At 46.6% G+C, this 1,153,433-nt stretch overlaps 2 protein-coding genes and 1 pseudogene across 4 annotated transcripts; 1 reads left to right on the top strand and 2 right to left on the bottom strand.

Moving 5' to 3' along the window:
• Positions 1 to 60,258: 60,258 nt before the first annotated feature.
• FBH1 (F-box DNA helicase 1) lies at positions 60,259 to 779,434 on the bottom strand. 2 transcript variants are annotated; one of them, XM_085653565.1, is made up of 22 exons: positions 779,349 to 779,434; positions 727,684 to 727,842; positions 725,898 to 726,733; positions 680,472 to 680,602; positions 608,512 to 608,647; positions 568,246 to 568,436; positions 559,461 to 559,568; positions 532,004 to 532,098; positions 523,160 to 523,328; positions 443,185 to 443,407; positions 419,810 to 419,897; positions 366,237 to 366,323; positions 326,533 to 326,669; positions 305,234 to 305,333; positions 305,022 to 305,143; positions 295,893 to 295,968; positions 252,253 to 252,453; positions 143,120 to 143,242; positions 121,036 to 121,142; positions 87,473 to 87,604; positions 69,982 to 70,178; positions 60,259 to 62,298 (listed from the first exon to the last, which is right to left on the bottom strand). In XM_085653565.1, the coding sequence occupies exons 1-21, from the start codon at positions 779,377 to 779,379 to the stop codon at positions 70,014 to 70,016; spliced, it is 3,417 nt and encodes a 1,138-aa protein (XP_085509691.1). In that variant the 5' UTR covers positions 779,380 to 779,434; the 3' UTR covers positions 60,259 to 62,298; positions 69,982 to 70,013. The 2 variants fall into 2 exon arrangements, with proteins under 2 accessions (XP_085509691.1, XP_085509692.1); XM_085653566.1 differs by lacking the exon at positions 69,982 to 70,178.
• Positions 779,435 to 886,257: 106,823 nt separating this feature from the next.
• LOC146855670 (endogenous retrovirus group PABLB member 1 Env polyprotein-like) lies at positions 886,258 to 888,489 on the bottom strand (annotated as a pseudogene).
• Positions 888,490 to 911,577: 23,088 nt separating this feature from the next.
• On the top strand, positions 911,578 to 1,125,304 carry ANKRD16 (ankyrin repeat domain 16). Of its 2 annotated transcripts, XM_085653567.1 has the most exons (9): positions 911,578 to 911,834; positions 933,064 to 933,466; positions 1,013,552 to 1,013,772; positions 1,015,547 to 1,015,589; positions 1,026,631 to 1,026,739; positions 1,055,952 to 1,056,113; positions 1,073,683 to 1,073,761; positions 1,112,529 to 1,112,691; positions 1,124,185 to 1,125,304. In XM_085653567.1, the coding sequence occupies exons 2-8, from the start codon at positions 933,129 to 933,131 to the stop codon at positions 1,112,669 to 1,112,671; spliced, it is 1,095 nt and encodes a 364-aa protein (XP_085509693.1). In that variant the 5' UTR covers positions 911,578 to 911,834; positions 933,064 to 933,128; the 3' UTR covers positions 1,112,672 to 1,112,691; positions 1,124,185 to 1,125,304. The 2 variants fall into 2 exon arrangements, with proteins under 2 accessions (XP_085509693.1, XP_085509694.1); XM_085653568.1 differs by lacking the exon at positions 1,055,952 to 1,056,113 and having other exon boundaries at positions 911,697 to 911,834.
• The last annotated feature ends 28,129 nt before the right edge of the window (positions 1,125,305 to 1,153,433 follow it).

Consider the following 1,153,433-nt stretch of genomic DNA (forward strand, 5'->3'; position numbering starts at 1 on the left):
TAGGTGTAATTTTTTTAGATGCTGAAAAAGCATTCGATCGTGTATCGTGGTCGTTTTTGTGGGCTACAATGCGAAAGATGGGGTTTGGTCCCCAATTTTTGTTAGCATTGCAGACTATGTATAAACGGCCGCGGGCAAGAATTTGTACGATGGGAAAAGAGTCATCTTTTGTATATATATCTAGGGGCACCCGGCAGGGATGCCCCTGTTCGCCTCTACTTTTTGCTATTTACATTAACCCATTGTTGCAAATACTGGAGACCACCAATGGTATACAGTCGATGGTAGTGGAGCAATATCAGACGCGTGTCCTCGCTTACGCTGATGAGATAGTGGTAGTAACATCTGACCCAGAACAAGCACTAAGGGAGATCGAGACTCAGACTCAGCAGTACGGGGAAGTTGCTGGATAAAAGTTAAATGTTTCTAAAACCCAGGTTGTTTGTACTGAGGGACTTTGTCCTGGTGATGTCCGTGTCACACCTGAAGCAAGATATTTGGGCATAAAGATCAGGATGTCACTTCAAGAGATAGTTGAAGTGAACTGGGCACATATACTTGCTGCTGCAAAAAGTCAATTGGAAAGGGTAGAGTGTCTCCATTTATCAATGGTAGGACGTCGCAATGTTTTAAAAATGTGTATACTCCCCCGGGTAATGTACTATTTTAGGACGGTATTACTAGAGCTATATGTACTAATTTAGGACGGTATTGCTAGAGCTGACACGAGTACAATTAATGCAGCTCCAGTCTATTGCAGATAGATTTATATGGGGGTGGAAGAAAAATCGTCGTGCTTCAAAATATATGACGCTTCCACTGACACGTGGTGGATGGGGGGTGCCGAATTTTGTTTTTTATTATCTAGTTTGCTTTCTGCAGAATATGCAGTATCTGGTGATTGGGGTTGAAGCAAGGCCATTCGAAGCTCCTAACATATATCAGATGCTGTTGGGGACTCAGGCAAGTGAGGCCCTGCTTAAGTTCTATGAACCAAGCTATTTTAAAAGAACTCGATTTAAAACCGTATCTGCTGCATATAGAGCCTGGAAGATGATACGCAAAATTGTATCTATAAATCGGATAGGTTTCTATACACCGTTCAATTCTATGGAAATATTTCCTTCGGTGTTCTGGGATACAAAGATGACTATTTGGAAGGGTAAGGGGATACGACGCAGAGGGGATATTTACAGGGATGGGATAATTATTCCTTTTTCTGATTTAGTGGAACGACATAAAATATCTAAGCATGACTTCTTCAAATATTTGCAAATTCGTGACTTTATTAACAAACATTGCAGATACACGTCTATAACAACCAATGATTTATTAGAGGCATTGTCTAATAAAGCCAAAATTGGGGCACTGTATGACATATTATTGGCGCCTCAGCGGGATGATATTGAGATGCATGATGTGAAGTGGAGGGATAGATTTGGTAATACTGGCTCATATGTGCAATCATCAATTGATATGGCAAGTAAAGTTATATTGACGGCAAATCTACGCACCCAACACTATAAAACTTTGTTTAATTTATATTATAGACCTGTTAAGATGATGAAGTGGGGTGGGATGTACGATGGGAAATGCTTCAGGTGCCAGTCGGAGAAAGCTGATACTGTACATATATTCTTTGATTGTATAGTTTTAAAACAATTCTTAGCTGACATCTCAGAATTTCTATTGCAAACTACCGGGGTTGATGTCCATATCTCTAGAGAGATTATGTTATTAGGTGTGGGCGAGGATATTGAACCTACGCATATTTGCTATCCTTTTCGATATTTGATATTTATAGCTATGGCTGTTGCCCGATTATGTGTCGCTTCTATGTGGTTGCAATCAGAGGCGCCATCATATGAAATGTGGCGTGCTAAGTTTTATAACGTGTTTAATCTTGAATTCAGCCTCTATCGCATAAGATCTTTGAGGAAGAAACAACTAGGGATTAAAATTTGGCAGCCAATGCTACAATATATGGAGATGTTGACTTAAAATGCAGCTGCTTTTCTATTATTATTGTTTTCTCTCTTATGTTTGTTTTAATGTGATTTATGCTTGGCGCTACTACATGGAAATGTGTAATATTTCTATGATTTAATTAATTGATTCATATATGTTATTTGCTATGAACTGAATAGTAAAGAAATTATAAAAAAAGAAATTTGGAAACTTTCGCAGATAGAAGCTGCTCTTCTTCTGCCCGCCATATTGATCAAGCCAATTTAGAAAAGGTCCTTGCTGTAGTACATAATAGCATAAACACACTTTCCTCATGCATTTATACATTGGATAATATTGTTTAATCTGTTATTGATATCGTTCAAAGTGATGTATCTGTGTTAGATCATGGTCAAAATCAGTGAAGATCTGTTATGCAATTTGCATTGACATTGCAGACTCTTAAAACGGGAAAAGTGCCCTGGGATTACTTAAATGCCACTGCATTGTTTTTGCCATTTAATCTAACTGATAAACAGAGATTTATGTCCATGAAAGATGCTGCATATACACCTTTGCATATTGAACAATTAGAGCCCTTGCCGTTCTCGGTAGCGGAAACGGACTCTGCTGTTTGGTTAATTCATTGGGTTATCTCTCTCCCTTTTTCACTATTTCAATTTAAATCATGCATGCAACATTTTCCGATTGGCCATTTCGAACCACTGGGTAGTTAGTGCCTTTCTACATGAATTGTGGTCCCTGACCTTCACTTACAGATGTCAGAGGGAGGGTAAGGAAATTTTTCTAAAAGGGGAGGACTGATTCCACGGTAGGACATTCCATTGTTTGCAAACACGTTAAGTTGCACTGGCTTGTTTTTTAAAAGGGACCCTAGTACCGTCAATAATTCCCGCTTTTACATTGATTACAAAAGGCAGTTATGTTTTTTTTAAACCATTTTTATTGCAGGTCTCAATATACTGTCTAACACTCAGGATAAATGACATTAACGCAGATTTCTCGCCCCCCTTAGTCATACATCCGTGCGGTACACACAGCCGTACTGCCCACATCCCGGTGGCCGGGCGGCGCCACTTAGCCATATGTTACATCTTTACATTTCTTACAAGTACGGTCGTCTAGTGGGGAAATCCGCTGCCTGCTTTTAAAGTTAACCCCCCTCACCCCCAAGATTCTCATGGATCTCGCATTCTTCTTCCATTAAGTTTGGACTTGCAATCCCTCCCTCGGTCCTCCCCCCCCCCAGTGTCACCCCCATAGCGCCTAGCCAGGAAGAGTCTGTATGTGTGGTGGTTGGCAGGAGAGTTCCATTAATTACTAAGCGTGTGTTACTGGCAGGGTAGCCGGTGCCACGACTGCATCGACTACGTCATCAGATTCCTAGTCTTCCTCCCCCATAGTTAGGCTGTCACGCAAGGCCTGCACTAAAATTTCCCATTCCATCGCCGCTTCCTGAGCTCGCTCATCTGGTTTGCGGTGAGCTAGTTGATATCTGAGTGTGCTCTCACTAGCCGCCTATTTTAGGAATTCGTTCAGCCATCTCCGGTGTGTTGGACCTACCTTCGACTTCCACCCCTTAGTCACCTCCCAAATGGCAGTTATGTTATTTTGAACAACCAAGACTGCTGTGGGGGCGTGGCTTAACAACATGGCCGGTTAGACGTGCTTTCACGCTGCTCCTGCCCCAACGGACGAAATCCTAGGACTATCCTGGCGGGATGGTGACCCCCGCTAGCCTGAAATGAAATCGCAACCCCCCCTGAGGTTGTAGATCCCGGCGGGGGCGAAAATAGCAGCCTGTGACGACGTGACGGGCGGCTGGAGACTTGCTGCATTCCAGGCTCCCAGCGCGCAGCGGCCGCCAGGTTGTGATCTCGACGGAGGACGGCGGCGGACGGCCCCCGAACCTGCTAGCGGGCGCTGGAGATGCCCGTGACCCCAGACGAGGCCCATAAACTGTGAGTTGTCGGAGGGGCGGCCTCGCAAGTAGGAGCCGGTGCTGAGGGACGGGCGCTGCACCGAAAGCGGGCTGCCGTGGCCAGACAGGGGGCGAGATGCGAGCGGTGAGGCCTGCTTGCCTCTGCCCGCAAGGTGCCGGTATTTCTGAAATACTGGTGCGGCGGCCCCAGGCGACAGAGGAGTACCGCCGTGAACTGCCTCGGGCGTCCTGATGAGCTGGGAGGAGGCCCGTGATCCTGAGGGCGCCCTGCTGCCTGGTGTGAGGTGACTGCTGCCTCCGTGACAGAAGTGCCTGAAGCAAACCGAAAGGGGCCTGGGGCCTGCAAAACGGGTCTGGGCATAGAGCTGCTGGCCTGTGACGGAGGCCCCCAGCACTGAAGGTGCAGTACCCCCCTACCTCCCCCCTCCCGGGGTAAGGCCTGAAACGCACGCTCCTCTGGCCCACGTTGAGGACTTGAGCAGGGGTGGTGAGGAGACACCCACCCCCATAGCGCAAGAGATCTATTAGTGCCTGAAGGACCACAAGGCGCACAGACAGGGCCTGGGTTATCCGCCCCGGCCGGACTGGGACAGAAGCTCCTCGAAGACGTCATAAGCAGGCTCCCCCAGTGCCGGAGGGGCTGGGGAGCACAAGAAAAGGCCCTACGCACTTGCCTCGCGCATTGGCGGACCCTGGAATTGCACGGAGTGGCGGTCCACGTGGAGAGGCCCAGTGGGGGCATACAACAATCCTAGCTGGAGCAGGGCGCGACCGGGGACATAGCGTCACCCCTGGAGACCAGGGCTCTGGTTTGATGGCGGTGACCTGCGCCTGAGGGGGGATCCCGTGGAAATCCACACGAAGTAACTGACCTAACGGGACCCCAGGAAACGGAATACCGAGGTCGCGCCGGCTATGGGCAAGGACAGGCCCCTTCGAGGCGCCCAAACAAATAAAATAATGCAATACACGGTTCCGGGCCCGGCGGTGGCGGATCGTCACAGAACACTCCCAGACCACAAAACTCTGCAGGATGCAGCGGCCCAAGACAAGGCCGACATACTGGAAGCAATTCGTGACTCCAGAACGGCGCTGGAATCCAAAATGGACGGAATGACCATGGACATTAACCACCTGCGCCTAGATCTCAGGAAGGTGGCGGACAGGGTTACCACAACCGAGGGTGACCTGAATGCTTTGCAAATGGAGGTCCGTCAGCTACGGGAAACGGTGACGGCCCTTCGGGACCACACGGCTCGGCTGGAAGATAGGGCAGACGATGCAGAAGGCCTGTCGCGGAGAAATAACCTCCGTTTTTTGGGATTTCCGGAAAAAGTGGAAGGGCCGGCGGCGGACCTATTCCTTGAAGACTGGATCTGCACAACATTTCCAAACCTCCGCCTCTCTAAAATGTTTGCTGTCGAGAGGGCCCATAGGTCGCTTGGGCTGCCGCCGCAACCTGGAGCCCCACCCAGAGCCATGATTGCTCGATTGTTCAACTTTCGAGACAGGGACGCGATCCTGCAACATATCCGCACTACTGGGCCCCCCAGATTTGAAAACCAGATATCCATATCTTCCCGGACTACACGAAAAAGGTGCAGGACATGCGTAATGGCTTCCTGGGTGTCAAACATCGGATGCGAAACATGAAATATAGCTTACTGTTCCCGGCTCGGCTTCGAGTTCAGTATGACGGCAAGGTGCATTTCTTTGACAACCCCGCGGAGGTAACGGACTGGATGGACTCACTGGGCTTGGCCGGCCAAGACCAAAACCACGGTTGGCAGGAACGAAGGAGGCGAAGTGGGCGACAGCGGAACTGACACCGACGCGAGGTGGAACAACGGTCGGGAACCCAGGAGCGGACGGATGGAGGACGTATCATGGTGGGACCAGATGGCACACTCCTCACGGAACGGGGAGGCGATTCCCACGCAGAACCAGTTCTCTCCGCTATGCCTGGTACAAGAAACACAATCGGACCTGGGGGTCGCCACTGGCCAGGTGGGGGAGGACTCTGACGCTGGCTGATTGGCGGACTGGGAGCTGTGATCGAAGGGGTCTGGGTCATGGGCACTGTGAGTACATGCTCTGCACCAAAGGACACTGGACTTAATTGAGGTACTTGAGTGGGGGGGCCAAGGGCCCGGGGACTCGATGGGGGGGAACGGGAGAAAAGTTTTTGAGGGGGGTCACTCTATCCCGCTACTGTACTTGTTTGGAAGGGCCGGCTGTAGTGTGCTGCGGTGACCCGGCTAGACCATTGGTCGGGCGGGGTCACGCGGTGCCAGGCAGCCGGTTACATGTTGGTGGTTGGGAACGGGGTTTCTTCTCTCGTGAAAGAAGGTGCTTTGAGAATAGTTACTTCAAGTTGGGTGAGGTGAATTAGGGGGTGGGTGGTGTTTTTGGGGCGGGGTTCTGAGTCCTCAGACCAGGAGTGGGTTATGAGAATGAAGTGCTACTGCCTGTGGGTGGGAGGGGCTGGGGGTCTACATTTTGGTACTGTTGGAGATGTTGTTGGGGATGTTGCCGGGTCTGGGCATTGTTGTACAGGTAGAGGTCCGAGACAATCATACTATGGGCGGTTATGCTACAAAGCGATAGGGGGTCCCCTACAATATTATGGGGCGCGATGCCACGCAAATCTGCGGACCCATGCCAAGTGACATACAGGGATATAAACAACTGACGTGGAATGTTCGGGGCTCAATAACAGGGTCAAGCGGATCCGGGTGGCCACCTATCTGAGGCGCTATGAGATATGTATAGCGCTGCTTCAGGAGACGCACTTATGGGGAGACTGTCTTAAATACGTTCAACGTAGATGGCGGGGGCAGTTTTTCTCTACCTCCTACTCGGGGTTTGCCAGGGGCGCGCTTATATGGCTGGCACCGGGGGTTCCCTTTAAGGCCTTGCATACCAAACAGGACCCTGAGGGGAGGTTTGTGATAGTGGAAGGGACGCTGGATGGGCGCAGAGTAAGTGTAGTGAATATCTATGCCCCGAATAGTGATGATGGTTTTTTTTTAAGTCGAGTCTTGGGGCAGTTGGATCTGGATCCAGACACCGAATTGATTATGGCAGGAGATTTTAATTGTGCCCTTGATGGGGAATTAGACAGGCACCCTCCAAACTTAGGTGCCAAACCCAAAACCAGAGAAGCGATGGGCCAGATGCTTCATAACTATGGCTTATTGGATATATGGCGACACGGCAATCCCAATAGTCGGGTGTACTCGTGCCACACACCTGCTGCCAACACCTATAGTAGACTAGATTACTTCTTTGTCCAGAGGACGGCAGCGCACCGGATAGCAGAAACGCACTATCTGACCCGCTACTTGTCTGACCACTCCCCACTACTAATAACGTATTCGCTAGGCCGACCGCGGTCCAAGATACCGCTGTGGAGGCTCAACACTGAAGCTTTCGGGGACGCGACCCGACCTATAAGGACGCTATATCGACCGGGTTGGAAACCTATTTTGAGACTAACTGGGGCTCAGCAGGTACCAGGGCGATCGAATGGGATGCAATGAAGGTGGTGGTACGGGGAGTATGCCTGTCTACTGAGGTGGTGGTTAAGAAAGTGCTTGAACAAGACCTACGCCGGCATGAGGAGCACTTGGTGGTTCTGGAGAAGGAGCTTCCCACGAATAAGGAGAGGTCGGCTCAATGGGACGATACGAGACGGAAAATTGGGGACATTTGGGACTCACTGGGAAAATACAATAAAAACCTGAGCAGGCGTCGTTGGTATACAGAGGGGATAAGTCGGATCGGTTGCTGGCGCACCTGATTCGGGCGGAGACGCAACCCCTCCCGATTTTGGCACTAAAAAATGACCGTGGCCGAGTGGTCAATACGCAGCACGAAATTTACAATGCATTCTGGACCCACTTATGTAGAATATACTCTGAGCCTGACGGCCCTGTGGCCCCCGGGTTGGTGGAGACTTTTCTGGCAGGTGTGGAACTGCCATGTGTGGACCCGGAGAGTCAAAAGGCTCTAGGAGCCCCCTTTAGGGGGGAGGAGATACGGGCGGTGATCGCCCATCTGAAAACTGCTAAGTACCCGGGGATGGATGGTATGGCGGCGGAACTGTATAAGGAATACGGGGGGATCCTGATTCCTAAATTATTGGAAATCACGGAAGAGGCCGGTGAGTGCGGACAGCTCCCAAATTCCATGAGGGAGGCATTGGTAGTAATGATCCCCAAACCAGGGAAGGATCCCCTGCTCCCCAGTTCCTATAGGCCAATTTCAATGTTGAATGTAGACCTTAAAATTATAAGCCAGGTATTGGCCAATAGGCTCCTTCCATATCTGCGGCGACTGGTTCATGAGGACCAGTCCGGTTTCATACCGGGCAGGAACATGCTACGGAACATTCGTCGCCTTGCCCAGGTTATGCAAACATTGGAGGGACGGGCCCATCAGAGCACCTTAGTGTTCCTAGATATCGAACAAGCGTTCGACTCGATCAGATGGGACTATCTCTGGCAGGTACTTCTAAAAATGAGCCTGGGCGAGGGTTTCGTCAGCTGGGTAAAATTGCTTTATACTCATCCGGTGGCGAGGATTCGCACCGGACGGTATGTGTCGGACATAATACCCATAGCAAGGGGGACACGGCAAGGGTGTCCGCTCTCCCCCTTGCTGTTCGCCCTGGCCATGGAGCCATTGGCCTGCCACCTCAGCGGGGTACTTGAGGGACAGGGCATACGGATTGGGGGTTCGGAGCACGTCGTGTCCCTGTACGCCAATGATGCGCTCATCTACCTGACTCGGCCGACCCAGTCCTTACTGACCATGATCGCTGCACTAGCGCGGTTTGCTGCCGCCTCTGGGCTTTCCGTCTACAAGATGAAGTCGCGACTCTATGCGATTGGATCGGAGAGTGACTGGGAGGTGACCCAGCGTCCGGTGATGGAACTCCCTTGGGCGACGGACACGCTCTGATATTTGGGGATATGGATCGGCAGGACTGAGGCAGTATTTTATCAACACAATATGGGAAGGATTATTAATGGGCTGCGGGGTAGTATTGCCTTTTGGAACACGCTTAACCTCTCCTTAATGGGGAAGATCGCCTTGATCAAGATGGTGGTCCTGCCTCGCTGTCTCTATACGATGCAGGGGTCCTTTTATGAGCTCCCACACAGAGTATTCAAGGAATTGGATGCACTCCTGGTCCTCTTATTGTGGAATGGGAGGAGATGCCGGGTCAGCCTTGAGATCATGAAGCGCAGGTGGGGAAAAGGGGGTCTAGAGGTCCCGGATTTAGAGCTTTACCACTTCGCAGCACAATTACAACATGCTATAGCCTGGCTAGACACGGATCACTCCTGGGAGCGGTTGCTACTAGAGGGTACTTATGGGAATCGACAGCTAGGAGCGCTCCTCTGGCGACCGGGGGGACAGCGGGATCAGAGTCCTCCATTGGTGAGACTTGTAGCAGCACTGTGGCATCGAGTGACACGACGCCTGATTCACGGTCGGCCGTTTGCCCCGGAGGCGGACTTCTGGCTCGTGCCACCCTTTGCTCACATAGATCAGGTGATGTCCACAAATAAATAGAAAGACGGGGGTTGCCTGATGTTGTCTGACCTTTACCCGTATAATAAATTCATTACTTATCAGGAGGCGGTGAGTAACTTTGAGCTGGGTTCTGGGCAGTTTCTGCAGTATGCTAAGATAGCAGCAACGGCGCGGCACCTGTGGCCCTCATTCCCGGAAGCCCCAGAGCACATTCACACCCTGGTCACTATGCTCGCCATGGCTGGGGGGCGAAAATTTGTCACTCACCTCTATAGGGCATTACGAGAGGATAAGAAAAATAGGCCACTAAAAATAGAGGATTCTTGGCAGCGGGTGTGTCCGCAAGAGATTATGACTCGAGACTGGGAAAAGATACACAAAGGGGTCCGGAAGGTGTCAGTATGCAATCGCTTTAAACAAATTCAATATAATATAATACATATGACTTATCTCTCACCCAAACGGCTCCAGGCCATTGATAATTCCAGAGACCCACATTGCCCCAGGTGTCGTGGTGCTCCGGCGGATTTCCCGCACATGGTGTGGTCATGCCCAACGATCCAGACATATTGGCGAATGGTCCTAGAGGACCTGACCAGGATAACGGGTTGGGTACTTGATCTGGACCCGCGCGCTTGCCTATTGGGCCTGATTCCACGAGATCCTAAGCGCAAGACGAGTAGGTGGCTCCTGGTTCTGGGCCTCGTGATCGCCAAAAGGCGTATCGTGATCCATTGGCTAACCCAGCAGGGGCCACTAGTGGCGAAGTGGAGGACTGATTTAAGGGAGTGGGCACTAGCAGAAGAAGTGCATATGCGTAACACCAGGAGAGATAACAAACTACCAGAAGTGCTGCTGGCGTGGGGAGTTATGATTCACGAGATCGCCACACACTCTGCACAATCCACACAGGCAGGTTCAGAGCCGCCGCACTCTGCGGGGGGGACGGCCCTAGATTCTAGGGAACAGACGCAAGGGGACCCAGTATAGGCAATACGACACATGGACCTCGAGTTACTCAGACCCAGCAGGTTGGGGGGGGGGGGGTGGGGGGGATCGAGGGGAGGGAAGGTAAGCGACGGGAAGGGGTTCAGGGAGGGTTAGTTGGGGAGGGGGGAGATAAGTTGCAGTTAAGTTTTGATAATGTTTACAACACTGAATAAGAACAATGACGAAAAGTGACCGGGAGGACTCCTCCACTGATAAGACTGGTGGTCTAATTCCTGATTTGTATTATCACAAAAATGGCAGAGGCGGAAACGATTGCTGTTGATTGATGTACACTGTTTGCTGTGCTGGAGGAACACCTAATAAAGTAATTAATAAAAAAAACAAAAAAAAACAGAATGATGCATTCTGGGACTTGTAGTTTCACTTTTAATATTGCATTTATAGACTCAAAATATCCAGCGAGCAAATAATGTAGACTTAAAATTCAGGACCGACATACGATGCCACATGTGCTATAGGGCGATGTAACATCTATATTTCTTCACTGGGGAAGTGTAGTGTGGTTTACTAGCAACTGTGTATTTATCACACAGTACCGTGTGCTATGCGCAGGGTGTTTGATGTAAATATTGTAATTATAAAAACAGAGCTGTGTATTTAAACATCTTTAACAGTGTTGTAAAAAAATGTGTTTCTTTTTCTATGTTGATGTACTCTAAATTTTATTCTGTACATATATTTTATCTGTGAACACTGGTGCACTGTGCACAGCCAAATACTTGCTTACTTCTTTGAGTGATTTTAAAACAGAACAAATTTAATACCTTCAGTGCTATGCACTTGTGTAGTGTCTAATGATTTTCATTGGTCAATTAGAATAAACGCTTTTGAGACTCTTTGGGAAAAAAACCAAAAAAAAAGACAAGACTGCTGTGGTTTACAGGCAGGCGGCCCGTATTTAGTAACGGTTTCCCAGCGCTTAACTTGTTGTAGCAATGTACTTTTTCCAACCCCGTATGGAAATCTAGATAGTTCAACTTGGCCTTCCATTCCGTCTTTGAAAACAGATTTCAACAAATTGAGCGTCTCAAAGCGCTATTATTCCAACAAGAGGTGCCTCTCACTTCGGCCCGCGAGACCTTCGAATTACAGGTGGCTAGGACTTCTAGTGAGATACAGTCCTTTCTGATCACAAACCTCCCACAGCATTTTGGGGAGCTTATACACCAAATATTTAACGCGGCTGACACCGAAGGCCTCGCGCATTTTTTCAAACGTGTGGGATCTGGCCTTGTGTCTTCTTTTCAGATGGAGTAATACCAGGTTTTATTTGTTCTATTTTTTCAAGCGTCTTCAGAGGGTTCCCCTTAATTTTGGCGTTAGGAGCTGGAATCCTGCTTCTCCTGTTCCTGCTGCGCAATGACTGCTTATCTTCTGGTAATGCACAGGCCAGTTGCAGCTGTTTCATGATCAAATGCAACAAGTTTTTGGATGCTTGCCATTAGCCACGCTTGGCGTCAGTAATTCATTGACTTTGCGCTTTGCCTACTTTACTTGCGTGCAAACAGTGTGTTACTGTTGGTGATGCCCCTTCTATTGCGCAATGGATATATGCCTCTCCAATACGTTCTGTCCAGTCCCAGATTTTAACCATTTGATGGGTCCCTTAGAGGCTCATGACCAGGCTTGTTCTGGGGATGGCCGTATGGCGCGTGCGGCAGCACTTGGAGTATTGGCTGAATGGGATGTCTGTGCGGCTGCGCGAAACATCCTGCATTGGAGTTTCATTGAATATCACTCAAGTTGCCCACTTATGCTTTTAGAGGCGTCTGACTACGAGGAGCACGTTTGTTCCTTCGATTGATTTAATTGGATGGCATCCCTCTTTTTTATCAACGATAGGGATGATCTGTTGGAGGGAATTGCATTCTTCAGTTCACACACATTGATGGATTGAACACCTCCGTCTTTGTAATATCTGCATAATAACTTTGTTATCCCGGAGGCAGCTCTCATTCAATAAGCCCTATTGACAATATATATATATATTTTTTTTTTAACGCTTTGAACTCTGCTTGACTTTGAACTCTGTTTGGTCCTTTGTCTATGTCCTATGACCTTACCAGGGGAGGGTGTTATATGGCCCTTAGGGTCATTGTCGACATTGCTAAGTTAGCATGAGCTTGGCTGCCATGATGCTGTTTTTGCGTACGTTACTACATGACTTTGTTTTTGCAAGACCCTGTGCCTTTCACATGAGAACGGCTGCTTTTCGCGTTCTCTACCTCTCTTGGGGGCATATTATCAAGACAGGTGATAAAATTATTGCCGCTTTAGCGGAAGAAAACTGCCGCTAAAGCGGCGATAATGGGCTTGATAATATGCTCTATGGAATTCCAATTGAAGCCCATGTTAGATGTGAAGGACATCTAACTTGGGTTTCAATTGGAATTCCATAGAGCATATTATCAAGCCCATTATCGCTGCTTTAGCTGCAGTATTCTGCCGCTAAAGCGGCGATAATTTTATCACCTGTCTTGATAATATGCCCCTTGGAGTTTAGTATGAACACAATGTGCAAGGTCGATAAACAATGCCCCTTATTATTCTGTTCTGGTCAGTCCCTAGCACCTAGACATAACATGCTACACACAGCTGCAGTACTGAAGACTCGTGCTTTGATATTAGCTTGTTGCAGGTTGTTTTAACTCACTTGGAGAAAGCCGTTCCATGGAGAAGAGCTCCGCTGTTCCTATGATGTAAACCTTACATCCAGGCTTTAAGGTATGGGGTAAGCTGTCAAAACCCAGAGATCTACCTTTATATAAAAGAAACTTCTTCTAGTCAAGGGGAGGGTGGTTAAGACTAATAGCCCTTTTCCAGTCTTTATACAATGACTTCTCCATTTGTATTCTATGGAATTGTAACAATGCTAACTGTGCTGAGTTTATGCATTGTGCTGCTGGTAGTGGCTCGTTTACTGTATTCTAGATCACGATAGTTAAAATAAACATTTTTAACTATTTTCAGTGACTTTGCTAATTCATATTGTGGACAAGTACGAGTGAGTGAGCGAAGGAGTATGGCTTGGTCCTGTGATTCCTTAGAGAGTCGGGAGTGTTGTGTTCTGGGTTTTATAATCATTTGTGGCTCTGTGATATTTGGAGGAGAACGAATGAGACACTATAGCTAGTCGGTATTGGGATTTTGGGCACTAATGTGGTAGGTTGGTACACCCCTATACACTGAGGTCCCGTTTTCCTGCGCATAGTTCTGTGTATGTGCAGAATCCATGCAACAGTACCATAATTGCCTTGGCCACTGAGGAGCAATGAGAATAATATTTGTTCCTGGTTCCATTGCTTTTTCTAGCACTCTTTGCATCAGGGGTATTGGTGCAAAGGCGTGAACAAATGTCTGTGACCAATTGAGTGAAAAAGCATTTCCTTTTGACAGGTGGTGTGGAAACCTCGAGGCAAAGCATTGGCATTTCTTGTCCTGCATTGTTGCAAACAGGTCCAACACTGGTGTGCCCCAGATGTTGAATAGATACTGTACTGTTATGTTAGTCTTCGACGGTGTTGTGCCCTTTTTGCGGGTTCGTTGTCGACCCTTGGCGTCGGTGCCTATGGCGATTTTCTGTTTTCGGCAACCTTTGGGTTCCGTGGGGTTCTTTTAATCGCGGCTGACCCTCGATTGCCTTTTTGCTCGACGTCGGGGCTGCCTTGGGCGCCTTATGTTCATGGCCCTTCGGTTCCGATGGATCTTTATGGTGTCTTACCTTCGCCGTCTTCTTTTTCGACTATCTCGCCTTCTTTTCGACCTGGATCTTATCGGAGTCCCGTTCTGGGATGTCCACGTCCGATCCTTCGTGTGTCGACTCCGCTGGCGCTCCATGTTCTTCCTCGTCGCTAGAGAAACCCAGCTTCCTCTGGGAAGGTTTCTTCGTTGACTGCGAAATTGTGGCGTAGTGGGCATTGCTTTGGTTGCGGCGTGTCCTGAGCGTCTTTGGCAGGAACACTGCGCAGGCCTCACAGTCTTCGTCCTGATGATCTTCGGGCAGGCAGAGGTTGCACACGTCGTCGTCGTCGTGCGTATTTGTGGTGGCACTTGGGGCAGAATTTGAAAGGGGTATTCTCCATGACCCCTACGTCCCCATTTGTGGACTGGAGTGGTCCTCTGGTGTTCAAACAGATGCTCTGCTCCTGTCTTCGGCTAGGACGTCGGTTGATCGATTATCCTTCGATGAAAGTCTTCTTTTGAAGTTTTTTCAGGAATAACTAAAACTTTCTTCGGAGCTTCCTGTCTTGCTACCAGACCCAATGACGACAGTGACCAAAACAAGAAAAAAAAAACAGACAATTACGGACCCAACCACTAGATGGCGGAATGATGCACAGCATGTGAATCCAGAAAAGGATTCAAGCTGCAAAACTACTTTCATTGTCCGTGTACACAGGTGATTGGAAAAAAATTCTAACAGTAGAATACATTTAGTGCTAGAAAAGGAAACCCATGAAGAGTAGTGATTTGTATCTGGTTACACATGCTTCACCTGTGGAAATATGCCTAGCCGAGGAGAAATAGACTCAATTTAAAATTTGATAAGTTGGAGAGTGGCAGGGACATTTACAATTCAAAAGCTATTAAAGGATGAAAATATTGTCATGTGCTAAACCAGTGGTTCTTAACCTGTGGTCCGAACACCCCTGGGAGTCTGCAATGCAAACACAGGGGGTATGTGACTGCTCAGAAAATTAAATATATTAACAGATTAATAAAGAATATATAAAAAAGCAAAAGTTAAAATTGTGATTTTTTTAAGCAGTTTGTAAATGTGAAAGATCTTTAACATTTTTATGCAGAATTTGAGGCTAAAAAGGAAATTGGTATTCATAGCTTGATTTGTGGGAATAATGAAAGTACAGCAAACAGAATATAGTAGCTATTTTGAGGCCTCAATTGAAACACTAGTATGCATTGCCATAAAGAGAGCATACATTAGGAGCAAACTGGATAAGTGATGTTAGAGCTTAGCATATCATTTGGGGCCATATGTAGATAATTTCTATTTACCGATTCATAAATACCGAATTTTACCGATTCGGTATTTATGAATCGGTAAATAGAATGTAGGTAAACATTCGGTAATTATTACCGAATCGGTAATATTCGGTATTACTGATTCGGTATTTACCGAATTGGTAATAATGCATCCCTTCCAAATCATTCCTATGGGCCTGGAGGCCCATAGGAATGAATGGGAAGCCATTCACTATTACCGATTCGGTAAATACCGAATCGGTAATAGGGGGAGCATATTCATGGGTGGCAGGGTGTCACATTGACACCCTGTTGCACCCCTGAATCGTGCATGTGTGCACATGTGGCGCACATACATGCCCTAAGGGCATGTATGTCTGCCACATGGCACTTTTCAAAAAGCACAAAATTGCTTTTTAAAAGGTATTCGTTATTTACCATCAACTTGTAGTTGGTGGTAAATAACGAATCCTTAAACCAAAAATGCACTCACTTGAGTGCCCCCTACATAGGATTTCAGGATTCGGTAATTTACCGAATCGGTATTTTACCGATTTCTTAAAATTCCGATTTGGTAAATTACCGAATCCTGAAATCCAGCCACCTACATCTCAATTGCCTAAATACCGGTCGGTAACGGGATATTTACCGATTTTCGGCCGTTACCGACCGGTATTTAGGTACCTACATATGGCCCTTGGTCTTTTAGATATAAAACCAAAAAGCTCCAACCTTCCTACTAAAATAAAATTTTTGACTTTTGTCAATTTCTTTGTTCCTGAATAAAATAAAATATTTAATAACGTGTATTTGTTTGATTTCTATTTGTTTCTGTATTTGTGTATTTTTATATGGTTGAAATCATAAAAATTGGCGTTCAGTACTCATTAAAATAATGTCCATAGAAGTCAAACAGTTAGGAACCACTGATCTAAACTATTAAAAAAAATAATTAAGTGACTGACTTGGAATTCAGAAGATATCATTTACTGTAGAGGGGTTTGTAAGACAGATGTCACACGAGACTCGTAGAAAGAACCACGGTCCATTGTTGACTAAATCGTTATGCGCATTTAGGAGTTTAATCGACTCTAGACCCCCTTTATAGTTCAGGTATACAAAGACATGGTACTGTTCTCAAACTAGAGATGGTGCTGCAAACAATTATTTGGTGTTCATACTGGTCTCCTGTAAAAGGTAGGAAACTAAACCTACTGGACTAGTATAATTGTTGGAGATGTAGTGGGGGGGGAGGATACATGCAATTTAATCCATTACCTTTACCTCCTGCCTCACTATTAGACCATTTTGGGAGAATGGATTTCAGAAAATAAATGTGTTTTTAAGATGGATTTAAGCAGCAAAAAGATAATCTTGACTGAAGTTCTTTACACCAAGGTCAGAAACAGACATGAGTGTATGTATTCTGAAAGCTTAGATTACTGGAAATGATTTGTTTCACTGTAACTGGAAAAGGAAACCTGTATAGAATAAATTAAGGTGGCTTCATTAAATAGCCTAGTTAGCCTGGATACAATTCTTCAAAACTAGAAGCCTTTTGCATAAATGTCATAATGAACAAGTTACTTACCTTCGGTAACGCTTTTTCTGGTGGATTCAATATCGGCCTGTGGATTCCTCACCTTTCGAAAAACCCCTGCGCCAGCATTCCGCTGGAAAGTTCTTTCCTAGCTCTCCCACATCGACGAGGACGTCACAATGGACCGGCTCCGCTCGCGGCACCGTATGACGTCATCGGAACCACAAAAGGACCTCTTCGGCGTGCTGACATCAGTTCCACCCATTTTTTCCGTGCCACCGAGGCAAACAGGGGAACCAACACATTTTCAAATGCAAACATAGCATACCAAATATATACATGTATATAAATTCACAAGAGCATAATCAATAAAAGTATAGAGAAATAGCAACAGAATGAGCATTTCTCTTTTTTTTTTTTTTTTTTTCTTTTGAAAACCTTTATTGACAGTTCAATCAAGAACAAGTATGGGCCTACAACCCCCCGGGGCCGGCCGCTAAGCAATCAGAGCAAAAACAGGCAAGTGTAAACACAGGCAGCACTTCGGGGAGCAGAATCGTAATGCTAATACTGTGAACAGCGTAGGTAGGGCACCAGGAGAAAAAGGTTTTCATTTTATAATGAAACAAGGCAGAAGGATCAGGTGCCAGACAATTTTCAAACAGCAATTACAGGTATGCAGAGTAATAAACGTAAGCGATTTACAGCAATCCCTTAGGTCAATGGCGCAAACACAAGAACATCAGGATGGGGAAGAATATCATAAGCAGTTGCGCCTGCAGTCCCACGCCAGAGCTCCCGGAGAACACCCCGGAAATTGTGGTACACATGGAGCGGCAACGAGTCATAGCAAAGAAGGTGTGTCACACTGATCCCAGAAAAAGAAAAACGAAAAGAATCAGAGAAGAAAAAGGAGGCCATGGAAAAAGAGATAAAAGACTAAAGAATCCCCTCCCCCAACCCCCCACCTCTGCAGATGAGTACGCCCCCCCCCCCAGCAGTGTGCCTGTCGCCCTGGAACCAGACCCGAAATATAGGAGAATAGGGAAAAAGAAGTAGGAAAAGAACCCCACCAGACGGGGGGGGGGGTAGAGAAAGTATTAATAAACTGGAGGAGGGCCCTCAAAACATACCCCCGGCTCCTCCCTCCCGCACGGTAAGTTTCCCCCAAAGTGAACAATAAACGGCACAAAATCTATCTTCTCAAAGAAAGATGGGGAGCATTATGCACCTATTATGTTGTTAGCTATGCCAGGAGAGCACGCAACCCCTGAGCCCGCCCGTCCACTAGATGACCACCCCTGAAGGATCAGCCTCATCCCTGACCACTCTTTGGGAGTCTGCCCATGCCTACCCCTCGACCCAGCACCATATCCGATGTTCCAAGGTAGAGGATTGTCCAAAAACGTCCGAGAAGCGACGCACACAGGTGGGGTGGAAGTCTCTGAGCATCAACACAGTCCGCAGCGTGGAGAAACAGGCGTCCCAGTGCTGCCCAAGGATATGCACTGCACTCCAGGTCCAGGAGGGCAGAAGCAGCCAAAGCAGACGATAGTTGCTGGAGTTGTCTCTGGGTCGCAGGAGGGCACGCACGGGACGAGGCTACCACATCCCACTCAGGTCTAATGCCTCCGGGGTAGATCAGGTCCTCAGCTGGACGACCACACTGTAGCATACTGGCCGGAGTGACCAGCTGTGCACTAATCTCAGGGGTGGCCGCCAAAGTGTCCTCCTGTGCGCAGTGCGGGTAGTCCCGGTGTACGTGCGGACAGGCGGGCCGCCACTGCCCCAACGCCGACGCCACACCGTCGAGCTTACTCCCCAAGACCCCGACACCATGAATCAAGGAGGAGTGGAGAGCACCAAGGGCCTCGAGGAGGTCGCCGTACCCCAGCACAGCCCTCTGCGATCGCGCCGCCACACTCCCGAAAGTCGCACTCTCACAATCCCGCTGCGACCCAGCGGACAGGATGGTAGGCTTCATAGCAACAAGATGGCCGCCAAATATGCCCGACCCTCACCGGGGCCGGGACCCTGGGACAAGCGGCTCGATGTCCAAGTCGCTGGTGACCGGGTTCCGGGGGCAGGCGAAAAGTTATCCGTTGCGTGGTCACGGGCAACAGTAGTCCCCACTACGGACCAGCTCCTGTGAAAATTCGGGGGCGGCCCGCAATGATCAGGGCAGGATACGGGCGGCGGCCGGGCAGCTCACCATCAAAGGCAGGGGCATCCACCGGAGGATCTGAGAATTGCACCCCCGGGCATGCACTCGGTCCGCTACGCTTGACAGTAGAGACGACCACGACGAAATGTAGGCCGAGTTTGGCACAAGCTCCGGTGGACCGACTCCACCCAGTCACAACAAGCCGCTGTTGTTGAACTACCACCCGGCCACGGCGTCCACTCGAGGCCCCGGCTCCAGGGCCGCACAGGCCGCAAAGTTCAAATGCACATTTCTCCGGCGATACCGCAGCCAGAAACCTCGGAGTCACACAGTCGGGTGCCACTCTCCTTCAGAAACACGACCGCGTAGCACAGGTTAAGGATCTCGTGCAGGATATCCGTGCGGGATGCGGAGGTTCACGGAGCCGGGAGTCTACGCTGCCGTCCCGGTCGCCATCTTGGCTCCTCCCCCCGCATTTCTCATTATTAAAGTATAAACATGATTAAGGCATATCAAAATAAAATATTTTTGGGTAGAAACAGGTGGACAACGGGGTGGCGGGTGGGAGCGTGAGGAATCCACAGGCAGATATTGTATCCACCAGAAAAAGCGTTACCGAAGGTAAGTAACTTGTTCTTCTGATGGATACTTCTGCCTGTGGATTCCTCACCTTTCGAATAGATTCCCAAAGCCGTACCCCACCCGGAGGAGGGTGTCCACCTGACTAGACCAAAAAATCCTGCAAAACAGAGCGAGCAAAATGGCCATCCTTCCTAACCTCAGAGTCCAAGCAGTAATGCTTTGCAAAGGTGTGGAGGGAGGCCCAAGTTGCTGCCTTACAGATCTAAAGAACAGGAACATCTCTAGCCAAAGCAGAAGTAGACTTAGCTCTGGTGGAATGAGCTCTGATACCTTCAGGTGGATCCTTCTTGGCCAGGGCGTAACAAATCTTGATGCACAAGATAATCCACCTGGAAAGCGTCCTCTTGTGCACTGCCTTGCCTTTCATTTTCCCAACATAGCCCACGAAGAGCTGATCGTCCAGCCTCAGATCTCTAGTCCAATCCAAATAAAAGCTGACAGCCCTTTTAGGGTCCAACCGATGCAGTCTCTCTTCCTCCTTGGAAGGGTGAGGGGGAGGATAAAAGGTGGGTAAAGGGATGGATCGTCCCATATGAAAAGGAGTAACCACCTTGGGAAAGAAAGCAGCCCTGGTCCTTAGAACCAACTTATCTGCATGAATGGTCAGGAAAGGAGGTTTCGAACTAAGAGCTTGAAGCTCACTTACCCTCCTAGCCGAGGTAATAGCAATCAAGAAAACAGTTTTAACCCTTTCGATGCTCATGACGGAATTGTTCCGTCATGAGTATCGATGCCTCTGTGCTCATGACGGAACCATTCCGTCATGAGGCCAGGGGCACGAAATCCCTCTGCTGCAGACAGCAGGAGGATTTCTATTATTCCCCAGTGACCTTGGGAGCTGGGGAAGAGCTTCCCCAGCTCCCAAGGCATCCTCCCTGGTTTCTGTGCAAGGACGATCAGCGCGCACGTCGCGCTGTCGTCATTGCACAGAAACTGAAATGGGCCTTTAGGCTTATTTCAGTTTCACTTTCTATGTGCTCAGGGGGCTATCTCAGCCCCCCGGGCACATAGAAAGGCGGGAGGGGTATCATTGGAAAGGGGAGCATCTCCCCTTTCCAATGGTACCCCTCCCCAGAGGATCCTTGCTTGGGGATCGCCCAAGCAGGGATCCACCCACTAGACACCAGGGAGGGAGGAGCGGCCCCTTGGGCAAGGGCTTTTGCCCCCCCCCCAAAATGTTTTGGGTGTGATTAAGTTTTTTTGCCCCCCGGGGGGGCAGAAAGCCCACTAGACACCAGGGATTTCTTTTTTTTAATTATAATTTGTGGTGGGGGCTGTCCAATATGGGCATGCCCACACCCACCCCCGCAAATATGACCTTTCTGCTCCCCCTGGGGGGCAGATGGGGGCATTAGCCCCAAATATGCCCCCCGGGGGGGCAAAAAGCCCAGTAGACGCCAGGGATTTTTTAGGCAAATTTTAATAGGGTGGGGGCATTGGCATGCCTGTTTTGGGCAGCATTAGCCCCCAATCTGCCCCGTGGGGGGGGGGCAAAAGCCCACAAGATACCAGGGATTTTTTGGGGGCAAATTTGAATTAGGGTGGGGGCTCCCAAAACGGGCACGCCCATGCCCCCACCACCCCGCCCGCAAAAAATAACAGCCTTCCTGCCCCTCCTGGGGGGCAGATGGGGCAGTAGCCCCCAATCTACCCCCCCGGGGGGGCAATAAGCCCCCTAGATGCAGGGATTTGTTTTGCAAATTTTAATTAGGATGGGGGCATTGGCATGTGCGTTTTTGGGCAGCCCCCACCCTAATTAAAATTTGCCCAAAAACTGCTTGGCATCTAGTGGTCTTTCTGCCCCCCCTGGGGTGCAGATGGGGGCATTAGCCCCCAATCTGCCCCGCCGGGGGGGCAAATAGCCCACTAGACGCCAGGGATTTTTTTGGCAAATTTTCATTAGGGTGGGGGCATTGGCACGCCCGTTTTGGGCAGCCCCCACCCTAATTAAAATTTGCCCAAAATACTTCCTGGCATCTAGTGGACTTTCTTGTCCCCAGGGGGGCAGATGGGGGCATTAGCCGCCAATCTGCCCCGCCCGGGAGGGGCAAAAAGCCCACTAGACGCCAGGGATGTTTTTTGGCAAATTTTAATTAGGGTGAGGGCTCCCAAGACGGGCATGCCCATGCCCCCACCCCCTCACCGCAAAAATTACAGCCTTCCTGCCCCCCCTGGGGTACAGATGGGGCAGTAGCCCCCAATCTGCTTCCCTCGGGGGGCAAAAAGCCCACAAGACGCCAGGGATTTTTTTGGGCCTCAAAACGTTTTGTGTCCTTGCCTGTCGCGGGTACTTGGGCCTCCCACACAAGTGAGGCACCATTTTTATCGGGGGACCTGGGGGAAAGCTGGGTGGTGGGAAATGTGTGTGAGCCCGGTGATGCCACACTTTCCCACAAAACAATGTGTGAAAAAAGTGATTTTTTCAGCTACAATTGAGGTTTCAGGGAATTCTGGGTAAGGAAACCTTGGGGGATCCACGCAAGCCATACCTCTCTTGAAGCCCCCAGGTGTCTAGTTTTCAGAAATGTGTAGGCTTGCTCGGTTTCCCTAGGTGCCGGCAGAGCTAGGGTTAAAAAACTACAGCCAGACACTTTGCCAAAAAAGGGTAATTTTTCACTGCGAAATTGAGGTGTGACCACGTTGCGTTTTGCGCCGTTTGCTGTCGCGGGCACTAGGCCGACCCACACAAGTGAGGTACCATTTTTAGGTCGAGGACTACCGGTCTGCCGAAAGGCAGAACCGAAAGTCGGAGATTTAATGACTTGGAGAAGAGGGGCTTGAACCCGCCCCTCTTCTCCCCTGTTCTCCATTGGCTGGCCTCGTAAATGCTGGCCAGCCACTGGAGAAGAGGTCAGTCACTCCGATTAGGCCCCGTCCTTTTCGGGGGGTGAGTGCTTGCAATGTTCAACACTCCGTCCATCATTTCCTTTGGTTTTTGCTTTGTTCGCCATAAGTTGGCAGGGTATGCTCAGACGTGAGTCCCTTGCTCACTTTGCCACTGGATTCAAGCAAGCCTGGCGGAAGACGGCTGAAATGCCAGAAACCGGTCCTAGAAGCTTGTTTCCGGTCCAGAGAAGACATGGCTTGGCAGTTCGGGCTGGACTGTTCCCATGAGGCACAGGGTCAGACTGATTTGCATATGGCCATGTCTGAACTGGGGTGGCAGAGTGGGCTAAAGAACGGTGATGGATTAAACCCAGATCAGTTGACTGGGGGTGAGTGCTTGCAATGTTCAACACTCCGTCCATCATTTCCTTTGGTTTTTGCTTTATTCGCCATAAGTTGGCAGGGTATGCTCAGACGTGAGTCCCTTGCTCACTTTGCCACTGGATTCAAGCAAGCCTGGCTGAAGACGGCTGAAATGCCAGAAACCGGTCCTAGAAGCTTGTTTCCGGTCCAGACAAGACATGGCTTGGCAGTTCGGGCTGGACTGTTCCCATGAGGCACAGGGTCAGACTGATTTGCATATGGCCATGTCTGAACTGGGGTGGCAGAGTGGGCTAAAGAACGGTGATGGATTAAACCCAGATCAGTTGACTGGGGGTGAGTGCTTGCAATGTTCAACACTCCGTCCATCATTTCCTTTGGTTTTTGCTTTGTTCGCCATAAGTTGGCAGGGTATGCTCAGACGTGAGTCCCTTGCTCACTTTGCCACTGGATTCAAGCAAGCCTGGCTGAAGACGGCTGAAATGCCAGAAACCGGTCCTAGAAGCTTGTTTCCGGTCCAGAGAAGACATGGCTTGGCAGTTCGGGCTGGACTGTTCCCATGAGGCACAGGGTCAGACTGATTTGCATATGGCCATGTCTGAACTGGGGTGGCAGAGTGGGCTAAAGAACGGTGATGGATTAAACCCAGATCAGTTGACTGGGGGTGAGTGCTTGCAATGTTCAACACTCCTTCCATCATTTCCTTTGGTTTTTGCTTTGTTCGCCATAAGTTGGCAGGGTATGCTCAGACGTGAGTCCCTTGCTCACTTTGCCACTGGATTCAAGCAAGCCTGGCTGAAGACGGCTGAAATGCCAGAAACCGGTCCTAGAAGCTTGTTTCCGGTCCAGAGAAGACATGGCTTGGCAGTTCGGGCTGGACTGTTCCCATGAGGCACAGGGTCAGACTGATTTGCATATGGCCATGTCTGAACTGGGGTGGCAGAGTGGGCTAAAGAACGGTGATGGATTAAACCCAGATCAGTTGACTGGGGGTGAGTGCTTGCAATGTTCAACACTCCGTCCATCATTTCCTTTGGTTTTTGCTTTGTTCGCCATAAGTTGGCAGGGTATGCTCAGACGTGAGTCCCTTGCTCACTTTGCCACTGGATTCAAGCAAGCCTGGCTGAAGACGGCTGAAATGCCAGAAACCGGTCCTAGAAGCTTGTTTCCGGTCCAGAGAAGACATGGCTTGGCAGTTCGGGCTGGACTGTTCCCATGAGGCACAGGGTCAGACTGATTTGCATATGGCCATGTCTGAACTGGGGTGGCAGAGTGGGCTAAAGAACGGTGATGGATTAAACCCAGATCAGTTGACTGGGGGTGAGTGCTTGCAATGTTCAACACTCCGTCCATCATTTCCTTTGGTTTTTGCTTTTCGGATCGGGGGCGTGTTTTTTGCGAGAAGTCTCAAGGAGGAGACAACAGCAAAACACGCCCCCCGATCCGAAAAGGACGCTGCCTTTCTCCGAGGCATTGCAAAGCTGCGATTGCCACAGCGCTGGCCGGCTGCCACCTGGGACAAGAAGACACAAGCAGTGGGGCAAAAATCACCCTTCCTCGCAGCGGTCACGTTCAATTCTGCCTCCCTTGACCTAACTCCACCGCTATAATGTTTCGCACTGCTCCAACTAAAAGTGTGCACCAAACAAAATACATGTAAGTATTTAAAGACTCAAATCCGCGAGTACTCCCCAAAACGTACGTCCTACTCATATGCATATTGCTCTACTTACACAGGCAGTCCATACATTCATCCGAGTACCCGTTGTTGTTCCTTTAACGGCTCTTTGGCCGTATTCACAGCACTTCCGGGTCTCAGAATAACCAATTCAATGGGAAGGACTGTTAACATGTTAAGTGACCTAGGATTGGCTTATTAGCAGCACCTCGGCCAATCGTAGTGGGTCGCACAGACTTCCGAAGCGCTGATTTGCCAGAGATTCTCCATTGAAGCTTATTTCTCATTACAACGGTATGAATGGCGTCCTTAACAACATGTGGCTGCCTGAAATTGTTTACATGTACTGATGTGCCCTGCTGTTGAGCTTGTATTGCTGCGTGTCCGCTTAGGGACACCGTAGCTTTTGTACTGTCTAGGGGCATTGGCTGTCCATTCTGGAATATTAAGTATGCCTCCCTGCGACCTGGCCGCTGGCCTTCCTATTCGGTATTGGAAATTTTATAAAGACTCTCCACGAGGTAGAAAGGTGGAACAGGTCTTTATTAAATTTCCCGCAGAAAAGGAATGCCAGATCGCAGGGAGGCATGCACAGTCCGCACGGCTCAGTCATCAGCTGTCGTCTCAACATTCCAGAATGGACAGCTGATGGGCCTTTATAAAATAGGAGACGTTTTCCAACACGTCGCTACGAACCTTTTTTTACGTTACATTGCAATGGTCGAAGTCAATCTCGTCACATGCTATAAGCCACGTGTGTTCACTTTGGGAGCTCTGTTTCCCATTGGAAGGCCGGGTCAGTGAAGTGTTTCATGTATGCCAGTAGGCAACGCGCGTTTGCTAAGGTGAAGTTCGTTGTGACAGTTTAACTGTCTGTCCGCGCACTGCTCACCTGCTGACATATCCAGAGTAATCCTGCTTTGCCTTCTGTGCGGCTTCTGCCTTTGCGAAGTCTTTGAAGACACTACCTTTTGCAGAATCCTGGTGCTGCGCTGCTCCTTTCTCGTGACCACGTTCCTAGCAGCTTTACAGTTGAGTAAAATCTATCAGTTAAAATTCAGTACTGTGGAAGAAATTTGCTCCTTAAGTACTTGATATTTTAAATAACAAAAGTTTGTCTCGCTCATATTATCTTCCCCTCCCCCCGCCCCACAGGAACCCTTATCCTGCCTCAGAAACCTTTCAGATAATCTGTCAATTGTTATTAGTCCTTTATTTTTAAATGCTTAATTTTTAGTGATAAATGCAAAGATCTAGAAACAACGGTGCCACTTCTGCTTTGGCTTCCAAGATCAATGTGTATGTGTCTAGATCTATGTGTGTGCGTGTGGCTGTGTGTGTATGTGGCTCTGTGTATGTATGTGTGGCTCTGTGTGTGTGTGACTTTGTGTGTGGGGCTCTGTGTAAGTGTGGGGGGCTGTGTGTGTGTGTGGGAGGCTCTATGTGTGTGCCTCTGTCTGTGTTGCTCTGTGTGGGTCGCTTTTTTTGTAGGTGGCTCTATGCGTGGGTGGCTCTGTGTGTGGGTGGCTCTATTTTTGTGTGGGTTGCTCTATGTGAATAGCTCTGTGTAGGTGGCTCTGTGTGTGTGTGGGGGTGGCTTTGTGTGTGGGTGGCTTTGTGTGTGTGGCTCTGTGTGTAGGTGCAAATGCAACAGGTCTCGCATTTGAGAGAGATTAAGCTATTGACATTGTAAATAACAGTGGTGTTTCTTTAAATGTTTTAAAAATAAAACCATAAACAAAAATAATGTCATGAGCAGTGCCAATAGCTCTAACTTTAACAATGCCGAGACCATTGCATTGTAAATGCTTGTTCTCATAAGACTTTGGGGGACGCGGGGTGGGTGAAAATTTGTTGATCCACGCAGATTCCAGAACTTTCCACCACAGAAATGTAGGGAAAGGAATATGCTACTTACCAGTATGCATCTGTTCTTGGCATGTAGAGCTGCAGATCTACACACTGTGCATAGATCGCCATCTGGTGTTGGGCCCGGATGTTTGCACTTGTTTTTGTCTTGGAAAGTCTTTGGAAGTCACGAGGTATGTGACTCCTCCTTTGGATCATATTGCGCAAGGGCATCGGCTCCATCCTCAGATTGTTTTTCGCCAGCAGGGAAATGATTGAGCTTAGTAAGAAACAGGAAAGATGCCCATGTGTGGTGTATCTAAGTAAGATAATACTGGAACAGATAAAGGTAGCCGGTGAGGTAGGTGGGCGTGTGTAGATCTGCAGATCTACATGCCAAGAACAGATGCATACTGGTAAGTATCATATTCAGTTCAAGGCATATGAGCTGCAGATTACACACTGTGCATAGATTGTAAAGCAGTATCCACCTCTAGCGGCGACCACCAGCATCTGTTGCAGTAGTTTGAAATAGTGTTTTGAGTACAGCCTGGCCCACACTAGCCTGTTGTTTAGTTAGCACATCGACACAATAGTGTTTTGTGAATGTGTGCGGTGTAGACCATGTAGCTGCTCTGCAGATATCATCTAAAGGAATGTTTCCTAAAAATGCCATTGAAGCCCCTATCTTTCGTGTAGAGTGGGCTTTAGGGGGAACAGATTATGTACGTTTTGCTTTCTGGTAACAAATTTGTATGCATTTGACAATCCACCTAGCTATCCCAAATTTTGATATGGGGTTGCCTTTGTGTGGTGGTGAGAAAGACACAAATAGTTGTTTGGTCTTTTACGAAAGGGTTTTGTTCTCTCTATGTAGTATAGTAGTGCTCTTTTGATATCTAAGGTGTGAAGAGCTCTTTCTGCGACTGTTTGTGGCTGCGAGAAGAATACAGGCAGCTCTACAGATTGATTGAGGTGGAAGGGAGGAATTACTTTAGGGAGGAATTTACGATTAGTTCGGAGAATAACTTTATTAAGATGCATCTGGAGAAAAGGTTCTTGAATGGTTAGTGCTTGTAGTTCACTAACTCTTCGTAGAGAAGTAATGGCAACTAGGAAAGCAGTTTTCCATGTTAAGAATTGTAGCTCACATTTATGTAGAGGTTCAAATGGAGGCCCCATTAGTCTTGTGAGAACGATGTTTAAATTCCACACAGGGGAAGGTGGTACTCTGGGGGGAATTATTCTCTTGAGTCCTTTCATAAAGTCCTTTAAGGCAGGTACCCTGAAAAGTGAGAGATGCTGTCTATTTTGTAGATATACTGCTATGGCAGCAAGATGCGATCTGATAGAGGTATAGGCTAGGTTGCATCTTTGGAGGTATAGTAAGTAGCCTATGATGTGTTGGATAGACACATCTAGGGGATTAGTGTGGTTGTTATGGCAGTATACTATGAATATTCTCCACTTGGCTGCATAGCATGCTCTAGTGGTAGGCCGTCTAGCTTCCTTGATGACGTTCATACAGTCAGGAGGAAGGTTAAGGTAAACACATTCTAGGACTTCAGGAGCCAGATCGCTAGGTTGAGCTGAGCTGAGTCTGGGTGTTGGATCTCTCCATGGTTCTAGGTTAAGAGGCGTGGAGAGAGGTGTAGTTTTTGGTGCGGAACTACTGAGAGTTCCAGCAGCATGGTGTACCATGGTTGTCTGGCCCAAGTTGGAGCAACTAGGATGAGCGTTAATGAGTTTTGTTGTAGTTTGCGCACCACTAGCGGAATGAGTGGGAGAGGCAGAAAAGCGTATGCAAATCTGCCAGACCAGTTCATCCATATCGCATTGCCTTTGGACAGTGGGTTAGGATACCTGGCGGCAAAGTTTGGGCATTTGGCGTTTTCTTGGGTGGCGAAGAGGTCTATCTGTGTTTGCCCCCAGATCTGAAAAAACGGTTGAAGAACTTGTGGATGAAGTTCCCACTCATGGATTTATTCTGTTTGACGGCTCAAGAGATCGGCTATTGTGTTTTGGACTCCTGGGACATGTTGGGCGAGGAAAAAAATGTTCTGAGGTACAGCCCACCTCCATATGCTCTGTGCAAGCTGAGAGAGCTGCAGAGAGTGTGTCCCGCCTTGTTTTTGGATATAATACATGGCTGATATGTTGTCGGTGCGGACTAAGACAGTCTTGCCTGATATTTGTTTTTGAATTGCTTTTAAGGCTAGGAATATGGCTAGTAACTCCAAGTGGTTGATGTGGAGTAACTTTTGTTGAGGTGTCCACCTGCCCTGCATGTTGTGATGTAGTAGGTGAGCTCCCCAGCCGGAGAGCGATGCGTACGCTGTAATAACTATTTGAGGAACTGGCTCGAGGAACGGTCGCCCTTTGGAAAGGTTCTTAGTGTTCCACCACTGCAGAGAGCGATGGGTACGACCGTCTACCAACACCAGATCTGTTAGCTGACCTTGAGCCTGGTTCCATTGGTGTGCTAAGCACTCTTGGAGAGGACGCATCTGGAGTCTTGCATGAGGCACTATGAATAGGCAAGAGGCCATCATCCCTAGGAGTTGCATGAACACTCGAGCTGGAAGAGAGTGTTGCGGTTGGAATCTGGTGAGAAGAGCTTGGAAGCTCGCTATACAGGCAGGACTGGGGTAGGCGAGCGCTCTTGAGGTGTTTATTGTGGCACCGTGGTATTGTTGCGTGTGGGACGGTTGCAGCTCGGACTTGGCGTGATTTTTTGTGAACTCCAAGTAGTGAAGTTGTTGAATAGTGACGTGAGTGTGTTGTACACACTGATTGTACGATTTGGCTTTTATAAGCCAGTCATCTAGATTTGGGAAGACATGTATGTGTTGTCTTCTTAGGTGTGCTGCCACCACTGCTAGGCACTTGGTAAACACTCTTGGTGCTGTGGTGACTCCAAATGGGAGTACTTTGAATTGATAGTGCCGACCGTCCACTACGAATCGGAGATATTTTCTGTGAGTGCTGTGAATGGGAATGTGGAAATAGGCGTCCTTGAGGTCTAGAGTAGCAAGGAAGGCGCCCTGGGAAAGCAGAGGGAGGACCTGATGAAGTGTGACCATGTGGAAGTGGTCTGAATGTATGTATAGGTTTAGGGGTCTGAGGTCTAAAATAGGCCTTAGAGATCTGTCCTTTTTTGGTATGAGAAAATAGAGTAGACTCCCTGGTTTTGTTGGTGCAGGGGAACTGGTTCTATTGCACTTTTTTGCAGGCGGGAGATTACCTCCTGCTTTAATAGTAACAAATGTTCTTGTGACATTGGACGGTGTTTGGGTGGTATGTTTGGGGGGGTAGATGTTAGTTCGAGACAGGAGCCTGATTGAATGATTTTGTGGACCCACCTGTCTGAAGTGATGTTTATCCGGGCAGGGAGAAATTGGTGGAGTCTTCCCCCGACTGGAGTGGAATAGTCAGGGGGAAGTGGAGGGAAGTCATGGGGTAGGTGTGGAGGCAGAGCGGGACAAGAAAGCCCCGTGGTTCAACGACGACCTCAAGAACTCCAAGAAGAACTGCCGCACCCTTGAGAAAACCTGGCGAAAGAACCCGACCACAGACAAACGGATCCCTCGACCACTCACAGTCCGGCTTCCGAGCCAATCACAGCACCGAGACCGCCCTCATCGCAGCCACTGACGACATCCGAACCCTGCTCGACAACGGGGAAACAGTGGCCCTCATCCTCCTGGACCTCTCCGCAGCGTTCAATACTGTCTGCCACCGCACCCTAGATCAACGCCTCAGCAACGTCGGAATCCAAGAGAAGGCTCTGGAGTGGATCATCTCGTTCCTCGCCGGAAGAACCCAGAGAATCCGCCTCCCCCGTTCAGATCTGAGGCCACCGAAGTCATCTGAGGCGTACCACAACGTTCATCACTCAGCCCCACCCTTTTCAACGTGTACATGAGCCCCCTCGCAGACATCGCACGCCGACACAGCCTCAACATCATCTCCTACGCCGACGACACCCAGCTGATCCTCTCCCTCACCAACGACCCCGCCACCGCCAGAACTAACCTACACGAAGGGATGAAAGAAGTAGCCGAGTGGATGAAGAACAGCCGCCTGAAACTGAACTCAGACAAGACGGAAGTCCTCATCCTTGGGTCAACACCATCTGCCTGGGACGACTCCTGGTGGCCCCCGGCCCTAGGCTGCGCACCCAAACCAACGGACCACGCACGCAACTTGGGCTTCATCCTGGACTCCTCCCTGTCGATGACCAGACAAGTCAACGCCGTCTCATCTTCATGCTTCAACATCCTACGCATGCTCCGAAAGATCTTCAGATGGATCCCCACCGAAACTAGGAAGACGGTCACCCAGGCACTTGTCACCAGCCGACTAGACTACGGAAACACCCTCTACACCGGAACCACAGCCAAACTGCAGAAAAGACTCCAACACATCCAGAACGCCTCCGCACGACTCATCCTGGACATCCCCCGCCACAGCCACATCTCCAGACACCTGAGAGACCTGCATTGGTTCCCCGTCAGCAAAAGAATCACGTTCCGCCTCCTCAACCACGCACACAAAGCACTCCACGACCTGGGCCCCAGGTACCTCAACAAGCGCATGACCTTCTACACTCCCACCCGCCAACTACGATCGACCAACCACGCCCTCGCCGCCGTCCCACGCATCCGAAGAACCACCATGGGAGGAAGATCCTTCTCCTACCTGGCAGCCAAGAACTGGAATTCCCTCCCCATCCACCTCCGCCTCACCCAAGACCACCTCTCCTTCAGGAGGCAACTGAAGACCTGGTTGTTCGAGCAGTAGAGGACCCCCCCAAAGAAGCTTTGTAAGAGGTGGAGGGGCTATCAGAGGAGTAGCCTCAATGGGTGCTTCTAAAGGATGATTGACGAAAGGACCGTCTGGGAGCTTGCGATTGCAAGGCTCCCATAGATTTGGCGGTGTCTGTATCCTTCTTCATTTTTTCGAGGGATACGTCTACATTGGGGCCAAATAGGTGTTGCTCATCAAAAGGCTGATTGAGTATAGAACTCTGTACTTCAGGTTTAAAACCTGATATACGTAACCAGGCATGCCTGCGCAAAAGGACACTGGTGTTGATTGCCCTTGAGGCGGTATCTGCTGCATCTAGGGCACAGCGGATGGAGGTGTTTGTGATGGTCTTACCCTCTTGGATTAGTTCACTGGCCCTGTTTTTATATTTGTCAGGGAGGTGCTGCATTATGGAGTCAAGCTCATCATAATGTGTCCTGTCATACCTGGCTAGGAACACTTGGGTGTTAGCAATGTGCCAAATATTTGCTGCCTGCGATGCTGTGTGTTTGCCAAAGGCGTCTAGGAGTTTTGATCCCTTGTCTGGTGGTGGTGCGTCACCTGACGTTTGTGAATAAGCTCTCTTCCTGGCATTAGAGACTACTAGGGAGTCTAGTGGTGCGGGGCCCTTAATGTATACTGGGTCAGTAGGGGCAGCTTTATATTTCTTTTCTATTCTTGGGTTGATGACCTGAGCCATGAAGGGGTCTTTAAAGATCTCTGGTGCCTGCTTAATGACCCCTTTAAGCATGGGCAGTGTTGAGGTGGACCTTTGTGTGCTATCAAAGGTATCCATAAGAAAATCCTCCTCTACTGGGTCTGTATGCAGGGCCACCCAGTGGTATTGGGCAGCTCTTTGAAGGAGCTGGTTGAATCCGATATTGTCCTCTGGGGGGGGGGTGGGGGGGGGGGGAAGGCCTGGAGGGATAAATATCTTGTGGGGTGTAAGGGACGTCTGGGACACTGTAATCATCCCAGGGGTCAGGGGAGCGAGTAGGGTCCCCAAGAGGTTGATCGTCCGCTCCTCCCCCTGCATCATCTGAGGTGTTGTCATCATCATCATCATCAATTGGGGTAGGTGATGGTGTGGGAGAGGAGGAGACAGAGGAGAAGGAATCCGCAATGGAGGTGTAGCAAAGTCTCTCTTCTTTGGTGGCGGTGCGGGCGCAGGCATTTCTAGTGGCCTTTTCTTGATGCTGAGCATTAAATGACCAGTCTTAGGATCCTTTATTAAAGTCTTTTAGGTAGGATCTGGACAAAACAGTTCATCTGTGAGAGACAGATCCTTCTGAGCCGAGGGCTTTGGTGCAGTAAGCTTTTTGGGCGTCGACTCGGTAGCGGTTCTAGGCTTGGAACCGTGTAGTTTTGAAGTGTCTTTATCAGTTGGACCCGGTTGCTGTTTTTTCGGTTCCGAGGTCTTTGGCTTGGAAGTATCGGGGCCTTTCGGCAGGCGTTTTTTAGTCGGCTCCGAGGGTGTTGTCGGTGCCGAGGAACTGGTGCTAGCCTTCGATGCCGAGTGCTTCGATGTGGGAGCAGCGGTCAGCGTGGATGAGGTCGATGACGCCTTTTTCATCGGTACCGGATGTTGCTTTTCGGTACCGAGGGTAGGCTGACTCGAGCCCGAGTCGCCTAAAGGCTTACTAGGCTTCTTTACTGGGCCCGAAGGCGGGGCATGGGAAGCAGTGTCTCGGCGTGCACCTGGGCCCGAAGGTGGAAGTGGTACCGAAGCCTATTTTGATGGTGTCGAGGGGGGGGGGGTGGTTCGGGGTCAACGTCTGTACTCACGGCCCTTTGAGCTGGAGTGATGTCTTCGGCGTCGGAATCATCTGCTTCGGAGGCGCTGATGATGGCTTCCTCCACTCGACCTTGCTCCGGAACATCGACGCCCTCTTGAAAGATGCCGTCGGGAATCGAAGATGACGAGAGCGTGCCATTGGTCTTCGAGCTCGTCGGTCCAGGATGGTCTTTTTGGAGCGGAAGGAGGCACAAGCTGGACAGTCTCTGGCCTCGTGCTCTGGTGAGAGGCAGAGATTGCACACCTCATGTAGGTCGATGTGGGGAAACTTCGACCCACATCGAGGACAGTTTTTAAATGGCGTCCTTTCCATGAGCCGGAGATGAGGCCTGGGTAGACCCGAAGGCCTTTGTCAACGACCGGAATCGAAGACTTCGAAGTTGAAGGGTCGTGTGTGGCTGGAAACGCGATCAAAAACAATACCGTCGAGATGGGAAGAATTACGCGTCGAAAGAGAAAACCGTTAACGGTTCCGAACAGGAACGCGAGAACACATTCGACCCCGATGGCGGAAAAAAACAATCTGAGGATGGAGCCGATGCCCATGCGCACTATGATCCAAAGGAGGAGTCACATACCTAGTCACTTCCAAAGACTTTCCAAGACAAAAACAAGTGCAAACATCCGGGCCCAACACCAGATGGCGATCTATGCACAGTGTGTAATCTGCAGCTCATATGCCTCGAACATATGTTTTGTTGGACAATCTTTTAGGTTTGCAAGGGATTCTGGGTAACAGAACCTGGTGGGAGGCAGCTAAGTCACCCCATCCTGGATTCCCCTGGGTGTCTAGTTTTCAAACATGTATAGGTTTGCTAGGTTTCCCTAGGTGCCGGCAGACCTATGGTTCAAAAACGACAGCTAGGCACTTTGCCAAAAAAGGGTCATTTTTCACTGCGAAATTGAGGTGTGACCACGTTGCGTTTTGCGCCGTTTCCTGTCGCGGGCACTAGGCCGACCCACACAAGTAAGGTAAAAATTTTCTTGTAAGACTTTGGGGAATGCGGGGTGGGCGTGCGCAGGGACATCTTAAGGATTTTGGGGGCCCTGGGCCAAAAATATTTTGGGGGCCCCTGTTCAGAACAGCTTTGAATTTATGGTCCAATTTGAGCCCCTGTTTTCCACGCCGTTTCCGCTTCCTCAGCTGCGTTAGCGATCCAGTTCACATCATAGGCATTAGCCTATATATTCCCGATGTAAACGGACGCGCGCAGCTGACTGCGGTAGAATTTAGTGTTTCCTGCCCCGCTACTACGTTTTTAATACTTTTTAAATAGTATACGTGTGGCTGAATTACTCTGTGCTTTTTAACAATTTCTCCTAACATTTTTTTAACACAAATTTTATTAGGCATTTCAGATAAAACATTACATGGATAATTGCATATTTAAACTGGTGGTAATTACTAATTAGATAGGAAGTGATGTCCGAGGTACAGCTGTGACAGTGCATAATCTGATGTTGATGATTGTGTATGTTCAAACTTTACATAGTATCCATATTCAAACCCCAAAAGGAGTCAAGTTTATTTCCATTGGGTAATGAACTTATGTGGTGTATGCCTGAAGGGTATTATGTCTGATACTCATTTTAAACCGAACTCAAAACAACAAAACAGTTGCCGTTGTGATGAAACCTTATTATATCTTGGTAAAGTGTGACAGGTGACATTCACATCCGATATTGCTAGGGAGGACAAGGGAGAGGGGGCAAGAGGGAGATCAGGGGCAGGGGAGAACAGAGGGGGGAAAGAGCAGTCGTCACACAAAAGAAGCACTTGCAAGAGTCCACCCACTTTGGGGGAAAGGGTCAAGTAGCTACCGCACCAACAGTTCGTGGAGTCTGAGAATTAACAATTTTTCCTACCTATGCGCACTTGCACTAAAGTTTATTCTGTTTGCCTACACCTCCTTCGCTGCTTTGATTCACATCTCACTTTTCCTCCAGTCCTAGTCCGCCGCGGCTGATACACCGATTGTGTGGAGGGCTGGGGCTACTATCAGGCTCCTCACTTCCGCCACGCAGTTTCCGCTTCCTCAGCTGCGTTAGCAATCCAGTTTGCATCATAGGCATTAGCCTATATATTCCCGACGAAAACGGACGCGAGCAGCGGCTGCGCTTCTGGCGCGCCAAAGGCAAGCCTGTCTGCTCCCGTCAGTGTCCCGTCAGCGTCCGGCACCAGCCATGCTGCCCAGCTCCCCTCCGGAGAGCTTCTTCCACTATATTACAATAGGGAAATACTGCTTAGCGGCTACCATTATGTCAGTGTACAGCTGCTGATCCGATGCAATAAGTGAAACTGGTCTCTCCTCCAGCACAGGAAACTCGCACCCAAGAACCTCCCACGCAACACTAAGTGTAAAAACAATAAGAAAACAGAGGACTTAAAGGCCACCCTTTTAAATTGTCACTCTATGCAAAAGCATGAACCACACATTTATGACCTACTTTTAGACGAACAGCCTGATGTTTCATTTCTCACTGAGACATGGCTGTCTGAAGCCTCCAACCCTACTATCACCTCGGCAATCACTATGAATTATAAAATCCTTAGGAGGGACCGACCGAGTGGGAAGGGGGGGCGGTGTCATAATAATTTACAATCAATTACTAGACTGCTCTCCCATCCTGATGGAAAACTTCGAGGGCGCAGAGTCCTTAGGCTTCCGCTGTACCTTATTCCCCCATCATAGCATAGCTAGTTTTCTGATTTACAGACCTCCCGGTGCAAATGGAAATTTTATTACCACGCTTCACACAGCCACCACCTCCCTGGACTTAAAGTACAATAACTGCCTTATTCTGGGAGATTTCAATATACATATGGACAATGGAAAATACTCTCAAACAATTTCCTTGCAGGAGACGCTGCAGACCTGCAACATGTTTTCATTTATTTTTCGGCCACCCATGAGAAGGACCATACCCTAGACCAAATCTTTCACAACTTTGACATATCAGTAAGCCTACCTCTTCCCATTGCCTGGTCTGACCACCTCCTATTAAAATTCATCATTCCCAAATCTGACACAGCCCCTCGGGCTAACGCAGGGCAGAGGGTCCCCAATTACAGAACGTTCCATAAAATATCCATCCCGATGTTAGCAGATGCCCTTGGTCGTTCCTCACCGGAGCGGTCTTGCTGCCCCGACTTGGACGCCCTCTCAATAGATTCATGACTCTGAACCAACATTGGTGCTGCTGTACCGGTTGTTTCCCGCTCCTCAAAGAGGTTGGCCCCACCAGCTCCATGCTTTAACGATTCTCTCAGATCTAGCAAAAGAAATTGTAGAAAAATGGAACGGAAATGGCGTAAATCCTATCTACCTGAGGACAGGAAGCTGTATAAAGACACCTTAAAAGCTCATTACATTCTCGTGAAGGCAGCCAAGAAAAACATCTTTCAAACCAAGATAGAAAAGGCCTAAATAAGAGTAAGGAAATCTTTAGCATAGTTAAATCCTTTACCGCCCCGAAAGCCAGCACAAAGGAAGGGCCATGCACGGAAGAATGGTCTAAGCAAATAGCTCAATTCTTCCACAAAAAGATATCTGTGATCCAACAAGCCATCACTAACATTGCAGAAGAAGAACTGACCTTCTACCTTAGTTCTAAAAGTAAATTTCACCTCTTGGATCCTCCATCTTTACTAGCTTTCCCTGAGTTTCAGCTTGAAGAGTCACTGACCCTTCTCCAAAGCATTAAGTCTAGCTCTCCTACCGACCCATGTCCAGCGAATATCCTGAACCTATTAGCTCCCACCATAAACCCACAGTAAACCAGCTCTTTAATGCTTCCCTCTCTTCAGGCAGCAAGCCGAAATTATGGAAGAATGCTAAGATTCTTCCACTGATAAAAAAGGCTAAAGCCAAACCGGCAAAGCCTGCCAACTACAGGCCATCTCCCGTCTTACGGCCCTCTCCAAAGTATTAGAGAAGCATGTAAACAAGGCCCTCCAAAAACACATTGAAGATGGGCAGCTCCTTCATGAGTCCCAATCCAGTTTTAGGGCTAACTACAGTACAGAGTCCGCTCGACTGGAAGAGACTGAATTTCTCAAGGGTAAGCAGGACCAGGGAGGCAAGGCTGTTCTGATACTGCTTGATCTGTCAGTGGCCTTCGATACGTTCCCACATGAGAGGCTCCTGGAGAGACTCGCTAACATCAGCCTGGGGGGGGGACCGCTTTAACATGGATGTCATCCTTCTTGGCAAATAGATCTCAAGAAATCTGGCTCCCCCCTTTCTCATCCCCGGTTCCGGCCATGAATGTAGGTGTCCCTCAGGGCTCCATTCTCAGTCCTACTCTTTTTAATATATATCTATCCCCTTGCATTTCTGATAGCGGAAGAGGGCGCCAAAATAATTTCCTATGCTGATGACACTCAGCTGATTTTTTCATGTGAAAAAGAAACCAACTTTGACGGGGCAATGATTAGGTCTTGCCTCACAAAGGTTTTTAACTGGCTTAAGATCAATCAGCTGAAGTTAAATCCTGACAAAACTGAAGTTGTTTTCTTTGGTAACCCAGAAACGCGTGACTGGAGCTCTTGGTGGCCAAAAGATCTGCCGCCCCCGCCCGGGAAAAAGGAGAAAGTCAAAACCTTAGGAATTGTCATAGACAAGACACTCTCCATGCGCTTTCAAATCCAAAATCTAACTGGCACTTGCTTTGGCATACTCTGGATGCAAAACAAATTCCTGCCACTGTTACTGCTTGAGAGCAGAAAGATCGTGATGCAGGCTCTGGTGACATCAAAGCTTGACTATGTCAACAGCTTGTACCTCGGTCTTCCCAAATCCCTTATCCAGCGCCTACAAGTGGTACAAAACGTGGCGGCCAGAGCCATCCTGAGACCTAAACCCAGATCTAGTATAACCCCTATTCTTAAGTCTCTACACTGGCTCCGCATAAAAGAACAGATCGACTTCAAAGCAATGACCATCTTCTTCGAAGCTTTCCACGGCTTAGGAGCCGGCTACCTAAATAAGCGTTTTAATCGCTACACAACATATAGAAACCCTAGGATCTTCCAATGCCAACCTGGCCATCGTGCCTAAAATATGCTGTGACAGCACTGGAGCTTTCTGGGTGCACAATTGTGGAATAGACTCCCTGAGTCTCTGAGACTAACCACAGACCTACTCATTTTCAGGAAGAACTTAAAAATCTGCCTTTTTAATAACTGATGGGTCTTTTACGAACGTTTTCCACCCGCGGTCACGCGCCAGGACACTCTAGTCTGAGTAGCTGCGCGCTTTATGAAATACACTATTTCATTTCATTTCATTAGGTCCCTGACAGTGCATAGGAACACTCGTCCAAATTCTAAGGGCCTTATTTATGAGGCCTTGCTTCACTTTTATGCCGACAGTGTGTCACTTTTTGTGAAGCACCGGCAGCGTAAACAAGCATTGGCATAGCCAATAGGTCTCGCTTTTGGGATATTTAGTAATGCAGCACAATATCCTTGGTGCAACAACATCAACTGTTGCATGGCTAAGCACTTATAAGGTCCCAAAGGCGAGACCTATTGGCTATGCCAATGCTTGTTGTTTTTTCTTTTGTTCATGAAAGAAATATTTATTTTCCTCTTTGTATACCATTTGTATGCCACCATTCAGTGACGTCTTCAGAAACAACATAGAGCACCCACAAAAAATATATTTACAACATTGGTAAATCCATGAAAATGTGTATCTCAGACTGTGTGGATACTGAAAGTGGGGTGGTATGTCTGCCTTTGTACTTCCTGTCTGGAGCGCCAAACACAGCAAATGTACAGGGCAGTAAAACATACAGCAATGTTCCCTATGCGCTGTATTTTATCTCTTAGCACCAGTGACAATGATTTTTCATTTTCCAAAGACAATCCTCCGCTTTGAGAGTTTGACAATGGAAAATTTAAAAAACAGTGCCGGGTTCATCTTGCTGCAATGGTATAGTGGGCCAGCCGGCACTCGGTTATTGCCCAAACTGCTCCTGTCATGTCAGCGAAAACAGTTTTGAAGATAAAAGTTTGCCTGGTCCACTGCCATTACTAAAGTTTGTGAGTGGCTGGAGCTGAGCCAATGGAGATGTTACCTCCTCCTCCACAGCCGCTTGGGGAACCGCTTGAAAACTGTAAACAGTGAGAAGAGTAAAAGGAAGGTGCCAGCAATCAGAATGAACTTAACTATTAAGAAACGATCACAAGGACAAAGTTAAATCAGAGTCTATGTATTCTCTGCACAAGGCGTCAAAGCTAACAAGCATTGGCCGCGCGGCTGTAAAAGTAATGCTGCGCAGCCGCGAAAGTCATCGCGGTCACGGTGAAAGCGAAAGTGATCGCGATGACGCGCTCTGTGCTCGCAAAAATGAAACAAAAAAAACCGCGAGTGGTGACGCGTGTGGTGTGCACGCGCGCGCACGACGTGGAAAAGTGCTGTGCACGTCGCGCGTGCTTGTGCACGTAATAGCAAGCTGGTGGCCGGCAAGGTAGCACTTTTGAAGCAGCTACTAAATGTCTCGCCAGAGCAGCGCTTGTGCTGGCTCAGGCAAGACCTAAAAATGTGCCATGTTGCGCCCTATTTACAAAGTGACGCATCTAGGTAGATGCCTCACTTTGTAAACCCCAGCACCACATTATACCTGCGCCAGGTATAATGTATGCAGGTTGGGTGTTCCCCCGCAAAAAGCCTCGTAGAAGTGGCGCATTGAAATCTAGGAGAACTCAGTGCGCCACTTCTAGGACCCCATTGCATCAATATCTTACACCTGCCTCACAGCAGGCGTAAGACTAATGCAGGCCCTTTCACATGGGGCTTGCCCCATGTGAAAGGACACATTGCTGGAGTTGCGTCTATTTTCAGACACATCCCAGCAATGCATCTCTTTTGCGCCTACAAATACATCAGAAATACTGACGTATCTGTAACTCCTTGCGACATGATGCGTCATACAGTAAATATTACGCATACATCATGTCGCAAGGAGGGCGCACTAAGAAGTGATGCATCCCTGTTTTCACACAGCGATGCATCACTTCTCATAAATAAGGCCCTAAATGCGTTTACATCTAATATTCAGGGATGGTTATGTGTATTTTCAACATTGTAACACAGCATTAGCTCACCAATATTACTGCAAATATTCTCTGTGACGCCCTCCCATTTCTTATATGTTAGGCCTTTTTTTGAAGTAAAAGAAACTTTTTTTATGTATATTGCATGAAACATAAAAACAACATTTCTCTGCAAAATGCCTGTACTAGACTTACACATCAGGTACATAAAAATAGATTAAAGGAAAACAGTATTTAAAACAATCTGTTTAAGAAATATTCAAGGTCATTAGGGCAAAACTCTGGAGAAGGGAGCTGACTCTGTCAGGGGGACCCCTGAAAGGCTGGGGCCCTGGGCCAGAGCCCACTTTGCCCATGCATTAAAACGTCTCTGGGCGTGCGTGGATCCATGCAGATTCCAGAACTTTCCACCACAAAAATGTGGGGAAATTTTTTTTTCGTTTGACAATTTTTTAGGTTTGCAAGGGATTCTGGGTAACAGAACCTGGTGGGAGGCAGTCACGTCACCCCATTCTGGATTCCCCCGGGTGTCTAGTTTTCATAAATGTATAGGTTTGCTAGGTTTCCCTAGGTGCCGGCAGTGCTAGGGTTCAAAAACTACAGCTAAGCACTTTGTCAAAAAAGGGTCATTTTTCACTGCGAAATTGAGGTGTGTCCACGTTGCGTTTTGTGCAGTTTCCTGTCGCGGACACTATGCCGACCCACACAAGTGAGGTACCATTTTTCTCGGAAGACTTTGGGGAACGCGGGGTGGTTGGAAATTTGTGGATCCACTCAGATTCCAGAACTTTCCACCACAGAACTGTGGGGAAAATGTGTTTTTTTGGACAATTTTTTAGGTATGCAAGGGATTCTGGGTAACAACCTGGTGGGAGGCAGTCAAGTCACCCCATCCTGGATTCCTCTGGGTGTCTAGTTTTTAAAAATGTATAGGTTTGCTAGGTTTCCCTAGGTGCCGGCAGAGCTAGTGTTCAAAAACTACAGCTAGACACTTCGCAAAAACAGGGTAAATTTTCATTGTGAAAATGTGGTGTGTTCACGTTGGGTTTTGAGCCATTTCCTGTCGTAGGCACTATGCCTACCCACACAAGTGAGGTACCATTTTTATCGGGAGACTTAGGGTAATTCAGATTTGTAAATTAACTGTTATCACCTATTTTTTTTTATGCATTTCTGCCTTCTAAACGAAAGACATTGTGTAAAAAAGAAGTCATTTGGAAAAATGACTGATAATTTTCATGCTAGTATGAGTATTCCTAATTTCGAAAATGTGCAAATATGTACTGTTTCTAAACTCTATAATTTGTTCCCATTTCAGAAATACATAGGTGTCTTTCATACCGATTTTTCCATGTATACACTTTCCCACAATAATTGCTTATAAACCCGGAACATAATAAAAAATTATTGCAAATTGCTGCTCAGTTTTTGACTCTGGGCTCGTCGGGTTCTAGGTGAACCTTCAAGTCCTATATATCCCCACAACCAGGAAGGTCCAGCGGATGTAACAGTATATTGCTTTCAAAGAGCTGTCATAATTAGAAGAAGTTACAGGTGAAAACGTTGCCACAAAAGGCTGTTTTTTTCAACTAATTTTCAATTTTTCCTAAATTTAACTGTTAGTTTCTATAAAAAAAAACTTGATGGATCTACACAAATGACCCCTTGCTGAATTCAGAATTTTGTCTACTTTTCTAAAATGTATAGCTTGCCAGTATCCATTATTACTTTCACACCCATTTCTACCATTAACTGGAAGGAGGTTGAAAGCACAAAAAATAGCAAAAATAGGCTATGTCCCAGAAAAATGCCAAAACTGTGTAAAAAATGTTGGTTTTCTGACAAAAGTCTGTCATTCCATAAACACTGGGAAAATGGTGATTTCAGCCCCACAAACCCTTTTTTGATAACATTTGCAGGGAAAAACAAAGACGCTTTCATTGGCAGCCCGTTTTCACCATTTTTCCCCCAAAAAACAAAATTTAGCTGTATTTTGGCTAATTTCTGGGTCCCCTCCAGGGGAATCCACAAACCCTGGGTAGCTTTAGAATTCCCATGATGTTGGAAGAAAAGGACGCAAATTTGGCATGGATACCTTATGTGGTCAAAAAGTTACAGGGGCCTAAGAGCGCATTACACCAAATAGCAAAAAAAAGGCTTAGCACAGGGGGGGAAAAGGCCTAGCAGCGAAGGGGTTAAAAGAAAGAAGCCTCAACGGGCAAGTATGAAGAGGCTCAAACGGAGAAATCATTAACAAAATGAGTACTAGATTCAAATCCCACTGAGGCATAATGAAAGGTGTGGGGGGGGGGTGGACTTATTTGTAAGGCCCTTAATGAACCTCATGAAAATGGGGGACTTAAATAAAGACGGCTGGTCTGGCAAACATAAAAAGGCCGACAAAGCCGATAAATAACCCTTAACAGTGGCTACAGCACAACCTTGCTGTGCTTAAGAAAGAGAAAACTCCAAAATATTGGACAAACGGGCCTTCAAAGGGTCAATGTCTCTCTCTCCGCACCACTTAACAAACCTGGACCACCTGGAAGAGTAAACAGAGTTAGTGCAGTGTCGCCTGAATGATAAAATAACATCCACTATATCCGGCGGGAGAGAGAAAGAACTCAGGTTGCCCCGTTCAATCTCCAGGCATGAAGGTGCAGGCTCTGGAGGTGGGGGTGTAGAACGTACCCCTGCGACTTTGAGAGGAGGTCTGCCCTGAGATGGAGACGGAGCGGAGGGTGCGACGAGAGGTGAAGTAGGTCTGTGTACCACACCCTTCTTGGCCAATCCGGGGCGATCAATATAACTTGGGCTCGGTCTTGGCGAATCTTCCTCAGAACCCGAGGAATTAAGGGGTATGGGAGGAAACGCGTAAAGGAGTTGTGAGCTCCAATCTATCTGAAACACATCCCCCAAAGCTCCCTGCATCGGATACTGGAGACTGAAGAATAACGGCCAGTGCGCGTTCTCATGAGTGGCAAACAGGTCCAACCGAGGAGATCCCCACATCTGAAAGATGCGAAGGACCACCTCCGGATGAAGCCGCCACTCGTGATCGGCCGAGTAACGCCGACTGAGACTGTCCGCACGAACATTCAGGACACCGGCCAGACGATTTGCAAACACACAAATCCGTTGGCTCTGAGCCCAGGACCAGAGCCGCAGAGCCTCTCGATAGAGGCAATATGACCCTACACCTCTCTGTTTGTTGATGTACCACATTGCAGTAGTGTTGTCCGTCAGGACCTGAACCGACTGACCGCGAAGGGAAGGGAGAAAAGCCTTCAGTGCCAAACGAATCACCCGCAATTCCAGAAGGTTGATGTGAAGCAACCTTTCCTCTGGAGACCAAAGGCCTTTGACCTCCAGATCCCCCAGATGAGCACCCCACCCTAGAGTGGAGACATCTGTGATCACTGTGGCAACCGGCAGAGGAGGCTGAAAGGGCTTCCCTTGAGACAGGTTGCCCTGCACACTTCACCAAGTTAGCTCCGCTGCAGCTTCTCTGGAGATTCTGATGCTCTCCCCAAGAATTCTTTTGTGCTGATACCACTGCCTGCGGAGGCACCACTGGAGTGCCCTCATGTGTCAGCGTGCATGGTTGACCAACAGAATGCAGGAAGCGAACAGACCGATCAGGCGAAGAACCTTCAGGACTGGAACAACCGCTCCATCGTGAAACAAAGGAATCATTTCCTGTATGTTGAGAATCCTCTGCGGAGGTGGGAATGCTCGGCACACAGAAGTGTACAGTATTGCCCCTATGAACAGGCTGCGCTGAGAAGGCACCAGGTGAGATTTGGGTACATTTATTGAAAAACCCAATTTGAACAACAGATGAGTTGTCACTTGCAAGTAGCGCGAAACCAACTCTGGAGACTCTGCTTTCAACAGCCAGTCGTCCAGGTAGGGGAAAACAGGAATCCCTGACCATCTGAGATGAGCCGCTACCACCGCCATCATCTTTGTAAAGACTCGAGGCCCGGAAGTAAGACCGAACAGAAGAACCTCAAACTGGTAATGTTGCGATCCCACCGTGAACCGGAGATACTTCCGATGCGACTTCAGGATGGGAAGATGAAAATACGCATCCTGCAGATCGATGGACACCATCCAGTCTTCCTGTTGCAGCGCAAAGAGAACCTGAGCCAAGGTCAACATTTTGAACTTTTCCTGTCTGAGGTAAAGGTTCAAAATCCTGAGGTCCAAGGTCTCAAGCGACCATCTTTTTCGGGGATCAGGAAATATCGGGAGTAACAACCCTGACCCCTTTCCTGCTCCAGAACCACCTCTATCGCACCTTTTTGGAGTAAAGTGAGAACCTCCTGCTGCAAAAGCAACAAGTGGTCTTCTGAACAACCACCCTGGCGAGGAGGGTAAGGAGGAGGAAACTCCAAAAATGGGAGGGCGTACCCATTCTCTACAAGATTCAAGACCCAACAATCTGATGTGATCAGTCTACAATCTTGTAGAAAGTGGGACACCCAACCTCCAATTGGACCAACATGTTCTAAGATGGGGAATCTAGAACTGCTTTCCTGATGAACCAACAGTGGCAGGAGGGGGGGTAGAGGAAGAGGCTTGTTGATGATTTGCACCCCTGAGGCCTCTCTTATTCTTCCCTCTGTATGATTTGTACATGGGATTTTGCTGTTGATGGCTCTGCTGAAATTGTTGGCGGCCACGAAAGGAAGCAGATCTTCCAAAGCCCCGATATCTCTGGTATCCATAACCTCTAGACTGTACCTGGAGGCCTAAAGATCTTGCGGTGGCTCTACTATCTTTGAAACGTTCCAAGGCTGAGTCCGCCTTAGAACCAAAGAGCCTTGACCCATCAAAGGGCAAATCCAACAAGGTCGCCTGTACATCAGCCGAAAACCCTGAAGACTTGAGCCATGCCGGTCTCCTTGTAGCCACAGAAGACCCCATAACACGAGCCACAGAGTCAGCAGTGTCCATGCCTGACTGAATCACTTGACGTGCTGCGGCCTGTGAATCCGAAAGGACTTCCAAGAAGTTAGCACGATCCTCCTCAGGCAACTTAGGAGCAAGTTGAACAACAGAGTCCATCAATGCATGTATATATCGTCCAAGAAGGCAAGTCGCATTAGTTGACTTTAGAGCCATACTCGCAGATGAAAACACTTTCTTCGCAGCTTGCTCTGTCTTTTTTGAGTCCCTATCACCCAAAATGGTAGGACAAGCACTAGAAGACTGTTTTGAGCAAGAAGCTTGGACAAGTAGACTCTCCGGTGTCGGATATGATGACAAAAAAAACGGATCACCAGGGGCAGGCTTGTATCTTCTCGAAATAGAACGAGATACAGCCGGAGCAGACAAAGGCTTCTGCCACACCTCCAGAAATGGATCTGTTAAAGCCTCTGTGACTGGAAGTAGGGGCTCAGAGGTAGATGAAGAAGTATTCAAAACTTCCGTCAGTATGTTAGACTTAACCTCAGCAGAGGCCCAATAAATCAGCTGCCTTCTTTATGACAACATGATAAGGTGCAACGTCCTGCCCAACACAACCACTTGCAGATGATAAGTCATACTCAGGAGAAGTATCTAGGCCATTAGCTTCCTGAAGGCCCTTAAACTCATCCCCAGAGTCCACAATTTCTCCTTCCACCTGTTCTTGCAAATACTCCTCCTCCTCAAGCAATCTCTGAGCTTCCCTCCTGGAGCGTTGCTTAGGCAACGGCGTCGGCGGAGCCATGCACGGCGCCGGAGAAGACACCAGTGGCGTCGATGGAGGAGCCTCGACATCGAACCTCGACGTCGATCGAATCCAAGGTGGAGCAGACTCAGCAGTTGAATGAGTCTGGGGAGCCGGAGTAGACGATTTCGGCACCGGGAACTGCCAAGCCGGAGTCGACGGCATAAATGGCATGAAAGGTGCCTGGGGACAGAACTGAGGCACACCCAGGTTGAAAGCCAGAGGATCCACGGGGCCTGAAGGCGCACCGGATGGAATAGAGGCTCTTGCAAAAAAAACAATCATCGCATTGAGAAAATGCAAAGAGTCAGCCCCAGGAAAAGGAGGATATGAATCCGTACCTTCCTGTAGAGGAGTCACCTGAGGTCGCACTGGAGCCAGCGGAGCCGGGGACGGCGCCCGCACAGGTGAAGCCACACGGCCTGGAGAGGATCCTCCCAGTGCCGGTGACGTCGCTGGTGCCGGTGATTCTTCATGAAGCGAAGAAGCCTCTGAAATCTGCGACGCCGCAGCCGGAGATGGTACTGGCGTCGCCCGAGTAGAAGGAGTAGGAGAGATAAAGTCCCTTCTCCGAAGTCGCTCAGCTGGAGTCGGCGACCTCGATCTCGACCTCGAGACTCTGGCCTTTGAAGAACGACTCCTCTTGGATTTCTTGTGCTTCTTTGACCTCGAAGTGTGAGAAGACGAAGATTTTGCCCTCTTCCTACCTCTCTTTTCCTTCTTGGCTTTCGCCATAAGCAATTTGGCTTCACGTTCTTTGATAGCCTTAGGATTCATTTTCCTGCAGTTCCTGCATTCTTCGACGTCGTGGTCCGAGGATAAACACCACAGGCAGTCATCATGCGGATCCGTGATAGACATGTGTCCGCCACACTCTCTTGCAGGGTTTGAACCCAGTTTTCCTAGAAGTAGCCATTCTGACAAACTACGAGATACAAAGTTTCCACAATGAAAATTGGGAGCCCTGAAAACAAAACGTTGAGCGTCGACGGCGTGGAAAAAACGGGAACGGACGTCAGCACGCCGACGAGGTCCTTTTGTGGCTCCGATGACGTCATATGGTGCTGCGAGCGGAGCCGGTCCATTGTGATGTCCTCATCGACGTGGGAGAGCTAGGAAAGAATTTTCCCGTGTAATGCTGGCGCAGGGGGTATTCGAAAGGTGAGGAATCCACAGGCAGAAGTATCCATCAGGAATAATGGGTTACTGGCTATCACTGTATAGTCTAATGGATGCCTTGCGTTGTTCATTGGTAGTTTTTGTTCAGCTGGGGATTTGTTTTCCCAATACTTTTGTCTTGTATTTCCCTATGTGTTATTATGTTTGCTTGGTATTCACCACTGCTCCTTTCATTAATGAGCACCCTGTTGTATTTTACGATAGTTAGTCAATGCACCTTGTTATATTATTAACTATTTAAAATATCTGATGTAAAATATGTAAACCAATAAAAAGACTTCAAAAGCACCACAAGGAAAATACAACAGAGGGTAAATGTGAGATGATAATCTAGAAACAGATGGCAGACCTGTATACTCCAAGATACGTAGTATACACCTGGCTAAAGCTAAAATAGTCCACTGAGACAAAATATTTTTGTTTGCTCAGATATACAGTGCAGAAGCTTTGTTAGAGCAGGCAAAGGAATAACATGTGAAACACTTACGTCCCTGCAAGATGACCATGTTATCTGCCTTTCTTGAAAGAGTTAATCTCATAGTGAGCAACATAGTCCTATTGTTGAATAACAAGCAATTAGAAGCATGGATCTATTGCTACTGATTTTTGAATTACCACCCATTATTGTGCTGGCTGACCAGATGTTCTTGCTATTTTAAGATCTATTGCACTGGAATGCACTCTTCTCTCTGCTTTAATCGTGGATGCAGCTTTGACATTACAATCCCCTGACGACACCTGGTGGTCCCTGAATTGGAGTTGAAAGTAACCAACCAATGACACCAAAATGAAGCCAAGCTAACAAAATAAACTAAAAGAAATAAAAACGGACTGGTATGTGTTCATGCCTACGGAGAATAGAAACCATGACGTCACCAATCTTGTCTTAGAACTATTATAACTGCTTCTGTCGCCAACTTTCAAGCTACATTTTGTATCTTTTTTTATTTAGATTGGCTTTTACATTAATCCGCTTGCACCAAGAAGATCACATCAGATTGGTAACCCTTTCAGAGAAGTCTCATGACCTGCCTAAATAAAGAAAGGAACAATGTGAACATAAGGCCTTTCACTAATGAGAACCCAAGCCTGCTCAGATACCAGCAATTGTTTGTGCTGCTGACCGACATGTTCCATAGCCTGCTTCATTGGAGCTGTGCCTAAAACATGGTGTAACTTTACAAAGTGTTAATTGCAATTTACACTTCTTTGACACAGATATCCAGAAAAGCACTCGTCACTCAAATATATGGTTTCTGGGAGACGTTTGATAAACCCCATAACTGGATTCGGAGAACAACATAAGCACACATACTCCAAACACACCCAAAACAAACATGCTAAGAACAATCCCATGGGACATTAGTTTCCTGAAAATCTCTGAGCAAGGGTATAAGTTTGTAACACAAACCCAGATTCTTTTCAAGTGATTTTCTTTTTAATTTGAGTTCAACTCAAATTAGTATAATGAGCATCTCTTGTTGTTATACTTAACTAGAGGAGTACTTCTGAAGCTTTAATTATTTTCTGGAGTTACATGCTGTGCATTATTCTGAAACCTAGTTCTGTTCTGTAATAGCTTCCTTTAGTCTTTTTTTTGTGTGGACGTTGTCAACTCATTGATCACTTGGCTCCTTGTCACTCCATGAATGATGTCAGATGCTCGCCACAGACACCCATCGAAGTGATCTCCATTCTCAGATATTTTTTTTCCTTTTGGGCAACTCCTTGTATGGTTTCCTTTTCTTGTACTTTACTTAGTTTATCCACTTTGCTAATTCACCCCTTCTTGGGAGGTTCTCCAAGCTGCACAACTACTCCTACCCATTCTGCAGTGTGTCGTCGCATTTAACTTTCGGCCGCAGGATAGTTTGACCGCTATTGTATCTATGTTATCTGTTCAGGGTTAGTCTCTGAAAGTACTCTAAAATTATGCCATACTTGGCATTGCATAAGGCTCCATCTTATCATTTGTATCAGATGCTCCAGTGGAGGGATTCTGGGATTTGTTTTATGTTCTGTTATATTATCAGTTTTCCCACTTGACTTTGAACTATTTTGCATTTTTAGATATGTCTTTGTTTAGACACATGTAGCTGAAGCTATAATAATCCAGCTGTGTTGTGAGATTAATTAGTTTTGGCAGAAAAAAAACACTTCTAGATATCTTCAATTGAAAGATCATTCACTTGGCACTAGATCTGTGGTGAAAAGAAGAGTCAGCTGCATGGTATGTGCAGGTTTTCACTTTTTGTATGCAGTTCTGGGTATCTTTCCTGAATCAATAATATTTTAAGGATTCCTGTTCCTTTTTTTGTTGCCTAAATTCAGATCTGAAGCAGATGACCAACCACAAGTCATACAACTTACAGATAGACATATGCCTCAAGTAAATATTCACCGTTAAAGAAGAACCACAACCTGAGCGATAAACTGGTTGAATCCTAATCCATCAAAACAATCAACCCTCCTAAACCATAAGGAATCTATCGAACACCATATGGAATATTCGCTAATTTCAAGGCCATATCAGATGTGGTATTGTGCAGTATGTAAAAAAGCAAGATATTCCAGTATTGAACACAAGGATGTCTCTAACTGCAAAACATTTAAGCAACACTCAGTCCCTACCACTAGATCTATATTGGGTAAACCAACCAAGTGCTGGAAAAAAAGAAAAATACAACACAAGTCTAAGATAAAATATAACATAACTCCACCATTGGTGATTTATATTTTGAAAAAAAGAAAATAATGAGTATCTAAAATGAACAAGTTACTTACCTTCGGTAACGCTTTTTCTGGTGGATACAATATCGGACTGTGGATTCCTCATCTTTTGAATACCCCCTGAGCCAGCATTCCGCGGTAAAATTATTTCCTACCTCTCCCAAGTCGACGAGGACGTCACAATGGACCGGCTCCGCTCGCGGCACTGTATGACACCGTCGGAGCCACAAAAGGACTTCGTCGGTGTGCTGACGTCAGTTCCACCCATTTTTTCTGTGCCACCGAGGCAAACGGACGGACAGACACATTTTCAAATGTAAACAAAGCATACCAAATATATACATGTATATAAATTCACAAATGCATGATCAATAAAGGTATAGGTAAACACAACAGAATAAGCATTTCTCATTATTAAAATATAAACATGATTAAGACACATTGGAATAAAATATCATTTGGTAGAAACAGGTGGACACCGGGGAGGCGGGTGGGAGCGTGAGGAATCCACAAGCAGATATTGTATCCACCAGAAAAAGCGTTACCGAAGTTAAGTAACTTGTTCTTCTGATGGATACTTCTGCCTGTGGATTCCTCACCTTTTGAATAGATTCCCAAATCTGTATCTCTCCCGGAGGAGGGAGTCCATCTGACTAGACCAAAAAGTCCTGCAAAACAGAGCGAGCAAAATGGAGATCCCTCCTAACCTCAGAGTCCAAGCAGTAATGCTTTGCAAAGGTGTGGAGGGAGGCCCAAGTTGCTGCCTTACAGATAAAGAACAGGAACACCTCTAGCCAAAGCAGAAGAAGAAGACTTAGCTCTGGTGGAATGAGCTCTGATACCTTCAGGCGGTTCCTTCTTGTACCTTCAGGCGGTTCCTTCTTGGCCAGGGCATAGCAAATCTTGATGCACAAGATAATCCACCTGGAAAGCTTCCTCTTGTGCACTGCCTTGCCTTTCATTTTCCCAACATAGCCCACGAAGAGCTGATCGTCCAGCCTCAGATCTGTAGTCCGATCCAAATAAAAACTGACAGTCCTCTTAGCCCTCTCTTGCTCCTTGGAAGGGTGAGGGGGAGGATAAAAGATGGGTAAAGTGATGGATTATCCCATATGAAAAGGGGTAACCACCTTGGGAAGGAAAGCAGCCCTGGTCCTTAGAACCAACGTATCCGCATGAATGGTCAGGAAAGGAGGTTTTGAACTAAGAGCCTGAAGCTCACTTCCCCTCCTAGCCGAGGTAATGGCAGTCAAGAAAACCGTTTTAAAAGAAAGAAGCCTCAACGGGCAACAGTGCAGAGGCTCAAATGGAGAACCCATTAAAAAAGTGAGTACTAGATTCAAATCCCACTGAGGCATAATGAACGGTGTGGGAGGAAACTTATTTGTAAGGCCCTTAATGAACCTCATGACAATGGGGGACACCGCTGGTCAGGCAAACATAAAAAGGCCGACAAAGCCGATAAATAGCCCTTAACAGTGGCTACAGCACAACCTTGCTGTGTTAAAGACAGGGGCGGCTGGTGCACAGGGGCAAGATGGGCGTCGCCCTCCCACCCTGGGGGATTCATAATATGTGAGTTGGAACATTGAACAGCAAGCTATAAAGTTTGCTGGCTGCTCGGTGAATAAACATGTGCAAATACATTTTTTTTTTTAGGGGGTGGGGGAGGATGGCCCTTGGCTCTGCTGCGCATGCTTTTTTGGCTGGGCGAAGGTTTCTTCGACCTGGAGCCAGAAAGCAAGGCAGTGACGACACACAGATGGGCAGGATCTGTGTCTCACTGCTAGGATAGCATTTGATTTTGGGCGTTCTTCGTAAAGCCCAGGGAGGAGTCAGAAGCTCCCCATTCATTCCAATGGCAGGGGGCAGGGCAGTCCGGTTTGAGAATGTAGAAGTGGGGTGTGGCAGTGCCTCTGCCTCTACCACAACGAGACCGAGCAACAGTTGCTTAATGTAAAGTGATTGGTGTGCTGGGGTCTGGGGGAGGAGTCTAAATCCAGAATTTTCCAGTCCTGCAGTCACGAGGAGCCCGGCTCGAGATAATCGTTCAGCGTCCAGCGTAGGTGACAATGTTAGGTAAGCGTGCTGGGGCACTTTTGTATTGTATTTATCCAAGTTAAATAAATATGTTCAAGAAGCCTCCCTGGGGAGCCCCTCAGGGAGCAAGATCTTTATTTAGGAAGGAAGTCTGTTCCTGTTAAGTTAACAGGAACAGACTTCCGTTAAGGAGTCGACAATTCTGACTTTCGAAACTCGAGCTAAGCTGTAACATGAGCAATGAGCATGACCGTCAAGGGCTCTGAAAAGAAAGACTGGGCCCCATAGATTAGTGATTTGAATGCTATTTTTCAGTATGTAATTTCCAAAATGGTTCAAGGCTAAATTGGTTAAATTACTCTCAGTGGAATGGAAAGTTAATGCCATCGTACAGATCATAGTATTTTTGTTCTGCTGTTCCAGACATTTCCCTCGTGCACTGCTCGAGTATTAGAGCTCTACTTCAAATTATATCATAACCTCTCCAAACACCAAACCACTCAGGCTAATAATGTTATCCTATTAAACAGACAGAAGAGAGCCCCCACCCCTATCCCCCCAAAAGCCTCAATTACCATCCTCCCTGATTATCGGCCCCACCATCCAACAATCCACTGTTAAATACAGTATTTGTCATGTCTACTCGATTAGATACAAAGCGTGTATAAACGGCTGGGCCCACATTATGTGACAGATCTTCAGACACCCGGGTCTTCTGTGCACTTATTGTTTGCTTTTGACGTTATTGTGGAGCTCTGCCGACAGCGTCCTCTGACGGCAGCGCTAGGGCCTCGGCCTCGTGCTCGGCGGTAGGACTGTCATCTGCTGAAGCCAGGACGCAGCGGGACCGCAGTCGTTTGCCATGTTGAGCCAGGGGAGCTGAAGGGCAGTACTATGACCGTCTCTCGGTGGCCCAGTGCTAGTAGTATTCTTTGTTTTCCGTCTGGTGTCTCAGTTGCAGTGCCGTCGCCATAGCTCACTTGTAGTTTTTTTGGGAGGCTCAGTGGTTTAATGGTGTGTCAGTGGTTCAGTTGTAGAGTTATGTCTACTGGTCACGCAGTTCATGAGTTGTGCAGGACATCCTAGTTCTACAGCTCGGTGATTATGTAGTTTACTGTAACAATTGTACAGTGTTTTCTACCACTAGTGCAGCCTCAAAGAGCTATCCGGTACTGGTGGTGAGATTCTAACAAGCATGGTATGTATGTTTTGCGGAGTCTATGTTTATAGCATGACCTATGTGGGAAGCATTGGGTGTCGTGAGGGCTGGGGTGGGCACCAGTCATGTCACTGCGAGCTTGGCGCTGCACTCAAGTATTGAATTCACAGGGCGTGTCTTGTCCTCTGTGTCTGTTCGGTAGAGTGTGTGCTTATACCCAGACTGATGGAAGATTTCTTGAGTGTCATGTGTGAGGGATCGAGGGGAGCTCCGTTGTGCTTGTCATGAACATCACGCACTGGCCTCCAGGATGAACGAGCTCAGTTTCAGTTTCTGGATGGAATCTTGTTGTGGGTCATTGAAGAGCTGTAATGCTGAGTTTGAGGCACAGATCCTTTCTCAAGTGAAAGAACTCCAATGGCTCCGTCCAAGTGCCGCTCCGTCCATCCGTTCCCCTTCTAAATGAGCAGGTAGTCGTCTAGATTTCTTCACTGTTTCGTACAGACTCCCTGCTTCTAGCCTGTATTTCAAGCTGTACTATCTCATCAACGCTTGTATAGCGCCTTCTACCTTTTGTATGGCAACAAAGCACTTTCTTACTCTGGCTGCCTTTTTATCCGATTTTGGGGTTCCATCATGTATGTAGGGGCGCTTGGGTTGTTTTTGGATGTAAAGGTATAGTAAAGTTTTACTAAGACTCTCCTTGTTGGGAATATTGTTTTTCTACTAACCAGGCAAAATTGCTGAAGAAAATAAGACAATTTATGGGGGTGCATGGTGGACACTGACGATCACATAAACTGCTTTCCCCAAGGACTAGACTGGCCATTCATGTTTTATTAACTACAATCATCTGGTACAGCGATTTCTGTGACATGATATGTAAAAGTGAAAAAATGAGGTGAAACCATGAGTGCGATGATTTAGCATGCAGGCAGCAGTGCCTTACGCCTGGCAAAAAAAAAAAATCACTACCAAGTTTGAAGCTTATAGAGGGCATAAAGCCAAACCTTGTTAAACATGTATTTGAAGGTTTAAACCTGCAGACCATGTCAGAGCGCTTTTTTTAATGTCAACATATGACCATTGTATAATTGCACACAATTAGCATAAAGATGACACAAGCTAAAGCAATATTTGAAAGCAGCGGCAGCGGGATTTACCCTCCTCTCTTATACACACAACTTATACAGGGTATAACTTATACCCTTATGTGACTGCAGGAGAGACCAGGTTAAGTGGGAGCCTGCAGTCAGGCACTTCCGTTCACACGGACAAAGTTTAGTTGAAAATACTTTTTTAGGCATATTATACTCCAAAGCAAACTATTTTCTCTCCCCCCCACCCTTCCATTACATTTTGTAAATTAATGTATCTGTCAGTGTTCTCTCACATATGCCATAAATTGGTGCAGGGAGAGAATGAATGAAAAGGGTATTTACTAGTGGTTCTGAGAAACCGGCGAGCATTGGTTTGCCAGCTGTCATTCCAACATGCAGATAAAATGTGTGTCCGTGGAAGAATGAGCAGTCTCGATAAACAGCCATTTGGTTTTGCATCTTCGAGTCGAAGATTTTCCACCTCTGTTTGTGCTTAAGGCGTGCTCAGAGCCTTTTTTTGAAAGGAGGTGGGAGGTGCTGTACATTAAGACCCTGCTGCCTTCTTTTACTGGGTGTATATATGAATGGTCACATGACAAGAATGCTTAAATATTGCTTACTGTATTATCGAGTGACATTTTCTTTCTTCTGGCTGGCTCTGTAAAGGGGTAAACACCATGTACCTCAAGATCTGGTGCCATTCAACTTTTTCTGCGCATGGGTATGGCAGTTCTGAATTTTGGCATGCATCGTTTTTCAAAGGAGACACTGAGCGGAGTTGCAGCTGTATACTGTTCACATGACAGACAGTCTTCTGACTCAGACGGCTGCTTGCTTGCTTCTCCAGAGAGAGGCGGCAGGCCATTAGGGGAATGCTAGGCAACGGGTACTGGAAATGCATCAAACTTTAAATGAATGCACTTGATCTGATGTTTCTTCTCGCACCAGCGAGAAAGCAAAGTAAGAAAATTGCTTTCTGTGCTCAAATGCAGTGTCACAAGTTAAGCAAGCGCAGTCGGTGATGCTAACAAGCGTAGGTGGTCCTGTCATTCTAAGTTACAGTAGTAGAAATTCCTTACTAAGTCTTGGGGGTTCCTCTGAAGTTCATACCGAGCAGCCTGCCCACCTGTGGCTCTGTCCTGGACATGTTTTTGGGAGGGATCTTTATTATTGTAATAACTGCACTTTCACCATTGCTTTATTAACCTTCCTGCTTTCTCAAATTTGCTTGAAAATGCACCATTTGTCCACTCCTTTTTCAAAATGTTCTCCCCCCCGAACACCGCTCGCTGGGGTGCAGTATGAAAATAATTTTACGCCCTACCACTTTCAAATGTCACCAGCCGCCACTGGTTAAAGAAAGAGAAAATTCCAAAATATTAGACAAGCAGGCCTTCAAAGGGTCACTGTCTCTCTCTATGCACCACTTAAGAAACCTGGGCCATCTGGAAGAGTAAACAGGCTTAGTGGAGTGTCGCCTGGATGATAAAATAACATCCATTATATCCGGAGGGAGAGAGAAGGAACTCAGGTTGCCCCGTTCAATCTCCAGGCATGAAGGTGCAGGCTCTGGAGGTGGGGGTGTAGAACCTGCCCCTGCGACTGCGAGAGGAGGTCTGCCCTGAGAGGGAGACGGAGCGAAGGGTGCGACGAGAGGTGAAGTAGGTATGTGTACCACATCCTTCTTGGCCAATCCGGGGCGATCAATATAACTTGGGCCCGGTCTTGGCGAATCTTCCTCAGAACTCGAGGAATCAAGGGTATGGGAGGAAACGCGTAAAGGAGTTGTAAGCTCCAACCTATCTGAAACGCATCCCCCATAGCTCCCTGCATTGGATACTGGAGACTGCAGAATAACGGGCAGTGCGCGTTCTTGTGAGTGGCAAACAGGTCCAAACGAGGAGACCCCCACATCTGAAAGATGCGATGAACCACCTCCAGATGAAGCCGCCACTCGTGATCGGCCGAGTAACCACGACTGAGACTGTCTGCACGAACATTCAGCACACCGGCCAGATGATTTGCAAACACACAAATCCCTTGGCCCTGAGGCCAGGACCAGAGTTGCAGAGCCTCTCGACAGATGATACGACCCCACACCTCCCTGTTTGTTGATGTACCACATCGCAGTAGTGTTGTCCGTCAGGACCTGAACCGACTGACCGCAAAGGGAAGGGAGAAAAGCCTTCAGTGGCAAACGAATCGCCCGCAATTCCAGAAGGTTGATGTGAAGCAACCTTTCCTCTGGAGACCAAAGGCCTTTGACCTCCAGATCCCTCAGATGAGCACCCCACCCTAGATTGGAGGCATCCGTGATCACTGTGGCCACCGGCGGAGGAGGCTGAAAGGGCTTTCCTTGAGACAGGTTGCCCTTCACACTTCACAAAGACAGCTCCGCTACAGCTTCTCTGGAGATTCTGATATTCTCCCCGAGATCTCGGTTGTGCTGATACCACTGCCTGCGGAGGCACCACTGGAGTGCCCTCATGTGCCAGCGTGCATGGTTGACCAACAGAATGCAGGAAGAAAACAGACCGAGCAGGCGAAGAACCTTCAGGACTGGAATAACCGCTCCATTGTGAAATAAAGGAATCATTTCCTGTATGTCGAGAATCCTCTGCGGAGGCTGGAATGCTCGACAAACAGAAGTGTCCAGAATTGCCCCTATGAACAGGCTGCGCTGAGTAGGCACCAGGTGAGATTTGGTTACATTTATCGAAAAACCCAATTTGAACAACAGATGAGTTGTCACTTGCAAGTGGTGCGAAACCAACTCTGGAGACTCCGCTTTCAACAGCCAGTCGTCAAGGTAGGGGAAAACAGAAACCCCTGACCTTCTGAGATGAGCCGCTACCACCGCCATCACCTTTGTAAAGACTCAAGGCCCGGAAGTGAGACCGAATGGAAGAACCGCAAACTGGTAATGTTGCGATCCCACCGTGAACCGGAGATACTTCCGATGCGACTTCAGGATGGGAAGATAAAGATACGCATCCTGCAGATCGATGGACACCATCCAGTCTTCCTGTTGCAGCGCAAGGAGAACCTGAGCCAAGGTCAACATTTTGAACATTTCCTGCCTGAGGTACAGGTTCAAAATCCTGAGGTCCAAGATTGGTCTCAAGCGACGATCCTTTTTGGGGATCAGGAAATATCAGGAGTAGCAACCCTGACTCCTTTCCTGCTCCAGAACCACCTCTATCGCACCTTTTTGGAGTAATGTAAGAAACTCCTGCTGCAAAAGCAGCAAGTGGTCTTCTGAACAACCACCCTGGCGGGGAGGGTAAGGAGGAGGAAATTCCAAAAATGGGAGGGAGTACCCATTCTCTACAAGATTCAAGACCCAACAATCTGATGTGATCAGTCTACAATCTTGTAGAAAGTGGGACACCCGACCTCCAACTGGACCAACATGTTCTAAGATGGGACTGCTTTCCAGATGTACCAACGGTGGCGGGAAGGGAGGTAGAGGAAGAGGTCTGTTGTCGATTTGCATCCCTGAGGCCTCTCTTATTCTTCCCTCTGTATGATTTGTACAAGGGATTCTGCTGTTGTTGGCTCTGCTAAAATTGTTGGCGGCCACAAACGGAAGCAGATCTCCCAAAGCCACGATATCTTTTGTAACCATAACCTCTAGACTGCACCTGGAGGCCTAACGATCTTGCGGTAGCTCTACTGTCTTTGAAACGTTCCAAAGCTGAATCCGGCTTTGATCCAAAGAGCCTTGACTCATCAAAGGGCAAATCCAGCAAAGTCACCTGAACATCAGCCAAAAAACCAGAAGACCTGAGCCATGCCCGTCTCCTTCACCCCATCACACGAGCCACAGAGTCAGCAGTGTCCATCCCTGACTGAATCACTTGACGTGCTGCGGCCTGTGAATCTGAAAGGACTTCCAAGAAGTTGGCACGATCCTCCTCAGGCAACTTAGGAGCCAATTGTACAACAGAGTCCATCAATGCATGAATGTATCGTCCAAGAAGGCAAGTTGCATTAGTTGACTTTAGAGCCATACTTGCAGAAGAAAACACCTTCTTCGCAGCTTGCTCCATCTTCTTCGAGTCTCTATCACCCAAAATGGTAGGAAAAGCACTAGAAGACTGCTTCGAGCAAGAAGCTTGGACAACTAAACTCTCTGGTGTCGGATGCGATGACAAAAAAGCCAGATCACCAGGGGCAGGCCTGTACCTTCTCGAGATAGAACGAGATACAGCCGGAGCAGACAAAGGCTTCTGCCACACCTCCAGAATTGGATCTGTTAAGACTTCCGTAAAGGAAGTAAGGGCTCAGAAGTTGACGAAGAAGTATTTAAAACTTCAGTTAGTAAGTTGGACTTTATCTCCGCTGAGGGAAGTTTAAGGCCCAATAAATCAGCCGCCTTTCTTATAACTACATGGTAAGATGCAACGTCTTGTACAACACATCCACTTGCAGATGGTAAGTCATACTCAGGGGAAGTATCTAGGCCACTAGCTTCCTGAAGGCCTTCAAACTCATTCACAGAGTCCACAATTTCCCCTTCCTCCTGATCTTGTAAATACTCCTCCTCCTCAAGCAATCTCTGAGCCTCTCTCCTGGAGCGTTGCTTAGGCAACGGCGTCAGTGGAGCCACACGCGGCGCCGGAGAAGACACCAATGGCGTCGATGGAGGAGCCTCGACTTCAAACCTCGACCGAATTGGAGGTGGAGTCGACTCAGCAGCTGAAGGAGTCCGGGGAGCCGGAGTGGACGAACGCGGCGCCGGGAAATGCCAAGCCGGAGTCGCGCCAGATGGAGTCGAGGCTCTGGTAAATAAACCAAACATCGCATTGAGAAAATGCGTAGAGTCAGCCCCAGGAGCAGGAAAAGGAGAATATGGATCCATACCTACCTGTAAGGGAGTCACCTGAGGTTGCACTGGAGCCCGCGGAGCCGGGGACGGCGCCCGCTCAGGTGAAGCCACACGGCCTGGAGAGGACCCACCCGGTGACATCGCTGGAGCCGGTGAACCTTCATGTAGCGAAGAAGCCTCTGAAACCGGTGACGCCGCAGCCGGAGATGGTACTGGTATCGCTTGAGGAGAAGAAGTTGGAGAGATAAAGTCCATTCTCTGAGGTCGCTCAGCTAGAGTAGGCGACCTCGATCTCGACCTCGAGACCCTGGCCTTCGAAGAAAGATGAGGAGAGGTATTTCTTCTCTTGGATTTCTTGTGTTTCTTCGACCTCGAAGTGTGAGAAGACGAAGACTTTGCCCTCTTCCTACCTCTCTTCTCGGCTTTCGCCATAAACAACTTTGCTTCACGTTCTTTGATCGCCTTCGGATTCATTTTCCTGCAGCTCCTGCATTCCTCGACGTCGTGGTCCGAGGATAAACACCACATGCAGTCATCATGCGGGTCCGCGATCGACATGTGCCCGCCACACTCTCTGCAGGGTTTGAATCTGGTCTTACTGAAAGTAGCCATTCTGAAACAAACTAAGAGATAGAAAGTTTTCCATGATGAAAATGGAGAGCCCTGAAAAAACCGTTAAGCGTTGACGGCGCGGAAAAAAGGGAACTGACGTCAGCACGCCGACGAGGTCCTTTTGTGGCTCCGATGACGTCATACGGTGCCGTGAGCGGAGCAGGTCCATTGTGACGTCCTCATGGACGTGGGAGACCTAGGAAAGAATTTTCCCGCGGAATGCTGGCGCAGGGTGCATTCAAAAGGTGAGGAATTCACAGGCAGAAGTATCCATCAGAACATTACATACTTAAACAAAAACGTACAGGAGGTAGAGTTTATTTGAATCTTTTAAATATAAGAGGTATTACTTATCTTTGAAAGGAAAACCGTGAACTAAGGTCTGATGGAACTTCAAAATTTCTAGAACCCCTAGTCCAATTTCAGTCTCCTATACAGGGAAAAGATAAAGCAAGCATATATTGCAGTGAATACTGCAAAGTAACACTGCATGATCTGGGGTGCATGGAGACCAGAAATTATTGTCACATTTATTGACCCTTTTACACAACATTCATTGTAGTTTAAAAATGTATTAGGAAATATTCTTGTTTACTGATGTTTTTACTTTGAACTGCTGTGATTTAAATACACACGGGGGGACATGTGTGGCCTAACGATGCACAAAGTCACAAACTACACAAGAAACTCATTACTATTAGAGAAGATACCATTTATTTTCAATAAGTTCTGAATATTTTGTATTTAGGAATAAAGGTTATTCCTCAACTTGGATCCTATTTAATCCAGCTTCGTTTTCAAGAAAATGTATAAACCAGCATATATAAATATATAGTAATTTGCATTTTGGTACTGATCATATATTTTGTAATTCCTAGGTACAAACAATAAAATATAAACACAAAAATAGGTTATTTACTCCCAGGCTAGTTCTAAGCAAAACATATCTTAACATCATTCAAATGAAAACCTGAAACATCAGCCTTACAAGAGCTGCAATATTCTCTACTTTGGTCTTCAGCAGGAGCAGCAACGTTAGAATGTCTGGAAACGTCTTTTGGCACAACAGCAGTAAATCCTATAATACAGCTTTTTTTCTACATTTTTTTATAGATTTTGACTGGTATGCAACTTGAAGAATAATTTGAAAGAGATTAGATCTAGAAACAAACTTGTTAAAACTATTTTTTTTAAACGCAATTTAGGCCATCACAATATTTACAAATGGCAATAAATAGAAACATTAAAAATACTGTGCTTGTCAAATAAAACATTGTTTTCTTTTTTTTAAAAGAAGTCAGATCAGAGAACATGACTTTCAATAAGTATACTATTTCTTGTTAAAACATCGTTTCCCTGTAGAGGACAGGAAGGTTCTCTAGTCTTCTACTGAATTAGTGATTAATGCACTGGAAATGTATGCCTTGCTTAAATCGTTCTGAAGATCTGGCTTGGTGTCTGTCATGTTGATTGGTTTATCCGTTGATGTCTGTAGCCACTATTGCACTTGAATGCAGAGTTAGTACTACGGGTTTGGTGCCCTTGACAAAGAGGCATTTTGCCATCACACTCCACAGCAGTGGAAAAAATATAAAGGTTTTAGGGGCAATGTCAAGAACAGTCACTGGTGGTACCTCATGTTGAAGTCTAGAATTACTTTCCTGACGCTGCATGCTCCCACTTTATCCTCAGTCTTTTCTCATGCAGGAGATCTTTTAATAGAATTTCCAAATATGCTTGAGAGCTTCCCTAATTCTTCAATTGAATTATATAGACATGAAAATGTAGAGAAACAGGCAGAAATTAAATAACTGCAGTACGCTACATTATGATAAGATAATGTAAATAAACTCTCGACAGTATATAGTCAAAACCAGCTTGTTAACCAACTCTTTCCTGCCGGTGTTGTTCATGGTAGCTACTGCAGCACTCACTCAGTGTCCAAGTTATCATAATGTCTCAGGCACTGACCAATACCATATGAATTGTGTTAAAGATAATAGGTTGAAAGAGGTTTTAGAGGGCAGTACAAAATTGCATCCAGATTACAGTGAATCACCCCAAACAAATGTAAAAGTGGATGGCACCAAACAAATCACTAATGAAAGAAACACATTGGCGCTTCTTGACGTGCAAAGGAACAATGGTTGCTGCTTTTAAGTGCAGATCTACCATGTCTGCCTAGGTGCACTACCACATTTCAGTGGATTACTCAGATTCTGTTTACCGCAACAAAATAGCAGCTTATGTGCATCTTTTTGATGGTGTTCAAGATTTTAGTAACCTACTTTACCTTCACATATTCACCACTTTGCCTCTTACTGGTAGAAAACAGGGCGCCAACTGTAGTATATATGCATGGATAGATTCTTCCCATTGTAAATTTCTATTGTCATTGGGAACAATGGTAGCAGTGCTAAATAGGCTGCAATACCAAGACTTTTGTAACATCTTATTAGTGATGTGTCACTTTATTTCACTTTAAAGTATTATAAAAGATTGCTCACAATAGCATTTAGGTAAAGAAGTATTTTTCCATGCAATAATGCCTCAGTTTTTACATTTGTGCATTATAATTCTTCATTTACTATCATTCCATTGATGCAGAATTTCACTGGCAATAAGATACCATAATTTGGGAAGTTAAAAAAATCGGTTGCACAATTTTATCCAAGCATACTGGATCTCCTTCTTCTCCGCCATACTGCAAAGTATCTGATGTACATCGTTAAACCTAATAAAAAAAATATTATAGAAAAGCTAAATATAGTGCATATTTCTGTATTCTACATGCATATACTAGGAAACAATAAGCATATAAGTGCCAGGTGGCACAAGCAAGACGATGGATGTTTTTGGTAGTTTTATCTGTGAGAATAGTATGGAAATGCTAATCTAACAAGCAGGGATGAGTACATCCATAGTATGGATTATTATAGAATTAAAGAGGGGAAGTATGGCAAGATATGAAAGATTAAAATGACAAATTTTATTACAACAGCAGAACACATCATGGGATCATTCACTAACAAAATGCAGTGACCACATTACAAAGTGATTAAGCTATAGCCTGGACCCTGTAAACATTTTCAAAAATTGCAAACCTTCATTTGAATTTGCAGTCTTTTTTGCAAAACTATAAAACCCTCAAGGACTGGTACCCCAAGTACTTCATACTATGTTATGCTGTTTACGAATGAGACATTTTTTGTTGAAAGCCATATCTTTTTGAAGTCACATATTAACTTTCCCACTGCTGGAGAAATTTGTAAAAAGCCCAGCATGCTAAAACAAACACACACACACTAAAAAACACACAAAGGTTAACGTGATGTTATAGTTGGGTGTACTAAAGATAAAAACAAAGTGAAAGTGACATTATAGTTGGGTGTTCAAAAGGTAAAAACAAAGTTTAGAAAACTAAAACCCATGAAATTGATTATATATACTTACAGAGCTAACTATAAATTGCGCACCCCTATTAACTGTTTATGAACTCAAATATTAAATCACTTATGAAATGTTAAATTACTCATTGATGACCTCACTGATGACATCTCAAATGCCACCTGACCAACATTGAGTTTAAAAAAAAAAATTTATTACCTACCGCACAGGCGTCACCCTCATTGTGTAATTCAGTTGACGGATCCCCATGAAACCTTCCAGAAAGAACCTTTTTTATGGAAAGTTTCATGAAAATTTGTCAAATGGCATCAAAGTTGTTAGAAAGGCAAAAAGATGTCCTACTATGGAAACTTCGACCTAACTATAACTACACTGTGGTGACCACCGCTGTGTAATAAATAAAAAATAAGCAAAATGTTACTTACCCTATAACCATCATATTGTGGTGTGTAACACTGTAGATTCACGTTTAGCATACTCCTGTCACCTAGTCTTCTGCTTGGACATTTGCAAGTTGTTTTTCTTCAAAGAAGTCTCTCAAAACACAAGAAGTGGTGTGACTCCTTCTCTTGACGTGCATGTCACTAACATGTTTTATTGTTTTTGCACACCGGATGGGAGTTATGTATGACACCCAGAAAACAGAACTGGGCAGCTATTGAGAAAGAGTACTTAGCTATAATATGTGTCTTGTGTAATTTATGCCCTTACTTGTTTGCCAGGAGGTTGGTAGGGCAACTGGATCATAAGCCAATGAAGTGGTTGATGGCTATGAAGGGAGAGAATCCCAAGTTGCTGAGATGCTCTATTTCTCTGCACAGGTTAGATTTTGTAGTGGAGCACAGAACTGGATTGAGCCACGGGAATGCTGCTGGACAGATACTGGGAGGGGCACCTTTTGTGTTGGAAAAGTCCCTTGCATGGTGATGGATTTGCACCCCTGCCTGAGTGCCCCAGTTGCACCAATATCTGGATGGGTGAACACTGATCATTTGTGTGTACATTGACCTAGACCTGTCTCATGGATTGTGGCCTTATTAAGACTGAGAGGGGCACCCAACATGCTACTTTTGCTGTGGTAAAGGGCCTTACCAGGTGTTAAATAGTAAGAGCATGGTGGTGGCAGCATACTATGTGTTCTTAATAATGACCAGTAGTTTGCACAGGCCTTTTTACCTATGTTACTGGAGCGGGCATAATGGCCCACTCATGTAAAGTTGTGCTGCCGTCTGCTTAACTCACCCTTGGCCAACATCATGTCAGCATGTAGATATGAGCAGCCAAAGTGTGTTTGCATGAGTGTCTTGTGATATGTGTGCCTCGGAATGGTACAATACATGGAAGCCTTTGGGTTCAATATCGGATACCAGGGCCTTGGGAAGGCATGGGGTAGTGGAGGAGATCCCTGGACAGATTTGTGGATTGCCACATTCCTGAGAGCTGGGTAGGACACAGACTGGAGGAAAGGAGAGCCAGGCACCCCTGTGCACTTCAAACGGGATATTTGATTCTGAAATGGTCAGGGGGCATGGGCACATCATAGGAAGGCGATGGGGCTGATAAGGGAATCCTAAAGAGTAGGGTGGGGGCCCTTAAAGCCTTTTGTTAGGCATATATCAGTGAGGCTTACATTTAGGTGTGATCCATTAGTAACTCCCATGGCCTGTATTGTGGGGCTATCAAGGTTGAATTCGCTGCTGCTGTGACAGACTACTCCCTGGGCACACATAGGACAGATAAGTAGGCACTGCAAAAAAACCTCCTGCAATACAAACTTCAAAGCATGAGAATCTAACTCACGTGCGTCTGGAAATGGATTATGAAAAGAGGGACTTGAGTCTCCCAAATTTCCAGCTATCAAGCAGTCTGCTGTGTCTGTTCCTGAATGCGGAAAAGATCAGCCTCCCAGCGGGTATGGTGACATTACCAGGGAAATCAAGACCATCTTCCCTAGTGCCTGGAGAATCAGCATCTGCCTGCCTGCCTGCCTGCTGAGACTAGAGTACCATGTGTGGAGAAGGAGAGTGCCTGGAGGGATTGAGATCCAGTGATGGATCCTGGCGAAGGGTTCCCTGAAGCAAGGTGTGAGATAATTGCTGCATCAATAGGCTTGTCCACCCATGTGCTGACCCAAGTCAAGAGGGGCTGCCATGACGATATAATGGCTACAACACCAATCTGGTATTTTGACCGTTTGCTTGCCAAAGTTAGTGACCCCATATGCCAGAGGGGTCTGCCATGAAGATATAACTGCTAGTGCAACGTTCGGGTCGACTGCCCTTGTGTTGGCCAAAATTGGTGACCTGGTGTACCAAGAGAGAAGACTATTGCCGTGTACAGCATGTGATGACAAGGAACAGCAAATGCTGATCAGTGCATTCAGAGTCCTGACTGAAGCATCGGAAGCATGGTCACCCCAGATCTGCCAGTGGGGTCAGAGGAACTTACTGCATCATCCAAGGAGCGCTGCAGATCACCAGACGCCTTTGGCCGCAACAAAAAGAGTACCGTTCATCACCAGCTTCCACTCCAGTGTACTGTGACACCAGAGAGCTGAACACTCCCTGGGTCTTCTGTATAGCAACCCCAGTGGGAGCAGGTAAGTCAGATCGCTGGGCCAGAGAGACCAGGAGGAAATTGCTCTACCATATAGTGCTACAGCGTTGGACCACTTTGACTTCTAGAAAGCCATAGTGGGACTTTTAAGACTCTGATTTATCACTGGGTCTCACCTGAATGTTACCACTCATACATAAAGATTAACTACTGCCTGTAGCCAGGGAAGTGGGACCCAGGATACTGCCCGGACAGCGCTAGTGTTGGCAATTCTGAGGGCTGTGGATATTGTTTGTGTATGTCGTATTTCACTATGTGTTTGTATATAAATACTACTTTTGTTTTCAGAAAAGCAAATATCTCAATGGGCACCAACATCGCCCACTCCCCTGAGAAGCCTCGGACTGCTCAACCTGCCTGAACACTGATAGCCAAGTGCTGAAGGCGTAGGTGGACCACTTGCTCAGGACCCATAGAAGCTCGGATCCCGGCGCAGCAGGAGTAAAAGCCTCAGCCACCACAGTTGGGCTCAGTTTCTCCTGCTTGCCTCAATACCCTATGGAAAGGGGTTCTAACAATTAGATTTAACCTTCATGCTTGGCAGTTTAAAGACTTGTGCTTTAGCTGCCCTTCACATAATGACAGCAAAAGAAGCTCTTTTTTCTATAGCAGGACTTGGGGGGATACAAGGCGAAGTGTAAGCCCACTGGCATCCGGTAACTCCACGTACCAATTGTTACCGTCATACTGAGGAATATAATTGCCGCCTTCCTCCTAGTTATCAGAATCCATGCTAAATAGGTTATGTAAAGTCTGAGCCCTACCGTAAGGTACACAAAAGTATCTATGTCAGAAGGATCAGCTAGAGGTTGCATGCAATTTGGTACAGGGCACGACTTCTGAGGTTGTGGTGGATTCAGTTCAAAGTCAGATAAGACTGTGGGCTGTACATACTCCTCCGGCAAAGATGATGTCTGCATCGGCGTTGATGGTAACAGGACTAGAAAAGTTGGTGGCGCCCCGCCGAAGCAGTCACCGAAGTTAGTGTTGGACCTGATATGGATCCAAGAGGCCCAGACGACGTGGAAGGCTCTCCTGCTGGCGGTAGGTGGACTGGAGGCCCCTACGAATGCTTGGGGCCCGAAGGCATACCAGCAGAAGTGTTGAGTATCGGCAGCATAGCCTCCCTATATATCCACAGGCACAGACCTGCTGCAATGTCGCCAAAGGACCTTGAGGGTCAGGGTGCACCAGACCAGGGACAGAATCGGCTCTAATGGAGTTCAAGAGTGACAGAAAGGTGCAGTTTCCCTCGTACATTTAAAATGTTTCTTCTACCACTTACCCAACGACTTCGACAAGAACCTGCCGTGTGAATGGCCTTCCTTTTGACTTCGACCGGTCACGGCATGGAGGCTTCTTGTGTTTAGATATGTAGAGTTTGGCTTTGCATTCCTGAATTGCTTTTGCGTTCATCTAACCTCAGTCGCCACAGGCCCTGGAGTCGTGGTCCGACCTCGGTCACCACAATTAGACTTTATGCGGCTACGTCACAGACCTTTGCTTGTGACATTCATGCATGGTTGGAAACCTGTTATTTTAGGGGTGATATTTCCCTGGCACACTGAATAATTGGTGAGGAAAACTCTTGTCAAAAGACCAGGGAGAAGCTCCAGATCCACGTCTGCAGGCACGGAATGGCAGGAACTGATGTCAGCATGTATGGGTGGCGCTTATATGCAGCTCTGTGGATTAGCCACAGTTTGCAGATTTCACAACAAATATTGTTTCAAGCTCAAATGAATGAACATAATACTGCCAGTAAATGCCCCCCCATAATTTTCGCTTTTTGCTGCATAATTTAGATAAAGGTGTTGCATAATCCTAGTAGCCCTGACAATGGTAAAAACTCTGCAGTGGGGTTTAAGAGCTATTGTTGTGATGAAACTCTTGTTTCATAAGAAACATAGATAGATAAACAGATAGAGAGATAGATAGTTAAAAAGATATACAAGTCATTATGTTTACGTGTTTTTATTGCACAAAATACAGTGGTATAAAAACTTCATATAGATCCGTGAAATAGCGAAAATATTTCAAAGGTTCCTGTGAAATATGGGTTTCTTCATCATAATGACAGTCCCCAAATCACTTTGCTATTTTCAAAGCAACAAAAGACCGAGTTAAGGGGCTAAGTTATCTAAACTGTGTGGGGTAAAAAAAGACATTATGCAGCGTTATGCAGCATATTCTCTGACGTTATTGTTTTGATCCAGTTGAGCTAGAAACACATTTTTTTGCTGAAATCTGCAGGTCAAGTGGTATACTATGTGACAAGTACTGCAAATCTATATGGCAATTCTGTAGGCACAGACCAGCCTAATTCCTCTGTTTTATCAACAATCTAGTCATGAGAGTTAATGAAAGTCAAAAGATTCTAATTTCAGTCACTGTCGCTGCATTCCGAAAAGACCTTCAACAAAATGCATTTCTTAACATTGCAATGGGTATTTTTGTACATCGTGGGTGAGCAATGCCAGGGCTTCCAATCTGCGTTTCTTGAAGGATCGAAAACTAATAAGTGAGGAAGATATGAAGGGTGTCATCTGACGTTTCTTCATTGAGAACTATTTGAGAGGCACATACTCCTCGATTTGATACCCTGTTAAGTCCTGTCGTAAACAATGCATGTCTACGACAGCTTTCCATTCTCCTCATTCGTAGCCTTCATGGAACCAATGTTCGTAAAACGTGCTCTATGAGAATGGAATAACTTGGTTTTGAATGCAATTATAGCAAAAAGCATATCATATTTTAGGTGAGTTAGAAACTGCAGATGTGCGTGTTTTCAGTCTATGGTCGTTGTGTGTGGGGATGAGGTGTGCCACGTGCCTTTTTATTGGCAATAAAAAAAATTGATGTGGGTGAACGTGTGAAATATGTATGCCATCGCAGTTTGGCCCCAGAAATATACAAATCTGTTTTTACCCTGCTGCAATAGGAACAGTTTAGCTCGAACTGCCAAGCCAGGTCCTGAGTTGTAACACAAGAAACCCACGACCGGTTGTACCCTGATTGTGTCATATATGTATACATTTGAGGACAAAATAATCTTCTTTTGAGGTTAAGCCATAGCAGTGCCTTAGTATTAATCTATAAATCTGTATTGTTCGGATGATAACTTAAAATTGCATTGATATAATGGTTATTTACCTATTCATAGGTATGATTTATGTATGTGGATTGTGGGAAACAATTCTAGACTAAGGTTGGCAGCCAGGAATACTATTCTGTAGATTGAAGGAGTGGGTGCTGAGGTCTTTAGCATACAATGATGCATTCCTTAGATGTGGCACTTATTACTGCAGCTTCCTGATCCTGGCCCTTGACTATGGCCACTTGGTGTTTCCTAGTGCCCGCGATACGTTTTTAACTTAGAAAACTCTACTTGACCCCCGGCAAGCCAGGAGAACAAGGCTGAGGCTGGAGCTGGGCTTTAGGAGCTGGCCCCTGACCGAGGTGCCGGACGCATCTTACAACCCAGGGAAGGCACAGACCTATTTTCAACATGCACTCTCAACCCAGGCTTGCAGGAAAATTCTCTGTATGAGGCTTATCACTTTGCCAAATTCAGATTTCAATCCTGCCTAGGCCTATCAAGAGGAGGCAATTTCATGCAGGCTCTGCGATTAACGCAACGATACCACCTGCTCCTTCCTTTGTTTTGGTCAAAAGGTGCCAAGCGCTGCAGGGAGGCCCCAGATCTGTGCTTCACTGAAAACACGCCAAGCACCCTAGCTAGACTGGGGAAATTTACGAGCCCTATTCGTCTCTCACTCATCGAAGTGATGACAACAGCTCTTGGCCACACAACACAGGCCCAGCACTTAGCAGTCAGCTCCTAGCACTGACAACCTCAAGGGATATGTGCAACGCTCTATGCGGTCTTGCGGCTTGTGCTCTGGAGACCGCCAACCCTGAATCACATCTTCTGGTGATCTTCACCTAGTGAGGGAAGGAAACCCGTACCAGCCAAGACCAAAACATGCTGATGTATCTAGTTGTCAGTGGCCTGAGCACCTACAAGTTTGCACTCGGCACATCGCTCTCCTTTACGCTCACAACCTTGGACACTGCCTCTTAAAGTCTTAAGGTGTTAAAGCTATTTGAACTGTCTTTTTGGCATGGTTTAACCTTTTATATTTATGAAACAACACAGTTTCATCCTTTTAAAATTATTTGCAATACTACCCTGGTTGTAGGAGCCACTGTTTTTCATGTGTAACTGCAATGTACAGTTTTAAACATGGAATGATTTTAATGAATCGAACATGAACAAAATACATACAAATACTGCAGCTTCAAGTATTTGTTATTTAATTGAAATTCAAATTAATAAAGCAATACAAAATCCTTGGAAAGAGTTGTGAAAAGTATAAAAAAAAATATATACCAAGTTTAGAAGCTGAATTTTTCCCACAGTTATCATATAACCTGCAACAGCAAAAGACGTTGGCTTGACATTTCCACATCTTCGATGGTGTACGTCATGGATTTTACTAGCGAGGATTCTGCTGTTAGGTAGGTATATGGACCAAGACGTTGCTCAATACAGGAAGGGCACAGATAGGCGTCATTCTGGATGCCAATCTGAAAAACACCAACACATACGAAGATAAGACGCTTGAGTAAGCTGTGTAAAGAGTCACGCAACATAAACCAGTTTTAGTAAGTTTTCCATGGAATGCTTTTCACTGCTCTTAATGATGTCTTCTGCTGTTAATTCTCCGATCTCGAGATTTGTTGGGTATCTGGGCTGAGAGGTCAGAGGACACGAGTGCCTTATGCCCAGGTTAAAAGCAGCTTACATTTTAATGCAAGTCGCAAGCATGGCCCCACCTGTGCAAAGACAGTCCTCTTCACCTCACCTGGTCATCAGCACCACACTCAGTCCACTTTCTCTCTGCTTAGGTGAGAACCGATCTGGGCAGCAAAGCTGGTCTGTAAATTGTTTGGAAGAAGGAATATCCAGGACTACTAATACATTAGTTGACATGGTGGTACATCCACTCCAGGTTAGTTCCACATTGGTCGAAACAAAATTCATAGCAATCAAATAGGTTATTAGAAGATAACAAGTAGCAGGATAACTTTATAGAAAATTCCAACAAAAGAAGATCAGGGAAAGCTTAACCAATGTACACACAAATCTAGAGCCAATCAAGGGGAAAATGTTAGAAAAAATACATTAGTGTCGTCTTCGCGGATGCTCTTAAGAAACACATTGGGATGGACGGTCAATTAGGTCGCTTTGGACTTTATTGCACAAGCATGCACTGCAGAATAGAGGCAGCAACCTTAACAAGCTATCTGGTCTTAAAGGACTGGCTGCAGGTAGATAGGATAACATTTCTTCAAGCCTGTTGTATGCTATAAACAGAATTACTGTGCCATCATCGAGTATAAAACATAAAGAACTCTGTTATTAACTAAAAAGGGTTTGGAAAAAAGGAGGCAATCTTCAAAACAATGTTGTCTTGATGACAAATACTATAAAGCTATCCATCTATCAAGGAGAGCTCTGGGCCAAAGAAGCAGGGGAGTACCAGTGTTGCATTCTCAACCGCCTCCCTCCTTCCAACCACTACTCTTTTAGTGGCCAACGCTCCCCCCTATTTGCAGGTTTCTTTGGTGTGCTGAATGAGCATTTGATAGTACAATGCCCAGATAAGCAAGAGTATGTGAGGAGGCTGTGAACAGGAGAACAGTGCTGTCTTAGTCTGCAACTTCTCTCTATCCATCATTTTGTTTAAAAAAGCTGGATTGCCTTAGAAAGGAGAACTACTTCCCCTCGCAATTCGAATCATGGTTTCCACATCTCTTAGGCTTATCAAATGTCTCAGATTCGAAACACTTGGCTTTTGTTGGTTGGCTATTGGCTTCTGGTCATCATTAGAAGAGATTTCAGGGGTCCTCAGTTCCATCTGAAAAAGACTAAGATGACCTCAAGCTTACCACAGTCACAATCATTGCAGCTATCAGTGGGTAGTCCAAAGCCCATTATGTTCTAACTGTAGGGCTAGCGGAATGTGCTGCAGCCCCTTCACCCTCAATTGGGGGTTTTCAAAGCTTGCACTCCCCAACTCCTGACACCAAATGTTAGATGAACAATGTTTAAGGTCTGTATTTTTTTCAAACTATTGTATTAAAGAAAATATGGTGATCAACAGACCCAGAATTTTAAGAAGCACTACTACAGTTGAGCTTTGGCTCCTCTTAAATGGTGATTCCGTTAACTAAAGCATTTGATTGGGCACACTTTGTATGTTTCCAGTGAAAAACAGTGCTTGTATTAGACATTTTGCCTTGATGGAAAGCTTATACTCAAAGCAGTAGACTTGAATTAAATATGACGATATGCTGGTGATGCCATTTGTCAGCTCTTTCACCTCTTGTTCTGAACAAATTAGTTCCGCTAGTTTGGAAATTCCCTTTTTAGGTCTCGCCTAGGCAGCGCGCATGCGCTGCTATAGGGGATGACCTTTAGAAATTGGTCAGCTCTTTTCAAGCCCTCATGCTTGTCCACTCGAATTGAAAACAGATGGCCCACGCACCGCTGCTCGCTCCCGCAAGGTGGATGCCAGCACAAATTCCTTTTGCTCGCTCTTGAATGTCTGCTTTTATTTTTCCAATGTTACATCTCTACGAGACTCCTGCGTTCACTGTTTAGGACCTGAAGTCATGTACATCCTTCCTCCCACTTACACTCATGCAAGTTTGTATTTCTAATGTGCTCCTGTTGTGATTGTTTGGTAACGTCTCTGGTAAAGCGCTTTGTAAAATCACAAAAATAAATAAAATCGAAATGCCGCAGCTGTTGCGGGTTGACACGTGCTTACATCCTCCCTGTATGCAGCGTATGGCACATTTAAAACATGTAGCACTGTTCTTGGGGCACCTGATGCATGTGAGTAATGACGTTCGTGTGGCTGTGAACAAGGCGAATGCCATTGCTGGTTTTATTTGCTTTGTGTTGTAGGGTTTCTCACTTAACTAGTAATTGATTTATCTGTGCAGTTGACTGGTTTGCTGTCCTGGTGCTCAGTCTCTCCTTCTGCGCTCTGCTGTTCTAGCCTGATGCGGCCTGAAGTGAAATGCGGCACTGGCTTCTGCCTTAGTTTTTTTCAGATGGCGCCTGAGACCAATAGCAGGAGCAGAGACTTGCCTGCAAGTGATCTAATCTCAATGAGGTGTCAATCTAGCTACCTGGGGTGAAAAGCTAGCTCTTTTGTGCCCACCTCTGTCTTGGAAACACAAGAGGAGGAAAACACTTAATCAGAGGTACACAAGGGGGACTGTGCTGCAGACGCTCCCAGATCTGCATTTGTTTTTCTTTTTGGGAATGACACTGCTCCCAATGCCGCAAGCTTTCGCACGTTCCTCACATCTGCAAGCATCCCTTGGCTTCCCCTTCACCACTGCAAGCTACCCGACACTGCCCCACGAGCTACTACACATTCCAATTTCGGCTTAATATAATTGAACCACTCAGGATAATGTGCTGAATGGCTAAACACTTATAAGGTCCCAAAGGCGAGACCTAGTGGCTATGCCAATGCTTGTTTGTTTTATAGTCAGTGGTTTGCATTCTAGCTCCATGAAATAAACATATCTAATGATGTTGAGTACCGATTTGTCGAAGGTGATTTCTCTCCACCCCTGGGGGAAGCCTCCTACCCGGCCTCCTTCCTTGTGTGTCAGTGGCCTTTTATTTGCAATTCATTTTGTTGATGGTCTGACCCTTAGTGTCATGCCCTTTTGCTGCCTGTGCTTCGAAAGGGCCGTTTTGGCTTCATGGAGTATTGTACTGCGTGGCTGTGCTCTGTGCGCTGGTCTATGGTGTGAATGTGGCTTGAGGAATATTTGCCTGAACCCTCCACCCTCACCACCAATCTCTCCTGATAAGGGTGGCCCCTCTTTAAAGGACTTTAAACCACACACACCCTACCCCCATGGCATTAGCTGTCTCCTTTTCTATTTGGTGCTGGTATTCCCCCCGTAAAGAGCATACTGATAATGGATGACTGTACCGCTTGTTTGAACCCTGATACTGTTAACCGGGCATGTCTCCTAAGGATGGTACTCGTGCACAGCCCGCTGCATCTAGCGCAGATTTTGTGAGGAGTACCTCTATTTTGCCTACCCTGGGTGTGACAGCAGTAGAGGAGGCTTTAAAGGCTTTCTTCCCCGGGTCTAGCATGATTACGTTTGTTCCTCTTCTCGGTGAACTCTGTATGTATCTGCTGCCCTCTTAGTGACAGCATTGCATACAGCAATGTGTTCTGGAGGTGTAACCTTAAGGGTACAAATCCAGGCCTTCTTCTGGTGAGTGTGTGTCTACATCTTGTCATCCCCTTCTGTTGGCACTGAGTCCTTGAAGATGCCCTGTCCATACTTTTCCTCATCATAGAAATACTGCTCTTCTACTTGAGGTTCAGGTATTGTAGGAGGTTCAACTTCTGTCTGTTCGTCCTCCAATCTCTTACTCTTCTCGGTCCTTGCTGAAGCCCTTGAGGGAATTGTTAAATTCCTCTTTTTTTGTAGCAATGACTTCATCTCTGCTTTGGGCGACATTTCTTATTCTCGACTTCTGACACAAATTGTTCAGCATCGCTGGAGACTTTCTTTTCAGGGTTTCCTTTCACTCCAATGGGACCGATCCCCTTTCGGAGTCGAGCCAGAGTCTGAGGATTGTACACAGTAGTGTATTTATGTTTTGACCTCGGACTAACAAGGGTTGTGGCATCACACACACCTTTAGTGCTCTAGGCTTTCAATGGCTTTTTCGGCATCTCATTTCTTTCAAAGCCGACCACGCTCTCTTCGATGTCTGCCCGACCCCCTTAGCCACTTAGGCTTCTTTGAAGTTTTCCTCATTTTTCGACAGTTCCAGGTCCCTGAAAGATAGAACAGGACGATTCTGGACCCAATCACCAGATTCGAAATAATGCACAGTATGTGAATCCAAAAAAGATTCAAGCTGCAAAACTGTTTTTAGGAAAAGTTATAACAAAGGAAGGCCTGACTTATTTATTATGAAAAGCATATGTTAAAGGTAATAGGCCTGTAAGGGTGGATTGTTAGTACATTGTGGTAAAGCCTGTACACAGATGTTTTGTTAAATGCAATCTCACAGATTTCAACATAAATCAAGGGTTTTGGTATTGGTTAACACCTTTGAAAAAGGCTGTGGATTGACAATGTGCACTGTGATAATCCTGGTTAGGTCCTTTTAGGCGGGCTTGTATAGCGTTTTTCTTCCTGTAATTTTGTACGGCAGTATTTTTAGAATTCTTACCTTGTGGGAAAACGTACGGTCAATATCGTAACCCTGAATTGGTTCAGTCAATGACAAAGGTGATAGACATGAATGGTTCACAGGGAAAAAGTTAAGTTTGATCCAATAAATCGGATATATTTATTATGGCAAAGGCATTAGGCACGACTTACTTTTGTGAAAGGTCAGTGCTAAAGCGAATAGGCTTTTAAGGACATATTCATAATACAATGCTAAAGTCATTAAACAGCTACATTATTACACAGAATCTAGACTATACTACTAAGCAAGATATTTTTTAGTGTATTCCCGGTGTGACAGACCCGGGGGTAAAACATTTTCATATGACAATTCTCATAAGGCCCTTTTAAGAGAGGTTGTATACTTTTCTTTGCCAACTGTCATTTTCCACATAGTTATACTTTTGTGAGAGAATCACTGAAGGTTGTTTTTGTGTGGGAGTTTAGTCTCAATACAGTGTGACTGAGATTTTGTCATGATGATATACAAATAATAAAGACTATAAGTCTGATGTGTTGATTGCAGGAGGTTTTGTAAGAAGGCTTAGTTATTGTGAAAGCCAATGGCCCTTTACAAGTGGATTGGTATTGCACTGTTGTAATGCCTGTAGGCAGTTATTTTGTTGCACAGACTCTGACAGAATACCATTGCAGGCAAGGTATTTGATATTGATTAGTCTCTCTGACAAGAATAGGCCCCCTTAAGAGGGGCCGTAGATATTGTTGCTCTTTTTGAGTTTTTGGGGTTCTTAAGAAACCACTACTTAATCGGTCTAAACAGGAAAATTACTGGCCTATATCATTGGTACTTTTATTTTAAACAAGCATTTGCAATGTAATAGGTCTGGCATGTATGCTAGTTTTAGCTATTGCCATTGTAAATGACAATGCCTTTTATTTATATATTTTGGTTTTCAAAACATAAATAAAAGGCATTGTCATTTACAATGAAAATAGCTAAAACTCGCGTAAATGTGAAATACATTGCATTCAAAATGCTTGTTTGAATGTATTACTGGTATTTTAATGTCGAGGCCAGTACGAAAATGAAGAAAATCACCAACAGCTGGTATTTTCTACTCTGATCAAAATGTAATTTTAACAATGAATGCAAGGTGAAATCAGTTATAAAATCCATGCATTTCCGAGTGCGGTGCTTCCTTATAGGGAGTATTTGAAGCGTCTGTGATTCACAGGACGACCGTAGCCTCGCTGCACTACATCACCCTTCCCTCACCCTTTGACTCGTCTGACCCCCAGGCAGCTAAGACCTGCACTGGCCTGAAGCCCCTCACCATGTTTGCGGCTCCACGGATTGCAGCGGCGCACGCGCTTTGAAGTAGCAAACCTTTCGTCATTGTCCGAGCCACAGAAGACAAATGATGTCCGCAGAGCCCCGCCAACATCGGCAGGTAGGGACCAATCACAGCCAAGAGGTGGGGAGACTGGCAGACAGTTTCTCCAACACTTCTAATCAACAAGCATTTTCACTAGTAAAAAAATAATAATAAACAGAGAGCGGTGTCCCTAAAGAGGGCGCCACACTCAGCATGTAAATACAACAAAAAAGCAGCCGCCATTGTCCCTTTCAGTGTCAATAACAAAGATTGTGCTCACTCACTAGATAAAGCAGTCTGTGTAACGAGGCAAGTAAAAGGTTCAGTCCTTATGGGCGGTCACAAATGGAGACAAGGCAGTAGCAAGGAGGGACTAACAAGCCTCATAATGAATCAGAAGCCAGCGTTTACGAAGGACAATGACACAAACCAATGAAAAATATGGGTGGAGAGTAGGCGGGGCTTCCACTGCATACTCTATTACAGCATGACTAGCAGAGCGAGTAGTGCATGCGTGCTGCCACTAGGCTCGACCTAAAAATGACGCTGGGAGCGATGCTGCCGGGTCTTTGCTTTGGGTGAAATAACAGAGGGCAGCAGCGGACATTAGCAGAGCCAGAATGGGTTGGAAAAGGAGCCGCAAGGCAGGGACGGCGCCCAGGCGCAAAGGCAGCGACAGAGCAGTGGCAGCCAGGCCAGCTTAGGGGTTTTATTACTTCGCCTGACTTCGGTCTTGCATTTGCGAGAGTTTAAGCTATTAGCATTGTAAATGACAATATTTGTATTTATGTTTTAAAAATCAAAACATAAATAATAGGCATTGTCATTTACAATGCCAATAGCTGAAACTCGAGTAAATGCAAGACCCATTGCATTGCAAATGCTTCTTTTTAGATGTAACATTTGTAAAGCGCTCTGATACCCTCCCATGGTCTAGTTCGAGCTATATAAAGCTTTATAAATATATCAAAATAAATAAATGTGTGGAGTAATCTCTTCCCACTGAGCTGAAATGGGTGAGTGCTGGGCAAAGCGAGTGACATACCCGTGTTTTATATAAAGTGAATACAATGCCACACTCAGGCCCACTCTAAAAAGAAGCAGCAGCTCAGATCCAGGCTCTTACACCAGGAAACAACATCAAAGAAGAGCAGACTTGTTTGTTATAGCCATAAAATGTACATGACTTCACTAAAAACAAACACTGGCAAAACTTTTAGGTCTCAGCAATGCGAGATCTATTGGCATTGTCAATGTCAATGTCTTTCAGCCATGTTGTATAGCAGTATATCTGCTGCTCCGCAAGGTTAAAAGTAAATGAAAAAAGTGCTATTATGTGGCCAGCACTGGCCACGTCATATCGCTTATTTGTTGGGCAGGACAAGGAACACAATACAGGTGGCCAGCTGCCTGAAATTACTAATGCCATATAAAGTCGTTAGGGGGCTTTCCAATCGAAATGGAAAATATGCTGCATCATTGATTGCCCAGAGTCAGAGGTGACCTAAATGTGCGTTTGAGTTTGAAAGTGCTGCAGTTTTGGTGAGCGAAAGGGTGTTGTGGAAAGAGGGAGGGAGGTGACGTGCATCTGAAAGCAGCCCAGTTAATTTCACATATTCTAAATACATAAACAGCCACAACTGCCTCGAATGCCCCCATCCAAGCACTCCGTTTCATATAAAATATTAAAGTCAATAAGAAAATTCTACTATTAAAGTATGAAGGCATATAGCTTCTTATGGTAGCGTTGGAAAAGGGAAGTAATAATTTAAAAAGCACAATGTGTGGTTCACTATTGTGAGAATGTGCCCTCTTTCTTGCATGGTATGCCCCCACCTTTTGCTGAATTGCTGATGTACTTTGACTGAGTGTGCCCTGGGCTCCTGCCAATCAGGTACCCAGGGCCTGAGTTCCTTCCCTAAAATTACATTAAAGCCTAAACCCAATTGGCATCTCTGGCCACATGTCAGCCCCTGGTAAATGGTACCATAGGTACCCAGGGCACTGTGACCAGAGAAGGCCCCTAAGGGCTGCAGCACTTATTGTGCCACCCTTAGAGGCCCTGTACCCTGGCACACACACACTGCCTTTGCAGGCAAAGTGTCTGGGTGCAGAACCAAACAAAGAGACGACATGGCACACATCCCTGTGTGCCATGCCCACAAACCACTGCCCTGGCATACATCAGTCACCCCTCTAGCGGGGTTCCCTATGCCAGTGGTGAGGGTACAGGTGCATGAGCCCTGTACCCCTACAGTGCCCAGGTCCATTCCTGGGCCCTGTAAGTGCTGTGCTGCCATTAAGAGTATATGGTGCTGGGAGGTTGTCATTACGAACTCCACAGCACCATAATGGCTGCACTGAAGACTCAGAAGTTTGGTATCAAACTTCTCAGCCCATTAAACCCACACTGATGCCATTGTGGGATTTAATGTAAAATGCATGACAGAAGGGCATCTTAGAGATGCCCCACAAAACTCGACCAACTCCCAGTGACCTGACTGAGTGGCTGCACAGGCTACCACCACCAGACCTGTTTTTGGACCCTAGGGTCGAGATCTTGCTGCTCTCAGGGGCCTGAAACAATGCACATCCTGGGACGAAGTGCCAAGCCTCCTCCCCCAGGATGGGCAGGGTTCACGAAGGGGAAGCTTCAAAGGCATGCCGCCTTTGTGACTTTCCCCAGACCAATTGCTGCTTTCAGCAACTGGTCCCCAATGGAAAAAAAAGAGAGAAAATACTAGGATTCCGGACCCAACCACAAGATGGCGGAATAATGCACAGCATAGTGAATCCAGAAAGTCTTCAAGCTGCAAACTACACCGACAGGTAAGAAACTATACGTTCCTCCCATAGGATAACATTGGTGATTCTATGTGAAAAAGTTTCTAAGTGTCAACTTTTGAAATACAATATTATTCCTTATAAATCATACCTTTAACCAAAACGCATTTACTCACCTGTTTTCAGGAAATGTCCCAGGGTTGAATCTAGGATCCAGTCCTGTGGTTAGAAAAGTAATCCGAAAAGTAATTAACTGCATTTTACTTAAAAAGCCCATTCAATTGAATGTACTATACCTGCAATGTGTTGCAAACTGCTTTCTTAAACCTGTAATCAAAACCAGTACCAGTTATACTGCAATTCTGAACTGTGTTCAAACAAGTCAATTACTACTGCAAAGTATTTATATGTTTACCTGTACCAGGCTTGCTTGGTTCTAGAAATAAAACAGTATATTTTTTATACAAAACAATTGGCCTAGAGTTCAGTTCTTGAGTGTGGGAGACCATTTGCTGACTGAGTGCGTACATCAAGTGCTTTACACTGTCCTCTGATACTGTCTTACTGCTCAACCAAGCTACCACTTTAGAGAGTAAGGTTCTATCTAACTTTAACCTCTGCCAAACCTCTGGAGACTCTTGGACTCTATACACACTGTACTTCACTTTGGGGCAGTATATATAGAGCCAGTTTCTTACAAAGGTGTTTTAGCAGTTCTCCCACTTCAGCAGGGAAGACACCACCCTCATGATGAACACCATCCACTCCGGCTCCCCAGCCGACCCCTGCCCACACCACATATTCAACAAAGCAGACTCCATCATCGCACCCCATCTCCGGGACATCATTAACAACTCCTTCACATCCGCCACATTCCAGGAGAGCTGGAAGCATGCAGAGATCAGCGCCCTCCTGAAGAAACCCACCGCGGACCCCACAGACCTCAAGAACTTCCGTCCCATCTTGCTCCTCCCCTTCCCAGCTAAAGTCATCGAGAAAACCGTCAACAAACAGCTGACCACCTTCCTCGAGACGAACGGCCCCCTCGACCCATCGCAGTCCGGATTCCGAGCGAACCACAGCACCGAGACCGCCCTCATCGCAGCCACCGACGAAATCAGGACCCTGCTTGACAACGGTGAAACTGACGCCCTCATCCTCCTCGACTTGTCGGCCGCATTCAACACTGTCTGCCATCGCACCCTGACCACCCGCCTCCACCACGCTGGGATCCAAGGGAAGGCCCTGGAATGGATCACCTCCTTCCTCTCCGCCAGAACTCAGAGAGTCCGTCTCCCGCCCTTCCACGCAGCGGCCACCAAGATCATCTGCGGCGTACCCCAAGGATCCTCGCTCAGCCCCACCCTCTTCAATGTCTACATGAGCCCCCTCGCAGCCATCGCACGCAAACACAACCTCAACATCATCTCCTACGCCGATGACACCCAACTGATCCTCTCCCTCACCAACGACCCCGCCAGAGCCAGCTTCCAGGAAGGAATGAAAGACGTCGCGGAATGGATGAAGCTCAGCCGTCTGAAACTGAACTCAGACAAAACGGAAGCCCTGATCCTCGGATCATCCCCCTCCGCCTGGGACGACTCCTGGAGGCCCCCTGCTCTGGGCACCGCCCCCAAGCCCACGGACAACGCACGCAACCTGGGTTTCATCCTTGACTCCTCCCTCACGATGACCAAGCAAGTCAACGCCGTTACATCTTCCTGCTTCAACACCCTCTGCATGCTCCGAAAGATCTTCCGGTGGATCCCCACTGGAACCAGGAAGACAGTCACCCAGGCCCTCGTCACCAGCTGACTGGACTACGGGAACGCCCTCTACGCTGGGACCACCGCCAAACTACAGCAAAGACTCCAGCGCATTCAGAACGCAGCTGCACGACTCATCCTGGACATTCCCCGACACAGCCACATCTCTGCTGACCTGAGAGACCTGCACTGGCTCACCGTCAGCAAGAGGATCACCTTCAGACTCCTCACCCACGCACACAAGGCTCTCCACGACGCGGGCCCCGAATACCTCAATACCCGCCTCACGTTCTACACACCTACCCGCCAGCTCCGCTCCGCCAGCCTCGCCCTCGCCACGTCCCATGGATTCGCAGAACCACCACCGGAGGAAGATCTTTCTCCTACCTGGCGGCCAAGACGTGGAACTCCCTCCCCACCCCCCTTCGACTGACCCAGGACCATCTCTCCTTCAGGAAGCACCTCAAGACCTGGCTTTTCGAGCAGTAGCGGCACCCCCCTCCCAGCGCCTTGAGACCCTTGCGGGTGAGTAGCGCGCTCTACAAATGTCCTGATTGATTGATTGACTTCTTTCCAGTGCTGGTGGATGTACCTACTGAGCAAAGCACTGGAGTTGGCGATACACCATTTATTCACAGCACCTCTTTAAAAAGTTCTCCCCACCATGTTGATCTTTTTGCTCTCCTTTTCAGGAGGTGGCCCTGATGATGCTGGTACATTGGCTCTTTTCCTTGCAGTGGCCACGATGATCAAGTCTGTTGGAATGTTGCCTCATAAGTAGCTGGGTCCTTAAAGAGTATTTGTATTTCTTTTGCACTCTTCGTGTTACAGGTTTGCAGGTCATCAGTTCCTTGAACATGTCCCTTCCCTTGTCTAAAATACTGGGTAGCAGTGGCGGGTATTGGTAATTGCCTTGACAAGGAAGAAGATTTTCAAGCAGGAAACGCGTTTGTGTCATTTCCTCCGCTAGCTGTGTCCCATATTTGTCTACTGCTCTTTTCACCATATGTTATACATGGCAATACCTTCCTAAGGTGAAGGCCTCGACGAATATGCGTTGACTCCTTCTTCCGCAGAGTTGCCGTAGAAGATCCTGCCACTGATCTTCCATGTCCTCAGTATCATGGAACAGTCCCTGAGACTCAGGGTCCTCTTACTCATAGAACATTTTGTGTTATTCTTCCTCCTGGGGCTCAGGGTGTTACTGGTGGCTCAAGGTCAACCGTCCCCATGTCCTTCTGGTACTTTTCCATCAACAATTTCTACATAATTCCCAAAGGGAGGTGCTGAAATCTTTCTTCTTCTAGAGTATCATTCCCATCTTAGTTTCGAGTCACCTCTTTTTCTGCTCGACCTTGAGCACTCACTCTTCGGCGTCAAACCCACGAGACTGACTTTTCTTCATGTTTTAGCTGCTGGCTGCCTCATCCTCTCCTGCTCTCCGTTGTCTGCCCATGCCGATGTTTTTTTAGAGGAGCGCCCGCCTGCGGTGTCCTTGGTGTGGGAGTCGTGGGGGTTCTTTCTTTTTCTACTTACCTATGGTTGAAAAGAGGTTTGACACTGAGGCAATTTTCAAGGGTTTCAGGTCTCAAGGCCTCAGCTCGGTTAACCCGTTTTTTATGCGTTACCTGTCCTCACTTTTCTTTGTGTTTTGTCTGCACCTGTTCCGGGTCGACATAGATGGTCTATGCCTTGGAATCGAAGCCTGTTCTTTCGGCTCCTTCTGTGATGTAATCCTTTTTCACACCGCACCTCCCTCAGTGAAGAAATGCTCTTCTGGGCCTGCCTCTGCTTCTCTCGGACTCGAAGCATCTTCGGATTGAATTCAGTGTATGCTTCACAGCCCTCTGTGCTGTGGTCCCTCTGCAAACAGAGGCTGCAGACTTGGTGGTTTTCTCGATGAGCAAACTTGTGGTGACACTCTGGGCAAAAACAAAAGAGCGTATCCTCCATACCCCCCAGCGAAGAAGTTCCATTGGTTGTACATTCTCTGACCTCTGTCAAGTTCAAGTTAATTTATTTTGTTTGATTAGTTAAAATCTTACAAAAATTATAAAAAATGTCATGAAATTTAAAAGTTATACAACAGTTAATCATATATGGTTTTTATCAAAGAATAGAATATATAAAATATATTTTTAACACAATACATTAGCAATTCAAATGATATTCCTCCAATTTTTTTCCAACGGGGCACAAAGATCTTACAAATGCAGAATTCATTAATAAATCTTCAAAATTTAGACATGTTAGCAGAGCTTGCCTACATGTCCTCACTCCGCGATTATTAAATAGTCTCTTAAAAGTGGTTTTCCTTTCGTTTTCTAATTCTGGACAAAGACACAGTACATGTATAATGTTCCCTTGTCCGGATTTACATAGCCTGCATAGAGTATTCTCTCCTGTTTTCTTCCATGGTGGTAGGTGACATAATCCCGGCAGACAACCAAATCGGGCTTTGATAAAGATATGTTTGTTTTTCTGCGACCATGATGTTTCAAGATATTCTTGGACCTTATTTTTCATGAATCCATTTATAATTGGCCATGCATGCTTTCTTTTTACAAGTATATCTTTATCTTTAATCAGGGAAAGATGATTAGTAAGTTTATTGATTGTTTTTTTTAAGCTTTCCTGGGTGATTGTACTATCCCAAATGGGTGTCACGCCAAATTCTTTTATCGCTGTATTTAGATAGGACCAAACATGTAGTTTCCTATTATCTTTTACTTCTTGCCGTAACAGCTGAGACATTTGGTTTTCTTGATCATTTTTTATTCTATTCCACACTTTGAGCGCTTGCCCCTTCCTTGCATATAGCTGGTTGTTTAACCCAAATTCCAGCCTCACTTGCGCTTGTGAGGCGTTATTCAGCGGGGAGAATAAGATTTTCTACGTTTTTGCAACCGCATTATTAATGATCTCCGCATCTTTCCCATTTATTGCCTCGCTACTGTATGTCAAAGTAGGTAATAGTTTTGCCGCAATTACCTTTAGAAAGGGACAATAAGACAAGTTACTTATAGCTTTCTGTATGGTCCTGAATGCCGCAACCAAGGTGTTTGCTTTTTTTGCGGAAGGAAATTTCCATTGTCATTAAATATAACACCAAGATATTTGTAGGCTACAACTTGTTCTAATTCAGTATCAGCCATCAACCATTTATATTTATATTTAAGTCGTGTGTTTTTTGTAATAACCATTATTTTGGTCTTTGCTTCATTTATTACCATATCATTTTCATTTGCATACATTGAGATACGATTTTTTAGCCGTTGCAACCCAACTTTAGTTTGACTTAAAAGTATGACATCATCTGCATACAACAAGTTGGATATTTGTTTGTCTGCTAACCTTGGTGGATGTGCATTAACTTCATTCAGAGCCGTAGAGAGATCTGCTAAGCATAAATTAAAAAGCAGAGGGGCCAGGACGCACCCTTGTTTTAATCCACTAGTCGTAGGTATTTCTTTTGTTAGCGTCCGACCGTCACCAATCCTCACCCTGATCCAAGTATCAGTGTACAAAAGTTTAATCATTTTCAGTAATGAGTCTGGAATTCCTTACTTTTTAAGTTTTTTTTCCACAATCATTGTATATTCACACAATCGAAAGCAGATTTAAAATCAACGAAACAAAACTACAAGGGCTGTTTTGCTAAAATTGCCTTATCCATTAATACTGACAGTATTAACATGTTTGTGGAGGTTCCAAGTCCTTTGATAAAGCCTGTTTGATTCAGGGGTAGTACCTGCTTTTCCATTACCCAATCTGTTAGACTTGTTAATTAAATCCCGGCAAACAGTTTTGCGTCAGTATCTTTTTTTTTTTTTTCTTTTTTTTTTTAAAACCTTTATTGACAGTTCAATAAGAACAAGTATGGGCCTACAACCCCCCAGGGCCGGCCGCTAAGCAATCAGAGCAATAACGACAAGTACAAAAACAGGCAGCACTTCGGGGAGCAAAATCGTACTGCTAACACTGTGAACAGCGTAAGTAGGGCACCAGGAGAAAGAGGTTTTCATTTTATGATGAAACAAGACAGAAGGATCAGGTGACAAGCACTTTTAAAACAACGATCACGGATCTGCAGAGTAATGAACGTTAGCGATTTACAGTAATCTATTAGGTCAATGGCGCAAACACAAGAACTTCAGGATGGGAAAGAACATAATATACAGCTGCGCCCGCAGTCCCCCGCCAGAACTCCCCAAGAACACCCCGGAAGTTGTGAACACATAGAACGGCAACGAGGCATAGCAAAAGGAGGTGTATCACGCTGATCCCAGAAAAAGAAAAGCAGAAAGAATCAGAAAAGAAAAAAGGAGGCCATGGAAAAAGAGATGAAAGAATACAGAATCCCCTCCCCCAACCCCCCACCCTGCACCTCTGCAAATGAGTACGGCCCCCCCCCCCCCAGCAGTGTGCCTGTCGCCCTGGAACCAGACCCGAAATATAGGAGAATAGGGAAAAAAGAAGTAGGAAAGGACCCCCACCAGACGGGGGGGGGGTAGAGGAAGTATTTATAAACTGGAGGAGGGCCTTCATACCAGACCCCCGGCTTCACCCTCCCGCACGGTAAGATTCCCCTAAGGTGAACAAGGAACAGCACAAGAACAATCGTCTCAAACCACGATGGGGAGCATTATGCACCTATCGTGCCAGTAGCCATGTCAGGAGAGCACACCACCCCCAAACCCGCCCGTCCACTAGGCGACCACCCCCGAGGGGCAGCCTCATCCCTGACCACACTTCGGAATTCTGCCCATGCCAACCCCTCGACCCAGCACCATACACAATGTTCCTAGGCAGAGGAATGTCCAACAACGACAAAGAAGCGACGCACACAGGTGGAGTGGAAGTCTCTGAGCGTGAACACAGTCCGCCGCGTGGAGAAACCGGCTTCCCAGTGCTGCCCAAGGATCTGGACTGCATGCAAGGTTCAGGAAGGCAGAAGCAGTCAAAGCAGACATTAGTTGCTGGAGTTGTCCCTGGGGCGCAGGAGGGCATGTACGGGATGAGGCCACCACGTCCCACTCAGGTCCAACTCCTCCGGGACAGATCAGGCCCTCAGAAGGTCGAACGCACTGTAGCATACTGGCCGGGGCGTCCAGTTGTGTACTAACCTCAGGGGCGGCCGCCACAGTGTCCTCCTGCGCGCAGTGTGGGTAGTCTCTGTGTTCGGGCGGACAAGCGGGCCGCCACTGCCCCAACTCCGACGCCACACCATCGAGCTTACTCCCCAAGGTCACGAAGCCATGAACCAAGGAGGAGTGAAGGGTACCAAGAGCCTCGAGGAGGTCGCCGCACCCCAGCTCAGCTCTCTGCGATCTCGCCGCCACACTCCCACAGGTGGTACGCTCACAGGCCCACTGCGGCCCAGCGGACAGGATGGTAGGCTTCATCGCCCAAAGATGGCCGCCAAGTATGCCCGACCCTCACCGGGGCCGGGACAAGCGTCGCAAAGTCCACGTCGTGGGTGACCGGGTTCCGGGGGCAGGCAAAGAACTATCCGTGATTACGGGCAATGGTCGTCCCCACCACGGACCAGCTCCCGTAGAAATCCGGGGGTGGCCCGCAATGATCGGGGCAGGATACGGACGGCGGCCGGGCAGCTCACCAGCAAGGCGGGGGCAGTCACCGGAGGATCTAGGGCTTGCACCCCCGGTCATGCACTCGGTCCGCTACGCTGGGCAGTAGAAGTGACCATGCCGAAATGTAGGCCGAGTTTGGCACCGCTCCGGTGGGCCGACTCCACTCGGTCACCACTGGCCGCTGTTGTCGCATTGCCACCCGGCCACGGCGTCCACTCGATGTCCCGGCTCCAGGGCCGCACAGGCCGCAAAGTTCAGATGCAGTTTCCTCCGGCGATACCGCAGCTAGAAACCTCGGAGTCACACAGTCGGGAGCCCCTCTCCTTTAGAAACACGACCACGTAGCACAGGTTGAGGATCTCAGGCAGGATATCCGTGCGGGATGCGGAGGGTCGCGGAGCCGGGAGTCTACGCTGCCGTCCCGGTCGCCATCTTGGCTCCTCCCCCGCGTCAGTATCTTGAAGGGTAATTAAACGGTAGTTCTCCGGCAGTTGCCAGTTTCCTTTCTTAAAAATAGGAGATATTAGTGACCCTCTCCAAGATTTTGGAATCAACCCACTCCGCACAACTTCATTAAAGACCTCTGTCAATTGCCCAAGTACCCCAGCCACTTCTTCGGTATTTTCTTGGTGGAAACCTGGGTTGTTTATCCTCTTCCTCCATGCTCTATAATGTTGATTTTCGATTGAAAGTTTGGAAATTTTCGATGATCCATCGCTTTTTCCTGTCTTTTCTGTCACCATTCAGAGAGCCTTCAGCCGAAGCTTCCAGAGACAAAGCATCAAACTTCTCTTCTACAGGACACTCAAAATATTCTCTCTTATATCCTTCTAAAATACATTGCAATACAAAATAAAAAAAACTTCTACCCACTTTAAATGAACACAATATATTGCTCCTGACAAAATGCACAAGAGCAGTTAATATCCCCAGAAAAAAGGTAATACATATCAGGGCAAACCATGGCCAAGGCGGAAAAAAGCATGGAAAGGTCAAATGAAAAGTCAGAAGGTGCTCAGAAATTATTTATTTCAGGGTTCACATGAATCTATATTGGATTTTACTTTCAGCTGATCAGATTAACATATAAATTAAGAAAAACTTACACAGGTCATAGGCCATTTCCTAAGTGTTAACACTGTGTTGTCTTGTAGAGTGTTTGTACATTTTGACACCGAACACTCTGGTGTTCTTTCTTTCAAAACATCTGTGGTCAGCTCTGCTCGTAGGAAGTATTCCTGAAAACAAAAACAAGGTATAAAATTACTGGAAGGACAGAAGAGCGTGCAACATCAACCAGTATTTTTGCCAACATATACTGCTACATTTGTGCCCAAGGAAAGTGGCCATAAATAAACATTTTGTAAGTGTCCGAGTCAGAAATTGCTTTCATCTTTTGTGATTTGATAACATACGTGATGCACTAAATTATGCATATATAAGAAAGGTTTTGCAGCGTGAACCTTTCTGGATTCACTATGCTGTGCATTATTCCGCGATTTGGTGGTTGGGTCCGGATTCGTAGTCTTTCTTTTGTTGTTTTTTTTTTTGTAGCCCAGGTGGGCGTCGACGTCCCACCATTTGGTGCACCTCTCGTGACGTCGTCGTGCTTCCTGCGGAAGTCCCACCTTTGGGGCGCCATCTTCAGATTCTTTTTTCCGCCGTTGGGTCTGGATCGTCATCGAGAAGCTCCAGAGTTTCAATCGAAGGAAGAAGGAGAAAACGCGAGTTTCATCGAAGAAAAATTGGAGAAGACTACAGAGAGGAAGAACTTATAGCTGGGACGCGAAGAAGGAGGAGATTAACAAAATTCTTCGACGCCCACAGGAAAATGCACACTCAGAGGCTCTGAGCTAACTGCCACCACAAGTACGCGCAGAAGGACCAGCATCCGGTCTGCAACCTTTGCCTACCGATCGACCACCAGAGCAAGGACTGCAACACCTGTTCAGCATTCACGCCGAAGACACTCCGGGTGAGAGAACGACAGAGAACAGCCAACTTCAACATGGAAGGCAAGGATAAGGCCCCGTCGCTGTACGATCTGGGCCTCTCCACCGACGATGAAGACAACATCGCCGAGGGACCTGATGTCTTCACGGTCGTAGAGACCGACAAGAAAACGTCCGACGAGGTAAGAGACACGTCTAGTTCAAAACCCCCGAAAGGGCCCCGAAAACCTGAAAGTGACTCTCGAAAATCTCAGCGTGGATCCACGGGGTCCTGGATCGGGAGAATACCAGGTGCCAGAAGCGGGCGTTTGGTCTTGGTGTATATGCAACTACAGATCAACACCCCCCTGGTAGGATACATGGGGTAGGAACCCAATGCATCCCATAATTTAAATATATTCTCTTTCAGACAACGCTGAGAGATTAACCATAAGTTTGCGGTAAGAACTACCACAGGGAAGGGTGCACCTTAGCGTGTACATATCACCGTGGCAGCATTGGTCCTGAAGATAGCCTCGCAAATTAGCATGTTGAGGCTGAAGCATGTAGACCAGCCACTATAACTTCTATCACTTGTGGATGCCATTGGTTAATCTAACCAGAGAAGACATCAGTTTTCATTTTAATCTTGCCTTACTATTCCAGTATTACATTTTTAGGATTAGTAAAGGCAATTTTATAATTTACTGGTTCACTCACCTTGCACTTCGAAATGAACACGATCCGCTGTAATCAGGCGTTGTAGCACACCCAAGAGGCATTCGGCCGCTCGGGTGGGAACCCCATGAGGAAGCATGTCACCATGGGGTTCTTTTAAAAAACAAGTGTTATTCCTTTTGCCTTGTTCAATATAGTAACTCGGGATTACTCTTTTGTTGATTTAATATATACCGTAAAGGGGCCAAGAGTGGTTCCGTTATACCCTTTCTCGCTTTGTGTTTAAGTTTAGTTAGAATCTCTACCAGATAAGCATTACCGAAAGTAACTTGTTCATCTGATAGAGACTTCTAGCTATGGATTCCTTACCTTAGAATAGATACCCAGGCAATACCACCCCATAGGTGGGACCGTGGACCAATTTCACATGAGGAAGTCCTGCAGGACTGAAAGAGCAAAATGCCCATCTCTATGGATGTAACTGTTGAGGCAGCAGTGTTTGGTTAACGTGTGAAAGAAAGCCCATGTTGCTGCCTCGCAGATGTCCAGGACTGGAACTCGGCGTGCTAACGCAGAGGTTGCAGCTTTAGCTCTGGTGGAATGAGCACGCAACCCCTCAGAAGGCAGCTTCCTAGCCAATGCGTAGCAAATTTTGATACAGAGCAAGGCCCATCATGGGAGGGTCCTTTTCTGTACGATATGTCCTTTCTTCGCTCTGATATATCCCAAGAGTTTGTCGTTAGCCTGGAACTCCAGTGTGCAGTCAAGGTAGTACAACAACTCTCTTTTTGGGTCCACCAGAGGGCAGTTGCTTCTCTTCCTTAGAGGGATGTGGCGGAATGTAAAAAGTAGGCAGAGTGATGGACTGGCCTACATGAAAGGGAGTGACGACTTTTGGCAGAAATGAAGCTCTAGTGCGTAGAACCAGCTTGTCTAGGTAGAAGTTCAGGTATGGAGACTTGGGTGACAAAGGATGAAGCTCCCTGATTCTCCAGGCAGATGTTATTGCCACCTAGAAGGCCTTCTTGGTGGGAAGGAGCCTGAAATGAGAGTTGTGCAAGGGCTCAAAGGGAGCAGCCATCAGGAACATCTGGACGAGGCAAGATTACGGTCCTACTGAGGAATGTTAAAGGGAATAGATAGAAACATATGTAGTAAACTTTTCAGGAACCTTCGTACAATAGGGGATTTGAAGGGGGATGGTTGGTCAGGCAACCACAGAGAGAGGCTGAAATAGCAGACAGATAACCCTTTAAGGTGCCTGGAGAAGGGCCCGGCTGGGTGAGGGAAAGAATAAAAAAAAGAACTTGAGAAAGAGGAGCCGAAAGGGGGTCAACCTGCTTTTCTGCACACCATGCCACAAACTTGCCCTAACGGCAGGCTTATACTGTTATGGTGGAAGGATGCCTGCCTGCCACAATAACAACGCAGACTTTGGGCAGAAGGCCGAAGCCCGTCAACTGTTGTCGCTCAATCTCCACGCAATAAGGTGGAGTGTTGACCGGTGTGGGTGGATGGCCCTGCCGAGCTGCTGTGACAGAAGATCCTCCCAAAGGGGCAGTTTGATCGGAGGACCGTTGGCCATTCTCAACAGATCGGAACGAATAGTTTCTTACCTGTCGGTGTAGTTTTGCAGCTTGAAGATCTTTCTGGATTCACTATGCTGTGCATTATTCCACGATCTGGTGGTTGGGTCCGGATTCGTAGTCTTTCTTTTGTTTTTTTTTGTTTTTGTTTTTTTGTAGCCCAGGTGGGCGTTGACGTCCCACCATTTGGTGTACCTCTCGTGACGTCGGCGTGCTTCCTGTGGAAGTCACACCTTTGGGGCGCCATCTTCGGGTTCTTTTTTCCTTTCCTCTTTTTTTTTTTTTAACCCTAGGCGTTAAGTAATTTCCTTATACATATCCTTTCAGTTTTATCTTGTTATTTCAGTCTTTGTCCTTCCACCCTTTTTTCTCCTGCCTCATCTTCCTGGCGGAGGTGGGTGGGTTCGCTAGTGAATCCAGAAAGATCTTCAAGCTGCAAAACTACACCGACAGGTAAGAAACTATTTGTTTTGCAGCGTGAATCTTTCTGGATTCACTATGCTGTGCATAGATTTTGGAGCGGTTTGTTATCTCTGTGGCGGCTGGGTGGAAGATGAGCGTTGGTCATTGAATATATGTTGGAGCACCTTCTGTCCTACTTGTGCTTCCTTGTTCATCTGTATATCCACGCAGTAGTGCTTGGTGAACGTGTGCACCGAAGCCCATGTTGCCGCCAGGCATATGTCTTGAATGGGTGTATTTGCCAGAAAGTACCCAGGAAGCTCGTTGCGAAGGACACAAAAAACTGCTTGGTTTTCCTGTGTTCTTTTGTCCTCTCGATGTAGTGCATCACCGCCCTTCTAGCGTCTAGAGTGTGCAGTGCCATCTCTGCGCTTGTTGCTGGGTTCTGAAAGAAACTTGGTATTTGAATTGTTTGATTTATATGGAATGCTGACACCACCTTTGGCATGAAGTGTGGGTCCGTTCTCATTACGACTCTGTCCTTGTGTATCTGGATGTAGGGCTCTTGCAGCGTTAGCGCTTGCAGCTCGCTTACTCTGCGCAGTGAGGTTATTGCCACCAGAAAGGCTGTCTTCATTGTTAGCATTTGAAGGGAGGCCTTGTGAATGGGCTCAAAGGGCACCTTCATAAGTTCCGTCAGAACTATGTTGAGGTTCCATGCCGGAGGCGGCATCCTCTTTGGTGGCGCTATTCTTTTTGCCCCTTCCAGGAATCTCTTTACTACCTGTGACGTAAAGAAGCTTCCTCCTGTCTCACCTCGTGTGTAAGCTACGATCGCCGCTAGGTGGACCCTCAGCGACGATGAGCATAGTTTCGCCTTTAGAAGGTGTGTGAGGTATCTAAGCACCGTTGATTCCTTTGTCAATTTATTCTGCAGTTTATTTTTGCTGTGGTGAACCTTTTCCACTTTTCCCCATAACATTTTCGTGTTGTTGGTCTCCTTGCCTCCCGCAGCACTCGCATAGTGCTTGGAGGTAGTTTAAGGTGTGCGAACTCTATGTCTTCAGGAGCCAAGCTGCCAGTCCGAGGCTCTCTGGCTCTGGGTGTAGAACCTCTCCGTTCTGCATGGAGAGTAAGTCCTTTCTTTTTGCGAATTTGTGTGGAGGTCCCTGTGCCATCTCCACTATTTGTGAGTACCATGTCTGTCTTGCCCACTGTGGTGCCACCAGGATCATTGTCATGTTGCTGGTCTTGCACTTGTTGAGTACCCTGTGTATCAGTGGTATTGGTGGAAAAGCGTATGCAAATGTCCTTGACCAACTTATCCATAGGGCATTCCCCTGGGATTGTTTTTCTGGTTGTCTGGATGCGAAGTTTCGGCATTTTGCATTCAGGTGTGTTGCAAACAGGTCTATTGTCGGTGTACCCCACCTTTTGAATAGCCTTTGCGTTTCCTGTCCATTGAGCTCCCACTCGTGGGATGCCGAGGTCTGCCTGCTGAGCCAATCGGCTTCCACATTGTCCTTCCCTGGTAGGTGTATCGCCAGCAGGTCTATTTTGAGTGGGATGGCCCATCTCCAAATCTCTTGTGCCAGAGTTGAAAGGGGGAACGATTGTGTTCCTCCCTGCTTGTTGATGTAGAACATTGTGGTAGTATTGTCCGTCTGTATCAACACTTTTTGGTTGTATAGCTGCCTCTGGAAGGCCTTCAGGAATAGCAGTACGGTCTTCAATTCCAGGTAGTTGATGTGTCTGACCGCATCTGCTGGAGTCCACAGACCCCTCACTCTGAGCTTGTTCATGTGCGCTCCCCATCCTATCTGGGATGCGTCTGTGGTAATGGTCACAGTTGGGCTTGGTGGTGTCAAGGGCTTTCCTATAGTTATGTTCTCCCTGTTCCACCATGCTATCTCCTCTTGCACTGCGTGCGTAACAACCACTAGATCCTCCCAACTTCCGTTCGCTTGTGACCATTGTTGTTGCAGCCTTTCCTGGAACGGTCTCATGTGAAGCCGTACATTGGGGACTAGGTGAATGCATGACGCCATCATACCCATGATCTTGCTCGCTGTTCTTACTGTCAGAGCTCGCCCCTTCTGGTAGAGACGCGTCTCCTTCAGCAGGGCTATTGTTCTCCTGTCGCTGGGCTTGACCGTTTTGTCTAAGGTGTTGATCTGCGCTCCCAGGAAGATCTTCACCTGTTCTGGTTCCATTGATGACTTCCCCCAGTGTATCGAGAACCCCAGGTTTGTTAGTGTTCTTGTCACCCGCTCTACGTGCTCCTCGCACTTGTCGCGAGTACTTGCTTTGATTAGCCAGTCGTCTAGGTAAGGATACACATGAATCCCTTCCCTCCGTAGGTACGCTGCTACTGTTGCAAGGCTTTTTGTGAAAACCCTTGGTGCGGACTTTAGACCGAATGCCAGGGTTGTGAATTGGTAATGATCCTGGTTTATGTTGAACCTTAACAGGTTTTTGTGGCGCCTGTTCATCGTGATGTGCAGGTATGCATCTTCGAGATCCACGGTGGACATGAAGTCTCCGCCTCGTATTTGAGGTAGCACTTCTTGTAGCGATGTCATTTTGAATTTTTGCGTCTTTATGAATTTGTTTAGGAATCGTTGATCCAGGATGGGTCTTAGTGTTTCGTCCACGTTTGGGACCAGAAAGTAGTTTGAGTACACTCCCTTGTTCCTTTCTCTGCATGGCACTGGTTCTATGGCCTCCTTTTGGAGTAGTTGTAGCGCCTCTTCTCTGAGTTGGGCAAGCTCTTGACCAGAGTGTTGTCTTCTCTTTGGTTTCCTGTTTGGAGGTCTTTTCTCCAACTCTATGCAGTATCCGTACTGTATGACGTTGAGTATCCATTTGTCTGAGGTTATTTTTTGCCATTGTTGAAGGTAAAGTTCCAGTCTTCCGCCTACTGGTGTTGCATGCTCGTAGGCATTTGGTTTGTGTACCCCCCTTACTGTGCTTACTTTGTGCTTCACCCCTCGGGGTATACTGGGGGTGAGCATTTTCTTCCGTGCGAAGTCACTTTGATGAAGGTTGGTCTCACCCTATTCTTCTCTGGCCACGTCCGTTTCCCCTACCGCGAAAGGACTGGCCTCGAGGCTGGTACTGCCAGTTTTGCTTCTGCTGTCCCTGCTGGCCGTGACTTTCACCCTGCTGTCCTTGCTGGAATGTCTGGTGTGACGTTCCCGGCTGGTTTCCTCCCCTTCCGTAGGGTCTCCGAGCTGGGGTGCCTCTTCTCATCCCTCTGAATTGCAGGGCCCCCATGGACCTTGCCGTCTCATTTTCCTTCTTCAGTTGGGTGAGTTTTTCGTCCACCGGAGCACTGAACAGCGTCTCACTGTTAAAAGGGGTGTTCAGTATGTTGTTCTGGACCTCTTGCTTGAATCCTGAAATTCTGAGCCAGGCCTGCCTCCTTTCAGTGATTCCTATAGCCATCAGCCTGCTCGATGTCTCTGCCCCGTCCAATGCTGTCTTAATGCATGAGTTTGCAATATTCTTCCCTTCCTCCACCAGATGGGAAGCTCTCTGCTGGTATTGCTCGGGGAGATGTTTGATTAGGTCTCCCATCTCGTCCCAGTGCTGGTACTGGTGCCTGTTCAATAGGGCATTGGAGTTCGCCATGCGCCAGTGCATTGCCGCATTTCTCTCAACCTTTCTCCCGGCGAGGTCCATCCTTCTGCTCTCCTTGTCGGGAGGCGGCCCTGAGGTTGCCGGTACATTGGCCCTTTTCCTGGCCGTGGACGCAATGATGGAGTCAGCTATGACTGATCCTTTGATATATGGCGGGTCCTGTGAGGAGTGCTTGTATTTCTTCTCTGTTCTGGGAGTGATGGATCTGCAAGTTCCTGGGTCCTTGAACGCCTCCTTCCCTTGGTTCATTATGCTTTGGAGCATGGGGAGGAACTGGCTCCTAGTCTGGATGGGGAGCAGTGTTTCGAGTAGAAAATCTGCTTTCGGCTTCTCCTCGTCCAATTTCACGCCAAAAGCTGCTGCAGCGCTCTTGACGACCATGTTGTATGCCCCAATGTCATCTGGCGGCGAAGGCCTCGAGGGATAGGTCTCCACGGGCTCTTCGGGATTTTCGGCGTTGATGTCCTGCCATTCCAGCTCATGTGTCGTCGACGGCGCCGAGCCGTAGATCGACTGCTGCTCCTCTTCCTCATCTTCTCCCTCATAGTAGGGGTCTTCTTCCTCTTCTTCAGGATCTCTCGACTGCTCTTCGGCGTCGAACTCTTCATGTTCTTCGATCGACGACATCCGTCGACGGTTTCGTTGGGATTTTGAATTTTTTCATTTTTTCATCGAACTCCTTCTTCCTCTGAAGGATGCTCTCCATCTCCGCCTCGAGCCTTCTCTTTTTCTTCTCCATTTCGGAAGCATGTTCGGCGTCGAGCGCTGGTCTTTTCGACGGAGCTTGCGTCGACGCGGCCTTGTCCTTTGTCGCCGAACGCCCCACCTCGTGGGCCTGCTTCGACGAACTCTGTTTCTCGGCGGCCTTCGGCACCTGGGATTCCTTCTCGAAGGATCCGCTGGGCCTTTCGTCCTTGGATCCACAAGCGGTCGTCGAAATTTTCGGCGCCAGTGTTCCTTTCGAGGACTTTGACTCTGTTTATCGAGAGTCACTCTCAGATTTTCGGGGCCCTTTCGGGGGTTTCGTACTCGACGTGTCTCCTACCTTGACAGGCGTTTTCTTATCGGTCTCTGCGACCGTGAAGACATCAGGTCCCTCGGCGATGTTGTCTTCATCGTCGGTGGAGAGGCCCAGTTCGTACAGCGACGGGCCTTACCCTTGCCTTCCATGTTGAAGTTGGCTCTCCTCTGCCTTTCTCTCACCCGGAGTGTCTTCGGCGTGAAGACGGAACAGGCGTTGCAGTCCTTGCTCTCATGGTCGATCGGCAGGCAAAGGATGTTGGTCCTTCTGCGCATATTTGTGGTGGCAGTTACGTCAGAATTTAAAGGGTGTCTTGTCCATTGCGCTCAGAGTCTCTGAGTGCGCATTTTCCGATGGGCGTCGAAGATTTCGAGGATCTCCTCCTTCGTCGTCCCGGCTGTATGCTCTTCCTCTCTGTAGTCTTCTATAAATTCTCCTTCGATGAAACTCGTGTATTCTTCTTCTTCCCTCGTTAAAACTCTGGAGCTTCTCGATGACAATCCAGACCCAACGGCGGAAAAAAGAATCTGTAGATGGCGCCCCAAAGGTGGGACGTCACGAGAGGTACACCAAATGGTGGGACGTCAACGGCCACCTGGGCTACAAAAAAAAAAAAGAAAGACTATGAATCCGGACCCAACCACCAGATCGCGGAATAATGCACAGCATAGTGAATCCAGAAAGAGTCATGCTGCAAAATACCAAATTATCCGAGCCCAGTCCGGAGCCACAAGGATGCCTTGGGCCCGGTAATTTCTGAACTCTGGGCAGGAGTTGTACGAGAGGAAAGGCATACATGAGGACTGAGTTCCACTCGAGACTGAACGCGTCTCCAAGCAAGAACCGCCTTGAAAACTGCAATGTGCATACTTGTTGACATTGCGTGTTGTCAGCGGTGGCAAACAGATCTAACCAAGACTCTCCCCACTGCTGAAAGAGACCTTGCACCACCTCCAGATGTAGACACCTTTCGTGATGCACTAGACATCTTCGGCTGAGTTAATTTCTGACAACCTGTCAGGTGTTGGAACCACCACAGAAATGCCTTGTTGTTCCAGCCACCAGCCATGTCAGGAGACACAGGACATCTTGACAAAGGGTCCACTACCCTACTTCACCCGGTTTGATGCTGTACCACATGGCGGTGGTGTTGTGCGTGAACACCTGCACTAGCCTCCCCTTCATGGAAGACAGAAAAGTTTTTAATGCCAGCCGGATCACCCCGAGCTCTAGAAGATTGATGTGGAGTCCAGACTCCATCCTCTCCCAGATGGCTGCCAGTGACGCATCGGTCGCTACTGTCAGATCTGGTTGAGGAACGGAGAGGGATCTGCCGTTCATTAACCACCACTGCAGATCCTGTGCAGCTCCCACAGAGATCTGGACCATGTCGGAAAGATTTCCCTGATGCTGTTCCACTGAACTTCAGGTTCCACTGCAGAGCCCTCATGTGCCAGCAGGCATGTTTCACAAGCAGGATGCAGGAGGCCATGAGGCCTAGCCGCCTCAGAGTCAGTCTAACCAAAATCCAGGATAGAAGTTGAAACATTGATATCATAGCACAAATATCGTGGACTCACCATTAGGGAGGATAGGCGCAAAACTGCACCGTGTCCAGCTTCGATGAAAGGGTGCATCTGAGAGTTAGGTGAGACTTTGGCATCTTAATAGTGAGCCCCAGTGAATGCAGGAGGTCCACCGTAGTCTAAAGATGAGAGACAACAGCCTGAGGAAAGCCTGCCCTCAACAGCCAGTTGTCGAGATAGGTGAAGAGTGCCTGTTGTGAAGAGCGGGCGTACTGAGGAGGCGAGTCAGGAGAGGGGACCACGGTGCAAGGCCGGTCTCGTGATGACACCAAGGGATCCGAAGCACGCCTGAGTGCGGTGGTAGGAAGGTGGAGTCCCCGTGCTGACTGCAGCTGCACCCTGCGATGTGCGCTCTACGTCTGCACCACACGCTCTGCAGTCGGCTCTTGATGGTGGAGGCCTGTTCCGCTGAAAGCACGCCAATGTTTGGTGCCCTGTCCTGGGTTTGCCGTTTGCTCTGTCCCAGAGGTGAGGGGGGAGTGTAACATCTGGTGGATTCCACTGGGTTGGACAGCAGCGGGCCCCCGGGGAGCTCCTATGGGGCCCGCGTGGGCATGCACGGGTCAGCAGGGTGGTGGTGTCCCAGAACTCCGGTTTGACTTCTCAGGACCGCCTGTGGTACCGGGGGGATGACCCTCGCTTCCATGACTGGCGGTACCTTGGGACCTCCCTGCCCCACATAGGCCTCGGCGGCTGTCTGCTGGGGTGCAGTGTCCGTAAGTGGTGAAGTGCGAGGACAGGGTGTAAAAAAGTGGCTCTGTATATACTGTTCCCAAATCGGTACAGTGTGCACAGAATCCACAGTCCCCAGAGGTTTGGCAGAGGCTAAAGTTAGATATAACCTTACTCTCTAAAGTGGTAGCTTTGTGGAGCAGTAAGGCAGCATCAGAGGACAGTGTAAAGCATTTGTTGTACACACTCAGTCAGCAAATGGTCTCACACACTCAAGAACTGAACTCTAGGCCAATGGTTTTGTATCAAAATATATAGTTGTTTTATTTTAGAACCAACAATAGGTATCAAAATATACTCTCTCAGAATTAGATACTTTGGGTAAATACTTTTCAATAGGCAATAGACTTTTGAATGCAATAGTTACAGTTGTTGCAATGGGCAACATAATTTCAAACACAATTATACATTGAGCTCAATGGGAATTTCTAAGTAAATGCAATTAATTACTTTTAGGATTACTTTCCTAACCTCAGGACTAGAAACTGTCCTAGATTCAGTCCTGGGACAGTTCCTGGAAACAGGTAAGTAAATACGTTTTGGTCACAGGAATGATTTTTAAGGAATATTATTGTATTTTAAAAGTTGACACTCAGAAACTTTTTCACATAGAATCACCAATGATATCCTATGGGAGGAAATTCACACAGCAGGTAAGTAGGGTTATCGTTACTTTTTCTAACTCAGTGTTGGATCCTGGATCCAGCACTGGTGCATCTCCTGTAAACAGTTAGAAGAAAGCATTTTTGTTATATAGGCAATTTTTAAGGAATATTTGTAAGTTGCAAAAATCGACCCTTAGAAGAATTTCTGGTGAAAACCAGGCAATGTTATCCTATGGAGGAAAATCAAGTTAGCGGTAAGTACGGTTGTAATTACTTTGCAGGGTCAGTGCTGGGCACCAAGATCCAGCACTGGGATCTCTCCTGATAGCAGGTGAGTAAATTCGTTTTTGTTATTCGGCTGATTTTAGATGAATATTTTAAAGTTTCAAAACTCGACACTTAGAAACCAGTCAATGTTACCCTATGGAAGAAAAGTGAGTTATCGGCTTTTGGGTAAGTACTCGATGGCAGAGATAAGGTTCTGGGCATAGACTCAGGGGTCTCCCAGGGTCAGGTAGGTACAGTTGTTACACCCTCAGCGGCACAGGGGCAGCTAGGTGCAGAGTGAGTTAGGCCCAATGTTACCCTATGGGAGGCAGGGGGCCTTTGGTTGGTGGCTGCTGGCTAGCAGGCCACGTGGCTGTGGGAGCTGGGCTCCTGGTCACTTACTCAGGGCAAGTGGGGAAGTAGCTTAGGGTAGAGGTTGCACTGCCTGAGGCACTCGGCGGCGGTATGCAGGGTGCTCAATGGATTTCAATGGAGAAGCTCAGTGACTAACAAAGGCTGCAAACTCGGAGATAAAGATTCTTCAGGTGCGACCACCACTTCGAGAGATAAGTTGGGAAGTTGTGGGATAGGTAGGCACCCAGGAGCAGGGCACAGGGGGCTGCAGGGCGCCGGGTGCAGGGGTGTCTTTTCGCGTCTGGAAATCTTACCCTCAGCTGGTCATGGTTGGAGGGGTCCCTGGTTCTGAGGCTGCAGGCGTCGTCGGGAGCGTCAAGGTGGGTCCTTGGGTGCTGGATTCGGGGTCACAGTCGCCGGAGGGACGTCCTCGTGGTCTTTCTTTATTCCGGCACAGGCCAGGCTTGGCGGGTGCAGAGTGTGCAGGAATCGCGGTTCCTGGATGATGCCAGAGACTGGTTACTTGCTTTGAACAGTACCACTGCTCATGGGAGTCCCAGTTAATTAGAGTCACAAGACAGTCAGATCTTCCGGGGTTTTTGAGGTGGCTGGAGACGCCGGGGTTTAGCAGGAGCAGGTTTGAGGGTCGAAAGGCCTGTAGAGCTGGGGCCAAATCAGTTGGTGTCTTCCTCTTGTTAGCAGCTGCATGGCAGGTGTTCTTGTTTCTTGATCTTCTTGCTTGTTTCGCAATCTGGATCTGAGGAAGGAAGGTTCAGGGAGCCCCTAAATACTAAATTTAGGGGCGATACAGGTAGGTAAAGGGCAGGGACCAATGGGTCCCTTCCCTGGGGTGGGTACACCCCCTATCCTGACACTCTCCTGTGGGAGGGGGCAGTAGCCTAGTCCTGATTGGGCAGAGCTCCCCATCTTCAAGATGGCGAGAGCCCAGAGATGTGCTTCACCTCACTTCCCCCACCTGAGGGGTGGGGTTGGCAGAGGCTGGCACACCCCCTTTCCTCCCTTGGGGTTTCCCGCCAGTCTTCCCGCCAGAGTGGGGGTCAGAACCGGTGGGGGCCAGTTGCTGAGTACAGCAAGTGGCCTGGGGAAGCTCACAAAGGCGGCATGCCTTTGAAGCTTCCCCTACCCATCCTCGGGGAGGAGACCTAGCACGTCGCCCAGGATGTGTATTGTTGCAGGCCCAGGAGAGCGGATAGCTCTCTACCCAGGGGTCCAGCAACATGTCTGCTGTGTGGCAGCCTAGGCAGCCCCTCAGACAGGACGTGGATTGTAGGTTAGGTTCAAGGGGCAACTCTAAGTTGCCCTCTGTCATGCATCTTACATTAAATCGCACACTGGCATCAGTGTGGGTTTAATGTGCTGAGAAGTTTGATACCAAACTTCTCAGTTTTCAGTGTAGCCATCATGGTGCTGTGGAGTTCGTGTTGACGACCTCCCTGCACCATATACTCTTAAGGGCAGCACTTCACTTACAGTGCCCAGGAATGGACCTGGGTACTGAAGGGGCACTGGGCTCATGCACCTGTACCCACACCACTGGCATAGGGCACCCCGCTAGAGGGGTGACTGAGGTATGCCAGGGCAGTGTGCGTTGTGGGCATGGCACACAGGGATGTGTGCCATGTCGACTCTCTGTTTTGTTCTGCACCAAGACACTCAGCCTGCAAAGGCAGTGTGTTTGTGTCGGGGTACAGGGCCTCTAAGGGTGGCACAATACGTGCTGCAGCCTTTAGAGGCCTTCTCTGGTCACAGGGCCCTGGGTACCTAGGGTACCATTTACCAGGGGCTGACATGTGGCCAGAGATGCCAATTGGGTTTTGGCTGTTAGGCAGTTTTAGGGAAGGAACACAGGCCTTGGGCACCTGATTGGCAGGAGCCCAGGGCACAGAGCATCAGTAGTCTGGTAACCAAAAAAAGGGGGGGGGGGCAACAGAAACCCACTTTCTCACACAGGGGGATCCAAGTTGAACTGCACCCCCTCGGCATCATCTACGCTGCCCCAGACCCTGCTGGGGTTGGGAGTGCTCTCAAGTGGATTGAGGTGGCCCCTCATTCTGTGGCAGGACTGGAGCCTACGCAGGGCCTGAATGTGGACTGCAAGTGAGATATCGTGGACTCTGAGGTGATGGCGGTCCGGCACTGTCAAGGGGCTCAATTGTGAGGCAGCAGAGATTTGGCTACATATACTGGATTGTGTGCGTAGGCCCCAGGACTGGAGATAGGCGACTGCCCCTGCCTGTGATTTCATTCTCTGTCGGCCTGTCTTTCTTGGCTGGGGTGCTGGCTGTCCTGTTCTCATGGGGAAAGGGAAGCTGCATGAGCTACGTCTATGTCGGTGGTATACAGTCCACATCTGATTGTGAACTTGGATGCGTCACTCCAGTCGACAACCATTTTGTATACAATAGCCCTGGCCTCATCCAGGACTGTTGGCAGCACCTGCGCAACCGTATACCACTGAGCATGGTAATAGCTGCCCAAAAGGCATGTGATGTTCATGGACCATAGTGCCAGGTTGGTAGAAGAAAACATCTTTTTGCCTGAATTCCCGATCCGGGGCATGGTTGGGAATGCGTCAAGATTTACATGAGAAGTGGAGGCTTTGACCACCAAGATCTCTAGGGTAGGATGATGCGTAAGGAAGCTGGGATCCCTGGGGCGAGGCGATGGCAGCAGGAAACAGTCCTGTTCACAAGAGCCCCTGTGTTGAGCTTGGACCAAGCCCCAAGCAGGACGTCAGTAAGAGCTTCATTAAACGGGAGAAGCGGTTCAGGAGGGGTACACCTGGTTGAAGCACTTCTGTCAAGACGTTCGTCTTGACTGCCACTAAGGGCAAGCCCCCTCCTCACCACAATTGCAAATGACGCTCCCTCCTCCATAGCTACGGTAGGGGGAGAAAGCATGCTAGTATCTGGAGAGGTATCCAGCCCACTGGCTTCTGCCCAATCCTCACACCAGTCCATGTGGGATCATAAATAAGGCTCCCTGGTTTCCATTTTTACTGATTTTCATAGATAACTACAGATGGAAAACAAATGACTTTCCTGTCTGTATTTAAAGGTGGATAAAAAAGGAACTAGGGTTGCTTTTTGAGTGAATCTAAACGCTTTCAGTCATGACTGCAAAGCCAATAGCTGTGCGGATTCACACGTATGGGGGCAAAAAAAATGAATTTTAGTAAACAGGCTGATACAGCAGTAAATATATCAAAGACAGATACTACAATTTGCCTGTTTTTATTGAAGGCATTGATTTATCATCTGTGGATTTTCATATCATTGAAACAAGGCATCCAAGCATGTGTGGGCATTTATCAGTGAAACAAATGTTGAAAAATACTAGTTTCATCTTTATTTGTTCACAAACCGCAAAATAAATATGGATAAATACAGACAGAAATGCTAAAAAAAAGAAAAATTCCATAAAACCTGGAGCCCTAGTCATAATGGTGGTATTCTTCAGGGTCCAGCAACCCCTCCCATCCTCCGCAAGTCCTAGCCCATTAGAATAGGGCTTAGGGTTCAACCTGGAAGGCATGGATCCAGTCGGCGCCAGAGCTGGTGTCCGATGACACCCTTGCGACTCCGTTTCATATTTGGGGATCAGAATGCAGCGCCAGGAGCGTCGGCACCGGGATCGGCGTTAGGGGATGGTCGACATGGCATGACCGATGCCTCACTGGACCCAATGCCGAAGACGTGCCAGGGAAAAAGGCCGTCCAAATAGGACGTGGTTACCTCATAAAATTCTCTTAATTGGGTGTAGGTCGCTCCGGCTCCCAGGAACTCGAGGAGATGCGGAGATGGCCTAAGTGCTGGCTAAACGGCACAGCAAGGCCTTTAATGTCAACGCTCCCTTGTCTCGTTGGCTGTTGGACGAGTAGAAGTCGAAGACCTCTTCGGTGACTTCTACTTGTGGGACTTAACCTAACGTCCTGACGACTTCAGATACTTAAATAGATTGTGTAACCTGGTAATAGCAGTAAAAATAGCACAGTGATACAGCGGTATCATTGTTTAATGTTACATTATGTGCAACACTTCACATCACTAGGAGAAACATATATCAGGTAGGTAAAATAATCGTACAAACATTTAACTAAGGATTAGTCTCAAATTGCTTTGTCTGGGAAGGTTGTACAGCATAGAATAGTAAAAGTATAAATGGTTGGCAGGGATACATAACCAATAGGTAAAACTGAAAAGCAGGAAAGATTTAACCTGTGAAAAAGCATCTGTGGCGTCTAGTTCTGTGATACTAAAATAAAAGGGATTGACTCTGTGAGGAGTACCTTAACGTGCATACATGAGTAAGGGTTACAGAGAAGTGCAACTCCCTTGTAGTAGCAAATTGAGAGCTTCAAGGGAAGACAAAGTATTTCAGATTCACTGGGTGAGGAGGATCAGTGGGGTTTGTTCAAGGTGGTTGGACATCATCTGAAATGGCCCGGTGAAGGTACAATTAAGTTCATCATAGAGTATACACGGCTGATATTCATGAAAATTATTTTCTGTATGAGCAGGATTTTTTCTACAGTTAGGTCACAAACCATGCTCGTACGTCCTATGTGCCCAATACAGCTAATCGTTATATACATAGCTTTGAAACAGAAATAATTTCAGAAAGAAAAACCTTTTTGTTGCACATTGAAATATGGTGGTGCTAAACTGATAATGTTCTAGTAATATGGCAGGGTACCGAAACAGGAGCTAAGGATTAAATGAAAGACTTGCATCACCATGTTTACAATGACCATGAGTAAAGTGAAACTAACGTTTCCAGACTTAGAGTTAATACCAAAGGATGGTAAGATCCCTACACAAGTATACATATAAGAGCAGACTTTCAAATATGAAAGTCATTACCTAAGGTTCTGTTACCCAGAATCCCTTGCAAACCTCAAACTTTGTCCCAAAAAACACATTTTCCTCACATTTATGTGGTGGAAAGTTCTGGAATCTGCGTGGATCCACAGAATTCCACCCACCCCACATGGGTTTTTTTTTTTTTTTACAAACTTTGAGGTTTGCAAGGGATCTGGGGAATAGATTCTGGTGAGAGCCAGAAGAGTCACCCCAGCCTGGATTCCCCTGGGTGTCTAGTTTTCAAAAATTTATAGGTTTCCTAGGTTTTGCTAGGTGCTGGCAGAGCTAAGGTTCAAAATCTACAGCTAGGCACTTTGCAAAAAATAGGGTCAGGTTTCATTGTGGAAATGTTGTGTGTCCACGTTGCGTTTTGGGCAGTTTCCTGTCGTGGGCACTAGGCCTACCCACACAAGTGAGGTGCCATTTTTCTCTGAAGGCTTTGGGAAATGCTGGGTGGGTGGAATTTTGTGGATCCACGCAGATTCCAGAACTTTCCACCAGAGAAATATGAGGAAAATGTGTTTGTTAGACAAATTTTGAGGTCTGCAAGAGATTCTGGGTAACAAAAACTGGTGAGAGCCAGACAAATCACCCCATCCTGGAGTCCCCTGAGTTTCTAGTTCTCAGAAATGTATAGGTTTGCAAGGTTTCCCTAGGTGCCTGCAGAGCTAGGGTTCAAAATCTACAGCTAGGCACTTTGCAAAAAAGGGTCAGTTTTCTCTGTGATAATGTAGTGTGTCCATGTTGCTTTTTGGGCCGTTTTCTGTCACGGGCACTAGGCCTACCCACACATGTGAGGTACCATTTTTCTCGGAAGACTTTGGGGAATGCGTGGTGGGTAGAATTATGTGGTTCCATGCAGATCCCACAACATTCCATCACAGACATGTGAGGAAAATTTGTTTTTTTTACAGGGGATTCTGGGTAACAGAACCTAGCGAGAGCCAGACAAGTCACCCCATCCTGGATTCCCCTTGGTGTCAAACATATACAGGTTTGCTATGTTTACCTAGGTGCCGGGTGCGCTAGGACCCAAAATCCACAGGTAGGCATATTCCGAAAAAAAGTCAGTGCCTAGTGTGCTTTCTGCCACCCTGGGGAGGTGGGAAATCTGGGGCTATTGCCCCGATCTGCCCCCAAGGGGGGGCAGAACGACTCTGGCTATTCATTTGGGGAGGGGGGTATTGGGATGCCCATTCTGGGCAGCCCCCACCCCTACATATAAAAAAGCCACTCCTAATTTGCATTTGAAAATCCCTGGTTTCTAGTGGGCTTTCTGTCCCCCCGGGGGGGAGGCGGGGGGGGGAGGGGGCAGAAAGACTGTACTTTTGCGGCAGAGTGGGGGTATTGGCATGCCCATATTGGGCAGACCCACCCCTATTTCAATTTGTTAAAAAATCCCTGGTATCTAGTGGGCTTTCTGCCTCCCCTGTGCGGCAGATTGGGGGCTACTGCCCCCATCTGCCTCCCAGGGGGGCAGAAAGACTGTCATTTTTGCGGCAGGGGTGTGGGGGCATTGGCGTGCCCATTTCAGGCAACCTCCACTCCTAATTTAAATGCCCATAAAAAATCCCTGGTTTCTAGTGGGCTTTCAGGCCCCCCCGCGGGGGCAGACAGACTGAATGTACCCAATTCGTTATGGGGGGAGCAAAGGCCCAAAATGTAGAACACATAAAAAATGCTACAGCACTATCAACTTGATTTTTAAATATATTTATTGTTATTTATACGATTGATCTGAAGTGAGAGATTGCTGGTTCTGTACTGATTTTCTGAAAACTGAAGGTTTGCACCCTCAATATATAAATACATGTTTAAATGTTTAAAAAAAAAACCTTGATTTTGAAATAAATCTTTAGTTAGTATAAATATATATTTAATTAAAATAATTGTTCTGAAGTTTAAATTAAAAAACACGAATTCACACTTAGTTACATTTTAATAAAAAATATTGCTACATGAAGGTTTAATTTATATAAATGTCTACCATGTTTTATAAATCAATCAATCAGAATTTTTAAAGCGTGGCTAATAATCCAATAGGGTATCCAGGCACTAGCAGGACCTGGAGGCTTATTCAAACAACCAGGTCTTGAGGGCCATTAGGAACTCCGGAAGTGAGGTGATGGTCCAGAGGTGCTTGGAAAGGCTTTTCCAGGTCTTTGCAGTGATGTGGGAAAAGGAGCATCCTCCACTCCTGCTTCGGTAGATGCTGAGATTATGGGCAAGTGAAAGGGAGACACAGCGTAGTCTTCTCAATGGTTGGTGGAAGTTCAGGCAGTGGTTAATTTAGGCAGTTACTTGGTTGTGTAGAGCCATGTGTGTATGGGCCAGCAGCTTGAATTGGAATCTCTTCTGTACGGGGAGCCAATGGAGTTCTCGGAGGTGGTATATGATGTGGGTTTCTCTGGGAAGGTCAAGGATGAGCCTGGCTGTGGCGTCCTGTGTGGCCTGAAGTCGCTGTAGAAGGTGTGCAGCGATACCTATGTAAGAGGGCATTGCCGTAGTCCAGTCGGCTGGTGAGGAGGGCTTATATCATGGAGCGTCTCGTGTGTAGGAGTTGCCACTTGAAGAGCTTACATAGCATGCACAGAGTGAGGAAGTAGGCGGAGGGGATGGCATTGATCTGTGATTTCAAAGTGAGCTTGTTGTCAATGATGATTCCAAAGTTTCTGCCATGGTTGGGGGGAGTGGGCGCGGGTCCTAGTCTGATGGCCACCAGGAATCATTCAGCTGCAGGCAGTTGTTCTTCATCTAGTCGACGATGCTTGTCATGCATCTGTGGAAGTTGGTTCCGGTGGTGGTAGAGTCGTCAGTGAGTGAGAGGATAAGATAGGTGTCTACGTAGGAAATTATGTTGTGACTGTGGGACCTGACAATGTTGCCCAGCAGGGTCTTATATGAAGAGTGTGAGGCTTAAGGATGAGCCCTTGGGGACATCACAGGTTATCTCCTTGGGTTCACAGGTGAAAGGTGGGGGGTGGATCCTCTGGGTTCTTCCGATGAGGAAGGAGATGATCCATCTGAGCGCGTGCCGTTGGAAGCCGATGTGGTGGAGTCTTACTGTCAGTGTGTAGTGGGATAAGGTGTTGAAGGCTGCCGAGATATTGAGGAGGATCAAAGCTGCTGTTTTTCCTTGGTCATGGAGGGTTCAGATGTCGTCAGTGGCTGCGATTAAAGCAGTTATGGTGTTGTGATTGCTGCAGAAGCCAGAATAGGAGGCATTGAGTAGCTGGTCCTGCTCCACGTGTGTTATGAGTTGATTGTTGATCTTTTCCAGTACCTTTGCTGGAAAGGGGAGCCGGGAGATTGGGTGGTAGGTGTTTTTTGAGTTTGTTGGGGTCAGTGGAGGTTTTTTTTGAGTAAGGGTCTGACTTTGGCGTGTTTCCAGGTATGGGGAAATGTTGAGGTGGTGCTAGAGGTGTTCAGTAGAGTTGTAAGTTCCTGGCTGATCTTTTGGTTTTTGGATCTAATGGGGGAGTAGGTGTCCTGGATGGAGAGGATGTTCCGGGAGATCAGTATGTGGTTCATGTCGGTTACGGTGTTGGTGTATCTGTCAAGGAAGTCTGTAGAAGTGGGTTGGAGTTTGAAACTTCTGTGTATGGTTGCGATCTTGTCGTGGAAGAAGTGGTTGTTTTTGCTGGTAGCCGGAGTTGGATAATTTTTTTAAGATGTTAATAAGTTCCTTGTGTTTGTTTCGTGTGTGTGGCAGGGGCTGTCTTCATTGTTGCCCTCAGCAGACGGTGGTAGGAGTTGAGGGAAGTCTTGTAGGCTGCCCTGTCAGAGGTGTCCTCACTGATGACCCATCTCCTCTCCAACTGTTTGTTGTCTCATTTCGTTGTTCCGAGTTCTTGGGTGTACCAGCTGGCCTTTTTGGAGGATTTTCTCTGGATGTTGCTTTTGTTAGGGACGAAGTTGTCTGCGCAATTGATGATCCAGGCATTGAAGTTCTTTACTCCCTATTCGAGGCTGGTGACAATAGCAGGGTTGGAGTTGTTGAAGGCGCTCGCCCAGCTGGTCTCTGAAGTTTTGTTCCACCTACGGTGGAAGGTGTTGGTCATCTTGGGGGTGGTGGTGCGGGCGCTGTAGATGCTGAAGTTGACTATGGAGTGATCGGTCCATGAGAGTTTTAGTGACATAGCTGTTTTTGAAGCGTTTGTTGGAGGTGAAAATTGGGTTCAGCATGTGTCCTGCTGTATGTGTGGGGTCGTGACGATCTGGGTCAATCCAAGGCTGCATATACTGTCGAAGAGGTGTGCAGTGTTTTTGTCTTTGGGGTCGTCGATGTGGAGATTTAGGTTGCCAAGGAAGATGTAGTCCTGGGAGTCTAAGGCTAGGGGCACAATGAAGTCTGCCATGGTGCTGCAGAAGCAGGAGTTCGGCCACAGGGGTCAGTGTTCAGTGGTGCCTCTGATGGTTGTCTTGTCCTCCATGTGGAGCTTGAAGGAGGGATGTTCTATGGGGGTGGTGGTCGAATACTGTATGGTCTCTGTGGATGATGGCTGTTCCTCCTCCCGGCTTATTGGTACGGTCCCGGTGAGTGATTTTATATCTTCTGGGGATCGCTGTGGGAATGTCTGGGGCTTAGCCAGGTCTCAGTGTGGAGGCGGATGTCGGGTGTGAAGGTGGCGATGAGGTCCAATAATTCAGTAGAGGCTTGTATATTGATCGTGTGTTGAGATGGGCACATGTGAGTTGGTATTTTTAGTCAGGTGGTGTTTGTGGTTTGTGCAGGGTGGCACTGGACTTAACAATTTTAATTTTTATTTGTAATAGTAGTACCGTAAACCTGGACTTTGTGCCTAATAAAATAGTAGTAAACTCACTCAAAAGTGTAAATTACCCAAAACGAATAGTTTCTTACCTGTCGGTGTAGTTTTGCAGCTTGAAGATCTTTCTGGATTCACTCTGTGCATTATTCCGCGATCTTGTGGTTGGGTCCGGATTCGTAGTCTTTTCTTTTTTTTTTGTAGCCCAGGTGGGCGTCGACGTCCACCATTTGGTGCTCCTCCCGTGACGTCGTCGTGCTTCCTGCGGAAGTCCCACCTTTGGGGCGCCATCTTCGGGTTCTTTTTTCCCTTTCTCTCTTTTTTTTTTTTTTTTTAACCCTAGGCGATTGGTTAATCTTTCCTGTTCATTTTTCTGTACGTTTTCATTCTTTCTGATTTTTTCCATTTTACCCCCTCTTCCTCCAGCCTCATCTTCCTGGCGGAGGTGGGTGGGTTCGCTAGTGAATCCAGAAAGATCTTCAAGCTGCAAAACTACACCGACAGGTAAGAAACTATTCGTTTTGCAGCGTGAATCTTTCTGGATTCACTATGCTGTGCATAGACTTTGTAGCGGTTTCCCTAATTCTGTGGCGGCTGGGTGGTAGATGAGCGTTGGTCGTTGAAAATGTGCTGAAGCACCTTCTGTCCAACCTGTGCTTCCTTGTTCATCTGAATGTCCACGCAGTAGTGTTTCGTGAACGTGTGCACCGATGCCCAAGTTGCCGCGAGGCATATGTCCTGGATGGGCGTGTTCGCCAGGAAGGCCACGGTGGCCCCTTTCTTCCTTGTGGAGTGGGCCTGAGGCCCCACCGCTAGCTCCTGTCCCGCCTGTTTGTGGCAGAATTGAATAGTGAGGGCAATCCACCTTGCGATGGTGCCCTTGGTCACTGGCCTACCCATGAAGCTAGTTGCAAAGGACACAAACAGCTGTTTCGACTTCCTGAGTCCCTTTGTTCTCTCAATGTAGTGCATCACCGCTCTTCTTGCGTCGAGGGTGTGCAGGGCCTTTTCTGCGTTTGAAGTCGGGTTCTGGAAGAAACTTGGTATCTGAATGCTCTGATTCATGTGGAATGCCGACACCACCTTGGGCATGAAGTGTGGGTCCGTTCTCAGGACTATTCTGTCCTTGTGAATCTGAATGTAGGGCTCCTGCAGTGTTAGCGCTTGAAGCTCGCTCACCCTGAGTAATGAGGTTATGGCCACCAGAAAGGCCGTTTTCATCGTCAACATCTGCAGTGTGGCCTTGTGAATGGGTTCAAACGGTGCCTTCATGAGCTCCGTCAGAACCACGTTTAGATTCCATGCCGGCGGAGGCAACCTTTTCGGGGGGGCCATCCTTTTGGCTCCTTCCATGAATCTCCTCACCACCTGCGAGGTGAAGAAACTTCCACCCTTTCACCCCTGGTGTAGGCCACGATTGCCGCTAGGTGTACCCTTAGTGAGCTCGAGCAGAGGTTACTCTTTAGAAGGTGGGTGAGGTACCTCAGTACTGTCGAGTCTATTGACATTCTGTTTTGCAGGCCCTTTTTCCGGCACCACACAGTGAATCTCTTCCATTTTGCGCTGTAGCATTTTCGTGTAGTTGGCTTCCTTGCCTCCCGTAGCACTCGCATAGTGCTCTGAGGCAATCTTAGGTGTGCGAACTCTAGGTCTTCAGGAGCCATGCAGCCAGGTTGAGGGTCTCTGGCTCTGGATGCAGGACCTCTCCGTTTTGCATTGAGAGCAGGTCTTTCCTCCTCTCGAACCTGTATGGATTGCCTTGTGCCATTTCTTGAATTTGTGAGAACCATGTCTGCCTTGCCCTCTGCGGAGCCACTAGGATCAGAGTCATGTTGCTGGTTCTGCACTTGTCGAGCACTCTGTGCAACAGGGGTATCGGTGGAAAGGCGTAGGCAAATGTCCTCGACCAGCTTATCCATAGGGCATTTCCCTGGGATTGCTGATCTGGTTGCCTGGACGCGAAGCTTTGGCATTTTGCATTTTGGTGTGTTGCAAATAGGTCTATTGTGGGAGTTCCCCATCTCCGGAAAAGCTTCTCCGCTTCCTGGCCATTGAGCTCCCACTCGTGCGATGCCGAGGTCTACCTGCTTAGCCAGTCTGCCTCCACATTGTCCTTCCCCGGTAGGTGAATTGCCAGTAGATCTATCCTGAGAGGTATGGCCCATCTCCAAATCTCCTGCGCCAGAGAGGAGAGAGGGAACGACTGCGTCCCCCCCTGCTTGTTGATGTAGAACATCGCCGTGGTGTTGTCTGTCTGAACCAACACCCTCTGGTTGTACAGGTGCCTCTGGAAGGCCTTCAGGGCTAGCAGGATTGTTTTCAACTCTAGGTAATTGATATGGCGAACCGCATCTGCTGGAGCCCACAGACCCCTCACTCTGAGGTTGTCCATGTGCGCTCCCAATCCCTTCTGCGATGCGTCCGTGGTAATGGTCACTGTTGGGATTGGTGGTGTCAGGCTTCTCCCTGTTGTTATGTTGTCTCTGTTCCACCAAGTTATCTCCTCCTGCACTGCGTGCGTAACAACCACTAGATCCTCCCAACTTCCGTTTACTTGTGACCATTGCTGTTGTAGCCATTCCTGGAATGGTCTCATGTGCAGGCGTACATTCGGCACCAGCTGGATACACGACGCCATCATCCCCATCATCTTGCTCACAGCCCTCACTGTCAGAGCTCGCCCCTTCTGGTAGAGCTGCGTCTCCTTCAGTAGAGCATCTGTCCTCCTGTCGCTGGGCACTACTGTACTGTTGCGGGAGTTGATCTTTGCCCCCAGGAAAATCTTCACCTGTTCCGGTTCCAGCGATGATTTTCCCCAGTGGATCGAGAATCCCAGATTCGTGAGGGTGTCTGTTACGCGTTTTGCGTGCCTCTCGCACTTCTTGCGGGAGTTTGCCTTGACCAGCCAGTCGTCCAAGTAGGGGTAGACATGTATTCCCTGCCTTCGTAGGTGTGCCGCTACCGCCGACAGGCATTTTGTAAAGACCCTTGGTGCTGATTTTAATCCGAAGGCCAGGGTTGTGAACTGGTAGTGTTCCTGTTCGATGTTGAATCTTAGAAGGCCCTTGTGCCTTCTGTTTATTGGGATGTGAAGGTAGGCATCCTTGAGGTCCACGGTGACCATGAAGTCCCCTTCTCTTATCTGGGGCAGTACCTCCTGCAGCGAAGTCATTTTGAACCTTTGCGTTCTGATGAACTTGTTTAGGTAACGGAGGTCCAGTATGGGTCTGTGGTCTCCGTCTACCTTCGGAACCACGAAGTAGTTTGAGTAGACCCCTTTGTTGCGTTCTCTGAACGGCACTGTCTCTATGGCTCTCTTTTGTAGGAGTTTCCGCGTTTCTTCTCTGAGTATTGCCAGTTCTTGGGCCGATCTCCGTCTTCCCTTCGGTTTCCTGTTTGGAGGTCTTTTCTCCAAATCTACGCAGTATCCGTACTGCACGATGTTCCGTATCCACTTGTCTGTGGTTATACGCCGCCACTCCTGAAGGTAGAACCTCAGTCTTCCGCCTACTGGTGTCGTATGCTCGTAGGCTCTTGAATCTTCTCTTCCCCCTGATGATACTTTTTTGCGCCTCACCCTTGGGGTCCTGACGAGGGTAGGCGTCCTCTTGCGTGCTGAGTCACTTCGACGAGGGCTGTTCGCCCCCTCTCCTCCTTTGGCCACGTCCGTTCCCTCTCCCGCGAAAGGACTGGCCCCGAGGCTGATATTGCCAGTTTTGCTTCTGCTGACCTTGTCCGTGACCTTCACCCTGCTGACCTTGTTGGAACGTCTGGTGCGACGTCCCCTGCTGGCTTCCTCCCCTACCGTAGGGTCTCCTCGAGGGATTTCCTCGCCTCATTCCCCTCAGCTGTAGGGCCCCCATGGACCTCGCCGTTTCGTTTTCTTTTTTCAGCTGGGTGAGCTTCTCGTCCACTGTTGCTCCGAACAGTGTCTCTCCGTTGAAGGGGGTGCCAAGGATGTTGTTCTGCACTTCCGGTTTGAATCCCGAGATTCTTAGCCATGCATGCCTCCTCTCTGTGACCCCTATGGCCATGAGTCTTGCTGAAGTCTCTGCCCCATCCAACGCCGTCTTTATACAGGAGTTGGCGATGTTCTTGCCTTCGTCTATCAGGTGAGAGGCTCTCTGGCGGTATTCTTCGGGGAGGTGCTTTACTAGCTCCCCCATCTCATCCCAGTGCTGGTATTGGTGTCTATTGAGGAGTGCATTCGAATTCGCCATGCGCCAGTGCATTGCGGCGTTCCTCTCGACCTTTCTTCCTGTGAGGTCTATCCTCCTGCTCTCCTTATCCGGAGGTGGGCCCGAAGTTGCTGGTACGTTGGCCCTTCTCCTGGCCGTGGAGGCTATGATGGAGTCTGCGGTCACGCTACCCTTGATGTAAGGGGGGTCCAGGGAGGAGTGCTTATATTTCTTCTCTGTCCTGGGCGTGATCGACCGGCAGGTCGCTGGTTCCTTGAAGGCTTCTCTCCCCTGATTCATCACGCTTTGTAGCATGGGGAGGAACTGGCTCCTTGTCTGGATGGGGAGCAGTGTCTCGACGAGAAAATCGGCTTTCGGTTTCTCCTCGTCGAGTTTGACGCCGAAGGCCATTGCTGCGCTCCTGACCACCATATTGTACACCCCGATGTCGTCGGGTGGCGAAGGCCTCGAAGGGTACGTGTCCACGGGCTCCTCCGGGTTTTCGGTGTCAAGATCGTGCCATTCGACGTCGTTGCTGGTAGATGCCGCCGAGTCGTAGAACGACTGTTGGTCTTCTTCCTCGGCTTCTCCCTCATAATAGGGCTCTTCTTCCTCTTCGAGATCCCTTGTCAGCCCTTCGGCGTCGAATTCGTCTTCGACCTCGACGACGTCCGCCGATGAAACCGTTGGAATCTTGAATTCCTTCATCCTGGCATCGAACTCCTTCTTCCTTTGAAGGATGTTCTCCATTTCGGACTCGAGCCGCCTCTTCTTTTTCTCCATCTCGGAGATGCTTTCGGCGTCGACCGCGGGTCTTTTCGATGAAACTTGCGTCGACGTCGAACGTTCTTTCTGCGTCGATCGGCCCTTTTCCTGGGATGTTTTCGACGACCCTTGCCTTTCGGCGTCTTTCGGCACCAGGGAGTCCTTTTCTAAGGATCCGCTCGGCCTCTTGTCCATGGTTCCCCCTTTGGTCGTCGAAGTTCTCGGCGCCGGGGCTCCCTTCGTGGACTTTGACTCTGTTTTTCTCGAGTCACCCTCGTGTTTTCGAGGTACTTTCTGTTTTGCGCTCGACGATTCTCTTACCTCGTCTTCTTTCTTCTTGTCGGTCTCTACGACCGTGAAGTTTTCGGCTGTCTCGGCGACGTTGTCCTCGTCGTCCGTGGAGAGGCCCAGATCGTAGAGCGTCGGGGCCTTACCCTTGCCATCCATGCTGGCGTTGGCTCTTCTCTGCCGCTCTCTCACCCTGAGTGTCTTCGGCGCGAAGACTGAGCAGGCGTTGCAGTCGATACTCTGGTGATCGACCGGTAGGCAGAGGTTGCAGACCGGATGCTGGTCCTTCTGCGCGCACTTGTGGTGGCAGTTTGGGCAGAACTTGAATGGCGTCTTGTCCATTGCGCTCAGGGTCTCTGAGCGTGCATTCTCCAAGGTCGTCGAAGAAAAAGGGCGCTGGTCCTCCTTTCTTCGCGCTCCTGATGAAATCTCTTCCTTTCCTGATATCTTCTAGTGATTATATCGACGAAACTCGTTTTTCTTCCTTCTTCCTTCGAGTGTAATTCTGGAGCTTCCCGATGACGATCCAGACCCAACGGCGGAAAAAAGAATCTGAAGATGGCGCCCCAAAGGTGGGACTTCCGCAGGAAGCACGACGACGTCGCGGGAGGAGCACCAAATGGTGGACGTCGACGCCCACCTGGGCTACAAAAAAAAAAAAAAAAACAAAGAAAAGACTACGAATCCGGACCCAACCACAAGATCGCGGAATAATGCACAGCATAGTGAATCCAGAAAGATTCACGCTGCAAAATTATATTTAAGCTAGGAACCTTCAAGGGCTAGGTGAAAGTTCACCACAGAATAGACATATTGCTGTGGAGGTGACGGAACTTGGGTCCTGATTGAACTCCTTCCTGGGCTGTAGAAGGGTTTCCCCAGCTTGAGTTAGCAAGGATGATGCAAATTCAATCGATGAGGTGTTCTTAACCATTTTGTATATATTTTCTACTCTTTGCTACTTGTATATACTGCATATTATTCTAGTTGTACATTCTAATCACTTGACATCTGGGAATCTGCATTTACTGATATATTTGGCTTACCGTCATTAATAAAATTGTGTGTTTATTATTTTAAATGCACCTGAATTTGTTTTCTTGCCTCGCCTAAAGGGAGTGCTGCGTCCTTTCCTCGTCTTCAGGGAGTGCTGCTCAAAGTGTGTGTGTTACTATAAATGCACCTGAATTTGTTTTCTTGCCTCGCCTAAAGGGAGGGCTGCGTCCTTTCCTCGTCTTCAGGGAGTGCTGCTCAAAGTGTGTGTGTTACTATAAATGCACCTGAATTTGTTTCTTGCCTCGTCTAAAGGGAGGGCTGCGTCCTTTTCTCGTCCTTAAGGAGTGCTGCTCAAAGTGTAGTATTTAAAGGTGCAGTGGTATATTTGCCTCCATGGTGGGAGTGCAGGATTTGGGTGTGTCCTTTTAGCGAAAAGCACATTCATTACAAAGACACACTACTTTGTGGAACACAGCAACCATAAATGGTCACTTCACCCATGTAGGGTTTGAAAAAAAGACCACCACAGAGATAGAATTAGGCCTTAAAACCTCATGGCAGCAAAGGGTACACACCGATTGTAATAACCACAAAGTAATATAGGATTAAATGCCTATGCTATATTAGAATGATTATCCCCTTCGACGCGTGTGACGGAGCGGTTCCGTCATGCGCGTCGGTCGCGCTGTGCGCATGACGGAACCGCTCCGTCACGGCCCCGCCCGCGCACGGAACCTTCAGCACGGCGCGGTAATCCGCACCGCGCTGAAGGGTTTTAAGAGAATTTCAGAACAACAATGTTTGAGCATAAAATTATCATCTGATTACATAGAGCTGCTAAGACAGAGGTAGAAAATTGTTCACCAACTAATCAGCTTAGGGCAGCATAACCCAAGGCTATATACATTGTTTTTACCCTTGTGATATTGAGGAAATCAAATATACGAGAGCAGTGTCCCTCATCTAAACAAATGTAAAAGTATTAAACGCCCATTATCATGCACAGAAAAACTGAGACACTAATACATCAATTTAAAAAGAGCTCCTAGAGAGCCTGAATAGCAACAACAGTTAGCGATGAGGAGCACCCCTTAATAAAGCATGACTCCAAGGGTGGGTGAGTGCTGTGTCTTTTTAAAAGAAAAGCCTGATAAGCAAGTTACTTACCTTCAGTAACAACTTATCTCGTAGAGACTCCACCTAGTCACAGATTCCTTACTTATCGTCAGGCGTCAGACTGGATCTGGGAATTTGTTTGTACCCCTGTGCATCGGTAGGTGGCATCGTGGGCTCCGCATCACATTGTTGGCGTCATCCACTCCTAAAGTGATGTTTGTGATGCCTATATAGGCACCACCCAGACACGCTGACGTCAGTTACTTTTCTTGACTTTCCACGTCAGAAGCGCTGAGCCACAAAGTACACTGACCACTGGTGCAGAAAACTAGGGCCCTCAAAGGGGAAAACCCTGTAGCTAGAATCGGTTCACAGAGCAGGGGGGGAAGAGTGGGTCAGTAAGCAATCGACGGCTAGATAGTCTCTACCAGATCAGGCATTACCGAAGGTAAGTAACTTGTTCATCTGATAGAGACTTCTAGCCGCAGATCCATACCTTTGAATAGATTCCCAAGCAATAACTCCCTGAAGGTGAGTCTACGGATGAATTTAACACAAGGACATCCTTTAGGACGCAACGGGCAAAGTGCCCGTCCCCAAGGACCTGAATGTCCAGGCATTAGACTTTGGTAAACATTTGCAAGGAAGCCCACAGTACTGCCTAGCAGATGTCCTGGAATGGAAATCAGCATGCTAACGCAGTGGTCCCAGCTTTAGTTCTGGTGGAATGAGCACGCACATCCTCAGGGGGTTGCTTCTTAGCGAATGCATAGCAGATTTAAATTCAGAGCAAACTCCTTGTGGAGATGGTCGACTTCTGCCCAGCCTTACCCTTCTTCACTCTGACATACCTCAAGAAGGGTTGGTCGTTCACCCGAAACTCATGTGCAGCCACAGTGGAGCGAAAACGGTGGAATCACAGAGCGTAAAAAGTAGGCAGAGTGATGGGTTGGTCTACGTGAAAAGGAGTGAATACTTTCGGAAGAAAGGAAGCTCTTGTATGAAGAACCAGTTTGATTATGTAGATGTTAAGATAAGGAGGCTTGGATGACAAGGCCTGAAGCTCACTGACCCTCCGGGCAAAGGTTATTACCACAAGAAAGGCCATCTTGATGGTAAGGAGCCTCAAGTGACCATTTTTGCAGAGGCTCAAGGGGAGCGCATCTAAGGCAAGTGAGGACTGGATTGAGGTCCCACTGGGACATATCGAAAGTAGTGGGAGGAAACATATGTTGCAAACCTTTCAAAAACCTATGTACAATAGGGGATTGGACAAGGAAAGGTTGGTCAGCCAACTGAAGAAAAGCAGAGATTGCAGAAAGGAATCGCTTAACAATGCCCACAGCAGTGCCCTGCTGGGCAAGGGAAAGAATGAACAGGAGAACCTGAAAAGGGGGTTAGGGTGAAGAAAGGGGATCAATGCTTCTTTCTGCACACCATGCTTCAAAATTTGGCGAACACCAGGTGCAAACCGTCTTGGTAGAGGGATGCTTGGCTGCAAGAATAACATTACAGACTTCGGACGGAAGGTCGAAAGCTGTCAACTGTTGCCACTCAATCTCCACGCAAGAAGGCGGAGCAGTGACAGGTTCAAGTGAAGAACCCTCCCCTGCAACTTAAGATGCTACCGAAGGGGGAGCATCATTTGAGTACTGATGGCCACGCCCAACATGTTGTGATACCAGACTCTCCATGCCCAGTAAAGAGCCACAAGAATTACTTGGGCCCCGTTATTCCTGATCTTCTTGAGAACTCTGGGCAGGAGTGTTATGGGTGATAAAGCGTACAAGAGGCCTGAGCTGTAGTCGAGATTAAAAGCGTCTCCGAGCGAGAGTGGACTTGGAAACTCCAGCACGCAGACATTCTGGCATTAAGCATTCATTCCGGTGGCAAACAGATCTAACCAAGGCTCTCCCCAATGCTGAAAGAGACCTTACACCACCTCTGGATGAAGATGTAATTTGTATTCTGCGAGGCATCTTTGACTGAGTTTCGCCACTCTGGCATTCAGAGAACCCACCATATGTCGAACCACAAGGGATATACCGTGCTGTTCCAGCCATGTCCAGAGATGCATGGCCTCTTGACAAAAAGTCCACGTGTCCCCGCCCTGTTTGTCATAGTACCACATGGTGGTGGTGTTGTCCATGAACACTTGCGCTAGCCTTCTCTGGATGGAGGCCAGAATGTCTTTCAATCCAATCGGATTGCTCAGAGCGGGTTGATGTGGAGTTTGGATTCTGCTCGAGACCAGAGTCCTCTGATCTCCACCTCTCCCAGATGGCCACAACGAGTGACGTCACTACTGTGAGATCTGGTTGGGGAAGGAAGAGGGGTCCAATCGCTGTTTGTAAGCAACCACTGCAGGTTATTCGCAGTTCCCTCTGAGATCAGGACCATGTTGAAGAAATTTCCCTGATGCTGCGCCACCTGGGACTTCAGGTCCCACTGCAGAGACCCGCATATGCCAACGGGCATGTGTCACAAGTCAGTCTCACCGAAATCCAGGATAAAGGCAGAAACATCTGTTCTAATGGCTGAGTAACAGAGCTTATTAAAGAAATAGGTCCGGAACTGAAGTATAGAGGAGTGAGGTGTTATTGAACAGGGTAAACACAATAAGATAATGGACGGAGTGAAAGATCTGGGTTGAATCCATCCTCATTCTTATGCTCAATAAGCCACCCTAGTTTGGACCCTTCCATATGCAAATCAGTCTTGACCATGTTCCTCATGGGAACATTCCAGCTCGAACTGCCAGGTCAGGTCCTCCCTGTACCAGAAATAGGCATCTTGGGACTTGTTTTGTGGCATCACCCTTCATAAGCCAGGCTAGCTTGAATCCAGTGGCAAATTGAGCAAGGGACTTATACCTTGGCATACGCTGGCCACTTAAGGTGACACAATAAGATAACAGAAGAGGTGCTAAAACTTTTGAGACACTCACCCTCAGTCACAGATCTGGGTTGAATCCATCATCATTCGTCCGCTCACTAAGTCACCCCTGTTTGGACCCAGCTATATGCAAATTAGTCTTAACCCAGTTCCTCATGAGAACAGTCCAATCTAAGTCTTCAGGGAGTCTTCATGGAAATTGATTGATTTTTTATGTATCCCGTTTGATGTCATGAGATTACTGCTGCATCTGCATTTTTCTAATTTCTCTGCTGCACTTTAATTTTAATAAATGTTCATGGTTTCCTATACGTTTTGATATTGAATTCTCTTTGAGTCAACCTTTTCTTATTTGACTGTAATTTGAAATGCTGTTTTGAATATTGTCTCTAGGGACACACTGCCTCATAGACTTTGAGGTTAACACCGTACACTACACCTGCACCCTGGGTGCAAAACTGACATGCAGATCATCTAAACAACAGCACACCCACAAATGTCAGTTCTTTTAAAGCACCTCTAGGCTGTTTCTCACTTAACAGGATCTAACATATCTTATAAGTAATCAGTTTGCAACATGGTAATGGGACCACTGGAAACTGCACACCTTGGTATCTTAAAAGAGTTCAACTTTAGTAGGTTGTCCTCCTTTGAGTTTAGAAAACCAAAGTCAAATGTTTTTGTTTTTATATCATTGCTAAGGTTGTTCCGGTAGCCGATTTGCCCAGAAGGTAAAGCTACAGGTTTGCAGATGACCATGACAATCCCATATTGGTTTATTTTTCGAGTATCTATCACTCTTTTCCAAATCTGAAGTAATGGTACATGCTACAACTGGTATAGAAGTCTAATAGTTGGGGGCAAGTGCTGTTATTTTGTGCAGATACTGTGTTCAATAAATCTCAGAACGTTTTGTAGCTCCAGTCTGTATCTTTTCTTTCCTAGGTCCACAGTAAATGTTGCAGTCTTTTGCACACTGGCAGAAACTGTTGACTGGAAGACACAGGCAAAAGTGTGGCAAGTGTTTAAGGGTTGGAGCTGGAGGGAACCTGCTTGAACCCCTATGTATACACTGAAGTACCCAGACTGGAAAAACACTTATTTTAAAATTGCAGTAGGAATGTTGCAGTTATCTTCTCTTGCAAAACATTTTGGAGAAACATAGGACCTGACAGACATCCTGTCTGCCATATTCAAAGTGCCATAGGATATAATGCTACAAGCTCATACCTTTTATCATCCTCCACTAAGACCACACAGAGGGACTAGAAATCATCCACTAAAGTTTGAGAGGCTTAGATTGACAAATACCTGCACTACTGCATGTGCTAAGGCAGCAACTACCTTTCTTGTCAACAGAACAACCTCCTAAGTCACAGGAAGACAGGCTCAGGCACAGTTTTCCTTTTGCCATTTGTTATCCAGTCACATCCCCATCTTCCCTAGAAGCATTCACTGTCCCATTAAATACTATCTCAGCTAGTAGGGGAATCCTCGCTGAGATGGCTGGACCGTTATAGTGGAAAATACAAAATTAAAAGTAAAAAAACACCAGTCACCACAAGGCCATCTGTGGGTTTGACTGGAAACTGACAAAAAATATGAATAGTTGAATGGTAAATCTTACTGAGCTACATTTGAAGGGGAGTTTTCATTTAAAGCCTATCAGACAGCTTGTCTGAAGACATGAGACATCCCAGGAGTAGGTGCTAGGATGAAGACACAGGAGAGGTGATAATGCATATGTGAAAATGTCTTAAAGATAAGTCTGATCAGCTAATTAAAACACGTGTACATTAAAGGTATCCACTGAAAATATATGTAGCATTCAGCACCACAACAAAATGAAAAGTTCTACTATAGGATTTTAAAAGTTTTAAATTATCAGTAGCAAGTCCATGTCAATTTGGCGATGTCTACAAAAATTCGAAAAACATAATGCAATAAAAGTGCAAACATTTGTTTTTTATCTTACCCCTGCAAAGGTCAGAAGGTTTTCTAAGGACTTAGTCATAATTAGGTGCTTTTTTGCTCGAGTCACTGCTACATAGAGCAAATTCCATTCATCTTCTGGTACAGATTCTAAACAAATACATTAGAAACAAAAGAAAGTGAAAAGTCAATATATAGGTAGTGGTCTGATCCCCCCAAAAAACTTTGGAATATTTACAGAGAGGACTCCCCCCACCAAATGTGCATTGTCTAAAAAAGCCCAGATGCATCAAGTCCTCCCCCCCCCACCCCCGATAGGACATCCACAATTATTGTATGTACTACTAATTTGTTCCTTTCAGATGAAAAAGATTAATTGAAACACACCGATAATGGGAACTCATAAGTTGATGCAACTGAACAGCCAATAGGGGTGTACAAGCATGACAACATATACACTCACTATAATCTGTTACAGCCATTGGTCTCCAAACACTTCAAGAAGAGCAAGTTACTTACCTTCAGTAACACTCTTTCTGGTGGAGACTATCTAACCACAGACTTCTCACCTTTAGGATATCCCCAGCTGCCAGATTGGATCCAGGTGGTATTGTGCGGCTCCTCGATGCATTTGTTCCACCCCAGAAGTGAAGAACAGAGCCACATATAAGCACCAACTTGCGCACAGTCATATTTTTTCGTCATTCTGTCTGTGCCCTTAGGCATTGGGTTTAAAAAAACAAATCAGAGTACCAGAGTGCATATCTCGAGTTTGTGACTTTTTTTTTAGATGGGTATGGGTACCATTCCACAGAATGGGGAGGCGGGAGGGTAGTGGGGAATTTGCAGTTAGATAAGGTATCCACCAGAAAGAGTTATCAAAGGTAAGAAACTTGCTCTTCTGATGGATATTTCTACCGCAGATTCTATGACAGGACCGGAGGTGAGGATTACGCAGTACTTTCTTCACTTTATTAACAGCAGCCATTTAGAGAAACAACCAAAAGACTTAATTTCTCACAACCCTTGGGGAATAAGTCAAAGTTCAACTTTGACAATGTCCAATCAGCTGAAACCAGGATGTCTCCATAGTCCCTCGTTGCTGTTGCCGCCTCCTCTTTCTTCTCTGCTCCAGCAGCCAAGTTAAGTGCCTCCGGCATTTTGGCTAATTTTTCTTGGTTATCGTCTTTATGTTCAGTATTTGACAGTATTTTGTATGTATTTATATGGTGTAGCTTGTTACATTAGTGCACGGCCGCGGAAACACTTGTCGCTCTTCAGCAGCCGCTGTTATACACATTAGAGCGCTGCGGCACCTAGGACCATTGAGACATGGACTGCTGACCACCAGAGGGAGCTGTGCCTTGCTTGTGCGCCGCGCTACCCTGTGCCGGTGCGCAGTGTCAGTTTCAAGGAATATAGCGCTGCAGGCCTGGTGCCCAGCTTCTGTGTTCTCTTCGTCCAATACGCCTGAAGCATTACGCCCCTAATAACAATCTGGATTTCCTCAGCGCTAAGCGCATCAAGATACCAATTGTAAAAGGACACCAGCCAGGCACATCCAATTACCCCATAGATTGCAAGGAGTGTGCGGTGTTCTGCAAGGCCCACTACTCTGTAATTAGTCCTCTGGGCTTCATTCTTGAGCTGGGAGTTTCCCCACCTTTTATAAAACCTCTAATACGAGCTAGGAGTTCCAGCAGTCACACTCGTGCCTGCTTTTACCTAGTGTTTTTGCCTGCCACAGTGGGAACCCTCTGAGTCATAATGAGTGATGTTGAGGAGACGTACGTGGAGGAAGATAACATGACCTATCTCCCCATAGACCATTTTTGCAAGGTCATGTAAGCCTCTATTTCAAAATCGATTTTGTAGGTGGTGGCCCCCGTGGAGAGAAGCAATTGCAGTACGTAGAGCTCTGCTTTAAACCCCTCCCTGGGAGGGAAGACTATCGGGGGCTAGGACCCCTGTTACCACCTGGCAGGCCTGAACCACTTGCACCGCTCCACAAGCTAGAGTATTTAACCTGGAGGGGGTCACTTTCCACATTTCACGATGCACAAAATATAATTCTCGTTTGGTTAATTATCATTCCTTCCCAGATTCCCCAAATATGTGTGTTGTGAGGTATATAAAGAATTATGAAGCTATGGAGTTTGAAGTTTGCAGGGCCCCAAACACTGTGCACCTCTTGCATGTATCCAAGCTAAAATGTGATTACTTAAGCAGTAAGGAATGGCGTCATACAAGAGTAATATGCAATTAATGTGCAACAGAGAAGGTGGGGAGGGCTGAGTATAGTGGTGATATACAAAAGTTGGCATGAATCGCTGTCTCACTAAGCCAAAACACTGACTTTTACACCTGTGTTTTGTTGCATAATGTTAACGCTCTGTTTATTTAGGCACTTCAAATACTCTATACACAAATCATTATTCTGCAATGTTTAGATGATATCATATGTGATTTAACGCATCAGTGTCAACATGCATAAATATGCCTATGTTACCTGTTTCAATACCTGAAAAATTCCCAAAAATGTAAACAAATGTAAAACAAAAAATGAAGGTATGACAGCGGACATCCACCCACATGGGGAAAGACAATTGCTGATAGCTCTAAGGAAACTATTCAGGTCAGTCTCTTCGCCTACCATCACCTGATCTACTTTTATCCACCTCTGTTCCTTTACCCTAGAATCTGATGGGTCAAAACAGGATTATGGATGCCACTATCCATTTGCAGTTGCAGGAGCAAAGACGAGGCGGCGACAGCAATGAGGGATTATGGAGATTTCATGGTTTCAGCTGAGTGGACTTTGTTAAAGTTGAACTGTGACTTTCCCCCCCCCCAAGTGTTGTGGGAAATTAAGTTGTTTGGTTGTTTCTCTAAATGGCTGCTGTTAATAAAGTGAAGAAAGTATAGCATAATCCTTGCCTCCGTGTCCTTAATAGAACTGAAATGTTCAGCTATGACAGTTAGCAAATTTTTAATTCCTCACCTTTAGAAAAGATACCATAGCAGTACCTTCTATGTAGGAGGGTCTGTGGAGTGTCTGACCAAAAAGTCCTATAGGACAGAGCAGGCAAAATAACCTTCAGTCACACCGAGGTATCAAGGAAGTTGTGCTTTGTGAACATGTACACTGACGCCCATGTCACAGCCTGATAGATGTCCATAACCATCACTCAGCTTCCTAGCGTAGTGGTAGAAGAGTTGGCCCTGGGGGAATGAGATCTTAGTCCTCCTGGAGGGTCCTTGTTGGCCAGTGCATAGCAGATCTTAATGCAGAGTACTATCCACCTTGACAAAGTCCATTTCTAGACCACCAAAGCTTTGTTTGGCGCAGAGAAGCCAGCAAAAATATAATTGTACATCTGATAGACCTTGGTACAATCGATGTAAAAGACCAAGGCTCTTATGGGGTCCAGCCGATAGAGTCTCTCCACTTCCTTCCAGGTGTGAGGCGGAGCAAAGAATGTTGGGAGTTTGATGGATTGCGTAAAGTGAATAAGAGTCGCAACTTTTGGCAAAAAGGGGCCATCTTAGTCCTTAACACTAGTTTGTCTGGAAAAAAGTTGGGGTTGGACAGTTGCACCGAGAGGACCCGAAACTCACCCATGACCAGCTGAAGTAAACACAAGGTGAAAAACAGTCTTTTGAGTCAGAAGATGCAACAAGTAATTGTGTATTGACTTGAATGGATTACACATGAAAAAATTCAGGAGCAAGTTGAGATCCTACTCAGGCATCACAAAGGGTTTAGAAGGAAACATGTGTGAACCGTTATAGAAATCACATAAAAACTGGTGATTTAAACAAGGATGGCTGGTCAGGTAAACGCAAAAAGGCCAAAAGGGTTGGCAAATAACCTTTAATGGTACCCACTGTAAGTCTTTTCTGGGCCAGAGAAAACACGAAAAGAAGACACCCGACAGTTTGGTGTCTCACAGGTCCATGTTGCCGACGTACCAGGATATAATTTTGTCCCAGTGCCTGATATAGATGTATTTTGTAGAGGGATGCCAACCACAACTAGATCAAACACTGACAACTGCTACTGCTCAATCTTCAAGCATGAAGGTGGAGGCTAGGGTGTAGAACCCTTCCAAGCTGCTGTGACAGACGATTACTCCAGAAGCGGCAACTGATCCGAGGGCAGATGCTCACACCCAGAAGTTCTGTGTAGCACACTCTCCAAGCCCAATCCCACCCTCTAGGATGACTTTGGTCCATAAGCTCCTGATCTCTTTTAAAACTTGAGGGAGGACAGGCAGGGATGGGAAGACATACAGGACTCCTGTGCTCCACTTTAACCTAAATGCGTTGCCTGGTGAGGATGTGTAAAGGTGTTAAAACTGCACATTACTGAGGGTGGCAAAAACATCCAGCCAGGTTTCTCCTCATTGTTGGAATATGCCCAATGACACCTCGGGATGTAATCGCCATTTGTGATCCACCAGGCGCTATTGGCTAAGCTATGTCTGCTGTAAGATTAAAAAATCCTGCCAGGTGGTTCAGGATCAGGGAAATGCACTGATGCCCCAGCCAACTCTAGAGGCAAAAAGCCTCCTGACACAAGACCCACAACCCCACACCAACTTCGTTTTTACAGTACCACATGACATAATGTTGTCAATGAGGACCTGTACCTGCCTCCCATTGCTAGACAGCAGGAAGGCCTTCAACGCTAAACACAAAGACCTGTAACTTCAACAGTTTGATGTGGTGTTGGTTTTCACCAAAGATTAGAGCCCTCTGTTCTCCATCTCTCCCAGATGACCGGCCCAACCCAGTATAAAAACATCAATCACCACTGTCAGCTCAGTGTGGGGTAGAGAGAGTGGTCTGCCACTAGTCCACCTGCAGTTGAACAGCTATCACTGCAGGTCTTGTGAAGACTCCTTTGAAACCCCTATAAAATCTGACAGACTCCCTTGGTGCTGGGCCCACTGACTCTTTAGATCCCCATGCAGAGGCCACATATGCCATCTGGCAGATTAGCTGATCGGGTTGCAGGAGGCCAATAGGCCAAGAAGCCTTAGATCCACTCTCATTGACAGACAGGGCTGAGGCTTAAACAGGGCTGAGGCCTGAATTTCCTGGACTCATTGTGCCAGAGGGAAGGCCCTCAATTGCACCGTATCCAAGATGGCTCCAATGAAACGTAGCCTGTGCAAAGAAATCAGGTGCGACTTTGGCACATTGCCCATGAACCTCAGCAATGTCATCAAGGTGGGGGGGGGGAGGGGGGGAGAGACTGATAATCATAACCTCTGAAGGCACTCTGGTACTCTGCAACCATCCTGTGAGAAAGTACCTTTTTGCATGGCTAGCCCCCCCTTTTTTATGTGGGTTTGAATGCAGTGCATAGGGTCCCTGCCAACCACGTCTCCTGTGCCAGAGCTCCTTCCCTAAACCAAACTCCCAATTGGTACTTCTGCTCCCTGTAAGTCCCTAGTAAATGATACCCTGGATACCTATGGTCTGAGAGCTGAAGAGAGTCCCTTAGGGTCCCCCTCACTGCGACCATGCCACTGCCCTTGCAGCCTGCATGCCCTTGTGAGGGAGAAAACTACAAAGTCGCATTGGCACCCTGCCTTGGTGCCATGCAAGCTAGCAGTGCCTGACAGCATAGGTAAGACACCTCTCAAGAAGGCCTCACATCCCTAAGACAGGGTGCACTATACTACAGATGAGGGCATATCTGCATGAGCAGATATGCTCCAACAATATTGGGCACCATTTCCTAATATTTTAGGTGCCGGTGAAGCCATAGAGAGTACATGGGCTGGGAACTTGACAACTCGAGTTCCACAGCACCATGATGGCAGCACTGAATTTGAATATAGGAATGTTTGGTACTAAACTATTCCTTTCAATAAATCCACACTGATGCCAGTGTGGGATTTATTGTACCATGTACCCAAAGGGCACCTCGGAGGTGCCCCTGAATACCTGCCAACACTGGTGTGGTCTCCGATCAGATGTAGGCAGCCAGCTACCACCAGACATGTTTCTGGACCCCTGGGTAGAGAGCCGCTGCTCTCTGGGACCAGAGACAATGCACATCCTGGGCAGAGGGGTCATGCCTCCTCCCACAGGATGGGCCTGTGCTCGAAGGGAGAAGCTTTAAAGGCCATCCCCAGCTAGCTGCAGATGGCAGCCCTGGGTTTACACCCCCACTTAGGCCAGGAAAAACAGTGGTAAAATTAAAAAAGATAGGAGGTGTGCCCACCTCTGTCAACTCCATCCCTAAGGTGGAGGAAGCGAGGTGAAGCACCACTTTCAGTCCTCACTATCTTGAAGATGGGGGGACCCCTCCAATCAGGGCTAGGTCTATATCCCCACCCAAAGGATGGTGTAATCACCCTAGGTAAGGTGCCCATTGGTAATAGGTAATAGAGGGTGTAGTCACTCCGGTAAGGTGCCCATCGGCCCTACCTGCTACTCCCCTAAAACGCCTCCTAAATGTAATATTTAGGTGGCTCTCCCAGACCTGCCACTCAGATCTGCGATGACCTAAGAAGAAAGAAGACACCCTGCAGCAGAAGCTAGAAGACGACAACTGCCTTGTGCCCCAGCCCTACCGGCCTGTCTCCAGCTTTGACAACCCTGCGACCTGTCTTGCAAAAGTGACCTCCAAAACCCCTGAGAGCTGTTGCCTTCAACAAAGACTCCAATCTCGCGAGGACAGCAGACCTGTGCAGAAGAAACTGACTCCAAAGACACTGGATCCAGCAAGATCCGCGTCCCCTGCCCACTTTTAACCCGACATCCACGGCATGAGTGACTCATCTATGCAGTGAAGTCTCCCCGGCTATCCTGACCTCCTGTGCAGCATTAGCTGACTTCCCCTGCACTCCACGACAGTGCAACCGGCTCTGGTAAGAAGACTCCAACGTCGAAAGGCACACCTGCACTCAAAGCCCCTGGGCCTTGGTGAGCTGAACTGACAGTGCCCCTACAAATCCCTACATCCCAACATACCTCTGCTGTTGTTGGTCTTCCTCCTGTAACCTCTGGTGCCAGGCATGCAGCCCCTTTACCGTCAAGAAGATCCTCATTGAAAAGTATTGGCCACCCGATGTCAAATTTGCACGCTGCACCCGGCCACCCCGTGTGCTGCTGGTGGTGGTGGTGGTGCATTTTTAGTGCTGCTTTGTGGACCCCCCTGTGCTAACCCCCAAAGCTTGGCCCTTGCAACTGATTTACTTACCTTCAAGCCGTGTGGCTTCAGGCACCCCCTGTCTCCACTGGAAAGCATTGGGTGGAACTTCAATTTTGACCTCTGCACCCGGTCGCTGCAGTGCCACTGGTGGTAATGTTTTGGTACCTACCTCTGGCCTTTACTGACTTTTGTCTCCGAAGACTGAGATTGTAAGTTAAATACCTACCTGTTTAACCCCGATATAGTTTTCCCCAATATGATAACATTAGACTGTGTGAAAACGTTTTTGTGTCAATTTTGCAATTTTGCAGCAAAATGGACTTCTGAAAGCTGCTTTCATGTGGGTGGAAGATGCAATAGGACAAAAAGGATTGGCTGGGCGTAGCCTCGTTGGACTATCTGCATGAACTACGTGTATGGCGTGCCACCCTTGGAGAGAGAAAATGATGGACCCTGCCTCCCCACGAGGTGGTAATGTTCCGCTATGGCAAACTACAGTGTCTGTGCACATTTCCTGCTGAATCCTCTATCCTGACCCCAAATGGACTGGGGTGCCTGATCTTGGGGTGGTGGGTCTTGACACTGTCTGAAGGTGAAATCCCTAGTGATACCCTGAAAGGGGCAAAGTTGTTGGGGATTCTGCTTTGCGCACATGAAAAGTCCAAGGGAGAGCACAGTAGCTCTATACTCTTTAAAGCGCTCAAGGGCAGAGCCAGCCTTCTTGCCAACGAGGTCAAATCCGAGAAAAGGCATATCCAGAGTGACACCTGAATGCCACCCGAAAAGTCCATGGATCTCATCCATACATGACACCAAAGCACTGCACTAGTGCCAATTGCACTACCTAAACAGCTAGTTGTGTCCAGGCTCGACTGGGTGATGTACTTGGCAGCACCATGGTCTTCTTGGATGGTAAGTGCCAAACTACCATACAATTCTTCTGGGACTGCTGGTGAGCTCTCAGCCACCGTACATTTCCAGCAAACAGCTGCCGTTGACTAGACTGAAGGAAAAGCGAGTGGAAGGAAAAATCCTCTGCCCAAATGGTTCAAATCTCTACTACTCTCTATCCAGGGTAGATGGTTGCAAAGACATTAAGGTGAACCCTGCCAGTAGAGGCATGTTATACCGGTTCCCAGCAATAGTGTGCTCCATCAGGAAGGCATAGTCAGGGTCTGTGGTGATGTGCCACCTCTGGTTACAGGTTTTAAGCTGGCTAACTTTGAGCACTGGATGTCATCTCCATGGTAGAGGCAGTCTCTTGTCTGAATCAGAGCATACAGTGACCTAGGTCGAGATGAGTTCGGCTCGGAGTCGAAAACCCAAATCCGAAACGAGTCCACCACCAGCACTGGTGGCGTTTATACCAGTGTCGATGTTAAAGAAACTAGTTTGAATTTTGGCGCTGGGCAGGGCATCGGCGCCAAAGCTGGCACAGAACCAGACAAGGGTTTAGGGGGTACAGACAGGGCCAAGAACAGAACTGCAGTAGATAATCCAAATGGAGGCCTCTGCAGATCCTTGGGGCCTCAAGGGACGCCCAGAGGGAGCGGGAAGAGTGCCAAAGATTCACAACATAGCCTCTTTAAAGGCATTAATCTGGGACATAGCTGATAACCGGGAGAATTCGAAGTGCATTAAGATCAATTGCTGAACTGGCTCAGCGGAACAAGTTAAGGAGTGAGATTGAGTGGCACCTTGATGCCTTCACAACTTTTCTTATGAAGGGGAGCGAGATGCAGACAAGTCCCACTTGGCCTTCTTGTGTTTCCCTATCGACTTGGACCTACCTGAAGGCTTTTTCCATGAAAAGGAACTGTTACAAGAATGGCCTCAATAGCGGGAACATGTCTGTGCCCTCAACTTCGAGCGGAAGCGGGACTTGCCCAGATTTATTTTCTAATATTTGGCTAAATAAATCTTTGCTTCATGATCCTGGATCGCCTTTAAGTTCATGAGGGCGCTATCCTCTATTGACTTAAGACTCGTGTTGGGAAACCAAAATCACACCTCATGCAGGTCTGCAACAGACATTTTTTTGCGACAGTTTCTACAAGGTTTAAACCCTGTTGTCTTTGTGTGGGACATAGTTTCCTTACACACTGGTTAGTTTTAGTTGTAAAATTATCTTGAAAAAATACTCACCAACAGATGAGAAGATGGGAGTGTGTGAGAAAGTGCCATCTTTCTTGCATGGTATGCCCCCACTTTTCGTTGAATTGCTGAATGTACTTTGACTGAGTGTGCCCAAGACTCCTGGCAATCAGGTGCCCAGGGCCTATGTTCCTTCCCTAAAAACCTCAAACCCAAATTGGCAAACTCTGGCCACATGTCAGCCCCTGGTAAATGGTACCCTAGGTACCCAGGGCCTTGTGACCAGGGAAGGCCTCTAAGGGCTGCAGCACTCATTGTGCCACCCTTAGAGGCCCTGTACCCTAACACACACACACTGCCCTTGCAGGCTGAGTGTCTGGGTACAAGACAAAACAAAGAGCCGGCATGGCACACATCCCTGTGTGCCATGCCCACCACCTACACTGCCCTGGCATACATCAGCCACCCCTCTAGCTGGGTGCCCTTTGCCAGTGGTGTGGGCACAGGAGCATGAGCCCTGTGCCCCTACAGTACCCAGGTCCATTCCTGGGCACTGTAAGTGCAGTGCTGCCATTTAAGAGTACATGGCGCTGAGAGCTCGTCAAACGAACTCCACAGCACCATAATGGCAACACTAAAGACTGAGAAGTGTGGTATCAAACTTCTCAGCACATTAAACCCGCACTGATGCCAGTGTGGGATTTAATGTACAAAGCACCACAGAGGGCATCTGAGAGATGCCCCCTGAAACCTAACCTACAATCCACGTCTGGTCTGGGAGGCTGCCTAGGCTGCCACACAGCAGACCTGTTGCTGGACCCCTGGGTAGGACAACAATGCACATCCTGGGCGAGGTGCTAGGTCTCCTCCCCCAGGATGGACAGGGGGAATCTTCAAAGGCATGCCGCCTCTGTGAGCTTCCCCAGGCCACTTGCTGTACCCAGCAAACTGGCCCCCACCGGTTCTCCCCCGCACGCTGGCGGGAAGACTGGCCGGAAACCCCAAATAAGGACAGGTGATGTGCCAACCCCACCCCTCAGGTGGGGGAGGCGAGGTGAAGCACATCTCCGGGCACTCGCCATCTTGAAGATGGGAGGCCCTGCCCAATCAGGACTAGGCAACTGCCCCCCTCCCACAGGAGAGTGGCAGGATAGGGTGTGTACCCATTGGTCCCTGCCCTTTACCTACCTGTTACGCCCCTAAATCTAGTATTTAGGAGCACCCTGAACCTTCCTTCCTTAGATTCCAGATTCCGAAAAACAAAGAAGAACAAGAAGAAAGAAGACCTGCCATGCAGCTGCTAAGAAGAGGAAGACACCAACTGCTTTGGCCCCAGCCCAACCGGCCTGTCGACCCTCGAACCTGCTCCTGCTACAACCCGGCACCTCTTGTGGCCAGCAACCTCAAAAACCCCGGAGGACCTGGCTACCTTTTGACTCTGAGCACCTGGGAGTCCCATGAGCAGTGGCTCTGCTCAAAACCAGCTTCTAACCCCTGGCATCAGCCCGGAACCGTGAACCCTGCACACTCTGCACCCGCCAAGCCTGGCCTGTGCCAGAGTGAACAAAGATCCCGAGGACGTCCCCCAGGCGATTGTGACCCCGAATCCGGCACCCAAGGACTCACCTCGACGATCCTGACGACGCCTGCAGCCTCAGAACCAGGAAGCCCCCAACCGCGATCAACAGAGGGTAAGATTTCCCAACACCAAAAGGCACCCCTGCACCCGGCGCCCTGCGGCCCCCTGTGCCCGACTCTGGGGTACCTACCTATCCTCCAACTACCCAACTTACCTCTCGAAGCGGTGGTGGCACCTGAAGAATCTTCGTCCCCGAGCTTGCAGCCTTTGTCCGTCCTGGAGCTTTCCCATTGAAATCCATTGAGCGCCCGAAGGCTCAAAAGCACCCTGCACCCAGCCGCCCGAGTGGCCCTGGCAGTGCAACTTCTACTCCTACCTACTTCCCCATTTGCCCTGAGCAAGTGACCAGGAGCCCAGCTCTCACAGCCGCGTGGCCTGCTAGTCAGCAGCCACCAACCAAGGCCCCCCTGCCTCCCATAGGATAACACTGGGACTAACTCACTCTGCACCCGGCCGCCTCAGTGTCGCTGAGGGTGTAACAACTGTACCTACCTGACCCTGGGAGACCCCTGAGTCTGTGCCCAGAACGCTAACTCTGCCAGTCGAGTACTTACCCAAAAGCCGATAACTCAATTTCTTCCATAGGGTAACATTGACTGGTTTCTTCCGAAATTTCTTCTATGTGTGGAGTTTCTAAAACTTAAAATATTCACCTAAAATCAACCGAGTAACGAAAACGAAAATATGCACCTGCTATTAGGAGAGATCCCAGTGCTGGATCTTGGTGCCCAGCAGTGACCCTGAAAAATATTCACAACCGTACTTACCATTAACCCAATTTTCTTCTATAGGAAATCATTGACTGTTTTTCTGTGAAATTTCTTCTAAGTGTCGATTTTTGCAAACCTCAAATATTCTTTAAAAATCGTATAAATTGTGAAAATGTAATTACTTACCTGTTTTAGATAGAGCTCCCAGTACTGAGTCTAGGAGCCCTGTACTGGATTACAAAAGTAACGAGAACATACTACACCTGCAACTCGAATTTTCACCCGTGGGGAATCATTGACTGTTTTTCTATGAAATTTCTTCTGTCAACTTTTAAAATAGCAAAATATTGCCTAAAAATCACAACAGTAACTAAGTCGACTTTTATCACTTGTTTCTAAGAACTGTGCCAGGACTGAATCTAGGATCCAGTCCTGGAGTTAGAAAAGTAATCCTGAAAGTAATCTTTTGCAAATAACTTAAAACTTCCATTGAGCTCAATGCATTATTGTGTTTGAAATTGTGTTGCCTATTGCAACAACCTGTAACCAGTATTTACAAAAATTAATTGCATGTTGCAAAAGTATTTAAACAAAGCATCTCATTCTGAGAAAGTATATTTTAATACCAATTGTTGGTTCTAAAATAAAACAACCATATATTTTTTATATAAACCTTTGGCCTACAGTTCACAGTTATTGAGTGTGTGAGACCATTTGCTGACTGAGTGTGTAAAGCAAATGCTTTACACTGTCCTCTGATACTGCCTTACTGTTCGACCAAGCTACCACTTTAGAGAGTAAGGTTATATCCAACTTTAGCCTCTGCCTAACCTCTGGGGACTGTGGACTCTGTACACACTGTACCTATTTGGGAAACAGTATATACAGAGCCACTTTCTCACAGAGTGCAGCTCCGGATCCGCATTCAAGGGTGCAGAAAGAAAGGAACAGACGTCAACATGCTGGTGTGGCGCTTGTATGCGGTTCTTTTTGTCCAGGGCATAACGAAGTAAACGCAGAACCACAAGCCACCACCTACAGGTGCACAGGAGCGGTTTAAAGCTTCTTCATCCAGTCTTTCACCTGGGGATGTTCTAAAGGCGAGGACTCGGTGGTAAGAAGTATCCATCGGAAACCCAAGGTTATAGAATGAACAGTTTTTAATCGGGGTAATTTGCACTAAGTGCTGGTATTGGGACAAGGCATGTCTACGACTACTTAAGAGGCCTGCTTTTCACAAATGTGGTACAACTGCCAATTAAGGAGTTGGCGAAATGCTGTTCACCCTAGGGAGGTAAAACTCTGTTTGCCACTGCTTGCTTCAACAGCACTGTTTAAAGTTGGAGAGGAGCAACGGCATAAATTATATTTGAGCAATTAGGGGTACACAGAGCGAGAACAAACTTTCACAAATGCACATCCTGGGCGAGGTGCTAGGTCTCCTCCCCCAGGATGGACAGGGGGAATCTTCAAAGGCATGCCGCCTCTGTGAGCTTCCCCAGGCCACTTGCTGTACCCAGCAAACTGGCCCCCACCGGTTCTCCCCCGCACGCTGGCGGGAAGACTGGCCGGAAACCCCAAATAAGGACAGGTGATGTGCCAACCCCACCCCTCAGGTGGGGGAGGCGAGGTGAAGCACATCTCCGGGCACTCGCCATCTTGAAGATGGGAGGCCCTGCCCAATCAGGACTAGGCAACTGCCCCCCTCCCACAGGAGAGTGGCAGGATAGGGTGTGTACCCATTGGTCCCTGCCATTTACCTACCTGTAACGCCCCTAAATCTAGTATTTAGGAGCACCCTGAACCTTCCTTCCTTAGATTCCAGATTCCGAAAAACAAAGAAGAACAAGAAGAAAGAAGACCTGCCATGCAGCTGCTAAGAAGAGGAAGACACCAACTGCTTTGGCCCCAGCCCAACCGGCCTGTCGACCCTCGAACCTGCTCCTGCTACAACCCGGCACCTCTTGTGGCCAGCAACCTCAAAAACCCCGGAGGACCTGGCTACCTTTTGACTCTGAGCACCTGGGAGTCCCATGAGCAGTGGCTCTGCTCAAAACCAGCTTCTAACCCCTGGCATCAGCCCGGAACCGTGAACCCTGCACACTCTGCACCCGCCAAGCCTGGCCTGTGCCAGAGTGAACAAAGATCCCGAGGACGTCCCCCAGGCGATTGTGACCCCGAATCCGGCACCCAAGGACTCACCTCGACGATCCTGACGACGCCTGCAGCCTCAGAACCAGGAAGCCCCCAACCGCGATCAACAGAGGGTAAGATTTCCCAACACCAAAAGGCACCCCTGCACCCGGCGCCCTGCGGCCCCCTGTGCCCGACTCTGGGGTACCTACCTATCCTCCAACTACCCAACTTACCTCTCGAAGCGGTGGTGGCACCTGAAGAATCTTCGTCCCCGAGCTTGCAGCCTTCGTCCGTCCTGGAGCTTTCCCATTGAAATCCATTGAGCGCCCGAAGGCTCAAAAGCACCCTGCACCCAGCCGCCCGAGTGGCCCTGGCAGTGCAACTTCTACTCCTACCTACTTCCCCATTTGCCCTGAGCAAGTGACCAGGAGCCCAGCTCTCACAGCCGCGTGGCCTGCTAGTCAGCAGCCACCAACCAAGGCCCCCCTGCCTCCCATAGGATAACACTGGGACTAACTCACTCTGCACCCGGCCGCCTCAGTGTCGCTGAGGGTGTAACAACTGTACCTACCTGACCCTGGGAGACCCCTGAGTCTGTGCCCAGAACGCTAACTCTGCCAGTCGAGTACTTACCCAAAAGCCGATAACTCCATTTCTTCCATAGGGTAACATTGACTGGTTTCTTCTGAAATTTCTTCTATGTGTGGAGTTTCTAAAACTTAAAATATTCACCTAAAATCAACCGAGTAACGAAAACGAAAATATGCACCTGCTATTAGGAGAGATCCCAGTGCTGGATCTTGGTGCCCAGCAGTGACCCTGAAAAATATTCACAACCGTACTTACCATTAACCCAATTTTCTTCTATAGGAAATCATTGACTGTTTTTCTGTGAAATTTCTTCTAAGTGTCGATTTTTGCAAACCTCAAATATTCTTTAAAAATCGTATAAATTGTGAAAATGTAATTACTTACCTGTTTTAGATAGAGCTCCCAGTACTGAGTCTAGGAGCCCTGTACTGGATTACAAAAGTAACGAGAACATACTACACCTGCAACTCGAATTTTCACCCGTGGGGAATCATTGACTGTTTTTCTATGAAATTTCTTCTGTCAACTTTTTTTTTTTTTTTTTTTTGAAAAAGTTTTTATTGAGCAACAATTCGGTCACAAGTATGGGCCTACAACCACCCGGGCCGGCCGCTAGGTACATAAGGAAATATACACATATCAAAGTTGCAGTCCGTTCCCAGGGCACTGCCCCGCAGTGGCTCAAGATAGTTCTCGAAGAACAGCAAGCGTCAGTCCAACAGTAACAGAAACAAAAGAAAAACAATAAAAACAAAAGGCGAGTTACGAGGGATACCAGTGCGGTTCAGGCTCCCCCCGGGAAACTCCAGTCAGAACATTTGAGCAATCCGCTAAAGAGAGGAGTACCGGGAGGCCGGGGACGGAGGGGGGGGGGGAGGGGGTCAAGGAAGATGAACGTCCCTATGTAGTTGTTACAAAAAGCGCCAGGAGCCGTCGAGGGTCAGGGGGACATGGCGATATCAGTGTCTACCAGGGGGGGCGTACAGATGCCTCCGCGATACGCATTCCATTGGCCCCAAATTCTACCCCATGCCCCCGGCTTGCCACGGGCCACATACACTGTCTTCTCCCGAAACATACACCAGTCCATATTCTCCTTCCATACTGACACGGTGGGCGGCCGTTGAGCGCCCCAAAGTTGCGCTATATCCCTCTTGGCAATCATGTTCCCCAGGGCCGCCCACCGAGTCTGAGCCGCGTTGTAGTCATTGGGCTCCCACACATTCAGGACACAGCGACGCACCTCCGGCAGCAGTACAACCCCGGTGACCTGTCCCATAACCGTGTGGACCCGGCGCCAATAGTCCGCCACCTCGCGACACTCCCAAAGGATATGAAGAAAGGTGGCGCTGAGCCCGCAGCCTCGTTTACAGAGCCCGTCGTCGGAAAATCCCATCGCGACCAAGCGCGGACCCGTAACATACACCCGGTGGAGAATCTTGAGCTGTACCAACCGGAGACGAGCCGGAATGGCAACCTCCTTGGGGGACGACAGTGCAGACTGCCAGTCTTCGTCATCCAATTCGACCCCATCCCCAGTCCAAGCCTCCCGAAGGCGCACCAGGAGATCCGCCCGGTGATTAATCAATTTTTTATAAATTAAAGAAATAGTACTATCAGGGACATGTCCGTCAAGTACGCGGTCCTCGAGGGGCGAGGAAACAGGGATCTTGGTCCCCTCCCCGAAGACCGAGAGCAGGGCGTGCCGAACCTGGGCGTAGCGGAAGAACTCCCTGTCGGTCAGCTCGTATTCGGCCTGGAGCACCGCGAAAGTCTTGACCGTGCCCTTGTGCCACAGGTCTCCCACTTTGCTGATACCAATCGTGTCCCACTGGTCAAACCCCTTGGTGGTCCACAAGCTGCCCAGGCGGTCGGAGGCAAACAAGGGAGTAGCACATGTCATTCGCTCACTCCAGCCCATGGCCGCAGTGGCAGCCCTCCAGGTCCGCACAGCAATCTTAGTAGGACCCGTAAGGGTCCGGTCAGCCAGGCGGGAATAAAGTGCCCTGTTGTAGTTCCCGCCGGGAAGCAGGAACTTGTCCATCTCATACGCCGGATTCAAGCCGGGCGCATACATGGCGTGGTTAATGGCAGATAGCTGCGAGGCCCAGTAGTACCTGCGAATGTCAGGAAGCGCGATGCCCCCGTCATACCAGGGGAGAGTGAGCTTAGCAAGAGCTATACGCGCCCGGCCGTTCCACACCAGTCTCCTCTGCAGGCTCTCCACCTCCCGAAAGTAGGCCACTGGGATAACGTCGAAGGAGTTCTGGAGTGCATAGAGGAACCTGGGAAGGGACATCATTTTAAACAGCGCGGACCGACCCAGCGGGGACAGGGGCAGCCTGCACCACCGGGCCGTGTCCTCACGCAGTCGCCGAAGTGGAAGCAGAAGATTCTGCTCGTAGCGAGCCACCGGGTCCAGCGAAACGTATATCCCCAGGTACTTAAAGCCGCTCAGAGATATTTGAATCGGGAGCCGAGGCGGCAAGAGAGGAGGACCACCAGCGATGGGATAAACGCAGGATTTAGACCAATTGATCGTGAGACCCGAATTGTTCCCAAAGGAGGTCAGAACGTCAAAGAGGACGTTGAGTGACTGCCGCGGTGAGGTGAGATACAGGAGAATGTCGTCCGCATACAGCGAGACCCGATCTTCAAAGCCCGGGCCCCACCGGATCCCTCTAAGCGAGGGCTCCCAACGGAGCCAGGCAGCGAGTGGCTCCAGGGCGAGAGCAAAAAGCAACGGGGACAACGGGCACCCCTGCCTCGTGCCCCTGCCGAGGGCAAAGGGCCGAGAGACCCGCCCATTCACCACCACTTGAGCCATGGGTCCCGTGTAAAGGAGCCTCACCCAGCCAATAAATCCCTCCCCAAAGCCGAATTTATCCAAGACGGCCCAGAGGAATGGCCACTCAATAGTGTCAAATGCCATCGTGGCATCCAAAGAGACCAGCACGGCCGGCTCGGTGAGGAGCTCCGCCCTGGCGAGGACCCCGTGCAGACGCCGCAAGTTAAGAGCGGTGTTGCGGTGCGGGATGAAGCCGCATTGGTCCGGATGAATAAGGTCGCACACGACACTCAACAATCGATTGGCCAGGACTTTCGCCAGGATTTTAGGCTCCGCATTGAGCAGTGAAATAGGCCGGTAAGAGGTACAGCGGTCACGCGGCTTGCCCTCCTTGGGGAGAACGACTATAGTGGCCAAGCGCTGGTCGGCCGGAAGGGAACCCGCCGCAAGAGAGTCGCGGAACATGCGGCCGAGGAAGGGCGCAAGCTTATCAGGACGCAATTTGTATAGTTCAATTGGCAGACCGTTAGGACCCATAGCCTTGCCCGAGCGAAGGGAACGAATCGCGGTCGCTATTTCATCCGACGATAAGGGGGCGTCCAGCCGCTCCCGGTCCTCAACGGACAGGCCGGGCAGAGCAATATCTCTCAGTAGGAGGCGAGAGTCATCTTCGTCCCTGTCAGTCACCGGGGAGTACACCGCCCGGAGGTGGTCAGCGAAGCATTCCACAATCTCATCCGGTTCAGTCACACACCCACCATCCGCAGCACGCAACTCGGGGACCACACGATTCACTCTCTCCTTTTTGTCCAGCCACGCAATCAACTTTCCCGCCTTGTCCCCCGCGTCATACAATCGGCCCTGCTGCTCCCTATACATAGTTTTGGCCGCGTCAGTGACCAGGGACCTATATTCGAACTGTTTCAGGCTAAGGGCATGTAGCCCGTCCGGAGTAATATTCGCCTCCAAGGCCGACTCCAGCCCCGAGACGTCAGTCTCCAGCTTCACCACCGCCTCGCTCCTAACCTTCTTGGCCACCACTATCTGGGCGAGGGCGTGTCCGCGTATAACAGTTTTAAAGGCTTCCCAAAGGGACAACGCAGACGACACCGACCCCTCGTTTTCACTGAAGTATTGGTCCATGGCCTTAACCAGGCTGTCACGAGTCACAGGGTCCCGCAGGTACCAGGGGTTAATGGGAGCTATCCGCCCTGCGGACCGCGACCCGGTGTCAAAGAGAAGCCACAGCGGAGAATGGTCGGAGATACCACGCGCCAGGTGTCTGACCTCTCGAATCCGACCAGTCTGCGCCGCTGGCATAAGGAAGTAGTCTAACCTGGAGAGACTCCCATGCGCCCCCGAATGAAAGGTGAACTGGCACTGGGTCGGATGCATTAGTCTCCAACTATCCACCAAGCCGAAGGTCTCCAACATCCCACCCAGCCATGACTGGGCAGCGGGGAGGGTCCTCGGTGGGTGACGATCCAGTTCACCCGAAACCACAGAATTAAAGTCCCCGCCCATGAGCAGGAGGCCGTCCGGGAGGTCAAGCAGCATTCGACCCAAATCAGCAAAGGTGGAGTTCTGGAGGCCCGGGGGGACGTAGACTGAAACCAGGGTAAGGGGCTGCCCCTCCCACCTCCCAATCAGACACACATAGCGCCCTCTGTCATCCGAGACTATCCTCGTGATCTCCACCGGAAGGGAGGTTCGCAGGAGAATGCCCACCCCCCTGGAGCCAGTTGTGAAACCAGAATGGGCTACGAGGCGGTATCCCCCCCTGTTCATCGCATGGCAGACATTGCCGACCAAATGCGTCTCCTGGAGAAACACCACATCAGGAGTCAAACGGCGCAAATATTGCAGTACAACACCCCGCTTAATACGGTCCCCCAACCCATTGACGTTCCACGACATAAGCCTCAACCCGTCTCCCCCCATCCCCTCCAATAGAGCAAGAGGCCCCCAGCCCGCAGCACCGCTCCCAAATATGGATAAAAATCAATTCCTCGCCCTGTAAACAAAAAACACACAACTAAACAACCCCTCTTCCCCCCCAACCCCACCCCAAGTCCACCGCCCCCCACCCTGCACCCCTGCGGGCCTAAGACCCCCCCCAACTTGCAGTGTGCCTGTCGCCCCGCTAACCCCATTCTACAAAAAGACCCCGGAGGAGGAAAGGGACCCGAACCCGCCCGCACCCCTCACGGGTCCTGGTAAAACACAGTATGCAAAAGAAGTAAGACCCAACTGTACAGTGCAAAAACGCAAAAGCAAGGACCAAAGGTCAGTCTAAGGGGACCCGTCACCTGCGGTGCCCCCAGAGGGCCCGGGCCGGCCACCCCCGTCCGGCAGCGAGTCCAGCCAGTCACTTGCGGCCACAGGAGTGTCAAAAAAGACTGTCCGCTCTCCATGCTCCACTCGAAGTTTCGCCGGGTAGAGCATCGAATACTTCAGGCCTAGCTCGCGGAGACGGCGCTTCACCCCCTGGAATCCCATCCGCTGTTTCTGGACCAGTTGCGTGAAGGCCGGGTAAAAGTTGACGGTCGAGTTCTCGTAGCGGACCGGGCCACGGGTCCGTGAAGCCTGCAGAATAGCATCGCGGTCCCTGTAGTGGAACAGTTTAGCCACGATAGGCCTCGGGGGGGCCCCCGGCCTCGGCCGGCCGCCAGGAACCCGATGGGCCCGCTCCACAGCGAAGAATTTACTTAGGCCAACCGGGGACAGCTGCTGCAGGATAAGTTCCTCGACCACGAGGTCCACCGGGCGGCTGTCGGAGGACTCCGGTACCCCAATGATACGGATATTGTTGCGTCGGGCCCGTCCCTCGAAGTCCTCAAGCCGCCGGGCCATGTGGTCGTTGACCACTCTAATGTCCCCAAGCGCGGCCCGCAGATCCGACACCTCCGCACCCAGGGTGGAGGTCCGTGTATCAAGGGCCTGGACCTTCTCGTTGGTTTTAGAGAGGTCGGCCCGAATCAGGGTGACGTCGATCGCGACAGTGTCGATCTTACGGGCCAGGGCCTCATATTGCGTCGCGATAGTTTCCCTGATGCCCTCGATGGCGCCCATAATGTCCTGTAGGGAAGGTTCCGCAGCGACGGTCGTGCCTCCCCCCGCAGCATCCGGGGAGAGGCCAGCAGCGCCAGGGGACCCCCTGCCCTGGGTATAGCGGTCCATGTTGTTGCTCTGGACCGCTCCCCCGCGTAGTGAAGCCTTGGTCTTGCGCCCCTCCGGTCCCCCTTTGCCCGCCATGTGAGCGCCGTCACTCAATGGGACCTCCGATCAAGGGGTGCACGGGTGCCAGCGAAAGGACCACAAACTGTCGGTGTAGGGGTCGGAGGCGTCAGACCCGCCAGTAGCAGATGGAAGCAAACCTCGGGCAGAGGCCCAAGAGGCACCCCGCCACCTTGAGCACGCACGCCAGCTGATCTCCTGAAGGCCAAAATCGAAACCGAAAGTGCTGAATCGGTAACTGGCACCGCGCTGAGGCCGCTGTTGTTCAATTGCAGCCCGGCCCCACGGGTCACCTTCACCCCGGCCTCCTCCGTCGGGTGGGTCCCAAAAGTTCCGGCGACGATAACTCAGGATTCCCAGGTCCGATTAGAATTTTGAAAAGAGATATATAGTCAGCTGGTCTTCTTCTCTCAGATTCCATACACCAACTCAGGATAGTCTCAGGATTTATTCCGAGGAGCAGAAAGGGTCCGGGGAGCCCTGTGCTCACGCGACCATCTTGGATGCGCGCTAGGCTCCTCCTCCCTGTCAACTTTTAAAATAGCAAAATATTGCCTAAAAATCACAACAGTAACTAAGTCGACTTTTATCACTTGTTTCTAAGAACTGTGCCAGGACTGAATCTAGGATCCAGTCCTGGAGTTAGAAAAGTAATCCTGAAAGTAATCTTTTGCAAATAACTTAAAACTTCCATTGAGCTCAATGCATTATTGTGTTTGAAATTGTGTTGCCTATTGCAACAACCTGTAACCAGTATTTACAAAAATTAATTGCATGTTGCAAAAGTATTTAAACAAAGCATCTCATTCTGAGAAAGTATATTTTAATACCAATTGTTGGTTCTAAAATAAAACAACCATATATTTTTTATATAAACCTTTGGCCTACAGTTCACAGTTATTGAGTGTGTGAGACCATTTGCTGACTGAGTGTGTACAACAAATGCTTCACACTGTCCTCTGATACTGCCTTACTGTTCGACCAAGCTACCACTTTAGAGAGTAAGGTTATATCCAACTTTAGCCTCTGCCTAACCTCTGGGGACTGTGGACTCTGTACACACTGTACCTATTTGGGAAACAGTATATACAGAGCCACTTTCTCACAGAGTGCAGCTCCGGATCCGCATTCAAGGGTGCAGAAAGAAAGGAACAGACGTCAACATGCTGGTGTGGCGCTTGTATGCGGTTCTTTTTGTCCAGGGCATAACGAAGTAAACGCAGAACCACAAGCCACCACCTACAGGTGCACAGGAGCGGTTTAAAGCTTCTTCATCCAGTCTTTCACCTGGGGATGTTCTAAAGGCGAGGACTCGGTGGTAAGAAGTATCCATCGGAAACCCAAGGTTATAGAATGAACAGTTTTTAATCGGGGTAATTTGCACTAAGTGCTGGTATTGGGACAAGGCATGTCTACGACTACTTAAGAGGCCTGCTTTTCACAAATGTGGTACAACTGCCAATTAAGGAGTTGGCGAAATGCTGTTCACCCTAGGGAGGTAAAACTCTGTTTGCCACTGCTTGCTTCAACAGCACTGTTTAAAGTTGGAGAGGAGCAACGGCATAAATTATATTTGAGCAATTAGGGGTACACAGAGCGAGAACAAACTTTCACAAATCATAAATAAAAACTGAGATTGCTAGAACCATACGGTCTTAAAAATACAGAACAGAATAATGATATGTGAAAGGCAAAGGTTAGCATAGATTAAATAAGAGATGGGTTAGATTAAATAATGAAAATGACATTTCTCTTCCTTACCGATTTGAAAAGGAATTCTGTCCATGATGTGCTTTGCATTGTATATTTTCACAAAGTCATCAGTAATACACACAGTGTCAAATTCCATTCCTTTGGCCTTGTGCACTGTACCAAGAATATAGTCTATAAAAATAAGCAAAAGGTAGGTAATAATAAAATCCATGATCATTTGCATCAACTTAAAATCATCTGAGGACAAGCTCTAAGCCTTTAAGTCTATTTTGTTCATGGCTAGTAAGATTGCTCAGTGAGTGGTTAGCTAGTTAGGAGAACAGTGCTGACATATGGAGTCAGTTAATTACTATACTGCTGTGGAGTTCCGAAGTTCCCATGCATCCAAGTGCCACTTGTCCCTATGCTGCACCAAAGACGTACCAATTTTCATTATCAATGGAACAGATCATGGCTATATCATTTATTTCTAAACACACCTTAACCATCACACCTGGTATGCAAAAGCAGTCAAGTTGAGAATATGACTAGTGTGCTCCTGAGTAATATGAATAATACCGGTCTTCATGGTTCCTAATTCTCCAGATGCCCACCAGACGAAAATGATCCTCAAATTCTCTCAATATTTGTTTATGCTTTGAACTCCTGACACAGATGATAGGGTTCCCCAATCTTCGTACAATACCAGATACATTTTCCACTAAGAATAACTATCCCTATGCCTCAACACTGCCAAGAAATACTTGTTGGACTATGAGTGGCAGATACATTGGTATGGTTCGCAACATGATAGCCCAGCATATCTTCCCATGCCGTCTCAATTACAAAAGAACTCTGCATGTGAAACCAACTTTCATTTTCTCTGAGTTATGAATCCAAGTTCAACAGTAAATGTGTCTCTTGTAGCACAGTTAAACTGGCCTACATTTACTAATTTGACCCACACTTCTCTCTTCATTCCTGTGCACAAACCATTGACTTTCCATGTTAGAGTTTTTTATTTCCATAAATCTTCATTAAGTTTTATAAAACCAACAATTGAAGTACATCATGGTAATTTCAGGTAATACTACATGACAGAAGATACATTATACATCAGGAGGTTTGGAAAGGCGCACATATACTAGAATTTTAGGTTTACCCCTTTAACCATTTCGTATTTTGCAAGGCAATTGACACTCTCTGGAATATGTAAATGTAACTTTGCATTCTGGGAACCAAATATATTTGAATCAACCAGTTCAGGCTGTGGGCTATTAAGAGTCTAGTTTTCTATATCTGAGTTCAGTAGTAATATCTTTTTCTGTATCTTAAATCTTATCTTTACTTTGGAGCACCAGTTCATTGCCCAGATTTAAATCCACAGTGGTCCTCCATTCCACCCTCTTTTTACTTCAATTGCCTTTCTTTGGAATTTTATCCACAGCTGGAATGGTTTGTCAGGTTTGTAATCAGAAACTGATTTAGATCAAATAATTCTAACATGGTGTTGTGCTCTCTTTGTTTCCCCATAACAAAATAAAGGGAGTAGCATTATTATCTCCTTTTAATGGGAAGGACCTAATGAACAAGTTACTTACCTTCGGTAATACCTTAACTGGTAGAGACTTTATCTAGCTGCAGGTTCTTTACATTAGAATTATCCCCAGGCATCAGACTAGATCCAGAATTGTTTTGGAGAGCAGTACCCCACCGCGCCGGTAGGTGCTCTGTTCAACTCAGTGTGGCATCATCTGCGCCGGAAGTGACGTGTGCGGTGTCTTTAGAAGCGCTACCCCAGCGCAATGACGTCAGCTTATTTTCACAACTTTTCATGCCAGAAGCGCAGAGCCAAATAAGAGTACTGACTACTGGTATGTAAAAACTAGGGCCCTGAAAGTGTAAAAAAATTCTAGGCCTAAAATTCTGTTTACAGAGCAGGGAGGATGGGTGGGTCGGTAAGGAATCTGTGACTAGATAGAGTCTGTACCAGATAAGGGGCTAACAAAGATAAGTAACTTGTCCATCTAATAGAAACTTCTAGCCAGAGATTCCTTACCTTAGAATAGATACCCAAGCAATACCTCCCCGGAGGAGGGTCTGCGGAACAATTTCACACTAGAATGTCCTGCAGGACCGAGCGGGAAAAGGGCCAGTCCCTATGGAGCTGATTATCCAGGCAGTAGTGCTTGGTAAAAGTGTGCAGAGATGCCCCCGTTGCTGCCTGGCGGATACCCAGGACTTGAACTCCACGTGCTAACACAGTGGTTGCAGCCTTGGCTCTGGTGAAATGAGCATGCAAACCCTCACGGGGTTGCTGCTTGGCCACTGCATAGCAGATTTTGATGCAGAGCATGATCCATCGAGAGCTGATCCATTTCTGTACTGCCTTCCCTTTCTGGGATACGACATACCACACGAAGAGTTGTTCATCCACCCCGTATTCTTTTGTGGGGTCAAGGTGGAATGACAGCGCCCTTTTTTGGTTCAGCAGGTGGAGTCGTTTCTCTTCCTTAGAGGGATGAGGAGGAGCATAAAAGGTAGGCAGTGTGATGGCCTGGCCTACATGAAGGGAAGTGATCACTTTTGGTAGGTAGGAAACTCTAGTGTATAGGACTACCTTGTCCAAGAAAGCTGTTTAGGTACGGAGTCTTAGATGACAAAGCCCGGAGTGGCAGATATTATTGTCACCAGAAAAGCCATCTTGATAGTAAGGAGCCTGACACTTATATTCGCAGCTCAAAGGGAGCGCACATCAGGAAAGTCAGAACCAAATTTAGGTACCACTGAGACATAATGAAGTGTGAAATTGGGAATAAGTGCTGGAGACCTTTTTTAAACCTATTTACAATACGATACTTGAAAAGGGATGCCTGATCTGGCAACTGCAGAAATGCAGAGATGACAGAAAGATAGGCTTTTAAGGTGCCCAAGGTAGAGCTGATCTGGGCAAGAGAAAAATAAATAAAAGGACCCGGGAAAAGGCAGCAGAAAGAGGTTCAACCTGCTTTTCTGTACACCATGCCACAAACTTTGCATTCTAACAGTGGTCGCAGCCTTAGTTATGGTGCAATGAGTACTACGCCACTGGAGTCAAGCTATCCTGGCTGAAACCGGTCCTAGGATGCTTGATTCCGGTCCAGGGAAGACATGGCTTGGCAGTTCGGGCTGGACTGTTCCCATGAGGCACAGGGTCAAGACTGATTTGCATATGGCCATGTCTGAACTGGGGTGGCGTGGTGCGCAAAATAACGATGGATTAAACCCAGATCTGTGACTGGGGGTGAATGTTTTGCCAATGTGCAACATTCCGTCCATTATCTTGTGTGTTTTGCTGTTCGCCCTATGTGCGAAGGGTATGCCCAGACGTGGGTCACGTGCTCACTACGCCACTGGAGTCAAGCTATCCTGGCTGAAGAGGGGTGAAACCCCGAAACCGGTCCTAGGATGCTTGATTCCGGTCCAGGAAAGACATGGCTTGGCAGTTCGGGCTGGACTGTTCCCATGAGGCACAGGGTCAAGACTGATTTGTATATGGCCATGTCTGAACTGGGGTGGCGTGGTGAGCAAAATAACGAAGGATTAAACCCAGATCTGTGACTTGGGGTGAATGTTTTGCCATTGTGCAACATTCCGTCCATCATCTTGTGTGTTTTGCAATGAGTACGCAAACCTTCAGGGGGTTGCTTCTTGCTCAATGTGAAGGAGATCTTAATGCAAAGCATGATCGTGATAGTCCACTTCTACAAGGCCTTTTCCTTCTTTGCTCCGTCATACCACACGAAGAGGTGGAACTCTCCTGGGCGGTCAAGGTAGAACAACCATGCCACAAACATCCCTCAAAGGCAGGCATAAACCATCTTGGTGGAGGGACGTCTGGCAGCCAAGATAACAAAACATTCTGTTTTGTAGAAGATTGAAAGTTGTCAACTGTCGGTTCTCACTCACCACACACCAAAGCGGAGCATTCACATGTTTGAGTGGATGACCCTCTCTTGCTGATGCAACAGAAGTTCTTCCTGAAGGGGCAGCCTGACCGGAGGATCGATGGCCATGCTCAACAACTTGGGATACCATATTCTCTGTGCCCAGTCCAGAGACAAAAGGATGACTTGGGCCCACTCGTTCCTGATCTTCTTGAGAACTGTGGACAAGAGCGGTGTAGGCGGAAAGGAGTACAGGAGGCCTGAGGTCCACTCGAAATGAAAAGCATCTCTGAGTGGGAGCCGCCTTGGAAACACAAGTGTTTCAGAACTGTTGACATTGCAAATTCTCGGGAGTGGTGAACGGATCTAACCATGGTTTTCCCCACTGCTGAAAGAGACCTTGCACCACCTACAGATGGAGATGCCATTTGTGATCTGCTACGCCTCTTCATCTAAGTTTGTCTGCTCTGGCGTTCAGAGATCCCGCCAGGAGTTGAACCGCCAGGAAAATGCCTTGACATACATTTACGCCATGTCCAGAGATGCAGGACTTCTTGACAAAGGGTCCATGACCCTATCCTGCCCTGTTTGTTGCAATATCATGTGGCAGTGGTGTTGTTCGTGAACATCTGCACTAGGCTTCCCATGCTGGAGGGTAGAAAGGTTGATGTGGAGTCTGGAGGTTTCTGATCTCAACCTCTACCATATGGCTACCCCAGCCAGATCTGGTTGGGGTGGGGAGAGGGGTCTTCCGTAGACCCAATCACAGTTCATTAACCACCACTGCAGATCTTTTGCAGTGCCCTCCGAGAACTGGACCATGTCGAAGAGATTCCCCTGATGCTGCACCCACTGGAATTACAGGACCCACAGCAGAGCCCGCCTATGCAGGAAGAAGGAGGCCTTGAGGCCTAGCAGCCTCATAGTCAGTCTCATTGAAACCCAGGATAGAGGCTGAAACACCGTCATCATTGCCTGAATATCCTGGACTCGCAGTTCTGGAGGATAATCCCCAAACTGCATTGTGTTCACAACTGCTCAGATAAAATGGAGCATCTGAGAAGGTGTCAGGTGTGACTTTGGCATGTTGATGGTGAACTCCAGCAAGTGCAGGAGGTCCGCCATAGTCTGGAGGTGAGAGATGATTCCCTAGAACAAGCCCGTCTGCAACAGCCAGTCGTCGAGATAGGCCGACGACTGTCAACCCAATCTCCGCAGATGAGATGCAACTACTGCCATCATCTTGGTGAACCCCCAAGTGGCACTGATAAGGCCAAAGGGGAGCACGGAGTACTGAACGTCCTTGTGCCCGACTGTGAACTGCGGGTAACGTCTGTGGACAGGCAAGATGGGGATGTAGAAGTAAGCATCATGCAAGTCAAACGCTACCATCCAGTCTATCCGGGTCCAGGGCAGACACGACATAAGCAAACTGGAGCATTTGAATTCCAACTTTTTCAGGAAAGAATTGAGAGATGGCAGGTCCAGGATAGGGCAAAATCCTCCGTCCATCTTAGGCAGCAGAAAGCAGTGGGAATAGCAACCACAACCTACTTCTGATGTCGGCATCCTCTCTATGGCTCCCTTGGCCAAGAAAATCACCACTTCCTGGCAGAGTAAACAGATATAGTCCTCCATCAACCTGAAGTAAATTTGTGGATACTCCAGATTGTCCTTCAGACAATCTGGAGAACCCAGTGGTCTGATGTTATCGACTTCCAGTGGTGCAGGTAATGGCGTAGTCTGCCTCTCACTGGGTGCCCATGATGGTAGGAGGGCAAACAAAAGAGGTTTGGAGGCTGCAGCTGCTGGGGGAGTGGTGGGCTGGCTCGACCTCTAGCTATGTAACCTATAGGGTCTGTGGGTACCTGGTCCTCGGTCATGCAGGGGCTGGGAAGTTTGCACACTGTGGTGGCTGGGCAAGTACAGATGCGGTTGGAAGCCCTAAGTTCCAGAGCGAGTCGAAGTATTGGCCCAAAAGGCATGCAGTGTTCACCGACCGCAGTGCCTGGCTGACAGAAGAAAACTTCTTCTTGCCTAAGGTTTCCAGCCTCTTGGATTCCCTATCCAGTGGAGTGGTAGGGAATGCACCAGGATTTAGTTGGAAGTGGAGGCTTAGACCACAAAGCTCTCTAGGGTGGCGTTTTAGCGGAGTGTAGGAAGATGGCTCTGTATATGGTATACCATTTGGTGGTTATACCGCGCAGAGAGTCCAGAGATTCCCTCAGAAGTGTACATGGCTCAATGTAACCCCAAAGTGCTTTATTAGTGGTAATGTGGGCGAGCAGCCATAGGCCTTACACAGAGGAGTGTAAGACATTTATTGCACACAACTTGACCAATAACTGACACAGGACTCAAAAAGAAGATCCACACAAATTTGATAAAAATAAGCTTTGTTCGAGTTTTATTTAAGACCAAGATGTTTGCAAAAAGGTAAGTACGTCTTTCAGAAAAAATACTTTAGTCTTTCAAAAGTCAGCTATTTTCAAACAGTTCAATGTTAACCTATGGAGGAAAACGAATATGCTACTTACCAGTATGCATCTGTTCTTGGCATGTAGGGCTGCTGACATTCATATCTGTGCATAGATCGCCGCCTAGTGTTGGGTCCGGATGATTGCACATTGTTGTCCTGGAAGAGTCTTCGAAGTATCACGAGATAGGTGGCTCCTCCCCTGGACTACAGTGCGCATGGGCATCCTCTCCATCCTCAGATTGTTTTTCGCCATTGTGGCAGTGATGGAGTAGATACAGTAAGTGATGACCATGCTATACAGTAATTCTGAGTGCTGCAGCTGCTACAGGCGCCGGGGAGGAGGGTGGGCGATATGAATGTCAGCAGCCCTACATGCCAAGAACAGATGCATACTGGTAAGTAGCATATTCGGTTCGAGGCATGTGGGCTGCTGAATTCATATCTATGCATAGAATATATAGCAGTCCCTCGATTAGCGGCGGCTGCCCGTGCCAGCTGGAGCAGTCTGAAAAAGAGTCTTGAAAACAGCCTGTCCTACAGCTGTCTGCTGTTTTGAGTGTACATCTACACAGTAGTGTTTAGTAAATGTATGTATAGTGGACCATGTGCCTGCTCTACATATTGCTTCTAATGGAATGTTTCCCAGGAAAGCCATGGACGCCCCTAACTTTCGTGTTGAGTGGGCTCTCGGAGGAATAGTTAACGTGCGTTTAGCTTTTTCATAACAAATTTGAATACATTTAACTATCCATCTGGCTATCCCTGCTTTGGAAATGGCGTTGCCCTTATGTTGTGGAGAAAAGGCAACGAAAAGTTGTTTTGTTTTCCTAAAATCCTTGGTCCTGTCTATATAGTACATGAGGGCTCTCTTTACGTCTAGTGTATGGAGCATTCTCTCTGCGACAGTTTCCGGATTTTGAAAGAAAACAGGCAGTTCAATAGTTTGATTCATGTGGAACTGTGATATTATTTTAGGCATGAAGGTGGGGTTGGTACGTAGTACAACTCTGTTCGCATGAACCTGTATGAATGGCTCTTGAATGGTTAGTGCCTGGAGTTCACTAACTCGTCTCAGCGAAGTGATTGCCACCAGGAAGGCGACTTTCCAGGTGAGGAATTGAATCTCACATGAACGTAGAGGTTCAAAAGGTGGACCCATCAATCTGGTGAGGACCACATTTAGGTTCCACACCGGCGCCGGTGGGTGTCGTGGAGGAATTACTCGTTTAAGTCCCTCCAAGAATGCTTTGATGGCAGGCACTCTGAATAATGAGAGGTGTTGCCTGTTTTGAAGATAGGCTGCTATTGCGGTGAGATGTATGCGTATGGAACTATATGGTAGACTGCATTGGTATAAGTGTAGCAGGTAACAGATGATATTCTGAGTAGATGCATCTAGCGGGTTGATGTCATTGTGTTGACAGTAGATGACAAACCTTTTCCATTTCGCCGCATAGCAAGCTCTGGTGGTGGGTCTCCTGGCCTCTTTGATGATGTCCATACATTCTGGAGGCAGGTTTAAGTATCCAAACTCTAAGACTTCAGGAGCCAGATCGCCAGGTGCAGCTGTTGCGGATCTGGGTGCTGAATTGCGCCATGGTTCTGCGTTAAAAGTTTGGGCATTAGTCGCAGCGTTTGATGTGGCACCACGGAAAGTTCTAGAAACGTGGTGTACCATGGTTGGCGTGCCCACGTTGGAGCAACCAGGATGAGCGTCATTGAGTGTTGCTTCAGTTTGCGTGCCACTAGCGGTATTAATGGCGCTGGGGGGAAAGCGTACGCAAAACTGCCTGACCAGTTCATCCATATCGCATTGCCCTGCGACTGTGGATGTGGGAACCTGGCGGCAAAGCTTTGGCATTTTGCGTTTTCCTTTGTGGCGAATAGGTCTATTTCTGGATGACCCCACTTTCGGAAGAACGATTGGAGTACTGATGGATGTAGCTCCCACTCGTGCATTTGGTGGCTGTGTCTGCTGAGCAGATCTGCCATCTGGTTGTCCTTGCCCGGGAGGTGTTCCGCCATGAGGAACATGTTCCTCTGAATGGCCCACTTCCACATGCTCTGAGCCAGATGAGACAACTGCGGAGAGTGTGTTCCTCCCTGCTTCTGAATGTAGTACATGGCAGTCATGTTGTCCGTCCGGATCAACACGACTTTGTTGCACAAGTGTACTTTGAACGCCTTCATGGCGAGGAAGATTGCCATCAGTTCCAGAATGTTGATGTGCATCTTTTTCTGCTGTGTCGTCCATAGTCCCTGCACTGTATAATTGAGTACATGAGCTCCCCATCCCTGGAGAGACGCGTCCGCCGTCAGTATTATTTGTGGAACAGGCTCTTGGAACGGTCGGCCCTTGCAAAGGTTTTGTGGATTCCACCAATGCAGAGAGTTGTATGCCCGACCGCTCACCAACACTAGGTCTTTTAACTGTCCTTGAGCCTGATTCCATTGACGTGCTAAGCACTCTTGAAGCGGGCGCATATGTAGTCTCGCGTGTGGGACTATGAAGATGCAGGAGGCCATCATGCCTATCAACTGCATGAACACTCGCGCTGGAAGGGAGTGGTGAGGTCTGAACTTTTTGATTAGCAACTGTATGCTGTTGATTCTCACTAAGGTTTGCTGAGCTGTGGCTGCCAGAGTGTCTATGGTCGCGCCTAGGTACTGTTGTACGTGGGCTGGTTGAAGGTGTGATTTGGGATAATTTAGTGAGAATCCCAGACTGTGAAGAAGGTGAATGGTGTGGGACATGTGGCTGGCGCATTGCTGGGCTGACTTTGCCTGAACAAGCCAGTCGTCCAGGTAAGGGAAGACGTGAATATGTTGTCTTCGCAAGTGAGCAGCCACCGTCGCTAGGCACTTGGTAAAGACCCTGGGAGCTGTTGTTACTCCGAAAGGGAGTACCTTGAACTGATAATGTTGATTTTGAATAGTGAACCTGAGATATTTTCTGTGGGATGGGTGTATGGGGACGTGGAAAAACGCATCCTTTAAATTTAGTGTTGCTAGGAAGTCTCCCTGACTGAGTAACGGCAGAACCTGCTGGAGGGTGATCATATGAAAATGTTCCGACAGAATGTACATGTTGACAGGTCTTAGGTCCAGTATAGGCCTGAGAGAGCCGTCTTTTTTGGGGATTAAGAAGTACAGAGAGTACACCCCTAAACCGTGCTGTTGGATAGGCACGGGCTCTATGGCTCCTTATTGCAGCATACTCAGTACTTCCTGCTGCAATAATGTCAAGTGCTCTGCGGACATAGGACGTTGTCTTGGTGGTATGTTGGATGGAATGGATGTTAATTCTAGACAATAACCGTACTGGACAATGTCTAAGACCCACCTGTCTGTGGTGATGGAACTCCAGACTGGCAGGAACTGTTGTAATCTCCCCCCGACCGGTGTTATGTGGACGGGGGGCAGTGACAAGATGTCACTGTTTGTTATTGGCAGAGGATCTGGTATTGTTGTTTCCTTTGCCTCTGCCCTTGGTGCTGGAGCCACGGTATCCACCCCTATTGTTTTTATTATAAGAACTTTGGGACCCTCCTTTATTGTACTTCTGCTGGGAGCCCTGACCTCTAGCTGCTCCTGAACTTCTGGGGCGACGAAAGGAGCCACTACGAAACTGCTGGGATTGTAGAGCCCCCATAGATTTAGCAGTCTCAGTGTCTTTTTTAATCTTTTCGAGTGTGGTGTCAACTTCAGGGCCAAATAAGAAGTCTGGGTTGACTGGCTGATGCAAGATATTTGTTTGGATGTCTGGTTTAAAGCCCGATATTCTTAACCATGCATGTCTTCGTAACATCACACTAGTGTTGATGGCCCTGGCTGCTGTGTCTGCTGCATCCAGTGCGCATTTGATGGACGCATTGGAAACGAGTTGCCCCTCTCTAATGAGGAGCTCCGCCCCCTCCTTGTACTCATCTGGTAGGTGTTGTATTAGGGGTTCCAGGGTATCGTAGTGGGACCTGTTGTACCTGGCTAGAAGTGCCTGGGTGTTGGCAATGCGCCAGATGTTTGATGCTTGAGCTGCCACCCGTTTACCAGAGTTTTCGAACACCTTGGACTCTTTGTCCAGAGGAGGAGCATCACCAGTACTTTGAGAGTTCGCTCTTTTGCGGGCGTTAGAAACAACCAGGGAGTCCAATGGCAATTGACCCTTAATGTACGTAGGGTCTCCTGGGGCTGGTCTATACTTTTTCTCAATCCTGGGGTTTAACACTCGTGTTCTTGTTGGCTCCTTAAAGATGTCCTTAGCATGTTTAAGAACGCCTTTTAGCATCGGTAGTGTCTTAACCGTTTTTTCTGATGAGGAGAACGTGTCCACTAAGAAATCCTCTTCAACAGAGTCTGAATGAAGTTCAACCCCGTGATTGGCAGCCGCCCGTTCAATGAGGGCGTTAAAAGCAGCAGTGTCCTCAGCAGGGGATGGTTTTATATTGTAGATAGGGGTGTCAGGAGCATTGTGGATGTCACCTGGGTCATGTGGGTCTCCCCATGATTGATCCTGGTCCTGTGGTTCATCCTGGTCATGATGTAGAGGATAAGTGGTATCCTCATAATAGGTGTCACCTGCATCCGTCTACGAAGGTGTTGGAGAAAAATCAAGTGTGTGGTGAGTATAAGTTTGATAAGGTTCCACAGGCAGTGGAGTGGAGCCGGAATCCATTTTCTTCTTGAGCGGAATTTTATAGGACTCCAAAGTGTTCACCGGGACAATTTTTCTCTTCCGAAACACCAGTTTACCGGTTTCGAGGTCGATGACCCGCTCCTGTGAGTCGTTGACAGGTGGATCTGCAGGTGCAGGTTTTGCGGGTGCGAAGCTCTTCCAGACTGCGAACATTTTAGGTGTCCCCGACGGCGGCAATCCAAAAGTGATCGGCGCCGGCGTCGATGTAGCCTTTGCGACCTTCTTCGGCTCGTGGCCCTGTTTCGGGTCGGGTGTGTCCCGTTCCCTGATGCGCGTCAGGGACTCAGACACCTGCTTCACCAGGGATGGCGATGGTGCACTGGAACCGACGTGCTCTTCGGGGACCGGCTTGGAGGCCGTCCCAGGTCCCTTTCCCGACTTAGGCTTTTTGATTTGAGTTTTCGGGTCGACGCCCTGTGGAGTGGGGATCCTTGCACCGTCGGCACCCTTTGCAGTCGATGCCCGATCGGTCATCTGGGCTGTAGGCGTTCGCGCCCCAACTTTGGTTGTGAAAGGCATCTGCGGCTTCGGGGGACCGAGGGCCTTCTTGTGTTTCTCGGCGCCAAAAACCCTGTGTGTGTCCTCGGCACCGACAGTGCCTTTAGGCTGTTCGGTTCCAATGTCCTTCTTTTGTGTTTGCGGATGTGAAGGGTTGGAAGCCTTCGATCCGACGAGGACGAGTTGCACTTTTTGTTTCGGTTTCACCTGTGCAGCTTTCAGTTTCGATTTTGAGGGATCGACTCGAGAGGTTTTACAAAGTTCCGGCTCGTTGGAAATGTTGGAAGACGAGCCCGGAGGCGGGCTGTAGAACGCAGTGACTGGTCTTGGGTGAGGCCCGCAGGCGACCCCGCGACCCGAGCCATATGGACATTCTGTCCCTGGGCCTCCGTATCGACGGATTGGCCTAGCTCCTCGCCTGAGCTATCTTTTTCGGCCCCAAGGGCCCGATTGTCGTCTCCTACCTCGTCGACGACTTCTTCGTCCTGGAATATCCCCTCGTCTTCGGCTTCATAGTTGGAGTCAGGTTCCGAAGCAGAATCAGATTCCACTTCCTCGACGCTCTCGACATCTTCATCCTCGGTCCCGAATATGTTTACCGGGGTAGGCGCCGATTTGTTGGCCTCTAAGCGAGCTGCACGTCGATTCCGAAGCGTCTTCTTTGACCGGAATCGGGCGCAGGCCATACACTTGGATTCATCGTGATCCGGTGACAAACATTTGTTACACACCGGGTGCACGTCGATGTGGGGATATTTGGCGTGACACAGAGGACATCTCTTGAAGGGAGTCCTCGATTCCATGTTCGATCGTCGATTGAAGTTCGGTCCGAACTCGATCCGATGAGGTGAAAGAAGAAAGTTATCGATACCGAACGCGAACGATACCGACGAAGTCTAAATATAGTTTTTCTAACTTGAGCTAAGATAAGCACATCCGAACCCAATGGCGGAAAAAAACAATCTGAGGATGGAGAGGATGCCCATGCGCACTGTAGTCCAGGGGAGGAGCCACCTATCTCGTGATACTTCGAAGACTCTTCCAGGACAACAATGTGCAATCATCCGGACCCAACACTAGGCAGCGATCTATGCACAGATATGAATTCAGCAGCCCACATGCCTCGAACCAACAACGCAGTTTCACAGGCAAGTACCCAACATCCAGTTGCAGTCTTCGGGGTTTAAGGACAGCAGGGGCCAAGGATCAAGAAAACAAAGTCTGCACCACCAGTTGCACATGAGCAGCCAGGTGCAGAGGTCAAATTCAGAGATAGGCCCAATGGTCTCAATGGAGACTGGGGGTGCTTCAAGCCACCCTGCTTACAGGTAAGTAAATCTATTGCAGGGGCCAAGCTTCAGGGGTTAGAGCGAGCACAGGGGGGCCACAAGACAGCACCAAACATACAACGCCAGCAGCACTGGGGCGGCCGGGTGCAGGGTGCAAATACAGCGTTGGGTGCCCAATGCTTTTCAAAGGAGGAACTTGGCAGGCTGCAGGCGACGAACTGGAGGCTACACCCAGGAGACCAGTGACAGCAGAGGCAAGGAGGCAAGGAGAGATGCTGTAGGTTGTAGGGACAGTCAAGCTCCCCAAGGCCCAGGGGCTTCCGGGTGGAGGTGTGTCCTATGACATTGGGTTTTCTTCCCTGAGCCTGTCACGGTCAGGGGGAGCCTTTGTATTCACACTGCAGGTGATGCCATGGGGTCCAGGAGGGGTCGGCCAACGCTGCACTTGGTCTAAGGATTGCTGGGGAACCTTTTCTGGATCGGTGGGACACTGGTCGGAGGCTTTAGGTGCAGAGTGGTCAAGGATCGCAGATCCACAGGGCAGCAGACTCCTTGGTGTTGTTTTGTTTCTGGATAAAGCCACTGACCCTGGGAGTTCTAGTCTTCAGAGGCAGGCAGTCCTCCCAGGGTTCGTGGGGGTCGTTGACTGCTGGATAGATATTGTTTCTTTACAGGATTTTCAAGTGCTACTGACAGGCCGGTAGGGCTGGGGACAGTCTTCTTGTACACAGTGTCGTCTTCATGTTTTTTCTTCTAAAGTCTGCAGGAACTAGTTTCAGGGTCTGAGGAAGCTCCGTAAATACTGGATTTAGGGGTGTTACAGGGGAGTAGCTGGTAGGGGCCAATGGGTCCCTTACTTGGGGGGACTACGCCCACTATTAAGCCACTCTCCTGTGGGAGGAGACATGGTCCTAGCCCTGATTGGAGGAGTCCCCCCATTATCAAGATGGGGAAGACAAAGGTGTACTTCACCTTAGGTTTTCCTGCTGGGTTTCCCGCCCAAAGTGGAGGTGTAAACCAGGGACTGTCATCTGCTGCTAGCAGCAGAGGTTGGGAGGTCAAATTACAAAGGCAGTAGGCCTTTGAAGCTTCCCTCACGAGCACTATCCCCATCCTGGGGGAGGAGGTGTGACACTTCCGCCCAGAATGTGCTTTGTTTCTGGTCCCAGAGAGCAAAGCCTCTCAACCTACAGGTCCAGAAAATATCTGGTGGTGGAAGGCTTACTAAAGCCAGTCAGTGGCACCACCAGGGTTGGTAGGTTTTCAGGGGGTACCTCTGAGGCGCCCTCTGAGTACATGTTTCAAGACATCCCACACTGGCATCAGTGTGGGTTTATTGAGCGGAGTAGTTTAGTATTAAACACTCCTGGGTTCAGAGAATCCTGTTGCTGTGGAACTCAAGTTGTTGGGTTCCCAGCCCCTGCTCTCTGCAGCCAGAAACAAAGCACATCCTGGGCAGATGTGTCACACCTCCACTCCAGGATGAGGAAAGTGCTCAAGAGGGAAGCTTCAAAGGCCTTGCTGCCTTTGTAGTGCGAGCCCAGCCTCTGCTGCTAGCAGCAGATGGCAGCCTTCAGTTCAAACCTCCACTTTTGGCGGTGGAACCGTCGGGAAAACTTAGTATGAATAGGAGTCCCTTTGCCAACTCCACCCCTCAGGTGCAGGAGGTGAAGTGAAGCACATTTTTCAGTGCCCACCATCTTGAGGATGGTCGGACGTATCTAATCAGGGCAAGGGCTATGTCCCCCTCCCACAGGAGGGTAGCACAATAGTGGGTGTAGACACCCCGAGTAAGAGATCCATCGGTCCCTACCTGTCACTCTCCTGTAGCATCCCTAAATCTAGTATTTAAGTGGCACCCTCAGACTCTGAAATCAGATTCCTGATGACCTACTAAGAGCCAGACACTACAGTGTCGCACCAGCAGAGAAGAACAAGTTCCTGACCTTCGGGAACAATATATCTGTAAGAGACATATATTAGTTATGGATTCCTTACCTTAGAATTACCCCCCAGGCGTCAGACTAGATCTGGAGAATTTTTCTTCAGCAGTACCCCTGCACGTTGGTAGGTGGCGTCGGCCGACTCAGTGCTCATCACTGGCGTCGTGATCGCTGGAATGACGTTGCGGTATCTACTTAGACGCCGCCCCTGTGCAGGGACATCATTTCTTTACATGACATTCCACGCCAGAAGCGCAGAGCCATGCCAAACACTGACCACTGGTGCATAAAACTAGGGCCCTGAAAGGGAGTCCCTTACTCTAGAAGTCAGTTTGCAGAACGGGGAAGGTAAGGAATCAATAACTACAGATATATTGTTACCGAAGGTAAGTAACTTGTTCATCTGAAAGAGACTATTAGTTATGGATTCCTTATCTTAGAATAGATACCACAGCAATACCAACCCCGGAGGTGGGTCTCCGAACCAAGTTCACACCAGGAAGTCCTGAAGAACGGAGTGGCCAAAGAAGTTGTCTCTCCGGACTTGGCGGTCCAGGCAGTAATGTTTAGTGAATGTTTGCAAGAAAGCCCACGTGGATGCCTGTTAGATGTTATGAAGGGGGACTCCACATCCCAAAGCAGTAGTGGCTGCCTTCGCCCTGGTGGAATGGGTGCGCAACCCTACTGATGGTTCCTTTTTCGCCAAGAAATAAAAAAAATTAAATTAAAAGAATGACCCATCGAGAGATGGTTGGTTTTTGCACGCCCGACCTTTCTTGGCACCCACATAGCCAACAAAGAGCTGATCATCCACCGGGAATTGTTTTGTGCGATCCAGATAAAATGAAAGCCCATGTTTTGGATCCAGACAGTGGAGCCTCTTCTCCTCTTTAGAAGGATGTGGGGTGGGAAGAAGGAGGGCAAAGTAATGGTCTGTCCTATGTGGAAAGAGGTAACCACTTTGGGAAGAAAAGAAGGTTGAGTTCGAAGGACAACCTTGTCTGGATGACCAGCAAGGAAAGGAGGCTTGGAAGAAAGAGCCTGAAGCTCACTCACCCTGCAAGCAGAGGTGATGGCAACCAGAAAAGCAGTCTTCAAGGTCAAGAGTCTAAGAGGACAATTATGTAGCAGCTCAAAGGGAGCGCACATAAGATCAGTCAGAACAAGGTTCAAGTCCCATTGGGGCATTACGAAAGGAACAGGAGGAAAAAGGTGAGTAATGCCCTTAAGAAAATGATTTACAATAAGGGATTTGAAAAGAGACGGCTGATCAGGAAGGCCGAAATGGCCGAAGGGTAGCCTTTAAGAATGCCCAGAGCAGAGCCCTGCTGGGCCAAAGAAAGAATGAAGAGGAGAACCTCTGAAAGAGGGGCAAAAAGGGGATCTACAGCAAATTTGTTCCATCTACAGGCGTGTACTGTTTTGATGGAGGGACGCCTGGCTGCCAAGATAACGTTACAGACTTCTGGAGGAAGGTCGAAAGCTCTCAACTGTCACCGCTCATTCTCCACGCAAGGAGGTGGAGGCTGGACAGGTCCGGGTGGAGAACGTCCCCTGCTGCTGCGACAGAAGATCCTCCCGAAGGGGTAGTCTGATCGGAGGATCGATGGCCATGTTCAGGAGCTCGGGATACCAGACTCTTCGTGCCCAATCCGGAGCCCCAAGAATGACTTGGGCCCGGTCACGCTTGATCTTCTTCAGTACTCTGGGCAGAAGTGGTATAGGCGGAAAGGTGTATAAGAGAACGCAACTAAACTCGCTACAAACAGCATCGCCTAGCGAATGCCGCCCTGGAAATTCCAACGCACAGAACTGCTGACATTGCGCGTTCTCTTCGGTGGCGAATAGATCTAACCAAGGCTCTCCCCACTGCTGAAAGAGACGTTGCACCACCTCTGAGTGAAGATGCCATACGGATCCATCAAGCACCGGCGCCTGAGTTCGTCCTCCCTGGCGTTCAGGGAACCTGCCGGGTGTTGAACCACCAGGGACATGCCCTGATGTTCCAGCCACGTACAGAGACAAATAACTTCCTGACAGAGGGTCCACAACCCCACTCCGCCCCGTTTGTTGCAATACCATATGGCAGAAGTGTTGTCTGTGAACACCTGCACTACTCTCCCTGTGACAGAAGGAAGGAATGCCTTCAGTGCTAAACGAATCGCCTGAAGCTCCAGAGGTTGATGTGGAGCCCGAACTCCGCCGGAGACCAAAGGCCTCTGATCTCCACCTCTCCCATGTGGTCACCCCATCCCATGAGTGACTCATCTGTCACCACTGTGAAAAATGGTTGGGGAAGAGAGAGGGATCTGCCGTTGACCTAATCCTGGTTCGTGAGCCACCACTGCAACTGGTGTGCAGTCCCCACCGAGATCTGGATGACATCGGACAGATTCCCCTGCTGCTGCGCCCACTGGAACTTCAGGTCCCACTGCAGAGCCCGCATATGCCACCCGGCATGGTCATTCTCACGAAATCCGGGATAGAGGCTGGAACATCGGTATCATAGCCCGAATATCCCAGACTCGCTGTTCAAGAGGATAGGCCCGAAAGTGGGCTGTGTCCAGAACCGCTCTGGTGAAAAGGAGCTTCTGAGAAGGGTTCAGGTGCGGCTTTTGGACGTTGACTGTAAACCCCTAGCGAATGCAGGAGGTCAGTCGTTGTCTGGAGGTGGGCGACGACAGCCTGGGGCGAGCTCGCCTTAAACAACGAGTCGTCAAGATAGGGGAAGACTGGAACCCCTGATCTGCGCAGATGAGCTGCGACCACCACCATCACTTTCGTGAACACCCAAGGGGCAAGGCCAATTTGGAGCAGGGTAAACTGAAAATGCTCTTGGCCTACTGTGAACCATAGCTAACGCCTGTGGGCCAGTAGGACGGGGATGTGAAAATAAGCGTTCTTCAAGTCCAACGCAACCATCCAGTCTCCAGGGTAGAAGGCAGACAGGACCTGAGTCGATTGGACATTGCCCGGGAAGCCAGTGGACCTCAGCCAGGTAAACTACTCTGGGCTACCGACGCAGACATCTTCCTGCCTAGCGAGACGGCAGTGTCCAGCCTACAGTGAATGGCAAACTTTGCTGCACTGTGGTAGCACCTGCCCAACCGTGCCCCACACAGAGTGGGTGTAACAGCCCAAGAGACATGCGGTGTTCACTGACCGCAGTCTTAAACAGGCGGAAGAAAACATCTTCTTCCCAAAATGATCCAGCTTCTTGGATTCCCTATCTGGGGAAGCAGTAGGGAACGCGCCTTTCGATGTTGAGGCTTAGACCACCAAGCTTTCAAGGGTAGGGTGTTGGGAGAGGAAACAAATATTTTCTTACCTGTCGGTGTAGTCTTGCAGCTTGAAGATCTTTCTGGATTCACTATGCTGTGCATTATTCCGCGATCTGGTGGTTGGGTCCGGATTCGTAGTCTTTTCTTTGTTTTATTTTTTATTTTTTGTAGCCCAGGTGGGCGTCGACGTCCCACCATTTGGTGCACTTCTCGTGACGTTGGCGTGCTTCCTGCGGAAGTCCCACCTTTGGGGCGCCATCTTCGGGTTCTTTTTTCCCTTCCTCTCTCCTTTTTTTTTTTTTGAACCCTAGGCGTTAAGTAACTTCCTTATATATATCCTTTCAGTTTTATCTTGTTATTTCAGTCTTTGTCTTTCCACCCTTTTTTCTCCTGCCTCATCTTCCTGGCGGAGGTGGGTGGGTTCGCTAGTGAATCCAGAAAGATCTTCAAGCTGCAAAACTACACCGAGAGGTAAGAAACTATTCGTTTTGCAGCGTGAATCTTTCTGGATTTACTATGCTGTGCATAGATTTTGTAGCGGTTTGTTATCTCTGTGGGGGCTGGGTGGAAGATAAGCATTGGTCATTGAATATATGTTGAAGCACCTTCTGTCCTACTTGTGCTTCCATGTTCATCTGTATATCCACGCAGTAGTGCTTGGTGAACGTGTGCACCGAAGCCCATGTTGCCGCCAGCCATATGTGTTGAATGGGTGTATTTGCCAGAAAGGCAATTGTTGCTCCCTTCTTCCTTGTGGAGTGGGCCCGTGGCCCCTCGGATAGTTCTTGCCCCACCTGATTGTGGCAGAATTGTATTGTTAGTGCAATCCATCGTGCGATGGTGCTTTTTGTCACTGGTCTACACAGGAAGCTCGTTGCGAAGGACACAAAAAACTGCTTGGTTTTCCTGTGTTCCTTTGTCCTCTCGATGTAGTGCATCACCGCCCTTCTAGCGTCTAGAGTGTGCAGTGCCCTCTCTGCGCTTACTCTGCGCAGTGAGGTTATTGCCACCAGAAAAGCGGTCTTCATTGTTAGCATTTGGAGGGAGGCCTTGTGAATGGGCTCAAAGGGCGTCTTCATAAGTTCCGTCAGGACTATGTTGAGGTTCCATGCCGAAGGCGGCATCCTCTTTGGTGGCGCTATTCTTTTTGCCCCTTCCAGGAATCTCTTTACTACCCGTGACGTAAAGAAGCTTCCTCCTGTCCCACCTTGAGTGTAAGCTACGATCGCCGCTAGGTGGACTCTTAGCGACGATGAGCAAAGTTTCGCCTTTAGAAGGCGTGTTAGGTATCTAAGCACCGTTGATTCCTTTGTCAATTTATCTTGCAGTTTATTTTTGCTGCACCACATTGTGAACCTTTTCCACTTTTCCCCATAACATTTCCGTGTTGTTGGTCTCCTTGCCTCCCGCAGCACTCGCATAGTGCTTGGAGGTAATTTAAGGTGTGCGAACTCTATGTCTTCAGGAGCCAAGCTGCCAGTCCGAGGCTCTGTGGCTCTGGGTGTAGAACCTCTCCGTTCTGCATGGAGAGCAACTCCTTTCTTTTTGCGAATGTGTGTGGAGGTCCCTGTGCCATCTCCACTATTTGTGAGTACCATGTCTGTCTTGCCCACTGTGGTGCCACCAGGATCATTGTCATGTTGCTGGTCTTGCACTTGTTGAGTACCCTGTGTATCAGTGGTATTGGTGGAAAAGCGTATGCAAATGTCCTTGACCAACTTATCCATAGGGTATTCCCCTGGGATTGTTTTTCTGGTTGCGAAGTTTCAGCATTTTGCATTCAGGTGTGTTGCAAACGGGTCTATTGTCGGTGTACCCCACCTTTTGAATAGCCTTTGCGTTTCCTGTCCATTGAGCTCCCACTCGTGGGATGCCGAGGTCTGCCTGCTGAGCCAATCGGCTTCCACATTGTCTTTCCCTGGTAGGTGTATCGCCAGCAGGTCTATTTTGAGTGGGTTGGCCCATCTCCAAATCTCTTGTCCTAGAGTTGAAAGGGGGAACGATTGTGTTCCTCCCTGCTTGTTGATGTAGAACATTGTGGTAGTATTGTCCGTCTGTATCAACACTTTTTGGTTGTATAGCTGCCTCTGGAAGGCCTTCAGGGCTAGCAGTACAGTCTTCAATTCCAGGTAGTTGATGTGTCTGACCGCATCTGCTGGAGTCCACAGACCCCTCACTCTGAGCTTGTTCATGTGCGCTCCCCATCCTATCTGGGATGCGTCTGTGGTAATGGTCACCGTTGGGCTTGGTGGTGTCAAGGGCTTTCCTATAGTTATGTTCTCCCTGTTCCACCATGCTATCTCCTCTTGCACTGGGTGCGTAACAACCACTAGATCCTCCCAACTTCCGTTCGCTTGTGACCATTTTTGTTGCAGCCATTCCTGGAACGGTCTCATGTGAAGCCGTACATTGGCGACTAGGTGAATGCATGACGCCATCATGCCCATGATCTTGCTCGCTGTTCTCACTGTCAGAGCTCGCCCCTTCTGGTAGAGACGAGTCTCCTTCAGCAGGGCTATTGTTCTCCTGTCGCTGGGCATGACCGTTTTGTCTAAGGTGTTGATCTGCGCTCCCAGGAAGATCTTCACCTGTTCTGGTTCCATTGATGACTTCCCCCAGTGTATCGCGAACCCCAGGTTTGTTAGTGTTCTTGTCACCCGCTCTGTGTGCTCCTCGCACTTGTCGCGAGTACTTGCTTTGATTAGCCAGTCGTCTAGGTAAGGATACACATGAATCCCTTCCCTCCTTAGGTACGCTGCTACTGCTGCAAGGCATTTTGTGAAAACCCTTGGTGCGGACTTTAGACCGAATGCCAGGGTTGTGAATTGGTAATGATCCTGGTTGATGTTGAACCTTAACAGGTTTTTGTGGCGCCTGTTCATCGGGATGTGCAGGTAGGCATCTTTGAGATCCACGGTGGACATGAAGTCTCCGCCTTGTATTTGAGGTAGCACTTCTTGTAGCGATGTCATTTTGAATATTTGCGTCTTTATGAATTTGTTTAGGAATCGTAGATCCAGGATGGGTCTTAGTGTTTCGTCCACCTTTGGGACCAGGAAGTAGTTTGAGTACACTCCCTTGCTCCTTTCTCTGCATGGCACTGGTTCTATGGCCTCCTTTTGGAGTAGTTGTAGCGCCTCTTCCCTGAGTTGAGCAAGCTCTTGACCAGAGCGTTGTCTTCTCTTTGGTTTCCTGTTTGGAGGTCTTTTCTCCAACTCTATGCAGTATCCGTACTGTATGACGTTGAGTATCCATTTGTCTGAGGTTAATTTTTGCCATTGTTGAAGGTAAAGTCCCAGTCTTCCGCCTACTGGTGTTGCATGCTCGTAGGCATTTGGTTTGTGTACCCCCCTTACTGTGCTTACTTTGTGCTTCACCCCTCAGGGTATACTGGGGGTGAGCATCTTCTTCCGTGCGAAGTCACTTTGATGAGGGTTGGCCTCCCCCTCTTCTTCTCGGGCCACGTCCGTTTCCCCTCCCGCGAAAGGACTGGCCTCGAGGCTGGTACTGCCAGTTTTGTTTCTGCTGTCCCTGCTGGCCGTGACTTTCACCTTGCTGTCCTTGCTGGAATGTCTGGTGTGACGTTCCCGGCTGGTTTCCTCCCCTTCCGTAGGGTCTCCGAGCTGGGGTGCCTCTTCTCATCCCTCTGAACTGCAGGGCCCCCATGGACCTTGCCGTCTCATTTTCTTTCTTCAGTTGGGTGAGTTTTTCGTCCACCGGAGCACCGAACAGCGTCTCACCGTTAAAAGGGGTGTTCAGTATGTGGTTCTGGACCTCTTGCTTGAATCCTGAAATTCTGAGCCAGGCCTGCCTCCTTTCAGTGATTCCTATAGCCATCAGTCTGCTCGATGTCTCTGCCCCGTCCAATGCTGTTTTAATGCATGAGTTTGCAATATTCTTCCCTTCCTCCACCAGATGGGAAGCTCTCTGCTGGTATTGCTCGGAGAGATGTTTGATTAGTTCTCCCATCTCGTCCCAGTGCTGGTACTGGTGCCTGTTCAATAGGGCATTGGAGTTCGCCATGCGTCAGTGCATTGCCGCATTTCTCTCAACCTTTCTCCCGGTGAGGTCCATCCTTCTGCTCTCCTTGTCGGGAGCCGGCCCTGAGGTTGCCGGTACATTGGCCCTTTTCCGGCCGTGGATGCAATGATGGAGTCAGCTGTGACTGATGCTTTGATATATGGCTGGTCCTGTGAGGAGTGCTTGTATTTCTTCTCTGTTCTGGGAGTGATGGATCTGCAAGTTCCTGGGTCCTTGAACGCCTCCTTCCCTTGGTTCATTATGCTTTGGAGCATGGGGAGGAACTGGCTCCTAGTCTGGATGGGGAGCAGTGTTTCGAGTAGAAAATCTTCTTTCGGCTTCTCCTCGTCCAATTTCACGCCAAAAGCTGCTGCAGCGCTCTTGACGACCAAGTTGTACGCCCCAATGTCGTCTGGCGGTGAAGCCCTCGAAGGATAGGTCTCCACGGGCTCTTCGGGATTTTCGGCGTCGATGTCCTGCCATTCCAGCTCATGTGTCGTCGACGGCACCGACCCGTAGATCGACTGCTGCTCCTCTTCCTCATCTTCTCCCTCATAGTAGGGGTCTTCTTCTTCTTCAGGATCTCTTGACTGCTCTTCGGCGTCGAACTCTTCCTGTTCCTCGATCTCGACGACATCCGTCGACGGTTTCGTTGGGATTTTGAATTTTTTCATCGAACTCCTTCTTCCTCTGAAGGATGCTCTCCATCTCCGCCTCGAGCCTTCTCTTTTTCTTCTCCATTTCGGAGGCATGTTCGGCGTCGAGCGCTGGTCTTTTCGACGAAGCTTGCGTCGACGCGGCCTTGTCCTTTGTCGCCGAACGCCCCACCTTGTGGGCTTGCTTCGACGAACTCTGTTTCTCGGCGGCCTTCGGCACCTGGGAGTCCTTCTCGAAGGATCCGCTGGGCCTTTCGTCCTTGGATCCACTCGCGGTCGTTGAAATTTTCGGCGCCGGTGTTCCTTTCAAGGACTTTGACTCTGTTTTACGAGAGTCACTCTCAGATTTTCGAGGCCCTTTCGGGGGGTTCGTACTCGACGTGTCTCCTACCTTGACAGGCGTTTTCTTATCGGTCTCTGCGACCGTGAAGACATCAGGTCCCTCGGCGATGTTGTCTTCATCGTCGGTGGAGAGGCCCAGTTCGTACAGCGACGGGGCCTTACCCTTGCCTTCCATGTTGAAGTTGGCTCTCCTCTGCCTTTCTCTCACCCGGAGTGTCTTCGGCGTGAAGACGGAACAGGCGTTGCAGTCCTTGCTCTCGTGGTCGATCGGCAGGCAAAGGTTGCAGACCGGATGTTAGTCCTTCTGCGCGTATTTGTGGTGGCAGTTACGGCAGAATTTAAAGGGTGTCTTGTCCATTGCGCTCAGAGTCTCTGAGTGCGCATTTTCCGATGGGCGTTGAAGATTTCGAGGATCTTCTCCTTCATCGTCGTCCCGGCTGTATGCTCTTCCTCTCTGTAGTCTTCTATAAATTCTCCTTCGATGAAACTCGTGTATTTTTCTTCTTCCTTCGTTAAAAACTCTGGAGCTTCTCGATGACGATCCAGACCCAACGGCGGAAAAAAGAATCTGAAGATGGCGCCCAAAGGTGGGACTTCCGCAGTAAGCACGCCGACGTCACGAGGGGTACACCAAATGGTGGGACGTCGACGCCCACCTGGGCTACAAAAAAAAACAAAAGAAAGACTACGAATCCGGACCCAACCACCAGATTGCGGAATAATGCACAGCATAGTGAATCCAGAAAGATTCACGCTGCAAAAGTGGGGTCGCCCGGGGCCGGGCAGTGGCATCGGGCAATCATCCTATCCACAGGGGCCCCTGTGCTGGGCTTGGACCAGGTGCCCAGAAGAATGTCCTTGAGGGCCTCATTGAACATCAGTAGGGGCTCCGAAGAGGCTACTGCTGGTTGACGTACCTTAGTCAGAAGGTTAGACCTGACTGCCATTGTAGGTAGCTCAAGGCCTCAGCTGCCCTACTCAACACCACAGCGTAGGAGGCTCCCTCCTCCGTAGCCACTGTAGCAGGAGAAAGCATACTAAGGTCTGAAGATGTATCCAGACTACTGGCCTCACCCAGTTCCTCTCTCCAGTCCAGTCGAAGAGGAGTGATGGTGGTGACTCCGCGACCGGTCCTGCGATCTCACTCTAGACAGGGACCTCGGGCAGCGTGGAGCTGACTGCCAGGCCTCGAGAGGCTTTCGGGACCGCTCCTGTAAAGACTTTGGGTTCATGGCCCGGCAGTCGGAGCACGACTTCCGGTCGTGATTCGCGGTCCATGACCGACATCAACTTGTGACAGGAGTCACAGGTTTGAAGCCAGTCCACCGATGTGACATCCCTTGCACCAGGAGTCAAACGAAAAAAGAAGTCGACAAAAAGTCGAAAAAACTCTAGTCAAAAAAGACTAAGGGTACCGTTCTCTCCAGATCTGCGCTGGCTGGTGGGAAAAATTAAAGAACTGAAGTCAGCATGCAGGGGCAGCGTCTAAGTAGATAACGCCACGTCATTTTGGAGATCACGACGACAAACACGGACAGATGGCACCTACCGACACGCAGGGGTACTGCTGTAAATGAAAAAAAATTCTCCGGATCCAGTCTGATGCCTGGGGGTAATTTTAAGGTAAGGAATCCATAACTAAAAGTCTCTTTCAGATGATTACAGACACCAACTGACTTGGCCTCAGCACTACTGGCTTGTCTACAGCCCTCGACGATCCTGCGCCAAAAGACGACCCGACCTGCAGCCCAGTGACCCCCAAAGCCTTGGGAGAACTGCCTGCCTTCGACAAAGACCAAGATCTTCACTGGTCAATGAACCTGTCAAGAAGAATCCAACTGTAAAGAACAAAGACCTCTGCCCAGAGGAACCGCAAAACCAGAGCCGGGCCCACCTCTGCACCAGACGTCCACATCCCGAGTCCAAGTGGCCCACCGGTCCTGTGAAGGCTCCCCAGGACTTCTGAGCTGGAGTCCACCATGGGCTGACCTCTACCAGACTCCACCTCGATGCCTACAGCCTCAACACGAAGTCTCCCCCTGACCGCGACTTGCCCAGTAAGACTTTTCTGATGCCTAAGGACACAACAGCACACAAAGCTTTCGGGCCTTGAGAATCGCGACCAATGGTGTCCCTACGTCCCCTCGCATTTCTACTTACCTGGGCAGCTGTGGATTTTCTTTGTCCGACCTCCTGGCTGGAGCCTGCAGCCTTTCTTTAAGACCGATCTTCCCTATTGGTTTGCATTGGGCGTCTTACGCTGTGTTGGCACTATGCACCCGGCCGCCCCTGTGCCGCTGAGGGTGTAAGTTTGGTGCTGCCTTGTGACACACCCATGCTTACCTTTACCCCCGGAGACCGGGTTACCAAACTGCTTTACTCACCTGTCAGCAGCATCTCTTTGATTACCCCTTTCTCCATTGGATAACATTAGCACCAGATTCCGAATTCGACCCCTGCACCCACCTGCCCCAGTGCTGCTGAAGGTGCAGATTTGCTACTTGCCGGAACCTTGCCTGGTGCCTATTTTTCATGCTGAAAACCAAGACTGCAAGTTGTATACTTACCTGCAAAACCCAATTCTAGTTGTCCTCCCATAGAATAACATTGCTGAACTGAAAATTGCACTGTGTCCACTTTTTAAAGTGGAAACTATTTCTTATGAAAAAAGTACTTATCTTTTTACATATTTCTTGGTCTTAAAATAAGTCCTAAAAGAAACTTATTTTTATAAAGTTGGTGTGGACCTCCTTTTTGAGTTGTGTGTCTTTTATTGGTCACTGTGTAAATAACAAATGTCTTACACTCCAGTGTGTTAGGCTTAAGGCTGCTCAACCACACAACCACAAATAGAGCACTTTGGATTTACATTGAGACCTGTACACTTCTGGGGGAATTTCTGGACTCTTTGCACGATATAATCACTTTGTGGTTTATCATACAAAGAGCCAGTTTCCTACAGTTATTCATTTAAAGAAGATATCAACATTGAAGAAACTGCTTCCTTAACACCACCTCTCCCACTTGTGCCATAACCAAAGCACATCGGTCTGATAAACAGTACTTAGTGAAAGTATGCACTGTATTGTAATGTAAATGTAACATTTATAGAATTTGCTACCCATATGTGGAACACAGAAGCACTTGCCTGCACAGGTGCCACACTAGAGTCTAGAGTTGGAAGGATGTGATCTTTTTCTTTTTTTTTAAACCTATGTGGGAAGTGTTTCAATGTTATGACTGATGACCAAGGAGGGGCTGTTTTGCAAAGCACTGCATAGTGGTGTGATATATGAGGATGTGTGAGAGACAGATGCTCAATTTAGCTTTGATAAGTGTAAGAAAGTGCTATCTTTCTTGCATGGTATGCCCCCACTTTTTGCTAAATTGCTGAATGTACTTTAAATGAGTGTACCCTGGACTCCTGCCAATCAGGTGCCCAGGGCCTATGTTCCTTCCTTAAAACACACAAACTCCAAATTGGCAAACCCTGGCCACATGTCAGCTCCTGGTAAATGGTACCCTAGGTACCCAGGGCCTTGTGACCAGGGAAGGCCCCCAAGGGCAGCACTCATTGTGCCACCCTTAGAGGCCCTGTACCCTTACACACACACACTGCCTTTGCAGGCTGAGTGTCTGGGTGCAGGACAAAAATGAAGAGTCGATATGGCACACATCTCTGTGTGCCATGCCCATTACCTACACTGCCAAGGCATATGTCAGCCACCCCTCTGGCTGGGTGCCTTATGCCCATGGTGTGGGCACAGGAGCAGGAGCCCTGTGCCCCTATAGTACCCAGGTCCATTCCCGGGCACTGTAAGTGCAGTGCTGCCATTTAAGAATACATGGTGCTGAGAGCTCGTCAAACACGAGCTCCATAGCACCATAATGGCAACACTGAAGACTGGGAAGTTTTTTTATCAAACTTCTCAGCACATTAAACCCACACTGATGCCAGTGTGAGATTTAATGTACCAAGCACCCCAGAGGGCATCTTAGAGATGCCCCCTTACAACTAACCTACAATCCACGTCTGCTCTGAGGCTGCCCAGGCTGCCACACAGCAGACACGTTGCTGGACCCATGGGTGGGAGAGCCCCTTCCTGCACATAAACAATCTTGAAATGTCGTTTTGTCACTTCTATGTGTGTTGCTTAATGCAGCACACATGAAAGTTAACATTTTTTTTATTTAAATATTGTTGATGCGCAGGAAGGGTCACTTTCCTGAACATAAACAATCCAAGGCGTTTTGCAAAACTAGGAGAAATAAAGCATTTCTCCTTGTATCGCCAAGTTACGACCAGGTTTTCCCTGATCTTAATTTTGGCGCTGCCTCCCATTTACGCTGCCCTTGTAAATAGGGGGCAGTGTCAAAATCAATGTGTGTTGCAGGGAAACGCCCACCGCAACACCCACTGCCCACCCATTCCACGCTAAGCATTGGGTGAAAGGGGGTCTTATTTAGAAGGCACCGTTAAGCCTCGTTAAGTGGCTTAACGATGTCTTGTAAATAAGGCGAAGCCCCTATCGTCACGGGAACGTCGCAAAAAGTGATGTAACCATGGTGACAGGGTCTTGTAAATATGCCCCTAAAATCCTTAGTATTTCGAGTATTTGTTTTGTGTGTACACGTGTTTATTGTTTCGAATTACTGTTTTAATGTTTGAAATTTAAATCCTACAAATTGCTTGGGGGTCCTCGGCTTCCAGTGGTGACACAATTGGGGTCCTCAGGAGTCAAAAGTTTGGGAACCAGTGTACTAGAACGATAAAGACCTAATGGAGAGTTCCTGACATATAGATTTTACAAGCAATAATAAGTTAAAGCAATTTTACTCAACCGCTAACAAACCTAGTTAACGTATTGGACACTAAAACTTTTTCAAGGAAAATGTAGGTAAGTGTCAACGCAGTCGGTAAGCAGCACTTGCGACGGCCATCTGTTGCAGGGAGCTAGTCAGGGGGACCAGCAAGGTCCTCAAGAACAGTTATCTTCCCAGAAGAAGCAGTCCCTCAGCAGTTTCAGGCACTTTATTCATGTTACATAGGATTCCAATGGAGTGGTCCTGATGCACGAGTTGAAGGATGCTGAAGATGCTCGAAGGATGCTGTTGATGCAATGGGGGTCTTCTTGCAAGGATTCCTCAAGCCACAAACATGGTTAGGGGGTCCTGGTTGCAGGATCGACTTCTGACAAAGTCCTCTGCAGTTAAGCTGAAGCCCAGCTGCCACTGGATTACCATTCACCTGTTGTCGCAGTCACAGACCAATACTTCCTAGGTCGATAACTCTCATTCTGAGGGTCTCACAACTCTCCAACAGCACTCCCTGGCTCTGCGAACTTGGATGCAACTATATGCATTGGATCTTGGTCCTCTGTGCTGCACATGCGCAATGGAAGTGGCCTGAAGACTTTGGGCTATCAATTTGCCCCAGGAGGCTTCTTCAGCTGGCCCTTGGAGTTCTCTTGGCTTGACTGGGCTCTGGAGACAGCTTCTCCTTGAGCAGGACACAGCATACACAGTCCCTTCTCTTCGCTAGCCACCACGGGCAGCAGGTGCACCCCTTTTCAGTGCAGCCTCTTTTTGCTGGTCCATTGGTGCAGCAGGGCAAACCATCTTTGGTCTTTCTTCCAAGTCTATCGAGATCTGGGTTCCAGGGGTGGCCCCTTTATGGTTCGATAGTGTCCTCAGGGCAGGATGCAGTTGGTAGCCAATAGGCTTCCAGGTTCCCTCCGACCTGATGACCAGTTCCAGGGCAGTGTGGCATTTGGCTATCCCAGGATGCACCATTTTGCCCACTCTCAAAATAGCAAGACCCATCTCTTGGTACTCAGGCTTCTCCTGCCAACCCCCAGGGTGTACTTAGCTCAGAGCAACTCTGTCTTCCTCCACAATGGGGCAGCCCTTCCCGCTGGTGTTACATATCTGCCCTTCAAAGGCGGCTTCACCTTTGAAGCCTGCCTTTGGGGATTAACACTTAAGTGGCTTCCTGCAGGAGGAAGGGAGGTAAAACCTCCCTGGCCTGGAATCCCTCATTGTTCTCTTTCATGAAAGTCCAGGATGGCAGAAAGCTGTCTTGTGGAGCAGGCTGTGTGTGTGCCTGGGAAGGCACAGGAGTTTTAAAGGCAACCAAAGTGGCAGCTTTGCTAAAGCTGCACACTGCAACAAGTTACATTAATTACGACTTGAGATACAAGTCTAGCTTAATGTCACAAGTTGTTTGATACCTTTGAGTACCCAAATTGGTCGCACCGTTCAGGAGTTAGCACAACTGAGAGGTCAGCATGTAACCCTGTACTCGTCAATTGCACAACACAGTTTTTCCACAGTAAAAACAGCAGTTTCGCTTGTTTTGCTGTCAGGAAATGCAAAGTATATGTCCTGCCTGTGTCAAAGGTTGCACACTGCCTTTAGGGCCCAGTAGGCCTGCCAGTGGAAGTGGAGGCTTTGCTATTGCTTTCAATGGCAAAGTCAGGCTAGCAGTGCATGACTGCTCTACCAATCTGCAGTGGCAGACTGAGGGAGTTGTTTTACCTGGGGGACCTCTAGGGTGGCACAATAATTGCTGCAAGCCTTGGGGAAAGCTCTCTAACTTACATGCCATGGATACCAGGGTACCATTTACTAGAAACTTACAGGTAACGAGGCATTTCCAATTGGGTAAAGCCAATTCGACATACACGAAGATCAGGGCACTGGCACTGCCATCTGGTTAGCAGGCCTCAGTGCACTCTGAGTCAAAAAATCAGCAACATCAAACGAAAAACTAGGGGGTGACCATACAAAAAGGCATTTCAGTACACACCTAAACTGATGACATTTTGTGGTGGTCCTTCAGAAGTCCCCCGTACTCCTCCCTCTGGCCTTGTTCACTACAGCGCCCTTTGTGTTGCCTTCTCCAGCCTGAGGTGCCTGGAGGTCCAGCACTACCCACATATACCTGGATTTTTCCTCTGTGCTGCAACACATTCCCACCCACAGCACTGGTTCTGAAAGTTCTTTGAGTATTCTGACACTGGGAGTCGAGACCGAGGGGGCACTGTTGCCACATATGTCGTCTAGGAGGCTCCCAGCACGCAAGCTCTGAGGTGGTGAGTCGCTTGAAATCACCCTCAAAGCCTCTTCCCAGCAATCACCTGACCAAAACATGACAGCACTACTCGAAGAAATATTGACCTTTAAAGCCACCCTTGGGCATCCCACTCTAATATGCCCTGCCTGATAAAATCACGCACAATCAGCACATAAGATCCATACAGTTGGCGGCGAAACGGGCTATGGAGCCACTACTCCTGGATGGACACCACATCTCCTTCTTTTCGGACTATTCCACAGCTACCAACGCCAAGTGCAAGAGGTTCCTTCCCCTTTCTCTGGCTGAAACATAGAGACAGCCTAATAGAGCTGGTGTAAATGCTGGTGGCACTACATGGGAAGATGCAGAACTTCAATAACCACAGAAACCAGTTACTCGACACAATTAGTAACGTCAATATGGACATGATGCCCCATGATGCTGCCGCTATCCCCTCGTCGTTGGAGGAGTCCCTTCCCCAATGGAGACCTAGTCATACACACAACTGAATACCAAGCAAGAGGCATCAGATGGACCTTATTCTGCCTCTGGACCTTATTCTCTACACCTGAAGACCTTGACTATGCGGGTGACAGCCTTGATCTTTGACACACACCAACATATGCAGGAAAAGACGTCTCGCCACAACATGCACAAGTGGGCATGAAGATAAACACAAAGAAATCAGAAGTCATGGTACTCAACATCCCAAACCCTTCACCAATCTAGGTGGATGGTGAAGACATAGTCATGACTGAAAAGTTCACCTGTCTACGCAGTACTGTCAGACATGATGGAATGGCAGGAAGTGACATCAAAAGCAGACTGAACAAGGCAGGGAATGCCTTCAGGATGCTGAATAATGTGGGGAGCTTATCTCAGTATAGCACCAACACCAAACTGAGGCTTTACCAGACCTGCGTTCAGTCCACATTCTTGTCTGAATCGAAACGCTGGAGGATGATGAAAAGAAACATCACCCAGCTGGCAGACATCGGTAACCAAGAAGAATCTTGCACATGTTCTGGTCACAAACCATCTCCAACCAGGAACCGCTCACCAGATGCGAGCAGGTGAGCATGGACAACATCATTATGGGAAAAAGATGGAGATGGATAGGACACACCATCAGAAGAGAACAAGACTTGATCACAAAAAGAGCTCACAACTGGACCCCAGAAGGCAAACAGAAGACAGTCAGTCCAAAGATCATCTGGAGGCAAACTGTGGAAACACAAATGAAGACCTTGAATAATAGATGTGGCTTCGGACAGAAACTTGGCCAAGACAGACAGAAGTGGAGGTCCATCATTGCTGCCCTACATGCCAGGCAGCATAATGGGAGGTAAGTAAGTAAGGTATCAACCCAGATACCAAAGATTAGGGGGAGCGTCCAAACGAGAATTGAATCCAGCTGGCCTGCATCACACTGTGGAAACCCTACACAAGGACAGATATAGGAATAAGTCAAAGTTCCCCCTGAAGCAGGGAACAGGAGAGCAGGGAGGAGAAATAGAGGTCTAGCAGAATCCACTGCCCTGTGCTCCTCAGTTTGCTTGTTGAGCATTCTATATAGCTTAAAAACTTGGCTCCCACGTGCCTCAGTTCTCGCTGCATTTTCTCGTGACATCATGAAATGACATATGAATCCTTCGTATTCATGTTCAACGCTGGCACCTAACCTATCCACCAGTTGCTGAATTCTTGATGGGCTGTCTGCAAAGGGTGGTCAGTGAAACACCCACTAGAGGCACACATTAGTCTTGGCCTTAGACTACAAGAGGCCTGCTGAAATATACATTTTGTGGCACACTCTCACTGTTATGCTTAAGACTTGTACATTGTGCCCCTGCTTAGTACCCTATAGAGGTACACTGCAGGCCCTGTCCCTTATTACATATAAGACCTGCTCACTACTTATCGAACAGTAGGTCAGAGGCACAGGATGGTGCTGTCTGGCACAGGGAATAGCTCAGGTTTAGTCTTCTTTTCCCAGCTCCAAACTCCCTCACCAACCTCAACTCCAATGGGAGACTTCCCTCCACCTCATTCGCCCTCTGGCCCCTGCGATACTCACACATCCCTGCGCCCTGATCCTTCTCTGCACTTGACAGGCCTGCACAGTTGTTCCAACCCAAGCAACATTATCTCAGGCCCCAGGCACTCAGGAGTGGATATCACAAACACCACTCCATAACTTCCACCCAGATCGATAGGACACATCAGCATCCATACTACCTCCCCCCATCACTACTGGCACCCCAATAAGAGCGCTCATTTACTATTTGTTGGGAGCCTACGCATATTCCTTGTATCTGCAAAAGCCTGACCACCTTGGATTCTGTATGAGGGATGACTTTGGATGTCTACAACATTGACACTGATTACACTGAATGTAAATAGCTTATCTCACTAGCAGTAAGTGGAAAAAAAACCTACATTATCTCCACAAGAAGCATGCTGACATAGCACTACTAGAGGACACCCACTTGTCCCCAGGAGGAATCACTGAAGCTCAAACGTGAATGGTTACGCATGGCTATTAGTAGCAGTAGAAGAGTTAATTTCCCCGTCAAGAGGCTGGACAAGAGATGTGGTGCGGCCATCCTGATCCGGAAGACTCCCTTGTAAGGACGCAGAACCAGGTTACCTGCATCCCGGCTTTGGGTGGATAGCGCAGCCGTTAGAAGGCAGCTCCCCCATCAAATTATACAGTATAGCCTTCCACTTATCGCAACTATCTTCCTACTTATCTAAGCAAAACATTGGAGACCCCCAAACAGGGTATTCATTGAATGCTGCCTCTTGGGTTACCCAGCTCTGTCCCTCTCAATGTATCTGACTGCCTCAAATCGGGCAGTAGCCTACAATCCATTTCACCATGCGTCTGCCACGGCCTAGTGTGAGGCTCACAAACTAACAGCATTTTACAGTTACTGAACAACAGGTCTATTGGGCATCTAGGCATGGGAAGAGCCTGAAAAGCCTAGATCTAATATACATTGGTAGGACCCTCAAATTGTTTACAAGCCTGTACATGGAATTTGGGCTCCAAACTCCAGATCAATGACGGTATCATCAAGTGGCCCATTGTATGCGAGCTGCATTAGGGATTATGCCAGTTGATCCTCCCATCCCCCCTCCCTTCCCCCTCCTCTATCCTTTAAAATCTTCCAGCTTTGGGTCAAATCTGGGGAGGGGTCTCAGGCCTTTATGGGGTACTCATCAAAGCTAATGACCTCGCTTGCAGTGGCAAGAAACGAATAGTTTCTTACCTGTCGGTGTAGTTTTGCAGCTTGAAGATCTTTCTGGATTCACTATGCTGTGCATTATTCCGCGATCTTGTGGTTGGGTCCGGATTCGTAGTCTTTTCTTTTTTTTTTTTTTATTGTAGCCCAGGTGGGCGGCGACGACCCACCATTTGGTGCACCTCCCGTGACGTCGTCGTGCTTCCTGCGGAAGTCCCACCTTTGGGGCGCCATCTTCGGGTTCTTTTTTCCTCTCGTTTTTTTTTTTTTTTAACCCTAGGCGATTGATTAATCCTTTATGTCCATTTTCCTGTACTATTTCATTCCTTCTGATCCTCTTTATTTTACCCCCTCTTCCTCAAGCCTCATCTTCCTGGCGGAGGTGGGTGGGTTCACTAGTGAATCCAGAAAGATCTTCAAGCTGCAAAACTACACCGACAGGTAAGAAACTATTGCAGCGTGAATCTTTCTGGATTCACTATGCTGTGCATAGACTTTGTAGCGGTTTTCCTAATTTTGTGGCGGCTGGGTGGTAGATGAGCGTTGGTCGTTGAAAATGTGTTGAAGCACCTTCTGTCCAACTTGTGCTTCCTTGTTCATCTGAATGTCCACGCAGTAGTGTTTTGTGAACGTGTGCACAGATGCCCAAGTTGCCGCTAGACATATGTCCTGAATGGGCGTGTTCGCCCCCTTCTTCCTAGTGGAGTGAGCCTGAGGTCCCTCCGCTAGCTCCTGTCCAGCCTGTTTGTGGCAGAATTGAATAGTGAGGGCAATCCATCTAGCGATGGTGCCCTTAGTCACTGGTCTACCCATGATGCTAGTAGCAAAGGACACAAACAACTGCTTTGATTTTCTGAGTTCCTTGGTCCTCTCAATGTAGTGCATCATCGCTCTTCTAGCGTCAAGAGTGTGTAGAGCCTTTTCTGCGTTTGAAGTCGGGTTTTGGAAGAAACTCGGTATCTGAATACTCTGGTTCATGTGGAACGCCGACACCACCTTGGGCATGAAGTGTGGGTCTGTTCTCAGGACAACCCTGTCCTTGTGAATCTGAATGTAGGGTTCCTGTAGCGTTAGCGCTTGAAGCTCGCTCACCCTGCGTAGCGAGGTTATGGCTACCAGAAAGGCCGTTTTCATAGTCAACATTTGCAGTGAGGCCTTGTGCATGGGTTCAAACGGTGCCTTCATGAGCTCCGTCAGTACCACGTTGAGATTCCATGCTGGCGGCGGCAACCTTTTAGGAGGAGCAATTCTTTTGGCTCCTTCCATGAATCTCTTTACAACCTGCGATGTGAAGAAACTTCCACCCTTCTCTCCTCTGGTGTAGGCCACGATCGCCGCTAGGTGTACCCTTAGGGAGGTCGAGAAGAGGTTACTCTTTAGAAGGTGAGTGAGGTACCTCAGTACCGTTAAGTCTCTTGTCATTGTATTTTGCAGCCCATTCTTCCTGCACCACATAGTAAATCTCTGCCATTTCGCGCTGTAGCATTTGCGTGTAGTTGGTTTTCTTGCCTCCCGCAGCACCCGCATAGTGCTTGGAGGCAATCTAAGGTGAGCGAACTCTAGGTCTTTAGGAGCCATGCTGCCAGGCTGAGGCTCTCTGGCTCCGGATGTAGGACCTCTCCGTTTTGCATGGAGAGCAGGTCCCTTCTTCTTGTGAACCTGTGGGGATTGCCTTGCGCCATTTCCTGAATTCGGGAGAACCATGTCTGCCTTGCCCACTGCGGAGCCACTAGGATCAGTGTCATGTTGCTGGTTCTGCACTTGTCGAGCACTCTGTGTAACAGGGGTATCGGTGGAAAGGCGTAGGCAAATGTCCTTGACCAGCTTATCCATAGGGCATTCCCCAGGGACTGCTGTTCTGGTTGCCTGGACGCGAAGCTTTGGCATTTTGCATTTTGGCGTGTTGCAAACAGGTCTATTGTGGAAGTTCCCCATCTCTGGAAAAGCTTCTGCGTTTCCTGGCCATTGAGCTCCCACTCGTGCGATGCCGAGGTCTGCCTGCTTAGCCAGTCTGCCTCCACATTGTCCTTCTCTGGAAGGTGAATTGCCAGTAGATCTATCCTGAGAGGTATGGCCCATCTCCAAATCTCCTGTGCCAGAGAGGAGAGGGGAAACGACTGAGCCCCCCCCTGCTTGTTGATATAGAACATTGCCGTGGTGTTGTCTGTTTGAACCAACACCCTCTGGTTGTACAGGTGTCTCTGGAATGCCTTCAGGGCTAGCAGGATGGTTTTCAATTCGAGGTAATTGATATGGCGTACCGCATCTGCTGGAGCCCACAGACCCCTCACTCTGAGATTGTCCATGTGCGCTCCCCATCCCTTTTGAGATGCGTCCGTGGTAATGGTCATTGTTGGGTTTGGTGGTGTCAGGCTCTTCCCTGTTGTCATGTTGTCTCTGTTCCACCAAGTCATCTCCTCCTGCACTGCATGCGCAACAACCACTAGATCCTCCCAACTCCCGCTTGCTTGTGACCATTGCTGTTGTAGCCATTCTTGGAATGGTCTCATGTGCAGGCGTACATTCGGCACCAGCTGGATACACGACGCCATCATCCCCATGATCTTGCTCACTGACCTCACTGTCAGAGCTCGCCCCTTCTGGTAGAGACGCGTCTCCTTCAGTAGGGCATCTCCTGTCGCTGGGCACCACTGTGCTGTTTAGGGTGTTGATTTTTGCTCCCAGGAAAATCTTCACCTGCTCTGGTTCCAGCGATGACTTCCCCCAGTGTATCGAGAACCCTAGGTTCGTCAGAGTGTCTGTCACGCGTGCTGCATGTCTCTTGCACTTCTCGCGTGTGTCTGCCTTGACCAGCCAGTCGTCTAGGTAGGGGTAGACATGGATCCCCTCCCTTCGTAGGTGGGCTGCGACTGCCGACAGGCATTTCGTAAAAACCCTTGGCGCTGATTTTAGCCCAAAGGCCAGGGTTGTGAACTGGTAATGCTCCTGGTCGATGTTGAACCTTAGAAGGCCCTTGTGCCTTCTGTTTATTGGAATGTGCAGGTAGGCATCCTTGAGGTCCACGGTGACCATGAAGTCCCCGTCCCTTATTTGGGGCAGCACCTCCTGCAGCGAAGTCATTTTGAACTTCTGCGTTCTGATGAATTTGTTTAGGTATCGCAGGTCCAGGATGGGTCTGAGGTTTCCGTCTACTTTCGGTACCACGAAGTAGTTAGAGTAGACTCCCTTGTTCCGTTCTCTGAACGGCACTGCCTCTATGGCTCTTTTTTCTAGTAGTTTCAGCGATTCTTCTTGGAGTAGGGCAAGCTCTTGACCCGATCTCTGCCTTCTTTTTGGTTTTCTGTTTGGAGGTCTTTTCTCCAAATCCACGCAGTATCCGTATTGCATGACGTTCAGTATCCACTTGTCTGTGGTTATACGTCGCCACTCCTGAAGGTAGAGACTCAGTCTTCCGCCTACTGGCGTTGGATGCTCGTAGGCTTTTGGTTCTCCTCTCCCCCCTGATGTTACTGCATTGCGCCTCACCCCTGGGGGTATGTCGTGGGTAGGCGTCCTCCTGCGTGCCGAGTCACTTGGATGAGGGTTGGTCTCCCCCTCTTCTCCTCTGGCCACGTCCGTTCCCTCTCCCGCGAAAGGACTGGCCCCGAGGTTGGTACTGCCAGTTTTGCTTCTGTTGACCTTGTTGTCCGTGACTATCACCCTGCTGACCCTGCTGGAACGTCTGGTGCGACGCTCCCTGCTGGCTTCCTCCCCGACCGTAGGGTCTCCTAGAGGGGTTGCCTCTCCTCATCCCCCTGAGCTGTAGGGCCCCCATGGACCTCGCCGTCTCGTTTTCTTTTTTCAGCTGGGTGAGTTTCTCGTCTACTGTTGCTCCGAACAGTGTTTCCCCGTTGAAGGGGGTGCTAAGAATGTTGTTCTGCACCACCTGTTTGAATCCAGAGATTCTTAGCCATGCATGTCTTCGCTCGGTGACCCCTATGGCCATTAGTCTGGCCGAAGTCTCGGCCCCGTCCAACGCAGTCTTAATGCAAGAGTTGGCGATGTTTTTACCTTCTTCCACCAGGTGGGAGGCTCTTTGGCGGTATTCTTCGGGGAGGTGTCTTACTAGTTCCCCCATCTCGTCCCAGTGCTGGTACTGGTGTCTATTGAGAAGTGCATTGGAATTCGCCATGCGCCAGTGCATTGCGGCGTTCCTCTCGACCTTTCTTCCTGTGAGGTCCATCCTCCTGCTTTCTTTATCGGGTGGTGGCCCCGAAGTCGCTGGCACGTTGGCCCTTCTCCTGGCCGTGGAAGCTATGATGGAGTCGGCCGTGATACTACCCTTGATGTAAGGGGGGTCCAGAGAAGAGTGCTTATACTTCTTCTCCGTCCTGGGCGTGATCGAACATCAAGTCGCTGGTTCCTTAAAGGCCTCTCTTCCCTGATTCATCACACTTTGTAGCATGGGAAGGAATTGGCTCCTCGTCTGGATGGGGAGCAGGGTCTGGAGGAGGAAATCGGCTTTCGGCCTCTCCTCGTCCAGTTTCACGCCGAAGGCTGCTGCTGCGCTCCTGACCACCATATTGTACACCCCGATGTCGTCGGGCGGCGAAGGCCTCGAAGGGTACGTGTCCACGGGCTACTCGGGGTTTTCGGTGTCGAGATCCTGCCATTCTATTTCGTGGCTGGTTGATGGCGCCGAGCTGTAGAACGACTGCTGGTCGTCTTCCTCGGCTTCGCCCTCATAATAGGTCTCATCTTCCTCTTCGAGATCTCTCGGCAGCCCCTCGGTGTCGAAATCGTCCTACTCCTCGATTTCGACGACGTCCGTCGGTGGAGCCGTTGGAATTTTGAATTCCTTCATCTTGGCGTCAAACTCCTTCTTCCTCTGAAGGATGTTCTCCATTTCGGCCTCGAGCCGCCTCTTCTTTTTCTCCATCTCGGAGATGCTTTCGGCGTCGACGAACCGAGCCTTTCGACGTCTTTCGGCACCAGGGAGTCCTTTTCGAAGGATCCGCTCGGCCTCTTGTCCATGGTTCCACCCTTGGTCGTCGAAGTTTTCGGCGCCGGGGCTCCCTTTGTGGACTGTGACTCAGATTTTCTCGAGTCACCCTCGGGTTTTCGAGGCATTGTCGGGTGTTTTGAACTCGACGACTCTCTTACCTCGTCTTGAGTTTTCTTTTCGGTCTCTACGACCGTGGAGATTTCGGGTCCCTCGGCGATGTTGTCCTCATCGTCTGTGGAGAGGCCTAGATCGTAGAGCGACGGGGCCTTACCCTTGCCTTCCATGCTGGCGTTGGCTCTTCTCTGACGTTCTCTCACCCGGAGCGTCTTCGGCGCGAAGGCTGAGCAGGCGTTGCAGTCCTTGCTCAGGTGGTCGACCGGTAGGCAGAGATTGCAGACCGGATGCTGGTCCTTCTGCGCAAACTTGTGGTGGCAGTTAGGGCAGAACTTGAATGGCGTCTTGTCCATTGCGCTCAGGGCCTCTGAGTCACGGGAGGTGCACCAAATGGTGGGTCGTCGCCGCCCACCTGGGCTACAAAAAAGAAAAACAAAAAACAAAGAAAAGACTACGAATCCGGACCCAACCACAAGATCGCGGAATAATGCACAGCATAGTGAATCCATAGTGAATCCAGAAAGATTCACGCTGCAAAAAAATGCATTCTTGGTCACTGCTGAAAGCCCTCTAACCCAACTTGTACTGTGTGGTTTTTCGAGTTCCATAGAGTGGCTAGTTATGAACAAATCACTTGCAAACTCAATGACAAGATGGATTGGAGTCTGGGGACTTTTCCTGGTGAAGGAAGGCTCAATTCCCCTATGACGCCTCTGATTTCCATCCATTGGTCTCCTCAGGGTGGGATGCCCCTCCAACCCTACAATGCTCACCCCTAATGACCATTGTTGGTTTCTACTTCACTCCTGGTCCTTGATCGTCCTCTCCCCCAGTTAGAGATCCGTGCAGAGATTGGTGCTACACTTTACACCCCTAATTTCACCGACATCCTTCCCATACCCCCTTCTCTAACTCTGTACTCATACCCCATGAACTACAGATCTGTTATGGCATGCTTATCAGTATTGATCCTGTGTATATGGTACCCTATATACAGGAATTTGTTATGTTTTGTTGTACTCTCTGCAATGTGGTGTTTACAACTTTCATGGCATGCAACAGTTTTGACCTAACTCCCATAGCCCTTCCTTAAGAAATCTCAATAAATACATGGTTGAAAAAAAATAAAGAAAGAATATTCCCCAGGTGCCACACTAGATCTGGAATACGTCTTGCAGCAGTGCTCCTGTGTGCTGCTAGGTGGCACCACGTTGCGCTGTGCAAACTTCGTTTCACCCTGAAGAGAAGGATAAGGGCTGCGTATACGTGTCACTCCTGCACACAAACATTACTTTCTTGCTTGACTCTTTCCATATCCTAAGATCCAGAATGTGAGAAAGTGCCATCTTTCTTGCATGGTATGCCCCCACTTTTTGCTGAATTGCTGAATGTACTTTGACCGAGTGTACCCTGGACTCCTGCCAATCAGGTGCCCAGGGCCTATGTTCCTTCCCTAAAAACCCAAATTGGCAAACTCTGGCCACATGTCAGCCCCTGGTAAATGGTACCCTAGGTACCCAGGGCCTTGTGACCAGGGAAGGCCTCTAAGGGCTGCAGCACTCATTGTGCCACCCTTAGAGGCCATGTACCCTTACACACACACACACACTGCCCTTGCAGGCTGGGTGTCTGGGTGCAAGACAAAACAAAGAGTCGACATGGCACACATCCCTGTGTGCCATGCCCATCACCTACACTGCCATGGCATACATCAGCCACCCCTCTAGCTGGGTGCCCTATGCCAATGGTGTGGGCACAGGCGCAGGAGCTCTGTGCCCCTACAGTACCCAGGTCCATTCCCGGGCACTGTAAGTGCAGTGCTGCCATTTAAGAGTACATGGTGCTGAGAGCTCGTCAAACACAAACTCCACAGCACCATAAAGGCAGCACTGAAGACTGAGAAGTTTGGTATCCCATACTGATGCCAGTATGGGATTTAATGTACCAAGCACCCCAGAGGGCATCTTAGAGATGCCCCCTAAAACCTAACCTACAATCCACGTCTGTTCTGAGGCTGCCTAGGCTGCCACACAGCAGACATGTTGCTGGACCCCTGGGTAGGAGAGCCCCTGCTCTCCTGGGCCTGCAACAATGCACATCCTGGGCGAGGTGCTAAATCTCCTCTCCCAGGATGGGCAGGGGGAAGCTTCAAAGGCATGCCGCCTCTGTGAGCTTCCCCAGGCCACTGCAACCCCCCGCTCTGGCGGGAAGCTTGGCCGGAAACCCCAAATAAGGACAGGGGATGTACCAGCCTGCCAACCCCACCCCTCAGGTGGGGGAGGCGAGGTGAAGCACATCCCCGGGCTCTCGCCATCTTGAAGATGGGAAGCCCTACCCAATCAGGATTAGGCTACTGCCCCCTCCCACAGGAGAGAGGCAGGATAGGGGGTGTACCCACCCCAGGACAGGGACCCATTGGTCCCTGCCCTTCACCTACCTGTAACGCCCCTAAATCTAGTATTTAGGGGCACCGTGAACCTCCCTTCCCCAGATTCCAGATTCCGAAATACAAAGAAGAGCAAGAAGTAAGAAGACCTGCCCTGCAGCTGCTAAGAAGAGGAAGACACCAACTGCTTTAGCCCCAGCCCTACCGGCCTGTCGACCCTCGAACCTGCTCCTGCTCCAACCCGGCATTTCTTGTGGCCAGCAACCTCACAAACCCCGGAGGACCTGGCTACCTTTTGACTCTAAACCCCTGGACTCCCATGAGTAGAGGCTCTACTCAAAACCTACTTCTAATCCCTGGCATCAGCCCGGAACCGCGAACCCAGCACACTCTGCACCAGCCAAGCTGGCCTGTGCCGGAGTGAACAAAGACCACGAGGACAACCCCACGGCGACTGTGACCCCGAGTCCAGCACCCATGGACCTCCCTCGACACTCCTGAAGAAGCCTGCAGCCTCAGAACAAGGTGCCCCCCCTACCGCGATCAACAGAGGGTAAGATTTCCCGACACCAAAAAGCACCCCTGCACCCGGCGCCCCACGGCCCCCTGTGCCCAATCCCGGGGTACCTACCTATCCTCCAACTACCCAACTTACCTCTCGAAGTGGTGGTGGCACCTGAAGAATCTTCGTCCCCGAGCTTGCAGTCTTTTTCTAAACCGGAGATTTCCCATTGAAATCAACTGAGCGCCCGAAGGCTCAAAAGCACCCTGCACCGTACCGCCCGAGTGGCCCTGGCAGTGCAACCTCTACACCTACCTACTTCCCCACTTGCCGTGAGTAAGTGACCAGGAGCCCAGCTCCCACAGCCGCGTGGCTTGCTAGTCAGCAGCCACCAACCAAGGCCCCCATGCCTCATAGGATAACATTGGGCCTAACTCTCGCTGCACCCGGCCGCACTAGTGTCGCTGAGGGTGAACCAACTGTACCTACCTGACCCTGGGGGACCCCTGAGTCTATGCCCAGAACCTCAACTCTGCCAGTCGAGTACTTACCTTTAAACCGATAACGAATAGTTTCTTACCTGTCAGTGTAGTTTTGCAGTTTGAAGATCTTTCTGGATTCACTATGCTGTGCATTATTCCGCGATCTAGTGGTTGGGTCCGGATTCGTAGTCTTTCTTTTTTTTTTTTTGTTTGTTTTCTAGCCCAGGGGGGCGTCGACGTCCCACCATTTGGTGTACCTCTCGTGACGTTGGCGTGCTTCCTGCGGAAGTCCCTCCTTTGGGGCGCCATCTTCGGGTTCTTTATTCCCTTCCTTTCTCTTTTTTTAAATTTTTTTTTTACCCTAGGCGTTAAGTAACTTCCTTATATATCCTTTCAGTTTTATCTTGTTATTTCAGTCTTTGTCCTTCCACCCTTTTTTCTCCTGCCTCATCTTCCTTGCGGAGGTGGGTGAGTTCGCTAGTGAATCCAGAAAGATCGTCAAGCAGCAAAACTACACCGACAGGTAAGAAACTATTCGTTTTGCAGCGTTAATCTTTCTAGATTCACTATGCTGTGCATAGATTTTGTAGCGGTTTGTTATCTCTGTGGCGGCTGGGTGGAAGATGAGCGTTGTTCGTTGAATATATGTTGAAGCACCTTCTGTCCTACTTGTGCTTCCTTGTTCATCTGTATATCCACACAGTAGTGCTTGGTGAACGTGTGCACCGAAGCCCATGATGCCGCCAGGCATATGTCTTGAATGGGTGTATTCGCCAGAAAAGCAATTGTTATGTTATGTTACATAAATTTATAAAGCGCACGAATACCCGGAGGTGTCTTGGCGCTAGACCCAACAGTGACCCGCTACAACCTTGCCCCTAGTGCTAAAAGAGCCAAGTCTTTAGTTGTTTCCTAAAAATAGTCAAGGAGCTGGCATCCCTGAGAAAAAAGGGAAGGGAGTTCCACAGTTTAGATGCTCCGTAATAAAAACTGCGTCCACCCCAGTGGGCTTTAAATATTCTTGGAACAGCAAGTAATCGTGCTCCCGTGGACCGCAGCTGTCTGGTGGGACAATACCAAGAAAAATGATCCTGCAGAAACGAAGGACCAATGCCATGCAAGGCTTTAAAAACAATGCACAAGGCTTTAAAATCAATACGCTGGGATACAGGAAGCCAGTGAAGATTGCGGATTTTGTTGGATACTGAGTGGTGTTTAGGGATGTCCAGTATGAGACGAGCTGCTGAGTTCTGAATCATCTGGAGTTTACGCAGGTGCTGTTTCTGGGCGTTAAGGAATAAACCATTGCAGTAGTCCAGCCTAGATGAAATGAGGCAAGAGACTACTGTTCTCTTGGTGTGATCAGGGATGTAAGGAAAAATTTTCCTGATTTTTTTAATGAGGAAATGCGATGCCGACACTACCGCATTTGTATGGTGATGGAAAGTAAGTTTATCATCCATAAACACACCCAAGTTCTTTGCCTTAACCACCGGATTGGGCGGGGAGCCCAACTCAACAGGCCACCACAGATCATTCCAGGGAGGCTGCACACTGCCGAAGATCAGGACTTCCGTTTTGCTGGAGTTGAGCCTCAGGCAATGTGCTGTCATCCATTGATTGATTGCACTCATGCAACTTCTGAACTGCGAGGCCGGAGATTGTTGGGATTTAGAAGCTGCCACCACAATCTGGGTGTCATCGGCGTAGGTGGTCAGGCTGAAACCAAATTCCGAATAAGGGGCGCTAGTTCAGAGACATATATATTGAATAGTGTGGGGCTCAAAGAGCTACCCTGCGGAACACCACATGGAAGAGTGTAGGGATTTGAATTAAAACCATCCATGGATATGGTGGACCTTCGATCAGTGAGAAAGGAGGCTATAAGTGCTCGTGCTGTAGCTTCTTATCCTAGCCCCTCCAAACATCTCTGCAGAAGGCGATGATCCACCGTATCAAAAGCCGCAGAGAGATCGAGGAGCACCAGAGCTGCTGCGCCTCCACCGTCCATAACTGCCCTGATCTCCTCAGAGGCTTTGATCAATGCCAACTCCGTGCTATGATCCTTGCGAAAGCCAAATTGAGTGTGATCCAATAAACCATTAGCATTAATAAATAGAGACAATTGGTTGTTCATTATTTTGTCCACTATCTTTGCTGGCAGAGGCAGTCTAGCAATGGGCCGATAGTTAGTAGGGTTGGTCGCGTCGAGAGTTGTTTTTTTTTTTTTTTTTAAAAGAGGTAAAATGGATGTCTCCTTCCAGCTAATCGGGAAAACACCCGAGGATAACATCAAGTTAAAAATATCGGTGAGTTGAGGACTCACCAAGTTTGCCAGTTCTTGAAGAATTCTCGGGGGGCAGGGGTCTGAAGGTGAGCCCGATTTAGCTTGAAGGATATAATTTCTCACTGTGTCTGTCGAGATCGGAGAGAACACAAATGGTGGGTGCTTGTTGAAGCTTGGACTGCTTGAGCATAATAGAGGGCTAGAATCAGAAACCTCTCTAAAAGCTTTAAAGATGTCTAGGACCTTAGATTTAAAAACATCGGCCACCTCGTTACAGAATTCCTGGTTAACCCTCCTGCCTGAGTTGTTGGGTATCGAGAGCTTATTAATGACTGCAAACAGTTCTTTGGAGGAATTAGCAGCTGACTCAATCTGAGAAGTAAAATATCTTTTTTTTTAAGAAATAAGAAGTTTTTTTGTGTTTTAATAATGCTTTTTTGTACGCTGATTTCTCTGGCTCGTCATAGTTTAACCGCCACCGTCGTTCTAAACGACGACATTGCTGTTTTTCTAAACTGAGACAGTCGGAGAACCAGGGGGCGGAAGGTGTAGACCTGTTAGCTGAGAAAGTTCTTAATGGGACTGAGGCATTAACTGCCTCCAATATCCAATAAGTGTAGCTAGTCACAGCCAGGTCTACCTGATCCTGTGGGAGGGGGCAAGAGGTTTGTAACAAAGCATTAAAGGACAATAGGTCTACTTTGTTCCAGGCTAACCCGACAGAGGCAGAACATTTACTGGTGACATCCTTGCCTTCCCTAGGAAGAGGGAGCGTACATTTAATTAAGGAATGATCTGACCAGATTAAAGGATGCGTTTCCTTGATCATAAGGCCCTGAACTGAGGAAAACACGCCATCCAGTGTATGCCCAGCTGTATGAGTGGGGGATTGCACCAATTGAGTGAGTCCAAAGGAACTAAGGGTGTTCAGTAGCCCTGCAGTGTCTTTGTTACCTGCATCCTCTAAATTAAAATTAAAATCCCCGGGGGCGTGGCTTTGGAGCCGTTGGAGATGGCCGCTGATTTCGGGAGCTCCGCGGCGACGTAGACAGTGGAGAGCTTCCAGGCTTCTTTTCCTCTGTACTGGGTCGCAGAAATCGGCATGTCCTTCGTCGGAATACTTCAGCTATCGGTGTGAGGAATAGCGGAGAGTTTCCATGCCGTTAAGGTGGTTTTATTTCGGAAAATGCAGTCAGTCAGAACAACGGCCGCCATTTTGTTTTTTTTGTGACGATAGTTTCCTGATGCATTCGTCACCTTGTTATCAGTACCATTCACTACGGGATTGATATTATATCATATGCACAAAGGTTTTTTCTTCATTTACGGTGTAATTTCCTGGTCTTCTTTGTGACAATTATTGGAGTACCTCCTGCAGAATCTTTTTTCTTCAGTTTTTCGTTCTCCTTTCATCAACGCTCTGTTGCGGACTTCTTCCAACTTTGACAGATATTGTTGTCTGAACCATCTCTCCTTGTGACCGTCTCTTTCGTCACCAAAAGAGACTTTGTCTTCCGTTTCTTCATGGCAATGCCGCGCGGTGCTCGCAGTGGCGCTCGCGCTGGGGCTCACCAAGTTATCTCCCCGCCACTGGCTGATAACAACCCTTTTAATGTCCTACGAGATGCTATGGATGAAGCTTCTCCGGAGTCCTCTGATCCTAAATCCTCCTCTTCGGCGGATACTCGCCCCAAACAACTCTCCAAATTACCTGCAGCTTCGCCCTCTGGCAAACGGGCAAAAATTAACCCCCCTTCTCCTACTAATCCACCCTCTTCAGTCTCTATGGAGCTTCTCCTTGAGGAAATTCGTGCTCTGAAGCCGTATATGGAAGAAACTAATTCGCGCCTACAAAGCCTTGAAGACAACTGGTCTCACACCATCCAGAGAGTTGTGGTCCTTGAACAAAGAGTTGACGCGTCCGAAGATACCTTACATCAAGTACCCATCTTACATACAGAAGTTGATCGGCTTAAACAACAAGTCGAACAATTGGAAAACCGCAACAGGCGCAACAACCTGCGTATTTATGGTCTAGCTGAAGGCCTTGAAGGTTCCAATCCAATTTCATTTTTCCAGTCATTTTTACCGTCTCTTCTTGGTCTTCCTGAATCTTCTCCTTTGAACATTCAACGCGCTCATCGTTTGGGCCGGTTGTCTGCTTCTTCCTCCTCCTCAGCGAGACCTAGAGGTACTATTTTATATTTTCTGGAATATACGGACCTCCTCAAAGTACTCCAAGCTGCCAAACAAAAAGGAAAGATCTCTTGGCATGGCTCCAATCTATTTTTTACTCAGGACTATGCCAAAGTGACTGCAGATCGTCGGAAGAAGTTCCTGGAAATGAGACCTGCTCTTCGGAGTCTTAATGCGAGATATGGCCTTTTTCATCCATGCCTTTTTAAAGTGACATATAATAACAAGACTGTTTCTTATGAGGATCCGGCTGTTCTCCAACAATTTTTGAATAATTGTCGTCATGAGTCTATGGATGTCTCCAGATTATAATTATTTTCTCTCCCTCATGTAGAATGTTTGCTGTTTTACTGTATATGGTTTTATTGTCCCACATTATTAACATTTGTATTTGGTCTTTTTTCCCCTTAGTTTTGGATACTTGGGCCCCTGTTTGTTATCCTCTTCAATTTTCCTGGATGCCGCCCTCCCTGCCGTTGTTGCCCTGTGGTTTCCCGTTCGGCGTTTCATTTCCCTGATGTGGTTCCAACACCCTCATCCTTTCTTGTTCTCCTGTGGTATGTCTTTTGCCATTGTGTTCTTATGTTTATGGAATTGGTTGTTTTTGCTTTGTCGCTCTCTTCTCCTTATTCTATTCTCTTCTCTTACTCCTTCTTTCTTTTCTCAGTATCATTGTTTCATTCTTTCTCCTTTTGCTCTTACCTATTGCTCTTTTCTTTCTTTTTCTCTCTTTCTCTGGATCCAGTTCCTTCAATCTATTTTTTACCTTTTTTCCTTATTTGTTTACTCCTATTTCTTTCTCATTTTATCTCTGTACTCTTTGATTTTCTTCCCTTTTCAATATAATGTGTTTTATGGTGGTTCCTTGGTCGTATTTATTAAATTATGTATCTGCTTTTCTTTCTTGTATTTGATACTATCTCTTCTCCCTGCAATGCTTTGTCTTTCCTTCCTTTACTAATGTAAGGATTACTATCCAGTTTTTCCCTATTTATGCTTCTCTGTTTTCCTTTTATTTACATTTTCCTCCTTATTTGTGAATGACTTTGAATATTTTATCCTGGAATGTTAAAGGTCTTGGGTCACCTATTAAACGCCAAAGAGTTTTATCTCATGTAGCAAATTTAAAAGGGGATATTGTTTTACTACAAGAAATTCATGTTAAAGATACTGAAATTCCTAAATTGCGTCGTAATTGGGTTGGTCATGTGTTTGCCTCTCCTGGGTCTGGGAAGCGCAATGGTGTTGCCATTCTGTGCCATAAGAAGTTAGATGTTCAGCTTGTCAATCAAGATAATGATACAGATGGTAGGTGGGTAGCAGTTTCTTTGTTGATTAATAAAATTCCTCTGACTATTATTAATATTTATGCTCCCACTGTTCCAGATAGAGTCTTTTGGCCCCATATTCTCTCCTTACTTATGCAAGTTACTGATGATTATCTAATTCTGGGTGGAGACTGTAATATGGTTGTAGACCCCTTTTTGGACAGAAGATCTGATTCTAGGTTCTCCCCTTCCCACATGCATTCTTTGTTTACCTCTACTATTTCCCAAAGAGCCCTTGTTGATTCGTGGAGGCTCTGCCACCCTACTCTTAGAGAATACACCTTTTACTCACCTCCTCACTCTTCCCAGTCAGATTATATTTTCATTTCCAAAGCCCTCACTCAGCTTATTACTCACTCAGACATAGGTTCTATCTTAATTTCTGATCATGCTCCAGTCTCCTTAAGCCTGGAATTACTCCCCCCCGTGAAAGGCACTAGGCGATGGAGGTTTAATAACTCTCTTTTACTGGACCCGCAATTTACACCAGCTTTTATGGATTTTGCCTCTTCATTTTTTGTAGAAAATGACTCACCTCAATTAACTCCTTCCCTTATTTGGGATACATTTAAAGCCGCCTCTAGAGACTTCATTATTACATTTGTTGCCCGTAAACGTCGTAAAGCCTCTCAATCGGCTCAGTTGCTTAATACACAAATTAAACAATTAGAACACTCCTTTTACCTTTCTAAGAAGCAATCCGACTTAGATAATCTTATTAAGGCTAAGCTCTCCTTTAATAAAATTTCCACTGATTCTGCCAATCTATTTTTACTTAAGTCTAGTGCTAAGTATTATACTGCCCAAAATAAAGCCGGTAATCTTTTAGCTAGATACCTCAAAGTCAGGAAGGAACGCACTAAAATTGAATCCATTGTTACCTCCTCTAATGTTGTGGTCCATAAAGATGAAGATATTTTGGCCGAATTTACGGATTTTTACCAGCGTTTATATACTCCGGAATCCTCCCCAGTCGTATCCGAAATTACTCGTTATTTATCGTCCATTGCCCCACCTTCCTCCTCAGAGGTTGATTTTTCCCCTTTAGAGGCTGACATTACTCGCAATGACATTCTGGAGGCTATTCAAACTCTGAAGAGGGGTAAAGCCCCTGGCCCTGATGGGTTTACTATAGAATTTTATTCCCATTTCTCCTCCTTACTTCTTCCTAGGATTCACCAACTATTCTCATCCTTTATAACATCCCAAAGATCAGAAGGTACCTTTCAGGAGGCCCTTATTTGTCTTCTTCCCAAGGATGGTAAAGATCACACCTTTTGTAAGAATTATAGGCCCATTTCCTTAATTAATTTAGATTACAAAATTTTTGCCAAGATCCTTGCACTTCGTTTAGAAAAAATTCTCCCAAAATTAATTGCCAAAGAACAATGTGGGTTTATCAAAGGACGTCACTTATCTGACAATACCCGTCTTTTCTTTAATGTTTTAAGTAAATCGCACTCTCATAAGTCGTCATTGGCAGCTATTGCATTGGACGCTGAGAAAGCTTTTGATAGAGTCAACTGGCAATTTATTTTCTCCTCCCTTTCTTGGTTTGGTTTCGGCCCTAAATTTCTTTCTTATGTCTCAATGCTTTATTCTTCTCCTAGATCCTTTATTCTAGCTAATGGCCTTGTTTCATCTTCCTTTCCGCTTCTCCGTGGGGTTCGACAGGGTTGTCCGCTGTCCCCACTCCTATTTATATTAGCATTAGAACCCTTTTTAACTAAAATTCGTATGAACGCTGATATTTCTGGTTTCCCTTATGGTTCTACACAGTTAAAGATCTCTGCATACGCAGATGATATTTTATTATTTCTCTCGAATCCCCATACATCTCTTCCGACATTTTTATCAGAAGTCTCGAACTATGCATCAGTGTCTGGCTATAAGCTTAATGTAGACAAGTGCGAAATTCTTCCTCTTAATAAATTTTGTTTTCATGCCGATTTCTTAACTTCTTCCTTTAATTGGAGCCCGAACAAAATCAAATATCTTGGTCTTTGGTTTACACCTTCTATTAAGGACACAGTGGCTTTGAACTTTAAAAATTTACTAACAGCTCTTACTACCTCTACGAATCAATGGCATCCTTTGTTCTTATCTTGGTGGGGTAGACTAGATTCTATCAAGATGATGTTGGTTCCTTTAGTCTTATTTCTCTTGTCGAATCTTCCGGTTCATATTCCTAAGTTCTATTACAAGAATATCTATTCCATTTTATCTAAATTTTTATGGCAAAACAAAACGGCCAGAATGTCTTTCTCTAGACTTAAATCTCCTAAACACTTAGGTGGTGTTAATTTTCCTGAGTTTTCGTCGTATCATACTTCCTTTTTTCTTGCTCATTCTGCCTTTTTCATTTCTGATCATACTCCTGACCCCTCTTTTTGTCCTCTATGGGTAGAGGTTGAGACTTCCTTTTTTCAGCCCTTTACGTTTGAAGAATTTGTTTCATTGTCACAAGCTCCAAAGAAATTTTCTCTTCCTATTCTTCAACATGTTTGCAAGACTTTTCAACCTATTATTTTACATAACCTGGATGACCGTGCTCGTTTTTTACAATCCCCTATTTGGTATAACTCTCTCATCAAGATTAAAAATAGATCTATCTTTTGGAATGATTGGCTATCTCTAGGTCTTAAATGGACTCATCAACTCTTTCATGATGGTTCTTTTATTCCCTTTTCTGTTCTTCAGGATCGTTTCTCTCTCCCTCTTTCTTCTTACCCTAAATATATTCTATTAAAATCGGCGGCTCAAGCTACTTTTGATGCTCTTACGGATACTTCCATTCAATACAATTCCTCTCTCATTTCCTTACCATCTTTGCATTCCTCTCCATCTACTTCTCAAATTTATAAAAAATTGCGAGATTCGTCTGCTAATCGAATGAAATCTCCTGTGGAGTGTGCCTGGGAGTCAGATTTAGAGGATTGTTTTCCTCTTACTACTTGGGATAACATTTGGAACAAAATAAGGAAATCGTCTAGAGCGGCAAATACAACCCAAACGCTATTTTTTATATACAATCGACTTTTAATTACCCCATCCAAACTACATCACATTGACCCCTCTATCCCGTCCAGCTGTTGGTCCTGTTCGGCTTTAATGGCTGATCTTAAACACATGTTGTTTACTTGCCCTGCTGTTCATCTTTTTTGGGGCAAAGTTTGGCAACAAATTAATTCCATTTTTTCTACCAATTTCCCCTTTTCTTTTTCTCATATTTTTCTTGGGAGTCTCTCACAATTGTGGTCCTCCTCCAACACTGATACCTCCATTGTTGACCTCCTTCTTGCTGTGGCGTTTCAACAAATCACGAAAGCTTGGAAAGATACTTCCCTTATTTCCTATCAAGCATGGTGGTATGGGGTTTGTTATAACCATAGGCTAGATAGAGCATATGTCCATCCTATCTCCCTTGCGATTAAAAGGGACTTATTATGGCTACCCATTACCTCCTTTCTAAATTTGTCTGCCCAATCCATTCCCTTACACAACCCCTGCAGGGAGGAAGTATCTAAACCTCCTTGATGTTCTTGTTTTTATTAATAATTCTGATAGTATTAATATAGGTAATTTTGCCAATTTGCTCTATCTCTTGTTACATACTAATTCACGTATTATGAAATCATATTTGTTCCTTATACTGCCACTTATTTAATATATTGTTGTAATATGACTTTGATGATATCCCTTTTTCTTTCCTTCTTTTCTTCTTTCTCTTTCTCTCTCTACTTCTTCCATTGCTCTGAACTGATTTATAGTGTATTTTTTATCATAAATGTATATTATTATTGTATTGCAACTTTTTTCATTCTTCAATAAAATCCTCTTTAAACTGAAAAAAAAAAAAAAAAATCCCCGAGAATGGTAATCCCCTTCTTCCTTGTGGAGTGGGCCCGTGGCCCCTCGGATAGTTCTTGCCCCACCTGTTTGTGGCAGAATTGTATTGTTAGCGCAATCCATCGTGCGATGGTGCTTTTTGTCACTGGTCTACCCATGAAGCTCGTTGCGAAGGACACAAAAAACTGTTTGGTTTTCCTGTGTTCTTTTGTCCTCTCGATGTAGTACATCACCGCCCTTCTAGCATCTAGACTGTGCAGTGCCCTTTCTGCGCTTGTTGCTGGGTTCTGAAAGAAACCTGGTATTTGAATTGTTTGATTTAAATGGAATGCTGACACCATCTTTGGCATGAAGTGTGGGTCCGTTCTCATTACGACCCTGTCCTTGTGTATCTGGATGTAGGGCTCTTGTAGCGTTAGCGCTTGCAACTCGCTTACTCTACGCAGTGAGGTTATTGCCACCAGAAAGGCTGTCTTCATTGTTAGCATTTGGAGGGAGGCCTTGTGAAAGGGCTCAAAGAGCGCTTTCATAAATTCCGTCAGGACTATGTTGAGGTTCCATGCCGGAGGCGGCATCCTCTTTGGTGGCGCTATTCTTTTTGCCCCTTCCAGGAATCTCTTTACTACCTGTGACGTAAAGAAGCTTCCTCCTGTCTCACCTTGTGTGTAAGCTACAATCGCCGCTAGGTGTACCCTCAGTGACGATGAGCAAAGTTTCGCCTTTAGAAGGTGTGTGAGGTATCTAAGCACCGTTGATTCCTTTGTCATTTTTCCTTTCAGTTTATTTTTGCTGCACCACATTGTGAACCTTTTCCACTTTTCCCCATAACATTTCCGTGTTGTTGGTCTCCTTGCCTCCCGCAGCACTCGCATAGTGCTTGGAGGTAGTTTAAGGTGTGCGAACTCTATGTCTTCAGGAGCCAAGCTGCCAGTCTGAGGCTCTCTGGCTCTGGGTGTAGAACCTCTCCGTTCTGCATGGAGAGCAAGTCCTTTCTTTTTGCGAATTTGTGTGGAGGTGCCTGTGCCATCTCCACTATTTGTGAGTACCATGTCTGTCTTGCCCACTGTGGTGCCACCAGGATCATTGTCATGTTGCTGGTCTTGCACTTGTTGAGTACCCTGTGTATCAGTGGTATTGGTGGAAAAGCGTATGCAAATGTCCTTGACCAACTTATCCATAGGGCATTCCCCTGGGATTGTTTTTCTGGTTGTCTGGATCTGAAATTTCGGCATTTTGCATTCAGGCGTGTTGCAAACCGGTCTATTGTCGGTGTACCCCACCTTTTGAATAGCCTTTGCGTTTCCTGTCCATTGAGCTCCCACTCGTGGGATGCCGAGGTCTGCCTGCTGAGCCAATCGGCTTCCACATTGTCCTTCCCTGGTAGGTGTATCGCCAGCAGGTCTATTTTGAGTGGGATAGCCCATCTCCAAATCTCTTGTGCCAGAGTTGAAAGGGGGAACGATTGTGTTCCTCCCTGCTTGTTGATATAGAACATTGTGGTAGTATTGTCCGTCTGTATCAACACCTTTTGGTTGTATAGCTGCCTCTGGAAGGCCTTCAGGGCTAGCAGTACGGTCTTCAATTCCAGGTAGTTGATGTGTCTGACCGCATCTGCTGGAGTCCACAGACCCCTCACTCTGAGCTTGTTCATGTGCGCTCCCCATCCTATCTGGGATGCGTCTGTGGTAATGGTCACAGTTGGGCTTGGTGGTGTCAAGGGCTTTCCTATAGTTATGTTCTCCCTGTTCCACCATGCTATCTCCTCTTGCACTGCGTGCATAACAACCACTAGATCCTCCCAACTTCCGTTCGTTTGTGACCATTGTTGTTGCAGCCATTCCTGGAACGGTCTCATGTGAAGCCGTACATTGGGGACTAGGTGAATGCATGACGCCATCATGCCCATGATCTTGCTCGCTGTTCTCACTGTCAGAGCTCGCCCCTTCTGGTAGAGACGCGTCTCCTTCAGCAGGGCTACCGTTCTCCTGTCGCTGGGCATGACTGTTTTGTCTAAGGTGTTGATCTGCGCTCCCAGGAAGATCTTCACCTGTTCTGGTTCCATTGATGACTTTCCCCAGTGTATCGAGAACCCCAGGCTTGTTAGTGTTCTTGTCACCCGCTCTGCGTGCTCCTCGCACTTGTCGCGAGTACTTGCTTTGATCAGCCAGTCGTCTAGGTAAGGATACACATGAATCCCTTCCCTCCTTAAGTACGCTACTACTGCTGCAAGGCATTTTGTGAAAACCCTTGGTGCAGACTTTAGACCAAATGCCAGGGTTGTGAATTGGTAATGGTCCTGGTTGATGTTGAACCTTAACAGGTTCTTGTGGCGCCTGTTCATCGGGATGTGCAGGTAGGCATCTTTGAGATCCACAGTGGACATGTAGTCTCCGCCTTGTATTTGAGGTAGCACTTCTTGTAGCGATGTCATTTTGAATTTTTGCGTCTTTATGAATTTGTTTAGGAATCGTAGATCCAGGATGGGTCTTAGTGTGTCGTCCACCTTTGGGACCAGGAAGTAGTTTGAGTACACTCCCTTGCTCCTTTCTCTGCATGGCACTGGTTCTATGGCCTCCTTTTGGAGTAGTTGTAGCGCCTCTTCCCTGAGTTGAGCAAGCTCTTGACCAGAGCGTTGTCTTCTCTTTGGTTTCCTGTTTGGAGGTCTTTTCTCCAACTCTATGCAGTATCCGTACTGTATGACGTTGAGTATCCATTTGTCTGAGGTTAATTTTTGCCATTGTTGAACGTAAAGTCCCAGTCTTCCGCCTACTGGTGTTGCATGCTCGTAGGCATTTGGTTTGTGTACCCCCCTTACTGTGCTTACTTTGTGCTTCACCCCTCAGGGTATACTGGGGGTGAGCATCTTCTTCCGTGCGAAGTCACTTTGATGAGGGTTGGCCTCCCCCTCTTCTTCTCGGGCCACGTCCGTTTCCCCTCCCGCGAAAGGACTGGCGGTGTTGTATGCTCGTAGGCGCTTGTTTCGTGTACCCCCCTCACTGTGTTCATTTTGCGTTTCACCCCTCGGGGTATACTGGGAGTGAGCGTCTCCTTGCGTGCAAAGTCACTTAGAAGGGGGTTGGTCTCCCCCTATTCTTCTTTGGCCACGTTAGTTTCCCCTCCCGCGAACGGACTGGCTTCGAGGTTGGTACTGCCAGTTCTGCATCTGCTGTCCTTGTTGGCTGTGACTGTCACCCTGCTGTCCTTGCTGGAATGCTTGGTGTGACGTTCCCTGCTGGTTACCTCCCCTTCCGTAGGGTCTCCGAGCTGGGGTGCCTCTTCTCATCCCTCTGAATTGCAGGCCCCCATGGACCTTGCCGTCTCATTTTCCTTCTTCAGTTGGGAGAGCTTCTCGCCCACCGGTGCCCCGAACAGCGTTTCACCGTTGAAAGGGGTGTTCAGTATGTTGTTCTGGACCTGTGGAAATGTGGATTTTCCTGATCAGTTATGTCCCCTATCTTGGACCCCAACGGTTCTATATGCATGTTACAAGCACATGTATGTTCCCTCCAGTTCCAGTTTCGAAGACGCAAACACATGTGCGCCCACAGTCAACATGTCCTCTGTCAGATCCGCCATTAATGGGCTGGATATTCGATTCCTAAGTATGAAAGGCTACCGACTTTATATGGCTAAGTTACTCCATTTTTACAGTTCAGGCAAAGTAGGCCCGATTCTGCCATTGAATCTTTCCCTGCTCTCTGCCTCTGACAAGCTTCAGCTTGAGCTCGCATCTGTATCCATGAACTTTGTCCTATTTCCTGTGCAGCTAACGGTGCCTGCCTCGGCCAGTTTCGCCTGCCTGCCAAGAAGCTGTATTTCACCTTTGAATTATCTACTTTGCTCCTCAACCGATGCATTCCTGTCTAGTAGTTTAGGTAAACATTTCTTCAAGCTACCGAGCAAGGGGCCCGGCCTCTCTGTCCTCATGCAAGTAATTCATAGCCCAGTTGCCATGGAAAGTTTTCTGCCTCTTGCATCTCATATAGACACTTAGACGCTTGTGCACGCACACACAGTCAGTATAGAATAGATTCTGTTCGAGAGTCCTTCCTTGTGGATAACATAGTTCTTTAAACATAGGATGTTAGATATGATTTGGGATTAGGTTGACTTGACCCCCCAGACTTTTCGTCTCCACATGTAGAGCTAAATGTCAAGTCCCCTTCACCCCCTAGTTGCACGTCAATTACACGTCATGCTGCTGCGCGCGCATCCCTGCCAAGTATTATCTTATAGATCCACCTATGCATGACATCATAACCAATCATGTTTCTTTTTACTCCTTATTACGCCTACTTTCGGTTACGTATTCACAGTATCGTTTCTCTTATCAATTGTTACGCCTTCTACATTTGTTTCATTGTAATGTATGTTCTATAAAAGCAATTTCCTGTCAATAAAATATCGTACTTCACTTCCTGAACCCTCGTGGTGACGGAACCTGAAGGCCGCCACTCGAGTCGGCCATTTTGGAATAAAGCCCATTCAGAAACCTCTTATACCACGGATTCTGCCTCTTATTATTCTGAGCTATTTTATTTAAGATGTCGTATGAAATTCAGTCGAGGTAATATTTTATTTACCACATAATTGGCGCCCGAACAGGGACACTTTCTCATCTCACGCGCCGGCGGTGCGTTGCAGGCCCGGTCTCCTGCCACAGCTGGACGGACCATAACGCGTACCAGCAGGATTTCCTGTAGCTCCCTCCGGTCAAGCGGGGGGCGACTGAGGCTGCGATCAACCCAGACGAGGCGGTGAGAAGTGCGAAGTATCCCGACCAGAGCCTAGCTGAGAGAGCAAGATCCGAGGTATACAGAGGCCCACCAGGTTTTCGAAGTCCCGATGTCCAGAGGGTCCGATGTCCACAGTCGAGTCCAGTCCATTCTCCGAGGCCTTTCGTTTTGAGCTACCCGGTGAGTACCATCACGGGGGAGGCGTGCTGACGCGCACATAGGTTGTGCCGGTCAAGACGGATTTGGGTACACAAATCCGGTCTGCACTGTTTAGCAGTGTATATGTACTGTTTAGCAGTATATCAAGTATTCCGAAGTATCTAGTTATTGTCAAGAATTCTGCTTGGTGATTAGTTATGCAGACTACCATCATTGTTGGTCATTTCTAAAATGTTTAATGTTTAATGTTTAATGTGTTAAAACGTCCTGCATATTGTGGTATGAATGATTGTTCATTGTTCATTGTTCATTATTGTGTTTTTTTCGTATTAAGTGTGTTCAAGATTAAGCACCAGATCAGTTGTCAATATGCCGCTCTTTTCGAAGTTAAGACAGATCACTACTAGAAAAGGGGTGCTTGAAGAGGCAGTCCCTATTCCTCCTAGGGACACTCCAGGGCACTTTATGTATCACAAGCATGGCCTAGACGCCATATTATTCCTTGATCTATGGGTGGACTACACCAAAGAGTTACCAGAAAGTCAGAGATGGCCCGTCGCTGGGACCTGGGATGCAGAATGCATCATGAAAGTAGAAGAAGAGTTGTGGAAGAGGAAAGCTAGACAGTCACAGAAAGACGCTGTTGAGTTATGGCGTAAAGAATCGCATAGGCGCACCGAAAAAGCGCTAAGACAGGAAGAGAGAAGTAAAGAAAGTGCAAATAAGGTTCGAGAGAATCTGTTGATTGAAGAAGGTACACGAGTACAAGCAGAACAAACAGAGAGACAAAGAAATGCCCTTATAAAAGGAATGTATCCCCTTCTGGCCGAAGGATTGCCTAAAGCTACTACGGCCATACCAAAAGACTTGCCACCTCCATTGTTTCCGATAAAAGTACATCCTAAAGGACATCCCAGAACAGCAGAAGATATTTTTCTTTCCTCATATCTAGATGACGCAGTTCCCGAGTATGCTAACCCCGCACCACATAGACCGTCTGCTGGGGGGGTTCAACGTCAAGATCAGGTATCTGTCTCTGTACCACAGCAAGCTCCGACACAAGTCCCGACACAAGCCCTGGCAAGTACATCTGCTTCCGCGTCTGTCCCCGCAACCGATTCTACAGCCGTGTCCACACCTGTAGTGGCTGTAGCACGTTCAACGAATCCTTTCACGTCCGGTACCCTAGAGGGGGCTACTGGGGGTGCTACTAGCATTCATTCCACGCCACCCCGAGTGAGTAAATTTTCTTTCCAAGAATCAGTACATGCACGTACGCCCAAACTTATAAATACCCGTATGCTTAAGGATCTTATGATAGATTGTAGATATGATCCGGTGCCCGGTAAAGAGGACGAAATGGTCCTAGCATCGTTACGTGTTAGACGAGCTGCATCGTTTTTAGGAAAGTTACCAGGAATGGCTATGCATTTAGATAGCATATATCATTTTGTTCAAACAGGGAAAGATCCTGAATGCATTAACAGAGCTATGGAATATCAGAAAGTAGAGATACAGGGAGAATTGTTACGTTTTCTTGTAAATTGTGTGATCAGAAATCAAGACCGACCGGGGGTAGACCCGGAAATAATGCAAACTCTTACTAAGTGGAGTCAGAATATATCAGACGGAAAACATGATAAACAAGGAAGTATAGTAGCCATGTGCCGAAAAATTAGGAAAGAAGTAGAACGTATACATGAAGAAAGATTGGAAACAGACGAGTTCGAGCAAGATGAAGCGTCCGAATCAGGGGATTCTGTAAGACAGCCAGACACCATAGCCTATGTAGGTAGAGGAAGAACCTGTAATAATACTAGATGTTTTTCTGATCCGATACATTCAGTATGTCCAAACAATAGCAGAACTTATCCGACGCCTATAATAAATATGAAGTCTCCCGAACGTTTGTTTCAAGCCGCAGATAAAATACTCCGAGAACGAAGGGGTTACCACCTCCTCGATTCTATGGACGAGCAAGAATTAGCTAGGTCAGCTGTTCATTGGATTGACAGTCCTGGAAAATATGGTGATGTGACAGTCGCACACACGTTTTTAAACCTCAGCCCAGATGAACAACGTTTAGCTGGAATCTATATGATTCAGCAACTTCTTATATTATATAAGAGCCAACATGCTGATCCTGGTCCCTTACCTGATATATTAACTGAACTACTCGCGAATAGATGGAGAGGTTCTAGTAACAAATTAATTAAAGAAATACTAATGTCACGTAAACAGTACGTTCTTTTTGTAAGCCCAGATCCTTTCTCGATCCCCAACAAAGAAGGAACACCGTACTACATGGATAGACAGAATCCCTTACGAGAAGTGCACCCAATAAAGGGCGAAGACAATCAGTTTCACCGTGTATTTGTATACACACCCATAACAAAAATCGAATTGTTAGAAATGAAGAAAGTAGTACCCAGTCATGACAAAGACCCAGCGGGTTTTCACCGAGAAATTAAAGACATGTTACTGATGGGAGAGTACACCTATCCTGATATTATGACGATATTAAAGGTGCTAATGCCTGCTGGCATTTATGAAAAACTGAAAGAAAAAGAGTGGGAAGTGGGTGACCAAAAGATAGACTGGACAGCATTAGAAGCAGAAGAAAAGGCCCGAACTGCAGGTTCAGGACTCGGGGATAAAGTTAAAGCATTACCAGGTTTACTAGTACAGGTACTGCCACGTTTATTAACTACGAAAAAGGAAGATTGGGGTGCAATCTCAGCCTGTAAACAAAAGCATGATGAAGACACAAGTGATTATTATGCCCGATTTGAAAAATGCTTTGGTATAAATAGTGGCATAAAAGCAAGTAGTGAATCATATCCACATTTATTTGTGACAAAATTAGTGGAAAATGCATTGCCTCCAGTGAAGAATAGAATATTGAAATTCGAGAGTACCTGGCAGAGTAACACTCCGTCACAAATGCTACAAATGTTACAGTATCATCACAATAGAATCAGGGATGAACAAGAACACGAACAAAGACGTATGAAGGATACTAAAATGAAAATGCTAGTTTCCCAGACAGTACCGGCGGATGGTCACAAAAAGGGTGTGACACATTCCGGAGATTCAGCAGTTCCTGTAAAGGGAACATGCAATTACTGTAAACAATTAGGCCATTATGTACACAATTGTCAAGTCCTGAAGCGTAATATAGCCATAGGTATTGCAAAAGAAAGACCACGACTAGTCAGACAGGATCAGAATGAACAAGGAGCTACGCAGCATGGACAGTCCATGCCAGCTCAGCAACAGTCTATGCCAGCCTCACAACAGCCCATACAGTTTGTGCCAGCCGCACCACCGTTGCCTGCTGCTGCCACACAAACAACAACACGACAATTGTACCAGACCGCACAGTATGAATATCCTGAGTATCAACGTTACACATGAACCAGCCTAGAGAGGGAAGTTGACTTACCCCTTATTGAGATCCCAGTAGATCAAGAAGGACCTTATGTACATAGTGAATTATTAGGTCAAGACAGAAAATTTTTACTTGATACAGGGGCAAGTCGAACAACCATAAAACGTAGTGAAGTTCCAGGGGCACCCCTCTCAGGCTCTCAAAATGTTTCCCTTGGTTTTTCAGGAAAGCCTATTGTTAATGAAGTATCACAGCCACTTCCGCTTACGATTGGTCCCTTGACACGAACTACTGATTTATTGCTTACTAAATCATGTCCAGAAAACTTGTTAGGTATAAAGACATTGAAAGCCCTAGGGGCTATTATCTGTTGTTCTCCGGAAGGAGTAAGATTGTTTTTACGTGATTTTAAAGGTCATTATGTATCCAGAGACATGGATCCCCGACTACAGACTTTACCCGCACATCTATGGGCACAAGGCCCTACTGATGTTGGTTGCATGAACATTACACCATATCGAGTCACATTAAAGGCAGGAGTGGTATTACCACGAATGCGACAATACAAGTTACCGCAAGATGCTGTAGCGGCTTTACTGAAAATAATTGACGAGCTTGTTGCCCAAGGAGTGGTTGTGGAAACCGACTCCAATGTATGTAATTCACCGATCATTCCGATTCTTAAACGAACTGATCCTACGGCCCCGCCAGTATATCGATTAGTTATTGATTTGCGCGAATTAAATAAGTGCATTGTGCCACAATTTCCTGTGGTCCCCGATATCTCGTCATTACTGACAGCTATCGATTCTCAAGCCACATTCTTTACAGTAATTGATCTCAAGAATGCCTTTTTCAGCGTCCCCATAGATCCGGAAAGCCAATATCTGTTCGGATTTAGTTTGAATGGACGAAGCTTTAAATTCACACGCGCTCCTCAAGGATTTACAGAAAGTCCCAGCATCTATAGCCAAGCACTGAAACGAGAACTTGACAGTATACACATGCCAGTTAACACTGCACTGCTTCAATACGTCGATGATCTGCTGATCACCGCCCGCAGCGAACCCGAATGTGAAAAAGCATCTCTGATAGTTTTACATTTCCTGGCCGACAAGGGGCATAAGGTGTCCCCTTCTAAGCTGCAATTCTGTGTCCAGCGAGTTATTTATCTTGGTCACTCGCTGTCCAAGGAGGGAAGGCAGCTCACACCTGATCGCATTCAGTTAATTGCTAACATGCCAATGCCCAAGACACAAAAGGAGGTGCGGGCTTTTATAGGCCTCACTTCATACTGTAGGCAGTGGATCCCTCAATATGCATTTCTAGCAAAACCACTCATTCAGTTGACAACACAGGAGGCAGCCACATCGACTGTCCTCCCTTGGACGCAGGAACACACACAAGCTTTTGAAAGCTTAAAGAAAGCTCTATGTCAAGCACCTGTTTTAGCGACACCATGTTACAGCAAGCATTTTACACTCTTTGTTACAGAACGTGAAGGTACTGCTTTGTCAGTGCTCACTCAGGAACAAGCAGGCTCACGCAAGCCATGTGCTTATTTTTCCAGTACATTAGATCCCGTAGCTCAGGCTTTGCCTGCGTGCCTGAAATCAGTGGCAGCAACAGCTTTAGCAATCAGACAAAGCGATGCCATAGTGTTAGGACATCCGTTGACAGTACAAGTACCACACGCAGTAGAGGTTCTTGTGAACCGAACGCAAACACAACACTTGACCGTAGCTAGACTTACAGGGTATGAGTTGACATTGTTTCAGCCACACATAGAAATCAGACGTTGTAATACATTGAATCCTGCTACACTCTTACCCGTAATGGGAATAGACCCACTAGCTCATGATTGTGTTGAAGTTATTGAAATAAAGACGAAACCCAGACAAGACTTAACAGACGTTCCATTGTTAGATCCAGACCTGACGTTGTATGTAGATGGTTCATGCATGAGAACAAGTACAGGAGATTTAGTGGCCGCGTATGCAGTCACAACAGACACTGAAGTTATTAAAACAAACTGTATAGATACTTTGTCAGCCCAAGCAGCAGAGCTTATTGCTCTAACACAAGCCTGTATTCAAGCCACAAATAAGAAAGTTAACATATACACTGATTCACGTTATGCATTCGGAGTCGTACATGACTTCGGGGTGCTTTGGCGAGAGAGGGGTTATTTAACTTCTCATGGAACCCATATTCAGCACGGGTCCCTCATTCATGCTTTGTTAGACGCAATTCATTTGCCCACTGCTATATCAATTATGAAATGTAAAGCACACACGAAGGTTACTGATATCATTTCTCAAGGCAATGATTTAGCTGACAGAACAGCTAAGCAGACTGCTCAGACTCGCACATCCGACATGACAAAGCCAATAGTTCCAACACCAACACAGTGTATGACGATTAAGGATCCCGCACTTGACGTAATTGACATACAGACACATGCCACAGCAGAAGAAATAAAGAAATGGACTGAACTAGGAGGGATCCAGACAGATCAAGGATGGATGACGAAGGAGAAATCTGTATGGTTCCTTCCTGATTCAATGGTCCAAGCGGTCATAACTATGATTCATAGTCCAGCGCATCTAGGAGAGAAAGCTATGCTAGACAGCATTCAGCACATTTGGTTCAATAAACATTTACGAGCAGCAGCTAAACAAAAAGTCCGTACCTGTATGATATGTTGTCAGTTTAACCCAGGAAAAAGTGTTCCCGTAGAGCAGGGTGGATTTCAGCCTCCTGATCATCCTTTCGAAGTCCTCCAGATGGATTACATCCAGATGGAACGATGTCGAGGATTCAAATATGTTCTCGTAGTTGTCTGTGCTCTTTCCCGGTGGACTGAAGCATACCCAGTATCAGATTACACTGCTCCGACTACTGCCAAGCAGCTAGTTCGAGAATTCTTCCCACGGTATGGTTTACCACGTGTTGTATATTCAGATAACGGCCAGCCTTTCTCATCCGAATTGATGAAACATGTTTCACTTCTGCTAGGATATCAGTGGAAATTTCATTGTGTCCGACACCCCGAGGCAGCAGGTCTCGTGGAACGACATAATCAAATTTTGAAAATCAGATTGTCTAAAATATGTCAGGAAAAAGGTGTTGACTGGATAGTAGCCTTACCAGTTGCACTATTTTACATGAGAATGGTAGCACACTCTCGAACAGGGCTATCCCCTTATGAGGTGATCTTTGGCAGACCACCGAATATGTGGGGGACGCCTATACCCCGTAAAATAACTGATGTTGACTGTAATATGCTGACAGATTACCTGGCTTCCTTGATGTCTGCACTACAATCTTGTCGTTCACAGGTAGCCGCAGCCTTTCCTGACAACACTGAGGTGAAACCCCATGACGTAATCCCAGGCGATTACGTGCTTGTGAGGAATTTCGACCGAAAGACTCAGCTGGAGCCCAGGTGGAAGACACCCAAGCTAGTCCTGCTGACGACAAGGACAGCCGTGAAGATCGAAGGCAGGAAGGGTTGGGTCCATTCAAGCCACATCAAGAAATTTCATGGACTTCCTTCTGATATAAACAGTCCTCCCCGTGTGTCTTCCCCCATTGACTCAAAGCTACCTTTGGCTGAGGCCAGTAGCACAGACCTTTACAAACTGAAACTCAGATCCAGACCCAAGCCGTCGGACGATTTGATTGTTTAAGTCCTCTCCAAGGTGAAGCGGTTGAATCTGTCCCCGACATGTATCCCTTAGGTCTGAATCATGAACAATCGAGAACAATGTTGAAACGACATGCTTACTGTAAATTACTGCGTAGCCACTGTATTGTGACTTTATTAATTTTGTTTTTCTTGAGTTTTATAATAATTACTGCAAGTATGTTGTTGCATATATATTATCCTGTTTCTAAACGTGTTTTCAATATAACTGATGAACATTCTTTTAGTGACCTACCCCCACATGAGTTGTCCTATAGACTTGCGCTGCGTAATAACACTTTCATTAGTATGTTACATCATTCCCATCAGACTAGTAATGCCACTAATTGTTGGGTGTGTGGCCGACTCCCTCCCTATCAGAATAACAAGGGAGTTCTGCCTTTCTTTCCACATCCATTCACACATAATGGCTCCTGTGGAGCATGGTTTAGTTTAATTAATTCTATAGACTCAAATACAGCAGTTTATCAACACCATTGGATATGGGGAAATCTGAACATAGTTCTATTCAAAGTCTGTTACCCTGATAAGGAGGGTCACCCCAGTAGAACAGGAACTGATCTAGAAAATGAAGTATATAGATTAGGTAATTTTACACCTAATCTCATGATTCTGAATGTCGAATCCGAAGTTGAGCTAATTTTGCCCACCATGTCAGTATTTCCAGTTAAGGGTGAATTATGTATAAGAAAAGTTGGTTCCATACATATGGGCCATAGCAAATGCACTACTACAGTAGAATTTAGTGATGAAGGCAAATCTTCATTTAGAGCTTCACGCCACTCCTACTTCATATGTGGTCAGACTGCATATATGGGTCTACCACCAGATTGGGATGGTACCTGTTACATAGCATTCCTTTTGCCACCTGTTTTCTTAGCTCCTCCTGATTATTATCGAAATGTTCATTTAGTACACCATAGAGAGCGGAGAGATCTCCCAGTTGTCGATTATACTGAGACGGCATGGGACAAGTATGTAGATTTCAATAAAGGTATTTTTCCCTATATAGGTACAATTTCCAATAGTAAGCTGATACGTAGACTAACCAAGACTCTTGAAGCTGTAGTGAATGAAACTATAGCCGCCCTAGGCAATCTGACAGAGGAGCAATCTGTGATGAGAATTGTTGTTCTTCAAAATCGTCTTGTCCTTGACGTCATCCTGGCCGATAGGGGCGGAGCTTGTAGGGTCATCGGATCCAGCTGCTGCGTATTCATACCAGAAAATTCGCCATCTGTATATAAAGCTATAACACGCCTTCATAAGATTGTGAGCCAGATACACGAGAATCCAGGCACTTGGACGTGGTCCGGGTGGTTTTGGAGTGTGATATCAGCCTGGGGATGGAGAGTTCTATCCTTCCTAGGTATTGGCCTTCTTATACTATTCAGTTGCTGCTTATGCCTGCAATGTGGACCAGCGATTTGTGGTTTGTGTGCCACATCGTGTATTCCACATCAAGGTTTTCGTTCAAAATCCCGGAAGAAGAAAGAAGAAGAAATGATGCTCCATGAACAAATCGATGGATTAATGAAGATTGATGTTTCTTGACGGGCAAGTAGGGGACAAGGAGGGAATGTGGATTTTCCTGATCAGTTATGTCCCCTATCTTGGACCCCAACGGTTCTATATGCATGTTACAAGCACATGTATGTTCCCTCCAGTTCCAGTTTCGAAGACGCAAACACATGTGCGCCCACAGTCAACATGTCCTCTGTCAGATCCGCCATTAATGGGCTGGATATTCGATTCCTAAGTATGAAAGGCTACCGACTTTATATGGCTAAGTTACTCCATTTTTACAGTTCAGGCAAAGTAGGCCCGATTCTGCCATTGAATCTTTCCCTGCTCTCTGCCTCTGACAAGCTTCAGCTTGAGCTCGCATCTGTATCCATGAACTTTGTCCTATTTCCTGTGCAGCTAACGGTGCCTGCCTCGGCCAGTTTCGCCTGCCTGCCAAGAAGCTGTATTTCACCTTCGAATTATCTACTTTGCTCCTCAGCCGATGCATTCCTGTCTAGTAGTTTAGGTAAACATTTCTTCAAGCTACCGAGCAAGGGGCCCGGCCTCTCTGTCCTCATGCAAGTAATTCATAGCCCAGTTGCCATGGAAAGTTTTCTGCCTCTTGCATCTCATATAGACACTTAGACGCTTGTGCACGCACACACAGTCAGTATAGAATAGATTCTGTTCGAGAGTCCTTCCTTGTGGATAACATAGTTCTTTAAACATAGGATGTTAGATATGATTTGGGATTAGGTTGACTTGACCCCCCAGACTTTTCGTCTCCACATGTAGAGCTAAATGTCAAGTCCCCTTCACCCCCTAGTTGCACGTCAATTACACGTCATGCTGCTGCGCGCGCATCCCTGCCAAGTATTATCTTATAGATCCACCTATGCATGACATCATAACCAATCATGTTTCTTTTTACTCCTTATTACGCCTACTTTCGGTTACGTATTCACAGTATCGTTTCTCTTATCAATTGTTACGCCTTCTACATTTGTTTCATTGTAATGTATGTTCTATAAAAGCAATTTCCTGTCAATAAAATATCGTACTTCACTTCCTGAACCCTCGTGGTGACGGAACCTGAAGGCCGCCACTCGAGTCGGCCATTTTGGAATAAAGCCCATTCAGAAACCTCTTATACCACGGATTCTGCCTCTTATTATTCTGAGCTATTTTATTTAAGATGTCGTATGAAATTCAGTCGAGGTAATATTTTATTTACCACAGACCTCTTGTTTGAATCCAGAAATTCTCAGCCAGGCCTGCCTCCTTTCAGTGATCCCAATGGCCATTAGTCTGCTCGAAGTCTCAGCCCTGTCCAATGCAGTCTTAATGCATAAGTTGGCGATATTCTTCCCCTCCTCCACTAGATGGGAAGCCCTTTGTCGGTACTCTTCTGGGTGATGCTTGATTAGTTCCCCCATCTCATCCCAATGCTGGTACTGGTGCTTGTTCAGTAGCGCATTAGAGTTTGCCATGCGCCAGTGCATTGCGGCGTTTCTTTCAACCTTCCTTCCAGTGAGGTCCATCCTTCTGCTCTCCTTATCAGGAGGTGGTCCCGAGGTCGCCGGCACAGGCTTCTCCTCGTCTAATTTCACTCCAAAAGCCGCTGCAGCGCTCTTGACGACCATGTTGTATGCTCCGATGTCGTCTGGCGGCGAAGGCCTCGAAGGATAAGTCTCCACGGGCTCTTCGGGATTTTCGGTGTCGATGTCCTGCCATTCCAGCTCCTGAGTCGTCGACGGCGCCGAGCCGTAGAACGACTGCTGATCCTCTTCTTCATCTTCTCCCTCATAGTAGGGGCTTTCTTCCTCCTCTTCCGGATCCTTCGACAGCTCTTCGGCGTCGAATTCTTCCTGTTCCTCGATCTCGACGACCTTCGTCGGTGGGATCGTTGGGATCTTGAATTTCTTCATTTTTTCGTCAAACTCCTTCCTCTGAAGGATGCTCTCCATCTCTGCCTCGAGCCTTCTCTTTTTCTTCTCCATTTCGGAGACGTGTTCAGCGTCCACCGCAGGTCTCTTTGACGGAGCTTGCGTCGACGCGGCCTTGTCTTTCGTCGCCGAGCACCCACCTCGTGGGCCTGCATCGACGAACTCTTGTCTTTCGGCGGCCTTCGGCACCTGGGAGTCCTTCTCGAAGGATCCGCTGGGCCTTCTGTCCTTGGATCCACTCGCGGTTATCGAGCTTTTCGGCGCCGATATTCCTTTTGAGGACTTTGATTCTGTTTTTCGAGAGTCACTTTCAGATTTTCGGGGCCCTTTCGGGGGTTTCGCACTCGACGTGTCTCTTACCTCGTCAGGCGTTTTCTTATCGGTCTCTGCGACCCAAAAGACATCAGGTCCTTCGGCGATGTTGTCCTCATCGTCGGTGGAGAGGCCCAGATCGTACAGCGACGGGGCCTTACCCTTGCCTTCCATGTTGAAGTTGGCTCTCCCTCTGTCTGTCTCTCACCCGGAGTGTCTTCGGCGTGAATGCAGAACAGGTGTTGTAGTCCTTGCTCTCGTGGTCGATCGGCAGGCAAAGGTTGCACACCGGATGTTGGTCCTTCTGCGCGTACTTGTGGTGGCAGTTAGGGCAGAATTTAAATGGTGTCTTGTCCATTGCGCTCAGAGTCCCTGAATGCGCATTTTCCTATGGGCGCCGAAGAATTTCGAGGATCTCCTCCTTCTTCGCCGTCCCGGCTGTAATTCCTTCCTCTCTGTAGTCTTCTGTAAATTCTCCTTCAATGAAACTCGCGTATTTTCCTTCTTCCTTCGTTTAAAACTCTGGAGCTTCTCGATGACGATCCAGACCCAACGGCGGAAAAAAGAATCTGAAGATGGCGCCCCAAAGGTGGGACTTCCGCAGGAAGCACGCCGACTTCACGAGAGGTACACCAAATGGTGGGACGTCGACGTCCACCTGGGCTACAAAAAAAAAAAGAAAGACTACGAATCCGGACCCAACCACCAGATCGCTGAATAATGCACAGCATAGTGAATCCAGAAAGATTCACGCTGCAAAACTCTATTTTCTTCAGAGGGTAACACTGACTGGCTTTTTCCTGAAATTTCTTCTAAGTGTGGACTTTTCAAATCTTAAAATATTCACCAAAAATCAGCCGAGTAACGAAAACGAAAACACTCACCTGCTCTTAGGTGAGCTCCCAGTGCTGGATCTTGGTGCCCAGCACTGACTCTGAAAAATACTTACAAATGTACTTACCAGTAACCCAATTTTCTCCCATAGGAAATCATTGACTTTTTCTGTGAAATTTCTTCTGTCAATTTCTGCAATCTTTAAATATTTTTTAAAAATCGTATAATATCTGAAAACGTAATTACTTACCTGTTTTGGATAAAGGTCCCAGTACTGAGTCTAGGCACACAGTACTGGATTACAAAAGTAACGAGAACATACTATACCTGCAACTTGAATTTTCTTCCATAGGGAATCATTGACTGTTTTCTATGAAATATATTCCAAGTGTCAACTTTTAAAATAGCAAAATATTGTCTAAAAATCATCACAGTAATTAAGTCGACTTTTATCACTTGATTCTAAGTACTGACCCAGGACTGAATCTAGGATCCAGCCCTGGAATTCCAAAAGTAATCCTAAAAGTGGAGAAGTGTGGCTCAGGGGTTAGAGGCGGCAGACCCGGAAGCTGAAATTGGTCCTGGACCAGGGTTCAATTCCCCGCCTCGGCGGGTCTTGGGCTAAAAACTCCACGGACTCGATAATTCTCGCCCCGGTGCCTCCTCGACTCACGGGTTCACACTCTGCGACTCTGGGCAATAGCTTGCTTAATCTCCACAACGGCCCCTCGCGGCGGGATGCCTGACTTTCTCCTTGTGGATACCCTGCTATCTCACAGGGGAATACCAGGACGGGTTCCCTAAGCAAGCGCCGGGAAACCCTCTGTGGTAGCTGTGCGCTATATAAGCTCAACTACATTTACATTTACATTTACATTTACAAAAGTAATCTGTTGCAAATAACTTGAAACTTCCATTGAGCTTAATACATTATTGTGTTTAAAATAGTGTTGCCGGGGGGCGGGAGTTCCACGTCCATCACGGTGTAGGTTTGAGTGGGTCGTCAGCGCCCGGGGAGGGAGGAAATTATATCCTTGGTATAGTCTTTGCGCACGGGCAGCATCGTTCATGGGGCAGATTCTGATAACACCCGCTGCAACACATGGCGCCATCTACACTTAAAGTACTGACACTTAATGTGAAGGATCTCAATAACCCGGTTAAGCGCAGAGTCGTGCTGTCCTGTCTAGAGAACTCAGAGGCCGATATTTGCCTCCTTCAGGAGACCCATTTGATAGCTCAAGACTGTCATAGGCTCCGGACTCGTAAGTTCCCGGTTCAGCTCTTCTCCTCTAGCCCTACCAAGACAGTGGGGGTTGCGATCCTGGTAGCTCAGCGTTTTAGAGGGGAGGTCCTGCAGAGGGAAGCCGAAATCAGAGGACGGCTATTGATCTACAGATTCGCCGTGGGCGCACTGACCTTTACCATTGGCTCAACCTACACCCCCAATGAGGGTCAGGAGCGATTTTTGCAGTCCGCCCTCACGGAGGTTACGGCGACGAGCGATCGGCTTATTATTTTGGGGGGCGATCTAAACCTCGTTTTTGATAACAAGCGCGATCGATCTTGTCAGCATTCGCAGCAAGCGGGGGCGATTTCTGCGGCAGGCCTAGACAGGATACGAGAATTGGGGTTGGAAGACTTGTGGCGCAGCTTTCATCCACAGAATAGAGAATTCTCCTATTACTCGCATGCACATAAAACCTACGCGCGACTAGACCACCTCCTGGTTTCATCCTGGGGGCGATCTCGCTTTCGGATCATGCTCCGGTGTTTACTACATTGACTCTGCCGCCGGCGGCACGGACAGATAGGGTATGGCGTCTTAGAGACACCTTGTTGCACCGGGAAGATGTGTTGACACAAATTCGCGGGTCGGTCGCGGATTTTCTTACACACAACGCTAACACCGACACGTCCTTGGCGGCCCAATGGGCGGCACTCAAGGCAGTACTTAGGGGCGAGTTTATCGCGGTCGCTGCGGCTGATAAGTCAGAGCGGCGACGCAAGAGAGAAGAACTCAAGCAAAAAACTAAGGAGCTGGAGCAAATGCACCAGAGGACGGGCGCTCCTAGAGTATGGCGGCAGTTGAAAGCGATCAGGCAGCAGCTGACGGCTCTTGATCAGGATAGAGCTGAATACGCTGCTCTTCGCCTAAAGCATGCTTACTACACGGGAGGAGATAGGTGTGGACGTTTACTTGCCCACAAGCTCCGAGAGGCTCAGAGACGTCAGGGGGTCAGCGAGATCTGTCGGGAAGACGGTGCGCGGGTCACTGACGATAGAGATATCGCTGAAGAGTTCCGAGCCTACTATGCTGCCTTGTATGATGGTGCGGGGTGGTCCGCTGACAGTGGGGCGGCTTTTCTGGACTCGGTTGAGCTCTCTGCCCTGTCCAAAGTCCAGGGGGATCAACTAGATAGGGACATACGTCCGGAAGAAGTGATTGCGGCTATTTCTAGGTTGCGGCCGGGAAAGGCCCCGGGGCCGGATGGCTTTACCGCTATTTTCTACAAGACGTTTGGCACAGTGCTGGTCCCTATCCTTACTCGACTCTTCAATTCCTTCTCGACCGGGGGGGCCATTCCCCCGGACCTTTTGGGGGCACACATAGCAGTCATTCCTAAGCCGGGGAAGGACCGAACGCGTTGCGGAGCGTTCCGCCCCATCTCCCTTCTAAACGTAGATCTTAAGCTATATTCGGGAATTCTGGCCAGTCGGCTGGCGCCCTACATGCGGAATCTAATTAACCCGGACCAGGCGGGATTCATTCCTGACCGGCAAGCCCCTGACAATACGAAACGCATCAAGCAACTGATCGAGAAAGCTTCCCGCATACCCGGGGAATACATGCTACTTGCGATTGACGCAGAGAAGGCATTTGACCGGGTTCACTGGCCCTATTTGAAACAGGTGTTGATGCGGATGGGGCTAGGGGAGAAATTCCGCACCCATATCTTTAACTGCTATAAATTCCCTTCAGCTATGGTCCGAGTAAATGGACATACGTCCGCCAGCTTCCCTATAACACGAGGCACGGGGCAGGGATGTCCGCTATCGCCACTACTTTTTGCTGCGTATATGGAGCCCCTGGCCCAGCGACTCCGGCGAAATCCAGGAGTTTCCGGGATCAAGTTCGGGGGGGATGTACACACGGTCAGCTTATATGCGGACGATGTGCTGCTCTCTCTGTCCAATCCGAGAGAGGCGCTGTTGGCGTGTGTGGCGGACTTGGAGGCCTTCGCGCGGGTGGCGGGGTTCAAGGTTAATGCGGACAAATCGTTGCTGTCCACTCTCGCGCCGGAGGCTGGGGGGCTGGGAATCCCTGATCTCCATCTTTATTTCCAAGCCGCACAATTACGCTACCTGGTGGAGTGGAGCCGTTGGGAGTCCGAAAAACACTGGCTGTTTCAAGCCCAAGCGGTGGCAGCTAGACCGTTGCAGGAAGTTCCCTACCTGAGGAAACAGCACAGGCCTCCCAACCTCTATGCCTCCCAGATTACCCGTGTTCCCCTAGAAGTCTGGGATCGCACTAGCGTCACTCACGAGCTTACCACCTTCCCCTCCCCGCTTACCCCCTTGTTTGATAATCTGGATTTTTCGCCCGGTATGGATCAGGTGGCCTTCCGTAGGTGGAAACCGGCGGGCTGCCGTTTTCTTTACCACATAAATTGGGCGGAGGGAGTACACTCGTTCCAGCAGTTTAGACAGGAGTATGGGTTGCCGGAGGCAGAACGCATTCGATATCTCCAGGTCCGACATTGGGCGCTGGATGGACGGGTTCGGTCGTCGGTGGATAGGCAGCTCACGCAGTACGAGCGGTGGTTACTGACGCGCTCATCTGATAAACAACTGATTTCAGACCTCTACAAAACGTTCCAGAGGCGATTCACACACACATACAATGCAGGGAAAATGCGCTGGGAGAGGGAGCTGGGAAGAACACTGACTCAGGAGGAGTGGGGGGGAATATCTTACAGGGCTCGACACTCAGCGTACCACATGGGACTCACAGACACACTCACAAAGGTAGCAACCTACTGGTATTATACTCCAGAGCGTCTGCATGCGATGGACAGACAGAGGGATGCGTACTGTTGGAGGGGCTGTGGGCAGCGAGGTACGTTGCTGCATCTGCTTTGGGACTGCGAGGGCATACGGGCGTACTGGACTCGGGTGCTTGATGAAGTGGACAAGCACTTTGACACTGAGATACCTCGCTCTCCGGCGTACGTATTGTTGGGTCTCCCGAATCCTCTGACATATCCGCTCAAATCACGCAGGGGCAGACATATGGCCATAGCGTTAGGCACAGCGATACAAAACATACTCATCCATTGGCGCTCCAACACCTCGCCGACTTTTACTGGTTGGCTACATAGACTGTGGCATGTTTTGGGCATGGAAAAACGCACGCTAATGCTGTCTGGAGAGAGCTCCAAATATAGAGAACTGTGGGGCTCCTTTTTGTCGTTGTTGGCCACTGAGTTCAGGGAAGTCACCTGCCCCCGCTATCTACGCCTGCTGAGACTATCCGAGGGACAGAAAGAGGAGTAGGGACGGGATGCAATTGAGAGTAAGGAGGGATGAGATGGATGGACGTGGACTGTAGGGAGGGAGGGGAGTGGGTTGAAGGGAGGGGGGGACTCGTAGGTTTGTTCTTTGCCCCGCGGCACCTTATTAGCGATGGCTGAGAATATCCCAAGCTGGGGGTGCCGGGCTTGATGCATAGCAAAATGAGAGACGCACTCACTACTGAGGGATTGGGTGCGGTGCTGCTATTTGGCTTTGGTTGGGATTTGGTTGTGTTTATTCAACTGTCAATAAAAATATTTAAACCTAAAATAGTTTTGCCTATTGCAACCACTTGTAACTGTTTACAAAAGTCAATTGTATATTGCAAAAGTATTTATATCAAGCATCTCATTCTGAGAAAGTATATTTTAATACCAATTGTTGGTTCTAAAATAAAACAAGCATATATTTTTTATATATAAGCCATTGGCCTAGAGTTCAGTTATTGAGTGTGTGAGACCATTTGCTGACTGAGTGTGTACAACAACTGCTTTACACTGTCCTCTGATACTGCCTTACTGCTCGACCAAGCTACCACTTTAGAGAGTAAGGTTATATCTAACTTTAGCCTCTGCCAAACCTCTGGGGACTGTGGACTCTGTACACCCTGTACCTATTTGGGAACAGTATATACAGAGCCACTTTTTCACACTTGCATCCAGTGATAAATTGATAGATTTTTAAAAATTTGTGTTAGCCAAGACTTTTTGATTTTTTTTATAATTATGTGTATAACATAGTTTCTTATAGGGGTTTGAAGCCAGATGTAATCCATTAGTCTGTCGTTGGTGTCATTCACATTTTTCTGCCACCCACTCCAACATGCTTTAAGTGGTAATGCATAAGCCCACATTAGCCACCGACTGACTTAACTACAAGTTACTGCATGCCGCCCTTTCACAAGAAACACTTCCACAAACAAAGTAGGCCACTTTAGTGCCAAAGCGAACTATGGTAATGTGTGGTTTTTCTGAGACCAAAAGAACCTTTTTGCCTGTAGCAAACTATATTTTTAGACTGAAGATGTCCCGGAAAATTCCCAAACAAAGTTTTGAAAAAAACAGATCAAAATGAGAATTGCCAGAAGGCTGACAACCAACGCCAGACTTATTGGCTTTGCCAATGCTTGCTTTACATAGGGTTCAGCTTTGTCTCTGGTAAAGGCGTCTAACGCCTAAATAATTCATACACCAATGCTTTTGGACAGGGATTGTCCTCCAAACGAAGTAACATAAGTCACAAGTAACATGTCATCCTGAACCATTTGATTACGGCTAAATACTTTTGCTGCTGTAGTAGACAGGCTCAGAATAAAAATATAAAGACAACGATTGGCAAATAAAGTCTTAGTAACCACCTTGGGAATGAGCTTTTGTTCTTAGTATGACCTTTGTCCTGAACATTTGCACGAATGGCTCACAGATAAGACTCCATTTTGCTGACCCTTTTGCTAAAACAGATTTTTTTCTCCCTCGTTGGCACAGCACAACTTACAGGAGTATACTTTTGAGACAGACCTTTCAGGAAAAAAAAATATATGGTCGACCCCTAATTTTCATTCAGTTCCCAGAAACAGCGGACAGATGAGCTTTAATACAAGGTAAGTGAATTACATTTTTAGGCAGATGAAGTAAAACAGAAACAATTGGCGAGTTAAAACTTGCAGGGGATTCAAAGGTTACCAGAGCACCATGAGAAAAATCTCTTCGATCTTATTTTACAGGCTTGCCTTGTAGAGCACACTGTTTATCACCTTCCTACAGTCATGACTGAAGTCTAGATGCTCATACATTAAGGTCTCATGGGTTAGGCTGACAAGCTGCGAGAAACTAGATGCTGATGAAGCATGTTGCCATGACCACTAGTAAGTAACAATGGGTGTACCTTCAGCTTGAAAGATTGTTGAAAATGGCATGATGAAGTTCCGGGTTGGGTTAAACATTTGGCTGATTAATTAGATCGATACTAAAATCAATGAAGAACTAAGGATCTTGAGTCTTATATTGGACAAGGGAGTCTCCATAAACTGTCTTGACTCCTATTATTTATCTGTGAAGCTTTAGCCGTACTAGTTCTAGCACTTGAAGGAAGAACTGGAGTATTTGTAGTTGCAGTATGAAGATAAAAAATGCAGCATACTGTTCGATCTCTGTCTGCAACATTGAAGGTATTATAAGGTCTTTTTGGATGAGAAATCATATTGTTTGGCTGTGTCTTTGTAGGTTATTCTTTATTGAAATGTTACACTTACCATTTATCTTAAAAAATTGCTGCCATTAAATGTCATATCATGCTTGTATTTTAAGGTGAATATTGATAGCACAGCCGAATTTGCCAACTGTAGGAACCTCGAATATGAAATGTCAGAAGAGATTTTTACCAGTTCATGTTCCACCAGATGACTCTCAGCATTAATGTTCTTGTCCTCTCCATATGCCACTCAGTAATTATTTAACATCTCTCCTTTCTATAGCTGTTTAAATGTTTAAAGCTGAGAGGATGTGGCCCAAAGGGCTAGGGTGGTCGATCTCAAATCTGGAAAACCGGGCTCGAGTCTCATCAATGACGCTCAACATCCTGTAAAAACAAATGTGTCCTTGTGTAACGTAACTGGTGCTCATGTAAAGCGCTCGGATGCCTGATACCTATGGGTCAAATTTGCGCTATATAAAAAAAACTCTGGAAAAATTGTTAAAATGGGCTGTATGAATAGTGGCAGATGCTATTATTGAGAACTTGTATGCCAATTGTTTTTTCCCAGTCTATATGTAGGAAATCTCCAGGAGGGTGGATCTTTATCTGACTGCCCTACTACTACTGAATCAGGTGTTGATTATATTTCAAGAAAAATTAGGTGGTATTGGGTACATTTGACTTCTCCTCCTGTTTAGCTACCAAGGCTCATAAAGAGCAAGAGGTTTCCTAGAAGTCTGCCCCTACATCTCAATTTGGTATTATAGCTTCAGATTTTATTGAGGGCGAATGCATGGGTCTCTAATCTCCTCATATCCCATTCTCCCCTGTATCATCTACCTGAAAATTTGGGGTGGAGTCCTCATTAAGTTACTGCTCTTCCTCCTCTCAGAATAACATTTAAGCAATTTGATGGTTGCTTAGGCAGTATCCTTGGTAGGGATTGGTATACAATTCTTGAACCTGGTGGTACAGAAGATGACATGGACTAGAGTGAGCTACTTCTGGGCTTCTAAGAATCTTGATGAGCGGGGAATGAGGGAGGTGAAATGGTAAAAGATGTCTTTGTAGGTCCCGAAGGAGTCAAATGATATGTAGATATGTATGTGAGATAGGCTTTGGCTTAGGGGAAAGTGACCAATGTTTTTTTAACGAGAATTGGCTAAATGAATTTATTGGTATAGCAGCAGTTGCTAAGGCCATTTATAGTGCAGCACCAGGAAAGGCTCCAGGCCCAATGGAATCACCATAGACATGTTTAACAGTAACCTAGAACTCTGGATAAGTTTAGTCACAAATGGACTTGTTGTCAGGGAGTGCCTAATTGATTCATGGAGGGAATCTATTATAGTACCAATATATAAAAAGGGGGACAGGAACCTTCCTGAATACTATCGCCCAATCTCATGGCTAGATGCCACAGCAAAAATCTTAGGGAATGTTATACTGGAAAAGCCTGAAAAATGGGCTGAAGCAAATTCCTTTTCTCAAAAGTGAAATATGGCTTTCGCCCAGCTCTAGAGATTACAGAGCAAGCACTCAATGTATCCCTCAGTATGAGAAAGCAGGTCAAAGTCAGGAGAGGTGCCCTTCATATGGCATTTATGGACCTCTCCTGTGCTTTTGACTTAGTCGATAGGGGGAAGCTGTGGTACTTGATGGAGCATGCTCCATAAAGGAGGAAAGAGGGGTAAGGCAGGGCTGTATATTGGCTCCATTTTTGTTTTTATTTTATATATTAACTAATTGGATACAGCCCCGGGTTTGTGTAGCAATGATATTCCTAGAATTAGTTCCAGTCCAGTCCCGTCCCAGTTCTTTACGCGGGTGACAGTTTTTATAGCACAAACAGTGACTGGCCTGCAAAATCTTTTAAATGGTTCGAATGTTTTCATGACTAATTTAAACCTAAAAGTGAAGCAACAAAAATAGTTTATTATAACCGGTGGCCTAAGAACACAAAACCAAAAGTTTTTTTTTTTGTTTGTTTTTTTAAAATCAGGAGCGGTCCCAAATGCCACGATTTCCCAGTTTAACTATTTAGGTACTTTTTTCGAGGCTGACCTGACATTGTGTAGGCTAATAAACCAGAGAATACAGGAAAGAGGGGAAGTGAAGTGTGCGATTCGGTATTTAGATTCACAAAAAACCTAGGCCAAACCCAATAAAGGAGATGATCCAACTCTACAAGTATAAAAGCCTTGCAGTAGGAACATATGGAGCAGGAGTGTATGGGGTTACAAAGCTCTGGATAGGTTGCAAGTGACCGAAAATACGTTTCTCTGTAGGCTTTTGTCTATTCCCAAATCTACCTCAAATCTCGTTTCACATTTTGAACTGGGTATGGGCTTTTTAGAGGATCTTGTAAAAAATGGCTCCTCTTTTACTTTGGGTCAAAATATGGAGTACCCTGAGGCTAGTTTTTCCAGGTGCGGCATTAGGGATTGTCTAAATTTCATGGTTGCCATTCGTTAGGAATACTTTTATTGATCTGGAACTAAGAACACTCTTTGATTCCCCAGACAGTATTGCACCACAAACTAACAGGCATTTGCAATGCAATAGGTCTCACATTTATAAGAGTTTGAGCTATTGGCATTGTAAAATTACAATGCCTTTTATTTATGTTTTGGTTTTAAAACAAATAAAAGGCATTGTCATTTACAATGTCAGTAGCATAAACTCGCATAAAAGTGTGCGGGGTGCAGCAGTGTGCGGCGTGCAGCAGTGTGCGGCGTGCAGCAGTGTGCGGCGTGCAGCAGTGTGAGGCGTGCAGCAGTGTGAGGCGTGCAGCAGTGTGGGGCGTGCAGCAGTGTGCGGCGTGCAGCAGTGTGGGACGTGCAGCAGTGTGCGGCGTGCAGCAGTGTGCGGCGTGCAGCAGTGTGCGGCGTGCAGCAGTGTGCGGCGTGCAGCAGTGTTTCGTGTAGCACTGTGAGGCATGCAGCACTGTGTGGCGTGCAGCGGCGTGCAGCAGTGTGCGGCGTGATGCAGTTTGCTGCATGCAGCAGTGTCGTGCAGCATGCATCAGTGAGTAATGCAGCAGTGTGCAGCAGTGTGTGGCGTGCAGCCGATGTGTGGCGTGCAGTAGTGTGTGGCGTGCAGCAGTGTTTCGTGTAGCATTATGCGGCATGCAGCAGTGTGTGGCGTGCAGCAGTGTGTGGCGTGCAGCAGTGTGTGGCGTGGAGTGGCATGCAGCAGTGTGTGGCGTGCAGCAGTGTGCGGCGTGCAGCAGTGTGTGGCGTGCAGCAGTGTGAGGCGTGCAGCAGTGTGAGGCGTGCAGCTGTGTTTCGTGCAGCAGTGTGCGGCGTGCAGCAGTGTGTAATGCAGCAGTGTGTAATGCAGCAGTGTGTAATGCAGCAGTGTGTAATGCAGCAGTGTGTAATGCAGCAGTGTGAGGCGTGCAGCAGTGTGTGGCGTGCAGCAGTGTGTGGTGTGCAGCAGTGTGAGGCGTGCAGCAGTGTTTCGTGCAGCAGTGTGAGGCATGCAGCAGTGTGAGGCATGCAGCAGTGTGAGGTCTGCAGCAGTGTGTGGCATGCAGCAGTGTGAGGTCTGCAGCAGTGTGTGGCGTGCAGCAGTGTGTGGCGTGCAGCAGTGTGTGGCGTGGAGCGGCATGCAGCAGTGTGTGGCGTGCAGCAGCGTGTGGCGTGCAGCAGCGTGTGGCGTGCAGCAGCGTGTGGCGTGCAGCAGCGTGTGGCGTGTATCAGTGTGCGGCGTGTATCAGTGTGCGGCGTGTATCAGTGTGCGGCGTGCTGCAGTGTGAGGCGTGCAGCAGTGTGCGGCGTGCAGCAGTGTGTAATGCAGCAGTGTGTAATGCAGCAGTGTGTAATGCAGCAGTGTGAGCAGCAGTGTGTGGCGTGCGGCAGTGTGCGGCAGTGTGCGGTGTGCAGCAGTGTGCGGCGTGCAGCAGTGTGAGGCGTGCAGCAGTGTGAGGCGTGCAGCAGAGTGAGGCGTGCAGCAGTGTGTGGCGTGCAGCAGTGTGTGGCGTGCAGCAGTGTGTGGCGTGCAGCAGTGTGTGGCATGCAGCAGTGTGTGGCGTGCAGCAGTGTGCGGCGTGCAGCAGTGTGAGGCGTGTAGCAGTGTGCGGCGTGCAGCAGTGTGCGGTGTGCAGCAGTGTGCGGCGTGCAGCAGTGTGTAATGCAGCAGTGTGTAATGCAGCAGTGTGTAATGCAGCAGTGTGTAATGCAGCAGTGTGCGCAGCAGTGTGTGGCGTGCGGCAGTGTGCGGCGTGCAGCAGTGTGTGGCGTGCAGCAGTGTGTGGCGTGGTTTGTAAACAACAAGAAAAGCGGACATCAAAGGAAGGGTGGGAGGGAACGAGCATATGGGGTGTGAGTTATAACGAAAGTTAATTGTTGTAAGAGGGGATGCAGGAAGTGAGGCCGAGCGCGCGCTGGCGAAAGCAGTCTGCTGCTTTCAAGTCCGATGCCAGATGCCAGCTTCGCGCTTGAATGCCTCACATGCACTGGCCATAAACCGCATTCCTAAGGTCTTGTGCCCCTTACTAAATCTCTCTGAATGCGTGAGGCGGCGCACGCGCAGGAAGTAGCTGGTGGCAAATGGAATGAGCGTGGTTGTGCGCGTAACCGCCACCCGATCCGCCCTGGAAAGCCTTTGGGAGCATTTTCGGAAGCCCCTACATAAGTCTAGCTGAGCGATCGCTTACGCGATAGCCAGGCGAGACCTAAAAAGGTCTTAGTATGGCAAAAAGTTATTTCACACAGAGAGGAGGCTAAAATAGAAAGAGCATTAGATATGGTCTCAGTGCTTAACTTTAAATCATTCTCTACTAGCCCTGGGATGGAGCCTCACTTAACATGGGTCGAAAAACAAAAAATAGATTCTATCTAACTAGGCTAAGACTAAATACAATCCATTTCCGAGTTGCCTTTCCCCTTTTAGGATCCTGGTTTGCACCCCTACCATGCTGCCCATGTGACGATTTTTCTACCCAATACACGGTGCACATTATGCTATTTTGCTCTTTGTATCGCACTTAGAGAGCACGTTTTTTTGTCAAATAAAGTGAGCGCACTTTAGAAGGGATTATCTTTTTAAAATGTCTATCTTTCCTTAGAACCTGTTTTGCTGCTCCTAATTATATTTCTGCTGTTATTAAATGAAGAATGAGATATGCTTTATAAAATTGGAAAAGTATTTGCTTGCACATAAGAAAAATATACATTAATATTTTAGGTACTTTTTAAGCTTGTTGATGGTCTGTAGATATATTTTATTCTGTGCTTTTATGGTCAATACCTGACCGAATAAATGGTACTGAAATGAAATAGCCAAGGTTTTGGAAATGTAAGGGTTTTGTAGGTAGGAGACACAAAGCGTGAGATGGGAATGGCCTCTCACAAAGCTGAAACCATTTTCAGTTTGATAGGTCCTTCTTATCTTTCTTTGTTGTTATCTCATTGAGGCTGGGAGTCACTGTGTTTATTAGAGATGAACACAATCTTTACAAGCGATCTCTACCTCATTTTCTAGGAGAAGATCAGTCAGCGTGTATGCTGATTTCAGTGGTGAAAAGTTCATTCTAATTAGCGAAGATAGGGTTCTGATTTATCGGACTGTCTGTGCTAATAGCCTCAACATTGGGGGGAAAAATAATTTTTATCTCTAGTTTCCAGTTTGTAAGTGAAGCCCTTTAAATTTCAGAGAGAGGTCAATGAGTGGACTTTCTTATTCGACATGCAGTGGCAGAACTTAGGGCCAGATGTACGACCCGCCAAGAGGCGAGCCGCAAATTGCGTCGCATTTGGAACTCGCAATTTGCGACTCGCTAATTGGGATGCACAACAGTGTCTGAGACACTGTTTGCAATTCCCAATGGGGTCGCAAATTGCATGCCTCATGCGTATTAATGAGGCTGTCACAATTTGCGACCCCATTTGGAATGGCTGGCACTCTCAGGAATGGTGACCTGCTGGGGCAGCAGACCACCATGTCTGGGACTGCTATTAAATAAAGCAGTTTTTTTTTTTAAATGCAGCCCGTTTTCCTTAAAGAAAAAAGGGATGCATTTGGAAAAAAAAAAATGAAAAGTTTTCAGTTTCAATTTTTAAAGGCACGCTGTGGTCCCTGGGACCACTGCATGCCCTTAAAAAATATTTGCGTATGCATTCACAAATGGGAAGCGGTCCCCTGTAAACTGCAAGTGTTTTGCGACCGCATTTGCGGTCACAAAACATTCTTACATAGCTAAAGGAGTCGCTATTAGGAAGGGACGCCCTTGGAACGCCCTTTCCTAATAGTGAGATATTAATCCTATTGTTCGAGTCGCAAATAGATTTAGGATTCACAAAATATGATTAGTACATGGGCCACAGGTTTTTTGTGGGCGCAAACGTACCTAAAGCCCATTTGCGCACGCAGAACACCTTTGTACATCTGGTCCTCAGATTTGGACCATTCACTCATTCCTTAACCAGGAGCGGCCGGTGCAGGTAAGCGCGGTGGGGAGGTGGGAGTGGGGCGAGGGGGGATGTCGACAGGCGACTGAATATGGCAAATTAAATAAATAAATAACTCCTATTCCATTGTCTGTCGACATATCACCCCTCCCCCCCGCAGCACCCAGCCCAGCCCAGCCCCACCGTGCTTACCTGCACCAACCGCTTCTGTTCTTAACACACAAAAAGAGCCCAGACGAAGTACATGGGCTATAGTTTTAAGTACTCATTTACTACTGTCTTTACACATGCAATCTTACTGATGTACTGAGCATTTCCAGCCGGACAAAAGTTAATATACAAAGAATTGTTGCATAAACTACAACTTTGGTGTAGTTCTACAAGTTTTCCTTTCCCACCCACAGGCGACACAGGTAAATGCAGTTCAATGCACCAACCTGAATTTGAAAGACCGGTTATTGTCGCCCCGCAGAACCCCACCCAATAGATTGACGAGCAAGTTACTTACCTTCGATAATGCTTTATCTGGTAGAGACTATATCTAGCCGCACATTTCTTACCTTTAAATTTACCCAGGCATCAGACTGGATCCAGAAAGTTTTGGGGGAACAGTACCCCTTCTCACCAACATACCCCACGAAGAGTTGGTTGTCAAACCCTGAACTCTCGTGTGTGGTCAAGGAAGAATGACAATGCTCTTTTTGGGTCCAGATGGTGGAGTTGCTCCTCTTCTTCAGAGGGATGTGGAGGAGCATAGAAGGTAGGTAGGCAGGCTGATGGACTGTCTCACAGTGACTGGCATCGCCACTTTCAGCAGAAAGGAGGCCCTTGGGCAAAGCACCACTGTGGATAGAGAGATATGGCAGATTGGAGGACAATGCCTGAAGCTCACTCACTCCAAGGATGAATATAATGGCCACCATAAAAGCTATTTTGAGCATGAGGAGCCTGAGGGAAAAGTTGTGTTGAGGCTCAAACAGAGCACACAACAAAAGTGTCAGAACAAAATTATGGTCCCAATGATGCATAATGAATGGTGAAGGGGGGAAAAAGGTGGACAAGACCTTTTCGAAAACCCATCTACAATAAGGGATTTTTACAAGGAGGGTGGGTCGAGCAGCTGCAAGAAGACAGACAGAGCGGAAAGATATCCCTTAATGGTGCCCAGTGCAGAGCCCTGCTAGGTAAGGGAGCAAAACATCAGAAAGAGGGGCAGACAGGTGATCAATTGAATTTCCTGTACGCCATGCCACCATTTGTTTCCAACGGCAGGGGTACACTTGGTGGAGAAACGCCTGGCTGTCAGAATCACATTACAGACTTCAGGAGGGATGTTGAAAGCGGTCAACTGCTGCCACTCAATCTCCATGCAAGAAGGCAGAGAGTAGACAGGTTCTGGTGGAGAGCCCTCCACTGCTGCTTTGACAGAAGATCCTCCCAAAGGAGCAGCCTGATCAGAGGATCGATGGCCATGCTCAGTAGCTCAGGATACCAGACTCTCCGTATCCAGTCTAGAGCCACAAGGATGACTTGGGTACGGTCATTCCTGATCTTCTATAGAACTCTGGGCAGGATTGGTATGGGCGGAAAGGCATATAGGAGGCCTGAGCTCTACTCGAGGCTAAAAGCATCTCAGAGCGAGAGCTACCTTGAAGATACCAGCACAAAACTGCTAACATTGCGCGTTCTCTAAGGAGGTGAACTTATCTAATCAAGGCTCTCTCCACTGTTGAAAGAGACCTTGCAACACCTCTGGACGAAGACACCACTTGTGATCTGCTAGGCATCGATGGCTGAGTTAGTCTGCCCTGGCATTCAGCGAACTTGCCAGCTGTTGAACCACAAGGGAAATGCACTGCTGTTCCAGCCATGTCCAGAGCCACAGGGCCTCTTGACAAAGGGTCCATGACCCCACCCCACCCCGTTTATTGCAGTACCACACAGCAGTGGTATTGCCCATGAACACCTGCACTAATCTTCCCTTGATGGAGGGCAGAAAGGATTTAAATTCCAGCCTAATCGTCCAGAGCTCCGGCATGTTGATGTGGAGTCTGTATTCCGCCGGAGTCCAAAGTCCTCTGATCTCCAACTCTACAAGATGGCCAACCCATCCCGCGATGCATCTGTCACTACTATCAGCTCTGGTTTGGGAAGGGAAAGGGGTCTTATTCTGACCCAATCGGGGTTGGCTAGCCACCACTATAGATCATTTGCAATTCCCTTCGAGATCTGGACCAAGTCAGAAAGATTCCCCTGATGCTGTGCCCACAGGAACTTCAGGTCCACTGCAGAGCCCGCACATGCCATCTGGCATGTGTTACCAGGAGGATGCAAGAAGCTATGAGGCCCAGCAGCCCCAGAGTCAGCCTTACCAAAACCCAGGATAGAGACTGAAACATCAGTGTCATAGCCTAAATATCCTGGACTCGCTGCTTGAGAGGATAAGCCAGAAACTGCTCTGTGTACAGAACAGCTCAGATGAAAGAGAGCATCTGAGAGGGAGTCAGGTGTGACTTCACCACGTTGATAGTGAGAGTCAGTGATGGTAAAAAGTCTGTTGTAGTCTGGAGGCACGCCTGGGGTGAACCTGTCTGCAACAGCCAGTCGTCGAGGTAGGGGAAGACTGGCATCCCTGATCTCTGCGGACGAGCAACAACCACCGCCATCACCTTGGTGAACACCCGAGAGGCACTGGTAAGCCCAAAGGGGAGCGCAGTGAACTGAAAATGCTCGTGGCCTACAGTGAACTGCAGATATCGCTAGTGGGCAAGCATGACAGGAACACATAAATATAGGTCCTGCAAGTCAAACGCTACCATCCAGGCTCCGGGGTCCAGGGCAGACAAGACCTGAGCTAGCGTGAGCATCTTCAATTTCTCCTTTTTGAGGAAGAAGTTGAGGGCTTGGAGGTCTAGGGTAGGAATAAGGCCCTTGTCCTTTTTGGGGACCAGAAAGTGGTGGGAATTGCAACCACAGCCTACCTCTGGCCCCCGGAACCTTTTTTATGGCTATTAGCGAAGAGAGCCATGACTTCCTTGTGGAGCAAGGACAAATGACCCCCGGTCAGCTGGCCTTGAGATGGTGGCGAGGTGGGGTAATCTCGAAGGGGAGGGAGTAGCCCCTTCAGACAATCTGAAAGACCTACATGTCCAATGTTAAGGACAGCCACTGGGCAGTTGGTGTTGACTCCTGCCACCAACTGGACCTCCATGGTGGCAAAGGAAACACAAAAAGATGATGCATGGAGTGCTGAAACTTTTTAACGAGTCGCCCACAGTCAGAGATCTGGGTTTAACCCATCGTTCTTTTGCTCACTATGCCACGCCAGTTTGGACACAGCCATATGCAAATCAGTCAAAGAAGTGGGTCCCATGCTTACTGCACCACTGGATTCAAGCTAGCATGGCTGATGAGGGGCGATACCCCAAATCTGGTCCCAGGATGCTTGCTTACGGTCCAGGGAGAACCTGGCTTGTCAGTTCGGCCTGGACTGTTTCCATGTGGAACAGGGTCAAGACTGATTTGCAAATAGCTGGGACCAAACTGGGATGGTGTGGTGAGCAAAAGAATGATGGATTAAACCCAGATCTTTGTGACTGGGGGTGAATGTTTGCACTGTTCAGCATTCCGTTACTTTAGCTTTCATGGTGGTAAATGGGCAGACTAGGAAGGCTTGGTGAATGCAGCTGCCTGGGGGGTGGTGAACACACCAGAACACTGGCTACCTGACTCACCAGGTCGGTGAATACCACACCCTCATCCACGCACAGTCTGGGAAGCATGCACAGCTCGGTCGCTTGCAGGTTATTGGCGCAGCTGGAAGTCTCTTCTGTAGCCATGAAAGGAGCGAAAGGCTGACTGGGGTGATGTGGGGCAGCAGAGAGGCCCAAGGACTTGGCTGAAGCTTGCGAGTCCTTAAATTGCTCTAGTGCAGAGTCTTGCTTATATCCGGAGAGACAGGTGCTATCGAAGGGCATGTCCCTAAGGGAAGCTGGGTTATCACCCGAAAGGCTAGTCCTCCTCAACAAAGCGCAGGACCTCAGGAACATTGTTGAAGTAACCGCTCTGCCCAGTCAGCCAGTCGTGTCCAATCGCCAGCGAATTGTGAACTTTTCTGAATCCCTCCAATCACCAACAGCCTGAGAAAGTACGTCCCAGGCCTCCTCCTGGACCTGTGGCAGCACTTGCACAACCATGTCCCACAGAGTGTGGGATTAACAGCCCAAAAGACATGCGGTGTTAACAGAACGCAGTCCTGGGCTGGCAGAAGAAAAAATGTTCCTTCCTGAAAAGTCCAGCCTTTTGGATTCCCTGTCTCGCGGTAAGGAATGCTCCTTGGGAAGTCAACCTATAAAAACGGAAGGGGTAACCCAGTTTCCCTCAGAACCTGGGCATAAATATTTTAACAAACAGTGGTTCTGTCGAGTATAGCTATTTGTCATTGAAAACAATCAAATAAACAATAAATCAAATGATGGCGCAAAATAACAGACAAAATTCAACATTCATTTATAGTGACAAGAAATGGATGATTTAGCTAGATTTAGAGTTTATCAAAAAGACATTTTTAATTTGATACAATAATTTCCATGAGGAAAGGCTGTCTAATAAGTCAATAAATGCAACGGCGCAAGTGACCAATATTTACAGTGACAAGTTGAATAAAGTGCAGATGTGACATAATCAGTGTATTTAACATGTACATTATACTGTAAGCTAATAAAGAGATATTTACAAGTTGAAAATGTGAAAACAGTGTCCAATTTCAAAGTATAATCCAAGTGTCTCAAGCTCAGGAATGGATCTACATTCATTTTTAAAGCAATGGGAGCTATTGGGGATTAGACTTATAACAACCGTCGACGTTTCGACCCTGCCAGTAGAAATGATGTAAGATTGTCAATGCGGGTCTTCATCAGGACAAGCAGGGGATCAGACAGCCGATTAAGCAAGCTGAATCGATGCCATAGAAGAATTATTGGTGGGAAAACTGTATTAAGTCAGTCAGCCTTGAAATAGGATTAGTCCCACTGTACAACTGGTGCAATTTGTGACCCAAAGTCTCAGGAGCGCGACAGCCACTTTCGTTTTTAAGGCAATTCACACGTTTGTGTCCGGCAGTTACTTTAAAATTGTAGAATGTTCTCTCTTCTGCCGCAGCGTGTGTTTTACTGCTTGTGTTATATGCTCTTCCTGTTTGCTAGCGGCCGGCCTGAAGGTTGTAGGCCCATCTTTGTACATCTTTTGGATTCTGTAATAAACGGTTTAAAAAAAAAATTTTCAAAAAATTGTAGAATGTTGAAAGTTGCCTCTGGTTCAGTAGGCAAACTCGGGTATCACTCACCAATCGTGACCCACAAAACAGAGCTCATCCTCGATGAATGGGAGGCTGAATCCGGTATTCTGTGTCCGAGGCCTCAGAAAAGGCTTATTTAAATGTGAGGCAAGGTGTCATGGTCACGGTCGTCAGAGAAACCAGGCGTGTTGAATTTTGTCTGTTATTTTGCGCCTTGGGAAGTCGCGGCTTAGACCACCAAGCTCTCGGGGGTAAGGTGTTGGGTGAGGAAGCTTGGGTCCCCTGGCACGGGGCGATGGTGGCAGGCAATAGTTCTATTTACAGGGGCCCTTGCGTTAGGTCTTGACTAGGTCCCCAACAGTACCTCAGTGAGGGCATCATTGAACAGGAGTAGGGGTTCCGATGAAAAGACTCCCGGCTGCGGCACCTCAGTCAAGATGTTGGTCTGGACTGCCCCCGAGGCCAATTAACAGTCAAGGACCTCAGCCGCCCTCTGCAACACAATGGCATACAAGGCTCCCTCTTCCGTAGCCACGGTATGGGGGACAAAGTGGGAACAAAGCATACCAGGAGAAGTATCCAGTCCACTGGCTTCACCCAGTTCCTCAGTCCTGTCCATATTAGGGTCTTCTGTGTATGGCTGGTATTCTTTAGTGTCCAGAGACCCCTCCCATTCCTTCCATCCTAGCCCATGGGAATAGGGTTCAGGCGCCGATCTAGAAAGCGCAGTTTCTGCCAGCTTTGGGCGATGCCCATCCAGCCCCGTGTCAGGATCGGGGATCACAATGGGGATGGCATTGCTGGTGGGCACTGATGGAGCGGATAGCATGCGCCTCAGGACCAGCGTCAGGGAAGGTAGAGATGGCAAGACCGGCATCGGTTTGGATAGAGGAATGGGTAACTGGGGGCCCATCGGAGCCAGGGCTGCCGGCGTGGAAGTACATGGGGCACTCTCTGACCCTTTTGAGGCCCGAAAGCGTCCAAAAATAAGATGCCTGGCACTCATAAAACTCTGAGTAGGGACGGGGTCACTCCGGCTCCCAGAAAGTTAGGGAGGCGTGCAGTCGCCCCACGTACAGAACCTTGCCTCGCACACCAATGCTCACTCGTCTCATCAGCAGACAGACGAGGAGAAGTCAAAGAGCACTTTGTCTTCTTGTTCTTTTTCTTGTGCCTCCTACCAGAGTGTCCCGAGGACTTTGAATGAGACAAAGAGGACTTCAGGCTCTGTGAATGGTCCTAGGACTTACCCTTCAACCGGGACCTCGATTTCCGTGGCGTGCTGGGCCGCTAGCAGCTACAGGGACAGCTCACTCAAAGCCTTCGGGACCATGGCCCGGCAACCGGAACACAACTTCGTGCTCCAGGCACCACAGACAAATGAGGTGGCGGCCCGTCACCAACATTGTCCATTTAAAGGTGCCAAGAGGCTTAAAACCTGTCTAACGAGATGACATCTCAGTGCACCAGAAGGTAATACCTTAAAAACAGTTGACAAAACGTTGATTTTTTTGTCAAAAAACGACAGAGGAGTAGCTTTTCTCCAAATCAGCGCTGGCACAGAAAGAAAAGAACTGACGTCAGCGCGCCTAGGTGGCACCTAAAGGTGGGCGGACATCACTTCCAGTACCACATGGAGCCAATCCACCCCACCTATCAGCGAACAGGGGTACTGGTCCCAAAACATCTTACGGCTCTGGTCTGACACCAGGAGAAATTCAAAGGTAAGGAATCTTTGGATAGAAGTCTCTATCAGATAAAGCAGACTTGTTGCTTTTGGGTTACTAACAATTGCTGCAATGGGATCATGGGCACTGTGGTAACAGAAACAAATCTATTTTGTTATCCACAATATTACACATTGCAGTAAGAAGAATAGACACTTAACTAAAAGCATTCATTGTAACAGGACAAATCTGTTTCTCAGTACATCTAAAATTACTACAAAGGATAGCATGAAAAGTAGAGCAACTTACGGTGTAGAGTTTCATAGAGAGAAGAGACACACTGCATACTTTGCTAACAGAAAGAGCTGTTGTTATCAGAGACATGAAGGAAGTGATCCCTACAAAGAGCAAACATGCACTGCAGTAGCCACCTTCCTCTGGGACTCGGTTTTATCAGCAGCAGCCGAGATGTAGCATCTTTGAAAAACATTAGCAGTAGGTGAGACTGTCTCTGGCAGAATCTAGTACAATAATCTGGGTGAAGGAGCTCTCCTAGCAAGTGGTCAAGTAGCAGCATATACATACTAAATGTTATCAGAGATTGAAATTACTGACATAAGTTTAGGAATGTCTGACATCCAGGAAGAGGCACAGAATCTGCCCTCCTTGCCATCTGTGATGACCTGAAGAACACAGTTGACTGCAACAGGGTTGCTGTGCTACTTCTCTTGGACCTCTCGGCTGACTTTGACACGGTTGACCATCACACTCTGATACAAAGACTCTACGAAACTGGTATAGAGAGGGATGCTCTAAACTGGATTGCCTCCTACCTTTGCGACAGAACTAATGTCATACATACCCCCCCTTTCTCGTCCAAACCGTGCTTCACAGATGAAGGGGTCCCTCAAGGCTCTCGTTCATGCTTTTCAACATCTACATGAAGTCTTTGCCGGCACTGATCAATCTATTTCACCTCACGTGCTATACCAATGCAGATGACACGCGAATACTCTTTCAACTGCAATACCCCAAAGACATTGGAAACTCGGCGATTTTCAGTTGTCTGAGAGCCATGGATCCATGCATGACGTGGCGCCATCTCAAATTGAACGCTTTCAAAACGGAAATACTCAAGTGTGGCAACTGGAAACATTATGACCCGCTCCCCGCATGGCCTGTTGACCTGGGAACACTGCCTAATATATCAAAGGAAGTAAAAAACCTATGAATGACCATGGACGCCAAGCTATCAATGAATGCCCAAGTAGACAAACTAGCAAGATCAAGCTTTGTTACTATAAAAAACTCTGCGACAAATCTCCCCCCATCTGGGATTTCCACACAACGTCCATGCTACCATCTCCCTTGTTTTGTCCTAACTTGATTACGCCAATAGCCTCTACCATGGATCACCGTTAACAACCATGAAAAGACTACAACAATCCAAAAACTCAGCTGCCAGACTACTTTTACATATAGAACCGCAAGACCACATCTCCTTTGCCTTGAATTCCCTGCATTGATTACCGGTTGCCAGAAGATCCACGTTCATTGCTGCTTTATATCACCTAGAAAGCGATACATGGAACGAGACCGCTTTTCATTGGCAATAGAATCACCAAACACGTTGAACAAAGGAAACTCTGCTCTAGAGTGGCACCTCGCCTAAATATCCCAAGATACAAGAAAAAAACAATGGATGGCACATCATTCTCTGTTCAAACAGCCAAATTATGGGCCTCTTTACCCCCCAACATAAGATCCACGGATAACCACCTTATCTTCCAAAATAATTGGCTCTTCCCCATGTAAACACCATACGCAAACAGCTAGAAATATACAGCATATCTTTTGGTATATAAGCGTTTATTTGAATTATAGATATGTACCTATATATGTGTATTGCTTGGTATAAACGTGTAGAATAATTATGTTTTAAAAAAAACATTATATATATATATTCACTGAAAAAACCATAGGTTTCAGGGGCGTTATAGTTAGCTGGATTTTTCACTCGTACAAAACCATTGAAATTCCCCCGTTATAGTTAGTTCAGCTAACTATAACTCGCGCGCCCGCAATGCACAGTTGATGACGTCACATATTACATCACTCATGACATCACTCATGACATCACTGATGACATCTCAAATGACATCACTGATGACATCATCCAATGAATGTGTGTTTTTCTGAAAATTACATATGTTTTATATATGTATATCTCAAGGTCGATGGAAGAATAAATGGGTATATAAGTGTCTAAATGGATGATTTGTTTTGGAAAAATTGATTGTATAACTGACTGATTAAGTGTATCTTAGTGAATACATGGCTTAGTAAGTAATGTTTAAATATGTAAATATCTGTATCAGTCTCTCACTTTGTGTATAAGTGGCTGCATGGGATGGTGAGTAGCTACATGAGTGTCTATATAGGTTATTAGTTGGTTTTTTGAGTATCAGTATGAGTGTCTGAGTGTCTGTATGGTTCGGTGGGGGTATTACGTAGTGCATAGGTGCATGAATGAGTGACTCACTGTTTGTATGTGTTGAAGATAGCATGTGTGCAGGACTGTATGGGAGGATGAGTGTGTGCATGGGTGTGTTAGTGAGTGAATGTCTCAATAGTGTCTTTATGAGTAACTACATATGTTTTAAACTAGTATATGTGACTATTGGTGTATATAAGTGAGTATATGTGAGAGTGAGAGATGAACAAGTTACTTACCTTCGGTAACGCTTTTTCTGGTGGGTACAGTATCTGCCTGTGGATTCCTCACCTTGGGCCTCATGTAGGTAAATAAATTTTACCGGTTCTTAAATACCGAGCCGTACCGAATCGGTAAATTAGAATCGGTAAGTTATATGTAGGTAAAAATTCGGTAACAGTTACCGATTCGGTAACATTCGGTAATCACGAATCGGAATTCACCGAATCGGTAAATACCGAGGTGGTATTTACCGAATCGGAAAATACCGAGGTGGAAGTTACCGAATCGGAAAATACCGAGGTGGTAGTTACCGATTCGGAAAATACCGATTCGGTATGTACGGAGTCGGTAAAGAAAATCACATGACTTGACGAAACAGCGAATCCAGTGCAACGACAGCCCACCCAACCAGGAACTGCCCACACCCAGGCAGGTGTACTCAATTAGCCGAAGTGGCCACACCCAGGCAGGTGTACATAATTAGCCGACCCTGGAGAGGCTTGGAGTGCAGAGGAGAGGCAGGGAGCAGTTGCATGTGCGAGCGGGTAAACGAACAGCATGTCCAGCCAGAGAACACAGAAAGACGGAGGGGAAAGGAGGAGGAAGCTGAAATTTAGCCCCAAGGAACTCCAGGTGCTGGTGGAGGAGGTCGTGAAGCAGCACCAGAAGCTGTTCGGCAGGCAATCCCTGCAAGTGCCTGAGGTGGAAAAGCGCAACATATGGCTGGCCATCCAGGCGCAGGTCAATGCTGTGGGAGTGACCCACAGGGACATTGAGGTCCTCAAAAAGCGCTGGTATGACCTGAGGATTGTAACCAAGAGGAAGATGGGCGACATCCAGAAGGAGGCCAGCCAGACCGGAGGTGGAACCAACAGGGCACCTGCCCTCACCGAACTGGAGGAGCTGGTGGCGGCCACAATCGAGCAAGAGAGCGTCGTGGGACTTGGGGACGCCGACAGCTCTGCCAGAGCCGCGACACACCAAGGTAAGACGAAAGCACAGCAATGTATCCCCCCCTACCCCATCCCACATCCCCCAAATGTGAAACGAGAATCACACTGCAGTCCACACGTGTCAGTGCAGACAGGCAATGCATTTCGGGAGATGTAGTCAGGGCAACACTAACCATGACGTAAATGTTACAGGGCAACAAGGCATGTCACGCACTCGAGGCACAAGGAGACAGGGGACATATTGGAACGTGAAATGATTTATTGTGCCGCTTGCAATGCAGCCCTTCGGGGACACTGAGCCAATGTTGTATTTCTGTCCACAGATGTGACATCATGCAGGACAGGGCATGCTGCAGGAGAGACGGCACACCGGCCACATAAATCACCTCCAGCCAGCACAAGTACAGACCGGGGAGCAGGCCCACTGGCAGCCGCACCACCAACACAGCCAGCCTCGCCGCACACAGAGCCAGCATCACCTCACCGAGAGCCAGCATCACCTCACCGAGAGCCAGCATCACCACCACCAGAGCCAGCCTCGCCACTCATGTTCGATTCACCGGCCACATCTCCGCTTGCAGGCGTGAGACAGAGGAGGCGTCCAGCAGCCAGGCTACGAGCCTTAGACACCTCGTCAGACGACAGCATGGGCCCAGAAGACCGCACCGGGCACCAGGAAGGGAGCCATGCCACTGTGCCCCACACCTCACAGGCAGCACAGACGGAAGCAAGAGGGCGCCGCAGGTCGCGTGTCCAGAGTCCACCAGCACCCACTGACGGCCATGGTGTCTTCTTGGGGCTCGAGGGCCAAATGTTAAAGCAACAGCGCCTGCAATCAAAGGCAGTCATGTCAGTCCAGAGGCACATGCGGGTGATGAAGACAAGCTTAGTCAACATGGACACAAACATTGGCGGCATGGCTGCGGGCATTCGGGACATGTCCCAGTCTATCCAGCAGTTGTGCAGCAAATTGGATGCTGACATCGAAGCACGGCGCCGGGAACGCCAGAGAAGGGACACTACCAGCAGGGCACTCAACCGTCTGGCAACTGCCACTTCCCTACTGTGCCGGCGCTCTGTGACGATGCAGGAGGGCCTAACACAGTGCTGCAGCGACCTGTCTCGGGGGATGGTGCAGGTGACAAGTGCACTAGGGGTGCTATTGACGAGTCAGGCGTCGACAACTGCTGCAGGGGATGCTGCGGAGAGCATCGACACCACCAGCAGCATCACACCCCCCGTCCCAGAAACACGCAGGAGCAGCAGGCGGCTTGGGGTTGGCTCTAGTGAGGATGCACAGGCCGTGCAATCCACCACTGCAGCGCGTATGCGCAAACATTGATGTCGCCCTGCCTAGCCACTTCCCATTGGGTGACGTAACCCTGGACATACTACTTGTATAGATGGTATATTGCCAGATTGGCCTGTTCATGTGTTCATGGCGTGGTGCCACATTAAAACTACGTCATGACTTCTCACAACTCGCTGTGTCCCCTTACTTACTCAGAAATAGTTGGATGTGATCTCTGCCCGTCTCTCTCTCCCATCGATTGCAGTTGGCACTCTAGCTGCGTTGCCCTCTGGCTGGCCTGACTCATCCTCGGTGTCCTCAAAATATGTTAGTTCCACATCTGTCCCTTTTTTCGTGGCAAGGTTGTGCAGCATTGCACAAGTGGCAATAATCTTGCAGCAGGTGATGGGTTTGTACTGGCGTGCGCCTCCGCTCTTGTGCAGGCAGCGGAACCTGCTCTTCAGTAGTCCAAACGTGCGCTCCACCACATTGCGTGTTGTTTTGTGTGCCACGTTGTATCGTCTCTCACTCTGGGTTGCTGGGTGTAGGTAGGGAGTGAGGATGAATGACCGGCATGCATATGCACTGTCGCCTGGATGGGTGAAAGGGAACCATCAGTAACATGCCTCTATACACTATGATTTGCATGTTTCAAGGGGCGTCACTGTTACTTACCTAGCAGGTATCCCTCTCCGAATTCTCCGGCACTCAGTCGTGTGTATATCCCACTATTCTGGAAGATGTAAGAGTCGTGGGTGCTCCCAGGAAACTTCGCTACAATATCTGTGATGATGTTCCCTGCATCACAGATCACCTGCACGTTGATGGAGTGGGTGGACTTCCTGTTCCTGTAGATGTGCTCTGTATCAGCTGGTGGACAGATTGGGATGTGGGTACCATCAATACAGCCGAGGACATGGGGGAACTGTGCCATGTGATAAAAGTCAGTTTTTGTTTTCTGCAGTGCAGCCTGTGTGTTCGGGAAGCTTATGTAGTGGTGCATTCTCTGCATCATGGCATCCAGGAACTTCCTGAAGAAACGGGACAGGCAACTCTGGGATACCCCACCCACCGCAGCTATCACCACCTGATAACTGCCGGATGCCAACAGATGTAGGCTGCAGAGCACCTGCACATGTGGGGGTATGGCGTGCGCCCTTCTAACTGGCTGGTCCAGGAGTGGGTGTAGGTCCCTGATTAAGTCCATGATGGTTTCGGGGTCTAGCCTGTACCTCTCATGTATCTCTGCATCAGTCAGCTGGAATAGTGTGATGCGCTGTCTGTAGATTTGTTCCTCCCGTCGCCACACCCTCAGTCCTGCTGCCTGTAGACGTAGGCGCCTTGCAATGACGTACATAGCGGCCATGTTGTCCACGCTGTTGCATTTTGGGTTTGCTTTTATCCATTGTTGATGGTTACCACCTGCTTTTAATCCGTGTTAATTACCGACTCTTAATTACCGATTTTAATGGATTTCTTAATTACCGACTGCTCCTACATGTCATTTTAAAATTTTACCACTTCATATTTACCACTTCATGTTTACCGAATCGTTAATTCTGTATTCGGTAAATATGAATCGGTATTTTAGAATTCGGTAACTATGAATCGGTATTTACCGCCTCATATTTACCGAAAAGTGGTTTTTGGACTCCTACATCTCACTTGTCTGTATACCGGTCGGTAACGGCATATTTACCGAAATTCGGCCGTTACCGACCGGTATTTCGCTACCTACATGAGGCCCCTTGTGAATATCCCCTGCGCCAGCAACATTCGGAAACTTTTGTAGCAGTCCACGCCGATGAGGTCGAAGACTACGTCACAGACACGGCTCCGCACGCAACTCCGCTGACATCACCGGCTCCATAAGAAGACCTCGTCGGCGTGATGACGTCAGTTCCGCCCCTTTTTTCCGTGCCTTCGAGGCACACGGACGGACTGACAGCAATATATATACACAGTATACACAGTACACAATATGCAGATCAACACACACACAGTGTGGAGAATAAGCAGAAAGGCAAAAGAAATAACACAATGCCCTAGAGAGATATAAATACATTTTGAAACACCAACAACAGAACTATAGGTATAGAAGGATGGACAACGGGGAGGCGGGTGGGTCAGTGAGGAATCCACAGGCAGATACTGTATCCACCAGAAAAAGCGTTACCGAAGGTAAGTAACTTGTTCTTCTGATGGATACATCTGCCAGTGGATTCCTCACCTTGTGAATAGATTCCCACAGCAGTCCCGCTCCCGGAGGAGGGTGTCCACCCTTCTACACCAGAAAGTCCTGAAGGACGGAACGAGCAAAGTGTCCGTCCCTCATCAATTCGGTGTCTAAGCAATAATGTTTTGCGAAAGTGTGGAGGGAGGCCCAAGTTGCCGCCCTACAAATGTCCTCCACAGGAACCCCCCTAGACAAAGCAGATGTGGAAGACTTTGCCCTAGTGGAATGAGCTCTCAAACCCTCTGGAGGTTCCTTACCAGCCAGGGAGTAGCAGATCTTAATGCACAAGACAATCCACCTGGAAAGGGTGCGCTTGTGCACCACTCGACCTTTCCTGCAGCCACCAAATCCCACGAAGAGCTGGTCATCAACTCTGAAGTCCTTTGTCCTGTCCAGGTAGAAGCTCACCGCCCTCTTAGGGTCCAAACGGTGAAGTCTCTCCTCCTCCTTGGAAGGGTGAGGGGGAGGATAGAAGGAAGGAAGGGTAATGGATTGCCCCAGATGGAAGGGAGTTACCACCTTAGGCAAAAATGCACCCTGGTCTTGAGTACCATTCTTTCAGCATGAATGGTCAAGAATGGGGGCTTTGAACTTAGAGCTTGAAGCTCACTTACCCTCCTTCCTGAGGTGATTGCAATGAGGAAAACCGTCTTAAAGGACAACAGTCTCAAGGGATACTTGTGTAAGGGCTCGAAGGGAGAACCCATAAGATAAGTTAATACAAGGTTTAAGTCCCATTGAGGCACAATAAAGGGAGTAGGAGGAAACCTGTTTGTGAGACCCTTGAGAAAACGAAGAACAATAGGTGATTTAAATAACGACGGCTGATCCGGCAAACAAAGGAAAGCCGACAAAGCCGATAAATAACCCCTAACAGTAGCCACAGCAAAGCCTTGCTGAGCAAGAGAAAGGGCAAACTGAAGGATGTTAGATAGACGAGCCTTCAAAGGGTCAATGGACTTCTCTCCGCACCAAAGTACAAATTTAGACCACCTATAGGAATATATGGATTTGGTGGAATGACGTCTGGAAGAAAAAATTACATCTACCACATCCGGTGGGAGAGAAAAAGAACTCAGGTTGCCCCGTTCAATCTCCAGGCATGAAGGTGTAAGCTCTGGAGGTGGGGGTGAAGAACCTGCCCCTCCGACTGCGAGAGGAGGTCTGCCCTCAGAGGGAGACGGAGCGGAGGGCACGAGGATAGCTATTGACGGGCACATTTAATACACACGCACACCAAACCATTCAAAGGGGATTCGACAAAAATTCGACCACACTATGCAAGAAACCCCCCTCACGGTTAATAAAACACACATCCACCGCTGGATGTGTATTACTTTTTATTTTACTCTCTGGAAAGGAGACGAACCTCACTTGAGAGTCACAGCAAGCTCCTGGCTGAGCCCAATGCTGTGTTACACCCACCAGTGCCCGCCGAGTGCCACACACCTCTGTGTTGTATTCCACCAGCTAGTGCGTATGCTATGACACTCTCTAGCCCATGTGCACTGTAGCACCACCCCATGAATATGTCATGCCACACTTGCCTTCGCACGGGTTATATTGCCCCATCTAACGTGCCTTCCTCGATGCCTATGTTATAACGCACAGCGCTATGCCATACATATTACAATCTGGGATCCATCTATTTGTCACAGTGCATATGCAACGTTACACTCCCCAGCACATATTTTATAGTACAACTTTAGAGACTAGTTAGGTTACACAACACTGCCCTGTGCATATTACACTCCAAGGCGCATATCGCATAGCACGCGCTAGTGCTTGTGCTATCTCGCGCTCTCCAATGAATCTGTCATTGCGCACAATGTATTGCATATTATATTTCACGCCCGGTTCATCTTACATCACACTTTTTGGTGCATTGTTTATACCATATACTATATCTAGTTTTCATTTTCAATCGTGCTCTCAGGACTATGTTCTATATAACACTGTGTCCACCTACCCTTTTCACGGGCATTACATTTTGCGATTGGGGGTGGAGGGTCTGGGGGTGTTTCTGCCAAGTGAGCCCGGAGTCACTGTCACAAACGTCCTCTTCATCCTGAATAAAAGTGAGATTATGCTGCATACTTGTTCATATTTTAAGTAGTTCGCACAGACACGCATTTTAAAAACAATAAAGTTCCTAATACCCACCTTCTCTGAACAGTTAGCTTCCTGCCCCATCCACCTCCTCCCTATCCTCTGTTGTCTGAATCCATGGACTAGCCTTCTCCCTCCTGCCATGCATGGTCTGATGTGCTGCCACTGCCCTCCATTTAGCATGATGTACCAGTCCACTCCATTGCCCAATTCTATGGCCCATCATTGACCTCCTGCTTAGCCTCTGTGCTTAGCTTGCTGCCCCTATTCTCCTTCCCCCTGCCCTCCGATGTCTTTGTGCATGCCCCTGCTCCATCCTTTTTGCCCACCATGTTCCATGGACCTGCCACTCCTATCTACTCGGAGTGTTCTGTTGAGCTGCCACTCCACTCACACCTGCCTAGCATTGTCAGATGAATGTAACCTGTCCCTGCCAACTCCACCCTGCCTGTCCACATGCCATGCCCCTAGCCCCTTCATCCTGTCCTCCATGGTCCATTTTACTTCCACACCCTTCTGCCCTCCCTGGTCTATTGTGCTGCAACTGCTCCTCCTTCCTGCACCGCACGGTCTGTTGTGAGGCCCCTTCCCTTGAACTCTCTTGTCTGTGCCCAGGTCCTTACCCTCCCTTCTATCCTCCATGGTCCTTTGTGCATGCCCCTCCACCCTCCTGCTTGTGCATCATGGCCATTGTGCTGCCACTAACCCTCCCGCTTGCCATGCATGGTCTTCTGTGCTGCCATGGCCCCTCCCACCTTCTCTGTGTGGTCAGCTAGCTGCCCCTGACCCCCTCCCACCTTCCCTCCATGGTCTGTGTGTATGCCATCATAGTCTCATTGTTGCTCTCCATGGTGTCTTGTTTCTAGTGCCCATCCTGCCTGACCTCCATGGTCATCTTGCTGCTCCTGCCCTGCCCCCTTGCCCCCAGCCCTCTGTTTCCATGTGCAGACCCCTATTTCCTCCCTCCTGGCTTGTCTGTTCCATTGTAATGCCCCTGATCCGTCCCTCCTGCCCTTTATGGTCTGTTATGCTGCAACTTTCTCTCCTGTCTGTCCATTATGGTCAGCTAGCTAACATTGCCTCTTTCCCCTCTGCTCTCTTGTCCATGTGCATGGTCCTGTCCCCTCCCTATTGCTTTCTATGGATTGTTGTGCTGCACTCCCGTCCCGTATGCCCTGTGTGGTGTATTGTGCTGCTGCAAACCCTGATGCCTGCCCCGTACGGTCAGTTTGGTGCACCTCTACATGTCCCTCCTGTCCTCTGTTATCCGAGTCCATGTCCCTACCCCAATTACTCCTGCCTACCATGATCCAATGTACCATACTTGCGAACATTTTGAACTTGGTAAGAAGGAGATTTTGAAAAAAAACTGGGGTATTGATTTTCCCCTTTGAGTTACATTGAAAAAGAGGAGATTGTAGACAGGAGACAGATCAAATAAAGCCCATTTGAGCTTAAAAACATAGGACGTTTCCTGGCTGAAACGGGTCTGTTGGCCTGTATGGTTGTACTACCACTGCCTCTTCCTTCTGCCCACAATGGTCTATTATATTGCCACAGCCTCTCTTGCCAGTCCTGTATTGTTGGTTTGTTGCCCCTGCCCCCTTTCCACTGCCCTCCATAGTCTGTTGTGCTGCCACTGCCACGGCCCTTCCTGCCTGCTCAGTGTGGTTAAATTGTTGCCTTTGCACCCTCCTACCTGCCTTCAATTTTCAGAGTCCGTGCCCCTGGCCTCTGCCTCTCAACAGTATCCCAATGAACAACTAGATTGCTGACATTCTATATTTATTGGAAAAGTGTGGAACGCCTGACGTCATCTTGATGTAATCAAAACTGTAATACCTGGAGCATTTCCTTTAGAAATTGCATATATGAGAGGATCTTATTTGCATCCAAATTATGGTTAGTGCTCTAAAAAAACTAAAATGAGGACATATTTTCTGAGTTTTCAAATAGCGACAAAGAACTTTTAAATTATTTGTAATCTTTATGTTTTTTTATCCAGTTGACCACTTGATGAAATGTTGCACCTAGGGGAGAGGATGTGGTGTTACTTCCAGAGCTGAAGACTTTGCAACTGGGGAACCAGGTTGGAGTTTCTGCTTCAGCTCAACAGTCTGTGATTATGGTCAAATCACTTAATCTCCCCATGTCTACAACCAAAATGAATTTGATCTTGTGTGATGTAACCAATGCTCATGTAAAGCACTCCAATACCTGACAAGTCTGCACTATATAAAACTGCAAATACACAAAATATAAGTGTTTTGCACACTTCTGTCACTGGGCGACATGTGGGCTACATCTAGGTGATATTTGTGCTGCATTTGGGTTCTTTTGTCTCTGGTGGCCATCTTGGGAGATTTATTTGTTATGAAGTTTCCTAATTTCCTCATTTACTGCAGTCTCCCCAGTAGGAAATGTTTTCAGTTTTCTACTTTGATTCCATCAAGAAGGTATTCAGATATGTCACACATTTGCCATACATTTTGAATGTTAGCACTCTAGTTGCTCATTAGATCACTGTAGTAAAGCTACTGCTCACCACCGAAGTCTGCTGCTGATATTAAAAGTGCATGTTTCAGTCTGCATATCAGAATTTTTTAATGAAATAGAAGAGGATTTGAGAAGTCACTCAAAATGTGCCCTAATTTTTCTTTCTTCAGCACTAATGATAATTTCTATGGCAAAATGAACCCCCTCATTGTGTTCCTTTTTAAATTAAATGTTTTAAGTGTTACCAGTTTATTCCAATCAAGATGGCTTCAGGTGTGCCATACTTTTGTCATAAGTAAGACAGTAAGCACTCAAGATGTTCTTAAGAACACTCTGGGCCATTCTGTCATTGGGCTACATCTGGGTGATATTTGGGATACATTTGGGCTCTTTTGTCTCTGGTGGCCATCTTGGGAGATTTATTTGTTATGAAGTTTCCTAATTTCCTCATTTACTGCAGTCTCCTCAGTAGGAAATACGTTCAGTTTTTTACTTTGGTTCCATCAAGAAGGCATTCATATGTGTCACACATTTGCCATAAATTCTGAATATTAGCACTGTAGTTGCTCATTAGATGACTGTAGCAAAGCTACTGCTCACCAGGGAAGTCTGCTGCCGGTATTCAAAGTGCATGTTTCAGTCTGCATGTCAGAATTTTTTTATGAAATAGAAGAGGATTTGAGATGTCAAAATGTGCCCTAATTTTTCTTTCTGCAGCACTAATCATACTTTCTATGGCAAAATGAACCCCCTCATTTTGTTCCTTTTTAAGTTAAATGTTTTAAGAGTTACCACTTTATTCTAATCAAGATGGCTTCAGGTGTGCAACACGTTTGTCATAAGTAGGACTGTTAGCGCTCTAGTTGTTCTTTAGAACACTCTGGGAAGCTGCCGTAGAACACAAAGGAATCAACTGACAGTCTCTGCCCTTGTTGGATGTACATGTTTTACTGAGAATGTCAGACTTCATTCTCACATGACTGAGAAAGATAATGTGAATTTACAGAAAATATGCTCTCAGTTTAGCTTATAGATCACCTTCCAAACCTCTGTGGGAAAAGCATGAGAAAATAGTTTTCTCTCAAACATGATTCATGATATCACAGCAGAAGGCTTTTTCACATGGTAAAATCACCTTAGAACACACCACAATTCCTAAAATGAGTATGGTACCATCAACAAATGATTTATAATGTAACTAAAGTCTTAAAACCTTCTATTAACTGCAATGCTTTTTAATGAGGTGCTATCATCTATATTGGTCCCAAGATGTCTGCCAACACTTCTTGGATGAAGTACTGACAGCCAATCAGATCTCACGATGAGATGTGTGGTTAGGCTCCGCCCAGATATATCTATCTTTTTAACTCTAATTTTCTCAGGAACTACTGAACAGATTTACACCATTTAAGCAAAAGGCACGAGACTGAACTGAGAACTACCTCTTTGCCAAATTTGGAGTAATTCCGTTCAGCAGTTCGGGCTGTAGCTGCGTCAACAGGTCCTATGGGAAAATGCATGAGGAAAATGCGTTTTGGGACCCCCCTTTTTTCTCGGTCCCCGCTTGACGAATCACTGTGAAATTTTCAAGATAGGGGCGGATGGGAGCTGGCCAAAAGTTTCGAAAATTTCGTGAAGATTCGTCAATCGGCGTTAACGTTATTCCAAATAGAATGTTGCGGATTTCCTATGGAAAATAGGTCCTAACTATAACTACCTACTGGCGACTGCCAGTAGGTAATATATATATATATATATATTCATAAGTTCTGCTTAACAAATGTACATATTACTGATGGTTACATTATTCTATGTTTTTAACATGTATATAGGTGACTGCACAAATAAGTAAATCTTTTTATCATATATATATATATAAAACGAATTAAAAGTACAACACTTGAAAGCCCGAGTTTATTTAATGCATTTTTAATCTACATATACTACCTTCCTTTATGCATTTATATACCTTCCATGTACTTATGGATCTATATCTTTTTTACTTTTGGTTCTATATATTTATTACTTTTACTTATTTATTCCTTTTCTTCTAATTCAGCATATCCAATGCACTACCTTATTTTTCACCCAATACCGCTCCAAATATATCCTCTACCTCAACTCTGACTCATCTCAAGCCTCTTTCTACTACTCTTTTCAATGCACTACCCTATTTATCACCCTATACCTCTATCAATATACCCATTACCTCCACTCTCTCATTCATCCCAAACACCATTCCACTACAATGATCCACAAAATAACCCTTTCGAGACTCTTCCCTACTCCACCCCTCCTTGCATCATCTCATACCTCTTTTTACTATTCCGATCCCCCAAAACAAGGTTTTCTAAACCCTCCCTCCGGCTCTTCCCTCTCCACCTCCCTGTTACTCATACCAAGCCTCCTCCAACTGCTATGAGCTCCAAAACAAAAAAACGAAATCCTTCCTTTCTATCCCTCCACTATCCTTTCCAAACAAACACCAGACCTACATAGCCACCACTCAAATTAATTTCATATTTCGCTATTCTAATTTTATGTAAGCACTATATAAATGCAAGCCTTTTTACATTACCTCGTCTACCCCTTCACTATCCTTCCCAATTCAAGTAACTGACTAACTTATCCACCACTCAAATTACTTTCATATTTTCACTATACTAATTCACCACTAATCATTATGGGTTCCGAAATAGCTTACTACTTGCCAAAAAAGCTCTTCAACACCCCACCAAGAGTAGCAAGCGCTATAGAAATGCAAACCGTTTTCTTTATTCTATTACTCCACTATCCTTTTCAGTCAGTTCAGTTCATAAACTTTATTCGACAGTTTAAAAAACGTCATAAAAGTACACAGATAAAATCATACATGTGACATTACACAGGGAAAGTACATATCATCATGGGTTGTTTTCAGGGCATACAGAAGTCAGCAGTACAAAAAAAAAAAAAAAAAAAAAAAATAGCTAAAAAACCATACTTTTTCTTGCAGCAACAGATTTCAGGATAAAAGTTGCTATAAAAAAACACAAATCCGGGCTAGCAAGTGAAAATAACAATTTCATGGCATTTGAAGTAGAAGACACGAAATATTTTTTAAATAACGGTTTCAAGTAAACAATACGTAGGGCTTTATAAAGGGGGCAGATTAACATAAAATGAAGGGTACTTTGCTTGGTTAGTTCATCACATGGACAGGCAGATGTTGTATAATTTTTCATTTTTGGAAAGGCCACAAGGTTGTGGACAATACCAAGTCTAAGTCTGGATAGGACGAATTGGTGAGATTGCCTGTAGATTATTTTGAGATAGATAGGCAAACCAGGACCCTCGTTTGCATTGGAGGAATAGAAAGCATGGGTTGAGTAGTTACTTGTGTCTGCTTTCCGTTTAACGAATTTTACCCTCATAAATTCCTCTTTCACCTCCTTTTTGGATAAAGTGGTTACAATCTCGGGATCTTTGCGTACATCCAAATCAAAGAGTTCTCTAAAAGTAGTGGTCACATACTTTATCCATGGTATATTCTTGAAATTATCCAAAGACAGACAATCTTTGATAATGCTCTTTGTGAAACTTGTTTCGTCCTTCAACCAAATAGACCTCCATACCAGGAGGGGTCTCAATTCGATTAAATCGGCTATATGGTCCAACCTTAGTTCCTCGTGGACCAGGTAGTTAGATGCCGATGAGGGTAAACAAAGTAGCCGTTTCAAAAACAAATTTTCCAGAATTTGTAAGTCTTTGTTACACCCATACCCCCATACCCCTGAACCATAAAGTGCTATTGATGAACATCTGTGTCTATAAATATTTAGCATTGCTGGAATCCGTCGGCGCCCAGTTTGTTGGCAAATCGGAAGACACCTAGTGTAGCCTTCCCCAACCTGGCTTTTATGTTAATGTGTTCAGGTGTCCATGAGCCCCGACTGTTAAAAGTAATGCCCAGATAACAGAAGTTATCTACACCCTCAATTCTGTTATCTTTAAAATAGAAAGACTTGGGGTGATTCACCTTTTTGCCACAGACCATAATGAATGTTTTAGAATTATTAATTTTGAGTTTCTTGCCCTGGATAAAATCATAAAAACAGTTCATTAGCCGCTGTAGGCCGATTGGGGTTCTAGATAATAAAACGGTGTCGTCCGCATATAACAACACTGGAATTGGTTGGCCACCTGCTTGTGGTGCATCTGCTTGGACCTGTTTTAATTCTTGTTCCATAGAATTAATAAAAAGGGAGAAAAGCAAGGGGGCCAATACGCACCCCTGCCTAATGCCTGATTTTACCATAATCTTTCTCGTACACTCTCCTGCTGGTCCATATCGTATCTGAGTGGTAAGGTTGGAATATAACCTAGCTAAGAAGTGGATAATAGCTGAGGGAGCTCCCATATCGAGAAGGGTTGTCCACAACAGGGAATGGTTCACCAGGTCGAAGGCACTAGAGAGGTCCGCAAAGCAAAGAAATAAGGAGCCCGATTTGACCTTGGTATATTTACCTATTAAAAGGTTGAGGTTAATGCACTGGTCAATGGTCCCCAAACCCTTTCTAAAGCCATATTGGGATTGTGCCAGGATATTGTTATTGGTCGCCCACTCCTCCAGGCGTAGTAGTAGTACCCGGCTCATGATTTTAAGGGAGGAGTCTAAAAGGGAGATGGGACGGTAGTTTTTGGCCTCCCCTCTATCTCCCTTCTTATAAATCGGGATAATAACGGATTCACTCCAGGTTGCCGGGGTGGAGAGATCAGTGGCAGCATTAAAGACCTGGGTCAATAGGGGGCTCCAAAGGGCCAGATCATGTTTGTAAAGATCTATCGGGACCCCGTCAGGTCCCGGGGCTTTACCTCCTTTACTAGAATTAATTGCCGTGACTACTTCTCGGATGGTGATTCCCAAAGTCTGCGGGGTCAGCTGGGGATTCATACAGATTTTATCATAAGACTCCTCAGGGGGGTCAAATATTCCTGAAAAATATCGGACCCAGCTATCTTCGCTTACTAATGCGGTAAGTACTGGGAAATCTTCTTTCTGGAGGAATGGGGCATTAATCGTACTCCAAAACAATTTACAATCCCGAAGAGCTGCGGCACAATCCAGATTGTCCCAGGCTTGTTCCCGGAGTTCGTTTTTCCTGCGTTTAAGTTCAATGTTATAATTGGACCGCAAGGTTTTAATCACTTCCCTGTCTCTTGGAAGATTGGATAGTGCTTGCTTAAGGGTTTTTAGCGCTGTTGTACAGGCTTGGTCGAACCAGCCAACCTTATCCCGTCTAGAATTCATCTTATTGTTAGTAAAAATTCTATTAATAATAGTGCCTAGATCCTCAAAATCCGCTATAATACCCTTAGGGAGGGCATTGACTTCCAGACAGCGAAATATCTGCCTGGAACCACCTACCACAACTGCACTATGTAGTTTTTCTGATTTTTCTGTGCACCACTTTATCCGGGTTCCATTAGGCCTACTTGGGACAATATTGTCAACAACCCTGCCTGTAGGCGTAATTCTGGGACCCCAGATAAGAATAGACATAGTTAGGGCATTATGATCGCTCAGACAATAGTCCTTAATTATTGGCACTGTGCAGAATGGCATCAAAAGGGTTGAAATCAACAAATGGTCAATAACCGACTCAGTATCCCTCCCTTTGAACGTTGGAACAATGTTGCCCTTTTTATCAAGAGCTGGTTGGTGAATAACTAAATCAAATTTTAACAGAAGACCATTAAGGGAAGTCCCATATGGGGTGTGTTGAAAATGTGCTAAATACTCCCCCGAATCCCCATCAAACCCACAAACTGGGGTTTGAGAGTGCGGGCACGTTCTGATATTGAAGTCCCCTCCCCATATGATGTCATAAGATGTGTGGGATTTATTACAGATTTTATTTAGGAAGGCTTCCAGTTCGTCCACAACCAGAGTGCTGGTCGGATCAAATGTGTTATTGTAATGATTGATCAGTAAAGTGTTCCTACCCTTTTTGGATTGTAATTCCAGGATTTGTGAATGTGTGCCAACAGTAGAATACGAACCTACAGTTATCGGGAGATCAACTGATATAAGAACAAGCAGACCCCCTTTAGCCCTCCCCATAGCAGATTCCTGGGCAACACAGTTATAAGAAACAAAACCATCAAAATGAATGTCTAAAGTGGACCATGTTTCCTGTAAACATAGAATATCAAACCCAAGGATAAGTTCCCTCCACCCTAGAGCCGAAGCTCTCTGACGCCAGCCAGCTATATTCCAGCTCACCATGGAGTACCCTTGATCACTTGGGGTAGATATCTCTTCCAAGGGAGAAATCATTGTACATCCCCTATCAGCAATAGCCTCATCGAGTGGTGAAAGGTGGACTTCAGTTGGTTTATCGAGAGTTAAGGGGGTCAGATCGAGTAGATCAGAAGTTATTTTGCCAACCGTTACTGGTAAGGTATAATACTCCACAGTAGCCCCGCTATCGACAGGATTAGTCTCGATGGGTAGAGGGGGAACAGTGGTGGAAGCGCTGGGTAGTCAGTCGACTCCCTCTAGCCCATCGAGACAACTATATCGATTATAATCCCAGAAGGTGTTCTGCGGGGGCTGAAATGGGGGCAATCTGGGGTATCTTGGGCGAAAAGGCCTTCCCCTACGTTCAACCCTAGTCCATTCATTGCTTTCATCATAATACATGGGGTTAATGGGTGGGGGGAAGAAAAAGGAGACAGGGAGAGTCTGGATAGTGGAATCTAATGACCTATTAACACCCGCACATATGTAAGACACAGTACGTGGGTCTCTAAAACTGACAGTGATACAGTCTCCCTTAATGGATTTAGGGGTTTTACCAATCCATGGTACCCTCCTCACCATGATGACTTCATTGTGCAGGTGTGCCGGTAAGGGTCGGTTCCAATTAAGCCATTTTATGACTTGGTTTTTAAGGGAGTTAAAGGTTTCGGTTTCACCCCTATCTAATGGAGGTGCTCCTGCCAGAATTACCATGAACCGGTTGGCCTCCGGTGGTAGGTCAGGCCGTCTAATTCTTGGAGTTTTGAGGTCTTCAGGTGGGGGCCCTTGGGTATCGATAGACAAAAGTGCGGGTGGGATATGCGAACCTGGGGGGGGGCTTGGATATTCTGAGAGGCAACTAGGCTAACAGAGCTAGGAACTTGGGGATCATGTTGGATGCTTGTGGACGTTGAAACAGGAATTTGGGGCACAGTAGTAGGAGGGATAATTTGGGGGGCAGGCATGCTAGGAGGGAGACCAGAACTATTAGGCTTGGAGGAGTTAGCTAAAAGTATAGCGGTTGATTTCTCTATATTAGACATTCTAAAATCAAGCCTATCTAGTTTGGCCTCTAAAGGAAAAATAATCGATTTTAGTAGGGTTGCTATTTTATCCATGGAGATATCGTTACTAGGTAAACTCCCTCCACCTTCGGAATTCAACAATGCAGATACTCCATCTATTCTAGCTGTTTTAGATGCCCTCCCGTTATTTTTACCTTTATTGTAATACTGTCTCTTCCGTTTCTTAATAGCCCCTTCTTTTCCCCCCTGAGTTGTAAGAAGGGTAGAATTTCCATCATTTACAGAGGTAAGGGAAACATTTGCACAATCGGAGACATGGCTAGAATCAGCAATGACGATGGAGGGATTAGATATAACAACAGAGTCTACACTTAGCTGGGGGGCAGAATCGGGAAGTAAAAGTTGGACATCCACCACAGGCAAGCAGTCAGTAGGTCTTTCAGGAGTTTTGGCATTAGCAAAAAGGCCCATACTGGAACGTTTGAGAGACATTAGTTCCTTGGACAATCGTTTCTCCAGTGTGACAATTTCTTTGTCAATAATATTGTTAGCCCTAGTAAGAAACTTCTCCATACCTCCTGCGGCAGATTGTGATCCTCCAGCCAACAGGGATTTGCTCCTGGTTTCGCGTCCGACCATGATCCACAGGAAATCAGGCAGCAGGGGGATTCAGGGGGGTAGCCCGGTCCGGTCACTACCGGTCACGAACTGGCACAAACGGGCCCGGTCTTGGCCCGCTTCTTCGTCCGCGCGCGTCCCGCGTACGCGTTCCAGGCGTGGTTGAAATAGAGGAGGAGAGAAGGGGGCGGGAAGAGGAACCAGGTGCGCGCGGTGGACGGCGCTAGCACTTCTGGACCTCGCAGTCCCGCTCCCACGGCAGATTGTAGTCCAGGCTCTCCCCCTGCCGAGGTGACCGAGCCGATGTGCTCCCAGGTCTCAAGATATGCTAATGAAGATGCTCCGCAGCAGTACTAGCCCCCAATGCGTCCACGAGTGAGCAGAGCAGCAATTCACACACAGCGCGAGCAGTCCAAATAACTAACATGTCCACCATTCAAATTAATTTCATATTTTCACTATACTGATTAACCAATAATCCTTTATGGGTTCCGGAGTAGCGTGCTACTCGCCGAAAAAGCGATTCAATGCCTCGTCAGGGGTAGTAAGTGCTATATAAATGCAATTACAAAACAATACATTGATGGGCATCAAGGTGTGAGTCCCAAGCATTTCCTTATGAACATATAAGGTGAAAGGACATCAATTCAGACTACACCATTGACAAGGCGCGACGTAGACACTTGTCCCAGACTAATGTCACATCAGGGTGTCATTTGCAGAATGACTTGACACTTTCACAGTTCAGAAGACCTTTGTTTCATTACAGTGATACTGCATAAATTGAAGAAAATGCTGCCTTCCATTACCTAAAATTGAGAAGATAGCTACTTCAATTACCTAAGATGGAGCAGGGGACTACTCAAAAATAGAGTTGGAACTTAAGACTTTAAGTAAGTATGTGAATTTATGAAAGATGCAATGCTGGAGAAGAAGAAGAAATCGGTCAAGGTTTCTAAGATTGTAAATTGGCCCTCAAGAATAAGTAGTAGGGCCCCTCTATGTTGTATCCTGCAACCTTTAATGAAGGTGGAAACTTAAAATGTCGTCTAAAAGGCAGGCATGGTACTCTGAACCGTCTTTGATAATACTGGAAATTTGACACACAAATAGTATATTATTCTCTCATCCACTCAGAAACTATTATAACATTTTTAAAATATTCTTTACACCATCAGGGACAGCATGCTTCTCACCTGCAAATGTTGGGTCATCACTGTGATATTGGTATAGGCGGGTCACCAGCTCTGGAATTCGGACATTGAATTTTTCAACAATGGCAATTTTGCTCTCTAACTCCTTATCTTCTGAAGCGGATGCGTATTGTCTTAAAGCAGCAAAGCCATTCTCCTTTCTGGACCACATTCTGATAAAGTTGTCTTTGATGAACAGACATTCTGTGTAGTAAAAAATGATAACATCAGTTATAAGAAGCAATCAGGAAAGTGCTTGGTGTGTATACATTACTGCTAACTTGCTTCAAGGCAAGACAGGGAAAGTAAGCAGAAAAGCATGAGCAGCCCCACGTGTGCGGCACTTGACGAAGTATCTCATTCCGCCTCTCAGCTAGCAGGAAAAGAAGAAAACCTATGTATATGTTAAATTCATAACCACTGAATAGTCTCACCCATTTGCAGGATCCATGAATACTTTTAAAAACTCTAAAAAATAAATAAAAAAAGCAAAAATAGATGCCTATAAGCAAACACTTACCTTATATTTTTTAACTTTTCAAATAAAATAAATAGCGAAATTATAAGGGATTCAAAGAAAAAAACAGCTATGTTGCACACTAACATTCCTTCCTTTGCCCATTTTAAAAGTGGGGAACATTAAAGGGAATTGTTGGTTAAGCATACAGACTAGCATAGGGTAAAAAATGGCCTGCTATTTTAAGGTGGCTATTGGACCACCACAATGCGAGCATGCAGGACAATTATAGTTAGTCCTGGACGGCCTGATTAAAAAACACAGGAAGCTAAGGATCTTATGGCTTAAAGCTTGTTCCAATTCTCGTGACTCCACCGGGGAAAAGGGTGAACTTTCTATGTATTTACTCAAGATATTGTTGGCAGAGGACTGGTGGTGCAGGTACCTGCTTTTGTCTTCTCTGTCACTGACATTCATAAAGACTAAAAAGAATGGCAAACTGATCCCTGCCTATAAGTGGTTCGACCGGAAGTAATGGGAGTGAAAGAGATACATTCTTACGGCAGCGAAACACAAAGCAAGTATACATTCAGAAAGTTAAAGTCGGATCCAGAGACAATTACGTAGCTATAATGAAGAGAGGTTAATATTACAGTTTGTTCTAGAATCCCTAGTCATTTTATATAACCATTAATTTCGGCAAGGAAGAAGATTAAAAAAATAAAGTTCACAAATTACAATTGTTGGATAACCGTGTGAAAACCGCAATAAAAAAGAGAACTTTTCTCCTCAACACAAAGTATGTGTAAAAAAGGTTGATTTAGGAAAGATAATGATCTATTTAACTTGATAACGCACAGTATAATACCAGTAACTTACTTCTAAATATGATTTTGTAGAGTGACACTCCTCTAGGATTCCCATGCAGTGCATAATTGCACCACCTAAACACTGAGTTTGGAGTGTTTTCGTAGTATCTTTTTCTCCAGGGCATTAACAAGGGAGAGCCTATGACTCCCTATGTTATTGACCAAAAAACCACAATTATTCCTTTTTTATTAATAATCTTTCCCCTTCTTCATCGGGGACGTGGGGAGTTGTCATAGTGAATCTAGAGCACTTTCAAGCACATTTAGATGCAAGTAACTCAAATCTTTTGCAGCCTGAAATCTCTCCTAGATTCACGTGCATGCTCAGATTAAGTAGTGGTACTTTTACCTTGTGGAGAAGGGTTTGAAGAGGTAATAGTGCTAAATAACGGATTTAAAATAATTTGACCTACTATCATTTCTTTTAGCGCTTGAATGCTAGACATTAGTATTTGGTGAATGTTTATTTGCTAGACCATGTTACAACCACACACATATTTTCTAATTATACTTTGCGGAGAAAGACCAATGTCACCCATTTTATTTCCTTGTAGCATGTGACTAGTTTAATATGTAGCTTCTTGTCTGCTAACTTTTAGTATAACTGAATTGTCTGTACAATTCCTTTGCAATGGTACTTTTGGTTAAAGGTGTTCCTAATACTCGATAAACAGGTCACAAAAATATTTTCCCTTTCTAATGGCATGAGTGTCCTGAATGCAGTACATGATAGCTCTTCAACCATCTAATGTATGTAAAACCCTGTGAGGAGGAGGAGCGGATCCACAGGGGTAAACAGCTGGATGCTAACCAGGTTCCTTACCGTCCGTATACTGGTAGCCACGAAGCCGACATAACGCTGAGTCTTTTCCCCGCCCCACTGTACGCCACACCTGGCCCAGAAGTCACAACCCCTGGAAGTGACGAAACACAAGGGCTTGACAAATCCGGTAGCGGCCCCGGAGGTCACAGGAGGCAGAAAAAGCCGGAAGCAGATGAAATCGGCGCGCCCATTGTAAGGAAGCTGGAGGTTGCGGAGGCAGACGCCGAAAGGATCGAGGACGCCACTCCCCTTCGAGAGGACGCCGAAGAGAGCAAGGACGCCGCTACCCTGCAAGAGGATACCCAGGAGACTAATCCAGAAGAACCGGAGGGTCCCGACGTCTGGATCGAAGAGTGGTGGAGCCCGGGGGACGCGCACGAGCCGCCACAACTCAGGAGAGTTGTGGCAGACCATGGTATGTAACGGGTGCCACCGGGACAGTAAGGGAGTTGGGTGGGAAGGGGGAATTCTTGGGAGACTGTTTCCCCTACCGATGGCCCACAAGTAATGAGAGGGGGTTGCAAGAAAGCCCGCAAAATCCCTAACGCATCAAAACGCCACCCCGTTGTACCATATAGAAGCAAAAACCCCCCCCTTCCTCACATCGTTTTTTTTGCCAAGCTCGCACGTGGTGTGGTGGCGGTGCACCCAAAAACGCAGGACACAGCAGTGACCGCTGTTTCTTTTGTTTGTTTTTTTTCCTTTGCTGTGAGCGTGTTGGTTACCCCGAAGCGAACCATACCAGAGAGGGCACCAGGAACTACAGGACGGCCTGTCTAACCTTACTGCAGAGGAGCCCCGGGGAGACCACATTGAGGGACAAGTCTACGATACGTTTAAGGACTGGATTGTTTCCTACTATTTTTTGTCTGCCTGCAAATCATATCCTGCTTACTTTTATTGACTGTCATCAATAAAACCCTACACTATTCAACCTCTACGGCCTCCTCGCTTCTGTTTCCAACCATCCCTCCGACAAACCCTTTGTGAAGGGTTAGTTGATTGAAGAAAAATGGAGGTAGTTATATTGATTGATGGACATAAAGGAGGGCCCCACCTGTGGTAATTTGGCCTAGTAATTAATTGCAAATGATTTCTCAACTAATGCGGAATGTAGATCACTGACCCCTCATAAAGATGTAACTGCTACTAATTCATTCATTTTTACAGTAAGGTATTTCAAAGTTGTTTTGGGCATTGGTTTAAAAGTTGTTCAGTAAGTCAACTAAGAAAACACTCAAACTCCAGTGGGGGGAGGTTGTATTGCATGTGGGGGACACATCCTTATAGCATCTTCGGGAAGCTTTCAATGACAAGTACTGCAAAAATCGAAATGGTGACTTACTGGTGGGAGTAGTTTTGCAGGTTTAAGAATCCTCTTGATTCGGATGCCATGTTTTCTTCCACCATCTAGTGGTAGGGTCAGGAACTATCCCTGTAGAACAGTAGTTTAAAAAAAAAAAAAAAATTTTTTTAACTGGGCTGTGTTTACCATTTTATGTCCTGTCTCCCTTTCTTTAAGGTCAGATTCCAACCCCTTTGTGTTGTTGCCATCTTCAGATTCCTTTATCCCCTTGACAAATCTTGTTGTTGTGGCTTCTCAGTTTTTCTAGATTTTTATTAGCCCTTCGTGTTCCTCAGCCTCCTCATTTCTGGGTAGGTGGAAGAGATGGATTTGAATTGAATTTTAAAAAGTCTTCAAGCTGCAAAACATCTCCTACAGACAAGTAACAAAGTTGTTTTACAGTGTGCATCTTTTCTGGATTCACATGCTGTGCATTGATTGTGTAACACCATTTTCCCCTCGTGGGAGGCTGTGATGATTTGAGCTTGTGGATGCAAACAGGAGCTTTAGTATTCTCTGTCCCCTCTGTGCTGCTTTGTCTGGATACTCACACAACCTTTTGTGTAGGTGTGTATGAAAGACGCTGAGTCTGACATACAGAGGTCGTTTCTGGAGATATTCACTATAAATGCTAGTGTGGCCCCCTTTATACTTGCTGAGTGCGCTCTTGCTCTCTGTTTTAGCAGTACGTCACCCGTTTTGTAGTATGTCTGGAATGTCCGTAATATCCATCTTGCAATGGTCCTCTTGCCGACCGGTAGCCCTTTGTTTGCTGGGGCGAAAGAAATGAAAAACTGATTCACTCTGCTGATGTGTCTTATTTCTTGTAAATAGTACATGACTGCTCTTCTGATGTCCAGTGTGAGTATGGCTCTTTTTGCCTGAGTTTTTGGGTCTTGGAAAAAAGCTGGTAGCTGTATCACTAAAGTGACTGATGACATGGAAGTGCAAGATGACCCTTGGCATACTTTTTGGGTTTGTCCTCATTATCACTCTATCCTTGTGTAACTGTGAGTAGGGTTCTTGCGTTGCGAGTGCCTGTAACTCACTAACTCTCCACAAGGACATGATGGCAATCAAGAAGGCAGTTTTGAGTGTTAGGCATGCGAGCCATGCTTTAGGCTTTGGATTTCGTGAGAGGTTCACATTCCATAGTGGTGCAAGCGCAGAAGTTTGGTGGTGCCTTCCTCTTTGCCTTTTCCCAGAAATCTATTAATCACCGGAGTACTGAAGAACCTTCTTTTTATGCCCCCCCCCTAGTGTCAGCTACTGTGGGGTAGAGAGGTGAGACTTAAGTGAAGCGTTTGAGAAGTCCTCGTCCACTAGCAGCGGCAGACGTTTCTCTCTTAATGCCGGAAAGCTTTGGAACACACTGCCACTCCACCTCCGTAAAGAGCCCAGCCATCTTGCTTTCCGAAAACAACTAAAAACCCTTCTGTTCCCCTAAATCTCTCCGCCCGATCACTGGTCATGCCTAGCACTGGGAGGCCTCCGGGTAGCCATGCACTTTACAATTGCCCTTTCAATTCAATTCAATTCCAGGTGGGTGAAATACATGACAATCGTGGTGTTTTGTGTCCAACTATCTGTGTTTTCATTTATCATACCAGTTTATGAACCTGCTTCACTTTGCCATGTAGTATCTTGTGGCTTCTTTAAGGACCTCCAAAATTCTCTGTGGGAGACCCAGCAGGCCAAATTCCAAGTCCTCAGGAGCAAAGCTGCCAGGCTTAGGGTTTTTAGCCACGGGTGGTATACCGAGCCCTTTGCATTGCTAACAATTACTATAAGGTAGCAGTCTCATCACCCTGCCTTGAGAATCTCCAACACATCTAGGAACTATTGTGTCTGGTGCACTGAGATACAATGAGTATTAAGGTCATGGCCCCTTGTGTGCATTTGTTTAACACTAGTGGTTTCACTGGATTTGGTAGGAAACCCACATACAAACCCCCTTGACTAGTCATTTGATAGGGAATTCGCCTATGGCCGTTAGTGCTGGCATCTGGACTTGAAGTCTTAGCAGTCTGCATTTTTCTTGCGCTAAAAAAAGTTCAATCTGTGGTTTCCCCATTTGTGAAAGATGTGTTCTACTATTTGCAGTTTTAGCTCCCATTCGTGTGAAGAGTTTGTTTGCCTGCTTAGCTTGTCTGCTGCTATTCTTTGGACTCCTGGTAGGTGGATAGCTACTGTTATCCTTCTCTGGATGGCCCATCTCCATATGCTCTGCACTAACTGGGACACCTCGCCTGAGGTTGCTGTGCGCTTTATAAATGCCCTTTATTATTTATTTATTTTTTTTAATTTAATTTTTTTGTCCTCATCTCACCTATAAACTGCTAGCAGGACATATCTGGTCTGCGTTGATAGCGGGGCGCCCTCCGACCGCCTGCGCTTGTTTAGGTTATCCAACCAATCCCCTTTTATCATCCGGGATTTAGGTGTTAATCATAGGACCATGATATTTATTGACCCATAAAATCGACAGAATAGAATCAACAAAGTCTCAATTCCTGACCTAGACGTATAAAAGATGCCCAGAGTATGGGGGGGCTGGGGCTGGATCTTATGATTTCTAGCCGAGCCATTGCCAGTGCAGACTTTAGCCAGTCTTCAACTTTCGGGGGGAGGGGGTCTTTCCATTTAAGACAAATTTCCCTTCGGGCCAGCAAAATCAGACATAACAACAGACCTCTGTGGGATTGTTCCATATGAACAGTAGACACCTGGTCATTGGCAAAAAAAAAATCAGAGACCCATTCAAAACAATATCAATTCCGAAGGTCTTACATAGATATCTACACACCTCTTCCCGATAGGTTTCCAATTTGGGACATTCAAAAAAGGTATGTATATCATTGGCTTTGGGGAGCAAGCACCTAGGACATCTCGGTTCGGGGTTTGGGGCAAATTTCGAAATCTTCTCCTTAGTATAGTAGATTTGATTAGTAACAAAAAAAAGATTTTTCTTCAAACTGGCTGAGTTTGTGTATTTATAGAGCAGGATCTGGGAAGGTTCCAAAAAGTTTCCGATATCAGCTTCAAAAGGAGTCATTCCAAGCTGACACCTGTTGTGGAATACCTACATCGTCTGCGTTAATCAGGAACCTATACCAAATTGCGATTTCCTTCTTCAGCTGATGAGTGTTTTTAAGCACAGCTTCCACCGCTCCATTGCCCCTTAAATTCTAAACCAGGATTTTAATTGGATGAACTTAAATCTTGAAAACCCCGAGCCTATTCTTGCTTTTAATACCTCCCAAGGGTGTATACCATTTTCGTCCCCAAGCCGGACCATATGGCAACTCCGGCGCTTTTAATGGGGAGAGCCATACTGTCCTGAAGACAGAGGGGGGTCCCAGGGGAGTCCCAGATCGGAGCCTTATCAGAGTAGTAACCTATCCCACATCTAGACCGAATGCTATACCAGACTTCCAAGGCATTTTTAATCACCTTCAACCTTACTCGTTTAAAGAATTTTGGTGAACCAAACTTATAAAGGAACCCTACCTTACCCCCCCCCCACCTTCAGTGGTGACCGACTCCCCCAACAGTTTACCCCAGGCACTTGCAGTTGGTTCACCTAGGAGCATCCTGATAGCCTTGAATTGAAAGGCGACCAAATAGCAGTGGATATCGGGGAGGGCCAAACCCCCTTTAGCTAAGCGGCGCCTCAGTTTTTTCCAAGATAGCCAAACACCCTTCTCCCCCCAGATGAAACTCCTGATTTTACTTTGCGCCTTTTAGATGGAGTGTTTAGGAAAACCTTGAGGAACCGCGTTAAACAAATAAGTTAATTTCGGGAGGATGATCATTTTTACTAGATTCACTCTCCCGAAAATAGTCAGGGGGAGATTCCTCCACCTTGCGAACAGCTGATCTATTTCTTTTATTATTTTTTCAACATTTATTAATGGAATTTTTTCGAGATCTTTCACAATTATAATGCCAAGATATTTAAATTTATTGCTGGTGGCCCCGCTCCAGTGATCGATATTCCAACACATAACCTCCGTCTTTGTGGAGTTAGCCAGATAACCGGAAATTAAACCAAAATCTTCCAACAGGGCCCCAACCTTTGGCAGTGTTGTCTCGGGATTATCTGTGTAAATAATTATGTCGTCCGCATATAATGCGATTTTAGACCGATATTGCTGGGTCTTAAACGGGGAAATAGTCTTGTCTAGCCTTATAGCCTGGGCGAGAGGCTCGATGTATAGATCAAATAATAAGGGAGAAATAGGGCAACCTTGCCTAGTCCCTCTCTGAATTTCAAAGCTAGGAGTGAGTAGACCATTGATGAGGATTTTAGCTGAGCCATCCTGATAACACCCTCTCAGAGTGTGAATAAAAATTGGACCAAAACCCATCTCCTCTAGCACCTCCCAAAGGTAGGCCCAGCACACCCTATCGAAAGCCTTGGCGGCGTCTAACGCGACCACCGCCAAGGGTTCCGCTCTAGTGATCACCAGATCGATATTACCGATAAGGAGCTGGGTTTGTTCCTGGATATGTCTCCCAGAAAGGAACCCTTTCTGGTCTGTATTAACCAGTCCAGGGACTAATTTACCCAATCTCCCTGCCAAGATACCCATAAAGATCTTATAATGTGCATTCAGCAGGGAAATTGGGCGATAAGAGTCCGCTTTTACTGGATCCTTCCCCGGCTTAAGGATTAAGACAATGATTGCCTCCTTCCATGAGCTAGGGATATGACCTGTTGGACTGTAGATTGAATGAAACAGGGAACCCAGGACTGGGGTTACTTCCTCGGAGAGGGACTTGTAAACTTCATTTGGCAGGGCATCCGTACCGGAGGCTTTACTGTTTTTTGAGATCTTTATTTGGGTTCTTATCTCCTGCAACGTAATTGGGGAGTCGAGGAAATCTTTGTTGGCCTGAGTTAACGTGGAAAGGGATTTTGAGCTCAACCACCCACGGATTCGTTGTTTAGAGGGGAATAAATTCTCCCTATATAAATCTGCGAATAGGGTAAGCAATTAATTTTGTATATCGCCTGTGTCTGTTGATCTATCCCCTTGGTTGTTTATCACCAGCTCGGCGATATCGTTTTTCGAGCGATCGAATCTCGCCTTCCACGCCAAAAGAGCCCCAGCCTTCTCCCCGTATTCATAGTTCTCCATTTTACTCCTTTCCCATTGGATCTTGCACTTCTTTTCTAGGATACCTCTATAGTTTTGTCTGGCCTGCTCAAGTTCAACCAGCACCTTTCTTTGTCCTTCCGGAGAATTTGATAGCTTAAGAAGCTTAGATTCTAGCAATCCGATCTGTTCTTCGCCCAATTTTAATTCACGCCCTTCAGCACGATTTTTAAAGCATATGAGACTGTGTAATCGGCCTCTTAGGGTAGCCTTGTATGCATCCCATACGACCTCTATGGCTACTGAACCTATATTAAGATCGAAAAACTCCAAGGATGATGTTTTAACTACCTGAATTAATTCTGGATCATCTAGCCTTCCCCTACTGAGTGTCCATCTCGATTGAACTTTTTTATTAATTTTTTGATGGTACAGAAAACAGGGGAATGATCCGATAGATGGCTAGGAAGAATGGATATATCCGAACCCTTTTCGAGTAAGCACTTACTGGCTAACAAGTAGTCAATCCTTGAGGAGTGATGAAATCTCTTGCTGTAAAATGTGTACCCAGCCCTATCTCCTTTCGTAAACCTCCATATATCAGCCAAGCCAAGGTCGTGAATCAGATTCTTCATTGCCCGTCTAACGAGAGGAGTCGCAATGGAGCGCCCCTGATTCGACCTGTCCATGTAGGGGTCTAACAAGGCATTAAAATCTCCTCAGACAATTATCGGGGGAGCCACCAACATGAGCTTAGACTGCAGCTTAACGATATAAGAGGGGTCGTCGACATTCGGGCCATAGAATGAAGCGCACGTTAAAACAGGACCCCCAAAGTCCAGCTGCGGGATCACCCACCTCCCTGATTGGTCGGTCTGGATGGATTTAATCGAACAGGTTAACCCCCGTTTGACCAAGACTGCCACCCCACGACTATTCATGTTTTGGTCCGAAACACCATAGGCTTTAATCCAGGGTACTCCTGAGAATAGTTTATCCGACTCCTCGGCAGTCAGCTGGGTTTCCTGTAAGAGGCAGACCCCGGCTTATGCGAGTTCCAGATATTTCACTATCAACCCTTGCCTCCGAATACATCTTAAGCCATTTACGTTCCAGGAGAGAAGGCCCAAACCAGCCTGATCTATAATTACACCTGCCATTCGTTTACCAAGCCCTTTCCCCTTAATGTCCATTCGATGGTCAAATCCATAAAGTAAGATGAGGTAATTTTTTTTCTATTTTTAATCCCTGCCCACCCCTGGTGAACCCCCCCGTGCTCCCCCCAGACCCCCCTTCCCTCCCGTGTCCCCATAAGTGTCCCTAACCCCTTGAGGAACCCTCCCTTAAAGATGGGTAAACCCATTTGGTCGCCCTCACCTCGGGCTCAACTAAATAAACATACTAAGGAAAAAAAAGGGGGAAGGGAATAGGGGCAGAATAAAATATCGAAAAATATGTTTATCCTACAAGGAGACCCATCGCTGATTTACTTAGCTTTTGCTCACTTTGCCTGCTCTGCTTTCCTTAATCCGTCCATGAAGAGATCCACCTCTTCGACTGTGTGGAATAAGTGCATCTGATTACTATGCATAGCACGCAGCTGAGCCGGAAATTTTAATTGCGCCTTAACTCCCAGAGACCTCATGTACTCCAGTCTGCTTCCCATCTCCCACTGCCTTGTAGCCGTTATATGGGAAATGTCAGACCTAATCTGAAAGGTAAATGCATCCGAGCCATTAGGGGAAAAAGTCAATGACCCCTCCTTAAGACCCAGTGATAAGACTAGATCCTTTACTGAGTAAGAAAGAAAATTGACCAGAATCTTCTGGGGTTTCTGTTTTTTCGTGTTTTTCCTAAAGGGGTCACGATGAATTCTTTGAATTTCTGATATCAAGTCGATATCAGGCTGCCCTTTCAAAACTGACCCTTTTAAAATGGAAATAACGAACCCCATTAAAGCTGATCCCTCTAAGTTCTCGGGGATTTTAGGAGTCTTAACTTGTTCTTTCTTTTTTTTTTTGAAAACCTTTATTCGGATATTTCAGATACACAGCTATTCAGCCGACAACCCGGAGGTTCGGCAGCTCGTCAATCAACATGTGCAGTCTTCTATAGCCTTCATGCAGGAGAAGAACAAAGGTTTCAATTTTAAAGTAAACATAACAAGCAAGGCAGTATACATCATGTGTTCGCGTCAGTTCCCACCGAGGGGGCGGCCCCATATCCAATGTCAGATCAACCATCGAGTGAGAAGAGGAGGGAGAAGCAGAGGCACTAACTTCTATCTGATTTCATCAGCAAAACTCAAGTCGGAAGTGCGGCTAGGGGGAAAGGTGCTCCTCTGGCGGGTCAGTGGCAGGAGGCAAGCATATGTACCCCCTATACTGGTTCCAACCTCCCCACACCTTATGCCATTTCTTGGGCCTCCCCCGTGCACAATACACCGTTTTCTCCCGAAACATGCACCAATCCATGTTGTCCTTCCACGCATCCAGGGTGGGCGGATTAGGGGATCCCCACAATCTTGCAATATCCCGCTTAGCCACCATATTACCAAGGGTCACCCATTGAGTCTGCGCAGCATCGTAGTCTGTAGGGCCCCACACGTTCAAAAGACAGCGCCGCGCTTCTGAATGCAACACAATACCCGTGACCTCCTGCATCACAACGTGAATCCGCTTCCACAGTTCCGCAATCAAACCACACTCCCATATAATGTGCAAAAAGGTGCCCACCATCCCGCAGCCCCTCTTACACAGCCCGTCCTCGGAGAAACCCATGTGGACCAACCGGGGGCCAGTGACATAGACTCTGTGGAGTATCTTAAGCTGGACCAGCCGCAGCCTGGCGGGGATGGCAACCTCTTTCGGGGAGGAGACAGCGTACTGCCAGTCCTCATCGTCCAGCTCAAGACCGTCTTTAGTCCACTGGTCCCGCACCCCCAGGAGGAGATCGGTACGAACGTTCACCAGCTTCTTGTAAATGAGAGAGATTGTGCTCTCCGGCACATGGCCGTCCAAGATCCGGTCCTCCAGCGGAGAGGATTCAGGCACCTTCTCCCCCTCAACGAGGACCGACTGCAGCGCATGGCGTACCTGCGCGTACCGGAAGTATTCCGTGCCCTCAAGCACATATTCCGTCTGCAGCTCTTTAAATGACTTAATCCGCCCCTTGGCCAGCATGTCCCCCACCCTGGAGATACCAATCAGGTCCCATTTGTCGAAACCCTTAGAATGCCAGAGTTTCCCCAGCAGGTCCGAGTCAAACAACGGAGTGGCCAGTGTGAGCCTATCCTTCCACCCCAGGGAGTTCGTGACTGTCTTCCACACGTGCACCGCCACCCTGGTCGGCCCCGTGAGGGACCCAGCCGGGGGCCTCGAATAAAGTGCTCTATAGTAGCCACCACCCCGCAGCAACCACCGGTCCATAGCAAAGCCGGGGCTAAGCGCAGGACCGTAGACTCCATGATTGATCGCGCTCAGTTGGGAGGCCCAATAGTATCTCCGGATGTCGGGAAGCGCGATACCCCCGTCGTACCAAGGGAGAGTTAATTTTGCTATCGCTATACGCGGGCGGCCGTCCCACAGCAGCGAACGCTGCAGACTCTCAACCTCCCGAAAATAGCTGGCCGGAACCAGCTCCTGGGTGTTCTGCAGGGCATAGAGAAAACGGGGAAGAGACATCATTTTGAATAGCGCCGCACGGCCGAGGAGGGAGAGCGGCAGCCGCCGCCAGCCTGCCACGTCCCGCCGCAGGCGCGCCAACGGAGGGAGCAGGTTTCGCTCATACCGTACCGTGGGGTCGGCCGAAATATAAATCCCAAGATACAGAAAACCCTCCCGGGCGATCTGGATCGGGCAATTCCGCGGGGGAACCGGAACGTCTCCACACAGGGCGTACAGATATGACTTACCCCAGTTGATGGTGAGCCCCGAGTTCCTCCCGAAGGAAGTCAATATGTCGCAGACAACTATAAGGGACTTCCGGGGTGAGGTAAGATAGAGCAGAATGTCGTCGGCATAGAGGGAAATGCGGTCCTCGTGGTCGGGGGACCAGCGAATCCCCCTCACGTCTGGGTGCCACCGTATCCATGCCGCTAGCGGCTCAAGGGCGAGAGCGAACAACAGCGGCGAGAGGGGACAACCCTGCCTGGTACCCCTTCCCAAGTCGAAGGGACTGGAGGCCCTCCCGTTAACTGCAACTTTGGCGAGAGGTCCTTCGTATAAGAGCCTCACCCAGCCCACAAATCCGGGCCCGAAGCCGAATTTCGCGAGCGCGGCCCACAAATATGCCCACTCAACCGTGTCGAATGCCATCGTTGCGTCGAGCGCAGCCACCATGGCCGGTTCCCGCATCGTTCCGACCCTTGCGATCACACCATGAATGCGCCTAAGATTCAACGCAGTATTACGATGTGGGATGAATCCAGATTGATCGGGGTGGATCAGGTCACCGACCACCCTGACTAGCCGGTTTGCGAGGATTTTGGCAAGGATCTTCGGCTCAGCATTAAGGAGCGAGATCGGCCTGTATGAGCTGCACCTGTTTCTAGGCTTGCCGTCTTTATGGATGACCACGATCGTTGCCAGGCGCTGGTCGAGCGGGAGGCAACCCGTCTCCCGCGCCTCCACAAACATGGCTCGTAAATGCGGAGCGATCTTGTCCGGCCGGAGTTTGTAGAGCTCAATGGGCAGACCATTCGGACCCGAGGCCTTGCCCGGACGCAAAGAACGGATCGCCCCCGCAATCTCATCGACCGTGATGTCGCCATCAAGATCGTCCCTGTCCACGTCGGAGAGGCAAGGCAGGGCGAGATCGCGCAGGAGTGCACATGAATCCTCCACTGGCCTGTCCGACACGGATGTATAGACCGTGTGGAAGTAATCCGCAAAGCACTGGACTATGCCATCCGGCTCCGTGACCATGACGCCATCCTCCGTCACTAGGTCCGGCACAACTCGATTGACCCTCTCCTTCTTATCCAGCCACGCGATCAACTTCCCGGCCTTGTCCCCGACGTCGTACAGACGGCCCCGCTGTTCCCTACTCAGAGCCTTGGCCGCGTCAGTCACGAGGGCCCTGTACTCCGATTGTTTAAGGCTCAATTTGTGCAGCGCCTCCGCCGTGACCTCCCCCTCCAGGGCCAACTCTAGGTCTGCGATCTCCGCCTCAAGCTGGGCGACCTCCGCGTCTCTCCGACGCTTGGCCGCTGTTATCAAGGAGAGGGCCTCACCCCTAATCACTGATTTGAATGCTTCCCACAAGGACACCGCCGACGTGACCGAGCCGAGGTTTTCTTGAAAATAACGGTCGATCGCCTTAAGTACCTCACTACGGGTCACAGGGTCTCTAAGATACCACGGGTTAATTGGGGCCACCCTACCACCCACTCCTCTGCCAACATCCATACAGATCCACACCGGAGAATGGTCAGAAATACCTCGTGCCATGTGCCTGGCCTCAGAGACAAGGGAGGCGTGCGCAGCCAGAGTAAGGACATAATCAATTCTGGAGAGACTGCCATGCGCTCCTGAGTGGAAAGTGTACTGTCGTTGTGTGGGATGCAACAGTCTCCAACAATCAACCAGCCCTAGGGTATCTATGAAATCAGGAAGCCACTTCTGAGCCCCCCCCGAAATCCTCTGCGGGTGCCTGTCAAGCAGGCCTGAGCCGACCGCATTAAAGTCACCACCCACCACCAACATTCCCTCTGGGAGATCCAGTAATGTCCTCTCTAAGTCTGCTAGTGTAGAGGGCTGCAGTGCAGGGGGGACATAAACCGACACCAGGACCAGCGTCCTGCCCTCCCACCGTCCCGCTACTGCCGCGAAGCGCCCCCTATCGTCTACAGTAGTGGAGTCAACCTCAAATGGCAGAGAGGACCTGACTAGTATTCCCGCCCCTCTGGAACCCGAGGAGAACCCGGAATGTGCAACAAATTTATAACCTTTACGATTGAGTGCATAGCACGTGTTACCAATCAAGTGCGTCTCTTGCAAGAGGACAATATCAGGGGTACATCTCTTCAGAAATTGCAGGACAATCCCACGCTTAATACGATCCCCCAAGCCATTTACATTCCAACTGAGTATTTTGAGGCCCCTACCCCCCATCCCAACATGTAAGGAGACCACCACCACCCGCGTGGAACCCGACCCGAGTCACAGGAGCTTGCATCTTGACGCCTTGCAGAACCAAAAACAACAACAACCCCAACAACAAATCCCACCCACCCCCCACCCTGCACCCCTGCGTAAGCTCTACAGTGCCCCCCAACTTGCAGTGTGCCTGTCGCCCCTTATAGAAACTAATCTACGGAAAGAACCCCAGAGGAGGAAGAAGCTCCCCTACTGCCCCCGCCACCCCCCGGACTATCAACCTCCCGGAGGAACCGGAGTCCTGGTACTTAAGTCCTGGTTCAATGTTCGTCACCACCACCATCTGCGCCACCAGAGCGTTCCACGCCAGGCCGTCCTTGGGGCAGTGTGTCCAGCCAGTCTCCGACCATGTCGGGTGACTCAAAAAAGAAAGTCCGCTCTTCGAACACCACCCGCAACCTTGCCGGAAAAAGCATGGCATATTTTAGTCCCATCTCACGTAGTCTTCTCTTGACCGCCAGGAAGCCTTGCCGCTGCTTCTGCACCATCTGGGTGAAGTCCGGATAGAAGCTTACAGTAGTGTTCTGGAATGGCAGCGGGCCGGCCATCCGCGATGCTTGTAGAATGGCATCTCGATCCCTGAAGTTAAAGATCCTGGCGACAATCGGTCTTGGAGGGGCCCCCACCTTGGGCCTCCCGCCAGGAACTCTATGGGCCCGTTCGACGGTAAATAACTTGCTAAGGCCTTTGGGTGCCAGATGGTTCACCACCAGGTCCTCCACGAACAGGTCCACCGACTGCTCCTCCGAATTTTCCGGGACCCCAATGATGCGCACGTTATTGCGCCTTGCACGGCCTTCGAAGTCTTCCAACCGTCGGGCGAAGTGATCATTTGCCGCCCGGAGAGTACGGACTTCCTGCTGAAGGCCGGAGACATCGCCCAGGAGGCCGGCAGTCTTGAGGTCCAAGGACTGAACCCGCTCATTAGTTTTCCCAAGGTCAGCCCGAACCAGATTGACATCAATCGATATGGCATCCACTTTTCGTGCCAGGGTCTCAAATTGTTGCCCAATCGAGGACTTCATCCCTTCGATGGCCCCCATGATGTCCTGCAGGGTTAATTCTGTGGAGGGGGATGTCGCGTCCTTCGAGGCTTCCGACGTCGGGCCCGATCCGCCCGGGGACCCCTTCTGATGGGCATAGCGGTCCATGTTATTAGTCTGGGTGTAGATGCCCCGCCTGGTGTTCTTGGGCTTCTGCTTTTCGGCGTCCGATTTGGTCGACATCGCAATCTGCCGTGTAGACAATCTCCTGGCCCGTACAGGGTAAACAGGCATGCAACCAGTGGCTGGCGCTACGCACGCCCCGTCCCGGGCGCTCTGGAGACTGGAAGGCGAAAGTGAAAGTGAAAGTGAAATCACCTCCCCTCCGCCGACTCTTCCCCAACCAGGCCGCTGTTGTTCAATTAGGGCACGGACACTGTGCCAACGCAAGTCCCGGGCACCGTGCGGGGAGTAGGCCCCAAACTTCCAGGCGGTATAACTTCGGTCTCCGGTGGGCGACTTCGACCCGGACAGCAGCCCCCGCCTCAGCAGCAGCTCCCCTCCAATAGTCCGGGCATCAAGTACAGGATAATAGACAGGATAGATGCCGGAGGGAGCGAGAGTCTCGGGAGCTCTAGGCTCACGCGGCCATCTTGATCACGCGCTAAGCTCCTCCAACTTGTTCTTTCTTGAGTGGTTCTCCAGCCTTTCAATGTCGTCCTTCAGAATCTTGTGTTGAAGAGTCAACTTCCCCATATCCCTTGTGGCCTCACTTATAGCTTCTTTGATGCCAGGTATTTCTGCTTCGAGGAGGCCCGTCCTTACCACCACCTCATCGAGCCTCTGAGACAAAACTTCACAGGATGCCTTGATCGCCGCCTGGTTGGCTTCGGAGACAGAAAACCTACCAGCAAGCTCTGCTTGGTTTAGTTCTGATACCTTGAATCCACTTAACATCTCCTTTTTCATGGCGATCAATAAATCGGACAAAGATCGCGCTTCGGAACCGACTACTGCTTCCATGCTCCCAGAAGGAACCCCTGTTAATATGTCTCTAGAGGAATCTCTAATTGATACAGGCAACTCCTCATCCTGTGACCCCAAGACATTAAACCTGTTTGAAAGAGTCACACCTTGCTGCAAAGCCTTAGGTGCCGGAGAGTCAGTGAGAGGCCCAATGGGATGCTTAGTAATTTGCTTAGCCCCCCTTTGTTTACATTGAGAGAAGGGGGTCATAGGGGAGGAAGTACTCCGATCGCTAACGGCAGATTTCTGTTTGATCTTTGGTTTTACTTTGGTGAAGATTCCCTCCAGTTCATTAACGTTCACCACCATTGTTTCATTAGGCTCCACAGTGGTGGCCATGACTCTATAATAAGTCTTTAGCGAGGGGGTAATTTTTTAGATAAATACGGGTTTCTTTTTTGCTCTTAATTTGGTTTTAGAAACCCCTCTTTGTTTCAATTCCTCCTCCTCTTCTTCGTCCTCCCCAAATCTGGCTCCCGACCTCCTTAGCTTCGCCTTAGTTAAATTAACAACAGACGTTTTCTTTGGGATCACTGTGGCCTGGGTAATTTCTGAATTCTGTACCGAGTAAGCAGCTCTAGCGCTTAAGGTATACCGGCCCACTATGGGGGGCGAAACTATTCCCTTTGGGTATACACCTTCTTCCGCCTCCATACAGTTACTGATGAAATCAATATTTCCTCCCCACAGGTCCCACCCAAACAAACTGGAACATTTACTCCACCTTACCAGCGCTTGGGCCCCCCCCGAAATTCGATCGGGACCCCCACCTTCACCTTCGTCGCAGAGGTGGCATGCAGCCGGTTCTTTTGATGTCGAAGCTGCCTGATCCTGCTTCTGACGAAAGTCACCCAGCGACTCCGGGAGAACTTGCTCGGCCGCCGCCGCAGGTGCGGTCTCTGCCCCCGCAACCCGGAACCAGAAACAGGCGGCATCCCGGCGTCTTCGATGCCTCGCCGCCTCCTCCCACTTCCAGCCGCGGAGCTCACCGCCGGGACCCATCGACGCTCGGCACTAAGCAGGAGAAGTGGGGGAGATACGGGGGAACGAAGGAAAGAGAACCCACCGGGGGGAGGCCGGAGAGAGGCCACAGGAGATTGACCAGAGGATCAAAAAACGGATCAAAATCAGCTCATAACAGCACGGAATGCCCCCCTTACCCCCCCTTCACATTCCCTTCATACTCCAAGAAGGGAAAAGAACCCGAGGTGAGTGCGGCCGCGACCGTTATCTGGCGGCCGCCATGTTCCTCACTGCCCTTTATTATTATAATAACTGTGGCAGTGCATGTGACCTTGTTCCGCTCTGCTGAGATACAACATCGTGGTTGAGTTGTCCTTTTGTCCCTAGATTGTTCTTCCCTTGACTTGGCTCTGGAAGGCCTTCATTGCCAAGAATATTCTCTTTGGTTCTAGTGTATTTATATGTTTCACCACCTCTTCCTGGCTCCACTGGCCACTGATGTTAAGCCTCCCATGTGATTCCCCACCATGTGTGAGACGTGTCTGTTGAGGTGGTCACAGAGGGGGTTGGGTGTTAGCAACTTCTGCCCACCGTGATCTTCATTGTGCTCTGACACAGAATATCCCTCTGTACTATAACAACCACAAGATGCTTCCAACTCCCAGTTGTCTGTGACCATTGAACTAGTAGCCATTCCTGTGATGGTACCATGAGTAAGCTTACATGCAGTATTATGGGCATGCACAATGTCATCATGGTCATTGTTTCCCCATTGTTCTCACTGTCCGAGATCGTTCCGTATGCTAAAGGCAAGTTTGCTCAGTCAGTGCTAGGATCCTTTTGGAATTGGAAAGGACTCCGCATCTGCATATTTAGTCATGCCCCAAAGAATGTCTTTTATATCTCTGGCACTGATGATGCTTTCTTCATGATTTCAAAGAACCTAAATCTGTGATGTATCTGTATGACCATATGTATGCTCTCCTGGCACTGTGTGCACGATCTTACCATCCCTAGCGTATAGGTCTCCGTAATGGCAGACATGCATCTTTACATGCATCTTTACAAATGTGTTCAAGGCTCACAGGTTAGAATAGGTCTGAGGCTGTTGTCAGGCTTTGTTACTAGGAAATATACCATGTAGACTGCTTGGTTTGCGTACTTGTTTAGAAGGATGGGGACCTCTTGCTGCAGCTGCAGCCACAGCCTCTCCTCTTTGTTGCAAATCCTTGCTAAGGTATTGTCAATGAGATTGCCTTGTGAATTCATGCGCATAAGTGAGATTGGTTTGCCCTCTGGGATGAGCATCTTTGCAGTGCTTTGTATTGCTATGAGAGGTGTGGCATCAGCTCCTCCATCTCTTCTCAATGCTGGTGACCATACCTGTTAAGGAGGGTGTTGGAGCAGGTGATGCGCCATCAGGTAGTCTCCGACCTCTCAATTTTCACGTCACCATCTGAATCTTCTTGCTCTCCTTCTCTGATAGGGAGCCCATGGTAGTGGGAGCATCAGACCTTTTGCCTAAAGTGGCTGCAGGTGGCTCACTGAATGTTTCTGTCCCTTGACCAAGGTCACCTGGTAGCACTGAGAGGAAATGATTTTTCTTCTGTACTGCTACAAAGATCTCCAGGAGAAAATACAATTCAGTATGTCCTCCTCTAGTTGCACCCTGTATGCGTCTGCTGCCCTTTTGACCAAGGCATTGTATATTGCAGTGACATTGGGTGGGAAGGGTCTGGGAAGGTAAGCATCTACCACTTCTTCAAAGGAGTCTGCTTCTCTGTCCCGTCATCATTTTTCCTCTGGGTCATGCAGGAAACCCTAATCAAATTGACCTTCGCGGGTTCTGTCTTCATAGAATCGTTCTTCCTTCCCCTTATGGGTCGCAATGTCAGCGAAGGTTCGAGATCCACCTGCTTTACTGCTTGCTCCTTCTCTGTGGCACAGTGGCATGTGGTATCCTCTGAGGGAATCAAACTCCCTCTTCAAGATGAGCTCCATTTCGGCTTCGAGTATTTGTTTCTTTCCTTCGACGTAGAGAGCTCCCTCTTAGACATCAAGTTCTTCAACTTTGGAGCGGAGGCATTCTTCTCTTGGAGCTTTTTGTCCAGCTTTGTCCTTCCTCCAATGCTCTCAATCACCTTTTGGAGTCAAGGCCAGTACCGGGCATTTTATTTTATTTTTAAATATCTTTATTAAGCAGCTTGTAAGAGCAACAAACAGACATCGCCCACAAAGTAAGGGTTGAGCAAATTTTCTGTGCCAGTATTTCTTATACAAGCCATTTTACATTTCAAAAGAAAACCACCGAATGGGAACTAACCCTCCCCCCCAACACCCCGGCACTAGTACGTACATCTGTGACATCTGGCAGTAATACAATGTGGCACCTTTTAACATTGCAGAACAGTCCTACTCCTCCCGGCCCATAGTCAGCGGTCAACTGTTCAGGAGATTATGTCAGATCTGGATTTGCCTGGAGGTACCCAGAAAGGGGAGCCCAAAAGTTCTTAGGTCAGGAAGCTTCAGGCAGCCCCTCCGCGTAAATTTCCAATTGGTCCCTACAATAAAGGAAGTCACAGATCCACCTCTTAACCATTGGCACAGTCTTTGAACCCCAGCATTGTGCTACCGTCCTCTTAGCAAACAAGGTAGATATGGCTACTAACTGCCTATTACCGGGCTTGAGCTTCTGCACCCAGCCCAACAGACATACCTCAGGCACACACCCAACAGTTTCCATAGTAATATCAGTTAACACTTGCGCGACACGTAACCAAAATTTGGAAATACCAGCACAAGACCAAGCTAAGTGCATTAAATCCACGTCAGCCTGTCCACAACGCACACAGCACGCAGTTTCACGCAAGCCAAACCTACGTAATTGAATCGGCATGTAGTAAAGCTGGTGTAAATATTTAAAGTGGATGATGCGGGGGTTGCAATTTGCCATCAGGCACCCAGTGTGAGAAAGTGCCATCTTTCTTGCATGGTATGCCCCCACTTTCTGCTGAATTTGGCTCCTGCCAATCAGGTACCCAGAGCCTATGTTCCTTCCCTAAAACTGCATGAAGCCTAAATCCAATGGGCATCTCTGGCCACAGGTCAGCCCCTGGTAAATGGTACCATAGGTACCCAGGGCACTGTGACCAGAGAAGGCCCCCAAGGGCTGCAGCACTTATCGTGCCAACCTTAGAGGCCCTGTACCCTGACACACACACACACTGCCCTTGCAGGCTAAGTGTCTTGGTGCAGAACTAAACAGAGAGTCGATATGGCACAGATCCCTGTGTGACATGCCCACAACACACACTGCCCTGGCATACCTCAGTCACTCCTCTAGCTGGGTGCCCTATGCCAGTGGTGTGGGTACAAGTGCATGAGCATTGTGCCCCTACAGTACCCAGGTCCATTCCTTGGCACTGTAAGTGCAGTGCTGCCATTAAGAGTATATGGTGCTGGGAGGTTGTCAACACGAACTCCACAGCACCATGATGGCTACACTGAAGACTGAGAAGTTTGGTATCAAACTTCTCAGCACATTAAACCCGCACCGATGCCAGTGTGGGATTTAATGTAAGATGCACGACAGAGGGCATCTTAGAGATGCCGCTGAAACCTAACCTACAATCCACGTCTGTTCTGAGGCTGCCTAGGCTGCCACACAGCAGACATGTTGCAGGACCCCTGGGTAGGAGAGCCCCTGCTCTCCTGGGTCTACAACAATGCACATCCTGGGCGAGGTGCTAAATCTCCTCCCACAGGATGGGCAGGGGGAAGCTTCAAAGGCATGCCGCCTCTGTGAGCTTCCCCAGGGCACTGCAACCCCCCACTCTGGTGGGAAGCTTGGCCGGAAATCCCAAATAAGGACAGGGGATGTGCCAGCCTGCCAACCCCACCCCCGAGGTGAAGCACATCTCCGGGCTCTAGCCATCTTGAAGATGGGAAGCCCTGCCCAATCAGGATTAGGCTACTGCCCCCCTCCCACAGGAGAGAGATGCAGGATAGGGGGTGTACCCACCCCAGGACAGGGACCCATTGGTCCCTGCCCTTCACCTACCTGTAACACCCCTAAATCTAGTATTTAGGGGCACCCTGAACCTTCCTTCACCAGATTCCAGATTCCGAAATCCGAAGAAGAGCTAGAAGAAAGAAGACCTGCCCTGCAGCTGCTAAGAAGAGGAAGACACCAACTGCTTTGGCCCCAGCCCTACCGGCCTGTCGACCCTCGAACCTGCTCCTGCTCCAACCCAGCATCTCTTGTGGCCAGCAACCTCACAAACCCCAGAGGACCTGGCTACCTTTTGACTCTAAGCCCCCTGGGACTCCCATGAGTAGAGGCTCTACTCAAAATCTACCTCTAATCCCTGGCAGCAGCCCGGAACCGCAAACCCAGCACACTCTGCACCCGCCAAGCCTGGCCTGTGCCGGAGTGAACAAAGACCACGAGGATGACCCCACGGCGACTGTGACCCCAGCTCCCACAGCCGCGTGGCCTGCTAGTCAGCAACCACCAACCAAGCCCCCCCTACCTCTCATAGGATAACATTGGGCCTAACTCTCTCTGCACCCGGCTGCCCCTGTGCCGCTGAGGGTGAACCAACTGTACCTACCTGACCCTGGGAGACCCCTGAGTCTATGCCCAGAACCTTAACTCTGCCAGTCGAGTACTTACCTTTAAACCGATAACTCAATTTTCTCCATAGGGTAACATTGACTGGTTTTTCCTGAAATTTCTTCTAAAGTGTGGACTTTTCAAATCTTAAAATATTCACCAAAAATCAGCGGAGTAACGAAAACGAAAATACTCACCTGCTATTAGGTGAGCTCCCAGTGCTGGATCTTGGTGCCCAGTCGAGTACTTACCTTTAAACCAATAACTCAATTTTCTCCCATAGGAAAACATTGACTGTTTTTCTGTGAAATTTCTTCTGTGTCAATTTCTGCAAACTTTAAATATTCTTTAAAAATCGTATAACTTCTGAAAACGTAATTACTTACCTGTTTTGGGTAAAGGTCCCAGTACTGAGTCTAGGTACCAAGTACTGGATTACAAAAGTAACGAGAACATACTATACCTGCAACTTGAATTTTCTTCCATAGGGAATCATTGACTGTTTTCTATGAAATATTTTCTAAGTGTCAACTTTTAAAATAGCAAAATATTGTCTTAAAATCATAACAGTAATTAAGTCGACTTTTATCACTTGATCCCAAGTACTGACCCAGTACTGAACCTAGGATCCAGTCCTGGAATTCCAAAAGTAATCCTAAAAGTAATCTGTTGCAAATAACTTGAAACTTCCTTTGAACTCAATGCCTTATTGTGTTTAAAATTGTGTTGCCTATTGCAACCACTTGTAACTGTTTACAAAAGTTAATTGCATATTGCAAAAGTATTTACCTAAAGCATCTCATTCTGAGAATGTATATTTTAATACCTATTGTTGGTTCTAAAATAAAACAAACATATATTTTTTATATAAACCATTGGCCTAGAGTTCAGTTCTTGAGTGTGTGAGACCATTTGCTGACTCAGTGTGTGCAACAAATGCTTTACACTGTCCTCTGATACTGCCTTACTGCTCGACCAAGCTACCACTTTGGAGAGTAAGGTTATATCTAACTTTAGCCTTTGCCAAACCTCTGGGGACTGTGGACTCTGTACACCCTGTACCTATTTGGGAACAGTATATACAGAGCCACTTTCTCACACTCTGCTTCTATTTATTTTGTTTTTCAAAGTTATTGTCTTTTGCACCACCTTTGGTCCACAGCACTTGGGGAACACATCGCATACACCGCTACGCTACTCTATCCGCGGGCACTGGGAACTTCCGCACATCTCTTATCCCAGATAAGCTGCCTCCCGACCCGGCTACCCCCATGGCGGCCTCCTCCTTAGCGAGTCTAGCGCGCTCTCATCGCTCTGTCTAATGGCCTGGAATGTTAACGGCCTGCTGAACAAAAAGCAAACGCGCATCCGTCCTGCGATACGCCCAGCACCAGCCAATAGATATACTCATGCTCCAGGAAACCCATCTATTAGGCCTTTCCTTGCCCGCTATGGCGCGGTCTGGCATTCTGGGTTTTGTAGGGGATCCAGAGCGGTGGCAATTCTGGTGCGTCATGCTCTCCCCCTTGTGACGCGTAAGGTGACACATGACCCTCAGGGCTGCTTTATTCTTTTAGAAGGGACCCTTGGGGATCGGCCACTAAACTTGCTGTCTGTCTATTACCCTCCTGCTCTGTTGGCCCCTACACTCCGCGGACTTACCCCGCTGATCGCGGCTTTACCTCTTGGTCTGACCGTGGTGGAGGGTGACTTTAACGCCATTATGGACCCTGTTCTCGACGTTGCGTCCCCTCCCTCTACTTCCAAGACTGTCCAGTCCGGTCTTCTCTCTTCATGGGCGGCCAGCCTGGGGCTCAGAGACGCCTGGAGACTGTGGCACCCGACGGCTAGGCAATACATCCACACTTCTGCCTCTCACCACACCCATGCGCACCTAGACTATGCTTTCCTACCGGTTCAGGACTGCCGATCGCTCCAGGCCATATCTATCCTCCCGAGTGGCCTATCGGACCATTCCCCAGTGCTACTTCACGTAGGGGCCCTTCCCCCAGCCTCCCAACCGCTCTGGCGACTCAACGCCTGGTTCCTCCAGGACGAGGAGTTCAGGGACAGCATTGGTGCTGAACTTGCCAGCTATTTTACCATTAATCAGGACTCGGTGTCCTCCTCTCGCACTCTTTGGGAGGCTGGTAAGGCCACTATTAGGGGGTTTGCCAAGGGCCAGTTGAAACTCACTCGCGCGGCACGTGACTCCCAGCTCACACGCCTGGAGGCACAGGCCGCCCTGATTGAGGCGCTGAACCCCGACGAGAGATCTGATGCCCAGGAGCGGAGACTGGCATTCCAACGAGATGAGATGCGTCAGACCTCTCTGGAGGCTGCCAAGCTCCTTTGGCATTCGTCCGTGGCCTGAGTGTACGGTTGGGGAGACAACAACGGGAAGCTCCTCCACCGCCTCGCCACCTACCCTATGGCCAACCGTACCATACTTGAGATGACTGACACAGATGGAACACTCCACCGTGCCCCGGTAGCCGTTGCCCAATGCTTTGCCTCCTACTACGCTACCCTCTATTCGGTGCATCCACCTGATCTTTCTCTCCTTGACATCCTCCGACGGGAGGGGTTCTCTCTCCCACGTCTTAGCGACTCGGACGCGGCCGCGTTGGACCTTCCGCTCACACCTACGGAGGTGGCAAATGCCATTTCGAAGCTGGTAGGACTCCTGGGCCGGACGGACTCCCGGGCCGGACGGACTCCCTAAGGAGTTTTATTCGTCCTATCGCGATACCCTGCTTCCACCTCTCGTGGCGATGTACAGGGAAGCGGCGGAGTGTGGCTCTCGCTATCATCGTAGTGATCCCTAAATCCCAGCCCCCCTCGCAGTGTTGCTCGGACTATCGTCCCATTTCACTCATCAATACGGAACTTAAGATCTTCGCTTCCATATTGGCCGATCGCATACAGCCGTATTTAACCCAGCTTGTCCACCCTGACCAATGCGACTTTATGCCTCGCCGAGGGACTAGACACTGTCTCCGACGCCTTCACCTTGCCCTCGAGAACAGACACCAGCTTCCTCCATACTTGTGCCTTCTCCTTATTGATTTTGAGAAGGCTTTTGACTCTGTTGACTGGAGCTACTTGGATGCGGTGTTGCAACAGATGGACTTTGGTACTCGCTTCCGTAACCTGGTGAGACTACTCTACCACCGTCCCCGGGCACAGGTTCTCGTCAACAGCGCTCTATCCCGCCCCTTCCCCATTGGACGGGGTACGAGGCAGGGATGCTCCCTCTCCCCGATCCTCTTTGCTCTGGCAATGGAGCCGTTCGCTTGTCTTGTCCTCAGTGACCATAACTTGACTGGTTGGAGGTGGCCCGGTCTAGCGGAGGATAAAATCGCGCTATACGCGGATGACGTGTTGCTGTTCCTGGCGGACCCAACCCGGTCTGGACCTTGTTGCCTTCGGGCACTGGCTATTTTTGAACAAGCTTCCGGCCTGCGGCTCAACCCGGCCAAGTCCGTCCTTGTCCCCTTACACTTATCACGCAAGTGTTTTGACTGGCAGTCGTTGATCCCTTTTTGGCGATTGACTTTCAAGTACTTCGGGATTTGGGTTTCCCTACTCCCTCACTTTGCATGGGAGCTCAATGTCACCCCGCTGGTTAAGTGGGTCCGCGCCGACCTCCTTAAATGGCGCATGCTGCCTCTAAACCCTCTGGGCAGGATTGCCCTGTACAAAATGATGATCTTGCCCCGTTTTCTGTACATGCTCCAGAACACCCACCTCCCCTTCGCCAGATCTTGGATCCGGGATATGAATGGCATGGCCACCAAATTCCTCTGGGGAGGACGGAGGTCCAGGCAGGCTCTGGCCCAATGCCGAATTCCACCATTTGACGGGGGCCTCGGAATGACGAACCTCTACTACCTAGCGACTCGTCTCCTCACGATTCACGACTGGTTTAATGGTGGCTGGTCCGACCCGGCGTATTGCTTGGAACTTCATCTCTTGGGCTTCTCCTCTATCCAAGGGATGCTTTATAGGACCGCAATACCCCGAGCTCTTCTGAGGTCACGCGCGGCGTATTCCCGGCTTGGCATGCCTCACTTCGTCATACTCAATGGGCAGGCAGGCTGACCCCGCTACCCTCCCTTGTGGTGTGGCACGAGACTTCATGAAGTCGCTTTCTTGCTGGGGTTCCGGCAGAGGGATCTTATCGGGGTAACCTTGCTGGGTGACGTCTGGAGCGGTACCCACATCCGATCCTTTCAGGACTTACAGGCCAGGCACTCCCTCCATCCCTCTCAATTCTTTCGGTACTTGCAGCTGCGCCATGCCCTTCACTCCCACATTCCAGACGGCACGTCCCTGCCTGAATATAGCCCGCCCGAGGCAGAGGTACTGACCGGGGACTCTGGGAAGGATGGAGTCTCTCGGATCTACCGCTCACTCACCAACAACACCCCTAATTCCCTTTCCCTACTTCGCGAGAAGTGGGAGGGCTGGCTTGGGGTTCTAGAGGATGAGGACTGGAGGGTCGCCCTGATGGCCCCTAGGACGATTGCAGTATCGGCACGTCTTCGCCTGGTCCAAGTCTATTTTCTACATGCCGCCTACTTTACACCCCAGCGTCTCCACCACGCTGGACTTCGGCCTGACGCCCACTGCCCCCGCTGTGCCCACCCCCACGCCGATTTCTACCATATGGTTTGGTCGTGCTCTGCGATTCAGATATATTGGGAATTTTTAACACAAGATCTGACAGGGGTCCTGGGGTGGGAGGTGCCTCTCGATCCCATACATGTTCTGCTGGGAGTCACTGATGGATTGGACGTCTCCAGGGCTGAGAAGCTCTTCCTTAACACAGCACTGGTGGTCGCCAAGAGGGACTTTGCTGCGTATTGGCTGGACACTGCTCCTCCCACTCTGGGGCGCTGGGGGGTGGATTGGTGCGCTGCACAGGAGAGGCCTCTATATGTAGCCAGGGGGTGTCCTGAGAAATTTTGCTGTATGTGGGGCAAATGGGTCGGGGTACTCAATGACTGAGATGGTGTGGTCCTCTCTTCGGGTACACGTGGATACGCTTTTAGTGATTTCCTTCTGTAGCCTTGATGTCACTGCGATGTGTTTTTCTCCCTATTCTGATAATGCATATTTAGCTCTGAATGGCTGTTACATCCAAAACTCAATAAAATTGGTTGTCAAAAAAAGGCTTGCTTTGGAGGCAGACCTCCGAACCGCAGAACAGGCACTCACCCAACCTCAATCCTGCAGAGAAAAGTCACGGTACTCAGAGGCAAATTTAATGACATTTACAATAACAGGGCTGAACTCACTCTCTTACGACTTAAACGTACAACATATGAGCCGGTGAACAATGTGGGTTCACATCTAGCCAGGCAATTGCGGGTCAAAAAAGAGAAGAATACATAGGGGACATTCAACAAGATTTTGGTAGGAAGGGCAGTCTCAGACTGGAGAAGGCTCAAGCCTTCGGACATTTTTATAAGAACCAATATACCACTGAGAACTATGTTGAGAAGACACAGCTTGACTACTTAGATGGAGTAGAACTATAGTTTCTTATCTGTCAGTATAGTTTTGCAGCTTGAAGACTTTCTGGATTCACTATGTTGTGCATTATTCCGCCATCTAGTGGTTGGGTCCGGAATTGTAGTATTTCTTCTCTTTTTTTATTCTTCTTTTTTTTGTGGCCCAAGTGGGCGTCGACATACCACCATTTGGTGTCCTTCGTGACGTCGACGCGCTTCCTCCGGAAGCTCCCACCTTTGGTCGCCATCTTTGGATTCTTTTTTCTCTTTCTTGTGCTACTTTTCCTCATCAAACCTTGTAAAGTCTTTTTTTATTTTTTACCTTCTGCTCCCCTTTATTCTCCTGTCTCATCATTCTGGCGGAGGAGGGTGGGTTCGCTAGTGAATCCAGAAAGTCTTCAAGCTGCAAAACTACACCGACAGATAAGAAGCCATAGGAAGCAAGTCACGATACTAGGGAAACACTGCTCAGAGGAGAAAGTATTAAAAACAGGGGTACCACAGGGCTCTAATCTTAGCCCAGTACTATTTAACCTATACATGACCCCTCTGATAGAGCTGATTACTTCCTTTAACATCAGCACCATATCTTATGCTGATGATACTCAGCTCATCCTTGTATTAGACAGTAATACAACAAAGGCAGAGGAAAATCTGAGAGATTGCCTTACCGCCACATTTAACTGGATGAGAAAACATCATCTCAAATGTAATTTGGGTAAGACTGAAATCTTACCTTTCGGACAACAAAATCATTTCTCCCCCAAATTATGGTGGCCACAAGATGCAGAAGTCCCCCCTAACACCATTACTTCGGCCCGCAACCTTGGGATTAGGTTTGATGAGGCCCTGTCATTCAGGCAACAAGCAGGTGCTGTGGCAGGGTCCTGCTTTAGTATAATCAAAAGCCTCAGAAGATTCTTCGACTTTCTCCCACTGACAGCCAGAAAGACGGTGGCGGTGGCCCTTATTACATCTCGCCTGGACTACTGCAATAGCTTATATGCAGGCTCTAGTAAAGCAGTACTGCATAGACTGCAGATGGTCCAGAATGCCACCGCCCGCCTTGTACTGAGATGGCCCAGGAAGTCTTCTGCGTCAGCAGCACTTAAGCTCTTGCACTGGCTGCCCATCCACAAAAGGGTACTATTTAAAATCTTAGTAATCACCTTTAGGTCCTACCATCAGCTGGGTCCTATCTACCTGTCAAAAAGGGTTGGAAAATATGTGCCTTCACGTTCACTCAGATCTTCCAACCTGAACCTGTTGGTGACTCCTAAATTCAGACTAGCTACGAAAGGAGGAAAATCCCTTGGGGTACTGGGTGCTAGGGCCTGGAATAAATTACCACTCCAACTACGTCAGACTCCGTCAGTGAACCTTTTTCGAAAGGCTCTAAAGACATGGATTTTTAAACTCACAGACGCAGCCTGTTTAGCCCTAATCTAACTCTACCCTTAGAGACACCAGACACTGTCTTACTGTTGCCTCACCAGCTCCTTGGCCAAACACCTCCTAGACATAAGTGGTCAGCGCCATGATGCTCCTTGGAGTGTAAGTCGCGCTTTACAAAAATAAAATTACATTACATTACATTTACATTACTATATGTTTTGGAGCGCAAATCTTTCTGGATTCACTATGCTGTGCATAGACTTTGTAGCAGTTTGTCCTTATAGTGGTGGTTGGGTGGAAGATGAGCACTGGTTACGGAAAATGTGTTGCAAGACCTTCTGTCCCACTTGCGCTTCTTTGTTCATTTGGATATCCACACAGTAGTGCTTCGTGAACGTGTGCACTAAAGACCATGTAGCCGCTTGGCAAATGTCTTGAATTGGTGTGTTGGCTAGAAACGCATTTGTTGCTCCTTTCTTCCTTGTTGAGTGAGCATGAGCTGCTCCTTGTAATGGCTGCACTGCCTGTTTGCGGCAGAGCAGTATGGTTTGTGCAATCCATCGTGCAATGGTATTTTTGTTAACTGGTCGTCCCAAAAAACTGCTGGCAAAGGATACAAAGAATTGTTTTGTTTTCCTGCACTCTTTTGTCCTTTCCATATAGTGCATCACTGCCCTCCTGGGGTCCAGTGTGTGTAAGGCCCTCTCTGTGCTTGTGGAAAGTTTTTGGAAAAAACTCGGTATTTGAATTGTCTGATTGATGTGGAACTTAGACACCACCTTTGGCATGAAATGCGGGTCTGTTCTCATGACAATCCTATCACTGTGTATTTGCAGGTAGGGTTCTTGGAGCGTTAGCGCTTGTAATTCACTTACTCTTTGCAGTGATGTGATAGCTACTAGGAAGGCTGTCTTTAGCGTGAGCATATTCAGTGTAGCTTTGTGAATAGGCTCAAATAGTGCCTTCATCAGTTGTGTTAGCACTACATTGAGGTTCCATGCTGGTGCTGGCATTCTTTTTGGAGGTGCGATCCTTTTTGCTCCTTCTAGGAATATTTTTACCACCTGTGAGGTGAAGAACCTTTTCCCTGTTTCTCCTCTTGGGTAAGCCACAATTGCCGCTAAGTGGACCCTTAGAAATGTGTAGCTTAGTTTATTCTGCAGTAGATGCGTTAAGTATCTATGTACTGTTGATTCCTTAGTAATCCTTGTTTGCAGTTTCTCCATACTGCACCATTCGGTGAATCTTTTCCACTTTGCTACGTAACACGTTCTTGTGGTCGGTCTCCTTGCCTCTCAGAGTACTGCCATCGTGCTTGCCGGTAGTTTGAGGTGTGCGAACTCTAGGTCCTCAGGAGCCATGCAGCTAGGCTGAGGCTTTCTGGCTCTGGGTGTAGTACTCTTCCGTTTTGCATCGTTAGCAGGTCCTTCCTGGCGGAGAACCTGTGTGCGTGCGTTTGTGACATCTCCATGATTTGTGAGAACGAATAGTTTCTTACCTGTCGGTGTAGTTTTGCAGCTTGAAGATCTTTCTGGATTCACTATGCTGTGCATTATTCCGCGATCTTGTGGTTGGGTCCGGATTCGTAGTCTTTTCTTTTTTTTTTTTGTAGTCCAGGTGGGCGGCGATGACCCACCATTTGGTGCACCTCCCGTGACGTCGTCGTGCTTCCTGCGGAAGTCCCACCTTTGGGGCGCCATCTTCGGGTTCTTTTTTCCTTTCTTTTTTTTTTTTAACCCTAGGCGATTGATTAATCCTTCATGTCCATTTTTCTGTACGTTTTCATTCCTTCTGATCTTTTCCATTTTACCCCCTCTTCCTCCAGCCTCATCTTCCTGGCGGAGGTGGGTGGGTTCGCTAGTGAATCCAGAAAGATCTTCAAGCTGCAAAACTACACCGACAGGTAAGAAACTATTCGTTTTGCAGCGTGAATCTTTCTGGATTCACTATGCTGTGCATAGACTTTGTAGCGGTTTTCCTAATTTTGTGGCGGCTGGGTGGTAGATGAGCGTTGGTCGTTGAAAATGTGTTGAAGCACCTTCTGTCCAACCTGTGCTTCCTTGTTCATCTGAATGTCCACGCAGTAGTGTTTCGTGAACGTGTGCACAGATGCCCAAGTTGCCGCTAGACATATGTCCTGAATGGGCGTGTTCGCCAGGAAGGCAACGGTGGCCCCCTTCTTCCTTGTGGAGTGAGCCTGAGGTCCCTCTGCTAGCTCCTGTCCAGCCTGTTTGTGGCAGAATTGAATAGTGAGGGCAATCCATCTAGCGATGGTGCCCTTAGTCACTGGTCTACCCATGAAGCTAGTAGCAAAGGACACAAACAACTGCTTTGATTTCCTGAGTTCCTTCGTTCTCTCAATGTAGTGCATCACCGCTCTTCTAGCGTTGAGGGTGTGCAGAGCCCTTTCTGCGTTTGAAGTCGGGTTTTGGAAGAAACTCGGTATCTGGATACTCTGGTTCATGTGGAACGCCGACACCACCTTGGGCATGAAGTGTGGGTCCGTTCTCAGGACTATCCTGTCCTTGTGAATCTGAATGTAGGGTTCCTGTAGCGTTAGCGCTTGAAGCTCGCTCACCCTGCGTAGTGAGGTTATGGCCACCAGAAAGGCCGTTTTCATCGTCAACATTTGCAGTGTGGCCTTGTGAATGGGTTCAAACGGTGCCTTCATGAGCTCCGTCAGTACCACGTTGAGATTCCATGCTGGCGCCGGCAACCGTTTAGGAGGGGCAATTCTTTTGGCTCCTTCCATGAATCTCCTCACAACCTGCGAAGTGAAGAAACTTCCACCCTTCTCACCTCTGGTGTAGGCTACGATCGCCGCTAGGTGTACCCTTAGGGAGCTCGAGCAGAGGTTACTCTTTAGAAGGTGTGTGAGGTACCTCAGTACTGTTGAGTCTCTAGTCATTCTGTTTTGCAGGCCCTTCTTCCTGCACCACACAGTAAATCTCTGCCATTTGGCGCTGTAGCATTTTCGTGTAGTTGGTTTCCTTGCCTCCCGCAGCACCCGCATAGTGCTAGGAGGCAATTTAAGGTGAGCGAACTCTAGGTCTTCAGGAGCCATACCGCCAGGTTGAGGCTCTCTGGCTCCGGATGCAGGACCTCTCCTTTTTGCATGGAGAGCAGGTCCCTTCTTCTCTCGAACCTGTGGGGATTGCCCTGTGCCATTTCTTGAATTTGTGAGAACCATGTCTGCCTTGCCCACTGCGGAGCCACTAGGATCAGAGTCATGTTGCTGGTTCTGCACTTGTCGAGCACTCTGTGCAACAGGGGTATCGGTGGAAAGGCATAGGCAAATGTCCTCGACCAGCTTATCCATAGGGCATTTCCTTGGGATTGCTGATCTGGTTGCCTGGACGCGAAGCTTTGGCATTTTGCATTTTGGCGTGTTGCAAACAGGTCTATTGTGGGAGTTCCCCATCTCTGGAAAAGCTTCTCCGTTTCCTGGCCATTGAGCTCCCACTCGTGTGATGCCGAGGTCTGCCTGCTTAGCCAGTCTGCCTCCACATTGTCCTTCCCTGGAAGGTGAATTGCCAGTAGATCTATCCTGAGAGGTATGGTCCATCTACAAATCTCCTGTGCCAGAGAGGAGAGAGGGAACGACTGTGTCCCCCCCTGCTTGTTGATGTCGAACATTGCCGTGGTGTTGTCTGTTTGAACCAACACCCTCTGGTTGTACAGGTGCCTCTGGAATGCCTTCAGGGCTAGCAGGATGGTTTTCAATTTGAGGTAATTGATATGGCGTACCGCATCTGCTGGAGCCCACAGACCCCTTACTCTGAGGTTGTCCATGTGCGCTCCCCATCCCTTTTGCGATGCGTCCGTGGTAATGGTCATTGTTGGGTTTGGTGGTGTCAGGCTTCTCCCTGCTGTCATGTTGTCTCTGTTCCACCAAGTCATCTCCTCCTGCACTGCGTGCGTAACAACCACTAGATCTTCCCAACTGCCGCTTGCTTGTGACCATTGCTGTTTTAGCCATTCTTGGAATGGTCTCATGTGCAGGCGTACATTCGGCACCAGCTGGATACATGACGCCATCATCCCCATCATCTTGCTCACTGACCTCACTGTCAGAGCTCGCCCCTTCTGATAGAGACGCGTCTCCTTCAGTAGGGCCTCTGTTCTCCTGTCGCTGGGCACCACTGTGCTGTTCAGGGTGTTGATTTTTGCTCCCAGGAAAATCTTCACCTGCTCCGGTTCCATCGATGACTTCCCCCAGTGTATCGAGAACCCCAGGTTCGTCAGAGTGTCTGTCACGTGTGTTGCGTGTCTCTCGCACTTCTCGCGTGTGTTTGCCTTGACCAGCCAGTCGTCTAGGTAGGGGTAGAGATGGATCCCCTGCCTTCTTAGGTGGACCGCGACCGCCGACAGGCATTTTGTAAAAACCCTTGGCGCCGATTTTAGCCCGAAGGCCAGGGTTGTGAACTGGTAGTGTTCCTGGTCGATGTTGAACCTTAGAAGGCCCTTGTGCCTTCTGTTTATTGGAATGTGTAGGTAGGCATCCTTGAGGTCCACGGTGACCATGAAGTCCCCGTCTCTTATTTGGGGAAGCACCTCCTGCAGCGAAGTCATTTTGAACTTCTGCGTTCTGATGAGCTTGTTTAGGTATCTCAGGTCCAGGATGGGTCTGACGTTTCCATCTACTTTCGGGACCACAAAATAGTTCGAGTAGACCCCCTTGTTGCGTTCTCTGAACGGCACTGCCTCTATGGCTCTTTTTTCTAGTAGTTTCAGGGTTTCTTCTCTGAGTAGGGCCAGTTCTTGAGCCGATCTCTGTCTTCCCCTTGGTCTTCTGTTTGGAGGTCTTCTCTCCAAATCCACGCAGTATCCGTATTGCATGACATTCAGTATCCACTTGTCTGTGGTTATACGCCGCCACTCCTGAAGGTAGAACCTCAGCCTTCCGCCTACTGGTGTTGGATGCTCGTAGGCTTTTGATTCTTCTCTCCCCCTTGATGTTACTGTATTGCGCCTCACCCTTGGGGGCATGTCGAGGGTAGGCGTCCTCCTGCGTGCTGAGTCACTTTGATGAGGGTTGGTCACTCCCTCTCCTCCTCTGGCCACGTCCGTTCCCTCTCCCGCGAAAGGACTGGCCCCGAGGCTGGTACTGCCAGTTTTGCTTCTGTTGACCTTGTTGTCCGTGACTATCACCCTGCTGACCCTGCTGGAACGCCTGGTGCGACGCTCCCTGCTGGCTTCCTCCCCGACCGTAGGGTCTCCTAGAGGGATTGCCTCTCCTCATCCCTCTTAGCTGTAGGGCCTCCATGGACCTCGCTGTTTCGTTTTCTTTTTTCAGCTGGGTGAGCTTCTCGTCTACTGTTGCTCCGAACAGTGTCTCTCCGTTGAAGGGGGTGCTAAGGATGTTGTTCTGCACCTCCGGTTTGAATCCCGAGATTCTTAGCCATGCATGTCTTCTCTCGGTGACCCCTATGGCCATTAGTCTTGCCGAAGTCTCTGCCCCGTCCAACGCTGTCTTTATACAAGAGTTGGCGATGTTTTTACCTTCTTCCACCAGGTGGGAGGCTCTTTGGCGGTATTCTTCGGGGAGGTGTTTTACTAGCTCTCCCATCTCGTCCCAGTGCTGGTACTGGTGCCTATTGAGAAGTGCATTGGAATTCGCCATGCGCCAGTGCATTGCGGCGTTCCTCTCGACCTTTCTTCCCGTGAGGTCTATTCTCCTGCTTTCTTTATCTGGTGGTGGCCCCGAAGTTGCTGGCACGTTGGCCCTTCTCCTGGCCGTGGAAGCTATGATGGAGTCGGCCGTGATACTACCCTTGATGTAAGGGGGGTCCAGAGAAGAGTGTTTATACTTCTTGTCCGTCCTGGGCGTGATTGAACGGCAGGTCGCTGGTTCTTTAAAGGCCTCTCTCCCCTGATTCATCACGCTTTGAAGCATGGGGAGGAACTGGCTCCTTGCCTGGATGGGGAGCAGGGTCTCGAGGAGGAAATCTGCTTTCAGCCTCTCCTCGTCCAGCTTCACGCCGAAGGCCGTCGCTGCGCTCCTGACCACCATATTGTACACCCCGATGTCGTCGGGTGGAGAAGGCCTCGAAGGGTACGTGTCCACGGGCTCCTCGGGGTTCTCGGTGTCGAGATCCTGCCATTCGACGTCGTGGCTGGTTGATGGCGCCGAGCTGTAGAACGACTGCTGGTCTTCTTCCTCGGGTTCGCCTTCATAGTAGGTCTCGTCTTCCTCTTCGAGATCTCTCGCCAGCCCCTCGGTGTCGAATTCGTCCTCGATTTCGACGACGCTCGTCAGTGGAGCCGTTGGAATTTTGTATTCCTTCATCTTGGCGTCGAACTCCTTCTTCCTCTGAAGGATGTTCTCCATTTCGGCCTCGAGCCGCCTCTTCTTCTTCTCCATCTCGGAGATGCTTTCGGCGTCGACCGCGGGCCTCTTCGACGGAACTTGCGTCGACGTCGACCTGTTCTTCTGCGTCGAGCGCCCCGTTTCATGGGTTGTCTTCGACGAACCTTGCCTTTCGGCGTCTTTCGGCACCAGGGAGTCCTTCTCGAAGGATCCGCTCGGCCTCTTGTCCATGGTCCCACCCTTGGTCGTCGAAGTTTTCGGCGCCGGGGCTCCCTTCGTGGACTTTGACTCAGATTTTCTCAAGTCACCCTCGGGTTTTCGAGGCACTTTCGTGTGTTTTGAGCTCGACGATTCTCTTACCTCGTCTTCATTTTTCTTGTCGGTCTCTACGACCGTGAAGTTTTCGGGTCCCTCGGCGACGTTGTCCTCATCGTCTGTGGAGAGGCCCAGATCGTAGAGCGACGGGGCCTTACCCTTGCCATCCATGCTGGCGTTGGCTCTTTGCTGACGTTCTCTCACCCGGAGCGTCTTCGGCGCGAAGGCTGAGCAGGCGTTGCAGTCCTTGCTCTGGTGGTCGACCGGTAGGCAGAGGTTGCAGACCGGATGCTGGTCCTTCTGCGCGAACTTGTGGTGGCAGTTAGGGCAGAACTTGAATGGCGTCTTGTCCATTGCGCTCAGGGCCTCTAGTGCGCATTCTCCAAGGGCGTCGAAGAAAAAGGGTGGAACACTTCCTTCTTCGCGCTCCTGATGTGAAATATTCCTTTCCTGTGATATCTTCGTAGTTATTTATCGACGAAACTCGCTTTTCCTTCTTCTTCCTTCGATTGTATCTCTGGAGTTTCCCGATGACGATCCAGACCCAACGGCGGAAAAAAGAATCTGAAGATGGCGCCCCAAAGGTGGGACTTCCGCAGGAAGCACGACGACGTCACGGGAGGTGCACCAAATGGTGGGTCGTCGCCGCCCACCTGGGCTACAAAAAAAAAAGAAAAAAAAAAAGACTACGAATCCGGACCCAACCACAAGATCGCGGAATAATGCACAGCATAGTGAATCCAGAAAGATTCACGCTGCAAAACCATGTTTGTCTGGCCGACTGGGGTGCTATCAGGATGAGCGTCATGTTGCTAACCTGCACTTGTTCAGTACCCTGTGTAGTAGCGGTAGTGGTGGAAAAGCGTAGGCAAATGTCCCTGACCAGCTTATCCATAGCGCATTCCCCAGGGACTGTTTGCACGGTACTCTGGATGCAAAGTTTTGGCATTTTGCATTTGGAGTGTTGCAAATAGGTCTATTTGCGGAGTTCCCCCATTTGTGGAATGTATTTCTTGTTGGTTGATCTCCCATTTGTGGGATGCTGACGTTTGTCTGCTGAGCCAGTCTGCTTCTACATTGTCCTTCCCTGGTAGATGTATTGCTAACAGGTCTATTTTCCTGGAAATTGCCCATCTCCATATTTCCTGCGCTAGCAGGGAAAGTGTCGCAGTTTGTGTCCCTCCTTAATTGTTGATGTAGAACATGGTAGTTGTATTGTCTGTTTGTATCAGTACTCTGTGTCCGTACAGCAGTTTCTGAAAGGCTTTTAAGGCTAGGAACACTGTCTTGAGTTCTAGGTGGTTGATGTGCCTTATTACATCCTGATGTCCCCACAACACCCCCTTACTTTGAGGTTGTTTGTGTGCGCTCCCCACCCCTTCTGGGAGGCGTCTGTTGTAATGGTTACTGTTGGAGTTGGTTGTGTGAATGATCTCCCCTTTGCTAAGTTCTTCTGGTTCCACCCCGCTTTTTCTTGCTCTACTGCCTGTGTGACAACCACTAGATCCTCCCAACTCCCTTTCGCTTGTGACCATTGCTGCTGGATCCATTCTTGGAATGGTCTCATGTGTAGGCGAATATTTGGCACCAAATATATGCATGACGCCATCATCCCCATCAGTTTGCTCACTGTCCTCACTGTCAGAGCTTGCCCCTTGCGGTAAAGACACGTCTCGTAGCATATTGCCAGAGTCCTCTTTGCACATGGAATCACCGTGCTCTGTATGGTGTTGATCTTTGCTCCTAAGAATATCTTCACTTGTTCTGGTTCTATAGACGTTTTCTCCCAATGGATTGAAAACCCCAGTTGGGCAAGCGTCTGTATCACTATCTCTATGTGCCCTTTGCACTTGTGGTATGAGCTTGCTTTTACCAGCCAGTCGTCGAGGTATGGGTATACATGTATCTCCTTCTTCAAGTGTGCTGCTACTGCTGCCAGACATTTTGTGAAGACCCTTGGTGCAGATTTTAGTCCGAAAGCCAGTACTGTGAACTGGTAGTGAGTTTTGTTGATCATAAACCTAAGGAGGTGTTTGTGTTTGCTGTTGATCGGGATGTACAAGTAGGCGTCCTTCAAGTCGATAGTTGCCTGTAATCTCCCTTTTGTATTTGAGGTATGACCTCTTGGAGCAAGGTCATCTTGAACCTTTGAGTCTTTATGAACCTGTTTAAGAATCTTAGGTCTAGAATTGGACGCAATGTTCAGTCTACCTTTGGTATGAGGAAGAAGGTTGAGTATACCCCCTTGTTCCATTGTTTTTCTGGTACCATTTCTATGGCTCTTTTCTTTAGCAGTTCTCTTGCTTCCAGCATCAAGTGTGTCCGCTCTTTGTTGAGCGCACTCTGACCATTGGCCTTCTGTTTGGCGGTGGCTTTTCCAGGTCTATACAGTACCCGTATTGTATGAGGTTTAATATCCATTTGTCTGATGTTATTTCCCTCCACTCCTGGAGGAAGTGTCTTAATCTGCCTCCTACTGGTGTTGCGTGTTGGAGGAAGTTTTGAAGGTTTTGACTTTCTCTTGGTCATTGCCTTCACTCTTTCTGCACCCCCTGAGGTCTTGTCCGGGCGTGCGTTGGGTTTGCTGGTGAGTGACTTTGTTGCGGGAGGCTGACTCCCCCTTTGGCCGTTACCCCTTCCTCGGCCGCGCCCTCAAAAGGATTGTCCTCGGGTTGGTACAGCCAGTTCTGCTGTTGCTGCCCCTGCTGCTGTCCCTGGTTACCTCCCTGATAACCTTGCTGGGAGGTTTGGTGTTGTGCCACAGGTTGATGATTTCCTCTGCCTGTTGGCCTCCTGAAAGGTGTTCCCCTTCTCATACCTCGGAACTGCAGTGCCCCCATGGACCTTGCTGTTTCGTTATCTTTTTTCAGATGATTCAATTTGTCATCAACTGGTGCTCCGAACAGTTGTTCCCCATTGAAGGGTGTGTTGAGGACTTCATTTTTGAAACCTGAAATTCTTAGCAAGGCATACCTCCTTTCTGTGATCCCCAGCATCATCTGCCTGCTAGATGTCTCTGCTGCGTCTAGGGCCGACTTTGAACATGTATTTGCCATGTTCTTCCCCTCTTCTACCAGGTGGCTTGCCCTTCTCTGGTATTGCTCTGGTACGTGCTTGAGGAGTTCTCCCACTTCTTCCCAGTGCTGGTATGCATGTCTGTTGATGAGTGCATTGGAAGTGGCGATGCGCCATTGTATAGCTGCGTTCCTCTCCATCTTCCTACCTATCAGGTCCATCCTCTTGCTTTCTTTGTCTGGTGGTTGGCCTGAGTCTGTGGGTATACTTGCTCTTTTCCGAGCCGTGGATGTGATGATCGAGTCGGCTGGCACTGACCTTCTAATGTACATGGGGTCTTTTGATGAATGTTTATATTGTTTCTCTGCTCGTGGAGTCACTGCTCTACACATGGCAGGCTCCTTGAATGCCTCCTTCCCCTGGTCCAGAACACTTGGGTGCATGGGCAGGAACTGGCTCCTAGTCTGGGATGGCAACAAGGTCTCCAAGAGGAAGCAAGACTGGGGTTTTTCTTCTTCCAGCTGCACTCCATATGTGTCTACAGCCTTTTTGATGACTTGGTTGTAGATCCCCATGTCGTCCGGCGGCGAAGGCCTCAACGGAAATGATTCTACACCCTCTTCCGGGGATTCGGCCTTGAGATCTTGCCACGGCAAGTCCTGAGCCTCCGAAGACGTCGAGTCTTGGTAAGTGTGCTGATCTTCCTCCCCTTCGGCGCCCCCGTAGTACAGGTCTTCTTCCTGTTCCTCTCCAGGTTCAGGTGTGGTCGGCGAGTGGAAATCCTCGACGCACCCTTCTGTTTCAGCCGTGGCTTTCGAAGGTATGCTGTAGAATTTCATTTTTTTAGTCGAAGTCTTTCTTGCATTGCAAGATGTTCGCCATTTCAGCCTCGAGCCTTTTCCTTTTCTTTTCCATCTCGGCCGCGTGATCGGCTTCGAGGGATTCGACTTTCCTTTACGCAGTTGTCGACGCCTAAGTCGAAACCGTTTTTGGGCCTTCGCCTTTCAATGTCGAGGCCTCTATTTCGTGGCTGCTCTTCGGCGCCTTTCCCTTGTCTTGGGATTTCGCCGTCTGGTGGTCCTTCTCAAGAGGATCCGACGGTCTGCTTGTCCCTGGATGCAGTAGTCGACGTCGAGTGCTTCAATGGCCCTGCTCCCTTCGAGGACTTTGGCTCGCTTTTGCGAGTATCAGTGGAGTGTTTAGGGTTCGACGACTCTTACCTCCTTCGACGTTTTCTTTTCGACCTCGACGACCAAGACGTCCTCTGGTCCCTCTGCTATGTTGTCTTCCTCTCCGCTGGAGAGTCCCAAATCTCGGAGCGATGGGAGTGTCCCCTGTCCCTGCATGTTGTAGTTTGCTCTCCTCTACCTCTCCCTTACTCTGAGGGTCTTCGGGGTGAACGCTGCACAGGCGTTGCAGTCCTCACTTCGATGGTCGAGCGGCAGGCAGAGATTGCAGACCGGGTGTTGGTCCTTTTGTGCATACTTGTGGTGGCAGTTCGCGCAGAGTTTTGTCCATCACCGCGCCCAGGGAGCCCCATGTATGCGCATTCTCCTTTGAAACGTCGAATTCTTCGAAGTGCTCTCTTCTGTCGTCGACCTTCTTCCTTACTTGATCTCCGGTGTCTTCCCCGGTGATATATTCTAAAGTTTTCTTCTATTTTTGTCGATTCTTCTCTCCAAAGTTCTTGGAGCTCCTTCACTGTTGATCCAGACCCAACGGCGGAAAAAATAATCTGAAGATGGCGAACAAAGGTGGGAGCTTCCGGTGGTATGTCGACGCCCACCTGGGCCACGAAAAAAAAAAAGAGAAGAAATGCTACAATTCCAGACCCAACCACTAGATGACGGAATAATTCACAGCATAGTGAATCCAGAAAGATTCACGCTGCAAAACTCCTGAAAGTCACCACGGTGCAAAATGAGCTTCTGGGAGAACCCATAAATGAGGAGGAGGAACGTAAGGCAACAACGAGCATTAAACTCCACAAATCCCCAGGTCTAGATGGACTAATTCGACAGGGTCTTTGGCTTGGAACGCATACCCCACCTAGTGCCTCTTTTTAATTCCTTGGCAAAAGAACATGGGGTCGCCTCATCCATGAGTGAAGCCCTCATCTCAGTCATCCCCCAAACTGGGGAAGAACCCTAAAAAATGTGGCTTATGTCAACCAATAGCACTTCCCAACCTTGATGCCAAGTTATACATGAAGATCGTAGTTTCTATACTTGATGCTCTTAATACATCTGGACCAATCTGGCTTTATCAAGGGTAGAAAACACATGATAACTTGGGGAGGGTGATCCAACTGGTCAAAAAAGCCACTAAAAAAAAAAAAGATTCTGGCGGCCTAATTGGCATTATATGCCGAGAAAGCCTTTGACCGGGTGGATTGGCCCTTCCTCTTCCACACTTTGACGAAGTGCAGCTTTTGTGACCAATTCATATCTATGATTAAAGCCAACTACGCCCTACCTAGTGCTTCTGTACTGGTTAATGGAATGAGCCATGATCTTTTCCACCTGGGGAGGGGAACACGACAGGGGTGTACTCTCACTGTTATTTGCCCTTAGTATCGAGCCCCTTGCAGCAAGATACTTCTGACACCCTTCATCCGAGGTATCATCTTTGGCACAGAGGAACACAAGATTTCCCTCTTTGCCGTGGTGTGCTAATAACCATCACCAATACAGGGCCTACCCTGGAGGCCTTATAGACCGACCTATGACATTTTGAACAGGTATCAATCAGGCTTTCATTGACTTTACTGTGTAGCGCTCAGCACCTCAACACACGGACTCACCGGGGCAGGTAAAACCAAACTGCTGGTGGTTTCTTGGACCTTGGCCCCTAACCACCTTAAGTCCCAAAATGCACCCTCAAGAAACGCCTGCAAGTATATGTATGCAGTGTCTGTTTCTCTCATAGGATAACATTACAGTGTTCAAAGCTCATACCTCAAAACCGTTATTCAACTGTATTTTCTATTTACACAAAAATCTATAGAAAGTACTTACCTAATTCAGATGATCTTGGTGTCTACATTTATAGAAAATCAGAGTTATTTTTAGGTTTCACCTTCATAGCGCTTGTGGTGTGCCTGTGAAATCTATTGCATTTAATATATATCTTACAAGGAGCTCTCATCAGTTCCTGTCACCGAAGTACTGTGTTCACCTGCTTTTGTGTGGAACTTTTTTTTATGCAAGCCTGCTTATCAACTATGTTTTTCCCTCTCCTTCACTCCCGCCCTCCTCTTGCTGTTACTCCTACTGTGAGCTTTGATGTAGCTTTAACAGGGGTTGGAGATTTCTAGTTTAAAGATATACTGCTTCTGATGGAAACTTGTTAAACTAGCAGCATTTAGCACTCTCAACAGAAGCTGTGTTATATACATTAGTCTCTTTTTCGCAATGCCAGGCCATGCCAGCTCCATTGACGATTCAAAAATACTAAACCACATGTTACAGCCATTTAAATCAGAAATATTTACCTTGTAAGCACGTAAACTCCTAAATGGCCTACTAATACATCCTCTATGCATCACCTGGTCTGTTTTCAGAGTAAAGCAGAGACAGTCTATCTAGACAGCTGAACCCCTAATCCACGGGGAAAAACTAGACCCAGCTGTTTGCATCACTTGAACTGAACCTTCGAAGACACAAAGAGAAACCCCAGGCTCAAAGTAGTCACACAGCGTGCCCATAGTAGAGTATACACCTTTTGCTTATTCAAGATAAACACACATCTTGCCTTCTGCTCGTTCTGACAGAGATGTACTGTGGTGTTTTCATTAGAAGGCGATCGGATCTGATTGTGTCTCCATTATGGGCCCGTTCTTCAAAGTATCGCCTTACTAATCAAGAACACAAATTTTCTTTCAAGTTTCACGTATCTTCATGCACTAGCAAAAACGCTGGAACCAAGCAATGCCTGGCTGAACAGCCCATACTAGGGAGAAACCGGTCCTAGGTTGCTTGTGTTCTAGTTCAGGAAGGATCTTTCCAGGCAGTTCGGGATGAACAGTTACCATGAGGAGCAGGTTCAAGATTGACTTGTATGTGGCTGGGTTCAAACAGAGTTTTAGCCCTTACAAATAGAACAATAAAGCTAAAGATCCAGAATGTTGTACATGCTAGACCACTGTCCTTTTGTCATTACCAAACAACAAAATCTATACAAAGAAAGGCACAGCTATCAATCCTTTTATCTTCTGTTTTGGTCTGAAAATAGACCAATTGCTGAATTTACTTTGCCGAAAGAAGGTTATGAGCAAAGATACTCGTACAATCCTACAACAAATTACAATGAAGAAGTGGTCTTGGTAAACAGTTTACATAATTTCCTAAAAACAGGTTAGGTGTACACTGAGGCTAGTGTTGACCTCAGTTCTTCACCTTCAATTGCTCTACTGAAACCTTTCCCTCGATCACCATTTGCAACCTCTTCATACATAGCCATCACTAAGACACCAATAGGACACGAACAAACAAATGGGAACTCCCCAGTGAATTTCAATTAGATCCAGTTCATGAATATGGAAACACAAAACAAGTGGTCAGATATCAGACAAGTACCCATGGAGGCAGGATTTACACAGCACCACTTAAGTTTATCCTATGTTTTCCAATGTATTAACATCCTCTTAACAATCTTATTCAAATAGTTTTTTAATGATTACATCAATGGAAAATATGCAACTGGCCAGCTTAGCTCCGAATTGTACATCAATGAGGACATTCACTCACTTTTCATGCGTTCTGCTTCAGGTTGAAGAAGAATCCAAATGTCACGGATTCTATCGAGTCCAAAGCATGCCGGTCCCTAGAAAATATACATTTTCAATAGATTAAGTCAAAATTGGATTACTTGATTACCATATATATATATATATATATATATATATATATATATATATATATATATAAAATCTGGTTTCAACTCAAAATATATATATTTAAATAAAATATATATATTTTGAGTTGAACCCAGATTAGCTATTTTGGGTGAAATATGTTATTTGCATACAGCTGCATTGCTTGATTTTGCCACTCGGCATACATTTCTCAGTCTCAGACTGTTAATGCACATAAAGGTCACTGTGAATTTTACAGATTATATCTGAACTCATTAGGACACAGTTTTATTATGTTTTAACATATAACAGGTTAATTTCATTTACACATTTTAATATTAGCCCACTTGGGCTCAATTCCCTGCTAATGCTAAATGTTGATACTGTAAACATGTACTGAAATAATGCCCACTAGGGCTGTATCACTCTAGTACTGTAAGGTGCTCACTAGGGCAGATCAACTTAGCTTTCAAATCCATGTTATTGTGCAATGCTTTCGCTGCTGGATTTATGCAGTTTTGATTTAACAGGTGTTTAGGATGTATGCACTATTTGTATTCACCTTATAGGCTGTAATTACGGTTTCAGTACATTGCAACCTTTACGCATAATTTTATCAAATGCCAGATATCATATTGCCCGTGTTAAAATGCTCTGATTAACGCTAATTATGAAATTTATTGTGCTATTGAATAACTGCTTGTCTTTATTAACAAAGTAGGAACGTACATTCAAAGTACCTTTTTTATGTTTACGAATCCGTTTACACACCATGTCTCTTTAAATAGACTAAAAGCAAGCATATGCCTAACCCGTGAGCAAGGAGTGGTTTTAACTCTGAAACGAGTTTGTTTTTTTTCTTTGTTGTACGTGTGAGAATTAAACCTACGCTCTGCTGGGAAATCGAGTGGCGGTTCTGATTTATTTACCAGGGTGATTAATACTGGGAAAATGTTGCAGTTCGTGTTGGATTTATGAGGCTCGCTACCTCGCTGACCACTCCTCACTGGAAGAGGCTGGAGATATATATATATATATATATATATATATATATATTCCTAATAATATTTGAGAAATGTGTGCTTTTGATGGGGATAATATGGTAAATATTAAAAAATTATAAAAGCAAAATACACTAATTAGATTTAAAACATGCATTCTAAAATGTTATTCTCTTTCGTAGCAAACTGACATAATAGAGTAGGTTTAACTTGATACATAGCACACCGAGAAGCTCACCCTTGCAGGCCCATCCATGAGGCAAGCATCTACCAACGAATCCTCCTCAGTGTGTCAAAATAACAATTTTAAATGCAGAACCCAGTCATCCAATGTTACACTGCCCCATATTGCATTTTATTTTCTTTCTTTACATATGCCTTGTTAAACCTACTCCATTCTGCTTTTAGGGCCATTCAAATAGGGCATGTTTTCTAGCTGTAACTATATATATAGGCACTAAAAATAAACAGAGTGAAGGGTTCTGATCCTACCAATCCCTGAACCTAATGTGCCTCAGCATTTTTCAATCATACGGAGGAGATGCTCATTCTCTGACCATTATTGCATGAGGATATATGACTTTGTCTTCTTGCATGTTGCACATCCTGACATTTCCCTAGTCATCTCACTCCATCTTTTCTTTTGCCAGTGGTTGGAACTATATTATGGAAAAGAGGGTCAAGAGACTGAAGGCAGAGACACGTAACTGATCAAAATAGTAAAGATTAAAAGCTGACGAGAACAACCTCTCAACTCTTACACATAATAAAATTCCACACAATTAGTGTAGCCTGGGAGGAGACTTAACATAAAGCATCAGTACTGAGCTCCAGGCAAAGGCCGGCACTGATACCAATTTGCCTGCACCGAATGCAGGACACTTGTCACAGTCAATGTCCCTAAAAAACAGAAGCAATGCTACATCTGACTAAACCTTTACTAGGAACGTTCAGATCCTTTAGTCACTAATTTCATCTCCAGTCGGATGGTCTCCCCACTTAACTTCACGTCCATAATAAATCTTACCCTCTGTTGATCGCGGTTGGGGGGGGGGCACCTTGTTCTGAGGCTGCAGGCTTCTTCAGGAGTGTCGAGGGAGGTCCTTGGGTGCCGGACTCGGGGTCACAGTCGCCGTGGGGTCGTCCTCGTGGTCTTTGTTCACTCCTGCACTGGCCAGGCTTGGCTGGTGCAGAGTGTGCTGGGTTCGCGTTCCGGGCTGCTGCCAGGGATTAGAAGTAGATTTTGAGTAGAGCCTCTGCTCATGGGAGTCCCAGGGGCTTAGAGTCAAAAGGTAGCCAGGTCCTCCGGGGTTTGTGAGGTTGCTGGCCACAAGAGATGCCGGGTTGGAGTAGGAGCAGGTTCGGGGGTCGACAGGCCGGTAGGGCTGGGGCCATAGCAGTTTGTGTCTTCCTCTTCTTAGCAGCTGCAGGGCAGGTCTTCTTTCTTCTAGCTCTTATTCGGATTTTGGAATCTGGAATCTGGGGAAGGAAGGTTCAGGGTGCCCCTAAATACTAGATTTAGGGGCGTTACAGGTAGGTGAAGGGCAGGGACCAATGGGTCCCTGTCCTGGGGTGGGTACACCCCCTATCCTGCCTCTCTCCTGTGGGAGGGGGGCAGTAGCCTAGTCCTGATAGGGTAGGGCTCCCCATCTTCAAGATGGCGAGAGCCCGGAGATGTGCTTCACCTTGCCTCCCCCACCTGAGGGGTGGGGTTGGCAGGCTGGCACATCCCCTGTCCTTATTTGGGGTTTCCGGCCAAAGCTTCCCGCCAGAGTTTGGGGTTGCAGTGGCCTGGGGAAGCTCACAGAGGCGGCATGCCTTTGAAGCTTCCCCCTGCCCATCCTGGGGGAGGAGATTTAGCACCTCGCCCAGGATGTGCATTGTTGCAGGCCCAGGAGAGCAGGGGCTCTCCTACCCAGGGGTCCAGCAACATGTCTGCTGTGTGGCAGCCTAGGCAGCCTCAGAGCAGACGTGGATTGTAGGTTAGGTTTAAGGGGGCATCTCTAAGATGCCCTCTGGGGTGCTTGGTACATTAAATCCCACACTGGCATCAGTGTGGGTTTAATGTGCTGAGAAGTTTGATACCAAACGTCTCGGTCTTCAGTGTTGCCATTATGGTGCTGTGGAGTTCGTGTTTGACGAGCTCTCAGCACCATGTACTCTTAAATGGCAGCACTGCACTTACAGTGCTCAGGAATGGACCTGGGTACTGTAGGGGCACAGGGCTCCTGCTCCTGTGCCCACACCATTGGCATAAGGCACCCAGCTAGAGGGGTGGCTGATGGGCATGGCACACAGGGATGTGTGTTATGTCGACTTTGTTTTTGTCTTGCACCCAAACACTCAGCCTGCAAAGGCAGTTTGTGTGTCTAAGGGTACAAGGCCTCTAAGGTTGGCACAATGAGTGCTGCAGCCCTTAGAGGCCTTGCCTGGTCACAAGGCCCTGGGTACCTAGGGTACCATTTACCAGGGGCTGACATGTGGCCAGGGTTTGCCAATTTGGGTTTTGTTTGTTTTAGAGAAGGAACATAGGCCCTGGGCACCTGATTGGCAGGAGTCCAGGGCACACTCAGTCAGCAATTCAGCAAAAAGTGGGGGCATACCATGCAAAAAAGATGGCACTTTCTCACACAGTATATACAGAGCCACTTTCTTACAACATGTTATCGGTTTCGAGGTAAGTATTCGGTCTTTGAAGTTAGGGTTCTGGGGCAAGACTCCTCAGGGGTCTCCCAGGGTCAGTGATGCACTGTTGTTGCACCCCCAGTGGCACTAAGGCGGCCGGGTGCAGAGAGTTGAGGCCCAATGTTATCCTATGGAGAATAGGGGGACTCCGGCCGGTGGCTGCTGGCAAGCAGGCTACAGGGTTGTGGGAGCAAAGCTCCTAGGGTTAAGTTCAGGGCAAGTTGGGGACCAGGTTAGCACCAAAGGGGCACCCTCAGCGGCACTAGGGCGGCCGGGTGCTGTTTTGAGGTCGGGTGCTCTGTTGATTTCAATGGAGATTCTCCGGGACAAAGAAACACTACAGGCTCGGGGATGAGGATCTTCCAGGAGTGACCACCACTTCGAGGGGTAAGTTGGGATGTTGAAGGTTGGTTAGGCACTGCTGGGTTGGGCACACAAGGCCATGGGGCGTCGGGTGCAGGGGTGCCTTGGGACGTCGGATTTTCTTACCCGCTCTGGTCGCGGTAGGGGGGGTCCTCTGGATTGAGGCTGCAGGCGCCGTCAGGAGGCTTGAGGCAGGTCAGGGGTCGCCGGATCTCGGGTCAGGATCACCGGGGGGACCTCCTCTTGGTATTTTTCCACTCGAGCTCGGGCCGGGTTCGAAGGATGCAGAGTGGGCTGGATTCGCGGGTCCTGGCTTGCACCAGAAGCTGCAGTTCAAGCACGTCCGGTGTTCACGGGAGAAACCGCTTGGAAAGTGAAGGCAGGCAGGTCCTCCGGGGTTTTTGAGGTTGCTGTCCGCTGGACACGCCGGGGTTTTGCAGGAGCAGGTTCGAGGTGGAGACAGGCCTGTAGGGCTGGGGCCAAATCAATGAGTGTCGTCCTCTTGTTAGCTCTGAACGGCTTCTCGTCCTTCTTCTCTTCTTTTCCTTGTGGTTACTGGATCTGAGGAAGGAAGGTTCAGGGTGCCCCTAAATACTAAATTTAGGGGCGTTACAGGTAGGTAAAGGGCAGGGACCAATGAGTCCTTTCCCTGGGGTGGGTACACCCCCTATTCTGCCACTCTCCAGTGGGAGGGGGGCAGGAGCCTGCCCCTGGTTGGCTGGGCCCCCCCATTCTCAAGATGGCAGGGACACGAGGTTGTGCTTCACCTCGCCTCCCCCACCTTAGGGTTGGAGTTGGCAGAGGTGGGACACCTCTCTTCCTCACTTGTTTTTCCCGCCGGGTTCTCCCGCCCAAAGTGGGGGGTAGAACCAGAGAGGACCAATTGCTGAAAGCAGCAAATGGTCTGGAGAAGCTCACAAAGGCGGCATGCCTTTGAGGCTTCTCCTTTGTGAATCCTGAAGTCCAGAAACATGTCTGGTGGTGGCAGCCTGAGAAGCCACTCAGTCAGGTTACTGGAAGTTGGTCAAGTTTCAGGAGGCATCTCCAAGATGCCCTCTGTTGTGCATTTTACATTAAATCCCACACTGGCAGTGTGGGTTTAATGTGCTAAGAAGTTTGATACCAAACTTCCCAGTCTTCAGTTTAGCCATTATGGTGCTGTGGAGTTCGTAATGACAAACTCCCAGCACCATACGCTCTTAATGGCAGCACTGCACTTACAGTGCCCAGGAATGGACTTTGGCACTGTAGGGGTACAGGGCTCATGCTCTTGTACCCTCACCACTGGCATAGGGCACCCAGCTAGAGGGGTGACTGATGTATGTTAGGGCAGTGGTTTGTGGGCATGGCACACAGGGATGTGTGCCATGTCGACTCTTCACTTTGATCTGCACCAGGGCACTCAGTCTGCAAACGCAGTGTGTGAGTGTCAGGGGACAGGGCCTCTAAGGGTGGCACAATAAGTGCTGCAGTCCTTAGGGGCCCTCTCTGGTCACAGTGCCCTGGGTACCTGTGGTACCATTTACCAGGGGCTGACCTGTGACCAGAGATACCAATTGGGTTTAGGCTTCAATGCAGTTTTAGGGAAGGAACACAAGTACATCAGCAATTCAGCAAAAAGTGGGGGCATACCATGCAAGAAAGAGGGCACTTTCTCACAACAGGATCCTAGAACGAGATGTTGCATTTTTTTCTCTTCTCTTGGCATACAAGCTTCCTCCCCCTTGCCTAGGATGCTAGAGAGGATGGGTAGGAATTCAATTTTCTTTGGTGATGGAAATAGGACATTATTAAGAAGTAAACCTCAACTTTTCTCCTTCTACAGCCATTTTGGTCTTCAGGTGACACATTTTCCTCTTGACGTCAAGAGAATGTTGTTTAACATCGATTAACGACTCACCCTACCTTTTTCACATACATAATTCTTACTTTCTTGAATCATAATCACCTTGTGGAGCGGAAACCGAGGGTGAAGGTTTGTACCCACTGTGGTCTCTGGTTTTTGACCCAGGGGCTGTTTGGGTTTCAGCACCAGCTCAGCTCTTGAAATCTTTGACATTCTTGCATGTTTGTTAATGTTTGAGTCTGATTTTCCCAGCTGAGATACATTACAACAATGCAGCATTGTCGATGTACACTTTAATGGCATTGGTAAAACTTTTTCCACCATGGCATCTCTAAATTCCCAGACACTGAATCCTTTGCATCAGATCTATTTTGTTCTCCAAGGCCTCTTCTTTTTCAGCATCTTAGAATCCTCGACAAATTCAGGTTTTTCAGGGATACATGTTTAACTTGTGCCATCGTTTAATGAACACTCTTTTCTTTGGCCTTCAAAGCTCTTGGCAGAAAGGCCTCACATGCCTCGGACCTATGGTCTTTTGGTAGACATAGGTTGCAACCCTATGGATGTCAATTTGTGGTGATAAGTTGAGCAAAATCTAAAAGAGTATTGCTCTCCACTCGACTGAAAACTCAGAAGAAACCGAGGGCTGGGTGTCACACCCAAGAATGCATTTTCCTACTCATCCAGCAGTCAAAGCTGTGTCGTAATATAATTTAACACTGGCATTATCAGTTATTTTGCTATTTAAAGTTCATAAGGGGTTCTGGTCTGTCTGTGGTGAGTCAGTGCATATCTCCATTAGCCCTTTAAGGGTTTGAACTACAAGAATCTTAATAACTGAGAAACAGTAAAGTACGTTCTTAGAAAACTATTTAATTTCAGACTGGCCCGCATGCACCAACGTTCTTAAAAACTATCTAGATTAATGAAGCCGATAAAAGGTGCCACGCAGGAGCCATCTTTGCAGTTGGATCCAATCAAAACTGAAAATAATGAGCAGCGACAGGCGGGAGATGGTAGTGGGAGGATGATGCGGCATGGGGACATTAAGTGAACTGCAAGCAGCGACAGGAGCCGAAGCTGAACACGCACCAAAGACACAAGCAGGAACCAAATAATAAAATTAAAAAATCCCAAAATTAACTCAAACAGAAAAGTATAACGAGACTAGTAATTGGGCAGTGTTCGGTGGGAGTAAACAAAAGACAAAAAGAAGGGACAAAAAACGAGGATTAACCATTAGCAAACAATTATTTTTAAAGGACAATTGGATTAACTAATAAAAAGGCAATGGGCGGGCTGTAAGCCCACAGAGAAGATACAGCATGTCTCAAAGAGACAACACATGCGCTGTCTAGGCTCGACATAAAAAGAAATATGAAGAGGGCTACTGCATATTGACGCACTGTGAGCTTATTTTCGACGTTCCAAGCTGTCTGCCTGACTCCTTATCTGTCCAAAGCCCAAAAGAATAAGCATTTGCAATGCAATAGGTCTCCCATTACTGATAGTTTGAGGTATTGGCGTTGCAAATAATGATGCAACGCCAATAGCCCAAACTAAATGCGAGACCTAGTGCATTGCAAATGATTGCATAGTGAGCCAGGATCAGCATAGTATGTCTCAGTGCAGTACCGCAAGCTGCTCCTAGAGCTTTCTAGTGAGCAAGGCACCAGCACTGCATGTCTAGGTACAGCACTGCAAGCTGTTCCTAGAGGTTCCTAGTGAGCAAGGCGCCAGCACTGCTTGCCTAGGTGAAGCACCGCAAGCTGCTCCTAGAGGTCCCTCATAAACTTTTAAGATTTGGCAAATCCACCCTACAATAATAGCTTTGAAATGTGACAAAGAAATTATTATATTAATTCCAATTAGGTTGTACTCTATGTGGAGCTGATGAAGGGAAAATTATAGAAGGTCTAATATAAATGTGAGATGTGGTAAATCCACCCTACCCATAATGCATTGCATGCAAGACAGTACCACAGTACATTCAATATATACAATTAGTAGCTTTGAAATGGGGCAAAAGAATGATTACATTAATTCTGGATTAGGTTGTGCTCTATGTGGAGCTGATGAACAGAAATTTGTAGAAGGTCTAAAATAAATGTGAGATGTGCTAGCGAGTAAAGTAACCACTGCCAACCTTGTTTAGGACCAAGTGAGTGTCCTGTCTGAAGGCCTTTAAGAAAATAGTGCAGTGAGGCTGTAATTAAAACCTAAGGTGTAACACATGTAATGGGGGTGTCCTCATGGGAGGTTACAAAAAGAGACAGGGAGGTACTAAGGAGGGACTACAAAGCCTAATGACCAATGAAAAGCTACCATTTGCAAGGGACAGGGACAGGAGCCAATTAAAAAGATGGCGGGAAGTAGACAGAGCTTTATGCACATATGCTGAATACAGCATGTCTCGAAAAGACAGCGCTAGCACTGCCTAGGCGAGACCTAAAAATGAAAATGGGGAAATTTCCAGGCCCAACTACTAGATTGTGGAATGCACAGCATGTGAATCCAGAAGAGATTCACATTGAAAAATCTCTTTTGCTGCACCCACAATAAGGACTGTATTCCCTTCCCCTCAGAAGCACATTTCAACAAGTTCTACTTTCATTTAGTTGCTTACTAAGATATACCTATGCAAGCAATTTTACCCCTCTCCTCTGAACTGAACTGTCTCTCCAGTAAGCCCTTTACAGCTACACAGCAACTAGGATGATGGGGAATAATGAAAAGGGAGTATCTATTGGCTTTCCATTTTCATGCACCGCTCCTTTCGTGGCTTAACTGTAGTTTTGTGTCCTTCTTTACATATAAGATCCAAAACCTTTAGGTTGAATGGTGCTATATAAAAACTTGCAAAAAAGATACAGGGTTTGATTTACAGTTTTGAAGACGGCTATCCATCACAAATGTGACAGATATTCTGTCCTCTTTATCACAAGTGCCACAACATATAATGCATTTGTAATAAGGAGGACAAGATAGCCATCATGTTTGTGACAGAGTAACCCCTTTGCCAAACTCTGAATCAGATCCTTAAATACCAGATCACTAAAAATAAATGTTTTTGCTTTGTGCATTTTTTCAAGCGCTTTCACAATATGAGAGAAATAGATGCTCTTACTCCAATTAAGTGTATCCTGGCAGGCCTCTCTCCTTCAGTAACTCTCACAGCTTCTGAAAATACACAGCTGTTGCTTCGGGACAAAATGGCTCTCTGACCTTCTGTGAACCCGTTGATTGTTCCTAGAACAAACAGCCCACGACAAAAATTAAAATCAAGGTATGTTTACCTTTCAAACTCGCAAAATATTTAAAATTCACTTTCAGGTCTACCTTTTTGACGGCCTCCGACCAAAATTTTATTCCGGAGGTTCTTGGTGACATCCAGAATTGTAGCACCAACATAGGCAATTTCAGCACCAAATCTGAAACTCTTTAAATCAACACAAAGATAGTTATGGACATTGATCGAAAATTTCAACATTCCAATAGCGTAAGAGGAGAAACACAGAGGTAAGACAACGCTGACAGCTTAGTTAAAATTTTCAAGATTGCAACATTCAACAACAGGTAGAAATCTTGGGGTGCACCTGTGACATGAATCACAAACGAAAGGACACACCCTTCAGTGTTGAAATGCACATTCACAAGTGTTGAGTTTCGTTCCTTAACAGTTAATCCAATTAATTCCTGCTTCACCTAAAACTCTTACATGGTGGTATTATGTCAAGCCAAAACATGCTTTATTCCTTTCAATCAATGCACCTTGTCAAGACTGAAATTAATACAAATACTGATATTTGCAAACAGAACAAGCATTAGCAAAGCCAATGCGTCTGACCTTCACATAACTACTGTTACCTCCTACTAGAAGTCCTTTTCGAGTCAGAAAAAACTAGTGAGATGTCTTTAACAAGACTGCAGCCTTTCTGAACTGTACTAGAGGTCCCTCTCAAGTCAGAAGCAACTGCTTAACAAGACTGTCACATAGCCCAAGTACCTCATGTTGTTACTAAATGTCCCTCTTAATTATATGCAACTGCTTAAAATGACCTTCACAAAGTTGAGGGGTTGTAAGGAAGGAATATGCTACTTACCAGTATGCATCTGTTCTTGGCATGTAGAGCTGCAGAGTTGTACACTTAGCATAGATCGCCATCTGGTGTTGGGCCCGGATGTTTGCAGTTTGTTTTTCTTCTTGGACAGTCTTTGGAAGTCACGAGTTTGGTGACTCCTCCTTCGGTCCGTACTGCGCATGGGCTTCGGCTCCATCCTCAGATTGTTTTTCGCCAACAGGGAAATGATGGAGCGTAGTAATAACAGTGAGAAACCCATGTGTTGTATCTAAATAAGATGTACTGGAACGGATACAGGTAGCCGAGGAGGCGGGTGGGCGTGTACAACTCTGCAGCTCTACATGCCAAGAACAGATGCATACTGGTAAGTAGCATATTCCGTTCGAGGCATATGAGCTGCAGATTGTACACTTAGCATAGATTATATAGCAGTACCCAACCTTAGCGGCGACCACCGGTATCCGTTGCAGCTGTTTGAAAAAGTGTCTTTAGTACAGCCTGGCCCACCCTAGCTTGCTGCTTGGAATGCACATCTACACAGTAGTGTTTTGTGAAGGTGTGCGGTGTAGACCATGTGGCTGCCTTGCAGATGTCATCTAAGGGTATATTCCCTAGAAAAGCCATAGAAGCCCCTAACTTTCTTGTAGAGTGGGCTTTAGGGGGAACAGATAATGTTCTCTTTGCCTTTTGATAGCAAATTTGTATGCATTTTACAATCCACCTAGCTATCCCTGATTTTGAAATGGGGTTGCCTTTATGTGGTGGAGAGAAGGAAACTAACAATTGTTTAGTCTTCCTGAAGGGTTGCGTTCTTTGTATGTAGTATAGCAACGCCCTTTTTACATCAAGTGTGTGTAAGGCCCTTTCTGCAACAGATTGGGGTTGCGAAAAGAAGACAGGTAATTCCACTGATTGATTGAGGTGGAAGGGGGAAATGACTTTGGGCAGAAACTTCGGATTTGTGCGAAGTATGACCTTGCTGTGATGCATTTGTATGTAGGGTTCCTGTATGGTGAACGCTTGTATTTCACCAACCCTTCTAAGGGAAGTGATAGCTACAAGGAAAGCTGTTTTCCAGGTGAGAAACTGTAGCTCATATTTGTGCATTGGTTCGAAGGGCGGACCCATTAGTCGTGTAAGAACTAAATTTAGATTCCATACAGGGGAAGGTGGTGCCCTGGGAGGAATAACTCGTTTAAGGCCTTCCATGAAGGCTTTAATAGCGGGCACTCTGAAGAGTGATAAATGCTGCCTGTTTTGTAGATAAGCAGCGATCGCTGCTAGGTGTAGGCGTATGGATGAATATGCCAGGTTACACCTGTGAAGATGGAGCAGATAGCATATGATGTGCTGTATGGATGCATCTAGGGGGTTGATTGTATTGTTACGGCAGTAAATTACAAATCTTTTCCACTTTGCGGCATAGCATGCTCTAGTGATTGGACGTCTGGCTTCCATGATGATGTTCATGCAATCAGGGGGAAGGTTAAGGTATCCGAATTCTAAGATTTCAGGAGCCAGATCGCCAGGTTGAGCTGAGCTGGGTCCGGGTGCCTGATTTCTCCATGGTTCTGGGTTAGGAGGCATGGGGAAAGGTGCAGTTTTTGATGTGGTACCACTGATAGTTGTAGTAGCGTGGTGTAACACGGCTGCCGGGCCCACGTCGGAGCTACCAGAATGAGTGTGAGGGAGTGCTGTTGTAGCTTCCTGACCACTAATGGAATTAGTGGGAGAGGTGGAAAGGCGTATGCAAATCTGCCTGACCAGTTCATCCATATCGCATTGCCCTTGGACAATGGGTGTGGGTATCTGGCGGCGAAGCTTGGGCATTTTTTGTTTTCGTGGGTGGCGAAGAGGTCTATCTGAGGATGCCCCCACTGTTGGAAGAATGGGTGAAGAACTTGTGGATGCAGTTCCCATTCGTGTAGTTGTTGCGTTTGTCTGCTGAGCAGATCTGCCATGGTGTTTTGTACTCCTGGAACGTGCTGTGCCAGGAGAAAGATGTTTTGGGGAATTGCCCATCTCCATATGCTCTGGGCTAAGCGGGAGAGCTGGGGAGAGTGTGTCCCCCCCTGTTTTTGTATATAATACATCGCAGTCATGTTGTCTGTGCGAATGAGGACTGCTTTGCCCGAAATCTGTTTTTGGAAAGATTTTAGGGCTAGAAAGATCGCCAAGAGCTCCAGATGGTTGATGTGGAGCGATTTTTGCTGTGGCGTCCATAGACCTTGCATGGTGAGGTGTAGGAGGTGCGCTCCCCAGCCGGAGAGCGATGCGTCCGCTGTTAGGATCACCTGAGGAACCGGGTCCAGGAACGGCCGCCCTTTGGAAAGGTTTGTGGTGTTCCACCACTGCAGAGAGTGATGTGTGCGGCCGTCCACCAACACCAGATCCGTCAGCTGACCCTGGGCTTGGTTCCACTGTTGTGCTAGGCACTCCTGAAGTGGACGCATGTGGAGTCTTGCATGGGGCACTATGAAGATGCAAGACGCCATCATTCCTATGAGCTTCATAAACACTCTTGCTGGAAGAGAGTGTTGAGGAAGGAATGTTTTGCGTAAGGCTTGAATGCTTGTGATTCTGGCTGAGTTTGGATAGGCAATACCTTTGGAGGTGTCTATAGTGGCCCCGAGATATTGCTTTGTGTGAGATGGTATGAGGTGGGACTTTTGGTAGTTCACCGTGAAGCCTAGCTGATGAAGCAGTTGGATGGTGCTGTTTGTATGTTGCACGCATCGGTGGTAGGACGCGGCTTTTATCAGCCAGTCGTCTAAGTAAGGGAAGACGTGAATATGTTGACGTCTGAGGTGTGCTGCTACTACTGCTAGGCATTTGGTAAACACCCGTGGTGCAGTGGTGACCCCGAAGGGGAGAACCGTGAATTGGTAATGTTGCCCGTCCACCACGAACCTGAAGTATTTCCTGTGAGAGGGGTGTATTGGAATGTGAAAGTATGCGTCTTTCAGATCCAAGGTTGTGAGAAAGTCTCCCTGGCAGAGGAGTGGGAGGACTTGTTGTAGGGTGACCATGTGAAAATGGTCTGAATGTATGTAGGCATTTAGAGGCCGGAGGTCCAGAATGGGTCTGAGGGTCTCGTCTTTCTTTGGTATTAAGAAATATAGGGAGTAGACCCCTAGATTTCGTTGATTGACGGGGACCTGCTCTATAGCGTGTTTTTGGAGGAGTGAGAGTACCTCTTGTTTGAGCAGTGTGGAATGTTCTTGAGACATTGGACGGTGCCTTGGTGGGATATTGGGTGGGGTAGAAGTTAGCTCTAGACAGTACCCTGACCGAATGATTTGGGTCACCCATTTGTCCGATGTTATGGACTCCCATACGTGGATAAAGTTTTGTAGTCTGCCCCCGACCGGAGTGGAATGGTCTGGGGGGAGCGGAGGGGAGTCATTGTGCGGGTGGGGTGGCAGAACGGGTGTTGTTGGTTTTGCCCCTGCCCTTATTGTTGTTGCCTCTGTAACCACCTCTTTGATTGCCCTTTGAAAAGGTATTTTGAGGAGGGGACTTGTAGGAGGTAGAGGCGTTATCGGTGGAGGAGCCTCTGCCTGTGCCACGAAAGGACGAGCGTCGAAAGGAACGTTTAGAGGCTTGTGTTTGGAGTGCCCCCATAGACTTTGCTGTGTCTGTGTCTTTCTTCATTTTTTCCAGCGCTTCGTCTACCTTTGGCCCAAAGAGTGTTTGCTGGTCAAAGGGGTGATTGAGTATGGATGCCTGGACTTCAGGCTTGAACCCTGAGATCCTGAGCCAGGCGTGGCGACGAAGCAGGACACTGGTATTTATGGCTCTAGAAGCAGTGTCGGCTGCATCGAGGGCACACTTAATGGAGGTGTTTGTAATTAGTTTACCCTCCTGTATCAGGTCATGAGCCTTGCGCTTGTATTTTTCTGGAAGGTGCTGCATAAGAGCCTCTAGTTCGTCATAGTGTGCTCTATCATATCGCGCAAGCAGTGCTTGTGTGTTTGCAATGCGCCACATGTTTGCAGCTTGGGAGGCGGTGCGTTTACCAGACGCGTCCAGAAGTTTAGATTCCTTGTCTGGCGGTGGGGCATCTCCTGAGGATTGGGAGTTAGCCCGCTTTCTAGCTGTGGAGACAACTAGGGAATCTAGGGGAGCAGGGCCCTTGATGTATGCAGGGTCTGTGGGTGCCGCCTTGTACTTCTTCTCTATTCTAGGGTTCAGTACTCTGGCCCTGACAGGGTCTTTGAACACCTCTGTAGCGTGCTTGGTGACACCCTTAAGCATGGGTAAAATAGAAGTGGATTTGTCTTGTATGTCAAATGTATCCAGTAGGAAGTCTTCTTCCACTGGTTCACTGTGCATGTCCACCCCATGGTAGTGTGCTGCTCTCTGCACTAAATGATGAAACCCTAAGGAGTCCTCTGGAGGAGACGGCCTTGATGGGTATAGGTCGTCCTGAGGTACATTGGGTATATCAGGGTTATTGTAATCCTCCCATGGATCTGGGGTCCCTGGTGGAGTGGGATCCATTGGGTCGTCCGCCGGGTAACTGTCCGGGTCCCCGTCATCCAGATCTGGGGATGGGGCCGGATCGTAGTGAGGTACAGGTGGCGGAGACCTGGGAGGGGGAGGGGGTGGAGGAGGTGGTGGTGGGGAGGGCACTCTGAGGGGAGAAGTAGCAGAGTCCTTCCTTTTGGGTGGAGGAGGAGGAGCCGGAGTATCAAGGCGTCTTTTCTTGGTAATTAAAGTCAAAAGCCCAGTCTTTGGATCTTTGGACAAAGTCTTTTGTAAAGGGTCTGGTGTAAACAGAGCCAATGGTGCCGAATCGTCTGTCGGCACCGGTGATTTCGGAACCGGGGGTTTCGATGGTTTGTGTGCGCCATGTTTTCTTGAGGTCTCCGGGTGTTTCGGCGTCGAATGAGGTTTCGGCGCCGGAGCGTCGGTGCCGACGGATTTGTGTTTGTGTTTGGTCGGCACCGAGTGTCCAGGCTTCGGCACCGGTGGCTTCGGAGTCGAGCTGGATTTTGCAGTCTTCGGTGCCGGATGCTGTTTTTCGGCACCGGGCGTCGGCTGGCTCGATCCCGAGCTGCCGTGAGACTTTGGGGGCTTCGACACCGGGCCCGAAGGTGGGGTGATAGAAGCTTTTGTTTTGGTTTTGCCCAGGCCGGCAGGCGAGGGAGTAACCTGAGTCTCTTTGGTTTTCGGCGCGGGGGTGGGAGGGGGCATAGTACTCACGGCCTGCTGCGCTGGTGTAACGTCCTCCACGTCGGAGTCGTCGGCCTCGGAAGCGCTGATGACGTCTTCCTCCTGCTCGGTGTGTGTTTGCCCCGAAGCTTCGGCGCCGTCTCCGAAGATGTCCGGTGGAGCTGCAGAGGATGAGTGCGCCATGGTGCGTCGAGCTCTTCGATCTCGGATGGTCTTCTTCGATCGAAAAGACTTGCAGGCGGGGCAGTCTCTAGCCTCGTGTTCTGGAGAGAGGCAAAGGTTACACACCTGATGGAGGTCGGTGTGGGGAAATTTAGACCCACATTTTGGGCACTTTTTGAACGGAGTCCTTTCCATCGGCCGGGACCGGAGTCGCGGAGGGCCCGAAGGCCGGTGTCGATGTACGGGATGGAGAAAGTGCCGCTTCGAGAGATGAAGATGATGAAGAAACTCGAAGAATCGAGGATTTTCCGTCGAGGCTGGAACCGTAGAAGTTCGAAGCCGGAGCACGAAGTATCACATCCGAGCCCGATGGCGGAAAAAAACAATCTGAGGATGGAGCCGAAGCCCATGCGCAGTACGGACCGAAGGAGGAGTCACCAAACTCGTGACTTCCAAAGACTGTCCAAGAAGAAAAACAAACTGCAAACATCCGGGCCCAACACCAGATGGCGATCTATGCTAAGTGTACAATCTGCAGCTCATATGCCTCGAACACAGACTTTCTGCAGGTTTACCCCAACATTCCCCCCCATTTTGTCAACAAGGTACGGGTATAATGGCTCTGAAATGCTGCTAACCAGGACTCTGTGCATGTGCTCTGACCCTTAAAATGGTGCATGGTTCTAAGGCTTGTGTCCAATTGGCATAGCCTAACTTCCTTGTAAGTTGCTAGTATATGGTACCAGTGCTACACAGGGCCTGTAAGTTTGAGGTCCCCTACCCCAGGGACTGCAGCACTTGCCGTGCCACCCTGAGTGGAACAAGGTGAAACATGGCACCCAGTCTGCCACTGCAGACTGAAAGGGCAGTTTTAAACTGCCAACTCGACTTTGCCATTTAAAGTAATGGCACAGACCAAACCTCCCTTTCTAGTGTACGTAAGTCACCCCTACGGCAGGCCTAACAAGCTCTAAGCCAGGGTGCTGTACATTAAAAAGTGGAACATGTACTTTTACATGTTCCTGCAATACAAACCCAAATTGTCATTTTTACTGTTGGACAGGTAGTAGCCCCATTGGAAAGTACAGAATAGTGGTATTGTATTGTAGTGGTATGGTCTGTTTGGGTAATCAGATCTTTGGCAGTGAAAGACGGAAGAAAAGCTTTGAGAGCTCGATGTACAGCTTTGAGCTCAAACTAATTTGTGTGATAAGACTTCTCCTTTTGAGAGCAACACCCTTGAATCGTTAGGTATTCCAGTGTGGCGTCTGATGATAGTCTGGGAGGGCATTTTCTTCTGAAATGGTACTCCTGCTAGCAGATTGTGAGATTTGGTCCACCAGGTGAGAGATTGACGAGCATTCTCAGTTAGAGATATTTGCTCTGCCCAATGACCAGTCCTCTTTGATCACTGATCCTCTAGGCAACTCTGTAGAGGTCTCATGAACAGATGTACATTTGGTACTATGAATATGCAAGTTACAATTAATCCCAGAATGGATGCTGACAGACAGTTCATTTGACTTGCTGCATTAACTGTGCACATTTCATCTGGATTGATGATACTCTCTCCTCCAAAGAAAACACTTTCCTTTTTAGTATCTATTGTTGCCCCTAGAAACGTGAAGCACTGAACTGAAGTGGAGATCAATTTCTCGGCATTGATTTGTAAACCCATCTTCAATAACAGGGTTGTCATGGTTGTGAAGTCTTTCTTTGCGTGACTGAGATACTCTGCTTTTATTAACCAGTCATCCAGGTATGACTACAGGAAAATGCCTTTCTTCTTAAATATGCTGCTACCACTGCCATGCATTTGGTGACAGTTCTGGGGGGCTGACTAGAGTCATAAATAAAGCACAGCGTATTGATAATGATCTGTTACCACTAGGAATCTTAGAAACGGTCTGTGACGATGAGCTATTGGAATATGAAAATATGCATCTTGTAGGTCTACTGCACAGAGCCTATCTTCTTTTCTTATGTGAGGGAATATCTGATATAAAGATACATTAGGCTATCTTGTAATCATGATCGCCCAAGTTCCCATCTCTTCTTAAAATGCACGAAGGAACGACAGCGTTCTTGTCAGTTTATAGATATCGAGTTGAACAAAACGGTTTCTTGGAAAACAAAAATTGGTGCTGAAAAGAGGAATGAAACAGTTACCAGCCACCATTCAAATTCTGGCAAGGCATGAAAGGACTTAGAAAGACACTTATAAATATGTTCTGCTTGACTTAACAAGAACATTGGACATCCATTATTATGAGGGGGATTATTCCCAAGCATTATCAGGATTCCATTATTAAACACTAGTCATCAGTTTAATAGCATTAGCCCGGAAGAAGCGGCAACTACTGCCGCGATACACAGGTTGGCTGAAAATATTGCTATATTTCAATCATCTGTAGAAACACCTCTGTCAAGATGCTGTGAACTATGTTGTCATGAATATTGTGTCTTTGGGTAATAATCTGAAAGTAATTCAATGAACAATGTTTTTGAAAAAACTTGTAATCATCTCAAGATCTAAGATTTATGAATATATTCAAACAGTAACTAAATCAGTAGGTGTACATATGTGATTCTTGCTTAGCACTGTGATCATTAGCTCCCCACAAAATTTGAAGTATATTTTAAATGCCTTTGTTGAGCTTATGTGATGGAACGTTTTCTATTGCTCTTTTCTGCAGTAGAATAGATGTCTCTTGAAGGAGGTAGTCTAGATGAGCCATTGTGACAAGTAGGGGACAAACCGTTGGCGGAGTGTTCTTGAAAAGGAGTGCATACCCGTTTTGTAAGATATTTGTATAAAGCTGGCTTTCTATATAGTGTACCAAATCGGGATACGCTGTGCAGTAAGTCCAGACGACCCTTAATGGCTTATAGGGGCTCGCTTTAACAATCTCAAAGTGATCTATTTGTGGTAGTGTGGTCGAGCAACTTTAGGTTTATTACAGGGCAGAGCATTTGTTGAACACACAAATTCAATAAATGAGGCACACACTCAATAAGAAATCAGGGAACAATTTTTAAAAAAAACATAATATTTTATATATATTTAGACACCAGATCTTCTGGATGAGGTAATACTTCAGTTAGTTTAAATGTTTACACTTTAAAACAGTAAAATAACAGAGCCGTCAGAGTTGAGGCATGAGCCTTGATTTTGGTAATGTTATCCTTTGGAAAGAAAAGACGAGTACTGCATACAAGTATTAGCAAATGGTTGTAGAGGGTACCCTTTAGGACTGTAGGTGCTAGGGGGTCAAGGTCCAAGTAACCACCAGAAATTCGGGTTTACCTACCCTGGTGTGTCAAGATGCAGAGGTGCTGGTCTGTTGGCAACCTTGAGCGCTACAGCTGTCAAAAGTTAAATGGAACTGTCAAAATAACAGTGTCTGCAGAGGGGGACTTGGAGACAAGTCCGGTGGAACCCAAAAGTGGGGCTCAGTGTTTGGGGCCTCCTAGGTCAAAGGGACACAGGCAGAAGACATGTATTTGGACTGTGAAGTTCAGGTGCAGCGGTGGGCCACTTAGAGTTGGAGGTTCTCACAGTTCTCAGGATACATGCAGAGGAGGCAAAAGAAACACAGCAGGGACACTCTTGGTGTGGAGTTCGTCTCTCCTGAAGTCACTCGATGTGCAGGTAAGCCTTTGCGGCGTTGGTGTTCAGACTGAACAAAAACAAGCCTTGGTGGGCGCAAATGCCCCACTAGTTGGGGTAATTGAGCAGGGGGGCTCCTGGGGAGGGTCTGGCATCTCGAAACTCAACACAGACACGGGGCTGACCTCCTAGAGCCTCTGTGACCTCCTCCTTTCGTGCTGCTTGTTTGTTGGGCCCGATGACCAACTGCACGTGTTACCAGACATATGCTTCAGTGCCTGCAGATGCAGCGGGATGGCCCCTCCACCCCAAGGGAAATGCTGCTTGGTTGTTAAAGTTGCCGGTCAGTCCTCCACAGCCCTGGGAGGATGCACAGCTTTTGGACTAGTCGGCCAATGCAATTGTTGAGGTTCCAGCAGCAAGCCAGGGTTTGGCGCCAAGTAGTGGTGAAGTCTTCAGTTCTCGTGGTGACTTTTCTTTTTTGTCCTTCCTTCAGTTCTCAGTAGACAAATCTGAGGTCCTTGTGTCAGGGGGACCCCTGTATACTGAATTTAGGGGTGTTTAGGGGAGTGTAGGGTAGTAGCCAATGGGCTACTTACCCCTGGGGTGACTACACCCCTTATATGACCACTTCCTGTGACGAGTGGCCACAATCCTGATAGAGTTCTTGTTTTCACCAAAATCAAAATAGTGTAACCCTTCATTCGTTTTTCACTTCATGTAGCCGACCATAGGAGTGTGACCTGCCTGTAAGTAAACACACCTTCTGTCTTTTCCTGCCTGCTCTGGTAACAGTGGCTCTGTATATACTGTTCCCAAATAGGTACAGTGTGTACAGAGTCCACAGTCCACAAGAGGTTTGGCAGAGGCTAAAGTTAGATGTAACCTTACTCTCTGAAGTGGGAGCTTGGTCGAGCAGTAAGGCAGTATCAGAGGACAGTGTAAAACATTTGTTGTACACATTCAGTCAGCAAATGGTCTCTCACACTCAAACTGAACTCTAGGCCAATGGTTTCTATATAAGAATATATGGTTGTTTTATTTTAGAACCAACAATATGTATCAAAATATACTTTCTCAGGATGAGATGCTTTAGTTAAATACTTTGCAATAGGCAATTGTCTTTTGAATGTAATAGTTACAGTTTGTTGCAATAGGCTACACAATTTCAAACACAATAATACATTGAGCTCAATGGGAATTTTAAGTTATATGCAATTGATTACTTTCAGGATTACTTTTCTAACTCCAGGACTGGATCCTAGATTCAGTCCTGGGACACTTCTTGGAAACAAGTGAGTAAATACGTTTTAGTTACTGTTGTGATTTTTAAGCAATATTTTACTATTTTAAAAGTTGACACTTAGAAACTTTTCCTAATCAAATTACCAATGTTATCCCATGGGAGGAAATTCACTTAGCAGGTAAGTATGGTTATGGATACTTTTTCTAGGTCAGTGTTGGATCCGGGATCCAGTACGAGTGTACCACCTGTAAGCAGTTGAGAAACTGCGTTTAAGTTATACAGGCGATTTCTAACGAATATTTATAAGTTTGCAATATCGACACTTAGAAGAAGTTTCACAGAAAAACCGTCAATGTTTTCCTATAGAAGAAAATTCACTTACAGGTAAAGTATGTTCTCGTTACTTTTGTAATCCAGTGCTGGGCTCAGTACTGGGACATCTATCTAAAACAGGTAAGTAATTACGTTTTCATAGTTGGTACGATTTTTAAAGAATATTTGTAGTTGGCAAAAATCGACAGAAGAAATTTCACAGAAACACAGTCAATGGTTTCCTATGGGAGAAAATTTAGTTAGCGGTAAGTATGCTTGTAATTACTACTTTTGGGGGCCCCACACCGCAATGTCCTCGTTGTGGGGAGGAGGGGGCTGACTTTAAGCACATGTTCTGGTCCTGTGACACATTAAGCTGCTATTGGGAGGAGGTCGTCGACTGCGTGGCCCAAGTGACAGGGCGGGAATTGTGGGTGGAAATGGGAGTTTGTCTGCTGCTATGGTTTCCCCACACGCCGCGCACAAAAATCACGAGCAAGTTTTGCGACCTGGGGCTGGTGGTGGCCAAAAGAGAAATCACCCTACACTGGAAGTCGAGGACGGGTCCCAGCTTCGCGAGGTGGAGGGCGACCTTTACCAAGTGGGCGGGTGGCGAGGGCACGCTCCGGCTGCAACTTGCGCTTCGGGGCAACGATGACAGGGCGCTGGACATGGCTCGGGCATGGGAGGCGCTGGTGGTTGACCTCCAGGGGTGGGGAATGGAGGGGGAGGGGGCCCTGCAGCCCTGGAGCACCCGGCGGGAATCTAGGGGTGGAGTGACACTAGCTGGCTCGCTCATGAGGGCGGGGGGGCTTCCCTTTTCCTTTCTGCTTGAGCCTGATTATGGGGGTGGGGAGTAGCCCGCGGCTCCTAACACAGCTCCTTACGAGAGAGGCTTATCCTGGTATCTGTCGGAGGGGAGGGTTGGGGGACAGTGCATTGGTAGTTGGAAGTGGCTCGGATTGTACTTGGACATGGGTTATATAAGCAGGTGGCGGCCACTGTCCTGATTGTAGATGACAACTGTGATTGAGTAATGCAATAAAAATTGTTTTTGCAAAAAAAAAAAAAAAAGTATGCTTGTAATTACTTTCAGGCTCAGTGCTGGGCACCAAGATTCAGCACTGGGATCTCTCCTAATGGCAGGTGAGTATTTCCATTTTCGTTACACAGTTGATTTTAGGTGAATATTTAAAAGTTTAGAAACTCCATACTTCGAAGAAATTTCAAGAGAAGCCAGTCAATGTTATCCTATGGAAGAAAAGTGAGTTATCGGCTTTTGGATAAGCACTCAACTGGCAGAGTTAAGGTTCTGGGCATAGACTCAGGGGTCTCCCAGGGTCAGGTAAGTACAGTTGTTACACCCTCAGCAGCACAGGGGCAGCCGGGTGCAGAGTGAGTTAGGCCCAATGTTATCCTGTGGGAGGCAGGGGGCCTTGGTTGGTGGCTGCTGACTAGCAGACCACGCGGCTGTGGGAGCTGGGATCCTGGTCACTTGCTCAGAGAAAGTGGGGAAGTAGATTAGAATGGAGGTTGCACTGTCAGGGGCACTTGGGGGCTGGGTGCAGGGTACTTTTGTGGGCAGAGGATCAGGAGCCCTGTGCCCCTACAGTACCCAGGTCCATTCCTGGGCACTGTAAGTGCAGTGCTGCCATTTAAGAGTACATGGTGCTGAGAGCTCGTCAAACAAGAACTCCACAGCACTATAATGGCAACACTGAAGACTGAGAAGTTTGGTATCAAACTTCTCAGCACATTAAACCCACACTGATGCCAGTGTGGGAATTTAATGTACCAAGAACCCCAGAGGGCATCTTAGAGATGCCCCCAAACACCTAACCTACAATCCACGTCTATTCTAAGGCTGCCTAGGCTGCCACACAGCAGACATGTTGCTGGACCCCTGGGTAGGAGAGCCCCTGCTCTCCTGGGCCTGCAAAAATGCACATCCTGGGCGAGGTGCTAAATCTCCTCCCCCAGGATGGGCAGGGGGAAGCTTCAAAGGCATGCCGCCTCTGTGAGCTTCCCCAGGCCACTGCAACCCCCCACTCTGGCGGGAAGCTTGGCCGGAAACCCCAAATCAATCAATCAATCAATCATAGAATTTATATCGCGCACTACTCACCCGGAAGGGTCTCAAGGCGCTTGGGGGAGGGGGTCTGCTACTGCTCAAACAGCCAGGTCTTGAGCTGTTTTCTGAAGGCGAGGTGGTCCTGGGTCAGCCGCAGGTGGACGGGCAGGGAGTTCCATGTCTTAGCCACCAGGTAGGAGAAGGATCTTCCTCCGGCGGTGGCTCTCTGGATGCGAGGGACGACGGCGAGGGCGAGGTTCGCGGATCGTAGCTGTCGGGTGGGCGTGTAGAAGGTCAGGCGGTCGTTGAGGTACCTTGGGCCCAGGTCGTGGAGGGATTTGTGTGCGTGGGAGAGGAGTCTGAACGTGATCCTCTTGTTGACAGGGAGCCAGTGCAGGTCTCTCAGGTGGCTCGAGATGTGGCTGCGTCGGGGGGCGTCCAGGATGAGACGGGCGGAGGCGTTCTGGATACGCTGAAGTCTTTTCTGAAGCTTGGCTGTTGTACCGGCGTAGAGGGTGTTTCCGTAGTCTAGTCTGCTGGTGACGAGGGCCTGGGTGACAGTCTTCCTGGTCTCGGTCGGGATCCATCGGAAGATCTTGCGGAGCATGCGGAGGTTGTGGAAGCAAGATGAGGAGACGGCGTTGACTTGTCTGGTCATCGATAGGGAGGAGTCCAGGATGACGCCCAAGTTGCGTGTGTGGTCCGTTGGCTTGGGTGCGGTGCCCAGGGCCGGGGGCCACCAGGAGTCGTCCCATGCGGAGGGCGACGGTCCCAGGATGAGGACTTCTGTCTTGTCCGTGTTCAACTTCAGGCGGCTGATGTTCATCCATTCGGCGACATCTTTCATCCCTTCGTGTAGGTCGGCTTTGGCGGTGTCGGGGTCTCTGGTGAGGGAGAGAATCAGCTGGGTGTCATCGGCGTAGGAAATGATGTTGAGGTTGTGTTGGCGTGCGATGGCAGCGAGGGGTTTCATGTAGATGTTGAAGAGAGTAGGGCTGAGCGACGATCCTTGCGGGACGCCGCAGATAACTTCGGTGGCCTCAGAGCAGAACGGAGGGAGGCGTACTCTCTGTGTTCTGCCGGAGAGGTATGAGATGATCCATTCCAGAGCATTCCCCTGGATGCCGGTGTCGTTGAGGCGTTGGACTAGGGTGCGGTGGCAGACAGTGTCAAATGCTGCGGAGAGGTCGAGGAGGATGAGTGCCGCTGTTTCACCTTTGTTGAGCAGGGCTCGGATGTCGTCGGTGGCTGCGATGAGGGCGGTCTCGGTGCTGTGGTTGGCTCTGAATCCGGATTGCGATGGGTCGAGGGATCCGTTCGTCTCGAGGAAGGCGGCCAGCTGCTTGTTGACGACCTTCTCGATGACTTTGGCAGGGAAGGGAAGGAGCAAATAAGGACAGGGGATGTGCCAGCCGGCCAACTCCACCCCTCAGGTGGGGGAGGTGAGGTGAAGCACATCTCCGGGCTCTCGCCATCTTGAAGATGGGAAGCCCTACCCTATCAGGACTAGGCTACTGCCCCCCTCCCACAGGAGAGAGACAGGATAGGGGGTGTACCCACCCGAGGACAGGGACCCATTGGTCCCTGCCCTTCCCCTACCTGTAACGCCCCTAAATCTAGTATTTAGGGGCACCCTGAACCTTCCTTCCCCAGATTCCAGATTCCAAAATGCGAAGAAGAGCTAGAAGAAAGAAGACCTGCCCTGCAGCTGCTAAGAAGAGGAAGACACCAACTGCTTTGGCCCCAGCCCTACCGGCCGGTCGACCCTCGAACCTGCTCCTGCTCCAACCCGGCATCTCTTGTGGCCAGCAACCTCACAAACCCCGTAGGACCTTGCTACCTTTTCACTCTAAACCCCTGGGACTCCCATGAGTAGAGGGTCTACTCAAAATCTACTTCTAATCCCTGGTAGCAGCCTGGAACCGCGAACCCAGCACACTCTGCACCAGCGAAGCCTTGCCTGTGCCGAAGTGAACAAAGACCACGAGGATGACCCCACAGCGACTGTGACCCCGAGTCCGGCACCCAAGGACCTCCCTCGACACTCCGGAAGAAGCCTGCAGTCTCAGAACAAGGTGCCCCCCCAACCGCGATCAACAGAGGGTAAGATGTCCGGACACCAAAAGGCACCCCTGCACCCGGTGCCCCGCAGCCCCCTGTGCCCAATACCGGGGTACCTACGTATCCTCCAACTACCCAACTTACCTCTCGAAGTGGTGGTGGCACCTGAAGAGTCTTCGTCCCCGAGCTTGCAGTCTTTTTCTAAACTGGAGATTTCCCATTGAAATCAATTGAGCGCCCGAAGGCTCAAAAGCACCCTGCACCCAGCCACCCGAGTGGCCCTGGCAGTGCAACCTCTACACCTATCTACTTCCCCACGTGCCCTGAGTAGGTGACCAGGAGCCCAGCTCCCACAGCCGCGTGGCCTGCTGGTCAGCAGCCACCAACCAAGGCCCCCCCACCTCTCATAGGATAACATTGGGCCTAACTCTCTCTGCACCCGGCCGCCCTTGTGCCGCTGAGGGTGAACCAACTGTACCTACCTGACCCTGGGGGACCCCTGAGTCTATGCCCAGAACCTCAACTCTGCCAGTCGAGTACTTACCTTTAAACCGATAACTCAATTTTCTTCATAGGGTAACATTGACTGGCTTTTTCCTGAAATTTCTTCTAAGTGTGGACTTTTCAAATCTTAAAATATTCACCAAAAATCAGCCGAGTAACGAAAACGAAAATACTCACCTGCTATTAGGTGAGCTCCCAGTGCTGGATCTTGGTGCCCCGCACGGACTCTGAAAAATACTTACAACTGTACTTACCAGTAACCCAATTTTCTTCCATAGGAAATCATTGACTGTTTTTCTGTGAAATTTCTTCTGTGAATTTCTGCAATCTTTAAATATTCTTTAAAAATCGTATAATATCTGAAAACGTAATTACTTACCTGTTTTGGATAAAGGTCCCAGTACTGAGTCTAGGCACTCAGTACTGGATTACAAAAGTAACGAGAACATACTATACCTGCAACTTGAATTTTCTGCCATAGGGAATCATTGACTGTTTTCTATGAAATATTTTCTGTGTCAACTTTTAAAATAGCAAAATATAGTCTAAAACTCATCACAGTAATTAAGTCGACTTTTATCACTTGATTCCAAGTACTGACCCAGGACTGAATCTAGGATCCAGTCCAGGAATTCCAAAAGTAATCCTAAAAGTAATCTGTGGCAAATAACTTGAAACTTCCATTGAACTCAATGCATTATTGTGTTTAGAATTGTGTTGTCTATTGCAACCACTTTCTACAAAAGTCAATTGCATATTGCAAAAGTATTTATATAAAGCATCTCATTCTGAGAAAGTATATTTTAATACCTATTGTTGGTTCTAAAATAAAACAAGCATATATTTTTTATATATAAACCATTGGCCTAGAGTTCAGTTATTGAGTGTGTGAGACCATTTGCTGACTGAGTGTGTGCAACAAATGCTTTACACTGTCCTCTGATACTGCCTTACTGCTCAACCAAGCTATCACGTTAGAGAGTAAGGTTATATCTAAATTTAGCCTCTGCCAAACCTTTGGGGACTGTGGACTTTGTACACCCTGTACCTATTTGGGAACATTATATACAGAGCCACTTTCTCACAGCACCTGATTGGCAGAAGCCCAGGGCACATTCAGTCAAAGTACATCAGCAATTCAGCAAAAAGTGGGGGCATACCATGCAAGAAAGATGGCACTTTCTCACAATGATGCAACGTTCCGCTCTTTTCACTAATGATGGCCTGGGACAAGAAGATGAAGCTGCTGTGACACGTTGATGCTAGCCCCTTACGCAGCCAACTTTGCACCAGCCTGTCCTTAGTAAGTACAATCTTTATATGCCAGGTAGTCAATGGCTCAGAAAAAAAGCATTGGCATAGCCAATAGGTCTCGCTTTTGGGACCTTATAAGTGTTTAGTTATCCAGCACAATATACTTGGTGCAACAACATCAAGTGTTGCATGGCTAAACACTTATAAAGTCCCAAAGGCGAGACCTATTGGCTATGCCATTGCTTGTTTGTAGGATTTTCAATTTAGATGCTATACTGTCTAAGGTTTTATCACATATTATATTTGAGAAATAAGAAAAAATGCACTATTATATTTTCTGCAGCCCTGAAGAAGCGACAATACAACCGTGAAACACGTGTTGGCATTTTCATCATCTGTTAAATATTGTATATATTTTGAAATTATCTTGTTTGATTTATATCCATCATATGATATTTTCATAATAGAAGTTGTACAAACTTACGTAATATTATATATATATATGACATACAGTTCTAAATTTTGAATGTACTCTCTATAATGTTACAAATTAACAACAGAACAATTTTTTTGTATTTGTGGTGTTTGTTTGGATTGTGTTTTTTTATTCTTACTCCCCACTACCCTTTAGTGTTACAAATTCCAATCTCACAAGGAAACATCACTAGAAAACCAGAGTTGCCATGCTCCCCAAAAAATATCTATTGCAATTTTATATCACTGTACTGATTTAACCCATTTTGTTTTGGTTATGGTTGAACAACTTTGTTTATAACTACTTGTGAGGGAAAGGTTTTTTTTCAGGTTTACCTTCTAGACAAGGCTACTTTTACTACGCTTAGCGCTTGGCATTGTGCGCTTTAATCTTTGCATAATCAATCGTGCCTCATTTGTACCTCCTGTGCATTTTAAAATCGCCTGTTATGTCAAAATTGTGTTTTATTTTGTGTTAACTTCTTCCCTGTTTTAGCTCACTACCACATACCTGCACTTAAAACGTTATTTCACGCACCGCGGCTTCAGCGGTCTCCCCTTAGGGCGGAGTACCGGCGATCCAGTGATATTCTGGGGCTTGAAGGGACGCTTTGCGGGTGCCATTTTGTTTAGCGCTCTAGTCGTCCGGCTGACGCGCTAGTGCTCTACTTTACCTCACCATGCACACGCGCAGCGTTTACGCGCAGCGGATGCGCCATAATCGCGCCGGAGTCACGCCAGAGTCCAGCCCGTCTGCGCCCGTCCGCGCTAAGGACGGGCTAGGGATCGGGCGAGACATGAACCCCTTAGGAGAGGGTGGCGGCAGAAAGGGTAGGTTTATGTATTCATATCGTGAGCTGATGGCTTACAGACCGCCTTGGGTACCATGTCATTTCACGTGCCCTCCGGAGGCCCTTCATGACGCCCCTGCCTGCTGCTGTTCGCCCAAGTATTCATTCCCGACGACAGAGTCTGTTGTTAATATCAGCCCTCCCAAAGATTTGGTCCCCTCTCCCATATCTCCGAGTGAGACTGGCTTTCTTATTAATGCCAGATCACTGGTAAAGAATAATATAGCCTTTAGTGAATTTGTGGCTGTGAGAAAGCTGTCGTGGGTTTTCATCACTGAAACCTGGGCTACTGACTCCTCTGGGCCCGACCTGGTGGATGCTATCCCTGAGGGCTATGCGCTAGTCAGGTTGGACCGGGTTGGTCGTAGGGGAGGAGGGGAGGAGGGCTGGGGATTCTATACAAGAGTTCCCACACCTGTCGTATCTCTACTCTATCCGCCCCCGCAGATCCCTTTCAGGCTTTACACTTCGTGATAACCTCTCCCTCCGTTGCTCCTTTTGCTGGTATACTGATTTACAGACCGCCAGGTTCGTGAGCGGATTTTGGGAACATTCTGCTTAATCTCCTAGAACCCTATTTTGGCGGTGCCCAGTTTACGGTTCTGGGAGACATAAATTTCCATCTCGATAATGTAGATTCCAGGGAGACTTCCTCCCTTTTGGAATTTTTTTCCGCATTTGGTCTTCAGCAATTGGTTACAAACCCTACCCACCAGGCAGGTCATATTCTGGATGGGGTGTTTTCCAACGACATGAGGCTGCATGGAGGCAGTTTCTCAGAGGATGATTTACAATTCACTAAAACTGAACGGGGAAAAAAACCGAGGTTCTTATCTTTGGCGGAAAAAGGGACATCTGGTCTTCGGAGTGGTGGCCTCCCTCTTTGGGAGTTTGTCCTATACCTACGGTCCTGGCCCGTAACCTAGGTGTGATGTTTGATCCTGCTCTCTCTATGTCTCAGCAGGTTAACAGGACTGTTTCCACCTGCTGGGGTATTATCAGGACTCTTAGGAAGATCAGACACTATTTGGCTCTGCATGCCCGCAAGTAGATTGTGGTTGCATTGGTCGCCTCACGGCTTGACTACTGCAATGCTCTTTATGCTGGCATTAAGGGCCTTGTGCAGCTTCTACAAATAGCCCAAAATGCGGCAGCCAAATTTGTGCTTGATGCTCCTAGGATTTCGTCAGCCACCGCTGCTAGAAAGAGTCTGCATTGGTTACCTATCCAAGATAGGATTGTTTTTAAGATCCTTTGTATGACCTTTAGGGCCCTGGCTGGCAGTGGGGCAGAAGGAGTGAAGGACTTGCTGGCTTGCTTGCTGGCTCCCTATGTCCCGAGCAGAAATCTGCGTTCCCGGGGAAGGAATCTGCTCTCAGTTCCCCGTTTTCAAAGAGTTAAATGGGGAGGGAGAGCCTTCTCGTCACTAGCCCCAAAATTGTGGAATTCTTGCCCTATTGAAATCAAATCTCAGCATAATCTCCCTATGTTTCGAAAGGCATTAAAGACGTGGCTCTTTGCCAAGGCCTACCCGTAGGAGTAGTTCTGGTCTGTTTGATCCTTTTGTTAGGCGCCTTGATGCCTTTGGGCTTAGTTGCGCTATATAAATCTTCCTTCATTCATTCATTCACTTTTGCCCCCATTCGTATAACTGGGTACTAGTGCTAACATGAGCTAAAGAGACTTGACCCTCCTTTCACAGTTCCTGCTGTCTATTTTTTGACAGTCGCTGCAGTGGCTATGTATGTGGCAATAACTGTCAAACATGGAGAGCAGGAACTGTGAAAGTGTAGCGAATCTAGATAGAGCTGTTGGAGATCTAAAACCCTATTTGTTTCTCAAGAGACTTTTTACCCACTCTCATGGGGCGAAATGTTCTAATAGTCCTACAAACTGCCACAGATATCCATTTCATCAATAAAGTCTTGCTGCCACGTTATGGGCCCTCAGCTTTGGCTCAGGCCAATACCCAAGGGGCAAGCTATTTTATGTTGTTATATGCATGAAAATTGTTACTACAAAACTATACAGCTAGTCATTTATTAGGTTTATTTATATGCAGCCAATGGAAATATTTTACAAATATTGCATTTGCTTTACTATTTCAAATATTTCTTGAACATAGGCATTAAATATATTAATGTATCCTTTTTAGCTTTGAAGAAACACAGTCTCTAAGCGTGACATAAATTACAGTAAGCTGCAAAAAAATATACAATAAAGCATGTACAAATGTGAATAACGGATTAGAAACTCAACTCAAGTGTGAACATTATTGATGAATGTGCCTCTGCCTTTAGATAACTAATAGTAACTTTATATCGTTTTTTTTCTTTTATAAGTGTTTAAAATTATAAACGTAAATGAGAAACAAACTTAATATTTATGGAAAATTGTGAATAGTCCTCTCGTATTTTTGCAAAAAGACGCTTTTGAACTTTTCTGAAAACAGTCAGAAAGCTGCTACAAAGAGCATGCTTGTGATAGTAATGTTGCTATAGTGTTAAAGTGGCACCGCAGAGCTAAGACATAACCATGGAGTTCCAATAAAACAGACCAGAAACCTGCCCAATAAAGCTTGAAAACATACAGTTTAAACTTCGCTTTCCCTTGAGTGTTAAAGATTTTAAACATGTAGCACAGATGATATGGGTTTCTGACAAACATAACCAATGGAATGTTCCAGTTTGGGGATTTGTAAGTACTAAAATGCCACTAAAGTGGCTAAGAAGTACTGTTATCTAACAATCAACGACTGACAAATGGTGTGATCACCCTATATATACTGCAATCTAATATTATTAATCAGAGAAATATTTGCATTAGCTCTTACCTGTGTAAGATAAAATATGTGTGTGTGCTGCACTTCAAACAGTGCATTGACTGCACCACGAAAGGTATAGATCTGCTGATGAGGGTCTCCTACAAAGATGGTTCCACATGCTTGCGACAAAACAATATCCATGATAGCTAAAAGGAGAAAACATTTTTCATGAACAAAAATGGGGCTAATTTACAAATGTTAAGTTTAGGTTTTCATGACAGACAAAGAACATGAAATACTCCAACATTTACTATATATTCTTCCAAATCAGCTCTCACACACCTCATATTTCGTTTAATCATATTCCCTTGGACCCATACAACATTTTGACTAAGTACAAAACCCAATATCGTTTGCCAAAGTTTATGCAAGCCCATCATCTTAGCATATTCAGCCTACTCCTTGTTTGCCATGTTGTGCACATTGTCATCAACTCCTAGAAGTATATTATATAATCAGCAATGCTTGTGTGCCACACAAAACCTGCCTTTCGTGACTTCGACATTATAGGGGAGACTGCATCTTGTATGAAGATAAGAGTATGACATGCACTTATGCAGCACTGATACAGTCAATCACATTCCTCATCACTAAAGGCTGGACCTATTAAAGAAACAGTGGCCTCTCTTCCAATTCAGAAAATGGAGGTCCTGTACGGTTGGGAATACCGGGGAGAGGGGGCAGGTAAGGAAATGTAAAGTGCTGGTGCTTGTCATGTCTGTGCAATTTCATTTTCTTTTTCTGCAGCTTTTGTGAATGTTCCCACATATTCTGTTTAGATTTTCGAATGGGATTTCTTCTGGTCGGTTTTCCCTTAGAAGTTCGTTAACGAAAACTCTTACCTGTAAACTATACAAGCTGGTTTTTTTACAAGCAGGTTGTTTTCCAAGCACCTTTGACCTTCACGCAATTCCAAATGCAAATATTTTCAGCAATATAATGGGTTTTTAATATACCCTTTGCACAATTGTTGCAGCAGCTTAGCGGCACGACAGTTAGCTGTATGATGGCAATGTCCATTTAAAGAATCTCAGATCTCAAGGAAAGAGATCGTGAGCTCAGTTACATTGCTACAATGCCATGCACAATAATGCGGTTGGTGTCACGCATACAGAACAGAATGCATCAAGTACAAGTTACATACCATACAACACCATATTAGTGACTTATAGATTCATGTTATGTTATGTTATGTTATAACGTTTTATTGAGCGCGAACAGCTGCCCCAGCAACGAGGCATCCCGGCGCTGAACTATAACGAAAACCTGAGAGGGGAGACGGAAAGGACGGGCTATAGGAGATTAGGATGGGGAGAATAGAAATGTTTTGATCGCTTTGCGGAAGGTCAACAGGTTAGTCATCGAGCTAATGTGATGTGGCAGGGAGTTCCAGAGTCTTTCCCCCAAGACTCTGAAAGAGCGACCGCCCATTCTGCTTAGCCTTATACGTGGAATAACCACCAAGTTTTGACCAGAGGAGCGTAGGGCCCGTTGAGGGGTATAGGGCTCTAGGAGTGGACGCAGGAGGCCAGGACAGTCAGTTTTGAGAATTTTAAAAACAGTAATGAGGGCTTTAAACTGAACTCGGGCTTCCATGCGCAGCCAGTGTAGTTTCTGGATGGTGTTTCTTGCAGAGCACCTACGAGGGAGGCCTACAACTGCCCTGGCAGCAGCGTTTTGTATACGTTGTAGCCGCGCCATCTCAGCTTTATTAAGGCCAAGAAAAAGGATGTTGGCGTAGTCCAGTCGAGCCAGGATGGTAGATTAGACTATCATTTGGCGCGTATGGTGGTCAAAAAAGCCAAGGATCGGATGAAGGCTCCTCAACAGACCCACACAGGTGGCAGCCAGTTTCTTGGTGTGGGTCAGGAAATTGAGAGATGCGTCCACCCAGACACCAAGGTTTTTTACCACAGTTTTGGGGGGGGGGATAGGGCCCAGTGCGGACGGCCACCATTGATCAGTCCAGTAGTCAGGATTTTTACCCAGAAGCAACACCTCTGTTTTGCCAGCATTCAACTGGAGGCAGTTGTGTGACATCCAGCGTGCAACTGCCTCTAACCCGTTCTTGAATCTCGCCGCTGAGATCGAGGGGCCTTCAGTCAGAGAAATGACGAGCTGGGTGTCGTCGGCGTACGACACTAGCGTCAGGTCCCATTCTTTTGCTATATCAGCGAGAGGCTGGACATAAAGATTGAATAGGGACGGGCTGAGCGCCGATCCCTGAGGAACGCCTTGCTCTATGGGGTAAGGCTGGGATATGAACGGGGGGGCAGAGACCCGGAAAGATCTGTTTGTCAGGAATGATCGAAACCACTCTAGAGCAAGGTCTTTGATACCTATGGCTTCGAGACGTTTCAATAAAATAGAGTGGGAGACCGTATCAAAGGCTGCGCTAAGGTAGAGTAAAACCAGCGCAGCACTTTGACCGGCGTCCAGGATGTTCCGTAGGTGTTTGATGGTGGTCAGCAGGGCGGATTCGGTACTGAATCCTGGCCTGAAACCGTTCTGTGATGGGTCTAAAATTTGGTGTTGTGTCATGTAGTTGGCTAGCACCTTGTTCACATGGGCTTCTGCCAATTTTGAGGCCCATGGAAGCAGTGAAATTGGTCTGAAGTTTTCTGGTTTTGATGGGTCTAGGGTGGGTTTTTTTATGATTGGAGAGACCCAGGCCTGCTTCCAGCATGTGGGAACCACCGCTGAGGAGAATGATAAGTTAAGTAAGGTAGTAAGAGGAGGAAGGAAGAACTCGAGAGATTCTAAGAATTTGGCAGGTCTCATGGCATCTGTGGGCGATCCAGATTTGATTTTAGTGCACAGTTTAGCAAGTTCGTCATGTGTTAAGCTGGGGATGAGAGACAAACTGGGATTGTCTGGCAGAGGCTGACGTGGTATGAAAGTGTCCGAAATATTCTGAGGAAAGGAAGTGTAGATTTTCTTTACCTTTTCCGTAAAGAAGGTGGCAAGTTCCTCGCATTGTTGTGCAGAGGTAATACCAGGGACAGGATTACAACTATCTTTAAGTTTATGTACAATTTCAAAAATAGTTTTTGAGGGATTCCTGCTGGAGCTAATTGCTTCCACGTAGTAGGAAGCACGGGTGGTGCGAACCGCTTTATGGTACGATTTCAATTTTCGCAGGTAAGCAGCTTTGTCAGTGTCCTTGTATTCTTTTCTCCACTGGCGTTCAGCTCTTTTGCAGTCTTTCCGCATGGTTAGAAGAATTTCATTGTACCACGGGTTAGATGGAGTGTTACGGGTTTTAGTCCGTTTTGCTGGTATTAGGGAGTCTAGTCCTAAGTTGATCCAATTTTGAAAGGCCGCGTAGGCGGAGTTAATATCTCCGTCTGTGAGGTTGAGGTGGAAGTTACCTAGTTTACTAGTAAGGTCACTAGGAGCCAGTTTGTGCCATAGCCTCTTGTATCGGAAATTGTTTGTGTTTTTCACAATCGAGTCTCTGATTTTCAGAGAAAATTGGATAAGAGAGTGGTCAGTCCACCCCATGGGTTTGGGGGGGGCAGCCGAGGCATCCGAGAGGTTGGAGAAAACTGGGTCCAATAAATGCCCGGCAGAGTGAGTGGGAGTTTGGATGAGCGGGTTTAGCTGAAGGGCTGTGAGGTCTGCCTGAAGGTTCTTAATAGTAGAATCGGTCAAGGAGTCAAAATGTAAGTTAAGGTCTCCCAGGATGGTAAAATTAGGAGAGGATATCACTAGAGTGTGAGCGACATCTAGGAATTCCTCAATGAACCTGGCAGCGGGGCCAGGGGGCCGGTAGATGTAGAGTCCGGAAAGGGTGAAATGGGGACTAGTGGAGATTTTGAATCTTGCACTTTCACAGCCCCAAATGGCTTCCTTCTCAAAAGTACAACTGTATGATGATTTGTAAATAACAGCTATCCCCCCACCCCTGGAGTCTCTATTGATGGTTTTGATGGAGAAACCCTCGGGCAGCGAGAGATTTAAAATGCTGTTTTGGTCATCGTGGAGCCAGGTTTCGCATATAAACATAATGTCTGGATGTTCCTCTGTTATAAGGGTGTACACATCAGCGTGATGTTTCACAAGGGATCTAACATTAAGTTGGAAGATGGTAAGGGTGTAATGCTTATAAGCAGTGGTATTGTGGCTGGCTAGCCTGGGTGAAGATGTCAAAAAACAGCACGGCTTGCAGTACAGACCTGTTTGCCCAAGGCAGCCTTCAAGTTTATCGCATCTTGAGTCTGGTTTAAGAGCGAGGAGGGACTTTCTATCGTACTGCAGTAAATGTGGTACGAGTTGAGCAGGGGGACTGGCGAGAGGCGATGGTCTGGCGATGACGGGCGCAGACGGGCTTGCCTTAGGCGCGCCTTCGGCGCGCAGACGGCGCTCCCGCTGCGCTCGTCCGCTGCGCTTGCGTGGGAAGCACATTTAGGGAGAGGAGAGGTGGGCGTGGCCTGTGAGGTGGGCGTGTCCTCGCGACTGGCGATGGCAGCCGATCACAGCAAACTCCACGAAGCAGCGCTAGACTCCGCTGAATGTGGAATACAATAAGGCAAGTAGCCCAGCAGAGCTCAAGACAGGAATCAGAGTTTTTTAAAATGTGTTACAAACAAAATAACAATTTAAAATAATGGCGCGTAATTCCTCCGGCTTCCGCCTCAGAGATGTGTTACAGAGAGCGCACTCGTAATTCAGCGCGTTCTTATAGGCGGGAGGGTGGGCGTGGCCTGTGAGGTGGGCGTGTCCTCGCGACTGGCGATGGCAGCCGATCACAGCAAACTCCACGAAGCAGCGCTAGACTCCGCTGAATGTGGAATACAATGAGGCAAGTAGCCCAGCAGAGCTCAAGACAGGAATCAGAGTTTTTTTAAATGTGTTACAAACAAAATAACAATTTAAAATAATGGCGTGTAATTCCTCCGGCTTCCGCCTCAGAGGTGTGTTACAGAGAGCGCACTCGTAATTCAGCGCGTTCTTATAGGCGGGAGGGGTGGGCGTGGCCTGTGAGGTGGGCGTGTCCTCGCGACTGGCGATGGCAGCCGATCACAGCAAACTCCACGAAGCAGCGCTAGACTCCGCTGAATGTGGAATACAATAAGGCAAGTAGCCCAGCAGAGCTCAAGACAGGAATCAGAGTTTTTTAAAATGTGTTACAAACAAAATAACAATTTAAAATAATGGCGCGTAATTCCTCCGGCTTCCGCCTCAGAGGTGTGTTCATGGTAATCTGAAATCATCAGCAAAGATGTAAAATCATGCAATGGTGTCAAGGAGCAGAGTGGACACCGATATAATTTAGTCGCTACAGAAGTTATGAAAATGCAGATACATTGTGGAACACACCAGTTGATCGAGTGTGATTTGGACTCATTTGGAAGAAAAATCACTGTCTGACCTTAAATTGAAATAGGAGGACAGCTGCTGAGATCATCAGGGTCTAATGTAGATTATTTTTACCAGTGGTATACCAAACTGTGCCCACCCACAATTGAGGCCAATACCAGTTAACCACAATCATCCGTTACATCATCTTTGCCAGGCAAAGATTACTGAGCTAACCGGTAGCCTGACTTGTGGCAACTAGAGATGGAAACATCTTCAGATACACAAGATGATGGAAAGAAGAAGCCGAGTAGGATATTTATGAGACTAGCCATGCCATGAGATGAGATTTATAATGTTCTCTTGCTCAAAACGAGACTAATCCTGGCTACTTTGTCAACAAAATAGCCAATTAAATAACTAGAATCTTCCAACAAGGCAGTCAAACATTTTAGTGTAACCTGTAGGGTTTTATGTGTTATAAATTAAGAGATAACTTCATCTATTACACTTGAGAGCACAGGAATCTAGAATCATGGATGTCCAAATGAAGAGGACACCTTGCAGCAAAGAGAGTTGGGATTAGGGTCAAGAAACAGCTGGGCATTAAAAGATATAATCAGTATACTCCATTGTGGCAATCTCCAATGTTTCCAGCAACATTCCATGATGGGGTTTGTAAGCAATGGGAGGAATCTGGGCTGAGTACACTAGGAGACCTCTTCTCGCAAGGGCAGCTGTGCTCGTTAGGCGATCTACAGCAGTAAGGGGCAAGTACATTTCTTAAATATCTGCATATTAGGGAATTTATGAATAAGTAAAAAATATAAACCCTCTTGAACGATAGAATTTCCCTTTTAGACACAGTCCAGACGTCGGGGAGCAAATTTGGCCAGATTTATACAATATGATGCCAGATGATTTAGAATCACAAGAGACAAGATGGGAAGAAATGCTAGGGGCGCGGGTTATATAGGTTATAAATAAGCAGGCCTAAGTTGAGATGGGAATGAAAGTATTTCACACCTCGTTAGAGAGCTCAGCACTACAAAACTATGTTTAACTTGTATTACACATCCGCCAAGCTGTTTAGTTGGGGTAAGAATAAGGATAAGTGCCTTTACTGTGGAGAGTGCCCGGCTGACATGGCCCATATGTATTTTTGGTTGTGGGAGATTGCAGACATTTTAAAGAAAGGATTGAGGCGTTTTGGAAGAAGCTGTTTGTAACAGAGATTCATATCAGCCCAGTTATGATGCTATTTGGCATCGATCTGGGTCTTCCAGGAGACTGGGGCAGTTGTATTTATTTTTTATCGTTATGGTGGTAGCATACCTCCTAATAGCAATAGCATGGAAAAGCACTGAACTACCCACTGTACAACAAAGGTTTGCGCGTGTAGTAAGTATTTATGATTTAGAGAAAACGCTTTACAATTGTAAGGGAACGGGGGTAGGAGGCGAGGATCAGGTCGCCAATGCTAGACTGAATAGCTGAACAACTGGGCTTCGATGATTGGTTAGCTGTTGGTCTGGCGGGTATAGGGGACTACAGGGTGTACATATCGGCCTCCATTATCAGGTCTTATGATTTTGGGTCATAGGAAAGCATATATGGAATCAACCAGGCCTGACTGTGAAATTATGAGTTTGGCAGGTGTCTAGAGAACTAGCTTGTGTTCATTTAAGAATTAAGATATATTGGCATCTTCTTCATGACGGATACATTTTATGGATGTATTAATCACTGATGCAGCTAGTCACAGAAAAGACCAGATAACGTTATTGTCTGATAATGAACTGCTTTGAATAGGTTATTTTAATGATGAGATAGATTTTATGTAATTTTTGCAATTGCTCCTTTTTTTTAATAAAACACCTTGCTATTGAATAATGTAGGTGAAGAGATGTTTGCAGCCTGCCTTCCTTGGTGTTGCCACCATACAATACAACATGACTAACTTTTTCAGAGAGCCTTCAGTCAGTCCTTTCAGAAGGAACTCAAACAAAACATAATGCAAAAGGAAGGTTAAGCCCAAGAAGCACCTCGTCCTTATAAATGAATGTTTAAGGCTTTAAGACATATTTGAAGAAATAGACACTTTAATGTTCTCTACAAATCCACAGAGCCACAATAAAGCAGGCTTCCTAAATGCCAGCCTGACATCTATCAACTATTTTTTTAAAACCAAAAAGTGGTGAAAAACCTATAGAGAAAGAGGAACAAGGAATATGAAACTTATTTAAGTAAGCTTTAACTTCCACTTCAACATCACTATCAATTCTTACACAGAAATACATATTATCAAAATGGAGTATGAGGATACTGATGGTGCAAAAAAGCCTGCAGTCAAGGGGCAAATCAACATTGTATGGTGATGAAATTTTAAAAACGTACAAAGTTTCTGACGGATACATCTACCTGCAGATTCCAAACATTTTGAATATCCTCATGTGACAGTTTAAATTAGAAACTTCTCAATAGCTCTCCTATGCCAGTAGGGGAGGCTAGCTCAAACACAACTCCGCACACATCACCATGACACGCTACTGAAGCCAAAGCACCCTTGACAGCGTAATGACGCCAGTTCCCTTTTTCCACTCCTTCGGCACAACACAGAGCACTTCAACTCTCCTCAGCTATTTTTGAAAAATTTGGATTTTTTGTGCAGTTTTCGCAAGCCATGTCACCACTAAGATAGTCAGGATTCAAGCCATGTCAAGATTGTGAGGGTCCAATGTACATCACTGACCGTCACAAAATGTGTCTCCTTGGTGCCTAGGATTGGACCATCGTATCCACGCCTATTGAAACTGCCAATAGATGAATCCAAAAGGCCTTGAAGGAAACAGAAGCCAAACTATTTGTGGTTAGAGCACAGAATGAAAAAAAAAGATCAATGAAAGCCCTTTCCAAGACGTAAATCACCATTGCCTCATTCCTCCAGATTCTCGAAGAAGAAACAAGAATAAGTAACGCCATGAATCCAGTCATCATTCCTACAAAGAGAAGTCTTTGAAATCGGTGATCCCTCGCCACTCTCTGATGAAGATCAAAAAGAGGACACCCAGGGGCTGATTTTGATGGATCTACCTCGATCAACGCACTTGGTGTCAACGTCTCCAGAACCAGCGATGCCACATCCAGTACCATCTCTAACGGATCCAATAAATCCTGTGGCGCTGTTTCCTCTGCACCATAAAGATTCTTTGTAACCTTCCTTTCCAACTCTGGGTACAGATACAAGCTGATTTAATACTTTGTTTTCGATCTTCAACAGAGCCACTATGGCATCAGGTGTGCCGTTGGGAACCATGGGTCCACTGACCTATATCTTCGGCAGCGTTCTTGCACCATTCCAGCAAGCATCTTTCTTGCCCTTTATGTTGCTAGCCCAGTATCTATGGCCTACTTCGGCGTCCAAAACTTTGACACCGCCTCTATTGGTTCTTGCTTCGTCATCGAAGGGAAACTCTTCGCTAGCACCTGTTCTGCTCGATTTTCCCGGCCTTCTTGTGTTGAGAGGTGATTGAATGTGACTTCAGTCTCTTACCATTCAAGTCTAAGGGTTAGAGTAGTGAATGGAGCCTATTTACTAGGCACTTCGATATGATCCTGTGCTCTTCCCCATAGATAAGGGCTTGCACACATAGCCTAGGGGATAGATTCGTTAGTATTAGGGATAACCTGTCCTGCAGTGAGGGTATTTCATGGAGCCGTGCTGAATTCAGGCCTGGTAGGCCTCAAACGGGAGAGACTCCATCTTTCTTTCTGCTCCGGCAGCTTGGGATGCTTCTAGGTCAAATGTAATGTTTTAGTTATGAGGTGTTATTCGCTTGGAGAGAACCGGTTCAGGCCGGCCCTTATCGAAGGATTGTATTTTTCTTCATGCCGAAGACACTACATCAGGCCGGCCGGCTGGGAAAGTGTCCTTGGTACGGGGAGGTACAAGAATTTGGTGGGCGGCAGGTTACGGGCCGGAATTTTCCATGAGGAAACGCACCTCTATATTAGTGAAAGTCTGAGGCAGTTACATGTTCAGTCCGTAGGCGGCATCTAGCCGTTAGCAGTAAAGCTACTACTTATTCCAGGGAAGACAGACGCCATCTTGAAGGCGGAGAAAAACCGAGAGACAGATACTCTCCTAGCAGAATAGCCAGAGAGGAGAGAGTAGCCGATAAGGAAGAGGTCCCAGTGACTCGGAGAAGGGTGAAGGGAACAGATCCGTGACTGCGGAGGTGTGACTTCCAGGCGAGCCGAGGCACAGACGAGAAGGGAACCTAGATGACCACTGAGTGCAGGCTACACACTACTAAGGTGATGTCGACCCTTTCTTATTAGAGTGTACAACTTAATCTTTCACTTTTCTTTGCAGGTTATGTGTTATATTGTAATGTTATGTGATTGCGTATGTAATGAGTAATAAAGTACCCAGTTTTGTAGTGAACCAACATGTGCTGCGTGTTCTTGTATGAGAGGGTAGCCTATTTTTCTAGTCAGCTGCGGCTACATGAACAGATGTTAACCCTGATCAGGTAAGTGGTAACTGAATAAGGGAGAGAAGAGCCCCTCGAACCGGAGAACAGGCTATGCTCGAACTGGCAGTCCTTGTGTGATCTGATGAATAGTGAGACTGATTCCCTTGTTGTATGTTATGGTGATCATAGGATGAACTTGTGCTGAGACTGCCGTCTGGGTAGAGAGGTCTGGATTCGTATGGGATCGCGAGGCCGCCGATTGTGCTGATACTGTCGTATGGGCAGAGAGGTCTGGATCCGTATGGGATCGCGAGGCCGCCGATTGTGCTGAGACTGCCGTCTGGGTAGAGAGGTCTGGATTCGTATGGGATCGCGAGGCCGCCGATTGTGCTGAGACTGCCGTCTGGGTAGAGAGGTCTGGATTCGTATGGGATCGCGAGGCCGCCACTTGTGCTGAGACTGCCGTCTGGGTAGAGAGGTCTGGATTCGTATGGGATCGCGAGGCCGCCGATTGTGCTGAGACTGCCGTCTGGGTAGAGAGGTCTGGATTCGTATGGGATCGCGAGGCCGCCACTTGTGCTGAGACTGCCGTCTGGGTAGAGAGGTCTGGATCCGTATGGGATCGCGAGGCCGCCGATTGTGCTGATACTGTCGTATGGGCAGAGAGGTCTGGATCCGTATGGGATCGCGAGGCCGCCGATTGTGCTGATACTGTCGTATGGGCAGAGAGGTCTGGATCCGTATGGGATCGCGAGGCCGCCGATTGTGCTGATACTGTCGTATGGGCAGAGAGGTCTGGATCCGTATGGGATCGCGAGGCCGCCGATTATAAGAGGTCTTGGTATGTATGAGTAGGAATTCCCTGTCCTTAGGTGGTAGATATATGTGGTTACCTATTGTAAATAGGCCCTAAGGAAAGGGAGGGGGTAACGTTCTGGCTGGGTTAGTGAGGCTCTGATGAGCGAGTTCTATCTGATCCGAAAACCCAAGCAGAACATTTGGCGTCACGAACCGTTTACGAAACCTGTGTGCATTGTGGTTGTATCGTGTTTGCTTTCGGCGCGTGCGTGGTTTTGTTTGTATATTATTTGTGGTATAATTGTGTGTATAGTTTTTCTTCTTCTTTCTTTTCTTTTTCTTCTTTTTCTTCTTTCTTTTCCGAGATGTTTTCTAGAAAGTCGAAATCTACTTTTAAGTTGCCCGTTGATATTCCCGGATGGGATTCAACGCCGTATGAAGCCTTAGCCCGTGAGTGGGCTGATTCTACTGGTTTGAGTGAGAATTGGAATTCTTTTTTGGAGCTGGCGGAGCCGGCTAATGTGATTACTTGTTTAAAGAAGGCGCCGGTATCTAAGGGTGATGAGCTTCCCGTTTTGGGGCGCAGAGGTTGGATTGTTCTGTCTGCGTACAGGATTCTGCATGAGAGGTTGTTGAAGTTACAGGAATCACATAAGGATGTGGAAGCGAACTTTGTTGAGATTCAGAATGCTCATACTTTATTGCGGTGTCAAAATAAGTTGCTTGCTGACAAACTTGAGACTTACCAAACTATTGCCGAGAGGGCGGCTGTGCGAATTGCTCGTTATAAATACAAGAATCGGCGTGGTCGGGTTTCAACGCGAAAGGTGCATCTGGTCGTGGCGAAAGCCGGACTAGATTGGAATCCTGACCAATGGGATGGTAATATCTGGAACTCGAGTGATTCTTGTTCCTCGGGTGAGGAGTCTGCCAAGCGCGAGTCCTCTCGCTCCGGCCGTGGTTGTAAGTCTGCTTCTTGCGCCTCTGATGGTGCACCCCGTGATTGCGCTCGTCCTTCGAGTGGGGTCGATGCTTCTTGCACTGATTGTTCCTCTACGTGTACTGATCGAGCTCCTTGTGATGCTCGTCCCGCGGTCTCGGTGCATCCAGTTTTTCGACGGAAGTTGCAGCAGGCTCCCAATGCTCCGAATGGTATTTCTTTAGACTCTTTGGAGGATTTTACTCAACAAGAAATTAGTGATATTTTGCAGCGATTTCGGCAGCGAGCTGGTGAGACCTTGCTCACATGGATGGTGCGCCTTTATGAACTGGGCGCTGCTGGCATTATGTTGGATACTGGCGATTGTTTGAAGTTTTGTTCCTTGAGTTCGGATTCTACTGTACAAGATCATTTTCGTAACTTTACTGGTGGTGGTCAAATTTCTTTGCTTCAATTGGCGACTGAGGGTTGTAATCAAAAATATCCTACTGAGTCTGATTGGCCAGTGAATGACAAACCGTGGTATACTTTGCGCGACGCTGCACAACGTCTCAAAGAGGAGGTGATGAAAACGGCAATTTTTCTGGGTACTGCTGACAGGTTGCTTGATGGTTTGTTGACATCTTCTGTGCGGAATCGTATTATTCGTTCTTCCCCTGTTGCTTATAAGCAGGTCATGATGACTTTATTGATTAATCAGACTGGTAACACGTTATCTATGGTGCTGGAATCGGTACGCCAACTCGGTGAGTTGAGTGAGTGGTTTAAACCTGAACGGCAGTCCCGGCCTGACACTCGTACTCCTGGTGACAATAAACTTACTAGACGTGATATCTTTTTTGGTCTTGTGGCCGATGGTGTGCGGAAGGAGGACATTGACGGTGAGACTACTGCTCGTTTGTGGGAAATGTTTCGCAAACGTGGCTTGGATCGAAAGGAGGGTGCCCGGCGTGTTCGGACGACTGAGTGTGATCGTGGTTTTTCTGACGGTAGCGGTGATGACGACCGCCGTGGGCGCTCTGATCGTCGTGATGATCGACGTTATGTACGTGATTTGTCCCCCCGTCGTGAGAGAGACAGGGAGAGAGAGGGGGAAAGAGAAAGGGGGAGAGATGATTATGTTAACAGCAGACGTAGAGATGATAGGGATCAATCCCCTGAGTTGAGAAGGAGAGAGGATCGACACAGATTGGCCGATCGAAACCCGCAGTACAATGCAGAGGACAGGAATCCATTTCGTAATGGAGATGGATATGAACAGGAGGTATCGATACCTAAGAAACGTGAGAGTCTTTATCCTGATTTATCCTGGTACACAGAATGCAGTAAAAATGACTAGGAAATAGGTCAAGCTCCAGTACACAGATGGGCTCACAGAGATAATAGACCCTATGTAGATATTGATATTTATTGGAGACATCGTAATATCCAAAGGGCCCGAGCATTGGTAGATACAGGAGCGGAGGCCACTCTTATTCATGGAAAATCAAAGAAGTTTAAAGGTCAGCCTTTTACAATTACCGGATTAGGTGGAAAGGAAACTCCCGCAGTTCAAACTTTACTTGAAATGAGAATAGGTAGAATTCCTAGAAAAGAATACTCTGTATTAGTGGTGCCACTCTTAGAATTCATAATTGGAATTGATATTTTGAAAGGAATGACTTTGCACTTAGAGGATGGATGTTACCAATTTGGAACTAAACATTATATATCGTCCAGGCCTGTACGGGTTGGTCGTTTAAGAATGCCCCCCATAAAAGTTCCCCAGGCGACAAAAGTGGTTTGTCAGAAGCAGTATCGTATTCCAGGTGGTCATGAAGAGATTAGTACCACTATTCAGGAGTTGGTGGATGCAGGAGTTATAACCCCAGTTACTTCTGCTTGGAATAATCCTGTTTGGCCTGTACGTAAGAGTGATAATTCTTGGCGCATGACTGTTGATTATCGAGAATTGAATAGACACACACCCTCTTTGACTGTTGCAGTACCGGATGTTATTACCCTAATCGAACGAATCCAAAAACATCCAGGTACATGGTATGCGTCCATTGATATTGCTAATGCTTTCTTTTCAATTCCGATTGCCCAGAGTGTCGGGAACAATTCAGTTTTACGTGGAACGGGCGTCAGATGACGTTTAGAAGTCTTCCTCAGGGCTATGTGCATAGTCCTACGATATGTCACCGGCTGGTGGCAGAGCATTTGGCTGAGGTACCGGTTCATCCGCAAATTCAGATATGTCACTATATTGATGATATTTTGATCCAAGGCGAAACACAAGAGGAAGTTCAGACCCAATTGGACAGAGTCATTGAGTGCCTGCGTGAGAAAGGTTGGGAAATCAACCCGGATAAATTACAAGGTCCGTCCCAGGCTGTGAAATTTTTGGGTATTAATTGGCATGAGGGGCACCGAGAAGTGATCCCTCAGGTTAAACAGAAAATTCTTGATTTTGCAGTTCCGAGGAATAGGAAAGAAGCCCAAAGCTTCATTGGTTTGTTTGGTTTTTGGCGCCAGCATATTCCTCATTTGAGTCAAATATTGGCCCCTTTGTACCGTGTCACGCGTAAAAAGAATGCATTTGAATGGGATAAACCACAGCAAGATGCGTTCAGTCTGGCAAAAGAAGCAATTCAGCATGCTCTGGATTTATGGCCTGTACGTGATGGTGATGTGGATTTGAATGTGTCTGTACAAGGTCTTTATGCGAATTGGAGTTTGTGGCAGAAACAAGGCAAGAGTAGAGTACCGTTAGGTTTCTGGACCAAAAAGTTACCTGATGCTGGTGAGCGTTATACACCTTTTGAGAAACAGTTACTTGCATGTTATTGGGCTCTGGTGGATACCGAGCAATTGACTTTGGGACATGATATAGTTTTGCGACCTGAAATTCCTATCATGCAGTGGGTTATGAGTTCGCCGAAAACTCACCGAATTGGACACGCTCAAGAGGCGAGTGTGATTAAATGGAAATGGTATATACAAGACAGGGCACGTGTGGGACAAAAAGGAGTTGCATCTTTGCATGAGCAGGTGGTGCGGGCGCCATCGACTGAGACTGAGAGTGAATGTTCCGTACCTTTAGTACAGGAGTCTCCTGTTAAGTGGGGTAGACCTTTTGATGATTTGTCCGCTGAGGACAGAAACCATGTCTGGTTTACGGATGGTTCAGCAAGGTTCATAGGGACGAAACGGCATTGGAAGGCGGTGTCCTATAATCCGATCACACAAAAATTGCTGAGTACAACTGGTGAGGGTAAGAGCAGTCAATTTGCTGAACTCTATGCTGTTTATCAAGTTCTGAAACAAGAGTTACCTGGCACATGTCATATTTTCACCGATTCTTGGTCTACTGCCAATGGACTGGCAGTTTGGTTACCGACTTGGCATTCCCATAGTTGGAAATTGCATTCAAAAGAACTGTGGGGAAAAGAATTATGGCAGGAGATTTGGGAAATGCTCCCACAGAGTACTGTTACAATCTTCCATGTGGATGCTCATACCCCGATAGACTCTCTTGACAAATTCTTTCATAACATTGCAGATGAGAAATCTAAAATTGCTGAGGCAGTGGTGAACAGGCAAGATTCTGATATTGCGGGATTGGCGAAATGGGCCCACCAGAAAGCAGGACACTTTGGAGAGAAAGCCACTAGCAGGTGGGCTGCTGATCGAGGAATTTATATTCCCCTAGATTTAATCAAAAATGTTATTCTACATTGTCCCATTTGTCAGCATTTCAGGCAGCGCAAAGTGCCCCAAATTGTTAAAGGTCATTTACATCGCGGGAAATTGCCCGCTCAAATTTGGCAGATTGATTACATCGGTCCACTTCCTATGAGTAGGAATTGTCAATATGTTTGCACTATTGTTGATACATACAGTGGCCTGCTGGTGGCCCTTCCCTGTAAGCAAGCTACCCAATTGAATACTATTAAAACATTGGAATTGATTATGATGTATTATGGTGTGCCATTTCAAATTCAATCTGATAATGCATCCCATTTTCGTGGAAGATTGGTACAGGAATTCTGTGTGGAAAACAATATTGAATGGGTGTTTCATATACCATATTATCCACAGGCCTCGGGTCTTGTGGAGAGGTTGAATGGCCTGTTGAAAGATCAGTTACGTAAATTAACAGATGACAAGTATAAGAATTGGCGAGACTTTTTGCCTCAAGCGCTATTGATTTTGAATAACCGTCCTTTTCTAAATGCTGAATCCCCACTTATGCGTTTGTTTCCTCCGAATGTTGATGCTAAGCCCAATGAAATCAGAGAGACTGTGATGTACTGGGAAATTACTCCCGGAGCTTTGGCTCCATGTAGAGAGACCCCAGGGTCGGCAGGTTTAGACTTGCATGCCATGGATGACACCGTTATAAAAAGTAAGGATCGAGTCATCATTGAAACTGGTGTTGGTGTTCATATACCAACTGGGAATTTCGGATTAATCGCCCCTAGATCGGGGCTGGCTGTAAAAGGCGTTCAGGTGCTTGGAGGAATCATTGACAGTGATTATCAGGGAGAGATTAAGGTGCTCCTGCTGAATAGCAGTGAGGTTGACTTACTGATACATCAAACTGACCGAGTGGCTCAATTACTAATAATGCCTGTTTTCAGTGGTGAGATCACAAAAGGCACTGCCCCAACGTTGCTAACTGTACGAGGCCAGAAAGGTTTTGGCTCCACAGATAATCCTGGGGCCAGAGTTTGGGTGCAGTCGCCTAAGAATCCCCCTGAACAAGCAGAGGTCATTGCAACCGGTCAAGACAACACCATTTTAGTTATGAGACCAGGGAAAGATAGCTGGGAAGCAGTCCCGGCTGACAAATGTCACTTACGAGAATGAATAATGCCTGTATTTGATTCTTTTTCAGATCATTCTTTGGACTGTTGCTGCAGGATGTGTCGGCGTTGGACTCCTTTTGGGCTGGTACGACGAGAGAGGAGGGATCCCATCAACCCGGGTTGAGTTGAGAACCCGAGTGTCGCGTTCCTTCGCTGCGTGGGATTCGTCATCGTCGACTATGTTAGCAAAACAGGTGACTAAAGCCCCTCATTTTTGCTTGACACCAATGAGATCGGTGACTGACATTCTGGCGACTTGTTTAGTTGCTGTCCCTGCTTCATTGGAGACTTTGACTCATATTTTCAATATATCGAATGCTCGCCCCAATGTTCTTCTGGGCGATTTTGCTACCCATGAGTATTGCCCCTTGTGTACTGTACTGTCAGACCCGATACCCCCCATCCAGTCCCAAATAGTTACCTATAATATCACACAGGGTGATTTGTGTTTTTTCCTTACTTGTGATCCTAGTGCGATTTCTGAATGTATGCGTTTAAGATTGAAAGGTGCCACTTCATTCACCGCTCATGAACGAACTTTGTGCTTTCAAAGGACACCGAAAGCATGTGCTTCTGTTCAGAATAACATGACTTGCAAGAGTTTGGTAGTTACCCCCAGTCATTATCGCACGATGTTACTACCTGCCGGATGGCTTTTCTCATGTGGTAATACTTCCTGGCCATATATCCCCGCCAATATTTCTGGAGGCCCTTGTGCCATTACTAGACTGAGCTTGTTAATGTTTTCATCACATCCGAATACCAACTCTCGTGTGATTCGAGATACAGTGAGGTTACAGGAGGATTGTGACTCATCTTTGCATTTATATTCCAAGTCTGAATACCTTAGCCTGGCTATTTCAATTATTGGTGTTCCTGCTTTGGCAGTTTATAATGCCAAATCTATTGGGAAAATGGCCTGCTGGATGGTAAAATCCATTAATCATACTTCTACAGTCCTGTCTGACATGCTATTAGACGCCCAGGGTGAACGTAGAGCTATCTTGCAAAATCGAGCGGCCATTGATTATCTTTTGCTTAAACATGGACACGATTGTTCTGATTTTGAGGGTCTTTGTTGTTTTAACTTGTCTGATCATACAAAATCCATTCAAGCTCACATTGATAAACTACATGACTTGACAGAAGAAGTTAGAAAACACATTGACCAGGGCTGGTTTGACTGGCTCTTTAATTGGTTACCTGATTTGCATATGTTACGTCAGATAGTAGGAGGTATTCTGGTTACTATCGGCATTTTGATTTCTATCTGTTGCTTTATGCAGTGTATTCCTTCACTACTTCAATTCTGCACACCTGGTACTAGACATAGATCAGTTAGTTTGGTTTCATATTATTCTTCCACAGATGTTAGTTCTGTTTAATGAATGTATAATAGACTGAAGTCAAGGGTGAAATGTTCTGCTCGATTTTCCCGGCCTTCTTGTGTTGAGAGGTGATTGAATGTGACTTCAGTCTCTTACCATTCAAGTCTAAGGGTTAGAGTAGTGAATGGAGCCTATTTACTAGGCACTTCGATATGATCCTGTGCTTTTCCCCATAGATCAGGGCTTGCACACATAGCCTAGGGGATAGATTTGTTAGTATTAGGGATAACCTGTCCTGCAGTGAGGGTATTTCATGGAGCCGTGCTGAATTCAGGCCTGGTAGGCCTCAAACGGGAGAGACTCCATCTTTCTTTCTGCTCCGGCAGCTTGGGATGCTTCTAGGTCAAATGTAATGTTTTAGTTATGAGGTGTTATTCGCTTGGAGAGAACCGGTTCAGGCCGGCCCTTATCGAAGGATTGTATTTTTCTTCATGCCGAAGACACTACATCAGGCCGGCCGGCTGGGAAAGTGTCCTTGGTACGGGGAGGTACAAGAATTTGGTGGGCGGCAGGTTACGGGCCGGAATTTTCCATGAGGAAACGCACCTCTATATTAGTGAAAGTCTGAGGCAGTTACATGTTCAGTCCGTAGGCGGCATCTAGCCGTTAGCAGTAAAGCTACTACTTATTCCAGGGAAGACAGACGCCATCTTGAAGGCGGAGAAAAACCGAGAGACAGATACTCTCCTAGCAGAATAGCCAGAGAGGAGAGAGTAGCCGATAAGGAAGAGGTCCCAGTGACTCGGAGAAGGGTGAAGGGAACAGATCCGTGACTGCGGAGGTGTGACTTCCAGGCGAGCCGAGGCACAGACGAGAAGGGAACCTAGATGACCACTGAGTGCAGGCTACACACTACTAAGGTGATGTCGACCCTTTCTTATTAGAGTGTACAACTTAATCTTTCACTTTTCTTTGCAGGTTATGTGTTATATTGTAATGTTATGTGATTGCGTATGTAATGAGTAATAAAGTACCCAGTTTTGTAGTGAACCAACATGTGCTGCGTGTTCTTGTATGAGAGGGTAGCCTATTTTTCTAGTCAGCTGCGGCTACATGAACAGATGTTAACCCTGATCAGGTAAGTGGTAACTGAATAAGGGAGAGAGGAGCCCCTCGAACCGGAGAACAGGCTATGCTCGAACTGGCAGTCCTTGTGTGATCTGATGAATAGTGAGACTGATTCCCTTGTTGTATGTTATGGTGATCATAGGATGAACTTGTGCTGAGACTGCCGTCTGGGTAGAGAGGTCTGGATTCGTATGGGATCGCGAGGCCGCCGATTGTGCTGATACTGTCGTATGGGCAGAGAGGTCTGGATCCGTATGGGATCGCGAGGCCGCCGATTGTGCTGAGACTGCCGTCTGGGTAGAGAGGTCTGGATTCGTATGGGATCGCGAGGGCGCCGATTGTGCTGAGACTGCAGTCTGGGTAGAGAGGTCTGGATTCGTATGGGATCGCGAGGCCGCCACTTGTGCTGAGACTGCCGTCTGGGTAGAGAGGTCTGGATTCGTATGGGATCGCGAGGCCGCCGATTGTGCTGAGACTGCCGTCTGGGTAGAGAGGTCTGGATTCGTATGGGATCGCGAGGCCGCCACTTGTGCTGAGACTGCCGTCTGGGTAGAGAGGTCTGGATCCGTATGGGATCGCGAGGCCGCCGATTGTGCTGATACTGTCGTATGGGCAGAGAGGTCTGGATCCGTATGGGATCGCGAGGCCGCCGATTGTGCTGATACTGTCGTATGGGCAGAGAGGTCTGGATCCGTATGGGATCGCGAGGCCGCCGATTGTGCTGATACTGTCGTATGGGCAGAGAGGTCTGGATCCGTATGGGATCGCGAGGCCGCCGATTATAAGAGGTCTTGGTATGTATGAGTAGGAATTCCCTGTCCTTAGGTGGTAGATATATGTGGTTACCTATTGTAAATAGGCCCTAGGGAAAGGGAGGGGGTAACGTTCTGGCTGGGTTAGTGAGGCTCTGATGAGCGAGTTCTATCTGATCCGAAAACCCAAGCAGAACAGCACCGCAGTTGGCACCACTGATGTTACAACCTTCTCTACCGACACCAACATTGACAAGGGGCGTTACCGCTCCATCGATCTAGGAGAGAAGCGCATAGGCTTTTGGAGGAGGAACGTGTCCTCTTTGAAGATGATATTTCTTTCTCAAGAAGATGTGGGTGAAGATGATAACCAATTTTCTATTGACTCTGAATTCGAAGGTTTAAAAGAAGCGGGCACATCACCAGAAAGACTGTTGTTTCCAACAGGTCTTCCACCTCCAGAGGTGGCATCTTATCATTCAGTGGTGCAAACGGTAGCCAAGATTTTAAACTTGCCTCTCCCAACCACAAAATTAAAGTCTAATATTTTGACAAAGGTTTTACATTCAACAATCGCATACCGCACAACGTTTGCTGCCCTTTAATGAGACTTTGATCAAACCCACCTTAGCGATATGGAACAAACCTACAACTTCCACACTGGTCTCCAGATCGATAGCACGATGCGACAAACCAGCTCCTGGAAACCCAGTATTCATATTGTCACATCTATCTCCAGAGAATTTGGCAGTTCAACCCTATTGCTCATCAAAGCTTACTCCTGGTTCCTTTCCGTCTGCTGCCTCTGACACAGAAGCCAAGTGTGAGAAAGTTGCCTTTTTTTTATATGGATTGCCTCCCACTTTTTCCCTCGAAAATTCTGTGGTTCCAATTGGAGTGCACAGGGTCCCTACCAACGAGGTTCCATTTGCCAGTGCCCCTACAATATTTAAATCTATTCCTTAATATTGTAAGTGCCAGGAAAGCCAGAGAGTACATGTGCTGGGAACTTGGCAACTCAAGTTCCCCAGCACCATGATGGCTTCACTGAACCCAGGAGTGTTCCGTACCAAACAACTCCTCTTAATGAACCCATACCGATGCCAGTGTTGAGTTTATTAATACATGTACTCAGAGGGCACCTCAGATGTGCCCCCTGAAAACCTACAAACCCTGGTGTGGTCTCTGACTGGTTTTAGGCAGCCTGCCACCACCAGACATGCTTCTGGACCCCTGCGTCGGGAACTACTGCTCTCTGAAGCCAGAAACAAAGCACATCCTGGGCAGAGGTGCCACACCTCCTCCCCCAGGATGGGTAGAGTGCTCGAGAGGGACGCTTCAAAGGCCTGTCCCTCTGTAATGTGACCCCAGCCTCTGCAGCTAGCAGTAGATAGCGGCCCCCAGTTCAAACCCCCACTTTTGGCGGATGAACCAGCTGGAAAACTTAGTAAGAATAGGAGGTGTGCTCCCCTTTGCCAACTTCACAGCTCCACCCCTCAGGTGCTGGAGGTGAAGTAAAGCCCAGTTTTCAGTGCCCACCATCTTGAAGATAGTAGACTTATCCGATCAGGGCTAGAACTATGCCCCCCTACCACAGGAGGGTGCCGTAACAGTGGGAGTAGACACCCTAGATAAGGAACCTATTGGTCTCTACCTGTTACTCCCCTGTAACACCCCTATTGCTAGTATTTAGGTGGCTCCCCCAGACCCTTAAATTAGATCTACGATGACTTAAGAATACCCGGACACCGAAGAGCTGCACCACCATGAAAGAAGGACCAGTGACTGACACTGCACCAGCCCTGCCGGCCTGTCTGCTGCCTTTTGCCTGTGCTACAAAAAGGTGACCCATCCTGCAGGCCCAGTGACCTCCAAAGGGCTGTCACTCTAAATCTCCCGTGGAAAGCGGACCTATCCAGAAGAAACCATCTACAAAGAAAAAGAACTCTGCCCTGAGGAACAGCAAACTCACCTCCGGATCTACCTCTGCACCAGACGCCCACGGCCCAAGTCCTGTGAAGGTTACCCAGCGCTTCTGAGCACGACTCCACCATGGGCCGACCCCTGCCAGACTCCGCCTCGACACCTGGAGCTTCAACTCAAAGACTCCCCTGACCTGCCAGGTAAGCTGTTTCCCGACACCTAAGGACACCGCTGCACCCAAAGCCTCTGGGCCTTGGCGATCCTGACAGACGGTGTCCCTACAACCCCTAGCAGCTCTACCTACCTGGGCAGCTGTGGGTTTTCTTCATACGGCCTCCTGGCCTGAACCTGCAGCCTTTCTTCAACCTTGATCCACCCTATTCAATTGCATTGGGCACCCGATGCTGTGTTGGCACTCTGCATCCGGCCGCCCCTGTGCTGCTGAGGGTGTAAGTTTGGAGCTGCCTTGTGGCCCCTCTTGTACTTACTTAACTCCATGAGACAGATCCCGGACACCGCTTCACTCACCTGTGAGCAGCTCATCTTCAAGAACCCCTAGTCTCCATTGGTTAACATTGGGCACCGACCCAAATTCTGACCTTGGCACCCGGGCGCCCCGTGCCGCTGGTGGTGCAGTGTTGGTGCCAATCTGAACCTTGACTGATACCCCAAAGACAGGAACTGTAAGTTGTGTACTTACCTGAAATACTGCATTCTTGTTTTCCTCCATAGGTGAACATTGCAAAGCTTGAAAATTACACTAAGTGTCCACTTAATAAAGTATAAAGTATTTTTCCTGAAAAACTTACTTACTTTTTTGCGACCATCTTGGTCTTAAAATAAATCTTGAAATTAGGTTATTTTTCTAAAACTGGAGTCGATGTCCTTTTTGAGTTGTGTGTCTTTTATTAGTCACTGTGTGCATAACTAATGTCTTACACTCCTCTGAGTTGGCCGCAGGCTGCTCACCCACACTACCACAAATAGTGCACTTTGGGTTTACATTGAACCTTGTACAGTTCTGTGGGAATCTCGGGACATGATATAAACACCTAATGTCATACTATACACAGAGGCAGCTTCCTATACCAAGGAAATGGAACAATCTGCCCAAAAGATGTTCTCGTCAGTTACCATAAAACACAACCTACCTCTTCGCACATATATACATGAATTCCTAGACTCAGCACAGAACATTATACCACAATTCTCTTCAGAAGACCACGCTTTTTTTTCAAAACTAATTACTGATGGCTAAGCAGCGGCTAGACAGGTCATACAATCAGGGCTCAACACTACTTACTTGGTCACAAGAGCTATGGGCATTTCAATATCAGTTCTGTGCCATGCCTGGCTGAGAAACTCAGGTTTTTCACAGGATGTGCAAAGTAGTCTCATAAATTTGCCATTTAATGACTCCAAACTGTTTGGAACAAAAGCAGATTCTGCTTTAAAATGATTTAAAAAGTAGAGCCACTGCTCCATCAGTTGGCCTTCAATCTCAGACCAAAGACTACAAACAATTTAAAAGATTTTGAGGATTCAGCAGAGGGTTCATTATTTTGGGGGTGTTACAATAATAGATGCAACAACAACTACAACAAAAGATACCAAATCTCCTTTACAAAAGCTACAGAGGACGTACTAGAGGAAGGCAGAGATCCCTCCCGCTTCCTCCTCCTTCTTCCTCCTTCTCCTTAGCAAACGCAGGAAAGCAGCACTAGTTTCCCCTTCTTGAACCACACTCTACTGTGTGAGAAAAGATATCTCAATTTCCGATGGAGGTGCCAAACATCAAACATCTAGGTATTACAAATTATGGATAAGGGGTGTACCGTACCATTCTCACAAATTCTACCATATCCCAAATTACACCCACTGCCTCAGGAACACCTACAAATCCTCCAACAGGAAGCCCAATACCTACTCTTGAAAGGTGCAGTCAAGTTAGTTCCAGAGAAGGAAAGGGGTCAGTATTTCCTGATCCCCATAAAGGACAGTAGTATGTGTCCAAATTTAGACCTCAGGATTCAGAATTGAAGTCTTTACGAACGTGATGGAGGCAGTAGCAGCACATCTCAGAAGGTCAAGAAACATGATTTTCCCTTACCTGGCAGATTGACTGATAAAGGCCAATTCCACTGAGAGTTTCTCACCACCTGCAAGTAACAACTCAGTTGTTGGTAGATCTGGGATTTTCAATCAACAATACCGAATCACACAGAGCACCCTCTCAGCGCATCATGTTCTTAGGGACAGTACTGGACACCACATCAAACCAAGCCTTTACTCCTCCTGAGAGGGTTCAAGAGATTCAGACTACGATTCGGATGTTTCCGAATGGAGTGGTCATTCCAGTCCTGAAGGTTCTATGTCTGCTCAGTCTGCTAGCCAACTGCATTCTGTTAGTCACACATGCACCCTGGCTTATGAGAGCCCTCCAGAGGCAATGGTTTCAGCACAATGGAGATCTAAAAGCATCGATCAAGACCTCTAAGGACACTGCAACGGATTTACATTCGTGGATGGAAAACAACTACCTTTTTTCAAGGAAAGCTACTTCAACTGTTTTCTCCAGTGTCATCAGAGATTACCAATGCTTCCACCTTAGGGTGGGGAGCTTATCTGGGATAACTGGAGATCATAGGCCTTTAGTCTCCAGAAGAACATATTTTACACATCAATCTGTTGAAATTGCGGGCAATCCGTCTGGCTCCCAATGCTTTTCTTCCTACTTATTACAGTCAGTCGGTCCAGGTCTCGATGGACTACAATGTGGTACATCAACAAACCAGGGGGAGTGGGGTTGTGCCCTCTCTGCAAAGAAGCTATGTAACTCTAGTACTGGTCTCAGGACTACCAGATTTGGGTATCAGCAAATCATCTAGCCGGAGTGTTAAACATAAAAGCGGATAGCCTCAGTCGGCATCATCTTGCCAATCACGAGTGGCGTTTCGATCCGGAAGTGGTATTAAATATCTTCTGTCTATGGGGTATTCCTCAGATAGACCTCTTTGCCACGTGAAGACACACATTGGAATTGGAATTCTTTTCCAAACCTTTTTTACTGACATGTGGAGTTCCGCAGGGGTCGTCTCTGAGCCCCACACCTTTTAATGTGTATGTTTTGTATTTGGCCCCACTGATCAGCTCCTTTGGCTTTTGCCTTACCTCATATGCAGATGACATACAAATTGTTGTGTCTCTGCTGTCAGGACAGGAATTGGGAATAGGCAAACGGTTCCATGATTGGATGGAAGCGGTCGGGAGGTGGATGTCGCAAAATTGCCTGAAGCTCAATTCGGGCAAAATGGAGGTCATCCTATTTTGAAACAATGCCAAATTTTGGACCCCAAATTGGTGGCCCAATACTATGGGCACACTTCCTACCCCCACCAGGAAAATAAAAAGTCTAGGAGTTATACTGGATGATAGGCTTAACTTTGGTGACCAAGTTAATGCAGTGGCATCTGCCACCTCATACACTCTCAAAACGATTAAGAAAATACTGCCTTTTTTGCTGGCTGACAGTCGGCGAACAGTGGTTACAGCACTTATCGTGTCAAGGCTGGACTTCTGTAACAGTCTTTACCTGAATATTCAAGATTGTTTTCTGAACAAACTTCAACTGTTGCAAAATGCGGCCACTAGACTGCTTACCGGCACTTCCAAATTTCCATCAATTTCTGGGGAAATCAAAAGACTACACTGGTTACCTGTTAGGAGTCGGGTGGGTTTTAAACCCCTCTGCACCGTTTACAAGGCCCTACAAGGAACACGCCCTGACTATCTGAAGCAACAGTTTCAGTGGTATGTGCCCAAAAGAATGTTACAAAAGATCCATGCGGCTCACCAAGGTTCAGCACTTCAATTCCAAAATGAAGAAATTCCTTTATCTGTGCATGCCCGTCCGGAGCTTGCCGCACTTCTGCTCCACTGAGAATCAGACAAAATCATGAGGGTGAGGACGGTGCACCAGAAACGAAGGCAAGGGAAAACCTCAAGTTCATTAAAAAAAGTCCTTTATTCTATAAATTAGTTTTTAAAATTTCCACCACAGCCAATGCGTTTCGTTCCATAGGAACTTCGTCAGGGCTCAAAAAAGTGTCTCACGAGGACTCAATTCAATCCTATGCCCATATACACAAGATCTTAAACACCTTCATCCAATATTGAAGGTTTGTTCAAATCACCCCAGCCTATATTTGTAAGTGACTGGATCAATATAACAGCCTCTTGTCCTCCATTAGTCTACAGAGGTTTAATACCAAAAAGAGTAGTCACCCCAAGTTAGTGTTGGGAGAAGAGTGGGCCAGTTTAATGGCCTGCCATCCTTTTCAGTAGGGACGCGCTCTTCGGAATCATATTCAAGCTCAAAAGAACTCTTCGCTCGCTTGAAGCCAAATTGGTGACAGTACCACCCACCAAAAAAGCAATATGGGGTGGATGAAGCGTTGTTGCCTGTGCTGCAAAGGCCTGGAACGACATTCCTTTCCATCTGAGGAATGCCACCGATCTCCTGGCTTTCAGGAAGGGGCTAAAAACCTGGTTCTTTGATATGTTAATTTGTCCACGCTGTTCATTGCTCAAAGGACAGTAGCTAGCGCCAGGACACACTCGGGTAACCGCTGCGCTTTAGAAATATCTATAACATAACATAACTCACTGCAAGCTTTTGCACACTCCATTATCCAATGCAGGAGGAACTTGGGGGCACGTTTTAATAGAGCTGGAACTCTCAGCTTCTTTATGTGTTCCCTCCATACTTTCCTCTAGTATTGAGGAAGTATCACTTCGACTAGGCCCAAGTAATATGGATTGCACCGGACTGGCTGTGAAGGGTGTGGTATGCAGACCTCATACACCTCTCCATGTGCCCTCTGTGAGAAAGTGGCTCTGTATATACTGTCCTCAAATAGGTACAGTGTGTACAGAGTCCACAGTACCCAGGGGTTTGGCAGAGGTTAGAGTTAGATATAACCTTACTCTCTATAGTGGTAGCTTGGTCGAGCAGTAAGGCAGTATCAGAGGACAGTGTAAAGCATTTGTTGTACACACTCAGTCAGCAAAATGATTTCACACACTCAATAACTGAACTCTAGTCCAATGGTTTATAAAAAAAATATATGTCTGTTTTATTTTAGAACCAACAATAGGAATTAAAATCTACTTTCTCAGAATGAGATGCTTTAGGTAAATACTTTTGCAATATGCAATTGACTTTTGCAAATACTGGTTACAGGTTGTTGCAATAGGCAACACAATTTCAAACACAATCATGCATTGAGCTCAATGGACGTTTTAAGTTATTTGCAATAGATTACTTTCAGGATTACTTTTGTAACTCCAGGACTGGATCCTAGATTCAGTCCTGGGACAGTTCTTAGAAACAAGTCGACTTAGTTACTGTTGTTATTTTTAGGCAATATTTTGCAATTTTAAAAGTTGACACTTAAAAAGAAATTTCATAGGAAAACAGTCAATTATTCCCTATGGGAGAAAATTCGAGTTGCGGGTAAAGTATGTTCTCGTTACTTTTGTAAACCAGTACTGGGCTCTTAGACTCAGACCTCTATCTAAAACAGGTAAGTAATTACGTTTTCACAGTTGGTACGATTTTTAAAGAATATTTGTAGTTTGCAAAAATCGACACAGAAGAAATTTCACAGAAAAACAGTCAATGATTTCCTATGAAAGAAAATCGGGTTAATGGTAAGTACGGTTGTGAATATTTTTCAGGGTCAGTGCTGGGCACCAAGATCCAGCACTGGGATCTCTCCTAATAGCAGGTGAATATTTTCGTTTTCGTTACTCGGTTGATTTTAGGTGAATATTTTAAGATTTAGAAACTCCACACTTAAAAGAAATTTCAGAAGAAACCAGTCAATGTTACCCTATGGAGGAAAATTGGGTTATCGGCTTTTGGGTAAGTACTCGACTGGCAGAGTTAAGGTTCTGGGCACAGACTCAGGGGTCTCCCAGGGTCAGGTAAGTACAGTTGTTACACCCTAAGAGGCACAGGGGCAGCCGGGTGCAGAGTGAGTTAGGCCCAATGTTATCCTATGGGAGGCAGGGGGGCCTTGGTTGGTGGCTGCTGACTAGCAGGCCACGCGGCTGTGGGAGCTGGGCTCCTGGTCACTTGCTCAGGGCAAATGGGGAAGTAGGTAGGTGTTGAGGTTACACTGCAAGGGCCACTTGGGCGGCTGGGTGCAGGGTGCTTTTGAGCCTTCGGGCGCTCAATGGATTTCAATGGGAAAGCTCCTGGTTGAACAAAGGCTGCAAGCTCGGGGACAAAGATTCTTCAGGTGCCACCACCACTTACAGAGGTAAGTTGGGTAGTTGGAGGATAGGTAGGTACCCAGGAGTTGGGCACAGGGGGCCGCAGGGCGCCGGGTGCAGGGGTGCCATTTTAGCAGGAGCAGGTTCGAGGGTCGACAGGCCGGTAGGGCTGGGGCCAAAGCAGTTGGTGTCTTCCTCTTCTTAGCAGCTGCACAGCAGGTCTTCTTTCTTCTTGCTCTTCTTAGTTTTTCGGAATCTGGAATCTGGGGAAGGAAGGTTCAGGGTGCCCCTAAATACTAGATTTAGGGGCGTTACAGGTAGGTAAAGGGCAGGGACCAATGGGTCCCTGCCCTGGGGTGGGTACACATCCTATCCTGCCACTCTCCTGTGGGAGGAGGGCAGTAGCCTAGTCCTGATTGGGAAGGGCCTCCCATCTTCAAGATGGCAAGTGCCCGGAGATTTGCTTCACCTTGTCTCCCCCACCTGAGGGGTGGGGTTGGCAGGCTGCCACATCCGCTGTCCTTATTTGGGGTTTCCGGCCAGTCTTCCAGCCAGAGTGGGGGTGAAAACCGGTGGGGGACAGTTTGCTGGGTACAGCAAGTGGCCTGGGGAAGCTCACAGAGGCGGCATGTCTTTGAAGCTTCCCCCTGTCCATCCTGGGGGCGGAGACCTAGCACCTCGCCCAGGATGTGCATTGTTGTAGGCCCAGGAGAGCGGGGGCTCTCATACCCAGGGGTCCAGCAACATGTCTGCTGTGTGGCAGCCTAGGCAGCCTCCCAGACCAGACATGGATTGTAGGTTAGGTTTCAGGGTCCCTCTGTAGTGTTTTGTACATTAAATCCCACACTGGCATCAGTGCAGGTTTAATGTGCTGAGAAGTTTGATATCAAACTTCTCAGTCTTCAGTGTTGCCATTATGGTGCTGTGGAGTTCGTGTTTGACGAGCTCTCAGCACCATCTACTCTTAAATGGCAGCACTGCACTTACAGTGCCCAGGAATGGACCTGGGTACTGTAAGGGCATTGGGGTCATGCTCCTGTGCCCACACCACTGGCGTAGGGCACCCAGCTAGAGGGGTGTCTGATGTATGCCAGGGCAGTGTAGGTGGTGGGCATGGCACACAGGGATGTGCCATGTCGACTCTTTGTTTTGTCTTGTACCCAGACACTCAGCCTGCAAGGGCAGTGTGTGTGTGTTGGGGTACAGGGCCTCTAAGGGTGGCACAATGTGTGCTGCAGCCCTTAGAGGCCTTCCCTGGTCACAAGGCCCTGGGTACCTAGGGTACCATTACCAGGGGCTGACATGTGGCCAGGGATTGCCAATTTGTGTTTGAGGTTTTTAGGGAAGGAACACAGGCCCTGGGCACCTGATTGGCAGAAGTCCAGGGCACACTCAGTCAAAGTACATTCAGCAAAAAGTGGGGGCATACCATGCAGGAAAGATGGCACTTTCTCACACCCTCCGCTTCGTCTACCTCATAGGATAGACCCCCTCTTGTAGTCGCAGTGACCCCACCTACAGTCTACACTTACATGCCTATAGATTGAACGGGGCAACCAGAGTTTTGCAGCGTGAATCTTTCTGGATTCACTATGATGTGCATTATTCCGCGGTCTGGTGATTGGGTCCGGAATCGTAGTCTTTCTTTTGTCTTTTTCTTTTTTTTTGTAGCCCAGGTGGGCGTCGACGTCCCACCATTTGGTGTACTTCTCGTGAAGTCGGCATGCTTCCTGCGGAAGTCCCACCTTGGGGCGCCATCTTCAGATTTTTTTTTTCGCCGTTGGGTCTGGATCGTCACCGAGAAGCTCCAGAGCGTTAACGAAGAAAGAAGAAGAGCACGAGTTTCATCGGAGGAAAATTAAAGGAGACTACAGACAGAAAGAACATCGAGCCGGGACGACGACGAAGGAGGAGAACCTAGAGATCTTCGACGTCCAACGGAGAATGTGCACGCAGGGACACTGAGCGCAGGAATGGACCAAACCCCTTTTAAATTCTGCCGTAACTGCCACCACAAGTACGCGCAGAAGGACCAACATCCGGTCTGCAACCTTTGCCTGCCAGTCGACCACGAGAGCAAAGACTGCAACGCCTGCTCCGCCTTCACACCGAAGACACTCAGGGTGAGAGAGAGGCAGAGGAGAGCCAACTACAACATGGAAGGCAAGGGTAAGGCCCCCATCTCTGTACGACCTGGGCCTCTTCACCGACGATAAAGACAACGTCGCCAAGGGACCTGATGACTCCACGGTCGCAGAGACCGATAAGAAGACGTCTGACAAGGTAGGAGAGACGTCGAGCACAAAAACCCCGAAAGGGCCCCGAAAACCAGAGACTGACTCTCGAAAAACAGAGTCTAAGTCCTCGAAAGGAACACCGGCGCCGAAAATTTCAACGACCGCGAGTGGATCCAAGGACGAAAGGCCCAGCGGATCCTTCGAGAAGGACTCTCAGGTACCGAAGGCCGCTGAAAAACAAAGTTCGTCGAAAAAGGCCCACGAGGTTGGTCGTTCGACGACGATGGACAAGGTCGCGTCGACGCAAGCTCCGTCGAAAAGTCCAGCGCTCGACGCCGAGCATCCCTCCGAAATGGAGAAGAAAAAGAGAAGGCTCGAGGCGGAGATGGAGAGCATCCTTCAAAGGAAGAAGGAGTTAGACGAAATAATGAAGAAATTTACAATCCCAACAAAACCAACAATGGTTACCGAGGTCGAAGACCAGGACGAGTTCGACGCCGAAGAGCAGTCGAAAACTCCCGAAGAAGAGGAAGATGACCTCTACTATGAGGGAGAAGAAGAAGAGGAGGAACGGCAATCTAACTACGGGTCGGTGCCGTCGACGCCTAGTTCTCAATGTACGCCTACACATGAAACCATTCCAGGAATGGCTGCAACAGCAATGGTCACAAGCAAACGGAAGTTGGGAGGATCTAGTGGTTGTAACGCATGCAGTGCAAGAAGAGATAGCATGGTGGAACAGGGAGAACATAACAATAGGGAAGCCCTTAACACCACCAAGCCCAACAGTGACCATCACCACAGACGCATCTCAGATAGGATGGGGAGCACATATGAACAAGCTCAGAGTGAGGGGTCTGTGGACTCCAGCAGATGCGGTCAGACACATCAACTATCTGGAATTAAAGACCGTACTGCTAGCACTGAAGGCCTTCCAGAAAAAACTGTACAACCAAAGGGTGTTGATACAAACGGACAATACTACAACTATGTTCTACATAAACAAGCAGGGAGGGACACAATCGTTCCCCCTGTCCAACAATGTAGAAGCAGACTGGCTCAGCAGGCAGACTTCAGCATCCCACGAGTGGGAACTCAATGGGCAGGAAACGCAAAAACTATTCAAGAGGTGGGGCACACCGACAATAGACCGGTTTGCAACACACCTGAATGCAAAATGCCAAAACTTCGCATCCAGACAACCAGGAAAACCATCCAAGGGGAATGCCCTATGGATAAGTTGGTCAAGAACATTTGCCTACGCTTTTCCTCCAATACCACTGATACACAGGGTACTCAACAAGTGCAGGACCAGCAACATGACGCTGATCCTAGTGGCACCACTGTGGGCAAGACAGACATGGTACTCGCAAATAGTGGAAATGGCACAGGGGCCACCACACAAGTTCACAAGAAGAAAAGACTTACTCTCCATGCAGAACGGAAAAGTTCTACACCCAGAGCCAGAGAGTCTCTGCCTAGCGGCATGGCTCCTGAAGACAGAGTTTGCACACCTTAAGCTACCCCAAAGCACTATGCGAGTGCTCCGGGAGGCAAGGAGACCGACAACACGGAAATGCTATGGGGAAAAATGGAAGAGGTTCACACTGTGGTGCAGAAAAAATAAACTACAAAATAAGTTGACAAGGGAATCAACGGTGCTTAGATACCTCACGCATCTACTAAAAGCGAAGCTAAGCTCGTCTTCGCTAAGAGTCCACCTAGCGGCGATTGTGGCCTACACACGAGGTGAGACGGGAGAAAGTTTCTTTACGTCACGAGTGGTAAAGAGATTCCTGGAAGGGGCAAAAAGGATAGCGCCACCAAAGAGGATTCCGCCGCCGGCATGGAACCTCAACATAGCCCTGACGGAACTTATGAAGGCGCCCTTTGAGCCCATCCACAAGGCCTCACTACAAATGCTGACAATGAAAACAGCCTTTCTGGTAGCAATAACCTCGCTGCGCAGAGTGAGCGAACTGCAAGCGTTAACGCTGCAAGATCCCTACATCCAAATACACAAGGACAGAGTCGTAATGAGGACTGACCCACACTTCATGCCTAAGGTCGTGTCAGCATTCCATATGAACCAAACTATTCAAATACCTAGTTTCTTTCAAAGCCCAGTCACAAGCGCAGAGAGGGCACTACACACTCTAGACGCTAGAAGAGCGGTGATGAACTACATCGAGAGAACAAAGGAGCACAGGAAAACCAAGCAGTTTTTTGTGTCCTTTGCAACCAGCTTCCTGGGTAGACCAGTAAAAAGCACCATCACGCGATGGATCGCACTAACGATACAATTCTGCCACAAACAGGCAGGGCAAGAGATAACGGAGGGGGCACGGGCCCACTCCACAAGAAAGAAGGGAGCAACAATTGCCTTTCTGGCAAACACACGCATTCGGGACATATGCCTGGCGGCAACATGGCCTTCAGTGCATTCATTCACTAAGCACTACTGTGTGGATATACAAATGAACAAGGAAGCACAAGTAGGGCAAAGGGTGCTTCAACATATATTCAACAACCAACGCTCATCTTCCACCCAGCCGCCACAAACATGACAAACCGCTACAAAGTCTATGCACAGCATAGTGAATCCAGAAAGATTCACGCTGCAAAACGAATAGTTTCTTACCTGTCGGTGTAGTTTTGCAGCTTGAAGATCTTTCTGGATTCACTAGCGAACCCACCCACCTCCGCCAGAACGATGAGGCAGGAGAGGAAGGTGGAAGGACAGAGAGTAAAAGAACACAAGAATACTGAAAGTGGATACATTGAAAAAGGAAAATACTAAAGAACGCCTAGGGTTCAAAAACAAAAACAAAACGGGAAAAAAGAACCCGAAGATGGCACCCCAAGGTGGGACTTCCGCAGGAAGCATGCCGACGTCACGAGAAGTACACCAAATGGTGGGACGTCGACGCCCACCTGGGCTACAAAAAAAAAAAAAGACAAAAGAAAGACTACGATTCCGGACCCAATCACCAGACCGCGGAATAATGCACAGCATAGTCAATTCAGAAAGATCTTCAAGCTGCAAAACTACACCGACAGGTAAGAAACTATTCGTTCTTTTCTCTTAATTTTGAAGATGTAGACGTTATTTTATGCTCCAGAAAACAACTCAACTAATCTATTTATGCTAACAGATGGGCTACATTTTTCAAATGGTGTGAGGACAATTTCATAGATCCTCTTAACACTCACCTTACTGATATCCTTCGTTTTGCTCTTTCCTTAGCTTGACAGGGCTGTCCAGTTGCTATACTTAAAGGATATTTGTCAGTCCTTTGGGCTTTTATATTCTAGATAGCCTCGTCACCATTATAGACAATGGAGGTCACCATCGTTCTCCATTTATGCAGAATCTGTGTCATGACTGCCATTTACACAGATGTTGTCTGACCTTATCTTTCAAAGAACCGTGAAAGTGTCAGGTTGTCCGATTGATGACATACAGACAACATCTGGTGTGACATAAGTCCGGGTCAAGTGTCTACTTATCACCATTGTAGGAAGCTGGCTCTTTATGTGATTTATCAACAAGTTGATATACTGTGTAAAGACTCCAGGGGTTACCTCGCGAATGGACAGGGGCTTGCTCTGCAATCCCAAAGTGCTCTATTAGGGGTAGTGTTCTCGAGTAGCCTTAGGCTTAACACGGAGAAGTGCAAGACATCTTTATAAATATTTAGGCATCAGAGAAAAATCATTCAGGTAAGTAGGTCTTGAAATAGGAATTCTTTTCACTTTAAGTAGGACCTCCGACCCTCGGTCTAGGTCCACTCTCTCCCTGCAGCTCCACTGTACCATCTCTTGCCTCCAGACCCGACCTCCTCCTTGGGAGGTTCGAGGCTGCTGCCCGCTCCTGCGCCTGTTGCCCGCTCCAGCTGGGACCAGACTGCCTGCAACCACCGTAACCTTTCTCAGTCGTTTTTTTTCTTAATTTTTTCCCTGTTGTGCCACTGTTATTGTGCCCATCTGTGTCTTGCTCTAATTCCACCACTGTTTAGGTCTCGCCTGACCCAGCGCATGCACTGGTCTAGCGAGACTTATTGAGAGGGCTCCAAAAAGTGCTACCAGGCCAGCCTAGAGCTACAGTGCATGTGCGCAGGTATGCGCGCCGCGCTTTACCGCGATTACTTTCACTTTCGCGCCCGCGCAGCCGCTCTGATGTGTGATCACTTTCACTTTCGCGGCCGCTTTGCATAGCCAATAGATCTCGCTTGTGGGACCTTATAAGTATTTAGTTATGCAACGGTTGCATGGCTAAACACTTATAAGGTCCCAAAGGCGAGACCTATTGGCTATGCCAATGCATGTTTTATTTTCTCGTGCCTGCCTGTTTCTTTCGCCGCTGCTGCCCTTGTGGCCCCTCCCCCCCCCCTTGGAATTCCCCCTGGAATTCCCCCGCTCCCGCCTCCGAGCCTCTCCTCCCTCCCACCTCCCCTACTTAATGGCGGGTGCTGAGCGGTCACGCAGGGGATGCGCGCAGCGGGCGCGCCAAAGACAAGCCCATCTGCGCCCGTCCGCGGCCAGCGCCTGGAACCCTGGACCTCCCACTACCCATCGCTACGACACTACCACCCTCCCTGCACTCACCTCTGGAAGACTTAGAGAATGCCAACAGGCCTCGCCAAACACGACCCAAAGCCAGTTCTCCTGTCTCCACTGCCACCAGACCCTCACCACCACCCCGGCCTACAACACCGCCGATGCCAGCACTGGCAACACCATAAAATGCATCCTCCTCAACGTACACTCTATACACAAACACGCCAAGGAAATCTGGAACCTACTCGCCTGACATCGCCTTCTTCACAGAGACCTGGACCAATGCATCCTCTGCCCCCGACATCAGCACCACCATCCCAGACGGATACAAGATCCAGAGGAAAGACTGCCCCTACCACCCAGAAGGGGGCCTCTCCATTGCCCACAAGAGCACCCTCCTCCTCACCACCTCCAGCGAAACCTTCCCCTCCGCCAAACACCTGCACTTCCAGATCCAGACCACCCCCAAAGCCACACTCCGAGGAACCCTCGTCTACAGACCCCCGGCCCCTGAACACCCTTCGCCACCACCCTCACCGACTTCATCGCACCCCAAGCCATCGCCTCAACAAACTACATACTCATTGGAGACCTGAACTTCCACCTCGACAACCCCAGCAACCCCAACTCCACTACCCTTCGTGACAACCTCGCCAGGATCGGACTTAAACAACTCATCAACACACCGACCCACAGAGCAGGACACACCCTCGACCCCATCTTCGTGGCAGGAAACAGCATCCAATTCAGCCACACAATGCAGCCGCCATGGACCGACCACCTCTGTGTACACTTCGCCATCAACAAACCCAAGGCACCTAATCGAGCCCCACGCCTACCACGAATGAACTGGAGCAAGGTTACCGACTTGCAACTTAACTCCACCCTCACCCGAGACAACCACACCTGGACACCCGACGCAAATGACGCAGCCAGAAAACTCCACACCTGGATCTCCAACTGCGCAGATGAGATCGCCCTGCTACGCAACCCCGACAGACAACGCCCAAAGAAAGCTGCCTGGTTCACCACCGCTCTCCAAGAAGCCAGACGCACCTGCAGATGCCTGGAGAAGAACTGGAGAAACACCAAGACAACCGAAAACCATACCACCTACAAGGACGCCATGATGGACTGCCACAACCAGATCAGAGCCACCAAGAGGAACTTCACCCACAACAAAATCCTGGCCAACTCCAAGGAACTTTTCAGTGTCATTCAAGGATTTACCAACCCACGCTGCGAAGCCACAGACATCACCCCATCCCAAGACCTCTGTGACAAGCTTGGAACCTATTTCCACCTCGAGATCAAAAAACCTCTACCACAACTTCATCGACCATCCACCAAGCGCCACAGACGCCCCCGAGAAACACCAGCCAGTCCACCATCTCCAACTGGACACCGATCATGGCCGAAGACACTGCCTCGACCATGAAAAGCATCCACTCAGGGGCCCCCACCGATCCCCGACTCCCTCACATCTACCACAGAGCCACAGCTGCCATCGCACCCGAACTACAATGCACCATCAACACCACCTTCAAAACAGGCACCTTCCCAGACGACTGGAAGTGCGCAGAAGTCAGACCCCTGCTCAAGAAGCCCACAGCCGACCCCACCGACCTCAAGAACTATCGGCCCATCTCGCTCCTCCCCTTCGTAGTCAAAGTTGCAGAGAAAACAGTCAACAGGAAACTGACATGATTCATTGAAGAGAATGCCGTCCTCAACCTGCCCCAATCCGTATTCCGAAGCAACCACAGCACAGAGACCGCCCTACTCGCCGCCACATACGACATCCGCACCCTCCTGGACCAAGGCCACTCCACAGCCCCCATCCTACTCGACCTATCAGCGGCCTTCAACACCGTTTCCAACTGCGCGCTAGTCGTCAGACTACATGACGCAGGGATACAAGGAACAGCCCTGGACTGGATCCGATCATTCCTCACTGAAAGAAACCAAAGGATCAGACTCCCACCCTTCCTCTCCGACCCCACAAAAATCACCTGCGGAGCCCCACAGGGTTCATCACTGATCCTCACCATCTTCAACATCTACATGGCCCCCCTCGCAGCCATCGTCCGACAACACGGCCTCACCATCGTATCCTACGCCGACGACACCCAGCTCATCCTCTCCTTCACCAAAGACCCCACCACTGCCAAACTCAACTTCCAGAAAGGAATGCAAGACGTCGCAATCTGGATGACCAAAAGCTGCCTGAAGCTCAACGCCGAGAAGACAGAAGTCCTCGTCCTCAGTACCACTCTTTCTGCACGGGACAGCACCTGGTGGCCGACGCCCTCGGAAGCCCACCTACCCCCTCAGACCACGCCAATAGCCCCGGCATCGTACTTGACTCATCACTCACCATGAACCGACAGGTCAATGCCGTCACCTCCAGCTGCTTCAACACCCTCTGCATCCTCCACAAGACCTTCAAGTGGATCCCCCCTGAGTCAAGGAAGACAGTCACCCACGCATTCATCACCAGCAGACTGGACTATGGAAACGCACTCTACGCTAGCAACAACAAGTTCCTACTCCACAAACTCCAGACAATACAGAACACCGCCGCCAGACTCATCCTCGGCATCCACCCGACACAAACACATCAGCCAACACCTACAAAGGCTCCACTGGCTCCCCGTGGAGAAAAGAGTCACTTTCAAAATCCGCACTCACGCCTACAAATGCCTACACAACAACGGACTCAAATACCTCCATGACAGAATCAACTTCCACGTACCCAAAAGAAACCTCAGATCTTCCAACCTCTCCCTGGGAGAAACCCCACGCATCCACAGAGCCAGAGCAGGCGGAAGATCCTTCTCTCACACTGCAGCCAAGGCCTGGAATGAGCTACCGGCAGACATCAGACGCGCCCCCTACCTGAACACCTTCAGGAAGGCTCTCAAGACCTGGCTCTTTGGCTAAACAGATCTGCGAACCCCCTACCCCCTCCCCCGCACCTTGAGACCCTCACAGGTGAGTAGCGCACTTACAATTCCCCGATTGATTGGTTTTAAAAAGTGGACACAGTGCAATTTCTGAGTTCTGCATTGTTATCCTATGGAAGGAAGAACCAGTTCTGCAAACAGGTACAGTACATCAACTTATATGACCAATCTCCAGGAGTTAAGATGAGTGGTGGGACAAGGTCCAAGGCAGCACCAACAGTACACCATCAGCAGCCGGAGGGTGCCTGGCTGTAGGGAGCAAATCAGCGTCGGGAGCCCAAAGCGTTTCAATGGAGATCAGTTACTGTAAAAAGAGGCTGCAGGCTTGGGCTAGGAAGGCAGTCGGACTAAACCAGCAAGTGGGCTCAGGCCTTTCAATGCACGGGGACAGGAGGACACCTTCGGTTCTCTTCCCCAAGGGCATGGGCGGCGGATGCAGAAGTGTCCATAGGTATTGGGTTTTTCCTCACTGGAGCAGTCACAATTTCCTACCACACCTTTTATTATGCCTCAGTGGGATCTTAACTGAGTTCTTACATGTCTTATGTGTTCACCATTTGAGCCCATTCATAGCTGTCCTTTATGGCTGCCCACTTTCAAGACAATTTTCTCAGTAGCAATCACCTCGGCCAGATGAGTAGTGAACTACAAGCCTTAAGTGTAAAACCTTCATTCACCTCCTTTTTCCCCTGACAAGTTGGTGTTGAGAACCAGGGAAGCTTTCCTACCAAAACGGTTATTCCATTCCACTTAGGACAATCTATCACGCTGTCCATGTTTTACCCTCCTCCACAACCTACTAAAGAGGAGGAAAGTGTTCATCGTCTTGACTCAAAGAAAGCTGCAAGTTTCTATGTGGATAGAACTTGCAATTCCAGATTGGAGGATCAACCTTTTTATTGGATATGTTGGAAAAATGAAAGGAGAGGCAATTCACAAGCAAACTACTTCAAGATGGATTATTCTTTGCATCAAATATGCTATCCCATGGCCCACAAGGAACCTCCAGAAGCTATTTGTGTACATTTTACTAGAGCAAAGTCATCTACCTACGCTCTTGCAAGAGGTGGAACTGTAACTGACATCTGTAAAGCAGCAACCTAGTCTTCCCTCCATACTTTTGCGAACCAATATTGCCTGGATTCCGAAGTGAGGAGGGATGGACATTTCGTACATTCTGTTCTACATGATGTTTTGATATAATCAGATGTGTAGGATTGCTTAGGGACTCTATTCAAAAGGTGAGGAATTAGCAGGTAGATGTATCCATCAGAAGAACAAGTTACTTACCTTTGATAAAGATTTTTCTAGCGGATACAGTTTCAACCTGCAGACTCCCCACCGACCCACCTCCCTTTTGTATGTCTGAAAAAACCAAAATAATCCTATTCCTCTCTTCATATATGTATGTTGAGTACAATGAAAACTGCCCCTACACTTTTGATATTCATTTAATCGGTTCGCCTCAAAGGTATGTGAAAAAGCGGATAAAAACTGACGTCATTACACTGGCGGGGGCAGTTTATGGTTCCAATGAAGGCATGCAGTGCCGTATGCAGAGCCAGTGGTCCCTACCAGCATGGAAGAGCTATTGAAAAGTTTCCAGCACAGGTTGGCACATGGGGATATTCAAAATGTGAGAAATCTTCAGGTAGATTCTGTATCCACCAGAAAAAGTGTTATGGTACTTACCTTTTACACTTAACAAGAAAGCAGAGCAAGCAACCTCAGGCTCTCATGTGCAATTTGTTACAAGTATGCACTGCAGGAAAAGTAGTCCATGGGAGTTGTGTTGGAGCACAACATTTTCTACTATGGATCCTACAGTCATTGTTAGCGTACCTTCAGCACAGCAAGTCCAATTTATTTGTATGTAATACTATTTATAACAAGACATCAACCAAACTAAAAAAATAAAACTCCAGAATTTCCACTTTCGTGTTGCTGATTAGATGTTTAGCATGTGCATACTACTGTAAAATATCATCAATACCTTTGATAAACATTAAAATGCCAATGCCAATTTAAAGCAACTGTTGGACTGGACTGCTGTTAGGAACTGAAAAACTATTTCTTTCACACTTATAACGTAACAGGCTTAGCTGTATCTTTATAATAACATTAATACTTTTCATTTTAGTACAACATGAATATTTTAGGAGATTATCACCTGGTGTACAGTCCTGAGCCTCATCAACAAATATAGCATCGAATGATCCCAGTTGAGGCTTACTGAGCTGCCATTCCTTCAAGTATCCTAAAACAGAAGATCAATGTTTATTCTCACTGTAAATGGTATACTGCCAAAATCAACAGCACCTCCAAGAAAGACAAAATAAAAACTGCTGAATGACAATTATAATAGCATTAATTTGAAGTACTTTTTGTAGCTTACTTTTCAAGATATATCCTTCTGAAAACAGGGAATGCAGACAGATATTCACTGAAAAACTAGTACTAAATTTGAATTAACATAATAAATGGACATGGAGTTAAAAACTAAAAACAGTAAAGTCTCAAATGTTGGTATGGACTAAGAAACTTTTATAAAAAACTAAATGGCCATGTGTCCAATAAAACATTTACTTCTCATTAATATGGAATGGGATGACTTAGATGTTGGCAGAGGACTGCCTGCCCAATTCAGAGAACCCAATATGCTTAATTGGATCTCTAAAACTACAGAGCGACCATTGCTGCAGCGGTTGCACTGGAGGCAAAAGACTTTGTTGAGTTTGCTGCGTTGCTCCCAAACCTGGAATGTTTATGAAGGAAAAAAATGTAATGGCCTTCATTCACAGGGAGTTGTCTCCCTGTACACTGGTGTCATTGTTTGATTTCCATGCCCGTGACCACCATGTCTTGCATCGCAGTTCTAAGCAGAGGCTTCTAGCGAGGACCACCCCTAAATAGGGAGGAGGCTGCAACTATGACATGATGGCCCATGTGTGTGGCTGGGCTCTCAGGTCAGAGGTTTTCAACATCAGAAACCCTGTAGCTCACCCATTACCAAATGGGGCATACAACTTAACAGTATGGGGCCCTTCATCTGCCAAACCGTAAATAATCCCCATACTGTTTAATGAAGTGTTGCCCACTGAAGTAGAGCAAAGACTGCCTTTAAAATATGTAAAGCACACGCTGACATGACAATGTGGATTCAGTTTTGCTTAGCTTGGTCTGCAGATGGTGGCAGTCACATACTTACAAAAATGGAGGTGTAAAAAGGAAAATGCTAAACGTGACTAACAGTGCCCTTCTGGTCTACGTGAGACTTCAGGAACTCTGCTAGGAGATGTAAAGAGGCCAGGCTGCTTTTGGAACAGATAAGGAGATAAATGTTAATTTGTCAACCAACCCTAAACAAAACATCTCTTTATCCAGCCCCTCTGCAATGAGTTTTGTCCTGCCAATGCACCATTAGTTAATCATAGCCTGCCCTCCCCCCAAGGACCTATGAAGAAAGTCTATGTCGAAATCAGCCGGACTATTTCACAGTTAGCTTGGTACTATCTCAAGCTACATGTAATTCCTGGGAGAACATCTGAAGGTTATTTGTAAACACCTCTGTTCGCAATGTCTCTGAGGATAACAGCCCTGTGAAGCAGAAAAGTTATGGGAATTATAAATGCAGTTGCAAAATAGCTCAGAAGATTAAGTTGCCATTGAGAATTTTTGTTATCAGAACACTGTCCATAATATGTGGGTACTACACAACACAGCTGCAAGCATAAGTACAGGGAGCATGTATTTTTATTTAAAACATCTGTTAATTAAGTTTTACATAGTGATTACAGTTTATAGCCATCTTTGCCTATCAAAATTGTAAACATTTTCAGTTGGTAATTTCGTATATGCAGAAGTCAGGAAAAGAAAAAGAAAAAGTAGCATAAAAGAACATACATTGTTCATATCTTTCTACGCTTTGCAGATCTTCTAGTTACAACAACATATCTTACAGGGGTGGGGGTTAAGTCGGACTGGCATTACCCGTGTGTTACATTCTAATAGTTTAATCATGTATATAAAACATTTATTTTATGAAACTTATTAACAACAAGAGCATCTATCGGTAAGAGACAGGCTATGCGTACATTAGGCAGGTCGATCTGGGGTAGGCAGGCACTATATACATTCTATATTTATCATTGCCATTATAACGGCTAACTAGAGGTCACCTAGGTGGGTTGGTGGTTTCCATCCCTAGGCGAAGCTTGGCTATGAATCGTATTTATATATTGCAAAGAAGGCGTTTGGGATGCCGCAGGAGAGCCATCGTGTCCAACTACGTCCTTTGCTTCCCACTCCCGCACTACATTCGACTAAAGTCCGCTATGGGGCGGCGTCTTACTCCTCTGCTACCCTCCAATATTAATGCTCTTTCTTCCGCCCAGGCTCAGGCCGCAACATCTTTTTCCCATTGCAGGATGCTAGGGCCAGCAGAGGATTTCCATCTGAGAGCTATTCTCCTCCTAGCCAACACCAGGGCTAAATCTATGAATCGCTTTCCTATTTTTTTAGGTTTAGGCCTATGGAAAAAGCCCAGCACGCATGCCTACGTTCTAGGACTGTGTGTAGTGACCTAAGGATATGATGCCAATACGTAGATAGCGATAGACAGTTCCAGACCATATATTTAAAGTCAACGTCTGGCTGTGCACAGCGTGGGCATTGTTTGTCAGTGCTGCCCCATATTACATCAAGTCTGTGTGGAGTGAGATGGGTCATGTGTATGGTGTTGAATTGGGTATATGTAAAGCTAGCGTTTCTGGAGTTCGTCTTGGGTGATCTCACCACTAGTTTCCATTCTACCTAGGTGATGGTGGGTCTATAGTTAGTCCCATGTCTGTCGTAGTATGGGTAGCTGATTCTCAACCATTCCTCTCAGGGCCCGATCGAGCCATTTAATAAGGTGTCTTGCCATTCCCAATGTGATCATGTCATGCAGGAGTCCGTGCGTTTTTGGTTCGGGTGTTCCCGCTCCCCATAGAGACTGGAAAGTTTTCCGCAGCCCTTGGTAAGTCAATAATTGCCCACTGGGCAGATCGAACTGGGCAATCAAGTCCTCCAATGGGATCAGTGCTCCCTCCAGATAAAGGTCCCCTGCTCTTGATAGGCCCACGTTTTCCCACTCCCTTAGTTGGTTCACAGTATAGGAGAAGGTTTTGGCATCTCCTCTCGGCAGCCATGCCAGTGGGAGGCCAGGTGAGTACAGTGTGATTCCTGGTGTTTGCATAAGGTTTCTTCGCCAGCATTGCAGACCCACTGTGACCAGTGCACCCCGAGGTCGGACTCTCTTCCTAGGGAGTATTAGCGGAGCCAGCAGTGTCTCTTTTAGGTCAGTGCTGGGCGGGTAGTCAAGTGTCTTCAGCCCCATCCCCTCAAGCCATTGAGCCAACCACTGCAGTTGGGCAACCAAGTAGTATGCCTCAAAATCCGGGGCTCCCAAACCTCTGTTTTCTGGCGATCTCAGGGCAATAGCTAAGGACACTCTTTTGTGGCCCAGTCCCAAATCAAATCTCTCAGTAGCATTTCTAATTCTTCAAACCAGGTCTTCAGGATGACTACCGGTAAGTTTGTGAAGAAAGAAAGCAGGTGTGTTACCATAACCATTTTAGAGAGCGCTATTCTTGACATGGTGGGAAGTTTAAGGGAGCACCAGAATGCCACTGCTGATCTGAGTGAGTGAAGTGCTGGGTTTAGGTTACAATCCAAGAGGTCGTGTTGGTCATGGAATTGAATATGCTACTTACCAGTATGCATCTGTTCTTGGCATGTAGGGCTGCTGACAGTCATATCTGTGCATAGATCGCCGCCTAGTGTTGGGTCCGGATGTTTGCACGTTGTTGTCCTGGAAGAGTCTTCGAAGTATCACGAGATAGGTGACTCCTCCCCTGGACCACAGTGCGCATGGGCATCCTCTCCATCCTTAGATTGTTTTTCGCCATTGTGGCCGTGATGGAGTAGATACAGTAAGTGATGACCATGCTATACAGTAATTCTGAGAGCTGCAGCTGCTACAGGCGCCGGGGAGGAGGGTGGGCGATATGAATGTCAGCAGCCCTACATGCCAAGAACAGATGCATACTGGTAAGTAGCATATTCAGTTCGAGGCATGTGGGCTGCTGAATTCATATCTGTGCATAGAATACATAGCAGTACCTCCTATTAGCGGCGGCTACCCGTGCCAGCTGCAGCAGTCTGAAAAAGAGTTTTGAGAACAGCCTGTCCTACAGCTGCCTGCTGTTTTGAGTGTACATCTACACAGTAGTGTTTGGTAAATGTATGTATAGTGGACCATGTGGCTGCTCTACATATTTCCTGTAAAGGAATGTTTCCCAGGAAAGCCATGGACGCCCCTAACTTTCGTGTTGAGTGGGCTCGTGGGGAAATCGTTAATGTGCGTTTAGCTTTTTGATAGCAAATTTGAATACATTTAACGATCCATCTGGCTATACCTGCTTTCGAAATGGCGTTGCCCTTGTGTTGTGGAGAAAAGGCAACGAAAAGTTGTTTTGTCTTCCTAAAGACCTTAGTTCTGTCTATATAGTACATGAGGGCTCTCTTTACATCTAGTGTATGGAGCATTCTCTCTGCGACATTCTGTGGATTTTGAAAGAAAACAGGCAGTTCAATTGTTTGATTCATGTCGAACTGCGATATCACCTTGGGCATGAATTTGGGGTTGGTACGTAGTACAACCCTGTTTGCGTGAACCTGTATGAATGGCTCTTGAATGGTTAGTGCCTGGAGTTCACTAACTCTTCTTAACGAAGTGATTGCCACTAGGAAAGCTACTTTCCAGGTGAGGAATTGAATCTCACATGAATGGAGAGGTTCGAAGGGTGGACCCATCAGTCTGGTGAGGACCAAATTGAGGTTCCACACCGGTGCTGGTGGGTGTCTTGGGGGAATTACTCGTTTGAGTCCCTCCAAGAAGGCTTTGATGGCAGGCACTCTGAATACAGAGAGGTGTTGCCTGTTTTGGAGATAGGCTGCTATTGCGGTTAAATGGATACGTATTGAGGTGTATGCCAGATTGCATCGGTATAGGTGCTGTAAGAGGTAACAGATGATGTTTTGAATGGATGCGTCCAGCGGGTTAACGTCATTGTTGTTACAATAAATGACAAACCTTTTCCATTTAGCCGCATAGCAAGCTCTGGTAGTGGGTCTCCTGGCCTCCTTGATGATATCCATACAGTCAGGTGGCAGGTTTAGGTAGCCAAATTCTAAGACTTCAGGAGCCAGATTGCCAGGTTCAGCTGTTGCGGATCTGGGTGCTGAATTTCGCCATGGTTCTGCGTTAAAAGTGCGGGTTTGATCCGCAGCCTCTGATGCGGCACCACGGAAAGTTCTAGAAAGGTGGTGTACCATGGTTGGCGCGCCCATGTGGGAGCAACTAGGATGAGTGTCAGAGAGTGTTGTCGCAGTTTGCGTGCCACTAGCGGTATTAATGGCGCTGGGGGAAAAGCGTACGCAAATCTGCCGGACCAGTTCATCCATATCGCATTGCCCTGTGACTGAGGATGTGGGAACCTGGCGGCAAAGCTTTGGCATTTTGCGTTTTCGTTTGTGGCGAATAGGTCTATCTCTGGATGACCCCACTGTTGGAAGTACGGTTGGAGTACTGATGGGTGTAGCTCCCACTCGTGCATCTGGTGGCTGTGTCTGCTGAGCAGATCCACCATCTGGTTGTCCTTGCCGGGGAGGTGTTCCGCCATGAGGAATATGTTCCTCTGAATGGCCCATTTCCACAGGCTCTGAGCCAGATGAGACAACTGTGGAGAGTGTGTTCCTCACTGCTTTTGTATGTAGTACATGGCAGTCATGTTGTCCGTTCGGATCAACACGACCTTGTTGCACAAGTGTACTTTGAATGCCTTCATGGCTAGGAAGATTGCCATCAGTTCCAGAACGTTGATGTGCATCTTCTTTTGTTGGGTTGACCATAGTCCCTGCACTGTGAAAGAGAGTACATGAGCTCCCCAACCCTGGAGAGAGGCGTCCGCTGTCAGTATTATTTGTGGAACAGACTCTTGGAACGGTCGGCCCTTGCAAAGGTTTTGTGGATTCCACCAATGCAGAGAGTTGTATGCCCGACCGCTCACCAACACTAGGTCTTTTAATTGCCCGTGAGCCTGATTCCATTGACGTGCCAAGCACTCCTGAAGCGGGCGCATATGTAGTCTCGCGTGCGGGACTATGAAAATGCAGGACGCCATCATGCCTATCAACTGCATGAACACTTGCGCAGGAAGGGAGTGTTGAGGTTTGAACTTTGAGATCAGCAGTTGCATGCTGTTGATCCTCACTAAATTTGGCTGAGCTGTGGCTGCCAGAGTGTTTATGGTTGCGCCCAGGTACTGTCGTACGTGTGCGGGTTGGAGATGTGATTTTGGGTAATTTTGTGAGAATCCCAGACTGTGAAGAAGGTGAATGGTGAGGGACATGTGGCTGGCACATTGCTGGGCTGACTTTGCTTGAACAAGCCAGTCGTCCAGGTAAGGGTAGACGTGAATGTGTTGTCTCCGTAGATGTGCAGCCACCGTAGCTAGGCACTTGGTGAAAACCCTGGGTGCTGTTGTCACTCCGAAGGGGAGAACTTTGAATTGATAGTGATGTTCCTGAATAGTGAACCTGAGATATTTCCTGTGTGATGGGTGTATGGGTATGTGGAAATACACATCTTTGAGGTCTAGTGTGGCTAGGAAGTCTCCCTGGCTGAGCAGCGGGAGAACCTGCTGTAGGGTGAGCATATGGAAATGCTCTGAGAGAATGTATTGATTGAGGGGTCTCAGGTCTAGTAAAGGTCTGAGCGACCCGTCCTTTTTTGGGATTAAGAAGTACAGAAAGTACACCCCTGTCCCCTGCTGGTCGGTGGGCACGACCTCTATTGCACCTTTTTGCAGCATACTTAGCACTTCCTGCTGCAATAATGCCAAGTGCTCTACGGACATAGGACGGTGCTTTGGCGGTATATTGGGTGGAGTGGAGGTTAATTCGAGGCAGTAACCGTGCTGAATAATGTCCCTGACCCACCTGTCTGTGGTGATGGTTTTCCACGTGGACAGGAACCGCTGGAGTCTCCCCCCGACAGGTGTTATGTGGTCGGGGGGAAGGGAGAGGGCGTCACTGTTTGTTTTTGGGTGAGGACCTGGTGTTGCCGTAACCACGTCCTCTGCCCTTGGTGCTGGAGCCACGATATCCACCTCTGTTGGTTTTATCGTAGGTACTCTGTGTGCCCCCTTTAGTGTATTGCTGCTGTGACCTCTGGCCTCTAGCTGCTCCTCTATTCTGGGGGCGACGAAAGGAGCCACTACGAAACTGCTGCGTCTGCAGAGCCCCCATTGATTTCGCAGTGTCAGTGTCTTTCTTAATTTTCTCAAGGGTAGTGTCAACTTCAGGGCCGAATAAGTAGTCGGGGTTGACTGGTTGATTTAAGATGTTCTGAATCTCCGGCTTGAAGCCTGAGATTCTCAACCATGCGTGTCGTCTCAACATGACGCTTGTGTTGATTGCCCTTGCCGCTGTGTCGGCAGCATCCAGGGCGCACTTGATGGATGCATTGGTAAGGAGTTGTCCCTCTCCGCTGCCTCTTTGTATTCATCTGGCAAATGTTGGAGTAGTGATTCTAGTGTGTCGTAGTGGGAACGATCATAATGGGCTAGGAGTGCCTGTGTGTTGGCAATGCGCCAGATGTTTGATGCTTGCGCTGCAATCCTTTTGCCTGATGTCTCCAGCACTTTGGACTCCTTGTCTGGGGGAGGAGCATCACCTGTTGTCTGCGAATGGGCTCGTTTGCGAGCGTTAGCAACTACCATGGAGTCCAAAGGTAACTGACCCCTAATGTACATAGGGTCTCCGGGTGCAGGCTTGTATTTTTTTTCAATCCTGGGGTTTAGCACCCATGCCCTGGTTGTTTCCTTAAAAATGTCTTTTGCCGGTTTGAGAACTCCCTTCAACATGGGCAGAGTTTTGACAGTTCTTTCGGAAGAGGCGAAAGTGTCCACCAAGAAGTCTTCCTCGACAGTGTCAGAATGGAGTTCTACTCCATGATTGGCAGCAGCCCGTTCTATGAGGGCATTGAAGGCAGCAGTGTCCTCTGTGGGAGATGTCTTTGTGCTGTAAAGCTGCGTGTCATGGGTATCTGGCGCGGTACCCTGGTCTGTAGGGTCATCCCATGCCTGATCTGGGTCTTGCAGATGCTCATCAGGATCGACATCCCCAGGGTAGGTGGTATCATCTCCCATATAGTCCTCTACTGCGTCTGTCTCTGAAGGCGTAGGAGAAAAGGACTGGGGATGCTGATGGGAGGGTTGTAAGCGTTCATGAAGAACTGGTTCCGACCCCGCTGGCAATTTGTGCTTGAGAGGGATTCTGTAGGAGTCCAATCCCCTCTCTGGCGTGATTTTCCGCTTGCGGAGCAGCAGTTTACCAGTGTTGGCGTCGATGAATTGTGGCTGTGAAGGCTCAGAAACTGTGTGTCCAGTAGACGGGGACTGTGTCTGGCGGACACATGTTCGGATCTCGAACATCTTCGGCGCCGTGGACGGCGGCAAGCCAAAAGTGATGTTGGTCGGCGCCGAGGGTGCTTTCGGAGTCTTGTGCGTGTCGGGGCCCGATGTGGATCGGAGGGCTGCCCGTTCCCTGATGCGTTGCAACGATGCCGCGACTTGTTGCACGGAGAACGCAGAAGGCTCTTTGGAACCGGTCGGCACCTTGGAGGTAGGCGTCGACTGCTTTTGAGCCATGGGGTCATCGATCCGGAGAGAGGTATCGACTATCGTTGGAGTCGACGACTTGGCGTGAGCCGCTGTTTTCGACGTCGACGCAGATGGGGCGGCCACTATGACTTTAGTGGTCGGGGCCGAAGGCTTTGGTGCCACAGGCCGAGGCGCTTTGTGGGGACCGAGGGCCTTTTTCTTCGGCTCGGCACCGATATCCGCTGCAGTGAGTTCGGCGCCGAAATCCCTTTTACTGCGTTCGGGGCCGACGTCCTTTGCTGGCGTCGAAGGAGTGGAGGGCTTCGAGGCCTTCAAGCCGATTACAGCCAGTTTCACTTTCGGTTTCAGTGGAACTGGTGCGACGATTGGTTTCGGTTTCGCTGAAGGGAATCCAGTCGTTAATAATGGCTCGTGCGGAATGTTCGAGGCTGTGCCTGAAGGCGGGGCCGAAGAACTTGGAGATTGATCTCGGGTAAGGCCCGGAGGCGATCCCTCGACCTGAGCCTTATGATGACGCACTTTGTTGGCCTCCGTATCGACGGGTGGGCCTGGCTCCTCGCTAGAGCTATCTTCTTCGGCCCCAAAGTCCTCATCGTAGTCTCCTACCTCGTCGATGACTTCTTCCCTTTGAAAAAGCACCTCATCGTCGTCTTCCGATCGGGAATCATGTTCGGAAGCGGGGCTGGAGTCTACTTCTTCCACGCTCTCGGCGTCCTCGTCTTCGGTGCTGAAGATGGGCGCCGATTGCTGCGCTTCTAATCTCGCCGCCCGTCGATTTCGGAGAGTCTTCTTCGATCGGAATCGGGCACAGGCCATACATTTCGACTCATCGTGATCCGGTGAGAGACACTTGTTGCATACCGGGTGGACGTCGATGTGTGGGTATTTTGTGTGGCATCAAGGACACCGTTTGAATGGAGTCCTCGATTCCATCGTCGATGGAAGTTCGATGTTCGGACCAAACGGATCCGAAAAGCTGGAAGAAGGTTCTAAAGTAGTAAAGAAACTAGTCGATACCGAACGAGAACAGTACCGACGAAAACTAAAGGCCTTTTGGCCTTAAACTGAATTTTCCCAAATTGAGCTAAGATAAGCACATCCGAACCCAATGGCGGAAAAAAACAATCTAAGGATGGAGAGGATGCCCATGCGCACTGTGGTCCAGGGGAGGAGTCACCTATCTCGTGATACTTCGAAGACTCTTCCAGGACAACAACGTGCAAACATCCGGACCCAACACTAGGCGGCGATCTATGCACAGATATGAATTCAGCAGCCCACATGCCTCGAACATTTGGATACCTAGGTATCTGAAAAACCGGGGGGGATCACCTGGTGCCAGCCAGGAGTATCAGGGGGCAGAGGGCTGCAGGGTGCAGGGGGATGACGTGTCTTATGTTGGTTCACTTTCAAACCCGTTAAAATGGTGTAGGCGTTTAAGATATCCATTGCAGCCATTATCCCCCCCTCGCCATTCTGCAGATACAGGAGGATGTAGTCGGCGTAAAGGGATATCATATATTCCCTCCTGTCCAGTGTCAGGCTGAGACAGCCGCACTCTGCTCTGAACTGCACAGCTAGTGGTTGCATAGCCAGCGCGAATAAGAGGGGCGATAGGGGACATCCCTGCCTGGTTCCTCTATGTATATCATTTGAGGTTGAAATTATGCCGCCCGTCTTAACTCTAGCTGATGGGAGAGTGTAGAGTAGCTCAATCCATCTAATCCATCCTTCCCCCAGCCCTATAGCATGTATTACTTTCAGCAGAAAGTCCCAGACAGGGAATCGAAAGCTTTTTCGAGATCCACTGCCATAACCACTGCGTTCGGGTAGTTTGAGACGTTTCGGTGGAATAGTGTGTAGTATAGCTGTCAAAGGCGGCCCGATGTGGATCTAGTGTGGACTAGCGCACGCATGTGCAGGAGTAACCTACCGGCTAATATTTAACTTAGTATTTTAAAGTCCAGGTTCTGCATGGACAGCGGCCTGAATTCTGTGACCTTAGGGGTGTATATTTTAATCTTAGGGATGGGCACTACCAGGGCTTCTCTAGTTGATGTAGGCAAGTGACCACGGTCCAGCGAGTCAACATATAGCTTCACGAGGTGGGGTGCAAGCTGGTCGCAGTATGTTGCATGAAATTCGTCTGGAAGGCCGTCTGGGCCTGGGGTCTTCCCCGTAGCTAATTCCTTAATTGCTGCTCTGATTTAATGTATACTTATTGCGCCCCCAGGTCTTCCTGGGCCGCAATGTCAATGGTAAGTAGTGGGGTCCCGTCTAGGTAATCCAGGATTTGATTGTCTGGTATAACAGGTGGGCGCTCATATAGAGTCTTATAATAATGAAGAAGCATGTATTTATTGATTTAGGGGAGTAGGCTGTGGTGCCATCACTGGTCTGCAATTTAATTATGGGGGACCACCTAGTATCCGGTTGGATAAGCCATGCCAGTAGCCTACCTGATTTCCAGCCCTCAATGTGTTGTTTCTTCTGATATTGCTTACAATCTAGAAGCCGCAGTCTGTCTAGTGTCTTCTTGTAGGTGCTCTTGGCTCAGGATAATCGTGTGTGGGTGTCCGCCGAACGCCCAAGCTCAAGCTCAAGTGCATGGATCTCAGTGTCCTGTTGTCAGAGTTTATTCATGATCTCCTGCCTAGCCCCCACTGTCGGCGCCATACAGTGTCCCCTGATGACCACCTTGAAAGAACCCCACTCCACCAGAGACAAGCTGGCCGTTCCCTGAATTGCATGCTAATATGGGATGAGCAGAGGAACATATCCAGCCTAGTGTGCAAACGATATAGGGGGGGGGGGGGGGGGGGGAGTAGAACGAGTAGTACTTAACCTGGTCATGGTGTAATCTCCGTATGTCTACTAAATCCCAGTGTTTTATCCATGTTCTAAGGGCTTTCACGTTGGAGTTAGCCAGTGCACCATTCAACGGTGGTGTAGATCTTTTTATGGTGGTGTCTACTACACAGTTACAACACTACATCTTGTGCAGCCATCTCTGCTAGCGGGCTGGAGAGTGTACGAAGAAACTGCTATTGCTCTTGGTTAGGGGCATAGATGCTGCCCACCATTATCTCCTTGCCAAATAATTTCCCCTTTATCAACACATATCTGCCTTCGAAATCGATTCGGGTTTGTACCGCCTCAAAGGGGATCCCGGGGCATACCCATACCAGGGCCCCCTGGAAAAGGCAGAATATGATGTGGCATATAATTGGCCCCTCCATCTACACCTGAGTCGCTGCCCTGCCTCGCGTGTCAGGTGGGTCTCCTGTACCATGACCACTTGTGCCCCTCTACCCCTGATGTAGCTGAGTATATTGTGGCGTTTTGCTGGTGAGCCAATGGCCCTGACGTTCCAGGTAAGTAACTTTATCCTTCTAGGGCCTACTAATGTCTTCCATGTGAGCCTAGTATTATGAACTGCCTGCCGTAAGCTATTACAATTGTGCCTTGTTACCTGAGCGCTCATACAAACTTTTAAACACCCAACACCAAAACCCGAGGGCAGCAGCGCAACCACTAACCGCCCAAACTTATGAACTAAACAGTACATGAAATCAGAACGCTACCTCCAAACCGCTAGGTGCAGCCTTTTGGTGGGGTTGAGTGCAGAATTCGGGTGAGGCAGGGGGCCTCGTCCCAGTTCCATCACGTGCTTGTGCCCTCAGGTGGCGGTACATAGTCTCTAGTTCATATCGATAGTTTGTGGTGCCCAAACTACCAGGTCCAGTGAAGCTCCTGCTTCTGCTGCATGTATTTCCCGGGGGTGTAGGATATATGCCAGTTCGGAGAATGTCCCAGAGATCCGCCTCCGCTAGGCGATGTCTTCTGCTGATCGTGGAGTGAGCTTCGGCAGGGGAGGGTCAGTCTCGAGGGAGTCCCCAGAGTCAGCTGATGCATCCGCGGATACAAACGATGTCCCAGATGTTCTACCGTGGTGCACGGGCCAAATGATTTGTGCCACTGATTGCAGCGCAGCCTGTCTGTCTTGGTAGGTTTGCGAGGCTGTGGGCTTTTGTGTTTGCGTTGCTTTACGGACTCGCTTTGGTCTCCTTCTACGTGGCGGTAGCCCTGTCTCTGTACGTAGCGATCTCTTCGGTAGAGGCGCACCTTTCTTATAAGCCTCCAACCAAGTCCAGGCCTCTTCCAGGGAGTCACAGAAGTGCGAAGTACCATCGAGCACAATTTTCAGCTTGGCCGGGAATATTAGGGAGTATTGTATTCATTCTTCACTAAGGGCTTTTTTTGCCTTGAGAAAGGATGCCCGCTGGGCCTGCACCCTAGTTGTAAAGTCCGGGAATATGGATACCTTATTGTTTTCGATTACGTACGGACCATGAGTGCATGAGTGCCAGAGGAGCGTGTCCTGGTCTCTAAAATGAAGAAGCCTGGTAATTACCGGTCGGGCGGGAGCCTACCCGGGCAGGAGTTTGGCCCGGCACCCTATGCGCTCTATCCAGTGAGAAGAATTGGGACAGGAGTTCTGGGGCCACCACGGAGCACAACCATAACAACAGTAATTCCACCATATTAGTTCCTTCCGCCTGCTCCAGAATCCCTATGAGCCTGATATTGTTTCTGCGGCCTTCTGCAGCATCCACCCGCCGTTCAAGGATTGCCACTTTGGTGGAGAGATCATCTATCTTGGCAGGGTGTGTTCTTTGTTCTGGCTGGATCTCAGTTAATTGTGGATTCAGGTTCCGGGACTCTGTCTGCCAACTTACAATGTTCGGCTTGTAAGAGTTATCAAAAAAAGGGGGAAAGTAGAGGTTTAGAAGTTAGGTTCACCCCCCAACTTGTACATGGATATTAAACAACCTGAGCGTTCAGGTAAAAAGAACCTAACCTGGGGGTGTCGGAAAAACAATTGGATTCCGATAAACACCCAAAACGGGAAAGAAAGTGGCAGAACTTGTCCTTTCTTGAGTCCCCTCACTCACCAGGGTTTCCCCACGGTGACATGCTTCATCATTGGGGTCCTCTCAGTCCTCTACGGGCTGAGGCGTGCTGCAACTTGCGAATTACGTAGGAGCACTCAAAACAAATTATGTGTGGTGCAAGTGTAGTGGTATGGAGTGGGAAAAGGTGAATTAAAATAATCAACTAGTGGGCCAAATATATTTTATTCTTGCTCCTAGCTAATTGGTTAAAAACGGGGCAATACGCTAAAACAACCTACTTGTAATGGGTAAGTGTACTTAGCATATGGTCAACTAGTTTCGAGCTTCCCCAGCTCTTCTTCAGGACTACACTGGGACCAGCCCAGTGCAAATGCCACTCCTAGTAAACCTAATTACGGTGAAAAGACAAGTGAAAACGCTGCGACTAATAAGCATGCGTTAGAGATGATACATACGTAAGTATACGCTTGGCAATGTCTGTAGGGTATAAAAGTACACATATTAGAGGGAAAAAGATAATATGCAATGTAAATCAAAATAGTGATCGCACTATACACCAGTGTTGGAACACTCTGTTTATCGTTTTCTATTGTGCCACAATGTGGTTATCCGAAAACATACATTTTTCGTGCAGGTGCTGTGCTATAAAGTGAGTAAAAAAGTCTATGAATGCACACAGTGCACAAACAGCCAAAACATGCGTCTGACACAACATAAAACACACATAAGACTAACATATATACAACTATACATACATCCTAAGAAGCAATACTATGCCTCATGGTCAACGGAGGGGGTGTGGAAATCTCGTACACCTAAAGAAATAGTACAAGTAGTAGTTAATGGAGTGGAGCACCGTTATCATTGCAGACCTTAAGCGGGAAAGAAAAATGGGAAAAATTGCGATCTCCGTGATTCGGGGGAGAAGTCCCAGTCTTCCCCCGGGGGGGGGGGTTTCCCACTTACTTGTACGTCGAAATGCACACTCTGGCACACCTACTAGAGCCCAAGCCTCGCGGACCGCATACTATGTGGTTCCGGGCGAGGTGCTAGTTATCTGAGAGTGTTACTGATGGAAAGCGAGAAAGGACTTCCCGGCGGAGGTCCTTTTCGTGGTGGCCATGTTGGCGCAGGGAGAGATAGTCAGATTGTAACAAAACTGGATGTATGTCAGTAGCCATGCGTTCTGAATGTTAAATCGTACCCTCGAAAAAATGCGGCCATGATGGAACAGGGTAAATGGGAATGCTGTTCCTGTTTACAATGGGAGTATACAAAAGCTAAGCATGCCTATTCATGTGAGAGAATGTCTGTGCCCAGGAGAAACTTCTATGGGCCAGTATGAAAAAATGTGATAGACTGGTATGAAAGATATATATATATATATATATATATATATATATATATATATATATTCTTTATATTCAGGGAGATGGACAAAGGGCCATAGGAAATCCACTTATCAATAAAGTTACATGATTCAGTGGAAGAAAAAAAGGTGGTTGCAAAAATGATATGCATTAGAGAAAAATTTTAAACATCTTTTTTTAAAAAATTCCCTATGTGTGTATCAGTCTTAGTTAGAAGTGAAATGTCCCCATGGTATATCATCGTTGAGACCATTGTTGTCCGATCGTAGCTTGAAAACCCAACATTGCTCTTTTTCATGCAGTTTTCTATCAATGCTGGGGTGGTTGTCAACATGTTCCAGAATGACCCAACTGAAGTGATTGGGTGTGTGTTGTTGTTTCAGGAAGTGCGTGGTCATTTTAGTGTTGCTATGTTTACATCTAAAATTGCTTCGGTGTTCTATCATTCTGGTGTTCGCTTTTCTTGTGGTCATCCCCACATAATGGAGATTGCACACGCAGGTGATTAGGTATATAACCCCTGTCGTGTTGCAATTGGTGAACGATCGAAGGTTCCATGCTGTACCATTGTTGTAGGTGACAGTTTTTGTTGCACTGGTGAGATGACACACGCTACAATTACCGCAAGGGTAGTGACCCCCAGGTAGTGGGTGGAGCAAGCGTACAGGTCCAACAGTCTTCGTAGGGTTTGGCCTAGTGTGTACCAGGTAGTTTCTCAAGTTTTTTGCTTTTCTGTGACTGAACATAGGTTTTTGGAAATCCAATCCTCCACTATTGAGGATACGCCAATGTTTTTTTATTATTTTTGTTACTTGATCTGATGCAATGTTAAAGGTAGTGATGCAGATTTGTCTTTTCTGATTCTTTGCTGTATCCTCAGGTTTGCGTTCTAGGAGTGCTTCTCGGTTATTATTGGAAGCTCTTTTTTGTGCTTTGGACACCAGATGTTGAGGATAATGTCGTCGCACCAGTTTCTCTGATAGATCTTTTGCTTGGATGTTGTAGTCATGTCGTGTGGTGCAATTGCGTCTTAGGTGCAAAAATTGTCCGAAAGGGAGATTGTCTTTCAGGCTTCTTGGATGGAAACTATCATACACTAAGAGGCAGTTTCTTGCCGTGGGTTTGAAGTGTGTAGTGGTAATCAGGCGACCTTCATGTGCTAATATGTTAAGGTCGAGAAAAACCAAATTAGACCTACTCATGGTGAAGGTAAATTTCAAAAGTGGGTCTTGTTGGTTGAGCCAGAGTAGGAAAAACTCGAAACCTACTTTGTCACCCTCCCAAATTAAAAACACATCGTCAATGTATCTTTTCCATACTTTGATCTTGTGGATGTGCGGGTTGTTCTTGTGGAGGATCTTATGTTGTTCTAGGTGATGTACAGAGAGTCCGCGAGGCTTGGGCTCTAGTAGGTGTGCCAGAGTGTGCATTTCGACGTACAAGTAAGTGGGAAACCCCCCCGGGGGAAGACTGGGACTTCTCCCCCGAATCACGGAGATCGCAATTTTTCCCGTTTTTCTTTCCCGCTTAAGGTCTGCAATGATAACGGTGCTCCACTCCATTAACTACTACTTGTACTATTTCTTTAGGTGTACGAGATTTCCACACCCCCTCCGTTGACCATGAGGCATAGTATTGCTTCTTAGGATGTATGTATAGTTGTATATATGTTAGTCTTATGTGTGTTTTATGTTGTGTCAGACGCATGTTTTGGCTGTTTGTGCACTGTGTGCATTCATAGACTTTTTTACTCACTTTATAGCACAGCGCCTGCACGAAAAATTTATGTTTTCAGATAACCACATTGTGGCACAATAGAAAACGATAAACAGAGTGTTCCAACACTGGTGTATAGTGCGATCACTATTTTGATTTACATTGCATATTATCTTTTTCCCTCTAATATGTGTACTTTTATACCCTACAGACATTGCCAGGCGTATACTTACATATGTATAATCTCTAACGCATGCTTATTAGTCGCAGCGTTTTCACTTGTCTTTTCACCGTAATTAGGTTTACTAGGAGTGGCATTTGCACTGGGCTGGTCCCAGTGTAGTCCTGAAGAAGAGCTGGGGAAGCTCGAAACTAGTTGACCATATGCTAAGTACACTTACCCATTACAAGTAGGTTGTTTTAGCGTATTGCCCCGTTTTTAACCAATTAGCTACGAGCAAGAATAAAATATATTTGGCCCACTAGTTGATTATTTTAATTCACCTTGTCCCACTCCATACCACTACACTTGCACCACACATTATTTGTTTTGAGTGCTCCTACGTAATTCGCAAGTTGCAGCACGCCTCAGCCCGTAGAGGACTGAGAGGACCCCAATGATGAAGCATGTCACCGTGGGGAAACCCTGGTGAGTGAGGGGACTCAAGAAAGGACAAGTTCTGCCCCTTTCTTTCCCATTTTGGGTGTTTATCGGAATCCAATTGTTTTTCCGACACCCCCAGGTTAGGTTCTTTTTACCTGAACGCTCAGGTTGTTTAATATCTCGGCTTGTAAGAGTCCCAGAGACCACCCCAATGTATTGTTGTAGTGTGTTCTTGGTATCGGCGATGGCTGCCAGAACCCTAGCTTGGTGTCAGTGGAGGGAATCATGCTCGCCAGTGGTCTCATTGTCAACTCTCTCCTGCACTACAGGCGAAGGTTCCCTGGTAGTAGGTTGGATCCCCCCCCCCGACTGCTTCGGCATCATGTCCTCTGGTAGGTCCCTTTGTAACGGCTCTCATGCTCCGCAGTTGGGCTTCTTCTGGGTGGGCTTTTCCCCTTTTCCCCATGCTGTGCTCTTAGACGCGCAACCCTCAGTGTCATCTAAGGCCTGACTGAGTGTGGGGGGAGAGCGCTACTACTCCCCATTTCCAGGCTACTCCGTGGGTTCGGGTGAGGGCTATTGTGGCACTCTCAGGGGCCGAGTCGGTCGCCTCAGCCACGGCGCCATCTCCAATTCTGTCCAGGCCTCCATCAGTTACTTGATGCTGATCTCAGCAGGCACTCCCGCTAAAGTTAGAGGCAGGTTGTCTTGATTCTTGATCTGTTCCCAGGCGTGCCCCAAAGGGGCTGGGACTCCCTGGGTCGAGCGAAAACTCCTGGTTCAGGCCTTTCCCCACAACCAGCTCCCAGGTCCAGGCACCCCAAAAAACAGACCGTTGCGCCTCTGGCCCCCTCCGCTGAGGAAGACCTCTGCTGTTGCCTCCAGAAAAGTCAGAGACATGCCTAGCAGCAATCACGCTTGCACCACCACTGGTTCCGACTCCCTCTCAGCTGTATGCCGGCGCATCTGGGTGTCCAATTCTGGGCCTTTGACATTCCGTCCCCATCCAGCCACTCCTTGCCCGTCACACAGAACAGCCATCACGATCAGGGTTGTAGCAGCCCCTGCTGCTGTGCTCTCGCAGGGTACCTCTCACTGCCTCTAGTAACGCCCCGCCATATGATGTCAGGCCCTGCCCAGCACACAGCCCGCAGGCTCTTCCAGGGTCTCCACCCCCCGGGTACGCAGGCAGGGACCAGCCGGTGGCGCAGAGCAGCCGGCAAGGCTCCACCCCCGAACCGCAAACCAATCCCTTGTGGCCGTCGATCCCCTGGCCCAGCTACAGACAGAATCCAGAAATAGTCGCACAGCGCAGGAGGCGAGGCACTGTCTCCGAGCCTCACTCTTCGCGGTCTCCCCTTCTCCCGTAGGCCTCCGGCTCAGGTGAGTGCTCCCACTGCGCTAGTGCCTCCAGCTCAATCCGGGGTCCCTGTGCTCCTGGTCTCACCTGCTACAGATCCGTGCCACGGTTACTTCCTCCTCTGCTCTGCTGCCACTCTGGGTGTGCCCGCTGCACGTGTGAGAGTCTCCGGGGCTGCTGCTGGTTGGGGCGGCATCCCCGTCTGCACGCCGAGCGTGTTCGCGGGCTAGGCTTTGCCCTCTTTGATTCCTAGTCTCGCTCACCGGAGTTGCTCCGTGGCAGTCATCAAGGAGCATGCATCATACCAAATGAGCATGGCTGCATGCCGTATTCAGGAGGATATTGTAATGAGGAGTTCATGGCATGGCCAAAACTGATCCCTTTCTCAGAGGTATGGTAAAAAGGATATTGATAATGACCACAACCTATCATCAGATGGGCACTATGCTCAGTGCCTCTGAGACATTAGGCGTGGCCAGCAAGTAGAAGTGTCTGGGAAACTGGGCACAGTGTGCCTAAAGGCTATACCATTTGATCTTGGAAGACATGCTCAGTGGGCACAAGTAGCAAAAGGACTAGGTACAGGGTGTAGCCAAAGATCACATTCTGTGTCCAGTACTGCTGGGTGTGGCCACAGCCTTTGCCAAGCGGGCATCAGGGGCAAAGGGTATGAACCTGGGCTGTATCTAGAGGATACAGTAGTACGACCAAGGAAACAGTTGTGAGTAATGGCCATACCCTGCAACCAAGAGTAGAGATCCAAGGGTATAATTTTAAAATGATTGCCCTTACCTATTTCACTTCACTAAATGTTTTTGAGTTTCTTTGAGGGGAAGGAAGAGGGTGAGGTTATGTGTATGTAAGGTAGGCCAAGTGTGTGTGTTTGCTTCCCTGTTTTATTACATGGGGTGAAAGCACCAATGTAGTTATGGGAGAGTCAAAGTTTTCATAGGAAAGGCATTGAACTGGTTTCTTAATTACTTTAACGCTATTCACCAATTCTGCATAAAACTTTCTAAAAACGTTTATCTACCTTGGGTCCTTCATAGTGAGTTGCATGCAGATCCCTCAAGCAGAGGCCAAGAACAGCAGCAGTCCTAAAAGGAAAATGCTACTTACCAGTATGCATTTGTTCTTGGCATGAAGAGCTGCAGAGTTGTACACTTTTGCATAGATCGTCATTTGGTGTTGGACTAGGATGTTTGCATGTTGTTTTTGTCTTCGAAGAAATCTTTGTAGTCACGAGGTTGGTAACTCCTCCTTCGGTTGACAGTGCGGTTGGGCATCAGTTCCATACTTAGATTGCTTTTGCCACCTAGGGTTAGATGGAGTAGTGAGAAATAGAAAGATGTTAATGTGTAATGTAATGTAAGATAATACTGGAACAGATAGAGGTATCCGTGGAGGTGGGTGGGCGTGTACAACTCTGCAGCTCTACATGCCAAGAACAGATGCATGGTGGTAAGTAGCATTTTCCGTTCGAGGCATATGAGCTGCAGTTTGAACACTTTTGCATAGACTATACAGCAGTTACCTCGTCAGCGGTGGCTACCTGTATCTGTTACAGTAGTTTGAAATAGTGTTCTTAATACAGCCTGGCCCACACTAGCTTGTTGTTTTGCCAGCACATCTACACAATAGTGTTTTGTGAAGGTGTTTGGTGTAGCCCAAGTTGCTGCTTTGCATTTGTCATCTAGGAGAATGTTCTCTAAGAATGCCATAGAAGCCCCTAGTTTGCGTGTAGAGTGAGCTCTAGGGGGAATGGTTAATGTGTGTTTGGCTTTGATGTAGCATATTTGTATGCATTTCACAATCCACCTTGCAATTCCTGTTTTGGGTATAGGATTACCGTTATGAGGTGGGGAGAAAGCCACAAAAAGTTGTTTGGTTTTCCTAAAGGATTTTGTTCTTTCAATGTAGTAAAGTATTGCTCTTTTAACATCTAAGGTGTGTAGAGCTCGTTCTGCCACTAAGTCTGGTTGAGGAAAAAACACTGGGAATTCAACAGACTGGTTGAGATGGAAGGCAGCTACTACTTTAGGTAAAAATTTGGGTTAGTCCTAAGAACCACTTTGTTATGATGGATTTGTAAAAATGGTTCTTGTATAGTTAATGTCTGGAGTTCACTAACTCTTCTGAGAGATGTGATAGCGATTAAAAAGGCTACTTTCCATGAGAGGAACTATAGTTCGCATTTGTGGAGAGGTTCAAAGGGAGGACTATATTAAGGTTCCACACCGGACAGGGTGGAGCTCTTAGTGGAATTATTCTTTTAAGTCCTTCCATAAAAGCTTTGATAGCGGGAACTCGAAACAAAGACAAGTGTTGTCTGTTTCGTAGGTATGCTGCTATGGCGGCTAGATGTAACCTAATAGATGTATACACTAGGTTACATTGTTGTAGATGCAAGAGGTAACAGATGATGTTCTGAATGGAAGCATCTAGTGGGTTGATCTTGTTGTGCGTGCAATAAATGACAAATTGTTTCCATTTTGCAGCATAGCATGCCCTTCTTGTAGGGCATCTAACTTCTTTAATAACGGTCATACATTCTGGTGGGAGATTGAGGTAGCCGAACTCTAAGATTTCAGGTGCCAGGGCGCAAGGTTGAGTTGATTGGGATCTGGATGTCATATCTCTCCATGGTTTTGAGTAAGAAGTTTGGGTGAGAGATGTAGCTATTGATGTGGTACTACTGATAGTTCCAATAGAGTTGTGAACCATGGTTGCCGTGCCCATGTTGGGGCAACTAGGATCATTCTGAGGGAATGTTGTTTGAGTTTCTGAACCACTAACGGGACGAGTGGGAGAGGCAGAAAAGCATAGGCAAATTTGCCTCACCAATTCATCCATATCGAATTGCCTTCGGTGTGGATACCTGGATGCGAAGTTTGGGCATTTTGCGTTTTGATGTGTGGCGAACAGATCTATTTCTGGGTGTCCCCACATACGAAAGAATGGAAGAAGAACTTGAGGATGAAGTTCCCATTCGTGGATGTGCTGTGCTTGACGGCTGAGCAGGTCTGCAATCTGATTGTGTATCCCTGGAAGATGTTCTGCAAGGAGATATATCTTTTGCGGAATGGCCCATCTCCATATGCTTTGAGCTAGGTGTGAGAGCTGCAGGGAGTGTGTCCCCCCCTTGCTTCTGTATGTAATACGATGCTGTCATGTTGTCTGCACGGATCAGGACAGTTTTGCCTTGAAGGTGTAGTTGAAAAGATTTCAACGATAGGAAGATTGCTAACAATTCCAGGTAGTTGATGTGAAATTGTTTTTGTTGGGGGGTCCAGATACCCTGAATAGTATGGGTTTGAAGATGAGCTCCCCAGCCGGTGAGCGATGCATCTGTTGTTAGCACTATCTGTGGAACTGGCTTGAGGAACGACCGCCCTTTGGAAAGGTTCTGTGTGTTCCACCATTGTAGAGAGCGATGGGTGCGGTCGTCCACCAATACCAGATCTGTTAGCTGACCTTGAGCCTGGTTCCACTGACCTGCCAAAAACTCTTGTAATGGAAGCATTCGTAGTCTTGCATGAGGAACAAGAAAAATGCAAGAGGCCATCATCCCTATTAATTGCATGAATGCTGGTAGTGAGTGTTGTGGCTGAAATTTTTGGAATAGCGCTTGTATAGCACTTATCCTGACTGGGTTAGGATATGCTAGGGCAGTGGAAGTGTTTATTGTAGCTCCTAGGTATTGTTGTATTCTGGACGGTTGGAGGTGGAATTTGCTCAGATTTACTGTGAATCCCAGACTGTGACGCAATTGTATTGTGCTGAGTGTGTGTTGAACACAGCTGTTGTGGGATTTTGCTTTTAAGAGCCAGTCGTCCAGATAAGGAAAGACATGAATGTGCTGTATTCTTAAATGGGCTGCAACCACTGCGAGGCACTTGGTGAAAACTCTGGGTGCAGTGGTGACCCCGAATGGTAGAACTTTGAATTGGTAGTGTTGACCATCTACCACAAACATGAGATATTTCCTGTGAGCGGGATGAATGGGAATGTGGAAGTAAGCGTCCTTTAGATCTAGGGTGGAGAGAAAGTCGCCTTGCTGAATTAGTGGAAGCACTTGTTGTAAAGTGACCATGTGGAAGTGGTCTGATTGGATGTAGAAGTTGAGTGGTCTGAGGTCCAGTATTGGCCTGAGAGAGCAGTCCTTTTTGGCATTAGAAAATAGACGGAATATATCCCTGTGCCTTGATGAGGCAAGGGAACTGGCTCTATTGCATCTTTTTGTAATAGTGCAAGAACCTCTTGTTTGAGAAGAGTAAGGTGTTCTGATGACATTGGATGCTGTTTGGGAGGGAAGTGAGTTCCAGGCAATAACCATACTGGATAATTTGTCTTACCCACTTGTTTGTTGTGATGGAATACCAGACAGGCAGGAACTGTGAGACACGTCCCCCGACAGGAGTGGGATGATCGGGGGGAAGCGCAGGGAAGTCACTGTTTGGTGTTAGGGGTGCTGCGGGTGATATTACCCCTGCCTCTGCCCTTGCCGTTGTTACCCCTGTAACCTCCTCTAGAGTATCCTCTGGAAAAAGAGCCCTGGTTTGGACTTTTGTAGGATGAGGATGGGTGTTCTGGTGTATTTGTTTTTGAGCCTGCTCTATAGAAGGAGCGTCGAAAGGAGCCTCTAGTGGAGGTTGACTGCAGGGCTCCCATAGACTTGGCAGTCTCTGTGTCCTTTTTTATCTTTTTTAAAGATGTGTCCACTGCAGGGCCATGGTCAAAAGGCTGATTAAGGATACTGTTTTGCACTTCTTGTTTAAAGCCAGATATCCTGAGCCAGGCATGTCTGCGTAGTAAGACACTAATATTTACTGCACGGGTGCGGTGTCTGCTGCGTCGAGCGCTTATTTGATGGATGTGTTGGTGATCAGTTTGACTTCCTGTATAAGGTCATTGGCTTTGTCTTTATATTGTTGAGGTAGGTGTTGAATGAGCTTTTCCAGCTCATCATAGTGAGCCCTGTCATACCTTGCCAAGAGGGCTTGAGTGTTGGCTATTTTCCAATAGTTAGAAGCTTGAGACGCCATACGTTTGCCTGATGCGTCTAATAATTTAGATTCTTTGTCAGGAGGTGGGGTGTCACCTGACCCCTGAGAATTTGCTCTTTTGCGTGCATTGGCTTTTGACCAGGGAATCTAAAGGAAGTTGACCCTTAATGTATATGGGTCAGTGGGAGCTGCCTTGTATTTTTTATCTATTCTGGGGTTAAGCACCCTAGCTCTAACTGGGTCTTTGAACACTTCAGGAGCGTGTCTAAGAAGACCTTTTAGCATTGGCAAGACATGAATGACAAATGAATGACAAATGAATGACAAAAATCCTTTTCTACAGGGTCTGAGTGTAGTTTGACTCCATGGTATGTTGCTGCCCCATTTATTAGTTGGGCAAAGCCCACATTGTCATCTGGTGGAGATGGTTTTGAGGGGTAGAAATCCGGATCATTATGTAAGTCAGGATCGGTATTATAGTCATGCCATGGGTCTGGATCCTGTGGTGGCTCATCGGCATCCTCAGTGTCTAATGGGATTATATCATCATCTACTTGCCCATCCCCATGTGCATCGTCACTATCCTCTGGTTGTGGGAAAATATGTTCTGGAGAAATCAGTAGATTAGGGTTAATTGGTGGAGGGGGGTGAAGGAGGTGGTGAAGTATTAGTGGCCATGTGTATTTTCTTTAGAGGAATCGGTGCATGTGGCAAATGTTCTGGTCTCCTCTTTGTAGGTAGCGTAGTAGCTATATGACTAGTCTTTGGATGAATAAAGATGGTGGTTTGCTTCAGATCCGGGAGAAAAAGTTATTTGGAATCGATAGTTTTCTTTGGCGTGGAAGATTTCTCTTTGGAAACTGGTTTTGACTGTTCCCTGGCTCGGAGACCTTCGGTGCGGGATGTTTCGCCTCCGGAGGTTTCTGTTTGGGAGGCTTAGTTATGGAAGGCTTTTCTTTAGATGCTTTCGGCTCCGATGTCTTCAGTGCCGAAGTCTTCTCCGTCTGCTTTGGTGCCGAAGGGTCTTTTGGCGGCTTCGGCGCCAATTGTTTTTCTGGTGCCAACGGAAGGGAGCGCAGCATCTCGGGAGACTTAGTTTTTGGTGCCAAAGGTGTTTTTTCGGGACTGGTGGCTGGCTCGAGTCGGAGGCGGAAGGCTTGGCTTTGTCTTTCGGAGCCTGACGGAAGGCGGGGCGCTCAAATATTTTGTTTGGTGTGGACCTGGGCCCGGAGGCGAAGTGTCACCAGAGCCTTTGGTATGGGGTTGGTTGGGGCAGGGGTCTCGGTATTCACGTTCCGTTGAGCTGTGGTGACAATATCTTCAGCATTGAACCGAGACCTCTTCCTGTTCTGGTTCCGGAAGGCTGTCGGGCCTGGATGGATGATTTCCGGAATGGAACCGGTGCCTCGGGACATCTCGTGGCGTCGAGACCGACGATCCTGGATGGTTTTCCTGGACTTGAAGGATAGTCAAGCCTCACAGTTGTCCTCTCGATGTTCCGGAGAGAGGCACAGTTTACATACGGAATGGAGGTCCGAGTGTGGGAATTTAGCACTACACCGGGGAAACTTCTTAAAGGGAGTCCGTTCCATCGACGTCCGTCGTTACCGGCTCGAAGTTCGCACGTTTTTCGAAGTAGTCGTCGAGGGTGCGCTTCGAGGGATACGCGATCGAGACAATATCGTCGTTTAGCAATGGTTGCACGTCGAAAGGGGGTTCGATAACGACACCGACCCGGAGTGCAACAAGTCACATCCGAAAGGAAGGAAGAGTCACCAACCTCGTGACTACAAAGACTTCTTCAAAGACAAAAACAACTTGCAAACATCCGAGCCCAACACCAGATGGCGATCTATGCAGAAGTGTACAATCTGCAGCTCATATGCCTCGAACCTATAATTTCTCATTTTAATTCCAATAGGAGGTTTTAGTCTTTGATGCTCAAAAAACAGCTCAACCCCAGCACTTGGTTACTTTTTGCTCAATCTCCCAGAGGGAGAACTACTGATTGGGGGTGACTTTAATGATACCATTGATGGGGCCCTGGACCGATATCCCGCCAAGCTACGCACAGGTGGCGTTTCTCATATCGGGAGCTTTGTAGATGCACTGGGACTCACTGACACATGGAGGTACCGTAACCCCGATACACGACAATTCACTTTCCATTCCGGGGTCCACAAAAGCCTCTCCAGGATAGATTATTTCTTTGCATCAGCTGAGTGTTTGAGTAACGTAGCAACTGTTTAAATTCGACCAAGAGGAATTTCTGACCACTCCCCAGTGCTCTTAGCATACACTAGCCACCACAAGACACGGCAGCGTATTTACCCTATATACCCTGGATATTTACATGTCCCTAAGATCAAGAAAGCTTTCCCCACTACCACACAACATTACTTTCAAGAAAACGCTTCCTCGGTCAACTCTCCGACCATTCTGTGGGAAGCCTACAAAACCGTGCTCAGAGGACAGGCCATTGCCGCTATTACAGGTCATAAGCGCGACAAACAACGGGAGCTAAATGACTTGGAACTAGAGCTACGTGAGGCAGAAGCCCAATGCACCCGTGACCCCGACCCAGCGCCTGCGCCTCAAGCAACAAGAACACAGGGAATATCTCAGAGAAGTGGTTAGGTCACGCATGTCAGCCACGCAGCATAAGATTTACAAAACCGGCAATAAAGCCGGGAAACTCCTGGCATGGCTCGATAAACGGGAACTGGGGAAGAAATGTATAGCTAGACTCCGTACGTTTGATGGTCGGTTGGTAACAGACCCGCACACAATAGTGCACACGTTACCGCGACATTTCCAGCAGGTGTACACATCGCCATCCACTATGACCATGGAGGAGGCGCAGTCTTATATTAAAGATATTGCTATGCCCAAACTCACACCAGAGGAGACCTCTGCGCTCGAAGACGATCTTACGATTGAGGAGCTGCAAGGGGCGATCGGTTCATTGCAATCGGGGAAGGCGGAGGGACCTAATGGTATACCAGTTGAAGTATATAAAAAGGTAGCTGGAACAATTGCCCCACACCTATTACATATGTACTGCGATAGTCGAAAGGTTGGTGAACTCCCATTAGATCAACGACTGATCACTATAGTAGCGATCCCAAAACCTGGAAAGCCCCCCGAAGACTGTACCTCGTATCGCCCCATATCTTTAATTAATGCTGAGGCAAAAATTCTGGCGAAACTTCTTGCATTACGATTGACACCGCACTTGGGGACCCTGATACACCCAGACCAGTCCGGCGTCATGCCGGGCAGAAGTACGGCATTAAACTTACGACGCTTACATGGCGTGATGGCCCGTGTGTCGTATTTGAAAGAGCCAGCAGTTATCCTCTCCTTGGATGCTCGGATGGCATTCGATATGGTGGAGTGGCCCTTCCTTTTTGCTGTGCTTAATCACTTGGGCTTTGATCCTAAATTTTTCACGTGGGTACGTTTACTGTACACTAATCCAGTGGCACACATGACGGCCAATGGTCATATCTCGAAAGATTTCCCACTCTCACGCAGCACGCGCCAAAAGGCTGCCCGCTGTCGCCACTGCTATTTGCTCTCGTGTTGGCGCCGCTGGCGGCGTGTATCAGATGGGAACCGATGATTCGGGGACTCAGATGGTCGGAAGACTGGGAGGACCGCATCTCCCTATACGCGGATGATGTGCTACTATACATGGCCTCCCCCAGTCGTTCTATTGAGGTACTCCTCAATATATGTGACCTTTTTGGTCGGGCATCGGAATACACTATAAATTGGTCCAAATCGGTCTTATTTATATTATGTGGCCCGCCCCCTCGGCTCACTGCAGGTTGTGGATGACACATTCAAATATTTGGGTATCTATATAACCGCAAACCCAGATGACTTCTACACGCGGAATCTCGTGCCTCCTTTGGAGCGTCTCAGACAGGATGCGTCACACTGGGGCACATTACCGCTGACTCTCCTAGGAAAGGCGGCGCTCTTTAAAATGATGGCGCTCCCTCGGTTCTTGTATGCATTGGAGAATACACCATTCCTGGCACCCCCAAGCTATTTCAAAGCGATAGAGGCACGAGTTTCCAGTCTGCTATGGGGAAACAAACCGGCACGTATTGCGCAATGAAAATTGGTTAGAGGGTGGTATGACGGGGGAATAGCACTTCCAAACATACAGTTATACTATTGGGCAGCACAATTGAAGATTATTAATCAGTGGATACAGGTCTCGCAAACAGACCCCGCTTTTAAGGCAGATAGACACGGACTAGGGGCAGAAGGTATAATGTCAGCGCTGTATAATGAGAAACGACCCCCCACATTGCTTGGGCCCACAAAACACACAATCAGTTTGTGGCATAAGGCGCATGCAAAATTGGGGTGGCGGGGAATCATAGCCCAATTTACTCCACGGTGGGATACGAAATGGCTGGGACGGCTCAGGAATAGTAAGGGGTTTGCCCAGTGGAATGCAATCGGCATATCCACGGTGGGAGACATATAGCGTAAGGTGGAGATGATCACGTTTGAACGTCTTAGGGAACAATATGAGTTGGCGCCCTCGGAAAAGTTTCGATATCTGCAGGTAAAACATGCGTTGCGAGCGGCCTTGCCAGCGGGTACCGAAGTTCCGGAGGCCACCCCCTTGGAGGATAGATTACTCATAGATTATATGCAAAGGTGCGCCACTTCCCTCACCTAAAAAAATTGGTCAACAACTTGCCGGACCATACGAGGGTACTCAGGGGAAAATGGTCTCGAGATGTTGGGGAACTCGATGACACCGAGTGGCAGGAAGCAATGGCATCTCCACGGGAGGTGGGTATACCCTCAAGGCTTACGCTGGTGCAGCTCAAAATACTGCACCGTACTTACTATACCAGGCTCATCCTCTTCAGGATAGGGAAAGCTTTACACCCATACTGCTTGAGGCTCTATGGGGAGGAGGGGACATTATACCATACACTGTGGCAGTGTCCGAAAATCACTGAATATTGGGTTAAGGTAATGAGGACAATGTCACAAGTAGAGGAAGTGTCACTGCCACCGGAGCCCAAGAGATGTTTGTTGAACGTGTGGGAGCCAAACGATCTTACACACCCAGCACAGGAATGGACTACTTTAGGAATAGTGGTTGCAAAGCGTAACATCGCACAAAAGTGGGGCTCGGAGGAGATACCGACACTCAAGGCTTGGTGTAAAGACATGGACACAGCCATGGTGACAGAAAAAGCAGTATACATTAAGCAAGGTTGTCCACGAAAATGGAATAAAGTGTGGGGAGCTTGGAATAAATTCCGGGGATACATATGTGAACCTCCTAGGGTACAGTTAGATGGGGCATCAGAGGAAGAGAATGGTGGGGAAATGTAAGATTCATAGGTGCGGTATTGTCAATGGTTATGGTCTAAATACTGGCAGTAGACCAATTGTTGTAATAATGTCAATCGCTGGAATGCACTTATCATACGACTTGTTGAAAGTGAATGTGCCTGACAAATTGTATTAAAAAAAAAAAAACAGCTCAACAGAATGATACCAAACTTGGCACAAAGTTAGAACTTTACTCAAGGCTGTGTCTTATTTGGTTTGGTATATATCCATTCAGTAGTTCGCAAGAAATCAGCAATTAAAGAGTGACTCGTTTTGGGCATGAAGGGGTTAAATCTTAGAAAAAAATAGAGTACACTTTAACAGTTAAAGATCCATGGATATCCTTGGATCCAAAAATTCAAAGAAAAGTCAGACCCAAATGATTGAGGCAGCTTTTTCTCTGCCAGCCATTTTGGATACACAGATCCAGTGAATAGTCCGCAGATCAAAATTGGCTGAATGAAAATATTATGCCAACCTTTACAGGACTGGCAGGCTTGGTACCCGAGTCATTAAAAAGAAAAGTGAAAGTGTACATAAGGGGGCAGGGTGAGCACCCTAACCTTAGGACCATGTGAGGGACCCAAACAGGGGAACAAGAACAATCCTGTGTTTTTAAGTTAGAATTCATTGTGGGAACCACAGTTGTTCTAAGCATCCTCCAGGATAGATTCTCCAGGATAGATTTGAGGTTCTTCCCCAGAGGTGAAGATGCGTGGAGGATCCTCGAAAGTGGTACCAGCAAAGGAAGCTTAAACGGATCCGTACCGGCAGGAAAGCTTGCCATGGATCTGCATGCTTCCAAAACACAAATTTAAAAGACTGGGAAGAGGTTCTGGTCATAGACCAGACTCTCCGGCCAGCTGCCATTGCACAGGGCATGCACAGCTGGGTTTGGCTGCTGATTGCGCATGGGGCCCAGGGAATTCTTGCACACGGCATATGATCAAACAAAAGTCAATAAAAACATTTTTTAAAGTGAAGTTATGGTTGGAATTGTTATTACACCTTAACAAATGCTTAAAAAACCCCGAAATGCATCATAAAACATAGCAATGTCAAATTTTGGTTAGGAATTAAAACCCCAAAAAGCAATAAAATTCACAAGCCATGCAAACCATAACTCGGACAACAAATGCAATACTTATGACCGCACAATATTTATATCAATAAATAAGCCCTAAAAGCAAAATGTAATTAAAGTTCATAAGATCAAATCATTGTGTAATTAAAGTACATCACATTACATGTAATTAGAGTACATCATAGGTAAAACAATTAACATTTGCCATTACATCTATTCCACTAAGGGTTAGGTCATGAGGATTGCATCTGGTATGAGTCGTAGTTAAAGGCTTTATGCGAATATATATAAATTTGGATTTGTTTTCCTATCCCCCCTCACTTAATGGATTTGTACATAAGGCTCCCATATTGTTAGTGCATGAATTTCACTAATTTGATAAAATGGTGTGACAGCAATTAGAATCCTGTATTTAGCTCCCCGTATTTTTAAGGTGACTTAAGAATGGTTTCAAATGGAGGCTTCATGAGATTGCACATTATGAAATACAAGAAACATTTGGTACTGAAAGCAGAGGATACATTTTTTTTTGCTCCCGACTGAAATATTTTAATAACATATGATAAACATTTTCTGTTCACGGATACCCACTGAGTAAGCTTCAATTGTATATAAATGTACTCTGTTGATGCATTCATAAATTCATTTTAAGGTAAACACATAAGTTATTGAATGTTATTAGTTTCAATTGTCAATGTGATCCATTAAGAGCTAAGCGGATTCACTACATAACATGTTGCAAGTTGTCTTCCTTCTTTTAGGAACAAGATACAGCGATAGATTGATTTGTTTGGATTCCAGGACATTGGGAGAGGACCCATGGTGCGCTTAGGTTCTCAGTTATATGTCCTTTCCTGCCCCGTTGTCAATAGGTGTGGGAAAACAACTACAGCTGCTGCATGCTTTGGTGTGACATTGTCATTGGGTGTGAATACCAAATTTGAGACTCTTCAACTGATGATTACTTGAGGAATCATTAGTATCCCCATAAACAGATAGCCTATACCAATTTAGTTACTAAGTATTCTCGAGAGATTGGTTGCTTGCTTATGCAAAACACTGTTATGGTACGGACTATAAAGTATTTGTAATACTTTCACTTGTATATGATTTCTTATAGCTTTTACTGCTAAAAGCACTGTCTTTATTTCGAAGACATTTAAATGCCTCATCCCATCATCAGCTGCCCAATGAGCTCTGACTTGTATTTAGGCTCGATGCACATCCCAATATGTGTGTTGTGCATCTGTTGTTACTGTCACTAAGGGTATGGTCTGTGTTAATATTTTAACCTTTGTCATATTTGCTTCTGTCCACTACTTTCTCACTGCAGCTTGCTTGTGTCAAACCCGGCTTGTTTACCATTCTTGTATTGGTTATATATGCAGTAGTGAATGTGGAATCAGATGTATGCACAATTCCATAATTCCAACATTTACATACCCTTCTCTCACTCTCACAAACTGAATCATCTGGTAGAAGTGAAACTGTTCCTGAAAGACTATTATTCTCTTTTGCGTCCATATAGCAACAGTTATATTAGTGCCCAACTCCGCTCGTAAGAATATCTTTTTCTGGAACAAAATGAGGCATGATGATGAATCCCAAAAGATAAAGTGTTTTAGCATTTCTAGGTTTATGTGGGTTTTCATTAATTTCCAATATTTTAGCTGGAATACCAAATGGCCTATTGTCTGACATTTGGCAAATAGCCTTAGTGTAGACTCTATCCAGAAACTGAACACCTTGAATTTAGTGTGAACGCCCAATTACAAACCCAGTCATAATTGTAATGTTTTTTTCAAAATATGAAAGTATGCAACCTTGAGATCTATTGCCATCAAGAGATCTCCAATATCCAATAACGTAAGGAAGTTGATGTGATATGTAGGTTAAGTCCCAGCTCACAATATTCTATTTGAAATATATTTTATTGACGTAAGGGGACATAATACGGGCAGCAGCTGCTTTGAGCATTACCGCATGAAGTCTGTCCTTATCTCAAAAGGATTTTCTTTAATGACTCGATTGCAACCATAAGTATGTTGTCTGAAATCTCTCACTGCCTTGCTTTGGTTGATACTGTGTCTGTGAATGAGGACGTCTATCTTGCTATCTTCACTGGCTTGTGATTCTCTTTTAAAATTACCTTAAGTCTGCAGTACTCATATAGGCTTTGCAGTTTCACTTGCGATTTTCTAGTGAATTTTGATTCACGACAAAATATTTTTACCTGAGAATGATGTATAAATAGCCATGGAGTCTCCCCGCTTTTGTTACACTTTGATGTTTTTCCGAGGGGTGAGGGGAGGGTGGCCCCGATCAATTCCTGGTATCTGCGCGACCCCACCATTCGCGCTGAACTGATTAAATCCCTCCAGCGCTATTTTGACGAAAATGTGGGGTCCGTGCCTTCGGCTATCTCATTGTGGGAGGCATTCAAGACAGTACTCCGGGGAGAGGCCCTGTCCCTGATTTCCCACACCCGGAGGCGCGAGAGGGAGGAGGTGACCCGGGTGGAAGCTGAGATAGCCGAGTTGGAGGGTAATTTAGGAGACGGGGTGACGGAGGCCGCATTGCATGTTCTCCAACTCAAGCAAGCGGCCTATAGGGCCCTCGTTACGGAGGCAGCCAGGGGCCTCAGTAGAGAGCAACAGGGGAGACTGTATGATGTGGGTGATAAGGCTGGTAAATTGATTGCGTGGCTGGACAAAAAAAGAGAGAGCGAGTCGTGTAGTTCCGCTGATTGAGAGAACGGACGGTGCGTGTGTTACTGAGCCGGAAGAAATTGTCTCCTGCTTCGCGGACTATTTCCGTGGGGTGTATTCCCCAGTGTCTTCCCGCACTGAAGAAGATTCCCGTGCCCTGCTCAGGGATATCGCGCTGCCTTCCCTTTCGGAGGAGGACAGAGTGTCGTTGGACGCCGCTCTCACCTTCGACGAGATTGCCCTCGCTATACGCTCGGTCGCTTCCGGCAAGGCCATGGGTCCTAATGGTCTCCCCATCGAGTTATACAAGTTGCGACCGGATACGCTGGCGCCACATCTCCGAGCTATGTTCCTGGCGGCCCACTCGGTGGGCACCCTCCCGCTGGACCAGCGTCTGGCTACAATCGTGGTTATCCATAAGGAGGGGAGACCTCGGGACCGGGTTACATCCTATCGGCCCATTTCGCTACTGAACGCGGAGCCCAAAATTCTCACCAAGGTGCTGGCCAACCGGCTGGTCGGCGTAGTGGGCGACTTGGTTCACCAGGACCAGTCCGGCTTTATTCCCCATCGCAACACGGCCCTTAACTTGCGGCGTTTGCATGGGGTACTCGCACGTGTCCCGTTTATACGGGAACCGGCCATTTTGGCGTCCTTGGACGCCACCATGGCGTTTGATACGCTTGAGTGGCCATACATCTGGGCGATGCTGGCGAAGTTTGGCTTTGGCGCAGGATTCATCAGCTGGGTCAAATTGCTGTATTCGGGCCCATTGGCGCAGGTGGTGGTGAACGGTAGAGTATCGGCTCCGTTCGAGTTGGGCCGGGGCACGCGGCAGGGCTGCCCCTTATCGCCGCTCCTTTTTGCGGTGGCCTTGGAGCCCCTGGCGGAGTGGCTGCGGTGGCATCCTTCCATTCGTGGTCTCCGTTGGACCCCCGAGTATGAGGACCGCGTATCCCTATACGCTGATGACATCCTTTTGTACCTAGCTTCCCCACGTAAATCACTCATAGTACTGATTGATGTTTTGCATTCCTTCGGTCGTAACTCCGGTCTTGTCATCAACTGGGCTAAATCGTGTGTGTATGTGCTCTCTGGGGAGGCTCCCATCCTCCCGCGGGGCTGTCCGATCCAGATCGCCCCGCAGGGATTTAGGTATTTGGGTGTCTTCATTACTCTGGACCCGGAGGCCCGGTATGATCGGAACTTGCTTCCCCCCCTCCAGCGCCTGAAAGAGGATGTCGCGCGCTGGCGGCGCTTGCCGCTTTCGCCGCTCGGCCGGGCGGCATTGTTTAAAATGATGTCGCTGCCGCGTTTCCTGTACGCGTTGCAGAACACTATGGACCTCGTTCCAGCGCGCTACTTCCGTGAGGTGGAGAGTTTGCAGCGCCGCCTGTTCTGGGACGGGCGGCCACGCATCGCCCTGGCGAAGCTGACGCTCCCATGGTATGACGGGGGGATTGCCCTCCCGGATATCAAACGGTACTATTGGGCCTCCCAGCTGGCTGCGGTTAATCACGGCCTATACGGGCCCGCCTTAAACCCGGCATTCGAAATGGATAAGATGCTGCTCCCGGGTGGGGACTATAATCGAGCGCTCTACTCCAGCGCGCCCGACGCTAGGTTAACGGGCCCCACGCGTGTTATGGTGCGAGTGTGGCACGCGGCTAATGTGGCGATGGGGTGGAAGGATCGTTTGACCCGGGCGTCACCACTATATGCGTCTGAACAGTTGGGCTCCCTGTGGACCTCGAAGGGCTTCGAGAAGTGGGACATGATAGGTATCAGCAAAGTGGGGGATCTCTGGACGAGGGGAGGTTTTAAAACGTTCGATATGCTGCAGACGGAATTCCAGCTGCAGGACAGGGAGTACTTTCGGTACTTGCAGATCCGTCATGCACTATGCTCTGTCTTCCCGGACGTTGCCTCCATCCCGGAGTATTTTCCCCTGGAAGATAGAGTGCTGGATGGACATGTTCCGGACAGCACGATCTCACTGATCTACAAAAAGCTGATCAATGATCGCGTAGGATTGCTGACTGCCCTCCGCGAGGCTTGGGTGGCCGATGGATTAGAGCTGGACGACGAGGACTGGACCTCTGTGGTGGCCTCCCCGAAAGAGGTGGCCATACCGGCCCGCCTTCGCTTCGTCCAGCTCAAGATACTCCACAGGGTCTACATGACGGGGCCAAGGCTCCTGCGTATGGGCTATGCTGTGGACGGGCTGTGTAAGCGTGGGTGTGGTGCTTTGGGGACCTTTCTGCATATCTTGTGGGAATGCCCGGAGGTGGAGCGATTCTGGCGTGGTGTGCATGAGGTCCTGCGAGTGGTTACGCATGTGGCGCTGCTGCCTGAAGCGAGGAGATGCCTGTTGAATGTGTGGGAACCTACCGACTACTCGGCGCCACACACGCGGTGGGTGACTCTGGGGTATATGGTGGCCAAGCGTGATATTGCTCAACTGTGGGGATCCCAGAGGCCCCCGACTGTCTCGGCCTGGAAGGAGCATATGGACTGGTGCATGTTTCGGGAAAAGGTGGTGTATGTGGCGAGAGGTAAGCCTGGGATGTGGGTGAAAGTGTGGGGCCCCTGGAACGCCTACCGCGGGGGAATCTGTGATCCGCCGTTATTGCCTGATCCGTCGCCTGCCCCGTCCCCTTAGCCGACTTATCTCCCCGGTACCGGGCATCGAGTCTACCCAGCCCTAGTCCTGTTCTCTTCCCCTTCCTTATACTCCTATGCACTGGTAGGGTCCCCCTTCCGGGGGAGCACATGCTGCTATTCCAGATTGTTGATTGCCTTGTGGGTTTGTTTTTCTGGTTGTTCGTTAAGCTTAAAATGAAACCGTACAATGGGGTCCGGGTGGTGTGGCTACCAACGTTGCTAACTCCTGTGCATTTTCCTCGCCGCAACATGCGCTTTATAATGTGTATCATATGCTCCTTTTGTCTACTAGCGGCCGGCCGGAAGGTTGTAGGCCCATCTTTGTAATATTTTTGAGTCTTGTAATAAACGGTTTCAAAAAAAAAAAAAAAAAAAAAAAAAAATAGCCATGGAGTGTACAGCTGTATTAAAGATAGATGTTGACAGCCACATTTGTCTGTATAACAAACTGGCCATGCATGAACTGTCCGTTTGCTGTGTCAGTGAGTAAATGAAAATGTAAGACGGGGACAATACTTTTTGCTCTCCTTTTGAATTCTTCGTGGGGGTCGAGGGTGTTGCAAAATCTCCTTCCACTGCGAATGCATGCACTACATAAGCAAGCATTCTACTTTGCTATGCACCAGTATGTAGCTGTAGCTCTTCCAGCTTTTTTCCCCACTGCAACCAGCGCCATACTGTCTTTATCTGGAGGGTGCCCTGAGGATGCAGAGTTGTTAGATCTCTTCCTTACAGAGTGCCTTCATATTTCTCACTCAGCACCAGCACTTACTTTTCACACGGTGGTGCAGGATTACTCAGAACACCAAAGAGGGGTGTCTCTGCTGCTGTCTTGGAGGGAACAGGACCCCCCACGCCCCCTCTTCACTGCCAGCAAGTAACAGGAGGCCTACCCGTTACATGATGGACTGTTGCTCCAGCAATGAATGTTCAAATCATCAGGCCTGTACTTGTTGCACATATATATTTGCAATTGCGTGGAGGTCCTTTGCCCTTATATGAAACAATACCGAGGTGCTGTGCTGCTGTCATGGGACGATATTCAGTTCAGGTCTCCAATATATTGTCCAACTACCAGGCAGCATAGTTCAACACTTTGCTACTGAGATCCAACCTCTTTGCCAGTTATGTAGGTTAGTTCCTTACTGTGGCTTTCTAGCTCATTGTAGTTTGTCTCCTTCCTAGCATTACAGCTGGGCCTATAAATCTACTGGTCTATGGATCTACTGGTAACATTCTTCGCCTCACGTAGCTCCAGGATGTAGATCTGGCGTGTCATTATTGTATTCTGCCTGTTTGTACATAACTTGCTAGTTTCAAACCATGTGGAGCAAATCTGCATCCTCCACTCCATATGTGGAGCACACTGCCTAAGCACCTGGATAACATCTGTTTATTATTTTGAGTGTGAGATATGTCCAATGAATATGGTAAAAATGCATGAGTCTGAATCGGATATTTCTAGAGATTTTGGAGGATTTACTCAGTATTCTGCTCTATTCCTCTTCGCTGTTGCTCTTCTGTTAATAGATCACCCACCTAGTTTGACTTGTGAGTGATCTGTACATTAATCTTACTGCTTTGCATCCCCCTTCAGTCTCTCTCAAGTTTGATAGCCTGTACAACCATAAGCGGTAGATCAGAGTTATATGGTTTTTCAGTACATGTCCTTTGTAAGCGACTCATATAAGAATGCTAAACCATGTGAGTTCATAAACATCATTATATATTCCAGAAACATTAATTAGCATTTCAAACGGTACGTGCACGGATAAACACTGGTTTGGGGTGGGTTCCCTTTTCAAGTGCCTCTCTTGGCTGCTCTGCATAAGAAGCCTTTGTGGAGAGTGACATTCCTCACCGCAGGGTGGTCTCCAACCTGGAGTATCCACAACAGAGGCACAAACCTGTATTAACTTTCTGCACCTGGTTATCAACAGCCATAGAGACAATGATCAGGAAAACAGACAAAGGATTGGCTTCACCTAAAGTATCCTTCTGACTCCAAACAATAGAGACTGCAGCCCCACACCCCTCCCATATACCATGTGGTTGTGTAACAGGAAGATTTAGCAGCAGCGCCATTGAGCAAAAGGACCTAATCGAATTTGCATAGGAGCCTGGTCTACTCTATACCCACTTCGGTGCCTAGGTCCCTCTGAACTGTTTAAAAAATGCCAGAAATACACTTCCACTGTCTTGGAAAAGATCATGACCCCCCTCTTGTGAACATGGATAAGCCACGGGCTTCCAAAGTTAAGCCCAAAAGTCTCCATTACTCTTCTTCACTTTTACATATATTGCATGCACCACATTGGCCACATATATAAAGATGCACAACATACACGCAGGGTGTTTGCAATAGGTACGTTTCATATCTGCAATTGCTCTGATGTACTGCAGGAACAATCTAGAATGGGATTAGGTAAGAAAACAAGGTATAAATCTGAATGTGCATTGCTGCGATGCCCTCAGCAGGTGCCAAACAACTACATTTTAGTGACTGAGTGATGCATAGCATTTAATACAGAATACTGAGGAAAAAACATTAAATAGGACTTTTCCTAAAGAAGGTGTCTGCTCCACTTTTCCTTTCACAGTGTACAGACCTTGCACAACACTTGTGATACTACATACTATGTTTAAAAGGACTGCACTAGGCCAGGCACACAGTTTAAATGATCTGTACATTCTGACTCGCATGTTTAAGGTGTCAGCCCCGGACATAAAGCACTATATAGAATGTTGTTTACATTCTCAGATGTTTGCTATCTCTGAAAAACCTTCTCCCACTTTACTCCTTAACCCATTACCATCTCCTAACCTTCCATCATTCCCATGCCTTCTATTTCGGAGTATAGCCTCTTCTCAGTCTTAAACCTGTCTGCATGTAACTCTCTTATTGTAATGGCTTATTGAAATGGCTCACAGCTAATTTCATGGATCACAAATTCTGTTTCTTTAAAATCCTATCACTGCAACAAAACAATACCTAACCTCCGCCGGTCAATCTATATATCTCACTATTTGCTGGAAACCCCATAGCCCGCCCCCTCCCTCCCTCCACCAATACTGGTGGCATCTAATTGGTATTCATTTCAATCTACTACAAGGAAACTGCAGTAAAAAAAGAAAAAGAAAAACTTAGCACATGATTAATGCCAGGAACCAAAAATACCACTACACTAACTTGGGTTCTAGTGTAGCACGCCACTCACAGTAAAGCACTTCAATGCTGCAACAGGGGTAGTAAGTGTAATACTTAAGCCTCAGCAATAACTGTAAAAGCAGGATGCTCTTGTACTGGGGGGGTGATAATCTTTCCTCCAACCACATCGTGACCCCATGCAACTGTGCTGCTGGGTAATAAGGCATAAAGTCCAGGAAGGTCAATCTATCCTCATCAACTGGGAGTCTCAGCTTAGACAACGCCATTCTTTGTCTACCTGAAGCAGGTCCTATAAGTCTCAATTCAATGGTCCCGGGTTGCATTTATTCAATAGTCCCACAAGTCTTGCAAAGCAACCAATGTTTTAGATGCTCTGGCAATTTGACATGTGCTTCAATATCAATGCATTAAATTTGGCTTTTTGAATTCACCAATAATTTTACACTGTATTTGTAGCACAGTGCTAATCTACCACGTGAGCACAGTATCACTGTTCATTACTTTTTCAGTATGTGTTTAGTTACTTCGCCCAGAAACTTCGATTAAGGATGTGTGATGTGGTAAACCACTGCTACCAAGAAGATTTGTAATTCAGATGTCAGATCAAATATAAATTATACAAAAAAGGTGCCAAGACACAGCCTTGTATCACTCCTCCCACTACCCAACCAATTTAGTACACTCCCTATTTGGGTCAAACGGTACCCTATCAAAAACATCCATATACCGCTCTCTCAAAAAAAGCACTAAAGAATGATCCACCCCTTGATCTGACATGATTACCGTAGCGTTGAAAGGTTCACACAGTCGCAAGTCCTTCTAAGGTCCATGAAAGCAGGGTGCAATTACCCTTATTTACCTACTAACAGGTACAAATTTAAATGCTGTTCTTTTGTACCCAAACTTTACCTGAAGCCATACTGGATGGCCGTCAGAACTGCGTTTTCATCTGCCCAACTTTCCAGAGTTGTCATTTAGATTTAACCCACAACTTTGAATTATAAATCTAGAAGCAAAATAGAGCAATAACATTTCCGGTTTTCTCTGTTTACTTTCTTCAAAAACAATCGATGCAGACCACGAACTGCGGGGCCACATTTATCCACTGCTCTTAAAACATTTATCAGGCGAGGCCCTCACAAATCGATGTTAGACTTGAACATATCCATCAGGACAAATGAGCATTGCCACTTCGACTCAATTACTCAGCAAAGGCAAACATTCACAGATTTCTCACTGATGCATCTACAAGTGCAGTAGTGTCTGTGGAAAACATATTTGATGGAGGCATCGCATAAGTATTCCCTCAAAATGGTCAACCCATTTACTAGGCGAGATGGTAACGTCCAAGGACGGGAGTAACACCTTCCACAAAAATGATGAGCTTATAACCTTCCAAAAGGCATTAGTGTGATTACTGCCCTTGGCTGCTAGTAGGGAAGTCCAACTATCATCTCCAATATGGGTCCTCCTGCTCTGCAGAGCATTTTTATAGTTATGTCTACACCTATAGCCCTCATCTTTATCTCTAGACCACTTCCAAGTGCCGAAGGAAGGTTTCTATGCTCACCACCCTGACACCCTGGATGATTATCGCGCAGGCAGCAATGGCAGCCATCCAAGAACCTCTTGGTGAAACGACAGACTACTTTGTACACATGCTTGATATCCTTACTCAATAGCACGTTTCATTTTTTTGTGTGCTTGTGAGAAAGTGCCATCCTTCTTGCATGGTATGCCCCCACTTTTTGCTGAATTGCTGAAAGTACTTTGACTGAGTGTGCCCTAGGCTCCTGCCAATCAGGTGCCCAGGGCCTATGTTCCTTCCCTAAACCAAAACCTCTAACCCAAATTGGCAAACCCATGGCCACATGTCAGCCCCTGGTAAATGGTACCCTAGGTACCCAGGGCCTTGTGACCAGGGAAGGCCTCTAAGGGCTGCAGCACTCATTGTGCCACCCTTAGAGACCCTGTGCCCTAACACACACACACACTGCCCTTGCAGGCTGAGTGTTTGGGTACAGGACAAAACAGAGTCGACATGGCACACATCCCTGTGTGCCATGCTCACAACCTACACTGCCCTGGCATACATCAGCCACCCCTCTAGCTGGGTGCCCTATGCCAGTGGTGTGGGCACAGAGGCAGGAGCCCTGTGCCCCTACAGTACCCAGGTCCATTCCTGGGCCCTGTAAGTGCAGTGCTGCCATTTAAGAGTGCATGGTACTGGGAGCTTGTCAAAAACGAACTCCACAGCACCATAATGGCAACACTGAAGAATGAAGACATTAAACCCGCACTGATGCCAGTGTGGGATTTAATGTACCAAGCACTGTGAGAAAGTGGCTCTGTATATACTGTTCCCAAATAGGTACAGGGTGTACAGAGTCCACAGTCCCCAGAGATTTGGCAGAGGCTAAAGTTAGATATAACCTTACTCTCTAAAGTGGTAGCTTGGTCGTGCAGTAAGGCAGTATCAGAGGACAGTGTAAAGCATTTGTTGTACACACTGAGTCACACACTAAACAACTGAACTCTAGGCCAATGGTTTATATATAAAAAAATATATGCTTGTTTTATTTTAGAACCAAAATTTGGAATTAAAATATACTTTCTCAGAATGAGATGCTTTATATAAATATTTTTGCAATATGCAATTGACTTTTGTAAACAGTTACAAGTGGTTGCAATAGGCAACACTATTTTAAACACATTAATGCATTGAGTTCAATGGAAGTTTCATGTTATTCGCCACAGATTACTTTTAGGATTACTTTTCGAATTCCAGGACTGGATCCTAGATTCAGTCCTGGGTCAGTACTTGGAATCAAATGATAAAAGTCGACTTAATTACTGTGATGATTTTTAGACAATATTTTGCTATTTTAAAAGTTGACACAAAATATTTCATAGAAAACAGTCAATGATTCCCTATGGCAGAAAATTCAAGTTGCAGGTATAGTATGTTCTCATTACTTTTGTAATCCAGTACTGGGACCTTTATCCAAAACAGGTAAGTAATTACGTTTTCAGATATTATACGATTTTTAAAGAATATTTAAAGATTGCAGAAATCGACACTTAGAAGAAATTTCACTGAAAAACAGTCAATGATTTCCTATGGAAGAAAATTGGGTTACTGGTAAGTAGTTTTCAGAGTCAGTGCTGGGCACCAAGATCCAGCACTGGGAGCTCACCTAAGAGCAGGTGAGAATTTTCGTTTTCGTTACTCGGCTGATTTTTAGTGAATATTTTAAGTTTTGAAAAGTCTACACAGAAGAAATTTCAGAAAAAGCCAGTCAATGTTACCCTCTGGAGAAAATTGAGTTATCGGTTTAAAGGTAAGTACTCGACTGGCAGAGATAAGGTTCTGGGCATAGACTCAGGGGTCTCCCAGGGTCAGGTAGGTACAGTTTGTTCACCCCCAGCGGCACAAGGGCGACCGGGTGCAGAGAGAGTTAGGCCCAATGTTATCATATGAGAGGTAGGGGGGCCTTGGTTGGTGGCTGCTGACTAGCAGGCCACGCGGCTGTGGGAGCTGGGCTCCTGGTCACTTACTCAGGGCAAGTGGGGAAGTAGATAGGTGTAGAGGTTGCACTGCCAGGGCCACTCGGGCGGCTGGGTGCAGGGTGCTTTTGAGCCTTCGGGCGCTCAATTGATTTCAATGGGAAATCTCCGGTTTAGAAAACGACTGCAAGCTCGGGGACGAGGATTCTTCAGGTGCCACCACCACTTCGAGAGGTAAGTTGGGTAGTTGGAGGATAGGTAGGTACCCCGGGATTGGGCACAGGGGGCCGCGGGGCGCCGGGTGCAGGGGTGCCTTTTGGTGTCGGGAAATCTTACCCTCTGTTGATCGCGGTTGGGGGGGGGGGCACCTTGTTCTGAGCCTGCAGGCTTCTTCAGGAGTGTATTGAGGGAGGTCCTTGTGTGCCGGATTTGGGGTCACAGTCGCCGTGGGGTCGTCCTCGTGGTCTTCGTTCACTACGACACAGGCCAGGCTTGGCTGGTGCAGAGTGTGCTGGGTTCGCGTTCCGGGCTGCTGCCAGGGATTAGAAGTAGATTTTGAGTAGAGCCTCTACTCATGGGAGTCCCAGGGGCTTAGAGTCAAAAGGTAGCCAGGTCCTCCGGGGTTTGTGAGGTTGCTGGCCACAAGAGATGCCGGGTTGGAGCAGGAGCAGGTTCGAGGGTCGACAGGCCGGTATGGCTGGGGCCAAAGCAGTTTGTGTCTTCCTCTTCTTAGCAGCTGCAGGGCACGTCTTCTTTCTTCTAGCTTTTCTTCGGATTTTGGAATCTGGGGAAGGCAGGTTTAGGGTGCCCCTAAATACTAGATTTAGGGGTGTTACAGGTAGGTGAGGGGCAGGGACCAATGGGTCCCTGTCCAGGGGTGGGTACACCCCCTATCCTGCCTCTTTCCTGTGGGAGGGGGGCAGTAGCCCAGTCCTGATTGGGTAGGGCTTCTCATCTTCAAGATGGCGAGAGCCCGGGGATGTGCTTCACCTCGCCTCCCCCACCTGAGGGGTGGGGTTGGCAGGCTGGCACATCCCCTGTCCTTATTTGGGGTTTCCGGCCAAGCTTCCCGCCAGAGTGGGGGGTTGCAGTGGCCTGGGGAAGCTCACAGAAGCGGCATGCCTTTGAAGCTTCCCCCTGCCCATCCTGGGGGAGGAGATTTAGCACCTCGCCCAGGATGTGCATTGTTGCAGGCCCAGGAGAGCAGGGGCTTTCCTACCCATGGGTCCAGCAACATGTCTGCTGTGTGGCAGCCTAGGCAGCCTCAGAACAGACGTGGATTGTAGGTTAGGTTTCAGGGGGCCTCTCTAAGATGTCCTCTGTGGTGCTTGGTACATTAAATCCCACACTGGCATCAGTGTGGATTTAATGTGCTGAGCAGTTTGATACCAAACTTCTCAGGCTTCAGTGCTGCCATTATGGTGCTGTGGAGTTTGTGTTTGACAAACTCCCAGCACCATGTACTCTTAAATGGCAGCACTGCACTTACAGGGCCCAGGAATGGACCTGGGTACTGTAGGGGCACAGGGCTCCTGCCTCTGTGCCCACACCACTGGCATTGGGCACCCAGCTAGAGGGGTGGCTGATGTATGCCAGGGCAGTGTAGTTTGTGGGCATGGCACACAGGGATGTGGGCCATGTCGATTCTCTGTTTTGTCTTGTACCCAGACACTCAGCCTGCCAGGGCAGTGTGTGGGTGTTAGGGTACAGGGCCTCTAAGGGTGGCACAATGAGTGCTGCAGCCCTTAGAGGCTTTCTCTGATCACAAGGCCCTGGATACCTAGGGTACCATTTACCAGGGGCTGACATGTGGCCAGGGTTTGCCAATTTGGTTTGGAGGTTTTTGTTTAGGGAAGGAACATAGGCCCTGGGCACCTGATTGGCAGGAGTCCAGGGCACATTCAGTCAAAGTACATTCAGCATTTCAGCAAAAAGTGGGGGCATACCATGCAAGAAAGATGGCACTTTCTCACAAGCACCACAGAGGGCATCTTAGAGAGGCCCCCTGAAACCTAACCTACAATCCACGTCTGGTCTGAGAGGCTGCCTAGGCTGCCACACAGCAGACATGTTGCTGGACCCCTGGGTAGGAGAGCCCCTGCTCTCCTGGGCCTGCAACAATGCACATCCTGGGCGAGGTGCTAAATCTCCTCCCCAGGATGGGCAGGGGGAAGCTTCAAAGGCATGCCGCCTCTGTGAGCTACTCCAGGCCACTTGCAACCCCCACTCTGGCGGGTAGCTGGGCCGGAAACCCCAAATAAGGACAGAGGATGTGCCAGCCTGCCAACCCCACCCCTCAAGTGGGGTAGGCGAGGTGAAGCACATCTCCGGGCTCTCGCCATCTTGAAGATGGGAAGCCCTGCCCAATCAGGACTAGGCTACTGCCCCCCTCCCACAGGAGAGTGGCAGATTAGGGGGTGTACCCACCCCAGGGCAGGGCCTTTACCTACCTGTAACGCCCCTAAACCTTCCTTCCCCAGATTCCAGATTCCGAAATCTGAAGAAGAGCGAGAAGAAAGAAGACCTGCCCTGCAGCTGCTAAGAAGAGGAAGACACCAACTGCTTTGGCCCCAGCCCTACCGGCCTGTCGACCCTCGAACCTGCTCCTGCTCCAACCCGGCATCTCTTGTGGCCAGCAACCTCACAAACCCCGGAGGACCTGGCTACCTTTTGACTCTCAACCCCTGGGACTCCAATGAGTAGAGGCTCTACTCAAAATCTATTTCTAATCACTGGTATGAGCCCGGAACTGCGAACCCTACACACTCTGCACCCGCCAAGCCTGGCCTGTGCCGGAGTTAACAAAGACCACAAGGACGACCCCACGGCGACTGTGACCCCGAGTCCGGCACCCAAGGACTTCCCTCGACGCTCCTGACGACGCCTGCGCCTCAGAACCAGGTACCCCCCCAACCGCGATCAACAGAGGGAAAGATTTCCCGACACCAAAAGGCACCCCTGCACCCGGCGCCCTGCGGCCCCCTGTGCCCAACTCCTGGATGCCTACCTATCCTCCATCTACGCAACTTACCTCTCGAAGTGGTGGTGGCACCTGAAGAATCTTCGTCCCCGAGCTTGCAGTCTTTTTCTAAACCGGAGCTTTACCATCGAAATCAATTGAGCGCCCGAAGGCTCAAAAGCACCCTGCACCCAGCCGCCCGAGTGGCCCTGGCAGTGTAACCTCTACACCTATCTACTTCCCCATTTGCCCTGAGCATGTGACCAGGAGCCCAGCTCCCACAGCCGCGTGGCCTGCTAGTCAGCAGCCACCAACCAAGGCCCACCCTGCCTCTCATAGGATAACATTGGGCCTAACTCTCTCTGCACCCGGCTGTCCCTGTGCCACTGAATGTGAAACAACTGTACCTACCTGACTCTCGGAGACCCCTGAGTCTATGCCCAGAACCTTAACTCTGCCAGTCGCGTACTTACCTTTAAACCGATAACTCAATTTTCTCCATAGGGTAACATTGACTGGTTTCTTCTGAAATTTCTTCTACGTGTGGAGTTTTCAAAACTTAAAATAATCACCAAAAATCAGCAGAGTAACGAAAACGAAAATACTCACCTGCTATTAGGTGAGCTCCCAGTGCTGGATCTTGGTGCCCAGCACTGACTCTGAAAAATATTCACAACCGTACTTACCAGTAACCCAATTTTCTCCCATAGGAAATCATTGACAGTTTTTCTGTGAAATTTCTTCTGTCGATTTCTGCAAACTTTAAATATTCTTTAAAAATCGTATAAATGGGGGCGTGGCCAAGATGGCGGGGTGAGCGGACGCTTCCTCCCGTAGCTCCTACGGCCCGGCCAAGCTTGAGCCCTTTTCTTATGCTTTTCTCCCCCCGCTGAGGCTCGGCGTGGGAGAGGAGCGTGGCGGAGCACCAGGGGCGCACGCTGTTGCCGTTTTGGTTCGGATCGCCTCGGGGGAAGCCCCCCAAAAGTCCGATCGAGTTCAAGGAGCGACGGAGGGCCTAACAGGCGGAGCGCATTGGAGTGCTGTCCGGGCGCCTCGGCTGGGCCTGGTGCTGAAAGTTGCGATCTGGAGGGAATCTGACCCGCCGCTCGACGGAGGTTGAAGGAGCCTTACGGGAGGGGACCCGACGGTGCGGAAGGCTTAGGACGGGTGCCTTGGCACTCGGACTTGTGTCGGCGACACTTCGCACTGCGGGGCCCCTAACCCTTAGCCGAGGTACGGCGGACTCTCTGATGGGGTCGGACCACCTGGGCCCCTGTGTGTGACGGACTGAAGCCGGCGGTGGAACCTATTTGACTGTTGTGCGTTTTGGGGGCCCCGGTGGTGTCGCCGGGCCTGGTCGTTCTGCCCTGCTCCGCCCTGCCGCCATCTTGTCCCAGAGGGAGCAGTGGTGGTGGCCTTCGCCGGAGCCCTTGCTGCTGGATGTATGTGACCCCCGCTGCTGCTGGGCTGACTTTCTGGGGGATGTGCTGATGAGACCCCCCCCCACTGTGGCTCCCTTGGCTGTCTCGAATGGGCTCCCGCGGCTGACGGTGACCGGACTGGGCCGCCATTTTGTAACCTGTGACGCAGCGACTCTGCTTGTGGGGGGACACCCACGTCGAGCGCTTGCCAGCGGCTGGGCATCCCTGGGGCGGCCGGACCTGTGACCGACCGCGGTGCTGGCGATGTCTGGAAGAGGCGGCCCGAAGAAGGGGGACCGCACCCTGCCGGACATGCTTGGCAGGGCCCAGCAACTGCGGGACAGAACACAGCCCTCGCCGGGGTCCTCCCGGGCCCCGGCGGATGTGACTGGGGGGGAGCCACCCGTCACGAGGACCTTTATGGAGGAACTGTTTAGCTCCCTCAGGGAGGACTTCCAGACACTGAAGCGGGAGGTGGCCAGCGAGGTCCGGGAAGTGCGTAGGGAGGTGGAGGGCCTTGGCGAGCGAGTTGAAACGGTGGAGACGGAGGCCCACCACCGAGCGGAGGAGATAGTCCATCTTCAACAGGACGTTCTCCGCCTCCGGGAGCAGTGTGTGGAGCTCCAGGCCCATTCTGAGGACCTTGAGAACAGATCTCGGAGGAACAACATTCGAGTGCGTGGTGTGCCGACTGCGGATGAGGGGTCCGATCTGGGGGGCTACCTGCGGGCCCTGTTCCGAGAGATCCTGGGGGAAGCCGCGGACTTCCCCATCAGCATTGATAGGGCGCATAGGGTCGGCCGGCAGCGCCAGTCATCGGCACCTCCACCGGACATTCTGGCCTTCCTGCCCGACTTCCCACTGAAGGAACGCATCATGGCTGAGGCCCGCAGGAAACAGCCCCTGACTTTCCGGGATCGGCCGGTGGCGCTTTACCAGGACCTCTCCGCCATCACGCTGCAGAAACGCAGGTCCTTTAGGATTGCCACTGACTTTTTGCGCGCACACGAGACGCCGTACTCTTGGGGTCACCCCTTCCGCCTGATTTTTCAGTGGAACGGGGTGCTACACCAGCTACGCTCCTTGCAAGACATTTGTGGTGTCCTGGGGCTCACGGCGGCGGAGGAGGAAGGAGCTACGCCGTCGTGGAGGTCTTCGGAGAGACGGAACCGGCGGAGGTCGACGAGGCGGCGCTCAGCGGCCAGCGCAGGGCGTCCTGACTCCCCTACCATCAGGGCGGACATGGCCGACGCTCTGAGGGCGGCGGCCGGGGACTCGGCCGGCTCCTCCGGCGTGGCCTTGACGGCCTAACACTCACTCCGGGGGGAGATGCCTTTAGCTTCTTTACATGCTTGGTATGGGGCGGGGGGGTCGGGGGGGAGCGGATGGAGGTGAGTGGCTGGACGTCCACTTCGTTTTTTTCTACGGACTTGCCCGTCTTGGGGCTTGACTGGGACAATGGGGTGTTTGAGTTTGAGTGTGGCTAGTTGCCAGGGTTGTGTTTTGGGTGGGTGTGGGGGTTGTTTTGGGGTTGGGGAGGTCCCGTCCGATGTTGTCCATGCCCACCTTGTTTTGGCTTGTCCTGCGCGGCTGCCCCGCGCGCCCCACCCGCTGATCCCCTGCCCATTGCATGGCGCTCCCGATCCCCGAGAGGAATGTCGGGCCTAAAGGTAGTGACCCTTAATGTTCAGGGTCTGAATAACCCCGTGAAGCGCAGGGCGATCTTATCTTTGCTGGAGGGGACGCAGGCGGACATTTGCCTTTTGCAGGAGACCCACTTATTGCCCCGGGATTGCCATAGGCTGCGCTCTGCTAAGTTCCCTACCCAGTTCTTTTCCTCGGCAGCGAACAAGACGGCGGGGGTAGCCATTCTTCTAGCGAGCTCCTTTCGGGGGGAGGTTTTGTATAAGTGTGCTGAACAGAAGGGGAGGCTTCTTGCGTATCGCATGCGCTTAGGAGGCATAGCGTTTACGGTCGGCTCCGTTTATAGCCCAAACGACCACCAAGAGCGCTTCCTAGATTCCGTGTTGGTGGATGTCACTGCTTCTCCCGACCGCCACGTTATTTTGGGGGAAGACCTTAATATTGTCTTCGATTCTGTGATGGACAGATCGGCGCAGCGCTTCCCCCAGACGGGGGAACTGTCCCAGGCTGTAAAGGCCCGGATTGCGGAAATGGACTTGCACGACCTTTGGCGCTCCATGCACCCCACGGATAGGGACTACTCTTACTTTTCGCACGCACACCGAACCTACTCACGGCTGGACTACCTTCTGGTGAGTGGACCGCTGCGTGCCGCTGCCACGGCGGCGGACATCGGGGTCCTGACCCTGTCGGACCATTCCCCAGTCACCGGCGTTTTCCGGTGGCCGGCGGCCTCCCCCTCTCGGGGGGTGTGGCGCCTCCGGGATACCCTTTTACACAAAAAGTCGGTGGTGCAGCGCATTGGGGAGGTCATACAGGACTACCTCACTCACAATAGCAACACCGACACTTCGCAGGCGACACAGTGGGCGGCACTGAAGGCAGTCCTCCGGGGGGAATTTATCTCTATCTCCGCAGCCGAAAATAGGGAGCGGCAACGGAAGAGGGACGAGCTGACAGCTCAGGTCCGGGAGCTTGAGCAGGTCCACCGCCGTACGGGGGCGCCAAGGGTGTGGAGGCAGTTGAAGGCAGCGAGGAAGCTCCTGTCGGCACTGGATCTTGACAGGGCGGAGTATGCCGCCTTGCGCTTGAAACATGCCTACTACACTGGGGGGGACAAATGTGGCAAGCTCCTAGCACACCGGCTCCGGGTCACGCAACAGCGTAGCGTTGTGAGAGAACTGGTGGGCACGGACGGGGGGGTCGTCTCTGGGGACGCAGAGGTAGCGGAATCTTTCCGCGGCTTCTACGAGGCGCTGTATGCTGAAGAGCCCTCCTCGCCACGGGATGCCGAAGGCTATTTGGAGTCGGTGACCCTTCCGGTGCTGGATCCGGTTCAGGCGGACCGCCTGGAGCGGGATATCCATGTTGAGGAAGTGATTTCCGCTATCGCGCGGCTGAAGCATGGTAAGGCCCCGGGCCCGGACGGGTACACGTCTCTGTTTTACAGGACTTTCTGCACGGCTGTGGCCCCTGTCCTTACTCGGCTATTTAATTCCTTTTCCGAGCCGGGAGCCATCCCACCGGATCTCCTGAGGGCGACGGTCGCGGTAATCCCGAAACCTGGGAAGGACCGGGCCCTCTGCGGTTCGTATCGACCCATCTCGCTTTTAAATGTCGACCTCAAGTTGTATACAGGGATTCTTGCGTCCAGGCTGGGTCCACACCTCCCCGGATTGGTGGAGGCGGACCAGGCTGGCTTTGTACCCGGCAGACAGACGGTTGACAACACCAAGCAGGTGACGCATGTTCTGGAGAAGGCCTCGCGGATCCCGGGGGAGTGGATGTTGCTGTCCGTTGATGCGGAGAAGGCCTTCGACAGAGTTCACTGGCCGTATCTCGAGCTGGTCCTCAAGAAATTGGGAATCGGTGATAAGTTCCGCACCATGGTATTCAACTGTTATAAGCATCCTTCAGCGTCGGTGCGGGTCAACGGGTGCAGCTCCGGTGGATTTGCTATCGAACGCGGCAGGGCTGCCCCCTCTCGCCGCTCTTGTTTGCCCTCTACATGGAGCCGTTTGCTCAGAGGATTCGCAATAATCCGGATGCTATTGGGGTCCGGATGGGCCAGTATGTCCACACTGTCAGTCTCTACGCGGACGATGTCCTGTTGACCTTGGACGACCCTAGGAGGTCGCTGCCTGCTTGCCTCCGGGAACTGGACGCCTTTGCATGTGTGGCCGGCTTCAAAATGAATATGAGCAAGTCGATGGCGTTAGACGTGTCCCTGGCTGCGGATACCAGGAGGGACCTTCAGCGGCTCTTCCCCATGCAGTGGTCCTCGTCCACGGTGCCATACCTGGGGATTCTGCTGGCGCCCACATTACCGGAGATGGTTACGGCCAATTATGCCTCCCTCAGCAGGAAGATCAAGGAGGAGCTTGGTCGCTGGAGCAAGGGCCTACTGTCCTGGCTGGGGCGAATCGCGGCGGTTAAGATGACGGTGTTGCCCCAGATACTGTATCTTTTCCGGGCCCTACCTCTCCAGCCCCCGGTGGGCTGGATACGTCAAATGCAGGCTGACGTCTCCCGCTTTGTCTGGCAGGGCCGCAAGCCCCGAATGAAGAGGGTCCTCTCCACGCTGGCTCCGGAGGCGGGGGGTCTCGGTATTCCGGACCTCCGTAAGTACTTTCAGGCGGCACAGCTGCTATATCTGGTGGAGTGGAGCAGGTGGGAGTCCGACAAACACTGGCTCTTTCAAGACCAGGCAGTGGCGGGCCGCACCTTACAAGAGGTTCCATTCTTGCGCCGCGCGCATAGCCCCCCTAATCTTTACGCTTCCTTTGTCACGCGGGTCCCCCTGCGGGTGTGGGACGCAGTCTGTGAGGCTCGGGGCCTCACCACCTTCCCTTTGCCGCTCACGCCCATAGTGGGCAACCCGGACTTCTCCCCAGGGATGGAGCCGGGGGTTTTTTCCCACTGGGTGCAGGCAGGCTGCAGGGCACTCTTCCAGATCTATGGCCCGGAGGGAGTGGTTCCTTTTCAGCAACTCCGCCAGGAGTTCGGCCTGACGGAGCTGGACAGATTGCGCTACATGCAGGTTCGGCATTGGGCCCTCCAGCCCCAGGTGCGTGCCACCGCCGCCCGTCAAATTACACCGTATGAGAGGTGGCTGGCTACTCGGACCTCCGACGCTAAGCTAATTACCGATCTGTACAAGTACCTACAACCCCCGCCGTTTCACTATTACAACCCGGGGAGGGAGCGCTGGCACAGGGAATTGGGTAGGACACTCAGCCACAAGGAATGGGAGAAAATTGCGTATCGGGCGCGGCACTCTGCATACCACACGGGCCTTACGGAGACCTTTACTAAGGTGTCCACATATTGGTACTACACCCCGGAGAGACTGTATGAAATGCATAAACACACTGACAAGGGGTGCTGGCGGGGCTGCGGGCAGGAAGGTACCCTCTCACACATTCTTTGGGATTGCCCCGTGCTGACCGCCTACTGGAAGGAAGTTTTGGACGAGGTGGATAAGCACTTTGGGATAGAGCTGCCGCGCTTCCCGGCGTATGTCCTGCTGGGCCTCCCCAATGACCTAATGTACCCACTGAAGTCCCGCAGGGGTAGGCAGATCGCGATTGCGCTGGGGTCTGCGGTCCAGAACATTCTTATCCACTGGCGCACCACCACTGTCCCCTCCATCACGGGCTGGTTGCATAGGCTTTGGCATGTGCTGGGAATGGAGAAGCTGTCGCTTACGGTTGCGGGGGAGATAGACCAATTTGAAGAGCTGTGGCAACCCTTTCTAGCGCTGCTGTCCACTGAATTCCGGGAGCTCACCTGTCCGAGGTATCTTAGGCTTCTCAGGTTGACGCCGCCGGTGACCCCGGCAGACTAGTTCACATGTGAGACGGGGGCCTCCCGGGGGGGGGTGGGGGGGGGGGGGTGCGGGGCTTCTTGGTGACGATTAATCTGGCGCGGGACCATAGGACGGGGGTGGGGTGTTGTTTTTGCGTTACTGGGGGGATGGGGGATGGGGGGGGGTTGTGCTTTGTTGAGTTGTTGCTGGCTTTCATTGCTTAGATTTGGGGTGTCGGATATGCATGCGGGGATTAAACAGACTGCATTTCTAGCCTTTCATTTACTGTGTTTTTCCCCTGGCCCACTGAGCTATCCATCGCCAACCCTCTTGGGTTGCACCCTTTTTCTTTGATTGTATTCTATGTATCCTAACCTCCTATCCCCCTCCCCCATGGTTTGTTTAGTTTCAATAAAAACGTTTTAAACATGAAAATCGTATAAATTATGCAAACGTAATTACTTACCTGTTTTGGATAAAGGTCCCAGTACTGAGTCTAGGCACCCAGTACTTGATTACAAAAGTAACGAGAACACACTATACCTGCAACTTGAATTTTCTTCCATAGGGAATCATTGACTGTTTTCTATGAAATTTCTTCTGTCAACTTTTAAAAATAGCAAAATATTACTTAAAAATCCTAGTAGTAACTAAGTCGACTTTTATCACTTGTTTCTAAATACTGTCCCAGGACTGAATCTAGGATCCAGTCCTGGAATCCCAAAAGTAATCCTGAAAGTAATCTATTGCAAATAACTTGAAACTTCCATTGAACTCAATGCATTATTGTGTTTAAAACTGTGTTGCCTATTGCGACCACTTGTAACTTTCTACAAAAGCCAATTGCATATTGCAAAAGTATTTATATAAATCATCTCATTCTGAGAAAGTATATTTTAATTCCTATTGTTGGTTCTAAAATAAAACAGACATATATTTTTTATATAAACCATTGGCCTAGAGTTCAGTTATTGAGTGTGTGAAATCATTTTGCTGACTGAGTGTGTGCAACAAATGCTTTACACTGTCCTCCGATACTGCCTTACTGCTCGACCAAGCTACCACTTTAGAGAGTAAGGTTATATCTAACTTTAGCCTCTGCCAAACCTCTGGAGACTGTGGACTCTGTACACCCTGTACCTATTTGGGAACAGTATAAACAGAGCCACTTTCTCACAGTGCTTGCTTAAGTTCACTTTTTTCAAAGTGACAGAATAAAAAACCTGACTGAAATCCTTTATTGGTCCAAAACCTTGGCTGCTTATTCATTGCATAGGTGGCCATCTTAGCGACAAAGCAATCCTCCAAGTCTGAAAATTCAAACTAAATATGAAGTTGGTTTGATTAGTGTAGACCAAAATGTCTTTTGAGAAAATGGACAGCTACAGTAAAGGCACCATTGGGATACAAAGACAATGATTTTCAATTCCATTTAGACGGAACCACATCAAAGGTCTGGAAGAATAATGAAGTACTGTGGGATTTCCCTCCTGGTGAGTCAGTAGAAAATACTAGCCAGTAGTAATGAAACTTTAATTCACAGAGCTCTGCTCTACGGTAACTAGATAAAGCACCCTTTGTACTCTGTAACCGCGTCTCCTAAACCCAAACTCCACATCCGTCTACAGAAAAACCATACAAGCCTTACTTTGGATTTTGTAATCAGTTTCAACAGCAGTAAGAAAAAAAGAAATACATAACTACCATCATGTGTCATTTTGTAAGCCTGCACGCTTGTCTGAAATGGAAGTGTCATCTGATTCCAGATCTTTGTTGCTTCGCGTACGGCAAACTGAAAAACAACAGCATACAGTTATGGCTGTACTCGTTTCAAAAGTGCCTGCATACAGAAACAAAGCAAAAACACATTAGTGCTCCTCCTGGCCTGCATGATTATTTGCATGTTTTTTCTAAGAATGTTTAATAAGTGATCGTCACCAGATTATTAGCAGTCTCTTCTTTCCTCTACAATCTAGTTTTAGGTCAAGGAATAACCCTGCTCGATATTATACTGCTAATGGCGGGGTCCATATGAAATGGGAACACATTGACCCCCAGACATGTCTTGCTTCCAGAAACGTACTTTCTTTCTTTGGGACTAGGGATAATTTTTCTAGGCTTCGGGAGAAATGCTGTGAAGCATTTTTATTGCTTTATCTATGCTTTATCTATGCTTCTCTGGCATTGTGTGAGCTACATCATATTTACCAGCCAATCGTCAAGGTTGGGGTAGACCTGTATCCCCTGCCTCCTCAAGAGTTCTGCCACTTATGTAAGACACTTTGTGAACACCACGAGAACCGATTTTATCCCAAAAGGCGGTATACTGAACTCATAATGTTCCCTGTCTACAACGAGCCCAAGGAACCACATGCAGGTAAGCATCTTTGAGGTCTATGGTTGCCAAGTAATCCACCCTTCACAGGAATGGAATGATTTCTTGTAGTATAGTCATCTTGAACCTTTCTGTTTTGATGAACCTGTTCATTAATAGAGGATCTAGAATGGGCCTCACGGTTTTGTCCACCTTTGGCACCAGAAAGTAAATGGAGTAGCCTCCCTGGGTTACCTCCTTTTTTTTGGTGCTTTCCCTATTGTCTTCTTGTTTAGAACGTCTTTGCCATCTTTGAATGTGGGCTGATTCTTCCTTGTTGCAGGCTCCTACTCTAGCCTTAACTACTGGAGATCTTTGCACAAGTTACATATAATATAGAAATGGTTACTTACCTGTAGGAGTAGTCTTGCAGCTTGAAAATGTTTCTGGATTCATATGCTGTGCATAATTCCATCTTGTGGTTGGGTACGAAATTGTCGCTTATATTTTCTCTATTTTTTCTTTCCCTCGTGAGTGACCCTGATCTTTAATACAGGACTGCCCTTCTGACATCCAGAGATAAAGGACTCTTTCTGCTTGTGATCTTGGTAGCTGTATAACTTGGTTGGCAAGTAAATGTGAAATGACCTCTGGCAGAAACCGTGGACAGTCCTTGCTACCACTCTGTCCTTATCTATATTTAAGTAAGGTTCTTGTGTTGATTACTTGCAGTTCACTATCTCATCACTAAGATGAGATGTGATGGCAATCAGGTAGGCTTTTTTTTAAAAAAGTTAAACACTTGAACCCTGCCTTAAGTGTAAGCTTAAAAGGCAACTTAATCAGCTGAGTCAGCACTAAGTTTAAGTGGTGTGGACACTGACCTTAATGCAACCACATTTTTTCTCCTTCTAGAAATCTCTTGGTAATCCGCGTGTTGAAGAAATTTCTTTCAATAACACCCCCTGTGTAGCCCACTATGGCTGGGGTGTACTTCAAGTGAGGTACTTAACAATAGTAGTGTCATTGTCCAATTGTCACCAAGTTCCACACTGTAACGCCAGTGTATGAACATGTTCCATTTTCACATGGTAGACCTTCTGGCATCTTATAGGACTTCTATGGATCTCTGTGGAAGTCCCAGGTGTCCAAACCCTAGGTCCTCAGAAGCCATGCCTCTAGGCTAATGGGGACTGGTTCTGAGTGATACACCGTGCCTCTTTCCATTGTTAACAAACCCGGATATAGTAGTGTCAACACTCTGCCCTGTGCCATTTCCACCTGATCGGGAACGCTTGTCTGTCTGGCCAATTATGATGAGAGAGAATTAGATCGATGGTAACTGTTTGCCCTTATCTAACACTAGTGATATCAGTAGGATTAGGGGAAAAGCGTATGCAAATTTCCCTGACATCTTAATCAACATGGCACTCTGCAGCCACTGATGGTGTGGGTACCTGTAACATAATGCCCTCTTTTTGCATGGTTGCCTCCACTTTCTGCAAAACTGTTGATGTACTTTGACTGAGTGGGCCCTGGGTTCCTGCCAGCCAGGTACCCAGGGCCTATGTTCTTTAATTAAACTGCATTGATACAAAACCCAATTGGCACTCTTTGGCCACATGTCAGTCCCTTGTAAATGGTACCATAGGTACCGGGGGCACCGTGGCCAGGGAAGGACTCTAAGGGCTACAGTACTTATGGTGCCACACTTAGAGGCCCTGTACCTTTATATATATATATATATATATATATATATATATATATATATATCGCCACAACTTGCCCACAATCCGTATGCTGGAAAGACGAGGCGAACCCAGATTCTGTGAGTGAAGATTTTATTCCATGCCCAGCACCGCCGCCATTACGCGTTTCAGCTCTACACGAGCCTTGATCACATGATACACCACATGATTGTCATTACACCTTTTAAGGAGACAGTACACTGAAAGGGACGGCGGATTCTCCCGCGTCATAGTAATAGACATAGAAAACATCTTTTACTAATGTATCGCAATTCCCTTAATAACTGTATAAATACAAGTTTGTTATTGTCGAAAATACAGTTTTTTGTGTAATGTAAACATAGTACTACTTGTGCAAAATACTGCTAAGTGCAAAATTGTGCAAGTGTTCTGGTCTGAATACCAAAACGAAGTACATGGTCAAATGAGATATGAATAAATAAATAAATATATAAATATATTCATTAAAAATTCACATATGGTTAAAAAACAGGATTTTTTAAAAAAAGATACCAGGGTTTAAATAAACGCTCATAGTATTATATACAAAAATCCTACTACATAAAATAGTGGTTTTTGAGGAAACCATCTATATGTAACCTTGTTGACACATGAAGACAAACTGCATTATTATATTGTTAGTACCCATAATGGATAATTACACATAGCATAACACAAGTAGCACATTAAAATTGGAATCTACCTGATGTCATCTTTAAAAGGTGTAGGGTAACCAAAAAGTGCAATATTGTGCAATAAATAATCATAAAATTATATGTGTTAAATAAAGAAAGTCTTAAATTGATCATAGGTTAAAAAGGAACACAGAGAAGGGGGAGCGCTAGTGATTCAGTGGTCAATAGACAGCAGGATTGAATGTCGATAAGAGTTGATTTTTACAAGTGAGTATAAAAATCCTCACTGAAGTTCAATCCATTTGGGATCTTACTGTCTAATTGGATTATGTATCGTGTTTCAAGTTTCCTTAATAAAGAATCACGATTACCACCTCTCCTTAAAGGAGGGACTGAGTCAATCAAAAAATATTTAAGTTCACTAGATCTCCTAGAATGCATTTCATCAAAATGACGGGCTACTGGATAACTGGAGTCACCATGGTTGATGGCTCGAATATGCTGCAGAATTCTTTTATGTGCTTGTAGTTTTGTACTGCCCAGTGCCCACGTAGCGTAAACCACATGGGCATTCAAGTACATAGACAACAAATTCTGTTTTGCAGGTAAGTTTTTTATCAATTCTAGTCATCCTCTCACTCCATGGTGTGGTGTATTCAGATTTGTTAATCCCGTGTTTGCAAGCCTTGCAACTAGCACACTTAATGAAACCTTTGCTAGATGATAACCACGATGTGTTTTCTACCAATTCAGGGCTGCTACTAACCAATTCGTCCCTCATGGAGCGTGCCTTTCTAACCGTCAAATTGGGTGATCGACACAATGTGTCTCCCAAAATGGGGTCACTTTTGACCAACGCCCAATTTCTGGTTACAATTCTTCTTATAGTCTGCTGTTGTTGACTATATGTCAGAATTAGTCTCGGGGATTCTGAGGTATTAGGGTCAATAATCTGATCCCTGGATGGTTTTCTGGTTAGAGCCTTAGACCTGCCCTGATTATTGGCTTTAGATATAGCTGTTTCTATCATTTTTGTGGTATATCCGCGATTCAGGAACCGTTCTCGGCATTCTGATTGTGCCTTGAAACAATCCAAATCAGTGGTACATATTCTTCTGATGCGCAGCATCTCCCCAAAGGGGATACTGTGAATCAGGTGTGCAGGGTGATGGCTAGTTGCATGTAGGAGGGAGTTTCCAGCCGTCATTTTCCTATGGAGTCTAGAATGTAGGTGGTTATCTAAGACAAATAGCTCAACATCAAGAAAACAAATGCTATTGCAACTAATTTGACCTGAAAATTCAAGATTCAAATCATTGTTGTTGATGTCATCAATAAATTGAAGAGCCCCAATCTCCGGGCCCTTCCAAATGATCAGAAGATCGTCAATATACCTGTACCAACGGATTATGTGGTTGTGAACGACCTCTTGAAACGATGCCATGAGGACCCGCTCCTCCCAAAGTCCCATATGCAAACAAGCATAGCTCGGGGAGAAACAGGCCCCCATCGCAACGCCTCTGATCTGTTGGTAGACAATTTTTTGAAATAAAAAATAGTTGTTTTCTAGGCACATAGAGATAATTGACATCAGCATTTTGTTATGTTCAGCATATATATATATATATATATATATATATATATATATATATATATATATATATATATATATATATATATACACACATATACACATAAACACACACACATCTCTGAGCAAATTGGTGACAATACACATCGCGGCGGCTCCGGCTGTGGAGTGATCGCGCTACCTGAAAATGACGAACAGGACCATAGAGAGGTAACGTTCCTCTTTGAATGGCGCCAACAGGGTCACTATTAACATTGCAAAATCTTTTCAGGAAGCTCAATGGAGGGCTTTAAACTTGTCCCGGAATGACATGCAGGAAGTGAACCCACTAGAGGGTAGTGAAATGAGCGACGTGAATACAATTCCCAACATGCACTGTGGAAAATGAACTCTACTTAAAGAGATTACACCTGAGACTATTGGGAGTCTCTATAAAGCATGCTGGGAAGATATAGCGTTAATGAACTTGGTTTCCTGCGTGTGGCCTCTGATGAGAAGCGCGAATGCTTCGAAACGCGTAAGGCCAAAGGGACGAATTACCGTGAAGGGAAGCTGCAATGGTTGGAATAAAGGTTTTGAGAACCCCCTGTTGGCGAGTTGCGGCCTCATCTCTGAGCAAATTGGTGACAACATTACCTACTGGCGGTAGCCAGTAGGTAGTTATAGTTAGGACCACGTTTCCATAGGAAAACCTCAACATTCTATTTTGAATAACTTTGGCGCCGGTCGACGAATCCTCGCAAATTTTTCAAAATAGGTGGGGCGCTACGCTCCGCTCCTACCCTGAAAGTCTCGGGGGGATCCGTCAAGCGGGGGCTGAGATAAAAGGGGGGTCCCAAAACGCGTTTTTCCCATGCATTTTTCCATAGGACCTTTAGAACGAGCTACAGCCCGAACGGCTGAACAGAATTACTCAAAATTTGGCAGAGAGGTAGTCCCTAGGTCAAGGAAGTGCCTTTTGTAGGTTTGGTGTAAATCTGTTCAGTAGATTCTGAGAAAATAGCCTTTAAATCAATATATATATCTGAGCCAGCTTACGGTACGCGTACCGTACGCTTACGGTAAGCGTACGGTGGCGTGCGCGAGCGCGATTCTGATTGGCTCTTAGATCTTAGTAAACATTCGAATCGGCCGAAACCAGGAAGCGGCGGCCGCCATTTTGTCTCTCGCACTGAGTGTTGTTTATCAAACATGATGGCCAAAAACATGTTACGGGGCTGTTTTGACAACTCCCTCCCACATAGTCATGTTGAGGGAGTCCCCAAACATCCCCCAAGTGCAAAAACGGTTTTATTTTTTTTTCGGCAATTTCGCGGGGTACGCTTACCGTACGCTTACCGTAAGCGTACGGTAAAAAAATAAAAATAAAAAAAACACTATCCACACTCACCCCACCCCCTGTGCTTTTGCCAAATGTACAGGGCTTATGTTAAGGGCAAAAAACACTATCCACACTTACCCCACCCCCTGTGCTTTTGGTGGCCGAAGGCCACCAAATGTGCTGGGCTTATTACAATGGAAAAAAACACTATCCACACTTACCCCACCCCCTGTGCTTTTGGTGGCCGTAGGCCACCAAATGTACAGGGCTTATTATAAGGGAAAAAAACTTAGCATTTAAAAAACCGTACTAATTCACTGAAAAAACCATAGGTTTCACACACGTTATAGTTAGGAATTAGCATTTAAAAAACCTTGCAAATTCACTGAAAAAACCATAGGTTTCACACATGTTATAGTTAGCGGAAATTTTACTGATAAAAAACCAGTGAAATTCCCCCGTTATAGTTAGCGCAGGCAACTATAACTCACGCGACCGCAATCTTCTGCTGATGACATATGTGTCTTTATGAAAAAAAAATATTTGTAATATATGTATAGCTAAAAATGTATGGAAGAAGACATGGGCAAATAAGTGTCTAAATACAGTATTAGCATCAGCAGAGGATTGCGGTCGCGTGAGTTATAGTTGCCTGCGCTAACTATAACGGGGGAATTTCACTGGTTTTTTATCAGTAAAATTTCCGCTAACTATAACATGTGTGAAACCTATGGTTTTTTCAGTGAATATATATATATATATATACACACACACACATATATATATATATATATATATACACACACATATATATATATATATATATTTTTTTTTTCTTTGGGGTTTTTTCTCTCTCTCTCCCTCTCTCCCTCTCTCCCTCTCTCCCTCTCTTCCTCTCACCCTCTCTCCCTCCCTCCCTCCTGCGTGAAAAGTCGACATGGCACACATCCCTGTGTGCCATGCCTACAGCCCACTGCCCTGGCATAGGTCAGCAACTCCTCTACCTGGGTGCACTATGCCAGTGGTGAGGGTACAGCTGCATGAGCCCTGTACCCCTACAGTGTCTAAACCAATTCTTAGACATTGTAAGTGCAGTAATGCCACTAAGTGTATATGGTGCTGGGAGTTTGTCATTACGAACTCCACAGCACCATAATGGCTTTACTAAAAACTGGGAAGTTGGTATCAAACTTCTCAGCACATTAACCCACACTGATGCCAGTGTGGGATTTAATGAAAAATGCACTCAAAGGGCATCTTAGAAATGCCCCCTGAAAAACGATCTAACTCTAGTGTCCTGGCTGAGAAGCTGCTCGCCAGCTGCCACAACCAGACATGTTTGTTAACCCCTGGGTCGACAGCCTGCTGCTCTCGAGGGTCTGAAAACTTGCACATCCTGGGACAAGGTGCCAATCCTCCTCCCGCAGGATGTGCATGGTCCACGAAGGTGAAGCTTCAAAAGCTTGCCGCCTTTGTGAGCTACCCCAGCCATTACCCGGTTCTGACCCCCACTGTGGGCGGGAAAACCAAGTGAGGAAGGGAGGTTTGCCCACCTTTACCAACCCCACCCCTCAGATGGGGGAGGCGGGGTGAAGCACAACTCACAGTCCCCGTCATCTTGCAGATGGGGGGACCCAGTCATTCAGAGAGAGGCATATTCCCCCTCCCACTGGAGGGTGGCATAATAGGGGGCCCCAAAGGAAGGGACCCATTGGTCCCGACCTGTACCTACCCTTTAAGGCCCCTATATTTGGTATTTAGGGGCAACGCTGAACCTTGCCTCCTCAGACAAGAACCAACCAGAAGAAGAGAAGAAGGACAAAAGAAGTTGTGCTTAACTAAGAAGAGGAGGACACCAACTGACTTGGCCCCCAGTCCTATTGGCCTGTCCCCACCTCAAACTCTCTCCAGCTAAATCCCGGTGTGTCCTGCAGCCAGCAGCCCCCAAGAAGCCGGAGGGCCTGTCCTGACTCCTCAAACCAAGACTTTCTCTCCAGTGCGCACCGAATTTGCTCACCAACTGTAAGAAAGTGGGTTTCTGTTGCAGTAACCCCCCCCCCTTTTTGCCTAATAGCTGATGCACTTTTCCTTGTTGTGCCCTGGGCTCCTGCCAATCAGGTGCCCAGGGCCTGTGTTCCTTCCCTAAAAACTGCCTAACAGCCAAAACCCAAATTGGCAAACCCTGGCCACATGTCAGCCCCTGGTAAATGGTACCCTAGGTACCCAGGGCCTTGTGACCAGAGAAGGCCTCTAAGGGCTGCAGCACTCATTGTGCCACCCTTAGAGGCCCCGTACCCTAACACACACACACTGCTCTTGCAGGCTGAGTGTCTGGATACAAGACAAAACAGAGAGTCGACATGGCACACATCCCTGTGTGCCATGCCCACAACCTACACTGCCCTGGCATACATCAGCCACCCCTCTAGCTGGGTGCCCTATGCCAGTGGTGTGGACACAGAGGCAGGAGCCCTGGGCCCCTACAGTACCCAGGTCCATTCCTGGGTCCTGTAAGTGCAGTGCTGCCAGCTAAGAGTATATGGTGCTGGGAGCTTGTCAAACACGAACTCCACAGCACCATAATGGCAGCACTGAAGACTGAGAAGTTTGGTATCAAACTGCTCAGCACAATAAATCCACACTGATGCCAGTGTGTGATTTAATGTACAAAGCACCACAGAGGGCATCTTAGAGTGACCCCCTGAAACCTAAACCTACAATCCACGTCTGTTCTGAGGCTGCCACACAGCAGACATGTTGCTGGACCCCTGGGTAGGAGAGCCCCTGCTCTCCTGGGTCTGCAACAATGCACATCCTGGGCGAGGTGCTAAATCTCCTCCCCCAGGATGGGCAGGGGGAAGCTTCAAAGGCATTCCGCATCTGTGAGCTTCCCCAGGCAACTACAACCCCCCACTCTGGCAGGAAGCTTGGCCGGAAACCCCAAATAAGGACAGGGGATGTGCCGGCCTGCCAACCCCACCCCTCAGGTGGGGGAGGCGAGGTGAAGCACATCTCCGGACTCTCGCCATCTTGAAGATGGGAAGCCCTGCCCAATCAGGACTAGGCTCCTGCCCCCCTCCCACAGGAGAGAGGCAGGATAGGGGTGTACCCACCCCAGGACAGGGACCCATTGGCCCCTGCCCTTCACCTACCTGTAACACCCCCAAATCTAGTATTTAGGGGCGCCCTGAACCTTCCTTCCCCAGATTCCAGATTCCAAACTACAAAGAAGAGCAAGAAGAAAGAAGACCTGCCCTGCAGCTGCTAAAAAGAGGAAGACACCAACTGCTTTGGCCTCAGCCCTACCGGCCTGTCGACCCTCGAACATGCTCCTGCTCCAACCCGGCATCTCTTGTGGCCAGCAACCTCACAAACCCCGGAGGACCTGGCTACCTCTTGGCTCTAAGCCCCTGGGACTCCCATGAGTAGAGGCTCTACTCAAAACCTATCTCTAATCCCTGGCAGCAGCCCGGAACCGCGAACCCAGCACACTCTGCATCAGCCAAGCCTGGCCAGTGCCGGAGTGAACAAAGACCCTGAGGACGACCCCACGGCGACTGTGACCCCGAGTCCGGCACCCAAAGACCTCCCTCGACACTCCTGAAGAAGCCTGCAGCCTCAGAACAAGGTGCCCCCACAACCGCGATCAACAGAGGGTAAGATTTCCCGACACCAAAAGGCACCCCTGCACGCGGCGCCCCACGGCCCCCTGTGCCCAATCCCGGGGTACCTACCTATCCTCCAACTACCCAACTTACCTCTCGAAGTGGTGGTGGCACCTGAAGAGTCCTCGTCCCCGAGCTTGCAGTCTTTTTCTAAACCGGAGATTTCCCATTGAAATCAATTGAGCGCCCGAAGGCTCAAAAGCACTCTGCACCCAGCCGCCCGAGTGGCCCTGGCAGTGAAAACTCTACACCTACCTACTTCCCCACTTGCCCTGACTCAGTGGCCAGGAGCCCAGCTCCCACAGCCGCGTGGCTTGCCAGTCAGCAGCCACCAACCAAGGCCCACCTATCCCTCATAGGATAACATTAGGCCTAACTCTCTCTGCACCCGGCCGCCCTAGAGCCGCTGAGGGTGAACCAACTGTACCTACCGGACCCGTGAGTCTATGCCCAGAACCTCGACTCTGCCAGTCGAGTACTTACCCTTAAACCGCAAACTCTATTTTCCTCATAGGGTAACATTGACTGTCTTTTTCCTGAAATTTCTTCTAAGTGTGGACTTTTCAAATCTTAAAAAATTCACCAAAAATCAGCCGAGTAACGAAAACGAAATTACTCACCTGCTCTTAGGTGAGCTCCCAGTGCTGGATCTTGGTGCCCAGCACTGACTCTGAAAAATACTTACAACTGTACTTACCCTTAACTCAATTTTCTTCCATAGGAAACCATTGACTGTTTTTCTGTGAAATTTCTTTTAAGTGTCGATTTCTGCAATCTTTAAATATTCTTCAAAAATCGTATAATATCTGAAAACGTAATTACTTACCTGTTTTGGATAAAGGTCCCAGTACTGAGTCTAGGCACCCAGTACTGGATTACAAAAGTAACGAGAACATACTGTACCTGTAACCTGAATTTTCTTCCATAGGGAATCATTGACTGTTTTCTTTGAAATATTTTCTAAGTGTCAACTTTTAAAATAGCTAAATATTGTTTAAAAATCATTACAGTAATTAAGTCGACTTTCATCACTTGATTCTGAGTACTGACCCAGGACTGAATCTAGGATCTAGTCCTGGAATTCCAAAAGTAATCCTAAAAGTAATCTGTGGCAAATAACATGAAACTTCCATTGAACTCAATACATTATTGTGTTTAAAATAGTGTTGCCTATTGCAACCACTTGTAACTGTTTACAAAAGTCAATTACATCTTGCAAAAGTATTTATATAAAGCATCTAATTCTGAGAAAGTATATTTTAATTCCAATTGTTGGTTCTAAAATAAAACAAGCATATATTTTTTATATATAAACCATTGGCCTAGAGTTCAGTTATTAAGTGTGTGAGACCATTTGCTGACTGAGTGTGTAAAGCAAATGCTTTACACTGTCCTCTGATACTGCCTTACTGCTCGACCAAGCTACCACTTTAGAGAGTAAGGTTATATCTAACTTTAGCCTCTGTCAAACCCTTGGGGATTGTGGACTCTGTACACCCTGTACCTATTTGGTAACAGTATATACAGAGCCACTTTCTCACACCAACAGACTCTTTCTCCGGCCAAATCCGTGAGTCTGCACCACTCTGCACCAGACGCCCATGGCCCAGTTCGAGTGGCCCAACACTAAGAGGAGGTCTCCCCGGCGATCCTGAACTGAGATCTGGTAATCTCCGACTTGCCTTGAAACTCCAAATCGAAATCTGCAGCCCCTTTCTGGAGGATCCCCCTGACCGCGACAGGAGCTGTTAAGAAAACCAGATGCCTAAAGACGCCCCTGCACCCGACGTTCCACGGCCTTGGGTAGCCCAACTGATGGTGTCCCAGCATCCCCAGGCATCCCAAATAACCTCTCTAACCAGTGGTAACCTCCAGAAGATCTTCGTCCCGAGCCTTCAGCGTTGGTTGCAACCGGAGAATCCCCATTGAAACCAACAGGGCACCAGACACCAAAATAGCACCCTGCACCCAGCCGCCCCGTGCCGCTGCGATGCACCCTGGGTGCTAAATCGGATCCCCCTTTGCCCTGAGCCTAAGAGCAGGAACTTTGCACCCACAACCTTGTGGCCTGCTCGGGAGCAGCCTCCAACTGGAGGCCTCCTATCCCCCATTGGATAACATTGGGCATCAGCACCCGGCCGCCCTAGTACAGCTGAGGGTGTTTGCAGAGTGCATTCTTGAACCTGGGGGCACCCTGGTGCTAACCCCAGAATATCAACTCACACAACAAAGTACTTACCAGTAAACCGATAACTTTGTTTCCTTCCATTTGATTTCACCGACTGCTTTTCTTCCAAAAATCTGTGGAGTTGGTTTGTATTAAAACTTGAAAAACGAATAGTTTCTTACCTGTCGGTGTAGTTTTGCAGCTTAAAGATCTTTCTGGATTCACTATGCTGTGCATTATTCCGCGGTCTGGTGGTTGGGTCCGGAATCGTAGTCTTTCTTCCTTTTTTTTATTTTTTGTAGCCCAGGTGGGCGTCGACGTCCCACCATTTGGTGTACCTCTCGTGACGTCGGCATGCTTCCTGCGGAAGCTCCCACCTTGGGACGCCATCTTAGGATTCTTTTTTTCTCTCTTTTTTTTGTTGTTGTTGTTAATCCTAGGCAATTTTACTATTTTGTCCTTAAGTATATCCTTTTACACACTTCTCTTAAGTCTCTGCTTGTTCTCTATTTTCTGTCTTTCCACTTTCTTCTCCAGCCTCATCTTTCTGGCGGAGGTGGGTGTGTTCGCTAGTGAATCCAGAAAGATCTTCAAGCTGCAAAACTACACCGACAGGTAAGAAACTATTCGTTTTGCAGCGTGAATCTTTCTGGATTCACTATGCTGTGCATAGACTTTGTAGCGGTTTGTCATCTTTGTGGCAGCTGGGTGGAAGATGAGCGTTGGTCGTTGAATATATGTTGAAGCACCTTCTGTCCTACTTGTGCTTCCTTGTTCATTTGTATATGCACGCAGTAGTGCTTAGTGAACGAGTGCACTGAAGCCCATGTTGCCGCCAGGCATATGTCTTGAATGGGTGTGTTAGCCAGAAAAGCAATTGTTGCTCCTTTCTTCCTTGTGGAGTGGGCTCGTGCCCCTTCCGATAGTTCTTGCCCTGCCTGTTTGTGGCAGAATTGTATCGTGAGTGCGATCCATCGAGCGATGGTGCTTTTTGTTACTGGTCTACCCAGGAAGCTGGTTGCGAAGGACACAAAAAACTGCTTCGTTTTCCTGTGCTCCTTGGTTCTCTCGATGTAGTGCATCACCGCCCTTCTTGAGTCTAGAGTTTGCAGTGCCCTTTCTGCACTTGTGGCTGGGTTCTGAAAGAAGCTCGGTATTTGTATTGTCTGGTTCATATGGAATGCCGGCATCACCTTCGGCATGAAGTGTGGGTCCGTTCTCATTACGACCCTGTCCTTGTGTATTTGGATGTAAGGTTCTTGCAGTGTTAGTGCTTGCAGCTCTCTTTCTCTGCGCAGCGAGGTTATTGCCACCAGAAAGGCTGTCTTCATTGTCAGCATTTGTAGTGAGGCCTTGTGGATGGGCTCAAAAGGCGCCTTCATAAGTTCCGTCAGGACTATGTTGAGGTTCCATACCTGCGGCGGCATCCTCTTTGGTGGCGCTATCCTTTTCGCCCCTTCCAGGAATCTCTTTACTACTCGTGATGTAAAGAAACTTTCCCCCCGTCTCATCTTGTGTGTAAGCTACAATAGCTGCTAGGTGTACCCTTAGCAAGGATGAACATAGTTTAGCCTTTAGTAGGTGTGTGAGGTATCTCAGCACGGTTGATTCATTTGTCAACTTGTTCTACAGTTTCTTTTTGCTGCATCATTGTGTGAACCTCTTCCATTTTTCCCCATAGCATTTTCTTGTCGTTGGTCTCCTTGCCTCCCGGAGCACTCGCATGGTGCTTTGTGGTAGCTTAAGGTGTGCAAACTCTATGTCTTCAGGAGCCATGCTGCTAGGCTGAGGCTCTCTGGCTCTGGGTGTAGAACTTCTCCGTTTTGCATGGAGAGTAAGTCTTTCCTTTTGGTGAACTTGTGGGGTGGCCCCTGTGCCATTTCCATTATTTGTGAGTACCAGGTCTGTCTCGCCCACTGTGGTGCTACTAGGATCAGTGTCATGTTGCTGGTCCTGCACTTGTTGAGTACCCTGGGTATCAGTGGTATTGGGGGAAAAGCGTAGGCAAATGTTTTTGACTAGCTTATCCATAGGGCATTCCCCTGGGATTGTTTCCCTGGTTGCCTGGATGCGAAGTTTTGGCATTTTGCATTCAGGTGTGTTGCAAACAGGTCTATCGTCTGTGTACCCCACCTTCTGAATAGCCTTTGCGTTTTCTGCCCATTGAGCTCCCACTCGTGGGATGCTGAAGTCTGCCTGCTGAGCCAGTCTGCTTCCACATTGTCCTTCCCCGGTAGGTGTATGGCCAGCAGGTCTATTTTGAGTGGGATGGCCCATCTCCAAATCTCCTGTGCCAGGTTGGATAGAGGGAATGATTCTGTTCCTCCCTGCTTGTTGATGTAGAACATTGTTGTCGTGTTGTCTGTTTGTATCAACACCTTCTGGTTGTACAGTTTTTTCTGGAAGGCCTTCAGGGCTAGGAAAACTGTCTTCAATTCCAGGTAGTTGATGTGTCCGACCGCATCTGCTGGAGTCCACAGACCCCTCACTCTGAGCTTGTTCATATGTGCTCCCCATCCTATCTGGGATGCGTCTGTGGTCACCGTTGGGCTTGGTGGTGTCAAGGGCTTCCCTATTGTTATGTTCTCCTTGTTCCACCACACTATTTCTTTTTGCACTGCGTGCGTTACAACCACTAGATCCTTCCAACTTCAGGTAGCCTGTGACCATTGCTGTTGCAGCCATTCCTGGAATGGTCTCATGTGTAGGCGTACATTGGGGACTAGGTGAATGCATGACGTCATCACCCCCATGATCTTGCTTGCTGTCCTCACTGTCAGAGCTCGCCCCTTCTAGTAGAGGCGCGTCTCCCTCAGCAGGGCCAGTGTTCTCTTCTCGCTGGGGATCACCGTTCTCTGTATGGTGTTTATCTGTGCCCCCAGGAAGATCTTCACCTGTTCCGGTTCCATTGAGGATTTCCCCCAGTGTATGGAGAATCCCAGCTTCGTTAGCGTCCTTGTGACCCGCTATGCGTGTTCCTCGCATCTTTCGCGTTAACATGCTTTTATTAGCCAGTCGTCGAGATAAGGGTATACATGAATCCCTTCCCTCCGCAGGTACGCTGCCACTGCCGCAAGGCATTTTGTGAAAACCCTTGGTGTGGATTTTAGTCCGAATGCCATGGTTGGGAACTGGTAGTGTTCTTTGTTGATGGAAAATCTTAACAGATGTTTGTGCTGCCTGTTCATTGGGATGTGCAAGTAGGCATCTTTGAGGTCCACGGTGGACATGAAATCTCCGTCCCTCATCTGAGGGAGTACCTCTTGTAGAGACTTCATTTTGAATTTCTGTGTCCTTATGTACTTGTTTAAGAACCGTAGATCCAGGATGGGTCTTAGTGTTGCGTCCACCTTTGGTACCAGGAAGTAGTTTGAGTACACTCCCTTGTTCCTTTCTTTGAATGGTACTGGTTCTATGGCCTCCTTTTGGAGTAGCTCTTGTGCTTCCTCTACGAGTTGCACTAGCTCCTGTCCTGACTGTTCCCTTCTCTTTGGTTTCTTGTTTGGTGGTTTCCTTTCCAACTCTATGCAGTATCCAAACTGTATGATGTTGAGTATCTATTTGTCTGTTGTCATCTTTTTCCACTCTTGAAGGAAACGTCTCAGCCTGCCGCCTACTGGTGTTGTATGTTCGTTGGTGTTTGGTCTGATTAACCCTCTCTTGTTGAATTTTTTGTGCTCTACCCTCGGAGGGATCTTGTGGGTAAGCACGCTTCGCCGGGCGGAGTCACTTTGAGGCGGGTTGTTCTCCCCCTCTTCGTCTTTGGCCTCGTCCGTTCCCCCTACTGCGAAAGGACTGGCCCGAGGCTGGTACTGCCAAGTTTGTTTCTGCTGCCCCTGCTGGCCGTGATTGTCGCCCTGGTGGCCCTGCTGGAAAGTTTGGTGTGACGTTCCCGGCTGGTTTCCGCCCCTTCCGTATGGTCTCCGTGTCGGAGTAGCTCTTCTCATCCCTCTGAATTGCAGGGCCCCCATGGACCTTGCCGTTTCGTTATCTCTCTTGAGTTGGGTGAGTTTTTCATCCACCGGGGCTCCGAACAGCGTTTCCCCGTTGAAAGGGGTGTTCAGGATGTTGTTCTGGACTTCCGTCTTGAAGCCTGAGATCCTGAGCCAGGCCTGCCTTCTTTCCGTTATCCCTATTGCCATCAACCTGCTTGATGTTTCGGCTCCATCGAAGGCCATTTTAAGGCAAGAATTCGCAATATTCTTCCCTTCCTCCACCAGGTGCGAGGCTCTTTGCTGGTATTGTTCGGGGAGGTGCTTGATTAGCTGCCCCATTTCGTCCCAATGTTGGTATTGGTGTCTGTTCAGCAGGGCATTGGAGTTCGCCATGCTCCAGTGCATTGCCGCGTTTCTTTCAATCTTCCTCCCAGTCAGGTCCATCCTCCTGCTTTCCTTGTCTGGTGGTGGGCCTGAGGTTGCCGGGACATTAGCCCTTTTCCTGGCAGTTGACGCAATGATGGAGTCCGCTGTGACGGATCCCTTGATGTAGGAAGGGTCCTGGGAGGAGTGTTTATACTTCTCCGTCCTAGGTGTGATGGACCTGCATGTTGCTGGGTCCCTGAACGTCTCCTTCCCCTGGTCCATGACACTTTGGAGCATGGGGAGGAACTGGCTCCTCGTTTGAATGGGGAGCAGTGTTTCCAGTAAAAAGTGTGCTTTAGGCTTTTCTTCCTCCAGCTTGACCCCAAAAGCTGCTGCTGCGCTTTTGATGACCATATTGTAGGCCCCAATGTCATCGGGCGGTGAAGGCCTCGAAGAGTAAGTCTCCACAGGTTCTTCCGGGTTTTCGGCGTCGAGGTCCTGCCACTCCAGGTCCTGTGTCGTCGACAGCGCCGAGCCGTAGTTTGTTTGTTGGTCATCATCTTCCTCTCCCTCATAGTATAGGTCCTCTTCTTCTTCTTCTCCGGGAGTTTTCGACAGTTCTTCGGCGTCAAGCTCCTCCTGTTCCTCGACGTCTACGATGACCGACGGTGGTTTCGTTGGAATCGTGAATTTTTTCATTTTTTTGTCGAACTCCTTCTTTCTTTGTAGGATGCTCTCCATTTCTGCCTCGAGCCTCCTCTTCTTTTTTTCCAGCTCTGAGGCCTGTTCGGCATCGAGCGCGGGTCTTTTCCCCGGAGCCGGCGTACACGCGACCTTCTCTTTTGAAGTCGAGCGCCCCAGTTCTTGGCCTTGCTTCGACGACCTTGGCTTTTTGCCGGTCTTCGCCACCTGGGAGTCCTTTTCGAAAGATCCGCCGGGCCGTTCGTCCTTGGATGCAGCTGCGGTCGTCGAAATTTTCGGCGCCGGTGCTCCTTTCGAGGACTTTGACTCTGTTTTTCGAGTGTCTGACTCAGGCTTTCGGGGACCTGTCGAGGGTTTAGTGTTCGACGTCTCTCCTACCTTATCAGATGTTTTCTTATCGGTCTCTGCGACCGTGAAGTCATCTGGTCCCTCGGCGACGTTGTCTTCCTCGTCGGTGGAGAGGCCCAGTTCGTACAGCGACGGGGCCTGTCCCTTGCCCTGCATGTTGTAATTGGCTCTCCTCTGTCTCTCTCTAACCCGGAGTGTCTTCGGTGTGAAGGCGGAACAGGCGTTGCAGTCTTTGCTCTCATGATCGACTGGCAGGCAAAGATTGAAGACCGGGTGTTGGTCCTTCTGCGCGTATTTATGGTGGCAGTTATGGCAGAATTTAAAGGGTGTCTTGTCCATTCCTGCGCTCAGGGTCCCTGCGTGCGCATTCTCCGTTGGACGTCGAAGATCTCGAGGTTCTCCTCCTTCTTCGTCGTCCCAGCTTGTCGATCTTGTTCTCTGTAGTCTTCCTCAACTTCTTCTCGATGAAACTGATGCTTTTTCTTCTTTTCTTCCCAAAAACTCTGGAGCTTCACGGTGACGATCCAGACCCAACGGCGGAAAAAAGAATCTGAAGATGGCGCCCCAAGGTGGGAGCTTCCGCAGGAAGCGTGCCGACACCACGAGAGGTACACAAAATGGTGGGACGTCGACGCCCACCTGGGCTACAAAAAAAAAAAAAAAAAGGAACAAAGATTACGATTCCGGACCAAACCACCAGACCGCGGAATAATGCACAGCGTAGTGAATCCAGAAAAATTCACGCTGCAAAACTGCAAATATCCAAAAACTGTATGTTTTTGGATACAGTGTGATATCTAGGCATACCGCACTGGTAAGCAAAAGTAACTTATAAAGTAATCGACTAAGTAACGTGCACAGTAATCTGTAAAGTAACTAAAAAGTAATTTTGAACTGTTGACTTACATCAATCAACTGAATTTGAACCAGCATTCAACTGTAATTCACTGCATAAAACCTGCAAAGTATTATTACCCTCATCTGCACCAGGCTTGGCTTGGCTCTAGAAATAAAATAAATTATATTGTTTATACAAACAAATAGGTCTGAGTTCAGTCTTTGAGTGTGTGACATCATTTCTTGCCCGAGTGTGTTCAACAAATGCTTACCCTCTGATAAAGCCTTACTGCTCGCCCACACTACCATAAATTTATAGTAAGGTGACATCTACTTTTTCCTCTGCCTACCTTTGGAGTTCCACTCGACTCTGTGCACACTATACTTCATTTTGGTACAGTATATATAGAGTCAGCTTCCTACAGTACCTGGATGCAAAATTCTAGAATTTTGGTTTCTCCTGCGTTACAGAGAGATCTATCAATGGTCTGCCCGGTTTATGAAAGATTTACTCCACTATTTGTTGTTTAGTTACTTTAGTTTATCACACGTGTGAGCTGCCTGCTTGTCTGCTTAGCCTGTCTGCTACTGTGTTTTGAATCACTGGAAGTTTTGTGGCCACTAGTACTATTCTAATCCATACAGCCCATTTCCATATGAGCTGGCTAGGACCATGTGTGACTTAGTTCCTCCATGCTTGTGGAGTAAAACACAATGGGTGCATTGTCTGTCTGTATCAGAACTATTTTTCTCCTGATTTGTGTCTGGGAGGCCTTAGGGCCAAGAAGACTATCTTCAGTTACAACATGTTTATATGTTTTACCGCTTCTTCAAGGCCTAATATACCCCTTATATTCAGCTTTCCCATGAACATTCTCTAACCTGTGTGTGAGAAAGTGGCTCTGTATATACTGTTCCCAAATAGGTACAGGGTGTACAGAGTCCACAGTCCCCAGAAATTAGGCAGAGGCTAAAGTTAGATATAACCTTACTCTCTAAAGTGGTAGCTTGGTCGAGCAGTAAGGCAGTATCAGAGGACAGTGTAAAGCATTTGTTGTACACACTGAGTCACACACTCAACAACTGAACTCTAGGCCAATGGTTTATATATAAAAAAATATATGCTTGCTTTATTTTAGAACCAACAATAGCTATTAAAATATACTTTCTCAGAATGAGATGCTTTATATAAATACTTTCGCAATATGCAATTGACTTCTGTAAACAGTTACAAGTGGTTGCAATAGGCAACACAATTTTAAACACAATAATGCATTGAGTTCAATGGAAATGTCGAGTTATTTGCAACAGATTACTTTTAGGATTACTTTTGGAATTCCAGGTCTGGATCCTAGATTCAGTCCTGGGTCAGTACTTAGAATCAAGTGATAAAAGTCGACTTAATTACTGTGATGATTTTTAGACAATATTTTGCTTTTTTAAAAGTTGACACCGAAAATAGTTCATAGAAAACAGTCAATGATTCCCTATGGAAGAAAATTCAAGTTGCAGGTATAGTATGTTCTCGTTACTTTTGTAATCCAGTACTGGGTACTTAGACTCAGTACTGGAACCTTTACCCAATACAGGTAAGCAATTACGTTTTCAGAAGTTATACGATTTTTAAAGAATATTTAAAGTTTGCAGGAATTGACAGCAGAAATTTCACAGAAAAACAGTCAATGATTTCCTATGGGAGAAAATTGGGTTACAGGTAAGCACAGTTGTAAGTATTTTTCGGAGTCAGTGCTGGACACCAAGATCCAGCACTGGGAGCTCACCTAAGAGCAGGTGAGTATTTTCGTTTGTTACTCGGCTGATTTTTGGTGAATATTTTAAGATTTGAAAAGTCCACACTTAAAAGAAATTTCAGGAAAAAGCCAGTCAATGTTACCCTATGAAGAAAATTGAGTTATCGGTTTAAAGGTAAGTACTCGACTGGCAGAGTTGAGGTTCTGGGCATAGACTCAGGGGTTCCCCGGGGTCAGGTAGGTACAGTTGGTTCACCCTCGTCGGCACTAGGGCGGCCGGGTGCAGAGAGAGTTAGGCCCAATGTTATCCTATGAGGGATAGGGGGCATTGGTTGGTGGCTGCTGAGTAGCAGGCCACGCGGCTGTGGGAGCTGGGCTCCTGGTCACTTACTCAGGGCAAGTGGGGAAGTAGATAGGTGTAGAGGTTGCACTGCCAGGGCCACTCAGGCGGCTGGGTGCAGGGTGCTTGTGAGCCTTCGGGCGCTCAATTGATTTCAATGGGAAACTCCAGTTTAGAAAAAGACTGCAAGCTCGGGACGAGGATTCTTCACGTGCCACCACCACTTCGAGAGGTAAGTTGGGTAGTTGGAGGATAGGTAGGAACCCCGGGATTGGGCACAGGGGGCCGCGGGGCGCCGGGTGCAGGGGTGCCTTTTGGTGTGTGGAAATCTTACCCTCTGTTGATCGCGGTTGGGGGGGGCACCTTGTTCTGAGGCTGCAGGCTTCTTCATTAGTGTCGAGGGAGGTCCTTGGGTGCCAAACTCGGGGTCACAGTCGCATTGGGGTCGTCCTCGTGGTCTTTGTTCACTCCGGCACAGGCCAGGCTTGGCTGGTGCAGAGTGTGCTGGGTTCGCGGTTCCGGGATGTTGCCAGGGATTAGAAGTAGATTTTGAGTAGAGCCTCTACTCATGGGAGTCCCAGGATGCTTAGAGTCAAAAGGTAGTCAGGTCCTCCGGGGTTTGTGAGGTTGCTGGCCACAAGAGATGCCGGGTTGGAGCAGGAGCATGTTCGAGGTTCGGCAGGCCGGTAGGGCTGAGGCCAAAGCAGTTTGCGTCTTCTTCTTCTTAGCAGCTGCAGGGCAGGTCTTCTTTCTTCTAGCTCTTCTTCGGATTTTGGAATCTGGGGAAGGAAGGTTCAGGGTGCCCCTAAATACTAGATTTAGGGGCGTTACAGGTAAGTGAAGGGCAGGGACCAATGGGTCCCTGTCCTGGGGTGGGTACACCCTCTATCCTGCCTCTCTCCTGTGGGAGGGGGGCAGTAGCCCAGTCCTGATTGGGTAGGGCTTCCCATCTTCAAGATGGCGAGAGCCCGGGGATGTGCTTCACCTCGCCTCCCCCACCTGAGGGGTGGGGTTGGCAGGCTGGCACATCCCTGTCCTTATTTGGGGTTTCCGGGCCAGCTTCCCGCCGGAGTGGGGGGTTGCAGTGGCCTGGGGAAGCTCACAGAGGCGGCATGCCTTTGAAGCTTCCCCCTGCCCATCCTGGGGGAGGAGATTTAGCACCTCGCCCAGGATGTGCATTGTTGCAGGCCCAGGAGAGCAGGGGCTCTCCTACCCAGGGGTCCAGAAACATGTCTGCTGTGTGGCAGCCTAGGCAGCCTCAGAACAGACGTGGATTGTAGGTTAGGTTTCAGGGGGCCTCTCTAAGATGCCCTCTGTGGTGCTTGGTACATTAAATCCCACACTGGTGTCAGTGTGGATTTAATGTGCTTAGCAGTTTGATACCAAACTTCTCAGTCTACAGTGCTGCCATTATGGTGCTGTGGAGTTCGTGTTTGACAAGCTCCCAGCACCATGTACTCTTAAATGGAAGCACTGCACTTACAGGGCCCAGGAATGGAGCTGGGTACTGTAGGGGCACAGGGCTCCTGCTCCTGTGCTCACACCACTGGCATAGGGCACCCAGCTAGAGGGGTGGCTGATGTATGCCATGGCAGTGTAGGTGGTGGGCATGGCACACAGGGATGTGTGCCATGTCGACTCTTTGTTTTGTCTTGTACCCAGACACCCAGCCTGCAAGGGCAGTGTCTGTGTGTTAGGGTACAGGGCCTCTAAGGGTGGCACAATGAGTGCTGCAGCCCTTAGAGGCCTTCCCTGGTCACAAGGCCCTGGGCACCTAGGGTACCATTTACCAGGGGCTGACATGTGGCCAGGGTTTGCCAATTTGTGTTTTGTGTTTTTAGGGCACCTGATTGGCAGGAGCCCAGGGCACACTCAGGCAAAGTACATTCAGCAATTCAGCAAAAAGTGGGGGCATACCATGCAAGAAAGATGGCACTTTCTCACACCGATGAATTGCAATATGATGTTAATGATCTTGTAGTCCTATTTTAATGTTTGTGACAAGTGCACTGCCATTTACCTATGGTGACGGCAAACGTAATTGGCCCGTGAACAAGGAGTGGCTCCTCCAAAATGCGCGGGCGTTTTCGCTGCATTAAATAAATACTTCAAGCTTAAGGAATTGCGCTGCATGTTTTCTTTGAGGAAGAAACAATTGAGGAGTATATGAGAGGCTCGCTATCTTGCCGTGAGCCGGCCGCCAGTTGAGGCCGATATATATATATATATATATGTATTTACAATGCCCCCCTCGCAAGGGAGCCCATCATTGCGACAGAATAACCAAAACAAGTGACTTTACAAGCTGAACAGTGCTATTATCACGCAGATTATACATTCGCAACATATGCTCATGGTATTAAATCAGCAGCTGCATTCAACATGCTTTCAAAGGAGACATTGAGAACCAGTCAAGATGATGAGGAAAGAACAGCTGAAGTGATGGTTTCTAGAGTTTTTCAGATACTTTGTGCCTCTGCCTCTAAAACCTTTGTATTGAAAGGACAGAGTCTAGAATCTTGAATATTTTCTTTGCTTAACTGAGAGCCATGGCTGAGGTAAATCGCACATATTTTTTAGATTTTGCTGTCTCGCTCTCCAATGCCTGAAACTTCTGGATTTAATTCTAACGAAAGCCATGCATAAACAATCTGGTAATGGTCTAACAGTCAAGTGAAAGTATTGTGATTAAATGAGATGGGCTAACAGGTACATGCATACATATTATCCAAGTTGTAAATCAGAAAAAACAGCAACTTCATTTAAACATTGAACAACAAGTCATCAGGATGAATCATGGGAGAACCATGCTGGACATAGGGCCAGGAATTAGTTTGCATCTCCTCTTCATGAACTATTGAAAACCAACGACCTTCTGCATAAGGATGATTGGTCATCCTAACATTAGTAAAAGAAGTACTTTCAAGTAATGTTCAATTAAATTATGAGAGTTTCTACCCGGCAGCATCATAATGATGTTGAATACTCAGATTCATTCCCTCACTACACTTCCATGCTTTGCTTGTATAAAGGTGTGTTTACTTAAGCGAGATTCTTGCCCGTGGGAGTGTGCACAGTGACATCTGTCAGACACAGAAATAATGACATAACAATTTGAAAGCCTTCAATCTTTTCACCCAAGGGTGTTTTGTCTGTATCATCGTAAACTCTTATGTTCATGGTGGATGATGATTAATCACAGTTCACCCTGCTTGTCAGGTAAATGCTGGGTTCTTTATGGAACTTATTATGTTTGCGTAAGAGTACTAATACCAGCTCATCAACACTAAAAGAGTGTTTTAATCTCCAATCAGTTGTTATATTGAGAATATAGTCACGTCTTTAATGATAGCACTTACCAGTTTTTCCTCACGGTCTACCATGACCTTTTTCCCATGTGTATCTTTGCGCCAAACAGGCACATGCTCTGTAGTGATGGATGCATCAGCAGAGGCAAAGAAGGCTTCAATTGTCTGAGCAACCATTTTTGCCCGAATGAAACCACCCATGCCTTCTGGTAGAACAAGGTTGACCGTGAAGGGTGTCAACTTGGAAACGTTTAACTTCTTCTTTTGTTGGTAGCTGCAAACAGATATCGAACACAAAATGAAAACGGACTTTTCAAAAATAATTAATAGGCAAATATATCTTTCCATTTAAAGTTTAGAAAAATACATACCCCTCTTCAGAAAAGGAGAACAATATTACTGAATACTTCACTTTCAGAGGTAGTGAACATGTAATAGAAATATGGTAGCAATACAACAAAGACAGATTTCGTTTTCTACAGTTAAACTATTTGTCCAATACAAGTAGAAGTAGTCAACCTCCCACAATCTGGAGGTCTTAGCCAGCTTTCAGTCAATGGCTCAACTCCCAAGTCTGGGCACTACGGTTAGAGCATTATGTTGCTCTACAACGATCTGCTAGGCCCACCCCAAAATGGGCTTCAAATGATGAGTAGACATGTTACAGGTTTTGGGTAAAGACTTTCTCCTGGTGCAGATGTACTTCCTGCTACATTCAATAAAGTTGAAAAGAAGTTTCTTCTTAACATGTCAGAGGCTAGAATGGGGAATGGAATTCCAATAGTTCTCACATTGTATTTATCTTCAGCACCCTAACTGTTGTGGTGAATGTTCCCCATTGATCTATCATGTACCCACCCCTTCTGTTCAATCTGTAAAGGGCGTTATTTGAAGTACTCTTCAGCTCATTTTCAAGGGTATTGGGGTAAACCTGTACATTGAAGACACTGAATTGTATCATCAAATATCTTTGAGATCTGCAGGTTGGGAGTCGGTCGTGGTGCCTTTAGGCACTGGATGGAGGAACTGTAACGCCCTGAACGTCTCAGGATCGTTTAACAGACACGATAATGAGGACGCAACCACTTGTGAAGGGTTAGTTATTTTAATGAAGGCAAAAACAATACAAAGAATAAACAAAGTTATAGTCACTGGAATCCTCCAGGCTAAGGACGTTACCAGCCCACCGCACGGATGGTCCTAACCGTCCTCTGCATATACGCCGATCCCGGCGTATGCCAACAGAGGGCAGAAATGAAATGGCCGACAATGCCAATCGGTAGGCTGTGAGGGGCACGAAGAGTGTTGGGGAGAATCGAGGAGTCAGGGAAACACCCAGCCGGGGTCTCTACCTGAAGGGAGCAGCCGCTCAACCTCTTCCTCAGACTGCACCGGGACGCGGAGTCACCTCCTGGTGATGCGTCACCGATACCCCAATCAAAAGCAAGAAGACTGAACCGAGCGCAGCCGCTCGATCGATCCTGTGGACTTCCGAGTCTGTAACGCGGCAAACACCTCCTGGTGTGCGTTACAGCTGGCAGTCCCTGTATCTCTGGTCGGGCTGGGAGTTACAACTCCAACCAGCAAAAGCGCCACTGCGCTTTGACTCAGCAGAGTCAAAAAGCGAAGCTCAATGGTTGACCGGTAGAGCTTCCGGGTCCTTCACAGGTGACGATGGGGCAAGACACGGCCCAGGGAGTAACGACTCGACCTACCTCCGTTCTTGCCTTACTGGAGCACCACTCTGGAACACTGCTCTTCACGAAGCAGGTACGTCGGTGTAAACACAATATCCGACAGCGTTGTACCTCCCGGTTCCTCCCTTTATAGGGCGTGTTTTCCTTGAGTTATGTAACAGCTCTCCTGTTTACATAATGGCGTGTTTTCCTTGAGTTATGTAACAGCTCTCCTGTTTACATAAGGGCGTGTTTTCCTTGAGTTATGTAACAGCTCTCCTGTTTACATAAGGGCGTGTTTTCCTTGAGTTATGTAACAGCTCTCCTGTTTACATAACCTCTCAACCGCTAAGCATCCTGGGAGATGTAGTCCGTTTTCGCTGGTTACCGTTTTCTTCCCCTCGTATGACAGGAATTCTTGACAGGAACATTGCTTCAAGTTTAACCTAAGCAAGATGCATTATTTTATCTTTTACACCTCAGGTTTGCAGCCTTGGCTGACGATTGTTACAGTGGGTGGCATTACTGTATGGTTTGTGCGACAACCTAAATCACCTGGCTTTGTTCTGGATTGCGTGCTTAATATGTAATCCCGCAATAAATAAATCTGCTACTATGCAGAACCACAACTGCATCTCAACAGAAGAGGATAAAATAATTTATCAAAGTCACTCATTTCACACCATGGTTCAAGCCATTTTTCTTTCCAGGACTTGCAAACAGGAAATTAGATGGAGGAAGGTGACTACAAAATACAAAAACAGATCCCAGTCACCAATACTGCATTTATCAAATCAGCACTTGAGAAACAAACAAATCTGACAGATCTACATAATGTGACAGCTAGAAACACTGTTGTAAAGTCTAATACACAGATAACAAATCCCCTCTCAGATTTCCCATCTTAAAGAGAGGTGAGAAACTAAACATTTTTTCCATTTTTGACTATCTATACGGATATAGGCTAGGAAAGAAAAACAAACCAACAGATTTAGCAATATGGAGATTTGTGAAAAATTTAAAGTTGCCCACTGTAAGTACAACTTACTCATCTAAGCAGCCTATTATGCTTACTTCAGACTCATGCAAAGGTAATTATCGCAGGTAAGAGAAACCCGCATGCACTTTTTCTCTGCATAGTTTAAAAAATGGAAATCTAGATGCACATGTAGTCTTAGACGTTTGCAGGATCTATCCATCAGCCTCCCCAATTCAGCCCATGTTTTCGCTCTCTAAAATGAAAGATAAAGCTGGGAGAGCAAAATTGTTGGTTGTTTGGAGGAAGGGAAAGTAAAGAAAATGAGTACACGAAGCATACAGTGAGAAAAGTGTGATTCTGCATAGATATGGTCTCCCTTTTACCAGATATACTGCCTGAATATATGGAAAAAAGAAAAGCTCCTCTAATTAAGGACGACATGATTAGGACTCTACCTGCTACTATTTAGTGTCCTCTTTGCAAAGCAGTGAAGATCTATTGAACAGTTGCTCAAAGCAAGGTAACACACCATTCACATGCATCGATTACTATTATATTTAGCCTATTTGCTTTTTATCAGCTCCATGAACACCGTCTTTTAATCACATTGATGGAAATGTCCCAAAATGGTCTATGTGAAGTCTATAGATTGTAAGCAAGGAAGGGAAATGCAGGACTTTAGTTTAATTACTGCACATAATGGGGTATGACAAGCAAGTAATTACAATTACGCCATGCAGAGAGCAGCAAAAAATATATCCCGACAGACATTTTAGGGCTTGGTAAGGTTCCAGTCAGTGTAATATTAACTGTGATAGTAAACAGTATTTGTTAAGCAAAGGACCAGAATTTGCTGTTGAAAGTACTTCATATGTTCATAAAGCCCGAATAACAAAGCACCCACCTATCTAACTTTATCACCGTCCACAAGACTGCGAGATTACATCATTCATTTCCAATCAACTTGTTGGATACATCCAACTGACTCTCCCTCACCTGTCTTTCTCGCGCCTTTTGGGGGTCAAAGATTTTTATTTCAAAATGCCTCTTTCAGGAACGCTTGATTTGGGGGGCGTGGTCAGGCGCCGATGGAGTAGGGAGTCTCGATTTGCGCTCCTGCTGCAGTGTTGCCAGATTGTGCTATTTCCCGCACAATTGGGCGACATTTTTCCCATTTGTGCGGGGAAAACCCCATACCTGGCGGGGGGCTACTTTTTGGGCGGGTATAAGCCCATTGTGTGCAAAAATACTGCTGGGGCAGCGCCGACCACGAGGAGTCTGTTGGCATGCGCTTGCTGGTGAATGAGCGTGCAGCAAGCTGGATTGGTGAGGTATGATTGGAGGAGGGAGGAGAGGTATGATTGGAGGAGGGAGCAGTCATTGGTGAGGGATGATTGGAGGAGAAGTATGATTGGAGGAGGGAGGAGGTCAGGACTGAGACGACCAGCCCAGCCTGTGCGGATGACGTGACTAACTCTTGGCCCTCCAATGATGTCCGTGTATGCTGCCTGCAGCCCTGCCCCTTGCCTTAGCGTATGTATGGCACACAGCACGCCCACCCCAACCCCCACTGCCCCCACATGTGTATTTTGTAAGTGCAATCGCACCTGGTCTTGCACATGAGCAGCGCTACGCGCCCTAGCCTAGTAGTAGACTCAGCTACAGGTATGTGGGTCCCAGGCCGTCAATCTCGTAGCGTGCGAAAGCGCTACCAATGACGGCACTGGGCATCATTCTTGTCCATCACCCGCGCTGTACTTTTTAATGCCCACGAGCTTGGAGTTGCCACACGTTTTTTCAGATTTGGTTGCGCGCGGGGTCAGTTGCATTGCGGACGGTGGTGGTGGACCGGACTCACTGGAGGACGCGCGGGACTGTGTCGTCGCAGCCTGCTTTGGTTGATTGCCGTGAGCCTGCGACACACACAGTCCTCCTCCTGGCTGCCGTGTCCTGCTTTACTCTGTCCTGCTGAGGGCCCCGAGTCCAGCCAGGGTGAATCTCACTCACTGTGTGTGGACTCGGAGACTAGTGACTAGTCACGCTCACCGACCTGACCCTCACCCCACCCATACCACATGCAGAGTCGCGGGCTCAGAGAAAGCGTGCACGGGCCTGGCCACCGACACCTGGCCTGGCCTGTGTGCTGCTGTGGCCCTGCGGGCACGTCCCGGGCCTGGCTCCATCCTTCCCTGGCCTGTATCACGTGCTGCTGTGGCCCCGCGGTCGCGTCCCGGCTCCATCCTTCCCTGCTACCCTTGAGAAGTGGGTGGCACTGGCAGTTGACATGGAAGTCTGACCGAGAGACCGGAGCCCTGCAGTGAAGAAGTGAGTCCACAACAAGTGCAGAGGACGTAGACGAGGTAGGAATGATCATCAAATTATATAAAGCGCAGCACAGCACGTCGCCGCCATTAGCATGGCACAAGGTGACAGCTTGCTCAGGGTGGAGGCAATGGCACAGATAAGGATAGCACACATTCCCAAACCTGCCTCACACAACAAATCGCACAAGATTAGAGTCCCTGCTTTTTTCCTCCATTCGTAGGCATCTTCAGCCTGCCACAGTCCATATATAAGCGATTTCCACTGCCTCGCTCCCTCCCCAGCACATTAGATCATTCTCTCTCCCCTCCCTCTGTAGCAGCACCCCCCCCCCCCCTTGCTGGCAGCAATGCACCCTCACATCCTGCAGAGGCTATATTAGGTACCAATGCAATATAAGGGGGAGGGGGCACAGGAGATGGGGACTCTGCCTGGCAATCAGGAAGGGGTGACCAAGCACAAACTCACTGCTGTGTTCGTACCGATTGGGACAGCTAAAAGTTGTGTGTTCCCCACACCTTCAGGCCTAGTGCACCACAAGCCAGAGAAGTCGTGTCGGAACGAATTGTTGTGTATAAATGAGTGAGTCCCTTAGTGTGCGTGATGGGGCAAGGTCAGGTGACCCTGCGAGGCCACTTGTTCAGAACAAGTTTAAAGCAAAATTTGTTAAATCTCATAACGCACATGGTCATACATCTGTTATGCTTAATTGGTTGCAAACATTTTATGGTGTTAAGGCATCTGCAGAGGTGCCCAGTAAATATCAGGGAATAATAATTGGTGAGAACTCTGGAGGTTAAAGAATTTGTTGGAGGGATCTCGGTTTTGTGTAGTCCCAGATCTGAATCAGAGTAGTTTTGAAGGTTAATGTGTCTCCTGCTAAGCAAGTCATGTAATATGCAGATGACAGATGTATTTTTTAATGTAGCTAGGTTAGTGGGCTACTGCTTTGAACACAGATCCTTTTGTTACTTTTAGTTCATAATTTGTAAGCCTTTTAATATTGCACAGTGAGCTATGTAGGATATGTGACTGCTACATCTTTTAACCCTCACTGTGTCATGCAACACATCTTGTACGATGATTTACACACGTGCATGATTTTTTGTCAATGTGTATGGTATGTAAAGCACTCGGACACCCCGAATTACGTTGAGTAGCGCTATAAAAGAAATAAAATTGAGTTATTTAAATTTTGTGTAAATATTATATTTGAATTTTGTGTAAATACTTGGACAGACCAACACATCTGACATTCTTACATTTCTCCCACTATCTGTATATTGAATAGAATGTATTTTTGTCCTTAAAATTGTTTCTGGTGACTATTTCTGCATAATTTGAGACTTGTTACTTTGGGCTGGTTTTTGGGCTGAAACTGGTTGCGTTGGGCTTAATTTGGGCTTATTCTTGAGTGGTTTTGGGCTTGGGATGGGTCTCAAAATCTGGCAAAACTGTCCTGCTGGCGATCCCCCATCCGGTGCCATCCTGATTAACAGGGGGCCCCAAGACGAACAAAACAGCCTCCCCAACACCCGAGACGCATGGAAAACAAGCATCCTGTTAATTAAGAATAATAAAATACAGACGTGAGCCGCAAAACTGCTGACAGTAAGACCGCAAGGGAAAGCAAAATGGTGACCACGACGCAGAGCTAAATCCGGCAGCAGAACCCAGGGGCAGTGGCGACCCACAGAACACAGGCGGTAAGCTCTACCGGCATAGAGAGGATGGCGAGCTGAATTAGGGCCACATGGTGACAGCAAGCAGCGAGGGAAGCCCGATCGGCAGAGCTGCGGGGATGACCAAGATGACGCTGGAGGTGGAGCAGTGAGCCAGACGCACGTTAACTGAGTCCCTGAAGCGCGGCCAGAGGAGAGCTGGCGGCGAAGCCCACCAGGGAAACTTAAGCCATCAAAATAGCATGGGCAGTGGGGGGCAGATAGGGCTCCAAAAGTGCCAAGGGACAGCGGCAGCAGGCGCATGTAAGCGGGGATGCCAGAGATCGCTCTGGGCGGAGACCTAGGTTGAGGTGCTCTTTTCCTCCCCCTCCCTGGTGCATGCAGGGGCAAAGAGACAAAGCCGCCCTTGGGATATAGGAGCGATGGACGAGATAGTGGAGGCCCTTGAGGAAGCACAAGCGGGACTGAACAAACAGGAGAGGGGGTTGGTCGCTGGAGAAGACACTTTGCGAGGGCACAGCATGCCTGCAGATTATCGGTACCAAAGGGGATTATCGGTGGCCTGATCCCAGAAGCAGGAGACTGGCAGGAAGGTAAGCGAGAGGCCATGGGGCTGGGATCGGCTGGGAGCTGGTCCCGGGCGGAGCACGGACCAGCAGGCCAATAACACAGGGTGCACCTAACTAAAACTGCCTGTATTTTCCTTACTTGGAGCGCGAGGGGAGCCCAACAGGCGGAAAGTAGCCTCTAGGTCCACTGAGCGGCCAAGAGACTCCCCCTCGGACAACAAGAACGGGGGCAGCCAGGACACGAGCGACACCAGAGACTGGACCTCAGAGCGAAAGACGCAGATTTGCGGAAAGCAAGAGCCCTGCCAGGCAGACTCAGCCACAAGGCAGTAGGAGCCATGGGAAAGATCTCTAAAAGACAGGAGCAGCAAGAACAACCTGGGGACGAACCGGGTGGCACAAATATGAAGACAATGAGCCAAAACGAAAAGTTTCTTACCTGTCGGTGTAGTTTTGCAGCTTGAAGATCTTTCTGGATTCACTATGCTGTGCATTATTCCGCGATCTTGTGGTTGGGTCCGGATTCGTAGTCTTTTCTTTGTTTTTTTTTTTTTTTTTGTTTTTGTAGCCCAGGTGGGCGTCGACGTCCACCATTTGGTGCACCTCCCGTGACGTCGTCGTGCTTCCTGCGGAAGTCCCACCTTTGGGGCGCCATCTTCGGGTTCTTTTTTCCCTGTTTTTTCTTTTTTTTTTTTTTTTTTAACCCTAGGCGATTGATTAATCCTTTTGTCCATATTTCTGTACGTTTCCACTTCTTTGATCCTATCCATTTCACCCCCTCTTCCTCCAGCCTCATCTTCCTGGCGGAGGTGGGTGGGTTCGCTAGTGAATCCAGAAAGATCTTCAAGCTGCAAAACTACACCGACAGGTAAGAAACTTTTCGTTTTGCAGCGTGAATCTCTCTGGATTCACTATGCTGTGCATAGACTTTGTAGCGGTTTTCCTATTTTTGTGGTGGCTGGGTGGAAGATGATCGCTGGTCGTTGAAAATGTGTTGTAGCACCTTCTGTCCGACCTGTGCTTCCTTATTCATTTGAATGTCCACGCAGTAGTGCTTTGTGAACGTGTGCACAGATGCCCAAGTTGCTGCGAGACAAATGTCTTGGATGGGCGTGTTTGCCAGGAAGGCAACTGTGGCCCCCTTCTTCCTTGTGGAGTGAGCTTGGGGCCCCTCCGTTAGCTCCTGTCCAGCCTGTTTGTGACAGAATTGAATAGTGAGGGCAATCCACCTAGCGATGGTGCCCTTGGTCACTGGTCTACCCATGAAGCTAGTAGCAAAGGACACAAACATCTGCTTCGACTTCCTGAGTTCCTTGGTTCTTTCAATGTAGTGCATCACCGCTCTTCTGGCATCGAGGGTGTGCAGGGCCTTTTCTGCGTTTGTAGTCGGGTTTTGGAAGAAACTCGGTATCTGGATAGTCTGGTTCATGTGGAACGCCGACACTACCTTGGGCATGAAGTGTGGGTCCGTCCTCAGGACTACCCTGTCTTTGTGAATTTGAATGTAGGGCTCCTGTAGCGTTAGTGCTTGAAGCTCGCTCACCCTGCGTAGTGAGGTTATGGCCACTAGAAAGGCAGTTTTCATCGTCAACATTTGTAGAGTGGCCTTGTGAATGGGTTCAAACGGCGCCTTCATGAGCTCCGTCAGAACCACGTTTAAATTCCATGCCGGCGGCGGCAACCTTTTCGGGGGTGCCATTCTTTTGGCTCCCTCCATGAATCTCTTCACCACCTGCGAGGTGAAGAAACTTCCACCCTTCTCACCTCTGGTGTAGGCAACGATCGCTGCTAGGTGTACCCTTAGGGAGCTCGAGCAGAGGTTACTCTTTAGAAGGTGTGTGAGGTACCTCAGCACAATTGAGTCTCTTGTCATTCTGTTTTGCAGGCCCTTTTTCCTGCACCACACCGTGAATCTCTTCCACTTTGCGCTGTAGCACTTTCTTGTAGTAGGTTTCCTTGCCTCCCGTAGCACTCGCATAGTGCTCTGAGGCAACCTTAGGTGTGCGAACTCTAGGTCTTCAGGAGCCATGCTGCTAGGTTGAGGGTCTCTGGCTCTGGGTGCAGGACCTCCCCGTTTTGCATTGAGAGCAGGTCTTTTCTCCTCTCGAACCTGTACGGATTGCCTTGCGCCATTTCTTGAATCTGTGAGAACCATGTCTGCCTCGCCCACTGTGGAGCCACCAGGATCAGAGTCATGTTGCTGGTTCTGCACTTGTCGAGCACTCTGTGCAACAGGGGTATCGGTGGAAAGGCGTAGGCAAATGTCCTCCACCAGCTTATCCATAGGGCATTTCCCCTGGATTGCTGATCTGGTTGCCTGGACGCGAAGCTTTGGCATTTCGCATTGTGGCGTGTGGCAAATAGGTCTATTGTGGGAGTCCCCCATCTCCTGAAGATTTTCTCCGTTTCCTGGCCATTGAGCTCCCACTCGTGCGATGCTGAGGTCTGCCTGCTCAGCCAGTCTGCCTCCACATTGTCCTTCCCTGGTAGGTGAATTGCCAGTAGATCTATCTTGAGAGGTATGGCCCATCTCCAAATCTCCTGAGCTAGGGATGAGAGGGGAAACGACTGTGTCCCCCCTTGTTTGTTGATGTAGAACATCGCCGTGGTGTTGTCTGTCTGTACCAACACCCTCTGGCCGAACAGGTGTCTCTGGAATGCCTTCAGGGCTAGCAGTATCGTTTTCAACTCGAGGTAGTTGATGTGGCGGACCGCGTCTGCTGGAGCCCATAGACCCCTCACTCTGAGGTTGTCCATGTGCGCTCCCCATCCCTTCTGCGATGCATCCGTGGTAATGGTCACTGTTGGGCTTGGTGGTGTCAGGCTTCTCCCCGTTGTTATGTTGTCTCTGTTCCACCAAGTTATCTCCTCCTGCACTGCGTGCGTAACAACCACTAGATCCTCCCAACTTCCGTTTGCTTGTGACCATTGCTGTTGCAGCCATTCCTGGAATGGTCTCATGTGCAGGCGTACATTTGGCACCAGCTGGATACAGGACGCCATCATCCCCATCATCTTGCTCACCGCCCTCACTGTCAGAGCTCGCCCCTTCTGGTAGAGCTGCGTCTCCTTCAGTAGAGCATCTGTCCTCCTGTCGCTGGGCACTACTGTACTGTTGAGGGAGTTGATCTTTGCCCCCAGGAAAATCTTTACCTGTTCCGGTTCCAGCGATGATTTTCCCCAGTGGATGGAAAATCCCAGATTTGTGAGGGTGTCTGTTACGCGTTTTGCGTGCCTCTCGCACTTCTCGCGTGAGTTTGCCTTGACCAGCCAGTCGTCCAAGTAGGGGTATACGTGTATTCCCTGCTTTCGTAGGTGTGCCGCTACCGCCGACAGGCATTTTGTAAAGACCCTTGGCGCTGATTTTAATCCGAAGGCCAGGGTTGTGAACTGGTAGTGTTCCTGTTCGATGTTGAATCTTAGAAGGCCCTTGTGCCTTCTGTTTATTGGGATCTGAAGGTAGGCATCCTTGAGGTCCACGGTGACCATGAAGTCCCCTTCTCTTATCTGTGGCAGTACCTCCTGCAGTGAAGTCATTTTGAACCTTTGCGTTCTGATGAACTTGTTTAGGTAACGGAGGTCCAGTATGGGTCTGAGGTCTCCGTCTACCTTCGGAATCACGAAGTAGTTTGAGTAGACCCCTTTGTTGCGTTCCCTGAACGGCACTGTCTCTATGGCTCCCTTTTGCAGGAGTTTCCGTGTTTCTTCTCTGAGTATTGCCAGTTCTTGGGCCGATCTCTGTCTCCCCTTCGGCTTCCTGTTTGGAGGTCTTTTCTCCAAGTCTACGCAGTATCCGTACTGCACGATGTTCCGTATCCACTTGTCTGTGGTTATACGCCGCCACTCCTGAAGGTAGAACCTCAGCCTTCCGCCTACTGGTGACGTATGCTCGTAGGCTCTTGACTCTTCTCTTCCCCCTGATGACACTTTTTTGCGCCTCACCCTTGGGGGCCTGACGAGGGTAGGCGTCTTCTTGCGTGCTGAGTCACTTCGAGGAGGGCTGATCGCCCCCTCTCCTCCTTTGGCCACGTCCGTTCCCTCTCCCGCGAAAGGACTGGCCCCGAGGTTGATATTGCCAGCTTTGCTTCTGCTGACTTTGTCCGTGACCTTCGCCCTGCTGACCTTGTTGGAACGCCTGGTGCGACGTCCCCTGTTGGCTTCCACCCCTACCGTAGGGTCTCCTCGAGGGATTTCCTCGTCTCATTCCCCTCAGCTGTAGGGCCCCCATGGACCTCGCTGTCTCGTTTTCCTTCTTGAGCTGGGTGAGCTTTTCGTCCACCGTTGCTCCGAACAGTGTCTCTCCGTTGAAGGGGGTGCCAAGGATGTTGTTCTGCACTTCCGGTTTGAATCCCGAGATTCTTAGCCATGCATGCCTCCTCTCTGTGACCCCTATGGCCATGAGTCTTGCTGAAGTCTCTGCCCCATCCAACGCCGTCTTTATACAGGAGTTGGCGATGTTCTTGCCTTCATCTACCAGGTGAGAGGCTCTCTGGCGGTATTCTTCGGGGAGGTGCTTTACTAGCTCCCCCATCTCATCCCAGTGTTGGTATTGGTGTCTATTGAGGAGTGCATTCGAATTCGCCATGCGCCAGTGCATTGCGGCGTTCCTCTCGACCTTTCTGCCTGTGAGGTCGATCCTCCTGCTCTCTTTATCCGGAGGTGGGCCCGAAGTTGCTGGAACGTTGGCCCTTCTCCTGGCCGTGGAGGCTATGATGGAGTCTGCGGTGACGCTACCCTTGATGTAAGGTGGGTCCAGGGAGGAGTGCTTATATTTCTTCTCTGTCCTGGGCGTGATCGACCGACAGGTGGCAGGCTCCTTGAAGGCTTCTCTCCCCTGGTTCATCACGCTTTGTAGCATGGGGAGGAACTGACTCCTAGTCTGGATGGGGAGCAGTGTTTCGACGAGAAAATCGGCTTTCGGCCTCTCCTCGTCGAGTTTGACGCCGAAGGCCATTGCTGCGCTCTTCACCACCATATTGTACACCCCGATGTCGTCGGGTGGCGAAGGCCTCGAGGGGTACGTGTCCACGGGCTCCTCCGGGTTTTCGGTGTCGAGATCGTGCCATTCGACGTCGTTGCTGGTAGATGCCGCCGATTCGAAGAACGACTGTTGGTCTTCTTCCTCGGCTTCTTCCTCATAATAGGGCTCCTCTTCTTCTTCGAGGTCCCTTGTCAGCCCTTCGGCGTCGAACTCGTCTTCGACCTCGACGACGTCCGCCGATGAAACCGTTGGAATCTTGAATTCCTTCATCCTGGCGTCGAACTCCTTCTTCCTTTGAAGGATGTACTCCATTTCGGCCTCGAGCCGCCTCTTCTTTTTCTCCATTTCGGAGATGCTTTCGGCGTCGACCGCGGGTCTTTTCGATGAAACTTGCGTCGACGTCGAACGTTCTTTCTGCGTCGATCGGCCCGTTTCATGGGATGATTTCGACGACCCTTGCCTTTCGGCGTCTTTCTGCGCCAGGGAGTCCTTTTGTAAGGATCCGCTGGGCCTTTTGTCCGAAGTTCCCCCTTTGGATGTCGAAGTTTTCGGCGCCAGGGCTCCCTTCGTGGACCTTGACTCAGTTTTTCTCGAGTCACCCTCGTGTTTTCGAGGTGTTTTTTGATTTGTGCTCGACGATTCTCTTACCTCGTCTTCTTTTTTCTTGTCGGTCTCTACGACCGTGAAGTTTTCGGCTGTCTCGGCGACGTTGTCCTCGTCGTCCGTGTCGAGGCCCAGCTCGTAGAGTGTCGGGGGTTTTCCTTTGCCCTCCATGTTGGCGTTGGCTCTTCTCTGCCTCTCTCTCACCCTGAGTGTCTTCGGCGCGAAGGCTGAGCAGGCGTTGCAGTCGATACTCTGGTGATCCACCGGTAGGCAGAGGTTGCAGACCGGATGCTGGTCTTTCTGCGCGAACTTGTGGTGGCAGTTTGGGCAGAACTTGAATGGCGTCTTGTCCATTTCGCTCAGGGTCTCTGAGCGTGCATTCTCCAAGGCTGTCGAAGAAAAAAGCTCGCTGGTCCTCTTTCTTCGCGCTCCTGACGAAATCTGTTCTATTCCTGATGTCTTCTCTTGATTCTATCGATGAAACTCGCTTTTCTTCCTTCTTCCTCCGAGTGAATTTCTGGAGCTTCCCGATGACGATCCAGACCCAACGGCGGAAAAAAGAATCTGAAGATGGCGCCCCAAAGGTGGGACTTCCGCAGGAAGCACGACGACGTCACGGGAGGTGCACCAAATGGTGGACGTCGACGCCCACCTGGGCTACAAAAAAAAAAAACAAAGAAAAGACTACGAATCCGGAACCAACCACAAGATCGAGGAATAATGCACAGCATAGTGAATCCAGAAAGATTCACGCTGCAAAATGTTGGGAAAGACGCCACTGAAGACCCCTCCCTCTCGGACATTCTCAGAGCCATAGAGACGTCAAGGACGGCGGTGGAAACCAAAATTGACTCCCTCAGAGAAGATCTGGGATTGCGGAGAGCGGACCATAGGAAACTGGCGGAGCGAGTCACAGCAACCGAGGGCGAAGTCCGCGACCTGAAACCCCAAGTGACCGAGCTTCTCCATTGCAATCTATTAAGTGCCCGACGGCTCAAAAGCACCCTGCACCCAGCCGCCCGAGTGCCCCTGGCAGTGCAACCTCTACTCCCATCTACTTCCCCATTTGCGCTGAGCAAGTGACCAGGAGCCCAGCTCCCAAAGCCACGTGTCCTGCTAGTCAGCAGCCACCAACCAAGGGCCCCCTGCCCTCCATGGGATAACATTGGGCCTAACTAACTCTGCACCCAGCTGCCCCTGTGCCGCTGAGGGTGTAACAACTGTACTTACCTGACCCTGGGAGACCCCTGAGTCTATGCCCAGAACCTCAACTCTGCCAGTCGAGTACTTACCCTAAAACCTATAACTCACTTTTCTTCCATAGGGTAACATTGGCTGGTTTCACTTGAAAATTCTTTTAAGTGTGGAGTTTCTAAACTTTAAAATATTCACCTAAAATCAACCGAGTAACGAAAACGGAAATACTCACCTGTTATTAGGAGAGATCCCAGTGCTGGATCTTAGTGCCCAGCACTGACCCTGACAAGTAATTACAACCTTACTTACCTCTAACTCAATTTTCTTCCAAAGGAAACTATTGACTGTTTTTCTGTAAAATTTCTTCTAAGTGTCGATTTTTGCAAACTACAAATAGTCTTTAAAAATTGTACCAACTGTGAAAACGTAATCACTTACCTGTTTTAGATAGATGTCCCAGTACTGAGCCTAGGAGCCCAGCACTGAATTACAAAAGTAACAAGAACATACTTTACCTATAGCTTGAACTTTCTTCCATAGGAAATCATTGACTGTGTTTCTGTGAAATTTCTTCTAAGTGTCGATTTTGCAAACTTATAAATATTCGTTAAAAATCGCCTGTATAACCTAAACGCATTTTCTCAACTGCTTACAGGTGGTACCCTAGTGCTGGATCCAGGATCCAACACTGAACTAGAAAAAGTAATCCTAAAAGTAATCAATTGCATTTAACTTGAAATTCCCATTGAGCTCAATGTATTATTGTGTTTGTAATTGTGTTGCCTATTGCAACAAACGAATAGTTTATTACCTGTCGGTGTAGTTTTGCAGCTTGAAGACTTTATGGATTCACTATGCTGCGCATTATTCCGCGGTCTGGTGGTTGGGTCCGGAATCGTAGTGATTTTTCTCCTTTTTTTTTTCGTGGCCCAGGTGGGTGTCGACGTCCCAACATTTGGTGTCCTCCCGTGACATTGGCGTGCTTCCTCCGGAAGCTCCCACACATTTGGGCGCCATCTTCGTGTTCTTTTTTTCTCGTCTTGTGCTATTTGGTTCATCCTTTTCTGTATCAAAGTCTCTTTTTTTTTAATCATTTTTTTTTTTTCTTGATCCCCTTCCTCCTGTCTCATCTTTCTGGCGGAGGTGGGTGGGTTCGCTAGTGAATCCAGAAAGTCTTCAAGCTGCAAGAGTACACCGACAGGTAAGAAACTATTTGTTTTGCAGCGTGAATCTTTCTGGATTCACTATGCTGTGCATAGACTTTGTAGCGGTTTGCTAAGTTTGTGGCGGCTGGGAGGAAGATGCGCGTTGGTTGTTGAATATACGTTGAAGCACTTTTTGTCCTACTTGTTCTTCCTTTTACATCTGTATATCCACGCAGTAGTGTTTAGTGAACGTGTGCATAGAGGCCCATGTTGCCGCCAGGCAAATGTCTTGGATGGGTGTGTTTGCCAGGAAGGCTATTGTTGCTCCCTTTTTCCTGGTAGAGTGGGCTTGTGCCGCTCCTTACAGTTCTTGTCCTGCCTGCTTGTGGCAGAATTGTATTGTCTCTGTGATCCATCGTGCGATGGTGCCTTTTGTTAACGGTCTTCCCAAGAAACTTTTTGCGAAAAACACAAAGAACTGCTTTGTTTTCCTACAATCTTTAGTTCTCTCAATGTAATGCATAACTGCCCTTCTAGCGTCCAGAGTGTGCAGTGCCCTTTCTGCGCTTGTGGATGGTTTCTGAAAGAAACTTGGTATCTGTATTGTCTGGCTTAAGTGGAACGTTGACACCACCTTTGGCATAAAGTGTGGGTCTGTTCTCATTACCACCCTGTCATTGTAAATTTGAAAGTAGGGTTCTTGTAGTGTTAGCGCTTACAGTTCGCTTACCCTGCGTAGCGACGTGATTGCTCCAAGAAAAGCTGTCTTTATGGTGAGCATATGTAGAGAGGCCTTGTAAATGGGTTCGAAGGGCGCCTTCATAAGTTGCGTGAGAACTACATTGAGGTTCCAAGCCGGTGGTGGTACCCTTTTTGGGGGGGCGATTCGTTTGGCCCCTTCCAGGAATCTTTTTACCACCTGGGAGGTAAAGAAACTTTTCCCCGTTTCTCCTCTTGTGTAGGCTACTATTGCTGCTAGGTGAACCCTTAGCGAGGTGTAGCTTAGGTTGCTCTTCATCAAGGGGCATATGTATCAACAACACCATTTGCGATTCTCATTGCAAAACGGGATGTATTTAAAAAATTGCAAACTTTTTGCGATTTCTTAAAATTCCTTAATTGCGATTAGCAAATTGCGAAATCGCAAATAAGGAATACCTGCCCATTCATTTCTATGGGCCAGGAGACCCATAGGAATGAATGGGAAGTAATTCTCAAATAGCGAATCGCAATTTGCTAATCGCAATTTGGGAATAATTTCAAAGGTGCAAGGGTGTCATGATGACACCCTGATGCACCCCTGAAATGAGCATGTGTGTGCATATGGCGCACATACATGCCCTAAGGGCATGTATGAGCGCCACGTGGCACTTTGTAAAATTAATAAAAGTGCATTTTGAAAGGAAATCGCAAATTACCATCAACTGGAAGTTGGTGGTAATTTGCGATTTCTTAAGGATAATTCGCACAACTTGGGTGCTTTTTACATCTCATTTAAGAAATCGCAATTTGCGATTTCTTAAATGCTTCCGCAAAATTAAGAAATCGCTAAATTAGCAATTCCTTAATTTTGCGATGGGATTTGTCTCATACATCCCGATTACCGATTTTTTAATCGCAAACGCTGTTATTTTGCGAATCGCAGCGTTTGCGACTAAAAAATCGTTTGATACATATGCCCCTATGTGTGTTAAATATCTTAGCACTGATGATTCCCTGGTGATTCTCTTCTGTAGCTTTTCCTTGAAGAACCATTGGGTGAACCTTTTCCATTTTGCTACATAACACTTCCGTGTGGTTGGTCTTCTTGCTTCCCGCAGCCCCGCCAGCATGCTCTCTCAGAGTTTTAGGTATGCAAATTCTAAGTCTTCAGGAGCCAAGCTGCTAGGCTGAGGCTCTCCGGTTCTGGGTGGAGTACTTCCCTGTTTTGCATTGAGAGCAGGTCTCTTCTTTTTGGGAACTTGTGTGGTGGCCCCTGCGCCATCACCATTATCTGTGGTGCTACCAGTATCAGTGTCATGTTGCTTGTTCTGCATTTGCTGAGCACCCTGTGTATCAGCGGTATCGGGGGAAAAGCGTAGGCAAATGTCTTAGACCAGCTTATCCATAGGGCATTTCCTTGGGATTGCTGCCCTGGCTGTCTGGATGCGAAGTTTTGGCATTTTGCATTCAGGTGTGTTGCAAACAGGTCTATTTGTGGGGTCCCCCACTTCTTGAATAGCTTTTGCGTTCCCTGTGTATTGAGCTCCCACTCGTGGGATGCCGATGTCTGTCTGCTGAGTCTGTCTGCTTCCACATTATCCTTCCCTGGTAGATGTATCGCCAGGAGGTCTATTTGTAGTGGGATGGCCCAACTCCAAATCTCAGGCGCTAGGCTTGATAGCGCCACAGATTGCGTGCCTCCCTGCTTGTTGATGTAGAACATTGTTGTGGTGTTGTCGGTTTGTATCAACACTCTCTGGCTGTACAGTTCTCTCTGGAAGGCTTTTAGGGCAAGGAACACGGTCTTTAGTTCCAGGTAGTTGATTTGTCTGATCACAACCGTTTGTGTCCACAAACCCCTCACTTTGAGCTGGTTCATGTGCGCTCCCCATCCCATTTGGGATGCGTCTGTTGTGATGGTCACTGTTGGAGTTGGTGGTGTAAATGGTTTCCCTCTTTGTTCCACCATGTGATGATCTCTTGCACTGCGTGTGTTACAACCACTAGATCCTCCCAACTCCCTGTTGCCTGTGATCATTGCTGCTGTAGCCATTCCTGGAATTGTCTCTTGTGGAGTCGGATATTGGGGACTAGGTGAATGCAGGACGCCATCATCCCCATGCGTTTGCTCACTGTCCTCGCAGTCAGAGGTTGAACCTTCCGATATTGACGTGTCTCCTTCAGTAGTGCGAAGGTTCTCTTCTCGCTGGGGAACACCCTGCCCTGAATGGTGTTGATCTGCGCGCCCAGGAAGATCTTCACCTGTTCTGGTTCTATCGAGGACTTCCCCCAGTGTATCGAAAATCCCTTTCAGTCAGCATGTGCGTGACCCGCTGAGCATGCAGTTTGCATTGGTTGGAGGAATTCGCCTTTACCAACCAATCGTCTAGGTAGGGATATACATGAATTCCCTGTCTTCATAAGTGCGCCGCAACCACAGCTAGGCATTTTGTGAAGACCCTTGGCGCGGATTTTAGTCCAAAGGCTAGGGCTGTGAACTTTGTTGATGGCAAATCTCAGTAGATGTTTGTGTTTTCGGTTCATGGGAATGTGTAGGTAGGCATCCTTGAGGTCTATAGTGGATATAAAATCCCCGTCCCTTATTTGTGGTATAACTTCTTGTAGGGACGTCATGATGAATTTTTATGTATTGGTTTAGGAACCGTAGGTCCAGGATGGGTCTTAACTTTTCGTCCACTTTTGGCACGAGGAAATAGTTGGAGTACACTCCCTTGTTTCTTTCTTTGAACGGCACTGTTTCTATTGCCTCCTTGTGGAGGAGTTATTTTGCTTCCCGCAGAAGGAGCGCAAGCTCTTTTGCTGTGCGCGTTTTGTTGGTTGGCCTCCTGTTTGGTGGCTGTTTTTCCAGTTCTATACAGTAGCAACTGTATGATGTTTAGTATCCATTTGTCTGTTGTTATCTTCTTCCACTCCTGGAAGAAGTGTCTCAGACTGCCTCCTAACGGTGTTTTTTTTTTTTTTTAATTTCTTTATTAGGTGTTCCTCCAGCACAGCAAACAATGTACATCAAGCAACAGCAATCGTTTCCGCCTCTGCTACTTTTGTGATAATACAAATCAGGAATTAGACCACCAGTCATATCAGTGGAGGAGTCCTCCCGGTCACTTTTCGATATTGTTCTTATTCAGTGTTATAAACATCATCAAAACTTAAACCTCCTACCGGTGTTACATGTTCGCTGTTTTCTCCTTTGTGTGTTTGTGACTGTTTTCGGAGCCTTTTGTTGTGCCACTCCCGTGGAGATGTTGTGTGGGTGGGCACGTTCGGTACAGCAGAGTCACTTTGAGGTGGATTGCTGCTGTGCCCCTCTTCTCGTTTGTCCACGTCCGTTCGGTCGCCCCCGAAAGGACTGGCCCCTAGGTTTGTACTGCCGGTTTTGCTGTTGCTGACCTTGCTGTGCCTGGTTGTTACCCTGATAACTTTGCTGGAAGGTCTGGTGCAACGTTCCCGGCTGGTTTCATCCTCTGCCGTTCGGTCTCCTTGATGGGGTGCCCCTTCTCATCCCTCTGAACTGCAGTGCTCCCATGGCCCTCGCAGTTTCTTTCTCCTTTTTGAGCTATGTCAGCTTCTCTTCCACTGGTGTGCCGAACAGTTGTTCCCCATTGAAGGCTGTGTTCAGAATATTGTTCTGGACCTCCGGTTTGAAACCTGAAATCCTTAGCCAGGCATGCCTCCTTTCTGTCACTCCAATCATCATGAGCCCGCTGGATGTGTCTGCTGCATCCAGGGCTGATTTTAGGCAGGTGTTGGCCATGTTCTTGCCTTCCTCCACCAGGTGTGTTGCCCTCTGCTGGTATTGTTCTGGGAGATGTTTGAGTAGCTGTCCGACCTCTTCCCAGTGTTGGTACGCATGTCTGTTTATTAGGGCATTGGAGTTCGCAATGCGCCAGTGAATTGCTGCATCCCTCTCTATTTTCCTTCCTGTGAGGTCTATCCTCCTACTCTCCTTGTCTGGAGGTGGCCCTGAGTTTGTGGGAATGTTGGCCCTCTTTCTGGCTGTCGCCGTTATAATGGAGTCGGCCGGTACGGATCCCTGGATATATGCAGGATCCTTCGAGGAATGTTTATATTTTTTCTCTGTTCTAGGGGTTGAAAGCTTCCCTGCCCTGGTCCATTACACTTGGGATCATGGGAAGGAATTTGCTCCTAGTTTGAGTGGGGAGCAGGGTTTCCAAGAGGAAGCAGGCTTTTGGTATTTCTTCCTCTAATTTGACCCCATACGTTGCTGCAGCATTCTTGATGACCATGTTGTAGATGCCAATGTCGTCTGGCGGCGAAGGCCTCGATGAATAGGACTCTACGGCTTCTTCTGGGCTTTCGGCGTTGAGGTCCTGCCAATCCAGGTCCTGCGCCGTCGAGAGAGTTGATTCAAAGTTTGTTTGTTGATCTTCCTCGCCTTCTCCCTCGTAATAATACAGGCCCTCTTCGTCCTGCTGCTTCTGGAGTTTTCGGCGGGTAGGCAGCGTCGAACTCCTCTTCTACTTCTACCTCGACAACCATCGAGGGCTTCGAAGGGATGGTGTATCTGCTCATCCGTTCTTCGAAAAACCTTCTTCCTCTGGAGGATACTCTCCATTTCGGCCTCGAGCCTTCTTTTCTTCCTCTCCATTTCAACCGCCTGTTCGGCGTCGAGAGTTTCGGCACTTCTCTTCGATGTCATCGATGTTGACGTCGAAGTTGTCTTTGGCTCTTTTTCCTTCGGCGTCGAGCGCGCCTTTTCGGGGGCGTGCTTCGACGACCTAGGTTTCTCTTGAGCTTTCGCCGGATGGGAGTACTTTTCGAAGGATCCGCTGGGCTGTTTGTCCATTGACGCAGCTGTGGATGTCGATTGCTTCGACGCCAGTGCTCCTTTCAAGGACTCTGGCTCTGGTTTTCGAGAGTCTGTCGGGGTTTTAGGGGACGACGTGTCTCTTACCTCCTTTGTCGACTTCTTATCGGTCTATACGAACGTGTAGTCCTCTGGTCCCTCGACGAGGTTGTCCTCTTCCCCGCTGGAGAGGCCCAAGTCCCGGAGCTACGGAGGTTCTCCTTGGCCTTGCATGGCATACTTCGCTCTCCTCTGTCTTTCCCTTACTCTGAGGGTCTTGGGGGTGAATGGCGAACAGGCATTGCAGTCCTTGTTCTCCTGGTCGATTGGCAGGCAGAGGTTGCAGACCGGGTGCTGGTCCTTTTGCGCGTATTTGTGGTGGCAGTTACAGCAAAATTTGAATGGGGTTTTGTCCATTCCTGCGCTCAGGGAGCCCCCTGTGTGCGCATTCTCCGTTGAACGTCGATGTTCTTTATCTTCCTCTCCTTCTTCGTCGTCCCGGCTCTGTGTTCCTGGTTGTGAGATGAAAACTCCAACTTCTCTGTGGTTTTCTGCTTGATTTCTTCTCCTTTTTACCAAAAACTCTGGAACTCCTTGGAGACGATCCAGACCCAACGGCGGAAAAAAGAATCTGAAGATGGCGCCCAAAGGTGCGAGCTTCCGGAGGAAGCACGCCGACGTCACGGGAGGACACCAAATGGTGGGACGTCGACGCCCACCTGGGCCACGGAAAAAAAAAGGGAAAAAACACTACGATTCCGTACCCAACCACTAGACCATGGAATAATGCACAGCATAGTGAATCCAGAAAGATTCACGCTGCAAAACTGTAACTATTAAATTCAAAAGTCAATTGCCTATTGAAAGTATTTAACTAAAGCATCTCATTCTGAGAAAGTATATTTTGATACCTATTGTTGGTTCTAAAATAAAACAACCATATATTTTTATATACAAACCATTACCTAGGGTTCAGTTCTTGAGTGTGTGAGACCATTTGCTGACTGAGTGTGTACAACAAATGCTTTACACTGTCCTCTGATACTGCCTTACTGCTCGACCAAGCTACCACTTTAGAGAGTAAGGTTATATCTAACTTTAGCCTCTGCCAAACCTCTGGGGACTGTGGACTCTGTGCACACTGTACCTATTTGGGAACAGTATATACAGAGCCACTTTCCTACACTATCCCAGTACTTTGCTCTGGAGCGAGCGCACAGGGTCCCTGTAAGAGCACCCCCAACAGGACGACTCCCAAGACGAGTGGTGGCACGCTTGCTATGCCTTCATTTTGGAAGAGAGACGATGTGCACTCGTTTTTAAATCATTTTAAGTTTTTATCTTTTTTTGTTGATACTTTTCATCAAACCGCGTGCTCCCCGGAAAACGTGGTCAGCCCTTTTCTACGCTGATATGAATATTACAAGAGAATTGGGAGTGAAACATCACCCCCATCCGGGTGCACAGCCTTAATTTCCATCGCATAATATAAATGGCACGAACTTCACCATATTTTCCAATTATTTATTTTTGCAATTGTAATCCAATGCTGATCGTTTCTTCAAGTTTTTCCATGTCACAAAAGAGACGCTTACATCTTCACTAAATTCTTAATAATGCAGAAATGCCAATCCAGGCCTTCTCCTGCACCACAACAGTGTACGTAAGTTCATCCACGAACGTAGTTCTCATACACCCAATGCATTTCGAGCCTAAATTCTGGCTCTTCGTCAGGGGTTAATTTCTATAAATGCAAAACACATCTGTTAGACTCTATGTGTGACCCAGTGGCATTCATTAATTGTTACACATACACTTCTCGGCGTTTACCGCTTGCTATGCCATCAGGATAGAGATCATGTGCTGGGGCAGGCTCGACAGAAAGGACAACTCAAGGTGGACAACAGTATTGTCAGAATCTCCCCAAACTTTTCCCGGGAGGTTCAAAAACAGAGGGCGTCATATGTCACTGTCAAACGGAAGCTATGACAGCTGAACATACAATATTCAATGGTGTTGTCTGCCAAGTTGAGACTGGTGATCAAAGGTGAGACCAAACTCTTCAACACGCCACAGGAAGTGTGGGAATGGATTGACTAGCATTCCCTCCATGAACGAGGGGACACGAAGCATGAGAGACAAGACCGAGGCATGGCCCGACACGGAGGAAAACCTGCTAGCCTACCCACAGCAGAGGAAATGCAACGGGAAAAGGACAGAGCAGTGGCGGCGATAGCATCCGTCAGTGTGCACGGAAGACCAGACACCGCGTCACTGTCCGGAGAAGACCCAAGAGACTCGGACTCCGAGCACAGTTCTAGGACTGTGGGGGTGTCCAGCCAAGATCTCCCAGCAGTGACTCCCAGATCGTCAGACAATATTATTTGATCACTGCTTGACACGCAAGTATGAACAGGGACTGTTAAAAATTGGGGAGATCCAGATAACTGAACAAGTGCTCAAACGAGCCGAGAGGGCCCGAGATCATGGTCTGATATCCAAATTCTACAAGCACCGGGTGGGAGGGGAGCGGGGGCGGGAGGGCGTGGCTCTTCTAGAAAGTAAACGTCTGTCCTTTCACTACCTGAACTTTGGACAATTTCTATGGTTGCACAAGTGCGCCCACTTTGGATGGAGGAGAGAACCTCACTTGTCCTGGGGAGTGGGAGTTGGGGTGTTTATCAAGTTTTAAGTTGGGGACACTGCAAGCAGCCAGAGGTGGAACTGAGGGTAGCTAGTAATGATCGCATCCGCCTGCCTCATTTCCCGGGGGCCCTACTCCTGAGGTCAGTAGGAAAAAAAAGGGAGAATAAGCAACAATGAATGACAGAATGACATATAACCTAATCTCCTGGAACATCCGGGTCATGCACTCCCATGCACAAGCGACCTAAAATATTTTCATACCTTAAAAGACGCGGGGCTCACATCGCCATGTTACAGGAGACCCACACCCTGGCCTCGGACGGTGCTGCACTACACAGGAGGTGGAGGGGCCAGGCTCATTACACCTCGTTCTCAGCATTCACGAGGGGGTGCGGATCTGGGTACGGTCCCTTTCCAATACACGGGACACAAGGTAGACCCGGAGGGTAGATACTTGATAGTTACGGGTAGGCTGGATGGCCAGGACGTGACACTAATCAATCTATATGGGCTGAACACTGACCAAGTGCCATTTCTGGAGAGGATGTCTGGTATTTTAGCACCCTATGTGATTGACTATTATTATGGGGGAAGATTTTAAGTGCATAACAGACCCGGACCTAGACTGCTCCCACCCTCCGCTCTGGGACTCCCCAGTGCATAGAACAGCCAGGGCCTTTAGAGACTGGCAGAACTGGTGGGGACTGGTGGATACTTGAAGGTACACACATCCACTAGACAAAGATTACTCGCACCTCTCACATGCCCATGAACTGCACGTATGGCTGGATGCTTTTCTCTGCTCTCCTGACATGCATGCCATGATGCGAGGTGTGGAGTACCTGACACGTACAATATTGGACCATAACCCAATCCGGACAAGACTGCAGTGTGGAGCACAACACCAACCCATCCCTACTTGGTGCCTCAGACTGGAAGCACTCGAGGACCAGGTATTCCACCACGAGATCAGGGGACATATTGTTTCCTACTTCACTGACAATGCCCACTCCACGAACTCTAGACTGACGGTGTGGGAGGCTTTTAAGGTTGTGATCAGGGGGAGGTGTATGGCAACATCTATTGGGGTTTGGCGCAGATTACTTACGGACGTTGAAACGGTAGACCGAGCATTGAGAGAGCTTGGGATAAGACGCCCCAAAGAACCGGAGCTCCGGCAGGAACTCTTGGACGCAAAGAAAGAAGTGGCAGCTCAGGAGGAACAGCTGAGATGCTTCGACTATAAAAAATTCATGGACCGGACTCATGCCGGGGGACATAAGGCGGGGGAACATAAGGTAGGCAGGTTGCTGGCGTGGCAGGCCAACCCGTCCCACAGAGGGAATAATATCATAGAAATAGCTGACCAAGCTGGACACCCCTTGTATGAGCAGACAGACATAAATAATAGGTTTTTAGGCTATTACAAATGACTATATAAGACCTCCGGGCCCCAGGGGGGAAGAGGAGATAAGGGAGTATCTAGCTGAGCTCCTCCTATCTGTGGTACCAAAGGAGGAGGCACACCAACTGGGGGCTGACATCTCAGAACGAGAGATTAGAGTAGCCATTAATGAGTTGGCGAGAGGCAAAACCCCAGGAACGGATGGACTCCCTACAGAGTTTTACGCCACCTATGTGAAGGAGCTGGCTCCCAGATTAGTGGAGTTGTATGCAGCGGCCAGGGAGGAGGGAGTCCTACCACAGACTACCCTGGAAGCAATGGTGATTCCACTACTCAAACGACAAGTCCCCTCTTGATTGCACGCCTTATAGGCCTTTGTCGATGCTTAATCTTGACTTTAAGTAAACTAGTGGCGACAAGACTGCTCCCACACATGACCTCTTTGGTCCATCTGAACCAGACGGGGTTCAAACCAGGTAGAAATACAACTCTGAACATACGCGACTCCTCTCGATCTTAGAACTGGGCAGCAGTACCGAGTGATCTTCACAATAGACATAGAGAAGGCCTTTGACAGCCTGGAGTGGGAGTTCTGCTATACTGTACTAGCAAAGATGGGAGTAGGCCAGGGATTTATATGCTGGGTGAGACTGCTGTTCTCTAGCCCGCTGGCTAGAGTGCGTACGGGCCGCACGATCTCGGGACAGTACCAGGTGGAGAGGGGCACGCGCCAGGGGTGTCCCCTCTCCCCCTTGCTGTTTGCCCTGGCCGTGGAGTCGTTGGCCTGTATGGCACGGACGAGCGACAGATACAGGGGGCTGCGACTTGGAGACAAGTATACCATATAGCGTTATACGCTGATTACCTCCTGCTGTTCCTGAAAGATTCAGGGGAAGAACTTAGAGGCGCTAGGAGCATGATGGAGGAGTTTGGGGCTCTCTCTGGCCTACGAGTGAACTGGCATAAGTCTCAAATGTTTCCAATTGTAGTGGACCGTCAGCCGCCTGAGGGTTTGGGGGACTTGAAGCGGGAGCCTCAATGGTTTCGCTATTTGGCAGTGAAGATTTTCCACTCACCCCAGGATGTACAGGAAGGAAACCTAGGGGGGGGCCTGAGGACATTAAAAGACAGCATGGGGTTCTGGGGGGAAACTCCCTATGTCGGTAGCGGGAAGATTTCCCTGTTAAACATGGAGGCCCACTCCCGACTGCTGTATTTCTTCACCACACTGCCTGTGGATTCCCGGAGCATGGTTCCGGGAACTGGACTTGTGCCTCTCGGCCCTCATATGGGGGACAGGACGACGAACGGTGGCCCTGGCCACGCTAAAGCAGCCATCGGCAGAGGAAGGACTGGCAGCCCCGGAGTTTCAGCCATATTACTCTGCCAGTCGAGTACTTACCCAAAAGCCGATAACTCACTTTTCTTCCATAGGGTAACATTGACTGGTTTCACTTGGAAACTCTTCTAAGTGTCGAGTTTTGAAACTTTAAAATATTCACCTAAAATCAGCCGAATTACGAAAACGAATTTACTCATCTGTTATCAGGAGAGATCCCAGTGCTGGATCTTAGTGCCCAGCACTGACCCGGCAAAGTAATTACAACCGTACTTACCGCTAACTTGATTTTCCTCCATAGGATAACATTGCCTGGTTTTTGCCAGAAATTCTTCCAAGTGTCGATTTTGCAAACTTACAAATATTCGTTAAAAATCGCCTGTATAACAAAAACGCATTCTTTCAACTGTTTACAGGAGATGCACAAGTGCTTGATCCAGGATCCAACACGGAGTAAGAAAAAGTAACGATAACCCTACTTACCTGCTAAGTGAATTTCATCCCATAGGATAACATTGGTGATTCTATGTGAAAAGGTTTTTCAGTGTCAACTTTTAAAATACAATAATATTCCTTAAAAATCATACCTGGAGGGAGGAGCCTAGCGCGCAACCAAGATGGCCGCGTAGGTGCGAGGCTCCCGAGGACCTCCGCGACCTCCTGAATTAATCCTGGCGACATCCTGTCCTTGTTGAGGGGACTGTGTCGGGGAACCCGAGCTGAGGCGCCACCCGTTTTTCGGGCTCGAATCGGACCACGGACACCGGTGGGAGCACCGATCGAAGGTTGCGGCCTTCTCCGCGCCGGCCCCCCGGATTGGAGTAGTGGGGCGATCCGGGGACAAAGTGAACAACAGCGGCGGGCAAGGCTGGGCGACTCGCGTACCCCGCGCTTTCACTTTCGCTTTTGCGCCCTCCTTGCCCTCAAGCGAGGTAGGGTTGCGGAACGGGGTGCGGTGGTGTGGTCTTGTCCAGGTGCCCGGCTGACCCGCCGGCTGTGGGTTGTCTTGCGGTTCGGTGGTCGCCCTCCCCCCCCCGGAACCCGTGAACTGGTATAGCGGCCCGTTCGAAGAGATTGGCACGACGGTGGGAGAGCAAGCATGTCCACCAAACAAGATGGCGACCGGGCGAAGGTGAAGACGACCCGCCGTGGCCCGGCGCACCAATCTAACAGTATGGACCGCTACACTCTCCAGAAGGGTTCTCCGGAGACATCGCGCACATCCCCGGCGGGCCCGACGGAGACATCTGCTCAGACGGGCGATCTGACCCTCCGGGACGTCATGGGCGCCATCGCAGAGATGAAGGCCTCGGTGGACCAGCGCTTCGACACCCTAGCGCAAAAAATAGACTCGGTCCTTGTGGATGTGAGCCTAGTGAGGGCTGACTTGTCCAAAACGAACGACCGGGTCGATTCCCTGGCCCACACCGCAACGAGCCTCACGACGGACGTGGTGGCCCTCCAAAAGGAGGTGCGCCGGCTTGGCCAGGCGAGCGCCCTGATGGACCGGCGACTGGAGGATTCCGAGGGTCGGGCCCGGAGGAATAATGTTCGTATTGTGGGGGTGCCGGAGGGACGAGAGGCGGAGGCGGCAGATCTTTTCGTGGAAGAATTGATCCTTACCCATCTCCAGCCCCGGGGGCTGAGTAAGCTTTTTGCGGTGGAGCGTGCTCACCGGGTCCCTGGGGGCAGACCTAAGACCGGTGCCCCGCCGCGGCCTCTCATTGCCCGGATTTTTAACTTTCGGGACAGAGACGCTATCCTCCAGACCTCCAGGCAACAGGGACCGGTCAAGCTTGATAACATGGATGTGCATTTCTACCCAGACTTTACTCCGGCGGTTCAGAAGCAGAGACAGAGTTTTCTTGGTGTTAAACGTCGCCTACGGGACCTGAACCTTAAGTACTCAATGCTTTTTCCAGCTAAGCTGAGGGTGGAGGTGGATGGTCGCACGCACTTCTTTGACCGGCCCGAGGCGGCTGGGGACTGGTTGGACACTCTGCCTGGAGATCAGGCCGGGGGGGCGGGGGGGGTGCGGTTGGCGGGGAGGGCCCGCCGGATCAGAATTGAGGGGTGAATAAATAGGCCTTGCTCTGGACAATGTTCCTTCACCATTGATTGACTGCATATGTTCCCCTCCTATGGAGGTCGTGCGGGGTCTGTTGGGGGCTTCCCTCCTCCTCTGGGGGACTAGTTAGTTTCAGCTATGGGGCGACAGGCACACTGCACTTTGGGGGGGCTGTCTGGGCTCATGCAGGGGTGCAGGGAGGGGGGAGTTCTGTTGGGATGGGGGGGTGGGGGGGGGGGTGTGTCGTTTGTTTGCACCGCAAGGCAAACCCGCTACTGTATTGTTGCTTTTAAGATGCTCTGTGGGGGACGACCGATTGTTTCTACGTATGATGGGGGGTAGGGATTTGACTGTGTTGTCATGGAATGTTAACGGCCTGGGGGATAGGATTAAGCGTGGTGTGGTCCTGCAGTACTTAAAACGTATTTCACCAGATGTTGTCTTCCTGCAGGAGACACACCTTATAGGTAACTCCTTTCATGCAATGAATCGGCGGGGCTATCGTTTGGTGGCCCATTCTGGCTTCACTTCGGGCTCGCGGGGGGTGGGTATTATGATCAAGAACTCGCTCCCGTTGGAGATTGATGAGGTGCGCCATGATGAGAGGGGACGCTACACTGTCCTGGTGGGTAGAATGGAGGGTAGAGTGTTTATTTTTATATCAGTGTACGTCCCGCCTGGGTTACAAGCCACCAAATTTGCGGACCTGGGGCACCTCCTTCTGGACCTTCCGGGTGGCCTGCTGGTGGTTGGAGGGGACTTTAATGCGGTAGCTTCTGGGTCTATGGATCGCTATCCCCCTAGGGACCTCCCCCGGGCACAGGCGTGGCTGTCCGGCCTTTTAGACACGCTGGGCCTGGTGGATTGCTGGCGACTAAAACATCCCGCACAGCGGCAATACACCTTCCACTCGGGTGCCCATGGTAGCCTCTCGCGGCTTGATTACATCCTTGTCCCGGCGGCCCATGCAGGGAGGGTGGGGGAGGTGTGCCATCTGGCGCGGGGTATTTCAGACCACTCCCCATTGCTGTTGCATTTCGATGTCTTCCCGAGGGGGGATGGCAGGGTGGCCCCAATCAATGCATGGTATTTGCGCGACCCCACCATTCGTGCCGATTTGATCAAATCCTTACAGCGATATTTCGACGAGAATGTGGGGTCGGTCCCTTCGGCCATCTCCCTGTGGGAGGCTTTTAAGGTAGTTCTCAGAGGGGAGGCCCTCTCCTTTATCTCCCATGCCCGGCGGCGCGAGCGAGAAGAGGTGACCCGGGTAGAGGCCGAGATTGCGGAACTGGAGGGTGATCTGGGGAGCGGGGTAACGGATGCCAAGCTGCATGTTCTACACCTAAAGCAGTCGGCCTATCGGGCCCTCGTCACGGAGGCGGCCAGGGGCCTCAGTAGAGAGCAGCAGGGGCGATTGTATGATGTGGGTGATAAGGCTGGCAAATTGATTGCGTGGTTGGATAAGAGGGAGAGAGCGAGTCGAGTGGTTCCTTTGATTGAGAGTATGGATGGTGCGTGTGTCACCGAGCCGGAAGCCATTGTCTCGTGCTTCGCGGATTACTTCCGCGAGGTCTACTCCCCGGTTTCCCCCTGCTCGGAGGAAGATTCCCATGCCCTGCTTCGGGACATCGCACTGCCCTCCCTTACGGTGGAGGACAGGGATTCGCTGGACGCTCCTCCCACCTCGGACGAAATTGCCCTGGCTATTCGCTCGGTTGCATCCGGCAAGGCCATGGGCCCCAATGGTATCCCCATCGAGCTATACAAGCTACGCCCGGATGTACTGGCGCCCCACCTGCGCGCGATGTTCCTGGCGGCCCACTCGCAGGGTTCCCTCCCGCCGGACCAGCGTCTGGCCACAATCGTGGTGATCCACAAGGAGGGGAGACCCCGGGAGCGGGTCACATCCTATAGGCCGATCTCGCTCTTGAACGCGGTGCCCAAAATCCTCGCCAAGGTGTTGGCCAACCGGTTGGTTGGCGTGGTGGGCGATTTGGTCCACCAAGACCAATCTGGCTTTATACCACACCGCAACACGGCGCTCAATCTGCGGCGCTTGCACGGGGTGCTCGCGCGTGTCCCATTTGTGCGGGAGCCGGCCATCTTGGCGTCCTTGGACGCCACCATGGCGTTTGATACGCTTGAATGGCCATACATCTGGGCGATGCTGGCGAAATTTGGGTTTGGACCGGGTTTCATCAGCTGGGTCAAATTGCTCTATTCGGGCCCATTGGCGCAGGTGGTGGTGAATGGGCGAGTCTCGGCCCCATTCGCGCTGGGGCGGGGCACGCGACAGGGTTGCCCCCTGTCGCCTCTCCTGTTTGCCCTGGCCCTGGAGCCCCTGGCGGAGTGGCTGCGGTGGCACCCTTCTATCCGTGGTCTCCGCTGGACCCCCGAGCATGAGGACCGCGTGTCCCTCTATGCTGACGATATCCTTCTGTATCTCGCCTCCCCGCGTAAATCACTGATCGTCCTGGTTGATGTTTTGCGCTCATTCGGTCGCAACTCAGGCCTTGTCATCAACTGGGCGAAATCCTGTGTATATGTGCTTTCCGGGGAGGCTCCGGTCCTACCACGGGACTGTCCGATCCAGATTGCCTCCCAGGGTTTTCGGTACTTGGGTATATATATCACTCTTGACCCGGAGGCCCGCTATGAGCGGAATTTGCTACCCCCCCTCCAGCGCTTGAAGGAGGACGTGGTGCGCTGGCGGCGTCTGCCGCTTTCGCCGCTCGGCCGAGCGGCCTTGTTTAAAATGATGTCCTTGCCGCGCTTCCTGTACGCCCTCCAGAATACTATGGACTTGGTTCCGGCACGCTACTTCCGTGAGGTGGAGGGCCTCCAGCGGCGCCTGTTCTGGGACGGGAGGCCGCGCATCGCTCTGGCTAAATTGACGCTCCCGTGGTACGATGGGGGGGTCGCCCTCCCGGACATTAAACGGTATTACTGGGCCTCCCAACTAGCTGCAATTAATCATGGCCTTTACGGGCCCGCCTTGAACCCGGCATTTGAGATGGACAAGATGCTCCTGCCCGGTGGCGATTACAATCGAGCGCTCTACTCTGGCGCGCCCGACTCCCGTTTGACGGGACCGACGCGTGTCATGGTGCGTGTCTGGCACGCGGCTAATGCAGCTATGGGGTGTAAGGACCGTTTGACCCGGGCGTCACCGCTGTATGCGTCTGAGAGGTTGGGCTCCCTGTGGACGTCGAAGGGCTTCGAGAAGTGGGACACGATCGGAATCAGCACGGTGGGAGATCTCTGGACGAGGGGGGGATTCAAAACTTTTGAGACGCTGCAGACGGAGTTTCAGCTGCAGGGCAGTGAGTACTTTCGGTACCTACAAGTCCGCCATGCGCTGGGCTCCGTCTTCCCGGATGTCGCGTCCATTCCGGAGTCTTCCCCCCTGGAGGACAGAGTGCTAGATGGCCATGTCCCGGACAGCACGATCTCCCTCATATATAAAAAACTGATCAACGATAGATCGTGCCTGCTGACTAGTCTCCGCGAGGCCTGGGTTGCCGACGGGCTGGAGCTGGACGACGAGGATTGGATTTCCGCGGTGGCCTCTCCGAAAGAGGTGGCCATCCCGGCTCGCCTTCGTTTCGTCCAGCTTAAGATCCTTCATCGGGTTTACGTGACGGGGCCAAGGCTTCTACGTATGGGCTTTGCTGGTGACGGATTGTGTAAGCGTGGTTGTGGTGCTTTGGCAACCTTCATGCATATACTGTGGGAATGCCCTAAGGTGGAGCGATTCTGGCGTGGTGTGCATGAGGTCCTGCGTGTGGTTACGCGTGTCGCGCTGTTGCCGGAAGCGAGGAGATGCTTGCTGAATGTGTGGGAGCCAAATGACTATTCGGTCCCGCAGACGCGGTGGGTGACTCTGGGATACATGATAGCCAAGCGGGACATTGCTCAACTGTGGGGATCCCAGAGGCCCCCGGCGGTGTTGGCCTGGAAAGAACATATGGATTGGTGTATGTTCCGTGAAAAGGTGGTGTATGTGGCGAGGGGTAAGCCTGGGGCGTGGGTGAAAATCTGGGGCCCCTGGAACGCCTACCGCGGGGGTATTTGTGAGCCGCCACTGCTACCGGCTGCCTCGCCAGCTCCGTCTCCCTAGATGGCCCCCCTCCCTCAGCCGTGGGCACGCGGTTCCCCAGTCCCTGATCTACTCCCATTCCCCTCTTCAGAGTTTTGCTGCTGGTTGGGATCCCCCACTTATGGAGCACGTGCTGTCACTTTGGATCGCGGGTTGCCTTGCGGGTGTGGTTCTGTGTGTTGTTTTGTTTTGATAAAAGGGAACCGTATTGTGGGCATGGAGCTATGCGGCCTGCAACATTGATTTCTCCTGCTTTGTTAATCTGCACCGCCAAGAGGCTCTTACTGTATGTACGTCATATGCTTTTGTCACTCTAGCGGCCGGCCGGGTGGTTGTAGGCCCATACCTGTAACCTTTTCAAACTGCAATAAACGGTTTCAAAAAAAAAACAAAAAAAAAAAAAAAAAATCATACCTGTAACCAAAACGTATTTACTTGCCTGTTTCGAGGAACTGTCCCAGGACTGAATCTAGGATCCAGTCCTGAGCTTAGAAAAGTAATCCTAAAAGTAATTTATTGCATTTACTTAGAAATTCCCATTGAGCTCAATGTATAATTGTGTTTGAATTGTGTTGTCCATAGCAACAACTGTAACTATTTCATTTAAAAGTCTATTGCCTATTGAAAAGTACTTAACTAAAGTATCTCATTCTGAGAAAGTATATTTTGAAACCTATTGTTGGCTCTAAAATAAAACAACTATATCTTTTGATACAAAACCATTGGCCTAGAGTTCAGTTCTTGAGTGTGTGAGACCATTTGCTGACTGAGTGTGTACAACAAATGCTTTACACTGTCCTCTGATACTGCCTTACTGCTAGTCCAAGCTACCACTTTAGAGAGTAAGGTTATATCCAACTTTATCCTCTGCCAAACCTCTGGGGACAGTGGACTCAGTGCACACTGAACCTATTTGAGAACGGTATATATAGAGCCACTTTCTTACAGATGTTTTGTTTGAATATGTCAGAGATAGTCCTGTCACTCTATTTTAACCTTTTCCCATTATCTGTGGACAGTCCCACCCGTATGAATTTGGCTAGTTCAAACTGGGGAAGTTGCAGCCAGCTGGATCACCTAGGGACAGTTGTCGCTCTCTGATCAGGGTTCTATTTTGTGGAGTGATATATGTTTGAACAGTGCCAGTCTCCCCAAGGTGCAGTCTAGCTAGGATGCGAAATTGTGTGAAATTAGAGACCATGAAGGTAGATTATCGTCCAAAAATCGTCTGTTTAGTATCTTTACTGGGGTGCCAAAATTTCACCTAGCTTAGCCCACCTCATGGTTGTGGGCATGGACTGAACTGGTAAATCTTATTTGTGATTATACTGTTCATCTTGAGTTGGTTCTTGAAAAAGGTCAGTCTTGACCCAGTTCCTCACGGGAACAGTCCAGCCCGAACTGCCAAACTAGGTCCTCCCTGGACTGGAAACAAGCATCCTGGGACCAGTTTTGGGGTAACACCCCTTATCAACCAGGCTAGCTTTTTGTTTATGTCACCAATTGCCAATTATTCCCCCCTTTAGGTTCTATTTCACTTGGGACACTGAGCACATTGCTGATTTGATTTTATGATGCAAACGTAAAGGTTTAGTAAAAGTACTTTTGAGAATCTACTGTGTGTATGAGTCTACTCTCTCTTCGACATTCTTCTCCCACTAGTAATTGCCATTGGGCCTCCTTATTATACATTGTGTACATAGCCCACGAGAACCGCTGTTCCTTGTTACAATATAGATACCCTGGTTCAGTGTGAGTAGGGTTACCCTTGTTTTCTGTTACACATAGCTTGAATCCAGTGGCACAGCCAGCAAGGGACCCATGTCTGGGCAAGCTGAAACCATTCCTAGGATGCTTATTTCTGGCCCAGGGAGGACCTGGCTTGACAGTTCGAGCTGGACTGTTCCCATGAGGAACAGGGTCAAGACTGATTTGCATATGGCTGGGTCCAAACTGGGGTGGCATAGTGAGCAAAGGAACAATGGATTTAACCCAGCTCTCTTGGCTGGGGATGAATGTTTTATTCATTTTGCATTCCGTCCATCATTTGTTGCTGCCCAGTCATCTATACCACGGCAGATTGTGGTTCTGCAAGTAATGTTGTTTCTTCTTCAGACAGGCTGCGGAGCTATATGCCAGCCTCCAATGTCCAGGAGATGTTGCGATTCCAGTTCTGGGACCGCGACCTCTTGTAGTACTAATAATTAAGCCTTGTAGTTCTTACCTCTGGTCTGGGTAACACGTAGTAATATTCAGATAGCCATTCTCTTGCATGGAGGCCATCTTCTTGCTTTTCTTCTTCCCATGATTCCACAGTCTTGCTCCCAAAAGGGGTTGGGAAGGGTTTTGTTGCACCATTCTAAGATGGCGACCTTTCCTATCTTTTTCACCACTTTTCCTCTACCCAAGATGGTGACTGCTTACTTCCTGTTACATCACTTCCTGTATAGGGGTATATAAGGGGCCAAATCGTTTATTTACTTGTTTTGCTACACTTCCTGCTCCTGCTGGTGTGTCCTCACTCATATTGATGCACTCTGCTCCTGTCTGGTGTTTCCTGTTGGCGCTTCCTATTTGGAATCCTTTGCAGCCTTCTGCTCTTCTGGAGTTTCCTGTCTTCTGGTCTGATTCCTCTTTGCTGGTATCTTCTGGCCTGATTCCTCTTTTCTGGTATCTTCTGGCCTCTTCCCAGCCTTTCTCCTTTCGCCTCCTTTCCTTACATGGAGTCTCCACCTACAGTAAGAGGTTTTTTGCCTTGAGGTTTTTTTCCTTTTCGGGACTCCTTCTGGAAGGCACAGTCTGCTCCAGCATTACACTGTCAGCAGCACTGTGGCTACCTGGAAAGGGTCACCCTTCGTTTAGAAAAGCCACAACCTTTAAGAACCGAAGTCAGGAACCATCCCAGCATATTCTTGAAGAGCCCACAATGCAACGTTAGCAGCATGCTGGGATCAAGCACAGCGAGAACTGGTGTGGAATCCCAACTATCGCCCGGGACACCCGAGGCACAATCGTAAGCAAACAATACATGCAATGGCCCGCGGGGTTGCTGTGTGTCCTCAGTAAAGAACGTCACAAACATGCTTAACCCCTTGTGTGCCCCGCCCTTTCCCCGCCCTGTGCCGGGCGTTGAATTAGCGGGCGGTGTTCTTGACGAGATAGTCTCGTCATGGGCACAGCGCAACCGCGGCCCATGACGAGACCATCTCGTCATGGGCACTCAAGGGGTTAAAGAACAATTACTACAATAACCTTCACCGGCACTTCCCTTAATGGGAAAGTTTAGGCACTCCCTCCCTCCTCTGTGGACGAAGGTGGTTCTCCTCTAGCTTTCTTTTGTTCTTTCTTTTTTGCCCATCTGCCTTCCCATTTATCTAGCTCACTCCACTTTCAGATGTTACCGATTAATTCCTTAATCTGCAATTTTATTCATTATGTTCTCATGCTTAAGTCATTCACATCAAAGCATACACAGTCATTTTTCTGCAAAGACTTGGTCTTATTCAAATCGATCTCATACTCCTGGGCTCATTCAGACAGTCATGAGACTGTCCTGCCCGTTCGGTAACATCTTTACACATGAATAGAAGTTCACTCTCTTGGTAGCCATCTAATTAGGACAGATCAAGGTTTCCTTGTATGATATCATGGAGTTCTTACTTTAATTTAACCATGTCCACCGCATTATCTCTTACTGGGGACTGAACTATTTCTCTACTCGAAAATGAACTTTCACCTCCTCCAGGGGTCCCAGTGAAAACCTAATCCAATCATCAAACTATTTTGCAATAAGACTATTCTGCGCTACAGGGGTATTACGTACTATCCCTTCTCTGGGAGTACTGTGATTAACACTCAGAGTTGGATTCCAAATAGACATGTCATAATTTTGTGATCTTTGCACAAACACTCCTGTAGCAGTAAATCCTGCTTCCAGCAGGGACTGCCAAAGTATGTATCATGTTTCCTGTTGATTCAGGTTTATACAAAGGAACCACATGACCAATAGTGACAGAAATAGTGAGTTCATCTGGGGCATTACAACAGAAGGGTTAATAGGGGAATTAATCCCTGTACTCTCTCCCATAAGGTTAGAATTTACATTCACTGCTGCAGTAGCTACTCCAGAGTTTCCACAAGCTCTTGTACCACTCATACCCTCCAATGGGGCATCAATGTATGGAGGTGGACGAACTGATAACAACACATCCTAAAAACCAGCACTAGAATCACTCTTGCTGGCTTCACCTTAACTTTCAGAGTTTTCTGTCTTTTTCCCCTTTCTCTCCTTCTTTGTCTCTTCCTTTACTATCTCTGTTTCTCCACTCTCAATGCAGGATACAGTCTAGCGCCCTCTATCACGCCCTCCTGTAGGCAGGCTACTTAACCATGGCAGCTGCACATATGCACCGCTGGGGCACCCAAGGCAAGCCTGTCTGCACCTGGACGGCGCCAGGGCCCAGGACCACTGCCTGTTCAGAGCCAGTTATAAAGCAGGGTATACTGCCAAGGAGATTCTACAACTTTCATCCACTATGGAGGTAGACTGTCTGCACTCCATGGATGTTTCTAAGGGTGAAACAGTCTGTGGTAAGTGTGGGTTCGCTTTCTTGAGCTCTATCATTGAAGCACCTGGGGGAAGTAAAGACGGACCTACCCCATCAGTGCTTTTCTCTGAACTGCCGCTCCCTACATAGGCACAGGGCTGAGATATTTGATTTTCTAATAGATTACCAGCCAGACGCGTTTTTTCTCTCTGAAAAGTGGCTAACGGTGCACTCGGCTCCTGATATTTTGTACGCAATTCCACAGGATTATGCAAACTCAATAGGGAGGATGGATTGAGTTCATTTTTTAACACATTTTTCCCTGTACCTTCTCACAAATAAAGATTGCAGGCAGGGAGGCAGCCTGTTTTACTTTCACATTAACCAGTAACAGCTCTTTAGCTGGTTTTTGGATTTACAGTCCACCTGGTTGGGCCTCGCAGTTTTAATTGCTTTAGCAGTTATTTTACACACCTTTGCGCTACATTACCCCAATTTTTTAATCTTAGGCAACATCAACCTGCATTTAGAGTAAGCCTTATGTCGCTTGGCAGCTTCCCTTATTGAAGAGTTAGAAGCACTCCAGTTTACTCAATTGGCACATGCTCCCACGCATAGGCAAGGTCACACATCGGCTCCCATATTTGTTAACTTTTCCTGTGTGAGCGTGGCTCCTTCCATACCTGTGGTATGGTTGCAGCACATTGTCCTCCCTTTCCAGGTCTCAATGTCCTCTCCAAGTCCGACGTCATCAGGAGGTCGGCAATAAAAAATGCGGAAATGGACTAAGGTTACCTTTATAGTGGCTCTGACTACCAACCGTCCTATTCTCTCAGATCCCATTGATACAGCAAACTCGCAATTAGAAAACTGGATTTGTGATATACTGGATTGTATCGCACCTATGACTACTCCTACAGTTACCGGCTCTAAACATTCAGTGAATGATATAACGAGGAATTACTGTTACTAAAGAAGACCTGTAAACTCCTACAGCGTCTTTGGTGCAGGAACTATAGTGTAGTAGAGAAAAGCAACTACCACAAGACACTGAAGAAGTATCACAAATAGATTAGGCTCACACAGAGTTTTTATTCTGCTCATAAGATTGAGCACGTGCAGAACACTTCACGGGAGCTTTTCGCCATAGTGAAATCCCCATCTTCCTTGGAGCATGTCTCAGCCCAAACAATCCCTTCAGTGGATAATTTAAATCTGATCGCCCAGTTCTTCTCTTATAAAGTTGCTAAGATCTACGCAACTTTCCCTAAGGAAGCTAACGAGGCCTCCTGTCCTGATATTTGGTTTACACCATCTGAGTCTAGGGATGGTTTCCTTAGCATTACAATACTATCTACTACAGAGCTGTGTGCTATGCTATCCAAAGTGAAATCTGATTCACCAACTGACCCAGCCTTCCCCATGATTTTGGAGCGTGGAATAGAGACCATTTTACCCGGGATATGCGATCTGCTCAATCTATCTTTTACAATAGGCCAGATTCCCAAGAAGTGGAAACACGCTACTGTCGTACCACTTCTGAAGAAACCTACTTTGGACCCAGCCATGCCAGAAAATGTAAGGCCCATCTCCAAGCTCCGATTCATTTCCAAAGTGGCAGAAAAACATGTAAATCATCAGTTAATGAGGCACATTGAGTCTAAAATTCTATTGCACAAGACCCAATTAGGTTTCGCCCTCAGTACTGCACCGAATCTGCGCTGCTGCTAGCCTGAGTCTCTCAGACGTATTGCCGATGAAGGTAAGACAGAGGCACTGACAATGCTTGACCTGAGTGCAGTCTTGAACACAGACTCCCAAGGCCTTCTGCTTGAACGGCTGTGGTCGTACGGTCTAGGTGACTTAGCTTTTAGATGGCTGACTTGTTTTCTTCAGAACTGTACCTTCCAAGTTCTCCAACAGCCATGCTCAGCGGAGGTCTTTCCACTGCAGCAGGGGGTGCCACAGGGCTCAGCATTTAGTCCGACGTTGTTTAATCTTTACATGTGCCCCCTTGCTAATGTGATTGAGCATTATGGCATTAAAATCGTGTCATATGCAGAGGGCACACAGATTATTATTACCTTGACTCAGGATAAAGGAACTTCTGCGATCTGTTTTAAATCTTGCCTGGTCGGATTAGCAGAATGGATGACTCTCAGCTGCCTCAAGACAAGGTTCTGGGTAAACAACCATCTGTCTCGTCCTCTGCTTGGTGGGCAGAAGATCTAGGTTCAGCTCCAATTCCAAAGCAGACAGTTAAGAACCTAGGTATCTGGTTGAACAATAACTTTACATTCAATAACAAGATAACCAGTCTTGACGGGGTTTGTTTTGGAATCTTAAAGATGCTATGAAAGATCATGAGTCTTCTCCCTGAAGACGCTAGGAAAACAGTAGTCCAGGCTGTGGTGATCTATAGACTAGACTACTGCAATGTGTTGTATCCTAGTGCCACTCAAGGCAGGTCACAGAGGCTCCAAAGGGTACAGAACTCTGAAGCACGTTTGCAGCTGAACATTCCTAAATAGTCCTTGATCGGCCCAGCTCTTGTTAAACTTCACTGGATAGCGATCGGAGAGAGCGTGTCTTTCAAAGCTTTATGCTTCTGTTACAAAATATTGAATGATGGCTCTGGTGATCTCCAGACTGGACTACTGTAATGTGCTATATCTTGGTGCCAAGACCTCTCACCCCCTGGTCAGGGAACTCTGCTCTCCCCTCATGCAGCTCCGATGTTGCGCTGCTGCCTTCCAGCACCCTCTGCCCTCTGGTAGGTGTTCGAGGCCCTGCTCCACCCGCAGGCTCCTGCCTGCGACTCATCCCTGGTAGTCCAGTGGGAGAGCCTTGCTATTCTGCTGGTCCGCGGGCCAGCCGTCTCTGTCTTCTGTTTCTGTTTTGTCTTTTTCTGTCTGTCTCTCTTTATTGTGCCCGGTGTGTCTTTTTCTGTCTGTCACTCTTTATTGTGCCCGTTGTGTCTTTAATTATTTTCCTCTTTATTGTGCCTTGTTGTGTTTTTCTTTTTTATTCTTCTTCCTCTGGTGCCGTTTTTAGGTCGAGGACTACCGGTCTGCCGAAAGGCAGAACCGGAAGTCGGAGATTTAATGACTTGGAGAAGAGGGGCTTGAACCAGCACCTCTTCTCCCCTGTTCTCCATTGGCTGGCCTCGTAAATGCTGGCCAGCCACTGGAGAAGAGGTCAGTCACTCTGATTAGGCCCCGTCCTTTTCGGATCGGGGGGCGTGTTTTTTGCGAGAAGTCTCAAGGAGGAGACAACAGCAAAACACGCCCCCGAATCCGAAAAGGACGCTGCGTTTCTTTGTTTCAAAATGGACTTACATCTTAGAGTCTCGTGACACCGCTTCCCTGAGCCACCTGGAGGCACTTCTGTCCTGCCAGAAACTGAACATTACAAGCAGCAAACAGCACAGAGGAGCAGCTCCGTTGTAGGGACCCGCTGGAGTCACAGCACTCGGCCGGTGGCCTTCTGTCCCGATTAAAGCTGCGAAAACGCGCATAGATTCCTGATTTATTGCCTTGTTTGGGAGACAGGCTGAGTCAGCACGTCTGCTGTCGGTCCCCAGTCCAGTGTGGGGGGACTGCATCCTCCTCGGACGGAGCAGAGGCCACGCTGACCTGCCTCGACTCCTGCCTGAGATGTGAGCTTTTAGACACATCTCTACTTCTGACCGGCCGACCCACAGCTAACACAAACTGCCCCCCTCCCCATTTACCCGCCTGCTCCGCACTCCCTGAGGGGTTCAACACAACCCTTGCGTCCTTTGTATCACATCAACATCTGTTCAACACAACTCTTGTAGCTGCTGAATTCACCACGACAAGCTGCACAACACACAGATTTTCAAACCCAGTTCAAACCTAAACACACAGCCCCATCTCTTTCTGCACAACACACAGCCCCTGCAACATCATCACAATCTACATAACACGCAGTCCTACCTTAATCTGCAAAACACAAAGCCCCTGTAGCCCCATCTCAATGTGCACAACACACAGCCATAGCAACACCATCGCAATCCACACGACACACAGCCCATTTAGCCACCCCATATCTGCCAAACTCACAGCCCCTGCAACACCATCACAATCTACACAACACACAACCCCTGCACCCCCTCACAATCTGCACAGCATACAGCCTCTGCAGCCTTCGCATTTCACATAAGGTGTTGAGTAATCATTTGATATAGTACACAGACTATAAAAACACGCCGTCCACCGTAGATAACGAAGGGCTGGCTGTCCATAGTGGCATTTGTGTGCCAATTTCTCCTGCTACAACTGCTGGCTAAACTTGCTACAACTCTATGTGCACGCACGGTTCAACTTCGAAACGTGCTCATTCACACAGAACTTACTTTGAATTAGGCGACGAGAATGACAAGACGTGCTACATAAATTAACATAAATAAAATATTATGTTCTTGGTAACTATTACTGGGGAGAAATGTAAATGTTGTTTCTCTTCCATGATTACCATCGCAGCTTCTAGGAAGAAAAGTATTTATGCGTTGATATCACCGTGGAACCAGGAAATCGAGGAACGAATCCCAGCTTCTCCACTCGGTCTCTTGTAAACGTGTGACCATAGGCAAAGGGAGAGGATGTGGTCCGTCGGCTGCGCTGCCGCTTCTGCTGCAGGAAACCAGAGTTCGAGCCTCGAGGTCGCGTCCACATCCCGTGATTCTGGGCAAATCACTTAAACTCCCCGTGCCTGAATGTGTAATGTAAATACGGTGCTATGTAAAGGCGCTCCAATACCTTCGGGCCGAGTTCGCGCTATATAAATATAACACAAACAAGCATTTACAATGCAATGGTCTCGGCATTGGTAAAGTTAGAGCTATTGGCATTGCTCATGACATTATTTTTGTTTATGTGTTTGTTTTTAAAACATTTAAACAAACGGCATTGTCATGAGCAATGCCAATAGCTCTAACTTTAACAATGCCGAGACCGTTGCATTGTAAAAGCTTGTTCCTGCTGCTGCTGCACCCGCAGCCCCTGCCAGTTCCTGCCAGTTCCCGATCCCGCCTCCCACTGTGCTCCCTCCCCCATCCCCTACCTAATGGCGTCCGGTGCACCTGTCCGTGACCTGACAACGACCAGTGCCAGGGACCCTCGTTCTTCTACTCCCCACAGCCACCCTCCACCCACTCAACCCCGGAAGAAACAACAAATGCCAGCTGTCAACGTTGGACACCACCCACAGCCAGTTTTCCTGCCGACACTGGCACCGAACCTTCTCCAACCTCTGCACCCCCACGGACACCGCCCACCCTCCGGACTCCAGCGCACCCGAACCCCTGAGGTACATCCTCCTCAACATGCGCTCCCTGCACAGACAAGCAGTAGAGATCTGGGACCTCCTCGACACCCTTTCTCCAGACGTCGCCTTCCTCACGGAAACCTGGACCAACTCCACTATCGTCCCGACATCGCCACTGCCATCCTAGACGGATACAAGATCCATAGGAAGGACCACCCCAACCACCGAGGAGGAGGACTCGCCATCCCGCACAAGAACTCCCTCCAACTCACCCCTTCCAGCACGAACGACTCCTCGTCCCCCACAGAACACCTCCATTTCCTGAACCAGACCAGCTTCAGAACAACCCTACGTGGCACCCTCACCTACAGACCTCCCGGACCACAAACCACATTCACCACAACCATCATGGACCTCATCGCACCCCATACCATCGCCTCCTTGGACTACATACTGCTTGGAGACCTGAACTCTCCACCTCGAAAACCTCAGTGACCCCAACTCCACAGCCCTCCTGGACAACCTCGCCAGCTTCGGACTGAAACAACTCGTCAACCACACCCAAAAGGCAGGACACACCCTCGACCCCATCTTCACAGGAGTAAACAGCATTTGCTTCAGCCACAGCACACAGCCCCTCTGGATGGAGCACCACTCTGTACACTTCTCCTTTGAAAAAAACACCGCTCACAAACCTACACCATTCCCTCCATGAAGGAATTGGTGCAAGGTAACCAAGGAGCACCTCAACTCAACTCCACTCTAAAATAAGATCCTCCTTCCCACCACGACCAACGTCAACTTTGCAGCCAATGAAATCCACAGATGGATCACCAACTGCACAGACAAAGCTCGCCCCCCCCCCGTAACTCCAACAGACAGAGCCCCATGAAAGCCACCTGGTTCACCTCCAACCTCCGAGATTCCAAACACACCTGCAGATGTCTCGAGAAAGTATGGAGAAACCCCAAAACCCCAGAAGCTCAGACCACCTACAAGAATGCCATGACAGAATACCACCAACACATCAGATCCACCAAAAAGACCTTCATCCAGGACAAAATCCTCGCCAACTCGAGCAACTCGAATGAACGCTACAGCAACATTCAGCAATTCACCAAACCCCCAAGCAAAGCCTTGGACATCACACCTTCCCAGGACATCTGTAACAAACTCGGATCCTAATTCCATCTCAAGATCAAGTCTCTTTACGACAACTTCAACAGACAGACACCTGATGCCAAAACCATGCTCACCCAGCAACGCCAGCCAGCCTACCCTCTCCACCTGGACCCCGGTCACCACCAAAGACACCTTATTGACCATGAAGAGCGTTCACTCAGGAGCCCCCACGGACCCATGCCCGCCGCACATCTTCCACAGAGCTGCCGACGCCATAGCTCCCGAGCTACGACGCACCATCAACGCCACGTTTGAATCAGGCACATTCCCCGACGACTGGAAACATATGGAAGGCAAGCCCCTCCTCAAGAACTCCTCCGCAGACCCAAAGGATCTCAAAAACGACAGACCCATCTCTCTCCTCCCCTTCACAGCTAAAGTCACCGGGAAGATCGTCAACAGCCAACTCACTAACTTCATGTAAGCCAACTCCATCCTCGACTCTTCCCAATACGGATTACGCAGCAACCACAGCACCGAGACCGCCCTCCTCGCCGCCACAAACTACATCTGCACTCTCCTCAACCAGGGCCACACAGCAGCCCTCATCTTACTTGACCTCTTTGCAGCCTTCGATACGGTCTCACCACCGCACTATCACCGCCAGACTCCAAGACACTGGCATACAGGGAACTGACCTTGACTGGATCCGCTCTTTCCTCAGCGCATGAACCCAAAGAATCAGACTACCGCCTATCCTCTCCGAACCAACAGAGATCAACTGCGGAGTACCCCAAGGATCGTCGCTCAGCCCCACGCTCTTCAACATCTACATGGCCCCGCTCGCTGCAATCGTCAGACAACATGGGCTCAGCATAGTATCCTATGCCGACGACACCCAGGTCATCCTCTCCCTCACGAGGCAACCCGACATCACTAGAATCAGCTTTCAGGAAGGAATGAAAGACGTTGCATCCTGGATGAGTAGCAGCTGTCTGAAGCTCAACTCGGAGAAGACAGAAGTCCTCATCCTCAGACCCACATGCTCAGCATGGGACAACACCTGGTGGCCCTTCGCCCTTGGCAGCACCCCTATCCCACAGACCACGCCCGCAACCTCGGCATCATACTCAACTCCTCCCTCACCATGATCCGACAGATCAACGCCGTCTCCTCCTCCTGCTACAACACCCCCTGCATCCTTCACAAGCCCTTCAAGTGGATCCCTGCCGAATCCAGAATGACCATCACCCACGCACTCATAACTAGCAGACTGGACTATGGAAACGCCCTCTACGCCAAAATCAACAAATCCCTGCTCCAGAAACTCCAGACCATCCAGAACACCGCTGCCAGGCTCGTCCTCTGCATCCCACAACATGAACACATCACCCAGCACCTACGACACCCCCACTGACTCCCCGTCGAGAAGAGAGTAACCTTCAAGCTACTCACTCACGCCTACAAATCCCTCCACAACACCGGACCACAATACCTCAACAAAAGAGTCTCCTTCCACGCACCCAAGAGAAACCTCCACTCCACCGCCCTCACCAAAGCCCCGCGCATACACAGAGCCAGAACAGGTGGAAGAGCCTACTCCTACATTGCAGCAAAGGCCTGGAACAAACTCCCGCTCAACATCAGGCGTTCCCCCATTCTGCACACCTTCAGGAAGAACCTCAAGACCTGGCTCTTCGGCTGAATCGGAGCTGCAAGACCTCCCCCAGCACCATGAGACCCTCACTGGTGAGTAGCATGCTTCACAAATCCCTGATTGATTGATTGACTCGAGGCAGGTTAAAGATGCTCCAAAGGGTACAGAATGCTGCAGCACAGTTGTTGCTGAACATTCCTAGACACTCCTCGTAATGCCCACCTCTTGTTAAACTACAGAGTTTCTTTCAAAGATTTATGCTTCTGTTACAAAATCTTGAATGATAAAGGCCCCGCTATCTTCATTCTCTGGTCAAGCCCTATCGACCTAGCAGATGTCTTGGATCTGCAGAAGCGATGCTGACCGTGGTTCAGAGGGTGGAAAAAGCACGCATGAGAGGTCGGTCCTTTAGCTTCTTGGCCTACAAGCAATGGAACACCCTTCCTCTTGATTTGAGACAGGAACACTCAGAACTAAATTTCCAAAAGAAACTTAAGATGTGGTTCTTCAGACTAGCTTAAGTTAGGTCTTCTTTTCCTGGGCATTGGGCCCTTGTGGTACTGGATTCCTAGCTCAGTGACACTTAGTTCGGAGTAACCAAGCGCTTTACACATTTTGTCTTTATCATAACAGTTCTCTACTCTTTTTGTTGTGCATCCCCCCTAGCATAAGTGCATGCTTCTATTCTGGCTCTTTTCTGCAACCTTTCCTTATGCCTAACATTAGCTGCATGCTCCCAAGCATTAAGCGCTTCTTACTGTGCGGGTCTATGAGGCGGTTTCATTTCGTACAGTACTCTCGTCAAGTTTTCAGTTATCCTCAAATTAAATGTGCCATAGCGTGGAAACAACAATGCACCATCTTTCTCAGTGATCATATGCCATTGATTTACCCAAATACATGTATGAAGGTCCACATTTATGGGCATATAATGACCTGGTGTATCTTCAGGTGGTGCCTCTTCTCCATCTCGAACAGATGTTTTCACAACTCCCCTAATTAGATGTCATATAGCCTTAAAGACTCAGTTTTCAACAATAATATCGGTAATTACAATTAAAATGTTCTGTTTAAAATAGGGAATTCATTCTTCACCCACAATTCTCGTCCGGAGGCAAAAACCAATAGCAGTGCCGCACTCTATAACGTAATCAACCAATAAGAGGGCGACTCAACACCAACCGACCAATCTCAGCGCGACACACGGTGACGTAGTTCTTACTCCTCACAGCAGTTTACTCTCCTTTACAATTTTCACAAAGCACTCCCCTCTCAACACAAAGTACACAAAACAAACGCCAAGCGATTTCAACAAATAGCTTTGTGTGCTCCACTAAAGAATCAATAGTATTCAATCACACAAGAAATGATTCGGAGTTACACTTTCCAACCTACTCAGATACACATTCGAGTAAAACCTCGACCAGCGGGAATCACCTGGATCAATGCAGCTTTTCCTTTGAGCAACAGGATGGATCCACTACACCAACCACACCTTACTCTCACAAAAAGATAATATCCCTATCTCAATTGTACCGTCTACGGTACCTCACGACGATCACCACAAAACTTAGCAGAAAATTACAACAGAGTTTTCTACACTGATAACTTATTCATCATCTTCCCAGGATCTTAGGCTACGTCCAGCCTATTAACAACTTCAACTTCTCTGCATTAAGCAAGACACTCACACAAAAGCTTAAAACATTACCACATCACACTACACAATCTACGCAAAACGCCGCAATCTAAACATAAGCAATTGCAACACACAACACCATTGATACTCACTACTCCGCTGTTACAAGAGTCTCCTGAACTGCTGGAACTCCGGCGATTGTATGACGTGAGACTTTGCTACCATCTCTCACCGATGAATCTTTTTGGTTGACTGAGAGGCATAACGGAGTCAAAATTTTATATAACAGTTTAAATTTTGTGTAACCCATGTGGCTACGCAAGAAGGACTCCATAACTAAAGTTGGGTGAGTTAATTACAAGCTAATAATCATTACAACAAATGCAAAAATCAGGAACACTTTCTAAATGTAAAGAATTATAACAAGCAAATTAGCACACTGAGAAATATTCCGACTGGATAGCATAAAGCATACTATAACTGCAGTCAAAATAATACAGACACCAAGAAATAAGAATAGGTGATTCTTTAAGAAACTCCACTTCTTCTTGAACATGAATGGAGTCTAAATTGCCGAGAGAATTGGCTGTAGACCCTTAACATTTAAGCGGCGATTATGGGTGACACCTGAATTGTCGGAGTATAGGACGGAGTTAAAGGAGGTCTTGGGGCTAACTGGCATAAGGAAACTGGCATGGTTCGCATGTATTCAGGCAGGTCTTCACAATTTAGGTAGGGAGAGTTTGTGGTAAACCTGGAGGTAGCCTGCCCTGGATTATCGTGCAAACAATTAGTTAGCAGATATAGAGCGGGTAAACTTGCACAACTTTATGAAAACTGAGCCACTGGTCCTCTAACAGACAACTTCCTCAAAACTAAGGATAACTATGATTTGGAGCCATGTCTAGATGAGATAAAACTGGCATTAGCCAGGAAACCCTTTTTACAGTTCAGGCATGGCTCACTTCCACTTCGCGCATATACTAATAAATGGGCTAGCAGCTCTACCCTGCGGTGCCCTGCATGTAGTAGCCTAGAGGAGACTGAACTACATGTATTTTTCTTTTGTCCTGGGTATAATAAAATAAGGCAAAGATGGTTGATTCAATTGAGCAAGAACCTAGGTACAAGGCGCTGTGAAGAAGCATTTAGACTTCTGAAATATAACAGCCAGATGCCAATCGTATATGCTGTATCATGTTTTTTAATCTCTATGTGGTAGGTGCCTAAGGTTTTTCTAGGAATTGAAAAATGAACTGAATGTGGATTGATTACACATGTATAGTATCCATTTTTTCTAGTTTTATTGGGTTTTTAGCATTTTAAATCTGTTTTAATATACTGTGGTTTTTAGGTCTCGCCTGGCGTAGGCTGTGCAGACATGCGCAGTCTCGCTGGCATGATTTAAGGTAGCTTTCACTAGCGGGGTTTAAGACCCGCCCCTCTTTTCCATTGGCTGGCGTCACCGTTTATGGTAAACGGTTGTCAGCCATTGGAAAAGAGCTTCCAGTGACGTACACTTTTCTCCAAGTCCAAGTGGGACGGCCAAAAAAGAGAAAAGTGTACATGGCGAGCGCTTTTTTCCCCTTAAATTTGGGTATAATCACGGCACCCGCGCTTTATTTTTAACATTAAAAGTAAAGCGCGGGTGCCGCGATTATACCAAAAGTAAAGAAATAGAAAAAACATATTTTTCTTTACTTTTGGTATAATCGCGGCACTCGCGCTTTACTTTTAATGTTATAAGTAAAACGCAGGTGCCGCGATTATACCAAAAGTAAAGAAATAGATGTTTTTTCAATTTCTTTACTTTTGACATAAACGCGGCACCCGCGCTTTACTTTTAACATTAAGGGGCCGATTCCGATCCGGGTCGGAAGGGCACCGAACGCGAACCGGCCGGAAAAACTATGAGCCGTACGCGTATTTTCCGGCCGACTCGTACAGCTGTACGTGCGAGCAAGTACGATGCAAGCTACGTGAGATTCACCGACCGAGTCGTTTCCGGGTCTGAACCGCTTCGTACGTCTCGGTCGGAAGCTAACCGTGGAGTGCAATGGATGCGATTTCCAACTGAGCCAGTACGATACACGCGTCGGACAGCCTGTGCGAGCAGGAGTGTCCGGCTCGCAAAAGCTCCTGGAGTCGGACTTCGGGGGTCCGCGTCAGACCCCCTGTCACCCGCAGCCCTACGACTCAGACACAGGGGGAGACCTGTGGGTCTCCCCAACACAGGCATGTACGGTGCGGATGGCACCGACGCGCACCCACTGTAGGGTGCGCACTTGTTCGAGACGTACCCATTCAGTCAATGGGAGCGCATGTACGCGTCGTACAACTGGCTCCCATCGATTTCTATGGGAGTCCGACCGAATCGAGTCCGACAGCATACGTGCGCATCATACTCACTCGGTCGGACTGTAGGGCTCCGGCTCGGTCAGAAAACACTCCGGATCCGACTCGGTCGGAGTGTTTTCCGACCCGGATCGGAATCGCCACCTAAAAGTAAAGCGCGGGTGCCGCGATTATACCAAAAGTAAAGAAATAGAAAAAACATCTATTTCTTTACTTTTGGTATAATCGCAGCACCCGCGCTTTATTTTGAAAAGTAAAGCGCGGGTGCCGCGGCTGCCTGGCGAGCGCTTGTCTTGTTTCCTGCAATCCGTTGAGGTTTGTTCCGTAAGTGTTTGTAGCCTAATCTAGTTTGTTTTTTTCGGTCCAGAACAGAGCTTGTATTAACAGCTCTTCTTCCTGTCTATAATTGCCTCACTGCTGGGTTTGCTTACCCTCACTAAGATGGCGCTTTTATCACAGCAGACCTGTAGAATGCCCCTCAAAACATGTCTGCCAAGAAAAACGCGGCTCTTGGGAGACTCGTGATGTTAAACACCCTAAAGTTTACTGGTGAGGTTCCTGGCACATGTTTAATTACAAATTAATCACTGCTCAGCACCCATCCCAGTACTCCCTCTCTTCCCAGATCGCTGCTGTCCCTCACCAATGTTGCATCAAATTACTTTTTAGGTCACAGATCATCTCTCAGCTATCTTCTCTCACAGTTTGACAGTAGCCCTCCTCTGTGCCCGCAACTTATCCTCACACTCACTTCTTGCGTGTCTGCACTTCCCTTCGGCACTTCACATTTCTCCTCATCCCTGACCTCTTCAATCGAATTCTCTCACTCCCTCGCTGTACTTTCTCATCCTCTCATCTCTCCTCACCGAGCACACGGGTCGGACCCGTATGCTCCTCTTGGCCTGTGCCACTCTGCTTATTGTTCCCTAATTCAGGAAGGCACGAATTGTCTATCTTGCTGTTTTGGTGCAGGCCACACAGTTATGGAACGTGCACCCTCCTTTGCTTCGCTCCACCAAGACTCTATTATCCTTTAGGAAGATATAAAAACCTGGCTCTATGCTCTGTAGGTCACCCCTTTTAGCTGGCTCTCCTTCCCCTTCTGTATGTTTCTCATTTGCCTTCAGGCAGCAGATGGCTATTAGCCCCAGGACACCTTTTGGTAATAGCAGCACACTACAAATGTAAATAATAATAGTAGTAGGCAGAAGCATGGGAGCGACTAGACCCAAACTTCGCGAGGGGGCCTACACTCCCAGGCAGGGCTGGCCATAGCACTGGCCCCACATGGCGCAACAGTCTTTTTTGGTGCCCCATCCCCATTTCCTCCTTCTCCATAAATTCCCTCACTACCACTCACCAACAAAGCACCTCATCTCTCTGTAGCACCTTTCTGACAAACATTTTTTTTTATAGTGCTACTCAGTTTACTCACAGTTCTGTGATATGCATAGTACATGTTCTTTGTAGCAGGCACATTAACCCTCTGCCCTCTGTGGATGAGAAGTGTGCCCATGTGAGTGCACGGTGAGTGATGCAACAGTGTGAGAGTAGCGAAAGAGGAGTGACTGCAGGGTGAGTGAGGTTACCATGAATTCGGGTGCGGATGTAAGTGCAGAGTGGGACGAATGAATGCATGGTTAATGATGGGCTTGTTTGAGCAAGTTGCAAATTGAGCAGTGAGGGGACAGGTGAATGAGGTGTCACATGAGTGCAGATGAGTGGTGTGACTGCAGGCTGAGGTACAGGGTGAACAACGCAAGTGCATTGTGATTGCAGAGTGATCACTGAGTGCAGTGTGAGAGGGTGAATGATGTGAGTGCATGGTGATCAGTGTGAGTGCATTGCGATCGCTGTGAGTGCAGGGTGAGCGTGAAAGTGAAGTGTGAGAATGAAAAGTGAGTTCTCTGAATGCAGGGTGCATTCCCAAACACTTGAAGTAACTCAGCATATTATTGACGGCAGCGTAGGGTTTAAGATATAAGTTAAACTATTGCTAATCTGACATTAATCAGGGATCGAGGGTGGAGAAAATAAATAATATGCTGATCCTGCAACACACTTCCAGTCCTATGGTTAGGGTTGCCTGCTCATTATTTTGATGTCCCAGACAGTACAAAATAAGCAGTCACCTAAAGCTGTATATTTCAGCACTCATCTGTGCGTACTTTGAACAGCAAATATAAATAAAAGCACTTTTAATTGTGTTCTAGGCCTGCCTCAATGATCCATGACTGATAATTAAAGGGAACAAAGACAGAAAAGTCACATTACGAATGAATGCATATGATTTTATGTACAATCCCATTTAGTGTCAAGAGGATGCCTTTGCAGGCTCTTTAAACATCAAATGGCTGGTATTTCTCTTCTTGCAAACCTACTTTATATTTATTTTCATGAAATGAATTCTCACACTACTGCAGTAACTGTAAAATACAAATGTAAGGAAAAGGCAGAGTTGGGGCCCAGGGGGTACTGGAACTAGAAAAAATCAGTAAGCACTTTACAAAAGGTATGTAAATCTGCAAATGGTCCTTAACGACCTGTGAAAAACTCAGGAGATAAGACTGCAGACAGCCCAGCGGAGCCCACAGCAGCTCGAGCTGAGACACACTACGGGGGAGGAGGGGGGCTGAATCAATTGTTGTGCCTCACAGAAGTGTGACCGGGAATGCGCGACCCCCTTTCCATCACTTCACGGCCCCCCTGGGGGTCGCGCCCCACACTTTGAAGACCCCTGCCCTAAACCCTCTGCAGTCAAAGTGAACGGTTGCTATATTGAATAGCTATAACCAAACAAGCAGCCTTTTCTGCTGTATGGTTTTCAATGTAAATCAGCTTGCCCGCTCTAGCACGTGTAACATAGGGATAACTTTTAGGGTTAGTTCAAGTAATCATAGAACGGAGTGAGCGATGTACATTTGAATTGTGCCTAGCAGATGCTGTATGCTAATATTGCTGGAAATTTTCTGGTTCGTTGACTTTGTTACTCCTGGAACATACGCTACAAGACTGACTTAGTTTAATCATCTCCACGTAGGGTTGCCACCTTTTCCGAAGGATAATATGGACCATTTGTTCATCTATTTAGAAACGCACCTATATAGAAATGTATGTAAACCCCTCTGTATTTTTAATGTCTTTTCTCTATATTTAATTATTGGGCAGGGTTCTTTTACGCAGCTCTGGAACACGTTAAAGTTTTTTCTAATTGGAATTGTGCCTTTAAATGGGCACTGATAAGGGGAACGTTTTGGTGATTTCTTTCATTGTTTTTTGCCATCCTGAGCATGAAATACTGGTAATTTCAGTAACAAGCATTGGCATAGCCAATAGGTCTCGCCTTTGGGACCTTATAAGTGTTTAGCGATGCAACAGTTGATGTTGTTGCACCAAGGATATTGTGCTGCATAACTAAATACTTATAAGGTCCCAAAAGCCAGACCTATCGGCTATTCCAATGCTTGTTTATTGTTCTTTTACGGTCTATGGAACGAAATAAAGATTTATATGATGATGATGAAATTGTGACAGGGTTAGAGGGAAAAGTCTCAGAAAAGTGAGAGCATCTGCGTAGTGTAGATTTCAGTGGAAATCCATTACAGGGAACAAGTGTTTAGCATAAAGCCATAAACTTTCAAGAATAAGGAAAAGCAGAGAGGTCTGTACATTTCAAACTCCAAAGGGATCAGCTCTAAACTCTAACAGTGTATACATTAATTAAAACACACAAATACTTCATAATCATCCCTATCTCACACCACCTCTCCAGGGACCAATGGTGCTAAACTTCATATTGTGATGGCAATATCACTAGACTTTCCCAGCCCACAGATTTTAGACAGCCACGACAACCTGGAGATCTCTCCGTCCCTGATAAGCAATAAATAGGAGGTTTCTTAGGCTCGTTAGCTCTTCATGCTCCTGCCAATATTTCCTTCTCAGACTGTCCTATCACTAATACAACAATACTCCTTTTCACTGGCTATGAAATCATGAGAACGTACCCGCAAAGGGAAAAAAATATGCAAAGCAAGCAAAATGCATTTCAAATTAAGACCTAGTCAGGTTAACTTTAGTTAAGCATCTCAATGTGCACTCAAAATACATGATTATGTGTGCACGTAGAATTCCAAAATAAATACAAACGTGCATAAATGAATTCATGGTTACATATGCAATATGTCAACAAAAGAAAGGGGGACCAGGAGCTAGTTATGGTCCAATGTCCGTGCTACAACATTAATAGTTACATCCATATTGGAGGTGAAATAGGATTAGTGAACACCTACTCAACGGGGAAAGAAGAGGGAAAGGTAGAGAGAGAGAGAGAAAGTGTAGAGGGGAGGAAGAGGTGAGGGAGAAAGGAGAAGGTGAAAAGAGGCAAGGAGAACTATCCCCAGTATCAAGGATCCAATCCCGAAGGGGAGGACTCAGTGTAGCTTCTAGTTTGCCCTCACAAACCCCAAAGGATGTCTTGCTTCATCATCGGGCTTTTTATTGCTCCTCGTCAGGCCGGCGCTGCAATGCCCGACGGGCCCCCGAAGGGTCTCTTTAGCGGAGGTCTTTTAAAGAGATAAGCCGATAGGTGAGTGCGAGTGTGTGAGATAAAACGGGGGTAGGGAGAAAAGGATCCAAGGAACAAATGGTTACGTGCGTGCAAAGTGTGTGGATAAAATTACCTAGGGGTGTCCAAAAATGCTATTTTAATGTTATGGAGCCCCTGGTAAAGTAAAAAGACCAGAAGGTCAGGGAGTCACTAGTGGGCGTAAAGTGCTTATGTGACTCAGAAAAAGGTCGACATGTTTCACGCCTGCTTTGCCTGTAAAGGTCAGTGGCGTTTCTTCAGGACCTAGCTATGTGAAAGGATGTGCACGGTATGGACGGTGGTTCCAGGGATTGGAAGGGTAACCCGCATGAGTGAAAGGTAGTGTTTGGTACAATACTGCGAGGTGCAATGACCTAGTAAGCAGTGAGTCTAAAAATTATCTCTTCAGAGCGTACCAAAACTTGTGTTACCTAAAAGGGGATAAAAACGGGGTGGGAAAGGTGTTGGAGGGGGTGGGGGGGGGGAGGTGGGTTAAGAGAGTAAGGGAAGGGACAACAAACACAAACGGAGGTTTACGGTGATACTGATATGAATAATAATAACAGTATTTCAGGTGTAGCGCGGCAAAAACTGTCCGTGCCCTTGATTGTCATCCCAATAGTGTTTTCGCAGTCAGACATCTGGTAGCTCAAAGGAAAGGGGAAACATATCAGAGTGCCTCAACAGCCACATGACATCCATAACAGGCGCAACAACAAAGAAGTAGAAACAGCCTCAGGGATCGAGGAAAGAATTCAAGTGGTCACAAGGCAACCTCGAGTCACACGATCACATGATACGTTTAGTCAGACATGGGCAATAATACTGACATAGAGACACTCGCATGGTGGTAGTCGACTGTAAGCAGAAGCGATGTGCAAGCCCGGATATGTTGGCAAAATTTAACAGTGACTCAAGATACTGCTCCAGTTAAGCGTGTAAGCTAAGTCACCCCCGGAGGGGTGAACCAAACATGGGTGACAGACATATCAAAGGGGACACACTTTACACACAGACACACATACCATGTTGCTTACCCTCGTATGTATGAATGAGGGCTTCCTAGGCTTGGCCGTTGGCTGCCCGCGCCCTATTTGCTAAAAATAGAAAAACATACATGTCTGCAATGTTACCGCTGGTGCTCTTAAGCGTGGAACCGCTGTGCCAGAATATCGTTTAACGTAATTATTAGCGTCCCATCGTTGTAGAGTACTCACGGTTGTGTCGGGGGCCGGCTCATTCAGCACCTACCCTCTGCCAGCGGCTGCCTGTTGGGAATGTGGGCTGTGTTTGGTATCCCACTTAAATAATGTTGGAAAAGGCGTCTTCTACTTTCTGCTTGGTACATGAGTATTGCTGACTAACGGCCGCTGAGTGTTGCGCATGCGTAGTCGGTAGTATCTCAGGAGACCCATACTCAAAAGGGGTTTACTGGTCATAAGCGCATGTGCACAGTGGTGTACGCGGCCCTCGTCTTAACAGGGGAGTGCGCCTGCGCACATCGTCAGACACATGAAATCGGGTACGGGGAATGAAGATTCATGCACAAAAAATTATGTTTAATATTGGAGCAGGATATGTATAGTAGTCATTACCAAAAGGCTGTGACCTTGGACCTTGATCTGGGGCATATAGTATGTAACTACCAAAAATCCATGTCCCACATCAAAGGTAATGTATATCTGGGATACAAAGCCCTCAAGTGGCTGCATAATCATAGGTGTAAAGAAAATAGTTCTGTGTCGGGTGTATACAGGTAGCCTGATCAAAGTTCCACCCAAGGTATTTCATCGTTGAGCCCTTTGGTGTCAGTATGAAGGCGGAACACCCAGCGTTGTTCCTGGCGCAGGAGGGCTTGGGGGTCCCAGAATGGTCTGGATTCTAGTACTGTCCATGAAATTTGATCGCAGTTATGTTCAACCTCAAGGAAATGGTTGGTCAACTTGGTAGCCGTCCGTCCCCGTCGGATGGTACTCTTATGCTCACTTATACGTGTTTTGATGGATCGTGAGGTCATACCAACATATCTGAGACCGTATGGGCACGTAATGAGATAAAGGCAGTTCTTCGTATTGCAGTTGGAGTGTCCTCGTTGTTCCCAGACGAAGTCCTCCAAGATTAGTCGTTTACTGTGGGTTGTAGTGGAGCAGGCATGGCAGTTACCACATGGGTAGTGGCCTGTCACGGGGGGAAGATTCCACAGCGTGGTACTTCGTGAGCTAGTCCCTTTTTAGGTCTCGGCTGCGAAGGCTGCGCTTGCGCAGTCTCGCTCCGAGATTTAATGACTTGGAGAAGAGGGGCTTGAACCCGCCCCTCTTCTCCCCTGTTCTCCATTGGCTGGCCTCGTAAATGCTGGCCAGCCACTGGAGAAGAGGTCAGTCACTCCCATTAGGCACCGTCCTTTTCGGATCGGGGGGCGTGTTTTTTGCGAGAAGTCTGAGCGAGGAGACAACAGCAAAACACGCCCCCGAATCCGAAAAGGACGCTGCCTTTCTGCCTCGGAGAAAGGCGGTGGTGTGCTTTAGGCGGTGGTGTGCTTTTAACATTATTAACCTTTGACGATGGCCAAATAGCTCATCCAGCGGAATTAATAAACATGCAAATTTCCGTCTGCTTTTGTTAACGGACTGGCAGGCTCTCAACAATAAATATTTCATGCCCTTCCCGCACGCCCCTGGGTGCCCAGTCTCGCCGCATCCTCTGGGCCATTAGTTTCGAAGCTGTCTCTCAGGGGCCACTTTAACCCCCCTCATATGGTCTCCCACAGGCCGCGTACACTAATTGAGCCCGTACCGCCTTAAAAACAGACATATTTAATACGATTTTGGGACTTCTCCTATATGCACTACCGGAGGAAGGCAGTCTGGACGCGATGGTGACTACCTGCAATACTTACACAGACCGGCAGTAAATCCACACACGTGTCCACCGCCCGTAGCTGATTCTCTCACGAAAGTAGTTCAGTCGAAGTTTAGCACTTCCGATTAATAATAACCAATCCCACGGCAGAACATATTCAGGGAGTTTTCTGGCAGTGGGCGTTCCGCTGATGTTTAAAATGACCTAGGATTGGCGTATTAGGACACCCCAGCCAATCCCAGTGCGTCATGCTGTATTTAGAGGTATTGATTCGCTGTGGAGTCCGCGCGGCAGAAGCTGCCTAGCTTCGACAGTGACGAATTTAGCGAGAAAATAGATCCACCGGAAGTGATTTAGCAGCGTTTGGGGGAATTGGGACATGGCGGGATGCACAAAATGTCGCCTGCCCTCCTGGATAGGAGAGAACAGGAGGAAGGGGATCGCTAGGCAGAGCTTACGGTGATGCGACTGAGAGATGGTTGGACTTTGTCATCGTCTGCTCACGAATAATAGCCGGGCAGAGCGTTTTGAAAATCATTTTTATCTAGGGTTGAGGCTGGGCTCGAACGGGATCGGAGAGGATGTTTATTTATGCGTTTTTTATAGCGCGTACCTTACCCAAAGGTGTCAGAGTGCTTCCCAGTAGAGCGAAGAACGTAACATAAGAAATTCAGAGTATCATACTCTGAATTTCTTATGTTGTGTTCTTCGCTCTACTGGGAAGCACTCTGACACCTTTGGGTAAGGTACGCGCTATAAAAAACGCAAAAATAAACATCCGGTGCGGGCTTTGTGTGTTTTATGTGGTTCTTGGATGTAAGGTAGGGGAAGTCTCGCAGGGTGCAAGAAGCGGGATTAGATTCGGGTGTTGGACAGAGGAAAGTGCTTTCCTGTGCGAGTAGTGCATGTGGCGCTGCTATAGATGGTGCACGTAGCTTAGCAATTGTTGAAACTTGGGCCTGCTGTGTTGTGCGCCCCTTTGTTTCGAGATGCGAGAATGTATTTACCTAAATATGCCAGCGCACGTCACGTAGTTAACATTACATTTGAGACGGTTAATGGTCCCAATTAATACCGTAGTGCTGTTGGTGCAAGATGGTACCTGCAAGGACACTTATGCAACAGTAAAGGAGCCAATTATATTGCAGGATTCACTAAATTATGGAGCACAGGGCGGCACATTATGCTGCATAATTCGGTGCATTTTGTGATGGTATTGCTTCATTAGTTTGTCATTTTTACATGTTAATACTGCATGGACAAAGCTTTTACACCACTAGTACCAGTTTAAAACGTGAGTACAGCCATAAGCAACAAAGAGACCAGTCAACGTTTGAAAAGGGCCATCCAATGTGCAGCAACAGTTGCCACGGCTTTTTTTTCTAGTAACTTTTGACCTGTTTCAGCTAGAACCTACATTTCTGCAGATTGCGCAACAGATGATGCGTTATGTGGCATAGGAGGTAAACATATAATTGTGCAGGAAAATGCACTGCCGCAGAATCGTATTATTAGTGGCCCTGGGTACCAGCCCTTTACACCAATATTTGCATTGACATTGTGGAGCAAACATATATGGGATACATCGTTTGATATTTGTCCCATGTATAACTTACATGTATAACTAGGGATTCCATTTTTATGGTATTATCTGTTTTTGCTAATGGTATATATATTTATCCATATTTGGGTTTTGTGAAGAAATGTTGAAACTAGTATATTTACACATTTATGTAACCAATAAATGTGCCTTCATGCTTGAACTCCTGGTGAGGTTTCATATGTCCACCCACAGATGATACATCAATGCACATATGTTACATGGCTCCCTCAGAGTCCTTTAATATAGCCTGAGAGATTGCATAGCATTTTAGACAAGAAACCTCTATTTAAGAAACTCTGCCTTGCAGCTTGGATTACTTGTAAATGCCTGGCCCATACATGACATTATTTTTGTTTATGTTTTTGTTTTTAAAACATGTAGAGAAACGGCATTGTTATTTACAATGTCAATAGCTGAATCAGTGTGTGTGTAGGTGGCTCTGTGTGTGGGTGCAAATGCAATAGGTCTCGCATTTGAGAGTGATTAAGCTATTGACATTGTAAATAACAATGCCGTTTCTTTAAATGTTTTACAAAAAAAAATAATGTCATGAGCAATGCCAATAGCTCTAACTTTACCAATGCCGAGACCATTGCATTGTAAATGCTTGTTGTAATGGTCGTGTGTTGACTAGTGTGTCTCGTAGGTTTGGTGTTCTTTTGAACGCAAACCGTGGTGATTCCAGTGCCAGTGTGTCGGTATTCAGGATCCTCCAGTTGCGTTTGATGATTTGCTTGATCCTATTGGACAGAGGTGTGAACGTGGTCACACATGTGATTGACTTGCTGGGTGCCTTAGTTCTTGTTTCCAGGAGGGATTCCCTATGGTGGTTACGGGCTCTTTTTCTCGCATGGGCGACGACCCTCTTAGGGTAGCGTCTTTCTAAGAGGTTTTTTTCGAGGTGGTTGGCCTCGGTCTCGTAGTCTTGATTGGTAGTACAATTGCGTCGTATCCGTAAAAATTGCCTGTAGGGTAAATCCTCCCGTAAGGCCTTAGGATGGTGGCTGTTAAAGTCAAGAAGACTGTTGCAGTCTGTGGGTTTCTTATGTAGTGTGGTCCTGAGTACACCGTTCTCCAGAATGATCTTAAGGTCCAATAACGGGATGGTTGTTTCACTCATGGTTCCTGTAAACCGGAGATGTGGATTCAGTTGGTTGACCCATGCGAAGAAGGTCTCACAAGTAGATCTAGTTCCCTTCCAGAAGATCAGGATATCGCCTATATACCGCTTCCATATAATGAGATTCTCTTTATATGGGTTTTCGTCTGAGAAGATGTGTCTGTTCTCAAAGGATGCCATATACAGACCAGCCAGGCTCGGCGCAAAGGTACTCCCCATGCTGGTACCTTGTATCTGATGGAAGATAGAGGTCTTGTACATAAAGAAATTTTGTTTCAGGGCTATAGTGATCAACTCCAAGATGAACGCCACTGGTGTGTTAGTTTCAAGGTCTGCCCTCTGTAGTAGATCGTCAACAACCTCGATGGTAGCGTCTTGAGGGATGTTGGTGTACAACGCTTCTACATCCAAAGTCAGAAGCAGGTTGATAGGTTCGGTGTTTTCCTGGTTGATCGCCTCTATCAAATTGAGCACATTCCGTGTGTCCTTGAGATAAGCAGTGGTGGTCTGGACCAGGGGTCGAAAAAAGTGGTCGCTAAATTGGTTCAGTGGTTCCAGGAGGGAGTTGATACCTGAGACAATTGGTCGTCGTGGCGGGGGGGTGATACCCTTGTGTATTTTGGGGAGGATGTAGAAGTAAGGTGTCTTAGGATCATCGTTGATCAAGAAAGCCGCCTCTTGGGGGGAGATCCAGCCCTCCGTGTTCGCCTCATTCACCAATATATTAATCCTCTTGGACAGTCCCTCAGTAGTGTCTGTATTCAATTTACGATAATATCTGGTGTTGCTAAGTTGTTTCTCACATTCAGCCTCGTAATCAGCAATGTCTAGGAGGACAGTGGCACCCCCTTTGTCCGTGGGCTTAATGATGATGGTTTCATCACCTCTGAGTGATTCCAAAGCCCGGCGTGCTTTGTTAGGGAGGTTATTGTACGGTGACCCATGTGTCAGTCGATTCATTTCATTGAGTACGGCCTTCTCAAAGGTCAAAACCTCAGGTGGGACCATAGCGGTGGTGGGTGTAAACTTGGATGGGGGTCTGAGCCCAGAGTCGTTTGTATCCTGGATGGGTTTCCCCTGGAAGAACGCTTGCAGTCGTATTTTTCTAAACAGTTGGTGTAGTTCCTGGTTCATCCTGAAGTCATCCTCCTTCGGGGTGGGGACAAAGCCAAGACCTAGTTCTAGGGTTGAGGTCTATTCTTCACTCAACTGTTTCTGGGACAGGTTGACGATTAGGGTCTTTGATTTGTCATGCTCCTGGTTTGTCTTTGTTGTTGTTGTTGTTGATGTTGACCGTCGTCTTGCCATTGTACTTGCTTCTGACCTCTTCTTCTCCCTCTGCCTCGTCCCCTGCCTCTGTACTGAAAAGGAGGTGGCGGGTTTGGGAAGAAGGGTTGTGGATAGCCAGGCTGTACGTATCCTGATTGTGGTCCGTTGAATGCGGGGTACCACATGGGGCCTGGAGGTGGATAAGGAGGGTAATGGAAGCCATAGGGGTGGGGTGGCATGTGTTGGGGTGGGGGCAGGAGCCCCGATTGTTTAGTTGCTCTCCCCCAGCTCCTGTCACTCGAGTTGCTATAAGACGACTGTCCTGAGTGGTTGGATGATGTTGAGCCATCTTCTGAGAGGGCATCGTTATCTGTGGTTTGATAGTCATCCTTGATATAAGGGTAGACCTTTTCTCTGTCAAATTTCTTGACATCTTTCTGAAGTTTAGTAATTTTCTGTTGTAGCAGGTAATCACGGTGTTCGTTCATCTCATTATTGATCTCTGCTAGGCGTGTTTTAAAAGATGAGATATTGATGCCTGTTTTTAGGCCATCTTCAGAAATGTTCATCTTAATAATCAGGGCTTCCAATAGACGTTTGGCTGTACTGATGATGAGAATCAGCCAGTCACAAGTGCACCTCCAAGCGATCTGGCTCCATTCTCTTTTGAATATAGGATCGTCTAGGAAGATGCGGGGAGCAGTCCGTACAATAAGGCCATTGGGGGCTGCATTAGCCCTAAGATATTCGGTCATTATCTGGCCATGAAGTGTCACCTTGACCAGTGTTTTCTTCAGGGCAGTCAATGAGTTCCAGTCTCCTTGGGAGCTGGAACATGCCATGTTCCCGTCCGTGTCAAGTATTGACGGTGTTTTCAGAATTTCAGAGACCATGTCTTCGCTGTATGCGAGACCCAGGTTATCCCCCATGTTAGATGTCATCATGTTCACAAGATGTAGTGTGTAGGGCAGGAGAGGTATAGATAGAGAGATAGAGGGGTCCCTCGGCTGAGCCGCCGTGCTAGTACTATGTCAACAAAAGAAAGGGGGACCAGGAGCAAGTTATGGTCCAATATCCGTGCTCCAACATTAATAGTTACATCAGTGAGGACATTGTTCCTTGTTGGAGGTGAAACAGGATTAGTGAACACCTACTCAACGGGGAAAGAAGAGGGAAAGGTAGAGAGAGAGAGAGAAAGTGTAGAGGGGAGGAAAAGGTGAGGGGGAAAGGTGAAGGTGGAAAGAGGCAAAGAGAACTATCCCCAGTATCAAGGATCCAATCCCGAAGGGGAGGACTCAGTGTAGCATCTAGTTTGCCCTCACACACCCCGAAGGATGTCTTGCTTCATCATCGGGCTTTTTATTGCTCCTCGTCAGGCCGGCGCTGCAATGCCCGACGGGCCCCCGAAGGGTCTCTTTAGCGGAGGTCTTTTAAAGAGAAAAGCCGATAGGTGAGTGCGAGTGTGTGAGATAAAACGGGGGTAGGGAGAAAAGGATCCAAGGAACAAATGGTTACGTGCGTGCAAAGTGTGTGGATAAAATTACCTAGGGGTGTCCAAAAATGCTATTTTAATGTTACGGAGCCCCTGGTAAAGTAAAAAGACCAGAAGGTCAGGGAGTCACTAGTGGGCGTAAAGTGCTTATGTGACTCAGAAAAAGGTCGACATGTTTCACGCCTGCTTTGCCTGTAAAGGTCAGTGGCGTTTCTTCAGGACCTAGCTATGTAAAAGGATGTGCACGGTATGGACGGGGGTTCCAAGGATTGGAAGGATAACCCGCGTGAGTGAAAGGTAGTGTTTGGTACAATACTGCGAGGTGCAATGACCTAGTAAGCAGTGAGTCTAAAAATTATCTCTTCAGAGCGTACCAAAACTTGTGTTACCTAAAAGGGGATAAAAACGGGGTGGGAAAGGTGTTGGAGGGGGTGGGGGGGGGGGTAAAGAGAGTAAGGGAAGGGACAACAAACACAACGAATAGTTTCTTACCTGTCGGTGTAGTTTTGCAGCTTGAAGATCTTTCTGGATTCACTATGCTGTGCATTATTCCGCGATCTTGTGGTTGGGTCCGGATTCGTAGTCTTTTCTTTGTTTTATTTTTTATTTTTTGTAGCCCAGGTGGGCGTCGACGTCCCACCATTTGGTGCACTTCTCGTGACGTCGTCGTGCTTCCTGTGGAAGTCCCACCTTTGGGGCGCCATCTTCGGGTTCTTTTTTCCTCTCGTTTTTTTTGTTTTTTTTAACCCTAGGCGAATGATTAATTTCTTAAGTCCATTTGTCTGTAGTATTTCATTCCTTCTGTTCTTCTTTATTTTACCCCCTCTTCCTCCAGCCTCATCTTCCTGGCGGAGGTGGGTGGGTTCGCTAGTGAATCCAGAAAGATCTTCAAGCTGCAAAACTACACCGACAGGTAAGAAACTATTTGTTTTGCAGCGTGAATCTTTCTGGATTCACTATGCTGTGCATAGACTTTGTAGCGGTTTGTTAACCTTGTGGCGGCTGGGTGGTAGATGAGCGTTGGTCGTTGAAAATGTGTTGAAGCACCTTCTGTCCTACTTGTGCTTCCTTGTTCATCTGTATGTCCACGCAGTAGTGTTTTGTGAACGTGTGCACAGATGCCCATGTTGCCGCCAGACATATGTCCTGAATGGGCGTGTTCGCCAGAAAGGCAACGGTTGCCCCCTTTTTCCTTGTGGAGTGAGCCAGAGGCCCCTCTGCTAGCTCCAGTCCAGCCTGTTTGTGGCAGAATTGAATAGTGAGAGCAATCCATCTAGCGATGGTGCCCTTAGTCACTGGTCTACCCATGAAGCTTGTTGCAAAGGACACAAAGAACTGCTTAGTTTTTCTGAGTTCCTTGGTCCTCTCAATGTAGTGCCTCACCGCTCTTCTAGCATCAAGAGTGTGTAGAGCCTTTTCTGCGTTCGAAGTCGGGTTTTGAAAGAAACTCGGTATCTGGATACTCTGGTTCATGTGGAACGCCGATACCACCTTGGGCATGAAGTGTGGGTCCGTTCTCAGGACAACCCTGTCCTTGTGAATTTGAATGTAGGGTTCCTGTAGCGTTAGTGCTTGAAGCTCGCTCACCCTGCGTAGCGAGGTTATGGCTACCAGAAAGGCCGTTTTCATAGTCAACATTTGCAGTGAGGCCTTGTGTATGGGTTCAAACGTTGCCTTCATGAGCTCCGTCAGGACCACATTGAGATTCCATGCCGGCGGCGGCAACCTTTTAGGGGGAGCGATTCTCTTGGCTCCTTCCATGAATCTCTTTACAACCTGCGATGTGAAGAAACTTCCACCCTTCTCTCCTCTAGTGTAGGCTACGATCGCCGCTAGGTGTACCCTTAGGGAGGTCGAGCAGAGGTTACTTTTTAGAAGGTGTGTGAGGTACCTCAGCACTGTTGAGTCCCTTGTCATTGTATTTTGCAGCCCATTCTTCCTGCACCACATAGTAAATCTCTGCCATTTCGCGCTGTAGCATTTGCGTGTAGTTGGTTTTCTTGCCTCCCGCAGCACCCGCATAGTGCTTGGAGGCAATCTAAGGTGAGCGAACTCTAGGTCTTAAGGAACCATGCCGCCAGGCTGAGGCTCTCTGGCTCTGGATGTAGGACCTCTCCGTTTTGCATGGAGAGCAGGTCTCTTCTTCTCGTGAACCTGTGGGGATCGCCTTGCGCCATTTCCTGAATTTGGGAGAACCATGTCTGCCTTGCCCACTGCGGAGCCACTAGGATCAGTGTCATGTTGCTGGTTCTGCACTTGTCGAGCACCCTGTGTAGCAGTGGTATCGGCCGAAAGGCGTAGGCAAATGTCCTTGACCAGCTTATCCATAGGGCATTCCCCTGGGACTGCTGTTCTGGCTGCCTGGACGCGAAGCTTTGGCATTTTGCATTTTGGCGTGTTGCAAACAGGTCTATTGTGGGAGTTCCCCATTTCTGGAAAAGCTTCTGCGTTTCGTGGCCATTGAGCTCCCACTCGTGCGATGCCGAGGTCTGCCTGCTTAGCCAGTCTGCCTCCACATTGTCCTTCCCTGGAAGGTGAATTGCCAGCAGATCTATCCTGAGAGGTATGGCCCATCTCCAAATCTCCTGTGCCAGAGAGGAAAGGGGGAACGACTGAGTCCCACCCTGCTTGTTGATATAAAACATTGTTGTGGTGTTGTCTGTTTGAATCAACACTCTCTGGTTGTACAGGTGCCTCTGGAATGACTTTAGGGCTAGCAGGACGGTTTTCAATTCGAGGTAATTGATATGGCGTACCGCATCTGCTGGAGCCCACAGACCCCTCACTCTGAGATTGTCCATGTGCGCTCCCCATCCCTTTTGAGATGCGTCCGTGGTAATGGTCATTGTTGGGTTTGGTGGTGTCAGGCTCTTCCCTGCTGTCATGTTGTCTCTGTTCCACCAAGTTATCTCCTCCTGCACTGCGTGCGTAACAACCACTAGATCCTCCCAACTTCCGCTTGCTTGTGACCATTGCGGTTGTAGCCATTCTTGGAATGGTCTCATGTGAAGTCGTACATTCGGGACCAGCTGGATACACGACGCCATCATCCCCATGATCTTGCTCACTGACCTCACTGTCAGAGCTCGCCCCTTCTGGTAGAGACGCGTCTCCTTCAGTAGTGCCTCTGTCCTCCTGTCGCTGGGCACCACTGTGCTGTTTACGGTGTTGATTTTTGCTCCCAGGAAAATCTTCACCTGCTCTGGTTCCAGCGATGACTTCCCCCAGTGTATCGAGAACCCCAGGTTCGTCAGAGTCTCTGTCACCAGTGCTGCATGTCTCTCGCACTTCTCGCGTGAGTCTGCTTTGACCAGCCAGTCGTCTAGGTAGGGGTAGACATATATCCCCTCCCTTCGTAGATGGGCTGCGACTGCCGACAGGCATTTCGTAAAAACCCTTGGCGCTGATTTTAGGCCGAAGGCCAGGGTTGTGAATTGGTAATGATCCTGGTTGATGTTGAACCTTAGGAGACCTTTGTGTCTTCTGTTTAATGGAATCTGCAGGTAGGCATCTTTGAGGTCCACGGTGGCCATGAAGTCCCCGTTCCTTATTTGGGGCAGCAACTCCTGCAGCGAAGTCATTTTGAACTTCTGCGTTCTGATGAATTTGTTTAGGTATCGCAGGTCCAGGATGGGTCTGAGGTTTCCGTCTACTTTCCGTACCACGAAGTAGTTTGAGTAGACCCCTTTGTTCCGTTCTCTGTACGGCACTGTCTCTATGGCTCTCTTTTCTAGTAGTTTCAGCGTTTCTGCTCTGAGTAGGGCAAGCTCTTGACCAGTGCGCTGCCTTCTTTTTGGTTTTCTGTTTGGAGGCATTTTCTCCAAATCCACGCAGTATCCGTATTGCATGACGTTTAGTATCCTCTTGTCTGTGGTTATACGTTGTCACTCCTGAAGGTAGAGACTCAGTCTTCCTCCTACTGGTGTTGGATGCTCGTAGGCTCTTGAGTCTCTTCTCCCCCCGATGTTACTGCATTGCGCCTCACCCCTGGGGGCATGTTGTGGGTGGGCGTCCCCCTGCGTGCCGAGTCACTTGGATGAGGGTTGTTCTCCCCCTCTTCTCCTCTGTCCACGTCCGTTCCCTCTCCCGCGAAAGGACTGGCCCCGAGGTTGGTACTGCCAGTTTTGCTTCTGCTGACCTTGTTGTACGTGACTGTCACCCTGCTGACCTTGCTGGAACGTCTGGTGCGACGCTCCCTGCTGGCTTCCTCCCCTACCGTAGGGTCTCCTAGAGGGAGTGCCTCTCCTCATCCCCCTGAGCTGTAGGGCCCCCATGGACCTTGCTGTCTCGTTTTCTTTCTTCAGCTGGGTGAGTTTCTCGTCTACTGTTGCTCCAAACAGTGTTTCCCCATTGAAAGGGGTGTTAAGAATGTTGTTCTGCACCTCCTGTTTGAATCCCGAGATTCTTAGCCATGCGTGTCTTGGCTCGGTGATGCCTATGGCCATTAGTCTGCCCGAAGTCTCGGCCCCATCCAACGCTGTCTTAATGCAAGAGTTGGCTATGTTTTTACCTTCTTCCACAAGGTGGGAGGCTCTTTGGCGGTACTCTTCGGGGAGTTGTTTTACTAGTTCCCCCATCTCGCCCCAGTGCTGGTACTGGTGTCGATTGAGAAGCGCATTGGAGTTCGCCATGCGCCAGTGCATTGCGGCGTTCCTCTCGACCTTTCTTCCTGTGAGGTCCATCCTCCTACTTTCTTTATCAGGTGGTGGCCCCGAAGTCGCTGGCACGTTGGCCCTTCTCCTGGCCGTGGAAGCTATGATGGAGTCGGCCGTGATAGTACCCTTGATGTAAGGGGGGTCCAGAGAAGAGTGCTTATACTTCTTCTCCGTCCTGGGCGTGATGGACCGGCAAGTCGCTGGTTCCTTAAAGGCCTCTCTTCCCTGATTCATCACACTTTGTAGCATGGGAAGGAATTGGCTCCTCGTTTGGACAGGGAGCAGGGTCTCGAGGAGGAAATCGGCTTTCGGCCTCTCCTCGTCCAGTTTCACGCTGAAGGCTGTTGCTGCGCTCCTGACCACCATATTGTACACCCCGATGTCGTCGGGCGGCGAAGGACTCGAAGGGCTCTTCGGGGTTTTCGGTGTCGATATCCTGCCATTCCGTCTCGTGGCTGGTTGATGGCGCCGAGCCGTAGAACGACTGCTGGTCGTCTTCCTCGACCTCGTCCTCATAATAGGCCTCTTCTTCCCCTTCGGGATCTCTCGGCAGCCCCTCGGTGTCGAAATCGTCCTGCTCCCCGATTTCGACGACGTCCGTCGGCGGAGCCGTTGGAATTTTGAACTGCTTCATTTTGGCGTCGAACTCCTTCTTCCTCTGAAGGATGCTCTCCATTTCGGCCTCGAGCCGTCTCTTCTTCTTCTCCATCTCGGAGATGCTTTCGGCGTCGACCGCAGGCCTTTTCGACGGAGCATGCGTCGACGCTGGCTTGTCTTTCTGCGTCGAGTGCCCCGTTTCATGGGCTATCTTCGACGAACTGAGCCTTTCGGCGTCTTTCGGCACCAGGGAGTCCTTTTCGAAGGATCCGCTCTGCCTTTTGTCCATGGATCCACCCTTGATCGTCGAAATCTTCGGCGCCGGTGCTCCCTTCGTGGACTTTGACTCAGATTTTCTCGAGTCACCCTCGGGTTTGAGAGACATTTTCGTGTGGCAGAGATTGCAGACCGGATGCTGGTCCTTCTGCGCGAACTTGTGGTGGCAGTTGGGGCAGAATTTGAATGGCGTCCTGTCCATTGCGCTCAGGGCCCCTGAGTGCGCATTCTCCAAGGACGTCGAAGAAAAACGTGGAACTCTTCCTTCTTTGCGTCCCGGATGTAAGATATTCCTCTCTTGTGATGTTATTCGTAGTTCTTTATCGACGAAACTCGCTTTTCCTTCCTCTTCCTTCGATTGCAATCCTGGAGCTTCCCGATGACGATCCAGACCCAACGGCGGAAAAAAGAATCTGAAGATGGCGCCCCAAAGGTGGGACTTCCGCAGGAAGCACGACGACGTCACGAGAAGTGCACCAAATGGTGGGACGTCGACGCCCACCTGGGCTACAAAAAAAAAAAAAAAAAAGACAAAGAAAAGACTACGAATCCGGACCCAACCACAAGATCGCGGAATAATGCACAGCATAGTGAATCCAGAAAGATTCACGCTGCAAAAACGGAGGTTTACGGTGATACTGATACGAATAATAATAACAGTATTTCAGGTGTAGCGCGGCAAAAACTGCCCGTGCCCCTGATTGTCATCCCAATAGTGTTTTCGCAGTCAGACATCTGGTAGCTCAAAGGAAAGTGGAAACATATTAGAGTGCCTCAACAGCCACATGACATCCATAACAGGCGCAACAACAAAGAAGTAGAAACAGCCTCAGGGATCGAGGAAAGAATTCAAGTGGTCACAAGGCAACCTTGAGTCACATGATCACATGATACGTTTAGTCAGACACGATCCATCAAAACACGTATAAGTGAGCATAAGAGTACCATCCAACGGGGACGGAGGGCTACCAAGTTGACCAACCATTTCCTTGAGGTTGGACATAACCGCGATCAAATTTCATGGACAGTACTAGAATCCAGACCATTCTGGGACCCCCAAGACCTCCTGCGCCAGGAACAACGCTGGGTGTTCCGCCTTCATACTGACACCAAAGGGCTCAACGATGAAATACCTTGGGTGGAACTTTGATCAGGCTACCTGTATACACCTGACACATAACTATTTTCTTTACACCTATGATTATGCAGCCACTTGAGGGCTTTGTAATCCGGATATACATTACCTTTGAAGTGGGATATGGATTTTTGGTAGTTACATACTATATGCCCCAGATCAAGGTCACGGCCTTTTGGTAATGACTACTATACATATCCTGCTCCAATATTAAACATAATTTTTTGTGCATGAATCTTCATTCCCCGTACCCGATTTCACGTGTCTGACGATGTGCGCAGGCGCACTCCCCTGTTAAGACGAGGGCCGCGTACACCACTGTGCACATGCACTTATGACCAGTAAACCCCTTTTGAGTATGGGCCTCCTGAGATACTACCGACTACGCATGCGCAACACTCAGCGGCCGTTAGTCAGCAATACTCACGTACCAAGCAGAAAGTAGAAGACGCCTTTTCCAACATTATTTAAGTGGGATACCAAACACAGCCCACATTCCCAACAGGCAGCCGCTGGCAGAGGGTAGGTGCTGAATGAGCCGGCCCCCGACACAACCGTGAGTACTCTACAACGATGGGACGCTAATAATTACGTTAAACGATATTCTGGCACAGCGGTTCCACGCTTAAGAGCACCAGCGGTAACATTGCAGACATGTATGTTTTTCTATTTTTAGCAAATAGGGCGCGGGCAGCCAACGGCCAAGCCTAGGAAGCCCTCATTCATACATACGAGGGTAAGCAACATGGTATGTGTGTCTGTGTGTAATGTGTGTCCCCTTTGATATGTCTGTCACCCATGTTTGGTTCACCCCTCCGGGGGTGACTTAGCTTACACGCGTGACTGGAGCAGTATCTTGAGTCACTGTTAAATTTTGCCAACATATCCGGGCCTGCACATCGCTTCTGCTTACAGTCGACTACCACCATGCGAGTGTCTCTATGTCAGTATTATTGCCCATGTCTGACTAAACGTATCATGTGATCGTGTGACTCGAGGTTGCCTTGTGACCACTTGAATTCTTTCCTCGATCCCTGAGACTGTTTCTACTTCTTTGTTGTTGCGCCTGTTATGGATGTCATGTGGCTGTTGAGGAACTCTGATATGTTTCCCCTTTCCTTTGAGCTACCAGATGTCTGACTGCGAAAACACTATTGGGATGACAATCAGGGGCACGGACAGTTTTTGCCGCGCTACACCTGAAATACTGTTATTATTCTTCATATCAGTATCACCTTAAACCTCCGTTTGTGTTTGTTGTCCCTTCCCTTACTCTCTCCCCCCCCCCCCCTTTCAAACCCCGTTTTTATCCCCTTTTAGGTAACACAAGTTTTGGTACGCTCTGAAGACATCATTTTTAGACTCACTGCTTACTAGGTCATTGCACCTCGCAGTATTGTACCAAACACTACCTTTCACTCACGCGGGTTACCCTTCCAATCCTTGGAACCCCCGTCCATACCGTGCACATCCTTTCACATCGCTAGGTCCTGAAGAAACGCCACTGACCTTTACAGGCAAAGCAGGCGTGAAACATGTCGACCTTTTTCTGAGTCACATAAGCACTTTACGCCCACTAGTGACTCCCTGACCTGGTCTTTTTACTTTACCAGGGGCTCCGTAACATTAAAATAGCATTTTTGGACACCCCTAGGTAATTTTATCCACACACTTTGCACGCACGTAACCATTTGTTCCTTGGATCCTTTTCTCCCTACCCCCGTTTCATCTCACACACTCGCACTCACCTATCGGCTTTTCTCTTTAAAAGACCTCCGCTAAAGAGACCCTTCGGGGGCCAGTCGGGCATTGCAGCGCCGGCCTGACGAGGAGCAATAAAAAGCCCGATGATGAAGCAAGACATCCTTCGGGGTGTGTGAGGGCAAACTAGAGGCTACACTGAGTCCTCCCCTTCGGGATTGGATCCTTGATACTGGGGATAATTCTCTTTGCCTCTTTTCACCTTCACCTTTCCCCCTCACCTCTTCCTCCCCTCTACACTTTCTCTCTCTCTCTCTACCTTTCCCTCTTCTTTCCCCGTTGAGTAGGTGTTCACTAATCTCCAACAAGGAACAATGTCCTCATTGATGTAACTACATATGCAATATAACTGGAAACATAAGTGTAATTGTGTATGAGAATTACATTTCTATGAATTATTCCCAGAAGAAACTTTCTGTTTCGCATGCGCCCTTTTACAATTGCGTATGCAGCAGAATATTAATGTTTCGATCCTACGTTGAGCAGATCAATCAGCAGAAATTATACATTCCTATCGATCTAGGGGAATTATTTTATTCGGCAGAGGATATTATTGTTTGTACTGCAGGAATGCTTGTTTTTGCAGTGTAGTGTCAAGTCTGTAGTCTACATCTGTTGCAGTGAGAGTGTTAGCCCATTGAATCCATCTTGGATGTAGAGCTTTAGCATTTAGAATGCTTGCTTTAGTAACCGCCACTAGAGTTGGTACTGGGGTAACGACAATCATGCGTTTTCCCTAAACCAGGGCTCTCTCTCATTACAGCAGTCTGTACCGCTGTAAGATTGTTTGCAGTGGATGCAAAACACATTTCAGTAATTGTGTACAGATGTGATTTGTATGCTATAGGTACCGCATCACCTTCATTGAAAGTGATACAAGTATACTCAGTAGGTCCAGCGACTACGGCCGATCACTAGGTTAGTTGTGTTGACACATGTGTGTAAATGCCTTGAAGCTCGCATGCCCGCTTGTAAGGAACGTAAAATATCAGTATGTAGATGTGTCCTGTGATGCACTGAAAAGTTAGGCATAATTAAGCCATAGAATGGTTTCACCCTTTCTGCTTAATAAAAAATGTAACTTCTGCCAAAATTAAAAAATCCTAAAATGGATTGTAGTCTCTTCAGAGTTGTTGGCGGTTGGAGTAAAGCACATGTCTCTAAAAAAAAAGTGTTGCCAAGCTTTTGCCTTAACTTGATAACTCGTATCCCAAAAACGGATCACTGACAAAATAACGATGTCAAGAATATCGACATCCTATCTACAACATGTTAAGTACAAAAATATCGAAAATAAAATATAGATGTCAAAAATATGGTTATAAAAAAATATCATTTTTTCTTTAGTTAAAAAAATTATGTAAAATAAACCAAATAATACTTATAAATAAAATAAACATAATTAAATATATGTTATAATGTTTCAAATGAATAATTAATATATATAATTTAATAAAACATTAATTAAACATACAATATATCATATATATACTTACTTAATAATTTGTTTTAATAATTATTTTAAGAACTTATAAATTATAAAAAAATAATATAAATTACCAATACATCTATACACGTAAAACAATAACGAATAAAAATTACATAATTACGTATAACAAATTAAAAAAAATACATTTAATTTGAATATTTTTAATTATATATTACATTAGCTAAAATAATACAAAAAATATTAAATAGCAGAGAGAATAAAACTACTACTCCAACTCCAACAAAAACAACAGTAAGGAAAATGTTGGATAGCGTAGGGCTAAAAATTACTATTTCCACTCCAGGGAGTGTAACAGTAGGGAAAGTGTTGGATAGCGTAGCGGCAAAAATGACTATTTCAACTCCAAAGAGTGCAACAGTAGGGAAAGTGTTGGATAGCGTAGGGGTAAAAATGACTATTCCAACTCCAGAGAGTGCAACAGTAGGGAAAGTGTTGGATAGCGTAGGGGTAAAAATGACTATTCCAACTCCAAAGAGTGCAACAGTAGGGAAAGTGTTGGATAGCGTAGGGGTAAAAATTACTATTCCAACTCCAGAGAGTGCAACAGTAGGGAAAAGTGTTGGATAGCGTAGAAGTTAAAAATAACATACTTATAAATAAAATATTTAAAATAATTATTGATTCAATTATTAAATAACTCGAAATTATTTACAAATACCAATAAATAATTATTACAAACACAACTACCAATGAATAATTAATTAGCAATAAATTAATAATAAATACCAATAAATAATAAGCAATAAACATTAATTACAACATAATAAATATTGAACAATAAAATATTTTTCTTAAAAAACATTAGTTATTAAAAAGTAATTACCAATTAAAATATATTGAATAATTAAATATTTGTTTTACCCAAAAATAATAATTATTAAACATTAATTACTAATTACAAAATATTGAACAAATAAATATTTTTATACCAAAAATATTAATTATTAAACATTAATTACCAATTAATAATTACTTATTAATATATTAATTAGAAATTTCAATAAATAATATTTAATCTTATTTAATTACCAATTAATGATTAATAAGCAATACATTATTTTTCATAACCAACATATTATAATTTAAAATATTTACCAATTAATTATCAATGTCCAATAAATTAATTATCAATACCCAACAACAAATGTAATAATTACTTAATTAGATTTCAATTACTTCCAAGACTATTCCCCTATAAACGCACGACACTCCAATAATAAAAGAATACACTTAACATAATTATCAGTTAATCAATTAATAACAACCAATTATCAACTAATACAAATTAATTACCAAGTAATACTTAATTAACAATAATATAATGATCAATACCAATAAATGAAAATACATTATTACTTAATTACAGTTAAATTACTTCCCACCCTATTCCCCTATAAACCCACAACCCGCTACAGAACTTAAACGAAAAAAATAATTAAAATTAATTAATAATTCCTAAAAATGTATAATTAATTTCATATAATTAAATTACTTCCCACCCTATTCCCTTATAAACCCACAACCCGCTACGGTACTAAAACACAAAACTGACTTAAAAAAACCTTTTTAAAATATAAAAATTGTATACATTTATTTTAAAACCAGTAGAACACTTAACAAAAAACATATAACACATACATATTAAATACATATTAAAATACATAACAATAATATAAATATCGATATTAGTAACATCAATATATTTGATATCGATATTACTAACTTCGATATTATGAACATCGATATAAAAAAAAAAATCGATATTACTTACCTTAGGGTCGATATTCTGTCCATAGATATTCTTTTTTTTTTTTTTTTTTTTTTTTGAAAATTTTATTGAACAATAAATCGGTTACAAGCATGGGCCTACAACCACCAGGGCCGGCCGCTAGATTCAGAAAGGATCATACATTTGTTAAGGCAGTAGTCGACTCCTGGGGCCCAGCCCCGTAAATGGCTCCGGATAGTCCTAGGGAAGCAGGAGACGTAGGTTTAACATAAATAATAACTAAAAACAAAAGGCGAGGCATAAGGGCAAAAAGTATGGGTCAGGCTACCTCCGGGGGACTCTACTTCAGACCTTCAAATAGCTATCAAGAGGAAGGAGTACTGATAGGTCGGGGGGGGGTCACGGGAGAGGAACGTCTATATTCGGTTATTCCAAAAGTCGCAAGGAACCCTCCATAGATATTCTGAACATCGATATTCTGTCCCAGCCTAGTCTTATACCCTTGTGGCAAATGACAAAATCGACGCTGAGACCCTAGCGCTGAAAATGCAGTTAAATATCTACTTCCAGGCGCTATATTATGGCAGAAAAAACATTTGAGATGCCTAGTGTTGTTTTATATTTCTTCCAGATTATGTTATTCATCAGTGCGGCACTGTGTGCATCCTGTACTGCAAATGTGCATGTGGATGCATTTAAATGTCTATAATCTAAGACTAAACGATATGAATTGTCGAGTTTCATTACGGGAAACAAAGGAATATGTATTGATTAAGTGCAAGTCTCTGTTACACTCTGGTACTCAAGTTGATTTAATATTTCTCTGACTTCTTTCTTTGCTTCATGTTTGTCTCTGCAGTTGAGGGATAGTTTTTTTTTTTTATGAGATCTCGTGATGAGGAGACTCATCATCCCACCCAACATGATTGCAGTATAGAGCAGGCGCTAAAGCAGACGCCCACTCATGCGTGTATACATTTTTAACTGATTCTGCTACGAGGTCGGAGGAAATAGGTAACAATATTCCCACATTGGGAAATCTATTGCAAACTCAGGTGGCCAATCTTTTTCAGCCAAAAGAATGTCGTAACCAAAAGAGACCCTTCACTTCTCTTTGTGTGTCCCCTTCTATTTGAAGCGTTATTCTGTGCAAACGATGTGGGACACTTACTCTCATATCAGGTGCTTCCACGTGATATACTCACTCAGCGTTACAACTTCCAGAAAATCCATTATGTTCTGGCGAGCTATTGTGACTTCTACTGCGCTGTCCAGCATAGTCACTGCCCATTCCCCGTTCGAAAGCAGAGTCCTCAGTAGCCTGGGCATCTCTGATCTTAAACCCTGCTACTTTTTTATTGTTAAATTGAGGTTTCGGCTGGCAGTAATTTAAGCAGTTTTATGCAATAATGCCTCTGCTGCTACAGTCCGTAGTGGGCAGATTCTTTTGGTGATTGAGCCAGGTAGAAGGTTGATGGAGCGGGGAAGACAACTAGAAGGTCGATGCAGCCCCCAAAAAGCAGTTCGAGCTCCACCTCTGCTCTCCAGCCCTATACCACAGACACCAACACCTCACCACCTCCTTTTGTTTAAGCATTCCGTCAAGCAGGAACTCTGTGCTCCGTGCTCTCCTCCACAACTCCCCGACTGTGCTTTTGTGTTTGTGTACATGCTGTGTTCCCTCAGAGAGACTCAAGCATCCAGATGCACTCATGGGTCCCTGGTGCAGCTCCAATCTGCTTCAGGTGCTGCTGGATGTTTACCTGGTCCTGAATACGACCTGCAGCATGAGGGTGGAGAATAGGTAGTGCAGGGCAGGGCTCTGGGTCGGAATCAGGGCTTTGAGATCACGAGGAAGGCCCAGGGTGCACTGTGGCCAGGTGCAAGGCAAATGTAGGTCAAGCCCCCTGCTCCACTCGCTCCACAAGGCACACTGCCTCCTGAAGGCTCCCCACGCACCTGACATTACATGCTTCGGACACCCTTTAGGCTCCTTCTTGCTTATTTTTATTTATTTTTCTTATGCACTCCTTTCGCGCTCCCACAGAAGCGGCTTAATGTACTCCCTCAGCCGAGCCATCAGGATGCAGGTTAAACCCCCCCAGCCTAAAAATGATCACTCAGAGGGAATGGGGGAGCTGCAGTGGAGGCTAGAACAGTGAACACGCTCAGCGTTAGCAGGCCCAGGTGAGCCACGGATTACCCTATGTGGTTTGGAGCTGATGCTTGCAAGGAGGGGCACTGTTCAAAACGTGGGCAAAACAAGGACCTGAAATATGGTTATTTGAAGAATTGGAATGAACTAGTGTGTGAGTATAGAAAAATAACTTTTCGAGTAGAATGGCTGCCCTGCAAAATGGGAGAAAATCTAGGCTCCGTGCAGGGACACTATCATGTCAAGATTGTGAGAAAGTGGCTCTGTATATACTGTTCCTTAATAGGTACAGGGTGTACAGAGTCCACAGTCCCCCAGGGTTTGACAGAGGTTAAAGTTAGATATAACCTTACTCTCTAAAGTGGTAGCTTGGTCGAGCAGTAAGGCAGTATCAGAGGACAGTGTAAAGCATTTGTTGTACACACTCAGTCAGCAAATGGTCTCACACACTCAATAACTGAACTCTAGGCCAATGGTTCATATATAAAAAATATATGCTTGCTTTATTTTAGAACCAACACTTGGATTTAAAATATACTTTCTCAGAATGAGATGTTTCATATAAATACTTTTGCAATATGCAATTGACCTTTGTAAACAGTTACAAGTGGTTGCAGTAGGAAACTCTATTTTAAACACCACAATACATTGAGCTCAAAGGTAAATTCAAGTTATTTGCAACAGATTACTTTTTAGATTACTTTTGGAATTCCAGGACTGGATCCTAGATTCAGTCCTGGGTCAGTACTCAGAATCAAGTGATGAAAGTCGACTTAATTACTGTAATGATTTTTAAACGATATTTAGCTATTTTAAAAGTTGACACTTAAAAAATATTTCAAAGAAAACAGTCAATGATTCCCTATGGAAGAAAATTCAAGTTGCAGGTACAGTATGTTCTTGTTACTTTTGTAATCCAGTACTGGGTGCCTAGACTCAGTACTGGGACCTTTATCCAAAACAGGTAAGTAATTACGTTTTCAGATATTATACGATTTTTGAAGAATATTTAAAGATTGCAGAAATCGACACTTAGAAGAAATTTCACAGAAAAACAGTCAATGGTTTCCTATGGAAGAAAATTGGGTTAAGGGTAAGTACAGTTATAAGTATTTTTCAGAGTCAGTGCTGGGCACCAAGATTCAGCACTGGGAGCTCACCTAAGAGCAGGTGAGTAATTTCGTTTTCGTTACTCGGCTGATTTTTGGTGAATATTTTAAGATTTGAAAAGTCCACACTTAGAAGAAATTTCAGGAAAAAGCCAGTCAATGTTACCCTATGAGGAAAATAGAGTTAGCGGTTTAAGGGTAAGTACTCGACTGGCAGAGTTGAGGTTCTGGGCATAGACTCAGGGGTCCCCCAGGATCAGGTAGGTACAGTTGGTTCACCCTCAGCGACTCTAGGGCGGCCGTGTGCAGAGAGAGTTAGGCCCAATGTTATCCTATGAGGGATAGGGGGGCCTTGGTTGGTGGCTGCTGACTGGCAAGCCACGCGGCTGTGGGAGCTGGGCTCCTGGTCACTTACTCAGGGCAAGTGGGGAAGTAGGTAGGTGTAGAGTTTTCACTGCCAGGGCCACTCGGACGGCTGGGTGCAGAGTGCTTTTGAGCCTTCGAGCGCTCAATTGATTTCAATGGGAAATCTCCGGTTTAGAAAAAGACTGCAAGCTCGGGGACGAGGACTCTTCAGGTGCCACCACCACTTCGAGAGGTAAGTTGGGTAGATGGAGGATAGGTAGGTACCCCGGGATTGGGCACAGGGGGCCGCAGGGCGCCGCGTGCAGGGGTGCCTTTTGGTGTCGGGAAATCTTACCCTCTGTTGATCGCGGTAGGGGGGGCACCTTGTTCTGAGGCTGCAGGCTTCTTCAGGAGTGTCGAGGGAGGTCCTTGGGTGCTGGACTCGGGGTCAAAGTCATCGTGGGGTCGTCCTCGGGGTCTTTGTTCACTCCGGCACTGGCCAGGCTTGGCTGGTGCAGAGTGTGCTGGGTTCGCGGTTCCGGGCTGCTGCCAGGGATTAGAGGTAGGTTTTGAGTAGAGCCTCTACTCATGGGAGTCCCAGGGGCTTAGAGCCAAAGGGTAGCCAGGTCCTCCGGGGTTGGTGAGGTTGCTGGCCACAAGAGATGCCAGGTTGGAGCAGGTTCGAGGGTCGACAGGGCGGTAGGGCTGGGGCCAAAGCAGTTGGTGTCTTCCTCTTCTTAGCAGCTGCAGGGCAGGTCTTCTTTCTTCTTGCTCTTTGTAGTTTTGAATCTGGAATCTGGGGAAGGAAGGTTCAGGAGGCCCCTATATACTAGATTTAGGGGCGTTACAGGTAGGTGAAGGGCAGGGACCAATGGGTCCCTGTCCTGGGGTGGCTACACCCCCTATCCTGCCTCTCTCCTGTGGGAGGGGGGCAGTAGCCTAGTCCTGATAGGGTAGGGCTCCCCATCTTCAAGATGGCGAGAGCCCGGAGATGTGCTTCACCTCGCCTCCCCCACCTGAGGGGTGGGGTTGGCAGGCTGGCACATCCCCTGTCCTTATTTGGGGTTTCCGGCCAAAGCTTCCCGCCAGAGTGGGGGGTTGCAGGGGCCTGGGGAAGCTCACAGAGGCGGCATGCCTTTGAAGCTTCCCCCTGACCATCCTGGGGGAGGAGATTTAGCACCTCGCCCAGGATGTGCATTGTTGCAGGCCCAGGAGAGCAGGTGCTCTCCTACCCAGGGGTCCAGCAACATGTCTGCTGGGTGGCAGCCTAGGCAGCCTTAGAGCAGACGTGGATTGTAGGTTAGGTTTAAGGGGGCACCTCTAAGATGCCCTCTGGGGTGCTGTGTACATTAAATCCCACACTGGCATCAGTGTTGGTTTAATGTGCTGAGAAGTTTGATACCAAACTTCTCAGTCTTTAGTGTTGCCATTATGGTGCTGTGGAGCTCGTGTTTGACGAGCTCTCAGCACCATGTACTCTTAAATGGCAGCACTGCACTTACAGTGCTCAGGAATGGACCTGGGCACTGTAGGGGCACAGGGCTCTTGCTCCTGTGCCCACACCATTGGCATAAGGCACCCAGCTAGAGGGGCGACTGATGTATGCCATGGCAGTGTAGGTGATGGGCATGGCACACAGGGATGTGTGTCATGTCGACTTTGTTTTTGTCTTGCACCCAAACACTCAGTCTGCAAAGGCAGTGTGTGTGTGTGTGTAAGGGTACAGGGCCTCTAAGGGTGACACAAGGAGTGCTGCAGCCCTTAGAGGCCTTCCCTGGTCACAAGGCCCTGGGTACCTAGGGTACCATTTACCAGGGGCTGACATGTGGCCAGGGTTTGTTTTAGGGAAGGAACATAGGCCCTGGGCACATGATTGGCAGGAGTCCAGGGCACACTCAGTCAAAATACATTCAGCAATTCAGCAAAAAGTGGGGGCATACCATGCAAGAAAGATGGCACTTTCTCACAAAGAGGGTGTACAGGAAGCGGTGATACTGATCTGTGGTCTAGTGGTGGGACTGATGGAGTGTTGCACAAAACAGGGATGGCTGAGTCATCTAATACAGTTAAGTTTAAAATAACCTGGACGCTTGGTACTGACAAAAATGTGCTGCTTATTGAGTACTACAAGTAGGCAATATGTAATGTTAATCCAAAGACTTGGATGCGCTAGGTTTATTAAAAGAATTATGGAAACAATATTAACAAAAATGAGGTTAACATTATTAGGCAAACAATACTGTCTTATTAAATCAAAATATTATTTTCATGGCTTTACATTTGTGGAACCTCTATACAGATTACAAATATCATACATTACAACCACGTCAATGTCTATTCTTGTTCTGTAACTCTCAGAAACCATTAGTTATGAAAATTCTCAAAGAAAACATGTGTGCTTGTAGTTTATCACTGTTCTACTCCATTGCACAGTTACAGGAACATGTTCAAAAGTTAATTTCTTGGTTCCACATAAATTATACTATAGAACTTTCCTATTTGTCTCCTTCTATAAAAGTGGTAAAGCTTTTTCTCAAATCCCTATTTCAGAGAAACCGACATGGAGGGGAGTGCATGTTCCTGATTGACATTTGACTTTAAGTAGCTAGGTGTAGAGTGTACACAAGAATATGTCAACAAATCTAGAAACAAGCATTTCTGCATCCTCTCAAACATGACTGACATGTTGATACATAGTGCGAAGCTCAGGCCAGGGGTGTCAATCGTCAGTCCACGAGGGCAGACCAAGACCGGATTTTCAATACATGCACATATAATACATTTACTTACAGTGTATTTAAATGGAAATGATTTACAGGGTCTGGGGTTATCGAGAAAATCAGGTGTGGACCCAGCCCTCCTGCACATATGTTAGACAACCCTACTGTAGACAGACAGGAAATATATCTTTTCAAACTACGAACCAGACAATATATGAAAATTAAATATGTCTGAGATTCTGTCACTTACAGTTTTCCAACATGAGTGTAGGCCATGGAATGGAAGGTTCTGCATTGAACATTGCTGGGGAATATCCGTGAAGCTTGAACTGAGATGGACTTGTTAAAGGTTACATAAAGAAACTTAAAATGCGGTCTCCTCTCTGCATACTTTATCAGAGTCGATGTTTTGCCAGTGCCTACGAAAAATATAAAAAAAGACTAATCTTCACAATCTCTAACATTTTTAAGCTCATTTAATGACGACTTAACATCAACTGGTAAAGCAAACTCCCGTAGGAACTATTAAAATCTCAGTACACAAGTGTAATGCTCATGTCTGTAAACCTTTATAGAGTTGAAAGAGGTATGCAACGTACATGACGCATAAATATTAAAGGCAAGTAAAGCTCAACTACATTGATCTTGGACTATAAAGAAGATTATGAAAAATATTTTCAGGGATGCACAATAACAGTGCATTAGGACGATAGTTCAGTACTGAGAAACCTTAGGGCTCATTACAATCACGGTGAATCTCCACCACGGCAGCTTGCCGGTGGCGGATTCACCGCCACATTGCAGCCATTCTCCGTCTGCCAAATTATGATGGCAGGCAGTTTTCTGGCCATCACGGGTCTGCCACTGGCAATCGTTGAGATTGCCTGGTGGATCTGCAAAGCATACCTAGAATAGTGGCGGTGCTTAACAGGCACCATCCGCCATATTAGAATGCTTCATTTCCACAATCCTAGAATAGCGGTTCACCCGCCATTCAAAGGCTGGTGGAGATTGACTTTGGGGCCCCGTTGCAGGCCCCCCTTTAGCAGGGGCACTTCCCTACTGCACTTCGGGGACATCTATGGTGCCCCCCTACATTTCCCTGCACTATATGGCAGGCACTGCATGGTGTCTAAAAGCAGATGTTTGAGATCTGCACACCAAAACGTAAACACTGTTGAAACCTAGAAAGGAATATTAACAAATGTCCCTACTGATGTGTGCTACACAGTATTTGAGGGCTGCCAGTCCCTCATTTGAACATTAATATGTGATAATAATCAAGCGAGATGGCCTGAAGAAACTGTGTGCACAACAACTGAACATTATTCTATCTTCGCATATTTTTAACGAACACTTCTGACAGTTTTATGAATAAATAAACACAACAATCTTAAAGGAGAATATCTCAATCAATTTTCATTTAGATATTCGAACATTCAAATAGCCAACCAATCAATAGAGCAGTGCAAATGTTATAGTATCATATTTCTGATACACAGGTCATAATATGATAATCTTGATTGACTAAGTGCTTGATATCACCATGCCCAATTCATTTCGGAACCTTAAGTCTCTTCTTCAGGGGCCACTGTAATGTAAACAAAAATACTTTTGTTGTAGTTTGTATGGTTGTTGGATTCATTTAACATGGTCCAGAAGAAGCCATCTTATCAAGCGACACCCATACAAGTGTAAAGGATGAACCTGGAGAACACATAGTGGTTGCCAGCTGAATGGAGTACTGATATAATGCATGTATTACCATCAGAAATGATCATACCGTCCCGAAACTTAAATAGGTGTAAACGAACTGTGGAGCCCACATATGTGCCGGGGAAACTGAAATAACTACTGCCATTAGGTGATACAACCAGTGCCCCAAATTGTGACCTGTGTATCAGAAATTATGATACTATAATATTTGCACTGCTCTATTGATTGGTTGACTATTTGAATGTTCGAATATCTAAATGAAAATTGATTGAAATATTCTACTTGAAGATTGTTGTGTTTATTTATTCATAAAACTGTCAGAAGTGTTCGTTAAAAATATGCGAAGATAGAATAATGTTCAGTTTGTGTGCACACAGTTTCTTCAGGCCATCTCGCTTGATTATTATCACACACCGCATGGTGTCTGCCACGTAGTGCAGGGAAATGCAAACCCTGCATTTTTACCATTGTAGCGGGTGCTGCAGCCTGCAGCACCCACCGCAATGGTAAAAATGCCCAATGCGACCGCCACCGTGGTGGTCGCATTGTGATTTCATGGTCGGGACTGCCGCCAAATAGGCAGACGGTCCCAATTCCTGTAACGATGGCGGGTGGATTCAGGTCCGTCCACCAACGTAATGAGCCCCTATGTTTGGAAGACTTGAATATATTGCTTTGGAATGGAAATCGCGATGTCCTGGGACAGTGACAAACTCTACTGGCTCTTTCTCAATTACCCAATGTTAATTTTTAAATGTTTCACACAAGTTTTTAAAAGCACTGTAAAAGTGGTTAAGTATAGTTGTGCATTCCACCATAACAAAGTGCTCAGCAGCAATCATGAGATAAATCGGCACAATAAAATTATAATTCTACCACCAAAACACTTTCAGTGAAGTTTCAACCTCTCTGCTGATACCAACAAGAACCCTGCAGAGGTTTTGCAATAGGATATTCTTTTTTTGTGCAAACCACTATAGTAGAATACATGCCAGATGTTCAGGATATCTACATAAAATAATTTTACATAAAATGAAGCTTATTTACATAGTGAGTAGTTATCTTGAAAATGTAGCTTGGAGCGTTGTTGGAAATGGAGGGTGTAAAGAAAAATAACACCAGCCAGTCACGGTCACTCAAAGTCACTGTGATATGCTACACATATTTCCTACACAAATATGGGACACATTCTGCTTTATATTTGTACAACAATTTCTTAGGAATAGCTCTCTTGAGGAAATAATCATTCACAAATATTTGAGCATCGAAATAAGGGTAAACTTTTAAGGACATTTGGGAATATTTGATCTCATTGTCTAATCAAAAGCAGTTGGACAAACGGCATTCAGACGAAATATCAAGTATGAAATATCTCCATAGCAAAATATTGAGTCTAAATAAAAAGGTATGGAAATATAGTCAGCAAGAATATCGATGTAAAGAATATCGATTCAAGGTAAGTAACATCGCTTTTTGTAAATATCGAAGTTATTAATATGATTTGCAAAAATATAGTTTAGACAGAAAGATTAGAGGCAATACATATAATGCTGTGATATTTTAGTGTTCAACAACAGTTCTTTCACAGGTTTTTTTGTTGTGCGTAGAGGATTCTTTATTTCTTAGATTCTTTTGACAAATAGGTACAGCCAACGCGTTTCGCCCTAGAGAGGGCTTCTTCAGAGTAAAGTATTACAGTGAGCACTGTTCAAGAATTCTTGGAAGAAAATGGCAGCATCAAATTAAGTTACTACCATCCCTTGGTCAATCATGTTATTCCTTTAATGCATCAAGTGTTGTACTCTGGTAGCGATATAGGGGTCGATTATAATGGCAGGCGGATTACCACCGCCCGCATAGCGGTGGCGATCCACCCGCCATAATCCACCGCCCGCCTCCCATCCGCCCCCCGCCACATTACGATGGCGGGGGGGACCCTAGCGGTCGGAAATACAGTCTGCCGGGTTTCCTCCAATCGACTCGTCGACCGGGCGGAATACGGGCATGACATGGATAGGATAGGATAAGATATAGTTTTATATAGCGCGCGAATGCAGAAGCGTCTTGGCGCTGGTAAGTACAGAGGGATACATGGTCCTCGGGTGCGATCCTGTTGGAAGAGCCGTGTCTTTAACAATTTCCTAAAGGATTGATGATTATCTACTAGTTTTAGAGAACACGGGAGATTGTTCCAGAGTCCAGCAGCACGGACTGAGAAAGCTCTGCCGCCCCATCTGACTTTCCTAATCCTATTGATCTTGATAAGACTTCGGGTGCTAGACCTTAGCACACGGCCAGAGGTATAAAGGAAAAAATAATTTCTGGATGTCCTTAGCTCCACCACCAAAAACAGCCTTATGCACTAAGCATATGGCCTTGAAATCTATACATTGTTGGACTGGGAGCCAATGTAATGTTTTAATTCCCCCCGAGACAGATTGATATCTGGGGACGTCCAGAAGTAACCTCGCTGCAGCGTTCTGCAGAGTCTGCAGCCCTTTTATCTGCGTCTTATTCATCCCTAGCAGTAGAGCGTTGCAGTAGTCCAATCTGGATAACACAAGTGCTACTACAACGGTCTTGCGCAGCTCTAGTTTAATAAAAGGGAAAATCTTACGCAGAGTCCTTATTAAAAAGGAGCAAGACGACGCGAGGCTGTTAACATGGGCTGAGAAATTTAGCTGACTGTCAAACAGCACGCCCAGGTTTCTCACCTTGGGCACGGGGCAGGGGCACTCCCTGGCCCCTAACGGCCACCATGAGCTGTTCCACAGGGGATTCCCCTGGCCAAACTCAATGATCTCAGTATTCTCGGTGTTGATCTTCAGGAAGCTCTCCTGCATCCAGGTCATAATTTCAGACAGGCAGTTGTGGAATTTGAAAGCCATGTCGTTAGATTGTTTGACCACAGAAATTATGAGCTGGGAATGGTCAGCATACGAGACTACAGTAAAGACATGCTTCCTGATGAGTTTGGCCAGTGGGGACACATAAATATTGAACAGCGTAGGTGACAGCGCTGAAGCCTGCGGAACCCCACACGGCAGATGAAAGCTGTCCGACTGTAGACCGTCACAGAACAGACTTTGCTCCCTTCCTTCCAAGAAAGAAGAGAGAAGAGACAGCGCGGAACCCTCGATGCCAATCTCCTGAAGCCTTTGAATCAGCACCGCATGGTTAACGGTGTTGAAGGCAGCCGACAGATCTAACATCACAAGAATCGCCTTGCCTCCCTTATCCACTATACTGCGAGTTTCCCCTGCTGCCTCAAGTAGTGCTGACTCCGTTGAATGTTGTGCACGGAAACCGTGCTGAGTGGAGTCCAGCAGATTGTAGGAGTTTAGGTATTCTGTCAATGATCTATTTACCTCTCTCTCCAGAATTTTGGCTGCAATAGGCAGTGCAGCAATAGGGCGGTAATTCTTTGGTATATGAGGGTCCAGTGCAGGTTTTTTTAGAAGCGGTATGATTGTAGCTATCTTCCAACTTAAAGGGTAGCTACCAGACTCAAGTACTTGATTGATTAAAGGGGATAGTTCTCCAGCAATCACATCTGCCGCAAGGTGCATGATTGAAGGGGGGCAGGGATCTTTAGGTGACCCTGATTTGGTTAAGGTGATCAGTCTGCAGGTCTCTTCTCTTGTGATAGGAGAGAAATTCCTAAGACCGGGATGGCTCTTGGTTCTAGTTATCGACAGCTACCCACAACTCTCAGAGTTCGGGTACCAATTTATAAAATCTTTATAGATTAGCTGAACCTTATCCTGAAAGAACAAAGCGAGCTTTTCACACATTTCTTGATCCGGCCGGTAAGTATTGTCCTGGGGTGGCTTAGAGAGAGCGGTTATTGTCTTAAAGAGCTCCTTGGCCGAGTTCCCTGTATCCCTGATGCTAATCGCGTAAAATGAGCTTTTTGCTGTGATTATTGCATCTCTATATGCTGATAGAGCACAATTATACCTAACTTTGTTATCGGCACTATAGTTCACTCTCCAAAGGTGTTCGGCCCTCCTGCACGTGCTCTTCAGGACTTTAAGTTCCCTACTATACCAGGGAGCAGATGGTTTAGTTCTCCTCGTCGGTAGCAGCTTCTCAGGCGCTACTTCATCAACCGCTGCCGCCAACCATTTATTAAAAAGCAGTGCAGCCTCGGAGTTATCCCCACTGCGAGTAGGGTGTGAGTGGCCCAACGCAACGATTAGACTATCCGCATCCACTTTGGACCATTGTCTAATTTTCGTTTTCGCCGGCTTTGGGCAGGACGGGGGTACTGGTATTCCTGCCGTGATGTAAAAATGGACTGCGTTGTGATCAGACCAAGGAAGAGCAGTGATATTAACCACCTCCAGATCCATATTGTTCACAAAAATGCAGTCTAAAGTATGGCCCATTTTATGGGTGGGGTCCTTAACTACTTGGTTGAAACCCAACGCTGCCAGATTCTCAAGCAGCAAGGCTACCTCTGGTTGGTTGGTACGTTCCAGATGGTAATTAAAATCACCTAAAAGAATAAAAGGATGGGGATCCATCCGGGATTCCAGATGATTCATAAGCCTTAGTGGAAAAGTGGACTTAGGCCCAGGTGGTCGATAGACTAATAGGCCTTGAAACTTGAAGGAATTCCCTAGGTAGATAGTGAAATAAAATACTTCCGTAGGTAGGTCTAGATACGTTTCCACTCGTAGTTTTAAATGCGCTAGATGAACAATCGCTATCCCTCCACCCCTCTTGCCTATTCTGTCTGCAAGACACCGCCGTCCATATCATGATGCAGGCGGTCTTCAGCCTTTCCATGGCGGCATTGCCGCCATGGAAAGGCTAGCGGTCCTTGCTGTTGGGAGCTCGTAGCGGACCCCCAGGTGGTTGGGGGTGCACATGGGGGGGTACCTATGGTACCCCCCTCCATTTGCATGTACAACGTGGCAGGCACAGCGTGGTGCCTGTAACGTTGTGCATTCAAATGCATGACTTGCATTTTTAACCTTGCGGTGGGTGCTGCTGGCAGCACCGCCCACCGCAAGGTTAAAAATATGGGATGCGTCCGCCAGTGTGGCGGGCTCATCCTAATTTCATCGATCGGACCGCTGCACCTATGGCGGGCGGTCCCTTCAGCCGTCCGCCCGCCATCGCAATCGACCCCTAAGTAATAGTTTTCTCCCGTCCGTTGACGTTTTACCGGACATGGTAGAAGACTGTTACTTAATCGCTTTTTATTTTTTTCAGATGTGGGTTGTCAGTTTTGTAGGGGGTATGAGGTGGGAAGTAAATTAATTTTCAAGTAATTAATAATTTTGGGGTAAATTAATATTAATTATTAATTGGATACTTCATTATGTTAATTTTTTAAATAGGGTTTGTTAAATTATGTGTGTTGTGTGTTTTGTAAGAGAATATTGTGTAAAGTACATTATTACAATTGATTTATAATTAATATTTAATTAATAATTGGTTTGTTGATAAATATTAATATATTATTTTTTTATGGGGTTTTACATAGCACAAACTTGACCCGAAGGTATCGGGTATCAGAGCGCATTACAAGAGCACCACTTGCGTTGCATGAGGACACATTCATTTTTGTTAAGCAAGGGGAGTTTAAGTGATTTGCCTAGAATCACACGATGTTGCGCATCGTTGTTGAGACTCAAACCTGGTTCCCCAGATTTGAGGTCGACCGCCCTGACAGTTAAGCCAACTCCTCTCCCCAATATTAATAGTGTAAATATTTTTTTTAAGTTAAGTGTAAGGTGCAGGTTGTGAAATTTGTGGGGTTATAGGGTGGAAAGTTAGTAAATTAAAAGTATGTAATAAATATTGTATTGTTAAGAAATAATTTCCAAATATAAAAAGTTTATTTGTATGAAAAATAACATTGTATTTTATGTATAATAATATTTATAGATATTTGTGATATGTATTTAACAATGTAATATGTTTTTATTTTTTTAAATTTTATTATTAAATATTTTGGTATTTTTCTTTATTTACTTTGTTCTTTTAGATATTTTAATTTTGTTCAAGATATTTTGCTTGTTTTTGTTTTTAATGTTGAACTGACTGGAGTGGGAATAGTAAATGTTACCCCTCCGCAATCCAACACTTTCCCTACTGCTGTAATGACTGGTGTTGGAATAGTAAATTTTACTCCTTCGCAATCTAACACTTTCCCTACTGTTTCACTCATTAGAGTGGGAATAGTATATGTTACCCTTCCTCCAGCCAACAGTTTCCCTACTGTTGTATTGACTGGAGTAGGAATTGTACATTTTACCACTCCAGAATCTTACAATTTCTCTAATGTTATGCTGACTGGAGTGGGAAAAGTATATTTTACTCCTCTGCAATCCAACACTTTGCCCACTGTTGTATTGATTGCAGTGGGAATTGTAAATGTTACCCTTCCTCCATCACAAAGTTTCCCTTCTGTTGCACTGGCTGGAATGGTTATAGTAAATATTACCTATCTGCAATCGAACACTTTCATTTCTGTTGCATTTACTGGAGGGAGATTTTTAAATTTTACTCAGTTTTATTATTTTTGTGTTGTGTGAAATGGGAGTAGTACGTTTTCATATATTTACTATACTAGTTTGCATAGTTTTATATATATTGTTGTGGGAATAGTAGATGTATGAAATCTTATAATTTATTTTATATTGTTATAATTTCTATTATGTTTTTGTTTATTTAAAATTATAATATTTTTAATTATTAATGTTTTGAATGTGTAAAGTAATTTTCACTACATTTTAAGAATTTTAAGATGTTTCCTTTTTTAATTTAATTAGAATGGTTTGTTTTGTAAATATTTTATGTTATTGGTATATATATATGTGTGTGTATATATATTGTTATATTTTATATTATTAAAAAAATGGAAATTATATAATAAATTACAATTATTAGTTTAATAATAGTTTAAGTAAATATATATGAATTATTATATATGTGTTAAACTTTAATAAATTTCGTTTATTTGCTATATTTGTAAAACTATACATTAAATCCATTTTTTTTTTAATATTACTATTTAATATACTTAATATTTATTATTTTATTGTATATAGATTTAAAAAATGATATTTAATACAAGGATATAAATGACCAATATTTTTTTCTCAATATTTTTGTATTTACTATTATAAGTCTAGGATGACGATATTTTTTACTTCGATATTTTGGTCACGGTATTGTTGACCTCGATATTTTGAGGGTTGATATTCTGTCAGTGAACCGGGCACACTTACCTAGAAACCATCATGGGCAACTGCTTAATTGCCTGATCTTATGCTACAGAAAATTAAGCATAGCTTAATGAAACATCATCGGCCTTTCCAATATTAAAAGAGAAAATGGTAACCAGAAAGATCTTTTTTACCTGCAAATGCCATAATTTTCACAACGTGACCAGGAGCGATATCATGATTCAAGATCTGTCTCTGCTCGTGTGTCAGTTTAACAGCGGATCTGTTCCTAAAATGCAAATATTGTGTAAAAATCCATAGCAGAGTAACAGTCTCCCCTTTGTTTCAGTATTACATACATACATTTTATGCAATCATTTGTTGTAACCACATTGTTTAGATATGCTTAGCAGCCAATGAAGTGGATATTCTTAATCTCTGCTGTTCAAGAGTATTGTCACATTTATCGTAAACATTGCACAGCAATCTTTTGTAGGGTTTGAAACTTTTAACCAATGCATTGTCACCCCACTTTTGTTAGTATGTTGACGCAATGCAACAAATTGTCTAATATTTTTAAGCACTTGAGCAAAAAATCCAAGCAGCGCCACCTTTGGAGGAAGCGAAACCCCCAGTCAACAATTCAGGAACTTTTCGCAAGTGACTTCCCGCAGTTTTTGGTTATGGGGACAGCCCCAACCCACGTGCAAGAACCCTGAATCAGAGCAGCGGCATATGCTACAATCATTTAAAACATTATCCATTTTATGTAGTAGGGAAGGTGTGTAATATAGTTAATGTAAAAACAGTAACCTGTGTCTGTAGTTCATAGTCAAGTGATAGTCTAGTAATAATCCCAAATATCATCTGACCATTCCTCTCCAAAGTCCAGCTCCCATTGCTACTCGGCTGAAATGTGTATCCCCATTCTAGCATCACAGGCCAGTCTATATACGTGAACTACTCAGCCCCTGGCATATTCCACCTTCATGACCTTGGTTAACATCATCAATTCTGAGGTTCAGCGAAATAAAGCAATGGGCTTTCACAGCATGTCAGAGTCTGAAATACATAAAAATGTCAAGTGTATTTGTATCTCCTCCTATTTGAAATAGATCTAAAACTTTACATTAAGCTTCTTCGTACAGGTAGCACCCTTTCACTATTTTATGTTTATCAAAGGACAGTTTGAGTGTCTACTCCTCAGTAATGGAGTAATGGATATGGTAGGATTGTCCAGCAATGGCATGTCCTGCGAGTACGGCTCTGAGATACCAGATGGCATCCCCCAGAATGTGCGATGCTCAGTTAATTTTCGCAAAAGTATAAATTTGGTCTCTCAGGTACTTTATTGCTTATCTGATCGGCAGAAAGTACTGAAAAGTTGTGTAAATAGTCAACAGACGCAAGATGATGCTATAATGTTTCCATAGAAAAGCCTTTGCTTTGTGTCTTAAATTCCCTGGAACAACAAAGGAATTAAGTAATTCTGTTCCAGATCTGTCAGTCATACCTCTCCAATATGGAGCTACTGGCAGGTCAATAGATTTGCTACAGTATTTTCTAGAAAGTATGGCGCTTTCTTTTATCCTCAGGGGCAGTCTCGGTGGACACGGCAAAGCATAGTTTCCACTTGTGGAGCCCAACTGTCAATATAGTTATAATAAGCATCCTTCTATTCTTCATTTGAAACTGAATGAACATGTAAACCTTATGAGGGTCAAACTCAAACACAGACAGTTATTCCATCTGTTACTCTTCTTCCAGTATCTGCTCTTCAAACACTGGAGTACCTTAATGGTAGTAACATGTTGCATAAGAGGTACCCTAACAGCCATGGAGTAGTGGCCAGATTCAGAAGATACTAACAGAGTCCAGGAGGTAGTAATCTTGAGTAACATCTTGGTTGCTGACAAAATAGCAATTGATGTAATCAACATAGATGTTGTTCATGAGGAGGTCAAGAACTGCTGGGGCAAAATCACTGAAGAACAACTACAGACAAACCTCGCACTCAACCCACCGACCAACCCCACCAACCCCGACGATGGTACACGCACCCTCAGACGCTGGATGGACGACTGTGCCAACACCCTAGCCCCGCTGAAAAAGCCAACCAACAGAAACACCAGCAAGAGAGCTAGCCGGTTCACCCCGGAACTCCTAGCATCAAAGCGCACCTGGCGGAAATTGGAGAACAAATGGCACAGCGACAAGACGCCGGACAGCCGGGCTGCCCACAAAGATGCCATCCGCAACCACCACCACCTCATCAGGACCGCCAAAAGGACCTCCTTCAAAGACCGCCTTGACAACAACGCTCACAACAGCAAGGAGCTCTTCAACATCGTGAAGGAACTCTCCAACCCCAGCTCCAGCGCCAACGACATCCCGCCATCGCAAGCCCTGTGCGACTCCCTCGCCACCTTCTTTCACCTCAAGATCCCCGACAGCTTCAACCCCCGGACGACCCCTACAGGCCTCGACACGCCGGACCCACCGCACCCCATTGACCACGACTCCCTGACCACCTGGGCCAACGTGAGCATCGAGGACACAATCAAGACCATGAGCACAATCCACTCCGGGTCCCCGTCTGACCCTCTCCCACACCACATCTTCAACAAAGCCGGCAGCTCCATCGCACCCCACCTGCGCAGCATCATCAACCTCTCCTTCGAGACCGCTACCTTCCCTGAGAGCTGGAAGCACGCCGAGATCAACGCCCTACTGAAGAAACCCAAGGCGGACCCGAGCGACCTCAAGAACTTCTGGCTCATCTCCCTGCTTCCGTTCCCAGCAAAGGTCATCGAGAAGATAGTTAACACCCAGCTCACCCGTCACCTCGAAGACAACAGCATCCTGGACCCATCCCAATCAGGATTCCGCAGCAACCACAGCACCGAGACCGCCCTCATCGCCGCCACAGACGACATCAGGATCCTGCTAGACAACGGCCCTCGTCCTCCTGGACCTCTCCACCGCCTTCGACACAGTCTGCCACCGCACACTACGCACGTGCCTCCACGACGCAGGGATCCGAGGCAAGGCCTTGGACTGGACCACCTCCTTCCTCTCCGACAGAACTCAGAGAGTCTGCCTCCCCCCATTCCGATCTGAAGCCTCCGAGATCATCTGCGGTGTCCCACAGGGATCCTCCCTCAGCCCGACACTGCTCAACGTCTACATGGCACCAATCGCACGCATCGCCCGACAGCATGGCCTCAACATAATCTCCTACGCCAGTGGTTCCCAAACTGTGGGCCGCGGCACCCTGGAGCACCGTTATCAGTAGCCAGGGGTGCCGCGCACGATGTGGGAAAGATAGCGTCTGGCCGTGTGCAGGCAGTAATATACTATGCGTCTTTTTGAGGCCCTACCAGGGCCTGAATGCAGGATGAACGTATTGCAGCTTAGCGCAAGATATGCAAAGTACGGGGGAGTTACAAATGCCACCTGCTTAATGCGGGGACAATGGTTTGGCCCAAGAGCGTACGTACATGCGTACGCGTTTTCGCAGACGTAGCCTCCGCGCCATTACTGGCAGGCGTAGCCTCCGTGCTATTACTGGCATACGCAGCTCGCCCACCCTGCCCTGCCGTGGCTTGTGGGACCCTCTTCAGAAGTTACAAATAGGTATGTGCGGTCAAAACAGAGGAAAAAAAAAGTTTAATAATATGTGTGTTAATTTCTCTTCTATGCTAGCCTTCCTCTGTCTGACCAAAGAGACCAGGTTTTAACGTCCGGGCACCTCCGCCATTGTACACTGCTAACATGCTGCGCGTGCGGCCTCCCCCCCTTCACGACCTCCTACGTGTCTCTTCTCTGAGAGCCCTTGCCAAGTGCTTTTGACTTTTAGACTTTAGGCCCCCTGTGCAGCGGTGTCAGAAGTGCAGAGTGCCAGAACACCAGAGTAATAGTGCGCTATAAAAACAAACACAAGATCACACGCACACTCATGCATGAATAAACACACAAACGCCGCGCACAGGCTTCATTTCTAACAAGCCAAGCCCCATTTTCTTTCTTTTCCTACATGGGGAGACCGGAATCAATCAGGTGTCACAAACATTATGAATCGCCTCGCTGCTATTATTGAAGTCGACACATCTCCTCATCTGAGCAGAAGAAGAATTATATAATTCTGTTTTATTCGAAGGGCCTTCAATGTAGACCAGTAAAAGTCATATTGTCAGGCGTGCAAATGAAAAAATTGTACTGCGCGTTTTTGGGATACGTCCCAAAATAAAGAGATATATGCAAGAAAGATTCTAGACTAGAGAAAACGAATAGTTTCTTACCTGTCGGTGTAGTTTTGCAGCTTGAAGATCTTTCTGGATTCACTATGCTGTGCATTATTCCGCGATCTTGTGGTTGGGTCCGGATTCGTAGTCTTTTCTTTGTTTTTTTGTAGCCCAGGTGGGCGTCGACGTCCACCATTTGGTGCACCTCCCGTGACGTCGTCGTGCTTCCTGCGGAAGTCCCACCTTTGGGGCGCCATCTTCGGGTTCTTTTTTCCCTTCCTTTTTTTTTTTTTTTTTTTTTTTTAACCCTAGGCGATTGATTAATCCTTCTTGTCCATTTTTCTGTATGTTTTCATTTCTTTTGATCTTTTCCATTTTACCCCCTCTTCCTCCAGCCTCATCTTCCTGGCGGAGGTGGGTGGGTTCGCTAGTGAATCCAGAAAGATCTTCAAGCTGCAAAACTACACCGACAGGTAAGAAACTATTCGTTTTGCAGCGTGAATCTTTCTGGATTCACTATGCTGTGCATAGACTTTGTAGCGGTTTTCCTAATTCTGTGGCGGCTGGGTGGTAGATGAGCGTTGGTCATTGAAAATGTGCTGAAGCACCTTCTGTCCCACCTGTGCTTCCTTGTTCATCTGAATGTCCACGCAGTAGTGTTTCGTGAACGTGTGCACAGATGCCCAAGTTGCCGCGAGGCATATGTCCTGGATGGGCGTGTTCGCCAGGAAGGCCACGGTGGCCCCTTTCTTCCTTGTGGAGTGAGCCTGCGGCCCCTCCGCTAGCTCCTGTCCAGCCTGTTTGTGGCAGAATTGAATAGTGAGGGCAATCCACCTAGCGATGGTGCCCTTAGTCACTGGCCTACCCATGAAGCTAGTAGCAAAGGACACAAACAGCTGTTTCGACTTCCTGAGTTCCTTGGTTCTCTCAATGTAGTGCATCACCGCTCTTCTTGCGTCGAGGGTGTGCAGGGCCTTTTCTGCGTTTGAAGTCGGGTTTTGGAAGAAACTTGGTATCTGAATACTCTGATTCATGTGGAACGCCGACACCACCTTGGGCATGAAGTGTGGGTCCGTTCTCAGGACTATTCTATCCTTGTGAATCTGAATGTAGGGTTCCTGCAGCGTTAGTGCTTGAAGCTCGCTCACCCTGCGTAGTGAGGTTATGGCCACCAGAAAGGCCGTTTTCATAGTCAACATTTGCAGTGTGGCCTTGTGAATGGGTTCAAACGGTGCCTTCATGAGCTCCGTCAGGACCACATTCAGATTCAATGCCGGCGGCGGCAACCTTTTCGGGGGGGCCATCCTTTTGGCTCCTTCCATGAATCTCCTCACCACCTGCGAGCTGAAGAAACTTCCACCCTTTTCACCTCTGGTGTAGGCCACGATTGCCGCTAGGTGTACCCTTAGTGAGCTCGAGCAGAGGTTACTCTTTAGAAGGTGTGTGAGGTACCTCAGTACTGTTGAGTCTCTTGTCATTCTGTTTTGCAGGCCCTTCTTCCTGCACCACACAGTAAATCTCTGCCATTTTGCGCTGTAGCATTTTCGTGTAGTTGGTTTCCTTGCCTCCCGCAGCACCCGCATAGTGCTAGGAGGCAATTTAAGGTGAGCGAACTCTAGGTCTTCAGGAGCCATGACGCCAGGTTGAGGGTCTCTGGCTCTGGGTGCAGGACCTCTCCGTTTTGCATTGAGAGCAGGTCCTTCCTCCTCTCGAACCTGTATGGGTTGCCTTGTGCCATTTCTTGAATTTGTGAGAACCATGTCTGCCTCGCCCACTGCGGAGCCACCAGGATCAGAGTCATGTTGCTGGTTCTGCACTTGTCGAGCACTCTGTGCAACAGGGGTATCGGTGGAAAGGCGTAGGCAAATGTCCTTGACCAGCTTATCCATAGGGCATTTCCCTTGGATTGCTGATCTGGTTGCCTGGACGCGAAGCTTTGGCATTTTGCATTGTGGCGTGTTGCAAATAGGTCTATTGTGGGAGTCCCCCATCTCCGGAAGAGTTTCTCCGTTTCCTGGCCATTGAGCTCCCACTCGTGCGATGCTGAGGTCTGCCTGCTTAGCCAGTCTGCCTCCACATTGTCCTTCCCCGGTAGGTGAATTGCCAGTAGATCTATCCTGAGAGGTATGGCCCATCTCCAAATCTCCTGAGCTAGGGATGAGAGGGGGAACGACTGTGTCCCCCCTTGTTTGTTGATGTAGAACATCGCCGTGGTGTTGTCTGTTTGGACCAACACCCTCTGGTTGAACAGGTGTCTCTGGAATGCCTTCAGGGCTAGCAGGATTGTTTTCAACTCAAGGTAGTTGATATGGCGGACCGCATCTGCTGGAGCCCATAGACCCCTCACTCTGAGGTTGTCCATGTGCGCTCCCCATCCCTTCTGCGATGCGTCCGTGGTAATGGTCACTGTTGGGATTGGTGGTGTCAGGCTTCTCCCTGTTGTTATGTTGTCTCTGTTCCACCAAGTTATCTCCTCCTGCACTGCGTGCGTAACAACCACTAGATCCTCCCAACTTCCGTTTGCTTGTGACCATTGCTGTTGTAGCCATTCCTGGAATGGTCTCATGTGCAGGCGTACATTCGGCACCAGCTGGATACAGGACGCCATCATCCCCATCATCTTGCTCACAGCCCTCACTGTCAGAGCTCGCCCCTTCTGGTAGAGCTGCGTCTCCTTCAGTAGAGCATCTGTCCTCCTGTCGCTGGGCACTACTGTACTGTTGCGGGAGTTGATCTTTGCCCCCAGGAAAATCTTCACCTGTTCCGGTTCCAGCGATGATATTCCCCAGTGGATCGAGAATCCCAGATTCGTGAGGGTGTCTGTTACGCGTTTTGCGTGCCTCTCGCACTTCTCGCGTGAGTTTGCCTTGACCAGCCAGTCGTCCAAGTAGGGGTAGACATGTATTCCCTGCCTTCGTAGGTGTGCCGCTACCGCCGACAGGCATTTTGTAAAGACCCTTGGTGCTGATTTTAATCCGAAGGCCAGGGTTGTGAACTGGTAGTGTTCCTGTTCGATGTTGAATCTTAGAAGGCCCTTGTGCCTTCTGTTTATTGGGATGTGAAGGTAGGCATCCTTGAGGTCCACGGTGACCATGAAGTCCCCTTCTCTTATCTGTGGCAGTACCTCCTGCAGTGAAGTCATTTTGAACCTTTGCGTTCTGATGAACTTGTTTAGGTAACGGAGGTCCAGTATGGGTCTGAGGTCTCCGTCTACCTTCGGAACCACGAAGTAGTTTGAGTAGACCCCTTTGTTGCGTTCTCTGAACGGCACTGTCTCTATGGCTCCCTTTTGTAGGAGTTTCCGTGTTTCTTCTCTGAGTATTGCCAGTTCTTGGGCCGATCTCGGTCTTCCCTTCGGTTTCCTGTTTGGAGGTCTTTTCTCCAAATCTACGCAGTATCCGTACTGCACGATGTTCCGTATCCACTTGTCTGTGGTTATACGCCGCCACTCCTGAAGGTAGAACCTCAGTCTTCCGCCTACTGGTGTCGTATGCTCGTAGGCTCTTGAATCTTCTCTTCCCCCTGATGACACTTTTTTGCGCCTCACCCTTGGGGTCCTGACGAGGGTAGGCGTCCTCTTGCGTGCTGAGTCACTTCGACGAGGGCTGTTCACCCCCTCTCCTCCTTTGGCCACGTCCGTTCCCTCTCCCGCGAAAGGACTGGCCCCGAGGTTGATATTGCCAGTTTTGCTTCTGCTGACCTTGTCCGTGACCTTCACCCTGCTGACCTTGTTGGAACGCCTGGTGCGACGTCCCCTGCTGGCTTCCTCCCCTACCGTAGGGTCTCCTCGAGGGATTTCCTCGCCTCATTCCCCTCAGCTGTAGGGCCCCCATGGACCTCGCCGTCTCGTTTTCTTTTTTCAGCTGGGTGAGCTTCTCGTCCACTGTTGCTCCGAACAGTGTCTCTCCGTTGAAGGGGGTGCCAAGGATGTTGTTCTGCACTTCCGGTTTGAATCCCGAGATTCTTAGCCATGCATGCCTCCTCTCTGTGACCCCTATGGCCATGAGTCTTGCTGAAGTCTCTGCCCCATCCAACGCCGTCTTTATACAGGAGTTGGCGATGTTCTTGCCTTCGTCTATCAGGTGAGAGGCTCTCTGGCGGTATTCTTCGGGGAGGTGCTTTACTAGCTCCCCCATCTCATCCCAGTGCTGGTATTGGTGTCTATTGAGGAGTGCATTCGAATTCGCCATGCGCCAGTGCATTGCGGCGTTCCTCTCGACCTTTCTTCCTGTGAGGTCAATCCTCCTGCTCTCCTTATCCGGAGGTGGGCCCGAAGTTGCTGGTACGTTGGCCCTTCTCCTGGCCGTGGAGGCTATGATGGAGTCTGCGGTCACGCTACCCTTGATGTAAGGGGGGTCCAGGGAGGAGTGCTTATATTTCTTCTCTGTCCTGGGCGTGATCGACCGGCAGGTCGCAGGTTCCTTGAAGGCTTCTCTCCCCTGATTCATCACGCTTTGTAGCATGGGGAGGAACTGGCTCCTTGTCTGGATGGGGAGCAGTATCTCGACGAGAAAATCGGCTTTCGGTTTCTCCTCGTCGAGTTTGACTCCGAAGGCCATTGCTGCGCTCCTGACCACCATATTGTACACCCCGATGTCGTCGGGTGGCGAAGGCCTCGAAGGGTACGTGTCCACGGGCTCCTCCGGGTTTTTGGTGTCGAGATCGTGCCATTCGACGTCGTTGCTGGTAGATGCCGCCGATTCGTAGAACGACTGTTGGTCTTCTTCCTCGGCTTCTCCCTCATAATAGGGCTCTTCTTCCTCTTCGAGATCCCTTGTCAGCCCTTCGGCGTCGAACTCGTCTTCGACCTCGCCGACGTCCGCCGATGAAACCGTTGGAATCTTGAATTCATTCATCCTGGCGTCGAACTCCTTCTTCCTTTGAAGGATGTTCTCCATTTCGGCCTCGAGCCGCCTCTTCTTTTTCTCCATCTCGGAGATGCTTTCGGCGTCGACCGCGGGTCTTTTCGATGAAACTTGCGTCGACGTCGAACGTTCTTTCTGCGTCGATCGGCCCGCTTCATGGGATGTTTTCGACGACCCTTGCCTTTCGGCGTCTTTCGGCACCAGGGAGTCCTTTTCTAAGGATCCGCTCGGCCTCTTGTCCGTGGTTCCCCCTTTGGACGTCGAAGTTTTCGGCGCCGGGGCTCCCTTCGTGGACTTTGACTCAGTTTTTCTCGAGTCACCCTCGTGTTTTCGAGGTACTTTCTGTTTTGCGCTCGACGATTCTCTTACCTCGTCTTCTTTTTTCTTGTCGGTCTCTACGACCGTGAAGTTTTCGGCTGTCTCGGCGACGTTGTCCTCGTCGTCCGTGGAGAGGCCCAGATCGTAGAGCGTCGGGGGTTTCCCCTTGCCATCCATGTTGGCGTTGGCTCTTCTCTGCCGCTCTCTCACCCTGAGTGTCTTCGGCGCGAAGGCTGAGCAGGCGTTGCAGTCGATACTCTGGTGATCGACCGGTAGGCAGAGGTTGCAGACCGGATGCTTGTCTTTCTGCGCGAACTTGTGGTGGCAGTTTGGGCAGAACTTGAATGGCGTCTTGTCCATTGCGCTCAGGGTCTCTGAGCGTGCATTTTCCAAGGCCGTCGAAGAAAAAGGGCGCTGGTCCTCTTTTCTTCGCGCTTCTGATGAAATCTCTTCCTTTCCTGATATCTTCTATTGATTCTATCGACGAAACTCGCTTTTCTTCCTTCTTCCTCCGAGTGTAATTCTGGAGCTTCCCGATGACGATCCAGACCCAACGGCGGAAAAAAGAATCTGAAGATGGCGCCCCAAAGGTGGGACTTCCGCAGGAAGCACGACGACGTCACGGGAGGTGCACCAAATGGTGGACGTCGACGCCCACCTGGGCTGCAAAAAAAAAAAAAAAAACAAAGAAAAGACTACGAATCCGGACCCAACCACAAGATCGCGGAATAATGCACAGCATAGTGAATCCAGAAAGATTCACGCTGCAAAACGAAATATAGCAGAGATGAGGGTAAAAAAACGGAGGAAAGACAGAAGGAGAGTGAAGGGTGGAGCTTGAAATGAGGGGAAACGACAGAAAATGGAGGAAAGACCCAGAATGAGAGTGAAGGGGGGAGATAGAAGTGAGGGAAGAAACAAGTGAAAAAGGAGAGAAAAAGCGGAGCAAGAGAATAGAGACGGAGGTCCACTGGACCACCAGGGATGAGGCGCAGGTGAAACCTGCGGGTGGAGGAGGGCCTCGAGAGTGCCTCGAGAGTGCAGAGGCTTGGGTGGGGGAAGGACTCACTTAATGGTGGAGCTGCGAGGGAGAGCAATTTCACTGACAATGAGTCAGTGGTCATACCCCCACATCTGTAGCATCCACCGATGCCCCTCGGCTATTGCGTTTATTTGTTACAACTAGCAGCCAGACTCACATTTCATGTGTGAAAGTTTGAAAATGATTAGACTAGTGGGCTCTGCCAATATTTATCAGTCTTTTGCATGGTCCAGCAGGTAAAATTCAAATCCTGAATAAAACAAAAAAATTTTTTTTGCTGCATTGAGGATAGAAAAACAAAAAGGATTGCTTTGACCACAAAATGCTTGGGGGAGGGAGGGGGGAGTTAAGGGAGGGGAAACTAAGTGTTTTCAAATATGCACTTGTTACATATTGTGATTTTGTTTTTATTCTATATTTTAAAATTATTTTTTTCCTTTTTTTTGCATACACAACTGTCATTTGCTTGCATGTATATGTATGATCGATATGGCAGACGTCTCTGGAGTACAGAGCCCTGCGTTGTGATAGTCAAATTGACAAAATAAAATATGTTTAAAAAAAAAAAAATGGTGTGGAGCCACGGCCACCTGCCAATTAGGTCAAGAGAGCCACGGGTTAAAAACGTTTGGGAACCACTGTCATACGCCGACGACACGCAGCTGATCCTCTCCCTCACCAAGGACCCCCCCACCGCCAAACCCCAACTTCCACCAGGGAATGGAGGATGTCGCCGACTAGATGAAAGAAAGCCGGAATTAAGCTGGACTCAGACAAGACGGAGATCCTCATCCTCGGGCCCAACTGCTCAGCATGGGACGACTCCTGGTGGCCCGTATCACTGGGGACACCCCCGGCTTCTACCAACCACGCACGCAACCTGGGAGTCCTCCTCGACTCGAAACTCACCATGACTAAACAAGTCAACGCAGTCTCCTCTACCTGCTTCAACACCCTCCGTATGCTCCGCAAGATCTACAGATGGATCCCGACAGATACAAGAAAAACAGCCACCCAGGCCCTAGTCAGCAGCAGACTCGACTGCGGAAACACCCTCTACGCCGGAGCCCCGTCCAAGCTCATCAACAGACTGCAAAGAATCCAGAACGCCTCTGCACGCCTGATCCTGGACGTCCCGCGCCGCGACCACATCACCCCCCTCCTGAAGATCCTACACTGGCTCCCCATCGACAGAAGAATCTCCTTCAAACTCCTGATCCACGCACACAAGGCACTCCACAATACCGGCCCAGCCTATCTCAACAGTCGACTCTCCTTCTACGTACCTAACAGGAAACTCCGCTCCGCTGGCCACGGTCCCGCGCATCCGTTGAACCACTTCCGGAGGCAGGTCCTTCTCCCACTGCGCCGCAAAGACCTGGAACACCCTCCCCCTCAACCTACGACAAACCGAAGACCTGCTGACTTTCAGGAGACGACTCAAGACCTGGCTTTTTGACCAGTAGCAGCAGCACTCCCCTCCCCTCCTCCCCCCCCCTCCTCCAGCACCTTGAAACCCTTACGGGTAAGTAGTGCGCTTTACAAATTAACTGATTGATTGATTAAATGCCCAAAGAGAAAAAATCTTGCTCATAAGATTGAGGTTGAGCCTATAGGGGATTAATAGCAATCTTTAATAGTAGGTCAATAGGCCAAATGTTGCATGTGTGCTTGACTGCCCATCTACTGCATCCTTATAAGGTCAGAGGGATCTTATTTCTCCTTTCAAATTTAAGTAGTGCAACAGTTGTAGTATTGCCCTTCAAAATGTGGACTGTGGTGTGGAAAGTAGTCGGGAACAAGCATAAAGCTCCAGTATATTGATGTGCAGCCACTGCTAGTATTTCACAACCTAATCTGTGAAAAGCTATGGACTGAAGAACAGCAAATAGGGGGAACAGCCATCATCATAATGTTGCTGTGTACACCAAATACAGAGCAAAATCTCCTATAAACTGTTTACAATGTTGCTTGATTAACTGGAGGTGCTACAAGGGTAATAGAGAAGGTTTCTCTAAATTTAGATAATGGACACAATTGTGCAACTGGGTACATATGCTGTTATCAAGGTGATAAAAAACCCCTGTGCAGATACTCGGCTAAACAGGAGTTCTGACTACTGAAAGTGCTCTATCCTAATGGCAAATATGAGGAAGTTCTATACATATTTTCCAAACTGAGGGTGCGCTTAATCTAGATTAAAATTATCTCAAAGTGAATTTCTTGTTCTTGATCAACTGGGTGAGAAATCCGAAGTCTAACCTTGGACCTTTTAAAGGAACAGACAATGTTGGGACACATTCTCCTTTTCCATCATGATATCTATGACCTATCTCGAAATCTTTACAAGGACGATGGGATACAGTTGATCTATAAAATGGAAGTGAATACTCTCCTTGAATAATGCGAAGGACCCACTTGTCCGAGGTCATCTTCCTTCAGCTCTCTAGGAAGTTCACAAACTAGCCGGCCAGAGGCTCCCTCCTACTTGAGGACCTGAAACCCTCAACATCTTTTGTTGCAACCATTGTTACCAACAGGCTGGTAGTCTGTTGATTACCCAATAATTCTGTCTGTCCTTGAACTAAAAAGACATTACCTCTACTGCTGAAGCAAGAATGTTTGCCTTTCATACATTTCGAATCTACAACTTCTAAATTTGACATACAGATAAGCAAAAGCCTCAGCAGACAGAAAAATGCTACAGATTTATGTTTAAGATTGGGCCAATTTATAAAAGCCTTTCCACATCTTAGGGCATGCTTATTGATAGTGCAGCTTTAAGAATATATCAATTCAAGTTGTTGTATCAATAGGACATCCAGATACATGGTTTGGATGTGTTTGGAGGGTTCCACGGCAGGCCACCTTATCTAGTAAAAACATTGCAGCGCACTTGTGTTGCACAAGTCAAGGTGAACCTTTCTAATGAACAAGAGCCATTAAACTCACTGAAGACCAAGATAACCAACACAAAGAATTTTAGAAAGTAAAATGTTCAGCCTTTTGCATTGTTAGGAGGAAGAGAGGGGGAAGGCATTACATTTTGCATTAGCCAGAGGCCTTTATTCCAACATATTCTTGTGTGTGCTATACTTTGAGGTGATTTGTGTCCTCTGTGAAATGAGAAATTGTTTACCAACAGATTCGTTGTTCACAGACAAAACAAATGGTGTTTTCTCACAAATAAACATTATAAGCTGTGAGTGCCATAATAAAGGGAGCAACATCTCTGTCTGATAAGGGCTCAAATATCAAATTATTCTTTTGACCTCTGGTAAAGGACGTTCAATATTTAGCCCCTTTACCATGGACTAACAAATTTAAGTCAATGGAGGACACCAAATATAGACAGAAAGGGAAATCTCGGGGCAATGTACTGGCTGACAGAAGTCTGGAGGTTGAGAAATAGCCTATCATCAGTGCCTATATGGGAGAACAAATAGCTACCCATGTGTGGAAATGTGGATTTTCCTGATCAGTTATGTCCCCTATCTTGGACCCCAACGGTTCTATATGCATGTTACAAGCACATGTATGTTCCCTCCAGTTCCAGTTTCGAAGACGCAAACACATGTGCGTCCACCATCAACATGTCCTCTGTCAGATCCGCCATTAATGGGCTGGATATTTGATTCCTAAGTATGAAAGGCCACCGACTTTGTATGGCTAAGTTACTCCATTTCTACAGTTCAGGCGAAGTAGGCCCGATTCTGTCCTCAAAGCTTTTCCCTGCTCTCTGCCTCTGACAAGCGTCAGCTTGAGCTCGCATCTGTATCCATGAACTTTGTCCTATTTCCTGTGCAGCTAACGGTGCCTGCCTCGGCCAGTTTCGCCTGCCTGCCAAGAAGCTGTATTTCACCTTCGAATTATCTACTTTGCTCTTCAGCCGATGCATTCCTGTCTAGTAGTTTAGGTAAACATTTCTTCAAGCTACCGAGCAAGGGGCCCGGCCTCTCTGTCTTCATGCAAGTAATTCATAGCCCAGTTGCCATGGAAAGTTTTCTGCCTCTTGCATCTCATATAGACACTTAGACGCTTGTGCACGCACACACAGTCAGTATAGAATAGATTCTGTCCGAGAGTCCTTCCTTGTGGATAACATAGTTCTTTAAACATAGGATGTTAGATATGATTTGGGATTAGGTTGACTTGACCCCCCCAGACTTCTCGTCTCCACATGTAGAGCTAAATGTCAAGTCCCCTTCACCCCCTAGTTGCACGTCAATTACACGTCATGCTGCTGCGCGCGCATTTCTGCCAAGTATTATCTTATAGATCCACCTATACATGACATCATAACCAATCATGTTTCTTTTTACTCCTTGTTACGCCTAGTTTCGGTTACGTATTCATAGTATCGTTTCTCTTATCAATTGTTACGCCTTCTACATTTGTTTCATTGTAATGTATGTTCTATAAAAGCAATTTCCTGTCAATAAAATATCGTACTTCACTTCCTGAACCCTCGTGGTGACGGAACCTGAAGGCTGCCACTCGAGTCGGCCATTTTGGAATAAAGCCCATTCAGAAACCTCTTATACCACGGATTCTGCCTCTTATTATTCTGAGCTATTTTATTTAAGATGTCGTATGAAATTCAGTCCCGGTAATATTTTATTTACCACATAATTGGCGCCCGAATAGGGACACTTTCTCATCTCACGCGCCGGCGGTGCGTTGCAGGCCCGGTCTCCTGCCACAGCTGGACGGACCATAACGCGTACCGGCAGGATTTCCTGTAGCTCCCTCCGGTCAAGCGGGGGCGACTGAGGCTGCGATCAACCCAGACGAGGCGGTGAGAAGTGCGAAGTATCCCGACCAGAGCCTAGCTGAGAGAGCAAGATCCGAGGTATACAAAGGCCCACCAGGTTTTCGAAGTCCCGATGTCCAGAGGGTCCGATGTCCACAGTCGAGTCCAGTCCATTCTCCGAGGCCTTTCGTTTTGAGCTACCCGGTGAGTACCATCACGGGGGAGGCGTGCTGACGCGCACATAGGTTGTGCCGGTCAAGACGGATTTGGGTACACAAATCCGGTCTGCACTGTTTAGCAGTGTATATGTACTGTTTAGCAGTATATCAAGTATTCCGAAGTATCTAGTTATTGTCAAGAATTCTGCTTGGTGATTCGTTATGCAGACTATCACCATTGCTGGTCATTTTTAAAATGTTTAATGTTTAATGTTTAATGTGTTAAAACGTCCTGCATATTGTGGTATGAATGATTGTTCATTGTTCACTGTTCATTATTGTGTTTTTTTTGTATTAAGTGTGTTCAAGATTAAGTATCAGATCAGTTGTCAATATGCCGCTCTTTTCGAAGTTAAGACAGATCACTACTAGAAAAGGGGTGCTTGAAGAGGCAGTTCCTATTCCTCCTAGGGACACTCCAGGGCACTTTATGTATCACAAGCATGGCTTAGACGCCATATTATTTCTTGATCTATGGGTGGACTACACCAAAGAATTACCAGAAAGTCAGAGATGGCCCGTTGCTGGGACCTGGGATGCAGAATGTATCATGAAAGTAGAAGAAGAGTTGTGGAAGAGGAAAGCTAGACAGTCACAGAAAGACGCTGTTGAATTATGGCGTAAAGAATCGCATAGGCGCACCGAAAAAGCGCTAAGACAGGAAGAGAGAAGTAAAGAAAGTGCAAATAAGGTTCGAGAGAATCTGTTGATTGAAGAAGGTACACGAGTACAAGCAGAACAAACAGAGAGACAAAGAAATGCCCTTATAAAAGGCATGTATCCCCTTCTGGCCGAAGGATTGCCTAAAGCTACTACGGCCATACCAAAAGACTTGCCACCTCCATTGTTTCCGATAAAGGTACATCCTAAAAGACATCCCCGAACCGCAGAAGATATTTTTCTTTCCTCCTATCTAGATGACGCAGTTCCCGAATATGCTAACCCCGCACCACATAGACCGTCTGCTGGGGGGGTTCAGCGTCAAGATCAGGTATCTGTCTCTGTGCCACAGCAAGCTCCGACACAAGTCACGACACAAGCTACGGCAAGCACATCTGTTTCCGCATCTGTTCCCGCAACCGATTCTACAGCTGTGTCCACACCTGTAGTGGCTGTAGCCCGTTCAACGAATCCTTTCACGTCCGGTACCCTAGAGGGGGCTACGGGGGGTGCTACTAGCATTCATTCCACGCCACCCCGGGTGAGTAAATTTTCTTTCCAAGAATCAGTACATGCACGTACGCCCAAACTTATAAATACCCGTATGCTTAAGGATCTTATGATAGATTGTAGATATGATCCGGTGCCCGGTAAAGAGGACGAAATGGTCCTAGCATCGTTACGTGTTAGACGAGCTGCATCGTTTTTAGGAAAGCTGCCAGGAATGGCTATGCATCTAGATGGCATATATCATTTTGTTCAAACAGGGAAAGATCCTGAATGCATTAACAGAGCTATGGAATACCAGAAAGTAGAGATACAGGGAGAATTGTTACGTTTTCTTGTAAATTGTGTGATCAGAAATCAAGACCGACCGGGGGTAGACCCGGAAATAATGCAAACTCTTACTAAGTGGAGTCAGAATATATCAGACGGAAAACATGATAAACAGGGAAGTATAGTAGCCATGTGCCGAAAAATTAGGAAAGAAGTAGAACGTATACATGAAGAAAGATTGGAAACAGACGAGTTTGAGCAAGATGAAGCGTCCGAATCAGGGGATTCCGTAAGACAGCCAGACACCATAGCCTATGTAGGTAGAGGAAGAACCTGTAATAATACTAGATGTTTTTCTGATCCAATACATTCTGTATGTCCAAACAATAGCAGAACTTATCCGACGCCTATAATAAATATGAAGTCTCCCGAACGTTTGTTTCAAGCCGCAGATAAAATACTCAGAGAACGAAGGGGTTACCACCTCCTCGATTCTATGGACGAGCAAGAATTAGCTAGGTCAGCTGTTCATTGGATGGACAGTCCTGGAAAATATGGTGATGTGACAGTCGCACACACGTTTTTAAACCTCAGCCCAGATGAACAACGTTTAGCTGGAATCTATATGATTCAGCAACTTCTTATATTATATAAGAGCCAACATGCTGATCCTGGTCCTTTACCTGATATATTAACCGAACTACTTGCGAATAGATGTAGAGGTTCTAGTAACAAGTTAATTAAAGAAATATTAATGTCACGTAAACAGTATGTTCTTTTTGTAAGCCCAGATCCTTTCTCGATCCCCAACAAAGAAGGAACACCGTACTACATGGATAGACAGAATCCCTTACGAGAAGTGCACCCAATAAAGGGCGAGGACAGTCAGTTTCACCGTGTATTTGTATACACACCCATAACAAAAATCGAATTGTTAGAAATGAAGAAAGTAGTACCCAGTCATGACAAAGACCCAGCGGGTTTTCACCGAGAAATTAAAGACATGTTACTGATGGGAGAGTACACCTATCCTGATATTATGACGATATTAAAGGTACTAATGCCTGCTGGCATTTATGAAAAACTGAAAGAAAAAGAGTGGGAAGTGGGAGACCAAAAGATAGATTGGACAGCATTAGAAGCAGAAGAAAAGGCCCGAACTGCAGGTTCAGGACTCGGGGATAAAGTTAAAGCATTACCAGGTTTACTAGTACAGGTACTGCCACGTTTATTAACTACGAAAAAGGAAGATTGGGGTGCAATCACAGCCTGTAAACAAAAGCATGATGAAGACACAAGTGATTATTATGCCCGATTTGAAAAATGTTTTGGTATAAATAGTGGTATAAAAGCAAGTAGTGACTCATATCCACATTTATTTGTGACAAAATTAGTGGAAAATGCATTGCCTCCAGTAAAGAATAGAATATTGAAATTCGAGAGTACCTGGCAAAGTAACACTCCGTCACAAATGCTACAAATGTTACAGTATCATCACAACAGAATTAGGGATGAACAAGAACACGAACAAAGACGTATGAAGGATACTAAGATGAAAATGCTAGTTTCCCAGACAGTACCGGCGGATGGTCACAAAAAGGGTGTGACGCATTCCGGAGATTCTGCAGTTCCTGTAAAAGGAACCTGCAATTACTGTAAACAACTAGGCCATTATGTACACGATTGTCAAGTCCTGAAGCGTAATATAGCCATAGGTATTGCAAAAGAAAGACCACGACTAGTCAGACAGGATCAGAATGAACAAGGAGCTACGCAGCATGGACAGGCCATGCCAGCTCAGCAACAGTCTATGCCAGCCTCACAACAGCCCATACAGTTTGTGCCAGCTGCACCACCGTTGCCTGCTGCTGCCACACAAACAACAACACGACAATTGTACCAGACCGCACAGTATGAATATCCTGAGTATCAACGTTACACATGAACCAGCCTAGAGGGGGAAGTTGACTTACCCCTTATTGAGATCCCAGTAGATCAAGAAGGACCTTATGTACATAGTGAATTATTAGGTCAAGACAGAAAATTTTTACTTGATACAGGGGCAAGTCGAACAACCATAAAACGTAGTGAAGTTCCAGGGGCACCCCTCTCAGGCTCTCAAAATGTTTCCCTTGGTTTTTCAGGAAAGCCTATTGTTAATGAAGTATCACAGCCACTTCCACTTACGATTGGTCCCTTGACACGAACTACTGAATCATTCCGATTCTTAAACGAACTGATCCTACGGCCCCGCCAGTATATCGATTGGTTATTGATTTGCGCGAATTAAATAAGTGCATTGTGCCACAATTTCCTGTGGTCCCCGACATCTCGTCATTACTGACAGCTATTGATTCTCAAGCCACATTCTTTACAGTAATTGATCTCAAGAATGCCTTTTTCAGCGTCCCAATAGATCCAGAAAGCCAATATCTGTTCGGATTTAGTTTGAATGGACGAAGCTTTAAATTCACACGCGCTCCTCAAGGATTTACAGAAAGTCCCAGCATCTATAGCCAAGCACTGAAACGAGAACTTGACAGTATACACATGCCAGTTAACACTGCACTGCTTCAATACGTCGATGATCTGCTGATCACCGCCCGAAGCGAACCCGAATGTGAAAAAGCATCTTTGACAGTTTTACATTTTCTAGCCGACAAGGGGCACAAGGTGTCTCCTTCTAAGCTGCAATTCTGTGTCCAGCGAGTTATTTATCTTGGTCACTCGCTGTCCAAGGAGGGAAGGCAGCTTACACCTGATCGCATTCAGTTAATTGCTAACATGCCAATGCCCAAGACACAAAAGGAGGTGCGGGCTTTCATAGGCCTCACTTCGTACTGTAGGCAGTGGATCCCTCAATATGCATTCCTAGCAAAACCACTCATTCAGTTGACAACACAGGAGGCAGCCACATCGACTGTCCTCCCTTGGACGCAGGAACACACACAAGCTTTTGAAAGCTTAAAGAAAGCTCTATGTCAAGCACCTGTTTTAGCAACACCATGTTACAGCAAGCATTTTACACTCTTTGTTACAGAACGTGAAGGTACTGCTTTGTCAGTACTCACTCAGGAACAAGCAGGATCACGCAAGCCATGTGCTTATTTTTCCAGTACATTAGATCCCGTAGCTCAGGCTTTGCCTGCGTGCCTGAAATCAGTGGCAGCAACAGCTTTAGCGATCAGACAAAGCGATGCCATAGTGTTAGGGCATCCATTGACAGTACAAGTACCACACGCAGTAGAGGTTCTTGTGAACCGAACGCAAACACAACACTTGACCGTAGCTAGACTTACAGGGTATGAGTTGACATTGTTTCAGCCACACATAGAAATCAGACGTTGTAATACATTGAATCCTGCTACACTCTTACCCGTAATGGGTACAGACCCACTAGCTCATGATTGTGTTGAAGTTATTGAGATAAAGACGAAACCCAGACAAGACTTAACAGACGTTCCATTGTTAGATCCAGACCTGACGTTGTATTTAGATGGTTCGTGCATGAGAACAAGTACAGGAGATTTAGTGGCCGCGTATGCAGTCACAACAGACACTGAAGTTATTGAAACAAACTGTATAGATACTTTGTCAGCCCAAGCAGCAGAACTTATTGCTCTAACACAAGCCTGTATTCAAGCCACAAATAAGAAAGTTAACATATACACTGATTCACGTTATGCTTTCGGAGTCGTACATGACTTCGGGGTGCTTTGGCGAGAGAGGGGTTATTTAACTTCTCATGGAACCCATATTCAGCACGGGTCCCTCATTCATGCTTTGTTAGACGCAATTCATTTACCGACTGCTATATCAATTATGAAATGTAAAGCACACACGAAGGTTACTGATATCATTTCTCAAGGCAATGATTTAGCTGACAGAACAGCTAAACAGACTGCTCAGACTCGCACATCCGACATGACAAAGCCAATAATTCCGACACCAACACAGTGTATGACGATTAAGGATCCCGCACTTGACATAATTGACATACAGACACATGCCACAGCAGAAGAAATAAAGAAATGGACTGAACTAGGAGGGATCCAAACAGATCAGGGATGGATGACGAAGGAGAAATCTGTATGGTTCCTTCCTGATTCAATGGTCCAAGCCATTATAGCTACAATTCACAGTCCGGCGCATCTAGGAGAGAAAGCTATGCTAGACAGCATTCAGCACATTTGGTTCAACAAACATTTACGAGCAGCAGCTAAACAAAAAGTCCGTACCTGTATGATATGTTGCCAGTTTAACCCAGGAAAGAGTGTTCCCGTAGAACAGGGTGGATTTCAGCCTCCTGATCATCCCTTCGAAGTCCTCCAGATGGATTACATCCAGATGGAACGATGTCGAGGATTCAAATATGTTCTCGTAGTTGTCTGTGCTCTTTCCCGGTGGACTGAAGCATACCCAGTATCAGATTACACTGCCCCGACTACTGCCAAGCAGCTAGTTCGAGAATTCTTCCCACGGTATGGTTTACCACGTGTTGTATATTCAGATAACGGCCAGCCTTTCTCATCCGAATTGATGAAACATGTTTCGCTCCTGCTAGGATATCAGTGGAAATTTCATTGTGTCCGACACCCCGAGGCAGCAGGTCTCGTGGAACGACATAATCAAATTTTGAAAATCAGATTGTCTAAAATATGTCAGGAAAAAGGGGTTGACTGGATAGTAGCCTTACCAGTTGCACTATTTTACATGAGAATGGTAGCACACTCTCGAACAGGGCTATCCCCTTATGAGGTGATCTTTGGCAGACCACCGAATATGTGGGGGACGCCTATACCCCGTAAAATAACTGATGTTGACTGTAATATGCTGACAGATTACCTGGCTTCCTTGATGTCTGCACTACAATCTTGTCGTTCACAGGTAGCCGCAGCCTTTCCTGACAACACTGAGGTGAAACCCCATGACATAATCCCTGGCGATTATGTCCTTGTGAGAAACTTCGACCGAAAGACTCAGCTGGAGCCCAGGTGGAAGACACCCAAGCTAGTCCTGCTGACGACAAGGACAGCTGTGAAGATCGAGGGCAGGAAGGGTTGGATCCATTCAAGCCATATAAAGAAATTTCATGGACTTCCTTCAGATATAAACAGTCCTCCCCGTGTGTCTTCCCCCATTGACTCAAAGCTACCTTTGGCTGAGGCCAGTAGCACAGAACTTTACAAACTGAAACTCAGATCCAGACCCAAGCTGTCGGACGATTTGATTGTTTAAGTCCTCTCCAAGGTGAAGCGGTTGAATCTGTCCCCGACATGTATCCCTTAGGTCTGAATCATGACCCATCGAGAACAATGTTGAAACGACATGCTTACTGTAAATTATTGCGTAGCCACTGTATTGTGACTTTATTAATTTTGTTTTTCTTGAGTTTTATAATAATTACTGCAAGTATATTGTTGCATATATATTATCCTGTTTCTAAACATGTTTTCAATATAACTGATGAACATTCTTTTAGTGACCTACCCCCACATGAGTTGTCCTATAGACTTGCGCTGCGTAATAACACTTTCATTAGTATGTTACATCATTCCCATCAGACTAGTAATGCCACTAATTGTTGGGTGTGTGGCCGACTCCCTCCCTATCAGAATAACAAAGGAGTTTTGCCTTTCTTTCCACATCCGTTCACACATAATGGCTCCTGTGGAGCATGGTTCAGTTTAATCAATTCTATAGACTCAGATACAGCAGTTTATCAACACCATTGGATATGGGGAAATCTGAACATAGTTCTATTCAAAGTCTGTTACCCTGATAAGGAGGGTCACCCCAGTAGAACAGGAACTGATCTAGAAAATGAAGTATATAGATTAGGTAATTTTACACCTAATCTCATGATTCTGAATGTCGAATCCGAAGTTGAGCTAATTTTGCCCACCATGTCAGTATTTCCAGTTAAGGGTGAATTATGTATAAGAAAAATTGGTTCCATACATATGGGCCATAGCAAATGCACTACTACCGTAGAATTTAGTGATGAAGGGAAATCTTCATTTAGAGCTTCACGCCACTCCTACTTCATATGTGGTCAGACTGCATACATGGGTCTACCACCAGACTGGGATGGTACCTGTTACATAGCATTCCTTTTGCCACCTGTTTTCCTAGCTCCTCCTGATTATTATCGAAATGTTCATTTAGTACACAATAGAGAGCGAAGAGATCTCCCAGTTGTCGATTATACTGAGACGGCATGGGACAAGTATGTAGATTTCAATAAAGGTATTTTTCCATATATAGGTACAATTTCAAATAGTAAGCTGATACGTAGACTAACCAAGACTCTTGAAGCTGTAGTGAATGAAACTATAGCCGCCCTAGGCAATCTGACAGAGGAACAATCTGTGATGAGAATTGTTGTTCTTCAAAATCGTCTTGTCCTTGACGTCATCCTGGCCGATAGGGGCGGAGCTTGTAGGGTCATCGGATCCAGCTGCTGCGTATTCATACCAGAAAATTTGCCATCTGTATATAAAGCCATAACACGCCTTCATAAGATTGTGAGCCAGATACACGAGAATCCAGGCACTTGGACGTGGTCCGGGTGGTTTTGGAGTGTGATATCAGCCTGGGGATGGAGAGTTCTATCCTTCCTAGGTATTGGCCTTCTTATACTCTTCAGTTGCTGCTTATGTCTGCAATGTGGACCAGCGATTTGTGGTCTGTGTGCCACATCGTGTATTCCACATCAAGGTTTTCGTTCAAAATCCCGGAAGAAGAAAGAAGAAGAAATGATGCTCCATGAGCAAATCGATGGATTAATGAAGATTGATGTTTTTTGACGGGCAAGTAGGGGACAAGGAGGGAATGTGGAAATGTGGATTTTCCTGATCAGTTATGTCCCCTATCTTGGACCCCAACGGTTCTATATGCATGTTACAAGCACATGTATGTTCCCTCCAGTTCCAGTTTCGAAGACGCAAACACATGTGCGTCCACCATCAACATGTCCTCTGTCAGATCCGCCATTAATGGGCTGGATATTTGATTCCTAAGTATGAAAGGCCACCGACTTTGTATGGCTAAGTTACTCCATTTCTACAGTTCAGGCGAAGTAGGCCCGATTCTGTCCTCAAAGCTTTTCCCTGCTCTCTGCCTCTGACAAGCGTCAGCTTGAGCTCGCATCTGTATCCATGAACTTTGTCCTATTTCCTGTGCAGCTAACGGTGCCTGCCTCGGCCAGTTTCGCCTGCCTGCCAAGAAGCTGTATTTCACCTTCGAATTATCTACTTTGCTCTTCAGCCGATGCATTCCTGTCTAGTAGTTTAGGTAAACATTTCTTCAAGCTACCGAGCAAGGGGCCCGGCCTCTCTGTCTTCATGCAAGTAATTCATAGCCCAGTTGCCATGGAAAGTTTTCTGCCTCTTGCATCTCATATAGACACTTAGACGCTTGTGCACGCACACACAGTCAGTATAGAATAGATTCTGTCCGAGAGTCCTTCCTTGTGGATAACATAGTTCTTTAAACATAGGATGTTAGATATGATTTGGGATTAGGTTGACTTGACCCCCCCAGACTTCTCGTCTCCACATGTAGAGCTAAATGTCAAGTCCCCTTCACCCCCTAGTTGCACGTCAATTACACGTCATGCTGCTGCGCGCGCATTTCTGCCAAGTATTATCTTATAGATCCACCTATACATGACATCATAACCAATCATGTTTCTTTTTACTCCTTGTTACGCCTAGTTTCGGTTACGTATTCATAGTATCGTTTCTCTTATCAATTGTTACGCCTTCTACATTTGTTTCATTGTAATGTATGTTCTATAAAAGCAATTTCCTGTCAATAAATTATCGTACTTCACTTCCTGAACCCTCGTGGTGACGGAACCTGAAGGCTGCCACTCGAGTCGGCCATTTTGGAATAAAGCCCATTCAGAAACCTCTTATACCACGGATTCTGCCTCTTATTATTCTGAGCTATTTTATTTAAGATGTCGTATGAAATTCAGTCCCGGTAATATTTTATTTACCACACATGAGTGATGTTAAAATTATTTATAGAGTGCACATACACCATACGGTTTCTTGATGCTGGATACAGGGAAAAGCATGTAGCTCACTAATTCAATCATATGCTTGGAAGAACAACCATGTTTTCAAGAGTTGTCTGAATCGAAGCTAGCACAGTGACGATCTGATAAGAATTCCGGAAACAAAGGGCCAGAACAGAGAATGTAGCTCCTCCTAGCCTCTTCTTTTTAAAAGGGGGGGATGACCAGGAAGTTGAGGTATGAAGACCTCAGGTTCGGAATGGGGATATACCTATGGATGCATGTAGAAATAAATTCAGGGCAGGTGCCGTGCAACGATTTGAATATGAAACACCTGATCTTAAATGCAGTTCATTGTTTTACCGGTAGGCAGTGCAGTTTCCTCATCAGGGGAGTGACGTGACCCCTTCTAAGCTGTTGGTGGATCAGTCTGGCTACCTGGTTTTGTACAAGTTGCAATCTTTTCATTACGTATTTCAAGATGGCGAAATAAAGGGAGTCCTAATTATTTCATTTAAACTGGTAACAAATGAGACACCCCTCTCACTTTAAATCATAACTTGATTGAAACCTGTGGCTGGCCTCTTTATGTAGTATCTTAATTACGGAGTTCCTCAGCAAATAAAGCCCTCTTTTTGCATTGGATTGGATTTCTAAGGGGCATCAGAAAGATAAAAGATACAAAGCAAGAGGTGTTGCAAGAGGTGATTGCAGTGCTGGTACCTGACAAAACAGTGTATCTGGGACTCGGCCGAAAGCAGCTGCCAACAACCTATTATGATGTCCACCAGCATTGTACCAGTGGTGCCATCCAATAGGTGAGTGCATCAAAGGATAACCATAATATTCTTCTCCACCTTCCTCCATGGTGGTTCTTCTGATACTGACTTTTATTCTAGGGCAACTGTCAGCATAGGGGTCAGACGTAGAAGGTTCTTTCTTCCAGATAAAACTTTTCCTGAGCCTTCATTTTCATCTATCTTATTATTTTCCTTCACATTTATCAAATGAAGGAAAACAACATGAGCACACAAAAACACAACCACCAAAACAAAAACAAGAACACACAAACACAAAAAGAATTACCAAATGGAAATACGGTTAGAGGGAAGCAAACTGGGATACATGAACACTAGGACTGGGAGACACAGAGATGGGGGTGACTGGTGCAATAGATCACCAACAGGAGACCAGAACACTCAGCCAATGGGGCACAAAAATAAGACTGGATGACTGGACAATGCAAGTGAAAGAAAAACATTAGGATACAAATAATATCATGCTGAAGTATAAACATTGAGACAGGACAATGCATACATCGGAGACTAAAGCGAAGACAATGGGTTAGGGGGACAGGGATACAGTGAGACCCAGGTACAAAAGAACACCGAGTTGCAGACAGATTCTGGGCAGTGAAATGCAGAAAGATACAACCTCTAAGCCGGGAAGGTAGAAACAACTGCAAAGGAAAGAAATGCATTAGAAAAGGAAAACACCAATACTGTGCCCAGGAAGAACACTTTGTTCAGATAAAAGGACGCAGGCCAAAGATCATGGATACATCCAAAATGGGAAACTAAAGCGAAGAGCTCACATATGCACAGGGACAAGGGGCAACACAGCCAGTTATAGGAGGGCCAAGATACGCATTGATGACACAGACGTACAATGGGATAAGGAATGTCAGTCTAGACCAGCACAAGGAGGTACATTGTCCTAACTGGACAGCTGTGGCAGACTTTACATTTTACAAAAACATCTCATATAATATAGTCATAGGGTCTTGTATAAAAAATACACAAAGATAAAGTTAACTGCTTAAACCACGATGCACTACTATGTACTCGAATTAATATTGAATTAGGTAAATGTGAAGGAAAATAAGTCAGTACATAAAAATAGAAGGTGCACGTAGAACGGTGGCCAGTAAATTAAACAAATACCACATCTAAGCACACCCAGATAATGCACATGAATACAATTAATTGTCCTCTTCCTGGTTAACATTCCTGTAGTAATAAAAGTGACACCGATACAACAATTCCAATCAGTGTGGCAACTCTTTCCAGATCATATAACTACAGCTTTACAAACATCACTCAAAAGACGTTTTCTAACTGTTTTTGAGCCACAAAATAAATTCCAGGTTGAAAATATAGCTCAAAAGCTACCACCATCTCACCAATCTTCATATCAACAGGGAAGTGCCATTCTCTAGATTATGTTGCATTTAAGAATAACCCACAAATAGGAAATTCTTTATGCAGTTTAAAATCTAAGTTTCCATAAATATAAGCTTTCAGATTTCACACACCATAATCTCTAAAAACTACACAGGTAATGCCAGTCGCAAGCTTAAAGATGGATTGAAAAAGCTATAGAGGGATGAAGAGGTGGGTGGTATGCACAGGTGAAGGTCTAGGTTGCTTATACGTGGATGTTACAGAATTTATTTCGGAAGAAGATTTGTCCAGAAAATAATGGTTTGAGTACGGAAATTGAAATTTGGCATCAGGCGAACATAGCTGTGATATTGGTCAAATCCATAAGGAGCACAAGAAATAAACAATAAACACAGAGAAGCATTATTAAGGAAAGCATTAGTTATCAAGTACATATGGTTATTCAAGTAAAAGGACTAAAAAGTAACCATTTTCTTTCTGGGGTGTTCACATCTTCTGAAGTAGTGAACATCAACATTAGTGCTGTAATCGATCAAAGTTTAACAATTAAAGTGACCAATCTTACCTGAGGCAAGCATCTCCTTCGTAGTTAAGGATTTTATTCTCCTTGTACTCATCAACAGGGTTCAAGTTCTCCATTTGGTTTAAGCAGTAGAAAATATTATAGTGTAGCCTAACAGAAAACAGACACAAGCAATATCCCAACTTAAGAAAATCTTTAATACTTTACATTAATGTTTTGCGTTCTTTAATTTACAACTAAAACAGTTTTGCACAGGAATAACTTGTTACATACATGTATACATTCACAGATTAAAACTGTTTAGGAGATATCAACAATATGTTACATTTAAATTTAAAAACGAATACCATTCAAAACATAGAATCTTCAAGAGAAGCAGAATAGTGACTGTCTGTATACACCAAACAGCAGATACACAAGTAGACCAAATACACATCATACTCCATGTTTGGAAACATGGTCACTCAAAGTGTAATTAAACCCTTTGAAGATTATACCACACCTCAAACTAAGAAGTCCCTGCATGAAATCCACAAACTGACACCACGCTCACAAGCCATGGAATCTGAATTACCAAAATATATGAACTTGAAATTATGGGTGAACAGTGATTGTTAGAACCCATTACAGCATTTCGACACATTAGCTGGCCACAAGCTGGCCCTAGTGTCATTACACATGTGAGGAGAAGAGGAAATCTACTCCTTTAACGAGTTGTATAGGTTATGCTCACGTTGCCAAAACTGAGAATCTTAGTGTTCTACTAATTGCTGCAGTTGATAGTATCTAAAACATAAGATCCAAGAAGTAAACTGAGCCCGGCAGAGGTTGGGAGACTTAGATGTTGGGGCCGAAGCTTACCTGGGGCTGCGGTCAATGAGGAAGACATATGTGGCGACCAACAGGGAAGGGTCTTGCCAGGAGCCCTCAGGATTGTCCAACTTTCAAGGAGATGGTGCTCTATGGGGCGAGCGGGGCATGGATCCCAACTAGATCCCCATTCTTAAAGGAAAGGTTGAGTTCTTCCGAGTAAAGGTTGCAATGCAGTAGCGGTTTGTTGACCACTTTAATGAACGCTAATAGCTGTAACCGAGCCGCTCCTGGGTGAAATGCTGGAAAGACCAGAGCTGCAAAGAGGACTTTTTTCAGTCAGGGATTACACTGGGGAAAAGTAGAGGAGTACAAGATACAGGGACCCTGGTGAAGCGGCTCTTACAGCTGAGAAACAGGTTCTGCTTAGATCCATCAAACAATTCAGATGCGACTTGACGAAGAGCATCAATGAGAAGACGGTGAAAGCTGTCAAAAACCAATAGGAGGGGTTGAAGAATAAAAATTATTGGTATTATTATTATTGGTATTGAAAAGGAGAAGGAGTAATCTGCAACAAGTCTCCAGCCATTGAAACAACAGTTTAAGAACTCCGTTTCCGAGATACAGAATCTGGTGTCCTTTAAAGAAAAGATGGTGAATGGCTTCAATGACCAAGCTGCAACGGCTAGAAAATGTGAGTTGAGGGTCTTGACAGAGTGATTAGGGTCCCTGCGCAAATCCCATCAGAGTATCTGCTGTAGGAAATGCAAGAAACACTGGGAAACCTGTTGATTCTGAATGCTGAGGAGGTGCGCCGATTAAGTAAGTAAATCTTTATTCGGTTATATTCATAGCCATTATATTTATAAGGTTATATTGATAACTATAAAAGAACATAGTATCAATATACATACATATCAAGCATAAGAACGTGTACACACAATATAAATACATGCTATAAGAATGATAAACTCAACAAACAGAAACTCCTTAAAGATAACAGCCCCAATATGACTTATATAGAATGTTCTCCAATAGCAGCAACAACGTTAATCAGGCCTGGACTGCCTCGATTTTAACCCAGCTCTTAACCCTTTCGCTGCTAGGCCTTCCGTGCCTGCCACAGGAAACGGTTGAAAACGCAACGTGGACACACCACATTTTTACAGTGAAAACTGTCCTTTTTTTCAAAGCGCATAGCTGTGGATTTTGAACCCTAGCTCTGTCTGCACTTAGGTAAACCTAGCAAACCAATACAATTTTGAAAACTAGACACCCAGGGGAAACCTTGTAAACTTCAAACTTTGTCACAAAAACACATTTTCCTCACATTTCTGTGATGGAGAGTTCTGGAATCTGCATGGATCCACAAATTTCATCCACCCCGCATTCCCCAGAGTATCCCGATAAAAATGGTACCTCACACTTGTGTGGGTAGGCCTAGTGCCCTTGACAGGGAAGGGCCCAAAACGTATTGTGGAAACATCAAAATTACCTATCACAAAATGACTTGGTTTTGCAAAGGGGCTCACCTGGGTTTTTGGCCCCGCGCTCGGAGGCAATTTGGGAACCCTACCAAACCCAGAAATCTGTGAAAACTAGACACCTGGCGGAGTCCAGGGAGGTATGGCTTGGATGAATCTCCCAACGTTTTCCTACCCAGAATCCCCTGCAAACCTCAAATTTAGCAGAAAAAAAATCAAATTTTTCTCAAATTTCTGTGTGGGAAAGTTGTGGGATCACCAGGCTGACACAAATTTCCTACCACCCAGTGTTCCCCCAGGTCTCCCAATAAAAAGGGTACCTCACTCATGTGGGTGGGCCAAGTACCCCAGACAGGCAAGAGCCCAAACCTATTGTGGAGACATCAGAATTACCTATCACAAAACAACCTGGTTTTGCAAGGGGTGGCACTTGGGTTTTTGGCCCCGGGCTCGACAGCCATCTAGGAAAACCTACCAAACCCACACATTTCTAAAAACTATGCACCGTGGGGAAATTAGAGGGGTATGGCTTGCATGGATCCCCCCACGTTTTCCTACCCAGAATCCCCTGCAGACCTCATATTTAGCTGAGAAAATCAAATTTTTCTCAAATTTCTGTGTGCAAATGTTGTGGGATCACCGGGCTGACACAAATTTCCTACCACACAGCTCTCCCCAGGTCTCCCTATAAAAATGGTACCTCACTTGTGTGGGTGGGCCAAGTACCCGCGACAGACAAGGGCCCAAAACGTATTATGGAGACATGAAAATTACCTCGCACAAAACAACCTGGTTTTGCAAGGGGAGGTGTGGCACCTGGGATTTTGGCCCCTGGCTCGGCGGCCATCTAGGGAAACCTATCAAACCCACACATTTCTGAAAACTACAAACCCTGGGGAGTCCTTGGCGGTATGGCTTGCATGGGTCCCCCAACATTTTCCTACCCAGAAGCCCCTGCAAACGGCAAATTTAGCTGAAAAAAAAACACTTTTGTGTGGGATTATCACAAATGTCCTACCACCCAGCGTTCCCCTTGTTCTCTCGAGTAAAATGATACCTCACTTGTGTGGGTGGGCCAAAAACATAGGGATTAAGGGTATAGCACAGCGAATTCTAAGAGCTACATTTATAAAAATATGTTTTTAGCCGATTCTGCATTGGACAGCCAGGGTGTCTAGTTTTCAGAATTGTGTGGGTTCGGTAGGTTTCCCTAGATAGCTTGTCTGTGCAGCTGGTGTGCACATTTCTCCACCAACGTAACTACTCCCCACAACCCTTCAACCTCTTCTACATGGTGTACACTGGTAACAGAGGTTTCTCCAGGGCTTCAAAGGTGCAAATGGAAGTCAACATGAAATGGGTTGACAAATCACCTGACTAGAATGGCAGTCAATTCATAAGCGATCATCATGGAAAGTTTGTATGGTGTTCCTATAATGCTCAGGAATGCCCGTAACATGTTTGTGATCTAGGCTTGTGGGCTTTGACTATGTACATTGTCACTGCCTATATACAGAAATTCTATCATCTAATATTGCTGCAGTTCACCAAACACTAAATCAGGCAGTATGACATTTGGTATGGAGAAATAAGTTTAAAAATTGCAATACCCATAAACACATTAACCCCCTGGAAGTTTATTTTACCATAAGTGGTAAAACTATAAAAATGATTGTGTTTCTTATACGTTCCACAAGCCTCAGAATCCTCTTGGAGTTGACCTTGGGGTTACTGGTGATTATGACATGAAAGGAGGCTTCTTTGAGGGTGACTGTTGCCAGTTAGTGTCCCTCTTTAATCTTCTCCTGATAAAAATGGCGATCTGACATATTGGTTCTGTGTAACAAGTTCAATATGGAGCAGAGAGTAATATCATTCTTGAGAATAATCAAACTAAATAGACTACTTGCCCTCATTTTGTCACAAGTTACTACTCTAATGCTCCACTTTAAAGTACGGATTCATGCTCACATCCCCTTAAAGATCTTTATTCCTCCTAACTCTTTGCCTTGGTAACACACTCTTTAGGAGTGTTTCAAAGACCATATAATACGCCTGTGTTATGGTATCTAATATCACGGCATAGGAGTGAACTTACCCTCTTCCTTAAAATAAAAAAACACGCAGAAAGAAATAGTGTGAGAAAGTGGCTCTGTATATACTGTTCCTTAATAGGTACAGGGTGTACAGAGTCCACAGTCCCCAAGGGTTTGACAGAGGCTAAAGTTAGATATAACCTTACTCACTAAAGTGGTAGCTTGGTCGAGCAGTAAGGCAGTATCAGAGGACAGTGTAAAGCATTTGTTGTACACACTCAGTCAGCAAATGGTCTCACACACTCAATAACTGAACTCTAGGCCAATGGTTTATATATAAAAAATATATGCTTGTTTTATTTTAGAACCAACAATTGGAATTAAAATATACTTTCTCAGAATGAGATGCTTTATATAAATACTTTTGCAATATGCAATTGACTTTTGTAAACAGTTACAAGTGGTTGCAATAGGCAACACTATTTTAAACACAATAATGCATCGAGTTCAATGGAAGGTTCATGTTATTTGCCACAGATTACTTTTAGGATTACTTTTGGAATTCCAGGACTGGATCCTAGATTCAGTCCTGGGTCAGTACTCAGAATCAAGTGATGAAAGTCGACTTAATTACTGTGATGATTTTTAAACAATATTTAGCTATTTTAAAAGTTGACACTTAGAAAATATTTCATAGAAAACAGTCAATGATTCCCTATGGCAGAAAATGCAAGTTACAGGTATAGTATGTTCTCGTTGCTTTTGTAATCCAGTACTGGGTACCTAGACTCAGTACTGGGACCTTTATCCAAAACAGGTAAGTAATTACGTTTTCAGATATTAAGCGATTTTTAAAGAATATTTAAAGATTGCAGAAATTGACACTTAGAAGAAATTTCACATGGGAGAAAATTGGGTTACTGGTAAGTAAAGTTGTAAGTATTTTTCAGAGTTAGTGCTGGGCACCAAGTTCCAGCACTGGGAGCTCACCTAAGAGCAGGTGAGTAATTTCGTTTTCGTTACTCGGCTGATTTTTAGTGAATATTTTAAGATTTGAAAAGTCCACACTTAAAAGAAATTTCAGGAAAAAGCCAGTCAATGTTACCCCATGAAGAAAATAGAGTTATCGGTTTAAAGGTAAGTACTCGACTGGCAGAGTTGAGGTTCTGGGCATAGACTCAGGGGTCCCCCAGGGTCAGATAGGTACAGTTGGTTCACCCTCAGCGACTCTAGGGCGGCCGGGTGCAGAGTGAGTTAGGCCCAATGTTATCCTATGAGGGATAGGGGGGCCTTGGTTGGTGGCTGCTGACTGGCAAGCCACGCGGCTGTGGGAGCTGGGCTCCTGGTCACTTACTCAGGGCAAGTAGGGAAGTAGGTAGGTGTAGAGGTTTCACTGCCAAGGCCACTCGGGCGGCTGGGTGCAGGGTGCTGTTGAGCCTTCGGGCGTTAAATTAATTTCAATGGGAAATCTTCGGTTAGTAAAAAGACTGCAAGCTCGGGGACGAGGATTCTTCAGGTGCCACCACCACTTCGAGAGGTAAGTTGGGTAGTTGGAGGATAGGTAGGTACCCCGGGATTGGGCACAGGGGGCCGTGGACACCGCGTGCAGGGGTGCCTTTTGGTGTCGGGAAATCTTACCCTCTGTTGATCGCGGTTGGGGGGGGGGGGGGGCACCTTGTTCTGAGGCTGCAGGCTCCTTCAAGAGTGTCGAGGGAGGTCCTTGGGTACCGGACTCGGGGTCACAGTCGCCGAGGGTCGTCCTCGTGGTCTTTGTCCACTCCGGCACTGGCCAGGCTTGGCTGGTGCAGAGTGTGCTGGGTTCGCGGTTCCGGGCTGCTGCCAGGGATTAGAGGTAGGTTTTGAGTAGAGCCTCTACTGATGGGAGTCCCAGGGGCTTAGAGCCAAAAGGTAGCCAGGTCCTCCGGGGTTTGTGAGGTTGCTGGCCACAAGAGATGCCGGGTTGGAGCAGAAGCAGGTTCGAGGGTCGACAGGCCGGTAGGGCTGGGGCCAAAGCAGTTGGTGTCTTCCTCTTTTTAGCAGCTGCAGGGCAGGTCTTCTTTCTTCTTGCTCTTCTTTGTAGTTTTGAATCTGGAATCTGGGGAAGAAAGGTTCAGGGTGCCCCTAAATACTAGATTTAGGGGCGTTACAGGTGGGTGAAGGGCAGGGGTCAATGGGTCCCTGTCCTGGGGTGGGTACACCCCCTATCCTGCCTCTCTCCTGTGGGAGGGGGGCAGGAGCCTAGTCCTGATTGGGCAGGGCTTCCCATCTTCAAGATGGCGAGAGCCCGGGGATGTGCTTCACCTCGCCTCCCCCACCTGAGGGGTGGGGTTGGCAGGCTGGCACATCCCCTGTCCTTATTTGGGGTTTCAGGCCAAGCTTCCCAACAGAGTGGGGGGTTGCAGTGGCCTGTGGAAGCTCACAGAGGCGGCATGCCTTTGAAGCTTCCCCCTGCCCATCCTGGGGGAGGAGATTTAGCACCTCGCCCAGGATGTGCATTGTTGCAGACCCAGGAGAGCAGGGGCTCTCCTACCCAGGGGTCCAGCAACATGTCGGCTGTGTGGCAGCCTAGGCAGCCTCAGAACAGACGTGGATTGTAGGTTTAGGTTTCAGGGGGCCTCTCTAAGATGCCCTCTGTGGTGCTTGGTACATTAAATCACACACTGGCATCAGTGTGGATTTAATGTGCTGAGCAGTTTGATATCAAACTTGTCAGTCTTCAGTGCTGCCATTATGGTGCTGTGGAGTTCATGTTTGACAAGCTCCCAGCACCATATACTCTTAGCTGGCAGCACTGCACTTACAGGACCCAGGAATGGACCTGGGTACTGTAGGGGCACAGGGCTCCTGCCTCCGTGCCCACACCACTGGCATAGGGCACCCAGCTAGAGGAGTGGCTGATGTATGCCAGGGCAGTGTAGGTTGTGGGCATGGCACACAGGGATGTGTGTCATGTCGACTTTCTGTTTTGTCTTGTATCCAGACACTCAGCCTGCAAGGGCAGGGTGTGTGTGTTAGGGTACGGGGCCTCTAAGGGTGGCACAATGAGTGCTGCAGCCCTTAGAGGCCTTCCCTGGTCACAAGGCCCTGGATACCTAGGGTACCATTTACCAGGGGCTGATATGTGGCCAGGGTTTGCCAATTTGGGTTTTGGCTGTTAGGCAGTTTTTAGAGGAGGAACACAGGCCCTGGGCACCTGATTGGCAGGAGCCCAGGGCACAACAAGGAAAAGTGCATCAGCTATTAGGCAAAAAAAGGGGGGGTGTCTGCAACAGAAACCCAATTTCTTACAAATATGTTTCAGTTGGTGAAGAAAGCAGAAGTACATTTTTGGCTGGTAAAATATTTGGCTGGTAAAAAATCAATAAATTACTAGACCCACAAATCTTTGCAAGGATCACAATAGCTATTATGATAATGATCTTCGCTCTCATATCTATTATCCTGTGCATCTTTCACAGGCGTGGGATATGCTACCAGAATTGAAATGACCAGCTATTGAAGTATAGATATCTTGTCTACAAAGGTTCTTTGGATGCGGAAACAAATCATCCTCCTGAATCTTTTTGTAATGTTGTAATCCTGTTGCTTTTCAAAGCAACCACCATAGGCATGGAAGAACCCTACATTACATTGGAAATCAGCACCAAACACAAGTCAGATGTATTCTTCGAGCCAACTTCATCAAATTTCCATTATGCCTTGAGGCCGCAGGCAAAGATTAGCTACTTTCTGCATTTTCTCGAATTGAATTATTATTATCATGGACTCTTTAAAGGCACAGATAAACTGGATATCTATGAATAAACACACTGAAATACAGAGGCAAAATATGGACAGCATGTACTCCATCATCTTTGTACAAATGATAATTACCGGGTGTAAAGTAACTTTAAAAAAAATGTAATTCAAAGGACTCATTATGAAAACACTGCATCAAACGTTCCAGATCTGTGTATCATGCTCTCTTTCTCTGTAAACTCTGTAGGCGTAGGTGGTTCACTTTTAGAAATGGAATCAAGTTCTCTGTGTAGAACGATGTGCAGTCAACCTCACAGTTAAAATAAATTACTGTGAAGATGGGTTTGATGCTTTGTGAATTGTTGATGGACATCCAAACAGAGTCAAATCTGCACAGGTTTATGGTTAAGGCATGCAGGATTGAGAATACAAGTTACAGCTCCTGAGCTTGCCTAAGCACAAGACAGAAAAACATGCACAGCAATGAATCAACAGCAGATTCTCACTGCAATAAAAACAGATCAGTAGCATCTTGAAAGTAAATGAAAACAAATGTTTGGAGTGTCCATAGAACTGAAAACTGTTGAGAAAATCCTAAACATCAATATATTCTTTGCAATTTTTTTTCCCAGCAAATTCTAAGCTGCACCCAGAGTACATGTACAAGAATATTGTATTTAGTGTGTAAAACATACAGAGAGATACAAAGAAATTTTAAAGAGAAACAAATAAAATAAAAATGTGCTCCCTTCTTACCTGTTTGAAATGTTAATACCGTGTTCTCTCATTGCAAACAGTAAAGCAGCCATTTGATATAAAGCTTCAGTTACATCCCCAACAGTGAGGGTGGAGATGGGTCTAGTCAGATACGATATCAACATCCGTATATCATCAACACCATCAGAAAGGAGAACAATAACTGCCATTACAGCCCACATGTTCATTGCCTGTGAAAAGAAGGTGAAAGCAGAATCTGGTCAATTAAATGGTGTAGCAAAATAGAAAAGAATTCTCATTTATTCTCACACTTGTTTCCATCTTTGTGTGATCATTACACAGAATCCTATCATCTGAACTTTCCTCAGTTAGCTAAGATGCTTGAAATTAAATCAATATCGATATCACTGAACGTGTATGGAAACGGTACCCCAACAAAACGTAACAAGGCCAACTCAGCACTCGATCAAATCAGCAACACTGAGATGGATCATACGGACACCTGTTATCTGCAGTATTACGAAACTGCATCCAAGGTGGCACTCTCTACATGGAGAAAAACGGTTGTTACTGCATTTCATCCAAAAGGAATGGCTTGGTTTTCAAAATGTTTTAAATTTTGGAATACCTATATAAATAGGTTCCACGATAGTACCCGACCATACCAGAATAAGCTAACGTCAACATGCATGGTGATTTCTTTATCAATTCCACCAATTTGTAACCACTGACCTACTAAACCGTGTAGTCCACTGTCAGCTCATGAAACATCATTAACGCTATATTTTGGGAATGCTTTATTTGCATACGTTCTTGGATCAATCCTGAATAAAAGAAATATACTTGAAAAGAAGATTAAAAAGTATGGAAAACTATACAAGATGTGGTCACTTAGCTACTTCCTTCTTCAACAGACAGAAATATAAATACATACAATCTTAGCAAAATACCTGGTACAAGCTTTCTTTTTTATGTACTTTGTAAGAAAGCGCAAACTCTACCTAAATAGGCTTCACAGAGTTGTTCAGAGGTTCTGAGCACACAGATGAGAATAGACATTCTAAAATACAGATAACATTGCTAGTAGTAAAACAATAATAAAATGGAAATAAATACAATTTTACAGATAGTTCGAAGTGTTGAACAAAGATTATGAGCATCAAATCAGTAAAACGGTAATGTGTTTTTAATATTAACAAAGAAACTTTGCCTAAGTAGTTGCTGAGAAGCAGGAGTTAAGGGACATTACATTTCTCATAAAAGCACATCAAGATGAACATACATGTGAAAATGGAATAGTATCAATAGCCTAATAGCTTGGTCAAATAACATATTGGGTTGAGATGAGGCGGTCAATAAAGTAAATGGCATTGTAGGATGTTGAGATGGAATAGTTCACTGTCTGGTGGCAAACGTACCCCCCCTATGCCCCAAGTGCACCAGATGCATGGATATCTGTACCACTATAATGACTTCTGGGCATGGGCGAACGCGGACCATGTGTGTGCGCCATGACCTAGGTCTGTCTCATAGAAAAATGGTCTTGTTGTCCAGGAAGGGTGCACCAAGTTTCAACCTTGGCGTCGTAGAGGGATACTGCCCTTATCCTGAGTTAAGTGACAGGAGTGTGGTGGTGGTAGCATACTCGTTTTGTGTTTCATAGTCCTCATTAGTGTGAACACGCCTTTTTACCTTTATCACAGGAGTTGTGCCAGGACCGGCTTTAGGATGGTGTGTCCAGTGCCCACCGCACTAGGCACAGATCTGGAAGATCGCTGCATTTTGAAATATTTTACAGGATTAAAAGCACTTGCTTACGAATTCCTTATGTGCTCAGCAATTTTTAGGCAGTAATACAAATGTAAATATAAATCTGCTGATAAATGTAACTGCAGAGAGATATGAGCTTTGTCTAGTGGACGTTTTGACATGAAGATCACAGAATTCGATTTTATGTAAATAGCGCAGTTGGTTACTGCTTTTGTCACAGAGATGCTTTTGATACCTGTAGTTATAGAACAGTGAGCTATGAACTGTTTTTCAAAGAGCTGCATGAAAACCGAATAGCAAAGGTTTAGAACCTTTTGTTTTTCCCCATTCACTGCTAAAAAAGGGTTTGTGTAGGAATCAATTTTTATTAGAAAAGCCAATCTTAACCACTGTGTTATATTTTAAATCCTGTGTTTGTGCTTCTCCAGTCCAAGCACTTTAAAAATATACTGCCTACCAACATGGATGACACGCGACTTCGACACCTTGTTGTCCGCATTGTCTAATGTACCATTTCCTATACACTGATTTACATACTTGTATGATTCATTGTCTCTGTATAATGTGTGTGAAATATAAAGTGCTATCACACCCTACATTGGTATAAGTAACACTATAAAAGAAATTAAATCATGTGAGAGAAGGATTATGGAGAGATGAGGGGCACTCTTGGAAGGTTGCATTGAGGGAATCCATGGAGAAGTAGATCACTCGGGTGCCAACAAAGATTGCCGCACGTGGCGCAACCAGAGCTAAAGCAATCCCCGAGAGGTACCTACTGGCCCACCCATCTAAAGGTTTGCGGCTCTGTACTTATTTCACCCTTGGCCTGCACAAACTGTGAATAGCACAGGACAGAACGTGATACTTGATTGTGCGTGCTGGGATGCGTTCATGCCTGTATATTGTACACAACATGAAAGTTTGATCTCTCTTAACCTCTCCCTGATGGGTACGATAAAGATGGTAGTCCTGCCCCGGTGTCTCTATACCATGCAAGGCTCCTTCTTTGAAATTCCACATCGGATATTCCGGGAACTCGATTCATTGCTGGTCCAGCTACTATGGAACGGGAAGAGCTGCAGGGTTAGTTTAGAGGTCCTGAAACGTAGTTGGGGTAAGGGGCGTTTGGAGATCCCAGACTTGGAACTTTACTACTATGCATCGCAATTGCAACATGCCATAGCTTGTTTGGACGCGGATCCCACTTGGGAGAGGTCCCTGCTGGCAGGTACGTACGGTGACCGACAGCTCGGGGCATTATTGTGGCAGGCCAGGGGGGCGTGCGGCGCCTGGTCCGCCTTTGGTGCGGCTTGGGGCTGCCATTTGGAAGCAAGTGGTTCGAAAAATCATTCAGGGCAGACCTTTTGCCCCGGAGGCGGATCTCTGGCAGATGCCGCCCTTTGCTCAGATAGACCGGGTGATGTCGACGGCAGCATGGCAGACGGGGGGGCTACCGGACGGTAAATTTATCCCTTATCAGAGGCAGTGACGGCCTTTGAGTTGGGGGCGGGACAGTTTCTGCAATATGCAAAAATAGCGGCAACGGCGCGACAATTATGGCCTACGTTCCCGGAGGCCCCGGGGCACACCCGGACTCTGGTCACTATGATTGCCATGGCGGGAGGGCGAAAATGTGTTCTATAGGGCGATAAGGGACGATAAAAAGAACGGACCCCTAAAAATAGAAGAAAAATGGCAGCAGGTGTGTCCCCAGGAGGTTACGGCGTGAGACTGGGAAAAGATACATGAGAGTGTGTGGAAGGTGTCAGTGAGCAATCGCTTTAAGCAAATTCAGTACAACATAATACATATGACGTACCTTTCCCCTAGAAGGTTGCACGCCATTGATGGCTCCAGAGGTCCCCAATGCCCCAGATGTCGCTATGATCCAGCAGATTTTTTGCATATGGTTTGGACGTGTCCATCGATCCAGGTATACTGGGGGGCGGTTCTTGGTGATCTGACCCGGATAACCGGATGGACTATTGCATTGGATCCCAGGGCATGTCTCCTAGGCATGATTCCGCGGGACCCGAAACGCAAGATAAGCAGGCGGTTCCTGGTCCTGGGGCTAGTTATAGCTAGGAGGCGTATAGCAATCCATTGGTTAACACAGCAAGGACCGCCACTGGCTAAGTTTAGGTCGGATTTACAGGAGTGGGCCCTAGCAGAGGAGGGGCACATACGGAGTACCAGGAGGAATACCAAACTGCCTGAGGTGTTACTGGCATGGGGAGCGATGATGCAGGAGATAGCGGGACAGGCTTCCCAGATCACCATATCCAGTGTAGCTGAGATGTCCTTCGAAGAGGGGGGGACCCCAGGACAGGGGAGGGAGACAGAAGGTGGCGCAACATGAGTACTTCGATGCATGGACCTTGGGTTACATTGACCCGGCGGGGGGGGGGGGCATGAGGGGGGGAAGTTGGGGTGGGGGGAGGGGATGGGAGGCGGGAGGGGCATTTCTTCTTACAGTTGGATTTGATAATGCATATAAAACGAGACACCGGAAGGTATTGTTGAGGATACTGAGCTTCCCACGGTGGTGAACTCGGACATTGTTGTTCTGGATTAGGCCACTGAGAACTTTCAGCGACTGTCTCAATGTTTATTATATTTCTCTCTTTTTTTTTTTTGTGGTACTTGGCTGAATCTGTCGGTATTGAAATGTTATGATGTATAGTAATGACGAAGGAAGCTGTAATATCCAGAAAACCAATAAACTATGTTTTAAAAAAAAAAAACATGAAAGTTTGATTTTGGAAGCACGGGGCCTGGAAAGGCTAGGAGAGGTGAGGACTGCAACCGCCTGAAAGGAAATGTGTATTGCTGACATTTCCTGAGCACCAGAGTGGGGGCACACTCAGAGAATCCTCTCTGCATAACAAAGGTCTCTTTGATTCCAGGAAGAGTTGCTAGTCAGGGTGGTGTGGGCTCCTTATTAGGGAGATGGTGGGAAAGATGAGATTGGCACTGTGGACAGGAATCTTGAAAGAGAGAAAGACTCAGGCCTTTAAAACGCTATGAAAGATATTTTGGTGGAGGACAGTAGCCAGGTGTAATACTGAGTTATTCCCTTGGCATCTATTGTGAGTTTTCAGAATAGGAGCAACTCCTGCTGTGTCTTTTTAGGTCTCGCCTGAGACAGCGCTTTAGCGCTGTTCTGGCGAGACTTATAGTAAGCACTTTTGGAAGTGCAAACGAGTGCTTTCAGGCCGCCAACTACTGTGCATGTGTGCCGGGCGCGCGCACCATTTGGCAGCCTGAAAGCACTCGTCTTTCACTTTCGCCTGTCACACAGCCGCGCTTTGAAGTGTGATCGCGATTGCGATCACTTACATTTCGCGGGCGCTTTGATGTTTTCAGTGAGCCGCGCGGCCACTGAGGACATCAAAGCGACCGTGAACACCATTTGCCACCCCCACCTCTTCAGCCAACTTACTCGCCATGTCTGCTCTGGATTCTTGTGCCTCTTTTTGAAACTCAGGAGCAGTAACATTGTCGTGGTGTCACTAGGGCTTCAAGTGGATGCTTTTTCAATATTATATACAAGCCACAGTTACTGCTAATTTATCTTATGCAACTAACAACGATTGACAAAGCCAATAGTCCTAACTTGTTTAAAATGTAAATACTTCAGAGGAATGACTACTTGTTATTGCATAAAAAAACGCCCCTTTTCTCAAGTTACACTTTATGCAAAATGAGTGCGTGTTGTCTGTGTGTTTTTTCTGGAAGCACCAAGGTTCCAGTCTGCAGTTCTCATGTGTGTCTGTGGGGGCCTAGGAACGGTGGGATCTATCTCCAAGACATCGCTGTTTTCATCAACGACATGAAGAGTCGTTTGAAGCATTTCAGATGAAAGGGTGAAGTCTGAACTGAAAAAATATGAATGCAAGCGTATGTAAAAATTGAGGCTTCCTGAGTGTTAGGCTACCTTCAAGATCAAGATGTATAACCTGTAGTTTCTTGCTGTCCCCTGCCTCCCACCCTCCCATCTTCTGTTCCTTCAAAGCGCTGCAGACACGTTGTGTGGTCTTAGGCGGACATTCCAGTATTTCTTTTCGCTTTCTTTATAATGTGAGCAGCTTGAGAAACTTCACTTTCAATCCAATGTTGTTTTGGTCACGTTTGTGTTGCTCCTTCAGTTTCTGTAAAGGCAACTGTAAATAGACAAACTTTTTTGCTTCACTTCTATATGTTTGTGCCCCCGACATCATGTGTAATAGTGCGCTCCCATTGAAGCAACTGTGAATGTTTAGAAAAGCTGCATTTTCAGTCTCAGATCCCGGTGTCGGAAGACACCCAATGCTTTTATGTCCCCCTCAGAGCTCCCCCAAACTGTAACTGGCTGGACGCTTTAGTAGTTATTTTCCAATATTTGCATTTTGCAGCACTCTGTAAAAGTATATGAAGTTGCTTGCCGCCCCATTTTAGCGGATTACTGCTCCCCTGCATCCTCCAATAGTTTGCTTGAAAGCGCTGCAGACACCGTGCGGTCTTGTGCGCATATTGCTGTATTTCCTTTTCCTTCCGTAAACTACAAATGTGAGCAGCCTGAAAAGCTTTTCTTTCACTCCAAAGGGCTGCAGGCACCCAGGTTCACCCCTGGTTTCCGGGTCAAATTACTGCCTCCTTGAGCTTCTGTAAAGGCAGCTAACTGTAAATAGATGGAAGCAATTCAGCTCAGCTCCTATATTCTTGTGCCCCGGACACCATGTGTAATTGTATCTCTTCCTCTGGTGCCGATATCAGACACTCAAACTGCAGCTTTTATACACATTCACAGTTGCTTTTACAGGAGCAACAGAGGCATACAAGGATGAAAGGGCTGACTTGAATGTTATAACTGAGAATGGACTGGACCATTGCCAAACACAGCATATAAGCCCACTGGACAGCGTCAAAAAAACGCTGTTGCAATTGTGAGTTAGTCAGGTATCTCATGCCTTTGCATAATAAGCATTTCCAATGCAGGAGGTCTCGCATTTGCAACAGTTTGAGCTATTGACATTGTATATGACCATGCATTTTATTTGTGTTCAGAAAACCTACATAGTGCATGTTTATGCACCGCTTGCAAGTTTTCAAACACATAAATAAAAAGCATTGCCAATAGCTCAAACTCTCGCAACTGCGAGACCTATTGTATTTTTGTTCTTATGCCGTAGGCAAAAAGTAGTGGTTTTAATAGTGTTTTCTGTGGTTTGAAGAGTGCAAGGTAACCGCATAATAAAGGATTAAAAGATTCACACATGGAATCACAAAGTCTGCAGTTTGACGTTTTAGTGAGTGACTGCCACCTGGGGTTTACCTTTTTAGATTGCAGTCCCATAAGGCTTGCAAACATTATTGATTTATGGCATGCTTTCAGAAGTGCACAGCTAAGATAAGGTTGGGGTCTGAGTCAGTCTGGCTGAGCATTGGCATACGATTGCCCCACCACTGATAGTAACATTGATTTACTAGGTTTCCCCATATCTCTTGCCATTGACAATATTTGTTTGTTTTTTCAGCTTTGCTTTAACATTGGCTCAAGAACGATGTAAACTGTTTAATACCGTCTGATTGATTTGAAGGGTGGCAATTGTTATTTGAAGCTGTAATGACCATGGGTTCTTGGGTGAAGGTGTTCTGGAGAACAGTTTCATGGTGTTAGGTGGGGCTTTTTTTTTTACCCTGTAGTAGTTGTTTACAAAGGACGCCATGCTTGCCCATGTTTGGCTCTCCAGACCACATTCAAGCCTTATGAAGGAGCTCCGTAGATATGATGGTAGTCTGAAAACCATTTTGTATGCCTTGAGCTGATTCTTATCCATGATGTTTACTAGTTGGCCCCGGTTTGTGGCTGTACTTGATCGTTGGTAGGAGGGTAGCTGCTAGGACTCATCTTTTTGGGGCGGTAGAAGGGCTTTCCAGGGGATTGTTTCATTTGCACATGAATATTATTGATTCCGCCTTTGACACAGTGTGCATCAGGTGCTTTTTGGTACCGCCTTTGGTTGATGCACAGACACACAGGTGGTTATAGGCATCGGCTGTTCTGATTGTTAATGGACCCAAGGTCCATGTGCAATTAGTTTTTTTGGTTGAATTACAGAAGGCTAGTACTTTGGTCTTGGAGCCATTTGCCACCATTTTATTATACAGGTTGTACTTGTGCAAGGCATTGAGGGCCTTCGGTAAGCCTACTTTAGTGTGATGCAAAAGAATTACGTGATTGGCGTATTGGAGCACTGAGACCTTAATGTTTCCAATTTTGGGCAGGATAAGGCTCACTTGTTTCAGTGCTGCGCCCATGTCTGCAAAAAAGAGATTAACAGGGGGCGCAAGCACAAAACCTTGCTTAAGGTCATTATCTGTCTGGATTTTCCTTGTGACCGCTGTCGGTGTTTACTTGACCTGCACCCATGTAGAAGTGTATAGGGATATAATGGCCTGGAGAAGTTTGTTTGGTATGCCCAAATCTCTAAGCTTCCTTCATAGGCTGTTTTTCTCAATGAGGTCAAAGGTGGCTGAGTAATCCACAAAACAGACCGAGTGGGAGTTTTTTGTTGTTCGTTGCCCGGTGTATTAAATAGGAAAGGGACACAATGTTATCCAGTGTGAAAGAGTCTGCCCTGAAGCCCATTTGACTGAGTGGAATTATGTCATTCACTTTTGCCCACTGTTCCAGGTCTTTCAATAGAACAGAGGCGTAAGCCTGGGCTTAAATGTCCTGGAGGACAATGAGGCGGTGAGTGGATGGATCCCTTTTGTCGCCCTTCGTGTATATGGGAATTAAGATCGAACCCCTCCAGCTCTCTGGGAATTGCGTGGACGTTAGGCAGGTTTGATAGAGCAGAGTTAGTATTGCATAACACAGGTCTGAATCTTCTTTAAAGACCTGGTGTGGTGCTTGCCGCTTTGCGTTTGGCATCATGCATGGCAGCGAGGTAAAACAAGCATTTGCAATGCAGTAGTTCTCGCATTTACGCGATTTTGAGCTGTTGGTATTGTAAATGACAATGCCTTTTATTTATGTTGTAAAAACCAAACCTAAATAAAAGGCATTGTCATTTACAATGCCAATAGCTCAAACTCGTGTAAATGCGAGACCTATTGCATTGCAAATGCTTGTTGTGAAAGGGCAGTGCAAATGAGAGAGCACTTCAAAGGAGATGACACCCATTACCCAAATTTCAAAGGATTAGACACAAAATCACATTTGTGTCTAGAGTTGGACAACAAACGTGGGAGTAGGAGAACCACACATTCTTCTACAGCATAGTCACAGAGGAGAGAGAATCACCACGACTTCCAGCTACTGGAATCAGGACTAAGGATAAAACTCTGCTAGTCTTGATGCTGGGTGAGCGGCCATCAGTCAGGAAGTCAAAACCACTTGTCCTAAGCCAAAACAACAGCCTTCTACCTACCTTCCAAGACCAGTGGTCCGACTGAGAAGATGGAGAATGCCTGTAAAGAGCGAGACCCAGCAGGAATCCTCCCAAGTGGATCCCTGTGAATAAGTGTGAGATGCCCAGTGCAGTTAGGACTGCTGCAAGGATGAAATCGGTGACCCCTAAATGTCAAGTGGAGGACACTGTGAAGTAACTGCAGAACTAGTCAGCATCCCCATACGGCATGTGAGGGCCACCGTGGGGTTAGGGCTGTTGCCTGCGCAGGACCAGTCAGCGAAAACTATATGCCAGATGGGAGCCACCATGAAGTAAGGACCATCTTTAGGAAGCTGGCTCTTTATATGATATATCAAAATGAGATATATCATGTAAAGAGTCCAGGGGTTACCTTATGAGTGGACAGGGGCTTGCTCTAGCAATCCCAATGTGGTCTTCTAGGGTGTAATATGTTCGAGCAGCCTTAGGCTCATCACAGAGGATTGTTAGACATCTACAAATACACACTATAGTCAATAAATGATGCACACGACTCAATAAGGAGATCCACAACAATTTATAAAAATAACATGCCTCTTTATATATGTTTAGGCACCAGAATCAATACGATCAGGTAAGTACGTTTTTGAAATACTTTTGAGTTTAATAAGTCAACACTTTTCAGAAGCGGCAATGTTATCCTACGGGAGGAAAAATAAGTATGGAATTCAGGTACAGTACAGCGACTTATGAGACCAATCTCTGGGACTTAAGGTGAGTATGGGGCAAGGTCCAAGGCAGCACCAGCAGGTCACCTCCAGCAGCATTAGGGTGGCTGAGTGCTGGGGTTCAAAATAGCATTGAGTGACCAATGGAAGTCAATTGTGTTCAAGAAAAGAGGCTGCAGGTTTACTGGGAGGCTATTCGGGCTGAACCAACAGGGGGGCTCAGGCCTTGTGATGCCCGGGGACGTAGGGACACCTTAGGTCCTCTTCGCCAGGCTCCACAGATGCAGAGATGTCTCTAGGTGCCAGGTCTTTGTCAGCGGGAGCGGTTGCAGTAGAGGGGGGGCCTGCAACAGAGGCTGCAGGTGGCGTTGAGAAGTCCACAGCGTGGAAACCCAAGGTGGGCTTCGAGTCTGGAGGCTCTAGGGACCACGTTGACACAGTTGGCCCTCTTCTCCTCAGGCTAGGCAGCTTGGGTGCAGTGATGCTTTCCAGCGGCTGGTTTCTGCGGCCTTGGATCCTCACAGCTCAGTCTTTGGTACCGGCAAGATGCAGGGAAGCAGCTCTGCTTCTACACGGGCATTCTTGGTTCCTGGATGAATTGCTGGCAGGTCTCCCAGGTGTTTGAGATGCAGCAACTGGAGGACAAGTCTTGGATAGGCTACTGACAGATTTATTATGGGGACCCAAGTGCATAAGGGTCAGTCTGGCCACTCTGCAGAGAGCCTGGCAGAACGGGGGCTAGAAGTTTTGTGTCTGGAATTTTATTATGCGGCCTCACAACTACAACATGCGGTACACTGGTTGTATCGGGATGACAACTGGGAGATGGCCCTGCTGGCAGGGACCTTCGGAGACAGAGCGTTGCCTGAGCTGCTAATGATGGGAGCACAGCTACCCTTGACAAGCCCATATATCGTTCAACATGTGGCGGGGATATGGGAACTGGTAGTCCGCAGAGTGTTGAAAAGGGCTCCCTACGCCCGGGCATGCCCTTGTGTGTCATTTGACCCTTTCACTAGATTTCCGCATCTATGTCGGTGAATAGGTGGCAGGAAGGGAGATGCCCGACCATGGGGGACCTATACGATAACAAACAGTATGTTACGCATGAGCAGGCGATGTAAACTTTTGCGCTAGGCCCAGGACAGTTCCTACAGTATGGGAAAATAGCCCAAGTGGCTAGGGAGCTGTGGCCTATGTTCCCTGACACACCCCCCGTTTCAAATGTGTTACAGACCCTGATTATGATGGCCAAAGGGCGCAGATTGAACTCGCGTGTATACCGTACAATCCGGGACGACGGGGCGGTCAGGGCATGTAAGAATGTGGCTCTGTATATACTGTACCAAAGTAAGGTTCAGTGTGTACAGAGTCCCCAGAGGTTTGGCAGAGGCTAAAGTTAGATATAACCTTACTCTCTAAAGTGGTAGCTTGGTCGAGCAGTAAGGCAGTATCAGAGGACAGTGTAAAGCATTTGTTGTACACACTCAGTCAGCAAATGGTCTCACACACTCAAGAACTGAACTCTAGGCCAACTGTTTTGTATATAAAATATATAGTTGTTTTATTTTTAGAAACAACAATAGGTATCAAAAAATACTTTCTCAGAATAAGATGCTCTAGTTGAATACTTTCAATTAGCAATAGACTTTTAAATGCAATAGTTACAGTTGTTGCACTAGGCAACACAATTCAGACACAATTATAACATTGAGCTCAATGGGAGTTTTTAAGTAAATGCAATTTGAGTTACTTTGCGTATGATTTTCTTACTCAGGATTGGATCCTGTATTCAGCCTTAGTGCATTTCCTGTAAACAGTTGAAAGAAATCGTTTTTGTTACACAGGCGATTTTTAAAGAATATTTGTATGTTTCAAAAATCGACACTTCTGGCATAAAACAGGCAATGTTATCCTATGGAGGAAAATCAAGTTATCGGTAAGTACAGTTGTGATAACTTTTCAGGGTCAGTGCTGGGCACCAAGATCCAGCACTGGGATCTCTCCTGATAACAGGAAAGTAATTTCGTTTTCGTTATTCGGCTGATTTTTAGTGAATATTTTAAAGTTTCAATACTCGTCACTTACAAGAATTTCCAAGGGAAACCAGTCAATGTTACCCTATGGAGAAAATGTAGGTTATCGGCTTTCAGGTAAGTACTCGACTGGCAGAGTTAAGGTTCTGGGCATAGACTCAAGGGTTTCCCAGGGTAAGGTAGGTACAGTTGGTACACCCTCAGCGGCACAGGGGCAGCCAGGTGCAGAGAGAGTCAGGCCCAATGCGGCTGTGGGAGATGGGCTCCTGGTCACTCACACAGAACAAGTGGGGAAGTAGGTTAGGATAGATGTTGCTCTTCCAGGGACACTCTGGCGGCTGGGTGCAGGGTGCTTTTGAGCCGGTGGGCGCTCAATGTATTTCAATGGAGAAGCTGCAAGATGAACAAAGGCTGCAAGCTCAGGGACGAAGATTCTTCAGGTGCGACCACCACTTCGAGAGGTAAGTTGGGAAGCTGTAGGTTAGGTAGGCACTCCGGAGTTGGGCACAGGGGTGTCTTTTGGCGTCGGGAAATCTTACCCTCTGCTGGTCGCGGTTGGGGGGGCCGCTGTAGTTGAGGCTGCAGGCCTCGTCGGGAGCATTGTGGAGGGTCCTTGGGTGCTGGATTCTTTTTTTTCTTTTTCTTTTTTCTTTTATAATTCTTTTTTATTGAAAACAAGCATCCGTTCATATAAACAATACAGAGGACACCAAAATGAAATATACAATGATGATTTGGGGGAGACAAAAAGTACATTACAACATAAGGAAAGAATTTCACGGGGTGGAAGGGACATGTGATTCAGGGCATTGAGGCGGCGTACAGATGTCACCCCGAAACTATTCCAAGGGCTCCAGATACGTATCCACTTTTTGGGGCAATCCTTAGCGACATATACCGTCTTCTCCCGAAACATACACCAATCGAGATCTCTCTCCCATGCCTCTAGTGTAGGTGGTTTTGCCGCTCCCCACAATTGAGTTATATTCCTCTTTGCAATCATAAAACCTAGGGTAGCCCATTGTGTCTGGTGCGTATTGAGGTCTGTTGGTTCCCAAATGTTAAGGAGGCAGCGCCTCGCCTCCGGTAAAAGACGCACATGTAGCACTGTGAATATTACCTCGTGTACCCTGCGCCAAAAAAGGCTGACAAACTTACAATCCCAAATGATGTGCAAAAAGGTTCCCAGGTGACTGCACCCTCTCCTACAAATGGATAGGACAACTACTAGGGGGATTAGGGGGGTCCCCCATAGGGCGAAAACCAAAGATTTACCCCCAATTATTCGCAAATCCGGAGAACCTACCAAATATCGCCAGGATATCCAAAACCACTATCGGGGATTTCGACAGGGAGGACAGATAAAGTAAAATGTCATCCGCATAGAGCGAAATACTGTCTTCCCATCCGGGGGACCATATCAACCCTCTTATCATCGGATCCTGTCGGATCCAGGCCGCCAGGGGCTCCAGTGCGAGGGCAAATAGAGGGGAGAAAGCAGGCAGCCCTGGCGTGTTCCACGGATAAGTGGGAATGCGTCTGATTTTCCATTGTTAACCACCACCTGCGCCAGGGGTTCCCGATATAGAAGACGTACTCATTTAATGTATTTTGGCCCGAATCCCAGTTTTGTCAGTACAGACCAGAGATCGAATAGTTTCTTACCTGTCGGTGTTATTTTGCAGCTTGAAGATCTTTCTGGATTCACTATGCTGTGCATTATTCCGCGATCTTGTGGTTGGGTCCGGATTCGTAGTCTTTTCTTTTCTTTTCACCATTTGGTGCACCTCCCGTGACGTCGTCGTGCTTCCTGCGGAAGTCCCACCTTTGGGGCGCCATCTTCGGGTTCTTTTTTCCTTTCTTCTTTTTTTTTTTTTTTTAACCCTAGGCGATTGATTAATTCTTATTGTTCATTTTTCGGTACGTTTTCAGTCCTTCTGATTTCTCAATTTTACCCCCTCTTCCTCCAGCCTCATCTTCCTGGCGGAAGTGGGTGGGTTCGCTAGTGAATCCAGAAAGATCTTCAAGCTGCAAAACTACACCGACAGGTAAGAAACTATTCGTTTTGCAGCGTGAATCTTTCTGGATTCACTATGCTGTGCATAGACTTTGTAGCGGTTTTCCTAATTTTGTGGTGGCTGGGTGGTAGATGAGCGTTGGTCGTTGAAAATGTGTTGAAGCACCTTCTGTCCGACCTGTGCTTCCTTGTTCATCTGAATGTCCACGCAGTAGTGTTTTGTGAACGTGTGCACAGATGCCCAAGTTGCCGCTAGACATATGTCCTGAATGGGCGTGTTCGCCAGGAAGGCAACGGTGGCCCCCTTCTTCCTTGTGGAGTGAGCCTGAGCTCCCTCTGCTAGCTCCTGTCCAGCCTGTTTGTGGCAGAATTGAATAGTGAGTGCAATCCATCTAGCGATGGTGCCCTTAGTCACTGGCCTACCCATGAAGCTAGTAGCAAAGGACACAAACAACTGCTTTGATTTCCTGAGTTCCTTCGTTCTCTCAATGTAGTGCATCGCCGCTCTTCTCGCGTCGAGGGCGTGCAGGGCCCTTTCTGCGTTTGAAGTTGGGTTTTGGAAGAAACTCGGTATCTGGATACTCTGGTTCATGTGGAACGCCGACACCACCTTGGGCATGAAGTGTGGGTCTGTTCTCAGGACAACCCTGTCCTTGTGAATCTGAATGTAGGGTTCCTGTAGCGTTAGCGCTTGAAGCTCGCTAACCCTGCGTAGTGAGGTTATGGCCACCAGAAAGGCCGTTTTCATCGTCAACATTTGCAGTGTGGCCTTGTGAATGGGTTCAAACGGTGCCTTCATGAGCTCCGTCAGTACCACGTTGAGGTTCCATGCCGGTGGCGGCAACCGTTTAGGAGGGGCAATTCTTTTGGCTCCTTCCATGAATCTCCTCACAACCTGCGAAGTGAAGAAACTTCCACCCTTCTCCCCTCTGGTGTAGGCTACGATCGCCGCTAGGTGTACCCTTAGGGAGCTCGAGCAGAGGTTACTCTTTAGAAGGTGTGTGAGGTACCTCAGTACGGTTGAGTCACTAGTCATTCTGTTTTGCAGGCCCCTCTTCCTGCATCACACAGTAAATCTCTTCCATTTGGCGCTGTTGCATTTTCGTGTAGTTGGTTTTCTTGCCTCCCGCAGCACCCGCATAGTGCTAGGAGGCAACTTAAGGTGAGCGAACTCTAGGTCCTCAGGAGCCATGCCGCCAGGTTGAGTGCCTCTGGTTCCGGATGTAGGACCTCTCCGTTTTGCATGGAGAGCAGGTCCCTTCTTTTCTCGAACCTGTGGGGATTGCCCTGTGCCATTTCTTGAATTTGTGAGAATCATGTCTGCCTTGCCCACTGCGGAGCCACTAGGATCAGAGTCATGTTGCTGGTTCTGCACTTCTCGAGCACTCTGTGCAACAGGGGTATCGGTGGAAAAGCGTAGGCAAATGTCCTCGACCAGATTATCCATAGGGCATTTCCTTGGGATTGCTGATCTGGTTGCCTGGACGCGAAGCTTTGGCATTTTGCATTTTGGCGTGTTGCAAATAGGTCTATTGTGGGAGTTCCCCATCTCTGGAAAATCTTCTCCGTTTCCTGGCCATTGAGCTCCCACTCGTGTGATGCCGAGGTCTGCCTGCTTAGCCAGTCTGCCTCCACATTGTCCTTCCCTGGAAGATGAATTGCCAGTAGATATATCCTGAGAGGTATGGCCCATCTCCAAATCTCCTGTGCCAGCGAGGAGAGAGGGAACGACTGTGTCCCCCCCTGCTTGTTGATGTAGAACATTGCTGTGGTGTTGTCTGTTTGAACCAACACCCTTTGGTTGTACAGGTGCCTCTGGAATGCCTTCAGGGCTAGCAGGATGGTTTTCAATTCGAGGTAATTGATATGGCGTTCCGCATCTGCTGGAGCCCACAGACCCCTCACTCTGAGGTTGTCCATGTGCGCTCCCCATCCCTTTTGCGATGCATCCGTGGTAATGGTCATTGTTGGGTTTGGTGGTGTCAGGCTTCTCCCTGCTGTCATGTTGTCTCTGTTCCACCAAGTCATCTCCTCCTGCACTGCGTGCGTAACAACCACTAGATCCTCCCAACTTCCGTTTGCTTGTGACCATTGCTGTTGTAACCATTCCTGGAATGGTCTCATGTGCAGGCGTACATTCGGCACCAGCTGGACACACGACGCCATCATCCCCATCATCTTGCTCACTGACCTCACTGTCAGAGCTCGCCCCTTCCGGTAGAGCCGCGTCTCCTTCAGTAGGGCATCTGTCCTCCTGTCGCTGGGCACCACTGTGCTGCTCAGGGAGTTGATCTTTGCCCCCAGGAAAATCTTCACCTGCTCCGGTTCCAGTGATGACTTCCCCCAGTGAATCGAGAACCCCAGGTTCGTCAGAGTGTCTGTTACGCGTTTTGCGTGTCTCTCGCACTTCTCGCGTGAGTTTGCCTTGACCAGCCAGTCGTCTAAGTAGTGTTTCTGGTCGATGTTGAACCTTAGAAGGCCCTTGTGTCGTCTGTTTATTGGGATGTGCAGGTAGGCATCCTTGAGGTCCACGGTGACCATGAAGTCCCCGTCTCTTATTTGGGGCAGTACCTCCTGCAGCGAAGTCATTTTGAACTTCTGCGTTCTGATGAACTTGTTTAGGTAACGCAGGTCCAGGATGGGTCTGAGGTTTCCGTCTACTTTCGGTACCACGAAGTAGTTTGAGTAGATCCCCTTGTTGCGTTCTCTGAACGGCACTGCCTCTATGGCTCTCTTTTCTAGAAGTTTCCGTGTTTCTTCTCTGAGTAGGGCCAGTTCTTGAGCCGATCTCTGCTTTCCCTTTGGTCTTCTGTTTGGAGGTCTTTTCTCCAAATCCACGCAGTATCCGTACTGCATGACGTTCAGTATCCACTTGTCTGTGGTTATACTTCGCCACTCCTGAAGGTAGAACCTCAGTCTTCCGCCTACTGGTGTTGTATGCTCGTAGGCTTTCGGATCTTCTCTCTCCCCTGATGTTACTGTACTGCGCCTCACCCTTGGGGGCATGTCGAGGGTAGGCGTCCTCTTGCGTGCTGAGTCACTTTTACGAGGGCTAGTCACCCCCTCTCCTCCTCTGGCCACGTCCGTTCCCTCTCCCGCGAAAGGACTGGCCCCGAGGTTGGTACTGCCAGTTTTGCTTCTGTTGGCCTTGTTGTCCGTGACCATCACCCTGCTGACCCTGCTGGAACGTCTGGTGCGACGCCCCCTGCTGGCTTCCTCCCCTACCGTAGGGTCTCCTTGAGGGATTGCCTCGCCTCATTCCCCTCAGCTGTAGGGCCCCCATGGACATCGCCGTTTCGTTTTCTTTTTTCAGCTGGGTGAGTTTCTCGCCTACTGCTGCTCCGAACAGTGTCTCTCCGTTGAAGGGGGTGCTAAGGATGTTGTTCTGCACCTCCGGTTTGAATCCCGAGATTCTTAGCCATGCATGCCTTCTCTCGGTGACCCCTATGGCCATTAGTCTTGCTGAAGTCTCTGCCCCGTCCAACGCTGTCTTTATACAAGCGTTGGCGATGTTTTTACCTTCGTCTACCAGGTGCGAGGCTCTCTGGCGGTATTCCTCGGGGAGGTGCTTTACTAGCTCCCCCATCTCGTCCCAGTGCTGGTACTGGTGCCTATTGAGAAGTGCATTGGAATTCGCCATGCGCCAGTGCATTGCGGCGTTCCTCTCGACCTTTCTTCCTGTGAGGTCTATCCTCCTGCTTTCTTTATCAGGTGGTGGCCCCGAAGTTGCTTGTACGTTGGCCCTTCTCCTGGCCGTGGAAGCTATGATGGAGTCGGTGGTGATGCTACCCTTGATGTAAGGGGGGTCCAGAGAAGAGTGCTTATACTTCTTCTCCGTCCTGGGCGTGATCGAACGGCAAGTCGCTGGTTCCTTGAAGGCTTCCCTCCCCTGATTCATCACACTTTGCAGCATGGGGAGGAATTGGCTCCTCGTCTGGATGGGGAGCAGTGTCTCGAGGAGGAAGTCGGCTTTCGGCCTCTCTTCGTCGAGTTTGACGCCGAAGGCTGTCGCTGCGCTCCTGACCACCATGTTGTACACCCCGATGTCGTCGGGTGGCAAAGGCCTCGAAGGGTACGTGTCTACGGGCTCCTCCGGGTTTTCGGTGCCGAGCTGTAGAACGACTGCTGGTCTTCTTCCTCGGCATCGCCTTCATAATATGTCTCGTCTTCCTCTTCGAGATCTCTTGTCAGCCCCTCGGTGTCGAATTCGTCCTCGATTTCGACGACGTTCGTCAGTGGAGCCGTTGGAATCTTGAATTCCTTCATCTTGGCATCGAACTCCTTCTTCCTTTGAAGGACGTTATTCATTTCGGCCTCGAGCCGTCTCTTCTTTTTCTCCATCTCGGAGATGCTTTCGGCGTCGACCGCGGGTCTTTTCGACGGAACTTGCGTCGACGTCGACCGCTCTTTCTGCGTCGAGCATCCCGTCTCATGGGTCGACTTCGACGATCCTTGCCTTTCGGTGTCTTTCGGCACCAGGGAGTCCTTTTCGAAGGATCCGCTCGGCCTCTTGTCCATGGTTCCCCCCTTGGTCGTCGAACTTTTCGGCGCCGGGGCTCCCTTCGTGGATTTTGACTCTGATTTCCTCGAGTCACCCTCGGGTTTTCGAGGTATTTTCTGTTTTGAGCTCGACGATTCTCTTACCTCGTCTTCATTTTTCTTGTCGGTCTCTACGACCGTGAAGCCGTCGGGTCCCTCGGCGACGTTGTCCTCATCGTCCGTGGATAGGCCCAGATCGTAGAGCGACGGGGCCTTACCCTTGCCATCCATGCTGGCGTTGGCTCTTCTCTGCCGATCTCTCACTCGGAGCATCTTCGGTGCGAAGGCTGAGCAGGCGTTGCAGTCCTTACTCTGATGGTCGACCGGTAGGCAGAGGTTGCAGACCGGATGCTGGTCCTTCTGCGCGAATTTGTGGTGGCAGTTAGGGCAGAACTTGAATGGCGTCTTGTCCATTGCGCTCAGGGCCTCTGAGTGCGCATTCTCCAAGGGCGTCGAAGAAAAAGGCGCAAGACTTCCTTTCTTCGCGCTCCTGATGTAATCTATTCCTTTTCCTGTGATATCTTCGTAGTAGTTATCGACGAAACTCGCTTTTCTTTCTTCTTCCTTCGATTGTAATTCTGGAGCTTCCCGATGACGATCCAGACCCAACGGCGGAAAAAAGAATCTGAAGATGGCGCCCCAAAGGTGGGACTACCGCAGGAAGCACGACGACGTCACGGGAGGTGCACCAAATGGTGAGTCGCCGCCGCCTACCTGGGCTACAAAAAAAACAAAGAAAAGACTACGAATCCGGACCCAACCACAAGATCTCAGAATAATGCACAGCATAGTGAATCCAGAAAGATTCACGCTGCAAAAATGACCATTCCACCGTGTCGAATGCCATAGTCGCATCAAGTGACACGATCACAGCCAACTCCTGTAAGTAGGAGCTCTGTCCAACACGCTGTGAATCCTGCGTAAGTTGAGAGCTGTATTCCTGTGTGGCATAAAGCCAGATTGGTCCGGGTGAATATCACCTTCAACAGGCGGGAAGCCAGGAGCTTGGCCAGGATTTTGGGTTCGGCGTTGAGGAGGGAGATCGGTCTGTATGAGGCACAGTCACAACGGGTTTTCCCCTCCTTGTGTATAGTAACTATAGTGGCAATTCGCTGGTCTCTCGGTAAGGCCCCATGGTCTAGTGACTCTTTAAACATCAACTTCAAATGGGGAGCGAGTTTATCAGGCTGCAATTTATATAGCTCGATGGGAATACCATTTGGTCCAAGAGCTTTGCCCGCCTTGAGTGCACATATTGCTTGTGCAATCTCATCCATGGTCAGATTCCTGTCCATAAAATCACGGTCTGCCGTGGGGAGGTGAGGGTGCCTAATGTCACGCAAAAGGTCTCGTGAGTCGTCCTCGGTGTAGGGAGTCACGGTCGAATATACCCGTTTGAAATGGGCGGCAAATTTATCAACGATGTCTTGGGGTTCAGTCAGGAAGGAGCCCTCCTCGTCCTTTAACTCGTTGACTAGTCTGCTTGCCCATTCTTTTTTGTCTAACCAGGCTAGTAATTTCCCTGCTTTGTCGCCCAGGTCATATAGCCTACCCTGACGCTCTCTACTCAGGCATTTGGCTCTGTCCGTGACCAGGGATTTATAGTCATGTTGTTTTAGGCTCAAAAGGTGTAATTTCTCCGTTGTCACACCGGTCCCAAGGTCGCCTCCAAGTCGAGAGACGTCGGCCTCTATGTCCAGGATTTCTTTTTGTTTTTCTCTTTTTGCCCCACAGATCAAGGACAGAGCCTGACCTCGGATCACGGTCTTGAAAGCCTCCCACAGAGACTGGGACGAGGATACCGACCCTACATTTTCGGTAAAGTAATGGTCTATGGCTTTGACAAGGGCTGAACGAAGTTTCGGGTTTTTGAGATACCAGGGATTGATAGGGACCAACCTACCCATGGCGACCTGACCAAGTACTATGTGCGTCCATACCGGAGAGTGATCCGAAAAGCCCCTGGCTAAGTGTCTGATTTCGTGTACGTTAGCAATTTGGGCCGCCGGAACCAGGCGGGAACAAGGCGGGATAAACTGTTGTGAGCACCCGAGTGAAAGGTGTGCTGTATCTGGTCAGGGTGGAAGACCCGCCAAGCGTCCACCAACCCCATTGTGTCAAGAAATGCAGGTAGCCAGCTGGCGGATGGACCAATCTCCCTCGGAGGATAGCGGTCCAGTTCGCCGGAGACTACTGCGTTAAAATCACCACCCAGGATTAGGAGGCCATCAGGGACAGTGAGAAGAAGGGAACCCAGGTCGGTGAAGGTGGAGCCCTGCAGACCCGGGAGCACATATACTGATAAGAGAGTGATCGTCTTGCCCTCCCATGTGCCCGTAATCCCTGTGATTCTGCCTCTATCGTCTGCCCAGACAGAGCCCACCTCAAGCGAGAGGGAGTTTTTGATCATAATACCAACACCCCTGGAGCCAGTCGTAAAACCTGCGTGCACTACCATTTTATATCCTCCCCTATGCATAGCCTTACAGAGGTTACCCACCAGATGTGTCTCTTGCAGGAGCACGACATCTGGGGCCTGTCGTTTGATGTATTGCAAGACTACACTGCGTTTGATTTTATCCCCAGGCCGTTTACGTTCCAGCTTAAAATCCAAAATTTTTTGTCCCCCATGTCGTTCAGGTTTCCATTGTCTGGCGCCTCTGCCATTACAACAAAACAAAGTGTCAGTGTGTGAACCTTAATGATGCTAAGATATTACTCCCCAACCCAACTACCCACCCACCGCGAAACCCAACTACCCCCCACCCTGCTGCCCTGCACTCTGGGCTCAAAACTGCCCATTGAAAACTTGCAGAGTGCCTGTCGCCCAAAAAAAACTATTTGTAGAAAAAGTAAGGACGTGGCCCCCCGTAGTCCCACCCCCCTCCCGAGCATAACCAAAAAGGAAGAGAAGCCCCTGTGTAGACCATACACCAGAGGACCAGCAGTCAGTCATGGTATTGGGAGATAACTCCTCAGATCTAAAACCCTCCACAACCAGATACCTGTACGGTCCAAAACAAGAGATAGCTGGTTAAAATAATGTCACGTGCGCAAGCCATCCTGGTCAGTCGTGGGCCTGTGTGGAGGCCTCACCCCCGGCATCTCGATTCTGCGGGGCCCTCTCCGTTCGGTACTCAAGCCAATCGGCCGCCTCCTCCGGCTGTTCAAAGAACCAGGTTTTCCCACCAGGATCCACTCGGAGACGCGCTGGGAACAGCATAGAATACTTCAAGCCCTTCTCTCGGAGTTTCTGCTTTACCGCCCTGAAGGAACGCCTTTGACGTTGGACCCGTTGCGTGAAGTCTGGGAAAAAGGAGATGTCCGAGTTTTCAAAGCGAAGTGGGGCTCCCAGTCTGGCATTTTGGAGGATCACATCTCTGTCGTGAAAATTGAGCACCCTCGCCAGCATTGGTCGTGGGGGGGCCCCCGGTTTGGAACAGCCGCCAGGTTTTAGGTGTTGTAGCACAAGTTCTTCCACAAAGAGGTCCGGGGCTTGTCCTTCAACGTTCTCCGGCACTCCCAAAATGCGTAAGTTATTGTGACGTAGGCGCCCTTCGTAGTCATCGAGCTTGAGTTCCGTGGTCTTGCGGGAGTTGTGGAGGTCTTGCATTTGGCCCTGGAGCTGGGCAACGTCGTCCACGAGGCTACGGTGGTGATTTCCACCTGCTTAACTTTCCCGGACAGCTTGGTGAGGTCGGCCCGGATCTAGTTGACTTCTATGGCAATAGAGTCCATGTTATGTTCGAGTGCGGTTTGCCCAGTAGTGATTGCTTTCATCACATTTTTCAAGGATAGCTCCTGTTCTTCCCCTCTTAGTTCGCCGGCCGTGCCACCTCCAGATTGACGATAGTGAAGCAAGTCTTTGGGTATGGTGTAGCAATCAAGCCTGTTAGATTGTATCGCCCTTTGGCCCTTAGCACCAGTAGCTTTGGTCTTTTCTGTCGCCATTTGGGTGATATGTGGTAGTCACCTTATAATGGACGCCCTTGCGCTTAAAAGCCTATATGGATGCCCAAATTTTGGCAGCAGAAGCAGAACCCAGTCTGCCCACCTCCAGATGGGTCTGAGTAGTGACCCAGTATGTACAAGCGGCTCTTTTACGGGTCCCACTAGATATTCAAACCGGCAAGGAGGCAGCACCCAAAGGAGTATGGTCGGGCTGCTTAAGAGTCTCTGGAGACACCCCACCTTCCTCCAGATTCAGTATGCCTTCCCAGAAAGCAGTACATGTGAAAAAGGCCTGGAGTGGTGTTTGTTTTAGTCAATATGCCCACAGAACCAAGGAGCCGTCAGCAATTAGTTCCCTTGCCACCATCTGCTGGGGCCCCATGCAGATGTGGGTCAGGCTCTCTATTCAAAGCCCTGTCGGGCCTCTACGGGGTTCAGGGTTTCCCAGTGAGTCACACAACCAGGGGGGGGGCCGCCAGGGCCGAAATCCGCTACCGCCGCCAGAGCGGGCAGCCCCCTCCCCCAGCGTCCGACTCACCGCACTTTACTTGCACCCAAATTGGAGTCCCCACAGGCCGATATTATCGGTGCGCTCCGACATGGAGCACAGCCTCCGCGACATGAAGAAATCAGCTGAGCTGGCGACGCTTCAGGGGCTTCAACGGTGTTGCGCTGTCCGGCTCGTTATCACTGGAGTCGGAGCGGCAGCGCTAGCTCGGATCTCAGGCCGCACCTCCCTCTGCTGCACTGAAGAGAGGCACGGAAATAGAGGCCGCGGCTTAACTGCTGGCGCAGGCCCACCGCCACCGGGGCAGATTACTCTGGGTGCAGGCGGCCCTTCGCAGTGGAAAATTAGCCGATGAGGCTCCGCTAGCACTCCGGTGCACTCACCCACCGCGGGGCTTCAGGATAGATTTACAGGATAGCCGGGGGAGGAAAAGGGCTCACGGAGCAGCTGGCTCAAGCGGCCATTTCACTCCGGGTCTTGGCCACACCCCGGATGTTGGATTCTTGGTCACAGTCGCCGGGGGGACGTCCTCGGGGTCTTTGTTCACTCAGGCACAGGCCGGGCTCGGCGGGTGCAGAGTGTGCTGGATTCACGGTTCCTGGTTGGCACCAGGGGTTGTTATTGTTTGAGCAGAACCATTGCTCGTGGGAGTCCCAGTCTTTGGAGGTCCTCCTGGGCTTTCGAGGTTGCTGTCCACAGGAGATGCCGGGATTTAGCAGGTTCAAGGGTCGACAGGCTTGTAGGGCTGGGGCTAAGTCAGTTGGTGTCGTCCTCTTGTTAGCAGCTGCACGGCAGGTCATCTTTCTTCTTGTTCTTCTTCTTGTTTCGGAATCGGGATCTGAGGAAGGAAGGTTCAGGGTGCCCCTAAATACTACATTTAGCGGTGTTACGGGAAGGTAAAGGTCAGGGACCAATGGGTCCCTTCCCTGGGGTGGGTACACCCCCTATCCTGCCACTCTCCAGTGGGAGGGGGACAGAAGCCTAGTCCTGATTGGGTAGGGCTCCCCATCCTCAAGATGGCGAGAGCCCGGAGTTGTGCTTCACCTCGCCTCCCCCACCTGAGGGGTGGGGTTGACAGAGGCTGGCACACCCCCTTTTCTCACTTCGGTTTTTCCCGCCGATCTTCCTGCCAGAGTGGGGGTCAGAACTGGTGGGGGCCAGTTGCTGAGTACAGCAAGTGGCCTGGAGAAGCTCACAAAGGTGGCATTCCTTTGAAGCTTCACCTGCCCATACTGGGAGAGGAGGCCAAGCACCTCGCCCAGGATGTGCATTGTTGCAGGCCCACGAGAGCGGATGGCTCTCTACCCAGGGGTCCAGCAACATGTCTGCTGGGTGGCAGCCTAGGCAGCCTCTCAGTCGGGAAGCTGGTTGTTGGTTAGTTTCAGAGGGAATCTCTAAGATGCCCTCTGTCGTGCATTTTACATTAAATCCCACACCGGCATCAGTGTGGGTTTAATGTGCTGAGAAGTTTGATACCAAACTTCTCAGTCTTCAGTGTAGCCATTATGGTGCTATGGAGTTCGTAATGTCGACCTACCAGCACCATATACTCTTAATGGCAACACTGCACTTACAGGGCCCAGGAATGGACCTGGGCAATGTAGGGGTACAGGGCTCATGCACCTGCACCCTCACCACTGGCATAGGGGTGACTGATGTATGCCATGGCAGTGGTTTGTGGGCATTGCACACAGGGATGTATGCCATGTCGTCTTTGTGTTTTGTTCTGCACCCAGACACTCAGCCTGCCAGGGCTGTGTGTTTGTGTCAGGGTACAGGGACTCTAAGGGTGGCACAATAAGTGCTGCAGCGCATAGGGGCCTTCTCTGGTCACAGTGCCCTGGGTACCTAGGCATCCCTTGTGGCCAGCAACCTCACAAACCCCGGAGGACCTGGCTAAGCCCCTGGGGATCCCATGAGTAGAGACTCTACTCAAAATCTACTTCTAATCCCTGGCATCAGCCCGGAACCGCGAACCTTTCACACTCTGCACCCGCCAAGCCTGGCCTGTGCCGGAGTGAACAAAGACCACGAGGACGACCCCACGGCGACTGTGACCCAGAGTCCGGCACCCAAGGACTTCCCTCGACACTCCTGAAGACGCCTGCAGCCTCAGAACCAGGTGACCCCCCATCCACGATCAACAGAGGGTAAGATTTCCCGACACCAAAAGACACCTCTGCACGCGGCGCCCCACGGCCCCCTGTGCCCAACCCCGGGGTACCTACCTATCTTCCAACTACCCAACTTACCTCTCGAAGTGGTGGTGGCACCTGAAGAGTCCTCGTCCCCGAGCTTGCAGTCTTTTTCTAAACCGGAGATTTCCCATTTAAAACAATTGAGCGCCCGAAGGCTCAAAAGCCCTCTGCGCCCAGCCGCCCGAGTGGCCCTGGCAGTGAAAACTCTACTCCTACCTACTTCCCCACTTGCCCTGAGAAAGTGACCACGAGTCCAGCTCCCACAGCCGCGTGGCTTGCCAGTCAGCAGCCACCAACCAAGGCCCCCTATCCCTCCTATGATAACATTGGGCCTAACTCTCTCTGCACCCGGCCGCCCTAGAGCCGCTGAGGGTGAACCAACTGTACCTACCTGACCCTGGGAGACCCCTGAGTCTGTGCCCAGAACCTCAACTCTGCCAGTCGAGTACTTACCCTTAAACCGCAAACTCTATTTTCCTCATAGGGTAACATTGACTGGCTTTTTCCTGAAATTTCTTCTAAGTGTGGACTTTTCAAATCTTAAAATATTCACCAAAAATCAGCCGAGTGACAAAAACGAAATTACTCACCTGCTCTTAGGTGAGCTCCCAGTGCTGGATCTTGGTGCCCAGCACTGACTCTGAAAAATACTTACAACTGTACTTACCCTTAACTCAATTTTCTTCCATAGGAAACCATTGACTGTTTTTCTGTGAAATTTCTTCAAAGTGTTGATTTCTGCAATCTTTAAATATTCTTCAAAAATCGTATAATATCTGAAAACGTAATTACTTACCTGTTTTGGATAAAGGTCCCAGTACTGAGTCTAGGCACCCAGTACTGGATTACAAAAGTAACGAGAACCTACTGTACCTGTAACCTGAATTTTCTTCCATAGGGAATCATTGACTGTTTTCTCTGAAATATTTTCTAAGTGTCAACTTTTAAAATAGCTAAATATTGTTTAAAAATCATTACAGTAATTAAGTCGACTTTCATCACTTGATTCTGAGAACTGACCCAGGACTGAATCTAGGATCCAGTCCTGGAATTCCAAAAGTAATCTAAAAAGTAATCTGTTGCAAATACCTTGAATTTACCGTTGAGCTCAATGTATTGTTGTGTTTAAAAATAGAGTTGCCTACTGCAACCACTTGTAACTGTTTACAAAAGTCTATTGCATATTGCAAAAGTATTTATATGAAACATCTCCTGCTGAGAAAGTATATTTTAAATCCAAGTGTTGGTTCTAAAATAAAACAAGCATATATTTTTTTTATATATAACCCATTGGCCTAGAGTTCAGGTATTGAGTGTGTGAGACCATTTGCTGACTGAGTGTGTACAACAAATGCTTTACACTGTCCTCTGATACTGCCTTACTGCTCGACCAAGCAACCACTTTAGAGAGTAAGGTTATATCTAACTTTAACCTCTGTCAAACCCTTGGGGACTGTGGACTCTGTAAATCCTGTACCCATTAAGGAACAGTATATACAGAGCCACTTTCTCACAGTGGTGGCACCTGAAGAATCTTCATCCCCAAGCTTGCAGTCTTTTTTTAAACCGGAGCTTTCCCACTGAAATCAATGGAGCGCACGAAGGCTCAAAAGCACCCTGCACCCAGCCGCCCGAATGGCCCTAGCAGTGCAACCTCTACACCTATCTACTTGCCCATTTGCCCTGAGCAAGTGACCAGGAGCCCAGCTCCCACAGCCGTGTGGCCTGCTAGTCAGCAGCCACCAACCAAGGCCCTCCTACCTCTCATAGGATAACATTGGGCCTAACTCTCTCTGCACCCGGCTGCCTCTGTGCCGCTGAGGGTGAAACAACTATACCTATCTAACACTGGGAGACCCCTGAGTCTATGCCCAGAACCTTAACTCTGCAAGTCGAGTACTTACCTTTAAACCGATAACTCAATTTTCTCCATAGGGTAACATTGACTGGTTTCTTCTGAAAGTGTGGAGTTTTCAAAACTTAAAATATTCACCAAAAATCAGCCGAGTAACGAAAACGAAAATACTCACCTGCTATTAGGTGAGCTCCCAGTTCCGGATCTTGGTGCCCAGCACTGACTCTGAAAAATACTTACAACTGTACTTACTAGTAACCCAATTTTCTCTCATAGCAAATCATTGACTGCTTTTCTGTGAAATTTCTTCTAAGTGTCAATTTCTGCAAACTTTAAGTATTCTTTATAAATCGTATAACTTCTGAAAACGTAATTACTTACCTGTTTTGGATAAAGGTCCCAGTACTGAGTCTAGGCACCCAGTACTGGATTACAAAAGTAGCGAGAACATACTATACCTGCAACTTGAATTTTATACCATACGGAATCATTGACTGTTTTCTATGAAATATTTTCAAAGTGTCAACTTTTAAAATAGCAAAATATTACTTAAAAATCCTAGTAGTTCCGGGGTGCACAACAGTCTAACCCGCATTGATCATTTTCTGGGCTCCCCCGGATGCCTTCACAACGTTGAACGTATTGAAATTAGACCCAGGGGCATCTCTGACCATTCCCCGATCCTTCTGCACTACCACAGTTCCCACCTGATGCGCCGCCGCGTTTACCCGATACGCCCCAGCTATCTGCGTCTCCCGAAGATTAGTAAATCCATCACACAGGGGTCGAAACTCTACTTCCACGAGAACGCCGCTTCGGTCGACTCTCCCACAATCCTTTGGGAGGCGTACAAAACGGTGCTGCGGGGCCAGGCGATGGCTGCCATCACAGGATATAAACGCATGCAAACGTCTGAGTTGCAGACGCTGGAGCTTGAGCTCCGGGCTGCGGAGGCTCGTCAAGCCGAAACCCCCTCCCGTGACACCTCCCATGACCTGCGAGTGGCTCAGGTAAAACACAGGGAACACCTGGCAGACCGTGTCAAACAGCGACTTGAGGCCTCACGGCATACGGTCTACGATGTCGGCGATAAAACCGGCAGGCTACTGGCGTGGTTGGACAGGCGTGACAGCGGAGCCCGATGGATCGCGCGGCTGGCCACGGCCGAGGGGTCGACAACGTCGGACCCACGAGAAATAGTGCGCACCCTGGCGGGGCATTTTCGTGGGGTGTATTCCTCCAACTCCTCCATGTCGGTGGAGGTGGCGCTGACATACATTAGTGACCTACAGATGCCTAAGCTCTCCCCTGAAGCTAGGGAGTCTTTAGAGGCCGATCTTACGGTCGAGGAGCTACAGGTGGCTATTGCGGCATTACAACCTGGCAAGGCACTGGGTCCTAATGGCATCCCGATTGAGCTGTATCAACGACTGCCCGAGATGCTGACCCCACACTTGCTGAATATGTACAAACACGGCCTGGAGATGGGGGAGCTTCCCGCAGACCAGCGAACAGCCACCATCGTGGTACTGCCAAAGCCGGGTAAGCCGGCGGACCAATGCGCCTCCTATCGCCCCATCTCACTGATTAATGCAGAGGCCAAGATCCTTGCGAAACTGCTGGCCCTCCGACTCACGCCACACTTAACTGACATAGTGCACCCGGACCAGTCGGGCTTTATGCCCGGGAGGAGTACCTCCCACAATCTGAGGCGCTTACATAGCGTGTTGGCCCGAATGGACCGAATTCAGGAACCCGCTGTTATTCTCTCCCTTGATGCCCGTATGGCATTCGATATGGTGGAGTGGCCCTTTCTCTTCGCAGTATTATCTCATCTGGGGTTTGGGCCGAAATTTTGTGCCTGGATCCGACTCCTATACACCAAGCCGCTGGCCCATGTCGCGGCCAACGGGCACATGTCGGAGGATTTCCCCCTGGGGTGAGGTACGCGACAGGGCTGCCCGCTCTCGCCGCTGCTTTTCGCCCTAGTACTCGAGCCCCTCGCGACATGGATACGGTGGGAGCCTATGATGAGAGGCCTCGATGGTCGGAGAATTGGGAGGACCGCGTCTCCCTGTACGCGGATGACATACTGCTTTACTTGTCATCTCCGAGGCGGTCCATCCTTACATTACTTAATATTTGCGAGGTGTTTGGCCGGGCATCCGGCTATACGATCAACTGGTCGAAGTCGGTCCTCATGGTGCTGAGGGGCCCCCCCCCTCGACTGCCGGAGGGCTGCCAGATACAGGTGGCGAAGGGGTCATTCAAATACCTGGGGATACACGTTGCCTCGGATCAGATGGAATTTCACAGGCACAACTTAAGCCCTCAACTAGACCGCCTCAAGCAGGATGTGCGGCACTGGGGAACGTTGCCCCTAACCCTGGTGGGGAGGGCGGCGCTCTTTAAAATGATGGCCCTGCCGAGGTTTCTCTATGTGTTGGAAAATACTCCTTATCCGGTGCCGCCGGCCTATTTCCGAGCGGTTGCAGCGCAAGTCTCTAACTTACTCTGGGGCAACAAACCAGCACGCATTGCACAGGCGAAACTGGTCTGTGGGTGGTACGATGGGGGAATTGCTCTCCCAGATATCCAACTGTATTATTGGGCGGCGCAGCTTAAGGTGATTAACCAGTGGCTCCATGCGCCGCAGTCGGATCCAGCGTTTAAGGCAGATAGGGATATACTGGGCGAAAGGGGTATGCTAACCCCGTTGTATGATGCCCGGCTGGCCCCGCAGCTGATTGGCCCTCTACGTCAGACTGTGTCTATCTGGCATGCGGCACAGGCCAGGCTGGGGTGGCGCGGAGTCCTGACGCAGCTCACGCCTCTTTGGGACACGAAGCGACTGGGACGACTCAGGGACAGCAGGGGCTTTGCCGCTTGGGACGCTATCGGGATCTCGGTGATAGGCGACGTGTGGCACAAAGGGGAGGTTGTGCAGTTCGCTCGCTTGCAACAACAGTATGAGCTGGCTCCCTCAGAATGGTTCCGATATTTGCAGATGAAACACGCCTTGACGGCACAGTTAACCCCAGGTGTGCAGGTTCCAGAGGCATCTCCGCTGGAAGACAGGCTGCTGACCGAATACATGCCTAAGCGGGCCACATCTTTCACATACCGCAAACTGATCAACAATTTGCCGGACCCTATGGGGGTCTTGCGGGAGAAATGGGCCGACGAGGTCGGTGATTTTGATGACCCAGATTGGCGGGAGGCGCTGGCGTCACCGCGCGAGGCGGGTATACCCTCACGGCTGCGTCTTGTGCAACTTCGTATTTTACATCGCTCATATTTCACCAGGAGCCTGTTGCACAGACTGGGCAGAGCACCACATCCCTTCTGCCTGCGGGGTTGCGGGGAGGAGGGAACCTTCTATCACCTGCTCTGGGACTATCCGGTTCTTCAACTCTTCTGGAGGCGAGTACTGCGAACGATGTCGCAGGTGTGCGGGGTGTCGCTGCTGCCAGACCCCAGACGATGTCTGCTGAATGTGTGGGAGCCCACGGATCTTAATCGCCAGGCGCAGGGCTGGGTGACGTTAGGGAACATGATGGCTAAACGGATCATAGCTCAAAAGTGGGGAGCGGTGGAAACACCACTGCTGTCGATGTGGAAAAAGGAAATGGATGGGGCTATGTTTGCTGAGCGTTACGTGTTTATCAGGCGGGGTTGTCCTCGAAAGTGGGTCAGAGTGTGGGGAGCATGGAACAAATATAGGGGCAACATATGTGATCCGCCACCTCTTTCTGATGAGGAGTCCTCTGACTCAGATGACTAGAGAAGCTGAAGGAGAGAAGGGGAGGGTGGCTGATACGGATGGCCTCAGGAGGCCCGATCTATGTCTACTTGGAGAAATGATGATTGTGTATGGTGTTTTGCCCACTACAATGTGTGTACGATCTGATTCCGTGTCCTTTTGTTGTAATTGGTGTGAAAACAATAAAACTTCTTTAAAAAAAAAAAAAAATCCTAGTAGTAACTAAGTCGACTTTTATCACTAGTTCCTAAGTACTGTCCCAGGACTGAATCTAGGATCCAGTCCTGGAATCCCATAAGTAATCCTGAAAGTAATCTATTGCTAATAACTTGAAACTTCTATTGAACTCAATGCATTATTGTGTTTAAAACTGTCTTGCCTATTGCAACAACTTGTAAATTTCTACAAAACCCAATTGCATATTGCAAAAGTATTTATATAAAGCATCTCATTTTGAGAAAGTAGATTTTAATTCCTATTGTTGGTTCTAAAATAAAACAGACATATATTTTTTTTATAAACCATTGGACTAGAGTTCAGTTATTGAGTGTGTGAAATCATTTTGCTGACTGAGTGTGTACAACAAATGCTTTACACTGTCCTCTGATACTGCCTTACTTCTCGACCAAGCTACCACTTTAGAGAGTAAGGTTATTTCTAACTTTAGCCTCTGCCAAACCTCTGGGGACTGTGGACTCTGTACACCCTGTACCTATTTGGGAACAGTATATACAGAGCCACTTTCTCACATTAGTGGATCAGCGGTGGGAAACAAACTCACATTTGTTGGACTACTTAGTTACCATCTTATCACATGACAGAACTCTTAAAATACTAAAAGTCTTGTCAGGGCCTTGCTTAAGTACCATTAGAATTTTAGAAAAATAAAAGTCACTATAGTCAGGGTAGAGGATTAGAACTGTCAGGTTAGAATGTCTCACACAAACCCAGCCATTAGTGAAAGTAATAACATGGACCTGGTGGAGGAGCTCGACCTCACACCTTACTTACACTTGTCTTTCAAGGAATTGAGGTCCCTATGCAAACTTAAAAATATACCCATGGACCTGCATCCAACCAAAGTAGGGATCCAGGAGCTCTTGGCTGAGTATGCTAAGGACCACCCATCTGAACATGGTGATGGCCAGTCAGATGAGGAAAGGGAACAAGAGGGGGAGGAGAGTGACCCTCCCCACACTATTCCATAGGAAGTGAGAGCCCCCATACCCTCACATTTAAGAATTAGCACCTGGGGACACAGAGATCACACAGGTGACACTGGTACCAGAGAGATCACTGGGGGAACTGTTCTCTGGTAACTGCAGAGACAGGCTTCTGACCCTCTCTGGGCCAGAGGCAGGATCCTATGACCTCATGAGGAAGACTCTGATTGAGGGATTTGGATTCACCACTGAGGAGTATAGAATTAGATTCAGGGGGGCTCACAAAACCCTGACCCAGTCCTGGATTGACTTTGTAGACTTCTCAATGAAGACACTGGATGGTTGGTTAGCTGGACATGGTGTGTAGGATTTTACTGGATTGTACAATTTATTCATGAAGGAACATATATTGAGTAACTGCACAAATGAAAAGTTGCATCAGCATTTGGTAGACCTAGGTCTAATGTCTCCCCAAGAATTGGGAAAGAAAGCAGACCACTGGGTCAAGACTAGGGTGACAAGGACACCCACTGGGGGTGACCTGAAGAAGGTGGTCACAAAACCTCATACACAGTAAATGACCTGTTCACACGGTGATGTCACAACTCGTACTCCTAACATGGTTGTCATATATTTAGACAATCTATTAAGTCAGTGGTTATACCATCTGTACTTCTACAGGAGCGGATCACCAACAAAGCAAAAGAAAGATCATTAAAAATTAGAAACTATCTTTGTAACCAGTAATCTGTGTCTCTAAAAACCTAAATCTGGTGATTTAGGTGGTGGTACCCTATACTAGAGAGAAAGAGTGAGGTCACCTATTTAGTTGACCTGGGCACTAGCAGGACACCCAAAAGGGTTATCCATGTGAAATGCCTTAAGCTCTACAATGACAGGGCTGACATCACCATGCTGATGGTGACTGATGAGAAACAGGAAGCAGAGAGTGAACCTCTCCCTGATCTCCTCTCTGACTGCCCACATAATGGGTCAGTGGATGGTGTAGTCTTTTCAGACACCCTCTCTGCCCAACAGCAGACTGACTGCAAGCAAGTCTTGCAACAGTATGCTAGCCTATTTTCTCTGACCCCTGGCCTGACAAACAGGTATACCCATGATGTTGACACTGGTGACAGTGCACCTGTCAAGAACAAGATCTATCGCCAGTCAGACCAAGTCAAGGAAAGCATCAAAACTGAAGTCAGCAAGATGCTGGAGTTAGGGGTCATTGAACCCTCTGAGAGCCCCTGGGCTAGCCCAGTGGTTCTAGTCCCCAAACCTCATCAACAGGGTGGAAAGAGAGAGATGAGGTTCTGTGTGGACTATAGATGGCTCAAATCTGTCACCAAGACAGATGCTCACCCTATTCCAAGAGCAGATGAACTGATAGATAAATTGGGGGCAGCCCAATTCCTCAGTACTTTTGACTTAACTGCAGGGTACTGGCAGATTGGCATGGCCCCAGGAGCAAAAGAGAAAACAGCATTCTCCGCACCTGATGGGCATTACCAGTTTACTGTGATGCATTTTGTGTTAAAGAATGCCCCTGCCACCTTCCAGAGGTTGGTGAACGATGTCCTGGCTGGGCTGAAGTCCTTTAGTGCAACTTATCTTGATGATATTGCTGTCTTTAGCTCCACCTGGCAGGATCACCTGATCCACCTTGGGAAGGATTTAGAGGCTCTGCAAAATGCAGGCCTCACTATCAATGCATCCAAATGCCAGATAGGGCAGGGCACTGTGGTATACTTGGACCACCTTGTAGGTGGAGGCCAGGTATAACCCTTACAACCCAAGATCCAGGCCATCCTGGACTGGGTAGCTCCAAGAACCCAGACCCAAGTCAGGGCATTCCTTGGCTTGACTAGGTACTACAGGAGGTTTGTGAAGGGATATGGGTCCATTGTGACTCCCCTCACAGAACTCACCTCCAAGAAGATGCCCAAGAAGGTTAACTGGGCAGTTAGTTGCCAAAAGGCTTTTGGCACCCTGAAAGAAGCAATGTGCTAAGCACCAATTCTAAAAGCTACAGATTATGCCAAGCAGTTCATAGTGCAGACTGATGCCTCTGAGCTAGGGATAGGAGCGGTCCCATCCCAGACCAATGATGAAGGCCACGACCAACCTGTTGCTTTTATAAGCAGGAGGCTACTCCCCAGAGAGCAGCATTGGAGTGCCCTTGATAGGGAGGCCTTTGCTGTGGTTTGGTCCCTGAAGAAGTTGAGGCCATACTTGTTTGGTACTCACTTCTGATTCAAACTGACCACAGACCTCTCAGATGGCTAATGCAGATGAAAGGGAGAAATCCCAAACTACTAAGGTGGTCCGTCTCCCTACAGGGAATGGACTTTGAAGTGGAACACAGACCAGGGACTGCCCATGCCAACGCAGATGGACTTTCCAGGTTCTTCCACTTCGACAATGCAGACTCCATAGGGCAAGGTTAGACTCATCACCTTTCGTTTGGGGAGGGGGGTGGGGGGGGGGAAGAGGTTGAGTGAGAAAGTGAAATCTTTCTTGCATGGTATGCCCCCACTTTTTGCTGAATTGCTGAATGTACTTTGACCGAGTGTGCCCTGGACTCCTGCCAATCAGGTGACCAGGGCCTATGTTCCTTCCCTCAAACCTAAATTGGCAAACCCTGGCCACATGTCAGCCCTGGTAACTGGTACCCTAGGTATCCAGGGCCTTGTGACCAGGGAAGGCCTCTAAGGGCTGCAGCACTTATTGTGCCACCCTTAGAGGCCCTGTACCCTAACACAATCACACTGCCCTGGCAGGCTGAGTGTCTGGGTACCAGACAAAACAAAGAGTCGACATGGCACACATCCCTGTGTGCCATGCCCACAACCTACACTGCCATGGCATACATCAGCCACCCCTCTGGCTGGGTGCCCTATGCCAGTGGTGTGGGCACAGGAGCATGAGCCCTGTACCCCTAACAGTACCCAGGTCCATTCCTGGGCATTGTAAGTGCAGTGCTGCCATTTAAGAGTATATGGTGCTGAGAGCTCGTCAAACACGAACTCCACAGCACCATAATGGCAACACTGAAGACTGAGAAGTTTGGTATCAAACTTCTCAGCACATTAAACCCGCACTGATACCAGTGTGGGATTTAATGTACAAAGCACTACAGAGGGCATCTTAGAGATGCCCCCTGAAACCTAACCTACAATCCACTTCTGGTGCGAGAGGCTGCCTAGGCTGCCACACAGCAGACATGTTGCTGGACCGCTGGGTGGAGAGCCCCCGTTCTCCTGGGCCTGCAACAATGCACATTCTGGGCGAGGTGCTAGGTCTCCTCCCCCAGCGTGGGCAGGGGGAAGCTTCAAAGGCATGCCGCCTTTGTGAGCTTCTCCAGGGCACTTGCTGTACTCAGCAACTGCCCCCCACCGGTTCTGACCCCCACTCTGGTGGGAAGACTGGCCGGAAACCCCAAGTAAGGACAGGGGATGTGCCAGCCTTTGCCAACCCCACCCCTCAGGTGGGGGAGGCGAGGTGAAGCACATCTCCGGGCTCTCGCCATCTTGAAGATGGGAAGCCCTGCCCAATCAGGACTAGGCTACTGCCCCCCTCCCACAGGAGAGTAGCAGGATAGGGGGTGTAGGCACCCTAGGTCAGGGACCCATTGGTCCCTGCCCTTTTCCCTAACTTTAACACCCCTAAATCTAGTATTTAGGGGCACCCTGAACCTTCCTTCCTTAGATTCCAGATTCCGAAAAAGCAAAGAAGAAAGAAGATCTGCCGTGCAGCTGCTAAGAAAAGGAAGACACCAACTGCTTTGGGCCCAGCCCTACTGGCCTGTCGACCCTCGAACCTGGCACCTCTTGTGGCCAGCAACCTCACAAACCCCGGAGGACCTGGCTACCTTGTGACTTTGAGCATCTGGGTCTCCCATGAGCAGTGGCTCTGCTCAAAGCAAGTTTCTAACCCCTGGCATAAGCCGGAACCACAAACACTGCACACTCTGCACCCGCCAAGCCTGGCCTGTGCCGGAGTGAACAAAGACCCCTAGGACGTCCCCCCAGCGACTGTGACCCTGAGTCCTGCACCCAAGGACTCACCTCAATGCTCCTGACGACGCCTGCAGCCTCAGAACCAGGTACCACCTCAACCGCGATCAACAGAGGGTAAGATTTCCAGACATCAAAAGGCACCCCTGCACCCGGTGCCCTGCGGCCCCCTGTGTCCAACTCCTGGGTACCTACCTATCGTCCAACTACCCAACTTACCTCTCGAAGTGGTGGTAGCACCTGAAGAATCTTCGTCTCCGAGCTTGCAGCCTTTGTTCATCCTGGAGCTTTCCCATTGAAACCCATTGAACTCCCTAAGGCTCAAAAGCACCCTGCATCCAGCCGCCAGAGTGGCCCTGGCAGTGTAACTTCTACTCCTACCTACTTCCCCATTTGCCCTGAGCAAGTGACCAGGAGCCCATCTCCCACAGCCGTGTGGCCTGCTAGTCAGCAGCCACCAACTAAGGCCCCCCTGCCTCCCATAAGATAACATTGGGCCTAACTCACTCTGCACCCGGCTGCCCCTGTGTCGCTGATGGTGTAACAACTGTACTTACCTGACCATGGGAGACCCCAGAGTCTGTGCCCAGAACCTTAACTCTGCCAGTCGAGTACTTACCCAAAAGCCGATAACCCAATTTTCTTCCATAGGGTAACGTTGACTGGTTTCTTCTGAAATTTCTTTTAAGTGTAGAGTTTCTAAACTTTAAAATATTCACCTAAAATCAACCGAGTAACGAAAACGGAAATACTCACCTGCTATTAGGAGAAATCCCAGTGCTGGATCTTGGTGCCCAGCACTGACCCTGAAAAGTACTCACAACCGTACTTACCATTAACCCAATTTTCTTCCATAGAAAATCATTGACTGTTTTTCTGTGAAATTTCTTCCTAGTGCCGATTTTTGCAAACTACAAATATTCTTTAAAATCGGACCAACTGTGAAAACGTAATTACTTACCTGTTTTAGATAGATGTCCCAGTGCTGAGCCTAGGAGCCCAGCACTGGATTACAAAAGTAACGAGAACATATTTTACCCGTAACTTGAATTTTCTCCCATTGGAAACCATTGTCTGCTTTTCTATGAAATTTCTTCTAAGTGTCAACTTTTAAAATAGCAAAATATCACACCAGTAACTTAACTGAATTTACTCACTTGTTTCCGAGAACTGCCTCAGGACTGAATCTAGGAACCAGTCCTGGAGTTAGAAAAGTAATCCTGAAAGTAATCTATTGCAAATAACTTAAAACTCCCATTGAGCTCAATGTATTATTGTGTTTGAAACTGTGTTGCCTATTGCAACAACCTGTAACCATTACCTACAAAAGTCAATTGCATATTACAAAAGTATTTAACTAAAGCATCTCATTCTGAGAAAGTATATTTTAATACCTATTGTTGGTTCTAAAATAAAACGACCATATATTTTTTTATATACACCATTGGCCTAGAGTTCAGTTCTTGAGTGTGTGAGACCATTTGCTGACTGTGTACAACAAATGCTTTACACTGTCCTCTTATACTGCCTTACTGCTCGACCAAGCTACCACTTTAGAGAGTAAGGTTATATCTAACTGTAATCTTTGCTAAACCACTGGGGACTCTGTACACACTGTACCTATTTGGGAACAGTATATACAGAGCCACTTTCTCACATGTGCTAATAAAGCAGCATCCAAGAAAGTGCACACTAGTTAGTCCAGGTGCGGTTTTAAAACTCAAAGTGCTGGCAATCAGACCTGGAGGATATAGAAGACGATGAATGGCCGGAAGCTCTGGCCTCTTCTAAGGGGATGGCTATATCGGTGAGATTGAGGCAACTGCAACTCAGAATACTAAATAGATCTCACTTCTACTGCAGTACCCTGGCTTAGATGGGCAGAGGCACAGACTCTAACTGCCGCAGGGAGTGCGGGAGGGAGGGATCTTCTTACCATATATTATAGGAATGCCCAGCAGTGAGAGATTACTGGGGAGCCATAAGGAATTGCATGCACGAATGTTAGGGGCGGAACTGTTAACCTCACCCAAGTGGTGTCTATTGAATGTATGGGAGGCTACTGATCTAAACTGCAATAAGCAGTAATGTGTAACCCTGGAGATGACTATTAAAAAACGCAATATTGCCAGATTGTGGGGAGCACCCACAGCACCATCCCTTCGTGAAAAAGATATGGACTGGTGCATGGTGACCGAGAAAGTAGTCTATGAGAGTAGAGGCTGTCCCAGGAAGTGGGAACAAATCTGGGGAAAATGGACCATCAGTTGGGGCACACAAGGCCGTGGGGCGTCGGGTGCAGGGGTGCATTTTGGGGTCGTATCTTCTTACCAGCACCTGGTCGCGGTTAGGGAGGCCTTCTGGATTTAGGCTGCAGGTGTCGGCTGGAGGCTTGAGGCTGGTCAGGGTTCGCCGGATCTTGGGTCAGGATCGCCCGGGTGACCTCCTAGTGGTGTTTTTCCACTCGAGCTCGGGCCGGGATCCGTGGGTGCAGAGTGGGCTGGATTCGCGGTCTCTGGCTGGCACATGAAGCTGTAGTTTAAACACGTCCGGTGTTCAAGGGAGAAACAGTCTGGGAAGTGAAGGCAGGCAGGTCCTCTGGGGTTTGTGAGGTTGCTGGCTGCTGCACACGCCGGGATTTCACAGGAGCAGGTTCGAGGGGAGACAGGCTTGTAGGGCTGGGGCCAAGTCACTGGGCGTCGTACTTTTGTTAGCTCTGCACGGCTCTTCGTCCTGCTTCTTCTTTTCTTCGTGTAGGTAGGCTGGATCTGAGGAAGGAAGGTTCAGGGTGCCCCCTAAATACTACATTTAGGGGCATTAAAGGTAGGTAGGGGCAGGGACCAATGGGTCCATTACCTGGGGTGGGTACACCCCCTATTCTGCCACTCTCCAGTGGGAGAGGGGCAGGAGCCTGTCTCTACTTGGCTGGGTCCCCCCATCCTCAAGATGGCAGGGACTCGAGGTTGTGCTTCACCTCACCTCCCCCAACTGAGGGGTGGAGTTGGCAGAGGTGGGCACACCTCTCTTCCTCACTTGTTTTTCCCGCCGGTTCTCCCACCCAAAGTGGGGGGTAGAACCAGTGGGGACCTGTTGCTGAAAGCAGCAAATGGTCTGGAGAGGCTCACAAAGACGGCATGCCTTTGAAGCTTCTGCTTTGTGAACCCTGCCCGTCCTGGGGGAGGAGGCTTGGCACCTCCTCCCAGGATGTGCATTGTTTCAGGCCCCCGAGAGCAGCAAGCTCTAGACCCAGGGGCCCAGGAACATGTCTGGTGGTGGCAGCCTAAGCAGCCACTAAGTCAGGTCACTAGTAGTTGGTCGAGTTTCAGGGGGCATCTCTAATATGCCCTCTGTTGTGCATTTTACATTTAATCCCCCACTGGCATCAGTGTGGGTTTAATGTGCTGAGAACTTTGATACAAACTTCCCAGTGTTCTGTGTAGGCATTTTGGTGCTGTGGAGTTCGTAATAACAAACTCCCACCACTGTATACTCTTAATGGCAGCACTGCAATTACAGTGCCCAGGAATTGACTTGGGCACTGTAGGGGTACAGGGCTCATGCACCTGTACCCTCACCACTGGCAAAGGGCACCCAGCTAGAGGGGTGACTGATGTATGCCAGGGCAGGGCTTTGTGGGCATGGCACACGGGGATGTGTGCCATGTCGACTCTTTGTTTTGTTCTGCACCTAGACACTCAGCCTGCAAAAGCAGTGTGTGTGTGTCAGGTTAGAGGGCCTCTAAGGGTGGTACAGTAAGTGCTGCAGCCCTTGGGGTCCTTCTCTGGTCACAGTGCCCTGGGTACCCGTGGTACCATTTACCAGGGGCTGACATGTGGCCAGAGATGCCAATTGGGTTTAGGCTTCAATGCAGTTTTAGGGGAACCTGATTTGCAGGAGCCCAGGGCACACTCAGTCAAAGCACATGAGCAATTCAGCAAAAAGTGGGGGCAGACCATGCAAGAAAGAGGGCACTTTCTCACACACATACACATATTTTTGTGGAATACATATATGAAGTTAGCATGGGATACACACATCTGCAAGCGCAATGTCTGGGTAGCAATGAAATAAGCAATTACGCTATTTAAATCTTGGACTCTGTCCCTGAAACAAAAGTGAATTGCAAATTAATTTTCTGTATATGACTATAATGGGAGTCCTTGACCATGGCACTGCACAGATATTCCTCTGGAAAATATTTGTATCTGTGTAGACTACAGCCAATCACACAATGTAATAGAAAAGTAACATTATTTTATTTGATTTACCAGTAAAATCAATAACTAGATTAACTTTGACAGCAGTTTTCCAGAAAGTCAATTGAGATGCAATAAAGATACTTTCAGATTATAAATGTGTGCTATTATTGCACATACCCCTAACGGAGTGATCATGTCGGGAAGCATCTTGGACATGCAGGCTTCCGCCTTGGCATACAGATGATGATTCTTCAAACAGGTCAGAACTGCTTCATGATTCATTCTTCTGAGGCACTTAATGGTTGAAACACATCTATAGAAGACACATAGAAACATTCATTATAACTTCTTTCAATTTTTTTAGGTTTGATTTTTAACAGCAGAGCTGTTAAACAAACATATTGCTTTAAATAACTTCGGCTCTGATTACAAGTAAGTCAATGTTTTCTGACCCCTCGCTAAACCCCTGCTGGTGCAGGGGTCTGAATTACAAGTTGGGCGACATCCAATAATTACTACATGAGTTAAATATCTCACCCTCCCTTAAACTACAGCAGGTCAAACCTGCCAGATTTCATGGGGAGAAAGGGGTACAATGCTTAAATCATAACTGTTACTATTTATCGCACCTGATAAATAACGCACCCGAGAGCATCATTCATCCATAAAATCGTTATTCGGTTGACAAAAACAACCATAAAAGAACGCAATAAATATGATGTAAAATCTTCTCAACAATACTCTTGAACATACAATACATCTCAGACAAAAACCCATGGCAATAAAATACAAAAAAAAAGGAAATCAGCCCGTCTGGATCTCCTGGGCGTCAGTGCTGCACAGCTCAGTACCCAGAGTACCATTATTCATCTTCTGCAATTAAAACACCTGGATCCCTGCAAACTCTAAATCTGGGCCTTAGCGTGTGAATTGGATCCACTGCTGTCAACCGTTGGCGATTATGGAGAAGCCTCTCTTAGCCAATGGCTTGAAACTGGGTCAATAACTTTATTCAGTTAAAAGGAGTATTTATTTCTCTCTACCCCAATGCTATTGACTGTTAGAATGTACCTTGCCACCTCCAAACGAATGTTTGCACTGAACCGCATCGGCTATTTTACAAGTACAGGTTTCTCCGTCCCTTCTTCTATTCACTCCTGCTGGCTACCTGCAACCCTATCTCACGCTTCCATTTTACCAGCATGCCAACTCTTCTCCTTCCTTTTCTGCTTCTCCCTGTATGCTATTCGTATCTCCCACCTGCAACCCCACCTCTTCCTTTCTTCCTGACTTCCCTCTTTCCCAGTGTATTGCTCATTCCCCTCGCATGAGCCTCAACCTCTTTGTCCGGGGTGTTTTTCTCGGTCCCCGTCCCGCCGCCCCTTCACCACCTTTCACTACTCTTACCCTAGTTGTCGCCTTGGAAATTATGCTGTCTTGCCATTAATATAGCCCGCTTTTTAATGTCAAATGTAGGTAGGGGGCAAGGAAACCCTTATTATAATACTGTAATTCTTTCTATGTGAAATAAACTAAATAAGGACTGAAATGAAGGCTCCTTTGGAATGCTACCTTTATTTGACTTACAAACAAAAACAGGACAGGATGGTTGTATGCAAGGATAGACAGATGAATGGAAATGGAAGAGAATGAGTGTGAGGAAGGTGTGACTGATGGGCGGGGAAAGGCGGATGGACGTAACTGCAAAATAAATAATGGGGTTGTGGCTGGATGACTGAATGAATGGACAGATGGATGGATAGCATAAGGACTGGGTGGATGGATGGAGTGTGAGTGGTGTGATTAACGTAAAAATGTGGGAGACAATGAAGGTGAGAAAGATGGATGAAAATTGGGTGGATGGATGGCTCTCATTCTGTATATTTATTCAAATGTCAAATTTATCATGACGGAAAAAATAAACACAAAGATAGTTAGAAGCAGAAGTCAAAGTTGTTAATAAATATAGTAAGCAATGAGCCTTTAATAAATGAAATAGCCGCAGCTGCAGCACATATGACAATAGTCAAATTAACAATACAAGGCCTTATACAAAAAGACCACACAGCAAATAGCCCTCTCTTGTGAATGAATGAAAAGAGTTAGAATGATAATCATGTGAGCAATGCCGCTCTAAAATAGAACAGGACTTTCAAAATGTGGAGAGTGCCTCATTTATAGGGCGGAGTTGCCACAGTCTTTTTTTCTCTGGAGGTACCTCCTGTACTATTCATCCAGGTGATGTCTTGGGGGTGGGGGAGATAAATGCCCACTGCAGTATCTGTCAGTAATACATTTTCCGTTGCAGCTGCCACCGGAAGGGCCTCTGCCACACCGGAGGTTCGGTGGTTAGGTCACCAAAATAAAGTAGGCCGTAATTCACAAAGTAATACAACCATTCGAAAATGCAAAGCGAGCGAGTTCTTGGAGATTACTGATTATATCTCAAACTTCGAATGTACAATACATGCCTTGAAACATGCGTGGGCTTGAGCCACACACCTCCCTAATAACATACATGCAGGACCTTCTAGCGTCATGTTTGATGAGTTTCTCTCTATACAATGTTGTATTTGCATGGGAAACAAATTAAACCCGGCATAAGCGTGTTTAAGGGTTCGCTAAAGGTTCAATAAAGGGAATTTATTTCCAAATGAAACGCGCCCTGGCTTTGGAAAACGAGGGTGAGACAGGCAGGGGAGCGAGAGTAGAGCAATATAAACAAGCCCGCGCGGCTACGTTAGTTACAAACAGAAGGCCCCTGCGCGCCGCTGCTCGCTCCCGCAAGGTGGATGCCACCACAAGCACGAGTGCTTGAAAAGAGCTGACCGATTTCTAAAGGTCACTCCTAGAGCAGCGCTGCGAACTGCCTAGGCGAGACCTAAAAGGCCGGCACAAATTTAGAGTCCTGACTGAGCCAATCCAGGGGATGCAGGCTCTAGCACTTGACAGTCAAGATAGAAGCGTACTTAGTCGGTGGATCGAAGGAGAAACTCAGGACTCTGAAAAGTAATAACACTCAATATTGCTATCAATGCAGTCAGTGCTTTTATCTGGAAATAGAAAAAGTACTATAAATCACATACAAGATTACTAATCTAACACCTCCTAAACCAAAGTTATATGTGAAATGATAACACAATAAAAAACTTTTTTTAAATGCATTTGTTGCAGGGTTTACATGTATCAGCCCTTGTCTACTGTATTTGACACTGGACTTACACAACGAGAAAACACTTTTCTACTGCAATTGTGGCAGGATTTACCCAGTGCAACAGTTCCTGTGTAATATAAACGTTGGTTTTGACTTAGTTTCAGTGGTGCGAATGAGCACCAATAAGTTCTCCCAAACTCGCTCTGTGGTCTCTGCTTCAGTGCACTGTGCACAGAGTCCAAGAGCACCATAGATTGCATAGCTGCAAGAAGTTGTCGCAGCCGAAGGCACAAAGGCTCCCTAACGGTGTTGCGCTGTGTAGGGTAAAGTTGCATACCACACCAATACCTCCTTGGACCCGGCCAAGCTCTGTGCTGCTTCTAGAATGTGTTTCTTGGTTCCTGCTAAAATGAGTGGAAGCCACACAATCCCAAGAACCTACATCTCTAAAGGGAACAAGCCCACCCACATTCTGGTGCGGACCCTTTATCACACAGAAAAGGAATATGCTACTTACCAGTATGCATCTGTTCTTGGCATGTAGAGCTGCAGAGTTGTACACTTAGCATAGGTCGCCATCTGGTGTTGGGCCCGGATGTTTGCAGTTTGTTTTTCTTCTTGGACCGTCTTTGGAAGTCACGAGTTTGGTGACTCCTCCTTCGGTCCGTACTGCGCATGGGCTTCGGCTCCATCCTCAGATTGTTTTTCGCCAACAGGGAAATGATGGAGCGTAGTAATAACAGTGAGAAACCCATGTGTGTTGTATCTAAATAAGATGGACTGGAACGGATACAGGTAGCCGGGGAGGCGGGTGGGCGTGTACAACTCTGCAGCTCTACATGCCAAGAACAGATGCATACTGGTAAGTAGCATATTCCGTTCGAGGCATATGAGCTGCAGATTGTACACTTAGCATAGATTATATAGCAGTACCCAACCTTAGCGGCGACCACCGGTATCCGTTGCAGCTGTTTGAAAGAGTGTTTTTAGTACAGCCTGGCCCACCCTAGCTTGCTGCTGGGAATGCACATCTACACAGTAGTGTTTTGTGAATGTGTGCGGTGTAGACCATGTGGCTGCCTTGCATATGTCATCTAAGGGTATATTCCCTAGAAAAGCCATAGAAGCCCCTAACTTTCTTGTAGAGTGGGCTTTAGGGGGAACAGATAATGTTCTCTTTGCCTTCTGATAGCAAATTTGTATGCATTTTACAATCCACCTAGCTATCCCTGATTTTGAGATGGGGTTGCCTTTATGTGGTGGAGAAAAGGAAACGAACAACTGTTTGGTCTTCCTGAAGGGTTGCGTTCTTTGTATGTAATATAGCAACGCTCTTTTCACATCTAGTGTGTGTAAGGCCCTTTCCGCAACAGATTGGGGTTGCGAAAAGAAGACAGGTAATTCCACTGATTGATTGAGGTGGAAGGGGGTAATGACTTTGGGCAGGAACTTCGGATTAGTTCGAAGTATGACCTTGCTGTGATGCATTTGTATGTAAGGTTCCTGTATGGTGAACGCTTGTATTTCACCAACCCTTCTAAGGGAAGTGATAGCTACAAGGAAAGCTGTTTTCCAGGTGAGAAATTGTAGCTCACATTTGTGCATTGGTTCGAAGGGCGGACCCATTAGTCGTGTAAGGACCAAATTTAGATTCCATACAGGGGAGGGTGGTGCCCTGGGAGGAATTACTCGTTTAAGGCCTTCCATGAAGGCTTTAATAGCGGGCACTCTGAAGAGTGACAAATGCTGTCTGTTTTGTAGATAGGCAGCGATCGCTGCTAGGTGTAGGCGTATGGATGAATACGCCAGGTTACACCTGTGAAGATGGAGCAGATAGCATATGATGTGTTGTATGGATGCATCTAGAGGGTTGATTGTATTGTTACGGCAGTACATTACAAATCTTTTCCACTTTGCGGCATAGCATGCTCTAGTGGTAGGACGTCTGGCTTCCATGATGATGTTCATGCAATCAGGGGGAAGGTTAAGGTACCCGAATTCTAAGATTTCAGGAGCCAGATCGCCAGGTTGAGCTGAGCTGGGTCCGGGTGCCTGATTTCTCCATGGTTCTGGGTTAGGAGGCATGGGGAAAGGTGCAGTTTTTGATGTGGTACCACTGATAGTTGTAGTAGCGTGGTGTACCACGGCTGTCTGGCCCACGTCGGAGCTACCAGAATGAGTGTGAGGGAGTGCTGTTGTAGTTTCCTGACCACTAATGGAATTAGTGGGAGAGGTGGAAAGGCGTATGCAAATCTGCCTGACCAGTTCATCCATATCGCATTGCCCTTGGACAATGGGTGTGGGTATCTGGCGGCGAAGCTTGGGCATTTTTTGTTTTCGTGGGTGGCGAAGAGGTCTATTTGAGGATGCCCCCACTGTTGGAAGAATGGGTGAAGAACTTGTGGATGCAGTTCCCATTCGTGTAGTTGTTGAGTCTGTCTGCTGAGCAGATCTGCTATGGTGTTTTGTACGCCTGGAACATGTTGTGCCAGGAGAAAAATGTTTTGGGGAATTGCCCATCTCCATATGCTCTGGGCTAAGCGGGAGAGCTGGGGAGAGTGTGTCCCCCCCTGTTTCTGTATATAATACATCGCAGTCATGTTGTCTGTGCGAATGAGGACTGCTTTGCCTGAAATCTGCTTTTGGAAAGATTTTAGGGCTAGAAAGATCGCCAAAAGCTCCAGATGGTTGATGTGGAGCGTTTTTTGCTGTGGCGTCCATAGACCTTGCATTGTGAGGTGTAAGAGGTGCGCTCCCCAGCCGGAGAGCGATGCGTCCGCTGTTAGAGTCACTTGGGGAACCGGGTCCAGGAACGGCCGTCCCTTGGAAAGGTTTGTGGTGTTCCACCACTGCAGAGAGTGATGTGTGCGGCCGTCCACCAACACCAGATCCGTCAGCTGACCCTGGGCCTGGTTCCACTGTTGTGCTAGGCACTCCTGAAGTGGACGCATGTGGAGTCTTGCATGGGGCACTATGAAGATGCAAGACGCCATCATCCCTATGAGCTTCTTAAACACCCTTGCTGGTAGAGAGTGTTGAGGAAGGAATATTTTGCGTAAGGCTAGAATGCTTGTGATTCTGGCTGAGTTTGGATAGGCAATACCTTTTGAGGTGTCTATGGTGGCCCCGAGATATTGCTTTGTGTGAGATGGTATGAGGTGGGACTTTTGGTAGTTCACCGTGAAGCCTAGCTGATGAAGCAGTTGGATGGTGCTGTTTGTATGTTGCACGCATTGGTGGTAGGACGCGGCTTTTATGAGCCAGTCGTCTAAGTAAGGGAAGACGTGAACATGTTGACGTCTGAGGTGTGCTGCTACTACTGCTAGGCATTTGGTAAACACCCGTGGTGCAGTGGTGACCCCGAAGGGGAGAACCTTGAATTGGTAATGTTGCCCGTCCACCACGAACCTGAGGTATTTTCTGTGAGAGGGGTGTATTGGAATGTGAAAGTACGCGTCTTTCAGATCCAGTGTTGTGAGAAAGTCTCCCTGGCAGAGGAGTGGGAGGACTTGTTGTAAGGTGACCATGTGAAAGTGGTCTGAATGTATGTAGGCATTTAGAGGCCGGAGATCCAGAATGGGTCTGAGGGTCTCGTCTTTCTTTGGGATTAAGAAATATAGGGAGTAGACCCCTAGATTTCGTTGATTGCCGGGTACCTGCTCTATGGCGTGTTTCTGGAGGAGCGAGAGTACCTCTTGTTTGAGCAGTGTGGAATGCTCTTGGGACATTGGACGGTGCCTTGGTGGGATATTGGGTGGGGTAGATGTTAGCTCGAGGCAGTACCCTGACCGAATGATTTGGGTCACCCATTTGTCCGATGTTATGGACTCCCATACGTGGATAAAATCTTGTAGTCTGCCCCCGACCGGAGTGGAATGGTCTGGGGGGAGCGAAGGGGAGTCATTGTGCGGGTGGGGTGGCAGAACGGGTATTGTTGGTTTTGCCCCTGCCCTTATTGTTGTTGCCTCTGTAACCACCTCTTTGGTTGCCCTTTGAAAAGGTATTTTGAGGAGGGGATTTGTAGGAGGTAGAGGCATTATCGGTGGAGGAGCCTCTACCTGTGCCACGAAAGGACGAGCGTCGAAAGGAACGCTTAGAGGCTTGGGTCTGGAGCGCTCCCATAGACTTCGCTGTGTCTGTATCTTTCTTCATTTTTTCGAGCGCTTCGTCTACCTTTGGGCCAAAGAGTGTTTGCTGGTCAAAGGTGTGATTAAGTATTGATGTCTGGACCTCAGGCTTGAACCCTGATATCCTGAGCCAGGCATGGCGGCGAAGCAGGACACTGGTGTTTATGGCTCTAGAAGCAGTGTCTGCTGCATCGAGGGCACACTTAATGGAGGTGTTTGTGATTAGTTTGCCCTCCTGTATCAGGTCATGAGCTTGGCGTTTGTATTTCTCTGGAAGGTGCTGCATAAGAGCCTCTAATTCATCATAGTGTGCTCCATCATATCGCGCAAGCAGTGCTTGTGTATTTGCAATGCGCCACATGTTTGCAGCCTGGTAGGCGGTGCGTTTACCAGACGCGTCCAGAAGTTTAGATTCCTTGTCTGGTGGTGGGGCATCTCCTGAGGATTGGGAGTTAGCCCGCTTTCTAGCTGTGGAGACAACTAGGGAATCTAGAGGAGCAGGGCCCTTGATGTATGCAGGGTCTGTGGGTGCCGCCTTGTACTTCTTCTCTATTCTAGGGTTTAGTACTCTGGCTCTGACAGGGTCTTTGAATACCTCTGTAGCGTGCTTGGTGACACCCTTAAGCATGGGTAAAATAGCAGTGGAACGATCTTGTAAATCAAATGTATCCAGTAGGAAGTCTTCTTCCACTGGTTCCGTGTGCATGTCCACCCCATGGTAGTGTGCTGCTCTCTGCACTAAATGGTGAAACCCTAAAGAGTCCTCTGGAGGAGACGGCCTTGATGGGTATAGGTCGTCTTGAGGTACATTGGGTACATCAGGGTTATTATAATCCTCCCATGGATCTGGGGTCCTTGGTGGAGTGGGATCCATTGGGGCGTCCCCTGGGTCATTGTCCGGGTCCCCGTCATCCGGATCTGGGGATGGGGCCGGATCGTAGTGAGGTAAAGGTGGAGGGGGTGGTGGTGGGAGGGGGGGTGGCAGTGGGGAGGGTACTCTAAGGGGAGAAGTAGCTGAGTCCCTCTTTTTGGGTGGAGGAGGAGGAGCCGGAGCCTCAAGGCGACGCTTCTTAGTAATCACAGTCAAAAGGCCAGTCTTTGGATCTCTGGACAAGGTCTTTTGTAAAGGGTCTGGTGTAAACAGAGCCAATGGCGCCGAGTCGTCTGTCGGCACCGGCGATTTCGGAACCGGAGGTTTCGATGTTCTGTGTACGCCCTGCTTTTTGGAGGTCTCCGTGTGTTTCGGCGTCGAATGCTGTTTCGGCGCCGGAGCGTCGGTGCCGACCGATTTCTGTTTGTGTTTGGTCGGCGCCGAGTGTCCAGGCTTCGGCACCGGTGGTTTCGGAGTCGAGCTGGATTTTGCAGGCTTCGGTGCCGAGTGGTGTTTATCGGCACCGGGCGTCGGCTGGCTCGATCCCGAGCTGCCGTGAGACTTTGAGTGCTTCGACACCGGGCCCGAAGGTGGGGTGATCGAGGCTTTGGTTTTGGTTTTGCCCAGGCCGGCAGGCGAGGGAGTAACCGGAGTCTCTTTGGTTTTCGGTGCGGGGCTGGGAGGGGGCATTGTACTCACGGCCCGCTGTCCTGGTGTTACGTCCTCCAGGTCGGAGTCGTCGGCCTCGGAAGCGCTGACGATGTCTTCTCCCAGTTCGGTGTGTGTCTGCCCCGAAGCTTCGGCGTCGTCTCCGAAGATGTCCGGTGGAGCTGTCGAGGATGAGTGCGCCATGGTGCGTCGAGCCCTTCGATCTCGGATCGTTTTCTTCGATCGAAAAGACTTGCAGGCGGGGCAGTCTCGAGCCTCGTGTTCCGGGGAGAGGCAAAGGTTACACACCTGATGGAGGTCGGTGTGGGGAAATTTAGACCCACATTTTGGGCACTTTTTAAACGGAGTCCTTTCCACCGGCCGGGACCGGAGTCGCGGAGGGCCCGAAGGCCGGTGTCGATGTACGGGATGGAAAAAGTGCCGCTTCGAGAGATGAAGATGATGAAGGAACTCGAAGAATCGAGGATTTTCCGTCGAGGCTGGAACCGTAGAAGTTCGAAGCCGGAGCACGAAGTATCACATCCGAGCCCGATGGCGGAAAAAAACAATCTGAGGATGGAGCCGAAGCCCATGCGCAGTACGGACCGAAGGAGGAGTCACCAAACTCGTGACTTCCAAAGACGGTCCAAGAAGAAAAACAAACTGCAAACATCCGGGCCCAACACCAGATGGCGACCTATGCTAAGTGTACAATCTGCAGCTCATATGCCTCGAACATAGAGTTATGGTTCATGACCCAAAGCACAGCCACTGGAGTCCATACGGAATGACAGATGATCCCAAATGCCCACTCTCTGAGATCCCGGACTCGCTGGCAGTGATGCTTTGCAGGGTAATATCTTGTAAAATGCTCAACATGATTAGGATTTTTGCTGTAAAAAAATCAATGGGCACTTATCAAACAAGCCTATATTCAAGGTCAAAGTTTTCCTGTGCCAGCAGGTCAGACACATGAGCAGTGGAGAACAAAGCATCACAAGAGGAGAAACTTTAGACGCCGATAAATGTGCAACAGCTGCACGGAATAGGAGATGCAGATTGCTGGGTACAGCTCAACTTTGTCTCGATAAGATGCCTGGATTTCAGGTCTGACGGATCCTAGACAATATCAAGGTCCAGTTGTGGGCAACCCAAGGCACAATGGGGGGACAGGAACAAAGGGGGTGCACAGGTCTATTGTAGGCAATGATCATTCCCTTGGGCCACATTCAATGTAGATGGTGAGAGTTTCTAGTCCTTCTTACAAAGCTCCTTCACTCACAGAACTAAGCAGTTGAGCTCCTCTTCTAAACAGCTTCATCTGTAGGGATCACTCCAGAACTCCCTTCCACAGAAAGCAAATTGTGTACCCCACGGAACACCAGACAGCAAGTCTAGTAAGATGCAGGACTACAGCTTCAGTTTCCAACCTCATAGGGGAACTAGCTATCAAAGATATCAGTCCTGGAGGCACAGTTATGTTCTAAGCCACCACCGATGCGGAGACACCTTCAGTGCTCAAAGAAAAATCATGGAGACTGTAAGCTGAAAAATCAGTCCCTGGGCACTGCACGCCCACTTACTGCATGTGGAGCTCTGAAAGGAGGAGTTTCCTGGACTGATCAGATCAGTTCAGGAGCGGAAGTGGATTCTTGCCAGACGAATAAGATTAGGAATGGGTTTCCTAGTCCTAATGAATGCTCGGATCAGTTAGTGCCTGTAGAGTAAGTGGTAGTAGAAACATGTTGACTACAGACTAAGAGTCTGCATTGCACAGACTCTGGACCACACGATTTTTAATCCCGCAACAGGATGGTATCAATGAAGTAGTAGAACCATTAATCATCCCTCATGCACTTTCAACTTGTGAATACCAAATCACTTCACTGACAGAAGGATATACGCATCTCCCCAAAAGCGCTCCAGGGTGAGTGCATCGTGCAAACCTTTGGGAGCCACAGTGAGGAGGTGCCTGGTGATGAAGTATGACACTTTGGTGGGCAAGAACCTATGTTCATTTTAAGGAACGCCCAACAGGGGTTTGATGATTCCATGGGTACCTTCTCTCAGTGTTATAGGAACCCAGTATAGTCTTTAGATTGATGTCCTTGTATGTTGTGTGTTACATTGTGATAGGGAGGACGTACCACCGGCATTTCAAATTTGACTACAACATCTCCTTCCCCCACACTGGGGATTTAAAACACAAAGGAAGGCACTACCAGAAGAGTAGCAAAAGAGGAGTTTGTGATTTGGAAGAGCAGCAGAGGAACCAGGAACAAAGGTGCAGTATTATCAGAGGGGTGCCAATATGCCAGTTCGGTGAAGTGACTGGACAATAGGGGTGCTACAATAATGGAAGGAACAAACTTTCTGCCAGATTTATACATAGACAGATGGCCCGCCGGTCCGCCATGGGGATGGAGTAAATTATTCCGACCTATGAAGGAGGGACCGCCCATCAAATTTATAAATGACCACCAAGCAGGCAGTCATTCATAAAGCCTTCGAAGGAACTTTTTCAAGGTGGTTACTGTCAATGCATCTCACTGCTTGGTGCAGGATTGCATCAGCATGAAGTAACCCTCCACCAAACAGTTTTATTTTCTTTTAATTTCAAAAAGAAAATCCTGTTTTGGGCATGATTTGGTTCTTACTGTCCCAACCATAGCAGTGACGGACAGTAACAAATGGCTACACGTCCGCCCTTCTTGACTGGATGGGTAGACATATAGCCATTTCTCCGACGTTCCTTACTCCGTCGGAGAGGTTTGGCTATGGCGATGACGGAGCAGTCACCGCCATAGCCAGGGCTTTAAGTCGCCCGGGTTCTACAGGTGCTGACCAGCAGTTCTAAAAAGCAGGTGCTGAGGCGGGCCTCTATCGAGCTCTACATATTTGCACTCTCCCTCTGGGTGATAAAAAAATCTTAACTCAGCAACAGTACCATTTCTCAAAGCCTTTGATGCAACTTCAAAGCGATTCGCTTTAGTCTCATCATTTCAGAACTGAAGCATTTTCAATATTATATTCAACAAAGCCATAATAGGAGCTTATGCAACTAAAAACCACTGACAAAGCCAATAGTCCTCGTGTGTTGTAGGTATAATGTTACTTGTTGTATTATACATCTGGATGCAATGGCAGAAACCGCACAATAACAGTCGGGTGGCATACTATGCTAAGCACAGATTTTTAGCATAAGTATTTTGAAGCCACGCCCTAAAATACATCGGCCATGCCCCTTTGAAAGACCACCTCCACCCTCACCACCCCCACCAGTTTTTACATTCCACTTAAAGCCCTGGCCGTAGCCAGAGGTTCCATTTAAATAGTTTAGGTTGACCTTCAAGTTGGCGATATGTATATTCCGTCGCCGTTGGGACGTAGTATACGAGTATACATACCAACAACATTTAAATTGGACCCCTTGTCAGAGAGGCTTCACGGTCAGAAGAAAAGCAGGACAAATGAGCGTCTACTCTGCAGAAGTTTAGTTGTTTTCCTATTCCAGCTGATCTTTTGAAAGCCGCATGCTTCTAATTGGGAAGTCAGAATTTGTTCACTCTTATTCTTTCTGTGACACAGCTATATTTTTTAACTAGCACCACACTGTTTCAAATGTTTTTCCTCCAAAACAGCTTTTCACTTGCTCTAAACTCGCCCCTTATTTCAACTTATTAATGTAAAAACAATGTAAACCGTTATTGTACCACTTCCAATTGAAGGTTCAGAAAGTTTCCTCCTGCATAATCAATTGTCTCCAGCCGCTTGCAAGGCTACAAAGCTTACTCCCTTCAGTCCCCAAATCACGTACATGATACCAATTTGCTATGACCTGATTCACAAGCCGCGGTAATGTTTTTTATGATTTTATCAGTAGTGCCCATGTCTGAAAGTGAATACTTTGCCCCTGTATCTCCAGCACACATCAAAGATGGTCTCTGTCACCATCTCCAAGCCCAACCACGGTGCTGCTTAAAAGGATGGGGTTCTCAACTTCCCAGAAGCCCCGTCCCCCAGAAGGACGATCTTCAGCTGGTGGTCCTGGCTCTCCTCCTCAGAAATGGACATGACTGAGGCTCCTGGTAGCGGTCGCTTTCACAAGCGGTAGAGGTGACGACCTCCGTACACACGGATAGGATCTACAGGGCCAGCGCTAAGCAACCGGACGCCATCTTCTAGCTTCTGTCACACAGACAGGGCAATACCATTGCTGGTTATAGCAGGGAAGAGGCGCTAGGACGAAGGTTTCCTTCCGTCCCATTACAGAGCTACACTGTGATCTCTGTAATAGAAATATAGAAAAGCAAAACTGTATCTACTCTATGTTGTAATTTCGTCTCGGGCCATGAAAGATACCCAGAACTTGCCAAATAATTTCAAGCAACCCCCTTCTTTCAAATGGTTCGGCCTAATCGTGACGCCCTTTGGTAAGTACGAATGAGGTGAGAGGTCACCTGAAATAGAAGTGGTGAGAGCAGGAAGCAGTTACAGTTCTCGATAGGAGAGGTGCAGAAATTGCTCGGGAAGGCAATAAGGGGAAAAACGCCAGAGTAGCCAGGAGAGCGGGTGAAAACACTGCAGGAGCTGGGGATACCCTAGACGGCTATCTGAGAGAGGGAGGGGAGGTAGGGTAGGGGAGGGTGAGAGACGAGGATAGGAAGCCGGGTGAATTCAGGGTGAGAGAGGGAAAGCTAGAAGATTTAAGTTGGCGACAGGACACTCATGGTTGTAACCAGCATTTGTAGAGCGCCGGATAAAGAATTTTGTAGAGTCCGATAACCCAATATTACTACCATAAAAGTATTTGCTTTTTCCAGGATGCCTTTTTCTGCAGTTTGTCTTGCATCGTGTTAATCTTGTATTGTACTTCACTGCAAACTGGGTCGTATCGGTGTCTGGGAGCACAGGTTGTGGGTGGTTGTTAGGCCTCGCCTGAAACAGTGCATGCGCTGTTGCTTATGAGTAGGGTGATTATCTTCCTCACTAATCGAAGTCAGTTAGTATCACTTGGGGAATTCTCTTCGGAACCCTTCTCTCTACCTTGTGGGGTCCCACAGGGGTCCTCTCTAAGCCCCACTCTGTTTAATATTTATGTCTCCTTCCTGGCACCACTCATTCAGTCTTTCGGGCTTAGCCTGACTTCATATGCCGATGAGACACAAATTGTGGTTTCTCTACAAACACATGAATGGCAAAACACGGCATCGTGTTTTAGGAACTGTATGAGCGCGGTTGGGAAAGGGATGGATAGAAACTGTTTGAAACTGAACTCTAACAAAACGGAGGTGGTTTGCTTTGGTAATGCCCCTTCGTTTTGGACCCCGGAATGGTGGCCTGACTCTATGGGCCCACTTCCCAACAACAGAAAAAAGGTAAAAAAATCTAGGAGTTTGGGTGGATCACAAGCTTAATTTTAGTGATCAAGTGAATGCAGTGTCCTCTGCCACTTCTTTTGCCTTAAGATCTTGTAAGAAAGTTCTTCCGCTCCTTCCCATAGAGTGCCATCAAACAGTAGTTACGACACTCACTATATCCAGGTTGGATTACTGTAATAGTCTATATTTTAATATGCAGAAAGGAATAATGAATAGACTGCAATTATTGCAGAATGCCGCTGCTAGGCTTATATCAGGCATCCCAAGTATGCCTCAGTCTCAAATGAGATACGGAGGATTCATTGGCTTCCTATAAGAAAACGCACCCAATTTAAGGCTTTATGTTTGGTGTTTAAAGCGGTTCACGGAACAGGTTCAGCATACTTAAAAGAGCGATTAGTATGGTATATACCTGCCCGAACGCTTAGGTCAGGTGCCACAAAACTAGTCTGTGTTCCTCGTGCTAAAAAAGCCTCCTGGGGGGGGGGCAGAAGCTTTGTAGTGAACGCAGCTAAAGTGTGGAATAAGCTCCCTCTACACGTAAGAGAGCTTACTAATCTCTTGGCTTTTCGTAAAGCCTAAAAACATGGCTATTTGCGGAATAATCTCTCCTGTCTGATGCTGAGTTTCCTTGTTGTATTTTTACACAGCGCCAGGACACCCTTGGGTAACAGCAGCGCTTTATAAGTGTTATAAATAAAAATAAAAAAATTGTGCTGTTACATCTCTTTCAGTTGCATTTTAGATGCATTGCTTACTTCTCATGTACTGTCCTGAGTTGGGAGACATAATCTGACTCATAGTTTCTGTTTCTGCAAAACAACCAACAACACAACTCCTTTCCCCTAGGCATGCCTTAGCGTGATGTGTCTCAGTAGACCATGTTCTATTCAGGTTAGTTTAGTGAATATGTTATATAAATGTCCAACGCTTCACATGCTGGGGTAATATACAAGTGATCACATTTCGTCTCCTTCTCTTCTATCCCCTACTTCCCCTTCCTGATCAGCGTCATTACGTGGGTTCTTCAGTAGTGTCACCAACGCTTTCCATGCTCTGACAGTCTGTAAGGATCCCTGCCTCTTCTGGCCTCACACAGTCTTACTGCCCCCTTGTACGTCACCCATCTCGTAAATTCTTTCTTCCATCGTTCCACACCGGGTCTCCCCTGAGCTTTCCAGTTTCTAGTGATCTCTCTTTTGGCTGTCAAGAATGCAAAATCTTGGAACTTACTTGTTTTGGTTTTTGATATGTGAGGGAACCAGTGTAAGAGACAGTATCCTGGCGTTACTTGTACTTCTTTCTCTATTATATCCACTAGCAGTGTTGTTACTGTTCTTCAGAAATTCTCTAACTTAGGGCAGTCCCAGAACATATGCAAAAAAGCAGCTTTGGCCTCCCAACAGCGGGGGCCTAGAGCTGCCCGTCTCCCAAAGTGCTTGTTGATGCGTGCTGGTGTGAGGTAGGCTCTATGTAACATGTACAAATGTATTACTTGGAACCTGGTGTTTCTAGTAACCCTTGTTGCCCTCTTCACTAATATGTCCCATGTTTTCTCCTCTATATCAGTCCCCAAATCCTCTTCCCATCTTTCCCGAACTGGGTGCGTGCGGGCAGTGTCTCATTCCTGAGGCGTCGGTACAAACAAGTAATGCTTTGAAAGTTCCGGAGTCTGACACCACATCGTGGCAGCCTCCCGATGTTGGTGGTTTTGAATGACCTCCTCCCCCATGTTTTCGTATTGCCTTGGTGAGGGTGTTATAAAGTAAAAAATTACCTTAGGGTATGTCATACCGCTCACTGAACTTGTTGAATAGTAATAGGGATCCATCCTCATACTACAGGCCCACGGTGTAGTGAGCAAGGTTCTCACGGATCCAGAGGGATAAGTCCTGCTTCATGGGAGGATACTGGGCAGGGAACTTACACTTGGGAGTATTTACGCACTGAACAACGATCAGATCCAGTTCCTACACTGCTTATCAAAGCACCTGTCTGAGCTGGACACTTCTCGTATATTGCTGGGTGGAGGATTTTAACTGCGTGGCTGACATAGGGATGGATAGGTCAACCCCTAACTGAATAATACCCCGGTAGCCAAGATGAATAGGGTCTTTCGGGAGTGGCTAGAGGATTGGGACATGGGAGCTATTTGAAGACTGCAACATGGAAATGTGAGGGGTTACTCGTATTATTACCCCTTGTATAAGTTACATACTAGGCTTGATATGTATGTTTGCTCTAGTGGTTTAGGACAGTCCATCACCCATAGAGAATACTTGGGGCGCATTATATCCAACCACTACCCCTAATTGCTGAGTTTCCGCCCATTGTCAAAGCCCACACTGACTCCCACCTGATGACTAGACCCTAGTCTATTGGAAGATGGTCCGTTCCATACATCACTACAAACGTCCATAAAACAACATTTTCAGGGTAATCAAAATACGACCACCACCAGAGAAATTGAATGGGTAATAAGTGGTAATACATGGACAATCCATGGGCCACAAAGTAGGCATAGGGATGGAAATATTAGAGGAGATTACTAACCTGGAAGCCCAACTACAGGAGAAAGAAACCTGATTACCTAGAGATGAGGGCGCCTGTGATGGCTACGAGACGCGAGGCAAAAACACGATGAAGCGCTAGAGCAACTGAAAAGCTTCGATACATGTGAATACAGTGGACAAATACATATGGAGAGAGGTTGGGCGGGCAGGCTACTTGCAAGGTTGATCCTGCCTGAACATGGGAGGACCCCTATATCCCCAGATACAATTATCGGACGGAGGGATTACACATAACCCAAGAGAAATTAATAACACATTCCGAATTTACTATGCCCAGTAGTATTGTGGGTCCAGACTGCAGCAGAGGGAGACCATAACAAATTACTTAGCACCCCTTCCCCTCACGGTGATACCGCCTGACCAAAGAGCACCCTGGGGGGGGCAGATTAGTGAGATGGAGATTAGGGCAGCACTAAAAGAGATGGCTCGGGGAACTCCCGGCCCTGATTGACTGCCGGTACAGTTTTACTCTATATATATGCCCAGACCCTAGTACTAAAACTAGTGGGGCTATACACCGAAACGAGGGATGTGGGGGAACTACCCTTATCGACCAGGGATGCTCTGATACGGCTTCTCCCCAAAACTAAAGCAATGCAATAGGTCCCGCATTATTAAAGTTTGATCTATTGGCATTAATAAATAATGCAACACCAATAGCTGAAACTTTAATAATGCGAGACCTATTGCATTGCAAATTCTTGTTAATATCGTTGCCAGGTGGCGGCGTCTCCCGCTCTCGCCGCTCGGTCGAGCGGCCTTGTTTAAAATGATGTCCTTGCCGCGCTTCCTCTATGCCCTCCAGAACACTATGGACATGGTCCCGGCACGCTACTTTCGTGAGGTGGAGGGCCTTCAGCGGCGCCTGTTCTGGGACGGGAGGCCGCGTATTGCTCTGGCTAAACTGACGCTCCCGTGGTACGATGGAGGGGTCGCCCTCCCGGACATTAAACGGTATTACTGGGCCTCCCAGCTAGCTGCAATTAATCATGGCCTTTACGGGCCCGCCCTGAACCCGGCATTCGAGATGGACAAGATGCTCCTGCCCGGTGGCGATTACAATCGAGCGCTGTACTCTGGCGCGCCCGACTCCCGTCTGACGGGACCGACGCGTGTCATGGTGCGGGTTTGGCACGCGGCTAATGCAGCTATGGGGTGGAAGGACCGTTTGACCCGGGCGTCTCCACTGTATGCCTCTGAGAGGCTGGGCTCCCTGTGGACATCGAAGGGCTTCGAGAAGTGGGACACGATCGGAATCAGCACAGTGGGGGATCTCTGGACGAGGGGGGGATTCAAAACTTTTGAGACGCTGCAGGCGGAGTTCCAGCTGCAGGGCAGTGAGTACTTTCGGTACCTACAGGTCCGCCATGCGCTGGGCTCCGTCTTCCCGGATGTTGCATCCATTCCGGAGTCTTCCCCCCTGGAGGACAGAGTGCTAGATGGCCATGTTCCGGACAGCACGATCTCCCTCATATATAAGAAGCTGATTAATGATAGATCGTGCCTGTTAACTAGTCTACGCGAGGCTTGGGTGGCCGACGGGCTGGAACTGGACGACGAGGATTGGATGTCCGCGGTGGCCTCTCCGAAAGAGGTGGCCATCCCGGCTCGCCTTCGTTTCGTCCAGCTCAAGATCCTTCACCGGGTCTACGTGACGGGGCCAAGGCTTCTACGTATGGGTCTTGCTGTGGACGGACTGTGTAAGCGTGGCTGTGGTGCGCTGGCGACTTTTATGCATATACTGTGGGAGTGCCCGAAGGTGGAGCGATTCTGGCGTGGTGTGCATGAGGTCCTGCGTGTGGTCACGCGTGTAGCGCTGCTGCCTGAAGCGAGGAGGTGCTTGTTGAATGTATGGGAACCGAATGACTACTCGGTTCCGCAGACGCGGTGGGTGACTCTGGGATACATGATAGCGAAACGTGATATTGCTCAATTGTGGGGATCCCAGAGGCCCCCTGCGGTGTCGGCCTGGAAAGAGCACATGGATTGGTGTATGTTCCGTGAAAAGGTGGTGTATGTGGCGAGGGGTAAGCCTGGGGCGTGGGTGAAAGTCTGGGGCCCCTGGAACGCCTACCGTGGGGGCATTTGTGAGCCGCCACAGCTGCCGGCTGCCTCGCCTGCTCCGTCTCCCTAGCTGGACCCTCTTGCTCGGCCGCGGGCACGCGGCCCCCCAGTCCTTGATCTCCTCCCATCCCCCTCTTCAGATCTTTCCTGCCAGTCTGGATCCCCCACTATGGAGCAAGTGTTGTCACCTTGAATCTCGGGTTGCCTTGCGGTTGTAGTTTTTGTTGATGTTGTTAGTCCTTAAAATGAAACCGTACTCTGTGGCAGGACGCCGTGAGGCCTGCACCGTTGATTACTCCTGTATTTCTATTGTGCACCGCTGAGAGACTTTTACTGTCTGTATGTACTATATTTGTGATGCTCTAGCGGCCGGCCGTGCGGTTGTAGGCCCATACCTGTAACCTTTTTATGGATGCAATAAACGGTTTCAAAAAAAAAAAAGAAAAAAAAAAAAAAAAAAATATCGTTGCCAGGCACGCTGACTGTCTCTTGAAAAAGGTAAACAGATGAAAATGAATTCGGGGTAACACTAACTCTGATTAGTAATGATGCCCTCCAGGCTTGTATATTTGTCCCTATAAGTGATGCGCGCAGAATGCATCTTTTAAAGTTTTACAGAAGTTGCCAGCTCAGCACTACTTTCATTTTCTGATATTTCTTTCAACAACCTTGTATTGCATCGGAGGAAGCAGGCAGCTATTACGGCTGTACAATGCCACGTAGTGACGTGTGCTCGTACAGCGAATAATATGTCACAATTTTTGGGGCTGTCTGCTGGAGACCTTTATATGCGGCCAAAAAAATACATTTAGTGCTCAACATGCTAGTCAGCTGATTTCACAATTATTTCACGCATCGCGAAATCCGGGAGGGTCTGAGCAGTGGTCTCACAAACCAATGCATTGACTTATGCCAAGGTTATCCATGTTAAAAGTTTAACCAATCATGAGGTGTGACACGGTCGCAAAAGCGTTGATGTTATGATGTTTGGCCTTCTGCTCAATGGTCATCAATTCAAGCCTAATGTTCTAGGATTTCACGGATTTCATGAAAGTGTGTCACAATCCTCACTATCCAATCTCCTTGTTATCATTCTGTGTGTTTAAGGGCAGGTGCTGGTTATGGCCTCAGGTAAGGGCAGGTGCGGACTATAGCCTCAGGTAAGGGCAGGTGCAGTTATGGCCTCAGGTAAGGAAAGGTGCCTGTTATAGCCTCGAGTAAGGACAGGTGCTGGTTTCAGCCTCTGGTGTGGACAGGTGCCTGGTATAGCCGCAGGTAAGGAAAGGTGCCTGTTATAGCCTCAGGTAAGGAAAGGTGCCTGGTATAGCCTCAGGTAAGGACAGGTGCCTATTATAACCTCAGGTAAGGCTAGGTGGCGGTTACAGCCTCAGGTGAGGACAGGTGCCGACTATAGCCTCAGGCGAGGGCAGGTGCCGGCCTTGCTTCAGGTGAGGGCAGGTACTGATTACAGTCTGTCCCTCCTCCCCCCTCCGCGCTCCATGCCTAAAGACCTCACTGGTTGGAAACTCGACTTGTTAGCGACAGAAAACAATCTTTCCTTTCTTCTCCCGTCTGTAAACGGAAGCAGATGAATTGTTACAAGTCCGAGGCAGTTCTGCATTCCGAGTAAGGAAAAATTACCGCCTGAAAGCACGTCAATTGTGTGGAGGAGTCGAGTGCATTTTAATGAAGTGAAACTGTGTTCGCCCTCAGCGAGAACGAATAAGACTGAGCGCCGGGCTATTGAGACATGGGAAGGAGGGGGGGGTCTGGGGGGCAAGGCGGGTGTGGGGATACTGAGACAGCAGGGGGTGATGGGGGAACCCAGGCTACTGAGACACACGGGGGGCAGGGAAGGCTACCTGGGCTACTGAGACACACGGGAGGGCGGAGGGGGGTACCCAGGCTACTGAGACACACGGGGTGATATGGGGGGGGACCCGGGCTACTGAGACACATGGAGTGATATGGGGGGCACCCGGGCTACTGAGACACACGGGGTGATGTGGGGGGGGGCACTTGGGCTACTGAGACACGCGGGAGGGGGGTGGGGGAGCCGGGATACTGAGACACACAGGGGCTACCTCGGCTACTGAGACAGCATGGCGGGGGAGGAGGGTCTCGTGAGACAAAGCAGGGCGAGGGGTGGGTACCTACTGTACTTGGGCTACTGAGACACAGCAGCAGAAGGGGAGAGCAGGGGCTATTGAGATACAGAAGTCAGGGAGGGGGGGGTGCCCGGGCTACTGAGACAGCAGTTGGGGGGCGGGAGGGGGTGTCCGGGCTACTGAGATACAGCAAGGGGTGGGGGGGGGGGGGGGGTGAGGTTGCCACGCACGTCCAGCCTCTGAAAGCTCAGCGGGCTTGGGTGAAGTCAGTCACATGTTTGGTATGAAAGGTGTTTGCAAACAGGTTGGATAAATGCAAGAGGTTCTGGGGTTGGGGTGGGGGCAGGGTGTGGCTTATTTCCTGCCAACAAATATTCGAAAGAGGGTACAATGCGACTTGCAATAGTAATGTATCGCAAACTGCGCTTTAAACTAGACCCTAGTCGTGCCTAAACCTGGAAATAATTATTACTAATGCTTAATTTAATTCACAACAATCTTTTGACCTCGAAAGGACAGAAGGCTAAGTTTGCCTTTGCAACTTCAAAGCAGATGCTGGCTTGAATATTTAATTGACAGCGCCTACAGTTTGTGGCAAAGACGCATTTTTTCCAGTGCTGACCGGATTTGTCTTTTACAATTAATTAAGTTATGGACTAGTGTGTTTAATTAAACAAATCCAGGACTACAAGTCCCAGAAAGCACTGGTGCGAGCGGCCAATGAAAGCCTAGGAAAAGAATCAAGCCGTCTTCCAGACGTGAATCATACAGTAAATCTATATAAAAAGTTACCTGCCTGCAGTGTTTAGAGACTCGCTCTTCTTGGAAGAATATGTTGTCAGATTAACACAGCCTTATCTAAATAAAATAAAAAATAATGTGTTCATGGAACGCCACCTTGGTGCCCCTCCCCCTCCAAGGAGAAGACGAAGCAGTTTCCCTTCACACTTTATATTCTGCCGACATGTTTCTGTTCGGATGACACATGGGCAACTAGGCGCGAGGGTGGATTCTGGAGGTGGTTAATTTACTTGGAGGGAGACTAGGGGTGAGGAGTGGGGTTCCGAGGGTGGTCACAGACTTGCCTGTTACACTGAACGAATGGACTGGTGGGGTACCACCCAGGAGTGGCCTCGCGCTCACATATGTAGGGTGCGCTCACGTTACGGCAGGTATACGTTGATGGCTTAGACAGAAAGGAGTGTGTCCGTTTTTGGAAGTTCCATTTGACCAAATCACTAACAGCGACAAAAAGAAGCCCGTTCTTTTTAGCGTTAGTGCATATATGCTCAGAGGCAATGTCAATTACGCGTGCCTACAGAATAAACCCATAAAACAAACAAACAACACGTAGTGGTACACACGCACACAGCACACTTGGGCACACTGACAATAATGAAAACCAGTAGGGGCGTTACAAGCCTCGTACATGTACAGATGGCTTTCTCTGAAAAGCGGGACTGAAAGCGATCGCGAAACGGATCGCTATTGAAACAAGCCCACAGTGGTGCGCGCGTCATGCCTGTGTCTGGGCACGATCATTGCTCCTCCCATGGCCTATTGATGTCTATTACACGCTTGATGGGTGTAATAGACACCAATAGGCCATGAGAGGAGCTATGTGCGCGCCTCGGGCCAATTGCGTGCAGTCTTTTATAATAAGACACACGCAAAGGCCAATGGGGGAGCTCAAAAGGAAACGCACACGCATGAGCGTGTGCGATTCCTAAGTCACCTCACATTCCCCGTTTTTCACATACAAAATGTCTCGCGCTGCGCGTGCACTGCTACGCAGTGCACCGCTAGGCGCGAGACTTAAAAACACACCCACAGGTGTCAGATTTCCACCCACCCTCGATACTTAACGCTGATTTTAAAATTATGAGTAAGATCCTGGCCACAAGTCTAATGCCATATAGGACTATCTTAATACACACGGACCAGAATGGATTTGTCCAGATCAAATACCGTTGATCTGGACAAATACGTATAAAAGAAAGTGTTATCCAATATTATCTTGGAGCCATCACAAAAATCCGCAATTATACTTGGAGTGTTGTTATAATCTATTGTGTTTTGAGAATTGACTTTTATTAGTTTGATGTATTCTCCCTGTTTTGTGCAATGAAATATTTTTAATGTATATATATGTGTGTTTTTTATTGAAACATGAAAGTTTTTTTGATTAAGTCTATAAAGATTTAAGAATAAAATATTTATTGAATTTATATTATGATTTTGGTCTCTATTTGGTGCTAACTAATGAGTGGTTGAAGTGTTTTGAGAGTTACGTTGGTATGTTATAAACAAAAGAGTCCAAAGGGATTACTTTTTTGACAGAAGTGTCATTATGACTTACCACATGTCCAGTTCCTGACCTATCATTCACTGATACAAACATTTCGTGACCTATGGCGGGGTGGCTTAACTGAGCCCTCTACTCACAGAGTGCTTCAAATGCTACTAACTTTGGGGGCCACTCGACACCTAGTGAAATGGTTATACAAAGCACTACTGGAATCAGTTACAAAACAGCTAGACCGCACTAGAGGTAGATAGGAAGAGATCATTGGGAAACCCCTGACAGATTAGGAGTGGACACAAGTTCTGAGAGGGTCAAGAAAGGTATCCAGAAACTCAAATTTCAAGACGATTCAGTTTAACTATAATATCCACATTTGTAAAGCGCGAACAATCACCCGTAAGGGTCTCTAGGCGCTGGGGGCCGTCGGGAAGATTAAGCAAGCTATTGCCCAGAGTCACATGGTGCTGGGCTAATCTGCCGCCGGCGCCGGGGACAGAACCGTGATCCACAGAATCCGGAGTCAGTCGCCCTGACCGCGGTGCCACACCTCTTACCTGAACTATATACACATGGTATATCTGACCCCACACAGATTAAATGTAATGGGAGGGGGGGAAATAAATCCTGTGCCAGATGCGGATTGATGGATGCAGGCTTTGCACATATGACGTGGGAATGCAAAGGGAATCCGTTTTTGACAAAAAGGTACATTTGAAGGACTTCGGGAAAAGGTCTTGACCAAGATAGGGAAGACGCTATCCCGTATTGTGAGTAAGTGCCATCTTTCTTGCATGGTATGCCCCCACTTTTTGCTGAAATGCTGAATGTACTTTGACTGAGTGTGCCCTGGACTCCTGCCAATAAGGTACCCAGGGCCTATGTTCCTTCCCTAAACAAAAACCTCAAAACCAAATTGGCAAACCCTGGCCACATGTCAGCCCCTGGTAAATGGTACCCTAGGTACCCAGGGCCTTGTGACCAGGGAAGGCCTCTAAGGGCTGCAGCACTCATTGTGCCACCCTTAGAGGCCCTGTACCCTAACACCCACACACTGCCCTGGCAGGCTGCGTGTCTGGGTACAAGACAAAACAGAGAGTCGACAGGGCACACATCCCTGTGTGCCATGCCCACAACCTACACTGCCCTGGCATACATCACCACCCCTCTTGCTGGGTGCCCTATGCCAGTGGTGTGGGCACAGAGGCAGGAGCCCTGTGCCCCTACAGTACCCAGGTCCATTACTGGGCCCTGTAAATGCAGTGCTGCCATTTAAAAGTACATGGTGCTGGGAGCTTGTCAAACACGAACTCCACAGCACCATAATGGCAGCACTGAAGCCTGAGAAGTTTGGTATCAAACTGCTCAGCACATTAAATCCACACTGATGCCAGTGAGGGATTTGATGTACCAAGCACCACAGAGGGCATCTTAGAGAGGCCCCCTGAAACCTAACCCACAATCCACGTCTGTTCTGAGGCTGCCTAGGCTGCCACACAGCAGACATGTTGCTGGACCGCTGGGTAGGAGAGCCCCTGCTCTCCTGGGCCTGCAACATTGCACATCATGGGCGAGGTGCTAAATCTCCTCCCCCAGGATGGGCAGTGGGAAGCTCCAAAGGCATGCCGCCTCTGTGAGCTTTCCCAGGCCACTGCAACCCCCCACTCTGGCGGGAAGCTTAGCCAGAAACCCCAAATAAGGACAGGGGATGTGCCAGCCTGCCAACCCCACCCCTCAGGTGGGGGAGGCGAGGTGAAGCACATCCCCGGGCTCTCGCCATCTTGAAGATGGGAAGCCCTACCCAATCAGGACTAGGCTACTGCCCCCCTCCCACAGGAGAGAGGCAGGATAGGGGGTGTACCCACCCCAGGACAGGGACCCATTGGTCCCTGCCCTTCACCTACCTGTAACGTCCCTAAAACTAGTATTTAGGGGCACCCTGAACCTTCCTTCCCCAGATTCCAGATTCTGAAATCCGAAGAAGAGCTAGAAGAAAGAAGACCTGCCCTGCAGCTGCTAAGAAGAGGAAGACACCAACTGCTTTGGCCCCAGCCCTACCGGCCTGTCGACACTCGAACCTGCTCCTGCTCCAAACCCGGCATCTCTTGAGGCCAGCAACCTCACAAACCTCGGAGGACCTGGCTACCTTTTGACTCTAAACCCCTGGGACTCCCATGAGTAGAGGCTCTACTCAAAACCTACTTCTAATCCCTGGCAGCAGCCCGGAACCGCGAACCCAGCACACTCTGCACCAGCCAAGCCTGGCCTGTGCTGGAGTGACCAAAGACCACGGGGACGACCCCACGGCGACTGTGACCCTGAGTCCGGCACCCAAGGACCTCCCTCAACACTCCTGAAGAAGCCTGCAGCCTCAGAACAAGGTGCCCCCCTACCGCGATCAACAGAGGGTAAGATTTCCCGACACCAAAAGGCACCCCGGTGCCCCACGGCCCCCTGTGCCCAATTCCGGGGTACCTACCTATCCTCCAACTACCCAACTTACCTCTCGAAGTGGTGGTGGCACCTGAAGAACCTTCGTCCCCAAGCTTGCAGTCTTTTTCTGAACCGGAGATTTCCCATTGAAATCAATTGAGCGCCCGAAGGCTCAAAAGCACCCTACACCCAGCCGCCCGAGTGGCCCTGGCAGTGCAACCTCTACACCTATCCACTTCCCCACTTGCCCTGAGTAAGTGACCACGAGCCCAGCTCCCACAGCCGCGTGGCCTGCTAGTCTGCAGCCACCATCCAAGGCCCCCCCCTATCCCTCATAGGATACCATTGGGCCTTACTCTCTCTGCACCCGGCCGCCCTAGTGCCGCTGAGGGTGAACCAACTGTACCTACCTGACCCTGGGGGACCCCCGAGTCTCTGCCCAGAACCTCAACTCTGCCAGTCAAGTACTTACCTTTAAACCGATAACTCAATTTTCTTCATAGGGTAACATTGACTGGCTTTTTCCTGAAATTTCTTCCAAGTGTGAACTTTTCAAATCTTAAAATATTCACCAAAAATCAGCTGAGTAACGAAAACGAAAATACTCACCTGCTCTTAGGTGAGCTCCCAGTGCTGGATCTTGGTGCCCAGCACTGACTCTGAAAAATACTTACAACTGTACTTACCAGTAACCACAATTTTCTCCCATAGGAAATCATTGACTGTTTTTCTGTAAAATTTCTTCTAAGTGCCAATTTCTGCAAACTTTAAATATTCTTTAAAAATCGTATAACTTCTGAAAACGTAAGTGCTTACCTGTTTTGGATAAAGGTCCCAGTACTGAGTCTAGGTACCCAGTACTGGATTACAAAAGTAACTAGAACATACTATACCTGAAACTTGAATTTTCTTCCATAGGGAATCATTGACTGTTTTCTATGAAATATTTTCGAAGTGTCAACTTTTAAAATAGCAAAATATGGTCTAAAAATCATCACAGTAATTAAGTCGACTTTTATCACTTGATTCTAAGTACTGACCCAGGACTGAATCTAGGATCCAGTCCTGGAATTCCAAAAGTAATTCTAAAAGTAATCTGTTGCAAATAACTTGAAACTTCCCATGAATTCAATGCATTATTGTGTTTAAAATAGTGCTGCCTATTGCAACCACTTGTAACTGTTTACAAAATTCAATTTCATATTGCAAAAGTATTTATACAACGCATCTCATTCTGAGAAAGTATCTTTTAATACCTATTGTTGGTTCTAAAATAAAACAAGCATATATTTTTTATATATAAACCATTGGCCTAGAGTTCAGTTATTGAGTGTGTGAGACCATTTGCTGAATGAGTGTGTACAACAAATGCTTTACACTGTCCCCTGATACTGCCTTACTGCTCGACCAAGCTACCACTTTAGAGAGCAAGGTTATATCTAACTTTAGCCTCTGCCAAACCACTGGGGACTGTGGACTCTGTACACCCTAATTGGGAACAGTATATACAGAGCCACTTTCTCACACGTATGCTTCCGAACACACACGCGATTTGCTTGTTGGGCCTCTCCCACAGACCCAAAGCCCAAAAAATAGGAAATAGGTTTAACGATTAAGAGTTGGTCCTGGCTAGAAGGCAGACTGCGCAGCAATGGTTAGCAACCACCACCCCTTCGATCGCTAGTTGGGAGAAAAATGTAGACACCTGGTCTAGGGCAGAACTGAAGGCCCTCCAGAAAAAGGACTCACGAGGCATCCGTAAACGCCCCATTGCGGATTTGTGGGCGGAGGTGATGAGGGATTGGGAGTTCCGGAATAGCAAGGAAACTGATGAAAGAGATGAAGTGGCAGAGGACTTGAGGGAAGACACACCTGATAGGGGATCCCCAGACCCAACTGGTACCCCACTGTAGCAACAAATGGCTACATACACATGGAGGCACTACCCAGATTTAAGAGCCCCATGAAAGATTAAGAGGCATACCTGAACACATATGATGTAACAAATGCATTACGAGGCACTACACTACAAAGTTTGGAAATTACATGACATGGTATGGATTGTAAGAGTATCACAAATATTGCAAGCTGCTGTTAGGAATGTATATTGAAAATATTTTCTATTACTTGTGTAAAATTGTAATCCGCATGTGCAGATTTGAGGCTCCAGAAATGTGATAATGTGTACCAGTAAAATTCATTCATACAATTGTGAAATGTCAATAAAAATATGTTTAAAAAAATAAAATTAAAACAGGCCCACGTGGTCACTCCTGCCTCCGCTCAGGTTTCTAAACCTCGCCAATCCCCTCTGTGTGGAAGTGCCATGCAGATGGTTAGTGGAATCTCCGGAGTGTATGGCTTTTTAGATTTATCTTTGTTGGCTCCTAGCCCAGCATTTACGTATCAATTTGATTTCATTGGTTTCATCCCCCCTCTGTGCGGGTAATAGGAGGACTATGCTAGACAATACTCTTAGACTTGAGATTGTGTCATCTGGCTGGTTAACAACTCGCAGCCACCCATTTCGTGAACCACTGCAACTGTGCTGCAAGATAGTAACATTCAAAATCGAAATCCCGCCCTCTTTGCTAACCAGGTCCCCAGTGCAAGATCTCTTTCCCAAACTGTGCAATTGTGCCCCAATTGCCAATACCTTTGGCACTCCCTGTAAATCTCTAGTAAGTGGTACCCCTGGTACCTAGCGCAACAAGGCTCAAGAGGGCCCTTAAGGGCTGCAGCACCAATTGTGCCACCCTAAAAGACCCCTCACAAAACACATACAGACTGCCACTGCAGGCTGTGTGTTTCGGTGGAGACAAAAGTGAAAACACGACCTAGCACACATCTCTGTGTGCCATGCCCACAAACACTGCATGGAGTATAGGCTAGTCCTGCCTACTGAAGCCCTTGCAGCTCGACGGCAGGGTGTACTGCACTACATGTCAGAGCATTACTGCATGAGCACGTATGTCCCTGTGCTGATCAGCCCTATTGCTGCCAGTACAAATGAACATGGAAGCCATTTTGTGTACATGTGCTGGACACTAGTGAAAACGAGTTCCTCAGCTACATGATGGCTTGGTATCGATCATCCCGTATTAATGAACCCAAACTAATGCTAGGTAAACAGAGGGCACCTTAGAGGTGGCCCCTAAAAACCTACCAGCTACTAGTGTGCTGACTGACTGGTTGGCACCAGCCTGCCACTCTGCTCTCAGGAGGTCAGAAAAAAAGCCTGCTCTGGAAGAGGGTGTTCACAGCCCTCAAACACAGGATGGCCTGCTGATTAGCATTCCAAGGCAGGGAAGCTTCATAGAAGTCACTACCTTTGATCTGCACATCTGGCTCCCCTTGAAGGAGAGAAAGCAGACCTCCTTTGTCCAAAGCCCTTTTGCACCTGGACAGACGGAAAAATTGTACCCTGACACTCACACACTGCCTTTGCAGACTGAGTGCCTCGGTACAGAACAAAGTGAAGAGTCGTCATGGCACACATCAGTCACCCCTCTAGCTGGGTGCCCTATGCCAGTGGTGAGGGTAAAGGTGCATGAGCCCTGTACTCCTACAGTGCCCAAGTCTATTTGCCTATTTGTTGTAACGCAAGTCTATTCCTGGGCACAGTAAGTGCAGTGCTGCCATTAAGAGTATATGGTGCTGGGAGTTGGTCATTTTCGAACTCCACAGCACCATAATGGCTACACTGAAGACTGGGAAGTTTGGTATCAAACTTCTCAGCACATTAAACCCACATTGAAGCCAGTGTGTGCCACCACCAGACATGTTTCTGGACCCCTGGGTCAAGAACTCGCTGCTCTCGGGGTTCTGAAACAATGCACATCCTGGGACGAGGTGCCAAGCCTCCTCCCCCAGGATGGGCAGGGTTCACAAAGGAGACTTCAAAGGCCTGCCGCCTTTGTGAGACTCTCCAGACCATTTGCTGCTTTCAGCAACTGGTCCCCACTGGTCCTAGCCCCCACTTTGGGTGGGAGAACTTGCGGGAAAAAAAAGTGAGGAAAAGAGGTGTGCCCACCTCTGCCAACTCCACCCCTCAGGTGTGGGAGGCGAGGTGAAGCACAACCTTGAGTCCCCGCCATCTTGAGGATTGAGGGACAACCAACCAGGAACAGGCTCATGCCCCCCTCCCACTGGAGAGTGGCATGAGTGGTGTACCCACCCCAGGGAAGGGACAGATTGGTCCCTGCCCTTTACCTACCTGTAACGCCCCTAAATTTAGTATTTAGGGGCACCCTGAACCTTACTTCCTCAGATCCAGCCTACCTACAAGAAGAAAAGAAGAAGGACGAAGAGCCATGCTGAGCTAACAAGAGGACAACGCCCACTGACTTGGCCCCAGCCCTACAGGCCTGTCTCCTCTTCAACCTGCTCCTGCGAAATCCTGGCGTGTCCAGCAGTCAGCAACCTCACAAACCCCAGAGGACCTGCTTGCCTTCACTTCCCAGACTGTTTCTTCCGTGAACACCGGATGTGTTTAAACTGCAGCTTCTGGTGCCATAAAGAGACAGCGAATCCAGCCCACTCTGCATCCGCCAAACCCGGCCCGAGCCTGAGTGGAAAAACACCATGAGGAAGTCCCTCCGGCAATCCTGACCAGAGATCCGGCGACCCCTGACCTGCCTCAAGCCTCCAGACAACACCTGCAGCCTCAATCCAGGGGACCCCACCCCCCCCACCGCGACCAGAGCGGGTAAGAAAATCCGACGTCAAAAGGCACCCCTGTACCCACGCCCCTTGGCCTTGTGTGCCCAAACCAACAGTGCCTAACCAACCCACGACATCCCAACTTACCCCTCGAAGTGGTGGTCGCACCCAGAAGACCCTCATCCCTGAGCCTACAGTGTTTCTTTGTCCTGGAGGTTCTCCATTGAAAACAACAGGGCACCCGACCTCAAAACAGCACCTTGCACCCGGCTGCCCTAGTGCAGCTGAGGGTGCACCTTTGGTCCCCAACTTGCCGTGAGCTTAACCCTAGGAGCTTTGCTCCCACAACCCAGTGGCCTGCTTGCCTACAGCCACCAACCGGAGGCCCCCTATACCCCATTGGATAACATTGGGCCTCAACACTCTGCACCCTGCCGACCTAGTGCCGCTGAGGGTGCAACATCAGTGCATCACTGACCCTGGGAGACCCCCAACCCCCCCCCCCCCCCCGAGTCTAAACCCAGAACCTTAACTCCCACAGCCGATTACTTACCTGAGAACCGTTAACCTGTTTTCCCTCCATGGGATAACATTGACACTTTTTCTCTGAAAAGTTTTTAAGTGTGGAGTTTTGAAATCTGAAAATATTCTTTAAAAATCATGCGCATAAGCAAAACGTAATTACTTACCTGCTTTCAGGAAATGTCCCAGTGCTGAATCTAGGTATCCAGCACTGAGTAGGAAAAGTAACGTAAAAGTAACTTACCTGTGAATTGAAGTTCCTCCCATAGGATAACATTGGTGGTTCTCTGTGAAAACGTTTCTAAATGTCAACTTTTGAAATACAAGAATATTCTTTAAAAATCGTACATCTAACTAAAACGCGTTTTCTCAACTGTTTTCAGGAAATGTCCCAGTGCTGAATCTAGGATCCAGCACTGTGTTAGAAAAAGTAATCCGAAAAGTAGTTTACCTGCAATTTATTGAAAAAGCCTATTCATTCCAATGTACTGTATTTGCTAAGTGTTGCATACTACTGCTCCCCTGTAAATCCAACAAAGTACCATTCCTATTGCCTTTTCAAACAGTTCTATATCCAGTAATTTATTACTGAAAAGTATTTAATGCTTACCTGTTCCAGGCTTGCTTGGTTCTAAAAACAACAGTATATGTTTTATACAAAAACAATTGTTCAGTTCTTGAGTGTGTGAATTCATTTGCTGACTGAGTGTGTACATCAAATGTTTTAACACTGTCCTCTGATACTGCCTTACTGCTCGACCAAGCTACCACTTTAGAGAGTAAGGTTCTATCTAACTTTAACCTCTGCCAAACCTCTGGAGACCCTTGGACTCTATACACACTTTACCTCGTTTTGGTGCAGTATATATAGAGCCAGTTTCTTATAAGGGGGCATAGTGATCCCAGGGGTAGGAAGCCCATTGGCTACTGCCCTACACTACCCTCATGTCCCTAAATTCAGTATTTAGGGGAGCCCCTGGCAGCAGGAAAGCAGAGCCTGCTGACATGAAAGAAGAAGACAGAGGTGTAGAGTCTCAAAGAGCAAGAACAGAAGATCCAGCTACTGACATGGTGCCAACTCTGCCGGCCTGCCTGCTGATTTCGACAATTGCACCAAAAGAGGACTTGTCCTGCAGCTGCTGTGACTCCAAAGTCTGGGAGACCCTCCAGTACTTCAACCAAGAGCTCCAGTGGGAAGCAGAACTGTTCCCCTGCTTTCTGTAGGTATCAAACGACGCCGGATAGCAACACTGCACCAGAGCACCCAGTCCAAGCTGAAGAGAGCCAACTGTGCCAAAGTGGTCCCCAGACCCTCCAGACTCAAAGACTACCTTGGGTTTCTTCACTGAGGATTTCCCGACAATGCCTGCAGCCTCTGTTCGCAGGCCCCCACTGCTGAGACTGCTCCCGGTGATGAAAACGCGAAGCCAAGGGACACCTCTGCACCCGTCGCCCCTGGCCGGTGCAGAAGAGGAGCAAAGGTGTCCTCACATTCCAAGCATCATGAGGCCTAAGCCCCCGAGTTGGTTCGCCCAATTGGCCTTACAGTCAAAACCTGCAGCCTCTCTTCAAGAAGATAAATCCCCATTGACTTCTACTGGGCACCTGCCACAGAGTTGCACCCCTACACCGGGCCGGCACAGTGCCGCTGTTGGTGAATTGCTGATGCTGCCTTGGTCCTTGTCCTTCACTCACTTAAGACCAGGAGATTGGTCTTGTAAGTCACTGCACTGTACCAGAATGCAGTACTTGATTTTCCTCCCATAGGATAACATTGCAGCTTCCACAAATTGCACTGTGTCCACTTTTTAAATGCAAAAGTATTTCTCTTCAAATATTTATTTACCTGATTGTATTGATGCTGGTGCCTAAATATATATAAAGATACTTTTAGATTTTTTTTTATAAATTGGTATGGATCTACTTATTGAGTTGTGTGAATCATTTATTGACTAGTGTGTGCATCTGCAGATGTCTTACACTTCTCTCTGTTAACCCAAGGCTGCTCAACCACATTACCCCCAGAAGAGAACCTTGGATTGCTAGAGCAAGCCCCTGTCCACTCATAAGCTAACCCCTGGACTCTTTGCATGGTATATCTCACTTTGACATATCATATAAAGAGCCAGCTTCCTACACCTAGGGAAACAGGAAAAAACAACAAGTCCATCCAATGGCATTGCTGGGAACTCTTTATAGTCCTTCCTCTCCTTTCATGTTCCTCTTTTGTCGCTGCTCAGCCTGCCAGTCAAGTACACCCTCTCAGGGTCTCCCTGTTAGCGACTAAATTTCGCTTGGCTGGAGTCAGACTGTTGCCAACTCTTTGAATAATGTGTATGTTATGCTGTTACAGGTTTGGTCCGCGGTAGCAGTTTCAATTAGGAGACACGCTCCTACGCAGTGCAATCTGGCTGTATCGTCCCACAGGGCTGCTGACATGGTGTGGTCTGCTGGCCCCTAGGGTGTGCTGCTGACCACTGGTGAAGGGCAACTGGCATGCTTCATGATCGCCGTGCAGTGGGAGTTCCGATTATAGGAAAGCGGCGCACCGATTGCAGAGTCCGGCCGACAATGGCCCACTGGTCGGAGTCTGTCGTCCCCAAGAGGGTTCCATATTGCTGATTTAGCCCAGATTTCTAGCCTTTTCAGCACCGGCTGGGGTTCTCCTACTGCAGCGCTACCCCAACACTTGACAAGCACGTAAGGACATGACCCAGGAAAGCTTGCCCATAATAACATATGGGCGCTCTGTGTTCCACTAGCTTTTGATGGGGCTCTACAAGTCCCACAATATACTGGTCTCCCAGTTACTAAGATGCAATGCAATACTTGCAGGTTAATTTGGAGGAAGCTCAAACTTCCCCTTTGATGAGTTTTATGAAGCAGTTGATGCCTCTATTTCAAAACTAGTCTCATACGTCATTGCACCCTGCGAGAAGAACCTACAACAACTCTTTGAGAGCTGTAATGTACCCCTCGTCCAGAGAGATCTTTCAGGACCGGAGGTCCAACTATCCCTAGGGCAGTCAGGAGTAAAACCCTCCAAGATGACCATGAAGCATAAACACACGCAAGAGGTGGATACTGATGCCTTTGTCGGGCTTAAGAGGGCATTCCTGTCCCACAAGACAACCCCCACAGAATCCATCCAAATACCTGCACACCCGGGGGCAGGGGTGGACGAGGACCTACAGGCATATGATCCTTATAACCCCACGGCTCCCTCCCTGGATCCAGACAGTGCAGACTACTTCCAAGGGGATTCGGAGAGGGATCCAGGTCACTCCGGACCTTGGAGACCATTCTATGGGAACATTACCCTATCCCCCCACCTCGAACCATGAAGCAGCTTTGCCTCGACTAGTGATATGCTGGATCCGGAGGATTTACTCTACTCTAGACAGACTTGAGTGGCTCACCCAGGAGAACGCGCCAGCCTATGTCACTGGAAGACTCCAGAAACCTCTGGGTAAGGAGGTGCGTAACCGCCTTACAGCGGAGTACGCGCCTTTTATTAGAGGAAAATGGAGGTTCTCACGCCTGAGACAGACCCCAAGATGGCCACATTTTTAGCCAAATATATTTGAGACCCCAAAAATGCGTAGACATATCTTGGTGCTTTTGCCAGGATAAACTCCTGGATTTCACAAGCCCCTTAACCAAAATCTTAGATATGGCGGCGGAGCCCAAGGTCTAGTATCACCAGACATCCTCTCGGGCTGGGCTCAGCGAGCCATTATACTATTGGGAAACGTTAACTGCACCTTAGCAACAGAGCATCGTTGGTCCCTCCTTATCAAGCCAAACTGGGGGATCTAGCCACATCTGAGGCGGGGGCAATGGCGCAAGGCTATCTTTTTGGTGACCCATTTTTTTTAAGGGGCTGGGCAGGTTTGTCACTACCTTCTTCTCTGTGGATAAGGCTCAGGCATCCATGAAGCAGACTTTCACCCCAAGCATTTTCGTTAGGGCTGGTCGTGGCAGGGGCCACTCGACCCGACGCTTCACCTTCCAGAGAACAAGGCCCAAGACGAGGGCAATGGCAGTACTCTGCGAAGTTCAGGACCTTCTTTCCATCCAGAGGGGTTCCCCTTCAATGAGGATCCAGGGAACACTTTAAAGGGACCAATGGCCAAGGATCTGCCCTAGGTAGGAACAACCCCTTCTTCCCTCTTGGGAGTGGGTGGCAGACTAGTTGTCTTTTCAAATGGCGCACACTCACTATCAATCCATGGGGGTTACAAACAGTGCAGAGGTTTCAAATAGAGTTTTAATATTCCCCTCGTCAGATCAGAATTTCCAATCCATTTTTCCGAGCGCAACTCGGAGTTAGTCAACAGAGAAGTCAGGGCACACCTGGACAAGGAAGCAATTTCTCCGACATCACTTAACCCAGTGGGTTTCCTCAGCAACGTGTTTCTGGTGTAGAAAAGGGATGGCGGCCATCGTCCTGTCGTGTACCTCCCATTAATCCATAGGATATGCGCGCTTGTTGGACTACAAACTTTGGGTGAGGTGCCCAGACTGATTCCAAGTACCCCGCAGGATATGTTGGCACAGAGACCAGTTAGCTCACAGTGCCATCATAAGCCCCCTAACCCTACCAGGGAGCAAATAGTTTCTGGCAACCAGAGAACATGACAACCCTCAGGGATCGTGGTAACAGATCAGGACCTTTCGCTCAGTCACTCGTGCTCTTTTGTTCACAGAGAAATATACGGAGAATACGCACTGGGAAGTTTTTAATATATTTATTGAACCAATGTTATTCTTGTATAAAATACATGTACTACGATAATCAGTAGCCAAAAGCAGATGAAAGTGATTACAAGCACCAAAAGTGTAAATAGTAGATATAGTTCCACCATAGTGCTAAACAGTGTATATATGCAGGGATACAAAACAATATAGTAATCAGACGTACTCCTATTATGCGAACCCTACTCTGTGTGTACCTAGAATGTGTGAAACCAAGAATCCCCCAAGGGACGATCCAACACCATTACTTGGTGGGAGAGAATGCAGGACCCCGTCTTAGTCATGAACTGGACACCCCTCATGGAGAGGTCAGACCGCTGCGTGGTGAAGTCTCAGCATTCAGGGAACCTCTGTGTCAGTGGAAGTGCCTCCTCTGCTAATTGATGATTATTTATAATAACAAGCATTGGCATAGCCAATAGGTCTCACCTTTGGGACCTTATAAGTATTTAGTTAAGCAATACAATATCCTTGGTGCAACAATATTAACTGTTGCATGGATAAACACTTATAAGGTCCTAAATGAGAGACCTATTGGCTATGCCAATGCTTGTATAATTAGGCTTTGCCCCAAAAAATGATTTTTGTAACGGTTTGCCTCCAGATGGCAGTTTGCATAAAACAGACACAAAAATCAGCAGAGGTGAGATTTGCTCGTTTTGTAACAGGTGCAGTGGTAAAAAAAAGTGCAAAAACTGCTTGTGCCCAATTCCACCAGAGTTGAGGAGGGTCTTGATGCCTTCTTGATGTAATATCCACCATGAACTGAAGAGTCTCCTCTTACAGGGGTTTTCTTCAGTTCTCTTTTGCATATTCGGAGTATACAGCCTTCTTTTGGCAGCTGGCTTATCACACTTCAGGCCTCATTCTGATCACCCCGTAATTGTGGATTCTGAAGTTCACAGTGGTTTGCTTACCTGCGCTGTTTCTGCCAAGTAAAATGATGCAAATATTGGGCCTAATAAACCAGGCACTGCCCGAATCTTTACCTCCGGGAACTGGGGAGAACAAACAATCTTACTGCGTCATCTCGTGTCCTGCCTCGCTCTGGGAACGGTGCTGTATTAATGGTAATAGCCTGGCCTGTGAATACAGCACCAAGCAGAATCAGGATTTATCGGGTGCGCGGTTACCACCCATGAACGTGCGGGGCTCAGAATGAGCTAAGTGACTCACATTCAGTAAGTGGAAAGCCAACAAACACTGCAGTGAATCTCTCCAACTCTCAGCTCCATCTGCACTAGAAGTGCGCCTGAGGAGCTGGGAGCGCGTGGTGCCTAGTTTGTATTTTACCTCACTGACTGCCTGTAAATAAAACAAGCATTGGCCGCGCGTGTGAGAACAAGCATCGTGGCACCGGCGCTTTACTTTGAACATTAAAAGTAAAGCGCCGGTGCCTTGATTATAGCAAAAGTAAAGAAGGAATATGCTACTTACCAGTATGCATCTGTTCTTGGCATGTAGAGCTGCAGAGTTGTACACTTAGCATAGATCGCCATCTGGTGTTGGGCCCGGATGTTTGCAGTTTGTTTTTGTTCTTTGGACAGTCTTTGGAAGTCACGAGTTTGGTGACTCCTCCTTCGGTCCATACTGCGCATGGGCTTCGGCTCCATCCTCAGATTGTTTTTCGCCAACTGGGAAATGATGGAGCGTAGTAATAACAGTGAGAAACCCATGTGTGTTGTATCTAAATAAGATGTACTGGAACGGATACAGGTAGCCGGGGAGGCGGGTGGGCGTGTCCAACTCTGCAGCTCTACATGCCAAGAACAGATGCATACTGGTAAGTAGCATATTCCGTTCGAGGCATATGAGCTGCAGATTGTACACTTAGCATAGATTATATAGCAGTACCCAACCTTAGCGGCGACCACCGGTATCCGTTGCAGTGGTTTGAAAAAGTGTCTTTAGTACAGCCTGGCCCACCCTAGCTTGCTGCTTGGAATGCACATCTACACAGTAATGTTTTGTGAAGGTGTGCGGTGTAGACCATGTGGCTGCTTTGCAGATGTCATCTAAGGGTATATTCCCTAGAAAAGCCATAGAAGCCCCTAACTTTCTTGTAGAGTGGGCTTTAGGCGGAACAGATAATGTTCTTTTTGCCTTTTGATAGCAAATTTGTATGCACTTTACAATCCACCTAGCTATCCCTGATTTAGAAATGGGGTTGCCTTTATGTGGTGGAGAGAAGGAAACGAACAATTGTTTAGTCTTCCTGAAGGGTTGCGTTCTTTGTATGTAGTATAGCAAAGCCCTTTTCACATCGAGTGTGTGTAAGGCCCTTTCTGCAACAGATTGAGGTTGCGAGAAGAAGACAGGTAATTCCACCGATTGATTGAGATGGAAGGGGGAAATGACCTTGGGCAGAAACTTCGGATTTGTGCGAAGTATGACCTTGCTGTGATGTATTTGTATGAAGGGTTCCTGTATAGTGAACGCTTGTATTTCACCAACCCTTCTAAGGGAAGTGATAGCTACGAGAAAAGCTGTTTTCCAGGTGAGAAACTGTAGCTCACATTTATGCATTGGTTCGAAGGGCGGACCCATTAGTCGTGTAGGAACTAAATTTAGATTCCATACAGGGGAAGGTGGTGCCCTGGGAGGAATTACTCGTTTAAGGCCTTCCATAAAGGCTTTAATAGCGGGCACTCTGAAGAGTGATAAATGCTGTCTGTTTTGTAGATAAGCAGTGATCGCTGCTAGGTGTAGGCGTATGGATGAATATGCCAGTTTACACCTGTGAAGATGGAGCAGATAGCATATAATGTGCTGTATGGATGCATCTAAAGGGTTGATTGTATTGTTACGGCAGTAAATTACAAATCTTTTCCACTTTGCGGCATAGCATGCTCTAGTGGTAGGACGTCTGGCTTCCATGATGATGTTCATGCAATCAGGGGGAAGGTTAAGGTATCCAAATTCTAAGATTTCAGGAGCCAGATCGCCAGGTTGAGCTGAGCTGGGTCCGGGTGCCTGATTTCTCCATGGTTCTCTGTTAGGAGGCATGGGGATAGGTGCAGTTTTTGATGTGGTACCACTGATAGTTGTAGTAGTGTGGTGTACCACGGCTGCCTGACCCACGTCGGAGCTACTAGAATGAGTGTGAGGGAGTGTTGTTGTAGCTTCCTTACCACTAATGGAATTAGTGGGAGAGGTGGAAAGGCGTATGCAAATCTGCCTGACCAGTTCATCCATATCGCATTGCCCTTGGACAATGGGTGTGGGTATCTGGCGGCGAAGCTTGGGCATTTTTTGTTTTCGTGGGTGGCGAAGAGGTCTATCTGAGGATGCCCCCACTGTTGGAAGAATGGGTGAAGAACTTGTGGATGCAGTTCCCATTCGTGTAGTTGTTGCGTTTGTCTGCTGAGCAGATCTGCCATGGTGTTTTGTACGCCTGGAACGTGCTGTGCCAGGAGAAAGATGTTTTGGGGAATTGCCCATCTCCATATGCTCTGGGCTAAGCGGGAGAGCTGGGGAGAGTGTGTCCCCCCCTGTTTTTGGATATAATACATTGCAGTCATGTTGTCTGTGCGAATGAGGACTGCTTTGCCCGAAATCTGTTTTTGGAAAGATTTTAGGGCTAGAAAGATCGCCAAGAGCTCCAGATGGTTGATGTGGAGCGATTTTTGCTGTGGCGTCCATAGACCTTGCATTGTGAGGTGTAGGAGGTGCGCTCCCCAGCCGGAGAGCGATGCGTCCGCTGTTAGAATCACCTGAGGAACCGGGTCCAGGAACGGCCGCCCTTTGGAAAGGTTTGTGGTGTTCCACCACTGCAGAGAGTGATGTGTGCGGCCGTCCACCAACACCAGATCCGTCAGCTGACCCTGGGCCTGGTTCCACTGTTGTGCTAGGCACTCTTGAAGTGGACGCATGTGGAGTCTTGCATGGGGCACTATGAAGATGCAAGACGCCATCATTCCTATGAGCTTCATAAACACTCTTGCTGGAAGAGAGTGTTGGGGAAGGAATGTTTTGCGTAAGGCTTGAATGCTTGTGATTCTGGCTGAGTTTGGATAGGCAATACCTTTGGAGGTGTCTATAGTGGCCCCGAGATATTGCTTTGTGTGAGATGGTATGAGGTGGGACTTTTGGTAGTTAACCGTGAAGCCTAGCTGGTGGAGCAGTTGGATGGTGCTGTTTGTATGTTGCACACATTGGTGGTAGGACGCGGCTTTTATCAGCCAGTCGTCTAAGTAAGGGAAGACGTGAATATGTTGACGTCTGAGGTGTGCTGCTACTACCGCTAGGCATTTGGTAAACACCCGTGGTGCGGTGGTGACCCCGAAGGGGAGAACCGTGAATTGGTAATGCTGCCCGTCCACCACGAACCTGAGGTATTTCCTGTGAGAGGGGTGTATTGGAATGTGAAAGTATGCGTCTTTCAGATCCAAGGTCGTGAGAAAGTCTCCCTGACAGAGGAGCGGGAGGACTTGTTGTAGGGTGACCATGTGGAAATGGTCTGAATGTATGTAGGCATTTAGAGGCCGGAGGTCCAGAATGGGCCTGAGGGTCCCGTCTTTCTTTGGTATTAAGAAATATAGGGAGTAGACCCCTAGATTTTGCTGATTGACGGGGACCTGCTCTATAGCGTGTTTTTGGAGGAGGGAGAGCACCTCCTGTTTGAGCAGTGTGGAATGTTCTTGAGACATTGGACGGTGCCTTGGTGGGATATTGGGTGGGGTAGATGTTAGCTCGAGACAGTACCCTGACCGAATGATTTGGGTCACCCATTTGTCCGATGTTATGGACTCCCATGCGTGGATAAAGTTTTGTAGTCTGCCCCCGACCGGAGTGGGATGGTCTGGGGGGGAGCGGAGGGAAGTCATTGTGTGGGCGGGGTGGCAGAACGGGTGGTGTTAGTTTTGCCCCTGCCCTTATTGTTGTTGCCTCTGTAACCACCCCTTTGGTTGCCCTTTGAAAAGGTATTTTGAGGAGGGGACTTGTAGGAGGTAGAGGCGCTATCGGTGGAGAAGCCTCTGCCTGTGCCACGAAAGGACGAGCGTCGAAAGGAACGTTTAGAGGCTTGTGTTTGGAGTGCCCCCATAGATTTTGCTGTGTCTGTGTCCTTTTTCATCTTTTCCAACGCTTCGTCTACCTTTGGCCCAAAGAGATTTTGTTGGTCAAAGGGGTGATTGAGTATGGACGCCTGGACTTCAGGCTTGAACCCTGAGATCCTGAGCCAGGCATGGCGACGAAGCAGGACACTGGTATTTATGGCTCTAGAAGCAGTGTCGGCTGCATCGAGGGCACACTTAATGGAGGTGTTTGTAATTAGTTTACCCTCCTGTATTAGTTCATGAGCCCTATGCTTGTGTTTCTCGGGAAGGTGTTGCATAAGAGCCTCAAGTTCGTCGTAGTGTGCTCTGTCATAGCGCGCAAGTAGCGCTTGTGTGTTTGCAATGCGCCACATGTTTGCAGCTTGAGAGGCGGTGCGTTTGCCAGACGCGTCTAGGAGTTTGGATTCCTTGTCTGGCGGTGGGGCTTCTCCTGAGGACTGGGAGTTAGCACGCTTTCTAGCTGTAGACACAACTAGGGAATCTAAGGGAGCAGGGCCCTTAATGTATGCAGGGTCTGTGGGCGCCGCCTTGTACTTTTTCTCTATTCTAGGGTTTAGTACCCTGGCCCTGACAGGGTCTTTGAACACCTCTGCGGCATGCTTGGTGACACCCTTAAGCATGGGTAAAATAGATGTGGATTTGTCCTGTATGTCAAATGTGTCCAGTAAGAAGTCGTCTTCCACTGGTTCACTGTGCATGTCCACCCCATGGTAGTGTGCTGCTCTCTGCACTAAATGATGAAACCCTAAGGAGTCCTCTGGAGGAGACGGCCTGGATGGGTATAGGTCGTCCTGAGGCATATCGGGTATATCAGGGTTGTTGTAATCCTCCCATGGGTCTGGGGTCCCCGGTGGAGTGGGATCCATTGGGGCGTCCGCCGGGTAATTGTCCGGGTCCCCGTCGTCCGGATCTGGGGACGGGGTCGGAGAGTAATGAGGTAAAGGTGGCGGAGACCTGGGAGGGGGAGGGGGTGGAGGAGGTGGAGGAGGCAGGGGAGGAGGTAGTGGGGAGGGCACTCTGAGGGGAAAAGTACCAGAGTCCTTCCGTTTGGGCGGTGGAGGAGGAGCCGGAGTATCAAGGCGTCTTTTCTTGATAATTAAAGTCAATAGCCCAGTCTTTGGATCTTTGGACAGAGTCTTTTGTAAAGGGTCTGGTGTAAACAGAGCCAATGGCGCCGAATCGTCCGTCGGCACCGATGATTTCGGAACCGAGGGCTTCGATGGTTTCTGTGCGCCATGCTTTTTTGGGGCCTCCGGTTTTTTCGGCGTCGAGGGAGTTTTCGGCGCCGGAGCGTCGGTGCCGACTGATTTGTGTTTGTGTTTGGTCGGCACCGAGAGTCCAGGCTTCGGCACCGGTGGCTTCGGAGTCGAGCTGGGTATTACTTTCTTCGGTGCCGGATGCTGTTTTTCGGCACCGGGCGTCGGCTGGCTCGATCCCGAGCTGCCGTGAGACTTTGGAGGCTTCGACACCGGGCCCGAAGGTGGGGTGATTGAAGCTTTGGTCTTGGTTTTGCCCAGGCCAGCAGGCGAGGGTGTAACCGGAGTCTCTTTGGTTTTGGGTGCGGGGGTGGGAGGGGGCACAGTACTCACGACCCGCTGCGCCGGTGTGATGTCCTCCACGTCGGAGTCGTCGGCCTCGGAAGCGCTGACGACGTCTTCCTCCTGCTCGGTGTGTAGTTGCCCCGAAGCTTCGGCGCCGTCTCCGAAGATGTACGGTGGAGCTGCGGACGATGAGTGCGCCATGGTGCGTCGAGCTCTTCGATCTCGGATGGTCTTCTTCGATCGAAAATACTTACAGGCGGGCCAGTCTCTGGCCTCGTGTTCTGGAGAGAGGCAAAGGTTACACACCTGATGGAGGTCGGTGTGGGGAAATTTAGACCCACATTTTGGGCACTTTTTGAACGGAGTCCTTTCCATCGGCCGGGACCGGAGTCGAGGAGGGCCCGAAGGCCGGTGCCGATGTACGGGATGGAGAAAGTGCCGCTTCGAGAGATGAAGATGAGGATGAAGAAACTCAAAGAAACGAGGATTTTCCGTCGAGGCTGGAACCGTAGAAGTTCGAAGCCGGAGCACGAAGTATCACATCCGAGCCCGATGGCGGAAAAAAACAATCTGAGGATGGAGCCGAAGCCCATGCGCAGTACGGACCGAAGGAGGAGTCACCAAACTCGTGACTTCCAAAGACTGTCCAAAGAACAAAAACAAACTGCAAACATCCGGGCCCAACACCAGATGGCGATCTATGCTAAGTGTACAATCTGCAGCTCATATGCCTCGAACATAGATGTTTTTTTCTATTTCTTTACTTTTGCCAAAGTGAAAGTCATCACGGTTCTAATGACCCGTGAAAGACTGCTGGTGGCCGGCTGCGCGCGTGCACGCTCACGTGAACGCAAGCGCTAGGCCAGCCAGCAGCACTTTGAAAACTCATCTACTAAAGGTCTCTCCGAGCAGCGCATGCGCGCTGACTCCGCGAGACCTAAAAAGCATCCTTGTGATGTACGTATAGATTAACAATGTTATGGATATGTAGACAGCCCTGTCGCTCTGTGGATGAAGATAAGATGACATTTGTACATTCGTGCATAGAGGTCTTGTACTTGGAGTTTGAGGCATTGAGATAATGTTGTGCAAAGAGAGATGTGTAAAGAGAAGTAGTTTCAGAGAAACTAATCCAACATGGTCACGCACGCAAATATGTGCAAAAGGTAACAGCCAACATTTTATTGTGAAAAAGAGGACGGTGTAAGAAATGAGCAGCTAAGCTACATGGGCCTAACCTGGGCACATACCAGTCTGATCATCAACTTGAAGACTTTCAACGAGTACTGGTATTCTGCCACTTCAAAACGAGAGGCATCCACCTTCTCCGTGATTTGCTGTATCAAGGGGACTGGTTGGTCAAACTGGATCCCAAAGACGCTTATTTGGCTATCCCCATTTACTCTCCTTACTGCCAGTTCCAGCAATTCAGGCTGAAAGCCCAGGTCTTCGAGTTCACAACCCTACCATTCGGCCTGTCTTCAGTACTCTGGTTTTTCACTAAGGTGATCAGGCCAACAATAGAGTACTTGCGGGCCAAAGGGTGTTCGCCTTATCATCTAGCTAGGTGACATTCTTCTAATGGACACATGCCCACAAAAGCTAACAGAACTTCTCTAGCTGGCAATCTCACTCCTTGAGTAGCTGGGCTTCGTGATCAACGAATACAAGTAGCGTTTGATACCATCTCAACCGTTTACCTTCTTAGGTTTTGTAATGGATTCAGAGGAAACTATCCTCAGTCCTCCTTCCCTCAAAAAGGAGAGGAACTCCCTTTGGGAGCTGGTGAGAATCGTATGTCTCCTCTTGTCTATTCAGGTCATATTCCTAGGCCCCTTGCATTACCGAACTCTACAATTCCTGAAAGCATCCCACCTTTAGAAGGTCTTAACATGCTTTGCACTTTCAATGGAGGCCAAAGAGGAGATGCGCTGGTGGTTGACGCATATGGAATCCTGGAATGGGTTCCAAGTTTGATGCCATCCGGTCCGGTTGGGGAGTTCACTGGGGGGAATTATCCACAGGTAACGTTTGGTTCTCTCAAGAGAAAAAGACTACACAAACTGTCTAGAGTAGTTGGCGGGTTCCTTCACCATTCGCATTTGGACAAAAAAAAAAAAAAAAGGTCCAATGCTCTGTCCTTTTAAAGACGGACAACATCTCGGTAGTTCGCCATGTTAATTAACTGGGCGGTACGAAGTCACAACTCCTCTCAGACCTCAACAGGAATCTCTGGGTGTACTGCCTTGACAACACAATATCTTTCAGGATCCCAGAACAAGACTGTCACTCCAGACACTTCACCGATGCCAGCAAGTGGAACCTGAACTCAAGTCTATTTCAAACCCTGTGCAGGTCATGGAGACCTTTTTCAGGGGACCCGTTTGTCTCCAGACTGGATCACCAGATGGACAGATTCTTCAGCTGGAAGCAGCAGCTACAGATGCGTTCCTGCAGGATTGGAGTGGACAGAGTGTCTAGGCATTTCCCCTGTTCTTGATAAGGAGAACCTCCGCACAGCTGGGAAGGCAATAGGCAAACGTAGAGATTTTGTCTCCCCCCTCTCATATGTCTCAAGTCTGGAATTGGGATTCGCCAATCCATCTACCCCTGTTTTGGGATCTCCTTCAAGATCCATGGGGAAATCCTGACAGATTGATTTTGAAAGGATCCATGAGTCTGATTGCGTGGAGGGTTACCGGCAAAGATGGTCAGTCCCAGGCCTTTCTGAACAGGCTCAGTCTTTCCTTTACAAACCATGGGCGGACTCCACCTCAAAGAGATACCGATCAGCTTGTTTGCGTTGGTTTGGTTGGTGTATGCAAAGAGTTGGGGATCCTATGGGGTCTGCCATGGTCTAGATAATGAATGTCATTTCTGAACTGGCGTCACAGGGTTTGGCTTACAGGTCGGTAAATGCTTTCAGATCTGCCATTTCAGCAGAGCACAACCCCGTAGAGGGTGTTCCGGTGGGGGATCAGTAAATAAGGAAGCTACTGGAAAGAGTCCTTTTAAACAGACCTTCAGAACACAGATACTCTTGTCTTCTGGGATGTTTTTACAGTCCTGAACCTGTTCCTTTCCTGGCAAGACAGTAATTATCTCTTGAGGAAAGAGTGATCAGGTAAGCTAGCCATGCTACTCTGTCTTGAATTTGTAAGCGGGTTTTGGATGTCGGGGCTCTTGATATTACAGGTAGGATATTCACTCCGGAAGGAGTTACATTTCATATTCATAGCAGAACGAAGACAAAATCCATGGTGGTGTCTTACCCATCTTTTGAGAATAATCGCAAGTTTTGTGTGGTACGATGCATCAAAGCGTGTGAGGAGATGACGATGGAATCCCGTCCTCTGGGAGAGCGTCAGTTACTTATATTCCTGAAAACACCTTTCAAGGAGGTTTCTGTTCTCCGACCATCGCTGGATGGGTATGCTGGATGATGCAAGAAGCATGTGATGATATTCATTTTTTTGGACCACACTTGGCCAGAGGCGCAATGGTGTCTAAGTCAGCAGCTATGGGGGGACAGGCTAGAGAATATTATATCTGCAGCAGATTGGTTGTTCAATTCAGTATTCAAACAATTCTATTTCAAACCAGTGATGAATATGGCCTCCTTGGTGGTCAGTAAGATTTGAACGAGCATAATCCTCGCCTCTGGTCCTGACATAGAATATAAAATTTCCTTGCTACCGTCATGGAAAGTTTGAATGCTATTAAGGACACGAAGGCGAGGAATACACCTCCCTTGGATCAAAAGATAAATACAATACGCTCCCGTCAGACTATAAATAATTCACGTTGTATTATGGCAAACTCTTGATTTACATGGAAATAAATTCATGATGTTGTAATGCACATCTATTTAAGCTCACGATGTTGCAATCCGCACTAGACTGATGGAGAAGTATTTGGAAGAATGAGGTAAAATGCTGATTGAGAAGTAATTTCCTTTCAGTTATTGGTGTTGTGTTTTTTCAAAGGGAATTAACTATTGAAACAGGATTAGACTTTATGGTTGACATGCTGAAGTCGCTGAACAAACAGGAACATCAAAGGAGAGTAAGAACTATAAAAAGTTCCCAGCAATGTCCTTGGATGGACTGGTTTGTTTTTTCTGTTTCCCTAGGGTTCACAGGCAATGCAGTTTTTTAACATGTTGTGTGTTAAATGATGGCTGCTGTGTTTAAAATAAAAGTGAAGAAACAAAGCATAATCGTCGTCCCCGACTCCATATTAGAATTATAACTTTCTGTTACGGTAGCTAGAAATGTTTATATTGTCTGTTATAAAAGTTGTCCTCATTGCCTCCGCGAACAATATCAGTTATCATTTTACACTTTGACTCTTGAAAAAAATTGAATTCCAAAACACCATTTCTGAGCGTCAGGTCTACAGACCAACAAAGATCCTATGCAAATCAAATTTTCTAAGTTATGATCATTTTCTGATATTCGACTAAAGAGCTTTCGTCAGGATTTGCTTCACACTGCAAAACTAAGCATATCATACATAGTTACAATATAGCAGGATGTATAAATGAATCTTTAAAATCTGTGTTGACATCATAAAAAATGTATAGGTTATTAACATCAAGTACGCAAAGTATGACACTTCCTAATTAACCATGCATAATATATAAAGAGAGAAAGTCACAAAAATAATCAGGTCATTAGTCTCACTTCTAAAAATACGGAAGAGTATACTGGAGGCATCTCACTCCCAGTGAGCAAAAGACAGGCGCAATCCACTTCCTTCTTATGTGGGCAAAGCCCACACAGAAGAACAAAAAATGCTCTTCTGTTTCATCTTATGACAGACACACCGGTAATAAATTAAAGTGTTACAGAAGTCCATCTACAACTAAGAGCAAAGGAGTCTATATTTAATATAAAAATTCTTGGCGCTTCAGGGCGTGATTTTATCCAGGTTATCCTTTAAGAACGGGGCCTATTCATGATTGAGAAACCGATCAATTAAACTATTGGGCCTGGACTGTGTAATACAACTGGTTCTCCCATACATCCAAAATGTACTTCTAAGTAATTTTGGTGAACTCTTAGTAATGGTTTCAGGAGAAACATAGCTAAGGTGTAGCACAGGCTTTGTTCAATACCAAAATTTCCATTAGTGACTTAAGTTCATCTGTTATCCATCCACTACATTATTGGTCTTAACATAACAATATTTGTTACCCTGTTCATGCCTAAACCTAAACAAAGTGAAAACATAGGAGCATTAGAGGGAAGGCTAAAACATGATCTAAATAACTTGTTTTCGACAATAGCTGGCAACAAGATATTGACACATTCCCAAATGTCAGCACAGTGAAGTGCCGTCCTAGACACTGAGCAGGACAAATTTGTAACATAGGTAAAACAGATCTAGATGTGGTGGACTTGAACACCATGAGTAAACCCGAGGCTCTATGCGTCACAGAAATATTACTTTTGCTAGTCTGCGGGACCCAGCTGAGGGATCTGATATCCTCACCCCTAGATAATCAAAGATTTTTACTTTATCTAAAACAAATCCATTTAATAAGAACTCAACTCTAAAAGATCTATAGGGGTTAAAAGTCATATACTTAGTGTTACCATTATTTATTTGAAGAGCACACTCTACAAAAAATAGCAAATTCATTAAATATAGTTTTTAGGCCCATTGTAGGTCTGGAATTTAGCAGGGTGTCATCAGGAAACATTACACAGGAATTTGACAACTTGCAATTTAGCGGCGTTATTTTGACATTTAAAAATTAAAACACATTAATATAAAGGATAAACAATGTTGATTCTAGCACACACCCCTGCCTGATGCCTCTCTCAACACTAATGCGGACATTCAGGTCCCTGTTCCTTTCCCCTTACATGTGCAAAATTATCTTAGTGAAGAAAAATAAGTACACTTAACAGCTGTTCATGAAGACATAGTGAATGCATCACTTCCCATATTTTGCTATGAGACAAGGTTGAAAGCAGTCTCAAGATTAATAAAGATGAGAAAGATGTTCCAGCCTGGAAGACACAAACTTCCAGTGTATCTTGGTGAATCGAAACAGCTTATCTATTGTGCTCTGAATCGTGCTTGAAGGACTGAAATCAGTTGTTGTTCTGTAACCTAATCCTGACTCTTTTCTAGCACCCATTTGAAAAATACTTTTCGCAAATTATCCAGCAAGCCGATTGGCCGGAAATTGCCCGGGCTGTCTTTCTTACCCTTCTTGTATATAACTATAATTTCTGCACCTCACCTAGACTCGGAAATGTCAGCTACTAACAATACAGCATGAGAAAGTAAATGAATGGAAGGAGCCCATATCACTGGCTCAGATCTATATAAAACACCCAGAATGTTATCAAGCCCTGCAGCGTTTCTGGGCTTACAGCTCAGGATTGATGAAAAAGTATCCTCCATAGAGAATACAATTGGAGGAGAATGGGTATTTCAGAGCCTCTGAACAGATGGTTTAATCATAAGTAAGAGGGACACGAGTCAGGCCCTGGGAAGGAATAGAGTTCCCTAAAGTGGCTCTCCCAATTATCAGGGAGAGGATTGTAAATTCCAACTCATTAGGGGGTTGAAAGTTTCGGTTGTCTTTCCTAGCTTCAGCCTCCATCATATCCATCTAATTAGTCTCCTTCCAGGCCCGCGGGCATGTAGGTTAAATCAATTTATAGGCTTTAGGAGCTGTTATAATCACTGCCCTATTATGGCAACTTGACAACCAACAAGTTTTGATTTTGCCTTACTGCATTTCCGTGTAAACCATAAAGGATGCTTCTTTGGGGATTGAAATGAGCGGGAATACCTTACAAAATATTCTCTCAGTGCAGGGAATAACTTGGAGTGGATATCTAAAATTAGTATAATGTTCCAAAAACGAAAACAGCATCATAGATATTATCGAAAGTTTAAAAAAGAACTTTTTTAATAAAAGGCCATTTAACACCTCTTTAATTATTTGAGATACATGGAGAACAGTTTCAATCTGATCACCTCCTTCACCTTCAGAAAATATCCCCTGCATAGAGAGGGACAGTGGGAAGTAGTCAATATCGCATCGGTGTACAGCTGACATATCCTTTAGGAAATGCCACAATCCTACATCTAACATAATGTCATCAATAATTCTCTTACAATTACCTCTTCTGAACACACAAGCCCTTGTAGTGTCAGATATGCTCGGCTCTTACAAACTCTCCCTCTCCCTGACAATAGATCCACAAGCAATACCTCCCCGAGGTGGCTCTGTGGACCAATTTCACACGAGGAAGTCCTGCAGGACTGAATGGGCAATGTGCCAATCACTACGGACCCGACTGTCCAGACACTGTGCAGGAAAGCCCACGTTGATGCCTGGCAGATGTCCAGGACTGCAACTCTGTAAGCTAACACAGTGGTTGAAGCTGTACCTCAGCTGGAATGATCACGCAACCCTCAGGTGGTTGCTTCTCAGCCGACTCATAGCAGATTTTGAGTTAGGGTGTAATCCATCGGGAGATGGTCCTCTTCTGCACCGCCCGTCCTTTCTTTTCTCCGACATTCCCCACGAACAATTGGTAGTCCACCCAAACCTAATTCATGTGGTCAAGCTAAAATGTCCATGCTCCTTTTGGGCCCAGTCTGTGAAGGCGCTCGTCTTCCTCAGAGGGATGAGGCGGAGTGTAAAAAGTAGGCAGAGTGATGGCTTGGCCTATTTGAAATGGATTGACCACTTTCGAGAGAAAGAAAGCTCTTGTACCAAGCACCAGTTTGTCTGGGTACATGTTAAGATAAGGAGGCTTAGATGACAAGTCCTGAGGCTCACTGACCCCCAGGCAGATGTTATTGCCACAAGAAAGGTTGTCTTGACGGTAAGGAGCCCGAGTGGACAATTGTGCAGAAGCTCAAAGGGAATACACAATGTGAGGACAAGATTGAGGACTCACTGGGGCATAATGAAATTAGTGGGAAGAAACATATGTTGCAAGGGAGGGCGAGCTGACAGCCGATGGAATGAGCAGCATTGTTCGGAGCTCCGCTCGGCTATTCCCTATCCAGTGCCATTCTGTCATCCTACGCCAGACCTAGGGACTCTAATTAACTCCATGGGGATGAGCCACCATTAATGAGACTGACTGAGCTGCCACCAGCCGTTCCTGAGGCTACAAGCAATGCAGGAACTGAAATACGTGGACCGGAGCTGGAAGACAAAATGACAGCGGCCTGAGACCAAGAAGGACTGCTGTGAGACTCCGGACCAGCTACTGCAACAGATTAATTAGAGGTGAAGTGGAGCAGAGTGGTGCGACAGGCACGCTGGGCGAGCGGCGCGAAGGCAATGGACAGTGGAGGCGGTGCCCTGCTCCTAAATTAAAGGCGTGTGGGTGGCCCGACGCCTGCTACCCGAAGGAGAGAGGAGAGTGAGGCCCCTGGCCCTGAGACTTGGATGGCCGTTCCTACCAGGGCTGCGAAGACAAGGCAGTGAGGCCGGGTGGCCTGGGACTGCGCGCAAGCCTAGCGGAGGAGTGAGAGAGCTGCCATCCTGACAACACTACTACTAGACAGTGAGTGGCTGCGCGGCTGGGCCCGATCGGCCTGTGTGTCGACAGGCGCCGTGGAGGGCGGCAAGCCAGGCAACGAGAGGCAGGCACCGCAACTGCAGTGAGGAGACCGGGCACGAGCAGTCTGCATGGCCTGCGATACGGGGCCACAGAGGGCCCAGCCAGTCAGGGCCACAGAACACGGGGCTCCTACCACAGTGACCAGAGAAGCAGTTACAAGAGGGCCACTGAGCAGCGACTGGCCCAGAGTATCCTCCAGAGGGCCGCAATAGGTTTGGAACCACAAATGAAGCACAAATGGGCCGCCAAAGAGTGGTGGAGGTAGTTGCGCAAATCAGCTGTGAAGACACTGGCCCATCGATACAGGAGGAAGAGAATCCAGTATGGGACTCAGACTCGGACCGTGGCTCGATTAGCTCTGCAGTCTCTGGCCTTGCACTCCCCAAGGTGACCCAGAGATCATCAAAATACCTCATATGATCAACTTATAACAGTATACGAACACAAAAAGGCACAATAAGAGGGTAGAAAGGCTTTTAATGCCAATTGGATCCCTCACAGCGCCAACAGATTGATGTGTTTCTACCGTCAGATCTGGTTAAAGAGAGGGCTCTGCTAATGGCCCATTTGCGGTTCGTACGATCAGTTTTTTATTTTTAGCAGAGTTTTATATAGCGCAAACTTGACCCGAATCCAATCAGGTATCAGAGCGCTTTACATAGCACCAGTTACGTTACATGAGGACACACCATTTGTTTGTTAGGCATGGGGAGATTAAGTGATTTGCCCAGAATCACAGGAGGTTTAGCTTTGTTACCGAGACTCGAACCCAGTTCCCCCAGATCCGAGGTCGAGCGCCCTAACCGTTAGGCCAACTCCTCTCCCCTTTGAAGTTGCTCCAAGATGTGGATCATGTCGGAGAGAATCCCCTGATGCTGCGCCCACTGGAAATTTGGGTCCCACTGCAGAGTTCACATATGCCAACGGGCATGCATCACAAGCAGGATGCAGGAGGCCTTGAGGCCCGGCAGCCTCAGCGTCAGTCTCACCAAAATCCAGGAAACAGGCTGAAACATCGGCAGCATAGCCTGAATATCCAGGACTCTATGTTCGGGAGGATAGGCCCAAACTATACAGTGCCCAGAACAGCTCCGATAAAAGGGAACATCTGAGAGGCAGTCAGGTATGATTTCAGCACATTGATATTGAACCCCAGAGAATGCAGGAGGTCCGCCGTATTCTGGAGGTTGGAAACGACAGCCTGCAGAGAGCCCGCCATCAAAAGCCAGTGATTGAGATAGGGGAGGACTTGCACCCCTGTTCTCCATTGATGAGCGGCAACCACCGCCATCTCCTTGGTAAACACCCAAGGGGGCGCTGGAGAGGCCAAAAGTGAGCACAGCTAACTGAAAATGCTCATGGCCCACCATGAACCGCAGTGGCTGGAAAGCTTGTGCACTGCTGTGGCTGGTCGAATAAAGATGCGGTTGTACACCCCTTCCGTCACCGCGAAAAATGGATTTAGAGTGACATGGGGCCATAGAAAGGCCCAACGACCTGGTCGTAGCCATGCTGTTGTTAAAGAGCTCTAGCAGCGAATCTGCTTTGTTCCTAAAGAGAAGGGAGCCATCAAAGGGCATGTCCATGAGTGAGGACTGGACATCCCCAGAAAAGCCAGTCGTCCTCAAGCAGGCGATGAAACCACTCTGCCTAATGAGTTGGTGGTGTCTAGTCCACATCAGATGGTGAACTTAGCAGAATCCCTCCCATAGGCCACAACCTGGAAGAGCATGGTCCGGTCCTCCTTCGGGACCGTTGACAGCACCTGAGCAACCCTATCTCGCAGGGCGTGGGAACAGCAGCCCAAAAGACATGCAGTGTTCACAGACCACAGTGTCAGGCTGACAGAAGAAAACATCTTCCCAAGATTCGCCAGCCTCTTAGATTCCCTGTCCGAGGGTGCAGTAGGGAATGCGCAAGGGCTTACATGGGATGTTGAGGCTTGGACCATCAAGCTCTCTGGGGTAGGGTTTTGGAAGAGGAAATCTAGGTCCCCTGGAGTGTGGCAGTAGCGGTGGGCAATCGTTTTCTTCACAGGAGCCCGGTGTTGTTCTTGGACCAAGTCCCAAATAGGATGTCAGTAAGTGGCAAATTGAAAGGGAGAAGCAATTCTGATGGGGACACTGCCGGCTGAAGCAATTCTGTCAATACATTAGTCTTGACTGCCACCGAGGGCAAGGAGCTCAGCTGCCCTCAGCACCACCATTGCGAAGGAAGTTTCCTCCTTTGCAGCCCCGGTAGAGAAAGAAAGAATGCCAGTATCAGGAGAAGTAACCAGTCTACTGGGTTCACCCAGATCCTCACAACAGTCTATTTGTTCTTCATAAGCCAGGTATTCCTCAGGTTCTAGTGACCCCTCACATTCCTCCTGAGTCTTTGCCCATAAGAATAGGGCTCAGGTTCCAGCCTAGAAGGCATGGCTCCAGTCTGCGCCTGAGCTGGCGTCGAATAACACCCCTCCAGCTCTGCGTCAAGAGTCAGGATGGAGATGGAGTCACCACACCAGGAGGGAAACTTCAAAAAAGGCTTCAACAAAATGTTGAAAAAAAACTTGTCAAAATGTGACAAAGGGGTAGCTCTTCCTAGCTCTGCTCTAGCTGGCACGGAAAGAAGAGAACTGATGTCAGTAAATCCGAGTGGCCCCTTTATAAGCATTGTGAACGTCAATTCCGGCACGCACAACACCAACAATGCCATGCGGAGCCAAACAAAGCCACCTACCGGTACACAGTGGTCCTGCTTGTGAAAAATTTCCAGATCTAGTCAGACGCCTGGGGATAATTTTGAGCTAAGAAATCTGTGGCTAGAACTCTCCATCCGATGTCGCCCACAAGCAGTTTTATTAAAAAATGTATCTTGATCCAAATAGATGTCAAGAAGGTTCGAAATGGGGGGGGGGGGGTCTCTTTATTTTAGATCACACTATGGTCTAAGGCCGGAATTATTAGTGTGCGTAGCAGTACTTAAAGGTGGCAAGGGAGGGGGATGTCAGGTGAGTTACCACCTGATGAAGCTAGTTTCAGACTCTCATCTCCGAAGGATTAGAATTGCAAGCTACAGAAGACTGCCCAGTCCCATTAACCATGTACTCAGAAACATTGACACCCCCCCACACAGTTTGAAGCACCCCTTCCTTGACGGACATCATATTTGTGGGTTCCCCAAATCCCAAAGAACGATTAATCTTAGTCAGTGATGGGCACGCATTTGTAGAAATTCCTAGATTATCATTAAAAATTGCTGTGATCAGAACAATCAGCTCAACTCCCAGCCCTCCAATAATTCTCACTTATGTCTCCTCCTTGCACTAAGACTCGTCACTGCAGGTTTGAGAGGCAACATCGAGCCAAGTGTCCACCTTTTAGGGAGTTTGCTAGCCTCATCCTAGGAACAAGCCAGAGATAAAAATCTGTCATTAGGAATCCCATGTGCTTTGTTAGAAGGACAATCAGCAACCACTAGATTGGCAAGTTGACATTTAGCGGCATGTGCATTATCATAAGTAAAGAATGCAACACGTCTCACCTATGGCAAGGTCTCCTTATCTCTCTTAAATTGCTGCTTTCGTTTCTTACAGTGAACAATGGAGCTAGTTCTTTCTCAATTGGGATTGAGGAGATACTCTACCTCCTCAATTAAGCCATCTGTCTCGTTCAGCATGTAGTTCTAAATTACATGTCTGTCGACTTTCCTAGCACCAATATTACCGGGTAGGCTCTCTGTAGACTTTCTTTTACCCATAACCAACTTGGGCTCACAATAACAATAAGTTAAATAAGAATAAACAAATCCACAAAAACGATTAGCATAAAATAGAACGTGGGTTCAAGTTCAATTTTAGCAACACAAACATCTGAACCCACATCGGAGTTAAAATATGTATGCTATAAATAATGGTTCAGTAAAAAATAACAATACCAAATCAATACCAAGTCAATCTCAGAACAAATACCAAGAAGGGTGGCCCAGCCCATCCTCTTACTGGTGATGACATGCAAAGTTGGGCCCACCCTTGGCCCGGTTGCGTCCCCTGTTGCTGGAACACGTTGGCGCTTGAGGATTCCTCCCCTCACTCCAGGCATGCTCAGATTTGGAGTTAGCACACAAGTGTTCCAGAGTGTTGTGCTGCAGAAGTTCGTTGGTGCTTTTAAGCACTTGAAAAATCAGGAGAGGAGCCCGTCACCTCCGCACCTCACTCCAGTCAAGCTGGGACTTGTAGAGTATTTGTTTACGGTCTCCAACAGAGCTCTTCATCGATTAGATAAAGCTGAGGTATCTGACAAATTTTGTTATTCTTTAAAGAGTAAAATAAAGATGATGAATTAAATAGTACTAGTTTCTATGGGATTTGAGATCATTAATAGGAATATCTTTGTCTTATGCTAATCCTGCTCAGTAAGATCAACTACAAACCGAGCAACAAACCTCTCCATTATTTAATTGCTACTCTGGGTTTCCCATTCATTCAGTTTAAGACAGACACATGTAAAATAATCTTTGACGCACAACAATGAAAAGCCTCATAATATAACGCACGTTTTTATTGCAGTCCAACTTCAGAAAAATAATTTGTTAGCTCAAGATTTTTTAAAAAGGCACCCCTTGATGTTCTATTTAAATTTCTTTCTATAAATAACCAAATTAAATAAATGCATTACTTTAAGATAATTGGCTCAGGTTCTTGCTCCCATTCTTAAGTAGTTTTGGAAATCTCAAGTGGGAGTGCCTGGTTCCTCCACAATACGGGAACATCCTTGCTGGATTTTAATCTTGTTAAGTTTTATTTAGCCATAAGCATATACATTGGTGAATGTTTGTTATTTATAACCTAATCCTCCAAAAATATGTGTAGATGCCAACCTTTGCTGCAGGATCCACCTTTGCTGAGTAATACTCTACTTATATAAATTACAAGTCTGTCTCCCTACAAAATACCGTCTAGGCACAAAAAGTTCATATTATTTCAGAAAAGGGTTAGTAGTAGATTTCAGGACATGTATGATAGAAGATCTTCCTCACCAATGTCTGAATTTACCTCCTATAGTAAGGTGAGAGAAGAGATGAAATTGTGATTTGAGCTGGAACCTATTAAGAGTTGACTAATCGCCAACCCCTGGAGTCGCCATAAGCAGATGCCATAGGGTGATACTGAGAAGCTCCACTGCCGTCCGTATTATGATTTGGCTTTCTGAGGAGCCGACCGCCGCGGTCCAACGGTCAACTTCAAGTCAGCGGTAACTAAGGATTTGGGGTGCATACTCACCCCTTTCTTGTTCTTTCCGTCAGGGTTCGATATGGATACATTTCTTCAGATATCCCTTTACAGCACCATCTTCAGCCCAAGGAGTATGACCCTGTTAGCGGTGATCTACAGGTTACTCGTTTTTGTGCCATATACCCATTGCCTGGACTGCCCACATATGGGCCAGACTCCAGCAATGGGTAAGTGGTATTTCTCCACATGTAACATGCATATGTATGCATTCAGCACATTCAGTCACAATGTTCACGCAGGCTCTGTACAAAAAAATAATCACAACCACTGCAAGATATCCACAGCATCTCAACCGGCACAGCGGTCAACTCGTAATACGGCGGTCTAAAGACCACCAGCACAGTGGGCTACTGGCACCCGCTGTCTTCAGGCTGTCGGACCGCTAAACTCGTAATAAGGTCTAGAGTGTTTGTTACCCTCTCAGCAAACTCTCTTTAAAAAGAATGAAAGAGGTTCAGCAAATTGCATTCACAAACAAGTAACATTATCAGAGGAATCGGTCTCAGATGAACAACAACATAGTCACACAAATGGATTTGCAAATCTCCAGTATATTTTGAAGCCAGTTAAAAAAAATCCAATAAATTAAAGAATAAATTGTGAACAAAGGTAAAGAAAAATCAAGGCTAAAGTTGGAAAAATAGACCTAAATTATAAGATTTTTCATAGAACAAAACTCATTGAGGAGAAATGTAATGGAATAATACATACAAAAAATTCTGCAATTCATAAAAAATAACTGCAATGGAAACCTTAGGGCATTGAGAATTATTCAAGAAGGAACAATCTCTGCAGTGTTGGAATTCCAGAGGTTGCAGAAGGAGCTCAGAGCATGGAAACATTTTAGAGTACATTTATTAAGGAATCCCTGTACCCTGATCCTCCAGGTAAATTATGGGTTCATAGAACTCTAATTCATAAAACTAAGAATACATCATCAGAATGAAGAGTCATTGCTTTTGTCAGGATTTTCTCACTGTGTAGTTAATATTATAAAAATCTTGTGGGTGGCTTGGCAGGCTAGCATGGCGGACGCGCCTTAGCTCGGCTCCGTCCAGCCCGCCGATAACTATCCTCCTATTGATCCTTTTGCCCGACCCAGGGCTCTCCCCTGTAGCGGTAGGGGTGCGTAGGGGTGCGTGGCCCCTGGTGGCAGCATCCGGTGGCACCCCAGCGTCTCCCGGAGTCTGTGGGACGGCGCCGGGAGAGAGAGCGGGGCCTGGTCCTGCCGTGCCTCGGAAGCCTCGGCCTCAATTTGGGCAGCGGAGGAGGTCGTCCCGTCGGACGGAGTGGCGGATGCGGAGAGCTGGGAGCTGCGGTCATCCACTGGACAGGGGCGGCGAGCGCTGGCCTAGGTGGATCCTCGTGGAGTTGCACTGGGAGCCCGGAGGTCGGGGCTCCTGGGATTGGATCCGGACGACAGCGGGAGTGGAGCTGCCCAGCAGATACCGCGGCGGGGGTGCGGAGAGCAGTGCCACGGGAGTAGCGGTGAGTGGCCATCGACGGCGGACGGTTTCCCTCCCACCCCCCACAATGCGCACCTATTTCCTGGTGCCTGCAGCTGTTGGTGGGCCGGGGGCTCGGAGGCCATTTCGGGCCGCGTGGTGGTGGTGGTGGTGGAGGGGGTACATGGCGGCGGATCTGAGCGTCAAGGCTGGTGGGGCTGGGCCCCGGATGGCGTAGCTGTACGGGGCCCGCAACGGAGGCTCTAGACTGGTGTTCCCCCCCCCCCTTCCGCTTGCCGCCCTCCTAGAAGTGCTTTGAGTGAGAGCCCGGGTGCTCGGCGGCCATTTCGGGTCGCGGCGGTCGAGGAGGGTCTTGTTGGTGGTGCGTGGTGGCAAAGGGGCCGGCAGTGCGCTGAGGGAGGTGAGCCACACTCCGGGGACTGCAGTTTGTTTTGGCCTTCATTCGCCCCGCCGGGGGCCTCCTTTCTCGGCTGTGTTTCGGGGACCTGGCGGACGCTTCTCAGTGCGCCTGGAGTGGGGGCAGCAAACTCTTGATCTTGGTCCGGACTCTGTGGCCGGGGCCCCAGGGTGTGTGCCCAGGCGCAGGGGGTGAGAGACGATCGCAGCATGACCAAGGATAGAGCTGGTGGGGCGCCGGCCAAACAGGGGCCTATCGACAAGTTTACGGGCCCAGGCCCGGCCGGGGGTGCGGCCTCCGCAGCTCCGGACAACGCGGCCCTGCTGGCGGCCATTACCCAGTCCAGGGACATGTTGGATGCGAAGATTGGTGCGGTGGGCTCCGACGTAACATTGCTGCGACAGGACTTGCGGAACGCCGTGGCCCGCATCACGGAGGCCGAGACTAGGGTCTCGGGTGTGGAGGACGACGTGGCGACGCTTAAAAATCAGATGGCGGCCCTGGAATCTTCCCATAAGAACTTAGTGGGCCGAGTCGAGGATGCGGAAGGGAGGGCTTGCCGCAACAACCTGCGCTTTGTAGGATTTCCGGAAGGATGCGAAGGTACCAACATGGAGCGTTTCCTGACGGAGTGGTTGGTGTCCTGTCTCCCCCCTGACGCTCTTTCCGGCTGCTTCGTGGTGGAGTGGGCGCATAGAGCGCTGGTCCAAAAACCGCCCGTGGGAGCCCGACCACGACCGGTGATCGCCAGGGTCCTTAATTACCATGACCGAGACGTCATCCTCCGGCAAGCCAGGGCAAAGGAACCACTCCAATTTGGAAATTCCTGCATTCTTATCTTCCCGGACTATACGAGGTTGGTCCAACAGCAGCGTCAATCCTTCCTGGCGGCTAAGGCCCGGCTGCGGGAACTCCAGCTCTCCTACGCCTTGCTGTTCCCGGCTCGGTTGCGGGTGATATACAAATCCCGGACCTTGTTCTTTGACACGCCCGAGGAGGTGTTTAAATGGACGGATGAAACTGTGCAACTTCGCTGTCACACTCCCCCCGGCAGAGACTCTACTTCCTCGCATGATGAGGCGTCTAAGACTGGCTGTCGGCAGAAGACGAGACGGGTCCGGCGGTCCAGGTCTCGCCGCCGCTCCAAATCTGGTGGAGTGCGGCCTGGAGCTGGGGGAGCTGCTGGGCGTCCACCTTCCACTCCCTGATTGCAGTGGCCGTATTGGCGGGGGACTCTATCACATTGTAGACTCTGTGTTGTAATTGATGATGTGTGTGGAGAGGAGGGGGTCCTGGGTTGGGAGAGTACGCAAAGGGCAGGTGCCGCTGTAGCATCGTGCGAGCGGGGTAGTCACCTGCGACTTGTTGGTGGGGTTGTGTTTGGGGATCCATTGGTGGAGGGTTGGAGATCCAAGGTTGGGGTCTGGCGATGCTATCCACCGCGACAAGTACTTCAGTGGTTTTGAGGTATGGGGTGGGGTGGAATTGTTGTTGGGGTTATGGGGTTTGTTGGACCGCACACACCTGTGGGAGATGCCAGAGATGAATGGAATTGGGATGCTTCTGGATGGGGCTCAGTGGACTACATTGACTGATAATGGCAGATATAGCTACTAGGGTCGATGGGAGACCTGCGGAACTCCGAGTCTTGAGTTGGAACGTTAGAGGCCGGCTTGACAAGATTAAACGGGGGCCAGTCCTGCAGTATGCCAAGCGGGCGTCGGCGGATGTACTACTTTTGCAAGAAACACATCTCCTGGGTACTAACGCTCCCTGTCTTCAGAGATACGGGTACCTGCAGGTCTCTCATTCTGGGTTCACCAGGGGTTCCCGTGGTGTGGCCATACTCATTCACAAGCTGGTCCGATATACACACACGCGCTTATGGGCGGATACGCAAGGGCGGTATATCTTTGTTCAAGGAAAGATTGGGGCGGAAGTAGTGATTTTCGGGAGTGTCTATGCCCCACCCCCATTCTCATGGACCCTGGCTGAAAAGATCATGACTGTATGGGCAGAGATGCCGTTAGCAGCTGGTATAGCGGGCGGTGACTGGAATGATGTTATGGTGGTGTCACGGGATCGCTGTTCGGGAAGTGGTGCGCGAGGCGACGATCGACCAAACAAACTACAGGCGTTGGCTGACGGTCTTAATTGGGTGGATGCGTGGCGGCGGCTTCATGGGAACACACAAGCGTATACCTACCTCTCTGCCGTTCATGGGTCATTTTCTCGGCTAGATTACATTTTCCTTTCAGGGGCCGCGGTGGCACGGGGGGTGGAGGCGGATATCCTCCCACGTGGTTTATCGGATCATTCCCCGGTCTCGCTTCGTATGCGGCTCGGGGGGGGGTCAGTGGGCAATTTCGCTGGCGCCTTTCGGGTTGGCATCTTCAGCAGGAAGACTACTGTGCCCGCATGACGGAGGCTCTGTATCTTTACTGGGCTCGGAATGTGGGCTCAGTGTCGGGAGTTGATATCTTATGGGAAGCTTGGAAACCTACGCTGCGTGGGGTTGACATCTCATATAGTGCGGCGGCCCGCCGAGCGCGTGATGCGGGATTGGTCCGGGCGGAGGGCGAGATTAGGGAACTTGAGAGTCGAAGCCGAGGGGAGTCAGGTGGTACCGCACGGCGTCAGTTGCAATATGCCCAGCAAACATATGCCTCGCTTTTGATGGATGAGGCGCAGCAGGCATGGTTAGCTGCGAGGAGCCGGGTTTATCAGTGGGGTGACAAATCGGGGACAATGCTTTATAGGCTGTGTCAGGGGCAGCATCAATCACAGACCCTCCCGGGGATCACAGATGGAGAGGGGCGCGTGCTAACAGACCCTGGCGCCTTGGCGGAAAGCTTTGCAGCCTATTATGCGGAGTTGTACGGATCACGGGAGACCATACCCGGGGGGCTTGTAGATCGGTTCCTCGATGATCTTCCCCCTAGAGCCCTTTCGGATGAGGCGCGTGCAGACTTGGACCGACCGCTGACGGTGGATGAGTTGGGGACGGCATTGGGGAGCTTGCCCCATGGGAAGGCACCGGGCCCGAACGGGTTCCCGAGTGAGTTCTTCAGAAAGTACTTTATGCAACTGGGGCCCTATTATCATGTGGTGGTGGAGGATGCCTGTGAGCGGGGGGTTTTGCCGGCCGACTGGCGGCATGCAGAGATTGTCGTATTCCATAAGCCAGGCCGCCCTCCTGAACAACATGCCTCCAATCGGCCGATTTCCCTTCTTAATGTGGAGGCGAAGATTCTTGCCATATATTCATACCCTGGTCCACCCAGACCAAGCCGGGTTTATGCCACATAGGGCAACGCGTCACAACATCCGGCGTGCACATGTGGCGATTGCTGCGGTCCAGCGGCGAGAGGCTCGGGCAGATCTCCTTTTGGTCGACATAGATAGAGCTTTTGACTCTCTTAGTTGGGGCTATCTCTTTGCCTTGCTGCAACGTCTAAACCTGGGGCCACGCTTCTTATCCTATTTAACGCTTCTGTATGCGGATCTTACGGCCTCGGTTCGGGTGGCTGGGGCGACCTCAGCAAGATTCCCGGTACACCGGGGGACACAACAGGGCTGTCCCTTGTCGCCTTACCTATTTGCCTTAGCCATGGAACCGCTGGCCTCCTGGGTTCGTATGGATGCGCAATACACAGGGTTTGAGTGAGAACATGGCCTCTCAGATCGCATTGCCCTATATGCCGATGACGTGTTGTTCTTCCTTTCGGATCTAGATAAAACGGGACCGCGGCTGCTCCGCATAATGCAGGTCTTTGGGGAGACGTCGGGATTATACATGAACCCGAGGAAATCCACCCTTTGGGTACTGGGCGGTCGGGACGTACAGGGTGAGTGGACGGCGTCATTACGTTTTGCGGCCGGGGGGCTGCAATATCTGGGGGTCTTCCTGACCGATGTGCCGACGATCGCCTGGGAGCGTAACGTGGTGCCGGTATGGGAGAAAGTATGTCGAGATGTTAAGCTCTGGGCGCGTATGCCTCTCACTATCTGTGACCGCTCTGCCATCTTTAAGATGGTGGCACTGCCTCGACTTCTTTATCAGCTCCAAAACCACCCCTATGAGATTCCTCCCTGTTGGTTTCGGAAGGATAATGCGGCGCGGAGCCGAATTCTGTGGGAGGGGGGCCTGGCCAGGGTATCGCTGCGGGTTTGCTTTCTGCCGGTATATGATGGGGGACTGGCTACCTCTGTTCTCTTATCCTATTATTACGCCTCCCATTTATTGGTCCTAAACGAATTGTGGTATGGCGATAGGGGGAACTCGGCGTATGCGCTGGAGAGGCGTCTCATGGACCCACATATGGTACATACCCTACTTTACGCGACTGCATTGCGAGAGGCACTGCCACCGGTCACTCAGGTGGTGTTTCGGGTTTGGCGTCGGGCTTTATGTCATATTGGCTGGTGGGGTAGGCTTACCCGAGAGACCCCGTTGTGGCAGAACGGGCTGCTCCCTCAGTTGGCGACCCTCTCTGGATTTAGGGGCTGGGACAGGATTGGTATCTCCACGTTGGGATCGGTGGTTAAGGGCTGTGTGATTAAATCCTTTGGGGACCTACAGCATGAGTATCAAATGCCACAGACGCAGTTCTTTAAATACCTCCAGCTGCGCCACGCCCTTGCCCCTAGACTGGAGGGTATGCAATCCATCCCTGAATTCAGTCCCCTTGAGGCTAAGGTGTTTATGGGGGATCTCCAAGAAAAGAAAGTCTCTAAAATCTATCAGTCTATGGTGATTCATAGTGCTCCGTCCCTGCAGGGTCTGCGTGAGCGGTGGGAGACGAATGTGGGGCCGTTGGACGAGACGGATTGGAGGGAGGCCCTGGCCTCCCCCTGTGAGGCTAGTATAGCGATCCGACTGCGTCTCGTCCAATTTCGGTATCTACACAGGACATATTACACACGGCAGCGGCTGTGGCGGGCGGGTCTTATAGCCTCCCCGGACTGCCTTAGGTGTGGGCGAGAGCTGGGGTCTTTGGTGCACACGGTCTGGCACTGGCCTGCGGTGCGCTGGTTTTGGGGAGGGGGGGGAGGGGGCATTGGGAGTGTTAGGGTACCTATCGAAGGTGTTGGGCTGGGATCTTCCAGTAGACCCCAAATTGGTGTTGCTCCATATTATGGCCGATATTGGGGGTAATATTTATAAGCGTCACTTGCTGCTTCTGGGCCTAACGACAGCTAAGCGGGATCTCGCCCAGGCATTTTAATGTTTGGAAACGAGGTTTAGATTTCCATATGGGCCTGGAGTTGCCGATCTTTAAGGCGCGTGGGTGTCCTCGGAAACACTTCAAGATCTGGAAGCGGTGGGCTGATTATAGGGGCATTTTCCTTGAACCGGTCCCTATAGATGGAGACTTGGGGCCTATTTGAGGGTCAGGTGTGGCGCTGAGTACTAATTGTATAGAGATAGTGCTGGTGGACTCTGGCGGTGGTGCGGTCGGGGGGTGGGAGTTGGGAAGGGAGGGGGTTTTCTTGACAGATGATGTATGAATAGCTCTCCAATGTTCCTTGTTATGTAAAAATATCAAGAGCTGTTGCTATTTACTATGTGGCACATCCCCTGGTTCTACAGGGGCCTGCAGTCCTTGCCTTCTTGATTATTAAAAGTGTTGTTAACAAAAAAAAAAAAAAAAAAACGTGTGCATCTGTATACAAATACTATGGCTGCTGCTAAATAATCTTTTCAATAATTTTTTTATCTGTCTTTTAAAATACCAACAGAAGTTAAGTAGTGAGGCAGCTAAATCTGGAATCAAAAGTTGCTGGGGCACTAGTTTTGAACTGCGCAATTGTTGAACTTAAGACTCTCTGGAAACGACAAGCATAGGATGTTACTTAAAGTTTGAGATGCCTAGCCCTACTGTGAGCCAATTTATCATTACTGGTGAGAAGAAGCGTACAATAAAGCAAAATGTTATAAGTACTGTAAACTGACATGCCTTCCCTGAAATCCACATCTCCAAAAGATGTCGCTTCTCTGTAAACAGAGGAATACACAGAAAAAGAAAAGAAGAACAAAGTGATAAGTTTGGTTAAAAGCAGGTCAATTAAAGAAATGAGGCGGAGGTAGAAAAATGATCGTTTATAGACCAAAGTCAAGATAACTAACATCCAGGATATATCAGTGACTGTGAATAGAATATAGAATAGAAGAAGAGAAATATGATGAGTCCAAAGCAGATATTAACTTTGCTGTTAGAAATGTTTCTTACTAGGAAAAGAAAAGAAAAAAATCAGAAAGGTGGTATCCCAACTAATCTGGATAGGTCAAAAAACTGTTCTGAGCGAATCTCTGCTCAACCCCCAGTAGCAATGGCACAAGCTGGAGGCAATTCCTAGAGAAGTGTATTAAGTTCAAGCAGTACCAACAATTTTAAAAAGTGAAGAACCTACCACAATAGAATTACCAGAAAAATTGAGAAACTAACTGGTTCCATGGGGAAAATGGAAAGGTTCAGTCCTCAGCCACGGTGGTCGTGTGCTGAGGAAGGAACTGTTCCGTTCTCCGCAGCTGCTTACAGCAGAGGGATTTCCTTTTTTTATTTTTCAGCCTTAGGAGCTGGGATGCTTGTTAACGGTCCAGGGAAGACCTGGCTTGGCAGTTCGGGGTGGACTTTTCCCATGAGGAACAGGGTCAAGACTGATTTGCATATGGCTGAGTCTGAACTGAGGTGGTGAAGAGAGCTAAAGAATGATGATGGATTCAACCCAGATCTGCGACTGGGGGTGAGTGTCTGAAAGGTTTCAGCACTACGTCCATCATCTCCTTGTGTTTGCTTAAGGTACTTAGCAGGAGGCTAACTATGAAAGATTTGGCAATCTTTTTGACGCTGAAGGCTGAATGTATTTCCCCCCCCAGCATCGTCCTTTGGTCTTCCATAAACAGCCCACTGGCAATACATATCCATTCAACATTGGGTGTCCCAGCCTTTGATTCGTCCTCATGCTAGTAGATCCCTCACCCTGTTTGAGAAATGGCTCATTACCCACTCCTCTGATAAGCACCTACTTTCAGATATATATGCCTTAATAGTCACGCTGCAAAGACTACGTAAAACATCAACTTAGGTGGGAGGCAGAGTGCATATGCACTTTTACGAATAGGGAGTGGCGTGATATTCTCCATCGCGCACGGGCTTCCACGCAATACGTTTACTAAGAAAATGTTTCTCCAGATAGCCCATTATTGGTATTATACCCCCGCTAGAATTGCACACTGGCATACAGGCAGGGATGCTACCTATTGGTGGCGATGTGGACAACTGGGCACTCTTACTCATATCCTATGGCACTGACCTAGACAGAGCATTTTGTGGCAGGTGGAAATTTATGGCACAGTGATCCCCCGACTCCTCGGCTATGTTTTATTGGCGCTACTGAACCCACTGACATATCCCTTAAAATCACCCAGGCGACACGCCAAGACTTCGGCTTTGGGGGCTGCAAAGCAACTCCTAATTTCACGATGGGGCTCGGAATCGATCCCGATCTTTACAGAATAACTCCATAAACTTTGGGATTTACTGGGGTTGGAGAGGTTGACGCCAGTGGCAACACAAACAATGTTCTAATTCAACAAGACATGGGAACCTTACATCTGCTATCTCTCAGATGAATTTTGAGAATGGACGTGCCCAACGAACCTACAAGTTCTTCAACTCGCTCAAAATGATCGAGATTAGACTTAGGTAGGTGGAGGGAGACTGTATAAAGCTGGGCTTAATCCCCCCTTACACTTTCTACCTTGCACCGGATGTCACACTTGTTACATTCGTCAACACACACATAGTCCTTTTGTCTACATCCTTTCTAACCTTTTCCTCTGCTCTCATTTTAACTTCTCTATAAGTTCTGGTTACTTAATAAGCCCACACCAGCCACTGGAAGTATGTGGGATGAATGTTTAATCTGTAGAATATACATCTACTAATAATGAGAGATCTTAACTCTAAAATGTACTAGATGTGGTGTGTCTTTAAAACGCAAACCATAGTTTGTAATTTATCACTGGTTGTCATATGTAGTCAAACTATGCTTAGACACACAGTGCTGTTATTCAAGGCAGCAAAGGTTAATGCTAGTCTAGTGGATGCATATAGATTAAATTCACAAAGACATGAGTGAACAAGGAGTATCGAATAGTTTCTTACCTGTCGGTGTAGTTTTGCACCTTGAAGATCTTTCTGGATTCACTATGCTGTGCATTATTCCGCGATCTGGTGGCTGGGTCCGGATTCGTAGTCTTTCTTTTCTTTTTTTTTGTAGCCCAGGTGGGCGTCGACGTCCCACCATTTGGTGTACCTCTCGTGACATCGGCGTGCTTCCTGCAGAAGTCCCACCTTTGGGGCGGCATCTTCGGGTTCTTTTTTCCCTTTCGTTTCTCTTTTTTTTCTTTTTTTTTTTTTTAACCCTAGGCGTTAAGTATCTTCCTTATATCTCCTCTCAGTTTTATCCTGTTATTTCAGTCTTTGTCTTTCCACCCTTTTTTCTCCTGCCTCATCTTCCTGGCGGAGGTGGGTGGGTTCACTAGTGAATCCAGAAAGATCTTCAAGCTGCAAAACTACACCGACAGGTAAGAAACTATTCGTTTTGCAGCGTGAATCTTTCTGGATTCACTATGCTGTGCATAGATTTTGTAGCGGTTTGTTATCTCTGTGGCGGCTGGGTGGAAGATGAGCGTTGTTCGTTGAATATATGTTGAAGCACCTTCTGTCCTACTTGTGCTTCCTTGTTCATCTGTATATCCACGCAGTAGTGCTTGGTGAACGTGTGCACCGAGGCCCATGTTGCCGCCAGGCATATGTCTTGAATGGGTGTATTTGCCAGAAAGGCAATTGTTGCTCCCTTCTTCCTTGTGGAGTGGGCCCGTGGCTCCTCGGATAGTTCTTGCCCCACCTGTTTGTGGCAGAATTGTATTGTTAGCGCAATCCATCCTGCGATGGTGCTTTTTGTCACTGGTCTACCCAGGAAGCTCGTTGCGAAGGACACAAAAAACTGTTTGGTTTTCCTGTGTTCTTTTGTCCTCTTGATGTAGTGCATCACCGCCCTTCTAGCGTCTAGAGTGTGCAGTGCCCTTTCTGCGCTTGTTGCTGGGTCCTGAAAGAAACCTTGTATTTGAATTGTTTGATTTAAATGAAACGCTGACACCACCTTTGGCATGAAGTGTGGGTCCGTTCTCAATACGACCCTGTCCTTGTGTATCTGTATGTAGGGCTCTTGCAGCGTTAGCGCTTGCAACTCGCTTACTCTGCGCTGTGAGGTTATTGCCACCAGAAAGGCTGTCTTCATTGTCAGCATTTGGAGGAAGGCCTTGTGCATGGGCTCAAAGGGCGCTTTCATAAGTTCCGTCAGGACTATGTTGAGGTTCCATGCCGGAGGAGGCATCCTCTTTGGTGGCGCTATTCTTTTTCGCCCCTTCTAGGAATATCTTTACTACCCGTGACGTAAAGAAGCTTCCTCCTGTCTCACCTCGTGTATAAGCTACGATCGCCGCTAGGTGTACCCTCAGTGACGATGAGCAAAGTTTCGCCTTTAAAAGGTGTGTGAGGTATCTAAGCACCGTTGATTCCTTTGTCATTTTCCCTTGCAGTTTATTTTTGCTGCACCACATTGTGAACTTTTTCCACTTTTCCCCATAACATTTCCATGTTGTTGGTCTCCTTGCCTCCCGCAGCACCCGCATAGTGTTTGGAGGTAGTTTAAGGTGTGCGAACTCTATGTCTTCAGGAGCCAAGCTGCCAGTCCGAGGCTCTCTGGCTCTGGGTGTAGAATCTCTCCGTTCTGCATGGAGAGCAAGTCCTTTCTTTTTGCGAATTGGTGTGGAGGTCCCTGTGCCATTTCCACTATTTGTGAGTACCATGTCTGTCTCGCCCACTGTGGTGCCACCAGGATCATTGTCATGTTGCTGGTCTTGCACTTGTTGAGTACCCTGTGCATCAGTGGTATTGGTGGAAAAGCGTATGCAAATGTCCTTGACCAACTTATCCATAGGGAATTCCCCTGGGATTGTTTTTCTGGTTGTGTGGATGCGAAGTTTCGGCATTTTGCATTCAGGCGTGTTGCAAACAGGTCTATTGTCGGTGTACCCCACCTTTTGAATAGCCTTTGCATTTCCTGTCCATTGAGCTCCCACTCGTGGGATGCCAAGGTCTGCCTGCTGAGCCAATCGGCTTCCACATTGTCTTTCCCTGGTAGGTGTATCGCCAGCAGGTCTATTTTGAGTGGGATGGCCCATCTCCAAATCTCTTGTGCCAGAGTTGAAAGGGGGAATGATTGTGTTCCTCCCTGCTTGTTGATATAGAACATTGTGGTAGTATTGTCCGTCTGTATCAACACCTTTTGGTTGTATAGCTGCCTCTGGAAGGCCTTCAGAGCTAGCAGTACGGTCTTCAATTCCAGGTAGTTGATGTGTCTGACCGCATCTGCTGGAGTCCACAGACCCCTCACTCTGAGCTTGTTCATGTGTGCCCCCCATCCTATCTGGGATGCTTCTGTGGTACTGGTCACAGTTGGGCTTGGTGGTGTCAAGGGCTTTCCTACAGTTATGTTCTCCCTGTTCCACCATGCTATCTCCTCTTGCACTGCGTGCTTAACAGCCACTAGATCCTCCCAACTTCCATTCGCTTGTGACCATTGTTGTTGCAGCCATTCCTGGAACGGTCTCATGTGAAGCCGTACATTGGGGACTAGGTGATTGCATGACGCCATCATGCCCATGATCTTGCTCGCTGTTCTCACTGTCAGAGCTCGCCCCTTCTGGTAGAGATGCGTCTCCTTCAGCAGGGCTATCGTTCTCCTGTCGCTGGGCATGACTGTTTTGTCTAAGGTGTTGATCTGCGCTCCCAGGAAGATCTTCACCTGTTCTGGTTCCATTGATGACTTTCCCCAGTGTATCGAGAACCCCAGGCTTGTTAGTGTTCTTGTCACCCGCTCTGTGTTTTCCTCGCACCTTTTCGCGAGTACTTGCTTTGATCAGCCAGTCGTCTAGGTAAGGATACACATGAATCCCTTCTCTCCTTAGGTACGCTGCTACTGCTGCAAGGCATTTCGTCAAAACCCTTGGTACGGACTTTAGACCGAATGCCAGGGTTGTGAATTGGTAATGGTCCTGGTTGATGTTGAACCTTAACAGGTTTTTGTGGCACCTGTTCATCGGGAGGTGCAGTTAGGCATCTTTGAGATCCGCGGTGGACATGTAGTCTCCGCTTTGTATTTGAGGTAGCACTTCTTGTAGCGATGTCATTTTGAATTTTTGTGTCTTTATGAATTTGTTTAGGAATCGTAGATCCAGGATGGGTCTTAGTGTTTCGTCCACCTTTGGGACCAGGAAGTAGTTTGAGTACACTCCCTTGTTCCTTTCTCTGCATGGAACTGGTTCTATGGCCTCCGTTTGGAGTAGTTGTTGTGCCTCTTCCCTGAGTTGAGCCAGCTCTTAACCAGAGCATTGTCTTCTCTTTGGTTTCCTGTTTGGAGGCCTTTTCTCCAACTCTATGCAGTATCCGTGCTGTATGACATTGAGTATCCATTTGTCTGTGGTTATTTTTTGCCATTGTTGAAGGTAAAGTCCCAGTCTTCCGCCTACCGGTGTCGTATGCTCGTAGGCGCTTGTTTCGTGTACCTCCCTCACTGTGTTCATTTTGTGCTTCACCCCTCGGGGTATACTGGGAGTGAGCGTCTCCTTGCGTGCAAAGTCACTTAGAAGAGGGTTGGTCTCCCCCTCTTCTTCTTTGGCCACGTCCGTTTCCCCTCCCGCGTAAGGACTGGCCTCGAGTTTAGTACTGCCAGTTCTGCGTCTGCTGTCCTTGTTGGCTGTGACTGTCACCCTGCTGTCCTTGCTGGAATGCTTGGTGTGACGTTCCCTGTCGGTTACCTCCCCTTCCGTAGGGTCTCCGAGCTGGGGTGCCTCTTCTCATCCCTCTGAACTGCAGGGCCCCCATGGACCTTGCCGTCTCATTTTCCTTCTTAGTTGGGAGAGCTTCTCGTCCACCGGTGCCCCGAACAGCGTTTCACCGTTGAACGGGGTGTTCAGTATGTTGTTCTGGACCTCTTGTTTGAATCCAGAAATTCTCAGCCGGGCCTGCCTCCTTTCAGTGATCCCAATGGCCATTAGTCTGCTCGAAGTCTCAGCCCCGTCCAATGCAGTCTTAATGCATGAGTTGGCGATATTCTTCCCCTCCTCCACTAGATGGGAAGCCCTTTGTCGGTACTCTTCTGGGAGATGCTTGACTAGTTCCCCCATCTCATCCCAATGCTGGTACTGGTGCCTGTTCAGTAACGCATTCGAGTTTGCCATGCACCAGTGCATTGCGGCGTTTTTCAACCTTCCTTCCAGTGAGGTTCATCCTTCTGCTCTCCTTGTCAGGAGGTGGTCCCGAGGTCGCCGGCCCATTGGCTCTTCTCCTGGCCGTGGAAGCAATGGAGTCGGCAGTGACTGATCCCTTGATGTAAGGAGGATCCTGCGAGGAGTGCTTGTACTTCTTTTCCGTTCTGGGCGTGATGGACCGGCATGTTGCTGGGTCCTTAAACGCTTCCTTCCCTTGGTTCATCACGCTTTGGAGCATGGGGAGGAACTGGCTCCTCGTCTGGATGGGGAGCAGAGTCTCGAGTAGGAAATCAGCTTTCGGCTTTTCCTCGTCTAATTTCACTCCAAAAGCCGCTGCAGCGCTCTTGACGACCATGTTGCATGCTCCGATGTCGTCTGGTGGCGAAGGCCTCGACGGATAAGTCTCCACGGGCTCTTCAGGATTTTCGGTGTCGATGTCCTGCCATTCCAGCTCCTGAGTCGTCGACGGCGCTGAGCCGTAGAACGACTGCTGATCCTCTTCTTCATCTTCTCCATCATAGTAGGGGCCTTCTTCCTCCTCTTCCGGATCCTTCGACAGCTCTTCGGCGTCAAATTCTTACTGTTCCTCGATCTCGACGACCTCCGTCGGTGGGATCGTTGGGATATTGAATTTCTTCATTTTTTCATCAAACTCCTTCTTCCTCTGAAGGATGCTCTCCATCTCCGCCTCGAGCCTTCTCTTTTTCTTCTCCATTTCAGAGACTTGCTCGGCGTCGACCGCAGGTCTCTTCGACGGAGCTTGCGTCGACGCGGCCTTGTCTTTCGTCGCCGAGCGCCCCACCTCGTGGGCCTGCTTCGACGAACTCTGTCTTTCGGCACCTGGGAGTCCTTCTCGAAGGATCCGCTGGTCCTTCTGTCCTTGGATCCACTCGCGGTCGTCGAGCTTTTCGGCACCGGTGTTCCTTTTGAGGACTTTGACTCTGTTTTTCGAGAGTCACTTTCAGATTTTCGCTGCTCTTTCGGGGGTTTCGCACTCGACGTGTCTCTTACCTCGTCAGGCGTTTTCTTATCGGTCTCTGCGACTGTGAAGACATCAGGTCCCTCGGCGATGTTGTCCTCATCGTCGGTGGAGAGCCCAGATCGTACAGCGACGGGGCCTTACCCTTGCCTTCCATGTTGAAATTGGCTCTCCTCTGTCTATCTATCACACAGAGAGTCTTCGGCGTGAATGCGGAACAGGCGTTGCAGTCCTTGCTCTCGTGGTCGAGCGGCAGGCAAGGGTTGGACACCGGTTGTTGGTCCTTCTGCGCGTACTTGTGGTGGCAGTTAGGGCAGAATTTAAATGGTGTCTTGTCCATTGCGCTCAGAGTCCCTGAATGCGCATTTTCCTATGGGCGTCGAAGAATTTCGAGGATCTCCTCCTTCTTCGCCGTCCTGGCTGTAATTCCTTCCTCTCTGTACTCGCGTATTTACCTTCTTCCTTCGTTTAAAACTCTGGAGCTTCTCGATGACGATCCAGACCCAACGGCGGAAAAAAGAATCTGAAGATGGCGCCCCAAAGGTGGGACTTCCGCAGGAAGCACGCCAACGTCACGAGAGGTACACCAAATGTTGGGACGTTGACACCCACCTGGGCTACAACAAAAAAAAAAAGGAAAAGAAAGACTACGAATCCGGACCCAACCACCAGATCGCGGAATAATGCACAGCATAGTGAATCCAGAAAGATTCACGCTGCAAAACCAAACATTCAACTTGATGGATTCCTGTGTTGTTGAAAGGAAAACACCTGCATTTTTTTCAGGTCGGAGGCAGAAAGAAAATGCAAAATGACCTTTACTTGAGTAGTCAATATCCCAAATAAAAAACAAATTGTTATTCTTACCTTATGAAGTTCAGCACACACATTTCTTCCTGTTTGCATATTTTGAAATTTAAGAGCATGCCATCCACCTTCTCTACAGCCTTTTCCTCTTGTTTGAGGTACTTGTGATACAGCTTTTTCCAAGGAATGAACTAGAATGAGTAAGCATATTCACTGCATCAAATTTTGAGCTAGAACAAAGGTTATCTTTGCACGAACTATGTTTTGCATAGGTTCTAGTGTGATATCAAGTAAGACTAGATAGTCTTAAAGAGGAAGAATATTCATTCAATATTACAAGGTGTAAATGTCTACTGTATAAACCATATCATTAAGTATGTTTTCTAATTTAAAAGTGGACAAAATTTGAAAATGATTTTCTCTGACTTAGAAACTATCTCAGAGTGCCTAATTGCCTCATTAAGTGGCAGACAGCTTAGGGAGCACTATGTTACATGTTATCATTGATATATCTATAAAGACTAAAATGTGTTTGGTATTTTAAGTATTTTCTTTTAAGAGGCTATTGACTCAGGTGCTCCCTTGAAATCACAGTCAGGCCAAAGGACGAGAGGAAATCACCTCCTTACCTTAATTCTTCTGCACGCTTGATCACAGTTCCAAGGCAATAGCAAAATACTTTTCCCAAGACTGGACTGATTGAAAGTTCTATGTTTAATTTCAAAAAGATACTACACACCTGAGTTGTTTTTGGAGCAGACTGAAGCTATGCACGAATTATGAGAAACCATTACAATGATTATGTACAAGAGCACATTCTAATAAACCTGCCTTTTTTATATTCATCCAGGGGAAAACAAACTTGACATCTACAAAGAAGCAACGAATGCTGCTTAGAACAAGCATTAGCAAAGACAAAAGGTCTGCCACATAGCATAGCATGAGGGGGGCAGGTCCTGGAGCCAGTTCCCCCCCCCTACTCCCCCACCCCCCAGTGCACGATCAGGAGGCCTTTCCTGACTCTCCATTTGTGCTCTCTCTGCATCCAATGTTTTGCAGCTATCTCATCTATATTTCACTGTTGTAAATAGCCTCGACTGTATCACTGTTTGTAAGAAAGTGGCTCTGTATATACTGTTCCCTAATAGGTACAGGGTGTACAGAGTCCACAGTCCCCCAGGGTTTGACAGAGGTTAAAGTTAGGTATAACCTTACACTCTAAAGTGGTAGCTTGGTCGAGCAGTAAGGCAGTATCAGAGGACAGTGTGAAGCATTTGTTGTACACACTCAGTCAGCAAATGGTTTCACACACTCAATAACTGAACTCTAGGCCAATGGTTTATATATAAAAAATATATCCTTGTTTTATTTTAGAACCAACACTTGGAGTTAAAATATACATTCTCAATAGTAGATGCTTCATATAAATACATTTGCAATATGCAATAGATTTTAGTAAACAGTTACAAGTGGTTGCAGTAGGCAACTCTATTTTTAAACACAACAATACATTGAGCTTAATGGTAAATTCAAGTTATTTGCAACAGATTACTTTTTAGATTACTTTTGGAATTCCAGGACTGGATCCTAGATGCAGTCCTGGGTCAGTTCTCAGAATCAAGTGATGAAAGTCGACTTAAGTACTGTAAAGATTTTGAACTAATATTTAGCTATTTTAAAAGTTGACACTTAGAAAATATTTCAGAGAAAACAGTCAATGATTCCCTAAAATGCAGGTTACAGGTACAGTATGTTCTCGTTACTTTTGTAATCCAGTACTGGGTGCCTAGACTCAGTACTGGGACCTTTATCCAAAACAGATAAGCAATTACGTTTTCAGATATTATACGATTTTTGAAGAATATTTAAAGATTGCAGAAATCGACACTTAGAAGAAATTTCACAGAAAAACAGTCAATGGTTTCCTATGGAAGAAAATTGAGTTAAGGGTAAGTACAGTTGTAGAGTCAGTGCTGGGCACCAAGATCCAGCACTGGGAGCTCACCTTAGAACAGGTGAGTAAATTAGTTTTTGTCACTCGGCTGATTTTTGGTGAATATTTGAAGATTTGAAAAGTCCACACTTAGAAGAAATTTCAGGAAAAAGCCAGTCAATGTTACCCTATGAGGAAAATAGAGTTTGCGGTTTAAGGGTAAGTACTCGACTGGCAGAGTTGAGGTTCTGGGCACAGACTCAGGGGTCTCCCAGGGTCAGGTAGGTACAGTTGGTTCACCCTCAGCGGCTCTAAGGCGGCCGGGTGCAGAGAGAGTTAGGCCCAATGTTATCCTATGAAGGATAGGGGGGCCTTGTTGGGTGGCTGCTGACTGGCAAGCCACGCCGCTGTGGGAGCTGAGCTCCTGGTCAATTACTCAGGGCAAGTGGGGAAGTAGGAAGGAGTAGAGTTTTCACTGCCAGGGCCACTCGGGCGGCTGGGTGCAGAGTGCTTTTGAGCCTTCGGGCGCTCAATGGATTTCAATGGGAAATCTCCGGTTAGGAAAAAGACTGCAAGCTCGGGACGAGGACTCTTCAGGTGCCACCACCACTTCGAGAGGTAAGTTGGGTAGTTGGAGGATAGGTGGGTACCCCGGGATTGGGCACAGGAGGCCGTGGGGCGCCGCGTGCAGGGGTGCCTTTAGGTGTCGGGAAATCTTACCCTCTGTTGATCGCGGTTGGGGGGGCACCTGGTTCTGAGGCTGCAGGCTTCTTCAGGAATGTCGAGGGAGGTCCTTGGGTGCCGGACTCGGGGTCACAGTCGCCGTGGGGTCGTCCTCAGGGTCTTTGTTCACTCCGGCACTGGCCAGGCTCGGCTGGTGCAGAGTGTGCTGGGTTCGCGGTTCCGGGCTGCTGCCAGGGGTTAGATATAGGTTTCGAGTAGAGCCTCTACTCATGGGTGTCCCAGGGGCTTAGAGCCAAAAGGTAGCCAGGTCCTCCGGGGTTGGTGAGGTTGCTAGCCACATAAGGGAGATACCGGGCTGGAGCAGGAGCAGGTTCAAGGGTCGACAGGCCGGTAGGGCTGGGGCCAAACCAGTTTGTGTCTTCCTCTTCTTAGCAGCTGCAGGGCAGGTCTTCTTTCTTCTAGCTCTTCTTCGGATTTTGGAATCTGGGAAAGGAAGGTTCAGGGTGCCCCTAAATACTAGATTTAGGGGTGTTACAGGTAGGTGAAGGGCAGGGACCAATGGGTCCCTGTCCTGGGGTGTACCCTATCCTGCCTCTCTCCTGTGGGAGGGGGGCAGTAGCCTAGTCCTGATTGGGTAGGGCTTCCCATCTTCAAGATGGTGAGAGCCCGGGGATGTGCTTCACCTCGCCTCCCCCACCTGAGGGGTGGGGTTGGCAGGCTGGCACATCCCCTGTCCTTATTTGGGGTTTCCGGCCAAGATTCCCGCCAGAGTTTGGGGTTGCAGTGGCCTGGGGAAGCTCACAGAGGCGGCATGCCTTTGAAGCTTCCCCCTGACCATCCTGGGGGAGGAGATTTAGCACCTCGCCCAGGATGTGCATTGTTGCAGGCCCAGGAGAGCAGGGGCTCTCCTACCCAGGGGTCCAGCAACATGTCTGCTGTGTGGCATCCCAGGCAGCCTCAGAATAGACGTGGATTGTGGGTTAGGTTTCAGGGGGCCTCTCTAAGATGCCCTCTGTGGTGCTTGGTACATTAAATCCCACACTGGCATCAGTGTGGATTTAATGTGCTGAGCAATTTGATACCAAACTTCTCAGGCTTCAGTGCTGCCATTATGGTGTTGTGGAGTTCGTGTTTGACAAGCTCACAGCACCATGTACTCTTAAATGGCAGCACTGTACTTACAGGGCCCAGGAATGGACCTGGGTACTGTAGGGGCACAGGGCTCTTGCCTCTGTGCCCACACCACTGGCATAGGGCACCCAGCTAGAGGGGTGGCTGATGTATGCCAGGGCAGTGTAGGTTGTGGGCATGGCACACAGGGATGTGTGTCATGTCGACTCTCTGTTTTGTCTTGTACCCAGACACTCTACCTGCCAGGGCAGTGTGTGGGTGTTAGGGTACAGGGCCTCTAAGGGTGGCACAATGAGTGCTACAGCCCTTAGAGGCCTTCCCTGGTCACAAGGCCCTGGGTACCTAGAGTACCATTTACCAGGGGCTGACATGTGGCCAGGGTTTGCCAATTTGGTTTTGAGGTTTTTGTTTAGGGAAGGAATATATGACCTGGGCGCCTGATTGGCAGGAGACCAGGGCACACTCAGTCAAAGTACATTCAGCATTTCAGCAAAATGTGGGGGCATACCATGCAAGAAAGAGGGGACTTTCTCACACTAAGTTTGCCATCATCAAGACGGCCAACTCTGAAAAGTCTTGTCCAGTTCAGGTAGCCCACCTTAGGGGTGGTACTAGCCTGAAGTGTGCACGCCTCCCGGACTAGCTAATTTTCCCACCTTTCCAGCCGGGGTCGGTGTCCTCCCCTGTGACAGAAGCCAGACTTGCATATCAAAGTCAGTGGCTTCTCTAAAGCTCCCCTGCCTTGGAATGCCGATCAGCAGGTTATCCTGTGGGAGGGAGTACAAACAGCCTCCACTCAAGCAGGCTTTGTTTCTGACCTCCTGAGAGTGGAGGCCCCCACCCTTGAGGGTCAGATACTTGTCTCTGGTGGCAGGCTGGCGTGAACCAGTCAGTTAGCACACTAGTAGGGGTAGGTTTTCAGGGGGCACCTCTAAGGTGCCCTCTGTGTGCATATATTACTAAATCTGAAACTGGCATCAGTGTGAGTCAATTAATACAAGATGTTAAACACCAAACATCCCTATTTTTAGTGAAGCCATCATGTAGCTGGGGAACTCGTTTTCACCAGTTAAGTTATGTTATGGTGTGTTTTAAAGCGCCATCTGTTACCCAAAGGTGTCCTGGCGCTATCTACAATCCTCAAACTGAAGCGTACTTAAGAAAACAGAAACTATATGCCAAAAAAACTGTTTTTTTAAGCTTTCCTAAATGCCAGTAAATCCGTACTATTTCTAAGATGGAATGGGAGGCCATTCCATGACTTGGCTGCACCAGCCAAAAAACACCAGTGACCAGGACATGCTTTTAAAATTGCTTCCCCGTTCACTGGTAATTTCTAGTTATAGAACAAGATATCACAGGGGTATATCTGACATGCAGCTATTTCCACACATAAAATATGATGCAACCTGCCTTAGGGCTCTAAGGCCTGCTGTAGCGGTCACATACATACATTAGGTAAATGACTTTGGCATGACACTGTCTCATGTCGTGTTTTCACTCATGATTTGCCCCAGGTCACACAGCCTGCAATGGCAGTCTGTGTAAAATTGGCATGTGGGTCCCTGAGGGTGGCACACGATATGCTGCAACCCTTAGGAACCCTCTTTAGTACCCATGCCCTGGGTACCTGGAGTACCATCTACTAGGGACTTACAGGGGTGCTAAAGTCCTTTGTCAACTGTAACATAATTAGACAACTCATTACTTCAGGGAAGGAGCACTGGCACTAAGCCACTCTGCCATTTCACTTTTAAATGTTGTCTTTTACATGAAGGCGGCCAGATCACTTTGTAACATTTACATAATTCCTCTAAGCAAACCAATTTGTCGCAGCATAACATTATTGTTGAGCTACTTTTCAAAACTGCACTCAGCAATACAAGTTCTACCATTAGTTTTAAAGCACGCCTCAAATTTCACAAATGGAATTTGCTTAAACTGCATGAATTCAACAAACTGGTGCTCATGAAAATTTGTGTTTCATCTAAACATTGATCTTGAACTAACTGAACAAAAAAAACTGTGGAACTGCTTTCAACCAGCAACAACTGTTAAAAAAAAAAAAAGACAAGAAAAACCCAATGGGATTGTGGTTTGACTGTACTCGGCAAGTAAACGAAGAGCACAGTAAACGAGGGTTATCGCAGTTAAAATTGAACACACACTTCACACTCTCCCCCATCATTCATAATGTAGAAAATATACATGTCAATGGCATTGCCCCAACAGGATTACATTAATAGTATTCATCTTGGATGACATACATGCTTAATACGTTGCTAGGAGAAAGAGATAATTATGACTGCACATCTCTTGTTACTCCTGAGACACTAAAATCACACATCTCCAACCCTGATTTTTCCACTGGGGGGTTTGTATCAGATATTAACATTTCAACTGTATATTCCTGAACTTAACAGAAAATCTTTATCTGTGACTTCCCTGAAAGATGACTAGAAGTAACTACCTTCTCAATGCTCAGTGCCACAATCACAAACATGCCCTTGAATGAAATCAGATCAGCACTAGTTTTGAGTTCAAATGTCACAAAAGACCAGAGAATTCCCATAACAGGCCTACTTTAGTCTGACGTTCAGTTTTCTTTGCTCTCAGCAGCAAGATGATACTACTGAGGGGCAAGCTGATTTCTCTTCCATGACAAATCCCACTACGTGACCAGCAACCAAATAGGTATTGTGGCTGAGCTCAGTCTCATATATGTCTGACTAGTTGGCACAACTGGATGGAATGGTCACTTGCTCACAAACCTCCACTAGCAGTAGATGAAATAATGAAGGATAGGGAATATAGCCTTGGATGTCCTGGTTGACGAGGAGTAGCAGCCATGTCTGGTCAGATCATGTTCTGTACCACATTCAAATGACAAGTCTAACACAAACCGGTAAGTTTAGGTACAGAAACAACCCCCCCCCCACCCCCAGATTCGTTACACTCTGTGCTATTGATATGTCCCAATTCAGCAATTCTGGGCGCTGGTCTTAATGTATAATAATACTTAAACCTGCAGGCCTTTCCCAGGTCTTCACAACTACAGCATTCTAAGACCAGCAAGTTGCTGTTACAAGACAGAACTGCAAATGGCAACTGGTGTCATGAACAGCTTTCTTGATTGATTGATTGATTGATTGATTGAGAGTATAAGCAAATAGAGGAAAGTAATACAAAAAAAGAGAGAAATTTAGAGAGTAAAGCAGTTAGGAGCACTGAGTTAGGTAGAGAGGAGGAGAGGGACCATTTCTAATGATAATGAGATCACATCTACCTGAATGAATGTGTGTTTCTATGCTTGATCCTTCTTAAGGGTACTCTACATTGAATATTAACTTCATCTTCCAGACTCCTAGACATCTGTGTTAATGTGCCACCAAAATAGTCATCAAATATAACATTACTTATGTTAGAAGCTATCCTATTAGGTCTTCACAATACCCTCCCCTCACCCACATTCCACTCTATATCATTCATTGCCATCTTTGACTTCAGAAAAGACTCTGTGGGGAGGCACTTAACGTTACATAAAACTAAGTATTTCTAACCAAATGCAAGCTGTGATAAAAGTAGCTTTTTTCACATAAGACAACTTAGAAGGTGCCTTCCTGACATCAGCCCAAACTTTAAAGTCTCTGATCAATATGAGGCTAAGTCGCTCATCTCCAAATCAATGGAAGCCATTGCATCAGCTTCAACATACTGGAAAGTTGTGGTGATCAGAGTGCCACTTTTTGATCTCTGACCAAACTGCAGCCAGTATTCCTGGTCAGCATCCCAGTAATGCAGAAGATCTTTAGAAGGAGTAGTTTGTAACCTGAACTTTGGGTTAGATAGAGATTTTTACAGGCAGATCTCAGTGTTATCAGTTGAAGGTAGGGAACAAAACGATCAGAGAGGAATTTGGAACCAATTTGATAATAGGCCCAGTACACAATATTTAAAACTTTGAAAAGAATCCATTTACCAACTGGTAACCATTGGAGTTCTCACAAACCCTCTGTGATGGAGTTGTCACGAGACAGTTGAAGTAAAAGTCTAGCTGCAGTATTTTGTGCCACCTACAACTTCTGGATCAGATAGTTAGGTAAACGCAATAGAAGACGATTGCAATAGTGCAGCCTTGAGGTGATCAGGGCAACCAACTTCCTTGCTGAAAAGGGTAGAAAGTCAACAAACTTTTTTAGAGACCTAATCAAAGAATAACATAACACTCACACATCAAGAGAGTCAACAAAGTCACAGCAGATCTGCCCCTGTGGAAGTCGGTGTGGGTTCTGTAGGTCTCATCTGGATCTACATCCCCCAGTAAAGGGTGAAGGATGGAAGGCTGAGCTTCTTCCTCACACTTCACTAGGAGCTCATGGTTGCAGGCACATATCGGGGTAGCGTTCACAAAATTGATCATACAAACCTTTCTTAACATGTTTACTAGGAGAAGTGAGTATTTTGATATGATTTTAATTTAAAAAGCACAACAAATGCTCATAGGCGTCAAGGCGCTATAGTCACATTAGACCACCCTTGGTAGCTGCTGTGCTTTGGAGCCGCTGTGTGTCGCTGTGGAGCAGTGTTACAGGGAGCGAGTGTCCGCGCAGAGGGCCGCCACCGCCGCTGCAAGCAGGCTGAGAACCGCTGAGAACCGCGAGCTGAGCCCCCGCTGCGTTCCCGCTGTATTTTCACCATTTTCTGCCGCTGGGGGCCTCCCCGGGAGAGGACGTGCCGCTGGTGTGGGCCTGCGGCGGACACGGTCGCAGTCACAGGTCACTGGAGCTGAGCGGCTTGGCCTCGCGGGCGGGGAGGGCACGGAGAGCCAGCGCGGTCCGTGGTCTGTTGCTGGTTTGCTGCAGGAGCCCCCGCCTACATTGTACCGCAGGCCACTGGGCGCCGCCGCCACCGCTATCCGGAAGCTGTAGGAAGCTGGGGGAGTTGGGGGAGTTGGAACGGTGTTGGATTGAAGGAACCGGAGGAATTAGCGGTGGCGCACGGAGCTGGGAGCCGGGAGCCTCCCTCCACCTGCCTTTGCACCTGCCTTTGCCTTGCTCCCCTCCCCTCGCTCCTCACACATTGGCACCAACAACGGCAGTGACAGCGACGGAATTGACCCCACTTTCGCCTGAGAGGGTAAGACAGAGAGACGGGGGACCATTCTAGAAAAACGGACTCAAATTTAAGTACGCCTTTAGACCCGACAGGTGAGGAGTGAGTGTGTTTTGCACGAGTCGAGCCCTAGGGGATTCTCTGAGATTGAATCTGACAGAATCTGAATCTGTATCTGAGATATCTATGAGTTACTGGTTCTTGCACTAGTTAAACAGATCCCAGGGGGGGAGACACAAGATCGCAAGGAGCAACCAGGCACCATAGAGCCCTCAATAGGCTTTTGAATACGAACATAGATTAAAAGATTACAGATTGAATATTAAATTATTAAATTATAATCATGCGATCAGGGAGGATAAGGAAAACGATAGTAAAGGCGAAGTCAAAAGCTCAACTCAAAGCAGAGAAAAGGAAAGCGGAGAATGTAAATAACAGTCCTTTACGCGGACTTTTTAAAGATAAAACACGAAAAACTGGATATAACGGAGACAAGGTCATTAGGAACTTTGAAATCCTGTGTGGGCATGTGGCTGAGCATCTTAAAAAACCAATTGGGAAAAATAAATCCAAGGGTTTCAGATGGTTTGATTCTGTGTGTTCTGCATCCCACAAAACTTTAAAAGTGGCTTTGCAACAAAAACCAAGGAATAAGGAGTTGGTAAAAACTGCCAGAAATGCCTATAAGGAGGCCATTAGAAAAAGGAAGCAGGATCTAAAAAACCTTGCTTGGGAAGATCTAGAGAAGGCCTCAGAGTTAAAAGACAGTAGGCTTTTTTGGGAAGTAGTGAACCGCCCCCTGTTTACGAATGATGGCAGAGATAACATAGTGATGCAGATTACTGGTGAAATATGGGAAGCCCATTTCGGGAACATTTTTAACCCAAAAGCAAAAATACTCTCGGGTCTGCTGGGTGACACTATGAATCTGAAGGCTTCACTTACAGCCTCGTCTCTTAGTTCCTCGATTACGTTGCAAGAGGTGGAAGAGGCCTTGAGGAAAGGTATACCACTAAAGGCTCCTGGTCCTGATGCTGTGCCATTGGACTTTTTTCGGCATAACATCAATGTATGGGCACCTTTGCTTTTGAATGTATTTAAGGCGGTTATTATTGGCCGTATCTCTGCATCATGGAAGGAGGCAGTGGTGGTGCCGATTTTTAAGAAGGGTGATAGGGGTGATCCTCGTTGCTATCGCCCTATATCATTAATCGATGCATCATGTAAACTGCTGGGTAGAATAATCCTTGCCAGGTTGGAAACATGGGCAGACTCTGTGGGTCTTATTATAAATTCCCAATATGGTTTTAGAAGAGGAAAGGGAACGATCGAACAGTGTCTGAACTTGCCATTAATTATAGGCAAGTACATGAGGGCAAGGAATTCTTCCATCCACCTTGCCTTCATGGATTTGTCAAGTGCTTTTGACACTGTTTGTAGAGACAAGTTGTGGCAAATGATGGATGACATGGGTTTCGAGGAACCCTTGGTTACGTTGTTGCGCAGATTGCACGCAGCAACAACCGTGGCTATAAGATTTAGACCAGGGGGGGAAAAAACAAAATCTATTCCCTCAACTGAGGGTGTGCGACAAGGTTGCATTTTAGCGCCTTTTTTGTTCTTAGTATATACAAATGGCCTGGAGAAGTATTTGCTGGATCACTGCTGTGATTTCCCAAAGGTAAATGGTAGAAGTATCCCCATGCTTTCTTATGCCGACGACACGGTATTAATGACCCTTACAGGAAATAGCATGCAGACTTGTCTTGATGCTTTTAATACCTTCATGCTAGACCTGGACCTGAAGGTAAATTTTGCAAAATCCTTTGCGATGGTCTGTGGCCCAAAAGGGTCAAAAACTAGGAAGCTTATGGTAAAAAACTTCACCATTGAAAAGGTGGATAATTTTAATTACCTGGGAAATCTTTTTAATAATAAACTGAGCTGGGCCCCTTTGATGAAGGCCCGAGTGCAGAGTGCTAGTCGATCCATAGAGGGCCTGTTCCGTTTTTGCAGTAAGCTGGGTCAAAAACCGGTCGCACACCTAAAAACTTTGTACAGATCTAAATGCTTATCTGTGGCCACTTATGGGGCGGGGGTATGGGGGATTGAAAATCCGGCCGTGATACAGGTCATGGAAAATACATTTTTAAAACGCTTATTATCAATCCCTTCGGGTTCGTCAAACAGTTTTTGCCATGTTGAGATGGGAATGGATTACGTGACTGATGCCATTCGCATCTCCCCTTTACTAATTTGGGGCAAAATATGGTTATCTGAAGATCTTAAGTTTTCCAAAGAAATTCTTCAAGATTGTAAAAGTCTTGATTACGCAATGCAGATCCCTTGGTTGTCATATGTCAGTGATACGTTATATAAAATAGGTTTAGGTCATCTTTATGATAATCCTGAATATATCCGGGGAGATATTAAAACTTTAATTAAAACAAGTTACCGGAAATACTCAAATACATTGTGTCCGGTTAGGTCAACAAGCTGTATGGATAAACTGCAGCATCAGTTTTATTTAACTTTTACAGCTCATGTACAATGGCGGTTTTATCTTACTAGGTTTAGACTAAACATTCTTCATTTTCTTTTTGCCTTTCCAAAACAAGGGGGTTGGTGTGAGAGGCTGCCCCCTTGCCATTGTAATAATAAAGTTAGTCAGAGTACCATTCATGTTGTCCTCTTTTGCTCTTTATACCAGGAGCCTAGGATTAGGTTTATTAAGCCTATCCTTAAAGGGCGGCAACCTTGTAATTATAAAGAAGGTCATGACTACTTATTATCACTATCATCTCCTGGAGTATGTTGTGCCATGATAAATTTCATACGACTTTCACTCCAGATTAGGAAACGGTATAGGGGTCTCTGTTAATTTTGTTGGTTCATTATTTATTTGAAGAGCCGACCTAGCTGGTTCGGTGCTCCTGGTGTCTGTTTTAACGGTAATTCCTTGCTGAACTGGTTTAGATGGTTGCATTCCTGGGTTACTTTGAGGTGTCAAATTAAAACAGTTTGATTCATTAGGCAAAAGAGGGGTTTGTAAGCCTTTTAACACACTGGTTTTTGAGCAAATTGCAGTTGTTGGGTCTTTCAAGAAAGAAAATTTCGTGTACATCTTAGGTTGATAAATACAAGGGTTGTTTCCCTAGTTTCCAAAAGTTGGCAGTAAACATGACTCAACTTCAGAGCTATGAACGCTTAAAATCTCTGCCTCTAAACCGGCAGCATCTATTTTGCTCCACTTCAAGATAACACCTTGATTCCTGGTAAACTTTATGGGTTGCTCCCAAATTGGGTGTTTTGTACTAGCAGGAGGACACAAAGTTAACATTAAGGGGTTATGATCACTTGCCGCATTTGCGACTATCTCAAGCTTATCTACATAATGGGAGTAGCTACTAGACACAATGGCAAAATCAATGACACTCATCGAGCCTCTAGTTCCCTGAAAAGTTGGTATTGGTGAAAAATTTGGGGCAACCCAAGGCTCCACTATGCATAAATCATTTAAAACAATGATATTATTTAATGCGTCCCCCTTGAGTGTGTGTTTAAAGTGTATCAATGGTTGTTCGTTTACATCCTCCAGACCACACACATTTGAACCACCAAATTTACACAGTGAACAATTAAAATCACCAACCCAAATAATAAATAATAGAGGCCGGTTACTACGTGCCTTACAAATTGCTTCCTGCAAACTCATAATTACAGATGTCTCATTATCAGAAAAAACATTATGGTACCAATTAATCAATAAAAGTGGCACAGGAAACAAATATTCCAGCAAAAGCAGTTGATACCATGAGGTATCCACTATCTTGGAGGTTACTAAATTCTTCAATTTAAGGTAGATTGCAGTCATTATCCCACCCTTTGCCCTTCCCGCTGATGATGGCACAGCTGGAACATTAAACGGCTGAAAGCCATCAATCTCATTATCAGTTCGACTCCATGTCTCCTGAAAGCACAGGATATCTTGGCCACCCACAAAATCCAACCATATCTCGTCTTCTAATCTGGTGGAAAGTCCTGCAATGTTCCATGAGATTAGGCGGAGCTTTGATTCCCCTAAATTATCACCTACAGGGTCCAATCGAATTGGCAAGTCTAATCGGGAGGCAGACAAATTCAATTCACAGCCTGTGTTAACATGAGGCTCTAGATTTAAAAGATTAACCATATGTACATCACTAGCTGTAACATCCTCCACAGAGGTAACGAAAAGTTTCTTACCTGTCGGTGTAGTTTTGCAGCTTGAAGATCTTTCTGGATTCACTATGCTGTGCATTATTCCGCGATCTTGTGGTTGGGTCCGGATTCGTAGTCTTGTCTTTGTTTTTTTTTTTTTTTTTGTAGCCCAGGTGGGCGTCGACGTCCACCATTTGGTGCACCTCCCGTGACGTCGTCGTGCTTCCTGCGGAAGTCCCACCCTTGGGGCGCCATCTTCGGGTTCTTTTTTCCCTGTTTTTTTTTTTTTTTTTAACCCTAGGCGATTGATTAATCCTTTTGTCCATATTTCTGTACGTATCCACTTCTTTGATCCTATCCATTTCACCCCCTCTTCCTCCAGCCTCATCTTCCTGGCGGAGGTGGGTGGGTTCGCTAGTGAATCCAGAAAGATCTTCAAGCTGCAAAACTACACCGACAGGTAAGAAACTTTTCGTTTTGCAGCGTGAATCTTTCTGGATTCACTATGCTGTGCATAGACTTTGTAGCGGTTTTCCTATTTTTGTGGTGGCTGGGTGGAAGATGATCGCTGGTCGTTGAAAATGTGTTGTAGCACCTTCTGTCCGACCTGTGCTTCCTTATTCATTTGAATGTCCACGCAGTAGTGCTTTGTGAACGTGTGCACAGATGCCCAAGTTGCTGCGAGACAAATGTCTTGGATGGGCGTGTTTGCCAGGAAGGCAACTGTGGCCCCCTTCTTCCTTGTGGAGTGAGCTTGGGGCCCCTCCGTTAGCTCCTGTCCAGCCTGTTTGTGACAGAATTGAATAGTGAGAGCAATCCACCTAGCGATGGTGCCCTTGGTCACTGGTCTACCCATGAAGCTAGTAGCAAAGGACACAAACAGCTGCTTCGACTTCCTGAGTTCCTTGGTTCTTTCAATGTAGTGCATCACCGCTCTTCTGGCATCGAGGGTGTGCAGGGCCTTTTCTGCGTTTGTAGTCGGGTTTTGGAAGAAACTCGGTATCTGGATACTCTGATTCATGTGGAACGCCGACACTACCTTGGGCATGAAGTGTGGGTCCGTCCTCAGGACTACCCTGTCTTTGTGAATTTGAATGTAGGGCTCCTGTAGCGTTAGTGCTTGAAGCTCGCTCACCCTGCGTAGTGAGGTTATGGCCACTAGAAAGGCAGTTTTCATCGTCAACATTTGTAGAGTGGCCTTGTGAATGGGTTCAAACGGCGCCTTCATGAGCTCCGTCAGAACCACGTTTAAATTCCATGCCGGCGGCGGCAACCTTTTCGGGGGTGCCATTCTTTTGGCTCCCTCCATGAATCTCTTCACCACCTGCGAGGTGAAGAAACTTCCACCCTTCTCACCTCTGGTGTAGGCAACGATCGCTGCTAGGTGTACCCTTAGGGAGCTCGAGCAGAGTTTACTCTTTAGAAGGTGTGTGAGGTACCTCAGCACAGTTGAGTCTCTTGTCATTCTGTTTTGCAGGCCCTTTTTCCTGCACCACACCGTGAATCTCTTCCACTTTGCGCTGTAGCACTTTCTTGTAGTAGGTTTCCTTGCCTCCCGTAGCACTCGCATAGTGCTCTGAGGTAACCTTAGGTGTGCGAACTCTAGGTCTTCAGGAGCCATGCTGCTAGGTTGAGGGTCTCTGGCTCTGGGTGCAGGACCTCCCCGTTTTGCATTGAGAGCAGGTCTTTTCTCCTCTCGAACCTGTACGGATTGCCTTGCGCCATTTCTTGAATCTGTGAGAACCATGTCTGCCTCGCCCACTGTGGAGCCACCAGGATCAGAGTCATGTTGCTGGTTCTGCACTTGTCGAGCACTCTGTGCAACAGGGGTATCGGTGGAAAGGCGTAGGCAAATGTCCTCCACCAGCTTATCCAGAGGGCATTTCCCTTGGATTGCTGATCTGGTTGCCTGGACGCGAAGCTTTGGCATTTTGCATTGTGGCGTGTTGCAAATAGGTCTATTGTGGGAGTCCCCCATCTCCGGAAGATTTTCTCCGTTTCCTGGCCATTGAGCTCCCACTCGTGCGATGCTGAGGTCTGCCTGCTCAGCCAGTCTGCCTCCACATTGTCCTTCCCTGGTAGGTGAATTGCCAGCAGATCTATCTTGAGAGGTATGGCCCATCTCCAAATCTCCTGAGCTAGGGATGAGAGGGGAAACGACTGTGTCCCCCCTTGTTTGTTGATGTAGAACATCGCCGTGGTGTTGTCTGTCTGTACCAACACCCTCTGGCCGAACAGGTGCCTCTGGAATGCCTTCAGGGCTAGCAGTATCGTTTTCAACTCGAGGTAGTTGATGTGGCGGACCGCGTCTGCTGGAGCCCATAGACCCCTCACTCTGAGGTTGTCCATGTGCGCTCCCCATCCCTTCTGCGATGCGTCCGTGGTAATGGTCACTGTTGGGCTTGGTGGTGTCAGGCTTCTCCCCGTTGTTATGTTGTCTCTGTTCCACCAAGTTATCTCCTCCTGCACTGCGTGCGTAACAACCACTAGATCCTCCCAACTTCCGTTTGCTTGTGACCATTGCTGTTGCAGCCATTCCTGGAATGGTCTCATGTGCAGGCGTACATTCGGCACCAGCTGGATACAGGACGCCATCATCCCCATCATCTTGCTCACCGCCCTCACTGTCAGAGCTCGCCCCTTCTGGTAGAGCTGCGTCTCCTTCAGTAGGGCATCTGTCCTCCTGTCGCTGGGCACTACTGTACTGTTGAGGGAGTTGATCTTTGCCCCCAGGAAAATCTTTACCTGTTCCGGTTCCAGCGATGATTTTCCCCAGTGGATGGAAAATCCCAGATTTGTGAGGGTGTCTGTTACGCGTTTTGCGTGCCTCTCGCACTTCTCGCGTGAGTTTGCCTTGACCAGCCAGTCGTCCAAGTAGGGGTATACGTGTATTCCCTGCTTTCGTAGGTGTGCCGCTACCGCCGACAGGCATTTTGTAAAGACCCTTGGCGCTGATTTTAATCCGAAGGCCAGGGTTGTGAACTGGTAGTGTTCCTGTTCGATGTTGAATCTTAGAAGGCCCTTGTGCCTTCTGTTTATTGGGATGTGAAGGTAGGCATCCTTGATGTCCACGGTGACCATGAAGTCCCCTTCTCTTATCTGTGGCAGTACCTCCTGCAGTGAAGTCATTTTGAACCTTTGCGTTCTTATGAACTTGTTTAGGTAACGGAGGTCCAGTATGGGTCTGAGGTCTCCGTCTACCTTCGGAACCACGAAGTAGTTTGAGTAGACCCCTTTGTTGCGTTCCCCGAACGGCACTGTCTCTATGGCTCCCTTTTGTAGGAGTTTCCGCGTTTCTTCTCTGAGTATTGCCAGTTCTTGGGCCGATCTCTGTCTTCCCTTCGGCTTCCTGTTTGGAGGTCTTTTCTCCAAGTCTACGCAGTATCCGTACTGCACGATGTTCCGTATCCACTTGTCTGTGGTTATACGCCGCCACTCCTGAAGGTAGAACCTCAGCCTTCCGCCTACTGGTGACGTATGCTCGTAGCCTCTTGAATCCTCTCTTCCCCCTGATGACACCTTTTTTGCGCCTCACCCTTGGGGACCTGACGAGGGTAGGCGTCTTCTTGCGTGCTGAGTCACTTCGAGGAGGGCTGATCGCCCCCTCTCCTCCTTTGGCCACGTCCGTTCCCTCTCCCGCGAAAGGACTGGCCCCGAGGTTGATATTGCCAGCTTTGCTTCTGCTGACTTTGTCCGTGACCTTCGCCCTGCTGATCTTGTTGGAACGCCTGGTGCGACGTCCCCTGTTGGCTTCCACCCCTACCGTAGGGTCTCCTCGAGGGATTTCCTCGTCTCATTCCCCTCAGCTGTAGGGCCCCCATGGACCTCGCTGTCTCGTTTTCCTTCTTGAGCTGGGTGAGCTTTTCGTCCACCGTTGCTCCGAACAGTGTCTCTCCGTTGAAGGGGGTGCCAAGGATGTTGTTCTGCACTTCCGGTTTGAATCCCGAGATTCTTAGCCATGCATGCCTCCTCTCTGTGACCCCTATGGCCATGAGTCTTGCTGAAGTCTCTGCCCCATCCAACGCCGTCTTTATACAGGAGTTGGCGATGTTCTTGCCTTCATCTACCAGGTGAGAGGCTCTCTGGCGGTATTCTTCGGGGAGGTGCTTTACTAGCTCCCCCATCTCATCCCAGTGTTGGTATTGGTGTCTATTGAGGAGTGCATTCGAATTCGCCATGCTCCAGTGCATTGCGGCGTTCCTCTCGACCTTTCTGCCTGTGAGGTCGATCCTCCTGCTCTCTTTATCCGGAGGTGGGCCCGAAGTTGCTGGAACGTTGGCCCTTCTCCTGGCCGTGGAGGCTATGATGGAGTCTGCGGTGACGCTACCCTTGATGTAAGGTGGGTCCAGGGAGGAGTGCTTATATTTCTTCTCTGTCCTGGGCGTGATCGACCGGCAGGTGGCAGGCTCCTTGAAGGCTTCTCTCCCCTGGTTCATCACGCTTTGTAGCATGGGGAGGAACTGACTCCTAGTCTGGATGGGGAGCAGTGTTTCGACGAGAAAATCGGCTTTCGGCCTCTGCTCGTCGAGTTTGACGCCGAAGGCCAGTGCTGCGCTCTTCACCACCATATTGTACACCCCGATGTCGTCGGGCGGCGAAGGCCTCGAGGGGTACGTGTCCACGGGCTCCTCCGGGTTTTCGGTGTCGAGATCGTGCCATTCGACGTCGTTGCTGGTAGATGCCGCCGATTCGTAGAACGACTGTTGGTCTTCTTCCTCGGCTTCTTCCTCATAATAGTGCTCCTCTTCTTCTTCGAGATCCCTTGTCAGCCCTTCGGCGTCGAACTCGTCTTCGACCTCGACGACGTCCGCCGATGAAACCGTTGGAATCTTGAATTCCTTCATCCTGGCGTCGCACTCCTTCTTCCTTTGAAGGATGTTCTCCATTTCGGCCTCGAGCCGCCTCTTCTTTTTCTCCATTTCGGAGATGCTTTCGGCGTCGACCGCGGGTCTTTTCGATGAAACTTGCGTCGACGTCGAACGTTCTTTCTGCGTCGATCGGCCCGTTTCATGGGATGATTTCGACGACCCTTGCCTTTCGGCGTCTTTCTGCACCAGGGAGTCCTTTTGGAAGGATCCGCTGGGCCTTTTGTCCGAAGTTCCCTCTTTGGACGTCGAAGTTTTCGGCGCCGGGGCTCCCTTCGTGGACCTTGACTCAGTTTTTCTCGAGTCACCCTCGTGTTTTCGAGGTGTTTTTTGATTTGCGCTCGACGATTCTCTTACCTCGTCTTCTTTTTTCTTGTCGGTCTCTACGACCGTGAAGTTTTCGGCTGTCTCGGCGACGTTGTCCTCGTCGTCCGTGTCGAGGCCCAGCTCGTAGAGTGTCGGGGGTTTCCCTTTGCCCTCCATGTTGGCGTTGGCTCTTCTCTGCCTCTCTCTCACCCTGAGTGTCTTCGGCGCGAAGGCTGAGCAGGCGTTGCAGTCGATACTCTGGTGATCCACCGGTAGGCAGAGGTTGCAGACCGGATGCTGGTCCTTCTGCGCGAACTTGTGGTGGCAGTTTGGGCAGAACTTGAATGGCGTCTTGTCCATTTCGCTCAGGGTCTCTGAGCGTGCATTCTCCAAGGCTGTCGAAGAAAAAAGCTCGCTGGTCCTCTTTCTTCGCGCTCCTGATGAAATCTGTTCTATTCCTGATGTCTTCTCTTGATTCTATCGATGAAACTCGCTTTTCTTCCTTCTTCCTCCGAGTGAATTTCTGGAGCTTCCCGATGACGATCCAGACCCAACGGCGGAAAAAAGAATCCGAAGATGGCGCCCCAAGGGTGGGACTTCCGCAGGAAGCACGACGACGTCACGGGAGGTGCACCAAATGGTGGACGTCGACGCCCACCTGGGCTACAAAAAAAAAAACAAAAACAAAGAAAAGACTACGAATCCGGACCCAACCACAAGATCGCGGAATAATGCACAGCATAGTGAATCCAGAAAGATTCACGCTGCAAAACCTTTAATCTTTTACCCTTATTCTCACACAAATTTAACTGTACTGTAGAAGGTACATTTTCCAATCCGCTAGTTGATGGTCAATCTAACCCCTCCATTCCCACTAATGGATCAAAGCGGTTTCTTAGGGGAATGTTATGGTTATTATTCGGTATCCACCCTAAATATTCCTCTCCTTGAAATCTCATTCTTGGGTAATTATAGGGTGGTTGCATAGGATTGTTACTCAAAGGCCCCCTAAAGAAACCATCACCCCGGTGGTTCATACCAGGGTTATTATAGGGTGGTCGTACAGCAGCATTACTCATTGTCCACCTAGGATGTGTTTCACTCTGTAATCTTACCCTGGAATAATTATGGCATAGATTAGGGGAAGCATATTTCAAGTTTGGGTAAAAGTTTTCTAGACCTATGCATTGAATATCCCCCGATCTGCCAAACCTTGGTTCGTGGCAGATCAAATCTTTAACCCAACTATCCAAAATCCAAAAAATTTATAAGAATACAGTCCCCCTCTAGATCTTTCACACTTTGCCCCACCCAGGGGACCCTACGCACACTTAATATTTTTGTTTTAGCAGCTGGGGGGAGTGGCCTGTTTTTATTAAGCCAAAAGATTACTTTATTTTCAAGATCCTGATTTGATTCCAAACGATTTTGCGCTAGTACTGGGACACCTGTCAAGATTGCCATGTATGGGGCAGAATCAGGGGGTAGGTTTATACGAACCTGTGTATTTAGAGGAACTTTTTCTCTAGGAGTAGATGACTTAGATGATGATGCTATAGCTGCTACAGTCTTTAACTGAGAACCCACAGTAACCACCAATGTAGGCTCAGTTAGAGTTGTTTGTGAGGGGGCTTCCTAGGGGTCCGCAACTACAGGTGTTTGTGGCGCTTTAGTTTTATTTTTCTGACCCACCTTCTTAGTTGTAATACAGTTATCCAAGATCTCAGGGGGTTTACTATTCTTTACCAATGTTTCAAGAGAGTGAGTATTAGCTGATATGAGATATTCTAGTTGATCCAATTTTAAATTGACGACTTGCATTCTCTCTAGGAGGGGCATAAAAAGACTTTTTACCCGCTTTTCGATGGTTGCCAAAAGTTCGTCATTATTATGTGAACAACAAGGAGTTGCATCACTAACATCCCCAGAAGGGATACCCCTTTGTTTAACTGGATTTACTGCAAATTTTACGGCATTTGTCATTGCTGATTTAACTCTACTTCCCTTTTTTTGGCCTCCTCCTCTTTTCCGTTTGCTAGTAATTACTACTACTGGATCAGGATCCAGGACCTGGAGTTGCATTGGAGTGGGCCCCGTGTTAATCGGGTTACAAAGTAGGATACTATCCCCGGTAGTATTTGACGGTATGCGGCCTTCAGTTGGGCAGACCACCATATCATTCATCGAAATTGGTTGGGGATCAGAAATTACTACAAGAATTGGGCTAGCTTCCAAGTTATTGGCCAAACTTTTATCAGGAGTAATTACAGAACCAATCCGTCCCAGAGAAGAGCGTTTCCCAGTTACTAAATCTAATGACAAGCGCTTTTCTGTAAGGGCAATTTCCTTTTCCAATATCCCTGTTGCCCGTATAATAAAATCATCTAAAGGTCCAGTTGCTTTAGCACTGCTCGATTTTACTGTTACCTGCCTACCCTTCCCAGAACGTAGAGCCATCATACAAACAATTAAATAAAGTTAAAAATAAAATAATAATAAGACCAAGACCTAAACCAAACTACCTATAAAAGAAAACCTAATAGCAATACTTAATATAATTTAAAACGTACTTTGAGTCCTTAAGGCAAGATAATGAGCCCGGCCCGTCCTTGTGTGTCCTTGGACAGCCTTAGACGGCCCGCCCTTTGCCCGGGCTTCGCCCCGCACGCTCCCGCGCAGCGGAGGCAAGTGCCACACGTATATAGTCAGTGTGACGCACAGGGGGGCGGGGCTAGCAGGGAGAGCGGGCCAGGTGATACAAGTTGGCCAGGCAGGGACTCCTGGGCAATGGAGTCCCTGCGATTACGCTCGCAGCCCTGCAGGTAAGCCCCAGGCTCCCCAGTCGATACAGGCACCAACCAGCAGTCCTCCACAAGCTAATACCACGAAGCGGGACCCGCGAAGCGGGTCCGGCGAGCACGGAGCAGGCAGGGAGCAGCAGTCAGGAACAGCCCACACAGGAGATCACAAAAGAGGGGGCCGTAGGTCTGAGCAACAAGAGTTTGGTCACTCACTCCAGCGCTTCGATGACAGCCACCCCACACGGTCCACACAAACCTAGGTCGCAGCGTCAAACAGCGTCAAACAGCCCGCACATCGATCGCCCTCGACCGGTTGGCCCTCCACTCACTCTTCACGCTACTCGGCGCCGGCGCAGTGCTCAGCGCAGTGCGGAGAGCGTTCAATACTGTTCAGCGCTGGTTTTGGGAACAGGTTGGGGAGCAGTCAATTAAGAGTTCTACCTATGCAGAGAGCCACTGGCTCCAGCAGCCCGCTCCGCTTGGTGCAAGCCTTCCGCAAGCCTTCCGCGCCTCCCCTGCAAGCCCCCAGTAGTTGGTTGGGGGACCTACCCGGGTTAGTGTCGCAGGGCCTCTCTCACTGCAGCCACTCCACACTGGTGCACCACCAACACTCCACTCGGCTCCTCTGCTCGAGCCTGCACAATTTTCTACTGCAGCAAAAACGGCCGGTTTAGGGAAGAGGGCGGGGGCTCCACTGGCTGTGTCACCAGCTCCGAAATTCGCTCACCCGCTCGCTCCTCCGTTTTCCTCCCCACCTCGGGGACCGGTACTCAGCTCTGCTCCACTCCGCTGGTCTCAGGCAGCCGCGTGCAGCACAGGCACGGTAGCACTCATCGCAGGTTCTTCCTTGCAGCCCGCACCGCACCACGCCGCAGGCAATCACTTCCTGTGCACCTGGTTAGCTTAATCACTCCACTGACCGTAGCTCTTCCTTGCTTCCAATCTTGACCGCAACGCTCCACCGACTGTAGAAACAAGTGCACAACCATGTGCGTCATCAGAAGATGAATCAAGGTGTCCCTGAATGCCTCAGTCAATATGGTCGGCCCAGCCTCGGTCGGCCGCAGACAGGCCCAGGCTTCGCAAAAGGAAAAAATAATGATAAAGACAACGACAAATATAAATATAAAGATAAAGATATAAACTCAACAAACACAAATTTAGAAAAAATAAGTCTCAACTCATCATTCCAACTATAGCCCCTACATGGAATCAATGGGAAATGAATAATCCTCCGCCAATTAATCCAATTGTTACAATCTGCACACCAAAAAACACAACTAATGGAAACAAGGGAAACAACCCTTGTATTTACCAACCTAAGATATACACGAAATTTTCTTTCTTGAAAGACCCAACAACTGCAATTTTCTCAAAAACCAGTGTGTTAAAAGGCTTACAAACCCCTCTTTTGCCTCTTGAATCAAACTGTTTTAATTTGACACCTCAAAGTAACCCAGGAATGCAACAATCTAAACCAGTTCAGCAAGGAATTACCGTTAAAACAGACACCAGGAGCACCGAACCAGCTAGGTCGGCTCTTCAAATAAATAATGAACCAACAAAATTAACAGAGACCCCTTGTGCGAAAGGACCTCAAACAAATAATGTTATTACACAATTCAACATCCAATTCGAAACGGCAAGTAACATAAATATGGAACATAAAAATCAACTGTTAACACCGTCTACACAGGATACTTCGGCACTTTATGACGATTTAAGTGAACTAGCCCATCAATTGCAAAATGAAAAACATGATAACATCGATAAAAATACACAGAGCCCACAAATTATACAGGGACTGGTAGTTGATATTTCACCTATGGCAAATATAAAACCATTTGTTAACATGAAGTCACAGGAAGACAAAATAACAGGGGAGACCATGGTAAAACACCTACATGAGAATATAGTAAAAAGATAAAAATTCAAAGGAAGAAAAAATAAAAGACATGGAAACAAAGGGATCCCCACTTAAATTAGAACAGAATAGGGGTCCAGGTATAGATCCAAACCAATTAGTACCAAACCAGGCGGAAACAACATCATCTAAAAATATCCTTTCAGACAGCACCCACCAGATCTCACTTGTGGACAAATCAAATAAAAGCGATATGTCCTTCCTAGCCACGCAAGAATGGGAAGAAATGGTCGCTTCTTATAATCAAGATACAATACCAGATACAAATTCTCCGGAAGATAAAACATATTTAAATAATAATATAATTTGGGAGGCAATGCTAAGCACAATGCAATATTCAACAGCGGCATTGCAGTACCAATCACACAAAATGGACCTTCAGCTGACAATTTTACAGGCCCTTGCAGATTCGACAGCGGGGATAGATAAGAAATTAGCTGGCCTGAACGATTTAATAAAGAGGTGCCAGGAAGGTACTTATGCTATACAACAAGTCAGACAAGAATGCACATGTGCACCAATAATTGAAAAGCTATCTATACTACCAACTATATTAGGAGACTTATTACTCGACATAAAAAAAGTTCTCATCGATCAAACATTAATAAAAATCGCAAACACGACGGTTAAAGAAGTACTTTTATCAACAGATAAAACGGAAATTCTTGCAGATAAAAACTCTCCGCAAAAACAAAATGAATCTCAAGAGGAAAGCGGGCGAGTAGAGACCTTGGGAAATGCCACTCTTGGAGTAAAAAATGTCCGTAAAAACAAAAGGAAAGGAAGAAAAAATAAACAGTTAAGTATAGGACATCATTCTTTTACTGATATCACAAGTGATCAACGGCTAATATCTCAAAATACTCCTCCACAAGTTTTGAAGTCAATCAAGAATAAACAACAACAGGGGAGGAGCCAAGATGGCGACCGGGACGGCAGCGTAGGCTCCCGGCTCCGTGAACCTCCGCATCCCGCACAGATATCCTGCATGAGATCCTTAGCCTGCGCTATATGCCCGTGTTGGTGAATGAGAGCGGCAACCGATAGTGTGACCCCGAAGTTTCTGGCAGCGGTACCGCCGGAGAAATGTCCGTTTGAAGTTTGCGGCCTGTGCAACCCTGGAACCGGGACCTCGAGTGGACAACATGGCCGGGCGGCAGTTCAACAACAGCGGCCTTTGGTGACTGGGTGGAGTCGGACTACCGGAGCGGTGCGAATATCGGCCTACATTTCGCCGTGGTCGTTCCTACCACTAAGCGTAGCGGCACGAGTGCACGCCCGAGGTGGCAACTCCAAGATTCTCCGGTGATTGCCTCAGCCTTCGCCGGTGAGTTGCCCGGACGCCGCCCGTAACTCGCCCCGATTCTTGCGGGCTGCTCCCGGATTTTCGCGGGCGCTGGTCCGTGGTGGGGATGACTGTGGCCCGTGGCCACACACCGGATACATTTTTTGCCTGCCCCCGGAACCCTGTTTCCAGTGACATGGAACCCGAGGCGCTTGTGCCTGAGTCCCGGTCCCAATCTGGGTTGGACCTACCCGGCGGCCATTTTGGTAGGACGAAGTCTACCATCCTGTACACTGGGTCGCAGCAAGATTGGGAGGGTGCGACTATGAGGAGCGTAGCGGAGCGAGCGCCGGGAGCTGTACTGGGGTACGGTGACCTTCGAGGCTCTCGGTGCCCTTCATTCCACCTTGGTTCACGGCGCCTGGGTGTTGGGGAGTAAGCTTGATGGAGTGGCATCAGCGTCGGAACAGTTGCGGCCTGCCTGTCCCTAGGTACGCAGGGACTTCCTACACTGCACACGGGAGGACAGTGTCGTGGCCGCCCCTGTGAATAGTGCACAACTGGAAACTCCGGACAGTATACTAACGTGCGATCGGCTGGCTGTGGGTCTGGTCGGTTCCGGAGGTTTTGGCCCTGAGTGGGGGGTGGTGGCCTTGTCCCGTGCGCAGCCTCCGGCGACTCAGGCAATATTCAAGCAACGGTCGCCTGCTCTGGCTGATTCCGCCTTCCTGGACCTTGTGTGCAGTGTAAATCCTGGGGCAGCACTGGGAAAGACGACCCTCCATAAGGCTGACTGTGTCGGTATACAGAGACTTCCACCCTACCTGTGTGTGTCGCTTCCTGATCTTTATTGGACGCTCCTCTTCCTTGCAACATTGGACATGGCACTGGGTCGATGGGTATGCATGGGTAGATTTGCAAAGAGTGGCCAAGGATAAGGCTGATCCTTCAGAGGTGGTCATCTAATAGGCGGGCGGGCTCGGGGGTTGCGTGCTCTCACGGCATATCTGTTAGTGTAATAGGTGCGTAAAGTTCCTTACTTTTCTTTGATAGGGTTGATTTTGTGTTGTTTATTGTTTGCTTTGCGGGAAAACATATGGTGCGGGAGGGAGAAGCCGGGGGCATGTTTTGCAGGCCCTCCTCCAGTTTATTAATACTCTCTCTACCCCCCCGTCCGGTGGGGGTTCTTTTCCTACTCCTTTTTCTCTGTTTCTTCTATATTTCGGGTCTGGTTCCGGGGCGACAGGCACACTGCTGGGGGGGGGGGCCGTACTCATCTGCAGAGGTGCAGGGTGGGGGGTTGGGGGAGGGGATTCTTTAGTCTTTAACCCCTTTTTTTCCATGGCCTCCTTTTTCTTCTCTCATTCTTCTTTGTCCTTTTTCTGGGATCAGCATGGTAGAACTCCTTCGTTGTTAATCACTGCTTTTCTCTGTGTGCCATAATTTCCGTGGTGTTTCCTGGGTCTTAGGGCAGGGGGTTGCAGGCGCAAATGGCCGTGATATTCCTCCACATCTTGAACTTCCTGTTTCAGCGCCATTGCTTAGATAGACTGCTGTTTATTGTTTGCGTTCATCATTCTGCCTGCCATTTTTCGCTGCTGGGAAACTGTTTGGCACCTGATCCTTCCATCCTCCCTTATTATAAAATGTAAACCTTTATTATCCTGGTCTCCTACTTGGGCTGTTTAGTGACTGAGAGTATACTACCGTGGAGATTCTGCTCCCCGAGGTGCTGACTGTGATAAAATTGCTTTCTGTTATTCTGACTGCTTAGCGGCCGGCCCCGGGGGTTGTAGGCCCATACGTGTAATTGATTGAAATGTCAATAAAGGTTTTTCAAAAAAAAAAAAGAAGAACAAACAACAACAAATAGTAACACGGAAAGATAGCCGCTCGGGAAAACTCATAGCGGTAATAGAGTGGCAAGAATCCTCATCAACCATTCAAAACCAAAGGGAAAGGTCCGAAGAAATTAAACGTAATCAAGGTACAAGCCCCCAAGGAAGACCGACCCCTCAAAAGGAGGATACAAATCAGATCTCAAATATTCAACTTAACTCTCACGAATATAACGCTGTGGTCTATAGAAATAAAATCGATACGAACTCTCGGGCAATCGAACAACTAGTAGGGTCTAATGACCTAGAAAAGATAATGCCGGTACAGAACACACGGGTAAACACAAGTCACATGATCGATAGTCGATCCTATGATAATCATCAACAGGAAAATAAAGTAGAATCGAATATCATTATATTTCATCCGCTATATGAATCGAGAGGGCCTATGGACATACTAAATAGACAGAACATCTTACAACTCTTACACTCTAATAAAAAATTAGAAAACATCATGTCCTCTGACTTACGATCGATTGAATTTTTACGAAAAAATATCCAAAACTCAGAATCCACTAGAGCGACATGGCAACATTCTGAGATTACAAGAAGAATTTACCAGGAAAAGGATTGCTTCAAAAACTGGGGAATAGATTTGGAGCTAGTTATAATACCATCATATCCAACTCCTTTCCTAACAAACAGAACAAGTAACTCAGATAAAACAATTAATTCAGTATTAAGAGGCGCTAGAAGTAGAGGCCCCGGAGTCAATAGGGATGAGAACTTTCTAACTACAATAGCGAATGGCGTTCCTCATTTACTCAACCACAACTTTCAATAAATAAAAATTGGCAAGGAATTCAGCGTGCCATTACAATAGAGGCCAATAAATGACCTGACCGGACAATTACTCACTTACCACAAACTAAACAAAGTGGGATAAAAATATGCACCTGGAACATCAATGGTCTAGCGGCTAAAATGTCAGAGCAAGAATTTTTGAGCTATATAGAAAAATTCGACATAATACTCCTGGAAGAGACCTGGAAAGATAATTAATTTAGTTTGAAAGGATTTGCATCACTTTCGACTCTAGCAACTAAGACCTCAAATCTAGGTCGTAGCTCAGGAGGTTTATCGATATTGACCTCTGCAACAACTATTGGAGAAACTATACCAATAACCATTAAAATACCACCTCCAAATAGTGTGCAGGCCATAAAAATAGAGTTGAATATAGATAAACAAATACAGACAGTAATAATAAAAAATATCTATTTACACCCAAACGGGAAGAAAAAAGCTATTATAGAATTACCTGCTGAATTAGACAGGTTGATGGAAGAGGAAAAAAAACGGACCATATTATTCTTGCAGGAGATTTTAATATGCATCTTATAGAAACGGCCCAAACCCCAGACTTTATACAAGAGATATCAGACGCCTGGGAAGTACCAATCCAGGCCACTGGACCTAAAATTAAAATGACTAGTGGAGCAAAAAAACTTCTTCAGGAATTAGAACATCGTAATTTGACGGCTCTGAATGGCCGCTTTAGCGAGGACCAACCACCGGCGGCAACTTTCCACACGACTAAAATTTCAACACACTTGGACTATACCTTCGCGAGCCTAGGTTTTTTTAATAATATAACAGCTTTTGAAATTGGTAATATTGACCTTAGTGACCATTTTCCCCAAGAATTAAACTTGAGATCAAATCCAGCAGAGGTATTTCTAGCAACCATAGAAATAGTCCAAACTAATACCATCAATCTCAAGCGAATAAGATGCAACTCGGAAAATATAGAGACAATAGCTGCAACCGCAAAACAATTCTATGCACAAACGGACAAAAAGAGTTGCAACCCTTTAGAACGCTGGAATAATTTCACCAAAACTCTCAGCGAGACATTTCCGAGCAAATCAAAGAAGAAGGAAAAATCAGCCTCATATAATTCCAACAAAATAGCAAAATGCCCAGAGATTAAGAGATTGACCCGAATTATAAACCAAACATTGAAATTATTACGTAAACATCCATTTAACTGGCAACTGCAAAATACCTTGCGACAAACAAGGAAAATATTAAAACAAACAAGATGGAGAGCTAAGCAAGAGAAAGATCATAAAGCTTGGGCATTACTGTACTACGAGGCAAAGCAAAAAAACAGTGCTGAATTTTGGAAAAAGGTTTCAATGCTGTTGAGACCAGGACATCACGGGATAAGCTCTAACGTCACCGAATCAAGATGGAATAACTACTTATACAAACACTTTAAGGATTCAGAACCAACTGTGGATACTCCGATAACAGGTGCAATAATAAGAAATAAATTCTGCCCTTGAACCAGCCCCAGAGATTAGTAAAACAGCGACAAGCGAGGCAAGACACAAAATACTCTACTTGCCAGAACAGAACAAAGAGCAGTTGATTAAAACAAACTTAATGAGCACATCAGAAGAGAACCCAGACAGAGAATTACAACTTATGAGGAAACAAATAGCAAAAGGTAGGAGATCAGGAGCAGCTGGGCCTAATGGAATTCCTCTAATGCTATTTAAGCAAGATCCCGATTTCTGGAGTAAAGTTCTGGAGCCAGTTTATAGATATGCCTTAACATATATGAAACTACAAGATTCATGGAGAGGTTCAATTGTAAGCCCGATATATAAACAAGGAGGACGCGACAATCCAAACAACTATCGGTTAATTGCCCTAATAGATGTAGAGGCCACATATTATGCTGTGATCCTTCTGGAAGAACTCACAAGATGGACAGCTGAAAACAACATCATTCCCATAACGCAGACCGGTTTCCAAAAAGGCCAAGGAACAACAACGAACATCTTGGCCCTGTCCATACTTATGGATGCTGCAAGAGAGAAAAAACATGCATTGTACCTCTGTTTTATAGACTATGCAGCAGCATTCGATCATGTGGACCGTAATATACTCTGGTATAAACTGACAAAATGGGGGATACCTTCGCCACTTCTGAACCAACTCAGACACCTATATACAGAAACGTGGATTAGGATAAAACTGGGAGAAGGTTCGCGATTATCGAGAAAAATTCCAACAAACAAGGGCCTCAAACAAGGATGCGTCCTTTCACCAGTATTATTTAACCTCTTCATGGCTGATTTGCCAGAAGAATTGGACAAATGTTCATCTCATGGTCCATCACTAGGAGGAAAAACCTTGACAAACCTGCTCTACGCCGATGACCTAGTTTTACTCAGTCGCACTCCTATTGGCCTACAACGCCTTTTGGATACAACCAACAGATTTTCAAAAAGAAACATCTTAAACATAAACTATTCAAAAACCAAAATTATGGTAGTGAATTACCATAAAAAATCCACGCCAAAATGGTACCTGGATGGGCAAAGAATACAACAAGCCACTACTTATAAGTATCTGGGGATCCTCCTGGATCATAACAACTCGTGCAAACCACAGCTGGAGACCTTAAAGAAAAAAGGTATGACATCCTGTCTGGCACTCAAACCATTGAAGAATCAGCTACCAGACCTCTCCCTGGAACCTTTCTTAAAAATATTGAGAGCCAAATTTCAGCCTACAATCTTATATGGGAGTGAACAAATGAGGGAGAGACGCTTTAACGCTATATTATAACAACTGCATATCGTGTGATATTCCAACTTCCAAGATATGTCTCTCCAGCCCAACTTCGACTGGAATTTGGTGTACAAAATCAAACAGTGGAGAGAATGGGAGCCTATGCAAAAAGCTGGCACAAAATCAGACTAGCTTCAAAAGGCACTTTAAACGACCTTTTATGGACAGAATTAACACGAACCAGCAAATCCCCATCTAATAAATATCTCAAAGATTCAATCGAGAAACTGGGCTTAGAGAACCTATGGAATACTCCAGTATCCCACAATGTTTTTAAAAAACTGGCGACAAAGGCAACAAAAAGCATCTCCCTCGCACTAGATAAGGAAACATTATCAAGACGAACTCATGGATGGACAGTTATAAACAACTATAAAAATGGCAACCCTCAAACCTATCTAAACCTAGGAATAAAGATCCATACAAAACAAAAATTCTTGAAGTTAAGATTGGGGGTTGGACCCATAAAAGCACTATTGCCGCCATGGAAAAGAACAGGACAAGACAGTGAATGTAGATTATGCGGACTGGGTGAAGAGAACATTACCCACATCATCTGTATATGTGAAAAACTGAAAGACATAAGGGTATCCTTATTAAAACCTTTTTTTATACAGCATGGTGTGAGGACTTGCAGACAAGCAACACTTCTATGTTTTAATCCGACTGTTACTCAATTAAACTGTCGCCTTACACCATTTCTGGATATCACAGAGAAAAGATTAAATATCCAATTAGATTCGCTAATGGTTTAACGAAACAGCGACTATTTCTCGGATGATCGGCAGATTCCGCCTATTTGCACGGTTTAAGAATATTCACCTTTTCTCTTTTTATATTGTATAATATTTTCCGATTTTTAGAAAAGTGTTCCTTTTATTATAAATGTATAGATGTTATATTAACAAGAAATTGTGCTTTCTTTGTATGATCACCATATGCAATGATTTTAATTAATTATGCATAATAAATTTACTTACTTACCACCCAATCCAGCTGTGAAACACACAGGTCAAGGATCATAGAAAAAAGAACAGCCTAATATGTTTACAGCCAGGCCTTCAGTGCCATTCTAAAAGGCAGATGCCCCTTGAAGCAAGTTCCAGAGTCTAGCAGGAGCAACTGAAAAAGCTCTGCCTCTTCCACACCCCATATTTAGTCTTGCGGAATCTGGGTATGGTGACCAGATTGGGGTGGTGTAGGAAGCTGGCTCTGTATATACTATAGCAAAGTAAGGTATAGTGTGCACAGAGTCCAGTGGAACCCCAAAGGTAGGCAGAGGCTAAAGTAGATAACACCTTACTCTCTATTTGTGGTTGTATGGGCAAGCAGTAAGGCTTTATCAGAGGGTAGTGTTAAGCATTTATTGTACACACTCAGGCAAAAAATGATGCCACACACTCAAGACTGAACTCAGACCAATTTTGTTTGAATAAACAATATTGTTTTGTTATTTTATTTCTAGAACCTAGCCAGGCCTGGTGCAGGTTAGTGAAATAATACTTTGCTAGATGTATGCAGTAAATTACAGTTGAATGCAGGTTCAAAGGTAGTTGGTTGATTTACGGGTAAGCCACTAATCGGAATTACTTTTCAGTTACTTTGTAGGTTAAAATACGCATTACTTCTTGGATTACTTTTCAAGTTACTTTTGCTAATCAGTGTGATATGCCTAGATACCACACTGAGACATCTCCTAGACAAAAGGTAGTTAATTAACTTTTTTCACATATGCAGTTTTTCCAGTTTTCATACAAGCCAATTCCACATTTGAAATAATTTTCAAAGAAAAGCAGTCAATGCAATCCTATGGGAGGTAAGGGATATGCTACTTACCAGTATGCATCTGTTCTAGGCATGTAGAGCTGCAGATTTATACACTGTGCATAGATCGCCATCTGGTGTTGGGCCCGGATGTTTGCAGTTTGTTTTTCCTTTTGGAAAGTCTTTGGAAGTCACGAGTTTGGTGACTCCTCCTTTGGTTCGTATTGCGCATGGGCTTCGGCTCCATCCTTAGATTGTTTTTCGCCAGCAGGGAAAGATGGAGCGTAGTAATAACAGTAAAGAAACCCATGTGTGTTGTATCTAAATAAGATAGACTGGAACGGATACAGGTAGCCGGGGTGGCAGGTGGGCGTGTATAGATCTGCAGCTCTACATGCCAAGAACAGATGCATACTGGTAAGTAGCATATTCCGTTCGAGGCATATGAGCTGCAGATTATACACTGTGCATAGACTATATAGCAGTACCCAACCCTAGGGGCGACCACCGACATCCGTTGCAGTTGTTTGGAACAGTGTTGTTAGTACAGCCTGGCCCACACTAGCTTTTTGCTTGGTTTGCACATCTACACAGTAATGTTTTGTGAAAGTGTGCGGTGTTGACCATGTCGCTGCTTTGCAGATGTCATCTAGTGGTATGTTTCCTAGAAAAGCCATAGAAGCCCCTATCTTCCTTGTAGAGTGGGCTTTAGGGGGAACAGATAGCGTTCGTTTTGCTTTGTGGTAGCAAATCTGTATGCATTTTACAATCCACCTAGCTATCCCGGATTTAGAAATAGGGTTGCCTTTATGTGGTGGAGAGAAAGAGACAAATGGCTGTTTGGTTTTTCTGAAAGGTTGTGTTCTTTGGATGTAGTAAAGTAAGGCCCTTTTAACATCCAGTGTGTGTAAAGCCCTTTCCGCAACGGTTTGAGGTTGTGAGAAAAAGACTGGTAATTCTACAGACTGGTTTAGATGGAAGGGAGAAATGACTTTGGGTAGAAATTTTGGGTTGGTGCGGAGTACAACCTTGTTCTGATGCATTTGAAGAAAAGGTTCCTGTATGGTGAGTGCTTGTATTTCACTAACCCTTCTAAGGGAAGTGATGGCCACTAGGAATGCTGTTTTCCATGTGAGAAATTGCAGCTCACATTTATGTAATGGTTCGAAAGGGGGTCCCATTAGCCTTGTGAGAACTATATTCAAGTTCCAGAGAGGTGAGGGTGGTACTCTGGGTGGAATTACTCTTTTGAGGCCTTCCATAAAGGCCTTGATGGCAGGCACCCTGAAAAGTGATAAGTGCTGCCTGTTCTGTAAGTAAGTAGCAATTGCTGCAAGGTGTAACCTAATGGATGTATATGCTAGGTTACACCTTTGTAGATGGAGCAAGTAACATATGATGTGCTGTATGGACACATTTAGAGGGTTGATTGTGTTGTTGTGGCAGTAAACAACAAATCTTTTCCACTTTGCAGCATAGCATGCCCTAGTAGTAGGGCGTCTAGCTTCCCTGATAATATTCATGCAATCAGGGGGAAGGTTAAGGTATCCGAATTCTAGGACCTCAGGAGCCAGATCGCAAGGTTGAGCTGAGCTGGGTACGGGTGTCTGATCTCTCCATTGTTCTGGGTTAGGAGGCATGGTGAGAGGTGTAGCTTTTGGTGTGGTACTACCGAGAGTTCCAGCAGTGTGGTGTACCATGGTTGTCTGGCCCATGTTGGAGCTACTAGGATCAGTGTTAGGGAATGCTGTTGTAGCTTTCGCACCACTAATGGAATTAGTGGGAGAGGTGGAAAAGCGTATGCAAATTTGTTTGACCAGTTCATCCATATCGCATTGCCTTTGGACAATGGGTGTGGATATCTGGCGGCGAAGCTTGGGCATTTTTTGTTTTCGTGGGTGGCGAATAGGTCTATGTGTGGATGCCCCCACTTCTGAAAGAACGGGTGAAGAACCTGTGGGTGAAGTTCCCATTCATGAATCTGTTGCGTTTGTCTGCTGAGCAGATCTGCCACGGTGTTTTGGACTCCTGGGACATGTTGGGCCAGGAGAAAGATTTTCTGTGGAATTGCCCATCTCCATATGCTCTGTGCTAATTGAGAGAGCTGTGGAGAGTGTGTGCCCCCCTGTTTTTGAATGTAGTACATGGCAGTCATGTTGTCTGTGCGAATGAGGACTGCCTTGCCTGAAATCTGCGTCTGGAAGGATTTTAGGGCTAGGAAGATTGCCAGTAACTCCAAATGGTTGATGTGGAGTAACTTCTGTTGCGGCGTCCATGTGCCCTGTACTGTGAGATGTAACAGATGAGCTGCCCAGCCGGAGAGCGATGCGTCTGTTAGGATTATTTGTGGAACCGGGTCCAGGAACGGTCGACCTCTGGAAAGGTTTGTGGTGTTCCACCACTGCAGAGAGCGATGGGTGCGACCGTCTACCAACACCAGATCTGTCAGTTGCCCCTGGGCCTGGTTCCACTGGAGTGCTAAACACTCGTGGAGTGGATGCATCTGGAGTCTTGCATGGGGCACTATGAAAATGCAAGAGGCCATCATCCCTATCAGTTGCATAAACACTCTTGCTGGGAGAGAGTGTTGAAATATGAATTTCTGACGCAGAGCCTGTATGTTTGCAATCCTGGCAGGATTGGGATAGGCTATGGCTTTTGAGGTGTCTATGGTAGAACCAAGGTATTGTTGTGTGTGATGGTACCAGGTGGGACTTTTGGTGGTTCACTGTGAAGCCTAGCTGGTGAAGTAGTTGGATTGTAGCGGCGGTGTGTTGCACACATTGTTCACAGGACGTGGCTTTTATTAGCCAGTCGTCCAAATATGGGAAGACGTGAATGTGCTGTCTTCTGAGGTGTGCTGCCACTACTGCTAGGCACTTGGTGAATACCCTTGGTGATGTTGTTACCCCGAACGGGAGCACCTTGAACTGGTAGTGTTGCCCGTCCACTACAAATCTGAGGTACTTTCTGTGAGCATGGTGTACTGGGATGTGAAAGTATGCGTCTTTCAAGTCCAGAGTGGTGAGAAAGTCGTTCTGGGAGGAGTGGAAGAACCTGTTGTAAGGTTACCATGTGAAAATGGTCTGAATGTATGTAAGTATTTAGAGGTCTGAGATCTAGGATAGGTCGTAGAGTCTCGTCTCTCTTTGGAATCAGAAAGACAGGGAGTAGACCCCTAAATTTTGTTGATTGATGGGGACCTGCTCTATGGCTTGTTTTTGCAGGAGGGAGATTACCTCCTGTTTTAGTAACGTGGCATGTTCTTGAGACATTGGGCGTTGCCTGGGTGGAATGTTTGGGGGGGTAGATGTTAATTCTAGGCAATACCCTGAATGAATAATTTGGGTCACCCATCTGTCTGAGGTGATTGTCTCCCAGACGTGAAGGAAATGTTGTATTCTGCCCCCGACCGGAGTGGAATGGAATGGTCTGGAGGGAGCGGGGGAAAGTCATTGGGTAGGCGGTGTGGCAGAGCGGGCGGTATTTGTCTTGCCCCTGCCTTTATTATTATTATTGCCTCTGTATCCGCCTCTTTGATAACCCTTTGTGAAGGTAGACTGAGGAGGGGATTTGTAGGACGTGGATGCACTATCCGAGGAGTAGCCTCTGCCCATGCCCCGAAAGGAAGAGCGGCGAAAAGAGCACCTAGGAGTGTGTGACTGTAGGGCTCCCATGGATTTCGCCGTATCAGTATCTTTTTTCTTCTTTTCGAGGGCTTCGTCAACTTTTGGGCCAAATAAATGTTGTTGGTCGAATGGGTGATTCAGTATGGAGGCTTGTACCTCCGGTTTAAAACCTGAAACTCTTAGCCAGGCGTGGCGACGGAGAAGGACACTGGTGTTTATGGCCCTGGAGCCTGTATCTGCCGCATCTAGGGCACAGCGTTTAGAGGAATTAGTTATAGTTTTCCCCTCTTGGATCAATTCATTAGCCCTATTCTTGTATTTTTCAGGGAGATGGTGCATGATGGTCTCTAACTCATCATAATGCGCCCTGTCGTATCTGGCCAATAGCGCTTGCGTGTTGGCGATACGCCATATATTGGCGGCTTGTGACGCAGTGCGCTTCCCTGACGAGTCTAGGAGCTTGGACTCTTTGTCAGGTGGTGGTGCTTCGCCTGACGCCTGAGAATTTGAGCGCTTCCTAGCTGTAGATACCACTAAAGAATCCAGTGGTGCAGGGCCTTTAATGTATGAAGGATCTGTGGGGGCAGCTTTGTATTTTTTCTCTAAACGGGGGTTTAGAATCCTAGCCCTGACTGGGTCTTTAAAAACCTCTGGTGCATGTTTGATTACCCCTTTTAACATGGGTAGAATGGCAGTAGACCTATGTGCATTATCGAAGGTGTCTAGGAGAAAATCTTCCTCCACTGGGTCAGTATGTAACTCCACCCCGTGATAATGTGCCGCCCTCTGTAGTAGGTGGTGAAAGCCTAACGAATCTTCTGGTGGGGATGGCCTAGATGGGTAAAGGTCATCCTGTGGGACATCTGGGATGTCCGGATTGTTATAATCATTCCATGGGTCTGAAGATGCAGTAGGGGTGGGGTCTTGTGGCACATTTGCTGGATCATAGTAAGGGTCCTCTAGATCATCGTGGTCTGGAGACAGGGTTGGAGAGCGATGAGGCGGGGGTGAAGAAGGTGGAGGTGGGGAGGGTGGAGGAGGTAGGGGAGGTAGCAGTGTCCTTCCTCTTTGGAGGTGGAGCTGGTTTGTCCAAGTGTCTCTTTTTTGAAGACAGTGTCAAGTGTCCAGTTTTTGGATCCTTGATAAGTGTCTTTTGCAGAGGATCCGGTGGGAAAAGTTCTTACGACACTGGTTGTTCGGTCGGCGCCGAGGCCGACGGTTTTTTAGGCTTGTCTGAGCCGTGCTTCTTCGGGACCTCCGATTTTTTGTTCGGTGCCGAGAGAGGCTTCGGCACGGGAGTGTCGGTGCCGAGGGCCTTATGATGTTTGGTCGGCACAGAGAGGGCAGGTTTCGACACCGAGGGCTTTGGTGCTGGGCTCGTTGTGGAGGTGGAGGCCGATTTTTCTTCGGTGCCGAAGGGTGTCTTTCGGTACCGCTGGTATGCTGGCTCGATCCCGAGCTGCCGGAAGGCTTAATAGGCTTCTTTACCGGGCCCGAAGGTGGAGTGTGAGAAGCAGTATCCTTGGTCTTGCCTAGGCTCGAAGGCGAAGGTGTGACCGAAGCCTTTTTGGGTATCGGCGTGGGTGTGGGAGGGGGTATGGTACTCACGACCCTCTGCGCCGGGGTGATGTCCTCCACATCTGAGTCGTCGGCCTTGGAAGCACTGACGAGGTAGTCGTCCTCTTCTTCGATGTTCTGCTGTCCCGGAGCGTCGACGTCGTCCCCGAAGATGTCGACTGGAGCGGAGGTCGAGGAGTGCGCCATGTTGCGTCTGGCCCTTCGATCTCGAATAGTCTTTTTAGATCGAAAAGACTTGCAGGCGGGACAGTCTCGGGCCTCGTGTTCAGGGGATAGGCAGAGGTTGCACACCTCATGAAGATCGGTGTGGGGAAACTTGGACCCACATCGAGGCAATTTCTTGAAGGGAGTTCTTTCCATCAGCCGAGACCGGAGCCGGAATAGGCCCGAAGGCCGCCGTCGACGACCGGAATCGAAGAAGTGCCGAAGAGAAGGTGATTAAGATGATTTATTATCTGAAGGATCTCGATGAGCGAGGATTTTTGCGTCGATCGTTGAACTGGAAAAGTTCGGAACCGGAGCGCGAAGTATTACATCCGAGCCCGATGGCGGAAAAAAACAATCTAAGGATGGAGCCGAAGCCCATGCGCAATACGAACCAAAGGAGGAGTCACCAACCTCGTGACTTCCAAAGACTTTCCAAGAGGAAAAACAAACTGCAAACATCCGGGCCCAACACCAGATGGCGATCTATGCACAGTGTATAATCTGCAGCTCATATGCCTCGAACTAGTGTTATCGGATAAACGGTAAGTACTTAGGTTTTGGAGCTGGTATTCTGGGGTTAGAGCCAGGGTTCCCCTAGGGTCAAGGATGCACTGTCAAAGCACCCTCAGCAGCACTAGGGCGGCCAGGTGCAGAGTGCTGAGACCCAATGTTATCCAATGGTGGATAGGGGGCCTCTGGTTGGTGGCTGCTCACAAGCAGGCCACAAGGTTGTGGGAGCAAAGCACCTGGTGTTAGGCTCAGGGCAAAGGGGGATCCAGTTTAGCACACAAAGTGCTGCAGCCCTTAGAGGCCTTCCCTGGCCACAGTGCCCTTGGTACCTATGGTACCAGTTACAAGAGACTTACATGTGGCCAAAGAGTGCCAATTGGGTTTGGCATCAGGACAGTTTAAGGAAAGAACATAGGCCCTGGGTATCTGGTTGGCAGGAACTCAGGGCACATTCAGTCAAAGTACATCAACCATTTGGCAAAAAGTGTGGGTAACTATGCAAAAAAGTGGCACTTTCCTACAGGTGGGCTGATCACAAATCTCTACCAGACGTGTACCAATGGAACATCTCCCCCTTAACCCAGAAGGGCTTACCTGAAAAAGAGCCTTATGAACCAAGCAGATAGCTTTAAATTTAATGTGCCTTCTGATGGGGAGCCAGTAAAGCTCATGCAAACCCACAGAGGCAGACTGGCATTTAGGAATATCAAGAATAGCCCTAGAGAGAGCATTCTGTGCTACCTGCAATCAAGTCAAAATAAAGAGCATTACAATAGTCAACTCTGGACATGATCAACGCTAGAGCAACTGTCTTCTGTGCACGGATGGAAAGGAAGGGAAAGATTTTCTTCAACATTCGTATAAGCCAGAAGCACATTGCCACTGTGTGATTGGCTGGTCCATTAAGAGAAAGCTCGGTATCAAGGATCACTCCTAGATTTTTAGCTTTGTCAGATGGGACAGGCAAGGTGCCAGGTCAATTCAGCTATCAGGTGTTATTACATATCAAGGTATGCGTTCCAAAATGCAGCACCTCAGTTTTCTCACCACTGAGTTTAAGAACGTTTCTTCCCGTCCGTCGTGCTACTGCAGACATACAGTGAGTCAAATTGGCTGCTGTGACTACAGTGTACTTGGGAATCCACACAATGACTTAGGTGTCGTCAGTGTATGAAACTGCATGCAGCCCACAGGAACGAATAATGGTGGCAAGTGGAGAGACGTACAAATTAATTAATGTAGGTCTCAAAGAAGAGCCCTGCCTTACACCACAAGGCAGGGAGAAGACATCACAAAGATATTGAACCAACATAACCCTTTGAGAACGGTTTGTCAGGAATGAGGACATCAGTGCAAATGTGCTATCTGTGATACCCATCTCTTGTAGGCATTCAATTAGTAGAAAATGAGAGATGGTATTAGAATGCACTACGTTTAGTCGTAATAACATGCACATTTTACATGTCACACTATACGCTCTTAGCTTGAGTCTTTCCATTTCCTTTATCCACTCTTTATGACTATTGTGTGAGAAAGTGCCATCTTTCTTGCATGGTATGCCCCCACTTGTTGCTCAATTGCTGATGTACTTTGACCGAGTGTGCCCTGGGCTCCTGCCAATCAGGTGCCCAGGGCTTGTGTTCCTTCCCTAAAACTGCATGAAGCCTAAACCCAATTGGAATATCCTTAAGCACTTGGTTTGCTAAAAGATTGATTATTTCATTCTGTATGTTTTTCCCAAGATAATGATCGGTATTCTCCTTAGCAGAAACACGCCTCAAATGTTCTTGGGTCACAACATCAAACTTGCCAAGAAGCTGTACCAATCCCAAGAAATTTCCATTATTTGGCATAAACGGCTTATCAGAGGATCCCCTGAAGGCCAAGTTGTGCTCCGATAAAAATAAAATTATTGACATAAGCCTTTCTAGAACACCTCTCCAATGAACAGTTTCTTGGTTTATCATTTACTGATGTGACACATGCACACCTTTATTTAATCGAAGTCTTACCTCTGTTTCCATCCAAACACAATAAGAGGTCATATGATCCTGTGATTTTTCCTGCTCCTTCAAACGAACACTAATGTGTCTCCAATCCTGAACACCTGTACTTCCTAGAAAAGTTTGTGACTTTTCAGATGGATAAAGTTTGCAGCAAAAACAATATGCACAGTCAGAAGTTTTTGAATAAACAAGCCATTTGCGCTTTATTATTTCACCATTGTCCAGTTTTCTCATCTGAAAGATTTTAGAAAAAGGACGTTTATTTTTATCTAAAGGGAATGTTATATTCTCAATTTCAGGTGGTCCAGAAGTTACAATATTATCCACAAATGTAGAATTCAATTTTTCTAGCCACAATGCTGGACCAGCTGTGTCATATATGGAGGATGACGAGGTATTGTGATCAGCTGACAATGTACTAGTTTGACTATTTAGAGCAGCAGATGAGCTGCCTTCAATTTCTTGTTCAACTGCAGCCAAAGAAGACTAATACAAAATTTGTAGAATCCAGACACTCGGAGGATGACAAGCTATTGTGCTCAGCAGACAGGATACTAGCATTTTGGTCATTTAGCACAGCTAAAGGTCGTCATCACGAACTCTACAGCACCATGATGGCTACACTGAAGACTGAGAAGTTTGGTATCAAACTTCTCAGCACATTAAACCCACACTGATGCCAGTGTCGGATTTAATGTAAGATGCACGACAGAGGGCATCTTAGAGATGCCCCCTGAACCTAACCTACAATCCACGTCCTGTCTGAGAGGCTGCCTAGGCTGTCACCCAGCAGACATGTTGCTGGAACCCCGGGGTAGAGAGCCATCCGCTCTCCTGGGCCTGCAACAATGCTCATCCTGGGCGAGGAGCTAGGTCTCCTCCCCCAGGATGAGCAGGGGGAAGCTTCAAGGCATGCCGTCTTTGTGAGCCTCCCCAGACCACTTGTTGTACTCAGCAACTGGTCCCACTGGTTCTAGCCCCCACTCTGGCGGGAAGACTGTCGGAAAAGCCCAAGTGAGAAAAGGGGGTGTGCCAGCCTCTGCCAACCCCACCCCTCAGGTGGGGGAGGCGAGGCGAAGCACATCTCTGTGCTCTCGCTATCTTGAAGATGGGGAGCCCTGCCCAATCAAGACTAGACCACTGCCCCCCTCTCACAGGAGAGTGGCAGGATAGGGGGGGTGTACCCACCCCAGGGAAGGGAACCATTGGTCCCTGCCCTTTACCTACCTGTAATGCCCCTAAATTTAGTATTAGGGGCACCCTGAACCTTCCTTCCTCAGATCCCGAATCCGAAACAAGCAAGAAGAACAAGAAAAAAGAAGACCTGCCGTGCAGCTGCTAACAAGAGGAAGACACCAACTGACTTTGCCCCAACCCTACAGGCCTGTCGACCCTCGAACCTGCTCCTACTGAAACCCGGCACCTCCAGTGGTCAGCAACCTCAAAAACCCCAGACGACCTGACTGCCTTGTGACTCTAAAAGACTGGGACTCCCACGAGCAGTAACAAGCCCCTGGTGCCAGCCAGGAAACGCGACTCCTGCACACTCTGCACCCGCCAAGCCTGGCCTGTGCCGGAGTGGACAAAGACCACGAGGACGTCCCCCTGGCGACTGTGACCAAGAATCCAGCACCCAAGGACCCACCTCGCTGCTCCTGACGACGCCTGCAGCCTCAGAACCAGGAAGCCCTCCAACCGCGACCAGCTGAGGGTAAGATTTCCCGATGCGAAAAGACACCCCTGCACCCGGCGCCCTGCGGCCCCCTGTGTCCAGGTCCTGGGTGCCTACCTAACCTACAGCTTCCCAACTTACCTCTCGAAGTGGTGGTCGCATCTGAAGAATCTTCGTCCCCGAGCTTGCAGCCTTTGTTCGTCTTAGAGCTTCTCCATTGAAATCCATTGAGCGCCCGATGGCTCAAAAGCACCCTGCACCCAGCCGCCCGAGTGCCCCTGGGATTGCAACCTCTGTCCTATTTTTCTTCCCCACTTGCCCTGAGTGTGTGACCAGGAGCCCAGCTCCCACAGTCGCGTGGCCTGCCTGCTAGCAGCCACCAACCAAAGGCCCCCTGCCCGCCATAGGCTAACATTGGGCCTAACTCTCTCTGCCCCTGTGCCGCTGAGGATGTAACAACTGTACCTACCTGACCCTGGGAGACCCCTGAGTCTATCCCCAGAACCTTAACTCTGCCAGTTGAGTACTTACCCAAAAGCCAATAACTCACTTTTTCCCCGTAGGGTAACATTGACTGGTTTCACTTGAAATTTCTTCTAAGTGTCGAGTTTTGAAACTTTAAAATATTCACTAAAAATCAGCCGAACAACGAAAACGGAATTACTCACCTGTTATCAGGAGAGATCCCAGTGCTGGATCTTGGTGCCCAGCACTGACACTGAAAAGTAATCACAACTGTACTTACCGATAACTTGATTTTCCTCCATAGGATAACATTGCCTGGTTTTTACCAGAAATTCTTCTGTCGATTTTTGAAACAAACAAATATTCCTTAAAAATCGCCTGTATAACAAAAAACGATTTCTTTCAACTGTTTACAGGAGATGCACCAGTGCTGAATCCAGGATCCAGCAATGAGTAAGAAAAAGTAACGATAACCCTTCTTACCTGTTAAGGGAATTTCCTCCCATTGGATAACATTGGTGATTCTATACGAAAAAGTTTCGAAGTGGCAACTTTTGAAATACAATATTATTGCTTAAAAATCATACCTTTAACCAAAACACATTTACTCACCCGTTTCCAGGAAATGTCCCAGGACTGAATCGAGGATCCAGTCCTGTGGTTAGAAAAGTAATCCAAAAAGTAATTAATTGCATTTACTAAGAAATTCCCATTGAGCTCAGTGTTATAATTGTGTTTGAATTGTGTTGCCTATTGCAACAACTGTAAATATTGTATTCAAAAGTCGATTGCCTATTGAAAGTATTTAACTAAAGCATCTAATTCTGAGAAAGTATATTTTGATTCCTACTTGGGGTTCTAAAATATATTTTTATATACAAACCATTGGCCTAGAGTTCAGTTCTTGAGTGTGTGAGACCATTTGCTAACTGAGTGTGTACAACAAATGCTTTACACTGTCCTCTGATACTGCCTTACTGCTCGACCAAGCTACCACTTTAGAGAGTAAGGTTATATCTAACGTTAGCCTCTGCCAAATCTCTGGGGACTGTGGACTCTGTACACCCTGTACCTATTTGGGAACAGTATATACAGAGCCACTTTCTTACATAGTAACAATCATTTCAGTATGCTAAAGTAAGACTGCTCTTTGACTGAGGCTTTTGAGTTGGGGATATGAAACTACAGTGTTTTAATGGCTTCTGGAGAGGGAGAATGGCTTGCCTATTGCTATAGAGGAATTTGGAATACGTCCGGGATATTAGAGGGATTTGAATACCAACAGCAAGGAGTCCTGATGTTTCACAGCAGCTCACAAATGACACATGGTGGCCTCCAACCCTCAGAAACCCCATCATCCCGACGGACCACGCGCAAAACCTGGGCATCATACTTTACTCATCACTTACGATGAACCACCAGATCAACGCTGTATCCTCGACATGCTTAAGCACCCTCCGCATACTGCGAAAAATATTCAGATGGATCCCATCCAAATCCAGAAAAACCATCATGCACGCCTTCATCAGTAGCAGACTGGACTATGGCAATGCCCTCTATGCCGGAATCAACAAGAAACTACTTAGCAAACTCCAGACAGTCCAGAACGCTGCAGCCAGACTGATCCTAGACATACCCCATCACAACCACATCACCCAACATCTCCGTGACCTCCAATGGTTCCACACCCCATCCAAAGAAGAATAACATTCAAGCTCCTCATTCACTCACACTCACACACACACACACACACGGCCCTCCACAACATCGGACCTGCATACCTGAACAATTTCCTCTCCATCCACGAACCTAAGAGACACCTCTGATCAGCTGACCTCACTCGAACCACGATCCCACGCATAGACAAGACCAGAAAGGGAGGAAAGTCCTTATCCTACCTCGCAGCCAAGGCCTGGAACGACCTCCCCCCCCACCTCCGGCAAGTGCCTACACTGCTCCAGTTCAGCAAGGACCTCAAGACCTGGCTCTTCAGATAACCCCAGCACTCAACAGAGCTACGTCCTCCCTGCCCCCTAGCGCCTTAAGACTTTTGCGGATGAGTAGCTGCGCTTTACCAATCCTGATTGACACAATTATCCCTCTACAATCTTTTGGATATGTTTTAGTTCTTCTTTTAAACTAGTCTACTTTTCTAATAATTGAATCAAAATGGGACATTCTTTTTTGTAACTTCTATGTCCCTCTCCTAGACTAGCACAACCTGTTAATTATCCTTCTAATTGGCGGACTTGTATCATTCCACTGGTCACATTTAGTCAACAACTCTTTTCTTTTTCTGCAAGCACTCCATGAGATCGCATGTTTTCTTGCTCTCTCTCATATGCTTCTTATCCCTGAACTCTCATAGCTTCCCCTTCATCCAGTTATACTCCTACTCTTCATGATCCTGACATGTATTTTTTTAATGTAATTTTCCTTTTTGGAAGGCATGTCAGCTGCCCTTTGCTGTTGGGCAGATTCGCCTTTTTAAAAAACATTCCCTTCCTGTTGGTCCTCCACCCACCACATGGTTGCCCGTTGCTTCTCCATCCCTTGTAGTCATTTTAATAGATTTTTTGTTTACCTTACAATTTTTGGGAGGGCCTGACAGACACCATCTGGTGCCGGGCTGCTTCTGCTGACAGGAAAGTGTTATCTGTAAAGCACTATACTATTAGGTTCAAGTTGTATCACATACTTGATATGTGTAATTTTAAAGACAGGACACAGACATACTTGAACGCATTCACGCACACTCACACACAAAAATGCAGAAGTTGCAAGACCAACCAAACTACCTTACACCACTCCTACCCGTTGCGCCATCTTAATCATATTGGAGCCTGCATCTTGCAGGTGACAGTGACCGTTTCAGTGGCCAGAGCTCAACTCCGTGATCTACTGTCAGATTTGTCAAGCTACCTGTATACAACACACACACACAAGAGGCTTCAATGCTTGGACAGGCTTGAGAGTTCAAGAATGGTGTGTACATTTCAGAATACTGTACTCCCTCCCACTGGTATTCTCGGATACCTCAACTTCCCCAATACCTTGGAACTCCTGGTCTGTTACACCTTCTTTCCGGCTGGAGTACACCTTAGTGATTGAGTTTTTCATCCAGACTCACATCAGTCCAATCTCAAAGACTACAATTCACCCAAAATTCTTACTTCACAGTACCTTCAGTGGGCAGCAGAACAGACTATCCGTCCCTAACCTCACATACTGGCTCGGTAGCAGTGGTGGTATACGGTGTGATCAAGAAGGGAATGCAGAGGTACCCCATTATTATGTGAATGAGCCCACGTGTCAGAATGGCATGACAAGTTGGTGGCAGAACTTGACTGAGAAGAAACTATGCCCTAGGGCGCCAGAATTTCTAGGTAACTGCATTGGGTGATGCCCAGGCACATGCAAAGTAAAATAACTCTTGTTGGAGGGCCAGAAGGAGGATTCCATGCGAATTTAACATGGTCAGGTCAGGCCCACAATAGTGCAGCACAATGACTAACAATCTTGCTGTGCTCATTCTTAGATAGGAAAGCAAAGGTGAAATCCTATTTGCCCAAGAACCTCCTAAGTCTCAAGGCCAACCAAGTCCTTTGCCACCCATATCTCACCACACAAATTTTCTTAAGTCCAGGATTTGAAGCTCCAGTTTTAACTCAGTGTTTCCTATGTAGTTCTTAATATTCTGTACCAGTTCACTCTCCCACACTTTTTTCTGCCCCCATTATTGGTTTCCTCCCTGGGCTCTAATTTCAAATCCCAGAATACCCAAACATTTCTGGTCTTTCTACTGATCAACAGAACCATCACAATCTCAGTGCTGGAAAGGAATGCAACAAAACGGTAGGAACTGTAATTAAAATCAAAGTTAACTCTAATTATACATTTTAGTTACTTGATTTCTTCATGTACTTACTGACGGCTCATTGACTAAGTTCCTCCATCTTTGACAAACGAAAGAAATGTTCTTATAGAGATCGGTAACTGGTAAAATGCCAAAGATAGTCATCAGGACTTCATCAGGCAGCTGGGCCCATTGTCCCTGAGACTCCTTTTCAGAAAATGATGCCCCCAAAAGGCCAAAACAGGCATCTGGAACAGATTCAAAAGCCACGTCATCATCAAAATGTGCTTTAATTTCCTCATTTTCAGATGAAGGGTGTGGGGGCATACCCATCATCTGATGTCTCACACCTCTGCCACGCTTACATAGTCCACTTATATGGCTGGTATTTCCTCTTGAGCAAAATGGTCGCTTTCCACGCTTAGAGCTGTCCATGAAAGCCCCATCACCAGGACTAGCGGGTATGTCATCCTCTGCCCTGTAAAACCTCATATCATCTGCAACGGATGGTTCAAAATCACTAGTGGAGTCATTCAATCCTTCAATACTAGTGCATTCTTTCTCATGGTCGGCATGTAATTCCTCTTTTATTTTACCGCATACAGGGGGCAGACCAGGGCTACCAGATACCATGTTTCTTCTAGAACTGGTACCCCATCTGCTGAGGCTAATGCTCTGGTTGCCGACTACATTTGAAATAAGTGGCCGGTTCCGAGATAAGACAGTCTCAGATTGGCCAACAAATCCAGAGCACTCTTTCAATGCCATGCAAAACTGTTCCTCTTCAGCAATGGAAGCATCCATAGCTTCTGCCTTTAGTGCCTTGAGTTCCTCTCCATTAACAGTACAATGTGAACGGTGGCCTTTGACTCTGAAGTAATCTATGACGCTCTTCTGGCAGGCGTGATCTATACAATTTATGGAAGGAAATAAACATACAGATTAAAACTCTTGCATCAATTAAGTAAAATGATGTGCAACATCTGAAATACTTTCCATTTATAAAGCTGTATTCACACACAAAAATGAAGATCCAACAAGGCTAACTATTCACTTCTTATGTGAAAAGTATAGGATTTGGAAAACAATGTGTCTGCAGTTAAAACATTCAGTCCGCCTCCAAAATTGGTTGTTTCCCACACTCATTTTTATATTGGAACTTTAGATTTTAAGTATGTTTGGTGTTTTTATTCTCCAAGTGAAAGGTTGAGAACAAATCATCTATGTGTTTCCGCTAGTGCAAGTCTTAGACAAATTTTATTTAATACAAATGTCAATAAAGTGACATTTCATAGTAGCCAAAATGTATTCATAATTCTTCTAGTAAGTATAAAAAAACAACCATCACAGTTCTTAAAAAGTACTAGTGACAGTACAAACAACTTAAACTGCTATCTTTAAGGAAGACAGTTGTACAGTACTGGGCCCCTCCCCTTAACACTGATAAAACCACAGTACCCTGGATATTAAAGCTACCAGAGGACAACTCTCCACATCAAGCCCTAGTTCACAGGCCAGTAACTGTCTTCCACCCTCCCATAAACTTATTTACCAAAATACAAAACAATGTATTAAAGTTAGCCTGCATCAAATAATCTGAAGAAGCTGTAGTAGCTTTAACATCTGAAAAAAACTAAAGCAGGTTTCCTGCCACCGCACCTAGATCTAGCAATATGGTTTCAACCTCTTTGAGCAGCTATTATCGTAATTGGGGAAAAGATGTAAATAGTAACTTGGATTTTTGTAGAAATAAAAAGACTGATGCTATGTAAAAGCCTAACAATTTCATTTTGCAGCTCCAAATTCAGCCCGCATCAATTACCATAATTGTGTTAATTACATGATAACAACTCTGTACCTCTTCGCTGTATCCTAAGAGAGGGGTAGAGACCCCTGTTTACGTCACGACTTGTTCTTCTTTGACTGAATGGCTGGGTTAAAGAGTATGAGCCGTCTCTGCTTTCAGCTAATGCTCTGCAGTCACTAAGCACAAGGTGTTTCCGTATTGGCCTTCTCACTGTTCAAGGAGTAAACAAAGAGTCAGTTTACTGTTCCTTTACTTAGAAGTAATTTTAAAGCACAAACAACATAGTCAGAGGGATGTTGAAGCGGTAAATAAGCCCAGAGAGAACTACAGGTAAATAAATATTTTAATTTTCTGCCACTGCTCTGTGGCTTTTCTCCCTTCGTGACAAAAGCTGCTGTCTTTCAGAGGTTAGTATGATGGACATTGGTGGTGGTGGTACAAATATTTGAAGGACTGGAACTGAAGTAATCAGATTTATTAGTTTCACAATAGGTGCCAACACTGGTCACAATATGTAGCAGACATGACATGCAGCTAAAACATACATTAGCATAATGGAATGTTAATATAAAATTGTATTTTCTCTTAAAACCAGGTTTTTAAGTATCAAAAGATAAGAACACATTTAATTAACTGAATTACTTCAAAAAATTGTGACTGTGAGAACAAAGTGGTAACCATGCATTATTTGCAGGCGGAACAGGCATTGAAAATGCAATAGGTCTCGACCTGATTAAGTTAAAGCCATTTGTTTTGCTAATGGTATTGTATAGCAAAGCAAATGGCTTTGACTTAATTAAAGGCAAGACCTGTTGCATGTTAATGCTTGTTGATCTTAGATTCTACTTCTAGGCGCGAGTGTCCAAGGAGTGACTGAGTGTCAATATCTTTAGGTGGCTTAGAACCCCATTCACAACACCAGCAGAGCGGGAAATCTGTTGTGAAGAAGGTTCTTGGACATTATGAGGACTCACATGGTTAGATTTACAGAACATTCACCTCTTTGGGTTGAAGTCTGCATCTCTAGATATAGACAGAGACTCACTCAAAGAGTGAGTGTCTTCAGAATGGGGTGAGTGCAGGGTTCTACTTGCAGGTGGGAAGGGTCAGGTTCCCAGTCACTGCACAGGCCCAGAAGCCAAACCTTGGGCCATGAACTTTAAAACAGAACGATTAAGGAAAAAAGATTGGTTATGTTTCATTAATTCTTTCTCTCCAATTTCAAAATCATATGAAAAATACGGTGCCCTTCATAACTGTAGTTATCATAATCTCAAACGTACATGTTTACGAACTGGGCATACCTTTGTGCACCTATGTCTAGCGCCTGAATACCCTCTTGGGTGATTAAAGCGCTATACAAATCAGTTTCCCAGACATGAAAGTTCTAACTGTAGCCTCCCGCACAGAAGCCCCTGACGCCCAAGCAAAGAAGGCCCAGAAGGTATTTCACAATAGGTGCCAACACTGATCACAATAAGTAGCAGACCTGACATGCTGCTAAAACATACATTAGCATAATGGAATGTTAATATACAATTGTATTTTCTCTTAAAACCAGGTTTTTAAGTATCAAAAGATAAGAACACATTTGATTAAATGAATTACTTCAAAAAATTGTGACAGTGAGAACCAAGTGGTAACCATGCATTATTTGCAGGAGGAAAAACACTAGGATTGTGCAACCCACAAATAAATGTAACCACTGGAGCCACTTCCAAAGCTCACATATCATCACGTACCTAATATTATAAATGAAGAAAGCCCAAGTGAGCTGGGGCAATGTTCAGTTTAAGAAATTAATCTGGAGTTACCAAAAATGTCCTAGCGAGGGCAAAAAAAAAAGTCACTGACACACTACAGTTGTAGGTCGAGCCTAGCACAGCACGCATGCGCTGCTCTATGGGAGGCTTCTTGTGAGCACTCCAAACTTCTCTGTGAGAGTATGGTAACTCCCACACATTCTATTGGCCTTTGCGTGTGGCTTTCAATAATGAAAGTACGCAAATGGTCAAACGCGGGTGCATGTCCCACCTTTTCTCTAAAGGTTCCCTCCCACGGCGTTTGGGTCTCGGGAACGAGCAGCGGCGCGCATTGTGCCAGCTGCATTCCTCCCTTATCGTGGCTCATGTTACTAATTAAACAAAGCACGGTCACTTTCACGGCTGCGCTTGTTTAAACTTTCTTGTTCTCCCTCTTTGATGCTTAGAGCTCCTGCCAGTTCAAAAGCCCCCCACCTCCAACCACTGTGCAGAAAATCCACCCCCTTCCCAGCCCCACTGGAGGCTTTAGGGCATCCCAAAGATAGCAGCACAAGTGGGCGCTCAGAAGGCGAGCAGCATGCTACAGTAAAATACAGGGAGTGTATGTGAATTTCACACTATGCTCCTTTTCAGGGCTAACATGGCTCTCGCTGTCGCTAGTCTGCATTTGCTTTTCACAATGTGCTAATATGAAATTTTTCACAATGTGCTAATATGAAATGGATGCATTAGTGATAAGATATCTCAGTTCTAAGTCATTACGCGGTCAATGTAGAACAAGGAATTGTGTGTCACAGTTTACCCAAAATTTGTGATCCTGGTCATAATATTATCTCACTGCACCTTGGTGGCCTTAGCAAACGAAGCGCTTAGAATCAGTTTAACAACACAGACAGCCCTCGGCAATTTATTACCCATGTTGCGCCGCCACGAGGGCCCGGGTACTACCACAGGACTACGGACTGGGACAACTGGTTCCGCACCGCATAAACATGCAGCTGCTGTGGTGACGTACAAGTGAGACCTCTGTTTCCACTCAAATGTTCCTCGGTTGTTTATGCAACATAGCGATATTTCCATTTCCCTTGATAGTAAGATGGCGGTACAACATTGTCACAAACACAGTAAAAATACCACACTCACATGCTTGCAGCAAATAAGTTAGAACCGCACAACACACCAGATGCGTACATCAGGCATAAAACTAATGGAAAAAAACATCATATGCACCCCACTCGCATGTTACCTTCAGCCTTGACACCGGAAACACGCCAACACAAATCATACAAACAAACAACATACACGGAGACACTCAAACACACACACCATCATGAATGCACACAAAACACTCACAAACACAAAAAAACACTTTCTACTTAGTGCATGAACACCAACGGCACAAGCAATGTCCAATAAACACCATATAGCACAGCAGATCCACATACCACTTCAATGGCACGCACAAACACCCCGAACAGATCCGCACCCAGTGCTCATCACATGATCAACCGCATTCCACACTCACACCTGCACACACCCGGAAGCGCAATGTACAAACACGGCATGCTCACGTGAAATGCACAAAAAGCACTCTGAGTACAATAGGCACCTCGCACATACACACACAAAACCCTTACAATGCGCAAACAAGACAATCACACAGTAGATGCACACAAATACCAAAAACAGAACACTCCCAGATTGATGAATACGTCTTGCCTGTCACACAAGAGCTTCAGCACAGCATTCAGAAAATTCACACGATGCACACACAAGATACAACACACCAACGCACACACACGTGTAACATTCATATCTGATAGTGCACACTTGTTCAAATCACATGCACACACCCTCGCAAGTCGGTGACCCGCTGCCATCGAAAACGGGTGTTGTCCAGGCCCTCTCTTTCACTAATGTTGCGCACTGAATCCCCCTTCCCCTCCTGGAGATGAGCCGTTCGATGTGCTCTGCCCTGGCGATCTCCCTCTGAACAATGGGCCGGGAAGTGCAGGCCGGAGCCTGGGCGCCAACAGACAGTCTGCCCACCAGCAGCCGGGCGCGGCACACCCTAACCCCTGAAGGCATGCACGGCTCCTCCGCCATCTGTTCAAGTGCAAACAGGCAGTGGCGTAGCATGGGTGCCTTGCCACCCCCATTCGAAAAAGGACTCCCTCCCCCCCTCCCCCCACACACACTCACCGCTCCCACCACTTGGTGTGGTAGTGAAAAAGCCACAATTGCTTTGAAAAAAGCCCATCACACCCCTGGGCCTTGGTGCCACTGCACCCGCTACACTATTGATGGCTACGCCCCTGCCAGCCCCATAGTTCGCCCCAAGAGCCATCCAGAGCAAGTGATGCACGGCGTAGTGCTTGGGGGAACACTGGTTGCCTCACCTACAACAGCGATCACCTTGCGCTGAGGAAGGCTAACTAACACAAGGGGGCATGAGAGCTGCCATCACCTCTTTACACCCCCCCCCCCCCCAGCAGTTTTTCCTCTAATACATGTGGCATGTATATTGTTCGTATTTTACGGATTTTGAGGTGGTCCTAGTCTTAAATTCACATTTGCCATTTAAAAAGAATGTTACTTCTGAATAACTGCTCTTAAAGACATCTGCGGGTATGAAACGTACACGAGGAAACTGCAAAATTAGACAGGCTGGCAGACAGACAAAGAGAGATGGGTATGAGAGACGAATAATTGGGTGATTAATGTGATTTTTTCTGTAGTTTGTTTTGTTGGTAAAGGAGCATTTTCGAATCCTATTTATTTTTCCACATTTACTGGACACATTTTATTACAATTGTTTCCCAGCATTAGCCGGATGCCTTATCTGGTTAAAATAAGATTTTGAAAATATTCTGGAGGTGTCGAATAAAAGACGACTCGTCACCCCTGTTATGTGCGTTTTTAGCGCCATCCTCCCTTTCTGCTTGTCCACAAAGGCGCAGACAGCTTGGAACGGACCCCCTTCCGTGGCGCTTTGAAGAAAGGGTTCAGCGTCAGGTGTTGCAGATCAAGGTGCGGTTAAAACTACTTGTTGACCTCGGGGTCAAACGCTTGTCCGTCAGCCCACCTCCCAAGTGGCCTGAGATTACGGTTGTCATTACTGGTTGCTCCCTGAAAGATTGACATATTTATTTTAAACAAACAACTGTTTTGATTTGTTTGCAGAACGGATTGTGCTTATTGCTTATAAAGAAATAGTTATTTAATTACTTAAAATGCTACTTTGCCAATGTTCACGTTTGTGAACTTTGGCTTTACTTATTTGAAAAGAAAAATCACAAAAAGAAACTGCAGACGTGCCTTTTATTGCTACTGCGACCGACTTTCACTCTTGAGAGCCAGGGTCTTGACCTATTGGCGGTTTAACATCATGTGAGTTATGGTCGGCTTTGTGCCTTTTAAACAACACAAATGCAGCATGTAACCATGATAACAATATTAACCGGCATGCTAATGTAGTGCCTCATGTATTTCAAGTACGCCCCGAAACAATGGCAGCAAGTACTCTGTTTTCCTACGCCACGTGTGAACACATCTTGGTGCCCCTTTGATAAAAAAAAAGTGTGAGGCAGCCACATTCTTCAAAAGTGCTAAAGGTTGGGGAAAGGATGAAAGGAAACACGGAAACGAACGTTTTCTCTATAGTTCAATTTTATCAGATTGCTGTTTTGAACTGCAATCAGTATTGCGCTTTATTTGTAGGTGTAAAAGGCGCAGTGTTTCTTTTTATATTGAAATGTAATTGCATTTATATAGTGCTTACTACAACTGACGAGGCGTATATGTCGCAAAGGAAGTGTGTGTAGGTATTTATTTTATGAGTTTTATATAGCGCTGGGTAGACCCGAAGGTATCAGAGCTAGGGTGACCAACCGTCCGTAAATTTCACGGACAGTGCGTAATTTCGGCCGTCTGTCCGTTGTCCGTGAAGGATTCTTTAACGGACGCCATTTGTCCGTAATTTTAACCGGGCACCGATCGCACCACCCTAAAGCCGGCACAGCTTCCACCCACCTCCCTTCTTGACTCCAATGCAGTACCAAAGCTCAGACACCCAGCAGCATTGGAGAGGCCCAGCGGGATGGCAACCCTCACACCTTCAGCCCTTGATGAGCTGTTAAGAGGTGCTTGAAGGTGACGGAGAGGGGGGGGGCTGCAGCTTCAGGAGCAGGGGCATCTATTCAGATGTAAACAGCCCTGAATGCGTCATGTCTCTGCAAGTTAGAGGGGCCTCACACATTCCCTTTCTGCCCAGGGCCCCAAACATCCTAGAACCGGCCCCGATTACCCCGCCCTGATTACCCCGAGGCAGCACCTGGTTCTCTTCACAGAGTTTAATTACTGTCACTAAATTGTAAGCAAACCTCGGTTCTTCAAACATGCAGTATGTAATGTAATAAAATAAAGAAATGGCACAATCGCAGCCACACTGATTAACAAAGTATGGAGGACAATCAGTTAAATCAGCTCTCTTGGAGTATCTCCTTTAAGTACTGTAATTCACAGTGGGGATGGCAAAACTAACATTTTGGAAAGGGAGCCTGTCTTCTCGTTGTCTTGTCCAGGAGGGGGGTGTGGAGCCCTACCCCACCCTGGAAGAGAACAAGATGATACTAGAATACTGCATGCCCACCCCTGTGCCCACCCTGGTGGATCCTGTTCCCCCTCCTGTGATGGCTCCTGCCCCCCACCCCCAGTGATGGCTCCTGTCCCATGTGGTGGCTGCTGTCCCCCCCCCACCCCGCCTGTGATGGCTCCTGTCCCCCCTGTGGTGGATCCTGTCTCTGCCCTGGGTGGCTTCTGTCCCAGTCCTGGAATGGCTCCTGCAGCGAGGGTGAAGTTCTTGATGGGCCTCTTCTCAAAAAGGCTCAACTCAAAATTAATATGAAAAGGTGGGCGAGTGAGTAAGTGAAGGGATGGGTGGGTGGCTGGATGAATGAATTAGTGAAAGGGTGAATGGATGAATGAAAGATTGAATAGATGGATAATGAGAGAGGATTGATTGATGAGTGAGTGGAAGGATGGATGAGAGAAAAGGTAAATAGCTGGATGTATGGGTGGAAGGGTAGCTGGATGGGTAAAAGGGTGGATGGATGAGTGAAAGGATGGATGAGTGAAAAGGTGGATGATGAGTGGGTGGATGGATGAGTGAAATGATGGATGGATTGATGAATTGATAAGTGCAAGGGTGAATGGATGGACGGATGAGTGAAAGGGTGGATGTAAGGATGGATGAGTGAGTGAAAGGGAGGGTAGATGGACAAAAGGATGAATAGATGAGTAAAGGAGTGAAAGGATAAATGGATGAGAGAAAGGATGGATGAGTGATAGGGTCAATGGAGGGATTCATGAGTGGATGAATAGATGGGTGGGTGGATGGAAGGAAGGATGGCTAAGTAAAAAGGTTGATGGAAAGAGAAAGGGAGGATGGATGGATGACTGAAAGGGTGGATAGGTGGAAGGATGAGTGACCGGGTGGATGGATGGATGGATGAGTAAGTGAAAGGATGGCTGGATGGATGAGTGGATGGATGGGTAGAAGAGTGGATGGATGAGTGTACAGATGGATAGGGTGAAAGGGTGGATGGATGGATGGATGGATAATAGATAGATGAGTGAAAGGATGGATGAAGGGATGGATGAGTGAAATGATAGATGGAAGGATACATGATGGATGGATACATGATGGATAGGTTTGCAAACGGTTGAATATGTTTGAATATGGCTGGGCTTACTTGTATACTATTGCGCGACCTCCTCTGATGTGTCTGTAAAACTTATCTATTTTCCTGAAGTTTTGTCCTGAATTTTGACCTCCTGTCCTGAATTTGTGTCCTGAATTTTGACCCTTTGTCCTGAATTTTTACACTCACCGTCCTGAATTTGCACCAATGCCAGTTGGTCACCCTAATCAGAGCGCTTTACAAGAGTATCTACAGAGGTACAATAAATTACACAAATTTACACAGTAAAAAAAAAACAGGGATTAAGGACATGAGAAAACTCGAGAATGGCAAACGAAGACGCTAGGTGAGGCAACGTAAAGCAGTGGAATAACAGTAAAAGCGGCAGAAAATCGGAGGCAAGAACATTCTAAGGGGCAGGGGAAGGAAGAGGGGGGAGAACAGAAAGAAAGGAAAGGAAGGCATATAAGGACAGGAAAGTGAGAGTAAAGCAATTCAAAACGGGAGGGGAACCAGAGGTATTAACAAGATCGACAACGAGGAGTAGGTCCGTGGCATAGGAGAGACGATAGAAAGGTCGCCCGGCTGGGACAGAGGAACAGGTCAAAGATCACTAAGATGGCGGATCAGGTACAGGGGAGACAAAGAAGAAAGTCACAAAATGGCGGGGAGCATAAGAGACCAAGGGGCATATTATCAAGACAGGCGATAAAATTATCGCCGCTTTAGCGGCAGAAAACTGCCGCTAAAACGGCGATAATGGGCTTGATAATATGCTCTATGGAATTCCAATTGAAGCCCATGTTAAATGTGAAGGACATCTAACATGGGCTTCAATTGGAATTCCATAGAGCATATTATCAAGCCCATTATCGCCGTTTTAGCGGGGATAATGTTATCGCCTGTCTTGATAATATGCCCTCAAGTAAGAAAGTCAAGGGAGCATAGGTAACATTTCAAAGATACAAACAAAACAATCCAATACAAATGACACGCTACCTTCAAAACACTAAAACATTTTGGGTAAAAAAAAAAAATGGTTATACACATACTTATTTAAAGGTGGCAATTTATTAAAATTATAATGTTCAATTACGCAGCATTTCACACAAAATATCAAATTGGGGAGTTTAAGCAGACAAGCGCTATCTTTTAGTTACAATCTAAACAGATTCACTGCTTATTAAACATCCTTCCACATAACCTTGAAAAATGAGGTGGAGCAGCACGATCGATGCCTTGCTGCTAAAACGTGAATAGTAAAATGCCAACATATAAACGATTTCAACATTGTTCACCACGTTCTTTAACGTTTAGGAACATATATGTTAGCAACAGCAGGCGTGGTTTCAAAGCTACTGCTGCAGACATTAAATCTGGTGAAGCAGTTTCCTGTCGCCATTAACATATGTGGGCAGTTCAAAACCTACAATGCTATGAAAGGTAACCTACAGGCATACGTTTGTTTTGCTTGCAATCTCCCGAACACCGCCCACATAGCCACCTGGTGCTACATGTAGTAAAACCTGTAAATGTTAAGCACCCAGAATAATGTGCTGCATGGCTAAAAACTTATAAGGTCCCAAAGGCGAGCCCTATTGGCTATGCCAATGCTTGTTATCTATGTCTTTATTCTTATTTTGCAAGGCTGATATTCCAAAAGAAGTCTAAGAGATAACTCATAGCCACCAGAGGATAACTAGGCTCTAACAATGCCATGGACAACCCCAATTGTTATAAATCTCTTTACTGATTTTAGGATTTTTAGCTGATAGACGCTAGCTTTTTCCATGGCATTTGTGTGGAAGTCTATAATTAATCTGTTATCCATCAGGGAACTGGAGATTATATATTAGAACGGAAATATGGAATACAATGGCAAGCAAGTGCGATCATGTGCTGTAAGGGGGCACTGAAAATGGTTCAAACAATCAAAAACAGGCACTGGCATAGCCACTATGTCTAAGCCTTAGCATGGGTTTTATGTGAAAAATATATACATTTATCAATTTTTTAGCTAACAGATGCAATATGCAACCAATATGGTAAGCATAAAAAATATTTTTTGAAATAAACAAAAAAAAAAGAAAAGTATTAGCCAAGCACACCAGCCCTTGCTATGAAGTGCAGTCCTTTCCAGGCGGCTGTGCACATGTGAACAGGTAAAATGCCACCAATCTCAGTTCAAGACAGCAATTGAATGGAGTGGGCTGAGCCACTGCCCTATGATGCAGGCTGTAGGATGAGAAACACAAGGCACTTGAACAAACCAACAGATGAATGTATGTATGTATGTATTGTTATTATGAATGTTTTTAGAAAACATGAAGCTGGCAAAACCGATAAAGCTTTGTCTACGTCAGACCTACACAGTAGTGCTCTCACAGCGCTGCTTTATCTAAAGGAAAGCCCAGACAGAGGTGTAAAACCTACTGTGCACAAGATACATCAAGAAAAATAGATTTAATGCTGGGTCTGCAGCTGAAAGTTTGAACAGTTTAGAAGAGGCAATGGCTGTACAAAATAAATCTTCAAAACTCCCTCTCCGGGTTAGTTTGACTGCTATACAATAAGTGTGTGAGTACATAGGTTGGCAATCTGTCAATCAGGCTGAAGTTTGGAGCAAGTGTCCTTTACTAATACAAGGGGCCTTCAGTAGTAATCTCAGACAGTAAGACATGTTTATCTGCATGCACCGTGCTCACTGCCCCACTGGTTTCAAGCTAGCCTGGCTGATGAGGGATGATGCCATGAAACCGGTCCAAGGATGCTTGTTTCCAGTCCAGGGAGGACCTGGCTTGGAAGTTCGGGCTGGACTGTGCCCATGAGGAACAGGGTCAAGACTGATTTGTATATGGCTGGGTTTAAACCAGAGTGGCGTGGTGAGCAAAAGAACGATGGATTAAACCTAGATCCTTGTGACCGGGGGTAAAAGTTTGCATTGTTTCAGCATTCTGTCCATCATTTGGTCCATTTGGTTCTTTTGCTTTTGAATATGTACTTCAGAAAGCACATAACTACCACATTAAGATTAATATCAGCTCTATATCACCCTTTCCAGCCCAGGCTGTCTCTAGTCACCGAATTGCACAAATGCTGTCCGATGAATTAGAAAAGATGCATTATAAGTATTTGTTGAAAGAAAGCTGAAAGAGCATTACACACGTGGCAACCCAACAGATCAAAATTCTATCTATATTTTAGTTTTACTTTTTTTATTGCAAGCGCATACCTGCCACCTTCAGGGAGTGGCATGCTTTATTTTTTTTATTTTGTAGCATGTGCTTACAATAAAACAAACAAAACAAAAATTAACTACTGCATGGCTTTATAAGGTGCTAAATGTTAGTGTTGCTCAGTGCTATCTACTTTGGTATATAAGAAATGTGAGGCAGTAGGACATAAAGCAATTTGGTTACATTTTGTTCTACAGAGGACCTCGGTTATATTAATTTAGCTGCCATGCTTTCAGTGCTAAGAGTTGAACTATTTAAATGCTCACTCTGTAATGGTCTGTGAAAGGAAAGTGTTGAAATATGGGGCATAATTCACACAAAGCCTGGCACCAATTCCAACATCTATATAGCGCTTACTATCCCATTGTGGGGCGCTGAAGCACTTGCCAAAACAGGTGGCACACGGCACGGCGCATGGTGTTTGTTTGGAAGTTTGTTGCCTTTGCTACACTTGAGGATTACTGAGATGAGGTTATCTTCTGGTGGGACCCAGCGCTTAGCAAAGTGATGGGTGAAGAAGTGTGAGAGACAGGGGCGCAGTTTATGGTTTTCAGTAAGCTGGAAACTTTCAGCAGCGCTGGGAGTCCCTTTTTGGTCTTTAAGTTGTTATGTTCATATTCCACTTAATCGATGACTGCACTGGATTGTCCATTTTGAGATATTTAAAGTATACGGTCCTGGGAAGGCATAGGATAAAAGGGACAAATGGTGGAGGGATCTGCTGTGTTGGACTTTGTTAATATTATCCCAAATCTGACCGTCATTGTGAGATGCCAAAAAGAGGCCATAGTATGTAGCTAGTCGGGACCTGCCCTGGTGGACTGAATTAGCATAGGGCAGATCTCTTTAGTAATTCCACACTTCATCAACTGGTAATCAGTGGTTTGTTTCTGTGGACTATGACCCTTAGCAGTTTTGTATTCTGTGAATTTAAGAGCGTCATGCAGTAAATTAGTTCATAATTAGGCAGCCTGTATGAACAATTGACTGTCTTGACTTCTAAGTGTTAGGATATTCGTTTTAGTGTGGATTATATATTGTATTGTGATTGCATTATATAGCGCTTACTACCCCTGGTGAGGCATTGTTTTGCTTTATGCTACTCAAGGTCACAGGGCTAGTGTTTTTAGGTCTCGCCTGACCCAGTGCATGAGCTGGTCTGGCGAGACATTTTGTGAGGGCTCCAAAAAGTGCCAGCCTAGAGCTACAGTGCATGTGCACGCGTCGCGCTTTACCGCGATTACTTTCACTTTCGCGGCCGCGGGGCCGCTTTGATGTTTGATCACGATCACTTTCGCGGCCGCACAGTCGCTTCGATATTCTCCATGAGGCTTCAATAGATTGCAGCAGTTAAAACAAGCATTGGCATAGCCAATAGGTCTTGCTTTTGGGACCTTATAAGTGTTTAGTTATGCAACTGTTGCATTGCTAAACACTTATAAGGTCCCAAAGGCGAGACCTATTGGCTATGCCAATGCTTGTTTGTTGTTACTGTTGGTTACTGTGATTAGTATTGTAGTCTACAGGAACCATTCCATGCCTTTATTCCAGTGTCCATGTGGTAGTTTACATTAGTAGGAAATTAGGTGGGATCTTTAGTTGGAGATGAGTGTTTGGGAATTTCATGCATTGGTTGGTGGGATTGATAGACAAGCTACAGGAGATTTGGTACTGCTGGGTTGCAGGAGTTATAACATTTAAAGAAGAGGCTGGGAGCTTTACAATAAGGTGTGGGCAATTTACAGAGATACAATAATAAGAATGAAGCAAACATGCACATGACAGAGTGGGCTGTACTCAGAGCAGAGGCATGTAGAGGATGGAAGGGAAGAGTCATTTGAAAGCAAAAGGAGAGTCGGCAATCAGAGGTTTTAAGTCAAGGTTGGTTTTTCATACAGGGTTTTTAGGAATATTGTAGAGGCTTTATGAAATATCATGCAGAAACTGTAGAAGGTAACATTATTTGCTTGTTTTACAATAGCACTGTACGCCATGAGGACCCCAGCGTTCACACACACCATCATCACCCTCCAGGTAAAAACAGTAAATAAATATTGGTTCATCTTCCCATAAACCGATGAAAGGAGACAACAAAACAGGAAGGGTGTATTTTAAATGTTTGTGCTTGAAATGCTCCTTTCCCTCTGATGATAAGGGTGGGATAAAGGGAAAGATAGCATTTAGTGAATGTTTGTAAGAGTATTACTTCTAAGGGAATTCTGCACATGGATTAACACCTGTGATAAAAATTTGAGATTTACCCACACGATGGATCCGAATACCTTAATATTCCTGGATCTGGTGATCACCAAAAGAGAATGGCCGTTTGGAGACTAGTACTCATCATAAACCCAGTGCGAGAAACAATCTTCTTAGATTTGAGAGTTTCCATCCTAGACCCCTGAGGGAAAATCTCTGTTATGGTCAATACCTTAGACTGCGCCGCAACTGCAGCAAAATCACAGACTATCGTGACCAAGCAAGGGTCCTGACTAATAAACTTTCTAACAGAGGCTATCCGGAAAAAATACTCAATAAATGCCAAAAGAGAGCACGAAATCAACCCAGAGAAGCCCTCCTAGAGGTTAGAATACAGAGGGATGATGAAATACCATTAACGTGTGTAACCACCTACAACACAGCGTCTAATCTAATGACTAAATCAATCAATAAACATTGGTCTATCATTAATACAGGTAATCTACACTGGGAGAAACCCCTATTCTCCTTCAAAAAAGCAAGAAGTTTGAAAGATGCCTTGGTGAACACACGTCCAAAAGTCTGACCACAGATAGGGACACCAACGGTAACTAATGCCTGGGGCCTACCGAACATAGTGGGGCATTATCAATGTGGCAACTGAGGAACGACAAAAGAGTACTAGAAGAAAAGGTGATCGGCAAGAGGGGGGATGGCTACGGCGGACCACGCCTCCGCTTAGCCACAGGTGACCGCTGCCCCATTGACCCGCCCTTTGGAATGGTGGATTCGGCGTTCTGCTGTTCGCGCTGCAGCTGCTGCTGTGTGCACTAAGGAAGGAGGAAGCCGCAAGCAATCCTGCTGCCTATGCTGCCTGTACCGGAGGGCGCTGAGGGTCGGAAGGATAGCCGAACTCAGAAGGAGAAAGAATGGAATGGAACGGTGCGGCGCTGAGAGGTCCGGGGAGTGAGCCGGTATGCAGATGATTGTATTTAGAGACTGACTCGGGAGACGCTGTAAACATCGAGCCTCTCAGCTGTCTCAACCTCCCCATCTTCACCGCGGACATTGTTGAGGTGAAAAGGAATCCAGTGTCCGATATCCCGGTAAGCTGGGTGAACACAGCCGGGGAGACTCTGCGTTCACTCTCTTCTAGTGAATCGTGAGTCGCTCAAGGGGAAGGGCACTGTGTTACTTATCTCCCATTTTTGACTCCCCCCACCTCCTATTACCTTTAAAGCCTCCCCAGGACGGTATGCCATACTGAAGCAACGTAGGTGTACAGGGGATGAGACCAGAATTAATCTGAATTAATGTGAATATTTTGCTTTGACCCCCCCTGAGGGATTCCAGAAGGTGGGGCGGACCGAAATTTCACCGCCTCTGTTGCTGCCTGTGCTGTGTTCTTAGAAGGTAGTGGAGACTGGTGTTCAGTGAAAAGAGGAAAGAGCGTTACGGCGTAAAGGAGTCTAGTGACTTTTACTGAAAAGGGGAGGAAAGGTCAAAGATAAAAGAGGGGAGTTCAAGATATGGGAAAACCACTGAAACAAGGAGGCATGGCTACAAAACTCGATACAGCAGCACGGTCTAAAACTAAAACTCGCCGAGCCTTGGCTAAAGAAAGTACACGACTAGCCTCCAAGGGAATCAGAGAAATTAATATTAACACTCAGGGGCTTGATAGCACTCTGGAAAGCTCTGAAGAAGAACGATCCCCTGTTATATCCCCAGGAACTGAGGTGACAGGGGTTGATACAGATAATATGGTCTCAGGTAGCCTAAGGATTCATTCGAATGGGGCCAAACAGTTTCCATTATTTTTCAAAAAAACTATCCCTCCATCGCCCTTGTTAGAGTCAATCCTAGATCTATCTAAATCCGGACCAGTCGAATCAGTACCTCTCCCAGCCGTCCAAGGTTCCCCTAACGCAAAAAGAACTCAAATCGATAAAGATACTGTCCATCGAGTCAACCCAGGAGGTGTAAAGGATCAAAACCATAGCCAGGCTAGCTATCAAAATCTTGAATCTAATGTATCGCCAGTAGAAGCTGACCTTTTAGAGCAGGGGTCAGTATTACTTAACGCAACCCTGCCTAACCCCCCGCGAGAAGCCATTACCGGGGGGACAACTACTAATACAGCTGAAAGGCAGAGTTATCCCGATCAGACAGACCAGTCCGCTTATACTACCAGTACCCATCAATTGGATGTCAGGGACATGCTGAATTTAATTTTAGATGAAGTTCGCGAAATCAAAAGGACCCAGAAACTGGAAATTGCGGCCCTACATGCACGCCTGGGGAAGATCGAGGAGGCAATGTCTGGATTTCCTGCCAAACTCCAGGAGGCAGAGGCTCGGATCTCAGTGCTGGAGGACCAAGTCAATGTGGTCTTGTGTGAGGCAAAGGAAGCAACAAAAAAGAGGAAACTCTTGGAAAATAGACTGGAGGACATTGAGGGCCATTCACGAAGATCAAATCTAAGAATAGTGGGGGTTCCGGAAGGCATCGAAAATTCACAAACGCTACAATGGGTAAATACATTCATTAAGCAGACCGTGCTTCCTGAATTTGAGGGGGACCTCACAATCACCAGGGCTCATCGGGTTCCTCCACATCCTTTTCCGAACTCTACTATGCCGCGAACAATCCTGCTAAATTTTGCTGACTATCGAATCAAGGAGAAAATCTTGACAAAAGCTATTCAGCAGAGACAGTTCTCCATTAACGCAACCTCAAAATGTCGTATATTTGCAGACATGACTGCTTTAGCAGCTCGAAGAAGAAAAGAATTTGTAAAACTCCTCCAGTTATTTAAATCTCATGGAGCCCAAGCCTCTATAGCTCAGCAATCTAAACTTAGAGTGCTAGTTAAGGGCAAATTTTTTATTTTTTCAGATCTGGAGGAGGCCCAGGCTTTATTAAAGGAGATCTCGCAAGGTCAATAATCTGAGGAAGCACATTTCGTGGTTCTGTGGGGGGGGGGGGGTCACTGGGGTAGAAGGGTCACCCGGGTGTAATACCATGACACCCATGATTGAAGGAGGGAAGGGTGAAATGTGGTTGGCGTGGTTGGGGTATCCACATTCTAAGGGGAGTAAGGGAGGGGGGGGAATCGGAGCAAAAAAGAAAAGGAGCAGGGGCAGGAGTAAACGACATAGGAATTATATGATTAGAAACTTAAGCTTATCTGTAACGAAAAATCTAAATGAATTTTAGCAATTGTAAAATCTTGTCAGTCAATGCCAATGGAATGTTAAATAAGCAAAAATATGGCGCTCTCATAAAATGGTTAATTTCATCTGACCCCCAAATAGTATATTTTCAAGAGACGCACCTAAAATCAAACTCTCCAAAACTTTTTCTACCCAGATTTTTCTCCCACGCTTTCTTCGCATCAGCTGGGTTGGCCCAGAGGGCAGTTGCAATTTATCTTTCGAGAAAAATACCCTGGGAAATCCTACAAGTTCAGAGAGACATACAGGGAATATGGATATGGGTAATGGTTAAATTGCAGGGAAAATCTTTCAATCTTGTCAATTACTACGGCCCTGTTACTGACGAGACCGAAAGCTTGATTAAAATTCATGAGTCTTTAATGGGAATTCTGGGACAGATCATACTAGGAGGTGATTTTAATTTCATACAAAACTTGAAGAAAGACACATCAAATAAAAATAAAAAACAATTAAAACCATATACTCTAAGAGCGGTGGAGGCCCTAAAAAAAGAATATCAACTGGTAGATCCTTGGCGAATTAGGAATCCGGAAGACACAAAATTTACTTGTTATTCACATCGCTTCGCCACTGCATCTCGAATCGATTTTTATCTTATATCCAGATCTCTTCAAATTTTAAAAATTGACAGCGGGTGCAATCCTTTTTCTGACCACGCTAAAATCGAACTTAAGATCGCAATAGATGGCGGGAAAAGGGAGCGGCGGAGGTGGCAGCTCGACCGTACTCTCCTCCAAAACCAGGACTGGGTAAAGGATTTTAGGGAATGGATCTTGGAATTTTTTAAACTAAATTCCAACACCGCTAATGTGTTCTCTGTTTGGGGTGGGTTTAAAGCTGCTGCCCGTGGTCAGATTATTGCCTTTAGGGCAGCCCAGGCCAAAACAAGATCGCTTAAAATAGCTCAACTCCAGGCTGCAGTCGAGAAAGAACATATTCTCCGGGATCGGAAATGTCCCAACGAATTCGAACAGGCAAAAACTATCTTGCGGGATTTCTTCATCCTAGAAGAGATCTGTAGTTCCAAAATGTAGCAGCAAAAAGTCTATGAAGAAAATCAGTTAATAGGTAAATTGTTAGCAAATGCAACTAGGAAAAAACAGGAGTCAGCATTCATTTTAAAGATACAAGATCCTCAGACTGGTCGTGATGAAGTTGACAGGGAAAGGATCTCACAGATTTTTGTTACACATTACCACAGTATCTACGCAACGGAATATTCAACAGGCGACGATATGATTTTTAATTATTTTTCCAACGTCGCATTTCCTAAACTTTCTGAGAGTCGGGTTTCCCAACTAGAATCAGAGATTGAAATAATAAGAAATATCAACTTCTGTAAAGGAAACAGCCGGGGGAAAAGCATGCGGGCCAGATGGATTTCCCATCGAATTTTATAAACTATTTTTAAAAGAATTGCTGACCCCTCTGAAACAATTATTTAACAACATTAAAGAGGGAGGTCGCATACCGGCAATATTTAAGGAGGCGACAATCGTGTCATTCGTGAAGAAAGACAAAAACCCCGAAAATATCAACTCCTATCGGCCCATAAGTCTCTTAAATTCTGACTATAAAATTTTAATGAAAATATGGGCCAAACGTTTTACATTTGCGGCTCAAGAGGTGATTAGTAGCGACCAGACAGGTTTCATAGCCGGCAGATCCATGGCAGCCAACACCGAATTTCTAATTCAAGCTTTGGACTATTTTAATACCAACTTAACCCCAGCATGCATTGTTATGGTAGACGCGGAAAAAGCTTTTGACTTAGTCAACTGGAGCACCCTGTTTTTTACCCTAAGACAATTTGGATTTCCAGCCCAGATTGTCAATATGCTACGTATCATTTATCAAGACGCCTCGGCCCAGATTTTTTTTAAATGAAAACTGTCGGCTCGATAAAAATTAATAGAGGGACCAGGCAGGGTTGCCCTCTTTCACCGTTGCTATTCACCTTTTTTATTGAACCTTTAGCAATCAAGATTAGAAATAATGCTGTTATTCGATCTCCGGTCTTCCGAATGTCCAAAATAAAATTATTTGCTGACGACATTATTTTATATCTGAGGCCCGATAAAGAAAATATTGAGAGTGTTTTAAAAGAATTTAGAGAATTTGAACAAATTGGTGGTTATAAAATAAACTCCAATAAAACAGAAATACTAGCTTTAAATACTGATCTTAATTATCTCCCATCGGACTTAAAAACACAAGCAGCCAATAAAGATCCGATTAGGTATTTAGGAATTTACATTAACTCTCATTACCACCAGCTGTTTGAATTAAATTACACCAGGATGAAAGATAAAATTAAGAAGCTTTTGGATCAGTGGCTTTTATTACCACTCTCAATTGTGGACAGGGTATCTCTTATCAAAATGTCAATACTTCCGTTGCTTATATTTTTATTTAGTAATATCCCTATAAAAATCAAGCTCTCCTTTTTTAAAGAAATTGAGACGATGTTCAGAAGTTTTGTATGGGGGAAAAAAATTTCTAGGGTTAAACTACCAATAGTACAACTATCTACCTCACAGGGTGGTCTTGCCCTACCAGCTGTGAAAATATATTATGAGGCCGCCTTTTTAGATATAGTGGCGGGACTGATGGGCTCGACATCTAAGCGAGACAGTTTCTTTTTGGAAAAAATGCTTCAGGAAAATAGCTCCAATTTACAAGTGTTCCTAAAGACTTCCAAATATCCCAAAAAAAAAACGATATAAGACCTTAAGGGAATATCATTCTAGACTTCAGTGTCTTTAAAAAAAAATGGACTCCTCCGGCTGGCAATTCTTGAGTTTGAGGGAATGTTTAGATCTCGGGCTCCAACTAAACAAAAGTCATTTAATTAGATGGGAAAAGTGCGGGCTAAAAGAATTAAGACACTTTTCCATTCTTAATCGAATAATTTCGTGGCAAGAGGTGATGTCCAGAGCAAACAGCCCGAATAGACCTACTTTTTTCGAATATATACAAATCGTATATTTTATAAGGAAAATACATGGTATTATTAACTCTCCATCTGAACTAGATGTAGCCCTATACGGAGCCAAAATAATGGGTATAGGGAATTGGTATAGGCTGCTACTTCAACAAAATCATACGCCACTGGTTGAAAGCCACCTAAGAAAAATAGACCACGTGACACAATGCAGCCTTCAATGTAAAGACTGGGAGACGATCTGCCGTTTAGGCAATAAAGCACTAAGAGCAGCTAACTTTAAAAGGATGGCCTTTCTATCAAGCTGGTTAGCCTATTTGACACCGGAGGCCCTGGGTAAAATTTACCCGGAAGTCGAAAATAAATGTTTTAGATGTCTTGCTAATGGTCAAGGTGGCTGGCACCATATTTTCTTCTCTTGCCCGAAACTAAATCTATTCTGGAATACAATTTTTGCGGATTTGGGAAGGGCAATTGGGAAAAATATTCAGCCAGAGGCCGAATTGGCTTTGTTTGGTATCGCGAAAAACAGAACGATAATTAATAGGGATGAAGAGACTTTTCTATTTATTTCATGTATGGTTGCCCGATCCTTAATTCTACAAAATTGGAAGTCCACCGATGCTCCCTCTCACTTGAAATGGTGGATGAAAATGAGAAGAACTTGTAATTTTGAAAGAGCATATGCAGGCCGGGTGGGTGCCATTAAGAAATTTGAGAAAAACTGGAAGTATTTTAGTGATCTGGAAAAAGATAAAGGAAACTGAACAATGTCTGGGTCATGCTGTCAATAATTGTAGAAGTTTTATACAATCAAATGCCTTTCTTTGTGATTGTTTGCATTTCTTCAACAGAATCTATCAATATCTCTGGGGCTTTCTTTAGGGGTAAAGCATAGGAAATTGAATCATATCCTGTTATAAACTATAGTAGTCCCTGTAGATAGACGCAATAGCACTTTTTTTTTTTTTTTTGAAAAACACTAGCACCTTTTTTCTATGTAATTGCTGCTACAATTCTATAATGATGGTTATCAAATCTTTTCCCAAAGCACTTTACCGCCGTCGTCTCATAAATCGACGCACTTGCACTTTTCTGTCTCCTAATGACTATACTTGAGAAGCACTAGCACTTTTTTTCTATACATTGCTGCTTATTAACAACGGATATTATATCTTTCCCTTTAGCATTTTATGGTCTGCTGTTTAGTACATTACATCCCTTCCTCAATATGGATTAGTTTTTCTGATTACTACTTTTAGCAAGATAAAGGAAGGAGCTAAGATGGGAAGGCTATTTAGTACTCTTTAGAGGTTTCTAATACTGAATTCTTTGTATTTATAACATCTTGTTATCATAAATTGTACTCTGTATTTGGATGCTATGTCGTTGCTCTGTTCTGCTCAATAAAAATAAAAAAAATAAAAAATCAATGTGGCAACTGCAATGTATGCCACTTCACCGAAAACACGAAAATGTTGGCATTGGAACCAGGCAAAACGTGGAGCCAGCGGACCCATACGAATTGCAATAGTACCAATGTGGTCTATCTGATAAAATGCCCTTGCAATTTGAAATACATAGGGATGGCCTGTAGAAAGGTGAAGCAAAGAATTTGTGAACACCGCAGTACAATAAGGTGCAAAAGGATCACAACCAAACTAACTGAACATTTCCTTGAATATAACCATACCACCAACGACATGAAATGGACTGTTATTGAACAGATAAAAACAGGCATAAAGATTCAAGAACGTCTTTTTGAAAAGGAACAAAGATGGATTTACAGATTATCCACCCATAAAGATGGCCTGAACGATAATATTCCGTGGCATACAGTTCTTTCCAAATAACTCTATCATGTTTCTATCCACCATGAGACATGGTATTCTTTCAGATGAATTGAGACTTTATTGTTAACTGGACCTCCACTCATTGGGCATAGCTATCAGTATGGATATGAGGCGCGACTCCATGTCTGGTATTCAATCTTAAAAATAGTAGCGCCAACTGGTCTATCACATAGTAACCACCTTTGTTTCCACTCTTTAATCAAGTATTATATGCTATGATGCCCATTTGTTACTGTTTGATTTGAATCTATGTGAACCACTGTTTGGATGACCATAGCGCTCGATTTAGAGTGATTTACACACTCCCGAGAGTAGGCACTTTTTTACTTAGTTAATAGTAGATTGTGCCCCTTGGTGCGCCTTCCCCATTGGCGCTTGTCACGTCCTTTAATCACTACAATCAGCCCATCCCATGTATGATTCCGTTTCACTGTCTTGGAATTGCATGATTCGACTTAACGCCTCTTTTCACCTCTTTAGCTTAGCCTTAACTTTCCGTCTTTGTTGCTTGTCAATAAAGCACAATGAGTGTCGACACCGCATCACCATGCCTACCACGCAGCTCTGTCTACGCACGCCGGTCACATGACTCACGTCATCACGCCCCCTTCACCCCGTCTCCAGGAAGTACCTTGCATTTAATTTGCATAGACGCTGGGACTCGGCAATCCTCGGGGAGCAGATGCGGGTCGCTTAGGGTAGGCGTACAAGCCGGTGATCAGCTCCACGATGTAAGTACTACGCCTTGTGGCCACATGGATAAAATCAAATACTTTCCTTAATGCGCCCCTGTGGTGTTCTCACCGCTTTTGTCCCTTGCCAATCTCCTTCAGATCGTGTTTCCTGAGCTGTCACCACGACCCTGACTCCCATGAGGCACGCTATTACGCGTCTTTTAGTAAGCATTTCCCCCCCTCCCATGTGTTCATTCGTACCATTTTTCTTACGCTGAGACATTTAGCATGCATGCTAAACAATGCACGCCCTCACGATTATGTTTGAGAGCAATAACACCCACTTTGAATGATTGATGAGAGTGGGTTTGTATGAGTTTTTCACAGGCACTATTTATTCCCTGTGGATTAATTTAATGTATTTGCATTTCAATGGCGTATTAACGCTCATTGTACCTTACGATTATGAAGGTGTCATAATCTAACTTTCAGTAGCTGAATCGGTTATTGGATCACCCATGTAGTTTTACCGCTGCAATTTAGGGGTAATCCTCTTGATGTGCATGTTCTTGTTGCATACCACTGGGAACTCAAGGAGCTTTTTCCACATTTAAACACTGTATTACACACGTAGCATTGCGTTTGCTTGTAATTTTGTGTTTAACTTTTACAGATTTTTTCCTGTCTTCAATTGGGATGACAGGACACCTGACCGTGAGTAAATGGTTAGGTTTCTGTGATCAAGGGTAGGGTACACCTTAGCGTGTGTACACCGCCCGGGTCACATCATTCGGTCCTGACGAAAACCTAGTAATATCATCACATAGGTTGAAACATGTAGACCTTCTTCTGCACTTACCAGCACTTTATTTCACTTTTAGATACCACTGGTCAATCTAACCAATAAAGGTATCTCAGCAACGTTTTTAACATCGGCCAGTTGCTCCAGAATAAATCTTTTTAGTGAGTACATCTGGCCCATTTTTAATTCACAATTCATTCACTTGCACCACAAAAAACTACCAGCTCCACTGTAATCAGGTGTTGTAGCACACCCGGATGGCATTCGGCTATTCGGGTGGGACCCCGATGATGAAGCATGTCACCAACTAGGTTGGTGAGTGAGGGGTCTTTTAAAGAAAAGAACGTTTTTCACACCTTGCGCGTTTTTCCCAGTATTTTGGAGACTCTGACCAGTCTCCTGGATGTACTCCTTCTTGTGTTTTTCTAAAGTATTTCAAGGGGATTAGGAGTATCTCCCTCCATTTTATGGATTATTCCCTTTTCTCTCTCACTTGTTTTGTATGCACTGGGATGTCTCCAGTCTGAAGCACACACAACATACCACAATGAAGTACGAGACCCTGCATCTGGCCGTCATTTCAGCCTTCCTGTAACAGTAATCAAGACACACAAAAGGAAAAGCGCGGTCTAAAAACTTCAACTGACCGATAGAAACCACAGCCCCGCGCTTCACACTTCCCATCTACCAAACCAGCAGTCCTGGAGAAGAACAATGAGTGAGTTTTTGGGGAAGTGGTATAAAGAGTAATGGTCAAGGCCACGTAGTTTCTTGGCGCTAATAAGAAGGAATCAGCACGCTAAAGTGCTGTTCTGTGGAAATGCACATTTTAGTGCTGCCTCTCAAATGGTCGGTTGTCCGCACTATTGTAAACTACCATGCTGTGACGCCCCCCACCCCTCCTTTTCTCTTTCAGAGAGAAGAGTGCACAAAGGCTAGCTGCTGCACGCCGCTGTTTGGTGAAATGATACAGTATCGAAGCAGCCATTGACTCATACCCTTCCCTTCATCCAGCTTTTGTTCAAAAGGTCACATAACCTCTTGAACTGGTACCTTCGTGGTACAGCGTTCTGCCATTCGCCAGAGCTTAGGTGCAGTGGGCTATAGGTGGGATGAAAAAACTAGTGGTCTTTCAAAGGGGCGTGGACGGTGCAATTAAGGGCGTGGCCTAAAACACAAACTAAAAATCTGTGTTTAGCATAGTGTGCTGCACGACTGATATTTTGCTGCTTCGGTCATTGCAGCCAGACATATGATACCACACGTAACATTATAACTACAACAAGCCAGGACTATTAGCTTTCAGAATGGTTGTTAGTTGCATAAAATAAATAAGCAACAACTTGAAAATACTTCCGTTCTGAAAAGATGAGTGTAAAAAAACTAAAACGAGTCTCTTTGAGGTTACATCAAAGGCTTTGAGCAATGGTGGTACTGCTGCAGGGTAAGATTTTTATTTCACTCTGAGGGTGAAACCAAAAAAATGGAGAGCCCAAAAGGTGCCCGTCTCAGCACCCGCTTTTAAGAATTGGCCGTGCTCAGCCCCGGCATGACCCGGCCCTCTTAAAGCCCTGCCTAGGAGCGCTCATCTGAAACTAACACCTCAAATAAACTGACCACATAAAATGACAAGCATTTACAATGCAATGGTCTCGGCATTGGTAAAGTTAGAGCTATTGGCATTGCTCATGACATTATTTTTGTTTATGTTTATGTGTTTAAAACATTTAAAGAAACGGCATTGTCATGAGCAATGCCAATAGCTCTAACTTTACCAATGCCGAGACCATTGCATTGTAAATAGCTCTGTGCATTTAGGTGTTGCTCCCATAGATGATAGGTAGAGGTGCATATTAGATTAACAATTTTGGCAAGGTTTTTAAAGAAGGATGTGGTGCGTTAAGGTGCGTGTTATATAACACTTCGTGCATTAAATGAGGTTGTGGCTGTAACAGTAAGGTGCGCCGGTGAGAGTGGGGTAGTTTAGTGAAGTATTGTGGAGTTTTCTGTCAGTCTCTTATCCAGCAGGCCTTCTCCTCCTCCACCCCTAACGGACAGACAGAGTGAAGGAATGTGGCATTTACAAGATGTAGAGTTGGCAGCATGGCAAGGTCATCGTGGTCGATCCAAGTTTCAGTTTTGGCAGTGAAGGTAAGTTTTAGAGGGGTTAGTATTAAAAAGGTTTTTATTACAGAACCATCTAGCATTCCATAGGCTGAGCAAAATGGCGCTGGAATTGGCAGCGAGGCTGTAAGCATAAAGTACAGGCTCTCAGTTCACAAAGGTGGTGTGGGGCAAACTTCTCACACGATGGCCACATACATGGTGTAGGTCACAAATCACAGGTGGTGCAGGGAACCAATCGGTCAGTTCTTTAGAGGAGTGCAAGGCAAAATTAGAAGGGTTTGGGGCACCAATCTTTCGAATGCGTGAAGGCCACATGGTTAAGACGATATCAAGTGGGGTGCATTCCAACGATCAACTGGGATACATGAGGGGTATAGGTTACTGGCAACATTCATAAAAGAGGACAGGCTCATATCACCAATCACTCAGATTCCTGGGATCGATTTATGAATGAATGCGTTTTGAATTATGTGAAACACAAATATATTTTCCGGATTAGAAGCGTTCCAAGCAATGAGTACCTTCTGTAATGACTGGTGAAAATAAAATTTTCGGTATTGGATGTTCAAAGATCGGATGAAATACACCTCCATTTACAAGGCAATGTTCATGAAATACAAGCAGAGAAGACGCTCAGTGTCATAGTACTGAGGCACACAAACCTTAAACATGGCATTCAAATTGACACAAAGCTGAGCTGAGCGTGGCCCTCTGAAGCACTGCTAGTATCGGTGAACCACGTACACCGGTTTCATAAACGAGCAGACGTTGCTGCAGGAGATTAGGGCCCAGGCAATCTTCATGTAACCGGAAACCATCGGCGCACTTCGAGATAACAATTTCAAGCGGTGCCGCGGTGCCATGCGAGCCATGAATGGAGCCGGGCTGGTGCGCAGCGGTGACATAAGTGGCGGCAACACAAACCCCATCTCTCAAAGAGCATGGTGAATGAGGCCATCGTTTCTTCCTGTGTAATTAATGGAAGCATGCTAACAAAGCGCCATTGTGCTGAGGTGACAAGTGACAGAGGAGCGGTGTAAGTGGAGTGCAAACAGCCTTTCATTTACAATGCCATGCACTATGCCAGGAGGCAGGGTGGTGAGGTGGGGGCCGCGGGGGCTGGCCACCCCCGCAGAGGCTAGTGACTCATTTACTAATTAACTTGTTCCTGAAAATACCACGTTCTGTCGCCGGTGACGTGTCCGGATGGTGACTGGCTGCCACCATTGTCTTGAAAACACTGGGCACGAGGCGGGTGCGGGAGGGGGCTCAGGTGCACGCGAGGATATTGACATTGATTACTTGTTCTATGGCTCTCTCTACCGCCCGTATGTCTGTCCCTCCACTCTTCATGAAGTACGGATGGGAGGGACTGTAGGGCTGGGGATCCCGTGCTCGCGCTGGTATGCAGGGAATATGTCGTAGGGGTTGGGGGTCCCGTCACAAGTTGTCTTGTCTCTTTGGAATGTGCAGGGCCGGGGGTCCTGGGCGAGAATTGCAGGGGTCACGTGGTCCCAATCCGTCTATGTGTAAGGAGAGGCTCCACGTCATGATGGCGAGATTGTATGGGGCGGGGGTCCTCGATTTACTGGTGGGTATGCGCAGGGCTGCCGTGTCCCAGGCTTTTTCGGCTCAGGGAAATATGAGAAGGTCAAGGGACCGGAGGCCTCGGTCGAGTCCAGGGGGAGGTGTTGTGCAGGGGGTCGTGGGCTCTTTCAGCGTAAGGAAACGAACGGATGGGCTGGGAACTGGTCTCGGGCCGATGGCCACGGATGAGGAAACGAAGGGGCGGCAACTTCCCAGAGTCCCCTTCCCGTGTTGCTGATCAGGCTAATTAATGTTTTACTGTTTAAGAAACTGGCTAATGAATATTGGCTTTTCACAAACCTGTTAACAATTTCGTTAATTGATTTTTTGGGTTGGCTTTTCAGAATTCCTCCCCTCTAAACGGCAACAGATTGATTTGATTTTCAGGCAAATAGATTTACAAAGAATGCTGGTTTAAAAACTGAATGATTGCCACAAAAGAAGTACTTTGTATAATTAAGAACAAGCAAGCATTTGAAAACGCAAGTAGAAGGATGCCACCTCAAAATGTGAAGATATACTTCAGGCCTGCAAATTCAGTCATTCTTCGGATTGCAAAAGATTCCTTACCTGATGGCAGAATTATTGGAGGCTGTGGATAAACCGCGGGAGGCATGTCTTTCAGACACAGCATCGCGCCTTTAACAAGGTGGAAGGCGTCCAAAGCACGGTGCGGATCCCGATAGCAAAACAAGGAGATCAGGTGAGGGAGCAACGCCGGGACACCACCGCCTTTCTCCGAGGCAGAGAAGAACTGCCTCGGAGAAACGCAGCCTCGGTTTCGGATTCGGGGGCGTGTTTCTTTTTCTCTCCTCTTGCCATTGGCTGGAGGAGAGAAAAACACGCCCTGCGAAAAGCAACGAAAAAACACGCCCCCCAATCCGAAAAGGACGGGGCTTCAACGGAGTGACTGGACCTCTTCTCCAGTGGCTGGCCAGCATTTAAGAGGCCAGCCAATGGAGAACAGGAGAGAAGAGGGGCGGGTGCAAGCCCCTCTTCTCAAAGTCACTCCAACTCATTAAATCTCGGAGCGAGACTGCGCAAGCGCAGCCTTTCGCAGCCGAGACCTAATAAAACTGAATGGGCATACCCATACTACAACACATGAAAGGGAATGTATTTAGTGCAGGTACCCAGTGAGAGCTGCTGGTTTCAGCCAAAGCAGCAACGGCCCAATACGAGTAATATAAAGTGATTTATGGTTGAAAGGCGGAGCTGCACAGATGGAAGACTCCGCTGACCTGCTCTGCAGGTTGCACGCTCCTCGGGGGTTCCTCCCATCAGTCCAAATGTCTTTGTAAACCAGCGAAGCCGGCAGTTTAGGTGCTCTTAAGAGCTCCCTCGCCAAATGTTGCGGCTAAGGGGAGGGGGGGGGGGGGGAAGAGGCTGGTTTTGCATCACTGAGTTAATGCTCCTACCTCAAGTGTCCATCAGCCACAGATTCACTCCAGATTCGAGTAGCTGCTGCAACCCCTCACCTCACCCCAGAGTCCGTACCCCCCTGAGCGAGGAACATTTGAGCCAGGGGATCTGTGAAGGGTACACCGTTTGTCATTTGCACTTGTCACTGTAATGCAATACCAGCACCTTGTGGGAGACGGAAAGACTGGGCCCTGCTCTCAGAGGCGCAACTAGAGCCAAATTTCGGGGGGGGGGGGGGATACGAAAAATTTGGGGGGGGGGGGGTGTCTGAATCTTTAAGCAATAGGCAGAGTGGGGCTGCAGGGGCTCTTCTTAGAAGGGGTGAAACAACAGCGAGGCCTCATTAACATGCAAATGCTCTTTTAAAGACCTGTGAAGTGCTCGGGTGCGGCTGTGTGTGTGCCCGGAAAACTGTCTCATCCTAGGCTGCCACACACGACGGGGGGGGGGGGGGGGGGATGGGAGGGGGGGCTGAAGCCCTTTGAGTCCAATAGGTATTGCGCGCCTGCCTGCGCCATTATCGAAAGGACACTTTCTAGGAGTTCCTTCCTTCAGGTCTACTGCTCCTTAAAGAAACCGTACAAATAAATCCTTCTATTTACCCAAACAACCAGTTATCTCCAGAAGGAAGACGGTTTTTCACTGTTACTATTTGCCGCAACAAGCACTCTCTTACCGTGTAACGGGGCTGTCCATCTGCTGATACGCTTGACACCTCGTCGGTGGCATGAAGCGCTACTTAAAAACAATAATAATACAATTCCTGACCCAGCGAGAAAGGAACTATTTGGTTTGTCTGTGCAGGGCTGCAATCTTCTCAGCGGGAAACACACTGCTGCTAAATTCTCAACGTTGGCACCAGGCGAACGGAGCCGAAATCCAGAAGACATTTAAAGTGCACTGTGTGATCCTAGGCAACTCATTTATGATATTGTCCCAGAGACCAGTGATTTTTGCAGAGGCCGCCGGGCTCCCCCAAAGGGGGAAGAGAGGCTCAGGGGCCAGCGCCATAACCCACGCCGCGCCAAAGGTGGCGAGAAACCGGTTATGGGCGCCTACGGCGACCAGAAGCGGCAGGTGGGAGCCCCCGGGCCATCGTGGTGGCGATAAACTCCCCCCACCTCGTCCAATGGGGGGGCGAAGCGAGGTACGAACCCCCCAATGGGGGTGCGTTGCACAAACGGCGGGAAACGTGGGGGGGGGATATAAGCAGCCGCTCTCCCAGGTAGCTCCTACCTTGGTGGAGCAGGGAGAGCGGCGCACACGCAAAGGGCGTGGGTGACCAACCAAATGGTGGTCCCAGTGGTAACAGGACAAAAGAGGACTACCAAGGACTAACAACAGAACTGGTTGGGGGGCATGTACGAACTGGATGTACCACAACAGGAGCTGCTAATGCAATGTGGACAAGGCTTTGTGACCAAAGACATGACAGTTCGCAAATAACCCCAATGTGACGGATAACCAGTTTGTGTGTAACCATAATAAAATCTGCGGCCAACAACGGCCACAACAATTACCATCCTTGTTGGCTGAGTTTCTTGGGATGCTAGTGGGGCTGGGGGCTAGAGAATAAGTTCCACCGGTTGGGCGCAGTGCGGGGGTTATAAGCGCAGTTCAGGAGCATCAAGTCAATCAATTCTGCCAGAAACTTGCTCCCTAAAGACAACCGCAGCCATTGGTTACCTGCCGCCTAATAGAATTGTGCTATGTATCTATAAGCATTAAGAACTTTCTTTCCGCCATTGATGAGTCTCCTCGTGTCTCAACCTTTCTCCAGTCTGAACCACCCACAAGAGTTCCACTTCGTCGTAAATCGTGCATTTACCAAATTAATACCGGTCACAAACTTTGCACTGCAGGTTTTGGGCCGGCCCACAAATAAATAGGGCTCTTTATCCAACAGAGAAACAATGTTTTTGAAGGGCCGGGGTTTAAGCAAGGGAGAACTCAATGGTTGTTCTTTCGTCACATATACGTCGATAAGGTATAAGGCCCTCCTGACAGCAGCAGGACTCTTAAACTCCACTTAGTTGACTTTTTCCGATTGCTTTTTAGAATAGTAGTGTAGCGTGTTGTGGAGTATTATGGAGGGAGTGGAGTGGAGTAGTGTAGGAGAGTGGAATGACAGAGTGAAGTAGAGTGCTGTGGATTCGAGTGGAGCGGTACAGAGTAGACTGAAGCAGTGGAGTAGTGTGCTGTAGATCAGAGTGGAGTAAAGTGGCATGGTGTGACAGAGAGAGATGCGTAGAGCGTTGTAAAGTAGAGTAGTGCTGTAGAGTGGCATACTGTGGAGTAGTGTGTCAGAGTGGAATACGGTTTAATGTAGTAGAGCAACATAGAGTGGAGTGTTGTAGAGTGAAGGAGAATGGACTTGAGTGTAGTGACGTAAAGTACAGTGGTGCAAAGTAGATTGGCATGGAGTGCATGGGTTTTCTGTAAAGTGGTAGAGCCGGTGTCTCCAACCAGTCGATTGCGAGCTACCAGCAGCTCTCAAAAACCTTCAGAGTAGCTCCGAGCCTTAAGTCAATTTTTAACTAGGAACTGCAATATGTGTTGCGTGTTTTCTTTTAAAGTCAAGGAAAGGCTATGTTTATTTTACATTATCAGCAGAGCCTGATAATGAGCAGTGCTCCACTCATATTTATGACCCATATGGGTCACTGACGTTCAGAAATGCCACGATTACTTACCGGTAATCTTCATTACTCCGAGTATAGTCTTCCTCGCCACATGACTAACAAAGTGAGCTTCAGCTCCACACCAGAACCCTCCAAAGCAAAAAAAGTCAGCCTCCCATGTCTCCCATCCCTTCCCAATATGGCCGACCCAGTACACCCATGACCTCTATAAGAGGCGGGCCGGCCCAACCCATCAGCCTGAAACTACCAAGCATAAACATGAAGCCGATAGCCAGACAGGGAGGGAGGGATGGGAACTCATGTGGCGAGGAAGACTATACTCGGAGTAATGAAGATTACCGGTAAGTAATCGGGGCATTACCTCCTCGTTAGTCTTCCTCGCCACATGACTAACAAAGTGAGCACATACCAAAGCCAAGCGGCTTCATGGAAACTCACAAGAAACCAATGGACCAGAAGGGAAATCCACGAGAGAGGGCAAACCCAACAGACCAAACAAGCGGGAAAAAAAAAACACCCAAGAGAGAGGCAACCACGGGCAGGAAGAACCAGCCCGAGACAGAAAAACACCGGAAGGGCCGAAAACCCCAGACCCCCCCAAACAAGAAGTGCCGCCAGAAATTCCGCCCAACCAAGGCCGAAGGAGGACAGAGAAAGCACGGCACCAGCCACACGGATCCAAAAGGCAACCGGAAACAGGCCCACAAACAGAAAGCAGCAAGCCGGTCCAAAACGCCAAGACTGCCCAATGGACAGCCCAAAGCGAGTGGGGACCCAAACAGCCCAGGAGCCACCGGAGCCCCACAGAGACCGTAGAAACAGAGGGCAACCACACCACAGAGGGCAACCACACCACAGAGACCCAGCAAAGAAGGCCACAGCAGCAAGAAACCCAGGCCTACCGAAGGCCGCCACACGCGTCGGTGGACCACCAACAGCGAGAGAGACAAACCAACCCCAAACCAAGGACCGGAGGGGAGAAGAAAACAAAAGCCACCAGATCCGGCGGCAATCAGAAGCAAAAGGAACCAGAGGGAACTCAGACCCGCAGGAGCCGCAAGAACGGAGGGAGGCACAGAAAAGGAAACCAGCACCCCACCCGAACAACAAAACGAAGGGCACCCAAGCCCCACCAGCAAGGAGAGGCAGGAGGGACACGGACCACAGCCGCCCAAAGGATCCCCGGACGGGAGCGTGACAGCAATGAGAGAGCCCAGGCAGGCGCAAGGCAAAACAGACCCCGGGGACCACAGGAAACCACAGCAAAGCGCCCCCGACATCAAGGCCACCAAAGAGGACCAAGGCCAAGCCCCAAACAAGAAGGCACACACCCACCAGGGGACCCATGCACAAGAAAGCACCACGGACCCAGAAGGAAGGGGAATGCAGAACCAACGAGCAAAACAGCCCAGTGTAGAGGACAGCAAAATGCCCCAGCAACAGTCCATACGCAACAAATGAGCCGTCGAGGCGAGCACCCGGGAGGCAAAACCAACCAACCCCGGGACACAAAAATACAAGACCAAAGGAAGAAGAGCCCACAAGGCCACTGCAACGCAAACCAACACCCAGGACCGACCCAGCCGAAAAACGGAGAGCCAACAGGGACTGGAGCGAACACAGGGACAAGGCCACAGGCAGCAAGCCACCAAAGGTGAGAAAGACAGAAGAGCCGGGAGGAACGAGCCCGAGAACGGACACACCCCCAGGGACAAAACCCGAGCCAGAAGGACCCAGAACCCCCACCAGCGACAAAGAAGAACAGGAGCCAATCCGCACAGGGAGCGTCGGGCCCCAACCGGGGAAGAGAACCGGGAAAACCAGCAGCCCCGGACAACCACAAGCAAAGTGTGAGGAAAAAAACCCCAAGGGGCAACAAAAAAATCGTGGAGGAGACGAAACCACAACCCGCAGGAGCAGAATCGGGAAGCACCCAGGCGAGCCCCACCAACAGGACAAACAACCCGGGCAGGCCAACAACCCCAGGCGCGAAGCCGGGAGCACAGACAAGAAGGCAGGAAAGTCCGAGGCAAGAGCCCCAAGAAGCCCCCACGAGGCAGGGGCAACCAAGCCAGGAAACGGGCAACCGAAGGCAGACGGGGCGGAAGGGGAGCCATCCCAGGGACAAGGGAACCCGGAACCGAACCAGGGACACCAAGACCAGCAGTCAAACGCCCTACCGGAAGGGACACCCACGTCCAGCCAATGGAAGGACAGCAGCCGGGCAGACAACCCGGACACAACAGCCGGGGAGCCACACCAAACTAGACGAAGCAGGACAGCCACCCAAGGCAGGAGAAAAACCACAGCACGTGGGACCAGACCCATTCAGCCAGGAACGCAGGAAACCAGCGGCAAGGAGCGCACGGATGACGGACAGAAAGCAGAAGGAAACACATCCATCCCAGCACAAGAGAACTGGGACCAAAGCCACCGGACACCACGCCACTCCAGCGAGGAACAGTAAAAATACCACCAGGCAACACCTGCCACAACCTGAGCACGGGGGGAATACAACACCGCACACACAGGCAAACCGGCAACACCAGAGGACCGTCCCCAGCAGAAACGCCGGCGTCCACAGCCCCCGAAAACCCCGAAGGCCATACCAACCAGGATCGGCCAAGGACAACAGCGGAGAGCAGGCGGGGACAGGAGAACAGAGGAAGACCACCGGGCCAAAGCCCGTAAACGAAGCCCGGGAAAGGGAAACACACCCCACCGGGCGAAAGGCCCGACACCACGTCCACAGCACCAGGTACACCCAGGCGGGCCGCCAACCAGGCACAAACCAGCCCAGACCACGATCAACACCTGAGAACAGACAAGAGCAGGGGCAACAGGGCGGAACGGCCGCCAGGTCATGGCGGAGAGACAGACCGCCCGGAAGGGACCAACACCGCGACAAGTAGAGCCCATAAAACGGCCTCAAACCTAGGGACCAGACGAGCACGGACACCCAGAAGGAAACGGGCACCGATGTTGAAATAGGCCCCAGCCAAACCGAAGGGAACAGCAACCCCAACACTGTAGACCGAGCAAACAGTGACAATGAAAGACCAGGGATTGAACACCCCCTCCACAGAGTAAGAGTCAAAGACCCCAACCAGTAGGCCAGAGAGACGCTGCAACAGAAAACCACAGCAACCCAAACCAAACAAGAAGTTAAAAGCCTACACTGTTAAGTGAGCACCCAGGACCAATGAGAAACCCAGGATTGAACACCAAAACATCAGAAGAAGAGTCTAAGACCTTAACCATTTGAAGAAGAGAAGCGTCAGAGACACGGAACGGTAAGCGCCGGAGCCGACAGGCGAACCGAGGCTCACAGCGACAAGGACGTCCAACGCAGCCAGAAAAAATCTTCCCAACCATACCGAAGGATCACAGGCTACCCCTTAGAGCAGGGGTACTCATAGTACGGCCCGCAGGCCGCCAGCGGCCCGGCAAGCCTTTCTTGGCGGCCCGCGGACCTTGCAGACATCATACTGGTGTTTGTTTAACACTGTCAGCAACACGTGGAGCTGCTGGGGCGCTAAGAGGTGAAATACAACAAAGCCTTGTTATCATGCAAATGGTCTCTTAAAGACCTGTGAAGTACTCGGGTGGGGCTGTGTGTGTGCCCTGGAACGGGAAGCTGCCTCAGCTGCCAGGGGCATAACGCAGCCCCCGCGGTGCTGGGGCCCCCACGCTCCAGGGGCCCCCTCACTCTAAGCGAGGGAGACGGCTGCGCCTGGAAGCAATCCTCTTCAGCCTCCCCAAGTCCCCATAAATTAAACTGTGTGCGCACACCACGGTGACGGCATCTAAGCCTCAGAGTATTCCCTCTCATTCTGTCTCGCTCCTCAGTTAGTGAAAAACGAGACTTCAAGAAACGGGTATTACCCTCTCTTTCCTCCTTTCGTTTATTTGCTCCCCTGTGAAATGGATCCAAAAAAGAATAACATTTTTGCTGGAAACGTTGTCTTTCTCTGACACAAGTGCAGCCTCTGGGTGGAGAGAAATAAAACATTCCAAATGTGAAAAATAAATAACTAATTAAAGCAAGACAGAGTGGTTGCAAGGTGGCCAGATTGATTTATTTACACCTAAACACATTAGTGCCACTTTACAGTGTTTGCCAGTGAAGTGATACTTTTGTTTTCTCCTCTCTCTTTGAACAACATTGTTTTCCCTGTGTGGGAAAGTGAACCTTGCCTGGAGGTACTGAAATACCTGCTTGATGGATGAATTGGAAAACAAAATGTGTACAGCGACTGTGTGTTTACGAATGTGGTCTTTTTATACCATACTGCCTATGTTTTGAAAGAATATAAGCAATGGGCACTGAAACGGGTCCCTTCCGGGCCCTGTAGTCATGGCCTTACCTTTTCATGCAAAAGCACTCACTAATTTCAGAATAATGAGTGTAAAAGGAACAAGCATTTACAATGCAACGGTCTCGGGATTGTTAAAGTTAGAGCTAGTGGCATTGCTCATGACATGGATTTTGTTTATGTTTTTGTTTTTAAAACATGTAGAGAAACGTCATTGTTATTTACAATGTCAATAGCTTAATCAGTGTGTGTGTAGGTGGCTCTGTGTGTGGGTGCAAATGAAATAGGTCTCGCATTTGAGAGTGATTAAGCTATTGACATTGTAAATAACAATGGCGTTTTTTTCAATGTCTTAAAAACATAAACAAAAATAATGTCATGAGCAATGCCAATAGCTCTAACTTTACCAATGCCGAGACCATTGCATTGTAAATGCTTGTTTTATTTATCTCCGAAGTAAACAGCATTTCAGCAAGTGATTCTGCACATAGCACCTAGCACATAGCACCTAAGCCATTATCATATGAATATATAGAGGAGCTTATTGGAATGGTTCTTGTGCATTTGAAATAGAATTGACAGTCCAAACAAATGTCTCTAATATACATCTCAACACTGCATGCGCTACATAATGTCCAGAATGAAAGATGACACCCGTAACCGAAAAGGAGCATAAACACAATGCTGCTATGTGCCACATTTGGGGCCAATCTTCCTTTCCTTCGAACAAAAGCATGCCCGGCATGGTACCTGAGGCCATATTAATCACACTGACGTGCATACAAATACTCCTGCCAGACAACCTCTCGCCCACCCCCATGCAGGCACATCACCGTGAGGCCAGGTGTATGAATGGGGCCGATGTCTATGCACTGATTAAAGAAGGGGCATTCAGCTGAGAAGGTGGAATGCTATTAACCTTCCCTTCACCAGAGAGCAGCACATTAATTACAATTAGGGCTCCCGGTTTTCCGTTTAAACGGATTTTTACATATAAATACAGACGGAAAACAATTTTTCCCTTGTCTGTATTTATATGTAAAAACGGCAAAAGACGCTAATTTTGCCACGCTGCCGTGTTCGAATCCAGAGTTCTCGCCATACCACCTTCCTGCTGCTGGAAATTCCTTCTAATCCTTCCAGCCAGGGTCTTTTAGTGACAAACAAAGACGAGGCGGGGAGGCGCGGCCCATAATCCCTTGTCGATTTCTCAATACCTGCTTCGTGTGCTTTAGGACTGTATGGGGGCACAACATACCGTGAACATGCTTTGAATCACTCCCTGCTGGTGTCACAGTCATCTCTCCTGTCCCCAAAGAAGCAGACAATAAACAAAGTGTACACACGCCCTGTCAAATGGTACACCACGTTTTAAGAGCACAGAAACCCATCTCCCACTGATATTTAAAATCTTCGGTTACTATGTGCCAACAACCATATAACCTGTTTGCACGTTACACGATGACTAAGTAGCAGGCACGCAACGCCCCTAGGGCTCAAAGGCATTTTGCACCCCCCCCCCTCCCCATCGTGTGTGTCAGCCCGGCTGAGACAGCTTCGCGGGCACACACAACACAGCCGCTTCACAGGTCTTTAAAAGACCATTTTTCTTGCTAACGAGGCTTTGTTGTGTTTTCACCCTTTCTTGGAGCCCCTGCATCTCTCCACTCTGCATATTGCTGGAATAATCGCCCCCCCCCACGACATTTTTTGTAGCCGCCTGCCCCCGAAATTTGGCTGTAGTTGCACCTGATACCATCAATCTTATGCGAGGACATTCTGCAACGGGGGTGGCTTCGTAATTTCCCATTGTCCACAAAGGTTCTAACCCGCAATATGAAGGTAATTGTGTTAAAAGGCTGCTGAAGGGTATTTATTAGCATTCTGAATCACCCCGGGAAGGTAATAGATCACATTTCGTGCCGAGGAGGATATTTAAATGAGAGAATGAAAAGCAGGCACCTTTCCTATTTCAGGCATTTTGAGATCGGTAATATGGTTTTGCCCACTTGTCCCTAAAGTTTGAGAATGGAAATGCTCCAGAGACCCGTGCATGATAGGAGCTTTCGGTTAAGCAGTTCTCATTAATTTAGCCACCCAAGCATTACAAACTCTAAAATTCTTAATATAAAACAGTGAGCTATTAATTCTCGTCGTAGAACTGCCTATCCACTGCAAAGTATACATTAGAGCGTAGCTTAAAGTTGCAAAAGGGGTAATTTGGGTAGAAATCGATTATTATTATCCAAGAGAACTCCCAACTATGCTGTTTCTTATACAGTTCTGAGTTTGTGTTTCTCCACACCCAGCACTCCTACAATGTACTGCCTACGAGTATGGACGACGTGCAACTCCCACAGTCTGGCGTCCGTCTTATTGCACCAACGCCCGCAGGTCTTTAAAAGGCCAGTTACTCTTTAACGAGGCTTTATTGTTCTTTCACCCCTTCTTAGAGCCCCTGTATCTTCACTTTGCTGATTGCTGGTAGAATTAGCCCCCCCAGGCGCCCTGGATTCCACACATCGCAACCAACCTCCATCCCATGGCTTTAGATGGAAATACAGAAGCGCTGGCACGTTTGCTCCTGATAAGTGCTTGTACTCCATCCTAAACTGTTTTATAGCAGAACTGAGAAGCACAGGTACTCTCCTTTTCAAATTACTCAGTACCGGACCATTTAAAGCACTGCTAAAGCCACAACAAATCGCTAGTTTAAGTGAGTGCATGTGTGCATTGTCAATTTAAATAAATGTGGAAAAATACTAGCTGTAGAGTGTTCTTTTGCTTGTGGCAAAAATAAATATGGATAAATACAGAAAAATGCCCAAAAAATAAATATGGATAAATACAGACGGAAATGGCAAAAAAATAAATACCATGAAACCGGGAGCCCTAATTACAATGCATGGCGGGATATGGAATCTAAATATTCAGTGACAGCCTGTTCTCTTCTCGGAGAGGACCACCATGGGTCGCATGTGCTAACAAGCATTTGCAATGCAATGGTCTCGGCAATATTATAGGTAGAGCAATTGGTATTGCTCATTATTTTTTTTATCATTTTTGTATCCCTAAATAAATGGCATTGTCATTTCTATTGGCATTAGCTTTTTTTGTGCATATGTGATACCTATTGCATTAGCAGAGAGAGAGTGAGGTAGTGAGATAGAGAGAGAGAGTGAGGTATTGAAATAGAGTGAGGTAGTGAGAGAGAGTGAGGTAGATAGAGAGTGAGGTAGTGAGATAGAGAGTGAGGTAGATAGAGAGTGAGGTAGTGAGATAGAGAGAGTGAGGAAGTGAAAGAGTGAGGTAGTGAAGGAGAGGGATGTTGTGAGGTAGTGATATATAAGCATAGAGTGATGTTGTGATGTAGTGAGATAGAGAGAGAGGTAATGAAAGAGAGAGTGAAAGTGAGTTAGTGAGATAGAAAGAGTGAGGTAGTGAGATAGAGAGTGATTGAGGTAGTGAGTGAGAGAGACTGAAGTTGTGAGGTTGTGAGCTAGAGAGTGAGGTAGTGATGTTTTGAGAGAGAAGTTGTGAGATAGTGAGGTAGTGATATAGATAGAGGGGAGTAGTGATGTATAGAGTTATGTAGTGAGAGCGAGTGAAGTAGATAGACAGTGAGGTAGTGAAAGAGTGAGTTAGTGAGTGACAATGCCCTTTTCAACTGACAGAAACACAGTGACCATTTATTTATCTGGGATGCTTGGTCTGAAACTGCGGAATCTTTTGAACTCCTAACTGAGGATTTGACCAAAATACCTCATCCTTAGATCTGCAAAGACAGCGGAGTCAGCTGCAAATGGAATTTTTCTTTTTATTCATATGCCATTTCTTTTTTCTTCTGCAGCCCTCTCTTGTTATTTTTTTTTAACTTTTTCTTCTAATCATTTAACAGTTTCCAAAATGTGTGTATGTTGTACATTATGGATGTACAAAAGCCAGTTGGCTAATGCAAATACAAACTAAACTAGGGCTGTGGTCGCACTCGCCCGCTGCTGGCTTGACACGTGGACATCTGTGCACCATATTGTTTTGACCTCTGGCCTTTTGTATATCTCGGCGCATCAGTTATTGTAAGAAACCAGCAGGTGTCGTGGCCCTGGTGCCCAGGGGCGAGAGAGGGCTTTTGCACCTCAACGAGGGAGGTCTTTTACTATCAAACAAGATGCATAGGCACATTTTTCTTTCTTTCTTGGAATAGAGACCAAGTCATGGTTGCCACGCTTTTGGTTCATTCGTGTTTTGCCATGCGCAGCCTCCATCTTTAGAGTTAGGACATGGGTTTGCAGGGCTGCAGTGAATTGGATTTCCTGTCTGCAATACAAAATACAGCCCTTGAAAAGAAGCTCACACCGCAACTTAGTGCTGTGACTCCCTAAGGAATCAATATCTTAAACTGGGCCAGGGAGCTCGCGAAAATGTGAAATTGGTGGCACGCGCTCCTTTCAGACTGGGTGCTGCTGTTAATCTTTCTGCTTATTCCCCCCCGTGTGAATCTTTAAAAATAGATAAACGTTGCTCAGGGCAGACACCTAAAAGGTGAACTGTTAGAGAAGAGAGAACGAAACGCACGGGTTGAAGCTTCGCACAGAGAAGATGTGTTGTTAATAAAAGCTTCCTTTTCTGCCGCGCCTGTGCCCTGACTCCCCAAGACCCACGTGTTTTTATAAGCATTTTTTGTCTCCCGCGAGAGGTGCCTTTTGGAACGCTTGCCGCCCCCTCCGCTTCCTCCGTACCTTCCTTCCTGGCCTTCAAATGAGCTTAACGTTTTTGCATCTTGCACCAACCTAAGGCGTTGTGTTTTTTGTTCACACGTGTTGAAGTAACAGCTGGCATGTCGCAAGCACAGGCCTCTTTGTCTGCCTCGGTGCGGAGTGCGGGTCCTCGACGCACAACAGCAAGAAGATCCTCGCGGCCAGACGATAGCAAACAAATGGCGGATAGAAGCTTCTAAACTTTTTCGGATTCGGGGGCGTGTTCCTGCTGTTCTAAAAAGGGCGTGGCTAAAAAGTGGAAAGAACAGCACGGAACACGCCCCCGAATCTGAAAAAGACGGAGCTTATTTGGAGGGACGGCTCTCTCCTCCAATGGCTGGCCTCCGTTTGGGAAGCCAGCCAATGGAGGAGAGGCAAAAAGAGAGGCGGGCTAAATAGCCACTCTCAGAAACATCAGATCTCCGGACTTCCGGTTCTGCCTTCGGCAGACCGGTAGTCCTCGACCTAAAAAGGTAACCATGACTCAGAGGGAGTAAGACAGGGAGACGGGGAGAGGGAGGGAGACAGAGAGGGAGGGAGAAAGGGGAAGAGGGGGAGAGGGGGAGGGAGACATAGAGGGAGGGAGACGGAGAGAGAGAGAGGGAGGGAGAGAGGCAGGGAGACAGAGAGGGGGAGACAGAGAGGAGGGAGACAGAGGGAGACGGAGAGGGAGGGAGAGAGGGAGAGAGAGAGGGAGAGAGAGAGGGAGAGAGACAGAGAGACAGCGGGGGGAGGGAGACAGAGGGGGGGAAGAGAGACAGAGAGACGGAGACAGAGAGAGACGGAGAGGGAGAGAGATGGATAGAAGGAGAGAGGGAGGGAGACGGAGGAGGGAGGGAGACGGAGGAGGGAGGGAGACGGAGGAGGGAGGGAGATGGAGGGAGAGGGAGGGAGACAGAAGGAGAGGGAGGGAGACGGAGGGAGAGGGAGGGAGACGGAGGGAGATGGAGGAGGGAGGGAGACGGAGGAGGGAGGGAGATAGAGAGATATGTGTATGCCGTGTCCGGTGGCTCAGTGGACGAAGGCGTCCGCTGCAGGGACCTGTGTTCCACCTCATGGTCACCGTTTGTTTTTGTTGCTCTAGCCCCGCCCCCTCCCCCAATGACCCCGCCCTCAAGGTGCGGCCCTCGGCCACAAACCACACTGTAAATTTGGCCCCCAAGAGAAAGTTTGTGAGTACCCCTGCCTTAGAGTGAGCAAGCAGCCGAACACCCAATCCACAGAGTAGGAGTCGAACACAGCAACCATGAGGCCAGAGCGACTCCCACTTTTCAAGAAACGAGCGAGGCTCAGGCACAGTACAAAAAAAGAGCAGAAAACCACTCCAGCCAGCAGTGTCAAACAGCGCGAACAGAACCCGAAGGCAACAAAGCGCAGCACACCAGCCCAGGGGAAAAGCAGCGAAATGCCCGAACCACAAGAAGACGAGCGCCACTACACAATGACCAAAAAGGCATCCGGAAACCCTGGAGAGACAGGAGGAAACTAAAGCCATCACAAAAGTGGCGCCTACATGAAGTTAAGGTGTAAGCAGCGCTACACGTAAAATACCTGCATAGAACAGCAGAGCAATCCCAAAACAAGAATGGTTCCCAACACAGAACACTTACCCGAGGAAGCGTTCCCGCCGACCAACACAGGGCCACCACGACCCGAACAACAACGGAACCATGAGGCCCACGCACACCACCACCGTAGCGCAAAGGAGGCAGCCCGGCAGCCGGACCCTCCGCATCTGAGGAAAACAGCCCCGAGCACGCACAGAGACCGAAGCCGGGGGAGCTAGGCCCCGCCCCTCGGAGGCGGACCAGAGAACCAGGAGGAGAAGTCCCATCCAACGGAGTCACGGAGTCGCGAAACTCCCGAGCAGACCCCGGCGCCGAGGAATGCACCAGCCCGAAGGTAAGCGGGGGAGACAGGGAAACGGGGGCGCGGACGCGCCGCCGCCCACAGCCCCGTCATCTACAACCCACAATGAAAGCGAGAGGTGCGCAACTGCAGCGAAATACAGGGAACCGCAGGGAAAGCGAGGGAAGCGCAGGGCATCACCGCCCGACAGCAGGCAGCAACCCCTCCCGCCACACCAACAGAGACGGACCGGGGTAGAGCACGCCGGGGAAAGAAACCCCGAGGGGCAGGCCGGCCGGCCAAGGCGGCAGCAGAAGCACAGCGTGGTCGAAGAATACCAGGAAGCCCCGAGAGGCATGAGATGCAGGGAGGCCCACCCGGAGAAGAAGCGAGAACCAAAGGAAGCTCGCAGCCACCCGGGCAACGACAGCACACCCCGCCAGCCGTCCCATATAAAGAGAAACAACTGAACAGCCCCAGCAACAGTACAGAGAACCACGAGAGTAAGAGTCACAGACCCAAACCCTTATGCCCCAGTGACACTCAATGAAATATGTCCCAACCGTGCCGAAGGGAACATCATTGCCCACACAGTAGACTGAGCACCCAGCGAACCAGGGCCGAACCTGCAGAGGAAGAGTCCAAGACCCTAACCAAGAGGCCAGAGTGCCAAATGACAGCAGGGCCCAAAAACAAAGCCCGCTAAAGCAGGGCAGAAAGCAAGGGATGGAGAGGGCGCAGGAAAAACACCCAAGAGCCCGCAGGCACCAGACACCCACTAGAGCAGAGCGGTGAACCCAAAGGGCCAGTGTGAGGGCTGGAAGGAAGGGGAACCAGAAAGCGAGCCCGCTGGAGCAGGGCCTCCCCCCCAGAGCACCGGGACCCGCTGGAGCAGGACCTCAGCCCAACTTACCTGATCAGCCCTCTGGAGAATCTGCAGCGCAGAACTAAAAATAAACAGGCTGATGGGTTGGGCCGGCCCGCCTCTTAAAGAGGTCATGGGTGTACTGGGTCGGCCATATTGGGAAGGGATGGGAGGCATGGGAGGCTGACTTTTTTGCTTTGGAGGGTTCTGGTGCGGAGCTGAAGCTCACTTTGTTAGTCATGTGGCGAGGAAGACTAACGAGGAGGTAATGAAGCACATAGGTATTTAACTCTTAAAAGTAGGCGAGACCCACCTAGCTAAGCTGCAGGTAGTCCAGAACACAGCTGCAAGGATGATCTTGAATCAACCTACAGGCACCCCCTCTCGACCATTACTTAGAGAACTCCACTGGCTAACGGTGAAAAAGAGAGCTTTCTTTAAGATCTGCTGTCTCACCTATTCTGCTCTTAACAACAGTGGACCTCTCTACTTACAAAAAAAACTTTTCAAATATTGTCCCGCAAGGAATCTTAGATCTAGCTCTCAGGGTCTTTTGCAGGTCCCCCGTTTCCGTCTTTCTCGTTCAGGGGGTAGATCTTTCTCTTATCTGGCCCCAAAATATTGGAACCAGCTCCCGTTTGCTTTGCGGGCAACGCCTAGATACAATTTTTTCAAGAAAAAGCTTAAAGCTTTTCTGTTTTGAGCTCTCTCTTAGCCCTTTCTGCTGGTTTTCTGTCAAAGTTGTTGGTCTATTAGCTAGCGCCGAAATGCCCTAGGGTGAGTTGAGCGCTTTACAAGTACAATAACATAACAAATAAAAGTCCTTCTCAACTCAATATTGGTGCATGAGAACAAAATGTTATTCTGAATGCTTTTAAATGACAGAAAATTACAATGAAGAGTTAACTTATTATTCAAGTAAACTCGTCATTTTAGTTTTCTCCTTTTTCAAAGTGTCTCATTTACAAACAGCAGGCATCTTGCTCCCATGGCTGGTTGACACATTGCCATATTTACAACTTAAAAAGACTGTAATTTTCTATAAAGTGGGAGAAATTTGAAGTGCAGAATAATGTTTTTATTAAACATCGTCTTGATGTTTTTCTGTACTTTAGATTAAGCCAATTAAGTTCTAATGTTTTATGAAGCATTGATTTTTCACTTTAAATTCAAATTTCTCAGGTTTAAACAAATGACTGTACTGTCCGGTTATAAATATGGCACTATGTCTACAGGCCACTGGGAGAAATGTGCCTGCTGTTTGTAAAGACACTGACACAGGAGAAAATTAACATGAGGAGTTTTATGTAATTCTTATAAACATGAAGTTAACTCATCAGTTGAATTTCCTCCAATTTCAAAGTGTCGGATTTACACACAGCAGGCATTTTGCACCAGTGGCTGGTAGACATGCTGACATATTTAGAACTGAACAAGCATCGGCATAGCCAATAGGTCTCGCCTTTGGGACTTTGTTAGTGTTGTTAGTGTTTAGCCATGCAACAGTTGATGTTGTTGCACCAAGGATATTGGGCTGGATACCCAAACACTTATAAAGGTCCCAAAGGCGAGACCTATTGGCTATGCCAATGCTTGGTTTTTTTGGGGGGGGGGGGGGGGGGGAAGAATCATAAAATTGTAGGCAAGGGCAAGTATTTCCATTCAAGTAAAAATCTTTAATTTAAAATTCCGCTGAAGTAACATTTTTATTAATTAACAAAAAAAACAGGCATGCTACTGCCCTGTAAAATGCGACCCACACCGTCGTCCATTAGTTTTACGGTGGGCTCTCAACTCCCACTGCAAAATCAACTGTGAAATCTAACACCCTGCAAACCCTCTCCCCCACCCCCCCCTCGCCCCCACTGCTGGAAGACTTGCAGAGTAGCACAACAAGATTGCTATTTCCTGGAGACAAGAGCTGCTGTTTTGACACTCACTCTTTTGCGAACTCAGCCCAAGGATTGCACAATCAATCCGTGCAGGTCATGTGAAAAATGCTGCAGAGGCCCAAGAAAATGAGAGAAGCACCACTTGTGTCGAGGCAAAGCCCCTATGAGTACTGGTACCCTCCTTGTCCAAGGAGAAGTTCCAGCACTCAAGGGGAGAACATTAAATAGTGCTGGTACTCAGTACCGACCCATTTAAGCACTGGTTTTAGCCAACAGGAACTCATTACATACAAAAGATGCACTGGTTGTTGCGTGTACTAGATACACCATCTAGACAGAGGTCCCCAACATACACCACATTCCAGAAAAGCTGGGGCTCACGTTAATAAGATGCATTTGGTGGTTAGTATGTTGAGTGGCCATTCTCAAAATCTGGCACTGATCTAGCACTCCCGAGCCTACGAAAGATCACCCTGATCTATGAGAATATGGCTGCTACTGTTGGACAAACCAAAGAGCTTAGCAGGCAGTTTTGTCTCAAAAGGAGCCAGGCCACAATTCACTGTGTGCAACCAAAGCAGAAGTGAAAGAGCTCATGAGCCATACACGTCCGCTCTTCTTACGGCTGGCCCCTCAGTCCCCTTGACCAGGGCACTCTATTTCAGGCAGATACCCGCACCTGAAGGGTGCCTAGAGGGACCGGAGAAGTAAACGGCGCCGAGGCCCGGACGTGAGGTGGTGTCCTGGAAGGGACAAACAAAAGAAGAGGCTGGGCTGGACTGGACGTATACCAGGTTCGAGTCTTGGCATCATCTCACCATCCTGTGATTGCGGGAAAATCCCTTAATCTCCCAGTGCCTGAAAAAATAAAAACAAAATGATTGCATCCAAAAGTGATTATGTGCTTGTATAATGTAACAGGCCCTCATGTAAAGTGCACCAACTCTTTTGGGTGGAGTTGGCACCATTTAAAAACTGCAAAAAATAAGCACCCTTTCTCGTTCGCCTTTCCATCATAACCAACACTGTAAAGCGCTCTGAAACCTTACTCGGTCAAGAAGCGCTATTAGAAGAACGATAGATAAATACACATCCTCTCCAGCAGCGTTGGTAATCTCTGCCGAGAAGCCAGGTATTGAATGGGTGCAAGCTCGGCCCTTCTTTCGGCAGTCGAAGGCTGCTCTCTCTCAGGCAGGGCCATGGCACACAGCTGCTGCTCACAGTTTTATGTGTATGGATACCATTATTTGTACGATCTTCATTTTCACTGGCTCTTAAGGAATGATAGCAAAAAAAGCACCTTTGCTACATTAAATACAATGGTACAATGGTTTTAGTCGCAGGACCGGCTGAGGTGGACTGATCACAGAAACAAAGCTTTTTAAAAGTGGATGATGCCCGAGCACTGCAAGGAAGCGCTGTGGAAGATCACAACACACAGGAGGGGGCGTGCAGAGATTTACAAACCGGTCCCAGGAGTAGCAAGGGTCTGAATCAGACGGATTCCGTCCACGCTCTGGACTTGACGTCCTCATTATCAGCTACCTTACAGGTCAGGCACCCCGCAGCCATCAGACTCGAGGGAGAAACAGGCCTCGCTGATGTGCAGCGGGCTCCAGTCCAATGTAGGAACATAATACGCAACTGAACTCGAAGCAGGCAGACCCTCGCTGCAGTGTTCGCGTTTAGGCATTATTTGAAAAGGGTTTGAATATCGTGTGTTTAAAGTACCAGAAGTCTACTTCAGTATTTTACACCTTGTCTCACTGAATTAGGAGCAGCCTTCACTGAGAATTAAGCAAGCCACTTACGATCCAAGCATTAACCAGCGTAGTGCGGGCCTCCCACTTAAATACGCGGCGGAGGAGTGACGTTTACTAAAAAATTTACATTTGCGAACGGAAAAGGTCCACATAGTAAAATAATCAGTGCTAGATCAATATATTAACATATGTGCTTCGTCCAATGGCTTGCTGTGGTCCAAAACACTGACAAAAGAGCAGCACAACTGACTAGGGTAAACTGACTAAGCGAATGTTATGCATAGGAATTCAAACTGCCTGTAAGGTACCTCTAAAGTAAAAATCACTACTTCGAAATGAAACATTGCTGCAAGTGACACAGGATGTGAAGTGGACAATATGAGCTTTAAATGGCCTTTATTTGTAATTTTATGGTAGCGCAAACCAAGCTGTATTGAATGGAAAAATAAATACATAGATTTTAGTAAGAACATTTTAAGGTGTACTTATTGCATTTGATTACTGCAGATGGAGGAAGAGGCTTCTAATAAAGCAGAGTCCGAGTTATTTGCTGAAAGCGTTAATCTTCCTGCAGAGCTTAAGTGTGAGACCAGGACGCAGTAGGACCTTACGAATGGGGGGAGGAGGCGGAAGACCCTCGGAGGGTTGGTGCTGAAAAAAAGCATGGACACTGGGGTGGGAGAAAAGTCATGGAAGTTTGGCTGTTGCTGCTTTAGGGACTGGGACAGAAGCCAGGAAATCTGCGTCTCAAAGCGCTGGGGTGCAGAGCAAGGAAAACAAGTGGGGGGGGGGGGGGGGGGAGTGCGGCCGAGAGCAGGGACACGCAGCATTTAGCTTGCAGGAGCGAGCGCGATAATTGTTAACACATGGCGCCGCTGCTCGCACCCGCAAGGAAACGCCAAACGTGCACGCGTTGCAATACAAAGCAATGCAAGAAGTGAACGTTTTTGCCCAAAAAGCTGATCGATTCCAAAAGGTCCCCTACTATGCAGCGCATGCACGATGCGTAGGCGAGACCTAAAAATACAGCCATTTTTTTTTTAATGGGAGAAATTTAAAGTGAAGAAAAATGTTCCATCAAGTGCAGAAAAGCGTTCCTTATTAGGAACACTTTTACAGAAAAATTTTCTCCCCTTTAAATTTCTCCCATTGAAGTAAAAAAAAAAAAATGGTAGTATATTTGTGTTGTACACGTAACGGTGCCACATATGGCGAAAGGTTTGTCCTGTGAAACAAGTACATACAACACAGGCTGTCAGCCACCCATACACATGTATCTCATTCATTCACACACATGTTCATACATCACCACAGACCATGACCTCACTGATGGCAGCCCTATCATAGTATCCCTTATCACAGTATTTTTTTCAAACCATAGTATTGGGCTCCATGGATATTAGGTTTAAAGTTAATGAAGCTGGACCAGGGGTTGTCTAGTAACAAGGCTTATGTCACTTGGTCTTCAGTTACTCACAACAAATTTCCACTGATGTGAAATAGCTCTCACTACAGGAATGGTTCTAGATCCCTAACATACAGTGAAGCGATGTAGAGTGGTGCAGAGTTGACTGCAGTGAGGTAGAGTGCAATGGCGTAGAGTGGAGAGGAGTAGAATAGTGTAAAGTGCAGTGACGTAGATTGTTACAGAGTAGAATGAAGTCGTACAGGGTAGAGTGGAGAGGAGAAGAGTGGTGTAGATTACAGTGGCATAGAGTAGAGTGGTATAGAGTGCAGTGGTGTGGAGAGCAGTGGTTCAGAACAGACTAGAGTGTCATGGAATGATTTAGAGTAGCGTAGAGTGTAGTGTCAGAGTGCAGTTGATGCAGTAGAGTGGAGAAGAGGTATAAAGTGCAGAGTAGAGTGGTGTTGAGTTCTGTGGTGGAGAGTGCAGTCTAGTAAAGTATCATAGAGTGCAGTGTCATGGCGTAAAATGCTGTTGCGCAAAGGGCAGTGGCGTACAGTAGAGTTAGAGTGGCTCAGAGTTTAGTGCATAGAGTGCATTGGGGTAGAGTGCCATACAGTAGAGTGGCGTAGAGTTCAGTGGCCGAGAGTGCAGTGGTCCAGAGTTAAGTGGCAGAGAGTGCAGTGGTATAGCGTGACGTACAGTGCCGTAGCATGCAGTGGCGTAGTACAGTGTTGTAGAGTATAATGGCGTACAATGCAGTGGTGCAGAGTACATTAACGTAGAGTGCATTGGTTTTGGGTAAAGTGTTATAGAGGGCAGTGGCGGAAGAGGACAGTGGCGGAAGAGGGCAGTGGGGCGGCACAGGGTAGATTGCAGTGGTGTAGAGTGAAGTGGCATAGGGTGGAATGATGCAAAGTGCAATAGAGTGGTGTAGAGTGCAAGGGCATAGAGTAGGTATTTTTTACAGTAAAGTGTGGTGGCATTGAGGAGAGTGCGGACTACATTATAGTGGCTTAGAGTGGATTGGCTTAGAGTGCAGTGGTGCATAGTAGAGTAGTGTGGGGAACAGTTTATTGGTAAAGAGTACAGTGGTGTAGAGAGGCGTTGAGTGAAGCAGAGTGGAGGGGTCCAGTGAGGCACTGTGGACTGGCATAGTGTGGAGTGGTGCAGAGTAGAGTGGAGGGGGATAACTTGGTGTATGCATAGTGTGGTAGCGCACTGCCATTACAGACAACACATCTTCAGTTTTACTGATATAAGTAGACAGCGCACAAGTGATAATGTGTGGAAATGTCATCACTTTGTGTATTGATTTGTTTTGATCGTATTAAAATATTGATTTTCACCACACTTAAGAATTATCAACAAACGTGCTTCATGTGTGCTTTTCATATTCTGAAATATCTGCACAGTTCATTTACATACATTTAATTGTTGTTTTGTGCTAGTAAAAAAAAAAATTCATACAGCACACCTAAGTACCCAGCACGATTGTCACATAAAACCTCTCACTTTGAAACCCGAGAAAGAAAAGTAAACACCAAGCACCCTAGAAGACAGAGCCTAACATTTGACATCCGTCTTTGAATGCACAGCAAATATGACAAGATAAGAACAAGATTTAAAGGCCTGTTTACAGAAATTCAGTACAGGTGGAAGAATACACTAAATAGGGTTTGGGCAAGGCAAGGGATAAACACAAGCTGGGCAGCCTGGCTGCTGTTTTCTGTTTTTCTGAATGGAATAAAACAGGGTGACTAGATACATCAACCATTGTGGACTATTGTTTGGAAGCCTGTTAACTCAGTCTCCAGATTCAATGCTTTTTCTTGTAAGCACTACTGATTTAGAATAAGAATAACATTGGTTTGTTGTGCTCTGGAGCATTTGTTGAATATTATGTTCTAGACTGCTTTTGAGCAGGTCTAGTGGATTTATACCTAAGGTGGGTGGGTATTTCAGCACCATGGGAGCATCCTCATAGGGTAATGCACTTGAAAATAATTTTGATAACATTAAATACTTATGTATAGATGTGCACATCTGTCAACACATGCACTGTTTGTATGATTATGTTCAGAATAGTATGTTTGGCAATCATGTTATTTGGTTGGATTTTTAAAACAGTAACAGGATTTAACTGCAATGTTTAAATGTGCCTTGTGTTTAAATAAGTCAAGACATATTTAAACATTGGCAATTTAATATAATAATTGTGAAAAATTCTGAGGGGGGGGCCCTCGATGAATTTTATTTTTGCACTGGGAGGGAGGGGGGCGTTGAAAAGTTTGAAGACCACTGCTCTAGAGCTAACTCTGCAAATTGGCAGCCAGTTTCCTTGCTGCCTGGCAGAAAACTTTGAAGGAAGCAGAGAAGAAAACAAGCATTGGCATAGCCAATAGGTCTCGCTTTTGGGACCTTATAAGTGTTTAACTATGCAACAGTTGCATAACTAAATACTTATAAGGTCCCAAAAGCGAGACCTATTGGCTATGCCAATGCTTGTTTTTTGGTAGGCACGAAGAGCCACCCTCCCCCGTGTAATGCCAGCTGCTGCAACGGGGGAGGGACGGACTCTGAGGAGAGAGAGCAGAGGAGGAAAGAGCAACAGAGAACCAGTCTGCCAAGTAGGTGCGAACGTTAAAGTGAAAGTAATCATTTTGCGGGCGCTTTGATGTTCGCAGTGGCCGCACTGCTCACTGAGAACATCAAAGCGCCCGCGAAATGTACACGAAGGCTGCCAAATGGTGCGCACGCCCGGCGCACATGCACTGTAGTTGGGGGCCTGAAAAGCACTCGTTTGCACTTCCAAATCCCCGTTTTCTATAGCTCGCGCCAGAGCAGCGCTAAAGCGCTGGCTCAGGCGAGACCTAAATAGCAATAGCAGTGTATATACAACGCTCACCCTTTAAAATGTCCCATTTTTAAATATTACCCATGAATTACAGCATAGTGGTGCCAAACCAGACACCCTGCTGTTGCACATAGGGGTGTTCACATGACCTCAAAAGGACCCTAAAATACAATTCAAGCAATGGAGCTGCACATGCAACATTAAAGTATAAATAATTTACAGTTTCACACTGAAAGCTGCAAAAATACAATTGTCTTCTTTGGGTTTTGTCATCAGATGTAGTTGGCAGTTTACATCTTCCACAAATAGTATTTTCACAGCCCAACCATCACGAATTTTGCACATGAAAAATTACTTAATCAAGGGGCGATTCCTGTGTGCACAGACTCATTGCTAAAATACTTATGAAAATAGTCGAGTGGCTGTCTTTGTTTACCCACGTCTGCTGACATAAAACTGCAGCATCACGGCTGCCACACTCCTCTCCACAAAAAGTGTGCACCTGGCTGGGGCAAACAAACCAGCTTGCTTTCAACACGTACTAGCTGGCTTCCATTACTGCCGGTTGTATAAGGAAATGTTCCACTTGTCCTCAGTCTGTGTCCACTCCACTATATTTATAAGCAATATATGCAGCGCCATTTTAGGCCACTATACTCCACACCACTTAATTACTAGACACATAATTCCTCTCAAACTACATATATATACACTCCATAAAACGAGGTTCAGACATTACCATTTACAAAGTCAATAGCTTCAAATAACAAAAATGCAAAACCTATTGCATTTCTAATGCGTGTTTTTGCATTTCTAATGCGTGTTTTCTGTAAGAGAGGGGACGCAAATGTCCCTTATCCATGGGATCAAGGGGGCTAAAATGTTGAGCTCCACCAGTGTTTCTGGTCGAGCATGCCAACTGAGCAGGACCTCACGTAGGCTTGTAATGTAGTCTTAGGGTATTTTCGACCCTTCCTCGCACTGGCAGCGTCCTCTTTATTTGTGAAAATGGCACAAGATCGGATATCTTCGAATCTCGTTCTGCTCACAATAAACCCTTCCCTACCTCGAGATGTTGGGGACGAAAGGAGCTTCTGCGTATTCACGTTGTTAAAGAACACCAACAACATAGAAATGCTTTAACAGCAAGTGGTCAGAAACCAGATCAAAGAGTGCTTAAATATCACGTACAAAAAGTAAAAGTTGAAACATGAAGTGGTAAGTACGAATTAGGTGTTAAATCGTGGTAAACTATACATCAGTGTGTCAGCGATCAGACTGCATAGTTGAATTTGTAAAAAAAAAAAAAAAAAAACACCTGGAAACGTTACATGCATTTTAATTTGCCTCTTTCTCCATTTTTTATATTCTTACATGTTACTGGAATCTATGTAAACTTTGCCGTTTTGAGAATTTCGTTGAATGGGTGGATCAAAGTGGTCTATCAGTACTGTATTTGGCCAAAGGGTTCTCACATTTTAGATAATGATGAGAACACATAACATGGAGGTATAAAGTAGAAATATACTTTGTTCCTGCTTCTGAAAATACGAATGGGTAATTTCTGTTAGCGATCACATCACCTTTTAACACATAAAATTAGAATCTGCAGCAGCAACAACCTGCCACCGAACAACCCCTCACCAGCCTGGTTATAGACAAGATGCTCGTTTCCTGCGGCTTCCATGCAGCTGACACAAACTTCGTTTCCTTATGCTTTAACTCCGTATACTCGGCGCTTAACTAACTGTTGCACAATACATCTTTCGAGGTTTTGGCATAAGTTTGTCACTATCTCGACTGTTCTTTTTCTCGTTTCTTACCACGTTCCTGTGCCCAGTCTGGTCTCTCCATCAGCTGGTACTGTCCACTCACTTCCAAAACAACTTTCTCTTTGCCTACGAACACAGTCTCTAAACCATGGCCATAAAAAGAGGACTTATTAGGTGCTCTACCCAGGGCCTCCACTCATTCTATGTGTAAACGTAGCAGCCATCTTGGTAAGGTGGCCTTTCCATATTGCTGCGGTGCGCCGGACAATCAAGATGACGGTACTAATTCAAAGCAGTAGATTTAAATAATCTTTTATTCCATCTTAATAAGTGGAAGAAACTTCATTTACAAAACAGCAGGGTTGGAATCTTATTTTAATTCAGGTTTAACAAAAAGATTAACATTTAATTGGGGGGGGGGCGTGTGGGGATACCTGCTTGTGATTTAAATTTTACATGTAGCATGCAGACAGGGTGTAACACTTTTAAAGCTAATTTCTGTCATCTCTGTGTGCTGGTTCAATGGCTCATATTTTGTTCATCACCTTTTCTAGAGGGAGACTTTGTCTCAAATGGCACAAGAAGGAAAATGTTACTCACCCTATAAACATGTTTGTGGCATGCAGGTGCTGGTGGCGCCCTGTGCGGCAATGTTTGTTGGCGCCCCCCCCCCCCAATGACCACCGCCACCACGCATTCTCTCACTAGCACCCCTTAACAGTGACCAAGGCCAGATGTACGACGCTTTTTAGCGTGCGCAAACCGGTCTTAGAACCGTTTGCGCACGCTAAAAAGCATGGGCCCATGTACAAACAGTATTTTGCGACTCGGAAATAAATTTGCGATTTGCAAAATACTGTTTTGCGACTCGCTGTTAGGAAGGGGCGTACCCTTCCTAATAGCAACCGCAAAGCTATGTACCAATGTTTTGCGACCGCAATTGCGGTTGCAAAACACTCACAATTTACTACCTACTTCAAGTAGGTGGTAATGCAATTACAAATGAAAAGGCGTCCCCAGTGGACCCCTTCCCCATTGCAAATGCAGGCAATATTATGTTTTAAGGGCAGGCAGTGGTCCCAAGGACCACTGCCTGCCCTTAATAAATGAAAAGATTTTTTTTTTTTTTAAAGTGCATCCCGTTTTCCTTTATGGAAAACGGGCTGCATTTAATTAAAAAAAAAAAGCTGCTTCATTCAAAAGCAGTCCCAGACATGGTGGTCTGATGAGCCCAGTAAGCCACCATCCTGGGGAGGGCCTGTCACTCCCAATGGGCTCGCATATTGCAAGAGGCTCATGAATATTCATGAGCCTCGCAATTTGCAACCCCGTTGGGGATCGCAAACTGTGTTAAACACACTGTTGTACATGCCAAATAGCGCCTTGCAATTTGTGAGCCACAAATGCGATGCAATTTGCGAGGCTCTATTTGGCAGGTTGTACATCTGGCCCAAAGTCTCCATAACCACTCTCTCTCAGATGCATTGAATTAGTTATATAGCGTACCCCATTGTAGGGTGTCAGAGAACTTAGCATCACACACACATTACACAGAGACAATCAATCATACATGTGTAAATTCGTGTATAGGAAATGTTACATAAGCCAAAGGACTAAAAGTGTAGGAGTCACATGGCATCCATAGTGGTAGGCTGTATAGTTTAAGAGTGTTTGGAGTGAAGAAGCACAAACTCAGTCGAAAAAGAAACAGCATAGTTGGGAGTTTTCTTTAATAATAAGGACGATTTCCAGACAAATTAACCCTTTCTGCAACATTAATCAATGTTCTAATGTATACTTTGCAGTGTGTATGCAGTTCTATGATGAAAGTTAATAGCTCACTGTTGTCTATTAGGACTTTAAGTTATAAATTGCAAGTAACAAAAGGATGTGTCTTTTAAAAGCAGTAACCTGCTGATCTGTTTACATTACATACACTCTTTGCAGCAGGTATTTTAACCCTCTGCACTTACTTCACATAAGTCAAAACCTCAACTTTAGAAAATGCTGATCTCTCTCCAGGAAGATAATTAATCACAGGAGTTATTTTGACATTTTTATGAGGCCTGGTAATTGCTGGAGGAAAGGAATGCTGCAGCAGGTGCTTAAAGACATAATAAACTTGCAAATACGGCGCCCCCAGGAAGCCAGCACCCGGTGCGGTGGCACCGGTCGCACCGCCCTAGAGCCGGCCCTGGTGGCATGTAGTGCTGTAGAGTCACATGTTGTGCATACTCCTGCCATCTTGCGTTGGAACTGGATGTGTGCAAGTTGTTTTTCTTCTAAGAAGTCTTTCGAGTCACGAGGCAGTGTAACTCCTCCTCTAGCTGGTAATGGGCATGGTCATTAGCTCCATTGTTAGGTTATTTTATTTCTGCTGACGGGTTCGAATGTGTGTTTCCGTGCTCCAGGTCGGCACAATTGTGGTGCTCTCTTCGGTCTACACGGATTCCTTCCCTCCGTCGTATTGTTCTTCGATCGCATCCCCCTTACTCTTTGTCTAAGGACGATTATTACTTTACTCAAGTGGGATTCGGGTCAACCGCGGCCCCACCTGTGCCTTGCCTTTCAGGGCCCCCCTCCATCACGTCCTCGTCTCTCCACCATGCCTTGATGGTGATGGAGCATACACCATTTAGATACTGTCCTTGCTGCCATGCCAAATTTCCTCGAAGTGGCCTCCGTCAGGTCTGTAATTTGTGCCTCCCGCCTGAGCACAGCGAGTCCACCTGCCGCTCATTCCTGCCCAAGGACACTCTTTGCTACTGTCGAGTAGCATTGACACCGCAGACCTCTTGTGGAGGAACATCATCCACAACCCTCGGCTGCAGATGAAGAAGCTTTCTACCCCAAGGAAAGCTCGGGCTGTGATCTGCAAATTGAAGATCTGCCACCAGCCTAGCAATTTGTGAGTACCGCACGCCTTCCCCCAGACAACACTCTCAAGCTGATCGCCTGCCAGCAAAGGGCACACAGCCACTCTGGCACTCCAGAGTCTGACCTCTGAACCGCCACTGCCTACTGGCCTGTGGTCGACACCGACAAAGTACTTCAGACGCTCCGCACAGCTCTGGCCCCAAAGAAACCCTCTAAGCCAACCGCCTTGGCACCGGCTACTCCGACGCCGGCACCAAGCCGACCTGTGGTGCCGACTACATCTGCCTTGGCACCGACCAGACTCTTGTCGCAAACACCAAAGGTACTCTTTGAGCCAAGACCTTTGGTATTGACCAGCTTTTCGGACATTGGTGCTGGCACTGTCAACCCGATCCTCCTCAAGCTGCAAGAGGAGATCGATGCAAGGCCGAAACACCTGCTCATTCATCCCCTTTGCTGGAGGCACTCGTCATTCTTGATGGTCTCCTTGATGTCCTCAAAGGTCTTCACTAGTGGACAAGCCCATTTTGATCACTAGACATACATGTGTTTTGATGCCTATGGCCGAACACTGTTCCAGCTTCAATTGTGGCCTCAGGTGACAGGATAAGCAGTCTGCTGGGTTGCAATCCCAGGACGATATGAGATGCAAAAGTACCACTTCTTTAATTGGGGAGTTTTGTTCTTAATTTTGGGAGTGGGGGAATTTGGGAGGTGACTTTTGAAATAGAGGTATCAATTGTTTGTGATCAGTCACCACCTAAAACTCCAATCCATAGAAATATAGATCAATATGGAATTCATCGCCTGTCCCTTCCTTTCAGTCTGGGAGAACATTTTGTCAGTATTCTTTTTAAAAAAAAACTTTATTTTTCGTTTTACATTACATTAAAACACCAACATTACAGCATACAACAATATGTAAGCCCCCTGAAAATGGAGTTGCAACTCTGGGAGCCACATGAAGCATTTTGGATTCCACAATGATGCTGGCTTACATTGCAATATCATGCATCACATCAGTTTAGGACATTTTACCTTAGGACATGCACTTGTCACAGCTATTCTTCCATTCCCTCACTCTCTTGGTGATCCTCTTCGCCCGTATCACTCCCACCACTCTCAGATGCACTTTGCTCGGACCCTCTCTCTCCCGCTGATAGCCCTGCACTGCACAGTTCTCTCCATTCCGGTAGGTCTGCCTGTAGCCCTTCATCCTCACGTGTGAGCTTCATGTGCGGTTTCTCAGCTAGCGCCCACTCCCTGATATCTCTGAGCCACACCGTTACCTCGGGGCCTCTCTGCCCCATCCACGTTATATCCACCCTACGTCTGGCCAAGACTAGCATCAATTGAAGTAATTTAAAGGGCAGTTTCGTTTTCTAGGCCTGCATATATGGGCCAGTAGGCACTGCAATGGGTTCTCCCTCAGCAGAAGACCTGTGACTGCGTGTACCTTGTCAGCCACCCCTGTACAGAACTGCCTCACCACAGGGCATTCCCATGCCAGGTGGATAAAGTCTGCACTCTCCGCAGCGCACCTAGTGCATTTACCATCCTTGTTGTGGGAGATGCGTCTCAACTTCAGCGGTATGAGGTAAGTACAATGTAAGAAATTGTAATGTATCAGTTTCAACCTAGCGTTACAGGAGACTGTGTGTGTGAGATTGCTACTAGTCGCTCAAGCCCTCTCGTCTAGTTGTGTGTTGAGGTCCTGCTGGAGCAGAGTTTTCTGTTGAAAATTTATCGAGTTTTAAGCTCCAGTCTTGTTTATACGTTATGATTAAAATTACTAATTTATAATCACTAATTAATAGTTTCGTTAAAAGTCTAAATTAACCAACATTACTAATGAGAGAAACTACACGTGGGAATGCATATATGTTGCTTAATAATATGTGCAATTTAATTAAATGTGTATCGCAAAAGTGCTATTTCTTTCGAGTTTGTGCTTTAAAAATAATGTGTGCTAATGCTTCTTTGTGTTGCAGATGGCTAGGTAATTACATACACATAAGGGTATTAGTGGGGATTAACACTGTATAATCATTATGATGTGGTAACGTTGTTTTGTGTTTCTTTTAATTAAGATGGTCCATTTTGGCCTAAACAAAGATGGCTGCTATTTACAGCCTGCGCTCGAGTGATTGAGATGTGACGAGAGGCCTTGCTGAACATGGTTGAAAGTCACCTGACCACAGCCTCTGTCTGATTTAAAAGTTTCCGTGAGGACAGCAACTCCGGGCATGCTTCCAATTGCCCTTGGAAAAGAATAAAGCCACAATGAACAATGATAAATCTGCGGTGGCTCTGCTATGGTACCAAGAAAGAGCATTCATAAATGTATCGCTTGCAAACTCAAGTTTCCTTCTTCCGTGTTTTTATTTTTGTGATTTTTCCTGAGCGGAGGTTTTCTAAATGTTACCAAGTGACATCCTTTCCTGCTTGCTCTGCTCAGCGGCTCAACGGACATTCAGAATTTGTTTGTAACTTTATTTTCGCTAGTTTTGTTATAAATATACTAGACTAGAGAGGGTCTGTGTCATTGCATTTTGGATTTTTGAGGCCACTTCTTCCTGAACCTATGCTGAGGACGGCAGTTCGAGAGACTTTACCGAGAGACCTGTTCTGACCCATTTAGCTAGAATAGGTAACTATGAGAATAATGATTTTGCTATTGATTGACTTTCATTTGAACTAATTTAGATAAACAACCATTTGTTTGAATTCCAGTGTCGGTGGCTATTTCTTTGTCATTTATTGAGTTTCAAATGTATTTCCTATGTTTAAAATCATGACTCAGGACAATATCTTTATGGTCGCATTGACCTCGTTTTAGATGCAGATTGGTTTAGGTTTCTCTTCTATATTCAGTGTGGATAGAGTAATAGTGTGAATTTCAGTGTGATGGGCCCTAGCGTATGATGAGTGTATGTGCGTGTGACTGTGGATTTACTCTGTCCGTGGAAGTAGGGAGAATTTATATGCGCCGATCTGCAGCAGTTTCCTGGTAGCAGTATGATGGTTAGATTATTGTCTTGATCTGATAGATTGCTTGTACATAGGCTTTTTGATTCATTGATTTATTGGTTGATGTTGGTATATGTACTAATACTATATGTTGAGTTCTATGTAGTGTGTACGGCTTCTGGAATGTGGGGAGCTGGTGACGGTTCCGTAGTAGGGCAGAGGGAAGTGAGTGCTGCTCTCGGGAAAACGGGATTGTTGGCCCTGTACGTATGCGGGGAAAAACGTGTGACAATTGAAGTTGCGCGTCACATTGTCTGGGTTCGGAATCAGTGACATCGTCGTGTGTTACTATTAGAGATATATTTCCGGTATAAAAGGAGTGTGTATGGTAGCGAAGGTTATCTGTGAAACTCTGGTCTTAAGTCCCAGGGATCCGTAAGGTTCGCCGTTAAAGCTTATCGCTGGAGAAGTAATAGGTATTCTCTGAGCTTGTCTGAAGGACTGGGCAGAGGTAAGCGCTGCTTGGTTAACGCGTGTTATAATTCTGTAGTGGGACAGACTGTTCGCTGTTCTCGGGAAAGGCAGGATTCTGTGTGCATGTGCTACATTTTCTGGTGTGAAAGTGCGTGAATGTATGAGCATTTAGTTGATTGTAAGACTCTTTGGAGCAGTCCTAGAGGAAACAGTTAATGGATGCATGTTAGAAGGGCAGAGTAGAGGGATGTGCTACTGTGTCAACGAAAGTAATTATTCCGTAGTGGAGCAGAGGTAAGCGCTGTTCTAGAGAGAAGCGGGATTCTTGTGAGAAAGAATTTTCTTTACTATTCTGTGGTTAGCGAAGCAGACGATGGAGATGTTTATATGTTGTAACTAATAGATTTTGTAGAATCTGAAACGAAGTCTACTGAGAAGACTTTGTAAAGGAGGGGTAGACGAGTGACAGAAGACAGGAACAGAAGCGACTGCAGCGACTATTAACGTCAGGGAGTCATACAGACCGTGCTGTGATTGGGTAGTGGATCGGAACAGTGCTCGCGCTGGGATTGGTGCGTTGGTGTGAGCCGCGTAGGGATTGGAAGGAGTACAGGGTGACGTAGATGCTCCAGGATTGGTGCGTTGGTGTGAGTCGCGCTGTTATTGGACAAAAAGATCGTATAGTTGCGGAAGGGACTAGAGAATATTGGTAAACGTTAAAATGTATTACCAACCTGAGGAAAAGAAGAAGAAATCCTTGTTCGGTAAAATTAAAAGGTGGTTCGACAAGGATAAGAACATAATAACTAGGGAAGGTGAATTGCTACCTCCGACGAGAACTCCTACATCCTTCATGGTTGCGAAATATGGGTATCATACCTGTATATGGTTAGATAACTGGGCTAAGTATACTAAGGAAGATGGTGTCTTAGCGTTCCCGGAACATGGTTCATTTAATTTGGCCGTGTTGAGAAACTTACGGGAAAAAATGATGTGTCTAGAGCCTAGACCAAGGCCGACACAGTTCGAGGCGTTGGTGGAATGGGAAGATGAGGTGCATGAGCGAGAAAAGCAGAGGAGTGGAGGCACTTATAGGTACATGTTCGGGAGGAAATATGATCGTGAGACTCATCATGATCGAATGAGGAGATGGCGAGATGCTAGTATGTCAGAGGGATTATATCCTATGAGAACTGTTGAAGAAGCGGAAGGGAGGAAAATTGCAGAAAAGGTGCCTGATACAGAAGTGAGAAGGTATGGGCCTAATGATTACGAGGATGAGGTCTTGGATGACATGATTTACAAGAGACCACCTCCGTATAGACCAGAACCAGAAGAGAGCACGCCAGTTGCTACTCCTGTAAGAGATACTTTGCGAATTATTAAAACTGAGGTTGTGACACCTGATCTGAAAAGTGGTAACTCTTTCACGGAAAGGGAAAGAGAGAGAGAGCGGGAGAGAGAGAATCGAGTCAGTGACGAGAAAACAAGAGAATTAGCCAGAACCACATCTGAGCTGACTGAGAAAATTAGAGAGCTGACGAAAAATCTTGAAGCAGTTACAGTGCCTGTAACAATTGGTCCGGTTGTGCCTATTTTTGATAAACAAAGAATGGGTGAAAATGGTTTGACAGTTCCCTATGTTGGAAATGGTTTGGTTGGTACTTGTACTTTGGAGGAATCAAGAATGAGAACGGGAGAAAATAATTTGAGGCATTCGAGACATGACACATGTAGTGGAGGATTAGATGTACAGCCTAATTCAGAATTGAATACTGGTTGTTTGGGAGGAACGATTTTGGAACCACAGAGGATGACAGAACAAGTGGGTGCAGTGAAAAAGTCTACTGAAATAACAGCTGAAGATTTGAATGATTGGTTGAAAGTTCTTCAAAAGAAGGATAAAGATTTACAGGCAATTGATGTAGCCAGGTTGCGCATAGAATTGGAAGAGCTTATTGCAGGAACAATTCCTACAGATATACTGAAAAACCATCATGATGGAGAGTTGTTATTTATGTGCAAGAGTATCACCTGGAGGGCTAAGAGTACACATGACAGGTTAAAGGCAATAGCGAGTGAACAAGGAGTTGACATGGATAAGGTAAAAGCTTTGCAGAAGCCTTACAGGGTGGATTTCTCTGACAAAGATATTGAAAATCTAAATGGTGCTGGCAGAACAGGACAGATTAAGGAAATGATTGCCTTATTGCGAAAATGGGGTGATGTGGAAAAGTGGAAGGATAGGTGGTATAAGAAAAGGGAAGATTCAGTGGACAGGACTTACTCAGCTTTTCCCATGAGAGAAAAAGAGAAAACAGTGGATGCTTATCCTATGAGAGAGATTCCTGGAGGAGGATATGTACATGTCCCATGGACTAGACAGGATATTTTGTCATTTACGAATGATTTCCCTCGATTGAGAGAAAAGCCTGTCGAGTGGTATAGGCAGGTAGACAGGTGTGTGAAATTGTCAAAAGTGCTGTGGATTGACCTGAATAGTCTGTTTGATATAATTGTTCCAGCAGACTTGTGGGCAGAGTGTAAAATAGTTGTAGATTGGCCTGCTAAGGAGTATCCAAGAGATCCGAAAACAGGAGCACCAGATCCAGAGGTTATGAAAAAATATGATCAGGTAATTGTGTTCCTGAAAAATAAAGTACCCCCGAAAGAGACAGACTGGGTTAAGATAGATCGAACACATCAGGAGGCAAAAGAATCAGTTCATGCTTTTTACGAAAGGCTGATACTGGCTTCTAAACAGTTCAGTGGAGATGAACACCTGGGTGATAAGGATTTGAGTCATTTTGTATACAGATTTGTATATGGCCTGAGACCTGAAATCAGTGAAAGAATACGTGAGCATACAGTTGATTGGCAGAGTAAAAAGATTGATGAAATCTTGAGACATGCAAAGTACTTCAGTGATGAGATTGAGGCAAAACAGAGAAAGCTGAAAGAGAAAGCAATGTGGGCACAAGTGAAAGTTGCTGAGAGACAAGAAGCACAGTTGGTGGAACAGGCAAATAATCCAGGAAATAGGCCCAGATATGCGGGAAAAGGAAAGGGGAATCTAGAGGAGGCCAAAAAGAAGTTCCCTTGTCACAACTGTGGACAATTGGGGCATTGGAGATCCGAGTGTACCAATCCACCATTAGTGAGTAATGAAAATAAACCCTTGAATCAACAGGTGCAGAACGAGGGGTGTAATCATCAGCAGCAACAGCAGAAGGTTGTCAAACAGCAGAGCCAAGAGCCAAAACCGCCCTTGCCGCAGAATAGAGGGTCCCAAAAGTATAACCAGGACTCAGGATTCTACAATGATGAGCAGGTAAACAAACCGAGACGTTCTAACCTGGTACAGCAGTACTGGTTAAAAAATATGGGGAGTGAGTCTGAAGGGGACTATTGACGGTGCCGAAGAGAGGAGGAAGAGTGCTTACTTGGTGCAACTCTAGAAATAGACCAGGCAGGACCATTTGTAGATGGGAAAATAAATGGGGAGAGTGTTACTTTTTTGGTAGACACAGGAGCGACGAGATCAACTGTCAGGTCAGCAGATAATAGAAATCTTCCTCTCTCGGACGAAGCAATCCAAGTGGTTGGTGTAGCCAATACACAGATTAAGACTTGTCTTACCGAACCAGTAAGGGTAAGAATAGGGAAATTTTCAGACATGCACAGGTTCGTAGTCTGTGACACTAGTCCAGTGAACTTGTTAGGTAGGGACCTATTGTGCAAGATGAACTGCACAATTTTCTGTACTCCGGATGGAATAGCTTTTGAGACACCAGATGAGGATGTTTTGTACCGGATGACTCTAGATAATAGAGAGAGTGAGATTGTTAGTACATATGCTGTGTTTAATCCAGATGATTTGCCTCAGGAGTTGAGACATACAGTAAAAACAGCAGTTTGGGATTTTACTGGAGAAGATGTGGGATTGATGAATAATGTAGATCCAGTGAAGATTTCAGTGAAAGAGGGGATTGTTTATCCTAATATCCCACAATACAGATTGACACCAGAGATAATTGAGGGAATAACTCCTATAATTGACAAGATGATTCAACAGGGTGTTGTGAGAGAGTTACTGAGTAGCCCGTGTAATTCACCGATAATGGGGCTGAAGAAACCTAATGGAAAGTTCAGGATTGTGCAAGATTTGAGAAAAGTTAACAAAATTGTGGTGGCATGTTGTCCCATTGTGCCAAATCCTTCAGTGATTTTGTATCAGATTCCTCATGATGCTGAGTGGTACACAGTGATTGATTTGTGTCATGCTTTCTTTTCAATTCCATTGCATCATGACAGCCAGCCGATTTTTGCATTTCGGTTTGGACAGCGTATTTTAGCATGGTGTCGTATCCCACAGGGGTATACAGAGAGTCCTTCGATATTCAATCAGTTGTTGAAAAAATCATTGGAGAGTTTGATCATGCCTGAAAGCTCAGTACTAGTGCAGTATATCGATGACTTACTTGTGGCATCGAAGACACGTGAAGCTTGTGAGGTAGATACCATAGCTTTACTGAATCATCTGGCAGATGGAGGGTTAAAGGTATCTCCAGCTAAATTGCAATTTTGCAAGAAAGAGGTGCATTATCTTGGACACAATATTGAAAAGGGTCTGAGAAAGGTGACCGATGACAGGATCAAAATTATCAGAGGAATGAGAGCACCGATGACCCAGAGAGAGGTGAGGATGTTTCTGGGGATGGTGGGTTATTGTCGTCAGTGGATAAGTAATTTCTCCCTGATAGCAAAGCCACTGATTAAGTTGACCAAACGTGAGGTGAGAGACCCATTGGAACTGGATGGAGAACAAATGGCAGCATTTGAAGAGTTGAAGAGCAGAATGTGTGAAGCCCCTGCTTTGGGAATGCCAGACTATGAGAAAGAGTTTGAGTTGTATTGCAGTGAGAGAAATGGTTGTGCACTTTCAGTGTTAATTCAGAAGCATGGACAACTGAGAAGGCCGATTGCGTACTTCTCATCGACACTTGATCCTGTAGCTGTGGGTTTGCCAGGTTGCCTGAAAGCAGTAGCTGCTACATGCAGAAGTTTGGAACAGAGTGAGGGTATAATAATGGGATATCCTGTAAGGGTATTTGTACCTCATGATGTGGCTATTCTTTTGACAAGAAGCAGGACTCAGTACATGTCACATAGTCGGTTGACTAAATATGAGAAAATCATTCTGGGAGCATCAAATGTGACTCTAGAGAGATGTGTGAATGTGAATCCAGCAACGTTGTTACCAGATGCTGACAATGTGAATGTGGGAGATGATGTTGATCATGATTGTTTGGATGTGCTTGACTACTGCATGAAACCAAGACCAGACATAAGAGATTTGCCATTGCCAGAGAGTGATCATGTGTTGTTTGTGGATGGATCGTGTCTGAGAACTGATGATGGTGTGCTGAGTGCAGCATATGCAGTGTGCAAGGTTTCAGAAGTTATGGAAGCTTCGCCTTTGAAAGGAGTGAGATCTGCTCAAGTGGCTGAATTGGTGGCATTGACAAAAGCTTGCAAGATTGGGAAAAATCTGAGAGTGACTGTGATGACTGATAGTCAGTACGTATTTGGAGTCGTTCATGATTTTGGCCAGCTTTGGCTACAGAGAGGTTTCTTGACGTCGAGTGGGACTCCAATAAAGAATGCTGAAGTGATTGGGAAATTGCTTGAGGCGATACAGCTGCCTAAAGAGTTAGCAGTTGTGAAGTGTGCTGCTCATGGACAAGGAGATGATTTTGTTACTCTTGGTAATCGTTTTGCCAATGACATAGCACAGTATTGTGCAAAGAACAATCATTTGATTAATAGGGCACGAGAAAGGGAAATGTCTTTTTGTTCTGTGATGTTTACTAATGTCCTAGAAACGTGGGATGAAGTGAAACAGTTGCAGGATGAGGCAGGAGATGAGGAAATGAGAGATTGGATTAAGGCAGGTTGTGCCCCAAGAGAGACAGATCATGTTTGGATCTATAGAGATGGTAGACCAGTCATGCCCAATTCCATGTTGTCGACAATGGCAAGAATGTATCATGGCCAGGGACATCTGGGAAGGGATGCAATGATTAGGTCATTCAAGCAAACCTGGTACAATGCAAAGTTCAGGTTGATTGCAGAGAGCATCTGTCAGAGATGTTTGATTTGTCAGCAGTTCAATACTGGGAAAAAGACCGTGGTGAGTCTAGGAACAATAGGCAGAGAAGGAGGTCCTTTTACCAGAATGCAAATAGATTTCATTGAAATGCCCCATGTGAACAGATTGAGGTATGTTCTAGTGGTAGTCTGTTTGTTCTCAAGATGGGTGGAGGCCTATCCGACTAGGAGAAATGATGGAATAACAGTTGCAAAGTTACTGTTAAGAGAGTTGATTCCTAGGTACGGGTTCCCAGTGACAATTGAGTCTGACAGAGGTGGACACTTCTACAATGAGCTTATGGGTTTAATTTGTGAAGCATTGAGCATACAGCAGAAGCTACATTGTGCATACAGACCAGAGGCTTCTGGAGTCGTTGAACAGATGAATGGCACAATAAAAAACCGAATTGGTAAAATGTGTTTAGCCACTGGAATGAAATGGCCTGATGTCTTGCCTCTAGTGCTTATGACTATTAGGTCTACTCCAGATAGAACCACAGGTTTGAGTCCGCACGAAATATTAATAGGACGTGCGATGAGACATGCATTTGTGCCTGTCAACAAGTTGATGACAATAACTGATGACATGATTTTGGATTACTGTAAAGGCCTGGCTGACGCAGTTCATTCTGTGTTTCACCAGGTTGGAGAAGACGCTACCACACTTGAGAAGAAGCAAGCCCATGATCTGAGTCCAGGGGACTGGGTGAGGATTAAGGTGCACAGAAGAAGAAATTGCTTGGTTCCAAGGTGGGGAAGGCCAAGACAAGTTTTTCTGACTACAACGACTGCAGTAAAGTGTGCTGGTGTGAAAAACTGGGTGCATGCAAGTCATACTCTAAGAGTTCCAAATCCAAAGGATGGGACTGGTAAAGAGTATTTTGAAGAGTCAGATTCCAGTGATGATGCAGAAACTGAATCAGTGAGAAGAAAAAAGAATCCTGAAAGGGGTGAAGGAGAAATAGAGTCAGGTGATTCTTTTTTCTTTCCAAGAGAAGCTTCAAGAAAAACATTGAGAGTCTCAGAGGAGAGATCGGATTCTGTAAGAGTGCCTGAAGTTCCAACAAGCAGTAGAGAAGAAAGAAGAGAAAAGAGCAATTCCACAGAGACTACACCTGAATCAGATGAGGAGGTTGAAAATCCACTTGAGATTACACCTGAAGAAGCAGGGTCAGAAGAAGATAGAGAGGGACAGATTGCGGAAGACCCCCGAGGAGGTGTAGGGAACATTCCTGATAAGCTAGGTGAAGGGACAAGTAGACAGCAAGAAGATTGCGTGTCGGAGACCCGAGGAGGGACAGAATTAGGGAAGTCTCAATCGGTGGTGGAAAAGACTGTGGAGCGAAAGAAAACTGTTGAAGAACAAGAGGCAAATGAGACAGAATCCGATGAGAGTGAAAATGAGAAATCAGAGGGTCGAGTTCTGAGAAAGAGAACTTGGATCGGAGAAAGAAATAATAAAGAAGCGAGACCAAAGAGGGTTGTAAGAGGAGATCTTTGGCCTAACAGGATAAAGAGACTGAGGTACAGACTGACACGAGCAAATTCATCGAAAGCTGAACAGGTGAACGAGGTGTCTAGTCAGAATCAAGCAAAAGGTGAAAAACAAAAGGTCTCAAAAGAACCAGAGGAGATCAAGAGAATCAGAAAACCTAACCAGAAGTATAGGTCACCGGAATGGACGTACGTGGCACTGTCTGAAGGTGAAGAGGCAGAAAGTCAAGGAAATCCAGAGGGGACCATACGTGAAGTGGTTGAAGAGAAAACTGTTGGAATCCTGAAAGTTATCCTGACTGACATTGGAGAAGAGTCGGATGCACAGGATGTTGTTGAAGATCTGATACAATTTGATGTTGCTGAAGAAGAAGTGAAAAGTGATGAAAATCCAAATTGAGTGAACTAAAGGAGTCACTTGGAGTAAAGTGAAAAGAGAAAATCTGAAATTAGCTGTGTGAAATAATCTAGTGTTCTAAAACTCAGTAGTGGAGTAGAAGAGGCTAAGTCAAAAGACACTGCCAAAGTAGTAAAATGGCTAACACAGAGAATAATCAAAGTAGATGTGCCTTTTTGAAAAGATGGTGTAGAATGTGCTGCTGCTGTACTGGATTATTAATGCTATTATGGGGTGTACTAGCTTTATTAGTTACCTTTAGAGTTACAATAGATACTTTTGGAATACATACTGAGAATGTGACCAATGTAGAGAAGAGTTCACAGAAAGAAGTTCCAACTAGAATTAGTAACATTTACATACATAAAGATAGGTCAATTAATGATTTTTCTAGCAATGTTTTTTCAAAGTTGTTGTACGAGTACGTAAAGACAATGGAAGTTAGGGATTGCTACGTTTGTATGCAATTACCTGCATCCGTTTCAGAAGGTGTTACTTATCACCATTTACCAGCTACGTATGGAATTTCATGTAGTGTGCTAAGTAGTGTTTTTTATTTGTTAGGGAAAATAGATTATTAGATGTCTAACAAAGATAACATTTTTGGGCAATTGCCTATGAACAAAAAGCTGAATCCAGCTAAAGAAGCTAACATTTTTGGTGAGATTTTTATTGAGAAAGAAGAATTAACATTAGATTATATTTTTAGAAACAATTTAACTTGCAGTTTGAAAGAAGAGGAGAAGGCTTTCCTAGATATGGTAGAGGAAAGGAGAATGAGCATGCATGAGAAGGCAGGGAAATATAAAGTGAGTGAGACAATATGGGATATTGAGATGGGAAAGGAGTTGAAGAATGGGGCTAGTCCAACTTTAGCTTTAGATGCACCACAGAAGGGTAAGCTATGCATTACCAGAAAGAAATCCCAATATGATAATTATTTTGTTGGGACTAGTGAGTGTCATGATACATACTTCATTGCGACAGGATGGGGTTTTAAAGGTGGAGAAGATCCCGTTTTCCTAGGAGTGTATTATGTTTGTGGGAACAAGGCTTATTACAAGTTGCCTGACCATTGGTATGGCACGTGTTATGTTGGCCTGGTCTTTCCAAAGATTTTTCATATTGATAGAATAGAGGATGTAGAACACATTAATTTACTAACACGTTTTAAGAGAGAAACTTGGTCAGAAATTGTAGGTGATATCTTTGGAGCTTTAATTCCAGCAGTGGGAATTTCTTTAAATGCATACGGAATTCGGAAACTGTCAACAGTGGTGGATCGTTTATCGACAAGTACCGCTGGAGGGTTTCTTTCGGTAAATACGGAGATGATTGCCGTACGTGCCATGTCTATGCAAAATCGACTTGCCCTTGATATTCTATTGGCCAAGGAGGGTGGAGTTTGTGGAATGCTGAAAGTTCAACATTGTTGCACTTACATTCCTGATGAAAGCAGAGATCTAAAGGTCTATATCAAAAATATTACTGATTTGCATGAAGAATTAGTACCACTGGAAGCTGAAAGTATCTGGACTAAAATAGCTAATAAACTGCTAGCTGTTAAGAGTTTTATTGCTAATATAGGTAGTACCATTATTGGTAAAATATTATTTCCATTGACATGCGTAATTGTTGCTTTATTGATACTAAGATTGGGGTGTTTGTGTTGTAAAAACAGGGGAGGGAAAAAGAGAATAATTAGAGGAAATACTGAAAAGAAACAAAAGAGGTCAAGGAGAGACCCACAAGAAATAGAATTAGAAGAATTGAGGGAGAGTGTGTACTTGGAGTCAAAGAGGGATGATGTGAGAGAGTCTGTGTCATGCCCCGTGATCCGGATCGTCAGACGATCCAGTATATAAGGACCTAAGACGCGTACGAACGCGCTTAGCGTTCTAGCTTGATGCCCTGGTTTCCGTCTTCGTTTAGGTTGCCTGACTTCCGGAAAGAACTTCCTGTTTCCGTGGTCGCGCTATTGAGCGCCGAGCCTTCCCGGGTTCTACCCGTGTGTTCTGCGTCTTGCTACAGACGCCTGACAGCCGTGATTCGCGAGCCCTTTTGCCATCTGGAGGCTCGCTTCTGCTTTAGAAGCATTTTTGATTCCCGCCAAATGTGGCGGAGTTACGAGTGAGTGCAAGTCCTGTTCCTTCCCCGGGGCTGCTGCGTCGTGGGGGTGCTCACTCCTGGGTGGTGGTTGGGTGTATGTCACGTGTGTATCCCACTCACCTTGTCCTCCAATCCCCTCTCCGAGGTTAAGGGTTCCCGAGCTCCTCTCGCAAGTACATTTCTTTTCTTGTTACACTGATTAGTAGTGTCCTTCTCTGCTGAATATTACGCCCTAGTTTTGCCGTATCCTCAGCTGAGTCCACACACCTCCTACCCCTCTTCGTACCTGTTCAGCCCTTCACCTACCTCTCTTCAGTGGTGCTGGTTTTCCCCTGAGACAGAAGATCGATTTATCCATAGGGGACGCTAGCGTGGACCACGTCATAGAGACCAGTGTTCTTCTGAAGCACGGTAACAGCGCGGTGCGCTACTCTTTTTACTTGCACTTAGGAATACAGCACAGGGTGGGCGGATATAATTGTTATTGTTTTGTCTTTTTCCCTAGGAGTTGACCTATACTCAAAAGCCTTTCGTTGTTACCTTCCATGTGGAAATAGAGGGAAGCATATGTATATTATCCTAGTGAGTAAGAGGCCGATAAGAATTGTGTACCAAATTTAATGTTACAGGAAGACCATTCACTGAATTGTTTACCTTATAGGGTGTAAGAATTCTAGGCCTGCTTGCTCCACGCCTGCCCCGTCCTGAGTCCCATACAGACCCAGTGGAGGTGACACCTTCTTATGCTAAAACAAGACCCCAGTGGTAGGTGGGTTAGGTACATGTTTATGGTTGTGAAATGCATGAGGTGATGCGTAGTATTAAGTAGGATTTTCTATTGCAGCACACAGAGAAGAACTACGTCATTGGTACCAACCCGGCCACACCCCTGAAGTCACACCCTCCTTCCCTTGTTTTGTTACCCTGTTTTCCCCTGGCGTTCCATCCGGTTCTCTAGGGTTTGATAGAGACGGAAGGCCGTAGGGGAAGACGGAGACTTACTCTTCTGATTCCTGACGCTCCTGCAGAAGATCCTGCGAACCATTACAGAACGCTAAGCCTAACAGTGTGTTCTGCCCGAGCGTCATGGACCTGGGAACAGTAACGTTGGCAGATGTAGCCAACATGATAGGCAATTTGCAGGCCGAAACTCAGGCCTTGGCGGCCAGAGTAGATACCTTACAGGGTCAACAGAGAGTGGCCTCTGTGGTAGAGAGAAGCACCGGCCAACAACCCGTGATCCAAGTCACTACTCCCCAGTCTATTCCTCTAGCTCCGCCTGAGCGCTTTGCAGGAGACGCGGCGAGATGCGCCGCTTTCCTCAGTCAATGCCAGTTGCACTTTTCGTGCAAGACGAACTGTTTTCCCACGGAGCGGTCCAGGGTAGCCTTTGCCATATCCTACTTGAGCGGGTCCGCAGCGGATTGGGCTATACCCTTAGTAGATAGAGACGACCCTTTGTTGTATAATTACGGAGCCTTTCGGAGGGAATTTCGTAAACTATTTGATCGACACATGTATACCCATGCGGCGGATACAGAGCTGTTGGCCTTGAAGCAAGGCAGTCATGAGTTGGTTCAGTACATAACTTCATTCCAGAGATTAGTGGTGGAGGCCAATTGGCCAGAGGAAAAGCGTAGTACGCTCTTCTACCGAGGTTTGCGGGATGACATAAAGGACGCGTTATCCCAAATAGTAGATTTACCCGACTCTTGTTCTGACCTTATAGATTTAGTTGTCCAAATTGATCACAGGCTAAGAGAGCGAAAACACGAAAAAGGGAAAAGTGAACCTCGGTATGTCCTTTCCAAGGAGAAAAAGAGCGATCTACCCAAGTCTGTGGATGAGAGTGAGCCTATGCAAATAGGCATGGTGCGGGGCCCTTTGACACCCGAAGAGAGGCAAAGAAGACGAGCAGAGAAACTCTGCATGTATTGTGGTAAAGCCGGCCATTTCGTAAGAGCCTGCCCGGTCAAGCCAAGTACTGTAAACCGACAGGGAAACTAGAGAGTCCGGGGTCTTTTGAGGCCAGGCTCCCGGGCAGTACAGGTTATGCGGTCTCCCCCGTTGATCAAGACATAGCTTCTACCTCACACTTTTATGTCCCAGCGTATTTCGCACTTGAGCATCATGGCCTTCATGTACGCATCATGATCGATTCTGGGGCTTCAGGGAATTATATGGATGTCGATTGGGCTAAGACCAATCTCATACCATGTATAAAGAAAGACGTCACCAACAGGGTTACCACTATTGATGGCAGGCCTCTTAGCTCAGGGCCTGTGACACATCAAACAGAACAGCTACACATGAGTATTGAACCCCACCATCAGGAAGATCTATCCTTCGATCTAATCCATTCCCCGCATATTCCTGTTTTATTAGGAATCCCGTGGTTAAAGCTCCACAATCCCATCATTGATTGGGAGAATTCCACTCTAGAGTTCCGACCTTCCCAAAGGCAGGAGGCAGTGATAGCAGGTACTCTGGGAAATATTGCCTCGGAGACATCGGAACAGTCGCCTGAGTTACCTACCTGCTACAATGATCTAAAAGCAGTATTCGATCCACGAGAGGCAGGAACCCTACCCCCTCATAGAGCGTATGACTGCCGTATAGACTTGGAGGCGGGAGCTAGAATTCCGTGCAGTCGGGTATACTCGCTAACGGAAAAAGAAAACGTCTATCTAAGACAGTACCTGGACGACATGCTTGAAAAAGGGTTTATCAGATCCTCGTGTTCTCCAGCCTCTTCTTCATTGTTTTTCATTCCCAAGCGGGAGGGGGGTTTGAGATGCTGCATTGATTACAGACGGCTTAATCAAGTCACCATAAAGAATCGCTACCCGTTGCCCCTCATTTCCTCCCTCCTTGACAAAGTACGGGGCGCACAGTACTTCACGAAACTAGACCTACGTGGAGCCTATCATCTTGTGCGAGTCAAGGAGGGAGATGAGTGGAAAACAGCCTTTTGCACCAAATACGGGTTGTAAGAATATTTGGTCATGCCCTTTGGGCTTTGCAATGCTCCTGCAGCATTTCAATTTTTTATAAATGAAGTGCTGAGAGACATGCTGGAGGAGTTTGTGATAGCCTACATAGACGATCTATTAATTTACTCGGTCTCCTTGTCTGATCATGTGTTGCATGTACGGAAGGTTTTAGAACGCCTCCAGGACAATAGGTTATACTGCAAACTGGAGAAGTGCACCTTCCACACGCAAGAAGTGCCCTTTCTCGGTTTTGTTGTATCTCCATGGGGTCTAGCTATGGATCACGGTAAGGTGAAGGCTGTTCTTTCTTGGCCGGCGCCCAATACAGTCAAGGAGTTGCAGAGTTTTTTGGGTTTTGCCAATTTTTATAGGAGGTTCATCAAAGATTTTTCGGAATTGGCATCACCGCTTACGGCTCTCTTGAAGAAGGGTGTCAGTTATACCTGGTCTAGGGAATCTGAAAATGCTTTTCAACAGTTGCGCTTAGCCTTCACCAGAGCCCCCGTTCTTCACCACCCAGATCCTGCCTTACCTTTTGTTGTGGAGGTCGATGCTTCACAAGTGGCTGTGGGGGGGGGGTTCTCAGTCAAACAGACCCCGTTAGCGGCCTAACTCACCCTGTGGCCTATTTTTCACATAAGTTCACCCCGGCAGAATACAATTACGCGGTGGGTGAAAAAGAGCTTCTTGCGATCAAAAAGGCCTTCGAGGAATGGCGTCAGTATTTATTGGGGGCCAGGCATCAAACAACGGTCCTAACGGATCACCGTAACCTCCAATATTTGAAGTCCGCCAAGGCCTTGTCCATGCGGCAAATATGTTGATCACAATTCTTTTGCGAATACGATTTTTGTATTCACTACCGTCCAGGACGGAAGAACGGGAAGGCAGATACATTGTCTCGCTTAGGTTTTCATCAACCAGATATACCCTTAGAAACCCCGACCATTGTTCCCAGTGAGGCTATTGTAGGGGGGGTACTTACTGAAGAAATGTTTCTCACCCAGGTTCGGCAACACCAGTTGTCATCAGAGATGAGGGAAAGCGTAGGATCTCATGCAACTACCATTCAGGACGGATGTGTCTGTGTACAAGGGGGTGTGGTCTTGCCCACTAAGGAACTGCAACACCAGGTATTAGAATGGTACCATTCACATTCCTTGGCAGGCCATCCAGGGATCAAAAAGACTACACAAGTAATACGTGAACGGTTCTGGTGGCCAGGCATGCTGAAAGACATAGTGATGTACGTCAAGACTTGCCATGTATGTGCCCAATCTAAAATCTCCCGCCAAAACCCCGTGGGCTTGCTCTTGCCTCTCCCTGCTCCGCCTGGACCCTGGCATACTGTGTCCCTTGATTTTATTGTCGAGCTGCCCATGACCCAAACTCAGAATAATACCTTGCTAGTGGTGGTGGATATGTTTTCTAAAACCGCTCATTTCGTCCCCTTGAGTGGGTTACCTACTGCCAGTGAACTTGCGTCAGTGTTTTTACGTGAGATCGTCCGGCTACATGGGTGTCCTTCTGTATTAGTATCTGATAGGGAGGCCCAGTTTGTAGCACGATTTTGGAGGAGTTTGTGCTCTTTGCTTGGGATAGAAGTCAGGTTGTCCTCGAGTCATCACCCGCAGTCAGATGGGCAGACCGAAAGGGTCAATCAATGTTTCGAGCAATACATAAGAACTCAGGCCCTACAGAAACCCGGGGAATGGGATGAATGGGTGTGGGTGGCAGAAATTGCTTATAACAACAACCCCCATTCCTCTACGGGCTACTCACCTTTCTATTGTGCTAATGGGTTTCATCCCAAGTTGTTACCCACAGGGGTTTCCCCGGACGGCCCTACCCCAGCGGCCAATGAGCTTCTTTCTCAACTGCAGGAGATACATAGTAGCACCCTAGTGAACCTAGATGCCGCAAAGACAAGATATAAGGAAGGGGCCGATCAACATAGACGGTTAGAACCCATCTATGAACCAGGGGATAAGGTGTGGCTTTCCACTAAACATCTGGCACTTCGTGGTCCACGCAAGTTCAACCCTACTTACATAGGCCCGTACAAGGTACACAGTGTGATTAACCCAGTGGCCTTGAAATTGGAACTACCTGCCTCTATGAAGATACACCCCGTGTTCCATGTTTCCTTGGTAAAACCCGTTGCACCTGGTACCCGCGACGTCCAGCTCCTGTCTCTCTTTCGGATGATTTTGAGTATGAGGTGGAATCCATTGTAGATTCCCGTTTGGTACGGAATACACTCCAATATCTCATACATTGGAAAGGATACGGAGTAGAGGAACGTACGTGGGAACCAGTTACCAATGTACACGCCCCTCGTCTGGTTCGCCTGTTTCATTTGAAGCATCCCAACAAGCCCAAAGCGGTGGGGGACCGTTGTGGGGGGAGTGTGCTGTCATGCCCCGTGATCCGGATCGTCAGACGATCCAGTATATAAGGACCTAAGACGCGTACGAACGCGCTTAGCGTTCTAGCTTGATGCCCTGGTTTCCGTCTTCGTTTAGGTTGCCTGACTTCCGGAAAGAACTTCCTGTTTCCGTGGTCGCGCTATTGAGCGCCGAGCCTTCCCGGGTTCTACCAGTGTGTTCTGCGTCTTGCTACAGACGCCTGACAGCCGTGATTCGCGAGCCCTTTTGCCATCTGGAGGCTCGCTTCTGCTTTAGAAGCATTTTTGATTCCCGCCAAATGTGGCGGAGTTACGAGTGAGTGCAAGTCCTGTTCCTTCCCCGGGGCTGCTGCGTCGTGGGGGTGCTCACTCCTGGGTGGTGGTTGGGTGTATGTCACGTGTGTATCCCACTCACCTTGTCCTCCAATCCCCTCTCCGAGGTTAAGGGTTCCAGAGTGTGATCGTGGGGATGTGGCGGGCTGGAATAACAGACGAGGAGGCCAGATATAGTGGGCTATAGTGCGTTTCTTTAATATACACAAGTTCCAGTATAGGGTTGAGAGTCACGGGTAACGGTGTGATGGTTCTCGTCTCGGTCGTCGCTGTCGGGGTTTCTGGTACGCTTCCCGCTCTTGGCACTCTTCGGCGGTGGTAGACCGGGGTAGGTGTTCCTCGGAGGACCGAAAGAGAAACAAACAGAGGAGCCGTCAGTCTTGCAGGGATTCTGCGGAAGATACCGTCCCCCGAGGCCCACAAGGTGAGGAAGAGGAAACGGACCGTGAGGGGGGGGAAAGAAATGAGTTGAGGATGAAAAAGGACAAGATTGAGGGTGCTCTGAAAGGGTTTGTGAGAAACAGGACTTATAGTGTAAACAGTGCTGTATAGTATTTACAAGGGGGGGTTGGACGTGACTGTAGAAGTGAGGGAGTCTATATACAAGGGGCTTCTATGGTTTTACACAGCGTACCTAGCGAGCTAGTATATGGGGGAAGGTACTCACACGCTCCGCCGTAACTCTCCTTTGAGTTACGGCCGCTCTTCAGCTACGTCCGGAGGACTCCACCAGTCTTCCGACCATTCCTCGAGGTCCCCACTTCCGTCTTCTCCTTTCTCCGTATCGCCAGTCGAGAGTTCCTGCCACGATCTTCCGACTCCTTCGGTCTTCTCAATTCCGTCTTTTCTGTGGTCGTCCACCGGGGAGGGGGAGGGACTTCCGGGGTACCGGTCGAATCCTTCCGGTCTGTCGTCACATCGGATTGGACCCTGTAAGAGAGAGAGGGGCGGGGTCGTCGTTGTCACGGACTCTTTGGAGATCATGTTGTTTGGCGTATCCGGGAAGGGAGAACTCCGTAAAGGAGGTAATCCGGGTGGTACACGGGAGGGTTTAGGGTTCGGGGAAAAGGGTCCCTCACATCCCCTTTCCCTAGGTGTCTTTCGTGTACGGGGGGAGGACATGGGATACCGGGATAGGTAATCTGCGTTTCCTTGTTCCACCCCCTTTCGGTGGATTGTGGTGAACCTGTAGGGTTGTAGTGCAAGGAACCAGCGAAGGACCCGGTCGTTATGACCTTTGTTCCGAGCCATCCACTCCAGGGGGGCGTGGTCGGTGTAAATGGTGAATTCCCGACCTTCTAAATAGTAACGGAGACTTTCCACCGCCCACTTAATAGCCAGAGCTTCTTTTTCTACCACAGCATAATTTCTCTCCCTGGGAAATAACTTCCTGCTGAGGTAGAGAATGGGTTTTTCGTTTCCATACGGGTCTTTTTGTGACAACACCGCCCCCAACCCCTGTTCCGAGGCGTCAGTCTGCAAAAGGAAGGGCCGTGTATAATCAGGACTCACTAGCACGGGATCTGAGGTCAATGCATGCTTAAGATCGGAAAAAGCCTGTAGTAACAAGGGGGCGGGATGTCGGAGTAGGGTCTCAGTGTCTGTGGTTTTTTTCAGTAAGTCGGTGAGCGGTGCTGCCCTTTGAGAAAAATTGGGCACGAACCTCCGATAATACCCTAAGAGGCCTAGGAAGGCACGGAGGTCCTTTTTCGTTGCAGGAAAGGGGAGGGAACGGATGGCTTCGGTTTTGGTATGTTGAGGTCGTATGAGGCCCTCACCTAGAAGGTACCCCAAATAGTGGACTGTTTGAGCAGCTAGGGTGGTTTTAGCGGGATTGATCGTGAATCCGTATGACCCAAGAGAGGAGATGACTTTGTGCAGGTGGTCTAAGTGTTGTTTCCAGTTATCGCTATAGATGACTATGTCGTCTAGATAGGCCCCAGCGTACTGGGTATGGGGTCGTAGGATGTGGTTCATGGCACGTTGGAAGGTGGCGGGAGCACCGTGTAGGCCAAAAGGGAGGACCAGGAACTGGTATAACCCCTCAGGAGTGGAAAACGCTGTTTTCTTCCTATCCTCTTTCCTGAGGGGTATCTGCCAATAGCCTTTACAGAGGTCCAGAGTGGAGATGAACTGGGCCTTCCCTATGCGTTCGATCATTTCGTCGACCCGCGGAAGGGGGTATGTGTCGAATGAGGATATCTTGTTGACTTCCCTGAAATCAATGCAAAACCTGACGGACCCGTCAGGTTTGGGCACCAGGACGATCGGTGAGTTCCAATCGCTCGATGAGGGTTCTATTATGCCCATTTTCAGCATCTGTTCTATCTCTTGTTTTATGACAGTCCGACGGGCTTCAGGGACTCGATATGGCCTTTGTCTGACCACCTTTCCAGGTTCTGTGTGAATAGCGTGTTCGGTGATGGTCGTATGACCGGGTACCGAGGAAAACACCTGACGTAAGGGGTATAGATGTGTCATAAGGTCGTGATTTTGGTGGGAGGGGAGCCCCGAATCTATGCAGGCAGCAAAGGAGAGGGGTACCTGCTCCAAGGTGTTAGTGAGGACGGGACGTGGGCCTTCCCACTTTTTCAGCAGATTCACATGGAAGATCTGCTTGGTGGCTCGTGTTGGGTCCAGTTCCAACTCATAAGTGACAGGGGTTACCTGTCGAATCACGGAATATGGGCCTTGCCACTGCCCCAGGAGTTTATGGTCAGATGACGGCATCATTAACAGAACCAAGTCCCCCACGGAGAAGTTTCGGGTTTTTGTTCCCTTGTCGTATTGAACTTTTTGTTTATTTTGGGCGTTCTCCAGGTTCTGATGTACAATGTCTCTCATTAGAGCCAAATGGGTTTTCAGGTTGGATATGTATTCCGGGAGGGGGCGAGTACGATTGGGTTCCGCTTCCCAGGCTTCCTGAGCCATATCCAACAGGGTACGTGGGGGTCGTCCGTAAAGTAGCTCATAAGGTGAATAGCCGGTACTGCTCTGGATTTTACACCGAATAGCAAACAACGCTAGGGGTAACATATCCTCCCACCTTTTTGCTTCCAACCCCAACAGTTTCTTAAGCGTTTGTTTCAGCGTTGCGTTATAACGCTCCACCAGCCCATCGGTTTGAGGGTGGTATGCTGAGGTCCGGATCTGTTTGATCCCCAGTTGTGAGCAGACCTGTTTCATCAGGGCGGATACAAAAGGCGTACCCTGATCGGTTAGAATCTCCCGGGGAAATCCTACCCGAGAGAACACTGAGATGAGGGCTTTAGCTATGTTCTGGGTAGTCGGTTGTCGCAGAGGTATCGCCTCCGGGAAGCGAGTGGCATAGTCCACGAGGACTAGGGCATAGCGACAACCGCTACGAGAGGGTAACAAGGGGCCTATAATGTCCATCCCTACTCTGCTAAACGGGACATCTATGATAGGGAGAGGCAACAAGGGCACCCTAGGGGGTCGATATCTACTGTTTTTTTGGCATACCGGGCATTCCCTGCAGTATGTTTTCACTTGTTGGTGGACCCCGGGCCAGTAGAATCTTTCCAGAATGGTTTGGCTGGTTTTTTCGTCGCCAAAATGTCCGCCCAAGAGGTGGCTATGGGCGAGAAACAGGACCTTGTCCCGGAAGGGGCCGGGAATCAGGAGTTGAGGCTTTTGTTGCGCCCCTCCCTTACGGTACAACAACCCTTTTTGTTTGAAAAAGTAGGGACCTACGGTAAGTGGGTCCTCTTGCTCTAACGCCGTAGCCCATGCTTCCTGTAGAACGGGATCCTCTTGTTGAGCAGCTCGGAATTCCTGGTCTATCTGCCAGGGATGTTCGTCCGGGATAGCTGGGAAGACGTCTACATAGTCTCTTTTCTCCTTTTTCTTCTGTGCTTTGGTTTTCGGGAGTTTGGATTGATTTATCGGCGAGGAGAGCCCCTGAGGAAAGGGGGCTTCCTCCCACCAAGTGTTTAGGGCATCAGTTGTGTCCTGGAGTAGACCGGGCAGACCGGGATAATCGCTCCCCAAGATGGCTTCTTCTGGAAGGGAGGGAACGAGACCTACTGTGAGGGAGGTTCCCGGATCCTTGGAATGTTGGACCTGGACTTGGGTGGTCGGATATCTTTTCGTGTCGCCGTGAACACATTGAATGGCGACCATCCCTGAGGGGGGGTCGACAGGGCTCTGCATGACCTGTGGCCTAATAACACTCTGTCTACACCCAGAGTCAGCCAGAGCGGTGAGGGATTGTCCGTTTATTGTCACTGGACGATGGAACGAGGGCGGTCCAGTACTGGGAACGGAACAAACATAGTTTCGGGCCATACCAATCTCCATGGGTTCTTCCTTATGGGGGCACATTCGAGCGATATGTCCAAAACCCCCACAGCCGTAACATTGGGGTCCCGGGTTGGTAGGGCGTAGGGGTATTGGGGAAGGCATCAGAGGGGTCAGTACGGGTCTTTTGGGTGGAAGAGAGCGGATAGGTCTGATCCCTGTAGCGGGAGGGTGTCTCTGGGGATGGTCCTCCTTGACTCGTAGGTTCTCTTGGGCCCGACTGTATGCGCTTGCTATTTCTACCGCTGTTTCCAGAGAGAGACGGGCATGCTGACGTACCCACCGTTGGGTGTTGGGGTGGAGAGAGGACAGGAATTGTTCTAAATGTATTTTTTCCAAAATCTCCTCTTTAGTGGCTGTCTCCGGTTTCAGCCACCGCGCGGTCAGGTCCTTGATCCGAAACGATAAGGCTCGGGGAGTCTCCTGTGGTCGCTCCTTGACTTGTCGTAGCTTCACCCGGTAGGTCTCGGCATCAATGCCCAAGCGTTCCAAAATACAGGTTTTGATGTCCGCATACGGAGTGGTGCCTTGTACGTTCGCTTGCTGATATGCTGCCTGTAATTCGCCAGTGAGTAAGGGCCCTAGGTAATGTCCCCAACGGTCTATAGGCCATGAGGCGGCCTGGGCTAACCGTTCAAAGTTTGTGAAGAAGAAATCCGGGTCTTCTCCCGGTACGAACTTTTGGAGGACCACCGAAGGTAGGAAGGCTGTTGGTCTCTGTTGCTCCAAAACCGTGGTCAGTTTACCCAGTGCCTGTTCGTGGGTGTTTCCCTGGCCTTTCAGAACGTCATGGAGCTGCCCTCGATCGTCTTCGGCTGTTTTTAGGAAGCGTTCCATCAGGTTCCCGAGTTGTTCTTGGGAGGCAGCCATCCTCTGCATTACGGCCTCCATGTCTCCAGCGTATCCCACTTCTGACACCAACTGTGATCGTGGGGATGTGGCGGGCTGGAATAACAGACGAGGAGGCCAGATATAGTGGGCTATAGTGCGTTTCTTTAATATACACAAGTTCCAGTATAGGGTTGAGAGTCACGGGTAACGGTGTGATGGTTCTCGTCTCGGTCGTCGCTGTCGGGGTTTCTGGTACGCTTCCCGCTCTTGGCACTCTTCGGCGGTGGTAGACCGGGGTAGGTGTTCCTCGGAGGACCGAAAGAGAAACAAACAGAGGAGCCGTCAGTCTTGCAGGGATTCTGCGGAAGATACCGTCCCCCGAGGCCCACAAGGTGAGGAAGAGGAAACGGACCGTGAGGGGGGGGGAAGAAATGAGTTGAGGATGAAAAAGGACAAGATTGAGGGTGCTCTGAAAGGGTTTGTGAGAAACAGGACTTATAGTGTAAACAGTGCTGTATAGTATTTACAAGGGGGGGTTGGACGTGACTGTAGAAGTGAGGGAGTCTATATACAAGGGGCTTCTATGGTTTTACACAGCGTACCTAGCGAGCTAGAATATGGGGGAAGGTACTCACACGCTCCGCCGTAACTCTCCTTTGAGTTACGGCCGCTCTTCAGCTACGTCCGGAGGACTCCACCAGTCTTCCGACCATTCCTCGAGGTCCCCACTTCCGTCTTCTCCTTTCTCCGTATCGCCAGTCGAGAGTTCCTGCCACGATCTTCCGACTCCTTCGGTCTTCTCAATTCCGTCTTTTCTGTGGTCGTCCACCGGGGAGGGGGAGGGACTTCCGGGGTACCGGTCGAATCCTTCCGGTCTGTCGTCACATCGGATTGGACCCTGTAAGAGAGAGAGGGGCGGGGTCGTCGTTGTCACGGACTCTTTGGAGATCATGTTGTTTGGCGTATCCGGGAAGGGAGAACTCCGTAAAGGAGGTAACCCGGGTGGTACACGGGAGGGTTTAGGGTTCGGGGAAAAGGGTCCCTCACACCGAGCTCCTCTCGCAAGTACATTTCTTTTCTTGTTACACTGATTAGTAGTGTCCTTCTCTGCTGAATATTACGCCCTAGTTTTGCCGTATCCTCAGCTGAGTCCACACACCTCCTACCCCTCTTCGTACCTGTTCAGCTCTTCACCTACCTCTCTTCAGTGGTGCTGGTTTTCCCCTGAGACAGAAGATCGATTTATCCATAGGGGACGCTAGCGTGGACCACGTCATAGAGACCAGTGTTCTTCTGAAGCACGGTAACAGCGCGGTGCGCTACTCTTTTTACTTGCACTTAGGAATACAGCACAGGGTGGGCGGATATAATTGTTATTGTTTTGTCTTTTTCCCTAGGAGTTGACCTATACTCAAAAGCCTTTCGTTGTTACCTTCCATGTGGAAATAGAGGGAAGCATATGTATATTATCCTAGTGAGTAAGAGGCCGATAAGAATTGTGTACCAAATTTAATGTTACAGGAAGACCATTCACTGAATTGTTTACCTTATAGGGTGTAAGAATTCTAGGCCTGCTTGCTCCACGCCTGCCCCGTCCTGAGTCCCATACAGACCCAGTGGAGGTGACACCTTCTTATGCTAAAACAAGACCCCAGTGGTAGGTGGGTTAGGTACATGTTTATGGTTGTGAAATGCATGAGGTGATGCGTAGTATTAAGTAGGATTTTCTATTGCAGCACACAGAGAAGAACTACGTCATTGGTACCAACCCGGCCACACCCCTGAAGTCACACCCTCCTTCCCTTGTTTTGTTACCCTGTTTTCCCCTGGCGTTCCATCCGGTTCTCTAGGGTTTGATAGAGACGGAAGGCCGTAGGGGAAGACGGAGACTTACTCTTCTGATTCCTGACGCTCCTGCAGAAGATCCTGCGAACCATTACAGTCTGGTGTTTAATGTTGTGTCATAAAAGACATTTTTAATTTCTCCTAAAATTGGGACTACATTTTTTTTTTTGGGTTGGTTTTTGTGGTGATGATATATCACCAAAGGGGGGATTGCTGGAGCAGAGTTTTCTGTTGAAAATTTATCGAGTTTTAAGCTCCAGTCTTGTTTATACGTTATGATTAAAATTACTAATTTATAATCACTAATTAATAGTTTCGTTAAAAGTCTAAATTAACCAACATTACTAATGAGAGAAACTACACGTGGGAATGCATATATGTTGCTTAATAATATGTGCAATTTAATTAAATGTGTATCACAAAAGTGCTATTTCTTTCGAGTTTGTGCTTTAAAAATAACGTGCGCTAATGCTTCTTTGTGTTGCAGATGGCTAGGTAATTACATACACATAAGGGTATTAGTGGGGATTAACACTGTATAATCATTATGATGTGGTAACGTTGTTTTGTGTTTCTTTTAATTAAGATGGTCCGTTTTGGCCTAAACAAAGATGGCTGCTATTTACAGCCTGCGCTCGAGTGATTGAGATGTGACGAGAGGCCTTGCTGAACATGGTTGAAAGTCACCTGACCACAGCCTCTGTCTGATTTAAAAGTTTCTGTGAGGACAGCAACTCCGGGCATGCTTCCAATTGCCCTTGGAAAAGAATAAAGCCACAATGAACAATGATACATCTGCGGTGGCTCTGCTATGGTACCAAGGAAGAGCATTCTTAAATGTATCGCTTGCAAACTCGAGTTTCCTTCTTCCGTGTTTTTATTTCTGTGATTTTTCCTGAGCGGAGGTTTTCTAAATGTTACCAAGTGACATCCTTTCCTGCTTGCTCTGCTCAGCGGCTCAATGGACATTCAGAATTTGTTTGTAACTTTATTTTCGCTAGTTTTGTTATAAATATACTAGACTAGAGAGGGTCTGTGTCATTGCATTTTGGATTTTTGAGGCCACTTCTTCCTGAACCTATGCTGAGGACGGCAGTTCGAGAGACTTTACCGAGAGACCTGTCCTGACCCATTTAGCTAGAATAGGTAACTATGAGAATAATGATTTTGCTATTGATTGACTTTCATTTGAACTAATTTAGATAAACAACTATTTGTTTGAATTCCAGTGTTGGGTGGTTATTTCTTTGTCATTTATTGAGTTTCAAATGTATTTCCTATGTTTAAAATCATGACTCAGGACAATATCTTTATGGTCGCATTGACCTCGTTTTAGATGCAGATTGGTTTAGGTTTCTCTTCTATATTCAGTGTGGATAGAGTAATAGTGTGAATTTCAGTGTGATGGGCCCTAGCGTATGATGAGTGTATGTGCGTGTGACTGTGGATTTACTCTGTCCGTGGAAGTAGGGAGAATTTATATGCGCCGATCTGCAGCAGTCCCTCTCCCTAGCAGCCCATGACGGTGGCAACGGGGACATAGAGTCCTGCTTCATGGCTTTGTATGGGAGGGATATCATCTTGCGACCGGTTCCGCATGTGAGCAGAACATCTAAGGTATACGTTGGTTGGGGGATGTCCGGGTATTGTGGCCAGGTGATCTTGACTATTTCCTGAATTCCCCTATATTGCAGATAATGACCCTGCCTAGGAGCGAAACTCTTGCTTGCCTGTTCAAATGTTATGAATGACTCATTCGGAAAAAGGTCTGCAAGGACCTCATAACCGCCATCCCTCCAGGCCTGAAATGACATGTGTGTTCCCATCTCTCTGATGGGTGCAGGGATCCAAATCGACAGCTCTCTATGGAATGGTGCTCTACATAGCACCTTCTCCACAAACCGCTGCCAAATGCTCGCTGTGTGTTGCACTACATAGGGGAGATCTCCCTCCATTCCCCTACCCTTCATCAGTGCTGTCTGGAGGGCCACCCACCAGCCAACAGTCGCTTTCCTCAGTTGTCCCCTTCTGTCATCCAACGCGCGTATGCTGTAGTTGGGCGGCACAGTGGTATAAATTAAATCATTGGGCTTCCAGTCCCTCCTCATCATAGCTACATTTCGGAATGTTAAGGCCTTCGCTACTCTTCTTCCACGCCCACAGTAGTGAGGTCAGAATTGTGTTCAGTTGCTTGAATACTCGCGTCGGGAACAGGCAAAGTGAGTTCTGGAGTGCATAAAGGCACCTACGGAGCATTACCATCTTTGAAATAGCTAGCCTGCCCAGTAAGGAGGGTGTTCCAGAACTTCACCGAACGCTGCAGGGCCGTGAGTGTCCTGTTCAGGTTCAGGGCAATTGCCTGAGCATCAGTCAACGCAATCTGGACCCCCAGTTACCTAAAACTTACCCGTTCCCATCAGAGCCCTAAGTCTGGGAAGTCCCCCAGGGGCACCACGGTCATGCCCGCCAGCAGAAAGATCAGTGATTTGTTACGGTTGACCTCAATCCAGACACCTCCCCGAACCTATCCAGTTGATGCAGCAGCTCGGGGATGGCTACGTGGGGGCATGCCAAATAGAAGAACGCATCATCTGCGTATAAGATGATATGGTTCGTGTCTCTCACCCGTATAACCCACTGGACTAATTCTGTTCTACAGTATGCTTGAGCGCATGGCTTGCAAATGCATTGGATGCCGAGATGTCGGGTGATTGCTTTTGTAGAAAGGCACCGAGCCCCAGTATATTACCAAAGTCTTAGGGTTAAGCACTGGTGCCATTGTCATCAGAGCAGGAGTCGGGCGCAGGAAGGTTACACAGTTTATGTTTTAAAACTCTCAATTTTAATAAATGCAGTCCTCAAAAAATTTTGAAGACACCTTTTCAAATTCTAACCTGGTATTTTGCACATGATTTCCCCCCACCTAAAAATAATAATAGTTAGAAATAGCATGATCCTGCTGACCTGGTGTGATTAAAGGCAGATTAAACCAGTCACAGGGCCTCCAGATGATCAGTGAACGCCAGATTTATTATTGTCTGCAGCTAGTTCCTTCCTTCTCTTGGGTCCCCGCTGCAAGAAACGAGATGAGACATCATTGAATCGAGGGCTCATCTGCTTCATAACGCTTTCAGAGTGAAACCATGCCCCACTAAACACGTCCGTGTACTGCAAATTTATCAGAAGCGAGGCACCCCTCCTTCAGCCACCTCCTCTCCTGATGCACAACAATCTGTTGCCACCCACTACCTCATTGTGACCTTTGGCCTGTGCTCCCCCACCATTTAAATTAATGGAGTTTCGTTAACTCCTCCCAGGACCACAATGCGTGCGCCCCAAAAGCAACCTCATCCATGGCATTGGAATTCACTGTACACTGTTTCACACCTGGTTTTCTGGATAACGGTAGGATCTACCTAGATCTTGGGGTTTTGTACTTGTGACAAATTAGTAAAAAGTGTGCATCAGTTTCCGACATATTAGGACAGAATGGACGACATACTAGTGCTTCTCCGTTTTTATCACAACTCAATGTAAAGGTCCTAAGTGGCAAGGTGTCAATTCAAAAACGAATATGCAACGTCTTAGCCTCTGTGGGAATTATTCTATCAAGGAATGGTTCAATTTTCAGAATTTTCTCCTCCTAAAATTGTCACTGCTGTAGCTTGTGACCTGGAAGCAAATGCCGCGTTTGTAAGCTTGCTGCATTTCTTCTCATAATAGATGGCAGCTGCGGGGTGATTGTACGCCTCTGTTAACATTTTCATGTTAATGGCAGTACCTTTCATGGGCTGCAATTAACAAGAAAACTTTCAAAAAGGCACACTTATCACCCTGCAGCCCAGCTCTATTTAGAGAAGAAATGCAGCAAGCTTACAAACACAGCGTGTGCTTTTAAGTGATTCTAAAAGCACACGCTGTGTTTGGTGCTGCATTTCTTTTGTTTTCTAAAGCGTGGCTGCGGGCAGATTTGTGCTTTTGTTTAAAGCATTAGTGTTAATCGCAGCTTGTGACGGGCTCTGCAATTAACACGAATATTTAAACAAAAGCACGCACTGAACCCCACAGCCGCACTCTAGAAAACAAAAGACATTTCAAGAGGGAGCACTTGCTAAATGCAGCGGAATGCTCTTGGGGATGTGTGCGCGCCACAGACACAGCAGTGCGTGCTCCGGGGCGCGCGGCTTAGAGGGAACACTGCTGGCATCAGTGCAGGTTTAAGACAAGGTGTTTGATACCAAACATTCTGGGGTAGGGGACTTCGTAATGACGAGTATCCAGCCCATGTACTCGGTATGGCTTCCCTGTTCACTTACAAGAATCGACTTAGGCATTGCAGGGTTATATCTGATCAGGCAGATATGTTCAAACATGGGATGTAGTGCAACCTGCCTTCAGGCGGCAAGGCATGCTGTAGGGGTGGCCTACTTATATCTCATGTAGTGTCTACAGGCAGGGCACACAGGGCTGTGTGCCATGTCGACTCTTCGGTTTGGTCTGCACCAAGACACACAGCCTGCAATGGCAGTTTGCATGTTCTTGGTGAGGGGTCCTTAGGGTGGCACAATTCTCACAGCTCATTCTCATTTTAAATGTGCCTGTTAAAGGAAGGGGTTCTGTTACTCAACACACATAGAGGTGTATTGGCCATCGCCAGCCTAGGTCTTGTCTTGAGTTGGATAAATTAGTTCCTGTCCATCACATTGCTTTATGCACCTGTGTCAATGAGGGTCGAGTCACTGCCCTGCCATTTCACATCTGGACTCCAATCTCTTTGGTTTTGAACTTTTATCCACAAAAGAAAATAGTAATACCTTTTCATTATCTCGATCATTATTGTGTTTGGCAGGGGCATTTCGTAGTACTTGTAGTTAGTGTCAGTAGAGGGAGAGTGGGTGTGTGTGTGCGTGTGTGTGTGTATGTGTGTGTGTGTGTTAGATATCCTTGTGGGGACTTGAGTGTGATAACACACTAACGCTGTGTGGACTTGAGTGCACTGTAAGGACCTCAACCCAGGTCCCCAAAAGGCGATGTCTTCTAAATGATAAAAAAAAAAATGACTTCAGGAACATCTGTGTCAAGTTTTACAACTTTTTAAAAAATTGCCTTGTGGGGACCTGTGTTTCATCAAGTGGGTTTATATTTGTGCTCAGCTCTGCCCCCGTAGACAGATGATGGTACAGCAGTCTTAAACCCACTCTGCTTTTAAACACACTTTGCTTACCAGAATCGGATGTATGATATTACGACGCGGGTTTTTACCACGCATGCAGTTACATCGCATGCGTTACAACGCATGCGATGTTTCAACGCTATGCCATTAGAACGCAAGTCTTTACATCGACTTGCGCTAGATGGCGTGCTGACATTAAAAAAGTGTAATTTACTATTCCAACTCCAATCCACTTAACAGTATGGAAGGTGTTGGGATAGTAAACTACACTATTTGTAATGCTAGCACGCCATCTAGCGCAAGTCGATGTACAGACTTGCGTTCTAATGGCATAGCGTTGTAACATCGCATGCGTTGTAACGCATGCGATGTAACTGCACAGCGTGGTAATAACCGCATTGTAATGGCTGCTCCCCACCAGAATCTCATGCTAGCAGAAGAAAGGACAGACATTTCAAAGGGAAAGCTGCATAGTCCTGTAATTATTCAAATATTTTAATGAAAATTAACCTTTCTATTTATTAAAATTAATTTTTTATTACATGAAGCTATTTAATTTAGACTTTTGTGTCTGAAACTAGTTTGTGGTTTTATAAATATTGCTAAAAGCAATTAGGGTCAGTGTCTAAACCCAAAACACTTAATGATTGCCTTTTGATCTGTATCTACAAATAAAGAATTATGGTGCACTGCACTGAAATATGATATAAACTGATCTGATAGCTTACTGCAAATAACATTGCGGCATCAATGCCTATTGTTACATTTTAATGCTTGTATCAGGAATTCAGAGTTTTTATGTTGCTTAGCCTTTGTTCACATACTAATATGCAGAATGGTATATGTTCTTTTAGATAATGGCTAGATGTGTGAGTGACTAGAGCTGTATTGTGCTATGGGCTACGTTCTTGCAGACAGTGAATGGAAGCAATATTATGCCCACAGCATGGGGAAGTATATTTTTAACAGAGGTGGGATGTTCTTATACAATTTGTGGAACTTCTTAAAAGATATATTCAAATAGCACAATAATATTTATTTTGAGTGATTTAAAGAGCAGACTAATATGCAGAGACTAGAGCGAACACTAGATATGTGTGACATGGGGCAGTGTGGGATGTGCGAATTACCATTGTGCCAAGTTGTTTGATTCCTTTGCAGTAGGTCAGCGCAATTGAGCATCTTTTTTATGACTATAGAGTTGAACAGAATGTTTGAATTTCTGCCTTCACATGTATTATGTTAGAATTGTGAAAATTATGAGTTTCTTTTGTAGGAACTGATTTGATTATGTTGACTTAAACAAAAATAGGATTAAATGATGTTGCTTTGCTGAGTATACCACATTTATGTTCAGCCAGACTACAAAAATGCACTGCTTTGTCATGATGACATATTCATACACAGAAGCCAAGACATAGGGAAAATTAGACTCCTACGATGGCACTTTAAATTTCACCTTGTATGAAAACTGCCAATTATTTAACTAAGTTACTATTAGCATAGCGACTGAGACTCGTGCGCAATCAGGCTGCCTACAGCCAGACACACACCTTTCCACCATAGTGCAAAGGTGTCTGTGTCATGTCTGGCATAGGGTTTTTTGTTTGCTGAAAGGTTCCCCTTCCAGTGCAGAATCTTTGCCTAGACAAACTTTAAAAATGGTCCCACTTTAGATGTGTGCTGCACTGTAAAGGTTTGGAGAAATCAAAGCATTCCTCTTGTTCATCCCTTCCTCCAAGATGCATTATTTATTTGGGCAAACCCCGTTTAATATTGATAGCAGATAGGGTTTTACATCAAAAACCATGGGTGGTATGCGAACCCCCATGTACTACCCATGGCACACTCCTTTGATGCAAAACATTGTATTGCGTTACTTACAGGCATATTGCCATGACAAATCACTTTTTGAGTAGGATAGTAAATTCAAAATAAATATTTTGTACTGGATTGCATAATGTTTTAGTGAAGCAAACCCAGTGCAAAATGTTGGTACATCTGCCTATGTCTTCAAAAAGCAGCATAGTTGATTTATAAAAACAAATCCTAACCAGACTTGATCAATAAAATTAGAACTAATAAAGGCAAAATTCCCCTTCAGATGATGTCTTTATATAAAGTTGCAAATTAGTCACTTAACCATGTCAGAATAAATGTAAGTAGCACTGCTTTGGAAACGAGTTTTCAAAAGATTTGTATACATTTTCAAGTCACTTTTGTCGTTGGCTTCTTCCTTCTACACATTTATTGGTTATCTTTCCAAATGCGACTGTTTCATATCATTAACGATAACCTAAAATATCAAATTAAAACAAAATTACAAAAAAATGCTGTCTTGGCGGTGCACTTCACCTGTCATTTAAAAGATGGTTAAAACTGATCCCTGATTTACCTCAGTGGAAGAATGCTGTTTCTTACAAATTCTAAATTGTATTTCTTCTCAGGCAGTAAAGTACACAGGCAGTTTAGCACTGATGTTTCCATTGAGATAAAGCACTGCAAACTCAAGTGATTTTGGTAAGTAGTAGACTACTTCGAGAATATCTGTCCTTTCCTTTAGTCAGTTTCACAAATAATAATTATTAGAATGGTAGGGAGCTCGGTGGTTGAACATGCGCTCAAGAGATTCTAATGTAATGTGCATTTCCAAGTGTACTTGTGCAGCTGGGCTGACTCCACCTTTTCCTCTTGATACCATTGAGTTATGTCGTGCAGTCATGTTTCATAATAGTACTGAGAGCTGGATGCACTTTGGTTAAATATCTATTTAAAAAGAGGTATTAGTACTTATGTGATAAAGTTATATTTCAAAATGCATTGTTCCTTATAAATCTTGGCTGAGACTGACCACATTTTTAAAACCAAAAACTGGGGCATACCATAAACATAAAAAGGAGAGCTACAATTTAGGAGCGACCATTGGCACAGAATGGATTTCTGGCTAACGCTCACCAAGATACAAAACAGATGACAGAAGCACTAAGCATAAATTAAATGTAACTTATGCACACAGTATCATATTTAATGACCTCATTTATTACAAGGGCTCCTAACTAATCTTGCCCTGGTGCACATTAAGACATGGCTTCCTGTGTGTTTAGTTGACCATCTTTGAAAATAAGGACAGGTGCTGAATTCATAGATATTTGCCAGGACACATGCTGAAAAATCTGAACCGCCCTGGCAAATCTGTGATTTCTGGGCACCGTACCTTACTTGCCCGGATGTTTCATACAAACTGACAGTTGTTCTTTCTTGCATAAACACTCTTATTTAAAATAGATGCACAACTCTTCACTTTCAACAACATGCATGTCCAAATATACAATATAACTGTTTGATTATGGTTCATAGAGCCAGTGGACTGTAAGTAAAATGTTGTTGTTTGTCATAGATGCTGGTGTTTGCCCATTTTGAACATTTGTTTCTTACATAAGAGACAGCACCCCAGGCTGAATCCATTGCTAAACTATTACCAATGTAGAAATAGGAATTTGTGACAAAGTCCACAAAAGTATGGCCACCACAGCTGGGTTCCAAGCACACAGTCTTTCGTAGAAATTTGTTGATGCTTTGAAAAGTAGAGTTGTAAAATTATGTTGAGAAAGTCTGTACAAGACAGTAGGCCTGAACAAAATGTTTGTTATGCCGGCGTAATCCTTTCTGCTTTTTGCTTTCTGCATTTTACCCGAAATTAGACCGCTATGCCACTGTGATATTTTCCCTTTATTTGGGGAGAAAAATCCTATTGTGGGAGTATTGAAATAACATGAACGAATATTAAGAGAGCAGCTGCTGCTCGAGCCATGTGCAATGTGCATGTCAGAGTGGACATGAGGATGTATTTCACTCTAAAAGACAGCTCTAAATACCAGCTTTGAAGCTCATGTAATTGTACCAAACTTTACTTAATTTTCCATAAAGTCCTCATAATTATGCAAATAGAAATTATGTGAATTTCCCACACCTCTACCACAGAGGGCAAGCCATCCAGCAGGAAAAATATAACTTCCTAACAACACAAGTCAGGCTGCAGCCCTGTAGTTAGTTCCAGCTTTAGCCCTTAAGCCCAGGTGAGACCATATCCCTGTGCCAAGCTCAAACTGCAGTCCTACGCCCATATGTCCAGCTCAGACTGCTTGTTGGTGTCCAGTTGATGCTGCAGACCTGTGCTTAGCTTTAATGTCAGTCCTTTTCCCAGCTCTGACCTTTTTTTCTGTGCCCAGCTGAGACTGTAGAACTATGCTCAGCTCAGACTCCATTCCCATGCCATGCCCTGACTACGGGTCTGTGTCCAACTCTAAATGTGGCCACGCACCAAACTCTTCCTGCAGACCCACACCCTTTGCAGACTGCAGACCTGTTACCAAACTGAAACTGCAGGTCTGTGCCGAGAAGAAGCTGCAGGCCTGTGCCCGGCTCAGACTCCATGCCTGTGCCTAGCTCTAGCTACAGGTCTGTGCACAGCTCTGACTGAGACTCTCTGCCAAGATGAAACAGCAGCCCTATGTGCATCTTTGACTGCAGACCTGTCTCCAGATCATCCTGCAGCCCTATGCAGAACTGAGACTTCAGGCCCTTGACCAGCTCAGATTGCATACTCGTGATTAGGTCAGACTGAAGATCTGTGCCCAGGTCATATACCAGCCAGTGTCAAATTAATATTACAAGTCTGTGCAAGCCTGTGTTCGGCTGAGACGGAAACTCTTTGCTCAGCTGAGGAATCAAACATTAAACACCTTTGTAACTTGTAATAGTTTTGAATTCCTGGATCTGTGGGGGTGAGAAGACTAGTGAGTGATATGCCCAGAATACAAACTACAAAGCTAGACTAAACTGACTGCTTCTATGTTGCCTGCAATAAGCTGGGAGCATAATTGTGGGATTGGACAAGTACAGCTCATTTCCAGTTAAAAAGGACCAATTTTCTGAATACAGACTCATATTTGCTATTCCTAATTCAAATTCAAATCTGGGAGGCATGGTGATTACCAGAGATCAAGTTAAGCACCGGCAAGCACTCACTCTCTCTTTTATTAAGTTGGGCTTGATACTGCACTTGTCGTCTGAGGTTATGTGAACAACCTTAAAAAGAGATTTCAGCAGAACTACACAGAAGGTCTTGTCCTCCACCCATATGTTAGTAACCATGTTTACAACATTTGATTGGGCATAAGTTATGTACCTCCCCTGAAAGCGTGTTTGTTCAGGGAATGCCATGGATTAAAGTTAGAGAACCGATGCCAATGTAAACATATGATAAACAGGCTGTAGCAGCACTTGTAGTTGTGCTTGTGGTGCTGGTGTGGAGAACGGGTTATTGGCCTCTGTTGACAGCAGTCACCTTAATGATTGCCTTTACCTTTGCCCTCTGTAGGTCTTGGAGTCTGCCTGTAGCAATCTGGTGACTTTCAGAAAAGATGTCTGCTGATACTGAAGTCACATATTGCACACTATCAGTGCAATTTGAAAGACTCTATGTCACATTCATACAAAGATAGAAAGAACCTGTCTTTCAGGATAGTGATTTACTAGTGCAGTCTATGCAGTTGCACAGAATGCACTACCATTAAAGCTGCCTTTTACTCTCCAATCAGCAAATAAGTGGACACATTCTGTTGTTAAATCGGGGTCCAAGACACCCTTTCAATGCAACTAGAACATTTGCTCAGCATCCCAAGTGCACATTTATATTTAATTTTCCAAAGCTGTTATAAAATGCTTAGCAGGAACTAATAAACACACCCCTTCCTGCCCTCACTCAGAAGCAGAATAAACTATTGTCGCATTTCATGGTTTTGTTGACACCTGCAGTGGAATATAACAACGAATGGTATAGCATGCGATATACTTCCATTTTCTCTGGGTTGCTGACATTTACAGGCTTGTAGATAAAACAGCACTGGAGTATGTGTACATTTGTTCAGTGTTGTACCACTTTATTTCTTTACACAACAAAGAGAAGTGAATTTGTAAAGTCATTGTGTCAAAAAGCAATGCACCAAAAGAAATATTTCTTTATTTTCTGGTCGGCATGAAGTTTATCATAAACCACTATATAAATACTGCAGTTAAAACAATCATGACAAACATTATCAATAGTGCATCAAATTGGAGCGTTGACGACGTTCGGAACTGACACCAAAAAGTACAAGGTTGGTATTGCTACATAACATGGCAATATCAAGCACATAAGATCATTTATCATTTACCAAAACCACTAAGAAATAATTATTTTGTTTTAAATGTAAATCGAGAGAGCTCTTCAAAAAGAAAAACAACTCTGCTCTACGCATTTGGGTGAAGGAAGGCACTGTGTGACTAGGAAAAATGCATTGACATGTCTTAATATTATGTCCACACACTTTGGGTTGCACAATGTCAAACACATTGTGCATCTCCGCTAGGTATCACTTCCAAGTTTCACGCGTAGGAGATGTTGGCTCATAGGCCCAGATTAACAAAGAGTTGGCTCAACGCAGGGTAGCAAGCAAAGTTGCTCACCTGAACTTGAGAGAGCAGAACTGCTAGATATCTACAAAGAAGTGGCTATCTCGACAAAGAATTTGCTTGTCCCTGCCATTGATCTCATCTCTATACCAACACATGGCCATATTACTTAATCGGTCAGAGGAAAAGGTAGTCGCATTGATTGCATTGCTCTTCCAATGTATCACAGCCATAAGGTCAATAACTTTTGGATATTAAAGAATGGCCTCAGTGACCAAAATCCTATGGTAATTTCTTTGGAACTGAGAAAGGTTGCGCACCACTGTTAAGCTGTTATCGCTCCAAATGTTTTAACTAAAAACAGAGGATTCCTTTGTAAATGGGTCACAGTGCATACACAGTGCTTGCTATAAGACCTTGTTGAGAAAAAAGAAAACCGCTGTCGAACTGTTTGGACGAGAAGCTGGATCCCTCCCAAATTTTGGGAGCTTTCTTTGGGATTTGCAATAACATCAAAGGGCTCTTGATTACAGATACAAAGGCTAAGCAGGACAGGCCCAAATGATGGTTTGACAATGCCTGTTCCTATGCTCACAAATCACTTATTACCACCTTGAAGCGGGTACCTAGAGACAGAGAGGAGGTAAGGTTATGCAGATGGAACTATAGGCAAGCCATTCTGAAAAGGAAGATGATAATTAGACAAGAAACCTGGGAGAACTTGCATGTGGCCAGCATAAAAAAGATAGTCTATTTTGAAAGACGGTCAATGCCCCTTATTTCAGTGACAGTCAGGACATTGCCCTGGATTCAACTATATCTCCCAATAAATTGGTTGAGCATTTCAAGTTAAATAACGACCCTGCTGATCCTAATGGTGATCAGGGCTTTGCAAGTGTTGATTTTGAAGCCGCCTGTTCGGGCTTCCCACCCTTTATCAGAGAGGAGGTCAGAACTGCAATTCAGCAGAGTACGATGAATAAGGCTCAAAGACGGGATGGAGTACTAATGGACATATTTAGTAACAATATTGCACTTTGGGCTCCATTTATCACGAACATGCTAAGAAGTGCTACAGCCTTTGGTCCACTTAAATCCTGGTGGAATTCTATTATCGTTCCCATCTTTAAAAAGGGCGACAGATCAGATACACGTTGTTATTATCCTATTTCCTTGATTGATTCCACATGCAAGCCGATGTCAATATGAATAACGATACATTCATGTATAAAAACGGAATCACATCTTTATTATCAAATTCACCCTTTGTTAACTTCACATCAACCTTGACTCAGAAATACGTAGTTACCAGGCCCTGAGACTCAGGCCCGAGGTCACTAATTGACAGGTCACAGGTGGGGTGGCACATAGCCAGCAGACAAAGGAGCGAACAAGAAATCCCAGATCAATCCCACAGAAAGGTGTAGGGACACCACAATGGTCCAGGGAGATTGGCCCCTATGAAGCACACATTGCCAGAGGGGTGTGTGCGTTCCCAAAACACCATAAAGGCAGATGCCACATGAAGTTAAGAACAGATACATCAGAAAAACAATGGGGGAGGTAGAGGAGAAGGAAGAGGACTCGTCATCCAAACTATTTGTAAATAAACTAAAAGAGTACACATAGCCAAGCAGGACACAGCACACACAGTACACACAGTGGTCATGCTCTCCTCATGCTGGACATCTGGACACTTTACTCACTGGCCTATTGTGTCCACGCAAGGTCGAGGCCCACCTGGATACCTCATCCAAAGCATTAATTTATGGATCCAAAGACAGAGGTTCACATTCCTTACCATAAAAGTATCACCAGAACTGTTTTTATTGCATTCAATGAACTGTATAAAGATCCATGTTCTGCCAATTGTAAATTGAGACAGTCCTCGAACCCTATGCTTGTGGCAGTGCTCCCGGTAGCATTGTTTAATAAAACCAGTTTTTCCTGTTTTTAATCAAACAACAGAGGCCCTATTCCGGTTTGCTGGGAAGCTTGAGTGCAAGCCGATGGATGCAATATGAAAATTCTATGTGGCTCAATGTTGCTCTGCTATGGTCTATGGCACTGGGGTGTGTGGTTATTGTGACACTGGCCCCCTTCAGGTGAATGAAAACATGTTTGTCAGAAAGCTTTTGTCCGAATTAAGCAGGCACCCCTAAAGCTCTGCCAGTCGGTGTGTGCTAAAGATGAAACAGCCTTAAACCAGGACATTATAAAAGATTGTCTAAGTTTAGAAAATGCCCACTGTATATACAGGTTAAGATATGTGAAAGACCAATTTACCTTGCCAGAGTGATCTGATTTTTTTTATAGTCTATAAGCTATTCTTTCTTTCTCTAAACAACAACTAAAAATAGATTTCCTGGCCTTTTGCCGGCAGTGAAGGCAAGCTAGAGAGTTGGGGATGCAATGAGTGTCTGCCTATAATCCTCTAGTGACTACAAACCAGATGAAACCTTATTTATATTTTTCTCTACAGCACTCACAGAGAATATATTTAATACAGTTCACATTTAATATAGTGCACTTCCTGGTCTCATATCCTAGCACAGCTTTTCATGAATCCGAGCTCATGTCCTGTCCTTGTGACTTAAGGTTTTCCCAGAATACACTTAATTTCTTTTTATTTTGCAAGTTATATGTTATTCCTAGGGAAAGGTTTTTACTCCCACTCTTGAGGGCCCAAAATGTTAGGTTATGTCGGCCCACGCTGCACCAACTGCAGCTGCTATCATCTCAATACACCTGTTTGATGGTGTATAAATTAATCTCTGTGGCTGTTAGATTGAGAACAATGGTGGAATAGTGCATATTATACTCTGTTGCTAAAAGTGTGTTGGGGGATGTTGATTGATTATCAGTGAAATGTGATCAAATTGTACTGTTTTGTACATATATTGTAGTATTTTGTTACATTTTTATAAGCATGTTTTTATCGAGATTTCTTTTATGTTGAATAATATATCATATTTGGTATTCTAAATATGAATCCTGGCTTTGTATGTCCTTGGTTTTATGCTTATCTGGTTTTTTATCAACCGAATAAAGCTTGTTATGACTGACTGACTGACCACAAAGAAGTGACACACTTCTGCTGTTTACCTTCATAGGCACAATTTCAGCAGCGACGCACCAATGCAGACACCCTTACAGTGCAAGGGTGTCTGCGTTGTGGTCAGCATAGTTTTTGTGCAGGAAGGGGTCCCTTTCTGCAGAAAAAATAAGCTTTAGGGCAATTTTCTCTTTGTATGTGTGCTGCAGAATGATTTCGAAAGACAGTAACTCATTATATGTAATCCTTTTTTTAAAAAACAAATAAAGGCACATCATTACCATTATAGGATTATATTGTGCTAACAGTGCACACCATACATAACAGAAAATAGTAAAGTTCTTTATGTGTTGCTCTCTAAGGATGGCATTACTTGATGATGGATAGAGCAACATTACTCACAGTTAACTGAGTTGTGATTACCAGAGAGCAATTTTCTTTTTATTTACAGGGAAATTAACCCCTTGTATGCCCATGACAAGCTGGACTCGTCATGGAGCACAGTCGCGCTGTGCCCATGATGAGTCCAGCTCGTCATGAGGCATACCCTGGGGAATCCCTCTGGTGCGGGCACCAGAGGGATTCCCTAACATTCATGCAAAATAGCCTCGGGAGCTGGGGAAGAGCTTCCCCAGCTCCCGAGGCCCCCCCCCCTTTCACTGTAATGACGATCGGCGCGCACGTCGCGCCGACGTCATTGCAGTGAAAGTGAAACTGAAATGAGCCAAGAGGCTCATTTCAGTTTCACTTTCTACGTGCTCAGGGGGCTATCTCAGCCCCCTGAGCACGTAGAAAGACGGGAGAGGTATCGTTGGAAAGGGGAGACTCTCCCCAGTGGATCCCTGCTTGGGGATCGCCACAGGAGGGCGATTCCAGGGAGGTATGGCTTGCGTGGATCCCCCAACGTTTCCTTACCCAGAATGCCATGCATACCTCAAATTTAGCTGAAAGAATCACCTTTTTCACACATTTTTGTGTGGGAAAGTTGTGGCATCACCGGGCTGACACAAATTTACTACCACCCAGCGTTCCCCGGGTCTCCCGATAAAAATGGTGCCTCACTCGTGTGGGAGGCCCAAGTACCCGCGACAGGCAAGGGCCCAAAACGTAGTGCGCCTCAACAGGCAAGGGTCCTAAACGTAGTGCGCCTGACTACGTTTGAGGCACCATTTTTATCGGGAGACTTTGGGGAATGCGGGGTGGGTGGAAATTTGTGGATCCACGCAGATTCCAGAACTTTCCACCAGAGAAATGTGGGGAAAATGTGTTTTTTTGGCAATTTTTTAGGTTTGCAAGGGATTCTGGGTAACAGAACCTGGTGGGAGGCAGTCAAGTCACCCCATCCTGGATACCCCTGGGTTTCTAGCTTTCAAAAATGTATAGGTTTGCTAGGTTTCCCTAGGTGCCGGCAGAGCTATGGTTAAAAAACTACAGCTAGGCACTTTGCCAAAAAAGGGTCCTTTTTCGCTGTGAAATTGAGGTGTGTCCACGTTACGTTTTGCGCCGTTTCCTGTCGCGGGCACTAGGCCGACCCACACAAGTGAGGTACCATTTTTCTCGGAAGACTTTGAGGAATGCGGGGTGGGTGGAAATTTGTGGATCCACGCAGATTCCAGAACGTTCCACCAGAGAAATGTGGGGAAAATGTGTTTTTTTGGGCAATTTTTTAGGTTTGCAAGGGATTCTGGGTAACAGAACCTGGTGGGAGGCAGTCAAGTCACCCCATCCAGGATTCCCCTGGGTGTCTAGTTTTCAAAAATGTAGAGGTTTGCTAGGTTTCCCTAGGTGCCGGCAGAGCTATGGTTCAAAAACTACAGCTAGGCACTTTGCCTAAAAAGGGTCATTTTTCGCTACAAAATTGAGGTGTGTCCACGTTACGTTTTGCGCCGTTTCCTGTCGCAGGCACTAGGCTGACCCACACAAGTGAGGTATCATTTTTCTCGGAAGACTTTGGGGAACGCGGGGTGGGTGGAAATTTGTGGATCCACGCAGATTCCAGAACTTTCCACCACAGAAATGTGGGGAAAATGTGTTTTTTTGGGCAATTTTTTAGGTTTGAAAGGGATTGCGGGTAGCAGAACCTGGTGGGAGGCAGTCAAGTCACCCCATCCTGGATTCCCCTGGGTGTCTAGTTTTAAAAAATGTATAGGTTTGCTAGGTTTCCCTAGGTGCCGGCAGAGCTATGGTTAAAAAACTACAGCTAGGCACTTTGCTAAAAAAGGGTAATTTTGCATTGTGAAAATGTGGTGTGTTCACGTTGGGTTTTCAGCCATTTCCTGTCGTGGGCACTATGCCTACCCCTACAAGTGAGGTATCATTTTTATCGGGAGACTTAGGGTAATTCAGATGTGTAAAGGCACTGTTATTACCTATTGACTTTCGATGCATTTCTGCCTTCCAAATGAAAGACATTGTGTAAAAAAGAAGTCATTCTAAAAAATGACTGATAATTCTCATGCTAGTATGAGTATTCCCAATTTCGGAAATGTGCAAATATCTACTGTTTCTAAACTCTATATTTTGTTCCCATTTCAGAAATACATAGGTGTCTTTCATACCGATTTTTCCATGTACACATTTTTACAGAATAATTATTATATACCCGGTATATAATAAAAAACCATTGCAAGTTGCTGCTCAGTTTTTGGCTCTGGGTTCGTCGGGTTCTTGGTGAACCTACAAGTCCTATATATCCCCACAACCAGAAATGTCCAGCGGATGTAACGGTATATTGCTTTCAAAGAGCTGTCAAAATTAGAAGAAGTTACATGTGAAAACGTTGACACAAAATGCGCTTTTTTTCAACAAATTTTCTATTTATCCTTTATTTAACTGTTAGTTTCTATAAAGAAACCTTGATGGATCTACACAAATGACCCCTTGCTGAATTCAGAATTTTCTCTACTTCTCCAAAATGTATAGCTTTCCAGGATCCATTATTGCTTTTGTACCCATTTCTACCATTAACTGGAAGGAGGTCAAAAGCACAAAAAATAGCAAAAATAGGCTATGTCCCAGAAAAATGCCAAAACTGTGTAAAAAATGTTGGGTTTCTGACAAAAGTCTGGTATCCCCTAAAATCTGGGAAAATGGTGATTTCAGCCCCACAAACCCTTTTTTGATAACACTTGCAGGGAAAAACCCAGATGCTTTCATTTGCAGCCCGTTTTTCCCATTTGCCCCCTAAAAAACTAAATTTTGCTGTATTTTGGCTCATTTTTGTGACCCCTCCAGGGGAATCCACAAACCCTGAATACCCTCAGAATCCCCATGATGTTGGAAGAAAAGGACGCAAATTTGGCGTGGATACCTTATGTGGTCAAAAAGTTACAGGGGCCTCAGCGCGCACTACCCCAAATAGCCAAAAAAGGGCGTGGCACAGGAGGGGGAAAAGGCCTGGCAGCGAAGGGGTTAAAGACAATCCACATTATTATGGAACAATGAATTACTCTGTAAATATTAGAAGTGATGTTTATATACTCTGTTCTACTGTATTTAACTGTACTGTTTATGGACCTCTCAAAAGTTCTACATTGCTCCTTGGACAATGTCAGGCAAAAGAAATTGCAAATATGTGAATACAAAATATAAATAAACTGATCTTAACTACATAAATTTTATGTGCACTTAAGGATATCCTCTAATATCATTGTTTTCATACAAATATAAATGGGCGCTCTGCCCTCTCTCAGGTTCCTTCTAAAAGTTTACATCATTGTCTTGTTTATAGTGACAATCACTTTGCCTTGAGAAAACTTCATAGAACTTCGACACATAACATTGGGTTATCCATACTTTGAAATCAGGGTGGTGTTTTATATGTAACGACTAAACAGGCATAGATAAGGAGGCGTAGAACCTGTCTGGGCTGGCGAAGGCTCTCACTGTCTGACATCTGTATAAATGGAATCCATGGTAAGTAATGAATGCACTGCAATGCAGAGACGGGGAAGCTGCCATGCCTCGCACCAGCAGCAAAGAAGAAGCTGCATCAGACACAATACCAAGCGGTTCTTGTTTGAAACCAGTAGAACAAGCCGCCATGCAGCGCATGCTGTATGTTCTCCAACACAGCAGTGCATTGAGGCACAGCCTTTTTATGTGCATGCATAAGTCTCTGCTGCTTTGTTGCAATAGCGTGAGGAGGAGCCGAGGGCTGGATAGGTTTGTTGACATTACGCTGCAGTTGTATAGTCTGCTACACTACCTTTTATGCCTGCTTAATGCCTCCGCTTCAGAAGGGGGACCACCCAATGAGAATGTTTTAGCACATTTAAAACCAAAGCAAAAGCAGTAGTTCTGGATTGCAGCTGAATTTGCAGGCCAGACCGAATAGCATTGGCAATGCTTGTTGCATTCTGAGACTTATTGTTCTGTATTTACAATTGGAAAAGCTAAACTAAAACTTACAAAACTTGAGCGGTAATACCAGGATTTTATAGGCTAGTCTATAAAAGCACACTGTGTACACACTCTGCTTCCCATTTCAACGGGAGATGCTTGCTACAACCAAGTGCTGAGAAATCACACAGACAGCACAGAATGAAAGCCAAATATTATCAGACAGGAAATTCAAACCACTGAAAAAGTGCAAGCACATCCAAAGCTTTAATAGGCGTTGAAACCTCTCGCAGTAATGCATTGGTAGAAATTGCCTTTTTCTAAAAAAAAATATATATATATATATTTTTTCACTGAAAAAAAACATAGGTGTCAGGCACGTTATAGTTAGAAATTAGCATTTAAAAAACCTTAGAAATTCACTGGAAAAAAACATAGGTTTTCGGGAAAGTTATAGTTAGTTGGACATTTCATTCATACAAAACCATAGAAATTCCCCAGTTATAGTTAGTTCAGCTAACTATAACTCGCGCCCCCGCAATGCACTGCTGATGACGTCACATATTACATCACTTATGACATGGTCAGTGACATTACTGATGACATCACTGATGACATCTCAAATGACATCACTGATGACATGATGACATCATCCATGTGAATGTGTGTTTCTCTAAAGTTTAAAAATGTTTAATATATATAGGGAAAGGCGTATTGAAGCATGAGTGGGTGTATATGTGTCTGAATTGATGATTTACTAGGTGCGTGACTGACTACAAGTGAGTGATTAAACATATCTTACTGAATGCATGGGTTAGTGACTAAACTGTGTGTATCTCTGTATCTGTCTGTCTGTTGGTGTGTAAGCGGCTGCATGGGTTTGTGAATAACTACATGAGTGTCTATATGAGTTATTGATTGATTGTCTGAGTATCTGTATGGGTGCCTGATTGTTTGTGTGGGTGGGGTGTGTGTGACTGTGCATAGATGTGTGAGTGGGTGATTTACTGGGTGCATGGTTTCAAGAGTGCATCTGTGATGGACTGTATGGGTGGATGAGTGTGTGTTTGGGTGTGTTAGTGAGTGAATGTAAATATCAGTGGTACATGTGTGAGTAACTACATATGTGAAAGGCAGTATATATGTGTGTTAGAGTATATAAATGGCTATAAGTGAGTGGGTGATTGTGAGATTGGCTGTATGGATGAGTGTGTGCTTGTATCAGTGATTGTATAAGAGCGTAAGAATGTGTTAGTATTTGCATGAGTAAGTGAGCTGGTGTGTGTATAACTGTATAGGTGAGTAAATGGGAGTGTGATTAATTATTTACATGACTGACTAGGTGTGTGAGTACCTCTATGGATTAGTGGTGGTGTGTGTGTCTATATAGGTGTATGAGTGCATATGATAGTCCTGTACTGTGTGACCGTAAGTATGAGTGACTGTACGGGTGAGTGAGTGGATGTGTTTGTAGACCTAAGAATCACTGAGTGGGTATGTAGTTATTGGTGCAGGGAGCTGCGTTGCAGAGAGGTGGCCCAGGCCATGCCCCTTTTTACACCTCTCTGCAACGCAGCTCTGTGGCGCTTACTGGAGGTACCTGGTGGGCTAGCTGGCCCCCAGGGACCCTCACGATTGAAGAGGAATTAATTCCCCAACTTAAAACGCACCACAGGGCGTGTTTGCACACATGTCACCTTGGGCCCGCCCCCTCCCTTCACCACTGTGCAAACGCGTTTTAAGTTGGGGGATTAAGTCCCCCTGAATCCTGAGGGTCCCTGGGGTCCAACTAGCCCACCAGGTACCTTCAGTAAGCGCCACAGAGCTGCGTTGCAGAGAGGTGTAAAAAGGGGCGTGGCCTCTGAACACCTCTCTGCAACGCAACTCCCTGGCGCATACTGGAGGTACCTGGTGGGCTAGTTGACCCCCAGGGACCCTCAGTATTCAAGGGGAATTAATTCCCCAAATATAAACACGCCAGGGGGCGCGTTACTGAGTGTTGCAGGGAGGGGCGGGTCCTAGCCGCGATGCCCATAGGGGATCAGGGTGTTTCTACACTGCCCCCTTTTCTGTTTTCTTGTGCCTCGGTTCTACCGAGACACAAGATGGCTACCAACACTTCCTGGTTTGGAGTGTTGACAGCCAATTAGCATGAAGCTCGTGATCGGGAGGGTGCGCGGATCCACCGCGGCCATAGATATCACTATCTTTATTTCTTAATTTCTCAAAAACTACTGAACGGATTTACACCATTTTTAAAAAGGTCGCTTTCTGAGCCAAGCCGTACCTTTTTGCCAAATTTGGTGTAATTCCGTTAGCAGTCCTTGCTATAACTGTGTCTAAAGATTCCTATGGGAAATAGATTTTTTGACCTCTATTTTTTTAATTTCTCAGGAACTACTGAACGGATTTACACCATTTACAAAAAAGAGCACTTTCTGAACCAATGGCTACCTTTTTGCTAAATTTGGTGTAATTCCGTTTAGCAGTTCGGGCTGTAGCCGTGTCTAAAATTTCCTATCGGAAATAACATGGGGGAAACGCGTTTTTGGACCCCCATTTTTCTCGGCCCCCGCTTGACGAATCACCCCCAAACTTTCAGGATAGGAGCTGACCGGGGCGCCCCACCAGTATTCAAAATTTCGCGAAGATTCGTCATCCGGCGGCAAAGTTATTGGGAAAAGAATGTTACAAATTTCCTATGGAAACTAGGTTCTAACTATAACTACCTACTGGCGACCGCCAGTTGGAAATATATATATATACATATATATATATACACACACACACAGATTTGAGATGAGGCATTTTCTATTTTGCTTGGTATGTACAATTTTAACAAAAATGGGTTGAGGTCGCTGTTTAAAAATAATTTCTAAGAATGTGGTGAAATGGCGCTTTTAAAAGACCTGAGAACGGGGGTCCCCCTTCTCCATCTCTGCATACAGGAGAGCACTGCACTTTCAAAGCAGTACTTCAGTCTCTGAAGCAGCCCCTTCCCCCTCCTGTTGATGTGCGAGTACTGGGCTTCTATTGTTGTGCCTATAGCTGAGGAAGAGGTGTGAATGTGCACTGTTACAGGCAGCTCTGAATGTCAAAGGGCCTAGACCTTGACACTCCCAGCCCCTGTTCACACACTGGGAGAGGTGTATGTGCATTTCTATTGAGCAGCAGGCACTTCTCAAAAGTCTGGAGTCACGGTCTTCGACATTAGCACAGCACAGAAGCTAAAGAGAAACTTTCTGCGGTGAAAATTATTTTCGAAAATGCAAACGTTTATCATCCTTTAATATAGGTGAAAAGGCCGCCACACGTGCTACAAAGGCAAATGTCCAACATAAGAAATGTATATTGTAATACGATACGCATACGGTGATGTTATTTCCAGAAGCAGTGACAAAGTCAACAGTCCCGTCTTAAACACGCATTCATGCACAGACACTGACTGGTTTAAAGTTCTTGTTCTTCATAAAACATACCCTTACAAGATCCTTGCATAGGCATCATTTATTTTAGTATCACATTTTTTGTTGACCTGTTCACATCACATGGTGTTCTTCTTAAAGTAAATGTCGTATGGATGCACAGCAGAAGGCAGAGGAATGTGGGGACTCATTTATGAAAACTATTGCATCGCTGCGTGAAAACAGCAATGCAGCAGTTTTCACTGCGCCCTCCTTGCGACACGATGGATGCGCCGTATTTAATGTATAGTGCTCCATGTCTCAAGGAATTACAGATACATCAGTATTTCTGATATATCTGTAGGTACAGTAATGACGCATTGCTGGAGTGTGTCGCAAAAGTGACAACTCCAGCAATGGGTCATTACACATGGGCAAGTCCCATGTTATATGTGCCTGCGTCAGTCTTATGCCTGCTGTGAGATAGGTGTAAGGTCTTGACGCAGTGGCGTCCTAGAAGTAGCGTAGTGAAATCTCATAGATTTCACTGTGCCACCTCTACGAGGCTTTTTGCTGGGGAACGCCCACCCTGCATACATTATACCTGACGCAGGTATAACGTAGCACAGGGCTTTACAAAGTGACGCATCTGCCTAGATACGGCACTTTGTAAATAGGGCACAACATGGTGCATTTTAAACGCCACCGGTGCGTCACAAAAAGTGACCCAACGGTTGCGTAAAAGTGCTGCAAGGCCTCATAAATAAGGCCTGCTGTCTTTACCCCGCAGGACATTTTTACACAGGTAAGTACCACGCAACCCCTTTTTGGCGAACTTTCCCACACATTAGTTTACCACATAGATAAGTATTTTTATAAATGTCACAAATATTATGTTATTAAAAAATGGGGGATTTAAGGGTAATGGAATGGGTAAATGTACAGGGTGATAAGAGTCTTAAAGGGGCGTTCATGGTCCAAGGGTGGGTTAAGGAGCAGGATAGTGAGTATAGTAAAGGGGTTTTTAGGGCTCAGGGTTGGGTAAGGAAACAGGGTAATACAAGTTTTAAAGGGTTTTCTGGGTTCAAGGGCAGGTAGAGGAAAAGAGAGGTAAAGGTTTTATAGAGTTCATGGATAGGTAGAAGTAGAGGGAGGTAAGGGGTTTTTGGGATCAGGGGCAGGTATGAATAAAATGAGGCAAGGGTTTTTTAGGGTAAAGGGAGGTAATGGGTCAAGAAAAAGAAGGTTTGAGCGATTCCCCGATAAAGAAAACATTTTAAAAAAGAAACAAAAAAGAGGGTGTTGGGGGAGTAAACCCACCCAACATAAAAAAATATTTACATATTTTCCCCAATGAAATATATATGAAATAGTTTATACAGAGCCCACCTTCCATGATGCGCGTAATGTGATCAAGACCCTCCCAGGGTCAAAACGCGTCATGGCTGGCATGGTCTTGTGAAGCTGAAATAAAGACTATGCAATATGCAACAAATTGTGGTCGGTGCTCTGTTCTTGCAAAGAATCTGGCGAGGTGAAGATGGAGTACTGCGAAAATATATATATATATATATTATCTACTGGCGGTCGCCAGTAGATAGTTATAGTTACAACCTAGTTTCCATAGGAAATCTCAAAATTCTATTTTGAATAACTTTGGCGCCGGTTGACGAATCCTCGCAAAATTTTCAAAACAAATGGGGCGCTCCGTTTAGCTCCTACCCTGAAAGTCTCGGGGTGATTCGTCAAGCGGGGGCCGAGGAAAAGGGGGGGTCCCAAAACGCGTTTTCCCCATGCATTTTTCCATAGGACCTTTAGTCGCAGCTACAGCCCGAACGGCTGAACAGAATTACGTGACATTTGCCAGAGAGGTAGCCATAAGGTCAGGGAAGTGCCTTTTGCAGGTCTGGTGTAAATCTGTTCAGTATTTCCTGAGAAAATAGCATTTAAAAGCATATCAATATCTATACGCGTGCACCGTGCGCGCACTGTGCGCGCACCCTGCCGTGCGCGAGCGCAATTCTGATTGGTTGTTAGATGTCGGTAAACATTCGAATCGGTCGAAACCAGGAAGTGTCGGCCGCCATTTTGTCTCTCGCAGTCTGAGGGGGTGAAAAAAAAAAGGTGGAGAACGTGAAAAGGGGGCAGAGTGGACAGTTCCTGACCCCCTAGCCTTGTTCAGGGGGTCACAGAAGGACCCCCAAGGAAGAAAAAAACAATTATTATTTTTTTTTAAATTGCGAGGTGCGCGCACCGCGCGCGCACGGAACGCACTGCGAACCGTGGGTGCTCGGTCTGCGAAGCGCACTGAGCGCCCACAGCGCGCGCACGTTGCGCGCACCGTACGCGCACGGTGAAAAACCTGAAAAAAAATAAAAATTAATAAATCCATAACTTAGCATTTAAAAAAACGTACAAATTCACTGAAAAAACCATAGGTTTCACACACGTTAAAATTACGAAAATGCAAATCAGTCTGATCCACAGGGTCAGACTGATTTGCATATGGCCATGTCTGAACTGGGGTCGCAGAGTGGGCTAAAGAACGGTGATGGATTAAACCCAGATCAGTTGACTGGGGGTGAGTGCTTGCAATGTTCAACACTCCGTCCATCATTTCCTTTGGTTTTTGCTTTGTTCGCTATAAGTTGGCAGGGTATGCTCAGACGTGAGTCCCTTGCTCACTTTGCCACTGGATTCAAGCAAGCCTGGCTGAAGACGGCTGAAATGCCAGAAACCGGTCCTAGGAAGCTTGTTTCCGGTCCAGGGAAGACATGGCTTGGCAGTTCGGGCTGGACTGTTCCCATGAGGCACAGGGTCAGACTGATTTGCATATGGCCATGTCTGAACTGGGGTGGCAGAGTGGGCTAAAGAACGGTGATGGATTAAACCCAGATCAGTTGACTGGGGGTGAGTGCTTGCAATGTTCAACACTCCGTCCATCATTTCCTTTGGTTTTTGCTTGATTCTGAGAATGACCCCAGAATGGTTAAGAGGGCCTTCTTTGTGCAGTTAGAACTATGCATTTTGAATGTTTGTATGATGACTCTGTGCACGTAAGGCAGTTCTTTTAGTGCAGACCCCTATTAGCACTAAATAATGCATATACTAAGAACCTACCTTTGACTCATCCACACCAAATCTATATTCAAATGGATGCAACTGTTTTTACGTGCGAGGAGCAGTACTGGTTTCTGAGTTCTGGAGTTTGATCACATTATACATTTTTTTCTCATATAATCTTTTTTGCATTTTTACAGCTGTTAAATTAGGATGGGGTGGAAGATGCTGTTGAAGACTGCAGAAAGTTCCAGTAGGGTGAGGGTTGTGGTGTCACCTTTGCCCATAATTACCCAGATGTCCTCTGTTGTAGCAATGAGGTGGTCTCTGTACTGTGGCTTGGATTAAATCTGGATTGAGTGGTGTTGAGTAGGAGGTTGTCATTGAGGTAGTTGGCTGGGTGTTTAGTATCTTTTCCATGACTTTTGCTGGGTAGGATAGCAGGGAGATATACCAGTGGTTGGCTAGCATCCTCGGATCTGCTACGAGTTTCTGGGAAGGGGTGGAAGGGTGGGTGAGCGGGGGGGAGTACTGTGGTATGTTTCCAGGCAAACAGGGAGGTGGCTCTGGTGACAGAGTCATTTAAGATCAAGGTGAGGGCTGCGTTGATGGGGTCCTGTCCTTTAATGAAGACGTGATGAGAACAGGGGTCAGAGGCTGCTCCGGAGATCTTTATCATGTACCAGTATGGAAAGCTTGGTCGTTGCTGATCCTTGAGTGGTGATAGGTCTCTGGGTGTTGTGTGAGATGGACAGGAAGGCTGCACAGGCAGAAGGGTCCGTTGGAGCTTGAAGTTGCCGTAGATACAGGTCATCTTATTTCTGAAGAATCGGGGCAGCAGGATGCAAAGGTCCTGAGAGGGAATTATGCTGGTGGAGCTTGCTTTTGAAGAGGTGAAGACTTCACTGTTGTGAAGATTTCCTTTGCGCTTCTTTGCTGCTTTTAATGCAGGTGGTGAGCACAAAGCGTTTGGTGGCTCCGATTTGATGATGCAGTGTCTGATGGCAGATTTATAGGTGCTCTTCTCAGTGTCATCCTGACTTTGTCTCTGTCTACGTTAAAGTTGTTTGTAGTGGTGTTTGGTGAGCCTGAGCTCTTCGGAATACAGCTTGCTTGTGGTCTGGTTCTGTGGCTTTGAGAGGAACTAGGGTCTGTGCCCAGGTGGCGTTGTAGATGGATTCAGGGAGGTTGCTCTTTTATCTAGCATGGTGGTGTAGGAATTTGAAAGCTTAGAATGCCTTTGAGATCTTGCTAATTGATTTAGCAATGGTGTTTCTGCAGTTGTGTTACCGGTTTGCTGAAGTTGATGAGGGTGTGATCTGACCCAAATGAAAGATAAGAGCGTGTCTACTGTGATGTCACTGAAGCTGGTACAGAAGGGGTCAATCCTTGTCCAGCATCAATTGTGGAGCCTTTGAGTCACTGGGTGAGTCCAAGTTTATCGGGTCGCCAAGGAGGGTAGTCTTGTTGGTATCGGTGAATTCCTCCTGTTGGTAGTTGAGGTCGCAGAGGAGGATGAAGGCGCTGTCGTTGAGGATTGTGGGGGGAAAGACAGGTGCAGTGTTTGAACACAGGCATGCTCCGTACAACTCTATGGAAGTCGCAGTTGGAATTTCAGAGTTTAAGGTCACTTCGGAGAGGACTTCAAGCAAACCCTTTGGAACATAGAACATTCTAAGGCCAGCACCCTTGTGAGTACCGAGGTACCCGTATTACCTATCCCAGAGGAGCCGGGTGTATAGGGGTCAAGTGTTGTCGGAAACCCTCGTCGTTTTCAATGGCGTGATGCGAGAAAGAGCTGCTGCCAGGAAGATGAAAAGTCTCAGGTGGAATTCAAGCCTGGAACCGAGGTGACAAGAACTTAAAAGCAGAGGGGACAGAGTCTAGATCACTTCTGGGTGACCAGGGGCACGATAGATGAATGCCCACTGGTGTCGGGTGCTTCAGGTGTGATGATGGTATGCGTGACTTTGCAGCCACAGGGACCAGGAGATGTCGACGACGACCAAAGTCCGGAGGTGAGCTGTCCCACAAAGGATTTTGAGTGCTAGGGGTTCAGTGTCTGGATCAAACACCAACAAGCCTTGGCAACTGCAACCCACGAGGCCAGAGGAAACCGGTTACTGTGAGGACCAGCAAGGTCCTGGGGATTCTCCAAGCAATGGAGAGTCAGGGCACGTCTGGAGCAACCAGGAAAGCCCAAGAGAAGTCAAAGTTACCTTCACAGGGACCCACAGGCCAACGGACCAGGGATCGCGAAGGGACCTCGAGCTGAATCACAAAATACCAGCCCACGGAACACTCATGGAGTGTAGGCCGGAAATCTTCGGTGGAAATACTGCTCGGGGTCAGGACTACAAGTATCCCAAAGCACAGCCTCAGGGATCGCCGAAAAGCATATGCTGCTGCAAAAGTACACGGTGCACAGGAGTTTGGGTTGCACGGTCCCCACGAGGGATACGGGTCTCAGGATTGCTGAGAGAACTGATCGACCTCAGGGACGCTCGGGAACCCACCTCTTGTGTTGCAGAAATCTTCGGAGTCCTCAGGAGCTCGGGAGATGCAAACCGGTCAGATGTGTTAAAGGTGCCTGCCTTGCAGGGGAGTAACTCCTTTATTCCAAGGGATATTATTCAGTCATCCAGCGAAGGGTAGATCGTCGAAGTACTTGGTTTTAGTAGCAGAGTTTAGTACAGGTAAAATCCAAAGTCCTGTAGTCAGAGCTCCTACTTTATACCCAAGGAAGAGGTGGGACAAACTCTGGGAACCCACCTATTGTGAGGGTCAGGACAGAGGGGTGGCTACACCCATGTCCTTCGTCCGGTTTCGCGCCAGAGCAGGAGCAAATGGCTCCTGTAACTGGTTTGAACTGGACTATGCACAGGGACACCAAATGTGTCCCCAGTGCAGACTTTAAGCACTCTCAGAGTGCACCGACCCAGCCCCAATACACTAAATCCTGTCTGGGACGTGGTCACACCTCCCTGTGGCAGGAAACCTATTGTCAAGCCATCCCTGCTCGAGCTTGGCTCAGCAGCAGGAGGGCAGACTCGTCTCTGTGGCTGGCAGCATCCATTTTGTGATGCCCAGGTCGAGAAAGCTGGTACCGGGTAGACCAGTGACACACAGTAGTGGTCTACAAGGGAGGAATCATACCTCCCACACCAGTTACTGGTGTGGAGGTAGGATTCCAAGGTGTTTGACACCAAGCACAACATGTTTCTAAGCAGCCGTTTTAAAGTTAGCATTTACCGTGAAGTTATAATGCACTTAAATATATATGGTTGGCTGCATCACAAACAACCCCGGAAGATAGGTTCCGAAGGCTGCAGAGGGGCTCTGCACATGCATTGGCACCCTCTCACATAAAACCCAGCACCCTGCCTTCAAGATTGATAAGGCCTGCCATAGGGGTGACTGATAGGTTTATAAGTGCAGTGATTTATAGCAGACCTGTGGTGTCAGATCGAATGGTCTCTCAGGGGTGGCATAATACATGCTGCAGCCCCTGGGAGGTCTATTGGGTACCTATGCCCTGGGTACATAGCATACCATATACTAGGGACTGATAAAGGTACCCCAGAATCCAATCTGGAGTGTACTTAAAGTACATGCAATCAATTTAGAGGAGAAAGCAGCTAGACTGGGGTCCTGGATAGCAGGATCCCAGTCAGACTAAGTCGAAAACAGTGATACATCAGTAAAACGTGGGGGTAACCATAAGAAGCAGATCCTACTCTCCTACACAACCTCCCCAAATGCAGGGACATTAAACTAACCTTGACCAGTTGAGTCTTCATGTTCTAAGTACAAATATCTGGAGAGTCCATCTGCATTGGGATGGTTGCTCCCAGGTCTATGTTCCACTGTATGGTCCATTTCCCTCAAAAGTTTGGGGTTTTCACCCTTCATCTGTTTTAGCCATAAGAGGGGCTTATGGGCTTCCTGAACAATGAAGTGAGTGCCAAAGAAGTATGGCCTCAGCTTCTTCAAGGCCCAAACCACAGCAAAGGCTTCCCTCTCAAAGACTGACCAACGTTTCTCTCATGAGGTCAGCCTTCTGCTAATAAAAGCTACTGGCTGATCCTGACCCTCTTCATTCAGTTGTGATAACACATCCCCTACCCCCAACACAGATGCATCAGTTTGAACAACAATGAATTGTTTGAAATAGTCAGGAATTTGCAGAATGGGAGCAGTGCACATGGCCTGCTTCAGGTCATCAAATGCCGTTTGACAGCTAACTGTCCAATGAACTTTCTTAGGCATTCTTTTGGAAGTTAGATCATTCAAAGGGGTCACTATGGAGCCATAACCTTCCATTGACAAACCTCCTGTAGTAGCCAGTCAGGCCCAAGAAAGCTCTGACCTGAGTCTGGGTGGTAGGAGCAACCCAGTCCATGATGGTCTGGATTTTGCTCTACAATGGTTGAACCTGACTCTGCCCTATCTGGCACTTGGTGGCCTTGATAGTAAGGCCTGCTTTCCGCAGCAGGGCCTCCAAAACATTTCTCAGGTGGACTAGGTGATCCTCCCAGGTGGAGCTAAAGACAGCAATATCATCTAGATAAGCTGGAATATAGGCTTCCAGACCTGTAAGAACTTTGTTCACCAACCTTTAAAAAGTGGCAGGTGCATTGTTCAAATCAAAGGGCATCACCACAAATTGGTAGTGCCCACTAGGGGGTGAGAATGCTGTTTTTGGCTTTGCATCCTCAGCGAATCTGATTTGCCAGGAGCCAGCTGTCAGGTCAAATGTGCTCAGAAACTTGGATGAGGCCAAAGTATTTATAAGCTCATCTGGACTGGGTATTGGATGGGCATCAGTGACTGCATTGAGACCCCTATAGTCAACACAGAACTCATCTCTCTCTTACCATTCTGGGTGTGAGGCTTTGCTACCAAGACTACTGGACTAGCCCAAGGGCTATCTGAGGGTTCAATTACTCCCAGGTCCAACATTTTCTGGACTTCAGTCCTGATGCATGGCATGGTCATGGTCAGGTTGCCTGTAAATCCTATTTGTAACAGGCAGACTGTCACCTGTGTCCACTTCATGAGTGCACCAGGTAGTCCAACTTGGAGTCAGTGAGAACATGTGTCTAAACTGATTCAGAACTTTTCTGCAATCAGTTCGCTGCTGGTCAGTGAGGCTGCCTGCCAAGGCTACACCATCCACTGAACCATCATCAGTGTTCCGTGAGAGCAGGTCAGGGAGTGGCTCACTCTCTTCCTTCTGTTCCTCGTCAGTAGCCATGAGCAAGCTCATGTCTGCCCTGTCAACATATGGTTTGAGCCTGTTCACATGGAGCTCCCTATGGGGGTTCCTGGGAGTTCCAAGATCCACCAGGCAGGTAATCACTCCCTTTTGCTCAATGATTGTATGAGGGCCACTCCACTTGTCTTGGAGGGCTGCTGGGGCCACAGGCTCCAACACCCATACATTCTGTCCTGGCTGATAAACAGTCAACACAGCCTTTTGGTCATGCCAGGCCTTTTGCAATTCCTGGCTAGCCTCAAGGTTTTTGGGTGCCTTCTTCATGTATTCAGCCATCCGGGAGCGGAGACCAAGTACATAGTCCACCCTATCCTGTTTAGGGGGTTTGAGAGGTAACTCCCATCTCTCCGTCACTAGACATAAAGGACCCCTAACTGGATGCCCAAACTGAAGTTCAAAAGGGCAGTAACCAGCCCCCTTCTGAGGAACCTCTCTGTAGGCAAAGAGAAGGCAGGACAAAAGTATGTTCCATCTACGCCTGAGATTTTCAGGGAGACCTTTAATCATGCCCTTGAGGGTTTTGTTGAACCTTTCAACTAACCCATTGCATTGTGGGTGATAAGGTGTGGTAAATTTGTAATTTACTCCACACTCCTCTCACATAGCAGTCAAGTAACTAGACATGAAGTGTGCACCTCTATTTGATACTACCTCCTTAGGAAAACCCGCCCTGGAAAAGATTCCCAGGAGGGCTCTAGCCACAACAGGAGCTGTGGTAGTCCTAAGTGGAATGGCTTCTGGATACCTAGTGGCATGGTCCACCACCACTAGTATGAATCTTTGCCCAGATGCAGTTTGAGGATCCATGGGACCAACAATATCAACCCCAACCCTCTTAAAGGGATCCCCCACCACAGGTAGTGTGTAACGCCCTGAACGCCTCAGGATCGTTTAACAGACACGATAATGAGGACGCAACCACTTGTGAAGGGTTAGTTATTTTAATGAAGGCAAAAATAATACAAAGATAAACAAAAGTTATAGTCACTGGAATCCTCCAGGCTAAGTACGTTACCAGCCCACCGCACGGATGGTCCTAACCGTCCTCTGCATATACGCCGATCCCGGCGTATGCCAACAGAGGGCAGAAATGAAATGGCCGACAATGCCAATCGGTAGGCTGTGAGGGGCACGAAGAGTGTTAGGGAGAATCGAGGAGTCAGGGAAACACCCAGCCGGGGTCTCTACCTGAAGGGAGCAGCCGCTCAACCTCTTCCTCAGACTGCACCGGGACGCGGAGTCACCTCCTGGTGATGCGTCACCGATACCCCAATCACATAGCAAGAAGACTGAACCGAGAGCAGCCGCTCGATCGATCCTGTGGACTTCCGAGTCTGTAACGCGGCAAACACCTCCTGGTGTGCGTTACAGCTGGCAGTCCCTGTATCTCTGGTCTGGCTGGGAGTTACGACTCCAACCAGCACAAGCGCCACTGCGCTTTGACTCAGCCGAGTCAAAAAGCGAAGCTCAATGGTTGACCGGTAGAGCTTCCGGGTCCTTCACAGGTGACGATGGGGCAAGACACGGCCCAGGGAGTAACGACTCGACCTACCTCCGTTCTTGCCTTACTGGAGCACCACTCCGGAACACTGCTCTTCACGAAGCAGGTACGTCGGTGTAAACACAATATCCGACAGCGTTGTACCTCCCGGTTCCTCCCTTTATAGGGCGTGTTTTCCTTGAGTTATGTAACAGCTCTCCTGTTTACATAAGGGCGTGCTTTCCTTGAGTTATGTAACAGCTCTCCTGTTTACATAAGGGCGTGTTTTCCTGGAGTTATGTAACAGCTCTCCTGTTTACATAAGGGCGTGTTTTCCTGGAGTTATGTAACAGCTCTCCTGTTTACATAACCTCTCAACCGCTAAGCATCCTGGGAGATGTAGTCCATTTTCGCTGGTTACCGTTTTCTTCCCCTCGCATGACAGGAATTCTTGACAGTACATCCTCCCTCTCAGCGGCTCCCCACGGGTCCAGCGCTGGCAGGAAAACGCCGATGGAACAAGGAGACCAAGCGCGGAGCATGAACCCCTTCAGCCGGTTCCCATGATTGCTCCTCCGGGCCATAGCCTTTCCACGCAACCAGGTACCACAGCTTCCCCCTGCGCCATTTGGACGCCCGTATGCCCGATACTTCATACTCCACCTCCGACTCCACGCATACCGGCCTAGGTGTCCCAGACGGCTTGGAGGGTGCAGGTTTGAGCAATGATACATGAAAGACAGGGTGTATCCGCAAGGACTGGGGCAAGCACACCTTCACGTTCACGGGACCCATACACTTGGCAATTCGATAGGGGCCTATGTACTTGGGATGGAACACACTGTTCTTTCGAAACCTCATGTTTCTTGTGGATATCCAGACGTAGTCTCCAGTGCGGTACAGTGGCCCGGGCCTTCTCTTCCTGTCTGCCGCAGCCTTGTATTTTCTCTTGGCCTCTATTAGGACAGCCCTTGAGTGCATCAACGTGTCTTTTATGTGTGCCACACTGTCCGCTGTGGCGGGAATCCTGTCCTCTCTGAACGGATGTAGAAATGGCAAGAACCTGGGATGTTGGCCATAGTTGCTATAGAACGGAGATGACTGTGTGGAGCTGTGAGTGGCGTTGTTATAGGCTATCTCTGCAACCCATAGCAAGTCGACCCATTCTTCCCTGCCCTGGTCCACAAAACATCGCAGATACTGTTTGAGCGTTTGGTTCAGGCGCTCGGTTTGGCCGTCCGTTTGAGGGTGGTAGCTGGTGGACAGGGCGGTCTTAACATGCAGCGCAGTGCACCAAGTCTTCCAGAATTGCGCAGTAAACTGTGACCCCCGGTCCGACACGATCACCCCAGGTAATCCATGCAGTCGTACCACGTTCTTTAGAAGTAGTGACGCCAATTCCCCGGCCGTAGGGACTCTCTTGCAGGGGATGAAGTGCCCCATTTTCGTCAAGTAATCCACCACCACCAGTATTGCCGTCATCCCCTGGTCTACCGGTAGGCCCACCACGAAGTCCAGTGATATGCTATCCCATGGTCTATCCGGGGTCGGAAGTGGATGTAAGAGCCCTTGGGTTCGGCCATGGTCGGCCTTCATGGTAGCACACGTAGGACACTCCTGTCCCCACCTCCTGACATCCACTCTCATGGTTGGCCACCAGAAATGCCGTCCCATGCTAGCCACCGTTTTTTCAAAGCCCAAATGACCTGCGCATGGAGAGTCATGGCACCAGGTGAATGCTTGTTTCCTTAGCCTAGGCGTGGGTATCAATAGGCACCTGCCCTTTAGGGGTATCCCGTCCTTCAGCTGCCATTCTCTGTGACTGGGGAGCCACCTCCGCCATGCGAACGACCTGATCCCTCTCTTTATTCCCCTCAGGAAAGTATCCGGTTGGATAACCCCCAATACCATCCTCGGGGAAATGATGGAACGCTCGGTCGCAGGCAATGGTTCCTTAACTGCAGATTGACGGGACAGGGCGTCCGCCTTCCGGTTTTCCGTCCCCGGCCGATATGTGATGCGGAAGTTGAACCCCGCAAAGAAGATCATCCACCGCAGCTGCCGGGGAGAAAGGTGTCTTGCGGCCGTCATGAACTGTAGATTCCGATGGTCCGTGTACACCGATACCACATGTCTTGCCCCCATCAACCAATGCCTCCATTCGGTGAAGGCGTCCTTGATTGCAAGAAGCTCCTTCTCCGCAATATGGTAGTTGCGTTCGGCGTCGTTGAGTTTGCGGGACATGTACGCAACGGGATGAAGCACCCCTGTGTCGTGGTTGCGTTGGGACAAGATAGCCCCCAGCGCCACATCCGAAGCGTCCGCTTCCACCACGTAGGGGAGATCCGGATCGGGGTGAGCCAACACCGGCGCCTTACCAAAGGCGCTTTTCAGGGCCTCAAAGGCTGTGTTCGCTTCAGGGGACCAGACAAACTCCTTGGACTTCCTCAGTAGCTGTGTGATTGGGGCCACCAATCCTGAAAATCCATCTATAAACCGCCTGTAAAAGTTGGCGAAGCCAATGAAACTTTGGACGTCCTTCACGCTTTGGGGCACCGGCCATTCTTTCACCGCCTTGATCTTTCGTTCTGCCATCTCCTGTCCCTCTGGACTCAGCATCACTCCGAGGAATTCCACGGACGTGACGTGGAAGTCACACTTGCTGAGTTTACAAAACAGCTTGTTTTCCCTCAGCTTTTGGAGCACAGCTTTGACGTGGTGTACGTGCTCCTCCACACTGGACGAGTAGATGAGGATGTCGTCGATATATACGACCACGTAGATATCCAACTCCTCTCTGAATACCTCATTCAAAAAGTACTGAAAGGCTGCCGGGGCGTTGCACAGACCGAACGGCATGACGAGGTACTCAAAAAGGCCGAACCTGGTCTTAAAGGCGGTCTTCCACTCGTCTCCGTCCCTCATGCGCACCAGATGGTATGCTCCTTTCAAATCCAACTTGGTGTAGATACGAGCTTTCTTGACCTGTTCCAGAAGTACACTGATGAGAGGCAAGGGGTACCGATTCTTTATGGTTATCGCATTAAATGCCCTAAAGTCCACACAGGCTCTCAGCTCCCCATTAGCTTTCGGGATGAAGAAGAGTGGCGAGGCGGCCGGAGACTTGGACGGGCGGATGAATCCTAGCTTGAGGAGTTTATCCAGGTACCCCCGGAGATGCACGTTTTCAGGCTCCGTCAGGGCATACAGCCTGCCGCTGGGAACGCTGGCCCCTGGCACCAGGTCGATCTGGCAGTCAAACTGTCTATGTGGTGGTAGCACTTCCGCCTTCACCTCATCAAATACATCCTCAAAACTGTGATAAGCCTGGGGCAGAGCCACATCTTTTTCTGCCGCTGTAGCCACCGTCTGACTCCCGCTCTCATCTGTGTCAAGGGATTCCGTTCTTTTTCCACAATGCAGGATGCAATACGGTGACGTCATTTCGACGCGATGTGTTGGCCAATCCACAGAGGGGTTGTGTTTCTGTAGCCACGGCAATCCCAATATGACGCCATATTGGGGCGCTCGGATGATGTTAAAATCGATTTGTTCCAAATGGTTCCTCCCATATCTCATCGGAAGGACCCCCGTGTGCTGCCCGATGGGCCCCGTCACCAATCGCCTTCCGTCTACAGCATAGACGTCTTCGGGTACAGCTTTGGGAAGAAGCACTAGCCCTAGCCTGCATGCCTCGTTGTGGTCCATAAACATGCCATGGCCACAACGGGTATCCACTGGTCATGCACTCCCACGTGCACCGTGAGAAACAGGTGTCGGTGTCCCTTAGTGACCGAGTTGGAAAGTGAAGGGATGGATGAGTGACTCCGAGATGCCCCTTCTTTGGTCTGGGAGTCCTCTAGTTTTCCGCCGGTATGTCCACCACGGCTGTTACCGACCGGTTGGCCCGATAACGTGACGTCTTCGGTTTGGCAGGGCATTCCCGTACGTAGTGGCCTTTTTTGCCACAATATAGGCACAATCCTTGTTTACGGCGTGACTCTTTCTCCGTGGCTGTGAGGCTCGCTCGTATTGCGCCGATGTCCATGGGTTCTCCCTTGGATGCGGTGGAATTTTCAGGACTTCCCACCGTCACATAGGATGGAAGGGATTTTCCTTTTCTCCCATGATCCCCTTTTCTTTCACTTAGCCTATGTTCCAGCCGTAATACCAGGTTGATAAGGCCCTCACATGTCTTGGGTTGAGGGTCAATATGAGCCACGGCGTCTTTGAGCTCATCGCACAGCCCGTGATGGAAGAGCGCCGTCTGTTTAGCAACAGGCCACTTGGTTTCCGCAACCAGCCGTCGGAACGCGTTGAGATACTGCACCAGGTCGTTGGATCCCTGTCTCAACTCAAGCATTTCACGGTCCGCCGTGTACGAGTCAGCCCTTCTGTCGAATACCTTCAGGAATTCCTCGCGAAAAGCACCCCAATCACATAAGATGGGGTCGTCCCTGCTCACCAGAGGTACGGCCCATTGTGCCGCGTTTCCAGCCAAATAGGAAATAAGGAAAGCCACACGAGCCTGACTCGTGGGGAACGCCTTTGGTTTGCACGATAAATGTAGCGCCACTTGTGTGAGGAATACCTGCACTGTGTTAGGATCCCCACTGTACCTCTCCGGTGTTGCCAAGGGGACGGCTACCGGCATTTCCACTACTACAGCAGGGGTCTGGTCCGTGAGGGAGGTGCTGGGCGTGAGCGGGTCCAAGTGGATAGCATCCAGTCTGGCTTTTACATCGGCTGTTTCTTGCCTAGAGGCAGCCAATTCAACTTGCACGGTCGCTAAAGCAGCCAGCACATCATCAAGTGTTGCCATGTCCGTTATTGACCGGGAGACAGTTAGTGTATTAAGGTCGGATATTTTGTAACGCCCTGAACGCCTCAGGATCGTTTAACAGACACGATAATGAGGACGCAACCACTTGTGAAGGGTTAGTTATTTTAATGAAGGCAAAAATAATACAAAGATAAACAAAAGTTATAGTCACTGGAATCCTCCAGGCTAAGTACGTTACCAGCCCACCGCACGGATGGTCCTAACCGTCCTCTGCATATACGCCGATCCCGGCGTATGCCAACAGAGGGCAGAAATGAAATGGCCGACAATGCCAATCGGTAGGCTGTGAGGGGCACGAAGAGTGTTGGGGAGAATCGAGGAGTCAGGGAAACACCCAGCCGGGGTCTCTACCTGAAGGGAGCAGCCGCTCAACCTCTTCCTCAGACTGCACCGGGACGCGGAGTCACCTCCTGGTGATGCGTCACCGATACCCCAATCACATAGCAAGAAGACTGAACCGAGAGCAGCCGCTCGATCGATCCTGTGGACTTCCGAGTCTGTAACGCGGCAAACACCTCCTGGTGTGCGTTACAGCTGGCAGTCCCTGTATCTCTGGTCTGGCTGGGAGTTACGACTCCAACCAGCACAAGCGCCACTGCGCTTTGACTCAGCCGAGTCAAAAAGCGAAGCTCAATGGTTGACCGGTAGAGCTTCCGGGTCCTTCACAGGTGACGATGGGGCAAGACACGGCCCAGGGAGTAACGACTCGACCTACCTCCGTTCTTGCCTTACTGGAGCACCACTCCGGAACACTGCTCTTCACGAAGCAGGTACGTCGGTGTAAACACAATATCCGACAGCGTTGTACCTCCCGGTTCCTCCCTTTATAGGGCGTGTTTTCCTTGAGTTATGTAACAGCTCTCCTGTTTACATAAGGGCATGCTTTCCTTGAGTTATGTAACAGCTCTCCTGTTTTCATAAGGGCGTGTTTTCCTGGAGTTATGTAACAGCTCTCCTGTTTACATAAGGGCGTGTTTTCCTGGAGTTATGTAACAGCTCTCCTGTTTACATAACCTCTCAACCGCTAAGCATCCTGGGAGATGTAGTCCATTTTCGCTGGTTACCGTTTTCTTCCCCTCGCATGACAGGAATTCTTGACATAGTGGTACCAGGGGGGCCTTTGTAGCACCACGTGCCTTACCACTGGCTTGACAGGTGATCCAGGAGTGACAAAACTACTTTGTGTCCTCTGACATATGTGGCCAATGAAAGTGAAGAACAAGTCTGTACCAGGTCTTGTTTTGGCCCAAGTGTCCTGCTAATGGGATGTCATGTGCCAGTGTCAACAGGAAGCCCCTAAACATCAGAGGTATAACCAGCCTCCTGATGGCACCAGGTCTGGGGTCTCTATCCTCTGAGTATAAGAGTCCATCATCGCAGTAGATCTTATGGGAGCCACTGGCACTCCAAGCAGCCTCAGCAGCAGCTTGCTGTCTGAGGGGTTCAAGAGAGGGGCAGCTCAGCTGCTCCTGGCTCAGATCTGCCCTGGAAGGGCCCCCTGTCCCCAAGAACTCAACCTGATCAGGCTGAGACATTTCCTTCTTCAGGACTAAGATCATTCCCTCAAGAGACTGATCTGTACTCTGAGTCAGGGGGGAAGACACTGGCTTACCTCTACTGCTCCTTCTCTTAGAAGGCACCATTATTCCAGGATCCAGGGCCTGTTCAGTGGAAGACATTTATGCCTGTGACCTAGTCATAGCAAACACATCTGCAGGGATTCCCAACATTTCTGCATGTGTCCTGAGTTCCACCTCAGCCCAAGCTAAAGTTTCCAAATCATTGCCCAATAAGTATTCAACAGGGAGGTCTACACTTACCACAACCTTCTTAGGGCCAGTTAACCCTCCCCAGGTGAATTTCACAACTGCCAAGGAATGGTCTGTCCCGACGTTGCTTGCCCTGGTCACTTGGTACATCTCACCAAGTATGATTTGTTCAGGGGCCACACGAACTTTTGTCACCACTGTGACACTTGCACCTGTGTCCCTGAATACCAAGGCCTCCTTTCCATTGATCATATGCTGCTGTCTGTATTTGCCCAGATTACTGGGACTGACAAATAAGGAGGCAATATCCATGCCTCCATCACAGACTAACACAGCCTGAGTTGGAACTCTGACTAGGCCAGAGTGCATCTCAGATCCCAGGGTTAACCCTACTACACCCTTATTCTGTGCACCACCACTTTGGGCTGAACTAGGGGGAACAGTTTCCTTAGGGGCAGTGGTGGCTGGAGTAGATTCCCTGGACTTTGAACAATCATTTGTCCAATGGGTCTTCTATGTGCAGATATGACACCATGGCTTCTTCTTGCCTTTACTCTTGTTTGATTGTGACCCCCCCACCCCCCAGGAGATTACTTTTGGGGCCCTTGAGAAGACTTCTGGTCTTTACCCTTCTCCCCACCCTTATCTGAGGTTTTAGAATCTTGCTTCTTAGAGTCACCACCTTGGTTATGAACTTTCTGCCTCACCCTGGTTCTGACCCATTTGTCTACCTTCTGTCCCAATTCTTGGGGAGAGGTCAGATCAGAGTCCACCAGGTACTGATGCAACAACTGATTTTGACAATTATTAAGGATCTGCTCCCTCATAATTACATTGTACAATCCTTTAAAATCACACACTTTACTGCCAAGTAACCAGCCTTCCAGAGCCTTAGTAGCACAATCTACAAAGTCAACCCAGTCCTGAGTCTGTACCTTCTGGCTGTCTCTAAACATAATCCTGTATTGTTCAGTGGTTAAGCCAAACCCATCAATGAGAGCACTCTTCAAGACTGTGTAATTATCAGCATCCTCTTCTCTAACAGTGAGGAGCTTATCTATACCTTTGTCAGCAAAGGAGAGCCACAAGATAGCTGCCCACTGCTCTTGAGGGACTCTCTGTACTTTACAGGCCCTCTCTAGTGAAGTTATCCATTTGTGGATGTCATCCCCACTCTGATAGGGAGGGACTATCTTGTTCAAGTTCCTATGGTCATGAGTATATTCTCTACCTCTAGGGACATTGTTGCTGCTACCATGGGGCTCTTGCCCCAACCTTCTGGAAGCTCTCTGGATCTCTAGGGATTCCCTGTCTGAGGCCAATTGTTCCCTCTTGATTCTGAGTTTGGTCCTCTCATACTCAAGTAACTGACACTTCTTCTCATAAGAGGAGTCCCTTTTATGAGAAGCAGAGGTCCCTACAGAAGTACCTGAATGATTAGATTCCTGAGAAGGAGCTCTTGATCTTCTGGGTAAACTGTGTACTATCCGTGGTGGAGTAAAGAGAGGGCCACTGGGGCCTTCTCCCCCACCTGAAGGAGGAGTTGGATTTTCCAGGTTAGAATCATCTTGATCCTCCTGGCCAGTGTTTGAGTCCAGCTCATAGAAGTGTTCACTTCCTGGTCTGTCCTCATCTCCTGTCCCACCCAACTTACCTGCTTCTTCGGACCTTGGGATCTTTCTGTGGTCATCTAAAAGTAATGTCTCTATGAGAAGTTGGGTGCTTGCATTTCTCCCTGTCCTCAGTTTTCTAGATGCACACATATTTCTTAATTCCATACTTAGTTGGCAGAGAGCCACTGGCTTCTGGCCTAGAAGACATACTAGTGTTATGTGGTGTAGGCACCTACCTAATCTAGTGGGAACTAAACTCTCTTGAGTTGGAGAAAGGGTGTGCTAGACCCTTGACTACCCAACTCCAAGTTCAGTAGAACCTACTTATTCTAGTCTTGATTTATATGTACCGAATACCTTTAGTGGTTTTTAGTTAATCACTCAATGAGATTTATCTGGTAAAACAATAGCAAGCTTGAATCCCAACCACTGCACACCAATGTGAGAAGTTGGCCTGGTATATGCTGTCCACTAATTAAAGTGGGCACCTTGCACCAGTCAAAAAGACCCTTATTGATGATTAGGTAAAAGACAACAATTATTGAAAGCTATCCTAGTGGTAGCTATGGAGAGCAGCCTTCAGGCTAAGTCTCGAAGGAATGTAAAGCAGCTTGTTTTACCAGATCAGAACCACCTGAATGACCAAATGAAAGGAGAACCACACAAGAGCTATATAAAATATATGTATTTTTTACTAAACACTCTCTACTAACCTCTTTATGAGATTAGAGCACAAAGCACACAATATTAAATCACTAGAACGACAGTAAATAGCACAATACACAGCGGGCTCCAGGGGGAGACCGAACCATATACTAAGAAAGTGGTATAACAACCATGACTTAACTAGACACAGTGCCTAGAACACGTAGAATAGCTGGGACCCCAAGGAACCACTTAAAGTAGTGACACAGGGGACCCACGGAGAACAGGTGCAGTGTGTGAACACAGGCGCGCTCCGTACAACCTTATGGGAAAGTCGCGGATGGAATTTTAAAGTCTAAGGACACTTCGGAGAGGACTTCAAGCAAGCCCTTTGGAACATAGAAGGTTCTAAGGCCAGCACCCTTGTGAGTACCGAGGTACCCGTGTTACCTATCCCAGAGTGGATAGGGGTCAAGTGGTGTCGGAAACCCTTGTAGTTTTCAATGGCGTGATGCGAGAAAGTGCTGCTGCCGGTAAGATGAAAAGTGTCCGGTGGAATCCAAGCCTGGATCCGAGATGAGAAGAACCTGAAAGCAGAGGGGACAGAGGCTGGGTCACTATTGGGTGACCAGGGGCACGATAGACGAATGCCCACCGATGTCGGGTGCTTCAGGTGTGATGATAGGATGCTCGACTCTGCAGCCACGGGGACCAGGAGACGTCGACGACGACCAAAGTCTGGAGGTGAGCTGTCCCACAAAGGATGTTGAGTGCTGCAGGGTCAGTGTCTGGATCGAACACCAACAAGCCTTGGCAACTGCAACCCACGCGGGCAGAGGAAACAGGTTACGGGGGGACCAGCAAGGTCAAAATCTAAAGTCCTGTAGTCAGGGTTCCTATTTTGTATCCAAGGAAGGGGTGGGACAAACTCTGGGGACCCACCTATGGGAGGGTCAGGACAGAGGGGTGGCTACACCCATGTCCTTTGTCCAGTTTCGCGCCAGAGCAGGAGAAAATGGCTCCTGCAAACGGTTTGAACTGGACTATGCACAGGGACACCAAATGTGCCCCCAGTGCAGACTTCAAACACTCTCAGAGTGCACCCACCCAGCCCCAATACACTAAATCCTGTCTGGAAGGTGGTCACACCTCCCTGTAACAGGAAACCTATTGTCAAGCCTTCCCCTGTTCGAGCTTGGGCTCAGCAGCAGGAGGGCAGACTCTTGTCTGTGGCTGGCAGCAACCATTCTGTGATGCCCAGCTCGAGAAAGCTGGTACCGGGTAGACTGGTGACCCACAGTAGTGGTTCTATAAGGGAAGAATAATACCACCCACACCAGTTACTGGTGTGGAGGTATGATTCCAAGGTGTTTAACACCAAACACGACATGTTTCTAAGCAGCCGTTTTAAAGTTAGCATTTACATATATATGGTTGGCTGCATCACAAACAACCCTGGAAGATAGGTCCCGAAGGCTACAGAGGGGCTTCGCTCATGCATGGGCACCCTCTCACATAAAACCCAGCACCCTGCCTTCAGGATTGATAAAGCCTGCTATAGGGGTGACTGATAGGTTTATATGTGCAGTGATTTAGAATAGATATAGTGAACCTATATCTTAGTGAGGGGTGCATGCACCACCTTACACAGGCTGCAGTAGCAGACCTGTGGTGTCAGTTTGAATGTTCTCTCAGGGGTGGAATAATGCATGCTGCAGCCCCTGGGAGGCCTCTGGGGTACCTATGCCTTGGGTACATGGTACACCATATACTAGGGACTGACAAGGGTACCCCAGAATCAAATCTGGAGTGTACCTAAAGTACTGGGGTCCTGGATAGCAGGATCCCAGTCAGACTAATACGGAAACAGTGATACATCAGCAAAAAGTGGGGGTAACCATAAGAAGCCGATCCTACTCTCCTACACTCAAGATGCTCAAGAATATATTCAAATAGCTCCCCACCACACCCTCAGAACTGTCACACTAGCCTTCATCACCAGTCAGCTGGACTACAGCAAAACACTCTATGCCAGAATCAACACTCAACTGACCAGAAATAAAATGTAAGACATACAAAACTCAGCGGCTAGGCTCACCCTCAATCTCCAACTATGCACTAACATCACCCCAAGCCTCAACGAGCTCCACCAGCTCCCAGTCCACAATCGAGCACTTTTCAAACTCCTCATGCACACATACAAAAGCCTTACACACATTGGCCCCAAGTACCTCAACAACCGCATAGGCTTCCATAAGCCTACCAGAGACTTCTGCCCAACCACACTCCTACATGCACACCCCCCACAGACGCAGAACCATAGTTGGCAGTCACGCCTTCTCCTACCTCACTCCTAAAGCCTGGAACAATCTGTCCCTTCACATCAGAGCTGCCTCTTCAGCTCTGGAATTCCACAATAAACAGAGGACATCGCTCTTCAACTAGCCCTGGCTGTGACTCGGCTCATATTCCTTCTGCTTCAGCGCCAGGATAGCCTCCCGGGCGAGTTCATGCACTACACAAATACACATAACATAACAATTGCGCACCACATGCATTTCAGTGACCTGGGACTGCTGTTGGATATTAGATCAGGAAGTATCAGACCCCTTTACCCCCTTGATACAGGATTTCATTGTCCTATCAGCTTCACAGGTTTGTAATCCATCCAAATGAAGGCCGTATTGTGTAATTGATGATATGTTCTTCATTTTGCAGGTCTCCCAAATATATTTGAGTTAAGGCTCCATCCTTAGTGAAAAGGGACAACTTCATCTAGTGGCTCATATAAAAAATATTTATTTGGGAGCGCACCCATTCACTGGTATTCTGGCTTTTGGGGCGGGTAGCATAACTGCAGCAGCTCGCCGTGAATCTCAGAGTTGCTGCACTGAGCACTGAAAGCTTTCTCAGCAGCTTCATGATGTTCAAAGTAACACTCAAAAGCTTCATCAAGACCTGGTCATCAAGGCTCATCATGGTGATGTGTCTATCAGAAGAAAATCCTTTCAGGGTTCTTGCTAGTTGTGAACATTAAGAACATGCTAGTTCATAACATTGACCCCCTCAAAATAACTGAAAAGAGATACTAATTATTCTGCTAGATTGTTTATATTGTGCTGTAAAATACACATCTGTTTTTTTGTCCATGGGGTTTGTTATTTTTTGCTCTTTGATAGAAGTTAGGGAATCGTCCTCAGCAATGGATAATTTTAAAGTTTTGAAAAGTTACTTCCCACTATGTAGGCATTTCTGGGTCCTGTGCCTTCAGGTGCACATGTGTAGATCGAAGTCCTGAAATTTCCCCAACTTTCGGTGTTCCTTAAAGAAGCTTTTATTCTCTTCTATGTTTTTGACTGGTTTTATTTGGACGGTATTTTAAATCCCTAAAGCTCTTTCCACATTTGCTGCCCCACTCAATCAAAATGTGCTGCATTCTCAACAACCCTAATCAGCTTCATTCAACAACATCGTATTATGATCTCCTCTTACTGCAGTTCATTTCCTTGCAGTTCATTTCCTATACATGTTTTTGAAATCTGTACACTTTATGCTGTATACTTTTCTTGGCTCACTTTAAGTAGTGGGTTCACATGTGCGGATAAGCATTATCTCTTCTCGAAGTACACATTTTGGACATTGTAGGTAGTAGGGTCGAGCTGCTTGTTTGTTCCGGTGGTAAATTTAATTTTACAGGCTCCTTGTTTGAGAGTGTAGGACTGCTTCTTAAATTGACCCTTTGTGCTGTGCACAGTAGTTTAGGAAACTGTCATGTCCAGTGAAATGAATGGAACGTGTTTCATCAGTAATGTTGCATTGCTTGGCAAATACAAGATTTACACCAGTGCATCCTTTTGTACCTGTCGCTCTCATTGTCAATTCATTATTTGTGCTCTTGCAATACCAAAGGCTCACATTTTAGTATCTTTATAACCATAATTACTGTTTATAAAAGAAACGGCCTAAACTATTCAATTCTGCTTCTTTCTTAAGACTGTGTATCCCTTTTATTGCTGCTCCTAGCCCACATTGGAGTAGGCTGCATTTGCTTTTTAAGCACCTTCTGAATACGAAAGGCGGGGGGTCAGTTATATCAAGTACCAATAATTCTCCTTGTGTGCTTTTGACTTTCCTTTTACAGTTGAATATGTTTTTAAAGAATTTAGGAGCATTTAACTAATAATGATCAATTATTGTAAAAAAAAACCACATTAATGGCTGCAACTAAAGGCAAGTTAGTAGTGATACAAGTTTCATGTCACCATCTGTGCTTCGGTGCCAAATAAATACAGGTACAAAAATATTGTTTTATGGAAATGCTTTGGCGACAGGGACTTTGAGCTTTTTTTAAACCATTAGCTACAGTCAAAAGGGGAAAGTCATCTTTACAAAGAAATACGTGGCTGTCAATGGAAGGGACATCATGGGTTAGGTGGATCAGGGAAGATTGGGCATAATATTCAGACCTGGTACCACTGTTCCCGTGATCTTACTGGATTACGAAACGGGGGATGTTGACCACATTTTAGCAAAGTACCCCACGGTGTCTGTCAATGAAATTGGCACATCAAAGGGTTTGTATATGAAATCATTTTAAAACCCGGTGCCATGCTCATAAAACAAAAGGTTAGGGATGTCCCCTTATCTGTGAGGGAGGACTTATGGAAACCCCTGGATCAGCTTTGCTTGGACTAAGTTATTGAGCCCGTCAATGCTGCCGAGTGGGTCAGCGCATTTGTCATAGCAAAAAAAAAAAAGAATGTCCATATCCGTCTGGGTACGGATTTACGAGCGCTCAACAAAATTATTGTTGTGCACTGCCACCCTCTGCCTAAATGAACAAGCTTTTGTCCACTTTGGAAACGAGCTAAAGTGTTTAGTAATATAGATCTCAAAGTGGTGCATCACCAAGTGCCACTAAAAACAGAGTCTCAAGCCCTCTGCTCCTATATTGCTCCTTTTGGGGCTTATAAGTATTTACGCCTATATTTTGGTCTAGCATCAGTGGCAAGCTTATTTCAAAAGTTGATGTTTACTCTATTTAAGGATGCACCAGGTGTGCTTGCTTTCCAGGACGATATCCTTGTATTCGCTATAAAAGTGACCCAACACAATGGTATTTTGGATAAGGTACTTGAGATGTTGAGTAGATCTGGTATGACTGTGTCTAAAGATAAGTGTAAGTAACTGATAACGTCAAATACGGAGGGCAATGTATTACTTCTCAGGGCGTTAAAGAGGATCTGGTTAAGGCTCTTGGAGAAGTACCCACCCCTTGTAACTAAGAGGAGTAAAAATCATTCTTGGGATTAAGCGACTACTATTCCAGGTTTGTTAGTGGATACGCTACTCTTATGGAGCCACTAAAGAAATTGTGAAGAATAATAAAATAAATATTTTACTAGGGCTCTGAGGAACAAAAAGTATTCCTAGATATCAAAGATTTTCTCTCTAAAGTTCCTGAACTGAAAGCTTACATTAGTGGTCACAAGTGCATTTGTTAATGTGGATACAAGGTCTGTTGGCTTAGGAGCTGTTTGGTGTCAAGGAGTGGACAACAGCGAGTATACTATAAACTTTGCATCCAGGGTTTTATCTGAAAGTGAAACAAGGCACAGCACAATCGAAAGAGAAGCTCAAGCGTGAGCATGGGCTATTGAGAAGTTTAAAACGTGTGTAGGGTACGCAGTTCACACTGTGCAGAGACCACAAACCTCTGAAGTACTTGTTGGGAGACAAAGGCACTGCGTGAGCTTCTTCTACATTCATTAGGATTCTCTTGAAGTTACAGGAATGTAATTTTGAGGTGAGGTGCATTCCTGGCAGTACTAGCTTGCCTGTGTAAGCTTCCGTGTGAGGAACAGGAAAGGAGAAACATTATTTGAGGATATGTGTGTTGTGGCTAGTATGGATGTGCTTAATAAATGTCATGGCACAGTGTCTGAAGTGGAATGGAACAAAGCGTGAGAAGAGGATGACATTTTAAACAAGCAGTTTGTGCGGCATAGTTGGGCTCAGGTTAAAGTCCATCAGTGGGAGTTGTACTGTTTCTGCCAATTGGTAGATCAGCTCGCTGTTGAGTCTGACATTCTGTTGAGAGCGGGGGAATGTCTTGTGCCTAAGAGGTCAAGGAGAAAAATATTGGACACGGCTAATAGGGAGCACCCAGGGTACACAAAAAAATCCCTGAAGTGTCTTTTTTGGGGGATATATATGGATAAGGAGGTTGATGATTTTGTTAATGTTTGCCAAAAGTGTATCATGTCCAACATGCATTGGACATTGCAAGATGCCCCTTTAATTCCTATTCCTTTACCTCACGGACCGAGGAAAGAAAGGAAAATGCTACTTACCCAGTATGCATCTGTTCTTGGCATATAGAGTTGTAGATTCATATACTTTAGCATAGATCACCATCTGGTCTAGGGCCCGGATGTTTGCACTTTGTGTTTGTTCGAAGAAGTCTTTGTAGTCACGAGGTAGGTGACTCCTCCTTTCGGTGATAGTGTGCATGGGCATCGACTCCATCCCTAGATTGTTTTGCCGTAAGGGTGATGATGGAGTTAGTAAGAGTAGAAAGAGATGTCTATGCATAGTGTATCTAAGTAAGATAATACTTCAACAGATAAAGGCCCAGAGGTGGGTGGGTGTATATGAATCTACAGCTCTATATGCCAAGAACAGATGCATACTGGGTAACTAGCATTTTCCGTTCGAGGGATATGAGCTGTAGATCATATGCTTTAGCATAGACTATACAGCAGTTATCTCCCAAGAGGTGGCTAACCTGTATCTGTTGCAGTGGTTTGAAAAAGTGGTCTTAAAACTGCCTGGCCCACACTAGCTTGTTGTTTTGCTAACACATCTACACAATAGTGCTTCGTGAATGTGTGTGGTGTAGACCATGTTGCTGCTCTGCAGATGTCATCTAAGGGTATGTTCCCAAAGAATGCCATAGAAGCCCCTAGTTTGCGTGAAGAGTGTGCTCTAGGGGGAATTGTTAAGGTGCGTTTAGCTTGAAGGTAGCATATTTGGATGCACATAACTTTCCACCGTGCAATACCTGCTTTTGAAATGGGATTGGTTTTATGTGGTGGGGAAAAATCAACAAAGAGTTGTTTAGTTTTCCTAAAAGATTTGGTTCTTTCAATGTAATAAAGTATAGCTCTTTTCACATCTTATGTGTGAAGAGCACGTTCTGCTATTGATTCTGGTTGAGGAAAAAACACGGGTAACTCAACAGACTGGTTGAGAGGAAAAGCAGAAACGATTTTGGGTAAAAACTTTGGGTTAGTTCTAAGAACCACTTTATTTTGATGAATCTGTAAAAATAGTTCTTGTATGGTTAGTGGCTGGAGCTCACCAATTCTTCTACGAGATGTGATGGCTATAAGGAAGGCTACCTTCCAAGTCAGAAACTGTAGTTCGCATTTGTGCAAAGGCTTAAATGGTGGGCCCATGAGTCTTGTAAGGCCTATATTAAGATTCCACACGGGAGAAGGTGGAAGTCTAGGAGGAATGATTCTTTTGAGTCCTTACATATAGGCTTTGATAGCGGGTACACGAAACAGAGATAAGTGTTGTCTGTTCTGTAGATAAGCCGCTATTGTGGCAAGATGTAATGATATAGATTTATATGCTAAGTTAGCACGTTGTAGGTGTAACAAATAGCAAATGATGTTTTGAGTTGAAGAATCTAGTGGATTGATTTGATTTTTAGTACAATAAATTATAAATAGTTTCCATTTTGCTGCATAGCATGCTCTTGTGGTAGGGCGTCTAGCCTCTTTAAAGATGTTCATGCAGTAATTGTTTATTGAAAGGATTGCATAAACATAGGACACATGTCCACCCAATGCAAGGACAGCAATGTCCAATGGTGCAAAAGGCATTAAATGAAGTCAAATTACACGTATTGTAACGCAGTCTGGTTTTTGTAACAAGAAAATGTCAATAAAAATATTTCACAAAAAAAAAAAAAGACGTTCATGCAGTCTGGAGGGAGATTAAGGTAGGCAAACTCTATGATTTCAGGTGCCAGATCGCAAGGTTGAGTTGACTGGGATCTGGATGCCTTATCTCTCCATGGTTCTGAGTGAGAAGCTTGGGGGAGAGTTGTAACGTTTGATGAGGAACTACTGATAGTTTCAACAGGGTTGTGAACCATGGTTGTCAAGCCTATGTGGGAGCAACTAGGATCATTGTGAGGGAATGTTGCTTGAGCTTCCGAACCACTAATGGAATTAGCAGGAGAGGTGGAAAAGCGTAAGCAAATTTCCCTGACCAATTCAACCATAGCGCATTGCCTTTGGACAATGGGTGTGAATACCTGGATGGGAAGTTTGATCATTTTGCGTTGAGGTGTGTGGCAAACAGATCTATTTCTGGGTAGCCCCACATGTGGATGAATGCTAGGAGTACTTGAGAAAGTAGTTCCCATTCGTGGATCTGTTGTCTTTGACGACTGAACAGATCTGCAATCTGATTGTTTACTCCTGGGAGATGTTCTGCAAGGAGATATATCTTTTGAGGTATGGCCCATCTCCATATGCTTTGAGCTAGGTGTGAAAGCTGTAGAGAGTGTGTCCCCCCCTGTTTTTGTATGTAGTACATTGCTGTCATATTGTCTGTACGGACTAGGACAGCTTTATCTACTAGATGTAGTTGAAAAGCTTTCAATGCCAGAAAAATTGCTAGATTGCTAGATGGATATGTGGAGTTGTTGTTGTTGTAGTGTCCACTAGCCCTGAATGGTATGTTTTTGAAGATGAGCTCCCCAACCAGTGAGCGATGCGTCTGCTGTTAGCACTATCTGTGGTACCGGGTCGACGAATGGCCGCCCTTTGGAAAGGTTTTGTGAATTCCACCACTACAGAGAGCGATGGGTGTGGCCGTCTAACAACACCAGATCGGTTAACTGACCTTGAGCCTGGTTGCACTGAACGCATTTGGATTCTTGCGTAGGGAACTATTAGAATGCAAGAAGCCATTATTCCGATTAATTGCATGAACACTCATGTTGGTAATGAGTGTTGATGCTGAAATTTGATATCAGGGTTTGCATGTTGTGAATCCTGACTGGGTTGGGGTATGCTAGAGCTTTGCAAGTGTCTATTGTGGCTCCTAGGTACACTTGCGAGTTGGAGGGTTGGAGATGAGTCTTGGTGAGGTTCACAGTGTATCCCAAATCATGAAGCAGCTGAACTGTTTTGTGAGTGTGGTGTATGCATCTATGTTGTGACTTGGCTTTTATTAGCCAGTCATCTAAGTAAGGCAAGACGTGAATGTGTTGTCTTCTCAAATGAGCTGCTACTACTGCTAGACACTTGGTGAAGACTTTGGGTGCTGTAGTAACCCCAAATGGAAGAACCTTGAATTGGTAATGTTGTCCGTCCACAACAAACCTGAGATATTTCTTGTGCGTCGGGTGAATGGGAATATGGAAATAGGTGCCCTTTAAATCCAGAGTGGAAAGAAAGTCGCCTTGCTGAAGCAATGGGAGCACCTGTTGTAGGGTGACAATGAGGAATGTTCTGACTAAATATAGAGGTTTAGCTGTCTGAGGTCCAGTATGGACCTGAGAGAGTCGTCCTCTTTTGGAATCAAAAAGTATAGGGAGTACAATCCTGTCCCTTGATGACATAATGGGACTGGTTCTATCGCATGTTTTTCTAACAGAGAGAGAACCTCTTGTTTTAAAAGGGTGAGATGTTCTGGTGACATTGAACGTTCTCTTGAAAGGATAGTTGGGGGAGTGCAGGTAAGTTCCAGGCAATAACCATACTGGATAATTTGTATTTCCCACTTGTCTGAGGTGATTGAATTCCGAGCAGGTAGGAACTGTGAGAGACGTCCCCTGATAGGTGCGGGATTATCGGGGGTACTGGAGGGAAGTCACTGTTTATTGGCAGGGGAAGTGCGGGTGAAGTTACCTCTTCCTCTTCCCTTGTTATTATTTCCTCTGTAGCCTCCTCGAAAATAACCTCTGGAGGAGGTAGATTGGTTGTTATTCTTATAAGAGGAGGAGGGATTCTCTGATGACACTGTTTTTGAGCCACCCCTGTAAAAGGAGCGTCAAAAGGAACCCCTGTTAGAAGGCAATTGTAAGGCCCCCATGGACTTAGCAGTTTCTGTGTCTTGCTTCATTCTTTCTAGTGAAGTATTGACTGTTGGCCTGAAAAGAAGTTCCTTATCAAAGGGATGATTAGGTATAGAGGATTGAGCCTCCTGCTTGAATCCAGAGATTCGAAGCCAAGCATACCTGCGCAGCAGTATGCTGGTGTTGATGGCACAAGATGCTGTGTCTGCTGCATCTAGTGCACATTTTATGGAAGTGTTGGTGAAAAGCTTACCTACCTGAATGAGGTCGTTAGCTTTGGTTATATACTCATCAGGCAAGTGTTGCATGAGTTTTTCCAACTCATCATAGTGAGCCCTTTCATAGCGTGCTAACAGGGCCTGAGCATTGGCAATACGCTAATGGTTAGCAGCCTGTGAAGCCACTCATTTGCCTGAGGCATCAATGAGTTTCGACTCCTTATCAGGAGGAGGGGCATCGCCTGTAGTTTGAGAGTTAGCTCTATTGCGTGTGTTAGACACAACAAGAGAGTCTAAGGGCAACTGGCCTTTTATATATGCAGGATCTGTAGGAGTGGGCTTGTATTTTTTATCCACTCTAGGTGTGAGTATTCTGGCTCTAACTGGGTCTTTGAATACCTCGTCTGTGTGTTTCAACAATCCCTTGAGCATTGGCAAAGAATTAGTAGACTTTTGTGAGTGCATAAATATCTCCACAAGAAAATCCTCTTCTAGAGGGTCTGTATGTAGCTCCACCCCGTTATATTGAGCAGCCCTATTGATAAGCTGTGCAAAGCCAGTGTTGTCATCAGGTGGGGAGGGTCTGGAGGGATACAGGTCAGGGTCATTATTTTGATCTGGATCCTTATTATAATCTTCCAAGGGATCAGAGTCCTGTGTGATGTCTTGTGGTATATCCAGATCTTCATCCTCATCTCCATCCCCATAATCTTCATCCTGTGGGTCAGGTGAAAGTGGAGGTGGTGAATTTGATGGTGTAATCAGTAAATTGGGATGAAGAGGAAGAGAGGGAGGAATGTCGGGGGGAGAAGGGTTAGTACCCATGTCTTTTTTATTCAGAGGTATAGGAGAGATCCAGCTTCCGTTTTTTAGGGAGAGTGGGCAGAAGGTGTCCAGTTTGAGGGTCAGTACTAAGTCCCTTTTTTTTGGATCCAAAACTGTGTCTTCAGATGGAGGCTCCTTGGAAGGAGTATCTTTCTCTTTAGGAGTGGTTTTCGGCGTGGAAGATTTGGGCTGAGATTCTTTGTGCGCCGAATGTTTAGAATCCAAATGCTTAGTTTTAGCCTGTGTAGGGTTTAAAGCTTTCGGAGTGGCATTTTTTGGCTTCGAACATTTCGGCGCAGAGGGTGTCGGCTCCGAGCTTTTAGGTGTCGAGAATTACGGCTCTGAGTATTTTGGTTTGGACGATTTCGGGTCCAAAGCTTTTGCTTTGGTGGATTTTGGATCCGAGGCTTTCGGTGCCGAAGGAGTCTTTGGTGCCGAAGGTGTAGGGACTAAGCGGTACAAAAGGGGGTGGTGATGGACGGAGCATCAGAACCAATCAAACACTCACACCCAGTCAACAGATCTGGGTCCGATCCATCACCGTTCTTTAGCCCACTCTGCCACCCCAGTTCAGACATGGCCATATGCAAATCAGTCTGACCCTGTGCCTCATGGGAACAGTCCAGCCCGAACTGCCAAGCCATGCCTTCCCTGGACCGGAAACAAGCTTCCTAGGACCGGTTTCTGGCATTTCAGCCGTCACTGGAATGGCATGGTGAGCAAAAAAACGATGGATTTAGGCCCAGATCTCTGAACTGGGGTGAATGTATGACATTGTTCTGCATTCTATCCATCAATTGTTGTTTTTGCATTTGTCACCCCGAGTGGTACGGGTATGCTCAGACGTGAGTCCCGTGCTCTACATGCCACTGGAATCAAGCTATCCTGGCTGAAGAGGGGTGAAACCCCGAAACCGGTCCTAGGATGCTTGTTTCCAGTCCAGGGAGGACCTGGCTTGGCAGTTCGGGCTGGACTGTTCCCATGAGGTACAGGGTCAAGACTGATTTGCATATGGCTGGGTTCAAACTGGAATGGCATGGTGAGCAAAAAAACGATGGATTTAGGCCCAGATCTCTGTACTGGGGTGAATGTATGACATTGTTCTGCATTCTGTCCATCAATTGTTGTTTTTGCATTGTCACCCCGAGTGGTACGGGTATGCTCAGACGTGAGTCCCGTGCTCTCCATGCCACTGGAATCAAGCTATCCTGGCTGAAGAGGGGTGAAACCCTGAAACCGGTCCTAGGATGCTTGTTTCCAGTCCAGGGAGGACCTGGCTTGGCAGTTCGGGCTGGACTGTTCCCATGAGGCACAGGGTCAAGACTGATTTGCATATGGCTGGGTTCAAACTGGAATGGCATGGTGAGCAAAAAAACGATGGATTTAGGCCCAGATCTCTGTACTGGGGTGAATGTATGACATTGTTCTTTATTCTGTCCATCAATTGTTGTTTTTGCATTTGTCACCCAGAGTGGTACGGGTATGCTCAGACGTGAGTCCCGTGCTCTCCATGCCACTTGAATCAAGCTATCCTGGCTGAAGAGGGGTGAAACCCCGAAACCGGTCCTAGGATGCTTGTTTCCAGTCCATGCAGGACCTGGCTTGGCAGTTCGGGCTGGACTGTTCCCATGAGGCACAGGGTCAAGACTGATTTGCATATGGCTGGGTTTAAACTGGAATGGCATGGTGAGCAAAAAAACGATGGATTTAGGCCCAGATCTCTGTACTGGGGTGAATGTATGACATTGTTCTGCATTCTGTCCATCAATTGTTGTTTTTGCGTTTGTCACCCCGAGTGGTACGGGTATGCTCAGACATGAGTCCCGTGCTCTCCATGCCACTGGAATCAAGCTATCCTGGCTGAAGAGGGGTGAAACCCCGAAACCTGTCCTAGGATGCTTGTTTCCAGTCCAGGGAGGACCTGGCTTGGCAGTTCGGGCTGGACTGTTCCCATGAGGCACAGGGTCAAGACTGATTTGCATATGGCTGGGTTCAAACTGAAATGGCATGGTGAGCAAAAAAACGATGGATTTAAGCCCAGATCTCTGTACTGGGGTGAATGTATGACATTGTTCTGCATTCTGTCCATCAATTGTTGTTTTTGCATTTGAAGGTGTAGGGACTGGCACATGGTTTGTTTTATGTTTCGGTGCCGAAGGTGTTGGTTCAGCACCGGAATGGGGCCGGCTCGAGCCGGAAGGCTTGTTTTTATGTTTCATAGCCGGGCTGGAGGGCGGGGCATCTGAAACTCTTTCTTGGTGTCGACCCGAGGGAGAGGGTGATACCAGAGCCTTAGATTTTGGTTGTGTCGGCACATGGGGATCTGTACTCACGGTACGTTGACCCGGAGTGACGTTCAGGTCTTCCTCCATGTCAGAGTAGGCTTCGGACATGGAGAACAGTTCTTCTTCCTTGGCTTCTGCAGCTGGACATTGGTCTAAATCTTCATCGAAGATGTCCGGTACGGAGCCGCTGCCGCATTGCATCTCTCGGCGTCGAGCCGACGATCACAAATGGTCTTATTAGATCGGAATGATCGACACGCTTCATAGTCCTTCTCGTTGTGTTCTGGGGAAAAGCAAATGTTGCAAACCTCATGCAAGTCTGTGCGTGGAAACTTAACACGACAACCGGGACATAGCTTGAATGGAGTCTGTTCCATCGACTGCTGGCGTCGTTTACACAGGTAGGCCCGACGGCCTGCCTCGAAGTTCCCGATCGAAGGTTTTCACAATTTACACAATGCGCGTCGAATGGGAAACCACGATCGAAAGACAATACCGTCGAGGGTAGAGGATTGAACGTTGAAGGGGTTCGAATACGTTACCGAACCGGAGCACAGCAATACACATCCGAGCCAGATGGCGGAAAAAAACAATCTAGGGATGGAATCGATGCCCATGCACACTATTATCGAAAGGAGGAGTCACCTACCTCGTGACTACAAAGACGTCTTCGAACAAAAATAAATTGCAAACATCCAGGCCCAACACCAGATGGCGATCTATCCTAAAGCATATGTTCTACAGCTCATATGCCTCGAACAGGTGGATTTTAAAGAAATCGAGTCTAAAGAGAGTTCAGGATAAGAGGAAGATATAGCATGATACAAGCAAGAAAGTGAATGTGTGCGTAATTTGTGTACGAGTTTGGGTTATTTTTAAGGACATGAAACCTAAGAAATCGTGTTTTTTCACTTTAATGGACCATTTAAGGTGTTCAAAGTGGCACGTTCCTCTATCACATTAAAGGATGGCTGTTGGTGGGCAATAAGAAATGTAATTCTCTTGAATGATTTCCAAAGTAATGTTTAATGAGTAAACTGCATAAACATGGAAAGTTGTTGTTACCCCCCCATTGATTCTGTTTTTGAAAGTGAGCACGTTCAACAGTTGCAGCCTATTGTTACAGGTGGTGACACCTTGGATGATATGTGTGTTCTTGATGTAGCAGATTCAGGGTTGAATACCAATGCCAGGGAGCCAGGAAATGAAGGCAACAATCTTTGCATGGATGAAACTGATTATAAGGGGGGCATTATCACCAGATGTGGTTGGATATCTAAGAAATCAAAGAGCATATGTACAACAGAATGAAGGAGTGTGGCGTTAAGCAAAACATTTTAACGCCATGCTGTGCCATTCTGGAAATGCAGGGATGCACCGTATTACAAAGACACGGTTTACCCCTGTGTTTCCCCTAGTGCTGCCGCTAAATAAAGCTGCCAAGAGCCAACGCAGGCACCCTTGCACAATAGTGCATGGGTGCCTGCATTGACGGGAATGATTGTTTATCTGCAAGAAGGTGGCCCTTACTGCACATAAACTATCACAAATGGCGATTTGTAACTTCTATGTGTGCTATGTGACGCCTTTCTGCCCATAAACAATCATTCATGGCGTTTTGCTGTTTCTATGTGTGCTGCACAATGCAGCACATAAAACAGCAAAAACGAGGAGAAATGAAGCCTTTCTCCTCACTTTTCCCTTGTCTTAAATTTGGCGCCGCCTCATATTCACGCCACCCTTGTAAATATGGGGCAGAATCAAAATCAGTGCGTGTTCTGCCGCAACACACATTGCCCACCCCTTTCAGTCTAAGTATGGTGTGAAAGGGTGCCTTATTTACAAGACGGCATTATGGCTTAACGCTGCCTTGTAAATAAGGTGAAGTCCCTTTCGTCACAGGAACGTCATAAAAAGTGATATTCCTGTGATGATAGGGGCTTGTAAATATGTACCCAAGTTATTTGCAAGATTGCTCTGTATAAGTTTTCCCAGTCACAAAATTTTTGTTGTTGTTTTTGTTTTGTTCATTATTGGGGGTGGATATATGTGGTATTTAACAGTCACATGTAACATGTATTCATGTTGTTGCTGTTTACATTCATGATGTCATTGACTATTGTAGCGTGTACTTATGCTCCCTGAGTGCATCTTTGCTCCAGCGGATTATTCCTGGACTTTCCGGTTCGGCAGTTACTGTGAGATCACAGGACTGGAAGGACACTAGTAGATTGGGTCCATTGTTCACTAGCTAGTAGACACCAGCATCAACTCACTGGAGTTGACTGGATCTTTTGAGTGATGGTTTCCCCACTATGCCTGCCCATCCTCTGGGGAACAACCTTCCTGTCTAAGTCACAGTGCTTCCAAACCCTTGGTAGTACGGGCTTCCCCTCTCCTTAATAGGCACAGTTTTGTTTCATTTCCATTTCCAGTCACACTTCCGCCTTTCCTAGCAATCAGTTTGGGTAAGCATTGCTGGTATTCAGTAGTCTAAATGCCTGCTGAAAGAGTCCTGAATTTACGCCCTATGAAAACATTTATTTTAGGAATTAAAACTTGGTTATGTTTACACTTGCCTTTTTTTCCAGATCATGAATATTGCAATTCCTGATAACATTATAATTACCAGCACGGCAGTGACTCCGCCACCTGGAAAACAAAACTGCCAGTGTTTTTTCTATATTGAAAATGATGATACTTAGATTAGTCATGACAGAGCTGAAACATACTCACCTATCTGTGTATGTTTGTTCCAGAACTGATCTGAAAAATACAATGTTAACATCACTATTTTAACTCATAGAGGCATCAGAAACCTACTGCAGCAAGAACATCACAATAACAGATATATTGTACAGTGATAGACTGAACCGTTTTCCAAGTATGGCCACTAGGAATTATTGCAAAGCAATGAAAGATGAGAAAACGATATGCCCTTTTTACGTGTTCCTTATGACTGGAACGCCTAGGGTGTTTATCTTGCCAGAAAATACACCAGCATATAGTGGTTTTTGTAGTGCGCGTCTTGTTCGGAAAGGGACAGCATATTTGCCTATTTACCGCTGGGCTGGGTTGCTCAGTAGGAACGGGGAACTTCAGTAGGTAGTTATAGTTAGGACCTAGTATCTGTGGACAAAGCATTTTTTGTTGTGCCATTAACTTTGGCACCGTTGATGAATCTTTGCGAAATTCACATAACTAGAAGGCTACTCACTTCAGCTGCCGTTAGTTAAGTATTGGAGTGTGATCTGTCAAGCATGGACTGAGAAAAAGGGGGGTTCCCAAAACGCATTTTCCCCAAGCAATTTCCTATAGGGATTTTGAACATGACTACAGCCCAAACCGCGGAAAGGAATTAACACATTTTGGAAGGAAGCTAACTCTTGGTCCAGAAAGGGCCCTTTTTTGTTAGTAGTTTTGGAGTTATTAAGAAAAAAGAAGATTGTATGTATAGGGATTTAAAGCCTACGCAGATCCGACAGATCCCATGCTGAGACCTGATTGGCTGCTGACACGTCAAGCAGGAAGTATTAGCAGCCATCTTGGGATTATCACTCGTGCCCTAAAGTAACTATAACTCACGGCCCAAGGTAACTATAACACGCGCCCTCACTATGCACTGCTAATTACCCCACATGTCACATCACTCATGACATCTTCAATAATACTACTGGTAATATCACTGCAACATTTGCAATAAAATTATTGATGAGAGAACTGTGTATGTTGAGGGCGCAAGTTATAGTTACCTTAGGGCAAGAGCTATAACTCTAGCTATAACTGCTGAATTTTTATGTTTTTGTGTGTGTAAAATGTGAACCTAACTTTAACGTCCTTGTATATTCATTCACTGAAGAAAAAAAAAGGTTACAGATATATGTGTCATGTGATCATAGCCTCTTGCAGGCTGTAACGCGTAATGGCGGAGGTGCAGGGCGTTCCTCAATAAAGAAAAATTTGCACTGATTCCTGGGTCTGCATTTGTCTATTCAAGACAGCGGAAGGTGGTGGAGAAAAGAGATATACATGTGTGTGTGTGTGTGTGTGTGTGTGTGTGTATATATATATATATATATATATATATATATATATATATATATATATATATATATATATTATCAACTGTTCCATAGGAAATCTCAAAATTCTATTTTGAATAACTTTGGCGCCGGTTGACGAATCTTCGCGAAATTTTCAAAACTAATGGGGCGCTCCGGTCAGCTCCTACCCTGAAAGTCTCGGGGGGGATTCGTCAAGCGGGGGCCGAGAAAAAAGGGGGGTCCCAAAACGCGTTTTCCCCATGCATTTTCCCATAGGACCTTTAGTCGAAGGTACAGCCCGAACGGCTGAACAGAATTACTTGAAATTTGGCAGAGAGGTAGTCCTCAGGTCAGGGATGTGCCTTTTGCATATATGGAGTCAATCTGTTCAGTAGTTCCTGAGAAAATTGCAGTTAGAGCACATAAATATCTATAGCCACGCACCGTGCGCGCACCCTAACGTGCGCGAGCGTAATTCTGATTGGTGGTTACATGTCAGTCAACGTTCGAATCGGTCGAAATCAGGAAGTGTCGGCCGCCATTTTGTTTGTTTTCAGTGCGAGAGTGAAAAAGGAAGGTGGCGAACGTGAAAAGGGGGCAGGGTAGAGAGTTCCTGACCCCCTAGCCTTTGTCAGGGGGTCCCTGAAGGACCCCGAAGGCAGAAAAAAACATTTTAATTTTTTTTTAACATCGCGGGGGTGCGCGCACGGTGAAAAACCATAAAAAAAAATTAAAAAATGTAATACGTAGTTTATTGTAAAATAAATATATAAAAAAAATAACAATACATACATAACTTAGCAGTTAAAAAACCTTGCAAATTCACTGGAAAAAACCATAGGTTTCACACACGTTACAGTTAGGAATTAGCATTTAAAAAACCTTGCAAATTCACTTAAAAAACCATAGGTTTCACACATGTTATAGTTAGCTGGACATTTCACTCGTAAAAAACCAATGAAATTCCGCCGTTATAGTTAGTGCAGGCAACTATAACTCACGCGACCGCAATCCTCTGCTGATGACGTCAGATATTACATCACTGATGACATATGTGTCTTTATGAAAAATAAATATTTGTAATATATGTATAGATAAAGATTAATAGAAGAAGACATGGGTAAATAAGTGTCTAAATACAGTGATTATTATTATTATTATTATTTAAAATCACTGCATCCAGATGGACTGAACATTACTGACAACACAACCTGATTACTGCATATCTCAAGAGCTCTCTGGACTGCATTGATTCCACATTCCAAATGGAATCTTCACTCATGATGCTTTTTGAAAATTCAGCTGTCATCTGTGCAGCCACAGAGCAAACCATCTTGTACTACCTGAGGAAGGCGGAAGCTGAAACGTTGTAGTGGAAATATATTTTTGTTCTTTGGTGAATCTATCTGTTTGAGTCACTTCTTTCTTGGATATTGTATTTCTTTGTGACTCATTATATCCTTTGGGATCCAGATTTTTGCCCTGGCTGGCTGTTGTTTTCTTGTGATCCTTCATCTTCAAGTATATATATATATATATATATATATATATATATATATTACCTACTGGCAGTCGCCAGTAGGTAGTTATAGTTAGGACCACGTTTCCATAGGAAAACCTCAACATTCTATTTTGAATAACTTTGGCGCCGGTCGACGAATCCTCGCGAATTTCTCAAAATAGGTGGGGCGCTACGCTCCGCTCCTACCCTGAAAGTCTCGGGGGGATCCGTCAAGCGGGGGCTGAGATAAAAGGGGGGTCCCAAAACGCGTTTTTCCCATGCATTTTTCCATAGGACCTTTAGAACGAGCTACAGCCCGAACGGCTGAACAGAATTACTCAAAATTTGGCAGAGAGGTAGTCCCTAGGTCAAGGAAGTGCCTTTTGTAGGTTTGGTGTAAATCTGTTCAGTAGATTCTGAGAAAATAGCCTTTAAATCAATATATATATCTGAGCCCGCTTACGGTACGCTTACCGTACGCTTACGGTAAGCGTACGGTGGCGTGCGCGAGCGCGATTCTGATTGGCTCTTAGATCTTAGTAAACATTCGAATCGGCCGAAACCAGGAAGCGGCGGCCGCCATTTTGTCTCTCGCACTGAGTGTTGTTTATCAAACATGATGGCCAAAAACATGTTACGGGGCTGTTTTGACAACTCCCTCCCACATAGTCATGTTGAGGGAGTCCACAAACATCCCCCAAGAGCAAAAACGGTTTTATTTTTTTTTCGGCAATTTCGCGGGGTACGCTTACCGTACACTTACCGTAAGCGTACGTTAAAAAAATAAAAATAAAAAAAACACTATCCACACTTACCCCACCCCCTGTGCTTTTGGTTGCCGAAGGCCACCAAATGTACAGGGCTTATTAATAGGTAAAAAAAACTAAATTTTGGCAACATGAAATTATAAAATTGAAATAAAAAAAACACTATCCACATTGACCCCACCCCCTGTGCTTTTGGTGGCCGAAGGCCACCAAATGTACAGGGCTTATTAAAGTTGATAAAAACCGTGCACGGAACGAACTGCGTTAAGTGGGCGCGCACGCCTCGAATGGCGTAAAGTAACTTAGCATTTAAAAAAACGTACAAATTCACTGAAAAAAACATAGGTTTCACACACGTTATAGTTAGGAATTAGCATTTAAAAAACCTTGCAAATTCACTGAAAAAACCATAGGTTTCACACATGTTATAGTTAGCGGAAATTTTACTGATAAAAAACCAGTGAAATTCCCCCGTTATAGTTAGTGCAGGCAACTATAACTCACGCGACCGCAATCTTCTGCTGATGACATATGTGTCTTTATGAAAAAAAAATATTTGTAATATATGTATAGCTAAAAATGTATGGAAGAAGACATGGGCATATAAGTGTCTAAATACAGTATTAGCATCAGCAGAGGATTGCGGTCGCGTGAGTTATAGTTGCCAGCACTAACTATAACGGGGGAATTTCACTGGTTTTTTATCAGTAAAATTTCCGCTAACTATAACATGTGTGAAACCTATGGTTTTTTCAGTGAATATATATATATATACATATATTATCTACTGGCGGTCGCCAGTAGATAGTTATAGTTAGGACCGTGTTTCCATAGGAAATCCGCAACATTCTATTTGGAATAACTTTGGCGCCGGTTGACGAATCCTCGCGAAAATTTCAAAATAGGTGGAGCGCTCCGCTCCGCTCCTACCCTGAAAGTCTCGGTCGGGTCCCAAAACGCGTTTTCCCTATGCAATTTTCCATAGGGACCTTTAGTCCAAGGTACAGCCCGAACGGCTAAACAGAATTACTTGAAATTTGGCAGAGAGGTAGTCCTCAGCTCAGGGAAGTGCCTTTTGAAGGTCTGGTGTCAATCTGTTCAGTAGTTCCTGAGAAAATCAAAAGTAAAATCATATATATATGTGGGCGGAGCCTAACCACACATCTCATCCTGAGATCTGATTGGCTGTCAGCACTTCATCCAAGAAGTGTTGGCAGCCATCTTGGGACCAATATACATGATAGCACCTCATTAAAAAGCATTGCAGTTAATAGAAGGTTTTAAGACTTTAGTTACATTATAAATCATTTGTTGATGGTACCATACTCATTTTAGGAATTGTGGTATGTTCTAAGGTGATTTCACCATGTGAAAAAGCCTTCTGCTGGGATATCATGATTGAGAGAAAAATATTTTGTCATGCTTTTCCCACAGAGGTTTGGAAGGTGATCTATAAGCTAAACTGAGAGCTTATTGTCTGTAAATTCACATTATCTTTCTCAGTCATGTGAGAATGAAGTCTGACATTCTCAGTAAAACATGTACATCCAACAAGGGCAGAGACTGTCAGTTGATTCCTTTGTGCTCTACTGCAGCTTCCCAGAGTGTTCCAAAGAACAACTAGAGCGCTAACAGTCCTACTTATGATAAACGTATGGCACACCTGAAGCCATCTTGCTTGGATTAAAGTGGTAACTCTTAAAACATTTAATTTAAAAAGGAACAAAATGAGGGGGTTCATTTTTCCATAACAAGTATGATTAGTGCTGCAAAAAGAAAAACTAGGGCACATTTTGACTTCTGAAATCCTCTTTTATTTCATTAAAAAATTCTGACATGCAGACTGAAACATGCACTTTCAATACCAGCAGCAGTTTTCCCTGTTGAGCAGTAGCTTTACTACAGTGATCTAATGAGCAAAAAGAGTGCTAACATTCTGAATTTATGGCAAATGTGTGACACATCTGAATGCCTTCTTGATGGAATCAAAGTAAAAAGCTGAAAGTATTTCCTACTGAGGAGACTGCAGTAAATGAGGAAATTAGGAAACTTCATAACAAATAAGTCTCCCAAGATGGCCACCAGAGACAAAAGAGCCCAAATGTAGCCCAAATATCACCCAGATGTAGCCCAGGTATAGCCCAATGACAGAATGTCCCAGAGTGTTCTTAAAAACAACTAGAGCGCTTATTGTCTTCATTATGACAAAAGTATGGCACACCTGAAGCCATCTTGATTGGAATAAACTGGTAACACTTAAAACATTTAATTTAAAAAGGAACGCAATGAGGGGGTTCATTTTGCCATAGAAATTATGATTATTGCTGAAGAAAGAAAATGAGGGCACATTTTGAGTGACTTCTCAAATCCTCTTCTAGTTCATTAAAAGATTCTGACATGCAGACTGAAACATGCACTTTTAATACCAGGAGCAGACTTCCATGGTGAACAGTAGTTTTACTACAGTGATCTAATGAGTAACTAGAGTGCTAACTTTCAGAATTTATGGCAAATGTGTGACATATCTGAATACCTTCATGATGGAATCAAAGTAAAAAACTGAAAGCATTTCCTACTGAGGAGACTGCAGTACATGAGGAAATTAGGAAACTTCATAACAAATAAATCTCCCAAGATGGCCACCGGAGACAAAAGAGCCCAAATGTAGCCCAAAATCACCCAGATGTAGCCCAAATATAGCCCAATGACAGAAGTGTGCAAAACACGTATTATTTTGTGTTTTTGCAGTGTTATATAGTGCAGACTTGTCAGGTATTGGAGTGCTTTACATGAGCATTGGTTACATCACACAAGAACAAATTCATTTTGGTTGTAGACATGGGGAGACTAAGTGATTTGACCAGAATCACAGAATGTCGAGCTGAAGCAGAAACTCCAACCTGGTTCCCCAGTTGCAAAGTCTGCAGTTCTGGAAGTAACACCACATCCTCTCCCCTAAGTGCAACATTTAATCAAGTGGTCAACTGGATAAAAAAACATAAAGATAACAAATAATTTAAAAGTGCTTTGTTGCTATTTGAAAACTCAGAAAATATGTCCTTATTTTAGTCTTGTAGAGCACTAACCATAATTTTGATGCCAATAAGACCCTCTCATCTATGTAATTTCTAAAGGAAATGCTCTAGGTATTACAGTTTTGATTACATCAAGATGACGTCAGGCGTTCCACACTTTTGTAATAAATATAGAATGTTAGCAATCTAGTTGTTCATTAGGATACTGTTGAGAGGCAGAGGCCAGGGGCACGGACTCTGAAAATTGAAGGCAGGTAGGAGGGTGCAAAGGCAACAATTTAACCACACTGAGCAGACAGGAAGGGCCGTGGCAGCACAACAGACTATGGAGGGCAGTGGAAAGGGGGGCAGGGGCAACAAACCAACAATACAGGACTTGCAAGAGAGGCTGTGGCAATGTAATAGACCATTGTGGGCAGAAGGAAGAGGCAATGGTAGTACAACCATACATGCCAACAGACCCGATTCAGCCAGGAAACATCCAATGTTTTTAAGCTCAAATGGGCTTTATTTGATCTGTCTCCAGTCTACAATCTCCTCTTTTTCAATGTAACTCAAAGGGGAAAATCAATACCCCAGTTTTTTTTCAAAATCTCACTCTTACCAAGATCAAAATGTTCGCAAGTATGGTACATTGGATCATGGAAGGAAATGGGGTAGGGACATGGACTTGGATAACAGAGGACAGGAGGGACATGGAGAGGTGCACCAAACTGACCCTGCAGGGCAGGCATCAGGGTTTGCAGCAGCACAATACACCACACAGGGCATGCGGGATGGGAGTGCAGCACAACAATCCATAGAAAGCAAGAGGGAGGGGACAGGACCATGCACATGGACAACAGAGAACAGAGGGGCAAGAGACAATGGTAGCTAGCTGACCATAATGGACAGACAGGAGAGAAAGCTGCAGCATAACAGACCATAAAGGGCAGGAGGGACGGATCAGGGGCATTACAATGGAACAGACAAGCCAGGAGGGAGAGAGTAGGGGTCTGCACATGTAAACAGAGGGCTGGGGGCAAGGGGGCAGGGCGGGAGCAGCAAGATAGCCATGGCAGTCAGGCAGGATGGGCACTAGAAGCAAGACACACCATGAAGAGCAACAGTGAGACTGTGATGGCATACACACAGACCATGGATGGAAGGTGGGAGGGGGTCAGGGGCAGCTAACTGACCACACAGGGAAGGTGGGAGGGGCCATGGCAGCACAGAAGACCATGCATGGCAAGTGGGAGGGTTAGTGGCAGCACAATGGCTATGATGGGCAAGAAGGAGGGTGCAGGGGCATGCACAAAGGACGATGGAGGATAGAAGGGAGGGTCAGGACCTGTGCACAGACAAGAAAGTTCAGGGGAAGGGGCCTCACAACAGACCGCACGGGGCAGGCAGGAGGAGCAGTTGCAGCACAACAGACCAGGGAGGGCAGAAGGGTGTGGCAGTACAATGGACCATGTAGGACAGGAGGAAGAGGATAGGGGCATGGCATGTGGACAGGCAGGGTGGAGGTGGCAGGGACAGGTTACAGTCATCTGACAATGCTAGGCAGGTGGGAGGGGAGTGGCAGCTCAACAGAACACTCAGAGTAGATAGGAGTGGCAGGTCCATGGAACATTGTGGGCAAAAAGGATGGAGCAGGGGCATGCACAAAGACATCGGAGGGCAGGGGGAAGGAGAATAGGGGCAGCAAGCTAAGCACAGAGGTCAATGATGGGGCATAGAATTGTGCAATGGAGGGCAGGAGGAGGAGACTGGTACATCATACTAAATTGAGGGCAGTGGCAGCACATCAGACCATGCATGGCAGGAGGGAGGAGGCTAGTCCATGGATTCACACAACAGAGGATAGGGAGGAGGGGGATGGGGCAGCAAGCTAACTGTTCAGAGAAGGCGGGTATTAGGAACTTTATTGTTTTTAAAACGTGTGTCTGTGCGAACTACTTAAAATATGAACAAGTATGCAGCATAATCTCACTTTTATTCAGGAAGAAGAGGACGTTTGTGACTGTGACTCCGGGCTCACTTGGCAGAAACACTCCCTGACCCTCCACACCCTATCGCAAAATGTAATGCCCGTGAAAAGGGTAGGTGAACACAGTGTTATATAGAACATAGTCCTGAGAGCACGATTGAAAATGAAAACTAGATATAGTGTATGGTATAAACTATGCACCAAAAAGTGTGATATAAGATGAACCGGGCGTGAAATATAATATGCAATACATTGTGCGCAATGACAGATTCATTGGAGAGCGCGAGATAGCACAGGCACTAGCGCGTGCTATGCGATGTGCGCCTTGGAGTGTAATATGCACAGGGCAGTGTTGTGTAACCTAACTAGTCTCTAAAGTTGTAATATAAAATATGTGCTGGGGATTGTAACGTTGCATATGCACTGTGACAAAGATATGGATCCCAGATTGTAATATGTATGGCATAGCACTGTGCGTTATAACATAGGCATCGAGGAAGGCACGTTAGATGGGGCAATATAACCCGTGTGAAGACAAGTGTGGCATGACATATTCACGATGTTGTGTTACAGTGCACATGGGCTAGAGAGTGTCATAGCATATGCACTAGCTGGTGGAATACAACACAGAGGTGTGTGGCACTCGGCAGGCAATGGTGGGTGTAACACAGCATTGGGCTCTGCCAGGAGCGCGCTGTGACTCTCAAGTGATGTTCGTCCCCTTTCCAGAGAGTAAAAAAAAAAGTATTACACATCCGGCAGTGGATGTGTGTTTTATTAAACGTGAGGGGGGTTTCTTACATAGTTTTGGTCGAATTTTTGTCGAATCCCCTTTGAATGGCTTGGTGTGCATGTATATTAAATGTGCCCGTCAATAGCTACCCATGTTTGTATAAATAAACGACAAGGGTGTCTACCGGGATTAGGCACTGTAGGGCATCAGACATGTCAGAGCTTCACTAGTGGTGTAAATACATTCCACGTGGATTCATTGTATGCATAGTCGCCTTTTAATGAATATCACTCAAATCGTCATGGTGATAGGTACGTACGGTTTGTCCAGCATGTCCTAGGTGTGTCTATAAATATATATTTTTTAAAAATAATAAAAAACAATGGCCGGCCCTGGGGATTGGGGTAAAAAAATATAATTAGGAGACAGGCCCTGGGGGATGGGGTCATCAGGGCCAATAAATTAGAATAAGAAGGGGAACCACACAGCCCCCCTTCTTAAAAAATTAAAATAAATAAAAGACTGGCATCGTGCCGGAGGCCAAGCCCCCTCCTTGCAGCACTCTGCAAACCCGCCCCCTGGCGAATTGTAAGTTGGGGAATTAATTCCTCTTCAATACTGAGGGTCCCTGAGGGCCAACTAGCCCAACAGGCATCTCCAGTATGCGCCAGGGAGCTGCGCTGCAGACAGGTGTTCTGAGGCCAAGCCCCTTTTTACACCTCTCTGCAACGCAGCTCTGTGGCGCTTACTGGAGGTACCTAGTGGTCTAGTTTGACCCTAGGGACCCTTAGGATTCAAGGGGACTTAATCTCTCAATTTAGAACAGCCACAGGGCGCGTTTACACAGTGGTGAAGGGAGGGGACGGGGCCTGAGGTGACGTGTGCAAACACGCACTATGGCACGTTTTAAATTGGGGATATAATTTCCCTTCAATACTGAGGGCCCCTGGGGACTAACTAGCCCACCAAGTGCTTCCAGTAAGCGCCACTGAGCTGCATTGCAGAGAGGGGGTCCAGGCTGTGCCACTTTTTACACCTCTCTGCAACGCAGCTCTGTGGCACTTACTGGAGGTACCTAGTGGGCTAGTTGGACCCTAGGGACCCTCAGGATTCAAATGAACTTAATCTCCCAACTAAAAACGGACACAGGGCGTGTTTACACAGTGGTGAAGGGAGGGGACAGGGCCTGAGTTAACGTGTGCAAAAACGCCCTGTGGCCTGTTTTAAGAGGTAGTGTTAATCCCCCTGCCCTATTATATACTAGGGGCTTACAGAGGAGGTCATGCTAATCACAGGGGGACCCCAACGCATAATGTTCCCTAGTGTATGTAGGTGTTTTCACTGTATTCTAAGTGTCTTTTAACATAGCACTGGCTCTAGGACTGGTTAGTCAGACTCAGTTACCACCAGTATTCGTCTGAAAAAGTTAAGGGTACAGGATGATTTTGCAACAAGGATTCTTTCTGCTCTTCTTTTTGTTCTTTCTGCACGTTATCCTTCTTCCTGCACTTTTCTTTGTCTTTGAGGACTTCTGTTGCTTCTTTCTGCACTTCTTTTTTTTCTTTCTGTGCATTTTTTCTTCTTTCTTCACATGTTCTATCTCTGTAGGCATAGTTAGAAATTAGCATTTAAAAAACCTTTGAAATTCACAGAAAAAACCATAGGTTTCAGGCACGTTATAGTTAGGAATTAGCATTTAAAAAACCTCAGAAATTCACTGAAAAAACCATAGGTTTCAGGGGTGTTATAGTTAGCTGGACTTTTCACTTGTACAAAACCATTGAAATTCCCCCGTTATAGTTAGTTCAGCTAACTATAACTCACGCGCCCGCAATGCACTGCAGATGACGTCACATATTACATCACTCATGACATGGTCAGTGACATCACTCATGACATCACTGATGACATCTCAAATGACATCACTGATGACATCATCCTTGTGATAGAGTGGCAGACCTCCTCTCACCCTCATATAACCTTTGATACACACATTCAAAAATAGAGACTAAAATGTTAAAAACAATGGACATACCAATACCAGTTACAACAACCTTTTCAGTAATTCTAAGATCCACATACACATCCACTCATTCACCAACATCCTATACAGTCACTCATACATGTACTCACTCATCATATGTACTCCTACACCTATACATCCTGTTACACAATGCCACTCATCCATAGAGTTACTCACACACATAGTCACTCATGCTAATAAAGAATCAAACATACATTTACTTGCATATACAGTTATACACACACCACCACACTTACTTCTACGGAAACTTACACATACTTAGTCTTTTAAACAATCACTTATAGAAACACATACTTATTCATACAGGAACTCTTTCAATCTCTCACTCTCACATATACTCACTTATATACACCAAAAGTCACATATACTAGTTTAAAACATATGTAGTTACTCATAAAGACACTATTAAGACAGTCATTCACTCACTAACACACCCATACACACACTCATCCACCCATACAGTCCTGCACACATGCTGTCTTCAACACATACAAACAGTGAGTCACTCATTCATGCACCTATGCACTATGTAATACCCCCCACCGAACCATGCAGACACTCAGACTGATACTCAAAAAACCAACTAATAACCTATATAGACACCCATGTAGCTACTCACCAACCCATGCAGCCACTTATACACAAAGTGAGAGACTGATACAGATATTTACATATTTAAACATTACTCACTAAGCCATGTATTCACTATGATACACTTAATCAGTCAGTTACACAATCAATTTTTCAAAAACAAATCATCCATTTAGACACTTATATACCCATTTATTCTTCCATCGACCTTGAGATATACATATATAAAACATATTTAGTTTTCAGAAAAACAGACATTCACTGGATGATGTAATCAGTGATGTCATCAGTGATGTCATTTGAGATGTCATCAGTGATGTCATGAGTGATGTCACTGACCATGTCATGAGTGATGTAATATGTGACGTCATCAGCAGTGCATTGCGGGCGCGCGAGTTATAGTTAGCTGAACTAACTATAACGGGGGAATTTCAATGGTTTTGTACAAGTGAAAAGTCCAGCTAACTATAACACCCCTGAAACCTATGGTTTTTTCAGTGAATTTCTGAGGTTTTTTAAATGCTAATTCCTAACTATAACGTGCCTGAAACCTATGTTTTTTTCTGTGGATATATATATATATATATGAATATCAGGAATATCAATGCATTGGGTCATAAAGGAATGTGCGGTAAAGCTATGTATTACACCATGCTGTAAAGGCCAGTGCGTTGTAATACTTGTGGGATAAAGGCATGTGTGGTAAAGTCTGTTATTCGCAGAATGTATCCCTGCCTTTAAATGAGCAATGACAAAGCCAATAGGTCTGGCATTCAGTGGCAGCCTTTTAACTTTGTCAATGTTTTTTTTTTGTAAACCCATTGTTGGGGTAGCGGCTAGGCACTCTCCATTATTAAAAAATAAATAACTGGCTAAAAGTAGAATGAACAGATTTTGAAACCCAAAAACTGGTGAATTACACAAACAAAGAAGAAGGACTACAATTCTACATCGGCCAAGCAACATAGAATGACTTACCTGACAGCGCTCAACAACACAGAGAATGCAGCAGCAAGGCAACTAACTGAGATCTTGAAACATAACATTATCTAAATTGCTTTCTGCTACAGGCTATTACAATTTCTGTACTGCAACACATGAAGACTTGTCTCCTTCTGTGTTCTGCCAGCCCTGTATGAAAACTGGGACTTGTGGTATATTTAGAGAATTTTATCTGGACTGGTCAAAATTATGAATGTGCTGCATTTTCCACATTATCCATCATCTGCTGCATAATTTGCAGATTTTACCTCCCCAAAAGATAAAGCTGCTCGGCACTGAGACAAGAAAAGATGAGAGTATCTTACTGGTCATTCATGAACAACACTAAAACGCTTCCAAATAGGATCAAAACAAATACAGCCCTCTGCCAACCACACACTCCCCTACTGTGTAGCATGCTGCCATCTAATAATGTGCTTCAGCATCCCATATAGGATGTGAAGCACTATATAAGTGTTATAATACAATACAACAATAGCAGCACCCAAGTGCTTTGAGCCAGAAGCAGTCTGCAGTTGGCTTTTCATCCACTTAGGCCCCAGTTCCACTGTACCAGCTGTACTAATGTTAGCTGTGCTCCTGTGCTCTCACCTGAGAGCAACTTTAACTGGATACTAACACTTTTGGACCCTGGGAGCAGTTTGCACTTGGTCCTCTGGCCCATGTGGCCCTGTTGACTACACATGGAGCACTAAACACTGCTGTGGTCTTTTGATCCATGCTGGGAGGAGGCTGCAGTGGGCTCATTTAAAAAAAGAAATATATATTTTATTGGTTATCAAACAAAAGCATCCACAGAATATAGTGGCCAGTAAAGGCCCTTGAGTTATAACAATCATCATTTCTAGTTAAATGCAACATACATAGTCACAAATGTGAGGATTGGAAAATAGCCCCCAAAAGAAGTGCTCCCTGATAAAAACAGATAGCTGAAGGAGCAACATTGCAGCAATAAGCAATAAGACCTAGACAACAGATGAACTTTATCAGTAGCACCAATCTAAAAGACATCCAGGTAAAAAACCTAAACCCCCACCCTTCTAACCCTCCCCCAACCTCGGCATGTCTTCCAGAGCAATTATTGTATCAGAATAGGGCACAATAATTTCACAAAACAGGTCTTAGTGGATAAACAGCAAGGAACACCACTGCGCCGGTAATAGATATAATTAACTGTATGAGCGGCACACTCAACTAGGTGTAAAAGCTATATAGCAATACACATCAAGGCATCCAGCCGGGGAACTTGACTCAAAGGTCACATCTAATTACCCTTCCAGGGCTTTCAGTAACAGCACCAGCGCCTCCCAAGCCCTTGCAGCCTCTAAAACTTTGTTGCTGTTCGCTCTACGAGCCAACTGCAATCTAATTGTACCCTCACATTCTGCCCATCTAAGGAGGTCAGCCCTCCATCTCTGAACGCTCGGGCCCTGCCTTGAATTCCAATGCACTGTAATGTCTTTTTTGGCCAGAAGAAGACCCAAGTCCAAGAATTTGCTAGTAATCTTGGTCTTGGATGGGTGGGGGAACCAATGTAGCAAACAGGGGCCTATAGCAGGTTCTAATGTCCTTCTAGTAATATTACACAATAGGGAGACCACCTCCACCCAATACGTCCCCAGTTGGGGGCAGTCCCACAGCATATGGCGGAAATCTGCGCCCTCCGTGTTGTGCACTGCAGCCATGGCTATGTGCGGCGGGAACCACACTGCGCATGTGTGCAGTGCCAAATATTACTCCAAACGCTTGCTTAAAACCCTAGCAGCCCAGCTCTGTTAAGAAGAGACATTTTATTCCACTGTCTGATGTAACATTTCCTATACATTGATTTACACACTATAAATCAGTGTCTCTGTGTAATGCGTATGCGATGTTAAGTGCTTAACACCTTACACTGGGATGAGTGGCGCTATTAAACAAAATAAATATGAAAGAGAGGGGGGTTATTGAGACTTGAGGGTCACTGTTAAAGGTTGGTAATGAGAGTATCCGTGGCGGAGGTGGTCATTGGGGCGCCAACAAACATTGTCACACGAGGCGCCACCAGCACTAAAGCCTGCCCTGTTCAAATGGCACAAATAATTACAGTGAAATTATGAAAACACCCCACATTGCAATTTGAAACCTTGGCAGCTATGTTGATGCATTTCTTTTCTTAATAGGGTTGGGCAGCGGGGTGATTGTGTACATTTGTTAAGGTTTTCGTGTTAATTGTAGGTCATGATGGGTGGTGCGATTAACATGAAAACTTCAACAAATGCACAGGGACATCTTAAGGATTTTGAGTGTCTGGGCCAAACTTATTTCTGGGGCCCCTGATTAGAACAGCTTTGGATTTCTGATCCAATTGCAGCTTTTTCATGTCCTTTTTGGCCAGGTCACCGACACTGCAGAGGCACACTGGTCCAAATTCTAAATGTTCTTCCATGTAATATTCAGGGATAGTGGTATGTGTTTTCAAAATCGGAACATAGCCTGAAGGAAAAGGAGAGGAGACTAGTGAGAAATAGGATTTAGTGGCGGAGAAAGGGGGGGAGAGGAACAAAGTAGAAAAAAAGTCAGGGCGCAAAGACGAGAAATAGGTAAGGGGTAATGGAGAAATTGGTAAGAGAGGGACGGAAAGAGAAAGGCAGCCAGAGGCTTTGAAGAACTGGTAGAGAGAACGTAGAATGGAAAACCGGTAAGAGAGAAAGCAAAGAACAGGCACTGAGAGGGAAATGGAGACAAGAATAGGATGGGGAGAAGGGGAAAGTCGGTAAACGTGGAGCGGGACTGATATGAGGAAGGAGAAAAAGAAAAGGAGACGGCGAGAGCAGCTGGGGAGTGGAAGAAAAAAGGACAAAAGATATGTCAGAGAAGACAGCGAGTGTGGTATGGCAATGCTTCAGAAGTAGCGTCTCTGCATATCGACATTGGGGGGTTCCATAAGGAGCCTTTTTCGCCATCATGTAATTTCTAAACGCTTGCTCTATGTAACCGTGCTCACCTGAACGAACTAAGAAGGGTGGAAGGCTGGCTAGGCCTTGCCAAGATTTTTAATCTTGCCAAGATACAGGTCTAAGCAGATGGCAGCTGCAAGTGTGTAAATGACTGATCCATCTGTCAGGGGTATTCTGTTTACTAACACTTGCTTCCCTTTTCTTTTTGAAACTCAGGGGCAGCAATATCGTCGTGATGTCACCAGAGCTTTAAAACAAACATTTCCCCTTTCTTCCTTCCTCTGACCCCATTATGCCTGGAAAGAATAATCACCCTACAATTTGAAAAATATTTAGAAGCAAGCCAACTGTTGAATTCCGATTAGTCACTTTTCTGTCCCAACCACAGTACGGAAGCTGCACTACTAGATGTATGGCAAGCTCCTATCACAAGACAGTCTGCTTAACCTGATGAATTTCAGAGCTGTGTTTTGTACAGATCACCCCCTTTTGCGCTAATAAATGCAAGTACAAAAAAGCGAATCTCATGAACAGACAAACTGCTTAAAATGTCAAATTTTGTCAAATGGGGTTGTTAAAACTGTACTACCAGCGTGACCATAACAGACACTCAAGCAAGTCTCTGTCATTGGCAGCCTCATCACAACTAGAAAGATGGCTGGAGAGTTTAGCTGTTTTCAAATTCGGATGGATTTAATTTATACAAGCCATTGTTGCTGCGTATTTATCTTATGCAACTAGCAACACTTACAAAGTCAATAGTCTGACTTGTAGGTATGATCAGGGCTTTAAGTGGGCCGGGTCTCACCGGTGCTGAGCACCGGCAGTTTTTTAAAGGGGCCCTCGAAACGGGTCTCTACCGGGCTCTGTTTTGTGCCTTGGCACAGGCGGTCCGTTTTTTCCCAGACTGCAGTGACTCTAGGCACATCGATGTGCGCGTTCTCACACTGCTCACTTCTCACTAGTAGAGAAGTTAGGGCATGACGTCATGCCAGGTGAGCCTTGTAGTTAAGGTGACCATGAGTCGTGGATTTGTCTGGACCGTCCCGGTTTTTCAACAGTTGTACCGGCAGATTTCGGTAAAAGTTGCTCATGTCCTGGTTTTTGAGAGGGTGAACATTTTTTAGGTGTTCCAAAGCAGAGCTAGTAAGCAGCTGTTATAAGTAAATAGTTTATTTAACAGGCATGAGGCTGGTTTTAAAAATTACATTTTATTTATTTTCTTAGTGCCTGTTCTGTGTTTCTATGAGGATGAGGGATGAGGACTGTCATTATTTGCCACTTTATTGATGTAAATTTGTAGTCCTTCCTCTATTTTTGCTAAATGGCCCGGTTTTTGGGTAGCACGATCTGGTCACCCTACTTGTAGGGGATGGGAAATCCTTTAAAGAAAGTCATTTTCTCTCTGGATTTCCCTTTTCTTTTCGAAACTCAGGAGCAGCAACATTGTCGTGGTGTCACCAGGGCTTTAAGTTGAAGCCTTTTCAATAATACATACAAGCCATAGTTGCTGCTTATTTATCTTATGCAACTAACAACCATTGACAAAGCCAATAGTCTGGACTTGTAGGTATGATGTTACTTGTTGTATCATATATCCGGATGCAATGACAGGAACAGCACAATAGAAGTTGGGCGGTAAACTATGCTAAGTACAGATTTTTAGCTTATGTGTCTTAAGCCATGCCCTTAATTACACTGGCCACGCCCCTTTGGGAGACTTCCCCCCCAGTTTGTTCATCCCACTTAAAGCCCTGGGTATGATGTTGCTTGTTGTATCATATATCTGATGCAATGACTGAAACAGGGAAATACAAGTAGGGTGGCACACTATGTCAAGCACAGAAAAGTGTAAATCACACCACAGCTGCGCTCTATTAAGAAGAGGAATTCAGCAAGTCTACAAACATGACGTGTGCTTTTCACGCCCTGTTTGTAGACTTACTGAATTTCTTTTCTTAATAGAGCTCTGGCTACGGGGTGATTGTGGACCTTTGTTAAAGATTTCAGGATAATCGCAGCGCCCGTCTGGAGCTGCAATTAACCTGAAAACTTTAACAAAGTCACACAATCACCTGCAGCCCAGCTCTTTTAGAAGAGAAATTCAGCAAGTATACAAACAGGACGTGTGCTTTTCACACCCTGTTTGTAGACTTGCGGAATTTCTTTTCTTCATAGAGCGCAGCTGCAGGGTGATGGGCAGATTGTGTGTTTTTGTTTAAAGTATTCATGTTAATTGCAGCTCGTGACAGCGCTGCAATTAACATGAATGCTTAAACAAAAGCTCTACATGAATAAAATAGCTGTTTTTCGCTCCGCTCGCAGATGTGCTGTGTGCGCGCTCCACACAGTACTGCGTACTACATTTAACAGAGGTGTGCAGGCGCACATGCGCACACGTTATTGGGAACAGTGTCCACCACCTCCCGAAAGACGGGATCCTCTAGGAGTCCTGGGTTTAAGCGCCAAGTCAGTATCGCGGGGCGCGCCTGAGGCAGATGTGACCTATCCAATGAAATATCAGGGATAGAATTAAAATCCCCACCTATAATCACAGAACCAGTCAAATAAGAAGCTAGCCGCCTGGATAAGTGGGTAAAAAAAGCCGGCTGGTCCATGTTAGGTGCATAGATACTACCGAGCACCACATCCCTACCATTAAGACGTCCCGCAGCCACCACATACCTCCCCTCTGGGTCTAATAGCTGTCGTACTGGTTGAAAAGGGACACCCGCCTTGACCCAAATCAATACTCCGCGCGCAAAAGCAGAATACGTTGTACAGAAAATCTGTCCCCTCCACCTACATTGCAGTGCAAGTCCCTCATGGCGTGCGATATGCGTTTCCTGAAGGAAAGCAATTTGAACTCCCCTGCGCACTGATTTTGAACTCCCCTGCGCACTGAATAAGCATGTACCTTGTGGCGCCGCATCATTGTGTGGTCCCTGACATTCCATGTTAAACATTTCAATTCAAGTAATGACCCCATGAAACGATCCGGTATAGTATCCAAATAAGTCTCTCAAAGTGACACGCCGAGGTCCATGAACACCCCTAGTCAAACAATAGCAAAACACCCAACTCCACCTCCCCAGAACAGGCACTAAAACCATAGTCCCCATCCAAACTAAAGTCACACAGTTCCCTCTATTAACTACAGAGTAACAAGAGGGGAGCGTCTGTGAACCAGCTGCACCCCGCACAGATAACACAAACAAAACAGCGCCATGCCCCAAAATAGCAGGCAACACCTTGGATTCGAGGGAAACACACATCGATAGCAGCTCGCTCCCGCCCCTCCAACAACCCAGAAATAGCCACCCATCTCAATGAAGTATTCGTATAGCAAAAGAGCAGGTCAGCAACAAAGAAAGGGAGAGAGTAGCAAAGAAGCAAATTTAGAATAAGGCAATAGAGCAATCAAGCAAGCGCATCATGTAACATGTGGCAAGATAACACTGTCAGCATTGGACTCATCCGTAGCAGAGCCATCCGACCCCTTCTCCGACCCAGTGTCCGCTCCTGCCGACCGTTGACATATTTTGAGAGAGCTCTGCCACTGCCTGCAGCGCAGTTGACCGTTCCCTCTCTGTTTGAGAAACACTAAGCGCCTGCAGTGTCGCTCATTGTCGTATTGTGCGCCGCGATCTTCGCAGTCTCTGTTCCTCCGTGGCAGGTTCATTGCGGCGCTCTGCTTGCCCGGGCCGAGTTTTATAGGATTCAATCCAGTCCCACGCCTCTTTTGAATCATCACAAAAGAAAGTCTTGCCATCCAGAGCTATTCGTAGGCGTCCTCGGAACATCAGTGAGTACTGCAGCCCTTTGTCGCGTAAAGCTTTCTTGACCGCCATAAAAGACGTATGGCAGCGCTGGACCTGTGGTAAATTAATTCAATATTACCTCATCTCAGAATTTCTATAATTAATAATCATAATTTCAGTCAAAGCAAAGAGAGGAGTCCGTGGTGTTCGAGTACAAAAAGGGTCCAGTAACTCGAGTTAAGGGGAGAGCTCCAGCACCAAGCGGGTACAGGAGTGGTCTGCAGTTTTATTCACACATCAGAATATTTATACAGTTTTCAGTCAATAGGCAAAAGAAGAAAGGAGAAGTGACAAGAAAAAGGGAAGTGACAAGCAGTAATTTCCAACAGATGTGTCAAGGTAGGGGCGTGTCTTGTGTCTCGTGAGAGGGCATGTGATGTGTGGAAATGTGTTCTCTTTCAGTTGAAGGCCCTTACTCATTTGGGGGTTTATCTCTGGCTTAGAGTCAAGAACAGGAACCATCTTGTGTAAATCAGGAACTATCTTGCTGGTTCTGGGAATTGGCAGAACCACAGAAATGTGTGTTCACAGTGTACAGCCTTGTGCTTCCTCTATTAGTTGGTGTGGTTTCAGGGCCTAACCTCGTGCTTCCTCTTTCAGTTGGGGGTGGTCACAGGGCAGCTGGTGTGACAGGCTGAGTTACCAACAATGGACAGGATGTGGCTGAGTCTCTGGCACAACTGGGGGAAGGCACACAGGCAGGCTTCTTGGAATTGGCTCGACCACAAGGAGCAGGGGGTTGTGCAGGATTCAATGGGAATGTGAAGGACAGTTTTCAGACAAGTTGCTGAGAGCATGTCACACACAAAATGGGTGTTTGTCTGAGGCAAATGGCTACCAGGCAGAAACAGGGAAATGATGGGGCACAATTGTCAATTTTATTTCCACATTCCCTCCTTGCCCCAGAGTGTACCTATATTATATCTCAATTTGCATGAGATCATCTATACATTCTTGTAGCATAATTCTTTCCCTTTCTCTCTGCTGGACAAGTGGTTTAGGAATGCAGTTTGCAGCGCATAGACCGCACAGGGCAGGACCACATTGGATGCAAAGGCAGCATCCAGTTATTATCAGGAATATTATACCTGCTGCTGACAGCAGTTGCCATCCCCAGGACGATATTGTCTTCCAGAACCAATCAGACCACGTCCAGGTGCCAGGTTCTTGATGTAAACTTACGGCTATCTTGTGTAATTTTGTTATGGCCGTGTATACAGATGGGGAATTATCAGGAATAAATATACAGCAGCTAGAGCCTATAATTTTACAGGCTCCGCCTCTGTCAGCCAGGATGATGTCAAGGACAAGGCGATTTTGGAGAGTAACCAATCGTATGGCGGACTGCTCCTGGGTTAAGCTCCCCAGGGCAGACGCCGTCTGGTTTACAATAGCCTCTAAGGTCCTTGTCAACCTGCGTATAAGCTTGCTGTTCTGTACAGGGCCAACAAAGAAGAAGAACCCTTTGTTAAAATCTGTATACTGTTCCCATGAGGTTTCTGTTTGGTCAACCAAGGAGGTATCGATCGTTCTTTTATGTCTGACATGGGGCATTAGGAGGTCTCGGTGGTAAGTGGATGGGGCCACAAAGACAGGGGGTAACAGGAATGCTATATAACAAGTTCCCCCCAGTTCAAGGGCAGCTGCACATAGGCCGTTTGGCCACAGACGAAATAAGTATGGTGAGATGCTTGAAATGAGGACTTTCCTCTGTCTTCAAAATTTATAGTGGTATGACAGTCACTGTGTCCTAATGGAACACCTTGAAATCAAGGAGAGGGGGCTCACACACCAAAGGGATGGAGCACCCAGTAACTTAACAAGTTAAGACAAATTTTCCCTTTGGGTAAATCAAGAGATCAACAATTATCATTCACGTATACCTTTCTTATGAACCATACAACATCCACACAGAGTGTTAATGACTGAGGCACTTATAAATCAACTACAACTATATGGAAGATATCAATGGCTTTTTAATCACTATTGCAAATAAACACATGTAAATTGTACATATAAAATCGATCACATTGAAATTCATAAAAAATTAATCACAAGCAACGATGAGTTAAATCAGATTAAAAAATATACGTCATTGAAGAACATATATAAAACAAATTATAAAAGAGTAAAAAAAAGGGAAGAATACAAAGAAAATGACAATACTCTATGTCTTTAGAACGTTAATTTGGACATTTACATAGGCAGCAACAAGCATAGGTCTAATTTCCCTGTCTACAATAGTTTGCTGACTTTGCCAAATTTAACACCATATATGTGCGTCAACAGAGCCATCTTTCTTGATGCACAGGTGTCCTTTTACTGGTGAGACCGAGATGGAAGGGGGACCAGCATTCTTTTTAGGTTTGGTATTTAACATCTTGTAGGACATGGTCATATTCCCTTGCTTGTATTCTTCACTTTCTAGGACTGTTCCTGTCGCCTGAGGACTTCCATCCTTATTTGGGTAACAGGCAGCATTAAGTACCTTGTTTAAGTTCCCCCAAGGCCACTCATTCTTGCATGAATTATTTCCGTCAGGGCAGGAGGTGGGGTGGTATTGTCAGCTGTTATTAGGGCGAACCAGGCTTCACAAGTACCATTATAGGAAAATGGAAAGGGGAAAAGAGGCATCCCTCCCTTTTTCTGATGAGGTGGGAGGCGGCCACATATCCAGCAATTTGTGCTATTGCTTGGCTGATGAGTGTAGTGTAACATCTGTATAAAGGTATTGTTTTGCAAGGCTAGTCTATGAGCTTGTTCATGAGGGGGTAGGTCATGATATGTGTGTTCCTGAGGGCTGTTGGGTGCATGAGAGGTGTGTGGTGTTGGAGGGAAAACTGTGTGGAGGATCCAATCAAGACATGTCATAATGGTTATGAAGAAAAACAATATCATTAAACATATGATAGAACCACTACGCAATTTCTTAAAGTTCTTGTTTCTGCGTTTCATTCTATCGTTTTCCCACATAGTCAAGGTGTTTAAATCCATCCCCATGCTCCAACCGCTTCACCACTGGACCTGCGCCCAGTGGACTTAATTAGCCAAGAGTCCGGATGGCAGACCTCAACTTTGATTTATATTCTTCTTGTGGGGTCAGTTCCAAAGGCACAAAAGATTGTTCTGTTACAATGTCACTAGGGTTGGCAGCGTCGCCGGCAACAGTGTCTCTTTGTCCAAAATATTTCCGGCAGTGGTTCACGTGTAGCCAGCCCTTCCTGCCTTCGACCTTCACCGCCGTCCGCGTGGTTAGGAGCGCGAGCTTCAGAGTCTTCCACCTGGGCTGAAGAGGACTGGTCTTGTCGAAGTTTCTTATCATCACCCAGTCGCCGGGTCGGATGGTGTGTTCTCCAGGGGCGATTTTGTCAGGGAAGGCTGCAGCGACCTGTGAACGACAAGATTGGAGTGCAGACATTAAGGAAGCCAGGTAATCAGTCAATATTCTGCTGTCTACATCAGTAATTCTTTTAGGCATTGGCGTACCCCACATATTTGGTGGTCTGCCAAAGACCACCTCATACGGAGATAGACCAGTTCTGGAATGTGCTACCATACGCATGTAGAAGAGGGCAACCGGTAAGGCTACCATCCAGTCCACGCCTTTGTCTGTACATATCTTGGCCAATTTTGTCTTCAAAGTCTGGTTGTGTCTCTCTACTAGACCTGCTGCTTGAGGATGTCTTACGCAGTGAAATTTCCAAGTGTAACCTAACAGAAGAGACACTTGCTTCATGAGTTCAGAGGAGAAGGGCTGGCCGTTGTCTGAGTAGATGACGGGGGGCAACCCATATCTCGGGAAATATTCTCTTACTAGTTGCTTAGCAGTTGTCGTTGCAGTGTAATCTGGGACGGGATAGGCTTCTGTCCATTTGGTCAGAGCACATACTACAACTAGCACATACTTGTGACCTCTACATCTCTCCATCTGGATATAGTCCATTTGGAGAACTTCAAATGGATGGTCAGGGGGTTGGAATCCACCCTGCTCCACCTTTGTGCCTTTACCTGGGTTGAACTGATTACAAATCATGCACGTTTTAACTTTTTGTTTGGCTGCAGCTCTCAAATGTTTGTTGTGCCATATGTTCTGTATGCTGTCTAACATTGCTTTTTCTCCCAGATGCGCTGGTCCATGTATGGTGTTTATTATAACCTGTACCATAGCATCCGGCAGAAACCATACTGCTCTTTCAGGTGTCATCCAACCCTGATCTGTAAGGACCCCTCCTTTTTCCTTCCATTCTAGCAGTTCCTGTGGTGTGGTGTGACTTTGGACATCCTGGATATCAGAAAAGGGGTCTCGTATTGCGTATTGGCGGTGTAGTATATTCAATGTGTTTGCTGCTAATTTGGCTGCACTGTCTGCGGAATCATTTCCTTTTGATATTTCATCGGTTCCTTTTGTGTGTGCTTTACACTTTAATACTGCAACTTTCGCTGGTAACTGACTGGCCTCTAAGAGGGCAGTGAAGAGTGTAGCATGCTGTATTTTAGACCCGTGTGATGTGAGGAATCCTCTCTCTTTCCACAATGTGCCGAAGTTGTGTACAACCCCGAAAGCGTACTGTGAATCAGTGTAAATGTTAACTGATTTTCCTTTTGCTAAGTGACATGCTCGTGTTAGTGCTATGAGTTCGGCTGCTTGTGCCGACAGTATCTCTATCTTGTGTGCTTCCAAGGTGTTTGTACCATTTGTGATGGCATAGGCTGCTGCTAGTTCTCCAGTGGGGAGTCTCATGCAAGAACCATCAACAAAAAGTGTCATTTCTGCCTTAGAAAGGGGAGTATCTTGTAAATCTGGTCTGGGTTTGGTCACTATTATGTCAATACAATCGTGAAGTTGTTCAGTAGGAGAGGTCAGTGGCAACAGTGTTGCTGGGTTTAAAATGTTGCATCGTCTAATCTCAATATGTGGCTGAAAAAGCGTCATCTCAAATCCGGTGAGTCTGGCTATTGTCAGATGCTGTGTTTGCGTTCTGTTTAGCAGAAGTTCTACAGCGTGTGGGACCTGGACTATCAGATGATGTCCCAATACAATAGCATCGCTTTGTCTAATAGCTTGTGCAGTAGCTGCTACTGATTTTAGACATGCAGGTAATGCTTGTGCTACTGGATCTAATGTACTTGAAAAATAACCACATGGTCTATGTCTGTCTGCTTGAAGTTGGGTCAGGACTGATAGTGCTGTACCTGAGTTTTCTGTTACAAACAAGGTAAAATCTTTGGTGTAATCAGGTGTTGCTAACACTGGGGCTTGACACATAGCCTTTTTAAGAGACTGAAAATCTTGCGTGTGTTCATCTGTCCAGGGTAATTGTGGAGTAGCGCCAGTTTCGAGTGTTGTCAGCTGCACTAATGGTTTAGAAATGAGTGCAAATTGCGGGATCCACTGTCTACAATATGAGGTGAGACCAACAAAAGCTCGAACTTGTTTCTGAGTTGTTGGTTGTGGTATTTGTTGTTGAGCTGGATGCGTTCCTGTGTAAGCTGCCTACCCTCCTTTGACAGCAAGTGCCCTAAGTATGCCACTTGCTGTAAACAAAATTGGAGCTTACCAGGGGAAACTTTATGGCCATTTGCAGCTAGGAATTCTAGTACTAGTAGTGATGCTTCAGCACATGCTGCGTCAGATCTGGCCTTAATGAGGATATCATCAACATATTGTAGTATGGCTGTATCCGTGGACATTTGAATAGTGTCCAATTGTCTTTTCAGCGCTTGGCTATATACACTTGGTCTTTCGGTGAAACCTTGAGGAGCTCTGGTGAATTGGAATCTTCGTCCTTGTATGGAGAAGCCGAAAAGGTATTGACTGTCTGGGTGAATGGGTATACTGAAGAATGCGTTTTTTAAGTCAATGACAGAAAAATGCGTTGCTTCTGCATCTATGGCTGTGAGTAAAGTGGAGATGTCTGGGACCACAGGGTGTTGTGGAATGACACATTTATTGAGCTCTCTCAAATCAACCACTAGTCTGTAGACAGGTGGTGTTCCTGGTTCCACTTTTTTATGAACTGGTAAAACAGGGGAATTGCAAATGTTCGAAGTTGTTTCTTTAATCACACCTGACTGTATTAGGTCCTGAATAATTAACATTAATGCTTGTTCAGCTTGAGGTGGAATTTTGTATTGTCTTATACGTGGTAGTTGGGCTCCCTCTTTCAGTGTAACCTTGTGAGATGTTATTTCCAAATATCCTACTGTGGTGGAATCAGTGGCCCAAAGGGTGTGTGGCAAATCTTTCAAACGCTCGTCGAATTCTCTACTTGGGTAGTGGCCCTTAAAATCTCGTAGAAATAATCTGACATCTTTAGGTGAGCAAACAATAACAGCTCCTAATTCTTTCAATGTTTTTATACCAAGCAAATTTTCTGGACATGATTTTGTCAATTTAAGATCTGTAGTTGTCGTGAGGGGACCAACCTGCAAGGGCAGTGGTTTTGACGTGGCGTTTGTCACAGGTTGTCCGGAGAAACCCAGAGAAATACTTTTTGAACCCGAGAGAGGAGCCTCTGGGACCTCTTGATGGCTTATTGTTGTTTTACTGGCCCCAGTGTCTAGTAGAAACTTTCTATCCTCCCCAAGAAGTCAGACCTCTATAAATGGGCCTTTCTGATCTACTGGGATGGGGATTAGGGGCAGTTTGTCATCTTCTCTCCCTGGGCAACATCATGAAAAATCTGGGTAGTATTCAGTGTAGTCGCTGTCTATAAGGTTCATTTGGGCCATTTGTGTTGTCGGTGGAACTGAAGGTGTTGAACTGTCTTGGGAAACATTCTGTTTTGGCTGATATGGACGAGGCTGTGTCTTACCAGTAGCCAAATTGTGCTTTAAGACAGGGCAGTCTTTAACGAAGTGTCCCGTCTTTTTGCAATAATTACAAGTGCTCTTCACGTTTGTCTGGCTACCTGGTGTCTGTTGGTGCTGGGGTGCAGTTTGGGCTACTAACGCTTTCATCTTGGTGTCTTTCATGCGTTTCTTATCATTTCCTTCTTCGTCCCTAATGCGATTTTGGTGGTATTGTAGCATTTGTATCACCTGTGGTGGTGTATGTGCTTGCCAGGTACTTTCTACTTTTAGTACTCTTTCCTTAATAGCTGGCAAGGCGTTGTCTACTAATTTGGAAACAAACAGATGCGGGTAAGCTTCGCTTGTCGGCGTAAGGCCGCTATTTACCGCAAAACATTTTTCAAGTCTGGTGTAATAATCTCCTATGTCTTCACCATGTTTCTGTTTGCAGGAGGAAATGGTATCCCAGTCCTCCTTTTTCACTGTCAGTAACTGTGGTAGCACCTTTAAAATAGTGCCAGAAAGTGCTTTTAGTCTGTCTCCTATACCTTGACCTGCTACTCTAGTATTTTCGTCATTCTGAAGTTTGGTCCATCTAATGTGTTCACCTGCTACTTCCCAATCTTTCTCTCTTAGTTTGTCATATATACCCGATGGCAACAATAATTTCAGAATTGCTGTGATATCAGAAAGAGTATATGTTCCCATCATGAATACATCTCCTAATTCTTTAAAGAATCCAGCAGGATCCTTTGAGTGGGAGGGAACCATCTCTTTTATCCTTAGTAACTCAAGTTTTGTCAAGGGTACATAAATAAAAACGCGTTGTAGCGCGCCATTCGTGTCAGCTCTGGGGTGGACCTCTCTCATGGGGAACTGGCGTGTTTGAGGAAGTCTATTAATTGGTCCACAAGTATTATTGAAAGATTTATATTCAGTCGTTTTCTGGTATTTCTGTCTCAAATCTATAAGTGTGTTGAGAAAAACTGAACTATTGTGGAGGAACATGTTATCAGCGCAGTCAGACAGAAAATCTTCGAGTCTTGGACCATGTTTAAAATGAGTGTCATTGAGTGTGATGAGATGTTGTACCATGTAGAGACTTGCTAATCTTTGATGTGAGCGTGGTAATGCTAGAAAAAGTTGGGCTATGAGATCATTGTCATATATCTTATATTGAGAGACCCATACGGTCGCAGTTCTGGCTATTTCCTCCTCCTCCGGTGTAAGTGGAGGTTCCTGGTCTAACCAGGAGTCTAATGCATTGGATGTTTTTTCAAATAACTCATCTGGAGATGACCGTTCAGAGAGACCTTGGAGGAATGTAGGTTGGGGTGTTCGTGAATTAGGAGCGGAAGAACGAACGGGTAGGACTTTTTCAGTAGGTTCAGTAATTTCCTCCTCAAGTTTCTTATTCTCTTCATTTGTTTGCAAGTTTTGCAGAATACGGGTCACATTATGGGTGAACCTGTCTAGTGCATCATTTATAAGTTCTAGACTAGTGTGGTCGGATGCGGAATCTAATAAGTCAAAAAGTGAAACTGGTACATTTCTTTCCTCTGCTTGTATGTGTTTTATGAAACAGCAAAGGAGGAACCTATACATGTGCATTTTTACAGGGTGTGATCTTCTTGTAGTCATAGCGTTAATGGCTCGTGAGTTCTCTCCAGTATGAAGAAACTCAGAGGCCGCTTGAAGAAACGTGTCAATTGCTGGTAGATGTCTTATTTCTTCCCAGGAGTCATGAAGTATTTTACTTATTCGGCCTGCCTCCCCTGTGTTGCTCGGACTCGGGTCATAGTGGCAGTCGGGAATTGTTTTACCTGGGTCTGGACCTACGGCACCCCCTTCTGGAGTGAGAGGTAGTGTGTTATGTTGTAAAAAGGGTGGCGGAGGCAGAGGGTGTTGAATTACTGGAACCTCATATGGAGGTGGAGTATCTAAGAGGAAATTGGTGAAAGTATCCTCTGGTGATGGGGCGGTAGGTTGTGTCTTAGGTGGTGCAATGTTAAGGTTTTCAGGTGCAGATGGCAATACAGGATAAAAACCAGTAGAAATGGGTGTTTGTTCCCTTTTATTCCTTTCACTAACTACTTCTTTCCCTATTTCTTGTAACTGTTCTTTCTTGTCCTGCTCTGACATTCTCTTACCCTTTTCAACTTTATGCAATTCCTTCTGTTGCCTCCTATGGGCTTCTTTTCTCCATAATTCTACCGAGTCACTTTGTGACTGGCGGACTCCCTTTTTCTTCCAAAACTGTTCCTCTAATTTTATAATACATTCCATGTCAAAACTACCATTTTCAGGCCATCTATATCTGTGTTCTAGGTCTTTAGTATAATCCACCCATAAATCACAATAAATAATTGCACCGACACCATGTTTTGCATACATGAAGTGTCCTGGAGTATCCCGAGGAGGAAGGGGAATTTCCTTCTCAAGAATACTCCTTTTGGTTGCTATCTTACGTATTTTCGAGAAAATAGGCATGATGGCAAGATTTTTCAAAGATTTAGAATTGAGAGAAAAAGAAAAACAAACAGAACATATATCTTTACCGTACCCACGAAAGTGGTGAGTTCGTCTTTTATACTAGTTTAGCAGTCCTCACAAAATAAGTGAGAAACCAACAAAAACCTGTATCTTTACCGCACCCACAAAGTGGTGAGTCCGTCTTTATACTTTTCAGCAGTACTCACCGAACAAAATAACTGGAAGGCCTCTTGAATATCTAAAAAAATGCGCGTAGCTTCTAAGGTGGGACTCGCAGAACCTCGGATTCGTCTCTTCACAGGTTGGGCTCTGGTTCAGAACGTTCCGCAATTTTCCTCACCGCCTCGTGTAGATGCCAGGCCGCAGTTGGTCCCCCTCTTTGCCTCGAGGGAGTTAGCGGGAATTCCCCGCGTTGTGCACTTTGAAGTCCGCCAAAGGTCAGGAGGGGAAAGTACCGGGTCCAATATCGCTGGCGCGTGGGGAAAAGGGAATGTCCCTGTTCGGGCGCCAATTAATGTGGTAAATTAATTCAATATTACCTCATCTCAGAATTTCTATACTTAATAATCATAATTTCAGTCAAAGCAAAGAGAGGAGTACGTGGTGTTCGAGTAAAAAAAGGGTCCAGTAACTCGAGTTAAGGGGAGAGCTCCAGCACCAAGCGGGTACAGGAGTGGTCTGCAGTTTTATTCACACATCAGAATATTTATACAGTTTTCAGTCAATAGGCAAAAGAAGAAAGGAGAAGTGACAAGAAAAAGGGAAGTGACAAGCAGTAATTTCCAACAGATGTGTCAAGGTAGGGGCGTGTCTTGTGTCTCGTGAGAGGGCATGTGATGTGTGGAAATGTGTTCTCTTTCAGTTGAAGGCCCTTACTCATTCGGGGGTTTATCTCTGGCTTAGAGTCAAGAACAGGAACCCTCTTGTGTAAAACAGGAACTATCTTGCTGGTTCTGGGAATTGGCAGAACCACAGAAATGTGTGTTCACAGTGTACAGCCTTGTGCTTCCTCTATTAGTTGGTGTGGTTTCAGGGCCTAACCTCGTGCTTCCTCTTTCAGTTGGGGGTGGTCACAGGGCAGCTGGTGTGACAGGCTGAGTTACCAACAATGGACAGGATGTGGCTGAGTCTCTGGCACAACTGGGGGAAGGCACACAGGCAGGCTTCTTGGAATTGGCTCGACCACAAGGAGCAGGGGGTTGTGCAAGATTCAATGGGGATGTGAAGGACAGTTTTCAGACAAGTTGCTGAGAGCATGTCACACACAAAATGGGTGTTTGTCTGAGGCAAATGGCTACCAGGCAGAAACAGGGAAATGATGGGGCACAATTGTCAATTTTATTTCCACAGACCTCTAACGTAAAGTCGGGAAATAAAGATACCTTGCAATTGTCCACCACATAGGGTCCAGAAGTGCGAGCTTTCTGCAGTAGATAGTCCCTGTCCTTGTAGCGTGGCAGGCGGGCAACCACCGGCCGAGGAGGCCTCCCTGGTGCCAGAGGGCGAGCCGGAACCCTGTGAGCCCTTTCCAGTGTATAAAACGGAGCCAATCCTTCAGGTGCCACCACGTCTCGGCGCCAGCCCTCCAAGTAGTTGATCATGCTAGTCCCTTCGACGCCCTCCGGCAGCCCCAACACATGGATATTGTTCTGACGATTGTGCCCTTCAGCATCCTCAGCTCTCCTTTCCAGCGTCTGGACCCTACGGGTGATATACCCATCTGCGCCACGAGGGATTGCTGCACCAGCTCCATGCTCTCCAGGGATGCCTCCATCTGCTTCACCCTCTCAGAGTTTTTAGTATGCTCCACGCGGAGGAGTCCCAGGCCCACCGCTACGTTCTCAATGCCCTGGTGGAGGGAGTCTTTAGTATCTTTTATTGCCTGCAGAATCTGGGCCAACTGTTGTTGAACTAGGTTGTCCGTCGGGGGCTCAGGGGAATCAGGCCTCCTTCCATCCGATGCCGAGTCATCCAGGTGGTGGGCAGTCTCTGTCTGCCTATCCTTTGGTTTCCCCATATCTCCACGGAATGTAGCAGCTCCAACCAGTCACCAAGGGGGAAGCAGCTTCTGCTCTCTCCTCTCACGTCCCAAGCGCGGATGGCCAATTCACTGGGAAAGGCTGGGGCCCAAGTGTCTCCGCGGCTCACCTCCAGTTAGGTCAAACGACTATGAGTACCACGCATAATCCAAGAGCACCCAGCCCCAGTGCGCGTGCTCACAGGTCGGGCCCCTGCTTCCGAGAATCTCAGGCTAACTTTATGGCGCAGGATCTCAATGCAAATCGGTGCCAGGCACAGAACCCTCAGCCCCCAGAAGTTCAGCTGTGCTTTGTTCAGGCCAAGACCCACTGTTATGCCACTATTCCAGACTATGTCCTTTAGTTAGAGGCCCCCACACAGCTGCCAGGGCCAGGGGTAGCTTGATCGACCGTGTCCTGCCGATCCAGCAGCTCATGACATGCAGGTCAAAACTTAGCGGCAATCCCTTCAGTGGCCAGCCCATTCGACAGGAATCATCTTGCGGGCTAAAATTCCAGGGGAGATCCCTCTCGGTAACCCCCAGTGCAGCAATAAGCAGGCGGCTATTCTGGCAACTGTGCTGAGTCCTTCTCCATTGACGTCGTATGGAACCGGCGGGTCCCGCAGAGGCCCACGGCTTCTCGAATCGAAGAGTCATTTGTTTTTACCTTAGTTTTTGTAATCGACTAGAAATGTATTTTTATACCACGCAGTTTGTGTTTATTTGCTGGTGTTTTCGTTGAAGTTTGTGTTAATCATTTTCTTGTTTGTTGTCTGAGAAGAAAACATCTTAAAAGTAATTGCATTAATTACTTTGATTTCTATGATTCACGAGCTCCTATTTGCACAAATTCAGATGTAATGTGAATCGTGAATTTTATTTTTTCTCAATTTGAAAGTTTTCCAAGACCAGAAACTAGTGTTTCTGCAAATGTTGGAAGAAAGGAGAATGGGAAGGAGTGAAGAAAGGGGAAAATGAACAAGGAATGTCAGGAATGCAGCTGGCATCGGCCGCGCTGCTGCTCGCTCCCGCGCTCCCTAGACCAGGGGAGTTAACATTTAGGGAGAAGGTTAGGACATGCACCCGCCTTTGGCCAATTGCGGGCTTTCTATTTTTGAAAGCCACACGCAAAGGCCAATCACTTCAGCTTTTCAGCAAACTTGTGCATGTAGCTTTTTATAGCCACACGCACGAGTTTGCTGAAAAGCTGAAGTGATTACAAGAGGTCATTTTCTAGAGCAGCGCATGCGCGCTGCGCTAGGCTCGACCTAAAAAGTACAAAATATTGATGGAATACTAATAAAGAACGTGGCGCGTTATGCCACACAATTTGCCTTGTCTTGCTGCATAAGTTACTCGACCTTGCCGCATAATTTGGCCTGCTCCTGTCGCATAATTTTAATGGCCCTGGCGATAGCCTAGGAGGGCTCCACGAGGCTAGAGAATATAGTGGGAGCTACCGATCAGTTAGGCCAACCAGCGATGCATCTTGGGCAGATCTGCGAGCAGGTAAGCCCCATTCTGTTATTGGTTTTTAAATCACTTTTTGGGGGAAATATTTTAAATCCTAGGTTTTAGGATTAGGCAGGAGCAGTTCTACCAATACCACAACAAAGAGTCCAGGTCTGTGGGGGCACCACTTGGGGGTCAAGACTAACTCCAGCAGAGGCCAGGTCCAGGGTTCAAGGTCCATGGAGCTGTTAATATCCCTGTAGCCCACACAGGAGGTCAGCTAACTGGCCCTTGCAGTCACTCTGGTAGTCCTGGGTTCATGCAGGAAATCTGGTCCTCAAGCAGCAGTTCCTCGCTACTGGAGAGGTCAGTGCACTGATGGAGTGTTTCCTGATTGCCTTTCTTTTCGTAGTCCTACTTTCTGGCAGCAAACCACTCAATTCCCTTCTTTCTATGTTTACTTTAATGGATAATGTACTGGTTATAATTTGAACAGGAGGAGACACCTCAGTGTTTTTCTTGATAAATTATTTCAATTTGCCATTACTTTTGAATTTATTTTGTGACTAATTACGGTGAGTGTATGCAAGACTTAAACACAGAGAAAACACCACACAAGGAAGGGGACTATGTACTTTATTACTGGTGAATTACTAATAGGTCTCCCTTTCTTTTTATGTCTCTATTATTTTTCTAACCAGCAATTGTCTGAGTGAGATCCCTGCTGCCTTGATTGATGAACCTTTACCCTGCTGATTTCATGAGAGTGGTCCTACAGTGTATCCTCCTCCTGTCTCTCTGGGAAATATGCGTGTTAGCTTATGTGTGTTTTTGTTCCCAAGAAAGCATTTCCCTTTGAGAGATTGTGGAACTGTCTTCGCTCCTGCAGATTGAGTCTCAGGTTAGTGAGATCCTTGACACGACATCAACCAGGAAGTGGTGGACGTGAGCCCCTGCCAGGCTTGGGCACTCTTCAGAATGCTCTGGTTCCCCTTGTGCCTGGCACAGGGCATAAGGATGTTACAGTGCAAGAAGAGGGTGACCATAGGTGGAAGCTGTCTTTGCTCCCCCCCAGTCGGTAGTTAGACCACAGCCTGTTGCTGGTGGAGGCTCTCCTCAATTGGCCTTTAAACCGGAACCCAGCGCCAGAACCCCTGGCCCCCGCGACGACAAACGCCGCCGCTACGATGCCAGCACACTCCACGTTCTCAACTCCGGACGGACCCACACCTGCTTTAAAGCTGCCCCGAAACGCACACAGGGTCCCTTCATCTGCAGGAACTGCAGCTACACCAGCCTCCGAGCCGCCGAACCACCTGCCAAGAAAGGCCACAATCACCTCCGATGCATCCTACTGAACACCCGCTCCGCACGCAAACATGCCGTTGAGCTCTGGGACCTGCTCGACACTTCATCCCCGGACGTCGCCTTCCTGACAGAGACCTGGATGAACGACTCCTCTGCACCCGACATCACCATTGCCATCCCAGATGGCTACAAGATCACCCGCAGAGACCGCACCAACAGAGTTGGAGGAGGAATCGCCATCGTCCACAAGAACAGCATCAGGGTCTCGACCATCACCGATGACACTCTCAGCACCGCCGAACACATGCATTTCCAGATTCACACAGACCCCAACTCCACCCTCAGAGGTACCCTCATCTACAGACCCCCCAGACTCCGACCCCAGTTCAGCGACTCCATCGCCGACTTCATCAGCACGCACGCCCTGACCTCCACTGACTACATCCTCCTCGGAGACCTGAACTTTCACCTTGAGAACAACAACGACAGCAACTCCACCACCCTAATCGATAACCTTGCCAACCTCGGACTGAGGCAACTCGTCACAACGCCTACCCACTCCGCAGCCCACACGCTCGACCCAGTCTTCTCCTCAAGCTCCCATGTCTCCTTCAGCCACACCACCGAACTCCTCTGGACTGACAACCGCTGCATCCATTTCATCTTCCAGAAACCCACCACACACCACCACACCCAACAGATCCCCCGCCGCTGCTGGAGAAAAATCACCGAAGACCTACTACAAGCAACCCTTGCTCTCAGCCCACCCACCGAACCCTCCAACACCGACAACGCTGCCCACAGCCTCAGACGCTGGATCGACGACTGTGACAACACCCTCGCCCGGCTGAAGAAACCCTTCCACAGAGACACCAGCAAGAGGGCCTATCCTCCAAGCTCCGCCTGGCCGGAAACTAAAGAAGAAATGGCATTGGGCTCACGGCGCGGGGAAAACCACCCACTGAGGAGCTGAAAAGCAGCAGCAGCATTGGATATACGCTGTGGGGAGAACCACGCTCACCGGGTTTAGAAGCAGTGCAGTGGGGGCACACGGGAGGGGAGAACTACGCTCCCCAGCAGCCACCTGGACCAGAGACGCCCAGACGCCACGCCCCAAACATAGTAGCAGTATATAATTGGCCCCTCTGCTCAGCGGGAGCGCGCCGGGCGAAGCCCGGGCCGAGGGCGGGCCTGTCCAAGCCCGTCACAGACCGAAGGAGACCGAACCGGGCCAACCCCCTGACCTTTAGTGGGAACTGTGAGTACCATCTATAACCTGTTCCTATTTTTAAACCGTAACTAACATGGCAGCCAGAAGGGGTATGAAACCGACACCAATAGGGCATGCAGCTGGGACTTTAGATAAATTTATCTTGAGAGCATCTTCGGTATTGGAACGTGAAATTGCAATGACGGAACGCCGTCTGTCCCAGGACCCGGTCTTCCTAAGGAGATCTTCCTTGGGCCCTGCCGCACGAGCATCCTCACCAGGTTCCCTCCAGCAAAATACAGTTATTGAAGAGAGTTCTACCAATTTAAACTCCATCGAAAGCAACATAATAGACCAGGCGGATGGGCCAACCCAATTACTATGCGGGCAGACTACAAACATGACACCTGCCCACGTAGAAACGAGTAAAAAACTGCCAGACATGACAAGATGCAAAGAGGGTGCTATCCCCAAAAGGAAGAGGGCCGGTGCCCCACTTTGGGGCAGAAAATCCAAACAGTTTAAACATATCAGCCAACCGGATCCCCCAACTGTAGAACAACCCGAGCATAGTGCTACTGTGGTTTCCTTAGATAGCCCTGTTAGGGATGGCACCGATTCTACACTTTTACGTTCCCTTGACTTAGACTTAATAGTGGGAAAACTAAGTATGGCCTTATTTACTATTATCCAGCCCATGGAGCAAAGATTGGAATCTATAGAAAAAAGGCTGGGGAAAATGGAGGAACTGCTTGTGGAAAATATGGGTCATGCAAAGGACCTATCGGTCATCCAAGCCCAAGTCAAAGCCTTGGACATTACAGCTAATGTCCCGCAGACCCATCACAAGCCAATACCCACTACTCCTAATGGTCGACCCATTGCGACCACTAACCAGGGGTCTAACCCAAGCTCCAGCAAAATTGCCCCAAAGAATGGTCCCACAGTTCTGAACAAGGCACAGCCCTTGCAACCGGCTAATCCTGTAAAAATTAAAACCTCAGGAAAAGAGCTCACAAACCAACCCTGGGGAAATGACTTTGCTTCAGATCTACCATGCATCAACTTACCGCCGGATTGTGCTCCATACGCGGTCGTCCTTACAGGGGTTCCTAAGTTGACGAACGATTGACATGAATCGTACGGGGAACTTAAGAACAAGACGATGCATTGGTTGAACACCCATAGACCCTTGCCTAGAACAATCCAAAGTAAAATTTTGTTTGTTAGAAGGGTGGGGTGGGTGGGTTGGAAACTAAAAAATGTGGATGGGGACTGTGTAATTATTAACTTTGAGGATTATAGGGCAGTTGGTCATGTATGTAGTAGGAATCATGGTGAACAACCTTTATAACGCAACTATTACAACGCACTACACTTACAACGACATTTTTGCAACGCAACATCCACTACAACGCATTCCATTACATCGCATGACACTACAACGCATGTTTAAAAACTACCTTTACAACGCATTCCATTACATCGCATACTACCTTTACAACGCATACCATTACAACGCAATCCAACACTTACCCTACTGTTGCACCCCCTGGAGTTAGAATAGTAATTTTTACCCCTATACTATCCAATACTTACCTTAAATGCAATTTAATATTATGCGTTGTAATGGTATGCGTTGTAAGGATAGTATGCGATGTAATGGAATGCGTTGTAAAGGTAGTTTTTAAAAATGCGTTGTAGTGTCATGCTATGTAATGGAATGCGTTGTAGTGGATGTTGCGTTGTAAAAAATGCGTTGTAAGTGCATGCGTTGTAAAAGTGTGCGTTGTAACGACATACATCCAGGAATCATACAAGCCCTGATACAACTATCAAAACACAGAGGCTAGACCACTTTTACCAAACGGCCCATGTACATTATGCCATTAATTATAGGCCTCACGATCCATGGCCTCAGCAAGAGGATACTTGGCATTATGTAGATAGAAATAGGGGTGGACAGGTTAGGGGCGAAGTCCTGGGCTTTCCAGTAAACAATAGATACAGTTTGCTGGATCAAGTGGATTGACTTCATATGCCTCCCAGTCCCCTAATGGCCCATCCAACGGATGTTAATAAAAGGGATGAAGGTTTGAGGATTACCAGGATGGATCATTTGGGGGTGGCGAACATCATAATTGATCCTCCACCCCCTACCGAAGCAAGAATGTTCCCTGAGGGAAAATCTTATGTAATCACAGGGGAGGCAGGGGATGGCCTATTTCCTCCTGTGATTGATAACCTTATACCCCTGCCGCAACATCAGATTGCTTGCCCACACTCGGATCAGCATCCAGCCGGTCCTGGAGTGTGTGGTCTTGCCAGGCCTGGTCAAGAGGGAACTTTGGGAAATAGGCAGATATTGACGAAGAGGACCCTTAAAATTTTATCCTGGAATATAGTGGGTCGCGTATCCAACTTAGACATCCCAGATTGGTGCACATTCGTGGATTTACACGGGATCTGCTTATTCCAGGAAACGTGGGCGGTAGATCCCATTCATAGAATGGGTTATGTAACCTTTGCGGAACCCGCAGTAAAAGGCCCGAGAGGTAGACCATCAGGGGGGCTGTGCATATGGGTGGGTGTCCATCTTGGATTCACGCTGAAAAGGCTAGAAACAAATAGCCCTGATCTGACGTGTATCCTGATGTCACATAATGAAACACCAAAATTGGCACTCATGAACATATACTCACGGCCAGTGCGATTGGGGGGGAACTTCTAACATTTTAGACAAACTGACCACCCTATTGCACTCGCTTGGGGGTGACGTTGCCTTGTTGATCGGAAGAGACTTCAATTGTCATTTTGAACCATTACAAGGGGTCCCTCCGATCACAACTGAAAAGGACGAAACCTGGTCAGTTCCGCCCCCCAACGTCTACCCTGTGGAAAATTGGACAGCTCTTGCTCTCCAGTTGACTTCCCTCACCTATACGTTTTCTATTAGAGCTTGTAATGGCCGATTCCAGAGTGACACTCCAGCTCAGCTAACTTATAGCGGCATGGGGCATGCATGTGTAATAGACTATTTTATGGCCAGCTTGGTTTTGTGGCCTCAAATTATAGACTTTAGTGTCCCTCCGCGTATTGAAAGTGATCATAATCCCCTGATAATTGAGATGGACTTTCAATTGACCAGTGAGGATAGTGCAATGACGATAACCCCAAGTAGTGACTTGAGAATAGTGCAAGGCGGGAGAAGAATCCGATGGGCAGATGTGAAATTGTCCACTGAAAATATGGCGAAAATGTATCGAGATGTAATCCCCCTGCTTGAAAGGGTAAACTCCAGCATTATTAATCCCTTGGATAATGACATAGGCGACCTTATAGGCATCCATAGGGAAATGATCTCAATATTGAAGGACACCTTCTACAAGACAGGTCCCACCAAGCCTAAACTTCGAGACGATGGGAATCCATGGTTTAATAGGTGTTGTAGGGACGCGAAAGAGGCACTATTGCTGGCCCTAAGGCAAGGTAACAAACTTTGTGTTACAGAAGCCAGGCAGGTATATGAGAAAATGTTAGGTAACGCAAAATCAGAATGGGAAGCAGATCGTTGGTCTGCTATCACATCCGCACTTGCGGTAAAGGACCTAAGGTCATTCTGGAACCTTGTCCATACTGGAAAACCAGAGGGCAGGACTACAATCGACCCAAATATCTCTGAAGAAGCATGGTCTTCTTATTTTAAAGACCTTTATTCTCTCCCCTCTACATTTACAAGCGAGCCTATTGGCCCTGAACCCCACGTGGCCAATACCACGATTCACGTTGGTTGAAGTTCAATCGGCCATTTCAAGTATCCAATCAAATAAAGCACCAGGACTGGATAGGATCCCAGGTGATTTATATAGAGAAGAACCGACAGTTTGGGCCCCATATCTTTTAGTACTATTTAATGCGATATTGCAGGGGTTACCACTTCCAAGCACCTGGTTGGGGGCGGAGATCAATTCCCATTTATAAAAAGGGCTCTCCGCTCCAACCCTCCAATTATAAGCTTATTAATGTGACCCAAAAAATGTATGGCAGGCTCCTTCTACAACGTCTGCAGGCTTGGACTAACGATAATAACATTTTGACTCCGCTCCAGGCGGGACTTAGGGCCAAAACAGCAACAACTGACCAATTATTCCGGCTACAGGTCCTTCACTGGAAGCATGTGGTCTTGGAAGGGGGTAGTCTATATCTTACATTTGTGGACCTAAAGTCCGCATTTGACATGGTGGACCGGAACCAGTTATGGACCATTTTTTTATTATCAATGGGGGTTCCGCCATATTTATGCCATCAATTTAAGATCTTACACGAAGGCACTTTTGCCAGAGTTCGTTTTGGCAAGCTAGGTCAGTTAACTGGACCATTTCCGATTGAGAAAGGCGTTAGACAGGGTTGTGTGCTTGCCCCATCCCTGTTTTTCCTCTTTCTCAACGGGCTTATCGAAGATCTCCTTGCCATAAACGACATTGACTCCCCCAAACTGGCTGCCCAAAGATTTCCCGCATTAATGTTTGCGGACGACACTCTGTTGCTTTCAAAATCTCCAATGGGTGTGCAGCGGGTGTTGAATCAGTTTGCCAAATTCTGTAAAAAAAGGAACCTGGTGGTCAACATCAACAAGACTAAGTATATGGTTTTTAATGCTCGTACCATCAACTGTCCACATCCAATGATGGAAGGCAGACCCCTCGAAAGGGTCCCAATTTTTGATTACCTGGGTTTAACCTTGAACGATAAAATGGGGTGGGGCCCTCAATTGGCCAAGGCCAATTTAAGATTAACTCAGGCAGCTGGAGGTATCTTAAAAGTGCAGAAGAATTGCACCTACAAAATAATAAGTGCCCCCCTTGAAATTTTTAGAGTCCAAGCCAGGGCATCATCCCTCTATGGGGCGGAACTCTGGGGACACATATCAGCAAGTGACATATCCATAACAGAAAATAATTTCATAAGGCAACTACTGGGCTTGCCAAGAAGTACTCCCTTGGGCCCGCTCAGACTGGATTTGAATATTCGCCCAATCGCAGATGCTATTGCTGCTCGGCCCCTACTTTATTGGAGGCGGCTGTGGAGCATTCCTGAGCTGGTGAATTATAAGGAGGAACTTAAAGTGGTCATGGCCTCATTAGGATCTGGTAGGATCCCTTGGCTATCATTTGTAAGACGATCACTCACATTGATTGGGGTCGAGGACCTCTGGTTAAACCCTGAGGTCTCTTGCCCAGCCATTGAAAAAAAAAACATGACTTGTGCTGTAAAAGATTTTAATTTAAGGAATCTCTTCCGCTCAGTAAAAATTTCAAGCTTAATTGACACCTTCTTGGATGTTAAGTCCTTTTATAGTTTTGAGCCGGAGATTGATGCAATACAACCCACCCTGGCAAAGAAGCTCTACCTGCAATTTAGATATGGCACTTTGCCTTTCTACTCTAACACTGACAGGTGGACAGGGGGTCCGGCACGTCCTTGCCCAGGTTGTCGAACTGAGGAAGAAACCCCGTACACGTTATCCTTTTCTGTCCAGCATATGTTAACATCAGGAGGAAATGGATAATTCAGTTGTGTAGAAATCTGGGTGTTAAGCAATATTTGTTTTTTTTAGGATTTTAAAAACTGACACCAATGCAGTGATTGTGTTTGCAGTAGCCAAATATCTGTTTCAATGTGGTCAATTCGAAGGAACTTGATAACTAACATTGCTACACATCCGCACTAAGTCTATTGGATCAGGAGAGAATAGATAGTATTTTATCAGTATAATAACCACTGTTTTTATTAATTTTAGGGCCCTAGACATTATTTACATTTTATAGTTTAAAAGGATATGTTTAACAACTTAGCTATACAACTGTGATATACGCATGAGCTGTATTGATCGACTAATATATTGTATAGAATTGTTTTTTTATGTGCTTTTATGGTAAATCTAACCGCAATAAAGCTTAAAGAAAGTAAGAAAAGAAATGGCACAGTGAACAGACTCCGGACAATCACGCAGCCCACAAGGACGCCATCCACAACCACCATCACCTCATCAAGACTGCCAAGAGGACCTCCTTCAAAGACCGCCTCGACAACAACGCACACAAAAGCAAGGAGCTCTTCATTATCGTGAAGGAACTCTCCAACTTCAGCTTTGACACCAAAGACATCCCGCCGTCGCAAGCCCTGTGAGACTCCCTCGCCACTTTTTTCCACTGCAAGATAGCAGACATCCACGACAGCTTCAACTCCCAGACAGCCCCAACAGACATCAACACAACAGACTCTCCGCACACCATCGACCATGACCCCCTGCTAGCCTGGGCCAAAGTGAGCATCGATGACACCATCAAGACCATGAGCACAATCCACTCCGGCTCTCCGTCAGACCCATTCCCGCACCACATCTTCAACAAAGCCAGCAGCACCATCGCACCCCATCTGCGCAACGTCATCAATCTCTCTCTCTCTCGAGACCCCGACCTACCCAGAGAGCTGAAACCACGCCGAGATCAACGCCCTACTCAAAAAAACCAAGGCGGACCCGAGAGACCTCAAGAACTTCCGGCCCATCTCTCTGCTTCCGTTCCCGGCCAAGGTCATCGAGAAGATCATCAACAGACAGCTAACCTGATACCTCGAAGAAAACAGAATCCTGGACCCTTTCCCAGTCAGGGTTCCGCAGCAACCACAGCACCGAGACTGCCCTCATCGCCGCCACCGACGCCATCAGGACCCTGCTGGACAACGGTGAGACCGCGGCCCTCATCCTCCTGGACCTCTCCGCCGCCTTCGACACCATCTGCCACTGCACACTACGCGCACGCCTCAGGGATCTGAGACAAGGCTCTGGAATGGACCACCACTTTCCTCTCAGGCAGAACCCAGAGCGTCCACCTCCCCCATTCCGATCCGAAGCCTCCGAGATCATCTGCGGCATACCCCAGGGATCTTGCCTCAGCCCGACACTGTTCAACATCTACATGGCGCCGCTTGCACACGTCGCCTGACAGCACGACCTCAACATAATCTCCTACGCCGACGACACTCAACTGATCCTCTCCCTCACCAAGGACCCCATCACTGCCAAATCCAAACCCCACGATGGAATGAAGGCCGTCGCCGACTGGATGAAGATCAGCCGACTGAAGCTGAACACGGACAAGACAGAGGTCCTCATCCTCGGCTCCAACCCCTCAGCCTGGGACGACTCCTGGTGGCCGATGGCACTGGGGGCAGCCCCGACACCCACCGACCACGCACGCAACCTGGGAATCATCCTCGACTCAACGCTCTCCATGACCAAGCAAGTCAACGCCATCTCCTCCTCCTGCTTCAACACCCTCCGCATGCTCCGCAAGATCTACAGGTGGATCCCGACAGATACAAGAAGAACAGTCACCCAGGCGCTGGTCAGGAGCAGACTCGACTACAGAAACGCCCTCTACGCGGGAGCCCTGACCAAGCTCATCAAACGACTGCAACGCATCCAAAACGCCTCTACACCACTGACCCTCGAGGTACCACGCCACAGCCACATCACCCCCCACCTGAGAAACCTGCACTGGCTCCCCATCAACAAGAGGATATCCTTCAAGCTCCTCATCCACGCACACAAGGCACTCCACAAGACTGGCCCAGCCTATCTCAACAGACGACTTTCCTTCTACATCCCCAACCGCCAGCTCCGTTCCGCAGACCTCGCACTCGCCACCGTCACTCGCATCCGAAAAACAACCACCGGCGGGAGATCCTTCTCCCACCTCGCCGCCAAGACCTGGAACACCCTCCCACTGAGCCTACAACAGACCCAAGACCTACTGACCTTCAGGAGGCTACACAAGACCTGGCTGTTCGACCAGTAGTGCCCCCCCCCCCCCAGCACCTTGAGACCCTCATTGGTATGTAGTGCGCTCTACAAATGCCTGATTGATTGATTGCTGGTGGAGATCGTGGAGACCAGCAAGTTCACATGAGTACTCATAGTGCCCTCTTTCCTCTGGGGACTGACCTGTTGTGCGCATCTGTTACTGAGGGGGCTGCGTGTAGGAGGCCGTCCAGCACGTTAACGGATCTATCGCGGTCATCCAGTGCAGCGTTTCTTTGATGAGCCTTCCTCCTCGCACATGCCTATTGATCTTGTTTCATGCTTATGGTCTGGGACTCCGTGCATGCTTACAGCCAAACTCCAGCAAATTTTGTAATTAATTAAATGGCTTAAATCTGTGTGGAAAGGTGTGTTGAATATTTTTATTAGGCATACATTAAGGGTTTGTATAAGCCCTGTTTTTTGTGCATTTCTACACTGTCTCAGTGTTATGAAGCGGTTTAAGGCACAGTTGTTGGAGGCATTATCCCTACAGCTAGGTGTTGGAGGCAAGTTACGGGCAGATTGCTAGGACTCTGCTTAGGATGGGGAACCACTCCAGGGAGAACAGCAGGACAAGTATGAATCAGAAAGCTTCCTCTTCCTGGAGTGTTTCCCCATCCTAGACAGAACTATAGCAATCTACCCACAACTTGCCTCCAACACCCAGCTGAAGGGATAATGCCTCCAACAACTGAGGCTTAAACTTCCAAAAAAACACTGAGACCCAGAAACTTTCTCATTCATACTTGTCATGCTCCACTCCCTCTATAGACAGAAAGAGGGCTAAGCAGGAAGACAAATCCTTGGTGGACAAGATCAAAAAGCCAGTGCTGGAGACCATGTTCTTTATTTATTGTCGTATACACATAAGGGGGAGCCAAAGGAGTTGTAATGGACCAACAAGGGGACACTTCCCAACTAAAGACTCAAAACACACCGGGCCCTCGGGTCCAACATATCGAAGTGAACGTCAAAATAATGGGAACAGACAGTCTAGTGGGGGGTTTCCCTTTTAAGGACGGTTTCCGTCACACACCAGAGGTGTCATGCTTCATCATAGGGAATCCTCTTCACATCATTAAAAACCTAGTCATGATGCAGGCTACAACCCCCTCGCTGCAAGGGGGAGCTCAGGGATGTTTACAAGTATGAGGGGTATTCCTAAAACCCAATGTGAGCAGCTGGGGTGATGGAAGACATGCAGTGCTGATAAATGGGTGACCCAAAACTAGCTACAAGGATAGCCTAATGCAATTTATTCTTGCTACCCTGTGCTAGGGTTAAAAACAAACGGCGTGTAGTGCGGGTGCAGACATTAGATGCAGTCGTACTGCGTAGGGATCAACATGTTTCAGCCTAAGACCTAGACAGTGTTGTGGCTTTCATCAGGATCTCTATTATAACTACTGCTGTGTGTAGGTGTTTAAAAAACACAGAAATTGCAATATTAACACCGCGTCGGATTGTTAAAGAGAAAATACTAAACTAAGGAGGCTCAGGGGGATAGTCAACAAAAGACAAGACAAAATCTTTGAACTGGAAGTAGTTGTTTTCAATTTACCAGGGAAAGTGACATTTCAGGAGGGAGAAACATCTTTACCTGAAGCAACTCATATCAGGGGAGAAGACAATACAGTGGCAGACAGACACAGCAAGGTCTCCTCCTCGTCTCAAACCCTGCCCCTCAAATGTCCCAGATGTTGGCGGAAACGTTTTTAGATGTTTGCTTACAGAGAAGACACTCAGCTTCTGAGGTTCTTCTTTCGATATCAGGATCTGGAAGCATGGGGGCCGGCGGGAACTGATGTGCTATCTTCACCATGGTCCCCTCAGCTGCTTAAGTGTACCCACCTTTTCCACTCATCCCTTGTCTGTTCAAAAACGTCCAGAGGGAAACAGTGGAAATTGTGGTAGCAACCCCATTTTGGCCTACCTGCTCTTGGATTTCCTTACTAAAGAGCGTGTCTGTTCTTCCTGCTTGGGAATCCTATCATTGCCCATTCCGTTCAGATCAGTAGGGTGCCTACCTCTTCATAGACTGGCTCTGCCGGTCTGGAGATTGGGAGGACAAGGCTTCAGAGAATGGGAGAGCATCAACATTTAGCGGAGATTATCCAAGAGTCTGAGCGCCCTCCAATTCTGAAGTCCTATTTTAAACACTAGAGTAATTTTGAAGTATAGTGGCCCAAATCTCTGTCTGCAGTACAGTGGAAGAATTCCTCAGTTTTTCAATTCTTACTGGGTGGTTTTCAGAAGCAATTTGCAGCTACTACGCTAAGGACCCAGTGGGCTGCAATAAATGGCCTATAGGGAACCATTTCCAATTCCTGCACCTTACCTGATAGACTGTGAAACATACTTAGACAGCACTTCCGAGGTCGATTTCATGCTAAGGCTTTTTTTGTCTATTTTGGTGTAAAATACTAGTAAGAACATCGATTAAATCCCTCCATAGGTACGCTACACGTCCTGCTATTATCCATCTTGTCAATTTCGTGCCGTTTCGGTTACAGTTGCCTACAAACACTAAACAGTTACTCGCACGTGGCGAGAAAACAAAAACATCGCTTACCCTCTGTAACACAGTTTCGTTTTTCACATCCATGGACTGAAACGAGCAACACTTAATAGCGTCTCAAAAGAAGTTCCCTTCATAATTTAAACACCTCCTTCCTGCCTCTAAACATTAGACATAAATAAATGTCTACCTAGTCGAAAGTGCCAACGCGTCCCACGTATGCATGCAGGCAAATATGTAGACATAACGGCCAAAGCCTCTCGGTAGGTCTGTAAAAGAAACAAGTACCACTTATCCCTCACTAGCAGCAGTGCTACTTGTCTTCCAAGCTACCTCATTCCTCACTGCTACCGGCTCCACCCCTAACTCCGCCTTCTCTGCATCGAATCTACAGGTCACAGTAAAAAGAAGCCGGCCCACGTGCGGATGGCAATCACATGTAGAATTGCACGAGTGGCCTTCAGGGGGCGCGAGGGGGTTCTTCCGGGACAGATGGGTTTTTATATCCGGGCCGAATTGATACTTTCTAACCAATCGTTGTCTTTGACGGGGAGACACTACCATCGTTAATCTGACAGTACAGCGAACATTATTTCCTTCCATGTATTGAAGTTTGTTAGAATTTAATTTAAAGGAAAGCCGAGGCAATCAGTTTTTATTTTATTTAATATTCTTCTGAAGGAAGGTAAGGCTGACGTTAGGGAATTTGTGTAGTATATAAGGTCCTTGTATTTCTTATGTGTGTTTTAGCATTAACATTGCTTAGGTTTTAGAAATTAATAGTGTAGAACGCCTTAAAGGAATGTGCGTTCTAGAATATACGCTTTGGCGGTCACTTGACTTGACAGGCTGTTCAGCAGGGAAACAGTCGTGGATCCTGTATCGGAATAAATATCTACTGGAAACTACTTGGCGTGAGTTCTTTATTTGGTACTCCTAATCCCCATCAATTCTGATGCCTGTTTCGGAAGAATTGACAACGTTAGTATGTTTCGGTGACGTGCAACAAAGAGTAACTTTAACGGGTACTTTGTCTTAAAACGAGTTTACTTACTTCGTTTTTTGTTGTAGATGCATTTTCACAATGATTTTACCGGTCCAAAGAGCAGTGTGATTGGAGTCTCGCCAGCTGCTAGCCGGTCACGTCATTAGCGGTGGGCGAGTCAGCAGATTTATTTATTTATGTAATTTTATATAAGGGCTTTAAGTGGGATGAAAAAACGGGTTGTGGGGGGTCTCTCAAAGGGGCGTGGCCAATGTCATTACGGGCGTGGCTTAAAAAATCTTAGGCTAAAAATCTGTGCTTAGCATAGTGCTGCACGACTTGTATTTTGCTGTTTCTGTCATTGCATCTAGATATATGATACAACAAGTAACATCATACCTTCAACAAATCAGGACTATTGGCTTTGTCAATGGTTGTTAGTTGCATAAGATAAATAGGCAGCAACTATGGCCTGTATATAATATTGAAAAAGCTTCCACTAGCCCTGGTGACACCACGACAATGTTGCTGCTCCTGAGTTTCAAAAAGAGAAGGGAAATCCAGAGAGAAAATTACTCTCTTTAAAGAATTTCCCTTCCCCTACAATGCTCACCTGGCATGACGTCATGCCGTAACTTCTCCACTAGTGAGAAGGGAGCAGTGTGTGCACCGGTACATAGATGTGCATGCTATCATCTGGAAAAAATCGGACTGGATATGCCAGGGCAGAAAACAGAGCCCAATAAGAGACCTGTTTAGAGCCCCCCCTTTAAACAACTGCCGGTGCTCAGCTCCGGTGAGACCCAGCCCACTGAAAGCCCTGTATAACGTGGACTTTACCCAAAGGTGTCAGAGCGCTTTACAATAGAACCAATTATGTTACATGAGATTTATAAACGTAAACATTACAGATACAAACGTGATAGTTGAAAAAGCAAAATAAAATAAGAGGTGGCAATCACAGCAGCAAAAAAAAATTGGGATTAGGTTAGTACAGGCATAGAAAACATATTTACAGCATTGTAAGAACTTAGAACATCAGGAGAATGCTAAGCGTCCTTGAGGGACACAAAAAGGGATGTATTAATTCTGGAAGTGTCTTTGGAAGAGAAGAGATTTGAGGTATGGTTTGAAAGTCCGGGTAGAGTTGGTGGTACGGAGAAATGGAGGAAGCGAGTTCTAGATTCTAACTGCATTGCCTGAGAAGGATTGAACCACCGATCTATCTTTTGAAGATAGGGGGCTCAAGTAGTAAGTTTTCAGCATTACGTGAGGGTCTAGAGCCGAAGTGAAGGATGAGTGGAAACCAAGCGTCTGGGCGTGGCTCTTTAACCTTTGCATGAGCCCAGCCGTGAAAACATAAATCATACAAGAAACATCATGCAAAATATGATAAAGCCTCTTCAGAATAAAAACATTTGCATTTCTTTAACATGTGGAGTGCTGTTGTTAATATTTCACATTGTAGCATTGACCAATTCCTGTCCCCACCATGGCGACAGTGCCATTAGTGAATTAAGAGGCAACACAGTTGTCATGTGAACCCTGTCTGTAGCCCAGATTCTGAGGTTTTTATAGAGAAGGTTGTTTGAACTTCCGTATTTGAAAGTGGTTTCCTATGTGGAAGTGAAGAAAAAGGAAGATTGGTAAAAAATGTATTTGCCTAAGCTCACACAAGTTGGTTAAGCAGGGAAGCCACAATTTAGACAGGTTCTCTCTTTGTATGAGTCAGCCACCGAATGAGTATCCAGTTGTCTCTTTTTTTACCTGAAATGTAAATGCTTTGTTTTTACCTCTTTGTGCATGATGTAAGAGGGAAGGAGGCAGGCAAAAAATATGAGCCGTTATGGGCTCAGGTTTCCAGCTGGACCTCTAGCTGAGCCTAAGCCAGGCTTCAGGCATGAGCCTGGCTCAACCTTTCAGCTGCTCGCCTAACTCCACATGTCATAATATATCTCTGGTTGACCTTGAGCCTTAGCCAGCAGCCTGTATGTATGTATACTTGCATACCTCAAAGATAGTTACAAAGCAATGTAAAGCTTTAGAAGAGAACATGAATTACAAGCCTGGGCATAAGAACTGGCGAAAAGGGAGGGGGGATGTGGCAAGAAGGTTTTATTTCCAGGGATGTGGAATCCCTGAAGCCCGACGCCCAGGACATATTGTTTGGTGTCCAGGGCAAGTTTTCATGTGTATTTGTCCTTAGGACAAGTAGGCCCAACTCCCTTCAGGACAAACTCTTTGGCTGCCAGTTTGCAGTACTACGTTATGGATAAGGGAAGGACACTGTCTGCTGTTAAGGTAATATTTTTGTCCGTATGTTAATGCTGTTTAAACTTCTATTTATGGTTAATTAATTGAAAGCCTTTATAATTAGGGTGAGCGCTCTAAGTAAATGTTGTAAGCTCTGACTGCACTACTGACCGTGGTTCCAGTATAAAAATGTGTATACACGTTTTCAAAGTTTAGCAATATGAGGCTATGTATAATGCTCCCTGAATACTCTCTGATTGGATGCAAATATTTGCAGAAGCTTGAAAGCAAGATTGATGATTCTTTGCTTTCAAAAGAAAATGTTTATAAAAAAATGAAAAGTGTTACTGCAAACAAATGATGGACGGAATGCTGACAATGCAAACATTCTCCCCCAGTCAAAAGATCTGGGTTAAATCCATCATTCTTTTGCCCACTACGCCACCCCAGGTTTGGACCCAGCCATATGCACATCAGTCTTGACCCTGTACCTCATGTGAACAGTCCAGACCGAACTGCCAGGCCAGGTCCTCCCTGGACCGGAAACAAGCATCCTGGGACCGGTTTCAGGGTATGTCACCCTTCTTCAGCCAGGCTAGCTTGAATCCAGTGGCACAGTGAGCAAGGGACCCACGTCTGGGCATACCCATCCCACTTAGGGCGAAAAGCGTTACAGCAAACAAATGATGGACGGAATGCTGACAATGCAAACATTCTCCTCCAGTCAAAAGATCTGGGTTAAATCCATTGTTCTTTTGCCCACTACGCCACCCCAGTTTGGACCCAGCCATATACACATCAGTCTTGACCCTGTGCCTCATGTGAACAGTCCAGACCGAACTACCAGGCCAGGTCCTCCCTGGACCAGAAACAAGCATCCTGGGACCGGTTTCAGGGTATGTCACCCTTCTTCAGCCAGGCTAGCTTGAATCCAGTGGCACAGTGAGCAGGGGACCCACGTCTGGGCATACCCATCTCACTTGGGGCAAAAAGCGTTACAGCAAACGAAGGATGGACGGAATACTGATAATGCAAACATTCTCCCCCAGTCAAAAGATCTGGGTTAAATCCATCGTGAAAGCAGGAAAAAAAACATTTAGCTAAACTACTGTAAAATTTCAGGTACCATTTCTTTGCAGCATCATTTATTAACATGTGTTGATTCATGCTTGTATTTCCCAAAAATATTCACAATGGAAAATCAGTGTAACCAGTTTCAATAAGATTATGGTAAAAATAAACAAGCACTGGCAAAGCCAGTAGGTCTGAAATTGGTGGTCAGATTTTTAGGTTTGTAAATGTGTGACTTGTTTTGGCATGGTTTTGTAAAACTTTATTGGTGTGGGAGCTGCCAGGCCTTCACCATTATAACAAACATTGGCAAAGGAAAAAATTGTTTTTGGTCTCAAAAAGCACGCACTGCCACAGGAGTTACTGGCATTGAACAAAACTACTTTGTGTACCAATATGCTCCGTGTGAAAGAGCAGAATCCGGTCACTCATAGTGAAGCCAGCCAATACAGCGATAGAGAGAATTTTGATAAACGCAAAAGGTCAATGCTAGACCAAATTAGGGGCCAAATTAGCAAAGAAAGTCTCAAAAGTGCACCCATGGTATATGTCCTTGCATTAGGTACAGCTAAACGACTTTTGTGAATTCCCAAGGATTTACTGAAGTAGGACAAGAACAAGTACTCCTAGAAAATATTTATGAACTGCATTTTAGCATGAGCAAATGTGCATGTGTATATTTGCTCATGCGAAAATCCTGAGTGTTTGCTTGCTTACTTTTCCTCCAAACACATTTTTTCCCACCTCTGGAAGAAGGTTTACACCTGCCATGGTCTGGAGTAAATTTCCAACATTTCTCAGTATGGGAACCGTTGTTGAAAACCCTTAAAACACACCAGATAGTAGGTTTGTACAGACTCAAAAGGGAATTTTAACCCTGGAACTATTGCTTACCACTTCCTTCAACCCCACTATGTGGATCTGCGGAAATGAGGCAACATTAGGGGATTGCAAGTATTCAAACACTACTATGGCATAAACCCTGGCCTTATCTGAGAGGCTATATCAGTGCTCTTATATAATGAGATTACTCCTATAATTTGTCGCCGCACTACATGGTCCCAAAGGGACAAGTGGATTTTGTTACAAGACAAGTAGATTTATGAAGCAACCTGCCCCATGGACAAGTAAATATTTTATTAAATTCCACACCCCTGTATTTCCCCAGATTAGTTTTGTTGATTAATTAATTGCACCTATTAATGGTAATCAATGTTTATTGTTTAGTTAATTAAAGCCTTATCAATTTTGCACATGCATAAAAAGAGCAAAAAAATATCTGCGTACTTTTAAAACAAGATTTCTAATTTTAGGCTTTACATTCCCAGTAGTTACAATCAATGATGTTCATGTACTTCTAATGTAGTTCGTGGGCGGTACAATAAACAAATCTTAAAAATTCATATAATTTCCACATTCTGCAGTATTGTTAGAGTTTTCAATTTTCAAAGCCTGGACGTAATGTTGAGAAATTATCAGCTGTACAATAAAATTTCTTAGTAATTCATAATTTTTTCACATTCTACAGTATAATGGGGTTTCAGTTTTCAAAGCCTGGCCGTGAAGGTTAAGAAATGTTATCAGCTTGCAGTTCATTTGAGGGTCTGATGGATCTAGCCCTTTTATTATAGCCACTCTGCATATCCTTATTCCTCTGACGTTTAGAGCTTTTATTAATAAAGTGACTTTTGCTGTATAAAGCTTCAGGCATATGCAGATTAGATGAATAAAGTCCTCTTTTTTGCTACAGCGGAGTCCGCATGTTGTGGGCCCTTTGTGAACCCAGCTTTGCTGGTCTGCAATTGAAGGTAATTTTCCAAAGCGTAGGGCCATCAACTGTCTTTTTCGATAATCTGAAAATGTAATACTTAAATAGGGCGTCGGTGCAAGAGTCTTATGGTTTTTAATCACCATCCAGGTTGAAGGTATTTTTAGCAAGTAACATGGAGGGAAATGTTGCCGTTTTGTTTATTATTCGTTTAAAGGTCAAATAAGGGCGATTATTGTTCCATATCTCGGTCGTGCAAGTACTTGTTATTGCTTCCTGGAGATATTGATTATATACTGATTATTATTTTTTTTAAATAATTTTCAAGTTCTGTCCAAAGGGCCAAATTGAGTAGGGAGGCATCTGTATTCTGTTTCAATCGATACCAAAGCTTTATTGTGGTGTACATTATCCTTATGGTTTCATTTATAAGGCCAAATTCAAGTCACACCTGGGCTGGTGAGGCTGACTGGTGGATCTGAAAAACCTTTTTATAGGTTTGAACTAGCAGTTAGTTCAGAAGTACAGAATCTTTACCATGCAGAGCAATGCTGACATACATTATAGTCGGAAGCATTTTTGCAGATTTCACTGCAAGCAATGGTTTGTATGAAGGGTCCTTCAGTTTTTTTGTCGGGGCCTTAAAGGCGAACACTAATGCAGTAGTTCTCTGTGACAAATACATTTTCCCTCGTAATGGTTCGATCTGTTATCCATGTAAAACTCCAGGTATTTATAACTGGTTACTTCCTCTTATGGTTTACCATCGAGCATGATGTTCTGCTTGGTGTTTGGGTAATTGCTAATGAGAATTGTTTTACTCTTTGTTGTGATAATTTCTAGTTTGTTAGTTGTTATATATTTCATCATTTCCGTAAGAGACCTTCGGAGACCGATCGTAGTTAGGCTCATTAGCACCACATCGTCCGCATAAGAAAGATGCGATGATAATAACTTTCCCAATTTCAGTGGATGAGATTTGATCTTATCAAGCCCTTGTGTCGGATCAGACATAAATAGTTTAAATAGGTGCGGTGCCAACACGCATCCCTGTTTTAGGCCTTTGTTTGTATTCAGCTTTCTTGATTTTCTGGAGCCATCATCCAACTTTATTCTTATCCATGTTTGGGAATAGAATAGCAGTATACCTCTTAAAATTCTCTCAGGAATGTTCCAATCTCTCAGTTTTTTCCACAGGTAGTGACAATCCACACTGTCAAATCTGCCTTTAGATCTATAAGGTAAAGGTGACGGTGTTGGCTTCTTCCGCTTGCATTTGTCTGATATTAATGAGAGATTTAGTATGTTTGTGATTGTCCTGATCCCTTTTCTAAAACCCGTCTGGTTGACTGAAATCAGGTTAAACTTGTCTGACCAATCAATCAGGTCTGCTAGAATCAAAGAGGCGTAGTGCTTTGCTTTTACACCTAATAGGGCAATTAACCTATATTTCGATAGACATGTTCTATCTCCTCCTTTGTATTTGTAGATCGGTGTGATGATTGAGCCTTGCCAACTAGATGGTATATGATTTAACAGCTCAAGTTCTTTAAATATTTTGGTTAGCTGGTTGCTCCAAAAAGATAGATCGTGTTTGAAATTTGCTTGCAGGATACTATTGGGCCCTGGCACTCCATCTCCTCTGCCTTTCCTTATTGTGCTTTGTTGTACTCTGTACATGAAGACACTGGTAGCCATGTTGTAAGTTTCTAAGTCTTCTTTATTGGTTTCAGTTCCAAACAATATCAGTCTTAGTTCAGCCATGTACCAGTACCAGCACCTGCACCAGCCCCACCAGGAGCAGCCTGCCTAGCTGCTCAGCCCATCTCCAACTGTCATCCACTCAGGCACCCAGGCATTCCACGCATCAAAGTCACACCAACATTCCGTCACCATCTCTCACTCTGGCTGAGCAGCTAGGAAGACCTAGGCTGATTACAATTAAATGTAATACTCAGGAAATAACATCATCCCTTTCCTTTTAAAATGAAAACAAAGATTACAATACTAATGCAGAGTACTATACACAAGAGAAGCAGTAATGTTCGTAACTCAAGGATGCAACTAAACGTAAAACATCACAAAAGAGAGAACAATGCAAATAAAGAAAAGATGGGCAAAATACGACATATAAAAACATGCACAAAATCCCCCATCCTCTCTCATGAAGATTAAGTCATATCAAAGCGTGAAATAAATTATTAAATTACAAACGATGTTAAAACACAGAGAAACAGACTAACACTGTGTACTTTTGGGAAGCAAGAAAAATTGTCAAGCAATTTAAATTTCAAACTAGCAATAACCCCATCCTTCCCCATGTGCATTTGAAAAAAAAGTAGTGAAGGGTGCACACACCCCACGACAAACACCCAAGGCCCGAAACAGACAACAAGGGTGAACCAAGACTACAGATACACGTGTACCGCAATATGGACCACATAGAGGGTACACACACTGAGGCGCAGGGCGACTTACACACAACCACATCTGAAGCGCGGGGCGACTTACACAGGTCAACACGTGAAGCGTAGGGCAACTTACACAGGACAACATGTGAGGCGCAGGGCGACTTCCACACAACAACATCTGAAGTGCAGCGCGACTTACACAGGACAACATGTGAAGCGCAGGGTGACTTACACACATACAAACAGACAAGACGTGCAGCGCAAGACGACTTACCAACACAAAACAAAGAAGTGGGAAACCACCCACCATGACCAGAACCACCCTCAAGTAAGGATGTCGCTGTGATGACCACACGCTAGAACTAGAACATCCCTTACGTAAGGGTACATAAACAGTGGCATCACTAAACTCAAATTTACTGTAAAGCATATGAAAACTGTGGCATCGCGATTTTCAAAACTGTTGGAAAGTTCATTCAAATACATTTTCCAAACTGTAGAACATTACTAATCTGTGCCCCACGCCGGTGAGCGACCTCTCACCCGAGTAGATTTACACTATGTTCACACAGATATGTTACAAGCCAATTGAAACTTGTTGACAATACAAATGCAATAAGTAGATCAAACCTTTGCCTCAACAATAAGAATGCCAGACCACAAACACTTTAAAATGTTCACCCAAATTGCATTACAACACACAGATTGTGAAACTGAAGCTAAGAACACCCGAGCATTGTAAAGCACAATGTAGGATGAAATAGATGTCCAGGCAACATCAGAGCAGTAAAAACAGTAAAAACAGTACCATGGTCTTTGCAACATGCATTTAAAATACAATGCTCAAAACCAAATGTGCAGATAAAAGTTGACCGGCTCCGGAGAGGACAAGGAGGACATGGCAGAAACCCAAACCAATGTACATTACCTCCGACATACTTGAAACGGAGGATCACACCAAAAGAGTCCAACTTCATTGGTACCACATATAGTTCTTCTCCAGGAAACAGCACGTTGTCCTGGAACTTCACGTCGTTTTGAAAAAAACGATAATTTTGCAAGGGTTGAACAGCAACGTGGTTGGCAAAACGGAGGTAGTGAGCAAAAAGGCAAAGTGTGCCAGCCCCAAGATGGCGGCGCGTTTTTGCCGTCGTGCCAGGTGGTTCGTGGCACGCTATGCTGCAGAGCGTCCATCAGCAGCTGACAGTGCCTCAGGGAACTGGACGCTACCACGGTGCCATGGAGACTAACGCGCGTACCTCAGGGAAGGTAAGAGAGCGCGTGCAGGGAATGGCTTGTGCCTCCGTTTCTTTTCAAATTGAGCATGGCGGTTATACGGGCATTAGCGCAGCTCCAAAGAACACATGTCCAAATCATTGGGCAAATAGAGCAACCGGCACCAAACTCCATTTACACAATGCCGATTTGCTTGCCACAAGATTAAAGTCACAAAAACCTTCAGAGGAGATACCAAACGAGGGAAACTCCTAAATTTTACTGGCATTCACCACAGATGCCTTAAACCAGTCTTCAACACCAGGCACATTCTCGCTCTCCAGATCCAGGGCAAGCACAATACTTGTATATAAGCAAATTCTAAATTTTGCTCTCCATGTGTCACCAAGACACCAATCTTAGTTGAACCACACCGCTTTTGTGTGGCACAAGTGAAACACCCTCACTGAGCTAATCCATAACTCACATCTTGAACAGCCACAATTCCTTTGCACAGTGGATATATCCATACGGCAGATTCAAAAGGAAGTGGTAGGGTGAAAGTCAGTCCATTCATACCCTAACATACAGACCATACCTGAGGTCAAGTTCATGGAGTACGATCAGGCAGGACACAGGTTGGGGCCGTCCGATGACAGGACACTGGTGGGGCTGGCTTGCCTTGCCTTTTACTCCATACAGCTTCATTTAGATGCTTTTTCCCTTGTAGTTACGCTGATAACTGGATTTCTTTAGTAGTCTCTTGGTTTCTGTTCTGTCCTTAAGCACACTTGGTTTCAGGTCCGCTCGTCGCCAAAATTATGTTGTACTCTGTACATGAAGACACTGGTAGCCATGTTGTAAGTTTCTAAGTCTTCTGTATTGCTTCCAGTTCCAAACAATATCAGTCTTAGTTCAACCATGTACCAGCTCCTACACCAGCCCCACCAGGATCAGCCTGCCTAGCTGCTCAGCCCATCTCCAACTGTCATCCACACAGGCACCCAGGCATTCCACGCATCACAGTCACACCAACATTCCATCACCATCTGTCACTCTGGCTGAGCAGCTAGGAAGACCTAGGCTGATTACAATTAAATGTAATACTCAGGATATAGCATGCTTGTTATTTCTTCTACTGAATACAGGCCTCGAAAAATCCAGTCACTCACTCGCAATTGCGAGTGAAATTTTAGCAGGTTGAGGTATTTTTAGCACTTACTCGACCCTGCTGGTGAGTAAACTTAAGCTGGAAGAAACAGGTGTTCTGTTCCTTCAGCAAGTAAATGAGCAATTAAGAGGCCTTTAAATCTTGTTTTATCTTGACACATTTGTGGACTGCCCAAGGATAAAGGTCAAATGTCAGTTGTCTTTTTACTAATTGTTGCTCATGGGTTCCTGGAAAATGATTTTTACATTTCTTTCTCTTCTTACAGTTAATGCTTTTTGTCAGGTGAGCTATCTGACAATAATTGTGAAACAGAATGCAGTAAAATGTCAATTTGTTCTCTAAAACAACATTTGAACAGCTTGTAAATGAATAGTACAAGTAGATCAGGAATTATGAAAGAACTTTTTTTAGTAATTCAGAAGTATGACGCAAACAAAGATTTAAATTGGTGGAAAACAAATCAGAACACTTTACCTCGTGATATGCAAATGATAAATATTTGCAGAAACCTTATTTCCAAACATTGTACACTATATAGTTTTAAAACCACAGGTCAGTGACCAATTCTGTGGCCATTTCAATGTAAAATCTGCTGATTGCAAATAACAGAGGAGAGGAGTTGGCCTAATGGCTAGGGCGGTTGACCTCGAATCTGGGGAACCGGGTTCGAGTGTCGGCAATGACGATGAATATCCTGTGATTCTGGGCAAATCACTAAATCTCCCTGTGCTTAACAAAATTAATGTGTCCTCATGTAACGCAACTGGTGCTATGTAAAACGCTCTGTATACCAGATACCTTCGGGTCAAGTTTGCGCTATAAAAAGTTCTGTAAACAAAAACAGTGGGCTGTTACTTTATGCTTTAGTTATGTATTTATTAAAAGTGATAGTTTTTAAACATGACGTGAGAGACATTCCTGATGACAATGCATTTAAAGAACTAAGAGGCAAGTCTGCAGTCCAGTGTATTTTATTTGTGGCTAGATTTGTATTTTATATGGAGCTAATGCTTAGTCTATTAAATCAAACAAAAGAGTTTTCTGTACAGCAGAGGCGCTGAACTCGCATATTTGAAGGTGCTCTCATATGTGATGAAAAACAAAATGGCATCGCAGTGAATTAAAATACTTGCCCATAGATCACATAATTTGAAACCAGTTTATGGGTCAAGAGCATTATAATTAGGTCGAGTAGATTATTTAAGTCACTAGACCTGCAGGTCTAGTACAATTTTGGGGATTTTTCGAGGCCTATAATAAAATGACGAATCTGGTTTTACTTTTAGACTACAAATGTCGTCTTTTCCGTAGGTGGGTTTTTCTACTTTTTCAGTCGCAGCTGATCGATCATGTTGGTTAAAATCGTCACGGTACTTTAGAGCCAGTTGTTCGGCGGTTGTGATCTCTGTAAATCTTTTTATCATAAAATTGGCCCACACATGTTCTTGTACATTTGAGGTGAATGTGTTCACTGGTTTATTGGAATTATTTATTGTTTCTCAAAAGGTGCTAGAGTTTTCCTGGCACTGCACAATACTTTTGACCAGAATCTATTGTTTTTATTTCTTTTATCTTCCCATAACTTCTTTTTGTATTCTTTTCTCAGCTGACGTGCAGTGTCCCATGCCGTTTGGTCCGGGTCCATTGTTTTTAGTTGTTTGTACCTTTTTTTGTTTTCCCAACATTAATGATGTCAATTTTGATGTGAAGTTTACCCAAGCTTGTTTTTTGGTTGGACTCTCATTTCCACTCGCTGTTATTAGTCCTTTTAATGTGTTTTGGAGCTCCTCTGCCGTTTCTTTTGTCCATTTAAGGCGTTTTAGATTAATTTAATAGGTGATCTCGTCTTCCCTCCCTGATATGAATGTTCGGGAGGGGTATCGTCCGTCGATTTGCTATTTATGACTCTCATTCCAAAATACTCCAATGCATTTACCAGATTTTGACCTATATGGTCAGGGTGGGTGTTCTTTAATTGGTATTGAGGATGAACATTCCAGAATACATTGTCAGTGGCTCGTTTCTCATCTTCATCCGGGGAATAGATTAAATTAGGATTAAAATCTCCTGTCAGCACTATATCCCAGAGGGGTAAGTGCTTCTTAAATCCGAGATTGTGGCAATTAATAGGGCTTTATGAGCTTTTTTCTTCCTTGCCTTTGGATATGCATATGTATTAATCAGCAATACTGGTCTCGGTTTATCAGAGATGCGCGGAGTGAATTTAATTAATTGCACATTGGGTCCAGGTGAGGCTATCTGTTCCGATTTGATGCTTAGTGCTGTGGACACATAGACTGCCAGGCCCCCTTTCGTCCGGCCATATTTCTCTTTTTTTCCCCTGCAATTATAGTATAATGTGTAAAACCTGCAAGGGGTATGTCCTCCAATGCCCATGTCTCTTGGAGGGCTATTATGTCAAATGTATCCCAGCCTTGTGGAGGCCTTCCATCTTCTAGCCATTTTTTTGCTCCGGCTATGTTCCACGAGAAAAGATGAATGTTTCCATTGTTGAGTTTGAATGATTGTCTTTCCAAGGGTCAGTTACCCTTAAAGTCATTAAGGGTGCCTGGAAGCCAGCTCCATTGATTTTGATCTAATCCTATGTTCTCCTTCTGACCTTTATGTGCGCAACACCTCTGTGAAGTAGTTGGTCTTCTTCTTTTTGTGTTTTGCAACACCTGAAATTTCTGTTGTGTTTGTCCTGATCCATGTTTTACTTTGTAAGAAGAGTTTTCAATAAGGGGTCTGTGGTAACGTGGCATGATGGGTTTATACCCCATGGTTCAAATTGTTGTATAAAGTTCATAATGAGCAGGACTTCTTCCTCTGTCTGCCATATAGTGAGTGTTTGTTTTTTGCTTTTTTGTTTTCCTGTTGGAAGCAATTCTACGGTCAGAAGGTTCGTTGAGACTAGATGTTTTAAGGTTAGTATTTCTGCTAGCAGTTTTAATATATTGCCCCTATTTAGAATATCATGCCGTCCCTGCGATTTGTATTCAGGTGTTAAAATTATTTGCTACATTAAGGGTCCATGCCCTTTGTTTTTTTTCCTCCGACTTAAGTCTTTTAGTTTGCCTTCCACTATGCTTGACTTAGTGAGATTTTGGATTTGAAATCGAAGATTTCCTTGTTGGGTCTTGCTCCTCTTTCTTGAGGTATATGTTGGGGCATGAAATGAAGGCGGTTCTGTACTGTACACTCATACCTGAGTTTTTAACAGTGCAATACATCTTTTAATCATTATATATGTCCTGAAGAAAGCCTGGTGAACCTTGGAATATGCCAAAACCACGCTTCAACATTTCTGTTAAATATATTCTTGATTGTTTTTTTATCATTTCTGTGTTTTAATAGCGTGTATTATTAATGTGATATTTTTATGAATTGTGATTTTAGGGGCGGGGGTCTCAAAGTAGGAACTGTGGTGAGAAATCCCATGCTAAAACTTTTATGTAAGATAATGAGTGTTAAATATTAAGATTCATGCCAGAACTAAGTAAAATTTGTGAAAAGTTTTTAATAAATGAGATATTTTTGACTAAATATATGTGTGCAAGCGTAGTATATATTACTGCTGAAAATCATCTCTGAACTAAAGATACATAGGGAATAGCTGCTAATCTCAAGGTATTGCTTGAAGGGGAGCACTGTTTGGTAATTGGTTTAATGAACCCTGTCCCCTTTGGCTATTTGAAGGGTTACTCTCAAAATTTGTGAATGATTAATTGCAGCCATTGAGATGTTAAGCTTCTATGAAAATCTTTGTACTTGTAAAGCCATGCGAGCCACCAGCATAAGGGAAAACCGAAGATTATATTTTGTTAATATTACTCCACAGTATAATAGTCTGCTCACAATTTTTCATGGCTTGGGTTACCCCTGGTGGGTTGAGGTGGAGTGAGTTAGGTTGAAATGGAAGGCTTTTATGGTTGGTACTGTCAACAAGGAGAGGCAGCTGGCTAGTTAGGTTATTTAAGGCAATACCAATGAGGTCTAGTATGTTCTCCTTGTTGTGAGTTGGCAGTGTCACAAGTTGTTTATTGTCAGCGCTGGTTAGCAGCTCGAAGAAGGTGTCCTTTGCATTCGCTGGAACTGTGAAGTCCCTGAGGAAATTTGCGTAGTTGTATTTGATAAGGCTGTTGTGGTCAGGGCGGACATCTCGAGGTTGAATGCTCGGGTTGTTTCAGGTGGACAGTAAACAAGGTGCTAACATTATGGCAGATAGCAAATAGTATCAACACAAAATGTGTTGTGAGGTTTGGATGATCACAACACACCTTTTTGGTTGAGTCTTTTAGTCAATCTGTATTCGGATCTTGGTCGTGGTTAGGCTGAGCCAAGCATCTAATAAAAATGGCATTCAGTTTGTTACAATGGACAATGTTGGCATACCAGCTGTGTGTGAGAATGTAGTGTAGGTATTGTTTAGCATGAACTTGAGTGTGTGCTCAATGTGTTTGTTGTGCGAGTAGATGATTAGAATGCTGATGACATTGTTTGGGTTGAAGCTGCTTATGTGAGTGTGTGAACGTTGGGTTGGAGAGGCAGAAGTGTTGCACATGGTTAGTTGCGCAGATGAGATTATGGGTGAGAAAGGAAGTGTTCTAGCCCAAGTCGCTTACCATGCCCAAACTGCAGATGCTTTTGTTCTTGTCTGCCCTTAATGAAGAATGACCTAGATTTGAGTATGTCCTTAGTAGGGGGAGCATTCATAGAGAAAGATTAGAACTGACCAGTTGATGGGTGGGAGGATAAGGAAGTCATGTGTTCTCATGTGGGGGCGCTGATCAGGTAATCAATTCTGGATCTTGTAGTTAAATGTTTTGCCATCATACATGGTGTACCTCAGATGCCCAGTGTTCTAGGGTGAAAAGGTAGCACTGCTTGTAGATGTCAAAACCAACTGGAAACCGCTTCACAGGTTCTTGATACATTTATTCACACCACAGAAACATGAATAGCTTTTTGTCACACAGGTCGGTGTCACTTTAGCTAGCTATTGGCATTAAATTCTGCACTAACTATGGGTGGATGTTTCATTGAAGCCATGATTTTCAACTGCTGAATAGATTATTGAAAGCAGTTATCCTTATAAACACTTTCAACAAAAGATGATCGTCGGGGAGAACAATCACCTCTCAGCATTAATATGTCAGAGATTTGTAAGCACCAGAAACCAAGCTCTGAAGTTGTTTTACCAGTCCTATTTGTACTTTCCATTCGTCTATTTGAAGCCATACATTTGTAATGGAAAAAAGAAAATAGTTTCTGGAAAGCAAAGCTATATCCGGGAGTAGTTAAAGTGCTCACAATTCTCCTGCAGTAACCAGAAGGACACTATGGCCTATGAAATTTGAGGAACCCTTTTCAGTAAAGCTGCGTTTATTGCGATCATTGTTCCTTCTTGTATATATACAATGTTTATTGCGTAGAAAAGGTATAAATCATGCTCCTTCTAAAGAGATGAAGAATGATAAAGTGAGCTGTTAACTGTTACATATCCCCCTCCAGTACCACATGAGGACCAGCAGTGTTACCAAAGGCACCATAGTTGCCCAGAGTACATGTTTTGCACCTACACAGGCCGTCACCTCTTCCACAGCAGGTGTTGCCATCAAGCCCAAATCCTCGGGCTCTAGTACACCAGCCATCCATGCGTCAACTTGTATGGGCCTGTCAGGTTGGACCCCTTGTATTATGAGTCAAAGAGCAGGTGACCACTAATAAAGAAACTTAGATATCCTTTCATTTCCAAGCTTCATGCAGTATTGCCAGCCTCTGCCTGCTATCTCAAAGAATTTGTAAAGGTGTTTCACACGCATGGCTAAATGGTGTCGGTAAACAAATACTCTGCCCGAGATAAAAAAATCCTCACCAAACTCTCTTACCAGAAGGTTAACACCATAGCAGTAACACCTAAATCAAGTAAACCCAGATTTGCCTTTCTCATTAAATATGCCAACCATCCCTATACTCCCCCTGGTCACAGATCTCCCCTGCGACCTGCAGTTGCTTTCTAATGTACAGCAGATGTTCCTTTAGTCCATATATAATGTTGTGGTCTAGATCTATTTGTAAATGGACTCAGAATGTCTCTAACTTATTCTGAATTAAATTAGACTACATTATCATTTTTAAGAAAAGGAAGCCTTGAAACATATGTCAGCTGTATCTCCTTGCTGAAAAAGACTTGTGTCTACATTAGAAAATAATGTTTATTTGCTACAAGAAACCAACATATGTATTAGGATGTGATATATAATACTTATGAAAAATAGATTCAGTTGTTGAACAAAAAAAAATAACTCAATCAGTATCATTAAAAAAACAACGTTGTTTGCCCTGCAATAAATGGATATTCATTCTGTAAAATGAAAAATGGATTCTGCTGATTATTGAGACCTTCTTTTTCAGTTTTATTAATTTTCGTTCTCATGGAAGCACAATACATGACACCACTCTCTCACACACTTAAATACAAAGCACATGTAACCTCCCATGCCAACAAGAACACTGCTTCTCTTTCAGTAATTTGAAGTATACTTCCTTTCTTCCCTTCAGTGCCTCAATTCTATATTTAGCGGTACAAAAGGGGGTGGTGATGGACGGAGCATCAGAACCAATCAAACACTCACACCCAGTCAACAGATCTGGGTTTAATCCATCACCGTTCTTTAGCCCACTTTGCCACCCCAGTTCAGACATGGCCATATGCAAATCAGTCTGACCCTGTGCCTCATGGGAACAGTCCAGCCCGAACTGCCAAGCCATGCCTTCCCTGGACCGGAAACAAGCTTCCTAGGACCGGTTTCTGGCATTTCAGCCGTCTTCAGCCAGGCTTGCTTGAATCCAGTGGCAAAGTGAGCAAGGGACTCACGTCTGAGCATACCCTGCCAACTTATGGCGAACAAAGCGGTACAAAAGGGGGTGGTGATGGACGGAGCATCAGAACCAATCAAACACTCACACCCAGTCAACAGATCTGGGTTTAATCCATCACCGTTCTTTAGCCCACTTTGCCACCCCAGTTCAGACATGGCCATATGCAAATCAGTCTGACCCTGTGCCTCATGGGAACAGTCCAGCCCGAACTGCCAAGCCATGCCTTCCCTGGACCGGAAACAAGCTTCCTAGGACCGGTTTCTGGCATTTCAGCCGTCTTCAGCCAGGCTTGCTTGAATCCAGTGGCAAAGTGAGCAAGGGACTCACGTCTGAGCATACCCTGCCAACTTATGGCGAACAAAGCGGTACAAAAGGGGGTGGTGATGGACGGAGCATCAGAACCAATCAAACACTCACACCCAGTCAACAGATCTGGGTTTAATCCATCACCGTTCTTTAGCCCACTTTGCCACCCCAGTTCAGACATGGCCATATGCAAATCAGTCTGACCCTGTGCCTCATGGGAACAGTCCAGCCCGAACTGCCAAGCCATGCCTTCCCTGGACCGGAAACAAGCTTCCTAGGACCGGTTTCTGGCATTTCAGCCGTCTTCAGCCAGGCTTGCTTGAATCCAGTGGCAAAGTGAGCAAGGGACTCACGTCTGAGCATACCCTGCCAACTTATGGCGAACAAAGCGGTACAAAAGGGGGTGGTGATGGACGGAGCATCAGAACCAATCAAACACTCACACCCAGTCAACAGATCTGGGTTGAATCCATCACCGTTCTTTAGCCCACTTTGCCACCCCAGTTCAGACATGGCCATATGCAAATCAGTCTGACCCTGTGCCTCATGGGAACAGTCCAGCCCGAACTGCCAAGCCATGCCTTCCCTGGACCGGAAACAAGCTTCCTAGGACCGGTTTCTGGCATTTCAGCCGTCTTCAGCCAGGCTTGCTTGAATCCAGTGGCAAAGTGAGCAAGGGACTCACGTCTGAGCATACCCTGCCAACTTATGGCGAACAAAGCGGTACAAAAGGGGGTGGTGATGGACGGAGCATCAGAACCAATCAAACACTCACACCCAGTCAACAGATCTGGGTTTAATCCATCACCGTTCTTTAGCCCACTTTGCCACCCCAGTTCAGACATGGCCATATGCAAATCAGTCTGACCCTGTGCCTCATGGGAACAGTCCAGCCCGAACTGCCAAGCCATGCCTTCCCTGGACCGGAAACAAGCTTCCTAGGACCGGTTTCTGGCATTTCAGCCGTCTTCAGCCAGGCTTGCTTGAATCCAGTGGCAAAGTGAGCAAGGGACTCACGTCTGAGCATACCCTGCCAACTTATGGCGAACAAAGCGGTACAAAAGGGGGTGGTGATGGACGGAGCATCAGAACCAATCAAACACTCACACCCAGTCAACAGATCTGGGTTTAATCCATCACCGTTCTTTAGCCCACTTTGCCACCCCAGTTCAGACATGGCCATATGCAAATCAGTCTGACCCTGTGCCTCATGGGAACAGTCCAGCCCGAACTGCCAAGCCATGCCTTCCCTGGACCGGAAACAAGCTTCCTAGGACCGGTTTCTGGCATTTCAGCCGTCTTCAGCCAGGCTTGCTTGAATCCAGTGGCAAAGTGAGCAAGGGACTCACGTCTGAGCATACCCTGCCAACTTATGGCGAACAAAGCGGTACAAAAGGGGGTGGTGATGGACGGAGCATCAGAACCAATCAAACACTCACACCCAGTCAACAGATCTGGGTTTAATCCATCACCGTTCTTTAGCCCACTTTGCCACCCCAGTTCAGACATGGCCATATGCAAATCAGTCTGACCCTGTGCCTCATGGGAACAGTCCAGCCCGAACTGCCAAGCCATGCCTTCCCTGGACCGGAAACAAGCTTCCTAGGACCGGTTTCTGGCATTTCAGCCGTCTTCAGCCAGGCTTGCTTGAATCCAGTGGCAAAGTGAGCAAGGGACTCACGTCTGAGCATACCCTGCCAACTTATGGCGAACAAAGCGGTACAAAAGGGGGTGGTGATGGACGGAGCATCAGAACCAATCAAACACTCACACCCAGTCAACAGATCTGTCAGCATTCCGTCCATCATTTGTTTGTTGTAACGCTTTTCGCCCTAAGTGGGATGGGTATTCCCAGACGTGGGACCCGTGCTCACTACGCCACTGGAGTCAAGCTATCCTGGCTGATGACGGCTGATAGCCAGAAACCGGTCCTAGGATGCTTGATTCCGGTCCAGGGAAGACATGGCTTGGCAGTTCGGGCTGGACTGTTCCCATGAGGCACAGGGTCAAGACTGATTTGCATATGGCCATGTCTAAACTGGGGTGGTGTAGTGGGCAAAAGAACGATGGATTTAACCCAGATCTCTTGACTGGGGGAGAATGTATGCATTGTCAGCATTCCGTCCATCATTTGTTTGTTGTAACGCTTTTCGCCCTAAGTGGGATGGGTATTCCCAGACGTGGGACCCGTGCTCACTACGCCACTGGAGTCAAGCTATCCTGGCTGATGACGGCTGATAGCCAGAAACCGGTCCTAGGATGCTTGATTCCGGTCCAGGGAAGACATGGCTTGGCAGTTCGGGCTGGACTGTTCCCATGAGGCACAGGGTCAAGACTGATTTGCATATGGCCATGTCTAAACTGGGGTGGTGTAGTGGGCAAAAGAACGATGGATTTAACCCAGATCTCTTGACTGGGGGAGAATGTATGCATTGTCAGCATTCCGTCCATCATTTGTTTGTTGTAACTCAATTCTATATTTAGGCACACCTGAACTCACTGGTACATCCACCATCAAATATTCCTACTCAGACTTGCCCTCTTAATTTCCTGCAAAACATAAATTGCTTGTACATTTTGCAAAATTGTAAGTGGCGTCCCATGTGACATCAGTTATGATCCACATTACTTTTTGCAATGGCCTTACCAAACCGCGGCCTTACTAAACCTCAGCCTTACCTTAGCCGGACACCAATGAGACAATATTCCCACTCACTAACTCTCAACAAAATTGAAACAATGAACTTTATTCTTTGATTCATAATAGAACTTTGAATGTTGCTGAGCTTTCTGCACCCTTGAATCCTCGAAGCTTAACGAAACCAAGACACTCTTGTTCCCATATATTTAACTATTAAGGAGGAATCTACGAAATGGATGTCCGACCCTTCAGCAATTGGAAAGTACTCACTTCAGTATCCAAATAAGTAATCCTATGTGACAACAATATTATTGCTAAGTTGTGTACCTCTTCTGCACAAAGCTGTCCGCATGGTCTCCTTCAAACCATTGTTAATATTCTCCACATGCCTGTTACACTGCCAGAAGACACATTCTTATTATTATATGCCTGCAAGAACTCCTCCGTTTGGTGTGAAAATAACAACACACCATTATCAGTCGCAAGAGTTTCTGGCAACCTTCCCCAAAACAGCATCCTTCTCAGTTACTCAACAACCACAGAAGTAGTTTTTCTTTCCACAAATATATCTTTTGACCAACAGTCAGTCTGCATCAAGTTAAACTGATTTAATGAGGGTGCAGCTGGTGAATGCAACTTTTTAGCATGCTTTATTGGTGGCCAGGTCTTCTGCAGTCATGTGATTCTAGTTCCATGGTCAACGTTGGTGGTAGAAGCCAACCTAATCAAGGTATCGTTCGTTAACTATGTTACACTGATCAGATTTGGTATTGCCCGTTTATAAATTTCAGTGCTTGCTGATCAGCCCATATTTAAGATTGAAGTCATAATGATCCTTCATTGTATATTAAAAAGCAGCCAACTATATCCCTGCACTATGTTAATGAATTGGTGCTTTAACAATATTATTGTATAACATTTTCAACAAAGGAACACCTGTAATACCATATTTTATGTCCTGAATAAGTCTATGTGAAGAGAAAGGTGAAAAACGAATTTAATTATACTGGTTCCCTTCTCTTTCTAAATACCAAAGCTCAAACTAATGTTTGTTTGAGAGAAAGTTTGTATTTATTTGCAGGCTAGGATCACAAGTTGCTACAGGATGTGCAAAAAGATTTGATGATTTTGAGCCGACGGCTTTTCAATCTAATTTAAATGTGGAAAATTATTTTTTAAAAGCTCTATTTAAATTGTTTGTTTTTCAGGTAGTAATTCTATGCTGCATTGGTGAAGGAAGTTATAAAATTAACTATTACCCTAACTATTCAAGATGCCTGAAGAAGAGAAGCACAACCTTTTCATCAAGCTGGTCCAAGAAGGGAAGACCTGTCTCCTCATAGAGGAAGTGCAGAAAGAAGGAGTTGAACAGAGCAAGCTCAAGTCAAAGCACTTTGGTAAGTCTGGCGATACTTTACTGCACTATGCAGCCAGACATGGACACTTGGACATTCTACGATATTTGACAGAAACGCTGGGAATGGATGTGGAGTTGTTCAATTGTGATTACAAAAGGCCACTCCATGAAGCTGCATCAATGGGTCACAAAGAGTGCTTACTGTACCTGCTTGAGAGAGGCGCAGAGATCGATTGCTTGAAGAAAGCGGACTGGTGAGCTCTTAACCATTAGAGTATGTACTTCCTTGAGATTGTGTTATCTGTGATATTTGTGACTCCATTTGCAATTCATAATTGAGGCATTTGTAGTATGGTGCTAATACCACATGCTGTGGCAGATTTTACTCTTTAAAAAGTTTGCACCCTTCTTGGGTACAAACAGATTAATATAGTGCCTTTTCCATACCTCCTAAATTCAGCTCTACACCTCATTTAAAGTTTGGCCAATAGCGTTCTCAGTCAAAACCCTGGTGAATATCCCAGCCGCTGTGTTACAAGTGCCATAGACACTTGTAATACGGCAGATTGGATATCCACTTTTGTGATGGAGTATCCCATCAGCCAAACTCTAAATAAGGCCCCAGTCTCCTTTTATGTTTCAGCTTAATGATGGTTGCTTCCCTCTGCCTCTATGACATTCCTTTGAATTTTCTTAATGTCTCTTATGCTGGCACCTGTCCAGTTGAAAAGCAGTTATGTGCAAGTACCATAGTTAAGTAAAAATGAGCTATTTGGTCATCCTCTCAAATATACCTTATGTGATGAAACAGAAGATCTTATTCCTTTAATCCACTGGTACGGACATATGGCGTTTGCAGTATTTTTAAATTTGAATTCTGTTTTTACTCTTTACTACTCTGAACTACCTCCAGAACATATTTTTAATGGTCTCAATGCCGGATTTGTTACTGTTAATTCTGCTGTTCATTTGCTGCAGCCATGGTTACTATATCTAGGATGCCTTTACCTCCAAAAACACCTGGTCAGTTCTTGTTAGGATGCTCACATTTAATGGAGATTAAAATTCACTGACGGTTGAATGGCTAGATGTTTAAAAAATATTGCTCCTTCTTACCTGCGCCCTTCAAACTATAGATAATAGCAGTGCTTATTTGTACCAGAAATGTATTTGTTTTATACCTTGTATTCCATTGACTATCCTCCAAATTTGATCAGCAAGCAGATCACTCGAGCCACAAGATCTCTTGAGGTCAAAATACGCCATGTTTCCCTTGCCGAAATAAATCTATTTGAATTCACCTTTGTTGTGGCTTGTGTGATCGGATTGGAGAACATATTTGGAGGTTAATGTTAGCGGGTCACAGAGATACCAGCTTGTGAGCCCTGGTCCTGTAGCAGGGAACCTAATTTACTTGGACTGTGCTAAAAGCTTTATTTTCTGTCCATATGCAGAAAAAAAATCATCCACACAAAGTGGTATATAAACAAACCCAGGGCACGGAGCAGAGTCTTTTGTCCAGCATGTTTTTTCCTGTTAATTCTTCCCCTGCCATATGGATCAGAATTCGTTGATCACAGATCTGTATAAAGCAATCCCTAAGTATGTCATAAATCCAAAACATGGAGAACGCTAACTTCATCATTAAGGATTTTTGAAGCTGCTGCAATGGAACAGCCATTATGCTACACCAAATGAATGGCTTGCAAAATTTTTCACCTGCACGCATTAACAATTTACTTACTTCATAATGAATTTTAGAATCTATAACCCTTTAATTAAATGCAACACAAGCCTTAAACAAAGTCATGACGTGACTGATGAATGAAGGTCTGAAAACAAAAAGTGCTCCAACATGGAAATAAACTCTTTCACAAACCAATCAAGGCCATGCTTCATATGGATATTGTTGGAAATTGGATTACTGGTTGAGGGGTGTAAAACCCTACTCCAGCAGCAACAACAGTCTGTCGGGATGAAACTCAAGCAAACTCCAAATTAACCTATACTTAACCCTCTATTAGCTTGACACAAAAGTAGACAGGGCTAACTTTGAGGCAGTATAAAAGATATTTATGCAGCACTTCATATAGTAATAACGTGTAAATAAATGAAACATAAGAAAAATCCCTTACAAATTTAGAAGAATAGAGTAAACTTGAATATATTATTTGACACCAAAACAACAAAAATCCAATCGGTATAACCAGAAATATGTAATTTTAAAGTTTTGATTAAAAATAGCACCAACTGTGGTTATCTTGTTGTGTCTGATTAAGATAAAGTCACAAGTTCAGGCCAACCGCGATGGAGTGTGGGCCGGATACAGGGACCAAGATAGGCCTGCTGAACAAGAGTACCTTAAAGCCTGGTTGCGGATTGTTGCAAGATCCATTGTCGAGGATGTGTTGCATAACAGCCATTCCAAGGAGCTATGAGGCTGCGATGCAAGGTCTTGCGTCGTCATTGAGGATGCCGTAGACGAGGGGCTTGCAATATGAAGTCCTGCACTGCAGATGCTTAACGCACCAGCTGGTTCTGAAGACTTTGCAGGGCTTCGATACAGAATCCTGTATTGAAGTCTAGGATGTCATCATTGAGGGGTTGCAATGCGAAGACCTGTGTTGATGAGGCTACGATGCAAAGTCCTGTGTTGGGGATGCATTGTGCAGCAGTGGTTCCGAGGAGACTGCGGGCTACGATGTGAAGTACTGCATTGGAGCTGCGTCACGCTCTGTTGGTTCTGCTTTCAGGATCACAGCTGGGCTGGCAGAGCACCTTCAGGTCCAGCTCCAAGGATCCAGGACAGGGGTGGCACCACTTGTGGGACAAGACTCACAGTAGACTGTGTCAAGGTGCTGGGTTGAAGGTGGTTGGATCCTGTTCTGTTCCTGTGGCTTGTGATCAGGAGGCCAGTCAGCTGGCCCTTGGAGTCACTCTGGTGGTCCTTCACTCAGGCAGCAGTGCGGTAGGGCAATAGAGTAGCAGTCCTTCTTGCAGAGCAGCACAGCAGTCCTTCTAAGAGTTGGGTCTGACTTTTCAATATTTATACCTGGTGCCCACTTTGAAGTAGGAGACGGTTCTGGAGGGGTTCCACCCCCAGAGGTGCTTGGAATTTCCTGCCCTGGCCCCAGAATGTCTGGGGTCACAATACACTAGTGTTAAACCCTTTATCAGTGTGTTCAGGCAGAGCCAGTATGGTAGGTGACAGCTCCTCCTTGTCATCAAGTCAGAGATGGCTCATCATGACAACATCTATGGCTCTTTGTTTCACCAACTGGGAGCAATCCACAAAGACCAACTGCCAGCTACACCTAGTAATGTGACCCAATAAACAGGCTGCAGGCACCAAATGGTTGAGAAACAAAAATGGCAACTTTCTGAAAATGTCATTTTCAGAATTGTTACTTAAAATGCAATTTTACAATTAAAGAGGGCTTTAAATTGCAATTCTTTAGACACCGAACTTGGCATTCCCACCTGCTCCCAATTGAAAGTTATCACTTTTTAAATGTAATAAGTTAACCCATTGTTATTGTATGGGAGAGGTAGTCCCTGCAGTAGTGAAAAAGGAATTGAAGGATTTATCACTACCAGGACTTGTAAAGCATGAAGTAAATGTCCTGCTTTTTAAATACAGTGCACCCTACCATCTCACAGCCTATCCTAGGGGTGACTTAAATGTATTAAAAAGGAAGGTTTAACCCTGACAAAAGATTTATTTTGCCAGGTTGAAATGCCGGTTGAAACTGCACTCACAGGCTGCAGTGGCAAGCCTGAGACATGTTTAAAGTGGGTGGCACAGTGAGTGCTGCCAGCCCACTAGTTTCATTTTATTTACAGGCCCTGGGTTCATGTAGTACCACGTTACTTGGGACTTACAAGTAGTAGTAAATTAAATGTTCCAATTGGGTGTAAGCCGGTGTTACCTTGTTTAAAGCACAAGCACTCTAGCACTGGTTAGTGGCGGTAAAGTGTGCAGAATCCTAACGGCAGCAAAAACAAAGTCCATGAAAACAGAAGGCTGGAAGGCAAAAAGGTGGGGGAAAACCACGCCAAGGATGTCAAGTACAACATGTGTCTCCCCCACCCCACCCACCCGAAAGCAGGGATAACTACCCTCCCTCATGGGAGTTCTCATCACTAAGGCAGAAGAACCTGGAGAGAACATTAGCATTTGCTTGGTCAGTTCCAGGGCAATGTTCCACCATAAAGTCCATTCCCTGTAGGTAGATGGACCACCTCAACAGTTTGGGATTCTCCAACCCGGAAGTGAGCACTAAACAGGTATGGTCTCAAGTTCTTCAGTGCCTAGACCACTGCAAATGCTTGCCTTTCAATTAAACTCCACCTCTATACCTTGGGAAGCACCCTCAGCTGATAAAGGCTACTGTTTAAGGTGATTGACATGCAGGACCCATAGAGGGTTCCTCGGGGTCTTGAGGTCCAACAAGTAGGTGATGTCACCCTATGCACTTTCACTTTAAAAGGCCCAGACCATAGGTCTTGTAGAACACTGGGCTCCACAGTCTCCATCACCCATACTTTTTGGCCAGACTAAAAAATCGACCAGATTGGCCTTTTGGTCGAACCACTGTTTCATAACCTCCAGGCTAGCTTACAGATTTTCTTTTGCCTTCTTCCAAAACCGCTTCATCAGGATGTAGAGGGCCAGCAAGTAGCAGACCACACCCTGAAGCACTTTCTTGGGAGCTTGCTCCCATCCCTTCTTCACCAGTCTGTGCGACCCTCTGACAGGGTACCCATACAGAAGTTCAAATGGGGTGAATCTAACCCCCCATCTCTGGTACCTCCCTGTACAAAAACAACAGGCATAGCAAGAGAACAGCCCACTTCTGCTTCATGGGCTCTGATATGCCCATAATTATGCCTTTCAGGGTCTTATTGAATCTCTCAACAAGCCCTTAGGTTTGGGGATTATAGGGTGTGGGGAACTTATATGGAACTCCTCACTCATCCCACATGGACTTCTTGTATCCTGACATGGACTACGGTTATATACTGCCACCTTGGTAAACCCCTTCCCTATCAGTGCCCTGGCCACTGTGGGTGCAGTCAACATCCTCAGAGGTATAGTCTCCAGATACCGGGTGTCATGGTCCACCAAGACCCGGAGGAACCTGTTGCCCAGGGCTGTCTTGGGGTCCAGAGGCCCAACATTGTTGATGCCCACCCTTTTAAAGGGGGTGACAGTGACTGGAAGTTGAACCAGAGGATCCTTGCACTTCCCCCCTGACTTCCCACTGGCCTGGCAGATGGGACATGATTGAGGCCATCTTCATCCTGTGCCAACATAAATGGGTGACAAGCCTGCCAAAGGTCGTGTCCTGCCTTGGATGACCTGCCAAGGAAACACTATGAGCCAGCTCCAGTATGAAGATCCTGTAGCACTAGGGGACCACTGACACACAGGTTGCACCTGGCTTAGGAATCCTAGGCTTGCCATGCAGGAGACTATTCTCTCAGTAAATCAGGTGATCACCAGACGTGTCACCAGCTGTCCGGGCCTCACCTTGGTGCCTTAGGCCCTCCAGAGTAGGGCACGTCTTCTGCGCTCTGCAGAATTCCTCACTGGTGGAACCTCCTTTCTTTTGCCAATTGGTCAGTCCTGGAAGGTTTCCCTTGGTGGTGTAGGTTCCTGGGCTTCAACCTCAGGTTTCTCCTCCTCTGGACTACGGGAGTGTCAGAAGCGGGTTCTCCTTGCCCTTACTCTTCTTGGCAGGTACCTGGGTCATTTTTCTATGCTCCAGGTCCTCCTAACTACCCTCTCCGGAGGCTATGGACCATGTGGTCAGCCATATCCACTCAGGCAATACCAACATCTCCAGGTCAGGACCAGAGGTCCACCTCTTTCCAGATGGTGTGCTCCAGGTCATTACCGAGCAGACAATCTACAGACATGAATGGAATCACAGCTACCCTCAAGGAACATGAGACCCCTCCCCCGTTCAAAGGGAACCAGAGCCACCAGAAAGTGACTCTCATGATTGTCAGCTACTACAGTCTAGTTGACTACATTAGGGACTACCTGCTCTGAGAACATCAGATGATACCTGTTGGTTGTCATTCTGGCTCCTGTGCCTCTCAGAGCATCCACTCTCTGCCCATTGTTGGTGATGCACTTCCTGTATTGCTTAGTATTTCTAGGATATGGGCTCTTGGCACTATCTCGCCATCACCCAGGGACACTAGGGTAACCTCTGCATTACTCTCCATACTAACTGGGCAGTTTCTTCCCCAAGCATAGTGCTCACCATCCCCGGTGTCTGCACACAAGTGGAGGACTCTGCCCCCTTGGAATACTTGGCATCACCCTTGAAGTACCCAAGCTGGTGGCAAATATAGCATGTGGGTGTGAATCCTGCTCTGTGAAACTATTTTGGGAACTTTTAGAGAACTCCCTGTTTTTATTATTATCGCCTCCCTCTTTCTTGGGATGAGAACCCTGTCCACCCATTTAGTGATCTCCCCATCCACCCCGGAGAAACCATCTTGTGACCCCTGTGCTCAGCTGGCAGGACACCTTTTTGGCAAGCTATCTCGGGTCAATGAGCTTGCTACCAATCAAGTGTTGGCGCAGGTCTGCAAACCAAAGTCTGAACATGTGCTCTCTCATCACCTAAGTGTACAGCCCTTTGTAATCTTTTGCTTCACTGCCCTTTACCCAACCATCCAGTGCCTTCCAAAAGGAATCTACACAATCCACCCAGGACTGAAGGGGCAGCTTCTGACTGTCCCTAACTGTCCGCCGTACATTTCTGGTGTGAGGCCATACTTTCTGACAAGTGTCCTTCGTGGGGGAATACCTCATCCTGCCCCCCTTCTTTAGGGCCAGTAGGGCACCCCCCCCCCCCATTTGCTACGTATGTGCCTCTAGGGACTTACTCACCATTCCTCCTCAGGGACCCTATTCATCTCCAGAACAATCTCTTAGGCTTCAAACCACTTATTGATGTATTCTCCCACAGCAAAGTTGGGCACCAGATCCTTTGGAATGTGGATACTCTTGTCTCCAGAGGGCACTGTGGGAATGCTGACACCAATATTGCTGGACGCCACCTGTTTAGCTCTGATGCCCAACTTTGAGACTTAACTCATGGAACATTCTCATCTCTTCTATGGCTAGTCTCTTTTCCTCCAAGGCTCTTTCAGCCTCATTCCCTTGCCAATGCTCTTTCAACCTCGGCCTTCCTCTCTTCTGCTTCCAATTTGAGCTCGTCTTCTGCTTCCAATTGAGGTTGGCCATTTGCAGCCTGAACTTCCTTTCAGGCTTTCTGTCTGCCAGCTCCTCTGGGGACAGTCTTGTGAGGACACACTGCTCTCCATTCTGACAGGGAGTTTCAATGCAGGGGTTGTACCCCTCCACCCCCGCCAACCACCTTCCCCTGAGTGCTGCATTTCTGGAGCTGCACATAGTTCCTCATCTTGCCCCTCCATATCATCCTCTTTGTCTGCTGTATCTAGTGATTGGTACCCTCAGTGCCTTTAGGAACTTAAGCTTTCTGGTGTTCTTGGCTGAAAGTCTGCAAGAAGCTGGCTCTGTATATACCATACCAAAAAGAGGTATAGTGTGCACAGAGTCTAGTGAGTTCCCAAAGGTATGGCAGAGGTTAAAGTAGATAATACCTTACTCTCAATTTAGTGGTGGCTGGGCTGAGCAGTTAGGCTTATCAGAGGGTAGTGTGAATGCATTTGGTGTACATACTCATATAAGGCAGGAACACACACTCAATGACTGACTCCAGGCCAATGTTTGTAGACAAATATTGCTTTAGTTACTTTTATTTTTAGGAAACCAAGTTTAACTCAGTTACAAGTAAACACTTTTATGCAATACTTTTAAATTGCTGGCAATAGATTTGTATAGCATTAGTTAATACTTTGCATGTGCATAAAATGGTTTTCAGTTCAGAAAGAGATATTTTGTATTCAGGATCACACTTTTTAGTACAGTAAGAGACCAATGCAATCCTATGAGAAAAAGACAGGTCAGTAACTTACAGGTAAGTAAGCAGTTCTCAAGTTCAGTCTCGGAGGGTCTGGGTCAACACTGGCCCAGGGTCTGAATAAGGTAGGCACTGCACAACCAGCGGCACTAGGGCGGCCGGGTGCAGATGTTACTGGGCCCAATGTTATCCAATGGAGGCTGGGGGCACCTCGAAGAGGCACCAGTTGCAGGTAAGTTACCTGCCTGTCAGGGACACCGGCCCTGGGGGTGAAGATCAGCATTGGAGTGGACACCAAAGAGCACTGAGACTGCACCATCAGCAGCAGAGGGGCGGCCGGGTGCAGAGTGCAAAGGAGGCGTTGGGAGCCCCGTTGAAACTAATGGAGTTCATCGGTCAGGCAAAAGGGCTGCAGGCTTGCTTCTGAAGGTTGGCTGAAGGAATCCCAGGACTGGAGAGGCAAGTTGGATAGTGGGTGGATGCTGGGACACCATCGGTTGGGAACACCAAGGCCGGGCGGCTGCAGATGCAGGGGTGTCTTTTGGCGTCCGGTTTTTCTCACTAGATCCGGTAACGGTCGGGGGGACCCTTCAGGTTGAGGCTGCAGTCATCGAGAGGGATGTCAGGAGAGGTCGTCAAACGCTGTATCTCCGGTCATGATCACCGGGTAGACTTAACTGGGCCAGTGGACCACCTGGACTTGGGCCTTGGGCATCAGGTGAAGAGTGGTGCAAGTGTTGCAGATCCAGAGGCTTGAAGTTGGCTTCTATGCTGGACAAATCTGATGTCCACGGTAGACAAGAGTCTTTGTTGAAGTCAGCACAGGTCCTCCGGGGATCTTGAGGTTGCTGGTTGAGGACCACACCAGTTTCTTGGAGGAGGATCACTGGAGAAGGAGACAGGCCGGTTTGTGCTGTGGCCAAGTCAGTTATCGTCTTCTGCACTGCTGCACAGCTCTTCGGTCCTTCTTCTTCGTAGGTTATCGAATCTTTGTTACAAGGTTGAGGGAGCCCTTAAATACTAAATTTAAGGGCATTACTGAGGTCGGGGGCAGTACTCAATGGCTTCTGTCCCCTAGGGTGACTACACCCTTTGGGTGCCCCCTCCCTTTGGGGCGAGAGGCACATCCCTGTTCCTACTGAGCCTAATTCTCTAATTCAAGATGGAGAATTTTTAAGAGTGGGGTTCACCTCAGCTCCTGGTGACCCTAGGTGTGTGACAGGCTAAGGTGGATGCTCCTACTCTGCTTTCTAATTTTCCCACCTGTCCTGCTGTCAAAAAGTGGGGCTAGGACAGTGGGGCGGTCATCTCCACTATTTGGAGCTGCCCAAATCAGCATGACACAATATAAGAGCCTTTGAGGCTCACCACCAAGGGTTGCTGTTCCTGCACCTCCTCCCAGAGCAGGCTTTGTTTCTGACCTCCGAGAGCACAAAGGCTCTCAACCCATGAGCGCAGAAACCTGTCTGGTGGTGGCTGGCTTACAGGGACCAATACACTAGGAGCTGGTCGTTTTTCAGGGAGCATCTCTAAGATGGTCAAGTGCATTTCAGTTAGATCAAGTAGATTTTGTAGGTTACTAGACCTGCAGGTCTAGTAAAAATTAAATGATTTTTCGAGCCCTGTACCCATCCTGTTGACATTCCAGGTGAGGATGGAGTGTGGGGAAGATTACTATCAGTAGTGCTCATGATGCCTAAGTGATGTCAGTTGCCTCCCATCTCCACTCAGGGTTGTCCTATTTAGCCGTGCCCATGTGTCTCATACACCAAATAGTTAACGCAATCAACAATGAAGGGAAACCATTTTCAGATATTCGCTCAAAACCCTCCCCAACCTCCTCCCCCAACATCTGTGAATCTCAGCAAGACAGGGTAGGCCAAACTTGAGGATATGTCGCACTCCTCATTCCAATTACTCAATGTATAGTCAAACCGCTCGGAAAAGAATAATAATAAGGGTTGAAGAAGATAAAGCAGGTGACGAGAAGGAATCGACCAGGGGAAGGGGAGAGAAGGCGGAAAGAGCAAAAGGGAGGAATAAAGGGCAAGAGAAGAAAAGGGAGCATCCAATTTAGATCGATAATGATTATGTCCAGTTCTGACTATGCTCTCTCAGGGGTTGGCGTGTGGTGCTAGATTCAGGTTGCCGTGGGTATCTCCGGTCATTCAGTGGCCACTTCCAGAGTTTGTGATTGCTTCTGTGGGTTTGTTACGCTTGAGTCTTGTTCCAATGGCACCATCTCCTGTGCCGAAGGATGAGTGCTACCCACCTCCGATGAGGAGCCTGGTCTCTCCAGGTGCAGCTGTTATCTCTCATGTGAGGGGTGATTCCGAGGTTGATTCAAGTCCATGTGGTCATCTCAGTCCGTCTCAGATGACCAATATCTGTTTCTCCTCCGTGTTTAAACTGGTCTTCCATCCAGAGGTAGTAATTTTGCGGTTCCGCCTCCTCTGTGATCATGGAGTGCTCTTTGGACCGGTGTCCAGTGGTCAAAGTGACCGACTTCTAACATCAACCTTGTGACCGGGTTGGATCTGTAGTCTTTCTTCCAGCCAGGTTTAGACTGCTTCCGGAAAGTGGAAAAAGAGGGATTTGACTTGATAAAGGACTTTGAGATTGGCTGAAAATAGCAGCATGTATTGCAGTTGCAAGGCACGGAGTTTTGCTTTAACAGAGTCAAATGTTCGCCATTGATGTTGGACTTCAGGCTATAGTCAGGGAATATCATTATTTTGGATCCCTCGTATCGTATATGCCCTATTTGTTTTTTGATAACCAAATGTATTGATTTTAAAAGAGCCAACAAAAAAAAACAATACCAGCTGTTCGTACATTTGGCCGTGCAGGGCAAATACAAGAGAACATTACACCTACATAAAGGAACTAATAGGCAAATCAAAAATAAAGACAGTGGTGCACCCACTCCAAACCTTGAGTATACATTGAGGGAATTAGTCCTCCACCACCCCAACCCATTTGTCTATGGAATTTCTTCAGGCAGCCTATTGCCTCATACTGGGGTCGCTCCTGGGCGGCGCACCAGTCCACCCCTCTACGCCAGCGCGCCATGGTGGGGACATCTGTGCTCAGCCAGTTGGCCTCAATGAATCTTTTAACCACCATCAGTGCCGTGTTGAGAAAGAGTTTTTCAACTCTGGATCCATCCAGCCCCTCAGTGATACCTAGCAGAACACTCAATGGGTTAAGAGGAACCTCCCAGCCTAGAACTTCAGTGAGTTTCCCAGTTACTGACTCCCAGTAGCATGTAATAGCGGAGCAACACCATACCATGTGATAAAAGTCGGCTTATATATGGCTGCAGCGGGGGCATGTTGCATCAGGTCGGAGCCCAGTACGATGGAGACGCAGCGGCGTAAGATAGGCAGTGTTAAGGTAGTATACTTGAACTAGGCAAAGCCTCGCTGAGGCTGTGACTGTTTTGGGAGCCATAAATGCGTCCCTCCAAACGGCATCATCCAAGGACCCAAGGCAACCCTCCCATCTATCCCTGAGGTGTGACTGTGTTAGGTGTGTTATTGATAAGGGAACGATAGATACGGGAGATTGCCCCCTTCCCTAGATTACCGGTCATAGTCTGGGCCTCAGGCGGGCTATATTAAGGTAGGGAGGTGCCATCGGAAATGTGAGAGTGGAGGGCATGTCATATTTGCAAGTATCGGTAGGCGTGAAGGGAGTAACGAGTTTGCAAGTCTTGAAGGGTGCGTATGTGACTTCCTCCCCAGACGTCGCCCAATAGAGAGATACCAATGATGTCCCATGCTCTAAAGCCTTAGAGGTTGGCGACATCCCGGAGCAAAGTGCCGCACCACAATGAGGTATGTTGGGTCAGTATATCCGACCACTCGGTATGACGTAAAGAAGCTCGCCCGGCCAAAAGCACCCCGCGGGTGACCTCGGGTAAAGTTTGGGGGATGGTGCACCCATACAGCATTCCCCTGGATGTTAGACAGGCCTAGAATATGTAGTTCCAAACGGTATGCCGGGTCAGACCAGCCACGTTAAACCAGTCATGTACAGTGAGGAGCAGAGTCGCTAGATAATAAAGGTAGAGATTCGTCATCCGCAAATCGCCGTCAAATGGTGGGATCTGGCACTGGGCGAGGGCCAGACGAGGCCTTCCGCCCCCCCACAAGAACCTGATGGCCATGCTGTCCAGTTCACGGAACCACAACCATGAGAAGGAGAGGTGGGTATTCTGAAGCATGTAAAGGAACCTGGGCAAGACCATCATTTTGAATAGAGCTATTCTGCCCATAGGGTTCAGTGGTAGAGTTTGCCATTTGAGGAGGACAGCCCGGGCTTTCTTCACCAATGAGGTGACGTTGAGTAACCAAGCGAGCTCAGGGAGGAGGGTCACCCAAATTCCCAGGTACTTGAAGGACTGCTGCCGAAGAGGTATCGATGACTGCCAATCAAAGCACTCTCTTGATGGGTGAAGGGGAACCAAAACGGATTTAGCCGAGTTCAGTCGGAGACCGTAGGTTTGTTCGAAGACGCTCAGAGCTTGGAGGCATCGGGGTCTCAACTGAGCCGGGTCTGCTAGGAACAACAGAACATCGTCAGCGTAGAGGGCTATCTTATCTTCCTCTAAGCTATGCCATCTCCAACCCGTGAGGAGCCGATCAGACCGTATAAGACGGGCAAAGGGCTCCATCGCTGGCGCGAATAGGAGGGGTGAGAGGGGGCATCCTTGCCTCGTGCCTCTTTTAATGGGGAAGGGGGTCGAGAGGGCTCCGTTGACTAGTACCTGGGCCCTGGGTCTGCAATAAAGTGTCTTAACCAGGCCGCGGAAAGGGGCCCCAAAACCCAATTCTATAAATACCTCCTCAAGGTAGTACCAGTCCACCGAGTCAAATGCTTTCTCGAAATCTATGAGAAGGAGGGATAGGTATGGGGTCAGCTGTTGCCGGTTCGCTAATGCAAGGTGGAGGCGTCTGAGGCAGTGCCGGGTTCCCCGAGAGGGCATAAACCCGCACTGGTCGGGGTGGACCAGTTTGGCCAGATATGGCCGTATGCGGTTGGCTAGGACCGAGGCAAATATTTTGAGCTCTGAGTTAATGAGGGAGTAATCGGGGCAGTGCCTCGAGGGGGCCTGAGATTTCGGGATCACCACAATAGTGGCCATATCAGCCTCGAGACGGAATGAGCCCTGCTCAGATGCCTCCTGATACACCTCCAAGAGGTGAGAGATCAGCGTGTCTTGATAGGACGCGTAGAACTCCTGTGGGAGTCCGTCCGGCCCTGTTGTCTTTGCCACAGCCATACGTGATATGGCATCGTTGATCTCCGGGGTGACCAGGAGGTCCAGCGCCTACACCTCAGACTCGCTAAGTCGCGGGAGGGAAAGTCGTTCGCATTGGAAGAGTTCCGGGAGCGAGAGAGTAGGAGGCTGTGCAGCATAGTCGCGTAATAAGCGGCAAAGCATTGGGCCACGGCAGCGGGGGCACGCTGGGTCACTCCGTCTGAGTCGATCACCTCAGGGATGATACGGTTGGCCATTGGGTAAGTAGCCAGTCGATGAAGGAGTTTTCCGTTTTTGTCTCCCCATCCATATACTCGCGCCACTGAGGACCTCCGCAGCAGTTTGGCCGCCTCCAAGGAGGTCTGCTTGATCTCGTCTCTCAGACACGACAGCCTCCTGTCCTGGGCTTCTGATCTCTCCTCCGGAGGCTGAGCATCGATTAGAACAGCCTGGGCCTCCAGGAGTGTGAGGTGTGAATCCTGTTTCGTATGTTTAAGTTTGAGTTGGCCCTTGGCAAAGCCTCGGATGGTGGCCTCACCGGCTTCCCACAGGATGCCAGGAGAGGAAACCGATCCATGATTAGTGGTAAAGTATTGGCGGAGCTCTTCTCCCACTTGGTCTCTAAAGTCCTTGTCTTGAAGGAACCAGGCGTTCAGCTGCCAGATCGGGTGCGAGAACATCGGAAGACTGCCCTTCCGCTGTGCCACTGGGGAGTGGTCCGATAAACCTCTGGGGAGGATGGCGGCGTCTCAAACCGTTCTACAGTCCAGGACCGGCAGAAAAATGTAGTCTAGTCGTGCGTGTGTGTGATTGGAAGCTGACGTGTGGGTGTAGAGTCGAGCTGTGGGATGCCAGAGCCTCCAGGCATCCCCGAGACCTAGGGTGGCAGCCCAGTTCGACAGGAGGGTAGATTGAGTGACTCTGGAGGTGGATGGTGCCGTAGCAGTGTCAAGGTCAGGGCCCATTACTGCATTGAAGTCTCCCCCAACAATGGTCATGTATATGCCCTATTTTATGTGCTTCTCAGCGGATCATGTCTGTATCTAAGAAGGTCAAGAATTTTGCAATCGTGGGTCCTGGGGAGGCTCCCGAGGAGGAGAAGGGGAGTGTTTCTCTCAGGGCTCTATGGGACCTTTCCACCACAAAACATGTGCCGAAGTGTTTGCCAAGAAAAGTAGTTTTCAGCCAAGAAGTTAGGAACTCGCCAGCGGCAGTACCCTAAATTCCTTCAGGGATCCAACAAATCAAAGATTATTTCGTCTGGCACAATTTCGCCAGAGGACTATTGCATTAGTTCTTCATTGCTCCGCTGCTCCCCTCTTGAGCCCATGGACCACTTCCTCCAGCTCAGGGATTCTTGTTTCCACCATGGTCACTCTGTCTGAGACGTTGCATAGATCCTTGCACAGGAGGGATACCTCAGAGCGTACCTCTACGATTTTACCTTCAAGGTCTGTCTTGGAGGATTGGGTCGCTTGCAGAAGATCTGCATTGTTTGGAGCAGGGGGAGTGGTCTCCTCTTGGTCTGGTGAAGTAGCGACCACTCTCGGGTAATGTCCCAGTTTGCCTTGCCGTAACTGTCTGGATTCTTTATCTTTTGCCATGTTTCTGGATAGCCCCCTATGCATGGTGCCAGGTGCAAGCTAGTATAGTATGGGAGCCGCTCCAGGGGAAAGCACCACCAGCAGACCCAGCCGATGTACAAAAATAACATCCAGAAGAATCAAATGTGGAAGGGTTTTGTCTTCAGGGAAGCAGAAAGACTGTTGAGGTTTTTTGGTGTGAGGGTGGTGCCTGAAATTATGATGGGCCAGACTCCTTACGTTGTATAAAAAATATATTTGGGCCCCACTCATTGGCAAATTAAAGGCTAACACCCTGTCTGCCTTGGGGAAAGGGGCAGTAAGACAGTTGTGTGTCCCTTTTTGGTTCGCGATGTGGACAATGCCAGAGTGCGATGCCTGCACCCCTTCCTTTTGCCCTAAGTGCAAAATCCCTAATGTCTTGTACCTTGTGGGCTTGCTACCTTGAGATTTGGGGCAACCTTCTCCATTGGAACAAGCCTACTGTTGCCCCCAGGTGGACAGAAAAACACTATAGCCCCTTCTATGGCAGAGGTATGGCTCAGTGCCAGGGTTAGCAACCCCCTCCTTTTGTTTGTTTTTGTGTTATTTTGAATTACCTGGTGCTTTGTGGTACTTTTGCCCTTCCCCCCGCTCCCCGCCCTCATTCAGCCCCTGTGTGTGGGGGGGAGGTGGTAGGAAGACTGATTGGGTTTCCCTTTTGGGGTGTGGGTGTGGCCAGTGCAAGAGTACAAATCCCACATTTCCCTGTATTTTCATGGTGTCTAGTGGGCGTTCTGGCCCAATGGGGTAGGCTATTGGTGCAAACTCCAAATCTGCCACGGGGGGGGGGGCAGAAACACTTTTTCACCCACTTCTGGGGTGAGAGCATGGCCATGCCCATGGTGGGCAGTCTCAACCACTAAGCTATTTTGAAGAAAAATAAATCCCTGGTCTCAGGTGGGTTTTCTACCCCCGCACCCCTACACCATTCAGGGGACAGTTTAGGGTTAATCACCCCTGCCCACCCTCCAGGGGGGGCAGAAAAACTAATTTTTGGGGGTGGCAGGGTGGAGGACAAGCTCTTCCCTAAGAGGCCGCTCCCAATAAACCTGGGGTCTAGTAGGTGAAGGACCTGCTTGGGAATCGCTCTCCTGCAGCGATCCCCAAGCAGGGATCCACTGGGTAAAGATAACATTGGAAAGTGGAGATTCTCCCCTTTTCAATGATACCTTCCCTTTCCATGAGTGTCCGGGGAGATATTCCCCCACAAGCACTGATGCAGTGAAAGTCAAATGAGCCCATTGGCTAGTTTTACTTTCACAATAATGACAGCAGCCGCCCTGCTCACTGATTGTTATTACAGAAAAGAAACAAAAGACCTCTGGCTGCCTAGGAAGCTTTTCCAGAGCAGCCCAAGCTAAAAATGAAAAAAGGAATCCTGGCGCAGAGCACCAGAGGGTTATTTATATCTCTCCCCTGTGTCAGCCAGTAGCCGACAGACTTACTTGGGAGGGAGTGCAGGTGTAGGCCATTGGCCGACGTCTTCACTTGAGGGTTCTAGTATCTTTGGTTGCACATGGCATACCTTCAGAATATTTTGTTTTTGACTCTCTCTAGCTTCGATGCAAAAATGTTTTTCTAGAACAGGCACACAAATATCTATGAAATGAATGTTTAGAGTTATCACAATTATTGTTTGGATTTCACTACACACATCTATCTCCTTTTTTACAGGACCACGCTCTCTAATTCGAAAACCATTGTTTATGGTTTCATAAACTGCATTATAACGATACACATTACAATTATACAGTTCAGGTGGTATTAAGCAATGATTTTGTTCAACCTATATTGCTACTTTAATACAATACTTGCATAACAATAAAGTGTTGTGCAGAAATGAGTTCATCATCTTTAAAGGACAGTTCTTGAAACAGAACTTGGTAACAGTTTATCTCCACAATCACAAATGGATTCTTAACAGTACATCTATGTATCCATTTCAGAGTTCTGTTGATTCTAAAGATGTTCGGAAAATAGCTCCAACATTTTTCTCACCTCTGGCAGCATGGTCCTGCCTGCAGTAATAACGGATTGTGATTGCCATGGACCATAACCTTTACCACTTAAGATTCACCTCTGCTACTTCTAAACCCTGCAAGAGTCATGCCGCTTCTTTGTAGTTCCTTGACTGCACAGAGGGGTCTTGCATATTGCTTCCAGTGAAGATGAAAAACGTTTCTCAACAAGGCACCAACACTACACGCTCTCTTCCAGCTTTTTTTTGCTTCAGAATGCATGCACACCTGACAATCTGGAGTACTTGTTTAGTGGGAAAAGGTAAGTTCAGGCCACAGATCAAGACATTGTGAAAATCCTGCAGGAAAAGAGTTATTCTTTAATCGTGGACCGGATTTTGTGAGTCCTCTCATCACGTTCTGCTACAGCAGTGGTCTTTTCTCCTTTTCATTTCCCTGGCTTCTTACAAGCTCCATGCCTCCATGTGCACAGCCTCCCATCAGTTGTAAACACTGCTTAAGACTGGCGTTCTTCTGTGAAGAATATAAGCATTCAGAATCCTTTATACGAGATCCAAATTCATGCCCTCTTGATTTTTCCAGTAATGTATGCAGGATATCAGAGTAAACCTTACAAAAAGTATTCATAATTGTATAAAGGAGAATCACAAACTGATTGTGTGTCTTCCATGTGTACTTTAGCGACACAGTCTTTATCAGAGACCCCTTGGTATCCGTTTCGGGGAGTAACAATGTATTTCCCTGATTACAGTTTTTGCAAAATAAGTTGTGTAGGCATACATTCTTTTTCTAGTACATTATGCTACTTGTCTGTCTTCATCTTTTTGCCGGGCCAAAGCATATTTGTGCTCAATAATCCTTTGCATTCATATCCCTCTTTCAAAGAGCAATTAAAATGTGTAATTCTCACTTATTCCCGTAGGCTGCAATTTACTTGAGGTTCTGCTCTTGCAGAACCTTTCACCCCAGTGTTCCTTGGTCTGGGTTGGTATGTTGAGTCTCTGTCAACAACTGTATGTGGCAAGGATCTGTTCTGTTTTCTTCTTGAGTGCCCAAGGAAAGGGAGACTCCTCCCAGTAGCCACAATGTCACCCCGCACAGTATAACAGATGTGGAGCATGTCTCCAAGAGGGTCCATGTTAAGACAGAAAAAAACACAAAGGTAAGATTGTCTTGCATGATTGTAGATTCGTATTCATGTTGCAGTTGATAAGCCACGCAACAAACTGCCTCTAACATCAGGACGAGAAAAGAGTAGCCAATGACCACGAACAGAAACAGGGAACATTTAGGATTTTTCTATATCCTTCATTTATGATTGAATAAAGAACTGCCATTACAGGAAATGCTCATGCTTCACCTTGGATTGCGAACCGCCCATGGAGTTCTCCGAGCAATTCACAGTCTTGACAAGGATGGTTATATCATGTGTGTTTGTAAAGCACACTTTCACCCTTGAAGGCATCTTGGCACTGAGCAGGTGTGTTTACCTTAGGTTAGGTTGGTTAATTGAAAAGCCAGATTTTCGTTTTTTTTGCTGAATTTAAGAGGAGACTAATGTGAACTGGGAGGTTGGTCCACAAATTAGGAGTGATATAAGAGAATGCCTTTCCTCCTAATCTGGTTCTGTGTATGTGTGGGATGTGTAAGAGTAGGAATCCTGCTGAGTGGAGGTGTCTGGTAGAAGGAGATGCAACTGTTCAAGTAGGAGGGGCCTAACTTGTGTAGTGCCTTGAATATTTATGTGAGGAGTTGGAAATTAACGCCTTTGTTTACCAGGAGTCAGTGGAGTTCCCTGGGGTGTGGTGTGATGTGAGTTTTGTTTGTGTGGTTGATGATGCATCTGGTTGTCGAGTTATAGGTGGTTTATAGTTTTCTTTTTTTTTTTAAACTTCTTTTTATTAAACATTTGTCAGGTTCAAAATACAGTATTAGCAGAGGTACTGTTTGTGAATACATACTTGTCATCTTACTTCGCATTTCCTGAACACACAAACATTTATAGAATAAACAACATTCCTAGCAGGCTTCTCGTTCAATACACTCCATAGTCTCCCACCCCCTCCTCCTGTTAGCCATCAGGTAACTCCCAGTTTCCCCTATACACCTCCCAGTTCTGCCACAACTGTTCCCATTTCTTGGGGCAGACCCTACTTTCTTATATTGTCTTTACAGCAGCACAGCACCAGTCCATATCTCTCTTCCATTGTGCCACTGTCGGCGGTGGAGTGGCCCCCCCAAGGCCCAGCGATATTTCTTTTGGCCACTATTGCAGCCACCACCAGCCAATCGTTTTGGTATTCAGGCCAAGTTTGTTCTCCAGACACACCTAACACATGCCACCTGACATCCATAGGAACTTCTTGCCCCACTACCTCCGACATTATCCGCGACACCTTCCTCCAGTACTTCTGTATAATCGGGCATTCCTTGAATATGGAAGAAGGTGCCCCTCTGAGTACATGCCCTCTGGCAATTCTCCGTGGGTATGCGCCCCAACTTGAACATGAGTGTGCTGGTGGAGTAGGACCTATGCAAGATTCTCAATTGGAGGAGCCTGAACCGTGCCCTAATCGCCACTTCTCTAGGGCTTTGCACCACCTCCACCCGGTCGTCATCCTCCAGCAAGCCCACATTGGACTCCCAGGACTCTCTTAGCTTTATAAGGAGATCCGGGGCATTGTTAACTATCTTCTTGTATGTGCAGGACAGTGTTTTTTCGGGAATTGGATCTAGTACCAATCTGTCCTCCAGCGGACTATTTTCAGGGACCTGATCGCCCCTCCTTGAGATGCCTACCCAAAGCATGTTTTATCTGCAAATACCTATAGTGTTCTATATTCGCCAATTGATATTCTTTTTGTAATTCAGGGAACGAGAGCATGGCCTGTCTCCTCCACACATCTCCCAGGTGCACTATATCTATCAATTTCCATTTACTGAAACCCTGCAGTCTGCCCACTTCCTGAAGCATAGCACTGGTCCATAGAGGGGTCTGTTCTGTCACTCTATTTGCCTAGCCCAGAAATCGATTGGCTCTCGCCTACGCCTCCACCACTATCCGTGTATGTGGCGGCATGTTTTTTCCCGTCCCTCGACCATACAGTGCACCTAGATATCCCCCGGCACCCATTGCCCAGTGGTCCACGCTGTAAGCCGGGTCGCTTCGGTCCTGGTTTATAGTTTTCTGGTAAGTTGCATAGTGATCCTGGCATAGAGGGTGTTGCCATAGTCCAACTTGCTGGTGACTAGGGCATCAGTTCTTCTTCAGCATCTTTGGGGCGTGGAAGCAGGATGCAGTGACTGCTTTGAATTGTGCAGTTCTGTCCGGTTTGCTGTTGATGATGATTCTCAGATTCCTGGTAGGGGTGCTGGGTTTTGGGTCGAGCTTGGCCAGCCCCCAGTTGGAGTCCAATGGCGAGGTGTTCTTGCCGAAGAGCACTACGTCTATCTTGACTGTGTTGAGCTTGAGACAGTTGGCTTTCATCCATTTGATGACTTCTATTTTGACGGTGTTGAGCTTGAGACAGTTGGCTTTCATCCTGTTGGTGACTTCGGTCATGCAGGCGGTAAACTTGTTTCCTGTGTTGGGGTCTTGTCAGAGAGCAAGAACGTTGTATGTTGTCAGTGAGGATGTTGAGGATATGTTTGCGGATGACGTTGACCAGAATGATCATGGGTGCATTGAAGAGGATGGAGTTGAGCGATTAACCTTGAGGCCCTCCGTATAAGTTTGCAGGCTTCCAAGAAGTATGGTGCCAAAATGACTGCTTGTGTTCTATCCATTAAGAAGGAGCAGATCCTGAGGATAGCGGGTCTTAGGATGCCAATCTCATGCAAGTGTATCATGAGGACGGGAGTGAGACCATGTCAAATGCTTCAGAAAGGTCCAGGAGAAAGAGGGCTGCTGTATCTCCTCTGTGAAGGCTTATGCAGATGTCATCTGTGGCAGCGATGAATGCTGTTTCTGTACTGTGGTTGGGCCTGAATCTGAAATACGTGGCGTCAAGGAGCTGGTGGTTGTTAAGGTTGTTGGTGAGGCATGGGTCTGTAGTTGGAGAGCGTGGCTGGATGACCGGATTGTTTCTTGAGCAAGGTTGTGATGGTGGTGTGGTTCTAGGGATCAGGTAATGTGGCTGAGTCAATGGTGGCATTGAGGATGGGTGATGGTGCTTTGCTGATCGGTAGAAGTCATTAGGTGAAGGAGTAGTGGGGCAAGTGTCTGGTGGGGCCCCCGAGTGGGTGGTCCTCATGTTACCGGTGGTTTTGACTGAGGTGACGGCGAGCTCTGAGGTCAGGGTTGATTCTTCGGTCGTGATGGTAATTTGACTTGTGACTGTGACGGGTTCCATTTGCGGGTCAAGTGGCATATATGGAAGAGATTTTGTTATGTTGGAATTCCGAGACTGTGTTGCAAAGATCTTGCAAGGGGGGGATGTTGCTGGCACAGTGAAATCTTTGATGATGGTGAAGATTTTGTTGCTGCTGTTTGTGCCTTCGCCTACTCGGTCTGCAAGAGCTGTGCACTTGGTGTTCTTTATCTGCTGGTAGTAATGTTTTAGATTAGATTTGAAGATTTCTGTATCTGTGGTGTTTTGGCTTATGTGCCTCTTGACCTGTGCTCCATTTGCGCTCCAGTAGCTTATAGTGGCATTCAACCAGCTTGAGTTCATCTGTGTGTCAGCTGGCCTGTGGTTGTACTCTTGCCATTGAGGTGCCCTTGAGGGGAACCAGGGTCTCTGTCAGAAAAATCAGTGATCCAGCTGTTGAGGTTCTAGATGGGTTTTGGCAAGTTGCTGGTTTGCTTGGGCTGGTGCGCGGAGAGGGTGGAAGCCCAGTCTTCTTCTGTACTGCTTTTCCAGCTGTGGCAGGCAGGTACAATAGAGGAAAGTCTGTGGTGTTGCAGGATGGGTATGCCAAAAGTGACCAGGGCGTGGTCTGTCCACGTTATAGTGTAGTATGGCGTGTAGGCTCTGATGTTGCTGAATGAAGAGAAAAGCTGGTCAAAATTAGTTCATATGCTTGACCCCGCCTCTTCCCTTAGATACATGGTGTTGACTGCGCACATGAAGAAAGGACCACTTTGACAACTTTTCCCACTGCGAATTTCACAGCTCTGCAACCATCTGGACTGCCTAATGCTTTCTACTGATCGCTAACCACCTCTCTGGGTGCTGATGATCATAGAACCATAGCACAGCACAGGCTGCTAGGTTAAACAGCTACACACTGGTTGAAGCATCCACCAACACTGTCTCACAGTCTTTGGTGTACGCAGTCTTCCTCTGACCATGGTCAGCCTTCTGTAAGCCCTTGTTACAGATGTGACAGGATTCCTTTCTGCTAAAGCTCCGAGTTTATCAAGAAGCATTTGAAAGAAACAACATACCAGTAAAAGAGTATGAACAGGAGACGCTTATCCTGCGATTGTTCACTTGATTGACAGTCTTTCCAATGAATCAGGAATTGAAGACAACCTCTGAAAATCACAACATTTTTGATCTTCTAATTCTGGTAATCTTACACTATAATCACGGAGGTTCAGATGAAAGCTTACAAGGATCTGCAATATATGGCTTCAGTTGAGATGAGTGAAAGGCTGAATCAGCCAATTGAGTGGAAATTTCAACACGAATGCCACAGGAGTGACCTGATAAGCAATTACTAATGTACCACAAATTTATGGTTGAAATTTGACTAGCACTGTATGATAAAGTGGAAAGCATGAAGACCGCCAAATCTTGACTCTAGGGACAAAAATAGAGAGACCTGATCTTTACTTAGCAGGTTCCATCATCTTGATATTTGAACAGAGTAAACTTGCAGAAACAAGTTCTCTCAAGTTCTGTAACTGATTTGAATAATCATTAGGTGCCTGAATACAGTAGTCAATCTGAGGAGGAGAAGAAAAATCTCTTGGATAGAAACCTTGTATACTATAAAATGACACAACCTTGGTAGAGCTGTGAGTTGCATTATTTAAGTAAAACTCTACTGTGGGTAAATAAGAGACCAAGGAGGAGCGAGGCTTACACAAGTGTATTGGAAAATGACTGGGTGGAGGGCGGCACGGATACATCTAGGAAATGCTAACCACAAAAACATTAGGAAGAATCCTTAAGTATAAGTGTGCATTATTTGGGGATTATGTTTCCTCTCCCTACCTCTCTTTTCTTTACCTTTTATCATTTAAATTGTTAATACTTCTCGCAGATGGAGGAGTGATGAACGATATCTACAACAAAAGATATTCTAGGGAGATGCCTATGAAAGCCCAGACTGATAGGTATTTAGAGTTGGTGAATTTTCCTTTAAGGTATATGAACTTTTATTTTTACTTTATTTTTTTCTCTTTCTCTCATGATCAGGCTCAAACAGAAGTCAAAGTAATACTTAAAGAAGGAGAACCCTAAGTTTCCCTTTTAAGCTTGCCCCAAAGGAAAGGACCGTCTGGCATATAGAAACTTGAGACATGAGGGAGAACAAAACTTAGTGAGTTTCTTAACCAAGAACTGAAAGGATTATAAGGCAGGCCTTAAAGAGAAAAGAAACAGTGGAAAATTCCCTAGATATAGAACGATAAAGCAAAGGAATTAGGAAATTTACTCTAAAGAAGAAAACACTTACCTGTGGCTTTTCTTCTTTTGCAGAGGGTTCTGGATGGTGTGGGCCCCAGGGGGAAGAAGAGGAAGAGTCAAAGTAACTAATTACAATCAACATCCTCCGAATTAAACTGCTCAAGGGACCCTAAAAACAGCTACCATACATCAGGAGGACAGGATGTTCAATATTGTGGGCCTCTTTAAATAAATATCTGAAAATTTACCAACCTTCTAAGGAGTCGTATCCTGTCTCGATCCATAGTATTTCCACAGTCTGAGATATTGTTCCAAAGTTGGGAGGACAATAACCAGAAGAAAAAGTTTGTTCCTCCCTTAGACCTTACATTGACCTTTCCAAAAATTAGAAAGGTATTAAGTGCCTCTGTAGAAATAATAGTATGGAGTAGTCCATGAAGGCGAAAAATTTTGATGAAAAACATTGAGCAATTTCCTCTGCTATATTAACTTAGCCAAATGTGAATAATGAAACCATTTTTAAAAAGAAATCCACAGTAACTATTGTTGCTCGATATCAATCAGAAGGCAGATGATCTTTTCTAGAACCTGTAGAAATTGTATCCCTTGGCTCACGAGCCACAGTTAGCAGTAGTAAATATCCATATGATTTAGACTATATAGATACCTGTAAAGGAGCATTGGGCAGTTTTATTACTAAGACAAGATAAAATGTATTTTAATTATCCCATGTTTTCATGTCTGAAAAGTTTCAGCTCTCTGTCCATCATCTCCTTGTTTTTGCTGCATTAATTACATGCCATCTTCATTGCTAAAGGTTCTCATTCAGGAACTGAATAATTCATTCAGAATCTGTGAAAACATGGGATAAATAAAATCCATTTTGTCTTGTCTGTAATAAAACTGCCCTATGCTCCTTTACAGCTATCTACACAAACGTCTTAGAATTGCCATGGTGGCATAAGGTGCTTGAGTAAATAACATTTTGAGTTTCTTAAAAGCCTTTTTAGGTTTATCAACACCGAAAAAAAACTTTCTCATATTTTTCCTGTTGCAAAAAACAAGTGGTGTCCCTAGTAGATGCAAAGTTCTTAATAAACTGATGCTACACGTTTGCAAATCCAAAGAAACTTTGAGCTTCTTTGATATTACTAGATGAAGGGTCTCCAGTTGCCTGCAAACATTTTTGGAATTACCTGTGGCATTCAGTGTGTATCCACGATATTCCAGCTCATCTTTCTCAAATTCATACTTCTTGAGTAAACAGTCTTGTTGATGTCTCAATAGTACCAGACGCAGATGTTTGTGGTATTTCACTTGAGTCTTAGAAAACACCTGAATGTCATCCAGATAGATCAATACAAACTAATTCAGATGATTTCAAAATATAGAATACAAGAAACACCAAATAATATCTGGGACACTGCATAATCCAGTTGGCGTTATAAGTATTTCAAAATGTCCAAATGAGTGCAAAAATCCTATTTTCATTTGTGTCCTCCTTTATACACAGAAGGTAAGCATCTCACCCATCAAGCTTAGTGTAGTCTTGTGCTGCTTGGACAGACTTAATTATATCCTTTATTAGAGGCAAAAATATATATCCTTAATTATAATTTGATTTGTACCTCTGCAGTAATTACGTAAGTAAATAAAATGCCTTATATAGCAGGCAAATACCCAAAGGTGTCTTAGCGTTGGCGGTGACCCATCAGGTGTCGAGCTGTTGGCGGAAAAACTAAGCAGCTAGCCCTAAAGAAAGATTCAGTAAAGAGGCAGGTCTTCAGTTGCTTCCTAAATAGTAAGAGGCTGGATTGGCAGCAAAGGGTTAAAGGTTAAGAGTTCCAGAGATTTCCCACACAATAGGAGAACATCCTTCCACCCCATCTTGTTTTCTTTATTCTAGGAATGATTATCATTTTAGCTGAACTAGATCTTAGATGCCTTTTAGGAGTATACCAAGATTCTAAAAATATACAGGACCTGCCCAGTAAAGCGCTTTATGGACCAGGCAGATTGCCTTAAAAATTATCCTCTTCCTGACAGAAAGCCAATGCAGGCATTGTAAGGATGAGGAGATGGATGTAAACGTAGGAATATTAAAGAGCATTCTGGCCGCTGCGTTCTGGAAGGATTGCAATTTTTTCACATGTTGCTTTGGGGTGCCCACATATATGGCAGTACAGTAGTCAATCTTGGAGGTGACAAGTGCAAACATTACTTTCTTTTGTAGGTCCTGAGGGATGAATGAAAAAATCTTATTAAATACCCTAAGCAAAATGAAACCCGAAGAGGTGATTTGATTTATTTGTTCAGAGAATCCTAGTATCGAAGATAACTCCCTGGTTTCTCACTTTTTGCACCAGCACTGGAAGTGGGACCATATCATCTGGCCACCATGACGAGTTCCAGAATGTGTTGTCCTTTCCAAAGAGCAGGACCTCGGTTTTTTCCAAGCTCAATTTCAGGCAGTTTTTCCGCATCCAGCTAGCGATATAGGTCATGCAGCTGCGAAAGTTGTTTGCTTCCTTTATGATGTCAGAAGATGTAGACACCACAATCTGCGTAGGAGAACACTGCAAGACCATAGCTTCAGATGAGATTGATCAAAGGGGTAATATAGATGTCAAAAAGTGTTGGGCTTCCATGGGTATTCCATTGACAACGTGCCCTCCCACAGTTAGAGCACTTAATTTCTTCCAGAGGGCAGATGGGTACATGTAGGAGCTCCCAGAAGATAGATAAACATTTCTACCCTCGCTGGTCCCCTCCATCCACACACACATTAACTTGAGTCTGGAAGAATTCTGCCAGCTTATTACAAAAAGATTGAGGAGAGTTAAAGGTGTTATTATTGCTCCAATTTGACAAGGACCATTTGAATAAAAATTCCCTAGTGGCGTTTTTTGCGGATCCAATTTTGTTCGCAACGTGTCTGGACTTTGCAGCATTGATTAGCTCCTTAAACTCCACCAGTAATTCTTTATATTTAATCTTTTCCTGTTGGCAGTAATCCTTTCTCCACGTACGCTCTTGGGATCTACATTTCATTTAGAGGATTTTTAGTTCTTGAGTATAGCAGGGGGCTGAAAGTTTTTCCCTGGAACACTTAATTGATTTTTCTGGCACCTGCCTAAGGATAGCCGAGTCTAGCCAATGCCAGTCAGTCAGCAACCTTTATTCGATTCCAAATGAATCATAAAAGTTCACAGGAAAAACATACAATCATAAAATAAGACCATATTTACAAAAGAGCATAAAAAATATCTTCGAAGGCAATTAAACACCTAATTACATACTTTTACATTTGATATCGTTTCCTTATTATAAAAACAATTTTTATTAAACTAAGCACAGAGATGCAAATGGAGGCCTTTGCTAAGGAATCCAAATAATTAAAACCCTCTTTATGGTTTATGGGAGTGAAAACAGTTTTTGTTTAAAATTGGTTTAAGAAAGCGCGCCCTGGGGTCTTTATATAATGTGCAAAATAACATAAGGTGCATAGTATTTTGTTGGGCTGAATTATTACAAGGACGGGGGGTAGCCTGTGTATAGTTGGATGCTGCAATGTCGACATTTTTGTCTAAAACTGGGTTTGAGTTTGAAAGACTATTCCTCACCTCGACCACATTAAGCTTTTTCCAGGTTCGCATCTTAAAGGATCTAAGTGTATTTGTGCCACACCCACTATTAGGGGCAACTTGTGGGCCGACTAAACTATGGGTAGGACCTTTGTCACTCTTAAATTCAGATTATTTGTAAATACTCCATCCAGTGTGTGGTTTGCTATGTGGGTGGGTTCCTCTATTAATTGCTTTAAGTCAAAGAACTTAAGATTGTCCACCAGGGGTTTCGAATCCTGGTTATTCTTAAGTTCTAAATGAAAATTGAAATCGCCCATGATCGTGAAACTAGGATATTCAGCACATGATTCCATAAAGCCATGGATTTTTTGGATAAACTTTGCTTTAGGGCCTGGTGGTCAAAATATCCGTAATCCCCGAAACGCATGTGTGTTGCTCAGTTTCAAATTGAAACTGAGTGCCTCACACTCAAGGTGGAAAACAGGCTGAAAGTTTGCTTTGATCGAATTAATGTAGACAATTGCAATACCCCTTCTCTTTCTGTCTGCTCAATCCAATCTTTCAATATCATAACCCGTTGGGATTGCAGTTTTGAAATCCGGGTCAGAGTGATTGTCCGCCCAGGTCTCTGTTAGAAATCCAATATCAGTTTTGTGTTGCGCCATAGAGTCAGCAAACCCATATTTATGTTTAATGATGGATCTTGTATTAAGCACTATACAGGAGAACTCTCTCCTTAGAGTCTGCCTCTGCGTTGACTCTGCCTTGTTAGTCTTGTGGGCTATGGGACCCTGCGGGGTGTAAGGGTCTTTGTTAAATATAAAATTACACCTTTGACATTTAAAACCTTCATGGTTCATGTCCCGGTCATGGATCTGCCAGAGTTCCCCTTACTGGTCGTGTTTAATCCCAGAAGGGTCTCTCTGAGGTAGATTAGCCGCGTGGACCAAGCAATGGGCCTGGCGCCGTCCAGGCACGGACCAGCGCAGATGGGCTTGCCTTTGGCGCGTGCGTCCGCGGCCTGTCCGGGTCTGCTTCTGTATTTATATCTGAGGCATTTGTTTTTATATCTGTAGTCAGTACATATACACTGGACCTGCTTTTTCATAACTACAAAAAACAAAGGCGCCTCAGCTGGTGTAGAAGATAGTACAAGTAGCCCATTTTGTAAAATCACTTGCAAGTAAGTCTTTAGTTTCTCCTATTATTCTTTTAATGAATAAATACATCCAAGGAGAACAATAGCACTAGCTGCAGAGTGATTTCCCCCTTCACAGGGAATAAGAATGTGGCAGTGAGGTGTCATTAGGCTTAACAAAAACTGTAGAAAAGGCATAGTGTTGAAGTGGCATGGAAGAAAGATTGGCCACTATCACATATAAGCTCTTATCTAATCATTAGGGGGCCAATGACGTCCTGAAGATTCTCAATTGTCATGACACTTATGTCCAAAATAGCACTTCAGTAGGATCTCCAGAAGTGTTTTGTAATGGTGATGATGCCTATTGAATCAGGCTTGGAGTCACCGGAGAACTACAACTTCAGTAGTCTTCTTTTTTTTTTTTGTAACACACTTTATTTTTTTTTATTTTTTTCTTTGTCGGCAGGGTATCAACCACATCAGCATTACAGGTATGCATTCGATCAGGAGTCTTCTTTTCATGTTATTGGGATGTTATTCTCAGCCGCCCAGTCCTGATCAATAAACAATCCGCAAGTGCCCTATCCAGTACTGCAGAGGCATTAATGACTTGCCCATTTTACATTCTCAAAACAATTGGTAACAGTAACAGATGACTATCAGCGTTATTCACAGATGATTATATAAGGAAGATGATCGAACTTTTCCTAAATTCTTCTCAGGTTATTTTTCTCACATCTGAATCAGATGTTCAGCATCACCACAATATAAGCGTGCACCAACCTTTTGCCAGCATTTCTCTTAGTCAAAGAACTCTTTACTGATCCTCTTTGCGCAAGTTTAACTTGAGGCAAAAGATCTACTTGTAACTCTGATCAGATACATGAAGTAACTCTGGCTAAATCTGAAAGACATCCTCTGGACTTCCTACTTTTAATGTATGTTCAATTCACAAAGCTTTTTCAAATAAATTCAGAAAAAGAAGCAGAACATTGGGACCAAACCAACTCCTCCTTAATCTCCTCTTTCAACTCTTGTCAAAATAGTCATTTGAGTTTTTTAGTCCCAAGTATTTTCTCCTGCCAATTGACCAAAACCAGTTGCATAAGGCAAAACATCCATTCCACTTTACTTAATATTACAAAAGAACTCTTCAGCAGAATAGTTCAAATCATCTTAAGAGTAAGCAGAAATACATCATACATTTATAAAAAGTCATCTCAATGGGTTACCAGAGGATTGGCCCATCTAAAGCAGATCAAGTAAGACTACCAGCAAGATAACCTCTGCTTTATCTTGTTTACATCGCACAGTGTGAAAATTAAAATGCACAGTGTGAAAATGTAGGAATTCTCTTCCGTTCACATAATGCTCAAAGATATATGGGTCATTGGAAGGGAACTACAGGGATGTTGAGGTACCTAGAACCGAGGGTCTGTTTTAACTCTGTGTTCTCAAAGTGTAATTGTCGTAGTTCTTATGCTATAAACTGGGAAGGATCCAGAGCATAGGCGAACCTAAGGACTCATTCATCTTGCACTTTGTCAAGGACTGGACATGGTGTACTTATGTTCAGTTTCCCTCTTGATTGCCATTTACAACTGCTCCAAAAGTCACAATGTCTCTCTACACAGAATAACTGTCCAGCTACACCAACCTTGCCATCCTGATCCATGGGAAGGATTTGTGTTTCTACACTTTTTGGCACCCAAAACCAACCACACACTGACAATATGCTGGTTAGATGTGGACCTGGAGAATGGGGAATGAGACAAGAAAGAAACAGATACACAGGCTATTGTCACACTACTTGGTGTCACAGCTTGGCTTGGTCTGTACTGCAAGAGCATTGATATCTAAAGACAAGGAGATTTTTAGGTCTCGCCTGACCCAGCGCATGCGCTGGTCTGGCAAGACTTATTGAGAGGGCTCCAAAAAGGGCTACCAGGTCAGCCTAGAGCTACAGTGCATGTGCGCGGGCGCGCGCGCCGCTCTTTTCCGCCATTACTTTCACTTTTCTGGCCGCACGGCCGCTGTGCATAGCCAATAGGTCTCGCTTTTGGGACCTTATAAGTATTTAGTTATGCAACTGTTACATGGCTAAACACTTATAAGGTCCCAAAGGCGAGACCTATTGGCTATGCCAATGCTTGTTAATATTCCTATTATACTGATGCCAGCACCTAACGTCTGATGCTGTATACAATATAGCTTTTGAAAGTCTCTGTATTTTCAGCTGTCCATGGTGGAATTAAGCATTATGTCTTGTAAGTTATGCAGTACCATTCTGAGCTTCAAATTACTTTTATTTTGACTGGTTCTTAAACGTAGTACCTTACATCTCTAAGAAACCGTATCTACATTTGTTCAAAATGAGGATCATTTTCGCTCCTCTTGCAGGAGCAAATGGGTGCTAATATAAGAGTTCATAATCCCTAATGAAAGAGTTATGAAACTCAACATTATGTTGTGTTTTGATTTAATGTCCATATATAGGTTTTCCTAAATCATGTCCTTATATAGGCACAATTCGTATTGCCCTTATTTAGGCATAGAATCCCAGTCCTTATTTAGGCGTTAGCCATGCTATCCAAATACAGGCATGTTCACCTACATCCATCCATCCCAACGTCACAACGAGTTCTTAGAAACCAGACCCTTAAGCCTTTGGGACTTTCCCTAGCCAGGATTATTGATTTCTCCAAGAACTCATCTATTATGCATGAACCACTATTCCTTAGAGGTTCATTCATGGCGTCTTCCTCTGCCCGACTTTACGTCAATGCTAACATTACTAAGCACTTTCCAGGTATAAATATACCTTCCCTTACCATGGCAAACGACGGCTCGGCTACACAGCTCGATACGGCTCGCCACGGCAAGATCGAGTCCCTGCCTGACGCACTGACCAGACGCTGTCATCCCTGCTCACAAAGAATCCAGCTCCCAGTGTTCTGACTCCCTTCATGGTGTGTTGGAGTTTGAGACCCAGAAAGAGATTCCCACCTCATTCTAAAGTATGGAGCTGACTAGAACCTAGAGGGACACTTGGCATACTAAACTATAGCATACCATACTATAGAATACAGAACCTACTTCTTACCTTGTACTACACTTAGGTTAGGTACACCGGGGTAGAACTATTTGGAAGCATCAGACGAGTATCCACTTTTTAGCCTATGTTATTTATGTATGTGTATATGAATATATGTCATAGCTAAAAGACAATGCTATTGCAGTACTATTTCTTTCTACTGCTTACACTGTACGTATTATATCGCGCACACTGTCTTGCGATTGTAACAGCTCATATCTCTTACACGAGAAACAAGACTGTTCAATAAATCCTTTTATTGAAACGCCCGTCTATCTATTTCTGTGTAACTGGAGAAACTAAGCATGCACGATTGACTGAGTGAAACTGTTATCTGTTGTTTCCACGATTCTGAGACATGTTCCGATTCTAAAGGGAAACAAAGTTGTCATGTTTATGCGGTTGCCAGAAACTACTCCCTTCTTATTTATTCAAGGATTTTCTAGTGACGTCTGAGTTAGCTGGCACACAAAGTAATTAAGTTTAATGTACTTGATAGAGGCATACTGACCTCAGTTCTATGCCACAACTATAGTGTATAGTATTCCAATGCGCAGAGCCTATAAGGGAAATAGGAACTACACTACATGGCTCCCAACGTGTTTGGTAAGGTAGTAATTTAACGCCAGATACTGAAGTAACTCAGTCGTGCTTTTCTCAGAGACCCCTACTCATAATACTCCATAAGACGTCTGGAGTGGGTAGGGTTAATATCCGCCATAGCTGAGTAGGACGAAAATCCTATGTATTAGCTGTTTGGTTTGTTCAACGTTAAAGGATACAGTGTTCCAAAATATTGTGTACCTTATCTTTGTTTCCTTGAAACTTGTTCCACATTTTTCAAAAACAATGTCCCAAAACAGGGATAATATTACCGTGACCGGTGAGGCTACAACTGACCAAGTGGCAACAGCTTTTAATCTTACAGGTTTAAATGAAACCGATGAGGGTGTTATAAACATCCATCCAAATTTTAGGAGAACCATCACTCTAAAACTTATAAAACATGGCCTAACACCAAGAGGTGGTAGAGCAGTTTTCGTGATAGAGGCACATGAATCTTTTCAGACAGATGTATTCTATTCATGAATAGTATTCCCAGAATCAAAGCCAGTAACAAAAGTGTATAACTTCTATAAAGAAGATGAACCCCCTGAGGAATATATTCCCTTCGAGGATGCTGAAATTCCACTCACATACCAGGAGCATAATCTCTGGTTTAAAGGCGCCCTAAAACATTACAATCACATAACCAGGCTCGGACCACTAGGTAGACCAGGAGCAACATGGCCGATTTTAGCCAGCTGCACACCTCATCCTGATATTGAAGCAATGTCGGACGAGGAATTACTTAATCAAATACAAGAATTAATAGAATTATACAGTTAAACCACAACTATTGGAAGATCCAGAGAAGGACTCTATTAAACCTAATCCTACATCTTCTAAAAAGAAGTGGGAAAATAACAAACAACATTCAAACGAGAAACGTTCTCAATCCCGAGGTAGGTCTCCTCAAAAGGAGCCCTCTGAAAGGAGGTATAACCTCAGGAATACGGATAATTTGAGAAAACCTGACAGGTATCAAGATACTGATACACATTCCTCTCATACCTTTCAGATATCCTCACAGACATCCGAAGGAAAAGAGAACGGTCAGATCACAAAGAAGAACACGTAAAGTCCAAAGACGATCAACACGTTCAGAAAAACAAACCAAAACCTCAATTCACTAAGAAGAAGGTAGCAGGTCTGAAGATCAGACATGCCGAGAATTCTGAGAACACAAATCAAGAACGGGGAATGGGCTCAGACAATGCAGGACAGTGCAGCAGAAGTAACAATAGCTCGCCAGAACCTGAAGGAACTTCTGGGGATAGTGGACTTTAATGAGTACATCATAGTTGAGACTGTAGACACCAGGGTTAGTACTCCACAAAGTTTATATGAAATAACACTCCGGATGGAGGGAGACATACCAAGAAAAGTGAGAGCGCTCTTTTGGGAGAATCTTTCAAGGGGTTATGATATACTTTTAGCAGAACAAGACTGGCCACCAGAATTTGTCAGGGAGTGCCCCCATGACGAAGACATCATAATGCCATCCTTCGTCAACCATGTTCCAATACACCTAAAATATACATATGCCAGGAAATGGGCAGTTGCCCAGGCCCCAGCATTATACAAAAAACATGTAGGATGGGATGAGGACTCACCTCACCACAAGATACAGTTGAAAAATCAACCTACTTCACAAAGGCAGTACCTAATTAAACAAGAAGCTAAAAAACAGGTCAGGGAGATCTTAGATTAACTTGAACACCAAGGGGTGATTGAAACATGCACCTCATCAATGAACAATCCTTTGCTTCCTGTTTCCAAACCAGACAATACATATTGTCTAGTTTTGGATTACAGACACCTGAACACTTGTTCTAAAACATTTGCAGTGCAAAATGCACACAGTACAGCATTAATGAATAACATTGTGCGTAAAAAAATAAAACCACATTAGACATTTCAAATGGTTTCTTTTGTCAAAACATAGCACCTGAAAGTAGGTACTTGAAAGCTTTCTCAATAATGGGGACTCAGCGTCACTTTTGTCGACTCCCACAAGGGTTCAAGAACAGCCCGGGGTTATTCTCAGCAAGAGTAACAGAGTTACTACGAATTTATGATGACGAGGCATTGTCATATGTTGATGACATCTATCTGACAGACGATGACCTGGATACCATTATACTGGGCTTTGCCTCTGAGTGCTATAAATTCAACTTTAAAAAATCCAGAATTGCCCATCTCAATGTCCTTTTCCTAGGATATGAGCTTTCAAGTGAAGGAAAAAGCCTGGCAGCAAACTTTTTAGAAAAGTGTGCGCTGCTCCAACCTCCAAAAATGCTTAAAAACTTACAGTCGATTCTAGGTTTCCTGAATTTTGGAAGAACTTACATTCTAAATTACGCCGAAAGGGTTAAATCTCTCTACAAATTAATCAAACCTGATTTCAAAATAAAAAATTGGTTACAGGAACACACAGATATCCTGCGATCACTTCAAGCTGACATGTTAGCAACAAATCATTTACAAACATGCGTAAATACACGCAATTTAGTGATCCGAATAATTTCGGGTCAATGCGGGTTCACCTACTTAACTTTTAATACCAATTGCATACAAATCACATTTGTATACACAAGCGGAAATGCGCTTCACTTCGACAGAAAAAATTCTGACAACAGTTCAAACTGCAGTAGCAAAAGAAAGAGCTCTAGCTCAGGGGAAACGCATTATTGTCGTAACTCTAGTACCAGCCTTAGAGGCAGTTACAAAAGCGAGCATTCCAAATGCAAAAGCTTTACATACGAAATGGATACAATGGGTTAATTCTCTTGCTGCAATGGATGTTGAATACGTTTTTGATCCTTATTTAAAAACACAAGCATTCCTGCAATATGAACATGAATGTACTCTGCCTATTGAAATTCTCCCTCTTGATCAGTACGAATTTATAATTTATACTGACGGATCAGCACAACCTGCTACTGAAAGTAAGCAAGCTTGCAGTGCAGCGTGCACAATCGTTAAAGGTCGCATGCGCAATGGTAAATTCCAACCAATGGTCACTAAAACACAATCTCTAGGAGTTTGCACAGCTCAGCGAGCTGAGCTACAACAATCCAAATTGGCACTTATAATACAGATCGCGAATTCCCCACACTTATAGTGTGCGATTCTTTTTACTGTGTTCAATCATACAATGATTATTTACAGAATTGGCTTCAAAATGGTTTCAAAGATGCAAAAGGTGGCACAATCAAGCATAAAACGCTTTGGGAACAAGTAGTTCAGTTGCGAAACGGACTACAAAACACTCACGTGATACACACGCTAAGTCATCAACGTGATGGCGTTCACGTTGCAGGGAATTCATTGGCTGATGAAGCCGCAAAGGGGGCTGTGCAAATGGCTTCCGTAGCTGCGATCACTCGTTCAAAAATGAAAATAGACAGTGAGATATTCTTGTCTGTCAATGCTTCAAGCAAAGGCAGTGATGCAGCGTTACCTAAAATATTTTCACTCAAACACTCATATATAATTGATGCGAACAACGTTCCGTTTGCTCGAATCCCTGGAGTGGGGGATAGGGTAATTCCAAACTTGGAACGTAGAGCAGCTTTGATTTATGAAGCACATCTGTGAGAGGGTCTGTCACATCAGGGGATCTCTAAAACAATATTAACATTTAAAGAGATGTACTGGTGGCCTGGAATGAATACACTGATTCACATCTTCATCAATAACTGCATGGACTGCAATAGAGATCGCAGTCCAGAACACCACCAAACTACGAAGTAGCCTGCCCAGTACAGATACCATTGTTAGACCGCATCGGACGGTCTACGCGCAGGCGTCCTTTTGGACAAATGCAATCCCACAAACACTAAGTCAAGGTTCCTATGGATGTGGCCTCAGCGCTCGGCTGATGCTCGAACTGTTATAAAAGATTTGTGAGTCTTTATCGGCACATACGCAATTGCCACACTACATTCTGACCAGGGCCTGCGTTTAGCTCTCGAGCTTACAAAGAAGCCATGGCCAGTTTGGACGTTGCATTTGTGGTACTCCTCTCCGTTTCATCCTGAGGGAAATTCTGTTGTGGAAAGGAAAAACCGGGACTTAAAGCAGTCTATAACAGCTAGGGTATTAGGTTCTGGTGATGGGTGGGTCAAACATCTTTATGGGGTCCAACGCTCATTAAATAATTTGCCAAGAAGTTCTCTGGGGCAGGTCACTCCATATGAGGTCCTATTTGGGACAAGAATGTAGGTTCCTGATCTCGAATGTAAAGGCACAGTCAGGGCCGGACTGGCCGTAGCGGGCACCGGGTAATCCCCTGGTGCGCCGCACGGGTGGGGCCGGTTTTGGGCCCTGGGGGCCGTTTTTGTTACAGGGCCGTTTTTGCAACATAGCTACAAAATCGGCCAAAAACCGGCCCTGGCAAAGAGCTCGGCGGCACCCCCGCCCCCCCGGGGGGGAGGCTGGCTGAGCACCTTGCCAGGGCCGGTTGTGGTTCCCAATCCGGCCCTGGGCACAGTGGTGATAAATAAACCATTTGATATCAAAGATCGTTTAGCTGTTTTACAGGACTTAAATGAACTAAGATCGAAACAAGCAACGTGTTCCTGAAGCCAACCACCACTGGGGAAATACCAGTCGTCCCATTAAGGCTTGTCTGGATCCCAAAGCTTGGGGATCTAGTCAGAGAGAAGATCGCGGACAAGAAGGAATTTGGGTCTTTTTACAGAGAACCAGTACCTGTCCTAGCCATACACGGAACGAGAACAGTACTTCTGCCGCCCCTTGCTGGAAAAAAGGAGAAAAGATTTTTGTCAATCGACCACATCAAACCACACTATGGGCCTCATGTAGGTAAATAAATTTTACCGGTTCTTAAATACCGAGCCGTACCGAATCGGTAAATTAGAATCGGTAAGTTATATGTAGGTAAAAATTCGGTAACAGTTACCGATTCGGTAACATTCGGTAATCACGAATCGGAATTCACCGAATCGGTAAATACCGAGGTGGTATTTACCGAATCGGAAAATACCGAGGTGGTATTTACCGAATCGGAAAATACCGAGGTGGTATTTACCGAATCGGAAAATACCGAATCGGTATGTACGGATTCGGTAAATAAAATCACATGACTTGACGAAACAGCTAATCCAGTGCAACGACAGCCCACCCAACCAGGAAGTGCCCACACCCAGGCAGGTGTACATAATTAGCCGAAGTGGCCACACCCAGGCAGGTGTACATAATTAGCCGACCCTGGAGAGGCTTGGAGTGCAGAGGAGAGGCAGGGAGCCGTTGCATGTGCGAGCGGGTAAACGAACAGCATGTCCAGCCAGAGAACACAGAAAGACGGAGGGGAAAGGAGGAGGAAGCTGAAATTTAGCCCCAAGGAACTCCAGGTGCTGGTGGAGGAGGTGGTGAAGCAGCACCAGAAGCTGTTTGGAAGGCAATCCCTGCAAGTGCCTGAGGTGGAAAAGCGCAACATATGGCTGGCCATCCAGGCGCAGGTCAATGCTGTGGGAGTGACCCACAGGGACATTGAGGTCCTCAAAAAGCGCTGGTATGACCTCAGGATTGTAACCAAGAGGAAGATGGGCGACATCCAGAAGGAGGCCAGCCAGACCGGAGGTGGAACCAACAGGGCACCTGCCCTCACCGAACTGGAGGAGCTGGTGGCGGCCACAATCGAGCAAGAGAGCGTCGTGGGTCTTGGGGACGCCGACAGCTCTGCCAGAGCCGCAACACACCAAGGTAAGACGAAAGCACAGCAATGTAGCCCCCCCTACCCCTATCCCACATCCCCCAATTGTGAAACGAGAATCACACTGCAGTCCACACGTGTCAGTGCAGACAGGCAATGCATTCCGGGAGATGTAGTCAGGGCAACACTAACCATGACGTAAATGTTACAGGGCAACAAGGCATGTCACGCACTCGAGGCACAAGGAGACAGGGGACATATTGGAATGTGAAATGATTTATTGTGACGCTTGCAATGCAGCCCTTCGGGGACACTGAGCCAATGTTGTATTTCTGTCCACAGATGTGACATCATGCAGGACAGGGCATGCTGAAGGAGAGACGGCACACCGGCCACATAAATCACCTCTAGCCAGCACAAGTTCAGACCAGGGAGCAGGCCCACTGGCAGCCGCACCACCAACACAGCCAGCCTCGCCGCACACAGAGCCAGCATCACCTCACCGAGAGCCAGCATCACCACCACCAGAGCCAGCATCGCCACTCATGTTCGAATCACCGGCCACATCTCCGCTTGCAGGCGTGAGAATGAGGAGGCGTCCAGCAGCCAGGCTACGAGCCTTAGACACCTCGTCAGACGACAGCATGGGCCCAGAAGACCGCACCGGGCCCCAGGAAGGGAGCCATGCCACTGTGCCCCACACCTCACAGGCAGCACAGACGGAAGCAAGAGGGCGCCGCAGGTCGCGTGTCCAGAGTCCACCAGCACCCACTGACGGCCATGGTGTCTTCTTGGGGCTCAAAGGCCAAATGTTGAAGCAACAGCGCCTGCAATCAAAGGCAGTCATGTCAGTCCAGAGGCACATGCGGGTGATGATGACAACATTAGTCAACATGGACACTAACATTAGCGGCATGGCTGCGGGCATTCGGGACATGTCCCAGTCTATCCAGCAGTTGTGCAGCAAATTAGATGCTGACATCGAAGCACGGCGCCGGGAACGCCAGAGAAGGGACACTACCAGCAGGGCACTCAACCGTCTGGCAACTGCCACTTCTCTACTGTGCCGGCGCTCTGTGACGATGCAGGAGGGCCTAACACAGTGCTGCAGCGACCTGTCTCGGGGGATGGTGCAGGTGACAAGTGCACTAGGGGTGCTATTGACTAGTCAGGCGTCGACAACTGCTGCAGGGGATGCTGCGGAGAGCATCGACACCAGCAGCAGCATCACACCCCCCGTCCCAGAAGCACGCAGGAGCAGCAGGCGGCTTGGGGTTGGCTCTAGTGAGGATGCACAGGCCGTGCAATCCACCACTGCAGCGCGTATGCGCAAACATTGATGTAGCCCTGCTTAGCCACTTCCCAATGGGTGACATAACCCTGGACATACTATAGATGATATATTGCCAGATTTGCCTGTTCATGTGTGCATGGCGTGGTGCCACATTAAAACTACGTCAGGACTTCTCACAACTCGCTGTGTCCCCTTACTTACTCAGAAATAGTTGGATGTGATCTCTGCCCGTCTCTCTCTCCCATCGATTGCAGTTGGCACTCTAGCTGCGTTGCCCTCTGGCTGGCCTGACTCATCCTCGTTGTCCTCAAAATATGTTAGTTCCACATCTGTACCTTTTTTCGTGGCAAGGTTGTGCAGCATTGTACAAGTGGCAATAATCTTGCAGCAGGTGATGGGTTTGTACTGGCGTGCGCCTCCGCTCTTGTGCAGGCAGCGGAACCTGCTCTTCAGTAGTCCAAACGTGCGCTCCACCACATTGCGTGTTGTTTTGTGTGCCACGTTGTATCGTCTCTCACTCTGGGTTGTTGGGTGTAGGTAGGGAGTGAGGATGAATGACCGGCATGCATATGCACTGTCGCCTGGATGAGTAAAAGGGAACCATCAGTAACATGCCTCATGACACTATGATTTGCAGGTTTCAAGGGGCGTCACTGTTACTTACCTAGCAGGTATCCCTCTCCGAATTCTCCGGCACTCAGTCGTGTGTATATCCCACTATTCTGGAAGATGTAAGAGTCGTGGGTGCTCCCAGGAAACTTTGCAACAATATCTGTGATGATGTTCCCTGCATCACAGATCACCTGCACATTGATGGAGTGGGTGGACTTCCTGTTCCTGTAGATGTGCTCTGTATCAGCTGGTGGACAGATTGGGATGTGTGTACCATCAATACAGCCGATGACATGGGGGAACTGTGCCATGTGATAAAAGTCAGTTTTTGTTTTCTGCAGTGCAGCCTGTGTGTTCGGGAAGCTGATGTAGTGGTGCATTCTCTGCATCATGGCATCCAGGAACTTCCTGAAGAAACGTGACAGGCAACTCTGGGATACCCCACCCACCGCAGCTATCACCACCTGATAACTGCCGGATGCCAACAGATGTAGGCTGCAGAGCACCTGCACATGTGGGGGTATGGCGTGCGCCCTTCTTATTGGATGGTCCAGGAGTGGGTGTAGGTCCCTGATTAAGTCCATGATGGTTTCGGGGTCTAGCCTGTACCTCTCATATATCTCTGCATCAGTCAGCTGGAATAGTGTGATGCGCTGTCTGTAGATTTGTTCCTCCCGTCGCCACACCCTCAGTCCTGCTGCCTGTAGACGTAGGCGCCTTGCAATGACGTACATAGCGGCCATGTTGTCCACGCTGTTGCATTTTGGGTTTGCTTATATCCATTGTTGATGGTTACCACCTGCTTTTAATCCGTGTTAATTACCGACTCTTATTTAACGATTTTAATGGATTTCTTAATTACCGAGTGCTCCTACATGTCATTTTAAATTTTACCACTTCATATTTACCACTTCATGTTTACCGATTCGTTAATTATGTCTTCGGTAAATATGAATCGGTATTTTAGAATTCGGTAAATAGGATTCGGTATTTACCGCCTCATATTTACCGAAAAGTGGTTTTTGGACTCCTACATCTCACTTGTCTGAATACTGGTCGGTAACGGCATATTTACCGAAAATCGGCCGTTACCGACCGGTATTTGGCTACCTACATGAGGCCCTATGTAGCCAATATTAAGCAGTAGACCTTGTGGACTCCGACCAAGTAGAGACGCACTCCTCTAGCTACTATCCAGGAGGTTCAAACTGAAAGACTCATCACCATTGAGAATTCAGCAGTAAGAAATTAAGGACTAACCAACAATGCTATGGAACTCATTCCTCTTGAAACCCAAATAACAGTTCGTTCTGATACACCTGTTTACACTAACGTAACACGTGATCAACTGGTACCAGCGATTTCAACGAATCCTGATGCAATTTCAACCATTGACAGAACTGCCTCTGGCTATTTCATTAACTTTGATACATTTTCTAAGGATCCAAGCGAACCGGAAACAATGCCAGCCAAAAGAACTTTAAAAGAACGAGCACAAGACTTTTTTCATCTCCTGAAAAAGACTTATCCGGTTTCACCTTCGATTGAACTATAGATTATTTCTGGAATACTTTTCTTTCTGCTTTGGCTAGCTTTAGTTATGCTGATAAATGGAAGATATATTCACTTGGAAACAGAAAGTAAAAATGTGAACTTACTTTTGAAACCACACAAATCATCCCATTGTGAAGCAAGAGACTTATCAGCAGTGAACATCACAGCCATTTCTATTCAAGATGGTATAGTTTGGGACAAAACGTATTATGATATATTCGGCCCGTCGGAACCTTTGAAGATTCCACACTTATTTAAAATTTCATTAAGTGTCTTTATTACCTCCAGTACCTATTCTGATGATTGGGACTTTGAGACTGTTAATAACATGATGTTTGATCTAGAAAGGTCTGCTGCGTTCTCTAACCAGGAATACTTAGAGGGTTCAACAGACTATGAACAGCTTTATTGTTACAACCACTATGGTCATCATTTCTTGCAATATCTGCAATACCTAGAAATGTATTTAAGTATAACCAATGGGAACATTGTCCTACACCACCAAGGGGTAGCTCAAAAGCGTTTGCAATGAAGTTTCCATATTTTTCAGGGTACAATACATCCCATCCGGAAACGTTTTTCTTTAAGAATGTGAACAAAACAGGAACGAAAAATATGTTAACCAATACGAAACAGATTTATTCTGCAGCCTTTATTGCCCAACTGTCTAGACAGGGTTTTACTTTTGGAAAGACACAATTGACACAAAATCTGTCTGGGGTACAAAAGATTGGCAAGTGCAGGGAATAGAAGCTTTGTTTAGAGCCTGCATCATCCCAAAGCAGATAATGTTTTTGAATGACACTGTCCAACAGACGTCTTGCCTTGGGTTAGCCAAGATCAAAGATGTGAGCACACCGTCCATACCTACACCTGCAAGTAATAGCACTACACAGGGGGAGGTCGACGTACATACTATTTTACAAAACAACAGATCAGATCCTGAATGGGAAAAATGGTTGCTCTGGCGCACACAAACATCTGTCGAGAAAGATTCCTGAACAGAATACAGGGTTTTACAATTAATAGGCCAGACCCACGTTATGTCCAAAGACAGCATCCAGGTTTAGTAACAACATACAGTGTAGGAAAATGATGCCAAGCAGACGCCACAGAAAGAATATGAGAAATTGATCTTATTAATTTAGAGAAATCTCTCGCTGTGGTCGACAATGGGTTAACGACTCTGTCATCCAGGATATATTCACTGGGCAACATTGTATCCTCTGCTATAGACATTGTGGAATAAGATTTGGTCCTGCTGCGACAAGGCCAGTCTCAATTACGTTCTATTCTGCTATTAGGCTGTACGCTACAAAACTTGCGTGCAGGCTATGTGCCTTGGCGTTTCATCAACACGTTGTCTCTGTTTTCAGAATACAATATCACTGATAAACAGATCTAACTGGCACAAAGGGGAGCAAAGTAAAAGGTGCTGAGCATTGAAAAACTAGAAAAATTGCCATTTACAGTAGCAGAAAAATCAGCTACAGAATGGATTATTCATGGCAAATAGCTCTGCCTGTTACAACTTTCCCTTTTCAGTATTGCCTCAAACAAATGCAAGCAGGCAAATATGAAAGGTTGGGTAAAGAATACATCAAGACATCCTGGGATTTACCTTACAAACACAGATGTTGGAGGGGGGGGGGCGTAAGGTGTTTCTTAGCAGTACACACTGTGAAAATGCACTGAGCGGTTCACTCATATGTCGGGATATTAGTTTACACGGGGCCTGTAGCGGTTCTACTGCAAATTTATCCTGCCACCTGCGAGGTTCACCAGCCACCGTGATTAATCTAACGTTAGGCCAACTTTTAAATGGGAGTTACCTCATATTGAATGATCAGAGCTGTTGTGGCATGTTGCCAGGTATCCCATATCTAGTAACGGTTGGCTCCAGGGTCACTTGCTGTATGCAAGTTTTGTTCCCTTCAATTAGACACAGTCAAGGAGTCGCCTTTATGGCCTTCACTGAACATCTCTTCTATACGAAATGATACTTTAAGCAGAATGAAAGCCATTCTTTTACAACAAATCGTGCCTTTGACCTCGGCCAAAGAAACCTATGATCTACAAGTTGCAAGGACTTCAGCTGAGATACAGGCTCTGTTCAGTACAAACTGCCCTTCACATTTCACAGAAATGTTGGGACGTATCTTAAACATGTCTGATACGAGTGGTATTGTGCATAGACCATATGTTCAGGACTGTTAACACCTTTTCAAGCAGTCCTCGGAATCATTCCAAACATCGTGCACTCAGTGTTTGGTGGTCTGCAGCTAATTCTAGCACTCGTTGCAGGAATCCTGTTTTTGTTCCTACTACTACGCTATGGCAAGCCAATCCACCAGCGTCACTCCCAGCACCTTGGAGAAAGCTCTCCTGGAAAGGAAGTGCCGTGAGCGCATAGTACAACTTTTGGGCTTACCTCGTCTACGAGAATTAAATACCACATGGTTTCTGTCATTCAGACCAATCTGGCAAGATTGCATTTTACCTGTTCTGCGCTGCTTGCTTTGCGGTGAAGAATGCGTGCTGGACATCTGTCTAAGACTCCCATCAGTCATGCCAACGGATATCGATACTCTGCTGGACCCGATAACGGCCCATGCTCTGTGTTGTCCCCAGAGGCTACCAATCCTGATCCTGATGACGGCATTCATTGAGATCTCACAGACGCAACATGCTACTGCTGAGGTACGAGATGGATCAACAGGCCCACAGCTAACATCGGAAACGAACATTGCTACTAGGGATGCTTCACATCTATGTGCAGTTAATCTTCTAAACGAGGTATTCCAACTATCACCGACATCGGTAGACGATCTTTTGTCTACAGGAATAGAGGATTTCATGTTTTCACCAGCCCCTTACACTGACTTTTGATTCGGCTCACAGTGTACCGGGGAAACTATAAATTTGGCCTTCATTTTTCAAAACAAAGACAAACCTTGGAACGTTTTCATACAAATTTTTTTTTCTTCTAAATTTGAATTTTTCTTTTTATGGCAGTGTAATATGCTTAAAGTAGAACTATTCATAGAGAACAGACTTCTTTGAACACTTCCAGGGACACATTGTCACCTTTATTCACAACAATTTCATTTATGTACCATGACATGAAATGGCTTTGAACTTTTCTCATGTAATCGTGAACCATTTCATCATATGTATATATTTATGTCCATTCACTTGGCATTCACTGTAAATATGTGCTTCGAATGAAACATTGCTTTAATATGTACAGCACCTTTGCATTTCATGTCTGGCAAAAGTTTTCAAACAAAGACTTATTTTAGTATGCTTTTACAAATGTTTTTAGCAACATGTGGTACTTGATTTTAAAATGTTTAGCATTTCATGTTTAGCATTTAGTATTATCGTTCATTCGAAAGTGGTGTGGGTGTTGTGTTTCGATTTAGATGTCCATATATAGGTTTTCCTAAATCATGTCCTTATATAGGCACAATTCGTATTGCTATTATTTAGGCATAGAAACCTAGTCCTTATTTAGGCATTAGCCATGCTATCCAAATACAGGCATGGTCACCTACATCCTTCCATCCCAACGTCACAACGAGTTCTTAGAAACCAGACCCTTAAGCCTTTGGGACTTTCCCTAGCCAGGATTATTGATTTCTCCAATAACTCATCTATTATGCATGAACTACTATTCCTTAGGGACTTCTTCCTCTGCCCAACTTTACGTCAATGCTAACATTCCTAAGCACTTTCCAGGTATAAATATACCTTCCCTTACTGTGGAAATATGGATTTTTATGATCAGTTATGTCCCCTATCTTGGACCCCAACGGTTTCATGTACATGCTACAAGTACATGTATGTTCCCTCCAGTTCCAGTTATGAAGACGCAAATACATGTGTGTCCACCGTCAGCATGTCCTCTTTCAGATCCGCCATGAATGGGCCGGATATTCGATTCCTAAGTACGAAAGGCCACCGACTTTATATGGCTCAGTTACTCCATTTTGCAGTTCAGGCGAGTAGGCCCTGATTCTGCCATCAAGCCTTTCCCTGCTTTCTACCTCTGACAGCTCCAGTCTGAGCTCGCATCTGTATCCATGAACTTTGTCCTACTCCCTGTGCGGCTAACGGTGCCTGACTCGGCCGGTCTGCCTGCCTGCCAAAAACCGTATTTCACCTTCAAGTTATCTGCTTCGTTCCTCATCCGATGCATTCCTGTCTAGTAGTTTAAGTAAACATTTCTTTCAGCTACTGAGCAAAGGGCCCGGCTTCTCTGTCTTCATGCAAGTAATTCATAGCCCTGTTACCATGGAAGATTTCTGCTCCTTGCATCTCATGTAGACACTTAGACGCTTGTGCACGCACACACAGTCAGTATAGAATAGATTTTGTCCAAGAGTCCTTCCTTTGTGGATAACATAGTTCTTTAAACATAGGATGTTAGATATGATTTGGGATTAGGTTGACTTGACCCCCCAGACTTTTTGTCTCCACATGTAGAGCTAAATGTCAAATCCCCTTCACCCCCTAGTTGCACGTCAATCACACGTCATGCTGCTGCGCGCGCATCTCTGCCAAGTATTTCTGCTGACATTGCGAAATTCTTTTATGGAACCACCCATTGTGACATCACAACCAATGACGTTTCTTTGTTACGCCCAATTACGCCCTTTTTAGTTACGCATGTATAATTTTATCTCTACTATCAATTGTTACGCCTCCTGCATCTGCTTCATTGTAATGTCTATTCTATAAAAGTGATTACTTGTCAATAATGTATTGTACTTCACTTCCTGAACCCCCGTGGTGATGGAACTTGAGGGCCACAATTCGAATTGTCCATTGGAATAAAAGCCCATTCCGAACCTCTTATACCACGGATTCTGCCTCTTATTTTACTGAGCTATTGTTATTAATTTTCTGTATCAAACTAAGTCCCGGTAATTAAATTATTTACCACAAGATTGGCGCCCGAACAGGGACACTTTCTCATCTCACGCGCCGGCGGTGCGTTGCAGGCCCGGTCTCCTGCCACAGCTGGACGGACAACAACGCGTACCAGCAGGATTTCCTGTACCTCCCTCCGGTCAAGCGGGGGCGACTGAGGCTGCGATCAACCCAGACGAGGCGGTGAGAAGTGCGAAGTATCCCGACCAGAGCCTAGCTGAGAGAGCAAGATCCGAGGTATACAGAGGCCCACCAAGTTCCGAAGTTCCGAATTTCCGAGGTTCCGATGTTCCGAAGTTCCGAAGTTTTCGAGTCAAGTCCAGTCCGGTCCAGTTCAGTTCAGTTCCGTTCCGAGGCCTTCCGTTCCGAGCTACCCGGTGAGTACCATTGCTGGGGAGGCGTTCTGACGTGCACATAGGTTGTGCTGGTCAAGACGGGTTTGGGTACACAAATCCGGTCTGCACTGTTTCAGCAGTGTATCTGTACTGTTTAGCAGTATATCTAGTATGTCAAATATGTAATTCAGAAGCATCTAGTTATTGCCGAGAATTATGCTTAGTGACTAGTTTCTTAGATCATCATCATCATTGTTGTTCATTTAAATGTTAAATGTTAAATGTGTTAATACGTCCTGCATATTGTGGTATGAATGACTGTTCATCATTGTGTTTATTGTATTAAGTGTGTTCAAGATTAAGTATCAGATCAGTTGTCAATATGCCGCTCTTTTCAAAATTAAGACAGATCACAACTAGAAAAGGGGTACTCGAAGAAGCTGTTCCTATTCCTCCTAGGGACACTCCAGGGTACTTCATGTATCACAAACATGGGTTAGACGCCATATTATTTCTTGATTTATGGGTAGACTACACTAAGGAATTACCAGAAAATCAGAGGTGGCCCGCAGCTGGGACCTGGGATGCAGAGTGCATCATGAAAGTAGAGGAAGAGTTATGGAAAAGGAAAGCTAGACAGTCACAGAAAGACGCCGTTGAGTTATGGCGTAAAGAATCCCATAGACGTACAGAAAAAGCACTCAGACAGGAAGAGAAAAGTAAGGAGAATTCAAATAAAGTCCGAGAAAATCTATTAATTGAAGAAGGTACACGAGTAAAATCAGAACAGGTAGACCGACAAAGAAATGCCCTTATGAATGGTATGTATCCCCTTCTGGCCGAAGGATTACCTAAGGCTACTCCGGAGATACCAAAAGACTTGCCACCCCCATTGTTTCCAATAAAAGCACATCCAAAGGGGCATCCCAGAACCGCAGAAGATGTTTTCCTTTCCTCATATTTAGATGACGCAGCTCCCGAGTATGCTAACCCCGCACCACATAGACCGTCTGCGGGGGGGGTTCAACGTCAAGACCTTGTGTCTGTACCTCTGCAACAACAAACTCCGACACAAGTTCCGGCAAGCACATCTGTTTCTATATCTGTTCCCACAGCCGTTTCTACAGCTGTACCCCCACCTATGGTTGCTGTATCACGTTCAACGAATCCTTTCGCGCCCAGTACCCCAGATGGGGCTACCGGAGGTGCTACCGACGTTTTTTCTACGCCACCCAGAATAAATAAACTTACTTTTCAAGAATCAGCACATCCACGTACGCCCAAACTTATAAATACCCGCACGCTTAAGGAACTTCTAGTAGATTGTAGATATGACCCTGTGCCCGGCAAAGAGGACGAAATGATCCTGGCATCGTTACGTATCAGACGAGCTGCGATGTATTTAGGGAAGCTACCAGGAATGACTATGCATCTAGATAATATATATCATTTTGTCCAAACAGGGCGAGATTCTGAATGTATTAACAGAGCTATGGAATACCAGAAAGTGGAGATACAGGGGGAACTGTTACGTTTCCTCATAAATTGTGTGATCAGAAATCAAGACCGACCGGGGGTAAATCCGGAAGCAATGCAAATTCTTACGAGATGGAGCCAGAATATATCAGAGGGGAAACATGATAGGCAATCATGTATAGTAGCCATGTGCCGAAAGATCCGTAAAGAAATAGAACGAATACATGAAGAGAGATTGGCGGTAGACCAGTTTGAACAAAACGAAGAGGGAGAATTAGAGTTACCCACAAGACAGTCAGAAACCATAGCCTATGTAGGTAGGGGAAGATCTTGTAATAATACTAGATGTTTTACTGATCCGATACGTCCGATATGTCCAGATAATAACAGGAATTTCCAAACACCTATAATAAATATAAAGTCTCCCGAACATTCGTTCCAAGCCGCTGACAAATTACTCCGAGAACGAAGGGGTTATCACCTACTCGATTCTATGGATGAACAAGAATTAGCCAGGTCAGCCGTTCACTGGATTGACAGTCCCGGAAAATATGGTGATGATACAGTAGCACACACGTTTTTGAACCTCACCCCAGATGAACAGCGTTTAGCTGGAATTTATATGATTCAACAACTCCTTATATTATATAAGAGCCAACATTCCGATCCTGGTCCCTTACCTGATATATTAACTGAATTACTCACGAATAGATGGAGAGGTTCAGGTACTAAGTTAATTAGAGAAATACTAGAATCCAGAAAGCAGTACATTCTTTTTGTATGCCCAGAACATGTCTCACTGCCCATCAAGGAAAGAACGACGTATTACATGGATAGACAGAATCCCTTACGAGAAGTGCACCCAATAAAAGGCGAGGACAATCAGTTTAAACGTGTATTTGTATATACGCCCATATCTAAAATAGAATTGTTAGAAATGAAGAAAGTGGTACCCAGTCATGACAAAGACCCAGCGGGTTTTCACCGAGAAATTAAAGACATGTTACTCATGGGAGAGTATACCTATCCCGACATTATGACAATATTAAAGGTATTAATGCCTGCTGGCATTTATGAAAAACTCAAGGAAAAAGAGTGGGAGGTGGGAGATCAAAAGATAGATTGGACAGCATTAGAAAATGAAGAAAAGGCCCGAGGTCCAGGTTCAGGGCTTGGGGAAAAGACTAAAATGCTACCAGGATTACTAGTACAGGTACTGCCACGTTTATTAACTACGAAAAAGGAAGACTGGGGTGCAATCTCAGCCTGTAAACAAAAACAAGATGAAGACACCAGTGATTTCTATGCCCGATTCGAAAAATGTTTTGGTATAAATAGTGGCATAAAAGCAAGTAGTGAGTCATATCCACATCTGTTTGTGACAAAGTTAGTTGAAAATTCCTTGCCCCAAGTGAAGAGTAGAGTATTGAAATTTGAAAGTACCTGGCAAGGTAACACCCCATCACAAATGTTACAAATGTTACAGTATCATCACAATAGAATTAGAGAGGAACAAGAACATGAACAAAGACGCATGAAAGACACGAAAATGAAAATGCTAGTCTCCCAGACAGTTCCAGCTGAAGGTCATAAAAAGGGTGTGACACAGTCCGGTGATTCAGCAGTTCCTGTAAAAGGGACATGCAACTATTGTAAACAGCCAGGTCATTACATACACGATTGTCCAGTCTTGAAACGTAATATCGCCACAGGTATTACAAAAGAAAGACCACGGCCACCTAGACAGGATCAGAATGAACAAGGAGCCCCGCAGCATGCACAGTCCATGCCAGCTCCGCAACAGTCTATACAGTTTGTGCCAGCTGCACCAGCGCTGCCTGTTGCTGCCACACAAACCACGACACGACAAATGTACCAGACCGCACAGTATGACTATCCTGAGTATCAACGATACGCATGAACTAGCCTAGAGAGGGAAGTTGACTTACCCCTTATCGAGGTCCCTGTAGATCAAGAAGGACCTTATGTGCACAGTGAATTATTAGGCCAAGATAGAAAATTTTTACTTGATACAGGGGCAAGTCGAACAACTATAAAACGTAGTGAAGTTCCAGGGGCACCCCTCTCAGGCTCACAGAATATTTCCCTTGGTTTTTCAAGAAAACCTATTGTTAATGAAGTATCACAGCCTCTTCCACTTACGATTGGACCCTTGACACGAACTACAGATTTATTGCTTACTAAATCATGTCCAGAAAACCTGTTAGGTATAAAAACATTGAAAGCTCTAGGAGCTATAATATGCTGTTCTCCGGAAGGAGTAAGATTGTTTTTACGTGATTTCAAAGGTCACTATGTATCCCGAGACATGGATCACCGACTGCAGACTTTACCCACACATTTATGGGCACAAGGCCCTACTGATGTTGGTTGCATGAACATGACACCATATCGAGTCACACTAAAGGCAGGAGTGGTACTACCACGAATGCGACAATACAAGTTACCACCAGATGCTGTAGTGGCCTTACTGCAAATCATTGACGAGCTTATTGCCCAAGGAGTGGTTGTGGAAACCGACTCCAATATATGTAATTCCCCGATAATTCCGATTCTTAAACGAACTGATCCACAAGCCCCGCCAGTATATCGATTAGTTATTGATTTGCGCGAATTAAACAAATGCATTGTGCCACAATTCCCTGTGGTCCCAGATATCTCGTCATTATTGACAGCCATAGATTCAAAAGCAACGTTCTTTACTGTAATTGATCTCAAGAATGCCTTTTTCAGCGTCCCAATAGATCCGGAGAGCCAATACTTGTTCGGATTTAGTTTAAACGGACGAAGTTTTAAATTCACACGCGCACCTCAAGGATTTACAGAAAGCCCCAGCATCTATAGCCAAGCCCTGAAACGAGAACTTGACAGTATACACATGCCAGTCAACACTGCACTGCTTCAATATGTCGATGATCTGCTGATCACCGCCCGAAGCGAACCTGAATGTGAAAAAGCATCACTGACGGTTTTACAATTTCTAGCCGAAAAGGGGCACAAGGTGTCCCCTTCTAAGCTGCAATTCTGTGCCCAGCGAGTTGTTTATCTTGGACACTCGCTGTCCAAGGATGGAAGGCAGCTTACACCCGACCGCATTCAGTTAATTGCTAACATGCCAATACCCAAGACACAAAAGGAGGTGCGGGCTTTTATAGGCCTCACTTCATATTGTAGGCAGTGGATCCCTCAATATGCATTTTTAGCAAAACCACTCATTCAGTTGACAACACAGGAGGCGGCCACATCGACTGCCCTCCCTTGGACTCAGGAACATACACAAGCTTTTGAAAGCTTAAAGAAAGCTCTATGTCGAGCACCTGTTTTAGCGACACCATGTTACCATAAACATTTTACACTCTTTGTTACAGAACGAGAAGGTACTGCCTTGTCAGTACTTACTCAGGAGCAAGCAGGATCACGCAAACCATGTGCCTATTTCTCTAGTACATTAGATCCCGTAGCTCAGGCTTTGCCTGCGTGCCTGAAATCAGTGGCAGCAACAGCTTTAGCAATCAGACAAAGCGATGCCATAGTGTTAGGACATCCATTGACAGTACAAGTACCACATGCAGTAGAGGTTCTTGTGAACCGAACGCAAACACAACACTTGACCATAGCAAGACTTACAGGGTACGAATTAACATTGTTTCAGCCACATATAGAAATCAGACGCTGTAATACATTGAATCCTGCCACACTTTTACCCGTAATCGGAACAGACCCACTAGCTCATGATTGTATTGAAGTTATTACTATCACGACGAAACCCAGACAAGACTTGACAGATGTCCCATTGTCAGATCCAGACCTGACGTTGTATGTAGACGGTTCATGTATGAGAACAAGTACAGGAGATTTAGTGGCCGCGTATGCAGTCACAACAGACACTGAAGTCATTGAAACAAACTGTATAAATACCTTGTCAGCTCAAGCAGCAGAGCTTATTGCTCTGACACAAGCCTGTATTCAAGCCACAAATAAGAAAGTCAACATATACACTGATTCACGTTATGCATTCGGAGTTGTACATGACTTCGGCGTGCTGTGGCGAGAGAGAGGTTATTTAACTTCTCACGGTGCCCACATTCAGCACGGATCCCTCATTCATGCTCTGTTAGACGCAATTCATCTGCCCACTGCTATATCAATTATGAAATGCAAAGCGCATACGAAAGTTACTGATATCATTTCTCGAGGCAATGATTTAGCTGACAGAACAGCTAAACAGACTGCTCAAACTCACACATCTGACATGACAAAGACAATAGTCCCGACACCAACACATTGTATGACGATTAAGGATCCCGCTCTTGACGTAATTGATATACAGACACATGCTACACCAGACGAAATAAAGAAATGGATTGAATTAGGAGGGATCCAAACGGACCAGGGATGGATGACGAAGGAGAAATCTGTATGGTTTCTTCCTGACTCTATGGTCCAAGTTATCATAAATACAATACACAGTCCAGCGCATCTAGGAGAGAAAGCTATGCTAGACAGCATTCAACACATTTGGTTCAACAAACATTTACGAGCAGCAGCTAAGCAAAAAGTCCGTACCTGTATGATATGTTGTCAGTTTAACCCAGGTAAAAGCATTCCCGTAGAACAGGGTGGATTTCAGCCTCCTGATCACCCTTTTGAAGTCCTCCAGATGGATTATATCCAGATGGAACGATGTCGAGGATTTAAATATGTTCTCGTAGTTGTCTGCGCTCTTTCCCGTTGGACCGAAGCCTACCCAGTCTCAGATTACACTGCCCCGACTACTGCCAAACAGCTAGTTCGAGAGTTCTTCCCACGGTACGGTTTACCACGTGTTGTCTATTCAGATAACGGCCAGCCGTTCTCATCCGAACTGATGAAACATGTTTCACTTTTGCTAGGATATCAATGGAAGTTTCATTGTGTCCGACACCCCGAGGCAGCAGGTCTCGTGGAACGACATAATCAAACTCTGAAAATCAGATTGTCCAAAATATGTAGAGAGAAAGGTGTCGATTGGGTAGTAGCTTTACCAGTTGCACTCTTTTACATGAGAATGGTAGCACACTCTCGAACAGGGCTATCCCCTTATGAGGTGATCTTTGGAAGACCACCGAATATGTGGGGGACGCCTATACCCCGTAAAATAACTGATGTTGACTGTAATATGCTGACAGATTACCTGGCTTCCTTGATGTCTGCACTACAATCTTGTCGTTCACAGGTAGCTGCAGCCTTTCCTGACAACACTGAGGTGAAACCCCATGACGTAGTTCCGGGGGATCTGGTTTTAGTGAGGAACTTTGACCGGAAGACTCAGCTGGATCCTAGGTGGAAATCGCCGCAACTAGTACTGCTTACCACAAGGACAGCCGTGAAGATCGAAGGCCGGAAAGGCTGGGTGCATTCAAGCCATATCAAGAAATTTCATGGACTACCATCGGATGTAAATGTCACACCTCGTGTGTCTTCACCTATTGACTCAAAGCTTCCTTTGGTTGAACTAAATGATAAGGACCAATACAAATTAAAACTGCGGTCTAATAAGTCAGACAATTTGATTGTTTAAGTCCTCTCCAAGGTGAAGCGGTTGAATTTGTCTCTGACATGTATCCCCTAGACCGAAACCGAAAAATGTTGAAACGATATGCGTACTGCAAATCACTGCGTAGTCATTGTACAGTGACGTTATTAATTTTGTTTTTCTTAAGTCTTATAATAATCACTGCAAGTATATTGTTGCACATATATCATCCTATTTCTAAACATGTTTACAATGTTACTGCTGAACATTCTTTTAGTGAACTACCCCCGCATGAGTTGTCCTATAGATTTGCGCTGCGCAATAACACTTTCATTAGCATGTTACATCATTCCCATCAGACTAGTAATGCTACCAATTGTTGGATATGTGGCCGACTCCCTCCCTATCAGAATTATAAGGGAGTTCTGCCCCTCTTTCCATATCCGTTTACACACAATGGCTCCTGTGGAGCATGGTTTAGTTTAATCAATTCCTTAGATTCAAACACAGCAGTTTATCAAGACAATTGGGTATGGGGAAACCTGAACCTAGTTTTACTCAAAGTCTGCTACCCTGACAAGGAGGGTCGTCCCAAAAGAACAGGAACTGATCTAGAAAATGAAGTATATGGATTAGGTAATTTTACACTTAATCTCATGATCCTGAATGTTGAATCCGAAGCTGCACCAATTTTGCCTGCCATGTCAGTGTTTCCAGTTAAGGGTGAATTGTGTGTAAGAAAGAATGGTTCCATACATATGGGCCATAGTAGATGCACTACTGTAATAGAATTCAGTGATCAAGGCAAGTCTTCATTTAGAGCTTCTCGCCATTCCTACTTCATATGTGGTCAGACTGCATATATACGTCTGCCTCTAGATTGGGATGGTACCTGTTACATTGCATTCCTTTTGCCACCTGTCTTCCTAGCCCCTCCTGATTACCATAGAAATATTCATTTAATACACAATAGAGAACGGAGAGATCTCCCAATTGTCGATTACACTGAGACGGCATGGGAAAAGTATGTAGATTTTAATAAAGGCCTCTTTCCCTATATAGGTACAGTTACCAATAGTAAGCTAATACGTAGATTAACTAGGACTCTTGAAGCCGTAGTGAATGAAACTATTTCCGCCTTAGGCAACTTGACAGAGGAGCAGTCTGCGATGAGGATTGTTGTTCTTCAAAATCGTCTTGTCCTTGACGTCATCCTGGCCGATAGGGGCGGAGCTTGTAGGGTCATCGGATCAAGCTGCTGCGTATTCATACCAGAAAATTCACCATCTGTATATAAAGCTATAACTCGCCTTCATAAGATTGTGAGCCAGATACACCAGAATCCAGGCACTTGGACTTGGTCCGGGTGGTTTTGGAGCGTGTTATCAGCCTGGGGATGGAGAGTTCTATCCTTCCTAGGTATTGGCCTTCTTATACTATTCAGTTGCTGCTTATGCCTGCAATGTGGACCAGCGATTTGTGGTCTGTGTGCCACATCGTGTATTCCACATCAAGGTTTTCATTCAAGATCCCGAAAGAAGAAAGAAGAACAAATGATGCTATATGAACAGATCAATGGATTAATGAAGATTGATATCTCTTAAGGGCAAGTAGGGGACAAGGAGGGAATGTGGAAATATGGATTTTTATGATCAGTTATGTCCCCTATCTTGGACCCCAACGGTTTCATGTACATGCTACAAGTACATGTATGTTCCCTCCAGTTCCAGTTATGAAGACGCAAATACATGTGTGTCCACCGTCAGCATGTCCTCTTTCAGATCCGCCATGAATGGGCCGGATATTCGATTCCTAAGTACGAAAGGCCACCGACTTTATATGGCTCAGTTACTCCATTTTGCAGTTCAGGCGAGTAGGCCCTGATTCTGCCATCAAGCCTTTCCCTGCTTTCTACCTCTGACAGCTCCAGTCTGAGCTCGCATCTGTATCCATGAACTTTGTCCTACTCCCTGTGCGGCTAACGGTGCCTGACTCGGCCGGTCTGCCTGCCTGCCAAAAACCGTATTTCACCTTCAAGTTATCTGCTTCGTTCCTCATCCGATGCATTCCTGTCTAGTAGTTTAAGTAAACATTTCTTTCAGCTACTGAGCAAAGGGCCCGGCTTCTCTGTCTTCATGCAAGTAATTCATAGCCCTGTTACCATGGAAGATTTCTGCTCCTTGCATCTCATGTAGACACTTAGACGCTTGTGCACGCACACACAGTCAGTATAGAATAGATTTTGTCCAAGAGTCCTTCCTTTGTGGATAACATAGTTCTTTAAACATAGGATGTTAGATATGATTTGGGATTAGGTTGACTTGACCCCCCAGACTTTTTGTCTCCACATGTAGAGCTAAATGTCAAATCCCCTTCACCCCCTAGTTGCACGTCAATCACACGTCATGCTGCTGCGCGCGCATCTCTGCCAAGTATTTCTGCTGACATTGCGAAATTCTTTTATGGAACCACCCATTGTGACATCACAACCAATGACGTTTCTTTGTTACGCCCAATTACGCCCTTTTTAGTTACGCATGTATAATTTTATCTCTACTATCAATTGTTACGCCTCCTGCATCTGCTTCATTGTAATGTCTATTCTATAAAAGTGATTACTTGTCAATAATGTATTGTACTTCACTTCCTGAACCCCCGTGGTGATGGAACTTGAGGGCCACAATTCGAATTGTCCATTGGAATAAAAGCCCATTCCGAACCTCTTATACCACGGATTCTGCCTCTTATTTTACTGAGCTATTGTTATTAATTTTCTGTATCAAACTAAGTCCCGGTAATTAAATTATTTACCACAGCTAGATACGGCTTGCCACGGCAAGATCGGAAGGAATTCGAGTCCCTGCCTGACGCACTGACCAGACGCTGTCATCCCTGCTCGCAGAGAATCCAGCTTCCAGTGTTATGACTCCCTTCATGGGGTGTTGGAGTTTGAGACCCGGAAAGAGATTCCCACCGCTCTCATTCTAAGGTATGGAGCTGACTAGAACCTAGAGGGACTCTTGGCATACTAAACTATAGCATACCATACTATAGAATACAGCACCTACTTCTTACCTTGTACTACACTCAGGTTAGGTACACCGGGGTAGAACTATTTAGAAGCATCAGACGAGTATCCACTTTTTAGTCTATGTTATTTATGTATGTGTATATGAATATATGTCGTAACTAAAAGACAATGCTATTGCAGTATTATTTCTTTCTACTGCTTACACTGTACGTATTATATCTTGCATACTGTCTTGCGATTGTAACAGCTCATATCTCTTACACGAGAAACAAGACTGTAATTAAGTTTAATGTACTCGATAGAGGCATACTGACCTCAGTCCTATGCCACAACTATAGTGTATATTATTCCAATGCGCATAGCCTATAAGGGAAATAGGAACTACACTACAATTAAAGTGCAAAGCCAGCATCCTTAGACATGAGTGTTTTCCCAGAATACAAAGTCCCTATGTCATCAACTATGTATCATGATTGCCTTGCAAAGATGCTATGGACCACAGGGGACTTTTATTCTAAGTATTCAAGATGACTGCCACCATTTTGCATGTATTTTGCGCGACATTTGCATCTACTGGACTTGAAATCCTTCTTGGGTCACACACAAGTAATTGCCAATACAGAGACATCTGTGTTATATTGGGATTTCCTACTTCTCTCAGCTCAGATAGATATATCCTATTCTGTTTAAGGGTTTATTTAGCTTACCTAGTATAATAAATCCCTGTTAATCGATTGAGCTTTGAATCATAATCTAAATCTGTGTTGCAATGGCTGCTGGCAATGTACAAATAAAAGTGAGTGTTAGAGGTCCAGGAACATATTACTTTACATCACAAGAGTTCTTTGCTACCGGCAATAAGTAATACTGATTCTTACTGTGAGTTCATCCTGTCCTTAAGAAATATTTCACTCATGGGAAGAATCTGCACCAGTTGAGGCTCCTACTGAATTCCTTGACACCTATAAGCCAGCTTGACGTACTGCTCTATATACAATATATGACAAACAGGATATCCCATATGTTATCTGTAACATTCACTCTGGTTCAAAGGGGACTTGCCAAATTCAGTGGAACCATCTTGGAATGGGTCCTTTAAGCCTGCAAGGGCATTTATAGTAAGTATTAGCAGAATATACACAACAATCAGTACACCCAATTTGACTGTGGATCAGTTAAGACATTTATTGCTAGAGTTAGTGACTGTATATAAAGGACTTAACCAGTACGCATTACAGACAGCAGGGATAAGTGTTGGTTCTCCTTTTATATCACATGGACACTCTGCACAAACGATAAGTCCTCAGACAGTAATGGGCAATGTGCCTGCAATTCAAGATAAAATACAATTTTGGATCACTTGCAAAACTAGTGTGTTAGGAGATGTCTATCCTCATAAATCGCCCTCAAGATAAGCATAGGATATGGACTATGTGTCGTCCGCTGGGAACTTATGGTGTACAGGGAAGTATATTTACTCACATATACATCTGACATGGTACCCCTTTGATATTAGTAGTACCACATGTTTGCAAAACAAATGGAGAATGAGAGAATGAGCATTGAACCGCCTCACCAGTTGATTTAGGCACAAAGTCAATGGGTAACTTTGATGCATCTTCTTATTAGTTCTTAGTAACATTCAGGATGAAGCAGCATTATTGGCCACATGCCTGTGCCTAGCTGCTGTGTTGTCAAAGGAGCAGGAATATGAATTGCTTATAATCATTTAAAAAATATATGCCACGATAGGTTGTGATACCTTAGGTGCTAGTTTGCCAAAACTACTACTCGAGCCTAAAGCTGAGGTAGAAGGATCACTAAGAGATAAAATTCCATCACAAAAAGGGAAATTGGAGGATAAAAACAAATCAGAGGCTTGATGTCTGCAACAGCAGGACTCTGGTAGAGTTTATAATTTGGCGGATTTAAAAATAAAACTCCAGATCAGTATCAATATACTTAAAGCCATTTGTAATGTTCTTTGCAAGACGTTTGGGCCAGTAGCCGCTCAGATAAATACTATGCTGATCAACGAAACAACTGAATTAGGTTTTGTAGAAGAGACGAGTACACAAGACAGTAGAAAAGGGGACAGACTTGGGATATCAAGCATAATGTGAACAAAGAAGAGCAAATTTCTAACTCAGCAGTTCATTGTAAAAATAATAATGTGGCAGGCTGGACCACTAAAATGAAGAAACATGCCTCAGAAAATGAGTACTTCTGCGGAACGTGATATGGGCAATAGCTATTGTAGGTAGTGCATTGGAAGTGACAAAAGTCTCTCACGGAGTATCTGGTTATGACACTTTACAATTAATTAATACAAATATAGACATTGAGTGGGAATTTGGATGCATGTGTAATTTCCCTCAGTAGAGAGATATAGAAATACAAATAGAATTTGATGTTTTGAATGCTGTAAAAATAGTTTTCATGTCTCACTTGTTAGATGTTTATGCCATTATTCTGACTGAAGCTAATTAGATTCCACCTTTCCAACCTATGTTAGGGACACACCTCATGGAGATGAAGTGGTACTTGGAGTATAGCCTTCCCTAGTACCGGAGGATCTCAGGAACAAATATGCCCAAGAGTGGTCTTTGACAGGATTTTTTGCTACATGTGATTTCTCTTTGGCGTGACCTTGAGATTCAAGACAAGATCAATTGAAGCCAGAGTGAAACATGATATAATAGCTTTCCTGACAGAATTAACACAGTTGCTAAGGTAGACAATTCATCCCGTCTGATTTGGGATTATTGCAAAAACACACACCACCGCCACTGCCACCACCACCACCACCACACTCACAGTAGTAGACTTATGATGTAAAGCAGAGAGTAACTGTTGATATCATTAATGGTTCCTTTCACACCTGCAATACTTCACAGTCTTTCTTCACATTTGTTGGTATTCAGTTTACGTATGCAAGATTTCCACAAGTTTATAAAAGAAGTGCAGGGTGATTAGAAGCACCAGTTAAGGCCAGATTGTAACAAAAACCGCCGATGGGGAGAGCTCCCAAATACATTACAAAAGTTACAAACTCTAATGAGATTTTTAACGTTTGGAAGGACATACTTGCCAGTCTATGATAAGTGAATATATGATTTGATGATGCCTACCTTTTCTGATAAGAATTAGACAGATATGCATATGACCATCTCACTTGGGCTACAAGCAGACCTTTTAGAAATTAAACATCCACAAGCATTGAGCAGTTAGAGAAAGCTAGTAATTAGGGTAGATCCTAGCACAGCAGTTACACATATTTATTAAAACATGATGGACAAACAATACCCATCGTTTGCAATTCACATTTGTATTCAGCTGCTAAGGAATAATTCACTCTGAGAAAATTATCACAGCTGTAGAGATGCGCATCTCAAATAAGTGCCCTCTTGGACAAAATAAAAAAATCATAGAAGTTTGGCCTGTACCTTCTTTAGAATCAGTTTCTAAAGCAAATGTCCCAAATGCTTATTTACTCCACTTGCGCTGAGTGCAATGGGCCTCAATTCAGATTGTGAGTGATATACAACTTGAATATGGTCATTTGGTCACACACTCAAAACATCTTCAAGCAACACCAAGGACTCCTTATATACTAACCATGAAATCAGTTGAAATCAGTGTGTAATTTAGATTTAGCTATTAGGCCTTATCATTCCCATTTTTATCTTATTTACCTCATGAATTTTCAATATAAATTCTATCTGATGAGAATTTGTCTTTCCCTGGTCCATTTCTTGGTGGCTTTTCCACAGCAATGTACTTGGTCGAATAATTGATGTCCCTTTCCATGTGATAATTTTACAGCACAGAGCACTTTGCACTTTATTCTTTTTTGTCCTTTGTACAAATCTATTAGCGTTAAATATTTATTTCCAATATTAAAGCCTTTACGTTCCTTTTTCTTTATTAAAGGTTATAGGTTTTTACTTTCTTTGTATTCAATGGCCATATGCTGTGCTGTTTTAGATTATATAAAACGATCAATTGTAACTAGAAAGAAATATAGTTAAGGGGTTGGTGGCTTGATCTAAAATGAGAATGGGGGTTGTCAATCTAATTTTATCTGAGGATTCTTTGTTTTAAATGTTCCTATGATGAAATGTTGTACTGTGTGCTTTTATGATTTATTTACATTGAATAAAGCTTGATTGACTGACCGAGTATAACAGTGTGTTCTATATGGAAGGCTTTGTGAAGCCTGTGGTTGGTTCAAAGCAGAAGTATTCTACTACACGTGCTATGGTGCAGGGACTTTTTCAAGATGGAGACTTCAAGGTGGTACAAACTCACACTAAAACATTGGATTCCAATGCACAAATAGTTCAGATTCTTGCTTCCTCCTGTTAAGTTTATAATAAGATAGATCCTTTATTTCTCATACTCAGTGTTGTATTCTGTGTACAATATTACTGTGTGAACTGTCCCACTGGGTGCATAGATCCAAAAGGTAAATTGATAAAAACGAAATAGCTTTGGGGATAGGTGACTATCCTACACTGTAAGTTGCCATTGATGCATGCATGTACAGCATACAGTGGCCCATAAAAGTGTGGGGACTCACATGAAAGTAAAGTGTGTGGCCGATTTAGTGGTGCAGCACTATCTCAGACCAAGATTGATGCAGAAGTAATGGTTGTGGTACAGGCAACATTGAAAGGGTGAAATCTCCTAAAGGATTCCATTAGCCAGGAGGAATTCTTGTCGCCCAACGCCCAGGACATTTTATGGGGGCAAGGACAACAAGACTTCAATTCTATTTTGTCCACTGGACAAGTAGACTCCCCCTGCCTCATGTGCAATCCTGTGTTCTACCAGCATACAGTTTTGCATTCTAGTTAAGAGAAAGAGGAATCCTCTGCTGCTAAAGATTGACATACATTCAAGCATTTAGGATGTTTCAAGTTGAATACATGATACATTGATACAATGCTTTCACTGCTAGGGCAAGTGCTATAAGGCAATACAGTAAGCTTTGAGCTTGGCTTGCATTTCCCGCCTGTTTTCCAAATAGAAAGATACACTTTTGCCAGCTGTAACAAATGTTTTTGAACATTGCCAATCTTCCTGGAATACTCCCTAATTGCATGCATATACCTATCAAACTTACTACATACATTGCGAAAATAAGACTAAGCCCCCAAATTGTTTTCTCCACTTGGAATATACTTTTCACTGTGGAGAAACACCCTTTTCCCTACACCTCCACAAAGTTTGGAGATGTCTTCCTGTTACTAGCCTTAAAAAAGGATTTACTCCAGCCCCCCCCTCGAGTTACATCACCGTTTTTAGGGTGGAAAGTTTGGGAGAAGTTTGAGAATGGCCATAAGCGGATGTGTTTGGGTGTTCACAAAATTTCAAGGTTGAATGTACCCTGAACTACCCACTCCCCACCCATATCGTGGTACTGACTGCCCATTCAGAATTGCATTGTTATGGGGTAATATTATGTGAGAGTAAAGGTATTTATGATTGATAGGTCACATTATTATTAAATACTGGCAACCATTTCCATTCATAAATGTACCAGTGCAGACAGCTCTATAAATTGGGCCCACTGGGGTTTTTGCTCAGCTATATTGCTCAGCTATATTTACTCCACTATTATGAGTTTTATTTATTGTGCTCTTAGATCACCAACCCTCTGATTCTGCCGGTGTTGCTGAGCTCTGTCAGTGCCCTATAGACTCTATTTAGTCTTCAGCTCTAGCTTTCTTCTCCCAGTGACTCTCACAATATGATTTGTCTTCGTCCATTCTGTATTCTCTGTCTTAGACTTTCCATGCTGCAGTTTGTGTAGAGGTTGGTGGGGAATCATCTCCGACTGGAGACAATCTTTTTTCTGCAGCTCTTACTTTGGTTTCAAAGTATCTCCCTTTGATAAGCATGGTTGATGTGGGAGCCTTACTTTTCAGAGGTTGTGCTTTGCGTGAGTGTCTCTAATTTATGATGGCTGCCAATATTCTCTTTTAGGTGCCTAGCTTCTTCTTTGCACTCAAGCTACGATTGCTATCGTGAATTTATGTGCTATGTGAGAATCCGAGAACCCCTTTTCAGAATGTTGTTATGCTCTGAAAATCCAACATTGTTTTCTGGCATTGGTGTAGCAGCAGGATTACTTCACTGTTACAACTTTGTATGTTGTGGACTCCCAGAGTTTCACAGTCGGCAACTTTGGTGAGGCAGGCATGAATGTCATCTGAACCATAGCAACTTAGACCTCAGCTCGTTCTGTGCTCTCTTATAGTTTGTATATTCTCCGATCACTTGAATGCCTAGGCTGTACATCAGACCATCTGAGTATGAATCCTCAGCCCTGTCTTTTTGTGTGCTATTTATGATCCATAGTAACACTTTGCATGTTTGCATGAACACTTTCCATTAGTGTGGCAGCTGATCCTTGGCTCTCAATCTCCAGACCTGTCTATGTTCTCATAATAACTCCCATGAAATGAGTTGCATGTTTTATGCTGTCTGAGATACCCAGGCATTCAGCCTCTTGGCTGTTATTTGCTGCTCAAGCTCTGTCTTGGGTTCATACTGTGATTACTGCCCGAGATGAATATCATATTGCATCCTTGGTGACTTCCTAGGTCTCCCTTTGTGTGACTGAAGTTGGGCTCTAAAAAGTTGACCTCAGCCCATGTTCAATCTTCAGCTTTCGCTATCCTTTTATGCTTTGATACCTCCCTTGTGAAGAGTAGTGTACAGTGTGGAGATATTCACACCACCGGTTTTGTGAATTTTCATGGGCTTGCGCAGCAGAACCTTTTATTGTATTTAGTTTCCAGCTCTCTCTGGTCTTATGCTGGGATTACTCCCAGCTAAAACGATTACTGTTGTTTGCTTGGTGAGATCTCAAGGCCTCAATCTGTGTAGTTGTTGCTGGGCTCTGGCAGCTGTGGGGCTCCTGTTTGCTTTTTCCAGGACTTACAATCCTCTTTACCTCAATGAGAGTTGTCTGCTTTTAGGGTTCACCTATCTGGCCTTCCCTTTCTGTCTCATCCTACCATCAGCACAAAGTGATTCTCTATTTCCAGGTAATTAATAAAAATTGTATTTCAAGACTAGACTTTGGCACTGTCTTTGCAACTATGATGACAACTGTGAGAATCCATTCTAAACAAACAAGCACCTATGGTGCTTCAAATGTGTTTCTCTGTTGCATTGGGGTGTTGCACACTTCACACGGGCAGAATGTCGGAACATGAGGGCAGGTTGAAGGAGGTCACATCAGCAAGTCTTCTGCAGGTAGTGGAATTAGGGTGACTATTCGTGAGTGCATATGAGGACAGTGGCCATAGAGAGGGGAAAGGGGACAGAGGAACACCTGCTGACAAAGTAAAGCCTTTGGAGCCAGTTTACAAATCAGGAACCAGAGGTAGGCTGCAGCTATGATTCCGGCTGTCACTCTCCACTTATTTTGCTAAGCAACAAGGTTGGGAAATTGTCCTGTACTCTCCTTTGCCTTCATGTTGTAGTGGTGAGGAGACATGTACTGGTCTATGACCTCACATAGTTGCAGATTTATCACTTTCAGGAATTCAAAAATGTTTCCTCCAGAGGTATGCATAAGAATTTAAACTAGAAAATATTTTGGAGGTAAAGTATTGATGCTTAAATGGGTAACTTGAATATCATGAAGGCAAGTTTATTTAGGTAAGTGTAGATATACTATACTTAACTTTACATATATGTACCTTAATGATATATGTATCTAAAGGTATGTAGATGTGGAATTAAGAATAGTAAATCTATACTTATGTATATGCACCTCCTCTTGATATTTTGGTTATTGATATTTTGGCCCTCACAATATTTTCTTTGTTTGATAGTCTGACATACAACCTGCCTGAACTCTAAAAACTCCTTACTGCCCCTTAATGTTACCTCTCGCTGATCCCTAAAAACCCATTACCACACCTTAATGCTATCCTTTCCTGAATCTTAAAATCCCTGCCCTTCCCTTATTGCATTGAACCCTAAGTAAACCCTTACAACCGCTTAATGCTAGACGTCTTGAACCCTAAAAACTCCTTAGTACCCTTTTACACTATCCTTAACTGAACCTACAAAACCCTTACTACCCCTTAACTCTACCCTTCATGTACCCTAAAAGCCCCAACTACCTCTTGCTGCTACTAATTCTTGAACCCCTTACTACCCTATAATGCTACCCTACCCTGAATCCTGAAAATCTGTTACTTGTCCCCCACCCCAGTGTAAATGCTCCATAGGATGATTGTCCCTTGCCTCTGCTCCCTGTACAATTACCTTTGCCATATAAGTAACAGCATTTTTCAATTCTTTTTAGCCTCAAATTGTTTTCATTCTATTGTTTTCAGTAGATAAAGTTTTTGTCTCAATTTATTTTCAGTCTACTTTTGTTTGAAATCTATTTTATTGTTTTTCTCACACTTGTGTACATAGTTATAACACATAAATTGCTGGTAATAATCTTACGATCATATAACATCCTGGCAGGTCAATTACAACGCTTATCTTCGCTCAAAAGTCCACCGAGCCCTAACCGGGCATGGCAGCATTGTAGTATTGGATCCGTTCGTGAATGTGCATACTTGGCATAATTAACTAGCTTAGGTAAATAAAATGGTTTTGCCTCCAAGGTCTATTTTGCCAGAATACAATAATAAGACTGAGGACAACCAAGGGAGGGTGGAATGAGGGAGAGGTTGGGGGGGAGGGGAGGGTTCCCATAGGGACATTGCTTGAGGTTACGTCATAGCCCTAGTTTGTTGTGGGGGCTTGCATTAGTGGTGGCAGGAGAAGGAGGAGAACAATGCAAGGGTTGTATGTCATTGGCATGGTCTGCTTCATTCTGAGAGCTATGCGACTCGCTGTAACAAAGCATCTTAAATAATTGAAAGGCCTGTAGGCTAGGAGGGAGGGAGCGGCAGTGCTCTAGTTTAGATAGGTGCTGTACTAGGGGTTGCCATATTTGTGTAAATTTAGCATCAGAGTGAGCGATGCGGCTGGTCAAGAGCTCCATCAACATGGTGTGCCAGAGGCGGGTGAGCCACACCGGAGTTGGCAGAGTCAGGGCTTTCTTCCAATGCAGGGCAATAACCTGCTTCACTGACCCTAGCATGTGGAGGATCAAATGCCAATCCAAATGGGTCATGGCTTTGAGAGTTTGGGGTTGGAGCACGAGGATCGTTATCTTCGGCGTGCTCGGGATATGAAGCCCAACTACTTCTTTGATGTGGCTCAGCGCCTCTTTCCAGAAGAGAGTTAGAATTGGGCAGGACCACCAGGTTTTTATAAATGAACCTGTGTCAGCGTTGCAGCGCCAATACAGGGATGTGAAGGTGAGGAACATTTTCTGGAGGCGAAGTGGAGTGTAATACCAGCGGGTCATAACTTTATATGTCGTCTCCTGTTGCGCGATGCTTTTATATGTTCAGGGGATGTTTCTCCATAGCTGTTCCCATTGTTCTGGAGGGGTATGGTCTGCAATATCTGAATGCTATTTCTGCTGATAGGGGTGAAGGGGCAGAGGGTTGGAGTTGTGCAAAACCCGCTATGCACGTGAAATCAGGTCTCGCCAGCCATCAAAGGAGCGTACAAGCATCTCAGATGAGGTGAGCTGGCGTGTGGCTCTCTGCTTGTTGAGGGGTATATGTAGCCAGTACTGATAGAATTGCAAGCGTGCCGTGGCTGGAAGATGAAAGTCTTGTTTGCAATGATCAAAGGACTTGAAGACTTCTCCCTCAAAGAGATCACTAATCGTACGACATTCTCCGCTTACCCAGGCCAGGAAAGAGCAGAGCTGTAGGGAAGCCAGGATTGCGGGCAAGAGGCCTATTGGGAGAGGCAAAGGATATAATTCCTAGTTTATCCCATATATCCAGGACTGTTCTCGTGGGGGTGGCAATGTAGGCACTGCGCGGCCTTGCTCTCTTTGGCAGCCAGGCCAAGTCTCACAGGGGATGGCATGCCACCGCCCTGTCCATATGAAACCAGTGTTTCTCACTTTCGCAGACTAGCCCCTCCGAGATATAGCGCAAATGTGCCCCCCAATAGTAAACGAGAAAATTGAGACAGGCAAGCACCCCTCGGTCTTTCGGCAGCATTAGGAAACTATTGGAGAATCTTGGTCTTCCTTTACCCCAAATGAAGACATTCACCTCTTTCTGGAGGCTTACAATATCCCCTTGGGAATGGGCGTCGGGAATGTTTGGAAGAGATAGACTACCTTGGGCAAGATGGACATTTTAACCTCTTTGAGGCGGCCCAGCCATGATATGGGAAAAGACTTCCATCTCCCAAGGTCTTCCCTGACGGAGCGCCTACAATCTGGCTAGTTTGCCTGAGACCACGACTCCAGCATGGCCGTGACATTGAGGCCCAGGTTCGGAATTGAATGAGGAGCCCAATGAAATGGGGTGCAAGCGCTAAGCTCGAGAACCTTTTGAGGGGGAAGGGTGAGATTCAATGCCTGTGATTTATTTACATTAATTTTCAGTCCTGAGATGCATTCAGATTGAGAAAGCAAAGTGAGAAACGCAGGCAGGGAAGGGATCACTCTGGGTCAGTTAGAGTGAGAAGAAGGTCGTCTGCGAATAGCGCTACCTTGTGCTCATCGCCTCCAAATGGTATGCCCTTGATTGCAGCCGACTGGCGGATGCTGATCGCTAGGGGTTCTACTTCCAAAGCAAAGAGCAGAAGGGATAGTGGGCACCCCTGGCGAGTACCCCAGAGAATCCGGACGGGAGGGGCCAGTAGCCCATTGACTCTAATTTGTGCCGACGAGGCGACATAGGATGCAATGCTACGAGATACCATGACCGGGCCCAATCCAATCTTCGGTAGTACAGCTCGGAGAAAAGTCCAGTCCACCCTATCAAACACTTTCTCTGTGTCACGGGAAAGAGAAAATGCTGGGATATTGCGCCACTGGACCTTTTCCACCAAATGGGCTACCCACCAAATATTATCTGCCCCCTGTTGTTGGCGTATAAAGCCCACCTGATCTGGTTCTATCAAGGCGGGAAGGTATGGTTCCAGGCGATGTGCCAATATTTTGGTATATAGTTAGGCATCCAGGTTAAGAAGAGAAATAGGGCGGTAGTGCAGGACGTCGGATCTTTCCCTGGCTTGGGAATGAGAGCTATCTCTGCCCTGGTCATTGTAGGGGTTAAACTAGTACTGTCAGTGAGGGAATTTAATAACCTGTAACACCCTGAACGTCTCAGGATCGTTTAACAGACACGATAATGAGGACGCAACCACTTGTGAAGGGTTAGTTATTTTAATGAAGGCAAAAATAATACAAAGAATAAACAAACGTTATAGTCACTGGAATCCTCCAGGCTAAGTACGTTACCAGCCCACCGCACGGATGGTCCTAACCGTCCTCTGCATATACGCCGATCCCGGCGTATGCCAACAGAGGGCAGAAATGAAATGGCCGACAATGCCAATCGGTAGGCTGTGAGGGGCACGAAGTGTGTTGGGGAGAATCGAGGAGTCAGGGAAACACCCAGCCGGGGTCTCTACCTGAAGGGAGCAGCCGCTCAACCTCTTCCTCAGACTGCACCGGGACGCGGAGTCACCTCCTGGTGATGCGTCACCGATACCCCAATCAAATAGCAAGAAGACTGAACCGAGAGCAGCCGCTCGATCGATCCTGTGGTCTTCCGAGTCTGTAACGCGGCAAACACCTCCTGGTGTGCGTTACAGCTGGCAGTCCCTGTATCTCTGGTCGGGCTGGGAGTTACGACTCCAGCCAGCAAAAGCACCACTGCGCTTTGACTCAGCCGAGTCAAAAAGCGAAGCTCAATGGTTGACCGGTAGAGCTTCCGGGTCCTTCACAGGTGACGATGGGGCAAGACACGGCCCAGGGAGTAACGACTCGACCTACCTCCGTTCTTGCCTTACTGGAGCACCACTCCGGAACACTGCTCTTCACGAAGCAGGTACGTCGGTGTAAACACAATATCCGACAGCGTTGTACCTCCCGGTTCCTCCCTTTATAGGGCGTGTTTTCCTTGAGTTATGTAACAGCTCTCCTGTTTACATAAGGGCGTGTTTTCCTTGAGTTATGGAACAGCTCTCCTGTTTACATAAGGGCGTGTTTTCCTTGAGTTATGTAACAGCTCTCCTGTTTACATAAGGGCGTGTTTTCCTTGAGTTATGTAACAGCTCTCCTGTTTACATAACCTCTCAACCGCTAAGCATCCTGGGAGATGTAGTCCGTTTTCGCTGGTTACCGTTTTCTTCCCCTCGTATGACAGGAATTCTTGACAGTACATCCTCCCTCTCAGCGGCTCCCCACGGGTCCAGCGCTGGCAGGAAAACGCCGATGGAACAAGGAGACCAAGCGCGGAGCATGAACCCCTTCAGCCGGTTCCCATGATTGCTCCTCCGGGCCATAGCCTTTCCACGCAACCAGGTACCACAGCTTCCCCCTGCGCCATTTGGACGCCCGTATGCCCGATACTTCATACTCCACCTCCGACTCCACGCATACCGGCCTAGGTGTCCCAGACGGCTTGGAGGGTGCAGGTTTGAGCAATGATACATGAAAGACAGGGTGTATCCGCAATGACTGGGGCAAGCACACCTTCACGTTCACGGGACCCATACACTTGGCAATTCGATAGGGGCCCATGTACTTGGGATGGAACACACTGTTCTTTCGAAACCTCATGTTTCTTGTGGATATCCAGACGTAGTCTCCAGTGCGGTACAGTGGCCCGGGCCTTCTCTTCCTGTCTGCCGCAGCCTTGTATTTTCTCTTGGCCTCTATTAGGACAGCCCTTGAGCGCATCAACGTGTCTTTTATGTGTGCCACCCTGTCCGCTGTGGCGGGAATCCTGTCCTCTCTGAACGGATGTAGAAATGTAGAAATGGCAAGAACCTGGGATGTTGGCCATAGTTGCTTTAGAACGGAGATGACTGTGTGGAGCTGTGAGTGGCGTTGTTATAGGCTATCTCTGCAACCCATAGCAAGTCGACCCATTCTTCCCTGCCCTGGTCCACAAAACATCGCAGATACTGTTTGAGCGTTTGGTTCAGGCGCTCGGTTTGGCCGTCCGTTTGAGGGTGGTAGCTGGTGGACAGGGCGGTCTTAACATGCAGCGCAGTGCACCAAGTCTTCCAGAATTGCGCAGTAAACTGCGACCCCCGGTCCGACACGATCACCCCAGGTAATCCATGCAGTCGTACCACATTCTTTAGAAGTAGTGACGCCAATTCCCCCGCCGTAGGGACTCTCTTGCAGGGGATGAAGTGCCCCATTTTCGTCAAGTAATCCACCACCACCAGTATTGCCGTCATCCCCTGGTCTACCGGTAGGCCCACCACGAAGTCCAGTGATATGCTATCCCATGGTCTATCCGGGGTCGGAAGTGGATGTAAGAGCCCTTGGGTTCGGCCATGGTCGGCCTTCATGGTAGCACACGTAGGACACTCCTGTCCCCACCTCCTGACATCCACTCTCATGGTTGGCCACCAGAAATGCCGTCCCATGCTAGCCACCGTTTTTTCAAAGCCCAAATGACCTGCGCATGGAGAGTCATGGCACCAGATGAATGCTTGTTTCCTTAGCCTAGGCGTGGGTAGCAATAGGCACCTGTCCTTCAGGGGTATCCCGTCCTTCAGCTGCCATTCTCTGTGACTGAGGAGCCACCTCCGCCACGCGAACGACCTGATCCCTCTCTTTATTCCCCTCAGGAAAGTATCCGGTTGGATAAGCCCCAATACCATCCTCGGGGAAATGATGGAACGCTCGGTCGCAGGCAATGGTTCCTTAACTGCAGATTGACGGGACAGGGCGTCCGCCTTCCGGTTTTCCGTCCCCGGCCGATATGTGATGCGGAAGTTGAACCCCGCAAAGAAGATCATCCACCGCAGCGGCCTGGGAGAAAGGTGTCTTGTGGCCGTCATGAACTGTAGATTCCGATGGTCTGTGTACACCGATACCACATGTCTTGCCCCCATCAACCAATGCCTCCATTCGGTGAAGGCGTCCTTGATTGCGAGAAGCTCCTTCTCCGCAATATGGTAGTTGCGTTCGGCGTCGTTGAGTTTGCGGGACATGTACGCAACGGGATGAAGCACCCCTGTGTCGTGGTTGCGTTGGGACAAGATAGCCCCCAGCGCCACATCCGAAGCGTCCGCTTCCACCACGTAGGGGAGATCCGGATCGGGGTGAGCCAACACCGGCGCCTTACCAAAGGCGCTTTTCAGGGCCTCAAAGGCTGTGTTCGCTTCAGGGGACCAGACAAACTCCTTGGACTTCCTCAGTAGCTGTGTGATTGGTGCCACCAATCCTGAAAATCCATCTATAAACCGCCTGTAAAAGTTGGCGAAGCCAATGAAACTTTGGACGTCCTTCACGCTTTGGGGCACCGGCCATTCTTTCACCGCCTTGATCTTTCGTTCTGCCATCTCCTGTCCCTCTGGACTCAGCATCACTCCGAGGAATTCCACGGACGTGACGTGGAAGTCACACTTGCTGAGTTTACAAAACAGCTTGTTTTCCCTCAGCTTTTGGAGCACAGCTTTGACGTGGTGTACGTGCTCCTCCACACTGGACGAGTAGATGAGGATGTCGTCGATATATACGACCACGTAGATATCCAACTCCTCTCTGAATACCTCATTCAAAAAGTACTGAAAGGCTGCCGGGGCGTTGCACAGACCGAACGGCATGACGAGGTACTCAAAAAGGCCGAACCTGGTCTTAAAGGCGGTCTTCCACTCGTCTCCGTCCCTCATGCGCACCAGATGGTATGCCCCTTTCAAATCCAACTTGGTGTAGATACGAGCTTTCTTGACCTGTTCCAGAAGTACACTGATGAGAGGCAAGGGGTACCGATTCTTTATGGTTATCGCATTCAATGCCCTAAAGTCCACACCGGCTCTCAGCTCCCCATTAGCTTTCGGGATGAAGAAGAGTGGCGAGGCGGCCGGAGACTTGGACGGGCGGATGAATCCTAGCTTGAGGAGTTTATCCAGGTACCCCCGGAGATGCACGTTTTCAGGCTCCGTCAGGGCATACAGCCTGCCGCTGGGAACGCTGGCCCCTGGCACCAGGTCGATCTGGCAGTCAAACTGTCTATGTGGTGGTAGCACTTGCGCCTTCACCTCATCAAATACATCCTCAAAACTGTGATAAGCCTGGGGGAGAGCCACATCTTTTTCTGCCGCTGTAGCCACCGTCTGACTCCCGCTCTCATCTGCGTCAAGGGATTCCGTTCTTATTCCACAATGCAGGATGCAATACGGTGACGTCATTTCGACGCGATGTGTTGGCCAATCCACAGAGGGGTTGTGTTTCTGTAGCCACGGCAATCCCAATATGACGCCATATTGGGGCGCTCGGATGATGTTAAAATCGATTTGTTCCAAATGGTTCCTCCCATATCTCATCGGAAGGACCCCCGTGTGCTGCCCGATGGGCCCCGTCACCAATCGCCTTCCGTCTACAGCATAGACGTCTTCGGGTACAGCTTTGGGAAGAAGCACTAGCCCTAGCCTGCATGCCTCGTTGTGGTCCATAAACATGCCAGTGGCCCCTGAATCCACCATGGCCACAACGGGTATCCACTGGTCATGCACTCCCACGTGCACCGTGAGAAACAGGTGTCGGTGTCCCTTAGTGACCGAGTTGGAAAGTGAAGGGATGGATGAGTGACTCCGAGATGCCCCTTCTTTGGTCTGGGAGTCCTCTAGTTTTCCGCCGGTATGTCCACCACGGCTGTTACCGACCGGTTGGCCCGATAACGTGACGTCTTCGGTTTGGCAGGGCATTCACGTACGTAGTGGCCTTTTTTGCCACAATATAGGCACAATCCTTGTTTACGGCGTGACTCTTTCTCCGTGGCTGTGAGGCTCGCTCGTATTGCGCCGATGTCCATGGGTTCTCCCTTGGATGCGGTGGAAGTTTCAGGACTTCCCACCGTCACATAGGATGGAAGGGATTTTCCTTTTCTCCCATGATCCCCTTTTCTTTCACTTAGCCTATGTTCCAGCCGCAATACCAGGTTGATAAGGCCCTCACATGTCTTGGGTTGAGGGTCAATATGAGCCACGGCGTCTTTGAACTCATCGCACAGCCCGTGATGGAAGAGCGCCGTCTGTTTAGCAACAGGCCACTTGGTTTCCGCAACCAGCCGTCGGAACGCGTTGAGATACTGCACCAGGTCGTTGGATCCCTGTCTCAACTCAAGCATTTCACGGTCCGCCGTGTACGAGTCAGCCCTTCTGTCGAATACCTTCAGGAATTCCTCGCGAAAAGCACCCCAATCACATAATATGGGGTCGTCCCTGCTCACCAGAGGTACGGCCCATTGTGCCGCGTTTCCAGCCAAATAGGAAATAAGGAAAGCCACACGAGCCTGACTCGTGGGGAACGCCTTTGGTTTGCACGATAAATGTAGCGCCACTTGTGTGAGGAATACCTGCACTGTGTTAGGATCCCCACTGTACCTCTCTGGTGTTGCCAAGGGGATGGCTACCGGCATTTCCACTACTACAGCAGGGGTCTGGTCCGTGAGGGAGGTGCTGGGCGTGAGCGGGTCCAAGTGGATAGCATCCAGTCTGGCTTTTACATCGGCTGTTTCTTGCCTAGAGGCAGCCAATTCAACTTGCACGGTCGCTAAAGCAGTCAGCACATCATCAAGTGTTGCCATGTCTGTTATCGACCGGGAGACAGTTAGTGTATTAAGGTCGGATATTTTGTAACGCCCTGAACGTCTCAGGATCGTTTAACAGACACGATAATGAGGACGCAACCACTTGTGAAGGGTTAGTTATTTTAATGAAGGCAAAAATAATACAAAGAATAAACAAACGTTATAGTCACTGGAATCCTCCAGGCTAAGTACGTTACCAGCCCACCGCACGGATGGCCCTAACCGTCCTCTGCATATACGCCGATCCCGGCGTATGCCAACAGAGGGCAGAAATGAAATGGCCGACAATGCCAATCGGTAGGCTGTGAGGGGCACGAAGAGTGTTGGGGAGAATCGAGGAGTCAGAGAAACACCCAGCCGGGGTCTCTACCTGAAGGGAGCAGCCGCTCAACCTCTTCCTCAGACTGCACCGGGACGCGGAGTCACCTTCTGGTGATGCGTCACCGATACCCCAATCAAATAGCAAGAAGACTGAACCGAGAGCAGCCGCTCGATCGATCCTGTGGACTTCCGAGTCTGTAACGCGGCAAACACCTCCTGGTGTGCGTTACAGCTGGCAGTCCCTGTATCTCTGGTCGGGTTGGGAGTTACGACTCCAACCAGCAAAAGCGCCACTGCGCTTTGACTCAGCCGAGTCAAAAAGCGAAGCTCAATGGTTGACCGGTAGAGCTTCCGGGTCCTTCACAGGTGACGATGGGGCAAGACACGGCCCAGGGAGTAACGACTCGACCTACCTCCGTTCTTGCCTTACTGGAGCACCACTCCGGAACACTGCTCTTCACGAAGCAGGTACGTCGGTGTAAACACAATATCCGACAGCGTTGTACCTCCCGGTTCCTCCCTTTATAGGGCGTGTTTTCCTTGAGTTATGTAACAGCTCTCCTGTTTACATAAGGGCGTGTTTTCCTTGAGTTATGTAACAGCTCTCCTGTTTACATAAGGGCGTGTTTTCCTTGAGTTATGAAACAGCTCTCCTGTTTACATAAGGGCGTGTTTTCCTTGAGTTATGTAACAGCTCTCCTGTTTACATAAGGGCGTGTTTTCCTTGAGTTATGTAACAGCTCTCCTGTTTACATAACCTCTCAACCGCTAAGCATCCTGGGAGATGTAGTCCGTTTTCGCTGGTTACCGTTTTCTTCCCCTCGTATGACAGGAATTCTTGACATAACCGGAGCAGGGAGGCTTGAAGTTGAGGGAGTAACAAGCGATAGAAGGAGGCCGTGAGGCCATCGAGCCCCAGCGTCTTGCCTAGCGGCAAGCTTTTTAATGCTTTTTGGAGTTCTTCTAGGGTAAACAGATCTTCCAACTGCTGAGCATGGGAGAGATCAAGCGGTGGCCAGGTACAAGAGGCAAGAAATGGATCAATCTCTTCCTGAACTATTTTGCCTTGGCTAATAGGGCTGAGAAGAAAGTGGTGAATGCCTGTTGTTTGTCTGCTTCCGAGGTAGCCCATGTGCCCACTTTAGTCCTGAGCGGCAATATGAGTGTGAGAGATACGCATTCGGAGTCGATGGGCCAGTAAGGAGCCAACCTTATTACACCATTCGTAGTATTTTTGCTTCAGGGCAAGGAGGGAGTGTTCGGTCTTGTTTACTCTGATTGCTTTTATTTGGCCGTGAAGGGAGGCCAGCCGCTTTTGACGTTGCCGCGACTACATTGTGTGATCCTGCCGCTCCAGCGCCCTAATATCTCTGGCTAGGCCAGCCTCTACCAAGCGGGATTCCCGTGTTCGGGCGATTGCTATGAAGGTGATGGTGCCTCGTATGGTTGCCTTAAAGGCATCCCATAGAATATGGCTGTTGGTATCAGGGAGATAGTTCGTTTTGAAGTACGTTTGAATTGCCTGCCGTATTTCTACTACATTGACCTGATCTCGTATAATGTGCCTGGGGAGCCTCCAACGTGGCACGGAGCGGGGGGTGCTCCTATGCCTCCCAAGGAGATCTCCATTTGGGCATGGTCTGATATAGAGATGTCTGATATGGTCGCCGATTCAGCGACAGAATGAGTGTCTGGGATATGAAAATTAGTCTATACAGGAATATGAACTGTGACATGAGAGAAAAAGGTGTAGTTTCTTGCGTCCAGCGCCGTATATCGCCAAACATCTACCAGGTCCAGGGTCTTAATATCCTGCTTCAATGCTGCAGACATTGCCCACATGCCCTGGAAGGAGGTCACACTACGATCCAGGTGAGGGTCCCAGACTAGGTTAAAATCACCCCCAATTTCAGTCTACTTTTAACCTTAGTATTTTTACTAGAAACCCTATATGTACCATGTATTTTGTTAGTGTGCGTCTCATTAATATATTCTTGTAATGAGCGCTACTTAGAGAAAGGCATAGTGGCTTTAAAGTGATAATGTAAGTTAATTCTGATGTTTTTTCCCCCACATTCCTTCATGCTTACGACAAAAAGGGCTCGTCTAAAAGGAAAATGTTAAGGTGGAGCAGAACAACACCTATAGTTTTTAATTCTCCAAATTGATTTATATACAGATAGGCAAAATATCTCCTGCTACTGTCCATGGTTGCAGGTCTGTCATGATGCCCCCCCTGTTTTCTATTTGCTCTTTTTCTATAGCCAAGTTAATAATCAGAATTCAATATGTGACATCTGATAGAGACATCTAGCCGCAGATTCCTTAACTTAGAATACTCCCCAGGCGTCAGACTGGATCCAGAAAATCTCTTTTCCCAGCAATACTTCTGCATGCCGGGAGGCGCGTCATCTGGCTCCGTCCTGACGTCGTCCACGAAAGTGACGTCAATGGAGCCATATAAGACCCTCCCGGCGGGCTGACGTCAGTTTGACTCTTTTCCACATCCCAATGCGGATCCAGAGAAGCGGTTAACTCTTGCCTGTGTTTGATTTTCAGGCCTTCTGGATGCCTTTGGCGTCCGGGAACAGTGTGTTGATGCCTTCGGGCTTCAAAACGTGTGCCTCTTGTTCGCGGCAGATGTCGGTGACGGATCCACACCCGATCTGTATGTAGTGCTTGGGCGAGCACCACGATTCCGAGGAGTGCGCCGCCTGCCGCCGGCTGAAGCCGAAGACTTTACAGGAGCTTCGCATGAAATTATTGGCCACCCGGATGTCCCATTCGGCTTCTTCACGGCACCGGTCTCCTTCTCGTCCTGGAGGGTCGGGTCGGCACAGGTCGCGGAGTCGTTCCCGCAGACGTCGCTCTCCTCCCGCAGGTAAGCACACGATGGAGAAGTCGCGGAGGTCGCCGGCCTCACGCAGCATCGGGGCCCGCTGTTCCCGGTCTACACCGGACACGGCTCTTCAGGTGTCGACCCCCATTTACCCGCTGTCTCCTGGCGCTTGGGCGACTAGGGCGCAGATGGAGGCCTATTCTCAGGACCTGCAGTCCATCTTTGGCTCACCTCCTCTCCCTGGCGCGCCTTCGGGCCCCATAGAGGGGGGTAGGGGCTCTGATTGGGGTTTTGCCGGCGGGTTTGCCCTCGGCACCGGTCGAGCACCCTGGCTCCGCTTCCAGAGTCGTGTCGACGTCGGGTCATGGCCCAGAGAGGCCTCCCTCTCGAACGTCCGGGCCTTCCGGGTCTTCGCACAGCCCTGCGCAGTTCCCTGCGTCGACGCCGGATGCGGCTACTGCATCGCTCTCTACTCCATGTAGACTCCGCACCTCTCTACAGGTTCCTACCTTGATGGAGGTCACAGCGACATCCCCGGTGTCTTCGCACAGTCCTGTGCGGCTTCCTGCGTCAACGCCGGCTACGGCTACAGCGCCACTTTCGCCTCCAGGTCAACTCCGTCCCTCTCTGCAGGTTACCACCTTGGTGGGGGTGGTGTCGACGCCAGTCCGGCGCCGGACAGACAAGGCCCTTGTGGAGGTCCTCGGCATCGGTTCAATGCCGTCTCGGCACTGTTCAACACCAGTGCCTGTGGGTTCGCCACCCCCAAGGCTGTTCCATTACCCCAAGCACTGGCAGGACATTGGGTGCCCTCGAGCTGTAGTGCCACCACCTTTTGGTGGCAGGATTTGCCTCTTGCCGTCTCCTACGGATGACCTGTTGTCGCCGCCTCAAATGGTCACGGTGGCTAGCGCGCCTTTAGCTAGGGCGGTCCGCAGGGCTACGGACGTTTTGCAACTGCAGCACCCCTCTCTCTTTGTGTCCTCTGATCCCTTGCTGGACTTAATCCACAAGGGCGCTGTGGAGGTGGAGGCTTTATTGCCTTTTGGCGAGTCGTTGCACTACGTTCTTCTGGGGACTTTGGCAAGGCCCTCTTCGGGGGACCCGGTGGATCGTGCTCTTGCACATCGCCATCGCCCAGCCCCGGATGACGCTGTCTGTTTTTTCCTCCACCCTAGGGCTCAGGGACTGGTGATTGAGGTGACTTCTGGTTTGTTGCCTTCTGCCCCTCTCTGTTGGTCCCTCACACTTTGGAATCTCGGTGGTTAGAGTCGTGTGGCCGCCAGATTTTTGCATTTGCATCCACCAGTGCTGGCCTTTGCTCCCTGAACACATCTTGTGTGTTTGCCCGGGCTACTTCTGCCCTTTGGGACTCAGTTGAGCTCCTCCTTCCCTCACTTCCGGATGGTCCTCGGGCTGACCTAGCATGGTTGGTCGGTGATGGCCGCGACATGGTGCACTTTTCCATTCGGTCGTCGATGGACACCACTGATATGGTGGGTCTCGCTATGGCCCGGTCCGTTGCTCTGTGCCGCCATGCTTGGCTACGCGATGGCTGTTTCCCTGCCAACGTCCAGGAGCGTCTTTAGGATTTGGCCTTTGATGGGGTCCTCTTGTTCGACCGACATGCTGACTCGGCGGTTTCCTGCCTCAGTTTCCATGATTTCCATGGTTTGTAGTCCTGGTTGTGGACTTTTGATTTCAGTTGCAGTGTTGTCTCTGCTTTTTCCACTGCTCCGTCTCTGGACTTCAGACGTAGTTATTAGACAGGCTGTGCGGCTTTGGCCGTTTTTTCCCTCTGTTATTTTCAGCTGACCAGCTGTTTTCTGAGTTTCTTTTCGTCCTCTGTCTACGAGCGCAGCTCAAGAGGTGTCCCTTGTTTTCTGGGATGTGACATACCCCATGTGGGTTACTTGTTGGCTATTGTGTAGCCACTCTTCCCGGTATTAGGAGTTTCCACGACTCCTACGGAGTCTTTTCGCCTCTCTTGGGGCATCCTTTCTAGAGGGGACCGCGGGGTTAGTGCGGTTCTCTACAGGGGAATTTGTGTGGTGGGCTACGGTTGGTCTGTACCCCTTTCTGGGAACACCTGCCCGGGATGTGGTCGCGGCCATAGTGCAAAGGTCACGCCCTTCAGCCCTTCTCTTGGCTGCTTTCTATTCTCACTTGGGGCAGTGCTTCTCTTGGCTCAGGTCCCGTGGGACTTGTTGCCCATGGGCTGTGGTGTTTCCACATGTTATGTTTCTGTGGCATGTGGCCTTGTCGCCTGTTTCCTTTAGCACTTCCCTGGTATGGACTTTGGTCCCTTTGTTTCTTCCACGCTGAGGTTCAGCTCCTTCGTTCCTGCCCCTCTGCGGTGATTGTCTGCTTCCCTCTGGGAGTTCAGAGTTCTTGCTATTCTTCCTCGGTTTGGTGTTCCCCTTCAAGTGTTCCACTGGTTGTGACTTCCCATCCTTCTCTGGCGGCACTGTTGCCTGTTCATATGATGCGGTGCTGGTATCCTTGATGAGTATACTCGTAGCCCTGTCTGTCTCTATTTCCCCTCTTTTTGACGGGTCTCTCTCTGGGTGTTTCCCACTCCTTCCTAGTGGGTGTGGTGCTCAGTTTTCCCTGACGGATTGGGGACCTTTGTCTCCCTTGCTTCCTTATGGAGCTGCATTGGTCTCGTATCAGCCGCGCTGCTGCTGTTGCTCCTACCATGTTCGTCACTGTTGTTGACGGAGAAGTTCTTTTAGAACTTGGTGGTTTCTCTATTGCAGACCCTCCTCCATTGCTGTATGGCTATGGTATCTATTCTAAGTTAAGGAATCTGCGGCTAGATGTCTCCATCAGATGGACGAGTTACTTACCTTCGGTAATGATGTATCTGGTAGAGACACAGTCTAGCCACGGATTCCTTAACGCCCGCCCATCCTCCCCGCTCTGCGAAGGCCTTTTCAGGTGGGGTTCTACCACCTAGCCTCCTTTCAGGTGGCTTTGGTCTTCCTGGGGTGTGCTCTCGCACCTTCCTCTGGGGCAGGATGTGTTGTTTTCTTTGCCGCCCTCGTTTTTGGGTGATGTATGGTCTCGCACCTTCCTCTGGGCAGGGTGTGTTTGTTCGGCTTTGTGGCCTTTTGGCCCTCCTCTCCATCCCACATTGTGTGTGGTTAAAGTCTGTGCTTTACAGTGCTTCTCAAGGCTGCTCCACCTGTGATCCTCCAGCGTGGTGTTCTTCTGTTTCCCTACCCTCCCTCTGCCCACGTCTGTGCCTCCTTCTTTCTTCTGCAGTCGGTTGGGTTGGGTTCTTTTTGATTATGCTGCAGTCTTTCGATCACTGGAGGGGGTGTGTGGTGAACATTCCATGTGGTTGTTCACTTCTGGTCACTTGTCTTGCAACATATTATTCCGCTTTTGTGGTTCTTTTAACTTCCCTCTTGTGGTGACAGACTGTGCCTCGCTTGCCATGTCTTTCGTTCCGCTGCCGTTACCTCCTCGAGGTAGGGAGCGGCTTTTCACTTTGCTGGGCCTGTGCTGGAGCAGGTGCTCTGTGAGCTCCCTTCAGTCTCTTCTGGTCCTGGGTGCTCTTTCAACTTGTTGTTTCTCATGTTTCTTATCATTGTTGTCTCAACGATTTTTGTTCTTTGTAACACACTGTTCCTATATTCTCACACTTTTTGTCATGGCTCCGCTTTGTGGCGCGGAAAGGTTTCACTGTAGAAAACTGACGTCAGCACGGCGGGAGGGTCTTATATGGCTCCATTGACCTCACTTCCGTGGACGACGTCAGGACGGAGCCAGGCGACGCCGCCTCCCGGCGTGCAGAGATACTGCTGGGGTAAAAGATCTTCCAGATCCATTCTGACGCCTGGGGAGTATTCTAAGTTAAGGAATCTGCGGCTAGACTGTGTCTCTACCAGATACATTGCTACCGAAGGTAAGTAACTTGTCCTTCATGTACTGTCAAATGTGTGTGCAATCACTATGTTTAATACTTTTGTGTTGTAGGTTGCATTAGTTTTGTCTTTGTTCTATTAAAATGATAAACATTTGAAAAAAACAAATAAGTGAAACACAGTAACTGAAACACGAATGTGATTGGTAATCCTGTTTTAGTCATTATTGACAGATAAGGGTGATAGTGTTTGAGTACATAAGGTTATACATTTGAGTAATGGATTGCCTTTATTCTGAGAGCATTGGCTTTTTGTTTTCTTTTTCCTCTTAGGACACCGCTGATGATGGCTTGCACAAGAAAAAACTTAGAAGTGATTAGAGAGCTTATTGAGCATGGTGCTAACCCGCAGTTAAAGAACAAAGATGGCTGGAATTGTTTCCATATTGCCAGTCGTGAGGGAGATCCAGATATAATCGAGTACCTGCTCACGGTATGCCCAGGCATTTGGATGACACAGAGCAAAATAGGGCGAACCCCTCTGCATACAGCAGGTACAAACCTTATGAGTGCAGCAGCTTAATTGAGCACATAAAGAATTCATCAATTCTTGAAATCTGTAAAGTCCTACAGGTTTTTTTTCTACAAGTTGTGACTATCCTTTTAATACAAATTACCAAGAATTATGATATTTTTTTAAGTCCAATTCTACGTTGCTATCAACCTGGCATTTTTTTGCATGTAAATAAATCATCAGGAGCCAGTTAGCTATATCTGGGAGCCCCAAAATGTTGGTTGAATGTGGCTGTTCAGCCCACCCCTTGAAAATGCTGCCCTCAATGAGAAAACAAACTTTGGAAAAGTCAGTGGGTCTGACTTGGCAAGTCGGAAGGGTGGTTATCTTTATTGCAAGTATAAGCAATGCACAATTAGCACAAAAAAAACTATTGCATGTAACTTTAAAAGAACTTTAACAGTATAGGTGCTTCCAACGAGATAGGCGGAAGCCTCATCAGGTTGGAAGCGCTATATAAATACAATTACATGTAACCGGTACAGAAGCCCTTATCAGTGTTAATGTATATAAGAGAATATGATTCTTATTGGCACAAAGAAAATGTACTGATGCTGTTCAATTAACGTAACCTAAAGGTATACTTTAAATACACAAGGATGGCTGAGGAGAATTAAAAAAGGATACAGACTGGAAAAAAAGCAGCATTGGCCAACTAACCTGTTGCCCCATAAACCCACTACTGAAGTGTAATTCTCTTTAGGCTCTTTAGTGCATGAGTTAAGGCAGTATACCATCCCTCACAGAGCAAAAGTGGCTGATCAAGAAGTAGGCTAATGAATTGCGCCATGCCGTATGCTGTAGTAGGACATGCAAATTGTGAATAACAACTACAGATTAGTAGGGAACAGGGTATTTTTAAAGCCCCTTTTTGTATGTATTATTTATGAACTCATGTGATTGCATGAGGCCTGTGAGACTGCAAAGCTATCACTAGGTCAGACCTAAAAAGAGTCAAAGATCACAGTGGGAATGCACTGCCTGCTGCTGACCTATGTATCATGAAAGGTACATTCTCACTCTTGTCCAAAAGCCTCAGCAACAGCTCCACTATGGACCATTTACAATTTGGAAGTGATTTGGCTCTCAGTAGTTGCACAGGTGGTTCAGAATTGCAGGCGGGGGCAACAGCCTTCCAGTGTGGGACTCACAAGCACTGGAAGTATGCTCCTTTGACTGAACGAAGGCAAAGGAAGTTCCTGTCACTAGCGCAGCTCCTGTTTGGACATCATGCAATTTGTGGCACCCTTTAGGAGTTGAGGGCAGGCATTGTAGTGGTGCTTATAAATTAGTGGTGTAAATGTCGCTGATAAATGTGCTTTGTGTAAATGTCCTCCAAAGGGCCATGCAGCATTCCTTCCCCTGCTTCCAGTTCACACCATTGCCTAGCATGCAAGCTGCATGATCTTTGAGATGAACAGCATTCGCTATTTGCCTTTTTAAAAGGGCTTGGGCAGTATGGCACCTGTACACTAATTTAGAGGGGTGACCATCTCATCCTATGTAGTATCTTCTAGGACTTTTCACACCCCCAAAGCTTCTTCAATGTCCATTTAATGGTCTACCACCATATTTCGGAGAAGGATGACAATACTACTGAGCAGCAGAGGGTTCTGCCTTCTATTCAAGTTAAAAATAGAGAAAAGAAAGAAACAGGAATGACTTAATTTCGTTTAGGATGATATTTCAAATTTAGACTATTTTAAGTGAGTGCTAGCCAGAACCAATAACTTATCTGTGCTCTTTTTAACTAGCAATGCATGGCTGTTTTGCAGCGGTGGAAGTGCTTCTAAGAAGGTAAGTTGTGTTCTCCTTTGAATATATTTGTGTGTTTGTGAAGATTATGGCTTGTGCCTAATGCCCCAATTGAAATGCTTGAAGCTGTTTTAATTTGTATTCCCAAGTACAGAGAAGTGAATCCTGCTTTGTCTGTACCAGGTGCGAGAAGGTGGCCTGGTATATCACCTCCTGATTGACTAAATGAAAGGAGAACCACAAAGTAGTTATATATAAATATGTATTTATTAATTTAACACTGTCTACTAACCTCTATACGAGATTAGAACATAAAGCACACAATACTGAATCAATGGATCATTGGTAACTAGCACAATACACAGCGGGCTCCAGTTGGAGACCGAACCATATACTAAAAAAATGGTATAACAATCACAACTTGACTAGACACAGTGCCTAGAGCACGTAGAATCGCTGGGACCCCAAGGAACGACCCAAGGTAGTGACACAGGAAGCCCACGGAGGATGGGTGCAGGGTGGAAACACGACCGCGTGCTTCGTACAACTCTATGGGAAAGACGCGGTTGCAAAGTTACAGTTTAAGGACACTTTTACGAGGATTTCAAGCAAAACCCTTTGGAACTTAGGAGGTTCTAAAGCTAACCCACCAATGAGTACCAAGGTACCCGTGTTACCTATCCCAGAGGAGCCGGGTGCATAGGGGTCAAGTGGTGTCAGAAACCTTCGTCATTTTCATTTGAGGGCTGCAAGGAAGTGCTGCTGCCTGGAAGGCGAAGAGTGTCCGGTGGAATCCAAGCCTGGATTCTAATTGAGAGGAACCTGAAAGTAGAGGGGACAAAGTCTGGGTCACTTCAGGTGACCAGGGGCTCGGTAGTCGAATCCCCACCGATGTTGCGGTGCTTCAGGTGCGAAGAAGGGATGCTTGACTCTGCAGCCACGAGGACCAGGAGACATCGAGGACGACCAGGATCCATAGGTGAGCTGTCCCACGATAGATGTTGAGTGCTGAGAGGTTGGCGTCCGGCTGGAACACCAACAAGCCTTGGCAAATGCAACCCACGCAGGCAGAGCAAACAGGTTACGGTATGGACTAGCAAGGTCCAGGGGACTCTCAAAGCAATGGGGAGTCAGGGCACGTCTGGAGCAACCAGGGAAGCTCAAGAACAAACAAGGTGACCCTTGCCAGGACCCATAGGCCAACGGACCAGGAGTCGCGAGGAGACCTCAAGAAAGTTTGCAAAGCACCATCCCACGGAGCACTCAGTGCGAGGAGGCTGGTTATCTTCGGTGCAAATACTACTCGGGGTCAGGACTACTCGGAGTCCAATGCACAAGCTCAGGAATCGCCAACAAGCATATGCATTTGCAAATGTACGCGGTGCACAGGGGTTCGGGTTACACAGCCCCCACGAGGGGTACTGGTCTCAGAATTGCTGAGAGGTCAGATCAACCTCAGGGACCTTTGGAAACCCACCTCTTGTGTTGCTGAAATCTTCAGAGTCCCCAGGAGCTTGGGGGAAGCAAACTGGTCAGATGCGCTTAGATGCCTGCTTCTGCATGGGAATAGACATTGGTTGTTCAGATCGTGCTGAACATATCTATCTCACTTGGTCGCGGAGACCCTGCAATTCGATGTCTCACCTTTATCCAGATATATATGCTTGCGTGAATGCTGTATGAGTCAGTATGGTTTTTGTTGGAGTATGTATGAATATTTGTTTGTATGTTCAACTGTCTACATTCGGGGGTTATAAGTTCAACAGTGCACCGTACAATTTCTAGAGTTTTAGGTAGTAGTTTTGTATATATTGATGTTTATATGTATATAAAAAAGTTTCAAAAAAAGGAGAAAAAAACTATTGCAAATGTGTATTTGGTTTTAAATAAAACATGAGACAGATTAATGAAATTTTGATACATATGCTTTCAATGTTAAAAAAGACGCTAAATAAACAAAATCAATTTCATCCTAACATTTTTTCTGACATGATTACATTGTTGTTTAGCGCATTCTGAATTTAATTTCATTTTGATGAAAGAAATATAAGTCGCGAGGGAGCTCTTTATTGAATGTTTTGGTTTTTCCCTCTTCTCCCTGACCTAAAATCATTTGCCTCAGAGGGGGTTCCCCTTTTTGCATCTGCAGGGGAGTAACTTCTTTACACCAAGGGAGATTCTTCAGTCATCCAGCGTCGTGCAGACAGTCAAAGTACTTGGTTTTTTCTTAGCAGAATCTTGTCCAGGTAAAATCCAAAGTCCTGTAGCCAGGTATCCCATTTTATACCCACAGGAAAGGGTTGGACAGATTCAGGGGACCCTCCTAGGGGAAGGGATGGACAGAGGGGTGGCTACACCCATGTCCTTTGTCCAGTTTTGTGCCAGAGCAGGAGCCAATGGCTCCCAGAACGGGTTTGAGCTGGACTATGCCCAGGGACACCAAATGTGCCCCAATGCAGAGTTTCTGGCACTCTCAGAGTGCACCCACCCAGCCCCAATACACTAAATCCTGTCTGGAAGGTGGTCACACCCCCCTGTGACAGGATGCCTATTGTCATGCCTTCCTCTGCTCGAGCTTGGCTCAGCAGCAGGAGAGCAGAATCGTGTCTGTGGCTGGCAGCGTCCATTTTGTGCTGCCCGGGTCGAGAAAGCTGGTACTGGGTAGACCGGTGACCCACACATGTTCCCTTTGGAAGGGTGGAATCATACCTCCCACACCAGTTACTGTGTGGAGGTATGATTCTAAGGTGTTTGACACCAAACACGACCTGTTTCTAAGCAGCCGTTTCAAAGTTAGCATTTACCGCAAGGTTATAATGCACTTTAACCAATATGTCTGGCTGCATCACAGACAACCCCAGAGAATGGTCTCCGAAGGCTGCAGAGGGTAACTTCTCACGTAAAACCCAGCACCCTGCCTTCAGGATTGATAAGGCCTGCCCTATGGGTGACTGATAGGTTTTTAAGTGTAGTGTTTAGATGGATATAGTGAACCTATATCTAAGTAAGTGGTGCAAGCACCAGCTTACACAGGCTGATGTAGCAGGGTGTCATTTTGAATGGCCTCTCATGGGTGGCATAATATATGCTTCAGGCCATGGGAGGCCTCTGGGGTACCTGTGCCCTGGTGTACCATATATTAGGGACTGATAAGGGTGCCTCAGTATCAAATCTGAAGTGTACCTAAAGTACATACACAGTAATTTAAGGGAGAAAGCAGATAGACTGGGGTCCTGGTTAGCAGGATCCCAGTCAGACTAGTCCAAAAACAGTGAGACATCAGCAAAAAGTGGGGGTTACCATAAGAAGCAGATACTACTTTCTTAAACCAGGCCTATATATTATCTGACAACAGGTGTTCCTAATCCAGCACATTTTTAGTCTCTTGTTTAGGTTGTCCTGGTGTTTTCCATTTTCAGCTTTTCATTGAAGTGGGCCATTTACAGATTGGACGAACACCATTAGCATGGATAGCAAACTGCTGTCGAAAGTGAATTATATTCTGTTAGTACTCTACTTGGACCCTCCTAAAATAGTCCTAAACATGCAACAGCCTGTATCCCGGGTCAACCCTCTTCCATCCACTATCCTGCTAGCCAAAAGAGGCGATAGAGCTAATTCTACAAGTTGTAAAAGCAGCCACAGCATGTCGGGCAATTGCTTGGAACTTAAGAACCCAGGCGGATTGTTTCAGTCTGGTGAGAACTGGAACATTACAAACTGTCTTAATTGAATAGATTGCAACTGTAAGTGATAATGAAACCCACTTCACTTTCTTACTTTCGTCAAAGAAATGTTTGAAAACAATGAGAGTTGTTTTTTTAATCATGTTTAATTGGCTGATTATACGACTAGTGTGGGATAGCCTAGCTTTACAAGATGAAAACTGTTCTGTTTATTGTTAAATATTAACCTCGACCCTTTCTTTTACCTCCCCTACCCCTTCACATTACATGTTATATCAACATACCATTCATTGTTCATTTCCTTACTATATGTTATACCACTATCTAGACATACTTGCCTTTGTATCTTCGAGGAAAAGATGGAAAATGTCATTAATAATTTATTTAAAAAGCAGCTCATTCCTGAATGCTATTCCTTTCTCTGCTAAAATGAAGATATTCCCAGGGCCTGTATATTGTTTGCCTTCCAACATCATTCCTTACGTTTCCCTTAGTTGGCCACATCATTCCCAGTTATGCTCTGCAGTGGTAGCAACAAACTGTTAGAGGACGCTGGAATATCTTTCTGTTGAGTGCTTGTTTTTTCTCTCTTCTTCTTCAGAATTGTTCTCTGTTTACCATATTTTGTTCTGTCACTTCCTTTCACCCTGATCTCTTCATTAGGATGTCTAGACTGGCATCATCGTATCTGCCACTGAGTTCTGTAGTTTTGTAATAAAACTGTATTGCGTTTTGACTCATAAGTGAAGCAAATACAAAACATGGGCATCAGTATTAACACACCAATATCCCACCCCTGTCCCCCTCCCTGTTCATCTAGTTACATGTACATATAATAGTGTCCTTTTCTCACTACCTGAACAACTGTAACACCTACCATCTCCCATATCGCTAATCACTTCCCCAGAACAGTACATTCTTCCATATAATTCTTTGTATATATGTTCAGATTCAGATTAAAGGCAGTCTATTGTTTGGTGGATAAATCTGTTTCTCTCAGCCAATCTCCTAGATCCTCCATCAATTTCTCAACCCCATAATAGTTCTCAAGTGTTGTTTATCAGCTTCAGCCCACTCAAGTAAATCCTTCCTCCGGGTTTTATTTTATTTAGGGTCTCTAGGGAATATCCATGAATAGCTATTCGGCGCTTGGCCAACATCATACCCAATGCTGCCGTTCAAATTCCTATTGCCCATGTGTTAGGAAATATAGCCAGTCATTTTCCAGCAGACTATTTGTCATCGCCTGCTAATCTTTCACCACTGCCTCTCAAAATTGTTCTAGTCTGAAGCATCTCAATACAACATGCAAAATGTAAGCCCCTTGTGCGTTAATCTTGGACAAGTTGAGGTTCTGCCTTGGAAATTCCTAACTCATTTTTGAGGCGTGAGAGAGTTCATGTGACAGTAATGGAACTGAATTAACTTAAAGAACACATTTGGGGAGGTATTTTTCACTTGATCACAAGCAATCCCTCACTCTGAGTCCGACAGTGGTTCTAGGCACTCATGTGACCACCTCCCCTGTGCATTCATGTGTCTTCTATCCTGTCTGATACCAGGTCCGCATATAAATTAGTAACCAAATGTCTGCAGCCTGAGATGTCCAGGTGATTAGTATTATTTAACCAGGTCTCCGTTACAAAGACCCAATCATGCTTGGTTTCTGCTATAATGTCCCAGATTGCCTAACAATGCTTGGATAAGGATCTTGCATTTAAATAGATACATTTCAGTGGAGATGCTGCCAAAAAGCCCTCTTTCACTGCATGCAGTTCGTTCGCTGCCCAGCTTCCACACTTACAGTTGAGGCATGAGAATGGAACCTCTCTAATACCTGGTAACCCCTTGCAACAAAATGCCTGATTGTGCGTCAGGATCTTACCAACATCCTGCAATGCTTCACTTGTGTAATTCAGTTTTCGTTGTTTTCTGACCCAAAATTGACAGGGATCCTGGCCAGAGGCGCAACTAGAGCCAAATTTCGGGGGGGGGGGGGGGGGGGGGGGGGGGATAAGCAAAAATGTCGGGGGGGGGGGCGGAATCTTTAAACAGTAGGCAGAGTGGCGCTGATTTCGGGGGTGGGGGGGGGCTGAATCTAGGCAGAGTGGAGCTGCAGGGGCTCTTAGAAGGGGTGAAACAACAGCGAGGCCTTATTAACATACAAATGGTCTTTTTAAAGACCTGTGAAGTGCTCGTGCGCGGCTTTGTGTCTGCCTGGGAAGCTGTCTCATCCCGGGCTGCCACACACGAGGGGGGGGGGGGCTGAAGCCCTTTGAGTTCAATGGGTGTTGCGCGCCTAATCCTGGCCCCTGGTCCTGTTCGGACGCAGACGGGCTTGCCTTAGGCGCGTCCGCTGCGAGAGGCCATGCCGCGCCCACGCTTTTAAACCCCCAAGTCCTTAACATCTAGACTGCTGAACCGCACTGCGGTCGCAGTAATGCTTCCGGTTGCATTTTTTCTCCCACGCCTCCACCCCACACCTTCCAAATTCAAATGTATGTAAGAGGTTTTCCTAATTCACTTCAATGTGAAATTCTTGTTAAAACAGTCTACATACAAAATCTTGTCAATCGCCATTGAATCGCGCTAAAATACAGTGCTTGTGTGCCTCCAATGCTCCAAAACAAGTGGCAGCTATCTCTTGCTACCGCACCTTGACCACGTTTTTAAACCCCCCAGTCCTTAACATCTAGGCTGCTGACCCGCACTCCGGTTGCAGCGATACTTCTGGTTGTGTTTCTTCTCCCTGCCTCTGTCCCCCATCTTCCAAATTCAAATGTAGGTAAGAGGTTTTCCTGAATCAGTTCAATGTCAAATTCATGTTAAAACAGTCTACATACACAATCTTGTCAATCGATATTGAAATGCTCTAAAATTAAGTGCTTTTGTGCCTCCAATGCCCCAAAATGAGCGGTAGTTATCTCTTGCTACCGCACTGCACCGCGCCCACGTGTAAATGTAAATGTAAATGTAAATGTGCAGATATTTATATAGCGCAAATCACCAACCGGTCTCTAAGCGCTTGCTTAGGGAACCCGTCCTGGTATTCCCCTGTGAGATAACCCAGCAGGGCATCCACAAGGTGAAAGCCAGGCATCCCGCCGCGAGGGGCCATTGTGGAGATTAAGCAAGCTATTGCCCAGAGTCGCAGAGCGTGAACCCATGAATCGAGTATGCACTGGAGCGAGAATTATCGAGTCCATGGACAATTTATGGACTCAAGACCCAGCCGAGCCGGGAATTGAACCCTGGTCCCAGGCTGACCTCTGCTTCCAGGTCTGCCTACTCTAACCAGTGAGCCACACTTCTCCGGGGACGTGTACCCGGCTCTACTGTGTAGTGTCTCTACAGATGATTATATTGAAACCCAACGTACAATCTGTACCTAATCCTGTGACATGCACGAAAATGTATATCTAGATGTAATAACTGTGAACAAACACAATTTAGGCAGAATTGCTACGGAAAAAGCTAATGTCGGCCAAGCTCTATTACGAACACTTTTCCAAGCCTCTGAAGTATCCTCCGGCTAGCCACCGCTCAGGGAAGAACTGCTTTATAGTCGATCTAGAGCTTGTTTATCTACAGCAACACATGCCATGAACGGAAAATGTTACTTACCCTGTAAGCATCTATTTGAGGCATATAGTTCTGTAGAGTCACATGCGCCCACCCTCCTTCTCAGAAACATATGGTTGTTCCAGATGCTTTTCTTTCTTGTTCTTTGCATGGTCATCTTCTTTTGCTTTTCTACGCTCAGTTTTCGTCTTCACCCGCTGTGTGGAAAAACAATCGAACAATGGAACAGATGCACATGTGCATTATCACTCATAGGAGGAGTCACTATAGCTTGTGATTCAAAAGCCTTCTTTGAAGAAGAACAAGTTACACACACCCGAGCCCTACGCTGGATGGTAGGAGTATGCATAGCATGTGAATCTTCAGCACTTCATACTGCGAACAGATGCTTACAGAATAAGTAACCTTTTTCCTAAGTTATTAACAGGTCATCCTTAAAGTGTGCTTTGCATGAACCCATGAAAGGGTACCTAATATTTGAAAATGTGCCATACTATATATTTGGAAAGTGTGCCCTTACAGACGTAGGTGGAATTAATATTTTTAGTTGTATATGCCCATATGGTAAAATGCTAGCAAAGTCTTTCAAAGTTATTTCCTACTCAATTTTCCGAATCTGATTTAATGTTGAAATCAGATTATTGATAACTTGAGTGGTAAAGTAACTTTACAAAGATATACTTTAGGCTGCCTGTGCCAGAACTGGTTTAAAACCAGTTCTGCTACTAATCACTCCTTCTGAGCCGGAATACACATGCTTGCTTGGCAAAGTTAATGTCCGTGGCTCAGAAGACAATGGCCTGCCTCTTAGCCTAGAAATGACAGGGTGTTCTTAACTTTTGAACAGTTATCAGGGATTATCTATCTGATACTGACTAAGGACAGCTTGCAGAACAAAGGACATTCTTACCAAACACCTCTTTTGACTTGGGGAGGCCAGGGAGGGCTTCTGTTGTTTAACCACAGGACCTTCCTAAGGAGCCAGGTTCCAGTCACAATGGGAGTTGGGGGTACCAGTTTTCCTAAGGAGCCAGGTTCCAGTCACAATGGGAGTTGGGGGTACCAGTTTGGACCTTGGGGCGTGGGAGGAAAGCTCATCCAAATGCGGTAGTGGCTAAGCAGCTGAAGACAGGCCTGCCTTAAGGCCATAGGTAATTTAACACCAATGCAAAGAGGAAGTGCTGCAAAAGGAGGTGAGAGACTCTGGATATTATGCCACTGAATCCTACACCTTTTCTAAAAGTCACATAGTGCAGAGGATAAATCTGGCACCACCTCCTCAGAACATTCCTTCATGTATGGAAGAAATCCACCTGACGAAGAAGGCACTGCTGGAAGAAGGAAGACATCTGACTCCTGCTGGAAGAAGAGGACTTATTTAAGAACTCAAGTACTCGTGAATTCTGCTGGCACCCAGGCGCTGGGTCAGGTGGTTGGCCTCCTTTTTCGGTGACACAAAAGCAGAACTCCTGACTCCAAGAGGACCTAGCTGACCACAGAAGATTGGTCCCTGAAGGAGACCTGGCCATAAAGAGACCTGGTGCCTAGAAGCCTGCCTTGGGGAGGTAGGGGCTGCAGGACTGACCAAAAGTAACTTTCCCAGCAGTTGGAAAAAGGTGTGACCTCCTCAGGACTGGGTCGAGATTTTGAGGCCTGTTCAGCAAGTCACAACCACAGCAGGCATAAATACCAGGTTTGTCCAGCTCCCAAGTTTTTTTTACCTTGCTGAAAACATGTTCGACTGGACCTTGCGATAAAGGTGTCTAACTGGGGTGAGATTGAAAATCTATCCGTCCAGCGAAGCACCCTCTGCTGCCATGAAATTAACCTTTGACCTGCCTGGAGCTTTTTGTGCCAAAACCAACAGCTTGAGCATGGGCTCCACAACAACGTATTTGACTGGGATGGATCCTCGCTTTCCACATCCTTGGACCTTGCCACGCTGGATAGTTTTAACTTGCATTTCAGAGACCACTTGGTGTATTTGTCTTCTGCTTGACCTGAAATTGTGGCTTGGCCCTGGTAATCTATGAACATTTGTGTTTTTTTATTAATGGCGCTTTACCCTTTCTAGCCACCTTTTAACTTAACACTTTAAATGTATTTCACTGGTTCCTCTTATTCTACTGCAATGATATTGGTGTCTTTTCCCTCATTCATTCTTTTCTTTTTCCTAAATTGGTTTGGGATTGTTGTTTGTATTATGTTCTTTACTTTAAAAGCTTGCTGCTTATGTTGTAGCTACAAGAGATTGTATCAGAACAGGGTTTTGACAATATTATGTTTATTACGTGGATAGGGGCTCACCCCCTTCCAAATTAATAACCACCTTCTGACACATTGAAAACATATAAATGCATATTGCCAAGAGTGGCTTTGTAGGACCATAGTTCATCACACAGGTGACTGAATTGGTATGCTGACACAGTTTACCAAGAGCAGACAGGCTCCAGTTGTGCTGTCACAGGAAAGGACATTGGTGCTGTTTTTCGTTTAAAATGAAACTCGGCCTTGGAAGTCTAGGAATCCTGTACACGTTCTATCTTTTGTGAAGTTGTGATTAGTTTGTTATTGGTATTCCTTGTAGATTTGATTTGTTGTAACGTGAATGAGTTCTGACTCGCATGGTTAAGCCCAGAGTTAGATCTCCAGCTTTTAACTGAACTTGGCTATACATGTGGACCGACAGGAGTAGTGTGGCAAAACTTCATTTGGCCTACGTTTTCTAGCAATGGGAAGGAAAATACATTACTCCCACAGATGATGTTAAAGCTGTGGTCCAGATGCTGGATTTGCCCTAGAAGAACTATTTGAATAAAACCTTGAACTATATGGGGATGGTGAAAATGGCAACTCTGGGGAAATGTGATCTGCAGTGATAAGTTTAGTCACCAATAATGCTGCTTCAGTTGCATGGCACCAGTCTGTACTTTATGCTTTCAGAAGTGTATTATATCCTGCTGCTATACCGGTTATTAAGGGCCCTGAACCCGTAGATCTCGTCAGATCATTTATATATTTTGTTACCTCTGATCTGATCATGGCATGGGATAGTAAGCATCAGGGTATCATTTATCGTAGTTGATTTCACGGCCTCCTTATTGTACAGGACCCTAATGCTCACTGGGGTAATTCTTTCTTTGTAAGAGCCTGTTTTTAACCAGATGGTCACAGATTGGATTCTTGCTAGGGCCACTCAGCATTTTATCATTAGGAGATTAATGAAAATTGCACTACTGAGTTTGTTATCAATAAAACATCTATCGCAACACCAAGAAACCACTTTGATTGTGAACTAGCTATTTACAAATTGAATTAGACTTATTGTGTGCTTCAAAATCAAGTTTTATTGAGGAAAGGCCATCAGCTCTTAATATTTACTTTGTCACGTCCAACAGAGGAATTTTTTTAATGTTCCAGACCAAGGCATGTACAGTTTACTTTCCATGTAGTAATATATAGTGCTTTTTACAGTGCACTGATTGGTCGCAATGTCTTTAACTAATTTCTTCAGACCTTGATAAGCCACTCTTATTCAAATAAGGAGTTGCATATTGAAATCAGATCAGCACCTCCTTAGTAAGCAGCAGAATAAAAAAAACATGTTTTGCATCATCGCGATTCATCATGCCTTGAAAATTTAATGTTAATTTAAATTCTAACTACATGAGGGTTGTTAACAGATCACACAGATTTTTATAGTGGTTCCTTCCTCTGGAGTATTGTTTAAGTTCTGCCAGCATTTTGAGTGATTTTAGAATAATCAAAGATCTGCTTCTCGCTGTACCCCACCCACTGCACCTTTTTGTTGATAGGTGCATGTATGAACCTGATGACAGAGACAGCTGTGGAATCACTCCATTTATAGATGCCATGCAGAATGGACACATTGACATAGCGAAACGTCTCCTGGATATACATAAGGTATTACTTTCTGGCTATTTTACCTTTTGGATATGTTTATTGTGTACACAATGTCTTGTATTTCCTGGAATATATGAGATACACAGAACAAGTTTTTGTTTCCGCTAATGTAGGTTGTTGGTTAATGCCATATTGATACAAGTTAGTGATACTGGGCTGGAGCACACTCCTGGAGACGACCACAGCGTTTTAGGCTTGTAACACGTTCAGCATGAGAAACTAAATTTCAGTAGAAGGAATTAGAATGTTCCAAACTTATGGGATTAGTCACAGTGATTGAAAGCGCAGAGTTAGTTTATACATTGATCGAGGACATTGCTTTATTGAGTGTAGGACACACTTGTTAGCACCTAAAGGATTTCCAAAAATAGGGTATTAAACCAAACACCCCAACTTAGAGCTTGGACCCTCGAAATCCAGATGGTGTGTGACAGGTTAGACAGACTTTTGCCACGGTGTTGCGAATGGAGCAAGGAACAAAAGAACATGCCATAGATATTATGAACTATATGGTTCAATATTTACAGTCCATGACGATACATATACGATATGGTTTTATCATCTTTATTCCAGTTAGTCCAAAGACCAGAAATATCAAGTAAAAGATTAATTAGTGACTGCATAAATTAAACAAAGTGTTCCATAAAAGTGATTTGTCACTAAACTAACTAAGGGACCTAATCTACCCTATGTAAAGAAACCCATGAAGAGTTCCTTCTAGAAAAGAGCAATATTTCAGAGCATAGTTAAAGACTAGAACTTCCCATAAAGAGTTGTTCTGGAAACTCAGCCAAGTTCCCCACAGCTGCAGTACCAACTGGTGAAAATATGAGTGGTAGTGAAATGATCGTTGCAGTGGCATTGATCAAAGAGAATCAAGACAAAGGAAAATAAGTCACTATTAGCAGTATCTTCCAGCAACGACAGAGAGACTCACCCGTAGTAGAGTCATAAGGGGTCTCCTATCGTCTCCAATTAGGAACAGAATTACAATATAAATCATAAAATGATGTAACGAAAATTAGCAGGTGTGCAAAGCGCTTCTCCAATGAAAACCGTTCTTCCAATGGTGTTGTCAACATCTGTTGCTTCTCCTCCTGATTCTCACAGTAACCATTCACATCGGTACGTAGCTAAACATTTGTTACGAACATTGATACATAAAGGAAAGTTCTCATGAGAACCTTCTTACCGAAGCTAATAACTGCGTTGAGTGTCGCATTGTGAATAGAAAGGCCTAGACAGCTTTAATTAAACAATTCTAACGACAATGTCCTGGTTAAGCATACATAAAATATCTAAATTATTATTCATTCTAGCAGTCTGTTTATTATGAATTAACACCAAGGTTTATTATTATTCTAGGGTGATCTAATATGGCGTGATGATGTGATGAAGCAAAGGAGTATAATCTTGAAGTCAGCTGATTCTTTAGCAGGATGCTAGTGCCAAGCAAATGTCTAAATAAATGTCTATTTAGCTATGAGGAAGGGTCGAAAGAAAACATTGCTTGGGCCTAGTCACAAAAGTACATTAATAATAATAGCCTTGTCCAATTTTCCATTATCTTTTCTTAATTTAAGTAAGTACATTCTCCCTACGTTTGATTTACCCATGCATTCTTTTTAGCAGAGTTAAAGTGCACTCTAAAATGATTCTTTACACGTTTAAAGCTGGTACATTTTTCCTGCATGTTATTTTCTGTGTAAAAACATTTCCGCAATATTTAAACGCATTCTAAGGTGGAATTCTAACATCATATGAAAGTCGAATTTTCTTTTAAATTTCATTTCTTACACACTCATCCAGTGTCGAGCAGTGCTGATTAGGGGGCACCCATCCAATGTTAGAATTGACACCTTTAGTGGCGTAATAAACTTTGACTGAGTTAGGATGTAGTAGTTAAGGATTACAAATGACTAATACTGGATCGTAGGTCACAGAAATGCGCTTATCAGTAAACGTTTTAAAATTCTACATTATTGATTGGAAGGAACTAATAGAGTGCTGGAGCACACCAACTAAGAGTTGGAATGTCATGACCTACATTGAGTCAGAGTGTTTCCCTGTAGTCTTGAAATATGGCCGAGGACGGTGAAAAAGGGCTGTAATTTTACATATGAATAGCGTGGTGTGAGTGACCAAAAAATCCAACACTACATTTGTACCCAGCAATAAGGGTTGAATTGCACCAAAGCTTTTTGAAAGTTCTGTATAAGTGGTTGGAATTAACTAGTAGAAGGCTGATGGAGTAACATTAGAGTATTGAAAGGCACCAAAGGGAGAATGAGAAGCACATATTTATTTTTGTTGTGCACCCATCCATGGTTTGAAGGTCGAGGTCTGCTCCTGTCAAGTGTGGCACTGGCATGCCAACAGCCTTCATTGCATCCGCATGGACAATGTTGGTTGTGTGCCACAGAATGTTGTCTTGTTACTCTAAGTGTTTGTGCAGAAGAGCAGCATCATTCTCTCATGTTCTGCTACATTGCCCCAGAACGTGTGCAAGAACACAATTGCAGCATGTAGGGTGTGTGATTGGAAGGATGTTGTTTTTTATATGATCCTATGTGGTTAGTGTTTTTATGTCGTGCGTGAAGACCACTGAGGTGCAATTATCATTTTATGGGACTCAGCAAGTAGCAGTGTGCTGGATGATGAAGTGTAAATGACAGATGCACAGTTTTATGGTTTTGAGTATTCTGTTAACTTTGACCAGCTCTGTAGGTCAGTTACAGTATTTCATATGATATAGTTTGCTTAACTGGTGACTGCACTGGGTTGTCTAATCTGAGATGTTGTGTACAATTGTTGTCCTGAGGTGGCATGATTTGGAGGGAGAGGGAAACTGAGAGATCTGTTGGGATGGCCATTTTTAACAATATTCCACATTTGAGTGTCTTTTTGAGATGTAAAAAAGCGGTCAGATTGTATAGATATTTGGGACATGCAGTGAATAGACTATATTAAAGTCCAGTAATGTGACACGGAGCTCTTCAGCTATTTTATGCCCGTTCATTTGATGTTTGTTTTTTAGATGTAGATTGCAGTTGATTGACAATCCTCATAACAGACATGTATTATGTAAATTGTATAGGTCTTAAGTTACAATTTATTGCTAACCACTGCACATTATGGTTTTGGTATTATTGTGGACCATAACTGTTATATATGGAAGTACATAACCATATAATGCCATGGCAAACCATAGGTCAGCTGGTTTTTGCTTACCTGCATAACGAAAGCAGTTTGATGGTTGAGTTGTTTGGAATTTGTGGGCTATAAGCGGAGGATTGTGCTTAAGGGTGCAACTGTTTTCTCGGCTCTGTTGCCAGGATGCGGGTGGTGCAGTTTTTTTTACGAATAGCAACGTTTTCAACTATCTTTGGAAGTGTATATGCTCCTGGGTGCTTCTAATGCTGGATTGTTGTGAGTTCCTGAGCTTGGCGGCTTGTACAAGCAGTGCTCCTCTCGATTTCTCATGGTAAGGTAGCATGATGATAAGTGGCGTAAGCCTGGGGCGCAGTGCTCTATTTGGTTTGTATTGCTTGAATTTAGCTTGTAGGTATAGACATGCTTTTCCTTGGGAGCCTCTGTGGAACATAAAGAGTGCCTTGAACATTGCCCTTCTAGCTATGGGAAGCCAGTGGAGCAATTGCAGTACTGAAGCCATACATTCTCTTTGGTGAGATGGTGAAGAAGCCATGCAGCAGTATTTTTGATGAGTTTTTTGAGAGGAGGGAGTTTGATAAAGGGCAAACGTGACCCTAAGGTATCAGAGCACTTTACATGAGCACCAATTGCTTTACAGACAGACACATTCATTTGTGTTAGATACAGGGACATTAAGTGATTTGCCCAGAATCACAAAATGTTGAGGGTCCCAGACGAGATTTGAACCGTGTTCCCTAGCTTCAAGGTCAAACGTGCTCAAAAGTAGCTGAGTTGTATGCATAGTTAATCTTCGAGATTACGAGCGTGAGGATCGTTTGCAATTTTTGTGGTATACAAGGTATGGGAAGATGAAACATAGTGTTTTCATTGTGTAAAAGGCACTCTTTGTGAAGTTGTATGAGGGATCCAGGATAGGTCTGAATCCATTGTTACTTCTAGGTTTCTAACTTCTCTTATGCTGTCGGAGGGGCTTCGTGTTCCTTGGGCCATATTGCGGTAGGCAGGTGGTTTTGCCATTGTCGCATATCATAATTTTGGTCTTTGCAGTATTGCACTTTAGATGGTCACTCATCATCCATGTGCCTATGGCACAAAGGCAGTCATCGAGTTTTGAATTGTAGAAGTCTTTGGGACCTTTCAATTTTTTAAATGATGCGAGTGTCATCTGTATAGTTGTAACAGGTGAGGTTGTATGATTTAATCAGATTTGGTAAAGGTGTTGGGTAGATGTTGAATAATAGAGGGGATATGCTGCCCCCCGGAGGAACACCACAGTGTTGTTGTCACAACCCTGAAATATTTACGCGAGAGCAGATTGGTATACGACCGTGCCCTTCCCTTGGTGCGGTAGCCATGGATAAACTCAAAGGCAAATGACAAAAAGATGAAGGGGAGGCAGTTAGTAAGGGGACTCCGGGGAATTATACCTGCAGTTATGGGAGGGAGATTAGACCCAGAATTCGAGGTTGCATTCAGTATACACTTAAAGCTCCAATAAGGGTAGTAACCTCTACTACCTCAGAAGGCTAAGGCCTTAATCCTACTGGATGTGAGGGGAATGAGAGTAGAAGCCTTCTGTAGGGATGCGGAAAGGAGGAGAAGGGAGCTGTTGGATTCAGAGCCGAGAACCTGTAAATCAACAAGAATATTAAGACACACCCTTATCATAACACTTGCAATCTTCAAATGTGTTACTTTATGGAAATAACTACAGTGTTCTCCTGTGACCTCTTTTAAAAAACTTCCCAAAAAGTATAGGGCATTAAGTCTATGATCATCGATTGTGTCTTGGGTTGTCAAGAGCCAATTCCTTTACTGACTATCAAAGTCAAAGTTGTAGCTTAAATGTCTCTCCAAAATAAAGAAACATGAACAACCCAAATCCTTTGTTTCGAAACAATGTATTTCTTTATCTCAAGAAACTGTCCCCCAGAAGGTAAGAACCATAAGTATAGCCAAAGTTTTCATGGAATGAGGCAGTGGAGAATCTTCCAAAACCTTAGAAAATGTCACCAAACAAAGTCTGTGAAGATCCACTTACTACTCTTACTGAGTGCTTTTCCTTATAAATAAAGTTCCAGTCTCTTATTTTACCTGTCATTTGAAGAAATGCAGGAGTAGGTTAAGGTTGGTAAGCAAGAGCCCTATCGCTGGCTGTGATTCCTAATAACTCACCACTTCTAGCAGATGCCGTCTGCTTTCATAGCCTGTCCACGTGCTGCCTTGAAGTCTTTGGTGCATTGCAGAGAGCAACACCTGGCCACACCCAAAATAGCTGCCTTGCTGAAGTCTCTTCCTCTGGAGCGAGGCAGTCCAGAACTTGACCGCTGAACATGGGCTACAAAATGTTTAAGGCCACAGCATCGTTTTGGGTTACACTGCTCATTGAAAGCAGGCACACCCAACATGTTACTGAGCATAGCTCCCACCTTAGCACGAGTCTGGAGGCACAACTCAGTTGGTGAATCCCTGAGGTGACATTCTGGTAGGGGCACTTGATGGCGCCGCAAAGAAAATGAGGGGGGCTGCAAGGTTTTGCCAGTTGTGTGTGAGGAGGTGAGATGAATAGGGCTAGGTAGACTACGCTTTGTCTGTGAGGTAAGAAGCAATCCATTTTAAAGCATTTTAACGGATTCCGTTATTGCAAAGTCTTTGCAGTTGTGTGTGGTTTTGGACAGGGTCAAATGCAGCTGCTAAATCCAGAAGTGATAAGGCAGCTATTCCATTGTTTTCCACTGTGAGTTTTAGATCATTCCATATGGATATGATGACTGACTCCATGCCTCCTCCTTGTCTGAAACGGACTGTTGGTGTGACAGTAAGACATAATGTTTTGTAAAGTTAGAAATGTGAGTAAGCATTGCTTTTTCAATTGTTTTTTTCCTAAGAATGGTCCATTTGTTATCGACCTGTAGTTTGCTGGTTCAGATGAGTATAGTATATTTCTTTTTGAGAAAAGGTCTGATGTAGGCAGTTTTGAGCTCAGGTGGGAATGAACCTGTTAAGTAGGCATCTGGCAACCTTCCCTGTACAGGCTAAGCGAATTATATCGCTAAAGATTCTTGGGGGTGCTTGGTCGGATTGTGATCCTGATGTTGTGGCTGAAATGATAATATTGAAGAAATCTTTTTGTGAGAGCGTATTGAAGGTATGCATTGATGGATGGTTATTGGTGTCTCTTTCTGTGTTGGTTAGGCCTTGCATTGTTGTGGTGTTGTCCGTGTTCTTCTTCAGATAATTTTCAATCTGACACTACATAACATGCCAATTCCAGCGGTAAATACGATGCTCATCATCACTAAACAGTGCTTCACAGCTGTTTCTCCCATCAGTACACAGTGCTTCTTTTTGCTTCTAGTTCTTTAATTCTGTATTACAAAATGTACTCCTTTTTATTTTTCCTAGTTCTTTCCTGTCAGTATTGATATCTCGCTTCAAGACTCAATTCCAGCACTCTGCTGCATTCTGTTCAGTACCAGTACAGTTCCAACCTTCTTCATTACTACTTGTGAGATTTGCTGCACTAGCCCATAGTTCTCTCTGCCCTTCTTTACCCTCGGGTAATAAGTGCACTATACAGATCATCATTACATAACATGGCACAGCAGAAAATATAATTGATCTTATTTCCTTTTTTATTACTCATGGTACACAGTTTCCACTTATGTCCATCCTTACAGAAGGTTACATGGTTCCAGTAGTTGGAACACAACAACTGAGCGTTTAAATGTATCAATGGAGGGTTGGAAGACAGCTAATACATTTTGTGGAAGGCAACAATCAGTGGGTGGAGGATGTCAATATAAGGTTGCAAATATCAGATAATGGTTCCACAACACCAATGGAGGACTTTTAGGCTACAAATTGAGTTTTGGAAGGTAGACATTGAAGATTGGAAGACACAGATTGCTGACTGATGGGCACCAAATGAGGATGGCGAGACTTATGTGTTTAGAGTTGAAATGCACCAGCATAGATTTGGGTCCTACTGATGAAAGAGTGGATGACACCAATATGAGGTTAGCTGGCACCAGAGCCTAGCTGTTGAAGGATCAAGGACACTAATGAGTATTGTCACTGTACTATGTGATTCAGTGGCTGCAGAATTACTGTGTAACTATTAATTTGATTTCAGCTGCTGTTTCATTTTCAGATTTCATCAAACATGTTTGTAGCTCAAACAGACCCGAAGCTATTAAAATGTTGCATATAGAGTTGAGCCTACTCTCTTTAACCAAAGTTAACAGACCATCTTTCGCATGTTAGTTTCTATTTTGTGATATTTAAGACGTGCAACGTTCACCTAGATGTTCTTACTATCCCATTAAAGGCCTAGATGAAGGGCTATTTATTTGCAACCGTCAACAAAACCCCTGCGTATTTAAATTTAAAAAATAACACAAAGGATTATAGTTGCTAAGGCAGAATATCATGCACAGTTGGACTATGCCAACTCCAAATATTCAGTGCTACCAGGAAAACATATTAAAAAGCTTAAATAGGTTCTAAAAGTGGCTGTAAGAGCAATCTTTGATATACACAATTATAATTCAGCTGCTAGATTTTGTAGATGTTTACAATGGCTTCCTTTATATTTCAAAGTTCAAAACTTTATGGTTGTTTTTGGTTTTACCTCGGGGGAAGGGGGTCCTGGGCTGGAGAACGTTCATGAGAAGTTAAGCAGATTTGTTATTGAGTTGTGCTCTCCTTCACTACACCCACAACCATTTGGCCAGCTGTTTTAAATGTCTATGTTTCTGTAAGGAAAATGAACTGCATTTTTATAACAAGTGCTTTATTTAAAAGCAATCATAAACATGGTGGTCTGTGGTGGCAACGAATCATATAAGGTCGCAATTTGCGACCGATCTGGTTTGAATGAATGACCTAAGTCTGATTCCGACCCACTACGATTCAGATTTTATTAAGAACCGTCCTGTTGGTACATGGGTTGGTTCATAACAATCTTTATTGGTGACAAATTTCGACTAGTAAATAGTACATATCGACCATACTTCCAAATTTATTTAAATTCCAGCGCGTTATGCTACAATGATTTCTGGGTACAGTGTTGTGTATGGTTCTTTCTTCATTGTATGGTTGAATACCCTAGTAAATCCGAAAAGATTTAATAAAAAGATTCAAATCATAAAATATCCTCTTAGATTGAAGATTTCTTTAAAAGCAAACTAACAAAATCAATGAGCTAAAAAGTAAAGAGGTTAAGTTTTGTGTTCTATAGTGACCAAACATTGTGTACGATTACCTATAACCCAGCCCATCGATAGGTCATTATGATACGGTGTTGCTATTTATATTTTCCAAGGGTTTTCACTGAAGATATTCTGGTCATACAGGTTGTTGTGGGCTAGTTCGGTGTAGAGGTCCTTTACATTCCATAATGGTTTATCAGCATCTATTGGTGAGTGTTCCAAACTCCATTCAGTTGCCTGTTGGAGACTGGAGCAATTGCCAAATAGACATTGTGTGCTGTTCTTGTGCATATTTGCCAGTAAACTTGTTTTTGATCCTCTACTCGTCTGGAACCAATATCATCAGAATGCAACCGATTACAGTTTAGAATCTGCCGTATTAACTTTGATAGTTCGGTGCAAAACATTGGAATACAATTCTAATCCAGTGTGGGCATTGGCATCCTTTTATATCTTTTTAGCCACTGAAATTAGGCGTAGGCTGTTATGTCATCCTGACTGAAAGCATAGCCCGTAGCCTTTCCCAGATGGTGTTCACTCGCCCATATTATGATGTCAGTAAAACAAGTGGTCATTCCCTGTATGCTTTGCAGTGCATAGAGACTAACCTCTCCCCTCTCCTAACCCCACTGACTCTGTCCAATCCCCGACCCCTGTTCACTCTCCCTGCAAAGACCCAAGTCATTCTCGGCCCCTGCCTAAAACCTTAAACTTTTTCAGCTCAATAGCCCAGCAACTGAACAGAATGGAGCTGAAAATGAACTCCCTTGCTGCTGATTTCCTATACTTACAACAAGATCTTCTCAACAGGACCAAGCCGCCGTGCTCCCTCTCCCCGGGTAGATTTCCTCCCACCCCACTCAATACCGCTCCCTTGGCCCCTCAGTGCACTCCTCGTCCCTCCAGTCCATCTGCGAGTCAGACACTTCGACCCAACCGGGATCGCCAACCCTTTTCGATACCGAAACCTGATGAGATCAACGACTCTTACCTCACTTTGAACCAGAAGTCAGCCCCTTTCCCCATCCCTGTTATTATCGGCACTAACAGAATCCCAAAAAATGTCCACTCGCCTAGACCTCCTGCTCAATACTCCTCTATCCACCTCACTCCCCCCATCATCGAGGCACCCCATCCTCTCTCTTGCATGCTCCTCAACTGCAGATCAGCAGTACAACACGCCACAGACATTGCTGAAGCTCTACTCGCTGAAGAAATTGACATCGCTTTCCTCACTGAATCCTGGCTCAATGTCCACTCCACACCCATTCTTGACAATCTCACCACTCCAGGGTACACCATCATCAGACAAGACAGACCGATCAAAACGGGGGGGGGGGACTAGCCATCATCCACAAGGCAGGAATTCAGATTACCAAACTTAAACCTGCAGAATACCTATCGTTTGAATACCTGGGTGTCGAACTCAGTGCCAAGGGCACCTCTCCCATCAAATTCCACACCATCTACCATCCTCCTGGAGAGCGTACCCTTTTCCCCGAAGAACTACCAGACCTAATATCACGGTTCTCCATGACAGACACTAAAGACGTGTTCCTGGGTGACCTCAATATCCACTGTATTGACCCAGAAGACTCCACTGCCCAGAACCTGTCCAACCTACTTGAAATATATAACCTCAAACAACTCTGCAATAAACGAACTCACATCAAAGGTGCAACACTGGATGCGATCATTACCAACAATGATCTAGTCTCTCTGACAGCGATTTCTCCCATTGACTGGTCCGACCACCACCTCATTCTGTTCAAGATTGATGCACTTGTCTTCCACCAACCTATTTGTGATGACAAACCTAAACACTGGACCAGAAATATCAAAGCAATCCCTTTATCTGAACTCGAATCCGAGATTCATGCCCATCTTTAACTCCAACCCTCATCATCGACGGCCGATGACCTCACTACACACTTTAACTCAAAAATGACAGAGGTTCTAGACCAAGTAGCTCCTCTCAAACTCAAACAATTGAGGCGAACCAAATCTAAACCCTGGTTTAACGTGGTTCTGAATGAGGAAAGGCGTCAACTCAGACAAACGGAAAGGTCTTGGAGACTAAACCCCTCGACCTTACACCTAGCGCAACTTAGATCTGCTCGGCAAGCATACAAAAAACACATTTTCTGTGAAAAGGCGTCTTTCTTCCGCAGCCAACTAGATCTGGCAAAAAACAGACCGAGAGAACTCTTCAACATTGTCAAAAGCCAAACTAACTACACTCCCTCTCAAGAATTCAAAGCAACCAATGAACGTTGTGAAGAAATTGGCACCTTCTTCACTAATAAAGTCTCGAAAATTGATCAATCCTTCATCCAAACCTCTAACCCTCCTTCCCTCTTAACCTGCCCCACTCTAACCACCCCTGATCATTCAGAAAGAGTCCGTACCAAGGACAATCAGATCTGCCTCCAGCTAAAAAACAATGCACATTGGTCTGACTTTGAGCTAATGTCGGATAATGAGGTTTTCAGTATAATTTCTTACCTAAAACCTTCCTCCCACTCTATGGACCCCATCCCATCCACAATCATAAAAGAACTTAATCACACCATTTCCCCTTTCTGGACTAAAATCATCAACGCCTCTCTCACCTCAGGCTGTGTCCCAGACTCCCTTCAACCAATCACACCCATTCTCAAAAAACCAGGGGCCGACCCTAATGATCTCAACAACCTCAGACCTATCTCCAACCTCCCATTACTTGCAAAAACATTGGAGAAATGTGTTCTCCACCAACTCAACAAAAACATTGATGAGTTCAACCTCCTCGACACCTTTCAATCGGGATTCAGGAAAGGCTGTAGCACGGAAACAGCTATGCTTAACGTCTCGGACGATATTCACAAGGCTTTAGATGAAGGTGATGCCTGCCTACTCATCCTTATTGACCTATCTGCGGCATTCGACACAGTAAATCATCCAGCGCTTCTGGAGACCATGTCAAAGCGCTCCGGCATCAGTGGCACAGTACTAAAATGGTTCACCTCCAACTCACTCCTTCTTATTCATCCGAAACTGAAAAAGAAAACCACACAATACCGATCGTTCTCTGGCAACGCTCCCAGGATGTGGAATGCTCTCCCTATAGTCCTCAGATGCAACCCCTCCTTCTCCAGTTTCAAAAGGGACCTGGAAATCCATCTCCTTAACAAATACTTTCCTGACCAACGTCAACTAATCTAGACTTTAATATCCGAGTTTACTCCTCTCTCTTGACATTCAAGGATAGTTGGCTACCTGACTGTGTTAACCACTTTATCTTCCATGCTGTATTTTTTTTTATCCCTGGTTTTGCTTCCTTACTGCCTACTATGTAATGCAATTTCCGTCAGTTTTTCTTTACAGTATGTATGTAAAGCGCTCTGATACCTACAGGTCAAGCTAGCGCTATATAAAACTTTAAAAAAAAAATATATATATATATATATATATATATTCACTGAAAAAACCATAGGTTTCACACACGTTATAGTTAGGAATTAGCATTTAAAAAACCTTAGAAATTCAGTGAAAAAACCATAGGTTTCACACATGTTATAGTTAGCTGGACATTTTACTCGTAAAAAACCAATGAAATTGCCCCGTTATAGTTAGTTCAGCTAACTATAACTCGCGCGCCCGCAATGCACTGCTGATGACGTCACATATTACATCACTCATGACATGGTCAGTGACATCACTCATGACATCACTGATGACATCTCAAATGACATCACTGATGACATCACTGATGACATCATCCAGTGAATGTGGGTTTTTCTGAAAATTAAATATGTTTTATATATGTATATCTCAAGGTCGATGGAAGAATAAATGGGTATATAAGTGTCTAAATGGATGACTTTTTCTGTAAAATTGATTGTGTAACTGACTGATTAAGTGTATCTTAGTGAATACATGGTTTAGTGAGTAATGTTTAAACATATAAATATCTGTGACAGTCTCTCACTTTGTGTATAAGTGACTGCATGGGTTGGTGAGTAGCTACATGGGTGTCTATATAGGTTATTAGTTGTTTTTTTGAGTATCAGTCTGAGTGTCTGCATGGTTCGGTGGGGGGTATTACGTAGTGCATAGGTGCATGAATGAGTGACTTACTGTTTGTATGTGTTGAACACAGCATGTGTGCAGGACTGTATGGGTGGATGAGTGTGTGTATGGGTGTGTTAGTGAGTGAATGACTGTCTCAATAGTGTCATCAGGAGTAACTACATATGTTTTAAACTAGTATATGTGACTATTGGTGTATATATGTGAGTATATGTGAGAGGGAGAGATTGAAAGAGTTCCTGTATGAATAAGTATGTGTTTCTATAAGTGATTGTTTAAAAGACTAAGTATGTGTAAGTTTCCGTAGAAGTAAGTGTGGTGGTGTGTGTATAACTGTATATGCAGGTGAATGTATGTTTGATTCTTTATTAGCATGAGTGACTATGTGTGTGTGTAACTCTATGGATGAGTGGCATTATGTAACAGGATGTATAGGTGTATGAGTACATATGATGAGTGAGTACATGTATGAGTGACTGTATAGGACTGTTGGTGAATGAGTGGATGTGTATGTGGATCTTAGAATTACTGAAGAGGTTGTTGAAACTGGTATTGGTATGTCCATTGTTTTGAAAATTTTAGTCTCTATTTTTGAATGTGTGTATCAAAGCTTATATTAAGGTGAGAGGAGGTCTGCCACTCTATCACAAGGATGATGTCATCAGTGATGTCATCAGTGATGTCATTTGAGATGTCATCAGTGATGTCATGAGTGATGTCACTGACCATGTCATGAGTGATGTAATATGTGACGTCATCAGCAGTGCATTGCGGGCGCGCGAGTTATAGTTAGCTGAACTAACTATAACGGGGCAATTTCATTGGTTTTTTACGAGTAAAATGTCCAGCTAACTATAACATGTGTGAAACCTATGGTTTTTTCACTGAATTTCTAAGGTTTTTTAAATGCTAATTCCTAACTATAACGTGTGTGAAACCTATGGTTTTTTCAGTGAATTTCTAAGGTTTTTTAAATGCTAATTCCTAACTATAACGTGTGTGAAACCCATGGTTTTTTCAGTGAATTTGCAAGGTTTTTTAAATGCTAATTCCTAACTATAACGTGTGTGAAACCCATGTTTTTTTCAGTGAATTTGCAAGGTTTTTTAAATGCTAATTTTTTTTTTATTCTTCATTTTTTTCAAACATATTTTTAATTTAATTTTCTTACCTTTTATTTAGACTATGCTTAAATTTTTAAAATCCTTAAATATTTTTTTTTAATATATTTTTTAAAATAAACATGTAAAATTTATTTCCATTTTTTTTTTATTTTTTTTTATTTTTTATAGTACGCGTACCGTAAGCTCACGGTAAGCGTACGGTTTACGCAACGTCCGTAATCTATCTACGCTGCTTGCGTATAGTTACGTACTTTGCGTAGCCGCGCGTACTGCGCGTGGGACGCGTGCGCGCTTACGCCACACGCGCACGTTACGCGGAAGTGCCGGGGAGTGACTGTTATGCGCATGCGCGCAAGCGAGTGTCTTTTTACGCGCATGCGTACTTTTTGCCGTAAGCGTACCGTAAGCGTACGGTAGGTCATGTGATCTTGAAACACAACTTTTGATTGGTTGAAACTACTTTCAGTTCTAGAACTCTCCTACACCACACCCATTCCCCTCATTTCTGCTTGTGATCCCTTGGAAGAAGGAGCTGGTTTGTCTTTGGGATACGATGGCAGAACAGCAGAGCTCTTCTGAGAGTGAGGCTAGCACCAGCAGCACTGTCTTGAGGCAGAGATCGAGGAAACAAAAGCCTTCTTATGTTTGGGATTATTTTACTTTTCCAAAAGGCCAGCAAAAGGTGAATGCACCCTTAGTTACTTGCTGTCTGTGTAAGCGTGTACTTTCTAGAGGTAATCCTGACAGGAAGTATTCCTTTGGGAATCACACCATGAAGAGGCACCTCCAGGATGTACACGGAAGGACACATGGTCATCTTTTTGGAGGTAACTCTTCAGAAAGACGAGCCAGTACATCCACAGCAGCTCAGCCTGGACCATCATCTGCAGGGCTGACTCCTTCCTCTGCAGGTCAGGTGAGCCCTTCATCTGTGGGGGGAGCATCTCCTTCTGCTGGCCCTCTGGAAATTAACCCTCGATTTCTGAGGGTTGATATTCGATGTGCCTCTTGTCATGATCTAATTTGTCATAGGGAGACCAGTGTTTCCCTAGTGAACCTCAAAATAGATCAGCACACTTGTCACAGAGACTAATTTTCCCATGCTTCCTTTCCTCTGTCCCTGCATGAACACAACGGTTCTTTTAAGAGCCAACCTTATCTTTCATCTTTTTTTTACATATGTTTTTTAAAACCTTTTTTTTTTTTTTTTTTACCGTACGCGTACGGTGCGCGTACTTTTTTTTTATTTTTTAAAAAAAACAGTAAAAATCAATTATCACATTACAAGGTCCTTGAGAGACTACAATTATTATTATTGACTTACCATACTCACTCAAAAAAATATTTATTCATTTGTTTTTTTTAAAAATAGTTTTAAAAATGGTTCTAGTTTTCGAAAATTTTCTATATCTATCTGAAAAAAAAGAAAAAAGTATTAATATTTTTATAACAATTTATAATACAGTACTCATATTTACATTTTTTTTCCAAAAAATATTTTTGCCTTATTTTTGCTGTTTTCAGAATATATTGCATTTCACTATAAATTGTGAAAGCAATTGCATTCATCATTTTACAGCGGGCAAAAAAAAATAACAATCTCAAAGATTGTATTAAAAAAGCCCAGAATCTCTTCTCACTTAAACTTATCATTACAGAAATGCATATTATTCTAAAAAAATATCAACTAAAAACAATACTTATTTCTTTAAAATACCGTCTGATATGTTTGTTTCAGAAGTATAATCACAATATTATATCTCAAATAACTCCAAAATACATCTGATTTCATTTCCTTTAGGCCAAATAGTATTTTTTTTTTTTTTTTGGAATAAATTTCCAAGGGAAATCCATTAAAATTCTAAAGTTTAATCTGTCCAGATCTCACCGATTCTCTGTAACATTTTGGTTCTCGAAAATTTTTTGAATAATTTATTTAGTCCACAATAGAATTGCTTACTTTTCCACATGGCCAAATAGTAATTTTTTAAATCATTTTTGAAAAAATTTCCAATGGCAGTCCAATAGCATTCCAAAATTTAAAATGTGCAGAAGTTACCGATTATCTCTAAATTCTTGGTTTTTCAAAATTGCATTAAAAATTAAAAAAGTCCACATTACAATTGGTTATCTTTCCTTTAGGCCAAATGATAATTTTAAAAATATTTTTTTTACAAAATTGCAATGGTAATCCAGTAAAATGGTAAAATTATTTTGTCCAGATCTTGCCAAGTCTCTCTAAAATTTAGGTTTCAGGAAGATTAGATAGGAATTTGCTAAATCAAAAGGCAAACGTTGTTTGAAAATCAATTGGGAATCATTACACAGTGTCCAGCCTTTTTCACATTTTAGATAAACTGTGTAATGTCCAGAAGTAACAGTAGGTCCATCATGGAAAATTATTGCAACAGTTACAAAAGTTTTTCCTGAAATTGATAATTGCAGTCCTGTAAACTTCTTTATTAAAGTATCCAATTTTGAACCATCAGCTCTACATCGTTGCATCATTAAAATTACATACTGTCCGTATTCCCTTAAAATTAATGTTGAAAACATGTCAGAATTACACTCACCACATTTCATGCTATGATTAGCATCTTTAACTAATTTTGCAAAAGTGACTGTTTTACTCTCTGGCAATGTCAAATAAATAAACCTTTCATTATCAACAATAGAGCCACATATATTATAACAATTATCACAACTATGTTCCCATTTATAAGAGAGACCAAAAAAAATGTCAATGGGAACTCCTTCTTCTTCCACTACCTGAAGAAAATACATCAAAAATTCGTGTGCATCTTGCTGTTCATTTTGAGAAAACTGTGTTCGTCCTGAACATACATCTAAAAGTTTTCTAATATCAGTAGCACTTTCTATTTGAGTTTTATCTTTACTCAGCTTTTGAAAAAGGAGACTCAGCTCTGAACAGAATCTTTTTCCCTGATTTACTATTATCTGCTCTTGCAAACTTTCCAGATAAAATGCAACATTCAGCACTACATTAGCGTAGCAGTTGACACCAGAGCTATTTTCAAAATGACATCCTACAACCTGTTCTTCATTTTCCTTTTTCTTTTTGCTTGCAATTACATCACTCCTCTTTTTTTTCCTCCTCTCTACATCGTCATCACAGATATTCTCATTTCTCCTTTTACGAGAAACTACACGTTTCTCCAACACAGGATACTGACCTAAATGAGGAGCATAGCTTCTTCTTAATCTATTATACTCCTTTACACAGTTTGTATCAGCACTAACTTTTGAGTCATCAAAGTCTATCATGAATAAACCTGATAATGTTTTGACTCGTGACAAAGCTACATATGCCATACCTTCTTTGAACACAGTTGAACCAATGTTCACAAATGCACAATCTACAGTCAATCCTTGAGACTTGTGGATAGTTACAGCATATGCTAGAGAAAACGGAAACTGCTTCCTACGTACATATAAGTCTTTTACAAGCATAAAACGAACTGTACAACGACAAATATCTTTAACTTCATCTATCTGATCAAACTTTATTTTTAAACATTCAATTCCTTCTTTTTTCTGATAATTAATAAAACCTACAACTCTTCCCATCGCTCCATTCACTAAGCCTTTCTCAACATCCAAATTTCTCCTTAAAAACACTCTACAGTTCATGCAAACATATAGATTTTTTTCTAATCCTGCTGTTTTGGAGATGTTCTTCTCTAGTGAGTCCAATTTATTTTTCAGTTTGCCTGTTACTGTGACATTAATTCTTCCATCCTCAATTTTGTCCACTGCTTCCAATTTCCTGATCTCTTCCTTTTCCAATTTCAAAAGCTCCTCATTGAATATTGAGCATTCACGTAGAGTTGGCATTAAGCAGATGACACTTTTGTTTTCTGCAATATTCTTGTATATTTTCTCTGCAACTATTTCTTCCTTTGGAAATAAATTATGTAGCAGCCGACTCTGTAATGCTTTTTTCCCAACTTCTGTGAGTAGTCCAATTCTGATATCTTTCAGAATACTTCCATATTCTTCATCGTTTGCTTGCCTCATATTAGTTGTAAGTTCCTTGTACTCAAAGAAGGACCAAATATTTGTATTTCCAATGCTTCCCAATGACTTCTTCGTGTCTTCATGTGTCACAGTATTAAACACTGGTTGTCCTTTAACTGGAGTAAGTTGCAAAAGATCCCCAAAAACTATGACGTGTTTTCCACCAAATAACACGTCATAGTCTGTCTTCAAAATTTGCTGCATTCTTAAATGCACAAAGGCAAGCATTAAGTTTGATACCATGCTCACCTCATCAATAATGAGAACTTGCATCTTCTTCAATACTCTTGAAACTTCCAAGGATGCTTCTCCAGTTAGCTTGTTGAATTGTATTTTGTTCTCATGCTCCACTGGTAACATTAGCAAACGATGTAAGGTGATTCCTTTTATGTTATATGCTGCTAACCCAGTTGGAGCAGTAACCACACAAGACAAAGTAGAATCCGTTTTTTGCTTTAGGTAGCTTCTGATGACTTTAATTAGGAAACTTTTTCCAGTGCCAGCTTGTCCACTTACATACATCCTGATTGGATGAAATGTTGTGCATGAGCACTCTTTTTTTATATGTAGAAATCCGTGATCAATTTTGTTTTTGATCTCTTCATAAATTTGTTGCTGCTCTTGATTCAGTTGTCTTTCCAAATTTTCTAAGTCTATAAATTCTTCTTGAGCTTGATTCATAGCCGTTTCCACTTCATTCATGGCTATTGATGCTTCATTTTCAACGATTGGTTGTCCTAGGGGATCTTGACTGTATGTTCCTGAACTTTGGCTGTCCTGAGAACTGTCTCTAGCTATTTCTGCTGCAATTGTAGTTTCCTGTTCAATTTCTTCATTTAACATTTGCAGATAAGTTGAGAATGTACTGCATTGTATGCTGTCTTTGCAAGCATTAAAAGAATCTTCATAGCTTTGAAATTCTCCCAGTAGTTCATCCTCTGTACGCCATGGTTTAAACAACTGTAAAAGAGCCAAGTAGTAAAATTCTTTCTTGTCGGTAGTGTCGCAACTCAGCTTCCGGTGATTTATCAAACTTCCTTTGGTTTGCTTCACCAAACATCCTTCTTCACCAACAACTTTATATTTTCCACTGTTGATGTCTTCTGCAGCTTTCCGTGAATAAATGTAGTTCTGCAACACTTCATAGAGACACATGTTCTCCAGATGATGACTTCTCTTGGGATAATATGTGTCCAACATGTTTGTTTTCAATATATCTGTACTTTCTGGGTCATTCTCAGCCAAATATTCAATTTCTCCAACAGATTTCAGTACCCGATTTCTCATTGCTGCAAGGCCTAAACTTGCCCAAATTATTCTTCTTGACTTCGAGTAGAGACTTGCAGAAACCTATCTGAACATTCGTAGGATCCAATTTCTCGATGCGATAACATCTTCAAACTGAAACTGTACAGCTTCTTACTGACAGTCTTCTCGTGAGAAATCTCTTCCCACATTTCCTTCAATTCTGTTTTTTCTGATTTCGTAATGTAAGACGTTACATATCGTGCAACAGCAATGGAATTGTCAGCTACATACTGTATATCCATGTTAGCGTTCCACATGGATAAAATTACTGGGTTGTAGTCATTTATATTTTTTGATTCTTCTTTTCTTTTAAGGTTGTAGGTATTCTTAGGTGATTTTCTTGTGATAGTATGTCTCACAGCTGACATAAAACTGTTGACTCTTCCATTTGAAAGAACAGGTCTAGGAAATCCAAATCGACATTTAGTGTAGTATTTTTCTTTGCTCTTGTATTTCCGTCGACAGTATTTTCCACACCGATGACTTTGGAAACGTAGAACTTGCTCCTTTAATTTGTTCTCTTCTGTGCTTTTTGGTATACCACATGTTGCATATTCTTCAATGTAAGATAACACTGCTTCATCAGTATCTGTTCCAAACTTTGGGGCATCCTTGATCCACAGCAGCATATGAATATGAGGAGCACCTCTTGCCTGGTACTCTTTTCTCCAAAAGAAATCCACTACTTCTCCAAGGGGTGGATTTTTTTTATTGCAGATGAAGGACATCATAGCCTCAAATCTATGATTGAAATATCTGCAAACATTAACCGGATCCAATGAGCACAGTTCTCCTGCTGTCTTGTATTCGATGTTTTTAATGTTTGAATTGGCCTCTCGTAGAAAATCCAGTAAATCATCCCAAGCGTACTCGGCACAGCTTAGGGTAAGGAACCATGTTGGTGTTCCTAAATTGCGTAACATGCATTTTAGTTCACCATGGCGTCGGTACCAATATTCATTTGTCCCACGCTGACAAGCCATCAGATTGATCAGTTGTGTTTCCAAATGATCATCTCGGTGCTGCACTTTCTCCATAAAATCCTTAGCAGACACATTTTGTAAATGTACTCCACTTTTTAAAATGTGATTTACTGCATAAGACAGTGCAGACAAGTCGCTTTCAAATAAAAGATGGAACAAATAAGGAATACTTTGTCGAAATCTGGGATCTTCAGCATATAGTCTTGTAGTCCGATACTCTGAAGCTGGAATCTGTTCTGGACGTTCATCGTATCGTCCTCCTTTTCCTTTAGGAAACAGCTGGGGAAAACATCGAGCTTCCAAGCTCTCCTCCCATACACTCACGGGAGTTCCTTTTGCTTTCTTCATCTGAAAGAGATCAATATTGTCTCCCATAACTTCTTTCGAATGGAGAGGATGTATGCTAAAATGTTCATAAATTTCTTCTTCCTTTGACTTGTCCACTTTTTCAATTTGTCCAGTTGGTGTTTCTGTGTCTTCTTGAAAATCTTCTTCTTCTTCTTCTTCTTCTATATAAATTGATTCATACCATTTGTTATTTTTTTTCAAATACAAATTTGCTCTTTGTACTTTCCGCACATCTACCAGCTCCTGCCAAATCTTCTTATTCTTTGTAGGTACACCATTAACCAGAATATTTAATGGTTCAGTTTCCAAAGTATCCGCATCAATAGTTTCCATATTTTTTTTCAAATCCAAGGGCAAATACACCACTCTACCTTTTAAACCTCTCAGTAAATCTGAAGGAGGTAATTTACCAGTTTTGGGCTCCATACGTACTATGGTCTGGAACGGATGAACACATTGAATGAGTATAGACTCATATGTATTTAATTCAGAAAGTTCAGCAGGAATAGCATCCAATTCTAAATTATTATGTACAGCTCTGGTCGGCATTCTATTTTCCTCTAACTTGTTGTAACAGTATTTACAAATACGCTGATCTTCACCCAATTCAAAACAATTTTCAAGAAATATATATGTGGCAAAATCCATCCACTTATAATTATCTTCATTTTCACTCTTTCTGTAGAGATCAACATTCCTAGTTTGTTTTCTATAATGAGTTCTGCGGAAACAAATACAAGTAACATTTGGTCTTTCATTAGAGACTATTGCAAATTTTGTTATGTGATCATTAAATGTGTTACTTACAGAGGGTTCTACATTCTCTTCCACTTCTGCCTCATTTACTGTGTCCTTCTCTGCACTGTTTTGTTCAGGACCAAAGTAACAAAACTGAATTTCATCAACAACCTTCTCTACATCTGATACCGTTCCTCGGAACAGAGCCCTATTCAATTCATTTAACTTTATTGCTGGACTTTTGGCAAAATACAACCGTCTCACAAACTTTCTCATTTCAGTATGATGAACAGCCAGCATCCTAAAATGATGGAAAACACTATTGCACACTTTTCTAGATAGACAAGCCAGAGAATGACCCTGCAAACCAGTATTCTCTCTCACTCTGCATGGATCCAGACTTTGAAGCACCTTAATCTTTTGTTTTACACTTTTTTTACTATATTCTCTTAGAAACTCTCGAAATCTGTCAATAGATTCCTGACGCACAGTGCAAATACTACTACAATTCCAAGTGTACACTGGGGCTTTAGGACGTCTCCCCATTGCCTCATCTGCCATCACTTGTACCTCATCTCTTGGAACCATTATCTCCTTCTCCATTATGCAACCATTTTTTACTTCGTAAGAACGACCTCTGGTGTCAACTGCATGCAGCAAACTATTACTTTGAAAATAGCTCTCTTCATTAAAAAAAGGTTCACTACTTGAACTATGCATCCACTTTCCTAAAAACACTTTACAAAAGTTTGTTCTGTTCACTACTCTTTTGCATTTGCTTTGTGATTTCAGTACATTAACCATTTTATCTAATGTACGCATCCTATTCAAAATTAATATGAATAGTTTCCTTTTTAATTCTAATGCTTTTGCTGCAATGGCTTCAATTTCTTTTTTTCTCTTGTAATATTTTGCCTTTTGCTTATATTTCTTTACATCCTTTATCAAATTGGACATAACTCTTCTCTGAAACATTTTTCTACGTATCTCTTTAAACGCTGTTTTTCTGTTTATGTTAAACTTTTCAATTGCAGAAGGTATATTTGCATTAACTAAATTCTCAATTTTTTGCTGTTCTCTATGTTTTGTTACATTCTTCCGAGGACAGACATTTTGTACATTTTTCTTTGTTTTGAATATTTTGTTAAGAAATTGTTTTTTTTGCTTACCAGAAGATTTTTTCTTTTTCCCAACATGAGCATCTTCTACTAACTTTGGTCCTCCAGTTGTCTTCAAATATAGTTTTTTTTTTAGCGTTTTTTGAACTCGAGATTTTGTAGGCATCTTAAATTTTGTTCACTGTTCTTCAGCAATACCTGAAAAAAACTAAAAAAAAAATCCTTTATTGTATTTAAATATATTACTACATTTGTTTTCACAATAGTCACAAAACAAAATTTCTTTGCCAATTTGAATGCACACAAACTGCTCTTTTTTTTGGGCAAGTTAAAATCTCTTTTACAAACTGTCACATTATGAAACCACTTTTCAGATTTTTTAAAAAGCCCATGTCCACAGTGCTACACTCCAGCAAGGGCAACCAGCCTTAGTGAAGCTCAATGTATTTGCATTACAGACTGAAACCTGAAAACCCCACTCGCTTGTAAATACTTTGCATGACTATACACGGCAAGCACATGGGTGTGTGCTAAGACTCTGCTTCTTCCCCCAAAAATTCGCTCCCCCTTTCCATCTAATGCAACTGTGAAATCACCAGAGCAAGACGCAATAAATCTCTGCCTATAATTCCTCTATGCACACAGAGTCATGTTTTCACATTAGTCCCAAAACAAAATTTCTTTGCCATTTTGAAAGCACACTTACTGCTCTTTTTTTTTCGGGCCAAGTGAAAATCACTTTTACAGACTGACACATTATGAAACCTTTTTTTTAAATTTATTTAATTGCACATGTCCAAGCTGTTTTTTTTTCAGACCACCACCATGTGTATTCTCTGTGACTGCCTACACTCCAGCAAGGGCAACCAGCCTTAGTGATGCTGAATGTATTTGCATTACAGACTTAAACCTGAAAACCCCACTGGCTTCTAAATACTGTGCATGACTATACATGGCAAGCACATGGGTGTGTGCTAAGACTCTGCTTCTTCCCCCAAAAATTCGCTCCCCCTTTCCATCTAATGCAACTGTGAAATCACCAGAGCAAGACGCAATAAATCTCGGCCTATAATTCCTCTATGCACACAGAGTCATGTTTTCACATTAGTCCCAAAACGAAATTTCTTTGCCATTTTGAAAGCACACTTACTACTCCTTTTTTTTCGGGCCGAGTGAAAATCACTTTTACAGACTGACACATTATGAAACCTTTTTTTAAAATTTATTTAATTGCACATGTCCAAGCTGTTTTTTTTTCAGACCACCACCATGTGTATTCTCTGTGTCTGCCTACACTCCAGCAAGGGCAACCAGCCTTAGTGATGCTGAATGTATTTGCATTACAGACTTAAACCTGAAAACCCCACTGGCTTCTAAATACTGTGCATGACTATACACGGCAAGCACATGGGTGTGTGCTAAGCCTCTGCTTCTTCCCACAAAAATTCGCTCCCCCTTTCCATCTAATGCAACTGTGAAATCACCAGAGCAAGACGCAATAAATCTCTGCCTATAATTCTTCTATGCACACAGAGTCATGTTTTCACATTAGTCCCAAAACGAAATTTCTTTGCCAATTTGAAAGCACACTTACTGCTCTTTTTTTTTCGGGCCAAGTGAAAATCTCTTTTTACAATTTGAAATCACTTTTACAGACTGACACATTATGAAACCACTATTTTTGATTTATTTAATTGCACATGTCCAAGCTGTTTTTTTTTCAGACCACCACCATGTGTATTCTCTGTGTCTGCCTACACTCCAGCAAGGGCAACCAGCCTTAGTGATGCTGAATGTATTTGCATTACAGACTTAAACCTGAAAACCCCACTGGCTTCTAAATACTGTGCATGACTATACACGGCAAGCACATGGGTGTGTGCTAAGCCTCTGCTTCTTCCCACAAAAATTCGCTCCCCCTTTCCATCTAATGCAACTGTGAAATCACCAGAGCAAGACGCAATAAATCTCTGCCTATAATTCTTCTATGCACACAGAGTCATGTTTTCACATTAGTCCCAAAACGAAATTTCTTTGCCATTTTGAAAGCACACTTTCTGCTCTTTTTTTTTCGGGCCAAGTGAAAATCACTTTTTCCAATTGGAAATCACTTTTACAGACTGACACATTATGAATCCATTTTTTTTTATTTATTTAAATGCACATGTCCAAGCTGTTTTCTTTTCAGACCATCACCATGTGTATTCTCTGTGACTGCCTACACTCCAGCAAGGGCAACCAGCCTTAGTGATGCTGAATGTATTTGCATTACAGACTTAAACCTGAAAACCCCACTCGCTTCTAAATACTGTGCATGACTATACACGGCAAGCACATGGGTGTGTGCTAAGCCTCTGCTTCTTCCCCCAAAAATTCGCACCCCCTTTCCATCTAATGCAACTGTGAAATTACCAGAGCAAGACGCATTAAATCTCGGCCTATAATTCCTCTATGCACACAGAGTCATGTTTTCACATTAGTCCCAAAACGAAATTTCTTTGCCATTTTTAAAGCACACTTACTGCTCTTTTTTTTTCGGGCCAAGTGAAAATCACTTTTACAGACTGACACATTATGAAACCTTTTTTTAAAATGTATTTAATTCCACATGTCCAAGCTGTTTTTTTTTCAGACCACCACCATGTGCATTCTCTGTGACTGCCTACACTCCAGCAAGGGCAACCAGCCTTAGTGATGCTGAATGTATTTGCATTACAGACTTAAACCTGAAAACCCCACTGGTTTCTAAATACTGTGCATGACTATACATGGCAAGCACATGGGTGTGTGCTAAGCCTCTGCTTCTTCCCCCAAAAATTCGCTCCCCCTTTCCATCTAATGCAACTGTGAAATCACCAGAGCAAGACGCAATAAATCTCTGCCTATAATTCTTCTATGCACACAGAGTCATGTTTTCACATTAGTCCCAAAACGAAATTTCTTTGCCAATTTGAAAGCACACTTACCGCTCTTTTTTTTCCGTGCCAAGTGAAAATCTCTTTTTACAATTTGAAATCACTTTTACAGACTGACACATTATGAAACCACTATTTTTGATTTATTTAATTGCACATGTCCAAGCTGTTTTTTTTTCAGACCACCACCATGTGTATTCTCTGTGTCTGCCTACACTCCAGCAAGGGCAACCAGCCTTAGTGATGCTGAATGTATTTGCATTACAGACTTAAACCTGAAAACCCCACTGGCTTCTAAATACTGTGCATGACTATACACGGCAAGCACATGGGTGTGTGCTAAGCCTCTGCTTCTTCCCCCAAAAATTCGCTCCCCCTTTCCATCTAATGCAACTGTGAAATCACCAGAGCAAGACGCAATAAATCTCTGCCTATAATTCTTCTATGCACACAGAGTCATGTTTTCACATTAGTCCCAAAACGAAATTTATTTGCCATTTTGAAAGCACACTGACTGCTCTTTTTTTTTCGGGCCAAGTGAAAATCTCTTTTTACAATTTGAAATCACTTTTACAGACTGACACACTATGAAACCACTATTTTTGATTTATTTAATTGCACATGTCCAAGCTGTTTTTTTTTCAGACCACCACCATGTGTATTGTCTGTGACTGCCTACACTCCAGCAAGGGCAACCAGCCTTAGTGATGCTGAATGTATTTGCATTACAGACTTAAACATGAAAACCCCACTCGCTTCTAAATACTGTGCATGACTATACATGGCAAGCACATGGGTGTGTGCTAAGACTCTACTTCTTCCCCCAAAAATTCGCTCCCCCTTTCCATCTAATGCAACTGTGAAATCACCAGAGCAAGACGCAATAAATCTCTGCCTATAATTCTTCTATGCACACAGAGTCATGTTTTCACATTAGTCCCAAAACGAAATTTATTTGCCATTTTGAAAGCACACTGACTGCTCTTTTTTTTTCGGGCCAAGTGAAAATCTCTTTTTACAATTTGAAATCACTTTTACAGACTGACACATTATGAAACCACTATTTTTGATTTATTTAATTGCACATGTCCAAGCTGTTTTTTTTTCAGACCACCACCATGTGTATTGTCTGTGACTGCCTACACTCCAGCAAGGGCAACCAGCCTTAGTGATGCTGAATGTATTTGCATTACAGACTTAAACCTGAAAACCCCACTCGCTTCTAAATACTGTGCATGACTATACATGGCAAGCACATGGGTGTGTGCTAAGACTCTACTTCTTCCCCCAAAAATTCGCACCCCCTTTCCATCTAATGCAACTGTGAAATCACCAGAGCAAGACGCAATAAATCTCTGCCTATAATTCTTCTATGCACACAGAGTCATGTTTTCACATTAGTCCCAAAACGAATTTTCTTTGCCAATTTGAAAGCACACTTACTGCTCTTTTTTTTTTCGGGGCAAGTGTAAATCACTTTTACAGACTGACACATTATGAAACCACCATGTGTAACCACAACAAAAACAATTCCCATTTCTATTATTCATTTCTTAAGTTACCACATACATACCCTCTCAAACTGTAAACTCACCTTTAAAATTAGTTAGTTGTGAAAGAAATGTGACACTCAAACAGCAGATTATCAGAGCCAGGATCTCTGTTGTGTTCACCTTTCTCCTCTCAGCAGAACCAGATAATGGCAAACTTTCCCTCTATTTTTCCACACATATACATGTAAGTTTCAAATCTCAGTGCTTCCCCCTTTTTTTCACATGTAATCACACATTTCTATTGGTTGAAAACCAACCCTTTTCCAAAAGTACCCTTCCCCCAACTTGACTTCTGCCTAGTACCCTTCCCCCAACTTGACTTCTGCCTGCTACCATAGCAACAGCTCATGGAACACTGCTGTGTGCAGTTAGGTCAGAAGTTCGACACACAATGTTTCAATTCCACAGAGCAAGAGTGCTTGACTTTTCAAACCTAACAGCAAATCCATAGTACTGTTCTTTGGTTACACATTTTTTTGTACCAATACAAAACATGCTTCTATTAATTTTCACATACAGCCTAGTTTTTATTCTAGAATGGTATGAAACAGCCAATCAGTTCTTTTTGTTTTAAAAAAATATGTATGCCTCCATTTCCAAACTGTCTTTCTTTTCATATTGCCATTCTACTGAAAGACACCTCCTGAGTGCATCCAGTTCTCCTTTGAAGATGTTCACAGTGTGGATTGTAGGGCACAGCTATGTCTTCTGGAGTGAAAAGTTTGCAGAGAAAACAGATATGGTGAGAGACCTTGCTTTGCCAAATGTAGACATTAAATGGATTGGTCAGAGAGGGTTAAAGTGGCACCAATTGATGCCATTGGTGAAATCCTTCATTCAAATCCAACACCCTGACCTCATAATAGTGCACTGTGGTGGCAATGACCTAGGCACTTTGACTGGGGTAGGTCTGGAAATGCTTATGAAGGACACCTTTGCACAACTGTTTACACTTTTCCCTAAAACTGCCTTTGTGTTTTCCAACATATGCCAAAGGCAAAAATGGAACTGGTCCAATCATTTCTGTCCACAGATTGACAAAGCAAGAAAGCACGTCAACAAATCTGTTTCTGCTTTCCTCCGTGACTATGGTATGGGTGCCATTTACCACAACAACTTGCGTTATGACATGCAAGACATTTATAGAGGAGATGGTGTGCACTTCAATGATGAAGGGAACAGAGTCTTCCTCTTGAACCTTAGACTCTGCATCGGTACTTACTTGTAGGTACCACTAAAAAAATGACTTCATAAACACAACAGCTCTTTTTAGAGCTCCCTAATTTCTAAACTCTTAAATCTGCTTTTCATTTCTCTATTTTTATTTTTTTAACCGTACGCTTACCGTAAGCTTACCGTACGCGTACCCCGTGATTTTTTTTAAAATCAATAAATGTTTTTTTTGTACTTTTCTGTCCTTCTTTGACCCCCTTACAAATGTTAGGGGGTCTGTAACTCTCCTCATTGCCCCCTTTCCTTGTTTTCACTCTTTTTTTTCAGAGTGAAATACACAAAATGGCGGCCGCCGCTTCCTGGTTTCGGCCGATTCGAATGTTTACTAAGATCTAAGAGCCAATCAGAATCGCGCTCGCGCACGCCGCCGTACGCTTACCGTAAGCGTACGGTAAGCGTACCGTAAGCGGGCTCAGATATATATATTCATTTAAAGGCTATTTTCTCAGAATCTACTGAACAGATTTACACCAAACCTACAAAAGGCACTTCCTTGACCTAGGGACTACCTCTCTGCCAAATTTCAAGTAATTCTGTTCAGCCGTTCGGGCTGTAGCTCGTTCTAAAGGTCCTATGGAAAAATGCATGGGAAAAACGCGTTTTGGGACCCCCCTTATATCTCAGCCCCCGCTTGACGGATCCCCCCGAGACTTTCAGGGTAGGAGCGGAGCGTAGCGCCCCACCTATTTTGAGAAATTCGCGAGGATTCGTCGACCGGCGCCAAAGTTATTCAAAATAGAATGTTGAGGTTTTCCTATGGAAACGTGGTCCTAACTATAACTACCTACTGGCGACCGCCAGTAGGTAATATATATATATATAACAACCTGCAGGAGAGGCTGACATTCCTGGTCAAGTTTAACAGTATATTTGAAAAATATTGGCTTTCCATTTTCCAAATATGTGTTGCTTGAAAACCACATGTGCAGGCAGTTACTCACAAATGCCTTTCAAATACTTAGAATGGATGCTTTCAGAGCGCATGTTTGAGGCTGCATTTTCACCATCCCGATGAAAAACAGCCTGAAATAAGTGTTTTTCGGTTTGAAAATGTGTACATCAAGGTCAAGTATCTTCCTTCTATGTGTCTAAATAAAGCAGGTAAGAAAGTATATACCCTTTCAGCATGGCTCGGTCAACTGTTTAAAGACGCTTAGCAAAGATGTCGTACAATTACAGACAGGTTTTGCCCTAGTTGCATTTGATGCAGCAGACAAACAATGAGGGTAAAAAGGTTTGAGTGGAAGATAAAATCATTTCGGTGTTATAGTGAGAAAAAAAGAATAACAGATATTGTTTCATACATTAAAGTTTCTCCAAGTGAAAATTAACTTGAATTTCTCAAAAAATAATTGTGGCATTTCACTGATCATAACAAATTTCTCCATGCTTCAAGGTATCATTCACCACCATGGATACACTTGGAGATCAGGCTTTACACAAAGCTGCAATCACAGCACAAGATGAAGCAATCCATTTCTTAGTGTCTGATCTTGGTGTCAACGTAAACGAGAGGGCAACGCCTATCCAGCTTACTGCACTGCATTATGCAGCCAAGGTTTGTCCAATCACTTGTTCACTTTGAATTTGTGTTAAGGTTCCTCTTTGACACTGCACTATGAAATGTAAAGTACTGTCAATGCTATACTTACATGATGCTGAGGTCAAGACTGGTGTGGTACTCAGCAGACAGTTTTATTGTCATTACTGAATGTACAGAGTACTGAAATGGCATTGCACAAAGAGGGCATCAAGTAGTGGGGACACCAACAGTAGAGGTAGTACACATTGAACAGAGACTAAGCCATGCAGCACGTGCAAATCATCAGGTGTGGTACAGGTTGTGCATAGAACCCTAAGGGTTTGACTTACAAATACCATAAAACATAAATATGTATTCTACTGCCCCTATCACTTAGGATTGCAGAAAAATATCCAGATATTTCCCCAAAGACTATAAAAGGAATCAACTCAAACTAATATTGGTTTCTTGGGATTATGTCTCAGAGGAACTGAGAAAGAGCACATGTGTAATGCGATTCCACTAAGTCAATACATATTATGTAGTTAGTCTGTAGAATCTGACTGTTCAAAGATGCTCTGTGTGTTAAGTGTTTTTGAAGCTACAGACATGAGGATATGTGCGCTTTAAAAATAGATGTATTGGTACAAGCATCAAGGTGCATCGGATTGTATTTCTGGCCTGGAGGTCACTTGGGTTTGAGCTAGTTGGTAGATACTTACACAAAAACGACTCATATGTCCTTGCAAACCGAGTATTGCTAGTAGCAGAGACAGTGTTCACAAGGAACTCATATTTCTTGAAGAATAATTAATTTTAGCAGCTATTAGTATATCCTGCTTAACTGAATTAGAACACCAAATCTAGAATGAGACCTTAATTAAATAAGGCATACGATTATTATCACAAGGTTTTACATCAAAGCCCATAGAACAAGATTTTTTGTAGTCCTCTCCTCAGCCGAAGTGAGTGTTATTTATTTTGCATAACAGAATTTCACATACAAAAAGGCATAAAATATTTACTGTCTGCGTATTTACATTATATACATTAATCACATTTAAAAGTGATTTGTGGACCCCCAGTGTGGTGACCATAACCAAGTCAGTGAAATATAAATGGTGCCTCTTCAAAAGTTGTGGGGGGTGGTTATTGGTAAATCCAAGAGGAGCCAATATTAGAGATGAAATACAATCAATTCTTCATGGACAACTATGGTTTGTTGGAGGCTCTCCCTTTTTAAAAACGTCTGCGACATTACGACCCTCTCGCGTTACGGGTTCTCTTCAAGACAGAGATTCTGGGGACGAGCAACACAAAGTGGCTGATTGAGAGATATATATACATTATCTACTGGCGGTCACCAGTAGATAGTTATAGTTAGGACCTATTTTCCATAGGAAATCCGCAACATTCTATTCCCAATAAGTCTGGCGCTGGTTGATGAATCCTCGCGAAATTTTCCAAACTTTTGGCCAGCTCCGCTCCGCTCCTACCCTGAAAGTTTCGTGGTGATTCGTCAAGCGGGGGCCGAGAAAAAAGGGGTCCCAGAACGCGTTTTCCCCATGCAATTTCCCATAGGATCTGTTGTCGCAGCTACAGCCCGAACCACTGAACGGAATAACACCAAATTTGGCAAAGAGGTAGTCCTCAGTTCAGACTCGTGCCTTTTGCTTAAATGGTGTAAATCCGTTCAGTAGTTCCTGAGAAAATTAGAGTTAAATGTACATATATCGAGGTTGCCCGCGCAAGCACTATAAAATCTGTAAGCGCTGGGCGGATTACAGGGGATTGGGTTTGGAACCCCCCCAGAATAGAATCCATGTGTCTTGCTGTATCTTCCCCGTTTGTCTGGGGGTGGCATGTAACACATGAGTGTTGGTGACAGGGTGTAGGTGAAGCATGTCTCATGGCGAGAGTATAGCTGCGGTTTGGATCATACCTGCAGATGGTGTTGGACTGGGTGTGCGATGGGGTTGGGGGTGGTGGAGGGGGTTTGGGGGGAGCTTGTTCAATGGGGTTGTATTTTATATGCATGGCCCTTATGTATTCCACTTTTGTTATTCTATGGTAAAATGGTCAAAATCAAGATGTGGTACATTGATGCTACGGATGTCTCTGGGGTACAGAGCTCCGCTGATTGTACAATTGACTAATAAAATTTGTCCACCCCAAATTTTTTTTTTACATATATATCTATGGCCGGGGAGGATCCGCGGACCCTACCCGCACCGTGAGCGCACCCTCCCCGAACCAAGCGCACACCCTCCCGATCGCACGCTATATGCTAATTGGCTGTCGAGTGTCTGTCTACATTCGAAACCAGGAACTGTTGGCGGCCATTTTCTGCCTCGGTAGAAGCGTGGCTGAAGAAGCAAGGGGAATAAGTGTGTAAAACATATAAAGGGGGCAGAGTGGAAATACTCTGACCCTCTAGAGGTGCTTAGGGGGTCCCAGAAGGACCCCCTAGGTCCCCCTTTTTTTAAAATGGCGAATGCGTGCACGGTGCCCGCATTCTATCGCGTTGGGTGCACGGATTCTCTCGCGTTGGGTGCGCGGATCCAAGGAAAAAAATTGAAAAAAGACAAGAAATCATTGGTTGTATGACTACTTTCTACACTGAAAGGTAGGGTGTATATTTCTGTTTTTTAAAGGTATGAGTCTTATTGGTTAACAAAAACAGATTGCAAGGAACATTATATATGATAAGCTGATATGTTGAAAAGTCAAGCACACTTGCTGTCTTGTTTAGCAACATTGTGTGCTGAACTTGTGACCTATGTGCTCAGTGCAGTGTTCCATGACCTGTTTCTATGGTAACAGGCAGAAGGCAGATTGGGGGAAGGGTTGAAATGTATTTCAGTTGGAAAGGGTTGAAATGTTTAACCAATAGAAATGTGTGTTTGCTTTTGAATTTATGTGTGAAGGATTGTGATTTGATGTTTACATGTATATGTGTGGAAAATGAAAGGGAAACTTATCCATTCTTTGTTTTTGCTGAGAGGTGCACAGTGCAGAGATTCTGTAAAAGAAAATCTGGTGTGTGACTGATATACTTCTTAATCTACAAAACAACTTGAAAGGTGAGTTATTTAATTGCGAGGGGATGTATGTAGACTAATTTGATTTTAATCAGACTAATGTATTTCTCCTGCTAAAGTGTAGGGAGTACTTTTTTTCTCTACAATCTTATTGACAGTGTGTGTGCATGTAGAAACCATTCTGTGATAAGCATTTGTGTTTTTCATGTGTTTGCAGACAGATAACTGTGCTGTTTTTTATATTTTGGTAGAATTAGAAACCAGTCATTGTTTATGAATTTGTGAAATGAGTTATGTTTCTATATTAAAATGTAGTACTCCTTCTAGATGAACAAATGTGTTTTGGTATAGTGCAAGGGATAGTGTTGTTTGTTTAGAATCACACAGTGAGTATGTGTGCATTTGGGAACCACTGTGAGAGAAGCATTTGGTAACATTGCGTATTTGCTGACCGATAACTCTTTTAAAACCTATCATGTTGTCAAGTTTTAGTAGCATTAGAAGCCAGTCTTTGGTTATGCATTGATAAAATGATTCATGCTTTGACAGTAAAGTGCAGTACTGAAATATGTAGATTGTGTGCAGTCCCCTTACCTCTTCCACAGTAGTGAATGAGTTTTGGTAAGCTGCTAGGGATAGTGTTGCTTGTCTAGAATCACACTGTGAATCTGTGTGCATTTGGGAACCACTGTGAGAGAAGCATTTGGTAACGTCGTGTATTTGCTGACAGATAATTGTTTTAAAACCTGTCATGTTGTCAAGTTTTAGTAGAATTAGAAGCCAGTTTCTGCTTATGCTTTGATTAAATGAGTCAGGCTTTGACACAATAGTGCAGTCCTGAAATTTGTAGATTGTGTGCAGTTCCCTTATCAGTTCCACAGTAGTGAATGATTTTTGGTAAACTCCTATTGGTTGTTGTCTAGAATCACACTGTGAGTCTGTATGCATTTGCGAACCACTGTGAGTGAAGCATTTGGTAACATCGTGTTTTTTTTGGCAGATAACTCTTTTAAAACCTGTCATGTTGTCAAGTTTTAGTAGCATTAGAAGCAAGTCTTTGCTTATGCGTTGATTAAACGAGTCATGCTTTGACACTAATGTGCTGTACTTAAATATGTAGATTGTGTGCAGCACCATTACCTCTTCTAGACTTGTGAATGAGTTTTGGTAAACTGCTAGGGATAGTGTTGCTTGTCTAAAATCACACTGTGAGTCTGTGTACATTTGGGTAAGGATTGTGAGAGAAGCATTTGGTAACATCGTGTATTTGCTGACAGATAACTGTTTTAAAATCGGTCATGTTGTCAAGTTTTAGTAGCTTTAGAAGCTATTCTTTGCTTATGCATTGATAAAATGAGTCAGGGTTTGACAATAAAGTGCAGTACCATGTACTATTCTCTTCACTGTGCCAGAACTGAAAATGTAAAAGTTTTACCCAGGCACTAACCTAGCAGTAGTCTGATAATTTAGTCAGTTTCCAAGTACTCATGTTGTGAACCATACATTACCACATAGATTGCTTCAAATGTCTATGCAGTATGCATGCAGTCTTCTAACATACTATAAACTTGTCTTTCACATTTTCAATTCCCTAGTCAGTATCCATACAGTCCAGCAAACATCCTGTCACTCCCTTTGCACTCCTCTAGTGACCCATTCAGTTCCAAGTACTAATCCATTCACTGTGTCAAAAGCCAACCACTTATAAATTCACTCAGGCACTCTCTTCGCTGTACTCTAATCATTCTGTCAGTTGCCAAGTACTCATGCAGTGAGCCAGGCCTTAGCACATAGACTGCTTCAAATGCATATTCACTATGCATGCAGGCCTCTAATCACCTACACAGTTGTCTTTCACACCTTCAATTCCCCAATCAGTATTCATACACTTCTAGCAAACACCCTGTCACTCACCCAGTGTGTCTCCTTATAGTACTGTAATCATTCAGTCAGTTAGCATGTAGTCTTTTAGTGAGGTAGGCTTTAGGGCATGAACTGCTTCAAAGTAGTACGCACTATGTAGTGTTTTTAACGATCGTCACACTTGTGGTTCAGGGCTATAGTTTCTTAGTCAGTTTTTATATAAAATGTGTTTGTACAGTAATGGAATAGTATAAATGTGAAAGTTATTAATATACATTTATTTGTGATTCTTTTTTACAGATACAGAACAGGAGTGTTTCTCATCTGTTTGCACTCTTCTCGTGCAAGATTTTTTGGATGAAGGGTCCTTCGGTGTTTCATCACACTTGCCGTGCCGTACGAGTATTTCTTGTTAGGATCCCCTTGCAACAGAACTCTTTTGCAAATCTTGCACGTGACCAAGGTGGCATTGGTCTTTGTTTGCCCCTCGGGAAAAGTAAAAAATTTCCACACCACTGAAGGAAAACGTTGTGGGCGTGGTGCGTCCTCCAAAAATTCATCCTTAGATTCGGTGAATATTTTAAAGCGACAACATTTACAGTTTTTGTAAGTTAAACATATACAATTTTGTTAGCTGCAAGCATTTTATATATCTATGATTTGTATCTTGTGGTATTTTGTTGAGAATAGCATGTTGGTTTTTTTTAACAATCTTTGTGATTGTTTTCTTTTTGCCCGCTGTTAAGTGATGAGTACGATTGAAATCACTATTTTTAGTGAAATTTAATATATTCTGAGAACAGCAAAAAAGGCAAACAAATTACTTTGTGGAAATTATGCTGTGTTGTAAAAAATTTATTATTACATGTTATAACTTTTTTTCCTTTTCTTTCACAGATCCAAATTTTAAAATAAGCAATTTATATGAATTTAGATTGGAATGAAAATCTGAAAAAAATGTATACCATTTTGTATTCCTATTACTGTGAAGGTAAGTTTAACTAAGTCTCAATATGCAGAATGAGGAGGTCTGCAAGAGGCTACAAAGTTGAAACATGTTTCTAAAAACACTCTGTTTATACCTATGTAGTTTTGATATCAGACCATAATCAGATATCATGTGACCTGCAAAAAAAGAGATTTGAGGGGTTCATAATATTTCCCATTTCAGCTATTGCAGGACCGCAATTATTTCCATCATTCTTCTTTGAACATCTTTGCAGACAAAACTCTGTGCTTACCTTCTATCATCCGCAAGGAAATACGGAAATATGTCACTTTTTGTAACATAGTTATTGTGCAAGATACTCTTTCATATTTACAAAGAGAGGAAAAGGCACTCTGTGCACTTTTTATATTCCATGTAAATACAACCTCATCATGCACACCACTTTGTGTTGAAAGGGTGTTCTATAAGTGTTGTTGTGCATGATTGCACTTAATACTCATAGAACAAGACACATGTCTAGATTTATCAGAAATCTCGATATGTGTGTGAATGCTGCACCATTCTAAAATTGGTGTAGGAAAGCACAACAAGGAGAATTGTTTTAATTTCTACACATTTTTATATCTTCAATGCATGCTGAAATGTTCAGCATACATTGAAGGAAAAAAATGCATTTTCTCATTGTTTTTGTGCAGGAAGGTGTGTCTTCCTGTAGAAAAACAAAGAGCACATGAAACAGATATCCTTGAACTATGGTGCAAGGGTGCCTGTGTCACCACATGGCTGCAGTTTAAGCAGCCGTGCAGAGAGAAGCATAGAATTGCAACATATTTATGTACATGTGTTGCATCCCTGTGCTTCGGAAGTACTACAGCACACTGCAGTTAAAGAGGTTACTGTGTGATGCTGCAGCACATCCTCATAGTTCTGCACTTATACATTCACCATACGCTACTAATGAATTCATTCAGTCAATTACGTACTACACATACATACATCTAAACTTTCACACACTAACAAAGAAATGTAGCTCTTTTTTTAAACCAGGAAAGTTAGTTCTTACAGGAACTTTTTTTTTTCTTCTTCTTTTATTATTTTTGGGGGGGTTTTCTGAACAATTTTTTAAAAACTTCAGGGAACAAAAAAACCCAAAAACTAGCAAATGTGACTTTCTTGCCGGCGGCAGATCAGATCAATCGACTGCTCACCGTAGCACAAAGTCGCATTGCACTTAGTGCAGAGTATTTTTAAATATTGAAATTGAGGACGGATGTCCAAATTTTGGGCTGATGGATGCACTCTTGAGGTGCTCGGCTGCGATGAGGTGGAAGGCGCAGGAGCAGGAGTGTTTCTCATCCGTTTGCACTCTTGTCGTGCAAGATTGTTTGGATGAAGGGTACTCAGGTGCTTCATCATACTTGCCGTGCCGCACGAGTATTTCTTGTTAGGATCCCGTCGTGACAGCACTCTTTTGCAAATTTTGCACATGACCAAGGTGGCATTGGTCTTATTCTGCCCCTCGGGAAAAGTAAAAAATGTCCACAACACTGAAGAAAAACGTTCTTTGGGTGGTGCCTCCACCAAAAATTCATCCTCAGATGTATGAGGAGATGCAGGTAATGCCTGCTGCCCTGAAGCCATTTTTAGGTAAAAAAAGTTAGAGCTAAGTATAAACTTAGTCTAAAAAATATTCTTCTCTGCAAAGAGATGCTCCTCCAAAGAAGGTCAAAGAAGAATGATTGAATTGGGTGGGGTCTTTCAATAGTTAGAAGAGGAAGTGTAATGAACCAATCAAATCTCTTTTTCTGCAGGTCACATGGGATACGCGCACCCTGCGCTTACGCAGCACGCACCCAGCGCGCATCCGCGAAATTGAATTAAAAAAAATTATAGGATTAGATGTAAAAATATATTAGTTTTAAAACTACTTTAGAGTTTGTCTTCAATAAATATTCACATGAAATACATATATATATGTTTTTTTAAATGTTAAATATTTCGCGGGATCCCCGCACCTACCGCGTCATAGACGCAGATCACGCATCGCGGAAGCACATAAACGTCGCGTTTCGTACATCGAACGTGTCGCGTATAGGCTGGGAGTCGCGTACCGGTCGCATTGCAATCGCGCACTAAACACGTACCGGACGCATACCATGCGCGGTTACTATCGCGTAGGGATCGGGAGCGGTGTGCTTAGGGTGCGCGGATCCAAAAACATGGAAAAAAATTATATAAAATAAAGTTTTGAACATATAGTTAAAAAAATATTTTGAAAAATATAAAATAATATGTTTGAAAAACCCATTAAATTCAAATAATATTTTTTCATTTTTAAAAGAATTAATTGAAAAAATAAGTTTAAAAAATGGTGATAAAAAAGTATTTTGAAAAAAAAATTACTGAAATTGACACACTGAATTTGAAACATATAGAAATTCAATCAAAATCATTAAACATGATATCTTCAGAGATAAGTTAAAGATAGGAATTAGCATTCAAAAAACCTTTGAAATTCACTGAAAAAACCATAGGTTTGATGCACGTTATAGTTAGGAATTGGCATTTAAAAAACCTTTGAAATTCACTGAAAAAACCAAAGGTTTCAGGGGCGTTATAGTTAGGAATTGGCATTTTGAAATTCACTGAAAAAACCATAGGTTTCAGGGGCGTTATAGTTAGCTGGACATTTCCCTCGTACAAAACCCTAGAAATTCCCCCGTTATAGTTAGTTCAGCTAACTATAACTCGCGCCCCCGCAATGCTCTGCTGATGATGTCACATATTACATCACTCATGACATGGTCAGTGACATCACTGATGACATCACTGATGACATCTCAAATGACATCACTGATGACGTCATCCATGTGATAAATTAGTGCATCTTCTCACACCCTAATATAACCTTTGATACATCGACTCAAAATTTCAGACGGACATTTTGAAAACCATAGATACTCCAATACCAATAACTACATACCCACTCATTGACTCTTAGGTCTACATACATCTCCACTCACTCACCTGTACAGTCACTCATACTTACAGTCACTCCGTACAGGACTATAATATGTATTTATACACCTATATAGACACTCACACACCGCCAATCATCCATTGAGGTATTGACACACCTAGTCAGTCATGCAAATAAATAATCACAGTCCAATTTACTCACCTATACAATTAAACACACTCAAGTTCTCTTACTCATAAAAATACTAACAAATTCTGACGCTCTTATACAATTACTGATACAAGCACACACTCATCTATACAGCCACTCCCGCAATCACACACTCTCACATATAGATAGTTATATACTCTTACACACATATACACTGTGTTTCACATATGTAGTTACTGACACATGTACAACTGAGATATACATTCAATCACTAACACACCCTTACATACAGTCACCCAACCATACAGTCCATCACAGTTGCACTCTTAAAACCATGCACCCATAGCATCGCCCACTCACACATCTATGCACAGAGTCACACATACCCTACCCACACAAACACTCAGGCACCCATACAGATACTCAGACAACCAATCAATAATCCATATAGACACTCATATTGCTATTCACAAAACCATGCAGCCACTTATACACCAACACACAGACACATACAGACATTCACACAGTTTAGTCACTAGTCTGCAGTAAGATACATGTAATGACTCACTTATAGAGTCAGTTACGCACCTAGAAAATCATCCATTCACACACTTATACACCCACTCATTCTTCGACAGGCCTTTCACTATAAATATATAAAACGTATTTAAACTTTACAGAAACACACAGTCACTGGATGACGTCATCAGTGATGTCATTTGAGATGTCATCAGTGATGTCATCAGTGATGTCACTGACCATGTCATGAGTGATGTAATATGTGACGTCATCAGCAGTGCATTGCGGGGGCGCGAGTTATAGTTAGCTGAACTAACTATAACGGGGTTATTTCTAGGGTTTTGTACGAGGGAAATGTCCAGCTAACTATAACTCCCCTGAAACCTATGGTTTTTTCAGTGAATATATATATATATATATATATACATATATATTAGGCACAATCCTGATTTACAGCGTCTTTCCACCTTCTCAGGAGACACGAACAGGAACGGACCACCACAGCATCAAGTCTTTTCAAACTTCAAGTGCTTTATTCCACAATTGAGCTGGCATGACGCATTTCGACCGGAGAACCCGGTCTTGATCACATATATATACTCTTAGTTTGTGAATTAATTAGAATATTTCATAATTTGTATATTTGATGTATACATGTTTTAGTATTGTTTTAAGGAACAGTTATAGAAATTGCTTAGGCAGATGTTTCAAGGGGGCTACACCAAAGTCAAAAGGTTAAAAATCATTGCAGTAGAATCATTTTTTTTTTAAAGTTTTTGCTTCGTTTGTCTTTTATTTTAGTGTCGGAGCATGTGTCACTTGCTTCAGTATTTTCTAATGTTTAATATTTATGTGCAGAGTTAAAAGTAATCTTATTTATTTTGGAGTGTGAGGTCGGTTTATTATTACTCTTATTGTGGAGGTTGTATTATTTTATAATGTACGGTGGCCATGTTTACTGTTTTATCCCTTTGAAAGAATTTAAATATTATTGGCTTTGAGTTACTACAGCAGATGCTTGTGGATGTCTTGAAGCATGTGCCAGGCTTTTTTCTTCAATTTTACATTCAATATATTTGGGAGCAGTGGTAGGGACGGGACCTTGACCATCTTACTCTGTGATTTTGATTCCTACACGTTTTCTTGAATTGTGTAATTACATTATGCCTTATGTATTTTCAATCACTTTCTTTCATACAAAAGAATTTGACCTGTCCGTCAGCCAGTCAGATACTATAGCCAAGATATTAATTCATAAAAACACAATACGCATTTTAAAACTTCCTATCACAGAGTTCCGTTTAGATGTTGGCATGTCGACATCAAAAACAATTTGGCAAATATCTTCTGACTGACTTCTAGTCTAAAATTAGTTTGACTAAAACATCATATAACATTCTATCCCCGATAAAGCATTAAAGGTACATGTTTTTTAATTAAGAAGCTTGGCTTACATTAGCAATCCAGTAATTTTCATGGGCTCTGTATATATTGACCAAAAAAAGAAAGACAGCACTATCATATTGGAGCAGGTCTACTGTACATTATAGCATTTGACAATTTCTGACACTCGCAGATCTGGGAACTAGGTAACAATCATTGTTCCCAGAAGCTGGGCACAAAAAAACTGCAGGTGCAATACAGTTTTTATTATGGCAGAACATGTAGATATTAGATGGTGTGAACTTGCCCTCATAACTTTTTGTGAATGAGGAAACCACAGTTGTGGATCTTCAAAAATAAAAGACTTGCTTTATGGGAGCATAGTCACCCCAAATACTTAAAATATCCCACTTTTTCAATAGAACTTGTGTTTAAGAGCAGTTTGTCATACTAGCCTTGTAATTGGCATCCAAACCACCGACGATGGTCTTCTTACTATGTAGCAGTAGTCTTTAAGTAATGGATGTCGAATTCAGCCAAAGGTCGAATCGGTTTACATTTTTCAGTCCTGTTTAAACATGCGAACACCACAGAACAAGTTTTGTTTGGCTGTCCTTTATTGCTATTCTATATGAATAAAGCACTGTTGTTACCCAAATTTTGACCAGTAATTATACTGGTTTTATTTAAATTATTTGGACAATGCTATTTTAGGAGTGTCTATATAATGGGAACCTAAGTAACCAATTTAAAAAGGGATTTCAACTACAGACCACTTTATAGAGTTAACAAGGCCTCAGCTCAGAGAGAGCCTTTAGCATCACTTGCATTCAAGGCAGATTGTAAGGGAAAATGGCCACAATTGTTAGAGAGAGAGAGATGCTACAATATTGGCCACTTGCCTTTGCTATTTCCTATCATTCTTGAAGCAAAGTTCAAAGTAATCAAAAACAATTGAATTTTTTTATCAGATTTGGTCAAATACCATCTTAGATTGTAACTTAAATGTTTCAGGGGCCCTCATTTTCCTTCTATTATCGGACCTGCTTCTTACAAAAAATGTAAGCAGTATCCAAAAGAAGGAAAAGATCTACAGGGTCTTAAAGCCAATGGCTGCACCAGCAGCGGAGTAGGTTGGCAACCAATATTTCTTCCAGTAATGTAGCATCAGCTTGTGTGAGGTCCAAATGTCAGCCAGATCCTTTATATCAAGACAGAAAAGTGATGGGGCTAAAAAATGCGTGACTCCTATTTTGTCAGTGAAATAAAATAATCAATTAGTTCACCATTCTGGCACCCAGTATTCTGTCAAGGTTGGCATGATTCATTGATTTTATGGCTCTCTGAAAGATATAGGGTATGCCATTATGTCCATATGCCTTTGTGTCCCAGAGTTTATTTCAAGGTTCTTTAGGATAATAAATGCAATATATAGGAGTTCCTTACCGAGAGTCACCATATTTTGTGATTGAGTTTAAAATCCTCATCGCAGGGATTACTTTTCTGGCAACCTCCTTGGAATTCAGAAGGAACATTTATTTTAATGTTGCCATTTTTCTGGTCTTGTCTAGTGAACCTTCCCACAGATGACTTGAATAGCATTGGTCAGACTAATTAGGCTGTACTCAGCTGAATTATCCAGTTGCCACTTTTTGAATATGGGCATGATTTCTTCTGCTAACCAGGAGCAAGGCATTTCATAGCCATTGCTAAACTCGGTGATTATGTTCAGGACACAGGGGCTCTCTTGTCTCTGGGATTGCTCTACACGGCTCTATTGGCACCATGTAGAGCCATGAAGCCTTCTCAGATGTTTATGACCTAAGGGCCAATACCACCTCTTCTAATGAAAAATATAAACCAATAAACTAAATCACACCATGAAAGTATTTTTCTGACCATAGTTTTTTCTAATTTTAGGTCTAGGTATTTTGAGAGTTGTAATATCCCATAGATGGCTGGCTATGTATTGTTAAGAATGGTGGTACTACTGTTGATCTGGATTATGAGTTTTGAGGCAGGTCAAATATTCCCTATTTCCATGGGAAACAAGGGCCCAGAAAGAGTGCTCACCACGTTCATTGAGGGGTTCTTAGGGCATCCCAGTGTATACATTCCCATTTTAATTGCTTCTGACGTTTCATTTTTTAGGACTTCCTTGCAGCTTGTACTCCTACTTTTCATAAACCTTGCTAATAATGCTAATTTAGTCGTAACAAAACCTATATGTTTTTTCAAACACTTTTCTTTCAAACAAATGACCTGGGGCCATTAAGAGTTTGGTGGATGCGGGACATCTACTAAAAATCGACAGGTGTATATATCAGTTTTAAAGAGTATACTCATTTACACGCTTCGATAAGTTACTGTGTTGAGCAGGTGTCTCCAACCAGTCGATCACGAGCTACCAGTAGCTCACAGAAAACTTCAGAGTAGTTGCCAGCCTTGACTTCATTTTTAATTAAGAACTGTAATAAGTAAGTGTTGCGTTGCGTTTTCCTTTTAGGGGCCGATTCAGATCTCGCTCGGAAGGGCTCCGAACGCAATCCGGCCGTAAAAAGTACGAGCCGTATGTGTGTTTACCGACCGACTCGTACAGTTGTACGAGCGAGCAAGTACGATGCGAGAAACGCGAGATCGCCGACCAACTCGTTTCCGGGTCCTAACCGCTCCATACGCCTCATCCGTAAGCAAACTGTGCCGTGCAATGGAGGCGAATTCCTACCGAGCCAGTACAATGCACGCGTCGGACAGCCGGATCGAGCCGAATTTTCCGGCTCGCAAAACGTCCGGGAAACTGCCTTTGGGGGTCCGCGTCGAACCCCCCCTCACCCGCAGCCTAACAACTCGGACACAGGGGGAGACCCAAGGGTCTCCCAAACACAGGCATGTACAGATGGCACCGATGCGTACCCACAGTAGGGGGCGCCCTTGTGCGAGACGTACCCATTTAGTCAATGGGAGCCCTTGTACGCGTCGTACGACCGGCTCCCATTGACTTCTATGAGAGTCCGACCGAACCGAGCCCGGCAGCATGTGGCCGCATCGTACTCGCTCGGTCGGACTGCAGGAGTCGGTCGGAAAACACACCGGATCAGGCTCGGTTAGAGAGCTTTCCGACCCAGATCGGAATCGGCCCCTTAAAGTTAGGGAAAAGGCTATGTTTATTTTACATTATCATCATGCTGCAGCTAGCAGAGCCTGAAGATGAGCAGTGCTCTACCCAGATTTAAGACCCATGTGGGTCACAGACGTTCAGAACTGAAGCACTGAGGTATTTAACTCTTAAATAAAAGTCCTTCTCACTTCAATATTGGAGCATGAGGACAAAATTATATTTCTGAATGCTTTTAAATGAGAGAAAATTCAAATTAAGAGTTAACTTAATCATTAAGTTAACTCTTAATTTGAATTTTCTCCCTTTTCAAAGTGTAACATTTACAAACAGCAGGCATCTTGCTCCCAATGGCTGGTAGACACAGTGCCATATTTATAACAGAAAAATTGTAATTTTCTTTTAAATGGGATAAATATAACGTGAAGAAAATGTTTTCTATAAAACATTGCCTTCATGTTTTTCTGTACTTTAAATTAAGCCAATTAAATCCTAATGTTAGACGAAGCATGTTTCTTCATTTTAAATTCCCCACATTTAAATAAATAACTGTATTTTCCTGTTATAAAAATGGCATTATGTCTACAGGCCACTGGGAGTAATATGCCTGCTGTTTGTAAAGACACTTTGTCATGGGAGAAAAATTATGAGTTTTATATAATGCATATAAACATAAAGTTAACTCTTTAGTTGAATTTTCCTCCATTTCAAAGTATCGCATTTACACACAATGAATATTGCTTCCATTGGCTGGTAGACACGCTGCCGTATTTATGACTGAAAAATACAGCCATTTTTTAAAAATGGGAGAGATTTTAAGTGCAGAAAAATGTTCCAACAAGTGCAAAAAAATCCTTATTATGAACATTTCTGCAGAACATTTTCTGCCCTTTAAATTTCTCCCATTTAAAAAAAAGAAGTTTGTATGTCTGTGTTATACATGTAACTGTGCCTCATATAGAGAAAGGTATGTCCTGTGCCACAAGTACGTACGACGCAGCTCTTAGTCACCCTTACACATATATCCCATTCATTCACACACATGCTCATACACCCCCACAGACCATGCACCTACTTACGCTCATGGCAGCCCTGTCATAGTACCCCTAGTTTTTTGTTCAAACCGCAGTTTCGGGCTCCATGGACTTTACGTTTAAAGTCAAGTGAAGCAGGGGGTGTGTGGTAAGAATGAGCGTGTTACAAGGCCTCACGATGATTTTCACTGATCAGAAGTAGCTTTCGTTACAGAAAGGTTGGCAACCCCTGGTGTAGAGTGTACACTAATATAGACATTTTAAATTGGACAGATGTGACATCCAACAATTTTTGGTGAATGTCCTGCATCTGCCAAACTCTAAATAACCCCACTAGTTCCCTACCATACAAAGCCACCTAGTTCATCAAGTCAGGTTGTGTGATAGCCATGTTGTAAAACATTGTTTACTACTTGAGGCAAGCTTCACAAGAAGCATCACGACACGAGGAGCTGTTGTTCTCAAACTCCTCACGTTAAACACTGTAGCTAAGAAGGGGCAGGCTTGTTTTCTGTGTTTCACATGAAGCTGACTCTTGGGTTCACCATTTATTCTCAGTTTTTGCCTCTTCACCTCACTCTGACTGTCAGCCTGACTTCTTTTTTTCTCTTCTCCGTGTTACTCTGGTAAATTCTGGCAAAGAGGGGAGCTTCATGCGGCTTTGTCAGTCTTTGACAGTCTTTTTCCCTGCTCATTTCCCTACAGAGATATGAGAAGGACCGTCTAAGGAGTGAAAGCTAAGGAACAAACTGAGCTATTAGGACACAACTACCCCATCAATGTGGCTAATTCATTCCCCACCATCCTAGTAATACAGCAGAAGTAGTCATCAGAAATTTTTCACAAATTGTGCAGAGTGGGAGCACTGGATGCTCAGCACTAAATACATGTGAAGAAGAATGCCAGATAGAAAATACCTTTCATAAACCCTGCGCCAATAGACATATATGCCCAGAGACGGGCGGAGAAGAAGGACCAATTTACTGTTTAGTGTCAGGATACACCTTCCAAGCATTTCTAACTACTAAAATACCTGGTACAAATGGAAAATAGAATACCGTAATCCTTCACCTAAAGGGAAGTCGCCAATAAAATAGGTTATTTTCCTAAAATGGATGAAGGCCCTTAAGGTGAGGGGCCACAGTATTCCTGTAGAAATATGCTGGTTTTACATCCTATAACTGTCAGTCTCATACCCTGCACTAATTCTTTACCAGTTAATTGTTTTATCATAATTCCTTGGCCTGAAAGAAAACTAGCAACACAGTGACTACCATTGTATGGCAGGGTATTGTGCACATATATAAGGGTGTTGATATCTTCTGTGCTACTGCGAATTATAAAGTGCTTACTGCTGAATGAAAGATCATGTTAATGGGATTGCAAAAATGCTGCCACTGTTTAGAGACTTAGCATTTCAGGTTATCAGCTTTATGTATATGCCTTGGATAATGCAGAATGGGCCTGCGGTAATGCCCGATATGCATAGGTGATGCTCAGTAAGCCTTGTTGTGGAGGTCATTAACTCAGGAATACTGCTTGAAGCACTAGGGTTGCTTCTTGAAGTGCCAATGTTCATCAGTAACATCTGGCTGCTAGTCTCTTTTCATCTCCTTGATACTCTATAACTTTGAAGCACTAGCAGAGATTATGAAATCACTTTTGGGATTGGAAAGCAGTGCAGGCAGCAGCTGTCCTCCTCAGACTACTTGGCTGTGTGAGGGCAGTTGTGATTTGATGGTGCAACAGAAGGGATAAGGGTAATGAATTTGCAGGAATATTCAAGAGGGGTAATGGACAGTTAAAAGCAGAGATAATTTTGTCATTCCTGATCATCACTAAGAGCACCATAACCTGGGAATTAAACAGCTGTTGGAGGTGTTTAGAGTTTAGCTGGCACAAACTTAGTCAGTACAAGTACCTCGGACCATCCTCCCTATTTAGGGCGGATGTTATGACGTCCTTTTGTTTGTATTTTATTTTCCAGATGGCCAAGGTTGAATTTCTTTCCATTTATACAAGCGGAATGAAGGTCCAGCAGGTGACAAATTCAGTCTACAATTGAATGGCAACAAGAATGTCTCTTCTTCTGGACCTATGATTTTAGGAAGCTCAAATTTTGATGATGAATGTGTGGGTCAAATCCCCAGTTTCCCAGCTGAAGCTTCACCACCACTTAAACTTTGTTTAATTCAGTGAGGTACTATATGGGCATGCCTCCTTTTCAGACCAGAGGATTCAGCTAAATTAGATGATGTGTGTCATTTGGAGACTTAGACAAGATGACCCTGTTTGTGAATTGCTGTTTTCACTAGTTAATATTTTAATTGAATTTATGGCCTTCTGCTTTACGTTGATGCAGTTCATGCTAGTCTTTCTAGTGCAAAAATATATAGAGGAATTAGTTTACTCTACGTAGAGATTCAGACTTTCTTACTTCAAACTTGTATTTACACTAACCTGAAAACTTCTCCCTGTCTAAAAATTGTTAAAACCATGCCAATGTTGCCTGTTTACTGTATGTTCCTCTGAGTAAATGTCATTTTTTTTCTTCATTATTCTCAAATGAAGGAAGGACATTTAAGAACAATCTCATCACTATTGTCTCTTGGTGCGGATCTTTATGCTAGGGATGGGAAACAACGGTCTGGTAAGAGATGGATTTTTATATTCACTTTAATTTTGTGTGTTTGTGATTATGTGTGTTTTAATTGTTCTTGCTTTGTATGTTGTATTGTCAGACATTATATGTATTGGGCCATTAGAGACTATAGTGTGACTGAGTGAATCAAGTTAACGTTGCATTACAAAGGTAAATTAGAACGCAGTAATTAATGCAATATGAATGCTCCCATGGATACATCTGATAGAGACTTCTAGCTACCGATTATTTACCTTTGAATTTCCCAGGCATTAGACTGGATCCGGAAGCTTTTGTGAGAGCAGTACCCCTGCGCGCAGTTGGGTGGCTCCGTTCGGCTCTGTGTGACGTCACCGGTGTTGGTTGTGACATCACAGTCACCTTTACAGGCGCCACCCAGCCGTGCAGACGTCAGTTCTTTACTTTCAGTGTCAGTTAAACACGGTTCTGGACAAGAGCTACCCATCTGTCTCTTTTTGGCAGACTTTTTTCGACATTTTGTCGAGAGATTTTTCATGTGTGTCGAGGATGACCTCTAGACGGGTAGGTTTCAAGCCATGTGGCGCCTGTCACTGCAGCATGTCGGTAACCGACCCCCATCTTGTTTGCTTGTGGCGTCTCCAGCGTGACTTGAAGTTGTGCTCGCACTGCCGGGCCATGGCACCGAAGGCTTTGCGGGATCAGTTCATGTAGCTCCTTGCGGCCTGGCAGTTGACACCATTGAGTGCTACTCCTCAGAAGTACCAGTCCTGATTGAGGAAGAGAAGGTCGCGGGATTACTCCATGAGCCTCAAGTCCTTCTTCGCACTCAAACCCTTGGGACACTCAGGGAAGAGGCGTAAGAAGAAGAAGCAGTCCAAATGGACTTCGACTTCACGTCGTCTGTTGTCCGTCGACGAGACAGGTAAGGAGCATTGACGCTGTAGGCACGGTTCTGCAGAATCGCTGCCGGGTTTGAATCCGGACCTCCCCCTGTTTCTGAGAGCCGGAGTGACCTTCCCCCATGCGCCGCGTATTTGAGCGGGCCTCTGGTGCGCTTTGTGCCCCGCAGGGTCGGAAGGGGCCCTACCAGGCTCCAAGGCAACGGCTCAGGTCTCAACGCCGTTAGGGTCTCAGGGATCTGGGTCGGCACAGGTCGTGCCAACACGACATTCCCAGGCGCCGGCCCCGAAGTCAGAGCCTCTGACTCCAGCGGCGCCAGCCCCATGCTGATACACAACCACTCTGAGTCGTGTCGATCTCACTCGATGTTGACTACAGCGCCGACGGAGCCCAGACGTTCTACATCGTTGCATGTTTATTTTTAAGAGGTTTCAGGCTTGGGAGAAGAATAGGAGGTTCCCTGGACCCTTTGGAACACCAGTTGGATGCCCATGTAAGCAATTGGACTGGTATGAGGACCTTGAAAAAGCCAGTGAACATCGACACATCTCCAGATACTGTCACGCTCTCTCCGCCTAGTGTGGCTATGGAGGAGGGGGCATCTTACGCCATGGTGGTGAGGAGGGCAGCAGAGGTCCTTCACCTGGAGCTTCCCTCAGTGCAGGTCAAGACTAATCTCTTGACTGAGTTGCCTCAGCTCAAGGCTTCCTCGCCCAAACCACTTTTGCCATTTAATGAAGATCTGACAGATGTCCTTCTAGGCATGTTTTGCAAGCCTAGCAGAGGGGCTCCTGTGAACAGGACAATAGCATGCTGCCATCGCCCGGCTCCAGGTGATCCATGTTTCCTAGGCCAACATCCTACCCCTGAGAGCTTGGTTTTTCAGGCTTCAATGTCCCATGGCGCATTCCCTTCCGCTCCTTCAAATAGGGAATCCAAGAGGCTCGATGCACTTGGGAAGAAGATGTTTTCTTCCACCAGCCTTGCATTGTGGTCGGTGAACACTGCATGCTTATTGGGCCGTTTCTCACACACCTTATGGGAAACGGTTGTGCAAGTGCTACTGCAGGGCGCGGAGGAGGCTACGGCCATGCTCTCCCAGGCAGTGAAAGATGGGAGAGATGCAGCAATTTTCACCATTAGGTGTGGCTTAGATAAGACTGACTCGCTGCGTAGTGCGGTTTCATCTAAGGTGGTCTTACGGCGCCACGCCTGGCTGAGAACATCTGGCTTCTCAGGAGAAGTGCAGGCTAACCTCATGGACATGCCTTTTGAAGGAACTCGTCTCTTTGGTGAGAAGGTGGAATCGGCCTTGAAGGGGTTCAAGGAATCTCATTCTACGGCCAGATCCTTGGGCCTCTCGGTTACACCATGTGGCAGTCTACATTTCGACCCTTTCGTGGTAATGAAAGGGGTTTGCAACAGCGTCAGCCAGTGTCTTGCACAGCCTCCCCAAGTTGTGCACGTATGTGGACGCAGTACATTCTGACTTTGTGGGAATGGTAGCCAGAAGTCGTCTGCCACCCAGCCCCCGTCAGCTGTATTTACCAATTATTCCTAGTTTGGTTCTGCAAGGCAATGCTACTCCAGTTGGAATGAGAATTCATAATTTCCTTCGCTGGAGGTCCATAACATCGGACAAGCGGGTCTTGCAGATCATTCAGGATGGCAATTCTCTTCCCTTTCTTTCTTTTCCTCCTCCTTTACCGCTAACTCAAGAACGGCTGGTGGAGGATCATCTATTATTACTCGAGTGGAAGTTTAATCTCTCCTGGCCAAGGGAGCTATAGAGAAGGTTCCAATTTCAGAAATAAGCAGTGGTTATGACTCCAGCTACTTTTTGATACCAAAAAATAACAAAGGTCTATGTCCTGCATTCGCTGGGGTTCTCTACAAACATGCCGAAGTCACACCTGACTCCTTCTCAGACACTCCCTTTCATCTGAGCTGTTCTGCACACAGTGCAGTTTCGGGCTTATTCTCCCGGACAGCAAGTCCAGGATATTCAGGTTATGATACTGATGTTTCAACCTCTTTGCAGGATTTTGGTGAGACTTACTCTGATGCAGCTGGGACTCTTGGCCTCCTGCATCCTGTTTGTAAATCATGCCAGATGGCGTATGCGGCCTCTGCAGTGGGATTTGAAGTACCAGTGGGGCAGCATCAGGGAAATCTCTCCAACATGGTTCAGGTCTCGAAGGAAGCTGCAAAAGACCTGCAGTGGTGGTTGACGAGCTGTGTTTGGGTCAGAGGCAGACCTTTCTCCCTTCCCCAAACAGATCTCACAGTGGTGACAGATGTGTCACTACTGGGATGGGGAGGCCATTTGGGAGGAGTGAAGATCATGGGACACTGGTCTCCGGCAGAGTCGAGGCTCCACATCGACTTGTTGGAGCTTCATGTGACCCTGCTAGCATTGAAAGCATTTCTTCCCTCTGTCACGGGGAAGTTGATGCAGGTGTTCACGGATAAGACGACCGCCATGTGGTACTGCAGTAAGCAGGGCGGGGTGGAGTCCTGTACCCTTTGTCAAGAGGCCTTACGCCTATGGACATTGCTGAAACAGCACGGCATAACCCTGGTGGTTAAACACCTGGCAAGTTCTCTGAATGCCAGGCAAATGTTTGGCAAAAGTTTGTAAATTATTGTACAGAAAGGTCTGTTGACCCTCTTTCTGCTTCCTTGTCTAATATTCTTCTTTTTAGTCTTACCCTTGCCCAGCAGGGCTCTGTTTTGGGCACTCTTAAAGGTTATCTTTCTGCTCTGTCCATTTTCTTGCGGCTGCCGGACCAACCCTCCTTGTTCAAATCCCCTATTGTAGGTTATGTGGGGATAAAAAAGGTCTGACAGTGCAGAAACGATCCATTTCACGCTGGGTCATTATCTGCATTAAAATCTGCCACGCTCTGGCTAGAAAGCAGCCTTCTGAGAGGTCCCAATGCTCCCAGAGCCTTTGGTCACCCTGCTGGGCTACGCCAAAGAAATAAAAAAGGGAATCCGACATTTGATTGAAATGGGTGTGCTAATTACAAAGCGTAGATTAGCAATGCGATGGTCGCGAGGCTCACTTTCCACCATACAGGAGTGGTCGTGGGACATGCTGTATTGTAACACTCAGACGGAATTGTATAGTGAACTGCTTCCCCCCCCCAAAATCGCCCCAAGAACTTCTGGGAATTATAACAAACATATCTTGCTGGGAATGCCCACCCCACTGCAGACTTACCCCCTGATGCGGAAGACACCCCGGGGTAAATGCTAATGTTACTTGATAAATGTGGCACCGTGGTAGGTGACTAACCTGGATAATCAATCTGTCATTGAAGTTGAACTTTGGGTGATACGGAATTGTGGTAGCTGTGTCCGCTACATTACTTTACTGTGGCTTCTTTAGGATAAAAAACGGTTTGCATTACTTTCTTTATTACAGAGTTCTTTTATGTTAATGCTTCAAGAATGTGCAATTTGTAATGGTTTATATTAATGGTACCTATTGGAAGCAAAACATGTTTTTATTGTAATGTATGACCTAATAAATCCAACAATACATTTGTTTTTTAAAACAGCAGCTTTCTGAGGTCTTACAAGCCCATTCCACCAGGGGGAAGGATGCGATCATGGTAATGACTTGTGGAATGCCAGACTGCAACGTGGGCTTCATTACACACGTTTGCGAAACACTATTGCCTGGACAGTCAGGTCCCTAGGGACGGGCATTTTGCCTGTTCGGTCCTACAGGACTTTTTAGTCTAGAAAAGCTCACCACCAGGATGTTTTGCTTGGGTATCTATTCAAAGGTAAGGAATCCGCAGCTTGAAATCTCTATCCGATGAACAAGTTACTTATCTTCGGTAACACATTATCTAGTAGAGACAATAGCTAGCTGCAGGTTCCTTACCCACCCACCTATGCCTCCCTGCTGTGCGGACTGATTTATAGGGCTAGGGTTGTTCCCCATTTCAGGGCCTTAGTTTTGACATACACAAGTCAGTTCACTTCATGGCTGTGCGCTTCTGGCGTGGAAAAATGAAAAGTAACTGACATCCGCGTGCCTGGGTGGTGCCTATATAGGTGACTGTGACATCACAAACGGCGCCGGTGACATCACTCGGAGCCACCCGATGGCGCTCAGGGGTACTGCTGACGCAAAAGTTTTCGGATCTAGTCTGACGCCTGGAAAATTCAAAGGTGAGGAATCTACAGCTAGATATTGTCTCTACCAGATAATGTGTTACCGAAGGTAAGTAACTTGTTCATCAGACCATTAATAGCAAGAGCTTATTTCCCTGTGCTACTGCCTGCAAGAAAGCCTCTCATCTATAGGATACTTTGTAAGACAAAGATTAAGAAGGTGATAGGGTCCCATAATTTGATGTTTTTTAAACAATATCATATTTAAGACTGGTAAGAGCCAATGCTTTCTTGGTGCCGTATTACACTAAGTGCCTCAGGGGTACAACGGGCATGTTTGCTCGTAGGGCACTTTGGTATTACAGTTGGGGGTCTCTGACATGTGTGCATACCTTCTGTAACATAGATCTCACCTGTGGCACATGTGCATTGGTGCAATCTGAAGGGGGTGTTACCACATTTACATAAGGCAGTGGCCCCCTTGCAAATGAGCAAACACTTTGCATCTTTCCCTGCACCATATTACAGATGCAGGTGAGGGGACGTGGTGACTGCCTACCAAGGTCGCCCTTGAAAGGGGAGAAGAGGGTACCATGGACTCCCCCAGACATATCCTTGCAGACACGTGCAGTTACCTGCCTGTAGGGAGAACTCTGCAGCCATTCCAAATGCTGTGAGAAAGTGGCTCTGTATATACAGTTCCCAAATAGGTACAGGGTGTACAGAGTCCACGGTCCACAGAGGCTTGGCAGAGGCTAAAGTTAGATATAACCTTACTCTCTAAAGTGGTAGCTTGGTCGAGCAGTAAGGCAGTATCAGAGGTCAGTGTAAAGCATTTTTTGTACACACTCAGTCAGCAAATGGTCTCACACACTCAATAACTGAACTCTAGGCCAATGGTCTATGTATAAAAAATATATGCTTGTTTTATTTTAGAACCAACAATTGGATTTAAAATATACTTTCTCAGAATGAGATGCTTTATATAAATACTTTTGCAATATGCAATTGACTTTTGTAAACAGTTACAAGTGGTTGCAATAGGCAACACTATTTTAAACACAATAATGCATTGAGTTCAATGGAAGTTTCATGTAATTTGCCACAGATTACTTTTAGGAATACTTTTGGAATTCCAGGACTGGATCCTAGATTCAGTCCTGGGTCAGTACTTGGAATCAAGTGATGAAAGTCGACTTAATTACTGTGATGATTTTTAGACAATATTTTGCTATTTGAAAAGTTGACACTTAGAAAATATTTCATAGAAAACAGTCAATGATTCCCTATGGCAGGAAATTCAAGTTACAGGTATAGTATGTTCCCGTTACTTTTGTAATCCAGTACTGGATGCCTAGACTCAGTACTGGGACCTTTATCCAAAACAGGTAAGTAATTACGTTTTCAGATATTATACGATTTTTACAGAATATTTAAAGATTGCAGAAATTGACACTTAGAAGAAATTTCACAGAAAAACAGTCAATGATTTCCTATGGAAGAAAATTGGGTTACTGGTAAGTACAGTTGTAAGTAGTTTTCAGAGTCAGTGCTGGGCACCAAGATCCAGCACTGGGAGCTCACCTAAGAGCAGGTGAGTATTTTCGTTTTTGTTACTCGGCTGATTTTTGGTGAATATTTTTAGTTTTGAAGAGTCCACACTAATAAGAAATTTCAGGAAAAAGCCAGTCAATGTTACCCTATGAAGAAAATTGAGTTATCGGTTTAAAGGTAAGTACTCGACTGGCAGAGTTGAGGTTTTGGGCATAGACTCAGGGGTCCCCCAGGGTCAGGTAGGTACAGTTGGTTCACTCCCAGCGGTACTAGTGCGGCCGGGTGCAGAGAGAGTTAGGCCCAATGTTATCCTATGAGGGATAGGGGGGCTTTGGTTGGTGGCTGCTGACTAGCAGGCCACGCGGCTGTGGGAGCTGGGCTCCTGGTCACTTACTCAGGGCAAGTGGGGAAGTAGATAGGTGTAGAGGTTGCACTGCCAGGGCCACCTGGGCGGCTGGGTGCAGAGTGCTTTTGAGCCTTCGGGCGCTCAATTGATTTCAATGGGAAATCTCCGGTTTAGAAAAAGACTACAAGCTCGGGGACGAGGATTCTTCAGGTACCACCACCACTTCGAGAGGTAAGTTGGGTAGTTGGAGGATAGGTAGGTACTCCGTATTGGGCACAGGGGGCCGCGGGGCGCCGGGTGCAGGGGTGCCTTTTGGTGTCGGGAAATCTTACCCTCTGTTGATCGCGGTTGGGGGGGGCACCTCGTTCTGAGGCTGCAGGCTTCTTCAGGAGTGTCGAGGGAGGTCCTTGGGTGCCGGACTCGGGGTCACAGTCGCCGTGGGGTCGTCCTCGTGGTCTTTGTTCACTCCGGCACAGGCCAGGCTTGGCTGGTGCAGAGTGTGCTGGGTTCGCGGTTCCGGGCTGCTGCCAGAGATTGGAAGTAGATTTTGAGTAGAGCCTCTACTCATGGGAGTCCCAGGGACTTAGAGTCAAAAGGTAGCCAGGTCCTCCGACGTTTGTGAGGTTGCTGGCAACAAGAGATGCCGGGTTGGAGCAGGAGCAGGAGCAGGTTCGAGGGTCGAGAGGCCGGTAGGGCTGGGGCCAAAGCAGTTTGTGTCTTCCTCTTCTTAGCAGCTGCTGGGCAGGTCTTCTTTCTTCTAGCTCTTCTTCGGATTTTGGAATCTGGAGTCTGGGGAAGGAAGGTTCAGGGTGCCCCTAAATACTAGATTTAGGGACGTTACAGGTAGGTGAAGGGCAGGGACCAATGGGTCCCTGTCCTGGGGTGGGTACACCCCCTATCCTGTCTCTCTCCTGTGGGAGGGGGGCAGTAGCCTAGTCCTGATAGGGTAGGGCTTCCCATCTTCAAGATGGCGAGAGCCCGGAGATGTGCTTCACCTCGCCTCCCCCACCTGAGGGGTGGGGTTGGCAGGCTGGCACATCCCCTGTCTTTATTTGGGGTTTCCGGCCAAGCTTCCCGCCAGAGTGGGGGGTTGCAGTGGCCTGGGGAAGCTCACAGAGGCGGCATGCCTTTGAAGCTTCCCCCTGCCCATCCTGGGGGAGGACATTTAGCACCTCGCCCAGGATGTGCATTGTTGCAGGCCCAGGACAGCAGGGGCTCTCCTACCCAGGGGTTCAGCAACATGTCTGATGTGTGGCAGCCTAGGCAGCCTCAAAACAGACGTGGATTGTAGGTTATGTTTTAGGGGGCATCTCTAAGATGCCCTCTGAGGTGCTTGGTACATTAAATCCCACACTGGCATCAGTGTGGGTTTAATGTGCTGAGAAGTATGATACCAAACTTCTCAGTCTTCAGTGTTGCCATTATGGTGCAGTGGAGTTCGTGTTTGACGAGCTCTCAGCACCATGTACTCTTAAATGGCAGCACTGCACTTACAGTGCCCAGGAATGGACCTGGGTACTGTAGGAGCACAGGGCTCCTGCTCCTGTGCCCACACCATTGGCATAGGGCACCCAGCTAGAGGGGTGGCTGATATATGCCATGGCAGTGTAGGTGATGGGCATGGCACACAGGGATGTGTGCCATGTCGACTCTTTGTTTTGTCTTGCACCCGACACCCAGCCTGCAAGGGCAGTGTGTGTGTGTCAGGGTACAGGGACTCTAAGGGTGGCACAATGAGTGCTGCAGCCCTTAGAGGCCTTCCCTGGTCACAAGGCCCTGGGTACCTAGGGTACCATTTACCAGGGGCTGACATGTGGCCAGGGTTTGCCAATTTGGGTTTTGTGTGTTTAGGGAAGGAACATAGGCCCTGGGCACCTGATTGGCAGGAGTCCAGGGCACACTCAGTCAAAGTACATTCAGCAATTCAGCAAAAAGTGGGGGCATACCTTGCAAGGAAGGTGGCACTTTCTCACATAACCCCCCCCCCCCCTAATGAAAGGTGATATGGGCAGTCCCTGGTCTGTGTTCCACTTCAAAGTCCATTCCCTGTAGGGAGATGGACCACCTTAGTAGTTTTGGATTTTCCCCTTTCATCTGCATTAGCCATCTGAGAGGTCTGTGGTCAGTTTGAACCTGGAAGTGAGTACCAAACAAGTATGGCCTCAACTTCTTCAGGGACCAAACCACAGCAAAGGCCTCCCTCTCAATGGCACTCCAACGATGCTCTCTGGAGAGTAGCCTCCTGCTTATAAAAGCAACAGGTTGGTCTTGGCCTTCATCATTGGTCTGGAATAGGACCGCTCCTATCCCTAGCTCAGAGGCATCAGTCTGCACTATGAACTGCTTGGCATAATCTGGAGCTTTTAGAATTGGTGCTGATCACATTGCTTCTTTTAGGGTGTTAAAAGCCTTTTGGCAACTAACTGTCCAGTTAACCTTCTTGGGCATCTTCTTGGAGGTGAATTCTGTGAGGGGGGTCACAATGGACCCATATCCCCTCACAAACCTCCTGTAGTACCCAGTCAAGCCAAGGAATGCCCTGACTTGGGTCTGGGTTGTTGGAGCTATCCAGTCCATGATGGCCTGGATCTTGGGTTGTAAGGGTTGTACCTTGCCTCCACCTACAAGGTGGCCCAAGTACACCACAGTGCCCTGCCCTATCTGGCATTTGGATGCCTTGATAGTGAGACCTGCATTTTGCAGAGCCTCTAAAACTTTCCCAAGGTGGATCAGGTGATCCTGCCAGGTGGAGCTAAAGACAGCAATATCATCAAGATAAGCTGCACCAAAGGACTCCAGCCCAGCCAGGACATGGTTCACCAACCTCTGGAAAGTGGCAGGGGCATTCTTTAACCCAAAGGGCATCACAGTAAACTGATAATGCCCATCAGGGGTGGAAAATGCTGTCTTTTCTTTTGCTACTGGGGCCATAACAATCTGCCAGTACCCTGCAGTTAAGTCAAAGGTACTGAGGAATTGGGCAGCCCCTAATTTATCTATCAGTGCATCTGCTCTTGGGATAGGGTGAGCATCTGTCTTAGTGACAGAGTTGAGCCCTCTATAGTCCACACAGAACCTCATCTCTCTCTTTTCACCTTGTTGATGAGGTTTGGGGACCAGAACCACTGGGCTAACCCAGGGGCTCTCAGAGGGTTCAATGACCCCTAAGTCCAGCATCTTGCTGACCTCACCCTTGATGCTTTCCTTAACTTGGTCTGACTGTCGATAGATTTTGTTTTTGACAGGTGCACTGTCACCAGTGTCCACATCATGGGTACACCAGTTTGTCAGACCAGGGGTCAGGGAAAAGAGGCTAGCATACTGTTGCAAGACTTGCTTGCAGTCAGTCTGCCGTTGGGCAGAGAGGGTGTCTGAGAAGATCACACCATCTACTGACCCATCTTGTGGGCTGTAGGAGAGGAGGTCAGGGAGAGGTTCACTCTCTGCTTCCTGTTCCTCGTCAGTCACCATCAGCATGGTGATGTCAGCCCTGTCATTGTAGAGCTTAAGGCGGTTCACATGGATGACCCTTTTGGGTGTCCTGCTAGTGCCCAGGTCAACTAAATAGGTGACCTCACTCTTTCTTTCTAGGATAGGGTAAGGACCACTCCATTTATCTTGGAGAGCCCTTGGTGCCACTGCTCGAAAACCCACACCTGTTGCCCAGGTTGAAATTCAGCCAGTGCAGCTTTTTGGTCATACCAGTGCTTCTGGAGCTCCTGGCTGGCCTCAAGGTTCTTGGATGCTTTTTCCATGTACTCAGCCATTCTGGACCTTAGGCCAGGCACATAGTCCACTATGTCTTGTTTGGGCTCTTGAAGAGGCCTCTCCCAGCCCTCTTTTACAAGACAAAGTGGTCCCCTTACAGGATTACCAAACAAAAGTTCAAAGGGTGAGAAACCTACTCCCTTCTGTGGTACTTCCCTGTAAGCGAAAAGCAGGCATGGTAACAGGACATCTCATCTCCTTTTGAGTTTTTCAGGGAGACCCATGATCATACCTTTCAATGTCTTGTTGAATCTCTCAACAAGGCCATTGGTTTGTGGGTGTTAGGGTGTAGTAAACTTGTACTGCACTCCACACTCCTTCCACATGTGTGTTAGGTAAGCAGACATGAAGTTGGAACCTCTGTATGAAACCACCTCCTTAGGAAACCCTACCCTGGTGAAGACACCCAGGAGGGCCTTGGCTACTGCAGGAGCTGTAGTAGTCCTAAGTGGAATTGCTTCAGGGTACCTAGTAGCATGATCCACTACTACTAGAATACATTTGTTCCCTGAGGCTGTGGGAGGTTCAAGTGGACCCACAAAGGGGGTCCCCTTTCAAAGGGGACCCCCACCACTGGTAGTGGGATGAGGGGGGCCTTTGGGTGGCCACCTGTCTTGCCACTGGCATGACAGGTAACACAGGAGCTGACAAACTCCTTCACCTGTTGGTGCATCTGGGGCCAGTAAAAGTGACTCACTAGCCTTTCCCAAGTTTTGGATTGCCCCAGATGTCCAGCTAGGGGGATGTCATGAGCCAAAGTTAGGAGGAACTCCCTGTACTTCTGTGGCACTACCACCCTCCTGGTGGTTCCAGGAGTGGGGTTTCTTGCCTCAGCATACAGTAATCCCTCTTCCCAATAAGCTCTGTGGGTACCACTGACATCTCCCTTTGCTTCTGAAACAGCTTGCTGCCTCAGGCTTTCAAGAGTGGGACAGTCTCACTGACCCTGGCACAGCTCTTCCCTAGAGGGTCCCCCTGGGCCCAACAGTTCAACCTGGTAAGGGTCAAGCTCCATGGACTCAGTTCCCTCGGGGGTATCCAAATCCTCTCCCTGAATGTTTTGCTGTACAGAAGCTGGTTCCCCAGTCTTCTTACCTTTTCTCTTGGTTGGTTGGGCCATTATTTCAGGCTCCAGACCTACTTTTTCACCCTTCCTCTTGCACTGTGCTCTGGTTTGCACACACACCAATTCAGGGATGCCCAGCATGGCTGCATGGGCCTTTAGCTCAACCTCAGCCCAGGCTGAGGTTTCCAGATCATTTCCAAGCAGACATGCAGCTGGCAACTTTGGAGAGACCACTACCTGTTTCAGGCCAGTAACCCCCCCCCCCAGCCTAATGTCGCCATGGGATGACTAGTGGTGACACTGTCAGCATTGGTGACTGGGTAAGACTTCCCAATCAAATATTGCTCAGGGGAAACCTGTGTGTCTTTCACCATAGTGACACTGGCACCTGTATCCCTTAGAGCTTCTACCCTAGTTCCATTCACCCAGGGGTACTGTAAGTATTTCTTTAAATTGGGTGACCACACAGCTACAGTGGCAAACTCCACTTCTCCCATGGAGACTAGACTAGCTTCAGTGTGTTCCCAGATTTGCTCAGGGTACACCTCTGATCCCATTTGTATACTTGCTGCCCCAGGAGTAGCTGTAGTGGGTGCCTTAGGGGCTTTGTTTTGGGGGCAAGATTTATCTACAGTTAGGTGTCCTGACCTCTTACAGTTATTACACCAGGCCTTTAAGGGATCAAAGTTCTCCCCCCTATAGTGTTGAGGCACATAGGGAGTAGTTTGGGTCCCACCCACCTGAACAGGTTTTTGGGGCCCTTTGGAAGACTCAGACTTTTTATCTTGGGGATTCTCACCACCTTTCCCCTGGGGAGGTTTTGTGACCACTTTCTTTTGGTCACCCCCAGTAGTAGACCTAGGTCTACCAAATGCTGATGCAACTTTTCATTTGTGCAGTTACTTAATATATGTTCCTTCATGAATAAATTGTACAATCCAGTAAAATCCTGCACACCATGTCCAGCTAACCAACCATCCAGTGTCTTTACTGAGAAGTCTACAAAATCAATCCAGGACTGGGTCTGGGTTTTGTGAGCCCCCCTGAATCTAATTCTATACTCCTCAGTAGTGAATCCAAATCCCTCAATCAGAGCTCACTTCATGAGGTCATAGGATCCTGCTTCTGGCCCAGAGAGGGTCAGAAGCCTGTCTCTGCAGTTACCAGAGAACAGTTCCCACAGGAGTGCCCCCCAGAGAGGTTTCTTTACTTTTCTGATGTCACAAGCCCTCTCAAAGGCTGTGAACCATTTGGTGATATCATCACCTTCCTCAAATTTAGGGACAATCCCTTTGGGGATTTTAAGGTCAGAAGTTTCCTCCCTATCCTTATTTTTTTATTGCTGCCACCATTGATGGGTGCTAAACCCATCTCTCTCCTTTCTTTTCTAGAGCCAGGAGCCTGGACTCTAGCTCTAATCTTTTGGCCAGCCTTACAAGGCTGTCCTCTTCACTGGTGGGTCCCCCAGTGATCTCTCTGGTACCAAAGTCACCTGTGTGATCTCTAGGTCCCCAGATGCTAATTCTTGGATTGAAGAGTATGGGTGCCCTCTCCTCCTTAGGGGATAGTATGGGGGGGGGGGGTTATAATCCACCTCCTCTGCTTCCCCTTCCTCATCTGACTGCCCATCACCATATTCAGATGGGTGGTCCTTAGCATACTCAGCCAAGAGCTCCTGGAGCCCTAGTTTGGTTGGATGCAGGTCCATTGGTATATTTTTAAGTTTGCATAGGGACCTCAATTCCTTGAAAGACAAGTGCAAGTAAGGTGTGAGATCGAGCTCCTCCACCAGGTCCATGTTATTATTTTCACTAATAGCTGGGCATGGCACACAGGGATGTGTGCCATGCCGACTCTTTGTTTTGCCTTGTACCCAGACACTCAGCCTGCAAGGGCAGTGTGGTTGTGTTAGGGTACAGTGCCTCTAAGGGTGGCACAATAAGTGCTGCAGCCCTTAGAGGCCTTCCCTAGTCACAAGGCCCTGGGTACCTTGGGTACCATTTACCAGGGGGTGACATGTGGCCAGGGTTTGCCAATTTGGGATTTTAGGTTTTAGGGAAGGAACATAGGCCCATGGCACCTGATTGGCAGGAGTCCAGGGCACACTCAGTCAAAGTACATTCAGCAATTCAGCAAAAAGTGGTGGCATACCATGCAAGAAAGATGGCACTTTCTCACATGTTGTAAGAGAAAATCCCCTTGTGTCATTCAAATATCCAGATGGTTCATCGAAGAAACTGTGAATGGATATATGTGGTCTTTTTAATCGTATTGATCTACAAGGGAAAGTTGCCTTGGTCATGGTTGAGTATTATTCTAAATGGCCAGAAGTTCGAATAGTGAATGAAGTAAAAACGGATAATATAAGATTTCGCAAAGACATATACGCAAGGGAAGAGATTCCTCAGGGGTTAGGTACTGATAACGGTCCTCAGTTTGTTTCTGAAAAAATGTCTTGAGTTTTTCAAACTATACAATATACAGCATCACTGGACCACATTATATCATCCTAGAGAAAATGTTTTGGTTCAGAGATTTAACAGTGTTGGTGGAGTGTTTGCAATTATTGTTGAAAGTAAATTGGACTGGAAACGAACTAAGGAACATGTTGTGGAATTATAGATCAATGCACCATTCCTTTACTAATGAATCTCCGCGAGGTAGGTAGCTTGCAAAAATTTCCTGTCTCTGGTGGATGAATAAGGAGATGCGGAGAGGATATAATGCTGAAGCAGTAAGTGGTTGGTGAGAGATGAGCAGATTAGGTATGAACAAAGACAAAATAGTGATTTGAAGAGGTGCAAGCAGATTCAATGTTGGATATGTATGAAGCTAAGGTGAAAAGTAAAAAAATCAAATCTAAATTTTCTGATATTAAGAATATCAGCAAAGTGTGACACCTTGGAATTGGAATGTGGCGAGAAATGTAATGCAAGAAAGCTCGTTTTGTTATTTGCAGGGAAGGAGGCAGTGACAAAGGTGACAAGTGTGATGCTAATGCTAAAGCTTTAAAAACAAGCATTTACAATGCAATGGTCTCGGCATTGTTAAAGTTAGATCTATTGGCATTGCTCATTACATTATTTTTGTTTAAGTCAAGTTAGCGCTATATAGAAACTGCCCAAAAAAGTGACGTGTCAGCAGCTGCTGCTCTCAGAACGACTCACCTCGGATGAAGATTCTAAACTGCCATTTTCAGCGTTTCACTGAAATCTAGAAGCTTCCGGGTTCACAGACTGCTGATGATCACGCTCAAGGTTTAGCTGGACAGGACGCTTACAAGGGAGGAGGTTCACCGCAATAAGGAATCGTAAGCTGCGTATCAGAGAAGCAGGGACCCTTCCCATTTTCGCGGGTTGCTGGGCAACTGCTACGTGGGCGAGATGTGTGTCGACTTCCCGGTCTGTGGAAAGCCGATGCGTGCAGGTCGGTGCACAGTGGACGAGTTTTAGCTAAAAGTAGCTACTTAGGAGGTGGATTCAGAACCCATCTAACCCCCACTGCGCGTTTAAGTTTCGTCTTACCCTTAGTAGACGCAGGATCCTGGGCGGACACGCACAATACCGCGACCAGAAACCGGAACAAAGTCCACAGTGGGCTTCGGCTCGATCAACTGTGCGCCCGTCCTGTGACCGAGGGAGCCGCCGTGAGAACAGAACCAAAGCACTCCCTGCCAACAAAAGGACACGAATAGCGTTCTCCAAAGCCACCTATTTTTTTGTGCATATTTATATAGCGCGAACTCAACCCGAAGGATCAACAAGCGCAGCCTTCGGTAGCCGAGACCTACTAAACACGAGAACGTCCCTGTAAAAAAAAAAAAAAAAACACGCCCACCAGTATAAAAGGGACGGGGCTTAAAAAAGAGAACGAAGCGAAAAAACACCCCCCCGAATCCGAAAAAGACAGGGCTTGAATTGACAGACAAAGCTCTTCTCCAATGGCTGTCCAGCATTTAAGGGGCCAGCCAATGGAGATGAGGGGCGGGTTCAAGCCCCACTACTGGAAAACATAAAATCTCGCCAGCGAGACTGCGCAAGCGCAGCCTTCGCTAGCCGAGACCTAATGAGTGCTGTGGGAGAGGGAAAGAATGTATAGTCATAAAGAAAAATATAATGTCCGGGATGAATGCAAGTGTTATGGGGAAGATATGTTGTATCCTAATTAAATATGAATCCCCTTTAAGAGTAGAATGTGAGAAGGGGAATTCCGGAGTGACTTGTTATGCTTTGAGGAGGAGGAGGCTGGATTGGTGGTTGGGAAAAGGAAGGTACTTGCAGGGTCTTGTATTATCTCCTTGTTATGTACTTGAATAAACAATATCAAAACCCCTAAGGAGTGTTCCTTCATTCGACTTTGAGTTGGTGGTAAAAAAAGATTGTTTTTTTCCAACTGGATTTCAGTCTCGAAACAATACATACCTTGAGGAATCAGTATTTGTAAGGAACACCTTCAAAATGCCCCTTCCAAATAACAATTCCTTAATGTTTTTTCAACTCATTTAATGATTCATAAAACATATTCCGAATTATTTAACTGATTTACTACATTTAAAAAAGTATTTTAGTGTCACAGACTCTCTGATTTAGGATTTGCGACTATTATATTTATATACACCTTTCCAATACCGTTGGGTCATGTTTACGTAATATAAAACTGAAAATGAAAAACTTGGTACATGAGGGCCATATTGTGTACCTGCATTGCTGTACAAGACTCCATGAGCCAAAGCAGTAAAGACAGAGAATGATGGATAACAGTATAGTCTTGAAACTAGTGGAAATATTGTCTGGAGGAACTTTATAGGTAATGGTATATAGGTTAAACTTGCTAGATAGGAGGGACCGTGTGGGGGTTATCTAAGTACAGAACTCATAGCATTGTGTAATGCCTTGCACTTTAGTAAAAGTTAAATAGGGGGCCACAGTTTACTCTAGATGAGAGGGTTTTCCCAATGTTAGTGCTCTGGTTCCTTGTGCTTGTGTTTATTCACTGGGGAAACATCTTCCTGAGATTCCACCGTCCTTTAAGAAGAGTTCACTGGGTTCTCGGGGTGATTGCTATTTCCAGCAGCCTTTGGGTGGATGTTTTGACACTGGACGTAATGTGCATGCACTCTGAAGCTGGACTAATACCAGAAATTTATTCTAATCAGTGTTTTATTATTTTAATTTGTTTTATTTGGAGGGATTTAGGAGTATCACCAAATAATAAATGCATTTTATATTGTCAAAGGGAGACAATAGTCACTGCTATTATATTAACCTTTTGTGTTTTATGTGTTGTTGGATTATCCAACAGAAATTGTCATTTTGTTTTAATGTTCATTTATAATAGAGCGGGACCATTGTGTGAAGCAGATAATCCTCAGAGGAAATGAGGGTTGTCACACTACCCTCTGTTTTTGCAAAGTTATTCATTGGAGTGGTGGACAGAAAGTTTTGGACATGCTCCGAGGATGTAGGCCTCATAATTCTTCTGTACACAGGTAAATTGCCTATGCAGAAGCATTTCTTGGGAGTTTAGGAATGCAGAGTATTGAAATATTATATTTGCCTAAACCGAAGGCAAAAGCAAGGGATAAGGATATTGAAGTGACACTAAATATAATTTAGAGGTGAACACATGACAAGAAAAGTTGTGTTTGAAAAGGAAGCTGGGTGGAAAGGTATAGGTTATTTTTCAGATCTCGAGCAACAGTAGAACTAATACAACAATATGTAGCAGTGTTGCATATTTATGTTGCAAGCTGAATGAGATTTACACAATGAAATCATTGCATATCAGTCCATAAATAGAATATGTAACTTGGAGATACACGAAAAATTGTTGATCATTATGGATCCTGTGTTAGACAAATCAATTGGCGTTTCCAGACATGCTGAGCCTTTCATCAAATGTTTAGGGTCAATAAACATTGAAGGACTGTAATGAACTGGTGGAGGGCGTTTATGTAGTCAGAAACGATCAGTAGTGGAGAGGAATTCAAAGGTGTTAGGCAGTGTCAATCAAGATAATTGTAATGGTTGTTACAGGTAGGTTAGCAAACAACTAGGGCTAATAGCAAATTGTGATAGCAATGTGCGAAAATATAACGGGGAAAGGCATTTTCCATTGTGTGTAAAAATCTGGCTATTATCAGTGGTAAAATACACGTGTGAACAAACGCAATAGTGCAGACTTTTTATTCTTATTTTTCAAATTTCCTTTTATTAGCCTTGTGAAGTAATGTTAACAGTAGCGCAGCGTTAGTAGTGAACGACGATGTGATACAGATAATGGGAAATGATGAGGAGGGGCTCTTGCCCACTTGGTGTGTGAGATGGGAGATGTGGAAGTGTTGGCTGATTGATGACTCACTACACTTTGGTGGATGACAGTATTTTAAGATGGCTGGAAGGGATGAGTTTATTGGTGCCTTATGTTACTCCAAGGAGAAACTGTGGAGTTCTCCTAAGCACCTTAGGGTATTTTGTAGCAAATCTAGGGTTTAAATAACGCATCACTAGTGGAAAAAAATAAGTTGTTGTTGGGTTCTAGGCAACTGGGCGCTGTTGAAGTAATATCCCTGGTCGGTGGTAAGGTCATTTAGAGAAACAAATTTGAAAATGTTATGGGATAGTCAACTAAATAATCCTTACACTAATACTGACATACTCTTGTTTCTTTATGTGGTTGTGAATGATCCCAATAAGGTTATCGGGGTAGACCAACACCTGTTGACAATTATAAGCAAAATCATTTCAATTGTGGGAAATTCTAGAGCATTCACTACCATATATACATTGATACAAGACACAGTGGGGTTCTTGCTACCTTTTTCCCACACCCTGCGCTGTTTTTTAGCATCTGTGACATTGTGCCGTTGAATACTTAGCATCATATGTTCCTGTGCAGGAAATCACTTCATGACACCTCTGGGAACATAATAATTTGTACAGTTGCCTTTCAGATGAGCCTTAAAATTTGTATTTCTAGCAGTCATTGCATAAATCCTTCAAGTGGATCAATAAGGTTACTTGTTTTCAAGATGATTTATGCAAAAGTTGGTCGCACACTGCTCGTCACACCAGCAAGTTGCCCCAAAGGACTGTGGTAAATGTAGTGGCGACGGCGGGTACGCCTATGCCACGATGTGTAAAAAGAACAGTATGTGTTGCGTTAGCCATCCCTGGACACGTGTTTCGAGGTAGTTGCCTCTCGTCAGCAGGGAGCAGGTCAGTGTAAAGGGGTGCCGTGTGGACTGCCAAAATGTAATTAAAACAGGTCAAGTACCTCTCATGGCGCGCAGGTGCAGATCCAAGGCTCGTCAGCCCGTTGGCTCAAGGGAGCCGTAATAAATTATGCAAAAGTTGGTCGCACACTGCTCGTCACACCAGCAAGTTGCCCCAAAGGACTGTGGTAAATGTAGTGGCGACGGCGGGTACGCCTATGCCACGATGTGTAAAAAGAACAGTATGTGTTGCGTTAGCCATCCCTGGACACGTGTTTCGAGGTAGTTGCCTCTCGTCAGCAGGGAGCAGGTCAGTGTAAAGGGGTGCCGTGTGGACTGCCAAAATGTAATTAAAACAGGTCAAGTACCTCTCATGGCGCGCAGGTGCAGATCCAAGGCTCGTCAGCCCGTTGGCTCAAGGGAGCCGTAAAAAATTATGCAAAAGTTGGTCGCACACTGCTCGTCACACCAGCAAGTTGCCCCAAAGGACTGTGGTAAATGTAGTGGCGACGGCGGGTACGCCTATGCCACGATGTGTAAAAAGAACAGTATGTGTTGCGTTAGCCATCCCTGGACACGTGTTTCGAGGTAGTTGCCTCTCGTCAGCAGGGAGCAGGTCAGTGTAAAGGGGTGCCGTGTGGACTGCCAAAATGTAATTAAAACAGGTCAAGTACCTCTCATGGCGCGCAGGTGCAGATCCAAGGCTCGTCAGCCCGTTGGCTCAAGGGAGCCGTAATAAATTATGCAAAAGTTGGTCGCACACTGCTCGTCACACCAGCAAGTTGCCCCAAAGGACTGTGGTAAATGTAGTGGCGACGGCGGGTACGCCTATGCCACGATGTGTAAAAAGAACAGTATGTGTTGCGTTATGTCTTGACCAGAAGTAACCTGATGATGAATGTGCATCTTCATTTAGAACTGCAAATGTATTGAGCATTTTAAAGGAAAGATGCACATTTGCAGGACATGCTAAGGAATTGTTGGGTTGCAGGAATTCGAGTGAGGGTGTAAAGTCTAAAACCAAGTTAATTGGTGCTATGAGGTTTGCTCCTCAACTCTAGAGGCTACAGTGTGCTGATGTAATTTTGGTGGTTTGTGGACTATGGTTTCATATGTGTTCACTATTTTTAGACAGTAATTGTTATGAAAGAGCTAATGAAATGGGGTACTAAATTTGAATTGAGAGATCCGTATGAACAAACTTTTACCATGATGATTAAAGAAACAATTGTTTCTCATCTGTGTTAAGGCCATTTTACACGAATGACAAATCTATGTTAGTGATAGATGCCTACATTGAAGGGAAGGGGAAGATTGAATTTCTAAGAACATTAAGAAATTTAGAATGCATGCAATGCACTCTTTCATTTAGATAAAGCCACTTGCATATTGGTAGGTATTTGAAGCCTCGCCAAACTTCTTTGCCATTCAAAGATAAAGTAGAAGCCACTCTTGCATAGTGAAGTGTTCACTTAGGCTAAAATAGTTCATAATCCAAGCTAAATGTGTACCTGGAGAGGAGAATGATAAGTCGTATTCCTTGTCTCAAATTGTTTACAGGAAAAGAACAAAAAAAGAAGGTTTAGGTGAGAGAACAAACTGATTTTAGAGGTTTCAAAACTCTTCTGGGTGGTTATGTATTCCTCTGTTGTGTACAAAATAAAACATTTCCTTTGATTTGGTCAATAAGTCTGATTGGACATTCACATGTATTGTCTTTGATAATATCTGTGTGTTATTGTCTATGGTATCTATCCTCTAACCTTCTCCCATAAAGCTTAAAACATGATTAGTTGACTGCTACAACCCTGGCGGATCAGGGAATACTTGGCTTACTGCTGCGTTCACATTAGCACTGGGTGAACTTTAAATTCATTCAATAAATCTTTATTTGGATATAAAATATCCATAAAAGCACAGGTCGAAATACCAGCAGAAATGCATACATTTACAAAAAATACACAGTATGTAAAATAATAGCAGCATAGAAAACAGTGGACAAATAGGGGCTTGTGGTGCATACCAAAAGACAACAATAAAAATACATATGTTATAAAAGAAGACATAATGTGGGAGACAGCAACTTCATAAAAAACATTAACCGAATGAGAGCTTATAGCCCTTAGCAGATATCAGCATAATGTAATAAAGTGCAATCAGATGTAACCAAGTAGCAGCATAATGCAATAAAGTGCAATCAAATATAAACTGTAAAGAAGAAAAACATGGTATGCAGAACAGCAACTTCTTGCAGAACACTGTCCAATTGAGAATTTGTAACTCATATCGAATAGCAGCATGATGTAATAAAGTGCAATCAGATATGTCATGGGGTGCTCATTGAAGCACGTGAACGAACTGCCACTTTCAAGAAAGAACTTACACAGTAAACCAAGTCATGCACCTTAAGTTTAAGAATTTCCATATATGCTGCTCTATAATCAGTAATGGCAGTTACCCTAAAGAAAGGGATCAGAAATTGTTTGGTATATTTTTGATAAAAATTACAAAAGAATAAAAAATGTGACATTGATTGATTGCTGCGGTTGCCACAAGGGCAATGTGTTTGCTCAAGATTGATATTAAACCCTATAGAGAAGCAAAGCAAATATTTTAGAGTGCCAACCCTAAGGCGGAAGAGCAAGCTTCTCTCCCAGCGACCTATATTCTTTAATAGATAGCTGGATGGCAGATGTGATAGGGGACGAGTTGCGTTCTCCAGGGACATGTACCTTGCAAATAACGATTTCGAGAGCTCTGTTACATATCTTATGTTACTATATTGGTCATATAGAGCCTCCTGGAAGGTCTTTTTATGTATACCTTCCATGTTACTTGGATTTGCAAAAATATGTTCGAGATTCACGCTGATCAAACTTTTTCTAACAGCGGCAAGCCAAGGTATGTCCCCGCCCGATCACATTTGAGGCAATCAACAACTATATCTCTCATTAAGGCCGCTGCCGGGTTCTGCCAAACTTTTAGCCAGAATATGGCAGGACGAGCCCTAATGTAATCTTCAATATTAAATCATTTTAATTACTTATGAGGAGGAAAGTGGGGCTCCCAGAAGTTTCCGACAAAATCTATTTTCCTCTCCCTGGACAGTACTACATTTTGTAAAACCCCAAACGTCAGCGCCGTATGTTGCAGTGGGAATGCACTGTATTTTATAAATTTTAGTTATAGGTAAAACCACCTCTGCTCTTTTTGGTTGTGGGAGGCACAAAATTGAATTGGTAGCTTTTAAAAATGTACTTCTGCTATGGGCCTCATGAGCTACCCAGGAACCGTTGGCTGAAAATACTAACCCCAAATATGGGAAATTGCAAGTGCGTAATAAGCGTTCAGATCCTGAGGTAATTGAATTGGTAAGGTGCTTGGGCCGCAGGCCATTATAAACAATTTTCTTTAAATTGGTCCAAAGATCTAAATCCACAAAGCCCTGAACTAAAATGCGTAGTGCATTGGGTGTGCGGCCCATTAGGACCGCATCATCCGCATACAGTAAGGCGGGGAGTGTGTTACCGTTGATTCTCGGATCGTCGTTAGTAAGTTCGGACAATACATTGTGTAAGTCATTAATATATAAAATAAATAGGAGAGGGGCCAGTACGCACCCCTGACTGACCCCTCTACCAATATTAATATCCCGTGAAACCTCCCCGTCCTTGCTGATCCTCACCCGTACTTTCAAATCCCTGTGCAAATAGGCTAAAAAATGGACTAGGTCCTCATCCAACCCATATTTTAAGAGGACCGACCATAAGCATGACCTATTAACAAAATCAAAGGCTGAGGTGAGGTCCATAAAAGCCAGGTAAATGGGGGATTTCCGAGCTATGGTGTATTTGCCAACAATCAAATTTAGGTTTAGGCACTATTTTGCTTGTAAAACCTAGCTTCCAGAAGTTTAAAATGTGTTCCTCCTCTGCCCAAGACCTGATCTTGTTAAACAGGACCCTCCCAAGAATCTTCAGTGTATTGTCGATCGGAGAGATCGGTCTATGGCAACTAGGGTTGGATCGGTGCCCTTTTTTAAAAATCGTAACGATATGCTGGTAAGCCATGGGCTAGGAATAGAAGCAGTTGTTAAATTATTAAAAACATTAAGTAAAAGGGGTGCCCAGAACTCTGGTGGTTTCTTGATGAGGTCGATGGGATGCCCGTCAGGGCCGGGAGCCTTGTTGCCTAAGCTTTGGTGGATGGCGTCCTCAACTTCTAACACGGATATCTGAATCCGCGAGGCAGCATGATGGTTGAAGGGTTCTTCACTCTGGGATTGAGCTAAATAAATCTTAGAGAAGTTGGCTTCCCAAGCTTCACTAGTTATGTTACAACTTAAGGGAGTAAGTGTAAGGCCCATAGATCGCATGTCTTTAACTGCTGCCCAAAAACCATTTCCGTTGTTAAGTCTGGCAGCACAAGCAAGATTATCCCAGCGTTCTTTTAGGAACTCATCCTTTCCTTGCCTGGCCACTTGTTTGTAATGACACCTCAGGGACTTAACAGAAGTTGCATCCCCTAGTGTCGTTGCAAGTGCTGTACGGAGCTCTCTATTTGCTCGTGAGCAGGCATTGTTGAACCATCTTGGGCTCTGGTTAATGTCTGATGCGGGCCTAGAGATTAGTCGTTTAATACCTCAGCATAGGTGGCTAAAGGCATTAATTGCCTCTGGGTTGGGGTCGATAGGTGACAAACAAGTGTCAATGAGTGATGGATGTGCTGTTATCATTCTAAAAAATAGGTTGTTATTATCGACACCTTTCCAAATCACTTTCAAGTTATCAGTGGAGGGCGCTAAGTTACTGGCCCCATGCTCTTTGGCAAAATCTGGTCTAGGGGCGAGTCTAATTGTAGTCGCAATTGGGTTATGGTCGCCCTGCACAGTTGGTATGACCTCAGCCTTTAATAAGAAGTCCTCTAGTGAGGCAGATATGAAGACATAATCTATTGTAGGAAGCGCAACCGCGACCTCTGTACGTTGGTATGGAACGATTATCATTAATTTATGATGTACAGCCGCGATTTCCATCACATTTAATAAATTGTGGTTAGACAAATGGTCCAGCAGTTCTGCCCCCCTTTTAGATGGGGGCACATAAGCCGGGTGAACTGTAACTGGTTTGTTTTCCCTAGGGATCCTGGAGTTGAAGTCGCCACCTAGACAGATACCAGCTAAATTATGAAACACCTTTTGGCTTTGTAAGATGAAATTAAACAAATTAATAAAATTAGTGTTTGGTGAAGTCAAGAAATCATTATTATAAAAATTAATGAAGCAAATTAGAGCCCCCCGTGTGTAGCTCAAGGCTTGAAGGTTGTCAATATTTGTGACAAGAGCCGGATGGGCGGCCTGCTTTGGGAGCTGGTACAATAATGTTAAAACATACAAACCCTTCTAGATATAAGTACCGTGTAGCCCAAGTTTCTTGAAACATGAGAATGTCATATTTTTGAACTATGTTTACCCAATCATCAGAACTTATTTTGGACTCTAAGCCGGCACCATTCCAGCTCAGTACATGTACGTTTGGGTCATGAAGGTCTATGGTGGCATGTCCTGAGGAATTAGTCATGATTGGGGTGGTGACAGTCTCAACTGATGTGGGGTTAGATAACAGTAAATCCAGGCTGTCTAAACCAGACAGGGTGGAAAACCTGTTATGCACCATGTGTGGAAAAGTGTCAAGGGTATTTATCCCCGGGGTCGGTTTGTAAAAAAAAAATCCCAGGGTTAGTGACCCGATGAGAGTTGGAATAGTGCTGGTAAGTTCCTGTGTCATCAATATAGATCTTACCAGTGAAGGTCGTCGAAAATTAATGGCAGTACAGTCACCATCAATGTTCTTCAATGAGGAGCCGACCCACCCTACCCTGCGTACCATTATGTCGCTAATGTTTGCCACCCTAAGCCCTTTGTGTTTTACAAGCCAGTCAGCGCTTTTATTTCGCAATTGGTCCCAGATCTCAGTTTGATTTTTTCTTAAGGGGGGAAAACCTGCCAAAACTAATACATAGGGACATGCAGCCGGCGGTAGGCTAAGGACTTCTTTACTGGCCTCAGCGGTCGCCCTACTAGCATGATTTTCGATAGTTGCGGTCACACCCTGCATATTGCACCCTAAAATGGCTTTATTTACAGAGGTTGCTGGGGTAACTTTAACAGCTGGGTGTTTAGGTGGAGGTGGACTATTAGTGCATCCTGTAATCAATGTGTTTTTCTGGGCGGGAATGGATTTAGATAAAAAGCATTCCTTGACTTTGCTGCAGGTCTCACAGGCACTGGTGGAGGGAATGGGCATTGGTGTCGGGGCCTGCGGTTGTTGATTAAGGCTGTGCGCACTAGAGGACTGCAAGTTGTAAACCTCGCCTTGTTGGACACTATAATGTCGATTGAGGTGTCGCCAAGTCTAAAACGAGTTGAAGTAACTGCTGTGGAATCAGTCTGTGTATGGATGGAATAGTTTAATGTCTCAGCTGATGTTAAGTCAACAGTGGCCTTAGCAGTCTCCACATTCACAGAGGACAACATGCCCTAAATCCATGAACTCAGGGCAATGCGTTGTTGTTTAACACGAGGGGGTTGTTTCCTTGGGAGCTGGTGGGTTTAGCCGGTTTTCTTTTCCTTTTTGCCCCTGTGATTGCTGGATTCAGGGAGGCATCCATATTTAATATGCTTTCTGTGCTATAGGCCACCGTTGGTAAATCCTCATTGCCCTCATTGCCTTGATTTCTCTCCTTGTTGTAGCCAGCTCCTAAAATTGGTGAATGACTGGTGGCACTGAACAATAAACTCGGTGTCGGGGGGGTGCATCACGGTCATCTTGAGCCTCCACTACCAAAGGAGCAGTCTGTGGAGCTGCCAATCCCAAGGACAGTCGCCTCTTGGTTAACTCAATCTCGGTAGCAACAATATTAACTGCTCTTTCCAGCATGCTATCTATGGAGGTCGAGGGGCGGGAGCATGGTATGACAGTACGTTTCCCCATGGTTGAATGTCTCAGCAATCACAGTTGCTAAATGTATGTGACTCACCTCAACAGGGCTTGGAGGATAATGCTTGTCAGAGGGGTGGCCCGGCCCGGCCTCCTCCGGTCTCTGGCGGGCGCAGACGGGCCCGCCAGGGCACACCCGCGTGTGTCCCATGGTGTGGCAGCCCGCCACAGGCTTTAACGCGCCTCCGGGTGTGGAAAAAGAGGCGTCGCTGGCGGCCCCTCGGGCTGCTGGGAGGTGGAGTCCTTGCTCTCCCTGGCCGTTTCCCACACAGCGTGCGAGTCCTTGCTTTGCTAGCCGTTTCCCTCATGGTGTGCGAGGAAATGATCTCAGACGTGAACTTTAAATTACACCAGCATCATTTGCATCAATTTTCAAATTTTGCATTATGCTTCTAACATGAAATTTCGCCATGTGACACTTTGCGTATTTATGTGCCATTTGCTGAAAAAATTGCTGAAAGCTCACCATTTACTGTAAATATATAAAGTAAGTGCACAGGAATCGCAGAGTTCAAGTGGTTGTTACATGCATTGTTTTTGAATTCTTCACAATTTTTAAACACGGAATACGTTTTTGTGTTAAAAATTGCTGCAAGGACGCATTTCACACTGGGAGCGTGGGGAAAATGGCAGCGTGATTGGACGCACAGACCTGTGCTTTCATTGAGGCCTTTGAATTTCCTCCCCGTTGCCCACCACTCCCCGAGCCGTGCCTATAATAGCGGATGAATCTGTTATTACCTAGCTCGGTTCATACTTTGAGGGGGTCCGATGGGGACAAGCGTGAGCCCCGGCGTTTGAAGCCGCTGCCGGGATCATAACTGAAGACCTCTGACGGGCGCGGTCTGGTGAGGGGAGCAGGTGCGCCCATTTGAACAAGATACCCCCTCCCCCAGGAGATCAAAAGCCATAGGGCAGAGAGACCAAATGTCGATTTCGGGGCTGCAGACTTGGGCCTTGATCTGGCTGTCGCCTTGGATCATAGCCACCACCTTGCGGACCGCGCTTGATGTGTGGGCGCTGCAATGCCAAAGTGCTTTGGGAGGTGGAGGCCTAAGCTGGAATCCCCCACCCTACTATCGAACTGCATTCGAGGAGAAACCAAGGGAGTCCTAAGGGCTGCAGCTGCTTGGCAAATAGGCTCCAGCTGGGAAAACTCCAATGGAGTGACTGCCCAGCGATCGGAGAGCTAATTTGCATGTTCTCAGAGTGTTTTTGCCACATTCTTGAGTGTGCTGCCTGACTAGGCTGCTCGGGAGACTTGTTGCGGGCCGATGCTATCCACACATTGGGGGGGGTGGAAGCGCCCTGGGACTACCCTATCGGTCACAGGGGTGTCCTGGAGCTTTTCCCCACCGCTATGTGTGGGTAGCATCAGCCCGCAACAAGCTGTGAGGGGTTGAGGCCCAGGGAGAGTTACCCCAAGTCGCAGTACTGGGCTTAGCAGGTACGTGGTCTCACTCACTAGTGAAACCAGGTAAAAATCTGGCATTGACTACTGGCGCACACTATAGATCCTGAAAGTTGGCAAAAATGCTCCCCAGTGCTCCTCATGATGGGACGCCTATACTCCTGACCTAGTCTGGAAAGGGTCTACTAATCCAGGTAGAAACGACCCTGGAGAAATATGCAAGCCAGTTGGAAAAATAACTTAAAGCTATTCACAATATCAAAACTGCCCCTGAAACAAAGATCAACACTGTGGCAGTGGTGGTGTCCTTGTTGCTTGATGATCACAAGAGGCTCTTAGACCGCGTGGATGACACAGAGTCCACATTAACAGCATTATGCCACACGGTGCAGGATGTGCAGAATCAACTGCAACAAGTGGTTGTGTAGGTGAAGGAACTCTGGAGCAGAGTTGAGGATGCAGAGGGCCGCACCAAGTGCAACAATATTCGCCTGCTGGAGATTCCAGAAAAAGCAGAAGGCCCCAACACAGAACACTTTCTGAAGCACTGACTAACAGAGACGGTATTGGCTAATCCTTCTCCATTGAAAGAATGCATCGCATTACAGGGTTTCCACTGCGACTGGGCCCAATTCCTCACCCAATTATTGCAAAGCTGCTCAATTACAGGGATAGGAATTTGTTTTGCAACTCTTCAGAGCCAAGGGGCCGTGTAAATGTGAGGTTACCACTGTATCTCCATACATGGATTATACCGCGACTGTTCAGGCCCATCAAGATTCGCACACAGCTGCCAAGAGACAATTGTGCGCACTAGGAATACGGTACCTCCTCCTCTTCCCAGCAAGGCTACAATTGGTGGAGGAGAGACCTCGAATTTCTTCCACTCTCCAGAGGAGACATGGACCTAGCTGCAGTCCAAGGGCATGAACACTCAATGTGAGGATGAGGTGACCAGAGAGACCTGGGAATGCAGGAGAACTCTGAGACGCAGCAGACAGACCTGGAACCGCCCCACGGAAGAACAGGCGGCAGAGGCGAGAGCACAAGTACTGGTGGATGTCACGCATTATCATAAAAACATGTTTAAGGTGCTGGGCTCGGATCCTGGCACAGACTCAGGCAGACACCAGTGGCTTGGGCACCTCTACTGGGGCGCAGCACATGGGCTGGCACTAACAACCAGGCTGGCAGACGACCTCTAGAAACTGTGGACCATGAGCATTCACAATAAGCATAAGCAAACACATACTGGAAATAGTAGGGGTTGTGGTGGATCTCATGAGGGCCTGTGCTATGGAGTGACCGCTCAAACACAATAACGTAACTAAACTAGATAATGGGATTGGTCACGCTCCCACAGGCACAGGAGGGCAGAAACAGGCTGGCCTGGCTGGCAGTCCACCTCCTGATGCACTCTGGTGAGCAATTGTTCTAGTTTGGTTAGGGTGCTTTGGCTCCACAGTCCTGGGTTGGGAGTTGGGAATGTTCTATATCACGGCCATGTTTAGCACTGTTTTAATGTTACCCAATGCTAGAGAATGAAGGATACTGCACAACAACGATGGGGAAGGATCATGAAATTCCCGCTCTATCACAGGCAAATAATGCACATACGTATAATTACATGGAATGTGCTTGGACTTTATTCTCAGACTAAACATTACAATGTAAAGGCATACCTCAAACAGCAAAAAGCCCAAGTAGTCTTCCTACAGGAGACACACCTAGCGAGCACGGAGGGGCAGAAACTGCAAAAGAGGTAAAGGGGCTAGGTATATTGCACATCCTACTTTGTATTCGTAGGGGAGTACTCATATGGATCTTCCCACAGGTGCCATTCACACTGAAATGGTGGATAAGGAAGTGCGATACCTACTGCAAGCAGGACTAGATAGGAAGGACATAACTTTACTGAATATATAATCACCCAATATAGACCAGTGCACGTTTTTAGATAAGTTAGCCCCAGTACTAGCTAAGGTTGCCAACTACCCCCTAATGGATAATGGAGGGAGGAGACTTTAATTGTGTTGCTGACAGGAATCTAGATAGATCACACCCATCTCTACCGGGCGCCCACCACACAGAACTGCTATGGGGTGTTGGCACTGGGTAGAGATCTTGGAATTAGTGGACGCCTAGAGTTTGTGAAACCTCCCCTTAAGTACGACTCATACAATTCAGGGTTGCACTCCCTGGACGTCGGTCTTGAAAAGATTCTTTGTAACAAAACATTACAAACCAAAGTGCTAGCGGGAGAATATCTAGCAAGAACACACTCAGACTATGCCCCGTTTATGCTAACATTGCAGGGGGCACCCTTAAACCCCAGATACCGCTGTCAGTGTTGAATTTATGGATTTAGATCAACCTCCGATGACAAGGAGAGCGTTTTAAAAAGGTGCCTACAATTGGCATTCATAAGAGAGTTATACACATTAAAGATTATACTTAGAGTTGTAACGCCCTGAACGTCTCAGGATCGTTTAACAGACACGATAATGAGGACGCAACCACTTGTGAAGGGTTAGTTATTTTAATGAAGGCAAAAATAATCCAAAGAATAAACAAAAGTTATAGTCACTGGAATCCTCCAGGCTAAGTACGTTACCAGCCCACCGCACGGATGGTCCTAACCGTCCTCTGCATATACGCCGATCCCGGCGTATGCCAACAGAGGGCAGAAATGAAATGGCCGACAATGCCAATCGGTAGGCTGTGAGGGGCACGAAGAGTGTTGGGGAGAATCGAGGAGTCAGGGAAACACCCAGCCGGGGTCTCTACCTCCTTAAGGGAGCAGCCGCTCAACCTCTTCCTCAGACTGCACCGGGACGCGGAGTCACCTCCTGGTGATGCGTCACCGATACCCCAATCAAATAGCAAGAAGACTGAACCGAGAGCAGCTGCTCGATCGATCCTGTGGACTTCCGAGTCTGTAACGCGGCAAACACCTCCTGGTGTGCGTTACAGCTGGCAGTCCCTGTATCTCTGGTCTGGCTGGGAGTTACGACTCCAACCAGCAAAAAGCGCCACTGCGCTTTGACTCAGCCGAGTCAAAAAGCGAAGCTCAATGGTTGACCGGTAGAGCTTCCGGGTCCTTCACAGGTGACGATAGGGCAAGACACGGCCCAGGGAGTAACGACTCGACCTACCTCCGTTCTTGCCTTACTGGAGCACCACTCCGGAACACTGCTCTTCACGAAGCAGGTACGTCGGTGTAAACACAATATCCGACAGCGTTGTACCTCCCGGTTCCTCCCTTTATAGGGCGTGTTTTCCTTGAGTTATGTAACAGCTCTCCTGTTTACATAAGGGCGTGTTTTCCTTGAGTTATGTAACAGCTCTCCTGTTTACATAAGGGCATGTTTTCCTTGAGTTATGTAACAGCTCTCCTGTTTACATAACCTCTCAACCGCTAAGCATCCTGGGAGATGTAGTCCGTTTTCGCTGGTTACCGTTTTCTTCCCCTCGCATGACAGGAATTCTTGACAAGAGTCAACTACAGAATGATGAGACATGCCAGATATAAAAATTTAGAGCATGACTTACCCCTGAAGAAGGTGGTTTTAAGTTATCGAGGTCACCGAAATGTGCAGTGACTGTGTGCTGAGCCCTTTGGTCAAGACATATTGATGGAAGACCAGAGAGGGATCTCCTCATTGTGTTTTTATGAGGACATCCGGGGGATTGAGAGTAGTCTTTGGAGTATGCATGATTAAATGCCTGGTATGAAGATAAGATTGGCTGGGGTTGGTGGATCTGTTTTATTCATCTATTTTTCTGTTGATTGTATTTTTATAATGAAAATATTTATTTTTTATGTAACATGACAAAATAAAATTGTTCATATATATGAATGGAGTGTGTTTAGGTTATTGATATGCATTTTTTATGAATAATGCAAGCTAAAGAAATGTGATAGAAATATTTTATGAAATAACAGTGGGTAAGTAATCATTGCAGATTGATTTTTTATAAATAAACAGGCTTTTTTTTTGTATACATAATTGATTGTGATGTCCCCTGTACCCAAGCCTTAAAGTAATATTGTAGATACCCTTGATTAAATAGGTTGCAATGGCATTTGAGCCTTTGGCCAATGTGTTATGACAGGGTATCCACCACCATGGACTCAGGATTAATGAGGCTTTCTTCTACTTGTCCCTATATGCTGATAATATGTTACTGTACAAGCGGGGGAGGCTTCAGATGTCCAGTGGGTAGTTGGGACACTGGCACTTGGGAAGCTGTTGGGACTGAGAGTAATTCAGGAGAAATCCTGTGGTATTTTTCTTGGGGAGTGCTGGCAGGGGACCTAAGCCTACAGCTTTAGAGGATTCATTGCGGTGGGCACCGAACATGATAAAATATCTAGGTATCCGCATATCACACACAGCAACAGTTGCTGGACAACAACGTCCCAACAGCTGTGGCCTCACTGTGACCTGCAATTCCGATTCTCGCTGATGCTGCCATTATTTGTTATGGGCAGTAGAGCCGTGATCAAGATGGCAATCCTCCCCAGGTTACTCTATCACTTCACAGCACTCCCCATTGAAATCTCCAGAAAAGATTTTCAGATATTTTTTTTTTCAATAAATCTTTTTATTGAACAATCTCGACATACATGCACATATGCACAAAATCAGTAATTGTAACAGCATAAATCATTGAAAATCACGGGGATGGGGGATTAATATCTTCAGCATCACGAGGAGGGGTACATATATCGCCATGGTATGCATTCCAGGGTGCCCACACCTTGGACCATTTGCGGGGGCAACCACGGGCCATATAAACTGTTATTTCTCTAAACATACTCCAGTCAAGATCCCGCTCCCAATCTGTGATCGTGGGCGGTTGCGGGGCTCCCCAGAGTTGTGCAATATTTCTCTTGGCGATCATTCAGCCAAGCGTGACCCATTTCTCATGATAAGTGTTTAGGACGGTAGGTTCCCAGATAATGAGAAGGCACCTGGGCGCTTCCAGCTTGATTTCTACCCCCAATACTTCACTCATGATTGTGTGTATATTGCGCCAATATTCATGGATCTGCTCACAATGCCATAGTATATGCATGAATGTACCCAGTAGCGTGCCTCCCCTCCTACAAGAGTTATCTGTCACTCCACCCATGTGCACAAGCTGGGGCCCGGTTATGTAAATTCTGTGGAGGATCTTCAGTTGCACCAGTCTTATTCGCGCCGGGATAGCAACCGTTTTGGGAGAGGAGACCGCTTCCTGCCAGGTTTCATCATCTAACTCTATTCCGTCCTCCGTCCATTTGTCTCGTAGTTTCAATAGGGGGTTTTCTATATTATTAATGAGTTTTCGATATGTCAGGGAAATGGCCCTGTCAGGCAGGTGGCCATCCAGTAGTCTATCCTCCAGTGGAGAGGCATCTGGTGGAGTAGAGCCTCCGGGAAATGCTGTTTGTAGCGAGTGTCTGATTTGTAAGTATCGATAGAGCTCAGAATCCGTAAGGGCATACTGAGTTTGGAGAGTGTTAAAGGGCTTCACCCCCTCTGCGCACAAAAGGTCCTTAACTTGGGAGATGCCTACTAGGTCCCATTTATCAAACCCCTTTGAGTTTCCCATGTATCCCAGTTTTTGTGAGTCCCACAGAGGCGTTGCGAGAGTTAACTTGTTGTGCCAGCCGAGTGACTTAGTTGCAGAGTGCCAAATTTTGACTGTGTGGTCAGTGGGGGCGGTGAGTGGGAATTTGCTTGGTGTTGAGTATAGTGCCCGGGAGAAAGTACCATTGAATAGAAGCCAATGATCCATAATGATCCATAAGAAACCCCGGGTTGTCAGGGCGTCCATATGTGCAATGATTGATGGCTGTGAGATGTGCGTCTCTATAATATTTTCTAATATCAGGTAGGCCAATTCCGCCATCGTACCAACTAAGTGTCAGCTTTTTTAGAGCAATACGTGGTCATCCTCCCCAGAGAAGGTCTCGTAGGAGCCCCTCGAGATCTTTAAAATATGAGTTTGGGACAGGGTCTGTTGAATTCTGCAGAGCGTACAGGAAACGGGGCAGCGACATCATTTTAAATAGCGTGACTTTGCCCAAAAGTGAGAGCGGGAGCGACTTCCAGTTTAGTATGTGAATTCTAAGCCTCTGCATTGGGGGAATCAGATTACGGGCGTATCGGACTGAGGAATCAAGAGAGATAAATATGCCTAGATATTTGAAGCCTTCTGAGACTACAGGAATTGGGCAGTTGCGGGGTAGAGGGGGGAGTTCCCCAAGAGGACATAGGGGAGCGATTTTTGCCAATTGACGCGAAACCCAGAGTACCTGCCAAAAATATCCAATATGTCAAAGACTACTATCAAGGATCTCTTCGGGGACGTGAGATAAAGAAGAATATCGTCTGCATATAAAGATATACGGTCCTCCCAGTCCGCCGACCAACGTATGCCACAGATCATTACATCCTTACATATCCACGCCGCCAAAGGTTCAAGGGCCAAAGCGAACAGTAAAGGAGAAAGTGGGCACCCCTGACGGGTCCCCCGGCTGAGTGTAAAGGGTTCTGACTTCCTGTTGTTCACGACTATCTGAGCCATCGGCGCGCTATATAGCAGTTGCACCCACCGGCAGAAATTAGGCCCAAACCCTAGTTTGGCGAGTACTGCAAAGAGGTACGGCCACTCCAACGTATCAAAGGCCATTGTGGCACCTAGGGAGACTATAACGGCATCCTCGCGTATCGTCGGCACTCTGCCCAAGACTCCGTGCAGTCTGCGTAGATTAAGAGCAGTGTTTCTTATAGGCATGAATCCTGATTGATCTGGGTGGACTAGATCGCCTATCACCTTAATCAGCCTCGTGGCAAGTACTTTAGCTAGAATTTTGGGTTCCGCGTTTAGTAACGATATAGGTCGATAGAAGGTGCACTCCGTTTTGGGTTTCCCTTCCTTGTAGATTGCGACAATGGTGGAAATCTTCTGATCATATGGCAGTGACCCCTGCTTAAGGCTTTCTTCGAACATGGATTTTAGGGGGCCAATTTATCCAGCCGAAGTTTATAAAGTTCGATTGGAATGCCGTTTGGGCCTAGGGCCTTTCCTGTCCCATTTGTTTGGCTCGATCAGTGACCAATGCCCGGTACTCCTCCTGTCGCAGCCGGAGGGAGTGTGGTGTCTGAGTTGACATCCTGCTCTAGACGATAAATCTCCTGTTCTATGTGGGAGATGTCTTTCACCCTGTCCTTCTTGGAGCACGCAACCAGAGAAAGGGCCTGCCCTCGGACCACCATTTTGAAAGCTTCCCATAATATTTGGGGGGACTCAACTGTGTGTTCGTTCTCAAGAAAGTAATTGTCAATAGCTTTATTGAGGTCTTTCCTAATTTTGGGATTCTTGAGGTACCAAGGGTTTATTGGGGCAACTCGTCCCACCTGCGTGTGGTCTAGTACTATGTGAACCCGCAGAGGGGAGTGATCGGAAATACCTCTGGCCAGGTGACGGATTTCGTAAATGTCTGTAATTTGTGGAGCCGGAACAATTATGTAGTCAAGGCGGGATAAGCTATTATGTGCCCCTGAATGAAAGGTGTGTTGGATCTTGTCTGGGTTGTATGCTCTCCAACTATCTATCAGCCCCATCACTTCTAGGAAACCGGAGAAGGTATGTGCTGCTGGAGGGGTTGTGTGAGGGGTGTGCCTGTCTAGTGACCCCGATATTATTGAGTTGAAGTCGCCGCCGAGCACCAGTTGTCCATCAGGCAAAGTTAACAATACAGCGCTGAGGTCAGTGAATGTTATGCCCTGTAGCCCCGGAGGTGCATATATTGACATGAATGTAACAGTTCGACCCTCCCAAGAGCCCGTAATCCTGACGTATCTGCCCCAATCATCTGCATAGGTGGAGGTGAGTGAAAGAGGAAATGACTTTTTTTGCATAATGCCTACGCCCCTGGAGGTGGAAGTAAAGCTCACGTGCGTTACCATCGAGTAACCTCATCTGTGCATTACTTTGCACGTGTTGCCTATGAGGTGGGATTCCTGGAGCAACACAATGTCCGGTGACAGTCTCTTAATATACTGCAATACAACACTTCTCTTGATCTTGTCCCCCAATCCGTTAACATTCCAACTTAAGATTTTAACTTCCTTGTTACACTGTACTCCCATTGGTAGATAGACAGGTCCCCACAAGCTGGTTTGTGTGTATGCATTGTACTGTCGAGGTAATGCAAAAAAAACAACAAACAAATAAACAACAATCCCACCCAACATCCCCCCACCCTGCTTCCCTGCACTCCGGGCTCAGAACTGCCCATGAATATTAAATGCAGAGTGCCTGTCGCCCAACTATTCTACTGAAAGGAAAAGAAATGCGGGGGAGGCCTTAGAGCCCTGTAGTCCCCTTTCCTACCATTACAGATTACCGGTGCAGTATGTGATGGATACACAGGCCATAAAAAAGGAAAGTATCCAATATGCCGGCATAGAGTTCAATTCCAGCATGAGTCAGACACTGGCGGCCCGTGTTCCATAAACGAAGAAAAACAGACTAGTCAATGTCACCAGAGGCCCCTCAACGAGAGCCCGCTGCTCTACTCAATGGTCGGTGGAGATCTTTTCCGGCGAGGTTGTAAGGCCATCCAGCCAGTCAGATGCCATCTCCGGCAGGTCAAAGAAGCGGGGTTTCCCCTCAATTTCCACCCTCAGATGCGCAGGGAAGAGCATGGCGTATTTGAGACCCATTTCCCTCAACCTGCGCTTGACATCGAGGAAGGAGCGTCGCCGCATCTGCACTGCCCGGGTGAAGTCTGGGAAAAAGGTGATCTCCGAGTTGTCTAGGTGGATCGGAGGAGCGACCCTTGCTGCTTGTAGGATTGTGTCCCTATCTCTATAGTTAAGCAGCCGGGCCAATATCGGACGGGGGGGGCGGGCTTTGGCTGAGCCCCAGGTACTCTGTGGGCCCTCTCAATTACAGACAATTTAGAAAGGTCCTTTGGCTGCAGCTTTGTCGAGATAAGACCTTCAATGAAGAGGTCAACAGCGGGACCCTCCGATTTCTCTGGCACGCCGAGAACGCAGATGTTATTGCGTCTCAAGCGCCCTTCATAGTCGTCCAGCTTGTCCTCCATTAACTTCTGGAATTTTTGTAGTTCCCCCATGTCCATTTGTAGTTGCAAAGTGTCCTCCACAAGGCTGGCAGTGGTAACCTCTAACTGTTTGACCTTCTCTCTATACTTCGTTAGATCAGCCCTGATCAGTGTTACTTCCGAGGAGAGGGTGTCAATAGATGTGCGGACCCCTATGATAGCTGCCATCAAGTCCTTCATTGTGGGCTCAGTAGGCTCCTGCTCAGCTCCGCTTTGTGGCTTATCACTTGCCACCTTTCGTTCAGTCAGGTCCGCCTTCGGGCAGGTATATCGGTCAAGTCTGCTTTGCTGGCACGTCCGGGAACCCTTGACATTGGACATGATGAGGCTTTTCTTGTTTCCCGGGAAGGTTAAAAGACTGCGCGCCGACCAGGGGCGCCAGAGATCTAATCCCCTCCACACATGTACCAGCGATAGTCAGCAGGCAAACACCATACAAGAGAAGGTTCCCAACAGGCTGGGGGTTATTTGGGCACAACCTCCAAGTCCTGCAGTAATTATTGCGCACTGTGGATGCTGCAGGGGCCCCTTCAACCATCGATCATATGCCCCATCCGGGGTACAGAGAGTCAAAGAAACCTCAGGGCAGGGGGGGAGAAGGAGGGGGGCCCCACACTAAGGCACTGCCAATCGACAGCGTTGGCAATTCACCCGGATGCAACTCGGTGGAGCCTGCCGCGAATCAGGGATTACCTCGTGGGAGGCTCGGCCACTTCGGGACTTCGCACACGTCCCTGGGCATCACCCAGCAAGCCTCTTCCCAGCCGCGTCTTGGACCATGCGGGGGCGCCGCTCAGAAAGCGCAAGCTCCGCTCACCTCAGCGCCGTCCAGCTCCGCCATGCGAGGCCCGCTTGAGGCTCCAGCACAGATGAAGGGGCCCAGCCCCGGCGCCCCCGAGTTGGCGCGCAGACAACAGGTGGCAGGCCAGGGCACAGGGAAACGGGTGCATAGCAGTAGTGGTGGTAGAGGGTGGAGGCAAGCTCCACTCCCGATCTTCTCCGTCTCCCCGGGTTGGAGGGGGGAGGGGCTGCCCGCCCACTCAACGTCCACGGTGGCCAGCTCCGCTAGGCGAGACCCCCGGCTTCCTAGGGCTGCAGGCTACTGGTGTTGGTGTGTTTTTCTCCGGCCTTGGATGTCAGATTTTTATCGGGATTGCAGCTACGGGCTACGCTGCTCCTCCGGTTCAAATTTCAGGCACCATGGAGGTTGGATCTGTGATGCGGATATACGTGGTGGAAAGAGGGCCTCGGAGAGACCCTAGCTAGCGGCCATATTGTCTCACTGCGAGACCACGCCCCCCAATTTTTCGGATATTTGATGCTTTACTCCTCCAACTTATATAGAGCACTAAAAGTAAACGAGTAGCGAAACTTATATTACCCACCTTGTAGGGGGGACTGGCGGTGCCGGACTTTGAGCCAATTATCAAGGAGCGGCACTGCAGAAAAAGGTTAACAGGGGACTACGGCCCCGGGGTTGGGCTGAGGCCTTGGATCATATCGTGACCGGCATTCCTCACGTAGGGAACCGGAGGATTATAAGGCGCGATGCCTAATGGGAAACACCATATGAGCACACATAGGTGATGCCCCCACAACGTACATATGGAGACACATCTGACCGCTGCCCTCACCTGTCTCGCACCACAGTCAAGGATCTTAGACAAACGACCCCACCACGTACACCCCCCCAACATCTTACATGACACAACATTCCCCATCTCCATAAGGGCTGTTGTTCTGTTTGTTGTTGAATGCTATCTACACGATTACACTGCATGTTTCCCATTGCAGTTAGGAGAAACAGTTATGAGTGGATGTGGCTGTGTAATGCGAGGACACAGCTGTCCAGTCCACAGCAACTTGGAGGAGGGAGGGAAAACGTGTCCACAAGTGTGATATATATGTTGACAAAACTCGATAAAATATGTTTTAAAAAAGTACTAATTTTGTGCTCAAAAATAGCACTGAGTGGTTTGCTCTTATTATAAATTATATGAAATGATGCTGTCATTTTGTGGAATTATGAAAAAGCAAATTCTTTCACACCCCTAATACACATCACCCTCCTTGCAAGCCAAACGGAACCCAATCTAAAAACCAGCTTTGGGGCTTAATTGTTACCAGAGTCAGGGGAACAGTTTGAATCAAAAGCCCAACACAAATTCCACCTGATCTTCACTTCTCTACAAAATTATTGTCATCAGAAATTATGTACTTATTGCTTAACAACCCTATTTATAAATCAGTGTCAATCTTTAATCTCTTCTCTTTGTACAGTACTCCACATGGCTTGTGCAGGTCAGCATACATCATGTGTCCAACTTCTCATGGAGTCGGGGCTACAGGACTCACCGGATGCTTCTGGAATGTTTGCACAACAACTTGTTAGGAAACCAGAGATCCTGCAGCTCTTCAAATAAATTGATTCAGATTTATACATGTAAGCAAATAAAATGTGAATATGCATTTTTATGTGGGTAGAGGAAGCGAAGACGTTTACCTGTGCCTATACTTGACCAATGCCCTCTCTCTGGTTTACGCCTCTTGGGTAAAAGGGCGAACAGCTGTGACCTAACTTAGACTGCTAATATGTTGATATGTAATTTGTCCTTGTTAAGATCAATGTCATTGACAGAGACTCAGTAGACAGCAACTTTGTCAGTATATCTTCCCTTTAGGAAAGGCCCATGGCTTTATGGAGCCATAGGCAAAAATGATGTCACACACGCAGCCCTTTACATTCCTTGTTTGCCACTTGGGGCCAGCTATTCCCACACACAAGCCACCCTCAAATGCAATAGGTGGCTATGTCTGATGTGTATGCTCCACATAAGAAATAAAAGAAAGAAGGATTTCCCTTTCATGCAGACAATTTTTAAACAAAGTTGTAGTTCCCACTCCCTTAGGCTGTGTGGGCATGCACTAAGTCACAATGAGCATACATCCCAGTTCTCAATGGCAAATAAACTAGTCTCCTTAAAATATTAAATCATTCATTTTTATTAAATCAATTATGCATAAAACCAATACAATTGGATATAACAAATATCACAGTTTATGCACATTACAATCCTCATACACAGAATATTGATCTCCCCTCATGAAAACTGTATACAGTAGTTTCTTATTTCTTGTTCTATATCTTATTCATTTAAAATCAATAAAAAGTATTAATGTTTTTCTATTTCATAAAATAAACCATTCCATATCATATTGTCATACCAAACAAACACATATATTCACCAACTCATTCCATCTGAGTACAGTAAAATCTCAAAATTGTGTCCATCTGCATACAATAAAATATCAACGTTCTGTCAACGCAGCGTTTCAGTGGTACTTGTGTGATTCACCCAACCTTCTTCAGGACAACTTAATTAAAAACTCATATACTCATTCTAGGATAATCACTCTATTCAATATAGAATAATTGAAACATTAAATATCAGTCTAGTGTTAGTGCAACCCGTAGGCACAATTGAGAAAATGTACACCCTATTCTCAGTATGTCATATTGTGCTTTTACTACATATAAGCCAGCACCTAGCATAATCATATTGCCCACCTGTATTTAAAACGTGGGTCTCATAATAAAAAAGGCAACCCGGAAATCAAAATTTACCTCGGTGTACACAACTTATTTTCAGTGGTCCAAGATTTTATTTACTTTGTATCAAGGCTCCACTTATTTTCTTCTTTCTGAAATAGATAGCAAGGTGTTATCCACGCTGTCCCACACCCCTCTTTTTAAAACATCTCTCTGATATTGATAGAACTTACTGTTAAAAAAACAGATATTTGAATAGTCATCTGTTGTGACTACCCTCTAGGTTAGTCCCGGTGTCCTCTCGCCGTGAGGATATATAGATAATTCAATTTTTTAGTTCGCCACTGTTACCAGCGTGTCATTAACAATTTCATGGGTCCTTTCTACTAACCACCTTTCCTTTTTGTGAGGCACCCCCTCCTCTATTGTTTTTATTCATAAGCTTCCCGCTTCTTTGTATTTATCGATAGATGGGTAATTTATCCTTCTAAGGCAGTGGTTCGGGCTCATCCAGTGCATTGGGCCCGGTCAGTTCCATTAGCGGCTCCTAGTGACCTTATCTTCGCATCTGCTAAGGGTATCATTGCCTAAAACATTGTTTACTTTGGGGTTTAGGGATTTTGAACTTAGTTTTTTTAAGTTCACCCTTATGGACTTTTAAAAAACTTCTGAATATGCTAGACAAAAAACTATGTTGAAAGGTTATAAACTCATCTCATACTACTATATTGAGTTTTTAAGCAACTACATCTTCCTACTGCCTTATTCATTACCAGCTCATTGCTTTTTAAACCATGGGCTCCCTTCTTGGCTTAGGCTGCCCCTATTCACTTTCTCTTCATAGCCAAAGCCATAGTGTTCGTCCTAGTATTCCCTTAGGTAAAAGCCTCGCTGTTCATCTGTGTCCGTCCCACCCCATCCATTATCCTCAGTGGTTACTGAATCTTTTATGCTTATTGTAGACACCGTGTAACTTCCCATAGTACAGTAGCGTATTTCTTTTAACCCCTTAAATGGGCACCGCTAACCCTCAACGTTTCCACGACACCTTGAGTACTCATAAGTGGCGGTTGAAGCTAAACTGACTCATTCAATAAATCCACATAGTCCATACATTCTCAATATTAAACGGGCATACCTTACACTGCTTACCCTCCTAATTACTCGGTGCCTGGATACTTATCGTGCACCAATTTTACTGTATTACAGTCTGCCTCGACCACTCACACAGTGTATGCACTCACTTCGCCTCGTTTTTGGCAGATGTCTCACCTATTCGAAAGGCAGCCCTATTGCTAATCCCGTCCCTTATAAACCTTGAGGTTGTGCCTGCTGATAACGTCTTGTGGTGCATAAGTATGGCTTCATAGTCACATTTGGCGGCCATCTTAACTTCAGGCCAGTAATGTATGTTTTTAATTAATGCGGATACATGGGAGACCATCTGTTCCTTTCTATTCCATTTCTATTGACCCTTTTCATCACTATGTCGTTCAAAATTATGCTTATTCAGCTCATAAAGGGCCAAGCATCATTCAAAGCTCTCTTTGTTCCCGAGGCATCAATACAGCTATATTATCTAAAACATGTCAGTCATTCATCAATGAATAACATACATTGGATGTTAACATTGACTCTTCGTCCCCACTATAGTTGCTGCCAATATATTTTTATCAACATGTGGACCCATTAGACATACGGAATGATGTGTGTATGTGTGTGTATATTACCTACTGGCGGTCGCCAGTAGGTAGTTATAGTTAGGACCTATTATCCATAGGAAAATCGTAACATTCTATTCCCAATAACTTTGGCGTTGGTTGACGAATCTTCACGAAATTTTTAAAACTAATGGCCCGTTCCGGTCAGCTCCTATCCTTACAGTTTGGGGGTGATTCGTCAAGCGGGGGCACAGAAAAAAGGGGGGTCCCAAAACGCGTTTTCCCCATGTTATTTCCCATAGGAAATTTTAGACACGGCTACAGCCCAAACTGCTGAACGGAATTACACCAAATTTTGCAAAAGGGTAGCCCTTGGTTCAGAAAGCACCCTTTTTTTTAAATGGTGTATATTCGTTCAGTAGTTCCTGAGAAATTCAAAAAAATAGTGGTGAAAAAATCATTTTCCCATAGGAAACTTTAGACACAGTTATTGCAAAAACTGCTGAACGGAATTACACCAAATTTGGCAAAAAGGTGGAGCTTGGCTGAGAAAGCGACCTTTTAAAAAATGGTGTAAATCCGTTCAGTAGTTTTTGAGAAATTAAGAAATAACGATAGTGATATCTAGAGGCACGGAGGATCCGCGCACCCTCCCGATCACAAGCTTTATTCTAATTGGCTGTCAACACTCCAAACCAGGAAGTGTTGGCAACCATCTTGTGCCTCGGTAGAACTATTTAGCCCCCGCGTGGGCCAAGTCCTGGGGGCAATCTTTATATTGTAATGGGGGGCCCGAAGGGGCCCCCAGTCCCGGGGACCGCCACCACCTGGGGCTTTTCAAAAAGATGTGCAGAGGGGGCTCACAGCCCCCCCAGCCCCGGGGACCGCCACCCCCCCCCGGGGCTTCTAAAATAAATGGGTGCGGGGGCTCGAAGGTCCCCCCGGGGACCGCCACCCCCCTGGGCCTGTGTTTTATTTAAAAAACAAAAGAAACTAACCTGTGTGGGGGGCTCGAGCCCCCCCACATGCCCTGGGGACCGCCACCCCCCAGGGCCGGCTCCTGCAGTGTCCCGGGGTGCCCACCCCTGGGACACTGCAGTTTGCTATAGCAGGGCGGGAGCCTCGCGGCTCCTGCCCTGTCATAGCAAACTGCTTTGGTTTTTGGAAGAGAGAGCAGGGAATCCTGCTCTCTCTTCCAAAAACTAAAGACGATTGGTTTTCCACATGGGGATCTGCATCTTAGCAGCTCCCCCTGTGGAAAAGCAATGCCGGCTCCCGCAGGATGCGGGGAGCCGGCGGGACCGTGGGGGGATTGGGGACCCCCCCACGGTTCTAGACGGATAGGGCCGCCCCAGGGGAGGGGGTCCCCAGGGCCATGAATGGCTCGAGGAGTGGGGCCACGCAGCCCCCCTCCAAAAATTTAAATAAATAAAAAATTGGCCATGCCCCGGGGGATGGGGTCCCCGGGGCCGATTATGGCCTCAGGAGGGGGCCGATAAAAAAGGAAAAGTAGGGGGGCCACACAGACCCCCTTCTTAAAAAAATAAGACTGGCATTGTGCCGGAGGCCCCGCCCCCTTCCTGCAGCACTCTGCAAATGCGTGTTTGCAGATGGGGAACTAATTACCCTTGAATATATTTTTATCAACATGTGGACCCATTAGACATACGGAATGATGTGTGTATGTGTGTGTATATTACCTACTGGCGGTCGCCAGTAGGTAGTTATAGTTAGGACCTATTATCCATAGGAAAATCGTAACATTCTATTCCCAATAACTTTGGCGTTGGTTGACGAATCTTCACGAAATTTTTAAAACTAATGGCCCGTTCCGGTCAGCTCCTATCCTTACAGTTTGGGGGTGATTCGTCAAGCGGGGGCAGAGAAAAAAGGGGGGTCCCAAAACGCGTTTTCCCCATGTTATTTCCCATAGGAAATTTTAGACACGGCTACAGCCCAAACTGATGAACGGAATTACACCAAATTGTGCAAAAGGGTAGCCCTTGGTTCAGAAAGCACCCTTTTTTTTAAATGGTGTATATTCGTTCAGTAGTTCCTGAGAAATTGCTGTCATAGCAAACTGCTTTGGTTTTTGGAAGAGAGAGCAGGGAATCCTGCTCTCTCTTCCAAAAACTAAAGACGATTGGTTTTCCACATGGGGATCTGCATCTTAGCAGCTCCCCCTGTGGAAAAGCAATTCCGGCTCCCGCAGGATGCGGGGAGCCGGCGGGACCGTGGGGGGATTGGGGACCCCCCCACGGTCCCAGACGGATAGGGCCGCCCCAGGGGAGGGGGTCCCCAGGGCCATGAATGGCCCGAGGAGTGGGGCCACGCAGCCCCCCTCCAAAAATGTAAATAAATAAAAAATTGGCCATGCCCCAGGGGATGGGGTCCCCGGGGCCGATTATGGCCTCAGGAGGGGGCCGATAAAAAAGGAAAAGTAGGGGGGCCACACAGACCCCCTTCTTAAAAAAAAAAAGACTGGCATTGTGCCGGAGGCCCTGCCCCCTTCCTGCAGCACTCTGCAAATGCGTGTTTGCAGATGGGGAACTAATTACCCTTGAATACTGGGGGTCCCTGGGGGCCAACTAGCCCACCAGGAACCTCCAGTATGCGCCAGGGAGCTGCGTTGCAGAGGGGTGTTCAGAGGCCACGCCCCTTTTTACATCTCTCTGCAACGCAGCTCTGTGGTGCTTAATGGAGGTACCTGGTGGGCTAGTTTCACCCCAGCGACCCTCAGGATTCAAGGGGACTTAATCCCCCAACTTAAAATGCGCCACGGGGCGCGTTTGCACAGTAGTGAAGGGAGGGCGCGGGGCCTGAGGTGACATGTGTGCAAATACGCCATGTGGCGCGTTTTAAGTTGGGGAAATAATTCCCCTTCAATCCTGAGGGCCTATGGGGGCCAACTAGTCCACCAGGTGCTTCCAGTAAGCACCACTGCGCTGTGTTGAAGAGAGGTGGTCCAGGCCGTGCCACTTTTTACACCGCTCTGCAACGCTGCTCTGTGGTGCTAACTAGAGATACCTGGTGGGCTAGTTGGACCCAAGGGACACTCAGGATTCAAGGGGACTTTATCCCCCAAATTAAAACGGCCACAGGGCGTGTTTGCACATGTCAGCTCAGCCCCCCTCCCTTCACCAGTGTGCAAACGTGCCCTGTGGCGCATTTTAAGAGGTAGTTTTAATCCCCCTGCCCTATTATGTACTAGGGCTTACAGAGGAGGCCATGGTAATCACAGGTTACCACCAGTACCCATCTGAAAAAGTTGAGGGTACAGGATGATTTTGCAACAAGGCCTATTTCTGCTTTTCTGTTTATTCTTTCTGCATGTCTTCCTTCTTCCTGCACTTTTCTTTGTCTTTGAGGACTTCTGTTGCTTCTTTCTGCATTTCTTCTTTCTGTGTGTTTTTTCTTCTTTCTTCTTTCTTCACATGTCCTACCTCTGTAGGCATAGTTAGAAACTAGCATTTAAAAAACCTTTGAAATTAACTGAAAAAACCATAGGTTTCAGGGGCGTTATAGTTAGCTGGACATTTCACTCGTACAAAACCATTGGAATTCCCCCGTTAAAGTTAGTTCAGCTAACTATAACTCGCGCACCCGCAATGCACTGCTGATGACGTCACATATTACATAACTCATGACATGGTCAGTGACATCACTCATAACATCACTGATGACATCTCAAATGACATCACTGATGACATCACTGATGACATCATCCTTGTGATAGAGTGGCAGACCTCCTCTCACCCTAATATAACCTTTGATAAACACACTCAAAAATAGAAACTAACATTTTCAAAAGAATGGACATACCAATACCAGTTACACCATACCCATTCAGTAATTCCAAAATCTACACACACATCCACTCATTCACCAACAGTCCTATACAGTCACTCATACAAGTACCTACTCATCATATGTACTCATACACCTATGCATCCTGTTACACACTGACACTCATCCATAGAGTTACTCACACACATAGTCACACATGCAAAATATCAAACATCCATTAAATTGCATATACAGTTATACACCCACCACCACACTTACTGCTACAGAAACTTACACATACTTACTCTCTTAAGCAATCACTTATAGAAACACACACTAATTTATACAGGAACTCTTCCAATCTCTCACTCTCACATATATACTACTTTAAAACATATGTAGTTACTCATAAAGACACTATTGAGACAGTCATTCACTCACTAACACACCCATACAGTCCTGCACACATGCTGTCTTCTACACATACAAACAGTGAGTCACTCGTTCATGCATCTATACACTACGTAATATCCCCCACCGAAAAATACAGATACTCAGACACTCATACTGATACTCAAAAAAACAACTAATAACCTACATAGACACTCATGTAGCTACTCACCAACCCATGCAGCCACTTATACACAAAGCGAGAGACTGATACAGATATTTATATATTTAAACATTACTCACTAACCCATGTATTCACTAAGATGCACTTAATCAGTCAGTTATACAATCAATTTAAAAAACAAAAATCATCCATTTAGACACTTATATACCCATTTATTCTTCCATCGACCTTGAGATATACATATATAAAACATATTTAATTTTCAGAAAAACACACATTCACTGGATGATGTCATCAGTGATGTCATCAGTGACGTCATTTGAGATGTCATCAGTGATGTCATGAGTGATGTCACTGACCATGTCATGAGTAATGTAATTTGTGACGTCAGCAGCAGTGGATTGCGGGCGCGCGAGTTATAGTTAGCTGAACTAACTGTAACGGGGGAATTTCAATGGTTTTGTACGAGTGAAATGTCCAACTAACTATAACGCCCCTGAAACCTATGTTTTTTTACAGTGAATTTCTAAGGTTTTTTAAATGCTAATTTCTAACTATAACGTGTCTGAAACCTATGGTTTTTTCAGTGAATATATATATATATATTTTTTTTTTAAATAATTTTTTTATATATTAACAGAAAAAAACAGGTTACAGGAACGTTATAGTTAGGCTGACATTTCACGTGTACAAAACCTTTGAAACTCAGTCGTCCTAGTTGGCTGAGCTAACTATTATTCGCGCCCCCATAATGCACTGCTGATGATGTCACAAATTACATTACTCATGACTTGGACCGCTGTGTAGGACTTACAGGAGGTACCAGGAGGGCCTCTTGGCCCCCAAGGTCTCTCTGGAGTAAAGTGGACTTCATCCCCCAACCAGTAAGGCGCCAGGAGGTGCGTTTGCAGAGTGGTGGAGAAAGGGTATGTGGCCTCCGAAGATCTCATAGCAATTCCACTGTGTGGGACTTACTGGAGGTAACAAGAGAGATAGTTGGCCCCAAGGACGTCTTGTGGGCCATCTACCCCTTCTTTTACCTCCAGTAAGTCCCACACAGTAGGATTGCTGAAATTTGATACCAGGCCACGCCCTCTTTCTCCACCCGTCTGCAAATGCGCCTCCTGGCGCGCACTTTGTTGGGGGATGAAGTCCCCTTCACTGCTGGGGGTCCTTAGGGGCCAACTAGCCTACCTGTTACCTCCAGTAACCCCACACAGTGGGATTGCTGAGAGGTGATCGCAGGCCACACACCCTTTCTCCACAGGTGGGCTAGTTGGCCCCTAAGGACCCTCAGCAGCGAAGGGGACTTCATCCCACAACCAAGAGAGCTTCAGGAAGCGCGTTTGTAGATTAGTGCAGAGAGGGGGCAGGGCCTCTGGTGAGCTGCCAGCTTCGTTTTTTACATTTTATTTTAGGAAGGGGGGCTGTGTGGTTCCCAGGGCCATTCACAGCTCCAGGAGGTGGGGCCGCGCGGCCCTCCCACAATTTTGAAAGTAGCCCCAGGGAGGTGGAGGTCCCCGGGGCTGTGGGGGGGCAGGACCCCCTCGCAAAATTATCATATAGCCCCATGGAGGTGGCAGTCCCCAGGGCTGCATGGGGGGGCAGGAGTCCCCCCGCATTTACCATAGCCCGAGCGGGGAGGTGGCGGTCCCCGGGTCTTCATGGGGGTGCAGAAGCCCCCACGCATTTTTTTATCACTATAGCCCCGGGGAGGTGGCTGTCTCTGGGGCTATGGGGGGCCTCTTAGCCCCCCTCCTACATTCAGTGAATAAGCCACGGCAAGGTGGCAGTCCCCGGGGCTGTCATGTGTTTCTACCTTGGCCCCTTATCGTGTTTTTTCATGTTTTTTTTACCTTTTTACCTTTTTTCTTGTGACTGGTGGGAGGCAATCAGATTGCAGGCTAGAGATCGGGAGGGTTTGTGAATCCTCCGTGTATCCACTTGTATATCTGAGAAAAGTTTACATTTCTTAGGAACTACTGAACGGATTTACACCATTTAACAAAAAGTGTGCTTTCTGTACCAAGAGCTACCTTTTTGCCAAATTTGGTGTAATTCCGTTCAGCAGTTTGGACTGTAGCCATGTCTAAAGTTTCCTATGGAAATTAACATGGAGAAAACACCTTTTGGGACCCCCTTTTTCTCATCCCCCGCTTGACTAATCACCCAGAAAAGTTTAACACAGCAGCTATAGTGAGTGGGCCATTCATTTTGAAAATTTCGTGAAGATTCGTCAAATGGCACCAAAGTTATTGGCAAATCAAAAAAAACTTTTTGTCGGAAACTAGGTCCAAACTATAACTAGGTAATGTACTTTACTCCATTTCACCTACAGCTTCGAAACGCGTCAGGCAGCACAGGTGTTACGGCTGCAAAGGAGATCAGCATGCTGGCGTCTTACGTACCTTTTAATGAACTTAAACTTGAAGCTCCGTGTTTTTGTCAGAGTGCCTCTCATATGAAGGTCGAGCCGGAGCCTGGATATATATGTATGTATGTATATGTGTATGTATGTATGTGTGTGTACATATATATATATATATCATATTAAAAGAGTTTGCCTCATTGTGAGATGCACTCCCAGGAAGTAAGCAGACACAGGAGGATTTGTTTAAAAAACACACTGTCCAGCAGTTTAATACGACGCCTCTCGGGCTTGCGCCCTTCATCAAAGCCAACCGCAAACCAGGCCGACCAAACATTTCTGCCAGCATTTTCCCTCCATTTATACAAGTCATGCCCCAAGTGGGCCGGCAAATCTCCTTCCCTGCACAAAGCATGATGGAGCTGGTAGTTCCTTACCCCAGTGGGTCTGTTCTTAGCCATCACTAGTTTTCAAAGTTCTTTAATGGAGCTTTAAAACAAGGAAACACAGCTGCCCATTGCAGGACGCTCCTCCTGTTCCGCCCGCAGTCAATATGAAAACAGCGGCGGCCCCCCCCTTGGGATCTTGCGGTGGTGCTTCTCTCGACCTGGGTGGGCCGAAATACTGAATTGAAAGAGTTTGCCTCATTGTGAGATGCACTCCCAGGAAGTAAGCAGACACAGGAGCTGATTTGTTAAAAAAACACACTGTCCAGCAGTTTAATACGACGCGTTTCTGGCTTGCGCCCTTCATCAACGCCAACTGCAAACCAGGACGGCCAAACATTTCTGCCAGCATTTTCCCTCCATTTATACAAGTCACGCCCCAAGTGGGCCGGCAAATCTCCTTGCTTGCACAAAGCATGATGGGGCTGGTAGTTCCTTACTCCAGTGGGTCTGTTTGTAGCCATCACTAATTTTCAAAGTTCTTTAATGGTGCTTTAAAAGAAGGAAACACAGCTCCCCATTACAGGCCAGCAACCAACCTGGTACCTTCAATAACACTTATGTGCCTTGCTTCTCTCTATATGTGTGTACAAGATGGTGTCTAATAGTTCTGTTTGTTCTATATGCAAATAAGGGCTTATCCAATCGTATACCCTCTATTTCATTAAGAAGCGAACAATTTCTATTGATCAGATTTTTTTGTTGCTCATATTAGTCAAATTTGTTACACACGTTATCCTTTTATTCTCATCCATATTCCTCTGTTTCTCCTTTAAGATTGTCTGTTATAATATTTAGCTCTTTTATAAGCTCTTTTGAATAATTGCTTTGGGTACACTCCACATACGCCCACCTACTACACATAAACACAAGCCCTGCATGAAGTTCGGTACACACTAAAACACACACAGCAGAACAACACAATATGGAGATAAATACACACCCAATAAACACACAATGAAGCCAAGGATCAACCCGCCGACACACCCTAAGCTGTTGCCCTCCTCCATCTGCACTAACACACATCCAACACATTGTCCAGACCCTCTATTTTCGCTGTGGTAAAATGGCAAGAGCTCCTAGTGCTCTACATCATCTCTGTCTACACTGGCAAGCATGAGGATAAAAGTTAAAAGTTAAGCGGGGGAATGGGGAATAGGCAAAAGGAGAAGGTGGTCCTTCTGCTACTGGTATGTGTCTCTCAAACCTCCCATTGTGAGGTGATGTGAAAGCTAAGTGAATAACTAACAGTTTGTTTTGCAAGTATTAATCAATTCTACTGCTGCCAACCCTCACTAGCAGTACTGACTAGCATCTGAATCCCTTCTTCTTTCTCCGTGTGAATAACTTGTACTGCTTTTAAAAGTGTTTTATAGTTTCTTTGTCCCTAGACTGAAGTCCAAGTCTGAAATGTTGCCTTCAATTTATAGATCTTTACCCATTTTCAAGTTTCCATGACACCTGGTTGATTTTCTTTGGTGTTTTTACTGACATTGATGTAATTAATCCGCTAACATGATTTTCTCTCTTTACATATCTGTGGTACTCAAGCCGGGCTCCTGAATTATCACTGAAATTGGACAAAGTGATAAGGACCACATACGAAAACCTCCATGAGGCTCCAAGATTGAAGCTCTTGTCACAGTGGCCAACGGCTGTGGAGTGCCTACACAGTTACACCGTATGTGCACAGTCTTGTGTGACTATTGCAGGTGCAAGCTGCTGCAAAGACCGTCTAAGGGCTTCTGCTGGAGTTCATTGACCTTGAGGACTGCAGTTCATGGATTCTGTTTAAGCAGGCTGTTGATCTTGATGGTTGTGAGTAACAGGCTGCCCGTCCTAGATCCCGCAGAGGTCTTTTGTCCACCATTAGGCCACACCGGAGCACATCTGTTCTGAACGTGTTTTTGCCCTGCACCTACTCAAGGGTAAAGCACAGTGAAGGCCTGCACAGGGCATCTGCCAGTTACACAGCCCGAGGAAGCTTGTTGCATCCGACCAGGGTATGCTTTAAGATCCTTTTCCTAATGGAGGAATTTTTCACGGAGATAGTCAATTCCAAGTTAGTTCTGTTTTCTACATCTAACCACAATCACCTTCACAGGAAAATCACATCTTCCTTGTATGGAAGTCAAAAGAAGAGAGATCGAATGCCCGACATCCTGCCCTTGATCCATCTGGCGTCACTGATCCTGCATACCACGTTACTCCGACTTTCAGACCTTCAGCTCAACAACCTATGTTCAGAGCAGCCTGGTGCTAGCGGAAATGCTTTAAGGCTTCTGTGGCCACAAGCACGCCACACTAGACTTCAGTCCTTCCTGCCAGGCAAATATGCTGTCTTGCCTCCTGCTGATGTAGAACTAGATAACCATGCCACTGCCTCTCCAGAGACACAACCACTCTTTGGTGAATTCTGTCTGTGAATGTAAGGCTAGACTCTATGCAGGAGGAGAGTTGTAGATTGTCTATTTGTAAGGGTGTGAAATAATGCAATATGCACTGCAGAGAGAGAGACAGTGTTGCACACCCTTAGCCGATTTTCCAGTCAGCAAGTTTTTCAAACGTGGAACAACCTTCATCTTAGCAACTGTAACATTTGTAGGGCATGCCACACACCATGTCACTGGAACCCAAGAAGCATCATAAAAGAAATTAATAAAATACTGAAGTATGTATGGCATATTCATTTTTAGTATCCTACTCTTGTTACACAAGTTAGCAAGAAATACAAATGAGACTGCACTCTGGCCTGCATGCTGGCTCTGTTCTTGATACCATCATCTAGCACACGTAGGCAGTGTCAGAGGGGGACTCCGAGTAGACATTTTGTGGACTCTGGAGTACCTGACAAAACATACAATAGTCAGTACCACGACACACAAAAATAACTCCATATATCATAACACCTGATTACATACCATATGCGATACCCCATCCCTCATCTCGAAACACCAAACCACATCCCAAGCCACCAGAGGATACTACCACATCCCTCGAGACACCTTCCCTCTCTTGCTAAATATCACACTTAACACCCCTTCTACTACAATGCCCGTTGCTTCTCCGTTTTAGAGGTTGCTTGAGGCTGAATGCGCTGTCGCTTGTGAAACATTTAATTTGCTTACAGGGGGCTAAGAGCCTGTCCATTGCTTGCCATTGGTTGGCTTCATTGTCACTCTCATTTCCTTGCTCCTCTTTGGTCTGCGCTTGCTGGCTTCTCTTGCTCTTAGTGTGTGTGTCCCACCCCTAAACCGTGACCCAAGTACCTCTTCCTTGCCCATGTCCCTCCACTGCTCGTGCTTTTGGAGCTTCATTTTTCTTTTAGTTGCAGCACTCAATAAGAGTGCATATGTTTGCAGGTCGCCTTCCCACACCCATCCATGCATTGTTTTTTTGCATCCACGCCTCTGCATTGTTGTTGTTGCCCCGTCACTGTTACTTGCCCAGTCCTTCCTCCCTCCTGCATTGTGTTGCTTGCCTTTTCCCAACCAGTACCCCTTCCTACATTGTCCTGTTTGTCCTATTTGCCCCATCCCTTCCTATCCTACACCCCGCGTTGTGTTGCTTGCCCCTGTCCCTCCCACCGGAAACAAAATTGCTATGACTTGATCAGATCTGGCTGCGTCATAGCACCTTTTCTTTTCACCTAACTTTAAGCCATGGCTAAAAGACATTAGCTTAAGCAAGAACCATTGGCTTTACTAGTACTTGTTTGAATGTCTGTCATGAGTGGCGTTAAACTTTTTTATACAGACTGGCTGGTATTGGAATAACGCCATTTGAACAGTAAACAAAAGTTTAGTTCTATTGTTGCTCTGTTTTGAGATGTTACTCTAGGAGGAGACAGCATTTACCAGAATGCTTAAAGGTATTTCTGAAGATAGTAAGATTTACCACATATTGTACAGAGAGTAGGTAGGTCCCCACTGCTTAACTACAGTACAGGCCTATTTAAGAGTAGATACACTATGCAGAGAGAAGAAAATAGTGGCTACAAGCACCAGAATGCCTAGTTGTTTTTGATCACTAAGATATTCCACTGCATGTTAAAGGGTATGACTTCAGTTACCAGAATGCTAGCTGCATCCTCTTTAAGAGGTAGGGTGGTCTGGATGGAGAAGCATGGTGTGGCTATGAACACCAGAATGCTCAGTACCAAAGTTGTTTATGGAAGTAAATCAATGGCGAAAACAGAAAACCCTTTGTTACTTAGAGGAGAAGGATCCCCTTCAGTTGAGACCTCTAGATGGAGCAGAGGTAAGACATAAAGAAGGTAACACTTCCTGCACATAATCGACATGTTGAGCTGTTTGCTGAAAGTCATGCAGGTATCTCAAGCACGTTATTATTAAATCTCTTGTGAAAGTTGTTCATAGTCTGCAGATTTATGTATATACACACATTGGTTATCAGTTGACTCCATGCCACAGAGACTCAACTCTTTCAGTCCTACGTTTTTTCTCACAGAACAGACACTTCTGTCCAAATGAAGTTGGGTAAGACCACAACTCTCATAAACATAATGCTCCAATTTTTTTAATGCAAGTGCATGGCTGGAACTGAGGTTTTCCGATGTCATGGAGTATTCTCTGACTGGACTGCCCCTGTGCAGGTGGGTGCAAGTCTATGCTTCACTTAATGCACATGGTCAATTCAAACATTGAGTACAAGATGGCTACTAGAACCCCATAACCAGTTCCCTCCCTTACACATCCACCAGGGTAAAAACCTCTTTCTGCATTCCGCACCATATGTTTATAGATTGTCTCTTGTCCAATGATCAGCTCTCCTAATGCATTGAAGGCTGCTGCTCAAACTTACTGTCTGCCCATAAGAAATATGATCGGTACGATGTGGAATTGGGGGTCAAGAAAAAACTTAAGGAAGATGGCCGCTTAGGGAGAGAGCTCCGCCGGGGCCACGACAGGAGCCCTAACTATCCTTCACTTCTCTGACATTTGCGGCGCTGCTGCGATTTGCAGTGCCAGCGGAAAACCCACTGCACCGAACGACGGAGAAAATTCAGAAAAAAATGCCCCAGAACTGCATTTGGAACTAACTGCGGTGCTGGGAGCAAAGAACGTACGGAGGCCTGGCTGGAATGGGCGGTGCTCGAGTAGCACATCGCCGACTCGACCTGCCGTGAGCGGAGGTGTTGCCGCTGAGTGGAGCCCGTGAGCGTGCGGGCAGGGCCCTGACAATCCGCTACTGAGTGCTGATTCCACCCGGAATGACCTCAGGGGCCGAGTGGCATCGCCGGGCCACAGAATTGTGGTAAGATCGGCAGACGCAGCGGCGCATAGAGAGTGCCCTGATCGAGCGGGCGGACTGGGGGCCCTCCCTGTATGGTCTCATAATAGTTGAGCGGCCTCAGATGCAGGCTCAGCGCACACCTGCACCGGCGTAAGAGATAAGGGGCTCCCCTTGCTGACGGAGGCCCACATTGACACTCACTGGGCCAGGTACTGGGGGGGGGGGGGCCTTGCGCCGGGCGGCCGCTCGTTCGGAGCAAGCCTGAGGGGTGGGTGCCCGTTTGAGAGACCCGCAGTGCCGCGAGCGATCAGCAAAGAAGCTGAAGAACGGCAGTTTCCCTCACCAGAGCACTCCGCCCCGATTGAGAAAGACTTTGCCCCTCAAGAGTGGACGACGATCCAGCTATGGCAGAAGCACCAGAGGTGAATGGCTAAAATCAGGTGCAGCGTTTCCTGATATCGCAACGGAGTCGGCACCGTGGCCCTGAACCCGAGTTAACGGGGGTGTCGGCTGGGGCGGGAGCCCTTCCTTGGTTGCCCCCTGAAGAGGCAGTGCAGAGACTGCTGCTATGTACAAGACGAGGCTGGGTCAGTGGGGGGACAAAATCTAGAAACTCGTGGTGAAGCTGGGTGGAATCAGCGACCGATCCCCTTAGGGCCAGGTTGTGAACGTCGAGGTGTGGGTGGCGCAGCATAGTATCTGTTAGGCCAGCTGCGCCACACCACACGCCTGAACGGTACCCTGAAGGCCTCTTTGGAGGACTGTGACGGTGGAAGAGATCTATCCGCCGGGTGTGACTGCGCAAAACCGTGCCGAAGAACAACATACCGCCAGCTCCAGAAGCGCCGACCCGATCCCAGGTGGGGCGTGGTTGGCCCGACAACACATCCCGGCGCCCAAACACAGAAAAGGCACATCACTCACTGAAAGAGAGGGCCAAGCTGCATACAAGGTTCCTGGGCGGTTCCAGAGCTGGACCAGCTTCAAGGGGCACAGATACCCTCAGAACTAACGCATCGGAGGGAGCACGGGGCTGCGATTACCCCACTGACAATGGGGTCGATTAGCAGATGAAAGGCCGCCCTGGTTACTGGAACTGCCAAGGGACTAAACTGTGCCAAATAAGCAACGGGGACCAACACAAAATGAAACTGAAAGGGGGCACATCGGTGCAGTCTAATAAGCTAGACAAATACGCAGTCCCAAAACAGTCAATGATAGAAGACAGGGCCTCAGGCGGACAAACTGACAATCCGAAACCATCACTCAGCTCAATCATGGCAGCCATCCAGGTTCTGAGAACAATACTTGAAACAAAAATCATCAAAGTCTCGATTGAAATGAAACTGCTCAGAGCGGACATGAATAAGACATCAGAACATGTAACAAAGACGAAGGTGAATATCACTGAGCTACAAAAACACCACACGCAAACTGGAAGGTGGCCCTGAAGCTGGAGGATCAGGAGAGACGGGCCCGCCGCAACAACATCCGAGTGGTGGGGCTTCCGGAGGGGGCGGAGTGACCTAGTGTGGACCTCTTCCTTGAAGATCTAATACAGAACCACCTTAAACATAAGCGACTCTCCACCCTCTTCACAGTGGAGAGAGCGCACAGAGCCCCGGTCCCTCTGCCGAAACCAGGAGCCACCCCTAGGATGATCATAGCCAAGATCCTTAACTATAGGGACCGCGACGCTATACTACAGGCTGCTTGGCTCCATAGAGATCTCCAGTACGATAACACTACCATGAGGTTTTTCCTGGACTTTACTCCTAAGATGCAGCAGGAGCGGCGCTCCTTTGACGGTGTGAAACGAGCACTAAGAGACAAGGGCATCAAATACATGATGTTCTTCCCAGCAAAGCTCAGAATTATTGCTAATGAGAAATCCTGGTTTTTCACGACCCCGTCGGAAATGCAGACATGGCTAGACGGAGGGAAAACATGGAAAGAAATATCACGAACTGGGGAAGGCTGGAGAGATATCCGTGAACGCACGCCGGGCTCCTTGGGTGGACGTGAGGAACCAGACAAGCGAAACAAGCAATCCTGGCAATCAAGATCTATGAGTCCAGCGACCCTAGAGGCCAACGGAGACTGAACTCACCTCCTCTGATACCGGATTCAAAGACTCGTTGCAAACACTAATGTATAACGTTTGACTTTGTGACAGGGGATGGCACACTTGCAGAGGGTTGGCACTGTAGGCCTGATAGCACACAGCAAGGATACTCTCCTGAACTGGGCTGGTGTTGAGCCCCCGGGTGCCTCAGGAGGGCGTCATCAGACAGCCCCCACAACAGTTGATTGATTCATTGGGTGACAGGCGCTCTGCTAGTTTGGGATGTGGGTAGTTTTAAACCTACGCAGCAGGGTAGCAGGGAGTGGAGGAACAGTTTATGGGGTTTTTTCTTTGGTTGTTATAATAAGCCTTTTTTTGATTATTGTTTTCAACGACATAGTTCCGGGATTCAAGACACCTAGTCCTACACTGACACATGGGATTGGAGGGTGGTTGTGGGCGGGAAGGGTGGGGTGGAGAGGGTTTAAGACAGTTGTACACACCACAGATGCGGATGACCAGCAAAAGACGAGAACAGGATACAATTTACATCACATACAATGACTACGCAGTGGGACAAGAGCCTTAAGCTCCTAAGTTAAAACGTCAATGGGCTCGGGATAAAGTTAAACGCAGCGTTGTACTGCAATACATCAAACGACATTCCCCAGACGTGGTGCTACTTATGGAGTCTCTCCTGGTGGGAAATACATGCAAAGCACTGAATAGGTGGTGCTACAAATTAGTGGCACACTCCAGATTTACCTCAGGGTCTAGAGGGGTGGGTGTCATGCTCAAACACTGTTTCCCATTAACTATACAACACACTTGGTCAGACGACCGGGTCGCTTTTTAGGGATTTCGGGACAATGGGAGGGTCAGACTCTCACTATTATGACTGTATATGTTCCGCCTGGCCTGCAGGGCTCTACATTTAACGACCTGGGTGCTGTTATGCTGTCCTTCCCAGAGGGCCACAAGATTGTGGGAGGGGACTTCAACTCGGTAGCGTCGGGACCCCTGGATCTCTTTCCACCCCGGGATATTGGCGCCACAAGTAGATGGGTCCCAGACTTCCTGGATGCCCTAGGGCTAATGGATGTCTGGAGGACATACCACCCGGACAGAACCCAATACACTTTCCATTCAGGGGCACACAACAGCATGTCTAGAATAGACTATCTACTGGTGCCAGCGTCTCAGATCGCCAACATACGAGACATAAAACACATGGCTAGAGGGATATCAGATCACTCGCCGGTCTGGGCCCAAATGGTTCTGGGTGAACGGAGGGTAGGAAGTATCGCACCCATCAACCCGTGGTATCTCCGAAACCCCAAAGTAAAGAAAGAGCTCCTATGGGCACTTTGCCACTATTTTCAAGAACATTAGGGGTCGATTGGGTCATCCCAGACCCTGTAGGAGGCATTTTAAAGAGTGATAAGGGGACAGGCTCTATTGTTAATAGCTGGGGTACGCAAGGAGAAGTATAAAGACATGACAAACCTTGAAAATTATATACTTCACCTCGAAGATGAGATTGGGAAAGACTATTTGCACGAGAAACTCCATACTTTGAAACTTAAAAGAGACGAGTATAAAGCCATTGCAACAGACATGGCTAAAACACTAGGCAGGGACAGGGATGGAAGACTCTACGATCAGGGGGACAATGCAGGGAAATTGATTGCCTTGCTGGACAAGAAGGAGAGGGTGAGTAGATTGGTACCTGAATTGATAAATGATGAGGGAGAAACAATAACAGCACTTCAGTCCATTGTTAATATGTTTGCTGATTATTATGAGGGGGTATACTGAAGAAGTTCAGACCTGCGGGAAGAAGTCTCACGAGCTCTATTGTCAGACATTAACCTGCCTGTTCTATCGAATTAGGAAAGAAACACATTAGATAGTGCCCTCACCAATGATGAAATCGCACAGGCAATAAGAATGCTTCAATCGGACAAAGCTTTGGGCCCCAATGGCCTCCCCATCGAGCTATACAAACTTAAACCTGACGCGATAGTCCCGTAACTAAGGGCCATGTTTGAGGAGAGGAAGGAGAAGGGTCAACTCCCACAGGACCAGAGGGTGGCGACACTGGTCACTATCTACAAAGAAGGGAAACCGAAGAGAGAATGCTCCTCCTACAGGCCCATCCCCCTCCTGAATGCGGCACCCAAAATACTTGCGAAATTGCTGGCTGGGCTGTTTAGTCCAGGAATTTGCAAACTGGTACACCCCAACCAATCAGGCTTTATGCCACACCGTACTACTGCACTAAATCTGTGAAAGCGCATTGCGTACTGGGAAGACTGGATATTATCCAGGAAGATGCAGTAGTGATCTCGCTGGACGCCAAAATGGCATTCGATACCATTGAATGGCCATATCTCTTTTCAGTCCTAGTCAAAATGGGATTCGGACCAGGCTTCATCGGGTGGGTGCGGCTTCTTTATTCCGACCCACTGGCACAGGTCGTGGTCGATAACAAAAAATCTGAGGGGGGAACATGGCGGCCAGTGGATAGTAGATCGCGAAGGCTCCGGAGGTTCAGGGCGGTTTTTGCCGTGGAATACATATAACGCTCGATCAAACCCACTAAAACTACTAAACTAATGGTGCTTAAAATCATAACTACATAGTTTATAGCTAATACTAAACTTTTGGTAGCTTTAGAGAGAAGAAAAGAGTGATTCTTACCAGTGGACGCTGCAACGGTGAAAAAACAGATGCGGTGAAACGCCGGAGATGAGGAGGACTCAAGCTGTTTTTTGCTACGGATTGGCGCCGGCTTTACGGCGGGTCTCCCGGCGGGTTTATCTGGCTTTGCGGTAGAGGTGGCGGAGTTAATTGCTCCCGAGGCGGCAGCAGCCGCGGACGAGCAGCTCTGTGAGGATCAGGAGGCGCAGGTTGCGCTGTGGTCGCGGGCGGCCCATGAGTTGCGTCGCGGGCGGAGAGCAGCAGCAAGATTTCCGCTCCATAGCGGCAGGGGCTGGGGCAGTACAAGTGACAAACTCAAGCTCCCACAATCCAGCAGAATTGTACGGAGAACGGAGGGAGCAAGTGGAGGTCAAGCAGAGCCACCAGAAGGAACGGAATCAGAGCTGCAACATACAGTAAGTTCTGCCCGGGCGCATCAGGTACATCTGGATGGGAGAGATTTGTCAGAAGGGGGTCTGTAATTAAAACTTGCAGCAAGGGGGAAATAGCAGGCACCAGGGCACTATCACGATATGCTTTAAGAAGCATAGGCAGTAAACTATCTTCTGATATACCTGATCATCCGGAGACAACTAACCTGGATGTTTTAGGTCATAATAACATCACTCGGTGCGAGACCCCGGCTAGCAGGAACCATATAAAGCCAGTAAAATCCAAGAGTAAGAAAAAAAAAATCAAACGCTTCTATAAAATCAACAAAAGACTAAACTCACGCCCTCATTAAGAAATTACTTTAAAGTAGTGCCCAGCACACTGATATTGAAGCCAGTAGACTGCATGCCTAGCAACCAAGAGAGCAGCCCAGGGGAGTCATTTCAATACCCTGAAGCTATACTAAGTTCTAACAGGTCCAACCACTCGTAGGAAAGTCAAAATAAGGAGGGTTAGAAGGATTTATGATGCCAGATGAAGGGGACAAAATACCTAACTTGGTTACCCAGACCATAGACGGAAGTTCCCCAAAAGCAACCCAAATAAGCTAGACTCACTGGCAGCTAGAGCCACAGCCTTAGAATCTACAGTGGCGGAGCTGACAGCGAAATCTGAGGAAAATATAAAAGAACTCACCAGAATAAAAGAACGAGAAATTGGCCTTCAGGAGAAACTAGAATCTATTGAGAACTCTCAGAGAAGGAACAATCTCCGGTTGCTTAAAGTGCCTGAGGGAGCAGAGGGTAATAACCTCAAAGAGTTTGTGGTAAAACTGATTAAACAATGTGCCCAAATCGATTGTTCAGAGCAAGCCCTCTTGGCTGATATCCAGAGGGTGCACAGAGATCCGTTTAGATTAAGCCCAAACAAGACCAGACTTAGAAAAATCTTGGTTCACTCTTTAACCTACAACCTAAAAGTTGAAATACTGAATAAAGCTCTTAAAATGAATGCACTATGTGCGGAACGAGTAACTTTTCAAATTCGGTCTGATGTCTCATCTATAACAGCCTCTAAACATTGGGATTTGGGAAAGTTACTAGACCCCTTTAGGCAGCTAAGTTAACGGCACAGCTCAAATTTCCCACCACATTAAAAGTGATGTTCAACAATAAAATGCAGGTATTTAGGCGGGTGGAAGAGGCGAAAGATGTCCTCCTGGATTAAGAATACTCCTCTGATATTTTTAGACTGGGTAAATTCTATCAAGTATACAATGAAATTGGATAGGGCCATTTGGAAAGAGAATAGTAAGAGAAAGAAAGATTTTTGGCTGCCTTGTACGGGTTGGCTTGATAATCTTTGACACCAGGGACACACCAGTCCAATGATTATGCCATTACATAGAGATACTTCACCACTCGGCAGGGACGTTTCTACCATTAGGCAGGACTAGGCGGCCGCCTAGGGCGGCAAAAGGTGAAGGGCGGCAAAATAACCTAGAAAGGGCCCTGCGTGAGGTGCAGAAGAGGGCAGGGGTCGTTAAGCCCCTCTCTCAAGGTGCAGAGATCCCCAGCACTGCCAAGGGAGTGTACATGTGAGGTGCGGTAAGGGGCTCACCAATTACGCCGCTATCAGAGCGCAGGGACCCTCAGACCGGCCAGGGTGGCAAAATACTTGGCAGAGGTCTTCTTCCGGTCAGGCTCCTCGCGCTCATCCCGAGGTCCCTCTTTTGTCTCAGTTATTCGCATTCATTATCAAAAGGCGCCGGAAACAAATGTGTCTGAAATCCGGCGGCAAAAGTGAGTCGGTGGCCGAGAGAGGTGCCACACATCAGGCTGGGGACGGACGGGGATGAAAGAGCTCTGTGCCACCCTGGAGCTGCGTGGCGTCAGCCATTCAGTGCGCCAAGAATATTATTATGCCAGTGGATCAGGAGTGAGGAGCCAGGTGCTTGCTACTGGTGTTTTCTGGTTTCGTGGCCAAGTATTGTAGTTTTTGCATTAGGTGGAGATTGTTCGTGCTATGATTAAAGTAAAGTAACTTTTATTTTATAGCATTGTTCTAGGTAGCACACAAAATTACCAACTGTAATTTCCACGTATAATATGATGGAGCAACAGTGTAAAGACACCTTCAGAGAGATATACACATAAAACATGGTAATTGCAATAATAATTTTTAAATAATAACGTGTTATGATACTTTTATCATAATATTAATTACAAATGAATGCAAAAAGTGTACAAACACGTTTTGTTAATTCATTAAAAAAAACAGTCTAATAACACTTTATCTAAATATGTTTGGCATCAGTGCGGGTTTAATGTGCTGAAAAGTTTGATATCAAACTTCTTAGTCTTCAGTGTTGCCATTATGGTGCTGTGGAGTTCGTGTTTGACAAGCTCCCAGCACCATATACTCTTAAATGGCAGCACTGCATTTACAGTGCCCAGGAATGGACCTGGGTACAGTAGGGGCACAGGGCTCATGCTCCTGTGCCCACACCACTGGCATAGGGCACCCAGCTAGAGGGGTGGCTGATGTATGCCAGGGCAGTGTAGGTTGCGGGCATGGCACACAGGGATGTGTGCCATGTCGATTTTGTGTTTTGTCTTGTACCCGGACACCCAGCCTGCAAGGGCAGTGTGTTTGTGTTAGGGTACAGGGCCTCTAAGGGTGGCACAATAAGTGCTGCAGCCCTTAGATGCCTTCCCTGGTCACAAGGCCCTGGGTATCTAGGGTACCATTTACATGGGGCTGACATGTGGCCAAGGTTTGCCAATTTGGGTTTTAGGTTTTAGGGACGGAACATAGGCCCTGGGCACCTGATTGGCAGGAGCCCAGGGCACACTCAGTCAAAGCACAGTCAGCAATTCAGCACAAAGTGGGGGCATACCATGCAAGAAAGATGGCACTTTCTCACACAGAGCGCTAAATTGTATTAAATAAGCAAAGCGCAGCACCCTAGACAGCCTCGCATCAAGAATTTGGGTCCCTTGATGCGGAGCAGAGCGGCCAAAGTGTGCGAACTACCCACCGATACGGGGACACGCCCGAGACTAACATGGCGGCTGGAAAGAAGTCCCTGGTGCCGAACGCGGATAGCAGCACAGCATAGCAAGGAGGAGAATAACGGTAGCCGGTGAGGTGGGACGAAGGAGGCCAACTCTCAGCAGACATCCGAAACAGGGACCCCTTTGGCAAGATCGCACGGACCCCTACTGTACAGGAGACTGTGCACACAACAGGTACGAGGGCGAGCTACAGCTACATATGCAGTCCCATGCTGTAGGGAGGAGAGATTGAACCGAGAGGCACGAAGTGGAAACAGAGAGCGCGCTCTGGCTGAAACTCACTTCAAGCATCAAGAGTTGCAAAGCCCTCGCATTGTTAACAAAGGTGGTGCAGGGAGCACAGAGGGAAGGGAAGATCTCACGTCCAGCTGCACATGAGAGAGCCAGCACAAGCCTAAGGTGCGTGAGGAGAACACATGCTGGCCGAACCCGCAGCTATCCAGCACAGGGGGTGACACAGTGAACAGGAGTGTAATAACGCCTAAGACAGTAGACAACAGTAAGTCAGAACACAGGGGCACAATACAGTCTAAAGCAGCTTGTGGTGTGGAACACCACGGACCACATGCTACTGCAAACATCCACACACAAGCCTCAAAGAGCATCAAGGCCATAGAGAAAGCGCAGTGGACCCAGTTACGCAACGTTCATTGAGGGACCATGAAGTATGTGAGGCACAAAGCAACCGATAAAGGAGACGCCTGTGAAAAGTAGAAAAAGGAAGAGAGTGTGCACCTCACCCCACATAATCTGTGGACACATTGGAGAGAAATGAGTGCAAGGGCTTAGCGGTAGCCCTGCTGACTGGTTGCTGGAGGGGAGAGGGGACAAGACCTCAAGTCCCAGCCTCCTGTGGGGCCATAGCCGCGTTCGTCATCTTCTAGCGCCTGGAGGTGCTATAAATCCTTCTGTGGACACCCGCAGCATGGGAAGCCCTGCTGACTGGTTGCTGGAGGGGAGAGGCGACGGGATAGGACCTCAAGTCCCGGCCTCCCGTGCGGCCGTAGCCCCGTTCGTCATCTTCTAACGCCTGGAGGCGCTATAAATCCTTCTGTGGACACCTACAGCGCGGGAAGCCCTGCTGACTGGTTGCTGGTGGGGAGAGAGGACAGGACCTCAAGTCTCAGCCCCCATGTGGCCGTAGCTGCGTTCGTCATCTTCTAGCACCTGGAGGTGCTATAAATCCTTTTGTGGACACCCGCAGCACGAGACGCGTGCGGGCATGCCCGGGACGCGCCCGGGCACAGCCCGGGCCAAGGGCGGGCCCATCTGCACCTGTCAGCAACCGACGGAGACCGGGCCGGGCCAGCCCTCGTTCGTTGAGAAGCCATCATGCGTAAGAGAAAAGTCCCATGTACCTCAGACACTGTCAAATCTAAGGCAAAGATACCATGCAATTGCGCCTCCATTAGCTCCTATTTTACTACAGCTGTAGGAGCCATAACCACCGAGATCCATAATGTGGAGGCCCAGTTGGGTTTGGGGTTGGGAACTGACGAATTGGAGGTAACTGCGACTGATAATGCTCCATGTGTTATTCGGTCACCCTTAAACCTAGAGCCTGACTTTAGTCTTACCTCAAAAGTGGCGGTCAGTAATATTATTCGGGATAATGAAATTCCATCAACTTCACGTCCAGGGTACACATGGAGGGCAAGGGGAGTCCAGAAATGACAAGAACTAAGGTCTCGTCTGCGGTCGTTGGTAAAAAAAGGAGGAAAAAATGCCTCAAAGGACCTATTAATATGGAAGGGGGGTGACGACCACCGGACTGCAGTGGAGCCACAAACTTCTAACTCCAATACAGCAATTGTGGACTCAGTTTTTTTTTGTTACATATTGACACTCTTGTTGGGTCGCTCAAGGAGGACCTATTTAATTACGTTAAATCTGGAATAGATTGTGTGATGGAAAGGTTATCCAGAATAGAGACCAAATTGGGGGATTTTAGGGATGCCAATATTGGGGGTAGGAGGCAGGACAAAAATGACACAGGTAACATACCCAATGGACCCGACATGGTTGATAATGGCATAAGTCCTCAAAACATCCATAAGATGACATCTGAAGAGGGAAGGTCACCCACCATAATACTCCCGGGGCCCATGAAATCCATTGAGGCAACTAAAGGGCTTAGGGGTGGTACCGGTGAATGGGGTCGTGACTGCAACCCACTGGAGGACTAAAACTCCATGTCTGACAGGGCCTAACATAATAGCCATAGGAGAGCTTGCTAAGCAAGGAAGGCTGCATTTGCCACCAGAGGCTACCCCACTGGTAGCGGTCTGGATAGGGGTGCCCCCTCTCAAAAGAAACAGTAATGAGACAACCGAGGAACTCATTTGCAAGGTTAAGCTCTGGTGTAATAAATTCTCTGAGGGGGGGTCTAGAGCATACCCACATGTCATAATGGCCAGACGGGTGGGATGGGTAGGAAGCTGCCCTAAAACAGATGATGGTGACTGTATAGTCATTAATTCTGCGGCCAGGGAGGTATCACAGTTTTGCCCTTGTTTTTTTTTTATCTTCCAGACATGGGTGATTGGGGCAGAGATCGTAAGGGACCACAAAGACACTCAGCAGGAGAATGGTCTCACAAGCCTACTGCCAGAACTATGTATAACGCTGGCCAACCCTTCCTTGTAAATACCATCAACCCACTCCAATGTTATTCAAACCTCACTGCTGCAGCAGAAGAAAGGGCCAAAGAGAGCAGGTTTGAAACTGCAAATGGATTTACCCCATTTAGCCGGTTGGATAGCAATGATTGACTAGACTCTTGTTTCTCTATGAAAGGGCACATCAGAGATAGAGATAGTCATATGAACCCTATTACCAAACCCATATAAGGGGAGTAGGCTAACACAGGGGAGCAAGCCAAGATATTAAGATGGAATATAGCAGGACTTAAAAATAAGATAGATGATGAAAGGTGTAAAGGTTTTTTTAAAGAGTATGACGTGATTGGACTTTAAGAGTCCTGGGAAACTGAAAATAATTTCTGAATGGATGGTTACACAACCTATTTTGAGCCAGCAAGACCACCTGTAGCTGGGTGGGCAAAGGGGGGCTTAATAACCCTGATTTCCTTAAAGGTTACAGGTAACCACTGTAAATTGGACTCCGGCTCACCGAATTGTCTCGCAGTGCAGATTACGCCTATTAACGCACGTACAATTCTTATTGTTAACTTTTATAATTCATTTGACAGAACTGTCGTAAATGAACACCTGGTCAGTCTGAATCGTTTCCTTGAGTCTTATAATGGAAAGCAAACTAACACTTATTCTGTAATTGTTTTAGGGGATTTTAACGTAAATCAATGCCCATCGAACTGTCATGTCATTGACAGTTTAGGCCCTGGTTATTACATGGAGACACACTTCGAACACTCACTGCAAGGTGGATTCTTAGAGGGCACCCTAGCGGAATTTGGGCTATCATATCCTAATACTTCACATGAAAACGATGACATTCCTACATTTAAAGGAAGGGGAATGTATTCTACTATTGATTATATCTTTATTAATGCAGCCTTGACCCCCCATGTGATTGGATATACCACCACATGGTCACATTTTAGTGACCACAATCCGATACATATTACATTGGCGGGGGCATTAAGAACAATCCAAAATCAAATAGATGTGTCCTCACTCCTAACTTAAAAAATAAAGACCAAGCCTGTAGACTCAAGTGGTGCATGGTAGTGCCGGTGGATTTCCATGTGAACTTATTGAACACCATACGAATGGAGATTGATCTCTGTTTAGATGATAATATAAGTGACAAAGAGATCCTCATGGCGTATGCTAAAATATGTTATCAGGTAGCCTGTGATCTTAAACGCCCATTTAAGGAATTCCAGAATAAAGGGGAGAGGTGGTTTGACCATAATTATACAGTTGCCCACCAAAAGCTGTTGGTGGCTCTAAAACACAAACCACAAGATAACAATGTAATAGTAGCCCTCAGGAAAAAATATAAGTTGGCCATAAATACACGTAATGAGAGATTGAAATGAGGCGTGGAACGATCTCTTGTCCATCGACGTCATCAAAAATAGTGTTAAACTCTGGGAAATCGTTAACAAGCCATTTTTTCAGGAAACCACGGGTAGCTCTCCAGAATGCAAAATACCAGAGCAGGAATGGTTTAATCACTTTAAACTTATATATGGCGATCAGGAGACTCAAGGACCCTCAGATACACTGTTTGAGGCAGAGGTATACACCATGGTTTTTATAAAATCAGAAGGAAGAGGCCATAAATCAAATGACAAGCAATAAGGCCCTCGGACCAGATGGTGTCCCAGCCGATCTTTTTAAATCTAATGTGACGCTATGGTCAAAACTTCTGGCTCATGTTTTTAATATGGCCTATAAATTCGGCCTGCCTAGATCATGGTCTGAGTCAGTCATTGTCCCAGTTTTTAGGTCTCGCCCAGGCAGCGCGCATGCGTTGCTCTAGGAGGGCCTTTATACAATCAAAAAATGGTATAAGGGAAATAATACAAAGATTATATTTTTTTAGTAGAGCACATTTAATTACTCCCTCTCTAATTATTACTCTAGAAGGATTCTATCAAAACATTTTTACACACTACATAAATAATGGCATCTGATCATGAAGAAATAACATTAATGTATACACAAGAAAATGTACATAGGGAGGAGCCTAGCGCGCATCCAAGATGGTCGCGTGAGCACAGGGCTCCCCGGACCCTTTCTGCTCCTCGGCATTTATCCTGAGAATATCCTGAAGTGGTTTATGGAATCTGGGAGATGAAGACCAGCTGACCACATATCTCTTTTCAAAAATCAAATCGGACCTGGGAATCCTGAGTTGTCGTCGTCGGAACTTTTGGGACCCACCCGACGGAGGTGACCGGGGTGAAGGTGACCCGTGGGGCCGGGCTGCAATTGAACAACAGCGGCTTCAGCGCGGTGCCAATTGCCGATCCACCACTTTCGGTTTCGGTTTTGGACTTCAGGAGACCAGCTGGCGGGTGTGCTCGGGGTGGCGAGGTGCTTCCTGGGCCTCTGCCCGAGGTTTTCTTCCACCTGCCACTAGAGTGCCTATCGCCTCGGACCCCCTATACCGACATTTTGGTGGTCTTCTTGCTGGTGCCCTTACACCTCTTGATTGGAGGACCCCTTGAGAGACCGTGTTCACATGGGGGGCAAAGGGGGTCCTGAGGGGCGCAAGACCAAGGCTTCTCTCCGCGGGGGAGCGGTCCAGAGCAACAACATGGACCGCTACACCCAGGGCAGGGGGTCCCCTGGCGCGGCTGGCCTCCCCCCGGATGCTGCAGAGGGAGGCACGACCGTCTCTACGGAACTTTCCCTGCAGGACATTATGGGCGCCATCGATGGTATCAGGGAAACCATCGCGACGCAATACGAGGCCCTGGCCCGTAAGATCGACACTGTCGCGATTGATGTCACCCTGATCCGGGCCGACCTCTCCAAAACTAACGAGAGGGTCCAGGCCCTCGATACACGGACCTCCACCCTTGGTGCGGAGGTGTCGGATCTGCGGGCCGCGCTTGGAGACATCAGAGTGGTCAATGATCATATGGCCCGGCGGCTCGAGGACTTCGAGGGACGGGCCCGACGCAACAACATCCGTGTCATAGGCGTACCGGAGTCCTCCGATAGCCGCCCGGTGGACCTCGTGGTCGAGGAACTTATCCTGCAACAGTTGTCCCCGGCTGGCCTAAGTAAGTTCTTCGCCGTGGAGCGGGCCCATCGAGTTCCGGGCGGCCGGCCGCGGCCGGGGGCCCCCCCGAGGCCTATCGTGGCCAAACTGTTCCACTACAGGGACCGCGACGCTATTCTGCAGGCTTCACGGACCCGTGGCCCGGTCCGTCACGAGAACTCGACCATCAATTTTTATCCGGACTTCACGCAACTGGTCCAGAAACAGCGGATGGGATTCCAAGGGGTGAAGCGCCGTCTCCGCGAGCTGGGCCTAAAGTATTCGATGCTCTACCCTGCAAAACTCCGAGTGGAACATGGGGATCGGACAGCCTTTTTTGACTCTCCTTTGGCCGCAAGTGACTGGCTGGACTCGCTGCCGGACGGAGGTGGCCGTCCCGGACCCTCTGCGGGCACCGCAGGTGACGGGTCCCCTTTAGAATGACTTTTGGTCCTTGATTTTGCCGTTTTGCACTGTACTGATGGGTCTTACTTCTTTTGTATATTGTGTTTCACCAGGACCTGTGAGGGGGGCGGGCGGGGTCGGGTCCCTTTCCTCCTCCGGGGTCTTTTCGTAGAATGGGGTTAGTGGGGCGACAGGCACACTGCAAGTTGGGGGGGTTTTTTGGCCCGCAGGGGTGCAGGGTGGGGGGAGTTGGACTTGGGGTGGGGTTGGGGGGGAGGAGGGGTTGTTTTGCTGTGTGTTTTTTGTTTACAGGGCGAGGTATTGATTTTTGTCCACATCTGGGAACTGTGCTGCAGGCTGGGGGACCCTTGATCTATTGGAGGGGATGGGGGGGGACGGGTTGAGGCTTATGTCATGGAACGTCAACGGGTTGGGAGACCGTATCAAGCGGGGTGTAGTACTGCAATATTTGCGTCGTTTGACTCCTGATGTGGTGTTTCTCCAGGAGACGCATCTGGTTGGTAATGTTTGTCATGCAATGAACAGGGGGGGATACCGCCTCGTTGCCCATTCTGGTTTCACAACTGGTTCCAGGGGGGTGGGCATTCTCCTGCGAACCTCCCTTCCGGTGGAGATCACTAAGATAGTTTCGGATGACAGAGGGCGCTACGTGTGTCTGATTGGGAGGTGGGAGGGGCAGCCCCTTACCCTGGTTTCAGTCTACGTCCCCCCGGGCCTCCAGAACTCCACCTTCACTGACTTGGGTCGAATGCTGCTTGACCTTCCGGACAGCCTCCTGCTCATGGGCGGGGACTTTAATTCTGTGGTTTCGGGTGAACTGGATCGTCACCCACCAAGGACCCTCCCCGCTGCCCAGGCGTGGCTGGGTGGGATGTTGGAGACCTTCGGCCTGGTGGATAGTTGGAGATTAATGCATCCGACCCAATGTCAGTTCACCTTCCACTCGGGGGCGCATGGGAGTCTCTCTAGGTTAGATTACTTCCTTATGCCAGCGGCGCAGACTGGTCGGATTCGAGAGGTCAGGCACCTGGCGCGGGGTATCTCCGACCATTCTCCGCTGTGGCTTCTTTTTGACACCGGGTCGCGGTCTGCTGGGCGGATCGCTCCCATTAACCCATGGTACCTGCGAGACCCTACGACTCGTGACAGCCTGGTTAAGGCTATGGACCAATACTTCCTTGATAACGAGGGGTCGGTATCGTCTGCAATGTCCCTGTGGGAAGCCTTTAAAACTGTGATCCGCGGGCACGCCCTCTCCCAGATAGTGGTGGCTAAGAAGGTCAAGAGTGAGGCAGTGGTGAAGCTGGAGACTGACATCTCGGGGCTGGAGTCGGCCTTGGAGGCGAATGTCACTCCGGACGGGCTCCATGCCCTTAGCCTGAAACAGTTTGAATATAGGTCCCTGGTCACCGACGCGGCCAAAACTATGTATAGGGAGCAGCAGGGCCGACTGTACGACGCCGGGGACAAGGCGGGAAAGTTGATTGCGTGGCTGGACAAAAAGGAGAGAGTGAATCGTGTGGTCCCGGAGTTGCGTGCTGAAGATGGTGTGTGTGTGACTGAGCCGGATGAGATTGTGGAATGTTTTGCTGACCACCTCCGGGCTGTGTACTCCCCAGTGACTGACAGGGATGAGGACGACTCTCGCCTTCTACTGAGGGATATTGCCTTGCCCGGCCTGTCCGTTGAGGACCGGGAGCGGCTGGACGCCCCCTTGTCGGCGGATGAAATAGCGACCGCGATCCGCTCTCTTCGCTCGGGCAAAGCTATGGGTCCCAATGGTCTGCCCATTGAGCTATATAAATTGCGCCCTGATAAGCTTGCGCCCTTCCTCAGTCGCATGTTCCGTGAGTCTCTTACGGCGGGTTCCCTTCCGGCCGACCAGCGTTTGGCCACGATAGTCGTGATCCCCAAGGAGGGTAAGCCGCGAGACCGCTGTACTTCTTACCGGCCTATTTCACTGCTAAACGCAGAGCCTAAAATCCTGGCGAAAGTCCTGGCCAATCGTTTGTTGAGCGTCGTGTGCGATCTTATACATCCGGACCAATGCGGCTTTATCCCGCACCGCAACACCGCTCTTAACTTGCGGCGTCTTCACGGTGCCCTTGCCAGGGCGGAGCTCCTCTCCGAACCGGCCGTGCTGGTTTCTTTGGATGCCACGATGGCCTTTGACACCATCGAGTGGCCATTCCTCTGGGCTGTCTTGGCTAAATTTGGCTTTGGGGAAGGATTTATTGGCTGGGTGAAGCTTCTTTACACGGGACCCATGGCTCAGGTGGTGGTGAATGGGCGGGTCTCTCGGCCCTTTGCCCTCGGCAGGGGCACGAGGCAGGGGTGCCCGTTGTCCCCTTTGCTTTTTGCTCTCGCCCTGGAGCCACTCGCTGCTTGGCTCCGCTGGGAGCCCTCGCTTAGAGGGATCCGGTGGGGCCCGGGCTTCGAAGATCGGGTCTCGCTGTATGCGGACGATATTCTCCTGTATCTCACCTCACCGCGGCAGTCGCTCAACGTCCTCTTTGACGTTCTGACTTCCTTTGGGAACAATTCGGGTCTCACGATCAATTGGTCTAAATCCTGCGTCTATCCTATCTCTGGTGGTCCTCCTCTCCTGCCGCCTCGGCTTCCGATCCAAATATCTCTGAGCGGCTTTAAGTACCTGGGGATATACGTTTCGCTGGACCCGGTGGCTCGCTATGAGCAGAATCTCCTGCGTCCACTTCGGCGATTGCGAGAGGACACGGCCCGGTGGTGCAGGCTGCCCCTGTCCCCGCTGGGTCGGGCCGCGCTGTTCAAAATGATGTCCCTTCCCAGGTTCCTCTATGCACTCCAGAACTCCTTCGACGTTATCCCAGTGGCCTACTTTCGGGAGGTGGAGAGCCTGCAGAGGAGACTGGTGTGGGACGGGCGGGCGCGTATTGCTCTTGCTAAGCTTACTCTCCCCTGGTATGACGGGGGCATCGCGCTTCCCGACATTCGCAGGTACTATTGGGCCTCGCAGCTATCGGCCATTAACCATGCCACGTATGCGCCTGGCTTTAATCCGGCGTATGAGATGGACAAGTTCCTGCTTCCCGGCGGGAACTATAACAGGGCACTTTACTCCCGCTTGGCTGGCCGGACCCTTACGGGTCCTACTAAGATTGCGGTGCGGACCTGGAGGGCTGCCACTGCGGCCACGGGCTGGAGTGAGCGACTAACATGTGCTACTCCTTTGTTTGCTTCCGACCGCTTGGGCAGCCTCTGGACTACGAAGGGGTTTGACCAGTGGGATACGATTGGTATCAGCAAAGTGGGGGACCTGTGGCATAAGGGCGCGGTTAAGACTTTCGCGGTGCTCCAGGCCGAATACGAGCTTACGGACAGGGAGTTCTTCCGCTACGCCCAGGTTCGGCACGCCCTGCTCTCGGTCTTTGGGGAGGGGACCAAGATCCCGGTTTCCTCGCCCCTCGAGGACCGCATACTTGACGGACATGTCCCTGACAGTACTATTTCTTTAATTTATAAAAAACTAATTAATCATCGGGCTGACCTCTTTGTGCGCCTTCGGGAGGCTTGGACGGGGGATGGGGTGGAATTGGACGACGAGGATTGGCAGTCTGCACTGTCGTCCCCCAAGGAGGTCGCCATTCCAGCTCGTCTCCGGTTGGTACAGCTCAAGATTCTTCACCGGGTGTATGTGACGGGTCCTCGCTTGGTTTCGATGGGATTTTCCGATGACGGGCTCTGTAAGCGGGGTTGTGGGCTCAGCGCCACCTTTCTCCATATCCTGTGGGAGTGCCGCGAGGTGGCGGACTACTGGCGCCGGGTTCATACGGTTATGGGACAGGTCACTGGGGTTGTGCTGCTGCCGGAGGTGCGTCGCTGTGTCCTGAATGTGTGGGAGCCCAATGATTACAGCGCGGCTCAGACTCGGTGGGCGGCCCTGGGGAACATGATTGCCAAGAGAGATATAGCGCAGCTTTGGGGCGCCCAACGGCCGCCCACCGTGTCAGTATGGAAGGAGAATATGGACTGGTGTATGTTTAGGGAGAAGACTGTGTATGTGGCCCGTGGCAAGCCGGGGGCATGGGGTAGAATCTGGGGGCAATGGAACGCGTATCGCGGAGGTATCTGTACGCCCCCCCTGGTAGACACTGATATCGCCATGTCCCCCTGACCCTTGATGGTTCCTGGCACCTTTTGGAATAACTACATATGGACGTTCATCTCCCTTGACCCCCCCCCCCCCCCGTCCCCAGCCTCCCGGTACTCCTTCCTTTTGCCGGTTGCTTAATTGTCTGAACTGGAGTTCCCCGGAGGGAGCCTGACCTGCACTGTTTGCCCTTATACCTCGCCTTTTGTCTTTCTTTTAGTTTTTGTGTCTGTTGGACTTAAGTCTCCTGTTTCTCGAGAACTATCCGGAGCCACTACGGGGCTGAGCCCCGGGAATTGACTGCAGCCTTGATATATGGATACTTCATTCTGTACCTAGCGGCCGGCCCTGGTGGTTGTAGGCCCGTGCTTGTAACCGAATTATTGTTCAATAAAAATTTTTATTAAAAAAAAAAAAAAAAAAAAAAAGAAAATGTACATACATAATGACATAAATCACAACATACAATAGGACATCAATATATAATATACACTAACCCCAAAGCAAAATAATTTCCACTAGTGTCCTCCTTACAACTCTGGAAGGACCACTGGGAGGTAGTCGAGATAGTACACTTAAGGTCTTTTAATTAATATAGGCCATCCCAGTGTACCATCAAGCAATGTCAAATCATTACTATATTTCCACGACTTCTCCTTTTGAAATGTCTACGCGACCGCGTTTCGGCCCTACTCCTTCTTCGGCCTCCTCAGGACAGGGTTAACACATTACTGCACACGTACTACAAAAAAGGTAATAAAATAATGGTGGTATTACTTCAACCCTTCAAGCCATCGGTCTGCTCCTTTTCAAGCACACTCATGCTTGTGCTGACATCCACCTTGCGGGAGCGAGCAGCAGCGCGCGTTCTAATTGAAAACATATGGCTCTGGTGCCGCCTCTGCTCGCTCCCGCAAGGCGGAGGCCAGCACAAGCACGAGTGTGCTTTGAAACAGCTGCTGCTTGTTTGCGTTCCAGCATTAGTCATTCATAGTGATTAAACACAGCGCGGGCCGCGCTTTTTATTTTTCTTCTTTCCCCCTCACTCTCTTTCTCTTTCGCTCGCACTCTCTCTTTCGCGGTCTCTTTTATTTGTCGCAGGTCGCATATCGCACAGAGAAAGCAATTCGTCTTGCAATGTTCTTTGTAACGACAATTAACAATGGCCTCAAGCACGGCTCTCTCTCCTAAGTGTCCCATCACATTCCATTTTACTGCATTGCATTATGTTTGCATGTCACTTTCCTACTACCGGCTGCGGGGCCTAAAATGCTTGAATAACTCAAGTAGTGGCAGTACTTTATCTGCTATGATTTCAAAATAACAATCAACAATTGCTTTCATTTATGAAGGAAAGATACCATAGAGCCAACCACAGAGAAATTACCAGGGCTCGTCCACGTCCACCAACACCACCACGTCCACCACCAACACGTCCACCACACACCACATCCACCCCCACGTCCACCACCATGTTCACCACCACCACGTCCACCACCACGTCCACCACTACCACCACGTCCACCACCACCATGTCCACCACCACATCCACCACCACGTCCACCACCACGTCCACCACCACCACGTCCACCACCACATCCACCACCACCATGTCCACCACCACATCCACCACAACGTCCACCACCACGCCCACCACCACCACGTCCACCACCACCACATCCACCACCACTACGTCTTCCACCACCATCACGTCCAGCACCACCACGTCTACTGCCACGCCCACCACGTCCACCACCACCACGTCCACCACCACCACGTCCACCACCACCACCATGTCCTCCACCTCCACCACCACCATGTCCACCACCACCATGTCCACCAACACCACGTCCAGCACCACCACGTCCACCACCACCACATCCACCACCACCACGTCCACCACCACAATCACGTCCACCACCACCACGTCCACCACCACCACATCCATCACCACATCCACCACCACGTCCACCACCACCACCACCACGTCCACCACCACCATCACCACGTCCATCACGTCCACCACCACCGCCATGTCCACCATCCCCACATCCACCATGTCCACCACCACATCCACCACCACGTCCACCTCCACCACCACGTCCACCACCACCATGTGCACAACCACCAACCGTGACAGGTAAAGTGTCTCTGGAGGGTAGGGGTAATAGGAGTGTCAACCCCGGCTGTACATGGGACATTTAAGGATGCATTGGGTGCGAGAAGACGAGAATAGGGGCTAGAAGTATTACACCAGACCCAAGATACATTTTGAAGAGGCGCAATGTCACAGGGGCTCCTGTAAAAGCACTCTCAGCATCTCTACCTCACAGTGGCATACCTGCACGAGCCATTCACTCAAAACAAGCATTGGCATTGACAATAGGTCTCACCTTTGGGACCTTATAAGTGTTTAGCCATGTAACACTTGATATTGTTGCACCAAGGATATTGTGCTGGATAACTAAACACTTATAAGGTCCCAAAGGCAAGACCTATTGGCTATGCCAATACTTGTTAGAAAGGGCAATAGAGGGGATCCAAGCTGCTACAGACCAATCTCACTTATAGATTCTTCTGTGAAGGTGTTAGGAAGAGTAGTACTCAGTAAACTTACGTTTCGGTTAAACATAACTAATACATTATCAAACCTGCAACACGGCTTTAGGAAAGGGAGGGGTACCACGGACCAATGCTTGAATCTGCACATTTTAGTTGGGAAGTATACCATCGCTAAGAAGGGGACATTGTATTTGGCATTCATGGATCTTTCCTCGGCCTTTGACCGAGTGAATAGATCCAAGTTATGAGCAATACTAATCAAACTAGGTGTGGACAAAAACATTGTTTACTTCCTTGCCGATTTGCATAGGGATCTGAAAGCCAAAGTGAGATTTGACCAAAGGGGAAACTGTACTCAGGTAATACGTATCATAAATGGAGTTAGGCAGGGATGCATTTTAGCCCCCCTACTTTTTACCCTATATATTAACAAGCTGGACTCAGTGTTAGGGTAAGCCAGTAAAGCTATTCCGCGTGTGGGGGAATGGCTGATTCCAGCCCTCCTATACGCAGATGATGCCGCCCTATTATCAAGAACTGCAGTTGGTTTACAGTGTCTTTTAACTTCCTTTGCCATTTTTATGAGATCTCTGGATTTAAGTGTAAACTTCTCAAAATCTCACTCAATAATAATTGGCTCCAGACCCAGAAGGCCTAAAACACTCCATTGCGAAGGAAACGAGATCACTAGGGTTACTACATTTACTTACCTAGGTGTCATATTTGACGATAGGGGTACATGGGTCCCGCAAATTAATGCAAAAAGAAATGTTTTGGCCAGATCCACATCTGTGGTCCTTGGCTTTGCACGTAGGCTAGGTGCAAAACCAATACAAACAATGTTAAATATATACAGAGCAAAATTCATTGCTATCGCAAACTATGGCTCGGACATATGGGGTTAAAGAGAAGCAAAGGAATTGAAAATACATTTTTAAGAAATTTGCTATCGGTGTCACAATCAACACCATCATACATAGTACATCAAGAGACTGGGGTAGGTTTTGTGGCTGACCTAATTAGAATGGCACCCTTACTTAAATGGATAGCAATTTGGTTAAATCCTGAACTCGAAATGAATCGCAAAATCTTGCGTGATTGACTAGCTTTAGACCGAGCAAGCAGTATCCCTTGGTTGAGCTACGTGAAAAGGCTGGCAGTGCAATTAGGACGGCCTGAATTATTTAACTCTCCGAATAACATAGTGAAGGGAGATGTGCAGTGGGCCAAGAAATCTTACCTATATATGGCACTTATGGAAAGAGAGGCAAGGGAGCTGGTAAAACCAAAGGTACGTGCCCATCAATTGTTAAAAACGTCTTGTGCAATTGAACTCTATTTAAATGTGGTAACCAACTCGAATCATTGCTTCCTCTTAGTAAGATTTAGCCTGAACCAGTTATATTTTCTACTTGCCGAACCTCAGGGATGGAGAAGGGAGGAAGACCTTGGTGTCTGTACATGTGATAATTTTTCCACCCAGGAAACATTGCACTTTGTTTTATTGTGTGAGCCTTTTTTGCGTCGGAAACGTTATATTTTTCAAATTTTAAAAGACAAAGCATTTTTACAGGTGAAACCAGCACTTATATACTTACAGATGCTGACCAATGTCTGGGAAATTTTTACCATACCGAGTTTTTTAACAGCAGCAGTTAGAATAAGGAGGAAAAAAGTGAGAGTGATACCCATGATCTAGACTATAACAATTATTTTTTGATATAACTGGTTTTAAAGTTGTATTTTAACTGTTTGCCTACCTTGATTATGTAACCTGTGCAATATTTCTTGTGTAAGCTTAAGTCATATTATTGTTTTTAACCTTTCTTATTGTGTAGAATGCTTTTATGGTTTTAAGTAACCGAATAAAGTAATTTTGACTGACTGACTAGGCCCGAAGAGATCACCACGAGACATGTGCACACACAGCACTAAGGTAGGGGTTGCACAAGCAAAAACGCAGGGGGCAGAATACAACGGACGTTGGCATGTGGCATTGCACGCAATAGTACCTGAGGGGTCAATGGCATAGATAGTTCAATAACACTGAGCTGGGGAGAAAGCACAAAGCATAACACCCACCTCTCACGAGGTGAGACGCATGGAGTTGATCACGAGCAAACAATCTGGGACTACACATTTCGGGGTGATCAGAGCATTTTTGGTGCTTACCCAACCCCCACCCCCCTACCCCCCCCACCCCCCCCGAAAGTTTCACTTCCTCAAACAAAGGGGGGACTCTGGAAGCAAGCACAGTGGTCGAAGTGGGCAGGAACGGAGGGGCACGGCGTGCCCCTACTTATTTAATTTAACAAAGTCCGTTCCCCTACTTCTTCATTTCAAAAATGCGTCCCGGGACGGCAGGAATGCTCTGAGCTTAAAAAAAAAACTACAGGATCATCCAGGCCGGTGTGCTGCATAGCGAGGAAGGCCTCTGCAGCTGCCAGGACCCCCTCCCCCTTCGCCACTGTATCTGTGGGCAGGGACCTGCCCAGCAACACTGTAGGAGCCGTGGTGCAATGGAGGAGCAATCAATCGGCACAAAAACCCGGCTACCTCTGATGGGCCCGGCTGTGCTGTGATTTACACCTCATTTAGTGAGGAGGCCACCCACCTGCCCTCACTGTGACCAATACAATGGACACATTAGGACGCATTGGCGGCCCCGCCCTTGACCTCCTCTGCCCTTTATTTTCCAGCTCACCCAGACTGACGATGCCACACGGAAAGGAAGAGGACTTCATGTGGAATTCGAATTCGTGGCAGACTGTGCTCAAACATTGGCGCTTTTTAAAACAAGCATTTGCAATGCAATAGGTCTCGCATTTACGTGGGTCTGAGCTATTGACATAGCAAATAACAATGCCTTTTATTTTTGTTTTCGTTTTTAAAACATAAATAAAAGGCAATCATTTACAATGCCGATAGCTTAAACTCGCGTAAACGCGAGACCTATTGCATTGCAAATGCTTGTTCTTTATTACTACGTAACAGAACACTTTTAAATACTTACGTTTTAGATGTGTGCTGTAAAAGCATCTCATATGTTTGATTTAATGGACTATAAAACTATTCCGCGGAGCCTATTACATTTTGCCACAAATGCAAGTCACTGCACAGATGCAGCTGCACGTCTTACGGTTAATGAGCGAGGCGCTATAAGACTGCACTCGCCCTCTGTGGTCTGAACATGTCTTGGGTGGTCTGTTACATATTAGCAACAGCCGCACGTGCTGCCTCTGTGAGCCTTTAGGAAGTGTCGATAGCCATGTTTGTTCCCTTTTGTCTCCTCATCACCGTGCAGTGAATTCACTCGTGAGTGCACGGCTCTAATGGATGTCGTGCAGTGAATTCACCCATGAGTGCACCGCTCTGATGGATTCCGTGCAGTGAATTTACCTGTGAGTGCACGGCTCTGGTCTATTCCATGCAGTGAATTCACTTGTGAGTGCACGGCTCTGGTGGTTTCTGTGCAGTGAATTCACCTGTGAGTGCACACTCTGGTGGATTCTATACAGTAAATTCACCCATGAGAGCATGGCTCTGGTTTATTCCATGCAGTGAATTCACCTGTGAGTGCACGGCTCTGGTGGATTCCCTGCAGTAAATTCACCTGTGAGTGCACCGCTCTGATGGATTCCGTGCAGTAAATTCACCCGTGAGTGCACGGCTCTGATCGATGTCGTGCAGTGAATTCAGCTGTGAGTGTACTGCTCTGGTCTATTCCATGCAGTGAATTCACCTGTGAGTGCACGACTCTGGTGGATTCCCCGCAGTGAATGCACCCGTGAGTGCACCGCTCCGAATGATTCCGTGCAGTGAATTCACCTGTGAGTGCACTGCTCTGGTATATTTTGTGCACTGAATTCACCTGCGAGTGCACGCTCTGGTGGATTCTGTGCAGTAAATTCACCCATGAGTGCACGGCTCTGATCGATGCTGTGCAGTGAATTCACCCGTGAGTGTACTTCTCTGGTCTATTCCATGCACTGAATTCCCTGTGAGTGAACGGCTCCAGTGGATTCCGTGCAGTGAATTCACCAATGAGTGCACCGCTCGGATGGATTCCGTGCAGTTAATTCACCCGTAAGTGCACAGCTCTGATGGATTCCGTGCAGTGAATTTACTTGTGAGTGCACAGCTCTGGTCTATTCCATGCAGTGAATTCACTCATGAGTGGTGCATGGCTCTGGTGGATTCCGTGAAGTGAATTCACCTGTGAGTGCACGCTCCGGTGGATTCTGTGCAGTAAATTCACCTGTGAGTGCGCGCCTCTGGTCTATTCCATGCAGTGAATTCACCTGTGAGTGCACGACTCTGGTGGTTCCCCCGTAGTGAATTCACCTGTGAGTACACCACTCTGATGGATGCAACTGTAAGAGTATTGAACAGCAGCCTATGAAAACAAATGCAGATTCGGACTGTTGAGATCTAGTTACATTGATATGCCCATCATGGAGTGTATGCTGAACCCCTAGCTGGAGGAAAG

This window comes from Triturus cristatus, chromosome 4_1, assembly GCF_964204655.1.
Source record: "Triturus cristatus chromosome 4_1, aTriCri1.1, whole genome shotgun sequence".
In the NCBI taxonomy this organism is placed as follows: domain Eukaryota; kingdom Metazoa; phylum Chordata; class Amphibia; order Caudata; family Salamandridae; genus Triturus; species Triturus cristatus.

Bases quoted from the DNA above. Each gene is read 5' to 3' on its own strand.
- FBH1 (XM_085653565.1), bottom strand. From the start codon at position 779,379: ATGGAGAGACCAGACTGGGCACAGGAACGTG. The intron at 366,324-419,809 runs GTAGTTATGTAT...CTTCTGTTTTAG, and splicing joins TTACAAAATGACACATGATG to GATACTTGAAGGAATGGCAG. The intron at 305,334-326,532 runs GTAAGAGCTAAT...GTTGATTTAAAG, and splicing joins ACATATTTTATCTTACACAG to AGTTTCAGATTTGGTGCTGA.
- ANKRD16 (XM_085653567.1), top strand. From the start codon at position 933,129: ATGCCTGAAGAAGAGAAGCACAACCTTTTCATCAAGCTGGTCCAAGAA. The intron at 933,467-1,013,551 runs GTGAGCTCTTAA...TTTTCCTCTTAG, and splicing joins TGCTTGAAGAAAGCGGACTG to GACACCGCTGATGATGGCTT. The intron at 1,015,590-1,026,630 runs GTAAGTTGTGTT...TTTTGTTGATAG, and splicing joins GTGGAAGTGCTTCTAAGAAG to GTGCATGTATGAACCTGATG.